The sequence below is a fragment of the Periplaneta americana genome, chromosome 11 (genome assembly GCF_040183065.1).
Source record: "Periplaneta americana isolate PAMFEO1 chromosome 11, P.americana_PAMFEO1_priV1, whole genome shotgun sequence".
In the NCBI taxonomy this organism is placed as follows: Eukaryota; Metazoa; Arthropoda; class Insecta; order Blattodea; family Blattidae; genus Periplaneta; species Periplaneta americana.
This window is the reverse complement of record NC_091127.1, coordinates 134,268,268-135,421,700: the sequence shown is the minus strand read 5'-3', so window position 1 is coordinate 135,421,700 and position 1,153,433 is coordinate 134,268,268. Positions and strand designations below refer to the sequence as shown.

Here is a 1,153,433-nt window from a genome sequence, read left to right as displayed (position 1 = left end):
GCAAATATAAACAAATCGTCTCTCGCAGGAAGAAACTAAATAGTCCAATGCAATCGCCTCTCCACTTTTGACATGCTCGAAACTAATAAAAATAATACAATTACTTTTATTAAAAAATTAATTTTTTATCAAAGTGGATAAAACATTGTACGATATACTTACCGTAACTTCATATTACAGTACTCGACTGGTTATCAAACTCGGCCTGCGGTCTCGTTTGACAACTTTCCAATCTCGCATTGTAATATGAAGTGTTACGATACTCATATCGTAAATAACTATTATTGTACTTAAAATAACTTTTAAAAGTAGTGCAAATTTTGAAATAATGACGTAATTCGTGCCTTTTATGTGTATTTTTACTCACCACGTAAGAAATAATTTTACACGTAAATTACCAAACCTACATCCAACAGAATTTCTTGTTTCGAGCAAAACTATTATCGGGAAATAAACTGAAAGTGTTTCCGATATATTAGAGAATCTGAAAGAACTTTCCATACACGCTTGCGAAACTCAAATCTGTCACAGAAGTGAATGAATGAATGAATGAATGAATGAATGAATGAATGAATGAATGAATGAATGAATGAATGAATGAATGAATGAATGAATGAATTTATACATAATAAATACAAACACAAATATACAAGATCCTTCGCACGAGTCTGTACGGCCATTCGTGCTATAACTATGCACTGTTTGAATCTTAAAAGAAAGAAAGAAAAACACTAATAATAATAATAATAATAATAATAATAATAATAATAATAATAAAACAGCAATAATTATTGTTTTTGTTATCATGAATTATCATTATCACAATTATAACTAATCCGATTTCATACGAGGTTTGGTTCGATTCCCGGTCGGGGCAAGTTACCTGGTTGAGGTTTTTTCTGGGGTTTTCCCTCAACCCAATATGAGAAAATGCTGGGTAACTTTCGGTGCTGGACCCTGGACCCATTTCACCGGCATTATCACCTTCATCTCATTCAGACCCTACATAACCTAAGATGTTCATCAAGCGTCGTAAAATAACCTACTAAATACGAGGTTTCACAAAAAATAATAATAATAATAAAGTGATTATAGTCTGCACTCCAATACCAATACCATGGATTTTTAATATTTCTGAAGAGTAAAGACATAAGGTCTTTTGATATATATCCCAAGAATGGCCTAAATGAACCCTGTGAGCTTGTAATTAAATCGCATTGGAGGCAGCGGGCTCTATTATTTAATAACAAGGTTGTCAACGGCGCAACATTATGGATTCGCAACGCAAGACGCTGGCAGAGTGCTCTCGGCGTAATCCCTCACACAGATCCACTAAAAGCGTTTTTACCTGGATCGCTAAAAGCAACAGCCCCACGCCGTGGTTTCGTGGCATCGATTCCAAGAAGACAGCATGCGACTTCTAGTAGATATTTGAAAGAGCCAAAATATGCTGAATATCTGTGATGTGACTATGAAGGCAACAATAACAAATAATCGAAACTACTAGTATCGGCTTTCTTCGCCGATCATTCGTGTTTTAATATCGCATTATGACATATATTTCTTAATAACGGGGTATTTCATAAGTAACTGATCACTCGAAAAATTGACTGACTTTTACGCTTTTTGGCCTTGGTTACGCGTTTTCCCGAGTCTCCACTTTTCTATGGAGATATGAATAAAACTATCGCTATGAAATTTAAAACTTAGGATTAATGTCAAAAAACACAAATTAAGATAAAGTTCAATGAACTTACACTAATTATGGTTCACAGTTCTCAATATGTCTTACTTACTGGCTTTTAAGGAACCCGGAGGTTCATTGTCGCCCTCACATAAGCCAGCCATAGGTCCCTATCCTGTGCAAGATTAATCCAGTCTCTACCATCATATCCCACCTCCCTCAAATCCATTTTAATATTATCTTCCCATCTACGTCTCAGCCTCCCCAAACGTCTTTTTTCTTCCGGCCTCCCAACTAACACTCTATATGCATTTCTGGATTCGCCCATACGTGCTACATCCCCTGCCCATCTCAAACGTCTGGATTTAATGTTCCTAATTACGTCAGGTGAAGAGTATAATGCGTGTAGTTCTGTGTTGTGTAACTTTCTCCATTCTCCTGTAAATTCATCCCTCTTAGCCCCAAATATTTTCCTAAGCAACTTATTCTCAAACACCCTTAATCTCTGTTCCTCTCTCAAAGTGAGAGTTCAAGTTTCACAACCATAAAGAACCGGTAATATAACTGTTTTATAAATTCTAATTTTCAGATTTTTTGACAACAGACTAGATGATGAAAGCTTCTCAACCGAATAATAACAGGCATTTCCCATATTTATTCTGCTTTTAATTTCCTCCCGAGTATCATTTATATTTGTTAATGTTGCTCCCAGGTATTTGAATTTTTCCATCTCTTCAAAGAATAAATTTCCAATTTTTATATTTCCATTTCGTACAATATTCTCATCACGAGAGACAATCATATACTTCATCTTTTCGGCATTTACTTCCAAACCTATCTCTTTACTTGCTTCAAGTAAAATTCCCGTATTTTCCCTAATCGTTTGTGGATTTTCTCCTAACATATTCACGTCATCCGCATAACCAAGCAACTGATGTAACCCGTTCAATTCCAAACCCTCTCTGTTATCCTGAACTTTCCTAATGGCATATTCTAGAGCAAAGTTAAAAAATAAGGTGATATTGAATTGGAAACGCATCTGACAGAAACTGACCTATACGGACTCTGCTGTACGTTTCACTGAGACACATTTTAATTAATCGAACTAATTTCTTCGGAATACCAAATTCAATAAGAATATCATCTAAAACTTCTCTCTTAACCGAGTCACATGCCTTTCTGAATTCTATGAATAACTGATGCACTATACCTTTATACTCCCATTTTTTGTTCTCAATGTCTCCCCCCAAAAAATGCACAAATGCACCCAACGGACCATCTCCTCGTGCATTCTCAAGAACATTTCAGGAGTAACCATCTTTATCGTGTGCACAATTCTTTTCATCATATTCTGGGGTGGTGCGAAGTTTATCTGCAAATCCTCATAAAAAGAAATCCAGGGCAGTTAAGACTGCAGATGAAAATAGTACGAGAATAAAAGTAAGAGAATAACTAAAGAGGTGAGGACTAAAAGAATGAGAATGAGAATATAACGAGGAAGAGGACGAGGTGGAGGGTAGAGTGAAATATGATCTCAAAGAGAAAATGCAAGAGGAGGCGAAAGAGGATATGGAGAAAGGAAAATAAAGGAAGGGAAGGGGAACGTGGCGATGTCAAAGAGGACAAAACGAATAAAAATAATGCGAAATAAGAGAACACGAAGAAGGATATCAGAAAACAAGGGCAACTGCAAGGAGGCGAAAGAGGAAATGTTGACGTAAAGGAGACGAAAGAGACAAACATTTTTGATGAAGAGGCAGAAGAAAAGAAAATAAAGAAAATTGTACGAAGGAGTAAGAGGAGAAAAAGAAATAGGAGAAGGGAGAAAAATAAGAATAATACCATTTTTAACACAACAGAGCGACGTATTGTCGGTGATAAAGTTTGGACAAATTTTATTGTTTTATTTAACGACATTTTCAACCACAAAAGTAGTTCACGACTGTATAATAGATGTGGGGAATGCAATAGAATCTGAAAGGAAGCGGTCGTTACTGTTGTGAATGACCAGGATCACGGACTTGCTGTGATTACTTGTACAAAAGAACGTTTCACAACGTTTGTCTGTTAAAATACGATACAGTTTCCTGATGATTCCTGTGCTAGGGATTATTGTTACTGATTAAAATATCTTGGCTGAAAGAATGACAGAGTCCTGAAAAAAAATGCTTAAAATAGTATGAGGGAGAGTCAATAAGTAACCTCAATAAATGTTTTATTAATTAAATGTGTACAATAATACTACAAACCAGAGCCATCTTCAGTTACAAGCCGGAGCATGGGTAGGTTTGGCAACGCTTAGTGGAGGCGGGCGGAGGAGAAATAAAGGCATGACGTTTGACGTTTCAGTGCTTTGATTTCGTTGTCACATGTACATTTTTGACATTAGTTGATACAAAACTATGTGCATATAATCAAGATTCAGTGTATTGATGTACGTAATTTATTACGGAATCCGAAATGGTATTTTATTTGAGTTTCAGAATAGGTACCGAGTAAGTACTTGCACACAACCACTTATAACTTTAAAAAAATTTAAAACATACGTGTTTTTTTATTGGTGGTACAAAGGGAAATAAATAAATACTTAAAGAAATGTTACTTGCACCAAAAATAAATAAAACTAGTGGCTTGTACAGCAAATGCTGCAAACTAAATTCATTAGACGTTCAAATAAACTTTTTTCAGTTTTATTTTCAATGAAGAATACCAGACATTCTGAAAGTTATTTGCTTCCATAATAATGAAAGATACTCTCTCTCGAGCCAATACTGAAGAGAACCACGCATATAAATATCTACACTACACCGCCATTAAATATATGAAAAAGATCCAACCCCACTTGATTAATAACTATAAAAATATTTGATTTTTAATAATATTATTATCTTACGTAAGTTTTATAGCTTTCAGTAACATATACTATATATACTATATAGCCGCCACTCAGAAAAATATAGAAATCTAATTTAAGTTATTCTCTACATCTACTTATATAACCCCAAAACGTTTCACTTTCATATCATCTATATAGTATTAATATGTATAATTAATGAAAAATAGTCACATCACGGCATTAACTACAATAATATTTCATTTCTAATAGTAATAATGTCATCAAACCACCTCAAGTTTTGTAGTTTTTAATATCCAATACACAGCTGTACCCAGAAAATTACACACCATAGAATCGAACCTGTAAATTATTTTTAGTAAGTTAAGTTTTTAATAACCAATTTAATTTGAGCTCTAAATATGTCAGCATTCTTGCAGATCATGGCCTTCGTGTAATATTGTTAACTGTAGTGAGTGTTTTGTTTTATTTTGAAATGCAACACGGCCGACTTGATGCTCGCTTCGCTTCTCCTGAATGCAATTAGCTAGTTCTCAAAACTGACGACAGATGGATTTTGGAAAATAGGAAAATTGACATTTCACTGAAAACTACTATTTTTCCGAAAAACTTTGGGTTCCAAGCTTCAAAATGAGGGGCCATTTATTAAAATCCGTTCAGCCGTTTTCCCGTAATTTCCATTACCAGTTCAAATTATATATATATATATATATATATATATATATATATATATATATATATATAGATAACGACGTATTTTTGCAGTACCCTATTCCAATCAATTAACCATTATGTGGGTAGTAAATTGACAATGTTTTGCCGCTTTATGTCTGACGTGAAAGGGCTAGGATATCATATACATTTTAATTTCATGTGATTATCTGTCGTGCTTGTCTATAAATATTTCAGATGCCCAGGAAGCCAGTTTTAGTTTGAACCTCGCCAGTCACCACAACAATACTGTTATCCTAAATTATTTGTTACAAATTTTGTAAAATATAATTTTAAATATGCCAAGGCCAAGTATAAAGATCTATGAAAAATTTAAGAAACATACCTTCAACATAATACGTAACAAAACACATCATTATCTATTAAGTATGTGCCAATTAGCGTAAACTCAGTGAACTTTAAATCTTGTAAATACGAAGTGAAAAGAAATAATATTTATAACTAATTTATTACAAAAGCAATAATATTAATAAATAAACCTTGAAAACCAACAAAGTGAGTGTATGCATCTACAAATTACAGATAGTTCTGACGTATAGCAGGCATATCTTCAACAAAACTGCAACATTTATGGGAACACAAAATAGCTGTTTACAATGAACTTGAAAATCAACGGCGTAACTTTATTGATATAGCAGGCGACACCCAACAATTTGGCTAGAATTCTGATACACCACAAACCACAAGTAAGACTATAAAAATGTAGTTTATGCAATATTATTTTAATATTTAGAGGAATTGTCAATCACTTTGTCATTAATAATAACCGTAAAAATTGCTAAAGACTGCAGCCATATTTTCATTTATTGTCTTGTTTTTTATCACCAACACGCTCTTAGTTTATAATACACCAACAATTAAAGTTTGGTACGGCCGCGAACATAATTCCATCGATACACACTTATATTGTAACATTAATTTACATGAAAAATCAGCATTAGCACCAACACATGTTCTGGATAATAGGCCTCCGTTTGACAGTTAATTTATTACAGTGTTGCCGACGTACGGCTCCGGCTTGTAACTGAATAAGGCTCTGCTACAAACACTTCATCACTTTTCAACATAGTATAACAGGAAAACTTGCATTGAACGTAGTGGGGACTATGTTGAAAATTGATGAAGTGTTTGTAGTCTTACTGTACATATTCAATTAATTAAGCAATTATTAAGGTTACTTTTTGACTCTCCTTCGTAACTAACTGAATGTTTAGTTATCAGCACACAGCGGATTTTCGATCCTGATACTCAACGTTAGGTGTAGGCCTACGTCAGTTGTAGGGAGGTCATTCAATACATTGCTACGCTTCCTTCTTACGCCAAGGGACGTAACGTCTTGTCGCTGTGTAGGAACTGAAAATTCGCTGTCTGAGTTATCAGGATCATAAACCAAGTCTTCAGCTCCGAAAGCGAGATACTTCAACAGTTTAACTAGTGGTAATTTACACTTTCTTTCGTGTACTTACCTCCATATATATTAAAGATTTTCAAATTTCGTTCTAATTTGGTTCTCTCTCTCTCTCTCTCTCTTTATTTGACAATTTTTGTAAATTGGTAAAATATGATTATTTAGTCCTGACAGTCGCTGGCAATATGCGCCTGGGTCAGGCGAGTCCATTTATTTACGCCAAGGGGTGTTTGGTTTAGTGCCTTCAGAGCGATCGGATGTCATGCGTGAGGTAGAGCTGTATGTTTCCAGTACAGTCAAGCTATACTGCATTCCTTTACCGACCGACCGCCCTTATCTCTATTCCGTAGCTCTCCCCACTACTTCTATTACTTCCCCTCTTTCCCGTCGTCAAGCTGTCAGGAATAAATAATCGGTCTGTACTTCAATTTTGCTTAAATAAAATTTGATTGTGAATATAATTTTTGATTGAGACTTCTTGGTTTGCAGTGGATTATCGAAATAGTATATTACGAAACAAGTTTATAATGTTATACGTTTATGGCACGAGTCAATATTTAGGGAACGAGCGAAGCGAGTTTTCTAATTCTGACAACTTCAATAACTGTATTACATTATAAAAGTATTTTATAGACTACGTTATTTTTTTTTGTACGACAGCATTATAAAACAATTCACAAAAAAATAACATCAGATTTGTAATGATGGGTTGTTTGATATCATTTTCTATGAAGAAAGAGGATGCTATGATACAATGATGTGGGTCATTCCATGCAAAAAAAAAGTATGCTCTTGAACCATGATGTCTCAAAAGTTAAAAATATTGTAGTAGGTTTTTTGTATATTCTAAATATGAATTTCACGCAATATTATATTTATATACTTCATAGTTTGGTAGCAATCAGCATTTAAAATATTGGTTTAGCAAATAACACGGCTTCATTCATTGAAGTTTTCTTACTACATAAAAGAAGATGGAAACGTGATTTCAATGCAATTCGAAAGAAGAGAGCCTTGTTTATAAATTCCCTCAAAATGGAAAAAAGTATAATTTTTTAAGTAGTTACCCGCCGTAAAATAATTTAAAATGATATAGAACACAAAATTCAATTCATTTTTACAGATGAAAAAACATGTGTTTAATTCTTTAGGGTATATTGATTCCACTGTGAAAATTTTAGAATATTGACTTAAATATCATGTCAGTTTTTAATAAAAATAACTCACCGGAACAAAGGAGCTCAGCAGGTAGGCTCTCCCATCGTACAGATCAAGGTCATGGAGACGGTCGTTTGAGATAACTCATCGTTATGAAGTCTCCCGAACGCTGCGACCGCCACACATAGCAAGCGATTTTCAACCGTCGGAACAAAAATTAATAATTTTATTAATTTAATTATTCCTAAATTTTTTTAGACAACGTCATAAAATTTGAGAGATGGATTAAGAATAAGATTTTCTTCAATACGAATGAAATTCGCATTAATTTAAATTGGTGCATTCGAATATAAAACTATTTCTTTTTTTCAATGAGGCGTTTTTATGAGCATCCCTTAATATTATTCAAATTAGTCTTTATGGTATTAAAACATGGTTGTTTAGGTTTACAATGGCGTCTTTTTAGTTTCGATGACACTTCATATAGGGTGTCTAGAATATTTTAAATAATGGATAACATGTAACTGCCACCCATTTTTCAGTCATCCGTATGACTAAAATATTAATCATATGGCGGTCATACTTGACAGTTTAATTTATTTTCATAATAACATTATTATATTAAAAGCCCAAAAAAAAATCATGACATCACTGCCATATTCTTAAAATTTTTTATGGAATGACCCATGAATTAAATATTATAGCACGGCAAATCGTTTCATAATGTTAACTTCATGACACAAGTTATGCCGTCGTAATAAAAGTCATAACATTTTAGTTGGCATGGTAATATTTTATGGCTCTGGTACAATAATGTGGCGTATTATGCACTAACGATAAACACTGTTCGTAATGCTGGAATACAAAAAATTGTATTTTTATTACCTTAATATGTCATACGTGACAAAATGAATAAGTCTAGAAGAACTTCAGTGCAATATTTTCGTGTTTAATAATTAATTGTCCACGGTAATATACTCGTGTAAGTGTGAAAACTACTTCAAATTCAACTAAAACTAAAAACTACTTTCACTACAGGGATTGTAATGTACAGCATATTGTGTTATCCACACTGAATACACTAGGCCTACTTTACATATTATCGGTTGTTGTTTAGTCGTAATATATTTTAAATCATATTCAGCTCATACATATTCATTCCTTGCTTATATTACAACATACGTGAAACCATGGTAACCAAGGTCTTCTTTATTAATTTCAAACTTTACAAGCTTCCAGAGTAGATTGATTTGTAACACTGCCACGGCCTGCTACGTCAATAAAGTAATCAACTAATAAAGTTGAAAGAGCAGAATGCATTTCGTTCTGCGCATAGAGCCGATGTCATTAAAGAACAGTTGATTGGAATTGAAGTTGCGGACGGTTAGGGCGGAGTACATACGTTTTCATTAGTGTAGCCATGGTCGACTCCTGCTGCAGGCTTCACGTCTGACTGACCTGTAGAAGAAGTTGCCGAAGAGCAAGGCGCTACAGAAAGAAAAACTGAAAAGAGTACAAACTCTTAGGGCCGTATTCATAGACATTCTTATCGCGGGCTTTCGGTGGATGATCAGCGAACTAACGTTTTTTGTATTCATAAACCAGTGTTATCGATATATGATATGATATGATATGAATCCTGTTTAGCACGTTCATAGCGCGGGCTAGCGAAATGTCTTTGAATAGCACCCTTAGCTATTTTCTCTCTCTCTCTCGTTTGTTTTCACTCCTTTACATTCCCTTCTTCACATCTGTTCCTTCTTTTTTCGCTTCTTTTTTTCCTCCTTTGCAATATTTTATCTACCTTATCGTCTCACTTTTGTTTTGTATCCTCTCTCTCGCTTTTCTAGTGTGTTTCTTTTTGTGCTTTATCTCTGCTTCTTTCTTTTATCTCTGTTTTTCTTTCTTCATATTCTATCTTTATTATTTAATATTCTTCTGTGTTTACATTCTTTTCTTCCATTTCTATCTTACTTTTTATCTTCCTTCTTTTCCATTTTATCGTTCTCCTTGTCTTCTCTTATCCGCATTTTTTACCCCTCTGCTTTCTTTTCTCTGCCGTTCTTAGTTCCTTTTGTTAGCATTACAATGGCATGCTTTGTTGGCTGATCAACTGTCTTTTGGAGAAATTTCACATGTACAAAACAGAGAGACTCGTGCTAAATCCCCACCTAAGACAAGAAGATGGGGCATCGTACTACCATAGTCTAGTAGGCTATATACAGTCACGGAGCTTCAGTTGTGAGGGTACTAGGAATAATAGACTGTGCCGGTACTATTTCGCATTGTCTGTGACGAGGCGATAGTAGCGATCCTACTGGTTAGCAACTATCTACCGTACTCCTACCAGGAGAAAGTCTCAGGGGAATGAGACGCAGCGGGGTAATGCTGTGAATGAATGTTGATGTGATAAGATGTTATAAGGTCACAAATGTGGGTACACGCATCTCCATTGGCTAACTCTCAAATCACAAACGATAACACTGATACACACATATTTATATTACCCTAGTTACAAAATTAGATCACGGTTAATCTCCTGGTCTTTTAATCCCTCCACACAGGAAATAACATATGTAGGAGAGTGCATGTTTTTTTAAACTGACGTTATAACGGTAATATTATCTATCTACTTCGCTCTAATAGATGACGCAATAGTAAGCACATTCCTTTCACGGTTAATCTCCTGGTTGGAGAACAGTATGGATGCATATTCTCTAAGTATTGAGCTTCGTGACTGTAAATACTAGACTGTGGTACTACTGTAATAATTAATGAATGGATTTCCAGGTGCTAAAAAAAAGAAATTTAGGACTTTATAAAATCCAATTCAGAACTTTCAGTAATTTATATAAAATTAACAATTATTAATTTATTTACAAAGAAGTTATTATTTTAGTGTAATCTTCTCAATACTGTATTTTACTAAAAATACAATTTGTAGGATACAAAATGTTACTACTATTAGTAGCAATACACCACCATTATGTTTTTCTACATACTCCATTGTGAATTTCTTTCGGTCGTCCCTGAGCCGCCGCTTGTAAACGGAAAAAATTTATTTCGACGTCGCAAGAAGTTACTGAAGCAAACTTCATGTTTCGTAGTAGATCGCTGCTTCGACCCAGATGCACTACCTCAGCGGTCATCACCACAGAGCACCCTGGGGCTAGCGTCTCTTACCCGCGGAGAACACACTACACTATGGTGCATTCGTAGCTGGCAGCGGGTATGCCCTCTACCTCTTCCTGCTGCACGACGGGGCGCACGGGACAGCTCCGCTTACGCTTTACCCATTTCAGCGAGTGCTGACGACCACTGCACTACCTGATCAGCTCTGGCTCTGGTGGTAGAGGCACATTTGAGAGCATGACCTTGAATAGCAACACACGTGAAGGCGCCTTCTTGAACACTTTCTTCACCGTCGAAATAACTTCTTTCATGTCAGGATTTTGCAACCGATTTTCCCTCCCCTTCTAAGACCAATATGCAACGAACTTGCAGGCCAGTGTGTGTCTGTAAGATATTATTTTTACATTTTAAGTAGCATTTTATGGCATTTTTGCACTTTTGGTACCGGTATTTTTATTTTAAATATCGCAAAATACTAAAACGTAACTTTCCAGGCATTAACATTGGTTTTAGGCATTTATAGGAGTTTATAGTTCATTTAGGCGATTTAGGCCCTATAGAATTTTGATAGGGGGATCCTATGTACACGAAACGTAGAGACACCTGAATGGCATATGTCTCAGACGTAGCAAACAAAATAGGTAAGAAACTAGAAATTCGTTCTCTAGTAATAATGGACTAATATCCGTGCCGTACGATCTGATTTTAAAACATCAATAAATCTACGCTTTCCATGAATCGTATGTAGTTACGAGTACTGCAAGAGCATGTATGAATTGCTACCTATGTTCTGTTCCTACAAGACACTTAATATATACCGATATTTTTATTAATGTAATTAAATTGCTTTTCAAAAATTATGCCACTTGTTAGAAAAAGCCTAGAGGCATAAGTTTTACAGATTTAAGAAAGAGTATAATTGAAGGCCTCGGGAGTAAATAATGTTAATCCACATTTTATAATGTTTAGAGACATGAGAAATTGTATATTCAAAAAATGTCTACTATTACAAGTTTTAATACTGGAAACTGGCTACTGAATATAATTGTACATATGACTCTCTTTGCAATATTATTCATAAAAAACTCACCTGTAATCATTAATTTATTGACATTTTAACATATTTAACATTAGATGTACCTATATGTACGAGGGTTATAATTGTTTACATGAAATAATGGTACAAATAGTGGACAACTATTAATACAAACAAAATATCTTACATCGGTTTAACATATAATACTAAATGACTAAAGTAGACATATAGATGGATTTATTGAGTAATATTATACATACAGATTTTATATTATCATAATTTTCTCTAAAATCCAATGCACAATCCAGTCTTTTGTTCCCATTCTCTATTCCCCATGAAGTCAAGACATGCAAGCGAACTCCTATTCTGATTTAGCATCGAGGATGGTAGATATTTTCTCCGTACATGTTCCAATTCGACAAACTGTAATAAAATATGTTTATAAGAGTCCTTTCCTTTGCAAAGCGGACAAAGACGCTCCACTTCTTCGTTGACAATTTTATTACCCTTCCATACCCCCAATCTTAGCTACGCTAAACCTGCTCTGCTGTCCTTGTTACAAGAATTTATGTAGTCACACCTGCCCCAGTTAAGCATGACATCTGATTGTAAATGTAGTGAGGACTTTTCCGAACATTGGAGCTCAATCTCTTGCCTCTCAATATCAATTAAACGCATCTTCACATTACGCCATACATTCCTCCTGTTATTCTCTCCTTTCTCCCACACCCATCCCATTCCTATATAATGTTGCCCTCTCTGCAGTTTATAAACCCACCCCTTTTCCCAACCCTCTCTTTGTTGAACTTTGTAGCAAATCGACCGTAGAAGCGATTGATTCCCACATATAATTTTAACCAGTATTTTATCACCCTTATGCTGATGAATTTCAATACTTTTAATCGTAGACTTCATTTCGGCTTATTTCCCACGATACAGTTTTCGACATTCTCCGGAATTTTTTTCTTTGCTATTTATCATCGTCTGGCGCTCCTCCTATCTTTCTTTTATGTCATTTTCTCTGCTCAGAGACCGTTCAAATACTGGCGGAAGTGAATTTCTTGAAAACAAAAACAAAGGCTTTGTTGTAGACCATGTTCTCTGTAAATGTAGGCCAAATTAAAAATTGGGTCACTAGTTTTACATACCGTAATTAAGTGGACATTTACCTCATTATTTTGCATTAAAATAACTGATACAAAATTTCATAACCTATACATGAACTCTATGCTAAAATGTAAAAAATGATAAACCACATATCACATTTATAAAATGAGCAATGAATGTGGTGTAGTATTGAAATTATAAAGAGATACATGTTATTAATAAATCTGAACAAGTCATGCTAATATATAACAAAACAGTATTTTTATAATCATTTAATATTTTGGCATGTAAATAATTACAACCCACACCAGAAACCATGCGGTACACATAGCTATACACTCTTCGGGTAACTAGCCTGTATACTTTCTTCTGATGAATTATTTATACCAATTGAAGTTTCCCTGTAATCAGGATCTTTTAAGCTGCCATCACTATCAAAATCATCACCGTTTTCACTGTTTTTCTCTTGATAAACACGATTATCTTTAGCTAAACTACTGTTCTCGATCTTGAAAATGAGGGTTGTGATTATTTACTGTAGAGGCATGGGGATTGTTATAAACTATACCTGCATTGTTCTGCCATTTCCCAATAGATTCATGTACTACTTGAAGAAAATAAAAGATCTTGTTGGATATAACTATTTGCACCTAAAACATTGAAAATATAAAATGTGAGGGTTATCATTATTTAACCCCGAGATCTTCAATTAGTCTACACAATTCTTCAATGAATATACGAAACGTCACACATAAACTTTTAAATTAATTTATTTTATAAATTCACATTTATAGTTGGAAATCAGCTTCGTTCCCAATATATATTTTTTAGTCTTCTGTCCTTGGACTCAATTGTTGCAGACATTCCTATACCCTGTGTTGAATTCTGAATGGGAGCTTCCGACACGTGTTCCTATATAAGCATGAGGTCACCATCACGAGCGAATTTACGTAATCCTCAAGACACAAATAAACGATGCAGGTCATGTCTGTTGTTGATACTGCGTATTTTTCTTTCGTTTTGTCAACAAATGAATGCAGCCGTGTATTACAAAACAAGAAATAAATGTAATCCATGTTATTATTATACCAAACGTAATTTAATATTTTTAAAATATTAAATAAGTTGGAAATGAATGTTCCAACAGAGCATTACAAATTTATTAATGAATCTTACTTCCGCACAGGAGATAATAATTTTGATCATTGCGTGAATGAATTTCTGGCCAATTGGACACAATCCTCGACGAAATCTTCTCAGAATTGTTAACAGATAAATTCAAATTTTGTTTCTTCACGTGACAATATAATAGTCTACATATTTTTTTAAAAAGCATATATTAAAAAATAAAATACTAAGTGTGAAACTTAACATTCAAAAGTACCTCACAAATCGCACCGAAACACTTTTCGATTGAGTATAAATAGAGACATATGATAAAAAAAAACCTGCAAGATATGACATCATGATAAAGACAAGAGCATACGCTTTTTTTTTTACTTTTTTTATTTCTTGTAACTTAATATTTTTTGCTCAGTTTTTGTTTTTATTATTATCTAACAAGTTTTATATTTTATTTTATATGTAAGTTACTATTATTACATTATATATCATTTACATTTGTTTCTACTCTTTAATTATATTTTATTATATACTATTTTATATCCAGCCTTGGTTTATTTCTGGTCGTTTCCACTGCGCCAAATCCTTATTCACCTTTAACATCTGACCCAGACTTACCCAATATGTTTGTGAGATGATGTACGTTTCACAAGGCGGAAACTTCCCATTAATTCATAATCGCTCCCTCATTCCACGAGACGGCAATGCAATTGATAGTCGAAACGATCTGTACATCAATGCGACGCCAATGAGTTGTTTAAAAATGTTTATATTTTACCTTTATTACCTCCATAATATATTCATGTAGAGTAGAACCTCTATTATCCGTGGTAATGAAGGGTGTGGAGTGAACGGTTAATCGAAAAAATTGGATAATCCATATCATAATAAGGTTTTCATAAATTAAGTGTATAATACAGTTTCCTAATTTACTCCGTGGTCTTGTGTTTTTAACATGCCAGGTAGTGGATCAGAAGTTTACTAATTTAAGTCTGGTTTTCAATGACAGATTTTTAATGGCAAAATTAACTCCTTATGACTACTGTAAGTGGAAAGATATGAATAGTATTTTTATGTTACTATAGTTTTGGTTGATGATGATGCTTTAAATTGAATAGTAATCTGTATAGCTCTATTGATGAGTTGTTTTTGTTTGTAATTTGAAGTAATTTGTATGATATATATTATCAATTTCTGTATATTACAACTGGTTGAATTGTTTATGCCTTAAATTGAATTAACTTACTTGTTTTGTATTATAAGTTATAGATCAACTGATGAATAAACGTTTGCGTTTGTAAATTTAATTAATCTGATTGGCTATGTATTGTATATTTTTAGTAGAGCCCTCGATGTAGCTCAGTCGGCAGACTCGCTGGCCTCCTGATCCGGAGCTGCGCTCGGGCTTGAGTTGGATCCCCCATTTGGTCTCATTGAATGGTTTCTTCTGAGGTTTTCCCCAGCCGTGGGACTGAAGCCGGATGGTCCATGGCGAGTCCTCAGCCTCATTTCATTTCACTCCCTTTGGTCTGATTACCTGGTTGGATTTTTACCGAGGTTTTCCCCAACCATAAGGCAAATGCCGGATAATCTTTCGGCGAATCCTCGGGTCTCATATGATCTCACTACAGCTCGCCAAAATATTGTTAAAAAATTGTAAAAACAAATTGTAGAAAATTACAAAATTGTAAAACTATAAAAATTGTAAAATATTTTAAAAATTGTAAACATTTGTAAATATTGTAATTGTAATATTGTAAAATTTTTTAATTGTTCCACATCTGAGACGGTTCCTCGTATAGGATAAGGAGGTTTTGATTAGATTAGTATTTCGTGTTAATATTCTCATATGGATAGTAAGAAGCATGGACGTGTAAGTTAGTTTCAAAATCTGAGACGGAAGTAACAGGTGGACAGGAAGACCGAAAGGAAGCTAGGCGGACAGGAAACATGTGTCCAGGCGTGGAGTTGACTGATGAGGGAATGTATGGACTTTGCCTGCGGGTGGTCAGTAAGATGACGCCAAGCCAGGTTCCAAAAGAGATGATCTGGTATATGTCAGAGAATAGGACGCCGGAAGTAGGAGATGTTCTAGTTAACGAACAATTTTTGAAGAACGCGTCTTAAGTGACGTAAGGGTAATCATGGCCAATCAGGATTCTTAATAGAGACACGTGATATATAGATAGGAGGGCGAAATTCTATGTTTGGTGGTTGAAAGTAGAGGATAGATTTGGCAGATAGACAGAAGGCATATACAACTCGTACGGAGAAGTTGCACTCCACATATTCTCGGCAAACCTAACTCGGAAGTATAACAATTTACGGACTTAGAATTTTTTAGTGGGTGTAGTAAGAAGTCGTGTGTTGCATTATTATTATAAGTCTGAATTCTTTCCTCTCATCACGTTATCAACTGTCCGTTATATTACTGGTGTTTTATAGTACAAATTATATAATTACGTGAACTCAGAAATTAGTATATCAACTTGCGGGAAGTGAGAGCGAGATATTATACACTTGGACGCGCATTTCTGCTAATCTGAAACGAACACTTAATAATAATAATAAACGTTCTCATAGTTCTTACCAACAACTTCTGGTGTGCGCCTACATCATTTCAACCTACGAGCACGTCTCCCAAACCCCATGTCCCGACCGTTTTGCAGCTGACCTGGGAACCTCATCCTCTACCGAAGTAATCTCGAGGAGGCTGGCGCCCAAATTAATCAGTGTACGTAATTAATTATTGACATCGACGTGCATCCTCGAGATACTTTCCATATTTCGGAGCTGGCAGCCGAGGGCGACGACGACCAACAACAACGACGGCGACCCGCATCACATCTTAAAGCTTCATTTCTCATGTAAGATCTATGGAATGTAATAAATGAAATGGAAAAAAAAATCATGTTGTAAATTTACATACTTATTACACTTCATTTTGTTTTTAATTAAATCGTGCACAGTTGTAATTCCTATTTCGTATTTTGATGCGAGACGAACCAAAGTTTCTCTTTTCTCAAACCATTCAATTACTTGCACTATTTATCGTAGCACAACTCCTTTTCTTTGACACCTATGGGAGGTGTTTTGCATAGAATTTAGATCCCTCGAAGAGTAGATCATACTGTATAAAAGTAAAAGTTTGTAAAAAAAACACTCTGTATAAAAAATTCGTACTAATATAACGTAAAGGCCCCTGTGATCATTTACATTATTACAAACTGATGTCTGGCATTATTGCGGGGTGCTAAAGGAGTTTGAGCTTCAAAACGAAGTAATTCATATTAAAGTTAGGATGATAAAATACTGGTTAAGAATTATATTTGCGGATCAGTCGCTTCTACGGTCGATTTGCTACAAAGTTCAACAAAGAGAGGGTTGGGAAAAGGGGTGGGTTTATAAACTGCAGAGAGGGCCGCATCATATAGGAATGGGATGGATGTGAGAGAAAGGAGAGAATAACAGGAGAAATGGGTTTTCCCTCAACCCAATATGAGCAAATGCTGGGTAACTTTCGGTGCTGGACCCCGGACTCATTTCACCGGCATTATCACCTTCATCTCATTCAGACGCTAAATAACCTAAGATGTTGATAAAGCGTCGTAAAATAACCTACTGAAATTAAAACAGGAGAAATGTATGGCGTAATGTGAAGATGCGTTTAATTGATATCGAGAGGCAAGAAGTTGAGCTCCAATGTTCGGAAAAGTCCTCATTACATTTACAATCAGATCTCATGCTTAACTGGAGGAGGTGTGACTACATACATTCTTGTAACAAAGACAGCATAGCAGGTTTAGCGTGGCTAAGATTGGGGGCATGGAAGGGTAATAAAATTGTCAACGAAGAAGGGGAGCGTCTTTGTCCACTTTGCAGAGAAAAGGACTCCTATAAACATATTTTATTACAGTGTGTCGAATTGGAACATGTACGGAGAAAATATCTACCACCTTCGATGATAAGTCAGAATAGGAGTTTGCTTGCATGTCTTGACCTCATGGGGAATAGAGAATGGGAACAAAAGACTGGATTGTTTCTCTTGAAGGCGAGAAAGATTAGAACTTCAGTTGTAGAAGTTTGTGACGCGAACTGAGGAAGGGATAATAGTATCTACCCAACTGTACACTTTTATGTCTTTTAGGTTAGGATATATTATATAATGTGTTTTATTGTGCCATTTTCATTTTAATATGCGTGCTCTTTTAGAGAGTAGTTGGATATAATCATAGATGGGGGGGAACCTACAAAGGAGGACTTGTTTTGGGTACAAAGCACGTACGGTCAGAAGACCCGTGCATTGGATTATAGAGAAAATTATGATAATATAAAATCTGTATGTATAATATTACTCAATAAATCCATCTATATATCTATCTACCTTGCACTTGGCCACACCTATTTGTTCTACAAGAGTTAATTTCTTTAGAAAACGGAACATACAAAAAAAGATGTTTAAAAACTGCTGACATGTCCCCTTTTTGATCTAAAGAAGCAGACTTTCATAAAAATAGTGAATAAATTTTAAATGGTAATCAAGTTTGGTATTGTGCTCGTATTATATTACTTTGGTATATAACGTTAAAGCACAAAATTATATTTATAAACAAGTTGACAGCTCAGTAACACACTACTGAAAGCTTATGGACAGAATGAAAAGGGAGGACCGCTGTTCTCAAATTTAAGTCTTTCACATTGTATATGAAGTGTGATGTAGCAGCATTGTGTCATAACAGAGTGTCGATTTTTAGAACTAAATCAGATAAACATTTTCCGAGTTCACAAATTTCTATACGGGTGTAGCAAAGCGAAAACGGGCTCCGTCTGCCGAGGTGATCGTCTTCGATCGAGAGACGACGACAGTGGAAAGGGATACATAAAGCTAAGCTCTTTATTCTCTGCAGCAACAAAATTGCACGGACGGACGGACGGAAAGAGAAAAGAGTGAGCAGAAAATCGTATTACAAGCCCAGTCCGCAAGTCGCAGGGTCGGACTGGGTTATCCATTGTTTCCGCCACTCGGCTTAGCACCGCTGTATAGCTTGCTTATAAGTCATATCAGAATACTCGAACATTGTCAAGTACAGAATTTCCGATAGTTAATTTGCGAAGAGCAACTTTCGTCGCACGGATACTTCTGGAGAACATGGTATGAGAAGGAGTTCGCAATAGCTATCTAAGCGATTAAAAACTACGAAGAGATAGCGGAATTATTACAGAAAATATAGTACGTTCGAAAAGTCCCTCCGCAGCTCCATTAGTTCTAGTAACCCTGTAGAAAGTTGGCACTCTCCCATTCATTCCGGTTTGACAACTCCATATCCCCAGTCCATCATATGCTTAGCGGCCAGTACTGCCACTTGAATTCTCTGCCTAGTGCAGGCATGTCAAAAATCAGACACTGAAAGTGCAGTGTATGTGCGCGGAACGCCGGTCTGTGCAGATTGCGTCATTCACGTGTTGCTCTTACCAGTTCTTAGCGGGAGGGATGTACAAGAATCTATTCTGCGCTTCTAGTGTTCAATTAAATTGACATTTCGACATTATAAACATACTTACTAGAAGGAAAAAATACAATTATTGTTAGTGTCTGTATTTGACAATAATTGTAACACAAGAAACAATAGACTTACTCAGTTACAATTCACAATGCAGTCGTTTGTAAAGAATCATTTACTTACATGATTTGTATACAGTATTTGAAGAAAATATAAATATTGCAGTAATTTCGAAACAACAAAAAAACGAACACAATGTTTCATTTTACGTAGTAGGTACTCATTATTTCAAAGTAATGCTCTTTCATTGTTCCTCAAGCATTATTGGGACCATTGGTGCACAAATGCTAAGAAAGAAAATATTTTTCTCCCAATTACATGCAATAGGACATTGTGAGGCTCTTACACTGGAATCATTTTCTTGCTGTATATTAATATAAATTCACATTATTATTAATAAATTGGATAAATTAAGCTTGAATTTAAATTTATATATAGTTTATTTGGAAAACGTTGAGAGCAAGTATTAGCAAGTTGGGAGCGTTACTGAATTGAGTTAAAAGAGTACTTCACAAGCTGTGAAGCGAGGACATTTTCTTTATGTCAGCTTTAAATATTTATTAACGTAAGTATATTAGATAATAAGTTATAGTAACATGAGGTGGAAAATCGCCATTATGTATTATTTTTCCACAAAATTTTTCCGCCTTACAAATAGTTGCTTTCTTCCTTCCCTTACAACCTCAAGAGCCTCACGTATTACTCACTATATTCTCATCACTTATCAGCTTATCAAATAAAAGTTGTAAGTCGACTAACCATTGATGGCTGTGTTAGTACAGACTCCAAAACAACATCATTGTCATGTTTGTCTTGCCGTGAGAGTACTAATTAAGAAATACGAGCAGGCGAATATCATATTTTGAGAACTTTACTAATATGATTTAAATTCTCATATCACTATTAGGTCCACATGATATGATGAAAGCCTTTCATTTTAAAATAATTACTGTTGGCTGAGGAAAACATCATAACAGTTATGTTATATGATTCGTGATTTCTCTTCTTCGTTATATCTGTGGATTCCTCACTTTATTTTCCATAACGCATTCACAATCACAGCTCAATGAGCACCCGTACTGATCTGTGTTACTGAAACAAAAGCTGATCTGCTACTATAGGTACTGTACAGCCCTGTCGCGTTCCCCTCCAAGCCGATTCACTCCCTCCAGGTAGGGGAGTAGGAACTGCACGTTGCACGCAGACCAGTGCACAATGTGCAGGGTTTTGACATGCCTGGCCTAGTGTATTCTCGGCTATACAAGTACTGCGGAGAGACTTCTCGACTGTACTACAGCAATGAGAAAAAAAAGCAATTCCAAAATTACTCGTCTACAATTTGCCTAGAAGACTAAAGGCCCATTCACAATGAAAATTAAACATAACCGTAACATAAACACAGAAGTTTGCGACCAGGTTATCAAATGGGATCATTCACAATGATTTACATAAACACTGACATTAACATTGCCGTTAGACGTTAACATGAAAGTTTGCTAACTCCAAACTTTCATGCTTATGCTTACGTGATCTGCAAACAGTACACAATCGTGGAGCGCTTAAGTATACTACAGAATATGAGGAAATGGCGTCGTTGTTATATTTCCAAGGTTACCAAATATCTTTGCTGTTATGTTTATGGCCCCATCATGAATGATGTGATTTTACCGTAACGTTTATATTCTTAAGCTAACGCTTACGTTATGTTTAATTTTCATAGTGAATGGGGCTGAGTAAACATTGGAAGTCGAAAAATGCCACTCGGTCTAAATCTCGTAGATGATTAAGAATAAAAATGAGTGTGTTACGAAAAAGCGCGTCCAACACCAGTTTCGTCTATGACAAACTCTACTTGCGCCTCCCGATTTTTGAACGCTTGATTCAAGAGCGCAAAGTCAACGTTATAACCGACAGAGTAACGGCGCGCCTGTCGTGTTAAAGGCCCAGGATTTTCGATATCTGCGGAACGAATCATAGATTTTACTGTGTGAGCCTTCCATTCATATCGCACTATAAATTTCTTTTGTTTTGCATTTCGTTATGCCAGTTGATTTTAATTTATTATAATTGGATAAAGGCCGTCTACAGTATATGCTTATCATAAGTACAAGTAATAGTTACTGAATACTATTTTCCATTGTAATTACGAGTTAAATGATTAACGTTTTTGGAAATGTTTGCCATCTTCAGATCATATAGTATAATACTATTATTTGAAGTGTAAAATCCACGAATCGTTCATTATTATTTACACACAGAATACTTAATAAATTTTACAGAAGAAAGAGTTCGTCCAAAGGGCTGGATTCGGGAAGATACCTAAAACGCTCATTGCATTTCCGTGTTGAATAGCAATACTTAAGCGCTGACGCAAATAAGTAGTGCAACGGCGATCACCAGTAACGGAGATCAAAATTTGTCACATTTGAGATACAAAAACTTTAGCGTTATGACTCCAAGGACCGAAGGTCTCCACAGCAAAGGGAATAAATATATAATTGTCTAAAAAATGAGCATATTTATTAACTTTTTTCTTCACGGCTAATTCAGCAGCAGATGCTGCGCGTCTGGAGGTATTCGGTAAGTGAGATGGAGCTAGAGTGTCAACGCAAGTGGAATCCCAAATTAAAGATTTTCCTCTGGATCATAGAATTAAGGTGAGATCATCGGGTCGTTTACCATCCGCGCGACTAATACCTGGTGGTTCCAAAATAAAAACAATTATAATACGCAGTATTTCATGGGTTTGTTTGATAGTACGGTTTTACAGTAATGGATTCACAGTAAATTACATATGAAATATGGTTAAAAATTAGAACGTTTTACAAATACATGTTAACAGATTATATTACCCTTCCTCTTGAATGTAGTTATAAATTCCCTTGTAACATGCTATCAGCTTGAAGGTAAGTACTCCCATGCAAAGGTTACTATACTTAGCCTTTGGATAGACTTTTGTAACAGCTTTATCATATTTTTAGACTAGAAAAAAAATTGATTTTTTATTCGTATATGTGATTTTAGAAGATAAACTTCCCTCATATAGGCACCTACAGAATGAACCGTAAGTAGGTCTAATGTCATTTATTTCAGGAGGTTAATCTTTGAGATAGCTAAAATATATCAATTTAATACAATTTTTTCTCGTTTTTACTTACTTTCCGAGGGAAAAAACCGTTTTAAATTAAATTTTTAATAGCGCATTTTAGGAAAACTTTTCACTAAGTTTCCAATATCCTCAGTCAATTTATGAGAGTTCTGAATAATATATTATTGAAAAAATTTTAGTTTTGCCCCTTAAATTTGCATAGATTTTATCCGAACAGATGTAAATTTTCGTTCCTCCTAGGAGCAATTATTTTAAATTGTACGGAACCATGATAACGCTGTAAAAGATTACCGATATTGCCTGTAGTCAACAGATACGTACCGCTCGCTCACATATACTGCGTGTTCAGTTCAAAGTGTGTCATGGCTCGCTGTATGTCATGTGGCTAGCCGATGAGCCTAGAGAATTCAATCTTCCTACACTTCCGCAAAGGCATATTACCTATGTGCCAGAGAAGTTGCCTGGCAAGCACGGCGTTCATTCTGAAGAGTAACGATACGTACGATATTGCCGGTAGTGGCAGGAATGTGAACTGTTTGGAAACACGTGAGGTGAGTTTTTTTCTTTATGTGGAGAGGGTTAAGACGATTACTTACGTATTTGTTGACATTAACTTCAACGGTCAACATGGACACGGAGCATTTGATTTGTGTTGTGGAATGTTGCCGTTACCGATGATAACAAATACCCTGCGTACGATTTGCCCGCGCAAAATACAGTTCGAAAGAGGTTATGGTAGCACACAGACCGTACAGACTGTCATCTGTTGCTACGACGTTCAAGTTACACCGTACACGTTCTCAAGATTATATTGAACGCCTTAAATAATAGGCAACTTCTCTGTCAGAAAAGCTGAAACTCGCTTCAAATCGCTGACTCACAAGTGACGTCATGACACACTTTGAAATGAACACCCAGTACGTTTGATAGGGCGACGGAGGAGAGAACAAGAAGCGTAAACAATAAATATAAACATAGACAATAAAATTTCATTTAAAGACAGGTAAGTTATAGAAATTAACTTTCTCTTATAAGTATAAGTTTACTGGTTAACTACTTTAAAAATTAAAGTAGGAGGAAACTATTTCTAATTGGTTGAAGCAAATACTGCTTGCAGTTTCTTTTTACACGTTTAAAACATACAAATTAAACAAGACGCCAACTATATTTTTTTCTTACGACAGTCTCAATTTGAATTTCGGGGACTGACACTAAGACCCAGTACTACGACCCTTCAAGATCTATTACGCTAACCCTCAAGCTAAGTGTATTCCCAAATCCACAACGGATGACTACATTAAGGTGATTCACTGTGTACCCAAGTTTCAAGCAGTATCTCCATTCGTCCCTAAACAGCTCTTGCCACCGGCGTGGCTCAGTCGGTTAAGGCGCTTGTCTGCCGGTCTAAAGTTACGCTCCGGCGCAGGTTCGATCACCGCTTGGGTTTTTTCCAAGGTTTTCCCTAGCCATAAGGTGAATGTCAGGCGATCTATGGCGAATCCTCGGTCTTATCTCGCCAAATACCATCTCGCTATCACCAATTCATCGACGCTAAATAACCTAGTAGTTGATACAGCGTCGTTAAATAACCAACTAAAAAATAGCTCTCTCCGTGCGTTGCCAGCCGGCGGTCAGAGAATGCTATGTAATGATAACGGAATAGAGAGATATTGGCAAAAATATGTAATAGATGCCTAATATGGAGAAACGAAGAACCCCGAGGAAAACCCCAACTGCAGCCTTCTCCGCCACAAATGTCACAATGGCCTGATCTGGACTCTAACCCGAATCGACTGCCATCGCAGGGGACTTTACCGACATTAAACAGAATCCACAAGGCAATGACATCTCACACTCCTTTTCAGAACATGTCCGGTGAAGGGGTTTCAGAATTTTTAGATCTAAACAAATAAAAATACCGTCCAAATGAATAAACACAGCCTGAAAAATCATAGAAAAGTTTGATTGGTATGCTATTATTCTAAAGAAACATATCAATTCTCTGGCATTAAGTTCTTTATTAAAACATAATAAAAGAGAAAGCAAACATGATGTAGAACTATTCATTTCATGCAATGCTCGTCTTAATATATACCATATTATAACTTAAGACATTAAAATGCAGTTACGGTAATCGTAGAGGAGCGGTGACCAAAACTCGAACTGCAGTGATTACATGCGACAGACAGCCTATGAAGTAAGGAGACGGAGGAAAGGTAGTTGGCATGAAAACTACAACCAGTGGTGGTTCCTGTCCTAACATCTTGATCAATCCCGCAGATAAAAATCTCAAGATTTTCTGTATTAGTGATATCACTGCTGTCATTAAGAGCCAGTGAATAATATACGATTTTTCTTGCTTTTCTTTTTTAAACTTCCTCATGAATATAATCAGGAATTTTGTAAATTCTTCTCTCGATACTTGGTCGAGAAATTTGTAGTTTTTCAAAATTAAAAACCTATTATGGACAAATTATTTAAGCTATTTTAATCAATACTCTTTTGTGAAATTCTGTTCTATTAAAAGGTTTCAGAGCATGATATATTTCAAAGCTCATTAGTTAGCTGACTTCCTTACATTTATTTATGCCATCTTTCTATTCCTGGCTATGATTTAAGACATGTCAATTCCTGGCGTTTAACAGTTCGTTGGCACATAATATTGAATCAGTTTTTCTACAAAATAAAGTTTAAGAAGATTAAAATTGAGATAAAACATAATTTTATCCTTTTAGGGAGAAGATCTAAAAATATCAATATTCATGTGCATACAGAAGAATTATAGAAACACATACTTAGTGGTCAGTAATAATAAGAATAATAATAATAATAATAACAATATTATTATTATTATTAATACATTATTCAGCGTGGCAATTAATGTTTCTATATACTCCTAATTGAACCGTTGGGCAAAGTAAACATATTACATTTTGTCCGACAGAACAACAAAAAAGTTCTCTTTCTCATTGTTTACGAAACCACCTCTTACTGCTTGTAGAGACAGAGTTTGTAGAGCGATATAATACCGCCACTGCTTGCCTTCAGTACGTGAATGAAACACTCAGCAATGTACAGGAAACTCCTCGTACCCGTTTGAATGTCTGTGATTACACGATGCAATCACGACACCCGCTTTGGTCACCGCTGTCGTAGAGCAATAAAGATGGTAACTGAAACCGAATTGGTGAAGTAAAACCGACCGCAGTAGTTTTTGGAGATCAAAAATCCCGTACAATAAGAAGATCGAAAGTCAACCCCTTTAGTGAGAAGTCTTCAGCTGATCCACTGTCCGCGACCGGTAACATATAGGATCTTCTAGTTCCTCGAGCGCGTTACAAGATTAGGCTAGGTTGCGTCGGGACGCGTGGTCCTCTACAGCTGATTACTCAGAGCTGCGGTCAGATTGGATTCTGGCCGCAGAATAAGGTTACTTCACTTTACAATCTGCTAGCGTGAACTCGTCGCCGTGGTAGTTTAAGTGTCCATTACTCTCCTTGTGTCACTAAAATTGAGCGCTTTATTGCAGGTTAGGTTAGGTTAGGTTGGGTTGGGTTAAATAAGGTTGGATTACAGACATCACAACGTCGCTTCTTTGTTTTATTGTTCCTTCTTGTTCCTGTCCCCTTTGCTGGCTGGTTTCCATGTAAACAAATACTTTTTATACGATAGTGCGTAAAGAGAGTCTTTAAACACCCAAATTCCAACTGGCACCACCCTGCAACCCTTAAGTGTAGAGTAACTGTTTGATTAGTAGAGTTGTGTTTGCTCCTCGTCAGTACAATGGAATCGCATAATATGCGGCTTGTGTGAAATTCGGTGAATATGCCACAACGTATAGAAAGCTTAAGAAGGCTTTTGGAAATGAAATTATATCAAGAGCACAAGATATCCCAGGCACGTCAATTGATGCCCACAGGAGCAAGCGCGCGCTTTAGAGCCCAGGAGAACCTGAGCGCTTTACAGCGGAAAGGAAAGAGACAGACGAAAGTGGTGGTATATGCCGCTTGGTCGAGCTATATTCAGGGATGGCCAGCACTGATTCAATAGATAAAGGGAAGAGAACTTATTAAAACTATATCTATGTTAATTTTTAGATTTGCCTGAGAAATATAAGTGGATTATAAGAATGTAAGTTTTAATTTTAATGCTCATTTTCCACAAGTTTGATTTTTTTATTCAAAATAATTATTTTCTCAACTTTTCGCATAGAAAATTGAAATTTTCAGGTATAGGCCTATTTATTTAGTAGCCTTACAGAATGTTTTCGTAAATCTAATATACCGTATATACGTATTACTGAAGATAGTGTATTGAAAATTTTGAAAATATTCACATGGAAATTGTTTGTAAGGAAATGAATTAACAAAGCAACTACTGTTACATCATCAGCAAAAGATATGTGTCCATGTGTTGTAAAAATGTCAGCTCTATAGCTTCAGCAGATTTCGAGAAAATAATTTAATATTCTGACGATAGGAAGTTGCTCACAAATATCACCTTAAAAGCATAATGCGATAAGAGTTTTGTTATGTAATATCAGTTACACTTAAAACAGATACAGTACCGTAAACTGGGGTAAAGAGGATCACATGTGGTAAAGTGGATCATATGTGTATTCCTTAGATATGTCAGCGCCACATGGATCACACATGCAAAGAAAACCATTCTTCTATAAATGCCACTAAAAATAGTTTTCTTTGCATGTGTGATCCATGTGGCGCTGACTTATCTAACAAGACACATATGATCCACTTTACCACATGTGATCCTCTTTACCCCAGTTTACGGTACCTAGGTAACTTTGCTTTGTACTGTAATATTGTTTTGATTAGTTTATTGATTACTTTTGTAAGGCTAAAGATACCATAATATCAATTTCAACTTATCATGTCATACTCAATCTCTTTCTTTGGAATATCACTTTCTTTACGAATGATGTGTTTCATCCACTTAATACAGTATAATATTATACTACTACAGAATTTAAGTGAATATTCCTTCTTAACTCTCTATTATGTTATTAAGATTTAAAACACAAGTGCAATATTAAGAAATCAGTGTTAGTACTTTTGTTTTACAGACAATATAGATAATATTAAACAGAAAGAAGCCATATAAAAATAACGACATAAAATTTCACGTTCCGTCTGAAGTTTGTGCACCACTGTTTTCTTAATCCAACAGGTTGCTTATTCATATACACAACCCTTCCTCTTTCCATACTTAGCGCTTGCTGCCCGCGCACGACGTCAAGGTCAGAAAAATGCGCTTTCTTTGACATCACTGAGATATCCGATGGCATAAAATGTTTGCCGAGGTCAGAAGCAACGTATGCCAACAACTGCACTGACAGATGACAACATTTCCAGGATACGTGAAGTTGTACGAATTGATATGGGATTAACAGTTGTAATAATAGCACATGAATTCAACATGATTCGGGAAACTGTTCGCCTCATTCTAACTGAAGACCTAGGTATGAGAAAAATTTGTACAAAAATTGTTACAAAAATCTCACCGGGCAACAGCGAGATGAACGGAGAAATGCGGCTGTTGATCTGTTTCAACACTGCTGTAACTTCCATATTCATCAGGCCTTGCTCCATGCAACTTATTTCCAAAAGGGAAATCGGTATGAAAAGACGTCATTTTCAAACAACAGAAGACGTTCAAAAGACCGTAACCGAGGTATTAAACAGTGTCTCAAAAGATGAGTTTCACAGCCGCTACCAGCAGTGGCGGCAACGTTGGAGTAAGTGTGTGCAGTCTCAAGGGAAATGCTTTGAAGATGATCACATTGCAGTTGGTTAAAAATGTAAATAAAAATGTTTATGCTCGACCATGCCGAAATGTAGTAATTATACACCTGGTAGCAGTCCTTTAATGCATGTCATTAAAGTACACCTATTCATTAAAGTTTAGGTGTTTTCAGCCAATGACAACTCAGCTACAGGTGTTCAGCCAATAACGAGTCAGCTTTGTACCGTTATAAAACCGCAAGTATCGATTATTCTCGGATATGCAATCGAAAGAGAATTAGCGAAAAGTCACGGAGGCTGGAAATCTAATACTGTCGCAGAAGGTTATGTTCTGTTACTATAATAATTAGCGTTAATTGTAAATAATATTCAAATAAATTCAATGTCATTCGTTTTTCAATGTCGAATTCAATAATCAAGGTTATACCAAGTTTAACGGGAGTACACAAGGTCAATGACATTATTGTTCCTCGAAAAAAATCAATACTTTCGCGTCTGCGCAAATCTCACAATTCACGACCTAGAACAAGGTCACTTCCGATCTTGTCAGATACAAATAAAATGTATCTGAATCATTTCAAGTTAGAAATATGGTCGAGCATAAAAAGTCGTATAAAACTCGCCTATAATGGTAATTAAGAAGCTCGTATGAAAATTATGAAACTCGCTTGCGCTCGTTTCATAAACATCCATACTCGCTTCTTAATTACTATCATTATAGGCTCGTTGCATAATGTACTATTTTTAAACCAGTCTCATTACTTTATTGTCCGACCTCGCACAAAAAAATTGTATATATGATCAGTGCCAGCTCGTATGAATATGCAGCGCCAAGAGAGATCTTAAATCTAGACTTAAACCACAGTCTAGTGTATACAATCACGAAGCTTGAGTTTTTGAGGGTACTAGGAACAATAGTTTGTGCAGGTACTATTTCGCATTGTCTGTAATGAGGCGATAGTAGCGATCCTAGTGGTTAGCAACTATCTATGCATGCATATTTACTACGTACTGAGTTTCGTAACTGTATATACTAGACCAGCGATGTCAAAGCAAGCGCATTTTTCTGACCTTGACGTCGTGCACGGGCATTAAGCGCTAGGTATGCTAGGAGGAATAAGCAGCCTGTTGGATTAGGAAAACAGTGGTGCACAAGCTTCAAACGAAACGTGAAATTTTATGTCGTTATTTTTATATGGCTTCTTTCTGTTTATTTTCTATATTGTCTGTAAAACAAAAGTACTAACACCTATTTCTTAGCCTAATATTGCAGTTGTGTTTTAAACGTCAATAACATAATAAAGAGTAAAAACGGGAATATTCCCACCAATTCCATAATAACTACAACTATACTGTACTAAGTGAATTAAACACATCATTCATAAAGAAAGTGTTATCCCAAAGAAAGACACTGAATATGACATCATAAGTTGAAATTGATATTGATGTATCTTTAGCCTTATAAAAGTAATCGAAACAATATTATACTACGGAGCAAATTGTCTAGGTATATGTTTTAACTGTAACTAATATTACATAATAAAACTCTTATCGCATTATGCTTTTAGGTGATATTAGTGCGCAACTTTCTGTTATCAGAATATTAAATTATCTCGAAATCTGCTGAAGCTATAGAGCTGACGTTTTACCAACACATAGGCACATATCTTTTGTTTGTGATGTAACAGTATTTGCTTTGTTAATTCATTTCCTTACAAACATTTTCCATGCGAATATTTTCAAACATTTTAATACACTATCTTCAGTAATACGTATTTACGATATATTAGATTTACGAAAACATTGTTTAAGTACCTATAAGGCTACTAAACAAACATATCTGAAAATTTCACTTCTTTGTAAAAAAAAAGTTGAGAAAATAATCCTTTTGAATAAAAAAGCAAACTTGTGAAAAATGAACATTAAAATTAAAACTTACATTCTTATAGCCTAATGCACTTATACTTCCACACAAATCTAAAAATTAACATGGATACAGTTTTAATAAGCTCTCTTCCCTTTATCCATTGAATCAGTGCTGGTCATCCCTGTACATAGCTCGACCAAGCGGCATATACTACCTCTTTCGTCTGTCTCTTTCCTTTCCGCTGTAAAGCGCTCAGGCTCTCCTGGGCTCTAAAGCGCGCGCTTGCTCCTATGGGCATCAGTTGACATCACTGTACTAGACTGTGCTTAAACTACACTCCATTCCACATCTGACAGATGACACGGGAGGAAGTATAACGCTTCAGAACTCCGAAATTCAAGATAAGCCAGGAATGTGATCTTGCCATAGGTTGATTAGCAATTATTCTCCTCCCTTTCTCTGTAGGCAATGCTTACGTCGCCTGTCAGACATTGTGAAACATAAGTACTATAAATTCCAGATTCTATGCTCTAGCAGGGAATCGAATCCGGGAGCCCATGAACTGTGGCCAGAAACTTCGACCACTAGACCATGAGGCTGGTCGATTTAAGAAATTTTGAAAGCGCTAGTGACCATCGTAATTAAAGATGTATAAAAATGTTCGAAGATACGTCAGTCTCTTTGACGGTAACAGACAAAGCAGATGGCATACCAATACCGATTCTTTCGATATTGGGAATAACGGAGACTTGGGTCTTCATATTTCCATCGCACTCCCACAATACTTTATCAGAATGAGAAACTTAAGTGTCGTAATGGACGACAACATCAAAAGTTGATTTCTATGGCTGAAAAGAAATAAAACCTATCTAGCGATAAAAGTTGCAAGTTTCACGAACTTTTTGTTTCAGCTTTTTCTCTCCGCTTCTTTATCCCCTCTTTCTCGTACAGTTCCTGTACTTTCCTGCATCTTACGTTCCCAGCCATCAATCATTTTATCATTCAATTCACTGAACCACCAGGAAACTCCATGAAGAGAGTTTAAGGAACATATTTAACTTGATGTTGCCGGTGACTCACGCCTTTGCAAACAATTGCGCACCTCACACAGTGACCCAGCGTGTGGGCCCCGTGTAATCAAATTAATTCACAAAGCACAGCGTGACAGGATGACTAAGCTTTCGTGTCTAATTCAGGGCTCTGATCCTGATAATATCCAACTTGACACAGTGCAGATACTCGCCATTTTTTGTGTCAAGAGACATGAGGGTTGCGTGTAATCTCTAAGACAGGGGTTATCAACCCTATGTCCAACCTGCATGTTTCCTATGACAACATTATTTTTATTTAAAATCGTAACTTTCTGGACCATTTAATAATTCTCCGCTTCATTCCTTTTACACGTAAAATCCTTAATAGTTTATTGATTTCAATTTTTTCCTTTGTTCTTTCCCTTATATAGTTTATTCAATTAGCGCGTCTTAAATTACTAATTGTTTACGCTTATAATATTACAGTAGAACCTCTATTATCCGTGGTAATGAAGGGGATGACTCCACGGTTAATCGAAAAAAATCGGATAATCGGTAATAGTAATACGCGTTACAAGAGCGGTACGTTGAAGTTTTCTTGTTCGAGGAAAAGCTTGAAAAAGCGAAACGTAGTTGAGCTTTTTTAATTTCCGAGAATTGAAAGAAAACATACCGCTCGTGTATCGTACATTATTTTGTGCGAAGGTTGTTTATTACATACCTGAAAGAGGAATTTCTAAATAGTTGCAATGAAATCTCCATCTTGGTTTCTGTTCAATGACGCCAAATTTGCAAAACAAAAATATCTATCTTCAACATTGTTGCTTTAAAATGTTTTCTGTGTTTACTATACTCCAGCAGGCCGTGATATATTTAAGTCTGTCTTTTTTCCCGCCAGTCTATGATGAGTCTGGAATCTTGTTGATTTTTTCACGGCTTCCTTAATGTTACTTGCGTCACGAATGCAGTAACTTTAGTGGAGTTGTAGAGTTTACTTAATTTTGCAAGTATTTAAAAACAATAATTAACAGTGAAATTTAGGTGAAATTGCACTGTAAGTTTCCAATTTATAATTGTTACTATATTGAACGTCTCTAAAAATAATATGTTAAAAGCCTAAAGCAGTAAAATCAATATGTCACTTAAGCGGTAAGAAGAGGAAAATTGTTATGTGTGTTAGGTTGGGAATACTGAATGTGGAATTTTAGACTTTCTGCGGATTGGTTTTGTGCGGAAACCAAGCAAATACGCACGATCTCGCACAAATAAAAATGTTCATAAATTAAACTACTATTTCGTAATTTTCTCCATGGTGTTGTGTTTAACATGCTAGATAATGAATCAGAACTTCAGTGATCTAAGTTCCGTTGTCAACGACGGGTTTTAAGGACCAAGGGAGAAGGTTGTCTGCAGAAAGATGGGAAAATTAAAAGCCTCATGTTGTAGATTTACGTACTCGTACTTTGTACAATTATGTTCTTGTACTTTTTTGTAAATAAATAGCGTACAGTTGTAACGCCAATCTCGTATTCTGATGCGAAATGAGCCACAGTTTCTTCTTCAAATCTCTTAAGTATTTGTATTTGTTTCGAAAATTATCACAACACATTTTCTTTTGTGCGAGATCGTGCGTATTTGCTTGTTTTCCGCACAGAACCAATACGCGGTAAGTGTGAAATACCACATTCAGTATTCCCAACGTAACACACATAACAATTTCCCTCTTCTTACCGCTTAAGCGCGACATTCATTTTACTGCTTTAGGCTTTTAACATATTTTTAAAGACGTTTAACATAGTAATAATTATAAATTGGAAACTTACCACTGCAATTTCACCTAAATTGCAATGTTAATTATTGTTTTTAAATATTTGCAAAAATTAAGTAAAGTCTACAACTCCATTAAAGTTACTGCATTCGTGATGCAAGTAACATTAAGGAAACAGTGAAAAAATCAACAAGATTCCAGACTCATCATAGACTGCGGGGAAAAAAAAGACAGACGTATATCACGGCCTGCCGGAGTATAGTAAACACAGAAAACATTTTATAGCAACAATGTTGAAGAAAGATATTTTGGTTTTCCGAAGTTGCCGTCATTAAACAGAAACCAACATGGAGATTTCATTGCAACTAATTAGAAATTCGTCTTTCAGGTATGTAATAAACGATCTTCGCACAAAATAATGTACGATACACGAGCGGTATGTTTGTTTTCATGTTCTCGGAAATTAAAAAAGCTCAACTACGTTTCGCTTTTTCAATCTTTTCCTCGAACATGAAAACGTCAACATACCGCTCTTGTAAGGTATATTACTATTAACACCCGTTGAAGACATTTTTTCATAGAAGTATAAAGTACGACCACTCGAATAGTAAGGATAAGGTCTGAATGGTACATGGGTTGAAAGTTCTTGGGGTAATTTCTTTGAAAGCGTGTAGTGACTATGTTACAAGTTGGGGAAAAAACACCGCCTCCCACAAGCAACTGTTCCTGTTGCCAGTAACGAAAGATTCCTACTACATACTGTGTAAGGGTAAAGACTTGTAATAATTAATAACCCTCTGCAGAACAAACATGTACTAATATAGCGTACAGCACTTCATTTGTTCTCTGCAATAAAAAGGAGCTCGAGAAAGACAGTCGGATAATCCGCCAATCGGTTAATAGGCTGACGGATAATCGAGGTTCTACCACAGTCTAGTATATACAGTCGCGAAGCTCAATACGTAGTAAATATGCAAACATAAGATAGTTGCTCACCACTAGGATCGCTAATATCGCCTCATTACAGGCAATACAAAATAGTACCGTCACAGTCTATTGTTTCTAGCACCCTCAAAACTTAAACTTCGTGACTGTATGTAGTAGACTGTGGTCCTACTGTATTGTGATGTACCGAAGTACATATGATATTTCCGTGCAGGAATTCTGCATTATCATATGATGAAGGATAGGTGGAGCGGAGAAATATTCTCTTCGGCACCATTTAAGACGGCGCTCATTCCGTCGGATCCCGGCCACTTAATAAGTGCACCTCTGCACATAATGTGTTGGACATTGTGCCACTCTCACACATCTGTGACACGGTGCACAAGGGTTGACCGCTGAAGGGAAACTAAGAGGTAGAACTTAAACTGAGAGGATTCAATCCGACATCGGAGCCGGAATCCGGTGTAGCTTAGTGGATAAAGCATCAGCTTGTAGAGCTGAAAACCCCGGTTCGAGTCCCGGTGCGAGAGAGAATTTTTCTCAGCTCCACCCATCCTTTATCATAAGAGATTTTTGTTCTCCCCGAACTTCTTCCTTTGAAATTTTCAGTACTGGTAACTTCAGCAATAATGGTTAAATGTACCTGCAAAAACGAACCTCTCATACTCTTACCATTCTATTTTATAATCTGTTTATGTCAGAAGAGGTTAATTTATTTTTACCTGTGATGTTGCAAGGTTCAAGTAAAACTATTACTGGTTCATGTAAACTTTGTCTTTCGTAAACCTGACGACCACTTCAAATTTGCTGCTGGAGTAAACTAATTAGTTAATGTGTTATTCGCAGGCAGAACTGTAGAAAGACAGTCGTACAAGTCTCTGAAACAATTCGTCTCTCATGAAGTTCTAGTTCTGTTTGAAAATATCTGTATCTATAAATTTTCTTTCATTTCTTACATATTTGACGTCCTAGGCTTTATTGCACATAAACTTACGTTTAACATTCTTACATAAAAGATGTATGGAGAAGAATGCGTGATGTGGCGCCAGCTTAGTCGGACAGCGCACTCCTCTAATTCCACCAAGGATGCACAAAACGCCATTTGGGCTACATTGTGAATCAAATTTTTTAAAATGTTCATATGCGTATAAGTCATGCTCATCACACGTTACGGAAACCTTCCGCAAGTCTGTCTGAAAGTTTATGAATTCTCAAAAAAGTCCTGATATGAAGAGATCCTTTCAAATCGTATTATGCCCAAGAAATAATTTTTGTGCGAGATCGTGCGTATTTGCTTGCTTTCCGCACAGAACCAATACGCGGTAAGTGTGAAATACCACATTCAGTATTCACAACGTAACACACATAACAATTTCCCTCTTCTTACCGCTTAAGCGCGACATTCATTTTACTGCTTTAGGCTTTTAACATATTATTTTTAGAGACGTTTAACATAGTAATAATTATAAATTGGAAACTTACCACTGCAATTTCACCTAAATTGCAATGTTAATTATTGTTTTTAAATATTTGCAAAAATTAAGTAAAGTCTACTACTCCACGAAACTTATTGCATTCGTGATACAAGTAACATTAAGGAAGCCGTGAAAAAATCAACGAGATTCCAGATGCCGATGTTATTACTGCAATATGTTATATAAATAATATTGTTAAAATATTAAAATGAAAAATAAATCATTACATAACCTTACCGTTTGTTTTAAATTCGCATTTATAGACGGGGGGGGGGGGAAAGACAGACGTAAATCACGGCCTGCTGGAGTATAGTAAACACAGAAAACATTTTACAGCAACAATGTTAAAGAAAGATATTTTGGTGTTCCGAAGTTGCCGTCATTAAACAGAAACCAACATGGAGATTTCATTGCAACTAATTAGAAATTCGTCTTTCAGGTATGTAATAAACGATCTTCGCACAAAATAATGTACGATACACAAGCGGTATGTTTGTTTTCATGTTCTCGGAAATTAAAAAAGCTCAACTACGTTTCGCTTTTTCAATCTTTTCCTCGACCATGAAAACGTGAACATACCGCTCTTGTAAGGTATATTACTATTACAGGAATGACGAAAAACTGAATTCCTCGTAAACCGAACTTTTTTTTTTTCGTTGTTGGTAACTCTATAGCATCTATTAGATGCTTTATGGTTGTGCTAATAGATGGAGTTACTTGTCAACAATGTGACGCTGAAACGTGTGTTCAGGTTACTGCCCAGCGACAGTCCTGATGTATTTTATATGTTTTATGATTGGTTAATTAATATTAACCCGGTACACTCACAATCACACTCACATTCATACAAATTTCCAGACTCTAGACACCCAGAGAATTCCTCTTCAAGAAAAATTCACCGAGAGCAGAGCCCGGGAATCGAATCGGGACCTTTTGATCTGGAAGCCAGCATGCTGACCAACAGACCACGGAGGCAGTCTGAACAATTAAAAAAAAAAAAAAAAAAGACAAAGCGGATGTTACAAATCTTCAAATATATTTATAGTAACTTGCAAAAATGAAATTACTTCCTATTTATGTTTTACGAAATTAAATTAAATTGGACATAATACGTTTTGATCCATACATGATAGAAAATTTCGTCATCAAAAATGTATAATAAGAAGAGACATAAAATAACGCACCATTGTTATCAGCATCAAATATTAATATTAGGACATGTGAATACCAAACGACAATTTATAATTTTAAAATCTTGTCATACAGAGTGTTCATAAAATATTTTCTGTCAAAAGCCTTGGTTCATTGAAATCTCAAACTTCTTCAACCCTCCCTCTCCCTTTAGCCGGTCACAAACCACAATACCACCATCATCCTTATAGCCTGTAAACTTTAGCCGGCCACAAACTACAATAGCATCATCCTTACAGCCTGTAATAGCCTGAATTGATTATATTAGATTAGAAATCTAAGTACGAGTGTCTTATGGTCCTCCAGTCATTCACAAAACTTTTGCTTAATATTATTTACATCATTTTCTTCGATTCTCTGCTTTTTGGTCCAATTAGTTATAGTTCAGGAACAAGACGCATTGTTTTTACATTTTTAAAAATGCTCATAAATATCATAGGTGGAATCTATTTTTATCCTGTTACAGTTCCATCTTTAATTGACTTCTGTACATAATAATTAGTTTTATTTCACTGATGTCATGAATCTTCTTATAATATTCATTCAATGTTTTGTAGTTCCTCACATTCCATTCTTCACTGAAAATGTGAACGCAACCCACAGATTAGTTTAATGTTGTACTTTTTAGGTGTCAGCAGTTCAGAGGTTTTTCCGAAGATGTTTTTCCAACTCAATAAAATGAATCTGGGACATAATACGATTTGATTCATACACTTACAGGACCGAATACGATTTAAAACAACAGCCACTTTTAAACACTTCTTTTTACGCTTTAAAAATACGATTTGAAACGATCAGACTTCACAGCATGAATATCGAATAAGAAACTATAAGAAAATTATCAAACTCAATTTCGTCGGTGGACTTAATACGGTTTGAAACGATGTTCCTCATTTGGATTTGAAGATTCTTGCTGTAAGCATTAGCAAGACATACATCTCAATCTAAAGTTTATATTTCTAACGTTTTCTGTTCCATCACTAGAGACAAACAAAATTCTTGAATAAAAGGGACTAAAATTCTTGGTTAAAAAGGATAAAAATTCTTGAGTGAAAACGAAAATTTGAGTAAACCTGAAATTTTCACCCTGTTTTATTAAATTATTATGTTGCTTAAGATAATTGACAATTACAATTACATATTCAAAGTTTTACGTTGACAACAATTCTAAGATATTTATTTTATTATTTATTTATAACATTATTTAACATTCAAAGTTGTATGTAGACAACAGTTCCAAGTTTGTCATTGTAAGGTTTCTTCTTCTATTTGTTAACACACATGAGAACTGTGGAAAAAAACGTTCACAGTCAACATTAGAAACTGGAACCCATATAGCTTGGAATGCTCCGTCCACAAAATCACTGTGATCTTCACGTACCGGTAACGACAGCAAACCTTCTCGCACTCAAAGTCCAGGACTATTTTTAACTATGTCCTTCAGTTCACTGTATGCATGTACTGCTACATCAGGTAACAGATTCTTTAAGGTTGGCACCTCATCAAAGAGAGGTTTCAAACCGCTTTCAGTTGCATCAAATCGTATACGAACCATTTCAACTCACGCCATCTAGCGCTAGCATTCCAAACCTTGTGCATTTTTCAAACAGAACTTCTAAAAATTTTCAAATTTAGATAATGCATTTATTAATTGCTGAAAAATTGCGTCTTTTCGCGAATAACGACAAAAAATGTGCTAAATTCGAGAGTCATAGGATTTTTGCGATTTTTCGCGAGTGTTTCGCGAGGTGAAACGTGTAATTATATATATATATATATATTTTAGGTGAACCATATTTTAAACTATGTTTATTTGGTTTTTAGGCCTTTCGCGATTTCGCGAGTCACGAATTTTGACTGTCTCTATCCATCACTAATGACATGAAGCAATCGGGGGGCGGTAAACTGTACACACGTTTCAGGTATATTACCTAAAAGAAGGTAATTTACACATATGTAATTTGCACACACCGATTTTGGATATGTAATCTACACACTCAAACAACCCAGGTAATAAAAACAGGATGTAAATAATTGCACACGGAGCTATAATGGCATGTATTTCCTTTGAACATACTCCTATTACAATATTAACGTATTAACCAATCATTTATATTGTTAGGTGGTATTTTGTTCGCTTAATGAATTCCAATCGGGATATATGCTTCTCAGTAAAATCTTTTATATTTCTCTCTATAGATTCTTCTTTAAGGAGCCTTATTTTTAATTTTTGCTGCAGTAGATATCCCCTGAATTTTCACGTATATGTATATTTGAAATTCAATTAACCTGTTTGTAAAAGTATAAATATCAGGATGAGCAGAGTAAAATGTCTTGTTGAATCTAATATGAAAATACAGACATTAATTAGTTGTACACTGCAAGCTTTTTGTTTTAGCTGCCCAGATTGAAGGAGGAAAGGTAGCGTCATCGTCTACATAGGTGTCTACTAAAATAAATAGTCACAAAAGTTATCTAGCTTTTCATCTTGTGGCTTAATGGCCACTAAATCAGATACAGTACAGTCACCATCCTCATGTAGTCTAAAAATGGTAGAGCGAATACAAATTTTAACCATCTGTCGATTTCAGAATCACTTTCATATTTGTTTATTAAACCATATTTTTTTTAATCTGACGAAGCCAAGATTGACTTAGGTGGAACGTACATGCATTCAATGACATTGGCATCACTCCGTACAACATTTATTGCAGCATAGATATCACTTATAAACAACTGTGTTCAAGGACCAATACTTCATGTTGAACTGCTGTGTAACTATCCATCTGAGTCAGTCTAATAGGGATATCTTATGCGAAGTTTTACTGCTAGATAGCAGGAGCGTTCCATGCGGCGCAACATGTTGCAGGGCTATGTTATATCACATGCTACAGTTGATTACGTTTTCCCGATTGTTGGTTTTCTTTGCGCATCAAAATTATATTTACAATTATTTTGTATAACCTTGTATAATTTAATATAATTCAATATTTTCTACCTCATAATTTAATTTAATTTACAATAAATAATAACGTAAACCTGTATAATATTGAGCGATTCCCCGAGATGGGTGGGAAAATCTGCAGTATGCAGAATATAGATACGAGTAAATTGAATGTTCATGAACCTAAACGAGAACTCTGAGAGCGAGGTGCACGAATAAAAAAAAAAATAGGAACTATCGGGTTGTCGAAGGTGAATATTGCCCTCTTTAATCATTAGTATTTAAGAACCGTACGCTAAAAACAGGATATGCAGCCACCAATGTGTTCTTTTTATAGGGACGGCACTATCGAGATTGAATTCCTTGTATTTTTTTCTATAGTTGCAGACAGATCAAATGCAATTTTTAATAGGATGATATAATATGATCGCAGTAGTATCACGATTAGTCGTGCGTTTTGTAGGTTAAGGACATGCAGTTTTGAATAGTATGTAGGATGATTTTGAAAATTTGAAGTTAAAACATAGTTTTAATAATTAGGGTACAGTACATTAAAAACATTATTCACGAAATGGGTTCCACTACGGATCGTCCTGGATAATAAACATCCCAGTTTATCGAGAGTTTACTGCAGGCGTAAACTTCGGAGACTCCTACAACTACTGCATATAATCTAAGCTAATATAGCTCGCTGTCGAGGTTGTATATGTTTTTATTAATTTTTCTTTTTCCTCTTCCAAAATGAAACTGTAGTCAACAATTCCTTACTTGAAGTAGTTACTTTTATTTAAGAGCTAGCACTTTCGGGGTGAAATTTAATTACTTATAATTTTTAAGATTTAAAGCATATATTCCGAATATTTCAGGACCTGATTGAAGACAAAAAGCTTTCCCTGGTGTTTACATATAGGAACAGAACAAAAATTTGGCATTTTGAGTTGCTTTTAAGAGTATTTAATATACTAATACACTACGTAAATCCTCAATGTTTATATATTGGAAAACAAATGCACACGCAAAGCGCATCCCGCAAAGTACACGCGCGCTATCTGTTGGTGCTAGTTCAGGATATCCCTATTCATACAGTACCAGTACCTCTCTCCTTTCATTACAATTGTCAATTGTGTTTATCGCTCGTAACATTGGTTGACATTGCGTTCGATTTATATGTAATTTATTAAAAAAAATAAATAATCCGAGTCATGCTGTGTGTGCAGTTTACATACGACCCTTACTACCTAGGTTTTGTTGTGTGTGCAGATTACATGCCACAAATGTACCCTACAGCAAAGGTATGGGAAAAATATACCTGAAATGTGTGTAGTTTACCTCCACCCGAAGCAATCCTTCAGAACAGCGGGGTTCATGAAGTGATCCGTCACAACAACAGAGAACAACTTACTAGACGAGAGAGACACTTGCGCATGTGATTATTTTCCTCCGAGAGCCTCTGTGATCACACCTACTGACATTCTACGCGTTTGTTACGCAAATGACAGCCTCGTTCTGTATTCTTTCAGATGAGGGTTTGCCGAAGCTGAAGGAAAGTCAACAAGAGGCAGATCCACTACTCCCCTGAGACGACGAAATTGACCCTTCTGAGTGGTCTTTGGCCTCATCCGCCGGCCGGAGGGCTTGTCATCCTGACAGTAAAAAACATCCCCACAGAGGGGAAGTGAGAAGTCTCTCTGGCTTGACCGCTGGGGCGCCACATTCGAGACATGGGCGGAATTGAAAGCCCCATGACGCGCCGACACACAACCCATTCCCGCGAGCCACCTACCACTTAAAGTAGACCACCGGCACTGGCAAAGTAAAAATCACGCAATATAATAGTAATATAAGTTACAAGAGCGGTATGTTGACGGTTTCATGTTCGAGGAAAAGATTGAAAAAGCGAAACGTAGTTGAGCTTTTTTAATTTCCGAGAACATGAAAACAAACATACCGCTCGTGTATCGTACATTATTTTGTGCGAAGATCGTTTATTACATACCTGAAAGACGAATTACTAATTAGTTGCAATGAAATCTCCATGTTGGTTTCTGTTTAATGACGGCAACTTCGGAACACCAAAATATCTTTCTTTAACATTGTTGCTATAAAATGTTTTCTGTGTTTACTATACTCCAACAGGCCGTGATATACGTCTGTCTTTTTTTTCCCCCAGTCTATAAATGCGAACTTGAAACAAACGGTAAGGTTATATAATGATTTATTTTTCATTTTAATATTTTAACAATATTATTTATATAACATATTGCAGTAATAACATCGGCATCTGGAATCTTGTTGATTTTTTCACGGCTTCCTTAATGTTACTTGTATCAGGAATGCAATAAGTTTCGTGGAGTAGTAGACTTTACTTAATTTTTGCAAATATTTAAAAACAATAATTAACATTGCAATTTAGGTGAAATTGCAGTGGTAAGTTTCCAATTTATAATTATTACTATGTTAAACGTCTCTAAAAATAATATGTTAAAAGCCTAAAGCAGTAAAATGAATGTCGCGCTTAAGCGGTAAGAAGAGGGAAATTGTTATGTATGTTACGTTGGGAATACTGAATGTGGTATTTCACACTTACCGCGTATTGGTTCTGTGCGGAAAACAAGCAAATATGCACGATCTCGCACAAAATATTGTGTTTTATTCTCTCATGCTTCAGTTCTTTCTTCTTCATACCTTCTTTTCCCTTAATATCGTCCTTCCTTCATTTCGTGTAATTTTTTCCTTTTCATTTCCTTTTCTGAGGTATCATTTTCTTCGACTCTTTTTTATCTTTCGTAGTTTTCGCAACTCTTTCGGTACAAACAATCGTGCTGTTTAATACAAATCAAGATTTCAGGTATAACTCTCTGTAAAGTTGATTTGAATAATTTCGACGGAAAAATTGTTCCCGGGCCGGGCATCGAACCCGGGACCTTTGGTTTAACGTACCAACGCTCTACCAACTGAGCTACCCGGGAACTCTACCCGACACCGATCCAATTTTTCCCTCTGTATCCACAGACCTCAAAGTGGGCTGACAACAGTCAAGCAACCAACTTCGAGTGCACACTAACTCCGTGTGACTTAAATTGTGGTTTTCTGTTAACGAACAGTCCCTCGGTATCCACACACCTCAAAGTGGGCTGACAACCGTCAAGCAACCAACTTCGAGTGCACACTAACTCCGTGTGACTTAACTTGTGGTTTTTCTGTTACAGACTGTTCGTTAACAGAAAACCACAATTTAAGTCACACGGAGTTAGTGTGCACTCGAAGTTGGTTGTTTGACGGTTGTCAGCCCACTTTGAAGTCTGGATACAGAGAGAAAAATTGGATCGTTGTCGGGTAGAGTTCCCGGGTAGCTCAGTTGGTAGAGCGTTGGTACGTTAAAACAAAGGTCCCGGGTTCGATGCCCGGCCCGGGAACAATTTTTCCCTCGAAATTATTCAAATCGTGTTGTGTTTTACTTGTGTTTGTGAGAGCAATATTTTCGTCAGTTTCGGAAATATCGATTTTCTCGACTTTTCATGTTGTAATTTTCTTATTGCAGTGTTAGGGACATAATTGTAAGTAGGCTACGTGTTTGAATACAAGATAATAATGAAAGGCACAAAAAAGTTATTATACAGGGTGGACCGCTCGAATGTCAATTGTATGTGTCTAATGTCAATTGTATGTGACTGATAAGAGGTTGAAGATAGAAACCTACAGTAACGTTTATATGAAAGGAAAACTCAACAAGTTTCGATATGCACATCACCATATCTCTACGTGAGCTCCAACTGTCACTGTGACGATATCGAGGAGATGAACGATTTCTTGCCAGGCACGTTGGAGCATGTCTTCTGGAATGCTCTCAATAGCCTCTATGATGCGCTCCCGAAGATCACGAAGGTCTCTGACTGGGGTGGCATATACTTTATCTTTGACGTAACCCCAGAGAAAGAAATCGTATTGGCGAATTGCACTCGTTTGGGTTTGTCATCTGGCTCCAGACGTTGCATTAACTGAACTTTTTATGCATACAGTTTGAGATGTTTGTGGACAATTCGTTGCAATGTTGATTTTGGTACTTGAAGTTCCTGCGAAGCTCTTCTTAATGACTTCTGCGGGCTTCGCTCATACGCGGCTTGAACATTTGCAACCATTTCGTCAAATGTTCTACGACCACCACCATGCTTCTTCAACACCGATCCTGTAGCTAAAAATGTATCGTGCCACTTCTTAATGCTTTTAGCAGTTGGAGCTTCATGGTTAAACACTCGCCGATACTCCCTCTGAACTCTAACAATTGATTTAAACTCCGCATACCACAACACAGTTTGCGCTTTCATCTGCGGTGTCGCCATTTTGACAATCGATACAATCTACGAAAAGAAACGTGTCTGCGCACCATCTACCGATAGGATTCGAAACTTATTGAGTTTTCCTTTCATATAAACGTTACCGTAAGGTTCTATCTTCAACCTTCACCAGTCACATATAATTTAAATTAGGTACATTCGAGCGGTCCACCCTGTACACTTCAACATCTTGCGGCTTACGGTTTTCAAGGGAATATGTTTCTAACAACGAAGATAATAATTAATAATAAACCAACAGAGCATGTAAATTGGTTTAACTGTCTCAGATGTGTAATTTCAAATGAACGCGTAAGTGATATACAGGGTTATTCCCGAGAATTTACCGTCACTTACGGAGCTTATTTCCGAAGACATTCTGAGCAAAAAATGTCATATAAACATTTGTCCTAATCTCAATATTTTCAGAGTTATACTAATTTTAAGTTGTCAGTAAAATACTTTTTTTTCTTTACTTTTAAGGGTGAAAGAATATTACAAATAGAGAAAGAAATATTCAGAAGTTTCATTCCTTTAATTGGATAGTATTCTGAAGCTAAAAATGTGTTGTTAATTGCTTTGTACAGATTTTTTTGTTTCAATTTTTATCTAAAAATTATATAATTCTTACGCACTTATCACAAAAATTGTTACAAATCACACGACTTTAGGAACTTGAGCCTTTACAGTTTAATTATGTATCCTAAAGTACAGTCTTGAAGAATTTACAAGAGTGGAGTGATGTATAACAATTGTGTGATAAATGCGTAAGAAAAATGAAATTTTGTAGTTAAAAATTGAAAAAAAAATCTGAACGAAGCAAGTATGGAATTCACAATACATTTTTAGCGTCAGAATACTAGCTAATTTAAGAAATGATACTCCTGAGTAGTTCAATCTTTATCTGTAATATTCTTTTACCCTTAAAACTAATGGTATTTTACAAATAACTTCAAATTAATGTAAGTCGGAAAATATTGAGATTAGGACACATGTTTATATGACATTTTTTCTCAGATTGACTTCGAAAATGAGCTCCGTAAGTGACAGTAAATCCTCGTGAATCACCCTGTAGACACAAAGCTTTCGAAATGTTAATAATTAACAGAAGCAAGAAAAAAATCCTATAAAAAAGTAAGACAGGAAATTATACTGAAGTTCTATAGAGTGATGGCTGTACCAACGCTGATCTGCGGATCAGAAATATGGATTCTAACATCAAAACAAAAAATAGAAGAATGGGGAAAAATGAAATTCCTAAGACATGTGACAAGATGAAGTCTGCTATATTATAAATGAAATATAGCTATAAGTGAAGAGTTAAATATGTCTAGTGTTTTGGAAATAATAGAAAATTATATACGAAGATACTCGTAGCATGAACGTGTGTTCAGAATGGAACCAACACGTTTACCACAAATACTCTAATGGTCTTATTAATAAAACCGTGTATAGCTTTTATACGAGACTTGTGCAGAGTTGGACACAAAACTTTACTAATAAACCATGCATAAGCGATGGATGTATAAATAGTCTGTAACTATACATAGAAATTGCTTTCCTGTAGTTATATACACGAAAATCCTTGTTTAAGCGTTGTAGATAGAGAAAAAATGGCCACCCCTCTAACAGCTGTTCGTATCGATTGTCATTTTATGATGAAGGTTGCCGTATAACCACAGAAGAACAAACCAAAGAGCACAGAATAATTAGATTAATATTGCTGTAGCTGCACTCTTTGACCAAAATATAGAGTGGTAATCGATCAGGCCCAGTTGTACTATCGATACTTAGCGCGGCACACTAGCGCGCACTATCGGATGCAAGAACCTCAGTTATTCTATTACTTTCATAATAAAGTAATAACGAAACTATGACGTAGCTGTATAACAGTTGTACTGTTACACACAACGTATGTAGTGATTGTTAGTAAGAAATTTACACACGACTTATATGCTGGGTAACTTTCGGTGCTGGACCCCGGACTCATTTCACCGGCATCATCACCTTCATCTCATTCAGACGCTAAATAACCTAAGCTGTTGATAAAGCGTCGTCAAATAAAATAAATAACCTACTTATAAACGAACTATTTATTATGTAAGTGTAGTCGACCTGGTTGGCGAGTTGGTATAGCGCTGGCCTTCTATGCCCAAGGTTGCGGGTTCGATCCCGGGCCAGGTCGATGGCATTTAAGTGTGCTTAAATGCGACAGGCTCATGTCAGTAGATTTACTGGCATGTACAAGAACTCCTGCGGGACAAAATTCCGGCACATCCGGCGATGCTGATATAACCTCTGCAGTTGCGAGCGTCGTTAAATAAAACGTAACATTGTAATATGTAAGTGTAAGACAAACGTCTGTATAAGAGTTTTTATTAGTAAGACCATATACATATAAACCTAAAGAGAGGCGAAGTATTACACGACCAAAAAGAAAACAGAATTACCAGTTTCACGCAGTCTACCGACAGCATACTGAATCGGGCATCCTGTCTCGGACAGAACGGTTTTGTCTCTGACCGTTCGATGTGACGGTGATTACACGCATTCTTAAGATGCTGCCGGCCTTAACCTTGGTTGATGCGGAGACGGAACAGGCTGATATGATGAGCACCATTACAAAAAGTACTCTTAGTATAAGATACGCTTCTGAAACGTGGCAATTAGGGAGAAGTGTCAGTTCTAAATTTAAGTAAACTAGGCTTTTTTCGTCGGTCAGTCAGAACATAAAAAAGAAAGGAATTGGGAATTGTGTCATACGAGAAAATATGCAAATAAAAGCCACTGTCATTGATTATAATACAAATAATACAACTGATTAAGATGATTTAAGCTTAAATATGTAAAAAGAATGGAACCTGACAGATTTCCAAAATCTGTTATGAAGTGATATAGGAATGCGAAGAAAGACGGAAAAAAAAAAACGAAAAAAAACGTTGTACAAGAAAATAATTTGAAGCAATTCAAGAAACAGGACTTCGGCAGGATTAGTGGACGCATTGGGGGGGGGGGGCTTTATTTTTGTGAATAAGAAGACGTCAACGACGTTAACAAACTCGATACCGGGAGGGAGGGAGGAAAAGAGACAGAGACAGAGAGAGAGAAAAGTCCGTACCGGTAACAACACATCTATAAATATAATTTTAACTAAATTAACACATGCATAACTGGATACATGTTACAAGAATTAATGTGGAAAGATTACTTACTTACTTATTTACTTAAGTATGGTCCCCTTTAAGCCTGACGCACATTATAGTGTACATTGTTTCTTCGAATGTCTTCGATAATTTTAAATATTTTGAAAAATTCAATCTGATATAAATGGAGTATATTATTTTTGAAACATTTGTATACCTGAATTAAAAATAAAATTTAAAATTTTGGGGCTCCAGGGGTCAAAGTTGTCCCAAAATTTTGATTTTCTGGGAAGACTTAATTTGGGAATTTTGGATCCCCAAAATAATTACATGACCAGTTTTTTTTTTATTTTGTTTAATATAAATTCAGGTCAGAAGGGGTTAAGGAGCCCGCAGGTTCATTTCCGCCCTCATATAAGCCCGACATCGGTCCCTATCCTGTGCATGATTAATCCAGTCTCTATCATCATATCCCACCGCCAACAAATCAATTTTAATATTATCCTCCCATTTACGTCTCGGCCTCACCAAAGGTATTTTTCCCTGCGGCTTCCCAACTAACACTTCATATTCATTTAAGGATTCGCCCATACTGCTACATGCCCTGCCCATCTCAAACGTCTCGATTTAATGTTTCTAATTATGCCAGGTGAAGAATACAATGCGTGAAGTTCTGCGTTGTCTAACTTTCTCCATTCTCCTGTAACTTCATCTTTCTTACCCCAAATATTTTCCTAAGAACTTTATTCTCAAACACCCTTAATCTCCGAATAATTTCAAGGGAAAAATTGTTCAGGGCCGGGCATCGAACCCGGGACCTTTGGTTTAATGTACCAACGCTCTACCAACTGAGCTACCCGGGAACTCTACCCAACACCGATCCAATTTTTCCCTCTATATCCACAGACCTCAAAGTGGGCTGACAACCGTCAAGCAACCAACTTCGAGTGGATCGGTGTCGGGTAGAGTTCCCGTGTAGCTCAGTTGGTAGAGCGTTGGTACGTTAAACCAAAGGTCCCGGGTTCGATGCCCGGCCCTGGAACAATTTTTCACTCGAAATTATTCAAATCAACTTTACAGGGAGTTATACCTGAAATCTTGATTTGCACCCTTAATCTCTGTTCCTCTCCCAAAGTGAGAGCCCAAGTTTCACAACCAATGAGGAAAGATTATCTCTACAAATTTTTAACTTCCAACCTACAAGGAAAATCAGAGTAAAAAATGCTTCTAAAACGTTTGACAGACATTCATTTAACCGCTGAAATGAAGTGCTCTGTGTAAACGATGCAATATTCGCAAATAAAACGAAACTATTCCGATAAAAAAAATATCCCAACACAGTCTTTCATCCATCACAAATTCCACTTCAACTCTCCGGTATTTTAACTCTGGAACATGTTGTGGAAAGCCTATCTGTGAACGTTCGACAACGAGAGAAGACATACAGAAACTTTAATTATAGAAACAAGTCAAAAGCGGACACTAACGACGATTTAAATTTTAAATACGCGTCGAGCTGAAAGCATTAAAAATAAGAATCGATCCGAAAACTGACCTTTATCTGAGCGTGGGTGTGAGTTTGAGGACCTCGGTGTAGACAAACAAAAAACTGTTTGATCCATGCACCTGTAGGAAGCTTAGGGCCAGAGGATCAATCATAGAAGGAATAAAAAGACCAGCCAGGCAACTTTCCGAGTAAACCTTCAACCTTTCAATATTAATGAGACCGTCTCGTAATATGAAAAATGCATCTGGCAGATTGGTTACAGTCCATCCCTGGGTAACATGCTGACATTAGAGATTGGAGCGAAGCGAGAGGCTAGGAACACAATGATACATTTCCGGGCTTACTGGGACGTCAGGAAAGCTGCTGCGTCTATCTAGACAGGATCTTCAACAAGACGAAAGAGTATGGATCAGCGGTAATCTCTTGCTGCCAGACAACATAAGCAACTTTCATCTACTGCTGCTAGTCGTTTTCTTTTGTGGAGAGAGAGCGCGCGCTTATACAGTAGTCGTGCAGCAAAAAAATAGGCCGCACAACGCATTTATGTGGGAGAAATCAGATGACTGACAAACGGGATAGATGTATGTTTCACAAAGTTACTGCAGTAACACAGCAAAGTAGCTCACCGGTTGTAGTAGTTATTGTAATAACAAAGAAAAGTATATACTGTAAGTAAATTTGCCACAGTCACTGCATTTACGAGTGCGGATGTCATAGTTATCATATTTACTATTATAGTAGGATATAAGTGTGGCTTCAATGCTGTTATAGTTCTGTATTTATAAGTAGGATACGGGTGCGGTTGTCATAGTTACTGCATTGTCATAGCTTCTGCATTTATAAGTAGGATACGGGTGCGGCCGTCATAGTTACTGCATTGTCATAGCTTCTGCATTTATAAGTAGGATACGGGTGCGATTGTCATAGTTACTGCATTGTCATAGCTTCTGCATTTATAAGTAGAATACGGGTGCGGTTGTCATAGTTACTGCGTTGTCATAGCTTCTGCATTTATAAGTAGGATACGGGTGCGATTATCATAGTTACTGCATTGTCATAGCTTCTGCTTTTATAAGTAGGATACGGGTGCGATTGTCATAGTTACTGCATTGTCATAGCTTCTGCATTTATAAGTAGGATACGGGTGCGATTGTCATAGTTACTGCATTGTCATAGCTTCTGCATTTATAAGTAGGATACGGGTGCGGTTGTCATAGTTACTGCATTGTCATAGCTTCTGCATTTATAAGTAGGATACGGGTGCGATTATCATAGTTACTGCATTGTCATAGCTTCTGCTTTTATAAGTAGGATACGGGTGCGATTGTCATAGTTACTGCATTGTCATAGCTTCTGCATTTATAAGTAGGATACGGGTGCGATTGTCATAGTTACTGCATTGTCATAGCTTCTGCATTTATAAGTAGGATACGGGTGCGGTTGTCATAGTTACTGCATTGTCATAGCTTCTGCATTTATAAGTAGGATACGGGTGCGATTGTCATAGTTACTGCATTGTCATAGCTTCTGCATTTATAAGTAGGATACGGGTGCGGTTGTCATAGTTACTGCGTTGTCATAGCTTCTGCATTTATAAGTAGGATACGGGTGCGATTGTCATAGTTACTGCATTGTCATAGCTTCTGCATTTATAAGTAGGATACGGGTGCGGTTGTCATAGTTACTGCATTGTCATAGCTTCTGCATTTATAAGTAGGATACGGGTGCGATTGTCATAGTTACTGCATTGTCATAGCTTCTGCATTTATAAGTAGGATACGGGTGCGGTTGTCATAGTTACTGCGTTGTCATAGCTTCTGCATTTATAAGTAGGATACGGGTGCGATTATCATAGTTACTGCATTGTCATAGCTTCTGCTTTTATAAGTAGGATACGGGTGCGATTGTCATAGTTACTGCATTGTCATAGCTTCTGCATTTATAAGTAGGATACGGGTGCGATTGTCATAGTTACTGCATTGTCATAGCTTCTGCATTTATAAGTAGGATACGGGTGCGGTTGTCATAGTTACTGCATTGTCATAGCTTCTGCATTTATAAGTAGGATACGGGTGCGATTGTCATAGTTACTGCAATGTCATAGCTTCTGCATTTATAAGTAGGATACGGGTGCGGTTGTCATAGTTACTGCATTGTCATAGCTTCTGCATTTATATGTAGGATACGGGTGCGGTTGTCATAATTACTGCATTGTCATAGCTTCTGCATTTATAAGTAGAATACGGATGCGGTTGTCATAGTTACTGCATTGTCATAGCTTCTGCATTTATAAGTAGAATACGGATGCGGTTGTCATAGTTACTGCATTGTCATAGCTTCTGCATTTATAAGTATGATACGGGTGCGATTGTCATAGTTACTGCATTGTCATAGCTTCTGCATTTATAAGTAGGATACGGGTGCGGTTGTCATAGTTACTGCATTGTCATAGCTTCTGCATTTATAAGTAGGATACGGGTGCGGTTGTCATAGTTACTGCATTGTCATAGCTTCTGCATTTATAAGTAGGATACGGGTGCGGTTATCATAGTTACTGCATTGTCATAGCTTCTGCATTTATATGTAGGATACGGGTGCGGTTGTCATAATTACTGCATTGTCATAGCTTCTGCATTTATAAGTAGAATACGGATGCGGTTGTCATAGTTACTGCATTGTCATAGCTTCTGCATTTATAAGTAGAATACGGATGCGGTTGTCATAGTTATTGCATTGTCATAGCTTCCGCATTTATAAGTATGATACGGGTGCGATTGTCATAGTAACTGCATTGTCATAGCTTCTGCATTTATAAGTAGGATACGGGTGCGGTTGTCATAGTTACTGCATTGTCATAGCTTCTGCATTTATAAGCAGGATACGGGTGCGGTTGTCATAGTTACTGCATTGTCATAGCTTCTGCATTTATAAGTAGGATACGGGTGCGGTTGTCATAGTTACTGCACTGTCATAGCTTCTGCATTTATAAGTAGGATACGGGTGCGGTTGTCATAGTTACTGCATTGTCATAGCTTCTGCATTTATAAGTAGGATACGGGTGCGATTGTCATAGTTACTGCATTGTCATAGCTTCTGCATTTATAAGTAGGATACGGGTGCGGTTGTCATAGTTACTGCATTGTCATAGCTTCTGCATTTATAAGTATGATACGGGTGCGATTGTCATAGTTAATGCATTGTCACAGCCTCTGCATTTATGAGTAGAATACGGATGCGGTTGTCATAGTTACTGCATTGTCATAGCTTCTGCATTTATAAGTAGGATACGGGTGCGATTGTCATAGTTACTGCATTGTCATAGCTTCTGCATTTATAAGTAGAATACGGATGCGGTTGTCATAGTTACTGCATTGTCATAGCTTCTGAATTTATAAGTAGAATACGGATGCGGTTGTCATAGTTACTGCATTGTCATAGTTTCTGCATTTATAAGTAGGATACGGGTGCGATTGTCATAGTTACTGCATTGTCATAGCTTCTGCATTTATAAGTATGATACGGGTGCGATTGTCATAGTTACTGCGTTGTCATAGCTTCTGCATTTATAAGTATGATACGGGTGCGGTTGTCATAGTTACTGCATTGTCATAGCTTCTGCATTTATAAGTATTATACGGGTGCGATTGTCATAGTTACTGCATTGTCACAGCTTCTGCATTTATGAGTATTATACGGATGCGATTGTCATAGTTACTGCATTGTCACAGCTTCTGCATTTATAAGTAGGATACGGGTGCGATTGTCATAATTACTGCATTGTCACAGCTTCTGCATTTATAAGTAGAATACGGATGCGGTTGTCATAGTTACTGCATTGTCATAGCTTCTGCATTTATAAGTATGATACGGGTGCGATTGTCATAGTTACTGCATTGTCACAGCTTCTGCATTTATAAGTATTATACGGATGCGGTTGTCATAGTTACTGCATTGTCACAGCTTCTGCATTTATAAGTAGGATACGGGTGCGATTGTCATAATTACTGCATTGTCACAGCTTCTGCATTTATAAGTAGAATACGGATGCGGTTGTCATAGTTACTGCATTGTCATAGCTTCTGCATTTATAAGTAGGATACGGGTGCGATTGTCATAGTTACTGCATTGTCACAGCTTCTGCATTTATAAGTAGAATACGGATGCGGTTGTCATAGTTACTGCATTGTCATAGCTTCTGCATTTATAAGTATGATACGGGTGCGATTGTCATAGTTACTGCATTGTCACAGTTTCTGCATTTATAAGTAGAATACGGATGCGGTTGTCATAGTTACTGCATTGTCACAGCTTCTGCATTTATAAGTAGGATACGGATGCGGTTGTCATAGTTACTGCATTGTCATAACTTCTGCATTTATAAGTAGGATACGGGTGCGATTGTCATAGTTACTGCATTGTCATAGCTTCTGCATTTATAAGTATGATACGGGTGCGGTTGTCATAGTTACTGCATTGTCATAGCTTCTGCATTTATAAGTATGATACGGGTGCGATTGTCATAGTTACTGCATTGTCACAGTTTCTGCATTTATAAGTAGAATACGGATGCGGTTGTCATAGTTACTGCATTGTCACAGCTTCTGCATTTATAAGTAGGATACGGATGCGGTTGTCATAGTTACTGCATTGTCATAACTTCTGCATTTATAAGTAGGATACGGGTGCGATTGTCATTGTTACTGCATTGTCACAGCTTCTGCATTTATAAGTAGAATACGGATGCGGTTGTCATAGTTACTGCATTGTCATAGCTTCTGCATTTATAAGTATGATACGGGTGCGATTGTCATAGTTACTGCATTGTCACAGCTTCTGCATTTATGAGTATTATACGGATGCGATTGTCATAGTTACTGCATTGTCACAGCTTCTGCATTTATAAGTAGGATACGGATGCGGTTGTCATAGTTACTGCATTGTCATAGCTTCTGCATTTATAAGTATGATACGGGTGCGATTGTCATAGTTACTGCATTGTCATAGCTTCTGCATTTATAAGTATCATACGGATGCGGTTGTCATAGTTACTGCATTGTCACAGCTTCTGCATTTATAAGTAGGATACGGGTGCGATTGTCATAATTACTGCATTGTCACAGCTTCTGCATTTATAAGTAGAATACGGATGCGGTTGTCATAGTTACTGCATTGTCATAGCTTCTGCATTTATAAGTAGAATACGGATGCGGTTGTCATAGTTACTGCATTGTCATAGCTTCTGCATTTATAAGTATGATACGGGTGCGATTGTCATAGTTACTGCATTGTCACAGTTTCTGCATTTATAAGTAGAATACGGATGCGGTTGTCATAGTTACTGCATTGTCACAGCTTCTGCATTTATAAGTAGGATACGGATGCGGTTGTCATAGTTACTGCATTGTCATAACTTCTGCATTTATAAGTAGGATACGGGTGCGATTGTCATAGTTACTGCATTGTCATAGCTTCTGCATTTATAAGTATGATACGGGTGCGGTTGTCATAGTTACTGCATTGTCATAGCTTCTGCATTTATAAGTATGATACGGGTGCGATTGTCATAGTTACTGCATTGTCACAGTTTCTGCATTTATAAGTAGAATACGGATGCGGTTGTCATAGTTACTGCATTGTCACAGCTTCTGCATTTATAAGTAGGATACGGATGCGGTTGTCATAGTTACTGCATTGTCATAACTTCTGCATTTATAAGTAGGATACGGGTGCGATTGTCATAGTTACTGCATTGTCACAGCTTCTGCATTTATAAGTAGGATACGGGTGCGATTGTCATAGTTACTGCATTGTCACAGCTTCTGCATTTAAAAGTAGAATACGGATGTGGTTGTCATAGTTACTGCATTGTCACAGCTTCTGCATTTATAAGTAGAATACGGATGTGGTTGTCATAGTTACTGCATTGTCACAGCTTCTGCATTTATAAGTAGAATACGGATGCGGTTGTCATAGTTACTGCATTGTCACAGCTTCTGCATTTAAAAGTAGAATACGGATGCGGTTGTCATAGTTACTGCATTGTCACAGCTTCTGCATTTATAAGTAGAATACGGATGCGGTTGTCATAGTTACTGCATTGTCATAGCTTCTGCATTTATAAATAGGATACGGGTGCGGTTGTCATAGTTACTGCATTGTCACGGCTTCTGCATTTTTAGCAAAAAATAGATGAATTTGTTATAGTTACTGCACTGAGAAGTACAGTACTGATGTTGTTTTTACAGTTACTGCACTGACACGTAGAATACAGTTCCAGTTACAGTCACTGCATTTACAGGTGGAATATGTGTGCAATTGATGACATAGCTGCAATAAGGGCCGATACTCCGAAATGCTGTTCTGAGATATATAGAGTTGAAATTTTTAATGCAGTGTACTAAATGCACTAACAAATCAATATGAAACTGCTGGATATGAAGTATTGTGTTTTTACATAATATAACAGAAATGCTAAAAGCATTTTAATCCAATGTCAAAATACATTTAAAGAATAATATATAAAAGTAATGCATGTTATGAGTCCCTTTCTATTCAAAAATAAATATAAGCTGTGTGTAGTCTTTGTAAAAATGTTTGTTATTATTAATAATATTCATTAGGATTTTTAGAACTTGAGATATGATATTATATGATATGATATGATATATATATGATATGATATATAATGTGATATGATATATGATATGATACGATATGATATATGACATGATATGATATGATATGATATGATATGATATGATATGATATGATATGATATGATATGATATGATATGATATGATATGATATGATATTATGATATGATATTATATGATATGATATGATATGATATGATATGATATGATATGATAGTCTATGATATGATATGATAGTCTATGATATGATATGATATGATACATGATATGATATGATATGATATGATATGATATGATATGATATGATATGATATGATATGATATGATATGATATGATATGATATGATATGATATGATATATGATATGATATGATATGATATGATATGATATGATATGATATGATATGATATGATATGATATGATATGATATGATATGATATGATATATATGATGTGATATGATATGATATATGTTTCTCTCAACATATTCGGTCCTGCTGGCCCTTCACATTTCTGCATTCGCGCTAGCAGTCCCTTACTTACACTATTTACAAACTTTACACACTGATGCTTAGACTATACTATCGGATGTAATCTAGTAACTTAAACAAGAAAAATTACCTTCGTATGAAAATACAGGCAATGAGTTTTCAACATAACATTTTTCACAAGTGTTAAAAAAGCATTTCCGACCAGATGTATCTCTTAGCTGAGCCACGCAAGCGTCAACATTGATAATTGAGTTTGAACCACTCTGTAGTAGTTACACAATGTTTGTCACGGCCAATATTTTTTTAGTTGAAGTAATAGTATTGCGTCGTGCAACAGTGATCATATGAAATGAACCAATACTCGCCCGCAGTGCTGCAAATACAGTAAGCCTACGTCATTCTATGTTGAAATAATTAAATTAATCAATAACGTTCTGTAAAGTGAGTTTCAGGTTCATTTACTCAAGTCTGATTGAACTCTAAAACGCGTGCATATAAAATCGCAATAAAAATAACAGTATCTTACAACCGAACTACAAAGGCAAAAACAACCGAAAGATACACTAGCCCCCTTCCTTTTAAAGGGATTTAGTGGGAAACTATATGAGCCCCAAGCCAGTAGCCCACTTATCTCATGAGTGTCATCGTTCCATTTAAGGAACCTAGAAACATTTTGAAGGGGAAGAGTTGATAGATGGACGTAACCTATTAGGTATCGCAATAAGGGGAAGGGCAAAGCAGCAGAGCACTATCTGAAATAACGTTTTGCAGGAATAGGTCAGGGTTATCTAAGAGTAAAGGATTTTCTAATTACTTGGCATTGTACAATGACAGCTATTATAGCTTATGATATGATATGATATGATATGACATGACATGACATGACATGACATGACATGACATGACATGACATGATATATGATATGATATATGATATGATATGATATGATATGATATGATATGATATGATATGATATGATATGATATGATATGATATGATATATGATATGATATGATATGATATGATATGATATGATATGATATGATATGATATGATATGATATGATATATGATATATATGATATATGATATACGATATATGATATACGATATATGATATGATATGATATGATATGATATGATATGATATGATATGATATGATATGATATGATATGATATATGATATATATGATATATGATATACGATATATGATATGATATGATATGATATGATATGATATGATATGATATGATATGATATGATATGATATGATATGATATGATATGATATGATATATGATATATATGATATATGATATACGATATATGATATACGATATATGATATGATATGATATGATATGATATGATATGATATGATATGATATGATATGATATGATATGATATGATATGATATGATATGATATGATATGATATGATATGATATGATATGATATGATATGATATGATATGATATGATATATGTTTCTCTCAACATATTCGGTCCTGCTGGCCCTTCACATTTCTGCATTCGCGCTAGCAGTCCCTTACTTACACTATTTACAAACTTTACACACTGACGCTTAGACTATACTATCGGATGTAATCTGGTAACTTAAACAAGAAAAATTACCTTCGTATGAAAATACAGGCAATGAGTTTTCAACATAACATTTTTCACAAGTGTTAAAAAAGCATTTCCGACCAGATGTATCTCTTAGCTGAGTCACGCAAGCGTCAACAACGATAATTGAGTTTGAACCACCACAGTGTTTCCAAGAGGCTCAAAAGCTGGCCAAAAATGATTTTTTCACTTTTAATTTTATGGTGTTTGCAATATACCCCAACTATCTCCAAGGTCTGGCGATCATAAAACAGCCACCCTCGTAGCAGGTCTAAACCTACGCAGTTGTATTCGAACGTTTGAAAGTAGTGCATGAAGTGTCATTTTTGCTGTGTTGTGATTTTGCGTTTTTCAATTAGAATTTCAATTATTATTTTTTGTACTTCTGTGGTTGATTTTCAGGTAATGTTATTATGGATTGTTAGAGTTATGTTTCTGAATTAAGAATACGTTATTATTATAATGATTAAGTATATTATACTTCGCTGAGGAATCATAATCATATTATGTAAAATTTTATTTTGTGATTCCTTATGTTCGCTCTTTATGCAGACCAGCAAAAATTGCCTCACGTTGCCCCGTGTTATTTCCTTGACCAACGTGTAGCCTGACATGTTTACTTGATGATCTTGAAAGGTAAAATTGCCCATATTTGCCCCTTTTGATAAAATTTAGATAAATATATGTACTGGCGTATTTCAAATTAACTGTCTAAAATACGAATATTCTCAGTATCAGTTAATTTCTTCTCTACAGCAAAACTATGTTCAATTTGGCTATCAAATAGTTATAAAAGTAAAAAATAACAAATTTTTAGTCATTTATTTTGGTTTCAGAATGGAGTACCGTTGCAAAAGGAAAGAATTGTTTGATACTTTACAGAAGGAAAAAAGTGGTCGTAAGAAACAGAAAGACGTAGTATTGCAGTTTCTTATTACAAAAATCGGTCTAGAAGTCTCCCATGATCAAATTAAATTGTTAGAAAGACATGTTTCTCGTTTTTGCATTAATTTGTTTCGCAGAATCGTTAAATCTAACAGGATGAGTGATAGATTAAAAAAAAACGAGCAGTGGTTAGATAAAGAGTTTGTATGTGATTTAAATGCTATAAAACCTACTCTACAGAAAAGAGGAGGACCACAGGCAAAGTTTTGGGAGAGCAGTAGTAGGTCTAAGCGTAGAAAAACTCAAAATGTAAGAAAATCTGCAGAGATTGCGAAAAATTTAACATTCGCTGCAAAAATAAAGTAAGTGCAGATATAACCGGCATTGACAGGAATCACATCCACAGATGTGGAATTATACTTAAAACCATATCCTGTGGATCTGAAATAAACACAAATGAATTTGAAAAATATGCAACCGAGACTGCCAGATTATTTGTCTCACTGTACTCTTGGTATCCCATGCCTGTCACTGTACATAAAATACACATTCATGGTTCGACTATTATTTCCGAGGCATTACTTCCAATTGAATGGTGAATTTACAAAACGACTTATGTCCCTAGAAGTTTTTTTTTTAATCTAATGCCACCAGGTTGTCTTTTCGACATTTCTGGTGTTCTCTCCTGGCTGTGGCTTAATTGTAACCCACTTCTGAGGTTGGGGCGCCTGGAAGGCGGAGTTACATTACTCCGATGGTGTGATAGGATGATTATGATAATGTAGTGCCAGGAGAGGTCTTAAATCTAAACTTAACCTAAATTCCAGACCATGGACGAATAATAATCCCCTTTAAGGAAAAATTCCTGTGCTCTAAACCGGGAATCGAACCCGGGACCTCATGAACTATAGCCAGAAGCTCTGACCACTAGACCATGAGGCTGTTTTTGACTTCCCTGAACCATATATTGTTACAATTTTTTATATGTAAGAGAAAAATGTTTAGTATAAAAATTCATACTTTTGTACTCTTCTTCAGGTTGTAAAAAATTTAATTATCTTCAGGACTTAATTTGTTCTGCAAATTAACTTCAATTCTGCATCATAATTATTAGGTTATTGACACATAAACATGTTTAAATAAATGTATTTAGCCTATACCAAAATCATAAAATAACCTTATTGCAATTGTTGAACAACATTATTTTGAACAATTTTTAATCACAAGAGCACAGACCTCTGATGGAGAAAAGTATGATGTTGAAGAAATGTTTCTGAGCACTTATTGCCATTAAGAATTTGATTAGTGGGCTGTTCTTATTTTGTCCCGGACAGTTCTTTAATATACTGGATGTGACATAGTTATCGAAGTAGTGTGCAGGAGATAATTACATACCTCATTAAGACATTTCTTGGCCTGTCCCTCATGGTAGACACAAAAGCACATTTCACTAGCTTTCATGCTGTGCACAGAGAAAACTGAGACGGTGAGCTGGCGATAGTAGTACATATCCTGAACTGGTGTTAGGCAAGCATACATTTATCATGTAGTCAAATGTGACAGCAAGAAAATCCTCTCTCTCTAGATACTTAACTTGGCTCCATTTTTCAATACTTTTTACTTCAGCTACAAGTTTAGCACGATTACTGAACATATTGCTTTTCATTTTCATGCTCTGTTTTTCAAACGTAATAAATTTTCTCAACTGAAGAATTACCAATGACAACAGACAAAAAACATTTTGCCAGCTGATTGTATAATTAAAATTACATATTATGTAAGTTTCTTCAGTACTTGACAGGCAAAACAACTTAAGACCAGGACTAAATTTGTTTTACCCCTTAACCAAATATTCTGCTGCTAAGGAAAACTATACAAAAGTCGTGGATTAAAGTCATTCTGTTACTAAACGATGACCCTTGCACATAGTAACATAATCATGCTCTCAACTCAAAACCCCCAAAATGTGGACTTAAGTCGTTTTGCAAATTTACCATTCAATTGGACAAATGTCGGAAGAAGTACAAGAAGCAAGGTATAAACACCTTAAGCAATTTCGTGAACAGTATGCCAGAAAGATTTCAAGAGAGGCCACTAATCGGGATGTATTCAATCGAACTCCTTGCCACCTCTGATCCTTTTATATAACATCCTTCCGCCAAGAGAACCGAACAAAATACAAGAAAAGGATACTACATGTGGAAGTCATAAACCTATTGAGTTCTGAAACAAACAAGGGACGGCTCAGGCCTACTGCAAGCGCAGTCACAACTTTCGGAGGGAAGGACAGTACCAATACTAGTAACAGTGATCAATGAACATTCTTTACCCTACTAAAGTGCTAAGGTGTTTCTGAATCTGTATTGTGTACGTGCTCACTTATAATTTATTATTTATTAAGTGCCTCCGTAATAAATATAATAAACAGTGTAGTTACTTTAACGTGTAACTACCATTAAAAAGTTACTATTAAACAGTCATGAACATAATCGTAAAATGTTTGTAATACTTAATGCACAGATTAATTCAATGAATACTAATAATACATATATATATATATATATATATATATATATATATATATAAGTGTTAAATTAAGCGCCTTTATTATGGAGAAAAAAAAACTGGGTCTACCACTTCACTGTTCAAGTATATTCAGCGGAACGCGAGCCATCAGTTGAGAAACACTGTCCTAAGATAAGCAAGTGGACGTGATATCATGTTAATATGATATTATCTTTCAGTTGGTACCAAGAATTGGTAAAAAAAGTGTTAAAGTGGCTTTTAGTATTTTTGGCCAGCTTTTATGCCTCTAGGAAACACTGTGGCATTCTGTAGTAGTTACACAATGTTTGTCACAGCCAATATTTTTTTAGTTGAAGTAATAGTATTGCGTCGTGCAACAGTGATCATATGAAATGAACCAATACTCGCCCGCAGTGCTGCAAATACAGTAGGCCTACGTCATTCTATGTTGAAATAATTAAATTAATCAATAACGTTCTGTAAAGTGAGTTTCAGGTTCATTTACTCAAGTCTGATTGAACTCTAAAACGCGTGCATATAAAATCGCAATAAAAATAACAGTAAGAGAACTACAAAGGCAAAAACAACCGAAAGATACGCTAGCCCCCTTCCTTTTAAAGGGATTTGGTGGGAAACTATATGAGCCCCAAGCCAGTAGCCCACTTATCTCACGAGTGTCATCGTTCCATTGAAGGAACCTAGAAACATTTTGCAGGGGAAGATGTTAAAAGATGGACGTAACCTTTTAGGTATCGCAATAAGGGCAAGGACAAAGCAGCAGAGCACTATCTGAAATAATATTTTGCAGGAATAGGTCAGGATTATCTATGAGTAAAGGATTTTGTAATTACTTGGCATTGTACAGTGACAGCTATTATAACTTATGATATGATATTAAGACTTTCATGATGATTGGTATAACACCGCGTATTTGGACTTGATATCTTCAACGTTTCTGAACCACCTATAGATTCTCTTTTAGGGTTTTACAGTATCAGACCCGAAGGGTCGTCTATTCTATCGGCTCCGTTATACACATCTAATCCGAACAACTGAACCTACTGTCTCCTTCTATATAGAGGCTGGACTGATACTACACAAGCGGGTCAGAAAGTTACTAACTGAAGTAGAGACCTATATTTTTTAATTACAGTATTATCGATATGTGTACAAGTGAAACAAAGAAGCAGCAGATGCAAGATGGTTACCCCTCTGCATTATCGACCAACGCTTCGCTGTGAGAGTTTTCTGCGTGAAAGGTCTGACACCAAAGGATATTCATATAAAAATGCTGCGTGTGTTATGATGAACACTGCCTGTCACATCAAGTTGTCCAGAATTGGATGCAGAACTTCTCTCAGAGGCAGACAAGTTTCGAACACCGAATAGGTCGGCCAAGGACGCAAATACACAACAGACTAGAGGCTTGATCCGAGCAGACAGGATGAAGCACGGAGGATAGTTACAGGTGATGAGTAGGCAGCGCATTTTCGTTCCCAAATAAGTTAGGAAAGTTATCAGTTAGTATATCCTGGAGTTTTAGGGTTAAAACTGACCTTAAATTCTTATGTCAGGACGTTACGAAAGGTATAATCTAGTTCGGTACATAATAATAATGGAGCTTAACAACTGTAAATGGGATTGCTACTATACTGAAATGGTCTGTCCAGCTACTTTTTAGCCATATGAACGCACTAACATTGCGAAACTAGCTCTGTACAAAATATTAGTGCTACATATGACAGAAAATATAATTAGATCGATAATAATATTGAACTAGTATATACAATATAGGCTATATTATAGAACTTAATAGTAAACATGATACACATTAACTGTAAATACTCTATATATTCGTATAATAACGAAATCAACTCCGTTACGGTGAACAAAACATAGCATATATTCTGAGATTATGAAATTCATATCTCTTACTGTAACTGCCAGTAAAAATTTATTTAAACTGAGAAAATGTTCTTCCTACACCACATGACGTTACAGGACAAAATAATAATAACAAAAATCAATATACAAATTATCAATACTTATTTTATACAATACATACAAATAATTCATTTATCAAAACCTATCCCGTTGCAATGAACGAAAACATTTTCTGAGGTAATGAAATGCAAATTTTTTATGAACATCACATAAAATTTGTTTTAACTAAGAGAACGTTTTTCTACAGGGGCATATTTATAATACGTTAATCATTTAATTCACTGCTATGAATAAAGATAAAGAGATAGGTTTGGAAGTAAATTCCGAAAAGACAAAGTGCATGATTATGCCTCCTGACCAAAACATAGTACAAAATAGAAATATAAAAATTGGAAATTTGTCACTTTAAAAGGTAGAAAAATACGAACACCTTGGGGCAACAGTAACAAATATAAATGATACTCAGTAGTAAATTAAACGCAAAATAAATGTAGGACATGCCTGCTATTATTCGACTGATAAGCTTTTGTCTTGCAGTCTGTTCTCAAAAAAGCTAAAAGTTAGAATTTATGAAACAGTTATATTACCGGTTGTTTTGTATGGTTGTGAAACTTCGACTCTCACTTTGAAAGAGGAACAGAGATTAAGGGTATTTGAGAATAAGGTGCTTAGGAAAATATTTTGGGCTAAGAGGATGAAGTTACAGGGGAATGGAGGAAGTTACACAACGCAGAACTGCACGCATTGTATTCCTCACCTGACATAATTAGGAACATTAAATCCAGACGTTTGAGATGAGCAGGGCATGTAGCACGTATGGGCGAATCCAGAAATGCATATAGTGTTAGTTGAAAGGCCGGAGGGAAAAAGACCTTTGGAGAGGCAAACGTAGGTGGGAGAATAATATTAAAATGGATTTGTGGGAGGTGAGATATGAATGGTAGACTGGATTAATCTTGCTCAGGATAGGAAACGATGGCGGGCTTATGTGAGAGCGGCAATGAACCTCCGGGTTCTCTAAAAGCCATAAGTAAAAAAATTTAAAAACTATGGTTTATTTAACGACGCTCGCAACTGCCGAGGTTATATTAGCGTTGTCGGTGTACCGGAATTTTGGCCTGCAGGAGTTCTTTTGCTTGCTAGTATATCTACTGCCATGAGTCTGTTGCATTTAAGCACACTTAAATGCCATCGACCTAGGTCGGGATCGAACCCGCAACCTCGTAAAAGCCACAAGTAAGTAAAGTAAGCTATGAATGGAGAGATACCAGTTATGGATAAATATAATAAATATATAAGCAATTAAAAATACATCTTACTTTTAAAAACCTTTACAAATTCTGCATGTGAGTTTTAATATGCATGTTATATTGTATTCGTTTGTTTTGTTCAACTTGTACACGGACAGACTGGGAGATCATTTCAAACACGATACAAAGAACATAATATTATCACAGCCATAACTAAATCACACAATACCTCCACATAGGCAGAACAAATCACAAACACCAACCACAACTACAGCAACATAGAAACAGACATGGAAATTCTACTTATCCAACCTAAAACCCAGAAATTAAACACACTAGAAAAGTACGAAATATCCAGACACACAAAAACACACCCACAGCACATCCTCAATATACAACTAAATTTCAAAACACACACCTTATCTAACTCCACATTACCAAATACAAACGCATCCCCAACTGAAGAAACCGGAAGAAGTAAGGATCTCACTAGTTCTGAAGATGGCTGACACGAAGCCGAAACTAGTCAACTAGGTAGCCTAATTTACAACGTAGTTTTATTTCAACACTGAAAGAGGTTAATATAACTTTAATCTTAAGTGATATAAAGTATTAAAAGTGTGTAATCAAGATGTATAAAGAATATTAATTGTCAATATGATCTACAACAGTCATTCAAACTCAATGCCACGATAAACCTACACAGAGCATGGTACCAGAATCGGGGCAGATGACATAATACAAATGACAATTTAATCGTACCTGATAGACGGCGTCATTCAGTGTTCTGTGACCGATCACATTGCAGTGTGCGAATGTGAGACCAAGGAAACTTCTAAAATTACCAATATTGATCATCTTCAATAGTACGACAGAGAGTACAAGTTGATAAGCGAATAATATTATTCTCAGATACAGTACAATAATAACAGTAACAATAATCATCATCCTTATCATTCAAACTTCAGTATCAATTTAATTATCAATCTTATATTTCTTTGGGTCATCGAAATGCAGGTCCTTGTCATTATTATTATTATTATTATTATTATTATTATTATTATTATTATTATTATTATTATTGGTACGCCTTTTTTATATATTAACTATGATTCTATGAAACAGATTTTTAGTTTTCTCCTAGGATTCAACAACAGTAAATAGACCTACATGTACAGTAGTGGCAAAAAAAAAACCGGACCGACCCTTGCAGCTGATTTCAGAGCCTTGTTCACTCCAGAGCACGATAGACTGGGAACTAAGACTTTCGTGGTTCGAATCCTGCCTGGGAAGGAATTTTTTTTGCTTCTTATTCAAATTTATTCCCAATACTTTTCGATTGCTGGTAAAATTCATGTTCTGGGAATAGTAAGTTAATTAAGTAATAAAATATCGCTGTAATCGAAAAGTATTGGGAATAAATTTGAATAAGGAACGAAAAAAAGTTTCCTTCCCAGGTAGGATTCGAACCACGGAAGTCTTAGTTACCAGTCTATCGTGCTCTGGAGTGAACAAGGCTCTGAAATCAGGTACAAGGGTCGGTCCGGTTTTTTTTCCACTACTGTACTATCTGCAAATTCCATGATCTTTAAAACTGTGCAACAACGGTATACAGCATTTAACTTGGTAGACAAATAATAACTGTAACATCTCACAGCGTCAATTAACTAGACGCATCACATTTATCTGCTTTTAGGCATTTTACTAGAGCAACTCGTTTTATTCCAACAAATCCTTCATAGTCCACTTGATGTTTCAACTTGAAATGTCGTTTTATATTGTACTTCCTTATAAAGAAATACAAATTAACTAAGCATTGTATATGATTTGCTATAACCCTACATAGGAACACATTCTCCCATTCTACGTATATTAAAAAATCTACGCAAAGTAGGGGATTCAGCGCGGATTACATCTATGGATTTAAACGCAGCCATTTTTTGTACTTGCAGTTCTTATGTCTCCGCCTGCCAAACACTGTGCTAGAAGCTCGGAGCACGAGAGGCCCGGGCCCGGGATTGTGGCACACCTATGGCAGCTGCCACAAATGGCCGAACTTAACATTACTGATGTACAAGGCACAAGAGTCTGCTTCCAAAGTAAGTTTAAAATTTGCGTTCGAATAGCCTTTAGTACTGAAACATATGTTTAATATATCTCTCAATAGTGGTTCACTTTCAATATATAGCACTAATGTAGAGACAAGATATCGGACTGAACTTACAATGGTAAAAGAGAGTGGGAAATACCTCACAAATGTTGAACAACAGTACAGTATTAACATGCAATCATAAAACTCACACTTGTCTTGTCTACAGTAGCTAAGTTGTGAATTACTAGCTGGCAATCTGACTGTATTGTATAGGGACATCATTTTATTTTTACTAACATTTTCAATATTAACCTGGCTATACCTTTGGAATAACGATAGAGAACCGGAAACACTGTTTGCTACCCCCTTCCACGTCCGAAGTTTGACGACACTAGTGTAAAATACAATACAAATAACTTTACTAGGTATAGGAGGGAAGAAAAGTAGTGCATCCATTTACGTAAACTAGGAAATGTTATGATTTTTAGTTTGATCATTTTCGTCGGGTTTTTATTTAATCAAAATACAGTACAATATTAACAGTAAGTATTTTTACTCACTAACTGAACTATCCAATCGGACGTATTTATTATGCAATGTATACTATACTGTCTACAGCACATTAGCATACAATATTTACTGCATTTAAATTTTTAAAATGATCAAAATATGGATATTTAAACAAATTATTGAAAATGGTAGTCGTTAATTTCGATACAGGCTTCAGTTCTTTTGTGTATATTATCAACAACGTTTTCAAGCATATCTTCTGAAATTGAATGTATGGTTTCTTAAATGTAATTATTTAATTCTTCTGTTGTTGTAGGATGTTTAGCAAACACAACTGTTTCACAGTAACCCCAAATAAATAATGCAAAGCACTCAAATCAGGCGACATGGGGGGAGCTATAATCCTACGGCAAATCCTACGCCTGTTGAAATAATTCTGTACCTACTCTATAGAAGTGTACGTTACGTACTGTCAATTCAATCTTCACTTCTGCCTGATCCGCATTGATAAATTTACTCAGATATGCTATATACTACCCGTTTATGTGGTTATGTAGGAGGGTCTTAGGAGGGTCTTAGAAAGGGGGAAATCACGTGACAATTCCTTACTTAACGATTCCCTTTTATTTAAATTATTTTAAATAGTTGTATAATATTAGGTAGAAGTCCAATTCCTAACAGCAAATGTTTTCAGAAAAGAGCTAAGATAGCTCAGCCACTAGCCTTTACAGAGGAGCCAGCAGAAACGGCTGGGGGAAACCGGGATGCGACGTAACTAAACGGACGCACAGTACCTGTGCGAAAATATGATTCAATAGTGAATGAATGCTCTTTCTTCACTGAAAAATATGATCATATTTTTTTAACATACTATAGCCTACTCACTCACTCTGTACTGTTTATTTTGACCACAAGACGACTTTGCGGCTTTGGTTGTATGTGGAAGTTTGCTACTAGAAGGAGTGGGAGTGAAGTACATTCAAAAACTCAGGTACAATAAAAATTGAAGTAAAAATAAAATGATGTCCCTGTAGTATAAAATGAGACACATCTCACGTCTTTCTTAACGAAAAGTATTGAAATTATTCCAGTACTAGAAAGGATCATTTTACGAGCAATGTCGTCATAATGTTGGTACACCGCCCACACTGTACCAACGCCTTTGTTTCGCATGGGAACGGCAACACGCCGCTTCCTCGTTACGGTGAATTTGGCCAACAGACATCCCGTCGCTTTCTCGTTACTGCAGAGCCCAATTAATCTCAGTCTGTCTGTACGTCTGACTGTCCGACTATCTCTGTACGTCCGTCTTCCATATGTGTCTACACGTCTGTACGTATTCCTTTGTTTCTCCATTGCCGTACATCTGTACATGTCTATTTTTATCGAATTATATGCTCCTCCTTGTTTGTCTTTGTATTATGTCTATTTGTTCATCTCATTATGTGCATGTTTCTGTCTGTACATCTCTTTCTGTGATTGTACATAAATATGCTCCTACATATTAGTCTGTCTTTGACCGCTTGTCTCTGTCTTTCTGCCTTCTATCTCTTTATGTCTATCGGTTTCCTAAATGTGTGTATTTATTCATTTATTTATTCCTTCATTACTATTATTATTACTTTTTGTGGTCTCAGAACGGGCATTGGTTATCCAGAACTGCAAATAGAAGAAGATTATTATTATTATTATTATTATTATTATTATTATTATTATTATTATTATTATTATTATTATTATTATTAAGACAGTACAATCAGCTAAGCATTGAAGATGAAGTACGAGGTGCGTCCATAAAGTAACTTTCCCTCTCGTCCCACAGCTAGCAAACCATATGTACGTGATAGAGTAGGCTAATGTCCTGGCATGGCGCATGCGCTAACGGAACTTCCCGAGTGCTCTTAGAGCTTCGTTGCATTGGTTGAAGATGGACGTTCCTATTCCAGCTCCGCCGCGTGAAGTGCGGTCAGTGATAAAGTTTTTGAATGCACAGGGCATAGCGCTGATTGAAATTGATCGTCAGCTGTGCCAGGTATATAGGCAAGCAGATGGTGCGTTGCTGCTGTAGACAATTTTCAGCAGGACGCCAAAATGTGCATGACGAGGAGCGCAGTGGGAGGCCAACCATCATCACCGACGACCTTGTGGAGCAACGCACCATCTACTTGCTCATGACGTTAGGCCCATAGACCTGGCACAGCTGACGATCAATTTCAATCGGCGCTATGCCCTGTGCATTCAAAAACTTTATCACTGACCGCACTTCACACTCGGCGGGAGCTGGAATAGGAGCGTCCATCTTCAACCAATGCAACGAAGCTACTGAGAGCACTCGGGAAGTTCCGCTAGCGCATGCGCCGTGCCAGGACATTACTCTATCACGTACACGCAGTCGCTTCGTGCAACATATGGTTTGGTAGATGTGGGACGAGTGGGAAAGTTACTTTATGGACGCGCCTCGTCTATGGCAGCATCTGCAATGAACTTCACCAGATAGGCCTACGTCTGAAGTATGATACTACAAGATGCCCTTTTCACCACCACCAGTCTCTGTAAATAAGTAGCAGTAGTATCAGTAGCAGTAGCAGTAGCAGTAGCAGTAGCAGTAGCAGTAGCAGTAGCAGTAGCAGCAGTAGTAGTAATAGTATTTTAACGACGATACTAAGTTCATTTGTGATTTCACTGTACTACATTGATAATAATATTGATGGGCCTACTACTATTGGAGGGGGTCACTACCACCCAGCACTGAGATCTAGTACTGTGAATCTTTTGTGCTAACCTCTCTCTAGCTAGGTAAATTCCCAAATCACACCAATGATTACGCTAAGGATTGCATAATGAAACAAACAATCCGCTCGTCCCTAGACCAGCCTCCTCCTCCTGTCTCCAGCTGTCGATCGTTGGAATACTACTGTACTACAACCAGGAGAAAGTCTCAGAGGAATGAGACGCAGCGGGGTAATGCTGTGAATGAATGTTGATGTCATAAGGTCACACACGTGGGTACACACATCTCCATTGGCTAACTCTCAAAGCACAAACGATAACAATGATACACACATACTTATACTACCCTAGTTACAAAATTACATCACGGTTAATCTCCTGGTCTTTTAATCTCTCCATACAGGAAATAACATATGCAGGAGAGCGCATGTTTTTTAAACTGACGTTATAACGGTAATATTATCTATCTACTTCGCTCCAATAGATGACGCAATAGTAGGCACATTCCTTTCACGGTTAATCTCCTGGTTGGAGAACAGTATGGAATTCTAATGGAATGAAGCTCGCACGGAATGATACTGACGCCTAACATCGTAACATGAGAAAATGGTGAACCCCCGGAAAAACTCAAATTGTGACCTTGTTCGCCACAAGTGTCACGGATGTTTCAATGGAAAATCCCAGGCTTTACCGTTAACTCGAAGCCGGATCGCCTGCATGACAAGCTGATACTCTACCTAGACTAATGGTTCTAGCAGAGACTCACTGTATTACAACTTTTGATTCAAAAATACAAATAAATTGTTTCATAACAATTTAAATTAAAATATCGATTGTCGGTTTTAGAAAATGTAAATTAAATGCTCGGCCCGAGAGACAGGCCTACTTCAGTTCGAGATGAAATTGAATAAAAATCGCTAAACATTTGCATTAAACACTGTTCTTACAAAAAACCATCCTATTTCTATGATCACTCTCGTCATAATCACAAACAATCTTACTCTACTAAGGAAGAACACGCGGAAATGCTTTCGAGATGGAGTCTGGCTCCACAAGTCTCTTTTGTGTCTGTTATTCGAAGCAGAGTATTCAGATTTTTTAAGAACTACTCCATTTGCGGGTGAAAGTGCTGCTGCTTATGATGATGATGATGATGATGATGATGATGATGATCATCATCATCTACATCATCATCATCTTCATCATCATCATCATCATCATGTTAGTGGTGGTGGTGGTGGGGTGGTTGTGCTGCTGCCGACGATGATGATGATGATGATGATGATGGTAATTACTAGTATGGATGATTACGCATATAATTATAGGATGAAGATAATTAATTAGTGTTTCCACTCACCGCGAAATCTCCATTGTCGACAATCACGAGCAGTTAGTCAAGTCGTCACGATCGCGTTCAACTGTTTTGTTTCCAGATCCGTAACGAGATGAATGCTCCCAGAGGGGCAGAGACCGACTGAGTCGCAATCTTGCATTATGTGCGGAAATACTAGTTGTAATTGTGCAGCTTCCTGCTTAACTCAATATTATGGCAGACACTATTCAATTAGCAAAAAACAGATGAAACTGAACGCTTCCATACCCATGGCTATATAGGTCATGATCCCTTCTCTATTGTCAAATGGAAGTTCAGTCACTTCTACAAGTAGGCCCAGCAACTTTATTATGAAATGTGTTATATTGGTTCTCGTATAAATCAGCAATGCACCATAATTCCCTTATTTTAACCATCGCCATCATTTCTCTATTCATTATCATCATCAGAAGTAGCAGCGGCAGTGATGGCAATTGAAGCAGCAGTAGTAGACCGACCGTCGTATCTCAGTGATAAGGAGTTCGTCTCTTCAACGCAGGGTGCGCTCGCGTATGGGTTCGAATACCGTTGGGCTGATTGCCTGTTTTGACCTTTTCCGAGGTTTTCTTTTACTGTAAGGCGAATGTCACGTAATCCAAGGTAAATTTTGATCCTGATAACGCCAATGTCACCAATGTTAGATAACCTCGCAGTTAACATATCGTCCTTAAATAATCTATTTTAAAAAGCAGTATTGGCAACATATTCCAGCCTTCACCTAAACTAATGTTCATCTTCAGCATCATGACCACCTGCATTTTCATCTCTAACTTCACCATCTTCAATTTCACCACATTACATTCAACACCTTTGCCTTCGTCTATGTATCACCATTTCTGTCTTTATCATTTCAGCATCGTTTCAACAACTTATCTTCTACATAATCTTTATTTCGATCGTCTTCATGCCATTTAATTCATCTTTCTCGTCACCACTATCACCGCCACCATGTTTTAATGTTTCTATTCTTCGTAATGAAACATGACATTCTCACTTCCAGGCTCCAATATGTCACGATTAATTCCATTTTGTTGGCCGTCCTATATCAATTTACCAAGTTCAATGATTAAGGGTGCTATTCATAGACATTTCGCAGCACACGCTACGAGCGTACTAAGCTAGCCCCGGCTATCCACTGGTTACTTGTACAGAATTCAAATCATATCCTATCGCTAACACTGGTTTATGAATACGAAAAATGCTGATCATCCACCGAAAGCCCGCGCTAAAAATGTATATGAATACAGCCCATAAAAACTATTAACAGACCTTTATGTGAACTTTTCCAGTCGCAATTTTGTATTTATTTATATACTTCATTCATTTTTGTTCAGCGAATAAACTTTTAATGTTAGTCTTACGCCTTTCTTAGTCTGGTTCATATTAAGCGCATTTTGACATTAGTTTAATTATTACATTTCTGTCAGGTAATCTATAGTGAATTCTTGGCCTCAACTCGCCAAATACCATCTCACTATCACCAATTCCATCGACGTTAAATAACCTAGTAGTTGATTTTTAGTGGGTTATTTTACGACGCTGTATAAACATCTCAGGTTATTTAGCGTCTGAATGAAATGAAGGCGATAATGTTTGTGAAATGAGTCCGGGGTCCAGCACCGATAGTTACCCAGCATTTGCTCATATTGGGTTCAGGAAAAACCCTGGAAAAAAAACCTCAACCAGGTAACTTGTCTCAACCGAGATTCGAATCCGCAGTCAGACTCGCTGACCGTTACTCCACATGTGTGGACCCTAGTAGTTGATACAGCGTCTAAAGTAACCAACTAAAAAATAATGAAAAAATGAAATGCTAAGTAGCCTACAGAACGGCAGCTCTTAACCACTCTATAAAACCCCACCCGAGAGTGTTTCATATAAAACAGCGGGAAAGATAGCCCTTGTTCTGGGAAATGGTTTACGAGCTGAATATTCTGTTCACATGTTGGACGTTGTTTTTGCTTTTATTATATAAATTGCGTCACATTCTCGAGTCACTTAACAGTTGTTCCAAGCTCGCTTAGTGCCAGACAACCGACACAAAAACATTTGTAAACCAATCGCTGCTCTTGTTTGTGAAAATGAAATGTGCCGTCACAATCAATTGAAAACTTAATTAACTAAAATAAATTGTTACAAGTGCGTTTAAAAGTATGTCATTACACCGGCAAGCGAAGAGATTTGCTGATATTTCATTATACACACAAGTTCATAGCGCATACGTCACATTTTTTCAGTTAAACTTTAGAAGCAATCTCGATTTTACTGTGTCTATTAATCTAGCAACGCGTGTTCATTCCTCAGAGTGAAGACAGTTTCACGTTCACCAATTTGAGCAACTCGTGCTCTTCGTGCTGCACACGCAGAATCGTTCCAATGCTTGCAAGTCAAAGTAATGTAGCTCTTTTTTGCTCGTGAGTGCAAAAGAGGAGCTATAAATATCAGTAGTTATGGTTACATTTCTAGGAAGCAATTCGTAGCACACGACCCCTTCCTTATCCCACCAGACGCATAAGTTATCATTAGGGAGCGGATTTTTATGTGACAATTACACTCTTATTACGTCATACTACTTTTGACCAATAAAACTGTATGAAAGGACGTATTTCAACCAATCATGGCTGCTTAGCGCACAATTTTATCGCGTCCCTAGCATTTGTTTAATTTTATCGCGTCCCTAGCATTTGTTTCTTTGTTTGCCAACATTTGAAACTGAGCTGGTCTGGACGTCAAAAATATATATAAAATTACAAACCACTCCAGTCGATGCACAGCAGTTTCAAATACGACTCGCATTGGCATTCAAGAACAAGAATTAATAAAAATCACTGATCATACCTATGCATCTTCTGAAATCTGATTTACAAATAAATGAAGAGCACCATTCGGAAATCCTGAATAAGTTGAATACACCATGTAGGCCTAAATCAACGAGTTCCACTTCTATTATGCACACGTCCAATATAACATCAACTGAACCACCAACCACATTCAAATTTGAAAATTGTACATTCAATAATTATTCCTTTTAAAATTATTCATTCGGAAATTCTGAATAAGTTGAATACACCATGTAGGCCTAAATCAACGAGTTCCAATTCTATTACGCACACGTCCAATATAACATCAATTGAACCACCAACCACATTCAAATTTGAAAATTGTACATTCAATAATTATTCCTTTTAAAATTACTCATGTTTATTTTTTATGTCATCGTCGTTAATTAAAACTTTTCTAACACTTGTGTATATTAGTTAGGTTATGTTATAGCTTCTGCTCTGAGAGGATAAAAAGAACTTCTGCTATATGATATTATGGATAGTCACGTATCAGAGATTGTTTAATATTAAGATTTGTTGAATAGTAATCATTACAGTGTCTGTATAAAGACACTACTGCTATCTAGCATGCATCTAGCGTAATATTTGTAATGTTGACATGGTACAATAATACATTTGAAGACAGTTGTATTTTCGTAAGTCAATTAATATTTTATTGTATTGGAGTACTTCGTTACTTCTAATCTTTATATACTTTCTTCTAATCGTGTAATAGTCAATTAAATCCCACTCGAGTTTTGATTTTTCTCTAGATAAATCAAAACGTCTAGTGAGATTACTGTTGATAAAAGTTTTAAATATATTTATTTTTTATGTGCTAAAAAGTACGAAAATATTTGCTAAAAATAAAAAATATATATTTTTTTAAATATGACAAAAATACCTTACTTAGCTTGAAAAAAATGTTACTAGGTACTCACAAATCACACTTGAGTATCAGTTGCTAGTAGTTGTCCGAGAATTGCAGTGAACAACAAAGGTCATTTCCAAATTCTCCATCACAAATGCATGCCGATTATCTCTGAACAACGACTTACACTGTGAAAACGGTCTTTCCACATCACAGGACGTCATACGTGCATATTTAAAGAGAGGAATGTCACAAACACCTACACCGTCAATTTCACCTACAGGCACACCCTCCAATACTTGAGCAACTTTACACATTTTTTTATATCCATTGTTTTTTCCGTGAATGCACACGTGAAGCAGCGGCAATGTGCTTGTCTCCAGACAAATGTTGGGTTACCTGAGAGCTCTGATCTGCACTTACTGATTTACCACATGGTTGGCAAAATAACACTTTTCCGTCGGTAGTAAAAATGTTTTTAAAATTCATCTATATATTGCTGTAGACGCGATCTTAAACTCCATTTGATTTTAGGCATCTTAAGAGGCTAATATACACACGTCTTAACGTAAAAATGTTTCTAGTTACTGACTGACAATGTCGGAGAAAAGCTTCCTATAGCGACACCACCACGTCTACACTACGCAGCTTGTGCTTTTGGTCCGATAACGGAGAATCACAACAAAATGTATTTCCTCACTTCATAGCCATGAACGAGAGGCCAGAGATTTGTTTAAATTAAATAATGTTTATACCCGAGTTCTTATCCGTTGTGTTTCACAAACAAAGCGCGGAATGAAATCATCTTCAGCAACAATAAACATTCCTAATTATGTGCTGCAAAATCTCTCCTTCTTGTCCATGTTAATTTATTCTCATATAACACTGATATGCTACCTAGCAGTTCTCAGAACTTGAGGCGATACTATTACAAAAATGGATCACGGATACACCACACAGCCCATAGAAACACGAAGCAACCAAGAATTCTAAAAAAAGATAACGTATTTCTGAGTGATATAATTGATTTAGTTTTAAAATATTTAAAAGTTCTTGTAAAAACTATTTAAGTAAAAAAAACTCCAAGATTTATGTGTTTATAATAGATTTCCTGAAAATATGTATTTACATAAATTTTTTTGTGAAAATATGTGTTTTTATGTGAAATAAAATTCGGGTTTTAAACTTGAATCTTGACATTCGGAATTTTTAAGTTTGTTAATTGTGTTTTATCACACGCAAGAAAAATATTTAATTACATAGGAATCCGCTCCTTAGTTATCATCATCTTCGTTGAATGGGCACTAATTTTGTAAGGTATGTTGTGTACCGAAAAGACAAAACCATTTTCTTGCTGTGCTTTCTCCTATGGCATTCTCCCGTACACGACACAAATGTTTCGAGCCTTCTCTTCGGCCTTTGATCCTCTATTAAACTCAAATATAAGAATGGCAGAAGTATTAGTTTTTTTTCCACTTAGCACTTCATTTTATTTAGCCCACAAATAGCACAAATTTCTTCAAATCCATCAATTTCAAGGCGTAATAGGCCTATAGGGTTATCTTTTCACATAAAAATCTCTTTCCAGTTTATACGAAATTATTGGAATTACCTTACAACTAAGTAGCGATAAAACGCAAAATATAATATTATCACATTTTTTTTTTCGAAATTAATACGGAATTCTGTGGTCTCTACCCTAAGATGTAAGTTACTCGTCGCAGTTGATAAAGTCTCGTAAAATAACCAATTAAAAAGTTATTCGACGACTGCTACACAAATCAAGTAAATAGCGAACGACTAAGGCACGGTAGTTCAACAGAGCACGACCCACGCCACCTTCTATTGTATATAGGAGAGGGACTCTAGAACACAGTTAACCTGAAACCACATGCCTCTATCCCATCGGGCAACAAGTTTCGCTCCCTGATGATGACGTATTAGAATCCTCCTCAGGCATTATTCTTAGAAGTGTGACAAACAAAAAATTATAACACCCTTTGCGGATAATGATAATAATAATAATAATAATAATAATAATAATAATAATAATAATAATAATAATAATAATAATAATAATAAAAGCCGTAAATCCCCAGTGGGGCAAGGCCTCCTGCTTGGGCAGGGGTGGCTCGAGTCTTGACTATCAGAAGAGCCAACCTGATGGTCTATTTACATTTCTAGCTTTTTTTTTTGTCCACAATTTCACTAGCATTGGTTGTTGCTGCCAATCAAAGTTGGTTGACTGCGTCCTTCAACCGTGTTCTTTGGCGTCCTATTCTGATCCACAGTCCTCCTAGCTGTAACTTGAACTCGGCCCTCCATCTGGTTCTCGGTCGTCCACGGTTTCTCCAGCCAATTCTTGGATCCCACAGTGTCGCAGTGTGTGCCCATCTGGTAGGTTGCATTCGTGTCCTCCCCAGCGCCATTTCATCCTATTAGCGAGAGTGACCACGTCCTCTATGCCGCTTCGTCGTCGTACTTCTTCGTTTCTGACTCCATCATTCAGGCTTGTTCCGAGTATTTTCCTTTCCATTCTTCTTTGACATCTTCCTTTTGTGGATAGTTCTCAAAAAAAAAAAAAAACTTTGTGTTGCAATTTTGATTGCGGATTCCATTAAACTGTTCAAAAAAATAAGCCTACTAGCTTTTTGTAGGATAGTACAGAGCAAGTTCTTTATGAACACATGTTAAAAGTAGGCTTTTTCAGTCATAAAAACATAAACTTCAATTAAACGCCTAAAATGAAAGCCAAGTTTCACTCGTCAACGTAGTAACGTGACTCTGAAAAGCCAGCAACACTACAGCCATGGTACCTACCTCATCTTAGCTTGTTAACAGCAGAATTGACTTGACTGAAACTATAAGGCTATTGTTACTGAATCCTAGAACAATATAATGCCGCAATGCACGTGAAGGTACTCGTAATTTGAATAAGACGACATGCTGCGATTTTCAAACCGTAACTAGACATGTTATTAATTTGATGAAACGGCTCAGAATGTTTCTGCAGATAACAAAGGTTTGCTAATAGACACCCACCAAATCCCAGAACCTTTGTGTTGAAAGCGCAGAATGTTTGAAAACAAAATTAAGCCTACATACATATGAGACAACCAAGGAATACAGCCGAAGCTGAGGAACAAATTTTAAATCTTGTAAACGAAGACCCCAGTGGTAGTAGTCGGGATGACTCGCATATTGGATTGTCCTCAGGATTTTAAAAGAATAATTGTTGCGACAGTACCAGATCAGCAGATTCAATTCTCTCAGAATCATATCATACTCCTTGGCTAGATGTTTCCGATTGGCCAGATTTTCAGGTACCTTCACCTTGTTAATCTTCATAATACCCATACGTGAATCGAAGAAAATCTCTATGATATTCGTAAACTTCATTTTCTGCAAATAATTTTAGTGAATATATGGACAGGACTCAATAATCATTATTTACTTCGTCTATACATTCTTTCCCAGGGATTGGCAGCAGCTAGTTTATCTGACATGTCCCCCTAAGAACCAGAAGAACCACGTGGCTCTTATACGATGGTGTCTCACCGCGAATTACGCGGAATGTTCCTGGCAAACTAAATCTAGTTTTCCTGACAGATGGATTGGATGCTATGGACCTGTCAGATAGCCTGCTAGATCACCAGGCCTTGATCCCTTCGATTTTTATATTGGCAGGTATGCAAATCAGGGTTTACAGAATAGCAATTCCAAATGTTAAAACTCATAAAAAATGTTTTACAGGCCGCAGAGGAAATACGGAATAATATGGGAATGCTTTCCAGAGGCCCATATAACTGGATAAAGAGGTGTGAAGCCTATAGACTCGTAAATGGTGGACACTCAACAATATCTTTAAAACTTTTAGTGAAGTTTGTTTACAGAAATAACATTTATTGTGTCATCTTTAACTTTTTAATTCTCTGATATTACATTATTTTCATTTCTTTCTAATGTTATCTTTTAATCTTTTAATGGAGTTTCAATTGTACAAGATATACAGTACATTCCTACTTCGGTTGTTTTGAAATTACAAGAAATAAAGTAATGGAATCTTTCATAATAAATGTTACAGTTATATTAAGCACTACCTAATTGAGTTTAAAGTCAAGAAAGCTAATAGAAAATTGTTCGTAACTTATGCATTCAATTTTCATAATTTCTGTAGCGTTCCTAGATGCTGAATTTCATTTCTCCGAAAAACATATCTCAATATATCATTGGTTGAATTTAAAATATTATTGAAAAAAAAAAAAACAAAACAAAGTAACAGGTCTATCAAACAGGCCTAAGCAGTATCACGTGAAATTAAACATACAGCTCTCATTATAATGATATTTTACACAGCACTTAAAATATCACTACTTGAAATAACTGTGTCAAATTAATTTTATTCTCATCTGTACCACGACTCCAAATGAACTTCTGTCTGTGTAAAATTTTCTGAATCGTAAGAGTCATTCTTACTGGAGGCCAGATAAGTTTGTGAATATATATATATATATATATATATATATATATACATACATACATACATACATACATACATACATACATACATACATACATAGTGTTCTGCCCAAGGGCAGGTCTTTCACTGCAAACCCAGCATTCCAATATATATGTATATAATAAGTAACATACTAAAGTAAAATAATAATAATCATATTTTATTTTATTTTACAAATATGCTTAACTTGTAGTTTGGAGAATTAAAGTTATCGATAATGCACACACGTAGAAATAATGCACGCGCACGTGACGTGTGCTTGTGACAATTTTGTAAAAATGAACTTCATGAATATTTTAGTACATTTTGTGACAATCTGACATTGTCTGTCTGGCAGCAAGTAAAAATGAAACCTGCAAGATTGTCAGAGCCATCGAAGCCTCATCGCAGTATCGATATTTCAAACTTCATTTCGTAGACTTCATACATAAATTTCACGATGTAAAAAGAAACAAAAATCAATCACTGAGCTCTGTTGTAGACAATGTAAACGCGAACTGTTTTCAAATTTAATGTATATATGTTAAATTTCACATTTTTCATTCACTTCAACTTATGAAACGGCATCTTTCTTCCCACTCAGCTGAACAATATTTATTTTGCTGTTATTCAGCATAATCGACAGAGTGGCAGAGCATGGGCTTCGGATAATTGTTGTTTTCCTTGCGGCCAGCATTGTGACCGTATTCTGGCTGACTGTTTTGAGTATTTTATCGTTCGTTGTACCTGTCATTGTTATTGTTGACAATAATATCGTGATAACTTTCATCGACAATACTGCAGTGACTGCTTTGTAATTATACCTACATAAATGTTATCTGTTCCGCCCCCATTCTTTGTTATGATCCGCCCATCTCAGGTGATTTTCTAAGTTAAGACAGTAATGAGTTGATCAATAATATGCAGTAACTATTAATAAATGTATTGTGATAGAAAATATACAATACATTTTTTAAATTCGTGATATTAGCATCGTTATAGGCTTAACAGGTAACCAAACTTTGTGTTGATCTTGTGACATGTAACATAACCTGTATTTATAACACTATAAACTAGTCATCTGTCAAGAGATAGCTTTGTTCTGAGTATATCAAGCCCGATGTAGACCACATTTTACTTCTCTATGGATTGATGTTGTTCAGTTTACAGGGAAGCAGACATCCTTCACAGTAAACTAAAGCAATCAGGATTTCTCGCAGAAGACAGCGTCATGCTCTACCATGTGCTGTGGCAAGACATTGGGTGAGCAGTTTCCTTCTCGGAGCTCTCGTTGCTTCAGCATTACTCTACTATGCATTGCTAGACCGCCATGGTAAGTTTCCAGTTGACATGAGGTCAATAACCTTCATTAGTGTGTTATTTCATGACAGTAATGTTACTGCACAGTAATCTTTCATGTTCAAACTCCTCATTCATTATGGCATATTCTAACTCTTAAGAAATCTTAATACATGCGGAGAGAAGGGATCAGGATTCAACTTCTGACAGATCCCTAAGATCTGTGGTGGACAACACTGCTAGAGGTATACTTTTCCAAGTTATTTGGATTCCCCTATCATTCTCCTTGTAAGCCTACCATTATACCACTATCGGTGTGACAATTTCAAGATCTTAATAGCGTCTGTAGTTCATAAAGTTAATTATGAATAGATTGACTCACCCTGTCTTTCTATAAAGTCTTCTACAGTACATTATCACAATCATGTTTCTCAACTTAGAAGCACAGGCATGCATTTCCTAGACGTCGATCTGTTTTATTGTTAAAGCAGTAGCAACCAGTAAGGAATCGTTCTAGAAAAAAGTATTAGGCCTAGCTCTGTCGGTGCGGATATTTAGCCGCGGCGGTAAGAAAATAGCTCTCTTGATTTGAGTGGGCGCACAAACGGTGAAAAAACCGCTGTTCTCTCAATCTACTGTAGCTCTAGCTGTTAACACTCAAGAAGAAAACATTAATTTTGTGGAAAATCTGTAATATTTATATTATGTCTTCGAAAACAGCGAAGAAAGAGAATGTGGGTCCATCCCCTCTTAAGCCAAAGACTACTTAAGGGACAGATTCATTGTACAGATTTAAAATTTGGAGCGAGACTTGATGGGAGTCCACCTGTATGTAGGCCTAGGCAGCAATTTCGCACGACTGTTCACAAGTACCATATATACAGGGACTCTTGTTTACTGTATAGCATGCGCAGTGTATTGTAAGCGAAACTTACACAATAAGGGAGCTCCAAATTTTATTTCTGGATATTTTAGAATGAGTAAAAATTCATTCAATGTATTATTAACATAGCTTATCAGGATACAAACAATTATGAGAAAGGCAGTAGCACCAGAAGAAAGACTAGCAGTCACCATAAGGTTAACACTATTTATATTTGGTTGTAATCGTTACAATTTACATAAGACATTACATACGAGTATATAAAGCAAGTTATTTAATATGTTTATGTTAATGCACTTCGAATAAGTCAGATTAACTTGATGAGAGCTCTGTACTGTCACTAGGCGACAATGAAAAACCACTGGGTGTAGCCTACTGCAGGATGGCGTTGGTTCAGAATCGGGTACGTATGTTGATAAATTCATTGCTGTAGATTAAGTCTGTTCTGTGTGAGGAGTCTGAATCTGTTGAGGTGGAACCATCTGCCCAAATTGAGTCAAATGTGTAGACTAATTATGTGGTGGCATTCCAGATGAACTAAACACATTTGAAGGATAGGGGAAGTGAGAATTGATATGCATAAATTTGTTTTGATATCCTGCATGACTGGGTGACCTGGATTAGCTATTTCGTTGAAAAATGAATTTTTGTAATACTTGAAAAAATTCCACTTTTACTGTCAATATTTGTTGTGGTGAAAGTTTTCGAAAAGTCGGCAATAATGACAGCAAGAAAGATTTATCTTTATCAATTTTTTCTGGTCTACTATCCTTCAGAATTTGTAGGTGGGATTCTTTGAAATTAGGCTTCCTAGACATTAATTTCTTTTGCCTCTTTATTTCCTTACTTGTCGAAGACTTTCCATTGCGTTGGGGTAATATATCACAACTGCATCATTAAGCGGTTGTTTTGCAGCTCATGTGCACACTAACATATTCTGACACGTGTTTTATAATATTGCGCGGTTGGCGTTCCGCTCGGAAAATAGAGCATGTTGCATTTTTAAAACCGCTGCTATAAAATATCTGCTTGTGAGTTCACATCAATTTCAAGCAATGTGTTCTATCAAAGCGATTTTCTAACCGCGGTGGATAAGAGGACGAAAAACCGTCCGTGCGCGCTAGACCTTACATTTCAAAATCAGGCTCTAAAAATTGATTACTGGAGGAGTAAAAACAACTTCAACTAATGCTATGCAAATTATAACCAACAATTTTGGCATATCTGAAGAATTAAAAGAACAGAAAATAATAAATACAACATGAAAAAAATCTAAATTGTTCACCAGTATGCCTGGGTTAAATCCCAAATCTCTCCACAGTGCATAATTATTATGAAGAGAAGGCATATGTCACTGTTGATAGTGATTCGTCTGTCGGATGGGGATTTTAAGCCTTGCGGACCCCTTTGTCCTATTCAACAGGAGTAGGCTACATGCCAGCACCAGGTTTCCCTTTCTCCCTTCCTCATCTTCATCATCACTCATTCCATACACTACACTTACACGAACACTTACACATACACTCACCCTAGTATACGACATAACTCTCCACAGATACACATCATGTATAGCGTGGCCCACCGAAGTGGTGTGCAACTAGAAAATGGGTCACAGTCCTGCCATCTACCCGCTATAAGCGAAACCCGAATCACGTAAAGTGAAGTGGTAGGCATTGAATACATACATAAGTTACATACATGAAAAAAATTAATTAAGAGTGCCAAATTATCAATTGTAAAATTTAAGACCAGTGAATATAGTGGAACACAAAGGAGTTTTGCATATTATAGCTATACCAGTAGTACGAAATAGGCATATAAAAGAAAGACTTATGTTCCCCACTTAAAAGAAACTAATATTAAAGAATAACCTCAAATTTTTTCAATAGATCATAATGTATACTTAAGCCAGGACTTATAAAAAAAAATCTGAAACTAACAAAGGAATTATGACAACTTGAACATTAAAAATAAATTATGAATTGAATTACATTATTCAGACAAAGAATGGTTACAGATCTATACAGATGGACTTCATTTATCTTATCTTAGCAGATCAGGAACATGCACTCTTTTCTCCATTTATCACTCAGTGGGCCATAACACAACAAATTTTGACGAGAAATTGCTTTTATATTCATATTCTTACAAAATCTATTGCACAAGATATAAAAGATTTCCAAAGTGCTATAATCTTGTCAGATTCACATGCAGCAATACAGGCGATAGTTGCATCAGAATTCTCAAAAAGTATGTTGTTGTTGTTATCTAATGCTGGGCCTTGGCAACGAAGCCATTAGCGTTCTTGCTCTCCAATATTTCTCTGTAGTGGATCCATCAGGTAGAACTTCACAGGTTTGTAGATGATCTTCAGTCATTTCTAGGGGTTTACGTGAGTGGGTGATGTAACCACCATTACAAACAAAAAATTGGTGCCCACTTAAAAAACGGTTACACTTACGATAATTATCCTTAAAATTCTCAAAAAGTATTAAGACTGTTGATCAAAAAAAAGTTATATGCCACTTAAACAGATTGAATAAAAGGATTATTCTGCAGTGATCCCTCTCTTAGTAGTATGAAGAGTAAACAAACAGCAGATTTCTTTACAAAAAAAATTGAACCAAAATTCTATATACAGTAATTATAACCCTAGATCATATATACCCAGATTGATCTGCGTTATAGGCTTTGATGGTAACAACTTTTGTCAGGTTTACTATGCTATCATCTAGTTGTTACATAAGGAGTCACGTCATAACTCCCATTTGAATTGCATTAGTGACTGTACTGCCATCTCATGTTCATTTACAGTGGACTGGTGGCGATCCTGGCGGTTGTTCTCTTCAAAGTGGAACTGATTTTAACATAGGAATGAGCAATCTATATGTGATCTGGGTTATAACCGAAATCTTTTGTTTTACGAGTGGAAAGATTTAAGCACAAGGCGTCAGCCGAGTGCTTAAATTACACGAGCGCAATAAAGATCATGCTCACAAGTACCATATGTAATTTTATCCATGACCACAACGAAAAATTCTGTTTTATAAAAGAAAATATGTTGAAAATAAGTCCTCATATAATCAGATATCATGGCATGGATTTTAGAATCGATACGTGTACTAGGTAGATTATGATGTAGGAGGCCATAATTAACGAAGAATGGTATCTAAGGCATTGGATAAATAACAAATTATAATTAATTATATAATTTTAATATATATTTTTTCATTTTACACGTGTATTTTCGTCTTTTTGAAGTTTCAGGGATTATTTAGAAGTGTTCATGGGACTAATGTGATTAAAATAAGTTTACATTTTACTTCTGTAAACTTAAGAAGAATATTAAAACGTAATTTATCATCGTGTCTGTTTAGCTCAGTTGACTAACGCGTGTTGTTATAAAATCCTATAAACCCAACTTCGCAGGTTCAAGTCTCCTCGCATCTCAGAAGGTAAATTATTACTAAATTTAAAAAAAAATACATATTAGATATGGACGACGTAGTAGATGGAGAAAAGAGAAGGAGATTTGGTAATAAAGAAGTAGAGGTAGTGACATCTAGTAACTAATATATTAACTTCTTGAGTAATAGTTGAATGGAAAAGTATACGTGTGTACTCGGGTACTAGGAAAATACAAATGAACTGTGAGATAAAGTTCAAACTGTGAGGTAAAGTCTTTATCTCACTAGTGGAATAAAGTAATGTTGAATAAAAGCCTACTTTACAAACGCAAAAGTATTTAGTAAAGGCATGTTTTTCCGTTATGGTCATGGATAAATTATTTTAACCACAGGTAATCCTGAACCACGAAAATTTACAGTTGCAATGTTCACACTATGGACAAGCCAAGACTGCTTAGCAGCCTTCCTTCGCAGGATAGAGATCAAATTTACAACAAATCAAATTGCATTTTGTGCAATTTAAATTAATTTTTCTGGAACATCTCAGCAGATACACAGCCCTGGTTCATCCCTCAAAAATATTGTAGTGCAAGAACAGTAATGGCTTTATTGACCAATGTTTAGGCATCTTTATTGACCAATGTTTAGGCATTACAACACTAACGACGCTTATTACGTGCATCAACACAATCTGATTATTTCCCATTAAATAAAAGCATTAAAACATTACTATTTGTTATATTTCCAAATTAATCTTGCTGTACACCGCAGTACTATGACTAATTTTAAAACAATACCAAATTGAAAAATGTTCAAACTATGTGTTTAGCCTATGTTCTTTTCCTGCTACTCGAATTCTAATGAGGTAAACTCACTGTTGACTAATATAAGTAACTAGAGTATAAAAAATATTAAACTATTTTAGTAAACTATACTTTTCATAAATTTATGCATTGCATACCATTCAGTTATCACTTAGCTCTGTAACATTTATGATGGACATAGATTTCCTCTAACTGCTATTTTCACTGTACTTTCCTTCATTGTCATGACCTGACGTCCTCTGATTACAGTAGTTAAAAAATGTCATATGTGAAATATTACTCACCATCACATCCTGCTGAGGTTAGTTGCCAGCTAGTCATCTTGCTATTTTTAATAAGTGTTCTGAAAAACTTGTGCACTGTCTTGTTAGCTGGGAGGTGCCAGGTTCAATTTCCGAGGCCAGTTGTTCTTAGCTCACTTATCATTCCACATCACCTTCAAATGAGCCACAACCACTTCCTTGCAAGTCGCCATTGTCATTTCACAGGAACTAGAGAAATAAAAAATAATATAGATCTAACAGCACTCATCATCAGATCTATTTCTAAATCTCAGTTTTCTTTTCACTAATTTCTTCTTGCTCAATTTCTTTTAAGTGTAATTTTACACTGATGTAAGAAGGAGATTACTAATTGTGATTAATGACAAAAACATATTTTCATACTTCAGTATAAATGCATGTAAGATTCTAGGTCACTTGTTTAATGACCCTGTATCAACTAGTAGATTATTTAGTGTCAGTGAAATTTGTGATAGGAGATGGTATTTGGCGAGTTAAGACCGAGGATTCGTCAAGTGATTACCTGAAAGTCGCCATACAGTTGGCGGGAAAACCTCGGAAAAAATCAAACCAATTAATCAACCCAAGAAGGTACCGAACCCACACCAATTCTAACCTGGCCATAACCTTCCAATACGGTTTTGTTTTGAGTGCAAGTTTAAGTTTAGGCAGTGTAGAACTTTCTCTGTATGAATTCTCGTTATATTTCTAATATGTTCAATGTTTGTTATACTGGGTGTTCAGTTCAAAGTGTGTCATGGCTCGCTGTATGTCGTCATGTGGCTAGCTTATGAGCCTAGAGAATTCAATCTTCCTACACTTCCACAGAGGCGTATTACCTATGTGCCAGAGAAGTTGCCTGGCAAGTATGGCATTCATTCAGAAGAGTACTTACCGATACATACGGTAACGCTGGTAGTGGCAGGAATGTGAACTGTTTGGAAACACGTACTGAGGTGAGTTTTTTTCTTACTGTCGGGATATGTGGAGAGGGTTAAGACGATTACTTATGTACAGTATTTGTTGACATTAACATCGACAGTCAACATGGACACGGAGCATTTGATTTGTGTTGTGGAATGTTGCCGTACGCAACCAGTGATAACAAATACCCTGGGTATGACTTGCCCGCGCAAAACACAGTTCGAAAGAGGTTATGGTAGCACACAGACCGTACAGACCGCCAACATTCAAATTATACTATACACATTCTCAAGTTCAGATTGAACGCCTTGATTAACAGGCAACTTCTCTGACATAAATGCTGAAACTCGCTTCAAATCACTGTCTCACAACAGTAACGTCATGACACACTTTGAAATGAACACCCAGTATGCTCCAGGTATTAGGGCATCGTAATGATTTATGTTATGTATTACAGTTAATTTTTAATCTATATTTTTCATAGGTAGGCCTAATTATTGGTGTTTGGCCCTTGTAATGGTTCAAATAACATATAACAGTTAATTTATATTGCATGTTTTCCACAGGCATTCATTGGTAAATGAACACTGTGATGTTTCATAATTGATTTTTGTTTTATGGTTTTTTACAGATATTCATTGATATTTGAGCCTTCAAATGGTTCATGTAACATTACAATTAATTGTTATATGTTTTTTCACAGGTACTCATTTTCATTTGAGCCTAGTAAGGTTCTAGTGACGTATTACTGATACAGTTAATTTTTATTGCATATTTTTCACTACCTATAGATTAGAGATCACCATGTGTGGATCTTTGCTAGGCAAACACATGCTGTAGTGAGCAGCACGTATGCAGTTGTATGAGAGACGTAACCAACTGTCAGCCAGTGGTGTATTTAGCAATATCAATAAAGCTGGCATACATCATCATTAGAACCTGTGTGCAAATTTTACTTTTTATGTGATTATTTTAAAATATACCAAAACCTTTAACAATTGAAAGTGTGAGAATGAGATAGTCCAAAGCCACACTTTTAACAAAAATGTTTTTTGTGAGAGTTCATTTCATACACGTATGAGGATACTACTAGTAAAATACCGTATTATAAAAATTACCCAACAAATTACGTATACGCCGAAAAAATTATGGTACTGCACCTAATAGCATTGGACTCTAAACCTTTAACATGCACTCCTATAAAATTTGATCTGTGTGGCTTAGAACTATATCATTCTCACTCTTTGAGTTGACAGTTGCATATATACCTATAAATAAAGTAAGTCTATGCTAGTTAATAGAATACTCCCAAAAGCATACATATATAAATGTAATATTAATAACAGAAGTGAAGTCAGCTAAAAAAAAAAAGATAATAAATAAATACCAGCCTGAAGATGCTAAATAAGTACCAGTACATAAACAGTAGCATAATAGTACATTATGCAACGAGTCTATAATGGTAGTAATTAAGACGCAAATATGTTTGTTTATGAAATGAGCGCAAGCGAGTTTCATAATTTTCATACGAGCATCTTAATTACCTTTATAGGCAAGTTTCATACGACTTTTTATGCTCGACCATATTTCTAACTTGAAATTATTCAAAAGTAGGTCATGTTATGGTTATGTAAGCGAGTAGCGAACTGACCTGAATTGTGAGATGTGCGCAGACGCGAAAGTATTGATTTTTTCCGAGGCCGAATGTCGTTGATCTTGATATAACGTAGAGAAGTCTTTATATAACCTGGAAATTGATTTAGAATTGAAAAACGAGATGACAAATTGAATTTATTTGAATATTATTTACAGTTACAGTTACAATTGGGAAGACCACGAAAGCGCTGGCATGAGACCGTAACAGATCCTGTAGGGTCTAATACGTGAGGGATATGATGATGATGATTTACAGTTAACGCTAATTATTATAGTAACAGAACATAACCTTCTGCGACAGTATTGGATTTCCAGCTTCCGTGACTTTTTGCTAATTGTCTTTTGATTGCATATCCGAGAATAATCGATACTTGCGGTTTTATAATGGTACAAAGGTGATTTCTCATTGGCTGAACACCTGAACTTTAATGAATCGGTGTACTTTAATAAGGTGCATTAAAGGGCTACTACCAGGTGTATAATTACTACATTTCGGCATGGTCGAGCATAAAGTATAATTGTCGAGTTTTAAATGTACATGCTGAGTTTATGAAACTCAGGTATGGTGTTTTTAGATGCTAGTAGTAGAATACAGTTGGTGACAGCAATGTTAAGGTAAATAATGAGCATGATAAGTATTTCACATACTTCTTTCTGCACTAATAGAGGGTGTCTTCTTTTACATGTCTATTTTGAATTGAATGTATGGATAGTATAGTAGTAGCCTAGTCATGGTGATGGTGATGGTGGCAGCATTGTATATTTAACAGTACTTTCAACTGCAAAGGTTTTTCGATCCCAATATTCAACATGGACGAGAAATGACAAATTTTACATGATCCATCTATCAGGAACATGATTCTTTCGCATGTCTTAAATCTGTGATGCGGGTTTTTCAGCATTACTTTCCTCCCAGAAGAAGCCATGTTCAGAATATTATTGCCCCTTAAAATTCATTACCCTCAGCCAGGATTGAATCCACAAACCTTGAATTCAACAACTAGCATGATAAGCACTAGATCACCAAGGACTATCATCTGGATTGTATTTTATAGGAGTTAAGAATATCTCTGTTGATTCAGCTTAAATTTTTTGTGTTAATATTTAAGTACGAAAAAAATTCTTACTGCATGACATTGCTTAAAATAGCGTGTAAAGGTGAAGACAGGCAGAGATATTGTTATAACATCTTTATAAAATAAATATAAACATTAACTTGAAGGTGGAAAGCCAACTCGACACACACACAATATTCTAAATCTTCTCCTATCCCTATTCGAACATGTTTAATATCAGAAAAAAGTAATGAAGTGTGAAACATTTACAGCAGTTCCGAAAAACTATACTTTACTCAACTGATAATTTTATTCATCTCCTGCCCAGAAAGTAGCAACTTTAGCCATTGGCAAGCACGTTCACACATACTAGTTATGAAATTAAATGTTATGTTTTATTTAACAATGCTCGTAACTGCCAAGGTTATATCAGCGTCACCGGTGTGCCGGAATTTTGTCCTGCAGGAGTTCTTTTACATGCCAGTAAATCTACTGACATGAGCCTGTCGCATTTAAGCACACTTAAATAGCATTGACCTAGCCCGGAATCGAACCCACAACCTCAGGCATACAAGGTCAGAGCTATACCAACTCCGTCATCCAGGCCGATACTAGATATGAAGACAGCACTGTATCAGTGATCTAAAAACCACAAAGTATTAAAGAGGAACATACATTTCTCTTATTCTAATAGAATTATGACAGCACATAAGTCAAGTATTCTACGGGCAAACTTCATACAGTGTTCGAGAGTAGAATTATCAGTAGAAATGTAGTCTCCGCAATCCTCTCCCAGTGAGTATCTCTGGGAAATTTAAAAAAATGATATACAAAAAATAACCTACATACCCTGAAAGAACTAAAAATAGCATCCAGAAAAAACATATCGTTCATGCCTCAAATGTAACTTTAGTGATTGATGCATCATTTCTTTAGTAGGTACCAAAAATGTTGAAGCTGTTTTAGAATCTTCTTTCTTAATCTGGGTTGGTAAATGACGTTTTCACTTCTTATATTGAATAATATTTTACAGGAATAGTTCGAGGTTTGTCAAATCACTAATACAGAAATATCTCCATAACCAGCATGTGGGAGCATGCCTACCAATAGTAAAAGTTGCTGCTTTCCAGCTGGGAAATAATTAGCTCACTCAGTATTTTAGTAACCTACACTGGATAAATAATCTTCATTGAAAGTGGTTCTAATTTTACAAGGAATCATGAAGACTCAATTTGCAATTTAATCTGGTAGGATCTGTTGAGAAACGGCAACTGTTAATACATCAGACATAACAGTAGTAATTTTTTAACTCGTACATTTTGTATAACATGTTTTGACAAACATATGAACTTCGTTGCTTAACATGTTATAAAGGTAGGATTCAGCTACAACTGCCAATTTTTAACACTTGTACTCAGATTTAAAAATGATATATTGCAAGTGAATAAGAATTGTGAACAATTTAATATTGCTTTAACTCTTCAAAACACATGGTCAGCTTGATATAGTGACTACATAAAACAAGAACATGGAAACACTAATGGAGAGGAGAAGTTTGCAATGGTAGTTCGAAAAAATAAATGATATGCATAATGCAGTAAAAATTTACTGCTGTATAATTAGGCTAGATAATAGTGCCAATTTATAACTAGAGAGGTGTTTCCTGTACCAAGCTATGAATTTCCTATATCGACTACTCCCCATTGATTTCCACAAAGTAGTATAAACAAACATTAGAACCTTCACAAAAAAAGTACAATTGGAAATCAAATACGCAATATTTCCTGATAAGCTTTATTTTTTCTAACTCAATACAAAATAAAAATACAAATTTTGACGGAAGACGAATTTATCTCTTATAAAAGTGGCAACTATCTTAAGGGGTTAAGTACAGCTTACAGCAGTAAAGTTTTGGAAATATTCAACATTTTTTTCCTCCATTACTGTATTCTGTACAATAATGAAAATTGGTATGTATAAAACACTGTTCTTTTGCTATATGAAAAAACATATTTTTACGATTTAAAAAAAAAATATTTGTATTGTTTTTTCAAAATGGTGGCAGTTCACTGTGCAGTGATGAAGCATTTCTCTCCTAACTCATAAAATTTTTAACTTTTTCATATTCTCTCTCTTTTATTTTATTGCTGAAACTCATGTTTACAATATCATGCTCTTTCAATTACATTCCTTAATAAATAATATATTTTTTTTTATTTTGTGTTAGAAGAAAATGCTGATATTTGACCATTTTTAAAATGAATTTATTTCTTATCAGACAATCTATCAAAGGTAGAGAAGTAATTTTGCATCATTGGATAAATACACACAAACAATTTCATCACAGAATTTTGGATAGTTTTTTAATTTATGAGGGAAGTGCTTCATCACTGTACAGTGAACTGCCACCATTTTTAATTTTGAAAATATATAACATCAGGAATAGACATTTTCTACTTATATTTAAAGCACTGTGTTTGTGGATCAACCACTAGCATGCTGGTCTTCCATCCATGTGGACTGGGTTCAATCTCAGGTCAGGTCATGATGGAATTTAAGGTGAATAAAGCAAACTTTTCATAGGGTTTTTCTCGGGGTACTCTCATTCCCCTTTACCATACCACTAAATTCTCTTAATTTCTTTATAATCTGTAGGCCTAGTAGCCAAAAATGGGCTGATGTGAAGTCTTAGGAGTATTATGGGTGCCTGATGCTTATATAGAGGGCGCTTGAGACTCTGCGTCCTGGGACTTAGATACTCATTTGAGACAGGATGGCACAACTGTCAGCATCAGATTCATGAATCCACTCAGGCCATTTGTGTCGGATTTGGACAGTCATTATATATATAGTGTTTACAGTGGTCAATATGAACCTAAGTGCAAGGATCTATATCGGGTCCAGCCCTCAAAAAACTGAGTGAAGCCAACCCTATATTCAAAATGACATAATCAAACAAATAACTAATGTTAAAAATACTCCAACAAATTTACATTGTTATATGCCTATTTCACCATCTTTACCTGCAGTCTTCAATTCTTGACATTGACACACAGTCCAGATTATATCATCAGTTGCCACTTGTTTGGTATTGTAATATCTCTTTACACTGAACTTCTTTGCTACCATCGCACTGCAATATATAAACAGAAACCACAATTGCTTATCAGTGAAACAAACCACTTTTTTCCATAAACTTTAGACTACTCTCTCCTTCTCTCTTTTAGATTTAATTTTTGCGACAGAATTGGATATGCCACTGCTCTGAACTTATATAATGTTGTGACAGTGATTGCAGGCACCACAGCAGGTGCATGAACATACAGAACTAAACTGTGAACCACTGCTTTGAATGAATACTCCGTCTTATTATTGCTCATATTTAACCCATCATGATTTCACCACTATAAACAAAATATCTCGAGTTGGTCTCAGATTGCAATTGCAGTTACGTACTTAAGATGTGACATTTTTAATTTTGAGACTTGCTTTGAGAATAAAACAAGTAAATCTTTATGTATTTGTAAAACAAGGTAATGGCAAAATTTGTTCCATGTTTTTGCATCCGTATCGTCTAGACTTCTGCACTAGAAGCATGACGTAGTTAATACACTATGTTCTGGCTATATTTTATCCTCGGAGAAAGATATATATATATATATATATATATATATATATATATATATATATATTAATTATGGTTTATTTGACAACACTTGCAACTGCTGAGGTTAGATCAGCGTCGTCAGTATGCCGGAATTTTGTCCCGCAGGAGTTCTTTTACATGCCAGTAAATCTACTGACATGAGCCTATCGCATTTAAACACACTTAAATGCCATCGACTTTGGCCGGGATCGAACCCGCAACCTTGAGCACGGAAGGCCAGCACTATACCGACTATTCTACCCAGACCGAATCGGAGAAAGGTGTGATATTGAATTTTATAAGATGCTCACTGTTCAGTTAATCAGAGTTACGGTAAAATGAAGGAAGAATCTTGCTTACACTTTATCTTCAGTGTGCTCTTTCTGTCTGCTATGTGCTCCACTTTGCTCCAGAATAATAATTTTAAAAAAATTGAAAAGAAAATACTGGCAATTCCATCTCTGACTTAGAAAAATGAAACTTGAATTTTTAATGGACAGAAACTATAGCCAGGCAATATACATTTCATAATGCACAGAAACCAAATGCTCCTACCAGTCAGACTAAAAGGGGATTAAGCCATGTCGAACAACGACGTCATGCGCGACCCCACAACAGAAGCGCTATGTTTTGAATGTTGCCTGGCTATAACTAGCGTTTTTAGAGTTTAAATTTAATTAATACCCAGTAATGTACAAGGCGGTTATGGCTGTGGCAGTAGCAACAGGCTATGTTGCTAAAAATTATTAATCACAAGGTTAAATAATGATCTATTCAAGTAAATGTGTCCAATCAAAGTATGTAAATATTCCCGTAACTTTCCCAATACACTTCTTACTTCTGAAGCCAGAAACAAGCGAGTCCAAAATCTCCATTTGGTGATATGAATGTTCCACTTTGCGTACAGCTTTATGACTTACTTCCTTTGAATATCGTAAAATATACGCAACTCTGCCTCCATAAAATTCGGGAGTACCAACATCAAAACAGGCATACAATAGATCTGCTATAAGTATATAAATGAACCATAACCTGGAAATTCATGTTTTGGCACTTACTTCCTTTTGCTTTCTGACGCAAGACTTTTACTTTGTTTAATGCGAACTTATACACTAAGCACATTTTTCCCATTCCTCTAATAAGCCTTCTGTATGTGTAATACACAACACCAGTTTTAGTATAAATGCAGAACATCTTCGGAAAGAATCACAACCAAAACAGTGCACAATTTCATAGTAAGGCAAGAAGAAATGTTGAGAACCATAAAAAATGGGTGTCCTCTTTTTGGCCTTTGTGTTGAGACCCGCAAATGTTACGCATTTCATAATGTAAAAATTAATCATTTCTATAACTGATGTTTACTTAATAAAGTAGTGTTTTTTATTGGGTTATTTTACGACGCTGTATCAACATTTAGGTTATTTAGCGTATGAATTATATGACGGTGATAATGCCGGTGAAATGAGTCCGAGGTCCAGCACCGAAAGTTACCCAGCATTTGCTCGTATTGGGTTGAGGGGAAAACCCCGGAAAAAACCTCAACCAGGTAACTTGTCCCGACCGGGATTCGAACCCGGGCCACCTGGTTTCGCAGCCAGACGCGCTGACCGTTACTCCACAGGTGTGGACTAAAATAGTGTTGAAATGTTTGTTTTGATATGTATAAATATTTGCAAATGTTTGATTTTGAAATCGAGAAACATGAATAAACTATGTATGAAGGGTACTGTTAGACAAAAAAAAAATACGTGCAAAGTACTGTCAAGTGACGTAACAATTGACACAAACATCGTTTAAAGGCGATTGTGTTCTTTCTTTTGTTAACTCCCAGTTTTCAATCTTACTTAATACATTTTTCAATAACTTCTAACTTCAATTTCCTTTACAAAAACGTCGATAGTAAAAATGTTCCTTATTTTCGTGAAACGTTTATGGCAGGGTTAGTGAGAACAAAATGTTCGCAATTCTTTAAAAAAAAACACGTTGAAAGAATAGCATACACCATGAATGCGAAAATAGCTTAAAATAAATAATACTCAGAAAAGAACTATTGCAGATAATGTTCTTTCTGGAAATTTTGGAAAACAAGTCATCATCATAATCTTTAAAGTTTAGGCTATTAAGTTTGTTCAATATTGGGGTTCGTTTGATATTGGCATTTTGTTAATGGTATTTCAATATATTTTTTATTGTATTGGGTTATTTTACGACGCTGTATCAACATCTAGGTTATTTAGCATCTGAATGAAATGAAGATGATAATGCCGGTGAAATGAGTTCAGGGTCCAGCACCGAAAGTTACGTATTGGGTTGAGGGAAAACCCCAGGAAAAACCTCAACCAGGTAACTTGCCCCAACTGGGATTCGAACCCGGGCCACCTGGTTTCGCGGCCAGACGCGCTGACCGTTACTCCACAGGTGTGGACTCAATATTATATCTTTTTATATAGCTTGTAATGGCATTATTTTGAATGGGATACAATTTTTTATCAACTCAAAGACATGATAGTACCAGGCAACTGCTGTATCTGTGATATTTAAGATGTTTATTTTTTGCAGATATTTAGTTTTGCTGATGATCAATAACCCTATAGCCTTCCAGTAGTCTCAAGAGTTCACTCTCTCTCTCTCTCTCTCTCTCTCTCTCTCTCTCTCTGTTTTATTTTTATTTTCTGTTCTGATGTTTGTACCCATCAAAGTGAAGTTTGGAATGTCGTAGCTTTATAAAATTTTATGACAGTTTCAGATGCCTTTTATTTCTTTTTATTATAATTCAACAGCAGTAGGTTACTGCCAAAGACCAGAAGAATTTCTTAAGAACTTCATATAGCCTTTTGTGTTGTTTTCCAGTGGACGGGAACAACATGCTGGGCTTCACAGGACGGGAAGCCCGGCTCGCAGGACGGGTGCGAGAGATGGAGGAGCAGAACCAGCTTCTGCGACGTCAGCTCAGCATCTCACAGAGCCATCTGGTGGCAGCCATGAGAACCAGCAACCACACGCCAACTCAGAACTTCGTACAACCAACCCATGACCACCCAGGCCACTGCCCTAACCAGGCAAGCAATTAGCATCTTGACAATTTTGCGTTCATTTTAATTTTACTGGTTTCCCAATAGAAGCTATGCTAAGGATTTTTATTGCCATCAAAAATCCATTGTAATAATAACCACTAGAACACTGAGGATGACTAGATTTTATGAATTAGTTTTACACAGCCTGTCCTGATGCATAAAGCATATGCAATCTAACCGAATTTTTATCTCATAATCACCATGTTGATTATTTGTTACTAGGGTTAATGAATTTCCTCTAGAACATTACACAGCTCACCTTAAAGCAGTCTTGCGACGGTGACTAATATTTGTGGGCGAGAGCTATTTTATGCCCGCTGCGCGCGTGCGGAGCTCTTTTACCTGTAAACATTGCTAAAGTATGTACAGATCTTAGAACACAGCGCATCATGACAGAACGGAAGCGTTTAAAGCTTTCAAGGAAGAGTGGAAGATGCAATATTTATGCTTCGAACATGGTGATGAAGTCCAGTGTTTGTTGTGTAAAAAAAATATTTGCAAAAAAAAAGCAACATAAAACGGCATTATGAGACGTAACATGAAAAAAATATAGGCATTATTCAGGAGAAGAGAGAAATAAATTCATTTCGGAATTGACATCGAAGGTAAATTAATTTACATTTGGGTCAGCAGATAGTATCTAGATTCCTTTTATTTCTTTATTTTAAATGTATTATTGATGTTTTATTTGTTGCTTGTTTCTGAATATTTATTTTTATTAGACTACGTGTTTCTTTAATTTAGAAATAATATTTTATCTTTGATTGCATTTTAACTTATACTATTACTAAACTCAAAATGCTAATTCGCTTTTATGCCAATAACTATTTTCAGGATTTTTAGCAAATATGAACTAAACATTTTGAAAACTTTGATGCAAGGAGCTTTTTTAGTAACGTCAATATAAAATATACTTAAATATAATTTCAAAACTATTAGACCTAATTGCACAAAATTTTGTACAGATGATATTATTATAGATCTGTTTATATAGTTTAAATTTCACAAATTTTGGCCGAAATTGTGGAAGTTTTAAAAGTCATACATATCCCCTTAAATGATTGACCCCAAAAATTACGATGGCTCTCAATATCTTAATTTAATCAATTTGTTTTTTCGTATTACGTGCATCTTACAAATCACTCTAAGAAAACTCATTACATAATCACGACTGGAGAGTAAGGACTACATTTTCACAATCACATAATCAGTATACTCTATTTCAATCAATATTGCCATTATTATTTTTTCAATAAATACTCAAAAGTACTTTGAGATCACACACGTCGAGCAGATAGACCCTATTAGTTTCTCCTAACCAATGAAGTGAAGTATTTACATAATAAATAATTGCTTTTAACAAGAAAATGGTTTAACTTTTAACTTTTCCTATTTCTCTTTTTGTTCCTAAAAAACCCTTCCCTTTGCGATTTGTTTATATATGTATATGTATATTAAATAACAGTAATTAGCCTTATTACATAGCCAGAAATTTAGTAACGCAAGTTATTGTAATAATTGCTGCCTTTATTCGCTGCATGTGCATGTACATCCCTGTTGTCTACGTTACAGTGGATGCGCTATGTGCTCGTGATCAAGGTCGAACTCTTCTACCATGATTGGGAGCTAATATCGTCTCATCCCTGCCTTAAAGCATATGCAGCCCAACTAAATTTCCATTGCACAATCCCTATGTTTGATAATTGATACAGAATTTCTCAATTTCAGGCCGTCATATGTTCATAGTATTTCATAAATTTCAATATAAGTCAGGCACACCACTTCGAAAATGTATTTCGTCATAATCCTAAACTAGCAGAAAACACAGATGACAAGCCACCGATTACATACTGAAGTAATCAGTGGAACTTATGTTTGCAGGAAGCAGATGTGCCCAAGTGTGAAGTCGTTCATGTGGCGATTGTGTGTGCGGGATACAATTCCAGTCGCTCCGTGGTGACACTGATCAAATCGATCCTCTTCTACAGCAAGAATCCTCTGCACTTTCATCTCATCGCTGACTCAGTTGCGCAAGTCATCCTGCAGACACTTTTCTACACGTGGAGTGTCCCACAAGGTATGGAGCACTCACTGATCTCACACAAGCATGATTGCCCAAATTATGAAATGGATCCCTTAAAGTAAAAGTAATAATTAAGTATGGCTAAATTAGTGCGTCTTCAGATGTATTATAGCTTGTTAAATTTTTTTAATATCTAAGATTTAGTTTAATTGTGTATCATTTCTCTGATCCAAGTATGCTCCTTTTTTACTTACTTATCAATGTTGAAACGGCCTGGTTGGCGCAGTCAGTATAGTGCTGCTGGCTTTCTATGCCCAAGGTTGCGGGTTCGATCCCGGCCCAGGTCAACAGCATTTAAGTGTGCTTAAATGCGACAGGTTCATGTCAGTAGATTTACTGGCATGTAAAAATACTCCTGCGGGACAAAATTCTGGCACACTGACAACACTGATATAACCTCAGAAATTGTGAGTGTCGTTAAATAAAACATAATTTACAGTTTTTTATGCTCGACCATGCCGAAATGTAGTAATTATACACCTGGTGGTAGCCCTTTAATGCACCTCATTAAAGTACACCTATTCATTATAATTCAGTTGTTCAGCCAATGATAAATCATCATTGTACCATTATAAAACTGCAAGTATCGATTATTCTCGGATATGCAATCGAAAGACAATTAGCGAAAAGTCACAGAGGCTGGAAATCCAATACTGTCGCAGAAGGTTATGTTCTGTTACTATAATAATTAGCGTTAATTGTAAATAATATTCAAATAAATTCGATTTGTCATCTCGTTTTTCAATTCTAAATCAATTTCCAGGTTATATCAAGACTAATCTTCATGTTATTCTCTAGATTATATCATGGTCAATGACATTCGTGCCTCGGAAAAAATCAATACTTTCGCGTCTGCGCACATCTCACAATTTAGAAGGTCAGTTCCGCTCTTCACTTAGATAACCATAACATGAATACTTATGAATAATTTCAAGTTAGAAATATGGTCGAGCATAAAAAGTCGTATGGAACTTGCCTATAATGGTAATTAAGACGCTCGTATGAAAATTATGAAACTCGCTTGCGCTCGTGTCATAAACAAACATACTCGCGTCTTAATTACTACCATTATAGGCTCGTTGCATAATGTACTATTTCAATGTTGAGAAATGAATACCTTATTGTTTCTATAATTACGAGTAACTCTGGCACATAGAAAGCACTTCATTGTTAATGAAATATTCGAATTGAACGTTATACAGTTCGAAAATAGACTGTGAGCTCAGACCTGGACTATTATTTTTCTTTTCTTCTTTTTGGCTTGAAAATGTGTGACGTGAATCATATGAATGTATATGTTAAGTATATACCTCTTGCTTCTATAAAGGGTTCAGAGTTAACAAAATAATAATTACTATATTTATTCTCTCACTTCCCTTCTTTCTTGATGTCCCTTTTGTCCTCGTCCTTCTCTCCATTTTTCTGTCTCTCTTCCTTTTCCAGTGTTTCTTAATTCCTTTCTCTCCCTTCTTTAATTTCCTCCTCTCTCCTATTTTCTGCTTCTTCTATTTTTCTCTTGTTTTTCTTTCTCTCTTCCTTTGTTTCAAACCTCCTAATCAGTAGTTCCTAATTTGTGCTGGAGAATCAGTTATGCTATAGCAAGATTCAACACTTTCTTTTTAATGAATTTAAATACTATTATAGTCACAATCATGCCATGGTATGAAAGAAAAATTACACAACCTCGAGCGGAAATTGAACCTGCGACTTCCTGTTTCCAGTCAGGCGCTCTACTACTGAGCTATCGAGTTCGTCTCACGCTAAAGGCTTGGAATGATCCTTTCATACTGGCGACTCTGTTATAGAGTACTGTCCATAGCGTCTGATCTAGTCAGCACTGCTTATGGGTGTGAAGAAACTTTTTACAAATGTAATCTTCATCTTACGATGTTTGGTGACGTATATACGTCACCAAACATCGTAAAATGAAGATTACTTTCTTTTTAGTTGATAATGAAGATAACTAATTAAGTAATTTAAAGACAAACTGTACAAGGATCCAAATAAAACATTATATGTTATCTTTCCTGTTGTATTGCGTTGTCTGAATCAATTTTAGCGGAGGTGAGTTTCTACCTAGCAGACAACGTAGTGCCTGATGTCTCATGGATACCCAACAAGCACTACTCAGGAGTATATGGACTCATGAAGCTCACGCTGCCCAAGGTCCTGCCAGACACACTCCAGAAAGCCATTGTGTTGGATACGGACGTCACATTTGCCACAGATATTGCAGAACTTTGGAAGATATTCTCTAAACTGGGACCCAAACAGGTAAGATAACCTTCATTCTGAAGGAAAATGCATTTGCATAGAACTGCAAGTGTGCAGTGTCTCAGTAGAAGCTTAGAAGGACAATGGACGCACCCTCTAATAAAATGAAACCACATCCATCTAACACCATTTTAACGGACAAATTCTCCATTCATTTCAGTGATGTAGTAGTCACTGTACTTGTATGTGTGTCTGGACTAAGATATTGCTGGTTCATTCATGGCCGAAGTCATAGATTTAATTCTAAAACAATCAATGCAGTTTCTATCAGATGAAGTAAAGGCATTGGCACATTGTAGATTACTTGTATAAGATAATTTTGTTCACAAAGAAAAATTAATAAAGAAAATATTCTATCACTTTCATTTTGTTGTGTGCCGATAAGCTGCTATTATGAACTATAACAATTTTGTTGGGCCACCTGTGCTTATCTTCTTAAATAGTTTTTTTATAACATTAACGTTTTCGATACTACTTATGTATCATCATCAGATGTTAGTGCATTATGTTGACAATATGTAATGAAAACCTAGCCTCATGGTGTTTTGTGAATTTACTATTTGGTTTCATATTACTTATCGTAATGTCTAAGCCTTGTTAGAGTTAACATAGTGGTAGTCCGTTGTGATTTCTTAGCCTAGGTCAGTGTTTCTAGTTCACAATAAGATACAATTAAAATGCGATGTAAAATACAATAAGATACAGTTTAAACAATTTAAAAACACTATATAAAATATAACATGTAAAGTTCTATGTGAGCTTGTTGGAATGGCTGTGTTGGTCATTCGTTTATGCCGTTAAGTAGGGCGGTTTCCGTTGATTTTTGAATTAGGACCAACAGAAACCGCCCTACTTAATGGCATAAATGATTGACCAACACAGCCATTCCAACAAGCTCACATAGAACTTTGCATGTTATATTTTATATAGATGTTTTTAAATTTTTTAAATTGTTTAAACTGAATCTTATTGTATTTTACATTGCATTTTAATTTTATTTTATTGTGAACTAGAAACACTGACCTAGGCTAAGAAATCACAATGGACTACCACTATGTTAACTCTAACAAGGCTTAGACTTTCCGATAAGTAATATGAAACCAAATAGTAAATTCATAAAACACCATGAGGCTAGGTTTTCATTACATATTGTCAACATAATGCGCTAACATCTGATGATGATACATAAGTAGTATCGAAAACGTTAATGTTATAAAAAAACTATTTAAGAAGATAAGCACAGGTGGCCCAACAAAATTGTTATAGTTCAAAATATTCTATGTTCATTACTCCATTTTCAATTCTTGGTAGCAGGTATTGCCACAGTACCATTGTGGACACTTTTGTTGGAAACATTTGCAGACCCTCTTAAATGTAACAGTACCCCTAAATGTATTCATATAAGGTATAGAGATTGAAAGTGGATATAAAATAAGTCAAGATCAGTTGAGAAATACCTCTGACATAGTTGTCAGATCGACCTATCATCCAACATAAATTTTCTACATGAAAACTAATTTACCAATCAGCCAACCAAAGGAATTAATATAGGTTACATCTACAAATGCATTATTTTCAGATTTCAGACTAAGAAGTCTTATGTTGTGCTTTCAGGCAATTGGTCTAGTAGAGAATCAGAGTGATTGGTACCTGGGCAAGCTGTGGAAGAAACATCGACCTTGGCCGGCATTGGGACGAGGGTCAGTATACACACATTTACACTGTATTTCATGGTGTAGGTAGCAGGCATATCTTTCATTATCGCAACGTTCAATCCCTATAAATGTAGTGACAAAAAATGAGTGTTTCTAACTGACAATCAAGTAGGACAACTACTGTGTGGTCGTCTAGGCTAATATCATGTAGTTTTATTTTATTTATTTATTTTTTAATTATCTGCTCTAATGTCTACAGAATCATTGTAGTTTCATAGCATTCAGCATATGTATTTATATAGAAAAAGAGGTTATGTCTTGATAGAGAAATTCCCATGTAAGAGTAAACTTATATCCTGGTTGGGGCAAGTTACCTGGTTGAGGTATTTTACCGGGGTTTTTCCTCAACCTATCAACAGCAAATACTCGGTAACGTGCTGGTCCATCGACTCATTTCACTGGCATTATCACCTTCATCCCATGCAAACACTAGATAAACATAATTGTTGATAAAGTGTCGTAAAATAACCCACTAAAAAAAACAGTACCTAAACTTTTTGAATCTTACAAATTGTCATTGTTATGATCGTGAGCCAAATTAAATATCAGCACCAAAGAAAAAAACTATAACATTGCATTCTAATAAGAAACCGCATTTACTGAATATGCACCAATATGAATATCCTAAAATCCATAAAAAAAAATTTGACGAATATAATATGCATCTGTGCTAAAAATCACTAAAGATTAAAATTATATTATCAAGACAGGTTATAAAGGACCCTTACTTCCTTCCAGTCAACAGATCTGAGTTGATATCAGAATATTGATTGACAATGACTAACATCATGCCACCCTGTAATGATATGAAAGTTTTGCAGAGAGAGCAGGAACAAAAAATAAATAAAATAAAATAATAGTCAATTGACCTCTCTTAAAACTGCTGTTGCAGTGGTTGGAAACGACGACCTGAATTACATCAAAGACTTTCACAACATATTCGTCAGCAATATTCATTCTAATAACACTATCATAAAGAGCCTTAAATACATCCATTGTATTAAATTTCTGTAATCAGTTTCCAATCAATATGCATTCGAAATACAAATTAACCATATTTCGAAATACATTATTAAGCATATACCTAAATCCGGTCAATCTAGAGCACCCAACAGCCACTGAACGAATATTGCACACTTTTATCACTGCCAATGTGGTGCTATAAACTGACTTTCAATACTTTTATCATAACCACAACACATTCCAAATCCATGTTGAATCTTGCGTACACTACTTTTAACACTTGAATATAATTAATTGATTAACTAGTGGACTTACTCGTGTTAAATATGAAATATCTGTCCGGCTTACAGCTGTTTCAGTGTTTCACGCACCATCATCAGAGCCTACTAGATCGCAGTGTCATCTCGAACTTCTCTGCCTGTTAGGAGGGTGTGTTTTGTTGTTGGAAGGTGTTGAATTGTGGAGTCGAATAATGTGTGTACTGAAATTGATCTGTGTGTTGAGGATTTGATCAGGGTGTGTTTTAGTGTGTTTGTATATTTCATATTGTTCCATTGTGTTGAGTTTTTGGTTCTTGGGTTGTGTGTGTAGGATTTCCATGTCCGTATTTATGTTATTGTATGTATGGTTAGTATTGGTTATGTGATCGGCGTATGTAGATGTATTGTGTCGTCTGGTTATAGCTTTAATGTGTTCTTTGTAGCGTGTTTGGAATGATCTGCCTGTCTGTCCTATGTAGAACTTGTCGCAACTATTACATTTGAGTTTGTATACACCTGTGTGGTCGTATTTATTTGTTTGTATTTTTTGTGTGTTGAGATGTCTTTGTAGTGTGTTTTCTGTTCTGTATGATATGTTGTATTTCTGTTTCCTGAATGAAGATGCGATCTTATGTGTGCTTTTGTTTTCATATGTTAGTGTGATGTACTTCTTGTGTTCTTGTGTTTGTGTTGTGTTTTGTGTATTTTTGTGTTTGTTAAGTTTTTGTTTTGTCTTCCTTATTATATTGTTTATTATATTTTGATTGTATCCGTTTTCTTGTGCTATGTATTTGATTGTGTTCACTTCTTCATTGTAGTGTTGTTGGTTCATGGGTATGTTGAGTAATCTGTGTACCATTGTCCTGAATGCAGCATGTTTGTGTTGTATGGGGTGGTTAGATGTGTTGTATATGTGTGTGGTGGTGGTGGTTGGTTTTCTGTATATTTTGAAGGTGTGTTTGTTGTCGATTTTTGTTATGGTGATGTCTAGGAAATTTATGGAGTTGTTTTCAAGTTCTAGTGTGTATTGAAGTTTTGGGTGTAATTTGTTTATGTATTGGTGTAGTTTGTGTATTTGTCTTTTGTTTCCTTTGTATAGTATGAGTATATCGTCTACATATCTGTGCCAGTATATTATGTTGTCTGCATACTTGTTGTGTTCATTGTTGAGTATGTATGTTTGTTCTATGTTGTGTAAAAATATCTCTGCTAGTATGCTGGATATGGGTGATCCCATTGGCAATCCTTCTGTTTGGGTGTAGTATTTGTTGTTGTGTGTGAAATAGTTTTGCTTTGTTATGATGTCTGTTATTTCGATGATTTCTTCGATGTATTCTTGTGGTGTGTTGTTATCTGTGAGCATTTGTTTTAGTATCTGTAATGTGTCTTGTATTGGTATATTAGTGTATAAGTTGGTGATATCGAATGATGCTAGTGTTGCACTGTGTGGTATGTGTTGTTGTTTTGTTTTGTTGACGAGGTCTATAGTGTTCTTTATTGTTGTCTGTTCTCTGAATGTTATGTTGTTTCTGATGATTTTGTCCATGTGTGTGTTCTGTTTATGTTGTAACCAGTACTAACCATACATACAATAACATAAATACGGACATGGAAATCCTACACACACACAACCCAAGAACCAAAAACTCAACACACTGGAACAATATGAAATATACAAACACACTAAAACACACCCTGATCAAATCCACCACACACACACAATTAATTACATTTCAAATCTTATTGTACCATATTACTACATTAACACATTTAGTATATATGAAACATGTGAAATGTAATTATTATGAAAGTCGCCATATTCTTCTTAGAATTAGTACGATCCACTTCCACTAGAGAGCAACGACATGATTGGCAGAGCCGGCAATACTTGAAAACGAAATGATACTAAATGTGAGGAATGTTATTATAGGTATGTAGTATTATGTGACAGGTTAGGTTAGGTTTGATTAGGTGTGTAGTATGAGAGAGGTTAGGTTAGGTTTGATTAGGTGTGTAGTATTATTACTATGTTGGCGACACTGAAACCCACTGTTACATTAAAGAAATATGGCGGTATTCTTCGTTCACGCACTATGATTTTCGTATATAAGTAAAGTACATATTTAGGGCGGGTTGGGTGGGCTTACAGCTCTCCCACTGATCACATCAATTTCTACTAATCAGTACTATAAATCCAAGGCATTTTCAAGGTATTTTATAAAATTTCTATAGTGGCTGAGACATAAGAAAGATTCACCCTAAATCCCAATGTCAAACAGAGGAACAACCACTTCGAAATATGCGCTACTTTGAATTAACCAGTTTCGATAACGAGTTCTTACTGTAGTTTACACATTAACATTGGAAGCTCATTTTCTATCTGATAAAATCAATCTCCAACAATTTGATATGAATATGAGAAGTTCTATATTGATAGAAAGATGAGATTTAAATAAAAAAGTGACACCAGAGGAGAGGCAGAGTATTGGATGTGATGGTTTGAGACATTTCGTTTCTGCAGGTACAACACAGGAGTGATCCTACTGCAGCTCCAACGCCTTCGTGAGCTAGGATGGGGACAGTTGTGGCGTCTGATTGCAGAGAAAGACCTCATCACCATGCTGGCCACCAGCCTGGCTGACCAGGACATCTTCAACGCCATCATCAAGCAGCATCCTTACCTAGTGTACAACTTGCCCTGCCAGTGGAACGTGCAGCTGAGTGACAACACCCGCAGTGAGCTCTGCTACACCGAGGTCACCGACCTCAAGGTGACCAGACTCTCTCACAATACACATTAAATGATTCACTGTGTTATGGAACTTATTCCTACGATATTTTGCGTAAAGTTCATATGGACATGGCTCTTATTTTCAATAATTTCAGTGCTATAAAAGTTTAAATGTTAAGGAAAGTAAACAGTTAGAATAATTAACAAACTTAGCAAATTAAGAGGGGCCTATATCCACTGCTTCATCATCTAAGCAACCCTTTGAGAGCAATGTGTTATACAGGGTGATTCAAAACCTCTGCGACAAACTCTGAGGGGTGATAGCTCTAACAGCAAGAACCCTTTCTGTTAAACAACCTATGTCTTTTGACGTGTCGTTTCGAAGTTACCATTGAAAATGTTTTTGCATGGGCGTATGCGAATGTGTGCACCCCTGTTTGTTTGTTTGTTGAGATGTTTGTAAGAGACGAGAAGGGCTATTGTTGTTGTTGTTGGTTTACGTTTAATGTTCAATACCTTTTTCTTTCAGTTCAGTCTAATCATCAATTGAGAACGGATGTCTATACTTTTCCCGAGTTAGCCGACATGGTAATGTGTTATGGGGACGCTCGCAGAAATGGAGGAAGAGCTCTCCACATGTACCAACAACAGTTTCAAAACAGAAATCACCCTCACCATGCAATGTTTGCTTGACTTTATCAGCGCCTTCGAGACGATGGGTCTCTTTGTCCCCAGCACATTGGTGGAAGACCGCGTAGACATCCATTCTCAATTGATAATTACACTGAACTGAAAGGAAAAGGTATTGAACATTAAACGTAAACAAACAACAATCCTTCTCTTTTCTTACAAATGCCTCAAGAAACAAATAGGGGTGCACACATTTGCAAACATTGACGTACGCCCGCGCAAAAACATTTTTAACGGTAACTTCGAAACGACGCGTCAAAAGACATAGGTTGTTTAACGAAAAGGGTTCCTTATTGTTAGATCTATCACCCCTCAGAGTTTGTCACAGAGGTTTGGAATCACCCTGTATGTGTACGTCATCCAGAAAATTGTTAATTAATAACATTCTGCAACTAGTTCTCTTTCCACAATGATGCAACATTTCCAGGAGCATCAAGTTCCTCACCACAAATTGTTTTATGAGGAATACTGTATCTGTAATAAAATATGTGAAGTCAACCTGTACTTCATTTGAATTTATTCCAGATGACCATGCAAAAGATTGCTTTGTCTCGCATAGGAGAGTAACACTAGTAGCTACCAGTATATTCTTGTATCTTGCATTCAAAACAGCTGTATCAACTTCATTATCATTATTTCTTATCTTTGTTCTTTGTAGTCCAATGGCATTGGAAGTATTGTATTCCTTAATTGTTGTCTGTCTTTGAGAAACTGCGAGAGTGTTGATACACTTATACAATATTTTCTTTCTTGAGTTTCTTTTCTCGTCTGTCAACTTCTAGAATTTTTGTCTTCTTATCTAGCAAAACTGCTTCCATTTCATCTTTCTGTAGTGCTCTTACTTTCAGATGTAAATAATAGCAAAGTATACAATAGAATATCACTCTTATAGTTTTACATAAAGTCTGACTTAATTTGCAGGTTATTCATTGGAATTCTCCTAAGAAACTGAAAGTGAAGAATAAACACGTGGAATTTTTTCGGAATCTGTATCTTACTTTCTTGGAGTATGATGGAAATTTACTGAGGAGAGAACTGTTCGGCTGTAATAATACGAAAACGTCCTTAAAGGAAAGAGAATTAAGCAAGGTGGGTATTGGACACAAGTTAACAAGTGTAGGGGTTCAATTATTTATGTGTTAGCATCAACAGATTTTATGTAAATGTTTCGTCTCTGAAAATATTAACCCCTTGCTACTAATGTTGATGCAATACACATGGAACACTTTCTGTTTCATTGAAGCCCATGGAATGTTCTGTACAATGCATGTGCTGATTTTTTTATTTCACAAAAAAGTGTGAAAATGTTTTAAGAATTTGTGAAATATATTTGTGTGTACTTATATACTATATCGTCCCGTACAAGGCAAAGTATCGTAAGCGTTACTTTTACCGAAAATATGTTATGGTCCTTAGAATAAATTTCCCAGTAGTGCGCATCGATTGTAAAAGTTTTGTGAGCCCCAACAATTTTTTCCCTCTGATAAGTTGGTTTAAACTTTGAGTATTGTATTCACCACCTTATTGGATAACTACCATAAATGCTCTCCTGTAAAGTTAGCAAAATGATGCTTATGATACTCTGCCTTGTAGAGGACGATATGTTAGATTTATAGGAATAATTTATTTAATATTGTTTGCATTTTCCTTCTTTAGTTGCATTTATATTTCTGGAAGAAAATTTTTTTTGTGGAGATTATTATTTTGTTGTGATAGCATGTTTTTCTTCATATTGATTGGTTCTCTTTCAAGAAATAAATGTTCAGTGACTTTCCTTCACAAAAGAAGCTCTCTTACTTATGGCTTTTAAGGAACCTGGAGGTTCATTGCCGCCCTCACATAAGCCCATCATCAGTCCCTATCCTGAGCAAGATTATTCAATCCCTACCATAATATCCCACCTCCCTCAAATCCATTTTAATATTAACCTCCTATCTATGTCTCGGCCTCCCCAAAGGTCTTATTCCCTTCGTCCTCCCAACTAACACTCTATATGCATTTATGGATTCACCCATACGTGCTACATGCCCTGCCCATCTCAAACGTCTGGATTTAATGTTCCTAATTATGTCAGGTGAAGAATACAATGCGTGCAGTTCTGCATTGTGTAACTTTCTCCATTCTCCTGTAACTTCATCCCTCTTAGCCCGAAATATTTTCCTAAGAACCTTATTCCCAAACACCCTTAATCTCTGTTCCTCTCTCAAAGTGAGAGTCCGAGTTTCACAACCATACAGAACAACTGGTAATATAACTGTTTTATAAATTCTAACTTTAACATTTTTTGACAGCAGACTAGATGGCAATAGCTTCTCAACCGAATAATAACAGGCATTTCCCATATTTATTCTGTGTTTAATTTCCTCCCGAGTCTCATTATATTTGTTACTGTTGCTTCTTAAGTAACCTCAAACGTGTTTCTTAATATTCCCTTGGTGTTATTTAGACTACCCTAATGAATATACACAATGAGAAGATTTTACATAGTAATTATAAAAGAGTGTAAGCTTTCCATTAATATATGAATAGATCCTTTTAGTTTCACTGGTTGATATAGTCAGCAACGAAGATTTGTTGTTTTTTACAAATGGTACAGTGTTTCACTCTGCACCATGAAGTCCGAGAATGATCAAAGATACATAAGTTATATGGATCATATGTGGTGACTAAGAGGAAAGTGGAAAATAGAGGAGATTGGAGATTGCTGGGTTTGCAGTATAATACCTGCTGTTGGGCAAAAAACTATAAATTCTTTCTCCTCAATCCCCACTAGGCAACAAAATGTATATCACTTTAAAACAGCGGTGGCGAAAATGTAATCGTGTGCCGAGCCACTGTGTAACCTGCAACGTGCATAGCACCTATGGAGGGAGGCGGACACCCGAAGGGGAAGTGAAGCAACTATCTGACTTATTAACGGATTTTCATTTTCCTTACGTCAAGCACTTAAATATAATTTTATACAGTACAAGGCTACAAACTAATGTTCAGTTCGTGTAACGAAGAAAGAAATGAACAATAAATGAACAATATCACAACCTAAAATTAACTGTCTTCAGAATGTCTCTGCGACAAAGTTTCAAAATCAGGAATTATGTCACTTACTGCCAGTTGTAGTTGATCACGAAGGTATTTGTCTATCAGTCGTGATCTAAATTTGGTTTTTACTATTTTAATTGTTGAAAATAATTTTTCACAAACGTAAGTTTTAGCGAACATGGCTTCAACAGAGCAAGCAAAAGAACGAAGCTTTGGATATTTATTTTTTGGCAAAGATTTGAAAGTTCAGGTCCTTACATCTAGCTTTCATTTGACATCACATAGTAAATCAGTGAGTTCAAATTGAAGAGCTAACCGCATTATTCGTACATCTGCTGAAAAAGGGTCGACATACAGAGATGATGATGATGATGATGATGATGATGATGATGATGATAACAGTAACACTTAACCTTTTAATGTTTCATCAGTAACATGTAGTATAATGCCGTTTTATATTATACAACCATTTTCCTCGTAATACTTGTGAACAAATCATACATTTAATATTCTCATCTCATTGACAGCAAAAAAATGCGTCCTCCCATCCTACTTGGAACTTTCGTACATGGTTTCGAGAGAGACATATGCCATTCGCAGGTCAGAGACAAATACAAATGGAACGGAGTTTGACTCCAGTGAGTGAGAGGGTGGGGGTTAGAAGCAGCTATCACTGCGAGCCACAATGTCTCTTGAGTCACGTTCTCGCCACGGCTGCTCTAAAATATTGAATTCTTATGATACAGCTGAATGAGGAAGATCCATGCTATGAATTCCGTCGTGCCCGAGTCAACAGTCTGCGCACACATCTTTACTTCCTGGACTACGAGTATGAACCTTCAGCAGACGGATATGATGTCACACTGGTTGCACAGCTCTCCATGGATCGACTACAGATGGTGGAGGCACTCTGCAAGCATTGGGAAGGTGAGACAGTGGATGGCAACTGTTTGAAGTTATTGAGAGGCGTTAAAAACGTACGTGCTTGAGATTCCAATTCTGTTCATTCTCACACTGTCTGAAGTAATACAGTCTGTCAGATCTTTCTCATTACTTCTATAGTACTGACATTAGTGGTTTCACATTTCATTTTTTTTTTTTTTTTTTACAGTGTTGTATACTGACCGATTTTTTTCAGCATTCAGTTTCTCTGACCTGTTGTTCGTCATTGTTTTGTGGCAGGAGTAAAGGCTCATTCACAATTAAAATTAAACATAACGTAAATGTTAACTTAAGAATATAAACGTTATGCTATAATCAAGATCATTCACGATGGGAACATAAACATAACCGCAAACATACTTGGTAACCATGGCATGGAAACATAACAACGATGCCATTTCCTCATATTCTGTCGTATACTTCAGCGCTCCACGATTGTGTTCTGTTTGCAAATAATGTAAGCATAAGCATGAAAGTTTGGAGTTTGCAAACTTTCATGTTAACGTCTTACGGTAATGTTTATGTCAATGCTTATGTGAATCATTGTGAATGATCCCATTTGGTAGCCTGGGCGCAAACTTCTATGTTTATGTTACGGTTATGTTTAATTTTCATTGTGAATGAGCCTTAAGCTATGTGCCGGCACCGAGTTTCCCCTTCCCTCCTCATCTTCATTATCATCCTCACCCATTCCCTACACTACATTTACACAAACACTTAAGGCCCATTTCCACTTAGCGGAATTGAACTGAATCGAAACGAAAAGTCTGTTGCCACTCACATCTGTTGGAATCAAAACAAACAGTACTTTTCTGTTTTGTCATACAAAAGAGAATAATTCTACACAAGATTTATTAATTTTTCTTCGTTCATATTGCATTGTGATTTTTGTATACGTACTATTTCAGCAATAACTTTCAATAGTAAACAAATTAAGCCGCCAAGGAAGGTTGTGGTTCATTTGTTTTTTCATGAAGGCTTCACGAGAACTTACGGTCATACCCGAAACAAGAAATTCTATTCTGGCAGTGGAATAAATATTCTAGCTCATGAATTCTGTTCTGTTCGATTCACTTCGATTCGACATGCCGCTTTCTGCTATCTTTCATTTAAATACATTATGAAGAGAAATTCTGTTCGATTCGATTCCGCTAAATGGGAGTGACCCTTTACACATACACTCACCCTAGTACATGATGTAACTTTCCACCGATATACATCATGTACAGCGTAGCCCGCCAAAGTGGTGTGCAACTTGAAAATGGGTCACAATCCTACCATCTATCCTCAATATGCAGAATCCTAATCACGCAAGTGAAGTGGGTAGTCATTAATACTCACCATTAGGCCTACACATGGTGTTCTTATTCCTTCTCTTATGGCGACGACGATATTAAAAGGAGAAACACTAAGCTCAATGACATTTGCACAAGATGGGTCATCAACATAAAATGCTACTCAAAGACAACCCTAAAGTTTGTAACATATGAGAGATGGAGACTATGTAAAGAACATGAAGAAACAATAGGCGACATAGGGTTGGCCATATTCTCAAAATGGTAGTTAAGGAAAAATTATGCCGGGCGGGTTTAATTAGGAAGCAACTATTACCAAGGTTTATGTACTTTCTAACCCAACACTGAACTAGTCCACCACTGTGGAGTAACGGTTAGCATGCCTGACTGTGAAGCGAGTGGACCCGGGTTCAAATTCTGGTTGGGACAAGTTACCTGGTTGAGGCTTTTCCAGGGCTTTCCTCAAGCCAATAAGAGCATATCCTGGGTAACTTTCAGCGTTGGACCCTGGACTAATTTTACTGGCATTATCACCTTCATTCATTCAGATGCTATGTAACCATTAGCAGTTGATAAAAGCATAGTAAAATAACCAGTAAAAAAAAAAACACTGAACTATGTCTACTATAAGGGGACACTGCATTTATACAATCATGAAGAAGCTGCTGTTCCCCATTTATGAGTTTCTCCTGTAACCTGATTTTGGACTTTATCGACAGATTCATGTTAGTACTACTGTGATTTGAACCCAGTACTGCTCTACCTAACAAAAACATATAATGATTTATAAAATATTTCAACCATAACCATTGCATCAACCACATCAGTTTACTTGTAACTTGTTGCTACAGGTCCCATCAGCCTCACTTTATACATGTCAGATGCAGAAGCACAACAGTTCCTCAGCTACGCCTTGAGTTCCGAAGTGCTGAGCAGCAGAAAGAATATCGGCTACCACGTGGTGTATAAAGAAGGCGTGAGTACTCTCATATGTAAAATGTATTATACTGTAATATATTATCATTTGATTCTAGTTCACATTAACACTTTGTTTAAATAACTTAAAATTGTATTAGTCGACACGTTAAAAGTGTTAAAATTTAAATAGGTTGTGTACCTTAGACAGACGGCCCGTTTCGACACCGATGCTGTATCATCTTCAGTGTCCTACGAACTACTGTTGTTCCTGCTGATCTTGAATTCTGCCATTTGCATTCATCAGTTGTAGGGGTGGGGGTTGCTCTTATGGTGGGGGGGTGGTTGTTATTGTGTTATATATTATGATATCGAATAATGTATGGGTATTGAACTGTAATTGTGTATTAAGTATATGTTGTGGATGTGTTATTGTATGTTTGTATATTTCGTATTGTTCTAACATGTTTAATTGTGGACTTTTTGGTGTGATGTGTAGAATTTCCATATCTGTTTCTATATTATTGTAGTCGTGATTTTTGTTGATAATATGTTTTGCGTAATTTGATGTGATATAGGATTTGGTTAACCGGTATAGCTTTTGTGTGTTCATTATATCTTGTTGGAAAGGATCTTCCTGTCTGTCCTATGTAAAAAATGTGGGCAGCTATTTCATTTTAGTTTGTAAACGCCAATTGACATATTTATTTGTATGTTTGATGTGATTATTTAAATATTTCTGTGTTGTGTTATTTGTTTTATATGCAATCCTGTATTTTAGTTTTCTGAATGAAGTTGCGATTTTGTATGTAGCCTATTGGTATTGTGATATGTTAATGTTATGTATTTATTCTCACACGTTGTTTGTGTTGGTTTGTTCTGTTTTTGTTTTACCTTTTTTTTATTAGTGTGTCTATCATGTTAGGGTTATATCCCTTGTCTTGTGCTATATATTTATTGTGTTTAATTCTTCAGTTATGTTAATTAATCTGTGTGTCATTGTACGAAAAGCTGCATGTTTATGTTGTATGGGATGGTTTGATGAATTGTGTATATGTGTTGTGGTTGTGGTGGGTTTCCTGTATATCTTGCATTCGTGTCTGTTATTTGTTTTGGTTATAGTGATGTCTAAGAAGTTTATAGTTTGGTTATGTTCTGTTTCTATTGTATACTTTAATTTGGGATGTATTTTGTTGAGTTGTTGATGTAGGTTTTCTATTTGTCTTTTGTTTCCATTATATAAGACTATTATGTCATCTACATGTCATACATAACACAATAACAACCATCCCCCACCATAAGAACAACATACCCCCACCCCTACAACTGACGAATGCAAATGGCAGAATTCAAGATCAGCAGGAACAACAGTAGCTTGTAGGACACTGAAGATGACGCAGCACCGGCGTCGAAATGGGCTGTCTGTCTAAGGTACACAACCTATTTAAATTTTAACAGTTTTAACGTGTTGACTAATACAATTTTAAGTTTTTAAATATATTATAATATATTAAGATTAACACCAGAGTTGACACTTTCAGAAATGAAAATGCATAAGATGCATTATTGTGACAATATAGTTTACGTATTGTGCCTTTGAGAATTAATATTATATATGTAACACATAATCAGAACTTACTTCCTGAGAAAGACTTAGTAATTTCTGGTTATCTTGATGAATCAATTGAATATATTGCAATTTTCCAGAGCTTTTATCCTGTGAATTTCCTGAGGAACGTGGGTCTACAGCAGGTCAACACTCCATATGTCTTCCTCACTGACATTGACTTTCTCCCCATGTACGGCCTCTACCCTTACCTCAAGAAGTCCATACAAGTCCTCAACCTCGAATCTTCGAAGAAGGTGAGACAATTGTTATCATTCTATATATGTGTATGTATGTGCAGAAAGAACTTTGTCGAGAACCTTGACAGGTTTCACACTACATTAAAGTGTAATTTATTTTTGCTGTTCTTCAATTCTGTTACATGTATAAATGTATATGCATAACAAATCATATTTGTTGTAGTGCTCAAGAATCTCCACTCACCTCCTTCATTATGAAATTAAAAAATCCCCTTGTTTTAGCAAATTAATAACCATTCCATGTCTATACATATAATATTACTATGGAGAGAGCATAAACAGTTGTAGTTGTGGTTATAATTTATACAAATCTGAATTCAAGAAAAGCCAAAAAGTTTCGTTTCTTTTTTCTTTCATCTTCAGTGCTTTGTCAGTTGCTCTAAATGTATCAATAATGTTGAAAGTAGGCCTATACTGTCTCTTGCAAGTACTGTTCTTTATAATCTCAATTAACAGTAATATACCTGTTCTTTACAGGCGTTGGTGGTTCCTGCATTTGAGACACAGCGGTATCGTATCACATTTCCTAAAACCAAGGCAGAACTCTTGAATATGCTAGACATGGGAACGCTCTTCACATTTCGGTATCATGTCTGGACAAAGGGTCACGCCCCCACCAACTATGGAAAATGGAGGACGGCAACAACTCCTTACAAGGTACTTAATCACCACCTTTATTAATGATAGCTGCTTGAAGCTTTGTACTAATTCGCTCAGGAAGTTGAATTTTTACCAAATTCCTTCAGTTTCATAGAAGTGCATGGCTGACAATTTTTACATCGTGTTCTTCATTTTTCCATAGCATTAGACTTCTTAATTTGAAACATTTGCCTATTGATGTCCGATACAAAGCTTTTGGATTTTTCCATCTCAGACTAAACTTTTATATCTACTCTTGTTCTGATGAGATGTTTGGTAGATGTTGGTTTAACTTTCTTTGCTCTATTGCTCGACACCCAATTTCTAGTTCTTATGTTTAAGGCAGTTGTCATTTGTAAATGAAGTGAGCATATCACGACATATTCCTCAAAATTATTTCCAAATGAGCATTAATAATATATCAAATAATAATTGTAATAGATTCTATTAGGTTATTTTGCGATGCTTTATCAACAGCTTAGGTTATTTAGCGTCTGAATGGGATGAAGGTGATAATGCCGGTGAAATGAATCCGGGGTCTAGCACCGAAAGTTACCCAGCATTTGCTCATATTGGGTTGAGGGAAAATCCCTGAAAAAACCTCAACCAGGTAACTTGTCCCAACCGGGAATCGAATCCAGGTCATTTGGTTTCGCGGCCAGATGTGCTAGTCATTACTCCACAGGTGTGGACAATAGATTCCAGTTTTCAGAACTGATCAGTATTCTCAAATATGTCTCTGCATATACTGCAGGAGCAGTTTTCTTCTTCTGCAATTATTTGTAATAGCCTAATTTTATTGTCCTTAATGGTTTAATGATTACCATGTTTGCTATTGAGTCGAATGTTTGCAGACTCAAATTCAGTAAAGACCAACAGATTAAGAGTGGTAAAAATTCTTGGCATATCTTTCTTCAAAGTGACTGTAAGTAAAACTGAACTATTTAAGGTATGGAAAAGTAGGCCTGCTCTTTTCCTAAGAAATAGTTACAGACAAAATTACTGGTGGCCATTTTCTCACACAAGCTTCGTACCTTTCTATGGACAGATGCCTCTGTAGATCTGTGAGATTACACAGTCTCTCATACTCGATCAAGAAAATATAAATCAAATCCTTGCTTTACTATGGACGTTCTAAAAGACTTCTACAAGGTTATTAAAACTTGTAGAAAGTGCAGAACTTTGTGAACAGTCTTAAGCATCCAGATAAGCCTGTAAGTAGTTCTGAAATGCTGGAGAAATCAAAATGGTCTGAAATCTATAAAATAAATATAATTTGGATTAAATAACTTGGCAGAGAAACATCAGAGGCAGACTGACAATCATGCGCAGCGGGAATCGAAAGCAGGAGAGGAGAATGAAATCAAGCGAACAGATCAACCGACTTCAAAGGATAACATTGGAGTTAATGTAGAATATGTAGTGGATCAGGAGATGTGCAAGGTACAAACTAAAGAGAATAAAAATTTCGAAAAGCACAATGTGGAAAGCCAAGAAATGTTGGTAAAGCAATGGTTTGGTTTAATACCGAGTAATGGGATGAAACAGCTGTTACAATCCGAACATGACGGGGCATGACGGGGCGAAAAACGATGAATCAGGAGTCGGAGGAAGAAGGCGACACACGCAGAAAGAAGACATTGAACCAGGGAGCAAAAAACGGAACACCAAGCATAATTCTACCAAGCTAGCAGACAGGGAGAAGCACACTTCAAAGAAGAGTGGCATAAAGGCTACAGCGGTAAAGAAATATGCGAATGATAAGAGAAAGAAAGGTTTAAGCTGTGTAAAGATGAATGAGTCTAGTGAAGAAGGGGGAGCTACTGATGGCTATGAATCAAGTGAGCGGATAATAGAGGTAAGAAGAAGGAAAGAGAAGGAGAGGAGTCCAGGGTTGGGAATAATAGGAGAATCATATAAGGGGAAATTGGAGAGTATAAGGAAAGGAGTCTTTGCGAGTGCAAGTCCGAGTATAAGTTAAGAAAGGGACTGCGACGAAGAGAAGAAAGAAGTCGAGAATATAACAGACATCGAGAGTGCAGATGGTCAAAGTCAAGCAACCGTGGGTGATTTTGAGAGGGAACTAAAAAAGATGTGCGAAAAACTAGATGAAACTTGTATAAAAATTCAGCGAGTTATGTGTTAGTTAAAGAAACAAGGAAGTGCAAACCAAGACGTGTGAAGTGTAACAAATTAACTAGAGGAGAGATCTGACGTAGTCTGAGGCATCAGATACGGTCAAAAATAGGAGTATTAGATCAATTAGTGTAACTGAAGTGGAATTGTGAATAATATAGAGGAACAAGTAATGAAGTGTTAATAGAAGATGATTAGAGTAAATTAGAGAGAAGAAAAGCAATATGGTATTGTGACTAATAAGAGTAGGAGATAGTATGTAAATAGTAGGTAGGGTTGATGTAATTGAGAGGGAAAATTATGTGAAGTGAGGAGGTAGAAAGTGAGTGCAAGTAGTGAGAGTGAACCGTAAAAGTTATCCAATAAAGTGAAAAAGTGATAAGTGAATCGAACAAAAAATAGCAAGGAGGTATCACAATCATTAGAACATTGCAATAATAATTGAGACAAATAATATAATAAGATAAAGTAGAGGAGATAGTAGAAATATTAGTGAATACTAGTCAGAGATAAAATGGTTTTAACGATAAACATAAAAGTAGGGATAACAGTAATGAAAGATGACAATGATAGTAGTAGAGATGGAGGAGAAGATGTAGACGAGAATGTTTGTATATAGGAGTAAGGTGGACAGTATTGCATAGCATTCGGGAATTAGATTGAGGGAAGAGTTTTAAATACTGTACATCAGAAAGGATGGAGGAAGAAATAGACAGAAGCAGGGTTAAACTTTAGATAAGTGGAAGATTTGGGGAGACATAGATGATAAGAGAAATATAAAGGATATATGATGGAATGTAAGCAAGGTAGTGGTGGACCGTAAGCAGAAATGTGAGGTAAACCACTACCCGAAAGCCGTTTGATGACAATAAATATGAATATGAAATAAAATAAATATACTATGGTAATGAAATCTGTTCTGTTTACAGGTTCAGTGGGAACCAGACTTTGAGCCCTATATTGTGGTGCGCAAAGACATTCCTGAATATGACACACGCTTCGTTGGCTTTGGATGGAACAAAGTGTCGCACATTATGGAGCTTGAGGCCCAGGGCTTCGAGTTTGTTGTTCTGCCCAATGGCTTCATAGTGCACATGCCCCATGCACCAAGCTTCGACATAGCAAAGTTCCGGAGCTCATCACAGTACAGAAAGTAAGTTCCATGTACAGAGGTAGTACTGTGATCTAAAAATACACAAACTATTAGATGGATTTTGTACATATACAGGATATGTGAATCAATTCTTGTGAAAAAGTATGCACAAGAAATAATTGTTACTCCATTAGTAACAGACATGTGATTTATTTCAAGATGTTGTAACGACGATTTACTCGAAATTGACTGAGAAGAATAACATGTATTAAAATTAAGCATCCAGGATGAAATAAAGTCGTAGCTGCGACGTATTTGTAGTCACAGAAAGAACGACATATTCCCTATGAAGCCTTTATGGCTTAATGGTAGAGCTTTTTCTTCTTGATCCAAAGAACAGAGTTCGATACTCTATGTAAAACTCATGCAGGTGAACACAGCATAAACGATGATTCCCAAACTATTCAAAGATGAGACTTTGTCTCTGAATAGCGACCAATTTCCATCAAAGAAAGTACATTGTCTTAAGTTTCCATAAAATTGACTTTCCTTGTGATATTAAAATAAGCTCCCAAAATTTAATTACTGGATCCAAACTTAACAACATTGGTTACTTTATTATAGATTTATTAATTTGTCCTACAGAATTATATCTGTAATCTTGACAATTAATATTAGAGGAGAAAAATTCGCTCCGGCGCTGGGGATCGAACCCGGGTCCTTGGTGCGCCCCTAGTATAATGGTAGTTGACATTGGACATAAACGTCAACATATATGCCTAACTTAAAGTAAGGCCACAAAGGGAAACATTGAGGGAGAGGAATTCGATCCGGTGCTGTGGATTGAATTCAGCGTAGCTCAGTGGTCAGAGCGCTTGGTACACAAAACTAAGGACCCGGGTTCGATCCCCGGAACCAGAGCGAATTTTTCTCCTCTCATATTAATTGTCAAGATTACAGATATTATTCTGTAGTACAAATTAATAAATCCATAATATTCTCACAGCTAGTAGTGCATATAACTGTGGAATCCCGGCCAAACAAATCACTCAGCTGAGTGCGCCTCTAGTATAATGGCAGTTGACATTGGACATAAACGTCAACATATATGCCTAACTTAAAGTAAGGCCACAAAGGGAAACATTGAGGGAGAGGAATTCGATCCGGTGCTGTGGATTGAATTCAGCGTAGCTCAGTGGTCAGAGCGCTTGGTACATAAAACTAAGGACCCGGGTTCGATCCCCGGAACCAGAGCGAATTTTTCTCCTCTCATATTAATTGTCAAGATTACAGATATTATTCTGTAGGACAAATTAATAAATCCATAATATTCTCACAGCTAGTAGTGCATATAACTGTGGAATCCCGGCCAAACAAATCACTCAGCTGAGTGCGCCTCTAGTATAATGGCAGTTGACATTGGACATAAACGTCAACATATATGCCTAACTTGGAGTAAGGCCACAAAGGGAAACATTGAGGGAGAGGAATTCGATCCGGTGCTGTGGATTGAATTCAGCGTAGCTCAGTGGTCAGAGCGCTTGGTACATAAAACTAAGGACCCGGGTTCGATCCCCGGAACCAGAGCGAATTTTTCTCCTCTCATATTAATTGTCAAGATTACAGATATTATTCTGTAGGACAAATTAATAAATCCATAATATTCTCACAGCTAGTAGTGCATATAACTGTGGAATCCCGGCCAAACAAATCACTCAGCTGAGTGCGCCTCTAGTATAATGGCAGTTGACATTGGACATAAACGTCAACATATATGCCTAACTTGGAGTAAGGCCACAAAGGGGAAACTTTGAGGGAGAGGAATTCGATCCGGTGCTGTGGATTGAATTCAGCGTAGCTCAGTGGCCAGAGCGCTTAGTATGTAAAACCAAGGACCCAGGTTCGATCCCTGGTGCCGGAGCGAATTTTTCTCCTCTGATATTAATTGTCAACATTGGTTACATTCAAATTCCGAATATTTTATCTCATTCATACTAAATATGTGAAAGTTTGGTTCAAATTCATCCAGATAAATAAAAATGTTTAATGTATGTCTTATAGCTTGCTCTAACAAACTCTAATTATTCTGATTCAGGTGCCTGAAGATACTGAAAAGTGAATTTGTGAAGGATCTCAGCAAACGCTACAGTAAAGTGTTCGACATGGAAGTGAGATAGAATGAGTGGAGTGCTACCAACATTTCTCTATTCTTCAGTGACCGACATAGAAGAAGTGATAGTTGTTGGCTAAGCATATCTGTACAATAACCTTACTGTGTATGTGACAAGTGCTTTGTATCTTCCTATATTTATTAATTTATTTACCCCCTTTTGGGTATATTTTTTAACATGATTTATGTACGTATTATACTGTTTTACAAGCGTGATATTTCTGTCTCTACCATATTTTAATCGAATCTCTGCTCTCGTACAACGTTTCTGTTTATAACACACAAATTATTGCTTTAATTTATATCTTTTTGTAACTTTTATTTTTATATATATTTTTCTTTTACTCTTAATTTGCAGTGAACATCACGTGCTGTTGTAGAATAAATACCAAGTTTTAAAGGAGTAATGATCTGTTTCATCAACAGAAATTACAGTTCTTCAATTTCACCAACCTTAAGTTTAAGTATACAGCGTGTTTCAAAAATACGGGGCATAATTTCAGGTATGTATTTCCCACATGTAGACAATCAAAATAGTTCATTACAACATGTGTCCGGAAATGCTTTATTTTCGAGTTATGGCCTTCACAACATTGAAATTCACCTGAATGTTTTTCTTTCCGCAGGTCGTTGTCATTACAGAAGATGTTCAAAATGTCCACCTCCTGCTTGAATACAGACCTCACTTCAGTCGTATGGCTCGCCGGTACTTGGATCGAAGGTTTCCTGATCGATGGATAGGTAGAGGTGGCCCAATTGCTTGGCCTCCACGCTCACCTGATCTGAACCCTCTCGATTTCTACTTGTGGGGCCATTTAAAATCATTGGTTTATTTGTCTCCGGTGCCTGATTTGGAATCCCTTCGGAATCGAATTGTGGCATGTTCTGAGGACATACGCAATACTCCTGGAGTTTGGGATCGTGTTCGCAGGTCAATGAGACATCGATGTGAGGTCTGTATTCAAGCAGGAGATGGACATTTTGAACATCTTCTGTAATGACAACGACCTGCGGAAAGAAAAATGTTCCGGTGAATTTCAATGTTGTGAAGACCATAACTCGGAAATGGAGCGTTTCCGGATACATGTTGTAATGAACTATTTTGATTGTCTGCATGTGGGAAATACATACCTGAAATTATGCCCCGTATTTTTGAAACACTCTGTATATGTTAGGAATGGCCTGTATATTAAACACATTTGTTGAAAATAAATGCTCGATTGTTTAATGTAGCTATAAAAATAATACAGAAAATGTTAATTAAGGATCAATTTGATTGAAAGGTATGAACACATATTTTAAATGTAAAAAATTCTGATAGAAAAAGTGTCATATTTTAAGAACTTACATGGCAAGAAGTATTTGAACTTATTTCTAAAGTTGAAGCAGTGTAGATCTTCATTTTGATACAGAATTTTGTACACAATTTGTTTTTAAATTATTATGCTGTAAATTTTTTTTTATAATTCAGCAAATAACAGTCAGTATTTCTTTCCAAATATAGGCTACCATAGTCAACTCAGTTGAGTCAAAATTCCACCTTCTAATTACATTTCATGAATGTTTATGAACTGAAAATAAGACTTTGGATATTCGTCAGAATGTTATGATTGTTGATGGAACAGGCTGTACTTTTATACAAGTGTTCTCCTCTTTTAGTGGTTTATATTTTTTAATGTTACAATACATTTGAGATAATGTGAAAATTTCGTTAATTTGTGATGATTTTAAAGCTTCAAATAATTATTTTAGTATTAAATATGGGCGAATGTCTGGCACATGCATTTATGACAACTGGAAGATATAAAAAAAAAGATCCCTTTGGTTTACCTTATCTCTACATTGATATCTCAGATTATTTAGCGTCGAAATACAAATGTAAAGGAGATTATTAATAGTTAGAAAATACGGAAAATCCTGATATGAATTTGGACACCATTCAGAAAACTGTTTGCTATGTTATTTAATAATAATTTTATATTGAATGCAAAAAACATAGTGATAGTACATTACATGAAAACAAATACAGGAACAACTGGATAATACGCACGGCAGACCAATATCGATAGTCGACTCTACTCGCTGGCCACTAGTCACCGGGCCGTACCGAGCCCTATCAAACAAAATATAATCGAAATGGTGGTAGTCAAATTCGCGACTATATTCTTAAATAATTCACTCCATTAGTCAAGTTCAAGGTTTTATGTAGTACAACGGCGGTTTTTTTAATGCATTAAATGAAAATGAAGATGTAATAAGATAATAAACTAGGTTATCACAAGGAAATTAACAGGAAAAAAGGCGTGTTTCACGGAATACAATTAAAATGACGGAAAGTAAATTTCCGGTTAATGTTCGCCAAAGCGTAAAATACGTAATTATGACGGCGTTGCTGTTTTATTTCTGGCCTATAGAAAAATACCTACCCTTTTACGAAAAAAAAATTTAAGGACCATGAAATTATTCACCGCTTTCATTATAGGCCTATTATTTTTTAACAATATTACGAATCAAAAACTGTCATATTATATAATTTTAACTACTACATGGACGAACCAAATCAAGCTAACCTAACCTAACCTAACCAAAGCTAACCTAACCTAACCAAAGCTAAGCTAACCTAACCTAACCAAAGCTAAGCTAACCTAATCAAAACTAATCTAACCTAACCAAAGCTAATTTAACCTAACCAAAGCTAACCTAACCTAACCTAACCGAAGCTAAGCTAACCTAACCAAAACTAATCTAACCTAACCAAAGCTAATTTAACCTAACCTAAGCTAACCTAACCTAAGCTAAGCTAATCTAAGCTAAGCTAACCTAACATAACATAACCTTCGTAAATGCAAGGCCTGTAACCGGAGCAAGAAGGGATCTCAATCATTTAATCTGCAAGTACACGCAAAAATAAATTCAAGTAAGGATCACGCTCCCACTGCATGAGAGGTCCGCGCATGCGCTACAGCAAAACTGTTTCTGTCCCGAGCCTCTCATCTAAGGCACTCGTCATAATTTACTCGCAATATTTACGCAAATACACATTGTCGCTAACAGTGGTGCTATCTCTCAATAATGTTCAGAACGAAGGAGGTAGACAGAGAGAGAAAAAATTTCTCCCACCAACTACGCCACACACCAACGTCACGTTCTTATGTTGGTGACATTGTGTATTTACTTAAATTTGGTGCTAAACGTAACGGCACGGTTCAAAGTGACCGTGCTAATTCTCCAGTATAGCGCAAATACATGAAGAGAGGCATTAAGGCATTGATTTACTACGTACAACACAGTATTGTTCCTTTCACATATATTTCATGTAGTATGTATCTTCAGCTAACATTTTTATTTTGAAATTCTGACACTATTCAAGCTTAATTTTTTATTGACTATAAATTAGCTTCATAATATTCTGAAAGAATTTATTTAAAATAATAAAAGAAATTTATTATAATAATTATTATATGATTATAAAATCCTATTGAATTTGTCGTTCATGAATCTTTGGTTATCAGTGATTTGACTTTAGTGCCAAGAACTAAGTCAGTCTTGGTTCAATTGATGACTGTATCAATGACCTAATTTACGATCAAGATCAGCATCAAGTTATGATTCAACTTGTACAGCAGTGGCAAAAAAAAACCTGACCGACCCTTGTAGCTGATACAAAAGAATCCTGTGCTGTGTATTGTTTCAAACTGTGGTAATTTCAATATGGATAGTGAAGCCAGAGGTATGTACTGCTATTTAATGTAAAAATACGCAGTTATCTTTGCCGAATAGAGGTAGAAATGTAATATTGATGCCAGATGAAAATAAAACTCTCAAAGTTTTTTTCGTCTGTAAGTTTGAGGCATTGAAGGAAACAAATGCAATAATGCAATAAATTTCATTGTAACAATTAATTATACAAGATGGATGTGTTTTGTGACTAGCAAAATTTGAATCTGTGACTCTGAAATCAGCAACAAGGGTCGGTCCTGTTTTTTTTGCCCTACTGGACATACGTAATGTTCAGACATTCCTTTTTCATGTGTTGTTGTTATTCAACTGTCCAAAGACAGGTCTGAACCTCATAAGTGATATCAATAAGGCATCACTTATAAGGCAACCAATCCAGGAGATAATGGGGTAGGGTGGCCAATTGGAGAGGTGGATTTCAAACTGGCCTAAGTCCAAATGACAAGTTACGAGAAAAATGACAAAAACTAAACATGTAATAATTGTGATGAAATAATTTATCGATTGCATTAGAAAAGATAAACATGAAAAATAAACTCATGAGGTATCAACTTTTGTGTAAAATAATTAAAAATCAGGAAATAATTCAAAATGTTACAAAACAGTAACTACTTCAGTCTTTTTACATGGTTCAGAGATGTGAATTCTTAACACAAATGCAGAAGAAGAATAAAATCAGTATAAATGTCGTTTAGAGCTATGTGGCAGGAGTAGAACATCAAGATGAAAATAACTCTGACTGGGAACTTAATACTAACTAATGGTCTGTTCAATTAATATATTTTCGAACACAATACAAGGAACACATCACAGCTATAATCAAATCACACAATACTTCCACCTACGCAGAACACATCACCAACTTCAACCACAACTATAGCAATATAGTAACAGACATGGAAATTCTACACTTTGAACTGTAAAGCCAAAAACTAAACACACTAGAACAATACAAAATTTATAGACATACAACTGAATTTCAGAACGAATACCCTTTTCAATACAACACTACCAACACACCCCATCAAGACACCAGCAAGAAGAAACCAGAAGAAAGCACAAGACCTCAGTAGCAATCTGAAAATAGCATACAGTATTATACATTCCTGTCAAAACTAGTTATTAAGGTAAAATATCTTAACAGTTTCATTATGAATAGGTTACAATAAATTTAAGAAGTTGTTAATTTAACAGATTGTTATTAATATACAAGTGTTAAAACTGTGAAATCAAGAATGAATATTAAATGCTAAGCTGAAAACCCAATGAAAAAAAAACTGAAGTAAATATACAGGATGGAAGTGAAATAACCTTGCAGATTGAAAGAAGTGATAGGGTACACTTAAATGAATAGAAAACTTATAATATATTTTATGCTCGACCATGCCGAAATGTAGTAATTATACATCTGGTATCAGCCCTTTAATGGACCTCATTAAAGTTCAGGTCTTCCACCAATCAGAAAATACCATTGTAGCAAAATGAAAGTGCAAGTATCGATTATTCTCGGATATGCAATCGAAAGACAACAATAAATCAATAAATCACCTATATTTGAAATAAAGTCAGTTCTGTTACTATAATAATTAGCGTTAATTGTAAATAATATTCAAATAAATTCAATTTGTCATCTCGTTTTTCAATGTCAAGGTCAATGTCGACATCTGTTTCTCGGAAAAAATCAATACTTTCGCGTCTGTGCACATCTCACAATTTACGAGGTATTGCACAAGGTCAGTTCCGCTCCTCAGTCAGATAAGAATAACATGAATACTTATGAATAATTTCAAGTTAGAAATATGGTCGAGCATAAAAAGTCGTATGAAACTTGACTATAATGGTAATTAAGACGCTCGCATGAAAATTATGAAACTCGCGCTCTTTTCATAAACATACTTGCTTCTTAATTACTACCATTACAGGCTCGTTGCATAATGCACTATTGTGATTAAATGCATGGTTAATTAGAAAATTAAGTTGAAAGTTTCAGCAGTCTGGCAACATCGCTGCTAACACACACTTCGTGTAATACAGATGTAATAGATCAACAAACTCATTGCTAGATTAGGTACTCTCTGGCTATGACATTTTAATCTGCTCGCATTGTGCTGTGGCTTGAAATTAGTGGTTTTTAAATTAAATTTACACGAAAACCGTCCATGCTACTGAAATATGACAGAGGGATAAATGATTCTTTATTAGATTTCCTATCGACATGGACAAAAATCACGATCCTACTCGCAATAGTTACCGAATAAGAGTATGTTAAACATTTGGGAAAAAAACTTTTTTTCCTGAAAAAACTATGAACTTTCCACCAATATGATATTACAGTTTTTTGTTACATACAACACGAGCTATTCGCTCTGAAAATCTGCAAGGTTATTTCACTTCCACTCTGTATAACAAGCTGCATGGCAGAAGACCACATTCCAATGTTTAATTATGATCTCTGTGGAAGACGACTCGTTTAAAGATTGCATTAGAAGTGGAAGAAGCAGTTTTAAACAAATAGAAATAGAATTGACCAAAGGACTCAAATAATGAAGTTGTTGAAGGGAAGTGAAAGGAATGGAGAAACTCCTGCTCATGTCCTTTTTGCTTACATTGCCTTTAACAAATGTGCAGTAAGGGTCTGTGCATCAGTGATGGATTTTAGGCGACTAGCAAGAGCCGAAAGTTCGCAAAAGCTATGATGCCCACCTGATACAACCTGTCACTGACCTTCTTGCCTGCTCGTACTGCACCAAAAATTTACTGTCTCAGTCGGGAAAGGTGGAGTGGGGAGTTAAGAGGTGGTCTGCAGTGACTCAATCGAGTTACAAACACACAACACACACACACACACACACACACACACACACACACACACACACACACTGCTAAAATTCATTAATGAAATCAGCAAGTAAGCCATCAGTTGCCTGTAAGACAATGAGTCTTCAAATTGTCTTAGTCACCAAAGCAATCTAACTTATTGAAAATTGACACTTGCTGTCACAAGTACTGCGTGGAAATGTGTTCCAGGTCCTATAGAGTGCAAATGTTCTTTTTGTGATCTTTGTCTTTCAAATCTCCCTCGTTATTTTATCTCACTTTATTTACCCTCCCACACCCACTATTTTTTCTTCCTCACTATTGGCGTTTGTGCCCTTATCTTCTGATTCGTTATCTTTTTGTCTTTCTTTTTATGCTTTCCTTTTTTAAGCACCAGCTTCTTAAACTACAACTCTTCGGTCCCTGATTTCCTCTTTTCGAAACACCACTACTTGATGGCTTGTTCACATCTTCTTCACTCACCCTTCTTGTCGAATCCAGACATCTCCTTTGTTTACAGATTATCTCACTGACGTTACTTTTCTGGCCTTTCTTTCCTGCCACTTATACTTTGTTGTTCTGCTGACAAGTCATAACTCTGCTACTATGCCGTACTACAGTTCTTTGCCCTTTTACTTCTCCTATTACTACTCGAATTGATACACAATTATTGTGAATATATGTAGTAAAAACTCTTTATTTTGAAATCGTTTAATGCAAAGTAATATAAATCAAAATGCCAATTGAATTGATTATCATTGAAAGGTCACATGTCCACTTTTTTGACAAATTGAGTTATGACCACCATCATATTCTTCTTAGTGTAGCACACCCTTTACTGAAGAAAAGGCACAAGTAGGCCTACTGTATGTGCACTCTACCGAATGTTACAGTGTAAAGAAGTTTCCGTTTAGTATTGAAAGGGCAATGTTCAGGACATGTGACCTATCAGTAACAAACTCTCTTCTTTTCCCATTGTTCTTTGCTGATGTACAATATAAAATCTTATAGTTACATTCTTTGTTTACAACAGTTACAAAATGGCAAGTAGTTGAATCATTAGGAAAAGGAGTGCCTAAAGATCACAAAATATATTTTTAAATTTCACAGTATTCAGTTATGGTTTTTGATGTGAAGTCCCCGGGTAGGCCTACAGTGGTTGCATATGAATATGTTGCTGCAGTAATGGCACACACATTCAAGTTACTGCATAGAACTAATGTGATGAATCCTAATGACTGTTTTAAAGCAAATCATAGTATGGAAAAGTTCTAATAAATAAGAAGAAAGTTGAAGATGTCAGCCAAGTTATACAGTATGTACCTCCTGAATATCTTCAATTTTATGAAGAAATTCCCCAGTAGCCAATAGAAGAAAAAACAATGAAGATGACTGAAAACTTCAAAGGAAGTGTTTAATGAAGAAACTTAAAAGCTGTTATGCTTTTAAATTGCTGTATTTCAGAAATAAGACATATTGTCGTAGCAAAATATGTTCTTAACAGTTAAATTCTTAAATATTTGTTAGTCAATAATAGTTAAAACACATTTAAGAACATAAAAATTTATTTTACTACGTTTTACTTGTTTATTATTGAAAGGGCACAAGTCCATCATAAATATTATTTTTTTACAGTTAAGTTTTAATATTTATTTATTTAACCTGGTAGAGATAAGGCCGTCAGGCCTTCTCTGCCCCTCTACCAGGAGATTCCAACTATAATACGAAGAATGAAATTAGTGATGTTACCATTAATTTATGCATGTAAATTTAACTTGACACTTTTGTCGTCGAATAAAAAATATCTGATTACACTACAAAGTACCATTAACAAAATAAACAGTTTTTTGCTTCTCCTGTAACATTGACAAAAGTGGACATGTCACCTTTCAAAAATAATAATCGGTTCAATTTTTAAAACCAAAATTGTTATATAATACTTTTAAGTTCATTTAATTCGAAATATGGTTAATCTGTATTTTAAAGGCATTCAAAGGCAGATGAAGGTTTCAACCCTGAAAGCTAAGTTTCTAATTAATTTTAATTAGTTATTTAACTATGCTGTATCAACTGCTCGATTATCTAGCACTGACGGAATATGTGATAGTGAAGTAGTGTTTTTCACAGTTGAGGTAAATCTCGAGCAAAAAACTAACTAATTAAGCTCAAACGAGGTTCAAAATCATGCCTAAGTGCACCTCAGAGCACAGATAATACTAACTACTCCTAGACCACGCCAGTGTTTATTTTTACTTGGTTATTTAACGATGCTGTATTCATCAAGATGAGGCCGAGGATTCGCCATAGATTACCTGACATTCACCTTACAGTTGGGAAAAACCTCGGAAAAACCCAACTAGGTAATGAACCCAAACGGGAATTGAATCACACCCAAACGCAATTCTGGATCAGCTTCTGCCTGAGCTATGCCGATGGCCACATCAGCAGTCTGGTGGTCTAGACATGGTCTCTATAAAAATATTGTTGCCATGTATTCATGTTTCGTAACAGTAGAAGTCCTGAACATACCAAGTGAAATTTATTTGGCATAAGTCGTTCGAGTTCGAATGTGTTGATTGTTCTTCCACATGCAGTGCCTGTGTATCTCAGTAGTTTTTAAAACTCTTATCATTAAAATGGTTGAGAAGTGACAAATTAAAAAAGAAACACTAATTGAAAAACTTACAAAGAGTCTTCCAATAAGAGTGTCCTACTTTTAACATATAACAGCTGTCGTGTTTATGAAGCTACAGCAGTCATATTTGTTCCATTGTTACAGATGTTGTTGACAAATAATGCATAGAAATCATTAAAACTTATTATCAAAATGAGCAATCTGTTTGCCAAGCATTCTATACATTATGTGAAGTGTGCATTGCAGGGACGACCCTGCGAGAGAACAATTCGGCATTTGATCGAAAAATTTGAGGCAACTGGTTCTGTATGGATCTCAGAAACATCTGGTTTAAGCAAGATGGCGCCACGGGTTCGACCAAGGGAGAAATTCAGAGACTGCATTTCGCGTGGTGATGTTAAATGGCCCCCCGAGATCATGTGATTTAACACCATTGCATTACTTCTTATGGAATGATAACTCACGAGTTTATGCCAACAAGCCAGAAACAGTTAAAGACCTAAGGAACAATATCATGGGTGTTATTCGTGAAATTGAGCCTGGTTTATGTTTGTCTGTCACTGAAAATTGGAAGAACCATATATCCAAAACCCAACGAAGCCGCTGCGGTCATTTAATTGACATTTTTTTCCATACGTAATGACATTAAGTTTGCTTTCACATAATAATAATAATTAAATAAATAAACCTTCTTCCTTTATACAATTTGTTTCATTTCAAAAGTATGACACTCTGATTGGAATACACTTTATAAGAAAAGTGAACAAAACAGAAATAGCACTGTCATAGAAACATTGGACATACCATACAACGATTGGAGGCGACAGAAATGCATAAAACAAATCATGGGTGCATGGAAGATTAACTGCAGAAAACAAATTAAAGAAAAACTTGATTAACCATTTTTTAATGGCATAGATGTGTGCAGTTGAGAGACTGACAGATTTTTAATTGTATTTTTATTTTATCGAGAAATTGTAATATCAGTAAATTAAAATTAAACATTGTTATATGTTTACTTTTATGGCTAATTCCTACTATTCAGCAACTGTTTTTTATTTTACTAAAATTTAAAATTTTCACTGTATATTTTCTTGCAAGATTTTTTTATTCGAAGTCACATAGTTTGAAGTTCAACTGTTTAGTCCCAGCTACTTCTAATTTAAATTACTTTGTAATAACTTTTTAATAGCATTGTGGTATTATTTTGTGACTTAAATTTATAATTAAAATTCAATTATTTGCAGTAATATAAAAGGCGTTTCTCTTCAAATGCTCCAAACTGCTAAAAGTCATTATCTCTACTTAATACTGGCTCTTATATCAACATCCCTTTGTGTTTCCCAAATAAAAGGACATCTCCAACAATTACATTTCAGTCCTCAACTTTTCAATTAGGCCTACATGTTTAAAATTGATAGACTGGTTTCTGAAGTTCAGTAGTCAATGAATGGTAGTAATATACACCAGTACTCCATAATGCAAATAAATTAGAATATACGAAATTTACGATGATGTATGACGATTCTTTGTCAGACAACTGATGAAGGAAACATTTTTGTATGTCATCAGCAGGCTTCGAGACTTCGGACCCGATAGAGAAGTTCAGTAGGAAATCCGCATAACGGCGTACTGAGTATAGTGGTAAAGCGTACAGTGGGTGGGGGTACTGTAGAATGAATGCCAACAAACACGCAAAGGAAAACGCTCTGGATTTGAAGGTTCTGACGAATAATTTGGTTTTCATACAAACTGTGTCTGAAAGTATTACACGGTTAAAAAAGTCAGAGCAAGAGATGCCAGAAGCCCTCGAATTAATTGAGGAAATTACACAGAGAATAAATGAGACACCAAGTACACCGGTTACTGAACGTGTAAAATACTGTAGAAGTAGAAATCAATTTTATGTAAAAATAACGGATATGGATCACTGTGTAATATAAACAGCAAATTAGTGGACATAGAGTCACCCGAGAATAAAGGACTGTCTCTTACAGACTGCAATGATGTTAGGTTTTTTCGTCACGCGACATAGAGCGCAGCTTTTCACAGTACAAACTGTGTTTGGCAGGTAGCCGAAAAAGATTTATGTTTGGGACGCTGAAAATGTATCTTGTAGTACATTGCAATTCGGTACTGTAACTGCGCTTCCTAAAGACGACTAATAGGATAAATGAGGAAATTAAAATTACTACATGTTTATTTCCACCCTTAACACTGTGTATAATTAAACACAAATGCTTATAAAAGACAGGAGAATAAATGCTTTTCACATTCATTTGACATTGTCATTGTGTAATGTATATTTACGTTCAGAATGTACATATGTGTGTTTCCCCATACTACAGTACTCTATTCTAAATAACAACGTTGTTACCTCAACACATCTCTACCTTTCACTACCTGCAGCAAGTCAACAACCTACAGTACATGCGCAGTAAACTTATTTTATCGGGTCCCAAGTCTCGAAGCCTGGTCATCAGCATGCTTCGAAATCTTCCAAGTCTGAGCGAGCCACTATAGTTCTGTTACCGGTACCTCTTTCTTAAGCAACAGTATGTTTACATCCTGCATAATAAAGAAACTGTAGCAGAGGACTGAAACTTGTTTTAAGAAAATTGGCTAAAACGAAGCAAGAAAAGAAGCTCTTTGAAACAAAAAAATAATATTAATAGATTTTAAAGATTCGTGAAAGTAATTTTTGTGAAAATCGCAAAAATTATATATATATAATAATTATGTACCTACGCATATTTTATTGATCTACGTTAATAAAGAAATATCAATATATTTCAGCTCTGCTTATTCTAAAAAAAGTTGCAATTTTTCCATTCAATTCTCCAAACATTATTTCCAAAGTGTCACCAGTTTTGTCACTCTTATTTTGAGAACTTTAAATAATTTCAAGACTTGAGTAAACAATGCACTGCAGTTTAACGCGTAAATCATTGCCTAATTAAACACTGGTTTCAACAAATCCTTCATATACACAGTTCTGCTTTTGAGAGAAACTGTAATACCGGTACCAGGCCTATCAGAAGCATATAATCTGAGTGCGCCACTGTAGCTTTGTTTCTACTTTCTTAGCAACAATGTTTACACCCTGCGTAATACAGAAACTGTAGCAGAAGACTGGATGGAAATTCTTTCAAGAAAATTAGTTAAAAAGAAGCAAGCTCTGTGAAACAAAAATCTGTTTTTTGCATAATGGAAAAACATTGTCATCCCTAAAATAAAGCTGTTATTCACTGTATTTGTCAGATGTACGTGGTAGGCAAAACATTTTTTCGGAACTGATCATATTATGAAAACTATGCAAAATGTATTCGCATGTAACTGTATATTTCTGGTCATCCTGACAATATTACACGTAAATAATGATAGTCTGATTACAGTGCGTTCCATTTTAAACACAGTAACCACACAGGCTACAGTCAACTCCCAACAATTCACACTTTGCAGGTAATTCGCGATTTTTTTTGGGAGGGAGCGAAGTAATGCCACTTCCATTTTTACTCTATTTACGCCCTATCCCTCTCTCGTAAGAAATTTGCGATCTAAAATTTAAAAAAAATAATAATAAATCCTTTCAGAAACAAAAAATATGACATTATTTTTGTTAGACTAAACTGTCTTATGATATTTTGTAAAACTTGTGTTTCCTCAGAAACCAGTCTAAGACAGAGTTATAATTTTTACAGAATATGTTTCTATTTAAATTATGTTAAAGTCATTAAGTACTAGAAAATGAAAACACAAATATGTATAGATATTCTTATATTTATTCAGCAGTGGTACAAGCTGCATATTGTTTTGTATTGTTGTCATTTGTTTCGAATGAAAAATTTCACCAGAAAATATCTGAAGATTGTAAAACTAACCATTAAACATTACCTCTGTATGTAAGAACTGATATTTCTGTGATTTTCTCAGACACGTCCTTCCTTCTTTCAGTACAATGATGTTAATAAAGTGAAGTTAGTTGGGGATGCTTGGGTTTTGCAGAAGCCATGCAAGTATTTCTCGTGGCCCGAACGAAAACTCAAGCGTCCCCAACTAACCTCACTGTACTATTCCTTACATGATATAGCATGCTACAATGCTGTACAATTTTAAATATCTAAAAAAAATAATTATGAAATCCACATCACACTAAGTATTTTGTTTCATTAACAAATAAATCAATCCATGTTGAATCTTTCATACACTACTTTTAACACTTTAATATAAATAATTGATTAAATGGGATCTTACTCGTGTTAATTATGTAAGCATGTGTGGCTTACAGCTGTTTCGGTGCTATGCAACACCATCCTCAGAGCCTACTAGATCTCGGCGCTATTTCAACTTCGCTGCCTGTTGTGTGGGTGTGTTTGTGTGATGAATAGTTGTATCAAATAGTGTGTGTTCTGAAATTGATCTGTGTGTTGAGTAGGCTCTGAGGATGGTGTGGAATAGCACTGAAACAGCTGTAAGCCGCACATGCTTACATAATTAACACGCGTAAGATTGCCATTTAATCAATTATTTATTTAAATAAATCAAATTTCATGATGACCACTATAATACATATTCATGGAGTGACATCAACTAATATATTATGCATTATATAAAACACATTTACCTAGAAAAAATAACTATGAATTAATTTTTTCGAATGCCTTTAAGGAATTACATTTTTTTCTTTTAATTATTGTCTGTGATCCAGAAATAATCTTATAATTCTTTATTTACGCCTTCCCATTGTTAAAAATCCATTACTATTGTCAATGTCACCTCTGACACTGCCATTGCCACCACCACTATAGAAGAGGTTGACGTGACACACACCACTTTCAAACAGAATTATTACTGGTCGACCCATCTCACTCCTCCCCTTCCCATCTTCTTCCTCTCATTAGGTGGGTATTCTAAACTCTACTCGATATATAATCCTTACTGCATTCGATCTATATAGGGCGAACCGAAGTAATATCATTAATTTTAGAGTGTTATTCTTTGAGATATTTCAAACAAAAAAAGGTTTAATAAAATTTTGCTCGTTTCTGCTTCCCTTTCGAGATTAAAAATGTTTTATATGAAACATTTCATAGTGTGTTTTGGAAAAGCAACTGATTCAACTCTCAATATGTTCGATCAATGTAAGAGAACAGTGTATTATGATAATAAATGATTGAAAGAATTTTATTTTTGTCCTTTAAATGTGCAGAAATTTGATCCAAACAAATGTAACTTTTCGTTCTGAAAAGGAACTTCAAAATTTTACATTTGTTCGAATCAAATTTCTGCACATTGAAAGGACAAAACTAAACTTCTTTCAATCATTTATCATCATACTACACTGCTCTCTTAAATTGACTGAGGATATTGTGAATTAACCCTTTGAGGCACAAATATTATTTTTATGTTTTTATATCATGGATCATAAGAAAGCTTCGATCAATTTTTTTTCAAAATTTTAACTCTGCACACAATTTTAAACACAGATGGCACCTCTATGTATCCTCAAGGGATGGTTGCATGGTGGAACATCTGTGCTATAATTGTAGAGAAAGAAAGGAAAACAGTGGTTCTGAACAACCACTATGCTGCTTTTCCAAAAACGCTATGAAATGTTTCATATAAAACAATTTCATCTTGAAAAGAAAGCAGAAACATGCAAAATTGTATTAAACTTTTTTGTTTGAAATATCGCAAAGAATAATCCCTTGAAATTAGCGACATTACTTACGATTCACTCTGTATAATTGATTAAACTCTGATTTCTTTGTTTTACCATTAAATTTGAGTAGGCTTCAGACAATGACAGACACCACGTAGAAACCAGGTAATTTTTATTATATTAACACAATAAAGCATTTACAACATCAATCAGTTATTAAATTCAAACATATATAATTATATTCTCTAATGTCCTATTTTTGACTAGCAACTTATCTCATTAACCACATGTCAGATGTCTGTTTTCCATCTTACTATCTTTCCTTGTGCATATTTCATAGCCAAAGCTTTCAAATTTCGAGTAGGATCTCTTTCCTAGTTCTGTTCTTCTATAATATAGGCCTGTCCATTGAATTGAATTTGCTTACTTTATTATTGATACAGTAAATTCCTGATTAATCATGTGAGAATATTCGGTTTGCAGATTATTCTTGCTTTTTTTTTTTATTACTTGTATGTAATGTGAAGAGTAGCTCTTGTGGTGGAATTAAGCACTGCACGCATTTAATTCATGGCAGGCTTCAACTGTAATTTACTTGAAACTTAAGTGAAACACTGAATTATTATCGGTTAGTAATAAAAAAAAAAAGGGAAAAGGTATCCCTGTCACACGCCATGAAGGCACTTGGGGGGGAGGGGGGGGGGCATGGAGGTAGAGCCCCATGCTTTTCATGACCTCAGCACTAGAATGAGGTGGTGTGGTCGGCACCATGCTCCAACCACCTTTTACCCCCAGGAGAAACCCAGTACTCAATTTTATAGAAGGCTGAGTGAACCTCGGGGCCGTTCTGGAAGTTTGGCAACGAGAAAAATCCCGTCACCACTTGGGATCGAACCCCGGACCTTCCAGTCCTTAGCTAGCTGCTCTACCAACTGAGCTACCCGGCTGCAGTTAGTAATAAAAAGATTAAAAAATATTGCTGATAACTGTATATGTGAAAAATTTAGATTTTTCCCTCTAATTAGTATCTTTCAATTTACAGATTGCACATTAAAGAAAGGAATCTCTTTTGATATGGGTTGGTTTTAACACATGTTTATACTAATCGCTGTCTAAAAAATATAAGTTTCTAAAAAACATGATGTATTGAAACTTTTTCAATGTCATATTCGTAATCAGCACATATAAATTATATTAAAGTAGGCCTATTCTTATCCATGTTATAAAAATCTTGTTGACTAGAGTTATTATTCGTTTAATTTCTGAAGTCCTGGAATTCCTTCCTTTAATTAAATCGGGAGTTTACTGTATCTAAATCATTGTTGAAAGATATATTGAAGCCCATCATTTAAAATTTGAAACTTTCTATTAATCTGAAACAGCCTTTTGGGTATTCTTTGACGAGAGCATGGTGGAATACCCAAAAGTCTGTTTCTGATCACATTCACTTTGAAAGCCTAAAAACACATATTCTATTAATCTATTAGTTATAATTATTTCGTTGTTAATGGGTATTATCTCTGATCAAAACACTCTTCATGGGTGTAATCGCTCAATGCAAAATTACATTTTTTTTATCAGAATGACACTGTGAAAGTAAGTTATTGCTATTGCTGGTTGAAGGAAGGAAGTGAAAAAGGTATATACATATGAACCTTGTCCAAGATGTTGAACGTAAGTTTTAAGTTACTCTTTACTGTTACAGTTAAGAATAGCTCGTTCATTATTACACTGTAATATTGTTATATGGTAGAGGTAAAAATACGACAAAATCTTTTAGACGATTTTTATCAATATGTTGTTACGTAAAATAACAAAGGTATTGCAATTCAAAACTAATTTACATATCTCTTACTTGGCTTGTCACTTTCCCCGACACTTCGAAATTTAGATCATTGCAATTTCGTACTTTCTAAATATCGTCGCTTCATTTTCAAAATCCGCTGTATGTTTCTAAAAAGATTTTGCAGGCGAAAGAAGAAAGCATTGTCATTTTTAATTTCCTGAATATTGAAAGCTATTTTCTGTATAATTTTATTTCATCATTTATCATGTAATGATTGAAATTATGTCGAAAGTAGCTTTGAAAATCAAGGTAATTAAAAGTGACAATGCTTTTTTCTTTCTCTGAAAAATCTTTTTAAAAACACATAGCGGATTTTGGAGGCGCAGCAACGATATACTTTTTCTCCTCAAGAATCGCAATGTACAGCAATAAAATATTAACTCTGTCACACTTAGTTTTATATGAGATTAAATATGGTAACTTCCATTTTCATGTAATATTTCTTTGATAGAGTTATCAAAGTTAATAATAAACACAAAAACAATTAGCCTTCATAAAGATCTTACGAGAAGCAGTATCTATATTCATTAAATAGCCATGTTATTATAGTCACTCTAATAATAATAGTATCTGGTTCACTAATATCTCGAAATATTTGTTACCTTAATACTCAAATGCAGAATTTATTTCCTAGAGAAACATTTATGTGGGATTGAACTCCTTGGAATAGAGCCAAAGTAATGATGAAAAATAATTGTATTTTCAACCAGAGTGGTATAACTCATTCCAGGTTAATCCTAATGGGAATGTAAAATATCTAGGTGAAGGAACTCATCTTTAAGGACAAGACAATGTGGTACTGGAAGCAGTGATGAACTCTAAATAATCCATGCTAATATAACTTAAGTTTTGATCGATACAAAACAGAAATGCCGAAATTGTAAGTGAAAATAAGGCTCCATGAAATATTATTCACGTAAGCTTATTTCCTTTTTATTATATCATTTCAGTTCTTCAAGGCTCGTAAGTATACACAATGAGATTATTTTCTTGCTGTTCTGCAGCTAACAGTTACCATGCTGCTGGAAGATCGAGCTACATTCTCAAATAAAATTGGCCGATAGATCCCTTAATGTCTTTATTTGTAACCCACATTTGGAGGTTACTATCCTTTATTACGAATATTAAATTATTTAAGTTCTACAGGAATCAACAATTAGTCCGAAATTAACAAAGGTGGTTAAAATATTATATGAAGGATCGATATCGAAAATAAAAAGTGGAAATAAAGTAACAGAAGGTTTTCAAAGTTACAAAAAAATTAAGACAGTCTATCTCCAATGCTATTTAAAATATATCTAGAAAGTACACTAAGAAACTAGAAACGAAAATGTCAACAAATGGGAATACAGATGCAGATGACCAAGTAATACTTGCACAAGATCATGACTACATAGAATACATGACAAGAAAATTAAAAGAGGAATACGAACATTGGGAATCGACGATAAATATAAAGAAAACTAAATATTTATGTATTGGCGAGGAGATAGAACCATTGCAACTAGACAATGGAGAAATTATAGAACCAAGTACGGAATGTATATATTTTGGGGACGAAAATAGATCAATTTGGGAAAAGTAATACAGAAATTGAACATAGAATTTCCGAAACAAAGAAAGCAATTAATGCTTTAAATTCTCTTTGATGGAACAAACATGTAAGAAGAAACCGGAAACTGTAAATTTATAAAACAGGAATTCAAAGTATTCTTACCTATGGCGCAGAAGTATGCCAAATTTCTACAAGGGAACAAAATAAAATTTTGGCTACAGAAATGGCTGTTTTAAGAAGATCAGCAGGGAAATCAAGAAAAGAAAGAGTAAAAAATAGACAGATAAAAGAAATTATGAAAGTAGAGGAAGAATCAAACATTGTTGACGTTATAGAGAAGAAAAGACTACAATGGTATGGACATGTATAGAGAATGACAGAGGAACGACTACCATGACAAATTATGGAATGGATACTGACAGAAAGAAGGAAAAGAAGTCGTCCAGCAAAAACGTGGATAGAAGGGGTACAGACTGGCATGACTTCCAGGAATTTGACACCAGAGCAGTGGATGGATAGGGAGGATTGGCATTTGGTTTCCGGAAGACAGCGTCAGCAATCATGAAACCGGATGAAGAAGAAGAAATTATTTAAGTGTTTTTTTTTTCTAATATGGTAAATTCTAAGTACACAATGGGTGTTCAGTATGTAGAAACAGTTCAGTTGGAAAAATTAGACAATTTTTAAGAAAGACTCGAACAAATTTAAGAATTTAGAAAAACAGGATCTTGGCTTTGGCTTGACTATTCAAGGGCCGGACCTAAAACAGATTCTTGCAGTTAGGCTTGCATTGGCTCATGTGCACCCCATTATGTTATGATTGTCCAAGTCCAAGTGGCCCAGGTGGCATTCATGAATCTGACGCTGACAGATGGGCCATCCTGCATCGGAAACTCATACTACTCTCAGCTCACTTTTAATAACTGCAGATGGCAAATGAATTAAGGGGAAGATTGAGAGTGTTAGTGGAATGATAAAGGGAAACATGAGTACCCTAGAAAAACCTTCTGCAACATCTGCTTCGTTCACCACAAATTTCATCACAACCTTGCTGGAATCGAACTTGGGCAGCCTGGGTGGAAGATCAGCATGCTATCACTTGAGCCACAAACGAGGTGACAAACAGAATAACTATTCAAAATGAAATGTCAGCAGAAATTCCGTATTCTTACTGAAAATAAATTTGATATTGAGATGAGGTTAGAACATTTGCATTCAAAATCTGTACCGGTACGTCATTTTTGTCTTGAAATAGTGATTTAAAAATTCTCAGTAAAATATCTAGAACCAAACGTTCAATATTATTAATGGAGAAAAATTTGCTCCGGCACCGAGGAACGAACCCGGGATCCCCAGTTCTACGCACTGGGTGTTCTAACCATTGAGCTATCCAGTGCGTAGAACTGGGATTTCTGGGTTCGATCCTCGGCATCTGAGCGAATTTTTCTCCATTAATAACAAATGGTAACCATAACAGAAATTCTGTAGGACCAAAAATTAATCCTTACAAACTTTTAAAGCTAAAGCCATAAAAAGTAGCTTCAGTTCGTGCACTGGAGCTGCATGATCAAAGAACTTGATTATATCTCTTTTCCCTCCCCTTTTTGAATTGATTGCTTTAAGGTGTCCCTAATAATAATACCTAGATGTTGATACAGCGTCGTAAAATAACCCAATAAAAAAATTAAAAATAATAATAACAATGACTCACATTTGAATTCTGATTTCGCTTTGGGTAACATCTCATTACAAAACAACAGACATTGAAAGTGAAAAGCAAAATTTCTTTTCTTAATTAAAGAAGCTCTCGTAAAAATTAGTGTATGGTTCTTCTTAAGTACCTACATAAAGAATAATATTAGGCATTTTTCTTAATACCGTAACTCTGAAATATACGTACAACAAATGCTGAATTCTTTTATGGAACACTTGACTGATCACAATCATCATCATGCCTTCTTGGTAGGACAATTGCTTCAATAAATTAAATAAAAACAGAATTTAAAGGTGGAATTAATAGTTTTGGATTATAATAATATTATGCTTTCCCGACCTGACTTTGCTATTTTTATTTATGGCAAAAACTAAGACAGTGACCGCCACATTTGGAGGCAGTAAAAGAGAGTAGGCTACTGTATTTGGTGGTAAATAGCATTAATTTTCAGCAATGAAAATCGCCTTTTGAATAGCAACTTTTTATGTGTCTAGAGGGCTTATAAGGCTTATGTGCAAATGAGCAGCATTTCCTGTAGTATCTGTTACTGAATTGTTTGTTCTATTATCTGAACTTAGGCAATCAGTGTCCTCAGCTTGGCATACCAACCTGTTGGCTGTGAGACAGCAAGAAAATAACGTCACTATTCATTAAAATATCAAGTGTAAATACATTAATTATTACTTTGATTAATTTTGAGATAAGGATTTTTTACCACGTGGTGTGTCCGGGATAACTGCTTTCTAAATGAGGCGTTCAGCGCACAAATGACCCAACCCACAAAATTTGCATATTGAGTTTATTGTTTTAAAGATCTCCTCATGTTCTTCTCTTCAAAGTGTAAATCGGCCTAATCATCATTCCCAGTTTTTCCATGAGATTTCAGCACAAGTTTCGTTTGTGTATCGCATTTCACGCACTTTTACAAAGAGGTAAAGTGGAAATATAATTGCGTATGTTGGGCCATTTGTGTGCTGAGTGCCTCAAATAGTCCATAGCATGTTTTTTCAGCTCCTTAAATGGATATATTATTACGACGTACCGAAGTATATATGATATTTCCGTGCAAAAAATTCTGCGTCATCATATGATGAAGGATGAGTGGAACGAAGAAAAATTCTCTCCAGCACCGGGATTTGAACTAACCCGGGTTTTCAGCTCTATGTGCTGATGCTCTATCCACTAAGCCACATCCCGATGTTGGGATGGGAATCCGGTGTGGTTTAGTGGATAGAGCGTCAGCATGTAGAGCTGAAAACCTGGGTTCAAATCCTGGTGCCAGAGAGAATTTTTCTCCATCCCACTCATCCTTCATCCTTAAATGGAGTTCCTTTGTATGGTTGTTGTTACCTGGATATATTGTAACGTTTTACATTTCCTACATAATTTTTGCTGCTGTTTATTATTATTTTATTATTATCATTATTCAAAGTCATGTTCCCCTTCGATATAATATAAATTATAATTTTATAACACATTTCATAATTATTCGAAACTATAATGTGACTGTAGTAACATGGCTAGAAATTGTAATAAATGTAGAATAATTCACGAAATTAAACCAAAAACTACGGAGCTTATTTCTAAGATAATTTTGAATATTAAAGATCATCAAATATTTCCCATTTTGAAAAATGCATCACTTGTGAAACAAGCTATAGATATTTGTGCTACGCAGTTAATCAAATATAGCCTTTCTAATGTACAATCAGATGATTAATCCGATTATTACTAGAGGTAGTGAGTCTTTCCTGGGGGTAAAAATGGTCGGAGTGTGGTGCTGACCATGCCACCTCATTCTAGTGCTGAGGTCTAGAAAGCATAGGGCTCTACCTCCATGCCTCCAAGTGTCTTTATGGCATATGCAGGGGCTAACTGTAGCTTTATTTTTATTTTAAATATATGCAAAATACTAAAACAGTACGCTTTAGCTCCTATAGAATTTCAATAGGAGAATTCTGTGTACATGAAACGCAGAGATATCTGAATAACATAAGTCAAGAACGTAGCAAACAAAATAGGTATAGGGTTACCATGAGAAGAAATTCTATTGGAGGACATGGAATTTAAAATAAGAGGTCATTGCTGAAAAAAGAAGAACTTTTTAAAAATTGGTATGAACAAAATTAAAGACAAAAACAATGCCTCATCTTAGTTAGCTTTCTCACTAGTTGCTAAATCAGTATTACATCTGTAGGCCTACCTTACTTATCGGTGGAGCCCACTTTGTGCACAAGAGCCTGAAGGGACCAACTTATATCTTGTAACAAATAACTATGGAACTCTTCACAAGACATGTTCTTGAAATTATATTTCACCATGATGATACCTCTGACTGTCTCCATTAGCATGCGATTTCGTTCTTTTGTCCATTGAGCAGATATTAGGGAAAATACTCTCTCAGCACTCCCATTGTGACTTGGAATAAATAAATAGAAGTGACATTTTTAAGAGTTCTGAGAAAGTTCCAGTGCTCACAGAACTACTGGAATTGAAGAATTTGCACCATTGTTTATCTAAACTTAAATCTTTGTCAAGATTAACTTGATTGACATATCTTTGTACAGTTACCCTTAAAAGGAATGAGACCTCTTGGTCGTCGGAAGTTAAAGTTCTACAGCGCGGTTCACTTGATATCGACGTAACGATACGTTTCATGACAATACAACAAGAATTGTTACAAGGACCACAACAAGGACAAGGACCAGAATAAGGATCGCGAAGAAGACAGCCATTTAAGGCCAGAATTTCACAAGATAGCTCGGGTCACAAAATATCATTGCTTCTCTGTACCGAATGGCAAATGCCTGCTATGGGATCTACATTCTAGACTGCTGCTGTCACTGTCTTTTCTCGGTAGCTCATATAGTAGCGTGTCGGTTCCACTGCTTAACCGAAATGTCTCGTGTTCGATCCCAGGTAAAACTTCTTTTTTATTGAGGTGTAATTAATTCCTTCACAGTTCCTCGACTATCTAATTTGTCGAAAAATATGAATAATTTATGCCCAATTTCTGGGTCTTACAAGTGGGCTGAACCTCGTCAAAAAAAAAAAAAAAAATCTTACTTGGAAGTTAAAAGTATTCTTCCTCAAACAAAAATCATACGAAACAAAAAGAGACCTGTTAACTTAAAATCTTGTCCACATGCCATCAGCTTCTATTACAGCTCTAAGTCAGTCCGGCATGGATGTCACGAGATTGTGGAATAAGTTCTAATCCCCGGCGAGATCTTCCCAGGTGTCAACAACTTGATCCCACAATTCGTCTCAAATTTCGATGGCGTCAGTGGGCATAGGTGGCTATCCTTCTCTTTTTAAATTATGAAAGAGGGAAATAGAATACATTTGAATAGAAAATTATAAAATTCAGATAATGCAATTAAAGCTATTCGGAATATTATTAAAGTTGAACTTGTAGATATTCTAAGAAAGAAAATATTTTTTCATTAAAACCAGTGATTATAAAGTAGAGGATCCCAAATCTATTGAAAATTCTTTTAACGTCTTATAGTATATAGTACAGAAATATTATTGACAACTTAAACAATCAAGATTTTGCAAAAGATACTGCAATTAGTTAACAGATGCATTTAATAATTAGTATTAATATATGTAATCAGTCAATAACTGCAACAGTCCTTTTTCATTCAATCATAATATGAATAAAGTTGAAAGCACATTAAATTAAACACTATTGCAAACACGTAGATAAAATAGTTAAAATCAACTGAAGGGGTGAGAATAAAATAATCCAAAGCCACACTTTTAACAAAAATTGTTTCGTGCGAGTGCATTTATTACACATTTGGGAAAGCTACTAATAAAATATTGTAATAATTACTCAACAAATGACATAGCCTAAGGACTCTAAGCCTTTGTAAAAGTTTGTCTGTGTGGCTTAGGAATATTTTTTAGTTTCATTTTAATTGTTAGTTTTTTAAATATATATGCATTTACATTGTATATGTGTGTATATAAATGCATTCATTAGATTAACGTTTATAATATTATAACTTGTAATTCTGTACTGTCTGTGATCATTAACACTTAATCTCAGGACTTTGTAAAACTCTATTTCAACGTTACTTAGCTATTTCAACGTTATTTAGACAAAAAAAATCGTTGATGTAGACTAAGAATCGAACTCGCACTCTTCTACACGAGACGCAGAAGTCTTAGCGTCTGAGCTATTGAAACGGCATGAAAGCTTTCCTTTCTGTGCGGAGTATCGATCTAGTCATGAAGATCCATTGTCGATTTAACTACACGATTTATGTATATAATTATCTTTTATTTACGTAATATTATCATATTTTTTGCCGTTTTTTGAAGTGAATTTCGGAACGATGCTAGTAACAAACCAAATAGCCTGAATCTAAGTAACTCAATATTCGTTATCTTGTGTATCAGTGCTCTGGTCTCTGATCATGCGCAGTGTTTTACATCTGAGACTTAGGAATATTCAATCGTCTCATTATTTTCCAGGGAAACTGTACATTGCAGAATAAAATTGATAAAATAGCTTAGAATCATGAATAGTGACATTTTTAGAGTGTAAGAATTCAATGCATCTCAATAGGTCATCATATTTTATGTTTTTTTTTATATGCTCCAGCTTCAACCATTGAAAGCAGTTCATAGGTTTTCACCATTTGTTTAGATATTCTATGCATAATATCGCACATTATTCAATATTCATATTAATTCTAGTTGAAATGCGAAATGCCGGACATTTCAATTTTTTTTAATGCCTGCCGGGCAGGATAAAATGATTAAAAAAGAGGACATGTCCTCCTTTTGCCAGACGGATGGTAACCCTAATAGGTATGGAATTGGAAATCCGTTCCCTGGTTATGAGAGTAAAGTCGATAATGGCTTAGACGCAAGTACAAATGTTATACAGTAGGCTAGGTGAGAAAGTAAAACCTTAAACAAACATTGGTTTCACACTAGATCATGATGATATCATCTCCTTTGGAGCAGTCGGCAAAAGGAACAAGTGCCTTTCCTTTTCCGCATGTTTGAGTCTAGTTCTAATCTTCCCAGTTATAACTTATGTTACTTACTTATGATTTAATATTAGTTCTTTTCAAACATTTGGCTTGGCTTGGTTTTTATGTGGGCTCAACCCGGGATATGTTCAAACACGTAGGCACGATTTTCATCCTTATATGCAATGATTGTCCAAGTTCGACAGATAGCCTGGGTGACATTCCTGAATCCGACGCTGACGGGTGGGCCATCCTGCTTCAGCCCTAATAGAGCCAGGTCCCATTTCGCGGACGATTAGCCTGATAAGGCCCAGGGGTCCGGAGCCCCAAGCCCTTCCTAATCAGCCGACACTGACAGGTGGGCCATCCTGTCTCAGCCCCTGATAGAGTCAGGTCCCGTCCGCATACGAGTAGTCTGATGAGCCCTAGAGGCCCGGAACCCCAAGCCCATTCTACATCAGCATCGGAAACCCATACCACCTCAAGACTTCACCCCAACCTATTTTTACTATTGCGGATGATAGATGAAATGAGCGGTGAAGTGGAGAGTGTTGGTGTAATGATAGAGGGAAACGGGAGTACCCCGAGAAAAACCTTTCTGCAACGTCTGTTTTGTCCATCACAACATGACCGGGAATCGAACCAGGGCCACTTGAGTGGAAGGCCAGCACACTAGCACTGTAGCCACAGATGCGGCTTTCAAACGTTTATTGTGGTATTTTGTATTTCTTATTTCGTAATTAAGGTCTTACGATTCAAATTATTACAGCACCACGATTATTGTTCATGAGCCCCATTACTCAAAATCCGCAAGATTAAGCTCCGATATAACTTCGTGAATCATCCTACATAATGAAACGTGCAGTTCGTTGTTCAACATCTAATTGATTTTTCAGAGCTTTCATGTAATTTTGTCCGATATGAAAAATGAGATTTGGGAAAGTGGCAAGCCTATGTAATATCTTTCATGTTTGTGCATATGAAATGAATGTATACGGTAGATAGAGAAAAAAAATAATATGGTAGGAATGGAAACTCCCTTCATGTTCATACGACCCTCAGTACATGCATTCCATTCACGCCAAATGAAATTGTAATAACCTGTTATGAATATAATTTTGAAATGAAATTGTAAATAATAAAATATATTCACAGCATTTGTGGAAACTTAACAACCGCTCCATGGGAACGGCTACATGAACATTGTGAGTAACAAACTAGAGCAAAATGCTACCTTTGCAATATAATAAAATATACTAATGTTTTTACTCTGAGTGATTGTATTTAATACAAAGTCCTGAAATAAGCCTTTCTTCTTCTTTTGTTCCTCTGGTTCTCATTATTGTAGCTCAGTCAATAAACAGAGGTTATATAATTATTTCCAAGAAATAGTCCGCCCAGGCATCCTGGGTTGCCAAAAACACAGAATAACACACATATAAGAATAATAACGATTACAGTAAAATAGTTGAGTCAAATTGAAATGTGAACTAGGAGCTTAAATTTAAGAAATAATAAATTTGTACATATATTGTAACAATCACACACAAACGGATAGAAAGAGGGGTGGATTATGGTATTCCGTATAAATGATTTTTCAGAATTGCCACAGACCCTTTAATGCTAGAAGTAATTACTTTGGAATGATATCATGGATTCCAAATGTTTTGATAGTGTTTACAGTTGATCGTGGGATGGTGCCCCTCGCTCCGATCATTAAACCATGTACTTCCCAAGTGCCTTCCATCTGATATTTTTCTCGAAAATACGGAATAGTAGGCTCATAAATTTGTTGTTTCTCTTTGTTGACCTCAGATGGTTGGGTCTGGCTCATCTCAAATCTAACAGTTGGGTCCAGTATAAAGCCTTTACTATTAGTCTTGTCTAGAGCCACGATGTCTGCTCTTCTAATTCCGCCGCCTTCAAACACAACGCAGTGCACCTCTTAACGGACCTCGAAGGATCTTTTTCTAAGGGCTTGTGCTATTAGTTTTCGGATGTTATGATGGCGTGAATTTCTCAGGAGTTCTCCATGCTGACAAGATCCTAGGACGTGTGCTAAGGTTTCAATCTCGTTGCAGTATCTGCAACGGAAACTGTCCAAAGTGGTATTGTGTATTGTGTATGTCCTCATTTTCCAGAATCAAATGAATTCTAGCTACTATGATAGTCTAAGTACCATATTTAAAAAATAAAACTAGTCTCGTTTTTTTTTCTTATTAATAGGCCTATATAATTAAAAAAGAGGTGTAATTACTGTGTACCAGCATCAAATCTTCCACAACAGCACACACTGACTCATTACCAGTACCAGTACACATTTTATACAGCAACCAATTTAACTTATTTTATGTACCGGTAACTTACTGTAAAATAAAATGTGCGCAACTATCTTTCTCCTCGCAGATTGACAAACATTCAGGGGCGGCTCTACAATAAGAACTACAGAGCTGCAGAACCGCCATTTAAATGGACCTGAAAAAATTAAAAATGTAAACGTGCTTTTATTGTAATCTAGTTCATTGTTTCATTTATTTTTCCAATTCATTCCCCTTCGATTCGAGATTTTACTGTCTGTAGGAGCCTTGAACTGCTCGAGAATTTTAGCTGTAGTGTACTTTTCGGATCTGTGATCGGCAGTTCCAGAAGCTCAACGTAGGGTAGTCGGCAGCTTAAAACTGGTTTTCTTCACCGTCCCATAAGACTGCATTAGAGCTGCAACCGAAGCAGCTCTCTCCAAATATACAAAAGAACCATCAACACCCTCGTCTCTTTATGACCTGCATTAGAACACATAGGCTTCTGGACTACTGTATATCATTACAGTTCCAGTGTGTTATAGTACTGTGGGTGGTGTGATGTGATTAGGCAGTGTGTCTAAGGAAATATTTTATATTAAAAATGAATGAAATGAAAACTAATCAACCAACCCTTTTCGAAATTAAAAGAGAAATTGCATGTTAACTTAAGAAATTAGGACGTCCTACACAAAATTTAAATATTGAAATTTCTGGAAAAAGTCGAGGAAATCATGTAGCCTACTAGTCATTTTAATACCGATATGTGTAATGGAAACGATTGGTTTTTTGCTGCGCTCATGAAAACGCTTTCTCCCCACCTGTGTATTCTGTTTAGAGGAGAAAATACATGGACAAACACCGGAGTGAAGGATTTAGTTAATTTGACTTAAAAAAAAAACTAGAAAAGCTTGTGGGGCACATCTCCACGGTGTAGTGCACGGATTGTTGAGTACAATTTCGGGTGCACAGTCAACTTCGAGAAGGGGCTGTAATTACACGCGTCATCCGATTTAGATGCAATAAACAGTATTCGTTTGCTAAATAATACACTATTTTTCATGCAGAACTGCCAACCTTTGTAACTGTGGGCCGTTACTGCAAACATTCCATCTTTTACGAGTGTTGTTTGAAAAGTTCATAGCCTAACAGAAATTAAACTAAAATTATTCTGAAATAAGACTTTTGGGGAGGCCAAGACGTAGATGGGAGGATAATATTAAAATAAATTTGAGGGAGGTGGGATATGATGACAGAGACTGCTCAGAATAGGGACCAATGGCGGCTTATGTGAGGGTGGCAATGAACCTCCAGGTTCCTTAAAAGCCGTAAGTATTAAGTATAATCTTTATTTCTCAAAATAATCGCCCCCCCCCCCTGAGATTCACACACTTGGTCTGGGAGAGAAAAAAAAAAAGCCTTCTGCTGCTGCTATAACCTCCTCATTTGACGAAAATTTCTTCTAGGCAATTGAGTTTTGAGCTTCGAAAAAAAGAAAGAAGTCTGATGGTGCAAGATCTGGTGACTATAGGGGTACATCAACAATTCGAGCTATAGTTTGTGTAAGTATTTTAGCAACTGCGATTGCAGATGTGTGAGCAGGTACACTGTCGTGAAGAAACAACACTTTCTTCTTGAGAATTTTCTCTTTCAGGTTCTGAAGGAGATTTGAATAATATTCTCCAGTTATTGTTCTCCCCTTTGCTAGATGTCAATCATGATTATCTCCTTAAAATCCCAAAACACGGATACCATGACTTTTCCAGCCGATTGAACAGCTTTTGCTTTCTTTGGAGGTGGAGAATCACTGTGCTTCCATTGTTTGGTCAAAGTAGATTATCCACCGCCCACTGATAGGTTAAACGAGCGTTGAGCGATTTCCGCCGATTTTGGAATAGACACAGACTCACTTAGGTTAGGTTAGGTTAGTTTAGGCTTTTATTATACCGTCAAGATGAAGGTGAAAGTGATTGAGTGTGATTTTTTGTTTTTTATGTTGGCAGTTCAAGTGCGTCGGTGTCTTCCAAAATCGGCGGAAGTCGCTCAACACTCGTTTCACCGCCTACACAAGCAACAAGTTACACTAAATGTTTAGGATTAGTGTAAAACTGGCCTATATCTCCTATAGTGGGCGGGACATAAGTAACATTAACCACCGATAATGTATGGTATGTGATTTGAACCTCTATTGCGGGAAGATTGTCTGGTCGATGCTTGCTACATAACTACCGAGTTACCAACACTACTGTCCCGGTACATATTTCAGATATCTATTCAAGTGTATGCCTATGAAACAATCTACAAGCCTAATTTTTGTAATTACTTTTTGGCTGATAATATTACGTAACTTACCTTCCAAAATGAAAGCAACCTGTAGAATATCATGGGAACTAAATGATAATTTAGTCACATTTTCAATTCATTTTACGAAGACACTAAATAATTGTCAATTCAACGTCTCAAGAAAACTTCGTTACACTGCACATATCAAAACTGCTTGAAAGTTTCACTAAATCGTCCATATACCGGTAGGCAAACAATAAAATACTGTACTCCCAGTACCGCTACAACATAAAGTTGAATTCTGTTAGTCAACTGTTTTGCGAAAGAGATTAACATCATAGATCAGTCTCAAGTCTTTAATATTATTACCGCTTTATTACTGGAAGCACCAAGCTATTGATGTAAAATATACCTCAAATATTACTGGAAGGCATTTCCACAACACTGCAATTTATGAATACACCTTTAATGTCAATGTTGCCAGGCCTACTGATTTTGCAGTGATCTCATGCATTTTTTATAAATCTACTGATCTATTTTTGAAAATCGAAAAATTAGACAAATGTACTTCCACAGCTTATTTCAACAAAACCTTTATCGAAATGCTATATGAATGGAAGTCTTCTTTAATGCATTAACCTACAAGCTGCAGGCACGACCTTAAAAGATTGTCAGAGTTCCTATTCCCTTAAAAAAACACGCATAGAGGTACCACAAAACATACGAAATTATTTACGAGCGCACTACACATCTATCTCAACCACATACAGCACCAAAATCACTAGCCACTTCACTGGCTAGTAATGTCTGACCTCCTTCCTTTGATGTGTTAAAGGTCACCAGCCGGTTTTCTTAAAAGTTTTCTGAGTCCTATTCCCTTAAACAAGCACGCACAGAGGTGTCATAAAACGTGCCGAATTATTCTTAAATTATCACTTAGTTGGAAATGGTTTCTCCATTAAATTTCCAAGATTCGAATTTTCACATCAGTGCGTGTGACAATAGGCCTAACTGTTCTCAGAAAACTCGAGTATTAAGGCTGGTTCACAATAAACCGGGAACGAAAACGATAACGGGAACGAGAACGGAAATATTGTTAAAATAAATCTATTTAATGTGACCATTCACAATTAACTATTGTGAAAGCTAACATTTAAATACATTTTAACATTTTTCCGTTCCCGTTCTAGTTGTCGTTTCCGTTCCTGGTTTATTGTGAACCAGCCTTTACTCGACCAAGGCCAGTGGAGTCCTGCAGCCTGGAACCTTGGCGCTACTGCTCCTGCGTTCGTAATACCGCATCGAGATAGTTCACATTACACCAGCAGCTCCACTTGCCTTGGTCGAGTAATAACAATGTAGCGGAATAATATTACAATTCCCACATGCTTTCCTTTACCCACGCTGCCTCAGAAGACAATTGTTACCATCCGAAATTAAAATAGGCAATACTTATAGTAAGGCTTTGTTTTAAATTTATTCACACACGCTTTAATATTTATTTATTGTTTTTTTTTTTTCTTGTATGGAGGAGGAACCCAAAGACATGCATTGTGTTACGGTACCATTCCTATTCTGTGAATGATTGGGTAGCCGAATAACAGCGCTCTTGTACAAGTACAGCACACCGCACCATAAACTTAACCTGGACTATGGTATGGATGATATGTGAATTAATGATGGCAAAATGAGTCTGAGGTCCAACGCCGAAAGTTACCCAGCAAAATTCTGCTTTAATTGGTTGAGGGAAAATACCGGAAAAAAAAACCCAACCAGGTAACGTGCCCCAATCAGGATTTGAACCCAGGCTCGCTCGTTTCATGGTCAGACACACTAACTGTTACCCCACAATGGTGAACTTGTGGCTAACGGTTAACTACCGGTGGACTTGAGTTTGTTTTTAATGTTCTGGTACACACAATTGCAAAGACAAAAGCCCCAAATTCATAATTTGAGTCAGAGTTGTTTCTGCCTTGCGAACTATTCTCGCGTGTTATGTTAAACCCGAGCGTTTAAAGTCAGCAGAGATCGAAACATTTCATTGTTGTGTATGCAATACAAGCATTGGTAGGGCTATGCCGCAGTAGGGCTAGATGATTGCAGAAGTAATCGCAAATGGTTTCAAGCTTGCAGCCATTGCAGACATATCATATACCTGTCCTGACTGCCTGCACACATGCACAGGAAATAGCAAAGCAATATATTATCAACACTTCGAACTGTATTGTGGTTTTTGTTTTAATTTTGTTAACACAGTATTAAAAAGCTAGAGAATTTTGCGTTGAATTAAGATTCTTCCTTTCTTTAAAAGCTACTTTTTTTAACTTGCAAAATTGAAGAAGCGACAAATTTAACAAGTGGTTCGTATGGATCGGCTGAATGACGCCACTGGCTATAACATAGACCAAACTTGTCAATTGATACCTTTAGGCGCAAGCGCACACTCAGTGTGCCTGTAGCTCTCACCGGCAGATTAGACGAGAGCATACCAAAGAAAGGAGTAGTCTCCTAATCAGGATTAGTGGAAGTCATAGGTGTGGTGTACATAATATGTGGGTTACATGCAAGAGAACATACGGTATATTATTTAAATGAGAATGAAGACTTTTAGTTTTGAGTAAAGAATATGGTGGAGTCGCATAGTGCAAAAAAAAAAAAAAGCATATCACAAAAATGTCATGTCGAAAGACATTAAGAAATATATCATGAAGAAAAGAAGAAAAATACTGAAGGTGATCACAAACTGGAATTTAATAAAGAATTGACTTCTGATGTAAGTATGCATATGAAATTAATTACGAATTATAGGCTGTTAATTTTCATTTCTAATTTTTAAATATGAATCATCTCCTAACAGTTTACTATGCACTTTCCTTATTTTACAGACAGCAATATTTGATAAAAAAAATGTGTGGGATTATCAGTTAGCTATAAGATGTCCCTTAAAATTGCACAGATGTGTAATCCTCTCTCTGATACTCGTCAAAAAATTACTTTCATACTCCATCGGCAAGTCTATTGTGCTATCAAAAAAGGAGTGCGTTATATGGCAGTAAAATTTTTTTAATAACCTCCCTATAGATATAAAAATCAAACTCAAAACATAAGGGGCCCTATTCATAGACATTCTTAGCGCGGGCTTTCAGTGGATGATCAGCGAACTAACGTTTTACGTATTCATAAACCAGTGTTAGCGATATGGTATGATATGAATCCTGTTTAGCACGCTCGTAGCGCGGGCTAGCGAAATGTCTATGAATAGCACCCAAGATTATTTAGAGTCAAATTAAAAAAGTACTTAATTTCTCATATCTTGTATTCTGTAGGTGAAATTATGACATTAAACAACACTGCATGAATATTTCTGTCTTGTATTAAGTATTGATACAAACCTTTGTGTTGTACTGGTAAACTGTGTTGTAAAACTCTTCTGTATATATTTCACTAGACTGTGAATATAATTAAGACTTTGTAGTAGTATTAAGATTTTCTTGACATATTCCATATTCTAGCTGTGAAGCAATGTACGTATACCATGGAATGTAAATAAATACAATACAATACAATACACTTATGATAGTCAGCAAGTTCATACAAGCAGACAACAAACATATTAATACATTGTCAGAATGTTCAGTCCCATCTCCAATTAGAGAATCTCTTAGAGCCAGGTCAGAGACTAATGACTGTATGATCAAGCAAGTCTATAGAGGTACTCACTGTGAAAGTCTGCAAGAGACACCGATCCATTGAGGCCTTCGATTCTGGGAGCTTGTAGAAAGAAGGAAGAATAAAGGAAATACTCATATTTCAATATCTCCAATATTTATATATATTTTTTCTTTTATTTTTTTAACTAAGTATGCATAACTGCAAATTCTTCTGCATTAACTAATACAAGAATATGTTTGTTGCTCCTTTGGCAGTAATAATCAAGTAACTTGTAATTACCATTTTTTTCATCTTCGTTTTCCTCTTTCTAATCATTTCTGTCGCCAATGCCACTGCCATCGTCGCTGTCACTGCCACTGCTACCACTGCCACCACGACCATTATCATCACCAATAAAAAGCTAACAAGACTTGAATATCGTGTCAGAAATTAGTCATTGCTCAGGTATAGATCAATGTCATTCATATAGAGCAATATAGAAACTAATCTTTAAACATGAGGACAAACAGGAGAAGTTGAAGGCATATACAAACATATTTCAATAAAATTCAATTTTTTATCTAATGGACACGAAGTAGGTGGATAAATTCAAATATCTTGGAGTAACAGTAACAAATATAAATGACATTTGGGAGAAAATTAAACGCAGAATAAACACGGAAAATGCCTGTTATTATTCGGTTGAGAAGCTTTGTCATTCAGTCTAGTCTCAAAAACGCTGAAAGTTAGAATTTATAAAACAGTTATATTGCTGGTTGTTCTGTACGGTTGTGAGACTTGGACTCTCACTTTGAGAGAGGAACATAAATTAAGGGTGTTTGAAAATATTTAATATTTGGAACTAAGAGGAATGAAGTTACAGGAGAATGAAGAAAGTTATACAACACAGAACTACACACATTGTATTCTTCACCTGACATAATTAGGATCTTTAAATCCAGATGATTGAGATGGAAAGAAGATGTAGCATATTATAGATTTATTAATTTGTCCTACAGAATAATATCTATAATATTGACAATTAATATTTGAGGAGAAAAATTCGTGTACAGACATATGCACTGCAGCTATGAGAATATTATAGATTTATTAATTTGTCCTACAGAATAATATCTGACAATTAATATTTGAGGGGAAAAATTCGTGTACAGACATGTGCACTTAACTGCGGAATCCCAGCTAAACAAGTCACTCAACTGAGTGCGCTCCTAATATAATGGCAGTTGACATTGGACATATACGTCAACATATATGCCTAACTTGGAGTCAGGCCACAAAGGGAAACACTGAAGGAGGAAGGTTCGGTCCAGTGCTGTGGATTGAATTCGGCGTATCTCAGTGGTCAGAGCACTTGGTACGTAGAACAAGGAACTGGGTTCGATCCCCAGCGCCGGAGCGAATTTTTCTCCTCAAATATTAAGATGTAGCATGTATGGCAAATCCAGAAATGCATATAGAGTGTTAGTTGGGAGGCTGGAGGGGAAAAAGACCTTTGTGGAGGCCGAAACGTAGATGGGAGAATAATATTAAAATGGATTTGAAGGAGGTGGGATATAATGGTAGAGACTGAATTAATCTTGCTCAGGATAGAGACCGATGGCAGGCTTATGTGAGGGTGGCAATGAACCTCCGGGTTCTCTAAAAGCCGTAAGTAAGTAAATAATGGACAGGAAGTTGTATTTCAAGTTAAACATAATAATTAAGAGCAATTAGGTTGTATCTAACATTGTCAGGATGCGAAAAATTAACAAAAAGATGAAGAGCTTTTATTTCTCACCCATTATCATCTTGACAATACCACACATATCAAATACAAAATACACAAATAAGCTTTGTACCACATTTTGTAATAAAGTAGTTATGGAAGATGATATGACTTGAAGTATGCGAGTTAAGTGCGAGAAAATTCAGTCATCTCAATTGAATATTACCATATTATTTTACTCACAAACAAAGAACTTTGTGTTGCAGTGTTTTATTAGTATGTGTCTTTAGCAGATATATATATATATATATATATATATATATATATATATATATATATATATATGTATGTATATAGTCGACAAAAAATTATCTCTCATTACGACGACACAGAAATTTCTAGTAATGTGTATAAGAAATGATGAAGCTGAGGAAATGTGGTTAAGTATGGGTTCTTAAGGAGAAATAAATAAAATAGGATGAGCATAATTTGTGACTTTTAAATCAAGATTAAACATTAACCATCACTTTTGTAACAAAACCAAAACCATTAAGTTACTATGCTTAAATATTCACTAGTCATGATGTAAACATGATTAAAGTCTCGGTCTAGCCTTCCCATGATGAAACCTCTTTCAACTAACGAGCTAATAAAGCTCGAAACACAACGAAGTAACAGCTACTTTTCAAACTGTTCAGGAGCTTCAAGATAACAGTCCTATCACTGAACTATCGAGAGAAGGCTAAACATATGTTATGGAGAAATTATAACTTCTTTAAGCTAGGGTACAAATGAATAGACAGATCTAGCATTTACAAAACAGTTGTCATGGAAGAAGAAAAACGAATATGTACATAACTCTAGTTTAAATCATATTTATCAATGTAAACTTTTGCATATTATTATAGATATGCAACTAATTTAATCTGATTGCTGCAGGTGAGGGCGAGTATATCAACTTGTGTTTTTCTTTTCTTTTTTAACAAAGTCCCCTGATCAATTTTTCAAATACATAATCAATCTATCTCATATCAAAAAGCATTTTCAATCATTGCTTTTGTTTTTACTGTTGGTATACCAGTACCTATTAACTCCATCAGTCATTCTGAACAACAACAAAAAGTTCTTTGTCTTTCTCGCACTTCTGTTACCCACACAGCAAATCATAAAAATATGAAAAGGATTATAAAATTTAAAATAATAATTTACATGTGTCTTGCTTCAATTAACTTCCGTTTCCTTTTTCTGTAATGCGGACAATTCATCTGCGTCAAGTTCCTTCAGCATGGTGAGGCGTGGCTCCAGCCTGCAACATACCCGTTATAAGAAATGTTAGATAATGTGGGCTCTATGTTCAATATATACTTTAATGCGATGAAACTATATATATATATATATATATATATATATATATATATATATATAATTATTGTACTGGTACACGATTATTCATGGCTTCGATCTGCAGGTTACTATACTGATATAATGAGGTAATGAACATTTTCAGTATAAATAATTGATTAAATAGCGATCTTACTCGTGTTAATTATGTAAGCATGTGTGGCTTACAGCTATTTCGGTGTTGCTTGACACCATCCTCAGAGCCTACTAGATCTCGGCGCTATCTTAACTTCGCTGCCTGTTGTGTGGGTGCGTTCGTGTGATGAAGAGTTGTGTCAAACAGTGTGTGTGTTCTGAAATTGATCTGTGTGTTGAGAATTTGATTAGGGTGTGTTTTAGTGTTTCTCTATATTCCAATTCTATGCAGGTGTTTGGCCAAACAATCATGGCCTGTTGCCAATCACCTGCATAGAATTGGAATATATCAATCCCCTAACTGCCCATTGTGCAACTCAAACCAAGAAATGGATTCGGAACACCTCAAAATCTGTACTTCAGTGGCTGACAATGATAATATCTTTGAAAAATATTGGAATGCAAGAGGTCAAATGACTTTATTGTCAAATGCCTGGCATTAGAAAACAACAACAACATATTTCATATTGTTCTAGTGTGTTGAGTTTTTGGTTTTTGGGTTGTATGTGTAGGATTTCTATGTCTGTATTTATGTTATTGTATGTGTGGTTAGCATTAGTTATGTGTTCGGCATATGTAGATGTATTGTGTCCTCTGGTTATTGCTTTAATGTGTTCTTTGTATCGAGTTTGGAATGATCTGCCTGTCTGTCCAATGTAGAAACTGTCGCAACTATTGCATGTGAGTCTGTATACGCCTGTGTGGTTGTATTTATTTGTTTGTGTTGTTTGTGTGTTGAGATGTCTTTTTGTGTGTTTTCTGTTCTGTATGCTGTGTTATATTTCTGTTTTCTGAATGAGGATGCGATCTTGTGTGTGTTTTTGTTTTCGTATAATAGTGTGATGTATTTCTTGTGTTCTTGTGTTTGTGTTGTGTTTTGTGTGTTTTTGTGTTTGTTGAGTTTTTGTTTTGTCTTCCTTATGATGTTGTCTATTATGTTTGAGTAAGATCGCCATTTAATCAATTATTTATATTCAAGTGTTAAAAATAGTGTACGAAAGATTCAACATGGATTTTCAGTATCCATTATGTCTCATAGTTTGTACCATATCTATGTCTGATTACTCGTATTTACGTCTATCATATGTGGAGACTAAGAGGACCTGTTCTTGAGCACAAAACTATGAATGAAGGAATGAAAATTTTCTGATGATGCTATAGTTAGTTGCAAAATGAGTGCTCTAAACGTTTTAAATAGGCCTATGCATATCTAAACAGCTCAATTTATTTTGTAACTTCAAGCTGTTCACAAATATTTAAAATTCAACCACAGACATGCACTCACCTGGGTTGACGGCCATCTTTAACGTCATATCTATCCTCCTTCTTCTTTTTGACAAGAAGCTGATAGGCAACACAGACAAGCCCCAGTAGAATGGGCACGAGGACAGCTAGAACAATGCCAGCTGTAATGCCAGCCTGCCTGGACGAATACTCCTGCTGACCTGTAATGCCAAGTTGGTTAACACTGCAATGATCTCATAGCAATAAAAAAAATACTGAAATATGCATGCAAATATAACAAGCTAAAATATGCAATTACAATTAATATAGTTAATTATAATATGTTAAGACAACACGACAGTGAGTTTACCTTATTACCTAGTGCTGCAACATCTAATAAAAGTGTTTCTCAGATTTCATATGGTAATCTTGTAGGTTTGTCACTGAAGAAAAATTTTTTAAATTATGGTTTATTTAATGACGCTTACAATTGCCGAGGTATATCAGCGTCACTGGTGTGCTGGAATTTTGTCCCACAGGAGTTCTTTTACATGCCAGTAAATCTACTGACATAAGCCTGTCGCATTTAAGCACACTTAAATGCCATCGACCTGGGCTGGGATCGAACCTGCAACCTTGCTATACCGACTGCGCTACCCAGGCTGACTTTACTGAAAGAATGTTTTCAGTGTTTTACAATGGAAATGTTCTTTCTTTGTCGCAAGATGTTAGTATTAGTCATATATTACAGGGGAAAACAACAGAGTTCCCAAAATTAGGTTAGCTACTAAATTAGGTAATCCTAAACTTAAGCTACAAAGAAAGAATAACTCACACATAAACAGTTGGCACAGTCAAATGGGCAAACTTTGAACAGTGTTTTAACTTGGAACATTATCATAGGGTATTTTCGTTTGTCACAGTGGCAGCATAATCTTCACTTGTTACTTTGTTGTGCAGCATATTGGTTCTATTACAGTTTGGTGTTACTGTGACAAAACGAAAATACCCTATGATAATGTTCCAAGTTGAAACACTGTTCCAAGTTTGCCCATATGCCGATACCAGTACTGCAAACGATAGCAGCTCCTTTCACATATGATTTATGTCAGTCCAAGAGATTTTTTTTCTCAAAAATAGTGTTCCAAGATAGCACCTGCAGTTACTTCATTTGGACTGAATGACTGGTAACAGAATGGAAGAGGTTACCTTCAATAATGATTAACAGAGAGAAGAGGTTCTTTTCATCATTATGGTATTTCCATATGGACCCAGGGCTCACTCAGACTACTTTAAATTTGGTACCAGTAAGTTACAGGTATTGAAGAGAAGAACAGATAGAGGATGAATTTCTAGTGCCACAGTTAAAAAATGAAATAACTTCATCAGGCTACAATCTACGCACTTTCATGGTTTGTCCAAGTGCAAGATGCTTTAAAATATAATGTGGCTTCATCATCTAATCAGTTCATAGAGGAGCTGTGTACTGTGTGCGTATTATTCACTAATGTGGTAAATAATTCTTGTTCATAATTTCTTCATTGCACCTAATTGCAGCCTCCAATACCTCCCTTTTGTAATATTAACATTTCTTTTTGACAACTGTACCTACTTTTGAGGATCTTATATTGTTTTCGAGGGGAAAAAATAGTCTAAATAGTTTAGTGTACACAACAGAATAAAAATCCGTTTTCCGCTTTCACTTTTCTTTGATTTTAGCTCAAATGGTTGATCAGATATAAAGTACCAAATTCTCAAATAGTAAACCATAGACAGAAAGTTTGTGTGAAATTTATATTAACATTTTGGCTTGGGTTGTCGTAAGTTTTTACATGTAATACTTAATCCCAGTGTTACACGACAGACAATGACAACGATAATTTCGTATTATTATTATTATTATTATTATTATTATTATTATTATTATTATTATTATTATTATTATTGAAATAATAATCAGATTATCGTAGTGCAGAAGAATAAAGATGTATATGGATGGAGAAACAAACGGCATACAGTATTAAAAACAATTATCAGGAATGTTGAAAACGTGATTTTCTTAAAAAGAAACTCAAAATCTGATTTTTTATCAAATCATTATAATACTTTCTGTAGAATTAACTCAAAATAAGAGACTAAAATGATTGGATACCGATGTTTAGTTTCATATATACAGTGTCGAAGCTTCAGGGTAGGCAGGGTAAGCTGAGCTTTCCCAAACATTTTCGAAGAAGGAACAAGATCAATTTAGAATTTAGTTACTTAAAAACAGGAGCGTTACCACGTTTCGATTACCTTTTAGCGATGTAAAGTACGGCCTAGATCACTATGCCTTCAGTCCAGCTTATCCAAAATTTTTGTCACGCTTCACTACTGCATATACATATATCTTAATTGAAACTATCATTTTTTCCTTCTAGGCAAGAAGAACAATACAAATGAAGACCAGACATAAAAAAATGGGTTGGATCGATAGGAACATTTAAAAAATAATAAGCGAAAATGACTAGGGTACCGATACCTTTAAAAAGAGAAATCTTGTTGGTATGGATCAATGAGGCTTTTGAACAGGATGGGGAGGAATTTGTGGCTGGAAAAATTTCCATTAATAGGAAAATTAAATACTAATGGAAAAATTTCCATTCCACAGGATAGACGTAGTGACTGGGCAGCAACTTCCAGCTTTATTCAAATTTGTCTGGGAATTACACAACAACACACTTCCTGAAAAGCCACCGTTCAGATTTTATCTTGATATGCTACATCATCCTAATTTCTATGTGGAATAGAAACTTTTCTCATTAGGTATATTAAAATACAAAGTCTCTGATTACATACTTTTATTCAACTTTACCACCAACCATTTCATCGTAACTTACATTCCACATTGGCAAATTTTCAAGTTCTTAAATTATCTACTCATCTGTCTCTATGGATTTATTTACGCCATTTATAGACTATAAAAGAATTTAAATAACTACTGGTACCGGTATGTGATATCTTTCTCTAGTTTCTAAGTTACTTATAATGTTTTGTCGAGATCTACACATTGGCCCAGATTTTTACTGTTAAATTAATTATATATTACGGGCCAGCAATTTTCTCATCCAACACACTATTCATACATATAATACCGGTACTGAATATTATAGTGTAACACTTTCTGCTAAAGTTTCTACCTTAGGAAAGAAGAAGACATTTAGTCTCCTATAAAAAAAGCTGTAATATTTAGGAGACAGTTATGTAATCGTTAAGCCTGAATTTTTAAGTTTAGTTTTCACTTTATGATGTGATCATTAAGTAATGTTCTCATTGCAAAGCAGAAAAAATTTTTTGCATTTCTAAACATAGTTCCTATCTTACAAAATCCGAAACTTTACTGTACCTTAATACTCAACTGGCCGCAAATTCAGACCATTTATTATTCCCGAAATTCTTGGCAGAAATTATAGATTTTCGTTTTATATTGAAATGTCTAAATCTAAAAAGACTCATAATTTATAATAGCTGTATCCTTTTCAGAACATGGCCTTCAAGATATATTGTCCTCCGTTTCTTTCTAGTCCACTACCTTCTTTGTTAGTCAGGCCTTTGTGGTGTCAAGAAACATTCTCCTGAAGAGGAATCTATATTTTACAATAATACTTCTAAATATAAAAATATATAATGTACCGATATATAAAATTACGATGATGTTTATAGAACTCGTAAATACTGCTGCTTTTGAAGATCTATTGCATCCCAATTTTTGTACTTCGTTTCCTGCTTTGTCTGTCAAACGTCACTTTGGTCTCAGGAAATATTGTCCGTCCAAGATATCGTCAATCTGTATCGAGACGTAAGTTCACAGTAGAAGTGTCAGCATTTTTAATTTGAGGGTGTGGGGAACATTCAGGTGAGCAGATCTTAATTGTGGTGGACAACTCTCGTTTCATGTGTTCCACATCACAGAAACTGTTTTGGAAGGAGATGTCTGCTATTCATGGCAAATGTTTCTAATATTAAACATTATCGGAATATCTATGATAAGAACTTTCTTGTGTTAAATTTTAACGTACCTACCTTGTTAACATGTTTCGACCTATTTTCGGTCATCTTCGGAACTGGTCGGAAGATGACCGAAAATAGGTCGAAACATGTTAACAAGGTACAGTACGTTAAAATTTAACACAAGAAAGTTCTTATCATACATATTCCGAAGTGATACAGTGTTAAAAGTTGTGTAATCAAGATGTATTAAACATTAATTAGTATAATATTCACTTTCCATCAATCCAAAACAAAATTTAAACAGATTCAAACATGAACATTGTTTCTGCACAGCGATGAGGAATACTTTGAAGTAATTGCTAAGGAAAAGTTGTCAGTTATGCGTAATACTAATTAAAGTAAGTGAATTTGGTTTGAAGTATTCTGAAATAAGTTCAAGCTGCATTTTCAATATTTGTGTGAAGTGGGAAGGAATAGTTGGTGGACATTAATCCACCAAATCTCCCTTGCTGTTACCAAGTCTGTTAATACGCAAATTTGGTGGGCTGAAGAACTGCTAGTGGAGATATGTTGCTACTACTATATTGACAATGGTCTGTAGGTTGAAGTGGGGATTGCAGTAAAGGGACAGTTTTGTGTGTTGGCCAGAAAGAGCATGGAGTGTGCAGCAAGGGGAAGGAAATTGACAATCGTTTGTTAGACGAAGCAAAATGAGAGTGGTCAGTATGGTGTGTGCAGAAAGGAGAGACAGAGTTACTTACAGCTCGCAACACAGGTTGTACAGTAAGAAGAAATATATTCGCAACAGTTTGTTGGCCAGAGAGAAGGGAAAGCAATGAAAAAAATTGTTGTTGTTTTCTAATGCCAGGCATTTGACAAAGTCATTTGACCTCTTGCACTCCAATATTTTTCAAAGATATTGTCATGGTCGGCCATTGAAGCACAGATTTTGAGGTGTACCAAATCCATTTCTTTGTTTGAGTTGCACAATGGGCAGTTAGGGGACTGATATATTTCAATTCTATGTAGGTGTTTGGCCAAACAGTCATGGCCTGTTGCCATGTATAAAAGTATATTAACAGTTGCCTGTAGGTCAGACATTGGAAAGTACAGTACGTAGGGAGAAGTACAGTGCTGAAGACCCACATTCCATTCACTGTTGATCAACTTTGGACAATAATCTATAACCACTACCCTAATCACACCAACAATCAACAGAACTTATTTCGACCCTAGTTCTGATTTTCCTCTAAAATAGAATGGATTTTAATTTCTTTTTATATCTGTACAAAAATGAAAAATATGAATAAAAAATATTAACTCAATCTTTTGAACATAAAAAAGCACAAAAATACGCACACTGCTTATGTACTATTGTCAGTAAATGTCTGTCTGGCGACTGTGCCGATACACAGCCTTGCCACTGAGGTCTGAGGGTGTGTCGTCACTCCCAGAGAGTATAGACGTATTCCCAATCTCCTCCTCCCCCACATCCCACATCTTATCATCTAAATCAACAGGTGGCCTTCCAGGAAGTGGTTCATGGGTGCGATATGACCCATCATACATGCGGCGCTTCTTGAAGCCACCCAGACTACTGCTGCCAGAGCTACTGCGGTCACTAGGCATCCCGTAGTCTTCCCGGTTAGGAGATGTCATGAGGGGAACGGCTTTCACTGGAACTATGGAGGGTGCTGGCTGGTTCTTATAGTTCCAGGAAGCCGTGGAGCTGTCCTCTACATTGCGTCGCCTCATCAAGTGATATGCGACACATGCGCCAATCACAATGAGAGGCACTAGAACGGCCAGGATTATGCCAAACGTTATGCCAGCCTGGCGCGATGAGTACTCCTGCTGACCTGATCATACACAGGGATCAACATCACACTAACCAACTTCCATATCTACCAGAATTAAGTTAATTTCACTCTCATACAGATTCTTTATTTGTAATCATTCCACTATTATGACGAGTTGCCAAACTAACTTACTGTTATGACAAGTGTTGTATTGTATGTTTCCATATATTAACTACATTTCTGATTTTCTAGTGATATTTATTTTATTTTATCTGTTTTTGTTTCATCATATATTTCGATAATGGTATGTCTATCATGTGATAACTTGAGCTACTCATAAACATAATTTTACTTGCTGTGTGTACCCAGTGGTGATATTCAAAAAGTTTAACAACCAGTTTCCTCATGTGTACTTATGTTAAACATATACGGAATAAATCCATGGTAATTGCAAATATTACCTAGAAATAATTTAACAACCAGTTCGTCTGAACCATTGCGAACCGGCCAAATATCATCACTGTGTGTACCTAAAAAAATATTGTGTTCATTATATGCTTTGTATTTTACTATTTTATTTATTTATTTATTTATTTATTTTTATTATTATTATTATTATTATTATTATTATTATTATTATTATTATTATTATTATTATTACTATTATTACTATTGTCTCATATTTTTATACTTTGTATGTCTCATCTATTTTGACTTATTGTTCACTTTATAATGACTTTTCCTTTCTTTCCTGACTTGTTGTTTACATTGTATTATGATTATCTACTTCAGTTTTTGTGTGTGCTGCATTTTGTAAATTTGTGATGTTTTTTTGTAACGCAGTTTTATTCTTGGTTGAGTGTTAGAGAAGACTGTATAGCCTTAACTCTGCCAGGTTAAATAAACCATTATTATTATTATTATTATTATTATTATTATTATTATATTTTTTCCCCCTACAATTTACTGGTGTAAAATGCAATGCAAAAAAAAAACAGAGAAAAATATACCTATGTATTTCTGGGACACTAACATAACGAGATTTTCAGAGTAAACAATGTCCCGTAAGAGAAGTGGGTTCAGGTACCTAAGGGAAGTTCCTGTAAGTTGTTCTCATGTGATGTGACAAGACATTAGGAAACGAAGAATATTACGATAAGAATGTTATAAACATGACTAAGAATAAGAAGAAAATAATAGGAAATAAGTTTATAAAAATGACAGTTATGTAGTTGAATAATATATGATGATGATGATGATGATGATGATGATGATGATGATGATGATGATGATGTAGAAGACTGTCAGACGGTCACCACTATTATTATATCGTAGTGACATCTATTAACTACCATAATAATGGCAGTATTGGAGACAGAATTTTCCCTTTATTCATGAATAAATAGGTCTTTTCGTGAGTAAATCTGCTAGATTGAGCCAACAACTATACTTCTTTGTTGAAGCATACTTAGATTTTTTTTCATCTAGAAGTCCATCACCTTCAGTTAGCCAGAGGTAAGCACCGAGGATGACGAAGAAATAGAAGATAGAGAAATGTGATAGAAATAGATGTTAAAACATAAAGAAATGTATGATATGACTTCAACATTTCCTTCACTTTTCATTTAGACGCATATAGAGGACTGAATAACTAGAAAATCTTGAACATGGATTATGTAGCAGTGAATAAAGAGGTGCAAAGATTTTTGTTATACGCTTAGTTTCTTTGACAAGTAGCCTACGATCAAAGTTCTGTTATCAGCTACGATATATGTTATGTTCCAGGACTACTAATTGGACATTGATACCTAAATGGATAATTTTGTATGATAGACTCAGTAAAAATTTCAATGATGTTATGTTAGAAAATAATTTCTAGTTAACACTAATTTGTAGTATCAGAATTAAAAACAAATATATTCAGAACTCTTATTAAAGAGATACGGTATCAGTTTTTTCTGAATTAATGTTTATTATTCTAAACCTTTAGCTGCAACAAGTTTTTCTAACAGTTACCGATAATAGTTTTGTCAATTTTATGCTTGATTAAACTTCAATGGACCAATTTAGAAGGATTTTTTCCCCTGAATTTGAAAAATAAGTCAATAATAATCTTTGTAAGGAAAATGCTTAAATCAAGCATAACAACTTGCAGAGATTTCCAGAAAATGGCTGTTTTACGTACCTCTAAGTTCTTATCTAATGAAAGTTTTCACATAGGTTTTATACCACTAGGTACTTTGTACAATGAACAGTCATTTTAAAACTTTCCAACGTTTATTAATTCAGTTTATATATAACTTTAATCTGTACCAATAATGGTATCTATATAGAATTTTAGTGTAGGCAGTATAAAATTTGTGTATGTAGAATTCAGTGGTTCGACATAGTGTACATTGAACTTCAGTGGATAAATTTAGTGTATATAGCTACTCAGTAGATCAATTCAGTGTATATAGAACTTTGATGTCTCAATTCATTGTACTTATATATACAGTGCAATTAAGAAGTCTCTCCGCAGTGCTTGTGTAGCCGAGAATCCACTAATCAGAGAATTCAAGTGTATTTGATAGAGAATTCAAGTGACAGCACTGGCCGCTAAGCATATGATAGACTGGGGATGTGAAGTTGTCAAACCGAAATGAATCAGAGAGTGCCAATTTTCTACAGGGTTGTATTTTAGAGTTACTAGAACTAAAAGAGCTGCAGAGGGACTTTTCGATCGCACTTTAGCACTTAGGCCTAAGCATTTAGGGATTCTATATATAATAGCTTCAGTTATTATTACGTACCAGTATTATTTTTCTAAATTCGTGCTCACATAGATTTAGTTTAGTTCATTAATATATGTATTTGTGAATAAACATGATATATTTTCAGAATTTCATGTTCAAAATGGTGAAGAATTCTGACAAAACATAATGAGTGCATATGTTATTTTCGAAAAATCCATTCTTGTACTTACGTAGACATTCAGTGTATCCATATTCAGGGGTGTCCCACAACCCATCCTCACCGCATACACGACGCTTATCTCCAACAAGTGTAAAATCTTGATTGCACTCAAAAGTGACTTTAGTTCCGGGTATGAAGAGGAAGTTGCTTTTACGGCCAAATCGAGGCGTCTCCAGGACTCCACATGATAAAACTGAAACAAGAGAAGTCGTGGTTATTTAAACAATATTGTTTACTATTCTGGGAATATTATGTTTTCCATCATTCCTAACCATATTGCACATAGCTATAGTGTTTTATTGTAACAATATATCTGTGCTATTTTAGCTGTAATATTAAACTTAGGTTGTAGGCTTTGGTGTAAATGTGTTAATTGCGTACTGGTACTAGCTTGATGATATATAGCCTATATACAGCGATGTAGCAAAGGGGAGGGGGGGGGGGGACTAGTGGCGGTGAAGTCCCCTCCAGACCAAAGTACTTTTTTATTTTTTAATTAATGGCTAACATTCACTGTGGTATAACTAGTGATAACGAACGCAATATAACACAAAATGTTTGAAAATAATAATAAAAGTTCATTATTGTTTGTATTAATGTATTTACTTGGTAATTTCCCCCATTCGGAAATTCGGAGGCGAGAAATCGAGGGAGAGGAAGGAATTACGCGAGAGCTACAAAACATCGAAAATAATCTAGTCATAAATTACATCAAACAATTCATATACTAATCAAATCAACTTAATACTAAATAAAACTAACTACTATAGGCTACATATAATTATGGACAGTGTTGTGGTTTTTCTTTGTATTGGTGTACTGGAACTCCTTCTTTACATCAAGAAAAATCTTTATGGCTTCACCAGTAGGATGGATAAACATGAGTATAATACTCGGAATAAAGAAAAACTGGACATACCATTTTGCAGACTATCCAAAGTTAAAAGTAGTCCTAACATGTTGGGCTGTAGAATGTTCAACATGTTTCCACAGGAAGCACAGGAAGTGTCACTTGACATATTCAAAGTCAAAGTGAAAACGTGGCTTCTTAGAAACCCATTCTATTCTGTACAAGAATATTTTGAATCAGAAAATCAAGCTGTTGATATTTTTTAGGTTTCTTTCTCTGAATTGTATTATTATTCTGTAATATATTAGGAAATTCTCATAAATTGTTAATCAAATCAATATTTGTGATCAGTGTGTTACAATTTTCATCTAGATATTAGCCTAATTTTGATAATCTTGACTCTCAATTGTAAACTCTAAGGAGTATTTGTGATCATTTTGTTTTATGTTTAGTGTTGTAATAGAATAATTTTCATTTTTGCACTATAATTTCACACGTGTAATTTGACAATGTCATTAGCTTTTGCTATAACGACAGCTAATAAATACTATACTACTATACTATACTATACTATACATCAGTTCTAATGAAAGTTTTTCATTCTAAAAGGGATGAATAAAGACTTTGGGTTTTCTATGCTTATTTTTTTATACTTAGAATCTTCAAGAAGGATACTCTTAAAGGGAAAAGAAATGTCCAATTTTGTTTAAAGTAAGCGGGAAAAATTACGCGAAGAAAATAAGATTCTAAAACCCATGGCCTAAAATCTTGGGGGTGGGAGGAGGGAATTACGCGAGTAAATACAGTAACAATTCCTGATCGTAATGAAAATCCAGCGAAGTTTTCAAATGCACTGGTCCAATCACAGCTTTAGTGATCTGATTAATTAGGTTTATCCACAAGTAGAATTTTATTTTATTTTTTAATAATGATGGGCACTCGACTACTGTTCGTCATTCAACCATATGAAGCCAGTTTTGTAGACCAATTTACTGACAAACTGTAGGAAGCTGGTCTACGCTACACACAAGAATTGAGTTGATGGAGATTTGTTGGGATGTCACAGGGGAACCGGAGCTCTTGGAGAAAATTCTTGTGTTACTCGGACTACGGACTTCTCCAACACAAGTCATAAACTGGGGGTATGCCAGGGATTTAACCTGGGTCCACATGATCATGAATTCGGAATCGAACCCGCGATCTTCTGGCTTGCAGCGTTACGCCTTAACAGTGACGCAGAACACACACACTTTTTTACTCCACATTACACTACACAAACACACCCCCACAGGAATCGTAATCAGAAAGCGCGAAGACCACCCAGTTCTGATGATAGCCCACCAGCTGAAACTAGTCAACAACATAACCTAGTTAATTAACATGTGAAAGCATATTCCGAAACATATAAACCATGCTGAATATTCATGTTTTCAATGGCTTCCATATTCTGTCCTTGAATAATAAGGGAAAAGAGAAAGGTTACCGCCCTTTTCCTGTCCATATCAAAATTGAACTTTGCTAATCATCATTCTATTATCATTATCGTCATCGTCCGTTGTCTTTTGACCGAATTTTTATCTTCTTAGTATCACTCTACCATGCAGAACATGTGCAACATGATGATGGAAACCTCACCTCGCTCCTTGTTTTTAGCCTTGATGTTGACAAAGCTATCCAGGTAGTTCCTTGTGAAATGCGCCATATCTCTGTTCAGACTCATTGCGTAGTCATATTGGCATTGATATGAGTCTCCACAAAGAGAAATCGCCATGTCAATGTCCCGAGTCCTGCAACAACACAATACAGCTTCTGTAATCAAGGGACATTTCTACATCTTAAGTCAATACAGTACCTCTTTTTAACACGTGACTTCTTTTTCAAAATACTTCTCTTGATGAGGTCATACTCAAATTATTCATTTCCTGCGAGTATAAAGTTCTACTTCGCTGTAACAAAGTGATTCAATATAATTTTGTCTACGGAGAGTGTTGACATCGAATGGGGGTAAAACTAATGAGTTATAAATATGAAAGAAAGTACCCTGTTAAGTAGACAAAGATAGGAAAAATTATTCTATATTTAAATGGCTCTAATGTAAACTTGCATTTTTGTTAATACGCCCTTCTGACATGATGCCCTTGATATTCTTTCCTACATGTTAGTGTATTATAGGAAATAAGTTAGTCATAATCTATAAGGTTCGTCTGTTTAGCAGGATCCGATATGCTTGATGGACAAACGTGATTCTGCGTAAATATCAACAAAACTAACATATTTGTAATTGTATTTAATTATAATTTACATTAATTACATACAATATTTATATTTTTAGATATCATAGCAGAATACTGTAGTTTAAATGTTATATGGCCCATTTTTTTGTGCTATGAGCAATACAGTTTTGAATTTAAATACTATTATAGTCACAATCATGCCATGGTGTTATTTTCTAAGAACAATTGTCTATTTATTTGTCTATGGTGTTTACTATCTTCCGCAATTGTATATAGATTATACCAGTAAAAATAAAGCTCACCTGTTAGTAGGAATGATGTCTTGCGGCGTTTTCCGGAATTCTGGTTTGAAAGTCTTATTGGCATAGAAGCTTGCAGTACGCCCAAACTCTCTGGTGAACAATCCTCCTCCCTTATCAGGGTCATCCTTGTCTTCTAATATCCCTATATACATTAAAGAAAGTAAATTCTCGTGTACATACTGAAAACACTTGATTTTTTTAATCAGAATTAAATTCAGATTTATACGGAAATGAGATATAGTTCTTGAAAATTTATTAAAGGCATTTATAGATGACTGAGGTAAAATTCTTAAGATGTCTCTTGGTATACAGTTTAAGTGACATTGGGCAATTAAGAAACAATATCAACTTTAAAGGACAAGATATTAATGAAATGGCAATTCTGCCTTTAAACAAGTAGAAAAGATTGCATAAAGTTTCATAAACAAATATTAATCTACAAACATATGATGAGAAACAAAATCTCGGTAGACAGAGAGAATACTGGGCTTATCAAATGTTGTAAACATAAACCTAATAAGAAAAAGATCGTAATTTGGAGAAGGAAAAGGAAATAAAGAACAGTTTTAAAAGGAGGAAGTAGAAGGACGAAGAAAAGGAACAGAAAAATGTAAGAGGAGAAGGCAGGCAGAGGAAAATGAAAAAAGGAAATGATGTGGAGAAGGAAATGAAAGTGAATAAAGAGAATAAGTAAAACGAAAGAGGAATAAAGAGGAACAAGGGCAGCAGCAGGAGTAGGCGTTTTCGTAATGATCAAATTCGTATCAGTATGTTTCTTCTTGGTAGGTTTTGTAACAATGTCATGTTTTGTCACAGAGTATATTTCATCACACGGTTTTCTTGTGACAATGCATTCCATCACAGCCTCGATTTTCGGGTCTTCAAACAATTAACAGTGAAACAAAATACAGAAACCAGTACAATCCAACCAGTAGTGGCCCGCGATTACAAAGGTTGGCAGTTCTGCATGAAAAATAGTGTCTTTAGCAAACGCATGCTGTTTATTGCATCTAAATCGGATTACGCGTGTAATTACAGCCCCTTCTCGAAGTTGACTGTGCACCCGAAATTGTACTCCAGCCATCCGAGCGCTACACCTCTCCCACCTGGTACAAGTAGTCACGTAGTGGAGATGTGCCCCACATGCTTTTCTAGTTTTTTTAAGTCAAATTAACTAAATCCTTCACTCCAGTGTTTGTCCATGTATTTTCTCCTCTAAACAGAATACACGGGTAGGGGAGAAAGCGTTTTCATGAGCGCAGCAAAAAACCAATCGTTTCCATTACACATTTCGGTATTAAAATGATTAGTAGGCTACATGATTTCCTCGACTTTTTCCAGTAATTTTGAATATTTAAATTTTGAATAGGACGTCCTGATTTCTTAAGTTAACATGCAATTTCTCTTTTAATTTCGAAAAGGGTTGGTCGATTAGGTTTTCATTTCATTCAGTTTTAATATATAATATTTCCTTAGACACATTGACTAATCACATCATACCACCCACAGTACTATAACACACTGGAACTGTAATGATATACAGCAGTCCAGAAGCCTATGTGTTCTAACGCAGGTCATAAAGAGATGAGGGTGTTGGCGGTTCTTTTGTATATTTGGAGAGAGCTGCTTCAATTGCAGCTCTAATGCAGTCTTATGGGACGGTGAAGAAAGCCAGTTTTCTACTGCCGACTACTCTACGTTGAGCTTCAGGAACTGCCGATCACAGACCGAAAAGTACACTACAGCTAAAATTCTCGAGCAGTTCAAGGTTCCTACAGACAGTAAAATCTCGAATCGAAGGAGAATGAATTGGAAAAATAAATGAAACAATGAACTAGATTACATAAAAGTACGTTTTACATTTTAAATTTTTTCAGGTCTATTTAAATGGTGGTTCTGCAGCTCTGCAGTTCTTATTGCAGAGCCGACCCTGAATCCAACCTTTCCATGTCCTGGTGTATATTAGAAGTTTCACTCAGGAGCTCCTGGAGAAGATAATACAGTGAAGGATAGTGTTTTCCAATTAATGTGTTAAGACGTCTGTGACACCCCTTGCATGCATTTGTTGTTGTCAGGAGGTTCTCTCCAATGTCTGGGCATAACAGTTCCAAGTGGACGGAGGGAAGATGAGTACCTACCTTCTCTAATAGTACTGGCAGTAGTAGTAGTAGTAATATTAGTAGTAGTAGTAGTAGTAGTAGTAGTAGTAGTAGTAGTAGTAGTAGTAGTAAGTTTTAGTACCACGTGTAGTAGTGGTAGCAGTGGTCATAGTAATAGTAGTAGTAGTAGTTAGTAGTAGTACCAGTAGTAGTAATAGTAGCAGTAGTAGTAGTAGTAGTAGTAGTACCAGTAGTAGTAGTACCAGTAGTAGTAGTAATAGTACTGGTGGTGGTAGTAGTAGTAGTACCAGTAGTAGTAGTAGTAGTTAGTAGTAGTACCAGTAGTAGTAATAGTAGCAGTAGTAGTAATAGTAGTAGTAATAGTACTGGTGATAGTAGTAGTAGTAGTAGTACTGGTGGTGGTAGTAGTAGTAGTACCGGTAGTAGTAGTACTGGTGGTAGTAGTAGTAGTAGTACCAGTAGTAGTAGTACTGGTGGTAGTAGTAGTGGTGGTGGTGGTGGTAGTAGTAATACCAGTAGTAGTAGTACTGGTAGTAGTAGTAGTAGTAGTAGTATTAGTAGTACTGGTGGTAGTAGTAGTAGTAATACCAGTAGTAGTAGTACCAGTAGTAGTAGTACTGGTGGTGGTAGTAATAGTAGTGGTGGTAGTAGTAGTAGTGGTGGTGGTGGTAGTAGTAGTGGTAGTAGTAGTAGTGGTGGTAGTAGTGGTAGTAGTAGTAGTAATAGTGGTGGTGGTAGTAGTAGTAGTAGTAGTAATACCAGTAGTAGTAGTACTGGTGGTAGTAGTAGTACTGGTGGTGGTAGTAGTAGTACTGGTGGTGGTAGTAGTAGTAGTAGTGGTGGTGGTGGTAGTAGTAGTAGTAGTAGTAATACCAGTAGTAATAGTACTGGTGGTAGTAGTAGTAGTAGTAGTAGTAGTAGTAGTGGTGGTAGTAGTAGTAGTAGTAATACCAGTAGTAGTAGTAGGCCTACTGGTGGTAGTAGTAGTAGTAGTAGTGATGGTGGTAGTAGTAGTAATACCAGTAGTAGTAGTAGTACCAGTAGTAGTAGTAGTAGTAGTAGTAGTAGTACTGGTGGTAGTAGTAGTACTGGTGGTGGTAGTAGTAGTAGTAGTAGTGGTGGTGGTGGTGGTAGTAGTAATACCAGTAGTAGTAGTAGTACTGGTGGTGGTGGTGGTAGTAGTAGTAGTAGTAGTGGTAGTAGTAGTAGTAGTAATACCAGTAGTAGTAGCAGTACCAGTAGTAGTAGTACTGGTGGTAGTAGTAGTACCAGTGGTAGTAGTAGTAGTACCAGTGGTAGTAGTAGTAGTAGTAGTAGTAGTAGTAGTACTGGTGGTAGTAGTAATAGTACCAGTAGTAGTAGTACTGGTGGTGGTAGTAGTAGTAGTGGTAGTTGTAGTAGTAGTAGTACCAGTAGTAGTAGTAGTAGTACTGGTGGTAGTAGTAGTAGTAGTACCAGTAGTAGTACTGGTGGTAGTAGTAGTAGTACCAGTAGTAGTAGTAGTACCAGTAGTAGTAGTAATAGTACCAGTAGAAGTAGTAATACCAGTAGTAGTACCAGTAGTAGTAATAGTAGCAGTAGTAGTAATAGTACTGGTGATAGTAGTAGTAGTAGTAGTACTGGTGGTGGTAGTAGTAGTAGTACCGGTAGTAGTAGTACTGGTGGTAGTAGTAGTAGTAGTACCAGTAGTAGTAGTACTGGTGGTAGTAGTAGTGGTGGTGGTGGTGGTAGTAGTAATACCAGTAGTAGTAGTACTGGTAGTAGTAGTAGTAGTAGTATTAGTAGTACTGGTGGTAGTAGTAGTAGTAATACCAGTAGTAGTAGTACCAGTAGTAGTAGTACTGGTGGTGGTAGTAATAGTAGTGGTGGTAGTAGTAGTAGTGGTGGTGGTGGTAGTAGTAGTGGTAGTAGTAGTAGTGGTGGTAGTAGTGGTAGTAGTAGTAGTAATAGTGGTGGTAGTAGTAGTAGTAGTAGTAGTAATACCAGTAGTAGTAGTACTGGTGGTAGTAGTAGTACTGGTGGTGGTAGTAGTAGTACTGGTGGTGGTAGTAGTAGTAGTAGTGGTGGTGGTGGTAGTAGTAGTAGTAGTAGTAATACCAGTAGTAATAGTACTGGTGGTAGTAGTAGTAGTAGTAGTAGTGGTGGTAGTAGTAGTAGTAGTAATACCAGTAGTAGTAGTAGGCCTACTGGTGGTAGTAGTAGTAGTAGTAGTGATGGTGGTAGTAGTAGTAATACCAGTAGTAGTAGTAGTACCAGTAGTAGTAGTAGTAGTAGTAGTAGTAGTAGTACTGGTGGTAGTAGTAGTACTGGTGGTAGTAGTAGTACTGGTGGTAGTAGTAGTACTGGTGGTAGTAGTAGTACTGGTGGTGGTAGTAGTAGTAGTAGTAGTGGTGGTGGTGGTGGTAGTAGTAATACCAGTAGTAGTAGTAGTACTGGTGGTGGTGGTGGTAGTAGTAGTAGTAGTAGTGGTAGTAGTAGTAGTAGTAATACCAGTAGTAGTAGCAGTACCAGTAGTAGTAGTACTGGTGGTAGTAGTAGTAGTACCAGTGGTAGTAGTAGTAGTAGTAGTAGTAGTACTGGTGGTAGTAGTAATAGTACCAGTAGTAGTAGTACTGGTGGTGGTAGTAGTAGTAGTGGTAGTAGTAGTGGTAGTTGTAGTAGTAGTAGTACCAGTAGTAGTAGTAGTAGTACTGGTGATAGTAGTAGTAGTAGTACCAGTAGTAGTACTGGTGGTAGTAGTAGTAGTACCAGTAGTAGTAGTAGTACCAGTAGTAGTAGTAATAGTACCAGTAGAAGTAGTAATACCAGTAGTAGTACCAGTAGTAGTAGTAGTAGTAGTAATAGTAGTAGTAGTGTTAGTACTCGTAATATGGTAACAGCAGTCATAATAGCAGAAGTAGTAGTAGGAGCTGTAGCAGCAGCAGGTGATGATGATGATGATGATGATGTGGAAAAGGCAGAGGAGAAGAAATAGTATATAAAGAACAGTAAGAAGTAAAATTGTAAGGAAAAAAGGAGAATGTGAAGAAGAAAAATTAGAACTAATTATTTTTGATAGTAACTAACACTTTATTGCGAAGTCCCTGTGGACGCTTTCAAAGTTGTTGATGCTCGTCCCCACTCCAGCCATCAAGCCATTGGGAAGCGTGAAATCATCAACGATGTCATGACTCCAGTTGCCAAACAGACCTCGTGTCTGGTTCTGTCAACAAGACATCAAGCATAATGAACTGAAATATGTATTGCAATTGATTCTGATTTGAAGTCCTGTCAGTAGCCAATGTTAAATTTATGTGTTTTTATCCATGTCTATGTTATTATATAATGCTCGGAAATGTGTTTTCAGAACAAAGGGACAAGTAGAATTCAAATCTTCTTAAAAATCCACTTCTGTTGACTGTAATTTTATTTTTGAAATACCATATATATGCTTTCTTCCAAAGTGATATAGTGTTAAAAGTTGTGTAATCAAGATGTGTAATTTGATTTTCATATTCCATGTTTCTGCACCATAAGTTATTAAATTTCTCACTACTGATTTATAAATATAGATTTTAGTTTCTTTAAATATTTGTTTATCTCACAAAATTACGTTCAGCATTGAAATTGCATGTCGACCTTTAATAAAATAATTACTCTCTTTGTTATTTCAGAATCGTTGTTCCCTTCTTTTGCAATTTCAATTCCCAAATTTTTAATGTTAACACAAATGCCAATACAGCCTTTGGAATCTTCTGATAATATTGTTTTTGTCTACTCTCACAAATTACTATAATAAGTTTATACTATACGTACTGTATTGACTTTTATTAACAATTGTTACTAATCCCAATTCTTCATATTTCTCCGTCAATTTTTTTTTTCTATTATGTCTTCACCCTTCATAATCTTTAGCTTGCAGTACCGTATCTGATAATGTAGGAATTATAGTATCTCTGTTATGTTGTCATTCATAATTACTCCCATGTTTTGGCATTTCTTTTGCCCAGTTTTTAAAACTTGCTGAACATGAATTTTAGAAAATGTAGGGGATTAACAACATCCTTGCCATAACCCTTTCCTTACCTATTTGAAATCCATTTGACAGTTTTCTTATTTTAACTTTCGACATTGAATTTTTAATCAGTTCTTCTACTGAACTTATTATAATTTTATTAATATTAATATTCTATAAAACTTCCCATGATTTGGTAATCATAATGATGATGATGATAATGATAATAATAGGTAAATTATCATAATAATCACAATCATCAATATATCATCAGCAGCATATAACACTATCACTATTGCTATCACTCTCAATCATCATCACCGTCATAATAATCAACAAAAATAATCATCAACAATCATAATCACCATCCATCGACAACCACTACTGCCAACATCATCACTATCAATAATCATAATTACTTTACTAACAACCATAATCAAATTACTCAACACCATCATCAGTATTGCTTATTATCGTCAAAAATCATCATAAGTACCAACAACTACCACTATCTTACCATAATTATCAACAATCAATATGATTATCATTAGTCATTGCTATTATCATCCTTTTAATTTATATTATTTCTTATTTGTTTTGACAGTCGTTTTTCTTCCATTCGTAGAATGTAGATCTACTAGAGCATTGGAAAGCTTAAGAAAAAAATGTTTTTCAACCCTTCCAGAACACAAGACATGTCTGTATCTTACCATGAATGACCATGGAAGGTAGACCCTCGCAGTCATGAAACCTTCATTCTCCACAACCTCGATGCCCGCACCAGATTGGAACATAATCACGATCTCAGACTGGTTGAGGATGTAGGTCGGCATGTACACAGTGACTCCTGGAAATGGCAACAAAAAATGTTTACATAAATATGTTCACAGGTCTTAAAAACATAATTATATAGGAATAAATAATGTAATTAATTAATTAAAATATGCATTTAAAATAAATATGAACACGAATAAATTGAATACTAATATGATAATGTTTATAATCTTATAAGAACTGTATATATTATTTTAATGTACCGAAGTACATATGATATTTCCATGCAGATATTCTGCGTCATCATACGATGAAAGAGTAATGGAACAGAGAAAAATTCTCTCCGGCACCAGTATCCGGTGTGGCTTAGTGGATAAAGCATCAGCACGTAGAGCTGAAAACCCGGGTTCAAATCCTGGTGCTGGAGAGAATTTTTCTCTGTTCCATTACTCTTTCATCGTATGATGACGCAGAATATCTGCATGGAAATACCATATGTACTTCGGTACATTAAAATAATATATATGATATGCGTAAATCACTTCGTGATTTAAGACGGCGCTTATTCTGTCGGATCCTGGCCAACTAGTCACTCATAACGAGTGCACCTCAGCACATGTATGGACTTCAGTCCTACGTTTATAGAAATCTATGACGTAGTGCAGAGGGCGGCCACTAGAGGGAACCCAAGAGTTGGAACTTAAACTGAGACGATTCTGTCTGACACCGGGATGGGTATCTGGTATGGCTTAGTGGATAAAGCATCAGCACATAGAGCTGAAAACCCGGGTTCAAATCCTGGTGCTGGAGAGAATTTTTCTCTGTTCCATTACTCTTTCATCATATTATGAGAACTGGTTTTATTATCTTATTGTTTTGATATATTATGTAGGCCTACTTAAAATGCCATAGAGATATAAAGGTATAGAGGTGCTTATTAGGCGCGACATGGAGAATTTCTAAGATTTTCAGCCCAAGTAGGATTTTTGTGCACCCATGATGGAATGAGTTGTGTCCCGACTGTGCTGTTCGGCTAAATCAGCTTCACTTTCCTCCACACCACGTATTTTTCTCCAACCATTACATCCATACACCATACTTCTGTTGGTGCTGTTCCATACCCCACAGATCTATGAAGTCACCATGTACCAATTTGGCAAGAAAGAATCTGGGGGTTCTGATGCCCATTATGCTCATCTATGAGTTGTCTGGAATCGACAGGCATTGCCGTCTATGAATCTTTGGACAAACCGTGATGAATACCCATTATGATGAATGATCGATTCGGCATCATGTAAACACAAGTGGTGTCCTATTTTTCGAGCCGGAGATGATAACGAAAGGGGAATTTTGACGTGTGTTGGTGGAATGACGAGAAAAAAATTGAAGAACTACGAAAAAACTCCCTCAATTTTGTGTTTGTCTATCACAAGTACAAGTCTACCATCACTGAGATTTGAACTCAGGTTCATGGTCATCGTATGCTCTCACTCTGCTAACTGAGTTACCAAGGCAACTGACTCATAGATACTAAATATGAAGGAAATATTCCATAAATAGTTTAGGAGAAATTCATTGATTAAAATTCTCGTTAACACTTTGTTAAAAACCATAAAATTTATTTAGTCTTACGTTAAAAAAGTGTAAAATTGTTAAAAAAAGGCATATACCTTCGACAGACGGCCTGTTTCAATGCTATGTCACGTCATCTTCAGTGTCTCTTGAACCACTGGCGATCTTGACTCTATGATGTGCACTTGTCGATGGTAGGGGTGGGAGTGTGTTGTTCCTATGGTGGGGGCTGGCTGTTTGTGTATTATGATGTATTATGACGTCGAATAATGTGTGTGTATTGAACTGCAATTATATATTGTGGGTATGCTATTGTATTCTTATATATTTAGCTATAACCAAACCCTACATCACATCAAATTATGCAGACCACATTATCAACAATAATCATGACTACAATAATATAGAAACAGATATGGAAATATTACACATCACACCAAAAAGTTCACAATTAAACATCCTAGAACAGTACGAAATATATAAGAATACAATAACATACCCAAAATATATACTTAACACACAATTGCAGTTTAATACACACACATTATTCGATGTCACAATACATCATAATACACAAACAGCCAGCCCCCACCATAGGAACAACACACCCCCACCCCTACCATCGACAAGTGCACATCATAGAGTCAAGATCACCAGTGGTTCAAGAGACACTGAAGATGACGTGACATAGCGTCGAAACGGGCCGTCTGTCGAAGGTATATGCCTTTTTAAATAATTTTACACTTTTTTAACGTAAGACTAAATAAATTTTATAGGAGAAATTGTTATACACAGTCCGACAAACGTATAGACTGCATACTCAAAACTACTTTTTGGTGTTAGGAATGTTGAAAACGTGTATTTTCCGCAATTATCTTGAAAATCGATTAAGCCAACATCACAATATTCTCTCTTTTTTACCTTGTATAATGACTAAGCAAAAATCGCTACACTTAGGTCTATATGGAAATTATTTCTATATGTCTTCTTCTAAAAGTTGTGTTTCTCTTCTACTATCTTCATTTCTGTAAATATTTGTGAAAGAACATGAAGTTTCGAAGAGTTGACCTATTTCAATCTTAAACAAGAATATTGGTCAATTATAACTATTTTTTAAACTAATTAGTTAACTTACAAGTAATCATTAAATATTAACGTTGTGAATTTCAAACAACAGCGATAGTTGAGATGGACGTTAATGATATGTACAAATAATTACATATTTTTACAATATTTCTAAAACCTTTAAATTTCGAAGAGTTCATGCACTATTAATGAAAAAATTAACTACAGAAACAGAAAAGACTTAGAAGCAGTTTGATTAATTACTACGGTACTAAGAACTTTAGCCTAAATTACTAATCGTGTCAAACATCTCTTTTAAGCAGTTAATAAAGGATCGTAAAATAAACAAAAGAAATAAATTAAAACTTAAAATATACCGCAGTTAATCAAATTCAGGAATTCACTCACAATTTCTTTTTTGAAGCTATTCTCTGCACTGGATATCACATCAACCAAATGATACATTCAAAAGATTAACGAATCGCGTTCATAGGTAATTTATCAAGCTCTCCCATTTTCTAGTCCTCAATGTTTTTACTTGGTGTTTCTATCATTGACTCCCATCCGTTACATGCATACTATACAGTGGCGGCTGGTGAGGCATTCTGGTGGTGGTGCCAAAAATGAAAAAAGGTTGTACGCAAATTACCCTAGTGAAATTGATAATCGCAGTCCACATTATGTTAAATAAAACACATTAATTAAAGCAGCTATTTTACCAGATATACAGTTAATAATGCATCTAGTAACAGTTAAAATAACATTTCCGAAACTAATAACGAAATTTACAGATACAGGTAATCAAAACTTTCACAGTACGGTATTGTTGGTCAAATACAAATAACTTTTATAACTAGTAAAATTACTGGCAAAAACACACGAGATAAACAGTGATATAGATAATAAACAAACACGTTTGCACTTTATTTAACAGGCCGATGAATCCAAGGCAGCGACCTGAATAACACATGTTCATGTCCTGCACAGATCTCATGTATCGTTAACAGAAGCATCAATACTATAGGAACAATGTAGCGATATTTAGTTCCCGCAAAATAAAACAAATATTACACAACATTAACAAACAGTTTTACATAATATGAAAAAATATTTATCTTTCTAAAGAGAACCATGACTTTCTCTGCGTTCAATATAGTTATGGATAATAATTTACACATTCAAATCCAAGTTATGTGCATTAGTTTTGAATTGCCAACACTACATTAACATTTGATGCGAAACTTTAACTTGTGTTTTCGTGCAAGTCTGCAGTTGATGGTTCTTCCTAACGTCTCCAACAACCCTGCCTCTAGCGAAATTTCTGTATTACTGTGCTCTAGCGGGCAGAATATTAACTACTGAGTCAAATTGAATTCGGCTCAAAGTCTGCCATAAGAAACGCATATAAACTTGAATCAGTAGCCTTTTGTATAGTATTATATGGACGTAGGCAGTGCCACACCGAAGTGACTCCAACGTTCGGAAAAACGCTGCAAGAGTGTGTCCGGATCTGTGCACGCACTCGTTCAAATGAAATACGAATAAAATGTGTAGAAATAAACTATTACAACTGCTTTCTAGGATATTATTTTTTGTTTCTTTTATTGGTGGTGCCATGGCACACTGGCACTACCCCAAAAGCCGCCCCTGATACTATATAACTACTGTGTCCTGTCAGTAGGTCAATCATAGGTAATCCTCAAGCCAGTTTTTTATAGGCTCAATAGTTGCTTAGTTATATACTTACGTTGTATTTCAATCACTCCGTACTACATCCACAAAATGGTTCTCATTCAACAAGAGTGTTTACAGCCATGTTCTTTGCTAGATAATTGATTCTCATTGCTGACTATGTTCTTCCACTCAGCATGTCACCACATTCTATTCGCATTTAGTCAGCTCAACAAGGTCCTTCCAGCAATTTACTCGAGTATAGTTTTGAATTGTATGAAACATAACAATGCACATTAAACTCACCAGGGAAATGCTGAATTCGAAGGGAAGACCTATCGAAGTAAACTTTCTTTCCCCCAGCGATCACGTCCATGTGGTAACGCCACTGCGCGTGTTTGGGTCTCACGCGCACCTCAACTGCAGTGGAGGCATTATCTCTTGCTGAAATACAACAACAATAAAAGAACTGGCCACCAATATTGTACGGACAAGGTTTTACAATTCTTAACTATTATTTTCATTCATCAGACTCTGAAATTAGTAGCCAGAGTCTAAATAAATATATTCTACACAGTTTATGGATCCAAAGGCCTGGAGAGGTTTAATTTTTTATGCAATATATTGTGCTATGTATTTCTTCTTTCCGACTGAGACTTATGTTACAAATTTAAGGGGACACTTAGTCTATATGATTTTTAGAACTTCTACAATTTTAATTCAAAATTTGTGAAACTTAAACCACATAAGCAGGCCTGCAATACTGTCATCTGTACAAAATTTGGTGCCATTAGGGCTAACAGTTTTGAAATTATATTTTTAAAATATATTTTATATTGACATCACTAAAAAAGCTCCTTGCGACAAAATTTTCAAAATTTTTAGTTCATATTTGCTCAAAAGCTTGAAAATAGTCATGGGAGTAAAAATTAATTAGCATTTTGAGCTCAGTCTAAATAGAGAGTTACAATATATATGAGGCACTCAGAAGCAAAGTGATACAAGTGACAATTTTAAAAAAAAAGTGAGATAAGTGTATATTCTAAATCTTTAGTGTCACTTCTGTTTAGAGAAAAAGTAATATAAGTGCAGTTGCAGTCAGTGCTCCTCCATCTTGGCCTTCCTCTTGTATTACAATGCATACAGAGTTTTGACTGAGAGGCAAACTAATACAAGTGCATTGTTTACATATTGTTGTTGCGTTTCTTCCGTTTATGACTAATTCATTTGCCATAATGGAGAGAGGTAATATGTTACAGCGCTGACTTTTCGAAACATCTTCGTGAAAGGTCTGCACACATTGAGCTGGACCAACTATACATGATCCAATAAGGATAACTTTTGCTAAGTGGAGCAACTTGCAATAGCTAAAGAAATTCATCCCATCCATACACCACTCTTTCTTTGATGACCTGAAGCATGAGAATGGTCTTGTAATAACGAGGAACGACTGCAGGATGTGGACATGGAAGAGGGCATGAAAAAGGAAGTTCACGGTAGGAGTTCTACAGATGCACTTCATGACAGAAACACAGATGTCGCAGCAGAGAGAAATGTGACTTCTTCAGATGAGGCTAGTGACGTAATGGATAGTGACTAAGGCTAAATTTCATTAAAAATTAAAACTTTTCTTAACCCTATTCTTTCGGTTATACAGACGCATTTTGTGTTATAATATGATAATAAGAAAGCTCAAATGCTGTTAAGACAGGAATGTTGCAATTTTGTAAATAGTGTTCTTGTTCTTGTTTTAAATAATACACAAATACTGAAAACCGTTGCACTTACATTACTTCTCCACAAAAATATTTCCGTGGCAAAATAATACAAGTGACTTTAGGACCCTATTTTACCTAAATTGTTTTAGAATAGATAATTTCTATTTAGAAGTTAAAATAAATAGATACCAACATATACAAATGTAAATTTATAGCAACATAGTCCTGTAACAGATTTTTAAATTTCCTTTTCAACTTCAAAGTCATTTATCTCAAAACTTACTAAACGTCACTTGTATTACTTTGCTTCTGAGTACCTCATATATTTTTTTAATTTCATTAATTTACCACCTTATTTTAATGTAAGTGCAATATGAATATGCCCCGAAGAAACTTAATATTAATATTTAATACAAATGATAATTAAATTTCATTTATCAACAATTAATTGACTTCTGTGAGAAGATTCAGACCAATGTGACAATAACTGCTATGCAAGGAGCTTTTTGAAAAATGTTAAAGTCGAGAAAACAGCATTAAAAAAAAAAAAGAATTTATCTCAACTCACTCACGCACTGTACGCTTGGCAACATTTCATTATATGGCTAGATCATTTTAAGAAGTCTCAAATGTAATTACGATCATAAAAACAAAAAAAGTGGATTTTCTTAATTTTTTAGCAATATTTCACTCTGACTACAAAATGGAGTCCAATTAATTTGCAACTATTTTTGTAAATAAACAAAATGCTCTCGCTCAAATGTGATTAATGACTGGATGAATTAATGAACGAATAGATGATTTACTGAGAAAATAAGTGGATCGACGGATGAATGAATCAATGCAGAATTAATTAATTAATTGAATGGGCAAATGAATAAAAACGAATTAATGAATTAAATAGTAAATGTACAAACAAACAATTTCATGGATTGAGGGATTCGTTTTTGAAGAATCTGCTCTTCTTGCTGTACCTACCTGCGATAGCAGTGAGCTGTGTAGCCATGACTTCTCCATAAATATTGCTGGGCAGCTGTTCGAAGCGTGCCTGCACATCCAGTTTCTGCTTCGGTGTGTCAGAATGGATCAGCACGAACTCACCCTTCCCGTTGAAGGTGTATTCCAGGTCGTCGAATGTCACGATGTGAGGATCACCGAACACCGCAGCTGAAACAACATCAATGCAACTACTCAGAGACTTTGTATCGTCTATGCTCACAAAACGAACTGCCATTAGGGGAAGAACAAGTAGAGACTTCTCTGAGGAAATAGCAACCATATCCACAAGAGCACCACATTGTCCAAGGAAAAAGATACAGACTGCCTTAAAGAAGGCAACCTGTGTCGGGGAAGGAAAATCACAGAATAACGTGAAGTCCGCCTCGTGTGAAGGTTTTGCGAGAATCATATTAAAAAAAATAGCATAACATAGGCATATAAAAAATTTAGGAGCTCTCGTGTCATATTCTCTATTAATGAAAGAAAATGAACAAGTGAATTACTATTACAGTATTATCAATCAATCAATTAATCAATCAATCAATTAATCAATCTTCTTAATGTATCCAGCTGTTAGCTGGCAACATAAAGTCCACTATAGTTCACTGTAGTTTATTCAGTTGTTGTTTTTCACGAGAAATGAGGGGTATTTTGATCGGTGTTCATTATGGATGCCTGTTGCTAGTAGCCAGAGTTGGGGTGTAGTCAATATATACTGCAGGGCTGTCTTCTGCAACTGGTACTGATAATTTTAATTAAGAGGCAAATATAATACCAAAAGGATTTAAGTATGGTGTCAGTCCAATTATAGTATTATAAATCGCAATATTATACTAACAAAAGAATAATTCTAATAATATAGATCTTAATGAAAAAGGACTATAGGAATACAGTTGTGAAACTTGGACTCTCATTTTGAAAGAGGAACATAGGTTAAGGGTGTTTATGAATAAGGTGCTTAGAAAAATATTTGGGGCTAAGAGGGATGAAGTTACAGGTGAATGAAGAAAGTTACACAGCACAGAACTGCACGCATTGTATTCTTCATCTGACATAATTAGGAACATTAAATACAGACGTTTGAGATGGGCAGGGCATGTAGCACATATGGGCGAATCCAGAAATGCATATAGAGTGTTAGTTAGGAGGCCGGAGGGAAGAAGACCTTTGGGAAGGTTGAGACGTGGATGGGAAGATAATACTAAAATCGATTTGAGGGAGGTGGGATATGATGATAGAGACTGGATTAATCTTGCTCAGGATAGGGACCAATGGCGGACTTAAGTGAGGATGGCAATGAACCTGTGGATTCCTTAAAAGCCAGTAAGTAAGTAAGTAAGTAAGTAAGTAAGTAAGTAAGTAAGTAAGTAAGTAAGTAAGTAAGTAAGTAAGTAAGTAAGTAAGTAAGTAAGTAAGTAAGTAAGTAAGTAAGTAAGTAAGTAAGTAATATAAAACTGGGTCTTGTGACGTAGTCACATTGTGTGAATCGTCTTAAACTCTGGTTCGAGTCGGAAAGAAATTTTTTCATGGTATTTCAGCCAGTGTATGGGATAGGTGCCTACCCAACATCGTGATGAATTTGGGGAGCTACAGTGAATATCGAAATTCGGTTTCGAAAGTTAGTTATAACAGTTCCCCACTAATCGTTATCATCGTGCTAAAAACATGTTACTCCTGTAATAGTTGCATGATCGTCACCTTTGCAGAGGCATGTGGTTGTAAGACCAACAGTCAGCAGATCGACCTTGGTCTTTTATGGACTGTAGTGCCAGAAATTTATTATCTTATTTTAAAAGTAATGTTGCAATGCTAAACAAGCTATTTTCCTTCATCGAATTTTGACGATGAAGGAGGTGATGATGGTGACTGTGGAAGTAGTGGTGGTGGTGGTGGTGGTGGTGGTGGTGGTGGTGGTGGTGGTGGTGGTGGTGGTGGTGGTGGTGGTGGTGGTGGTGGTGGTGGTGGTGGTGGTGGTGGTGGTGGTGGTGGTGGAGGTGGAGGTGGAGGTGGAGGTGGAGGTGGAGGTGGAGGTGGAGGTGGAGGTGGAGGTGGAGGTGGAGGTGGAGGTGGAGGTGGAGGTGGAGGTGGTGACGATCATGACAACAACGAGGATGAGATTATGATGATGATAATGATAATGATAAGGAGGACAACTATGACGGTAGCGACAAATTCAGTCTTTTAAAACTGGATTCGGTTTACTAAAATGTGAAGACATGTGTTCAGTATGTAATGCTTTTTAAACTCTCAGGCGCTCAATTAATGTTGAAATTAAGCACTTTTAATATTTGGTATAGTTCCCCTGACTGACTCATTTTCATAAGATTCTGAACAGATTAATGTCACATTATCTTATTCTTAAATACTGACTTAGGTACAAATTCTGCCAGTGAAATTAAGCACTTTTAATATTCGGTATAGTTCCCCTGACTGACTCATTTTCATAAGATTCTGAACAGATTAATGTCACATTATCTTATTCTTAAATACTGACTTAGGTACAAATTCTGCCAGTGAAATTAAGCACTTTTAATATTCGGTATAGTTTCCCTGACTGACTCATTTTCATAAGATTCTGAACAGATTAATGTCACATTATCTTATTCTTAAATACTGACTTAGGTACAAATTCTGCCAGTGAAATTAAGCACTTTTAATATTCGGTATAGTTCCCCTGACCGACTCATTTTCATAAGATTCTGAACAGATTAATGTCACATTATCTTATTCTTAAATACTGACTTAGGTACAAATTCTGCCAGTGAAATTAAGCACTTTTAATATTCGGTATAGTTCCCCTGACCGACTCATTTTCATAAGATTCTGAACAGATTAATGTCACATTATCTTATTCTTAAATACTGACTTAGGTACAAATTCTGCCAGCAACTTCAAGCTCTTTAATAAATGGCTCAACATGCTTCCATTAAAGCTTTACAGGTCTCACACTTTTTCTCTCCCCTGCCCATATGTACAACAAATACAAGCAAACAATTCCTTTGCGCGACAGCCTATGGAGGCCAAAGCCTCATATTCACATGCTTCAGCACAGGTGAATGGTCATCCAACCAGTACAGGTGTAAGCTAACTTGTACTTAGCATGATCAGCCTTCCAGTCGTTATAGATGGCTTGCAAAGCAGCTTCCCAATTTTATTACAATTCTAGGTGAGCAGTAATTCCGTACTACTGCCGAAAATTCGTGAGAAAAATTTTTCCCCCATGGAGACTCGAACAATCGATTGTTCCGTAACGCTAGTTCATGACATGGTGCCTTAGACCATGTAACTACAGCCCATATGTATATAAAGGATAATTCTGATTCGTAGTAGTAATAGTAGTAAAATATCTTCTAATAAGAGTGTCATACTTTTAAAATGAAACAAATTGTATAAACGAAAAACGTTTATTTATTTTAGCACACTTAATGTCATTACGTATGGGAGAGAACGATAGTTAAATGGTCGCTGCAGCTTCGTTGGATTGCGCATATATGGGTCTTTCAATTTTCAATGACAAACAAAATATAAACAAACTCAATTTTACGAATAACGTAAATGATATTATTCCATAGGTCAAACTGTTTCTGGTTTGTTGACATAAACCCCTGATTTAACATAACTCTATAAGAAGTAATCCAGCGACGTTAAATCACATGATCTCGGGGGCCAGTTAACATCACCACCATGTGAAATGATGGACCTCTGAACTTCTCCCTCAAAAGATTGACTGTTTTGTGGTGGTGGCAGCAACAGTAACAGTAACAGTAGGAGTAGCAGTAGCAGTAGCAGTAGCAGTAGCAGTAGAAATGTTGCTGCAGTACGTGCTATGCCGGGAAGATCTCAGGACAACTATTGTAGGCATTGCCACAATGAGGTTGAAACTCTTGCACACGTCCTGGGGTCCTGTCTGCATGGCAAAGCTCTGCGAAATGCTAGATACCACCAAGTACGATCAATTATAGCTACGGCCCTTAAAGATGCCGATTACAACACCTTTGAAGAAGTACATGGTCTCTCCGTCACTGGCAGTACACGGCGCATAGATATAATAGCTTTCAAGGAATCTACAAGATCTGGATTCATAATTGACTCCATGTGCATTTCGAAACGAATGAGGAACAGCCAGCAGAAATCGATAAGAAAAAAAAGAATATCTACAATCCTACCATTCCCTATTACCTCCAAAAGTACCAGCTAGAAGAGCTTGAAGTAATTGGACTTCTAGTTGGAACAAGCGGTACCGCTACTCTCTTCATGATAGATGTGTTTAAGAGGCTTGGAATACCTACACCTATTATTCCAATTGTAACCTTAGCTGCATTGAAAGGATCAATTGCTCTCCTGAAGCATCACCTACTGTATATTCGAAATGAAACTAAGTTCATTAGCATTCTTTACTTTTTTGTAACACTTACCTCTCTAAAAATAGGTATATTTCAACTAATCTCAAAATGTATTTGCAGCTATGTACTTTTAGGAGTTTCATTGTCAAAACAAAATCAATCGTTCAATGAACTTGTAAACATTTATATGGTTAAGTACTCTTTGTCCCTTGTGGCAGCTCACGAATGGTGAGAAGATTTCTAAATTATTATTAGTACGGTAGTAGAAATGTTGGAAGCTTATGAAAATAGCCCTTGCAGGAATGCGTTTAATGGCACTTCTACTTGGAGGCAATTTTGATCTCAGACAATAGTCTAATCTCACAGTACTACAATAATCATTAAATGAATAAAATTAACAATAATGTATCTACGTGCTTTGTTTTATATCAATTTAGTGGTTTTATATTACACATAAAATTTTACATTACATTGGATGGACCAACTTGGAATCAGAAAAGTCGTCGTAGTTCTGATGCCGATGACTGGGAAAAGTTAGAGATGGAATTCAGTCAGTCTTTTGGGAATACTGGAAGTGTTATTTTCTGCTGACGACATTAGTTTAAAAGCTCAGAAATTCTTCGTCATTTGAACAGCTAGAAGAATCACTGCTGAGTGAAATGCTTTCAATATTAACAATACCGGTATAGTAGCAGAAGCACTCTTTTACCAAAACAACAGTTGATTGAATGGGTTGACAATGCCACCATTACCTCAAAGACCAGTGACCAAGAGTTGGTAGTAGTAGAAACAGTAGTACAGTAGTGGAAGTAATAGTAATAAGTCATAATATTAATATTAGTGATAGTAGTACTAATATAGCTTGTAGAGTTAATAGTAATGGCAATAGTAGTTAGGGTGACCAACTTCTGATCACAAAAATAAGGGAGACTTAGTCACGACAAATTTAACACAATTTTTTGGGCTATGAAGTCTAAATTCATTGATGGAATGGTTTATATATTTAATACAAAACTATCAATTTAACTATAATAGAAATTTTAACATATTTATATTTGTCAACAAGATGCTGCAGAACATTCAATTTTTTATCCTGCTTTGCAAACTGAAAAAAAAAAAAAGAAAAAACTCTTTGCAATCATATGTGCATACAGTAATATCAAAGATTACAAGATCACCGGAACTGAATTTTATTGATTGATACCAACTGCATTATCGATATTAATGTCAGTTTATATCTAGATATATTTGGCAGATATTATTATTAATTAGATTGCATTAAAAATTGGCAATAATGATTGATAAAGAAAAATATGGAAGGATTAGCAAACAATACGGGAGTTTCCAGAAAATATGGGAGTTCCCGGAAAATAAGGGAGAGTTGGTCACCTTAGTAGTAGTGTTAGTATGAAAAGCAGCAAAAGAAATACAAAAAATAAAAAGTGTGATACTCAAGTTCAAGGCATTGGTAGTAGTTACAGCACTCACCAACTGAAGGTGCTTGGTAAGCAACACAATCTTGCGTTGGCCTTCGCTCAAAGCGGAAGGTCTCACAGCCTACAGCTTGTTCCTCCTGCCATAAGCAACACATGTAGAATGGTGCTATATCGTGGTACCAGTGCGACAGTGTAGGCACCTAAACAGAGGAACGTATGTGTTATAATTACATTCTATTTTTAAAAAATTCATTTCCATGTTTTCAATTCATCCTAAATACTTCATTAACATATTTCTTGACTTACAAATCGATTATGTGTTAAACTGGAAAAAAGCATATTATAGAAATTACCCCAAAACTAAATTCAGCATGTTTTGCTATTAGATCCATGCAAGAGATAGTAAATATCAGTACCCTAAAAACAATACACTTTGCATACTTCCACTCGGTAATGAGTTTTGGAATAATATTTTGTGCAAATTCTACAGATACCGGTAGTAACAGTATATTCCTACTACAAAATACAGTAATTAGATTAATAGTAGGTGCCAAATCTAGAGAATCGTGTAGGACCATTTTCAAAAAAATACAATTAATGCCCATGGTTTGTAAATATATTTTTTTCATTTATAAACTGCCTCGTATCTAATCGTGAAAACTTTGTAACTAATTCAACAGTTCATAGCATAAATACTTGTCAAAAAAATTACTTTCATATTCCATCGGCAAGTGTATGATGTTATCAAAAAGGAGTACATTACATGGAAGTAAAAATTTTTAATAGCCTCCCTATGGATATAAAAAATCAAACTCAAAACATAAGATTTTTACGGCCAAATTAAAGAAGTATTTAATTTCTCACGCCTTCTATTCTATAGGTGAATTTATGAAATTCAACAATGCTTAATGAATATTTCTGTCTTGTAGTAAGTATTGATACCGGTACTAATTCTTTGTGTTGTACTAGTATCGGTAGTCTATATTGTAATTGCACTGCTACTTACAGACCTGTTACTAAATCTACGTATTACTCTGTGAAAAGATTTATTAAATCTACATACTTAGACTTCAACAAACAAAATTTGATAACACAATCACAAGGGAAAAAATGGAACTCTCTGCATCATAATCCAAAGTTAATTCCCGATTTACCACGAAAATCATCTGTAGCTGCATTTAGATTAGCAACAGGCCATAATTGTTTGGCCAAACACCTGCATAGAATTGGAATATATCAGTCCCCTAACTGCCCATTGTACAACTCAAACCAAGAAATGGATTCGGAACACCTCAAAATCTGTATTTCAGTGGCTGACCATGATAATATCTTTATAAAACATTGGAGTGCAAGAGGTCAAATGACTTTATTGTCAAACGCCTGGCATTAGAAAACAACAACAACAACACAGTCGAGAAACAGCGAAAAATGTTGAGTGCTGTCCTCTTAGTCAGGGGTAACATTATTTTACATGTGATAAGTTAGGATACAGAATCTGCATAAATATCTGAGTATAAAAACTACAGAAGGAATTTTTGTTAATTTGTAAGTGAATAAAGGAATAGTTATGTTCTAAGACTCACAAATTCTGTTAACTTTTAAGTCTAAATTACTGTGACTTTATTGTTCTTATGTACAACAATACAGCACCTTGTTGGCCTCATTCCAAGGTAAGAATCCCAGATTGTGCGACCTGTGTGGCCAGGATCCCCACTGCTGGTCGTAGCTCAGCATAAGGTAGTTGTTCTTGTCGTAACAGCATTGCTGACCAGAACCAATTAAGCTACACAGACATAATAAAACTATACACTCTCATCAAATATAACTTTCGTGAAATATATGGTACTTTGTTATGGGACCATCTAATAGTTATTGTAATTAATACTATACATAACGAAAGGAAATTGCGAAGCTTTTTGAGTTTTGTCGCATCATCATCATCATCATCATCATCATCATCATCCATCATCATCATCATCATCATCATGTCTGAATATATAATTTATACTGGTATTGATTTATTCTCTATAATATGCCATTAGGAAAGTTCAGGTTAACAGACAGGGTTTGGAATTGAACGGGTTATGTCAGCTTTTTGTCTATGCGGATGACGTGAATATGTTAGTAGACAATCGACAAACGATTAGGGAATACGCGGAAATTCTACTTGAAGCAAGTAAAGCGATAGGGTTGGAAGTAAATCCCGAAAAGACTAAGTATATGATTATATCTCGTGACCAGAATATTGTACGAAATGGAAACGTAAAAATTGGAGATTTATCCTTTGAAGAGGTGGAAACATTAAAATATCTTGGAGTAACAGTAACAAATATAAATGATACTCGGGAGGAAATTAAACACAGAATAAATATGGGAAATGCCTGTTATTATTCGGTTGAGAAGCTTTTGTCATCTAGTTTGCTGTCAAAACTGAAAGTTAGAATTTATATAACAGTTATATTACCGGTTGTTCTGTATGGCTGTGAAACTTGGACTCTCACTTTGAGAGAGGAACAGAGATTAAGGGTGTTTGAGAATAAGGTTCTTAGGAAAATATTTGGGGCTAAGAGGGATGAAGTTACAGGAGAATGGAGAAAGTTACACAACACAGAACTGCACGCATTGTATTCTTCACCAGACACAATTAGGAACATAAAATCCAGACGCTTGAGATGGGCAGGGCATGTAGCACATATGGGCGAATCCAGAAATGCATATAGAGTGTTAGTTGGGAGGCCGGAGGGAAAAAGACCTTTGGGGAGGCCGAGACGTAGATGGGAAGATAATATTAAAATGGATTTGAGGGAGGTGGTATATGATGGTAGAGACTGGATTAATCTTGCTCAGGATAGTGACCAATGGCGGGCTTATGTGAGGGCGGCACGAACCTCCGGGTTCCTTAAAAGCAAGGAAGTAAGTAGGTATTGATTTATTCGAAAAAGAATTTTAACTTCTTCAGTTTTGTTTTTATCTTTATTGTCAACTTTCCCATCTTCACTGTCATCATGGACTTGTTGTCATCAGAGTCTTGGTCATTAAATTATCGTTCTTTTCCTGCTCGTTATCATAATTGTTAAGAATGTATGTGTATATATTGTTTATTGTTTTAGAAAATATGTAATGCCGCCCCCCTGGAAATTGTAACTGCCTAGATTGCCTAGGCCTAAATCCAGCACTGTTTATACTTGAGTGCACTTTATAACAATGAAGACAATGATATAACAAATATGTTGTTAGTATAGTACACAGGCTGATACTTCTCCATAGTTCAGCTACTGTACCAATTAAGAGAGAAAGACATGTCAATGCTCAAAGAACCAGTATTCATTCTTAAATAGACAGTTTGTTAACTTACCTTGGAGCTCCAGTGCGCACACAGTGCACTGCACCCTTGTGATAGAAGCAGCTGGGATTGGCATCTTTGTCACAGTCGAAATCAGGAAGGAATCGACCCTTGTCTGCTAGGGCGTGCTCCAGAGTGCAGGGACACTGGGGAACCTCGGCAGCGAAGTTCTTGAGGTACCGATCGTCTGTGATCCACTCATTACACATTTCCTCACTCCACCGGGATCCATACTTGCGTTCCCATTGCGCGTTGAAGTACCAGCCCAGTGGGATGGGCTTACTCCACAGCACACTGTGTAAAACAATGTTCTCTCTTATAAAAAGTTACACACCATATTTGAAACAGGCTTTAAGATAAAGATGGTTAAGAAACCAATTAACGCTTTTAAAAATCCATATTATTTTTCTAGTGCGTCCGTGCGTGCAGCCATAATAATAATAAAAATAATAATAATAATAATAATAATAATAATAATAATAATAATAATAATCTATACTGTACTAATAATAAATCTGTAGCCGAAATTTTTCTGGTAATTTTCGATTTTCCAAAAATAATTGGTCCTAACATATACAATTAATCACCCTCAAACCAAAAATCGCTTTTCTGAAATTTTTGTTTGTATGTCTGTCTGTCTGTCTGGATGTTTGTTACCTTTTCACACGATAATGGCTGAACCGATTTATATGAATGAATTTAAATACTATTATAGTCACAATCATGCCATGGTATGACATACCATGGCATGATTCTGACTATAATAATATTTAAATTCATTAATATGTCACATCAACGGACGTGTATACGTCATCAAACATCGTAAGATGAAGATTAGATTTATATGAAAATTGGAATATACATTAAGTTCGCTGTAACTTAGATTTTAGGCTATATGACATTCAAAATACATTATTTAAAAGGGGGGTTATAAGGGGGCCTGAATTAAATAAATCGAAATATCTCGCTTATTATTGATTTTTGTGAAATATGTTACATAACAAAAGTCTCTTTAAAAAGGATTTCCGATAAGTTTTATTCCTTGCAAAATTTTGATAGGACTGATATTTAATGAGATAAATGAGTTTTAAAATTAAAATAACTGCCATCTAAGGTCGTGTAACGAAATAAAAAACAAATGACTTGGTCTATAAGGGGCCTTGGACAACAACAATCGAAAGCTATGAAACATAGCCTCCAGAGAATGTTTCTGAGTTTGTATGAAGTAATATCGAAAGCTAACTTAACAGATTTGTATAATTAATTATATTATTTCACCATTGGAAAGTGTAGTTTCTCTAGATGGACATAATGCTATAATGTTATTACAGTAACTTCTGAGTGCTCTCTGGACCAAAATGACCGCATTTTAATTATTTAAATACAATTTAAATTAAGTAACATATTAAACGATTTATCCTTCTATCAAACACGAATGTTCCCTGGATCAAACGCCCTATTTTAATTATGTAATTACTTTATATTTATTTCTAACAGGTGCAGCGGAGCGCATGGGTATGGCTAGTAATAAATATAATAATATGTATTTATTTGTTAATATTTGTCTGCTGGACAACAGCAGTAGGCCAATTATAGTCCAGCCTGTTAGTACAATACAATAATAATAATAATAATAATAATAATAATAATAATAATAATAATAATAATAATAATAATAACAATAATAATAAGTTAATAATAATAATAATAATAATAATAATAATAATAATAATAATAATAATAATAATAAGCCACCAAATAATTTAATAATAAAAAAATCCGAGCATTGTGTTAAGCTTCAATAGCATTGTGGCTCTCGGAAAATTACTATTTCTCAGTTTGGCTCTCCTCTCATTTCTAGCGAGTACCATTGGTCTAAGCATCCTGCCTAGGACTCGTATTACGAAATGCGTGATGGTTGAGTCTTCATGGAGAAGAAATTTTCTCTTGAAATTTTGGTCAATGTTAGGGACTGATGCCTACCCAATATTATGATGAATTTGAGGAGTTATAATAGGTAGCGAAATCTCGTTATGAAAACCAGCTACAACGGCTGGGGGATAATCATGCTAACCTCACGATACCTCCGTTCTGGTTGGATGATCATTCAATTTCTGCTGAGGCATGTGGGAATGAGGCCAACAACTAGATGACTTCTTGAATTGTTGTGCTATGGATTATTATTATTATTATTATTATTATTATTATTATTATTATTATTATTATTATTATTATTATTATTATTATTATTATTATTATTATAGTATGTAATTCTTAACAAGTAAATATAGTAAGACTATTTCTCAATGTCATTTATGAAAAATAGCTTATACTTACGGAGATACTGTGAGACCAGCATGCTGAGTTGGATTCGTCAGGTTAATGTGGATGAACCCGAACTTCAAATTCATAGTGGCTGGATTTGAGCGTGATCTGTAGTTCCCGGGAGAGATTACATACGAACCCGTGTTGACAGTACTCTCCTGAGACAAAAATCACGTGACTTCAGTATGCACAAGTCATAGTCCTCAATTACAATTGAACTCGAAGCAAAAAATCATTAATTTTAATCTTCTTTGGAGTTAAATTGCTATATATGCCAGCTTTCCTGGGAGCATACTAAATTTAAATTATGAATCTTAATTTACCAGTATACTGATTTTTTAATTTAAAAAATGAATTAATTGGTTTTTAAATTTTGTAACAATATATTATTTAATATTACATTTTTTGCATACAGTAGACCTATTTTCTTGCATCATTGTGGCATAAATAAATTAGTATAACCTTTAACCTTCCACGAGCAACTGCATGACATAAAAGAAAGCATCAATTAAAAGGACTTGAAACAGAAAGACAAACAATTTTTGTGTACACCATTGGTCATCATTAGACCACGGAACTTTATGCACTAAAAAACCTGAAAATATGCATACAACTATGCAGTAAAAAATATACTTTACAGGTTTATTTGATTTAATAATATGATGTAAATGAAAATAATTTAAAGTAACCATCTTATTAAATCTTTTCTTTTTCTATAAATGTATTATGGTATTAATTTTACATACATATTTTAAATGGTACATTTTTAACTTCGTAACTTTCAAACTTACATTTAAAACTTCCTTTGCCTTTCACGTAATTATTATGGCAGTAAACAACCAACGGTTTCTCCAGGCTCGCTATTGTGAAACTTCTCTTATCTGTCAGAAGCTACCATTGGAAGCGAGAAAGTTACCAATAAATAGGTTTAAGTCCTGCATACATAGATGGTTGCTGAACAGACCTTTCTATTCAGTGAATGAATTCATGGGGTGTGATGTAAATATTGTATTTTAGAAATGTAACCCTTTCTTTATAGGTATTTTAATTTGTCTCTTTGTATTTTAATGATACCTTTTGTCCCTATATAAATGTGTTAACCTACAGCATACTCTGTTTATCTCTCAGTGTTTGTTTTGTTTATTTCTCAATGTTTGTTTATTTGACTATGTATGTTTATTTTCTTATAATTATTTGTTTACTTGTCTATATTTATTTGTGCTAAGTTTGTTTGTGCATGTGTGAGTGTATGTGTGCGTGTGTACATTATCGAACCTGACGATGTCATATTCAGGCCTTGTACACTAGTTTCTGACAAATAAATATTATTATTATTATTATTATTATTATTATTATTATTATTAACTGAAATGCCGAGAACGATCTCTCGACATCACATGATGTGACAAGTAACTTTATTATCGCAAGCACTGGATAAAAGTATTGGTTATAGACTACGCTGCATTGTACGTAGAGCTCTGTGTTTACAAAATGCCTGTGTGCATGGACGACTAGTTACGGTAGTGGCTGCTTGTACAGTTTGCTCCGTACGAATGATGTCATAATAGAATTTACATTTACAGGATTACTTGTATTTCAAATTAATTAACTTGGAACAAATATTAAATTTACAAAAAATATACCGGTAATTATCAATTAAGTCAAACACAATTTCTCCATGTTCTGACTTCAGCCCTTTGTTCTTTGTTGGATTTTTGTTTCGGCATTCTGATACAACCTCACGTCACTTGAGTAAGTCTACTATGGAGGAGAATCGGATGTTCACTCTCTGTGCCTCTTACAGACAGTAGAGACACCTGGCAACGTGACGAATTTTGTAAACAATGTATATAACAATTATTTACTACTCTGATACCAATACTTTTCTTCAGGCCTAGTTCAGTTTTGTTTCAATGAAATCAGAGCACACTAGCAGCCTAGTCGTCGCAGCAGTTTCATGATCTCAACAATACGTGACTTTAATGTCGCAAGTGTTTTAATACATTCATTACTGGTTCTACGAAATCAGAGTAAAAGTCTGAATGACGCGTATTTTTGCTCTGGCCCTGAAACATTACACTTACATGGCTAGTATGTACACACAGCTAGCCTCATGTTAAATTGGAAAACGACCCAAATTATAAACTAGGGAGAAGTATCCATTGTCGTTGCAGCAATAGCATGTCTTCAACAGTATTTAGCTAATCATTATTATCCATTTTGAACCTTGCGTACACTACTTTTAACACTTGAATATAATTAATTGATTAACTAGTGGACTTACTCGTGTTAATTATGTGAGATTTGTGTGGCTTACAGCTGTTTCAGTGCTTTACAGCTGTAAGCCACACAAATCTTACATAATTAACATGAGTAAGTCCACTAGTTAATCAATAAATTATTATTAGTTTTATTTCTCACATAATTTTTACATTTCTTGGATTATTCTTTAACATTTCAATGGATACCTAGTCACTGTGGTATACCTGGAAATGAGAATGTCGATAATATTGCAAAACAGATAACAATATTTGCAACCAAGACCTCTTCAAGTGATATCTCTATCCAGTGCTTTTGCTTCAGTAAAGTCTCATTTTATAAACCTATGGATCAACAATTGGCTCTCTTCTGACAAAGGACAAATTTTACAGTCTGTACAAAAGAAACCAAATGACCTGGAAATGTACAAAAACTTTTCCAGACATGTTCAAACATTTTTAACAAGAGCCAGAACAGGTCACATTGTCACACAATTGTACCTACACCGATTTCACATTTCTGATAATCCTACTTGTCTGTGGTGTAATAATCATGATGAAGATCTGGAACGCATTCTTCTATACTGTCCATCCATAAACCATCTATTATATTGACTACACCCAAACTCTAGCTACTAGCAACAGGCATCTATAATGAACACCGATCAAAATACCCCTCATTTCTCGTGAAAAACAACAACTGAATAGACTAAAGTGGACTATAGTGGACTTTATGTTGTCAGCAAACAGCTGGATACATTAAGAAGATTGATTGATTGATTGATTGATTGTATTATTCTTATTTTTATCAGAGACAAATTTCAAATTAGATAATAAATCGGGCAAAACAAGGAAGATGTTCATATAGGTATGCATTTAAATATGCAAAATAAAAATATATCTGCATTTAAATGGAAAAACCTTCAAAATATGCATTTATGCAAATAAAGTTGGCTTTATTCAACGTAAAAACCATGATCGGCAAAGATCCACTTTTACTTTTTCAATATGCCAAATCAATAAAAACGTGCAATTGCATGAAGTTCCGCGGTCTAATCATCATCATCATCATCATCATCATCATCATCATCATCATCATCATCTTTGTCATTGTCATCGTCATTATCAACATCATCATAATCTCCCTTCTGAGTTTTATACTTCATGGTTATATTATGGTCTGTAGCCATTTCCTTAGAGATTAGAAATGTATAGAAAAGTTGATTTTTGAACTCAGAATTTGATCTAATGACGTCGAGGCAACACACCTCGAGCATGTCGATGTAGAGCAGCTCTGGGCGAATCGTCGTTTCCCTGTAGCCCCACAGGGAGATTCTGATGGGGGTGTTCTCGCTGGAAGTCAAGTTGAATTTGTCCCAGGTAATCTTGATCTCCGCCGGAGCCCTCTCATGCACGTCGTCAGTCTGGAAGTAGATTCTCTCAGTGGCTGTAGAGGGCGTCTCTGTAAAACAGTCAAAGCTTTAAAATTTTACTTCGTGCAGGACTGAGATGAAACTAGAACCAAATCAGATTAGCCCTGAGCACTTGGCTTCATTGTTCCTAACTATTTATTAGGGTAAAGTTACTGTAAACCTAATCAGCTTTAACTTCTAGCTGTCACTTAGTGACACTCGTCAGTATCGACATTAACATTCTGCATTTAATTGAGAAGCTACTGTAAGTCGTCTGTGTTATGCTTTCCGAATTCTCGCGAAAATATCACCCGTGGAACTTTTAAAATCAGTCTACTTTGGCTACGTTCATTCAATAATATCATATGGCATTATTACTTGGGGGGGGGGGGGGTCTTCACCAAAATCGATACAGGTACTCCAATTGCAGAAAAGAATAATTAAAATTATAAAGCAAGTCCCTATCAGATCTGAAAGTATAAGCATTTTTAGAGAACTAAAAATTCTACCTGTGCCCTGCATATATATACGAGAGGTAGTGTGCTACATTCATCAAAATATAGATTCTTTTAAAACAAATTCATTTTATCATGAATATAGTATCAGAGCATCCAGGAACATACATTTGAATTACCACAGACTTACCAGAAGTATTAACAGTTTATCACTTAGAGGCAGCAATCTTTACAATAAACTCCCACAAAATATTAAAGACGTTAACATGCGAAAATTAAAAAAAAAAGAGGTAAAAAATATTTTATTAAAACACTTGCCTCTTTGCACAAATGATTATCTAAATTTAAAGCTTTAGTATTTAACATTCTCCTCCGGATACTACCTTTGATGGGTTTACGTCAGTAGAGTTAAAGCCAAGACTGGGAAGAGAAAACAGAGAGACTGCATGGGACAGTGCCACATGGCTCTAGCTTGGAAGAAAAATATTAGTATATTCTGAAATTGGTAGAATTAAGATTGGCTTTTACATGTAAATTAGTATTAAGCACTATGTATAATACTGTATATATAAGCTTGTGTCGCCGAAAATGTTCTCACCTTCAGTGTATAAAATAAAACATTTGTAATTCTATATCCTAGCATATTTAGCACTAGATGTACGGTATTATATTATATTATGTATTTGTCAATTTTCTGTATACTGACGACGCCATGAATGCTTGTCATTCTTACGGCTTAATAAAAATCTATCTATTTATCTATTGACAAGATACAGGTAAAAAGGCGGAATTCAAACGTGAAATGCAACCGAGCAACTGTAGCAATCAGTGGCCTATCCTCGCCATCAGCAGCCCGTCAGAACTTCAAGCTTCACTTGACAAAATATCGAGGCTAGGGTTGCCAGATTTTAAAAATATCAAAGAAGAATATTTTTTTGCAGTTGATAGACTATACAGGCGACTGAGTACTGAGTCTCCTCTGGAGTAAATATAGCCGCGTTGGCATTTGTCGGATCAAAAGAATGCGGTACTTGAACTAGCCATATTTTCTTACATATTATAAAGTGGACAAAGAGAGCTGTCCAAAATTCCAATTCTGTGTAAATGAGAGGCAAGACAATCGTACCCTTAATACATAATGAGTTAAGATATAAAGCGTTCAGAGCTAAAGTGGATCAAGTCCATGAGACGTAGTTTTGAGATAATTTGACTTAAAGTTAACTTGCTCTAGTGGATTATCTAATTTGACTAGCAATAATTTTATTGCTCCATTCTCAAATTCTAGATTTATAAAATATAATTGTGATGCTAATTGATGCAACGCTTTGGTGACTTGATCCACTATGGCTCAGAACATCGTGAACAAATAATCTGAGCCAAAAGTGGCTGGAGTCACCTATCTGCGAATGTTGGAATTAAGATTTGATCCATTACTGTTCGGAAAAGATCCAACTTCAGATAATCAGAAAATGAATTAAACTCAATTTATGAAAATTTGTGGCTTGATCCACTTTAGCTCTGAACGCCTCGGATCATATGCGAAGACTAAGAGGAAGGCAGGAAATAGGAAAGATTGCAGAATACTGGATTTGTAGTGAAAAACCTGCAATTTGGCATAACACTATGTATGAATGAAAAACTGTTTTCCTCAAGGTTATTTATTAAATAGATATTACCAAAGCCCAATTGTTTTAAAGGTGGCATTTCCTAGAAAGAAATTTTGAATTACTTTTCCAAATTCATTTTTGCTATAGTATTATTTTACAGAAATTAATAACAAAAAAATAATAATTTTTGTTGTTATAAAATATTGGATAGTGAGACTCGTTCCTGGAAACTGCATTATTAGCTTGACTTCATACATCATTAAAAGCTGGACAGAATCCATTTTGTAACCGAGGAGACTAATATAGAGGATTTAATTATCCATGTTGAATCTTTCGTACACTACTTTTAACACTGAGGATGGTGTCAAGTAGCACCGAAACAGCTGTAAGCCGCACATGCTTACATAATTAACACGAGTAAGATCGCCATTTAATCACTTAATTATCTCCGATTATAAGTGAAAAACACATTTACACGAGTGCATGTACAGACGCAGATATATACAGTCAAACTTTCCAATAACAGATACCGCCTGCTACTTAGAAAATAATACAAAATCATTATTGGTACCATTCTTTATAAAAACTAAACTTATTTGATTTGAATTTATATTCTAAGATATTGCTTTACAAATTAAAGAAAAACGGAATACTGTTCTGAACATATAATAACATAAACTGTGTACTGTACCTTACATTGCCCATTAAAAGAAATCTAAAATTCGTGTTTCCCTTCTGCAATCTTTGAATAATTACTGTATTAGTATATAAAAACATAAACTATAATGTACATTAAAGGAAATCTATAATTTGTGTTTGTTTTTTTCTAATATTTGTACATTTTAACATAAAATAACATAAATTGCATTGTCTATTATTATTTTTACAGTCTTCGTACATTTTAACATATAATAACATAAAGTGTAGTGTACATTACATTGTGAATTAAAAGAAAACTATAATTTTCGTTTGTGTTTTGCTATCTTTGTACAGTTTGACATAAACAGCACAGGCCAAATAAACTAGGATGAGGGGAGTACAGTGAATGTGACGTGTAATGTCCTGGGGTTTAGTGGAAGCTTTAAAGGGGAGAGTCACTTGCTTTGCCTGTCCGCTATCCAGATTCGTATCAAAAATCACTTTTCAAGACTGTTCGAGTCCATTATTAAGAATGTCTTCTATTGGGAATATTTTGTTACATAAGAATATGTGTATTTCTACAAGAACTTTTTAAGATATCCATTATAGATGTCCGCTATTTGGGATTGTCCATTATAGGAAGCTCCACTGTGTCCACTGTGTATGTTTAGTTAAGTGAATTTTCTATCATCATTACAACGCAGTTATTGCTCTAATTACTTATAAGTTCTTTATGCTTCATTATATTTGAACTATTCTAGACTAACGTCATATTGCATTAGCAACATAATATAAATTCAAGGCAAAGCTTCATTACGGTTAAGGACCACTTTATTTGTGACAAAACTACACTGAAGTTTGTGACAAGGTTATATAGAGTTTGATAAGGAGTTAGCTAAATGCCTGTGATAGCAGTAATTTCATTACTTTCTTCGAGTACAACGACAGTATTCACCCATATTTAAGATTCGCCAATACACTACATGTCGTACTAAAAGTTGCTGGGTGTAATTCAGCATAATTTCATGGCAATTATCCAACATTTAAAAAACAAATTTCATAATATTTGTTTCTATCGAAAATCTGAAATCACTACTTACCAATAAAGAACTTTCCCTTCCAGTTGAACTTGGATACTCCTGTCGCTATTTCAAAACGTATGTAACCCTCAGCCATGACAAATGGCTGGACACATATGGCCCTGTTGACATCTACTACAGTTCCTGCGACTGTTTCGTCATCAAACCTGTAGGGAAAACATTTAAATACTTAACAAAATCCAAGACTATTCGTTAATTTCATAGTACCATACTCTTCCAGAAATTATCGAATAAATAAAATGAGTCGTATAGTATGTGTGAAAACTGTTTTTCATCTCTAATAACTGATAACAGGGATGAATCTATAAATTTTATTAGCACATTAATGACTCTCAAGTCATACAAGGAAATGTCACTTGCATACCTACCCTTGTAAATCTGTGTTTGATATAATCCTAAATGCAGAAACATTTTTCAGAAACAAAAGTGAAAAGTTGCTAGAAAATGAGTTGACACTAAAGACTTCGACACCTTTATTCATTAACACTTCAACTTGTACATTCCCAACTTGTTACAATATTTTTTAAAGAGTCTTATCACTGTATTTTAAGACTACAATGTATTTATTGTTAAGAAAATTGTCTGTTACAGCAAATGCACTACAACAGTCTGCTAAATATGGCAGTCGAAGTGTTGGTATGAGAATTGCAGTAGAAAATTCCTGATTTTATCCTTATTGAAATGGACATAACATAAATAATAAAGTGTTATCTCTAATGAGTCATTTCACAATGACAATACTGTTTATTAATCCATGTCTCCTGTATTCAATAAACCACAACAACATGTATGATACTGCCTTTAATGATCTTCGTCCTAGCATTACTGCATACGCTTCTGTGCCGACCAAGGAGTAAATATGGCCACCACGCTGAGAATTCGGTACTCTCCATTATGCACTGACTCTGCTATGACCTATATTGGGAAGCACGAGCAAAACTTTCTCCTTGATACAATTTTTTTTGCTACTTCTTACTTACATACGGTACTGTTTTTATTTCAGACCTTTGTTTGTTTACATAATGTATGTACCGGTATTGCATGTTTTAAGAGATGGCCCTTGGTCAAGTTCTAAGCTGCATTAGAAATAAAAAGAGTTTTGAAAATGTTATATACTTGTAACTTTTGCACGATTGTGTCTTTTACTATATTTGCAGCTATTGTTGTTAGGCCTTGAAAGTTAGAATTCCCACACAGAAACTTGTTGCTAGGGAAACCATTCTCATAACAAAACTACTGAAATAGACCCATTACAGTGCACTTAAAAGAAATTGGTTGGGTCACTGGCTGAGAAGAAACTACCTACTGAAGGATGCACTGGAAGGAAGGAATAGTGAACGGGAGAAGAGTTCGAGACAGAAGAAGATATCAGATGATAGACGACATTAAGGTATGTGGATCATATGCGGAGACTAAGAGGAAGGCAGAAAATAGGAAAGACTGGAAAATGCTGGGTTTGCAGTGAAAAGACCTGCCCATGGGCATGTATGTATGTATGTGTGTGTGTGTGTGTGTGTGTGTGTGTGTGTGTATGTATGTATGTATGCATGCATGTATGTATGTATGTATTGTTACTTAGTTACTATTACAGTGCAATTTTGCGAAGGCTTTAGAATAATATTGCTCTAAATTTTCAATGCAGAATATATTGTATTTGCAATTTTAAAAATATGAACGTGCAAAAAATGTTGTACAATACAAGTTTCTGAAGTGCATTACAAAATCTCGCTCGTTTTTCAAACTCACCCTCGATTTTGTAAAAAGCACTTTCCAACCTTGTATCGTAATATACTATTATATTAGGACCTATTTGGAAGAAATACAATACCTACCAACATGCAGTAAAAAGATTAATTTTAATAGTACATAATATATCAACATCAATACACGTTTTAAGATAACCTTCAATATATTTTGACTTTTAATTATTTTTCCAATGGTGTGTGTGTGTGTGTGTGTATGTATGTATGTGTGCGCGTGTGCGTGAGACAGAGAGAGAGAGAGCGAGAGAGAGAGTTGAAATAAGGAATGGAAAAATAAAATTTAAAAATCTTAGTGACATTAAATAAATATAGAAAGAAATTCGTCAATAAAATGGAGGTCTCTAACAAACACGAGTACTGGTTTAAAAACATGACCGGGAACAAAACCTCAGATGTCATAAAAATATTGGACTGAGCAAATTTAGCCTTTTGAGCTTAATCTGTAATCTAGAAGAAGAATAACAAGAAAATATTCATTACCTGCACTGAATTTTCTCTCCAGGCACGAAGCAAGGACCTGTTATGTTAACAACAGTGCCTCCCAACATGTTTCCGCTCTCTGGAGCAAACATGAGTGGCAGATTCGCTCCAGCTGGAACAGAACAATCATACAATTAACAAGTGTTGCTTGGAATGTAATCATTTGAGATTCAGTCTGAGACATTGCAGATACTAACAGATGTCCTTGTTGCAGTTGCCAACTAAGATCTTCTCGTCTATACGGAAGATGTGTCTTCCAGGGAAGCCATTGGTCCAGCCTCTTCCTGTCAGGTCTCGAAGCACGGAGTTCTGGGAGTACGGAACATATGAATAGCTTTGTGTGCCATTTCCTGCGTTGAATCCAATCTGTAATGCGACAATCCATTAACACATTTACTCTTTATTTAATATTATTTCTTCACTAGCATAATAGCCTTCTGTGTTGCTTAGCAATTTTTTTATTTTTTATTCATATAATCTTCAATTGATTTCACTGGTCTGCGTTTCAAAACTTTTTTTCTAAGGTCAAGGATTTTATAACTGATCTTTTATGTTCCTTGCATGCTGAATTCAAAAATATAACTCATTTTGCTCAATCATTGCGCTTCCTCAGCTCGCATTTAGATTACTTTCCTGAAAACTGTGGGGAATATAGAGAGGAGCAAGGTGAACGCTTTCATAGAGACATTCAGGTGAAGAAATAGAGGTACCAGAATCGTTGGGATGCGAACATGCTTGCAGACTATTGCTAGTACCTCGAGAGGGGTGTTCCAGATGCAAAACACGCACGAAAGTCCTTCAAAAGGTCCTTCCTTCCACAATAATGGTGTTCGTGTTTCATTCTACATACATATTTTACTATTTACGCAAATCTAAGTCTGACTTGAAACCCTAATTAGTATAGTCTAATAACTATAAGATGCAATTTATCTCTGAAATATCATATTTTTAAAAAATGCAATAGCAAGGAAATCTGACCTGACTGAGCAAAATGAGTTACATTTCTGAATTCAGCATGCACTAAATCTATGTATTTATAAAAAAGCAGCTATGAAAATGTTGTCCTCAAAAATGACGCAGATCAGTGTTTTCAGACTATGGTTGTATACAAAACAAATGTTAGAACTCGAACAAGTAGACACCTAATTCGTGAAGAAGGATGTGATGATGCAGAGGAATTAGAGGACAGAATGAAGGAGTAAAAGAATGCAAATAGAGAAGAAGGAACATGATTAAGAAGTAGGAGATAATTGAAAATAAAAGAAGAGGAGCTAATGAAAAGGAGTAGGAAAATGAAGTAAATGAATAAGATGATGAAGAGTAGGTGGAGGAAGAGGAAGGAAAAAGGGGCAGAGAGGAAAAAGTACAAAAAGAGCAGAAAACCAAAAGGACAGGAAGACGAGAAGAAAAGGGAAGGAAATGAAGATGAGGTGAACAAAATAGCAGGCGGATAAGTACAGAAAAAGAGAGCAGGAGAAGAAGAAGGAGCATGGAGAGAGGAGAAGGAAACAGAAAGGAAAGAAATAGAAGATGTTGACGAATAGGAGGAAGAGGAAGAGAAGAAGTAAGGAAGAAGTGGAAGAAGAGGAATAGATGAAAAAGAAGGAAACTATGAAAAAATTTGGTAGTGGTCTAAAGCGGTTGTGTGGTCATGGGAAAGAACACACAGACTATACAGAAAGTTACATACTGCTTTTGTCTAACTCAATATTATATTTTATGTCAACTTACAAATGCTGGTACGCCACCCTCTCCTGTGGTTGTGTCTCCTCCTGCCTCTGTATGACTTGTCCATTGGATATTTACGTAATTGAAGATCGCGTATGTATACACTTCGTCAGTAGCCAAAACCATCTGGAAAGTATTCGTCTGCAACAAAGCATGGACTATTAATTAACACTTTCATATATGTGTTGATAAAGAATATTTTCCATGTCTCAATGAACATACAGTATTGATTTCTGTTTTATATATTGTATACAGATAGCAAACAGATTTTGTCAGGTTTTTGTTTTATCTATGAAAAATAAATGGCCCTCAAACCAGTTGCAGGATACAAAACGAAACTTCTGCAGTAATTAAATAACATGATTAATGATAACACAACACAAATAAATTAATACAACAAAACACGATCTACCACACAACAAAATACACAAGAATGTAACATAACATAACAAAATACAATACATAATATAATCTTAACACATCAAAATACAGAATGTTCGGACTAAAGATAAACATAAATAACAGCGTATAATTCGAGAACTGTATATTATAATCTTGTAACGTGAAGTATAATTGATAGAAAATCTCTCCGAGATTTGTTCTGTCACACTTCCAAAGTGATTCTTACACCATCCGCCACGCAAGTGCAGAAACTGAATTACAGGTTATGCATCAGTCATTTTCTTGTCAGTCGAGATGTGGATGCCACAGCGTAAAGTGCAGTGCGTGCTCTAATTTTCAGAATTTAATCAGTTACACGTATTCAGTGGCATACACGAAAGGAATGGATTGTGGATCCTTGCATACAAATCTATTTACGAGTGGGGTAGAATTCTACGAGAGGCTGAAAGCCTGATTTAAAAAAACAGGGAAACATCTTATAAAGCATTTGACCGGAGAGAGACTGTGTCACTAATTCATTAGAAGTTCACGTAAGTCAATTAGACAGACTAATAGGGAACTGCAAGTTCTTCATTCAACAGTTCACGACATTCTTCACAAAATTACCGTTTGCGTGCTTACAAACTCCAATTTCATCATCTTCAACCACAAAAGAGATGATTTCGGTATTCAAATGATTCGCCATATCGATGAAAATCAACACGCACTGGACTTTATGCTGTGGCATTCACATCTTGACTGACAAGAAAGCAAGTAATGCATAATCTATTCTCATTCTGTTTCTGTGCTTGTGCGGCAAGTGACGCAACAATCAACTTGTAAGTGTGACAGAATAAATCTAGGAGAGATTTTCTAACGATTGCGTTTTACATTACTAAATTATAATGTACAATTCTCGAATTGGCTTCAAACATGGCTATTATTTATGTTTACTTTCAGCCGGTATATTCTGTATGTACTAACAATGCAAAGCATGATGCAACACAAAAAACACAGTAGCTAAATATAGCACAATAAAACATCAAACGCCAAGGACAAACACAGTATAACACCAACATAAAATAATTCCATGTAACACAGCTAAAAATATACACAACACTATATAATACAGCAAACCATAGCACAATACAACAGCAAAACTGCACAGCACATTAAAACACAGCATGAAAAACAGCACAATACTATACTATGCAAAACAGCACAACAAAATACAACACGATGGGGCACAGCAGATGGCAATTAACACGACACTGAGCAAAGGAATACAGCAGAACATAGGTCTACTACAACACAACCCTCGTATTTACAACCTGGCATCAAAGTGGGAAATGAAGGGCTTTAATACCGTAAGTGCTCTCAATTGGGAGTGAATTTGTTAGAAATGAGAGGCAATAATCGGAGAATAGGTGTTGAGGGAAAAGTTTGGAAGTCTATGATCTTAGCGACACAAAGTGTAGACTTACTCTGTAGAGGGAGTTATCAATTCCACCAGCAAAGGACACGTTCTTCCAAGTAACGATGACAGCGTGCTTGGGGTTGAAGTTTTCTGAGCCAATGACTCCCTCCCGAATGTCCCACTTGAGTCGTTCGCGCATCTCCACGCCAAATTGATCAGTTCGACTCTGCAGGTCACGCTCCAGACGGAAGTACACGCCTGGCTTGCGTTGGTCTATGTCCTCGTTGCGGATTTTGCCGATGCGGCACTTGCTGAAGAAGATGCCAATGAAAGATGGGTCATTGCGTTTGGGCCACTCTTTGATGGGGAATACCAGCGGGTATGTGTAGTGCTCGGGCGGGTCACTGAACTCCAGGTACCCATTCACGGACAGCTGCAAATGGTAATATTTCGTAATAAATTGCATTGCAATACAGAGTTTCCGAGAATGAATAGTGGGTTTCACGAGTTCACTGTGAAACACGTACTGCGTGTTCAGTTAAAAATGTGTCATGGCTCGCTATATGCCGTCATGTGGCTAGTCGTTGAGCCTAGAGAATTTAATCTTCCTGCACTTCCACAGAGGCGTATTACGTATGTGCCAGAGAAGTTGCCTAGCAAGTACGGCGTTCATTCGGAAGAGTACTTACCAGTACGTATGGTAACACCGGCAGTGGCAGGAACGTGAACTGTTTGGAAACACGTACTAAGGTGAGTTTTTTCTTACTGTCGGGATATGTGGAGAGGGTTAAGACGATTACTTACGTATTTGTTGACATTAACTTCGACGGTCAACATAGACACGGAGCATTTGATTTGTATTGTGGAATGTTGCCGTACGCAACCGATGATAACAAATACCCTGCGTATGACTTGCCCGGGCAAAACACAGTTCGAAAGAGGTTATAGTAGCACACAGACTTTACAGACCGCCATCTGTTGCTACGACGTTCAAGTTATACAGTACACGTTCTCAAGTTCAGATTGAACGCCTTGATTAATAGGCAACTTCTCTGACATAAAAGCTGAAACTCGCTTCAAATCGCTGACTCACAACAGTAACGTCATGACACACTTTGAAATGAACACCCAGTATTATGTGTAATTGATTGAAAGTGCTTGTAATTAGTTTAGTACCTCAAACAGTTTGCTTTCACATCATTGTTGCATTGAAAGTTATATAATAGTCCTATGTTCAGAGTCCTCAGAAATCCGTTCCAGTCTGCAGTTAGGTAGTCCTAAGTCAACAGTGCATGACGTCAAGCTGAAGAGATTGAAATTACATTCTTATAAAATTCAACTCTTGCATGTAGTAAGACCACAGGATATGTTGCTTAGGACTGAATTCGCTGCTACCATGCTACAAAGAATTGATAATGAACCAGAATTTCTAGAGAATATCCTGACCAAGTTCCATGTAAATGGTTGTGTTAATCGGCACAATTGTGTAATTTAGGGAATGGAAAATCCACATGTGATACACGAACATATTCGAGATTCTCCTAAGGTCAATTTTGGTGCGGCCTAATGCACAACAAGATTTTTTGTCCATTCTTTTTTGTTGAAACAAACATCAACTCCATTGCATACATGGACATGCTGCAGAATTTCCCCAAATCGAGCAAATGGAAATCGAGTTGCAAATCATCTTTCAACAGAATGGAGCATCGTCCCATTTCGTAAATCATGTCCGAGAAGAGTTAAATCATCGATTTCCAGACCGATGAACTGGCAGAAATGGATCCAGTTAGTTATAGTTTGACAACTTCAAGTGAAACCCCGTAAAACACGCCAACTTCTGGAATCTCTCTCTTTCTTTCTTCTCTCTCCCTCGCTCCTCGTCATTCAGTCACCAATCACCACGTAAATATCTGAGAGGGTGTGTGTGGGCATCGCGACCAATAGAAGAACCACTCTCCAGTATTACCACAATAACGGATTCTTCATTTTTGCCTCGACTGTCGGCTAGGAAGGTTCCATTATGCTAGCATTGCAGGCAACTAGTCAACCTTCTAATGCTTTTGTTAGCAGGTTTGACAAATAACAAATTGTGAGTGGACCTGCAAGTACATAGTGCATAATGCTCTCTCCCTCCCCCCCCCCCGTGCTTTCTCACTTGCTCCTCCCCAAGATAGCCAGCGCTTACGTAGTAACTCGGTCAGGGTTTCAGTTCGATTTGTCAATCTATAGTTATTGGGGTTTAAAAAGGGTGCGTTAGCTACTATAGCTATTTGCACCCTTATCTAAAATCCTTCATAAAACAGAAACACAATACAATAATCAGAATGTTTAAAGAACTAAAAAGCGTTGTCACGGTTAAAACGAGGTTCACAAAATGGACGGATCCATCCCATGGCCTGCTAGAATTCCGGATCTCACTCCATTGGACTTCTACCTTTGGAACTATGTTAAGAGTGAGGTCTACAGTGAAAGAATTGAGAATCTTGATCAACCTAAAATGAAGAATCAGACAAGTAATCACAAGCATTACGCGAGATATTCTTGTCAGAGTGTGGGCTGAAATTGAATTTCGCTTAGACCTCTGTCGTACTGGTAATGGTAATCATATTGAAATTTACTAACGTTATTTGGAAACTGTTTGAGTTACTGAACTAATTACAATCACCTTCAATCCATTACACACAATACATGCTTCACAGTGAACTCGTAAAATCTCACCATTAATTCTCGGAAATATTGTATTTTGTTATCAAATGAAACATTACCAAAATATTTGTAGACGATTACTTTTAAGTACACCTGATAATAGCTTTTAAAAACTGTCACTCATTTGTACCCTTGTGTAGTTGAAACGGTATCCGAAGAAGGGCAGCTGGAAGTTGAAGTTCTTGTGGATCTGCGACACGGAGCTTTGGATGTCCTTCTGGTAGTCGCCATGGTCGTCGTCGCCGCCCTTGTCGAAGAAGCAGTACAGGAACTCACTGCGGATTTGTTTCAGACGGGCCTCTGTTATCACGTAGGCGGTCTCCTGTGGGCCCAGGCGATGGGTTGGGGGAGCGTACCTGTTGTTTATACAGTCTGAAAGCAGAAAATAATGAACTCACTGCATAACAACATTATAAAGGTAATGTGAACATGAACTTCAACTTTCTTATTTATATTTTATTTCTAGTATGATTCCTTTTCCATTGGCTGAACAACTACTGGGTGTTCAGTTCAAAGTGTGTCATGGCTCGCTGTATGCCGTCATGTGGCTAGCCGATGAGCCTAGAGAATCCAATCTTCCTACACTTCCGCAGAGGCATATCACCTATGAGCGAGAGAAGTTGCCTAGCAAGTACGGCGTTCATTCTGAAGAGTACGTACCGATACGTACGGTAACGCCAGTAGTGGCAGTAATGTGAACTGTTTGGAAACACGTACTATCGGGATATGGGGAGAGGGTTAAGACGATTACTTACGTATTTGTTGACATTAATTTCGACGGTCAACATGGACACGGAGCATTTGATTTGTGTTGTGGAATGTTGCCGTACGCAACAGATGATAACAAATACCCTCCGTACGACTTGCCCGCGCAAAACACAGTTCGAAAGAGGTTATGAGGTTACGATAGCACACAGACCGTACAGACCGCCATCTGTTGCTGCGACGTTCAAGTTATACCGTACACGTTCTCAATTTCAGATTGAACGCCTTGAATAATAGGCAACTTCTCTGACATATATGGTGAAACTCGTTTCAAATCGGTGACTCAACAACGGTGACGTCATGACACACTTTGAAATGAACACCCAGTATGAGGCCCTTCTTCCTGCATGCGGGATGGTGTAAAATTTCTTCCGCATGGGTGAAATGGTTTTCAGGTAACATTCAGTGAAGATATTTCAAGTACAGTGTTCTCAACAGGGGAGGACGATAAGGAACACTGTCCCCACAAATACGCGGGAGAGGGGTTGCACGATTTTCGAAGGGATTTGTTGGCGCGATGTTAGTTTGTAGGGGTGTTAGTTTTTAGAAGAAACAGTAGAGTGAATCGGGGGCAGATGACTATCGGGGGAAGATGCTTATTTCTTTGTAGTTTCACATTCTTCCAAGACAGAACGCCACGCGCATATCTTCATGATCACTGAGACAGTTGAATGTCTGTAGAGTGGAAGCTAACTCATTTTGCCACGTGTTCTTGTTGTGAAAATAAGAAAAGCAAGAAAGCAGCTTATTTTTTTGCTATAAAATAATTGCAAAGGTATGTTACAATTTTAATACATTGTTGAATTCGTAACTGTCAAACATTTGTAATGCATATTGTAGTAAAGGTTCTAAAGTTTGTATTGTTAACAACCAACGATCTTGTTCCGCCATCTTAGGTTGCGTCACATCACTAGGCATATTACCCCGACACTTGGGGAAGATGCTCAATTTTTTTCGGGGTAAGATGACAAATTTTTGTAAGAGTTTTATTTTTTGTTTTCTTGCTGGGAATGCGTAAACATTACGTAAGGTCCTCTGATAGAAGTCAGTGGATTGATGACAGTGTTCAACTTGCGATGGAACATGTTAGAACAGGGAATATAAACTGTTTTAGAGCATCGCAACATACAGGATTCTTTACCGTACCCTTAAACGCCGTTTAAAAAAGAATGATGACAAAAAAATGTACTGGATTGAATTCATTGCGTGCAAGAAGTGATTTCACGAGTCTTGAAAACGGCGATAAAATCTGTGCAATGCCTGTGTTGCTAAGTAGTGATAAACGAGTGAGAAAGTGGCAATGAGCTTTAGATTAAGTCATTCTTGTTATATACATGTATCAAACCAACTTCAGGTAAAATGCATATATCAGTAAATGTGTTAATTGTATTTGCCATCTTACCCGACTATCGGGGAAAGATGCCTATAGTGCAGGTAAGAAGAAAATCTGTATCTATAAACAAGGTAATTAATGTTTTCTGTTTTGTACCAAAAATATAGTTTCAAAATACCTTCCAGACTTTGATATTTCAATATGAAATTCTAAACTAAACGAACAGTATCTTAAATTTTTAATCGAAGAAAAAGTGAGGCATCTTCTCCCGATCCACTCTATGTAGATTGCCAAGACAGATGTTGGAATGGATCCTGAAGACAGGGGGACGACGATTAAACCATGCTCCACTGAGGTTCTCAATGTTATTATTATAGCGTGGAATGCTATATTTGTAAAGCTTAGTTTCTACGAACATGGGACACGGACTGCTAATGTTCGACATTCAGCTTCATTTGCACATAATTTGCTAAAATAATACATTCCAATTGAACTGTTTAAATTTTAAATATTTGGAGTTTCAACTACATTAACAACTAGCTTAGAAATGCAGCCGAAGAGAAATTAGGATGGAATAATAAATAGCTTATTGTTTCTATGAATATAACCTCACGTGTCTGGCTGTATTACTGTACTCCAACCAGGAGAAAGTCTCAGGGGAATGAGACGCAGCGGGATAATGCTATGAATGAATGTTGATGTCTTAAGGTCACACACGTGGGTACACGCATCTCCATTGGCTAACTCTCAAAGCACAAACGATAACACTGATACACGCATACTTATACTACCCTAGTTACAAAATTAGATCACGGTTAATCTCCTGGTCTTTTAATCCCTCCATACAGAAAATAACATATGCAAGAGTGCGCATGTTTTTTAAACTGACGTTATAGCGGTAATATTATCTATCTACTTCGCTCCAATAGATGACGCAATAGTAAGCACATTCCTTTGACGGTTAATCTCCTGGTTGGAGAACAGTACTATCGATGTGTAACGTATGAAAATAAATATTATATATATATATATATATATATATATATATATATATATATATATATATATGCTATGAATGAATGTTGATGTCTTAAGGTCACACACGTGGGTACACGCATCTCCATTGGCTAACTCTCAAAGCACAAACGATAACACTGATACACGCATACTTATACTACCCTAGTTACAAAATTAGATCACGGTTAATCTCCTGGTCTTTTAATCCCTCCATACAGAAAATAACATATGCAAGAGTGCGCATGTTTTTTAAACTGACGTTATAGCGGTAATATTATCTATCTACTTCGCTCCAATAGATGACGCAATAGTAAGCACATTCCTTTGACGGTTAATCTCCTGGTTGGAGAACAGTACTATCGATGTGTAACGTATGAAAATAAATATTATATATATATATATATATATATATATATATATATATATATACAGTAATTACATTAACTTCAAAATGCTAGCGATTTGATACAATGGACATTAAAAATAAATTTAGATAATAAACAAAACTGAAATAATTTACAAAATGTTTGCAGCAGGCGAGGTGGCTCAATAAACTGGTATAGCCTACGAGAGATCTCCGGTGTGGACTAATTTGGTCGAGATTTTCTATGTTGTTTTTTCCTCGACTCAATATAGCTAATTTTCAATTAAATAAAGGCGAATGCCGGATTAGACCCCAATTATCACAAAATAATAAACACAATACATCAGCAACAAGCATTCCCAACAGTTAAAAGTAAACTATAAAGAGTCGCGATATAACCTAGGAGTTAAAGCCATTACAAATAAAAAAAAAAATATAGTCGCTATTTCGGTACTTGCATTGGTAGAGTAAGGCGTGAAGAAGTCCACTGTTATGGAGTAACGGTTAGCGCGTTTGACCGTACACGAGCGGGCCCGGGTTCAAATTCTGGTTGGGACAAGTTACCTGGTTAGGTTTTTTCCGGCGTTTTCCCTCAACCAATTGTAGCAGAATTGCTGGATAACTTTCGGCGTTGGACCTCGGACCCATTTCGCCATGATTAATTCACATATCAACATCATCCATACAATAGCCCTGGTTAAGTTCACGGTCCGGCATACTGTACTTGTACAAGAGCGCGGCCGTTCGACTACTCCAGCGGTGTGCTGGCAATAGTTTAACAAAGGATTTGCAAAAAAAGAAAGAAAAACGAAGAAGGGAAAATGGTTACTTTACAATAATAATAATAATAATAATAATAATAATAATAATAATAATAATAATAATAATAATAATGGATTTCAAACTGCCATTTCGTTCATCGATGGACTCAGCTTAGATGCCGGACGCACTCGAATATCCGTAGTAAGGCGATGATTTCTCAACCAGGATCGCGTCCCATTCTTTCATAGGTTTGCCGATAAATAATTTTAATAGTAATTAAACTGGACAACTGGGAGCCCGTAAGCTTACTTCTATCACAGGTGGTAATGTAATTCATTACACTAAAGCCGCGTTCCTAATAGTAATATAATTCGCGATTTTTTTGGCTTTGACTACAGTTAATGACAAAGGGGCATTGTTCTTTCCTGTTGAGTTATCCTCCACGAAATCTCAGAAGTCATGATTATATCTAGTCTCCAAAAAGCAGTGCAAAAGCCGCTAAATTCCTATATTTTAGTCGATCTCTTTAGCGTCAGCAGAATGTAGAATAGGAAATGGTTAAATTAAATTAATTTTTTCTCGCGGACTATTTTAACAAAGGACTCGGAACAATATAAATATTTAACAAAGGGTTCACGTGAGCCCTTGCAAGCCCCTCCAGCACACCCCTGGGCTACCCAATAATTCACAGAATAGGAGTGGTAAGCACAATAAGCCTCAGGCTGCAGTGCAAGCTTTCGGATCCCTTCTCAGTACAAGGGATAAATAAAGAAAAATAACTGGGAAAAAATACAAAAATAGTGAAAGGATGCATAAAAATATACCAAAGAAGAAACTGAAATGTGCACCAGAAATTGAACATTTCTTTCCTAAACGAAAAAATAACAGTATTAGACAAACGAAACATGTGAGTGTATGTCGTTATCGAGGTCCCACGTTGGACGCCATTTGAGGGTGAGTGGTTATTGTGACCACACGTTGGACGCCATTTGAGGGTGGGTGCGTCTCGATGTTGCGTGAGATTCACTCAGGGTAGCCGAGGTACGGTTGTGGTGCAGGTTGATGTCGGGAATAATACCAAGCCGGCTACTTAAATAAAAGGCAGCGTAAACTTCAAAACTATAAGTTTATTGTCGTATCCACTTGGTAAACCCTAGAATATGTATTTCCGGCTGACATATAATTCAATCGTTGGTCGCACTTCTGTATCGACTCTATGGCGGCTCTGAATAAGCTCTATCCGATACTACAAATTCAATACTCTGTCCAGTACACTATGACACGAAGCGAAATAGTAGTCCTGTCGACACCAAACGAAGTAGTTATTCTGCCCTGTATGTAGGGCCGCCGACACGATGTAAAGTTGTTTTGATGATCTCCGCTCCGAAGCGGAATAGTAGTCGTTGACACCAAACGAAGTAGTTATAGTGCTCTGTATGTAGGGCCGCCGACACGATGCGAACTCGTTCTTATGATCTCCGCTCCGCGGCGGAATAGTAGTCGTTAACACCACTCCCCGTCACCCTTATTTATAAAAACCTATCCTACGCTAAAACTAACTATCCTATTGGTTAAAAACTACGTCACTAACTGGCCTAAAATCTATTCCCTATTGGTCCAAAGTGACCTCATAAGCTGGACCAAGATCTCTTCTTATTGGGCGCGAAATATGTCATCTCTAAATTTAAACTTTGGATTTCCCAAAACATCTAATTAGTTTGTATATCTCACAAGAATACCCGTTCTTTGGAAAACCCAAGCTTGGCAGTATCTTTCCCACGGGTCTAGTCCGACTCCGGCTTTAGAATTTTATGCTTCATCGAGTCTATACGAAACCCCGCTCAAGGTGGCCCTAAATCTGTCCGATGCTGACAAGTGACGAAACACCTGTGTGAGGAAGCTAATTCTAACGAAGTCGCCAGAACATCCCCGCGAATACATGTAATAAAAATATGGAGATATCACTTCGCTAATAAATCGGTCTCTCCCTCTCCTAATTACTGCTTCAAACACTGTTTTAAGTAATAAGACGTCACATACAATACACATGCTCACATTAGATCTCTTTTTGTTTTCAAATTCACCATTCTACCTCTGCTCTCTATGCGCGTTGTTAATAATGAATACACTTTCTTATTAAAAGAAATGATCTTCGGAAAATAGAAAGCTTCGTTTTAATCTCTGTTATCTGTGCCTGCTAGATGCCCTGCTTTGTTCATTATTTCAATAGTCATTCGTCTCCTTGCTACCTCCGCTTATTGCAAGGGACCGCTAACACAATCCCAAATCTTTACTGGTATTTAACAAGAAACCGCTAACGCAATCCCAAATCTTTACTGGTATTTAACAAGGAACCGCTAACACAATCCCAAATCTTTACTGGTATTTAACAAGAAACCGCTAACGCAATCCCAAATCTTTACTGGTATTTAACAAGGAACCGCTAACGCAATCCCAAATCTTTACTGGTATTTAACAAGAAACCGCTAACGCAATCCCAAATCTTTACTGGTATTTAACAAGAAACCGCTAACACAATCCCAAATCTTTACTGGTATTTAACAAGAAACCGCTAACGCAATCCCAAATCTTTACTGGTATTTAACAAGGAACCGCTAACACAATCCCAAATCTTTACTGGTATTTAACAAGAAACCGCTAACACAATCCCAAATCTTTACTGGTATTTAACAAGAAACCGCTAACGCAATCCCAAATCTTTACTGGTATTTAACAAGGAACCGCTAACACAATCCCAAATCATTACTGGTATTTAACAAGAAACCGCTAACGCAATCCCAAATCTTTACTGGTATTTAACAAGAAACCGCTAACACAATCCCAAATCTTTACTGGTATTTAACAAGAAACCGCTAACGCAATCCCAAATCTTTACTGGTATTTAACAAGGAACCGCTAACACAATCCCAAATCTTTACTGGTATTTAACAAGAAACCGCTAACACAATCCCAAATCTTTACTGGTATTTAACAAGAAACCGCTAACGCAATCCCAAATCTTTACTGGTATTTAACAAGGAACCGCTAACACAATCCCAAATCTTTACTGGTATTTAACAAGAAACCGCTAACGCAATCCCAAATCTTTACTGGTATTTAACAAGGAACCGCTAACGCAATCCCAAATCTTTACTGGTATTTAACAAGAAACCGCTAACGCAATCCCAAATCTTTACTGGTATTTAACAAGAAACCGCTAACACAATCCCAAATCTTTACTGGTATTTAACAAGAAACCGCTAACGCAATCCCAAATCTTTACTGGTATTTAACAAGGAACCGCTAACACAATCCCAAATCTTTACTGGTATTTAACAAGAAACCGCTATCGCAATCCCAAATCTTTACTGGTATTTAACAAGAAACCGCTAACGCAATCCCAAATCTTTACTGGTATTTAACAAGGAACCGCTAACACAATCCCAAATCTTTACTGGTATTTAACAAGAAACCGCTAACGCAATCCCAAATCTTTACTGGTATTTAACAAGAAACCGCTAACACAATCCCAAATCTTTACTGGTATTTAACAAGAAACCGCTAACGCAATCCCAAATCTTTACTGGTATTTAACAAGGAACCGCTAACGCAATCCCAAATCTTTACTGGTATTTAACAAGAAACCGCTAACGCAATCCCAAATCTTTACTGGTATTTAACAAGAAACCGCTAACACAATCCCAAATCTTTACTGGTATTTAACAAGAAACCGCTAACGCAATCCCAAATCTTTACTGGTATTTAACAAGGAACCGCTAACACAATCCCAAATCTTTACTGGTATTTAACAAGAAACCGCTAACGCAATCCCAAATCTTTACTGGTATTTAACAAGAAACCGCTAACGCAATCCCAAATCTTTACTGGTATTTAACAAGGAACCGCTAACACAATCCCAAATCTTTACTGGTATTTAACAAGAAACCGCTAACGCAATCCCAAATCTTTACTGGTATTTAACAAGAAACCGCTAACGCAATCCCAAATCTTTACTGGTATTTAACAAGAAACCGCTAACGCAATCCCAAATCTTTACTGGTATTTAATAAGGAACCGCTAACGCAATCCCAAATCTTTACTGGTATTTAACAAGAAACCGCTAACGCAATCCCAAATCTTTACTGGTATTTAACAAGGAACCGCTAACACAATCCCAAATCTTTACTGGTATTTAACAAGAAACCGCTAACACAATCCCATATCTTTACTGGTATTTAACAAAAAACGGCTAACACAATCCCAAATCTTTACTGGTATTTAACAAGGAGGGGGGTTTCCAAACCTTTAAAAGCCTAACGCCCGCTTTTGAGAACTGGATGCTGGCTACCGCCTCCCGCAAAGTTAAACATAAAACGCATGCTGAAGTCAGCGATAATAACCTTAAATTCATGTTACATTGTACTTTCATGTTGAGTCACATGAGGTGCACATGTGGAGATTCACTGATCGCCATAAAAACTTGACGAGTTCCTCTGTCTTTTACAGTAAAGGGCATTTGGATAAATTTATTGGTTGAGTTATAAAACTTTCTAATCAATAGTGTTCGTCCAGGACAAACTGTAAAAATAGCTACAAATTAAAAATCTGTTCATACAATTTTATTGAAACAAATTACAAGAACAAATATAATTTTATCGCCTGCTAGAAGTCAGAAATTTGTCCACACTTCTACTTTTCTCTTGTCTGAGATTATTAGCATCTCTTCGTAAATGCACTTGCTCATACATTTCAGTAAGGTTAAGTTAATTATTTGTTTATTTTCAAAGAGGCGTTAAATAAAGAATATTGTAAACAGTTGATAACAAAATGTCTCCTTGAGATTAGCAAACGATCCAACTAACTATTGAGTGCAGGTTCTTACTTTTTTGCACAAAAAGTAACACAAACTCAGACTTTCATCTGTTGGTAACTACAGAAACAAAAGAACGTTGACACGAAGTAGAGTAAAATTAGTTTCGCCAACCTGCAAGCTGAACGTCTGTACCGTTATATTGGTTCTCTGGAGCATTTTCGTGATATATCATCCGACCATAACGATACTTGCCCTGCGTTTATTGCATTCCTCACCGATGACACAATTCCTACAGCCAAGAGCATTCATGTCATCTAATGCGAGTTTCACAGACCACCTCAGAAACTGAATGGAGGTTTTGTAGGCTAGCAGAATTCTGTAAAAAATTTGAAGCATTAAGAGACATCAGCAACAAATATTTTCAGAATTTATTTTTTCAGGTTAAATCAGTAATTTCAAAGACACGTGCATTTCTTTTTGTATAAACTAATGTTAAACCAGCTCTTTTGTAGCACGTATGACACAACTACGTAGAACAAATTATAAGAGAAGAGAAGGAAAAAATTAGACGGCTGAATAGCTTTACTGTACATACATCTTGATTACACAACTTTTAACACTGTATCACTTCGGAATATGTATGATAAGAACTTTTTTGTGTTAAATATTATTAACGTACCTTGTTAACATGTTTCGACCTATTTTCGGTCATCTTCGGAACACATCACAAATGCCAACCACACCTACAGAAACATCAACACAGACATGGAAATACTGCACATCCAACCAAAAAGCCAGAAACTCAACACACTAGAACAATATGAAATATACACACGAAAACACACCCCAACGATATTCTCAACACACAACTCAATTTCAAAACACATACACTCTTTGACTCTACACTTCGAACACACCCACACAGGAAACAAGAGGCGCCAAGACCAACAACGACCAGTTCCGAAGATGGCCGAAAATAGGTCGAAACATGTTAACAAGGTACGTTAATAATATTTGACACAAGAAAGTTCTTATCATACATATTCCGAAGCTTTACTGTGTTGTACAGCTGTACACAGAATTACATGTTATATTTGTATTCCCCTTGTTCTCCTTGTATTGCCTTTGTTCTTATTTTTTCCACGTTCTCTGTGTCTTTTAGTTGTTCTCCTCGTCATCCGCTTGTTTTCTTTATCTTCTCCTTGTTTACCTTGTCTTTCCATTCTTATCCTTGTATTCCTCTTGTTCTCATTGTACAGTATCTCCTTATTCTCCTTGTATCCCCGGTTCTCCTTATCTTCTTGTTTTTCTTATATTCCCTTGTTATGTTTGTACTTTTCTATTCTCATTGAATCCCCTTGTTCTTGTCCTTGCATTCCCCTTGATCTGCTTGTATTCCTCTTGTTGTCCTTGTATTTACCTTGCTCTCCTTGTCTTCTCCTTGTTTTTTCCAAATATTTGCCTTTGTTCTCCCTGCGTTCTCCATGTTTTCCTTTTTCCCTTTGTTCTCCTTGTATTGCTCTTATTATTCTTGTATTCCGTTTGTTCTCCTTGAACTCTTCTTATTCTCTCTGTATGCTCCTTGTTCTCCTTGTCTTTTCCCCCTTTGTCGTCTTTGTAGTCCTCTTGTTCTCTGTCATCCCCGTTTTCTCTGTATTCCCCTTGTCCTATTTGTATTCCCCTTATTATTTTCATATTCCTCGTGTGCTATTTGTCTTCCCTCCGTTCTTTTTGTATTCCCGTTGTCCTTCTTGCTTTCCGCTTGTCCTCCTCGTAATCCCATTGTTCTCATTTTATTCCCATTGTTCTCATATTCTCTATATTCATCTTGTATTCCCTTTCTTCGTCTTGTACTTCCCTTGTTCGTCTTGTATTCTTCTGATTCTCTTTGTATGTCCCTTATTCTCTTTCTATTCCCCTTTTTCGCCTTCTTTTGCCCTTATTTCTATCTTCCCCTTATCCTCTTTGTATTCCCTTCTTCTCCTTATATTCCCCTTCTTCTCATTGTCGTCCCCCTATCCTCCTTTTCATTCCACTTGTACTCTTTGTATTTCAATTGTTTCCTTGCATTTCCCTTATTCTCTTGTATTCACTTTCTTCTCTCGTCTTCTCCTTGTTTCATAGTTTATTTATTTTTCCTTGTTTTCCTTGTATTCCCCAATGTCTCCTTGTATTCCTCTTATTCTCTTGTACTGACTTTGTTCTCTTTGTATTCCTCTTGTAGGAGGGGGAGTTGCATTTTTTCTTGACTGTTAATTCCCAAATCATTCCCATACCTAGTGAGGAGACACTGAAGACGACGACACATAGCGTCGAAACGGGCCGTCTGTCGAAGGTAAATACCTTTTTAACAATTTTAACACTTTTAACGTGTGACAGAGTAAATTTTATGTTTTTAACAAAGTGTTAACGAGAACTTTAATCAGTAAAGATATACTTTTACATAGGGTTACCATCCGTCCGGCAAAAGGAGGACATGTTCTCTATTTTAATTATTTTATCCTGTCCGACAGGCACTTAAAAATTTTTTGAAATGTCCGGCATTTCGCATTTCAACTAGAATTAATATAAATATTGAATAACGTGCGATATTATGCATAGAATATCTAAACAAATGCTGAAAACCTATGAAAAAAATTAACTGCTTTCAACGATTGAAGCTGGAGCACATAAAAAACATAAAATATGATGACCTATTGACATGCAATGAATTCTTACACTCTAAAAACTTCACTATTCATTATTCTAAGCTATTTTATCAATTTTATTCTGCAATGCACAAAGATAAGCGAATCAAGTTAATTTGGACAAAGATTTAAGTTTAGATAAACAATGGTGCAAATTCTTGAATTCCAATAGTTCTGCGAGCACAGAAATTTTCTCAGAACTCTTAAAAATATGTCAATTCTATTTATTTATCCCAAGTCACAATGGACAAAAGAGAGAGTATTTTCCCTAATATCTGCTCAATGGACAAAAGAACGAAATCGCATGCTAACGGAGACAGTCAGAGGTATCATCATGGTGAAATATAATTTCAAACATGTCCTGCGAACAGTTCCATAGTTATTTGTTACAAGATAGAAGTTTGTCTCTTCAGACTCTTGTGCACAAAGTTGGCTCCAGGCTACAGATGTAATACTGTTCCAGTAACTAGTGAGAAAACTAAGGTGAGCCAATGTTTTTATCTTTGCTTAATTTTGTTCATACCAATTTTTAAAAAGTCCTCCTTTTTTCAGCAGTGTCCTCTTATTTTAGATCCCATGTCCTCCTATAGAATTTCTTCTCATGGTAATCTTAGTTCTACGTAAAAATATTTAGTATTTAATGCTATAGATGTATAAAACGGTAGGGAAATAATTATAGGGCGGGACACGGAGCATAAGGGGAATTGTGTAAAGAGTTGACGGAATGACGAGGGAAAAATGGGAGAATCCATTACTACATTAGCTTTGTCCACCACAAATACAACTCCGCCATCGCCGAGATTAGAACTCCGATTTACGGTCTTTGTAATCCAGCGCTTTGCCAACTGAGCTACCAAGGTGGTTAATGTCATACAGAAAAGCAATACAATTTCTCGCGGGCTTATTTTCTACGTGATGTATGAAGTATTCCACTAGATTAATAATTATATATAATAAATTTTCAGTCAAATACACTTTTCAGTTTGTGAGGTCAGATAATCTGTTACATCACAATATTTAATACAAAGTCACTAATATTTTCGACTTTAAAAAGTCATCATCAGGTGCATGAGATGCAAACAATTTTAAAATAGGTGATAGTCAATCTAACAATTAATGATATAGTAAGTAATGCACGTGCTGGCATTTACAATTATATAAGTTTCGTGCCTCTTGAGGTAAACTGTACATGGTAAAGCTGAACATTGATGCTAGGTTCTCGTATGTGTATAAAACAAGGAAAGGCACAGCATGATATTAACCTTATACAATTAAGGCTAAATATTCTCATTAGGTCATATAATTAAAATTAAATTTGTACAATTTGATATTAACTATGTTAAAATGTTATATATAATGTATAAATTTAAAAGGGATGGAAAAAGCTGTGATGCAAATGCTGTTGGTGGGAGAGCACGCAGTCTAATTCGTCGTGGTGAATGCCATATTTGTCTGAAAATATTTAAGTTAATAGCTTATTATTAATTTTGAAAGGTTGTGAGCTGATTCAGCATTTTTTTAAAAGTTTATTATATTTATACTTACATAGTTGTTCAGTTGTTTACGTCCAGACAAGGAGGCGTGTTTCACCCGACGTTACATGTTTTAGACTGAGTGATGATGTATGGACAGATAACTGAGAGGGAATGCCAGGAGTGACTGTTCGATAATATTTTATTTTATTAATTTAATTTAGATTCCACTAGAGATGATGAGTTAGTCCGAATAGGAACGATAATTAGGATCCATGTTAAATCTTTCGTACATTACTTTTAACACTTGAATATAAATAATTGATTAAATGGTGATCTTACTCGTGTTAATTATGTAAGCATGTATGGCTTACAGCTGTTTCGGTGCTACCTGACACCATCCTCAGAGCCAACTAGATCTCGGCGCTATCTCAACTTCGCTGCCTGTTGTGTGGGTGCGTTCGTTGATAGAACACACACACTATTTGACACAACTCTTCATCACACGAACGCACCCACACAACAGGCAGCGAAGTTGAGATAGCGCCGAGATCTAGTAGGCTCTGAGGATGGTGTCAAGTAGCAACGAAACAGCTGTAAGCCACACTTGCTTACATAATTAACACAAGTAAGATCGCCATTTAATCAATTATTTATTGGTAATTAGGACTTGTGAACCAACAAGCAGTTCAAAATCTTAAGACTTTAAAAACATTTTGGACCATTCTAATCCCAGTGGATGTGGACTAGATGTGAAAGGCTCAGTAGGAAGATAAAAGGAAATATAACATAAATAAGATATATGATTCGGAACGTTGTGTTTGTGGAAAACATCTTCTTTAGTAGGTTAATTGCATTATCGATGGCAAAAATAATGATCTCAACAGTCTTTGGAGTGCCCTACTATTAGGACAGCACAGGCCTGGGTACTAATACCTCAATATGTCTCCTGCGGTGGCTGAATGGCCAGACCTTCAGTCTGTCATTGAAAAATCTATAGCGGCACAAAGGTCGTAGTTGAGGTTTTTCTCAGGGTTCTCCCGTTTCCTCATATTTAGCATCTACATCATTCCATCAACTTTTCTCAGTTTCGTCATCGTTCATTCCCCGAACGCTGACTGGCGACGCACGAAGGGAGCTGGCCTAGGGACGAGAGGGTTGTCTGCTCTAAACCTGGGTACGGAGCGAACCTTTGTGTGGGTTTGGGAATGCTAGGAAAAGATCGCAGTGCTAGGCTGCAGTGCCTCCTCCCGAAAATTCAATTCCATTCCAATACCTCAATCGAGTCACTGCAGACTACCTCTTAACTCCCCACCCCACCTTCCCTGGCTGAGACACTAATGTTTAGGTCGAATACGAATAGACAGGAAGGTGAGCACTATTCAGTGATGGATTCTTATTTATTTTAGTAAGTTATTTTAGGACGCTTTATCAACATCTTAGGTTATCTTGCGTCTGAATGAGATGAAGGTGACAATGCCGGTGAAATGAGTCCAGGGTCCAGCACCGATAGTTACTCAGCATTTGCTCATATTTGGTTGAGGGAAAACCCCGTAGAAAATCTCAACCAGGTAACTTGTCCCGACCGGGAATCGAACCCGGGCCACCTGGTTTCCCGGCCAGACGCGCTAACCGTTACTCCACAGGTGTGGACTTCAGTGATGGATTGTGTAAGGCCAGCCTTAATAGCTTTTACGAATTTTCTGCTCTCGTTGGTCTCTTAAAATCCACCACTGATGCACAGTGCCTTACTGTGCGTTAGTTTCTAAGGCGATGTAAGCGGAAAGGATATGGACGGGGGTTCCTTTGTTCCCTTTCACTTTCCCTTTATGCCCAGGGTTGGGATAGCACATAGGAGGCCTAAAAGTACATTTTTCTTCAGTTGGCTCATGCTGTAATACGTCAGTAACATTTTCGAAAGACCTCGGTGCAAAAACCGGTCAAGTCCAATTTTTTTTTTCTTTCAAAATCGACATTTAGTACGCACTGCATAGATAAATATACGCTGCACACTTTTGTGCAAGAACCCGCCAAGTCTGACTTTTAGTAACGTCTCTACAGTTGAAAAGGACTTGACAGTTTCACTGATTTGCGTCAAAAACAGACAGATCTGCCCGTTAGATAGAAGATAGGTCAATATTCTTTTTCTACAGTCCTATATTTCAGTACCAATTTTAACTATAGCTTTGGTTCCCCAAGATTATATGCTAATACGTTTTCTGGTGATTCGGAGTTGCATTGGGGCGCGGGTTCGATTCCCGCTTGGGCTGATTACCTGGTTTGGTTTTTCCGAGGTCTTCACCAACCGTAAGGCAAATATCAGATAATCTGTGGCGAATCCTCGGCCTCATTTCACCAAATACCATCTCGATATCACCAATTTCATCGACGCTAAATAACCCAGTAGTTGGTGCGGCGTCGTCAAATAACCAAGTTAAAAATAACTGTTATAAGCTTGCTCTTACTGGCTGCACTAAACACTTAAGCTATAATATATAGTACAATAATAATTGTTTCAAAATATATAATATACTTAATATACATACGTAATATATATTATATTATATATATATATATATATAAAATATGCATTGATTAAATGCGCTCTGGCGCGGGTTCGATCCCCGCTTGGGCTGATTACCTGGTTGGATTTTTTCCGAGGTTTTCCCTAAACGTAAGGTGAATGCCAGGTAATCTATGGCGAATCCTCGGCCTCATCTCGCCAAATACCATCTCGCTATCACCAATCTCATCGACGCTAAATAACCTAGTAGTTGATACAACATCGTTAAATAACAAACTAAAAAAAATTAAATCCTCAATGAGAACTCACCTGAGACTGAAGTAAGTTCAGTAGATTTGTTTTCAAACAAGAAATAAATGAAGTTCAAACATGACAAAGAAATGTGTTGTATTTTCGGAACAAAAAACATTCAAGTGCACCGCAAATCAAGCTTTCAGGTATAACTCCCTCATTCAAATCCACCATTTAAAAAAATTTATGGACGAAAAAGAACTAACAATATTGGTAACCACATTTAAAAAAACCTACTAATTCCCTAAATTATCATGTAAAAATTAGTTTGAAATAAAAGCACATTAAATTTTTGTGGAAAGTTTTTTTTTTATCTCCTGTAAAATTTTCATTTCTGGACTTTACCTGTTTTTGCACCGAGGTCTTCAATTTAGTTGATAAAATATGATATCATGATTCAGAACAACAGGATGAAAGACTACCATATTACAATATAAATTTTAACAAATAAACTTATTCGTAGAAAAATGTAAGGCGGCCAAAAAATCAGTGTTAGTCTATACCTTCTTGAGACCAGAACAAGCCATAGCACACTTAAATCTTGTGTTGCTGATGATAATAATGATGACAGCGAACATAATTTTGGTAAGTTAATAATTTTTTAAAGAAAATTAACAACAGAAGTCAAATATATTTTATATTTCTTCATGTGGATGTTGAATTTTCAATTAAAATTCAAACTCAACACAAAAAAAGGACGTTAGGATGAATTTTATTTAAATGAAAGGTGTTGTGAAATGAGTGAATAAAGAGTTTAAAGTAGACACAGATATGATGTAGGAAGAATAAAATGAAATTTAATATTGAGTATTAGTGTACTTTTAATTGCATCAATTTGTGTGCTATTGATGCAACGCCATACAGAGATCAAATTGCCGTTATCTGAGTCTATTATTACGCTATCATGAAATACCGAGACCTCATCGAACAAGCTGACGCGCTCAGAATTTGTGGAACCGCTTCATCATGGCTTATCTCGCAGCTTATCTGCCCATATCAGCGGTGAGTAACTCTACAAACAAGAGCTGTATGCGACGACCTCGTTGTGTTAAATACCTCCAAGACTACTCGAGGAATTTTTACAATGAAAATAAAGAAAAAATGAGAAGGAAGGAACAACAGGAAGGGAAATGAAAGGAGGAAAGATAAAAGGGAAGTGAGAAATTAATATGAAAGGAAAGACGAGTTAGAATAATTAAGAGAAAGAAAACTAACGTTATGACCTTTAGAGGAAGATATCCAATACGTTCTAGGATTATTATAAATGACAAATATCTCATTTTAACTTCTTAGGTTGCGATATAAATTACGAGCGAGGAAAAGATGTAGATAACAAATTTAATAAATCCCAAATGATGTGCGGTACAATTCAGAGAACATTAAAAAATAAAGCAGGACAAGAAACAAAGCTTAAGTTTTATAAAGTAATGGTCACGCCTGTTCTAACCTATGGAAGTGAATCATGGACTTTATCCAAGAAAAAACAACGGATACAAACTGCAGAAATGAAATTTTTAAGAAAGGTAAAAGGTTGCACATTACTGGATGAAATACGAAATGAAGATGTAAGAACAAAACTGAACATATTTTCCATTAATTATGGTATACAAGAAAACAAACAATAATGGATACAACATATTGGAAGAATGGAAAAGGAAAGCATAGTAAAGCATATACTAAAATATAAACCAGACGGAAGACGAGAAGTGAAAAGACCAAGAAAAAGATGGCTGGAGTGAAGACAGAACAGGCCTAATCCCTGATAGTGAAGAAGGAGAATAAAAGGGCGTAAAAGAAAGAAAAGATAAAATACATACAACAACAAAAGTAAAAAGAGGAAAAATACATCAAACAAAAAAGAAAGAAACCATTAAACAACCAATTACAAAACATATGAGCTCAAAAGAAAAATATTAGAGAAAGAAGAAAAAAGGTATTGAAGTAGTCGCTTGTTCTTGCATTCTCTTTTTTAGTCGGTTATATAACGACGCTGTATCAACTAATACGGTATATAACGTCGCATCGTGATGGAATATATTGTGGACAAAGTAGACTTGGAGAGAGTTTTATCGGGGTACTCCCGTTCCCTTCTATCATTCCACCAACTCTCTTCCACCTCCCCCTCATTTTCTATATCAAATGCAATAGTAGAAATGGACTGGTGTGAAGTCTGAGGGATGGTACGAGTTTCTGATGCTGACATAGGAAGGACTTGGGACTCCGACGTCCCTGGGGCTTATGAGGATACTTGACCTAGTTCTACCAGCGGCTGAAACAGGATGACTCATGAATTCACGAATGTCATCCAGGACACCTGTCGAACTTGCAATCACCGCATATATAGGACGCACAATGGACTGAAGCGTGCCTAAGAGTATGGATGTGTCCGAAATCCGGAATTTACGTCATCGATTTTTCGTCACATATTACATTTTTTACCGATTCACTTTTGTCACCACTATATTTTGTCACCGAATCACTTTTGTCATCACTATATTTTGTCACCAAATCACTTTTGTCATCACCATATTTTGTTGCCAATTTAATTTCCTCATCACTATTCTCCACCACAATTTTTCCCCCTTCGTATCGCTTCCCTTGATACCTATATAAAATGATAAGTAATATAAAACCTACTTATATTACTTATAATTTTATATAGGTATCTAGGGAAGCGGCAGCCCAGTGGAAGGAGTAAGTCTAAAGCCGGTCAGCCGACCGGTCTCACGTCTACATATCTCAGCAAAGGTGAACTATCATCCAAATACGGGAGCAACGTGTGGTTAGTAGGATTCCCCCCAGCGACTACAGCCGGGTACAAAACCGGATTACGCTACTCAATGTAGCTCCTCCAATTCCTCAGATGCTGGCGCACTGGACGAAATTTTACGAAAAAATTTCAACAGCATTCATTTCGTATCATTTGGCCAAGACATGATGCCTTAGATCACGCGGTTACGGAGGAGGTATATTTCTTATCAAGGAAAGTGAACCAAGAAACTCGTAGAAGATACTTTGAGTAACCAGCGTTCTTCGTAATTCTGGCGTAAGTGCTTCAAGTGTTGTAACCTTGTTTATGACGCAGAATTATTGTATTTAACATACAAGCTAAATAGTGAATAAACTTTTAGGGCCGTATTCATAGACATTTTTAGCGCGGGCTTTCGGTGGATTATCAGCGTTTTTCGTATTCATAAATCAGTGTTAGCGATAGGATATGATTTGAATTCTGTACTAGTAACCAGTGGATAGCCGGGGCTAGCTTAGTACGCTCGTAGCGCGTGCTGCGAAATGTCTATGAATACCACCCATAGTTATTAAACATTAATAAAATGTCTTCAATAATGTAGGAGAAAATGTATTTAGGCTATATGGACAATCGTTTCGTCTTCCGGCAGGAAAGTTGAGAATAATTACATATCTTCCGCCCCCCCCCCCATAGGAACTGGGTATGTTTCTCTTGTGTTTTTACAGTGTTATCTTAGGCATAATATTTTCGCCGCTACTTGTGAATATTTGGGGTTGACCCAGAATTTTAAGCGCAACGATCCAAATGGCCCAATTGTTGAAGTAGCTGAAGTGTATAGTTCTCGAATCGTAGATAAGTCTAAAGAAAATTCGTTCCTGATATCATGTGCAGCCGTAAAACTCTCTTAATCGATATTCTGAATTATAAAAACTCTTTTATATATTTTATATAGGCCTACTAGAGAAGTGAATAATAAGAGGTAAAACGCTTTCTGGAAGTATGATACGCTGTAGAACGATGGATGATAATAGGCTACACGGCTTTGCTTCTATATCGGAGAAGTTGCCTATGAGTCACGGCGTTAAAATAAAAAAAAATTTACGAACTAGTGCTGTTGATCGGTCAAAATATTTAATCGATTAACGATTTGAATTTAATCAATTATGATCGATTTGAAAAAAGTTTTAATATACTGTAATACACAATTATTGTTAAATTTAATTTATGTTCGGTGATAAGCGTAAGTATAAAATGTTGTATATCTGTATATGGTATATTGTTACATTACAAAACAATACTATTTTAGTTATTTACTAACATATCTATTAGGTAGGCTTATAATTTCTCTGGGGATTTTTGAAACAAACAAATAAAAAAAAGTATGAAGACTCACCTAGTTAATACTGCTTCATCTATGATTTTAAACTTGTGAGTGCATTCACATGCTCCGAATTAAGTGTCGCTCTACGTTTAGTAACAATGTTTCCTGCATCACTAAACACGAAAAAAAAAAATCTTCTGTCAAACACTTCTCCACGATCGTTCAATTTAAATCCAAACGTTTCACCGAGTTTACCTGTCAAATTCTCATATGACAATGGAGTTTTCACTTTTCACAGACCTCAGAAATCTGATCTTTTTTTCTTTAACAAACTAAACACACAAGCTTATATACAAACTCAGTATAGAAACTGCAACAGTGCAGAGGTCAAAACAGCAAACTGGCCTTTATTGTAACCGGGTTACAAAATTATAGAAAGAGAAGTTACTCTCTCACTTGCACACAGAGTATCCATGGCTAAGGGATGAGGGGGACGAATCCCAGAAAAGTGTGTATTTCATAATAATATGCTAGGAAGAAGAGCTGACAAGGTGGAAGATTTCTTGGAAAACCATAAAACTTAATAAGGGTTTCGCAATGTGTTTCAACTTTCAACAGGGATAGACCAGGTCACTGTCCTCATATTTCCATCTCTTTCTGAAGTGTTTGTGGAAAGATTTGCTCTATGCTACCTGCTATCTGCTTTGCAGTTACAAAATAACGGTACTATTGTGCTTTGAAGTAAGCAATTTCTGAGAGACGAATATTGTCGGAATTTTTAGCCTTAGTTTGCATTAACAAAATAATAATGAATATCAAGTACAATCGATTAATTTTAACCGACTCGATTATTCGATTAAATATTTTGATCGATTAATCTTACAACAAATATTGATCGATTAATCGATTAAATCCCACAATATACTAATATAAACACAGAAATAATTATTATATTTATGACTTTAGATGAAATACTCGTAATTAAGTACCGGTACGTAAATATGAAAGCAAACTAAAAAAACACACACGTTAAGGGACCAATGGGATTACTCAATAGGGGACGTCACCGTACCTTATTTGATTAAGGACGGTTGTATTAATTACGAGGTTTTCAGGAGAGGCAAAAAACGAAATGAAATTGATTGTGGACTTCAGGACACAAACAAAACTGTTAACTATAAATATGGCTGTCCGTGTTTTCTGGGTGGCTCTCCATGAAAATGACATTATTGCGAATTCTGAACTTGGAAGTCCTGATTCGCCCTTAGTACTCCAAGAATGACATTGAACTCCGACCTTGTACACAGAGATTCTCTTAAACTATTGGGAGCTCAACTACCAGCTTTTGTGATCGGATAGACCAGCCTTTTCTTATTAAGAATCATTAAGAATTCGAAAATAGCAATAAAGTGAAAGAAGGTACGAAATTGAAACAATGAAACTGAGTGGTGGACGAGTTCAGTGTTTTTGTAAATGTGGAACGTATGAAGAGCACATGAGGCTCAGCAATAAAACATAATGCGATATATGATATTTTCCAAAAGTAATATTTTTTTCGTGAAAATATTTAATATCCCAACAATATTTTTCTTTTCTTTTTTCAACTAATGTTTTTTCTCAATTTCTACTTAATATTTTAATTATAAGTAACTGGAACTGCTTAAAGCACGAGAATTTTTGCCCGTTCGCGTGCAAACTATGTATTTTTAATATGTGCTCTATATGTAATTTGTAATTTCAATAAGTTTGAATTTAAATTGATCAGTTTACCAGTACTGGTACGACGAGTAATCTTAAAACCACAAGAATATTATTTGACTGTCAGGACTTCTGTATGGTTATTTAAAAAATAGTGCTTATGCACACATGAAAAACATCTTCTGCTTTTTAAATTTGACTGGTGGACAACAAGGGTCACTATTATCACATTATTTTGGAACTGTTGTCTGACACTAATAGTAACTTCTCTATCTTGTGAACCTAGACATTTTATGCTCTAGAATTGTGATTCCCAATTACTTTTATTCAAGAACCACATCGAATTTATTTTCATACGCGTATCATTCGACTGTTAATATAAAAGCACATTTTGATAAAAAAAATTTGCAGGAATACTTTTTCCATTTGAACAACTTACTTGAATACTTTTACAGACATCTGCCATTTCCAATTCAAATTTATTAAGAAAACGGCCATTTTGATTTATGGTACAGAAGAGGAGGCAAGGCCTATCCTGTGACCTCAACATATCCCGTGGCTACAATATCATTGGATATGGAAGCGGAAGATAGGTTTTGGTCTGAGATGAACTTCCGTGTTGATACATTCGTATATATTAACACAATGAAATAATCTCTCTTTCTGCTAGCGTTTTCTTTCCCATCTCGCACAGCTCACATGCCAGCTCTCGTCTCCTCATCTGTAATAGTTACTCCTACTTTAAAAATTTGTTATAATTTTACTCTATGCTTAAGTAAATAGGATAATTCTGCAGTGCTTGTGAAAAGTGGCATAAGTCAGTTTCCAGAAACATTTTTTAATAATTTATTGACAATTTACGGAACATCTGCTCGCTTGTAAAACAGACATAAGTATTTCTCCCATTACAATAATTAATACAGAAGGAAATCAAATCGACATAAACGAGTGTGAAGACAGTTTTTCTCCTTCTCCTGTAAGATTAACATTTTTTACTTTCCCGAGCACTACAGAATTCTATTCTTATCTCCTTTTGTAATGTTTCGGTATTATTGGTAACGTCTTGTGACGAACATTTTCACTACATATTAACATTTTCCAGCAGTATGTGTAGGAGTATAATGTCATACCAAAAATTTTGTCTTCTTGCCTACTTCATTATACACGTAATTGTATTAATTTTATATTTCTAGTGCGCAATTTAGAAACTATTTGTGCATATTTCCTTCCAGGCTAATTTTATTGTTCCTTTGCACAGATATTATGACTCAACTTAAATCTTGAAATATATTTTACAAAAATATATGCGTAACAGATTTTCCTATGTAGGCCTCATGTGAACTTGTAATCAGAGATTGATAACATATCCAACCATAGCAAAATGGCGGCCAAATAAGATAAACTCTGCGCCACGCCCACGGAGAAGTCTTGTGATTAATTAATTCTGCTTGGCATTTCTCTATATTTTTTCGTTACTTAACGACCCTGAATCAAGTGCGAAGTTATTTAGCGTCGATAAAATTTATGATAGTGAGACGGCAATTTTGTGAGATGAGACTGTGGATTTGCCACGGTCTACCTGACATTCAACTTATGTTGGAAAAGTCCTCGGAAAAAAAACCCAACCAGGTAATCAACCCAAGTGGGATTCAAACGCAATCCGATAGCAGACTCAAATCAGGCGGTCAACTATGTTAGTTTCCAAACAGATATTTTATTCAATTAACATGAAAACTGATATTTTAAAAGAAGGAAATAATTTAAAGAAATATCCCTCTAATAAAGGTTGCAATACCATTTGCTCTTGTTTATGTTTTCTCGGCCTGATGTTGAATAAGTACACAAGAAACTCCAGTGGCGGAAGTTAGAATGAATCGGATCTTCACATAAGACAATAAAGAACATGACGTTGACAACGGATTAACATCTATTCCATATTACATAGGCCTATTATATGGATTCAAACTCACGCCTGTGGTTTTCACCTCCATCGTTGCGTAGGTTAGGGAAAAATGCTTAAAGTGTAAGAAATTTAAATGTTATTTTTCATCAATGGTGGAAAAAGTACGGTAGTCAGAAATCGGAGAAGGCAGTCAGCCAGTTTTGATAATCAAAATCTTTGAGTTTCTAAATATTTTATTATTATTATTATTATTATTATTATTATTATTATTATTATTATTATCACGCTGCGGATTTTTAGGCACTAAAACAGTTGAAATAGGCAGGAAAAATAAGCATTCAAAATTCTAAAAACAGGCATTTAAAAAGGCACTAACAAATGTCTAATTCTCAATGGCTAGCACTACCATAGCTTAGCATTATACACACTTTCTATAGGAATGTCATTATGGCAGTGAATAACTAAATATTCGTCCAAATATTGTAATGAGAACTAACGTCTATTGTCTGTAAGAATGTTCTTAAATTGGGAGAAACTCCCTTCCACTTTACATGAAGTGATGGGGCAATACTACAGTGATCCAATCTCAGCTGGGGACCAAACCAGTGGGAACGCAGTAATGCCAATGTATTTTCTAATCAGTGCTTCTGATGACTTTTGCTTTGGCATATCTCCACGGTATACTTCACGTATTACAGCAGAAAACTCAACTCCATACTAAATTCATAAACTCACAAAACGGATACACAGTTTAAAACAACTACCCTAGTCAACTACCACAATGATTCATGCGGCTTTCGAAATACATTTTTTCTTATTGGTTGATTTTAAATTATTCGATTTCTCCGCGCTCTGGTGGCAGTAAAACGTAACACACAGAATTATCGATGGTTCTATATCACTTCCCTCTCCTAGATAAAAAAGAAACAAATTACAGATTCAAAAAATATTCGATAGAATGGTCAGTAAATTCAAGTATAATATATAATACGGATATTTAAGCAACTTTTAGGCATTTATAAGCAAATAGGCACTTAATAGTGAAATAGGCAATTATAGCCAGTATAGAATTCGCATATAATACTCACAATGTCTTAAAATGGATATGTAACCTAAAATTTCCGCCTTCAGGTTAAGGACTAAAATAGGCATAAATCCGTAGTTTATTTATTATTATTATTATTATTATTATTATTATTATTATCATTATTATTATTATTCCTTTCCTGTAGTCCAAATGGTACAGTTTCTACCTACAAATCCAATAGTTTTGAGTTCGTAGTGTAAGTTCATGTGTCTCTTCTCTTGCATTTGTCCTATCTAAGCGGTAACTTAGTGTCATGCTGATCATTATGATCAGAATTTCTTATGATTGGATCTCTTTTGTTAGTTCACATTACTCAAGTGAAGGAAAAAAGTGTCCGAAGATCTCGATCTTTGAAATGGATGATGATTACCACGACTAGTACTTATTAACATTTTGAATAAATTAAATTCTTGGGACTACAGCCCATGAAGGGCCAAGACCGACCAGCCGGCTGCTGGCCTCACGTCCACATGCCGAAGAAGTGGACGATCATCCAACCAGAATGGAGGTATCGTGTGGTTAGCACGATGATCCCTCCCAGCCGTTATAGCTGGTTTGCGAAACCGGAATTTCGCTACCTACCGTAGCTTCCCAAAGTGCATCACGATGCTGGGTGGGCACCGGTCCCATACACTGGCCGAAATTTCATGAGAAAATTTCTTCCCTCATGAGGACTCGAACCAGCGCGCATTCCGTAACGCGAGTCCTAGGCAGAATGCCTTAGACCACGACGCCACGGCGCGGGACACATTTTGAATAAGAATAACTTAAATAATTCTTAATCATACAAACCACAATCTTCGCTTTTAACGAATTGCCATATCAGAGCTTTTAACGGTATGTTTGAGCATATTCAAAGATAAAGCTACAATTATATTAGATAAAACAATAATACATGCTAGCTTATTTAATTCCATTCTTTAGACTGCGTATCCAATTTAACATTATTGACTCAAAGATACTGAACTAAAATTATAGAACATTTAGAAAATTTCCATGAAGTATACAAAGAACCATAATAGGTATATGTGTTATGAAACTTTTATCAGAATTACTTACTTACTTACTGGCTTTTAAGGAACCCGGAGATTCATTGCCACCCTCACACAACCCCGCCATTGGTCCCTATCCTGAGCAAGATTAATCCATTCTCTATCATCATATCCCACCTCCCTCAAATCCATTTTAATATTATCTTCCCATCTACGTCTCGACCTCCCTAAAGGTCTTTTTCCCTCCGGCTTCCCAACTAACACTCTATATGCATTTCTGGATTCGCCCATACGTGCTACATGCCCTGTCCATCTCAAACGTCTGGATTTAATGTTCCTAATTATGTCAGGTGAAGAATACAATGCTTATAGTTCTGCGTTGTGTAACTTTCTCCATTCTCCTGTAACTTCATCCCTCTTAGCCCCAACTATTTTCCTAAGCAACTTATTCTCAAATATCCTTAACCTATGTTCCTCTCTCAAAGTGAGAGTCCAAGTTTCACAACCATTAAGAACAACCGATAATGTAACTGTTTTATAAATTCTAACTTTCAGATTTTTTGACAGCAAATTGGATGATAAAAGCTTCTCAACCGAATAATAACAAGCATTTCCCATATTTATTCTGTGTTTAATTTCCTCCCAAGTATAATTTATATTTGTTACTGTTGCTCCAAGATATTTGAACTTCTCCACCTCTTCAAAAGATAAATTTCCAATTTTTATATTTTCATTTCGTACAATATTCTCGTCACGAGACATAATCATATACTTTGTATTTTCGGGATTTACTTCCAAACCTATCTCTTTACTTGCTTCCAGTAAAATTCCCGTGTTTTCCCTAATCGTTTGTGGATTTTCTCCTAACATATTTACGTCATCCGCATAGACATGCAGCTGATGTAACCCATTCAATTCCAAATCCTCTCTGTTATCCTGGACTTTACTAATGACATACTCTAGAGCAAAGTTAAAAAGTAAAGGTGATTGTGCATCTCCTTGCTTTAGCCCTTTATCAGAATTAATGGTGCTAATATCACGGTAGAAACTAGACGAAGTACAAGAAGTGCAACGGCTGAGATCATTAACGGTCTATAAATGCTTAATTGTCAGAGAAACCAAGTTATTAGTGACAAATTAAACATATCAAAGGTAACAGACGCCATAACTGATTACAGAAATGCCTGGTACTAGTAAAACTTTGGAATAAATAAAAATCTTATTCCATTAAAAATACTTAATATCAACTTAAAGCACATATCTACTCTTTGGAGAAAAATTTGCAATTTTAATCCAATTTTTTAAAACTCTTTTCTCCCTGATTACTTGACACAAAATTAAGGATTTTCAAACAAAATAAACCTCTCAAATATTCACTGTCTTACTCCTAAAAGCATACACAATAGGCTGTTAAAACATTTTTTTTTCCCCAATTTTATCCCATTAAGGAAAAATGTCATTTTTTTTAAAATTCAAATAAGGAAATAAAAATTTGATATCTTTAAGTTTTAAATTAACTTCCTTAAGCAGTAGGACACTTAGCTACAGTAATCAGTTTCATTTTGGTGAAAGAATAGTGAAAATATCTCAATTCTAAGTGCACTTTGTGTTAACATTAGTATTGTAAAACGCTGTAAAACTGAACATGGAGAAAAATCATCTACATTCTGAGAGTATGAAAAATTGTAAAACCAAACACACAGCTTCCTGACTATGAAAAATAATGCAGTCAAACTCTACTACCAAATTTGAATTATTATTATTATTACACGAAAAATGTATAAAACTGACAGAATGTGACGGATTGACACTTGCAGAACTGCACATCCGGTTTAAAGAAAGGGTGCTTCCGGGTCAATAAAAACTTAGCCAGTTAATTAAGCGAACACCATAGAAACAAAGCTGATATATTTTTGAAAACTAGAAAGTTCAAGCTTTGAGATAAAATAAAAACAAAAAAAAATTAAGGAACATTTAAAATTAAGGGTAGATGGGTACCTTAAAGACAGTCGTAACAGAATATCTACAATGCAAAAATCAATTGATCTTCGAGATGGAATAGATTCAATGTTCTATACAGCGATATTTGTTATTATTATATAGGACATAAAAATATTTCAGACTTAAATAGAACATGTTCACACAAATTTATACTAAAGCTCACGTGAAGAGAACTAAATGAAGGGTTCAGAGCCATAGTGGGCCAAACGCCATTTATTAAAACGGAGAAAACAAGGTTTAAAGTTAAGTGAATACCATAGTTTAATGAAGACTGACATATCATTTAGTTTTAATGTGTATACTTTATATTACTTGCTATATTTTTCCGTTGAATTATGGTAATAACTTCATTTTAACCCTTGTTTTCTACGGTTTTAGTAAATGGCGCTTGGCCCACTATGAAGATTTATATATCATTTAGTTTGAATGTGTATATTTTATATTACTTGCTATATTTTTCCATTGAATTATGATAATAACTTCATTTTAACCCTTGTTTTCTACGGTTTTAGTAAATGGCGCTTGGCCCACTATGAAGATTGATACATTATTTAGTTTGAATGTGCATACTTTACATTACTTGCTATATTTTTCCATTGAATTATGGTAATAACTTCATTTTAACTCTTGTTTTCTACGGTTTTAGTAAATGGCGCTTGGCCCACTATGAAGATTGACACATCATTTAGTTTGAATGTGTATACTTTATATTACTTGCTATATTTTTCCATTGAATTATGGTAATAACTTCATTTTAATCTTTGTTTTCTACGGTTTTAGTAAATGGCACTTGGCCCACTATGGTTCTGAACCCTTCAAATACAGGCTATGCTTTAATTTTTCAAACAGAAAACTGGCACGGTCAATCCGATCGCTTACCGTAGGGCTCATCGTAGTTTCCGGATCTGGCTTTGTCCCCCGGCTTCGTCCCTGGCAATTTTTCCACCTCCTGCGTTTCTTCCACCTCTCTGCTTGTTGTGGGTTTCACAGGCGCCTTATTCTCTACACTCAAGTCTTCCAACGTCTCCAAATTTTCACCCTTAACATCCTTGTCTTGAGACGGCAACTGAAGCTTTCCAGAGGGATTAAGTTCCACATCCGGAGGAATCAGAGCGTCGTCTCCAGACTGCCCGGACTCCACCGCGTCAGTGATTTCCTCTGACGGAACGTTTATTGGCCAATAATAGTCTTGAACACTCGATTCACCATCGCCTTTGGCGTTCACAGTTCTAGATGAGTTAAGAAACAAAACAAGAAACACACACAACACTTTCAATTGTCTAAACGGTTGCGACATTTTGAAAGTCGTCCCGGACCTTCAATAAAACCCGGGACAAAAGTAATTGAACGTGAAACAGACAAATGAAGAGCGGTTCCCTTAAGAAGAGAACGTAATGCGGACTGATGCTTCAAGCTTAGACTGAAATTAATCGACGGTATGTCAACAGCAACATTATCAAGACGCTTTGTGTGATAAAGACTTATTATCTGTATCTACTCTACCCACACATAGATAAACTTAATGACTATTGCGCATGAACTCTGTCGTAACAGATTTCTCACCGGTTTCACAAAAAATGTAAATTTAGAAATAGTCATCTTCAGCGTCCGTTTCCGGCTTATACGAGAGTCCATGCAATCAAGCTTAATTCCGAGTAGAATTCAAAGTCCAAATCTCTATACGAAAGAGAGTCAAAGAAGTGGACATTATCACTTCATCGTTTTAGATTTTCACACATTACAAAGTTGGTGACAGAATAATATGGAAATAATACCAAGTTATAGAAACTGCAATGCAAAGAAAACTGATGTGCTCGAAAAGAGTCTGCCCTATGTGCTCTGTCCAAGAGTTTAAGCCACAGTTGAATTTCGCTACTCGACTTCTAAAAATGCAACAAACTTTCAATGTAAATGTGCAAAAATGCGGCAACCACATTGGACTTCAGAAACGAAGATGGTAATGGAGAAAATGAAATCAGAGATGTGTTTGAAATAATCTGAATTTAAATGAAGTCCTAGTAGCTTGGGCAATGTTCAAAAAGTTATTGAACAATAGAAGTTCAGGAATTGATTTCAAAGATTTGGTGCAATTCACGTAGGCCTAAGTTAAGTGAACAATTTGTTTTAATTGATTTATATAATTCCATCGCATACTGTAAATTGTGAGCGAGGATTTAGTTGCATGAATCTTGTAAAAACTGGAATTAGAAACTCCCTTTCAATAAAAAGAGTAAGCACGCTGCTAACAATAAATCTTGAAGGCCCTACTAGTATGCCTAAAGAATTTCAATGGTTAGAATGCCCATAAAATAATGTATTTTAATGTGATGTGAATTCAGCAGTAATTGATTGTAAACAAACCTACATCTAATGATTTACTCACATAAGTATATCTAGTGTGTGATAAGAGGGATTGAAAGTAATAGAACTCCAAGAAACAAATTACATAACTTTTTGTGTCTTCATGCTTTATTAATTTTATCTTTCTGCACAATTATTTATAATATTGCACGAGCATTTCGCAATTTGCACAAATATAAGTTTTCATTTGTACATTTTTGCGACAATTATTTATTTTCTAGCTTAAACCCTCTTGCGAGATCTACAGACAAACTCCAGATTTCTTTAAAGAGAAACCATCGAAATACTAACATAAGCTTGAGTCAGAGGCCTTAACATCATTCTCATCACCAAATTCATCACCATGATCGTTGTCTCATCATCATCATCATCATCATCATCATCATTTCACACATTGCCATCCTCAACGTTCTCATTAACGTTATTGTCATAATTGTCTTCATTCTTGTCACTAATTGCATTATCTTCACACTGTCATTATCATCATCTCATAGTCATCGTAATAAATACCGATATCACCATCATTATCACCATATTCCTGTAAAATGTCATCGCTATTGCACATAGGGTACGGAGAGATTAAGGCTGTCATTTTTACAGACAATCGACATTAGTAATAATAGGGATGTCAATATTCGTACTAGCCGCCTCTATCCCCCTTCCCACTCAAGGAAAACTCTTACTCATTTCTGTTAGTACTAGAGTTGCTTTGCTTTGCATAGGTTTTTGCTCTGCTTTTTATTTTGCTTTGCTTTCTGCTTAGTTTTTTTGCTTTTCTTAGTTTTGCTTTTGCTTTGCTTGGTTTTGCTTTGATTTGTTTTTTGCTTTACTTTACTATTTGCACTACTTAGCTTCGTTTCACGCTATGCTTTTTGCTTTGCTTTGCTTTCCTTTCTTTCCTTTGATTTTTCCTTTACTTACTGCATTACTTTGCTTTGTCCTTTGATTTTGTTTTCTGCTTTGCTTTGAGTTTTGCTTTGTTTTATGCTATGCTTTTTGCTTTGCTTTTCTTTACTTTTTGCTTTGGTTTCCTTTCTTTCCTTTGATTTTTCCTTTGCTTACTGCATTGCTTTGCTTTTTCCTTTGATTTTGCTTTCTGCTTTGCTTTTAACTTTATTCTGATTTTTACTTTGTTCTGCTTTTTTCATTGCTTTGGTTTTTGGCTTTACTTTGCTTTAATGTTTGCTTTGCTTTTCTTTTTCCTTTGATTTGCTTGTTTATTTAGTTATTTTATTCGTTCATCCGTTAATTTATTCATTTAGTCATTGATTCATTCATTTATCTATTTATCTGTTTATCTATTTATTTGTCTATTTATTCTGGTGAAGTTAAGGCTCTCAAGCCTTCTCTTCCACACCATCAGTGGGTAGAAGAATGATATAAATGGACAAAATCCATTACCCCATCTGGAATGGAACCCGCGGTCTTCTAATCTGTAGCGCAAAGTCTTAATTGTGACATTACCACGCTCTTATATTTTCTTCCTGTAGCCATCGGAATTAGTTGAGATGTTAATGATTAGTGCTCGAAGGCTGTTGTTGGACATTTGCTCTATTCTACTTGGGCTAATTATCTGATTTGGTTTATTCCAAGGATTCTCCTAACTGTAGAACGAGTGTCAGGTGATTCAGTGGCTAATTCTTGACCTCATCTCGCTGTAACCAATTTTACCGGCGCTAAATAATTTCACAAAAATCGTTAAATAAGCAATAATATTCTTCGTTTTATTTTTTTTTCGTCTTTCTGGGCTCAGCTCTATTTGCCACCAGATAGCCACTCTCCTACTGTATTCTAGGAAAATTATGGAAAAGCGGCCGTAAATAGATTTACTTCATGTACTTCGGTATCCCCTAGCGTCTGGCAACCAGATGTCTACTCGTACATGTTGATTGGATTCATATGTTACAGTCTAAAGACTGCAGCTGTCTGATATTTACTCCTTCAGTGTACTGTGAGGGCGGTAGTTAAAATAAATAACAAACTAAGTGACAGTTTTCAAATAAACAGAGGAGTTAAACAAGGAGATCCGCTTTCTGCAACCCTTTTCATACTAGTGGTGGACCTGATAATCAAACAACTAGAGATTAGAGGTAATATAAGCACAAGATTGGTACAATGTACAGCATATGCAGACGATATACTACTAATAGCAAGATCAAAGAAGGCATTAATTGAAAAGCTGGAAACTTTAATGGAAAAATCGGCACAATATGGATTAATCATAAATGCAAAGAAAACAAAATTTTTAAAATGTTCAGCCAAAAATAATGAACTAGAAAACTTACAGATGGATAATACTATTTTTGGAGGAGTAAAATCCTTCAAGTACTTGGGATCAATAGTAAACGACGATAACAATATCAAGGAAGAAATAAACAATAGAATTATTATGGCAAATAAAGCATACTTTGCAAATCTCAACCTATTCAAAAGCAAATACGCATCTAAACAAGCAAAATTAAGACTATATTTAACGGTAATAAGACCAATTGTAACATATGCATTGTCTAAGCAAAAGCTCCTGGTTTTTGAAAGGAAAATATTACGAAGGATATTTGGCCCAATAAAAATGCAAACGATGAGTGGAGAATTAGAAATAATAAAGAGTTAAATACTGTAATACAAAACCAACACATAGTAAACTATATCAAAGCGCAAAGGATGGCATTGTTTGGCCATATCAATCATATGGACGAAGGAAAAACAGTTAAGAAAATATATAAATGGAACCCCATCAGTAAAAGAGCAAAAGAAAGACCAAAAAGTAGATGGATGGAAAACATAACCAACGATTTGAAAACACTGAATGTAAAGAATTGGCCAAATCTTGTTCATAACAGAAAAGAATGGCGTAAATTAATTGAGAAGGTCAAAACTTCGACGAAGTTGTAGCACCTATTGAAGAAGAAGAAGAAGAAGAAGAAGAAGAAGAAGAAGAAGTGTGCTGTAAGGGTTTGTACTTGCCACCTTGCCACCTAGTCTCGAGTAAAACGTTTTGTTTCTGAGGAAAAAAGGTCTCGCTTTAAGCTATCTTATCAACAGTTGAGGATTCTCACATCTTCACTATTGAGATTTCCATGGAGTTGTTTGCCACGTTGTTCTGTTATTCTCTCCAACTATGTTATTATTTCAGGGTAATCTTACTGTTTAAAATTAATGCAGTGTAATTCTTGCACAGCTTCCAGATTTCTTGCATGGTTTCAGATCCGAAATTCTAGCAGTAATGTCTTATCATAAATTCGCGACGTAGGATCGACATGGAATGATACCCAAATAGATGGCTTTCATTTCATTCCTTTTGGAAGGTTTGGTTTTCAGAACAAGTTATGGTCTTAAATACAGTCATCATATTTTGTAAATATTTCTGTTCGGTCTATTTTCAGATGCTAACGAAATTATAAATATTTGTAAATCTCAAGTTCATATGAAGAGTTATTTCCTCTTTTTTTCTCTGTGTTTCTACTGTTTAGACTGTAACATATGAATCCAATCAACATGTACGAGTACACATCTGGTTGCCAGACGCTACGGGATACCGAAGTACATTAAGTAAATCTATTTACGGCCGCTTTTCCATAATAACTATTATTATTATTATTATATTATTATTATTATTATTACTTACTGACTTTTAAGGAACCCGGAGGTTCATTGCCGCCCTCACATAAGCCCACCATCGGTCCCTATCCTGAGCAAGATTAATCCAGTCTCTATCATCATATCTCACCTCCCTCAAATCCATTTTAATATTATCTTCCCATCTACGTCTCGACCTTCCTAAAGGTCTTTTTCCCTCCGGCCTCCCAACTAACACTCTATATGCATTTCTGGATTCGCCCATACGTGCTACATGCCCTGCCCATCTCAAACGTCTGGATTTAATGTTCCTAATTGTGTCAGGTGAAGACTACAATGTGTGCAGTTCTGTGTTATGTAACTTTCTCCATTCTCCTGTAACTTCATCCCTCTTAGCTCCAAATATTTTCCTAAGCACCATATTCTCGAACACCCTTAACCTATGTCCGTCTCTCAAAGTGAGAGTCCAAGTTTCACAACCATACAGAACAACCAGTAATATGACTGTTTTATAAATTCCAACTTTCAGATTTTTTGACAACAGACTGGATTATTATTATTATTATTATTATTATTATTATTATTATTATTATTATTATATTGGCTAAAAATTCAGAGAAACAAAAGACGTCGTAATACCTTTCGATTGCTTGATGATATTGTTTGAAATTTCATAAAAATCAATCTATCGTTTGAAAGTTGTTAAGGAGATTCGCAAGAAACAGACGAGATGGAGAAAGTATATTTCTTCTACTTTTTTATAAAATTATGATGCAGATGTGGATAAAACCTTTGGGTTATATGCGTCGTTGTATATCTGTAACAACGGACTATCAATAGCACAGGACTCCGCCTTCTTGTTCATGAATGCGAGATAGTGAGCCGAGGATTATTTGTCGAAACAAACAAGATAAGAACATCAAGAAAATCATATAATTCTGGGTAAATATCACTCACACCTGGCAATTAAAAAGCTGTGCAAAATTGCACATACTTCTTTCTTATACAGTACATTAATCACAACTGTTTGTTTTCTAATATCTACGGTCTACTAAGGTATTTTTAATCTCTGTTAGGCTGACAGAGTTAAATTAAAATTCCAGATGGAATCCATTAACCACAATGATAGAACAATATGCGAGGAAGGTGAATAACAGAGTGGAATTGTCACTTTGACACTAGAGGAGAAACCCGTAAAAACTAGACTTTATTAAGACTCGAAAATAAAACACTGAGATCAGTGGTTGAGATAAAAATTTTACACAATCTACAATATAAAGAAGACTGACGTGTGAAAAAAATATACGAAATGGGTAAGAGTAAGAATTTTTTTAGTAGGTTATTTTACGACGCTTTATCAACAGCTTAGGTTATTTAGCGTCTGAATGAGATGAAGGTGATAATGTCGGTGAAATGAGTCCGGGGTCCAGCACCGAAAGTTACCCAGCATTTGCTCATCTTGGGTTGAGGGAAAACCCCGGAAAAAACCTCAACCAGGTAACTTGCCCCGACCGGGAATCGAACCCGGGCCACCTGATTTCGCGGCCAGACGCGCTGACCGTTACTCCACAGGTGTGGACAAGAGTAAGAAAAGAAAAACGAAATAATCACATAAGCAAAATTAATAAATAATTAAAATTAGTGGAGAAATCAAGGCATCTGAATCATATTACGGTGATATAGTTTAAAATATGGATGGACAGCTACCCATCAACAGACATACCTTGACATTATACTTGATTGGGAAAATAGGCTGAATATCCTGTACTAGAGAAAAAATAATTTCTATATAATTATGAACACATACATAAAGCGTAATTTATCTTCAGGTCAGGCGGTTGATTAGATATGAAGCTCCTAAAACTTTTGTAGTTAAACAGCACAAATAAAATTTTAATGTGTTAATTCTACCACGCTTCGTTTATTTACCTTCGTCCTTCTTAAGTCAATTTCTCAAAATTCGTTGCCATATATTCAAATGTATGATACATCAACTGAAAGAATATTTAAATAATTTAGACAAATCTTATTCATTCTCATTTTTATCTATGTTCTCTTTATATTTTTCTAGATGTTCTACTGAGCTCTTATTTAAAGAATATGAAAATGGAGCCTAGAATGAAATATAAATAAATATCAATAAAACTTTATTGGTATATGACGTAAAGAACACGGAAACACCATTTCATTCACAGTGTTCTGCCCAAGGGCAGGTCTTTCACTACAAACCCAGCATTCTCCAGTCTTTCCTACTTTCTGTCTTCCTCTTTGTCTCCGCATATGATCCATATATCTTAATGTGCGGAGAGAAGGACTCCTGGACACATTTTATTACAGTGTGTCGAATTGGAACATATCCGAAAAAAATATCTACCACCCTCGTTGCTAAGTCAGAATAAGAGTTCGCTTGCATCGTTTGACTTCATGGGGAATAGAGAATGGGAACAAAAGACTGGATTGTTCCTCTTGAAGGTGAGACAGATTATAACTTCAGCTGTTGAAGTTTGTGATGCGAACTGATGAAGGGATACTCAATTATACACTTTTATGGCCTGTTTAGGTTAGGATATATTATATAATGTGTTTTGTTTGTGCCATTTTTATTTTAATCTGCGTGTTCTTTTGGAAAGTGGTTGGATCTAACTATAGGTGAGGGGGTGAAACCCACAACGTAGGACTTGTTTTAGGTTCAAAGCACGTACGGTCAGAAGATCCGTGCATTGGATTAAAGAGAAAATTATGATAATATAACATCTGTATGTATAATATTACTCAATAAATCCATCTATCTATATATTAATGTTGTCTATCATCTGATATCTTCCTTAGCCCCGAACTCTTTTCCCGTTCACCATTCCTTCCACTACATCCTCCAGAAGGCAGTTTCTTCTCAACCAGTGACTCAGCCAATTCCTTTTTCTCTTTCTAATCAGTTTCAGCATCATTCTTTCTTCACCCACTCTTTCCAACACAGCTTCGTTTCTTACTCTGTCCATTTCACACGTTCCATTCTTCTCCATATCCACATTTCAAATGCTTCTAGCCGTTTCCCTTCACTTCGTCATAATGTCCATGTTTCTGCTCCATACAAAGTACTTCACTAGTCTCTTCCTTAGTTCTTGCTCCAGAGGTCCGCAGAAGATGCTCCTTTTTCTATTAAAAGCTTCCTTATTAAAGGAATATGAACCTGAACAGGAACGCTTACAATTCAAACGGGACGAGACAATACGAGTAGCCCTATTATAAAAAATTTCGAAGATGCTGAAGTGTTTTATAATTTATTTTTAAAGTGTAATGTACAGGAAGCAATTCTTCGTTTCTTAACAGCGCATTTTTGAGATGTAATGAATACAAAGAAAACTTGAATAATTTCAAGGGAAAAATTGTTCCGGTGTCAGGTATTGATCCCGGGACTTCTGGTTGAACGTACCAACTTCTGGGCCCAACCGGAGGTCCCGGGATCGATACCCGGCCCCGGAACAATTTTTTCCCTTGAAATTATTCAAGTCTGCTTTACAGGGAGCTTTACCTGAAAAACTATATTTCCACAAAGAAAACGTTTAAAAATTGTGAACACTATTTTGGAACATAACCTCACAAGATTGGCTTACGGACCATTGAAATAAGAAGCAACACGTACAATAATGTAACGGAGCCACAAAAATTACACATGGACCTCGTCCAAGAACAAACGGATAAGTTAACTTCGTCTAACATAACTACCTTTATTAGTACGTCGACATTGGCATGACCTGCTTTACGGACTCATAAGATATCCAAAGGCCGCTCTTAGGTTTATTTCTGTGCACGGACTTGAAGTAGTGGAGACGGAGGAAACCCGAAGTCGAGTCTATTTAAGAAGAAGGAAACAAGCGCCCTCGTGAGCGTCTAGATCTTCTGCAGTTTGATTCAGTATACCATGTCTGCTATCTGTGTATGGCGCCAAGTTGCCTCGAATTTAAAACAAAAATACTACCACATGTCTTCCTTTACTTATAAGGACAGCTTCTAAAATAACAATTTTATCTTCTTGAATATTACTGGAAAACACATGGAATTCACATGTATTATACAGAAAATTATACATGTTGTTTTTAACAAACTCAGCTGCAATTTCATTCACTTAGGGTAAGGTTGCGTATATCGCACCACTTTAGCATTTATAATTTTTGTTGAATAATACAATTTTTATTTTCTGAATTCCTTTACAGAAATACATTTCCAGAACATTTATCTTTCATGTAAAAAAGAATCCTTGAATTTGATTTAATATTTTTGAAGTAGAATGCCATTTTCGAAACACTTGTCAGTGGTGCCATTTAGGCAACTACTTTCCTAAATAGCACCTGCGGTTTCTTAAATCGCACCTCTTTAACTGCAGGGAACAGGATGAAGGAAAGCTTTTAATATTGAACATACTGAATAGTATTTAATATGAATAATGTAATAAATGCAAATTACAAGTTTATTGAAATTAATGAAAGAGAGTAACGCATCTTCAAATGAAATTGAAAAAATAGAGCATAAATTACCTAACATTTAAACTTCCTTAATGCGTTTTTTATTGTTACACATTTGCCATGTGCTTCACCAGGCAGTTCAAACTGTAAACTGCGTCACCTTTTCTCCACGATTATCTCGAAGACACCTAAGAACTGCTTCATGATATAGCTGTCTGAAATGGTTTGAAGATAAAAACATCTAAAGGCTAGACCTCTGAGTATTATGACGAGGAAGCTGAAATAGGAGCACATCATTTTCCCGAGATAATCTAGCTTCTAAATTTTTGGAATGGTTCGTATAGGTGGACATACAGAAGCAGCACTTTTTTCTGTGGCAGGTTTGAGTGGCAAATAAAATGTTTGAGCTATTCGACAAATAGTTCACTGTTGATGTAACCTGAATCAGAGCAAACAAATAATGATCCTGGAAGAACACCAGCTGATAATGTAGGATGCACTGTTTGACGTTTAAAAATTTTCATAGGTGGCACAAAATATCTGGTGCGCTTGTACAACACGCACTTGTTGTATTAACGTCCTTTTCGCCACTTGATATTGCACCCACCTGATGCATTCCTCGTTCAGTTAAAATTTTTGGGCCTTCTTTTGTACGGCTAGAATTGTTACAGTTGCTCATATCGCACCGGTGCGAATTAGGCACCTACAAAGTGGTGCGAATTAAGAAACTACGTCATAAGTTATTATTTCCTTCATTCTAGCCTATAATCACCACATATTCGAAAATCGTACTAAGTTAAATGTTCTTTAATATTTCTTTTAACCAATAACATCTTAAGATTATGGATTCCTTTGCATACAAATCCGTTATTAAGTTACAAAATGTTAGCTAAATATACATCCACCTGAGCGATTATATTAGATACACTATCACCACGCTGCTAACACAAAGAAGTGGCAGAAATCAAGTGACATGGTGGAAGTTCATGTGGTAGATTGTAACAGTACCAGAAGATGCTACACTACTACAGTAACTTGTTTTAAACTAGCAGTGGTGCCATTTAGGAAGCGGTGCGATTTATGCTACTCTACCCTAAGTCTGAGCCCAAGTTCCTGTATGCCTGTTCCGTACAGTTGCAAACGATCTGAATGAGTCTCTTCTTAACCATTTCGGTGACATCGTATCGCAGGAAAGTTGCCTTCGAATTCCAAATTTCATTGACCCTAACAAATGAATTGCAGATGAAGCAAGATCAGAATTATAAGGCGAGTGTGACAATTCAAACCATCAAAGTTTTACCACAGTCACGAAGCTCAATACTGCCACTGTCGTACAATTTGTGTCCGATATCATATATAAAAAAGGAGCCAAAGAACATTATATGCAAGAATGGAACGAAAGATGGGTCAATAGTGATAAGGAAATTCTTACAAAAGAGCTATATTTTCCAACGGTCTATGATCGAAATAAATGTAAAGTAATAACGCCAAATTTCGTACTGACACAGTTTTTGACTGGGCATGGAAAATTCGGGGAATACTTAAATAGATTCCATTTAAAGACGATGCACCTTACATTTGTGGGGAGGAATCTCAAGATGTTAAACATTTATTATATGACTAGCCGTACCCGTGCGCTCCGCTGCACCCGTTAGAAATAAATATAAAGTAATTACATAATTAAAATAGGACATTTGATCCAGGGAACATTAATGTTTGATAGAAGGATAAATCGTTTAATATGTTACTTAATTTAAATTGTATTTAAAACATTAAAATAAGATCATTTTGATCCAGAGACCACTCATTTGGTGCAATGACAATTCCTTTAACATGTTTCTTAATTGTTATTACCAATTATTTTTGGAAAAGCGAAAATTAACAGAAAAATTTTGGCTACAGATTTATTATTATGTTTATATTATATTATATTATGAAAAAGTGTGTTGATAACGGATGTACTCGAATTATAAAGTTTTTAATTTGTTGTGGGAGCTCTTGAATCTCAGGAGGAACAACTTTTACAACAGCGCAACATAATCTGCTTGGCTCATTACCCAATTTTTTTGCATTGCATTTATTGCATATGTATTTTATGTATTTTAACACGATTCAATTGAGCATAGTTAAAATTTGAATTATAAAATAATGGATTGCTAAGCTAGCGTACTATTACTGCATACTAAATCAATACACTCTCGTTGTTCGTTAATTCTCTGAGATAAAAATGAATATGTTCATAAACATTATTATAAGAAATACAGGAAATGAATATACAGAATAACCTATCAAGTTTTCTGTGCATAAGAAGCTATTTTAATCTTACCTGTCCTCAGTTCACTCACAAGTTACTGTAATAACATTACAGCATTATGTCCATCCAGAGAAACTACACTTTCCAAGGATGAAATAATAATTAATTACACAAATCGGTTAATTTAGCTTCTGATATTACTTCATACAAACACAGAAACATTGTCTGTAGTCTATGTTTCATAGCTTTCGATTGTTGTGTCCAAGGCCCCTTATAGACGAAGTCATTTGTTTTTTATTTCAATACACCGCCTTAGATGGCAGTTATTTTAATTTTAAAACTGATTTATCTCATTAAATATCAGTCCTATCAAAATTTTTTAAGGAATAAAACTTAACGCAAATTATTTTTAAAGAAACTTTTGTTATGTAACATTTCAGAAAAATCAATAATAAGCGAGATATTTCGATTTATTTAATTCAGGCCCCCTTATAACCCCCCTTTCAAATAACGTATTTTGGATGCCATATAGCCTGTAATCTAAGTTACAACGAACGTAATTTATATTCCCATTTTCATCTAAATCGGTTCAACCATTATCGCGTGAAAAGGTAACAAACAGACAGACAGACAGACAGACAGACAAAGAAACAAACAAAAATGTCAAAAAAGCGATTTTCGGTTTCAGGGTGGTTAATTATATATGTTAGGACCAATTATTTTTGGAAAATCGAAAATTACCAGAAAAATTTCGGCTACAGATTTATTATTAGTATAGATTGTCCAGTCTTTTGCAGTGAAAGATACGAGTTTGAGTTGTTACTGAACACTTTAAATTATACATTTACCAAACCGTTAACCAATATACTTACCAACTCTAAATCATATAATTATTTCATGTCCTTCTTGAATAGAATATTCGTGAAACTGTAAAATGTTAAATTATTCCGGGAAAAAAATCGTATTAGTTCTAATCAACTATTATGAAACTGTAAGTCTTCAATTTCACATACTACTGTATAATACTGTACTATTCGTTTTAATTTTTATTTTAATTAGGTATTTGATTTCTAACTTTGAGCCATTTCTTATAATACCTCCTCATTGCCAATTGTTGTTACTAAATAATGTATTTAATTCGCAAATTATAGCTTAGTATAGCTATTTATTGCTTCTAAAATAATATGTTTAATAGCTAATATATATTTCTTCCTATAACCATTACAGGTTTGCCATTGACAAACAGTACCATGATACAATAAATATAGAGAAATGCCTTGAGGCTTTATGAATAATATTTTTGTTGTTACAGTGAAAAATAGCAAAATGAAATAGATTGAAACACAAAATAATATACGAAGTAACGTCAAGAAGATGTGAATTAAAGACATGGTCCATGTATATAATGCCTGAAAATAGCTATTGATCCTTTGCGTGTTTGTTTTTAAAATAATGTGTTTAATCTGTAACTACAGTCAGTGTATTGATATTATATCTCTTTGTTGTTACCTATTGCTTTAAAAAGAATGTGTTTAACTTGTAATTTTAAGTCAATTTTTCTACTATTCCTTTACTGTTTACATTTGTTTTTAAATCTTTTGTATTGCCCCTACTATTATATATTGCCCTTCAAGAATTTCGTTATTCGTTAGTTATAAGTCATTACTTGTGTTATTATTTTAATTATTGTACTTGTTCCTGAATCACGTATGTAACTTGTAACAGTAAATCATTGCTTGTACTATCCTTTTATTACTCTTAACTGTTCCATTGTTGATGAATTAAGTATTAATTTGAAAGTGAAAGTCAAACTTTGTTATATTAATGTATTATTGATTATATTTTTAAGGTCGTGTATTTACTCTGAAACTGTTAGAAATTCTTGAATATCTTTTACATTGATTATTCCTCAAACATCTCATTAATCTTTAACAGGGTTCATTTTTAATTAAGGTGCATTCTTCTACATAATCCATGTGAATTTAACTGTGACCACAATTTTATATTATAATTTTACTATTGTTTATTGGTTATAAAATATGTATTTTGATGCCAACTATAACCCTAATATATCTCAGGGTGAAATATGGTTTATTAAATTGGACAATAAAAAAAAGCTCAATACGTAGTAAATATGCATCCATAGATAGTTGCTAACCACTAGGATCGCTAATATCGTCTCATTACAGACAATGCGAAATAGTACCGGCACAGTCTATTGTTCCTAGCACCTTCACAACTCAAGCTTCGCGACTGGATATAGCCTACTTAGACTGTGGTTTTACATTGAATACTCTTGTTAAGTTACATGCAGTGTTGTGCTTGTATTGTCATGTTTAGGTCCTAACAAGAAATCGTCTATTTTTCTATGTCGAGTTTGTGAAATCGGAGTATCTCAACGTAACACGCTGCATTTATTGTACGGTCCTGTTATAGTACGTCTACAAAAATTGCTTTTTTTTTTTTTTTTTTTTTTGGTCACATTCACTTTTTAATTTTTCGACTATGATTAGGTTTACCAATGATATTCAATTATATAGATTTATTTTTTTTTTTTTTTCCGTCAGTGACTTAACATGCCATATGCAAGGTACAATTCCTTTATATTACATATTTAAATGTTCGTATTAACGTTTTCATCGCTCTTCATTGCGACATCATCAGATACACTAACACATGAGAACTTAACATACATAATATACATTTAATAACACTATAACACCATGATCACATGCAACAACATAACACACAACAGAGTTTTATATGATATTGAACAAAATTAATTTGTATGTGAATTTTAAACAAGTCTTCATGTATTTCATTATACCAACATTTGCATTTTAATCATATAATATTTTAATAGGACCACAAACAAATAAGTGAAGGCTTGTAATAGTAATATGCGTTACAAGAGCGGTATGTTGAAGTTTTCATGTTCGAGGAAAAGTTTGAAAAAGCGAAACGTAGTTGAGCTTTTTTAATTTCCGAGAATTGAAAGAAAACATACCGCTCGTGTATCGTACATTATTTTGTGCGAAGATCGTTTATTGCATATCTGAAAGAGGAATTTCTAATTAGTTGCAATGAAATCTCCATCTTGGTTTCTGTTCAATGACGGAAAATTTGCAAAACAAAAATATCTATCTTCAACATTGTTGCTTTAAAATGTTTTCTGTGTTTACAATACTCCAGCAGGCCGTGATATACGTCTGTCTTTTTTTTCCCCAGTCTATAAATGCGAACTTAAGGGAATATGTACGTGAACGACCACAAATATTATCAAAAAATGCAGGCTTTAAATTTCTAAAATTTTATAAGGAAATGAACTCACAATTGGACAAAAATTACAAGGTACCACAACAAAACTTATTAGAACTTAAATATCTGATAAAAGTATAAAAAAGTTTACTAATAATATTTTTTTAAATTCACTTTTTACTTTAAATTAAATTTTCCATAATTTGACAATTTTCACACATATTATTTCATAACTTCACAACCATTAGACGGTCAGCGCGTCTGGCTGCGAAACTAGGTGCCCCGGGTTCGATTCCCGGTTCGGGCAAGTTACCTGGTTGAGGTTTTTTCCGGGGTTTTCCCTCAACCCAATACGAGCAAATGCTGGGTAACTTTCGGTGCTGGACCCCGGACTCATTTCACCGGCATTATCACCTTCATATCATTCAGACGCTAAATAACCTAGATGTTGATACAGCGTCGCAAAATAACCCAATAAAAAAAACAACCACTATAGATAGAATTATGAAATTTTGTATACTGATTTAACATGCATTTATGCAAAAGGTAGACTAAAATAATGCCCATTTCTTTGAAAATAGAAAAATTAGGTCACAAAACGTTATGTAAATTTTAATATACAGGGTGTTTAAAAAATACGGGGCATAATTTCAGGTATGTATTTCCCACATGTAGACAATCAAAATAGTTCATTACAACATGTGTCCGGAAATGCTTCATTTCCGAGTTATGGCCTTCACAACACTAAAATTCACCGGAATGTTTTTCTTTCCGCAGGTCGTTGCCGTCAAAGGAGACATTAAGAGGGCACTCTGACAGTTCATTCCGAGGCGAAGGTTACATTCAGTGTTGTGTAGGCGTTAGACTGTGCGACATGTATTCAAATCAAGAGCTGGCAGAGATACACTTCATGTACGGTAAGGCGGACGGCAATGCTGCGCTGGCTCGTCGTTTGTACCAGGAGAGGTACCCACAGCGACAATGTCCAGATCGGAAGACATTTGTACGTCTCCATTACCGTCTGTGCAAGTATGGAAAATTTAACTCTCCTGGTTTGGGAAGGGGACGACCAAGATCTACAACTCCAGAAGTACAGGAGGAGATTCTGGAGGCTGTGAACATATCAGCACACGAAGGGTAGCGTTGCAAGTCAATGTTCCTCATACGACTGTCTGGAGACTGTTGAAAGTGTATCAATTGTATCCTTATCATTTGCAACGTGTACAGGCCCTGTCACCAGCAGATTACCCTGCACGAGTTAGGTTCTGTCAGTGGTTCTTACAGCAGTGTGGTGTAAATCCGAACTTTCCTGCCTTAGTATTATTTACAGATGAAGCCCTCTTAATGTCTCCTTTGACGGCAACGACCTGCGGAAAGAAAAACGTTCCGGTGAATTTCAATGTTGTGAAGGCCATAACTCGGAAATGAAGCATTTCCGGACACATGTTGTAATGAACTATTTTGATTTTCTACATGTGGGAAATACATGCCTGAAATTATGCCCCGTATTTTTGAAACACTCTGTATTTTATATAGGAAAAATAAAAAATTAATTGTATTAAAATAAACAACTCTACATGTCAGAGAGTAGTCTGCTTTTCAGAAATAAGTGTTCATTACATGCAGGAAAAATATTAAAGATGTCAGAGAGACCATAACAATGTTATGGTTACTAATTAATGATGTAACTGTAGAATTTTTTTTTGTTTCATAGTTTGATGAAACTGGTTTGAAAATATTATTAGTAACCTTTTTTACACTTTTATCAGATATTTAAGTTCTAGCAAGTCTTGTTGTGGTACCTTGTAATTTTTGTCCAATTGTGTGTTCGTTTTCTTATAAAATTTTATACATTTAGAGCCTGCATTTTCTGATAATATTTGTGGTCGTTCACGTACATATACCCTTAAAACAAACGGCTTCCTTTACGTTACATGCATCACGAATGCAGTAACTTTAGTGGAGTTGTAGAGTTTACTTAATTTTTGCAAATATTTAAAAACAATAATTAACAGTGCAATTTAGGTGAAATTGCAGTGGTAAGTTTCCAATTTATAATTATTACTATATTGAACGTCTCTAAAAATAATATGTTAAAAGCCTAAAGCAGTAAAATGAATATGTCACTTAAGCGGTAAGAAGAGGGAAATTGTTATGTGTGTTATGTTGGGAATACTGAATGTGGAATTTTAGACTTACCGCGGATTGGTTTTGTGCAAATACGCACGATCTCGCACATAATATATATTAAATCTTGTACTTTTAACCTTCAAGTTTTTAACTATATTGACATTGATATTCAAATGGTTTGCAGAAGAAGACGTTAACATATTGTAATTTGTAAAACAACAAACGTATCTGATGATATCGCAATCAAGAACGATTTTCAGAGCGAGCATAGGCCTATAGATAGAAATTATTTCGTTTCAGCATTACATTCGTGCCAATTTCATGAAAATTGGGTCCACCATATGGAGTATATTTATTTAATCTCACTATTATTGGGTGTGTGGCAATTTGGGTTAAAATAATATACGCGAAAGAATTTATTTTCAGAATTATATCCCGCGTGCCAAGGTCTGTGTTGTATGTATTAATTCCAAGTTTAACGCACAAGAAGTTACTTAGTACTGGTAAGACATAATGAACAGATACCTATCTGCTTCCTTTTTCAGAATACAGCCTAAAATCGTAAAAAACTAAAGGGAGACACATTAATGTGATTTGTTCGGTATGAGTTCCGACGATCTCCGTTAAAAGTGCGATCACATTTTCGTAGAATCAAGCCTGACTTGTTGTTGCAGCCTTTATCTTATCATTAACAGAGATATCGAATTACAAGAAGTAATTTAACAGCCAGAGTGAACCAAAGTTTCTGGAATGTTCATTTGTCAATGCTCTCAAATATGTTAAAAACAGTTTTCCTAAATTTCACCGTAGGTTTATATGTGTAAAATATTTCAAAAGAACTAGCTGACATCGCGTACATGAAAACAATATTATTGTTAACGGCAATACGTGAGGAACTTAACAATGAAACATAGTTTGCTTTTATTGATGTTATAGCATATGATGCAATTATAGGAGTAAAATGCCTCATAAGACTGAGAAAAGAACAAGAGTAAGAAAAATCTCAAGAGAAGAGAAGAGAAGAGAAGAGAAGAGAAGAGAAGAGAAGAGAAGAGAAGAGAAGAGAAGAGAAGAGAAGAGAAGAGAAGAGAAGAGAAGAGATCATCATCATCATCATCATCATCATCATCACCCAAACAAGTAACAAGTACAAGACTCAAGGTCTGTTACGGTCTCAGTGAGTCATTCTCGGTCCACCATCTTTTTGGGTGGTCTAAAGACCTCTTCCCTTGGGGACGGTATTTAAGTATGGCTTTTGGAAGTCTATTCCTATTCATTCGTTGGACATGGTTTTTCCAATACAGCTGGTACTTGTTTATAAACTGTGAGACTGGTTGTAACTGAAGTTATTACAAGATATTCTCACTTCTTTTGCGTCCAAGCGATTAGGGTAAAGGTTAGTAATATTGTGATAGTTCTTTTTGAGAATCTATTACAATTGTAATGAGCGAGAGAAGGACCGGTTTTGTGCAGAAATTTGTCCACGAACATTCCCTTAATGCGTTGACGCAAAAAGCCGATCTTCCTCTAGCTCAGTAAAATTGTAATAAATTCTCAAAAAGAATTATCACAATATTACCAACCTTTACCCTATATCCTAGTGTTGCTCTCATAAATTTCATTTCACAAGTCGTTATTCTGCTGATATCCGTACTTCTCATTGTCCATGCTTCACTTCCGTAACATGGTACGGATCTAGCTAAGGTTTTATACAAACGTATTCTTGTGTGTCGTTGTACTAGGGAAGGCTTTATAATTTTGTTGATTATTCCCATTGTTTTATTGACAAGGAAGAAAATAGAGGATAATGAAAAAGGTGAATACAATACTTAGGAGAGAATAGAAAGAAGAATACAAGAAAAGAAAGGATGCGCAAGAAGGAAAGATAAGAAAAACTTACGAAACGATGAGGAGAGAGGAAAGGAAATGAGAGAAGAATTTAAGAATAGGAGGTATAGGTATCCAACAAGGAAACCTCGGTGCGCAGAAACCAGTGGGCGTTTCCAGCATGCTCTCATCTACTGCAGAGGAATAAGAGGGGTATAGCATGCGCGCCGCGAGGAAACCGAGCTGAGTTTTGTTTGTAGGATACCTATAATATGAAGAGCAGATAAGGAAGTAAAAATAAATGAGTAAAAATAAAGAAGAAAAGAAGACGAGAACAGGAGAAAAACGAGAAATTATTATAGTAGTTGAAGTAGGCACTTTAATATTAATTTTTATCTTTCACTGCGAACGATGCCTCAAAATCGCGGTCATTAAATCCAATCTTGTAAGTTGCCCACGCTCTTGCCGGGCAGCGAACTCAGCCACAAAGACATTAACTTTAATTGCGAAGAAGATATGAAATGATTAGATTAGGGAAATTCTATACTGCTATTTGAAGATAATGGGAATCCTTACTTGCGATAAATAACTCTAAAGTACGTTAAACTGATACTTCTCACGACAAGGTAAAAAATGAAGAAAAGTGAACAGTACATGTAGGTTTATATATTATTAACTCAGATGGATTTTTTTGGAGGAGGGACTCTCGAAAATCAAGGAGGGATAACGTTAGAAATACGAATATTATTTTATCATTAAACGTTGTAATTTCGGATGAAAAGTAATTGCAGCTAAAAAAAGACGATAGGGGACTTTTTAGAATCCCTACAATAATTACATGGAACGTTGACGTTATTGGTGGTTGTACAATTTCAAACAATCGTACGTCACCGCTTGATGAGAACCATGTTCATTTAACAAATTACTGTCAGTGAATGTCGTAACCGGTGTAAGAAAATAAATGCATCATTTGCTGTTCAAGCAATTAGTAATATCTTGAATGTAATGATATTCAAATTTCATTTATTTTTTCAATAATTATATGCTAAGGGATTCACCGGTCCGTTCCTTAAAGCCTTGGTTTTTCTGAACTGACGCATGTGACGTGCGAGGTGCGAGGCCCGCCTCGCACAAATCCGTACTACACGAGAGATAGTGAGTGGCTTCTATAACTGCGAGGCGCGCAGACCTCGCATCTCGCAGTTATAGAAACCACTCACTATCTCTGGTATAGTCCGGTTTTGTGCGAGGCCCGTCGCATACGTCGGTTCAGAAAAACCAAGGCTTAACAGGAGCAAGATGCGTATAGAATATTACGGAAATGGCAACGGACTTTTACCAAATAGATAGGTACTCACTTAAAACATCGTAAGATCCTCCCATTGTTCTCATATAGGCTGGTATGTACATTAAAGCAGGCAACAGTTCTCTATTTTAATAATTCATTAATGATAATTTAATAACTTCATTGTCAAGTATCCGGCATTGGAGACAATTAATCATGATTGCATTTTCTTGGTAAGTACATCATGGAGAATTCAGGCTTTGCCAGCTAAGATGACACCCCTGTTACATAAATCAAATACAAACATTTTGTCAGTTCTACCAACCAAACTCATGCTGAGCCGTCGTTAATGGTCTAAATGTATTACACTAAATCGCATTTCCCTGCGGGTTGCAAAGAGGGGACCTTGGGTCTTCTGGGGGTGGTCTATATTTTTATTATGACTTAAAAATACGAAACCCCGCTCCAAATTCCGCGAATCCACACAGTCCAAAGAAAAAAAATACTGTTGATATGCTGATTGAACAGTATTTTTATTTACACGAAGAAAAATATGTCTGTGTAATCAGAGAGAAGTTAGCAAAACGCCGGATCAATCACTTGAAACAACACACGACATCATATAGACAACAAAATATATTATTTCGGTATTTTTCTGCATCAAAATGATGTAAAGGACGAAAACATTGTTTGCCATCAAAATTAGATCAGGCGTTCGATATGTTCCAAAGCATCTCAGAGTCACTAATGTATTACATATTAAAATTAAGAATGAAATGTAATTACTAGAGCTGGATGTTTGGCAAAATACATTTTATTACTACGTTGATAGGATTTATACCAGATTTATATATATTTAAATTAATTTCCAGGTTTTAAGAGTGACTGGACCAATTTTAATTTTACCTGTTTAAGCTTTTGGTGCTTATTTTAAGAATAAGTGCTTCTTTTCGCCTTCAGGTTTTGCTATTTTAAGTTATTTTAACAACCAACATTTTAATTGCCTTCAATTTACTCTTCACATGCGCAAGTTTAATATTGACTATCTCACAGTTGTAACCCTTTATAGAATTTTTTATTCGACCACACTATAATACAGTAATTACATGTGACGCAACCGTATTTTAATAACACATATTAAAGTACTGCTATTCATTATGTTATTCCAACTATCGATTTTCAACTAAGTAGCCTATATGTGATATTGATTAATAATAATGTATAGTAGTGTCAAAAAAACCGGACCGACTCTTGTAGCTGATTTCAGAGACTTGTTCACTCCAGAGCACGATAGACTGGTAACTAAGACTTTCGTGGTTCGAATCCTGCCTGGAAAGGAAACTTTTCGATTTCTGGTAAAATTCATGTTCTGGGAATAATAAGTTAATTAAGTAGTAAAATATCGCTGCAATCTAAAAGTATTGGGAATAAATTGGAATAAGGAACAAAAACAAGTTTCTTTCCCAGGCAGGATTCGAACCACGAAAGAATTATTTAGCAGTCTATCGTGCTCTGGAGTGAACAAGGCTCTGAAATCACCTGCAAGGGTCTGTCCGGTTTTTTTTGTCACTGCTGTACATTTTATTACTGCGTTGCTAGGCTTTATAACAGATTTATATAGATTTAAATCAATTTTGAGGTTTTAAGAGTGATTGAGCTAATTTTAATTTTGCCTCTTTAAGCTCTTGGTGCTTATTTTAAGGATAAGTGCCTCTTTTCGCCTTAAAAAAAAACAAAGCATTTGCTATTTAACAACGAAAATTTTAATTGCCTTCAATTTACTCTTCACATGCGCAAGTTTAACATTGACTATCTCACATATGTAACCCTTTAATAGAATATTTTATTCGAACCTACTATAATACGCTAAATACATGAGACGTAACTGTATTTTAATAATATACAGACTTGTGCAAATTTTATTAGACTCAAACGATAATATAATGATTCAAGTAACATTTATTCTACAAAACTCATTTATTACACACTGTTTGCAACAATTAATATTTAGTATGAAACCCTTCGTTCTTTATCATCAATTTTATGCGGTTTAGCATACTGTTCATGAGATTTTGGCATTGTTTCTTGATTTCTTCATCCCTGTGCCATATTTGGATAAGTGCTTCTATAAGGTCCACCTTGGTGGTAATCGTCGTTGTTTTTAGTTTTCTTTTTATGATAGACCAAAGATTTTCAATTGAATTTGCGTCTGGGCTGTTACCTGGCCAGGAAGGACGTCTACATTATTTTCAGCCAGAAAATTAGTTACTGATCTGGCTTTGTGACAGGATGCTCCATCCTGCATGAAGACATATTCACCATCAGGGAACCAGTCCCTCATTTGTGTAAAAATATGGGTATCTAGGACTTTTTTGTACTGATCCTGTCGCATAGAATCCTACAGAATTATTTTGTGGCCAGTAATTTATGATAATTATGAAAATAAAAAATTTGGTGCTGAGTCTAATAATTTGCACACGTCTGTATATTTAAGTACTGCCATTCATTATGTTATTCCAACTATCGATTTTAAACTAAGTACTCGTATGTGCGATATTGATTAATACTGAACGCGCAACAACCCGCAAGCCTTGAAAGCAGCAAACCGAAATTGCAGGCGCGAGTTTTGAAAGTGACATTGATTTCGAATTACTAATACTACCGTAAATTGCGGCAAACATTCCCCAGATAAATTTCACAAACTGCACAATCAGAATACACTCCTAAATTTTATACTGTTTTGCTATATGACTGTAATTGTGGTATTTTTTTTTTTTTCGTGCTCGATACAGTGGTTATATCTATTTTGTATAAAGCTCGTAGGTGTCTCATTATTGAAGAAAGGAAATAATAAATAATAAGAATGAAAAATAGGTCTACAGTCTAGACTAAGAATTCTAAAGAATGAAACCCCGAGAACTCTCAAAAGAAAGTAAACTAGTTAAATAGTTTAAATATTATTTCCTTATTGTTACTGACACATACTGATCTATAAAATATCTCAATTTAAAATAACGATTTTAATAATTAGCCCACAGTGACTTAATAATAAATAATTGTCCTGAGTCACATCCGTTTTCATTATTTTCTGGGAAACTGTACTAATGACAAACTTAGCTTCACTTATCGTGGCCAAGTCATCGAAGACAAATGAAACCTACATTCCAGATAAAGCTGTGCTCGTTATCTCTACTCTTATCTCGACGCATATAACTCGGGTGAAAGTATAGTCGCCAGCTATCCGAAAATTCCTGAGAATTCAGTTCCACCAACCTAGGAAACAAATCCGCTAAAATACTGTATTTTAGTTCTCATCGTCGACATAAACGGCTATTCTTATCAACAATACTTAATTCAAAACAAACTTGAACGAACACAGCGACTGTTTTCTACTCTGAAAGTATCAGGCCGGTCTAAGTAGAATTTGAAGTGAATAAAATGGAATTATGTTAGGCTTTCTCGAGATATTTCTGTTTCCTCTGTCATAACTGTACCATTTCTCCAAAATTCACAATCTGGTTTCAAGCTCCAAAACTAGGATTTAATGGCACATATTATTGAGAACATATAAAATACATTTACAGTACAATATTATTATAGTTGAAATTATTGTGATTTTATTTTTACAATGGATTTTACAGAATTTCGCATATGCAAAATCAGTCGAGAATATTCCTATCCGATTGGTGAATTAACAGTATAAATATTTTATTTCGTACAATAACTTTTTTGAAATGAATATAATTACAAACTCCTCAAGCAAACATTTGAAGGATCACAATTCGTCCTGTGTCCTCCAATTCCCATATTGTTAGGCAAATCTGTGTTGCAACATTGTGTAATGCTGAGTGAACAAAATACTATAGACTACTACCACAGTCTAGTATATACAGTCACGAAGCTTGAGTTGTTGAGGGTACTAGGAACAATAGACTGTGTCGAGGCGATATTAGCGATCCTAGTGGTTAGCAACTATCTATGGATGCATAGAGTTCTACGAAATGTTTATTTGACCATTTTTCAGTCTATCATTCAATATGGTATTATTGTTTGAGGTGGAAGTACAAAAATTAATCTTAGTCCGTTAAATTTACTACAAAAACAAATAATTAAAATTTACTTGAAGAAACGTTTTGATTATCCAACTAAATTAATTTATTCTGAATTTAATGTATTTAATATTGAACAAATTTATAAATATACTCTGTTAAAATTTTATCATAAAAATCGTAATAAGTTTATATTACAGGCACATAATCATGACAAAAGACGAAATAATAATTCAACATTAGTAGAACCTGAATGTTTCACATCTGCTGGTCTAAAACATAGCATTAATTTTGGCCCTAGTTTGTATAATTCTTTAGCTAAATTACACCCACAACTTCTAACATGTAATCCACTAAAATATAACAAGAAAATTAGAAACGTGTTAATGTCTTCAATTTGATTAAATAAATTTATAGCCTATGTGTATGAATTAATCAATCTCTTTTATATTTGTGTTCTATAATTTTGGAATTTATACATATATTTTTTTTATAAATTGTCCTACTTTATTCACGTACGATATTATTCTTCCCTATGTTAATATTATATTATATAAATTCATTGCCGCTGTTATTTTAATTTTTATTTCCTATTTTATTTTATTTCATTTTCTATATTCCTCTTATATTAATATAGGCCTATTATATTATGTAATTTCACTGTAGTTGTAATTTTAATTTTAGTTCCTATTTTATTTTGTATATTCTCTTATATGCCTATTAATAATATATCTGAACTGCGACCGAACACGAGCGCTGCTCATACGGTCCTCAGATTTTGTTAATATTACTGTATCTCCTTTTTTATATTGATTGTATTATTTTATTTCTATGTCTATAGTTGTAATTATATTCTGTAGTCTGTATATTTAAATTTAAATAATAAATAAATAACTAAAATAAATAAAATAAATATTTACTACGGATTGAGCTCCGTGACTGCATATACTAGACTGTGCTACTATGATGAACTCAACAGAGAGAGAGAGAGAGAGAGAGAGCCAGAGAGCATGTTCAATGTTTTAAAGGTCGCTTGCATTTTCATTGAATTCGCAAAAAATAGTTTGTGCAAACCTGGAAGTAATTTCAAATATAAAAATGAAATTTTGGCTTAGGTTGTGCGAATTATAGCTTTTACTAAGATATTATTATTTGACATTAAATACTAGATAGCCATTAAAACATTGTAGAAAGTTCTGTTCATAGAAATAAATATTTAAATTACAAAGATATATATCTTTATTTAACACTGTATACACTTTATACATACATCCATATCAAAGATGAAACTACAACTCCTAGCAGAAAGAGCTTTTATCAGGAAGAGAGGTGCGGTTTCTGCAAAAGAAGATATATTTTTCTATTATAAATGCAAGATTTGTGCTAAAGCAACAAAAAAATAGGAGTTTACTTTGCCAGTATGTCTGTTATTTTTAGACTATGAAAAAGCTTAAGACAGAGTTGAAAGACGAAATTTGAGAAACCTAATTATATTGAATTAATAGTAAAAGAGAGGGCAAACGAAATTTCGAGACAAGATATTTTTAGTAATATTAAAGACCTAGGATCACTAAAATACTATAGGGAGGTTAAGCAGTTTTGGGAACAGGAAGAATATGTTAGACTAAATTCAAGGGAAGAGAGAACGGGAATGGCATGGTGGAGATCAGGTATCTGGAGACTCAAGAATAAGAGCGGGAACGTAGAGAAGGATAAATGTCCTTTGTGTGGACTAGCTGAAGACGCAATGCATATTGCGTTAAAGTGTCAGGTAACGAATGATTTGAGAAACAGTTGGGTGGATAAAAAATTTCTACAAATAAACGCTATAGTAGCTTATAAAAAAATGAATGGTCACCTAAACGCCAGCAATCTGCATAAATTAGGAAAATTTATTTTTAGAGTTAAAATTAGATGGGAAGAGAAAGTCAAAGCTCTAACGGAGATGGGATTATAAATGTTGAGTAGTCACACGATAAGAAACTACGAAGAGTAGTCAATGAAGTTAACAGAATAATTCTTAAGAGATTGAGCATAAAATGAAAAAGCTAAAGTAGGAGTTTTAAATACAAGAGCTATACTTATTAGTTTATTATTATTATTATTATTATTATTATTATTATTATTATTATTGTTGTAAACAGAGGATACTTATAGGTTCATTATGTATTAGTTTGTGTTATATTTGTATTGAGAGTGATGGCGGATTAAGAACTGGAACACATCTAATCCGCCATGACGTGAACAAAGATTGATGAAATAAATAAATAAATTATATTGAATTAATGTGAAGTGCTTTGTATGGAGTGTGGCATTGTATGAGGCAGAAACATGGACATTACGACGAAGTGAAGAGAAGCGAATAGAAGCATCTGAAATGTAGATATGGAGAAGAATGGTGAAGTGAACAGACAGAATAAGAAATGAAGCTGTGTTGGAAAGAGTGGGTGAAGAAAGAATGATGCTGAACCTGATCAGGAAGAGGAAAAGAAATTGGTTGGGTCACTGGCTGAGAAGAAACTGCCTACGGAAGGATGCACTGGAAGGAATGGTGAACGGGAGAAGAGTTCGGGGTAGAAGAAGGTATCAGATGATAGACGACATTAAGATATATGAATCATATGAGGAAACGAAGAGGAAGGCAGACAATAGGAAAGACGGGAGAAAGCTGGGTTTGCAGTGTTACTCCATTGTTGAAGTAGACTGAATAGGTCCAGCTGATCTAGAACAAGAAGATTCAAAAGACTGTCTGGGATCACTCATCATGGTGCTCATCAAATGTAGCACTGGTGTAGGAAGTTGATATGAATGGCAACACTTCTCTACATGCTTTAGGTCACTTCTTAAAGTAAGAATAGCATGACGTGATTAGTGTATCATTATTCATCCTGATCCATCTTAATAGATGAACGAAATAGTCCACACCTGTGGAGTAACAGTCAGCACGTCTGGCCGCGAAACAAGGTGGCCCGGGTTCGAATCCCGGTTGGGGCAAGTTACCTGGTTGAAGTTTTTTCCGGTGTTTTCCCTCAACCCAATATGAGCAAATGCTGGGTAACTTTCGGTGCTGGACCCGGACTCATTTCACCGGCATTATCACCTTCATTTCACTGAGAAGCTAAATAACCTGAGATGTTGATACAGCGTCGTAAAATAACCTAATAAAATTAATTAACGAAATGTTGAATGTATAACATTAATTTGGGAATAAATACATTTGAGTTTGGCATTTGACAAATTCCCTAAAATATCAGACTTGGCTCCAAGGAAGTCGCTAATCTCAAATACAAATTTTAGCCAATAATACGTTTCTCAAATATCCTACATTTAGCGACTTTTCCTCCAAGTTGACAACACTGTGTACCGCTGTTAATTTATCAGTTATCTCACATTGTGTGAAGCGATGCTGAAACATTAAATAAACAAATGCAAGTGCCACCAAATGACGCATGAGATAACGAGCTAAACACAAATTCACTGGAGATTTCACAATTTCGCGTGACTCAAGACCAACTCCCTCTGGTTCCTAAACTGTGGGGCACCCAAGTTTCGAGCAGGAAACCCCACTCATCCCTAGGCCAGCCCCCTCCTTGCGTCACCAGCAAGAGGACTATAGCCCTTTCGGTAGCCAGCGGCTTTCTGGGAATGCTACGGAATGATAACGAAATGATGTAGATCCCTAACACAGTCTAGTATATACAGTCGCGACGCTCAATATGTAGTACATATGCAAACATTAGATAGTTGCTCACCACTAGGATCGCTAATATCGCCTCATTACAGGCAATGCAAAATAGTACCGTCACAGTCTATTGTTTCTAGCACCCTCAAAACTCAAGCTTCGTGACTGTATATAGTAGACTGTGTCCCTAGTGTGAGGAAACGGGAGAACTCGAAGAAAAACTGCAACCACGATCTTGCCTGCCACAAGTGTCACTATGCAAGGATTGACCGGAACTCGAACTCGGGATTCCTTCATGACAGGCCGAAGGTCTCACCACACAACATTCGCAGAGGTAGAAATTAACTTTCTTATGAAAAGAAATTGAGTGTTCTCATTGTACAACTGTACAAGGTAGCATTATCATGAGATACTCTGTTTCCAGAGATACTGTACATTAAGGAAGCTGCATTAAACTGATATTAGTATGCCATCAAAATTAAATAAAAATTAGTTTTCCTTTACTGTTACATATTTATTAAAGTGAGAATAATTGCTGCAACAATTCGAAAGCGAATTGAGAACAAATCATAGGTAACTACAAAATTCCTATTCGGTTCCCGGCCGGGAACGCGCACACGAGCTATGCATGCGTGGCCAGCCTAAGTTGCGTCATTGCCAATCCATAATTTTCCGCGTATTTCTACTCATATAACTTCGATTGATACCAACATGCACGCAATTAATTATATTTGTGTTCACAATGAGTTATAACCTGTGTCATAGATCAATCAATCTTCTTAATGTATCCAGCTGTTTGCTGACAACATAAAGTCCACTATAATCCACTGTAGTCTATTCAGTTGTTGTTTTTCACGAGAAATGAGGGGTATTTTGATTGGTGTTCGTTATAGATGCCTGTTGCTAGTAGCCAGAGGTGGGGTGTAGTCAATATATAATGCAGGGATGTGTCTTCTGCAACTGGAACTGATGATTTTAATTTACTTCTTTTGTGGTTTATGAATGGACAGTATAGAAGAATGTGTTCCAGGTCTTCAGCATGATTATTATACCATAGACAAGTAGGATTATCAGAAATGTCAAATCGGTGTAGGTACAATTGAGTGACAATGTGACCTGTTTTGGCTCTTGTTAAAAATGTTTGAACATGTCTGGGCAAGTTTTTGTACATGTCAAGGTCATTTGGTTTCTTTTGTACAGACTGTAAAATTTTTCCTTTGTCAGAAGAGAGCCAATTGTCGATCCAGGTTTGTAAAATGAGACTTTACTGAAGCAAAAGCATTGGATAGAGATATCACTTGAAGAGGTCTTGGTTGCAAATATGTTGCCTGTTTTGCAATATTATCGACTTTCTCGTTTCCAGGTATACCACAATGACTAGGTATCCATTGAAATGTTATTTCCTTTCGGAGTTCTTTTAGTTTACTGAGTTGTTTCTGAATTGGAATAATTCTATGTGTATATAGGTTTGGTACATATTTAATTATATTAAATATAGCCCTCTTGGATTTGGTAAGTATGCAAATAGATTTTTCAGAAATTTGAGTAACACACTGAAGAGCAGCATCAATAGCTAGCAATTCAGTGTCAAGACTGGAGGAGGATGAACATGGTATGAAATAACTTTCTTGATGTTTTGGGATATAATACCCTGCTCCTGATGTCCCATTATTAGGATTTAGAGATCCATCTGTGTTATAGATGTCCAAAGTGGTCTCCGTCTACATTCCATTCACACATTTCCTACATGTTATGATACAATTTCCATTCATACCAAAAGTTCTTTTTCCCTAATTATTTTAATTTCTGTTCTTATGTAATCGTTTTTAAGATAGTTTATGTTGAAGTTATTCCTGTACACTGTTTCTTTTTAGGGTTCCCCACAAATAATAGTGGCTTACGGGAGTTCTGGAGAACTATCTGTCCATAAGCTATAACAAAATGCATATTTTCAACAAGATTCTGCCACAACATATACTGCCAAGGATTCTTTAAAATTAATAAGGGAGGTTTTCAATGATATGATCATTTTTAGACAATTATGGCCCGCACTTTCTCCAGATCTTAGGCCTACTGTGTACGACTATTATTGTGGCAAATCCTAAAAGAAGTCTATATGAGTAATCATCGCATTATAGACGAACTTAAAAACAATATAACAACAGAAATTAGACTTAAGGAATGAAAACTTTTGCATGCGAATGAAAATTGTATCAAATGATGTCGGGAATGTGCGAATGCAGAGGGATGTCATTTTGAGCAACTCCTGTAACACAGGTTAGTACTCATATGTGTGCGTGCTATTATTACTCAAAGTTATATAACTACAAACACGCGAGCGGTTATGGATTGATAATGGCCGGCCATGCATGTATGGCTGGTATGTGCGTTCCCGGTCAAGAGCCGGATAGCTCTCTTTTTCACACTATTCCATAGTTTTGGTCACCCTTAGCAAACTGTTAGAACTGTGAGAAGTCGACGTGTTTGCTGTTATCGAGTGACAACTACCCAACTTTCTAATGAAACAGATAAAATGGAAGAAATAATTAATGACTTTGCATCAACTGATGACGAAAACAAAATGTAGTGTAGGTTTCCTTACTACTGTACAAAGTAACAATACTAATGGAAATATTTATTTATTTTTTATTTATTTATTTACTTTTCAGTCATTTATATTTTTTATTTTTATTTATTTATTTATTCATTCATTCATTCATTTACTTATTCATTCATTCATTCATTCATTCATTCATTCATTCATTCATTCATTCATTCATTCAATTTTCCTATTTACTTATTTATTTATTTATTTTTTTCTTATTTACTTTTTAATTAATTGGTTAATTAATCTATTTATTTATTCATTCATTTATTCGTTTATCTATTTATTTATCTAATGGCTGGTAAATTGATTATAGAATCATTAATCTTCAAAGAAAACAACAAGTGAACAAACATTAAGAAACAATTTTATGGAGAAAAAAAAAACATCTTGTTCCTGGCTTCCTAATAGCGTTCCACTTATGTGAGTGACGTAGGCCAGGACATATTGAAAGATGATGTCAGTCCATCTCTATATTAGAGATACACAATTCGCAGGATGGCGTCTCCATTATTCCAAAACGGAAGAGGTGTTTCGCCAGTAAATCATGCCCTGTTGTTAGACGAAAGAGTGCGACTGCACTTTTTCTCGGGTAAATTGGTTATTATTATTATTATTATTTTATTATTATTATTATTATTATTATTATTATTTATCTTTCAATAATACTATATCTAATGACAAATTATTTTATTTTTACTCCTGTAAGTATTAGCCTAAGAACATATAAAGTAAAGGTTGGTAATACTGTGGTACGAGTAATAATGTGATAGTTCTTTTTGAGAATTTATTACAATTTTACTGAGCGAGAGAAGGACTGGTTTTGTGCAGCAACTTGTTCACGAACATTATCTTAATACTTGACGCAAAAACCGATCTTCCTCTCGCTCAGTAAAATTGTAATAAATTCTCAAAAAGAACTATCACAATATGACTCGTATCACAATATTACCAATCTTTACCTTACTGGAAGTCCCTATGTAGCAAGGTTCAGAAACATACAGCTACGATATGAAGGGAGCCATAGTGGGCCAAACGCCATATATTAAAAACGAAGAAAACAAGAATTAAAATTAAGTGATTACCATAATTTAATAAAAAGAACATATACCAAGTAGTATAAAGTATGAACATTAAAACTAAATTACACGTCAATCTTCATTAAACTAATAATAATAATAATAATAATAATAATAATAATAATAATAATGTCGTTATTTAACCTTGCAGAGTTAAGGCCAGGATTGAAACTTGCTTACACAGTTGAACATAAAACCGGACCGGAATTAAGTAATTACATACGGATATAATTTAGGTACATAATGAGATCAAAAGAGGTAGTTACATAAAAATTTACCTCATAAAATAAAAATAAACACAGTGGAATACATATTAATGTTGTTAGAATCAAATACGAATCACATAAAAACAGAAGCCGATAATTAAAAAAAAAATGTACACAGTAAAAATAAAAATAAACACATTAGTATACATATTAGTATTAAATTACAATTAAGTAGGATTTACATAATTAAACCAGAAAACGACAATTGAATAAAATGTACACAAAAAAATAGATTAATAATAAAAAAACGACACAGTGGGATACATATTGGCGTTAAGTGATAAATAAACACTATTTAGATAATAAAAATAAGAAACAAAAAATATAAATTAATACAGTTGAACACATTCCATTAAATATTTGCAACGCGTTAGGTCTGGCAACTCATCATAAGATATTTTTCTAATTTACATTTAAATGAAATTAAAGTTCGGCAGCCCTTGACTTCAGGCTGCAGAGAATTCCAGTGACGAGAAGTAGCAACAGTGAAAGTTGAAGAATAAAGAGATGATGTGTGCAGTGGTATTTCTAGCGTGTTTTCATATTGTGACCGAGTATTTAAGTTATGATACCAAGAAAGACTGTGGAATCGGACAGATAAGTTATATTCATTTAACTTTAAACTTTGCTTTCTCCGTTTTTAATAAATGGCGCTTGGCCCACTATGGCTCTGAACCCTTCATATAATACTCCTGCACACGTAAAACTTTTATTCTCATGTAAACAAAAGCGGCGCAGTTACCTTTGATTTTTGGTTTCGTTATTGGAGGTCCAATGTGTTACAGAATTCTCCATTACATTGTGATACTAAAAATATGTACCGGTGTTTTACTATTGAAATAAAGTCTTGGGCCAAAATTATAGCTGTGCCTCAGAGTAGGTAGCGGAGGATAAATGCCATAATGTTCTTGTAGAATAAGTATGATCATTTGACGAGTATTTAGTTCTATTTTGTGGTAATATGTTAATATATTAATATATTCGTAACTGTTTTTGACTTCAAAATCTTTATATATGAGATTTGCTGGATAATATAAATGCTTATATAAACCAATTTTAATTATTATTTTATTAAGTTGATTTAGGAGGAAAAGAACAGCTTTTGTTATGTACCCCAACCCGTTATTCCATACTGAATAATCGGTTAAATTAAATTATGTCTCGCTTTTATTTCAGAAGTCACTCTCGCAGGGTCTGTAGGCCTACTATTTTATTTTTGTCTGCTTTCATTTCACTAAATTAATTATAATACTTTCCGTTACTTCAGTTTCCTTTCCACTTTTAAAATACGGTTTTCACTACAAACAACAAAATTTTAATCAGATGAGATGAAAGGCGTAAAAATGTTGGAAAGTATGAACAGATTAGATTAGCCCGTTTCAACGCGCATTCTGTCTCTGTGTGCACTGTAATAACTCTGTCTCATATCCGACATCTATGATTTTATGGGCAAAGTCTGTGAGATATCTTGTCTCCTAATAAGAGGCATGCTGCCATCTGTGTCTGCATCGAGTTAATTGATAATTGAGCTCGTCTGGCTGTTTCTCCTGATCAGGGCTGTCACATGAAGTTTTATGGCTTCTTGCGTCATCTTCCGATGTCACTTCTTGGAACAGGACTTTGTGCCCTTCTTTATGTCACAATCAGATTTTGTTTAAATATATATCCGTCCGCAATGTACGTAGAGATTAACGCTTGGAATTCAGACCTTTTCCCTCGAGGGGGAATACAGAGTTAAATAATTATGGTTAAAATAATTTATATTCAAAATAATAGGGTATCTAATCCTAGTTCAAAATTAAAGATTTCATAGTTCCAACCAAATTATAATAAAATTAAAATTTCACCTAAAAACAAAATAAAATAAAATTTTAACTCAGGGGGCGGGGATGTGGAACCGACAGCAAAAGAAACAATTAATTCAGATCTTACATAACAACAGAGGCAGTCTATGTAAAAGGTAACATAGAAAAATAGGATCAATTAAAGAAAATGAGCTTTCATTCATTTATCTTTGTTTAAATACTAGCCTACTAAATATTAATACAGGCATTAATTTAAAAATGTCAATATTCGTATTAAAACATGGTTAATATGAACTATCCTTATATGTAAAATTTTCAAATAAAACAGGTGTTAAGGGTATCCTTTTTATATAAACCGCTTAAATTTAGCAAGTCTACAAATAGTAATTACTGACCGATAAATTATGTGATTGATCTTCCAGTAGCTTTTAGAGTTTTTAAAAGTGCACTAACATGAATATCCAATCTGTCTTTAAAGAGCTTCGATGTATTGTTTGTAGTATTTTTCGCAATATATAAAATGTATCACCCCGAGTACGATCGAAATACAAGCAATCATAGTTTTCCATCGTTTTTGATATTTGATTTCGCATCCAACCGTTTTATTCATTGGCTCATCACTAACAGCAGCAGGTCTAGATGAAGGTAAACACAGGTGAAATTACCGGTTCACAGATTTTACTAGGCTTAAAGCCAATTAAGAGTTTTCTTCATTAAATCCAAAGGATGTACTTTTCATTGACTCTGCGACTTAAAAAGATCTGGAAAGTAACATTCACAATACAATTCTAAAATAATAATAATAATAATTGTAATTGACCATGTATTGTGGAATGTGGGTCCCTATCACCACGGCATGGCGCGTCCTCAGGTTGCGGATAGAGGAGACGGCTTCCAGATATGGAGGGTAGCTGCGAATATATTGAATAAGCAGTCGTGGACAGCCGATAAGGGGTGGTCCTCTTGGGGGTTGGGCGAAGGGCTAACAACCCATCACCGTGAAAAACAGCTTGTTACAAAATCTAACAATAAGTCTTTCTCAGGATAGGGACCGATGGCGGGCTTATGTGAGGGCGGCAATGAACCTCCGGGTTCCTTAAAAGCCAGTACGTAAGTAACTGTAATTAAATTTAGAATACAATAATTTCAATTAATGTTCTATTTAATCATTGTAAGAGTACCTAATAATTTATATTATGCACTCATATTTTGAACCTAATGGTTAAGACGCTATTTTCTTTTATTTTTTTGTTTTTGTTTTTTTTTTTATTTTATTTTTACTGATTTTGAATAGCATGTAAGATACACTGGATTCAATTAATGCCGCCTCGTTCTTTAGTCGTACTCACAACGAAACTATGAGTGATGGCAGTATTCGAATAAAAAATTAAAAATGATTCGATTCTTGTAAGTTCTCGAGATGTATCTCGAATATTGTGAACAAGTATTCGAATACATTGCTCTGATGGTAGATGCTGCGAGAAGTAAAGAATGAGAACAGAAAAAAACAATAGAGAAGAACGTTCTCGAGAACACCGATTGCTTGACAATCGTACACATTCGGCTAACCTGACCTACAAACATGACGTGTTGCGCGCAATAAAGACTTAGCCTACTCCAGATCGTTTCTCTCTGTTTCACCTCTCTTCTCTTTCTTACTCTCGTCTAATTACGGAACGCAGGAATACATCATCTTTTTGGGAAGTTGAAGGTAGCTACAACATGCGATTAGAAAAAAACAAACTCCTGTGCTTGCACAGTGCACTGCTGTCGTTATCGCTGTCATGCTGGATGTTGGATAAGAGAACCGAGAAGCGAGAACTACTCGAGAACACCATTGTGACTAATCAAATGTTACTCGAATGATAAAAGTAATTCATTTATTCATTTAGTGTTCTGTCCAAGGGCAGGTATTTCGCTGCAAACCCAGCTTTCTCCAATCTTTCCTATTTTCTGCCTTCCTCTTCATTTCCTCATATCATCCATATATCTTGTCGACCTGGTTGGCGAGTTGTTATAGCGCTGGCCTTCTATGCCCAAGGTTACGGGTTCGATCCCGGGCCAGGTCGATGGCATTTAAGTGTGCTTAAATGCGACAGGCTCATGTCAGTAGATTTACTGGCATGTAAAAGAACTCCTGCGGGACAAAATTCCGGCACATCCGGCGACGCTGATATAACCTCTGCAGTTGCGAGCGTCGTTAAATAAAACATAACATTAACATCCATATATCTTAATGTCGTCTATGATGTGATATCTTCTTTTACCCCGAACTCTTCTTCTGTTCACCATTCCTTCCAGTGCATCCTTCAGTAGGCAGTTTCTTCTCAGCCAGAGACCTAACCAATTCCTTTTTCTCTTTCTGATCAGTTTCAGCACCATTCTTTCTTCATCCATTCGCCCACACCTGTGGAGTAACGGTCAGCGCGTCTGGCCGCGAAACCAGGTGGCCCGGGTTCGAATCCCGGTCGAGGCAAGTTACCTGGTTGAGGTTTTTCCGGGGGTTTCCCTCAACCCAATACGAGCAAATACTGGGTAACTTTCGATGCTGGACCCCGGACTCATTTCACCATCTTCATATCATTCAGACGCTAAATAACCTAGATGTTGATACAGCGTCGTAAAATAACCCAAGGAAAAAAATTCATCCACTCTTTCCAACACAGCTTTGTTTCTTATTCTGTCTGTTCATTTCACACGCTCCATTCTTCTCTATATCCACATTTCAAATGCTTCTATTCGCTTCTCTTCACTTCGTCGTAATGTCCACGTTTCTGCCCCATACAATGCCACATTCCATAAAAAGCACCTAACTAATTTCTTCCTTAGTTCTTTTTCCAGAGGTCCGCAGAAGATGCTCCTTTTTCTATTAAAAGCTTCCTTGGCCATGATAAAAGTAATCTAGAACTTTTATTCGTATTAATGTTTCGATTCTTGATATTATTCGAGAACAGATTATTCGATTTTTTAAATTATTAAATTGTGCCCATCACTAGAAACTATGTACTTATAGTAATAAAAAAGCGACTGGTCCAAACATGTTCGTGGTAGGTGAGAAGAATGTGAAAAATCTTCTTTGGTTGACCTACCTAGATTAACCTTGACTTCCTTCATATTACACTAGGTCTCTCAAAATGTGTTAAAGCTTTAGATAAAAATGATAGAATCTCTTCATTCGAAGGAAGTTTTTCCAGCCATCGCTGATGTGAAATTGAAAGGAGTGCTTATTGGTTCAGAGATTAGAAAGTTGTAAGAGATAAGGTTTTCGATAGCGAAATGAATGAACTCGATCTACTGGCAGGGGAGCTTTTAAAGCGAAAATTATTCAATTTCATGGGAACACAAATTCCCAAAAATTGCACTGATTTAGTGAGAGTTCTATTAGAGAAAGAAATAAAATCACCCAGTATCTCATGTGTTAGAAACTTCATTTTCTTTATGCACATGCCGGACCTTGAAACGAGCGGACCCGAGTTCAAATTTTAGTTGGAACTAGTTACCTGGTTGAGGTTTTTTCCCGGAGTTTTCCCTCAGCCCATTAAATAGCAAATGCTGGATAACTTTCGGCGTTGGACTCTGGACTCATTTCGCTAGCATTATCATCACCATCTCATTCAGACGCGTAAAATAACTAATTAAAAAAGTACGAGTAGTGTAGCCTACTAGAGATGAACAAAACTAACTGCCGTTCTCGCTCGCTGTATTCGTTGCATTTGTCTTTCGAGTCTCGTCTCGTCTCGTCTCGTCTCGTCATTTTCGTGCGCTTCGAGTCTCTCTCATCATTCTCGAAATAGCATTTGGTCGGCATGGAAAGGTTTCGTAACGTTGAATAACATACATCATTGAAATAAATAACAATATATAATTACTAATTTAGTATGTTTAAATGAGACAAAAAGGCAAAACAGAACAGTAGCCTATCTTAGTTATCAAATTTTTTTTACTTGGTTATTTAACGACGCTGTATCAACTACGAGGTTATTTAGCGTCGGTGGGGTTGGTGATAGCGAGATATTTGGCGAAATGAGGCCGAGGATTCGCCATAGATTACCTGGCATTTGTCTTACGGTTGGGGAAAACCTCGGACAAAACCCAACCAGGTAATCAGTCCAAGCGGGAATCGAACCCGCGCCCGAGCGCAACTCTGGATCGGCAGGCAAGCCCCTTAACCGACCGAGCTACGCCGGTGGCTATCAAAATGTTCTGGTTCTATTATATGATGTTACCTATGGTTATACAAATAGAAAAAAATTCTCAAATAAATTTGCATTTCTAAGAAACATAAAACATAACGTTAATATCTTTTTACTTGAGATTGCACACTTGATCTCAAACATGTGAAAAGAAAATTCCTAGCCTTTAATAAGGGCCTAGTAATTAAATAAAGACTGGGGAACGGATTATTACACACTGAAAGGTAGAGATGATGTTTCAAATAGGCTACTTTATTGTTTATACATATATAACAATTTCCAAAGTAGATAAAAGTTCAGTCAGGTATAAACAACTGTGGCGATTCAAGACTGACGTTCGGGACTTCAGGAGTGATCAATCTCGACGTCTCGAAACACTCACAAGCAGTCTTTACGTCAACGATGCGACGTATAGAACATTGTCGTGCGGGTTTTCGGCTTTGCGGGCGCTGTTATTCTTGCTTTCTCGATCATTGTTCATCTCTATATCCTACGTATTTTTAATTACCGACGCTTTCAACTGGGTAAGAAATGGCCGATAATTGTGGCTCGAGCCCTCTATCAGGGACAGGGTTCTTCTACGTGCCATAAATCTACGACACGAAATCCACAGCTTTACTTTTCTCCGCGCTAAGAATACTATAGCGTTTTAAAAATCCTGTCCTGTGTGTATCTCAGTTAGCAGGAAAGGTTAAACGATCAATTAAAAAAAACAGTATAATAAAGTATTGTGATTCTGCAACACAGGTTATAATACTACATGTTCTGGTTTACATCACTATTGCTCGAAATGTATTATGAGTTTGTTTATAGTATGAACATGTTTGTGTTTATTTGGGTCTTGTCTCTTGGCAACCGAGAGATAATAATATGAACCCGCTCGTAATTACTGTAGACAGGACGTAAGCCATAGATGGGCATCGTGCCTCACTTGAGAAAAAATGCCTCACTGACCTTCACAGAGCTTATCACTCTGAATGACATCATTTTCACAGTCCCCGTTCCTCCCTCACGTAGCTCCTAGGCGTGAGCAGGTTCTATATCAGTTTCATAAGCAATATCAGTGGTGGCATAATGACATTATTAAAGCAGTGTGTACGCGTTAGAAAACGATTATTTCATGATAAATGGGAGGAAGCGGTTTTTTGCTATTTAGAAGTGGAGAATATGCGATGTATGTTATGCTCGAAAATCCTATTAGGCATTAATAAATTTAATATACAACGACATTACTCCTTATGTCATAAAGAACATGCTGAATTAGAAGGTAAGACAAATTAAATGCTATTTTTCGTACTATTCCGAAGAAAATTTATGATCTTAACATTTGCATAGTATACTAAATACGATATTATACCTTAAACACGCTGTATTAAAATTTACGAGGAATTAAATGTGGTTTGTACGTATTATTTCCAAAAGAAATGTATAAAAAATATCAAATGTGCGTAGAAAACGAAATATGATTTTCTGAAATTATATTAGGTCGAGAACGTGCAAATCTATTAAGTAATCTTGATAAACGCCAGAATATTCAAGAAAATAAACGCAGACAACGTGATGGAATATTATTGGCTAGTTACGCAATTTTTCGCCTGTGATTTAAATCAATTCAATGATGGAGAAACAGTAAAGAGGTTTATGATTAAAGCAGCCGAATTAATTTGCCAAATTGAATAAAACGTTTCGAGTCTCTCACGTTAACCAAGCGCTTTCGTAATAATTCGTCACTGACCGTCTTAGCGATTACGATAAGGTGACGCAGGTCACAGCACTTTATATTTCCTATCCTACTCTGCAGTCTCCTCTCCTAGTAAACAAACTATTTCAAATCGAGTGCCTCACGTAACCGAAAATTGTGCCCATGTATGCTTTAAAGCATATACAGTATATGTGTGATCAGGGATATTAGTCAATGACATACTGAATGAAGAAAAGTTGTCTAGAAAAGGAGCAAATTAACTGTTAATTTTTTTAATTATAGTCGGACATTGTGAGTTCCAAAATAATTTTGTCCCTTCAGTAAAATAGTCGTACAAAATTGCGTACGATTTAGGCCCAATTCTATAAAACTCCCTGACTAAAGATCAACTTTGATCGAAGATCGAAAAGTGAACCGAGTTCAGACACTTCTTCTATTGTATAAAACTTTTCTGCGATCAAATTACCTTGGTTCAAATGCAATCTAAGTTCACGTGAAAAGCATTTGGCAACATCGCATAAACATGTGAAATACGTGATGCGCGGATCATGTTATACAGGTTTGTTCAGTGTTGCCAATCTAGCGACTTTAACTCTTTTTCAACAACAATTTCTTTTAACTTTTATATTGCTTAAATAGGGATTTAGTGACGTTTTTAGCACCCCATAGTGACAAAATTTAATCTTTCTTTGTTGATAATGAGAAATCTAGCGACTTTACAACTACTTTTTGGCGACTTTCCGTACACTCTGTTGCAGACACTGGTTTTTTTTTTTTTTTTGTGCAATGTAAATAATGGCGGACAATAAGAAGAAGGCTGACTGTTCTCCAAGTTGTTATCATGTTATGGTGTTTGATACTGCTAAACATAATAAAGCTTTATAAAACGACAATTTTCGTTTACTAATATAGTTAATTGAACATTTATAAGTGTACCTATCATATCCATTAATAATTAATGGTTGTTATAAACATAATATAATTATAGGCTATGTTATTTGATACTGTTGAACACGATAGAGCCTTATAAAATATAAGAATGGTTGTGTATTAAAGGCAAGAAATTGAAAGAAATATATATAAATGTACCTATCATATCTATTAATATTAATAATAATAATGGATATTTTATTTGCACAATCTGTCACTCGTATATTTCAAACAGAAAAGAAATAACTGAACTTGGATCATCTAACTTTATCTGAGAAATTTCTTCAGTCAAAGTTGACTTTAGTTTGAGACAAATTAATCTCAGATTAGACTTTATACAACACAAAATTCCAAGTTCAGCTGAAACAAGGATCAATTTAACCTCTGACCTAAGATTAAATTTTTTATACAATCGGGCCTAAGAGTTCAGTCGTACCTCGTACAATTAGTCAAAATGGTCGTAAACGTACGACTATAGTCGTACATATGGCAACCCTGCTTGGAACGTAGTATGAGTCTGTTTATAGTTTATAGTATGAACATGTTTGTGTTTATTTGGGTCTTGTCTCTTGGCAACCGAGAGATAATAATATGAACCCGCTCGTAATTAGTGTAGACAGGACGTAAGCAATCAAACAATAATAATTCGTGTGGTGCGCAAGGCCAAGTCTTCTCATTGGCGGAGACAAGGTGACTCTTTTCAGACATCACGGCCGACGCGCGCAAAACTGAGCCGGGTGCATTAGTGGTGACGTATGCAACCGCACTTCGAACTCGTGATTCACACGTCTCTGTACCAAACACATTCTTCAACCGCAAGGAAATATAATATGTATTCTTACATAATCTTCTCTGTCCTTTTCCCCTGATAGTAAATTGTTATTGTTTCAGATAGAAAGAGTCACGCGGTACTAAATGAAACGAGCTAGCGGAATGCTGCGTTTTTAGTTTCCATAGGGCGTGAATCATTCCTTATTCATTACACTTCGGAGAATTGCTGAATATGTTATTCTTTATATTTCAAAATATAATATTCAATAGAATATGACCAGAATATTTCACTTTATATCACTTTGAAAGGAGGATAACATCTAGTCAGTTTCTTCTTCTTCTTCTTCTTCTTCTCCCTTCAAGGTTTAGGTGATATCACCTGTTCCGGTCTCTATCGTCCAGCCACCTCTTGCGAGGTCTACCCAGATCCCTTTTCCCGATCGGGCGATAATTCATTATCTTCTTTGGTAGCCTATTCTCTGCCATTCTGTCAACATGATCTTTCCATTTTGTTTTATTTTCTTCTACCATGTCGTGTACTGAGAAAATATTTAAATCTGATCTTATTGTTTCATTTTTTATTTTATCGGCTTTAGTGCATCTTCTTACGTATCTCATAAATTTCATCTCTGCTGATTGTATACGTGATTCTTCTTTTTTTGTTATTGTCCATGATTCAGAGCCATATATAAGAGTAGGTACAGCCATAACTTTATAAAATTTCATTTGAGTTTCTTTTCTCGCTTTTCTTCCTAAAGTTCTTCCAATTGTTCCACATATCATCTGAAATCTATTAACTTTCTTCTCAATATCTTTCTCATAATTAAAACTAATATCACATCCTAGATAATTGAAGTGGGATACTTGTTCTAAAATGTTTCCATTTACTATTATCTTAGATCTAACAGGATTTTTCCCTTTAAAAGCCATTATCTTTGTTTTGTTTGCAGATATAGTTAGATTGTAAAATATTGCGTTTTGGCTTAATCTATACACTGCTCTTTGTAGGTTATCTTCTGTTTCCTGGATAATTATTTGATCATCAGCGTATAGTAAAGTATTTAAAGGTGTGTTAGATTCTATTTTAATCGCAGTCTGTATTTCATCTTTCCACTTCAAAACTAGATCGTCAATATATAAATTAAACAGAGTGGGTGATAAACTGCACCCTTGTCGAACACCTAAATTTGTTAAAATTGCTTCTGACACTTTAAAACCTGAGCTAATAACTATTTTGGTATTTACATATAAACTCTTAACGGCACTAATAAGGTGCTTAGGAAAGCCTCTTATTTCCAGTATTTTCCATAAAAGGGGTCTTTTCACTTTATCGAAAGCTTTTTCATAGTCAATGAATGCTAAGTGGGTTTCCAAACCAAACTCTCGACGTTTTTCAATAATCTGCCTCATTATAAATATATTATCACTAGATGAGCGTCCTTTTCTAAAGCCTGATTGTTCCTCTGATATTACTACATCAGCAATAGCTTGTAATCTTTGATTAAGAATTTTTCCATAGATTTTATATCCTGCATCTAATAAGGTTATTCCTCTATAGTTTCCTGTGTCATTTCTATTACCTTTCTTGAATAGGGAAATAACTTTGGCTGTATTCCATTCCATGGGCACTGAACAATTTTTCCAACACATGTTCAGAAAATGAAGGAAACAGAATTTTAATATCATTCCACCAGTTTCTCCTCTATCAATATGCTTCAAATATTTTATTGGTTAAATAAGTAAAAGACCATGCTAAACTCAGTAACTTAACCTCGTCTGTCCTTCGGTATCATATATGATAGCTTAGAAATTTATTCATGTCATTCATTATTAAGGAGCGGATTCCTTTGTAATTAAATATTATTTTTGCGTGTGATAAAACACAATTAACAAAGTTAAAAATTCCGAACATGAAGTTTCAAGTTTAAAACCCGAATTTTATTTCACATAAAAACACATATAAATAAATAAATAATAATTACTGCCTCCCATTGGAGGTAGCCCAGAAGGACTCAGTATACTCTCCTACATGAATTTTGCAATATTAAATGTTTACATAAATTTTGTAGAAAGAAAAGTAAAATAAACATATATGAATAGAAAGTGAATAAATAAAAAAATAAATAAATACAAAAAATTATGTAAATACATATTTTCAAGAAATCTATTATAAACACATAAATCTTGGAGTATTTTTACTTAAATAATTTTTTTACAAGAACTTTTAAATATTTTAAAACTAAATCAATTATGTCACTCAGAAGTACGTTATCTTTTTAAGAATTCTTGGTAGCTTCGTTTTTCTAAGCGCTGTGTGTTGTATCCGTGTTACACTTTTGTAACAGTATCGCCTCAAGTTCTGAGAACTGCTAGGCAGTATATCAGTGTTATTATTTGAGAATAAATTAACATGGACAAGGAGGAGAGATCTTGCAACACATAATTAGGAATGTTTATTGTTGCTGAAGATGATTTCATTCCACGCTTTGTTTGTGAAACATAACAGATAAGAGCTCGGTTATGAACATTATTTAATTTAAACAAATTTCTCGCCTCTCGCTCATGTCCATCAAGTAAGGCAATACGTCTTGTGATTCCCTGTTATCGGGCTTCGTCAATCGATATCTTTCAAGATATACTGAAAGATGGTTGTTTAAAAAACGATTTGGCTTTCCTATTAGCAAATCTTAGCTTGTTGTGTGACACCATAAAAAAACTCGAAACATCTAAAAACCTGTTGTCTGAAACAAGGAGGTGCGTGCCGTGAAAATTAAACTAGACTCGCTACCAGCTTCAGATGTACAAGTACTAAGGGACAAATTCCAGAATGTGTTTGGGAAAAACAGCGGATATAAAAAAAATGTGTAAAGTTGCTCAAGTATTGGAGGGTGTGCCTGTAGGTGAAACTGACGGTGTTTGTGTTTGTGACATTCCTCTTTTTAAATATGCACGTCTGACGTCCTGTGATGTGGAAAGATCGTTTTCATAGTATAAGTCGTTGTTCAGAGATAATCGGCATGCATTTGTGATGGAGAATTTGGAAATGACCTTTGTTGTTCACTGCAATTCTTGGCCAACTACTAGCACTCAAGTGTGGTTGGTGAGTATCTAGTAACATTTTTTTTCCAAGCTAAATAAGGTATTTTGTCATATTTAAAAGAATTATTTTTTTATTTTTAGCAAATATTTTCATACTTCTTAGCACATAAAAAATAAATATATTTAAATTTTTAGCACATAAAAAATCCGCTCTTTATTCATTATGCGCCTATATAGGCCCGTTGCCTGAGGTATCTTATTCTATACCAGCGTTTCTCAAACTATGGTCCGCGGACCACCTGTAGTTCTCGAGTTCTGCCCTTGTTGTCCTTCAAAAAAGACAGAAGAAAAAATAAAATTCAAACGAATTGCGTATCGCGCTATACCTGAAAATCTCAGACTTTGGAAATGGCACACGGTAATCGCCTTTCACTTTTTCTCCCAGTATTAATATTTTATGAAATTTCTTACTCTACCCGTCTACCCACTTCCCACTCTACTCTCAGCAAAATAACAGGGATTTAAAGCACTATAAACGTGGCGTTTCTCACCACCATCTTTTCACTGCATATCTGGCGCCGATCCTGTAACCCAGCCTGGGGCCACCCAAATTCATAACAGAGGACCAAAGTACCCAACCTTTTCATGTATTGATGACTTTGTTAATAGTTTTGCCGACACCCAGTCTGCACATTGAAATGGGCACGTACTGTATGTCGTACACCAATAACAGAAAGTGCCAAATTGCATCTTTACTTGTTGAAAATCGGGCATGATTCTGCAGTAATTTTTTTATTTGTTTTTTCCAGATGACGATATAAGAAATTTTAGACTCCGCCTATTTTAAAATCCGACAGGTTTACTTTTTACACTTGAGTGTTTCGTCTCTAAGTGCCGTTTCAATTTCGCGGGTTTCATACATTCGCTTAAAAGCACTTCGTAACAAACAACGCACCGAGGTTTTGGTTCACTCTCATTGCCACACCAAGTAAATCTAAGTTCCAAATAACTCTTGTCATATTTACGAAAGTATTTTTTCTTTGAATAGCTACCACTAGGACTAGATATTTCTTTAATGGCACTATAATTAATATATTTCTTCACACACAGCTTCTTAAATATTAGCACTGCCTATATGAAGCGTATCATCATGTTCTTTTTTTTTTTTTTCAAAGATCCGGATTGAAGCTAGTTATTTATAATGGGCACTATTTAACAGAGACATGGACAACTACTAGCGTGTATCACATAAGAAGGATTTCAAACAACTAACTGCTAACAGGCAAGCAATGAATCAACAATGCACAGAATTTGTTATAAGTTACTTGTGATTGGCTACAAAAAATATAATTATAAAAGTATTATAATTAATAAATTCTATTTTAAAATATAAGTATACTGGTATTAAAATATGCTACAAAAATGATAAATTTACTTTCGAAGGGACCAAGAGTAAGGTGGTCCGCGGAACTGTTCTGACTTAAAAAAAAGTGGTCTCCACTTCAAAAAAGTTTGAGAAGCGCTGTTCTATACCATCTGCACTTTCTGGTTATTATTCGAGTTTTTTCTATTTTCTTGTCACTAGATGCTTCCAGTTGATTGAATTTATCATTCCGTCTAGTCAGCAGCATGGCGGAGAGAAGCAAATATAATTGTCGATTTGTTATATGTTAAATGAAATAATATTAACTGTTGATACATTCTTACATATAACTATTCACGTAATAATAATAATAATAATAATAATAATAATAATAATAATAATAATAATAATAATAATAATAATAATAATAATAATAATAATAATAATAGAAATACTGTTCTGGTTCTCCTACAGGCGTACAACACTATTTTTAAGGGGTATCATTGGCGATACTTTTGGTCACTAGCATGACTTTTCATAAATCACATTACTATAGTTTTCTATAATAAGTAGAATAAATAATATTGTATTAACCTGATAGTTATTATTTCATGCTCGCATCATTTTCATATAATCAAAATATTCTTTACAATATGATACGCTTCACTAAAAAGTGACACTGATATGAAGAATGAAGGTAGGGGTAGTTACGAGCAAGTGGTGAGAAATGACGACAAACTAGCTCTACTAAAGTAGTTTGACAATACGTCCATTTTTATGGCATCGACTGAATTCGGTGTGGAACTAGTAGAAGACTATAAGTGCTGGTTAAAAAAAAAGGATACTGTGCCCGTGTATTGCATAATACTCCAATAGATGTATAGTTTAGTAAAAAATTGTGGGTAGAAACAATTCGTATACTATGTCAATGCCTGTAATATGAAATGTGTGAAACTGCCAATCATATTCGATCACTGTATCCGTGTGCTGTATAATACTCCAATAGATGGACACTTTAGTAAAAAATTGTGGGCAGAATCAATTCGTATATGTCAGTGGCTGGAATAGGAATTACGTGAAACTGCCAATCAGATTAGATCACTTAACCGTGTATTGTATAATACTCCAATAGATGGACACTTTAGTAAAAAATTGTGGGCAGAATCAATTCGTATATGTCAGTGGCTGGAATAGGAATTACGTGAAACTGCCAATCAGATTAGATCACTTAACCCGTGTATTGTATAATACTCCAATAGATGGACACTTTAGTAAAAAATTGTGGGCAGAAACAATTCGTATATGTCAGTGGCTGGAATAGGAATTACGTGAAACTGCCAATCAGATTAGATCACTTAACCGTGTATTGTATAATACTCCAATAGATGGACAGTTTAGTAAAAAATTGTGGGCAGAAACAATTCGTATATGTCAGTGGCTGGAATAGGAATTACGTGAAACTGCCAATCACATTAGATCACTTAACCGTGTATTGTATAATACTCCAATAGATGGACACTTTAGTAAAAAATTGTGGGCAGAAACAATTCGTATATGTCAGTGGCTGGAATAGGAATTATGTGAAACTGCCAATCAGATTAGATCACTTAACCGTGTATTGTATAATACTCCAATAGGTGTACAGTTCAGTAAAAAATTGTGGGCAGAAACAATTCGTATATGTCAGTGGCTGGAATAGGAATTACGTGAAACTGCCAATCAGATTAGATCGATTAACCGTGTATTGTATAATACTCCAATAGATGGACACTTTAGTAAAAAATTGTGGGCAGAAACAATTCGTATATGTCAGTGGCTGGAATAGGAATTACGTGAAACTGCCAATCAGATTAGATCACTTAACCGTGTATTGTATAATACTCCAATAGATGGACACTTTAGTAAAAAATTGTGGGCAGAAACAATTCGTATATGTCAGTGGCTGGAATAGGAATTACGTGAAACTGCCAATCAGATTAGATCACTTAACCGTGTATTGTATAATACTCCAATAGATGGACACTTTAGTAAAAAATTGTGGGCAGAAACAATTCGTATATGTCAGTGGCTGGAATAGGAATTACGTGAAACTGCCAATCAGATTAGATCACTTAACCGTGTATTGTATAATACTCCAATAGATGGACACTTCAGTAAAAAATTGTGGGCAGAAACAATTCGTATATGTCAATGGCTGGAATAGGAATTACGTGAAACTGCCAATCAGATTAGATCACTTAACCCGTGTATTGTATAATACTCCAATAGATGGACACTTTAGTAAAAAATTGTGGGCAGAAACAATTCGTATATGTCAATGGCTGGAATAGGAATTACGTGAAACTGCCAATCAGATTAGATCACTTAACCGTGTATTGTATAATACTCCAATAGATGGACACTTTAGTAAAAAATTGTGGGCAGAAACAATTCGTATATGTCAATGGCTGGAATAGGAATTACGTGAAACTGCCAATCAGATTAGATCACTTAACCGTGTATTGTATAATACTCCAATAGATGGACACTTTAGTAAAAAATTGTGGGCAGAAACAATTCGTATATGTCAGTGGCTGGAATAGGAATTACGTGAAACTGCCAATCAGATTAGATCACTTAACCGTGTATTGTATAATACTCCAATAGATGGACACTTTAGTAAAAAATTGTGGGCAGAAACAATTCGTATATGTCAGTGGCTGGAATAGGAATTACGTGAAACTGCCAATCACATTAGATCACTTAACCGTGTATTGTATAATACTCCAATAGATGGACACTTTAGTAAAAAATTGTGGGCAGAAACAATTCGTATATGTCAGTGGCTGGAATAGGAATTACGTGAAACTGCCAATCAGATTAGATCACTTAACCGTGTATTGTATGATACTCCAATAGATGGACACTTTAGTAAAAAATTGTGGGCAGAAACAATTCGTATATGTCAGTGGCTGGAATAGGAATTACGTGAAACTGCCAATCAGATTAGATCACTTAACCGTGTATTGTATAATACTCCAATAGATGGACACTTTAGTAAAAAATTGTGGGCAGAAACAATTCGTATATGCCAATGGCTGGAATAGGAATTACGTGAAACTGCCAATCAGATTAGATCACTTAACCGTGTATTGTATAATACTCCAATAGATGGACACTTCAGTAAAAAATTGTGGGCAGAAACAATTCGTATATGTCAGTGGCTGGAATAGGAATTACGTGAAACTGCCAATCAGATTAGATCACTTAACCGTGTATTGTATAATACTCCAATAGATGGACACTTTAGTAAAAAATTGTGGGCAGAATCAATTCGTATATGTCAGTGGCTGGAATAGGAATTACGTGAAACTGCCAATCAGATTAGATCACTTAACCGTGTATTGTATAATACTCCAATAGATGGACACTTCAGTAAAAAATTGTGGGCAGAAACAATTCGTATATGTCAGTGGCTGGAATAGGAATTACGTGAAACTGCCAATCAGATTAGATCACTTAACCGTGTATTGTATAATACTCCAATAGATGGACACTTTAGTAAAAAATTGTGGGCAGAATCAATTCGTATATGTCAGTGGCTGGAATAGGAATTACGTGAAACTGCCAATCAGATTAGATCACTTAACCGTGTATTGTATAATACTCCAATAGATGGACACTTTAGTAAAAAATTGTGGGCAGAAACAATTCGTATATGTCAGTGGCTGGAATAGGAATTACGTGAAACTGCCAATCAGATTAGATCACTTAACCCGTGTATTGTATAATACTCCAATAGATGGACAGTTTAGTAAAAAATTGTGGGCAGAAACAATTCGTATATGTCAGTGGCTGGAATAGGAATTACGTGAAACTGCCAATCAGATTAGATCACTTAACCCGTGTATTGTATAATACTCCAATAGATGGACACTTTAGTAAAAAATTGTGGGCAGAAACAATTCGTATATGTCAGTGGCTGGAATAGGAATTACGTGAAACTGCCAATCAGATTAGATCACTTAACCCGTGTATTGTATAATACTCCAATAGGTGTACAGTTCAGTAAAAAATTGTGGGCAGAAACAATTCGTATAACTAAGTCAATGCCTGGAATAGGGACTGTCTGAAACTGCCAATCAGATTAGATCACTTAACCCGTGTATTGTATAATACTCCAATAGATGGACACTTTAGTAAAAAATTGTGGGCAGAAACAATTCGTATATGTCAGTGGCTGGAATAGGAATTACGTGAAACTGCCAATCAGATTAGATCACTTAACCCGTGTATTGTATAATACTCCAATAGGTGTACAGTTCAGTAAAAAATTGTGGGCAGAAACAATTCGTATAACTAAGTCAATGCCTGGAATAGGGACTGTCTGAAACTGCCAATCAGATTAGATCACTTAACCCGTGTATTGTATAATACTCCAATAGATGGACACTTTAGTAAAAAATTGTGGGCAGAAACAATTCGTATATGTCAGTGGCTGGAATAGGAATTACGTGAAACTGCCAATCAGATTAGATCACTTAACCCGTGTATTGTATAATACTCCAATAGGTGTACAGTTCAGTAAAAAATTGTGGGCAGAAACAATTCGTATAACTAAGTCAATGCCTGGAATAGGGACTGTCTGAAACTGCCAATCAGATTTGATCACTGTACCCGTGTATTGTATTGTACTCCAATAGATGGACAGTTTAGTAAAAAATTGTGGGCAGAACCAATTCATATAAGTCAATGGCAGGAATAAGAAGTGTGTGAAACTGCCAATCAAATTTGATCACTGCCCGCACCTGGAGCGAACTACGGTCGAGATGGATTAGATACCTTCAAACAATATAGGCTTTGGTTTAGGACGGGGGTCGACTGTATAGCCACAAGGAACATTTTGCAATACTTTGCAAAATGCCTGTTACTATATATGTGTGTGTGTGTGTGTGTGTGTCAAATAGTGTTGTTGCTGTTATTCTGTTGTTATTATTCTTCAGATTTTTTTACCGGTAGTGTAGTTCCTAATACAGAGTATCTTTACAAATCATCTTTTTCTCCACGAAGGAAATATATTTTCTATATTCCTAAAGTATATATTTAACGGGAGTATTATATTTGTCATGATTTCTAAGCGCAGTGTTGCTGCTGGAATACAGATACTTTCATTTCATTATTTGTAAGCAATTGTATGCATTTTTGTAAAATAAATAAAACTGAATGGATACCAAATTAAGTTCCCATAGAATCCCAAGAAAACCATGTTTCCGTATGTTGAATTAGTTTGTACGCAATATGTATTTTGCATATAAATCCGTGCTCTAATCATAACACAAGATTAACTATTTTTGGTTGTTTGTTATTACCAAATTTTTCGCATTGCACCGTATTTCAGATATGAGACTGATTTGCGCTTGATCCGCGAATTTTTCTGACAGACAGGAAATAGTTTGGTGACGGTTTGATATGCTGCAAGAACACCTGACTAACTAACAAGTAATCAGAGTTTTAAATTTTCATTTTCATTTGTAAAATCAACGATTGCATTTGCGGCAACTTTTCAGATGACATAAAAAAATAATTATGTGGTACAACACACTGTGGCACATTGCACCGGCGCGCATAGATCTGAGGCTGGGGCGCTTGCCTGCCGATCCGGAGTTGCAGTCGGGCGTGGGTTCGATTCTCGATTGGCCTGATTACACGGTTTGGTTTTTTCCGATATTTCCCTAACCGTAAGGCGAATGTCAGGTAATCTATAGCGAATTCTCGGTCTCATCTCGCCAAATACCATCTCGCTACCACCAATTCCATCGACTCTAAATAACAGAGCAGTCGTTAAATAACCAACTAAAAAAACTACGATAGAATAAAACTGAGAAAAATTGTATAGCACGAGAAAAACAGAATAGAATGGAAATAAGTACCGGCATAATAAAACAGAAGATATGAAAATAGAATGGAAAAGAATAGAAGAGATGGAATAAATGTAATATAAGAAATAAGGTACGAAAGAATGAATCTGAGTGTTATGATTCGATCAAATTAGAGTGTAATACAATAGAACGTTCATTTGACTGGAATAATCTGGAAGATGACGTCATGTTGCGTCGTCGTGTGAACGCTGCACACGGACCGACTGTAGAGCTGGTCGTGTGAAGTGGAGGGTATTAAAACAGCAGGCGCGGGACTTGGGCGAACATCGAGCAGCGAGCGAGGAACGTTGACGGAACGAGAAACTACACACTAACATCAATCAAGATGCCAGATCCATGCTGTGGAAGCGGCCAGGGTGAGTATTATTTAACGAATATTGTCTGACATTGAGGGCAACAAGCTCTGCAGTTTACAAAATTGATATTTTAATGCGAAGTTGTGACAAACAAGAAATGTATAGCATGACGAGAAATTCATTGGCGAACTTCTGCCTATTACGGCCCCAGCCTCAGAGGGGGCCCTCTTAAGGGATAGTAATAATAATAATAATAATAATAATAATAATAATAATAATAATAATAATAGCGGTATTTTTGGGCTGCTTGTCTGTCTTCTAAAGTCAAAAACTAGGCTAAGTTAAATAAATAATAATTAAAAGTATAGTTTGTTTTTATGCTAAATTATCAAAAAGGGGGCCCTGGGTCTTATGTCCGGGTCTGTTGAGAATTCTAGGACACTATTTAACGACCCTGTATCAGCTGCGCCTGTAATAGGGATATGCTGAACTAGCACCAACGGATAGCACACGTGTACTTTGAGGGATGCGCTTTGCGTGTGCATTTGTTTTCCCGTATATAAACATTGAGGATTTACGTAGTGTATTAGTACATTAAATACTCTTAAAAACAAATCAAAATGCCAAATTTTTGTTGTATTCCTATTTGTGAAAACCAGGGAAAGCCTTTTGTCTTCATTCAGATCCCGAAATATTGTGAATACATGCTTTAAACCTTAAAAAAAATTAACTAATTAAATTGCGCCTGGAAAGTGCTAGCTATTAAACAAAAAAAAACTACTTCAAGTAAGGAACTGCTAGCTACAGTTTAATTCTGGAAGAGAGAAAAGAAAAATTAATACAATCATGTGCAACCTCGACAGCAAGCCATGTTAGCTTAGATTATATTCAATACTTCTAGGAGTCTCCGAAGTTTAAGCCAGCAAATTTATGCCTTCAGTAAACTCTTGATTAACTGAAATGTTTATTATCCAGGACGATCCATAGTGAAATCCATTTCGTGAATAATTTTTTTAATGTACTATTATTTATTTATTTATTTATTATTTTATTTAAATTTAAATATACAGAATAAAGAATATAATTACAAAACAAACAAGAGAAATAGAAATAAAATAATACAAGCAATATAAAAAGAAGATACAGTAGTATTAACAAAATTTGAGACCGAATGAGCAGCGCTCGTGCTCGGTCGCAGTTCAGATATAATATTAAAATAAAAAATAATAATAATAAAAATAAATAAGTAAAACAAAATAGGAACTAAAATATAATTACAGCGGCAATGGAATTATATAATATAATATTAACACTAGAGAAGAATAATATCGCACGTGAAAAGTAGGACTAATATATATTTCAAAATTATAGAATACAAATATAATATAGGTTGATTAATTCATACACATAGGCTATAAATTTATTTAATCAAATTGAAGATATTAACACGTTTCTAATTTTCTTGTTATATGTTAGTGGGTTACATGTTAGAAGTTCTGGGTGTAATTTAGTTAAAGCATTGTACAACCGAGGGCCAAAATTTATGCTATGCTTTAGACCAGCAGATGTGAGACATTTAGGTTCTACTAATGTTGAATTAATATTTCGTCTCGTGTCATAATTGTGTCTCTGTAATACAAACTTATTACGATTTTTATGATAAAATTTTAACAGCGTATACTTATAAATTTGTTCCATATTAAATATATTAAATTCAGAATAAATTAATTTAGTTGGATAATCGAAACGTTTCTTCAAACAAATTTTAATGATTCGTTTTTGTAGTAAATTTAACGGACTAAGATTAATTTTTGTACTTCCACCCCAAACAATTATACCATATTGAATGATAGACTGAATAATGGCCAAATAAACATTTCGTAGAACTCTAATAGGTAAGTAGCATCGAAGATTAACGAATTTATAAATTGTTTTACGAAGCCTCTTACAAAGATAAGTAATGTGATGAGGCCATTTTAAATTCTGATCAATAATGATACCCAGATATTTGACATACGTGGCTTCTTTCAAAGGTGGACATTTACAACTTTTGGGATCTAAACAATTTTCACTGTGTATTATTAGTCTATATTCGTCGCTAAATTTTAAATTTTGAACACTGTCAGCTGTTAACGAAAAAGGAACTAAAGTTGATTTAGATATATTTAAAGAAAGGAAGTTGGAATTAAGCCATTTTTAACAATGTTAGCACCTATATTAGCATTTCTATATGCTTCCTGCTAAGAAAAACCACTGAAAATAACTACTGTATCATCCGCATATGAATATATAGATCCATTAAATTTTTCTAAATTTATATTTAGCAGATCATTAACATATATTGGAAATAAAATAGGTCCCAAAATTGTTCCTTGCGGTACACCTATATCAATATATTTGTATTCACTAAATTGATCTTCAATTTTGGTCATTTGCCTTCTGTTACTAAAATATGATTGGAATAATTTTAAAACTATACCTCTAACTCCAATAGTATGTAGTTTGTCCAAAAGTAAATTATGATTGATAGTATCAAAAGCTTTCCGTAGATCCAAGAAAATACCCAAACATTTGTTTCCGATATCTAGTTCATCGATAATTTTTCCAGTAACATTAATAAGAGCATCATCAGTAGAAATATTATTGCGGAAACCAAACTGATTTTTAGAGAGGATTTTATGTTTTTCTAAATAATTTATTAATCTATTCTTTAAACATTTTTCAAGCAATTTGGAAAATGTTGGAAGTAAAGCTATAGGTCTATAGTTATTTAAATTATTTTTATCACCAGATTTGTATATTGGAATTACTATGGCACATTTCAAAACATCTGGGAATATACCTTGCACAAAACATAAGTTAAAAATATGAACCATGGGTTTTAATATATATTTGATAATAATTTTGAAAGTATTGTTCTTAATTCCATCTATACCAGGAGCAACATTATTTTTTAATTTCTTAACCAAAATAATAATTTCATCTTCAGTTACAGGGAAAAGAAACATGGAGGAAGCTAAATGTTCATCTTGTGTCTCATTTTGTAGAGAAGAGTTAAAATTTGACTTATTAATGTTAGAAGTAACTTTGTGTCCTATCTCTGAAAAATAATTATTAAATTCGTTTGCAATCTCTTTTCTGCAATTTAATATTTCACCCTTATCGTTTCTTAACTCCTTGATTGGCTGTTTATTTTGTACATTTACATCTGTAGCTTCATTTATAACTTGCCAGAATTTTTTAGGTTCATTTTTGTATCTATCAAATTTGGATTCATAATATTTAATTTTCGTTTTTCGAATGATAAGAGTTAACATATTTCTATATGCTCTGTAGTAATTTTTTAGTTGTACGTTATTTGGATTCTTTTTAACTTTTAAAGCAAGTTTGTCTCTTGTACGAATAGAATTAATAATGCCGGCTGTGATCTAGGGTTTTATTAAAACCGTGTTTTTGCTTCCAATTTTCAAAACCATCCTACATAATATTCAAAACTGCATGTTCTTAACCTACAAAACGCACGAATAATTGTGATACTACTGCAATCATATTATATCATCTTAGCAAACATTGCATTTGATCTTTCTGCAACTAGAGAAAAAATACGAGGAATTCAATCTCAGCAGTCCCTTCCCCATAAAAAAAAAAACACATTGGTGGCTGCATATCCTGTTTTTAGCGTACGGTACTTACAATACTAATGATTGAAGAGGTAATATTCACCTTCGACAAAGTTCCTATTTTTATTTATTTTATTCGTACACCTCGTTCTCAAAATCCTCGTTTAGGTTCATTAACATTCAATTTACTCGTATCTATATTCTGCATACTGCAGATTTCCTCATCCATCTCTTAAGGGGAATCGCTCAGTATTATAAAAGTTTACGTTATTATTTACGGTAAATTAAATTAAATTAAATTAAATTAAATTAAATTATGAAGTAAGACAATACTGAATTATATTAAATTATACTAGGTTATACAAAATAATCATAAATATAATTTTGACACTCACAGAAAACCAACAAGCGGGAGAACGTAATCAACTGTAGAATATGACATAATATAGCCCTACAACATGTTGTGCCGCATGGAACACCCCTGCCATCTAACGGTAAAACTTCGCATAAGATATCCCTATTCTAAATCAGCCACAAGTTAAAAGTATATTTACAATACAGTAGGCCTATAATATTATGGCAGAATATAATACGTGTAACTGTAGTCTAACCTTACGAGTTCAGTGACGGATTTAGGATAACATAAATTTCATGCTTGCCATTAGACTCTAAGTAAGCGAGTTTGAACTTGGTTGAGGGCATTGAACGTTTCAAGGGTAATAAAAATCCTTTGCATGATTTCCTTCGGAAATAAAGTTATTATGGAATAGTACATTTACTGCGTGTAAAAGAGAACGGAATCCAAGATTAAGAGATCTACAAGCAAAATTTATCGGACCTTTTTCTGTCACAGCACATTAAACTTTGCTAGTCTGCATTTTTCCCTGTCAGGGATAATAAAATAACGCCCAACATAGTACATACATATGTCTCCATCTGCGAAATGAATTACCCTTTTCGAGGTCGCGAAATATTGTGAGTGGAACGAATTTTCCAATAATCTTCGACTTTTTAGTAAATGATTATGAATTACTTAATAAAATTACAATTCGGCGTTAATCTGAGTCAATTTTATGTGATTGTTAATATTGTAGGGTAACGGCTAGCGCTTCTGGTCGCGAAACCATGTGGCCCGGGTTCCATTCCCGGTCGGGGCAAGTTACCTGGTTGAGGCTTTGGTCAAGTTTCGGTCCCCTACGGCCACTTCCAACGGACTCCTAACGAATATTCACACGTTTATCACTGGGATTGTGACGCTGGAAATCAATGTAGAACACATTTCAATGTTTATTGTACAATATAAATGCAAGTATCACTACAATGACAAAATAATCTTTGCAGATAACGCAGAAACAACTTCGGAAACATAATTAACAGAGTCGTAGTTTCACTCCACTTCCACTAGATGACTCTTGAGTTCCAGCAGACGCGTAGCAGGGATGTCAATATCGGTAAACGAAATGAAACTGTGAGGAATGTTACAAGTGTGCTAAACGTTAGGAATGCTACAATAGGTGTGTAGCACGTTAGGTTAGGTTAGGTTAGGTTAGGTTAAGTTAGGTTAGGTTAGGTTAGGTTTTGTTAGGTGTGTAAGATAATGTGAATGGTTACCACAGTTGGCGACACTGCAATCATTCTCCCACTCCACCTCAAATAACGTCACAACGATGGAATATGGCCGCCTTCTTCCTTCAAGTACGACGATTTTCCTATATAAGTAAGGAACCTATTTTTGGCGGGTTGGGTGGGACACAACTCTCCCAGTGATCACATCAAGTTTCTACTACTCCACGCCACAAAACTAAGGTATTTTCAGTGTTTGTTTTTAATTCCCAATACTGGCAATACATGACTGAAGCTTCACCGAGGTTTATTCCGGGGTTTTCCCTCAACCCAATATGAGCAAATGCTGAGAAACTTTCGGTGCTGGACCCCGGACTCATTTCACCAGCATTATCACCATCTCACTCAGACGCTGAATAACCTAAGATGTTGACAAAGCGTCGTAAAAAACCTACTAAAAATGAACCTTGCTGTGATTGTTTCAGGATGCCAGAGCGGGTGCAAGTGCGGCAGCAACTGCCAGTGCACCAACTGCAATTGCGGTTCTAAGGGCACCGGTTGCTGCGGCTCCGGAAAGGACAAGGACAAGAAGTAATACGCATTGAGGTGAGAAACTCAACACCAATCAGTACTGTAAATAAGGCAGATGTGTTTGTGAGCCGTAACAAGAGTAGCATAGACACTACGCAGTATATACCTACGTATTTGATTGTGCCATCACGACACATTGTTTTGATTGCTGGCGTCATGCCACAATACACTGTCACTGTTGTTGAGTATGGCATGTCAAAACACCTGGCATGTCAGGCGCTTATGGTACGTGACAGACTGCCATTAGCAGTAGCTATATAAACACTGTCTGTTATATTTTGTACTTATTTATTAGGCGTGTACGATGATGTACTTGACCCAAATTCTATATTTGGTGAAATTTCGATATCTCCCCACAGTACACACGGGAGAGATATCGTACTTAAATCATTGAAACCTTTTACATTCCTCGGCCTAACGTCACTTAGCTAACCCCTCAACTAACCCACTACCCTTGTCACATACCATTGCTTCATGCCACTTAGCTATCCTCTCATGTAACCCATCTAAACCGTAACGAAACCCAAATTTGACGTAAGTTTCGTGAGCGGTGTAGGGAAATATCAAAGATTGGCGCTAATTATTTGTGCAGTCACATCATGATTATCATCATCATTATGAATAATAATGATAACCATCAGAGAGCCAGTTTCTATCTAGGAATGATTTTATTACTATCAACCGGTCTGGATCAAGGTATTTCAACTATCTTTCCGATAAGGATGTACATCTTGTCTCTGAACCTATAGCAGGTCTAGTATTAGCAGCATTAGTAGACTATTAGATAATAATACTTACTCACTGGCTTTTAAGGAACCCGGAGGTTCATTGCCGCCCTCACATAAGCTCGCCATTGGTCCCTATCCTGAGCAAGATTAATCCAGTCTCTACCATCCTATCCCACCTCCCTCAAATCCATTTTAATATTATCTTCCCATCTACGTCTCGGCCTCCCCAAAGATCTTTTTCCCTCCGGCCTCCCAACTAACACTCTATATGCATTTCTGGATTCGCCCATACGTGCTACATGTCTTGCCCACCTCAAACGTCTGGATTTAATGTTCCTAATTATGTCAGGTGAACAATACAATGCGTGCAGTTCTGTGTTATGTAACTTCATTCATTCTCCTCTAACTTCATCCCTCTTAGCCCCAAATATTTTCCTAAGAACCTTACCCTCAAACACCCTAATCTCTGTTCCTCTCTCAAAGTGAGAGTCCAACTTTCATAGCCATACAGAACAACCGGTAATATAACTGTTTTATAAATTCTAACTTTCATATATTTTGACAGCAGACTAGATGACAAAAGCTTCTCAACCGAATAATAACAGGCATTTCCCATATTTATTCTGTGTTTAATTTCCTGCTGAGTGTCATTTATATTGTTACTGTTGCTCCAAGATATTTCGAAGGATAAATCTCCTCTTCGAAGGATAAATCTCCTCTTCGAAGGATAAATCTCCAATTTTTATAGTTCAATAATAATAATAATAATAATAATAATAATAATAATAATAATAATAACAATAACAAGAAGAAGAAGCTGCAAACTTTGATTGTTCCGATTTCCTCGCAACTTAGCTGCTTTAGAATCTCATGCTACTTATCTGTGGTCTTTTTTTTACCCCAAAAATATTTGTTGTTAATAATTAGTTTATTTTATAGCTTAATGCATTTTTATATACAGCATAAGCAAATCGGAAGTTTTATTGCACCTAAAATTATTCACTATGACAGAATATTTACGTTGTCTGAGAACACATTCACTTTCCTTGAAATATAACACAAAAGGGATATTATTATTGCATCAAGTGTTATTTGTTATGTTTATACAATTAACTAATTAGTTTAGTCTCATCACCTGCTACAGTAGAAAGAACAAGAAGCTAATTTTACAAATCCAGTACAAATAATTATGTACTCTAGAACCTACAACATTTTACCCATAGCCAACATGGCAGTTTATGCCGTATTTCTTTCATTTGTTCACTTTTCAAAGTACATATTCACTTTGCTTACAACAAATCACTGCTGAATAATTCTAATTAGAAAATAAAGACGTGTTCTATAGCTGGGCCATTCACGAACCCAAGCAATGAACATGAAAATAATAATTATTATATAATTATGAAATAATTTTAATTGTAAAGGAAATCTAAATAACCAAGGATAGCATACGTTCGTTTCGTAGTAGATGGATGTACGTAGATATCAACAATAAAATATGATGTGAGGTCAGAAAAGGCCCCAGGTAAGTGTCGAGAGTTGCGCGAATAAATTGTTTGTCCCAACGCTTAATTGTTCTTGCTCAAGCTCACTCTTTTTACGGATCTTGTCATTTTTGCTTGAAATAATCCAGTCTGCGTAATAAGTCAAAATTCAGATCCGTAAGCTACTAGTGTTGTAGTCATTACCTTTCAGAATCTCAGCTATGGCCAGATATTACTTTTTCTTACAGTACCGGTATATTACTTTTATTGTTCTATATAGTCAAAAGTATGCGTTTGCGTATTAGGGATTAGATCATACATACCCAGATAGGTCGGCCTTAAGGTACGGTCACACGTCACTACTTTTGCAGCGATGCAGTACAAAAAACTGCGCAACTCTCGTACTGCGACGTGTGAACAACGGTGCAACCCGAAAAGTAGCGGCTGCCGAACCTGCTGCTCGCTACTTTTCCATGCTGCGCGCAGCTTAAAAGTAGCGACGTGTGAACAGGGTTCTCAGGGTTGCAGCCGCAGCATTTTTGATATCGGTTTTGTTGAAACTTTTGCTGCGGTTGCGACCAGTGTTGCCACCCAAATGTGCCAACGATACTTTTATTGTTTGGATGTATTTTAGTGTTATATGTGATGAAAATAAATTATTTGTAACATTTATTAAATGTATAACACAGTCTGAGCATATTTGCTGACGATATAATTCACTTTTTTAATTTTCTGTAGCGTAGTTTCAAACAGGAGGGTTGCCAACATTGATTACGTGAATATGCTGTTGGTTATCATTTAAGTATATAGACATTTTTAAAAGCTTTATAGTAAAAATAATGCCAATTTCTGAACACTAATTAGGACAGAAAAGCAAATAATAGATAAGTAAGCTTTCGCATGAGTTTATTAATAATGCGAACAGAACCACAAAATGTATATTGAGAAGTCAACACGGAGATGGAAACCTGCAGCATGACTGCGGCTGCAAAAGTAGCGCCTTGCGTGTGAACAGATTCGCAACCTCCAGTTGCAACTTCTGCTGCACTCGGGTTGCGCAGCACGAAAAGTAGCGTGCAGCGCGCTACTTTTGGCTTACGTGTGAACACGACACGCAACTTTTGCAGCTGCAGTACAAAAGTTGCGCAGCAAAAGTAGCGACGTGTGACCGTAACTTTATAGGCTTAGACGTTAACAACTTTTGTCAGGTTTACTACGCTGCCATCTAGTTGTTACATAAGGAGTCACGTCATAATTCTCATTTGAATTGCATTAGCGACTGTACTGCCATCTCGTGTTCGTTACATATATGATCTAGGAGTAGTGCCTACTTGTAATCAAAAACTACTGAAGTATGACTGAGGCCGCTCGTGATGTAGACATCGCTTACGAGACATTTTATTTCTAAAAAACAATGATCCTGAGTTCGAGTTATAGTTAGGGTATGGATGTTCGTCTGTTGTTAATTTGATGTCATTTATGATAGACTGAGGCCGGTAAGCGATGGTCCTGAGTTCCAATTATAGCTACTGCATGTATTTAGTCTTTTTTTTAACTAACGGCTGGTACATGACTGTTAGTTGTTAACCCATATGAAGCCAATGGTGTAGACCAATTTACCGACAGAGTTGTTGCCCAGGGTGCGCCATAGGAGGCTGGTCTACGCTACACCCGCGATGAGACGATGAAGATTCGTTGGAATGCCACAGGGGAAACGAGAGCTCTAGAAGAAAACTTCAATGTTTGTTACCTTTCCAACACAAGTTACAAATCGGGGATACCGTGGCGGCTCCAGTTGTTAATGTTATGTCAAGTATTTCTGTCACCTGCTGTGATAATGAGATATGTGAAAAATTGTAGAGTTTACAGGGTGATTCGTTTCTTGTCTGATGCGTCTTATTCAACTTTCGATATCGTAGTCGTTCGTCATAGTCGTTGTTCACTCAGTTTAGACATGTAGCTACAGCGCGTGCATTTTGCCAAGACACCCCCCGACTCTTCCTACAGAACTGCGCACGAGATATGATGAGTCTACTTACGAATTATAAGCCTTTGCCTTGATCTCGGTAGACACACGCCCGACCTTCCCTTCTATTCTTACCCCCTCAACGGAAACGTTGTTCCCGTACTGCACATCGCTAGTGTCTTGACAAAATGCATGAGCTGTACAACGAAATCTTCGAGAAAGCTCTAACTTTCAAACATCCTGTTTTTCAGACATACAGAATATGATACTAGTCCTTGAACAAAAATTACGAAATCATCGTGAAAATAGCTCAGCCCTTTACAAACATCCTATTTTTAGACATAACTCTATTTAAAGAAAATCATACTAGATCTCGGACAACAATTTTTTATACCTGTTTTTAATATTTTCAGGAAGTGATGTCAGTTCTCAATTCGTCGCAGAAAATCTTCTGAATCATCTTTTCGTCACATCACCAATCAGTATGCAGCTTTTGAAATGAAAAACATACCAAAAATATTTTTGTGACATTTTGCATTTTATGTTAATTGTATTAAAAGTATTTAATAAATGACATATTTTTAAGTTACATTGATTATAAGTAATGGTCGGGGTATACAAATATTCAGTGCAACTACGACAGACTTTTATAGTGAGTCATAAATTATCACCTGCAACTTTCCTAAGAAGTATTCTGCTCTCTAAACCAACGCAAAAATAGAAAACTTTTCATATCTGTAACGAAGTTAATCCGAAATCGTTGTTTTGGCATTTTTCGAGTTACACTACACATAGCTTTATATGTATGATGGACTTAATTACTTGATTCAACACATTAGGACAGCACACTGACAACGGACGAACATTTCATGTCCTAAGCGAAATTTGTAACCAGTCAACATCCATGGAACGCTGAAACTGCACAACTTAGCCTTGCATATACTGCAAGCTGGCGAATTACACACCCCTGCACTGAAATCTGTAAACCCTTACAAGTATTCACATCCTTGCCTCACTTCCTTTCACTGTCTGTGTTAGTATAAGTCTAATAAAATTAATGGTATCAACTTCCAATGATAAGATGTGGAATTGATAAAAGAATAAATCTGCGTTAAAATAACCACTGAGTAAGACTTCAGAAACGAAGTTTGAGGTACGCATACATCTGGATATTTTTTGTGCTTCGGAGAGACCGTAAGAGAATGATGAAAAGATCTCTGAGACCATTACTATTCAAAGGCCTGTAGATCACTCCCGGCGGCCTCCCGAAGCTGCTGACTCTCTCTACCGGCCTCCGTGGAATGTAGTTCAGTGGTGTTGGATGGCTTCTGCAATGGCACCCGAGGCGGACCTACTCGGGGGAGGAGTTTCGCCTGGGACCGACAGGGGGGCATTGGGGGAATTTGCCGAAGCAGAGATGGTAACTTATATGGATTCTGTCGGCTGTAGGGACCGGTCGTTAAGGGAGTCATGTGGTTAGGACGGTGCTCGTAGGGAATCTGTGGCATGCAACTCATTCCATATTGACGGTTAGCGCAACAAATCTCAATAGGTCGCAGTACTGGGCCATCCGTACTCCTCTCAGTTAAATTCCATTCCATTCAATTATATTTCGCACAATAAAAACGTACCTCTTCTTACTTTGTAAAAGTCTAATGAAATGCAACAATATAACAAAAGTAAAATAGAGGCGAATATAATAAACGGGATATAACAGTACAGAATTAAATGGAACAAAATACATCGAGACAGGATATAATAAAACGTGATGAAATAGAATGTGGTGGAATAGAATAGGCCGGTTAGAAACGAATTATGTGAAATAATTTAGTGGAATATAATGGAAGAGAACACAATATGGTACAACAGACTACATTACCACAGGCGCGCGTAGCTCAGCGGCTGAGGCGCTTGCCTGCGGATCCGAGTTGTGATCGAGAGTGGATTCGATTCCCGTTTGGACTGATTATCTGGTTGCGTTTTTTTTCCGAGATTTCCCCTACCGTAAGGCGAATGTCAGGTAATCTATGACGAATCCTCTGTCTCATCTCGCCAAATACCATCTCACTACCACCAATCCCATCGACGCTAAATAACCGAACAGTCGTTAAATAACCAACTAAAAAAACACTACAATTGAATATAACTGAGGAATAAATTGTATAGAACAAGAAAAACAGAATATAATGGAATTAAGTACCGGTATAATAAAACAGAAGAGATGAAAATAGAATGGAAAAGAATAGACCAGATTGAATAAGTATAATACATAGAATAAGGTACAATATAATGAAACTGAGTGTAATGATTTCATCAACATAGAGTGTAATACAATACAACCTTCAATTGCCTGGAATGATCTGGAAGATGACGTCATTATGTTGCGTCGTCGTGTGAACGCTGCACACGGGGCGACTGTAGCGCTGGTCGTGTGAAGTGGCGGGTATTAAACAGTGAGCAAGGAACGTGGCCAAACATCGAGCAGAGAGCGAAGAACGTTGACGTAGAAAGAAACTGCACACTATCATCAAGATGCCAGATCCATGCTGTGGAAGCGGCCAGGGTGAGTACATCATCTTTTAATGAATATTGGCTGACTGTAAGGGCAACAAACACTGCAATTTAACAAAATTGGTACTTTAATGCAGAGTTGTCACAAACAAGAAATGTATAGTTTGACGAGAAATTCAGTGGCGAACTTCTGCCTAGACAAACAGGTGCCCACGACCCCAGCTTCAGAGGGGGCCCTCCGTAAGGGACAATAATAATAATAATAATAATAATAATAATAATAACAATAATAACAGTATTTGATGGTCTAAGTTACATGCCTGTTTTCCAAAGTGAAATTAGGCTACGTTAAATAAATAAATAAAAGTAAAGTTTTTTTTTTTTTTTTTTTTTTTTTTTTTTTTTTTTTTTTTTTTTTTTTTTTTTTTGCTAATTATCAAATAAGGGGCCCCGATTCTGGTAACTGCCAAGGGGCCCTGGTCTTATGACCGGGCCTATTGAGAATTCTAGGTCACTATTTAACGACTCTGTATCAGCTGCGCCTGTAATTCTAAATGAGCCACAAGTTAAAAAGTAGATTTACAATACAGTACCATTATGGTAGAATATAACACGTATCACTGTAGTCTAACATTACGAGTTCAATGACGGATTTAAGATAACATAAGTTTCATGCTTGTCATTATACTCGAAGTAAGCGAGTTTGAACTTGGGTGAGAGCATTGAACTTTACAAGGTTAATGAACACTGCACGATTTCCGTCGGAAATGAAGTTATTATGGAATAGTACATTTACTGCGTGTAAATCAGAACCCAATACAAGATTAAGAGGCCTACAAGCAAAATTTACCTATTTTTCTGTCGGGGATAATAAAATAACGCCCTATGTCCCCATCTGAGAAATTAATTCAACTTTTTGTCAAGTTAGGCGAGTTTCAAAAAGGTTTTACTTAACTATGCTTAGAGTCAGTAAGGTCGAAATAGATGCCGCTGCTGTCCTGTCAGAAGATGCAACTTATCTCCAGTATGTACTGTAGGCCTACATATATTTTCCGAGGAGGTCACGAAATATTGCAAGTGGAACGAATTATCCGATAATCTTCGACATTTTAGCAAATAATTATGACCTACTTAATAAAATTGCAATTTGATGTTAATCTGAGTTAACTCTAGCAATATCAAAGTATTTTAAATAACCTGCAGTACCAACGGAGGGGTACTTTGTGACCACTAATTTTGAACAATTTTTTTTATATTTTGTTATCAGCAAATAATATGTAGCCTTCTATAATAAAAGAGAAAAATTGAAATGTCACTGTAAATTTTCGAACAATTACTTCAACATAACAATTTGTAAAATTTTACACATCACTTTCTTCACACCCGTCCTCACACATTGAACAGACCACAGTTTTACTACAAAAATGTTTAATTTTGAACTTTTTTTTAAATTTGTAATCAGCAAATAGTATGTACTGTAATAAAAAAAAGAAACTTTGAAATGCCATTGTATATTTTCGAAGACTTAGGCTACTTCAACTAGGGAGGATATTTTTTTACCACTTCTACATATTTTCCTATTTTAGTAAAACTATCAGTGAAACGATTAAACAATAACACAGCAAGTTAGGATTCATAACTGACAAATAATATTTTCACATTTTAATATATATATATATATTTTTTTTTTTTTTATTTAAAATATAAATTTTGGAGAAGGTGGGCACAAAGAACGCCCTCCACCCGTAGGTATTGCTAGGGTTAATTTTATGTGACTGTTAATTGCAAGTATGAACCTCGCTGTGATTGTTTCAGGGTGCCAGTGCGGCAGCAACTGCCAGTGCACCAACTGCAATTGCGGTTCTAAGGGCTCCGGGTCCTGCGGCTCCGGAAAGGACAAGGACAAGAAGTAACGCGCATTGAGGTGAGCAACTCAACACCAACCAGTACTGTAAACACGGTAGCTGTGTTTATGAGCCGTAACAAGAGTTCCACAGACACGACCTAGTACAGTGTCTGATTGTGCCATCGCAACACATTGTTTTGATTGCTGACGTCATGCCACAGTACACTGTCACTCTTGTGAGTACGGCATGTCAAAACACCTGGCATATATAAATGTGTCTGTCTGATTCTTATGATAACTTAACACACGTAATAATGACAGTAGCTACTAGTTATATAAACACCGTCTTATTTTTTTGTTCTTTATGTTAATCTCTTAGGAGTGTAAGACGATAATTTACTCAACAGAATTCTTATAGGCCTACTAGGTATTTGATGAAACTTCCATATCACCCCACACTACGCTCGGGAGAGAAAATGTTCTTAAATCATTGAAAACTTTTTATATTGCTATTCCCTGAACTAACCCACTAACCTTGTCACATACCACGGCCTCATATCACTTAACTACCCCCTCATCTAATCCATAACAAACGCAACTCAAACGTCTGTCCCGTATTTGGTGTGGGGAGATATTGAAGATTGGCTCTAAATGTTTGTGCAGTCACATTATCATGAGACCATTATCATTATCATCGTGAATAACAATGATAACCATCAGAGAGCCAGTTTCATTTGAGTAATTTGAATCCTGCATGAATTAATTTAACCGGCCTGGAGAAAAGAGAGGATATTTCAACTTTGGATAGAGATACATCCTGCCTCTGAATCTACAGGCATAGTATTAGCAGCATAGTAGCTACAGTAATAATAATAATAATAATAATAATAATAATAATAATAATAATAATAATAATAATAATCATAATAATAATGACAATAAAAATGAGAAGGGGGAAAGTCACACAACACGAACTGCACCCACTGTATCTTGACCTAACATAAATATGAACATTAAATCCAGATGTTTGAGAGGGGCAGGGCGTGTAGCACGTAGGCCTATTGGTGGATCCAGAAATATTTATAGTGTTAGTTGGGAGACCTGAGGGGAAAAAGACCTTTGGTGAGGCCGAGACGTAGATGGGAAGATAATATTAAAATGAATTTGAGGTAGTTGGAATATGATGGTAGAACTGAATTAATCTTGCTCAGGATAGGGACCGTTGGCGGGCTTATGTGAGGGCGACAATGAACGTACGGGTTTCTTAAAAGCAATTTGTAAGTAAGTAAGCTTTGTATATATTATTTTAATGTATCGAAGTACATATGATATTTCCATGAAGATATTCTGCGTCATCATACGATGAAAGAGTAATGGAACGGAGACATCTATGACGTAATGCAGAGGGCGGCCACTAGAGGGAACCTAAGAGTTGGAGCTTAATCTGAGACGATTCTAACCGGCGTCGGAGTTGTATCCGGTGTGGCTTAATGGATAAAGCATCAGCACGTAGAGCTGAAAACCCGGGTTCAAATCCCGGCGCCGGAGAGAATTTTTCTCCGTTCCATTACTCTTTCATCGTATAATGACGCAGAATATCTGCATGGAAATATCATATGTACTTCGGTACATTAAAATAATATATATGTTATGCGTAAATCACTTCGTGATTTAAGACGGCGCTTATTCCGTCGGATCCCGGCCAACTAGTCACTCATATCGAGTGCACCTCAGCACATGTGTGGACTTCGGTCCTGTGTTCATAGACATCTATGACGTAATGCAGAGGGCGGCCACTAGAGGGAACCCAAGAGTTGGAGCTTAATCTGAGACGATTCTAACCGGCGTCGGAGTTGTATCCGGTGTGGCTTAGTGGATAATGCATCAGCACGTAGAGCTGAAAACCCGAGTTCAAATCCCGGCGCCGGAGAGAATTTTTCTCCGTTCCATTGCTCTTTCAAAGTAAGCTTTGGTTTTAGTAAACGGTTCCAGATTAAACGGAAAACAAATTTTTCCCGCCCCAGCACTTAATTGTTCTTGCTCAATCAAGCAAGTTTACATTGGTAAAATAACTTCAGGTGTGCCTTTTATTCCACACTTGCTCCACTTTTTTTTTGCGAGTCCTGTCATTTGTGCTGGAAATAATCTATTCTGTGTAATATAATAACTAATAAAGCAGAATTCATATCCATACAAGTGTTGTACGGTCATCGTTTTATAAAGTGTCAATAATCATTAGATATTGCTTTTTCTATACCGTATATCACTTTTATTGTTCCATATACTCAAAAAGTACTTTTTTCAATTTGCGTATCGACTATTATTAGGGTCTACGTGTAATCAGTAGCTATTGAAGTAAGTAATGTAATGTAATGTAATGTAATGTACGCATCGCTTACGAGACATGTCCGAATATGGCTAGGGTATGCATGTTCGTGCGTTGTTAGTACCGGCATGATGTCATTTATTATGAGTCCGGTAAGCGATGGTCTTGAGTTCCAATTATAGCTAATGCATAGATTTTCGTCACTTTAATTTTTTTTACTTGACTGTTACTCGTTAACCCATATGAAGCCAGTTGTGCAGATCAATTTGCCGACTTAGTCGTTGCTCAGGGTGCATCATAGGAGGCTGGTCTACGCTACACCCGCGATGAGATAATATGATGATGATGATGATGATGATGATTATGATTTGTTGGGGTGCCAAAGGAGGACTTGAGCTCTGGTGATCGGACCCATGTCCACAGGATTATGAGATCAGCGCTGCAGCCACAGAGTCACCGTGGCGGCTCCGGTTGTTAATGTTATGTCATGTATTTTGCTGTCATGTACTGTGATAATGCGATATGTAAAAAATTTTGGGTTTGCAGAGTGAACCGTTTTTGGTTTGTTAACCTTGTTATTCTACTTCCGATGTCATAGTCGTTGCTCACTCAGTTAAGGCATATAGTTACAACTAAATCTTGGAGAAAGCTCTAACTTTCCAAATACCCTATTTTTCAGACATATTTACAAAATATGATACTAGTCCTTTTACAAAAATTACGAAATCATCGCGAAAATAGCTCAAACATTACAAACAATCTATTTCCCAAACATAAGTCTACTTATATTTAAAGAAACTCATACTAGACCTTGAACAAAAATTCCACACCTGTTTTCTATCATATATGTTTTCATTTGTTTCAGGAAGTGATACCAGTTCTCAATTCGTCGCAGAAAATCTTCTGAATCACCTTTTCGTCACATCATCAATCAGTACGCAGCTTTTGATATGAAAAACCCAAACTAAAATATTTTTGTGTGACATTTTGCACTTTATGTTATTTATGTTTAAGGTATTTAATAAATGACATATTTTTAAGTTACAATGATTATTAGAAGTAATGGCTGGGGTATACAAATGTTCAGTGCAACTGCGACAGACTTTCATAGTCAGTAATAAACTATCACCTGCAACTTTCCTAAGAAATTTCCTGTACCCTAAACCAACGCAAAAACACAGACTTTACATATCTGTAACGAAGTTAATCCGAAGTCCTTGTTGCGACCTTTTTAGAGTTAGAAAACCTTAATTCGAAACCAGTCAACGTCCATGGAACGCTGAAACTGCACATCTTAGTTTTGAATATACTGCAGCTGACGAATTACACACCCCTGCACTGAAATTTGTAAACCCTTGTAAGTTCACATCCTTACCTCACTTCCTTTCACTCAATGTTTTAGCATAAGTAGTGAAAGATCTGCCCTCGGGCAGAACATTAAATGAAGTTAATGAAATGAAATGAAATAATAATAATAATCTTCATCATCATCATCATTATCATCATCCTGGAGGGGAGGGTGAACCACTAGCGCTACGTCAAACAAGAAAACGAGTAAACAATCACTTGAATCCTCAACAAGGCGTATTCTCGCATAGGCCTATCAGTTAACTGTGTTAAGGTTTGCTATATATCTTAGATTGCACGCAGACATATCCACATGTCCCTAGATCAGAACTCTCATGTCTCCAGTAAGTGCTCGGGAAAAATTTTATGGATATGGTAATGGACTGGAAATCGGCCGAAACGGTGTTGATGCCTACCATGGGAAAACGGGAGAATACCGATTAAGCCCGCAACTGCTAACGTCTCTGGCACAAGTGTGGCTACGGATTTTTTTTATCCTGACCGGGACTCGAAGCAGGTTCACCTGGGTGACGTGCTGTTGGTATAAACCATAGGCGGGCAGGAATCGGGCATGTCCTGGGCTAGGCGGGCGAGTAATGGGCAGTTGTTTCTCTTAATATGACGCAAGAGGATTTAAGTGGCGGCCCCTCAGTCGCTAATCTCCTAGTGCAAGTGATTCTTAATCCGGAGTTCATGGACCCCTTCGGGACTCATGGATGGGCTTCAGGGGGTCCATGGAAGTCACATAAAAAATTAAAGATGTATATTGACTATATTATTTTAACGTAAGAACCAGAAGCTTATCTAAAATTGTTTTTAACTTTTTTACATTTTTCTAGGGAGAGGGTCAATAGCTTTCACCAGATTTTCTAAGGGGTCCGTGACTTAAAAACGATTAAGAAACCACTGTCCTAGTGGAATTGATAAGAATATTTTAATCACTTTATTTCAATATTATGTCTTTTAAAATTAGAGAGCTGTATTAATAATATATTCACATTATCTAAAAACAAAATGTTTTGCTTTATGCATTTTCTTTTATGCTTGTGACAATAATATTTAATTACATCATTTCAATTTGTCTTTCCCCTTCAGAGAGTTGTCTTTACAATATATTTACATTATCTACACAACGAAATGCCATTATAATTTTGCTTTATTCATTTCCTTATATGTGTTTTGTTTTCTGTGTTTTGCAATAAGCAGGCAAAAGTCTCAAACAATAATTTACTTCCTAAAACAACTTATCTCATTGACGACGGATTGTTTTAAAATATTCTATTAGTTGCAGACGCTCATCTCCAACAGTATTGTTATATGTTTGAGCATGCCTGGTGTTGTAATGTGCTTCAACGTTATATAATTTTTACTATAACAGAGTGTTCACTAGTGTCGTGCTATGTTCGAACATGAGAGGAGACATCTGATACTGCAAACTTCGCCCTACTCCATAGGCATCCCAACAGTACGTTGAAGTGAAGTATGTAAACTAAAATAACCGAGTCAGTTGAAAACCGGTAAGAGGCCTTATGTTCGGTTCAAGACTGCCAAGTCCCTGTAGAACCGAAGCTCCCTTTCCTTTTGTTCAATCTTTCACTTTCCCTACATATTCTCGGTGCCTTTTTCTTAGTTCTCTGCGTCTTTATGCTTTAACTGTATAAGATGTCAGGCATATATCTTGTGAAGTTACGCAAAGTAAAGAGTACAGGTAATTTTTCTTCTTATTAATATGACTATACATTCACAAAAATATACGTATAAAAAATCAAACAAAATATATTTTAAAAACGCATATACGGACAGTATTGTGCAATGTTCAAACATGGGAGAGTAAACCAAGACATTTCAAACTTCGTCTTATTCCATACGAAAATCTAATATCAAGATATATGCTCAAATCCTTAAAAAGTTTGAAATAGTGTCCTGCAATGTTCGAACATGAGAGAAGCAACCAATACATTACAAACTTCGTCTTATTCCATATGCAAATCTAATCTCAAGATATATGCTCAAATCCTTAAAAAGTTTGAAATAGTGTCCTGCAATGTTCGAACATGAGAGAGGCAACCAAGACATTACAAACTCCGTCTTATTCCATATGCAAATCTAATCTCAAGATATATGCTCAAATCCTTAAAAAGTTTGAAATAGAGTCCTGCAATGTTCGAACATGAGAGAGGCAACCAAGACATTACAAACTTCGTCTTATTCCATATGCAAATCTAATCGCAACATACGTGCTCAAATCCTTGAGCGGTATAAAATAGAGTCCTGCAATGTTCGAACATGAGAAAGGAAACCAAGACATTACAAACTTCGTCTTATTCCATATGAAAATCTAATCGCAACATACGTGCTAAAATCCTTAAGCGGTTTAAAATAGTGCACTGCAATATTCGAACATGAGAGAGGCAACCAAGACATTACAAACTTCGTCTTATTCCATATGAAAATCTAATCGCAAGATACGTGCTCAAATCCTTAAGCGGTTTAAAATTCCTGCAATGTTCGAACATGTGAAAGGAAACCAAGACATTACAAACTTCGTCTTATTCCATATGAAAATCTAATCGCAAGATACGTGCTCAAATCCTTAAGCGGTTTAAAATTCCTGCAATGTTCGAACATGTGAAAGGAAACCAAGACATTACAAACTTCGTCTTATTCCATATGAAAATCTAATCGCAAGATACGTGCTCAAATCCTTAAGCGGTTTAAAATTCCTGCAATGTTCGAACATGTGAAAGGAAACCAAGACATCACAAACTTCGTCTTATTCCATATGAAAATCTAATCGCAACATACGTGCTCAAATCCTTAAGCGGTTTAAAATAGTGCACTGCAATATTCGAACATGAGAGAGGCAACCAAGACATTACAAACTTCGTCTTATTCCATATGAAAATCTAATCGCAAGATACGTGCTCAAATCCTTAAGCGGTTTAAAATTCCTGCAATGTTCGAACATGTGAAAGGAAACCAAGACATTACAAACTTCGTCTTATTCCATATGAAAATCTAATCGCAAGATACGTGCTCAAATCCTTAAGCGGTTTAAAATTCCTGCAATGTTCGAACATGTGAAAGGAAACCAAGACATCACAAACTTCGTCTTATTCCATATGAAAATCTAATCGCAACATACGTGCTCAAATCCTTAAGCGGTTTAAAATAGTGCACTGCAATATTCGAACATGAGAGAGGCAACCAAGACATTACAAACTTCGTCTTATTCCATATGAAAATCTAATCGCAAGATACGTGCTCAAATCCTTAAGCGGTTTAAAATTCCTGCAATGTTCGAACATGTGAAAGGAAACCAAGACATTACAAACTTCGTCTTATTCCATATGAAAATCTAATCGCAAGATACGTGCTCAAATCCTTAAGCGGTTTAAAATAGTGTCCTGCAATGTTCGAACATGAGAAAGGAAACCAAGACATTACAAACTTCATCTTATTTTATATGAAAAACTAATCGCAAGATACGTGCTAAAACATGAAGGAGTGGGAGTGGAGGACTGCGAATATTTTTATAACAAAGGTTGAACAAACACAACAGGCCTTCTGCAGCGTAAACATCGACGAATGTCATACTTCAACATAGTCGATTAACTTGAATCGAACATAGTGCCTGTAATCCCAGATCACATATAGATTAATCATTCCTGTGTTAAAATCGGTTGCACTTTGAAGAGAACAACCGCCAGGATCGCCACCCGTCCGCCGTAAACGAACACGAGATGACTGTACAGTCGCTAATGCAATTCAAATGGGAGTTATGACGTGACTCCTTATTTAACAACTAGATGGCAGCATAGTAAACCTGACAAAAGTTGTTACCGTCAAAGCCTATAACGCCGAGCAATCTGGGTATATATGATCTAGCACGTCGCTAATACTTTCATCGTCCGTATAGTCACACAAATATTGTTACCGAGCAAATGTGAAGAATGTAATTATAGCTATGCATCCACCGCAATGACTGATTTGATGTAATACTTCACTGTAAACATAGGCTTAATAATGTAGATTCTACTACTAGATGCAGACTACCTTAATGCTGAAAGGATAAGAAGAATCTTACGCCTCTCAAAAAAATTGTCGACCACTGTCTATAGATAAAATATCCTTCGGAGCTGACTGTGAGCAGCAAGTCAACGGCCAAGAGATGGCACGGCATGTGCTGGAGGAAAGGATGATGAAATGCAATCCGCCGAGAGACGGCATTGTAACAGCATTGTTACATCACTAAGCCGTTGGAATATCGCCACTTTTAATCATTTTTATTCACTGCATTGAAATCTGTTAAATAAATTTAAATTTGAATACATGTGTTTGGTACATATTCATGACTTTTTACTCGTCCATGCAAAAAAATATCAGGGAGTGTTCATTTAGTGCAGAATATTTCATTTCAAGCATGCAGAGGCAATCTCACGGTCCGACTAAGTTGCCACCAGACCTACTCTACTTACAAACAAGCGTTAAGGAGTGGGAAAGAGGTTCGTATGTGATTGAATTATTGGTTAGAACTGAAATAAATTATATACTTCTGAAACATATATTCACATTCTGCAATTTTATGAACAATAAAAACATATTTACGAAAAGTACCAAATAAGCAGAGCAATAATTCATGAAGTGAAGTGTCCTTGATAACAATTAAAATATCTTTAAAACTTTTGTAGAGACGGGTTGCTCGTTACAGACTCCGATTACAAGCCTCTGTTGGGGGGGGGGGGGAAGAGAGAGAGAGAGGAAATGAGGCTAAGGATCTAAAGTAAGGAAAAATAAAATAAGGAAGAGAAATAGAGAGAATGGCAGAAGAAAGGAATGAAATACAAAAGCGGATAAAGCGGAAAAGAGCGAAAAGAAAGAATGTGTAATAAAAATATAAGGAAAAAGAAATAAGTAGGAAACAAGGGAATATAGAAAATAGGAAAAAGACAAGATAAAATACAAGAGAGAAGAGAAGAGAAGAGAAGAGAAGAGAAGAGAAGAGAAGAGAAGAGAAGAGAAGAGAAGAGAAGAGAAGAGAAGAGGAGAGAAGAGAAGAGAAGAGAAGAGAAGAGAAGATAATAAAGAAGACAAAAGCATGAAGAAAGGAAATAAAGAGAAGAAACAAATCAGAATAAAAAGAGAGACTGAGAAGAGAAAGGACATACAATAGGAAGAAACAATAAGAATAGAAAGAGGAAAAGTTTTCAAGACTAGACATAAAAAAAGCCTGTAAGTGCCAATACCTTTGAAAATTAGTTTAAAAAAAAAGGGTACTGATGTCCCAATCCACTAAGTTTTATTTAATACCTGGCTTCTCCCATGGATACGCAAAATGTATGATATTATATTACTAGTCGCACAAGAAAACTCTTAGGGCCATATTCATAGACATTCTTAGAGCGGGCTTCCGGTAGATGATCAGCGAACCAACGTTTATCGTATTCATAAACCAGTGTTAGCGATATGATATGATATGATATGATATGATATGATATGATATGATATGATATGATATGATATGATATGATATGATATGATATGATATGATATATGATATGATATGATATGATATGAATCCTGTACAAGTAATCAGTCGATAGCCGGGGCTAGTTTAGCACGCTCGTAGCGCGGGCTAGCGATATGTCCATGCATAGCACCCTTGTTTTCTATGGCTGTCTCTTTGGCACTTACAGCCTTTTTCATGTCCAGTCTTCAATAAAATCATAGAAAGAGAAAAAGTAAAGAAGGGAAAGAAAGAAGAGAGAAGAAATAAAGATAGAAATGAACAAAGAAAAAAGAAAAATTAATCAGTACAGAAAGAAAGTCTGAGAAGAAAAACAATAAAAGTGTAAAGAGAAACAAAGAAAAGAAGGAAATAAAGAGAAAATCAAAAAGAACTACTAACAAAGAAAGAAACAGGAATAGAAAGAAAGAATGAGAAGAGAAACGACTAGGCCTACACAGATGTAGGAAAAACAATAAGAAGAGAAAGAGAAAAAGAAATACATAAAAAGGGAGAAAGAAATTAAGGAAGAAAGAGAAAAATAAGGAAGGAAAATTTTAAGAACTGATGGAAAATAAGTTTGGAGAGAAAGTGAAATGTAGCAGTAGCAGTAGCAGTAGCAGCAGCAGCAGCAGCAGCAGTAGTAGTAGTAGTACCGTCATTTCCCACGACACAACTATTCAAAGAACGTTGTAGAAGTAATATAGACCGTTCGTAGTGACTTGGCTTCAAACTACAGTACAGCAAAAATATAGATAAACGAGCTACTACGTTATGGAATACAAAATTTGAACCATAGTTGTGTTCCAGAATCATAGTTGTGGGAAATGACGGTAGTAGTAGTAGTAGTAGTAGTAGTAGTAGTAGTAGTAGTAGTAGTAGTAGTAGTAGTAGTAGTAGTGATGGTGGGGTGTGGTAGTGGTAGTGGTAGTGGTGGTGGTGGTGGTGGTGGTGGTAGTCGTAGTGGTAGTAGTAATAAAATTAATTAAAAAGCACAATAATATATGAAGGAAAAGAAATAAACAATAAGAACGGAAATAGAGAAGAAATAACAAAGAAAGAAACAATTCACGAGATGAAATGCAGCCAAGATTTTAAGTTTTTATTGAGTCGAAAACACACACCGCAGTGTGATCGGGAAGAAGGTTCATGGCTGCGTCGAAATAGCTGCGCGCAAGTCGTGTGGAACAGCGGATTGTTACCTGCATCCAGCACGCTCGAGTTTGAATCCCGGACTGACCTCGATGGCGAGCCAAGGGCAGACACAACATCCAAATACATAAATTGCTGCTTTGTTATGCACTGCTGCATATCTTTATTATTTGGGACACAGCGAGCAGGATACATTCCACACGAATATGATATATTTATATTCTTCAAGTCGATTAATAGTAAATAACTTACATGATTAATTAATACAGAACACAAAACATCTCAATGCACAAACAAGACAAATAAACAAATACAACCTGACAGGAGTATACAAATTAACTTGCTTAGTTGTAATTAACAACTTCTACATTGGACGTCCTTTGTGGTTGCCGATTGGTCAGACCTTCAGTCTGTCACGTAGGCAGTCCCGGTCAGGCCTGGGATTTTTCAATGAAAAATCCATAGTGACACTTGTGGCAGACCAGGTCGTAGTTGGGGTTTTTCTGGGGGTTCTCTCGTTTCTCCATATTAGGCTTCTACATCATTCCCTCAACACATCTCCCTTCCGTCATCATTCCATAGCATTCCGCGATCGTCGGCTAGCGACGCAAGGAAAGGGCTGATCTAGGGACGAGGGGGGTTGCCTGCTCGAAACCTGGGTACGCAGCGGAACTTTTTTTTCTCTTGCACGGAGGAGGAACCCGAAGGCTTACACTACAGCCTGAGGATTATTGTGCTTACCACTCATATTAAGGTGCGTACACACTTAGCGAATGAACAACGAACGAACGAACGACAAACGAATGCATTCGCTGATCGAAATCGGAACGTGAGTACGTCGCAGCAAAGGCAAACCGATCGTTTGGTTTGCCTTCGAAAATGATCCGTCGCTTGTCGGACCATTAAAGGAAGTTGGTATTCGTTGTGGACGGGATTTGCCACTAGTTTGTAGTTCGTGGCAGAACGCAGCGCTTAGTTCAATTTCACCAACAGGATGTCAAAACTGGAGTGGACGGAAGGCGCTGTTATAAATCTTATTAATGCATATAGGGAGCAGGAAACTTTATGGAATCCCAGGCATCCTACTTACCACAATAAAGTAAGAAAACATGATGTTTGGGAAGCTAATGGAAAGAAGTTTAGCTGCAAGGTAGGCGAGTGAAAGACGTGCAAAATTTGAAAATTATTTTTGTTTATTTATTTCCAGTGGATACATATTTGTTGTTTATTGTAGAGAGCAGAAGTCAAAAAGAAAATTGAGTCCCTACTGACATCATTCCGGAAGGAAAGACAGAAGTCTGCAATGAGGAGTGATGAAATTAGTGTACGAGTCAACTTGATTCGCATATAAACATATGTCGTTCCTTTTGGACAAATTCACGCCCAGAGAAAACAAAGTTCCTTCCTTGTACACACAAAATAAATTATTGGCACTTAAAAGTGCCTTTTCGTAAGCATGATGCGCATTCGACAAACACAGACAAATCTTTCTTTTTAGTATTTTAAGATAATTATTGTCAATGAGATATCCGTATATTCAGACTTTCCCCTGTCTTGCAGTCGTAACTTAATAAAATCTTTCAGTTCCTCAATTATAGCTGTACATACTTCTGGAAAAATCCTGGTAATCAGCTGTTTCGACACTTTGAATAAATACATTAAACTTGTATACGAATATCCTATAGCGAGATATCGAAGTGTTAATGCTAGCCTTTCCTGAATAGGTATTGCTTCTCGCCAGCCTGTGTCTTTCTTGGAAATTTTTGGCCCTATTTTGCACAGTAAAATTTCGAAGTCTGTTTCTGACGGAAGTTGTGGAACTGTCCCGATTCCATTCGACGTAAATCATGAAGCAAGTCAGTGCCTCTATATTGATTGCGACTTTTGTTTTTTAACTTTCTTTTTGTTAAACTTCCTATAATAACAACGGCTGCACTTGCTATAATTATATTTTCGTCTGCCATTATTGCGGATAATCAGCGAACGTGAATGTTTTCTGACCAGTTGCTCATGATTTGTACGTTGCTCCAAACAGCGAACGAACAACAAAGTTTCGCTTCATCATTCGTTCGTTGTTGGTTCGCTAAATGTGTACGCACCTTTATATGAATGGCTGGGTAGTCGAACGGCTGCGCTCTTGTACAAGTACAACCCGAATTATGGTATGGATAATGATAATGATATATGCCTTAATGATGGCGAAATGAGTCCGAGGTCCAACGCCGAAAGTTACCCAGCAATTCTGCTTCGATTGGTTGAAGAAAAACCCCGGAAAAAATAACTAAAAATAATGTCCATGGCTTGTCAGTACAATATATATTTTCATTAATAAACTTCCTCGTATGTAATCGTGAAAACTTTGTAACTAATTCAACAGTTCATAATATAAATATTCGTCAAAAATTACTTTCATACTCCATCGGCAAGTCTAACGTGCTATCAAAAAAGAGTGCGTTATATGGCAGTACAGCTGGCGCCAGCTTTTTTGGCGTGTGACCTTGAGTACAGTGCCTAGTCTGTGAGCATGTTGTCAGTGCAGCTGAGAATGGTACCACCTCCTATACACGTCACAGCAGCCATTTGCCAATCAAAGGTTGTCAGTCTTACTGCGGCAAAGGTAAGACATTCGCACTCAACGTTCCTATTACTTATTTCACTCGCCAAAAACTGTGGCGTGGCCTGTAACAATTTTAATAGTCTCCCTATGAATATAGACAAAATGAAAATCAAAACATAAAATTATTTAGGGTCAAATTAAATAAGTACCTAATTAAATAAGTATCTAATAAGTATATATTCTGTAGGTGAATTTATGACATTCAACAACGCTTGATGAATACTTCTGTCTTGTATGAAGTACTGATATTAAACAGTGCTGTCATGGTAATATTTTTCTTGACCATGTGCCCCACCTCTTGTTTTCTCCCTTGAAATATATTTTACTCTCCTCTCTCTATCTCTCCGACTATCATTTAATTATTTCTTTAATATTAAAGAAGAAATAAAGAAATTGTTTTGCTTTACATTTTAATTGTACAACAAGTTTGATTTAAAGAATGCACCATGCAGCACCACCGTAGATGCACACTTGTCTCGATGAATCTTGGAGTGTGTATTTGCAGCACTTCTTGTTTTTCAACCATTATTTTATATAATTCTGGATTCCATTGCTGCAGAGGAGGACAATTTTTGTTTATGAACATCAAACAAAATACATTAGGAACAGCAAGAGATGATGTAGGCTAAGATCTGTACAGATCTCCGCGTACAAAACTTGGGCACTCATATTCCCTATGGCTCCATACAGACAAAATCTTATTTTCCCATACGATTAATTAAAAAAAATTGTAGGTTCCCATACGATGTATGGCCCCGTATGCCCTCCATGACAGCACTGATACTAAACCTTTGTGTTGTAGTAATAGTCTGTATGAAGGATTCAGAGCTATAGCGGGCCAAGCGCCATTTATTAAAAACGGAGAAAGCAAGGCTAAAGTTAAGTAAATACCATAATTTAATGAAGATTGATATATCATTTAATTTTAATGTGCATACTTTATCTTACTTGCTATATGTTTCGTTAAATTATGGTAATCACTTAATTTTAACTCTTGTTTTCTCCGTTTATAATTAGTATTAGTAGTAGTATTTATTTATTTAACCTGGTAGAGATAAGGCCATCAGGCCTTCTCTGCCCCTCTACCAGGGAATTACAACTATAATATGAAGAATAAAATTACAGTTAATATTAAATTTACAATTACAATTACAATTACAATAAAAATTAAAATACGACAAGATTACCTGATTAATGAAAGCTAGACAATTTATCATAGAAGTTAAGAACAAAGAATATTTTTGTATTTACTGAATTACAAATTAAACCTAGAATAACAAAATTCTATAGTGATGAAATTACCATATATTGAGATATTTTGTGATAGATTAAGAGAACTATTTACAAGAAACCATGCCTGAACGAGTCTCAATTACTGACCAAATGCCTAGTAAGTTTGCGTTTGAATTCAATTTTATTTCGACAGTCCCTGATGCTAGCAGGTAACGAATTCCAGAGTCTTGGCAGGGCTATTGTGAAAGAGGATGAGTATGAGGAGGTGTGATGGGATGGTATTGTTAGTATTGTTTCATGGCGAGAGCGTGTGGTGGGAAGAAAGGTACGTGAAGCGAGACGACAGGTACGAAGGAATAGAAGAGTTCAAGATTTCGAAGAGAAGGAGAAGTGAAAGTAAATTTCTTTTCTTATCTAGTTTAAGCCAACTTATTGTTTCCAGAGATGGAGTAGTATGATCATATTTACGAACATTGCTTACAAAACGTACACACAAATTATGAGCACGTTGAAGTTTCGTTTTTTTGTCGCTGGAAAGGTCAGTCAGTAAAATGTCACTATAGTCAAAATAGGGAAATACAAGCGTCTACACAAGGGACTTTTTTAAGCAAGAGGGGAGATGAACATTTATCCTTTTTAGCACATGGATAATAGAATATACTTTTCTGCAGTTTTCTGTGATTTGCATGTCCCTTTTGAGATTATTATCCCTGTGAATGCCAAGATTTTTTACCGAAGAACTGAAAGGGATATGCTCTGTACTTACTTTAACGGGGGAAATGTCGAGGTGCTTTACAGCGTCGGTTTGCCGTTTGTGTCCTAATATAATTGCTTGTGTCTTTCCAGGATTGATATTAAGATGGAATTTCTTTGTCCATGTCACAATCGAGTCAACGTCTTCATTCAGTTTGTCTATAGCGTCGTTTACTCGGTCTAAGCGGGAAGAGATATAGCATTGAAGGTCGTCAGCATACAAGTGATAGTTACAATGCCTTACAAGAGATGTAATATCATTGATATATATTGTGAACAACAATCGTCCAAGTACCGACCCCTGTGGTATACCCGATGTTATGTTAAGCCAGGAAGAGCTTCGATTCCCGGATACAACACATTGTTGTCTTTCCCGTAAGTAGGATTCGAACCAACTCATAATAAATGGCGCTTGGCACACAATGGCTCTGAACCTTTCATATTGTAAAACCCTTCTGTGTATATGTATATATATATATATATATATATATATATATATATATATATATATATTCACTAGACTGTGACTTTGTAATACTATTAAGATTTTTTATCATGCTCCATATTATAGCTGTGAAGCGATGTACGAATATCATGACATGTAAATAAATACAATACTATACAAAGATCCAAGGAGCAGAGCTTATAAACGCAGCACGGAATATGGCACGGTAGTTCGTGCAGAGTTGAACGACTTAAAGTGACATAGAAAACGGCATTGTAAGAGAAATGGAGTATTGATACAGTTAAAAGTAGAGTCGAAATACGAACAGGATGTAAAATCTGCTGATATAGTGGAATAAAGGAAGATAAAGCAGTTATGCTTGTCAGTTGATATCGAGAAATGATTTAGCACGTGGAAGAAAATTCTGATGTAACATTGTCATCAATTTTGTTACAAAGGAAAGCAGGACAATAGCATTGCATGCACTATCAATTTCTCCCAACGTTTGTCCGTCCATGTACACCAATGTGGTTTCTAATGCATTGATTTTCATAAAAGTAGATTAATTGTGCGTTTTACAATAAAATATTTACACCCGAAATTCAACTTTGCTGAAAATTTACAGAAATAAGTGTCACCTGTTTTTCGGTTATATGCATACGTAAAGTTAAATTTCTAAATAATATTTTTGAGCTGTTCACTGTGATTAAAGATTATCATGTCAACTACTAGACTCTATATTTGCAGGCCTAAACCAGGCCGATGACTATGGATTTTCATCACGATTTCCTTCGGATGGAAAGCAAACCCCTATTTTTAAATTAGATAACTTCAGGAAAAATTTGTCACCCAGTTCTCGTTCACTTCAGAACTGTCTGATTTTAGTCCTTACCTGTTATTCTGTTATGATATGATATGATATGATATGATATGATATGATATGATATGATATGATATGATATGATATGATATGATATGATATGATATGATATGATATGATATGATATGATATGATATGATATGATATGATATGATATGATATGATATGATATGATATGATATGATATGATATATGATATGATATGGTATGATATGATATGATATGATATATGATATATGATATGATATATGATATGATATGATATGATATGATATGATATATGATATGATATGATATGATATGATATGATATGATATGATATGATATGATATGTTTCGTCACACCATTTCTTACATGTAATGATAGGCCAGGTCTCACATTTTCACGTATACGGTGCCGCCATTAACAATCATTACAAATAACACTTATTTGCAGCACACTTCAATAAAACTACCCTAATCCCACTAGCTATCTTCCCTCTTGCTGTTCAGTCCATTGTCTGTTTAGGTCTAATAACTTACTTATCCTACCTTATTTTTGCTATTCATTATTTATTCACTAGCTCACATATACCTTACTGTTTATACAGTTCACTTCTACAGTCGATTCGTTATTCAGTTCACTATTCTTTATAATAACTTACGTGCACCATCAATAATTCCTACTATTCACACCTTCGTTATTCTGACGCCGTGATATCAATCTTTCCATCTACTCTTTTCTTGATCTTTTACTAGTTCACTCATTAACTCGGAAAACATTATTCACTAGTCCTTTTTTTAATCTAACCTTAGTAGAAAACAAAAGATGCGAAAACGAATGATGTGCATAAACAATTGAATACTCTTTCATATTTGTGTAATAAAAATAGAGGGTGTCATTTGAAACTTCAAAGTGGGGATGGCTGGGGGTGGGGATGAAATATAAAATGCAATTAAGCGTGGTTTCAGACTTCCCTCTCAATATCTAAATTGACGTGTTTTTTCTTTAAATTGAATTCAATTTAAATAATTAGTTAATTAGACTGGGAAGTTTTGAAATGAAAGCTCTGTATAGGCCTGCTATATTATATTATATTATATATACTACATTGTATTATGTATACTATATATTATATTATAAAGAGTGATTCACGAGGATTTACCGTCCCTTACGGAGCTTATTTCCGAAGACATTCTGAGCAAAAAATGTTATATAAACATTTGTAATATTCTCAATATTTTCAGAGTTACACTAATTTGAAGTTGTTTGTAAAATACCTTTATTCTTGAGTTTTAAGGAAAAAGAATATTACAGATAAAGAATGAAATATTCAGGAGTATCATTTTTTTAATTAGCTAGTATTCTGAAGCTAAAAATGTATTGTAAATTCCATAGTTGCTTCGTAGAGAATTTTTTTTCTCGAATTTTAACTACAAAATTACATTTCCTTGAGCATTTATCACAGCAATTGTTGCAAATCACGCCACTCTAGTAAATTCTTTAAGACTGTACATTAGGATGCATAATTAAACTGTAAAGATATAAGTTCCTAAAGTCGTATGATTTGTAATAATTTTTGTGATAAGTGCGTAAGAATGATGTAATTTTTAGTTGAAAATTGAAAAACAAAATATGTACAAAGCAATTAACAACACATTTTTAACTTCATAACGATAATCAATTAAAGAAATTACACTTCTGAATTGTTAATTCTCTATTTGTAATATTTTTTTTACCCTTAAAAGTAAAGAAAAAAAAATGTATTTTACCAACATCTTCAAATTAGTGTAACTCTGAAAATATTGAGATTAAGATACATGTTTATGTGACATTTTTTGGTCAGAATGTGTTTGGGAATAAGCTCCGTAAGGGGCGGTAAATCCTCGTTAATCACCCAGTTTAATATAATATAGCCTATACATTTAGGAGAGTAAAGAAATTGAATATTGACTGAAACGAAAGGAGTAAGAATGATAAAATGAAGACGACATATGAAAACGACAAAAGAACATACTGTAATATGAACTCCAATATTGATAAAAATAATTATGAAAATAATGAAAAGTAATTGTACAGTACATATGAACCAGGATAAATCTCAATACATATTATGGGTAGTACGTTCACAGACAACTCAAAATGATATATTTCAAAATTCTTAACAATCTTATGAAAAGCATTGTGATAAGAAACCAATAGGCTATAATCAATGTGACTATGATTCCAAGATCTATTGAAAGAAACAAGCAGTGTTCTAAAAGTCTCCAAACTTCAGTTTAAAATTATGTCGTCTTTAGCGAACGAATAGGTACAATGTTTGTATTGTAACTTATCAGAGAACAATGCATTCCTAAGAGCGATAAAACGCCTTATCGTGGTCTCGTTTGGAAGGGAAGTAAAACTGTGATGCCAGCGTATTACATCGCGGTGGCAGGTAAAATAGCCCCTGAGAAACTGAAAGAGGCCAGGACAAAACTGACCGACCATTCTAACACACTTCAAATTGAATTCTGCTATTCAACGTAACTTTTGAGCCTCCCTGTTAGTTTCGATGTGGAATGGAGCAAGCGCAGTCGTTTTTAGACGTTGACTCTTAGCAGAGGTATGGATTCAAGGTTGCTATACGTACGACTATAGTCGTACGCATACGACTATTTTGACTAATGCCCACGTGCATCAACGTCGGTTAGTGTAACCATCGGTTAAAATTGTCACCTAATCCCTGATTAAGCATTTTTACGGTGGATCGACCTCGGTTACGACTTAAATAGGAGGTTAACCACAGTAATCTCTAACCGGCCAAATATGAGCGGTTAAAGGAGATAACCAGCGATTAGTAGAGCAAGTAAAGCAAAATGGCGGCCAGAACCACAGGTGATTATTTCGAAGACGATTATTATTGTGCAGTACTTGAATTACTTGGATAGAGCGTGAGCGTGAAGGTTCTTTAGTGGAAAGAGAGAATTCTTACGAGGAATTAGGTGACAGAAAATTTCAGGAGGGATTTCGTTTATCAAAATCTACAAATGGATTACTTGAAATAACACAAGAACAATCATATTTCTCCTACAGATCGGCTGCTTATATTACGATTCTATGTAACTGTTATTTTCTGTATTTTAAGAGGGAATACTCGAATACCGGTATCTCTTTCTCTATGTCACTGGCTGAACAAAGAGAGGTTATGGATGGATCTTAGGATAATGCACAATTCCTTGGTGTAAATGGGGTCCAAGATCGTACACACATTCTACCAATCTTCTGCATCCTTTTCCTTTATGGATATTCCATCTTTTTATATAATACATTTAAATCTAGTAATTAAGTCTATCGATACTTCAACCTAACATTGGGATATAATCATTTTTGGATTCAATTTTCCATTTTGTACGATTTTAACCTAACAGTATTGAAAAACAAAGAAATGGAACTCACAAATATAACAGCGCCCAAAGGCAAACAAATGAAACGCGAAAATGTAAGATACGTTCATTTCGATGTAGAACATAGTGAGCGCAGTCGTTTTTAGACGTTGACTATTATCTTTGCAGCGGTATGATGCTTTCCTTTAGTCATTTTGTAGAAACAATGTACCATCATAGACTTTACTATGGTTAAATGAGGTGTCAGCTAGCCATGTTTTAGTAATCGGTGATTATAAATGGTGCACATAAATTACATTTTAACCACGGCTACTGTTTAACCGTCGTTTCGTAATCTATGATTACTGCATTTTTAATCAATGTTGATGCACTTCGCCATAATTGTACGAGGTACGACCACACTGTATGTCGTACGAAATTTTGTACGACTAGACCATTTCACTGAAGGGAAAAATAACTGAGAACTTATAATGTTGCTTTATAATTAAAATAAAATTGATGGTTAATTCGTGCCTTTTAGACAAGTTTTCTTCAGTTATTATGTCCTGGACTAAATACGAAAGAAACATGTTTTTAAGGATGGGGGAAATGCTTTGAAATCGATCTGGTAACCATGCTTGCCATGCAAGTCATAATTTGTCATCTTGAGCTCTAGATTTCACGTAGACGGCGCAGTTACATCAAAATAATACGAGTTTAATTTTATTAACTTCCTTGTTTGTTCGACAAATAAGTTATATATATAGGTTTATTTTGAGATTTTTATCAATTGCGTAATGACATGAAGGTAATAATGCCAGAGAAATGACTCCAGCGTCGAAAATTACCCACATTTGCTCTTAATGGGTTGAGGGAAAACCTGGAAACAACCTCAACCAGATAACTCGTCTCATCCAGGGTTTGAACGCCGGCCCACTCGTCTCACAGTCAGACATGCTAACCATTACTAGGTACACAGCTTTGGACTAGAAATACATTAGTAAGTTGAGAAATGTACTACAATTTCATGCTGAAGTACGACAATTTTCATAAGTTAGTAAGACGGTTTCGGTTCCTTTATCTGGCAACCCTGTATGGATTAGGGTCGTGCATTACAGGCGCTATGTTCCCGTTTCATGTTGCCCTTTTCTGCCTTTTTTAATATACATGCCTAATTTACAAAATAAATGCTTTTTTGCCTTTATTTGATTATTATTTATCTATTATTTATGTATTTATTATTAAAAATTGTCTACAGGTATATTTTAATTTATTTCTATAACAGCTACAATGAAAGTGACTTCACCGATTGTATATTATTGTCTTTCAGTCAGTTCATATTCTCTTTGCAACAATGAGTGCGTTTTAATTATCGCTTGTGAGGTTGAGGTTTTTTCCGGGGTTTTCCCTCAACCCAATACGAGCAAATGCTGGGTAACTTTCGGTGCTGGATCCCGGACTCATTTCACCGGCATTATCACCTTCATTTCATTCAGACGCTAAATAACCTGGATGTTGATACAGCGTCGTAAAATAACCCAATAAAATAAAAAAAAATCGCTTGTGTTTATTTGACAAGGCAACAATGAGTGCGGGTCTCACGTTATTTTTAACTGTTATATTTTTCTTTCAGTTTTCATTGCGACGTTGTTGTACCTATATACGAGGAATCTATTTGCCACCGTTAAACATTATCATGTCGTAGCTCCTATGATATAAATCAGCAAATAATTGAGCGGCAAATAATGTCTTCGTGTGCTTTCTGCGAACGCCAACGAAAGAGCCAAAATGCCGCGCGATTATATTAAGTATTTATCGAGCCTTAAGAAATGAATAACGTCTTCCTCAGCGAATCACAAGACGTACACGTTTAAATGTAGCCGACCTGCAACGCGATTGGCTGCCGGAAATTAGAGCGACGGGACTAAATAGCTAAATATTTCATATCGCAGCACATCAGTAAACCAAACACAAAAATGCACTTTCCAAGGCTACTGGGAAGGAGATTTCTTTGCTTTCAACAGTAATTGCAACATCGAGTCGAAAATCCCAATTTGCATTCGACTTATGTAAAGCTTTTCTTGCTGCCGAAATCTCTTTGTGGAAAGTGAAAGGTTTTTGTAATTGGCTTTTATTGCGTATTTTAGCTATTTATAATGCCTTTTTGCCTGCCTATTTTAGCTATTTATGATGACTTTTTGCCTGCCTATTTTAATGATTCATAATGCCTAAACTTCCGGTCTCTGATAAATACTGTCCTCTTCATGTTTTAACAGCTAAAGGACTTTAGTACGTATCTTGCGATTAGTTTTTCATATATGGAATAAAACAAATTTCGTAATATCTTGGTTGCCTGTCTCATGTTCGAACATTGCAGGACACTAGTATAGATGCTTTCCTTTAGTGGTATGGATGCTTTCTTTAGTCATTTTGTAGAAAGGGTATAGGTACCATCACAGACTTTACCATGGTTAAATGATGTGTCAGCTAACCATGTTTAAGTAACCGGTGATTATGAATAGTACACAGAAATTACATTTTAACCATGGTTACTGTTTAATCATGGTTTCGTAACCTATGATTACTGTGCTTTTAACCGAGGTTGATGCACCTCGCCATAGAGTATATAACTCATCACAAGCCTTTCAAAATACAAACCTATCATGAATCATCACCCGAGTGCATATGCGAACTTTGTGGACTATTCTGCGATAGATGTATAAAAATATGCAAAAAAAATAGAACACAATCAATCAGTGAATACAGCAAAGGCTGATTGCATTAAGCTATAATCTCATTGCACACTTATGCGCACTCCCTATATTATTTATTAAACGCGTCGGCCTAGGTAGCGCAGTCGGCATAGCGCTGGCTTTCTGTACTCGAGGTTGCGGGTTCGATCCTGGCCTAAGTCGATGGCATTTAAGTGTGTTTAAATGCGACAGACTCATCTCAGTAGATTTACTGGCATGTAAAAGAACTCTTGCGAGACAAAATTCCGGCACTCCGGCGACGCTGATATAACTTCTATAGTCGCGAGCGTTGTTAAATAAATCATATTTTTTTTATTAATCGCCTTTCCTTTAACCGGAGTTCGCCACCTATGAGTATAAATATTGTGTCCCAATTTTTCCAGTCAAGAGATCTGGTAAAGCCCTTTCCAGAAATCAAAACCGGGAACTCCTAGTTAACAGTCCGGCAACCTAACTAATGCACTAACAATAAGAAAATGAAGCATTACAGTAGCACCAAGTTTCGCACATTGTCAATATCAATTTACGAGATGTTGAAGCATATTTATGAAATAGCTTTTAAAAAGCGATCCATGGGAAGAGTTGTTTACATTACCTGTGGAACCGGTTGGGCCGGCAGAGAAATATCCTTGTCTCGTCTTCTCACAGTTCATTTCCGGGACAATCACAATATCCGGTCACATGACTCAGTCCTGGGGGTGTTGTGTGACTACCGCCAGTGCTGTCCGCTAAAGTAACAGCCGCTCTGCAACAAGATGAAAATAATGTTAAAGCGGTATGACAAGGTTGACTATTATTGTATTGCAATTAATAATGCAGTCCAAATAGGCTTCACAGCGATTTTCGCATGTCAGATTTGGTATCACTGCCATTAGAAGTGGAAACCCAGTATCATATTTTGCAAATGCCACATAACAAGACTACTCTAAAATTCAATAAAGTTGTAATTATTAATGTACATAAAATTAAGACAGTTATTCGTATTATCGCGATTTAGTATCCCAGCAACAACACAGTTACTATAGAGCAGCAACGTACAGTTTGTTTCCATAGCTTTTGTTAATGCCATTCTAATACTAATATTGTTAAGTTTTATTTTCAATTAATAATTAACTTCAAATTCATTTATTCATGTCACTCATTCTCTCATTTTCAAGCGCAATAATCAACAACAACAATCAAATTTCTTGGCTTACAAATCGATAATATGTTAAATTAGAAAAATTATATTAAAGAAATTACTCCCAAACTAAATTCAGCATAGATTTGTATAAATTCAGCATGTTTTGCTACACTAGCGAACAAAAAAATATGGGACACTTGAATTTCACTTTGCATTTAATATGTTACCAATATGTTTTAAATGGTTATTATCAGGGAACGGATTTATATGGACTAAAAATATATGAAATATGTAAATATATATGTAGTTATTTTTACCAAAATATGGAATTAAATATGGACTTAAAATTATAAAAAAATGACTATGTACGTTAAATATTGGTACATTTTAATCAAACTAAACAAAAAATATAATGGACGTACCTTATCTTCCAATGTAGTTTCAACAAAACACAATTTTTATTGTCTGTTACCATAACAATAGGTTACAAACATTTCTTTCAAGTGCTGAAAAGTGAATCTTCTTCTATTGTCTCTGAGGATAGATTTATACTGACTAAAAGAGCGTTCGACGTCACAAGAAGTAACTGGTACATAATTCAATTTCACAATGTCTGCTGGGGATAAGTCCAAGTTAATCTTCACTGTTGATTCACCACTCATCACAGCAACAACCTTTTGTAGTTCTTCATATCCAGGGTTTTTTGAAAGTACAGTGTCCACCTTAGCTCTTACTGCATCTGCAACTTTACCTCTACCACGATTCAGTTGTTCCACAGTACTATTTATAATTTCAAAACTTTCAGATAGTGAAAGGTGCCTATTTTGGAGACTTTTGAGCGTTTTTATGATGCATGAAAATGTATGCTGAATGTGAGCTAAGTCATTCTTCACACTTATGTCACAGGTAACTGTTTTCGCAGTATCAATTGAGACTGCATCTTCAGAGTCCAATGCAAGGAGAACATTGTTAATAGAGTCTATATGTTCGGCATAATATTCAACTGCTTCTAGCCATGTACCCCATCTAGTTAAAATTGGCTTTGGTGGCAATGGAATTTCAGGGTACATTTCTTTCAACACGTTAACTCTACTGGGAGCTTTGAGAAATACTTTTTTCACTGATGAAATCAACAAATCTACTTTAGGGAAATTGTCTCTGACCACTTCTGCCACACGATGAAATGCATGCGCCACACAAGTAAAATGAGTCAATTTAGGATATACAACAGATAATGCTTGTCCAGCTTTGACCATATAAGGGGCAGCATCGCTAATAAAGAATAACACATTATCGTACATAATACCCTTTGGCCACAGGATACCCATAGCTTCGTTGAACAGTTTAACTATAGTTTTGTTATTGCACTTTTCTAGAACATCACAATGTAAAAGAATTCGTTCAGAATATTGTTCACTTAACAAACCGATAACTACATTACCAACAAGTCTACCTTCTTTGTCGGGAGTCTCATCAATGGAAACCCAAATTGAACTATCTTTAATTTCATCTCTTATCTTCTGTATTGTCTCATCGTAGATGGATGGAGCATACGTCTTCCTAAGTGTTGACTCATCCGGGATTGTATGTTGAGTATATTTTTCAAGGAATTCCCTGAAGACCTTATTCTTTAGTTTGTAGAGAGGAATATCAGCAGAGATGAGAGAACGGCACAGGTCGATGTTAAACTCAGATCTTACATTCGATGTTGTTGGTTGTGTTAAAAACAATTGTCTCTGCTTGGAATTTAGTTGTTTGTTGGCCTGATGTTTACTAGTTGTAATGTGTTGTTGCACCAGGAACTTTTGTGTAGATGATACTGCACACTGACACAAATTACAAAATAATATTTTATTGTCAGTTGATAAACCATCTTCTTTAAATTCTGAAATGTAACTTGTTAGTTTTGATTTTAAATTGACTGAATGACGTACTTTTGGCATATTTACCGTCTTTATAGTATGATATACAAAACTGAACCTATGTGTACTCTGACTGGCATTTAACTGTTGAGCTGCACAACTGAAGTCTGTTAAAAATTTTAAATTAAATTAATACAGTTTTGTAACTTACTTTCCCATTGTTGATAGGACTGCTAATTTTCAAATAACTCTGATGTTAAAGGGATTACTGAACATGTGTTTAAATCTCTATTGTTGAAATGTATTTTTAAAAGTTAATGGAATTTTGTTTTGTTTTATTGTTAAACCTAATATAATATGGACTGTTTTATATGAAATATGGAAAATATATGGAAATTAACGAAAATATGTACTAAACTCTAAAATATGGAAAAATATGGAAAATAAAAGTAGGATTTTTCAACCCTACACATTGTGAAACATAAAGATAATGCAAAATATAAATTATATTAGCTTTATAAGTAAATATGTATTTACATATAAATCCTTTCCCTGGTTATTATTTAATTATAAGATTATAAACGTAACATAGACTGAAAACGAAAGTGATTATGACGTCTTCATACCACCAACATTTACCAACAATAACACCACAATATAGATTTGAACAAAATTTTGCGTATATAGAATGTGACAACAATGGCCATTATTGTTGAAGTTATAAAGTCATGTTCATTTTTTTTTTGTATAGTAACATTATAATCTTATTAATCACTATTTAAAACATATTGGTGACCTATCACATACATTTACAAAGTGAAATCAAAGTGTCCCAAATTTTTTGTCCGCCAGTGTATTAGATCTATGCAAGAAATAGTAAATATCGACACCATAAAAACAATATGAAGACCACAGGAAGAAAAGGGGGAATGCCACTTTTTTGTGAAAATTGAGATAATGATAAAAATTGGAAGTTTATGGTTAGACGACAATAAAACATATTGAATATATTGATTAGTAGATTAACCACCTTTCAAAATGCATGGTGGTATTTATCATTTGTAACACACTTCTTGAATAAATCAGTTTTGAACTTTAAATTAGCTCTCCTGAAAATCTTGACATTCCCCCTTTTCTTCCTGTAGTCTTTATATATTTTGCGTGGACCTAGAAAAGGCGTTTGACAGAGTAGATTGGAAGAAACTGATGAATATCCTGAAGAAAATAAGTGTGGATTGGAAAGGCAGGAGACTGTTCGGTAATCTCTATATGAAACGAGTCAAAGCCAGGATAGGAGAAGAAATGTCAGAAGGAAGAGAAATTGGGAGAGGAGTATGACAAGGATGCCCTTCATCACCTACTTTGTTCAACATCTACTTGGAGGACTTAGTGAAAACTGTTTTCAGAAAATAAAGTAGGAGGAAGAAGAATAAAATACTTAAGATTTTCTGATGTTCTGGCGTTGTTATCAGAAGAGGAGATAATACTAAGGGATATGCTATGAAGCTAAATGACAGCTATGAGCAATATTGCATGAAGATAAAATATGCCAACAATATGAAGACCATGGTTATAGGAAGAAAAGTAAAGAAGATAAAATTGCGAATTCTAAATGAGGCAGTAGAGCAAGTGACAGCTTCAAATATTTAGGGTGTATTATAAGCAATAACATGAGTTGCTGTCAAGAAGTCAAAAGGAGAATAGCAATGACAAAGGAAGCTTTTAATAGAAGAAGGAGCATTTTCTGCGGATTTCTGGAGAGAGAACTAAGGAAAACATTAATGAAGTGCTTTGTGTGGAGTGTAGCATTATATGGAGCAGAAACATGGACATTGCGACGAAGTGAAGAGATCCGACTAGAAGCATTTGAAATGTAAATATGGAGGTTGGGGCGTGTAAAATGGACAGATAGAATAAGAAATGGAGCTTTATTGGAAAGAGTGGGTGAAGAAAGAATGATGCTGAAGCTGATGAGGAAGAGAAAAAGGAATTGGTGGGTCAATGGCTGAGAAGGAACTGCCTACTGAAGGATGCACTGGAAAGAATGGTGAACGGGAGAAGAGTTCGGTGGAGAAGAGGCTATCAGATCATAGACGACATTAAGATATATGGATCATTTGCGGAGACTAAGAGGAGAAGAGTTCGGTGGAGAAGAGGCTATCAGATCATAGACGACATTAAGATATATGGATCATTTGCGGAGACTAAGAGGAAGGCAGGAAATAGGAAAGATTGGAGAATGATGGGTTTGCAATGAAAGACCTGCCCTTGACAGAACACTATGAATGAATGAACCAGATCAACCTAAGTTCTAATAATTGTAATTAACAGTGAACATAAAATAAACTTATCAGAGCTTTCCTTACGTCAGTTTCAGTAATACTACAATTTCATAACTGAGTAACCATATATGGTTAACATGGACTGTGTTAGGACCAAAAAAATAAAAGTAATAAAATTGCATGGTTCGATTGCGAGTAATAACGCACATACGCAAAATAACAATGTAATTGAAAATTTATTACATCAGTTTTAATATTACCGCTATTTCAAATCATATCAACCACACATAGATTGTACTAATACTAATACATCATTATAAGACCAATGTAACGTTCAATTGCAATCTATCAGCATCTGTTCACGTATTTGCTGTGGCTTACCGCTTGGTTGATGATGAAAGTTTTCAGTAGCCGCAAACAGCGTAAACAAGACAATGTCATAACGTTCCAGCAAACATTTAAAAAAGTTGCACAGGAAAGCCAGAAACAAGGCCTACTGCAGAAATCTATTAGCGAGGGGAAGAGAGATGAGGGAAGATATGAAAAGGAATTGAGAGTGAACAAAAGTTCAATGAAAGTGTGATCCAAGTATCATTAACGCAAATCCTGCTTCGTCCCGACCTCAAACAATTTTCTGAAACATTACCAATGTACTTGCAATGTAGGCTGTGTAGTACAGTCAGTTTCGTCTTCTAGTGCTTACCAAGCTAGGCTTTGAATACAAAGATCACGGGTTCTAACCCGGCCGACGATAAAATCCTTAGCATGGCTTTCTTTGGGAAGCAAATAAAGCTATGGATCTAGTGTCGAATCCTGTTTTAAATAGAGGACTCCAGGCAACATTTTCTGGCCAATATTAATCCAGATTGAATTTCGAAGTTGAATAACATCTTCAGCTCAAAGCGCCATGACGGTACCCACATAAACTACTACTGAAACAACAACTACTTCAACAACTACCACTACTAAAACGACTGCTTCAACAACTACCATTACTAAAACAACTGCTTCAACAACTACAACTACTAAAACTGCTTCAACAACTACAACTACTAAAACTTCTTCAACAACTACAACTTCTTCAACAACTACAACTGCTTCAACAACTACAACTGCTTCAACAACTACCACTACTAAAACAACTGCTTCAACAACTACACCTTCTAAAACAACTGCTTCAACAGCTACCACTACTAAAACAATTGCTTCAACAGCTACCACTACTAAAAGAACTGCTTCAACAACTACCACTACTAAAACAACTGCTTCAACAACTACCGTTACTAAAACAACTGATTCAACAACTACAACTACTAAAACTGCTTCAACAACTACAACTACTAAAACAACTTCTTCAACAACTACTACTGCTTCAACAACTACCACTACTAAAACAACTGCTTCAACAACTACACCTTCTAAAACAACTGCTTCAACAGCTACCACTACTAAAACAATTGCTTCAACAGCTATCACTACTAAAACAACTGCTTCAACAACTACCACTACTAAAACAACTGCTTCAACAACTACCACTACTAAAACAACTGCTTCAACAACTATCACTAATGCTTTAACAACTACCACTACTAAAACAACTGCTTCAACAACTACCATTACTAAAACAACTGCTTCAACAACTACCACTAGTAAAACAAATGCTTCAACAACTACCACTACTGCTTTAACAACTACCTCTACTAAAACAACTGCTTCAACAACTACCATTACTAAAACAACTGCTTCAACAACTACCGCTACTAAAACAACTGCTTCAACAACTACCACTACTGTTTTAACAACTACCTCTACTAAAACAACTGCTTCAACAACTACCATTACTAAAACAACTGCCTCAACAACTACCATTACTAAAACAACTTTAACAACTATCACTACTAAAACAACTGCTTCAACAACAACCACTACTAAAACAATTGCTTCAACAACTACCAGTACTAAAACAACTACTTCAACGATTCACTACTAAAACAACTGCTTCAACAACTACCACTACTAAAACAACTGCTTCAACAACTACCAGTACTAAAACAATTGCTTCAACAATTTCCAGTACTAAAACAACTACTTCAACAACTACCATTACTAAAACAATTTCAACAACTACCACTACTAAAACAACTGCTTCAACAACTACCAGTACTAAAACAATTTCTTCAACAACTACCAGTACTAAAACAACTACTTCAACGATTCACTACTAAAACAACTGCTTCAACAACTACCAACACTAAAACAACTGCTTCAACAACTACCAACACTAAAACAACTGCTTCAACAACTACCACTACTAAAACAACTGCTTCAACAACTACCAGTACTAAAACAATTTCTTCAACAACTACCAGTACTAAAACAACTACTTCAACGATTCACTACTAAAACAACTGCTTCAACAACTACCAACACTAAAACAACTGCTTCAACAACTACCAACACTAAAACAACTGCTTCAACAACTACCACTACTAAAACAACTGCTTCAACAACTACCAGTACTAAAACAATTTCTTCAACAACTACCAGTACTAAAACAACTACTTCAACGATTCACTACTAAAACAACTGCTTCAACAACTACCAACACTAAAACAACTGCTTCAACAACTACCAACACTAAAACAACTGCTTCAACAACTACCACTACTAAAACAACTGCTTCAACAACTACCAGTACTAAAACAATTTCTTCAACAACTACCAGTACTAAAACAACTACTTCAACGATTCACTACTAAAACAACTGCTTCAACAACTACCAACACTAAAACAACTGCTTCAACAACTACCAACACTAAAACAACTGCTTCAACAACTACCAGTACTAAAACAATTGCTTCAACAATTTCCAGTACTAAAACAACTACTTCAACTACCACCACCACCACCACCACCACTACTAAAACAACTGTTGCTGCTCCTATTGTTATACTACTACTGCTTCTATTGCTACTACAGCTATTATTAGTATTACACAGTTAATTTCGTGGACTATGAAACATTTGAATAGCCCTATCGATAACATAGTTGTGCCAAATTATAATCATCCATTTTCAAGGTAACCTCTAACCTGCAATGTCTTTCTACAAGCGTTGGTAAAATTGTTAGAAGCAGGAGGGAAAAAAAAGATTTTGTTAGAATATTAAGGAAGACTTGTGCTGTAGCTGTAATGACTTCCTGTGCTGATGACAATCCACGCTGATGAATCTGGTCTTCCATAACAAGAAAAGGAAAATAGTCAAAAGGTATTCCCTATTCGGGGAAATACTGTACGAAGGATGTGTCAAACCGAGTGGTTTTTTCAGAGCTAAGGATACAGCTTTGCTTATCTTCTGACACAATTTTATACTTTCATATCATTAAATCTCCATGCAAACAAAGGCAGTTCATACGATAACGTTTATAGGTTAAGCTACTATCGACTATTAACAATATAGATGACAATATTTGTGTACAATATACAGCAGGTTCTATCGAATGAAACTCAAATCTAATTCTGTGTGGGATGTAAATACGGAGGAATTTGAAAATAAATAACTTCTATTAATAGTAATTTTGAATTTTTAACTCATATTTATTCAGCGTTAATTTGAAAATTAATCATGGAAAAAATGGCAACGAACAAACAAAAATTGAATAAATTTGGTTTCACAGTCAAAAGTTACTAAATTACTATCACACAAAGTTACTGCCGCCTCTTTAATGCCAGAAATTAATCCTCGGACGCAAGGATACTTCACTTGATTGACCACTTCCGTAGCTGGATTCAGACAATGTCTTATCACAATCCGGGAGACCACGTAAGTCCGCACGGACGATATTATTGTCATATGCAGGCGAGTACATGGACATTACGACGAAGTGAAGAGAAACGAATACAAGCATTGAAATGTGGATATGGAGAAGGATGGAGCGCGTGAAGTGGACAGACAGAATAACAAATGAAGCTGTGTTGGAAAGAGTGGGTGAAGAAAGAATGATGGTGAAACTGATCAGAAAGAGGAAAAGGAATTGGTTGGGTCACTGGCTGCGAAGACACTGCCTACTGAAGAATGCACTGAAAGGAATGGTGAACGGGAGAAGAGTTCGGGGCAGAAGAATATTTCAGGTGATACACTACATTAAGATATATGGATCATATGAGGAGACGAAGCGGAAGGCAGAAAATAGGAAAGATGAAGAATGCCGGGTTTGCAGTGAAAGACCTGCCCATGAGCAGATCACTTATATATGCATGTATGTATGTATGTACAGTATATATGTATGTATGTATGTATGTATGTATGTATGTATGTATGTATGTATGTATGTATGTACAGTATGTATGTATGTATGTATGTATGTATGTATGTATGTATGTATGTATGTATGTATGTATGCAGAAGAATATTCAAGAAGAACGAATGCATGTCGACATGATGTGTATCTTGAACAACGCTATGGCACATTCTGAGGAGGGAATTCTATTCCATTCTATTAGTCCTCCTCCTCCAGGGGATTATTATTATTATTATTATTATTATTATTATTATTATTATTATTATTATATTGCGAGCATTTTAAATATCGAAGCTTGTATACTAGACATCATGATCTCGATTACTTATTCTTATGTAAGGTCCTTAAAGGTGACATCAATTGTCAATCTTTCTTAAACAGTGTCAGCCTTCGTATTCCTATGAAGGACATGAGACATCACAAACTCTTCTATATTAGAAATTCTAAATCTTCCTCGCCGGTCTCCAGATGTATTAAATACTAGCCGTACCCGTGCGCTCCGCTGCACCTGTTAGAAATAAATATAAAGTAATTACATAATTAAAATAGGACGTTTGATCCAGGGAACAACTATTACAACAGCGCAACATAATCTGCTTCGCTCATTACCCAATTTTTTTGCATTGCATTTATTGCATATATAGTCTATTTTATGTATTCGATTGAGCATAGTTAAAATTTGAATTATAAAATAATGGATTGCTAAGCTAACGTACTATTACTGCATACTAAATCAATACACTCTCGTTGTTAGTTAATTCTCTGAGATTAAAATGAGTGTACATAAATATTATTTTAAGAAATACAGAAAACGAATGTACAAAATAGCCTATCAAATTTTCTGTGCATAAGAAGGTATTTTAATCTTACCTGTCCTCGATTTACTCAGACGTTACTGTAATAACATTATAGCATTATGTGCATCTAGAGAAACTACACTTTCCAATGGTGAAATTATAATTAATTATACAAATCGGTTAATTTAGCTTCTGATATTACTTCATAAAAACACAGAAACATTCTCTGTAGGCTATGTTTAATAGCTTTCGATTGTTGATGTCCAAGGCCCTTGTTTCGATTGTTGTTGTCCAAGGCCCCTTATAGACGAAGTCATTTGTCCTTAATTCATTGCACCGTCTTAGATGGCGTTATTTTAATTTTAAAACTCATTTATCTCATTAAATATCAGTCCTATCAAAATTTTGTAAAGAATAAAACTTATCGGAAATCATTTTTAAAGAAACTTTTGTTATGTAACATTTTTCACAAAAATCAATAATAAGCGAGATATTTCGATTTATTTAATTCAGGCCCCCTTATAACCCCCTATTAAATAAAGTATTTTGAATGCCATATAGCCTAAAATCTAAGTTACAACGAACTTAATTTATATTCCAATTTTCATATAAATCGGTTCAGCCATTATCGCGTGAAAAGGTAACAAACATACAGACAAAAATTTCAAAAATGCGATTTTCGGTTTCAGGGTGGTTAATTATATATGTTAGGACCAATTATTTTTGTAAAATCGAAAATTACCAGAAAAATTTCGGCTACAGATTTATTATTAGTATAGATGCTAACTTAAATGAAGGCGATTTCGATCCATTCAATGCATAGAAATATTAGACTATGGCAATGCCTTTGCTAATATTATTTGCCTAATCCTTATACACAAATTGGTAATACTTTTGTAAGAATAAACTCCTTTTCATAAAATTTTATACTATTAATTCTTGTAAATTAATCATTGTAATCTATGTTCTTCATTTTGTTGTTATCTTAATTATTTAATTGTGCCATAGTTGCTCATTTTAATGTATTAATTGTATCACTGTGCTGGACTTTTATTGGCCAATGGTGGTTGTCCAGCACATAAATATCAATAAATAAATAAATAAACAATAAATAAATAAATTACAGCATTATAAATATTAGTAAATAAATATTATCATTATTATTATCATCATTATTATTATTATTATTATTATTATTATTATGATTATTATTATTATTACTGGAAATTACGTGGCTCTAGCATAATAGATATACAAATAAGTTCAAACATAAGAAAATAAATTAAAATAGCCTCAATAATAGGAAAGTTTCACAACGAGATTTAGTATAGTAGTATATACATATTTATTTAACATCGCCCTGAGTGACACAGTTGGTATAGCCCTGGCCTTTTGTGCCTGAGGTTGCGGGCTCGATCCCGCCCAGGTCGATGACTTTTAAGTGTGCTTAAATGCGACAGGCTCATGTCACTAGATTTACTGGCATGTAAAATAACTCCTGCGGGACAAAATTCCGGCGACGCTGATATAACCTCGGCAGTTGCGAGCGTCGTTAAATAAACCATAATTCAAATTAAATTTAAATTATTATTTAACCTTGTAGAGATAAGGCGCTCAGGCCTTCCCTTCCCCTCTATGAGGCAATTACTACTACAATATTAAGAATACAATTACAGTTATAATTACATACTAGGTTAATTAAATTAACAGGGCGCAACCAACAGGCACGTAAGGAATAGTGAAGTTTATATTGAAATGTGAAATTTGGGCATGAAGCTTGAACGCGATAATCATAATATTATCTCAATTTATAAAATTTTGAAACCAGACTTAACAGTAAACTTGGATTTCGTATTTTCTCTCTCTCTCTCTCTCTTTTACGGAGGAGGGACCAGAAGGCTTACAATGTAGCCCGAGGCTTATTGTGCTTACCACTCCTATTCTGTGAATGATTGGACAGCCAAACGGCCGCGCTCTTGTACAAGTACAGCACGCCGCACAGTGAACTTAACCTGGGCTATGGTATTGATGTTGATATGTGAATTAATGATTACGAAATGAGTCCGAGGTCCAACGGCGAAAGTTGCCCAGCAATTCTTCTCCAATTGGTTGAGGGAAAACCCGGGAAAAATTACAACCAGATAACTTGTCTCAATTTGGATTTGACCGGGTCCTCTCGTTTCATGGTCAGGCGTGCTAACCGTTACTCCACGTCGTTGTATTAAATCATATTCATAGAGAAAGCAAAATTATATTTGAACCCAATAATATTTTAATAGCTGATAATTGGTTATTCTCAAGTATTCGTAATTCAAGTCAGTATTGTAACATTACAATTTTGAGTATTCCTGCTGTGTCATAGCTCGCTCTCTCACTCAGTCACTTGATTTTATTGCAGAAAATGCATCAACCGTGCACTAAAAACACAGCTTCAATACCGAACACGTAATGCTTGGCAATTTATTTTCAAGGTCAATCTCCCCCGTCCGTAACAGGTGTACGAAAAATGGAGAATAATGTACAGAAGTGTTTTAAAGAGCATTTCAGTGAATTACAGTAATTGCTGTGGGGTAGTACAGCTACTGGCTCTTATAAAGCACAGCTGCTTCGTTACGGAAGAATTCAGTGATGAGCAAAGACTAAATTTGAAGCAGTAAACCTGCCTTAAACTTTACTAAGTCAAGAATTCCGTGCCTGGTGTGAACGCACCTGCTGCAAGGAATTCTTCTCCATGACAGGGATGAAATTGGTGATTTTAATCATCTTTATGTCCTAATAAAAGAAAATATTGTGATATTGCAAAAAATAGATGTCGAGATTTCCGTGGAAAAAATATTTTCGACATTCCCGAAGCAGTTTTTGGCATGTCGTCTCTCGCTATCCAAGAACAGCGATTTTTCCTAAACTAATGGGCAGATTTTCTTCTTATACAATTTTTTAAGTAGCCTATATTTATGTATATCCTTATAGAAATGTTGTACTTTTGACAATTAAATTTTTGATGTGGCAAAGTTGACTAACCTAACTCCATTATCATTACTAGTTACGTGTAGACTCTCTTTTCCAATATTCGGTTTAAAATGTTCTCCCGTCCTACTTTAGCATTGAAATCCCCCAATAAAATTTCCATGTGATATCTAAATAACTCATCAGAAGTGTGTTCCAATTCCTCATAGAAACTATCCATTACAGGATCGTTCTTCTCTTCTATAGGGAAGTGAGTATTTATAACTATGATATCGCACCAGTACTAAATAGCCTACAATAATCTATCACTGATAAAACAGTTATATTACCGGTTGTTCTGTATGGTTGTGAAACTTGGACTCCCACTTTGAGAGAGAACAGAGGTTAAGGGTGTTTGAGAATAAAATTCTTAGGAAAATATTTGGTGCTAAAGGAGATGAAGTTACAGGAGAATGGAGAAAGTTACACAACGCAGAACTGCATACAATGCTTTCTTCATCTAACATAATTAGGAACATTAAATCCAAACGTTTAAGATGGGCAGGGCATGTAGCACATATGGGCGAATTCAGAATTGTATATCGTCGTTGTTCCTGCAATAACTCCTATGTGACATATTTATCGATTTTCAGAGATTTTTGCTCTATTAAATAACTTAAAAAATGATACAGCAAATAATAAAATCTCCTAATGTAATTATAGACTATTTCTAAGTTTCGAAAATGTAAGAATTCACAGTCTCCTATATGTACGGCTACCATAAGATAAATAAATGTGTTTTTTTTTTCCTACTGAATAATTTTATATTTTGCACATAGAAGTTATTGCAGGAACGACGATATAGAGTGTTAGTTGAGAGGCTGGAGGGAAAAATACCTTTGGGGAGACCGAGGCGTAGATGGGAGAATAATATTAAAATAGATTTGAGGGAGGTGGGATATGATGTTAGGGACTGGATTAATCTTGCTCAGGATATGGACCGATGGCGGGCTTATGTGAAGGCGGCAATGAACCTCCGGGTTCTCTAAAAGCCATAAATAGGCTAAGTAAGTATTATTTTTTAAAGTCAATTTGTTAGGGAATGTTCTATATCAGTGGCGGGCATTCCTGCGGCATTGCCGCAGTGACGTCAGACTTCAGCGAAGCATCAACCTTACCCCCTACCTTCCCCATCCCCACCCCACGAAAATGTCGTGGCAGATTATACAGGACTGCTGTACTTCGGAGCTTCATTAGTGATACAATGTGTTTCACAGAAACAACTGAATCGAGAGGATATCACACTTACAAGAAAGGCGGTTCTTGTACATCCTTAAAATAGATCACCTATTATACGAGTTCAAAGAACACAGATTCAGTGATTTTCAAAGGATGGAGAAATACTTAAATATTTTTCTCACTCCTTTTCATGTTGAAATTTAAAATGTTATCTCAGAATTGTAGTTTTTTTATTGGGTTATTTTACGACGCTGTATCAACATCTAGGCTATTTAGCGTCTGAATGAAATGAAGGTGATAATGCCGGTGAAATGAGTCAGGGGTCCAGCACCGAAAGCAGAATTGTAGTTAGAGATACTGAATTTGCAAAATGATAGTTTATTGAAAGCAGAATGTGAAGGTTTCCTGGGGGTTAACATTTTTAAAAAGCTGTCCAATACTACATATCCACTGCTCAGACAGTTTGCTTAAAAAATAATTCATCAACCTACCAATGCGGACAGCTGTTTTCTAATATTAAATTTATGAAGTCTAGCCACACATCCCGCCTTGCACAACTGAAAATAGCATACACAGATATAAATCCCAATTTCGAAGAAATTGCTTTGAAAAAAGATTAATTAAATATCACGTGAATGAACTCTTCTAATTACATATGGCAGGAAGGAATGTATTGGCGCAACTGCCTGTAAATCCGTCACTGCACTGTAGAGTGCAACCCCTCCCACAGTAAATAGTTGCCACTTAAATCCTGTCTTGTTAGTTGCGTCCATTTTGCCCACCGCTGTTCTATATGAAAAGCAATAAATTTAGTAAGTAATTTACGGATCTTTATTTGGAATAAAAACACACAACGCGCTCCACTTCAAGAATAAGTAAATGGCGCGACAGCCCACGAAGGCTATGGTCGACCAGCCAGCTGCTAGTCTCACGTCTAAATGTCTCAGCAGAGGCTAACGATCATCCAACCACACTGGAGGTATCGTATGGTTAGCGCATGATTCTCGAGCCGTTACAGCTGGCTCGTGGAACAGGATTTGCTACCTATCGTAGCAGTCAAAATTCATCACAATGCTGGGTCGACACTGGTCCCATTCACTGACCGAAATTTCATTTGAAAATTTATTTTCCATTAGGACTCGAACCAGAGCGTATTCCGTAACGCGAGTCCTAGGCGTGATGTTTTAGAGTTCGACCACGTCGCTACGGCGCGGAACTCTCTTAAAAACAGACTATTTTCTTCGTAATTTTTTATATCGTGTAGAATAAAGTTTAAAATTACGTGTAAGTAGACAAAATAGAACAGCAATTCAGCCTAGTTTACGTGTAATCATAATTAGAATATTCACTAACCATTACCATTCACACGCTATTTGACAAAATAATTTAATGAACTTAGTAGGATTTCCGCAGTCGTCTATCGGAACTTTCTCTCATTAAAAAGTACAGATCGTTCGGTTAGACTTGAGCTATGAGGACAGCTGGATTCAGCTCACTTGCCTTAGATAACGCTCCCTCTGTAGGCGGATATTTGGATTAAATTAAATTAAACGACTTCCCCTAATGAAGGATTGCCCTAAAACAGAGCTGGGCACCGGGAGCGAATCCAGACTTTAAACAGGGACGCTTAATATTCATCCGTCACGGCATTAACGCTGCGCGGTGTTCGGCGAGGAGAAAAGGGGTTGAAGAGAAGTCATATGGCTCCCCGTGAAAGAGTAAAATCCACTCTTGGTACCCAGCCTTGCCCTAAAGTCAAGGTATAAATAAAAGCAAATGAAAAACAGTGGTACTGTTGTACTACGCAACGTAAAACATGCTGCTGTATTCCTAAATTAGTTTCTTACCTTGAAATTATTTCCCTCGTTTGAATATGAAGCACTTTAGATGAATTAATTTTACTGTTTTTATTTCTGCTGGAATCCTGTTTACCCATTCTGAAACTATGAACCGACTTATTTGTTTTAACCGATGTTCTTAAATTGCGAACACAATATTATGGTCCTAACTGGTTCACTGCTGAAACACAACTGAAAGATTTCTTCCCCCTCCCTTTGCAATGTGCTGTATGTCTCTGCGCAACCAAAAGACAGAGTTCTAGTCCTAACGAGCAACCTGTACACACAACCAAATCGTTTCTTCACTTTAGGGTCATTCCATGTCAACTCGTCTTGCATCTAAAAGAATTATTTTCCATAAAATGTATATTTATTTATGGTGAAATACGTAACACAGCCCAGAAGACATGGATATGTAGCATTTAAAAATAAAAATCTACATGTTACTATAAACAGCACAGTTAAACTTTGATACTTGATTAATAATTTAAATTCGTGGTTTTGTTTCCTTTATTAACTGTACTGGGAGTTTATGGATCTGGCTAAAGAAGGAAAACTTATGTCGTAGTTTAAAAAGTAAAACATCCAAGAGTTGTAAATAAGCGTGGACAGTTTGTTTTGTATGTATTTATTTATTAACACTACAATTGGGTATACACTCGGTGGCAGTGGTATATAATATACAATAATATCATTATAATTCTACAATAATTACAGCAATGAAAGCAAAATAAAAAAATAAAATAAACCTAAATTTATTTCTAACTATAAATAAATAGATGCAATAAACCTAGGACTATAAATAAAAACTATGCTATAATAACGCCTACAATAAGCAAAAGTAAACCTAACTTATAAGTACTTCTATTAAACCCAACTATTACCAATTTAAGTAATTACATATCACCTTAATTAATTACAAATCAACTTAATTAAATATCATCTTAATTACTTACATATCACCTTAATTTATTTACATATCAACTAAATTATATATCAAAATATAATATATCAAAATTTGTTTGAGAATGATTAATTTTTGCATTAAAGTCAAACAGTAAAACTTTTTGATTGCATTTGTTTCCTTTTACATATTTAATTAGTTGTATTTTCAGATGTTTGGATAAAATAATAATAAAATAAACTGAAATTTCGTATTTAACAGTTAAAAATGTTATGTTTTATTTAACGACGTTCGCAACTGCAGAGGTTATGTCAGCGTCGCCGGATGTGCAGGAATTTTGTCCCGCAGGAGTTCTTTTACATGCCACTAAAACTACTGACATGAGCCTGTCGCATTTAAGGACACTTAAATGCCATCGATCTGGTCCGGGATCGAACCCGCAATCTTGGGCATAGAAGGCCAGCGCTATACCAAATTGCCAACCAGTATTTAACAGTTCTGTCACACACGTAACATGTTATAAATATTTTGTATGTCCTTGGTCAAATGCAAATCGAAGTTTAAAAGGGATAATTTTGTTCTAAAAATCTTACAGATACAGAATAAAATGCCTACTATTTCAGAACTCACCGATTAGCAGAGTTACTGAATGAACTACATGAATGCGAAATGCCAATGGAAAATTTTGCCACTCTCGTAATATTTAGTCTTCCCTCTTCCTTTTTCTTAGACAAAAGATACGGATTTCATAATTATAGATCAACAACTAGGTAACAAGAGGTATATACCATAGCTTTTTCAACTGCATACAAGATAAGAAATTGACATAATCTTAAGGGGAGGCAGAGGTGAATATTTCAAAATCCACAAAATTTATCCGATTTGTTTTAAATTGATCTTGGATACTAAGTATGTTATTAGTAATGGACATACCAAGTTTCAACTTTCTAAGTACAATAGTTCTGTAAATATTAATAATTTTATAAAACTTTATATCGTTTGATATAAAATGCTCCATGCACCATATTATAAGAAATTTTCAATATTTATTTTTATTTATATGTTCGGAGAAGGTATATAAATAATGATAAGTATTAGTTTATAATGGGAATAATATAGTAATACAGTTATCTTGGTTTTAATTTCATACTTTTAAAGGGCACAAAATCAAAAACTAACATCGGAATATGAAAATAAAGATAACAAAAATGGAAAAAACCAAATTTTCATTTTTTCTTCAGTTTTGTTCTAAAATTTCACCTCTGCCTCCCCTTAAGTGTTTTTGTCACGCTCGTAACAATGGAAAGACCCTTTAGATTATATTCAGTTTTAGAATACAAGAAAAAGCGAAAAATAAAATAAGAATTATTCAGTTAAGAAATATCGGACATTTTAAGGTTTTCGTAACAGGGATCCGGATTGTCTCCGTGGTACAACTGATATAATGAACGTTAACTACTGTTGTTTATCTGCGAAAAAGATTTAAAAACATTTGCAAGCGCATTATTGGGTGAGTGAAACTTTAGAACAAGAAGATGGAAAAGGAATCATAGAATCCCTTTTGCGTGGAGTGTTTAAGTGGTTGGTGGTTGTATTATTGTATGGTTTTGGATGTGATATGTATGAAATAAATTATAGATCATTATTCATGCTGCATTATTAAGAATTATTCTTTTTATTTGTATCCTTAGTTTGTAGAAATCGCTGTGCACAGACAGACAAACAGCTTGAAAGACCAAAACTAAATCTTCCTTATCTGGAATCCTGACAACGTGTATTTCCGTGAAAATCTAGAAATAGATTCATTTCAAGCGTCGCAATACTTTCTCTTTGTACTTCGTAAATTAGAAAACAAAAGTGACGTTATACCTCTGTTGTCACTTTAGTTATATTTAGACTGAACTGACGCATCCAATGAATTTACAAATAGTAACCTTTTTCACAGTCCATCGTCGGTATTCGACATAATACAATCATAATATTTTGAGGTCTATTTTTAGTTTTAGAAAGTCTAAAGTAAACATCTATTTTAGAGAAAAACTACTTAACTTTCAAGGGCTAAAAGTTACCAGTTCAAATAGCAAGAAAGACACACGTAAAACTGGTCTTTTTTCAAACATATGTGTCGTCGCCACGAACTATAGACAGCCAGCCATGAGTAGAACACATTCTGGAGACAGACATCGGCAAGGAATGCTGGAGTCGATAAGATAGGCGTCTGACAATGACGTACAGGAGTTTCTCACGCGGTCTAATCAACGACATAGCATGTAGTACTACGCATTACTGGTGACTGGCGCCCAAAAACACGAGACACATTACCAGGCGAGGCTTCGCATCAAACTTGAAGTTGTGCACTGATCGAAAGTGTCCATTAACTACCAAATGACAATTTTCATCTAAAATATGCTTTTTTGAGATTTTGGCATTTTCTGATTCCCTGTCCTGTGTAGTTTTTTTTAAATTAATGGTTTATGAACATCTACCTTACATTTAAATACATAATATTTACATTTTATTTTGCAGAAAGCAAACATTAATGGGTTATTTTATTTATTTTATATATTATTTAGGTGAAATTATTGGGGATCATCAGTGCGGTTTTAGGCGTAATAGATCGACTATTGATCAGATTTTTTGTATTCGACAGATAATGCAGAAAAAATGGGAGTATAAGGGTACAGTACATCAGTTATTCATAGACTTCAAAAAGGCATATGACTCGATTAAGAGGGAAGTATTATATGATATTCTTATTGAATTTGGTATTCCCAAGAAACTAGTTCGATTAATTAAAATGTGTCTCAGTGAAACATATAGCAGAGTCCGTATAGGTCAGTTTCTATCTGATGCTTTTCCAATTCACTGCGGGCTAAAGCAGGGAGATGCACTATCACCTTTACTTTTTAACTTCGCTTTAGAATATGCCATTAGGAAAGTTCAGGATAACACAGAGGGTTTGGAATTGAACGGGTTACATCAGCTTCTTGTCTATGCGGATGAAGTGAATATGTTAGGAGAAAATACACAAACGATTAGGGAAAACACGGAAATTTTACTTGAAGCAAGTAAAGCGATCGGTTTGGAAGTAAATCCCGAAAAGACAAAGTATATGATTATGTCTCGTGACGAGAATATTGTACGAAATGGAAATATAAAAATTGGAGATTTATCCTTCGAAGAGGTGGAAAAATTCAAATATCTTGGAGCAACAGTAACAAATATAAATGACACTCGGGAGGAAATTAAACGCAGAATAAATATGGGAAATGCGTGTTATTATTCGGTTGAGAAGCTCTTATCATCCAGTCTGCTGTCCAAAAATCTGAAAGTTAGAATTTATAAAACTGTTATATTACCGGTTCTTCTGTATGGTTGTGCAACTTAGACTCTCACTCTGAGAGAGGAACATAGGTTAAGGGTGTTTGAGAATAAGGTGCTTATGGAAAATATTTGGGGCTAAGAAGGATGAAGTTACAGGAGAATGGAGAAAGTTACACAACGCAGAACTGCACGCATTGTATTCTTCACCTGACATAATTAGGAACATTAAATCCAGACGTTTGAGATGGGCAGGGCATGTAGCACGTATGGGCGAATCCAGAAATGCATATAGATGTTAGTTGGGAGACCGGAGGGAAAAAGGCCTTTAGGGAGGCCGAGACGTAGATGGGAGGATAATATTAAAATGGATTTGAGGGAGGTGGGATATGATGATGGAGACTGGATTGATCTTGCGCAGGATAGGGACCGATGGCGGGCTTATGTGAGGGCGGCAATGAACCTTCGGGTTCCTTAAATGCCATTTGTAAGTAAGTAAGTATTATTTATTTATTTATTTAACCTGGTAGAGATAAGGCCATCAGGCCTTCTCCTCCCCTCTACCAGGGTGCTACAACTACAATATTAAGAATACAATTACAATTATAATTACAATTAATTTTAAATTTACAAATACAATAAAAATCAAAGTACTAAAAGATTAACTGATTAATAAAAGCTAGACAGTTTATTGTAAAAGTTAAGAAGAGAGAAGCATTTCTTTCATTGATTAAGTACAAATTAAACCTACTCTACGCAGTAAGAAAATGCTTAATAAGCTTGCTTTTGAACGCTACTAAATTCCGACAGTCTCTGATGTCACTGGGTAGGGTATTCCACAGGCGCGAGAGCGAGATTGTGTATGATGATGAATACGATGATGTCTTATGTGTTGGTATGGCTAGTATGCGGCTATTTTGCGTGCGTGTGAAGAGATTATGATATGATGACAGGTAACTGAAACGGGAGGCAAGGTAGGTAGGTGTAGAAGTGTGAAGGACTAGGAAAAGGAGAACAAGAGAATGAAAATTTCTACGTTCGTTAAACCGTAGCCAGTTTAGAGTTTGGAAGGATGGGGTAATGTGGTCAGCGCGACGGAAATCGCAGACGAAGCGAACACAAGAATTATGAACACGTTGTAATTTTTGCGACTGGTTGACATTGAGATCAGTCAGTAGAAAATCACAATAATCGAAGTGGGGCATTACTAGTGTTTCCACTAGTATTTTCTTGAGTGATGGCGGAAGGAATTTTCGAATCCTGTTTAAGGAATGTAGTATGCAAAGCACTTTTTTTGGTAATATGGTTTACTTGGTTATTCCAGTTTAAATGCGTATCAAAGTAAACTCCAAGGTTTTTAACACAGGAAGCAAAAGGGATTATTGTGTCGTTTAACTTGACTGGAAGAGCAGGAATAATGTTGCATAGTAGACGTTGTGTCCCACTAGGATTGCTTGTGATTTTCCTGCATTGAGAGTCAAACCAAACTTTCTGGCCCATGCAGATATAGATTCAAGGTCCTCGTTAAGATTATGTATTACGTCATTGAGTGAGTCAGGGGTTGTATGGATATAGATTTGTAAATCGTCTGCGTAGAGGTGATGCTTACAGTGCTGTAGAGTCGAGGGGATGTCATTTACGTAAATAGTGAATAGTAGTGGTGATAGAACAGATCCCTGTGGGATTCCAGAATCAACGATACGCCATGAGGAAGTTCGACTTCCAATGGAAACACTCTGCTGACGTTCGCTGAGATAAGAGGAGAACCAAGAAACTGTGCTTTCTGATAGTTGGAGTGATCGTAATGAACATCTTATTTAAATTTTAAAACTTTTTAAAACTAATTTCGGCATCGCAGCCTGAGGCTTATTGTGCCTAGACCCACAACTCTATTGAACACACGCACACACTGCAGGATTCCCCCGTTTATTGGGTCAGGGTACCCGGGGGCCACAGCGAGACACCACACAGACACTGGGACAATGGACAGACAACCAGTCCCTCTGAAGAGGTCCGAATTAAATCCCCCTGACTTCACGACCGGGAATCGAATCCGGGCCACTTTGATCAGGAGTCCAGCACGCTACCTCGAGATCAAGGAGGCAGATTTTAAAGACATTATATTTACATTTTATTTAGCAGGAAGCGCAATTCATCCCCAATATTAATAAAATTCAATTTTTTTTCCACTATGTTACAAAGTTTTAACTGAAAAAGGACCTCAGGAACGTTCGTGCTCGCGTGCAGTTTTTTTACTCGCATAACGAGAGCACCAAATGTCATTAAAAGAACACCAGGTTGAGAACGCCTGTTCTAGAGCAAAGTAAAGGTGATAGTGCATCTCTTTGCTTTAGCCTGCAGTGAATTGGGAAAGCGGCGTCAGAAAAAAAAAGCCTATACGGACTGTGTTGAATGTTGGGGGTTTCGAAATAAGCTTTATTTTACGGTGATGGATTTCTCATTAATTACACGTTATAAAGTTAAAAAAAGATTCACTAAATTTTCATTGTCGATGAGAGATTAGATTCATTAATAAAATTACAAAAAGTGTACTTAAAATAATTGTTTTGAGCTATTTTATACAAGGTCCCTTGCCGTGGCGTCGTGATCTAAGGCATCCTGCCTAGGACTCGCGTTACGGAATGCGCGCTGGTTCGAATTCCCATGGGGGAATAAATTTTCTCATGAAATTTCGGCCAGTGTATGGGACCGGTGCCCACCCAGCATCTTGATGCACTTGGGGAGCACCGATATGTAGCGAAAATCCGATTTCGCAAACCAACTATAACGGCTGGAGGGATCATCGTGCTAACCACACGATATCTCCATTCTGGTTGGATGATCGTCTACCTCTGCTTCGGCATGTCGATGTGAGGCCAGCAGCCGGCTGGTCGGTCTTGGCCCTTCGTGGGCTATAGCGCCATGGATTTTTTTTTTATTTTATACAAGTCAGACGCATCTTCGAGTACCTATACTAATTACGTTGAAAAATTAACTTATCTAGGTATTACGAAGGTATAAGAATGAATGGCATACGTTATGGCTGAACGTTCTTTCCTAATTCATATAAATTATTTCTTTCCATCATTTCTATTCATCAAAACAAGTCGAGAGAGAGAGAGGGTCTATTAAAGAAAAGTGCAAGAAATGAAGTGGAAACGTAAAGTAAAGAATAGTGAATTTAGAATATGAAATCACATAAGAATATAAAAGACTGGATAGGACGAGCCGAATTGTTAGCTAAAGCAGAATCTAGAATCCAACACCACTGCCAACTACCAATTTTTGGGCAGTGAGGGACACCCAGCATGGCGAACGATCTATTCCGCGCCACACAAACACAAGTGGTGACCTATTTTTCGAGACGGAGATGATAATGAAACAGGAAATGTGGAGTGTGTTGGAATTACGAGATAAACACGGAACAATCTCAAAGAAAACATTCAAATCTTACGATGTAAGAGTAATGGAACGGAGAAAAATTCTCTCCGGCGCCGGGATTTGAACCCGGGTTTTCAGATCTACGTGCTGATGCTTTGTCCACTAAGCCACACCGGATACCACCCCGGCGTCGGACAGAATCGTCTCAGATTAAGCTCCAACTCTTGGGTTCCCTCTAGTGGCCGCCCTCTGCACTACGTCATAGATGTCTATGAACGTAGGACCGAAGTCCACACATGTGCTGAGGTGCACTCGTTATGAGTGACTAGTTGGCCGGGATCCGACGGAATAAGCGCCGTCTTAAATCACGAAGTGATTTACGCATATCATATATATTATTTTTTAATGTACCGAAGCACATATGATATTTCCATGCAGATATTCTGCGTCACCGTACGATGTAAGAGTAATGGAACGGAGAAAAATTCCGGTGGATAAAGCATCAGCACGTAGAGCTGAAAACCCGGGTTCAAATCCCGGCGCCGGAGAGAATTTTTCTCCGTTCCATTACTCTTACATCGTATGATGACGCAGAATATCTGCATGGAAATATCATATGTACTTCGGTACATTAAAAAAATAATATATATATTCAAATCTTGGCTTTGTCCATCACAAATAGCTTTCAACTACGCCAATGCCGAGATTTGAATTCGTCGTCGTAACACAACGCTCTATCAAATGAGCTACGAAGGCGGTAAACGATCTGTAATAGTTTGATTATGAGTAATTTGACAAACGTTTAGTTAATATAGCGTTTATGCTGCGCGTAATATTAGTAATGAGAACGTATGTGTCATTTAATGACACCCATTTCGTTAGAGGAATATCCGGAAGAAATTACTTCCCAGAAGAGAAAGATGATCTGCGAGGCATGCAGAACTGTTGCGAATTACCAGAGCTCTTACTCACGAAACTTAACGAATTAAGATTCCACGAACATGCACAGGAAGGGCGGGCCTTCTGACTCAGCATCCAGCGACCTGAATTGTTTCCAAGTCCAGCTCTAGATTCAGTTCGATTCAGCTACTTTCACGGAATATAAATGAACGAGCAGACAATTTCTATCTCCTACATATGCTGCAGAACAGAGCTTAAGTTCTATGAAACTATTGCACTGATTGCAGGACAACGATTAGCTTCCTAACAAAATTAAGTGTTATATCACTGACAGTAGGCTACCAATAATTTTTAAAGTATCTCTGATATCAAATCGATAGCCTATTGGTTGCCATGCCTACCACTGGATCCAAAATTCACGGCCCAAAAATCCGTTCTAGTGACGTGCATTTCAAAAGAACGGTAAAAATAATTCGTCTGATTTACTTGTGTGTCCTGTACTGTAGATTCAAGAAACGCAAAGACTGTTACCTTAACCTCCTTAGTCCTGAGAGTATAGTATACTATACCATACTTCATACATGATTATGATATAAGATGTATGTGCAGGAACCTGAAGTATAGTATAATATACTGTATTTGTGCAGAATTGTTTCACTATTTTCCCTCATGTCAGTGACTTTTTTGAAGTGTAGAATTATATTCAACTTTACAAATAAAACAACAAATGTCTCAGGACTCAGGAGGTTAAGGGGCTAGGTACAGCTTACAGCAGTAAAATTTTGGAAATATTCAAAAAATTTTTCTCCATTATTGTATTTTGTACAATAATGAAAATTGGTGTGTTTAAAACACTGTTCTTCTGTTATATAAAAGAAATATTTTTACGATTTAAAAAAATTATTTACATTTTTTTTTTTTCAAAAATAAATTCCCTGTGCAGTGATGAAGCGTTTCCCACATAACTAAAAAACCGTCCAACATTCTGTGATGAAATTTTTTCTGTGTATTTGCATGTCATATCTACAATATGATGCAAGATCACTCCTCCACCTTTGATAGATTGTCTGATAAAAAAATTAATTTATTTTAAAGAATGGTCAAATATCAGTATTTTCTTCTAACTCAAAATAAAAAAAATATTATTTATTAAGGAATGTAGTTGATAGAGCATGATATTGTAAACATGAGTTTCAGCAATAAAATAAAAGAGAGATAACATGAAGAAGTTAATAAGTTTATGAGTTATGAGGGAAAAACTTCGTCACTGCACAGTAAACTACCACCATTTTGAATTTTGAAAAAGAAAATATAAATAATTTTTTTAAACAGTAAAAATATTTTATTCATATAGCAGAAGGACAGGGTTTTACACATACCAATTTTCATTACTGTACAAGATACAGTAATGGAGGGAAGAAATGTTGAATATATCCAAAAATGTTACTGCTATAAGCTGTACCTAACCTCTTAAGAGCGCTTCAGGCAAAATTATTAGTAACTTGTTTCTCGAACTTGTTTTGCGGACAAATAACAACAGGGGACAAATCAGGAAGAATATAGAAAAGTAAGAGGGTAAGCTTAATAATTTAAGTGTGCACTGAATAGTGAACAAGCACTCGTGAATGTTACACTTATCCTTTCCTAGGATTTACCGAGATTTTAATAAGATAGGAATACGACTGAACGAGTAAACGTTAAAAGAAAAGGGCCACTTTCATAATTGTAGTCCCGAAATATTTACTATTTAGCTTCCTGTAAATCATGTCATTTAACTTAGTTTGTTTCCTTGCTTGTTGGTTGGTAAGTTACGTATATAAATAGTTACACTGCTTAATTTGTTAGTAAGTTATTATCCTTATCCTTAAATCTACCAGTGGCGAAGCTCTTAAGAGGCTTTTGAGGCTTAGCCTATCCAAAAATATTATTATTATTATTATTATTATTATTATTATTATTATTATTATTATTATTATTAAATCTATTAGGCCTATAAGTTCGTAATAACGATGTATCATAACACTTGGTTTAACTCCAATCCCTCCACATATTAAGTTCACTGTTAGCAGCCGTTCCAGGATCCGAGAGTTCAGTGCGAGGCAATGCTTGTTGTCACAAGCCTCTAAAGGCAGGGCTACGACCTTGACTCGTAAGCTTGAGATGAGGCCGGGGAGGGGGTATCGATTCGCTACATCTCCGTACGAAACGAGATAGTCTTCCGTCACAATAATACATCGCGCTGTATTGATGTTCTATGAATGAGCTGTTTTGTTGAGCGTTAGTTTAATCAAAAATGCATGCGCGTGTATGTTACATATTAATTTTGTGTAAAATGGCTCATACTGAGAGAACATTTAGGTCATTATTATCTATTTATTGTAGAATTGAAAGAGAAACAATTTTAGTTGGACAACTGAAACAAAATATGTTTACAAAGACAGGAGATCGACATCACATTTACATATTAAAATAGCGGATTAAGGAAGACAAAATAGAAATTTTCAATTTTCGTGGAATGAGAAATATCCTTGGCTAGCAGGGTGTTCTAAGACAAATAAGTTATATTGTTATATCTGTACTCTGTTTGAGGGGGAAAATGAGAGTGGTCATCATTTTTTTGTGGGATCTGTGTCACAATAAATATTTTTATTGAAAAACCAAGAAACATCTGCTGTATAAAGTAAAGTTTTGCGAATAGTGCGGGTTTCTGATGATGATATAGGAAGAGCTTAAAGCTTCGGGTCCAATGACTTATTAGGTAGTCGTCTGGGGATAGAACCTGGCTCTGTCAAGGTTGAGTCAGGATAGCTCAACTGTCAGCATCGGATTTACGAATGCTACCAGGGCCACTGTCTTTACAGACTTGGAAATCATTGCATATATAGGATGTAGGCCTATTAATACAATTTGGCCTATTTAGGCTGACCAGATTTTTTATGGTCCAGCAGGAGACATCGGCAATTTCAAGAAAAACCACAAAGACTTACCTAGTCACTCTCCATTGAAATGTTAAGGAAAACACATGTAACAGTAGATGCAGCGATAGAACTTTGCACATTAAATTTATAGAGTATCTTGAAGGTTTGAATCAAATGCATAAATACACGTAACTCCTGTATATAGATAATTACAGTTACTAAGAATTCAATTTCAGTACTAATGCATGCATGGAAGTCTTCCACATGATGGGCCTATTGTACACACTGAATTCTAACACACACACATCTTACAAGTAATTGTCTGAAGAATGTATCTCTTTAAGGATCTGTTCATTCCCATACAGCTTCACACTAAGTTCTTCAAATGAGGAATGAAAGTTTTTTTTTTTCACTTGTAGTCCTAACAAAGCTTTAACTGTTTCAACTTTTTTTTCTGTCCTTTTATCAGTCCAGATTGAGTTCACTGTGGAGAAATGTCTTTCAACTGATGAATTACTGGCTGGACGACACATGATTAATGACACTATTTTGAGAAGATTTTCAAACGGAATGAATTTTTCTTGAAATGTTGAAAAATATCATACCACTTTTCACCTCTTGGTTTGCCACAAAATTTCTCTAACGCTTCCACGCAACGCGAATGCTAAGATGACCAAAGACAAAGAGTGTAGAATATCTCATGCTGTGTTCGCTGGTTTTTCTGTCTGATACTGAGAAGCATTCAGGAATGTGTTTGAATCGCAGCAGTTCCATCATGATCCTTAAATATTTATGTGTAAAATTTTATTGAAACAAAATCAAAGCTTCTGGGGACAAAATTAAATTCCGGGGACAAAACAGGGACATTTGCTCCCCGGGGACAGCAACTCAAAACCCAAAAATCTGGGACGTCTAGTCAGCCTGGTCTATGTACGGTAATGGATCCGTACGAGACTCGGGTCTAGGAAAGCTAAACCAAGTCATGGTGTATACTGTATAGTCTTAATAGTAACAATGCAACTCGGAAAATAGGTTGATATGTGTTTTGTTTACACATGCCAGACTTTGTAGGTAACGTAAAACAGTTGATAACATTGTTTTAGAGCGTTAAATGTGAGCTCTAATGTTGGTTTGCTACATAAAAGGCACCTTGAGATAGTCCACACAAACAAGTTCGCACAAGAAGGCCACTTTTATAATTAAAAAAGTGTAATAGCTGTAAACAAACGGCAACACATTCTTTAAAAATTGCACTACAAATTCCCTCTCGTAACCAGATAAAGAGTTGTTATTCTATTGCTTCACAAGTCTCGTATTAACGCTGATATAACTTCTTAATTATTGGACTTATTCGACGAGAATTTGTCTTTCAAAATTCTGTTTAATTTTATTATACTTTATACTCAGACATTGTTTGTCTAGTCAACTGTCCGAAGACAGGTTTGAACCTCATAAGTGATGCCGATAAGGCATAAGGCATCACTCATGAGACAACTAAGCCAGAAGATAATGGGTACTTTCCCCTTACACTCAGACATAAAATGATAAATTCTTTCAAATTCGGCAATACCTCAGGCAGTCAGCTCACCAACCAAGTTCGTGGCTTGTTGCCTAACAGATTCTTTGATGTTTGTGACAAACAGAGGCTGTAGGACACATTCTTTCCTATTTTGGCTTCCCCTCTCTCTCCATCTTTGTTCTGTTGTGACCCTATTTATTTATTCATCTCTAAATACTTTCTACAGTTAAGAATACATACTGTTCTCCAACCAGGAGATATCTATTGGAGCGAAGTAGATAGATAATATTAGAGTTATAACGTCAGTTTAAAAATCATGCGCTCTCATAAAAATCTGTATATCAGTGTTATTGTTTGTGCTGTGAGAGCTAGCCAATAGAGATATGAGTACCCGCGTGTGTGACCTTATGACATCTTATGACATCAACATTCATTCACAGTATCACCCCGCTCCGTCTCATTCCCTGGAGACTTCCTCGTGGTTGGAGTACAGTATTAAAAGTAACTGTTAGGTGGGTGCTGTATCTTCAAATGTGTCGATTAAGGCCTTCCTAAACTCTGATATTCAGTCTAGAAAATTCATTATAGCCAATAATAAGATGAATAGATAAAAGGGGAATTAGCATATTTGAATTTTGAAGTGAGCGAAAACTACTGATACATTTTATCTGGAGTACTCTCATTCACGGAGAGAATTATTTTGAGATCCACTTATGAGGCAACTAGGCCAGGAGGTAATGAGGTAGGGTGGCCAGTTCCTTTTCCCCTCCATCACCGACTAGATACATATTACACTAGTCAGACTTGAGATGCATAGAAACAATTGTTCTTTCTCTGACACATATCGTCAAGTGAGATGTACTGTCTAATAATAGATTACTTACTTACTTACAAATGGCTTTTAAGGAACCCGAAGGTTCATTGCCGCCCTCACATAAGCCCGCCATCGGTCCCTATCTTGTGCAAGATTAATCCAGTCTCTATCATCATATCCCACCTTCCTCAAATCCATTTTAATATTATCCTCCCATCTACGTCTCGGCCTCTCCAAAGGTCTTTTTCCCTCCGGTCTCCCAACTAACACTCTATATACATTTCTGGATTCGCCCATACGTGCTACATGCCCTGCCCATCTCAAACGTCTGGATTTAATGTTCCTAATTATGTCAAGTGAAGAATACAATGCGTGCAGTTCTGCGTTGTGTAACTTTCTCCATTCTCCTGTAACTTCATCCCACTTAGCCCCAAATATTTTCCTAAGCACCTTATTCTCAAACACCCTTAACCTATGTTTATTATTATTATTTTATTATTATTATTATTATTATTATTATTATTAATTGTATACTGGTACTGTATTGCTGTAATTTTTATATTTGCTATTGTTGTTATATTAGTTGAGTGGAAGAGAAGGCCTTATGGCCTTTACTCTGCCAGTAGAAATAAATAAATATATTAAATACATTAATAAAAAATCTTCTTCACCACTATCACTATTGACATCGACATCACCGGCACTACCACCTTCGTCAGCACCATCTTCACTATCATCATAATCACCAGGACCATTACTTACTTACTTACTTACAAATGGCTTTTAAGGAACCCGAAGGATCATTGCCGCCCTCACATAAGCCCGCCAACGGTCCCTATTCTGTGCAAGATTAATCCACTCTCTATCATCATAACCCATCTCCCTCAAATCCATTTTAATATTATCCTCCCATCTACGTCTCGGCCTCTCCAAAGGTCTTTTTCCCTCCGGTCTCCCAACTAACACTCTATATACATTTCTGGATTCGCCCATACGTGCTACATGCCCTGCCCATCTCAAACGTCTGGATTTAATGTTCCTAATTATGTCAAGTAAAGAATACAATGCGTGCAGTTCTGCGTTGTGTAACTTTCTCCATTCTCCTGTAACTTCATCCCGCTTAGCCCCAAATATTTTCCTAAGCACCTTATTCTCAAACACCCTTAACCTATGTTTATTATTATTATTATTATTATTATTATTATTATTATTATTATTAATTGTATACTGGTACTGTATTGCTGTAATTTTTATATTTGCTATTGTTGTTATATTAGTTGAGTGGAAGAGAAGGCCTTATGGCCTTTACTCTGCCAGTAGAAATAAATAAATATATTAAATACATTAATAAAAAATCTTCTTCACCACTATCACTATTGACATCGACATCACCGGCACTACCACCTTCGTCAGCACCATCTTCACTATCATCATAATCACCAGGACCATTACTTACTTACTTACTTACAAATGGCTTTTAAGGAACCCGAAGGATCATTGCCGCCCTCACATAAGCCCGCCAACGGTCCCTATTCTGTGCAAGATTAATCCACTCTCTATCATCATAACCCATCTCCCTCAAATCCATTTTAATATTATCCTCCCATCTATGTCTCGGCCTCCCCAAAGGTTTTTTCTCCGGCCTCCCAACTAACACTCTACATGCATTTCTGGATTCGCCCATACGTGCTACATGTCCTGCCCATCTCAAACGTCTGGATTTAACGTTCCTAATCATGTCAGGTGAAGAATATAATGCCTGAAGTTCTGCGTTGTGTAACTTTCTCCATTCTTCTGCAACTTCATCCCTCTTAGCCCCAAATATTTTCCTACGAACCTTATTCTCAAACACCCTTAATCTCTGTTCCTCTCTCAAAGTAAGAGTCCAAGTTTCACAACCATACAGCACAATCGGTAATATAACTGTTTTATAAATTCTAACTTTCAGATTTTTTGACAGCAGACTAGATGACAAAAGTTTCTCAACCGAATAATAACAGGCATTTCCCATATTTGTTCTGTGTTTAATTTCCTCCTGAATGTCATTTATATTTGTTACTATTGCTTCAAGATATTTGAATTTTTCCACCTCTTCGAAGGATAAGACTCCAATTTTTATATTTCCATTTCGTACAATATTCTGATCACGAGACATAATCATATACTTTGTCTTTTCGGGATTTACTTCTAAACCTATCGCTTTACTTACATTAAGTAAAATTTCCGTGTTTTCCCTAATCGTTTGTGGATTTTCTCCTAACATATTCACGTCATCTGCATAGACAAAAAGCTGATGTAACCCGTTCAATTCCAAACCCTCTCTGTTATCCTGAACTTTCCTAATGGCATATTCTAGAGCGAATCTAAAAAGTAAAGGTAATAGTGCATCTCCTTGCTTTAGCCCGCAGTGAATTGGAAAAGCATCAGATAGGAACTGACCTATACGGACTCTGCTGTACGTTTCACTGAGACACATTTTAATTCTTCGAACTAGTTTCTTGGGAATACCAAATTCATTAAGAATATCATGTAATACTTCTCTCCTAACCGAGTCATATGCCTTTTGAAATCTATACCATTACTATTACTAATTTATTATTCATCTAATAATATGTTCTAATCATTTTATTCCAATGTAATTTATTTAGTTTGTGTGGGAGAGCCATCATAAACATTCGACACATTCTGTCCCGTTCTGATTTCATTAATCAACCTTCTTTACATGTATCAGGCTATCTATCCATTACGTGGATGTAAAACATCAGCTAATGCGAAAGAAAGGGTAACAAGGCTAACATACTCGTTTCCTACAGAAAAGAGTCGAAACCTCATTTTCTCAGTGAGATCCACAATAAGCACGGCGACGGACTTCTCTGGCACATGATTTTCTAAATAAAAATAAAGTACTGGAGTCCTTGGAATCGGTCGGGACAAAGAATTCAGCACACCAGCTTTGTACCAAAGCTTTAGAGAGGTGCTTAACGCTTCGCCGGCACCACTGCACCTGTTTCCACGACATAAAAAGCCAATCACCGATCGACATCGATCTTAAATCGCGTTCCGCATGAAAATACATAGTTTTTTTTTGTTGTGAGTGCACTAAAAGATATACCTGGAATCCCATGTTTGAAGAAAAAGTTGTTCAAGTGATCTGTTATTGTCACCAACTCTCTTTTAACCCATTTCAATTCCATGGAAAGAAATATAGGCCTACTTATTACAATCAATAATTTCATGTGCGAACACTGATGACTAGGGCTCGGAAGTTGATGACCTAAAAATCTCAGGAAAAAGACCTATAAATTTCTGAAAATATGACATTAAACTTTTGATTGCAGGCAAATACCTGCCTTCCATCAATCTTCGGTAATTCCGTAAAGGACTGGGTTGCATTTATTTTCCTTTGGAAACTTATATTTTTATGACGCATCATTGTTCATATCTACTGAATATTTTTAGGGCGGTACCTATGCCATGCATTCACAAAATATTACTATTTAAACACTTTTAATATTCCACATTTATGCAATAATCGCTCCTCTATTACGTACTAAAAGATTCCAATGCTCACCGCTAGGAGCGCTGATTTACAGCACTGTTACCATTACTTATTGAATGCCCTGGTATTTGAGGAACAGAATGGTTACCAGCATGATGGATGCCCAGAACATAACGTCTTAAGAGTCCGTAGTATTCTGGACCGAAAACATACTAATAGGCGGATTGGACGTGATGGACTAATTGGTTGACCTACTCGGTCTCCTGATTTTACGCCACTATAATTTGGGGTGGGGGGGAGCAGTCAAGGACACTATTTATCGAAATGTTCCAACAACACCAGAGTACAAGCAGCAAAGTATTATTGATGCTGTTACATAGATTCTGCAGTCAATACTAAAAAGGTCTAGAGTGTCATTCATCCAAAGAGCGGAATTATGCATTAATTTCAATGGTCACCATTTTGAGCAGGACAGGCAAATGTTCTGTTTCAGTAGCAGCACTAGAGTGCTACAAAGTATCATTTTATTTCGGACTTGCAATAACTATGTACACTATGAATTCTATGATCTTTTTCACACCTCAAAGATTTGGTTATTAGAATGGTACATTATGATCCATTTTTAATAGGTCTTGAAGGAGTGAAATAAGACACTGAATAAAATGAAGTCGTTATACGTATGTTCTTAATGAACAAGGTTATAAGACCACCGGCGTAGCTCAGTCGGCTAAGGCGCTTGCCTGCCGACCAGGAGTTGCGCTCGAGTTGTTTACCTGGTTGGTTTTTTCCGAGGTTTTCCCCAACCGTAAGGTAAATGTCAGGTATTCTATGGCGAATCCTCGGCCTTATCTCACCAGATACCATTCCGCTATCACCAATCCTATCGACGCTAAATACTTAGTAGTTGATACAATATTGTTAAATAACCAAGTAAATAAACAAGGTTATAAGAAAGATGTACTCGTAGTATTAATTCTCCGCTGTACTTAAACAACTTCTGTTTGAAATAGCTTCTCAATTGGCGCCTAAGAAAAACATTCCTTTGGACAAGCAAGAAAAATAGAACACTTTGTTTTTCGAGTAAGACAAAGTGATTTTGAACATTACTTTCATTGCTTCTTTAAAGGAGTGTGATTATTTATTTGTCACAATATGTATAATAAATGGATTTAATCTTTGGGAAATTTTAACTTTGTGTTCGTTACTGATACTTAACGGGACTCAAATTACATTATATCAACACAATATGTTGCGTAGACCACGGCTGACTAAAGGAGTAGGTTTACGTGCTTCCGCTTCAGGTGATCTGTAGTTCGATTTTCGGCGTGGCAATGAAGATTAGTCTTCCATAAATGGGACTGGATGCTTGTCTCTTGGTATGTGTTGTCCTACGTTGTTTCAACCCTTTGCCGTACTGACCAAAATTACCAATGGGCCGCAATGTGAGCTTGTCTTCAGTGTCGGTCCAAAAATTGTCTTCTCCTCCACTGCATTGGACTATAATTCTGCATTAAAAGGAGGAGATAAATTAGACGAAGAAAAAAGACTTAACGTGACATTACTTCAAAGGCTACTTTACAAGCGGCTTCATACTTTTAGGGTCCGTTATGTTACTTATGTTGGTCAAGTGGAGAAAATCTTGCATTACGATTGCTGCACTTGGAAGATTATCTCAGTTACTTGATAATGGGAAGCAATCCGAGAAGTTAAAATTCGCAGTTGACCACTTGTGCATTGCTGGTCCGGAACATGGCTACAGTGGTCTTAATGAAGTTAATTGCTGCCGTTAGGAACGAGTTTCAGTGCAAGCAAACCAAGACGAAGACAGGAATTTTAACTGGTTTTGATGGTCTTTCTACTTTTCAAAGCGGTTATAAAGAAAGATGTTTGAGGAGAAACTGTCCTCGTTTACAATTATCAGAAGAGAACTAGTATCGCGCTCATTATTCAAAGAAATACTTAAAATATAATCCTTGTTCTCTGTTGAAGCGATGAGAAGAGATATTACTTTGTTTCTGGACCTTCTACAGCTACAGCGATCATTCCGATGTCATGGAATTATAACATAATAATGGCGCAATAGGGGTATGAAATGGTATAAGAAACGCACTTAAGAAATAATATTTTTTAAAAATAATTATATCTACCAAACAATCTCTAAATCTATCGAGAATCGATCCCTGATTTCTTTGTAAAGCTATCAGCAAACTGAATTACAGCCCAGAAGTCACTTAAATAATTTCTTGATGTAGCGGTTACCGAGTCATAATCTCCCATTTATACAGGACATCATTTTATTTTTACTAACATTTCTAATATTATCCTAGCTATACCTTTGGATCAGCGATTAAGAACCGGAAACACCGTTTGCTACCCCCTTCCACGACTGGAGTTCGATGATACTGACGTAACAAATCACTTCACTAGGTATAGGAGGGAAGAAAAGTAGTTCATCCATTTACGTAAACGATTACGTACGCGATTTTGAGTTTGATAATTTTCATTAGGTTTTTGTTTATCAAAATACAGTACAGTATTAACAATAAGTGTTTTTACTCACGAACTGAGCTGTCCATGTGGACGTATTCATTATGCAGTGTATATTATACTGTCTACAACACATTAGCGTAAAATAATCATAATATGGACATTTAAACACATTTTTGAAAATGATGGCCGTTCATTTCGATACAGGCTTCAGTTCTAATATGCATATTATCGCACTATAGACTATTGTACGTAATTCCAATTACCAGGTTCGTACTTCGTATCAGTAACTCATGTTGAAATAATTCTGTACCTACTCCATAAAAGAGACCTTACGTACTGTAAATTCAATCTTCACTTCTGCCCGATCCGAAACGATAAAATTACTCAGACATGCTATCCACTGTCCGTCCAAGTGATTATGTCGCAGCGTCGTAGAAAAGGAGGAAATCACGTGACAGTTAATTACCTAACGAGGCTTTTTTATTTAAGTTATTTTAAGCAATTGTATGGGTATAATATTACGTAGACGTCCAATTCCTAAAAGAAATTAATGTTCTCAGAAAAGAGCTAAGACATCCCAGCCACTAGCATTTACAGAGAGGCGAATAAAAGCAGGTGGGGGAACCGGGATGCGACGTAGGCAAATGGAAAATGATGCAATATTGAAAGCTCTTTCGTCACTGGAAAACGCGAACATATTTTTGGAACGTACTGTTCACTATGACCGTAAGGCTACTATGACTGTATATGTGGTCTTGGATCTGTGTGGAGGACGGTTGAACTTCATTAGTAGAAGAGGTGGGAGTGAAGTACATTCAAAAACTCAGGTACAATAAAAATTGAAGTAAAAATAAAATGAAGTCCCTGTACAATGTGTACATCAGTACATAGGCCTATTTATTCCATAGATGTCCTTTATTCTCTCCATCCTTATCCTTCCCTTTCCAATTCTCCATATGCACCTTCTCCTCATCCTTCTTCTCCCCCCATATTATTCTTCTCTGTTCTTCTCGTTATCATTGATTTTGCTCTTCTCTTTATTTTCCGTACAGTCTTCATTTTTCTTTTACTACTCATTCTCTTTATTCAACCCGATCTAATTTTTCTCCTTCCTAATTTACTTATTCTCCTATCCTCTTTGTCACCATTCTACACGTTCTCAATCTCCTCAGTCCCCTCGTCTCCATTTTACATTTTCTCAATCTCTCCATTTCTTTCGTTCCCAGTCTACACTTTTTCAACCTCATTCTCTCGTCTCGACTCCATTCATTACCTTCCAAATCTCCTTATTTCCCTCGTCTCTATTCGTCATCTTTTCAATCCTCTCATTCTCCTCGTCGCCGTTATTCCTATTCTGAATCATCCCGTTCCTATCTCCATTCGTCATCTTTTTAATCTCGTCATTTCCTCATTTTTATTGTTGTACTTCTCATTCTCCTGATGTCTATCATTTTTCTCATTACTGTCATATCTGAACTCCTCATTATTTCTCTTTTTTCTCCTCCATATCCTTCGCGTTCCCATTATTCTTCTCATAAGATTGTTTCTCCATATACCTTCTCCCTCTATATCATACACCCCCTCATCATCTTCGTCTTCTTCCACACATTCTTCTTTTCCTTATATTTTCTTCCTCCTCTTCTCCATGATCGTAATTGTTCTCTTGATATTTACTGTATTTTCCCTCAGGCATCATATTGGTTCCATTGTGTTTTCTCTTCGTACTGTAAGCGGAGTTATAGCTCATTAAGGTGATTTATTTTCAAAGTTAAAGATGTATATTAGCATACACCACGATCAGGTATTTCATATTGTTCGACTAATTATTTATCCTCATCTCATCGACTAACAAATTTCAAAAGAGTCGTTAAATAAATGAACAAAGATGCACTGTAGGAAGTGAACAAGTCGGTAATGGGAACTTCATTTTCCATGATGAAAATATTTCTAATTATTTACATGTTTGGGTCTGCGTTGGTGCACTACAGCAACATAAACTTGTACTATCGCTCAGACGTGATTTATGTAGCGTTAAAGTTGTAGTCATTTCCATTAAACATTTTGCTCTGCCATAAAGTTTCATGTGGAACAATAACACTTAGGCCTAAGTGTTTTAGTTTTCAATTTGAACATTAAAATCTTGAAAAGCATGAGTTTAGAAAAAGATAAATGATTATAAATTTTTTCATAATTAATAGATTGATTTTATAAGTTATTTTTCAGATTTTAGTGTACAACAAACTACATGATAGACATCGTGTCGTCATCATTGATATAAGGAATTTGATTGCGCATTTTGCAAATCGATCGTATCATATTACACCATAACCAGTTTTACAGTTCCTTAATAAGTAGTCCATTTAACTCATTTACCTAGTGTTAGATTTCGCAGTTTTGTGAACCAGGCGTAGAAACCCTCCCAACGAACAGTGGGACCGATAGCTTTCACTGCATTACAATTTAGTGTTAAATAAAATAATTTGGACCAAGTGAATGATTAACAGGGAAATTGATATATTAAAAATAAATACTCTACAGAACTAATATTTGGAGAAAGATCATATTCTAAAGACGAAAAGCAATCTTTCTGACAATCGGCTTTTGAAAGTAGTCAATGTCTGACAGCCCTTTGCATTATGTAGACCTACACTAAAATACACTATGTTCACTATTACGCTATCATAAAGAATGGAGGCTTACATTGATCGAACATTATTTACACTATTAAAAAAAGTGGTATTACTAAATAAAATACTTTGTATTATAACCTGGTAAGGTTTATCTTGTCTCAGTAGCAATAAAACCAAGTCCCTTCAAATGAGGGTGAAGATTATTGGAGGGTTGTAAATTTTCAGTATTCCTTTCAAAACCTTGTTGTTGTGCAGGCTACCGGAACTCAGCTTCTTGAAAGACAAGCTCAGTGACGGAACTACACAGTACAAAGAGAGATATTTTGTAATTTTATTTTGCGCTACAGAATGTATCAACTAGTCCCTTCCGCCACTGGATGGATGGACGGCATCGCTCCATTCCCCCATCGCCATAACAATGCAGACGAAGTAAGACATATCTCCTTTCTCTCTCTTTTCACAGTGAGACAAGATACATCACACAGACTCTACAATACACAACATTGTACATAATACTACTGTAAATAATGTGTGGTCAATGTAGGTCTATATTCTTTAGGACAGTGTAAATAGTAAAAGAGAGTCCCGCGCCGTGGCATCGTGGTCTAAGGCATCCTGCCTAGGACTCGCGTTACGGAATACGCGCTAGTTCAAGTCCTCATCAGGGAAAAAATTTTCTCATAAAATTTCGGCCAGTGTATGGGACCCCGTGCCTACCCAACATCGTGATTTACTTGGGGAGCTACGATGGTAGCAAAATCCGGTTGCGAAACCCAGCTATAACGCTAGGGGAATCATCGTGCTAACCACACGATACTTCCATTCTGGTTGGATGATCGTCCACCTCTGCTTCGGCATGTGAACGTGAGGCCAGCAGCCGGCTGGTCGGTCTGGGCCCTTCAAGGACTTTGGCGCCACGGATTATTATTATTATTATTATTATTATTATTATTATTATTATTATTATTATTAAATAGTAAAAGAGCATATTCTAGTGTACATAGTGTAAATAATTTAAATTGTAAATATTAGTGTGATTGTTAAAATGGTCCAAGTATTCTCCTGTCAGACTTAATCAAAGAAGACTAGCGTGAGCAATCAGTCAAATATTTTGCAGCTGCATGAGCGTCGTCCACTTAAAAACTTCAGTAATAATCTTGCAGCCTCGTGGGAAAAAGTGCTGTCCCTATTGATTACCCTGTTTTCATGCACTTGAAGAAGTGGCTGGCATCGCAGCGCTTTGACGATGACGAAGAGTTGCAGCCCAGAGTTGTAGGTTGGTTTCAGTCACAGGCGGAAGACATATGGAGTATTCAAAATCTGGTTAAACGCTAAGATAAGTGTCTCAATTTAGCCGGAAACTATGTAGAAAATTAAATCAAAGTTTGTAGTTTCAAACTGTTGTAAACAAATCCTGTAATCATATTTACATTTTTGTTACAATGAAACGGAAGTTACTTTATGAACCGTGCTGCTGCTACTACTACATGCTGGTGCTGCTTGTCATTAGATGCGAGATTTGCAGATTGAACGCCCCGAATGAAAGCAATGAATGGATTTCTAATATGAGCGATGGAAATTCTCAACATGATTTTCTTTGGTTAGTAAATTGGGAAAATTCATCGCATATTTATGGTGCCTTCTTAGTATCACTTGTGGGGTTCAGACCTGTCTTCGGACAGTTGACTAATCAATAATAATAATAATAATAATAATAATAATAATAATAATAATAATAATAATAATAATAATAATAATAATAATTCTTTTTTTTCATTTCATTTATTATATTCCATAGATCTTACATGAGCAATGAAGCTTTAAGATGTGGAACAAGTCAAAATTTTACAGTATTACAATTACAATTTTTACAATATTTGACAATTTTTACAGTTTTACAATTTTGTAATTTTCTAAAATTTTTTACAATATTTTGGGGAGCTGTAGTGAGATGATGTGACGCCCGAGGATTCGCCAAAAGATTACCCGGCATTTGCCTTATGGTTGGGGAAAACTTCGGTAAAAACCCAACCAGGTAATCTGACTAAAGGGGGTGAAATGAAGTGATGCCGAGGACTCGCCATAGACTATCCGGCTTCAGTCCCACGGCTGAGGAAGACCTCGGAAGAAACCATTCAATGAGACCAAATGGGGGATCCAACTCAAGCCCGAACGCAGCTCCGGATCAGCAGACCAGCGAGTCTGCCGACTGAGCTACATCGATGGCTCTATTAAAAATATAGACATAGCAGTCAGATTAATTAAATTTACAAACGCAAACGATTATTCATCAGTTGATCTATAACATATAACACAAAACAAGTAAGTTAATTCACTTTAAGGCATAAACAATTCAATCAGTTGTAATATACAGAAATTGATAATACATATCATGCAAATTACTTCAAATTACAAACACAAACAGTTCATCAATAGAGCTATACAGATTACTATTCAATTTAAAGCATATACAATTCATCAACCAAACTATAGTAACATGTACAATACAAAGTAAGCAGAATAATAGTAACAAAATTAAGACAAGTTTAGAGACATGTACAGTAAATTTAGGAGTCAAACAATATTGCAACAATATCAATTGAAGCAATTATTAAAATAATACAGGAAATTTATATATTAAAAATAAAAGTTATACACTAGAAAAATTATATTTTAGGAAAGCTCACAGTCTAAGCAGTCTATTTGACAACCGGCTTTTGAAAGTGGTCAATATCTGACAGCTCCTTAAGGTAAGAGGTAGGGAGATCCAATGACGAGAAATAGAAGCGGTGAATGATGAAGAATATCGGGAAGTGTTGTGATGAGGTATACTCAATGTGCCGGTGATCTGAGATCAAGTATTTAGGTTATGGTTGGAACATAAATACATAAGACGAGACGAGATAACTTGGGGGTTGAGGTGCGCAGAATTTTAAATATAAGAGAAAAACAGTGTAAAGTTCTGCGTCATTGAGTCGGACCCAATATAAAGATTCGAAAAATGGTACAATATGATCTATTGTCGGACATTGCACACATATCTTACACACACATTATGAAAACGCTGTAATTTGTTTGAGAGTTCGAAGGTTAAGTCAGTGAACAACACGTCACAATAGTCAAAGTGCGGCATTATGAATTTTTAGCTAAAGTTTGTTTCAGACGCACAGGGAAGAAATGTTTGAACCAGCTTTTAGTGGTGGTAATAGTGATTTTGATAATGGTGGTAGTGGTACTACGTAGTTCATTATGGTAGTAGTCTTTGTGATGGTGGTGGTGGTGGTGGTGGTGATCATGGTGGTGATAGTAGTAGTAGTAGTAGTAGTAGTAGTAGTAGTAGTAGTAGTAGTAGTATTAGTAGTGGTAGTCCTATTGATAAGATTAGGATGATGATGAAAGTAATGGGTCTGGTGGTAGTGGTGATGCCGGTGGTAACAATGGTGTTGCTAGCAGTAGCTGTTGTGGTGGTGATGATAATGGTACCGGTAACGGTAATCTTGTGTGATAGTCGTAGTGGTGATAATGGTAATAATGCTGGTCATATTTCTATTTTATTTTATTTCTATATTCCTCCTATGTTAAAAATATAGCTTATTTGAACTGCGATCGAACACGAGCGCTGTTCATTCGGTCCTCAATATTATTGTATACTCTTTTTTACACTTATATATTATTTATTCTATTTCTATTGTTACAATTATATATTCTGTGTTTCTTTTTTATGTGTGTATATATATATATATATGTACATATTTACAATATGTAATTTTAAATTTACAAAATGTAAATTAGTAATAAATAAATAGTGAGAGTGGTAGACTGGTGGTATTGGTGGTGGAATTTTTTTATATTGATAGTGATTTATTTATTTATTTATTTACTTATTTATCTATTTATTTATTTATTTATTTATTTATTTATTTATTTATTTATTTATTTATTTATTTATTTATTTATTTATGTCTATAACAGATCAAAGCCCCAATTACAATAGACAGTACAGATGATGTTAGTAAAGGTGATGGTATTGATGGTTATGACTGTGAAGATGAGATAATAATATTTTCGGAATATAGAGTAATTGTCATCAATAGAAAAACCCAGAAAGCGATGGTCTTAGACCCTACGATTTGCTTTGAACGAGACACAAATCAAGCACTGCAGATTAATGATGACAAGCGAGCTAAATATGTACCTTGCCTTCCATACCTCAGTGAAAAATATGGCATTTCGATTTACAACTGGGATTTTGCAGGCTTACTATTTGGAGCGAGGGGTTGTTTACCAAAATTTACATGTAATATTCTTAAATCCTTTAAAATTCCCTTTTATGAGGTTCAGAAGATTGTAATGGAAATTCTGAAGGCCTCTCTTCAAATTTTACACTATCATCTATATATTAACACGTAAATTTTTGTTTTAATGTACAAATCTAATCCATATTTTGCCCGTTTCATTTCCCTTTATCTTTTATGTTTGTTAATTCCGGATCCCAGTGGTCAACCTCACTTGAGGACGGATGATTTTAAATCTTAGTAGTATATATATATATATATATATATATATATATATATATATATATATATATATATATATATACTACTAAGATTTAAAATCATCCGTCTATATTCCGAAGTAATATAGTGTTTCTATTTTATTTTATTTAATTTTAGTATTTTAGTAGGTTATTTTATGACGCTTTATCAACATCAATCTAGTGTTAAAAGTTGTGTAATCAAGATGTATAATAATATTGTTGTTGGCGATACTGATAATGGTGATGATTATGAAGATTACAGTGAAGTTGGTGATAGTGTTGATGTTGATGGTTAAGAAATTATAATTTTAATAACGATGGTCATGAAGAGAATGATGACTAATATTAATAGTGATTATTATTATTATTATTATTAGTATTATTATTATTATTAGTGATGACTATATATATCTGCATTAAGAGACCTTGGGAATGCTGCAGTCACTTGTTGCCCGAGGTGGCTGGGAAATTCGCTCTGCAGAAGCAATGGAGCTGATCCGGGCTGCTATGCAGCCACCCACACTCCCAGCAACATAGCAGCGCGTTCATCGACCCCCCCACCACAAACTGGGTTGCGGTAGACTCGGCTCGCTATTAACGCATCGCTTCTGAACGCACCCAAATAAGACTAAATGAAGTCACATACTTTTCGATTATTAGTACCTATTAGCTAAGCTATGACAATTGCCTTTTTTTTCCGTTCTCAACCTGCGTATTTCAAGTGCGTCACGTTGAGTACAAAAGTCTTGCCTCGAAAACAATCTCCATTTATTGTAACGTTTGGTTGTGTCTATTACCTATACATGGTGTGTTATTTCTGGAGGTATTTGGTAGAAATTTCGAGCTTGATAGTTCAGTGGTTATTGTACAGTAGTGGCAAAAAAACCGGACCGACCCTTGTAGCTGATTTCAGAGCCTTGTTCACTCCAGTGCACGATAGACTGGTAACTAAAATTCGAATTCTGCCTGGGAAGGAAACTTTTTTTTTGTTCCTTATTCAAATTTATTCCCAATACTTTTCGATTGCTGGTAAAATTTATGTTCTGGGAATAATACATTAATTAAGTAGTAAAATATCGCTGCACTCGAAAAGTATTGGGAGTAAATTTGAATAAGGAACAAAAAAAAGTTTCCTTCGCAAGCAGGATTCGAACAACGAAAGTCTTAGTTACCAGTCTATCGTGCTCTGGAGTGAACAAGGCTCTGAAATCAGCCACAAGGGTAGGTCCGGTTTTTTTTTTTTACTACTATACAGTTCAGAGTTCTACGACCCCGAAATAAAGAGCTACATGGCACAGGCTGTGAGGAAAATTATTAAAAAAGTTACAATAAACAATTTAAACAATGGATGCCTTACTGCTTACAAGTACATGGGAGGACACGGTGTAGAACAATGGAAGATAAGTGCATGATCGTTTAAATTATGTAAAGTTTAAGAATACAGAGTGATTCAAAACATCTACGACAAACTCTGAGGGATGATAGATCTAACAATAAGGAACCTTTTTTGTTAAACAACCTATGTCTTTTGACGAATAGTTTCGAAGTTACCGTTGAAAATGTCTTCACGCGGGCGTATGTCATTTTTTTTTAATTTTTTTTATTGGATTATTTTATGACGCTGTATCAACATCTAGGTTATTTAGCGTCTGAATGATATGAAGGTGATAATGCCGCTGAAATGAGTCCGGGGTCCAGCACCGAAAGTTACCCAGCATTTGCTAGTATTGGGTTGAGGGAAAACCCCGGAAAAAACCTCAAGTAACTTGCCCCGACCGGGATTCGAACCCGGACCACTTGGTTTCGCGGCCAGACGCGCTGACCGTTACTCCACAGGTGTGGACGCGTATGTCAATGTATGCGAATGTGTGCACCCCTGTTTGTTTGTTGAGATGTTAGTAAGAAACGAGAAGGATTGTTGTTGATTGTTTACGTTTAATGTTCAATACCTTTTCCTTTCAGTTCAGTCTAATAAGAAACATCTACCGCAGTCGCTATGTATGCGAACGTGACACAGCCGAAGGGTTTACTGGCCCATGTTTTTGATGCCTGGCAAGATATGGCACTTTGAATCATAACTCTGAAAGTAGGGGTTTGCGGGAAAAGTTGTATAGAACATTTTAGTTTTATTTTTACCTCTACATTACACCCACAAAGTTTTTACAGGTATTTATGAATCACCCTGTATAATGACTTGCTACATTAATTTTGTACTGTACATCGCTAAGCGGAAGAAAAGTCAAGTTCATGTTATGTAGCTAAACACGTCCGAAATGTTGTGGAAGGTGTGAACAGGATCATATTAGCTCTCCTTCGTTATGCCCATGCCTGGTTTAGACGATAAGCCTCTCATGTAGGCGGTCCGAGTTCGAGTACCGGTCATATGGAATTTTTACTTAAATTCTTAGTAACATTTCAGACGGACGAGATCGCTGCTGTATATTTTTTTGGGTTCTTCTGTTTCCCTATGCTAAGCTTTAAGATTTAAGATCATTCCGTCCAATCTCTATTACAGCGTTTCTACCTGTGGTCCTCGAAGTCTGACGTTGTGGTCCTTCAAAAAAGACAGAAGAAAAAATAAAATTCAAACGAATTGCATATCACACTATAGCTTAAAATCTCAGACTTTGGAAATGACACATGGCTTTCGAATTTCACTTTTTCTCCCAGTACAGATATTTTATGAAATTTATTACATTACCTGTCCATCGACTTCTCATTCTACTCTCAGCAACAAAAGAGGGATTTAAAGCACTATATACGCGATGTTTCTCGACATCTTTTCCTTGCACATCTGGCGCCGCGCCTGTGATCCAGCCATGGACCACCCGAATTCATAACAGAGGACCAAAGTACCGAATCTTAATTCAATTTAAAATATAAGTATACTGGTATTAAAATATGCTTCGAAAATGATAAATTTGCTTTCGAAAGGAACAAGAGTAAGGTGGTCCGCGGAACTGTTCTGACTTTAAAAAGTGGTCCCCACTTCAAAAAAGTTTGAGAAACGCTGCTCTATTAGATAACAATTCCTGATCGGAAATTGGCAGCGCGCAGAGGGGCCTGACCTAAGGACGAGCGGGATACTTAGAGAACCTTAGTGTAGTCAGCTAGGAATGCGCGAGTTTAGGGTGTACAGTGAGCTCATAGAGCCTAAGTACATATGTCGTAGAAACAGGAACAGCAAGTATTCTAGAACGGTCATGTATAAAGTTCGGATTTCTAAGCACAATCAAACAGTAAAATAAGCAAGCAAATAAATATGAAAAATGGTGAAAATAAGCACAAAAATAAGCAAAAACGAATACACGGAAACAGTAAAATAAGCACGAAAAATGAAAAAAATAAGCACTAAAATAAGCAAAAACAAATACACGGAAACAGTAAAATAAGCACGAAAAATGGTGAAAATAAGCACGAAAATAAGCAAAAACAAATACACGGAAACAATAAAATAAGCACGAAAAATGGTGAAAATAAGCACCAAAATAAGCAAAAACAAATACACGGAAATATGATGATAAATCATTTGTTCCGTAGAACTCTTACCTTATTGAAGGCTGTTGCAGTATACAAGGAAGGTCATCCTGAGATTTTCCTGTGTAAAGCTCCTGCGTCTGTCAGTGAAGAATGATTTGTACAGTGAAAATTTTCTTTCGGCGTCACATGACGTCACAGACGCATGTGAAAAGCACCACAGTTCTTCTTCGGTGAATTCCCCTTCAATATCTGTTTCTTCACCAGAAAGCTTTTTAGAAATTTGACACAGTGTTTGTAGCCAGAATTTTTCTGTAATACTTAACTGGAACGTAATTTTTGTAATCCCGTGTATTTCTGAAGATAATATTACGGAAATTTCGTCTATGAGAGAAAGAGAATATTTCAAGGAATTATTTCGATCTACTGCTTTGAAATTTCAAGTATTTTTGAGAAACGGTTATGGATGTACTGAATCTTTTCTTGCATGCCAATTAAAAAGGGAATCAGTGATAAATGACGGCTAGGAGTGAAATATGCACTTTTAAAATTATAGTTTTGGGTAAAATATGCTGTTTTAATTAAAAATCGTAAAATAAGTAAGCAACAACGTTTTCTTGCGAAATAAGCATTTATAAGCATTAACAAATATATATATTATTTTAATGTACCGAAGTACATATGATATTTCCACGCAGATATTCTGCCACATCATACGATGAAAGAGTAATGGAACGGAGAAAAATTCTCTCCGGCGCCGGGATTTGAACCCGGGTTTTCAGCTCTACGTGCTGATGCTTTATCCACTAAGCCACACCGGATACCACCCCGGCGTCGGACAGAATCGTCTCAGATTAAGTTCCAACTCTTGGGTTCCCTCTAGTGGCCGCCCTCTGCACTACGTCATAGATGTCTATGAACGTAGGACCGAAGTCCACACGTAGTGCAGAGGGCGGTCACTAGAGGGAACCCAAGAGATGGAACTTAATCTGAGACGATTCTGTCCGACGCCGGGGTGGTATCCGGTGTGGCTTAGTGGATAAAGTATCAGCACGTAGAGCTGAAAACCCGGGTTCAAATTCCGGCACCGGAGAGAATTTTTCTCCGTTCCATTACTCTTTCATCGTATTAACAAATATAGTTAAAACTGCTTATCTAGGCGTGTCTTACGATGTATAACCTTTCTGCTTACCTTTAAAAGAGTGGAAAAGAATATGCATTTTGCTTAGAAATCCGGGCTTTAGTCATGTACATTTCCATATGGAAGACGATGTCGCAACCTGGATTTATCAACCGTCAACATTGCCACTGTTTACTACTTCTAAACAAATCTCAAACTCTCGAGATTTCAACTCAAATAAACATTACAAGATAGTACAATGACTCACAATCATGTTGTAGTTACAGCAGATAGTAGGCTATATTTCACATTTCTATTTACATTACTGTAATTATGTAGGTACGCAGATAAATCCATACGAGAAGGAAATAATAATGGTTTCACAATCCAGAGGAGCTTACTCCTTGCAGGTGCTGTAAATAGATCTGGTGAACATGTTTCGAAAGTTTCACCTACTTGATCACGGAAGACTTGGAAACATAATCCTTAGATATAAATATGGCTTTTCCCTTGAAATTATTTAAGAAAAGTTCGGGGCAGAAGAAGATATCAGATAATAGACGACATTGAGATATATGGATCATATGAAGAGACAAAGAGGAAGGCAGAAAATAGGATAGACTGGAAAATGCTGGATTTGCAGTGAAAGATCTGCCCTTGGGCAGAATACTATGAATGAATATCTGAAAAGCCAGATTTGAGTAATACACTTTACTGTTCGTTAACAGAAAACCACTAATATAAGTCACACAGAAAGTGTGCACTCAACGTAGGTTCGCTGACGTCTTGTCAACCCACTTGAGGTATGTGGATAAAAAGGGAATAATTGAGTCGGGTATAGTTCCTGGGTAGCTTAATCGGTAGAGCGTTGGCGCACTCAGCATTTCCCTTGAAATTATTCATAATTCTTAGATATTTAGAAGTCGACCAAACTATTTCAATAGCCTAGGGATGTCAAAGCGCCTGTACTGCGTGCCCTCAAGACCCCGCACAACATTTCCTTAGTGATGATTATACTTTATTTTCCTAAAAAGTGAGTCTTGTTGGATCTGTATTGCTTGTTGTACGAGGACGTAATACAGACGTTTTGAAATTTCTGCAGTAGCCAATTGTAGTAAGCCAAATGTTTTTCCTGGTCTGATGACTTAGGTAAATCAACCTACGGTATGTCATGTTTTTCAGGTATGTTTAGAGCCTCTGAATCCGAGGTTAAGAAAAATGTTACATTTAACGAGTCTTTTAACCCTTAAATTAACAAAGTATCCTACAGTATACAACAGATTAATAGGCTATATGCTATAATTTTAATAGAACAATAGAAAAAAATTGGTAGGAAAATTAAAATTTCACAATACCATAATATTGTACAACATATAAAATATGGACATTGCGATAGTTGTTTTCTTTACGGTCTGACAAGGTTTAATAAAGTAGTGTTAGAAATTAAGTTTAGCCAATTTAAGGGTTAAAATTTTTTAAATTTTATTCAGCTTCTTCCAAGTGAAGACTGCCTAGAAGACAAAGTTTACCACAAAATTGTTGTTTTTTTTTTAGTAAATGGTAGGTAAACAATTGTATTATAATGGAAAAAAGAAAACAATGGAGAAGGAAAATAAAAAGAAATAACACAATTATAAATAATTGAAAACGACTAAATAAAACATCATTAATTCCAAAAGAAACATAAAATTTCCTAGTATCTATTTGCTATCGGGTGATCACAGTAGTCTATTTAGCACTAGTTGCAAGATGGTGATCAGAATCACTTAATGATGTTATGTGCCAGTATGGCTTACATTTTATGATTAGGCAGACTCGTACATAAAAGTTAAATTACAGATACTTTGTATTATTCAGAATCGGGTAATTGTTGTTTGTTGTTAGTCAACTGTCCAAAGACAGGTCTGAACCTCACAAGTGATACCAAGAAGCCACCACTTATGAGGCAACTAGGACAGGAAATAATGGGGTAGAGTGGCCAGTTCCTTTCCTCCTCCATTGCATACATCGCCCACTAGCTACATATTACACTAATCAGACTTCAGATGCATACAAACAATTGTTCTTCCTCTGACACATACCGTCAAGTGAGATGTACTGCCTGATAATAGATGTAGGATAAAGGTTGGTAATACTGTGATGGGAGTAATATTGTGATAGTTATTTTTGAGAATTTATTATAATTTTACTGAGCGAAAGAAGGACCGGTTTTGTACAGAAAATAGTCCACGAACATTTCCTTAATATGTTGACGCAAAAAACCGATCTTCCTCTCGCTCAGTAAAATTCGAATAAATTCTCAAAAAGAACTATCAAAATATTACTCGTATCACAGTATTAGCAATATTTACCCTACATATCAGCCAGAACCTCAATTAGAGGATAATCAGGTAATTATAGTATTAAAATTATTATGAAACTAGCCGTACCCGTGCGCTCCGCTGCACCCGTTAGAAATAAATATAAAGTAATTACATAATTAAAATAGGACATTTGATCCAGGGAACATTCGTGTTTGATAGAAAGATAAATCGTTTAATATGGTACTTAATTTAAATTGCATCCAAATAATTAAAATGCGATCATTTTGGTCCAGAGACACTCATTTGGTGCAATGACAATTCCTTTAACATGTTTCTTAATTTTTATTACATGCAACCATAGTTTAATGAAGATTGACATCATTCAGATTTAATGTGTATATTTTATTTTACTTGTTATAGGTTTCCATTTAATTATGGTAATAACTTAATTTTAACCCTTGTTTTCTACGTATTCAGTAAATGGCGCTTGGCCCACTATGGTTGTGAACCCTTCAAATAACTTAAATTATATTATATAATACTACATTACATATTATATTATATTATATTATATTATATTATATTATATTATATTATATTATATTATATTATATTATATTATATTATATTATATTATATTATATTATATTATATTATATCAGAAGTTACTGTAATAACATTATAGCATTATGTCCATCTAGAGAAACTACACTTTCCAATGGTGAAATAATAATTAATTATACAAATCGGTTAATTTAGCTTCCGATATTACTTCATACAAACACAGAAACATTCTCTGTAGGCTATCTTTCATAGCTTTCGATTGTTGCTGTCCAAGACCCCTTATAGACGAAGTCATTTGTTTTTTAATTCATTACACGGCCTTAGATGGCAGTTATTTTAATTTTAAAACTCATTTATCTCATTAAATATCAGTCCTATAAAAATTTTTTAAGCAATAAAACTTATCGAAAATTATTTTTAAAGAAACTTTTGTTATGTAACATTTTTCACAAAAATTAATAATAAGCGAGATATTTCGATTTATTTAATTCAGGACCCCTTATAACTCCACTTTTAAATAATATATTTTGAGTGCCACATAGCCTAAAATCTAAGTTACAACGAACTTAATTTATATTCCAATTTTCATCGAAATCCGTTCAGTCATTATAGCGTGAAAAGGTAACAAACATACAGACAGACAGACAGACATACAAACAAAAATTAAAAAAAAGCGATTTTCGGTTTAAGGGTGGTTAATTATATATGTTAGGACCAATTATTTTTGTAAAATCGAAAATTACCAGAAAAATTTCGGCTACAGATTTATTATTAGTATAGATGAGAACGACCGCTTATGTGACAGGATGATGGTTAAACCAAGTAGTCACCGCAAGAACGCATCGAGGATGTCGTGAGTCATGACATTTCTAATTTATTCGTGTTCCTACAACTAAGCAGTCCTCTCACAGACCTACAGCTACGACTTTCTTACCTGCCACTACGCACGGAGTACATAGATAGTTTGACCCAGGCCTTGAGCGTAAAGATACGCTGAATACACAGAAATGTTTGCTCACAGAGATAGCTCCAAGAAATCAAGGACCAGGGCTTTCATATTACGTCGTTGACCATAAGACGAGAACAATGACATTTAATTATTATATTTCTTTTCGGAATATGTATTATATGTCTTTCTCGTGTTAAATTGAACTGGTTGTTGCTGGTCTTGGCGCCTTTAGTTTGTGTTTCCTGTGGGGGTGTATTTGTGTAGTGTAATGAGGAGTCAAGGAGTGTGTGTGTTCTGAAATTGAGTTGTGTGTTGAGAATTTCATTTGGATGTGTTTTTGTGCGTCTATATATTTCGCATTATTCTAGTGTGTTTAGTTTCTGGCTTTTTGGTTGAATATGTAGAATTTCCATGTCTGTGTTTATATCTCTGTAGGTGTGGTTAGCATTTGTGATGTATTCTGCATATGTGGAAGTGAAGAACAAGGGGAAGACAAGAACAATGAGAATACAAGGAGAAAAGGGAATACAAAAAGAACAAGGGAATACAAAGAAAAAATGAGAATACAAGGATGTCAAGGGTAATACAAGGTGAACAAGAGGAATACAAGGAGAACAGGGAGAATATAAGGAGAAGAAGAAGAAGACGAGGAGGACAAGAAAATGCAAGAAGAACTAGGGAATACAAAGAGAACAACAGAAGTACAAAGATAAAGGGAATACAGGATACCAAGAGGATGTAAGGAGAACAGGAGAATACAAGGAGAACAGGGACGTCGCTAGGAGGGTGCGAAAGGGTGCGCAAGCACCCCATAAAAAATCAGAGTACCCCTTTCCGCACCCCAAAGGGCAATTTATTAAAAAAAAATACTAGGCACAAGTTATTTTGAAGAACAAAAACAAACAATTTCTTGGATGTGAAAAAACTACGTCTCTTAATGTATCGTTATGGATATGAATAATAATAATAATAATAATAATAATAATAATAATAATAATGATTTATTTAACCTGGCAGAGTTAAGGGTATATGTACGTGAACGACCACAAATATTATCAGAAAGTGTAGGCTCTAAATTTCTAAAATTTTATATGGAGATGAACTCACAATTGGCCAAAAATTACAAGGTACAACAACAAGACTTATTAGAACTTAAATATCTGATAAAAGTATAAAAAAGGTTACTAATAATATTTTTTAGAATTCACTTTTTACTTTCAATTAAATTTTCGAAAATTTGAATATTTTCATACATATTATTTCATAACTCCACAAAAATTAGAGATAGAATTTCTGAAATTTTGTACACTGATTTAACATGCATTTATGTAAAAGGTAGACTACAATAATGCGCATTTCTTTGAAAATAGAAAAATTAGATCACAAAACATTGTGTAAATTTTAATATATTTTATATAGGCCAAATAAAAAATTAATTGTATTAAAATAAAGAACTCTACATGTCTGAGAGTAGTCTACTTTTCAGAAATAAGTGTTTATTACATGCAGGAAAAATATTAAAGATGTCAGAGAGACCATAACAATGTTATTGTTACCAAATGATGTAACTGCAGAATTTTTTTGTTTTCTTTTTTTTTTTTTTTTTTTTTTTTCGTACTTTGATAAAACTGTTTGAAAAATATTATTAGTAACCTTTTTTATACTTTTATCAGATATTTAAGTTCTAATAAGTCTTGTTGTGGTATGGTATCTTGTAATTTTTGTCCCATTGTGAGTTAATTTCCTTATAATATTTTAGAAATTTAGAGCCTGCATTTTCTGATAATATTTGTGGTCGTTCACATACATATACCCTTAAGGCCATACGGCCTTCTCTAACACTCAACCAGTAGTAAAACTGTGTTACACAAAACACTACAAATTTACAAAGTACACTACAATTTTACACACAAACCTAATAATAATAATAATAATAATAATAATAATAATAATAATAATAATAATAATAAACAGATGTATAGTATGCGCGCAAGTGCATGACAGAACATTCTGGATTTTTTATGTACCACATTTTTACAACTCGCACTCCATTTTTAAATCTCGCAGCCCATCCGCACCCCTCTTGCCCTGATCCTGGCGACGTCACTGAAGGAGAACAAGAGAAAGGGAAAGATAGCAAGAGAAAGACAAGGGGAACACAGAGAATAAAGGACAAGAGAAATAAAATAAAAACAAAGGAATACAAAGAGAACAAAGGACATATAAGGAGAAGAAGGGGAATACAAGAAGAAAGAGGGGACAAGGTATAAAAAAGGGAACACGAGGATAACAAGTAGGTTACTATAGGAACAAGACGGGAGGAGTTTTCATTTTTATGTAACGGTTAATTTCCAAATTAATGCCCCCTCCTCAGCTATTGAAGATAAAGACATTTCTACTTTGTCTAGAGCAGGGGTCGTCAGCACAGAACACGCTAGGGCTAGCATCACCCGCTGAAAACGCGGCGCACCATAGTGCACTGCGTAGCTGCTAGCGGGTATGCTCTCTATCTCTCCCTGCTGCACGACGGTGTACATGGGACGGCACCGCGTACCCGTTGCACATTTCAGCGAGTGCTGACGACCACTGGTCTAGAGTATCGGCCTGTCACACAGGTTCGAGTTTGAGTCTTGCTCAGGTACGGGATTTTTTCATTGAAAAATAAATAAGTTAGTGACACTTATGTCAAAGTTTGCATTTTTCTCGAGTTTTTTTTAGTTGATTATTTAACGAGGCTGTATCAACTACTAGGTTATTTAACGTCGATGAGATTGGTGATAGCGAGATGGTATTTGGCGAGATGAGGCCGAGGATTCGTCGTGGATTACCTGGCATTCACCTTACGGTTGAGTAAAACCTCGGAAAAAACCAAACCAGATAATCAGCCCAAGCGGGGATCGATGTTCTATAGTTTTTCCAACGCTGATTGGTGATATACAACGGGAACTAGAGATACGTGAGGTTGCCTGCATTAAATCTGGGTAGTTACACAGTGAATCTTAACACAGTCAAGATACGAAATTGTGCTTAGCCCGATGTTAGCATAATATATAGTTTGCCATAGTTCATAATGGACTTAGCGCTAGCATTCCGTCTCAGGATAATAATAATAATAACAATAATAATAATCTCTGTACCTTAGTTTAACCTCTCCCTTTTAGGTTCATTTACACGACCCACGCCACACGGGCCTTACAGGGCCACGACCTCTCGGGAGAGGAATTAATCTATGGATCAGATACATACTTTTCTGACCACACAAGGACATGGAGGGCCTCCCCGGATGAGGGATCAGCTCAATGCCAGGGCCGCCTCCGATGCAACACAAACATTTAAGACATTACACAGCATGAAATGATTAAGGGAAAGATCGCCGTCCATGGCCGGACTTTCAAGAGGTACAATCCCGGCATTTGCCTGGAAATAACTGAGGAACCCATGAAAAACCTCAGGATTGCTGGCGCCTGGGATCGAACCCCGGACCTCCCAAATGCAAGGCCAGCCCTCTACCACGCCGCTAGCCCGCTCGGTATAATAATAATAATAATAATAATAATAATAATAATAATAATAATAATAATAATAATAATAATAATAATTTAATATTTCCTAAACAAGTCTTTCAATACAATTAGAAAGAAAAAATAGCTATTGATCGTTCGAGAAAAGGATATAGTCACTAAGGCAACTTGCCTAGGACGCGTGTTACAGAACGAGCGCTGGTTCGAAACCTCATGGGGAAGGAATTTTCTCATGAAAACTCGGCCAGTGTATGAAATCGTTGCCTACCCAGCGTCGTGATGAATTTGGGAAGCTATGATATGTAGCGAATTCCGGTTCCGAAAACCATCTATAACGGCTGGGGGAATCATCATGCTGACCACATGATACCTCCGTTCTGGTTGGATGATCGCTCACCTTTGCTGAGACATGTGGATGTGAGGCCATCAACCAGCTGGTTGCCCTTGACCCTTCATGGACTGCCGCGTCACACATTATTATTATTATTATTATTATTATTATTATTATTATTATTATTATTGTTATTATTATTATTATTATTATTATTATTATTATTATTGTTAGCCTATTATAAAATACAGATCCATAACCTTAATGTAGCAACCCCAACAATGGAATTACCTTCGGAGTGTATGGAAATCTGTACGAAGGAAATATTGTGAGCAAAAAAGTATTCAAAATTAGCTGTATGCATTTGGTGATAATGTAAGAATAGACATAGATACTAAGTCTGTACTGTATATGATATTAAAAATATTTTAAACTGCGTCATGAAGACGATCCATAAGTAAATTTTAACGCTGATAATGTATATTTAAAACACACAAAATGATACGCAATGTATAAACAAAGTGCAATCAAACTGTACCGGTCCGACACTCGTGGAGACTGCTGGTTGTGTTTGTAACACACTCAACGAAAGAGAAAGATATCGCACACAGTTATCTAGTATAAATAGTAATTACATAATCGTACACTTCAAAACGCTGAAAATGCAGATTTAAATGCTGTAAATTTATTATGTTTACAAAAGGCAGGGATCAAGTTCCTTCGTGGTACTTCCACATTCTCTGACAATTTAATCAATTCTGCTTAATACTGCATTATCAAAACACACATTTCCAGATCATACTCAGTTCTAATTAAAGGGATGGATCTTTAGTTTCTAGTGCAGTCATGTCAATATTGATTTCCATAGGCGCATAGCTCTTGTTCTGTCTTATTTAAACAAGATAGAAAATAATCAAATAAACTGGAAATAAAAGTTAATACTTGAGAGTTACTATAAATCTTCACTAATAACACGACCGCAAATCCCACACTTCAAATTCCCCAATAAATGAAACCAATATAATATTCGATTATCATTTATTTGTCCAAAAATTGTGCCCACCTCTTTCTGTTTTTATCATGCTAATCCGAGGTTCGCGAGTTCAAACCCAATTGAAGGAGGTAATTTTTTTAAATTACAATAAAATTCTCGGCACTGCCTCCTCTAGGAGGGAAATAAACCCAGGACGCTCGTGTCATATATTTATGGAAAGTGACTGATGGAGGAGTCCATGCAACATTTGTCGACTCATTTCTTCTTTCCCCATGTTAAATTTTACTGAACAAAGACGTACCGCTTTAAAGTAGAGAGCTTACATCGCATGAGTAGGCTCACAGCTCATATTTCTGTTCTTTCTTTGAGATACATGATGAACCGTAAATAATGTAATTAATTTCAACGGGTTATTCTTTGAAATATTAAAAAAAATGTAATATAATTTTGCTCGTTTTTACTTCCTTTTCGATAAAAAAAAATTATATGAAACATTTCATACCTAGCGTATTTTTGGAAAGTTATTGAATTAATCCCCAATATGCTCAGTCAATTTAAGAGATCAGTGTATTATGTTAATAAATTATTGAATTATTTTAGTTTTGTCCTTTAAATATTCAGAAATTTGATGCGAACAAACGCAGTTTTTCGTTCTACAATGGAACTTTAAAACGCAGTGCACCTGACAACGCTGTGAAAGTTATTACCTGGAGAGAAGTAGATATACAAAGGCTCAGGTACCCCGAACAGCTGACGTGTGCGAGGAGTAGATGAGACGAGAAATGTAAACAAAACACACATAATTGCTTTTAAAGACGGGTCGGGAAATTTGATTTCTTCTATGTAAGTTCATCGGTTATCACTTTAAAATGAAAGTGGGAGGGAATTATTTCTAATTGCCTAAAGAAAATGCTCGCAGTACGATACGACAAACGGATTTTTTTTATCATAAAGTAGATTTGTATAGCGTAAAATAAGTTTTTCTTATTGCCTGTATTCGCCGAATATTTATTTAAAATTAAATCGAAAGGATTTAATAATAATATTTTCGATTGTGTTCGTTTAACGTAAAATAAGAATATCGTATTTTTATTTTTGCCTATAGAGTTTTAAATGTTTCAAAATTTTGTTTTTATAATGTAAAATAAGAATCATTAATGTTTTAGTTCTCTAGAATATTCAATTGAAATGGGAGTGTAAAAATATTTCTTAATAGCTCAAATTTATTTTGATATAAGCGTATCTTATTGTCTGTGTTTTCTGAAAATTTAATTAAAATTAACTTGTAGAGTTTATTTTCAATTTTCCAAGATTTTGCTTCATGTGAAATGACATATTTAAACACAAAAATTAAACGGTATATCATCTGTATTTTTCTTACGAGTTTAAAAACAATGTACATGGCAATGACCTTCCACTTCCCTATTCAGAACAAGCCAGGTGAAGGGGTTATTTAGGGCAACACAACCTGATTTGCACTCCCTACTGATTACAGCGTTGCACGTTCTTATAATTCACTTATTTTAAAATTCACGTTTTCTGGAGAAAACTATTCGAAATATAGCAAAATGATACTCGTATTTTACTTTTTTTGTTGATCTTCACTAAAGGAATCACCCACAAGAATTAATGTCATTACTTACGGTTCAACCTGTACATTCGCAAATTAATAACCACATACTCCCATTTGAGTGGAATATGGGTATAACTATGCCCATTGCTTCCTTCCGAAGAGCACATTCCACTCAAAATAATAATCATTCACAAATATATGACATCTTTGCTTAGTTCAGAAATAAAGTTGATAAAGCATGGCCAGTAATACTTGCTGTTTCATGTCGTCCCGCAATATTTTCAACTGAGCGTGCCTCTAGGATCTAATTACTATATTGTGGTCTCGGATTCATAACCTGCATGTGGAATGCGCAGTTTTGTTTCGTCGTGCTGCATTCCTGAAGCTCTTGGCGTGACCGAGGCCAGTACCTGCAGAGATGAGTGCATGCAGCCGTGGAGAACACATGTTCCACTTATAACACGAAGTGTTCCTGGCCGGCCCTAATTGTTCCAGGAGTGTGGGGATAATGTAACAATATGTCTCTAGTGCTTGTTATTCAAGAAAGATAAGAAGTTGCTTACAAAACTGAAGTAAAATGTGTAATTTTTTAACGTGACTGTAGGATAATACAAGGAAGGACAGCTTCCTACATGATTCGGAGACAGATTAAGTTCTGTGAAGCACAACTGATGGAATTTATAAGCATAAAATGTTCTACAGGGACATCATTTTATTTTTACTTCAATTTTTATTGTACCTGAGTTTTTGAATGTACTTCACTCCCACCCTTCTACTAAAGAAGTTCCAACTCCACACAGAACCAAGACCGCAGATAATAAGCAGTACTGAGTTACTGAGTATAGTACGTTCCAGAAATATGTTCGCGTTTTCCAGTGACGAAAGAGCTTTCAATATTGAATCATATTTTCGCACAGGTACTGTCCGTTTGCCTACGTCGCATCCCGATTTCCCCCACCTGCTTCTGCTCGCCCCTCTGTAATAGCTGGGCTGTCTTAGCTCTTTTCTGAAAACATTAATTTCTCTTAGGAATTGGAAGTTTACGTAATATTATACAGCTGTTTAATTTAACTTAAATAAAAGGGCCTCGTTAAGTAATTAACTGTCACGTGATTTCCTCCCTTTCTACAATCCTGCGGCATAACCACTAGGACGGACAGTACATAGCATGTCTGAGTAATTTTATATTTTCGGGTCGGTCAGAAGTGAAGATTGAATTCACAGTACGTAGAGTAGGTACAGAATTATTTCAACATGAGTTACTAGTACGAAGGACGAAACTGGCAATTGGAATTAGATGCAATAGTCTATAGTGCGATAATATGCACAAAAGAACTGAAGCCTGTATCGAAATGAACGGCCACCATTTTCAAAATTGTGTTTAAATATTCATATTATGATTATTTTTCAATTTAACTTCTTTCTCTATATTGTACGCTAATGTGCTGTAGACAGTATAATATACACTGCATAATGAATACGTTCGCATGGATAACTCACTTCGTGAGTAAAAACACTTATATTAATACAGTACTGTACTTTTATTAAAGAAAAACCTAATGAAAATTATCAAACTCAAAATCGCGATATTTCCTAGTTTACGTAAATGGATGAACTACTTTTCTTCCTTCCTATACCTAGTAGAGTGATTTGTGTTTTACGCCAGTATCATCGAACTCCAGTCTTGGAGGGGGGAGCAAGCGGTGTTTCCGGTTCTCTAAAGGTATAGACAGGTTAATATTAAAAATATTAGCAAAAATAAAATGATGTCCCTGTATAAAGTATAGTTAAAATTTGACCGTGAAAAAGGAAATATTTTGAACAAGGAGGACAGTCAAAATTTTATCGTGAGAAAGAAAATGTGTTGAATGAGGAAGAGAACAGACAAAATTTGATCTTGATAAAGGAAATACGTTGAATGAGGAAAAGGACAGTCAAAATTTGATAGTGAAAAAAGAAATATGTTAAATAAAGAGGACAGTCAAAATTTGATAGTGAAAAAGGAAATATGTTAAATAAAGAGGACAGTCAAAATTTTATAGTGAAAAAGGAGATATGTTGAATAAGGAGAAGGGCAGTAAAAATTTGATAGTAAAAAAGGGAATATGTTGAATGAGGAGGACAGTCAAAATTTTATAGTGAAAAAGGAGATATGTTAAATAAGGAGAAGGGCAGTAAAAATTGGATAGTAAAAAAGGAAATATGTTGAATGAGGAGGACGTCAAAATTTGACAGTGAAAAGGGAAATATGTTGAATGAGGAGGACAGTCAAAATTTTATAGTGAAAAAGGAGATATGTTAAATAAGGAGAATGGCAGTAAAAATTGGATAGTAAAAAAGGAAATATGTTGAATGAGGAGGACGTCAAAATTTGACAGTGAAAAAGGAAATATGTTGAATGAGGAGGACAGTCAAAATTTTATAGTGAAAAAGGAGATATGTTAAATAAGGAGAAGGGCAGTAAAAATTTGATAGTAAAAAAGGAAATATGTTGAATGAGGAGGACTTCAAAATTTGACAGTGAAAAAAGGACTATATGTTAAATAAGGAGGACAGTCAAAATTTTATAGTGAAAAAGGAGATATGTTGAATAAGGAGAAGGGCAGTAAAAATTTGATAGTAAAAAAGGAAATATGTTGAATGAGGAGGACAGTCAAACTTTGATACTGAAAAAGGAAATAGGCATATGTTAAATAAGGAGGACAGTCAAAATTCGATCATGAAAAAGAAAATATGTTGAATAAGGAGGAGGACAATCAAAATTTGATCTTGAAAAAGGAGAAATGTTGAATAAGTTGGACAGTCAAAATTTGATCGTGAAAAAGGAGATATGTTGAATAAGGGGAAGGACGATAAAAATTTGACAGTGAAAAAGGAAATACGTTGAATGAGGAGGACGTCAAAATTTGATAGCGAAAAAGGAAATGTTGAATAAGGAGAAAGACAGTCAAAATTTGATAGTGAAAAAGGAGATATGTTGAATGAGGAGGAGGACAGTAAAAATTAGATCTTGAAAAAGGAAATATGTTGAATAACGAGGACAGTCAAAATTTGATACTGAAAAAGGAAATAGGCCTATGTTAAATAAGGAGGACAGTCAAAATTCGATCGTGAAAGAAAATATGTTGAATAAGGAGGAGGACAATCAAAATTTGCTCTTGAAAAAGGAGAAATGTTGGATAAGTTGGACAGTCAAAATTCGATCGTGAAAGAAAATATGTTGAATAAGGAGGAGGACAATCAAAATTTGCTCTTGAAAAAGAAGAAATGTTGGATAAGTTGGACAGTCAAAATTTGATCGTGAAAAAGGAGATATGTTGAATAAGGAGAAGGATAATAAAAATTTGATAGTGAAAAAGGAAATATGTTGAATAAGATGGACAGTCAAAATTTGATAGTGAAAAAGAAAATATGTTGAATAAGGAGAAAGACAGTCAAAATTTGATAGTGAAAAAGGAGATATGTTGATGAGGAGGAGGACAGTCAAAATTTGATCTTGAAAAAGGAAATATGTTGAATAACGAGGAAAGTCAAAATTTGATACTGAAAAAGGAAATAGGCCTATGTTAAATAAGGAGGACAGTCAAAATTCGATCGTGAAAAGAAAATATGTTGAATAAGGAGGAGGACAATCAAAATTTGATAGTGAAAAAGGAGATATATTGAATAAGATGGACAGACAAAATTTGATCGTGAAAAAGTAAATATGTTGAATAAGGAGAAGGACAATCAAAATTTGATAGTGAAAAAGGAGATATGTTGAATAAGGAGAAGGACAATCAAAATTTGATAGTGAAAAAGAAGATATGTTGAATAAGGTGGACAGTCAAAATTTGATCGTGAAAAAGGAAATATATTGAATAAGGAGGGCAGTCAAAATTTGACCATGAAAAAGGAAATATGTTGAATAAGGAGGAATAAATCATTATCATACACTATGCGCGAAATTAGGCCATTTTGAACCGTTTCGGTGTCAGCTAAACAGGGTCTAAAAATATTTTCTGTGGACGTCCTGGTCTTCGTCGCCATTGTGGATGATACTGTAAGAGTACTTTTCGTATCCTGTTTGGTGGCATTCTGTATACATGTTGGAGCTATCTTTTTCGATATGAAAATAGTTTGTCTTCCTGTGACTGCACACAGAGTTCTTCTAAAATAGTACATTCGTTTCTCCGATGGCCGAGCAAAGTATACCCGACAGTTCGTCTCATGTATCTCATTTATGCATCTCACAATCCACTGATGTCTCTTCGCTTAAGGACCCTAATTTCAGTTCCATACATGAGTTGGAAGAGCAAGAGTATTATATAATTTTAGTCTGGCATGTTTCTGTACAATATGAGGTTTTAAAGTAGAGTTTAATAGTCCTAAGATTTTTTAAAATTTTGCAAATTTTTTTTTATTTATGTCAGTATCCCCTTCATAAGAAATATTGCATCCTAAGTATGGGAAATTCTTTACTTGTTCTATAATCATGATTATATGATATAATATGATTATAGGAGAAATGAATTGAAAAGGAAACTAACTGACACAGTCATAAAAATGAGAAAGTTAAATAGGCCTAAATAATATGATTAAGTAGATGGCACGAGTAATGGTATAAAAACTTAAATGCACAAAATAATTTTAATAAAAGGTAGGCCTAATGAAAATTATTAAGAAAATAAGGATAGAAAACAAAAAAATACAGGAGAGGAGAGGAGAGGAGAGGAGAGGAGAGGAGAGGAGAGGAGAGGAGAGGAGAGGAGAGGAGAGGAGAGGAGAGGAGAGGAGAGGAGAGGAGAGGAGAGGAAAGGAGAGGAGAGGAGAAAAAGAACAAAGAAAGGTAAATAAATTAAAAGAGAGTAAAAGTTAAAAGAAAGAGGCTAGAAGGAAATGAAATAGGAGGAAAAGAATAGAAGAAAACAGAAAGAGGTGACAAAAAGGGGCAGATGGGGAGAAATGGGCCGAAATTGATGAAGATTAAAAAGAACTGAGCAGAAATAAAAATAAAATATGAAAAGAAAGGTAGAGAAGAAGAAAGAACATGAAATGGGATGAAAGTGAAGATAAAAATAAGAGAGGAAAAGGATGAAATTAATACAAATGGAAAGAGAGAAAAGGGGAGAAAAGGAAATCCAAGGATGTAAAATGGAAGAAAAAGGGAAAGCAAAAGAAAATAAAGAGCGATAAAGGAAAAAGTAATGAAATGGAAGGGAAAAAAGTATAAAGATGTAGGAGAAAATAAAAACAAAAGAGAGAAAATAAAAGAAAGATGAAGGAAGTGGAAGGCAAAAGAAAAGCTAAAAAGAAAACGCAAAGAAGGAATAAAACGATCGGTAGGAAAGGGTAAGACTGCTAAGAAAAAGTATAGAAAAAAAGAGAATTGGATGATAGAAGGACAAAAATGGAAAAGAATGAGCAGAGAAATGGAATAACAAAATGGAAAGAAAGAAAATGAAATGTAAAAGACAAATTAAAAATAAGGGAAAGAAATGGAACGGAATAAAAAGAGAAGTAAAGAAAGGGAGGGAAGGAAATAAAAAAAACATGACTGAATTTGAGCTATATAGAGTCATTACACGCAAGATTACAGTGACATGGGCCAGTGGAATGCGACTGGTTTGTCTCGAGTCGTTACTTCGATGTTCTGCGTGCAGGATATTGCACTCGGCATCCGCTGCCAGGCAACTCACTGCCGTTCATCCCGGAAGAATGACGGAGAGGAGAAGAAGAGCTGTCTTCGCTATTTATCTTTGCACATTTTCAAAATTGTAGGCTACTCCTTCAGACACGGTAGAAATTCCCACGAGTCGCATATTTAATAAGTTTTCGTGATGTTACTCGAGATGACTGAAGAAAATACAGAACTGTCGCCTCAACCTGTCACGTGTCAATGACTCCATTTCAATAACGACTTTAATATTATAAAGAGTGTAAAGGATATAAGTGCCGTCCTTCCCGCAGTCGTCGGGGACGGTCTACAGCAGTGATGTCAAAGAAAGCGCATTTTTCTGACCTTGACGTCGTGCGCGGGCAGCAAGCGCTAAGTATGGAAAGAGGGAGGGTTGTGTATATGAATAAGCAACCTGTTGGATTAAGAAAACAGTGGTGCACAAACTTCAAACGTAACGTGAAATTTTATGTCGTTATTTTTATATGCCTTCTTTCTGTTCAATATTATCTATATTGTCTGTAAAACAAATGTACTAATACTGATTTCCTAATATTGCATTTGTGTTTTAAATCTTAATAACATAATAGAGAGTTAAGAAGGAATATTCACTTAAATTCCATAGTAGTATAATATTATACTGTATTAAGTGAATGAAACACATCATTCATAAAGAAAGTGATATTCGAAAGAAAGAGATTGAGTATGACATGATAAGTTGGAATTTATATTGATGGTATCTTTAGTCCTACAAAAGTAATCAATAAATTAATCAAAACAATATTACAGTACAAAGCAAAATTACCTAGGTACTGTATATGTTTTAAGTGTAACTAATATTACATAACAAAACCCTTATAGCATTATGCTTTTAAGGTGATATTTGTGAGCAACTTCCTATAATCAGAATATTAAATTATTTTCTCGAAATCTGCTGAAGCTATAGAGCTGTCATTTTTACAACACATGGACACGTATCTTTTGCTTATGATGTAACAGTAGTTGCTTTGTTAATTCATTTCCTTGCAAACAATTTCCATGCGAATATTTTCAAAATTTTCAATACACTATCTTCAGTAATACGTATATACGGTATATTAGATTTACGAAAACATTCTGTAAGGCTACTAAATAAATAGGCCTATACCTGAAAATTTCACTTTTCTATACGAAAAGTTGAGAAAATATTATTTTCTTTTGAATAAAAATATCAAACTTGTGAAAAATGAGCATTAAAATTAAAACTTACATTCTTATAATGCACTTATACTTCTCAGGCAAATCTAAAAATTACCATGGATACAGTTTTAATAAGTTCTCTTTCCTTTATCTGTTGAATCAGTGCTGGCCTTCCCTGAATATAGCTCGACCAAGCGGCATATACTACCTCTTTCGTCTGTCTCTTTCCTTCCCGCTGTAAAGCGCTCAGGCTCTCCTGAGCTCTAAAGCGCGCGCTTGCTCCTATGGGCATCAATTGACATGCCTGGTCTACAGGATCAAAAATGTCCATACAACATAGGTTCACAGCTATATAATTTTCCCAGAAAAAAATATTTATTTTCTTTTTTTATTTGCGTTATTCTGCTTATATAGTTAGTAAAATTACGAAAAGAATTACACAGTAGGTATATCTAGCAAAGAGTTAATATTAGTTTAAATAAATATTTATGCGTTCTATTACGTTTTCGTGAAATTAAATAAAATGCATGCTTAAATTTGTTAATATTCTGGAGTGAGAGACGTGGCAACGTTCAGCAGGCAGTACTCTGCACAGACGTAAGTACGAGTCAGCTAAATTCAAGTACCTGTCCATAGTTCTACTGCCGAGAGGATGGCAGTTCAGTATAGGGTATTCGATAAACAATTTACATTGTCATTCACAGTATAGAAATATCATATGTTATTAATTTAAGGAGAGAGTCGTCATAATTCAAATGAGGCAAGAAGGATGTACCGTCAACGTTTTCATCAAAGAAGGTTACCTAATCGGCGAACTTTTGTAGCAGTTTCTCAACGATTATTAGGAACTAGGAGTCTCTTACCCCGTTTTGTAAATCACACAACCAGAAATTTGTTTAAAAATGATACTGCTTTATGGAAGAAGGAGAGATTAAAATTTTGCATTAGAAAACAAAGTTCGTGTGATTTTGTGTAGAAAACCATTATTGCTTATTTTTTAGAAGGACAATAAAAAATGGAGCAATATTGTTACATAAAATGTAAATGTATCATAATGTTCTATTAATGAGATTGAAAGTTTGTATTTTCTGCTCGTTTTATGTAAACAACAGTATTATCATGGTCCGCTCCTGCATTAGAACAGAGCAGCTGTACCGGTAGGGCCTATGTCAATACACGCTTGAGCTGTACTGTATACTTCTAAACCCCCTCCTCCCCATCCAGCAACGTTGCATAACGTCTAATATTGTAAACTTCAATAATTAATTAAATATTGAAATTAGAGAAAACATTGTAAGGACATTTTTTCTTCCTTATGACATGAATAATTATCAGTTAAAGTAATGGCACTTATGCCCCTTTCACCCTGTATAGTGTTTACTACATAATCTTAAATACCTTTTTCCCCTGGGTTTAATCCCGGATTATGACAGAATTTTCCTCGTTGCCAAAACTTCCAGAACCGCCCCGAAGTTCACTCAGCCTCCGTGCCTAGGTCAAGAAAGAATGGAGCTCTACTTTCATGGGCCTCAATAGATCTCTGCATTCTCTTTAAAATGGCCCACTGTGCTCGCTGTGAAGAAGACAGCTGGGAAATGATGCGCTCGAGCGCATGCAGTCCAGAATTTATAACCGATCGGTTGAAACGTTTACTTGGTCGGCAGCGAGCGCTAAAAGTTCTGCATTACAATTACATCATCTTTTAATGCCTGATACTCTAAAAATCCTACCTAAGAAGGTTACCATTTGTTTTTATTTCAGATAGCACGAAAACCAGGAAGTATTTGAACATTTAAACAAGAAAACACAATTTTAAATAACACAATTCTTTAAATTAGATAATGCTTTATATTATCATAAAGTTATTCACCATCCATTTTGTCGAACTCCTATTAGTAGGTAATGAAGATGTTTAATGTAGATTTTGTGATGCGTCTCAAATGTCTTCAAAAGCAGACATAATCTATTTCAGTCACAGTATTTAATAAAATAACCCAAACCTACACGCTCACTTTTATAATAATGTATATTAAGAGATGCGTAATCGCAGACAATGATTGACGTTGGAACTACTTATAATAAGGTGGATGCAGACTCTATTATTCCATATTCAACGACCATATCACGAAATATCAAGGATGTAGCAAACAAAATTCGTGCTGAGTTATTCCAAAATTAAAATAATCCATGTAAAAAATCGCCGTTTCGTTTTAAAACTAATAATTTTTGTTCATTCTTACCTACAATTTCATCCTTGGTATCTTTAATGTATTTGTTTTTGTCCTGTACCATTACGAATATAACACTGTTACAAAATATTATGGGTAAGTTAACTATTCCGTTCAACTATACCAGGCCTGCACAAGGTTTGCGCTCTTCAAGCCGGCTCACAGCTCATGAGTGGAATGCAGATATTAGCTGCGCTCTGTATAAGGGTAGACTGGAAGAAGGGGTGATCTCGTACAAAATATACACAAAAGGAAGTACTATTACGAGTGTGTATGAAATGAATTCCCGTTCAGTCTTTGCAAAACTATCTTGGACTATTATCAATTAATAAAGAAATATTCTATAGCTACTTAAATGTACAATATCATTTTGTTATATTTTTATTTATCAGTATATGGAAACGGGGTTTTATGCTGTTGGCAGCTGAAAGGAACAGTAGCCTACTGATCGTAATGAAACATCAGTTACAGATGTTCGATTCCTGCCTTTATTAAAGTTGATTATAGAAAACAGTTGCTCACAAATATAAATGTTGAGCCAAACATAGCAATCATTTTCACAGCCAGCCTGTGTAGTCGTGGATATTATTGCTAATGTTTAACCTTGTAAAACTCAACCAGGCTAGTAGTATTATTCAAACGATCTTTAGCTCTTAGGTCACATTGAAAATCAATAATTTCGAGCTGTAAATCGTTAAATGTTAAATGTTGTGTTTTATTTAACGACGCTTAAATGCAATCGACCTGGCCTGGAATCGAACCCGCAACCTCGGGCATGGAAGTAATTAAGAAAGTACCTCTGATAAGACAATGTATTTCAAATTCATTAAAAATAAATACCGACTGTACCTACCTCGGGTAATAATGTCCTGAACCTTTTCGCTGCTATCTTCAGCAACAAAACAATCGTAAGTATCTTTATGTCTGGACTCATAATGACGCATTATATTATGTTTCTTTCTACCTTTCAAAATGTTGTGGCAGATAAAGCACTGGGTATTTACTCCAGAAGCTATGAAAAAAATAAGCATTTTCCCATGCAATATTGAAAGAATTTGCCTGATGATCACTTTTCCGTCTTTTAGATTCCTCCATACTGTACTGTAGCAATAGGTAAGCAACGTGAAACAGTTACTGAGAATAGGCCTACACACTGCACTCCACTAGACAGCTGAGTGGTTGTTTCCCTCTCCTCTACCTATAGCAAGTCTATGTCATTCTGACGTATCTTCCTCTCCGTTTCTGCGAGCTGTAAACGCTGGTCTCCCGCTCTGAAGGAGCGCATGCGCTCGTTGAGCGCTGTTTGTGCAGGTATGAACTAGAGGATAAAAACGAACATATATTTTTATCTTTTTAGTGCTGTTTATATTTTATATTTATATTCTTATACATAGATACTCGTAACATTGTTCGTTAAAATTTTATTTTATTTTATTGATTTATTAATTTATTGTCATTTAAATATTTTATTGTAATTTTTATTCAAACAAATAGCCTATACATCTTCTTGTCTAGGTTCACTAATCAGGTGATAGGGTATGAGGCAGTTTAACATTTCCATAGCGCATACTGTAACCACATCGATCGAAGACAGTTTTCAGTCTATGATACCCTTCCGACCAACGGCGACGGTCGACCGTGATGCTTCGGGTATTTCGCTTTCTGAGGCTATGAAGAAGAATAAATAATTAAGCTGTGCTAGAAAGAGTGGATAGTTAAAACAAAAAGAAATATTTATATAAAGTTAAAGGAATCAAAATTGTAGGCCGATAAAAGAAGAAATAGCTTAACAATTAGAGCCCCAGTAGACTTCAGAATCCAGTGTTTGAAGAAGAAGGCATTGATGATAATGATGATTATCCAGATATGTACAACTGAATTTACTACCGATATTTTCCTTCCTCTACGTTAGATCTATGCTTTCTAAATATTTACTGACGAAATACCTGAGGGATAACTGTATAGTTTTCTCATACAGTTACCTCGTCTGCTAGAAAACACACTATTGGAAAGACGAAGGTCTAGAATTCCATCAATGACAGGCCGAGTATCTGGGCCAATTTCACAGTTCATTGAAAATCACGATAAAGCATGCGAATCACGCACAGCGTTGCGCGTTCAAAGTCTTGAAATACTCAAAAAGCTGTTGTGTAAAACTCTGCAAACTTAATTCCACGTACACAAAAACAAACCCAGTGCGGCATAACTAAATTTTCCATGAGTGATTTATTTTTTAAGACACTGGCATGAATCAAATTTCTTTGTATCAAGTGATCTCGACCATGAATCAAGTTTCCTTGAAAATCCGTCGATTTAATCTCCGGCTAATATTATGTTAACATTTTGGCCTTTCAAGCTGCAATTCAAAATGTTTAAGTGTTCGAAAAATATATCCGCAAGGTAGGCTAGTTTAAAAAGCCAAAAAGAATTGCAAAATAGGTATGCACAATCCGTATTTTCGACTTGCAGGTATCGACTGGTTTTGGGTAAAATGATCGCTGTTTTCAGTTTTGTATGAATTTGTATTTTTCTCTAATGGGGTTAAGTACCGATATGGTAGTGGAGGGTAGCAAACAAATGTCTCGCTAAGCTTACCATACGTCCCGTAAAACGTGGGACAGTTCCCTTTTTTGGCCTAGGTCGCCGGTGTCTCCGTAATTTTTATCGGGATGCACAAAAGTCCCGTATTTTGATCAATCTTCGTTTTATAATGTAAAAAATCTATAATTTCTCTAACTGATGTTTACTTCATATTATTAATATTGAAATTATTGTTTTGATTCGTGTAAATGTTTGCAAATGTTTGATTTTGAAATTGGCAAACACGAATGAACTATATACGAAGAGTACTGTTAGACCAAAAGATAAGAGCAAAGTACTGTCAAGTACAAAATAATGTAAATAAATTGACATAAATAAACTTTGTTTACAGGCAGTAGTGTTCTTTCTTTTGTTAACTCTTTTGTTTCCATCTTATTTAATATCTTTTCCAGTACCTTCAAACTTCAATAGAATCCTATAGATTCAAGTTCCCCTATATCCACTTTCACAAATTAAAAGATTTTGACAGTAACTGGTGGCAAATAAAGGGAATTTTCAACCTAACAGTAACTTTTAACAAACCTTTTGCTTCAAATTTAGTGTCTTTTTTAATTGAAACTATCTACATCATTAGAATTCATTCTTAGCGAACAATATATGGGCATAACTCAATTCTGAGCAAAATGGTCTATAGGCAGGGTTTCCATACGTCCCGGTTTTCCGGGATTGTCACTGATTTTGTGTCTACTATCCCGGTGTCCCGAAAAATTCGTTCGGAACGGTCAGATGTCCCGATTTTGAGTTGTTTTACAGCTTCTTTGTATTTTAAGGTTACTACAATATACTCTATCTATTGTGCGATTTAGCCGAACTTGCTGAAAACTTTAAATAGTGATATAATGATATAGAAGAGACATTGACTTAACTAAAAACAACAAAAAAAGTGCAGCTTTCAGAATATGAAGTGTTTGATTAGTTTGTTTGCTTGAAAATTTTTGTGAGTACAAACTTGGGTATTCATGAATGAGAAAACGGAAAACTTCAAGACAAGTGGCTTAAATTTTTTGAGACTGTAAACCATACAAAATAGTGTTCAGAATTAATGGAAATCTGTCAGTATATTTTCGCTGTGCCTGCTCACAATGCAAATCTTGAACGCAAATTTTCTCTGATGGCAGCTAAAAATCAATTTTTGCACAATGAGCGGGTGTTTTAATCATATGTCCCGGTTTCAGTTCCTAAGTTAATGACAACCCTGTCTTTAGGGAGTTTTGAATCTAGAGCATACATGGGCACAATTTTCGGTTACGTGAGGCACTCGATTTGAAATAGTTTGTTTACTAGGAGAGGAGACTGCAGAGTAGGATGGGAAATATAAACTGCTGTGACCTGCGTCACCTTATCGTAATCGCTAAGGCGGTCAGTGGCGAATTATTAGGAAAGCACTTGGTTAACGTGAGAGACTCGAAAACTTTTATTCAATTTGGCAAATTAATTCGGCAGCTTTAATCATAAACCTCTTTAATATTTCTCCATCATTGAATTGATTTAAATCACAGGCGATAAATTGCGTAACTAGCCAATAATATTCCATCATGCTATCTACGTTTATTTTCTTGAATATTCTGGCGTTTATCAAGATTACTTTAATAGATTTGCACGTTCTCGACCTAAAATAATTTCAGAAAATCATATTTCGTTTTCTACGCACATTTGATATATTTTTTAATAAATTTCTTTTGGAAATAATACGTACAAACAACATTTAATTCCTCATACCTTTTACTGCAGCGTGTTTAAACTAGCCTAGAATGTCGTATTTAGTATACTATGCAAATGTTAAGATCATAAATTTTCTTCGGAATAGTACGAAAAATAACATTTAATTTGTCTTACCTTCTAATTCAGCATGTTCTTTATGACATAAGGAGTAATGTGGTTGTATATTAAATGTATTAATGCCTAATAGGATTTTCGAGCATAACATACATCGTATGTTCTCCCTTCTAAACAGCAAAAAAACTCTTCCTCCCATTTCTAATGAAATAATCGTTTTCTAACGCGTACACACTGCTTTGATAATGCCATTATGCCACCACTGATATTGCTTATGAAACTGATATGGAACCTGCCCACGCCTAGGAGCTAGGTGAAGGAGGAACGGGGACTGTGAAGATGATGTCACTCAGAGCGATAAGCTCTGTGAAGCTCAGTGAGGCACTAATTCTCAAGTGAGGCACGATGCCCATCTATGATCTAGAGGATTCAATTTCCTTACAAAAAATCAGTAATAAAAGTGTCCCGTATTTTCCTAAGACATTTATTCCAGGCTTGTCTCGTTCAAAAGTGGGTCGTGACTTCAAAAAATTTGGGAACCACTGAATTAGAGGATTTTTGATTCCAATACTAAGAAATATATCGTCACATAGAGAAGAACAACTTCTTTTCATAAAGGGCGTCTTCAATGCTCTTGAAAGTCTCGTAACAGATCATTAGATATGTAGCACATCAACGAATTCTTAATCATTCTAGAACAGCGACCGGTGTATACGATTATTCAGGCGTTGGATCGTGCCCCGCAATTGTAGAGCAGCCTGAAAACAATGGAAGCAAGTTCGCCAACCTGTGCATATGTTAATGCAAACTCGAGATATCGCTCTACTTGGTTGCCATAGCAACGCGGCTTCTACTCCTGGTTCGCGGCGTGCATTATAACTGTCGTTATGCTCATTGTTATGCAATAGACTCCTTTTGAACGCTCCGCTGCGATCGCAACCGATAAGAGAGCATTGAACACTTCCTGCTCCGGCACATACCAAGCCCAATAAACGCAATAGATTTACTGACCGAGGATAATTTACTAGCTTCTATCTTTTCTCGTTTTTTAATTGCTGTGCAAAGTGATAATAAACAAGAGCACTATTGAAGTTGAATCGGTCATTTGTAAGGGTCGTATTCATAAACGAGACTTTGGCTGAAGACTTCCCAAAGTCGACTCTCATAGTAAAGTTTAACTTTGTTAAAATTCCTATTCATAGACACTACTTCTGAGACTTTGACTTTCACTTCGGTAAGTCGAGATTTGACGATCTTTTTATGAATGTTGGCAAACACAATAATGGCCTTCTAAACGAATTAAATTAATGAATAGCTGAAGTAGAGTAGGCATTGCCACAATAAAAGCCATATTTTGAGTCTCAAATCAGTGAAACAATTGAACATCGGCAGACGTTAAGCGATTGTTGCAGCATTATAATAATATTATTTCAATGTAAAATAACTGTGAAGACGTGAAAGATATTAAGAAGAAGCCACCAATGACAGATTATGAAAGAGACATGCTACTAGAACTGGTGAAGACTTATAATGAATACAATTAAATATACAAAATCAATAGTAAATCATTAATCCTTATACCCATAGAGCAATATCGAAGTGAAATAAGAGTATTATTAATGGAACAGGTAATCCTTTTTTATTATTCTATTATTCATCAGCGCATGTTGAATCGTGGATATTATTTAATACAGTCCATTTTTCAAGTCTGTATCTTGATTTGAATTCATTATCTCTATAAAATGTAATAGAGTTTTGTACATGTCTAATAATACGCCGAGAAACATGGGGAGCTTCAATAATTTCCTGGATGTTATCAATCTTCTCGGCAAATATAACAATTTCCCAAATATCAGCCATTTTTCTTATGTCCACGAACGAAAGTCAAAGTCAAAGTCTATATTTTCGGCGCCTTCGAAGTAAAGTCACGATCGAAGTTTACTTTCGTCAAAGTGTCGACTGTGAATAGGAAAATGGCAACTTTGTACTTTCCAAAGTCAACGTTGGTCCAAAGTCTCGTCTATGAATACGACCCTAAAACCACATGAGTCACAGAAAATAAGTTTCAAGAAAAATAGGAAAAACTATCTATAGCTAATGGATTTTATGTTAACTCTGTGACATTTTTACAGGATGACCATACATTAGTATGTCTGATTACAAAAGTATTGTATCTTAATTATCTCACTTCATACCATCTTAAAGTATTTTTTAAATTCTTGGATTCATGTTGTTTTAACAAGTACCAATAAGAACGACTCCAATATCCTGTTACAATATGTGGTGTATTGTTTGTTGTAGTGTGAAATACATTATTATTCAGTTATCAATCAATTTATAATATTGTTATTTTTACTTCAGATTCAAAATGGTTCATTTCATTCACAAATTAAATACAAAATATCATAGCCGATTAAAAAAAATTTATTTCTGAGTAATTAATTTTCAAAGCAGTGTGTCACATATTTAATGAAATGTATGAGTACACACATATCTTTAGTTAACAATAAGTAAATAACATAAATTGCATATGAAGGGCTCAGAGCCAAAGGCGACCAACCCACAATTTTGTTTTGTTCATTATTAAGCCTTTTTTTCAAAACTATATATTGTTGTTTTAGATTCATGCTATATTTTTACATTTATTCAATGTAGACCAATTAAAATAAATTGTGAAACCAACCATTTTTTGTCAGGATCCTCTTAATTTCAACGCTTATTTACTCATTTTGTAAGTGTGGGTTAGTCGCCTTTGGCTCTGAGCCCTTCATATTATCCCTCCAAAAATAAGACGGTTTTTCTTGCTTTGGGATATCTTTTCTAGGACGTTTCCTCTTTTCGTCATGCACTTCTACAATTTTTGAAGGTACGAGTAGAAAACTTGCTCATTTTTGCTTTCAAATGGTGCAGTTTTGTTAAAAATGTCTATTTTATCTGGTACAGGTATTTTCACAGAACACTGTTCCTTGCACCTGAAAGCAACAAAAATGACAATATTATTATCTGTGCCATGTTTCTGACCATAACCCTACATAATTTCAAATAAATGCTTCTTTTTGACAGAACTAACAACGAGATCTTGTGACAATGTAACATATTCCCATCAAAACTTCATACAGGTAACATAAATTAAACAATCGTGTTGTACTTACAGGCAAGGATCTCCTATAGTCCCGTCGCTCTAATTTCCGGCAGGCAATCACGTTGCAGGTCGGCTACATTTAAACGTGTGCGTCTTGTGATTCGCTGAGGAAGACGTTATTCATTTCTTAAGGCTCGATAAATATTTAATATAATCGCCCGCCATTTTGGCTCTTTCGTTGGCGTTCGCAGAAAGCACACGAAGACGTTATTTGCCGCTCAATTATTTGCTAAATTATAGTGCGTTTCACTAATATCATAGGAGCTACGACATGATAATGTTTAACGGTGTGGCAAATAGATTCCTCGTATGGTAGCTCGGCAACGAAAGAACAAAGCTGGCGAACGATACTACCTACCTAGACTCTATAGAGCCTTCACTTTCTAAGACGTAAGCAAAGAGGAGGAGTCACGTCGGGAATAACAGCGTCGCGACTATTGCTTCCTTGCAACTACGTATATTATTCCCTCTGTGAGAGACCCTTTTCTTTGCAATGCTTTATTCTCTCTTTTATACACATCTCTGATAATGACACGTTTTTGCTAATTTTTCTTCTACAGAACTCTTGGAACTACACTCACTGTCCAATATCTTGACAAAGAAGTGCATGATAGCAAATGCATCACGGGTGCCTCATGGCGTTATTCGTTAAAACCATATGAGTCCGGGACTGATGTGGTTTTGAAAGAAACTCAATATTTTAATATTTATAGACTGCTTAGTAAAGATAGGACTCATGTTGTTTCAACTGGAAATGATGCGTCTACCCCTAGTGCTTGCTATATTACCAGTAACTCATTTTCGTAAAAATGTGGACTCATGTGGTTTTACAAATGACCGATTCAGTTATTCACCCTCACAGTTTGTAGTAACACAAGAAGTAAATTAATCTAAAATACACAGTATTTACTTACCAATATAGAGAAAATTACCAAAAGAAAATTAATTATTATTACATTATCAAAGAGAGATATCTATTATACTGCACCTCAAGTTTTAGAATAAATAGTCATTATTTTTCCTAAAGCACTAAATTTAAAATTGTAAATTATACAGAGTGATCCGTTTGGGAAGACAAAATAAAAACGTGATAAAATGAGAAAGGATGGTATTTATTTTTAAATAATTTGTACATGCATTCTAGAAGAATCTGAGTTTTGTCCAAATTAGACCTCAACGTGCCCACCACTGCGAACAGGATACAGGTCATATCTTGAGGCTAATTCCTCACATGTGTGGTCTAACATCTCAGGGGTAACTTACTCAAAAGTTGAGAAAATCTTTGCTCTGGGATCATGAATATCCCTGGGTCGCTGTGCATACACATCATTTCTCACGAAACCCAAGAAAAAGAAATCAGGTGGTGTCAAGTCTGGGGAATTTGGAGGCCACATAATTGGCCCTTCTCGATCACACCACTTGTTACCAAATGTATCATCCAGATAATCACGGACGTCTGTTGCCCAATGAGGTGGTGCACTATCCTGTTGGAACACGATACCCGTTGCTTTCCTGTTGCAGTTGTGGTTCGAAAAAGTTTTTCAACATATCCAGGTATAGTCCTGATCGAACTGTTTCATCTGCTTTCGGCCACCACTATGTGGCATAGTAAGAGATCCAGTTCCTTCAAACGTGCGAAACCAAAACATTATCGACTTGAAACTCGGAGCGCTCCGCACATCATACTCTCGTTGAAACCGCCGTTGATCAGACGTTACACTTTCAAATTTAGCAAACCACAAGACACATTTCTCTCGTTGTTGTGTAGTAAACGGCATTTTGTTTCTTCAGTCGTTGCTGAGTAACTTCTTTTGTTTCTTATGCGGTAACAATGATGATACAACCACACAGGCGTATACAAACTCAAATGTAACACCTGCAACAACTTCTACATAGGACAGACAGGCAGATCATTTCAAACACGTTACAAAGAACACATCACAGCCATAACAAAATTACAAAACACACCCACATATGCAGAACGCGTCACAAATGCTAACCACACCTACAGAGACATCAACACAAACATGGGAATTCTACACATGCAACCAAAAACCCAGAAACTAAACACACTAGAACAATACGAAATATACAGACACACAAAAACACATCTAAATGAAATTCTCAACACAATACTCAATTTTAGAAAACAAACACACTTTGACTCCACATTACACTACACAAACACACCCCCAGAGGAAACAAAACAAAAGGCGCCAAGACCAGCAACAACTAGTTCTGAAGAAGACCCATAACAGGCCGAAACATGTTAACCATATACGATAGAATTTAACACGAGAAAGACATATAATACACATTCCGAAAAAAGTATAATACCATATCGGTGAAAAGTTCATAGTTTTCTCCGAAAATATGATTTTCCCCTCCCACACAAATGTTTAACATCCTCTTATTCGATAGCTATTGCGAGTAGGATCGTTATTTTTTGTCATTATCGATTAAAAAATCGAATAAAGAATTTTTATCCCTTCGACTTACTTCAATAGCGTGGACGGGTTTTATGTAAATTTAATTTAAAAACCATTAATTTCAAGCCACTGAACGATGCGAACAGATTGCAGGAAGGTGGAAGATAGGGAGATGGATCTAAGTTCGTTTATCTCTTACATCTGTATTAGGAGAAGAAAGAGCAGTGTGTTAGCGGCGACGTTGCCAGACTGCTGAAACTTTCAACTTAATTTTCTAATCAACCGTGCATTTAATCACAAAACATAATATAGGTTTTCTATTCATTTAAGTGTACCCTATTGCCCCTTTCAATCTGCAGGGTTATTTCACTTCCACTAAGTATAAAGACCTTCCTGCAGAAATACATCCACGAACTCTTCTCATATACAGGGTGTTTCCGTGGCGGTGTTACAAACTTTCAGAGATGATGGCGAAGGGTACATGTATCAATTTGAGATTAGGAACCCTGGTCCGGAAATCACCCAGTCGAAAGTTACAAGCAAAAATAGTTGTGTGGAAATAAAATAATTTTATTCCTCTGTGCACCTTATTTATGTGTATTTGTCTGTACATCTTACACATACTGTATTCATCTGACGTTGTTTACATTATCTACTTACAGTATTCCATTCAGTGCGCTGTCTGAGGGATGGGGATAGGAAACTACACTAAAGCAATGCAGATGGCGTAATGTGTAACGGACATGGTCGGTCCTGATATGCACGTCTGTAGGCAGCAGTGTATGTGTACAAGTTGCAGTGTCCAGTCGATCAGTCCTAGTGAAATAGAGGAGTGCACGAGAGCGGAATAAGCAGACCTGATTTTCGAATACGGATGAGCCAATGGGAACAGTAGACAAGCTCACAGATTGTATCGGTACAAGTACCCACGTAGGAGACAACCGGCCCGTACCATCCTTCCACGACTGTTCCAAAGGTTAAGCGAAGGAGGGCACGTGGTGCCAAATTACAATTCCATTTCCACACAACTATTTTTGCTTATAACTTTCGACTCAGTCATTTCCGGACCATGGTTCCTTATCTCAAATTGATACATGTGCCCTTCGCCATCATTCCTGAAAGTTCGTTACACCACCTCGGAAACACTCTGTAGAGGCGTCAGACAGCTTATTGAGCTAGAGATAGAATTGGGTAGTTTAGAAAGGAAAGGCTTCAAGAAGATAAACGAACAGATAGATATACAAACAGAAAACAATTCTTTACACAATATCAGAAGCTCAAATGTTGAAATATGCATTTCAATTTCCTGCAGCATCAAAATTCTGTATCTGTTCTTGGTGTAATTAGGGTAGACATGGGCACTCAATCATGCAAGAGGTTGCGTCACTTCCTGTCTGTTTCGGAATTCGTCCCAGATCGCAGGAAATTCCTCGCGTCTGAGTGACTCATGCCTTACCCAATCTCTGCTTCCTGATCATTGACCAAGTGTGCGGCCTTAATTGGCAGGCCGCTATCCGCGGTAGCGTTCATGACCTCACAGGTCCCTATGTGAGGCGATGAGCAACAATAACAAAAGGAACGATACTGTTCTCAAGTTGCATAAGTATATTATAGCACGGAGTGGTATTGGCTGTAGTGATATTCTGTGGTATGGGGCGGAATGTTGTGGTATGAAATGGCATGCGATGTTATGCGATGATGTAGATTTTTTAATATGATATGATATAATATGCAATGTTATTATGAGGAATGATCTAACATAGTATGAAATGGTAGTAGTAGTACAGTAGCGTAGCCTGATTTTCAGACTGGGGTATGTAAGCCAATTAATATAATTTAAAATTGACCTAACGTAAATAGAATTTCCTATACCTGTATCCAGCATAGCGTAAGCTTATATACCGAGTATAATTATATCTTGTAATATAAACACTGGATATATCTTCCTTGCTAATACAAATTTACAAATATATTACGTACCTAGTAAAACATTGACAAGTAATAGACACACTCAAAGAGTTTTAATAAACTTAGTTTAGAACTATGCAGTAAAAATAAAATTAATAAACTCACGTTTACTATCAGTCTATTTCTTGTAAATCAGCTGTTTTTCAGACATTATATGGTTACAAGAATAGTTATGTTTCTTGGCTGCCTTATAAATATTATTGAAATCTTCTTAGCCATTGGTATTCATTAGAAAAGAGAAGGCAAGACCAGCAAAACAGTTTGTTTAAAGTCTTACAACCGCACAGCGACGACTCACTTTCATAAATCTTTACATTAAAATGCCTCACACACTTTTTTATGTTCGTAGTGATATTCAGTACGGGTTTTGGAGGGCCTACTTTAATTACATCTTCCTTTTCACAGAACATTGTCGATTATACAACAATTTGTTTCCATATTTGATGCACCTTGCGACAATGAACACGAAACAATTTCCCTTTCACTCACTGCGTGACCTCTTGGATGTATATTGTCAGCGTACATACTTTGAGCCCATAAGCGTGTAACACAAAGATTTTAACCTGAATTTATATTTCAACACTAAACAATTAAGCGTTCAAAACAGTCTTCAGTGTTCACAAATGAAAAGAGCACACATTTTGGAACAAATAACTCACTCATCATTCTTCATAAGTCACTGGAAATAATATTATAACACAAGCATGACCATACGACAATATGTATTACAACGTTGTACATACCCAGGGTCACGCGCATGCTCACTGCACGAGTTTCCTCGGGCTCACGACAGGTGTCGTTGAGACGTTGTGAAGTGTTTTTAAACATTAAGCGAGTCGTGCCCATAGAGTTATAGTATAATACTTACTAATGGTCGCGCCTTCTGTTCAAGGTGATTAAAACATAGTGCGAATTCAAAGTCAAACATTCTGAGAAAACTTGATTTGTCCGAAAACGATTATATGTTACAATATTATAATTCAGAGTCACCTTGAAGGAAATTGCAGGGTATGTAATACATCTCCCACATCCATGGACGCTACGCCCCTGTAGTAGTAGTAGTAGTAGTAGTAGTAGTAGTAGTAGTAGTAGTAGTAGTAGTAGTAGTAGTAGTAGTAGTAGTAGTACAGGGATATCATTTTATTTTTACTTCAATTTTTATTGTACCTGAGGTTTTGAATGTACTTCACTCCTACCCTCTCTACTAGTAAACTTCCAGCCGTTCTCAACACAGAACCATGCGTATACAAAGTCGCCTTACCATCATAGTAAACACAAACAGTACTGAGGTAGTGAGTATAGTACGTTCCAGAAATATGTTCGCGTTTTCCAGTAACGAAAGAGCTTTCAATATTGAATCACATTCTCGCACAGGTTCTGTCGTCCGTTTGCCTATGTCGCATCCCGGTTTCCCTCACCCGCTTCTGTTCGCCCCTCTGTAAAGATTAGTGGCTGGGCTGTCTTAGCTCTTTTCTGAAAACATTAATTTCTGTTAGGAATTGGACGTCTACGTAAATATTACACAACTGTTTAAAATAACTTAAATAAAAGGACCTCGTTAATTAATTGTCACGTGATTTCTCTCCTTCCTACGACAAAACCATTTGGGTGGACAGTAGATAGCATGTCTGAGTAATTTTTATCTTTTCTTATCGGGCAGAAGTGAAGATTGAATTTACAGTACGTAAGGTACTCTTTTATAGAGTAGATAGGCTACAGAATTATTTCAACATGAGTTACTAGTACGAAGGACGAAACTGGTAATTGGAATCACGTACAATAGTCTATAGTGCGATAATATGCAAAAAGGAATTTAAGCTTGTATCGAAATGAACGGCCACCATTTTCAAAATTGTGTTTAAATATCCATATTATGATTATTTTCCAATTTAACTTCATTCTCTACATTGTACGCTAATGTACTGTAGACAGTGTAATGTACACTGCATAATGAATACAGCCGAATTGATAGCTCAGTTCGTGAGTGAAAACACTTATTGTTAATATTGTACTATATTTTGATTAAAGAAAAACCTAATGAAAATTATCAAACTAAAAATTGCGATATTTCCTAGTTTACGTAAATGTATGAACTACTTTTCTTCCCTCCTATACCTAGTAAAGTGACTTGTTTGTATATTACGCCAGTATCATCGAACTCCAGTCATGGAAGGGGGTAGCAAACGGTGTTTCCGGTTCTCAATCGTTAATTCAAAGGTATAGCCAGGTTAATATTAAAAATGTTAGTAAAAAATAAAATGATGTCCCTGTAGTATTACTAGTACAGGATTATTTAAGAGCTTATTGACTCTCGCACGTCAGCCTCACGGTTTATTGTGCTACTCCATAACCTTTCGTAGAGGATCCAGTTCAACGTGAACGAGAATTGACAAATTGTATTATAGCTGAAGCCCTCTTTCAGGAATAGGATTCCTCTACGTGCGGTAAATCTGCTACACAGGCTTCTCCGTTTTATATTCAGGGTTTTATCCAGGGTGCGAATTAACGAAGGTAATGGGAGAGATTTCCCTCCTGTTGGAAAGTTATCCTCCTCTCATAAATTCATATTAACAACCCTGTCAGGGATAACTCCTATCCCCCCTCACAAAATATAATTGTTTTAATTCGAATAGGCTATAGTTTATAAAGTACAGTATAAAGTAAGCAAAGAAAATAATCTATATATTTAATTTGAAGCGTGGCGGAAAATTTTACGAAAACTCCTACATCCTGTGAGGTTGTGTGATGTCTCAATCGAAAGCTAGTAATATTAATCTTGTGGGAAAATCTAAATGGTTTGTAGCGAAATTCATAAAAAGCTTTAAATTAAAAAAAAAACATGTGCGTTCGATGGCATTTATATGTGTTTAAATACGACAGGTTTATGTCAGTAGATTTACTGGCATGTAAAAGAACTCCTGCGAGACAAAATTATTTAGTTAATTATTAATAATAATTAATTATTTTCCTTAATTATGTCACTGCACAAGCTAATTTTTGTGTTTTCCTAACTTGTTCAGTTAAAATGGAATAACTGAGGAACTATTCGCTGTAGAAGGCTGTGATTTGTCTTGAATTATAGTGAAAATTACCCTGCTTAAAAAATTAAATTATGGTTTATTTAACGACTCTCGCAACTGCCAAGGTTATATCTTATATTAGCGTCGCCGGTATACCGGAATTTTGTCCTGCAGGAGTTCCTTTACATGCCAGTAAATCTATTGACATTAGCCTGTCACATTTAAATGCCATCGACCTTGGTAGGGATCAAACCCGCAATCTCGAGCATAGAAGGTCAGCACTATACCCACTGCGCTACCGAGGCCAACTATCATGCGTTCCTAAGTAATAGAAATCAACGTGATTCGTAACCAAAGATTACTAAAATCTTACCTCAGAGCGATTATTTAGTTCTGGAAACAGGATTAAGCTCCTGATAGCGATCGGGACGTGGACACACTACAACCACAGTCTAGTATATACAGTCACGAAGCTCAATATGTAGGAAATATGCATCCTAGTTGCTAACCACTAGGATCGCTACTATCGCCCCATTATCCTGGTGACAGACTACAGTCACAGTCTACTATATACAGTCACGAAGCGTGGGGTGATTTTTTGCAATTCTCGCCCATGAATCTCATGCATTGCATACATACATTGTTCTTTATTCTTTGTTATTTGCATAATTTATTATTATAGGTTCAGATTATATGTTTTTCTTATATCTGATGATACCCCAAACGGCGAAAACGTTCATATATCTTATTAAATAGCAAATAAACATTTGCAAGTTGATATGTCTTAAGATTGAAAATTTATTATATACTTATTTAATAATTCACCAGGCATATTGAAATATAAAAATGAATTGTAAATTAAACATTAGGTAGTTGCTCACCACTAGGATCGCTAATATCGGCTCATTACAGGCAATGCAAAATAGTACCGGCACAGTCTATTGTTTCTAGCACCCTCAAAACTCAAGCTTCGTGACTGTATATAGTAGACTGTGGTGACACTACAAACCCGATCGCGATTAGGTCGATAATCGCGATTAGTGACTGTAGTCTGTCACCAGACAGACAATGCGAAATAGTACCGGGACAGTCTATTGTTCCTAGTACCCTCAACAACTCAAACTTCGTGACTGTATTACCAAACTAGACTATGCTACAACCACGATCGCGATTAGGTCAATAATCGCGATTAATGACTGTAGTCTGTTACTAGTATGGCCATATGATACTGCAAGTTGCACAACTGCCCACTCAGATGTAAGAAGATACCGTGCTGACAAGCAAAAAACTTGTAATGGAATGCATTCCTAGGATATAGGCCTAGTTTGTTTCTCCCAATGATCACAAGACAGCGACACCTTCGTAAGAAAAAATAACCATTTTGACTACGTAAACAATTTCAGATAGACTATATTTGTTTTAGGATCTCCTCAGTAGTCGACGAGAGCTGACCAATATATACGTAGTTGGTGTTCTGTGAGTGAAGTTTGGTTTTGTAAAATGGGTGTCGATGCGATGCAACACAGAGCCCGCATAGGAGGATTCGGAGGAGGAGGACACATCCGGAAACAAAAAATTTTGAAGCGCGAAGTAGTAATCCAAAACATAGGACGCAAGGTTGCCGTTTTTGTTAGTGTTGTGATACTAATTGCGGTGTTGTCAGCAATTGCGAACATGAACTTCAGCCCAACAGGTGACCAACGAATTGAGAAGGCACTGGTTATTAGAAAAGAGCTGTGGAAGGCGATGGAGTCTTTAGAGACGAAGATTATTCTTCATCGTTCTGCTGCCGAGGATATGAAGACTTGGATTGCAATACTCGAAGCCAACTTGATCAAGATGAGTTTTGTCAACAAACATCTCAAAGAAGCACGAGAGAGGGAAGTAGATTCCAAGACTACAATTAAAGTGGGTGCTTAGTTCTAGTATAACCCTTGTCTAGTTCACAGTGACGTTTGTTTTATGGCATGCTCAATTTTATTCTCTAGTAGGTTATTTACATTAGTTTTATTACAACTCAATTACAAGGTATCATCGGAAGATTTGTCAACAAAAATCACCTTTCAGTAGAATCGATAACTGTCTAGGTTCAGAAGTCACTCATCCTACTTGTGATTTTTCATGGTTATTCTAAAGTACTAAGACAAATATAGGAATAAGCCCCAAAAATAGGCTACGAGCCTACTAAATCACAACAGATTTTGTTCTCGCAAATTCGGGTGCCAACTTAGTCTGTCGGCGTCTTGTATTGGTAGTAAAACTTAGTTTACAAGATTTGTGTTTCAAATCCTGACTTGCGAAGGAAGAAGCACTAGGTACGAGTCTAGATGCGAGAGAGAGCGCTGCTAGTCGATAACCATGGTGCGGTATAACCACAGTCTAGTATATACAGTCACGAAGCTCGATACGTAGTAAATATGCATCCATAGATAGTTGCTAACCACTAGAATCGCTACTATCGCCTCATTACAGATAATGCTAAATAGTTCCCGCACAGTCTATTGTTCCTAGTACCCTCATAAACTCAAACTTCGTGACTGTATATATACTAGACTGTGGTACTACTCTAAAACAAAGGAAAATTTCCTTCTTGTACACCAGGGCCGGGCAGCAAGAGCGGATTCTACTCTCTCACGGGGAGCCACATGATTTCTCTTCATCCCCTTTCTTCCCCGCCGAACACAGCGCAGCGTTGATTCAGTAACGGATGAATATTAAGCGTCCTCGTTTAGAGTCTGGATCCGTTCTCGATGCCCAGTCCTGTTGTACACTGACGTTCAAAGGCATTTGACCGTACTAATCGATAGTGATCGATAATTTGTTGGTGTAAGTGTGGCTTCTTTAGTTATTATTTCTATGAATAGATGGAGAAGATAATAGTCAGTGTTGCCAATTGTCCATAAATATACCGCATTATAAAATTTAATTTTCATCCCACTCTAGTGATTGCAAAACAACACTGGGTTTCGCTGGAAACCGCTGATATTGTCAATTATGAGAAAAATGTGTGCTTAATCTACACGTTTTTAACCGCCGGAATAATAGTGCCATTTATTGAGAACTAGAGGATCTCTTTCAAAGATTGCCAATTATTTATATCTTCGGTTCTACCTTATCCCATGGTTGAAAAATTCGCCAATGTACACTGACGTTCAAAGATACCTGACCTCCAATTTTCTGATCGTGTAAGCGAACTTTGTAACCACGGTATAAGTAAAAACCAAAGATTACAAATTGATAGACTTTGAAATAGTTCCGCTACTTCTCAATAGATGACTATATTATTGGGACGGGTAAAAAAATATATTTGGGAAAATTTTGATGTAGATTAAGTGTAATTTATTTTCATAATTGACAGTACCAGCGGTTTCCCGCTAAATTTAGTGTTTTTTTTTACAATAATTGAGGGGGGGAATGTAATTTTCAATTTTATAATGCGGATGCATTTATGTAGGCCTATTATTGACGACTATTATCTTCGTCATCTATGCATACAAGTGATAGCTAAAGAAGCCACATTTACATGAACAAATTATCGATCATTAACGATTAATAGGGGGTAGGAATTTTTTTACATCAGTGCATTAGTGAGTCCCCGCCTCCTCACGAGCTTAATGCTTTCGTGTTCTCTAATACGTTGCGTCTTATCGTTTTTTCTTTAAAAATTTTCAAGTTCTAGAAATGGAACTACAACATCCGGAGTGATATAAGTGGTCAACGGGCTTTGAGTTCACATAAATATTCAATGTCCCAATGATTAAACACCGCTCGTACCCTCTCGATCTGTCTTCCTCCAATTTCCATTACTATCGCTGTAATTGATCTTCATCTGATCATATGAGATTGTAGCAAATACCTTACTATAATAATACCGGACAGCTAGCAGTTCTGTGCGCGAACGACGCTGGTGCTGCTACCTAGGCGGCCGGTGTGGAGATAATCACGAAACAAGTTGTAGTCAACTGTAATGTAGGTATATTGTTGCTCTCTAGTTAATAGTTTTATTAATTAGTGTTGTGTTAAAATGTCGGGGTGTGTATGTGCTGTTTATGATTGCTACAAAATTACAGCATTACAAATTGCTCCAAATCATATTTTGGATTTCCGAGGGATCGTAAAACGTGAGTCAACAACATTCTTTAGTACGCCTAATTACTTCGTCTTTGTGTTGATAGAAAAATACAAATTAGCCTTTTTATTTAATCCTAATAAATGAATAGAAGTTAAAATGTACGGTATTTGAAATTTTAAGGTTTTATCAAATTAAGTTTTATTGTTGTCCACATGCCTTTACTAATTATTACAAGCATCAGATTACTACCAATTTTATCTCTGCAGTTGTCAGCAATGCGTATATAAAGCATTATTGTAAATTCATTCTTAATGTCAGAATTGATTTTGTCTCACTAAACCAAAGAAAAATATATGTAACAATTAATTAAAGAAAGTAATATGAAGTATGCAATATTTCTCATAATATGCGCTTTGATATAAGATAATTTTACATTAAATACTATTCAACATTTCTTAAGTGTTTCATATATTATTCCACATTAGTAACTCACGTTTTAAAAAACAGTCCGAATCCCGCTATGTTAGTCTAATATTTGTATTAGTGGACGTAATTCCACGCCGCTCCGCTAGATGTCAAGTCCGCGATATTTAGTACTCACGTCAATGCTGGTAGTATACAGGTGTCCGGTATTATTATAGTAAGGTATTTGATTGTAGTTGACAGAATGGCAGTGGAGTAGCAACATCAGAATACTTCGGCTTCTACTGTCTTTCTCAATTCAGTGTTACTTTATTTCTGTCATATCATAGTAATAATAATAATAATAATAATAATAATAATAATAATAATAATAATAATAATAATAAACTGCCCCCATTGACGGTAGCCCTTACGGACTCAGTATATCCTCAAAAAAAATATTATACATATTATATAAACATAGATATTAAATTTTAAAAAAGGGAAACAAAGAAAAGGACGTAAAAAATTACAATTGCTATTAATGTGGCACCATGTGATTAATTAGGATTTGGCAGGACTTTTTTAACACAATTATCACGATGTCATCCCTCAGAGATGTTGGCAGAGCAAACTGCCGTCGAAATTCTTCGAAAAAACCTGGTATAGTCCCTCGAGCACCTATGAGCAAGCCGAATACCTCAACGTGAATTAAGGTATATTTCAGCTTGAAATAGTTGACTGTAGGCTCATAGATCGACTTCTTCTCAAGGTGGACCTCGGCTGACTGATGACATTCTACTTCAAAACGTATCGTGGGATCCATAATGATGCCCTGTTTAGTGTCAGCATTGTACGCTAAAATATCTACTCGTCTCGTTGACCCATTTTCAGCTAGCCAGGAGATTTCTTCTTCTACTATCCAGCCCTTATTTCTTAATGCGACAGCAATTTTGGATCTTACAAGATGATGTCTAGAGTTCCTCAAGAGCAATCCCTGTTGACAGAATCCCAAGACGCGTGCTAAAGTTTCAATCTCCGAGCATATGGTGAATACCTAAATTGGCAAAACTTCATTTCTTACACTAGTTTATTAAACCGTGTCGGACTGTAAAGAAAACAACTATCGCAATGGCCATATTTTATATGTTGTGCAATATTATAGTATTGTGAAATTTTAATTTTCCTACCATTTTTTTTTCTATTGTTCTATTACAATTATAGCATATAGCCTATTAACGTGTTGTATCCTATAGAATACATTGTCAATTTAAGGGTTAAGTGAATCGTCAAAATTAGAAATATCTGTATTTAGCAGTAGCTTCTACCATTAACGGTATTACCAAAGAATATCATTCTTTTTGAGTTAACACTATTCATGTGTATTCCGCTGTAAAAGTTGAACTAATAAATATGAACCATTTCAACAAAGTAGGTGTTTTACATTAGAAATTCATTGAAATTAACTTATTAATTTTCACAAATGTAATGCTAAAAAATATAATATAACTTAAAAATAAGTTTATAAAAGTATCCATGTTGTTCCTAAACAAAAATTACATGAAAATCTCCATTAAATTATAACTTTAATTATCCGGCAAAAAAAGTGAGCAACGTGAAAAATTATCAAAAAAGTTCAGGACGATGACAAGAAACACCGAAATACCAAAGAACTCCGTGACAATTAACAAGAGGATACAGTGTTATATGAAGTTATAAACTGGTACATCGTAATGTATTTAAAACTGAACTCAGTTGGCTACACTTTTAAGTAATTGACAGGAAAATAATTAATGGTAGAGAAGATGACCGCAGGAAACCAATGAACTAATGGAGACGGCATTCAAGATGAACGTGGAAAGCAATTGATGGAAGTCAGAGACGACACTAAGGAACATCAACTGTAATTAAGGTAAGTCAGAAAATTATTGGTGGTTATTGAACCACGCATGTTACTGGGCTCATAAAACCTCTTTAAATTCTTACGAGATTTCACGTATTCACGGTTGTGTGTTATGGTGTAACATTCAAGCCATATTGTGGCAGGAACTGTTCAGTACTGAACCAATTCAGTTCTGTCCCGTCTCAAATGGGCTAACTATTGTTTTATATTTTATTTATTTATTCATTCATTCATTCATTCATTCATCCATTCATTCATTCATTCATTCACTCATTCATTCATTCATTCATCCATCCATCCATCCATTAATGTATTTATTTGTTTATTTATTTGTTTGTTTCTTTGTTTGTTTCTTTGTTTATTCATTCATTTATTTATTCATTATTTATTTATTCATTTTTTATTTATTTGTTCATTTTTTATTCATTTATTTATTCATTTTTTATTCATTTATTAATTTTTTTATTTTTTTATTCATTTTTTATTTATTTATTCATTTATTTATTTATTTATTTAGTCATTCATTTATTCATTCATTTATGTATTCATTTATTCATTCATTTATTCATTCATTCATTCACTCACTCACTCACTCACTCATTTATTTATTTATTTATTTATTTATTTATTTATTCATTCATTCATTTATTTATTCATTTTTATTTATTTATTCATTTTTTATTTATTTATTTATTCATTGTTTATTTATTTATTCATTTTTTATTTATTTAGTCATTCATTTATTTATTCATTTATGTATTCATTTATTCATTCACTCACTCATTTATTTATTTATTTATTTATTTATTTATTTATTTATTTATTCATTCATTCATTCATTCATTTATTCATTCATTCATTCATTCATTTATTCATTTATTCATTTATTTATTCATTTATTTATTTATTTATTTATTTATTTATTTATTTATTTAACTAGCTTGCTAGCTACTGAGTACAAATTAAATTTATAAAACAAAAATGTTTCTAGCCACTACCGTAAGAGCCAGGCTCGTGTACGGTGTGGTCTTAGTCAATAATATAACATAAAATTTACAAGGACAGTTTACTAAATACAGTAAGTAATAGTTAGATAATAAGGATCAGATGTAGACTGACTTTCCTTTCGTTTTACGAGAACATATCTCATTCGACAGTGCTTTTCAAAAGTATGCGTTCTTCCTATAGGCCTACGAGTAATGATTTACAACTTTGGTCTATGATGAAAAATTGTCTGTGTACATAATCTTTCGGTTATTTTATTTCCAAGCATGATTTCTAGGATCCCAACGCTTCCAGATATAGTGTACAAAGTATTTGCCGCACTCAGCTGATCTAGCAATATTGAGAATTTGAGTTGAGGGCAAACTGTAAGCTAAATTATTATTTCCGATAATAGACTAGGCAAGATGAGTACTATGGTGACAGGTAAATTGTTCTTGGACCTCTCTTTTGTAAACAAGTGCATTCATTTACTATAATTTTAAAAAGGTAAAACTTCGGTATCCTCCACACCATACACGGGAGAAAAACGTACTTGAATAATTTTCACATTCCTCGGCCTCATATGAATTAAATAATTCCTTCAACTAACTCGCAAACCTTATCACATACCTCGGCTTAATGTCACTTAGCTATACATTGATATAAAATGCACTTCCTTTTGTTTGCGTATTTTTATAATATTACAAAAATAAGATATCTGACTCCAGCTATAATTTCTACTACCTATAATTTCGAAAAAAAAAATCACGATATATCGCTATTCGTGTATTGTAATAAATTGCTTTTAACATTGCATTGAAGAAAATCTGTATTTAAACAAGTAGAAATATTGGAAGATTTTAGTAGCTTATCTAATGAGATTGCACTTGTTAAGTAATTAGTAGTTCTGAAGAAGCGATTGGTTCAAAAGGAAAGTGGTTAAAGAATAATCTTTAATTCTCTGATGAATATCAAATCCCGAGAGGTTTTGCCTGACGTTTAAATTATTTATAGCGAAAAATTAATACGGATTTTCAGAGTATATTTGCGACTTCTTATAGAGTAAATTAGTTTTAACACAAGACAGGTTTCTTCTTTTATTATTTCTATAAGGGTTAAAGTTACTATGTTAATTATTCAAAGAAATTCGTGTAATTCTTTCTCGAGTTTTTGAAAGTACACATAGGCTAATTCTGAAAGTAAAAATTAATTTATCTGAAGTAATCATTCTTGTAGATATAATATAATTTACGATATAGTTTCATTTGTCATTTCATCTTATGTATAAAATGAGAAATCCATTACAGTCGATTTTGAATTAACCGCCATTTTCTCTTAGTTTATTTTTAAAAGAAGATTGTAACTCATATTAGGCCTGTTCCTGAGTCATTGATTCATAGGTACTGAATATGTACAAAATCCATCCAATTAGTTTTGCAGCAATTATTAGGCTAACTAGAGTTTCTGAAGTTAATGTGTATTGACGTGAAACTTGGAAATTCGATTTTTAACATCACAACTAATTATTTTTCTTCTTACATAGTACTTACTAGTCAGCGATCTATGCATTAGAGGGGAAAAGGAACTGGCCACCCTACCCCATTATCTCCTGGCTTAGTTGCCTCATGAGTGATGCTTTATTGGTGCAAAATCTGTAGGTACATATCCCAGAAAAATTGGCAGACGTCGCATGGCAAACTGCAAATACTGCCGTATTTTGGCTTGTGTCTAGCGAACTGGCACCGTCACAATATCACACCTTTGGTAAATTCGGAGTTATCTCTTCCGAAATAAAAACTTAAGACGTCTAGGAAATTCCTAATCTCAAAGCATCCGGAATTTAGCGATATGGCAATATATATGACACACTTTTAAGTTATCTCATACTGGAGATGAAGCTAAAAACGAGTTACACCACAAGAAAAAACCGCCATTATTCTAATTCTTACCAAAGTAATTGCTCATAGGAAGCACAGAACTCTTACTTCCAAACAAATGGATTATAAAATACAGTGGGCATCGTTAACTGACGGATATTTCATTATGTGTTGATTGATTGATTGATTGATTGATTGATTGATTGATTGGTTGATTGATTGGTTGATTTCGCGACGGCTGAATCCAGGATGAATTCTAGCACATCGGCCGTTTAGGCCCATTGTACGCCCTATATGCGATTATTGTCTAAGTCCAACTGATGACCCGGGTGACATTCGTGAATTCGATGCTGACAGGCGGCTATCCTTCCTGGGCCCTGCTGGTAAGGTCCCACCATCTACTGACTAGCCTGAACCCAGATCCCGGAGCCCCAAGGCCTTAGAGCCTAAATCAGCAACGGAAACCCGTAGTACCTCCAGACATCAACCCAATCTATTTTTACTATTACAGATGATAGATGAAATGAGAGGGAAGTGAAGAGTATTGGTGGAGTGAAAGAGGAAAACGGGAGTACCCCAAGAAAAATCCTCTCCAACGTCTGTTTTGTCCATCACCAGGGTAAGAATTAACGGGGGTAGGAGGAAAGTTATCCCCCTCTCATAGATTCATATTAACATCCCTGCAAACTTCTATCCCCCTCACAAAATATAGGTTTAATTGTTTTAATACGGGTATTCTTTATAAAGTATAAAGTAAGCAAAAAAATTATAGATGTATTATCATCACCGGCAAGCTGACAACAATCAATAATTTAGGAATTACACATCTTATCTTAAGCTGCTCGTGGATATTTTTATATCAAGATGCAAGACAAGCAACTCAGTGTTAGCGAAGTATAATATGTAGAAAATTAGTGAGATCTGAAAATGAAATGTACACAAGAAACATACATAATAACTAACATATTGGACAATAGTGTAATATGTATTAGCAACAAGTATTAGTAGAAACAGTGTGTGTTCGATATAGTAGACTATATGAACTGAAAATCTAGAACGGAGTGATAAAAGTATCAATTTTGAATGAATTAGAGGAGTGTAATAGGAAGTTAAGTAAAACGGTAGAGATAATTAAAATAGGTGAGGAGTATGGTGGGGGAGGCTAGCTAGGATAGTGAAGTATAATGTGTGGAAAATAAGTGAGATCTGAAAATGAAATGAACACAAGAAACAGACATAATAACTAACATATTGGACAATGGTGTAGTATGTTTTAGTAACAAGTATTATTAGAAACAGTGTGTGTTCAATATAAGTGTACTGAAAATCAAGGACAGAGTCGTGAAAGTATCAATTTTGATTGATCTAAATGGGGTCGAAAGTTAAATTATAAGAGCGTCTACAAAATATATATCTGTAATGAATGTAATTGTGGCACCGGATACAAATTGTGAGGTTACATGGATGTAAATGTTGACATCAAATATATGTCATATCATATATTTTCAAACTCGTATTTATGCAAATTAAATTTCTTGTCTATGACCTGTCTATGAACCCAGTGTGGCCAAGCGTTTAGCCGTATCGAATTAGGTAGAGGTCGCCTCTGTCGCTCGGTTGTCATCAATTTGCGTGTGTTCATTAAGTATACCGTATTCTCGATCTAGTACTCTTTCCCCCCTCATCAGAAATCATAATTCGCACCCTGTCCACCACAAATACCTCCCATACCTAATCGGGGATCGAACTCGAGCAGCCTGGATGGAAGGCCAGCGCACTAGCGTTGTAGCTACAGACGAAGCATTAAAAGTAGTCACTATACTAAGTAAAAGTTGTCAAATCATCTACGACTGCTTTCTTAAAAGATCACTGTCACTCTTGAAGGCATGCAATTCTCATTGTCGAATTTCTATATAGCTGCTGCTTTTGTAGGCCTACACACTAGCTGTGTAAGTGTAATTTTTCAGGACCCAGGGCGAAAGTACGCGCAGCCTAGATGTCATTTTGATTTTTTACCACCTTTTACTTTGATTTCGTAAACCAAAATTTCACCATCTCATACTATAAATAGTGATAGTGAATTAACTACATTAAGATTAGAATAATTTCAAGGGAAAAATTGTTCCGGGGCCGGGTATCGATCCCGGGACCTCTGGTTGAACGTACCAGCGCCCTACCACTGAGCTACCCGGGAACTCCACCCGATACCGTCTCAACTTTTCCCTTTATATCCACACAACTCGCGTGGGCTGACGAAACACCAGAGACCCACAACGAGTGCACACAATCTCTGTGTGACTTGGAATTGTGGTTTTCTGTTAACGTACACAGTAACGTATATATTATGCAAATCTAGTCTTTCAGGTGAAGCTCCCTGTAAAGCAGATTTGAATAATTTCAAGGGAAAAATTGTCCCGGGGCCGGGTATCGATCCCGGGACCTCTAGTTGAACGTACCAGCGCTCTACCACTGAGCTACCCGGGAACTCCACCCGACACCGTCTCAACTTTTCCCTTTATATCCACACAACTCGCGTGAGCTGACGAAAGGCCAGAGACCCACAACGAGTGCACACAATCTCTGTGTGACTTGGAATTGTGGTTTTCTGTTAACGCACACAGTAACGTATATAATATGCAAATCTAGTCTTTCAGGTGAAGCTCCCTGTAAAGCATATTTGAATAATTAAGATTAATTATACTGTACAAAAACGCCAATGATATGTGCAGTGCGAATGTGAAATAACATAGAAAGTAGGAGCATTATTATTTCGCAGGCTCAGAATGACAAGGTTCTATCTGACATTTTTACAAAAAGTGAGATTTTTGTTGCATTGAATTCTGCTACTTCACAGCTGTCTACCATATAAATTATATGTTGATATCTCAATTATTGTTCGTGATAAAGTTAGTTTGAAAAGGTTCTTATCTGCATTGATTTTATTAACAACAAAACTTTTAAAATTCTCTCCTGTAAAATTTACTAAGCGCTAGATAGAACCTTGTCATTCTGAACCCTCGATTTATCTTTGTCTTAGTAATAATTGTGGACGACATGAATAGTTATTAAGAGAGAATCTACAAACTATTTGGAAAAAAGCACGGAAATTTTACTCGAAGCAAGCAATGAGATAGGTTTGAAAGTAAATCCTGAAAAGACAAAATATATGATTATGTCTCGTGACCAGAACATAGTACAAAATGGAAATATAAAAATTAGAAATTTATCCTTTGAAAAGGTGGAAAAATTGAAATACCTTAGAGCAACAATAACAAATATAAATGATACTCGAGAAGAAATTAAAACGCAGAATAAATATGAGAAATTCCTGCTATTATTCGGTTGAGAAGCTTTTGTCATCCAGTCGGCTTTAAAAAAAACTGAAAATTACAATTTATAAAACAGTTATATTAATTGTTATTCTGTATGGGTGTGTAATTTGAACTTTCACTTTGAGAGAGGAACAGAGGCTAAGGGTGTTCGAAAATAAGGTGTTTAGGAAAATGGATTCAGTTCTCATTAGTTATAGGGGCAGGAGGTATGGTTATGTCTGGTAAATTGACAATATTTTCCTATTGTATTGTGAATAAGTCATTCTTGCAGCTTGCAGAATTAATTAATTTATGCGTGAATAAAACATCTATTGTTGGCCTCTGTAACTGGGAGGAAAAAGGTCTTAAGTAAAAACTTCATACTTTTCAGGAGAGCAGTAGAAAGATTGAAATTGGTGTCAATTATAGAGTTTTTTTAATTAAGAAGTTTTTCCTGGATATTATTTGTTTATATTTATTCTAAAATAGGTAATGTTGCTCATTTAACAATTTTCTTGATTATTTCCAAAAATACCTGCACTTAAGCCCTTTTAAGACTAGAACCCAAACTGGGAACTATTTAGACATAAGACCTTTTTCATGTTAACATAAATGACAAATGTAAATTATTAGGAATGCAAAATGGGTCTTAAACAATTATAGGACTGTTTACCCTGGTGCTTAAAGTTTTAAAAGGAAAGGGCATCAGTATGTGATAAAATGGCTAAAATACAAGTTAGACCTTTTTAATATGGAAGCATGGAAAGTAAACATGTGATGATTTGTAAGGAATAAAGTATTAAATATTCATAAGTCCTTTATTCTGTGTGTGCTCGATTCAAAAAGTACTTAGGACATTTGGTAACGCTCTGTAAATTCAGTCAAGAGTCTTATTTGACTTTAACCGTTTTACCAGATTGTAGAGAATTGTTTTCGCTTTCAGAATATATAAAAATCTCATTTTCACAAAAAATTTACTTAAAACCTTTTTCCTCCTGGCCATAGATAGTGCAGAATCGCACGAAAAATGTATGTCTATAATACAGTACAGCAGGCATGTCAATTGATGCCCACAGGAGCAAGCGCGCGCTTTAGAGCTCAGGAGAGCCTGAGCGCTTTACAGCGGAAAGGAAAGAGACAGACGAAAGAGGTAGTATATGCCGCTTGGTCGAGCTATATTCAGGGATGGCCAGCACTGATTCAACAGATAAAGGGAAGAGAACTTATTAAAACTGTATCCATGGTAATTTTTAGATTTGCCTGAGAAGTATAAGTGCATTATAAGAATGTAAGTTTTAATTTTAATGCTCATTTTTCACAAGTTTGATTTTTTTATTCAAAAGAAATATTTTCTCAACTTTTCGTATAGAAAAGTGAAATTTTCAGGTATAGGCCTATTTATTTAGTAGCCTTATAGAATGTTTTCGTAAATCTAATATACCGTATATACGTATTACTGAAGATAGTGTATTGAAAATTTTGAAAATATTCGCATGGAAATTGTTTGTAAGGAAATGAATTAACAAAGCAACTACTGTTACATTATAAGCAAAAAATGCGTGCCCATGTGTTGTAAAAATTCCAGCTCTATAGCTTCAGCAGAGTTCTAGAAAATAATTTAATATTCTGATGATAGGAAGTTGCTCACAAATATCACCTTAAAAGCATAATGCGATAAGAGTTTTGTTATGTAATATTAGTTACACTTAAAACAGATACAGTACCTAGGTAATTTTGCTTTGTACTGTGATATTGTTTTGATTAGTTTACTGATTACTTTTGTAGGACTAAAGATACCATGAATATCAATTCCAACTTATCATGTCATACTCAAGCTCTTTCTTTGGAATATCACTTTCTTTATGAATGATGTGTTTCATTCACTTAATACAGTATAATTATACTACTATAGAATTTAAGTGAATATTCCTTCTTACCTCTCTATTATGTTATTAACATTTAAAACACAAGTGCAATATTAGGAAATCAGTGTTAGTACTTTTGTTTTACAGACAAATATAGATAATATTAAACAGAAAGAAGCCATATAAAAATAACGACATAAAATTTCACGTTCCGTTTGAAGTTTGTGCACCACTGTTTTCTTAATCCAACAGGCTGCTTATTCATATACACAACCCTTCCTCTTTCCATACCTAGCGTTTGCTGCCCGCGCACGACGTCAAGGTCAGAAAAATGCGCTTGCTTTGACATCACTGCAGTACAGTAGGCTATATTATAGTTTATAATGCAGAAACGCTCTGTGCATAGGAAATTCCTACTATTATTCATTCCGAAAGAGAGAGAGATAGTGCCGTCTTAGGATCCAGCCCCTCAGCCTAGGTGTTAATCTGCCCTGCTTAGATTCCTGACGTATCTGAAGTCATTCCGTCGCTTACAGGAAGAACGCGTCTAATTGCATCACGAAGTTGGTCACTCAGAAGGAATTCAAACTCAACTTTCAGAGCATGAAATAGGAAAATCCGACCGCATGCAGTCAAAGACAGAGCAGTTGGTTCGACGGTGACGAGACCGCTAAAAACACGTCACGAACGCTTCGGCACCGACTCTCGTTCACCCGCGCGTCTTAATTGCGTTGTCTGGCAAACGTAAACAGTCGTAATTACCACGCACTTAGCACCGTTCCAGTTGCCCGCGAACCCAGGTCGGCTCCCACGAGTTCTGCAGTTTAATTTACTTGAAAATTTATATTGAAGTGGGATCCATATTGTAGAATTAATTTTAAAGAACTGTGATTAACACGGAAACATACGTTTTCCTAATAAGAAATTGGTTTTAGGATGTATCTATTCTGGAATTTTATCTACGTTTCTATACAATTATTTCACAATGTTGTAACGTTCAAGAATATTATTGATCATTATGTAGCTATGTAATAAAGAATTGTTTTTAATTTCTGTCAACAACTTATCGACTATAGTCCCGTCGCTCTTATTTCTCGTAACCAATCACGTTGCAGGTCGGCTACATTCAAATGTATGCGTCTTGTGATTCGCTAATGATGACGTTATGCATTCTCTAAGGCTCGATAAATACTTAATATAATCGCCCGCCATTTTGGCTCTTTCGTTGGCGTTCGCAGAAAGCACACGAGGATGTTATTTGTCGCTCAATTATTTGCTGAATTACAGTGCGTTTGATTTATTATCATAGGAGCTACGACATGATAATGTTTATCGGTGTGGCAAATAGATACCTCATCTGATAGCTCGGCAACGAAACAACAAAAATGGCGAACGATACTCCTACCTAGATTTTATAGAGCCTTCACTTCCTAAGACATAAGCAAAGAGGAGGAGTCACGCAGGGAATAACAGCGTCGAGACTATAATACAGAAAACAATTTCTGTTTTTAAGTTTCACATCATTATTATCTACAAATATTTTCGATTTTTTAAAAATCATCATCAGGTGGAGATACAAAATAGACAAATTGAACATAGGTGAAATATAAAAATATATAAATATACACACATTATTAATAAAGCTGTTTAAAACCAACATGACATAAAATTTGTTTCCAAATCATTTCTGTATAATAAAACATTTTATAAAATTTAAAGCTAAAAATCATTCAAAGTGATAAACACACTATTTACATCTCTTGATGTTGTAAAATAAGTTTCAAATATAAAATATGTGTGTGTTGATAATTAAAAGTTAAAATTTCAAAGCCATTAGTGATGCCGTGTTCAGACGAAGGTTACAAATATTGGTGTTCTACAGGGACATCATTTTATTTTTACTTCAATTTTTACTGTACCTGAGTTTTTGAATGTATTTCACTCCCACCCTTTCTATTAACGAAGTTCAACCGTCCTCCACACAGATCCAAGACCGCATATACAGTCATAGTAGCCTTACGGTCATACTAAACAGTACGTTCCAAAAATATGTTCGCGTTTTCCAGTGACGAAAGAGCTTTTAATATTGCATCATTTTCCATTTGCCTACGTCGCATCCCGATTTCCCACACCTGCTTCTATTCGCCTCTCTGTAAAGCTAGCGTCTGGGCTGTCTTAGCTCTTTTCTGAGGACATTAATTTCTGTTAGGAATTGGACGTCTACGTAATATTATACCCATACAATTGTTTAAAATAACTTCAAGAAAAGGGCCTCATTAAGTAATTAACTGTCACGTGATTTCCTCCCTTTCTACGAAGCTGCGACGTAACCACTTGGACGGATAGTAGATAGCATGTCTGAGTAATTTTATCTTTTCGGATCGGGCAGAAGTGAAGATTGAATTTACAGTACGTAAAGTACTGCTTTATAGAGTAGGTACAGAATTATTTCAACATGAATTACTAGTACGAAGGAGGAAACTGGTAATTGGAATTAGGTGCAATAGTCTATAGTGCAATAATAAGCACATTAAAACTGAAGCCTGTATCGAAATGAACGGCCACCATTTTGAAAAATGTGTTTAAATATCCATATTATGCTTAGGCCTATTTTTCAATTTAACTTCATTCTCTATAGTGTACGCTAATGTGCTGTAGACAGTATAATATACACTGCATAATGAATACGTCTGCATGGACAGCTCAGTTCGTGAGTAAAAACACTTATTGTTAATACTGTGCTGTATTTTGATTAAACAAAAACCTAATGAAAATTATCAAACTCAAAATCGCGATATTTCCTAGTTTACGTAAATGGATGAACTATTTTTCTTCCCTCCTATACCTAGTAAAGTGATTTGTTTGTACATTACGCCTACAGAGTAAACTAAATATTAACTTTGATATAACATTGAAATTAAATTAGACATTGAAAAACGAGATGACAAATTGAATTTATTTGAATATTATTTACAATTAACGCTAATTATTATAGTAACAGAACATAACCTTCTGCGACAGTATTGGATTTCCAGCCTCCGTGACTTTTCGCTAATTCTTTTTCGATTGCATATCCGAGAATAATCGATACTTGCGGTTTTATAACGGTACAAAGCTGACTTGTTATTGGCTGAACATCTGTAAGCTGACTTGTCATTGGCTGAACACCTGTACTTTAATGAGTAGGTGTACTTTAATGACATGCATTAAAGGACTGCTACCAGGTGTGTAATTACTACATTTCGGCATGATCGAACATAAAATAATTTAAGCAACAATTTTTAACTTTTATAAACTTCGTAGGCCTACTTGAAGCTGTAATGCAGAGAAATAACTACAGAGTTAAAACTAGATTAACGTTTATTCATATTCCATGTATCTTAAAAATAAGTACGTCGTATTAGAATTTTAAAAAACTTCTATACTACGGTAACGAAAAATTTTTAGATTCTTCGTTACAATGGACAAATGAGAAACAAAAGATGCTGCCAACAATGGTACTGTATTTATGGGTAGCATGGCAGTCTGAAGACGAGAAACATCGGCCTAGTGACGTCTTTATGTAAAGCATTCAGACTGCAGACAATTTCTCTAACTAGAAGCAGACTTGAAGTGTTTAAATTATACAAGATGATTACAGTGAAGGCCGCCTCAATTGTGATGCACTCGACCAGTGCTGCAATTGAAGGTAATCTACGTAGGGTAAGAGACATTTCCGCTAACTTGTTCAATCTCAGATATGAAATAAAGTTTAATGACGAGCGTATTAACCGTTGTGAGGATCAGAGGTCTGGCGCATGCTCTGATAGGCAGACGCGTTCCCTAACTTGTAAATAGCCGTCACGTCATGCTGAGCTTGTGCAAAAATTATTATTATTATTATTATTATTATTATTATTATTATTATTATTATTGAACTGTTATTGGCCATAGGCTGTTGTACAGCACAATAAATATTAGTAAATAAATAAATAAAATAAATAAATTATTATTATTATTGTCGGCCTAGTTGGCGAGTTGGTATAGCTCTGGCCTTCTATGCCCAAGGTTGCGGGTTCGATACCGGGCCAGGTCGATGGTATTTAAATGTGCTTAAATGCGACAGGTTCATGTTAGTAGATTTACTGGCATGTAAAAGAACTCCTGCGGGACAAAATTCCGTCACATCCGGCGACGCTGATGTAACCTCTGCAGTTGCGAGCGTCGTTAAATAAAACATAACATTTATTATTATTATTATTATTATTATTAAATTATTATTATTATTATTATTATTATTATTATTATTATTATTATTATTATTATTACCGGTTGTTCTGTATGGTTGTGAAACTTGGACTCTCACTTTGCGAGAGGAACAGAGATTAAGGGTGTTTGAGAACAAGATTCTTAGGAAAACATTTGGGGCTAAGAGGGATGAAGTTACAGGAGAATGGAGGAAGTTACACAACGCAGAACTGCACGCATTGTATTCTTCACCTGACATAATTAGAAACATAAAATTCAGACGTTTGAGATGGGCAGGGTATGTAGCACGTATGGGCAAATCTAGAAATGCATATAGAGTGTTAGTTGGGAGACCAGAGGGGAAAAAGACTTTTAGGGAGGGCGAGACGTAAATGGGAGGATAATATTAAAATAGATTTGAGGGAGATGGGATATGATGATACAGACTGGATTAATCTTGCACAGGATAGGGACCGATGGCGGGCTTATGTGAGGACGACAATGAACCTTCGGGTTCCTTACAAGCCATCTGTAAGTAAGTATTATTATTATTATTATTATTATTATTATTATTATTATTATTATTATTACTTTGGGCGAATCCAGAAATGCATATAGAGTGTTAGTTGGGAGGCCGGAGGGAAAAAGACCTTTGGGGAGACCGAGATGTAGATGGGAGGATAATATTAAAATGGATTTGAGCGAGGTGAGATATGATGATAGAGACTGGATTAGAGACAGCAGAGAGACCTATGGTGGGATTATGTGAGGGCGGCACTGAACCTCAGGGTTCCTTAAAAGCCATCTGTAAGTAAGTATTATTATTTATGTGGTGTTCGTCTTAAGTTATATTCTGGATCCGACCATCAGATTCGAGACGCATCGGAATCAGCCCGAGGAGGTTAATCTAGAGAAAAGGATAATTTATGAACCACTATCCCTTATTACAAAACATCATATAAACTGAGGGATATAGAAGTCATCGGATTAATGGTGGGCGCTAGAGGGACCATAACAAAATAATTCGTGTCATTCTGTCATAAATTTGGAGTCCCAACAACAACAATTAAGGAAATTTCTATGATAGCTTTGAAGGATTCTCTGCAGATTTTACGGCGACACTTGTATTTCAATTCAAATTACAGTTGACTTTTCCCATTCTAATTTTTTTATCTGTGTTTTTTATAAATGTTCATTATGTGACATATTATCTACTGCAAATTTTAGTTTATTGTAAACAAATTTCCTGTAAGACATTTTAAAGTCATCTTAAATGTTACTGTTTAACATTATTTGTCTTTGGCAACCTCTCCTAGTTGAGGAAGATTAAATATTATTATTATAATAGGTCTATCGTTACAAACCAGATTACTTGGAACGTATCTTCCGCCTCTATCGAAATGTTACAAAAGATGGAAAGGGAGATAAAGCGGCATTATCACCTTCATTTCATGCAGACACTAAATAATCTAAGATGTTGATAAAACGTTGTAAAATAACCTACTAAATAAATAATAATAAGATGCTAATCATCTTAAGCCTAGGAGTTGTCTATCGTAATTCCTGTCGAGCTACAAAAGTGTATCCTTAGTTACGTTGTGAAGTCATACAGTGACACACTAAAGCTACACAAGACGCTTCCTCACAACAATACCATACTAAAGAAACTTAGTTTCAAAAACGTCTGTTAATTAATTCATATGGTATTAAATAGAACCAGAATGATATAGTATTCACCATTATTTTATATTTATAATTTACTACCGTGTACGTCTAATTCAAAGGAGTTAATTCATTAATTTTATTCCGTTTTCATTTCACACGTTTTAAATATGAAAGTAAAATGTCTCAATTTTCACTTTTTAAATATGGCAACCTACCCGAATGTAAAAAAAGTCTTCTAATTGTAGAAAAATATACAAAAGTTCTCAGGCGTTCTTAAGTATTTATCAAACAATAAGGTAAGCTGCCTTTAAGAAATCAAATAATAAGATAGCTGCCTTTACGAAAAGGGTTGCCTAAAGGACACATCATATAGCCTATACTATTAATTAAACAACAATTCCAATACATAACATATTATTCCAAAAGTTTCCTACAAAAGCCACACAAAATAAATGTAAGTACATAATATTAGAATAAAATTTCTTATCGCTTACTGCCCATAAAATAATTGCTGAGCGTTTATTGTCCATATGAATGTTTCTGAGAATCTGTACTGAAATTTAACCGTAATAACGACCAAAGTTTTTAATGTACTATTTGGAACATTAAATCTCTTACAAAAGTCAACAAACATGTTTGAAATTGTACCACGAGCACCCAGAAACGAATATAATTATAAGAATGTTATTTCATGGCGATCTTACTCGTGTTAATTGTGTAAGCATGTGTGGCTTACAGTTGTTTCGGTGCTACTTGACACCATCCTCAGAGCCTTCTGTGTCTCGGCGTCATCTCAATTTCGCTGCCTGTTGTGTGGGTGCGTTCGTGTGATGAAGATTACATCTACATATGCCGAACACAAAACTAATGCTACCCACACATACAATAACATAAATACAGACATGGAAATCTTACACATACAACCCAAAAACCAAAAACTCAACACACTAGAACAATATGAAATATACAGACACACTAAAACACACCCTAATCAAATTCTCAACACACAGATCAGAACGCACACACTCTTTGAGTCAACTCTTCATCACACGAACGCACCCACACAACAGGCAGCGAAATTGAGATGACGCCGAGACACAGAAGGCTCTGAGGATGGTGTCAAGTAGCACCGAAACAAATGTAAGCCGCACATGCTTACATAATTAACACGAGTAAGATCGCCATTTAATCAATTATTTATATTCAAGTGTTAAAAGTAGTGTAGCCTACGAAAGATTCAACATGGACGAATGTTATTTCAGTGAATTGAGCATTTGAAGCCAACAAAGAGTACTTATAAAAACTGAAATTATTCTAATGATTTTTCATAATAAGTTCACTGTTCAATTCATATTGACTGGAACATCTGTTTAGCGTTTTCCTCTAGTCTGGATATGGCTATTGTAGTCGGTATTATCACGTAGGTCCCATTACTCTTTTTTTTCATTTGCCTCTTGCTTCAGAGTTTGATATTTTATATTTGTTTTATGCAAAACTATTGTCTTCCACTAAATTTCTTGGCAATTTTAGAAACGCTGTCCATAACAATGCAAGAAAAAAAATACGTTTGTTATTAGGTTGCCAGTTAAAATAAATACGCAACAATGGAAAAATATTGATGAAACAAGCAATTACAAGGTGGGAATGTATTTTGTATTATACGCTACAGATAAAATAAATGTCTATATTAGTTACGAAAAGTGCTTGATTGTTTATTAATTTAGTTTATATTATATATCTAATTCCAGGATGTTGCATAATGCATTTTTGCCTCTTTTCATTTTGCACATTTTAAATATGAAAGTAAAGTGCCCCGAATTGGCACTTTTTATGTTTGGCAAACCTACCCAAATAAGAAAATGAACTTTCGTGTCACGTATTGCACACAAAAGCCAATCTTCATAATCTCAAAAATAAGACATTCGACTTCATTTATATTTTGTACACTTCAAGTATATGTAAGTTATGTAATTTAATTTTGCCAACATTGACATAAAATAACTATAACGTAGGCCTATCTTGTAATTATTTCTAATACTACTTTTATATTTCCATGTATTGTGGGTCCCTATCACCACGGCATGGAGCGTCCTCAGGTTGCGGATCGAGGAGACGGCCTCCAGATATGGAGGGTAGCTGCGAATATATTGAATAAGCAGTCGTGGACAGCCGATAAGGGGTGGTCCTCCAGCTTGGGGGTTGGGCGAAGGAATAACAACCCATCACCGTAAAAAACAGCTTGTTTAGGAAAAAAAAACCTTTGGGGAGGCCGAGACGTAGATGGGAAGATAATATTAAAATGGATTTGAGGGAGGTAGGATATGATGGTAGAGACTGGATTAATCTTGCTCAGGATAGGGACCAATGGCGGGCTTATGTGAGGGCGGCAATGAACCTCCGGATTCCTTAAAAGCCAGTAAATAAGTAAGTACTACTTTTATATTTGCGAATATTGTAATTTAAAAGTTGTAATTTAAATTGTAATTTGTATTGTATTGTAATTTAAATTTAAATATTAAGACATATAAGACCTTGCCACAGGGGTTCATTGACATAAAAATGCGTTTGCTAAGGATGGTAGCCCCTAATCCTTGAACAATGAGGAGCTCGATCCATTTCTCATCTACTACCAGTCCTGCTGTGGCGTGAGGGCTTTCAGAGCAACAAAATTCGCAATAAAAAGTATAAATGTTATTATTCTGTATGATAATTTCTGCTAGGGAAATGCTTTTCTGTTGATAACGTTGTTCTCAATCTATTACAATCAATCATGGATAAAATAATATTTTATTCTTTATATTAGCGCTATTGTGTGTTTTTGATTTCATATTCTTAAATTGTAAAATTTAAGATTCTGGCGCTCTGAAATCTGGCCCAGGCGAAGATGAGTCCAGGGGATGTCCCTCTTCCAAGATAGTCTTTTCAGTTTAATTCTGAAATAGAGCCTAGAAATGATTTATATTTAAAAATGTTAATAAAACCAGAAAATAGTACATTATGCAACGAGCCTATAATGGTAGTAATTAAGACGCGAGTATGTTTATGAAACGAGCGCAAGCGAGTTTCATAATTTTCATACGAGCGTCTTAATTACCATTATAGGCAAGTTTCATACGACTTTTTATGCTCGACCATATTTCTAACTTGAAATTATTCATAAGTATTCATGTTATTCTTATCTGACTGGGGAGCGGAACTGACCTTGAGCAATATCTCGTAAATTGTGAGATGTGCGCAGACGCGAAAGTATTGATTTTTTCCGAGACACAAATGCCATTGACCTTGATATAATCTAGAGAGTAAAATAAACATTAATCTTGATATAACCTTGAAATTGATTTAGACATTGAAAAACGAGATGACAAATTGAATTTATTTGAATATTATTTACAATTAACGCTGATTATTATAGTAACAGAACAGTCCACACCCGTGGAGTAACGGTCAGCGCGTCTGGCGGCGAAACCAGGTGGCCGGGGTTCGAATCTCGGTCGGGGCAAGTTACCTGGTTGAGGTTTTTTCCGGGGTTTTCCCTCAACCCAATACGAGCAAATGCTGGGTAACTTTCGGTGCTGGACCCCGGACTCATTTCACTGGCATTATCACCTTCATATCATTCAGACGCTAAATAACCTAGATGTTGATGCAGCGTCGTAGAAATAACCCAATAAAATTAAAAGTAACAGAACATAACCTTCTGCGACAGTATTGGATTTCCAGCCTCCGTGACGTTTCGCTAGTTGTCTTTCGATTGCATATCCGAGAATAATCGATACTTGCGCTTTCATATTGCTATAATGGTGTTTTCTGATTGGTGGAACACCTGAACTTTAATGAATAGGTGTACTTTAATGAGGTCCATTAAAGGGCTGCTACCAGGTGTATAATTACTACATTTCGGCATGGTCGAGCATAAATTAACTTTATTTATATTTTTAATAATGTTTCTGACATTATTAAACATTCAGTATTAATTCGTCTTTTATGAATAACTAAAAAAAGACATGTTTTAGTTATTTTGTAATATTTTCCAATAGAACTTGTTTGTGGGTGGTGGGGATTAAAATTATTTTAACTACAATATTTATAGATGTAAAGAATTATATTTTATGGAAATTGAAAAATTAAGCATTTAAGTAGGCTATACATAAGCTATGAAGGCGGGGAGAGGAGAGGACTTGGCCAACTTACCCCATTATGTTCTGGATTAGTTGCCTTATGAGTGGTGACTTATTGGTGTCACTTATGAGGTATCTTCAGAATATTTAACTAAATAATAAGCTATGAATTAGTCATTTTTACACAAAGACCAGGAGATATTAACATACAAGCTACTGGTACACATGGAAATATTAAATAAAGTTCGTGAAAAACATTTCCATAGCGCGTAATTGTCTTATATTTTTTTCTGCGATCGTTCTTTGAATTTAATGTCTAGGTCGGAGTGTCGTCCCTTTGTCAGCCATGGTTTTACATACCGCGTAAGTTGGCATTTATTTATTTATTTTCAAGTTTATTTATACACGCTTTAACATGTGGTCATATCGCGCGTTTAGGATCTATAGGTATACCAGTAGGCCATTGTTGAGTTCCTGTTTCTGTTGTGTAGATGACTTGTGTTCATGTAACTGATTTTAGATTTTCTCATATTATTGGTGATTGAGACGGTGTTGAATTATGGTATGTAAATTTTCAATCTATATTTGCCTTTGTGACTGGGGAAACTATGAAAAACCGCAGTCAGATTGGCCGGCCAAGGGGTTTGAACCCGGGACCTCCCAAATGCGAGTTTCAAACGCCACCGTCTGAGCCAACTCGCTCAGTCATTTATTTATTATAACTCAAGCACGCTTTTTGCTTGAAGAAACGCTCATATCGGGGCGATAATCAGCTTCATTGAGGAAAACAAAACATCCTCTCACATTAACAGACCACTAGGTGTAATACGTGAAATAATGATTTTTAGTAGGTTATTTTACGACGCTTTATCAACAGCTTAGGTTATATAGCGTCTGAATGAGATGAAGGTGATAATGCCGGTGAAGTGAGTCCGGGGTCCAGCACCGAAAGTTACCCAGCATTTGTTCATATTGGGTTGAGGGAAAACTCCGAAAAAAACCTCAACCAGGTAACTTGCCCCGACCGGGAATCGAACCCGGGCTACCTGGTTTCGCAGCCAGACGCGCTGACCGTTACTCCATAGGTGTGGACGAAATAATAATGATGATGATGATGACGATGACGATGACGACGACTTTCGGCACTTGAGATGGCAACACTGTTTTCAACTGACAATTTTTTTTATCATTGGGAGACGTTCCGGAGCTGAACCCCGGACAGCCCTGGCTGAAATTGAGCCCTGATAAAGACATTAATTTTTTACTACAAATTATTGAATTTTCATATGTAACATTCCGGATGAATTGACTCACAAAAATTGAATATGAACAAAATCGGAGCAATAGTTAAAAAAAGAAAGAAAGAAAAATCGCTGTAAGCAGTCTGGAGATAGAAAGCCTGAAATCACTTTATGAGGGACGCTGAAACTTGTATTTATGCGAAAATCAGTGAATATATTTTTGCAGCACCCAAATACGTTCTCATTATAATGTATAGGCTATAATTATTAGAAAATAGGAAGAAAGTACATAACTGCATAAAAGAAAGGAGAAAAATAATGCAGAAAGAGGCCAAATACGTTCTCATTATAATGTATAGGGTATAATTAGAAAATAGGATGAAAGTACATTACTGCATAAGAGAAAGGAGAAAAATAATACAGAAAGAGGGAATAAAGGAAAAAGATAGGAAGGAAAGTAAGAAAGTAAATAATGTAGGAAGAACGGAAGAAAGAAAAAGAATGTAGGAAGGAGGAAGGAGGAGGAAGGAAAAACGAAAAACGTAAAAAGAAATATAGTTAATAGATCATTATTGTAATAGTAGTGGACAGTTATGCCGCCAGGAAAATCCTTAACATTGTCGTGACATCAGAGTTCGTTGATCACTGTTGCCAACTCGATTCTTGAAAACTCGCTATAAACTAGTGCAGAAGTCGCTAAAGTGATACGTTATTAATGTAAAAAGAGATTATTTTGTCTCTGTGAGATTACAAAAACCTCAAATTCCTTATATTAACAACTCAAATTTGATAAATTTTACCCACTAAACTAACTACTCAAAAACTAGCGGGAAAACCTCTACTGTCAACACTGTTCGCGGTATTCGCACGACGCGTCGCGACGAACCGTTCGCGCCGTGTGCAACAATCCCCTCCCCTCCCACGCTCTTCTCGCCAATATATACTCGCGCACTCCAGCAGCGAGTCACTAGCTACTACGGCAACACAGCTTCGTGGATCAGCGTACACAAAGTGCAACCCTATAGCAGCCATGCCATCACCGTGCTGTGAGACTTGCAAGGGTGAGTACATGGCTTTGGCTTTCAAAATACAGTCCATTTTATTTTATAGCCTATAGTGTAACAATTTTTATGCAGAGGAATTTATTAAGCCGGGAACGAGAAACTTCCGTTTTGTGGTAACACATTTTTCTGGTTTTCCATTATTGAATCATGGAAGCCAAATGGCGGGTGGGTGCTAAAAGTGCGTTAACTCCAATTTTTCACAGCATCCTCTTGCATTTAAACTCATTTAGATTCTTAAATTAAAATTGACTCTCAGATATTTTTAGGAAAGGTTAACAATACTCTAGTCCACACCTGTGGAGTAACGGTCAGCGCGTCTGGCCGCGAAACCAGGTGGCCCGGGTTCGAATCCTGGTCGGGACAAGTTACCTGGTTGAGGTCTTTTCCGGGGTTTTCCCTCAACCCAATACTAGCAAATGCTGGGTAATTTTCGGTGTTGGACCCCGGACTCATTTCACTGCCATTATCATCACCTTCATATCATTCAGACGCTAAATAACCTCAGATGTTGATACAGACTACATGGGGTCAAACCTTGGCTTTCAAAATACAATCCATTTTATTTTATATAGTGTAACAATTTTTACGCAGAGGAATTTATTAAGCCGGGAACGAGAAACTTCCGTTTTGTGGTACCACGTTTTCTGGTTTTCCATTATTGAATCATGGAAGTCAAAAGTGCGTTACCGGTAACTCCAGTTTTTCACAGCATCCTCTTTACATTTAAACTCATTTAGATTCTTAAATTAAAATTGACTTTCAAATATTTTTAGGAAAGGTTAACAATACTCTAGTCCACACCTGTGGAGTAACGGTCAGCGCGTCTGGCCGCGAAACCAGGTGGCCCGGGTTCGAATCCTGGTCGGAACAAGTTACCTGGTTGAGGTTTTTTCCGGGGTTTTCCCTCAACCCAATACTAGGAAATGCTGAGTAATTTTCGGTGTTGGACCCCGGACTCATTTCACTGCCATTATCACCTTCATATCATTCAGACGCTAAATAACCTGAGATGTTGATACAGCGTCGTAAAATAACCCAATAAAAAAACAATACTCTAGCAACACTAAAAGAGGATCACGAAGAAAAAATGTACAAATGAGGATTTTGAGGAACTATTTAAACTTTAAAAATTAATATGTTACGGAATTAACGCACTTTTCCGACCTACCCGCCAAATATTATTATATCATTCAGGCTACCTACAAATTAAGTGAACCCGGGTTCAATTATTTCCGGCACTAAAATGGAGATTGGTAATTTATTATTCCCTTCCCATAGGTATGTGGATATATTTCTTCTCTTGTGTTTGTTTTGTTGTCCTGAGCGACGCTTAGTGTTTGTGAGTTTGTATGCATATACAGTATATAATCTTCACAACAATGAAATCAAAACAAGCTTACATTATCGTCATATTATAATTATTATTAATATTATTATTATTATTATTATTATTATTATTATTATTATTATTATTAAAGTTACACAACACAGAACTGCACGCATTGTACTCTTCACCTGACATAATTAGGAACATTAAATCCAGACGTTTGAGATGGGCAGGGCATGTAGCACGTATGGGCGAATCCAGAAATGCATATAGAGTGTTAGTTGGGAGGCCGGAGGGAAAAAGACCTTTGGGGAGGAGATGGGAAGATAATATTAAAATGGATTTGAGGGAGGTGGGATATGACGGGCTTATGTGAGGTCGGCAATGAACCTCCGGGTTCCTTAAAAGCCAATAAGTAAATATTATTATTATTATTATTATTATTATTATTATTATTATTATTATTAATGATATTTAGATTACTAACCGAGCGGGCTAGCGGCGTGGCAGAGGGCTGGCCTTGCATTCGGGAGGTCCGGGGTTCGATCCCAGGGGCCGGCAATCCTGAGGTTTTTCATGGTTTCCTCAGTTATTTCCAGGCAAATGCCGGGATTGTACCTCTTGAAAGTCCGGCCATGTACGGCGATCCTTCCCTTAATCCTTTCATATGTGTGAGAGAATGTGTAATGGCTTAAATGTTTGTGTTGTATCGGAGGTGGCCCTGGCATTGAGCTGATCCCTCATCCGGGGAGGCCTTCCATGCCCTTGTGTGGTCAAAAAAGTATGTACGTGATCCAATAGATTAATTCCTCTACCGACAGGTCGCGGCCCTGTAAGGCCCGGGTGGCGTGGGTCGTGTAAAATGAACCTAAAATGGAGAGGTTAAACTAAGGGAAAGAAGAAGAAGGTATTCAGATTACTCATGGCTACGATGGGAGGTGCGAACGATCGGCAAGAATAAAATTCGTCAAACTAAAACGGCTAAATTAGCTTATTGTTTAATGTTTTGAAAGATTTAACCTATAATATGACTATTTTAACATTTTATTTTAGTCTTCCAAGGTTGAAGGCAATACGAATGTGATATATATTAAGTTTAATTACATATATAGGCCTACCGGTAAACCTATTGACCAATAAAATGATTCAGTTCTGTTTTAACTTAAGGTATTGCATTTAACATTCTCGTATGTTACAATTTATTGCTTGTGTTTAATATTTTGAAAGATTAATGTTACAACATTTTATTTCAGTCTTCCAATGCTGGAGGTAATATGTATTAAATTTAATTACGGCAGGTAATATAAGCCCATTGTCCAATAAAATGGTTTATATTCAAATTTAAGGTACCGTACAGTATTTAAAATTCCCGTGTAACTATTACTACGGTACACGAATTTTGACATTGAATTGACATTTTTATCTATTTTTTATTGTTAAGAATGTTCTTTCATAAAAGACTTCTTCAGGATAAATTTCTTTGTAAGTCGCTGAGAAATCAGTTTATTATAAATCTACGAAATATTACGGACATCCAAAGAATCTCGAAATGAAATTAGCCTCATCTTAATATTTTTATAACATATTATTAACACTGCGACCCAAGAAACAGGCGAAGAGAACTTCCTTCTAGTCAGGAAATATTTCACTACGTTTGTCAGATATTACGTTATGCTCTCAACCCTACATTCATTCATGACGATAATGTTGAAAATGTTTAATATCTGAAGAGAATTGATCCTATTTCAAAACGTAAGTTCAGGACGGACGCAGTTCATGTTGCTAGGAGGGAAGGATCCAACTCCGTCGCAGCTGCCTGCTATTGATTTATTTTCGCAGATGAGTGAACTGCTAACATCTGTTAGTGTCAATTTAAGAAAGTGTTTAGAATGCTTTTCATAACTCTCGGTTAACGGACAGGATTTGTTCAAGAGATTTTCGTAAAATAAATAAATTAATTAAAATAAAAATGTAATTTCATAACGTGAATGTCAATTATTTATATTCCAGATCCTGTCTAAAGTGACGTAGTGATATTTTGTTTAAATTTTCGTAACAGAAAGTAAGAACTGCAAAATCGTCGTTATTTAAAACGATGACACGGATTGGCGATTTATTCTGAAAGGCTACAGTTTTTTTTATTTATAATGTCTTCCATAAAAATTAGTACAAAAATGATGGGAATCGTATATATATCTCTCAAACATTTTCTTTCAGAGAAATTAAATTACTACAGAATTCTGTTTCAAAAGGAAACTTCTTTCATAGACACAAATTTTATGGATGATATGCATGAGTTACAATGAAAAATTAATGTAATCCTCAAATTTCGACAGAATAATGACACATTTATTCGCAGAATCTATTTTTCTATAAGTTATTATATAGTAGTATTATTCCTTTGTGGTACCGGTATCGTTATAACCAGCATGCATCGAGAAAAAATTAATTTATGTATACTCCTGTAAGTTATTGTTGCCATATTTATAAAACGGCCGTAGGCAAAGTAATGTAATTACAGAAATTTTCCACATAACCAAACCACAAGCAATAGTTAACGAGAGCTTAGATTTATTTTTGCTTTTTTTTTATTTTCAGAATCATGATAGGACTATTTAGATATATTATTGTTCAACAAACCTAGATATATTATTTTTCAACAAATCTAACTCATCACATTAACGAAATATAATATTATATTCGAACTTTATTGTGTTTGTATATGCAGTATGTGGTTTTCAATTTGATTATTTGACCTATAAATTTTTATAAATACCTTAAATCTAAGACAATTAAATTATGGCGGTTATAACAATTACCTATTCCACTATTCTTTTTTTTTCTCTCGATGTTATTTATACTCGCTTTAACATCTTTGGTCATATTGCGAGTTAATCTTGGGTGAAATCCGAAGGTCTGTGTACTATTGTTGAGACTGGTTCTATTGTTGTGAACTAGATGGCGACTGTATATGTATTACTGATTTGTTATGAATAGGATTTGGTGATGAATGGGGAAGGTGATATTCAGGGATGTTATGGCCCGAATTTCCTGGCATTTGCCTTACCGTTGAGGGAAAACCCTGAAAAACCTCAACCAGGAAATTCAACCCGACCGGAAATCGAACCCGGGCCCTCTGCGTAAGAGACCAGCATGCTGATCCCTACACCACAGAGGTGGTCTCCACTATTCTTATCGATTTTTGAAAAATACAAATAATGAAAATGAAAAAAAAATTGTCCCTCAATTCGCGAATTTTAAACGCAATTACGATTATCATGACGTAAAATTGTGAAGAAATTATCACTGATAACCTACCCCCTGCTTGGAAGAGTGATACCTCTGGTAACGGAGGATTCCAAAGATGGAAGCAATGTCTCAGGCATCAACATTTTAAAGAACGAGACGTGAGTTAACGTACGCCTAATTAGATGCAAATGGCGTCCCAAGGAAGTTACAGTAATTACGTACAGATAATAGCTGAAACAATTCAACCTGTTTACAATATTTTAATGAATTCAAATTGTAGCGAGTACACAAAATATTCTCACAATTATTTCAATTAAATTTCAGTATTTACATGTTGGAATTTGAAACAATAATTTGAGTTTATTTTTTGTTTTTAATAATCGCGTGACGCATGCTATGTTTAAAAACAATTCATAATTAGTTATCAACGAAAATTTTCCTGTAGTTATCTTGTATGACATTACAACTTTAGCATACAACTATATTACAAGAGTAATATACATTATTGTAATGCTATTCGTTTCATTTGTCCTGATCCTGACAGGACAGTATTCATCTTATTAATTCCAGATCTAATCACATAATTTTCATAATGTAGAAATGTTCTTATTTACTGAAATTAGGGTATAAAGTAGTACTGGTAATTGAATAATTATGTTTAATCATTCCTTATTTAATGGTACTTAAATGTGTACAGGATTATTTTAAAGTAGCAAATCGTAACTTTAGGATATGAATTTTGAAGCTGTTCCAACTGTTCAAACGATTACTTACGAGGTTACAGAACTAGAGGTGTTTGATTCTTATAAAAAGTCCATTACTCTAAATCACAGTCACAATTATAGACGACCGGAAAATTTGACAGATTATGTTCACAGCTGCCTAAAGGCAGGTTCACAATAAACCGGAAACGACAACGAGAACGGTTATATTGTTTAAATAAGTGTATTTAAATGTCAGCATTCACAATTAACTTTCACGTTCCCGTTCCCGAGCTCCGGCAAGCTTCTCGTTAATTGTGAATGCTCACATTTAAATACATTTTTGTTTTAACAATATTTCCGTTCTCTTTACGAACGTAAAGCAAATAACACATCAATGTTGCGGGACGACTTCCGTTAAAAAGAAAGTAAAATCTGTGTTCCCGTATCGTAGATTTACGACAAAAGAACGGCCAACTCCAATGATTTATTTGTATTTAGTGACTCAATTTCGCTATAGGCAATTTATTTATTCATAATAGGTAGAAAACTTTAGTTCTCGTAATGTACCATAGTAATCCATTTCAGACTCTCTATAACTCGCCTCTATTAAATTCACCTGAATTTCTTGTATAAAATGCCCATCTTCCGATTAAACATTTTTTATTATTTGCAAACCGAGTTTAGGCCTAGTTTCTTGTCATCCTCGCTCTGAGAGATCTGAAGCCCATTGGCCAGCCAGCTGTTTACTAAAGTATTTGGGTTCATCCTCAATATGTTCTTTAGTCAACTGTCCGAAGACAGGTCTGAACCTCACAAGTGATACCAAAAAGGCACCACTTATGAGGCAACTATGCCAGGAGATAATGGGGTAGGGTGGCAAGTTCCTTTCGCCTTCATTGCATACATTGCCGACTAGCTACATTTTACACTAATCAGACTTCAGATGCATACCAACAATTGTTCTTCCTCTGACACACATCGTCAAGTGAGATGTACTGCCTGATAATAGATGATGTAGCCTACATATCAGCCAGGACCTCAATCAGAGGATAATCCTCAACATAATGATCTATATTTTATCGAAAGAAAAAGTTGCGTTAGAATACATATAGGCTACTTATGTTTCCCTTATTCCCATTTCATCATTACTTTCACTTTCGTAGTGTGAGCTCATTGTATCTGAATTGTAATGTGAGAGGATCATTAATAGAACATTGTCTTTATCAGTAAACATTAAAATTATTTCCTTAGTAATAACATAAAATTACTTGAATGCTTAACGGGAAAATTATTGCTGATATTTCATTCGAATAGATACGCATATGCAATCCGCTTTGCAGATAAGCACGGCGTGCTTCTCTACTACGTGGGCTGAATCTCGAAACGAGATCAATATAAGCGGAGAGGGATAAGGGATAATAGAACGACCCAGCGCACTCTTTTAATTAAAAACGTGCAATGGGTATAAAACATAAAGCAGAAGTAAGGTGTTCTTGCTGATTAAAATGTGAAAATATCATCCGCAATGCAGCTTGCTCAATAATTTTTTTATTGGGTTATTTTATGACGTTGTATCAACATCTAGGTTATTTAGCGTCTGAATGAAATGAAGGTGACAATGCCGGTGAAATGAGTCCGAGGTACAGCACCGAAAGTTACCCAGCATTTGAAGGGTCCAGGGGAAGAACATGCTAAGTCACAATTTACTGTTTTTACAGGAGAGCAAGTTAGAAGTTTCAAGGTCCATTACATTCTATTGTCTCTGAGTTATCATTTTTCAAATATTTCTGGCTTAATCAAGTTTTTACTCTGTACAATTAAACCACTGAAATCTCTATTGCCTGAGGTATTACATGGCATCCAAAACAAAAAATTGATAAAATTGGACTTAACACGTTTTTCCCCTGGACCCTTCATTTGCTCTTATTGGGTTCAGGGAAAACCCCGGAAAAAACCTCAACCAGGTAACTTGCCCCGACCGGGATTCGAACCCGGGCCACCTGGTTTCACGGCCAGACGCGCTGACAGTTACTCCACAGGTGTGGACCTCAATAAATTAAATCTATTTTCACAAAGGCGTTCTCTTACAATGCTTTTACGGCGATTGTCTATTTTTCTGACGATACATTTGTGTATATTGTCTATTCTATCAATAGTCTCTAAACACACACCTTCATCCCAAACAGCAGAAATAACTAAAATGCTCTCTCAATTAATATCACTCAATAAAAGAATTGTATTCCAATGGATACCATCCCATTGTGGAATCCTGGGAAACGAGAATGCGGATGCTTTAGCAAAGAAGGGCAGCACTGCTACTTACAGACCTGTTACTAAATCTACGTATTACTCTGTGAAAAGATTTATTAAATCTACATACTTAGACTTCACCAAACAAAATTTGATAACACAATCTCAAGGGGAAAAAAATGGAACTCTCTGCATCATAATCCACAGTTAATTCCCGATTCATCACGAAAATCGTCTGTAGCTGCATTTAGATTGGCAACAGGCCATGATTGTTTGGCCAAACACCTGCATAGAATTGGAATATATCAGTCCCCTATCTGCACATTGTGCGACTCAGACCAAGCGTAACACCTCAAAATCTGTGCTTCAGTGGCTGGCCATGATAATATCTTTGAAAAGTATTGGAGTGCAAGAGGTCAAATGACTTTATTGTCAAACGCCTGGCATTAGAAAACAACAACATCATTTGTGTATAATGGCGATAATCATTTAATATAACAGCAGGCCGTCTTGTAAGTCTGTTTCAAATAGACTAATAATAATAATAATAATAATAATAATAATAATAATAATAATAATAATAATTGTACAATGTCAATGTTATGCCTTTTGTTATCTAAACGCTACTCTAAAGGAACGCTAAAAACTCAGCGTGCGTGACTTATCAATGCCTTGAAAAAGTTTAAAACACCTGATTCGTCCCGTAAGTTCAAATTAGAAACGCTGAAACAAAATTCACTAGTATCTGTAATACATCTACAATAGTTGAACATTGAACAACGCAATAATTAGAGTCGTCGACCCCCGCGCATAACATCTTTGGGCTTCCCATAAACTTAGCTAGGTATAGTAATAATAGCATAACGTTTACCGAAAGTCTTACCGATAACAAAGACTCGATTAACAAATATTTCATAATGTTAAATTTGTATTAGACTACATACTCTACAGTACTTAAAATAATGTGTGACTTAAGCTAGAGAAAAAAATGTAAGGAAATCATAAGGAAGAGAAAAACACATTTCAGTCATTCCAGGTAAACTGCGAATTCCAATGAGAAAGTATTTTTCAGAAATATTTGTTTATTATTAGTGTAAGACCACAGTCTAGTACATATAGTCACGAAGCTTGAGTTGTTGAGGTACTAGGAACAATAGACTGTGCAGGTACTATTTCGCATTGTCTGTTATGAGGCGACAGTAGCGATCCTAGTGGTTAGCAACTATCTATGGATGCATATTCCCTACGTATTGAGCTTCGTGATTGTATATACTAGACTGTGGTAAGACATAGATAAGGCTCTAAATTTAAATGTTCTAATGTTTTATTTTCAAAAGGAAAATATTTTAAAACTTTTATGGGTATTGAATCTAACTCATCTTGGCTAGGTAATGGATACTATTTGTTTCCCTAAAGTTTGCAGCACTTACTCATAGAAAGATCAGCTGTTAATGTATATTTTTCAAGGACCTATTATTGCAGAAATATTTTGAGAGCCTGCACTATTAATTCCAGAGCTCCAGGATCAAGGAACTTTTTACTATGCACTATATTCTTTCTGCCATTTATTTTAAGTAGTTTGGGTTAATAACAATTAGCAATCCATGTTGAATCTTTCGTAGCAATCTTACAGTTCAAATTAATATTTTGACTTAGAAATGTTACAGTTGTTTTGACACTGAAAAAAATGAAGGACATTAACTAAACTGTAGGCTAACATCCGTGACAAAATGTATGTAAGAAACAGCTATAGGTCTAAAATATTTACCGATTATGTTTTTGTGAACTAATTGGATGCCATGAGATTTGTATAGCTTTCACATGGACACTAAGAGAATGAATATCTTTTTGCTTGAGGAAGAGACCTGTTTTTTTACACTTTTTGTTAATAAAGTGTAAAGTGACTTCACAAATCTTGTAACATTCGTGACGAAATATTTGAAGATTGTGAGCACTGCTCACACGTGATGCTACGTGAGCGAGCACCATGAAGTCATATAGGTTTAATAGGACTATATAAATACATAAATGAAATAAATAAATATATCTCACTTGACGATATATGTCAGAGGAAGAACAATTATTTGTATGCATCTGAAGTCTGACTAGTGTAATATGTAACTAGTCGGCAATATTTGCAATAGAGGGGAAAAGGAACTGGCCACCCTACCCCATTATCTCCTGGCCTAGTTGCCTCATAAGTGGTGCCTTGTTGGTATCACTTGTGAGGTTCAGACCTGTCTTCGGACAGTTGACTAAAATTTTAAAACACTCATCAGGGTAATGACATCCTTGAATTTGAATGTTACTCAGAATTTTAGTGATGTCCAAGGAGAAACAGTCCTGCAGATGTGAATCAGTTAATCGTGATCGTACTTTGTTCTTGAGGTACCTATTTAATAAGTAGGAAGTTTTTTCGCATAGGTTAGTTGTCCCTGATATAGCCGGGCATTTGAAAGAAACACTCCGCATTATTTTGAGTCTTTTTGTACCTCCAAAGGCTATGAATTTCTCCTTTTAAAACAAATATTTCTGTGCTAAGGAGGACTGGAGATCTATCAATTGAAGTTCCTTACGAGCAGCCATATTATTCTCTTGAATAATCTTGATTTTTCTGATTAAGTCTACACTGAATTGAAAGGGATTACACACCATGAAATTGGAAAGGCTTATTAGGTCGCTAAAATAGTATAATGTATGGATAGGAACACTGTACAGGCTGTACAACAAAGTTTCAATTGAAAAAAGGACCTAGGAGCGTTCGTGCTCGCGAGCACATTTTTACTCGCACGACGAGAGCACCAGATGTCATTAAAAGAGCATCATGGTGCTCGCGAGCACCAGGTTGAGAACGCCTGCTGTACAGAATTGAAAATCAATAAGAGATCGATTAATTGGTAATGAAATAAAAGGAAAAATCACCATTTTTTACTAATTATTCCTATTAAGATCATATTCCTGTGGATTCAACTAAAGTAGGTTACACTTACTCAGAAGATGCGGTGACCTTCTGGCTTATTTAAGTTCAACATTGTCTGTTTAGAAACTTGCGCTGAAGGAGGAAAATGTGGATCTGACTGCAAGTGTGGTGCCGACTGCCAGTGCTGCGGGGAGGCCGCCCCCACCGACGCAGGTAAGGCTCGAATCTGTTTCTATTCCCTGTTTAAAGATTTACTTCAGTGGTCGGCATTTCTTGAATCGCGAACCAAGCCCTTAGCAGGGTGTAGTTGTAGCATGACTTCTCTCCCCTTAGCCATACTCGTTCATTCATAATTCTACAAATGCGAGTAGTTTTCTTTCTAAAATGAAAGCTGTAAAATCAAAAAGAATTCCGCGTATAATAGACGAACATCTCGTTGCTCAGTTAAAATTGCCTATTAGGTTGAAACATGACATGATATGATGATCGGAAAAACAACTGAATGTCATATAGCGTGGTAGTTCTGTTGCTATGATTGAGTTGTCAGTGTTACAGTTTTCACGTGGTGAGTGCTCACTACTCTCGGCTCCACAAGTAAAGAACCCTGGCCTCACACCACTTCTGCACAGATGACAGTGATTGACAGGCCAGTTAGGGGAAGCTGTTGCCAAGTTTGCTCTTGGCTGGACTCTTTAAATGTACTTTCTTTTGCAACTGGTTGGATTCTTTCAAAAATGGAAAATTCACAACACAGCATTGTCGGCGGTCTCCTGGCTGTATCTTTGTCCACAGTTTCACTAATTGGGGGAGTGTGTCAGTCAGATTTATGGCTTCCTGAACCCAACTCTGCTACGAAGGTTCTTTACTTGTGAAACCAAGAGTAGCTCTCTTGGCGACATTTATTGTGCACACAATGTTAGCATTGATAGGTTTTGTCTTTCATTTTCTTTCGACTTTTGTATTCTTTTCTAAGAGAGTATATCCTGCTGTCCTCCTGAAAAATTTCATTTCCGTTGCTTTGATTCTGTTCATGTCTTTTTTCTTTAATGTCCAAATCTCGCTTCCGTAAAAAAGGGATGGTAATGCTAGTGTATTATATATTTTTATTCTTGTAGATTTTTGTACTAATTTAGCTTTTAATGTATTGTTTATTATTCCTAGAATTTGTGTAAATTTGGTAATTTTCTTGTTCACATCTTTTTCATTTTGATAAGATATTTCACAACCCAGATAATTGAAATTTTGTACTTGTTCGAGGGATTGGTTATTGTGTATTATCTTACTTCTGACTGGTCTTGTCCTAAAAATGCCATTACTTTTGATTTTTGTGCTGAAATTTCCAATAAAGTCAGATGTCTTATTAAAAATGTCTTTGGTGTGAAATTTTAATCAGAAAACGAAAGTTCTTATTTTGATGAATGTTAAATGATATAATTTATATATAATAAACAGTAGGTACTTAACTGTAGTTGAAATTATAGTTAAAGAAAATAAACTATAAAGAGTATTATGATTTGCAATATGACAGCAGAAAATGGGTTCTTGCAAAATGCATAAAACTTATTTGGAAAAATGTGCGTCATTTTCGTGACAATTTTTCTGGAAGTAAAACAGCTGGAACATGGTGACTGCTCACCTCATTCATTGCTACAGCCTTTCCTCAGCTCACCCTCTTAGTTCATTGTCTGAAAAAAACATAATGAAGTCTAAGATTCTACTAGTCTACCGCTGTGGAGTAATGGTCAGCACGTCTGGCTATTAAACGAGCGGGCCCAAGTTCAAATCCTGGTTGGGGTTCTTTACGGGGTTTTCCCTCAACCAATTGAAGCAGAATTGCTGGGTAACTTTTGGTGTTGGATCTCGGACTCATTTTGCCATCATTAATTCACATATCATCATCATTCATACAATAGCTCGGGTTAAGTTCACGGCGCAGCTTGCTGTACTTGTACAAGAGCGCGGCCGTTCGGCTACACATCATTCACAAGAATAGGAGTGGTAAGCACAATAAGCCTCAGGCTGCAGTGTAAGCCTTTAGGTCCCTCCTCCGTGCAAGAGAGAGAAAAAAATTCTACTAAGGATTTCTCCCCCCCTCCATAACTTTTAAAACAGCTCCTATCAAGTCCTTTCCTTTTCTGGTTTGAAAATTGTAACTTCCTATCTCTAAAGTCTCCCTACTGCCCATCTGCATTCATGGTATTAACATGCTTCTTTTCATTTCAGAAAAGTGCCAGTGCAAAACCACCGGGAAGTGCACATGTCCTGAAGGTTCCTGCAATTGCTGCAAGTGAGCAAGCTGTAGACCATGTTCTCTGTCTACATAACGTGCTTGCTTTCACATCCTTATTTTTATAATTAATTATTTAATTTCTGCACGTTAATTTCATTTGAAACTAAAAATTTCATGCTTTCATAATGAGACTGAATTTCCAAATATTATTGTGTGAATGTGTGTGAGGTTGTATCTTATGTAATAGAATTGTCATATCACTATGTAGAATCATTCCAATAAACATGTTTAAAGTAATGATTGTAGATTCAATTTACATTACAAAGTAAAATTCACTCCTAGTCATGAGGAATGTGATTCTTGCATCTGTTAAATGGAGAGAACGCCTTTAATAAATTTAAGACAGATCTGCTGGATTCATATTTTGAATTAATTTTTCCGCAATCTTTCAGAAGTTGTTTATTTTAACTGGCAGAGTTAAGGCCATTCGGCCTTCTCTTCCACTCAACCAGTATGATATAAAATTACTACATTGCTATGTATTAAAACAAATATCATAAAACCAGGATGTAAATTACGTACTGGTAGACTATCATATAACAAGGATAAGAAGTTGAAACTAGACGTAGGTTTATATGTGCAAAATGGAAATATACTGTAAAGTGGGGTAAACTAACAAAAAATGAATACAATAAATTGGCCATGATATCAGCCCTATTTATGACTTATAATAATAATTAGTTGAGAAATACAGAAAAACTAATGAACTTTAAAAATATGTTCACTGCATCTTGATATTGTTGTTTAAATCCTTACTTTAACCCAGCGGTCAAGCTTATCCCATTTTACAGTATGAAAAATAGTTCATTTCAGAGGAAATAGGCCACGCAATATACCCTATAAAGTCTTCCCTAAAAAATCTTCCCCCCCCCCCTCCAAGCAAAAACTTGAATGATGAAAGTACAAGTCTTTTTAGTTCACTCTAGGTCACTAATGTAGACTATTGATTATTTGATCATTTGTTGTTGACGGATTACAGTAAATATTAAATATATTTTCAATCTGTCTGTTCATAATGTCTATACAATTGCAAAAGAATAATAATAATAATAATAATAATAATAATAATAATAATAATAATAATAGTGCTGTTTGCTGTGGCAAACTTTCGCGTGGCAATAAATCTTGTTATAAATTGTTGTTTAGTCAACTGTTCGAAGACAAATTTGAATAAAACAATCATTTCCCATGTGCGTTAGAAAGAGAGAAAGATACGCCTCAGGTGTGCCAATAGTACGGAAGTTACACGTCACGTTTTTTTTTCAGCATTTCTCTACAGGAGTTGTGTATCCAGTTTATAATGTTGAGATCACTGCTCAGCACACATAATGCGAAATAGTACTCTGCTGCTAACCTTTGGAGCGCTGTATCGCGAGAATTGCAAAAAAAAAAAAAAAATCACCTCAATCTTCGTGACTGTATATTAGACTGGGTTTACTCTGTAGCAAAAATGGCCAGGGAGATTTCCTTGGGGGTAAAGGCAGTGGGCATATAGGACTGACATTCCTACTGCCATTGATGCCATGATCTGTACTGGTGGGAGCATTAACTCGCGCCAATCAGTAGGCCTTCATGGCCTGTAATGGAGTTTATTTGGTTTCTATCAAAATTCCAATATCTTCTCCTGAATAGGTAGGTTACCGTAGGAACCTTTCGCTCAAACCCATTCCCAGACAAACTGTATCAGCAGACAAACTTAGCTACATCGTGGCTTCTGTGATATCTTTGATGTACCTTTGGCACATACTTAATGGATTTACATTGCACCAGTGGCGGCTCGTGAACTTGTGGATTGGGAGAGCTGCAATAGATTTCGGTACATACAAACTTTGTCAAACGCTTTGGAGTAATCGACAAACAGTGTGTGTTTCACAATTATACTCTCTCCTTTTCTGTATCTTCATCAACCAATAAAATTCAAATGGACACACACTGGGGTTTGAACCTGAGTCTCTAACATGGAAAGCAGAGACTCTAACTATTCAGCGAAAAGTACAACCAAAATTAATTTTACTATTCGAAATGCATAAACAGAACCTCAACACAGTTGATTATAGTCGATTTTACCAACAGAGTATGGATTATAACAGTTCATAATCAAGCCTGAGAGGAAGTGAAATGTATTATTTTACCATAACTTTCAGAACAAGTCTGGGCAGGATCCTCTCAGCCTTATAAAAAAGAATATCAAATCTTTCTCTGGCGTGAAAGACGACCCAAGTATCATGCTTATCACATCATGCCATGGTCTAGATCAGCCCTGGACAGAACATGGAAAAGGGAACTCAGAAATCCCTGCCTATATCCTTTCGGCTTACACTGCATTATAAACACACAGTAAGGCATTGTGAATCAGTGGTGGATTTCAGGTGACCAGTGAGAGCCGAAAGTTGTAAAAGCTATGATGCCTGCCCTATACAATCCGTCAATGAGCAATTACCTTTCTGTCAACTCATATGAGGTCAAAACATTACCGTCTCAGCCAGGGAAGGTGGAGTGGAAAGTTGAGAGTAGTCTGCAGTGATTCGATTGAGGTGTTAGTGCCCAGACTTGGTCCAGATATTGAGAAAGCATTAGAGCTCTACTTCTATATATTATATACCTTCTTCAGTTGGCAACAAAATATCAATCTTCTTAATGTATCCAGCTATTTGCTGACAACATAAAGTCCACTATAGTCCACTGTAGTCTATTCAGTTGTTTTTCACGAGAAATGAGGGGTATTTTGATCAGTGTTCATTATAAATGCCTGTTGCTAGTAGCCAGAGGTGGGGTGTAGTCAATATATACTGCAGAGCTGTCTTCTGCAACTGGTACTGATGATTTTAATTTACTTCTTTTGTGGTTTATGGATGGACAGTATAGAAGAATGTGTTCCAGATCTTCATCATGATTATTACACCACACACAAGTAGGATTATCAGAAATGTGAAATCTGTGTAGGTACAACTGAGTGACAATGTGACCTGTTCTGGCTCTTGTTAAAAATGTTTGAACATATCTGGGAAAGTTTTTGTACATTTCCAGGTCATTTGGTTTCTTTTGTACAGACTGTAAAATTTTTCCTTTGTCAGAAGAGAGCCAATTGTTGATCCGTAAGTTTGTAAAATGAGACTTTACTGAAGTAAAAGCATTGGATAGAGATATCACTTGAAGAGGTCTTGGTTGCAAATATGTTGCCTGTTTTGCAATATTATCGACTTTCTCGTTTCCAGGTATACCACAATGACTAGGTATCCATTGAAATGTTATTTCCTTTTGGAGTTCTTTTAGTTTACTGAGTTGTTTCTGAATTAGAATAATTCTATGTGCATATAGGTTTGGTACATGTTTAATTATATTAAATATAGCCCCCTTGGAGTCGGTAAGTATGCAAGTACCCCTCTTGTGGGTACTCACCTTGTTGTGGTGAGGGGGTTTGTTGTTTAAGCTAACAAGTAACAAAGAGGTACCCACATAAGCTGCATTACCACCAACGCAGTCCCACTACCGTATATTTTTCACTGTTTATATTCATGGAGTCCCTCAGTGTAAAATAGTCCCTCAATCGGATCTCCGGGTAGGGACTGTACTGAGAGATGCCAAGAATCGTACTAAAGTACTTATTTGGAACACCAAAAGTAACACCGTCCAGTCAATCAGAGCCAAATTTAATATTGAAAAGAACCATATAATGAGACAAAGAGGCAAATATAATACCAAAAAGATTGGAGTATGGTGTCAGTCCAATGCAGAAGCAAAATCCATTCTCTGTAATATGCAACAAAATATGAATATAAGATTCTATCTTAGAAAAAACATCCATAAACAAATATTAATATAAAAATGAAATGCATCATGTGGAAGATAAGACACGAGACTAAGGTACTAGCTGGTACTATGGTTTTTATTTTCCAAGACAGGCGACAAAATAATAATATAAAATGTCATAAATATTTGTTTCTCAACTGAGCAACACCATATTTCACAAGCTTTATATACAATATTGAATTTCGTTATATGAAAGCGACAGTGTAAAGAATGAGGTGGAGTGCATGCTACATCTTAGACCTACGAGAATACATCAAGCATGGAGAAGCAACTTGTGTCTGGACTACCTACACTTCATTCTGTGCAGTTTGCACTATTCGACTCACATCATTGTTCTGTTAACAGCTGCAATACAGGATACAATGTGTGGCAACAGAGACTATCTAGCATGGTGTTCTACCATGAAAATGAATTCATTTACATGAAAATATTCACGGTTTATAAGAGGGGTTAAATTACTTGGCAATCAGTGATTTCTTAACCAGTTTTCTGAACTGAGTTACGAATATAAAAGCCTGACTAATTGTCTTGTACTAATGACAGACCAATCAAGCATTATTAAGAACTCTGCTTATGGTCATAAACCTTTTAAAAATTATACGATGAAAGAGTAATGGAACGGAGAAAACTTCTCTCCGGCGCCGGGATTTGAACCCGGGTTTTCAGCTCTACGTGCTGATGCTTTATCCACTAAGCCACACCGGATACAACTCCGACGCTGGTTAGAATCGTCTCAGATTAAGCTCCAACTCTTGGGTTCCCTCTAGTGGCCACCCTCTGCACTACGTCATAGATGTCTATGAACGCAGGACCGAAGTCCACACATGTGCTGAGGTGCACTCAATATGAGTGACTAGTTGGCCGGGATCCGACGGAATGAGCGCTCATATCGAGTGCACCTCAGCACATGTGTGGACTTCGGTCCTGCGTTCATAGACATCTATGACGTAGTGCAGAGGGCGGCCACTAGAGGGAACTCAAGAGTTGGAGCTTAATCTGAGATGATTCTAACCGGCGTCAGAGTTGTATCCGGTGTGGCTTAGTGGATAAAGCATCAGCACATAGAGCTGAAAACCCGGGTTCAAATCCCGGCGCCGGAGAGAATTTTTCTCTGTTCCAGTACTCTTTCATTGTATGATGACGCAGAATATCTGCATGGAAATATCATATGTACTTCGGTACATTAAAAATAATATATATTTTAAAAATTACATGAAACAATGCCAGGTTAATATACAATCATTCATTTTACTTGGATTCTTTTCTTTTTCCGAAATTAATAGTTTGAAAACTATTTACAAAACTTACTTCCACTGAATATGAACATGTAGTCGTAAAGTAAAACCTCAAAAGAAATATTTGATACTGATGTCTCCACATCAAATAACAATCTTAAGTTTTTTTATCTATAGAAAGTATAATTCACGAAAATATTTATACAGGGTTAGTTAAAAGTCCCGCACCACCTAACTAACTTTTGAAGCATATGGTTCAATGACATGAAACTTGGTATGTGAGAATAACCATATACTAAGAACTCAATAATGGTATTACCGAGTTTTTTCTACTGCCGGTTTAACTGGAAGTTACTCCAACTCTCTTATTTTAAATGAAACACCCAATATAATATATATATATATATATATATTTTTTAATAGTGCTCATTAAGAGCTTTTCAAAAAGTACCCACACTCGATACTTCTGTACAAATTCAGTGTTACTAAGTCAAGAAAACAGAAAAGTGTTATCGAATATTAAAATACTCCATCCTTAACAAAAACAAAACAAAGCTAGCTCACCTTCTAAATTATGTGTTCAAATTGGTAGCCCTCAGCTGCTTTACAATGTGTCACTCGATCATAGAAACCATTTAAGGAATGATTTAACCAGGCTTTAGGAATATCTTGCACCACTTCCATTTTTATTTAGCAACACTGAATTTGTACAGAAGTATTAAGTGTGGGTACTTTTTGAAAAGCTCTTAATGAGCTTTATTCAAAAATAAAAAAAATATATTGGGTGTTCCATTTAAAATAAGAAAGTTGGAGTTACTTCCGGTTAAACCGGAAGTAGAAAAAACTCGGTAATACCATTATTGAGTTCTTAGCATATGGTTATCCTCACATACCAAGTTTCATATCACTGAACCGTATGCTTCAAAAGTTATTTAGGTGGTGCGGGACTTTTAACTAACCCTATATAATAAAAAATGAACAAATAAATTCATTAATAAAACTATTTAATCCACTGCTGAATGCATGTGTAAAAAACATCATGTTTCAAGAATGATAACTACTTTTGTTATCCGGGAGGGGGGTGGGGGGCAAATCAGCTCTCACTGAAACTGTAAAAACAACTGAACTACTCAATTTCTAATGAAATTATAAACAACTATGGCAATCACAATGAATGGAGACAAAGGTAGATTCAACTTTGGAAAGGGCACATTTCATTTTTCAAATTTATCTGCAACAAAAACAGTTAAAAGTTTTTCCAAAAAAAAAAAAAAAATTATTTTTTCCTGTATGACAAATGAAATGTAATACATTTAAAGTAAATGTTATGGTATGACGAAGTTCTCAAATTATTTGAAAGCCAGTTGTAGAAGATACTAGAAACTGCAATAAAATCACTGAAATCCAATTTGTTTCCCCTCTTTAGTTCTCTCCATTTTATGACAATGAGCAAAAATGAGACACATTTGAGCAAAGAAATTTAAAGGCAAAAATTGGCACCTAATTCATTGTGGTAATGCACAAACAACCAAAACTGGCAGAAACAATACAGCCTACAAGAATGATGATAAAGAAGTTAGGAAACATACTCCTTTATACAACAAAAATTTGAGCCTTCAATTTATGGTTCTCAAACCTGAATTCTATCACAGGACTCATTTCTATAAATAGTAAATACAGATATTCATACTGTAGGTACTTTCCCTAAATATACTGCATGTACATACAAACTCTAACACTGTACTATTTAACTATACAGGCATGCCTTGGTTTCGTCCATTAGTGTTTTCTTGCTTTTGTCCACAAGAATTAATTACCAAAACTACAATATACCGTGATTTCCTAATTTTCTCCATAACAATAACTAGAATATGTGATTAACTCGTTTCTTTTGCCATTATTATATTAAAATCCATTAATACAGGTATAAAAACATCCAAATACTGGATGTTAAGCTTTTAATTTTTAATAATCCTTGTTTTTTTTTTTTCATTGCTTATCACTTTTGAGTTTAGAGGTCAAAGGGAGGCAATAGACAGTATTTATAACTGCTTAGAAAATGTATTATCAAAACAATGGGTCTCATTTCTTAGGTTTTCAGGAATAAATTACCCGTAAGACTTTTGAGATTTCGTAGTAGTGTCTCAAAACAGTTGAGCTATGGCAGGAGGAAAGAGTCCACATTCTCCTAATCTCTCAAAAGTATAGAAAGTTCTTTGTTTCTAGCATTATGAATGTTCCCACAAGACTCGAGCATATTAAAAATACCCTTATATAATTTCCTCATATGAATCGGAATACATGTTTCTTCAATGATCAGACTTTTTTTGTGAAAGAATTAAGGATGAAAATCAAGAGATGCCTGTAATATTTTTTATTCAAGTTGTATAGTTGTTTTAAAACTATTCTAAGACTCCTAGAGCATATTAATATGAAACAGGATGCAATATATCTTCATTATTTTTTTATTATGGAAATTTTATTATAAAATTCAACACGATAAATCTCATACATCAATGTTTGAAGGACCATCTCAATTGTCCTTGCATTACCACTATGATAACAGTTGGGTGCATTTATCTGACTCACAGCAACATGGATTGCACAGAGACGTAATGTCTCAACACATACTTTCTCATACATTACAAAACAAAAAAAATATTCAATCACTGGGAAAAAAGTTGAGGGAGAAGTTCCTGAGAGAAAGAATGAGTAACATCTCAGCAAGAAATGTACGTCTTATACCCTACATAACTTCAATTTACCAATAATTCTTTAATCTCAGTAACACCCAAGTCACGTGACACATAATTAAATCGTTTTCAGTGAAATCCCATTGGCGTCCTTTGAAAAGTAACAGTGAAAACAGGATTTCAATTTTAATTTGTGAATCTTCAAATGGGAGAAAAAAAAAGTCGTGGCAGATGACACATTTTAATCTTGAGATCCTGGCATTTCACTCTAGTCACAATCTCCACTAGTATCATACCTACACTCCAAAACACACTAAATGAAGTGTTCTTGTAATTCACGTTTATAAATTACACTTTACTTTCCAGGCCATTCAACAAGAAATACGTGATACTTTTTCTCACATTTCACCTTTCATACTTTACTTGTAAAATAGAAAAGTTCTGATGCAACAGGCAACTAATATTCTGTAAATAGTGAGACTTCTATGCTAATTCAGTGGCACCGAGTCAGAGAAGGGAAACACTACAAAGTATTTCATATAAAGAACTGTTTCAATTCGAGACTAAAAAAAAAAAAAAAAAAAAGTAATGGAGAAGTTCTTCTAACAATGATATACATGTTATGCATGTTCTTTAATAGTTGGATGCATTATTAGGTTCACGACTTCTGGTATGCTTCTTACAAAATGCAAATTTGCAAATTAAAAACAATAGCTCTATTAAAAGAGGAAGATAACATAAAAATGAAACATAAGAAATAGGTCATCTTTGGCTTTAGACATAATTTACCTTTCATTTGCATAGATTCTTATTTTGGATTTTTGCTCTTTTGCTCTGATTATAAAGAACTGGAAGGTCTAAACAAATTAATAAAGATGTAAGATGAGAAATATAACTGAACAACACAGTTATCGCATATTCTACTGGAGATGTAAAAGATCTGTTATTTTTTGGTAATCCAATAATCAGCTGATGAAAATAAATATCTGAGAATATCATTTCACAAGATGAACTTTGTTTTATTTATTATGATTATTATTTATTACTGTGGGTCCCTATCACCACGGCATGGCGCATCCTCAGGTTGCGGATAGAGGAGACGGCCTCCAGATATGGAGGGTAGCTGCGAATATATTGAATAAGCAGTCGTGGACAGCCGATAAGGGGTGGTCCTCCAGCTTGGGGGTTGGACGAAGGGCTAACCCATCACTATAAAAAATAGCTTGTTACGAATCCCTACAATAAGAGTGTTAGTTGGGAGGCTGGAGGGAAAAAGACCTTTGGGGTGGCCGATACATAGATGGGAGGATAATATTAAAATGGATTTGAGGGAGATGGGATAGATGATAGAGACTGGATTAATCTTGCACAGGATAGGGACCTATGGTGGGCTTATGTGAGGGCGGCAATGAACCTTCGGGTTCCTTAAAAGCCATTTGTAAGTAAGTAAAAATTATGTATCGGTATTGTGGTAAGAATTAACTGTAAAATTGTTATGTAACACAATCCAAAATAAAAGTAATTTCACATTTTCAAAACATAATTTTCTAATTCTTCCCAAGTCCAGTCAGCTTTATGCCATAGACGAGACTGAATACTCATTTGACGGTGCAGGATTATTTTAACAAATTTAACATTGTTCGGAAGGAAGCAAAGATTACAGAAATAATGGGTCAACACATGCGAAAAGGATATTAGTAAAATACTAGGTACTCTTGTAATATTTTTAACAATACTGCAATTTGTGAAGAGATAAAAGTAAATTCGAAGTTCATACAAAAATAAAACAGACAAAAAGGAGTAAACAGTCTTTACTACTGTCAAATACATAACAATTGGAGAAATGGGATCAGGAGAAGGGAAGAGGTGTTGTCTTTCACTATATAAATTAGATTTATAAAATAAATCCTATTACTCTTCTACAACTCTGTGAATACGGGAAATCATAATAAAGGGCACAGTCAGTATGAAGTTATCTGTATCTTTTATGGTGGCTATTTTAATGTTGCCATGTTCTCTACCAAAAACTGCCGGTACTGAACTGACAAAGTAAGGATAAATTCTGAACAGCATTTTAGTGATGTAGCCAATGACCAACTTTCCACAACACGACTCAGGTTTGACATCTTAAGTCCAAATATAATTTTTAGTTGACAAAAATGGAATTTAGAACAGAATTTTTCAGGATATTCTAATTTCCATTTACAAATCATCTCATTATTCACTATTCCATGAAATCGATCTGGTTTACTTTTGTTACTTTATTTATAATCACTTTTAAATTACAGAAATTATTATAAAATGATAATGAATGGTAAAAGAAAAAAACAGAGGAAATCGAAGTCTTTCGATAAACATGTATCATGAGTTTATTGGGAAAAGTTGGTAACTATAGAGGAAAGCAATGAGACCAACTTTTTCTAGTAAGCCCACGATACACACTTTGTTCATTACAAAGTTCACATTATGTCAGCTAAATGACTGAGGCAATGTTGGGCCTTCCTTATTTTTCTAGTTAGCATGAAAGCACATGTCTGACTATTTACTTGAAGTGGAATATGAACTTAAAAAAACTGGAGAAAAAGAAAGACATATGAAAGGAAGAAAGAATGCGGACTGAAACAAAAATTGAAGATGGAAAGAAATAAAGGATAAAGAAATAGAGAGCCAAAGGAATATAATAAATGATGAAAGTGAAGAAGAAAGAGCAAGCATTTAGTAAAGCATTACTATTAAATAATATTAGGAGATACATCAAGGAGATAATTATGTTAAATGGGAATGTATGTTGAAAGCAAAATGGTGAGAGGTTTGAAAAAGTGTCTTTATCACTGAGCTATGTAATTTCTTACTCCAAGAGAAGGCACCACATCTGCCATGTAATGTTACGCATTATCCACTTCATTTCATCAGTCATTCCTCACGCAATACGTCGCACACATCTCTGCAACAAACACTGCACAAAAATAATTCGTTCACCTAGGCACATATCCATTTATTTTCTCTCTTTATTATGGACTTCATATAAACATTAGTTGCGATATATATATACATATCAATATTTATACCTCTACGACATATCTTGCAGTCAGAACAGGTTGTTCTGTTGTGAAAATTCTGCAATTATTCCGTAAGTTTTAATTTTTTAATAATAACAAATTTTGAGACGTAAATTTCTGATTTGTTTGAAGTATAAAAAATTCGTTGGTTGTCAGTACTGAACATTTGACAATGGTTAAATGGTTATTGGCTCTTCACAAATGGTCTCAAATTAACCGATAACCATTTCTGATTTGTGCACCATGTTTCCACTCTTTTCTACCAGAGTAACAGGACAACATGAAATGATACAGAAAGAGGATTTTTTTTATATACAGCAGACAGCTTTAATTTTTCATCCAATAAAAGCCACATTTAGGTTTTTGTGCCTAAAAATACAACACCCTTTGTGGGACTGAAACCAGGTAGATACTTTAGTCCACAAGCAAATAACCAACCACTATACCACAGGTGATGAATGAATTGGTAAACGTTAACTTGCATCAAAACAGAAAGACGAGAACTTACAATGCAATCGAGCATAAAACTTCCAATGTACAATGGGTCACAGTCCAGCCATCATCCGCAATATGCGGAACCCGAATCACGTAAAGTGAAGTAGGTTAGGCATTGGATACATACATATTCTTAATACTAAAATTATATACAGGTTTTGTTACAATAAAGGAAAACATAATTAGATTTACTAATGAGCAGAGGTATATTGGAAGTTCGCATAAGCTCTTGAAATATAAATGAGATGTAAGGTATAATAATGTGATTGGTGAACATCTGAAGAAGGCAGAATTAGACATTAACAGTACAGATATTTTATACAACATATTCTCTCATCTTGATTTTTACCATAAAAATGTAAGAAAATGTATCGCTTTCCAAATTGAAGATGTTGCTATATTGTACTGATCAGTGGCGGCTCTAGAGTGGATGAAGAGATGATTCGCCAAGAAAAAGGGTTCTCTCTCTCAAAATGAGTAAACACACTTTAATAGTACCACGGTAACAATAATACACAAGGTTTAATTATTGCAATTCAAATTGTAACTCATCTCACTGTAAATCAGATCCATTTTTCTGTTCTTCATTATAGCGAAGACACCTAAGATGGAAGGGATGAGTTTTTATTAAATCACTGAGGAGGTCCTGATGGATGGAAATTAAGGCTAGCAATGGCAAACAACTACTGCAAAAGCTATTCATGAGGTATATCTTAAACCTCTTTAAACAGGAAAAACTTCTATCTGCAGAACAACTCATTGATGGAATAGTAAGAATCAAGCTGAATTCTTTGTACACTTCTGCAAACATCTCATCTATTCTTTGATAGTTCTCAGTGAAGTTTCAATGTTCGTATTTTAGTTTTTCTGTTTAAGGATTATTTTAAATTATCTAAAGTATCACCAGTTTATGTCTTTGACTATGTGGGAAATTGTGATGTATCGACAAGCTTTAAAAGCATGTGTTTCTCAACATCATTACAGCTGGCGCCAGCGTTTTTGGCATGTGTCCTAGATATATAGTGCCCAATTTGTGAGCATGTTGCAGCTGAGAATGATACCACTTCCTATACACGTCACATCAGCCATTTGCCAAACACAGTTGTTCAAACTGATTGTGGCAAATGTAAAACACTCGCACTTAACGTTCCCATTACTTATTTCACACGCTAAAAACGGTGACGCGGACTTTAAATCAGATACTCTCTAACAATAATACTGGAAAGCTTTCCTGTTCAGCATTGAAGCAGCGGTGAATAGTGACTGTGCTGCTTGAAATGTTGATACAGTCCTTGTGGCGTGGTGGGTTACATGGGGGAAAAGAGGAGAAGTGTGCATATGATGTCAATAAGAAAATGCAAAGCAATAATATAATTTGGAGTCGCTTTGTTTGCAACGTTTTCAATTAATAAGAAATTACAAAGTTATTAGAATAGGAATGCATTGGCACAATTCTCGTATTTTCAAATGTATATGATTTAGTTGTACATGATTTAGCAGCTTTCATACATCACTTATTTCATACCCTAACTGTCTGGTTGTCCATTTTATTTATGCTGTAACAGTTTATTAGCACATTGAAATATTTATTAATGAAGATATTGGCACAGTCACTGCAAATGGAAATGTTAACACGGGGCACTATCATTTTAAATAGCTCTTTTGTTTATACCAGTTTTAGTTTTACAAAGAACATTATTAATTAAAAAAAAAAAACATCAGAACACAATTTTGTCTTAGGAGAATTATTCTCAGAGAAAACTATTTTTGAATTTTTACAATATATGCATATATTTTTTTTGCAATGTGTGTTGTTACAACATTTGGACTATCTGAAGAACAATTTCTTCCACAAATTTCGTGATATCTATATATACCCAACCCGCAACATAAGCTCTTGCATTCTCTTCTAATACATTTTTGCTATCGTTAACAGTTTCGTCCAAATAGGGCTGCAAAACTTCGATTTCTCTTTTTTGAGTAAGAAATAACAAATGTCAACTTCACACTTGTTTCTTTCAGAAGGGCTTAGGAAATGATTCGTCATAGTTGTCTAATTGTAGCTCTAAACTTCGAGCAGCTTGAAGTCATGCTGTTTCCACCTTTAGCTCGAACATTAGAAAAGAGATTTTCTATGCAGTCTTGTTTTAACCTTATTATAATTAAAAATTTTAATCATACTTATAATGCAATTCTTTCCATAGCAATTTTAAAGTGGGGTTCATATCTTTATCTATAAAATAAAGCTTATCTAGGTATTTCGACTTAATTAATTTGCCAACTAGCTTGAAATTGTAATGTTGTACTTCGTTACATCCAAGAATTCTCCTCCTTTCAATATTGTTTGATTCTTGATCCCAAGGCGCATCTATTTGATTCGAAAAAATCATGCATTTCAGTTTTTTATATAGATAAACTATCAAGAAATTATATTTTGTATAAAGAAAGTAAAGTAGATTTATCCAGTTTAGTATATGATTCAGTTAACATAAAGAATAATATACTGTTGCTAATGCACTATCTAATTAGATGATAGAGGAGTTTTGTCCGTCATTTCTGACATCAGAGAACCTGCAGCCTCCTTGATGCAAAATATAATATATTCTTGGGACCTTCGCGATTCTTTCACTGTGCTTTGAATTTCACCCACATTTTCGGAAGAAGGAGCTCTTAAATTCAGTGAAGGAATGAAAAGCTGTTCTCTTCAGTCTGTTATTAAAGCAAAATATTAAACATAACAATCCTATGGCTGATTTGAAACTTGAGTATACTTTTCCAATTACAGGTCATTTTTACTTACTCTTGACTTTCTAAATTTATTATTGTTATTGCAATCCAATAATCTAAAGTGATCTGGAAAAAAAAAAAAAAAATATATATATATATATATATATATATATATATATATATATATATATATATATATATAAATAAAAAGTTAACAATCCTATGGCTGATTTGAAACTTGAGTATACTTTTCCAATTACAGGTCATTTTTACTTACTCTCGACTTTCTAAATTTATTATTGTTATTGCAATCCAATAATCTAAAGTGATCTGGAAAAAAAAAAAATATATATATATATATATATATAAATAAAAAGTTATGTTTTATTTAACGATGCTCGCAACTGCAGAGGTTATATCAGCATTGCTGGATGTGCCGGAATTTTGTCCCGCAGGAGTTCTTTTACATGCCAGTAAATCTACTGACATGAGCCTGTCGCATTTAAGCACACTTAAATACCATCGACCTGGCCCAGGATCGAACCCGGAACCTTAGGCATAGAAGGCCAGCGCTATACCAACTCGCCAACCAGGTCGATTGATCTGAGAATATTTTTGCAATTTTTGTACAGATATTATGTCCCTCTAATTTTAAACATTTTGTCTAGGACTCTCTCGCCTATTTGAATATTTTATAAATCTGAAGAATGATTTAGTATCTTTTACGAAGCGTAGTTTTTACAGAAGAACACAGCACAAACAATTCCACATTTCCCTAACATTGTGTGCAACAATGAGAATAATCCTTACGACTTACACCAATATAGGTGGTATTGCTTACACCACTTGTTGAAGAACAAAACTCATGTCACAGTTAACAGTGCAATGCCTCACATCATCCTCGCACCTACAATCCCTGTCGCTAAATAGGAATGGTGAGTTATTTGCCACTTTAACCATGAACTTTACAGTATTACTATTAGAAAGTATTTCATTAAATCACTCATTAAGTTCCAGCATCACATTATCCAGTATTTCATAAAATAAGGGTTTTAAGCTTTGAAAGTATTCTTCTTCTGACATGTTCTGCTTCATTCATGGACTTCAACGAACTTCCTTCAATGTAAGAATTTAATAATCCTTTAAAATTCCCCTTTATGGAATCTTCACTTTCATTATGTCCACGAAAGTCCATTGCCTGTCTGCTTGAAAATAAATCTATTCTAATTGGATAATGCATTAATAACACTGTTCTACAAAAAAAAAAAATTAAATTCATTTTTCTGGGTATAACATTTTTGACTAACATGGAAATTTACCTCCTGAATTCAAATCTGTAATTAGTTTATCTGTGTCACGCATAGTTTTCAAGTTATATGCAATTTCATTTTTTCAATATTTTTCGTTTCGTTTCCACACTATGTATTTATGTAGGTAAAACATGTAAATATTAATATTTTAGTCACTTGCAAAATTATTTACAAACATTTTATACACTATAAAACAAAAAATATATACAAGCCTTAATATAATAATTATATTATATGGAAAAACTTATTTAAGATTAGAAAATATGAACAAAATACAGTTTTTCTAAAGAATTTAAAAGTCTTATTTTTTTCTCTTGTGTTCAATTTTGCAGTCTCTAATAATGTTCCAGCAGTAGTCAGCAAGCATCGCAGGCATCCATTTCCCTTCATACCGCTTTTCCATGGACATTATATCTTTATGGAACCTTTCACCATGTTCGTCAGAGACATCACTGCAGCTCTCAGGAAAATAATGTAGATGTGAATCTAAGAAATGCACTTTTAAAGACATGTGACATCCTAGATTCCTATATGCATTTATCATTTGTTGAACCAGTTGTTCGAAGTCGTTAGCTCTTTTTCTTCCCAGAAAATTTTGCGTTACATTCATGAAACAAGACCATGCTCTCATTTCTTTTGGTGCAAGGCATTGTTCAAAATCTGAGTCCTTATGAAGTTTTCTAATTTTGGGGCCCACAAACACGCCCTCTTTTATTTTTGCTGCAGAAAGAGAAGGAAACTTGAAAGGTACATAAACCCTCTTCCAGATGTGTTCATGGCCTTAACAAATTGTTTAATAAGGCCTAGCTTGATGTGAAGAGGGGGCAGCAGAACATCTTCACTGGCTACCAATTTCTCATTCAGTATATTTTCCCTCTAACTTTCCACTTACGTTCAGGCCAAATCTTTCTTTTATAATGGGAATTCCTATCGAGACTATCCTACTCACACAGAAAACATCCATATTTGGTGTAGCCTTGTTGCATACCTAATATCATGGCAACTATTTTCAAATCACCACATATTTTCCACTTGTGCTCATTATATTTGATTAATCTCAGCATATTTTTTTTTTTAAATATCATATGACTCTTTAGTCATACTTGCATAGGCAACTGGGACAGAAGGCATTATGTTCCCATTGTGGAGGAGAATTCCCTTTAGACTGTATTTTGAGGCATCTATAAAAAAAGTCTCCACTCTTGTGGCTCGTATTTGAAGTTCAAAGTATTCATTAGGTCACAAACATCATTGCAGAATGTCATCATGAGTTGAATTGTGCATATGCAGAAACAATATTTCTTGTAAACAAACAATACTCACTTCCTCTAACAAGAATTCCAGGTTAAACTCAAGTTAGTTAAATGAGACGTATATTATCGTATAACTAAAAAACTGTGCCTGATAGCGAATTTCTGTTTTCAGATTTGAATTTGCCATATGAAAATCCTTTGGAAACACATATTTTCATATTAGAAAAATGACCCTTGTAGAACAGTGAATTGATTCAACTCAACGTTTTCATTATGCTCAATTATGTAAAGCCTTAAACTTTCTTTGAGAGAAATAGGAATTTGATTCATATTATTTTCTAACGCCTTGAACCAGAGACAGTTCTTTGAAATTGTTTCAGTGAAGATTCATGTTTCCCAAATGCATGTGTATTGTTATTCAAATCACTGACACCAGATGTTCCATGTTCTCGTTTTTACATCAATTAATAAACATGACCGACAGTATAACATTTGCAAGTTAACTATTAGCACACAATCATTTATGTTTAATATATCATCAGGATTTAAATTTCCTAACAAAAGTTTCTGAGTTAGGTTTATTTTTATCACCACACGATTTCTCCAAACAAAGCACTGGTTGAAGTCTACCATGATTAAACAAATCCAAATTCTTCTTGTCTTCCTCTTTTCAACGCGAAAATAGAGTTTTAAGTAAACTGCACACAAAATCATTTCTGGGACTCACTGTAAGTTAACAATAGCACACTTAAAACCACTATAAAAACACAAAATATCTAATACATTAAAATTACACCATCCATTTCCTGTAAGATCCAAGTTTCGTAACAACAAACAGAACATGATGCCTGGTTGTACTGATATAAACACGTATAACGTAACACAGAACACTTCTGCACTGCAGCATTCAATGTTAGCTGACATGATATGAATATGTACCGCCTGTATCATATCTGTTGCAGTGGCAATTCAGAGCGTTCCCCTTGACCTTTAACAAACTTATCCTTGTCCGTTCGCGAGTTGCGTCAATAACCGACTTCACTGCACTAGTGGCAAAAAATATCGAATAACATTAACAAAAACTTAATAATGCATTCAATTATTGGATTTTTTTTTTCTTTCAAAAATAGCGATTCTGCAATTCAAACACTTCTATGGAGAACCGCCACTGGTACTGAAGTAACCATAAATAAAGGCTGCAGAATTTGTCTTCTAATTCTGACAATTCGTCAGCATTTTGAGACAAGCTCTGAAATAAATTCATAATATTTTTTATGCTCGACCATGCCGAAATGTAGTAATTATACACCTGGTATTAGCCCTTTAATGCACCTCATTAAAGTATACCTATTCATTATAGTTCAGTTGTTCAGTCAATGAGAAATCACCATTGTACCATTATAAAACCGCAAATATCAATTATTCTCGGATATGCAATCGAAAGACAATTAGCAAAACGTCACGGAGGCTGTAAATCCAATACTGTTGCAGAAGGTTATGTTCTGTTACTATAATAATTAGCGTTAATTGTAAATAATATTCAAATAAATTCAATTTGTCAACTCGTTTTTCAATTCTAAATCAATTTCCAGGCTATATCAAGCCTAATGTTCATGTTATTCTCTAGATTATATCAAGGTCAATGACACATTCGTTCCTCGGAAAAAATCAATACTTTCGCGTCTGAGCACATCTCACAATTTAGAAGGTCAGTTCCACTCTTCACTTAGACAACCATAACATGAATACTTATGAATAATTTCAAGTTAGAAATATGGTCGAGCATAAAAAGTAGTATGAAACTTGCGCTCGTTTCATAAACAAACATACTCGCGTCTTAATTACTACCATTATAGGCTCGTTGCATAATTTACTATATGAGTAGCAACACTTCTCTCAATGCTAGACAGAAACTCACTTCCCTGTACTGAAAACATTATTGATGTAGGATTTATTTTCCTCTGATCATGCATTAATATAACGTTCTTCCTCATTACACTACAGTGACTGATCAGCTATGTATTAATTTGTTCTGATCATAGGCTGCACCATAGTATAAAACGGTTCACATCCTCAAGAGCACGAAGTATGTGTAAGTACTGTGGCTGTGTTACTGGAATAATTGCAGAACTCTCATCTCTCACTCACTCATCAGTGATCTACGACACTGGCTCCTCATCTGTATCAGAACTCAGTTCGTCTGAGTTGGGTTGCAGTCCATGTGACTGTGAGTGTTTCCTATGTCGTGTGTAAGCTCGACTCTCCTCGCCTGTGTGTCGGAAGCTGAGGAGTGGATGAAGGGCAGAACGCAGACTCCAGAACAGTCGAGGGAACAGAATCTCCTGTTGTGCCAACAGTTGCTTGGTGCGATGGCGTTCCTGTTCATAAACACACATTTACAATGTGATTTTGTTACATTAGAAACATGTTCATCAACTTAAATGAAAGATACTATCATCACTATTCTGTAATAATATGGTCAAAAGGAAACTGTTAATGATCTTATGTCGAAGAGAGAGAAGTGATTAATTGTTGAGAAGAGGTAAAGCTTGGATTTTTTTGTTGATGATAAAGTAATACAAAAACTTACATTTCGAGATTCGAAGGTTGGTTCTTCCTTCATCTTCAGGAGAGAGGAAGAAACTGGGAGGGGGAAAGAAGAGAGGAAGAGGAAGAGGGAAAGAGAAAAGGAGAGAGAGGGAGTTGTTTTGTGTGAACTGTTCAAAATGCTAAGTTCAGTCTCGTTTTCAATAATGGCTATTAAGTCTACATTAATTTTAATTACTTTAAAGTACGTGGTTGTTTGGAGTTCAGGAGGATATATGGAATTAATTGTGTATTTATGGAGAGTAAATGCAAATATTTGAAGAAAATCTCTGAACAATACTCTTCATTAAATTGTCTCATAATACAGTAGAACTTGGTTATAACGACATCCAAGGGGCCGTAAACATTATGTTGTTATAAACGAGTGTCGTAGTAACCGAGATTCACATTATCAATCTAGTGAGGTGGAAAATGAAAAATAACAAAATTTAATTAGACTTATTTTCGATTTATGTATTGACTTTTAAGCCTACAATGAACATAATAAAATACACGTAGGCCTACAATTATAAATACAGTATTCTGTATTAAAACAGTTTGTTCAGTACTCACCAAACTACTTTACTTAGAAGTGAAGTAATCAGTCATTTTACTCTGGTGTCTTCTACTTGCCCAATGCACACTTTCTAGGACTAAATTACGTTCTATGTTCATAATATCAATTGCAATATCACTGCTCCCTTCCCTAGCTTCATAGAACATGTTCATAATTCTAATGACTTCTAAAGCGTCACTCGCTTCTTTTAGTGGCCATACTTCATTAAAATGCGTGCACTTAGTGAAAACTTCCTGTCGAAACTGATCTAATACCGCATGAATTCGGGCAGGCTACAATGGGGTGGGGAATCCGCCTGCATTCCAGAGGTCTATGACAGAAGGAGACTGTAAAGAATATGTCAGGGTCAGATTTCAACAAAATAATTCTTAAAATACTTTGGTTCTTAGAAAATCTTATTCCAAACTGAGGTTGAAAATGACGTTATATGCGAGGTAGATGCTTATGCGTTTGTCGTATTAAGCAAGGTAGGAAAGCATATGTCTTAGGGGGAATTAGTTGGGACCACAGAATATTTGACGTTATAGGCGAGGTGTCGCACAAAACGAGGTCGCTATAACCAAGTTCTACTGTATGTAACAGGAATCAAGCTTTGTTCTTTTGGCGAAAGCTGGCTCAGTGAACTGAGTGAATGATATTTTAAAAGAAGTTTACTTAAATGAAACTAACAGAAACATTTAAAAAATAGTGCAGAAGTTCTCATTTTTTCTTAAGCTAACCTACTCATTAATACTAGACTTCAAGGCTTGTACTCACTTTTGGTGCCTCAAAACATGCTGGACAATTTTCAGGAATAACTGGAAGATTCCTGCTCTCAGCAAACTGCCGCAGGGATTTCTCTCGGACATACACAAATGGGCGAATTACACGTAGATCACGTTCCCTGCAACACACACGCACCAACTTATACCACTCCTCTTTCGCCACGTCACTAAAATTCACAAGGCCAAGGGGGATATGAAATACTGTGCTGGAAAATACAATTCACACTTGATAAAAGGAAAATATTATTAAATTAAAAACTATTAAAGTTCAGTTAGGACCAAACATATTTAAACATACAAAACAATATTTTCAGAAACACGGCAACATACAGTGGTTCACAAAGCCTAAGTCCTCTGTATCAGAAACATACTACTGTATCAATCTTCTTAATGTATCCAGCTGTTTGGTGACAACATAAAGTCCACTATAGTCCACTGTAGTCTATTCAGTTGTTGTTTTTCGCGAGAAATGAGGGGTATTTTGATCAGTGTTCATTATAGATGCCTGTTTCTAGTAACCAGAGGTGGGGTGTAGTCAATATATACTGCAGGGCTGTGTCTTCTGCAACTGGTACTGATGATTTTAATTTACTTCTTTTGTGGTTTATGGATGGACAGTACAGAAGAATGTGTTCCAGATCTTCATCATGACTATATAGACAAGTAGACACTATGACAAGTAGACAAGTATGACACTATAGACAAGTAGGATTATCAGAAATGTGAAATTGGTGTAGGTACAATTGAGTGACAATGTGATCTGTTCTGGCTCTTGTTAAAAATGTTTGAATATGTCTGGGCAAGTTTTATTTTACATTTCCAGGTCATTTGGTTTCTTCTGTACAGACTGTAAAATTTTTCTTTGTCAGAAGAGAGCAAATTGTTGATCCATAGGTTTGTAAAACGAGACTTTACTGAAGCAAAAGCATTGGCTAGAGATATCACTTGAAGTGGTCTTGGTTGCAAATATGTTGTCCGTTTCGCAATATTATCGACTTTCTCGTTTCCAGGTATACCACAATGACTAGGTATCCATTGAAATGTTATTTCCTTATGGAGTTCTTTTAGTTTACTTAGTTGTTTCTGAATTGGAATAATTCTATGTGCATATAGGTTTGGTACATGTTTAATTATATTAAATATAGCCCCCTTGAAGCCAGTAAGTATGCAAATAGATTTTTCAGAAATTTGAGTAACACACTGAAGAGCAGCATCAATAGCTAGCAATTCAGTGTCAAGACTGGAGGAGGATTAACATGGTATGATATAACTTTCTTGATATTTTGGAATATAATACCCTGCTCCTGATGTCCCATTATTAGGATTTAGAGATCCATCTGTATAAATTTGAAGGTGATCCTTATATGTACTGCAGAATAGTTCCATGGACTCTAACTTAAGAATGTATGGAGGATCATTTTTGGAATGATTTCCTGGAATTTGTATGCTATGTTCTGGAATCACCCATTTCCATGGAGGAATTTCGTTCACAACTGGAGTTTTAACAATGAATGTGTCTGTGATATAGATTGGTATTTCTTCTTTTTTATTTTATAGAAATTACACGGGATGAATACGTAATACATGTTGCACTGAGGAGACACACCTGATATAATAATGAGCCTTCATGGTCCTGAGCCTGCCATTGTGGAACACAGACATGAGGAAACTCTCCGTGAGATCATCCAGGTGCTGCCCCAGGGCGAGCACATTGTACCCATGCCCCCGTGCAGCTGCATACAGCCGACCTCGTTTCATGCGACTGCAGAAACTGCAGACAGACTTACAGCCCTTCTCCAGAGATGCTGCTTGCTGCAGTATTGCTGTGCATACAACAAAAAAACCGTAACACATTACTAATTTGAAGAACATTCATAATTACTGTATATAAAGAAATGAAAGTAGACTTGAGGCAGGTCAGGTTAGTCCTGTCTGAGCTCTTCAGCTCAGAAACATCAATCATTTTCAGAAGCCGACTTACATCTCTTTCAGTAACATTGTCTGTCCTTGATTTAAGATACGAAATAATTTATAGTTTCTAAACTTTAAAGAATTGTATTTGTAAATCACATGCTAAGAAGTTTCTTCTTGCAGACCTAAAGTTCTGCACTTAAAGCTTCCATTAGAATCCTTAACTGTGCATAAATATTTCAGGATCATCATTACCAATACAGATTTATTCAACGGACATGACTGGATTTTTATTTATTTACTAATTTGTTTACTATCCAATATTGTGTCCTATTGTTATTTTCTTTTTCCACTCACGGACCGGAGAATGCAAATTCGATTATGCGCAATGTTCAAAACATACAGAGGTGAGCCTGCCTGGAGAGAAATAAAAAATAGGTTGCAAGGAACAACCACTCATATAAATTGAGGGAAAGAAGACAGAGGACGACACTGGAAAGTTTTCTTTTCTCAATTGTACTATCAGAGACTGGAATGCTTTACCTGTAGACTTACTAAAGACTTTATCAATAACCAAAAAATGTATTTAAAAATAGGTTTAAGGACTTTACTAATAGCTTAGATCATATATGTTAACAGATAACTCCTCGCTACATTAAAATCGGCAGCACTTTGAAGAGAACAACCGCCAGGATCGCCACCCGTCCGCAGTAAACGAACACGAGATGGCAGCACAGTCGCTAATGCAATTCAAATGGGTATTATGACGTGACTCCTTATGTAACAACTAGATGGCAGCGTAGTAAACCTGACAAAAGTTGTTAACCTCAAAGCCTATAACCCCGACATATCTGTTACATATATGATCTAGGCTAATAGACGGTAATATATTATACACACTATTTAAAGGGTGTAATTGATATCTTGTTATTTGAAGTGTTCTATCAGTGAGGAAGTGTGCTGTGTCAGTGAAGTGTGTAGTGTCAGTGAAGTCTATTGTGTAAGTGAAGTGTGTTTGTGTCAGTGAAGTGGCTGTGCAAAGTATTTGAACAGTGAAATAGTTCTGAAGTGTTAGTGAAAACAGGACAGAATCAGTGCAGTGAGTGAGTTGACAGCGAAATAAGTGTAGTGCCGAAAGGTATTTGTGCAGGTATAAACCTGTCACACTCGTGGGTCTTAGTTCGAACTTGGGGTCAAGATACAAATTAGATTTACTTTAAATGTTATTTTAAGTGATCATGCTTCATTTAATTTAGGATGCTCCTTGTTATTATTATTATTATTATTATTATTATTATTATTATTATTATTATTAATTATTGTTTTTTTATTAGTTGTGTTCATTATTAATTGTCATTATTGAGTGTAATTAGTTACCACTGCCACTGGGTATATACCCATTTGCAGTGTGAATAAATACACACACAATTCTTTACTTTCCCATCTTATTACTTTTTATTTTTTATTTTTAAATAGCTATAACATTTTTGTATTTCAAAAATGTGTTTGTGCCCCCCCCCCCAAATGGCTTACAAGTAACTATTTAGGAAATACTGCTGTAGTATGCCTCACCTTGCTCCTCGTAGAGATAGTGCACCCCCAAAGCTTTGAGATATGGCACAAGTGGTCGGGGGTCATAAGCCGAGCTGCCAGGGTCCACAGTGGCTGCACCAAGTGTGAAGTGTATGCCCTTTGACTTGGCATAGAACTGATACTGATGCAGGGTGTGCAGCAAACTGAGTGAGTCCTTTCCACCTGACAGGCACACCATTACCCGGTCACCATCCCGTATCATGTCAAACTCCTGCAGTGCCTATCAGAAAGGATATATGCACGAAAATCAACTACACAGACAAGAATTAAATTTCAAAAGAACAACAGAGACTTAAAACTTATGAATGAATGTGCTATTTATTCTTTTATAGTGGTTGTCTCTTTTTAATATCCTTTAAAAACTGCAACCTTTGGAAGCCTGGTTTGTTTGTTTCCCATTTTATCAGTCGGAGATTTATGTGATTTCATGTGACATCCTGCACAGGCATCTGTAATCTCAAAACAACACATTGGCTTTCTGCGAAACAAGACAATTTTGAAGCAATGAACAATTACCTAGTAATGATGTAAATCTATAATATGGGACGGACCCTAAACTAGGTTTGAATTCAGATTCAATAACAAGCTCGATAACCAGTAGACTCTATAAACAAATTTCAAAATTTAATTTCACTTTAATCTTTAAAGCAAATAAAGAAAGAGGGAAGATCATCTTCATTGCCAAGTTATTCTCTTTCAGGGAGATTAACTCAATCAGCAAAGTACTACTGGGATACTAGGGGGGGGGGGGGGGGGGGAAAGAGAGAGAGAGAGAGAGAGAGAGAGAGCAGATACAAATTTCCTACACATTAGTAAAGAACAACAGGTTAACATTTGGTTTCATGGGTCACATTTTAATTTTAAATATAAGAAATGAACTAATAATGATGTAATTTAATACCTATTTTGTTTATTAGGATTATGGATTAGGTGCATGCTCTGTAATATTTAATACTGGCAATTTTGTCATTACACAGTAAATTTGGAATATGTATTATATGTCTTTCTCGTGTTAAATTCTATCGTACCTAGGTAACATGTTTCGACCTATTATTGGCCTTCTTCAGAACTTAACACGAGCAGGACAAATAATATATATTCCGAAGTGATAGAATGTTAAAAGTTGTGTAATCAAGATTGTATTATTTAAATGCACTGTGCATTAATGAAAAGAAAAGCTCTGTGAGGGGATCAAACTTAACAAGGTGTGGAGCTAAGCTCTACAACACTCGGGTTTTAGGACTACCATCAGTGGTGATCACACATCTCTGTTTTGTATACTTAAAAAAAATCATGAAACAGCAGCACTGAAAACCTTTTGGGAAAGATCATGATACATATGAAGGTGATTTTATCTCCAAGTTTGAGTTAGCTTCTTCAGTGTAAGGTATGTACGATAATTGTGTACAATATAAAAAATATACTACTCAATTGCCAAGCATAGGAGGAAATATTTTTTTAGAACTGCTAGTCATGCTTTTACTTTATGATGTTGCACTCGATTCACATTCCTTCTAGGGTTTTCTTCTGCCTAATGGACAGTATATGTCAGTTTGTTACATTTAAGTTTTCTTTTCAAAACAAAATAAGAGAAATTATTATTTAATTTTAATGAATTTTAATGATGTCACCATGCAGCATTTTACAAAGTGTTTGGTTCAGCTCCCAGCCAAGAACATATGCAGACATATATCATGTCATACTAAGCTCAAGACCCAAGCAGACACATGTTTAAATAGCTTATAGGTCAATTTATTTCCAGGTTGCAGTCTGATAAGTTGACAACTCTCTTTCAAAGTGTAGATATATGACACGTTATACTGTGCTTTTAAAGGGCAACTGTGTGTTCACTAAATATTTTATGGTAATTTGGTATGGTAATTCATTGATATGCCACCTCACAAGTCCACACTAGAACACAGGAATTTTATATTTTTTCCAGCAATGAAGAAATTTGTAACCTTGAAATTTCATATACTCAGTATACGCCATTTCTGTAATAATTGTATACTATTTTCAGATTTAGTGTAACTATTACCGCTATGGGTAATTAGCAATTAAAAATGGCAGCTGCATTTTGTGCACTGAAATGCTGTTTCCCTGATAATTTCTACAAATATCAATATTTTTTAGTGATTCTTTTCTCTATTTATTCCTGAATGTCATATGAACAACATAACCTAGAATCTTTGAAATACTTCCACCAAAAACATATGTTTTATTATTTTAATTTCTATTTTAAAGTCAATATATATTTTTTTTAATTTTGTTACGTCAAAAATATTTTTAAAAAAGTTTTACGTGTTAAACCAATAGTTCTACGTAGGTTTGTTCTCAAGTATAAAATACAATTACACGCAAATTTTCATTGTAATATCTTAAAAATTGTTTAAGTTATCAGGGAAACATTGAATAAACAAAAGTTATGGGCACCATTTTGTATTTCTAATAACATGCAATGGTAATAGTTTCATTAAATTTGAAAATACTATACCATTGCAAAAGTAGAGTATATTCAGCACATAAAATTTCGAGGTTACAGATTTATTCATTGCTAAGGAAAAAATATTGAATTTCACCAATTTTTCAGTACTTAAAGGTATATGTCCCCCATTAATGGCTCCCCTCAGCCCCAAGTCCATTCAACAAGTATAGAGTATTATTTTTATTATTTTAAAAGTTAAAAGTTTAAGGTTTCTTTTGAGATTGAGTTTGTATGACATACAAGGAGTATCAATTCATATAAATAAGGTTAAGTGCTTGTTATTACTATGTATGATTTTCCATTATAAATTCCAACATTTTTATTTGACATAATTTTTCATAACAAAGACTCTTCATAGCTAATTTTCACGAGTTGCCAATGCACTACAGTGAAACCTCTCATTTACGGACATCGAAGGGACGTAACAATCTGTCCGCATCTGGGAGGTGTCCTTTATTGGGAGGGAGGCTAACCAATCTAACAGTAAATTTATAATACACATTATGTATCCCTTCACGCTTTAAATGAAATGCATTACCAGAACTGTAATTTAATTCTAAATACATTATACTACAGTAAATTCTTTGCAACTTTGAACTACAGTAGACAAGACCGAAAAAAGAAAATACAGTACCGGTACTGTACAGTGCATTTTTATTTTATTCTAGATCTACAGTTATGCAGTACTGTAATTTACAGTTTTCAAATTAACCTTTACATTCAGTTGCCATGTCTCTCGAAACAGTACAACTGATTGAAGTGAAGAGAATAATCCTATTAACTCTATCATGTGTCGAATACAATTTCAAGAACGCGGAAACCTTGGACCCATCAGACAGGTTAAATTTTATGACTTTGTTTATCCACCCGCTTCCAGCTAACAAGGGGTAGCCAGCTGGGCTAGTGGTATAGCCTACAAGACCCTTATTGTCTTCTTTCATGTTAAGGAATTTCTGTACAGTTCTCAAAACTAAATTTTCCATTTTTGTAACACATTATGTCTTGAAATCCAAGTTTTGTCCGCAGTCAGGAGATAAAGCAAGCTTTAGGACTGTGAAACAACTGTCCGTGTCCATGTCCCTGTCTGAGAGCGTCCGTAAACGAGAGTTAAATTTATAATTATTTCTATATTATTTCAGTTGGAACATAAAAATCTGTCCGTATATGAGGAGTGTCCGTATCTTGGGAGTGTCCGTAAGAAGAGGTTTCACTGTAGTATCTCTTGCATTTGTTTACAACATAATTAAATTAAAAATAGTTACATGACATAACTTACCTCAACAGCCGGCTTCCAGATGGCCTTTGGTGGACAGTGCCATCTAGCAACATTGCCTTCTATTGCATCGTCTTGCACAGATTCCTGAGATCTTGCTTCCAGAGCCTCCTTCGACATGAAGCATGCCCCAGAGGTACAGTCCACCTGTGGACCAGCGGGCACCGACACAAAGTTCTGCTTTGCACTGACACCGACACTACTGCTGCTGGAGTCAGACAGGTTGTTTATCTTGCGTACCCGTTGCCCCCTCTTTTCAATGCTACCATGTGTTGAAGAGTCGGATTCTTGGAAGGTCAGGTTAATGCCACTGTCCTGTGAGCTGATGCTGTTGATGGTTGAGCGCATCAGGTGACACTGCTTGTTGCCTAACGTGATGCCTTCTGGCTCGTCACCATCATCGTCATCGTCATCAGTCTCATTTGCGGCTGTGCCATTCGCAGTGGCCTGGCCTTTTTTGGGGTCTACACTCAGTATGTGGATCACTGTTTCGTCACTCGAGCACTCACTTGACTGAGTCCTCTCTCCGCTCAGTTCACCCAGCTTTGTATTTAGACACCCGATAGCAGGGTATGACCCAGGTGTGCCAACTGGAGATGTTGCCGATGATGAACGTTCTTCATGAGACTGAAGATCTGGCGAAATGAGGACGTCCACAGCACTCACCATTTCTCTGATTTCTGACTTCACCTCTGAAGCCATCTCCCGGGACACCTCCATCAGATATTCTGCCACTTCATTTGCAGATACTGAATCGCCTCGATTGCTGTCTCCAGATCCAGAATGCAATCTCTCTAGTGAGGAACTGTTGAGCTGGAAATTCCCAGTTTCCCCAGCAGAGTCAGTGCTTTCTGACAGGACGTCTTCCACTTTGGAGATCACCTCACGGATCTCAGATTTTATCTCGGTCGCCAATTCCTTGGTCACCTCCTTAACGTAGGCCTGTAGGTCCTCAGGGCTCTGGGTGGAAACAGAGGACACAGTTGGGGAGGAACGTCCCGTGTCCATGTTTAGCTGCAGTAGGCTGAGACTTGGAAGGGGAGAAAATCCAATACCCCCAAATGAGTCACCATCCAAAGAGTTGAGGTCGGTCTGACTGCTACAACTGCACTGCCGTTGTTTCATCTCTCTAGAACCAGTGACGCCAATTCCCAGGCTGGCTAGCGTCTGGGGACTTAGGATTGGGGGCGAAATAGCTGTGGAGGACCCCAGACTGTGGCAACGTGTGCGTGGTGGGTACAGCTGTATGTCTGGTCCGAGTCCTGGTGGAGATTTGGTCATCACTGCGGCTGGATTCATCACCTCGCCGACTGCAAAGTGTAAAGGGCTTTGACCGTCGGCTGGAGGTCTGGAGTTCACTTCACTAGTAACAGGCAGAGCAGGGTACATCACAGAGATGGAAGGGGGCTTCACGTTTGGCTTGGCAGGGTCAGTGCATGGTAGACTGTTGTGACGAGGGGACCCGAAGGAGATTGGCCTTCCTACCACAGGGACAGAATTGTTGTTCGTATTTAGATGTAAGGGTAGAAGCTCTGCGATGCTGCCACGTGAGCCAGTGTATTCAATAGGGTCAAATGGAACATCGTGCTTAACATTCTGCGAGTTGCCAAGCAACAGATCTTGAGCTTCACTCGGGAGCATAAACCATCTCAGACGGTTTGTTCTCTCATCAAACATGACACACTGGTCTGCTAGTGGGTAACGCTGTGCCATCTGGAAACACAAATACATGACAGTCATCCAGTGTACTGTAATGAACAGCATTCAAATATTGTAGTTTATCTAATTTTACTTCATCATTTACGAAGTTCACAGGAAATATTAAGAAATTTGAAGAGGTAAGAAGCAATAACAGCTTATTGGGAAATGGCTTAGATTGGATTTCTTTCATTGCTGATGAATTACAGAAAAAGAATGTTTCAAAGATTAAATCTATTTTAGATAAGAAGTGGATGATAGCAAGAAAGAAAAGGGATACTACTTGTTGCAGTTATTTTAATGGCTAAATTAACTTAATATATACTAAGTCAGTCCTCTCCGCTTTCACCTGAAGATGAAAGTTGATCCAATTTTCGAAATGTGCCTCAATAATTGAAGCATCGGCTGGAACAACATTGTAAGTTACAAAATTTTCATTCGGCGTGCTTCCATGTAATAATGTTGTATGTCATGTTACCTTGCTATACTCTTTGGGTTGCAACTGTCCATCAATGCAATACGTGAAATTTGTCCACTCAAAAGTTTGCTACCTTATAAGAACAACACATTTTTGCAGCTCCTGTAAATTTTACCAAATGTAACTTATAACGTTGTTCCAGCCGACGCTTCAATTAATCAGCAATGACTGACGTTTAAACTAAACACATTTACCACAGAAAACACTGTGATGATGCATAAATTTATTTTGAGATAAGTCTTATTTGCAGTTTCCATGATAATGAAAGTATGTTTTTGACATGCACTCCCTCCTCTTGTCTAGCTACTGAATTTTCTATGATTAAAGAAATTCCGTTTGTATTCAGGTAAACAGCTAATTTATCAGTAGAATTTATAAAAAAAAAAAACACATCAACTCCACGAGTTAACTTGTTTAAACTAATAGTTTTTTGTTCTGGCAATTTTATGGAAGTCACGAAATTCTAAATAAATAGAGCAGGATTTCAAATAAGATCAACATGGACAATTTGTCAAATGTAACTAATGCAGTAAAACAGCTTTAATAGTTAAGACATGGGAGTTAATCTACTCTAGAAAAATAAAGAGGAAAAAGCTGCATAGGATAACAGTCAAGTATAATGTTTTGGTTAAATTAAAAAAGTGATGATAATTTAATCTCTCTTCAGAAATGTTCATATTCACGCAACTGTCATTTTCATTTTCCGCTCTATATGGAGTACTGAGAAAATTCTGTAACTATGAAAGAATTAAGTTAGAAGTTTTCATGAAATTGCACACATTCAACATTATGAACCGAAAGATTCAGTTCTCTGTATGTGTGTAGAAATTTCTTATAGAGAACTGCAAGTAATTTATCCATTGTATAGTCCTTTTAGAAGTATTCAGAAAAAGATATTTAATTTTTACTTTAGAAATTTTTACATGAAGTTAGTGCACAAAAAGAGCACAAATAAGACGGACTATTCTAAATTTTGTAAACAGTTTCGATATTTCTTTTCACATAAAAATAGTTCTTTGTACGTAGTGTATACCCACAAATGTTTCCAAAGCTGCACTGCTTTAGAGTAAGAAATATTTTCTTGTGTAATATACACCATGGATAAAATTTCTTCAAATAGAAGTTGTGGGCTGTTAGAAAAATAACCAGTTATACTGTAAATGACAGTGACACATACATATAAATTTAAAAGTGTATGTTCTATAAATATATACCTATTTATAAATACGGGATTCTAAGTGACAAAGTGTCTGAAAGATTACAGTATGTAAACTTTTGCATTGTGGACTGCACTCTGCCAATACTTTCTAACACACATAGAAATGAAAGTTGCAAAAACTGTCTATTACATTTTAAGATAATATTCGAAAATCTCTTCATATGTGACGTTGACGTCACTTGCTGGGTTTTCTTTTGGTTTAGGGTGACCAAATGTCCTCTTTTTTTCAGACACATCCTCAATCTTTAAGTTAATTCAAGTGTCCGGATGGAATTGTGGGAAAATTAGAAAAATGTCCTCCTTTTTCAGGTTTCATCAAAAGCTTCAATAAAAAATCGCGCACCATGGCTCAAGTATAACGAACACAAACTGTAAATATCATGATACTGATACTTCCAATAGAACTGAAGAGATTTTTGTAAAATGATGATGGATATGAATATTTTAAGGATTCACTCTATTGATTGTTGTTCTGAGTTGTTCAAACTGATAGAATTCTTCTTCTGCATTCCAAGCCATAATGCTAAAGTTGAGAGAGAGTTTCTTTTGATAAATTCTCAGGGGATAAGAGACAGATAATTTCAAACAGAAATCATAAAAGTACCAGTATCTGTCAGCATTCAGTATAATTTGAGACATTTAAATTGTGTTGAATTTCATTGTTATTCATTAAAAAATAAGAAACTACTGCATCAAATAGGGTCTTTAGAGAAATACTCTTGGTATTTAAACAAAAAATTCAGATTTAGTTGATAGTATTTGTAGTGGGAATGAAAATAAATGTAATTTGGACTTGAATAGTGAAAATAATGGTGGGATAAGCCTAAAAATTTACGAATATAAAAAACTAACAAAATATTTTATAAAATCATAGCATTTTAAAAAATGATTTCAACATGCAGATCATCTCATTCAGCTAACAGTACGTTGCATTATAGAATATACAGGGTGGAAGTGAAATAGCCTTGCAGATTTTCAGAGCGAATAGCTCTTGTTGTATGTAACAAAAAACTATAATATCATTTTGGTGGAAAGTTAATAGTTTTTTTTTCCCCAGAAAAAAAAAAAATGTTTCTCAAATGTTTCATGTGAATTTAATTTTAAAAACCTCTAAAATTCAAGCCATTGTACGCTGTGAGTTGGTTGCAACACAGCACCACAGAAAACAGCTCATCTAGCAAGACACACCGAGTTCATTGAACTCTTACATCTGTATTACAAGAAGCATGTGTTCATGGCAATATTGTCGGACTGCTAAAACTTCAAACTTAGTTTTCTAATTAACTGTGCATTTAATCACAAAACGTAATATAGGTTTTCTATTCATTTCAGTGTACCCTATCATCCCTTTCAATCCACAAGGGTATTTCACTTCCACCCTGCAAATGAGTCAAGTAATACTATAGTTTCATAGTGACTGTGATCAGAATTAAGCGCTTGGTTATTCTACTATGTTCAAGTTCCAGGCATGGTGGAATACTCAAATAACTAATTTTGAAGTTAGTAAATTTGGGTGTGTTTAGTTAGGGCCGTATTAGCTATAAGGCCAATAATGCTGAAGTGTCCCCCCCCCCTTTTTTTTTTTGATGGAGATCATTCGGTCACCTATTTTCGGTCATTACAATGTCACGTAAATGTTCTCTCTTTTGCTTTTAATTTGCACTTTGCCATTCTTCTCAACATTGAGAGTACAGATTTCACTACACGGTTTGCACCCAAGATTTTCATTTTGAGAATTAATTACTTATATTTTCTCTAATTTACGTATAGAGCTGTTATAACAGTAACAGTGATATTTCTATCAATTTGTAACAATGCATTAGACTTTGAAAAATGCATCACAGAATTTTTGTTTTGGCCCAATACTGACAGTACAATTGGCTGGTATGACAGACCTGTCTATAACATTACTATTCTCTAGAAATGAATCCACCCTCACGTGTTGCAGAAGCAACAATTTACTGGAGAAAGAATGCCAAGAAATATCGCAGAATAATTATTTTGCTATTATTTGAGAAGAAAATAAAACGCTTCAAGTTTTAAGACACATTAGCAAATATAAGGTTACATCACAGTTGTACGATACAGCAATTTCAGAGCAAATGTTCAATAGTGTCAATCCAGTGCACACCAGCTGAAAAGCATCACTGTCTATAACTTTTCTTTGACACGAATTTCAGTGAAATTAAGATTAAACAGATATATGCATTGAATGTATGAGAAAGCAATTTAATATTCACTACATTATTTTAATGGAGAATTACAAACAAAATCAATGAAAACTGTAATATTATTCTGGGTAAAATTCGCATTTAGCACGAATAATTATGATAGCTAGTGAACTGCTTTGGTATGCTTTTCCCTGGACCAATACAACGACCGAATTGGCTGCTTTGGCATTGTATTATTGGTCCGAACAAAATTCGCCAAAGTGGTTTCACCAGCCACCAAAATTATTTGTATTAAAAGTGAATTTTACATAATTCTGAAAAAGAAAAAGGTGCAGCTCTGCATTACTAAATATGCATAGAGGTACAACAAAACTGAAACTACATAGAAGCTGACAGCTGGATAACAGCAATTTAGAAGAGAAGGTTATCTACCAGAAATCATGTCCTCCAACTATTACAACTACTATCTGTATTACCTCTTCTGAAATGTAAAAAACTGATTTCTCTTTCACACTTTATCGTTTTATATCCATATTTAAGATAATTGAGAACCATATAATTTGGAAAGGTGTTCCCTGCTCTGAAGATCAATTCTTAAGTAGTTTCAATTCTGGTAAAATGCAAGCAGACGAGGACCTATAAGTATGTATCGTCCTTTTGGAGCTATAGAGCACCAAAGAGTTCGACACTGCAGCTAAAAATAGCTACAAAAATAATGCAACCAGATCAGAATGCAACAAATCTCCAAGTATCCCTGATTTCACAAACTGACAAATCTCAAAGATGTTCATGCAAGTTAAAACACAGTCTTTAAAATACTCATCAATTCAGTACAGGAAATGCTACACTGAAATATGAATCTTACAGTAGTGTAGCAAGAACTTTTATTGCTCTTAAAAGTCCACAATTTTCAGTGAAGTTTGAAACATTCAATGGTCTGGTGGCTATCATACTCAAATCTGGATTCAAACTCAGCCGAAGATCACGGATTTTTCACTCAAGAAATCAAAAAGTATGACCCTCCAGGAGGAAAAAAGACGAGAATTCTACGTCACATTTAGTTTCTGGCATATAAAATGATTTTCTGACATATATCGCCAGAAAAATTCTCAAAACTGTCTTTGTACTGCTCATCTAGCTGAAGTTCCTATTTTAAACTGGGAATCAAAACCATGATGCATTATAATATAATGTATATGTGATCTAGTTCGGTGGTTTCCAATTCAGAGCATCTGACAATTAAAATGCTGTCTCCTCTTAACTGGTCTAAGCTTAGATGATAACAATTTTTTATGTGTGCACCTAATAGATTTGTACATCAGTAGGTAGTGTTACACAAAAAAAAGTTGTGGATCAGTGAGATACCATGTCTTCTCGAATACTTCGCGCACTCTTTTTCAGAAATATACAAGTAAAAAATATGGGTGCGCGGCTTATTCGAAATGAAGTAGGCAACAATACCCCTCCCCCACATCTCCTAAGGTGGCAGGGCATGCCATTATCTTCCCATGCATCAGAATCAAGTTCAATTGTGATAAGTGTATAGTTTGTGGGTCTTATATTTTCTATTATGAAAATGAGTACCACTAAAGGTATGAAATTATCAAAGATGTGGAGGAACATGGAAACCATGTAGTACCATACAAAATAAAGGTAACGGTAGTTAACTGATGTGTGCTACTACTGTTGCAAATTAAGCAAGACAATGGACATGTGTACAGTGCATGTGCAAAAAATGGGTTTGAAATGCATCCTGTTCCAGGATAAAATTTATTGTTAACTGAACTGTTGTTTTTCAGTCAACTGTCAGAAACAGGTCTGAACCTCACTACTGATACCAACAAGGCAAATAGACCAGGAGATAATGGAGTAGGGTGACCAGTTCCTTTCCCCCTACATTGCACACATCACTAACTAGTAACATACTACACTAATCAGACTTCAGATGTATACAAACAATTGAGGACCTAACATTCTAAATGTGCTAAGTGCCAAAAACAACTTTCTCAGATAATGATGAAAAACACGCTGCGCAATGCATGTTGATATACCTACAACACATTATTCTGGCACATGAATGAGTCACTTACAGTTGAACTACGACCAAGACACTTTATATTACTATGATGTGTCCACACCTGTGCAGTAACAGTCAGCGCATCTGGCTGCGAAACCAGGTGGCCCGCGTTCGATTCCCGGTTGGGACAAGTTACCTCGTTGAGATTTTTTCCGGGGTTTTCCCTCAACCCAGTATGAGCAAATGCTGGATAACTTTCAGTGCTGGACCCCGGACTCATTTCACCGGCATTATCACCTTCATCTCATTCAGACACTAAATAACCTAAGCTGTTGATAAAGCATCGTAAAATAACCTACTAAAATAAAATAAAAATACTATGATGTACCGAAGTACATATGGAGTTTTAGTGCAGTAAATTCCGCATTTCCATATGGTGAAGAATCAGTAGAATGGAGAAAAATTCTCTCTGATACTGGGACTTTGTGATTCAAGACATGTTGTCACACCCCAGCAATTTAGTCACTCGTAATGAGTGTACCTCTGTACTTGTGGTTGGACATTGTGTCTAATGTCACACTTACTGTGACACGGTACATGAGGGTAGGCCAACAAAGGAGAACACAGTAGATAGAACTTAAAATGAGAGGAATTCAATCTAGCATCAGAGCTTGAATCCGGTGTGGCTTAGTGGATAAAGTGGCAGCACATGAAGCTGGAAACGGTGCCGAATAGAATTTTTCTCCGTTCTACTGATTCTTCACCATAAAGATAACTTAGTATAATATTCTCATATGGATGTTCCTCCCTTAGATTGAATAAAATGAAATTTGAAAAATTGGCACTTAGCACATTTAGAAATTTAGGTCTTCAATCAATTGTTTTTCCTCCAATATGTATCGTCAAGTGAGATGTATTGTCTGATAACAAATGTATTGTCCAGGTCAGTTTACTTCATACCCTAAGGGTGAAACCTAACCATTTTTCCCCCATTACTACATATGCTAGTGGATTGTGGTGATTTTCTAGTTTGCAGGTTGAATTTTCTTTTGCCAACTTCGTTTCGAATTTCGATACTGACAAATAGTACAAATGGTAGTGATTTTGTAACTAGTATGTTGGCAGCCGAGACAAATATCGACAATATAATTGTCGGTACTGGAGTTCCATGAAATTGAAATTGTACTAGATTTCTGAGCCTGTTACTGGAAGCTAGCGAAATTTGAACATAATAATAATTAATATCAGTATTAATATTAATACATACAGTAATAGTTATTTTGTGTGTTGCATTGTGGTAATAATTCAAGACTATAGTCAGGTAAGTTTTCGGAGTTAGTACTAATAATTTCATGTGATCAAACAAAATACATTTTTAGGTTAGGTCTCGTGAGTCAATTGTTTAGTCAAACCAATGAATTTCGTATTGTCAGACAAAATACTTGACATATTGATCTCTTTCTCCTATAGCTTGCCTACGAAAATATGTTATAAATTATTGAATTATTTATAATAACCTTCCAACATAAAGTACAGTAAGTAAATAAGTCATTTAGTATGAAGGATCGTGTGGTATCTGGTAACAGTTGGCAACACTGACAAGACGGCAATATTTGCTGTTTAGGAACTGTTCTTATGTGACCCTCACTATACACATCAGCCAGAACCTCAATCGGAGGTAAAACTGAACTGTGTTTTTTTTTCCCCCTGTCAAAAGTGAGGTGCGCGACTTATTTGAGGGCGAAGGGTATTCGAGAAAACATGTTATTTCAACTGACATGTTTCCAATTTAATGGTGGGTTTGGCCACAGAATTTCGCCTTCATTTTTTCCAGAATTAAACATATATTACAAACATGCATAATAACCACCAGGAGGGTGATTACACTTCCGATCTCTGTCGTCCACTTCCAGGTGCAGCATGCGTCTCTTTGGTGCTCTATGCAATGAAAGATGTGTCAGCAGTTCGTTGATATCTGTAGAAAGGGGTTGAATGTGCAACTCTGTATGAAGTTTTGTTTAACTGTCTGTGTGCTGCTTTACACACCTTCATGTGGTGGTGGGATGAGGTCCTGGATGACTCAGGTAGCCGGGGTCCAGGGCCCAGAGAGCTCCTTCCCCTAAAACTCTACACGCATTGACATTCTAACAGAGTACTGTCTGCTGAGTGAGTCCAGGCTTTGCCCGAGAACTCCTTCTCAGAAATAAAGTACCTGACACTACTACCCCATTAGATGGTACACTCATAATACTAACTAGACTTCAATTATTTACCATCATTATGTGGTTACTTGCTAAGGTCTTGGCTGACTGGCTAAATGTAGTCCATTTCTGAGTTGCACACCACGTGGGTGGACTACATTGTGCAGATATTTAAACCTTTGTCAGCGAGTTTAATTACTAGTGACTACCAGAGGCCATTATAGGACGTCAGAGCCAGTGTATATAGGAATATACAGCATTCTTTCAATCTAGTAATTGCAGTCATAGTCACCATGTTTGCTTCACTTTAAGCATATTCAGTAGAACTTGGTTATAACGACCTCGTTTTCTGCAACATCTTGCCTATAACGTCAAATATTCTGTGGTCTCAAATAATTCCCCATAAGACAAATGCTTTTCTACCTTGCTTAATACGACAAACGTATATGTGTCTACCTCGTATATAACGTTATTTTCAACCTCAGTTTGGAATAAGATTTTCTAAGAACCAAAGTATTTTAAGAAATACTTACTTACTCACTTACAAATGGCTTTTAAGGAACCCGCAGGTTCATTGCCGCCCTCACATAAGCCCGCCATCGGTCCCGATCCTGTTCAAGATTAATCCAGTCTCTATCATCATATCCCATCATAAGTGCGCGCATTTTAACGCAATATGGCCACTAAAAGAAAAGTTTTAACGTTGGAAGAAAAAGTTACAGCGATTCATTAAGTTGAGAATGGAATTAAAAAAGCTGACGTGTATCGTGAGTTTGGCCTAGTTAATTCCACAGTCCAAACGATTTGGAAGAGCAAGGATCAAATTGTTGCATTTGAACAAAATTGATCAAGCTAGGGGAGGGAGCAATGAAATTGCAACTAAAATAATGAATATAGAACGTAATTTAGAAAATGTGTATCGGGAAAGTATGAGACAACAGAGTAAAATGACTGATTACTTCACTCCAAAGTAGACTAAAGTAGTTTGTTGAATTCTGAACAAACTGTTTTAATACAAAATACTGAATTTATAATTGTACATGTATTTTATTATGTTCATGATAGGCTTAAAAGTGAATACATAAATCTAAAATAAGGCTAATTAAGTTTGTTATTTTCCATTTTCCACCTTACTAGACTCATAATATGAATCTTGGTTACTACGACACTGGTTTATAACAACGTAATTTTTTTTAGGTCCCTTGGATGTCGTTATAACCAAGTTCTACTGTATATATAAAATTTGATTTCAGTAAGTTCTAAAATGCTCCTTATGGGGGTGATGGGTAAAATATCTATTTTCTACATTTTAATTTTACATTACGTCCTTGATTCTTTGTACACATAATCACGGTGTGATAGATCATGATGTGGTGAAGTTTAATTTCTGTGAGTCAATTAGTTTCTGAGTTATTAACAAAAATATTTTGAAAAATTTGCATATTTCAAAATGAGAAGTATCGCTCAATTTTTCAGTTAAATGTTTGAAAATATTTTTTGCAAGACCAATGGCATATTTAGAAAAAACATGACGCATTAGTTTTCCTTTATCTTTTCTTCAAAAGGGGGAAACATTTTTTATAACCACTGCACACCTAAAAACAGAAATTTTTCTTTACCACTATAAATATTTCATTTTTTGTTTCAAAATGTATTCATTTAATCATAAAACCCATGCGCTATTTTGTTAACTACAGCAAATACAACATGCAGTAAAAATTTCATGTTCCTATCATCAAAATTGTAAGAGCCTTTACATTTCTAACCTGCCGAAATGTGTTGAAAAAAATAGTGCGAGAAAATAGCTTGTAAAATTTGCATGAAATTGAAGTTCAAGGGTGCAGCCATTTATATATTGCGTAATTTTTATGCTTTCGAGCGTCGCAGAGAATTGAAACTTGCTCAACATATAAATAAGAGATTGCTGTTTCATTTCTTACAAGAAAATGAAAATGCGATTTTTGACTGAAAATGACCCAAAATTTCACCTGTGACCGTAGATAGATCAGTGAGCCCCAAACTTCCATTTTTTCAATGCACAGTAAAGTTTATTAAGAGTATTTATTGTAAGAAATGATAATTTAAGAGTTTATAGTAGTTTTAAGGTATGTCAATTTAAAAATTTCTACTTCCTATTCAGTTTCTTGTATACAACTAAAATATCAACTTTTGAGAAATATGAGTCTCTGTAACAGTTTCCTGTCTATCCTGAGAAAGGGAATAAGAGATGAAGAGGAAAAGGACAGATTTTTGTATAGTTAATCATTACCAATTTACCTACCCAAGTGGGTGCAAGAAATGTTCACTGTCCCAATGCTTTCCTGTTTCACTGCACGAGAAAGCACCTTTGTTGGATGTTGAGTACAAAAAAAAGATAATGTAAAAGTTTACAGTAATTTAAAACACGGTTTATCAATTTAAATATTCTTACTTTTTACTTCCTGTGTGTGACCAACTTCTGTGACCCAAAGGATTGCGAAAAATACCTTACTCGCGTATTTCTTGCCTTTTGGTAACTTGCTTACCTACCAGACTTATGTTTTGTATACTATCAGCAGTAATGAAAGCAGTAATATTTGTTAAATATCCCTGAGGTTGTAAAATATAATATGGATCAAATCTATATTAAACAATTTGATTTACTAAAGATAACAAAATAATGTAATATTAACTGGAATTTGCATTAATAATATACTGATATAATTTATGTTTATGAACGAGATATCACGTTTTAGTCTCCGACATCTCCATCATACTGCCTGAAAACCTCCCTCACATCGCAAACTACCTGCAGCAGCCAAGTAAAGTTACGAACAGTGTAACACTTGAAACAAAATTTAATATAATATTATACACAAATTATATTACATTTATAAAAGGGTGTTATTGTAACAATGTTCTGTCTCCCCTATAAACAATAAAATGTGTCAAGTATTAATTAAGAAACATCAACAGACATAAGAAATTATCAAATTGCAACACTTCTTGTATTACTGACCAGGACTATACATGTTCAGTACAAGATTAATAATATTTTTATAAGATATATTAATTCTGAAGGTTTTATTTTTGTTGTTAATGTACACTTAGCAGCAAAAAGAAGGGCTGACTCTTGGTCAATAGAAATGCTAAGTTCTATCGCGCGGTTCACTCGTGTAAACGTAACCCACTGCAAGGCATTGCTGTGGTGTCTCTTCATTGGAAGTCGTCCGTCTATAATGTAGTAAACCTTACAAGCAGTGTGTGGCCCAGTGGTAAGAAGTCTGACATCCGTACCAGAGGTTGTGAGTTCGCCTCCCGGTACGGTAAAATTATTATTTTTTTTTTATTTTAACTTTTACTTAATTTATTAGTTTAAATGTGAAATGGCACTTGTTAACAAACTTCGTTATGCTTGCCTTGTAAAAATATTATTGCTCATCACCTGTGGGCTATTAATACGTGAGACCTGGTCTGTATAAACAAAAATACTTGTTTCACATCTTAAAAAACCAGATGCATATCAAACACAAATAAATAATTAAATTAACAAAAATAAACAATTTTTTAATATACTGTATTAACAAAACAAGGCCTGTGGTGGAGACTAGTATCAAATACTGTAGATACTAATACCGGAAAGCTGGCTGTCATATGTGCGACATCGACTAACAGCGCTCCAAGCGGAAAGGTTTGAATAAGTTGACGAGAGGGTTGGCCGTGCGAGAGGAGATCGAAACATTTCTTGTGTTGCCTGCAGCGAGCTAGAAGCACAGTCTACATAGACTGTGACAAAAGTAAGATACAGTACTACCTGTTCTAATATAACCTATGCATTCTACAAAGTCACAAGCTTTTAAGTAAGCCCTGATTGTTGTATTTTTATATTCCTGGCCCTAATATCGTAATTGTTATTTACTAGCAAATATGATTACCAGGGAAAGGATTTATATGTAAATACATATTTACTTATAAAGCTAATATAATTTATATTTTGCATTATCTTTATGTTTCACAATGTGTAGGGTTGAAAAATCCTACTTTTATTTTCCATATTTTTCCATATTTTAGAGTTTAGTACATATTTTCGTTAATTTCCATATATTTTCCATATTTCATATAAAACAGTCCATATTATATTAGGTTTAACAATAAAACAAAACAAAATTCCATTAACTTTTAAAAATACATTTCAACAATAGAGATTTAAACACATGTTCAGTAATCCCTTTAACATCAGAGTTATTTGAAAATTAGCAGTCCTATCAACAATGGGAAAGTAAGTTACAAAACTGTATTAATTTAATTTAAAATTTTTAACAGACTTCAGTTGTGCAGCTCAACAGTTAAATGCCAGTCAGAGTACACATAGGTTCAGTTTTGTAAATCATACTATAAAGACGGTAAATATGCCAAAAGTACGTCATTCAGTCAATTTAAAATCAAAACTAACAAGTTACATTTCAGAATTTAAAGAAGATGGTTTATCAACTGACAATAAAATATTATTTTGTAATTTGTGTCAGTGTGCAGTATCATCTACACAAAAGTTCCTGGTGCAACAACACATTACAACTAGTAAACATCAGGCCAACAAACAACTAAATTCCAAGCAGAGACAATTGTTTTTAACACAACCAACAACATCGAATGTAAGATCTGAGTTTAACATCGACCTGTGCCGTTCTCTCATCTCTGCTGATATTCCTCTCTACAAACTAAAGAATAAGGTCTTCAGGGAATTCCTTGAAAAATATACTCAACATACAATCCCGGATGAGTCAACACTTAGGAAGACGTATGCTCCATCCATCTACGATGAGACAATACAGAAGATAAGAGATGAAATTAAAGATAGTTCAATTTGGGTTTCCATTGATGAGACTCCCGACAAAGAGGTAGACTTGTTGGTAATGTAGTTATCGGTTTGTTAAGTGAACAATATTCTGAACGAATTCTTTTACATTGTGATGTTCTAGAAAAGTGCAATAACAAAACTATAGTTAAACTGTTCAACGAAGCTATGGGTATCCTGTGGCCAAAGGGTATTATGTACGATAATGTGTTATTCTTTATTAGCGATGCTGCCCCTTATATGGTCAAAGCTGGACAAGCATTATCTGTTGTATATCCTAAATTGACTCATTTTACTTGTGTGGCGCATGCATTTCATCGTGTGGCAGAAGTGGTCAGAGACAATTTCCCTAAAGTAGATTTGTTGATTTCATCAGTGAAAAAAGTATTTCTCAAAGCTCCCAGTAGAGTTAACGTGTTGAAAGAAATGTACCCTGAAATTCCATTGCCACCAAAGCCAATTTTAACTAGATGGGGTACATGGCTAGAAGCAGTTGAATATTATGCCGAACATATAGACTCTATTAACAATGTTCTCCTTGCATTGGACTCTGAAGATGCAGTCTCAATTGATACTGCGAAAACAGTTACCTGTGACATAAGTGTGAAGAATGACTTAGCTCACATTCAGCATACATTTTCATGCATCATAAAAACGCTCAAAAGTCTCCAAAATAGGCACCTTTCACTATCTGAAAGTTTTGAAATTATAAATAGTACTGTGGAACAACTGAATCGTGGTAGAGGTAAAGTTGCAGATGCAGTAAGAGCTAAGGTGGACACTGTACTTTCAAAAAACCCTGGATATGAAGAACTACAAAAGGTTGTTGCTGTGATGAGTGGTGAATCAACAGTGAAGATTAACTTGGACTTATCCCCAGCAGACATTGTGAAATTGAATTATGTACCAGTTACTTCTTGTGACGTCGAACGCTCTTTTAGTCAGTATAAATCTATCCTCAGAGACAATAGAAGAAGATTCACTTTTCAGCACTTGAAAGAAATGTTTGTAACCTATTGTTATGGTAACAGACAATAAAAATTGAGTTTTGTTGAAACTACATTGGAAGATAAGGTACGTCCATTATATTTTTTGTTTAGTTTGATTAAAATGTACCAATATTTAACGTACATAGTCATTTTTTTTATAATTTTAAGTCCATATTTAATTCCATATTTTGGTAAAAATCCATATTTAATTCCATATTTTGGTAAAAATAACTACATATATATTTACATATTTCATATATTTTTAGTCCATATAAATCCGTTCCCTGATGATTACAATATAAAATGTTTCGAAATATAATATTGTAAGCCTTATAAAGCACAAAATTTATCTTGTTACAGATAACTTGGAGAATGTTAGAACTCCAAAAAGAGAAAAAAATTCGTCTGAGAAAAAAATACAATTTCTTACTAACAAACTAAGGAATGCGCAGAAAATTATGTCAAGACAAAGGAAACTCATTCAAACCCTAAGAGCTGACGTACAAAAATTGAAAAAATCTCATTCATCTTTAGAATGTGATCAATCGCTGGTAAAAGATTCATTTCTTAAATCTCAGTTGAAGCTAAGAAAAAGAAAACCTATGGGAAGGCGATACACCGAGTATGAAAAAAATTTCGCACTGGCATTGCATTATTATTCACCAAATGCATATCGATACTTGAGGAAGACTTTCTGTCTGCCGACTATTCGCTCCTTACGTAATTGGCTGCAACAATTGGGTGTGGGTCCAGGTTTCAATGGGCAATAATGCAACTGCTTAAGATAAAATCGAGAAGTCTGACACCAGCTCAGAGAGTTGTTTCCATTGTACTTGACGAGATATCTTTGAAACAAAGTTTCTCGTATGATGCAAAATCAGATTTATTCGATGGCTTTGTAGAATTTGGACCGTACGAGAGTCAAAATCAAACAGAAAGTGGAGAATTGAAACCCGCAAATCAGGCTTTAGTATTTATGATTAGGGGCTTGCAAACCAACTACAAGCAGATAATAGGATATTTCCTACCTAATAATTCCACGCCCGGTGATGTTCTAAAAGATCTTCTTTCCGAAGCCATCCGCGAGGTTAGTAAATATGTGGCTAATTTCCTAAAGTAGTTGTTAGTGACCAGCCAGCCAGTAATATTAGAATGAGGAATTTATTGGGATGCGAGGTTGATAAACCATTTATTGAAATAGATGGAGAAATTGTGTACTTCTTGCATGACACACCACATCTCCTAAAGTCAGTACGAAACAACTTTAAGCGGCACGACCTTTCGTACAAAGATGAAGTATACAAGTGGCAACATGTTGTTGAACTGTATAATAAGGATAAAGATATGAATCCACGATTATGCCCAAATTTGAGACAAAAACATATAGAACTTCCACCTTTCTCGCCCATGAGGGTTTGTCTGGCTGCACAGGTGCTAAGTCATTCAGTCAGCAAGGCCATAAAAACTCATGTGTCGTTTCAGTCACAACCTGAAGAAGCTCTTCAAACAACAGAGTTTATAGAGCTAGTGGATCGTGGATTTGACTGTTTTAATTCATCGACCATGAACGATGCTAAATCCTCACGCAGGGCTTTACAAACTACTTCTTGTCATTGAACGACTCTACAAAAACTGGAAAGTCTGTTTTCAAAATTAAAAATTCTGAGCAAAAAAAAGACAAACCCACCTTGCTTTAAGGGTTGGATACAAAATATAATAGCTCTACGTCACTTGTGGAGAGATCTGGAACAAAATTTTAACTTTCGGTTCCTGCTTACAAGACGTATAACACAAGACTGTATTGAAAATATTTTCTCTGTCGTGCGTTCTAAGGGTAGTTATAACATTATCCCTGACAGCTGTAAATTCAAGTCTGCCGTCAGAGGAATTATGAGCTGCCAGCTCTTAATACCTTCAGAGAAAGGCAACTGTGAAATTGAAGTTAGTGATTTTTTAGTTACGAAGAAGGAGATTGAAGAAAGTTCATTTAGAATCTGCAGTGATTATCCAGCAATAGAAAACAGTTTTGTAGAAATCGCTGAACTTGAAGAGGACAATCATGATCAATGTATGGTTCCAGATAATTCATTAACATATGTGACAGGGTGGGCTTGTAGCAGAATACCACATGAGATTTTCAAACTGGAACTAGCTAGTTTCAAATCTGAAAACTTGACAGGCATTTATCAGCATATTGCAAATAAAAAGTATGACAGTGCTAATTTTCTAATTCCCACAAGTTATTAGTTTCTTTATCTAAAATTATTCGATCAACATTTCACACGCACTTTAGAAAAATTCTTTCATCAAGCAGACAAGGTGTAAAAACCAAGTTAATGGCCCTTACTTTTAAACAAATAGATCAAACTAATTCAGTATGTAAAGATTGTAAACATGTTTTCGTTAATAAGTTCCTTAACGTAATGATCAATTGTTTTGTAAAAAATGAATGTGACAGAGTAAGTTGTAGAACAGTGACTGGAAAAAAGAACAGAGAGGCTAAAATAGTAATGCATCAGTAACCTGGAGAATAGAGAGTTAATGGGACAATTAAAAAGTATGTGCAGTAGCTATACTGTAGCTTTAATGATGTTTTTCACCAATGTGATATCTCTTTTAAAACATCTTATAATATTATTATTAGCATCATAATGTTCGTTCAATAGTTATGACAATTAAATTAACGAGAATGTAAATCTGACCGTTCTGTACTGATTTCTTTAGCTCTCATGTAATATCTAGGAGGGGTTGGAAGGAATTGTGGTAGGCCTATATAGTAATAGGCCTACCACAATTCCTTCCAACCCCTCCTAGATATGTACATAATCAAATACAGTAGAGAGCTTCGTACGTTATTTGAAGCAATACATATTGGAAGCATTGTTCAAACCAAGCCGCTAGACAGCGCTAGTGTTCTCGTGTCGCCGCCCGACACCATGTTAATCGCGTTGCTTTCCGGTATTAGCTCTCTACAGTATTTGCTAGTATCTCGTCCATAAACCACCTGCGTCAACAACTGCCCTCATTCTGCTCGGCATGGAGTCTACAAGATTATGGAACAGGTCTAAATTCTTGGCCATCTCCTCCCACGCATCTAGAACTCTGTCCCACAATTCCTCAGGTGTCCAAACGGGTGGTTGTTCTGCCCAATTAGAGCGTAGGATTCTTTTGATTGCAGCCCACAAATTTTGAATCGGATTCATATCTGGTGAATTTGGAGGCCAGTCGACTGGGTCGACATCACGCCTCCTCGTAAACCATCTTTGAATCCGGTTGGCGGTGTGTATCGGATGATTATCCTGCTGGAAGAAAAGTGTTCCTTCTGGATATCGTTTTCGGAAGGGATCATTACATTTGCCAAAATGTATTCGTAGACTTCTGCATAAACCACCCGTGGATGCGTTCCAGAAGTCCTGCCCCATCGTATGACATCCACCCCCAACACGCGACTTATTAATTCGTCTCACGAAGCATTCATCGTATCAGTGGCCATTCATACAATAAACTAGGGCAGTACTATCGTTGCTATTGGAGACAATTACCTCGGAGAAAATGACATTTCTCCAATCGAAGTCCTGTCGGAGAGTAGCATACGCAGAATAACCTATGCGAACCAGGGCAATGAGTTATTTTTCTGTCCCATCTTCAACCGTAATGACGAGACAGAACGTTGTATTAACATATAGCAGTATTGCTTGAAAGAGAGAGGGAGGTTTATTATTTATTAGAGTTTGGACATATTCCAAGAAATATCGCCACATAATTATAGCTTTGCGAGACACATATAATGGCAAATTTGTAATTAAAAAAAGAAGATTTGGGGAGATTCGAACCTTGAGCTACTACTATCAACTTTTCAATAGACCAATGCCGTAACGACTTACGCTACTGTGACTGTTAATATCGATTGGGCATAATACGTGGTTTCCCTGTTCATATTCGCTCCGGTTGATTTTGTATTTATCAATTTTATTATTATTTCACTCTTCAAGGGTCCTGATGTATCTAGAATGAACCCGCCATTCGATTTTATTACATATTTTAGACTCTTAAACAAAATACAGCAAATTTAAATGGCTTAATTATGTGTTATCTAGTGAACTATGGCTTTGACGAGATGAGCATGCGCAATGTTATGTCTCTGGAACTTAGAAATTGTCGGCCGGCCCATTCTTTTTGCCGCTAAGTGTACTTTTATCTCGAACAAACTAATATTATAGTGGAATTCCAGTAAACATTTTTGCTTGTCCTCTAAATTGCACCAAACAAGAGACATGACCACTCTTTGCACAAAATCTTTCAATTGAAAAGACAGGAAAGCTCCAGGGACAATTTAATAAAGCAAACGATATCAGCATCTTCTGAATAAAATCTGTTTTGAAAGATCAAACCATTGTATCTTCCACGTCATCTTACATACAGGGCACTTATGTACACTGTTGGGAATGCGATATTTTCCTATAAATACCAGCTCTGCAAATGTTTGCTTAAATAGACATCAGTTCAAACAACAGGGAATTAAGTGAGTGGTAGAAAATGGCCAGTGGATTAATTTAGATTACTTATATAAATTATTAGCATACTGTAACATTTACATACAGTAACTTCATACACCAGATATGGGAAATATGCTGTTCTTTGCTTCATACACAATACAGTCTATACATTCAATTTGATAAACGTGATATTCCTGCGAATATCCAAACAAATGAGAGGAAACAATACACTTTTTCTTTTGCACAAGATTAAGAAAACTTTTTTTAACACTAAAAGTGGGAACAAAATATCCCTTCAGATTGACAGCACTGCTTTGTTCTATAGACAATGATACTAGTACTCATTTGTGACAAGATAATCATCAGACAACAATTAACAGTAACACGCACCTTTCGTGCCTTGTTGAAGATATTCCTAGCAGTCTGTAGACATTCTGCATAGTCTTGAGGAGGGAATGTGCCATGCCCAGACACTCTCCTCTCATTAACAGTCATCTTTCCGTCAACGTAACGGATGGAACCAAGCCACTTCCTGTCTCGAAATACCTGCAACAATTATATGGTAACATTTCAATCTGAGTGATAAGAAGAGAGCATGCTTTTGTGTGGCAGTGATGGTCGTTGTAGCAGTGGCAGTGGCAGCAGATGCTTTGAACTGCTAAGGTCAGCATCGAAATTCAAAGTGGACAAGAAATTTCCGACGAATTTTGCCTGAACCCTATACCAGGAATAGCTTTCTTTTCACGCTGCGAATTTATGACACAAAACATACTAAGGATTTTATTGCCCTTTAAAATCCACTGCTCTTGGTCAGAGATAATAAACACTGAAATAATGAAACAATTGTCTTTAGAGACAATTAATATTAGGTACCCTCCATAAAACTAGCTTCATTTATACACCGACGGATCCTTGATCTCCACAGAACAAGGTGCCGGTGCAGGTGTTACGTGCAGTCTCTTCTCACTTTATAGATCTCTTGGATATGGAACAAGTTTTGATAGAGAAATCATTGCAATAAGGGAAAGTCTCAGGAATCTTCTATGCCACATCAATAAATTTAAGAATGCAGTTATATTGTCAGACTCCAAAGCAGATATTCTATCAATAGTCTCTAAACACACACCTTCATCTCAAACAGCAGAAATAACTACAATGCTCTCTCAATTAATATCACCCAATAAAAGAATTGTATTCCAATGGATACCATCCCATTGTGGAATCCTGGGAAACGAGAATGTGGATGATTTAGCAAAGAAGGGCAACACTGCTACTTACAGACCTGTTACTAAATCTACGTATTACTCTGTGAAAAGATTTATTAAATCTACATACTTAGACTTCAACAAACAAAATTTGATAACACAATCTCAAGGGAAAAAATGGAACTCTCTGCATTATAATCCACAGTTAATTCCCGATTTACCACGAAAATCGTCTGTAGCTGCATTTAGATTGGGAACAGACCTTGATTGTTTGGCCAAACACCTGCATAGAATTGGAATATATCAGTCCCCTAACTGCCCATTGTGCAACTCAAACCAAGAAATGGATTCGGAACACCTCAAAATCTGTGCTTCAGTGGCTGACCATGATAATATCTTTGAAAAATATTGGAGTGCAAGAGGTCAAATGGCTTTATTGTCAAACATCTGGCATTAGAAAACAACAACAACATAATAAACACCTAATATAGAAAGGGATAAGTAATTAAATAAAATTAATGGATATGAAAGGATAAAAATGGTGAATAATGGTGGCGTAGAGCAGGCAACGGTCATGCAATGTACAAATGATTTATGTAGTGTAAGAATGGAAATGCTGGCCTGAATATAGGAATGTGAAGGGCCAGCAGGACCAAAGAGTTTGAGAGACAATAACCATATCCATATCCATCCATATGCCAAAGTTTCATAAAAGTTTAGTAAATTATTTTTTATGCTCGACCATGCCGAAATGTAGTAATTATACACCTGGTAGTAGCCCTTTGATGAACCTCATTAAAGTACACCTATTCATTATAGTTCAGTTGTTCAGCCAATGAGAAATCACCATTGTAGCATTATAAAAGCGCAAGTATCAATTATTCTCGGATATGCAATCGAAAGACAACTTGCGAAAAGTCACAGAGGCTGGAAATCCAATACTGTCGCAGAAGGTTATGTTCTGTTACTATAATAATTAGCGTTAATTGTAAATAATATTCAAATAAATTCAATTTGTCATCTCGTTTTTCAATTCTAAATCAATTTCTAGGTTATATCAAGACTAATGTTCATGTTATTCTCTAGATTATATCAAGGTCAATGACATTCGCTCTTGGAAAAAATCAATATTTACGCATCTGCGCACATCTCACAATTTAGAAGGTCAGTTCCGCACCGCACTTACATAACCATAACATGAATACTTATGAATAATTTCAAGTTAGAAATATGGTCGAGCATAAAAAGTCGTATGAAACTTGCCTATAATGGTAATTAATATGCTCGTATGAAAATTATGAAACCCGCTTGAGCTCGTTTCATAAACAAACATACTCGCATCTTAATTACTACCATTATAGGCTCGTTGCATAATGTGCTATTTTGAAGTTTCAATTTTCATGGAAACTTAAGAGTGAACTTGACAGTTGAAAAAGTTATATTAACAAGGACACAGAAGGGGAAAGGAAGATACAGATGCCATACAGATTCTTCCGGAAGAACGAAAACTAGGTTACTAATCATTCTTGTAGCTACAGTAAAACAATCACATAACAACTCATACATACTGTGTTTGTGTGATGTCGCCATTCTCCAGTCTCTGGGTTGAGAATGTATTGAGGCAACAACTTCCAGGCTTCAGTCGCCACCATCTTGAGTGCTTCAAGTACGAAGGCCACCTCAGAGTCAGACATGAAGAATGGCAAGCTGATGCGAGCAAAGCCTGGCCTCAGCATCTCGAAGCTCGAATGCTCCTCTCTTCGTCGGAGGTGAGTCCGATCCAAACGTCTAAACAAACAGTTCATGCTATTAATAAGCAGTGTTATATAATAATGTGCACTGCCAGCTGCAGTGAATGATGCCAACATCAGAAACAGAAATATACCTCATAACACTATTCATTTCGGCGAAAAAATATATTCTTGAAACCTTTCGAAAAAGCTCAAAATCGATTTTTTGCAGCTTAGTAGCATACCTAGTGAAAAAGTACAGAAATATGGATATGATTGAAGAAGAGGGTAGGCCTACCTAAAGAAAAGTAATGAAAAATAACGAATTAAATAGCACAACAGACAAAACGATAAAGAAGGACAAATGATGGGGAGGGAGAAAGAAGGGACGAAAAGTAAAAATTAAAAGATTTAAAATTATGTTTTATTTAATGACGCTCGCAACTGCCCAGGTTATATCAGCGTCGTCATTGTGTCGGAATTTTGTCCTGCAGGAGTTCTTTCATCATGATCCTTGCATGTATTGGGCCTAGTGGCCCGTTACGTTCTCTTGCCAACACTTGAATGGTCTGCCCAAGGATCTCCTGCCCACAGGTTGGTAATTTAAAATTTGGCGTGGCATTTTAGAATGAGGCATTCTGATGACATGTGATCTCCAGTTTTGTCTGTATTTCTGTAGGTATTCCGTAATCGGTTCAATCTGCAATTCTTTCATACTGTCAAAATTTCTAATATGATCCATTCTCGTGTATCCCGCTGTACGACGCATAAATCTCATTTCTGCTGCCGTTAATCTTTGTGAATCAATATTACGAATCGTCCAAGCTTCACTACCAAAACAGAGTATAGGTCTGGCCAATGTTTTATAAATTCTGGTGTGCATGTGTTTTTGTACTAAGGTTGGTTTGAATATGCTGGTAAATCTACTAACATGAGCCTTTAAGCACACTTAAATGCCATCGACCTGGACCGGAATCAGTCTCACAACCTCGGGCACAGAAGGCCAGAACTCTACCAACTGCGCCACCCAGGCTGACAAGAATGATGAGAAGAAAAAGATGAATGAAGATATGAGTGATGAAAAGGATAAAGAGAAGAAATAGGGAATGAACAAACCAATAAGGAAGAAGAGCACAAGAAAAGGAGATGAATATCTTATGTAAAAAATAATCAAACGCTTGCACAAGCAGCATGCTGTGTTGTAATGATCCGATAGAGTTGCTACAGGACTCACGTGTCCTCGAGGAGAATGGCCTCATATTCCTGTGCTAGCTCCTCATCAATGCCCAGCAGATCTTGGGCGTAAGGACCAGCACACGCACAGCCTCCACGAGCCTGGATCCCAAACACATCATTGAGTACAGTGCACACAAAGTTGTGGTGCAGAAAGGTCCCACGGGGATGGCGCACCATGAAGGAGAATATCGGCAGCCTCCTCACAGACTGTGAACCACTGCCTAGCAGGATCAGCTCTGGGATTGTGCGAATATGCGCCAGCACCATCCTGGTAACAAACATCAGTGAAAGGAATGACGAATGTGCAGTGCTATGTACAGGTACAATATTTCTCAACAGACTCATATTAAAAACTGTTAGTTTCAAAAGATAAATTTAATGATAAGAATCACTACATTTTTACTATGCATTTAATTTTAGCAATATTTCAGTAAACATGAAGTACAGTAAAACACCATTTTAACATTCCCATTTTTAAGGAATAATTTCTTAAATCCCATCAAATTACCATAAGAATAATGTAATTAATTCCTGCTTTTAAGGAATACTTTTCAAGTGGATTTTGTAATAATGAAGCCCAAAATATCTACTCAACTTTCATTAATCAATAGTACTAGCATATTCAATAGCACATCTCAATCGATAGCAATACAGCGCCACGAGGTAGCATTATTCTTTATGGCCTTGATTTGCATTGCTTTCAGAGAGTGGTTGCTTTGCTTGCTCTCGCGAGTTGTGTGGATCCTGTTTTCAAGTTCTTTTTTGTTATTTTATGCTGTTTATACACCGTCATAATGGCGACTAAATGGTAGAAATCAACTGTCTGACATAAAGTGAAAATAACAACAGCTGTCGAGGCTAATCCTCAGATACCTGTAACACTATTGGATATGGAAAAAAGCATGGTTTGCCAACTAGTACTTCATTATAAGAAATAATGAAGAAGGAAGAAGGAATTTTCAATGCCGAGTTTCAATGTGTTCAGATTCAACCAAACTGAAAAACATTCGTGCATCACCATTTGAAGAGTTAAAAAATGTTGTAAAATTAAATTCATAATAAATAATAATTAAGGCCTAATTAAATTATTGTAATATTTGATATATAAGACATGTTAGTACTAGCACAGTTTAGTATATACAGTCACGAAGTTCAATACGTAGTAAATATGCATCCATAGATAGTTGCTAACCACTAGGATCGCTAATATCGCCTCATTACAGACAATGCGAAATAGTACCAGCACAGTCTATTGTTCCTAGCACCCTCACAACTCAAGCTTCGTGACTGTATATACTAGACTGTGGTACTAGTTACTTTAGTCTTTCCTTCCCATTTTATATAAACTCCCCTTTAAGCAAAACCACTATTTAAAAAAAAAAAAGGAATCTCTGGACATTCGTTAAAAAGGGTTCTTCTGTATATCCAACTAATGAGTACATTCCTATTAGATCTGTATAATGTTTAATTTTCTCTTAAAGGAAGACATATTAATGATTTTAACACCCATTAAAAATCTATTGTCCTTTGCCACGTTTTAACCTGCAAACTTCAAAATTTTTTCCATCTAAAAACCTACCACTATCAATAAATTGGGACTGAACCCACACCTGTATCTAGAGACAAGTTCAATTATCACTAGCCCATCGAAGATGACACATTTTGAATGTAAAAATAATCAAATGATACAGTGAAGGTTTGTTTAAGGAATAAATACGTGTGTATCTCAAAGGAACACTAAATAAGCTGTGGAAGTAATGAGTAAACTAGCACAATGCATTATTCAGACCTGGTTATCTTCTCCTCACGAGACATGATAGGTTGCACACCAAGTGTCTCCTTGAGCTGCATGACGAGTCCAGCTCTGACTGATTCCACAACAGCTGCTGTCCCACCCTCCTCACGGAGTTCTGTGTCCTGCAGGTAGCGGTGACCCTCCCTTGTCACAAAGAATACCGTTCCACCTCCACAGACATTTGGTGTTGTGTTCTTGAAGAGCGACTTCTTGGCAATAAGCACACCTGTGTTTAAGACGAAATTTCTATGTATCTTTTGTCATTCAAATCACGCAATTATTGTTTATCAATAAAGAGATATAAAGGATGTCCATAGTTTGCCTACATGATTCTGGGGTTATTTTGAGTAAAAAAGTCCAAATCATCATAGGTCCGAAATGCCATAGTTTCTCAATAAAATCATGATTTCAAACTTATAATATTATTATGTTAACACTACTATGATTTAATTGCAACTTTCCTTAAAAGAAATGCAGTATATCATGAATTGAGTGTCACAGGCTCGAAATGACCACCATAGTTATATTAATTATTTTCGCTTGCAACATACATGAATTCGTTAGAAGAGGTACACGTAATCCATGGTAAACTCTAGGCATCTCACCAAATATCATCACCAATTTCATAGCTACTAAATAACCTAGTAGTTGATATAGCGTCCTTAAATAGCAAACTAAAAAATAAATAAACATTACAACTCAGATCCTTGTTGATTAGGACTTTTTTACCCAAAATAATTCCAGGAACGCATAGTTAAGGTATGGACATCCTATTGTATGATACTCTGTATCATTGTAACTTTTTTTCATTTCTGGAATAATACAAGACAATATCTTGGAATGTAGGCTTTCACGGCCGGCGTTGATAGGATGCGTATTTTCCAGGCTAGAGGGCCGTGGTCTGTCGGTGTTACAACCAAACATTTCGTCCACTACTCCGGTGGACATCTTCAGTGGCGATTGAGATTCATAAACACAAAAACAACTTTAATCATAAAGAGGAAGGACTCAAGGTCAACAAAGCTTGGTATCCGGCCCTCAGAAGCACACACATCAAACCCTTTCTCCGACACTTAGACACTACCACAAACAATCAGAACACCAAAGCCACTAGTGCAGACTGCAGCGACAACGACAAGCAACAACAGCCCCACACCTTAAATAGCGACGTGCTACCAGTCTCAATGCCAGTTCCTGATACACACAGCAGATCTCTCCGCACATGTGTACCATGCCACTGAAGATGTCCACCAGAGTAGTGGACGAAACGTTTGGTTGTAACACCAACAGACCATGGCCCTCTAACCCGGAAAATACGCATCCTAGACGACAATGTTTCGAAGGTCAAATCTACATCACTTAACAGAGGGAGAGAAAGAGGAGGATTACAATGAGAAGAAGAAAGAAGAGAAGTAAAAGGAGAAAGGTAAGGAAAAGGTGAAGAAACAAGGGAAAGAGTGAGGAAGAAATGGAGGAATGAAAAGCAGAATCAGGAGGAGAATTTCTACTATTCTGATTGTTACAACTGACTAGTGAAAGTGACTTGGCCAATGAAGGAATAAGAGGAAAAGGAATTGTAAATATATATTTTTGTAGAAACTACTATAAATAAATGATTAACAAAATAATAAATAAATACAAATAAAATATATTTACCATATATAAATGACAAACTGTCTTTTTAATGAACGGATATATACATCCACCTGTTTGGCTGTGTGCCCAACGCACATTACAACATGAATTTAATTTGCATGCCTTCACCTTGACAATGACTGACCTTGAGGACTGTACAACTTGTTACAGTTCACGACACAATCAACACAAACCTGGCGTTTGAACTCCTCCAATGAACTTGTGCACGGAGAAAAACATAGCGTCTTTGTACACTGCCCTCTCATCCACTCCAGGCAAAAACGGATTCATGTCCAGTTTAACATAGGGTGCTGCAAAACAGGAATTAAATTAATAGCGAAACTTTCTACAGTCTCAAACAAGCATGGATATCGCAAGTGTTATGCAAATAAACTATGAAGATACAGTATCAAAAGAGAATGAGCACTTTTATTCGTAAATCTAGCACTGAAATTGATTTCATTATGATTCAAGTTAGCAACATTTATAAATTATATGTCTTCAAAACAGTTTTGCAACCTGGAAAATAAACGCATAATGAGGTGGGATAGTTTTACTACCACTGGTACCGTCATGATGTTATATTACATGATGCAGGCCTATTTCCTTAAACGTTTGCTGTAGTTTCCCATTGCTACTTTGCTATGCCTGAATTCTAAAGTAATAGTGCAATGAGGCAGTGAAAACGGGAATGCCTCGAGATAACCTGAGCCAATAACATGTTTGTTCATCTTAAAATTCCACTATAGTTTGCTAGAACTTTTATTTCGGTGCTAAGGATGGAAAGCTAATGCTCTATCTTTTCAGCTAACAGTGTGTTATGAAGATATTACATTAGTTCAAAACTTTCCTGCCTTACTTTACAATAACCAAGAAGTTTATAATCAAAATCTCAACAAAATGTCTCAGTTTTGTTTTGTGGCTCCCTTTATGAGTAATGTGGTCTCGTGGTAGCATCTTCACTCCCGAATCCATTCCCCGCTTGGGATGAGTGCCTGGGTGAGGTTTTATCGGAGTTTTTCCCTCACTCCTATGGATGAATATCAGGTAACTTTATCAGGCGTATGAAACCCCACTCATTCTCGCCACTTCCTTTCCTCCCTCATCATTCTGGTTGTCTTTCTTGGTTTTCAGATCGCACCTGCGGTGGCCCTCCAAAGCTGCTGACACTCTCGGCCTGCCTCCATGGATATATCAAGCGTAGTAGCTGGTGACCCAGGAGTGGAACCCACTCCCCTCCCGACGGGAGAGGGGATCTACACCTCAGACCGTTGAGGAGATGGGAGGGGTAGTTTACACTTCAGACTATTTGAGGGGGGAATGTGGGAAGGCCATTGGGGTGGAATGGTATACGGACTTGGAGGGATGGCAGGACTGGTCGTCAGGGTGTTAGCAGTTAGGTCGGTTCAGCGTGGGTGCTGTTAGTGGGCTTGCAACTCATCCCAGGGGCGCACAATAGACCTCAGGTCGCAGTGCACAGGGATGTTCCCCTCCCAGCCTCACAGAGAGAGAGAGAGAGAGAGAGAGAGAGAAAAGTGTAAAGCATACTATTCGTCATTTTCTTCCTTTTCTTACAATATGCCACAGCAGTACCTGCAGCAGCATAGTCCCAGAATGCAAGGGCGCCATACTGGTGCAGCAGCAATGTGGTGGCAATGTCATCAGCTAGGATGCCTGTGATGTTGGATGCTGCTGAGAAGCAGCCGATAAGCTGCCTGCCTGATCCCTGGTGCAGCTGCAGTTGCTGCTCCAAGTCGTCCAGGTCCAGGAATCCATCCCGCCGCTCTGCGACTCGTACAATCTGAAAGCAAGTTACAGAGGCTATTACACACAATGCTAATGAACGAATGACAAAAATAAAATATGCGAGAGAAAGTGAAAGAAGGAGAGAAGAGAAAATGAGAGATGAGGAAGAGAAAAATGAAGGAAAGGAAAGATTAAAGACAGGAGAAAAAAAGGAAGATAAAGAAAGGAAAGAAAAGATAGAAGAAAATAAATCTGAGGAAAACAAAGAGAAGAAACTGAAAAAGCTGGAGAAGAGAGAAAAGATAGAAAGAAAGGAAAGTGATCGTTGCGATCTTCTGTTGGGTCAAGTATGAAAGCGGCTCATTTGTTCTACTTGTGTCCTAGCGAGCTTTTTTCTCACTACCAAAATCTTTTTACTGATGCAATATAAGCTTTTGGTGGTGCACAAAGAGGACCACAAAAAGAACTGAAAAATGTACATTTGGAGAGTCTTGCTGCATGAGCCAGTACATTGATCTCTCACAGAAGTTCTTCTAGGCTTTCTTCTTTGACTTCCAAATCTTATAGTTAAAGTTCTTTCTGGTAGACTTACAAGCCTCCCAGTCACATCGAAAATTTGTTCTTCTGGCTTTGTTGAATAGCCTTCTTAATGACCCTCACTGTTTCTTCAAATTCTTGGTCCTCTTCTATTCCTCTGAAGATATTGGTAGTCAGTGTCCATACAAATGCTTCCAACTTCAATTCATTAGTGTAGTTGAAAGCCAGAAAAATCGCCATACTACTCCTTACTTTGCCTCAAAAGAGGTCCCAATTCGTAGATCTGGGATTTCGGTAGCTTTCATTACAGCTAGCTTCAAATTTCAGCTTAAACAGTACGTGACAATAATCATATAATGACTCAATTAGGGACACATACAATTCATGAATCTTACTTCTTAAAGCCTGAGAGTAAAATGTAATATCAGTAATGTCTTGCCTTCTGTCTGTATAGAAGAAATGGAAATATATAGAAAGAAAAAACGAAAGAAACAAACAAAGAAAAGTTAGGTAGGGAGGTAGGTAAGTAAGTAGATAGGAGATAATTAAATGGATCGATGGCAACACTGATGGACAGATGAGCGCATGGAAATTAATGCACATTAGGAGTATTTAAAAAAAGTAATTATTAATAATTCCATAATCTACTACGAACTATAATTAATGAAGTGAAATAATACAGTAATTTTTGGAAATGATATACTGCATTACTCACTCTTTCATTCACTGTCAGTTTAGCTAGTTTTGATTATGAAAACGAACATTTACTTACTGCTTGAGGTACTGGTCATGAATCACTTTCTAAGCATATAACAATTCTGAACATAGTACTTCCCCTACCTATTTCAAAATTCTTCTACTACTTTTCGCACAGAAGCACTGAATCCTCTCCAGTACTCAGGTACCTTATTTTCCAGCTGATTTACAGTCTCTTTCTATCTTACTTTCTTTTTCATATTTTGACACAACTTACATTCCAATGCGGTGTATAGAAGGGAATATTTTTGGACTGACATCATACAGGTATATATAGTGGGCATCCCTGGTTGTGTGTTCAGCGCAGCATAAAATCTCTGCTGAGATAATGCAGGACGACATATGATTAGCGAAAAAGGCGCAGTTCTGTGAAACAAAGATAAATCTCTTCCACTGCCAATGCTGAAAATCAAACCACGGACTGATGGGAAGCACGTACATCACCCACAGAGCCAAGGCGACTGAACATTTACATACTCATTCCCCATTATTTCCACATGTACAGATAGCAAACTTTTTGTTTATTCTTCGTTTTTATCATTCTCATCAAGTTTCTCACTTCATTAATTATTTTTTGGTTTATGATGTTGCAGTTAATAACAATTAGTAATCTATTGCTGATTTATAGTCAGTGGGAATTACAATGGTTTGGTGTAACCTATAATCTGTATAAAATATTATAAAGTGTGGAATGTTATTTTAATTTTTTAATAATAGTGATTATTATTAGTCACTATTATTAAAGTTGCTACACAGTGATTTGCCACTTTATTTTCCCAGGAAGAAATTTCATATATAGGAAAAAACTAAGATTCTACAGTTAAGTGAAGGTGGTCTTTAACACAGTGTTTTTCCAATAACAACTCATTTTGCAGATTCTTAAAAATCTTCAAGTTTGACTGATTTCTGTCCTTGTTACAACTGCATAGTATGTCACTATTGGTCGCAAATACGAGTATGTTTTGTGAATCCACTGCTTGTTGGTGATATCAGAATGTGTATTTTTTTCTTATACACTTCACAGATAGTTTTAGGATGAAAATGTATATCACAAAATCAGATCTTTCAGTGTCATGCAGACATATCTTGGCCTTGATAGAGTCAACTTCATGACACACATTTGCAGGATCGTATGAAACCTTCAGTTCAACTCGCTAGACATGTGGAATACTGACGACTGTTGATTGACATGTCTGCCTCCATTTCAAAGTATGAATAAAATTCCATGGTCAGCCATTTTCTGAGGTTGCAAATTTCATATACAAAATGAACTATAATTTGCGCATATGCAAGCCACCACTCAATTTACCACTGCAAACTATGTCCAAATTATTCTTTCCGAAAATTGCGCCTGGGCCCTAATTTCCGAGAAAAATTGTGTGGTGGCTTGCATATGCGCGAATTATGTTGATGTTGTTTTCTAATGCCAGGCGTTTGGCAATAAAGTCATTTGACCTCTTGCACTCCAATATTTTTCAAAGATATTATCATGGCCAGCCACTGAAGCACAGATTTTGAGGTGTTCCGAATCCATTTCTTGGTTTGAGTTGCACAATGGGCAGTTAGGGGACTGATATATTCCAATTCTATGCAGGTGTTTGGCCAAACAATCATGGCCTGTTGCCAATCTAAATGCAGCTACAGATGATTTTCGTGGTAAATCTGGAATTAACTGTGGATTATGATGCAGAGAGTTCCATTTTTTCCCTTGAGATTGTGTTATCAAATTTTGTTTGTTGAAGTCTAAGTATGTAGATTTAATAAATCTTTTCACAGAGTAATAAGTAGATTTAGTAGCAGTGCTGTCCTTCTTTGCTAAATCATCCGCATTCTCGTTTCCCAGGATTCCACAATGGGATGGTATCCATTGGAATACAATTCTTTTATTGAGTGATATTAAGTGAGAGAGCATATGCACGAATTATGGTTTACCCTATATGTCGTCATTTAATTGCCGTGTTCTCTGCTCTAATTTTGAGGGCACTTACCTTGTCCATTTATACTTCTGGTGGCAATGGAGTATAAAATGTGTCAATGGAGTTCTTGAGATCTAACTAATGGCACAGTACCAACATTTTAAGTGCAAGCACTACCTCAGGGTCAGTATGGACAACATAAGAAGGAATAAGTAACAAGTTCGAACAAAATTAAACAAGCAGAAAGGGAGAGAATAATCCCAAAACACAACATAAATACTTAACTACGAGATAACACAAGTACTTTTTTCTGGCATCTTTACGTTTCATTTTTCATCATGGACATGATAAATGTGTTAATAATTATGTTTTTAACATTTTTTTTAACTCCGTTTAGGTCTTAATAAGTGTTTGAACTAGAGCATTCCTATTTTTTACCTGACGCTATGCTACTGCATATCAACAGGGGCAATGAATGATCCAATGTCTGTTTTCATAGAATACATCCATACATACCTTGGCCCCCTTCTCCCTCCAAGGCAACAGGTTGGAATGATGTTCACATGGTCCCACGAACACAATGGGTGGCTCTGATAGGTCCAGTGCATGTATGAGTTTGTGAACGGCTCCTGTGCAGCCATGGCCAGCAAAGATGACTGCATCATGCTCAGATGCATGGACTGCATTGCGAAATATGTCCCTTGCTTCATGCCTGCAACATGTAATCACAGGCAACTGGCATATAATTATTCTTATTTGCACTCTACACCCCTCCACTCCACAAAAGAAAAAAAAAATTAAAAGTCAAGATCAAGAATTCTTCAGGATAAAAAAACAATGTTGAAATAAGTAAATGATAACTTATTTGCTATTTTGTCTTCAATACATTGTTCTTATGAACGAATGAAGAAAGGGGGAATGGGATGAGAAACTTTAAAGGTACGCGAAAACACGTCCTTACAAGGGAGTTGGGGATGTGAAAACTGAATATGTGAGCTCCAAGCCTGTGGGCCACTTGACTCACTTCGAGTTTCGCTGCTCCACTGAAGGAGCTCTAGAAAATTTTGAAGGGTAAAGCCGAAAATGGATGTACCCAACAGCTATCACATGAAGGGTAGGGCGGAAGCATGACTGCAGGATCAGAAAAAGAAATGCCGGAAGGTGTAAGCTTGCACATTGAAAGAAACATGTCCTTTTGCAGGGCTACTGGAAGTCAAGTAAACTCGCTCATGTAAGAAGGGTAATGCACGAAAGCTAAAATTGTGACTACTGTTTCGAAGTCTCTTGTTTGGGAAAAGAAAAACGTCAAAATTTTGTTAGGAGAGGGGGAGTATGTAGGACCATGGCCCATTTATTTTAGGACTCATCCCAACATTTGTCCTAGCGCCTTAGGAAAACCACGGGAAAACTTGAAGCAGGATGAATTCTAGTATGATGATAAAATCCTTTCTTATATTTATTTGCGTGACTGTGATGAATGTGTGAATTTTACACATTCAGAAGTGTGTTCATATTATTTGTGTACATTTGTGAAAGGTTTTTTTTAGTAATACTTTCTCCTCTCTCCTCCATGTTCTTTTTTAGAGCAACACGAAAATGATCTTAACTTAAACCCACCAATTTAGTACATTGTGCACATCATCCACAGGAATTGAACAGAAACCCAGAGATAAGTTTAAGTGCCATTTCACACAGCCACTGATTGTCATGGCTCGTTAATTTCAGCCTCAAATTCTGTCATCTACCATCTTATGGCTATGTTTGCTTGGTGAGTGATCTACACAAAGTATTATATCACACAAGGTTTCCCTGGACAAAAACATAATCTCTCTTTCTATGCCTTCTATCTTGTGCATCTCCAATTTCTCTGAATTTTTCTTACTAGATCATACCACAGTCTACTATATACAGTCGCGAAGCTTGAGGTGATTTTTTGCAAATCTCGTGATAAAGCGCTCCAAGCGGTTAGCAACTAGAAACAATAGACTGTCCACGGTCGACTTTGGACTGTGTCGTATTTCCATCGAGTGCTAGCTCGTTGCGTATTTCACATTGATGCTTGTGAAATGTTCGTTATTGGTTGTAATGAAAATGTTAATGGCTAAAGTACAGTAATTGGAATAATAATATTTTACTAGAGACGTAGAAACATTAAGTTTGTTTTAATGAAATTTATTGATCACATTTTATTTTCAATTCTGGTGGGATTATTATTGCTTAGGCCTACTTTTTTTTTCAAAGGATATGCTTTTAATTATAGCTGTTAATTTTGTTGTTATTTTTATTTGTTACTTTACTAGACACGTAGAAAAAGTCTGTTACAATAAAATTTATTGATCACGTTTTATTTCCAATTCTGGTGTGATTATTATTGCTTAACCTCATCCCACTTTGTTAACTACGTAAGCCTACACTACAAGTACCGGTACATGTAAGTTACTCCATTAATTCATATTTCCATTATTATTGTTGTAAAGGGAAATGAAAATTAATATTTATTGGTTTCATAGTTAATTATCGCTATAATCTTGAATGAGTGAAGCTATTATAGTAAATTTCAGTTCGTTTTGCATAAACAAAAATAATATTAACCTATTTCTTGCAGGTATCTTCGAGTTTATGGTGGAATTTAATATACTTCATTAAAATAGTAAATTAACTTTATGCATTTAATATTTCAATAATGGAAGGAAGGTGTTAATTTTTCCAAAAGAACACAACGAAAGTGTAACATATTTTGTCGTCTACTAGGAGAGAGATCTGCGATGATGAGGCGATAGTAGCGATCCTAGTGGTGGGCAACTACCCATGTTTGCATTTTTACTACATATTGAGCTTTGCGACTGTATATAGTAGTCTGTGATCATACACTGAACTTTGATACCTGGAAAATGCTCCAGGCACAGACTTCCTTTTTTATATTTCGCTGGCTCAATATTACAAGGTTCTATGTGTATATCAGAAATATTACTACTTACACCCTTGTAACATTTAGCCAGCGATTTGTTGAGCAGAATTATATTAGTGAATACAGGATATAACATTAAAAACCGCTATTTTACAGTAAACTGAGCTGCACCCATGCCAATCACAACTATCATAATTAATCTGGTAATTTTAAAAATACGATGGAAAGATATGTCATTGATGACATCACACAGTAGTTATAATACGTATATACCACCATGTTGTTTTTTTTTTTAAATTGACGACTTTATTACATATTATAGAGTTAATGCTATTAAATTAAGTGTATATAATATTTAGTACTCACCGTTGTTTTATTCATCATCCATTTCGACTATTTCTTGAGTAATATAAGCTTTTGAACTTCACTTCTGCCTGCTGTATCCTGAGTACACCTTGGCAATGTCTTGCAAGAAAGGCGGTAAAATTTGGGAAAATTCACAATCTTCAAGCCAAGTATTTTTTGTAATAATAATCTAGCAGTCTTTTTGTTACAGTTACTGCACTGTAATTTGAAAGGAGAATTCACTTTTGACGATCATTTGTAAGTTTTAATTTTCAATTGTTTTTCACAATGCACACAATTCTTTGATTGTTCTGATGGAAGTAAGTTATATTCTCTACAAAACTGAATACTTTTTTCTACACTTTCTAGTGATGATATATCTATCCACGTTAATTTGTGTCCTAGATGTTCTACACATTGCACTGTTTTACTACTATTGGCTTCCATACTGCATACATTCATTGAAGGTGCCCTACATGTTCTATACGTTGCATTGTTTTACTAGTAGGCTACTGCCTTCCATACTGCATGTATTCATGGAAGGTGCCATACCAGTATATGTTCTACGCTTTGTACTGTTTTACTAGTATTGACTTCTGTACTGCATGTATTCATGGAAGTAATGTCTGCTATTGACAGTAATATCAATGAGTAGGAATTTATAAGCTCTCGGCTTATTTCTATGTATACTGCCATCTATTGTTTTGTTTATAGACTATTATCATAGAAATAGTCGTTATAATTCTACAGATAAATGATTTTGACTGTTTATTTGTAACTTGTCTCTTTGGCTTAATGGCAAATAGTGAGATGTGAAGGTCTTTGGATCGAATCCCAATGTCGGCAGTGGTGAGTAAATAAAATGTAATGTAGCTGATATATATAATTAGAATGTAATTGTAAATATGTAAAGACGAAGAAGAGGAATAGAGAACGAGAGAAGAGAAAGATAGGAATAAAAGAAAGAAAGTAAGTAGAGAAGGAAGAGATAGATGAGATAAAAGAATAATTTTAATTAAATACTCATATGTCAGTGTAGTGACGTCATCAATGACATCATACCTTTCCATCATATCTTTAAAATTACCGAAATTCTCTATCCCACAAACTGTCAGACATAGCAGGAAACTTAACTGTCATCCAGAATCACTCCAGCCCTAGTGAGAAGTTAGTTTTTTTAAATAAATTTATAAATATATATATATATATATTTATTTTCTTTTAACATATTTCATACATATATATATTTTTTTTCTTTTAACATATTTCATACAAGAAATTTCCTTTGCAGATGTTAAAAATACGTGAATGCCAGAGGCCAACATTTTCAAAACCATCTATGAAGCTGATTAGTGCCTTTGAATAAAGTTATGTATTTGGAGGAGGCCTAAATAATAAAGATAGTGGCACTTCTGCTGCAGTCTCTCAGCATTACAGTCTGATAAACAGAATGTCAGAGTGTAAGAAAAAATAATATGAATATTGTGAAGGTATTCACAAAGATAAAGGGACAAAACTGAAAGGAAAATTATTAAACAAGTACGAATCAATTACACAGGCAAAAAAAAAAAAAAAAAAAAAAAAAAAAAAAAAAAAAAAAAAAAAAAAAAAAAAAAATCTTGGTGCCTTGGTTTTTAAACCTATTCTTGAGGTCATTTGATGCGCTGATTCAGCAAATGACATTGGCTAGGCCGTATCAGCTCTAGTTTTTTTATATATTGTTGAATTTATACAATAATTATATAAAATACCATTATTATATTTTGTTACAAAATTATCTGTAATAACGCGTAGCTGGATTTCACGGAACCAAAAACTCATTTTGATGAGTTATTTTTTATTGTTAATATCACAGAAATCAATTGAACTAATCATATCCTGATCTACCTTTAGCTCTGAGATCTGTGCCGTACTCACATCTTTTACTATTCCCCCCTTCTATGAGTTATCACAGCTCTCAGAGGATGGATCTTATACATCTGATATAGCACACGGTAAAGAAAGTGGCGACAGCGACAGTGATTTTGAAACAGCTTTACATATGAATGCTTTGACCAGAACGAGTTGAGTGACCTGATTGGGGAAAAAATTTTCTAAGGAATTTTCTGAATTGCTCACCTCCAGACTAAAGGAAAAGAATGTATTTCAGCCTGGAATGAAAATTATATTTTGTCGAAGGAGAGACTGAGATTTGCTGTCTTCTTTTTACTGAAGACAAAAACATAGCCTCCGAAATCGTTGTAGAATACTTTCCGAAGCAAATGGGTATATCAGAATATACCCCAAGTGAACAGCTCCTTTTAATCGACAGTTCAAAACGTAATTTGAAATGTGTTCTTTAAAACAATGGCAACAAATATGCCTCCATTCCAAGCCGAATATACTCAGGAACAGGTCTAGCATTGGAGGCACCAAAATGTGTGTTGGCCAGTGTTATTTAAAGGTAGGAATATTCTATATGGTGTTTTAGTGTATATTCAAGTCCTAACACTCAGAATATCAGGCGCTATGGCAAACCAAATGGATAAAGGTGACTGAGATATGAAGCAGGAAATGAAATATAAAGGGCAGTTGTGCATTACATTCATGTAAGTGGCTGAAACTAGATTCAGTACTGATTAAACCAAATCAATAGTGGGAGCAACTGAAATGAAAGTGTTATGAAAAGTGATATGCTATGAAAAGTAACAGATAAAACAAGTAAAATTTGTAGGCCAATTTCTAAGAAGACGCCAGTCTTTTACATGGTGTGTGACAAGATTAGTGGGTTAATTGAGGGGATATCTAAGTGATGTGAGGCCGAGGAATATGTGAAAAGATTACAATGATCTTACATCATTAAAATCAAGTCACTTAGATAACCCACTAACCTCGTCATATACCTTGTAAAAGACCAAAGTATTCTCGGAAATTACAGTAAAATTAAATCAACACGTATTAAATGAACTGAATAGGAAATTAATGGAATTCACAAGAATGAATCTACACTGTAGACAACATAATGAAAGAACACAATAGATTGGTCGTGAAGAGGATGTAAAAGCACTGACCGACTGTGAAAATTATGAGTCCAACAAGATTAACCCTAAATTTTTAAGTCTTAAACTCAGTTTAACCCTCAAACGGAGTTGTGACTGTTTTGTGACATAAGTGGAGTTGTGGGGTCAAAAACGATACCACTACAAAATGAGGTAAAATATCAATTTTGTTCACTTTTTAAGATGATGTAATAGGAATTTCAATTATTATTAAGTTTGTTTACATAATTTAAGGACATATAACTAATATGAGTACAATATAATTATTAGTAATTTGTGCAAAACTTTGAAAAACAATAGATCATGACATAATATAACACCGAAAGTCTGTACGACAATTTTGAGTTAATTTAAAAGTATTGTAAAAGATAAAGTTCCATTTTATCATATTTTCTTCATAACGATCACATTAAAATGTAGTAATCACAATAAAAATGTCAGTCTGGTTGCATACTTTGCTGTCAAACTGGATTCCCTTTATTCTCCACACTCTCTACATGTAACTGATTCGCAGGCCTGGCAAACTGGACGGTCACAGCTAACACAGTACTGGTTTGTCTTCTCTTTTGAACGAGGACACAGCGTGCAACGTTTTCTTTTCGATTTCTCGCGTGTTTCTTCATTCTTTGGCAGAGGTTCCTTCAAAATCCTGGAAACAATCATTCTGAGTTCTTTTGGGAGTCGGTCATTTACAAGCCTTTCATGTAGGTATGGCTCTGTAAGTTGTCTTCCTAGCGTTTTTAGGAATTCAAAGCGGGAAATGGGTTTATAGTCCTTGAATGATATCTGTAATATATAAGAATTGACACCAGTAATATTCAGAATTGCATAGAAAATAGCCAGAGGTCATCTTCGGGTTCGTCTGCTGCTACTATATGTAATACACTTTTGGTCAGGGCTATCTACTCCCCCTTTAGTACTATTATAGGAGGAAATAATTTCAGGCTTGCCTATCTCAGGATCTGTGTCTACTGAATGATGCATGCTAGAGAGCAAAATAATAGACTTTCCTTTCTTAGGCACGTGGGAAATTAATGTGCGGTCATTTTGGAAACCACATTCAGTTGAGCCTACTTTACGTTTCCTGTCTGCCTGAAATTCTTGTGGAATGTCTTTCTTGTTTTTCCGCATCGTCCCTACATAAGTTAGTTTACGTTCTTTGAGTGCGGAAACTAACGCCATGGAAGTGAAGTAATTGTCAGCTGTAACATTTCTGTTACTTCCACAAATAGGCTTCACTGATCTCAGTACTGATTGTGTTGGTTTCTGCAGCGTTTTTTCTTGTGCTGTCAGACCTATCCCATCACTGTCTTTCCCAGCATATATATGCATTCAAGAGATAAAATTAGTGTTAGGATCAGACAAAATCATAATTTTCAGCCCATATTTCTCCGGCTTACTAGCCATGTAAACCCTAAATTTTCAGCGGCCACGGAAACCTACTAGCATCTCATCTACACAGGCATAAGAACATATATTACAGCAAGCCTGAGAGTTTTAAACCATTTTGTGAAAAATATGCGACACTGCTGCACATGGATCAATTTCCTTCCTTGTTGCTCGTGTTGCAAAATCATCAAAACGCAAGCAATATATCAAAATGTATGTTCGCCTCACAGAAGGAATGGCACGGAAAATATCCCTTCCAGTACCATCAGTTGCAAACATGGACTCGAGGCTTTCATGGTTTGATTTGAAAACTGCTGTGTAATATAGGAACCCGAAAAGTGCCCTCAGCTCTACTGCATTAGTGTTTCTCAGTTCTGTACGAGTTGTATCAGAAACATTTGCTCTGTAGGAACTAATTTTCTCATTTGTGTATATAACAATTTCTGTAATCATGTCTTCTGTGAATAAACATTCTCATGCCTGTAAAGGATTGCACGAATTCCCTAAATTTTTAGCTTTTCCTTTCAGTGTAGAAACTTTTATTACAATATTGTGTGCTGGTGGTCTTCTGTTTCTATTAGGTTCGATAGCCGACCATTTGCATGCATTCTTACCGTAGAAATTCCAATGAATCACAATTTGGTTGGTTTACGTCTTCATCCACTCCATCCGAGTCGTAATCTTGTTCTGAATACGTGTCATGTGCGGAATTATAGTCCAGATCATTTTCGTCCTCACATTCACTGGCATCACTGCCTTCACTTTCATCTACAATACTGTTTACAAAGTGTGGGAAACAAGAATCGAACACTGACACACTTTTACGCGCATTAGTAGCCATACTCCACTATGAAAACTCGTTGGTTGTACATTGACAAGGTGCAGATACACAACTGAAGTTGTGGGGTCGAAAAGGATACCGCTCAATATTTTAGATATTACTGGAAATAAATAACTGTACCTGCTGGTCAACGACACAGCCAATGGATTAAGCTTGACAAAAGGAAAAGGTACACAAAATATTAAGAGAAAGAATGCAACGGTTAAGGAATGTCAGGGGTATACAGTTTGCCTGGTATCGAAAACGACCCCACAACTCCGTTTGAGGGTTAAGCAGTTATCAAGGATTTAGTATCTTATGATTACCATGCTTACTTCTGTACCAAACTTCAGGGTCTTGAAGCCCAGCACAGTTGATACATATTAAGTGGAGATTAAATTTCAAAATTATTGGTTCCATTATTGGTCTATTTCTTTGCTTAGTAGGCAGATGTGTCGTATGTCAATGTCTTATGAGACAATACATATCCGTATTTTAAAAAAATCAGAAAAACAAAACATTTGAATAAAATTCACATGTAAATAACTTATTATTTTAAGAAATTCAAATAAATATCCGCAAGTTAATAACTCACCATTTTATTACAAGTTGGGAAGTATCTCTGATTGTAATTCATCGTGTAAATTGCTGTACTGATAAGAAAACATATCCACTGCAATTCTTTTTTTTTTTTTTCAATTATATACAAATATATGCTATTTTATTCATCGTAGCCTTGCAAAAGAAGACAAATTAGTTTTCTTCTTCTACGTTAGTAACTAAATCCTTGAAAATGAAATCCTTCAAATGATCACCTTTTGCAAAATGCTGAACCACAGTCTCCAGAAATGGAGGAACATCTTTCAGATCTGACAGGAGTTTTGACTCTATTGAAATCAAGCCAAGGTGAGAAGACTTGCATAGGCCTGCGCTATATATGGAGTACTTCTTTATTCTCTCAATCACTGGCAGTAATTTCTCATCTGAAACTGGTGATAAGGGGAGTGTAGTGATGAGTGAAGCCAAAGCCAGAAGCTGAGACATGGCCTTCCCTAATGGTGTCTTGCTGAGGAGAAGCAAAATATCACTTGCAGTCTTGCCTTGGAAATGTTCTGAGGAATACATGACTATGAGCTCATTCTTCAAACGAGGTTTGTCAAAGTAATGACCATACATTTCAAGTAAACACTTAAAAGCCTCATCTGGAAACTTATCATTATAGTTTTCGTACTTCGTCGGTTCCAGAAGAGATAGAAAAGCGAGTTTATTGATGTCTTGTAACCTTGTTGTTAACTGCTCTTGGATACTGTTAACAGTTCTCACGAAGAGGCTCCTGAAGTGTTCTTTAAGATCCTGCGAATGAGACAATTTTCTAGCATATCGTGGTGGTCCTACTTCACATAAAGTCTCTTCATACACATCTTCAAATATATTCCTAATTTTATCAATGGTGTCAATGGTTTTAGACAGCATGTTTTCACAGCGGGGAATATTCAGTAGATCATTGCGAAGTGAAGAACAAAGAATACTGGTGAACGAAAATATTCTATAGAACAATGCAAGAAGGAAACAGAATTCAAAATCCTGTATGTTTGCCAAAAGACCTTGAACAGGCTCCAGAATGGAGGTCTCCACTTCATCACAGTGATCTAACAAAAGTGCAAGGGCATCCCTTATGCTTTCCCTGGTCCTGTAAATGGTGTTAACCACACCTGAAGAGTAGTCCCATTTCGTAAGGTATACTCCCGCAAGTCTTCGATCTAGGAACTGCTCTAGAAAAGCTGTGCGTTTTGGACATCGGGAAAAAAAGGCAGCCAAACTGTTCAAAGAAGCAAAGAACACCCTGCAGTTGGGGATGGAAGATATGCTCTGAGACAACACTGAGTTCAATGAATGGGTGTAAGAGTGAACTAAAATCACTCTGGAAAATGATTCATTTATCAAGGCCTGCGTTGCATTCAGGTAAGAAGCTAATACAGCAACACCATCGTAAGTTTGCGAAACTATCTTCTTATCACATCCCAGATCTCTTATCAGCGATATTATTTGGTTGCCAAACGCCGAAGCTTTCTCTATAGAGTCAACATCTACAAAACATAAAAATCTCTCAATAACAAAGCCACCACTGGTGTATCTGAAAGCAAGAGAGAACTGAGACTTATATGTGACATCTGTGGCTTCAACAATTATTAGGGCAACAAATGGAGATGCAATGATCTCTGCCTTAATTTTAGAAGTTAAACCATGGGCGACTGCATCTACTAATTCGTTCTGAATTCTGTCTGAAAGACCTTCGAATACGGTTGCTGTGGAAAGATGCTCCATGAGTAGTGTATCGTATTGGGAAGTGTAACGGAAGAGTTCGGCGTAAATGCTCCTATCAGAATTAGAACTATTCTCGTTTGGAACAGGCAAGTCTTGTTTTGCCATGAAGGCGAGGACGTTGACGAGTCGCACCAGTATATCACGGTTTCTCTTTACTTTCGAGTTATGGGCCGAAATGTCCTGTTTCGTTTGTGTATCTTGGTCGATTTTTATTTGCTCATATCCAAAAGTTGACAAGGCAATTGTAGCTCTAATATGACGGATTGACTTCTCGTGAACTTCAATAAACTTGCATAAATTTGAAAGTCGACTTTGCCCACACGTTACCCACTTTCCGCTTCTGTCCTTACTAAACAAAAGACAATTCCAACAGAAGAGTCGACTCTTTTCCGCACTTCCTGTAAGCCAATTGGCGCGCTTGTAGTTCACAACTCCGAAGTGACGCGTAAAATTTCTGACCTTCTGTATTAAATCTGGTAGTTCGGGAGTAGGTCTCCCTCTTGAAATTATGGCCAGTTTCTCTGCATGGCATCTTAAAGCAAACGGATGCTTAATTAGGTCATCTACAATATTATTCATCGTTAATTTATCTCACCACTCGAACTGAGTTAATAGTAACGTAACGCACACCCAAACAATATAATGTAACGCGGATCACGACCCACATATTGAAGACCACATTTTGAAGCTATTCGCATGTGTTTGTATCCCTGTAGAATCTTCTCGTTATGCCATCTTGCGACAGAATATCGCAATACAGTAGTTACAACTTCGTGTTGCCAGTAGGAGATTGTGGCACGAATCCTAGAGAGGTAACACGATAAATGATAACAAATGATACGCTAATATAGATCACACAGCACTCATGTCATCCACAAAAACCTATTGCAACTCTGAAACATCCCTGTAATATAATACAATAAACATCACTGAATACACTTCTGCACTCCTCGCTCTCGCCGGATCTCGTGCAATGTTGCCAACCGAAATGTACGGAAGTCGCCAAACAGTAGTTCCAAGGTCGCTAGATTTCTTATTATAAATAATGAAAGATTTATTTCTGTCGCTTCAGGATTCTGAAATCCCTAAGTGAGCATAGGAAAGTTAAAAGAATTTGTAGCCTGAAATCTTTAAAAGTCGCCAGATTTAGAGACAAAACCGATGATTGGCAACACTGGTCTCGCGCAGACATGTGCACGGTACAGAGTCCTCTCTTGTCCGCAGATCGCACTGCTAACTTCGTTAGCGTATCTCGAAAGAAATAAAATTTGAATCTTAAATTGAAGAAACCCCTTATGTCCATTTGAGTAAATTTTTCAGCAGGCACAAAAAGCTAATTATCTTCAAAAGCGTTTGGTATTTTGAAATGACTATTTTTTTTTATTAATGCCATAATAATACGTTCTAGTGTTTGACACAGATGAACTTTAAATTTTTTTCTTTAGTATTTCTGGAATAAAAAATCTGAATTGCTTGGACATGATGTGTTTTTGCAGGTTTTTGCAATTCAAGACTCTAGTAACAATCATTTTATTTCTTTAAACAATTTTAGGAGAAGAAGACGGAGAAGGACTTTTTTATCTTATAAATAACTTTAAATGTATATTTGAGCCAAGAAATTGAAAAAAGTATACAAACATAAAAAAATGAAAATTATGCGAATCGCATATTTAATTTTTCAAATTGTTTTAATCATATAAAGAAAACCCTGGATTTGTGGTGTTCCTGCAATTCACTGTAACTTATTGTCGCTTGAAATGTATGCACATTGGCAGTGAGTACTGGAATGTGGGATTTCTGCACCACTTGAAAGACATGTGTATTTATGAATATTACAAGCTTATGAAAAGCTGAATTTGAGAAAAAATGTGACTTGTGGGGTTTCTGTAATTCACGATTCGAGTTAATGAATCATAATCGATCTCATAATTATTAAAGGAAACTGATACATTGTTAAGGCTCTTCATGAAGCCAGGACAATAACAGAAACACCAAGAAAGGGAATCGCAGAAAGTAGTGCCAATATAAATAGAAAAATATCTAATGAGGAGTTGCCAGACCTAACGCGTTGCAAATATTTAATGGAATGTGTTCCACTGTATTTATTTTTATTTTTTTTTTTGTTTCTTATTTTTATTATCTAATTTGTGTTTATTTATATGTATCCCACTGTGTTGTTTTTTTATTAATCTATTTTTGTGTACATTTTATTCAATTGTCGGTTTCTTGTTTAATTATGTAAATCCTACTTAATTGTAATCTAATACTACTATGTATATTAATGTGTTTATTTTTATTTTTACTGTGTACATTTTTTTATTGAATTATCGGCTTCTGTTTTTATGTGATTCGTATTTGATTCTAACAACATTAATATGTATTTCACTATGTTTATTTTTATTTTATGAGGTAAATTTTATGTAACTACCTCTTTTGATCTCATTATGTACCTAAATTGTATCAGTATGTAATTACTTAATTCCGATCCAGTTTTATGTTCAACTGTGTATCAAGTTTTAATCCTGGTTGAGTGTAAGAGAAGGCCTTACGGCCTTAACTCTGCCAGGTTAAATAAAGCCATTATTATTATTATTATTATTATTATTATTATTATTATTATTATTATTATTATATATTTCGTGTACTACATGAGCTTGCAAAGCCGCGTACAGTAGAGTACATTTCGCTGTAGTGTACCTAAGATTCTACTTGACGACATTCTCATACAGTATCTTGAGACTTTGGAGTAATAAATAAGGGGTTTCTCCTGATGCGGTATCAGCACAGTCTAGTATATACAGCCACGAAGCTCAATACGCAGTAAATAAGCATCCATAGATAGCTGCTAACCACTAGGGATCGCTACTATCGCCTCATTATAGACAATGTGAAATAGTACCTGCACAGTCTATTGTTCGTAGTACCCTCATAAACTCAAGGTTCGTGACTGTATATATTAGACTGTGGTATCAGCAACTTTTTTCTCTTGTACGGAGAAGAGATCCGAAGGCTTGCACTGCAACCTGAGGTTTATTGTGCTTGCCACTACTGTGAATGATTGGGTAGCCGAATGGCCGCGCTCTTGTACAAGTACAGCATCCGCACAGTGAACTTAATCCGAGTTATTGTACGGATGACCGTGAACTTAACTCGAGTTATCGTATGGATGATGATATGTGAATTAATGATGGCGAAAGTTAACCAGCAATTCTGCTTCAATTGGTTGAATAAAACCCCCGAAAAAACCCAACTAGGTAACTTGTTCCAACCAGGATTTGAACCCGTCCCTGCTCGTTTCATGGTCAGACGTGCTAACCATTACTCCACAGCGGTGGACTAACAGCAACTTAGGAGGAGTAAGTTGCCTGATACTGAAATCCAACTGAAATTTTATAATGTTATGACTTTACCAACTTTACTCTTTGGAAGTGTATCATGGGTAGTTAGTTAATCGAAGAGACCTGAAAAGAATTGAGGCAGCCGAGATGAGATTCCTAAGAATCGTGAAAGGATGTAGATTAATAGACATGGTTCCAAACGATGACATAAAATATCAATATTGAAGGAGTTACTTATAAATTAACACGTTACAGAGGTATCTGGGTAAATCACACCGACAGAATTCATGAAGGAAAATGTCCTAAATTAATATTAGATTATCAACCCAGAGGATACCGCAATTTTGGAGGACCGCATAAAAGATGGAAAGAAAATCTGAAACTGGAATAAACTTGAGGTTTAAACCTTGAAAGGATGATGATGATTATTAATACTATTATTGTATGTATGCAGAAGAAAAAGAAGAAACATTACTCCCAATTACGCAGTGACTAAGTTGTCAAAACTTCGACCAGTCGCGCAGACGATCCAGGTTCGAGCCATGTCATTTGAAAAATCCATAGTGACACTTGTGGCGAACAAGTTTGCAGTTCAGTTGAGTTTTTAAGGGATTCTCCCGCTTTCCCACGCTATACATCAACATCTTTTCGTGCGATCTCCATTCCACTATCACTCCGTAGCATTCCTACATCGCCGCAGCGATGACGTAGCAACGGTGGAATGCTAACGTTTGGGAAGCCGAGTATTCAGCAGAAACGTACCAAACAGGGGCGCCCCGTTCATAAGAGCTGCGGAGCTGCAGCACTCCCTGCTTTGACAGGAAAATAAAAATAATATTTATTTTAATTTGTAGAAGAATTGTTACAGGTTTTATTGGTAAATTGCTTTATATTTCATCTGGCCGGGAATATGTATTATTATCTTATGCATAATCTTTTTTTGCGCGTCGACTGTATTGGAATTGACACTGCATTCAAAGTCGTCCTGGGATCTGCAGGGTGGGACAGCTCATAGAGTGTGTGTCTTGCATGGTCAGGGGGTAGAGAGGTGAAGGGAAACAGAGGGAAACTGCCGCTGTTTAAAACCCATATTTCGCTGCAGTGGCTTGCAGAGCCAGGCCACAAGGGAAGATCTTTCCCTCCCCTCCCACACCGCTATTGTAATGCTACGTCGAATGGATTCTCTATTCCTTTGAAACTTAATGACAATATTTTTATTTTCTCTTCACGTGCTTATTGTTGTAGAATCTTATCGAGTTATTATAACGAAATTAATATTCTCTTTTGCCTTATTATTACGTATATATATCCAGCCTCCAGCAGAACCTAATATTTGCCTTAACTCAAAATGATTGCACGAGTGGAATCCTTTTAATATAGCACGTAAAATACGAAAGAGACTTCTTTTCCACTTTTAGAACATTGTTGACCATCAGTATATCTGAGTGTTGCATTGGTGTGACGTTTTAGTACCGTAACTTAACCAGTGCAAATGTGCAAGCAAGAGTGTGTGTGAATTACAGAATATTAATTTTATTTTTCTCAACTTTCTCTTGCGGAAAGATTGATGTAATGAAGTGAAATTAAATGGTCGTCCGTTACCCAACTTAAATCTTACTCAAGCTTCATCCAGCCCAAATAGTGCATATATGTAAGGAAGTATAACAATGAAATTTACGCTAAGCATTTGTGGTTACGTGGATGTGAACAAAAAAAAATTCTGTATTTTGTTTTCCTTGCCTTCTCTTCGGTGGTGATACTGCATAGACTAGGAATGGTGTGACAGATTTAGGACATTTGCCCCTACAAAATTAAAAACCACGAATCTTCGCTGTCTCACCTGAAAAATGTTGTTTCATTGGCAATGTTAGGCAAAACTAATATTGCTGCGCAACTAAGTGAAGCGAACAGAACAAACATTCTCAAACATAATCAAGAAATGAGAAAAAATCGTGAAATTATTTTTAAAATGTTGATTTTGTGGGCAATATGAACTTCCTCTTAGGGGCCATGATGAAAAAAACGATTCGAAGAACTCTGGTGTGTTTCGTGGGTTGCTAGAGTTCGTGAGTAATCTAAACAAGTCTCTCAAAAATCATTTGGAACATGCCACTGTTTAAAGGTAGTTCTAAAACAATTCAGAATGAACTGGTAGATTGCATGTTGAGTGTCTGCTGATCTGAAATTCAGACTGAAATGGATGGTATTAGGTTTTTTTTATAGCTATTATGGCAAATGATGCCACAGACATCTCCCAACTAAGTCAGGAAGTTTTGATTTTTCGATATGTAGTGCATTTATTTTTGTCCTATACTTATTAGTAATGATATCAAGAACTTCGCAAAAAGAACCAACAAGGTAACCAGTCCAAGCGGGAATCGAAAACGCCCGAACGCAACTCCTGATCAGCAGGCAAACGCGCCTACACCCATTGTCAGAAAGAGGAATACAAAAGAGATGCCGAAAAAGAGGTATTTAATAACGAAATGCAGTGTAGTCAAGCCCTTACTGGGTCAGCGTCGCAACCCGATGCGGCTCGCGTTACGGCTGTTGCCCTGTTTCGAGGTGCCACTGTGCAGGATGCGAAATGGGGTCAGGGAAACCCGTTCAAATCACGCAACCCGAGGGCAGACGACCCTCGACTCAAATGTGTTCCGTTTATAAATGTTGCAGTGATACGGGAATTTGCATTTACAACCAAGCTGTTATAGCGACAGCAACTTGCACACACTGCTGAGCAGTGACTTCGCCAGGATCAGAGCAAGGGGGTGCGGATGGGGTGCGAGATTTAAAAATGGGGTGCGAGCTGTAAAAATGTGGTACATAAAAAATCCAAAATGTTCTTTCATGCACTTGCGCGCATACTATACATCTGTTTATTATTATTATTATTATTATTATTATTATTATTATTATTATTATTATTGCTCATCACATCCATTACGATACACTATGGGACGTAGTTTTTTCACATCCAAGAAATTGTTTGTTTGGTTTTGTTCTTCAAAATAATTTATGCCTAGTATTTTGTTAATAAATTGCTCTTTGGGGTGCGAAAAGGGGTGCTCCGATTTTTTATGGGGTGCTTGCGCACTCTTTCGCACCCCCCTAGCGACGTCCCTGCTGCTGAGAATTTACAAAATAATCCATTGCTGCACATACATACCTTACTTATTAACAAACTTCACCCCGGCAAACAGCTGATTCGTTGACTTGATTTCTTTTGTATAAAAGACGGAAAAATGAATTCAAACAATGATCACATTATAAAATACGTACTGTCTTAGAAAAAAGTTTTGTCGCACAGGTACTTTACAAGTCCCAGAAAGAAGGCAGTGCGCATGAGCAGACATACAGCGAAACAAAACTAATTTTATTACCTCAACTATTCGTTCTCTTGTGAACCAGGTCGCTAGTCCTCTGATCATGCGCACTGCCTCCTTTCTGGGACTTATGAAATATCTGTGCGACAAAACTTCTTTATAAGACTGTACAGTAGTGGCAAAAAAACCGGACCGACCCTTGTAGCTGATTTCAGAGCCTTGTTCACTCCAGAGCACAAGAGACTGGTAACTAAGACTTTCGTGGGAAGGAAACTTTTTTTTTTGTTCCTTATTCAAATTTATTCCCAATACTTTTCGATAGCTGGTAAAATTCATGTTCTGGGAATAATAAGCTAATTAAGCAGTAAAATATCGCTGAAATCGAAAAGTAATGGGTATAAATTTGAACAAGGAACAAAAAAAAGTTTCCTTCCCAGGCAGGGTTCGAACCACGAAAGTCTTAGTTACCAGTCTATCGTGCTCTGGAGTGAACAAGGCTCTGAAATCAGCTATAAGGGTCGGTCCGGTTTTTTTGCCACTACTGTACATACTGTAGCTGGCAGATCAGGAAAGAGATGAAACTACTGAAAGAGGAACAATGTTTCCCATTACTGTAAGTTACGATCGCAGACGACGACGACGATGATGATGATGTTGATGATGATTAGTTCGTGGATTTTAATAAAAATGTTCCTATATACATATCTTCCCTAAGTACATGGCAATGATATTCAACAAAATAAATGAACCGCTGTTACGATTGCTTAACAATTTCGCTTCTATTCGTATGTTCTGTAATAGTTATTTTTCTATACGACTGTAGTTAATATTTCGTGTTCACAAAAGACAGGTGGAGTTTTAAAACGATAAATTTTCTGTATTTTACAAATTATAAATTGATGGCAAGTCCCATTCAGAAGTGTAACTGACCAAGTTTGGTGAACATCGCTCAAAGTCCCTCAATGTGCGCACAATTGATCACCCGAAACACACAAAAATTCTGCCATACCCAATCACGTTCGACGTAATGATCTCTACAACATGAGTGATTCTTCTAGGAAATCTCTGAGGAACGGAGTATTGGGGATACGTGAACTCTCGTCTTTCACATACCTCCAAAGAAAAAAATCACAGTGTTATAGGTACGGGGAACGTGGCGGCCACCGAAGAAGATTGTTCGCATCTGTAGCACGTCCAATCCAGCGCTGTGAAAAACCACGACTGAGGTGGGATTATTTAACTTCATATGTAGGTTGTATATATATATATATATATATATATATATATATATATATATTTGTTCAGTCAATCAAATAACGTCTTATCCATACATTCATTCCCATGTTTCTTTCTGGACGTTTAGAGGTTTAATACTTCTTTCTTGAATTTAATCAAAATAGGAGGAGTCCCATCATGTTGCAAAATGCAGTCGTTATAATCACTATTCAATTATAAAAATAACCACTGTTAACATATCCAGGTAGATAAAGAAGAAAGGCCCATACACTTTCTCGTAAGACAGCACAAAAGACACTGATCATCAGAAAGTCACGCTCGTAAGCCTACTCGATAGTTTCATATAGAAACTCTGGCCCCTAGTTACGGACGTTGTGCCTATTGACTTTTCCACTCAGATGGATAGTGGTTTCGTAGCTGAAAATGAGACGTTCGAGTCAATCATCTTCCTCCATCTTCTTCTGCATGTCCTGAGTAAACACAGTTCTCTTCATCTTACTTCTGCTTTCAGCACTTGGAACAATCGCAACTCGAAAGGTTTCATTATTAACTGCTTATGCAACAGATTCCACAATGTCATTTTTGGTATTCCAAACTCTCTGCTACCTTTGGCCAGTAACTTTTGGACTCAGTTGAAAAGTCTCCCTCACTCTATCAACAACGGCATTGGGCACGCTTGGACGGCCCTCACTCTTCCCTTAGGCATCCTGTGTCCAATATTGTTCACGTAAACGGAATTTACGTTGCACTGTAGTGACGGATTTAAAATCTTAAACCTCACAACGCAAAACGATTTTTCCTGCTTAGTTGCCATTTTCTAATTCCATATCAAACAATGACAAATAACGATGGCATTATACCCCAATAATTGCCAGGAACTGCTTATTCATGGAGGACAGTACCGCTACAGGAACACAAGCTGACGACGTTAATTAAAATACTAGAGTCGAGAATTCATCCTGAGACCCCGAGTTAAGTCGCCAGTTTTTTACCACAGTCTAGTATATATAGTCACGAAGCTCAATATGTAGGGATTATGCATCCATAGATAGTTGCTAACCACAAGGATCGCTACTATCGTCTCATCATAGACAATGCGAAATAGCACCGGCACAGTCTATTGTTCCTAGCATTCTCAACAACTCAAGCTTCGTGACTGTATATACTAGACTGTGGTTTTACCACGGAGCTACTGGCTACTTACTAACTGTTGTCGTGTATGGAAGCAATCAATATATAGTATGTTTATTTTTAGCCATCAGAAAAATGTGACATTAAATATTTTAATTTATTTAACGACTGTTTCTTGGAAGCATTAATTAAAATCACCGAATTCCACATGCTTACAGTATAATATGAATGATTACAACGTCTTTGGAATGAGTTAATTTATGCAGCGAAGTATAGTGGAAAGATAAATGCTGTAAATAATATTATTAATAGACCAGCACATTTAGGAACTCTAATATGAAGACATATGAAAAGGGTGTATATATATATATATATATATATATATATATATATATTTTTTACATGTTTAAAAATATAAAACATAATTGAGTATGTCGGAATTCGAACCGTCGAATCTGTCCTATAAGCACAAACGCTTTACCCACTGGACCACTTCGCTTGCCTTCAGGCATTAGATGATTTCACAATACGGTAGAATGCTCCCGGCTCTTCTGCATATTTCAGGTTTTATTTCTCAAAGACTACAGCATTTTATATCTGTATGTATATTTTATACGTATTTTAAATAGTAACACCCCGCCTCCATGATTTAATATCTGAACATACGTAGATATATTTAAACAGGAAAGAGACATGAATATCATTCTCTTCATGGTAAGAACCAGGCTTTTGGCCCGGAGCATGCGCAATGTGGTATTATTTGACTTAGGAAATACTCGAGCCGGTCAACATTTCTGTCTCTGAAGTACAAAAAAAAAAAAAAAAAAAAAAACTCGAGCCGCTCAACATTTCTGTCCCTCACGTACAAAAAATGCTCGAGCCGCTCAACATTTCTGTCCCTCATGTACACAAAAATACTCGAGCCGCTCAACATTTCTGTCCCTCACGTACAAAAAAAAATACTCGAGCCGCTCAACATTTGTCCCTCACGTACAAAAAAATACTCGAGCTGCTCAAAATTTCTGTCCCTCACGTACAAAAAAAATAGTCGAGCCACTCAACATTTCCGTCCCTCACGTACAAAAAAATGCTCGACCCGCTCAACATTTCTGTCCCTCACGTACAAAAAAAAAATACTCGAACCGCTCAACATTTCTGTCCCTCACTGTATATGATAGGGTCGTCTTATGACTTAAATGCAAGAGACTAGAAATTTGTTCGAAACATTGCAGAAACAGACTAAACGAAACTTTTCATTTCATTCACATTGAGAGAAGAAAAGTGTATAAGAATGAGATGATGCAAATAGGAAATAGAAAGGCTACAAGATATGTCACGAATGACTGAGTCACTGTCACAGCTCTAGGCGAGTGACTCAGCTCTAGGCGATAAGGCCACTTTGCACTGTACAGCTTGCAACAAGTCAATACTGTTTGAATACTAAAATCTCGTCTCTTTAAGTTTAAAACTCACATTTTACAATCGTACGGTAAAACTGTTGTTTCGTGTCTTGACCACGTGATGTTGTATACAGTTTACACAGACATGTCCAAGCAGTACATGCCACGTGCCCTCATAATAGTTTATGTACGACACTCAATAATAGAGGAAAAATATAGGCCTACACAAGGAGAGAATATGAGTTAAATATTTGGCATCGAATCATTCTTGTTTCGTGACAATCGTATAAACGAACTACAAATGATAAGTCCAGAATCTATCTTTTTCAGCGAATCATAAAATGTCCTTTTCCATTATGTCTACAATTTCCATGTCTGTGCGTTAAAAACTAGAGCGCTGATCTCCCATCCAGGAGGCCCGGGATAGATCCCCGTCCAGGTTGTGATAGAATGGTGCGGAAGACTTTTTGGGCGTACTCCCATTTCCCGTTATCATTTCACATTCTCCACCCTTCCCTCATTTCACCTATCCGCAATAGTTAAAATAGGCTGGAGTGGTACAGGTTTCAGTCCACCGCTGTGGAGTAACGATTACAATGCCTGACAAGCGGGACCGGGTTCAAATCCTGGTTGGGACAAGTTACCTGGTTGAGGTATTTCCGGGGTTCTTCCTCATTCCATTAAGAGCAAATGCTGGGTAACTTTGGAGCTGGACCCTGGACTCGATTTTGCCGGCATTATCACCTTCATCTCACTCAGACGCTAGGTAACCATATCAGTTGGTAAAGCGTCGTAAAATAACCAATAAAAGAAAGAAAGGTACGGGTTTCCGATTATGTTGATGGGTTGTCAAATGATTGATCGTTTTGGGTGTAACTAATTAAACAAAGAAACAAATATCATTTTCTTGCTTAAATTTTATTTTTTGTTGAAGGGTACGGGTTTACATCTCACAAAGATGTAAAAACTATTATACGAGCTGCAAGTCGAATAGTTTTCATGCTTTTATTTTTCCATATTTAACAGGTATTATCAACTCCGTTCCTTTGGCTAGATCAGAGAGATCTTCAATGGCAGAAACTACTAGCAGGCCTGGGCGGTAATATCTCAATTGTGCCACTACAGACCACCCCTTAACTCCCCACTCCACCTTTCCCGACTGAGACGGTAATGTTTTGGTGCGGTACGAGCAGGAAGGTCAGTGACGGACTGTATCAGCGGGCATCATAGCTTTTACGAACTTTCGGTTCTCGCTGGTCGCCTAAAATCCACCATTGATGTACATAGTCTCTGTGCGTTTGTTTATAAGGCGGTGCAAGCGAAAAGTACATGGTCAGGAGTTTCTCCGTCCTTTTCACTTCCCCTCTTATGCTCAGGGCTGCTATTAGCAACATCATCAACGTATAAAACTATTTAAGCAAAGAGCTAAGTAGAAGAGAAATAAAAAATCTGTGTTAATGCAATATCTGTATAAAGAATACCATTTATCAAGTCAATGGCATGCTTGATACAAAGGCATGTGCCTATTCGTCAATCTACAATATATTAACAGTGATTAGTGCTTCATTTCGTTTGATAAATATAATAGTTTAACCCGGAGAACAAATAATCGAACACTTGTTTTATGTCACCTCCGTCCAACATTGCTCAGCTCCGTCAGATTATTTGTGGGACGGAGGTGACACGGGACGGAGTTGAGTTTCATTTAACCCAACTAAGCATAAGGCATATAAATAAAGCTATGCGTTTAGGTTATATAGCAAAGATCACACATTTTTTTCAATTGTGAAACAATTAACTGTAACAACAGACGGAGTTGAGAACAGTAATAATAATTGTACGCATTCAAAATAAAGTATTAAAAATATAATTTATTTTTAGGTATGAAATATAATTTACAAAACAATATGTGAAACATTATGTGACACAACAGACAGCAGCATGCCGGCTGACTGTGCTTCAGTCTGTAGCGAAGACAGACAAAAATAGTGAGAAGGAGTTGAGAATAAAAACTGAACATAGACTTCGACTTCAACATCCCGCTGTACAAATCATGTTAAAAATTGCACTAACGTACTTTTTACTTCTCTACACTGTTAATAAAAGAAAATAAAACAGTACGTTTAATACTTCCCTATCCTAATTTTTCAAACTTATATACTATAAAATGTATTTTGGATACGGGACGCAGTAGGAGAATCAACATACAGTGGTGCAAGCTCTTAAGTTCGACATTCCTATAGCTCGACTGCTTACGTAGGAGAATTAGACACGCCCCTAAACGGGCACTAAGAAATGGGTTTGTCATTTCAATGGGAATTGGTTGTGTTTTGTAGTGATACTTTTGTTAAAGGAAAACAGAATATTTTATTGATTAGGACATCCATATTTAATCACCGATTTTAAATTATTGAATTCTTCTTTTTCTATTTGAGAATTGTGCCGTTTGTGAGATGGAACTGTCGAAACCCACTGTGGTACTAGAAGCTCATACACAAGTCTCGGGGCGGGCAGGAAATGCAAGTACAGTACAGACGTGGACAGATTATTAGACTAAAAGTTTTTTCTTGTAAACATAATATAATTCGTCATATCAACTACCGGTATAATTCACAGAGTCTCTATTGTTGTAAATATTATTGTTTAAATATTCTGGTGTATTTTTCAAATGGTTAAGTATATTTTTTCTGGCTATGTTGGTACTACTGGTGTTTTAATTATATATTGAAGATGCTATTCTCCCATGGCCTACAAGAAGACCGGACATAAACGAAATTGAAAATTTGTGATCTATACTGAAGAAGAAAGTGAACAAAAAGAGACTTACAACAAAACATAGACTCATTCAAGCACTGTCTGATATCTGGCTAAATGATGCTGATATTCAAAGAAAGTGTCAAACTTTGGTTTCCAGCATCCCTGACAAAATCAACGTGTTAATAAAGAATAAGGGAATGTTCACAAAATATTAGTAACCTCAAAACTCGATTTTCTGTTCATTATATCTATGCAAAATATATTTTTGTTCATTATTTCTACTGATAAATACAGCTTCGTTGCACATATAATTAATCTAGTCTAATAATTTGTCCACGTCTGTACTGTATTCGTTGATGGATAACCAATAAGAATTTGTATTCATTTCACCTGTCATACCCACTACCCTTATTGGACTGAACTTTCAATTCTCTTTTGTCGAACTTAGGAGAGTCCACTGTACTTGCTATCATTCATAACAAACAAACGAGCATTATTTTGAATAATTATGCGTGGGTTAACAAGTGTAGTAAATGTAGCCTGTAATGACTTTCACAGAATGATATTACCCCCAGACTCGGATAAATAAATCGCTAGGGAATGAAAAGGTCGATCTATTTGAAAACTGGTCTGTTACAGGAAAGACTTGGGGCTCCAGACCCTGGGGCTTATCAAATACTCGTCTGGGGATGGGATCTGGCTCTGTGAGGGCCGAAGCAGAATACTCTATCTGTCTCTCTCTCTCTCTCTCTCTAGTTGGTTACTTCTTCTTTTCGCTTTTCCCCGTTCCTCAAAATCATCAAAGTCCTTTCAGTTGAAAGATGTTCGTACTTCGGAGTACGACAAGCTCACACAAACTATTTGAACACTCCCGAGAACTCTCGCAAGGACTCGATAACAGCGCACTACTTGCTACTTAGATTGCCTCCATCTCAACAATTCATTTTGTCACTTTCCTTTGAACAGTTGTTTGTAGCAGTCAAGCATAAGGAATAGCAAGCGACATCTTCAGGTCTTGAGCAAAACTACTCAAAGAGTGGATCTGTACTTACGTACCAAGTTCAGAAAAATTCGTTCAAATAAATCTTAACACAAAGTAGCAAAACGAACTCCTGCCAAAGTATATGAACATAATTTTCCCCATACTTATAACAAGCTATCCAATGCCTAGATGTCGTAATACTCGTAGTTGCTCATCTGGCGATATGAGAATGAGATGGGTGTAAGCACTGTTCGTAATTCGCCTACTTCAACAAATAACAAATATCCTACTTAATTACCATAGCGCTCTGCAGATATGTGCTTGAACCACCTTGTTACTTCTCATTACATAAAATAAGAGTTTCTTCGAAAAATCAGTTTCAAGAAAGATTAAGCAAGCTATTATGTTTTTTTATTATTATTATTTTGCAAGAACTAACAACAGGATGCGAAAATTTGTTACAAAATAGTTATTTTAAGTCGTTATAATATACATTCTTTTTAAGTGTCCCCCCATATATTTGATTTATTTATTCTCCTTTTAATCTTCGGCGTCAATTCTCAGTCTCGTTGAATTAGATGAATGCAAATCTTAGGCGAAATAGGCATCAAGATTTTCTTCGATCCAAGAAGACTTTCTAAGCCTGAAAATAAAAATAAACATAAAAGTATTTCTTTTAACTGAAGCAGGTAGTGAACAATGATTGCTTCCATCGTGAGCCCATTTAATACTAGCAGCTTAAGTGTTTCAGTCAGAAAGATAAAAATGAGAGAGGATTGCATTGTACTTTGACGTAGCACTGATATTTCTTCCAGCGGGTCATACCTTTTACTCACATAAAAATAGTAGAGCTGTCGATCGACTGAAAATTTTGATCGGTTAATCTGATGCTTTTAATCGATTAATTGACCGGTTAATCGAGTTTTAATCGGTTTTATACACGGTTTGTAGGTTTGCACAGAACCACCAGTTCAGAATTTTCGTCTAACATTTCTACCTCGGGACTAGAAGAGGTGGCAGTGCACAAATATTTATAGTGATTCGTATGTCGGATGGGAACGTTAAGCCTAGCGACTCCCTTGGTGCTATTCAACAGGAGTAGGCTACGTGCCGGCAGCGGGTTTCCCCTTCTCCCTTTCTCATCTTCACCATCATCCTCACCCATTCCCTACACTACACATACACATAAACTCACCCTAGTACAAGACTTAACTTTCCACAGCGTGCATAGCGTGGCCCGCCGAAGTGGTGTGTAATCTGAAAATGAGTCACAGTCCTGCCATCTATCCGCAATATGCGGAACCCGAATCACGCAAGTGAAGTGAGTAGGCACTGGATACACACACAGTTCTTATGCAAAATACAGTGGCTATAATACATATGTTAAACTATTCTATAAATAAGTTTTCTACAAGAAACGTTTCTAGAAATTCAGGCTCTTCATCGAATTGTTCTCTATCAGACATTTTGGGTAATAGAGTAGCTGATAGCCTATTGTGTACAGTCTGTTTTCAAAGTCGAACGTCACATGCCAAGACACTAGGTTCATATGTAAAAATATCTGATAGTTTGTCCACTCCTGAGAGGTGAAGCAGCGGCTCTAGCTACGCTTTTGTTCCAATTCCCCCAGTACGTGACTTCGTGACCGAGAGGAAATGTACCCGATGCCATGCGTTCTTGTCATCTGCAGACGTACGCAGCTTCATTCCGTCTCAATGATCCGTAGCTGAAGTGACGCAAGTACCAAGGCCGTCGACAGTGAAGACAGTTTAATTACCACGGAAGAGGACGAGCTCACCGTTAACAGGACAGATTACGATGGGTTTCTACGTAAAAGATCCATGTTCAAGTTCAGATGAATCTAAGCACATTTTTCCTTTGTGGACGGCCGTATTAAAGAAGATGTCCTACTAGCAGGCTACTCTCAAGTTCCCTGAAATCATTTCATCACTTTTCCATACTTCATAATCACTAAGACAATTATAAAGCATAAAAGTAATGGAAATATACATACAGTATATGGTTGATATCTTAGCCTTGGTTGTCTTAATTATAAAACAAGTCGTCCAACAGTCTAGGCGAGAAACCTATACACACATGCACAGACAAATAACACTGTAAAAACATGAGTCAGCATCACGGATACTGAAAAGATCTTTATAATTAAAAAATTTCGAAAACATTATTTGTAGCAAACCAATAGTTTACCTACAAAGTGAGTATAACGTAAGGAACACTGCTTGTAACTTTCCTTTTTTTAATTTTATGAAAAAGCTATAGGCTATACAAAAGTTACTTACAAATGGCTTTTAAGGAACTCGGAGGTTCATTGCCGTCCTCACATAAGCCCGCCATCGGTCCCTATCCTGCACAAGATTAAACCAGTCTCTACCATATACAAAAGTTAGAGGAAATAAAAAAAGGAATATTTTGAACAAGCTTTAAAAAAAACTATGTTTTCATTTACAAATTTTATGCCTTAGAGTCTTGTTTTTTTATGGCATTATGTACTTATTGTTCCAGTTTTGGATTCTTCAGGTTTCAAAACGTACAGAATCATATTTTTGCCAATTTTATAAACTATTAGGCCTACTCTGTGAAAATTGCTTAAAATTAATTATTCCATTGCATGAGTGCACAACAAAGTCAAATGCTTCAGTACACAAGGGACAATCAATGATTTTCCGGATTGCCCTGAATGTAAGCAACACCCAGGACATAGGAAACGCCTGAAATCTATACTAAATGCACCACTACAAAGGCAGAGAAGAAGACTAGTCATAAGGCGTATATGAATAGATTCCAGGAAAATCGCAATAGGTACGTGACATATTTGCACAAAATCACGTGCAGAAAAAGACAATCTGACGCTGTTGATGAACTGAATCAACAGCCATGGAAGTAATGATCTTCAATAACACGCGCATGTATGTTTAATAACACAATAAATACAAGTGAAGTACGGAAATACACTGATTGTACCTTGTACCAATTTATCACCAGTGAAGAACTATTTTCAGAACATGGGAAGGGTAATGGTAGGAGAAAGAAGAATAAGATAATAACAATTGCAAAGAAAGCTTTTAATAGAAAAAGGAGCATCTTCTGTGGACCTCCGGAAAAAGGACTACGGAAGAGACTACCGGTAGTGTATTATTTTGTGTGGAGTATGACATTACGACGAAGTGAAGATAAAGGACTAGAAGCATTTGAAATATGGATATGGAGAAGAAAAGAGCGTGTGAAATGGACAGACAATAAGAGACAAGGTATTGCTAAGAAGAGTTGGCGAAGAAAGAATAATGCTGAAAGTGATCAGGAAGAGAAAAAGGAATTGATTGGAGTCACTGTCAGAAGAAACTGCCTACTTAAGTATACAATGGAAGGAATGGTGAACGAGAGAAAAGTTCGGGGCAGAAGAAGATATCAGATGATAGATGACATTAATATAAACGGATCGTACACGTATACTGAGAGGAAGGCAGAAAATAAGAAAGATTGAAGAAAGTTGGGTTTGTAGTGAAATACCTGCATTGGGCAGGAAACAATGAATGAAGAAGGAGGTCACAAAATAAATAATAACGGACAAATGTTAATAAAGAAATAATAATTGAATAACAAATTCCAGGATGATGGATAAGCAAAAGAGAGAGAATACTGAATGGCCGCCAAGATCCCCCAATGTCAACCCATTAGATTTTTTGATGTGGGGCTATTTGAAGTGCAGTGTCTACTAGGACCGACCATGAGACGTGGAAGAGTTAAAGCGATGAATTAGGAATGAGATAAAACAGTTCAACCGAAGAATGTTACTGAAAGCATTAAATAATTTCCAAGACAGACATAGGCTATCTATTGTTTGGCAGTGAACGGTGCCATTTTGAACACCCGTGTACTAATATCAAAACATGGCACAAATATAACATTGTTAAATTGTTATTAATGATTTTTCTTTCTCTAAATCTATTCCTTTATTAATATTGTAGTTAAATTGTAATGGAGCATATCCATTTTTATGCCGTCAATACGTGTTTCAGACATATTACACTGGGCAACATCAATTTCATTGCATGGAATATTTTAATAGTTCTAAGATGAAACTGAGCCGCTGAAATCAGAGTTGAGCTAAGAAAATTCGTATCACATCAGATTTTCTCAGAAATCATATATTTTTTAAATTTGCATTATATGCAAAATTACCCATTTCCTCCCTTGTACGACACATGCACGTTTATGTTTAACTTTATTCCTTTGAATATTATCTACTTTATTCTATAACCTTACGTTTAACAACAATATACGACCTTCATCCATCGTGAAAATAAGCTTGTATTTTGCAACCACCACCATGAATTGATGCTTATGCTAGGACTCCCAAATTATGATCCTAGTGAATGGGGACTTTATTGGTGCTTCGAAACATAATTTGAAGACTTCACAACAGGGATAGGATGCCTCTGTTCCGATTGGTCATTGTGTTTCCGAAATTATATTATGTAAATGAGTAACTATTGTTAACAAAGATGAAATATCAAGAACATAGTAGACTAACTGTGTTGAGATTTTAAATTAATCTCTGTTGTTGGATCAACTGTATATATTTCTCATAAATATGAAACATTGTATTTATTATAAGGTAACATTTCCGCAAATGGCAACTGCCATCAGCTTCTCATATGCACATGTATGTTATTTTGTTTCTGTTTCTGTGAGCAGGTATAGAATTTATCCATTTTATTTTTACTTTGTTCACATTTTTGACTACAAGTCGTTTGTGTTTGATTTTTTAAGTTTTCTGAGTGCCATGGCAGGTGTTCTGGGAAAATATTTTGGATGGATTGTTCCCTAAATATGATGGTGAGATTTCTGCGATTTTTAAATTTCTTAATTATATTAATTAATTAATTTATTTATTTATTTATTATTTTGCTAATAATTGTAACATAAAATATAATATATACAGAAAAACTTTAGCTCGCCCCTGAAAGAGTAGAACTCGTGCTCAGGGGCGGATTCCTGAATTGAAATTAATAATTATACAATACAATTTGTCTTATGTCTACTGTCCAATTATAGTACAGTATATAAATTTAAATTTACAATTTTTCAATTTTTATAAAATCCATACATAACTTTTTAAATTTAATACTAGAACTATTAGAATTGACAAGATTAGGATATTGAAATATGAGTTTGTTATATATTCTTGGGCCTAAATTACTACTATGATTAAATACTGTAACAGTGTTGCATTTAGGTTCAAACAATCTTAAAGAATTCATACCTTTTGTTTCATAACTATGAGAATACAATTCAAAATTATTTCGATTTTTGTGTATGAATTTTATTATTACAATATAATAAATCTGTCTTACGTTAAGTCTAGAAACAAATTTTGAGAAGGAAAATCAATAGGTTTATGAAGACATATTTTAATTATTTTCTTCTGTAATAAATAAAGTGGATTAAAATTAGATTTAAATGAGCTACCTCATCCTATAATTCCATACATAATTACTGATTGAAATAAAGTTAAATATATTGTACGTAATAAACTTATTGACAAGTAATTCTCCAATAAAACAAAATAATATACTATTTTACGTAATTTATTACAAAGGTAATTTAATGTGTTGGTTCCATTTTAAATGATTATTGAAAATTATGCCTAAATACTTAACTTCAGAGGACTCTTTAATAATCGGACATTTACACTGTAATTAAATTAATTTTTATTATAATCGCATGACTTAGATAAAGAACCAGAAAATGTGGTTATATTACATCTTCAGTTACATAGGACAGTGAATGCATAATTATTTTGCAGGTTAAAACAAAACAAAAATAAAGAAAACGTATCTCACGAAATTGGTAAATTTTACCACAGAGTAGGCCTATTATATAAATATCCAATTGACACAAATCCTGATGTAATACAGAAGCACCGACTGCAGATTTGGATTCAGCACACCTGAAATATTTTATATCACATCTCAAAGTTCGTGCAATGATCGGGAAGTCAAAATTTGTTGTTCGGTGTTATATATACATAAATGGTTTTATGTTGTGTACGTTTTCAGACCTCAATAATCCAAAAATAGAAAAACAAACAATCGGTGTCGTTTAAAAAACAGATTCCTTGGCACGCTCTTTATAAATGAAAAATATAGTTTTTGAAAACATGTTCAAAATATTCCTTTCTCACAACATACCGTAAATAACTTTTATATATACCTATAGTTTCGTCATATAATTAAACGTAGGAATGCTACAAACAGTGTTCCATACACTTTACTAACATAGTACGGGGGAGAGTAAAAAAGTAACCTTAATAATGTTTTATTCATTGAATATGTATAATAAGACTACAAACACTTCATCACTTTTCAACATAGTCCCCAGTAAGTTCAATGTATAGCAATTACAGTCAGTAACTCCAACACATTCCAATCTTCAACAGAGGAAATTCTCTTCAAAATATATGACTGGTTCTCAGTCAATAAATTAGTATTAAATTGGAACAAAACTAACATAATTCAATTTAAATCCTGTCCAAATTCAACCTCGCAAATTTCTAGCGCAATAATTAACAATAGATCCCTATTAGAAATAACAACCAAATTTCTTGGCTTAAAAATCGATAATGTGTTAAATTGAAAAATCATATTAAAGAAATTACCCCCAAACTAAATTCAGCATGTTTTGCTATTAGATCTATGCAAAAGATAGTAAATATCAATACCTTAAAAACAATATACTTTGCATACTTTCACTCGGTAATGAATTTTGGAATAATATTCTGGGGAAATTCCACAGATAGTAACAGTATATTCCTATTACAAAAAAAGAGTAATTAGAATAACTGTAGGTGCCAAATCTAGGGAATATTTAAAAAAAACTACAAATAATACCCATGGCTTGTCAGTATATCTTTTCATTAATAATCTTCCTCTTATGTAATCGTGAAAACCTTGTAACTAATTCAACACTTCATAGCATAAATACACATCAAAAATAACTTTCATAGTCCATCGGCAAGTCTATCATGCTATCAAAAAGGAGTGCGTTGTATGGCAGTAAATTTTTTTAATAGCCTCCCTATCGATATAAAAAAATGAAACTCAAAACATAAGATTATTTAGGGCTAAATTAAAGTAGTACCTAATTTCTCACGCCTTATATTCTATAGGTGAATTCATGACATCAATAACGCTTCATGAAACTGTACTAAAACTTTGTGTTGTACTAGTAGACTATATTGTAAATCTCTTCTGTACATATTTCATCTAGACTGTGATTATAAATTAAGACTTTATAATAGTATTAAGTTTTTTGACTTGTTCCATATTCTAGCTGTGAAGCAATGTATTGTAAATTTTATTTAGTAACAACAATGTAATTAATTCGTCACAACAATAATTCCTTTCTACAATTCACCTTAAACGCTCTCGTCAACAATTGGATCTTCACTCAACACAGTATTCGTTATAGCACTCCACCGACGACAATGACAATTTACTTGGACTATTACGCACAACAATGAACTGTTAATCTTAACTAATATTTACAAAGCACTATTTACAAATCAGAACTACCAGTTCTCAGTTCACAGTTCTTCTATCTCAGTCACTCGAGTTCACAGTATCTCGAACCACAGACCTTCAGAGACAGTTCACTGTACTCGAACTCGGGTCCCTCCAACTGCGGTCCACTGCACTCGAACTCAGGTCCCTCCAACTGCGGTCCACTGCACTCGAACTCAGGCCTTCGGATGCTGACGCAGATGCGGACGCACACTCGAGTCGAACTCCGGCACACAAGTCTGGCTTGCTTGCTCTGGCTTACTCACTGACTGAATAACTGAAAACTCTAAAACTCTCTCTAGTTCGCTGGCGCCTGCTCTTTTATAGCAAAATCATAGTTGCGAGAACCTTCTACAGGTGTGTAGAGAATTATCTCAATATCTCTACATCGACAGACGTCTGGAATAGTCGAGAAGGTCGTTCCACATTCACTGCGTCAAGTAGCAGCTGCGCGCGCAGACTCGTCGCGTGACGTAATACACCCTCTCTCTTCTCTCCACCGCGCGACGTCACTCAATGTTCCGTGGAGCCTGTGCGATCTGCTTTCTTGCGGGACGCTGGTCGTGAGTTCGATTCTCACGTCGCTGTCACAGTATGAATACCATGGAATTACAATACAATGCAAGTCTTCCTGTTATACTATGATGAAAAGTGATGAAGTGTTACAGCCTTGTTGTACATATTCAATTAATAAAACAATTATTAAGGTTACTTTTTATTTTTACTCTCCCTCGTAAATATTTAGTGTTCTGAGAAAGTAAGAAGACAAGAATGCAGAAACAACCGAACCATATAATGAATATCTGCCGAAACGAAACGAGGCCAGGAAGGGAGGACGGAAATGATTTCTTTATCCAGAAAGTTGCTACCTTATGAAAAATTTTCACAAAGGAAGAGGCAGACAGAAATAGATGAATTTCAGAATTCGTGTTGTTATGAAAAAATATACATTTTGACTGAAATTGTTAATAAGACCAATAATAAGAAACCATGAATATCCTGTCTTACTTCTCAACACAAAAGAAACAGCTACAAGTAATATATGTATAATATGTATACTCGTAAATCTATCACAATGCACTCGTTATCGCGCGCACAAATGAAGACGCAAAACTAGTTCCAATGTTTTCAAAACTAGAAATATACGACGTGAACATACAATAACTTACGAGCTAGAACATGAAGCAGTTTTGACGCACACAAACCATTACGTAACTTCAACAAATCTATAACGTGACGATAGAACAACGGGACATACAAATACAGTAGATATGCTTACGGTCTTTGTTAAAGTCACAAAAGTCTCTGTGATTCCTTTGAACAATAATTATTCCTATTACATCCATATATTGTTAGCATAATTATCATTTATCAAGTAGGCCTATTAATCTGTTTCGAACTCTCCATCTCCTCCTCGAACGTTCAGAGTTCTTTCTCTCTTCTGTCAAACCATTCTCTTCAGTGTGGAACCAAATTTTCTTTAAACATTTATTTTATCTTCAAGCGAATATATAGGGTGGAAGTGAAATAATCTTGCAGACTGAAAGAGACAATAGGGTACACGTAAATGATTAGAAAACCTATATTACGTTTTGTGATTAAATGCACGGTTAATTAGAAAATTAAGTTTGCGGTTTCAGCAGTCCAGCAACATAGTCGCTAAAACATTCTACTCGTATACAGATGTAAGAGGTCAACGAACCCGGTGAGTCCGTACGATAAGCTGCCAAGACGTTGCCACGCATTCGCTTTGTGCAATGATTCGAATTTAGGGGATTTTAAAATTAAATTTACACGAAAACCATGCACGCTCTTGAAATATGCCAGAGTGAAAAATTATTCTTTATTAGATTTCCTATCAATATGGGCAAAAATCACGATCCTACTCGCAATAGTTACCGAATAAGAGATTGTTAAACATTTGGGGGGGGGGGACTTTTTTTTTCTGAAAAAAAAAAACTGTGAAGTTTCCACCAATATGCTATTATAGTTTTTTGTTACATACAACATAAGTTCTTCGCTCTGGAAATCTGCAAGGCTATTTCACTTCCACCCTGTATGTATTATTCATTTCTAATATATTAACGCATTACTTTATTCAATGCTGTATTCATAATTCGGACATTGTTAGTACACATAATTTTGTGCACCTATGTTACATTATTCTACTAATATTATTGCAGTTCTTTAGGATATACATAAGGTTTGTTTCTTCAGCGAGTTTCAGATGGTTGACAACTGTTTGAAAACTGTTCCAACCTCAACTAATGCGCATGATCCGCGAATGCTCATGTACTGTAATAGTACATTACGCAACGAGCCTATAATGATAGTAATTAAGACGCTAGTATGTTTGTTTATGAAACGAGCGCAAGCGTTTTTCATAATTTTCATACGAGCGTCTAAATTACCATTATAGGCAAGTTTCGTACGACTTTTTATGCTCGACCATATTTCTAACTTTAAATTATTCAGAAGTATACATTTTATTTGTATCTGACAGAAGATCGGAAGTGACCTTGTTCATAGCTCGTTAATTGTGAGATGTGCGCAGACGCGAAAGTATTGATTTTTTTCCGAGGAACAATAATGTCATTGACCTTGATGTAATGCAGAGAATGTATAACCTGGAAATTGATTTAGAATTGAAAAACGAGATGACAAATTGAATTTATTTGAATATTATTTACAATTAACGCTAATTATTATAGTAACAGAACATAACCTTCTGCGACAGTATTGGATTTCCAGCCTCCGTGACGTTTCCCTCGTCTTTCGATTGCATATCCGAGAATAATCGAAAACCTGAACTTTAATGAATATGTGTACTTTAATGACATGCATTAAAGGACTGCTACCAGGTGTATAATTACTACATTTCGGCATGGTCGAGCATAAAATAATTTACTAATCTCATTTATGAAATTTCACAATATTTTTAATAACCAATACAGCAAAGCATGGAAACATGAAACATAAACGCAAAAAGTACGTCTGTAACCAGTTCAGTGAATAAAAGTAAACTACAACTAGTTTTATGCGCATGCGTCATTTTGGTTTGAGATTGGTTTGCTCTTGATCAGAACATTTTTCTGACTGTCAGGAAATGATTTGGTCACGGCTTGATATACTGCAAGAAGCCTGACTTCAATCAGCAAGTAGTCAGAGTTTGAAGTTATCGCTGCATGACCAATAAAGTCGATGTGCGCATGCTCATGACGGTTGGAAACTGCTGCACAAACAAACCTATAGTTCATGTTGAATCTTTCGTACACTACTTTTAACACTTGAATATAAATAATTGATTAAATGGCGATCTTACTCGTGTTAATTGTGTAAGCACCGAAACAGCTGCAAGCCGCACATGCTTACACAATTAACACGAGTAAGATCGCCATTTAATCAATGATTTATAAACCTATAGTTGTTGTAATACCTGATATGAACACTGTCGCGTATTATACTATATGTGCGACGTCATTTCATTCTCGGAAACGCTATCACTGTAATAGAATCGGACTGAAAATACTATTCTCTTTCTGGCGGTGTCACAACACAACTTAGTAGCGCCGCTGTTTACGTCCCACATACAATATGATCACGTAGCAAATGCTTTAAAAATAATAAAATTAAACTGTTAGTTATCATTAACGAATTCCATGTAATTATTACTTTGTTTAACCTTCCCTTTTTTCGATTTACACATCACTGCGGGTATGGGAGAAAGATTTTTCCTATAGATCCTACATTAGACATCTCGCAAATGCGGACCTCCCTGATCATGGGATCAGCATGACGCAGGACCACCGCAGAGACATCTCAAGACAGTCATGTCAGCTGTGTGATCAGTGGGTTCTATGCTGAAAATCCGAAATGAAGTCCCAGGCAGTCCAAGTTGATTTGCGGTGGCCAAAGATAGCATCTGAGCATGTTTTCTCTGGGGAACTCCAGCTATCTTTGTCACACTTCCTCTGTTTCTCAACAATTCACAACTATCCTTCACACCGGTATAATTGCAATGTATAACTTATGTTTCACATCGTCTTTCCAGAGAACCAACACCGCTGGAGCCATACGGCAAACGATTCACGAACTGTGTAAACACGAAGAAGCGAGGACACCTGAATTTTTTAGTATAATATCATAAACTACTTTAAAATTATTTCTGTGGTAATTGAAAGACGTGAGCAAAAGGGAATCAAATCATTCACGTAATTCAACAGAAGTCAAGTCAACCACTCAAATCAAAGCGATCAAATAAAGCCAGTCAAATGAACAATGGTCAAGATTGACGTCAGCAGTCAAGTCACTCAAGGAACACAAAGCAACATATCTCCTCTGAACATCTATCGAAATCTATGTAAGGGTTGCCAAGTGTTACCCGTAGTATACGGAATGTCCTGTATTTCAGGTCGGAAGTATTACGATATATGAATTGCATACAACACACAAAAATACGGACATTGTGTTATAGACGGCCAAGGTTTAATATATATATATTTTTTTACTTGGTCATTTAACGACATTGTATCAATTACTATGTTTTTAGCGTCGATTGCCTGCCTGATTATTGAAATATGTTAGATATGTATGTAATGGACGAAGAAATGCATTGGTCACACTACCCCATTATCTCCTGGCTTAGTTGCCTCATGAGTAATGACTTATTGATGTTAATTATGAGCTTCGAATAAGTTTTCGAATTGTTAAGTAAACATACATACATTAGCATCGATGGAATTGATGATACCCAGATGATATTTGGCCAGATTAGGTCGAGGTTCGCCATATATTACCTGACATTCGCCTCACAGTTGGCGAAAATCTCATAAAAATCCCAACCAGATACTCGAACCGACTCCCGAGTGTATCTCCGGATCAGCTCTTGCCGACTGAGCTACGCTGGTGACTTTTCTAATTTGTTCTCTACTTTTTGTACGTATAACGTGTTGCAGTAGCATCAAACAAGACGCTTTTTCATTACTAACAATGGCTTTAGAATCATAACAACAAATCAAACGAATTTTAACCTTAGTTTTTTCAGTTTGAATTGAAAGTCGATTGCTGTGCGTGATTACAGATATGCCTACAATAAGTACTGTTGAATTGTAAGTACGGTACAGTTTAACTTCGATAACCCGAACTAATTGAAGTCAGGGGTAGTTCAGATTATCAAATGGTTATATGAAATTTATTATTCTTACTTATGGATTTTAAGGTTCATTGCCGCTTTCACCTAAGCCTGCCATCAGTCCCTATCCCGAGCATGATTAATCCAGTCTCTACCATCATATCCCACCTCTCTGAAATCCATTTTAATATTATCCTCTCATCTACGTCTCGGCCTCCCCGAAGGTATTTTTCCCACCGGCCTCCTAACTAACACTCTACATGCATTTCTGGATTCGCCCGTATGTGCTACATGCCCTGCCCATCTCAAACGTCTGGATTTAATGTTTCTAATTATGAAGAATAAAATGCATGCAGTACTGTTTTATTTAACTTCATCCCTCTTAGCACCAAATATTTTCCTAAGCACCTTATTTTCAAACACCGTTAACCTTTGTTCCTCTCTCAAAGTGAGAGTCCAAGTTTCACAAGCGTACAGAAGAACCGGTAATACAAGTGTTTTATAAATTTTATAAATTCTTTCAGCTTTTTTAAGAGCAGACTGGATGATAAAAGGAAATTACTCTACCTGAATTACTCAACAACTGTAGCGTTGTTGTTTATGTACTGCAAGACGCAGCTGCCAATAATATCTCTCAATCCACACTAACTGTTGATTGGTGTTACAGTGAGCAATCCAATCTACCAGGGCAGACAACTTCGAAAATTTTCCTCCAACATTGGAGTTCAGGAAATTACTCTACCTGAACTAAAAAAAAAACACATTTTACATTACCATAAATATAAAAAGATGGTAGAAATCTTTCTTTTTTTTCTTTCTTTCTTTCTTATTTTGCTTAGCATCCTCTTTCATTTGATTTACACACCAACACTGGTAGAGGTGGAAGTTTTATTGAAACTTCTTTTCCGGTGGTCCCTTATTTTATGTGTTCTCCGGTATTGCACGTAGGATACATTCGGTAATGCGTTCGGATTATCGGACATTAGAATTACTGAGGTTCGGATTATCGAAGTCCTACTGTACAGTATGCAGCAAGCGTAAAGTGAAGAAAAGTGAAATCTAAAGAAATGATTCTCGTCTACGTGAATTAAAGATTTTATATGTGTAATTTGAAAACCAGAGAATTTATTGAAATACGTAATTTATATTAACAGTCTTTGTAATTACATCTTCCCAATGTTAATCCCTGACATCATTAATGTGTATTCTAATTTTAATAGTGAATATAAATTGAAAATATTATTATAAGAGGTTTAATGGCGTAAGACTAAGACATTTTTTCTTTCTATTGGGTTATACTTTTAATATGCTCTGGGATGCTTCTCTCGTCTCCTCTCTTAGAAGTTCCTTGTATTTTGCTCGAGTTAAATGTCGCGACTGTCCCTCATTTGCATTCTGAAAACCTGGCAACCCTAGTTAAGATCGATAGACACATAGTGTGGGCTCAGCACTCGTCTGTTTGAAGTGCTTTTGCAGATCACTCCAAGGCCGCGGATGTAGCGCCGTGCACGTGTTCATCACGCGACCGACCACCTATTCCGGCGCGACGCGCGAGAATGTAGCGCTGTTGTGTATATACTTACTGTAAGGCGTAGCTGCCAATAACATCTCTCAATCCACAGCAACTCTTGATTCGTGCTACTGTGAACAATCCATTTTACCAGGGCAGACAACTTCGAAAATTTTCCTCCAATATTGGAGGAATTTAACTCGCTCAGGGATGTTTGGAGTTGGAAGAGCAATTCTGGGGTAACCGTTGCGTAATTAACTCTTAATTGACATGTCTATTATTTCTCTCGTAACTGACTTGGTGCGGTCTGTCAGACCCCATTGGTTATATTACAATAAATATAAATATGAATTGCTAGATCACTACACTCCAATTGGAAGGTAGATAGAAGAGGAAAGTTCGTAAAGTGGAGGGGATGGAAGGATAACTGCGGTCTGTGAGACCCCTTCATGTCAGTTAAAGGTTAAGTGAAACGTTCTGAATACTCGAGGAAAAGAGTGAAAGCTCTGTATAGTAAGATGTTATTGAAAGGTATATACTTATTTCATATTATGATTATTTAATTTCTTGAAAAATCTTAATTTGTTTTCGTTGTCAGTGGTGGATTAATCGTTAGGCCAACCTAAGTATAAAATTGCCTATGACAGCGGCCTCTAGAGGAGAGCAGCAGAGTAAGGCACATTTCTCAGTCGAAGTTACCAATATTGTAACGGAAACCACGCTTTTTTATAACTCTTGATTTCCCACTGCAACTTACTGCTAAATTACCGAGGGAGTCGCTAGTTGCGAAAATGCAACTCAAACTCGTCGTTTTAAATACCCTTGCCAGTCGAAAAACGACAAAATATGAAACAATTAGGAATATGTAAACATAATTATGCAAGTTATTTATGATATGAGTATCATAAAGTTTTATATTACAAGACGGGTTTGATAACCAGTCGAATATTGTTTTATGAAGTTTCGGTAAGTATATCGTACAACGTTTTATTCACTTTGATAAAAGATTATTATTTTTTAAGTAATTATATTATATAAAAATAAATCAAACAACCAATAACATTGCGAATTCTTGTCTTATTTTTGTTATGGAAAAATAAGAGCTAATAAAGAAAGTGGAAGAAACACATTCTTGGAAATCGTTAGAACACACTGGTAGAACAAATCTTAAAACTAAATGCATTGGAGAAAAGAAATATTAGCGCAACGTTATGGCACGGAAGTAGGACATAAACCTACTTCGTAACTGCACGATATTTATGACAATGACTATCCAAGTCCCATGAACGTAAAAAAGCGATGATGTGATCATTTTTGCTTTATTATTAAGAATATAGTTAATTGTTCCACACATATACTAAAATTTGTTTACTGACATAAAATTCTTACACTTCGGTACATACAGGGCGAACTGTAAGTAATGTCATTAATGTTAGGGGGTTATTCTTTGAGATATTTCAAACAGAAGAATTTAATTTTGCTCGTTTTTACTTCCTTTTCGAGATAAAAATTGTTTTGTATGAAACATTTCATAGCGTGTTTTGGGAAAGCCATTGATTTAATTTCCAATATACTTAGTCAATGAATTCAAGATAGCAGTGTATTACGATAATAAATGATTGAAAGAATTTTGTTTTTGTCCTTCAAATGTGCAGAAATTTGATCCGAAGAAGTGTAACATTGTAACATTCCTTTGTAGAACGAAAAATTACGTTTTTTCGGATCAGATTTCTTCACACTTAAAGGACAAAACTAAAATTCTTTCAATAATTTATTATCATAAAACACTGCTCTCTTAAATTGACTGAGCAGTGAGCACATTTAGAATTAAATCAATGTCTTTCCCAAAACACGCTATGAAATGTTTAATATCGTCGTTGTTCCTGCAATAACTCTTATGTGACATATTTATCGATTTTCAGATTTTTGCTTTGTTAAATAACTTAAATAGTGATAAAGCAAATAATAAAATCTCCTATAATATGTAATTATATTTCTTTCTTTCTTTCGAAAATGTTAAGAATTTACAATCTCCTATGTACCACTGCCATAGAATGAATGAATGTGTTTTTTCTTGCTCCTGAAAGATTTTATATTTTGCACATAGGAGTTATTGCAGGAACAACGACGATATAAAATAATTTTTATCTCGAAAAGGACGCGTCAACAAGCAAAATTGTATTAAACTCTTTTGATTGAAATATCTCAAAGAATAACCCTCTGAAATTAATGGAATTATTACAGTTCACTCTGCATAGGTCATCTCGGCGCTCCCAGTGTCAGACTTCTGCGTTACCTACATTTTTGTTCACAGTTGCCCCACGCCTACTTCGACTAGAGTAGTGAACGAGTCATCATCGTTTGAAAGGTAAGGACTATGCGTACAGAATCATCGTAAAATCTTTAAAATTGCCAAAATGCAGGCTCATTTATGATTTTCACACTCTCGTGAACTACACAACATACGCTAACGAAATGTTTAAAAATCTATAAGATGCCATGCAACATGCAAAAGTAAATTTTGTTAGGAGATAAAAAAAACCCAATTCTCAAAAAAAAAAAAAAATATATATATATATATATATATCATAGCCTACAATTTTATTTTAGAGCTTCACAATGCCGAAACTAATTGCCGCACAAAAGCCGAAAACAGAAGGTGGAGCAGAGGAGGGTTCACAGAGACTGAAAAAAAAAAATTGGACTACATTCAACTTCTTTTTTTCCTTCCTTTCTTCCATCTTTCCTTTCTTCCTTCCTTTCTTAATTCTTTCCTTCCTTCTTTTCTTTCCTTTCTTAATTATTTCCTTCCTTCCTTTCTAAATTCTTTCCTTTCTTCCTTTTTTAATTCTTTCCTTCCTCCTTTACTTTCCTCTTCTCTTAATTCTTTCCCTTCCTTTCTTAATTCTTTCCTTTCTTCTTTCCTTTCCTGTCTTCCTTTCGTAATTATTTCCTTCCTTCCTTTCTAAATTCTTTCCTTCCTTTTTAATTCTTTCCTTCCTCCTTTCCTTTCTTCCTTTCTTAATTCTTTCCTTTCCTTTCTTAATTCTTTCCTTCCCTTTCTTACTTCTTTCCTTTTCTTTCTTAATTCTTTCCTTTCTTCTTTCCTTTCCGTTCTTAATTCTTTCCTTTCCTTTCTTAATTCTTTTCTTTCTTCTTTCCTTTCCGTTCTTAATTCTTTCCTTTCTTCTTTCCTTTCCGTTCTTAATTCTTTCCTTTCCTTTCTTAATTCTTTCCTTCCTTCTTTCCTTTCCTTTCTTCCTTTCTTAATTATTTCCTTCCTTCCTTCTTTCCTTTCTTCCTTTTTAATTCTTTCCTTCCTCCTTTCCTTTCTTCCTTTTTAATTCTTTCCTTCCTCCTTTCTTAATTCTTTCCTTACCTTTCTTACTTCTTTCCTTTCCTTTCTTAATTCTTTCCTTTCCGTTCTTAATTCTTTCCTTTCCTTTCTTCCTTTCTTACTTCTTTCCTTCCTTTCTTACTTCTTTCCTTCCTTCCTTTCTTAATTCTTTCCTTCCTTCCTTTCTAAATTCTTTCCTTTCTTCCTTTTTTAATTCTTTCCTTCCTCCTTTCTTAATTCTTTCCTTCCTCCTTTCTTAATTCTTTCCTTCCTTCTGTCCTTTCCTTTCTTCCTCTCTTAATTCTTTCCTTCCTTTTTTAATTCTTTCCTTCCTCCTTTCCTTTCTTAATTCTTTCCTTCCTTCCTTATTTAATTCTTTCCTTCCTTTCATAATTCTTTCCTTCCTTCTTTCCTTTCTTCCTTCTTTTCTTTCTTTTTTACTTCCTCCCTTTCTTTCACCCTTCCTTGTCCCATGCAACTACATTTTAACACACGCAAAAAAAAAAAAAAAAAAAAACTTGTTGACCTTATGTTTTATGTAAAATTTACGGTTCTGTCATAGCTTGAACCCCAGTGACTAGTTTTTGTCGGATACGAAATCTAAAAACGAATTAACGACGAACTGGATAATATTATTAAATTTGGAGAATTTATACTTCTCCGTATCAAAATATGTCTACAAAACGAGCATAAGTGAATATTCGTACTTAGAAGAAGACACTGAAATAATTTCGTCATAGATAATGACAAGGTACAACGAACGAAAAGGTAATTCCATCTCACTTTCTTGAATTCCTTTCCTGCAATCGATAGGACTAACAGGGTTGCATACTTCAGAGCATGTAGGCGCTTCAGAGATTCTAGCGGAATGCAATGAATTATTGAAAACGGATGACGGCCTCGAGTCATTTCGCCAAAGGTCAGAAGGGTAGCGCTAATATCACTGCGTTCCTCATTTTACATAGCCGACAGGCACTTCAAATATCTGAAAACAATGCTTATGTAATAGCATTAATTTCAAGGCAACGTCTCTTGGCTAAATATTGATCCAAAAAACAAGGACACTGGAACTACGAGTTAAGTACTAAGGTTCAAAATTACGTTTATCTTTTCTAAAATATATATATTTACACAAAATGTTTTCACTAATGAAGATATGCAAGTAACCACTCTTGATATTAAATGAATCGATTAAACTGTTAAAATTTGAAAGGAAAATACGAAAATATTCGGACCAACTAAAGAAGTTGACAGTATACGCAGGATGACATGCACACAAGATGTCACATGATAAATTGGCTGAAAATATATAAAAATGGAAACCAATAGTGACCTGGTCAGCAGGAAGACCGAAAGACAGGTGTAAAGACGAAGTAGGCCTACCTACTTAACGATTAATACATATTACTATGAAGATGCAAAACTTGACACGACAAATATAGGATAGGAAAAAGTGAAGATTCGTTGTCGAGAAAGCAAAACTCTGGAATGAACAGAGTCAGACTCCCAATGTAATTTCATACTGTTCTAATGTAGGGTAAAGTTGCCTAATTCCGTGATATGTTTCTTTCACTGAATGTCACGGGATTGGGTATCGTGCTAGGAAGTTCACCGATGTCTTAAAAGTAGGTGAAAAATGCACTCTTTCGAGAAAGATGTCTAGCGCTATGGTCGAACGGCAAAGCTTTGACTGACATTCAATTTAAAAGAAGTATCACGGAATTAGGCAACTTTACCCTATATTTTTTCTGCCTATCTTTAATATATTTTATAGCATTTTTTCGCTATCACTCGTATTCAATGAACTGGATGAAAATCAGTTTTTCTATTCGTTATACGAAGTGCTCAAAAGTATTCCATATTTTGAGAGGAGGTAGTTTGCACCAAAACAAGAAAAAAAGTCTTAATAAACATGAGTCCTAAAACTCATACCTTCCTTAAGAGCTATAAGCATTCGTTCATCATCGTTATAGCAGGTGCTCAATGTGATGTCCATTTATAGTAATGCATCCTTCTGTCCTACGTCTTAGGGAATCACGTACGTTTTGAAACACTCCTGGTTGGTATCGGATGTGCTGGCAGGCATTGAAGACGCGCTTCTTTAGTGACATCACATTGAGTACCTCCTATAACAATGATGAACAAGCGCTCATAGCTCTTACGGTAGGAGTTTTAGGACCCATGTTTGTTAGACTTTTTTTTTTGTTTTGGTGTACACTACCTCCTCTCAAAATATGGAATACTTTTTAACACCCTATATATACCTGCCTACATACATGTATACATTCTAGCATACGTATATACAGGCGTGCATACAGATCTCGTATTATACTGTATCTGTCTCTGTATAACGTCACAGTTTGCGGTAGGGGAAAGTTTTTTTAAATTTATTTTTTGGGGTTATTTTACGACGCTGTATCAACATCTAGGTTATTTAGCGTCTGAATGAAATGAAGGTGATAATGCCGGTGGAATGAGTCCGGGATCCAGCACCGAAAGTTACCCAGCATTTGCTCGTATTGGGTTGAGGGAAAACCCCGGAAAAAACCTCAACCAGGTAACTTGGCTCGACAGGGATTCGAACCCGGGTAGGGGAAAGAAATATAACAGAAGTTTGCAATGTTTTTAATGCTATGTATCAATACATTTAAATCTTTTTATTCAATCTTATGGCTTAACACTATATAATATAAAACAAATTAATTCAATGTTTCATATATTTACATCGTATTGTGTCATCATACAAACGTTTTCGCCCTCATGGGGCATCTTCAGGTAGGAAGTGTTTACAATATCAATCTAAAATCAATTAAAATAATCTGGCCTCATGTTTGAAAAATCTTATTGATAGTATATGTAAGTATTCAGCATAGTGACAAATATTGATCATACAAATTATTAAAACATAATCATGTCAAATGTTAAAGTTCACAAGCCTACATGGCTATTAAATGTTTCTGAAGAATAAGTAATGATGACTCACAATAGTTAAATCTTAATATAATAATATCATGGGTGCATTGTGCTATTGCCAATAAACTTTCATTAATAATGACTTACAAAACAATATTGTGTAAGCTTGTGTATCAGTATACTGACCAATAATAAATATATTATAGAATTATTTTATAATCACACGTATTACTGAATGTTGAGTCGTAAAGTCTGAAGTCGAATGGTGTGATTGGCTTTTTTTATTGATACACAGCATTAATAAAGGCTTAGCTGACCATTCCAAAATGAATTGTAAATTACTAAATGTGAGTCACACAAAATTGAAAAACCAATATCTAAATTATAAAATCAAATTACACAACAGTATTGCAAACATTTTGTTCAATAAAAAATGTTTGGAAAAAAAATATTTAAATTTATTGATACATAGCATTAATAAGGGCTTAGCTGAACATTCCAAAATGAATTGTAAATGTTTTTAATGCTCTGACGCCCACCATAACTTGTTTTGAGAAATGTATTGTGTAGCATTTTTATTCAGAGGGAATCAGCATGACTATGTTTACAACTGTCAGCTACAGTATTTTAAATCTGAAGACAAGACATGATTAATAATCCAAAATTATTGTTAATGTTGCCGACAAAACTTGTAAACGTATGATGACTGAACTGAATTAAAATGGACTGGATGCAAACTTACCGGAAGAGAGTGGACTGCAAGGACGTGATGCTCGTTGTAGTGTGTGTATTGCCGTAGCTGGGCAACACTTCCCTCAGGATGTAATCCTCGATGAACTGCAGAGACCTCCCCGAGGCGGTGTAGTCGCAATAAACCACTGAAACACGAAAGAGCACAAGGGCATAAGCTACCTAGTCTTAAATGTATATTTGTCACAAGTAAATAACAAAGGAAATAAGTACCAGGGGCATTTCTTTGGAGTAAAGGCGGCGGGCACGTATAACTGACATTGCTACTGCCATTAATGTCGATTGTCTGTAAAAATGTGATCACTTAACCTCCCGTCACTCTCTGGGCTAATTTGGGTTAACTTTACGAACAATGTTTCATGCACTTTGCATAAAAACATATAGTAGGCTTGTACTGTATTTCGCTATCTTGAAGTTCTACAGGAGCACGAAAATATTCCCATTTACAAAAATTTTGAAGTAATAGAAAAATAACCTTTTCATTATATCGAAGTGCAGCAAGAAAAATTACAATCGCTTAGTTTTAAGGGCATATTTCTAATTTAGTCAGTAACATTTTAATGCTTTATTCTACTGTCCTTAATTTGTAGTTCGGAGTTAAAAAAATAACATATTAATAAAGCATTTGAAATCTATAACTTCAAAATAAGTTACCTTTTTTGGGCTTGTAGAAATTTTGCCGAAAGAGAAAGGAAGATTTACTTGCCACCCACTGGTACTGGGTGTGTTTACTTTTCCTAAGCGATAGCCTTGAACCGTTGTAGTTTTACATTGTTTACCATCAGTATCAAGAGTGAAGAATGGGTAATAGGCTCACTCTTTTAAGCTGTATAATTGTTATGTTACAAAAGCGTGGCGCTGTATAGATACGGAATTAAAATTTGGAGCGAGTCTTGATGGGAGTCCACCTGTATGTAGGCAATAATAATTTCGGACGACTGTCCACAAGTAGCATATATACAGGGGTACATGCGCACTGTGTTGTAAGCGAAACTCATACAATGAGAGAGCTCCAAATTTTATTTTCGTATCTGTACATAGTGTTGTCTGTATGCCGTAGGACGTTTCGTGGTGAACTCTTGTTTCTTAGTGATTTATTCATATTTAACTACATTCTCATGTCTTTGTCACAATAATAATAATAATAATAATAATAATAATAATAATAATAATAATAACAAATATCAGCATTTTTAACTCGCAAGTCAACCCTTAATGCACAAGCAGGGTGGAGGGTTAAGGCATCATTTCCCTTTCCTTAGTCATCACTTGTTCATTCAAAATTAAGCATTGTGGGTATCCTTCCACCCCCTACCTTCCCCTCTGCTGTGTATTGCGGGCTGTATTTTTGACGTAATCTTTGCCGACCACTGCAGTATAGGTATGGGATAGAGTAGGGAGGGATGGATAGCAAAACAGTGATTTGGGAAGAAATTAGGAATTAGCATATCAATTTAAAAATATGACAGCGGTCCATAGAACAGATAAGACAATTAAATCAAATTTAATATGAGAAAATTAACTGGAGCGGAAATGATATACCAGTGGTCGTCGGCACTCGCTGAAATGGGTAACGGGTAAGTAGTACGTCGTAATTATGTCCTGTCATGCAGCAGGAAGAGGGAGAGAGCATACCCGCCAGCAGCCACGGATGCACATAGTGCAGTCTCTAATCCGCGGGTAAGAGACGCTAGCTCGAGGGTGCACTGTGCTGATGATCGCTGTGATATACAATGAACTGATGTGTAGAAGTGTGAAAATGTTTAAAGTGATGGTGAACCGAACAACAGAAATGTGAAGATCCATCATGGCTAAAATTGTAAAGCTGACAATAAATGTCATGTTTTATCACATGAACTACCACATGTGTTTAAGTCCATAACAAAGAAGGTGTTAAAACGGACGTTCTGAAAGATGGACAAGGACACTACTTTTAATACCCGTGCGTGAAATTTACCTCTCAGTTACGGGCACTTCGATTACGAGGTTGAACAGTGTGAAGATAAAATTCGCGTTTTAACTCCTGGCTGAGCAACTGCACCTTTATTAAAAATTCATTCTCCAAGTCAGGTGATTTGAACTCTATTCTGCGGCCAGTAAGGTCGTTTGATTGACGTTCCATTATGTCGATGTGACCTAGGTCGAACAATGCGTTACGGCTGAAGTATGGAACATCCGATTTGTAGGTCCTTGAAAACAGAATGGGTCAAGTTTAATTGTCGATCAGTTTTATGGACAATCCTCATTGGCAGTTTGGTTGAGACTGCGCGATGCACTCGAGAGTCAATAAAGGGAATCTGGGTCAGCCACAGTTGCACGCAGATCACTCTAGTGGGCTTATCTCGACACGGCCCACTCCACAGTATAAATCACGCGGGCTGCAGAATCACTATGACAGCATCTTAAATTCTATGCCATGGCAAAAAATATAGCTTCATAAGTGCTTCAGTTATGTTTTCTCTATACCTTTTTACTTTTAAGTTCTAGCTTTTTCGCTCTTTACGACACGTGGCAGCACTGCAGTCACGTGGGGTCAGCACGACATCGGGTCTCCTTTTTACAAATATATTACTCATAAAATTTTTCACGACATTAAAGGTTTAGCTCAATGCTCAGCTGAGTTTCATAATTTTACATTAAAGCCTCGTTCACACTTTTCAAGTAACTTGAATTCAAGTCACTTGAAAGACGAACTTGAAAAGTGTGAACTATGTTTCAAGTAGACTTGAAATCAATTAACGGCTTGAATTCAAGTTTCAAGTGAAGTTGGATCCTTTTCTACTTTTTACTTGACTTGAAAAGTGTGAACGTCACTTGATAACTTGAATTCAAGGCGGAAAGAGCGGGAATTTAAATTAACAGCTATTTTAAGAGCGTTAAATTAACAGCTGATTGTTTTTCAGTTCTACTAGGAACGTAAAAATAATAGCAAACAGCAGTAAGTGAAATAATGACCAAATATTTGAGTTTCTGAAGTTGTATAAAATTCACGAAGTCCTGCGGATTACAGAAACTGCAAAGTTTCGTAATAGAAATGTAAAGGAAGCTGCAAAGAAAGGAAGAGTTCATTGAAGAACTGAACAGCAGAGATTTTAACGTAGACACAGATGAGATAGCCTATGAAAAATAATGCAAAACTATGAAACTGTAGATAGAAAAGAAGTGAGGAAGATTAAGAAGAGAAGAGCGTTGCTTGAATGGATGATATTTATCGCCGAAACTGGCATGGTTCAATATGGTTGATAGATTTTTGTGGGGGAACTGTAACAGCTTCAAGATAATCATTTTCAATTGTGGTAAATCAGACTCGCTTATGTTTTATTACATTTGCGATAAGAATTATTAAATCTGCTTGAAGATTTCACTTATTCTATTTGTAATAGTCATTGGTCGTGTATTTCTCTTATTAATCTAGTTCCTAACCCATACTGAACAACGCGTTTTCCATTTCTGCAATATATTTATTATTTCCCTGGCACGGAGGCTTGCTACTACAGAAATTCCTAATTGCACAACATCCATGGACGCCATTTTATCCTACTTGAAAACAAAATAACTTGAATATGTCTGAACGGCGACTTGAATTCAGGTACTTGAAATCACGTGACTTGAATTCAAGTTACTTGAAAAATGTGAACGAGGCTTAACGTCTCTTATTCATACCTTATCATGATGGGCACTTCAGTAAACTAGACTAGTCGTTTAAATGTCATACTAGTATGCAACTCGCATATCATGTTACACAACTGCTAGAAATACGGAAGTTCTAATTTTTAATTTCATGTTTGATGGAATATATAAAAATAAAACTCGTTTATTTTTTACATCTTCATGGCCTTAACACTCATGTCGTCAGAACGTTTAGAAGTTGGTAGGGCTGGAAATTTCTTTACAAATTAATTCAATGCATCTCTTGGACCTGTACGAGTAGGGTTGCCAGATATCCGTACACTTGGTCAAAATGAAAGTGGCTGGTCTCTTGAGCAGCGAAAATTTTTAAGTCCCTTCGGGTGAGCGCGCAGTTCACTACCGTAAACCTCCGTGCGCCGCTTTAGTTAACTCCATGATACAAGGCGCTGATTTGGGCTACCTCCACAGCATGCTTCGAATCTCCGTAGCAAATTTTTTGTGTTGTTCTTTCTTTTATTTCTTACAACTCCTTTTAGTGTAATATAATCAAATAATTTTGCTTATATTACTTCATGTTACTTACAGATAATTACAAAATTGGTGAAAATTTGTGGTTATAATCCAGGAAATCAGGATATATTTTGTCATCAGAATTATGGTTTTTCTTCCTGTTTACAGTTATTAAGTTTAGGCCCTGATGATCACGGATTTAGATTAGTATAATAATCAAATTCCCTGTAGCACAACTTGCAAATTAATTATTGCCAATTATTTAACCGTCAACATATTTACTGAATGTTAATAATAATAATAATAATAATAATAATAATAATAATAATAATAATAATAATAATAATATAATAATAATAATTCTTTATTTATACTGGCATAGTTAAGGCCATAGGGGCTTCTCTTACACTCTACCAGGTCACAAAGTATACAAGCAGTTAACATTTAACAAAAAGTTAAAAAACAGAATACTAACATATTAGAAAAAAAATAATAATAACATAATAAAATCGACACTAAACAACATGAAAATAATACCATAATAGAAAAAAGAAAGTAAAATACATTGGAATATAGTAAAAGCAACTCATTTAGTACAAATGGTTAATATGGAAAACGTAAGGTACTTAGGTAATAGAGTGTAAAGTAACAGGGATTAATAAAATAATTAACACAGCATTTTAATATGAAAGCCCCTAATTGTCGTCTTTAGTGCTACTTCCATCTAGCGTCAAAAGTTTCTACTAACACGAAAAAAAAATACTAAAACGAAAAGTATTCTAAGAATAAAAAAATGACGAAAACCTGTTATATTTTCACTGATGCATTTAAAAGGCAACAAAAAAAAAAAGGTTTAGTAATTCCACGAAGATTTGAACTTGCAACCTCACGAATTCTTAGCTATCGCTCTACAAACTACGCCAAGATTTTACTGCAGTCAGAATGGCATTATAACGAGCAATGATCGTACTCCACTTGAGAACCTGTTATACAGTATATAGTGTTTGTGTTACAATATTCAAACATTCTGAACGATGTCTGTTTTAAATCTCGTATATGAATTGTTGTCTCGGAAGATTTTAGTGATTAATAGTTGTGTTCCCCATTATAACTACTAGAAGAATATACGCAATCTTTTGAACAAAGCCTGACTGTCCCGAGCACTCACGGAAATACCCGATTCGAACTTAGTCTCTCAGAAGCCGGCCACTTTCAGTTTGACCAAGTGTACATAAGCTCAAAAAAAAAAAAAAAAAAAAAAAAAAAAAATCCTGCCTCACATGGATCCGATACGGGACGCCCAAAATTCCTTTACGGACAATGCGCCGTAGATGGCAAAGAGTTTTTATTTTTACAGTTACAAGATTTTGAATATTACTTTTAAGTCCGTTATTTAGCGACGCTCTATCAACTATTACATTATTTGGGTCGACGGAATTGGTAATAGTGAGATGGTATTTGTCAAGGTGAGGCCGATGACTTACATTTATATCTCGATTCCAAGTCGCTACCTCTGAGCTTTGCCAGTAACTTTTAGCATGTTGATCGAATACCTTAATTAAACGCTTTAGACATTTCATTAATCGTTGGATTACGTCATGACTATGGATGACTGAAGCAAGAATTTGTATGTGGTTAGTGACTTAATTCGCTTATTCATTACTGGATACTGTTGACCAAATATGTAAACAAATAAAAGAAAAAAACCGACTTAGGAACAGCATAGAAGCAAAGGAACGACTTGCAACACTTCATTTTCTAGCGACCATATGATCATATAAAAACTTGAAGTTCAGCATAGGAATTTCAAAACAACACAACCCAGCCTAGTAGCAGAAATAAGAGTGAACGACTGCCCACTGGTTTGAACGTCCCAATAATTTGCGTTTACACGCTCACTGGCGTTTATAATCGCTAGTGCCATGCGTTTACTCTTTCACGCTTCAGTTTATAATTTAGGTCCGCTACACTGAACGCTCTCCAGCCAAATCCCACGATTAAAATTACACGTGTGCAAACTACTCAGTGTACGCTGTGGGCCATTGTTTTACGCGACCCCTTTGGGGTTCTAAATCCCACAAATGTGGGTCAACACTAAACTTCCGCATGAGTTCAGGCGCTCAAATTTACATAGGCCTACATATAGATACTACAGACAATACGTGCTAGTAAGTAAACATTTAGAAGAAAACAACGAACTCCATTACGCAAAGTACACTTATTGGCTTTTAAGGAACCCGGAGGTTCATTGCCGCTCTCACATAAGCCCGTCATTGGTCCCTATCCTGAGCAAGATTAATCCAGTCTCTAACATCAGATCCCACCTCCCTCAAATCCATTTTAATATTATCTTCCCATCTACGTCTCGGGCTCCCTAAAGGTCTTTTTCCCTCCGGCCTTCCAACTAACACTATATATGCATTTCTGGATTCGCCCATACGTGCTACATGCCCTGCCAATCTCAAACGTCTGTTCCTAATTATGTCAGGTGAAGAATACAATGCGTCCAGTTCTGTGTTGTGTAACTTTCTCCATTCTCCTGTAACTTCATCCCTCTTAGCCCCAAATATTTTCCTAAGAACCTTATTCTCAAACACCCTTAACCTATGTTCCTCTCTCAAAGTGAGAGTCAAGTTTCACAACCAAAAAGAACAAACATATAATAACATAACTAATAAAAACTGCCCCATTTCAAATATCTACACACTGCTACGTCGATTTAGTAAAATGCGTTTGAGCCTAAAGGTAACAGAAAACAGTACAACATGGTCTGTTGTGACGAGAATTCAAGCCCCCGCATACCGGTAAGGCATCATATCACAAAACGTTCACGCCTAAGTATTTTTGACAACGTAAATATATTATTCGACGCCTAGAAAACGGCGCAAATATTAAGAATATTGCTGAAGTGTTTAAGGTTATATTTATTTATTTACTTATTCATTCATTCATTCATACACTTATTTACTTACGTATGTATTTATGTATTTACTTATATATTTATGCATTTATTTCCCTACTTATTTATTTATTATTGTATTTTATAGATAGATACAGTATAATCTAGGAAATAAAATTAATTTGCATTAACGTAGTATCAGATTCACTCCTTATAATGAATTAACAACTCTTAAATACCCATTCCCGTATGATCGATGTTTCCCTGTCCATAATATTCCTCGACTTTCATGCTCTACCGCTTGTCGATCGCAGGGGACTTGCTCCGCGTAGGTGAACATTGACTTTCTCCTATATCGACGGAGCAATGTATTTCACGCATGACTACAGAATAACTCTGAAGAGTTTCATCTAAGGCCTTTATATATTTTCTTTGCTCTTAGTGACGTAAATTTTTCGGAAGTATTTTCCCTTTAGTAAGAATTTTTTATTTTAGATTACTGAATTTGCAATCTATTTTGTGTCTGATATTTTGTCTTAGGCGGTCCAGCTAGAGATGATTCAGTGCCACAGTTGTCCAACAGCCACCTTGCACGACTAAGAAAAAACTATAACACAGGTTTAGTAAAAATTCCGCTATGGATATGAATACTTTCGAAAAGTAGACAGACAGACCATAGATAGATAGATGGATGGATGGATGGATGGATAGATAGATAGATAGATAGATAGATAGATAGATAGATAGATAGATAGATAGATAGATAGATAGATAGATAGATAGATAGATAGATAGATAGATAGATAGATAGATAGATAGATAGATAGATAGATAGATAGATAGATAGATAGATAGATAGATAGATAGATAGATAGATAGATAGATAGATAGATAGATAGATAGATAGATAGATAGATAGATAGATAGATAGATAGATAGATAGATAGATAGATAGATATAGATAGATAGATAGATAGATAGATAGATAGATAGATAGATAGATAGATAGATAGATAGATAGAGATAGATAGACAGACAGACAGACAGACAGACAGACAGACAGATAGATAGATAGATAGATAGATAGATAGATAGATAGATAGATAGATAGATTAGATTAGATAGACACAGATACAGACATAAAGACACAGACACAGAGACAGACAGACGGACGGACGGACAGACAGACAGACAGACAGATTAGATTATATTTAGATAGACAGATAGATAGATAGATAGATAGATAGATAGATAGATAGATAGATAGATAGATAGATAGATAGACAGACAGATAGATAAAATAGATAAATTAGACAGATTAGATAGACAAAGATACAGACACATACACAGAGACGGACAGACAGACAGACGGACGGACGGACGGACGGACCGACGGACGGACAGACAGATAGATTAGATAGATAGATTAGACAGACAGATAGATAAAATAGATAAATTAGACATAGACAGATATACTGCTTGTAACAATGAAAAAGACTTCTACTGAACTTGAAGAGGAGAGGAAATCGACATCTAAGTACCTAGTCTAAATTTAAAGCATTGTGTTCGAAAATGAGTACATAGCCCAAACTGCTTGTTTAAATTACGTTTGTAACTACATTTCCTGGCTAACGAACTGACTTGGCATTCCGGTCAACAAAGACCAGTTGATTACATTGCCAAACTACGGATGGCAGTCTATGCAAACCACGAACTGAGGGATCAAAGACTGATGTAAGCACAATGACGGCCTCTGCAACTTCCCGGACACCCACATAATCAACACCATGGCATGGCACATGTTAATCGTGACTTAAACACTAGCCTGGAGTGATGACGAACAAGCTGAATCACCCATTCGTTAGACATGCATTTAATTAACTAGTAATAATGCAAAAACGATATAAAATTATAATGAAATTGAAATAATATGAAACTAATTTATCTTACACACACACACGCCAGCTTATAACGATAAGCATTACCTTATACAGATAGATAGTTTCCATAAAAACTGACACTCACGCATACACAAGGAACATAATGATGACATGTCTATACAAATTTATAATTTTTAGGAGGAAAGAAAAGGAACCCCGTCTAGACCTACAGCCTATTTTCTAACCTACAGCTATTGCTCACCAGAGGACAGATCCTATGCAGAGGACGTTTCGTGAGACCGCAGGGGCCTCTGACAGGCAGAGCACAAATCAAATGTCCTTCGACATGCTTAAGGGTACTAGGACGTGAAAATCGGCCAAAAATGTCATTTTTTGTTTTCATTGTTTTCAAATTCTTGAATAAATTCTCTATCCAAAAATATATATATTGTAGGGGTTTCTGGGTTTAAATGCCCTAAAAAAGGGAATTTAAAAATGGCGTCGTAGTTGCACGCCCCTTTTTTAAATGCCCAATCCAACTTATTAAATATGTTATAATTTCTGGGCTATTTATTGGAATATTTTGACCGGGTAAATTTCTTTGCTGTTGTTGGTGCTTCTGGATACTCTGAAACTGCAAAGAGCATAACACAGCCCAGTGGAAAGCACTCCTGTTTTGTTTTGAATAACCTCGTGTAAATTTTGTTGCAAAAATAATCTTTGTGGTGTTATTTGCATAATTTTTATTCAGCATTATTAGTGTGTGTGTGTGTGTGTGTGTGTGTGTGTGGTAAAAATGGGCAGATTAAAGAAGTTTGGCAAAAGAAAACCAGTGTTTAATGGTAATGTAAGTAAAAGCAAACATAATATAAGTGAACATAACCTGTCAGAGCCTAGCTGCAGTAGAGAAGTGCATTCAGCTTCTGCAAGAAAATTGTCTCACATAAAACCAGAGTGTGATGACAACTTTTATTTTAGTGATGAGGGATATTCAAAGGGTTTTATCATTGTGGACATTCAATTATCTAATTTGGTGAAGAAAACTGTACAGTGTAAGTATTGTAGTGGCGTCGACTGTGTTGAACTTACAGAAAATAAAAATAGTAGGCGAGGGCTTGCAACTAAACTGTCTGTTGTTTGTAATAAGTGTAAAGAGTCTGCTTCAAGTATGACATCCAATAAGGTAGGGAAAACAAAATGTTATGAAGTAAATTTAAGATTTGTATATGGAATGAGAAGTTTTGGCAGAGGCAGGAAGCCAGCACAAACTCTGTGTGGTATAATGGATCTCCCACCATCAACTGCCAAATTTAATTTCTGCACTTCCCAGCTGTTGAAATGTCTGGAAGAAGTAGCAAAAAAATCTATGACAAATGCTATAGAAGAAGCAGTGGCTCTAAATGAAAACAGTAGGGACATAACTGCTGCTTTCGATGGGTCCTGGCAGAAGCGACAAAATTCTGCCATAATTGTAAATCAGACCAGCCTGGACATGTTTGCGTGAAAAATTATGATGGCTTCAGTGGTGGGATGGAGAGCGATGGAGTATTAAAAATTTTTCAGAGGTCTGAGAATTTATATCAGGTCAGGTATGTGAATTACTTAGGAGATGGGGACTCAAAGGGATATAAGAAAGTTGAAGAGTTAAATGTTTATGGAATGTGGAAGTAAGTAAGCTGGAGTGCTGTGGACATGTGCAAAAGAGAATGGGAACAAGACTAAGAAAATTATGTAAAGACATGAAAGGTAAAAAATGTTCTGATGGTAAACCGCTAACAGGGAGAGGGCGGCTAACAGATAGTGCAATAGATCAGTTGCAAACCTCTTATGGACTGGCCATAAGGAGGAATGCTGGAAAAGATGTAGAAAAAATGAGAAGAGCAGTGTGGGCAATATACTTCCACGAGTATAGCACAGATGAGGAGCCATATCACACGTTATGTCCTCCAGGTACAGATGAAGACTGCTGGTGTGGGTACAATAAAGCTTCAGTCACTGGAAATAAGTATTCCCATCAGCATTCACTGCCTCCAGCTGTGATGGATGAAATAAAACCCATCTTTAGGGACCTCAGCAACCAGGAGCTATTGAAAAAATGCTTACATGGGAATACACAAAACCCTAATGAAAGCTTTAATCATTGTATATGGGAGCGCATCCCAAAAACAGTTTTTGTGGGTTTAAAAACCTTAAAACTGGGTGTATTAGATGCAGTCATCTGTTTTAATGATGGTTGTGTAAGTAGACTAAATATGTTGGAGAGTTTGGGCATTGAAGTGGGCTCAAATACAAAAACTGCACTTTACACCATTGACAAGAAGCGCTTCGAAGACGGTAAAAAGTTTGCTTTGCAAATGACTAAAGAGGCCAGAACAAGAAAGAGGAATGCCAAAAGGAGGAGAGAGGACCAAGAAACACAGGAGCAGGATGAGTATGGGGCTGGAATGTTCTAGATTGGTGAGTGAAGTACAAAATACACGTTTTCAGTTTTTTGCATTTTCCCGTAACCTTGATTTTTAAAACTTAGGTACACTTATCTCATAAACTAATGAAGATAGAGTCATGAAATTTTTGTGGTAGGTACATATTAATTAACCCTTTAAAATGAATGAAGTGGTTTTCTTTTAAACTTCATCATTGAATTATTAAAAATTCAAATCTAACGAAAATTTTGGAAAAAAATTATGTTAATTTTTTTTTAAATTTTTTACACATGTGATGTTTAGTCAAGAAAGTAGTGCATTCATTTTGTCATTTGATATGTTCTTATTGTACCACAAAAAATTAGAGAGGTCTGACTAAAATTCTATGAGATATGTGTACCTAACTGATGAACCATGCATAAGAATTTATTTTCTAATTACCTTATTTGGGGACATCCTCTAAACATCCTATTGGAGATAAGTGATTTAATTTTTCATGAAAAGATAATATAAACATTGTTTAATGCATGGTATAAATTTCATAAACCTGTGACATAGGAATGCTTCAGTAGAGCCTATATGTTATTTGCTAGTTCAAGAGCTAAAATAGGCACTCGTCACGTCCCAGTACCCTTAAGGAAACAAAAAGCAGTAAGTTACTGCACGTCCGTTGTTATTTCATCTTTTTTTTTCTAATTTACTTTGAACTCTTAAAGGTAATGTGTTGTTCTGGATATAATCTCTTGACATGTATTTCTTTCATTTCTGTGAAAGTAATGTGATGCTGAAAATGCCAGTGTTTGGATGCACATTTCTAGTCAGTGGTATCGAAAAAGTGGTTCTGAGCAAGCCATTTCTCGCTAACTATTTTCAAATTCAGTGAGTTAATTGATCTGAAAATGGTTATAATAATCAATTATCAAGTCTCAATTCGCAAAAAAAAAAAAAAAAACAAACAAAAATATATACAAGACGGCGATTTATTCCAAATGGGCTGTAACGTTCTATATCTAAAAAGTCATTTTCATTTGTACATCATGTGGTATTAATATTATTATTATTATTATTATTATTATTATTATTAATTGCTTGACAAATGGATTTTTGGTGTACAGTAGCTCGTATATCCAGAAGAGAGAAAATCAGAAGTACAATCATCAGACAAAAAATGAATATAAATAGTACAATTTTGAATTGTATTATTATTATTATTATTATTATTATTATTATTATTATTATTATTATTAATTGCTTAAATGGATTTTTGGTGTAAAGTAGCTCATATCTAGAAGAGAGAAAATCAGATGTACAATCATCAGACAAAAAGTGAATATAGATAGTACAATTTTCAATTATATTATTATTACTATTATTATTCTTATTAATTACGTCATCAGCTAAATACACACGGCCCTGTGGTATACTGTGCAATATTCCGTATTAATATTCCTGCTTTGCATTTATTCCCGGCCTCCAATATCTCTTAAAAACACTTCGCCTATTTAAGTGAGGATACTAAAACCTAACGTCGTCGTTTCCGCAGTTTGTACTTCCGTTGTATCTGCACTCTTCACATAAACACGACAAGAGCTACGCCTAATTGAAAGGAAGCTGACGTAATAACACCGTTGCAATACTGACTTACTATTGCGTGCCGCCGTACAAAATGCAACGCAACATGTTAACATACTTTGAGGTCCTTCCACTTAAGCAGGGCACAGATCCCTCCCTTAATACTTGTTTAAGATAAAGTTAGTCGCGTACACATAATTGATTTTATAGAAGACAGGAAGGTGGAACACTAAAGCTTCTTGAACTTGGCATTAGAGAGCGATATGATTAGAAATACGTTTGGATAGTATTTATTCCTTAAACTAAACGAAACGAAACTATCAGGCGCTACAGCCATATGTGACACCAAGGTCAAGGTGAGCGTCCGGTAATCAACCGCTTAACTATCGGACGGGATAGGAGGTTGCACGAAGTGTTGCTGCTGCAAGTTCTTACTTGTGTTATTGATCGATCAGCTCTTTTCTTTACCTAGAGTTCGCTACCTATCGTGGATCCCCAATTTAATATGTTGTTTAGTCAACTGTCCGAAGACAGGTCTGAACCTCACGAAGTGATACGAAGAAGGCGTCACTTATGAGGCAATTAGGCCAGGAGATAATGGGGTAGGGTTGCCAGTTCCTTTCTCCTTCCATTGCATACATCGCCGACTATACTAGAGGCTGAAGAAATAGGCGGCTATGGCAAACCCGTCATTCACAACTCCGACTCCTATAACCCTCAGAACCTGCTTGGCGTATGGTCCTGTCCCAAATAACTTACTCCTCCATTCACACGTTTTGCACTATAGGAAAACTTAAAAGAACAAATAAAATAATAACGTGATTTCTAGCAATTACAAATACCTGATTTACTGAATATTATTGTTTTGTTTTAGTCAAATGTCCGAACACAGGTCTCAAACTCATAAGTGACAACAATGTGGAATCACTTATGAGGTAACTAAGCCAGGAGATAATGGGTTATGGCGGCCAGTTCTTTTTCCCCCTCCATTGTATACATCGCTGAATAGTAACATATTACACTAATCAGACTGTAGATAATATTATAATTTATAATATTTCGCAAGTTAACCATTTCACAAATGTAATAATTATTATCAATCTAATACGAGAAATCAAATATTTAGCATTACACACAATTAGTGCTTTGTTTTTATGTTTTCAGAATACTGTATTGAAATAGTAACTACCAAATAATGTTTATACAGTTATCAACTTTGTGAATCATGAGGAAATTAAAAATTCAATGCAAAAAATTCATATATTTTTACCATGTGTAAAAAATGTACACGTTATTGTAACATAAACGAGTTTCGTATTAAAAATACTTACGTATTAGAAGCACACTTAAGAATAGCTTATCTTAACAAAAGAAATAACACAATGAATCGTTCTGCACAGGGTCTCTTAACCGATGTAGGCCTAGAGGAAAACTACACGCCTTGGCAGTGGCTGTCTGCGTTGATGATAGGATACTTTTAATATCGTCACAAACTTTAAGTTCTTTCAAGAAACAACCAACTTGATAAATAACGCCTTTAGTATGAATTCTGATATCACGGCTCGACTGAGACATGATAGCGGTTACATGGATTAGTATTTAAAAATACTGGTTATTATGAGGGATTGGTATTTAAAAATACTGTTTAATATGTTATTATGATATATTTTTTCGAACAAGCTATAACACAGTAATATCACAGACGAACACTTGTCAACAATTAGCATTCGAACGCAGCGACAGGAAGGTCTCTCAGTTCAGGCTATAGAACGCTAGAGAAAGTGTGGAGTAGTTTCCGTACAAGACCAAAAACCCGCCTATTTCTTCTGCCTTTACTATAGCTACATATTACACTAGTCAGACTTCAGATGCATTTACACAATTCTTCTTCCTCTAACACATCATATCGTCAAGTGAGATATATTACCTGATAATAGATTGTACATTACCAGCCAGAACCTCAATCAGAGGATAATTTAATATAATATACTAGTAGAGTCAGAAAGTACCGGAACTTTGGGTGACAACGCCATGCTCTATAGGCAACTTCTCTGCCTTGTCCGTGTGGTATGTGATCTACTCTCCAGGCGCATAGACTCAGTGCAAACAGCGAATAGGGATTATAAAGAATGGACACTTCGCGTCGGTACCTTTGATGTAGCCGGACTGATTTCAATGACCTTCAAGCCAGCTAGAGCGTCAGATTCTGCTTTCTCCCTAGAGTTGGCGCTGACATCACACCAGCTAGCAGTCGACACAGCGGAAATATAACACATATAATTAATACATCGAGGTATATTATGTACTCAAATAAAATAAATTGGATCCATAAAATAATAAATCCTTCATTAACTGTAATGTCTAGACTCTAGAGTTCCTTTATAATGAGAGTTCAGACGTTGACCCCAACAACAATTAAAATATGTAATGATTTGATAGCGCTGAAAATGGAAAAACAAAACTCTTACGAGAAGTAAAACCATATACCTATATTATATTATATACAAATATTAAACGAATTCGATACTTAATTTTATAATGTATTATATTATATTATAATATAATTTATGATATCTGAAATATAAAATATTATTACAACTAGTTTGTTACTGAGAAATAAGGAAAAGCTGTTAACTTGAATTTATTTGAAGCAAAGCGTTACTGGATTATGCAATAAGGTAGGCGATGTTTGGATCCTGTGTCTCAACTCTATTCTCAATTATTATCTTAGCGTATGCTCGATTACACTATCTCTAGCGCTTGAAAGTGGAACTAACCGCTGGCGCACAGAGAAACAAAACACAGGAAAATTCGCTCAGTGTCCATTCTTTATAATCCCTATTCGATGGTGCAAACATGTGTAGATACGAGTACCTTCGTTGCAGATAACTTGTAACTATTTACACAACACCGCCTTCAAAGTATGCCCCTTGGGCAGTGACACACTTCTGCCAGCGTTCATACATTCCTGCAGCCCATCTTTGGTCCTTCCCGCAGAGGGCTTGTCGCATGAATACTACTCATCTTTTCGGCTGACGCAAACCGCCGTCCCTTGATTAGGGATTTTACCTTTGCAAATAAGTAGATCTGGAGGATATGGTGGTTGTGGAAGGACAAGTATTTGTGTTGTGCGAGGAATTCGCTCACCAAGAACGACCGATGTGCTGGGGCATTGTCATAATGGAGAACCCAATTCTGTCCTTGTCACAAGTTGGGTCTTCTTCGTCGAATTGCATCACGAGGACGCCCAAGAATTGCAACATACGTCTCCTTACTGACACTTCGACCCTCAGGAATAAACTTGAAATGTACGAGATCCTGCATATCGAAGAACACTTCAAGCATTACTTTCCCCTTTGATCGGTCGGCTCGGAATCTCTTTTGCCGTGGTGAGCCGGGAGATTTCCACGTTAAAGACTGCCGCTTTGGCTGCAGGTCGTAAAGGAAACACCATGTCTTGTCACCTGTGATCACTCTGTGCAAGAAGCCACCGGCGTGGCTCAGTCGGTTAAGGCGCTTGCCTGCCGGTCTGAAGTTGCGCTTGGGTACGGGTTCGATCCTCGCTTGGGCAGATTTACTGGTTGGGTTTTTCCGAGGTTTTCCCCAACCGTAAGGTGAATGCCAGGTAATCTATGGCGAATCCTCGGCCTTATCTCGCCAAATATCATCTCGCTATCACCAATCTCATCGACGCTAAATAACCTAGTTGATACAGCGTCGTTAAATAACCAACTAAAAAAACTCTGTGCAAGAGAGTTGGATCCTGGTCCACCCTGTCAATCAGGTCTCCACTAACCAGTTGCAGCTCTTCCCGCTGCCCATCTGTTAGGCTTCTTGGAACAACGTGGCCACACACGCGTTGCATTTTCAAGTCATTGTGGAGAATGGACCATGCGAAATGCCTAACAAAGTAGCCACATCATCTATTGACTGTCTGCGGTCTCGTCTCATTTTTTGTGCAACTCGAGCTATCATATTTTCCGTTCTTGCCGATCTGGGTTTTCCTGAAGTGGATCATCATCCGTTGAAAGACGGCCACTTGTGAAGCGCTTGTGCCACTCATACACTCGGGTCCGAGACATTGCTTCTTCTCCATACGCTTGGCGCATGAGTGCCAAAGTCTCAGTAAATGTTTTACCGAGTTTAACACAAAATTTAATGTTACCTCTCTGCTCTTTCAAGCTCATTTTGCTCTTACAACTATATTACACATCTTCACTAAACGAAGCTGAGATCTGCACTGTATTTCAATTGGTTTCCGGCTACGTTAGTCTTCCCCATTCTCAAGCGCAGCCGCACTGAGTCTATACGCCTGGAGAGTAGGTCACATACCACACGGTCAAGGCAGAGAAGTTGCGTGTAGAGAATGGCGTTGCTACCCGAAGTTCCAGTACTTTCTGACTACTATTATATGTAGCCTATATATACATACACAGAGTGGAAGTGAAATAGCTTTGCAGATTTTCAGAGCGAATAGCTCATCTTATATGTAACAAAAAAATGTAAATTCATATTGATGGAAAGTTCATAGCTTCTTCAGAATTTTTTTTTTCCAAACGTTTAACACCCTCTTATTCGGTAACTATTGCGAATAGGATCGTGATTTCTGTCCATACCGATGAGAAATCTAATAAAGAATCATTTATTCCTGTGACGTATTTCAATAGCGTGGACGGTTTTCGTTTAAAAATTTAATTTAAAAACCACTAATTTCAAGCCACTACACGATGCGAGCAGACTGCAGCGTCGTAGCCAAAGTAGCCCACCTAGCGAGAAATACCAAGTTACGATGGCCTCCTGGTTTATGGTCAGACAAGCTAACCACTACACTAATTAGATGGTCTATCTATACAGCAACATCCCTTTAATACATGATTACGAGAAGGGTGTTTTAGCGGCGATGTTGCCGAACTGACGAAACTTCAAACTTAATTTTCTAATTAACAGTACATTTAATCAAAAAAAGTAATACAGTCAACTCTGGATATAGTGAACATTCGGCTATAGTGAACCTAAATCGTTGGTCCCGACCCGTACACATTAAAAAGTACATTAATATTTCTGTTTATAGTGAAACTTAAAAATTGAAGTTACAAGAGTTGTATCCTGACAAATTCTTATTTGAAGTCAGACCTTGTATAAAACTGAAAGAATGTGTTGAGAACAACATTCCAAGTTTCTTACGCCTTTAGTCAAAGAACAAAAGTAGAATTAGTGATTCCTAGACAATGAGCTGTACTGTAAATCCAGGCAACGCGTGATGATCTTGCCTCACTCTACCTTCGAAGAGTTGCCATTCTGTTCTCAGGCTCACCACTGTACTGTTATTTCTCCACCGTAAAAGAGTTGCCTTTTGTTCTCACAAACATTTCCATTATGACAGATAGCATCCAAACAACGGAGAATGAAATTGCCTTCTTTTATTAAAAGGCGACGGACATTATGTCCAGAGCATAAATGAAGGTAAGATGTCGATGGCTTTCAAACTCCATCAACCCCCTCCCAATTTCCATTAAGTGACCCGGGAAATTGCAAGGCTGAGTACGCAGCCACACCATAACAGCGTTTGTAGTTTCTACCTGATCAGTAGACACTTCGGATTTAATGTACCTCGAATGTGGTGAACAAAATATGCAAGTTCGCAGAGGTTCACTATATCCGGAGTTAACTGTATAGGTTTCCTATTCATTTAATTGTACCCTATCGTCCCTTTCAATCCGGATAGTTATTTCACTTTCACCCTGTATGTATATATATCTTGGGCACAGCCAGAAATCGCAACCATGGCCTCCTGGTTCATGGTCAGACAAGCTAACCACTACACCAATTAGATGTATTTATTCACACTGCAAATGGATATAGTATTAAATAGTGTGTATAATATACTACCGTCTATTAATAAAGTCCTTAAGCCTATTTTTAAATACATTTTTGGTTATTGGTAAAGCCTTTAGTAAGTTTGCAGGTAAAGCATTCCAGACCCTGATAGCACGATTGAGAAAAGAAAACTTCCCAGTGTCCTTCCTGTATCTCCTTTCTCTCAATTTATATGAGTGGTCGTTCCTTGAAGAGTAATTTCGCGGTTGCAACCTATTTTTTTATTTCTCTCCAGGCAGGCTCACCTTTTCATGTTTTGAATATTGCTCATAATCGAATTCGCGTTCTCCGGTCCGTGAGTGTGTCCCATTTTAATGGTGAATTATTACAACACTTGAGAACCCGTTTTTGAATGGTCTATCTATACAGTAACATTCCCTTAATATATATATATTTTTTTCTGTATTTCAGAGTTCTGTGAGAGGCAAAGAAACAAACGTGTCTTTAGAATGAGGTATTAACACATGTTTGAGATGCAGTTCAATATACGTATACAGAGAGGCCATGAATCGCGAGTATTTCCCACACTTTCGGCACTACAAAGAGGTGTGATGAGCGCCACATTCCGTCCGTATTTGTCATTGCAATTTAGATCACGTATCTTCAGTAATGTACTTCTTTAAAATAAAGTTTTTCGTGTACTCCTCAGGAATACAAAGTCCCCATGATTGGTCGGCATCACGTACCGGCTGCCTTCGTCGGAATTTAACGAGATTATAGACTTTTCCAACAATATTTCAGATAAAGTATCACGCATTCATACCACTAAATCACATGGGAGATAGGTAGGTAGAGTCTCCATACCCTGTTAAATTCGACATTGTCATTGGAGACATCATGCTGCGGTTTTTTTGTCTTCCTACTTTGAGACCAAATATTTCTCCAATGACATTACATAAAGTTTACCTACATTAATAGCATTAAGCTGTATTGGGAGACAGGCAGGTACAGACTCCATGACTTCATGAATTTGGAATTAGAAGAAGTGTGCATATTATCACATTGGTATCGCCTTTGTTCTCTCACACATCGAGAACAAAGATAAATTCTCTGCATTCACTCACATCACTAAAACTTATGAAGGGGAGAAAGGTGGAGCCCCGTAGGGTAAAGGTACCTAATTCCGTGATACCCCTAATCCCGTGATAAAATTTCAATTGACTGCCATGGAGTTGTGGTCTTTGACTTTTAAGTTTTTGAAATACCTAAAGATGCCAGGAGGTATCTTCTTTTCAATTCTATTGACTACCCTTTTGAATAGAAGCAGTCGACTGCAGAAGCTTTTGTTCAGTGAAAGGTGGTTGACCAGTAAGTTTTTCTTTCTCTTGTGACCGCTCCTGAAGAAACATTTTATATTTGAGGTAAGAATTAATATAGCATTATAAAAATGATATATTACTGTAGATTAAAGTCAGCTGAATAAATGTGTATGATTGTTTAAGCATTATGAGAAATAACAATGCTACAGGAACTTTCCCATTTTCGGATTTATTTTCATATTTCTCCTTCCTGGCTCATTCACCAGTGATGCCAACGCTAAATTGTAAAAATTAATGTCTATGAAAGAAAATAGTTCGTGGATATAATAACAGAAATAAGTTATAGAAAACATCAATTATAATATTCTAATAAAATAATAGGGCATATATTTAACTTAATTACTGCTGTTGTTAGGAATATAAATGATAAATTACTGTGTTACAATTCCATTTATTCAAATGTAATTTTGTATAGAATTTAACTTTGAGTTTATTTTGTTTGTAATATATTAATATGTGATATGTATTCCTACAGTTACACAAGTATTTTATGTGAAATTTGTCACTTAGCCCCTTTTTCTATGTTGTAATTTCTTGCTTAATCCATATTAAAACAATATACCATGACTTTAATGTGTTTTTCCAAACACACGTTTGTTTTCTGAGCAGTTAATATGGATTATTTTAGTATTACGGAATTTGGATCCCTGTCACGGAATTAGGAGCCACTGTATAACAATGAAGAATCATATATTATATACCAAACTTGTGAAACTGTTGACACTGAATGTTGTAAAAACTGTAGCTATAGGTCCAAATAACGTCATTTAGGTCTTATATGAAAATTTTTATTACAATTTTGGCATAAATATAGACTTTATTAAATATGTCACGGAATTAGGCAACCTTACTCTACCTTCTGAAACTCCGCACTAGGAAGATATGTAATTAGTAACACATTCCAATAACCTCTGCTGTGTGACCTTAAGCTCGATTCACATTATACGTCACATCAACGTCACGTCACGGACCAGGAGCGTTGCATCAAAACATTGTACAACGCATTTTATATGGTAGTGTTCACATATACAGGCAACGTCACGGACCGTCAACGACACGGACCGTCTGGGATTCTCGAGGAGAATGTTTTGATGTGACGTGGACGGTTTGTTCTGTTAGACTCTAGCAGCAACGTTAAACATTAACATGTCGTAGCTCCTACGAGAGACAATTAATTGCACTGTAATTTTTAGGATTCATATATAAATGTCTAAGGAAAGTATGGAAAAAATTTGGAATCAAAATCTCTTTTGGACAGTGAGAAAAAAAAAATTACTAACAGCGAAGTCACCCGTTCAAAATAGACATTGATACTCAAAATTGATAAGCGACAATTTTTTTTTTTTTCACGTTACATGGGGGTCAAAGCGAGAGAAATGTTTAGAAAGAATGGAAATTACTTTTAAAAGTGGCTGCTATTCAAAACCTGTACCGGTTTGCGACTTACGGCGAGTTTAATGCGGGGGTTTGCGTGGCGGACTTTCTTATGCAGAGTGACAACTTTTATCTGTTAGAACTGCGGATTCTCATAGAAATCATCGGTCTGATTCCAAATTTGTGTTCAAAATATTTCCATTGCTTAAGGTTTTCGAGTTAATTGTGAGTTTTGAAATATAATTAAAATATTCCTAGTACAACATATAGCCTAAATAACATCTATGTTGATTAACCACTAGCATGGCATAATTTGAAATTGAGAAAAAAGAAAAGAAAGAAATTATTATTGTATAACCCGTCTGACGAAACATTGCAATTTTCAGATGAGGGCGCTCGTGTGTCGCGAATGCGATCCACTCAGTCTCGATGCGTGGCGAGTCAGCTGGAGAAATGTTGGTACAGTCTGACAATAAAAACATCAACAGCTATTATGAACATAATGAAATACAATTACCAATACCATAGTTGAATTTACTTTTTCTGTCCCGTACGGTATATACACGTACTTTATTCCAGAAGTAGCTGTATGCCCATGGCAGAGGTCTCAATTTCATCTGCACTATCACTTGAATTGCCTTCGTCTGCTGTGTATGTGCTCCTAACTGGCCTATCATAATCCATCTCATCTTCTTTACACTCTTCATCACTAATCACAATGCCTATATTTATTACTACCCTTTCTACTTCCTCTTCCATTAACGCGTCACGACGCCAATATTCGTCTTCGATATGTTTAACAGGTTGGCAGCATTTTGTCCAGACTTATTTGCTGATTTCGCTTATTGATTGTGCGGTCATTTGTTTCAAAACTGACAGCCTCCAGAATGTATCTTTTCCATCATTAAACTGTATCTTTTTCTTAACAGCATTCAGAAGCTTGCGTAGAGTCGGAATTTCTTTACTCTTCTCATAAAACTCCAAAAAAGTTCTGCGGATAACACAGTTTTTCAAAATCATCAAGTACAATTTTCTTTGGATGTGGGCGGCTTTCACCAGGAGTTGAAAATTGTCCTCCAATGCGCTTTGCTTCTTCACCTCCTTAGCTATAGTATGTTTTGTTTTTTCACTCTTCCCCACCGCCGTTGCTGTTCTTTTCACAACGTTCGTTAATGGAATGATAAGACCTTTCTTTTTCTCTTCTTTACAAAATTTTAGCACATTGTATATAATATTTATGCTTTGCGAGTGTAAGACTTCGCGTGACGACTGTCTCGGCGGAGTTTCCATTTGCTCTTGTGTACACACACACTTCCGATACCGACTAGCAGACTGAACGAACTGAACTGAGGCATTTCTTTACTGCAGCACTGTGCATAGTACGTCAGAACAGGGTGACGTAATGCAGTATCGATCGCATGTTTATCTTCAAGCTTACTCTACCTGCCGTCTGCAATGATTTTTCAGACGGGTTATATTATTATTATTATTATATTATTACTATTATTATTATTAGTGTAGGTGGAAGAGAAGGCAAAAGGACCTAATTTATTTCAATTTATTTGTTCCATTCTTTCTAAACATTTCTCTCGCTTTAACCCCCCATCTAACATGAAAAAAAACTTTTGCCGCTTATCAACTTTTGATATGTCAATATCCATTTTGAACGGGTGACGTTTCTCACTGTCCAAAAAAGATTTTGATTCCAAATTTTTCTTATGCTTTCCTTAGACATTTTTATAATGAACCCTACAAATTACAGTGCAATTCATTGTTTCACATAAGAGTTACGACATTTTTGGAGGGCATAAACTACTTATCTATTCTTGATGACGCCGGCAAACTGACGGTCACTTGTCGTTAAATGTAAATGAGTTTGCATTGGACGTGACGGTGACTGTGATGGTCCGTGACATTGATGTTCCGTATAATGTGAATCGAGCCTTATAGATCTCATTACAGTTCCCAGTACGTGGAGCTAGTAGATACAGTTTCTATGTTTTCTTGAAGTCGAAGCTGATTTGTTAGCATCAGAGTGTCGCTATCTTTGTGCTTTAATTTAACTACTGTATACCATAGGATATTCCTGTAACATTTACATCCAACAGCACGCACGCCATCAAACTGTAGAGCCTCTGTGTTTGCTTCAAGAGAACGAAAATGCGATATTTGTTCATGAAAATTATAAGCGGACCCAGAGTCATTCTGAAAAAGATTCTTCTCTGCAAAAGACATAGGCCTATTCCTATTGGAATAAAATGTGAAATATAGCAAAGTGCATTATTTTAAAAGCGTCCATTACTAACCGCGTGTCGATGCACTCAGTAGTGCAACTGCAGCTGCGGTCTCCGTGATGTGATTATCCCGTTGCACGTAATCAAGTCAGTAATCGCGGTTTGTGGCAACAGGCCTCCATTACGCCTAGCTGTAAAATTGAATAATGGTGCAGGTTTGCCTACACCACGGCGCAAATTTGCTGCAGTGGCTTGCTAGACTGTGGACAGAGTATGACGCGATGGCATTTCTCGCTTGCAAGAATACACAAAAATAAAACAATTTTACGAACGTAAGACTGTTGATTATCGCTTCAACCACAGTAACACTTTTCCTTCATAAATTCCAATAAATACCTGTAATATACAGGTAGTAGTTACATGCAGTCTACATCACAATTCTAAAACTCCTCGAGGTGAATGGCTAGTAATATTACAGTAGAGCGTCTATAATCCGAACTAATTGATGTTCAGCCCTGTTCGGAGTATCGATTCGTTCGGATTTTCGAACATAGAGCAAAAACGACACAAATAATTTTAACTACATACTAGTGATGGGCGAAGTTGTTTTTTTCCCGGAAAAGTTCCGACTGTTCAGGTTCCGGAAAAATACTACGTTCCAAACAACAGTTCCGAAATAATAGTTACGAGATGAGATGTGTCCGAATCGTTCACTGATGCGAGCTATCTCTTTGACTCTCGCTCCATTTGAGGAGTCGTTCAAAAGAGCGGTACAGTACCCTCCCTCTTCCCCAAGCAGCTCGCACAAACGTCGCTCGGACTCCTCTTAAAATATGTATCGGCATGACATCATAGCACACATGCTTCTCAGTAGATAATAGTTGACATTCCAATGCACATTCGAATCGGTTTGGAAACTTGCTGTGTATGCGGACAGAAGCTTCAAGCTTCATGTTTATTAAATAAACAGCTGTTGAATACAAGGTCAGAAAGCAACACTAATTGATACATAAATTCATGAAGATACGGTAACCAACTCAAAAATTTAACGTGTCATTTAAAACGTGTAGTATGTACATTTTGTTCTCCGTGTTACGTAGTTAAGGGTGTTTGAGAATAAGGTTCTTAGGAAAATATTCGGGGCTAAGAGGGATGAAATTACAGGAGAATGGAGAAAGTTACACAACGCAGAGCTGCACGCATTGTATACTTCACCTGACATAATTAGGAACATAAAATCCAGACGTTTGAGATGGGCAGGACATGTAGCACGTATGGGCGAATCCAGAAATGCATATAGAGTGTTAGTTGGGAGGCCGGAGGGAAAAAGACCTTTGGGGAGGCCGCCGAGACGTAGATGGGAAGATAATATTAAAATGGATTTGAGGGAGGTAGGATATGATGGTAGAGACTGGATTAATCTTGCTCAGGATAGGGACCAATGGCGGGCTTATGTGAGGGCGGCAATGAACCTACGGGTTCCTTAAAAGCCAGTAAGTAAGTAAGTAAGTGTTACGTAATAAAAAAAACTAAAATCATTAATTTTTATTTAACGTATCTTAATGCTGAGTTATAATAATAATTACATTATAGTTTCATATCTAATACAAATATTTAACTACTGCATATATTTATATATTAGCAGTATTGAAACCTGAAACCCCCACACTGGCTTAGTAAAATGTCAGAAACGCATCTGTACCAAAGTCTATAAGAGCCGTATTCATAGACATTTTTAGCGCGGGCTTCCGGTGGATGCTCAGCGTTTTTCGTATTCATAAACCAGTGTTAGCGATAGGATATGATTTGAATTCTGTACTAGTAACCACTGGATAGCCGGGGCTAGCTTAGTACGCTCGTAGCGCGTGCTGCGAAATGTCTATGAATAGCACCCCTAATTAAACTTCGCATCGCACCTCACTCTGTGGCATTACTTATGATCACACTACAAGGATTTCAACTTCCATGCTTCCTCATGTATCCACGTGAGAGTTCCAAGTTACAGTTACAGCTCGGAGTCGGAACAGTGTTATTTCGGAACAGAAGGTTCCGACCTACTGTTCATTTTTGCAACAGTTCCGAGACCGGAACAGTTCCAAAATAACTGTTGTGTTATTTTTTACTCATCTCTACTACATTATTAACTGTATTAACTTTAAAGATTTCAATAGGCGTACATACTATGCTGCAAACAACACTAGACAGATTTTAAAAAGTCTTTGATCTTTTTTTTTTATTATTTTTACAGAGTTTTTTTTTTTTTTTTTTTTTTTTTTCGTACACAGGCAAGCTGTGTTACCGCACACTCAGGTATTTTATTCCGCCAATCCCACCGGGCACGCGGTCTGTTAATCATCGCGGACATGATGGCGAAGACGCACTGTACTTTGAGGGTACGCTAGTAAAAAAAAGTTTGAATACCGCTGGTCTAGATCATCATCCTGTCACGTATGTGGTTCAAGGTCAAGTTCCGATAAAGCTTGGAATTTTTCATTAAAAATCCATAGTGACGCTTGTGTTTGTTCTCCTTGCTTTCCTTTGTTTTCCTTGTCTTTCCATTACTCTCCTTTCATTCCTTTTGTTCTTTTAGTCTTTCCCTTGTTCTCAATGTGTTCATCTTTTTCTACTAGTAATCCCTTAGCAACATCTCCTCTTATGGTCAAAATGTGCATGCATTTATGCTGGCTAAACCTTTTAAATGTGTCTAAAACTTATTTAAAAAATCCACTAAAATGTGCTAAAAATATGGCAGACAAGGTAGAAGTTGGGGTGCTTCTCGGAGTTTTTCCGTTATGAAATATATAAATCGACAACATTCCTTCAATATCTCTTTATACCATTATCACATTCATAAGCATTCTTCCAATCACTGACTGGCGACGTGCAGAGAAGACTGGTCCAAGAATATGTGACGTTACATGAATGCACTCTGGATACGCAGCGAGCTTTAGCACAGTTATTTAAATGCCGGGTCGTCATGATCCCGTATATGAATGAATGAACCAATCTGCCTATCACGGGAACCTATGCAGTTGGCTGGGGGGGTGGGAAGGAAATGAAGAAAAGAGGCAGTAAGAACAGAGAAGACACATACCAGTGATAACGAAGTGTCTTCATCCCAATTTGCACATACGAAAATACGAGTACTGTAACTATGTCAAGGATGTGGCAAGCATACACAATGAACATCATCATAACATACAGTATAAATGCATATGACGTCTGCACCCGTCTCATCAAAGGTCTCATTTTAATGACGCGCTCATGTTTCAAGCCTGCATATCAAATGACAATCTGTGCATAAAGTCCAAGCAACTTGTTCATAACGTGACCATATAGTCTACAAGTACACAATTAGTATTACAAATGTGTGCAGCCTTACAATTTGAGAATATCTGAAGCGTGATATGATAATTTTATATCTCTCATTTACATGCTCTGAAGGTTCAAAATTCTTGGGTAGAAATTTCTCAGATTTGAACAACTGGTACGACTTCAGCAGCTCAAATTGCAGTTACCGGTACTACTATAATATTTATTGTTACCTACCTCCCAATCCATATAACTAGACATAGGATTTATATGCACTAAAAATATCTAAAATATGCATGCAATTATGTTGTCAAAATCTCTAAAATATGCTCTCTTCATTTCGAAAATATGCACAAAATATGCACTAAAACTTTAATTTTAGGCTTATGCATTTTGGTACTTACAATGTATATTCTTCCTTAGACATCTTTCTAGTCGTTGTAATTTAGCACATAGAGATTATTTTCTCCAAATGCTCAGGGGTAAGTTTATGACGTTTATCACTTAGCACAAGTTTGAATGCTGAGAAGAACCTTTCCATGTCTACAGATGTTGAGCAAAATTTGAAAGCATTTACTAGCTCTGAAAGTACAACGTTTTCACCTTGAAGATTTTTATCCACAGAACACAAAACTTTAATGTCAGAATTTCTCCCTAAAACAGTGCACAATTTACCACTTAATTTTTCTGCATACTTCAAAAGAACACTAAAGTTAATTCTAAACCTCCTTGAGGATTCATAAAGATTCATGTAAAGACTAACCAAATTTTTCGAGTATTTTTTGTGGCTTCAGCTATAACTTTGAAATGTGCCAAGCCCCTTTGCAAATATTCGCTATTAAAATATTCTGTGAACGTTGAATTGCCAAAGCTTCAATTGCATTTAGCGCACCAACGAATTCTTTGACTGCATTGAAATTATCTTAATAGAGAGAGCAGCTTCAATCCACGTACCTCAGCGTGTAAATATTGGCTCTGGGGGTAATGGGAGATCTGTAAATTTTTCTTTGTAAGCATTAACTCTGGATGGGGCTCGCAAATACTCTTGCTTTCAACTGTAAATAGGAATGTTATTCCCCAGTAACTTCACGTGATTTTGTCAGTAATACTCGGAAAGGTTCTTTACGGATGCCTTCATAGTAAGGACTTTATTATCTTGTCACTAATGTTTTTAAATATTAATTTTCAAATTAGAACTAAAAAATACATGTATTATATGCTCGATGCATGGAAAAATGATTAAATATGCAGCAACATCGGAAATATGTGATTATATGCACTATGAAACTTCACATACCAAAACAGAAGAACATGAAACATATTGCAAAAGTTAATTCCATATCACCAGTAAAAATAAACTAAATATGCATTTGCATATAAATCAGATGTCTACATATAACACAAACGATTAAGATTTAACAACATACACATTTTGTTTACTATGTGTTTATCATCGAGGAATATTTGTTAGCAACCGGCTATATAGCAGATGAGGTTCTCTTTTCGGCTTCATCCATTCCGTATTATGAGTCCAACACTGTCTAATGGGACGGTGAATCCCGATATGAGGCAAATTAACAACAAGGTTCGGGTTGACAGTCATTTCATCAATCCTGAGGTATCTTGTATAAAAGTAAGAATTTTTAGAAGAATACAAAACAAATTTATTATTTCAATGAACCAGTAATCAGATTGCAACTCTTGCCGATGCAGATCCAGGCTCATCGGAATTTTGAGAATAGTACATACCAGAGAAATATCCGCGCCACAAGAGGATGTGAAGAATAGATGGAAGTCAATAGCTAGTCTATGACAAGCAATCTAGCTAGTGGAGAAAAAAAATCTATCTTGCCATGAAACTGACAAATCAATTTTCTCAGGAACTTGCTGCAGTGATCTTAAAAGGACAGTCGGAAAGACAAAACAAAGACAAGGTACTATTCTCAACATACACAAAGTGATTTACAAAATCATTTGAGAAGTTTATACCTGAAATCGTATTAGTTAAAGAAAGTTCACACAAATATGGCTACAATTCCGAATAGGTACGTAATTATTTTCCAGTCTCAAATAAACATTAATGCGAGTAGGGAGTCTGAACAATCGTAGCACGTCTAACATGGATATACTCTGCGATCGTTGATTGGCCAATACATCTCTAAAGGCAGCGCGCGATTCACGCACGTGCGACCAGGCGCAATGAAGAGGAAAGTAATTTTTGAAGTTGCTACCAACGCCATGCTACGTAACCTAAAGAGAACAAACTGTAGCTCATTAATAATACTAAAAAACTTATTAGTTTGTCATGCTTTGTGAAATGTAATACTAGCATATTTTTATGCTAAGATATACAAAAAATGTTGTGAAACTTGAAGGAAAAACTTGCGACTTTATATGTACTAACCTCATACTTAGCCACCGGCTCAATCGGCGCAGGTGCTTGCCTGCCAATTCGGAGTTGCGCTCGGGCGTGGATTTGATTCTCACTTCGATTGATTACTTGATTGGGCTTTTTCTAAGGCTTTCCCCAACCGTAAGGCGAATGTCATGTGATCTATGGCGAATCTTAGGACTCATCTCGCCAAATACCATCTCGACGCTAAATAACCAAGTAGTTGATACAGCGTCGTTAAATAACCCACTAAAAAACCTCATGCTTAACATTTAATTTAAAGAATTACTGCCACTGCGTAGTTCAGGCGGTAGCGGTTGCACCCGGGCGTGGGTTTGATTCCCGCCTGGACTGATTACCTGGTTAGGTTTTTCCGAGGTTCTCCGCAACCGCAAGGCGAATATCAGATGATCTATGGCGAATCTTCGGATTCATCTCGCCAAATACCACTTCACTATCACTAATTCCATTGACGCTAAATAACGCAATAGTTGATACATCAATAAATAACAAAAAAAAAAATACTATCATGCAAGAGTTTCCTTAGACATGTTGCCTTGTTTCGCAATTAACATAATCACAATCTTTATTTCTAAGATTCAAACTATTACAACGGTTTTTTTTAGAATTCAACCTATGTTCATATGAAATTCTTTTACTCGAAATTGCTTCAACAGGAAACTCCAAATGGGTCAGTGCAACCTCGTGAATCATCATATCTACCGCATACGTGAACAGGCAGAAAGCTTATTAGTGGAACATAAAGCGAAGCACACTGAAAGCAAATCTAGTTTCAAAATAAGCCACAAGTTCTGGCAGATATGTAATGGGATCCGTTGAAGCACGCGATGTGCATTGATCGACTGCTGATACTTGTGTCTGGGTTAACGTCCCCTGCTGACATTTCCTAAGTTCATAACTAATGCTAGTCGGCAGCGATTCTGAACTACAACTCTCCATACATCAGTTCTTACGATTTCTTCCTCTTTATCTCGTCAGAAATCCAAATGTTTCACCACTCCTGAATAACAGTTTCGCAAAGATTGTTTATTACGGAAGACAAAATGGGTAAACAAAATTCGAATGTTCTGAATAATAATAATAATAATAATAATAATAATAATAATAATAATAATAATAATAATAATAATAATAATAATAAAAATAATACAGTAATATTCCGAATGGCAAGCATGTGCAAATAGGCCTAAATTTAGTTTGCTATTCCACTAAACATGAATAAATAATTACAACTGGACAAAATTCTAGCACTGTTCATTAAACCGGAGGATTGAAAGTGGAAATTTTAAAGCTATCAGAAAGCGTGTCATTGAAAAAATGATTAAAATGAACGAAACGTATCTGATGAGACGTTTTTGTTTACATTCTCCTCTCGCAAGTCTTGCGGACTGGATCATTGGAGTTATACTCACCCCAATGCGGAGCAATGACCTCAAGGAGCACTGCTTTTCTTTGCAGCTTGCAACTATAGTCCCGTCGCTCTAATTTTCGGCAGCCAATCGCGTTGCAGTCGGTTACATTTAAACGTGTGCGTCTTGTGATTCGCTTATGAAGACGTTATTCATTTCTTAAGACTCGATAAATACTTAATATAATCGCCCGCCATTTTGCCTCTTTCGTTGGCGTTCGCAGAAAGTACACGAAGACGTTATTTGCCGCTCAATTATTTGCTGAATTACAGTGCGTTTGATTTATTATCACAGGAGCTACGACATGATAATGTTTAACGGTGTGGCAAATAGATTCATCGTATGGTAGCTCGGGAACGAAAGAACAAAAATGGCGAACGATACTACCTACCTAGAGTTTATAGAGCCTTCACTTCCTAAGACGTAAGCAAAGAGGCGGAGTCACGCCGGAAATAACAGCGTCGCGATTATAGTTACATTTCATAGTCTTAAAACTATTTAACGTATCAAAAAACTTATTTGACAAAACTTGTTCTCGTTGACTTGATCTATTACCTCTATATTTTTTTGTAATGGGTTCCCTTCCACCCTATATAAATTCAGATTCAATAAGACGACAGCACTGCGATATTGCAACAATGGTTAACTTATAGTGGCAAGAAAAATAAAAAAAAAGTCGGAGAAAACTCTGCTCCATGTCCATGTAACGGATACTGAACCGCGATCCTCCTAAAAACAAGTCGACAGAGCAACGGCGGAATACTTTGCACTCCCCTCTACTCCAACACGTGGGCGGCGAGATGAGCGAGACGGCACGACTGGGTGGATTTTCAACAAGAGATCTGTTGAAGCTGCACGTAATATGACAGCGTCCCAAGTTGACAGGTCTGCACGCGATGATCGTCTTCAATGATATGGAGGATGAAGGATCGGATTATTCGATGCATCATCGCTATAGAATGTTCCAACTTAAGAAAAAAGCACTGGTCTTACGGGTCTATTGTCGGACCATCGGATCTGTGCCCCCGTAAGATATGCGAACTGAACCCTAATTCCTTCTCAGCCTCGGTAATTCATTTCTCTCCCTGTATTCCTATCTCTCTCCCTTTCTCTCCCCCACTACTCACAATTTTGGCCTTCTTGCGGGACAGTTTATTTGCACTTGCAGTCCAGTGTTGTCAACTCTACATGAATACTGTAGCACGGAGTGGTGCAAGAAATATTATTAAACAAGTACGTAATAGCATTTTGCGATGAAGAGAAACAAACAGGTCAATATCGGTTTCCTGTAAATCAGGCAACGAAAAGAGCAACTGCTATCACAGGTAAGGCTTATTTTATTTCATTTGATTACGTATTAAAATTACTTACTTAACTAATACTAATAATACAACATTTTATGCAATTTATATAGTCAGGTCAGCGCTCCTAATAAAGAAAATCAAGAGAGAGGGAGTCTGTGCAGGCGATGTAAAGTTAGAATCATCAGGGAAGAACAGACCAAGGAAACTTTTCATTCTTGTAGATGATATGAACCGATGTATTTTAAAAAGAAAGATACAAGAATTTTATACCGTGCAGAAAGAAGTTCCAACACTGAAGAAATTACTGAAGGTTGCGAGAGAAGCAATAATTTCCAAGGTTGGAGAGAAACGCTACGGACAGTGATTCGAGATATGGGATTTAGGTTTTAAAAATGTAGAAATACAACATGTATTTTAATTGAAAGAAATGATATTGTAGCATGGAGGACCAGTTATTTATGACACCGTTTGACGGAAGTTTGGCAATATCCCTATTCGGCAAGGTTCGTGGCCTGCTGTTTGACGTGGTGGGAGGAAAGCGGGTGGAATGGGGTGAGTACAGGCGTTAACTTTTCCAAGAACGTGAACAACGCTGAAGGGGCACAGATCCGATGGTCCGACAATACAGTGTTGCCGCAAGATGCCTCCGTTAGTAGAACGAGTGAGGTATAGTATCTCTATCTCACTCTCTTCCTAATAAGTACAGCGTTCCAGCAAGTTTATCGCACAAGATAGGTACGTTGAGTCCGTTGAAATGATAAAGAAACCTATTAATGTCATAATGATGCCTGCAAAAACATACATTATATTTTACATACATTATAACTAGACTTCGGATATTTAGGCCATTAACCAACTTTCAGACAATTCAACTAGGCTCCATAATGATCGAAAGTAGGCATTAAAATACAGTTTTAGGGACCTAAAACATTATTGAAATTACAAATAGTACTACTACTACTACTACTACTACTAATAATAATAATAATAATAATAATAATAATAATAATAGTAGTAATAATTAGGGACCGGATTTTTATGTAATTACATATATGCCTTTCAATCTAACCGTATATAAATAACAAATCTTTGCGAATCTTGTAATTACCATTAATATTTTAAATTTGATACTACATATTTTTACATATTTACCCCACATTACATATTATGGCTTGGTATTACACAAATCTACACATTTCATTTTTACTTCTTTAAAAGGTAAAAGAAAACTTCTGCTGGAGAAGTTTACAATTTGAAATACACAGATTTAAAAAGCCTTTTTACCTATATCGGGACAAAACATAACATCTTAGTTCCAGGAAGTAAAAGAGGCACTCACCTCTTACCGTCCACTGTAAATATGAGTGAACAAGAGGCAAATTTCTCATACAACTACTTTGTATTGTAAAAATCAAGAAGAGAATAATCTCATACGCATAAGCGGACGGCACAGTAGTAGGATCTAAAGACCTCACAAAGTTACAAGAAACAATAAACATCTTGGTAAAATGGTGCAATAAAACAAATTTGATATAAATGTGGACAAGACAGAAATGATGATATTCAGAAACGGCGGAAAAGCACCTGAAACAGTAGAAATCGTCATGAAGAAAAGAAAATTAAAAATTGTACCAGACTACAAATATCTAGGCTTAACAATAGAAACCAGCGCAGATATTGATATTAAATATTTTCATGATTTTACATATTTCGGTACGTATTCAGCTTATTTTTCTTACATAAATATGTACATATTTCACACCTCGATATTACATAAAAATCCGGTCCCTATTAATAATAGTAATAATAATTTATTTATTAACAGGGTTACAATGTAAACTACATCTTCCTGTGTCCAAAGTGCTTAAATCCTTATCTTCTTCCTCCATTCTTCTCTTGCTTCCCAATCCCATAATAATAATAATAATAATAATAATAATAATAATAATAATAATAATAATAATAATAATAATAATAATTCATACATAGTGTTCTGCCCAAGGGCAAGTATTTCACTACAAACCCAGCATTCTCCAGTCTTTCATATTTATTGCCTCCCTCTTTGTCTCCTCATAATATGATCCACAGCCTGCATCTTAATGTCGTCTATCATGTGATATCTTCTTCTGCCCCGAACTCTTCTCCCGTTCACCATTCCTTCCAGTGGATCCTTCAGTAGGCAGTTTCTTCTCAGCCAGAGACCGAGTCAATTCGTTTTCCTCTTCGTGATCAGTTTCAGCATAATTATTTCTTCAGCCACTCTTTCCAACACAGCTTCGTCTCTTATTCTGTCTGTGCACTTCACACGTCCCATTCTTCTCCATAGCCACATTTCAAATGCTTCTATTCAATTCTCTTCACTTCGTCGTAAAGTCCATGATTAGCACAGTATTGCTGTATAATATTCTACTACTACTGGAGATATTAATGAAAACTACGGGGGAGTGAGTGACATTGAACCAGACATGAAATGCGTTCCAGGGACTTGCAGTGTGAACTAAGAGCTCTTATCCCCCCACTTCTCACGTTATGCATAAATTTGGCACAAAAATCGATGCACCGCCACATGCTTCGTCGCGTCTTTGACCCAGTTTGTGTCGCAAACGACGCACGACGTCTCTTCCGTGTAAGCGACATACATGCCCGTCTTCACTGTAGTTAAGATCTTAAGTACAGAGTTTAATTAGCAATAATAATAACTGGAGCACATGCTCTGTAGTACTGAATTTCTTAAATAAATTAAATAAGCCTATTAGGCCTACTATATTCAAATTCAAATTTATTCACAATTTACATTTGAAATGATACATATGAATATATACCCGAAATGAGCATATGCTCGTGCTCGGGTACAGTCCAGTAGTCTACATAAATTTTAAAGAGATCAATAATAAAGTTGATGTCAGAAATAATAGTAACAACAACAATAATAATAATAATAATAATAATAATAATAATAATAATAATAATAATAATAATAGAATATTCGTGACGGAGATGCTACAAAGATAGTAATACAAATTAATTCATTAATAATAATAATAATAATAATAATAATAATAATAGTAATAAAACAAAAATATTTACAATAATAAAATAAATACTAAGAAGGATAAAATAAAATATAAAACCACTAGCGAGAGTTAACACAACTTAAATAAGCATATAATAACCAGAAAAAAAACTGACGAACTCGAAAATCAACAGAAAAGTTCGATGTATCGCAGACGACAGCAACCGCCGTATTGACATTGTGCTATGCATTATTGGTAGTAGGGGGAGCCGAAGGTCTACGTCAGGGATGCTCATTCTCTGACTCGCGATTACGTTCTGTAATCACAACCTTCCAATGTAGAGCGTGCTGTTCCTCGTTCGAAGCTCGACGGATGACTGCGGAAGGCAGTTCAAGTACTTAGTAAACGTACGAACAGTGCGGGACAATGACAGAGTCAAAACCTTCTGTAAGCAAACAACATATACCATATTGTTTTGCGTTCGGTAAGTGTTTACTATGTTGTAAGGTACTGTCAGGAATACTACTGAGCAACATAAAATGACATACGCTCTGCCATCCAGAACATGCCGAAGTGACAGGAAAGCTGTTTTCTGTAATAATGTATTCATATACCAACGTTAATATTATTATTATTACTGTTACTATTAGTAGTAGTAGTAGTAGTAGTAGTAGTAGTAGTATTACTATTGTTAAGTATATTGCAATTATTATTATTATTATTATTATATTATTATTATTATTATTATTATTATTATTATTATTATTGTGATTTTATTTCAACAGAAATACATGTTATGATAAAATAATTTTTCAGAGGCACTACAGTTTCACGAATTGAAAGCACTTAATGAAAGGCCAAACATTGAAGAGAGTCGAAGAATTCAGAGTCTATGTTTAGGAGCAAGTTATGTAGTGTGTTGGGAATTAGCTAAGGCACTAAAACTCTTCACGGATGGTGAACTTGTAAAGAGATGTATGGTGCCTGAACAAATTATAGTTAATTATATCTGTGTACTCGAACAACTCAAATGTGAATTCACAGAACACAGATTTAGTGATTTTAGACGTATGGAAAGTGATATTAATCTTTTTGTTAATCCTTTCGTAGTAAATTTAGTACAATCCGTGAGAGTGCAGTTCCAGGACGAGTTAATTGATCTACAAAGTAACGTAGAATTGAGAACTAAATGCAGAGAATATGAGTTGACAAGGATAGAAGTATAAAAAAAATTAACAAAACGAAATATCCCACGATGAGCTTATTCGCTGCCACAAAGTTAGCTACCTTTGCCTCGACTTACGTGTGCGAAGAATTATTTTAGAGAATGATTGCTAAATCCAAACATAGATCCGGATTAACAGATGAGCATCTTCTGAGCCAGCTGCGCATTGAGTAAATTCGTTGGAAATAGATTTCCGATTACTTGCAGAAAAGAATGCACATGTTGAACAGACCGCAATGTATGGTGGAATATGAAAATAACATTATCTATGATATAATAATAATAATATCATAACTATATTAAATATAAAACACAATGTAATAACTGAATATTACAGTGCATATTCTTTCCTTTTTCAAATTCAGTTCATTATCTATATTTGTGTGTGAGAGCGATGCCACGGGCTGTGCTGCAATGTAGTTGCGGAGCCCATTCCGTACACTGTCTGTATTATGCAGTGCAGCATCATCCGTCTAATCGGAGCTTTTACAATTTTGAGCATACCTGGTCTACGTAACTGCCGTTCTCTTCTAATCTTGTCATACAATCATGGGGAGTTAATACTGAAAAACAAAATGTCTACGAGTCAAACTGTTCATTATTACCAGGATAAATACAAATAATAATGAAATATATTAATCAAGTTTCAGTTATAGATCTCCCCTTTTGTGCAAGAGGTATCATATCAAAATAAATATAAATATAATACTGTATATTGAATTTATTAACATAGTGTTATATTTACTCTGTAATTTGCCAATTATAGCTACATTTTACATTTTTGACTATGATATCTATACTTAACTCTTTTTAATTTTTTTTATTTGGTATTTCTCATTTATATATATACCTGTGTCTTTTATTTAGGTAGTATCTATTTGTTTTTTTTTATTTTTAATTTGTAATTACACTTGTATCTTCCATTTGTTTCTCTTTTATCTCTTTTTTCATGTTATATGAAATTCTATGTTTTTTTTTAAATATCTGTACTGTCTATTGTAATTGGGGCTTGCCCTGTTATATAAATAAATAAATAAATAAATAAATAAATAAATAAATAAACGTTTTATTTCTTGCAGTTAGACGCATATATTTAACGCGATTGTGTAGCTATGCATTTCTAATGAAGAGCGACACTAAAGAATTGGAAGTCCTTAGTCATGATGTCAGCGCTTGAAATAGACGGGAGAAACTCAAGCTAGTTCCTCTGGTGTTTTATAAAATGAGAACTCTCACCTTTCATACCTGGTTTGGAAACCTATTCGTTTAACGTAGACCTAGTCATACATTATCTTATACTTCTAATAGCCACAGCGAAATACACATAGTCTGTTCATGCATTAGGTATATAAGGGCAGAAACAACTAACTGCAATGATGTTAGTTTAAGATGCATTAGACTCTATCTAAATACCGGCAAATCCAACTGAAAATTGCGGGGGATGAAGGCGGCGTTACTTACATTCTCTCCTGTCTGTAATCAATAATAATCTGTATCATTTGTACATAAGGCGATTGCAAACTATCGCGTCATATCCTGTTCCAACAAGCCAAACTCAATGAGATTCCGGCGGGTATGCGAGACAGAGTAAGTGACCGTACTAAATTCCTTCACGTGAGCAGACATATGCTGGGTTGCAAGAAAACAGACCTATAAATAATGTATTCTTCCATTAGTTAGTGGACCTTTAAAGTTAGTGGATTGTCGGGTTGCAGAAGAGGAATTTAACAGGCCATTAGTTATTGGATTGTTAACCAAGTATCTTTGGATTTCACAAGTGACGCAATAGGACATGAATGAATAAAAAGTGAATATCGGTTGCTAGACTGATGTGAGGCATTGCTTTTATTGTTGTCAAAATTTGCAATATACATAGACTAATACGAACCAGAAAGAAATCAGGAACAGAAGTTTTAGTGAGAAAGACAAATATGCCTATTTATTAAAAATAGCGCATGAGTACATTAATTTTATAGAAAATAAAAAGACAGACTACAGAGCACATAACCTCGTCGTCAGACGATGAACTAGAGTCTGTAATAAAGAAATAAATATTAACTTCGCTATTCGAAGAATGAATGAATGAATGAATGAATGAATGAATGAATGAATGAATGAATGAATGAATGAATAAGTAAATAAATAATAATTGTAGAAATTACAATAATACAATAAATCACAGTAAAAAAATTACTTACACTGACTACTACTTGTTGTCTTGTTTTGTTTTGGCATGTCGACTGTTTTACTGAACAGTAGACATGAAACGAGTGTCTGGGCTTTAGTGCTACTGATCTATACCCCATACGCAACTACACTGTTGCGGGTTGCTTGATGACTCTGGGTAACCAACTCTAGTTACAACTGGGAAGAAAGTTCCCTAATTGCTATGTTATACATTACAGATAAGTTTTATACACATATTAATGTGTGTTCAGTAACAAGTAGCTATTCGAAAATGAAAACCTTTCTGAGTGCTAGAAGTCAATGTTATTGTAATGGTTGGTAAGGCCCTGCCCTCTTTCACCGGACCGTAATGAGAGGAAAAACTGGAGTACTCGGGAAGGGGGGGGGCAATTCCTGCCCTAATGGCGTCCTTGTTGACTACAAATTTCAACTTGAATCAAGGCCTTCTACGCGGAACACCCCTTCGCTTTGCAGTGCCACTGAAGTTGAAGTTAATAATGATGGAGTAATGACACAATGCATCCGGTGCCGGGATTGCAGTGCTCGACCTGTTACGATACAAGCGTGCTAATGCGGAGTTTGAGGTCGGGAATAGTCGTCCCCTCGGCTGGCCTAGAAACAGGTCGCGATTGATCGAAACCACTTCAATTTTATATGAGTGACCTAAAATGGTAATAAAAATAGGCGGACCTTGACGCAGGGACCCAAGTCACAATTTTAAACAGCTTCTGTCATGGTCCAGAGAACTTTCTTATTATTATATGTTTATTATTAATTCGTAACATTTTTCTTTACGTAACTGATAGTGTGTTTTAAAAATGTAGCTATGTAGAAAAATTCCAACTCTCACAAAATTGAGGAAACATGTGTTTGTGCGAGATCGTGCGTATTTGCTTGTTTTCCGCACAGAACCAATACGCGGTAAGTGTGAAATACCACATTCAGTATTCCCAACGTAACACACATAACAATTTCCCTCTTCTTACCGCTTAAGCGCGACATTCATTTTACTGCTTTAGGCTTTTAACATATTATTTTTAGAGACGTTTAACATAGTAATAATTATAAATTGGAAACTTACCACTGCAATTTCACCTAAATTGCAATGTTAATTATTGCTTTTAAATATTTGTAAAAATTAAGTAAAGTCTACTACTCCACGAATCTTATTGCATTCCTGATACAAGTAACATTAAGGAAGCCGTGAAAAAATCGACAAGATTCCAGATGCCGATGTTATTACTGCAATATGCTATATAAATAATATTGTTAAAATATTAAAATGAAAAATAAATCATTACATAACCTTACCGTTTGTTTTAAGTTCGCATTTATAGACTGGGGGGAAAAAAAGACAGACATATATCACGGCCTGCTGGAGTATAGTAAACACAGAAAACATTTTATAGCAACAATGTTGAAGAAAGATATTTTGGTTTTCCGAAGTTGTCGTCATTAAACAGAAACCAACATGGAGATTTCATTGCAACTAATTAGAAATTAGTCTTTCAGGTATGTAATAAACGATCTTCGCACAAAATAATGTACGATACACGAGCGGTATGTTTGTTTTCATGTTCTCGGAAATTAAAAAAGCTCAACTACGTTTCGCTTTTTCAATCTTTTCCTCGACCATGAAAACGTCAACATACCGCTCTAGTAACGTATATTACTATTATGTCCTATTACCTAAGAATTACTGAATAATGTAGCCTGTAAATACTCTCACTAAACACGGATTAAAACTTATAGTACTCACTGTTCCTTGTACATAGTACGTAATGCTAGCCTCTATCAAAGTGAAACTCATTTCGGCTAATCCCATAGCCAAAAATATGTTCACTACCATCGTCGCTATACGCTGCCTTACAAACAGTTTAGCATATTTTAAGTGATGTCAACTTTCAGTCCACAAAGTTTTTTCTTATCTCTTGGGTATGATACTGTAGGTGTAGTGGTATAGTAGAGTGTCGATAATACGAATTAATTGATATTCAGCCCTGTTTAGAGTATCGATTCGTTCGGATTTTCGAACATAGAGCAAAAACGACACAACAAATAATTTTAACTACATACTATATTAACTTTAAAGATTTCAATAGGCCTACATATTGTACTACAAACAACACTACACAGATTTAAAAATATCTTTGATCTTTTTTTTTTTTTAATTTTTACTGAGTTTCCTTTTTTTACAGCCAAGTCTCCAACTTGTCGCAGACAGGCACGCTGTATTACCGTACACTCAAGCATTTTATCCAGCCAATTTATAGGCGTCTCTAAAGCAATGAATCATTCCCGCGCTTTTACAAAGGCACTGAAAAAAATTGAGGGTTCGGATTATCGACTTTTACTGTATGTTTTACACACACACGCACACACACATAGGGTTAGTTAAAAGTCCCGCACCACCTAAATAGCTTTTGAAGCATGCGGTTCAATGACATGAAACTCGGTGTGTGGGGATAGCCGTATACTAAGAACTCAATAATGGTATTACAGAGTTTTTCTACTTCCGGTTTAACCGGAAGTAACTGCATCTTTCTTATTTTAAATGGAATACCCAATATATTTTTATATTTTCGAATAATGCTAATTAAGAGCTTTTCAAAAAGTACCTACTCTAGATACTTCTGTACAAATTTATTGTTGCTAAGTCAACAAAACAGAAAAGTGTACGTCTAACGAATAAAACGAGTAAAACGCTTCTTTTGGTTACTGTGATTTGACTGTTATTTTTTTATAACAATGGAATCATGTTTACTGATACAGAAACATATTATTTAAGAGATTGAATCTGACATCTAATGCGTCAAATAATTGTATTTGATATTGAGCGAAAGGGAAAGAATTTTAATTTCAATTATGGTTGGGCATGGAGACAGGCAAAGATCTCATCAAGAGGCGGTGAATTGATTTAATGATATGCATTCGGATCGCAATCCAATTCCACATACAACAGTGATAGGGATCGTAAGAAAATTGACTGAAATTGGAAATATAAGGGGTTAGTGTGATTTCGTTCACTCGGCCAATACAGTTCTTGCTACTTTGTTTGTAGTTTATATCTTATGCACTTATGTGTATTTTTTGCGTAATGAATATGGATGATACAGTTGATAATACTATGACCACAAAATCAGGGAATGAAAATGTTCTAATTAAATCTTCACAGACTGGAGAGAAGTTCTTAGAAAACATAGACCTACAAATAATCAACAGTAATTTCACTAGAGGTTTTGATTTATCTAGAGAAAATCAAAACTCGAGTGGGATTTAATTGACTATTACACGATTAGAAGAAAGTATAAAAAGATTAGAAGAAATAAAGTACTCTAATACAATAAAATATTGACTTACTGAAATTCTATTTCACTGATGTTAGCTTCACGAAAACGTTTGAACGGTGCCGTAATTTTCAGTTGACTGTCTATGCTTTAAACAAATTACGATCGCAAAGCATGTTTTATAGTACCGTAAAGAATTTTCAGTTTGAAATGTTGGCAAACAAGGAAACAAATGCTATGTTACTGATAAAAACAAACAAATGCTAGGGAAGCGATAAAATTGAACAAATGTTAGGAAAGCGATAAAATTGTACGATAAGCAGCCATGATTCGTTGAAACACGTCGTTCGGTGTCGTTTTACTGGTCAAAAGTAGTATGACGTAGTAGATGTATAACAGTCAGGTTAATTACATTTTTCCGCCAGCTTTTCTATTGTGATTTCCTTGAGCTAATATTAGAGATATTCGTGTAAAAGTAAGGAAAAACATGAAAAGCTTCAGCAAAAAGTCAACTGGAGATACATCTTCTGATTTGAAACTTCCAGAATATGAAAAATGAATTTTTTTTTCGAAAAGGGTTTAATGTCCGTAACATACAGTAGCACCTGTTGAGTTGTAATTCCTCTCTGATGATTAAGATCTTATTCAAGCTAAAATAAAGATTGTTTTAAAAGATAAATGTCATTAATGAAAAGAATAGGGATATTTATACTGATGTGTGCTTACGTAACTTTCAGCATATCTCTTTAAGAAGAAAAATGATTATGGCACTTAGCCCATTCCTGTTTTTTTTTTCTTAACCAATTATGTTTTAAATATATATTTTCAATGTGTTATACAAATAATCTCCAGATATGACACTGACAACTTGAATATGTATCCAAATGCTTTTAGCGTGATACATTATGTCATAAATTATAGAAGTTTTGAAATTATTTTAAAATAACATATTTTGGCATTTAGCCCATTTAGAATTATACATTTATCGTCTTCAGTTTTCTGCAATGCGATTCTTTAATCAGATAAACAAAATCAGATACGTTCAGAAAGGATGACATAATAACTGGTATTAAATATTTTATCCTGTAAAAAAAAATAATAATCAATATCGAAATGGCTGGTGGGACCATGTAGAGAGAATGGATTTTTAAAAAATTTCTCAAAAATAATCTCACAATATCAGTCCTAGTGAAAAGGAAGCTGCAATGGAACTTAGGGCCCAATACTCCGATTAGATGGTGATTTATTCCCCATCCCCTTCATTTAATCTTTATCGGTAACTTTAGGTCTGTTTAGATTTAATTTTAAATGCAATGCAAAGAGTAGGACTACATTTATATTTTAATTATATTTCTTTTTCTTGAGTTTCAAGGTTCACACATCTCCACCTGTTCCGGCCTCAAGTCCATCTTTTTCAAGGTCGACCTTCGTCACTCACACCTAATGATTAAACTTCGTAACACTAATTTAGATAGTCTTGTCACTTCTTTCCCAGTGATATCTACAGTTCTGCCTGTGTGCGTTTAATTTTTATTTAACTATAAAATATTGTAAAATTTCGTAATTTTATTTACATGAGGTATGGCTTGGCCTTTCCCCCTTGTTAGTAGCTTATAAATTTATAATGCTTCGAAGGTTGAGTCTACCTACTCATATTCATCACCAGCAAGCTACACAATTCCTTGACAATCCGTCATTGCTTCCTTCCTTAATTAGAACATCATACTTTAATTATTATATATTTGACCTTCTCACAGAAATATTATTTCTGTTGCATGAATGCAATGCAAATTTGTATGACATTACTCGCCTACAGTGATAGACTAAAAGATGGACAAGTTATTATATTTTTTTAGGTTATTTTACGACGCTTTATCAACAGCTTAGGTTATTTAGCGTCTGAATGAGATGAAGGTGATATTGCCGGTGAAATGAGTCCGGGGTCCAGCACCGAATGTTACCCAGCATTTGCTCATATTGGGTTGAGGGAAAACCCCGGAAAAAACCTCAACCAGGTAACTTGACAGACGCGCTAGTGTGGACACAAACCATTTATCTTGCTAAACTTACGCTATGTATGTTTACGTGTTCTATTTAACGCCTTTTAAATTATTTCCTATCTACTACTAATAATATCGGTATAATTCTGAAAGCATATCTCAATCTCATCTATGTCAGATTTATAACGATCGATGTCATCTTACGGTAGGTACCAAATATCCAGCTTGTTCGGTCCTTCCATAGCCTATATCTTCTTTCATGTTGCGCTTACATAGATTCCGTCGAACCAGTTTCTTCTAGATCGGTCCCTCCGTCTCCTTTGCGACTGTCCATTTAAAAATTTGAATGGTTCCTATTCTCCTCTATCCTGATGTAACCATAACATTTTAATTCACTTTGTTGTATTTTCTCTACTATAGAAATGCTATCCAGCTTCAACTGCAACTAGTTTTTTTTTTATTTTTTATTTTTATTTTTTTTTTTTTCAAGAAATGAGGGTAAAGGTTAGTAATAATGTGATATGAGTAATATTGTGAAAGTTCTTTTTGAGAATTTATTACAATTTTACTGAGTGTGTGGAAGATCGGTTTTTTTGCGTCAACAAATTAAGGGAATGTTCGTGGACACGTTTCTGCACAATAAAATTTAAATAAATTCTCAAAAAGAACTATCACAATATTACTAACCTTTACCCTAATTTAATTATATACTAATAATTGTAATTATTCGTTTAAAAATTGTTTTATACAACAGAATTTTGGAGATCAACAGTTTTAATTTTGTAGGATACAAACTATCTTACCTTCAATATATTGATATTGATATTGATATTTATTTGTCATTCAACTTTACAATTCACAGGTATGGTGGACCTTCACATTTCTGTTTTTCGATCCACCATCCCTTTAATACATATAACTCTTTTCTATTAAGGTATTCTTTGCCGAGAATTTCTTGATTGCTTTCTAATGTTCTATTATGACTGAATTGCTATATGTCCTTCCCCCTCTATCCTCTTCTATTCTCTCCCTCCTACCTAGACTGTTTCCCTTCCATTCCTAAATTTCCTATTTTATTACCCCTATCCATATATTTATTTCGATAATACTCCTACAGTTATAGTGCCCTGCTACTACTCCCAATCCAAAACATTGAAAAACATCAAATATCTAATTCACTTAAATTACACTTCCAATTTCTCTCTCATTCCACTTCACATTTGTTCAGATATCATTGTATTCATTGTTTGATAGTTTATCTTATTACACTCTTACCCTATCTTCTTACACTAACACTTTCTTCTCTGTTCCTTTTCTTACACTTTTGCCACCCCTAACTTTTCTGCACTCACTTTTTAGCACTCTTCTTCTTCGCTATAACCTCTCCAACGCCCTATCTATTCAGTCCTCACAATCACTAATATCTGGTAGTCGCTTCCTTCCTACACTCGTTCTTCTCATGTCTTCTCTTGCATTTCCTCCATTAGTCTTGTCTATGCTCCTGACCTCAGACACTACCAGTTGTTTCCCTAATCCTTCGTCCGCAGTACCTTCAATATATGAATATAGGAAAACTGGAGAAGTTTAACTACAAGTTGGACCAGAAAAACGGGAAATTTTAAACCTCGACTTTTTCTGGCTAAGATGGTTGGTTTCGGCTGCGAACATTCTCGTTGTCTTTAGGAGTGTATACCATTTAGTCAGGATGGAGAATTGGAGTGGTGCACAACGTGTGTATGCTATCAATGCCTATTATAAAAATGGCAATGGTTCCATGACTACACAGCGCTTATTTCGGCAGGATTACAACATTCGTCGTAATGATCCAGTGCCATCTGTCCATGCATGCATGCGCATCTACATTGGAATTTATATGGATGGAATTTTAAGTCTTTATGCAACATTCGGCAGACACCAGAACGTGATGTCCTAAGTGAAACAGAGTGAAATCGAACAGAACGTTAGGACTTCGCTCGAAAACAGTTCTTATACCAGCGATGTTCTCTGATGTTCGCACATTTCTCATTCTCCTCGTAGGCTTCTTCGTTAGAGCAGAACTCGCCTCTTCGAATTTATTCATTAAAGTTTTGGTACCATACGAAAATGACACTGGACAATTACGACTGACATTGTAATGCGACCGAAACAAGCGCTGTGCAGTCACGCAACTATCACCATTTTTGTAGTAAGCATTGATGGCATGCGCACGTTGTGCACCACTTCAACTCTCCATCCTCACTAAATGGTATACACCCCTAAACATAACGAGAATGTTCGCAGCCGAACCGAACCAAGCTTAGCAGCAAAAAAGTAGAGGTTTAAAATCCATGGACCAAGAGACCTAAAACCTGTAGGAAGATCCAAGAGAAAACGGAGCGAACAATTCCGTGGCTCTAAGGCAAAAAGTGATGTCATTTCTGGCAGTTTTCCAGGAGCGAGCATTTAAAGTTTGAAAGATAGTATAAAATCATAGTAATTATGTTTCATATCAACGGGTTAGAGAGAAAAATAATACATCTATCCATGTAATTGACACAAAAAAGAAACCACCAGAATGCATAACATATAACAAAATCTCATTTTGGCAAAAAAAATTGACATCACTTTTTTTTTTTTGCTTTGGAACCATAAAATTTACAGTGGTCGCTGCAGGCATTTGGCCTAATGCATGAGAGAAGAAAAGGAAAACATATTGTATATTCGCCTCAACCAGGTAACTTGTCCCAATCACGATTTGAAACCGGGCTTGCTCGTTTCACAGTTAGGCATGGTAACAGTTACTCCACAGCGGTGGGCGATACGCGGTTTTACATTTTTGCTGTATCCTAATTGCAGTCGCATGTAATATCTCCTAAATAATTAATAGTTATTTATTACACAAGTTCGTAAAGATTCTCCAAGTTTCACAAACACACGAGGATCAAAAACATAACTTTACGAAAGTTTATCATACAATGTTTTTTCTACGATAGCACAGATTTACATAAAATAAATATTTCAAGTTGGAGAGGTTATACGATCACGATTTCACGGCAGTCTAAACTCAGAACCATTAAGAAGTAAGTACCCATGGAATTACAGCCTGTTTTATTTATGATCACGATTTGATGGCGTCTAAACCGGCCATAATCAACAAACAGAAAACGTTGAATGCTACATCTTGTTGCAATGAGTACTACAGACGTAACTTCAGAATATTACCGGCTCAAATATAAATAAGAACGTTAAATTTGTTACTTATTTATGTTACGTGTAATATTTGCGTTATGAAAGGTCGAGGTAATAGCACAGTCTAGTATATACAGTCACGAAGCCTGAGTTGTGAGGGTGCTAGGAACAATAGACTGTGCAGATACTATTTCGCATTATCTGTAATGAGACGATATTAGCGATCCTAGTGGTTAGCAACTATCTATGGATGCATATTTACTACGTTTTGAGCTTCGTGACTGTATATACTAGACTGTGGTAATTTATTAATTTCTTATTGAATGAAGTTTGCAAATTGAATATTTCATTTTCTTTGCCAGTGCTTAAAATGAATGACAGTGCGTAAAGTGATTACTTACTTTTTTACGCATTAGTATTTTAAAGGCTCACTTTATGCACTGATGACAGAGAGTAAAATGCAACTTCACGTACTATAGTAGAAAAAATATTTTATGCGAGATCGTGCGTATTTGCTCGGTTTCCGCACAAAACCATCCGCGATAAGTCTAAAATTCCACATTCAGTATTCCCAACCGAACACACATAACAATTTCCCTCTTCTTACCGCTTAAGTGACATATTGATTTTACTGCTTTAGGCTTCTAACATATTATTTTTAGAGACGTTCAATATAGTAATAATTATAAATTGGAAACTTACCATTGCACTGTTAATTATTGTTTTTAAATATTTGCAAAAATTAAGTAAACTCTACAACTCCACTAAAGTTACTGGATTTGTGATGCAAGTAACATTAAGGAAGCCGTGAAAAAATCAACAAGATTCCAGATTCCGATGTTATTACTGCAATATGTTATATAAATAATATTGTTAAAATATTAAAATGTAAAATAAATCATTACATAACCTTACCATTTGTTTTAAGTCCGCATTTATGGACTGGGGGGGGGGGGGAAAGACAGACTTACTATATCACGGCTTGCTGGAGTATAGTAAACAAAGAAAACATTTTAAAGCAACAATGTTGAAGATAGATATTTTTGTTTTACAAATATGTCGTCATTGAACAGAAACCAAGATGGAGATTTCATTGCAACTAATTAGAAATTCCTCTTTCAGGTATGTAATAAACGATCTTCGCACAAAATAATGTACGATACACGAGCGGTATGTTTTCTTTCAATTCTCGGAAATTAAAAAAGCTCAACTACGTTTCGCTTTTTCAAACTTTTCCTCGAACATGAAAACTTCAACATACCGCTCTTGTAACGCATATTACTATTACTTCTTCCGGTAACATATTTTCTGTAACTATTTAATTATTAGAGGCATTTTTTAAGTGTCGTTGTCTTAATTTTAACTACTGGTATTTTAAACTTACAATATTCGCCTAGCAAATTGGCTTCTAAACCATTTTTCTAAATTTTCTACATTCAAGACTTCGTGTGCGTACAATAAAATATATTTCTATTTGGAAATTCTTTTTTTACATTATCCTCCAATTCCCATCTTCAGATCTTGTGGAATTAATGGTGGAAAAAATAGCTGAGAATGCTTCGATTTCCTTTGACGCTTTCCATCTATTATTGCTTTATCGCGGAGTTATAATTTTGTAAACCCTCAACGACCTCTAACTGTAAAAGATTCTTAAAGACTGGCCATTAAAGAGAAATTGCCTTCCAAGTTAACGAAACTTTTCGTCTGATTTTGTCATTAAACAAAACTTGACTTGAAACATCACGGTCATTAACCTATATTTTCTAGCTATGAAAGGCAACCAGGCGTTATACACTCCGTATATTTATATAGTACAGATTCCCCATGCTTCTGATATTCGAAACCTACAGTCTATAACAGGTATCAATGCCCCCTTGAGCAGAATTTAACAAAAATATTTGAACATTGTTAGCTTTTAAATAGCCAAAATAGTTTAAAATGACATCTACTCTATAGGCTATTTGTCTTTTAATCAGCTTTTAACTCTTAGCTGGCTAGTGACCTTAAATGTGAACGTGTATAAGTTATAGTATTGCATGGCATGATCGGAAAATGCCTTATGAGCTGATGATAATGACCTGTTAACGCAGAATTGGTTGTAAGATTTCAAGAGAAACGTAGTATAGTAGACGAGGCAAGACCTGTCCTATGACCTTATCACGCGCCATGGCTATATTATCGGTGGATATGGGGGGGGGGAAATAAGGTTTTAGTCTGAATTGAATAGTGGTGTCGATAGATTCGTCTAATATTAACCAAACCGAAACAAACTTTGTTTCTGATCTCCTATCCTTTTCCCTCTCGCGCAGCTCATATGCCAAGTCTCGCCTCTCGATCTGTACACAAGGAATTATGGCTTAATACCGTTTTTGCCCTTCACACATTCTAGTTGCACTAGCCGAGACTTTAACAGGAAACTATAGTGAGGGAAATCAAGGCTCTTCAGTAGTTCGATTAATGTTGAATTTTGAATTCAATGCTGCTCCATGCATAAGAAGATTTCGTAACAAACAGAAAATGAAAACTTCATATTGAGGTCACTTTTAGTTATAAAATTATAACAGAACAACTATAGAAGGAAATGATGCAACTTCTGTTACGTTAATATATTTATTCAGAAATTAAAATCATAATTGGCAAACAAAATCAGCAGAAGTTAAGTAGAATAACATACTACAATGATGACTTTACTGTTACGTAAACACGAGCAATGTTGCATGTCTTTATTTCCCGCGACAAAAGATAGGCCTATGTCTTTACGGTGACTTTCAAATCTGCGTAACAAGGCTAGTTCAGTGTCTACAAACAACTTACCGGAAAATATTTGGCATTGACATACAAAGCACTCTTCCTTCTTTTCAATTTTCTCAATGTCAGTATCGGTAAACTTATTATTTTACTCTTTTAATCAAATACCATCCTCGTCTTACGGTTGCGGCCCAAGGCAAAGAAAGAAGTTACCTTGACGCGCCCATTACGAGCAGTTCACTAATTACAAACACCTGTTCGCTGTTAGCAAGACTTCGCACGCGATTCATAATAAAAGAATAGAAAGTGTTCACACAGTACACACTATCTACCTACCTAACTATACGACTATCCATCCATCCATCCATCCATCCATCCATCCATCCATCCATGTATCCGTCCATACATTCATTCATCCATCAAACTAAAAATATTGGCATTTTTAACTAAAACTGGTATAAATTATAATTAAACAGAAATAAAACTAACTTAAAAATTTACTATAGGCTATATAAGCTATTTGAGTTTAAATTATTATCAACACAAATAGAATAACAATTCATACTGCAAAAAAAAAAAAAAAAAAAAAAACGAGAAAACTGAAATTATTACATTGTCATTCCATTCAACCATCCATTCATCTGTGCATTGATCTAATTACCTATTTATCTACATATATATCCATCCACCCATTTAACGATCATCCATTAAATTTATCAGTCTATCTATCCCTCTATTTGCCGACCATCCATTTATCCGTATATCCACATGTCTGTCTTCTGCCTGCTTCTCTATCCATTTGTCCATTTTCTACCTACTTGTCTGTCTGTCTGTCTTCTGTCTACTTTTCTGTCGGTGTGTTTGTCTACCTTCTTATACATAAATCCATGTAGGCCTACCTACCTACTTAGCCATCTATCAACCTGTGGACACATGTGGAGTAACGGTTAGCGCGAAACCAGGTGGCCCGGGTTCGATTCCCGGTCGGGGCAAGTTACTGTCCAAATTTCACGAGATGATCCCTGCGAGGGTAGTGTAGTCCTTGCGGGGTAAGAGGAGAGAGTAAGTCAGTAACTCGGCGTCCTTGAAGGAGAGGTGGATGGGGTGATGTCATTGGTCGGCTGTGACAAACAAAACTCAGTCAATGGCCGGTCTGTTTCGTGTTGGGGGTAAGTTATAAGAGTGGGGAAAAAAATTCACATTCCTTGCTCGGATATTCTCGTGAAATGCGGACAGTATTTGGTTGAGGTTTCTTCCACAGTTTTCCCTCAACCCAATATGAGCAAATGCTGGGTAACTATCAGTGCTGGACCCCGGATTCATTTCACGGCATTATCACCTTCATCTCATTCAGACACTAAATAACCTAAGATGTTGATAAAGCGCCGTAAAATAACCTACTAAAATCTATCAACCTATTTATTTATAAATATAAACAAAACTAAGGCGACAGATAGAATCTGAGCCTATTTCATAGATAGAGGAATAACTTATTATTTTTTTTTTTTAAGTTTGGAACAGGCCACGAAGTCTAAATCAATAATGTGGATGATTGTTAGTTCAATTCAGTTACCGTATTTACTCGAAAATAATCCCCCTCGATCATAAGACCCTCCTAATTTTTTCAAGTATTGTTTTATAAAACTGTCTTATATGCGAATATTAGAACCATAAGAAAATACCAGTAATAGAATTCTAGTCTCGTATTTTAAGTGAGACAGAAACTCTGAGTTTATCAGAAAATCGTTGTCAAGAGAATATAATAGATCCCTAGGTCAATAGAGAACGATACGTGGAATACCGTTAGATTCAGCCCAAGGACAGATTTCACTCTCTTTCAGTAACTTTTAGCAAAAACAATGAGATCGCAGGAGTGCGAAAGTTGGTCGTTCCGTTTATCCTTTCTACCTGATCATGCCTTTCAGTATTGCAGCTCATAAAATCAATAACTACCGGTAGTCTTGTGCTTGAGTGGCATAGTGCTTTCAAGTGTCTTGTGTGATTCAAGTACTGCATAAGAAAATGAATTCCTGGAAATGCTACACGGTTTCATTTAAGTTGGATGTGCTTGAATTTTCCGAGAAAAATACGGGCTGCGAGTCGTGAGTTTTCAGTACAACCACATATGGTTAGATACTGGAGAAATCAGAAGAAAAAAGTTTTAATGAAGTCTGTGTTAGTACAATACAACAATCTTTCTTAGTTACAGTCTAAGCCTTCAAATTGCATTTTCAGTAACTTTTAGCAAAAACAATGAGATCGCAGGAGTGCGAAAGTTGGTCGTTCCGTTTATCCTTTCTACCTGATCATGCCTTTCAATATTGCAGCTCATAAAATCAATAACTGCCGGTAGTTATTTCATGTTTCTATACACTCAATTACTCGATTTTAAGGCTCGATGCGAATATAAGACCCTCCCAAATGTAAAGACAAAATCTGGTAAAAAAAATGAGGGTCTTATTTTCGTAAATACGGTATCTGTGACGATGAACAGGAACATTTTAACAATTCCACATTATAGAATTCCCAGAATAACGCTAAATTGCCAAACTAGAGTGCATCGAGATAAGAGCATAAATTGTTTGGAATTGGAACCAGTCCAAATACAAAGTTTGATACGATATTAACGATTTACGAAACTTTTCGTATTTATGACTAAAGTAAATGAGCGTATCTATGCAGCAGCAGCAGCAGCGGCAGCGGCGGCGGCGGTCGTAGAAGTAGTAGTAGTAGTAGTAGTAGTAGTAGTAGTAGTAGTAGTAGTAGTAGTAGTAGTAGTAGTAGTAGTAGTAGTAGTAGTAGTAGTAGTAGCAGCAGCAGCAGCAGCAGTAGTAGTAATAATAATAATAATAATAATAATAATAATAATAATAATAATAATAATAATAATAATAAAAGGCTAATAATAATAATATTGCATTAGTTGAATAACAGTACATTATGCAACGAGCGTCTTAATTACCATTTAGGCAAGTTTCATACGACTTTTTATGCTCGACCACATTTCTAACTTGAAATTATTCATATGTATTCATGTTATGGTTATGTAAGTGAGGAGTGGAACTGGCCTCAATTGTGAGATGTGCGCAGACGCGGAAGTATTGATTTTTTCCGAGGCACGAATGTCATTGACCTTGATATAATCTAGAGAATAACATGAATATTAGTCTTGATATAACCTGGAAATTGATTTAGAATTGAAAAACGAGATAACAAATTGAATTTATTTGAATATTATTTACAATTAACGCTAATTATTATAGTAACAGAACATAACCTTCTGCGACAGTATTGGATTTCCGGCCTCCGTGACTTTTCGCTAATTGTGTTTCGATTGCATATCCGAGAATAATCGATACTTGCGGTTTTATAATGGTACAATGTTGATTTCTCATTGGCTGAACAACTGAATTATAATGAATAGGTGTACTTTAATGAGGTGCATTAAAGCGCTACTACCAGGTGTATAATTACTACATTTCGGCATGGTCGAGCATAAAAAATATTGTATAATAAAGAGATATGGGGTAGTAGGTTATCCAGTAGAAACATCAATAAAGTGAGAGCCAAAATGTGTAAAAAAATTTCTAGGAATACCGGAGGCTTCTAAGCTGGCAGTGTTACTAGAGATGGGAACAGATTCGAGTCTGGGAATTATTCTAGAAAGAAAAATCAAATATTTAGGTAATATTCTGTTTAGGAATGATTCAACAATTATGAAAACATATATCTTTTGTATGGAAGCCGCTAATTGGAAATCGAATTGGCTGAAAGAGCTGGAACGAGAAATAAGCAGATTAGGTCTAAATTGGCTATGGAGAGAACTAGGGTCTATAAACATGAAGCAAACGATTGGAAGAATAGTAAAAGAGAGGGCAAACGAAATTTCGAGACAAGATATTTTTAGTAATATTAAAGACCTAGGATCACTAAAATACTATAGGAAGGTTAAGCAGTTTTGGGAACAGGAAGAATATATTAGACTAAATGCAAGGGATGAGAGAACAGGAATGGCATGGTGGAGATTAGGTATCTGATGGCTCAAGAATAAGAGAGGGAACGTAGAGAAGGATAAATGTCCTTTGTGCGGACTACCGGAAGACGCAATGCATATTGCGTTAAAGTGTCAGGCAACGAATGATTTCAGAAACGGTTGAGTGGATAAAAATTTCTACAAATAAACGCTATAGTAGCTTCTAAAAATGAATGGTCCCCTAAACGCCAGCAATCTGCATAAATTAGGAAAATTTCTTTTTTTTTTTTTTTCTTATTTTAGTAGGTTATTTTACGACGCTTTATCAATAGCTTAGGTTATTTAGCGTCTGAATGAGATGAAGGTGATAATGCCGGTGATATAAGTCCGGGGTCCAACACCGAAAGTTACCCAGCATTTGCTCATATTGGGTTGAGGGAAAACCCCGGAAAAAACCTCAACCAGGTAACTTGCCCCGACCGGGAATGGACCCCGGGCCACCTGGTTTCGCGGCTAGACGCGCTAACCGTTACTCCACAGGCGTGGACGGAAAATTTCTTTTTAGAGTTAAAATTAGATGGGAAGGGAAAGTCAAAGCTCTAACGGAAATGGAATTATAAATGTTGAGTAATCGGACACAATAGGAAACTACGAAAAGTACCTAGTCAATGAAGTTAACAGAATTATTTTTAAGAGATTAAATATAGAAGTGAAAAAGCTAAAGTAAGAGTTTTAAATACAAGAGCTATACTTATTAGTTTATTATTATTATTATTATTATTATTATTATTATTATTATTATGGTATACAGAGGATACTTACAGGTTCAATTGTATTAGTTCTTGTAATGTTTGTATAGAGAGTGATGGCGGATTAAGAACTGGAACACATCTAATCCGCCATGACAGGAACAAAGATTGGTGAAATAAATAAATAAACAATAATAATGATAGAAATGGCGCAACATTACTTAGTTTCTTAACATGCCTAATTATCTTACCTTCCTTAAATATGATAGGAAGTATAATTTCAAACTAACAGCAAAAACAGACGCCTAACTTTGCCACCACGTAAAGTTCAGTTACTACTTTTCCTTTCGTCCAATGCTTACAGCATTATAAGAGCATCGGTACGAGTATTTACATGGACTTCTTTTTCTTGCCTATTCCATTTTCAGATGGGCAAATGGTGAGAATCGTTTGATAGGGAGTCAACACGACGAAGAGCGTCTATTTAAGACTCTAAGACAACGGTTGACAACACATATAAACTGCTAATGTAGGTACTCGTATCATGACCCCTAACATTTCTGCACAGGGATGTTGGATTTTATTCCCTCGAAGGAGTCGCAAACTCCCAGACCGATAAATTCGCCACATCCAGGATAATCACAGCAAGCGTCGCTGTTATCTCCTGATTGGGTTTCATGGGGGAGGCAGAGCAGTGGAAGTTGCTACGCTCGTCGCAGTCGATATCAAGCGTTCCATCCGTTGCTTTTAGGGCTTCAGAAATATGATTATTAGATGCAGGGGACCATGTCGTGACGACTACAACTCCACCGTGCGCCCCTTTGAAGTCGGCTTGAGCAAGAAAGTAGATGTGGGTCTCGTCACGTCTCTGAGAGGCAGTAAACGCCTTGGAATAGTAGTAGAGAGAATATCATCGAAATGATAGCCGTCCAAATCTTGGATTTAAAATATCGGCATCTTAATCAATTTAAAAAAAAAAAAAAAAAAAAAAATGTAAATTAATGTTAAAAAATTACACAATGGAATTTTAAAAAAGAACATTCTGCGACAAGACCTGGTAGCTATCAAAACGATAAAAATTTATTGAAAATAAATAATACACATTGAATATTATAAAGATGAATAGAGATGGTGATTGATGATATTCAATGAAGATTTTAAAATGGCTGATGCAATTGTCTGAAGAGTCTTATCTTCTTTAATTTTCTGAGGATCTCCAATGTAAATTTGGGAATTGTTCCTCGCGCACCAAACATAAGTCAAATGACATTCCAATCTTGAATATTATATTTATGGCTGAGATCATCACAGCATGGAAGGTAAATAGTGCGTTTCTCTTCATGTACCTGCTTTGGTTGATCTTCATTAATTTCGAACCTTACAGTGGGGTCAAGAATGAGACCAGTTTTTTTTTTATCTCGGTCAATTATTATGATGTCAGCACGCCGCGCCGTGTAGATCCTTCCGTAGAAAGAGATTGAACTTCCTCATATGCTTCGTATTCACCATGTTCCCTTAATGTTAGCTATTATTGAGCGGACTGTGTTATGTCTGTCAATTCGCGGTAATTCGCCCTGAGGGCAGAAACCTAGCACGTGGGGTAACGTTTCATGCTCATTGCATCTCCTGCAATGGGTATTGCTAAGGCTTCTACCGGGGAGAGATCTATCTGCGATAACATTGGTGCTCATTTTAATGGCCTCGGTCCATTGGCCACAAGATAGACTTTTCTTATTGCTAATCCAGGTGTTACCTTTTTTCCAGTGAGAGTAGAATGTACTAACTATAATAACAATACCATCCCATCGCACCTCCTCATACTCATCCTCTTTCACAATAGCCCTGCCAAGACTCTGGAATTCGCTACCTGCTAGCATCAGGGACTGTCGAAATAAAATTGAATTCAAACGCAAATATTGCTAATCCAGGTGTTACCTTTTTTCCAGTGAGAGTAGAATGTACTAACTATAATAACAATACCATCCCATCGCACCTCCTCATACTCATCCTCTTTCACAATAGCCCTGCCAAGACTCTGGAATTCGCTACCTGCTAGCATCAGGGACTGTCGAAATAAAATTGAATTCAAACGCAAACTTACTAGGCACTTGGTCAGTAATTGATTTCTTGTAAATAGTTTCCTTAATCTATCACAAAATATTTCAATATCCAGTAATTTCATCTCTATAAAATTTTGGTATTCTAGGTTTAATTTGTAATTCAGTAAATATAAAATATTCTTTGTTTTTCTATGACTATTACACTCTTACTGCGCATACTACTTTTGACCAATAAAACGGTACGAAAGGACGTATTTCAACCAATCATGGCTGCTTATCGCACAATTTTATCGCGTCCCTAGCATTTGTTTCTTTGTTTGCCAACATTTGAAACTGCGCTGGTCTGGACGTCAAAAATATATATAAAATTACAAACCACTCCAGTCGATGCACAGCAGTTTCAAATATGACTCGCATTGGCATTCAAGAACAAGAATTAATAAAAATCACTGATCATACCTATGCATCTTCTAAAATCCGATTTACAAATAAATGAAGAGCACCATTCAGAAATCCTGAATAAGTTGAATACACCATGTAGGCCTAAATCAACGAGTTCCACTTCTATTACGCACACGTCCAATATAACATCAATTGAACCAGCAACCACATTCAAATTTGAAAATTGTGCATTCAATAATTATTCCTTTTAAAATTATTCATGTTTATTTTTTTATGTCATCGTCGTTAATTAAAACTTTTCTAACACTTATGTATATTAGTTAGGTTATGTTATAGCTTCTGCTCTGAGAGGATAAAAAGAACTTCTGCTATATGATATTATGGATAGTCACGTATCAGAGATTGTTTAATATTAAGATTTATTGAATAGTAATCATTACAGTGTCTGTATAAAGACACTATTGCCATCTAGCATGCATCTAGCGTAATATTTGTAATGTTGAGATGGTACAATAATACATTTGAAGACAGTTGTATTTTCGTAAGTCAATTAATATTTTATTGTATTGGAGTACTTCGTTACTTCTAATCTTTATATACTTTCTTCTAATCGTGTAATAGTCAATTAAATCCCACTCGAGTTTTGATTTTCTCTAGATAAATCAAAACGTCTAGTGAGATTACTGTTGATAAATTAGCTAGCTTTAATTAGTAGGTAATCTTTTCGTACTTTGATTTTTATTGTAATTGTAATTGTAAATTTAATACTAATTGTAATTTTATTTGTAATTGTAATTGTAAATTTAATATTAATTGTAATTTTATTCTTCATATTATAGTTGGAATCTCCTGGTAGAAGGGCAGAGAAGGCCTGACAGCTTTATCTCTACCAGGTTAAATAAATAAATACTAAATACTACTAATACTAATGTAATTCCTTTACCTTTCCCCTGTGGAGTAACGGTTAACGCGTCTAGCCACGAAACCAGGTGGCCCGGGTTCGATTCCCGGTCGGGGCAAGTTACCTGGTTGAGGTTTTTTCCGCGGTTTTCCCTCAATCCAATTTGAGCAAATGCTGGGTAACTTTCGGTGTTGAACCCTGGACTCATTTCACCGGCATTATCACCATCTCATTCAGACGCTAAATAACCTAAGATGTTGATAAAGCGTCGTAAAATAACCTACTAAAATAAAAAAAAAATTACCTTTCCCACGTAATCCGCTCCACTGATTATAAGAAATGACACGAAGTTGTTTACGGATGTTACGTGGATTAATGGTTCCAATATCGTTGACATTAATTGGTAAGTGGCGAAGGCTGTCAGTAATTTCGGCTTGAAAGTTCCTAGTGTGATTAATATAAGGGTTGTCTTCTTTAACTAATAATCTGCAAACATTAAGATGTTGGAGAAAAGCTTCCCACTGTGCTTTAAAAATTCCAAGTCCTCTCAAATTTCGAGGTGCATATAGCATTAAGGGTATTAATAATTGTAAGAGAACCACAATAATAGAAGTATTAGCAGCAATAGTAGTGATAATGGCATCAGTAACCACACTAGTAAACAACAGTAGGGTACTAATACTATTGTAGTAGCAGCAGCAATACTGCATAACTATATATGGGTAATAAAAGCAGTGAGGGTGAGTTGTAATAGTCGTAAAAGTACAGCAATTACAGTAATACTCGTAGTTGTGGAAATAGAGATTGTGGCAACAGTACTGTTAAAGTAGCATTAATAAGAAAGAGTTGGTGATTCACTTGACAGTTTTAACCCATTTAACCGAGCTAATGGCTACTGTTCATAGATTACGTCATAGTTGTTCACAAGATTACTTCTTCTACAACCCGCCAGAGCTCACACTTGCAATCTCGTCAGTTCACGATAGTGGTAAATTACAATGTACGTTCTAAACAGTGATGAATTCAGCGGGAGATAGTATTTCAAAGGAAAACATATAATTTACATATCATTATATTTCAATTTGATATGGCTTTTTAGTAACTAAAAATAAATTCTGTTATGTGCTTTCCTTGAAGGTTTTTTTTTTTTTTTTTTTTTTTGTAGATTTTAGGAAAGGCGTCGGCTGAGGAGCCTGCCGACCGGTCTTGACTGGTTAAAATTTGCGTAAACTGTTTGAATTTACAGTCTTAATTGATACTGTTCACCCTTTACAGTACAGTAAGCCAAAAAATGAAAACAAAATGTAATTTTTATGATTTTCATATCATAGATCATAAAAAAGTTTCGATCAATTTTTTTTTCTCCAGAATTTTAACTCTGCACAGTTTAAAAAAAATATGGTCACCCTGAGCGACCACTATACCACAGTGGGATTTTATATAATACTATATATCAATATAGCTCCTCGAATTCTATCTGTAATGCAAAGGAGACCCTCTGACCCGGGCATATGGACGATAGAGGCCCGCGAAGTTGTTATGGACTTTTTTTGTGGGCATTTTTCCTTCTCTTCGAAATCTTGAACTCTTCTATTCCTTCGTACCTGTCGTCTCGCTTCACTTACCTTTCTTCCCACCACAATCTGAACACACGTTCTCGCCATGAAACAATACTAACAATACCATCCCATCGCACCTCCTCATACTCATCCTCTTTCACAATAGCCCTGCCAAGACTCTGGAATTCGTTACCTGCTAGCATCAGGGACTGTCGAAATAAAATTGAATTCAAACGCAAACTTACTAGGCACTTGGTCAGTAATTGAGACTCGTTCAGACATGGTTTCTTGTAAATAGTTCTCTTAATCTATCACAAAATATTTTAATATATTGTTATTTCATCACAATAGAATTTTGTTATTCTAGGTTTAATTTGTAATTCAGTAAATACAAAAATATTCTTTGTTCTTAACTTCTATGATAAAATGTCTAGCTTTCATTAATCAGGTAATCTTGTCGTACTTTAATTTCTTTTTGTAATTGTAATTGTAAATTTAATATTAATTTTATAGTTGTAATCCCATGGTAGAGGGGCAGAGAAGGTCTGACGGCCTTATCTCTACCAGGTTAAATAAATAAATACTAATGCGGACTTTTTTATAATAAACATTTTTGTATGTGGACATTTTGCTAGTGGACTTTTTCCCTTGGACATTTTTGCTTGTGATCATTTTTCCTTTGGTCATTTTGAAGAGGACAATTTAATCTGGAAGCCATATTTTACATAACAATATTAACATATTTAAGTTAAAGTCTATATTAACATTAAGTAATATTTAAAACAAATATAAACAAATGAAAGCTCTATGTCTTTAGTTGACACCATTTTCTATGTTCCTTTTTACATACAGTACGTACAATAGACTATCTCTTTTGTTTTGGGTAAGATATGAATTATTGTTTCTTTTGCTGTCGGTTCCACCTCCCCTTCGGTAAAGTTATAAATCCCTCCTCGGGGAAAAGGTCTGAATTCAACACCAGTTGTAAATATGGATGTATATGCAAACTGCTGCCGTCTAACCTTGATGAATAATCACTTACTTATACGAACAGATCTATTTCCGCTGTCTCCATTACACATCGCCGTCCGGATGGAAGATCAGAGAGCTAGCACAGGAGCCACAGACGCGGCTTTTCCGATTCTCGCTGCTACGCATAATATGAATAATAAAAACGGCAAATCAATGGTTATCTCGCCTGAAAATAACACGTGTAGATATAGTGAAACAGTAATATAGTGCGCGACAGACGGACTGTTGTAAGAAATGCATAACTTTGTCCTTGACACTCCCACACAACACAGAGCGAGCGATAAAACTCCCCATCCCCGTCTAGTGTGAGTCCTAGCATTTTACTGCCCTTTAACTACGCACTTTCTGCACGCCTGTTTTGATTGCATGGCATGTTTTGTAACTTGCAAGTGGCGCCGCTGTGTCACCCACACTGACTGCCTTAGTTCACACGTGTCACAACTGAGCTCTGTTATTACTAACTTATTATTAATGTAAAGACTGTAATTCCATCCAAATAACGAGAAAGTACAGTGAACTACAGATGCAAAATGTACAGTCAACTCCGGTTATACTGAACCTCTGTGGACCAGCATATTTCGTTCACTATATCCGAGGTTCGTCCCGCGCCGTGGCGTAGCGGTCTAAGGCATCCCGCCTAGGACTCGCGTTACGGAATGCGCACTGGTTCGAGTCCTCATGGGGGAAGAAATTTTCTCATGAAATTTCGGCCAGCGTATGGGACCGGTGCCCACCCAGCATCGTGATGCACTTGGGGAGCTACGATAGGTAGCGAAATCCGATTGCGAATACAAGCTATAACGGCTGGGGGGATCATCGTGCTAACCATACGATAACTCCATTCTGGTTGGATGATCGTCCACATCTGCTTCGGCATGTGGACGTGAAGCCAGCAGCCGGCTGGACTGTCTAGGCCCTTCACGGGCTGTAGCGCCACGGATTATTATATATCCGAGGTTCACTAAAACCGAACTGTCTGTTTTTTCTATTACTGACGTTGTTTACATACAGTAATAATTAGACTTCGGATTTTAGGTAAAAACCTATTTTAATACTTAAAAGACAAGTTCATAAAAACTTGCAAGTACATGTTTCATATAAAATTATGCCTAAAATTAGTAGTTTAATAGCATCTAAACATGCCTATTTTGCCGAAAAGGCCTATTTTGACCTATTAAGCATGTTTTATCTCTAATAGGTCAAAACAGCCATTCTTATTTTGAAAATTTGTATTTTATATTCGAAATGTGTTCCTGGTTCTGTTGAAAATAAAGTATGGGATAAACTGGAGCAATTTCTGCAGAAAAATGTAGGACTGAAGGATCTGCGTACTGCTTCAGATATCCTAGCAGGGAAGAACACGGATTTACAATGTAACATTCCTGTCCGACTAGTGTCAAAATTGAAATAAGCTCCTGTTACTTCAGTGGATGTGGAGCGTTCATTTTCAGCATACAAATTTGTGTTGAATGACAGACAGCATTGCTTTTTAGTGGAAAATTTAGAAAAAGTATTAGTAATTTATTGTGAAGCTAATTATGGTCATTAACGAACAAGGCCTGGTAAAAATGGATTATATTTGACTTGTTTGTGTACAGAATTTATGTCTAAACTCATTTTTCACATTTAATTGTTTAGTTTATGTATAACTAGTTAGATATTTGCTGTTCTTGTACTTTTAGTAGTAGTGGTGGTAACGGTGTATAAGCATTTAAATTATTAAATTCTAGAAGTGAATTCTTGATATTTTGGAACATGTTTTTAAAGAAAACGTCATTTTTTGTAGAGCCTATTTTCAGTTCTTTAGAGACTGTTTCCTACACTTTTAAGCCTATTTTAGATACCTAAAATTATATTTTAACGACCTAAAAATCCGTACCCTAGTAATAATGTTTCCGGCAATAAATGAAAAATAAATAAGCAAATCTTCAATTGAGAGGAATGGAAAATAATACAACTAAAATAACACAAATACTGTATAGGCCTATCTTAAAATGGGGTGAATAGGAACGCAGGGAGGTGAATAAGGACGAAGTTTTATTATTTTGTATTTCCTTGCGTCAAAGGGTAAATATAATAATAAGTGTGTTTATTTTTTCACTCATTAGGAATGAAAACATAAACACTCTTATTATATTTAATATTTGAACAAAGAAATAAAAAATAATAAAACCTTGTCCCTATTCACCCCATTTTACGGTACTCTGCCTCGGAATTTTTTTGGTTGGCTATTTAACGACGCTGTATCAACTACTAGGTTATTTAGCGTCGATGAGATTGGTGATAGCAAGATGGTATTTGGCGAAATGAGGCCGAGGATTCGCCATAGATTACCTCATTCGAGGTTTTCCCCAACCGTAAGGTGAATGCCAGGTAATCTATGGCGAATCCTCGGCCTCATTTCGCCAAATACCATCTTGCTATCACCTTACGGTTGGGGAAAACCTCGAAAAAAACCCAACCAGGTAATCAGCTCAAACGGGGATCGAACCCGCGCCCAAGTGCAACTTCAGACCGGCAGGCAAGCGCCTTAACCGACTGAGCCACGCCGGTGGCTGCCTTGGAATTTCCCTGGGTTCACTTTTACATGTAGAGTTAAGACTCATTATATACTAATCCTTCTTGTACTTACCCTTTGGTCATTACTCTACTCCCCTTTACAAAAGAAAACACTTTCTATTCCTAATCTTCTACTATTTAAGCAGGTCAGAATTAATCCTTCCTTTATCTTTCACTGCGTACGGTATTCTCTTCAACATGTTTCAAGCTGTCTAGGAAGGTGAACAAATCCTTTCTTTGTCTTTCAATGCACTTATGGTGTAGCAGGTTTGAAATTTTGTTCTAAACATATTCTTGGATGTTTATACGAGAAAGGGTTTTTCATAAATTACCATTTTGGTCATTTTTAAATTACAGCATTTTCTTGGAAGTTCTAGCATTTAAGTTCACTATAACCGAAGTGTGGGTTCACTATAAACGGATATATTAATGTACTCTTTAATGTACTCGGATGCGGGTCGGGACCAACGATTTAGATTCACTATAGCCGAATTTTCACTACAACCGAGTTCACTGTAGACTTATCCAGAGTTGACTGTATTAGATTCCTGCTAAAATATTTAGGGAAAATGCTTAGTGAATAATTGAATTAATAAATAAATAAATTGCATTATTAGAATGTCACAATGGTATTAGAAGAACCTCAGCTTTTATTGGGATGAAGATATTTGAAGAAATGGAACAAAATGTGATCTTCAGACATGAAGGAAATAAAATCTATTATTTAAATACTTAATCATATCACATATTCAATTTGTATGAGGTCTCGCCCACCTCATTGAATACTACACGGCTATTATGAAATAGCCAATATGTATTATTACTATTTAATACGAGAAAAATTCGTACCGGCACCGGGAATCGAACCCAGGAACTCTCAGCTCTGCGCGCTGAGCGCTCTTTCCAACTGAGCCATGCCGGGACACGATCCACGGCATTACGAGAGGGGTTCGGCCGGGGCCTTGGATCGTGTCCTGCATGGCTCAGTTAGAAAGAGCGCTCAGCGAGCAGAGCTGAGAGGTCCTGGGTTCGATTCCCAGTGCCGGTACGAATTTTTCTCGTATTAAATAGTAATACTTAATCATATACATGTATATGATTACACTGGTCAAATCAATAAGGGCTTCGAATCTTTAAAATTAAATATCTACAAATCAGATATTACATCAACTATCTTCTTTTACCTACCCACACAAATTGGTGAAACCAAATTACATAATAGGAATAGAAATAAAAATACCGAATATTACGGGATTAACACCTTGTCTATTTTGAGAGCAATTTTCACACAGACCTTTTTACCCTTCACAATATGATCATAACGATATCGACTGTAAATTGTCACTCAGAAAACAAATGGATTACATAACGGAAGTAACAGTCTTAGAGCAAAGATTGTAATAAATGTTTATGTTTTGGAACAAGTGAAATGTTTAATGTTTACAATATTTGGAATACGAGGTTATTTATGGAAAAAAAATGAAGAAGTACAAATTATATTGATATCAACACTTCCTAGGAACAATGAAAGTCCACTAAAGAAGGCAAGGCTATAAGCAATCTTAACACTTTACAAAATAATGGCACTCTCCCATCCCACGTCATTAAAGGGTTCCGAAATCTGAAAACTGTTATGAGAGAAAGAACCTCAAGATTTTATATAAAAATGGCACTTATCCAAATTATTATACGATTCCGAAATAGAGATCTGACAGCTCAACAAAGGAACGAATAGAGACAGCAGAAATGAAAATGCTGAAGCCTCTTCGGAATACACTCTATTGCAATGATGTCAAAGCAAGCGCATTTTTCTGACCCTGAAGTCGTGCGCGGACATCAAGCGCTAGGTATGGAAGGAGCAAGGATTATGTATATGAATAAGGACCCTGTTAGATTAAGAAAACAGTGGTGTACAAACTTGAAACAACGTGGAATTTTATGTCGTTATTTTATACGGCTATTTGCCGTATGATATTATCTATATTGTCTGTAAAACAAAGTACTAACACCAGTTTCTTAATATTGCAGTTAATAACATAATAAAGAGCTAAGAAGAAATATTCACACAAATTTCATAGTAGTAAAACTATACTATATTAAGTGAGTGAAACACATCATCCATAAAGAAAGTGATACCCCAAAGAAAGAGATTAAGTATGACATGATAAGTTGGAATTGATATTTATGGTATCTTTAGCCTTATAAAAGTAATCAATGAATTAATCAAAACAATATTACAGTTCAAAGCAAAATTACCTAGGTATATGTTTCAACTGTAACTAATATTACATAACAAAACCCTTATCGCATTATGCTTTTAAGGTGATATTGGTGCGCAACTTCTTATCATCAGAATATTAATTATTTTCTCGAAATCTGCTGAGGCTACAGAGTTGACGTTTTTACAACACATGGACACATATCTTTGTTTATGATGTAATAGGAGGTTCGTTGTTAATTCACTTTCTTACAAACACTTTCCATGCGAATATTTTCAAAATTTTCAATACGTAACTTCAGTAATACATATTTACGAAAAGATTGTCTCAGTACCTGTGAGACTACTAAATAAACATATCTGAAAATGTCATCTTTCTGTAGAAAGTTGAGTAAATACTGCTTTTGAATAAAAAGGACACTCGTAAAAAATGAGCAATAAATTGAAACTTTAATTCTTACAATACACTTATACTTCTCAGACAAATTTCTCTAAAAAATAACATGAATATAGTTTAGTAAGTTCTCTTCCCTTTATCCATTGAATCAGTGCTGGCTATCCTTGTATATAGCTCGACCAAGCGGTATATACTACCTCTCTCGTCTGTCTCTTTCCTTTCCACTGTAAAGCGCTCATGCTCACCTGAGCTCTAAAGCGCGCGCTTGCCCATATGGGCATCAGTTGACATGACTGCTCTATTGGATTACGAAACAAGTGAATAAATACAAGAACCAGATGTGGAAAAGTCATTTAAAAAATAAACAAATATCAGGAAAACTAGTTCAATCACATAACTAAAATGAGTCCCAACAAAATAGTGTACCTAAAATAATACAGAATAATTATTGTAGTCCTAAAGGTAGAAAGATCTATTAGAGACCAATGAAGCACTGGAAATATCAGTTTCGCGCATAAGAATCTTGGAGATGGAACAGACTATTAATAAGGGCTGTACTGTGAAGTTGTTTATGAAGATGGCGATGGCGATAATGATGACACTAATGAAAACAAAATGTTAAGAGGATGAACCTAATTAGTAATAATCAGACAGCGGATTTTCGGTCCCGATACTGAGCGTTAAGTGTATGTCAGTCATTGAACTCAATGCTACGCTCCCTCCGTACGCCAAAGGACGTGACGTCTGTTGCTGTGTAGGGATTGAAAATCCGTTGTCTGGTAATAATGAAATCCAACATAACAAAATTGTTGAACAAGGTTACATACTCGTATTCACCTATTCAAACCTGTTGCCTCATAACTTATAACAAAATGAAAAATTCCAACTCAAAAACTGTGCAAAGTATAGACCCTACCTGCACAAACAGCGCTCAACGAGCGCGAGCGCTCCTTCGGAGCGGGAGAGCGGTGTTTAACGCTCGCCGAAACGGAGAGAAAGATACGTCAGAATGACATAGACTTGCTATAGGTAGAGGAGAGGGAAACGACCACTCGGCTATCTAGTGAAGTGCAATGTGTATTCTCAGTAACTGTTTCACGTTGCTTACCTACTGCTACAGTACAGTATGGAGGAATCTAAAATACGGAACATAACATTTAACATTTAACGATTTGCAGCTCGAACTTATTGATCTTCAATGTGACCTAAGGGCTAAAGATCGTTTGAATAATACTACTAGCCTGGTTGAGTTTTATAAGACTAAACATTAGCAATAATATCCACGATTACACAGCCTGGCTGTGAAAATGATTGCTATGTTTGGCTCAACATTTATATTTGTGAGCAACTGTTTTCTATAATCAACTTTCATAAAGGCAGACATCGAACATCTGTAACTGATGTTTCATTACGATCAGTAGGCTACTGTTCCTTTCAGCTGCCAACAACATAAAACCCCGTTTTGATGTACTGATAAATAAAAATATAACAACATGATATTGTACATTTAAATAGCTATAGAATTTTTATTATTTCTGTAAAATAAATATTTCTTTATTAATTAATAATAGTCCAAGATAGTTTTGCAAACAATGAACGGGAATTCATTTCATAAACACTCGTAATAGTACTTTCTCTTATGTACATTTTGTACGAGATCACCCCTTCTTCCAGTCCACCCTTATACAGAGCGCAGTCAATATCTGCCTCCGCTCATGAGGTGTGAGCCGGCTCGGAGAGCGCAAACCTTATGCAGGCCTGGTATAGATCAACAAATAAGACGAAGTTAGTAATGTTTTGACTGCCTCTCTCATGTTCGAACATTACAAGACTAAGACCTACTATAATGATTTTCACGCGACTTTATTCATACGTCTCATCTTCGTGATTACAATATTTTATCTGGGCGCATGCAATATTTATAACAGTAGCTGAGTATTGACATCACAACTAGCCAACGTTCCACAAGGACGAATGGCTCTTGTTCTGGGAAGCTAGAAAGCTGCGACCTTCACAAACTAAGTCGCATGAAAGGGGGTTATAAACTATTCCTTCATTATCGTGGCTCAGTTGTAGTTCAGCAGACGTTTCAACAAAAATATCCATTTGAATCCCAAACATAACTTATCTAAAATCTATGGCAGAGCGGCAGATTTTCTTACAATACTATTTTTCTTTCCTAGATTATTTATTTATATATTTAACCTGGCAGGATTAGAGCCTTACTTCATTCAGTCTCTCCTGTCACTGATATTCCATTATTATTCCTCCACCAGTGTACCGACATACCATTGTCTCACTGCCTCGGAATAATCTCCAATGGATTGTGGAGTTGACTGTGCGTGTCCATTCTCTTGTCTGATCAACCCCCGGGGTACAATCGAGTGGCGTGGCCTATTTCACAACACATCGCACAGATGTTCATTAGCGCATTAGTCTCGTCCCACATTCCAAACGCAAATTAAATCGCTTTCCCCCGCCTCGTTCAAGTGTATGCCGTTTCGTGGGGGCGACCATTTTGGCTTTCTGGGTTGAATTTTCTGTGAAAGTCTGTTATTCAACGACCCACACTCATATTTTATAATGGATTTCGATTCCTGTCCAGTGACATTTTTGGTAGGTACGTCGGCTGCATGATCCAATACTTTTGACTCTTATTTCGGTTTTGTAACATTTATTAGGGTCTAAGTTACAATATAGACCTAATCATCTTGATGATCCATAACATGCCTGCAACAGAGTCGAAGTCGAATTCAAACCCAACCGAAGGTAATGGATCTTAAAGTGTGGTATAAACCATAATGCCTGGCTCCTTTGCACGGAATCGCTGCAGCATAGTTGCCACTACTAAAAAATCAACCCATGTATGGACTATTCCATCTCAAATCGACCGAAATACAGAGAAAATTGACCTTGCAATTTTTAAATACAATGAAACTTTTTCTGTCTGTTGACAACTGTGATACAGTGCTTTGTGCAAAGTTTGAGGCATCAGAACTTCATAATGTTTAATTTAAAAATATTTAAATTTATCGTATTTTCATAAAATTAGCAACTTTAAACTACTGTGGCTCCGAAACCCTTTCACCCAATAATCAAAATAATGGTTTATTTTGATGCTGAGAAATTAAAGTTTATATTGACATGTAAAAGTTTTTCTTACTTTTTATGAAAATAGAGAAATTTAGATTTTTCTTCATTAAGACGCCTTTGCCCACGAAAAAATACTTTTAAAATATATGATTAGATTCCGCATTGAAAGTACAAATAAACATATTTTTTACTGATGGTATGTTGATAAGAAAGTATTGAAAATATCAAATAAAGAAAATAAATAGTACGCGCGTGAAGTAACCAGCTGACTGTAGGTAGTCGAGACAAGCAAGGCCAGGAGACAAACACGTGATGTGTCGTCTAGCCATTACGGCTGGGCTAGCTTTATCACAAGTTTTCATAAACAAAGGAGTAAAATGACGCCCAACGCTCGCTTATCTTCAGCTCTCGGCCAGTGCGTGCGGTACTGCGCCGTTCAATCTAGGCGTGTGAAAATAATTTATTTAATACCCTCGAAACATAATGCCGAGCCACTAAGCAAACAATTCCCTCTTAATAATGCAAGGTTTTTTCTCAATATTTTTTACATTTTTACAAATTGGCAAAAAGCCTAGAAGTAAGTAAAATCAGATTATCTGTCTCTCTGTAGGGCCTATACAATAAAAGTAAGGACTACTTCTTAACATAACCTACCAAATGTCAGCTTCAAAATGAGCTCTCGTTCAATGTTCTGCTGTAATTGGTTCCAGAGTTCTGAGCGCTGAAAGAGGCTTGTTTTTATAAAATACGCTAAATTTGTCGCTCAATAGTACGAAAACCGTTTGACTTTCGATAGTATATTTTTTGAAAATGCACTGTCCTCAGCACCTTGTATAAATAGGGAAAAAATTAGAGTATTAAAAAATTCGAGGTTTTTTACTGATCGATTTCATATGGAATAGCCCGTATAAAGAAATTAAAATTAAAATATTTACTAATAAATAACTAGTTATTAAAATAATGTAGCCTACGAGTATATCTATCATTATTACAACATAATTGTCAACTTTTCTCCAGAGGACCGCCATAGCTATCCTCCTTTTGACTTCCTGGCAGGAGCTCATGTTACTGCTTATAGTACACCTCAAGTATTTGAATCTATCCGCTTCCTGTACTGCCTCATTTAGAATTCGCAAGTTTACCTTCTTTACTTTTCTTCCTATGACCATGGTCTTCGTCTTGTTGGCATTTGTCTTCATCCCATACTGCACAGCTGTCATTTAGCTCTAGTAGCATATCCCTTTGTATCATCTCCTCTGCTAACAACGCCATATCATCAGCAAATCTTATACACATTATTCTTCTTCCTCCAGCTATCACTCCTCTCATGTTCTGAAAAGTTTTTCACTAAATCCTCCAAGTAGATGTTAAACAGGGTAGGTGATAAAGGGTATCCTTGTCGTACTCCTCTCCCTATTTCCCTTCTGACATTTCTTCTTCTATCCTGACAAGAGTGTGTCATGCAATCGAAAAACAAACCACCGAGGACACACTGACTGCAGCTGTGAAACGCTTAGCTAGAAACTTACGTCTATCCTTTTATCACCAACATCTTGAGTTACAGCAGAAAATTGCAAAACGGCTGACCACAGTTAGTATTCAAACACTGTGACCCATATCTTTCTTTTCACAAACCCAATTGGCAGCGATCCAGGCGTAACCAGTTTTTGCAAAGCCCATGGGTAAACCATTAAGTTGATTAAGTGAATGGGCTGTAAATGGAGGTGGGAGGTTGGCCTCCACGGAGGATGAGACTCTTCTACTCTGCGGAAAAATACTCCTGACGATAATTCAAGCATGCAAGGCCTAGTCAAGTAGCATTTAACGACGCTTTCAAACTACAGACGTTATTCAAGGGCATTGGCGGGCCCAGGAATTAGTTTGGGTTAGTCCCAGTCTTCCTAAAATATTCCACAGCTTGTCCTTAGCAAAGAACAAACTGAAGTTCGTGAATATTTATATCATTAGTGGACAATACATAAATTAGTCTAGCTTATTCATTCCGCTTGCTCAATACCATTTCCGTGGTGTATTGCAAGGCAGTTTATCGCCCTTTGCAACTACATATGTCGGCTGTCGTCCTCAGTGGTCGAGTAGTTACAATACTCAATATTAGAGCTGGTTTTAAATCCGGCAGAATGCGACAGATTTTTAAGACCGATAAACATCATCAGAGAACTCGCTAAAATTTTTACGGTTGTTTCTCATCCACGAAGTTCCCTCCTTTACGGACAAATATCTCCACATATCGTGGTCATTCCACCGATACAAAAAGTTATTTCTCAGACATATTTTTTGAAGAATACTAAAACTTCATCGTGTATCAATTGTTAATATTTATTATTAACTATTACTTCAAATAACACTGTAGTAACTTAGTGTAAAGTTATAAACAACTTTAAGCCTCCGAAACTAGCTTGAAAACTAAAATCCCATTCTATTCTTCGGAAGGAAATACGCAAAGCTTTGTTTTAAATAGAAACGTGACTTTTATGTCTTCGCAAGTATTTTCTTGTTGCAGTGCCATACATAGCATTCTTATCATGGCCGCTACTTTTACGCCTCTCCCATCCAAGGTCATCTGGAAACGCCACAATTCTTTTCTGAGCTTCATAAAACGTCGTACAAGAACATCTACGAGTATAGTCATGTATTATTCAAAAGGTATCACACAGTCCCCCACCTTTCGGTGCGGGAACAGAACTTAAAGTAAAATCGCTTTCTGCTATAACCATAGAAAGTGTACTGTAGTTATTTCTGGAGGTCCGGTGTTCGAACTCCGGGATTTGTTATGGAACGCTATTCTACAACTTGTGAAGACAAATATTTGATGAGTATTATAAACCAGTAAAGGAAAGAAAAGATGGTATTTACTGTACTACATGAATTACACCAGCTTCTTCGTCGTTAGATAACCTTGAAAATAAATGACTGCCTTTGGGCGAACGATCCAGATCTGTCTATTAAACACAAAACTATTCCGAGCGGTTTACACTCACTGGAGATTACATCTGCAGAACTTGAGGCTTGTATTACAACTCCTGAAACGATTCCAAGAAATGTTCATGAGGTATAGATTACTGCAATCAATCAAGTTTACAAACATGAGCACCAGGTCGATCTAAACTAAAGCAATTCAGAGTCTGTCTGATGCAGTGAGACTTCAGAGGATGAAAGTAAATAAAGAAAAAAATAACTAACATTCAAAGAAATGAATAAATCAAAGCGAAGAAAAGAAACAAACAACCTAAGGAAAGAAAACAAAGAAGAAACAAATAAAAGAAAGAACAACAAATCTTAAGGAAAAAAAAGGATAAGAGAAAAAACAATGGACAAAACGGCAAAAACAACACTAAATAAATAAACAAGTAAAGAAGGAACTAAAAAAAAACTGTACCAGTAAGAAGAAAGACAACCACATAAGGCGACACAAAAGCATACACTATGAACAATATCGTAACCGAGCCACTGATTGCAGGTATTCCGGAGAGAGGGTGTGTATGGAACACAAGCAACCGCAAACCGGGGTCCGAGAAGCTGTCCTCACATTAGATTGTGCGCAGCGGAAATTAAATTCTGCCGGGTAGTCTTTTACCATTAGCTCTAGAACAGCTCCATTCCCTTATCACAGCAGAGAAAATTAATTGCACAAACTCTGTCACATTTTCATATGGAGTCGGCATTGTCTTCTTCTCAAGACTCTCCTTATTCGTTACCAGGAAACGTTGTCCAATAAATTTTATTCTTCTATGCCACATCACTAATTTAAAAATGCAGTTATATTGTCAGATTCCAAAGCAGCTATTCTATCAATAGTCTCTAGACACAGTTAAGTGAATCAGTAAATAATCTAGGTATTTATATGGATAACAGTTTAAATTGGAACATTTAAGTTGCAGAAACCTGCAAAAAAGTATTCTCATTGATCCACTCGTTTAGGCGATTGAAGAATTTTCTACCCTTTTCCATGAAAAAAATGTTAGTGCAAACACTCGTCATACCCGACTTCGATTATTGTGATATTCTGGTTACTGACCTAAGCGTTACTTCAACGCAGAGACTACGTGTTCATAATATGTGCGTCCGTTTCGTCTGCAATATCCGCCGGGCTGATCACGTAACACCATCCCTCGAAATGTTGTCCTGGCTCCGTCTAGAAGATCGTAGGAAAATCCACTGTCTTTCCCTTCTCTTTCACATATTGCATTTCTCTACTCCTGTCTATCTTGCGTCTCGCTTTCAAAATTTATCCACCCATCATAACCTAGACATCGACCACAACACTCCTCAATATTATCCATTCCCTCCCACCGAACATCCTCATATTCATCTTCTTTCACTGTGGCTGTTCCTCGGCTTTGGAATTCCCTACCGAGTAATGTCAGGGACTGTCAGACATCAAACCAATTTAAGAATAGGCTAACGAAATATTTTTCTAACAATTCTTGTTAACAACAAAAGCTGTTTCAGGTTTCTCAATGTTTAATGGTTATATATATATATATATATATATATATATATATATATATATATATCACAGATAAATATCTAAATTATCTCATTATTATTATTATTATTATTATTATTATTATAACTATTTCTTACCAATGTTTATTATTGTCATACTAACATTACTTATCCAACTTTCATTATTTACTTTCATGTTGTTTTATGGTCTAAATATTAATGTAATAACTATGTAAGTAATTGTATTCAATTAGAATTAGAGTCTGGCTGGGCGGAAGAGAAGGCCTACTGGTCTTAGCTCTGGCAGATTAAATAAATAAATAATTATTATTATTAATTATTAGACACACACCTTCATCTCAAACAGCAGAAATAACTAAAATGCTTTCTCAATTAATAACAATCAATAAAAGAATTGTATTCCAATGGATACCATCCCATTGAGGAATCCTGGGAAACGAGAATGCGGATGAATTAGGAAAGAAGGGTAACACTGCTACTTACAGACCTGTTACTAAATCTACATATTACTCTGTGAAAAGATTTATTAAATCTACATACTTAGACTTCAACAAACAAAATTTGATAACACAATCTCAAGGGAAAAAGTGAAACTCGCTGCATCATAATCCACAGTTAATTCCCGATTTACCATGCAAATCGTCTGTAGCTGCATTTAGATTGGCAACAGGCCATGACTGTTCGGCCAAGCACCTGCATAGAATTGGAATATATCAATCCCCTAACTGCTCATTGTGCAATTCAAATCAAGAAATGGATTCGGAACATCTCGAAATCTGTGCTTCAGTGACTGACCATAAAAATATCTTTGAAAAATATTGAGTGCAAGAGGTCAAATGATTTTATTGTCAAACGCCTGGCATTAGAAAACAATAACATAATTTTATTCAGAACAAATGAAAACTTTCTAGTGAGTCTCTCTCTGAATGTGGCCCATGCGTAAGAACTTGAATTACATGCACACAATCGGAATTACATTTTATCCCTTAGGGATATCCTCACCCGTCGTAAAAATAAAACTGCCTTACATCATCGTGGGAATAAAGAGAACTCTCGTTGCTGGTTTGCTAGGAGATGGCATCAGGACGAAGAATAATTCTTAACCAGATGTAGGTATTTACATTTAATATGTACTCAAGTGTCTGTTGCCAATTCACGATAATCAAAATCACATATCGTCGAACCTCAATATTCTCTTCTCAGCAATATAAATGTTTTGTTTTTATATTTTAATCGGTCATTTATCAACTGCGCAGTTATCTAGGGTCGATGGAAATGGTTAACAGCGACACTGTACATTATTTGGTGGAATGAGTATGAGAATTCGCTATGGGATTATCTAACATTCGCCATACAATTAGGGAAAACTTCGGAATCAAGCTTAATCAGCCGAAACAGGATTCGAACTCACGTCCGAACGCAGAATTGTTAAAGTGGAATCAGGTTACTTTGTCACTATAATGCCGTATTTGCTCGCGTACTTTGCGCCAGCGCGTATTTTACACACCCTAAATTTTAAAGGATTATTCTGAACATTAATTTTGCTCCGTGTATTTTCCACACACATTGTACAGTTACCCTTAAAAAGAATGAGACGATTCTTGGTCGTCGGAAGTTAAAGTTCTACAGCGCGGTTCACTCGATATCGACGTAACGATACATAACATGAGAAATAGTACAAGAATTGTTATAAGCACCACAACAAGGACAAGGACCAGAACAAGGATCACGAAGAAGACTGCCATTTAAGGCCAGGATTTCACAACATAGCTCGAGTCACAAAATATCATTGCTTCACTGTACCGAATGGCAAATGCCTGCTAAGGGATCTACATTCTGGACTGCTGCTGTCACTGTCTTGTCTCGGCAGCTCATATAGTAGCGTGTTGGTTCCGCTGTACAACCGAAACGTCTCGTGTTCGATCCCGGGTAAAACTTTTTTTTTATTGAGGTGTAATTAATTTGTTCAGAGTTCCTCGACTGTCTAATTTGTCGAAAAATATGGAATAATTTATGCCCAATTTCTGGGTTTTACAAGTTGGCTGAACCTCGTCAAAAAATAAAACTTACTTGGAAGTTAAAAGTATTCTTACTCAAACAAAAATCATAAGAAAGAAAAAGAGACCTGTTAACTTAAAATCTTGTCCACATGCCATCAGCTTCTATTACAGATCTAAGTCGATCCGGCATGGATGTCACGAGATTGTGAAATAAGTTCTGATCCCCGGCGAGATCTTCCCAGGTGTCAACAACTTGATCCCACAATTCGTCTCGATTTCGAGGGCGTCGGTGGGCATAGGGACTATCCTTCTCTTTTTCAATTCCACCCATAAATTTTCGATGACATTCAAATCAGGTGACTTCGGGTGCCAATTAATGATTTCGATCTCGGGTCTCCTTTGAAACCATCTTTGAATGCTTGCAGCATAGTGCACGGGATGGCTATCCTGCTGGAAAAGCAATGTTCCTTCGGGAAAACGTTCTCGGGCGGAGGGAAGGAATATATTTTCCAGAATGTGCTCGTAAGTTCCCGCATTAAACCGGCTATAGATGCTTCTATAAGTCGGGTCCATCGTAAGACATCCACCCCCAACACGATATGCTAAAGCGTCCCGATCTTTCACGTCGGTGCACATAGCGCTGGTCATGTCGGAGACCATCCTCACGATAGACACGGACAGGACCTTCGTAATCACTTGAGATGGTTGTTTCGTCGGAGAAAATTACATTTCTCCAATCGAAATCCACTCGATTGGTAGCGAAGGCAAGACGGTCGACAGCTTGTGCTTCCCCCAATATTTCCATTTGCGCAGCCCTCCGGCTCCTAATACCGCGGTTCCTCAATCTGCTGATCACAGTCTGTGAAGAGCCGGGAAAGTTAGATACTGCTCTTATTTCGTTAGCAGTCAGAAAGGGGTCCTGTCGAACTGTCTCGAATAAAAGAGCATCCTCTTCCAATGAAGAAATCCGCGGACGCCCAGGAATAGGGCGATTTTCGACCTCCCCTAAATTTTGGTAACGATAACCCACCTAGCGGCTGTACTTCCAGGAACACCGACCAAACGGCCAGCAGATCTAGCCCCATATCCAGCCTCAACTAGAGCTATAACTCGCTGTCTCATGTCACGTCGGTTCGCCATTACGATGAGAAATGAGGGATGACGATAATACTTTAGTGTAGACAATGCCTATTTAACGTGATATAGAATTATTGAAATAAGAGGCATCTTGCATAGTAAGAGTTAATAAATCAACCCTAAATTAAATATCTAAATAACAGGATATAACAGGAAGTCCAACTGTTGCGAAACTAATCAAATTAAATCTAAGCTGAAGCAGCACAGCCATTGATAAATGTTTTGTACACAGAATTAGACTGAATTCCTATTCGACAGAACCTATAATCAATGGCTTGTCTGAACATGATAAAGAAATCCTAAGTGTTTCCAATGTCACTGAACAATTTAAAAATATTAATTTAAAAACTAAGAAAGGATCATAAATGTTGTATCTAATGATTATTTACATTTATGTCTTCAAAATGAATCTTGGAAAAACCTATATGATACTGGTACTACTGATATTAAGAGTTAATGTATTGCATTTTTCACTTAATTTCATAATCACTTCAGTGGATTTTCTCCACTCAATGTTGTGAAAAAATTCAAAAGTAAAAACATGTAGATAACGCAGGGACTTCAAAATCTCATGTATTAAAAAGAAGAATCTATATGTAATGAGTTGCAATGTAATGATCCTCATGTTCTTAAATACCGCAAGAAGTACAGTGTAATTTATCAAAAATTATGAAGGAGGGAAATAGAATATATTTGAATAGAAAAGTACAAAATTCAGATAATGCAATTAAATCTATTCGGAATATTATTAAATTTAAACTTGTAGATATCCTAAGAAAGAAAATACTTTTTCACTAAAACCAAGGATTATAAAGTAGAGGATCCCAAATCTATTGCAAATTCTTTTAACGTATTATAGTATATAGTACAGAAATATTATTGACAACTTAAACATTCAAGATTTTGCAAAAGATACTGCAATTGGTCACTTAACAGATGCATTTAATAATTAGTATTAATATATGTAATTAGTCAATAACTGCAACAGTGCTTTTCCATTCAATCATAACATGAATAAAATTGAATGCATACTAAATTAAACACTATTCAAAACACGTAGATAAAATAGTTAAAATTAACTGAAGGTGTGAGAATGAAATAATCTAAAGCCATACTTTTAACAAAAATTGTTTTGTGCGAGTGCATTTCTTACACATATGGGAAAGCTATTAATAAAATATTGTAATAATTACTCAACAAATTACATAGCCTAAGGACTCTAAACCTTTGTAAAAGTTTGTCTATTATTATATATATTTTTATAATTTCATTTTAATTGTTAATTTTTAATATATATGCATTTACATTGTATATGTGTATGTATAAATGCATTCATTAGATTAACGTTTATAATATTATAACTTGTAATTTTGTATTGTTTGCGATCATTAACACTTAATCTCAGGACTTTGTAAAACTCTATTTCAACGTTACTTAGCTATTTCAACGTTATTTAGACAAAAAAAATCGTTGTATAGACTAAGAATCGAACTCGCACTCTTCTACACAACACGCAGAAGTCTTACAGTCTGAGCTATTGAAACGACATGAAAGCTTTCCTTTCTGTGTGGAGTGTCGATATAGTCATGAAGGTCCATTGTCGATTTAACTACACGATTTATGTATATATTTATCTTTCATTTACGTAATATTATCATATTTTTTGCAGTTTTTGAAGTGAATTTCGGAACGATGCTAGTAACAAACCAAATAGTCTGAATTTAAGTAACTCAATATTCGTTATCTTGTGTATCAGTGCTCTGGTCTCCGATCATGCGCAGTGTCTCACATCTGAGACTTAGGAATATTCAATCGTCTCATCCTTTTTCAGGGAAACTGTACGTAATTTTTTTTTTTTTGTGCAGTATGAATTTTCCTTCCCTAAATTCCATAGCCAATATTTGCATTCCACGGCATTGTTCATTGAACAACTCAACTACCTTCTTCACAAAGAAATCCTAAATAACGTTACTTCAACACTGATGCTTGTCCTTCTAAATTACTCCTATGGGCAGTGACTGTAACAAGTTTTACTGTTTAACAGGTATCGCGCAGTTGTCACCGCAACATGAAGAATGCATCGATCAACCACCTTTAGGCCTATAAACTCGTACAATGTGCTCAACTAAAGACTACCTATTCTGCTATGTATTTTGCATTCATTATGATTGTCATATACCCAATTTAATTATTATTTTTAATTCAAGATTACCAGTAGTCGTAGGTGACAAAAGTACTGTATTCTTAATTACTATATCTGCAGTGCTTGGGAAAAGTGACATAAGTCAGTTTTCACAAACCTTTTTTGATAATTTATTGACAACTTACGGAACATCTGCTAGTTTGGAAAAAAATACATAAGTATTTCTTCCATTACAATAATTTATACAGAAAAAAATCAAATCGACATAAACCAGTGTAAGTTGTCAATAAATTACACTGGTAAACAAGATTTTGCTTATCATTGTTTTTTGATCATTACTTACAGATTTCGACACAATATTTTGGATTATATCGGGATATTTTATTTCTCAGAATACTGGTTTAGCAATATGTACATGTAAGTATTTATGTTGATATCCGCTAGGTGGCAACATGGCTCTGGCGTATAAATATCTGCTGGTGACGCTCATTCACGATAGCAGGTTCGTTATCTTTGCAGTCGTATGTATCTTTGTGTTTAGTAGTTCTTTACACCATGTCTACAGGGCGGAAGTGCAAATTACAGGCAGACACTTTCTGCTATGTATGTGGATATTACAATGGACCAAAGCAAGTTAAATACACCACTGTGCCTGGAACAAAGTTCTGTGAGGCATACAAGGCGTGGCCGTAGGTGACCTTGACAAGGCAGTTAATGCAACATCTGGAGCCGGATGACAAACCCAAACGAGTAGAATTCGCCAATACGATGCTAGACCGTCTCGGCGCTGATCCTGACTTTAGAGGACCAATCGCTTGGCCCCCGAGATCTCCGGATTTAACACTGCTAGATTTCTTTCTCTGGAGCTACGTCAAAGATAAAGTGTACGCCACCCCAGTCAGAGACCTTCGTGATCTTCGGGAGCGCATCATAGAGGCTATTGAGAGCATTCCAGGAGACATGCTCCAACGTGCTTGGCAAGAAATCGTTCATCGCCTCGATATCGTCACAGTGACAGCTGGCGCTCACGTAGAGATATGGTGATGTGCATATCGAAACTTGTTGAGTTTTCCTTTCATATAAACGTTACTGTAGGTTTCTATCTTCAACCGTTTACCAGTCACATACAATTGAAATTAGGTACATTTGAGCGGTCCACCCTGTATATTTTCTAAGTCATTCTAGGTCATAGGAGTTAACTATTTTGCATTCCTGTATTGTATTTGTGTATTTACATGTCACTCATGATTTATTGAAGTAGTGTTAATGACTGTCCTAGGTTTGAAACTGTTTTCATACAATGTTACAAATAAATATCATTTACTGTGTTAATCAAATTTAAATTGCTTACATCATCCAAACTGTTGAAACTACAGAAAAACTGATGTGATATTCGTGATCAGCGGGTCAGAGTTATTGGTATAACCCTAAAAAATCAACATAAGCAAAACATTTATTGGAATTTTTATATGTTACAAATTAACTAATTTACTGCTTTAATCAAATATAAATTGCTTATATCATCCAAACCGTTGACACTATGAAAAAACTGATGTGATATTCGTGATCAGCGGGTCAGAGTTATTAATAAACCACTAAAAAATCAACATAAGCAGAAAGTTGATTAAAATTTGTTTACCAGTGTTATCAAAAAAGGTTTGTGAAAACTGACTTATGTCGCTTTTCCCAAGCACTGCAAATATACTTGAATAAAACCCAGATCAATAAGTCTAATTTAAAAAATTCGCATATTTTACGCATTCCAATTTTTGAAACAGCCAAAATAGATTAAAAAGTGCGTAAATTACGCGAGCAAATACGGTAGTAGTAGTAGTAGTAGTAGTAGTAGTAGTAGTAGTAGTAGTAGTAGTAGTAGTAGTAGTAGTAGTAGTAGTAGTAGTAGTAGTAGTAGTAGTAATAAGCCACCGGCGTAGCTCAGTCGGTTAAGGCGCTTGCCTGCCGATCCGGAGTTGCGCTCGGGCACGTGTTCGATTCCTGCTTGGACTGATTACCTGGCTGGATTTTTTCCGAGGTTTTACCCAATCATAAGGATCCTCGGCTTCATCTCGCTATGACCAAATCCATCGAAGCTAAATAACTTTCTAATTGATACAGCGTCATTAAATAAGTAAACTAATAATAATAATAATAATAATAATAATAATGAGAGAGAGAAATAAATCGTCCGGTCTTAATTAAGGATGAACACGAGGATCCGGAAATTAATAGCAAATAAAAATAATTAAACATGAATAATGTTATAAAAATAAAATGTAATAATTAAGAACCATTGATTATTACCAATTATAAAATAATATCTTAGAAGATGACCTTAAAATTATACTTACAAAAAAAAATATTTAACATTAGCATATCCTTAATTAAGACCTTCAGAGTGGTATAAATGAAACTGTATAATCTGTACGGAATCTTTAAGAATTTGCGAGATGATTTTTTGAATTTCAAAAGATGGTATTGATAATTGTTAAAACAATTATATGTAAATTTTGGTAAAGAACTCCGAGCACCAAAAAATACACCTGTCACTGACCAATTGAAAAGAGGGATGTTATACTTGGCATTAAGGTAGGGAATACAAGGCTTATAAATGGCCCTCTTTTCATGATCAACCTGATGAACTTGGTTTAGATCTCTCTCCATGCGTATAGTTGGATCTATGATAATAGCGTTTTGTTGTTGCCTATTTATTGCTATAAAATAATAATAATAATAATAATAATAATAATAATAATAATAATAATAATAATAATAATAATAATACACTACAATAATGCCTTCCAACCGTTCCTATTCCATGAGGTTGAAGCAACTAAATAACCACATTCTTCTTGATCTGGCCCTGTGACCAATATCTGACGGTGTGTTTTTCATGTCCTTGTTGAAATTCTATCTTTAGCCGATTTTCTCTTGGAGAGCAGAGCGGACCTTTTTTTCCACCTGTGCCATGTAAATGGATACCACATTGCGAGCAGGAGGCTCTTTCATTACCAAGGCACAGGAAAATGTAGACCCATAACGCCCTGTTTTAATCCTATGGAGGAGAGGAGAGGAGAGGAGAGGAGAGGAGAGAGGTTAAACAAGACACAGTGAACTAAAAAATTACTAAATGACATAAAATGCGGTTGCAATGCAATTCATCTTGCATCTCTTTTCATCCTCTCTTCTGTCTTTATTACACAGCTGTGTAAATGATAACGCGTCGACGGCAACTGACAGAAGCGTCAATACTCAATTCAGCTGTAAAACACCGGAAATTCGAGTTAACCTGACAGAAAATAACGCGATGTCGGAAAAACATGACAGATGAGCGGGATTCCGCATACAAAGGGGCCTCGTTCTGTACATAGCACATGCATATTTAATAACTGACTTTTTAAACTCTGGTGGTCCAGCATACATATGCGCCCTTGGTTTCAGCCGATGAAGAACGCAGTTTTTCCGCATACAAGGTATACTATCCGACACTCGGCGGTCATTTTCATTTGAAACGTTGAAAATGAATGTTGTTTACTGCAGCAGGAACCGAAACCAGGCAAACAACATGCAAGAAAAGAAGGTACAGAATAGATGTGATAAATAAATTAATGTAACAATTAAATACAGGGAAAGCAAAATTGTACGCCATATACCTTTTCGGAATTCTAAAACTGTAGTACAAAATATATATCTTTTCGGACTTATGTTTTATCACATTTGTGACAAATTAAGTATGATTTCTCAACCTCACCAGCATTTTAGATCTTTACGATATTAACTCTTATATACAATGATTGTATTGTCTTGATTTTATAATACACAATAATCATATACAAAACACGGAAAGCGCTTGCTTAGGCGTGTGTCAAATTCGCTTCCGCTGCTGTACTTGAAGCACGTCGACTACATTCTGTCCGACGTCGTATGTTCACCTTCAAACTAATACAAATATACCGATGTCACGGCCTAGTAATCACCAGATCTCTGAAAACTTCATGAAAATACATATTTCCACGAACAAAAAACCCCATTCGCCACTATTTATTGTATATATACAGTATATGATTGTGAAGCAACGGCAGAGGCCTGGCTCATGAGAGCAGTAGACAGCAGGATACAGGACAAATTAGAATGTAAGAAAAATAATTATAATACAAATATTAGTATCCAATTAGTAGAAACTAGTTAGATTAATTAAAATGTGTCTCAGTGAAACGTATAGCAGAGTTCGTATAGGTCAGTTTCTGTCAGATGCGTTTCCAATTCACTGTGGGCTAAAGCAAGGAGATGCACTATCACCTTTACTTTTTAACTTTGCTCTAGAGTATGCCATTAGGAAAGTCCAGGATAACAGAGAGGGTTTGGAATTGAACAGGTTACATCAGCTGCTTGTCTATGCGGATGACGTGAATATGTTAGGAGAAAATCCACAAACGATTAGGGAAAACACGGGAATTTTACTGGAAGCAAGTAAAGAGATAGGTTTGGAAGTAAATCCCGAAAAGACAAAGTATATGATTATGTCTCGTGACCAGAATATTGTACGAAATGGAAATATAAAAATTGGAAATTTATCTTTTGAAGAGGTAGAGAAGTTCAAATATCTTGGAGCAACAGTAACAAATATAAATGATACTCGGGAGGAAATTAAACACAGAATAAATATGGGAAATGCCTGTTATTATTCGGTCGAGAAGCTTTTATCATCCAGTCTGCTGTTAAAAAATCTGAAAGTTAGAATTTATAAAACAGTTATATTACCGGTTGTTCTTTATGGTTGTGAAACTTGGACTCTCACTTTGAGAAAGGAACATAGGTTAAGGGTGTTTGAGAATAAGGTGCTTAGGAAAATATTTGGGGCTAAAAGGGATGAAGTTACAGGAGAATGGAGAAAGTTACACAACACAGAACTGCACGCATTGTATTCTTCACCTGACATAATTAAGAACATTAAATCCAGACGTTTGAGCCATCTGCAGGGCATGTAGCACGTATGGGCGAATCCAGAAATGCATATAGAGTGTTAGTTGGGAGGCCGGAGGGAGAAAGACCTTTAGGGATGCCGAGACGTAGATGGGAAGATAATATTAAAATGTATTTGAGGGAGGTGGGATATGATGATAGAGACTGGATTAATCTTGCACAGGATAGGGACCAATGGCGGGCTTATGTGAGGGCGGCAATGAACCTCCGGGTTCCTTAAAAGCCAGTAAGTAAGTATTTATACAACAATTTATGTAACTTCTCATGAGTAGGCCTAAGGCTCTCCATTATTAGAAAGTCCAATAATGTTAAGAAAAGTACCCGGATGGTCAGAGACACGTTGAAATAATCCAACTTTTTTCTAGCGACGGATAAGAACAATTATATTACTGGATCTATTCCCTAACACTCCTGCTAATATTGCCGATTATGAAGAAGAAGCAAATCGTGATGCACAGATCTACGGTTTAGAAAGCTGCATTTTGGGAATTTATATATATTTTTATGATAGGTTCTTTATCACCATCATCATGAATGTGTATGGGTTGGGTCATTTGTGACTGTTCCCTTACGGTTCTTGAAGGTGTGTCTGGTCTCTCCATTTTTGTCGTGATCGGCCTATGTGCCTCTTATCTGTTGGTTTATACTTTCATGATAATTCTGATATTTGATTTGGATTTATTCTTTGTAGGTGTCCCATCATTTTTGGAAGTAAAATATTTATTTTCTCTCAGATTTCTTCAATGGTACAATTAATCTCGGAGTGAGAGAAATAGCCTAAGTAGGCCTACTTGGAACTCATTTAATTAGGCCCATTACTCTTTGAAATGAAGCAGGAGTGCACATACCTATTATGTTCAGATTCCTATTCATTTTGCAGTGATGAATGAGAAAATTTTGTAGGGCTGATTTAGACTTAATCATTTTTACATTTAGCAAGGATCTGAAATAGACTGCTGATGCTTTAGTAAGACTTGTAAAGTTTTATTTGAATTTATTCGTGAATAAATTTACTAGTAGATACTAATAACGAACAAACAGTTCAATAATAAAGTTAAAAAAGACACAACGTTTCAAGATGCAGTTTATGATATCAAAAATTACACAGAAACATGTTTGCATTAACCTCTTTAAGTTGATTTTGTTTTTGCATAGTCCTAAAATGATAGCGTTAACGACAGCTGTCATGGAGCCACGCAGACTGGCTTGGTTCGCAAGTGGGTCGTCCTTATCTTGTGACGGGTAATTATACCCCGTCTGGCCCATCCCACTACTTGTCACACTGTTGTAGTGGGCTCTGCATACCATGTCAGATAATTTTGACCACACCAGATTGCAATTCTTCACTTCGGTTTAAAGAAAACCGCCCACAAGAGAAGGAAGAAAAACAAAAATGTGTTATTTAATGAGAATTAAACTCGTACGACTTCAAGAGTAGATGTTATACGTACGGAAAATCATAATGAATCGAGGGGCTCATGCCACAAAAACTGATTTTTGTAGGAGAGGCATTTATTCCACTGAGATTCTCTCTCTTCAACTGAAGACGAGGCATTTATAAATGCTTACCATGTTCGGTTGATATATGCCACAAGACTAGAAGTTCATAAAAGAGGTTCTAGATCGTAATAGCTGTCAGATTATCGAAAAAACTGAAAATAAACAGCAATGTGGCATCGACCCCTTTTTCACTGGACCCCTCAATGCTAGAGAGGTGATGAAAACAAACAAATGCTAGGGAGGTGATACAAATTGTAGGATAAGCAACCATGACTGGTTGGAACGCGTCGTTGGTCAAAAGTAATATGACGTAGTAAACGTGTAATAGGCTAAACCTGTATTGCATGTGATTGAGGTTATTATCCCCATAAGTACAAAGAAAAATATGACTTGATAGCTTCACAGCGGTATATTCCACCCATGTATCTCAGCAGGTTCAAGTACATTCCCCATGAAGACAAGGATGAATAATATCATTAATCATAAAATAACTTATATTCTTGAAAATACACTTCAAAGCTATTATGAAAATTGTCATTATGAAGTAGATATCATCTCTTTTTGTTTCCTAAACTATGTTTTCAATAAAACAATTTAATTTCAGTTAATATGTGTTATGAAAAAAAAAAAACAAACGTAGCAAGCAAGATAATGGTAACACGCAATTATATTTCTACACCAGTTTGCTTCTAAAAGTCTTTTTGCAACAAGAGTAAACAAGCTTTGTGTATATAAACTGTGTGAACTGATAACTAAAAGCCAGGAAATTCAAACACCAAACAAACAAAACAAAAGAAGCGTAGCAAATCTTCAACTATTAATTCTCAGAAAATGAAATTAGTGGAATTGATGGTTATCATTATCTTGCCCCAAGGGTCTGAGTTATATTGAACCACTATGACCTAGTGTACATCGCACAAACTAAACTGAAAAAAGACAACAGGATTATACCACAAAGATGAATACTCTGAAAAACACTTGCAACTTTTAATCAAGAGTTGGCAAGTGTTTATGCTAGCGCGTTGGTATTCCATCCAGGCGGCCTGGGTTCGATCCCTGGCCAGGCCGACATTGAATTAGTTGACAAAGCACAGGTTGCAGAGGGTTTTTGGGATACTCCCGTTTCCATCTATCATTTCACCAACATTTTCCACCTCCCCATCATTTCATCTATTAACTGAAATAGTAAAAATAGGCTAGAGTGAAGTCTGGGGGTTGTACGGGTTTCCGATTCTGATATTGGAAGGGTTTGGGGCTCCGGACCCCTGGAACTTATCAGGTTACTCGTATGCGGATGGGATCTGGCTCTATCGAGGGATGAGACAGGGTGGATCACCTGCAGCATCGGCTGATCAGGAAGAGCTTAGGCTCCGGTCCCCTGGAGATTATCAGGCTATTCGTCTGCGAAACAGGACCTGACTATTAAAGGCTGAGGAAGGATGGTCCACCTATCAGCGTCGGATTCACGAATGCCACCCACGCCACCTATCGGACTTGTACAATTATTGCATACAAGGGCGCACTAAGTCCAAATCGTACCAGACTTTGTAAAGCCAAGCAAAGGCAAGTGTTAGTGTGAAAAAGGAATTTTTTTGATCGCAGTGGACTGCGTATGCGATTGTCACAGTATCTTACATACACGGATACATAAATTCTGTAACAAGATAGGCAGGATGACTACAGTGTACACTGAAACCAGTCGGCCTGGTTGGCGCAGTTGTTATAGCGCTCGCCTTCTATCCCCGAGGTTGCGGGTTGGATCCCGGGCCAGGTCGATGGGATTTAAGTGTGCTTAAATGTGACAGGCTCATGTCAGTAGATTTTCTGGCATGTAAAAGAACTTCTTCGGGACAAAATTCCGGCACACCTGTGACGCTGATATAACCTCAGCAATTGCGAGCGTCGTTAAATCAAATAGATAGATAGATAGATAGATAGATAGATAGATAGATAGATAGATAGAGATAGATAGATAGATAGATAGATAGATAGATAGATAGATAGATAGATAGATAGATAGATAGATAGATAGATAGATAGATAGATAGATAGATAGATAGATAGATAGGTTTAAAAAGGGCGCGTCAGCTACTATGGCTATTTGCGCCCTTTAAATAAAACGTAACATTTAACATTTTATACTGAAGCCAGAACGTAGAGAAATATTCGTTCTGCTGAAACTATGAATTCCTCTATTTCTAAAAACTTTAAGTACAATTTAAATGAAAAATTAACTAAGAGAACGGTACAGATGTATAATGGCAAATGCTGCGCTACTCTCTGAGTAAAGAGAATTTGAAGTAGGAAGCTTATAAAGGAAACAAACGGCGACCCTAGTGACATGATTTTGAACTAAGATATTTGAGAGGGTATTTCCCGGCCATTATAACGAGACAGGCTAGACGATTACGCCATGACCAATTCTCCGTTGTATGGAGGGCTGCCAAATCAAAGATGTATGAATGAATATACGCCTTTCCTGTGGGCCTCAATCAGTTTAACTGGTGAATTACGAACACACGCTGTATGACTCAGCCGCGCTTCCCATACGAGAGAAGTCAGACCACCACTGCGACGCAGTAGTACGATACGATACGAACTAACTGCGTGCAGTCGGTCTACAGTTTGATCATCGTTAACCAAACATGTGACTTGCATTCCTCTAGGAATCTGGGGTTGCATTCATGAGAAAAGAAGCAATAAACAAAAACTGACATGGCATTAAACGAATCCGTCTAATAGCATGAAACGTTTTCTGTTATGCGTGACTGTGAGCACGGTTGGGACTGTAAGGATGTTTGGAATTTGAAATAAAAGTATGATATTTTTATTTTTTATTTTTTTATTTTACAGTCTCGGCATTTAAATTTAACAAAGCGAAGCCTTCTCGTAATGAAATTACTTCATAATCACACCCTCATCCCATGAGGAATAGTCTCGAGAAAACAATTGAATTGAGATGAAACGATTCACCTATTATTACGACGCCAATGAGTATTGAGTTTGAAATTGTAATGAATAATTTATATATTTAATTATTTATTTAACCTGGTAGAGATAAGGCTATCAGGCCTTCTCTTCCCCTCTACCAGGGGATTACAACTACAATATTAAGAATACAATTACACTTAAAATTACAATTAATATTAAATTTACAAATACAATAAAAATCAAAGTACTAAAAGATTAACTGATTAATAAAAGCTAGACAGTTTATTGTAAAAGTTAAGAAGAGAGAAGCATTTCTTTTATTGATTAAGTAAAAATTAAACCTACTCTACGCAGTAAGAAAATGCTTAATAAGCTTGCTTTTGAACGCTGCGCGAGAGCGAGATTGTGTATGATGATGAATACGATGATGTCTTATGTGTTGGTATGGCTAGTATGCGGCTATTTTGCTTGCATGTGAAGAGATTATGATATGATGACAGGTAACTGAAACGGGAGGCAAGGTAGGAGGTGTAGAAGTGTGAAGGACTTGGAAAAGGAGAACAAGAGAATGAAAATTTCTACGTTCGTTAAGCCGTAGCCAGTTTAGAGTTTGGAAGGATGGGGTAATGTGGTCAGCGCGACGTACATCGCAGACGAAGCGAACACAAGAATTATGAACACGTTGTAATTTTTGCGACTGGTTGACACTGAGGTAGTCAGTAGAAAATCTCAATAATCGAAGTGGTGTATTACTAGTGTTTCCACTAGTATTAATGTGTCATTACAGAGAATTGGATTCATTTGGAAATTAATATCACCGTCAAGAAATTTTGAATTTGACTATGATAAACTATTTCTGTGGTCTGTAGAGAAACTTCCGGGCTTATATCGCGTAGTCTTGGTTTATATATATATATATATATATATATATATTATTACGATGTACCGAAGTACATATGATATTTCAGTGCAGAAATTCTGCATCATCATATGATGAAGGATGAGTGGAACAGAGAATACCCGAGAGGTGGAACTTAAACTGAGAGAATTCAATCCGACATCGGGATGGGAATCCCGTGTGGCTTAGTGGATAGAGCGTCAGCACGTAGAGCTGAAAACCCGGGTTCAATTCTCGGTGCCGGAGAGAATTTTCCTCTGTTCCACTCATCCTTCATCATATGATGATGCAGAATTTCTGCACGGAAATATCATATGTACTTCGGTACATCGTAATAATATATGATATGCAAAAAAATAATCACTTAGCGATTTAAGACGGCGCTTACTCCTTCGGATCCCGGCCAGTTAGTCACTCATAACGAGTGGACCTCTGCACATGTATGGACACTGTGCCTCTGTCATACACCTATGACGCAGTGCATGAAGGTAGGCCACTAGAGGGAACCCAAGAGGTAGAACTTAAACTGACGAGATTCAATCCGACATCGGGATGGGAATCCGGTATGGCTTAATGGATAGAGCGTCAGCACGTAGAGCTAAAAACTCGGGTTCAAATCCCGGTGCCAGAGAGAAATTTTCTCTGTTGCACACATCCTTCATCATTGGTTTTTTTTTTAATTAAAATTAAGTTTAAGAATTTGTTAAGCTTTTTCATGTTAAAAAATTACACATGAATTTTTTTCCAAGTCAATCTGCTACCGAAATCACACATTTACAGCAACTGGTGTATAAAGATGACACTGAAATAAAAAATCCTCAAAAAACATAATTCATTTATCAACTAGTAAGTCATCGTTATTGTTGGTATTGACTAGACCTACAACAGGCATCCCTCACTCCAAAACTTTTAGACACGATTGACGTCCATGCATCGCTCTCAATCAAAAACTTGCTTCAGTGGCGAACCACAACACAGCGGTCGAAACGTCAGCCACTAGCACCAAGACAACGCTCGGAAGTTTCTCCATAGACCATGTACACCGGCTGCGAAAGCCTACGCCAACACCTAACTATTTCTGTCCTTACACTCTCCGCATCCGTGTACGAATAATATTTTTTTGTTAAATTAAAATTAAGTTTAATAATTTGTTAAGCTTTTACATGTTAAAAAATTACACGTGAATTTTTTTCCTAGTCACCGAAATCATACCTCTACAGTAACTGGTGTATAAAAATGTGACAAATAAAAAATCCTCAAAAAACATTATTCATTTTTCAATTAGTAAGTCATCATTATTGTTGGTATTGACTAGACCTATAACAGGCATCCCTCACTCCAAAACGTTTAGATACGATTGACGTCCATGCATCGCTCTCAATCAAAAACTTGCTTCAGTGGCGGGTAGTACATAAACTCATGTTGTAAAAACAATCACCACTCTAAACATAAATTAGAATAAGATTGATAAGTCCACACACAAACTACTGAACATTAATCTATTTAGTGATAACTGATTGTAGACACCTCTTGTTTTGCACTAATGTATCAATATTCGGCTAGATTTGTGTTAGTAGGCCTACACACAAGCAGAGCAAAGACAAGATGACAATCACTTAACTTCGAATGTGCAGCTGATTTTGGCTACACTGATTCATTTAAAAAATATCTTCACAACAATATGTCAACACACACATTGCAATCATACGAACTGCAATATTTTTCATGTTGATAAATTTCTATTGCCAATAACTAGTACATAAATCTCGACTATTTTTCCCTAATATTTTTTGAAACTGTTGGTAACAAATCGTTTAACCATTTTGTCACGAAATTAAAAAAATCCCAAATAAAAACAAAATTCCATAACATAAGCAACACAACAACAATTTTACATAATTACGTACCTGTAAGTTTGTTTTTCCCACAATCTTTACAATGGGCAGCACTGAAATAACGTCTTATATTATAATGCCGCATATAACGATACTGAACGAAACATATTAGGCACTTAGCTTTATTATCCCCTTCAACAACAAAGTAATCATATTCCTATTCTTCACTGAAGCTGTATCTTGGTACTTTAGACAGCATCATTTTCAAATATAGCAACAATTAACAAAGGAGTGAGACAGGGTTGTTCTCTCTCACCACTGCTTTTTAATTATATTGACAATGTCATAGAAGAATGGCAGATACATCTAGAGACTCATTTTAAAATTAAGAATAGGTTTTTGGACACAATTTTATTTGCAGATGACCAAGTTCTAATCTGTAGCTCAGAGGATAATTTACAAAAAGCCATACACCAATTAAATATTCTAAGTAAAAAGTACGCATTAAACACCCCCACAGCCAAAACAAAAGTTCTAGCATTACAAGGATCGAATACAATCAGGGCTAAGATCATTTTAGAGGGAAAAATGATGGAACAAGTAAATAATTTTAATTATTTAGGCTGTAGTGTATCATACATTAAAAATGATGGCGTAATAAAAAAGATTAATAAATTTAAGTATATATGTGGAACAATAAAAAGAAACCTCAAACAAACTAGGAAAGAAACGAAATTAAAATTGTATAAAGTAATGGCAGTGCCCATGTTGCTATATGGCTCGGAATGTTGGACATTAAGAAAAAGTGAAGAGAGAAAAATAGAGGCCGCAGAAATGCGATTCCTAAGGAGTATAGCCGGCTACACTTTGTTAGACAAAAGGAGAAATGATGACATAAGAAAGGAATTAGGCATCTTTAAACTAATAGAGAAGATACACCAATATAGAACTAAGTGGAGGGAACATGTGGAAAGAATGGAAGAATACCGCATTCCAAAACTGCTATTAGATTACAGATCAACAGGCAAAGGAAACATTGGCAGACCAAAGAAAAGATGGACTCAACAAATGTTTAATGCATGAGACCGGAACAAGCCTGTAGAAGCTTAAACCTTGACGATGATGATGATGATAATGATCATTTTCAAATATCCTGTAAACTGCTCGCCAATGAATGTTTACGTTCTGCAGGTAACGACTAAACAGAATGAAAACAGATTCGCGAACAAGAGGTGGAGGAAGTAGGGATGATGTTTGCGCTCTAAGGAGCGCATGTTTGTCATCCCTGACCTATACTACACAGAGACATCTCGGATGGCTGCGTGGTTTCTTTCAGGAAACGTTGCGATGCTAGTAAGCTCTTCAAAAATAAAAACAAATGAGGATGAATCCGCCAACATAATACGCAGAGGTTGAGCCTACCACTTGGTCAATGTTGTAGCAGAAACAAAGCCTGGACGATGAACGAACAAATGAAATTCTTTAACCACTGGATGCATTGCGGACGGCATTGATGCAACCCCCATGAGAGGCAATGCAGCAACTTTCGACTGAAATGAATAATGCTCTATTTGTATTTTCAGAATGAGGAAGGACACAGCTTGTCAAGTTGCTGTAAGTTCTGTGTAGTCTAGAAGAATAGGTCAGCAGCCCAAATGCAGAATAACTTGTCGGAGGTTTGGCAACATATAATCCTGATTATTGGTCTCTACATCGCGTTGAAAGGCGGCAATTATCAGTTAGCCTCCGGCACCTATTAGTATGCACATGTCCTAATTTAATATTCAATATGTAGCCTGGTTTGATCACAGCTTTTCACCAGATGTTGATGTCCAAAATTGTTTTGCTAATTTCTTCAATTTTATTTAAATCAATTTTTATGAGTTTATTCAGAGACTATACGACGGTTCGGCAATAAAAGAGGAAAGGTGAAATAAGAATGACAGGGAAAAAGAAGTATTCAGTGAAAAATCTGTCCCACAACCGCTTAATTCAGAAAAAGTTTCAAATCATCTTCTCGGGATGGACAAATTTTGAGTAGGGCTCTCTATGGAGAAACGGGGTTCTTTTATGTAATATACAGTAGATCTACGGAGCGAAACCACAATTTTACTTTCTTACCGTAGTAAGTTATGATTATTTTCTTGCCTTCCATACCTGGTCTCGTTTGGTCGGCGTCGTTTCGGGACTAGAAAATTCGAGACCCAGAGTCAGATCCCGACCAGTTCGAAATGGAACGGTTTAGGCCTACACTTCTGAATCTCATACTTTCCCTTCTTACTCACGAACATACATAAATACAACTTCAGTCAAATGAAAAGCTGTAGCGAAGTTCGTTAAGATCCTACACTGCATCTCCGTTAAATATGCTGAACATTTCCTAACAGTCTCATACTGGATAGAATTCCTGGCGGGGATCGCAATTAATTTTGTGATATCATACATACATACATACATACATACATACATACATACATACATGCATACATACATACGGCTTTAAGGAACCCTCACATAAGCCCGCCATCGCTCCCCATCCTGACCAAGATTAACCCATACTGAACAACGCTTCTTTCATTTCTTCAATATCTTTATAATTTCCCTGGCATGAAGGCTTGCTACTACAGAAACTCCTAATTTACACAACTTCCATCGGCGTCATTTTATTCTACTTGAATTCAGGTTACTTGAATTTACGAGGCACGTCCATAAAGTAACTTTCCCACTCGTCCCACAGCTAGCAAACCATATGTTGCGCGAAGCGACTGCGTGTACGTGATAGAGTAATGTCCTGGCATGGCGCATGCGCTAGCGGAACTTCCCGAGTACTCTCAGTAGCTTCGTTGCATTAGTTGAAGATGGACGTTCCTATTCCAGGTCCCGCCGCGTGAAGTGCGGTCAGTGATAAAGTTTTTGAATGCACAGGGCATAGCGCAGATTGAAATTGATCGTCAGCTGTGCCAGGTCTATGAGCCTAACGTCATGAGCAAGCAGATGGTGCGTTGCTCCACAAGGTCGTCTGTGATGATGGTTGGCCTCCCACTGCGCTCCTCGTCATGCTGAGAATTGTCTACAACAGCAACGCACCATCTGCTTGCTCATAGACCTGGCACAGCTGACGATCAATTTCAATCGGCGCTATGCCCTGTGCATTCAAAAACTTTATCACTGACCGTACTTCACGCGGCGGTGCTGGAATAGGAACGTCCATCTTCAACCAATGCAACGAAGCTACTGAGAGCACTCGGGACGTTCCGCTAGCGCATGATCCATGCCAGGACATTACTCTATTACGTACACGCAGTCGCTTCGCACAACATATGGTTTTCTAGCTGTGGGACGAGTGGGGAAGTTACTTTATGGACGCGCCTCGTAAGTGTCAACGAGGCTTAACGGCTGGAGACATCAACGTGCTAACTACACGTTACCTCCGTACTGGTTGGTTGATTATTCACCTCTGGTGAAACATGTGAGCGTGAGGTCAGCAGTTGCCTGCTATATCTTGGCTCTCCATGAGCTATCGCACCACGGATTTGTTACATAATACTCGTATGTGTGTGTTTTTAAGCACAATTTCATTTCTGACGGTATAACCTAATTTTTCTTTTACAAAAATACAAGTATATTCTCTCTAACCTTAAAAAACAACGTGATCTCTGTATTTCACTGGAAATAAAAAAAAAACCAGCCCAAATTTCTCTTGCTATCCATTATTGCTCCCTTTCATTTGAAACGATTCTTTTTGAGCAACGAAAACGAAAAGAAAAACCTGAACAGACGCCAAATCGTTGATCGTTATGGCGTATGTTGTATCTGATACCTGGAAGTTCCTTCAGACATTTCCCACCATCAGGGCTGGAAGCAGACACGTGTGACCAATTTAGCACGAAAGGATGAACTTAAATTGTCGGCCAAGAAACAGTTCGAGCAAATTTAAGAGGATCAAAAGGTTACAATGACTCTAGTTAATTCGAACAATTGGTTCAAAGCAATAAACGACTCAAGGCTGTGGAGGAGGCCGGGCAGTCAAGGACCTCAGAAGGAGGGCCGCAGCTACCAATACACACGTACGTACTACGCGAAAAAGAGGAATCAGAGTGACGCAGCTGGGTGGTCATGCCTTCAACAAGTGACAGTACGACGTAATGCTTCGAATTGTTTGTTGCAAACTTATAAATGGGTTATGACATAAGATGTTTTCTACACACACGAAGAGTGTTTCCGGTTTAACGCTTAGTAACTGGAAAGCGTGTTCCTCAGCTCATTTTATGTTGATTTAGCTCAAAAATATTATACTTATATTGAATTTAGATCAAAAGTCATACGATTAGGGAGTTATCCATCAAGATTTTTCTAAATATGAGAATTTTCTGCCTTTATGTAGATGCTCGAAAGCAAAACAAAGAGTTTTCAAACTATTTTGTCCTAATTATTTACATGTCAGAAACATTGCTAAGACACATCTTCAAATAAAATATGAAAATAACTGTGACTATTTCGTTTATATGACGTCATTCCATTTTCGGCCAATGAAGTGTAATGAAATTTTGAATTCCAACCAATCACAGTCATACATCGCGATGATTTCTGCAGCTCGATTTATCACTATCAATTTATCGCATGGTCGTTTTTTTTTTTGTTTAGTCAGTGTCGCCAAATGTTTCCACGTAAATCGATGAGCATGAATCCACTATGCGAAATCCTACTTCCACAGCTACATCTTCATCTTCTAATTCCATGTCCATTGTAAATTATCTAAATAAAATAACATTCCTTCATAACAATTGTTCATTTAATTAATGTATTAATCAGGTTATTTGTAATTACACTATAAAATTTTTAAATTAAATTATGATTTCAGCAGATAATGAAAACGTATTTCTGTTATAACAAGAGGAAAAGCGCAGTACATGTAATTAACATTTTCAAACCTGTATTTCGCTTTTCTCAATTGGCATTACTGAATAACATTCAATTTCTTTATTGCAGTAATCGTTATTCATCTATTTCGACTTCACAATGCCTGAATAGTTAAGTATTCATAAATATACAATTATTAACATTTTGTGATGGAATTTTAGGGATATATTTACATTTTTATTTTATTCACGAAATAGTCCTAATAAATATCACTCGAGGTCAGAGATTTCCCAAATCTCAGACCGCTTGTGACATTACTATAGATAATTAATCAATCTTTGTAGCTAGTCAAACACTTCATAATAAAAAGGAAATCATTCGAAATACGCCCTCATTTATAGGATACAGATTCTGGACTTGGAAACTACTAACCTTTGTTATAGTACGAGTATATTAAGATACAAGGTTGGGAAGTGATGTTTACAAAATCGAGGAAAAGTTTGAAAAACGAGCAAACAACATTTTTTGCACGATCGTACATTTTTTGCACGGTCATATTTTTAAAATTACAAATACAATATATTTTGTATTGAACATTTAGAGCAATATTATTCCAAAACCTTCGCAAAACTGCACTGTAATAGCAACTAAGAAAGAATAAGTGCACTGTTATGAGTCTATTTCAGTAGTTTAGTTATGAAGAATGGTTTTCCTAGCAACAAGTTTCTCTGTGGAAATTTAACCTTCAAGGACTAACAACAATAGCTGTAAACACAAAAAAAAAAAAACGTTCGTGCAAAAAGGTGGGCTATATTACGCTAAATCGACCTAGAATTGGCCAAGAAATGAGATCCTTAAACAATAAACTTAAAACAGCCTACGTATTACATACTTAATAATAATAATAATAATAATAATAATAATAATAATAATAATTGCGATCCCCTCCAGGAATTCTATCCAGCATGAGATCGTTAGGAAATGTTCTGCATATTTAACGGAGATTTAGTGTAGAATCTTAACGAACTTCGCTACAGCTTTTCATTTGGATTCAATTGTCTTTGCAGATGATTTGGTATTATTAGCACTTTCAGAAGACGACCTCCAAAGGTCAATATATAATTTGCAGCAAGTAGCAGCCACATACAATATGGAAATTTCAACAGATAAAACAAAAATGATGGCATTCTGTGGGAAATACCCAATACAAAGTAAAATTTGTCTCGATAATAAAATATTAGAAAGATGTAATAGTTTCCCATATTTAGGTTACAATCTTTCCATTTTTGAAGAATTGGACATATCCCAGAAAATTAATAAATACACAAGAGCTATGGGCATTATAAATAGTGTGATGAAACCATCCTTGGTTCAGAAACACAACCGCATACGTCTCTACAACACATTGGCACGACCGATGCTCAGCTATGGCGGCGAGCTATACTAAATGGGATCTGAAAAGAAACTGTGAAATTTTAAAGGAACTAAAAACTCAACCAGTTTTAGATTACATTGTTCAATATCAGTCTAATTGGAAACATCATTTGGAAAGAATGAGTAATAGTAGACTCCCAAAGGCAATTTATGATTATGTACCACATGGCCAAAGATCTGTGGGTCTTCCTGCTAAGAGATGGCGTGAAAATTTTATGAGAGACCGTAACATGCCTTGTGGCCTAACACTTGTCAGGCAGAAGAAGAAGAAGAAGACAATTATAATAAGAAATAGTAGTAGTAAAGCAGTAGAAGTAGGTAGTAGTAATAGGTATTATTAGGCCCTTTTGGATTCTTCTCTCTTCACCTTTGTGAGGAATATAAACCAGCCAAGGGCGGGAAGAGTTGGCCCTACGGGCCAATACGTCATGCTATATCACTGAACTCTTCTCCCACCACGTGGGTTGGAAACGCAAATAGATACAATTTTTTTATGTCATCTACTTAGAAATAGGTTAACTGCAATTTCAATTTAACGTGTGACCATTTTGTACAGAGCGCATTTTTTCTCATTTCTAACTATACAATGTTCTTCATTTATATTTCTTGGAACATCAGTCCGGTATTAGTACTTCTACATTATTGCCTCACCATACTACCATTCTGTAAGGCGGTTGTTTTAAAAGAGCCGTTCAATTAAATATCTTCAACAATGCGTTGACGAGGACGTCAGAGCCTGATGCAAAGATTTCCACTGCCGTTATCTCGTCACTATACGTCTGTTTACACCAACTGCGAGCGAAATGAGTGGAGCCTTGAGGAAGGCCGGAGAAAGTGAACGGACATGGGACAGAAGTCCGCGGCGCGGCGGCGACAAGCAGTCTGGCCGGCGAGCCACCGGCCAAGTTCAAGGAGGGGCGTCCAAGTAGGTCGCACCTGACAATTCACTCACAGGTACCTGCGGCTCTATTTAAACCCATACTGTAGTTTCAGTTCGCAGCAGCATGTCCATAAAAGGTGCTTTAGTGCATTGGTAAAGGCAAGCTGCAAAATGTCACGCTATATTCTTAATAAATTACTGAAAAAGTAGTTGATATAGAACTAGCCTTAGTAGTTGATGTACATATTCCAACCCACAATGTTTGGACAACAGCAGTAATTGTTGTCTATACAAAAAAAAAAAATGCTTAAAATCGTAATTGAATGGAACATGATTGTGAAGTAACATTCTCCTTCTACCTCCAGACGATTTTTCATTTAGTGACGGATTTTACCGAAATTACTCCATTCAAGTTATCCAGTTAATGGATTAGCAATACGAGGCGTGTCCAGAAAGTAAGTTTCCCTGGGACCGTTTAAAGAAATTGTTTTGCATCCTGTAAACCACAGGGAAACTTACGTTCTAGACGGCCTTCGTATCTTCGTATAAAGTGTTTGGCAAATTAAAGTTAAATTTATTCCACTGCACTAGGAACATAAGTAGCTATTTGTGCAAGTAGCCTGTAAAATAATTCAGGAAGAGACTATTGAAGTGCTTTGTGTGGAGTGTGGAATTGTATGGGCCAGAAACATGAACATTACGGCGAAGTGAAGAGAAACGACTGGGAGCTTTTGACATGTAGATATGAAGAAGAATGGAACATGTGAAATGGACAAACTAAGAAATGAAACTGTGCTAGAAAGAGTGGGTGAAGAAAAAACAATGCTGAAATTGATCAGAAAGAGAAAAAGAGATTGGCTGGGTCAATGACTAAGAATAAACAGCCTACTGAAGGATGCACTGGAAGGAATGGTGAACGGGGAAAAATATTCGTGGCATAAGAAGGTATCAGATGATATGGATCGTAGACGTAGACTAACAAGCAAACGTTATGATGGGGGCAGATAAAGTTATTTTTTTTTCTTCCACCACGTTAATAATGCCAAAAGAAATGCTTATACAAATTTTGGCTACTCGACCGCAGTTATGAGGGCTGTATAAAAAATAAGTTTCCCAGGGGCCATTAACAGAAAAAATAAAACACAATTTCACGGACAAATTTTTTCATCGGAATTGAAACATTTCTCATATCATGGGATCGACAGAGAGAGGTGCAGACGCAGTCAAACGCTGGTTCCGATCTCAGGCGACTGACTTCTACGACACAAAAATTGATCCCATGGTATGACAAATGTCTCAATTCCAGTGGGGGATATGTTGACAAATAGTGCAACAATTGCTGTATCTATTTCAATAAATATTTCCATGCAATTGTGCTTTTTTTCTATGAACGGCCCCAGGGAAAATCACTTTCTGGACGGCCTCGTAATTGCGGTCGAGTGGCCAAAATTTGTATAAGAACTTCTTTTGACATTATTAACTTGGTGGAAGAAAAAAATTTAACTTTTTTTTATCTGCCCCCATCAGAACGTTTGCTTGTAAGAAGAAAGCGAAAAATGAGGGTTGGAGAGTGCTGAGTTTGCAGTGAAAGCCCTTGGGCAGAAAATTATGAATCCATTATAGAAACAGACACATGAAGGAAGTACAAATGGGAAGATTAGACCTGATAATGGGCTAAATAAATTGAAGGGTATTTCATTAATGCGACACTTTCTTCGTGTGGAAAGCAAAGTGGAATGAATTCAGAGGAATGATATGATTAGGCCTAATGAAAAATATCGCATTATGCTATCAGTGTTATCGCATATCGCATCAGGGTTTAAATTATCGCAACGCTGTGCTATAGCGGGTTCCTTTTTATAGCCTTCTGTCAACATTTGTGTTATGATTAGAAGTCACATACCGCTATCAGTCTAGACTCATGTTTACGTGGTTACTGATTAGCAAATTGGACAGGAAAACACTACGGCTTTTGTTTATGGAGTGCAGATGTTTCAATAATTCGAGGGATCGTGACACTTGGACATTGTCCTTCCTTACCATCAGTTACGTGAGTGCCTTTTACATGACATCCGTAATATTCATAAATCATAACATTACGCAAGAAGAAATAGGGCGAGTGTTACTGTACTCCAACCACGAAAAAGTCTCTGCGGAATGAGACGCAGCGGGGGTAATGCTGTGAATGAATGTTGATGTCATAAGATGTCATAATGTCACACACGTGGGTACTCGTATCTCAATTGATTAGCTCTCACAGCATAAACCATAACATTGATACACACATTTATACTACCCTAGTTACAAAATTAGATCACTGTTAATCTCCTGGTCTTTTAATCCCTCCATACAGGAAATAACATATGCAGGAGAGCGCATGTTTTTAAAACTGACGTTATAACGGTAATATTATCTATCTACTTCGCTCCAATAGATGACGCAATAGTAAGTACATTCCTTTCACGGTTGATCTCCTGGTTGGAGAACAGTACTGAAGCTTGACTACGAACAGATGAACATAATCTCGAACATTTATTCTAATTTAAGGTAAGATTAAGCACTGTGATAGCATTTAATTATATACTTAATCCTGTAGCGTCATATTATTGAAGAGTAGTATCTGTGTGCGTAGGCCTACTTCACGGTGGAAGGGAGTCCAGTTGAGACGGACGAAGTTCTAGCAAGTGGTCGGGAAACGGTCGATCCGTGTTGGAGGCTCTCGAGAATGGAAGAATGGAAACCCTGTATTACGCTGTTTCCCGGTTACTCTTTGTATTAGGCGCAAGAGAATTTTTTTAATAAATATTGTCACTTCAGCTATTGAAGACAATGTAATGTACTTGATTTTTGAACATTTAATTTTAAAATGTATTTTGCTCATGCACAGTAAGTACTGTAATATCTGGCGGACTTCATTTATAACCAATAGGCTTATAATATTGGGGACCGATTACACAAGTTGGCTGCAGCGTGGTACATAGGCCGGGGACGTGAACTAGTACGAGGACATTGACTTGGTTCTGCGATCGATTACGCGAATAACATGGTGCACATGAACAAATCTGGACAGCTCTAAAAGTAAATATACGCTACAGAGCATTACAAAGATATATTTTTACGTACCTTTCGTTGTGTGCAGAAGAATTATCATAGAATTATTATTCGTGAGTTTGAGTTTCCTCCTTTCCTTTCTTGTGCTACAATGTCTCTGTATATAATTTCGCTTGTCACCTCGTATGTTTGTATTACATAATTTACATGCAATCTTCCCGTCGAATGACACTCACCAAATTCCGTTGCAAAAATATGCGCCTTAGAACCTTTAACCTTCGGCATTATTGTTCAGCATTGTTTACGCATGCTACAGTACTGACTGGTAAACGGATAGTCAATTTGAAACCAATGTAACGCACCCTATCGGTCCCCAACATTACAACTCTAATAATCCATATATGAAATGCAGGTATACAGTGTTGTGTTAAAAAATTTAAATGTTGATAAATATCACTGAAAACATATGTCAATAAATAATTTAGTTTCTAAACGTAGTAACTCCAGGTTACACGAGGTAATTATCACCATTTTCAATGACACGAGATTTTACACGCACAGTGTTACGATGTGTATTGAAGTAATGAATGAAACTACATTATATTCATATCATACCTGAATTTAGTTATAAGAAAATAAAAAATCATGACAGGTTTTGTATTTCATGAACTTACGTCACTTTGGAAATAACCTCTTCATTTACGTATCAAGAAAAGAAAAACGTTTCATACAATCTATGGGGTTTCATAAATTCCCTGTCATTGTTTCTTAGTTGTGACATACGTACGCGCTAACATTTACTGATTATATTTTGAATAACCATATATGGGAAGTCTACAAAACTTCACAATTATTTACTTAGCTTGTCTTAGAAAGCATTGTAACAATATTCAGATGTCAATATACAATAGGATAATATGAATATTTATTTTATTTGTTCAATCCAAATGACTTATCAATATTTAAAAACAACAAATATTTTTAATCCATGTTGAATCTTTCGTACATGACTTTTAACACTCGAATATAACTAATTAATTAAATAGCGATCTTACTCGTGTTAATTGTGTCTATATGCGGCTTACATAATTAACACGAGTAAGATCGCCACTTAATCAATCATATAAATATTTATAAATATAAATAATTCATTGCAGTTAGAAGATTTACTGCTAACGTTTTCGCCTATTTGGCATCTTCAGGCACATATTCAAACAATATCATGTGGTACATTAATTTTACGGTGATTGGAATAACCATTGAATATATAGGCCTATATAAACAATCTTAAAATAAACATATTAAAACTATATATACAAATTAAATGAAATGATAAACTAATAAACTACAATAATTAACTCAACTGTATTTTATCATTTTATTTAATTTGTATATCGTCGCTTAAGAACCAATACCGCGTAACTGACATTTTTGGTCAAAACTGTTTTTTTGCACAGATGGTACCTCCACTGTCGTCTGCATGCATTGACAAGCGCGGGAATTTGATTGCATGAATGGCCTGCGTGCGAAGGAGGGGGGTACAATACCGCGTAACTGAAGTCACGAGAAGTCTGTAGGAAATACCGCGTATCTGACAACAGATATTACGTCTACTCCCTGCGCGCCCTCAGTACGGAAGCTGGTTCTCGTTACTACTTTGTAAAATTGTGTCAGCAGTGTGTAATATTCTGAGAAGATTAAAGAAGTGTTCAGTTTCAATTATTTGAAAGGTAAATATAATATAATTATTTCACTAATGTCAATTGAATGTTAGTTGAGCTGAATTGCCCCAGAATCTCCAAGTTCATTCACTGAAATATAGTACATTTAATATTTTATTATTATATAGGCCTACAAATACAAGAAAAGAAATGGACAATGAATCAGACGACAGTCAGTTTAGCGAGAACGAAATCCTATCTGTGCTATGTTCTGCATTCAAGACGGGAGAAACTTCTGTGAACATTAACAAAGGTATGGCATAAGAAGTATCACAGTTATTAAACGTTTATTTTTCTTCAGTTACGGAATCATAACAGCAAACTTAATTTAAGTACTTAATATAAATAATCATGAATGGGGCCGCTAAAATAATTTGCGCTACATTTAGTGGTGCTGAGCTTGGTTCCTTCCATTTCCTCCGGTAGGAGGAAGATCTAAATTGATGATAATATTTACTACACATGTTTTTAAGCCATTTATATCACATTTATAAACACTAGTAATCTCACCTTATTCGTAGGTGTACTGCCTGATAATTCAAATGCAAAAGAAAACCGTCCTTCTGGAAATGGGCTGCTGCAGATCAGAGATTATCCGTCCAGTGTTACCGGTAATGTTATGATCGTATTATGCAGTCTGGTATGATTTAAAGCAACGCTATTAAAATAATACAGCTAGAAATAGGATAGGACAGAAACTGAAGACAATACCCTGTCAATGAGGGATCTACACCAAATTTCGGAAGCGTCTTCATATGTAGACGACCCCGAAGAATTTGTGAGTGCTACTTATTCTACATCTTTACATTCGTCAGAAAAAGGTAAAGAGAAGAATCTACAAGCGTTTCATGGAAATTTGACAGAAAAGAAAAAGAAGTTCAAAGCCACAAAAGGGTAAGTGGAAGAAAATGAAAAATAGAAAACTTAGAATAGAACAGGCAGCTTATCTTAGCTACAAGAGATCGAAAGATGGCAAAGTAACACATGATACGAAAAGAGATGCAAGGAATTTGGGGCCAGAGTGTAGTTATAAAATGTGCCAAAATTCGAAAGTAATGGGCTGTAATTTAATTTCTAATGAGAGAAGACATCTTTCAGGCATTCTGGAAATCTATGACTTGGGAACAGAGGACCGTTTACGTATCAAATCTACGAAAAGACCTGACAGTACAAATTCTGAATCGAGAAGAAAGAGAACATTTGTCTACAACCTAAAAGTTGATGAGAAAAAAATTCAGGTTTGCAAAAAGATGTTTCTGTGTACATTGGGAATTAAAGAATGAACTGTGCAATATTGGTTAGCTAATAGTACTGATGGCGTCCCTTCAGTAAAAAAAAGTAATGTTCTCGTGCAAAAGCACAGAAAAAAAAGGGCATTAGTAGCCTGCCTAAATTGCCGTCACATTATTGTATATAGAACCGATTGTGCCATAGTTTTTATGATAGTATTCCACACTAGGGTTACTCAAGGATTAGTTTTTGTGATTTCAGCATAGGCCTATAATTATTTCTTTATTGTGTTTAACGAATACTGTGCCTGAAAAATTATCATCATTATTATATTTTTATATGATTTTCTTTTCATTATTCGCAAGTCAGTCAAGTCCATTGTCAATAATAATAATAATAATAATAATAATAATAATAATAATAATAATAATAATAATAATAATAATAATATTATTAGTATTAATTATTTTATTATAAAATTATATTTGTCAGCAACGTTTTAGCAACAATTCTACTTATCTATTCATATACGTAGTGTGAAAATAAAGTACCTTGTATCAGATTGTCATTATTATTATTATTATTATTATTATTTACTTACTTACAAATGGCTTTTAAGGAACCCGAAGGTTCATTGCCGCCCTCACATAAGCCCGCCATCGGTCCCTATTATTATTATTATTATAACAATAAAAATTGAACTGTGTCTTCTTTTTCCTTTCCCATAGTTTCAGCATTTGATTGACTAAGAATGCAGCAATCATTGTCTGGAACGTAATCTAGTGCTGATTCAAGCTACAGCCTACCGACCTTGACCTCAAGTCAGATGGTAGGACAACAATTCAGATAACACATTGACATATATAAGAGCACGAATAATATTTCCAGAAGGCAGTTTTCACGCAAAGAAAACGCTTGTCAGCATGTGTCCTGAAGCTGCTAAAGTTGCCTCACAATACCGCGTAACTAACAAAATGTAGTCAACGGCAGAGTTCCAATACCGCGTAAGTCACATGGCCAAATGTCTACGGCCATGATCATCCATTTTCACTTAGTTACAAATTAGTTATGCTATTTCATAGCCATACACCACTTTTCAAGACTATTGGGTTATTTTTATGGTTTTTATTCGGTTTTTTCCTTCTCCTGTAAAATTTACATTTTGTCAGTTACGCGGTATTGGTTCTTAAGCGACGATATATGGTTTTAATATATTTATTTTAAGATTTTTTATGTATATATTCAATGGTTATTCCAATCTCCGTAAAATTAATGTACCACATGATATTGTTTGAATATGTGCCTGAAGATGCCAAATAGGCTAAAACGTTAGCAGTAAATCTTTTACCTTCAATGAATTATTTATATTTATAAATATTTGTTGTTGTTTTTAAATATTGATAAGTCGTTTAGACTGAACAAATAAAATAAATATTCATATTATACTAGCTTGTTTGGTTTCCTCTCACTTACTGAAAGTCCAACAGCATTTCAAAATGTTTGACGCAGCATCAGTATTAGAACTGTTGTTTTCCCCAGATCGCCTCTTTCTCAAAACTACCCGCATCTGATACTGCATTACTTCCCTGTGTAGCGCGCTGTGAACTGGGGAATGCGTATGAAAATGCTGATGCCGTCGCAATTGTTTTAGTATCTGCGATACGAACTGCAATCCACATCGATTGCCCCCAAGTAGGTCAGTCCACCAAGTGAAATGCCATGGATAATGTTGGAAATACAGACAAAAATGTAGCCGGATGCTTGTTCTTACTACTATTACCTACCGCTAGCACCACGATCTTATTTTTCTTCTTTTCATTATCTCTATTCATCCTTTATTCCTCTCCCGATGTCCCTCTGTCACATTTCCTTTCTCTTTTTTTCTCCTGCTTCATTTTATTTCTTTACTCTTCTTTTGATTATTTTCCCTTTCATTCTTCCTCCTTTTCTTCCTTCGTATATCTCTCACTACTTTTCTTCTCTGTCTACTTGGTCTTCTCTTTTTCTGCCTATCATGCAGGTTCTTTCTCTTCCCCCCTAACTCTTTGCCTTACTCTCATATTTATTCTTATTTTCTTACTTACTCCTCCATCTCTTCTCTATTTCTGTTTCCCTTTTAAATTTATTAATCCCCTTTCTGTTTCTTTTTTTCCTCTTCTGCTTCATTATATCTTCTCCATTTCTTTCTCATATTTGAACTTCTCGCCTCCTCCTGCTTCTTTCTCCGTCTACGTCATCACTAGGGAACGGATTTTTAGTTTCGTACCTATTTTGTTTTTTACGTTCTAGACGTTTGTTATTAAAATATCTCTGCGTTTCATGTACACAGAATTCCCCAATTAAAATTCTACAGGGCTTTAAACGCCTAAATGAACCATAAAGTCCTATAAAACCCTAAAAAGTATGTTTGTGCCTAAAAAGCGTCTTTTTTTTTAGTATTTTTCGTATATATTTAAAATAAACGGTACTAAAATGCAAAAATGCACAAATAACTACAAACATATTCAGAAACACACACATATGTATCTCACAAACACTGGTCTGGAAGTTCGTTCCAATTGGTCTTAGAAGGGGAGGAAAGAATTTACCTAATTTCCTGGAGCCAAAGTTCGTTTGAAAAAATTCATTCTAGCATAAAAGGGGCGGTTGTTCATGTTAGGCGAGAGCTTACAAATTAGTTTCCGCATCAATGCGAAATGAAACTGACCAATCACAAATCAGTCTCATTCATCGATAAAATTTCAGTCTTCAGTTCAGTAGCACTCATTGTTTGCACCAGTTCTCTCTATATAAATTCCACCTAAAATGGAATATTTACTGAAATTATTAATTTTATTTTTAATTTTATATAAACTCCTAAAAGTCCTAATTTGAATTGTATTAATTTTATTGTTAAATTTATATAAACTCCTAAAAGTCCTAAATTGGACTATATAAATTGTATTGTTAATTTTATATAACCTCCTAAAAGTCCTAAATTGGACTGTATTAATTTTATTGTTGATTTTATATAAACTCCTAGAAGTCATAAATTGGATTGTATTAATTTGATTGTTAATTTCATATAACCTCCTAAACGTCCTAATTTGGATTGCTTTAATTTTATATAACCTCCTAAAAGACCTAAATTGGATTATATTTATTTTATTGTTAATTTTATATAACTTCCTAAAAGTCCTAATTTGGATTGTATTAATTTTATTGTTAATTTTATATAAACTCCTACAAGTCCTAAATTAGAATGTATTAATTTTATTGTTTATTTTATATAAACTCCTAGAAGTTCTAAATTGGATTGTATTAATTTTACTGTTAATTTCATATAACCTCCTAAAAGTCCTAAACTGAACTGTATTAATTTTATTGCTAATTTCATATAACCTCCTAAAAGCCCTAATTTGGATTGAATTAATTTTATATAAACTCCTACAAGTCCTAAATTGGACTGTATTAATTTTATTGCTTATTTTATATAAACTCCTAGAAGTCCTAAATTGGATTGTATTAATTTTATTGTTAATTTTATATAATCTCCTAAAAGTTCTAAATTGGACTGCATTAATTTTATTGTTTATTTTATATAAACTCCTAGAAGTCTTAAATTGGATTGTATTAATTTGATTGTTAATTTCATATAACCTCCTGAAAGTCCTAATTTGGATTGTATTAATTTTATTGTTAATTTTATATAACCTCCTAAAAGTCCTAAATTGGATTGTATTAATTTTATTGTTAATTTTATATAACTTCCTAAAAGTCCTAATTTGGATTGTATTAATTTTATTGTTAATTTTATATAAACTCCTGAAAGTCCTAAATTGGATTGTAGGCCTATTAATTTTATTGTTATAACATCCTAAAAGTCCAAAATTGGACTGTATTAATTTTATTGTTAATTTTATATAACGTCCTAAAAGTCCTAATTTGGATTGTATTAATTTTATTGTTAATTTTATATAACCTCCTAAAAGTCCTAAACTGGACTGTATTAATTTGTATATACTTCTGAAAGTCCTAAATTGAATTGTATTAAATCCTAAATCTCTTTTTTTTAACACCTAGAAACCCGTTCCCTAGTCATCACTTTATTATTTCTTTCTGTCCCGTTCCTCTCAATTTTCTGTTCCTCATGTCCTGTTTCTTTTCTTTCTCAATCTTTCACGATTTTCTATCTCCTTTCTCCTTTATTCTCCTGCATATTTCTTTTTTCCTTCTACTACTTACAATAACCTCTTCTATCCTGCTTCATTTTGTCTTATTTCTTCCTTTGATCTTCTCCTCCTCCTTTTGTTTTTCCTTTCACCATTACTTTTAGAATGAACTGCACCAAATGGTTTGGCATTCATCGGGAAAACGGAATAGGTAGAAAAAACAACACTGCCTCTGTTCAACGTATATTCACACAGACTACATAGAGTCACTAATATTTTGACCCCGAGACTCCGCTGTGAAAGCCAATGATGAGCATGAAACAGGGACAAGAAATTCAAATTAAGTTCTCTTGCAACACTGGACCACATCCAAATTTCCTCAGATTCTAGCATATAAACATTTCAACCACCACTTAAACCCAGAATAGTAAAACAGATGTGCGAACATCAAATTCATTCCAACGTGACATCACAGGTTAGAAGTAGCGCATTAAATCAAAGAAGATACGTATTTCAAGTTCACATCTTACAGTCCGACTGCAACTCATAGCTACAGTCCAGACATTTTATTCTTAAAAGATCACACAACTGAAACGTAGTTGTTCGTCCTTTACCAATGTCATGTTCTGCTTTGTCTTGGGTGTCGATCCCAGCGCGTAAATGATTTTGAAAATGTTCAATCCAGCTTAGGATAAACCCCGAGTGCGTATGAAAAATAGTCATTCATAATAGACTGATGAATTGACGATGTATAATTTTGTATAATTATTAACATACAAAACTGCACAACACAACAAACGAGACGATATGAGCAAACTGATAAGTTGTTTCAGTGTTACACAATATAAATGTCAATAATATCCCTAACAAGAACTTCAAGATCGTGGGCATGGCAATCAGAGCGAATGCTGCAAAAAAATTTCTAATTTATTGTTGGTCGGATCATCGCCTGGACGTCTTCCATATTACACGTGGAGCTCACATCGAGTGCATCTAAGGTCAGTATAAAACTACAGTCTAGTATATACAGTCACGAAGCTTGAGTTTTGAGGGTACTAGGAACAATAGACTGTTCCGGTACTCGTATTTCGCATTGTCTGTGATGAGGCGATAGTAGCGATCCTAGTGATTAGCAACTATCTATGGATGCATATTTCTTACGTATTTAGCTTCGTGACTAGGCTGTGATAAAACTTCAAACTTCCCTCCTTCCAATGGTGGTAAGATAATGTACTTATGTTCGATATTGGTGAAAATATAGCCTTTTGAAATCCTTCAATAATTTGTAATCACGGTGTATTTTATTTTTAGAAAATATCTAACTTGACTATGAAGTATGTTTAACTATGATTTAGGTAATGAAAACCATGTAAAAAACAAAGGTAATATTGGAGACCATTTATAGAATAATAAAAGCAGTAGTAAAAACATAAGAATTAAACTGTATAAAATAATGGACACAACCAGCTTTACAATGGCAAAGGAAATTTATTACAAACACAAAAAACATTTTAATATAAGAGACGGGGATTTGAGGAAATCTCTGTAATTCCATGTAACATCTATACTGCCAATAGGGTCAAGGAATTAAGACTAAATATATATATATACATATACAGGGTATAAGGGGTATAAGTGTCATTATTTTAACTGATGATTATTCGTGTCATAAGGAAGAAAAAATCTCCTCATAATTTTTTTTTCTAATTGTAATATTTAACTAATAATTAAAGTTTACAATATTAGAGGTTTTGCAACGTTGCTGGATGGGGAGGAGTGGGTTTACAAGTACACAGTACAGCTCAAACGGGTACATACATACCGGTACAAAACAGATTCTCTGTTCTAATGCAGGGGCGGATCAGGACAACAATTGTTTACATAAAACGAGCAGCAAATACAAACGTTCAATCTGATTAATAGAACATTATGTTAAATTTACATTTTATTTAACAATATTTCTCCATATTTTTAAGGCACGTCTAAAAAATAAGCAATAATGGTTTACTGCACAAAATCACACGAACTTTTTCTCTCATGCAAAATTTTAATCTCTCCCGCTTTCGTAAAGCAGTATCACTTTTAAAGAAATTTCTGGTTGTGTGATTTTCGAATCGGGGTAAGAGACTCCAAATTTTTAATAATCGTTGGGAAACTGTTCCACAGTTCGCCGATTAGGTAACCTTCTTTCCGGAAAACTTTGACGGTACATCCTTCTTGCCGCAATTGAATTACGAAGACTTTCTCCATAAATTAATAATATATCATGATATTTCTGAATTGTAAATGACACTGTAAGTTGTTTATCGAATAGGCCTACCCGTACTGAACTGCTATCCGCTCGGCAGGAGACCTATGGACAGGGAACGCAGCTGATCTGTACGTCTGTGCAGACTGCTGTCAGCAGCATGAATCCTGCTGAACAAGTTGCCACGTCTCTCACGCCAGAATATTAACAAATTTAAGAATGCATTATTATTTAATTTCACGGAAACGTAATAGAACACACAAATATTTATGTAAATATCAACTCTTTGCTAGATATACCTACTGAAGTAATTGTTTTCGTAATTTTACTCACGATATAAGCAGAATAACGCAAATAAAATAAGGAAAGAAATATTTTTTCTGAGAAAACTATAAAGTTTTGACCCTAAGTTGTAAGGACACTTTTTGATCCTGTGGACCGTTCCCGACGACTGTGGAAAGGGCGGCGCTTTATACCCCTTACACCCTGTATATACAATTCGCTGAAAAATTTGTCTAATAAACGAAATGAAATTAATAAGCTTCATACCATCGATTCTCCAATAGTGGTGGTGGTAGTAATAGTAGTAGTAGTAGTAGTAGTAGTAGTAGTAGTAGTAATAATAATAATAATAATAATAATAATAGTATTTTATGTTAAGGGGACACTCAACTATATTTTGGAACTTTTTTCCGATTTGACCAATCTTTTTCAAATTTGGAGAAAAAGTTTAACATACACATGGAAAGTAACATGCAAAATCTCAGCTCATTAGATCCAATACTTTTCAAAATAAAAAATATTTCAATTTTTAATCAATCATTAATTGAAATATCACTTTTAATTATCATTTTTTTATTTTTTGGCTTTGTGCATTTGACTGTGACTTCTCAATGAATAGGGGAAGAATTCTGCGTATTGATTTAGTTCTGTCACGTAAATTAGTGTAGAAATTTAATTTTTCACTTCTATGACACTTTTTCTCCAATTTTTAAGTTGAGTGTCCCCTTAACTCGAATTTATTTATAAAATTTCAGAATCAAATGCAAAATATGGTTTAATTTTTAATTACCGGTACTGCATTCAATAAAAGTTTAATGTCTTTAGGTAATTTTCATACTACATAATAGAAGATTTACACAATTTATTGCTCGCTTTTATATTATTCAATTACTTAAATTTGTATTACATCATGAAAGTGTTTCTGGACTTGAACTTCGGCTCTCTACTTCGATGCAGTGCTGGTTTATACTACGTCACTACGATCGATCCGGTGAGTGTGAGCGCTCACTGAGTGTAGCCAACACAATTGCAACCTGATTCATAAACTATAAATGCACGGCACCTGCCTGCTTGCACCCCGTTTGTATTCGCACGACAGATGCGTCGTGTGAGTCTATTATTGATTCTGTAGGCTACAAAGTTAATGCAACTCGTGCCATATCTCTTAGGCCCGAATACCTGGATCCCGGTCATTTTCTTTCCGATATTCTGATGCTAGAATTCATACAAATGAGCGTCACAAAGATGACGAAAAGTACGGTATTTAACATACAAGGTGCACTAAACATATTTGCGAACTGCACTTGTATTTACTACTGTTAAACATATGCCTATGTATGGCTGTCAGTGAAGATGATCATTGCTTGCATGCCTGTTTTTTTGAGTTGGTTATTTAACGACGCTGTATCAACTACTAGGTTATTTAGCGTCGATGAGATTGGTGATAGCGAGATGGTATTTGGCGAGATGAGACCGAGGATTCGCCATAGATTGCCTTGCATTCACATTACGGTTGGGGAAAACCTCGGAAAAAACCTAACCAGGTAATCGAACCCGCGCCCGAACGCAACTTCAGACTGGCAGGCAAGCGTCTTAACCGACTGAGCCACGCCGGTGGCGCATGCCTGTTAAGTCAGTCTATCGAACAGCATCAGATTGTCTTTTAGAACTGAGCTTCTACATACATGCGGATTTTGTGCAAACATGTCAAGGACCGATTGCCGTTTTTCCTCGAATCTCTTCATATACAGAGGATTGTTTTCGATCTCTGGAAACGAATTTTGAATGACGCCATGTGCATCAGTCACACGACAGCTGAACTGTGTCAAGAGGTGGCAATTGTAGTGAGTGATTTCATAGTCAGAGTGAACGGTGTCTCACAACAGCAATTGCCCAAGAAAATCGAACCTTTTTGGGAGGGGTACATTACGACCCTTTCCGATGCCAAGTACAGTTACGTGAAAATAATAGAAACCTGCAAAATACGTGGTTTCGTTATTTCCAAGAAAGGCACCTTCTGTTCACTTAATAAGACTGAAAAGGTCGGATGGGATTAAATAATACTAGCATTTGATGCGTTTCATTTGTGCAGAAAATCAGATGTGACAAACATAATAGGGGAAGACTCACAAGCAGAAATGATTCTATACGCAGACGATATGGTGATAGGGTCGGCAGTAAAAGAGGACGTGCAGAAGGCGCTACAAAATCTAGAGAACTGGGCAGAGGAAAACGACCTGGATGTAAACAAAGAGAAGACAGTGCAAATGACATTCAGGAAGGGCGGAAAAATAGCGCCCAAAGACAGAATAACCTTATATGACGAGCCCCTACAAGTTGTAGGGAAATATAAATACCTAGGAATTACATTACAGACAACAGCAACATCTTTCGGTATGCACGTTCAGGAAAGAGCAGCAGCGGCCATCAAAGCCTCATACAACATTCTGAACATAATCAATCTGTCGACACTATTCAAAACGGTAGTGGCGCCAGTTATAACGTACGGAATAGAGATTATTTGGGAAAAACTCAAGATCGGTGATAAGAATAGGTAGAAAAAGTGAAGACTATGTTTATGAAACGGATACGAGTCCGGAAAAGCAGCGCCATCCCGCCTTGTATATGAACAAGTTCCATGAACCGACCGAAGACTGCAAATGTGCGCTATGCGGGCAAAGATGTAGGAAGTACCACATCATAACGTGTGCGAAGAGAGTTAAATCAATAACAGACTATGGCAAAGACTAAACTTGGACATTAATGCTCAACTCGAGCGCATGTGTGTGTGCAGAAAATTATTTGCAAAAGAACCGGAAGCTTGATTTCAATTTATCTCAAAATTAATTTTTATGACTTATCTCCCTTTACTCCATCTAATTATACCGAACATGTCTGTTTGGCTTAAAGAAATCTATCATCACCCTGATTATCCGCTATGTTGATATTCCGTTCAGCTTTATCACGCACCGTTTCTGATTTTTCACTCTTGATTCGGAGAGTGGCCAAGAGGTTAGACGCAAATTTAGAACAAATAGGCCTCCAGTAGGTGACAGAATGAAGGAAGGTCCTGTGCCACGCCATATTACACTGAAATTAGTCTTGGCACAAATTTTGTCAGTGCGTGCCGTTAGCCAAAAGGTCATACAGCCGATTTTCCACACCAGAGACATGTGTTTGAATCTAGGGACCAATAAGGGATAGTTCTGCTGGGTAAAGACGGTGTTTGGAGGCTTTAGCGTTGCTTTCGACGACGGAATTTGTGATGGACAAAAAGTAGGCTTGGACATGCTTTAATTTTTTAGTTTCGCCGTTTTTATTACCACCATATCATCACTTCTCGGTAATTTGCAATAATTAATACCACCAGTGAACTAATACACCTTGTTATCCAGGAGACCAGGTTTATGGAACCCACAAGGCGAATGTTCCACCAATGGAAAACTTAACGTTCAAACTGACATCTTAATACTAAGAGTATTAAGCACGTAACCCACCTAACAATGCATAATTAGAACTACATGACCAACCAGCAATCATAACAGTATAAACAATGACACAATACGATGTTAGACGCTATTTCCGTTTCTCCTTCCAACATTACACCATCTCGAACAGCCTTCCTTTCTCCTGTTATACTGTACTCCAACCAGGAGAAAGTCTCAGGGGAATGAGACGCAACGGGGGAATGCTGTGAGTGAATGTTGATGTCATAAGATATCATAAGGTCACACATGTGGGTACACGCATCTCCATTGGCTAACTCTGAAAGCACAACCGATAACACTGATACACACATACTTATACTACCCTAGTTACAAAATTAGATCACGGTTAATCTCCTGGTATTTTAATCCTTCCATACAGGAAATAACATATGCAGGAGAGCGCATGTTTTTTAAACTGACGTTATAACGGCAATATTATCTATCTACTTCGCTCCAATAGATGACGCAATAGTAAGCACATTCCTTCCATGGTTAATCTCCTCTCTTTTAATCTCTCCATACAGGAAATAACATATGCAGGAGAGCGCATGTTTTTTACTCTGACGTTATAACGGCAATATTATCTATCTACTTCGCGCCAATAGATGACGCAATAGTAAGCACATTCCTTCCACGGTTAATCTCCTGGTCTTTTAATCTCTCCATACAGGAAATAACATATGCAGGAGAGCGCATGTTTTCTAATATGACTTTATAACGGCAATATTATCTATCTACTTCGCTCCAATAGATGACGCAATAGTAAATACATTCCTTCCATGGTTAATCTCCTCTCTTTTAATCTCTCCATACAGGAAATAACATATGCAGGAGAGCGCATGTTTTTTAATCTGACGTTATAACGGCAATATTATCTATCTACTTCGCTCCAATAGATGACGCAATAGTAAGCACATTCCTTCCACGGTTAATCTCCTGGTCTTTTAATCTCTCCATACAGGAAATAACATATGCAGGAGAGCGCATGTTTTCTAATATGACGTTATAATGGCAATATTATCTATCTACTTCGATCCAATAGATGACGCAATAGTAAGTACATTCCTTCCATGGTTAATCTCCTCTCTTTTAATCTCTCCATACAGGAAATAACATATGCAGGAGAGCGCATGTTTTTTAAACTGACGTTATAACGGCAATATTATCTATCTACTTCGCTTCAATAGATGACGCAATAGTAAGCACATTCCTTTCACGGTTAATCTCCTGGTTGGAGAACAGTACCGGTACTTAAGACGGAACCATTGCCAAGCACAGCACGACTGACATGGGGCACTGAAAAAGCATGAGAATACCCACGGCCATAGGATAAAATTAAAACATGTTGCAAGTCCTAACTACAGCTCTAACCTACAAATCATAACCTATGCCAACGCATTCTAATCTAAGTTAGGAAAATCAGCACGCTCATAGCAAAAATAATGTTAAATACATATACCTATACATTAACGATAAACATAACTAAGCGTATATGACGAGTGCCATCATACTTATTATAATCTGTAAAAAAAATAATAATAACCGTGTTTTTTTTTTCATCGTAATGTTTCCCGGAGAGAAGAAATTCGAGTCCACGAAAATTTACCGTGTTATCCATCATAAAACAGAAACAGGACCTATTGCCATTCGAGATTCGAACCCATTGTCGAAAGTCATGTGACCGAGCCTGCCCCAATCCAGTTAAAAGTGAGTCCGCTCCAGAACAAGTGCTTCAAGTGGGTCTATTTCTAGCCTCCAGCACAGCTCCGATATGGCGTGTAAATAGAACGACTGCTCACGTCAATAAACCGGACTGGCCTTGCTTTGACGATAGCACGAAGACAAAGCAAGACCTCTGTGCCGATTCCTGCCAAGAAACGCGCTTCTGGTCTGTGCTGTTTAAGAGTATCAAATTTCGGTTACTTTCCCAGGCAGAAACAGATTTCATTTAAATAGATACATAAATACTGTACATACATAAGTAAACAAATAAACAAACAACTGGGACACGGTATTTAAAGTCTCTTGTTCTGACGCAACAGAAAAAGTTTCAGATATAAAATGCGCTAATGTCACTTCAAACTTAGGATGAAAAGAATGATAAAACAGTTTTTTAAGCTCATTTCACAAGCTTCAGCAATACGTTTTGCACTCTGATAACGCTGGGTAGACGTAGTCCACTGACTACTGTATCTTTTACTGAAAGAAATTATAAATGGAAGAGGCAACTTTGCGGACTGCCAAAGAAAAACACAATGCCAGTAACATTCACTTCTACGGCGAAATATAATAACCCATTGCAAAATTACAGTTTGAAATACGAGTGATAAAATTCAAAACACAATTACTATTGCATTTTCACTAGATATGTACACAATGATATAACTGACACTTAACCCTAGAAGTGAATTTCAGTGCAGTTCGGAGGGCCTAATTAGTCAAATCCATTCTCCTCGCCTTCAAGATGGGCCTCCTTGGAATCTTTTACTGTAAGATGTGAAAGAGAGAGAGAGAGAGAGAGAGAGAGAGAGAGAGAGAGAGGTGCGGAAAGCAACGGGAGCTACGGCATTTATCATCCCCAAGAAAAACTGTAAACATAGCATGAAATTAGCGAAAGCAACCTGGAGAAAAATAAAGAAGTGTAAGCAATATTTGTGGACTTAAAAAAAGGCTTTTAACGACAGTGGACTGGAATAAAACTTATGGGATTCCTGAAGAAAATTTATGTGGACTGGAAAGAGAGGAGACTATTCGTTAATCTTAATATGAAACGAGTCAAAATCAGGATAGGAGAAGAAATGTCAGAAGGAAGCCGAATAGAAAGAGGTGTACAACAAGTATGCCCTTTATCACTTACCATGTTCAACATTTACTTGAGGATTTAGTGAAGAACTTTTCATGACAAGAGAGAGTGACAGTTGGAGGAAGAACAATAAAGTGCATACGATTTGCTGATGATATTGCGTTGTTAGCAGAAGAGCTGATTATATTATAGGATACGCTACTGAGGCTAAATGACTGGGACGAATTTGAAATGAGACAGTATAACAAGTGTACAGCTTCATATACTTGGGGTGTAGTACCTACTATAAACAGTGCTGCTGCCAGGAAATCAAACGGAGGATAGCAATGCCAAGGAAACTTTTAATAGAAAAAGGAATAAACTTCTGCGGATCTTTGGAAAAAGAACTAAGGATGAGATCAGTGACGTGCTTTGTGTAGAGTGTGACACTGTCTGGGGGCAGAAACATTATGACAAATTGAAGAGAAACAAATAGAAGCATTTGAAATATTGATATGAAGAAGAATGAAGCGTGTGAAATAGACAGGCAGAATCAGAAATGAAGCTGTGCTGGAAAGAGTGGGTGAAGAAAGAATAATTCTGAAACTAACCAGAAGGAGAAAAAGAAAATGACTGGGTCACTGGTTAAGAAGAAACTGCCTCATGAAGGATGCATTGGAAGGAATGATGAATGGGATAAAAGTACAGAACAGAAGAAGATATCAGATGATAGAAAACATTAAGATATATGGAACGTATACGGAGGCTAAGAGGAAGGCGGAAAATACGGACGATTGGAGAATAATGGATTCGCAGTTAAAGACCTGGACTTGAGCACAAAACTAGGAATGGAATAATGGAGACAACAACGAAGATAATGGTTCAAACTGATTGGATCAGACATCACATGACCATACATTTAAAAAACATGCCACTTACTAACGTGACAGAAGCAATCGTATTGAATTTAAAAAATATTCACAAGAATGAGAACGCAACATATGAGTACAATTTACTGAACATGGTGACAGGTGTGGGTAGGCAGACAGGTCGGTATGTAAGTACAGAGAGAGGTGTGTAGGTAGGTAGAGTGACAGACATAAGTAAGATACTTGCATATCATCCAGAAGGTCCATTTAACGAGGTTCTATGAGATTTGTTACAGAGCGGCCATTGTAGTTTTTCTCGTATTACGTCGGTTTGTATAGTTATTCTTGTATCTTTTCTCACTTATATGTACTCTACATGGCAATCTCATAGTTTCTGAACAACCTTTGGAGTTGAAATGGGACATTAAATAATTATCATATTTGCATCAGCATGCCAAAACAATGAGATTAATTATCATTATCCTATTTTAACAAAATTTAGATAATGTTAAATAAAGGATGCGTCAGAAAGAACGGATGGATTTCACAGGGCAAGAAAATTGTAAGGATTCATCAAATCAAAAATTTATTGTTATCAACAGATTCACCAATACATGCAGTTTATTTATGGTATACAACATCATCCATATGATGACCTTGGCTTTCGATACAGGCATCGAGGCATTTTCTGAAGTTCGCCGTAACTTTCACAGTCATAGTTGGTGGGATTGCCGCGATTTCTTCACGAATCGCCGTCTTCAGTTCGTCCAGTGTATGTGGTTACTTACGCCTTCAAATGGTCCCAAAGAAAACTCGCAGGGCGCGAGATCTGACCGTAACCTCGGACAATCTCAGTGCAATAGCATGTTTGCGGGCTGATCGTTGAGGTGGCCGGACAACCTACTGTCTGTCTCCACATTTGCAGGAGTACATGCGCTCCGTGTTCGCCCAGGTGATTTCTTCTTTAATGTTGAACCTGTGGTACGAAATGAAGCCACCCACCGCAAAATTGTATTCCGAGTTGGAATCCTAGCGTGACGTCCGATGTCGAAATGAGTCCTGGGTTACGATCACAGACTCTTCAATTTTCAAAAATGTCTCTGAGATGAAAGCACGTTGTACACCAGACCAACACCATGTTCTCAACTAAAACTGCATTCTCTCGCTGATCCAACAGTCGTGGTCTCCCTCACTCTATCCCTCCCCTCGCTGCGAATCGATAGTTTGAAATCCATCCGTTCTTTCTGACGCACCCTGTACAATAAATAATGTTAAAAATGTTCAATCTTCATTTAGACAGAGACAATTTATTTGTCTCCAGTTCTTCCCTGTATGGTGAGAGGATATTTTCTATTTTGGTTGACAATTCATAACTTGTGTCATTGAAATTCGTCAGCAACGGCTGCGGTAGGCTATTTGGTATTTCCTTTTCTCTTCTTGCCATTGCACAATTTATCATAATTTGCTATTCGCTACGCTCACGGCTGCGGCAAAGAACACGATAAAACTATTGTATCATGCCGCTCCTTATAGGCAGGCAACACGTAATTATTCTTGAATATATATGTTTAAAATAATAACAAGTAACTCTAAACTGACGCCAAGATCTGAAATCAGACAAAATCGATGATTATTCCGTCAAAGAAAATTATTCTGTCATAATTTCCAACTAGACCGCCAATATACTCAACTACCTTCAAAGTATTGGTCCTTTGGCTCGTGTAGTCCTTTTTATGCGGTAGAATTAAGACCGCAGCTGAAAACAACAAAGTAAAAAAAAGTCAAGAAAGACATAGAAATGATATAAATATCCAACGACCTTCCGGGAATAGAACCCACGTCCGCTGGAATTCTAAGTAAGTCTACTGCCTGAGTCAATGCGGAGAAATCGTTCACAACGAGTTCTCATAATTCAGCAAGGAATCTAATTCGGTAGAAATGCGTAATATATAGGTACTTTTCATCGACGGAAAGCGATTTGTCCACTAGCGTGGTTATGTGAACAGTGTTATGACAGGTAGCTACGTCAAACAATTTGAATTGATTACAAATAGAAAGTTTTGTTAAAAGGCAGGCAACACAAAACATCACTATTTTATCACATCATCCTACTAGATTTTCTTCTAATTTTGCGACTGACAGTTGAGCTTCGTGGGTGAATTTCATTTTGTTACGAGTTTGTCCGATAAGCAAGCTACAATAAGATAAAGTTTGAATGGGCCATAATCCATAATACGCAAGTATCTTACACGCAATGATCAACTTTTCCAAGTGTTTATTATATGTTACAGTGAATGACATTAAGCAATCTGTGAACATCACCCATTAATAGACGAAATTTATGGCTCACATTCTATTTGTTATTCTGATTAGATCTACCTTAACTGGTATTAATGTGTAACTAGGTAATTAACTTTATATTTGAAGTAATTTTACTTCATCTCATATTGTCATGACTGTCAGCTTTTAATTATTTAAAATGTTTAATAATTATGTGAACTATAATCCATCACGAAGGGATAATGTTTTAATTAACTGTTTTTAATTGTTTTACTTAGTATTGTATGCTATAATTATTTTAACTGGCAATGGGAATATTGCAATAAGGTCATTTATGTACACATATAATGGTTAAGTTAACAGCATGTGTAACCATTATGGCATTGTTAATATGTAGTATATTTTCCAACATCTGAAGATGGCATGCACAAGTGCCGAAAACGTTCATGTGATTAATAAATTGTAACACTTTTACAAAAAAAAAAAAACAGATAAGCATTGACGGCCCATTCAAACTTTATCTTATTCGTGGGTGAAGCTTCTCTTCAGCATAGCGAGCGGCTAAGAAGTGATACCTCGTATCTGTAAACTTGCAGGTTAATCAAACAACTGTTTTAAAAATTAATTTTTCTCAAAATTGACAAACTTCTTATATACAAGGAGCAATAATAAGTTTCCGGACTGCCCTGGATGTAGGCAACACACAGAACATAGGAAACGGATAAGTTATCTAGAACCAAGGAAAAGTCCGAAATCTATACCAAACGCATCACTTAAAAGGGAGAGAAGAAGACTAGCCATAAGGCGTACATGGAGAGATTTCAGAAAAAATCGCAGTAAGTCCTTCACATGTTTGCACAAACTCACTTGTAGAAGCTCAGCTCAGTACTTAAAGACAATCTGACGCTGTTTGATAGACTGACTCAAGAGACATTGAAGCAATGATCTTCAGTGACGAGCATGTATGTTTAAAAGGTACAATAAATGCAGTTCGGAAATATATTGATTGCAACTTGTATGTTTCTGCTTTGCAAGATATTCTACTCAAGGACAAAACATTAGTTAACTGTCCAACTTTGTGAACATGATATTAATGTAGTTCATCTAAATAATAAGTTAGTGTAGTTAAACTAAATTACTATTTTTATAGATACGAGGTATCACTTCTTATCCATTGGTATGTAGTTACCACAGTTGTAACGCAATTCTTTCCGTCGATCCTGAACAATTTTTCAAGGCTGTTTTTAGAATCTGTGCCTAAATGTATGGTAGATGAAGAAGATTATTTTCAACGTGAATGTGCATAAGACGCTATGATTACGAGATTCGACATAAAGCAGGGCAGTCCACGGAACTATTTATTCTGCCTCGTGTCTTCTTTATTTAAACCTGTTTTCATATCTCCAACTGTTTTTACAATGAAGCAACTGCTACCGGATTTGTCACGTTCTTATGCTTTGCTTCGAAATCCAGTTTCGCCAATATTAAACAAGTTTCGCGAGATATAGTGGCGATGGACTAGAGCATTTTCGTTCAGTTTCTAAGATGATAAAGGCTGGTCCACAATAAACCGGGAACGAGAAACAGAATGAGAACGAGAAGTGAAGAACGTGAAAGTGAAGATTTTTTATTCACAATAAACCGAAAGCGATAACGGCTATGCACATCGATATGTATGTCAATAACATGTAAATTTGAAATTACGCAGTCTGATATTATTTGTGTATACTTGGTCAATGTCATTCTCTTACGAGTACAAGCCAGCCAACACAAACACAGGTTAACCAACTTAGAAATTTCAGACACGGAATATTTAAGATTTCGATTCACATATACACATACGTAGCATATATGGAAAGTGATTCTACTGAATGTCTGCGTTAGTTACAAGCAATGAATGGACAAGATATTATGTCATGGTCTCCTTGCTTCAAAATATAAGGCGACCAAATAGCTTTTTGATGACAACAGAATGAATCTAGTAGGCTGTGATCGGAAACGAGAACTGCAAAGTTAAAATTTGGCTTACTCTCAGTTCCCGTTCCCGGGATCGGCAAGCTTCTCGTTTATTGTGAATGCTGACATTTAAACACATATTAAAAAAATTCCGTTCTCGATCTCATTATCGTTTCCGTTTCCGCTTTATTGTGAATCAGCCTTAATAGTCACCAACCTTTCGGAACTACATACTCCAGGTCACACTATTGAAATAAAGAATGCTGGAAGGATAAATATCCTGAACTGACGTTCAGAGACGCGTGTCTTGCAATCTACACTTTATCAATCGTGGGACTGCTTCTGATGTAAACTGAACAGGTAGGGCAATATTCTTTCTCTTATTTCAGAATTGCAGACAGACATGTGCGTGTGTCGAGTTAATGTGAATTCATAAAAAATCTATAATTAAATAGGACCTGCATTTCAATTTCATATTGATCCGGGATTATGAAAGTATTGCATGACATAGGCTACGTTAGACTTTCATTTTTATAGTGGTCTTCTTTGTCAGTATGAATAATGACAATAACTCGTCTGATTGGCTATGATACTTCTAACATGTTACGCTACGGATGTCGAAATTCTTCACCAATCACACGGTTTACGCTTTGATTTTTCAGTACCAGTTTCAAATAATAATGTCAGAGAGTGGAAGTGAAATAATCCTTAAGATTTTCAGAGCGAATAGCTCATGTTTTGGTGTAACACCATAATGGCGGAAGGTCCATAGTTTTCTCAAAATTTTTCCTCAAATGTTTAACAACCTCTTATTCGGTAATAACTATTGCGAATAGGATCGTGATTTTGTCCATATCGATAGAAAATCTAATAAAGAATCATTGATCCCTCCGATGTATTTCAATAGCGTGAACGGTTTTCGTGTAAATTTAATTTAAAATCCACTAATTTGAAGCCACTGACCCATGAGACCTGCTTGCAACATTGTAGCCAGAAAGAGAGCTGGAAAGTACTTCACTAAGGCAGGCAGAGTTCGTTGACTTGTTACATCTGTATTACGAGAAGAAAGGAGAGTGTATTAGCGGCGATGTTGCCAGACTGCTGAAACTTCTAACTCAGTCTTCTAATTAACAGTGCATTTAATCACAAAACGTAATATAGGTTTTCTATTAATTTAAGTGTACCCTATCGACCATTTCAATCTGCAGGATTATTTAACTTCCATCCTGTACACTTCGGGTCCTCAGTATGCATATTATTCTCATCCTGAAGTGCTACGAGATTGTGTCCCCTATGGTCTAGTGTTCTCTGTTTGCAATGCAGTCGAACTTGACAGAAAGCGACTTATTTTTAAGGGATGATACAAATCCTCACATAGATTCCTTCGGAAGGCAAGTAAATCCAAGAAGTACCTCACCCAGATTTACAGCACGCATGCAAAAACACTGCCATGCTGTTCCTCTTACCACCAAGTATTCTCCTTTTCACTTCTAGCCAAAGTATCAATTGAGACTACGAATGTACAAGGTGCAATCAATATATTTTCGAACTGCACTTCTATTTATTGTACCGTTAAACATACATGCGCGTGTCACTGAAGATCATCGTTTCCATGTCTAAGTCAGTTTATCAAACAGCGTCAGATTGTCTTTAAGAAGTGACCTTCTACACGTGATTTTGTGCAAACATGTCAAGGACTTACTGCGATTTTTCCTGAAATCTCTCCATATATAACGCCTTATGGCTAGTCTTCTTCTCTGTCTTTTTAAGTGAAGCATTTAGTATAGATTCCTGGCTTTTCTCTAGTTCTATATAACTTCTCCGTTTCCTATGTCTTGTGTGTTGCGTACATTCAGGGCAGTCCGGAAACTTATTGATTGCCCTTTGTATATGCAGGGAATAATACATGAAACGCAGAAGACCTTCAGACTAAAAGGATCTAAAAAGGATATCAATTCTACATGAATGGATAATTGTGGACCATTAAATATATGGATATACACTTCTTTTACGTGCGATAATAAACAGAGAATTCATGGAGTGATAATAGAGAAAAAAGAGGAACATTGGGAGAAAAAATCTGACACAATAGCAACTCTGTCAATAAAAAATTCGAATTGGATTTATCGAGATCAGAAACCGGTTTCGAGCTGGAAAGCTGAAGCACTAATCATCTGAAACGTTTAACACTAAACAGAAATTTAATTAACATGTTTAATTTTGGGGAAAAAAACAACAGACTGGTATAAAGGCCTTAAAAGTCACTTAGAGATCAATTCACAATATGAAACAATGTTGTGGCTTATAACAACCTTCAGCCACTGGACCAAATTACATTGGCGCCCCTCAAGGATGTGGTAATCGATGCCTTTGCCATCGACCAGATTCGTGGCCACATCACGCTGGCAGTACAAATGCACTCGCCGATTTTATTTCACGATAATGAATTGAAAAGCTTTACAATATACAACATCTATGTTTCTGTCCATACAAATTTCACCTTAGCATTTCCGGATTTGAATACGGGTCCATGGTGTTCACAGACGTCTGTATGTGTAACTATTGAAACGCTGATTGGTCAAGTGGGAATGCACGAGATTCAACGAATAAATGTATATTATTTATTATGATTCATGGTAGTCCGTTAGCCGAGCAGTTTCAGTGTAGGTTTTCTACACAGAAGATACGACTTCAAATTCCGTCGAGTCCAACTGGAATATGTGGTGATGGTGAACCAAAAAGGCTGTCGAGATCGAATTTTCTCGCAGTACTCCCGTTTCCTCTCCTATCACATCAACATTTCTCTTTTATTATCAATCATACAACCAAATAATTGAGCAAAAACGTACCGTCATTCTATGTGATGCCGATTTTGATAAGAGAGGTTAATGTATAAAATTTCCTAACCGTGAGAATTACACATGGCCATGGTCCTATCGACAGAGGTTAAGACATAAACAAGTGGACTTGCTTCTTATGGGACTTCTAGTGCACCACGTGCACCCTCTGTTTTTGATGAGCTAAATATGAACAATGCGATATGGCGGGTTGAGGGGGAGTAGCAGCGATGTTATTGACCGCGTCCCAACCTGTTGACCTACATGGGCCTTACCAGCAGGCACAGCGCCTAGACGACTCCTGCACGAGCGTCCCGGCGCCGACGCTGCCAAGAAAAGCTCGCGGCGTCGATACTATACTCTGGTGCAAAATGCACGCAGCCAATAATACGCACTTTCTTCGTTTTACATTCATACACGGATTCGTCACTAGGCCTACGAAAGAAAGAATGGAAAACTAAATCCTGATTTCCACTAAATTTGAATTACAGTTTGCAGTTATCAGCAGCACATAACCACTAAAATAGGAATAAATTAAGTTTGTGGCTACAGACCTTATCGATCCAGATTTCATCCCCGGTAGGGAATTTGATGTACATATATTTTTACTGTGTTTTAAGCAATGGCTCTGCACAATGCTGACCATATTTGCGAATGTTTAACGATTAGGCCTATTTATAATCGTCATAAAAAAAGAAAACGAATATGGTCAAAAGATCCAATCTTTGAATATAAAAGGTAAAGTCAACTCCATGTCAGGTCAAATCGGCCCAGAGAAATTAGGACTCCCACCTTTATAGACACTCGGATTTAATGGCAGTGAGGATGTCAGTCCTATGTGCTCGCCGCTTTTACTCCCAAGGAAATGTCCGTGGAACTCATTTCTGTTCTTTGAATAGGCTTATAAAGCGAGAGTATAAATGATTGTCCTAGTTAGTGCGATTTTTATAGACAAACCGTGAATAATACAACAATGGTACTGACATTACCAAATAGAATAGTTCTCAAAGTTTTATTTCAAATTATCCACGCAGCGTAGTTCCACCTCCTACCTGTAGAGTACTTGAGTTTGAGTTTACAGAAATGGCGACAGGTGCTGAGCGTGCATTTGTAGCAATGGAATTTCATTCCACAAAATCCGTCATAACTGTGAAGAGACATATTCGAGCGAGATTCAATAATGATCCACCACACGCCAAGACCATTAGACGATACTACAATCAATTACTGACCACAGGATGCCCGTGTAAAGGAAAATCTCTTGGTCGGCCACGACAAGATGACGCTCCACCTCACTTCCACAACGAAGTTCGGACTTTCCTGAACAACCGATTGATAAATAGATGAACTGGTCGCGAGGGGAAAAACGACATGCAGCTCTTGTCATGGCCTCTACGTCCCCCTGACTTAACACCGTGTGACTTCTATGTTAAAGGCTCTGTTTTTGTACCTCCATTACTGGAAAATCTGTAAGAGCTACGCGCTCGCATCATCAACGCCATCGCTGCAATCAATATGGATACACTTAGCCGTGTGTGGGACGAATTGGACTATCGGCTTGATGTCTGCAGGGTCACAAGGGGAATCCATATCGAACACCTGTAAGGCATGTTTAAAAACTTGGAGAGTTTCTCCATACACTCGTATATTTAAAACTTATCTACGTTCGATCATTTGTCCACAAAGAATTTTCGTAATCAGGGAAGTCATTTATACTCACGCTGTACTACAGTAGATAATGGAATATAATTAAGCTATTAAAATGAAGATAAATTTAACATTAGCCAAGAGGAGCAAGATTGGGTAGGTCTGTAGAATGACTGGCTGCAAATTGGAAGAGTTTAGATTCTATCTTGAATAGAAGCAACATTGTTTGAAATGAGCATTGAGAATTCGTCACTGGAGGAAGTCCTGTAACTGGTGGTCGTTGAACCTGTTCTAGATACGAAATTAAAAGAACAGGACCTTTTAATAGGGAGATAAACTCGACAATTTTACTATGCAATTTTTCAGGATTGTAACCCTTAACGGGCGAGTCCCCGTCTTGACGGATAGGGAGTCCACTAGATAAGTTAATAAGAACTCCGTGAACAAGACCCCCGGTTTCTGGGAGCTTACATGCTGAAACACCCTGCCTATCCCCAGGGGACATCAACATGGACGTCACATACTCAGAGTAACGAGGGTGAAGTTCTCAATGGCACATTAAAGACGACGGAAGCAGTACTATAACTCTTCATTTGAGGAGAAACAAACAAAAGGCTTGACCGTTAATCTATAAAATGGCAGATCCAACAACAGTCTTACTCTGCTTCAGAGGAGATTTCAAATACTCGGCTTCTTCAAGAGAACAATAACGGTCAAATCTATCAAGCCCTGTGGATTTATTACGAGACCAAAAAATAATCGACATCCTGGAACATCTGAAGAAGTTTTTTTAAGGTCGTGAACAAACAACGTATGTATGTCAGGTTTGGTGAAATCTATTGAAGGAACTTCAGAAAATATTCAGGATCAATACAATTAACGTTTCAATAAAATCCCACAAAAGCGAATGAGAAGATCGTTCAATATAATTTTAATCCCATTTTATTGCGAGGGCGAAATAGTACCACGAAGATGCACAGGTCCCGCACAATCGTTCTGATAATAACAATTCCCATTACCGGAAAGAATAAAATGCTAATGTAAATGAAGATCTGAAAGAACTACAGCCAAGAATTAATCAGACAGATTTACGATATCTTCAGTAAATTGTGTTTTGTTAAGCTATGCCAAAACAAGTGAAATCACATTTATTATGACAATGGATTGAAAAATATTCCATCTTTACCACCGAGGGAAAAGTTGGGTTAATTAAAATTGATTGTATGAGTATATTTTTAACTCAGACAATTATTGCGACACCTTTCACGGTTTGGGCAAAAAAATAAAAAACCTATTTCACCTATTCCAATAACCTAAAATGGACTTCTTAAAAACCTAAAAATCCGGTCCCTAGTCATAACTTTTTCGGGAAATTCTCTGTCTCAGTTTCAGTCACTCATAATGTTGCGATTGTTATTTATTCTTAATTCTTCATAAGAAACAAAGACACGCAACAAATGACGGAAAATCACAGACTTCCTCGAAAGAACGAAGAAGCTACTTCAGCTCAGACTGTCTCTCTCTTCTCGGAACAGCTGAAATCATCAAATATAATATAATCTCTATATTCGAGAAATGCACCGAATCTTTGTTCAAGGAACTCGCCTGTTTCTCCAACTCTGGAAATTCTGATGACAGTGATTTTAACTATACCATAGAAATAAATAAGGAAAGAAAAACTACTTTCATTATACACAATAGACTGTGAAATTAAAACGTTGAAATTACAGGTAGTGTTACAGCGGTTGTGTAATCTGAACAATATGTGCTATGTAAATTGTGTTTAATGCCTATTTGCGGAGCGTTTAGCTCATGATAAAAGGTGACATCAATTGTTGACACAGTAAATGGAACTTGGCCAGGTCAATAAACTAGAGTTTAAATGTGCTTAATAAGTGGGTCATTTCTCAGATAATGTTTTATTTTACCGTTGCCGTCTCCCATTCTGTTTACCTTCATGGAATAATGGTTATGAAGAGACAGCGGATTTTCGGTCCCTACACAGTGACAAGACGTCACGTCCCTTGGCGTACGGAGGAGCGTAGCAATAAGTTCAATAACCTCCCTGCAACTGACGTACACCTGACGTTCAGCATCGGGATCGAAAATCCGCTGTTTGGTTTTGACATTACCTCACACCGATTACAAACCAGCAATGGAAGTTGTAGTAATTTTATTTAATAATCACCTTTACATTGAAAAGCTATATAGGTGTAACTTACGTAACACAACGCAACATGGAGCTACTCTCGTATTGCACTGAGGACATCATCGTAGTCTCTTGTTAAAGTGAAGACATCGCAAGAACGATCGTCTCGTATTGACATAATTTCATGGAAATACCACTAGGAGTCTGTCTAGTGCATCGGAAATTTTATTACTTTTCATCAAGAGCCACATGGAATTTTGACCAGAGGTACAAAATAGTCATTCATTACTCTAATGTTTGAGGAAAAAAATATATTTTGGGTTCATTAAAGTTTATGTAAAGATTAATTTTTTGGTCCTACAGAATTATCTGTGATAGTTACCATTTGTTAATAATGGAAAAAAATTCGCTCCGGCACCGAGATTAAACCTGGGACCCCAGTTCTACGCACTGGGTGCTCTAACCACTGAGCTACGCCGAAGTTCAATCCACCCAAATGGTATTCATCATAGATAATTCTGCAGAACCAAAAAAATAAACTTTACATAAATGATTCGCCTAACACTGCATACCGTCCTTGTTCCTGCAATAACTCCTATGTGCAAAATATAAACATTTTCAGTAGGAAAAAACACATTTATTCATCCTATGGCAGCCGTATGTAGGAGACTGTAAATTCTTACGTTTTGGAAACAAAGAAATATAATTACATATAGGAGATTTTACTATTTGTTGTATCACTATTTAAGTTATTTAATAGAGCAAAAATTTGAAAATCGATAAATATGTCACACAGGAGTTATTGCAGGAACAACGACGATATACTGTAGGAGTACCGGCCGCCAAATCATTCAATTGCGTGCACTCCTTATGTGAGGACTGTTGATTTAATGTACAATATATGTCAATATATAAGTCGAACATGAAGTAAAGCCACTAAGGGAAAAGAACCAAAGGAGAAAGATTCGATCCGCGGTGGGTTAAACACCGGCGTAGCTCAGTGGTTAGAGCACCCAGTACGTAAAACTGGTCGTCCCGGGTTCGATCCTCGGCGCCGAAGCGAATTTTTCTCCATTAATAATAAATCAATCAAAGTTACTAAAATGTTTTTCACTAACCTTAATAGACGCATTTATTAGCAGTAACTTTTATTGAGCATAACAATAACTCTGTTAACAAATACTTTTGCATCTATTTTATATTTCACTCAAGAACAACTTAATGAAAGAAATAAGTACTATGATCACTAGAGATTTCATCAAAGTTGAGGTGCAAAATGTGGTTGAAAATATCAAAGAATCTTGAAGGTGGCCGATAATCTATTTCTGTAAGAACTGAATATTCATGTGAGAAAAGCTTCATCCTTTCGTGTAGAGTAATTGAAGTATTGGCAAAACGTACAACGCAAGTTTCTTATAATCTGAAAAATTATTCACATATTTTGTCCAAAAAGTCACATAACTGAAAGTTGTTTCGAGTACTGAATATCGTTTATTTAAAATTGTAATAGCTACTGTTTTTTATTTCTCCGGAAATATTATTTATCTGAGGGTGTTAAAATGCCTGCTATGTCACTGGTCCCAGTAAAATGTATTTGGAAAAATATCGTAACATTTCCACCTAATTTTGTATTTTCGGAACAGCTTTACTTGCTTATATCTGACTGATTGGGTTTCCCTTCCTATTCACTATAGTTTGTTCTGCGAGCCAGAACTAAATTTCTGACGAGTCACATGTGGCTTGTGGGCCGCCTGTTGGTAATTGGTCTGCGTAAGAGCGAAAAGGTCAAACTCGGAAACGAGGTAAATTTCTAACAAGCAGAATAATATACGAACTGGTAAGTGGTATTGTAACAGAAACTGTAACAAGCTGTGTAGGGTAGAAAGAATTGAATATCTAAACACGTAGCTTAAAGACTTAACAGTGTGCAATAAAGAAATTAGTGTCAAGCACATGATACATATATCCTCATTATGCATTTACTCGTTTCGTAATAACTGAATGTTTTTATTGCGTTTTCAATTATATTACGACCATACCTCATTTTCTTGATCTATGTTTTATTCAGAAGGCGCACTATGAGTATTCAAGGTAAGAAAGTAAACTTTCGTTTTCTGGATTGCATGTAACAAATATTCTTCACACTCTCAAACAAGATATCTCATTTTACTTATAAATTACAACTCTATTTATTTATTTATTATTGTTAGTAAGTTTGAAATGAATACAAATTAATAAATACAATGAAAATAAACCAGCCCACTCCTGAATGAGTAAGAATTCAAACGTTTACTACACGACTCATACCACAGTCTAATATATACAGCCACGAAGCTCAATACGTTGTAAATATGCATACATAGATAGTTGTTAACCACTAGGATCGCTAATATCGCCTCACTACAGACAATGCGAAATAGTACCAGCACAGTCAATTGTTCCTAGCACCCTCACAACTCAAGCTTCGTGACTATATACTAGACTGTGCTCATACTCTCCTGAACGAAAGTGGATTTGAATTTACTCTACATCTACTGGGGAAACCTGCAAGAATAAATTACGAAACCGTATTTAAGAACTGGTTCGAGAACTACACGGAAGTTAAAACAAAAACAGTTTTATACGGGATTATGCTTTCATTATAACGGGGGGACGGATTTCTAGGTGCTAAAAAAAAGGGATTTAGGACTTTATAAAATCCTATTTATGACTTTTACTAGTTTATATAAAATTAACTATCAATAATTTTAATTTTAGTAAATAGGCATATTCCATTTTAGATGGAATCATCATCATCATCATCATCATCATCATCATCATCAACTTCACGGGTTGAGCCGGTAGGCCAGTTCCGTCCCCATTAGAATTGTTCTCTCCAACGAAACCTAGGACGACCAACATTTCTCCTTCCTTTTGGAGCATACTGGAAAGCTTTCTTGGGGATTCGGTGATCCTCCATTCTTTCTAGATGTTCCAGCCACCTATTATTACGTTGATTTGTTAACCTTTGTGTTATTCCTTCTATCCCTAATTCTTTTCTGATCTCTTCATTCCTCTTGTGTTGTAATAAAGAATATCCCGCCACTGATCTTAGGAATTTCATTTCTGAAGCTTCTAGTCGTCTTTTGTCTCTTTCTGTTAAGGTCCATGTCTCTGCTCCGTAAAGTAGTACTGGAAGGTCTACTGTTTTGTAGAGTTTTAACTGTGTTTCTTTCGTTGTTCTTTTTCCTAAAGTCCGTCTAATTATTGTTCGACATATACCTTGAAAGAAGGTATGTAAGAAATGTCGCATCCTGAATATTTAAAATTACTAACTTGTTCAATAATTTTAGAGCCAATAATTATTTTCGACCTTTTATGCTGGGTCCCTATGAAAGCCATTGTTTTTGTTTTAGGGTATGATATTTTTAAATTACAGCTTTTGGTTATTTGACTCAGTTTATAAGCTGCACTTTGGAGGTTGTATTCTGTATCGGCAATCACCACTTGGTCGTCTGCAAAAAGTAGGCAATTTACAGGTGTTTCATCTAAAATCAAATCATAGTTTAAAATATTCAGCCAGTCATCAATGGCTTCGTTAAGATATATATTAATTAAAGTGGGTGATAGTGGGCACCCTTGTCTAACATCCCCATTAATATACATGCTACGTAATGTTCTTATCAGATGTTGTGGGTATCCTCTTTTCTCCATTATTTTCCATAATTTTGATCTATTCACTCTGTCAAAAGCCCTCTCATAATCGATGAATAATAAGTGTGTGTCTAAGTTATATTCTCTTCTTTATTTTAGATGGAATGTATATGGGAACTGGTGCTGACAATGAGTGCTACAAACTGAATACTCTGGTTATATAAGTGAAAGAGACTGATTGCTGATTAGCCAGTTTTATTTCGCATAACGGGCTTCTGTTTCAGGAAATTGGGTAAGATCGTCTTCTCTTCCCTCCTAACACCAATATGGGACCAACTTGCAAGACCAGTGTTCGTCTGTAAGAGAATTTTCTTACATTTTAAACAGCAAGTTTGTGGTTTTTAGGCATTTTTGCATTTTCAGTACCTGAACTTTTATTTTAAACGTACGCAAAATACTAAACAGGCGCTAATCAGGGACACAGTTTTAGCTCATATAGAAATTTAATAGGAAAATCCTGTGTACATATCTGACATATGTAGACATATCTGAATAACATAGTCTAGGACATAGAAAACAAAATGGGATAGGTACGGAACTAGAAATCTGTTCACTTAATTTATAACGGTAGTATGAAGTCAGTAAGGGAAATAAACCATTTTTGGTGCAAGCAAAATATATTCTGATTACGATGTAAATTTTAAACTTACAGATTTGGTTAAACATAATAATATGAGGACGTAATTGTGAAAAGCACAGATCATACTCCATTGAAACTGTAACCATATGCTAAACCCCACTGAGTTGCTATGGAATCGAACGAAAGATTACGTTGCGAAGCACAACAAAATATTGAGTCCTCGACGTTTCAGCGTTGAAGCATGTTAATGATGGAAAAGTGTAAAGTTGCTCAGGTAATGTGCAAAGAGGAGGAAATGTTAAACTGGTTGGCTTAATACGTATTAAGATACTGTTGTGGGCAGGTTTGTTATCAACACAGCGTCAAATTCAAGTAGTTGTAATGATAATTCAGCCTTCGAGGAATTACGAACATTGCCGCTATGAAAGTAGACACCCACAATCCCACAGTCATACAAAGGTAAAAATACTTTGATTCGTAAGCTTATGCATACCTAGTGGTTTTGTTTCTGAACAAAATTATATAGAGTACGGATACTTTTACGAGGCAGTACACCTACTGATACTTTTCCACACGGTTTTTGAAAATAGCGCCAGCACCGCGCGATATCGCGCCAAACATCAATTCCGTTCGCGGATGGATAGTTTTTTTTATCATTTTATTTATAGCAGATACGCTTTTTTAATTTTATTAACAGGTTATATTCAGCAAATCATAAAGTAATTAAAAATTAGTTGCCCGTAAACTAAATTATATAGCAAGCAACGTAATATGAAAATAGTAGATGTGGCTATTCATTCCCTTTGTTTAGTAACTGTTTGAAACAACGGATAGATAGAGGGCGACTCGTGCAGACAGCACGTCACGGAAGTCACGACACATGAATGCTATGTGCATAAGGGTTAAACTGCATCGGTTATTTGAGAAACCACACAAGTCCATTTTTAATCCAAATGAGTTTATTGTGTTTCTGACATTAATACATGTATTTGCACGTCTGTAGTAGAAAGTAGAACGTCCGCCTTATTTTAAGTCAAGATGTCGTGACAATATTTCCCTGAAGAGGATAAAATTAAAAGATTTTATAAAGATATATTTTCTGGTCTAGTTGTAACAGAAATGGCGCACCTGAGGAGCTGTAGTGTGGAACTTCAATAAGATACATGTGTTTCCACTTTAACACTTTTAAAAGTTTTTCTTTTCATTTTTTAATATGAAGGACAAAATATATTGTGTAGTAATTTGCACTTAAAGAGCTTTTGTTCTCATTAACTTACACACAAAACAAATACAAACTATTATAATTGTTTATTAAACATTTCGAGTATTTGAGAAACAACACATGTCCACTAACTTCAGAGCACCCTGGCGCTCTCAAATATAATTAAACATTTATTTTAAATATCTAGAAATATTGCAATTCATATGATAAATTCACCCTAAAAAAATTAAAATGTAATCCAATATCCATAAGCTGCAGATAGTCTTTTGCAGTTTTCTCAAAACTTATAGCCAAGGACATGTATGGTTCATCAAATAACAGATTCAACTGCTTAAGGCACATGGAAAAAACCAGCACTAAAATGAAATCTGCTTATAGCTCTTTTGTTTAGTACACATGTCACACAATGTGAGCTTCTGTGACCTCCAAGAGGTATGGTTTAAGAAGCAATCTTAAGTAAGCCATGATATATGTCTATCCCCTCCCTCGTACTGTGAGCACAACAAGGTCGAATTCCTTAGAAATGGCTCCCAAAAATAGAATGCTTGATCGAGGATCGAACTTCAAATCTCTGCCAAGGCACGCAAACCAGAAAGGAAATGCCAGCTCCGATCCTGAGCTTCTGAGTCACATGATTCACAACACAGTTTCGCACAATTCTATTGCTGCGAGAAATAAAATATAAGATATAAAAAATAAAAATACTATGAAAAGCAGAAAGGATCAGCAAAATGATCCATTTGTCAAATGTTCTTACAACATAATAAGTGGAATGTATGACGTAAATATGCTGTTCAAGTGTACAAAATAACTCTTTATTCTTGATGTGTGAAGATTCGTAAAACACAAAAGTTTTGACGATATACCGCGTCCCGTTACTGTGCAGAGCTCCGCAAGACTTTCATAAAATTCGTCCCTTCACTTACGTCCACATTACTTCTCACAGACTTCCTGTATACGCTGGTAGTTTCTACTGTATATTAGTTAGTTCTTGGAATGCTTTAATATGCATTATTTTGCTGTGTCGCTTTCCTTCCGAACCATGCTTTCTACACATGGGATCTTCACCGCGAACGCACATACTACATCAAGGGCAGGCAGAGTCATCCTTAAACGACAGTGTTCTGTAGGTAATCCATTCCAAGTTGGGCGTAATAACTGCTAAGTTTCAGACTCCTTCAAAACGCGATAATAAAGAAGTTCTGTATTGATGCATTTTTAGATATTTTCAGTTCCAGACAGCTACTGAGCGGTTTAAAGAATTGAACTACATGCAGATGATGATTTCTTGTTATGTTTTGTGATTATTAGGGTCAGGAAGTTCATGAATTTTCATATATTTTTAATACTGTTATTGATATGCCATTAATAATCTAATTGGTGCGATTGGAAAGAGAGAAGACTGTTCAGTAATCTTTATATGAAACAACCAGTCAAAGTCAGGATAGGAGAAGAAATGTCAGAAGGAAGTGAAATTGGGAGAGAAGTATGTCAAGGATGTTCTTTATCACTTACTCTGTTCAACATCTACTTGGAGGATTTAGTAAAGAACTGTTTTCACAACATGGAAGACGTGATAGTAGGAAGAAGACGAAGAATAAAGTGCATAAGATTTGCTGATGATATGCCGTTGTTAGCAAAACAGGAAATGATACTAAAGAATATGTTACTGGAGGTAAATGACAGCTTTGAGCAGTATGGGATGAAGATAAATACAAATAAGACGAAGATCACGGTCATAGGAAGAAAAATACAGAAGATAAACTTGCGAATTCTAAATGAAGTAGTAGAGCAAGTGGACAGCTTGAAATACTTGGGGTGTACTATAAGCAGCAACATAATCTGCTGTCAGCAAGTCAAAAGGAGTTTTTAATAGAAGAAGGAACATCTTCTGCGGACCTCTGGAAAAAGAACTAAGGAAGATACTAGTAAAGTATTTTGTATGAAGTGTGGCATTGTATGGAGCAGAAACATGGACATTATAACGATGTGAAGAGAAGCGACTAGAAGCATTTGAAATGTGGATATGGAAAAGGATGGAACGTATGAAGTGGATAGACAGAATAAGAAATGAAGCTGTGTTGGAAAGAGCGGGTGAAAAAAGAATGATGCTGAAACTGAACAGGAAGAGGAAAAGGAATTGGTGGGGTCACTGGCTGAGAAGAAACTGCCTACTGAAGGATGCACTGGAAGGAATGGTGAACGGGAGAAGAGATCGGTGTAGAAGAAGATATCAGATCATAGACGATATTAAGATATATGGATCATGAGGAAACGAAAAGGAAAGCAGAAAATAGGAAAGACTGGAAAAAGCTGGGTTTGCAGTGAAAGATCTGCCCTTGTACAGGAGACTAAATAAATGAGTGAATTAATAATCTGTGTGAAACAGCATTTCTAGCCCTTTCGGTGAACTTTACCGTGCATATACTCTGAATGCATTTTTTTTTTTTTTTCACTTCTAAATGACTGAATCATATGTTCATGCATTATATTCTAATTTACCACATTTTTACATTGACTTCGTAATAATAATTAAACAATTTTTAAATCTTGAGAAATTAAACTATTTCTATCTATCGCCTTAAAGACTTAAAACTATCTTCCTAACGGTTAAAAAAATCAATTCTCTTTATTGCTACAAGTTTCTGGTACATAATGCAATTCAACTTTCCTTCTCTCTATTGCATTGTTCCCCACACAACGGGTAACTTTCCCTCTCAGCGTTCATTTATCATATCGTCATGTTCTCCATCGCGATGTAGACTATTTTCCTACAGTAGATACGTTATTATCAAAGATAAAGCAAGTTTTTGTGAAATTTGCATCTAGAATTCAATTGTTCAAAACTGTAACACCTAGTACTTCACTACATCCTGAATCTCTTTCAACCCTTTGCAAGTCATGGTTAACAGTTGAGTTGTATTATGTTAAATATCTATAGTCAGTTCGAGATATAAATAATTCACTACACTCAAGGAACGCTGTGACAATTTAAATACTTACAAATAAGCTGTCAAATGGCTTGAAGGAATCTCTTTCTACATTGGTACATTTTCCCTCTCTGCCTGCAGCCATTACATCACTAGAAAAGCAGAGCTTCCCATGATTTTTTCAATACTCTCACAGTTTAACGTTCAATCCGGGTTGTATAGGACAGAAAATAAAAGACAAAATAACCCGAAATAATAATAATAATAATAATAATAATAATAATAATAAAACAATAATAATAATAGACTAACAATACATTTCTCTTTGAAAAGTCTTTTTCCGCGATACTACTTTCATATTCCCATTTGTCACCTAATTCTACGAAAAAAAAAAAAACACAAAACAAAATTAGTTGGCTTTGTCTTGGATTGGATTGCCATAGTGTTTTTAATCCAAATACAGAACGTTTATTAAAATTTTTTATGCTCGACCATGCCGAAATGTAGTAATTATACACCTGGTAGTAGTCCTTTAATGCATGTCATTAAAGTACACCTACTCATTAAAGTACAGGTGTTCAGCCAATGACAAGTCAGCTTTGTACCGTTATAAAACCGCAAGTATCGATTATTCTCGTATATGCAATCGAAAGAGAATTAGCGAAAAGTCACGGAGGGTGGAAATCCAATACTGTCGCAGAAGGTTATGTTCTGTTACTATAATAATTAGCGTTAATTGTAAATAATATTCAAATAAATTCAATTTGTCATCTCGTTTTTCAATGTCGAATTCAATAATCAGTGGTTATATCAAGTTTAACGGGATTACAACAAGGTCAATGACATTATTGTTCCTCGGAAAAAATCAATACTTTCGCGTCTGCGCACATCTCACAATTCACGACCTAGAACAAGGTCACTTCCAATCTTGTCAGATACAAATAAAATGTATACATCTGAATAATTTCAAGTTAGAAATATGGTCGATCATAAAAAGTCATATGAAACTCGCCTATAATGGTAATTAAGAAGCTGGTATGAAAATTATGAAACTCGCTTGCGCTTGTTTCATAAACATCCATACTCGCTTCTTAATTACTATCAATATAGGCTCGTTGCATAATGTACTATTATATTTCATGAGCATAATTTCGGGATAAATTTACTTGTACTTACTGAATACGAACAAAATTCGACTAACAGTTTAAGAGAGGTACAACTGAATGTTTTAGTTATTTTACGACGTTCTATCAACTGCGATGGTTATATACCCTAGCGTCACAGTGAAACGAAGTGATGACAGCGATATGAGTCCCGGGTCCAGCACCGAAAGCTAGCCGGCATTTGTTCTTAATGAGTTGAGGAAAAACAATGAAAAAAAGCCCAATCAGATAACTTGTCCCAACCAGGATTTGAACCTGGGTCCGGTCGTTTCACGGTCAGACAAGCTAACCGTTATTCCACAGCGGTGGACGCCAGATAAAAGAATGGACGGACGAATAGAAGTCATGATCGAAACCAGTTTTTCTTTATCAGGAATAATAAAAACGTTAATTTCCGAGAAAATATAGGATTATATTTTTTTTGCAGTATCACAATATTTTCCCTGTATACTTCGAATAATGGGAAAGTAAAAAAAAAATATAAGTTGTGTCTAGTTTGTTAATGAAGCGTTTATTTCTTAAATAAGGACAGAAAACAAACATCCGGAAGTAATTCTTACATTTTCTTGTGTACAACGTGCTGTAATAGATGTGCAGAACAGGTAACTGTCTCTTGTTAACCGATTCTTTAGAAACTGAACAACAGCGAACGTCTTTCTTCAGCAAACAGCTGTAGTGCTGGAACGATTATCCTCCAACAAATGAAGAGTAACGTCTATTGACAGCGCGGATTGTACACACTCGTAAAAAACACTTACACGTCATACCTCTCAACTGAGGACTGGGAGTTGTGCTTCACATATGCAGCGCCGTTCGAAATTAAATTATATTTCCTCTCAACAGGAAGCTGCTACTGCTGCTGCAATATCCACTTACCTGGAAAAAGACAAAAATACAAGCATTTTAGTCGACTTTTAAGGCAATAAGTAATTCAATTATCGTCTATGTGTGTCAGAGGGAAGGGAAGAGTGATAGAGATTGGCATGGAGAAAAATAAATATAGAGAAAGGAAGAAATGAAGGAAGAAAATGAAAGTAATATAGGAAGAAAAGGAAAAGATTGCGTGGAATCTTGAGGTAACGACAATAAAACGTAACTATCAGATATAGGCCCTACCGACTCGATATTCAATACATCTGCTACTATAAAATATTATTAGGATCATAAAATGAAATATTATTTAATAACTTGTCAATAATACATTAACTTGAGAAGATATAACTGTGACTGGCGACTATTTTATCGACTTTTTTCATTGAATATACATATACTATTTCAAAACTTCTTGTATTGAATTGTTGATGAACTTCAATAATACAGATGCATAAACAACACTGAATGAAACTCACCGCATAGAATCAGAATAGTGCTGAGTGCCCAATTTATAAAACGATTTTTTGTGTCATACTTATTGTGTTATTTATTTTATTAAGCTAAGCCATTCGTAAGTGTGTTTTCATTACGAAACTTGTTCATGTTAACCATATAATAATATACATATTCCACAATCAGTAAACATACATTAATATTTTGTACTTTAATGTTTAATTTTATCGCAATTTATAAAGTTGGTAAGTATACTGCATAAACATTATTTAGTATTTACTATTTCAACACAACATTCTGAAAATACATAAATACAAAGTATTTGTGTAATGCTAAATATTTTATTTATATTAGGTTTACATTATACTTTATTACAGTTGTAAAATGACTTAACTTGCAAAAAATTATAATGATAATATTGAGTAAAGAACGTAGGTCTTATTTGTAATTACTACAAATCACGTTATTATTTTATTTATTTTCTAAGTTTTCCTGTAGTGAAAAAGTATCAATGGAGTTATTTGGGACAGGACCATACACCAAGCAGGTTCTGAGGGGTGTAGGAGTCGGGGTAGAGAAGTAGGAGTTCGCCAGACCCGCCGATTTCTTCTGCCCCTAGTATAAACTCTTCCTTTCGGTATCTTTTTCGTTCGTTCGTTCATTCATTCATTCGTTCGTTCGTTCATTCGTTCATCCACCCATCCATCCATCCATCCATCCATCCATCCATCCATCCATCCATCCATCCATCCATCCATCCATCCATCCATCCATCCATCCATTCACTCACTCGCTAGTTTGTTTTCAGGCTTTGACTCTTTTTCTTTTTGTAGAAACATTTTTCATATTGAATTGGACTGTAAATTAGTTTGTGCGAGATCGTGCGTATTTGCTTGCTTTCCGCACAGAACCAATACACGGTAAGTGTGAAATACCACATTCAGAATTCCCAACGTAACACACATAACAATTTCCCTCTTCTTACCGCTTAAGCGCCATATTCATTTTACTGCTTTAGGCTTTTAACATATTATTTTTTAGAGACTTTTAACATAGTAATAATTATAAATTGGAAACTTACCACTGCAATTCCACTTAAATTGCACTGTTAATTATTGTTTTTAAATATTTGCAAAAATTAAGTAAACACTACAACACCACAAAATTTACTGCATTTGTAATGAAAGTAACATTAAGGAAGCCGTGAAAAAATCAACAAGATTCCAGATGCCGATGTTATTACTGCAATATGTTATATAAATAATATTGTTAAAATATTAAAATGAAAAATAAATCATTACATAACCTTACCGTTTGTTTTAAGTTCGCATTTATAGACTGGGGGAGAGGGGAAGACAGACATATATCACGGCCTGCTGGAATATAGTAAACACAGAAAACATTTTATAGCAACAATGTTGAAGATAGACTTTTAGTTTTTAAAAGTTGCCGTCATTGAACAGAAACCAAGATGGAGATTTCATTGCAACTAATTAGAAATTCCTCTTTCAGGTATGTAATAAACGATCTTCGCACAAAATAATGTACGATACTAGAGCGGTATGTTGATGTTTTCATGTTCGAGGAAAAGATTGAAAAAGCGAAACGTAGTTGAGCTTTTTTAATTTCCGAGAACATGAAAACATTAACATACCGCTCTTGTAACGCATATTACTATTAAAATACTCGTAGTTTGTAAGAGGATCTTAAACTAGAAATGTTTAGTTCAATATAGTTCTGTTTATAAGTATGATTCTACAGAACAAGCTAACAAATTTATATTTAAATATCCTAATCTTATCAATTCTAATAGTTCTAGAATTTAATTAAAAAAGTTATGTATGGATTTTATAAAAATTGAAAAATTGTACATTTAAATTTATATATTCTAATTGCACAGTAGACATAAGACAAATTGTATTGTATACTTATTAATTTCAATTCAGGAATCCGCCCCTGAGCACGAGTTCTACTCCTTCAGGGGCGAGCTAATGTTTTTCTGTATATATTATATTTTATGCTACAATTATTCAGGGTGTTTGAGAATAAGGTGCTTAGGAAAATATTTGAGGCTAAGCGGGATGAAATTACAGGAGAATGGAGAAAGTTACACAACACAGAACTGCACGCATTGTATTCTTCACCTGACATAATTAGGAACATTAAATCCAGACGTTTGAGATGGGCAGGGCATGTAGCACGTATGGGCGAATCCAGAAATGCATATAGAGTGTTAGTTGGGAGACCGGAGGGAAAAAGACCTTTAGGGAGGCCGAGACGTAGATGGGAGGATAATATTAAAATGGATTTGAGGGAGGTGGGGTATGATGATAGAGACTGGATTAATCTTGCACAGGATAGGGACCGCTGGCGGGCTTATGTGAGGGCGGCAATGAACCTTCGGGTTCCTTAAAAGCCATTTGTAAGTAAGTAAGTAAGTAAGCTACAATTATTAGCAAAATAAATAAATAAATAAATAAATTGTGTTATTTAAACTGTTGTAACAGTGAAGCGAGGTGAGTCAGTGAAATTATGGTTCACAGTCGCAGTGAATAGTTTCGACCATTGACAATTTATAGTGTCAATGAAATGTGTTTATAGTGCCAGTGAAATGTGTTCTAAAGTGTCAGTGGAATGTGTCATAGTGCCAGTGCAGTGATGAGAGAGAAGTAAAAGTTTATCAGTACCAATGCGAAACTTATGTAGGGCCTAAAAAAATGTAGGTTGTACTGGAAAATTAGGTTCACTTATTAATTAGGTTATTTTATGTATTATTATTATTAATTGTAATGATTGTGTATTAATTGTATTGCGTGTAATTAAGTTACCACTACCACCAGGTGTTTGCTCATTTACAGTGCAAATAAACGCATACATATACAGGTGAGGTACAATAGGCCAAGAAACAACTATGATCCGTCGCAGGAATCTGTGGAGTAGAAGGACAAAACAAGAGCTCTGCGCAAGTGATAGTGTCAATGAGTGCTCGGGGGGGGGGGGAGGAACTGCATGAACGAAGCGAGCAATCGCTTGCAAGAGGGGATAATTTCTATCTGAACTCTACCTTCTATCACGAGCTTCTTACCCCTTAGCGGACTCGAGCTGATGCTGCCCGCAATACACTCCGGCACAGATAGACTCCGCCCCATATGTGCGAAGTTACTTCACAGATTCCTGGGACGGACCATAGTTGGTAATTTTGTCTGAGCAGGTTACTTTTACGTGCTGTAAAACTGCAACATGTAACTTCTGGTTTTGTCATTCTCTTTTCTTTGTACGGAAGAGAGCCCCGAAGGTCATCGAATGGGCTTATTGTGCTTTACCACTCCTTTACTTGGAAATTAATGTTGATGTGGCCTCTTTCTTTGTAGATATCGTAACTCACCTATGTTGGAGTGGTTGTGTCATCTGTCGATGCAGTACCACTAGACACTAGCGTGTCCTTCCAATCCCCGAAAGCATACTATGTTTCCTCAGACTGATGTTTTATACGCTAATCACAATGCATCACACCAGCCACACCGTTCTGGGTGAATACTATTAATTAAGATGATTAATACCGAAACGGAAAGTGCCGGTGGAATATACAGTAATGAAAGAAAACGGGAGAACACCAACAAAATTCTTGGGAACCTTGCCCTTTTTTTTTTTAATTAGCTATTTCATGACGCTTTTTTCAACTGCTAAGGTTATCTAGCGTCTGACTGAGATGAAGGTGATAATGCCACAGAAATGAGTCCAAGATCCAGCGCCGAACGTTACCCAGCATTTGCTCTTAATGGGTTGAGGGAAAGCCCCGGAAAAACTTCAACCACGTAGCCACCGGCGTGGCTCAGTCGGTTAAGGCGCTTGCCTGTCGGTCTGAAGTTGCGTTCGGGCGAGGGTTCGATCCCCGCTTGGGCTGATTACCTGGTTGGGTTTTTTCCGAGGTTTTTCCCAACCGTAATGTGAATGCAAGGTAATCTCTGGCGAATCCTCGGCCTCATCTCGCTATCACCAATCTCATCGACGCTAAATAACCTAGTAGTTGATACAGCGTCGTTAAATAATCAACTAAAATAAAAAACTTCAACCACGCAACTTGTCCCAACCAGAATTGAACCCGGACCCGCTCGTTTCACGGTCAAGCATGCTAACAGTTACTTCACAGCGATGAACCACCTTGGCTTTGTTCAACATATACGTCTCCGCCATCACCGGGATTCGAACCTGGATCCGCAGTTATCGCAATCCAGTGCTCTGCCTACTGAGCTACCAAGGCGGTCCAAGGAAATTATTAAGTCTACCTTAAAAATCAAACGGCAACCGCCGGGTTTGAACCCGCAAACAGCACAATTATTATCCAGTGTTCTATGTGAATTATATTAATAGTGTGTTCACAAACAGAAATTTTAGTCTTTCAAGTTTAATTTCCAGAACTACTTTCTAAGTACAATAGCTGGAGATGGAGGAATCATTGCATTACCGATCTTATACGGTTTCGCAATACCTACACTCTAGTGAAACTCTAAGCGATCTTTTATCGGTGTGCAAATAAGATAGAAGTCCACATTAACGACGCAAGTGACATTTAATGCGATAAGAATTAATGCTGTAGCAGGCAGATATTTCTAGAATTGTTCAAGATGATGTTATGCACTTTGCATTTACGTCTGGAACTGCTGTGAGAAGCGTGGATCATAGTAAAACTGCAATTCTCCATATTCGGAAATGATCTGGGTTCCTAACTTCGTAACAATAATGATTTTTATTTTCTTGATCGAAGTATAATAGTGAGCAGCTGTCTCATCTTTACTGACATCTGTCCACTTGATGCAAGAACCTTGGGCGAAAATAACTGCCAGTAATTTTGCCTGAAGTCTTTTTTACTCAAACAAAGTCTCCCTTCTCCCACTGCATATCATACATGGATTTCACCGCTCCACTTTCTTTACCAAGAAAGTCGTACATCCAAAATTTCTCTTTCGAAACAAACATTTTAGAATTAGGTATTGCATTATAAAGTATTCATTTGATAATTTTATACGGGTTAAATGCCACAATTCTACAAAAGTGGGGATCCTTTTTTTGTCCACAGCGGATGTATAGTCGGTGCAGCGGATAGCTGGAAAATGTAAACAAATCGTAGCGTGTTCTGTCCCCCTACGAGCCAACCACACAAGAGGCATGTGACCTTGCGTGAGTGTTTACATTCTCCAAATATCCCCTGCACTGAGTGTACACGCCCTAGCTGAGTTGGCGGACTAGAAAAGTTCGCCCACTGCATCTTTGTCTCTTCAGACAACTTCAGAAACAAACGAGTATCAAAATGAATTATGCATTCCTCTTAATTTTATACGTGCTGCCCTTTACTTTATCTTCGTTGTTTATGCACTGGCGATACTACCAGTCACAGTAATAAGAAGCAACGCAATTGTTTTTGTATTTGTGAGTACACAACTTATTGCAAATGCTGTACTGTACGCAGCTGTAGACTTGGAAAAAAAAATTGCAACAGTGCTTCCGTTAAGACCCACAATCCCCTATCTATATTTCGTTCCATAATGTCTGACAGGAGAAGTAAACATTGCTGGCAGAGAAGAGAAGTATAATTGCTATTCAACCAATAGCAGAGGTCTCATTCCATTGAAGTTGGGCGGGGGTAGAACGCTTCAGACGCCCAACTAGAAGTGAAGCGTGAAATGAGATCTCTGCCATTGGTTGAATAGCAATTATATTTCTCTCCTACTCTGCCAACAATGTTTACTTCTCCTGTCAGATATTATGGAACGAAGTACAGGGGGATTTTCATCGCCACTAAAAATTATCGCCCGTAGCAGGATTTAAACATCTCAGGTTCAATAAACATAAGCAGTAACCAATCAGACCCACGAGGAAAGAAATAATTTACCTGCTTGATTCAGTGCCACTTTATTTTTCTTCCTCCTACTACCACTCCTCCCATATTCTGAAAATAGTACTTCATTAAATCCTCCAAGTATATGTTGAAGAGAGTTGGTGACAAAGGGCAACCTTGACGTACTCCTCTCCTAATTACCTCTAAATATAGGAATTCAATAATGTCTACAAGCCCCTACATTGTATCTTTAGTTTGGGAGTAAATTCGTAATTCTAATCAGCTTATTTATTTTTTTGCGCTCATTCCAAGTGTTTGCAGTTCTCATTTCCACTTATTTTTATTTTTCAAATCCAGAAATTTAATAAGAAAATCACTGTACCGAAACTAGACAGCAAGCTTGTAATACATACAGAGGGTATTTTCACATTGCAAATCACGACCTTGCAGCAAATGCACTGCATGCACCTCGTTGTTGGCACGCTTAGCTCGAGATTAATGAATGCACAGAGGAGCGCGTGGCACCCTTGACCGCCCCAGGAATTCGGAAATCATTGCTATTCATAGTTCACGAACCTACCTGCCTTGCTTGCTGTTGCAATCAAGGACCTCGGCGATGGTGCATTCAATTTTCTCACTTGACACCTGCATTCAAATGCCAGCAATAACATGCTGGAATTTGTGTTGTTCTAGACTACGTCTTTGTTCTCGACTGCAGCGGATCAGAGATGTGCAGTGTTACTACGCCTCCAAGTTAAATATGCATCCCGTGAATGCAAGAGACGAGCGCTGGTAAAGCTCTAATTGCTCTAGTTGTTAGTATACAACCTGTTTCGTCTGTTACAAGAGATAATAATGCAATGAGTGAGGTTATATACAGGATGTTTCCGAGGTGGTGTTATAAACTTTCAGGGATGATGGGGAACGGCACATGTATCAATTTGAGATAAGGAACCATGGTCCGGAAATGATTGAGTCGAAAGTTACAAGCAAAAATAGTTGTGTGGAAATGGAATTGTAATTTGGCACCACGTGCCCTCCTTCCCTTAACTTTCGGAACAGTCGTGGGAAAACGATATGGGCCGGATGTCTCTTACATGGGTACTTGTCCCGATACAATCTGTGAGCCTGTCTCCTGTTTCCATTGGCTCATCCGTATTCGAAAATCAGGTCTGCTTATTCCGCTCTCGTGTCCTCCACCATTTCACTAGGACTGATCGACTGGACACTGCAACTTGTACACACACACTGCTGTCTACAGACGTGTATATCAGGACCGACCATGTCCATTACACATTACGCTATCTGCATTGCTTTAGTGTAGTTTCCTGTCTCCATCCCTCAGACAGCGCACTGAATGGAATACTGTAAGTAGACAAAGTAAACAACGTCAGATGAATACAGTATGTGTAAGATGTACAGATAAATACATATAAATAAGGTGTATAGAGGAATAAAATTATTTCATTTCCATATAACTATTTTTGCTTGTAACTTTCGACAAGGTCATTTCCGGACCAGGGTTCCTTATCTCAAATTGATACATGTGCCCTTCGCCATCGTCCCTGAAAGTTTGTAACACCACCTCGGAAACAGTCTGTATATACAATGTGTGTAAGAAATACGGTGCATAATATTAACAGTTCCACAGTATTTATACGGGTACAACACTTTCAGCACATCCTACACACGTGTATTCACCACTATCTCATACAACTCGCTGCAGCGAATAGTAAACACTTCTTTAACAGCTCAGTATTTATTCACAAAGGCCAGAGAGAGAGGAAACGATGATTCACATTCTTTCCGGATGCAGATTTAACTTGGGCGTGTAGTACCTAGTCAGGACTGTCATGCCTCCCGTTATTAAAGCGAGGAACTGAGTGTACACAAATACTGCATTCTAAAATTCTGTAGCTTATCAGGAGTAAAAAGAATGAATCCCTAAATACGCATGAAAAAAAAAAATCTCAAACATTTTCCTCAGTACAATTATTATGTACAGCCTGTGCCATTGTGCCCTGTTTAAAAAAAAATATCACTTATAATGAACAACTGTATCTTTATTTTAACATTATCAGTGCTTGCTTGAGTGAGGGAGTAGGACAGACACGTGCATTGATCTTGCCGTCACGGAGTTGCCACTTCTTTTCGTCCCGTCTCGTTTTATCTTATCCTTAGCAAAGCGCATGCAAGACCGAATATCAGAGTCACCCATAAGAAGTGACGTCTTTTTATATTTAGAAAACTTGATATACCCTTTCTCGTAATTCTGAAGATGAAATTGGAGATTATTATGGTTTCGTTATCTTAAGCACATCCTCTACCTACAGTTGCTGATTACAGGCGAAGGCTTTTTAAACATGGCACAAATTATAAATCGAAGACTGGTTAGAACAGCATGACAAACTATAAAGTACCACTCATGAGGCAACTAAGTCAGAAGATAATGAGGTAGAGTGGCAAGAATGTGATGTGGAATCTGAACCAGAATCTCGAGAAATTTCACCCAAAGCTAGACCAAGTTCATCTTCAAGAGATGATGAGTTTCCAATGCCTGGATCTTACGAAAACGATGACACTGTTACTTGGATCGAGACAGTGGAATCTACGGAAAAGGACTGAATTGAATTTAACGGAGGGCGGCACTATGGCCCAGCACTGCGATCTGTTACAGCTGGCGCCAGAGTTTTTGGCGTGTGTCATAGAATAAAGTGCCCCGTTTGTGAGCATGTTGCTAGTGCAGCTGAGAATGGTACCACTTCCTATACACGTCACATCAGCCATTTGCCAAACACAGTTGCCAGACTGACTACGGTAAAGGTAAGACATTAGCATTTAACGTTCACATTACTTATTTCACACGCCAAAAACGGTGACTGGGACTGTTAAGATCCATTGGTGACGCATTCCCAAACCCACACCGGCTGACCACACTAAGATTCTCTGTGTGCTCAGGTTTCGAGCAGGCAATCTCAATCGTCCTAGGCCAGCACCCTCCATGCCTCGCCAGCCGGCGTTCGGGGAATGCTACGCAATGATAACAAAATGGAGAAATGGTGACGGAATGATATAAATGCCTAATTTGGGGAAAAACGGGAGAATCCCGGGAAAAACCCCAACTGCGACCTTATTGAAAAAAAAAACCCACATCTAACCGGGAATCAAACCTAGGCCGCCTGCGTGACAGTCTGAAGGTCTGACTATTCAGCCACCGCAGAGCTGGAAAAAAGATTCTGGCATTGCTAACTATTTTTCAATGGATGGGGATTTAGTTTACTGCAGTGATGTCCATAGCCTGATGGAGGAAATTCAGATTGACTATACTCCTAATGAGTGGAGGCTTTTCACTGAATCATCGAAAGTTACTTTCAAGGCAGTTTTACTGCATAATGAAAACAAACATCCTTCAATGCCCTTTGGTTATACAATGCAGATGAAAGAAACATAACGAAATATTGAACGATTGTTTAATAAAATAAAATATGAGGAACACCGGTAGAACTTATGTGGTAATCTGAAAGTAGTGGCGTGGTTACAGGGATGCAAGGAAGTTATACAAAATATTGTGCCCTTAGTCAATGGGATAACCATGCGAGGGATACATACTAATCATGTAGAAGAATGGCCACCCCGAGCTGGAATAGTTCCAGGAGAGAAGAATATGGCACATCCACCTTTAATCGATCGCACAAAACTCTTCTTGCCTCAATTACATATAAAATTAGGTTTAATAAAGCTATTCGTAAAAGCAATGGGAAAAGATAGTGAAGAATTTGCTTCTCTCATAAAAAAATTCCCATGCATCAGCGAGACCAAGAAGGCAAATTTGTTGGTCTTCATATCAACTTTTTCGAAATCATGAATTCAGATGAAAACGGAACGCGGTGGAAAAAAGAACCTGGTGCTTTGAAAACACTTGCAGACACTTTCTTGGAAACACAAAACCACAAAATTACAAAGATCGTAGAAGAAGAGTTACTTTCTTCATTATCATGCCATGGGGTACAATGTATCTTTGAAGTTGAATTTCTTGCACACTTATTCGGATTTCTTTATTGATAATATGAAACCTGTCTCTGAGGAACAGGGAGAAAGATTCCATCAAGATATTTCACGAATGAAAGAGAGATACAGTGGCAAACGGAACCAAAATTTCTTGGCTGATTTCTGCTCGACACTGGTGTGAGACACATAATCCAAGGAATACGAGAGACAAAGGACGACACAGTAGGCTTCACATCTTATTTTGCAATTGCTAAGTTTGATATGAGACCACATTTTTATATTTCGTAAGTGCCATATCCACTTCGAAAATATAGTTTGTTTTTTTTTTTTTAAGCACGAAAACACCCAAATTACTTTAAACCCTTCTCCCCAAAAATTGAGTGATGGAAAAATTTTTCTGACAGATTCGAAATCAGCACACCCGTACTATAAATTTTACCAGGGAGGAGAACTTTTTTTTTTTTGCAGTCCAATGTTATTGCCTAATCTTTTTTATGAGCAAATGCAAAGAGTTTCTTCCTCAGGATAATCTAAATTCATCCTAGGCGCGATAGTCCATAGACGGTCAACGCGACAAGTGTTAGTAGAAGTCTTAGCGCCTTACACATGCCTTAGCAGAGGTGAACGGTCATCCAATCAGTATGGAGTGTGGTTAATACGATGATGTCCCAGAGTCCTTACAGCTGGTTCGTAGAACGGATTTCGCTACCTATCTTAGATCCCCAAATTCATGACGGTTCCATACATTGACCGAAATTTAATGCGAAAATTTCTTTCCCCATGAAGACTCGAGCCGACACACACTCCTTAAAGCTTTGCTTTCTCTGAACCGACGCATGCGAGATGAGAGGTGCGAGGCCCGCCTCGCAGAAATCTGGACTACAGAACAGATAATGAGTGGTTTCTCTAACTGCGAGGTGCAAGGTCTGCGCGCCTCGCATTTATAGAAACCACTCACTATCTCTTCTGTAGTCCGGATTTGTGCGACGCGGGCCTCGCACTTCGCATGCGTCAGTTCAGAAAAAACCAAGGCTTAACACGAATCCAAGCTTGACACCTTAGACCACGACGCTACATTGCGGTAAAAAAAAATATTAAATTATATTTTTTAAAACTTATAAAATTTAAAACACACCTTGAAAAACTTATACTTCTGAAGGTGAAAATCCATGGCTTAGGTGGTGTTCATAATAGCAGTAATCAACGAATACACTGACTAGTACGGTACGTAGTCTATCTATAAATCATCCTCGAGACTTACACTTGTCTACGCTGCAGAATCAACATCTCCGAACAAGCAAAGAGATGAATATTTAAAGAAAACTTCAGATGATAAAGTAACAAATAACAAGATAAGAAAGAAAAGTATTATACAAAATAAGGCGAAATTGCGCAGAATTAAAGAAATGCCTTTATAGAAAGAACATCGAACAGCATGCTACTATAATAAAATTACCGAAAAAATTTTTCAGGCTAGAATGGAGTGACCAGAAACACAAACATAACGGTGATCAGGATTTTTTTTTTACATTCGGGAATTTAATTGAAGTGAATTTTATTATGGCAGGCAGAGTAACTATCTCATGCCCCCATGTTATATTGCTACCTATGCACTTTGTTAGAACCAGGTACCCAGCTTCGAAGCCGTTAGCCCTGTGAATTTACAGTATATTTATTTTCCCCTATTATCATATTATGGGTATATCTAAGAAATTAGCAATTTCTTTGTGATAGTAGAAGAAAAAAGAGTGGGGGAAGGGAAATGGTCCGTGGCCCATCGCGGTGATCGAGAAGATGGCTTTCATCGTCTGATTCCGGCAATGTAAATGCTGTATTAGCAGACTATCAGGCTTTAACACACCCGGAGAAGAGCACGATTTTCTGTTTATTGCGGCATGTATAGTAGATATCAATCCTCGATCACAGCCTGGGTTCGTTTTCTCCCACATAAAACTGCAAAGACGGGACAAATGGGTGAACTGGTCATGCGGATCTGCCATAAATCCCAGGAATTCGTGGGCGTTATAATGAAGCAAGAAACAAACTATTTCAGACTCACGAAATATCATTACTAGGACCGAGGTAAGCTTTTTATTTACGGAATTTATCAGACTATTAGCGACTTCCTTGTCGTTATCACTTTATCATTACACAAATATGATCACGGTATCACCATTGTTCATCATAAAACCCAGTGTTACGGTATTCCACTACACGAGAAGAGGTACGTATTTCGGTTTTTCGCCTTATCTTCACACTATCACTTCATTTTGTGAAACAACTGTTAAACCTACAAAGTAGAATGAAAATGGTTTGCAAAGATTCATTGTCTAGAGCACGGAGTATGGTACCGTTAAATTCCCTGTTCTGTAACGAAATATGCGGAGTTGTCTGGGAAACACTCATTATACAAAGTACTGCTGAAATCTCTTTTATGTGCATACAGACCGAAAGCAATGTTCCCAAGAGGTGGTCAAGCTATTAAAGGACAGATAGGATCATATCTCAACGTCTTTCAATGAATTGTCTTGGCTCCGGCTGGCTGAAAGACGCAGGTTGCACTGTCTTTCCCTTCTCTATCAGATTTTGCACACATCAACTCCTGAATACCTTGCATCACGATTTCATAATCTATCCACACATCATAATCTGTATACCCGGTCACGACACGACACACTATTGTCAGTTCCTCTCCACAGAACTTCCGCGTATTCCCCATCTTTTACAAAAGACACAACCGTGTGCTTAAATGCGACAGGCTCATGTCAGTAGATTTACTGGCATGTAAAAGAACTCCTGCGGCACAAAATTCCGGCACATCCGGCGACGCTGATATAACCTCTGCAGTTGCGAGCGTCGTTAAATAAAACATAACATTAAGACACAATCCATTCTTGGAATTCATTAGCCCTACCTACAGATGTTAGGGACTGTCCGACCTTGAACGCTTTCAAGTCCGAAGTGAAACATCTTATTTTAGAACGCACAGTGTCCTAGATTATACGCTATATTAAAATTCACAATTGTAATTAGTTTATAAAGTAATCATGTAATTTAATTTGTCATCTAGTGTAAGTATTTAAGTTCGATAATCCTCTTGGCTTAAGCATATTTTTCTGTTTCCATCTTGTCTTAGGTAGACTATACCTTTAACTTTCTGTTGTACTAACATATTATGATGCATTTCCTTTTTATCCTCTGGTTAAGTGGAGGAGAAGGCCTCACGGCCTTAGACAGAAAAAAAAAGCAGCAGCAGCGGCGGCAGCAGCAGTAGTACATAAATAAGAGAAAATCAAAAAGGTTTATGTATCAAGTATTTCCACGAACAACTATATATATTATTTGCTATTAAAATAAAGAAAATGAATAAATACACCATTTTTCGTACTTATCGCGCAAATTCAGACTTCCACAAGAAAACATAAAATTCGCATCAAAAATAACGTCATAGACTAACTGTATTTAACATTAGGCCTACACGTGTACATATCTCTAACCACAACTTAAAATCATTTTTCGTGTTTATCGTTAACACAAAAAAAAAAAAAGACACGGCTCTGCTCATAAGTACGCAGTGTGGAGCTGTGACAGCTCTGGACTAGGAAGGCTAATGACAAATTACACCACACATGTCTTCTCTGGATGCAGTTAAACGCTTTAACTGTAATACATGAGAGCGTTGCTAATTGCACGAGGAGGAACAGATACTGTGAACAATGAATTATCTCGCGTTGTTTCAAGCCTGGTAGAATACGTTAATTAAATATAAGTACAGTATACAACTTTTTTCTTTCAGAAATCTGTGATTGCTCTCTTCACAACGTATATGTGTACTGTAAATAAAATTTACAGAAGAGAAGTTAAGAATATGTAAATATGCTTTCTCTTAAACAATTCCATACTTTTTTACAAACCATATACTAAAAACCAAAATGGACGGCGATGACTAGAACATGCTATGTGAGTCTTGTTAGATGAGATGGACACGTTTTTTGGAAAAGAGGAACGGAAGAGCGAAGAGGAAGAGGATGATGAAGGAGGATGACAAAGGAGAAAGACTACGAAGATAGAGAAAAGAAAATAATGACGACAAATGAGAAAAAAGATAGTCAGGATTCGCTTACGTAAAGTAAATTTACGACACTAAACACTTCCGAAAAAAATATTTCCAAGGATCTTATTAACTAGGGCTAGAATTTTGATGACCTATAAATCACGAAAAATTTCCTAACAACAATGCATTTATGACCCTTAAATGCCCTTAAAATGTCCTAAAAATTGATCTTACATAACTGGCTTAGTAGGAAAAGAGGTTTTGTACTACTTAATATTTAGACCAGTAATTAAGTTAAATTCTAGTATAAACATTTAAGTTTATTTAATTTTACATAATTTTTCTAAGTAGTACACTTCAATTAATTATTTTACCTGATGTAGTTCCATGTAGTCCACCACAAGGCCACTCTTATTCGGAACTAGCAGGCATAGAGGAGTCTATATTGAAGGGGTGGTTGGACTGATCCATTACATGAGGTGTAAAACGTTAAAATGGCAATATTTGTGTAGAAAAACGATTAAAATATTATACAAAATAATGGGTATTAATAGATAAAATTTGTAGAGGAAATATCAAAGGAAATAAACATTATTTTACATTAATAATGGGGATTTATCGCCAAAATTAAATGAAAATATCTCAAAAATGACCGGATAAAACAAAAAATGCTCATGTGTTGATACAGCAAAAAATGCAAAAAAAAAATGCCCTAACGAATGTGTCTTAAAACATTCAGTAGATGACATAATATATAAATACTAAAGCAGCTTTGTTTCTGGCTTACTAGAAAAAAGGTGCATTTTCATGAAAATCCTAGCCCTAATTATTACCCATAAAAATTCATGATTATTTGGCTGTTTTTTTAATCCTCCAAAGTTCAATCCAGAGACAAGTGCGAAAAGCATTAGAGCACAAAGGGCATTTTTTTCCTATACTTACTCAATATCGAGAAGTGTAACATTAAAGTACTCCAATAACACGGTTGGATTATTTGAAGTACTGATGACTGATGCAAAGTGGTAAAAAATGTTTCTTCCTGAACTTTACATCACATATCGCACTCTCTGTAAGATAGTGTCGTAACTCGAAAATTGTGATTTGTAAAGATATGCTATTTCTTAATAAAATAATGCTGTAAAAATATTTGAATAAATAGGTACCAAAACCTTTGATAATTTGCTATTTTATTAATAGAATTTCATATCTTCAAGCAGTAAAACAGCGTTGGAAATAATTTACGAAAGTAATATACGATTTTCGACACGACAGTATTTTGCTGGGTGTGCGATATGAAACAGTTGCAAATGAAACCATGCAGAACTTTGATTTAAAAAGAGTTGGCCTCACACAACTCATTGAGTAAATACATCGGTATACATTCTGCTTACATGAAACCATATTGTAGTGGAAATGGGATTTTTGGATAGCTGTGACAAGTCGTGTGTCCTGTCCCCATCAGGGATGGAACAGGCTGGGGAAAGGAAGTTAAAAATCATTACCCTAAGTCCCTCTACCTTTCCTGTAAGAAGTTTGTTGTCAAGCCGGCTTGCTTTATTCATGACATCAGCTTGAATTCCCTGCACGAACAAGTTCTATAACTTCTAGGCGACAGAGACTCATGAATCGTTTTCCTGATGGATGTGAACGGTGGTGTAAGGCCGTAATATATCGGCCACGTTACTGGTGGATATAGATTTATATACACTACGCATGACATACCAAAAATCGCAAGAATCCATGCTCAAACGAGGTTTAAAACCCCAACTATTATTACTAAAACCTAAGGTAGAAAAAAGGATGTTGGATCAGGCAGGACAGGCTTTCTCTTGTCATCACTAGGGAAAGGAAGTTCATGCATTTGCATATTTTGTTCTCTATCGTTGTGTGAATATATTGAAAGATTATCTACATGAATCACAAATTTCTGAATACTATGATATTACTTTTATTGTGCATAAAAGTGCATATTGTGCCTTTATTTATAAAAGTATCACATTTTAACATTTATGCAGGGAAACTGCATATTATGTATGTTTGTCTTTCCCTCATTTTTAAAAGTGTGTAAATTGTAAACACGACTAATTTATGTTTATGAATTTTGAACGTAAAGATGACGCCCTCATAGGGAGCCTCTCAAGTTAGCAATTGGTATTCTTTTACTGCAGTCTTTAGCAGATTTCGATAGAACAATGTCCAGTTTAACATCAGTTCCAGGAAATGTAGGAGATAAGAGAAAACAGCAAATATTCTTTCCAAAAACCCTGGCTATTATCAACTTAAAGAAATTCAAGATATTCTCGAAGGAAAAACACCCCAAAAACCAACAACATTTTCTATAGAACAGCTCACAACTTTTGTGCAAGCCCCTCTTACTTCTTGTGACGTAGAACGAAGTTTTTCGCGCTACAAATCTATGCTGAGAGAAACAGACGAAGAATGACAACAGAAAATATACGTCACTGCTTAGTTGTGAACTGTAACAGCATAAATGGAGCATTCAGCAATGAGGCAAGCACTTCAAAATCCATAGACTAAACGTAAGTTACCTATACCTTATTATTCTGTTGAAATAATCTCAGACTGATAATGCATATTTTGTAGCATATTTATCTATTTTTACGGCATAAATGCATACATATTCTTCACGTTTTTAGGGCATGAACTGCCTTTCCCTGGTCATCATTGTCATCATACCAATCCTTCATAAAATAATTTTATAAGTTAATGCCTGTAACAATTCCGCTGGCACTGAAATATGGTTCCTAGAAATGTTGCTAGATATACATTAATACAGTGCGTGGAATGTAGGCCTACAACTTACAGGCGATAGCTGGTCGTAGCTCGCGTTTAATGGGGCCATCCGACCATTCTCTCGCACGGGAGTAAAACGAATTGACTGTGAATAATGGTGATTTAGGCCAATAAATCCCGTACAAATAATGAGCCGGTAAGAGGTAGTAAGGAAACGTTATGTTATCAAAGAATATGTTGAAAATGATGATCTAGTACAGCCTTTTTCAACTGGGCACACAAGTGTGCCGCGAGAAAATGAAAATAGTAAAGGTTGCCATAGCAAAAACTGCAAAAGCAAAAGTGAAGAGTGGTAAAAAAAAAAAGTGAGCCCACAAGAGTCAACTTTCTGCGAACACGACACAAATCAACATTCAGTAAATATATTCCTCCTAAAACCCTCAAAATTTCCCCCACGTTGGGAACCACTGGTTGAGAGTATAATATGAGTGTGCCGCGGAATTTTAAATTATACCTTTAGTGTGCCACATGTTGAAAAAGTTTGAAAAACGCTGATCTAGTAGGTCTTTAATGTTTGTAGAAGGAATGGAATTTGTTTAACAGTACGAGTATGTACACTCTAAAAAGTCAACACAGTCGTAAACAAAAAGACTTGCTATCACCAAAACTATAATCTATTGTTAAAAACTGCTAAACTGAGGAAATGTACTCAATTTAAAAAACAACCTGTACACGTCTGAAAAAGTATGAGATTAACAACAGGTAGGGACCGTTTTTTTTTTTTTTTTTTTTTTTTTTTTTTTGTGAAATGAAATGGGTGATTTCGGTGTTAAACCTGCCATTATTTTGGTGGGTATTTCGTGAAATACGTTCTAAATTAAAGGTATTATGTCAGCTTTCATATTATAAAACTTTGTTACTTTGTTACATGGATCCGGAAATGCATAATTGCAGAATTACCAGACTTACCAGTTGGAGCGCTCTGTTCATGCATAAGATGAAATGTTCAAAGTGACCTCTTCCTGCCTGAATGCAGGCCTCCGCTCATCTTCACATTGAGTGACAAACATGATCAAAATGCCTGGTGCCGTGCGTACTGTTTGACAGGCTGCTACAATGCATGCACGTAAAGTTAGTTCAACACGCACAGCAGTCGAATACACCTAAGACTTTAAGTGTCCCAGAAGATAAAAGTCCATGGGGCTTAAATCAGGAGAGCGTGGTGGTCAAGCAATTGGTCCACCTGTACCAATCCGACGCCGAGGATAATATGCATTACGGTGCCTGCGGGCAGAAAAACAAATCTGCGAGAGCACCATCATGCATGAAGAACATCTGTCGACGGAATGCTAGTGGCATGTCTTCCAAGTAATCGAGCAAAGTATTGCGCAAGAAATATCTTGTCTCATATTTTAGTCCACAGATCAAGGCATGGCGGCATGTAATAATGTTAATAAAAGTTCGGATAACTCTATAATTGGAAACCTCCCTCAAAAAATGGTATAAGATCAAATTAATGAAATATGACTTCGGTGGAAAAGTAATTTTACTGTTATAAATGAATGCCCTCAATAGATGAATAAACTTGTGATCTTGATTAATCGAAAGGTTCTGCTAGTATCTAAATATAGGCCTAACGAAATATGACCCTGAAATTATTTTCTTTTCTCCTGAAACGTATATTATAGAATTGTTGGTTACACCCTTATTCGTGGGAGGTCTAAAATTATGTATTTCCGAACCCATGCTGCAATACACTTTTTTTCTTCTCTCTATATGCGGAATACATTCCTGAAGTTTTCCCTCGAGTTTTGATACGCCCTGTATAACACGAAGTATCAGCACTGCGAAAATATAAACTAAGAATGATTTATATATTGTCCGCACGAAGATTTGTGCGTGCGTCAATATTTCCGTGTACGCAGGAAAGCTCCTTTCACTGTCCACATTAGATGTACTAGTCCCCTCAAAATATCTACGCATCAAAATATAGCCTCTGGTGTTGCTATATACAATATTCAATATTTGCTACAGTCGACTACAGAAATCGATCTTTTTCGATAGCCACAGAGATTGTAGAGAAAATACAGTAACATTGGTGTTACCAAGCGATTGACAAATTGACTGAAACAAAAGTCATAAAAATATGTTAAACAACAGTGAATACAATTTTAATGCATATTTAGTAGTTTTTGCGATAGATGGGGTACTACATTTCGTGGTTATTGACATATCTCGCGAATATGCTTTGCTTAAATATGGCATTTTATCTAGAAGAGAAAATCCAAGCGAAAGTAATTGTGGAAAATTTCATGCGTATCGCAATTTATCAAAAAATATGATCCCTAACAATAGGCCTATCACTATTATCTTTTCGCTTAGACTGTCTTTCTTAAGAGTGGTCTCGGTTTTAGTTCGCCCTGTACCACATAAGTTTTCCTGAGTGTTCTTGAAGTAAGTTTATGACATCTGTCTGAAACAAGTTTATAGGAAGGAAACTGTCTCTTTACTACAGTAAATGTCTACAAACGAAGTGTACACTAACACAGAGATAACTACCAGAAGTTTCAAGTTTTCAACTCATACATATTAATTCACTGCAAGTACGGGTTTGTAACCTCAATTTATCTACAGATTAATTGATTATTTTCTTTCAGAATTTAACCTTGTGCCCTTTCAATTTCAGTCTTGCAAACTAGAGTGGTCGGCCGCAATGAACGTAATGGTAAGGTGTACAGCTTTAACATGTGTTAAAGCCATGGTCATTAGCTCATAATAGTCTATGTTACATGGGTTTTCAATGTTCGTCCGTTGTCAATCTGATATCCCACGGTATGACAAATGTCTCAATTCCCGTGGGGACTATGTTGAAAAACAGCTTAACAATTGCTCTATCTGTTCCAACAAATCTTTCCATGAAATTGTTTTCTTCCTGTAAACGGCCCTAGGGAAGCTTAGTTTCTGGACGGTCTTCGTAATTGAATTCGAGTGGCCAAAATTTGTATAAGCACTTGTTTTGACATTAGATTAATATGGGGAAAGAAAAAAAACTTTTCTAACTGCCCCCTGAGAATGTTTGCTTGTAAGAGGGATGAAGTTACAGGATGAGGAAAGTCACACAACACAGAACTGCACGCATTATATTCTTCACCTAACATAATTAGGAACATTAAATCCATATGTCTGAGATGGGCAGGGCGTGTAACACGTATGGACGAAACCAGAAATGCATATAGTGTGTTAGTTGGAAGACCTGGAGGAGGCAGAGACGTAGATGGGAGGATAATATTAAAATGGATTTGAGGGAGGTGGGATATGATGGTAGAGACTGGATTAATCTTGCACAGGATAGGGACCGATGGCGACTTATGTGAGGGCGGCAGTGAATCTCCGGATTCCTTAAAAGACTTTTTTGTAAGTAAGTACGAGTAGATAAAGATATTTCGTCTTCATTGCTGGAAATTTAAAATGATGTGCTGGTTCGTATGTGAAGTGAATCGAAGAGTCTATTCTGACAATGCCTTGCACTATCACTATGGTAACAGACATTCTCACAAATGCGTCTTCATCATACAGCTACAGCTTCAGCTGCAGCCCAGACAAAGAACTAGAATACCAGGAATCAGGCAGACATCGCCTTTACTAAGAAATGAGTCTACTGACAGCGAACACGATAACGGCAACATTAAACTTATCAAGCAACATCCAAGAGCACATTTAACACGACACACACATAAGAAAATTCAGTAGTAGTAGTAGTAGTAGTAGTAGTCTTTCTTGCATTGGTTTTATATTCATAACAAATTATCCATGTGGCTCTAGACAAGACTAATAGTAAAGGGTTTATACTGGACCCAACTGTTAGATTTGAGATGAGCCAGACCCAACCATCTGAGGTCAACAAAGAAAAACAACAAATTTATGAGCCTACTATTCCGTATTTTCGAGAAAAATATCAGATGGAAGGCACCTGGGAAGTACATGGTTTAATGATCGAAGCGAGGGGCACCATCCCACGATCAACTGTAAGCACTATCAAAACATTTGGAATCCATGACATCATTCCAAAAATAATTACTTCTAGCATTAAAGGGTCTGTGGCGATTCTGAAAAATCATTTATACGGAATATCATAATCCTCCCCTCTTTCAATCCGTTAGTGTGTAAATGTTACAATATATGTACAAATTTATTATTTCTTAAATTTAAGCTCCTAGTTCACATTTCAATTTGACTCATTTATTTTACTGTAATCGTTATTATTCTTATATGTGTGTTATTCTGTGTTTTTGGCAACCAAGGATGCCTGAGCAGACTATTTCTTGGAAATAAATTATATATATTAAAAATTTTGTTTTGTAAATGGTATACTTTGTCTTTTAGGCAATCCCTGTTTAGGGAAAGCGTTAAATAAATACATAAATAAATACATACATAAATATATAAATAAATAAATACATAAATAAATAAATACATAAATAAATACATAAATAAATAAATAAAATAAATACATAAATAAATAAATGTAGCAGCAGCAGCAGTAGTAGTAGTAGTAGTAGTAGTAGTAGTAGTAGTAGTAGTAGTGGTGGTGGTGGTGGTGGTAGTGGTGGTGGTAGTAGTAGTTAAAAAAACTATTCTAAAATATTTCATAATTAAAACCGTTCAAATAAATATATAACATCAAAAATAAGATTAAGACAATAAATTCTAAACTTAATAACGTAACAAATAAAAGTTTACGATTAGAAGAAAAAACCCAATTTTGAAATAGAAATTATTTCTTTTCTTGTAGTTATTGCTGCTATAACTAAAAGAGCTCAAATTCCATTTTCTTCTTGACTTCCTGCTGCCATAGCAGCTCCTACTATACCAGCAGCAGCAGTAGCAGTAGCAGTAGCAGTAGCAGTAGCAGTAGCAGGGGAGAAAAAACACTTTACTGCGAATAACTGTTGTTATCAAAACATAGAACGTCCAAGAACGTTCTTTTTTCGTTTCCCCTTTTTATCTGTTGTTGTTTTTTATTGGTTATTTTACGACACTTTATCAACTGCGTCTGAGTGAGATGAAGGTGATGTCAGCGAAATGAGTTCAGGGTCCAGCGTCAAAAGTTACCCAGCATATTCTCTTAATAGATTGAGGAAAAAAAAAAAAAACCGAAAAAAATCTCGACCAGGTAACTTATCCCATCCAGGATTTGAACCCGGACCCATTCGTTTCACCGTCAGGCATGCTAACCGTTATTGCCACTCCTTTGCACATTTCATACATGCGAAACGAAATACTCGAACGCAATTTCAGCGACTTACTTCACAGTAAGGGGAGTTTTTCTTAAAGTTTGTCGGTGCGTTAAATGTATTAGTTTCCACTACTTTTCAGAGACTTTCCTCGCTTTGTGTGTGTGTGTTTTACTGAAAGACTAGCTGCTGCTTCTGCAATGTTCTTCAAATAGTCGCTCAGAAAAATCAAAGAAGAACTGATACCTTTTCTTACGATACCGCACTTGAAGTGAATTCTATCAGACTAGCAGAATTCCCAGAGCATGAGTTACCGTATCTAACGGCACAGAAAAGAGACATGCGTATCTAACGGCACAGAAAAGATACATACTAGCCAACAAAAACATTCTAATCAAACTTCGAGATAGTAAATTGTAGTTCCTTAAAGACTAATGCATTTTTAAATGTATGCGCGAATAAGCATTTTGGAGCATACGCCCATGATATGTTATTCTGAAGCTTTTTATTACAATTTTCAGAGTGCTTCATGACAGGTCGATGGATGACTATGTATAACGACACTTCATGGGTATCTTCGCTGGAATTGCAGTAACTTGAAAGCGTTCCCAATTGAATGGTTACGCCTCATGCGAAAACAAACGTTTGCAAAAATAAGACAACCACGGCTGGCAGTATGCCCACGTTCTCCTGATGCAGGGCTGTACAAATAAAATCAACCGCGGGTCACAGTTCTGCACAAAATTCAGGCTGAAGTTGTCACACTGCGGGACACGAGCTTCAGTCTGCCCAACCGATCTGTAATATATCCAAATCTTAAGTTAATGGTAAAAAGACATCTATTTCCTGATTTATTTAGCAGATTTTAAGCTTCGATTTCTATTACTTTGCGATCAGCTGTAGTAATTATATCCACAATCTGTCAGATTATGACGTCGACTTTATTCATGTTTGGTTATTTAAAGAGATGCATGATTCGGGTTGCCTGCAGTCGGTAGAATTCATGACAGCGAGATGGTATTTTGGTGAGATGGGTCCGAGGATGAGCTATGAAATTAGCAAACATTCGCCTTAGAGTGAAAAAACTTCGGAATAAATTCAATCAGATAAGATTAGTGGTGGTGGTATTAATAACAGAAATAATAGTATCACCAGAAGCAAGTATGTCAAAATTTTAGACATAACATGGACAGCATTGTTTACAAATGGCACATGGCGTTAAATAGTACTTCATAGCAATAAACAGCAAAGACGTTTTTATGGTGAACTCACTGTAATAAAGTATGAAATGAGATCAAAAATAGATACCACAGAAATAAAAAGCAAAGACGTTACTGTAGTGAATTCATTGTGATAAAATGCGAAATGAGATCAAAAAAGTGAAGTGTGAAATAACATCAAAACTAGATACCGTAGCAGTAGAGATCAAAGAAGTTTCTATGGTGAACTCATTGTAACAAAGTGTGAAATGAGATCAAAAATAGATACCATGGAAATAAAGAGCAAAGACGTTTCTGTAGTGAACTCATTGTAATAAAATGTGAAATGAGATCAAAAATAGATACCGTAGCAATAAAGATCAAACACATTTCTATGGTGAACACATTGTAACAAAGTGTGAAATGAGATCACAAAAAAAACATAGAAATAAAGAGCAAAGACGTTCTTGTATTGAACTCATTGTAATGAAATGCGAAATGAGATCAAAACTATGGTAATGAAGTGTGAAATAACGTCAAAACATGATACCGTAGCAATAAAGATCAAAGACGTTTCTATGGTGAACTCATTGTAACAAAGTGTGAAATGAGATCAAAAATAGATACCATGGAAATAAAGAGCAAAGGCGTTCCTGTAGTGAACTCATTGTAATAAAATGCAAAATGAGATCAAAACTATGGTAATGAAGTATGAAATAACATCAAAACTAGATACCGTAGCAATAATGATCAAAGTAAACTCAGTGTAACAAAGTGTGAAATGAGATCAAAACTAGGTACCGTAGCAATAATGATCAAAGTGAACTCATTGTAACAAAGTATGAAACGAGATCAAAACTGGATAACGTAGCAATAAAGAGCAGAGACGTTCCTGTGGTGGACTCACTGTAATAAAGTGTGAAATGAGATCAAAACTATGGTAATGAAGTATGAAATAACATCAAAACTAGATACCGTAGCAATAATGATCAAAGTAAACTCAGTGTAACAAAGTGTGAAATGAGATCAAAACTAGGTACCGTAGCAATAATGATCAAAGTGAACTCATTGTAACAAAGTATGAAACGAGATCAAAACTGGATAACGTAGCAATAAAGAGCAGAGACGTTCCTGTGGTGGACTCACTGTAATAAAGTGTGAAATGAGATCAAAACTATGGTAATGAAGTGTGAAATGACATCAAAACTAGATACCGTAGCAATAAAGATCAAAGATGTTTCTATGGTGAACTCATTGTAACAAAGTGTGAAATGAGATCAAAAATAGATACCATAGAAATAAAGAGCAAGAAATAAAGAGCAAAGACGTTTCTGTAGTGAACTCATTGTAATAAAATGCGAAATGAGATCAAAACTATGGTAATGAAGTGTGAAATAACATCAAAACTAGATACCGTAGCAATGATGATCAAAGTGAACTCATTGTAACAAAGTGTGAAATGAGATCAAAACTAGATGCCGTTGCAATAAAGAGCAGAGACGTTCCTGTGGTGGACTCACTGTAATAAAGAGTGAAATGAGATCAAAACTATGGCAATGAAGTGTGAAATAACATCAAAACTAGATACCGTAGCAATAAATATCAAAGACGTTTCTATGGTGAACTCATTATAACAAAGTGTGAAATGAGATCAAAAATAGATACCAAAGAAATAAAGAGCAAAGACGTTCCTGTAGTGAACTCATTGTAATAAAATGTGAAATGAGATCAAAACTATGGTAATGAAGTATGAAATAACAAAAAAACTAGATACCGTAGCAATAATGATCAATGTGAACTCATTGTAACAAAGTGTGAAAGGAGATCAAAACTAGATACCGTAGCAATAAAGAGCAGAGACGTTCCTGTGGTGGACTCACTGTAATAAAGTGTGAAATGAGATCAAAACTATGGTAATGAAGTGTGAAATAAGATCAAAACTAGATACCGCAGCAATAAAGATCAAAGACGTTTCTATGGTGAACTCATTGCAACAAAGTGTGAAACGAGATCAAAACTGGATAACGTAGCAATAAAGAGCAGAGACGTTCCTGTGGTGGACTCACTGTAATAAAGTGTGAAATGAGATCAAAACTATGGTAATGAAGTGTGAAATGACATCAAAACTAGATACAGTAGCAATAAAGATCAAAGATGTTTCTATGGTGAACTCATTGTAACAAAGTGTGAAATGAGATCAAAAATAGATACCATAGAAATAAAGAGCAAAGACGTTTCTGTAGTGAACTCATTGTAATAAAATGCGAAATGAGATCAAAACTATGGTAATGAAGTGTGAAATAACATCAAAACTAGATACCGTAGCAATGATGATCAAAGTGAATTCATTGTAACAAAGTGTGAAATGAGATCAAAACTAGATACCGTAGCAATGAAGAGCAGAGACGTTCCTGTGGTAGACTCACTGTAATAATATGTGAAATGAAATGAGAACTATGGTAATGAAGAGTGAAATAAGATCAAAACTAGATACCGCAGCATTAAAGATAAAAGACGTTTCTATGGTGAACTCATTGTAACAAAGTATTAAATGAGATCAAAACTAGATACTGTAGCAATAAAGATCAAAGACGTTTCTATGGTGGACTCATTGTAACAAAGTGTGAAATGAGATCAAAACTAGACACCGTAGCAATAAAGAGCAAAGACACTGCTGTCGTGAAATCATTGTAATGAAGTGTGAAATGAGATAAAAACTGGATACTGATATCTAAAATGTGTACAGAAGAAAAACGGTGAATTTATTTCAAGAAATACAAGAACTATTACAATCAGCATGTGCGGGCCCCTAATCGCCGGTTATACAGCCCTGCGCTAATGTAAAAATTACGAAGAGTGATGAAAGCCGCCGCAGTGAGACGCTACAGTCGTGAGATCGAGAGTGAGCTAAGTTGGTTCAACAAACTTAACGCACGGGCCGAAATAGACAACGCTAAGTTTAGTCCGGCAAGCTCCATGCTCATGACGGTAAACAACAATCACCACTTTCTACAATTTTGCCAAGTACCACCGCAACTTGTTAATCCGCAAGTCAAAGAAGAAGACTGGATTCCTGGCAGATCCTATTAGATCTGTGGTGTACAAAGCAAGTAATGGGATAGATTTAATCGGACTTATCCAATATTACTAGTTGAGTTTAGTAAAAAAGAGGTTCAATAGTGAGAGTAAATACCGAATAAAAACATTTGAATTTTAAAATGACGACGCATGCGATCAAATACGCGTGTGCGGGATAAGAGGCGAGGGTAAGCTAGTAACTCAGCGTCCTTGAAGCAGCAGTTGAATGGGGGTGGTGTCAATGGCCGACTGGGACAAACAAAGCTTAGTCATTAGCCGGCCGGTTCCTTTCGAGGGTTGGTTATAAGATTGGGGGCAAAAACTCGCATTTCTTGCTCGATTTTTTTTCTGAAATGCAAATATTATCTTACTCATTCAAATTTGAATTTCATTCAAAACTGTCAGAAACTGTTTTCACTGGATGGGCGATAGTCTAGCTAGACCCAAGTGTATATGAGGATTCTTAATGGGAATGCCAAATGTATGCTGGATCTGTTTTGATGTTATAGAGCAGGTATGCTCATTCTCTGACTCCCGATTACGTTCTGTAATCACGACCTTCCAGTGTAGAGCGTGCTGTTACTCGTTCGAAGCTCGACGGATGACTGCGGAAGGCAGTTCAAGTATTTAGTAAACGTACGAACAGTGCGGGGCAGTGATAAAGTCAAAACCGTCTGTAAGCAAACGTTCATTACGTACAGTGGGAGGAAGACTATTTTTGTTGTGAAAACGTAAAGTGTTTACTATGTTGTAAGATACTGAGCAACATAAAACGACATTATACGCTCTGCCATCCAGAACATGGCGAAGTGACAGGGAAGCTGTTTTCTGTAATATGTATTCATATATCAACGTTGTTATTATTATTATTATTATTATTATTATTACTATTAGGTCTATTACAATTATTATTATTATTATTATTATTATTATTATTATTATTATTATTATTATTATTACTATTAGTGTTATTGTGGTGATTTTATTCCAACAGAAATACGTATTATGATAAAATCATTTTTTCAGAGGCACTACAGTTTCAAGAATTGAAAGCACTTCATGAAAGGCCGAACATTGAAGAGAGTCGAACAATTCAGAGTCTAAGTTTAGGAGTATGTTACGTAATATGCTGGGAATTAGCAAAGGCACTAAAACCCTTCACGGAAGGTGAACTTGTAGAGAGATGTATGGAGCCTGAACAAAATATAGTTAATTATACCTCTGTACTGGAACGACTCAAATGTGAATTCACAAAACATAGATTTAGTGATTTTAGACATATGGAGAGTGGAGAACGATATTAATCTTTTTTTTTAATCCCTTCATAGTAAATTTAGTACAATCCGTGAGAGTTCAGTTCCAAGACGAGTTAATTGATTTGCAAAGTGACGTAGAATTCATAACTAAATGCAGAGAATATGACTTGACGAACATAGAAGTATTTAAAAAATGAACAAAACGAAATATCGCAAGATGAGCTTATTCGCTGCCACTATGTTAACTATCTTTGCCTCGACATTACGTGTGCGAACTATTTTCGAAAATTAAGATTGCTAAATCCAAACATAGGTCCCGATTAACAGATGAGCATCTTTTGAGCCAGCTGTAAATTTCACTAAATTCGTTGAAAATAGATTTCCGATTACTTGCAGAAAAGAATGCACATGTTGAATAGATCGCAATGTATGGTGGAATATGAAAATAACACTACTTATGATATAATAATATCATAACTAGACTATATTAAATATAATAAATAATGTAATAACTTGATATTACAATGTATACTCTTTCCTTTTTCAAATTCAGTTTATTATCCGTATTTTTGTAAGAGTGTGAGAGCTATGCTACGGGCGGAACTGCAATGTAGTTGCGGAGCCCAGTCCGTACACTGTGTTATGCAGTGCAGCATCATCCGTGTAATCGGGGCTTTTACAATTTTGAGCATACCTGTTATAGAGGTTCCCCACTGACGCTGGAGTATTTAAGATTGATGACTTGCAATTCTAACCTATTACCGTACCATTCGATTATACTGATCTTTAATCTGAAATGAGGATGAATGCTTGAATAAATGGAACAGAATGAACTATGGCAGGAGGAGAGGAAATTAATCTAAAAGATGTATGCAACGTTCGCAGCCTTATAAAGTGATCACAAGACTTAAACAAGATGCGTAAACTCAAAGACCGAGGATCACACTTCTTACTTCGAATTCATTAGTCCGCTGAATTAACTTATGTTATGTTAGACTCTTCGGAAAGCTATTCCTGACAACTCTGACTAACAATCCTGTCTTCTGTCATCCTGATGATATATTCGTTCCATTGTAATCTTCTTTTGATAATCCATTCTTTTACAGGTTCAATTGAACATTGCCTCCCAATACCCTGATCTCTATTGTGTGTGATCTCACCAGTGGCCAAGTGCTCAGCTTCTCCGCCTTCCCGTGTTCGATGCCCGTCTGATTCATGTCTCCCAATACCCTGGTCTCTACTAATTGTGAACCAGGCCTCCAAAACAAATAAAAAAATGACAAAGTTGTACATATTGTGTTTAATAAAGATTATTATTATTATTATTATTACTATTATTATTATTATTATTATTATTATTATTATTATTATTATTATTATTATTATTCGCGACGCTATGGCATATGAAGAGTCCACTGCAAGAATGATGGATGTCACTTTCTTGTCGAAAATGAACCAAGACTGTCAATGCATAGCTTAAGACATATAGAATGTGCATACAGAGTTATATGGCATTAACACTGATAGTCATTGTCCAGTACTGTTCGGAAAATCACAGTTAAGCTTTGAGCGCTAAGCATTTCAAACTTTCAATTGCTTCTCCTGCAAAATGTATTCCAAATGACATCCATCATTCTTGCAGTTCATATATGATAATCAAGATTCAAAAATGAGTACATTTAAAAAAACCCACAATGATATGAAATCCATTAACACTATCATTACAGGGAATTTCAATATTTAAATTGTATAACGATTAAAATTATAACTAAGACAAAAAGCAAAGCTATGCTACTACAGGCCACAAAAGGCTTTTATGGCGGAGGGATTATAAGGCTCACACCTTACGAGATAATCTGTACTGAGTAGCACTAAGGATGTCAGTTCTTAAGTACTGGTCGCTTTGCCCATAAGGAAATAACCCTGGTACTCGGTTTCTAAAGTTACGATCACATTCTTACAGATGCCTATAAGTCAATTACTCCTCTCAGAGTTCTTTATGTCACATCCCCCCCCCCCCGTAGCCGCAATTCAGTTGTGAGTGTTTGTGTGGAAGAGGCTTATGAATGCAGATTACGCATATGGGTACTTCATTACACACAGGTATACTATTCCAGGGTATTAAAGATGAGTTCAGTGAATGATCAAAGGGCGGATTTTCAGCTCTGGAGACACCACAGAGCCGATAGGAGCAGATCAGTATATTATATAACATAGACGATGCACCCAAACAATGTCCACGTCCAGCACGATCAATCCCAGATATCAACGAAAGAATACCTCTGACCTTATCAGCAGGAATCAACATCGGACTACCCGTTCCTCAGTCGTAAACATTCACAGAGAATCAGTGACTGATTCTTCGTATTCACACGGCATCATCGAAGCTCGTACACCTATCCTGAAACCATAATTTATAAGATGAAATTTATATTGTTGGGGGGAAACGAGAGACCTCTGGAGAAACTCTCATACTCCCATCTATTTTTCCACAAGTATCACTCGTCATCGTCGGGGATCGCAACTTCCGAAGTGACAACCACGCGCTCTAGCACGCAATTCCCTTGCGTGACATTGTAAATAAAACTGTAATACTTATATATCAATTTACGTTCCATCTCGTAAACGGATAATAATTAAGTCAATCCTTTCACTCACGTATATCCTTTCAAACTCTTAGACCCGGTTTCTTCAACCTTTGTTAAAATGCACCTAAGAGCGTTAATTCACTGTAAGTTAAAAGAATAAATGCTGTTAAAAATTGCGTTTCTTCAACTTTACATTTCATATTTTAACATTCTGTTTGTTACCTCTTTGTTAGGACTAGAGATTCTAGAGTTTAACCGTAACCTATAACCAAGTACAGGCTCAATTCTGTTTTCTGAACTCTGATGATTGCGATTCTCGCTTGTTTCCGTTGTCTGATTCATAGAGGATAGAAGTCTTTCTATTCTCTTAGGTTTAATTTAAGCTTCTTTCCGTCGTCTGTATCACAGTAACATGGAGCGACGTATTGGTATTGCTGTTGTGAAATGAAAAACAATGGAACAAAAAGAAATCGTGGGACTAATTTCTCTTCGTTCGAGAGAAGCCTTCTGCTGCAAATAATTTCGCAGTATAAACCAATTATTGAGAATAAACAAACAAACGGATCTATGTTGAAATCGAAAAGTGAGGCTGGGCAGAAAATAGCCTATAGTCTACCTTTGTATGAACTTCTGTTCTGTCAAATCACTGAAATCATCCGCTCTGTTTATTGATTCTTCTGCTTAGGTGATAGACTACTTAGCCGTTTGTTATAAACGTTTCCAGGGTACACCACGAGGAGGTGAGTCTATCATTGTGCTCTTTCATCTGTCGGCTTTGTGGATAGGTACTGGGAGGCCAGAGACAGAATGCAGCAGTGCTGACATCCACTCCTTCATAGTTTCCTTGGACATTGTTCACTTTATTTCGTTTTCTTTCCTTTTAGTTTTTATCCCCATTGTACGGCCAATGACTCTAGTCAAGTGCCACTGCATTGAATAAAAAAAAATCCGCTCTGTTTATGTATTCATGGATATCATTTTCTAAATAATCAAGATATGAAAGTTCAGCATCTAACGTACCTACCACCCACATTGAATATTTATGCTAACAGAGAGTTAAATGATTGAACTGCATGAAATTGAGCAGTTAACCCTTAAATTGGCAAAACTTCATTTCTCACACTAGTTTATTAAACCGTGTCGGACTGTAAAGAAAACAATTATCGCACTGTCCATATTTTATATGTTGTGCAATATTATAGTAATGTGAAATTTTAATTTACCTATCGATTTGTTTCTATCTATACTGTTATTCATCATCTGATCTTGTTATTCATCATCTTTTACAATATCCACCTCGCGTCAATGGAATTCCTTGTCACAAAGTATTAGGGGCTGCAAGACAATAAACACCTTTAAGAACAGCTTAAAAGATAACCTTATTAGCATTTCACTCCAATCATGCTGATTTAAACTATCACTGACTACATTGTTACTTTTTTCTTTAGACATCATCCTGATTGTGCTGTATTTTAATTGTCTCGTAATAATCTCTTTCTATTATCTAATATTATTTGAAATATATTAACAGTCTATGTATTTTAGTTTAATTCTGCTACACAGTTTATTTCAGTGTTTAATTAATAGTTCATAGTATTTTGTTGTTTAATTTGTAAATAACTTTTGTATACATGTAACTCTCATCTAAATCAAATTGTTGGATTCTTTGTAAGTTCATGCATATGTATATACACTTTTTGCTGGTTGAGTGGAAGAGAAGGCCTTACGGCCTTAACTCTGCCAGCTAAAATAAATCATTATTATTATTATTATTATTATTATTATAAATCTGTAGCCGAAATTTTTCTGGTAATTTTCGATTTTCCAAAAATAATTGGTCCTAACATATATAATTAACCACCCTGAAACCGAAAATCGCATTTTTGACATTTTTGTTTGTATGTCTGTCTGTATGTTTGTTACCTTTCCACGCGATAATGGCTGAATCGATTTATATGAAAATTGGAATATAAATTAAGTTCGTTGTAACTTAGATTTTAGGCTATATGGCATTCAAAATACTTAATTTAAAAGGAGGGTTGTAAGGGGGTCTGAATGAAATAAATCGAAATATCTCGCTTATTATTGATTTTTGTGAAAAATATTACATAACAAACGTTTCTTTAAAAATGATTTCCGATAAGTTTTATTCTTTACAAAATTTTGATATGACTGATATTTAATGAGATAAATGAGTTTCAAAATTGAATAACGCCATCTAAGACGGTGCAATGAAATAACAAATGACTTCGTCTATAAGGGGCCTTGGACAACAACAATCGAAAAAGAGACCTTGGACAACAACAATCGAAAGCTATTAAACTTAGCCTACAGACAATGTTTCTGTGTTTGTATGAAGTAATATCGGAAGTTAAATTAACCGATTTGTATAATTATTATTTCACCATTGGAAAGTGTAGTTTCTCTAGATGGACATACTGCTATAATGTTATTACAGTAACTTCTTAGTAAATCGAGGACAGGTAAGATTAAAATAGCTTCCTATGCACAGAAAATTTGATAGGCTTTTTTGTACATTCGTTTTCTGTATTTCTTAAAATAATAATAATGTAAACACTCATTTTAATCTCAGAGAATTAACAACGAGAGTGTATTGATTTAGTATGCAGTAATAGTACGTTAGCTTAGCAATCCATTATTTTATAATTCAAATTTTAACTATGCTCAATCGAATCGTGTTAAAATACATAAAATAGACTATATATGCAATAAATGCAATGCAAAAAAAATTGGGTAATGAGCCAAGCAGATTATGTTGCGCTGTTGTAAAAGTTGTTGCTTCTGAGATTCAAGAGCCCCCACAACAAATTAAAAACTTTCTTATCGGAGTACATCCGTTATCAACGCACTTTTTATATAATGTAATGTAATATAATATAATATAATATAATATAATATAATATAATATAATATAATATGATATGATATAATATAATATATACTAATAATAAATATGTAGCCGAAAATTTTCTGGTAATTTTCGCTTTTCCAAAAATAATTGGTGTTAACATGTATTTCATCGTGAGACCGAAAATCGATTTTTTGACATTTTTGTTTGTATGTCTGTCTGTCTGGATGTTTGTTACCTTTTCACGCGATAATGGCTGAACGGATTTCGATGAAAATTGAAATATAAATTAAGTTCGTTGTAATTTAGATTTTAGGCTATATGGCATTCAAAATACTTCATTTAACGGGACTTGAATTAAATCGAAATATCTCGCTTATTATTGCTGTTTTGTGAAAAATGTTACATAACAGAGTTTCTTTAAAAATGATTTCCGATAAGTTTTATTCTATGCAAAATTTGTTAGGTCTGATAGACTTTTAAAATAACAATACAATACGTTTTCACCGCCGCCTCAGATTGTAGCGTTGTTGTTCCTTGCAGTAATTCCCATGTGCAAAATATAAAATTTTTGAGTAGGAAGAAAAAACACATTTATTCATTCCATGGCAATGGTACATAGGAGATCGTGAATTCTTACATTTTCGAAAGAAAGAAATATAATTACATATCACTGTTTATGCTGTATCACTATTTAAGCTATTTGAAGGTTTCAGAACCATAGTGGGCCAAACGCCATTTACTGAAGTTGTAGAAAACAAGGGTTAAAATTAAGTTATTACCATAATTCAATGGAACCATATAGCAAGTAATATAAAGTTTACACATAAAAACTAAATGATATGTCAATCTTCATTAAACTATTGCGTGTAATAACAAATAAGAAACATGTTAAAGGAATTGTCATTGCACCAAATGAGTGCTCTCTGGACCAAAATGATCGCAATTTAATTATTTAAATACAATTTCAATTAAGTAACGATTTATCCTTCTAACAAACACGAATGTTCCCTGGATCAAACGTCCTATTTTAATTATGTAATTACTTTATATTTATTTCTAACAGGTGCAGCGGAGCGCACGGGTACGGCAAGTTGTTCTAATAAAATTATAGCATATAGCCTATTAACCTGTTCTATCCTATAGGATATATTGCCAATTTAAGGGTTAAGCCTGTTAGTACTAACAGGAGTTCAAGAAATGCTTCAACTGTTAACTTTACAGTTACAATGGAATAACACAGTGTTATAATTTAATAAAGGTTGAAGAAACCGGGCCTAAACCTTTCAGTATGAGATTACATTTTTTAGATAATAATTATTCTGAAGCAAACATTTAAGAACATTAAAATAACTAAGAAGAAAATCAGTGGACCAGATTTTAAAATTGCCTTAAATGAGCTAATTTATAATCGTTTTAAATTGTCGAATGTTGGATTACTAACGGCCAGACAGAAAAGGAGAACAGTCTAGCACAATATCATTAAGCCTAGTTGCAGAATAATGACGGCAAGAAAGAAGAATTAACGGATACATAAGAACTTAATTAACTATTAAATAACATGCAAGAAATATGTATTCATCAAAGCTACCTACTCATGCTGATTCAAAGGACGCAAAAGTAAAGAGCGACCAGCTCTGAACTGCACACAAAATTTGGAATTCCTACGCATACTTCCCAGATTAACTCGTAAATATGAACATCCGTGGAATAGTACGTAGACCAGAATATACTTCGACGAACAGACAAGTAGCAGAAAATACTTTTTGGAATCAAGAATGTTGAATCTGTATTTCAGCGAAGACTTATAATTCGATTTCATGTATCATTACTAAGGTTCGGATAAAGTAGCTGTATCAGGATAGGCATTGTTGGTCCGTGAGTTTTGTTTACAAACATTAACTATTTGTCGTGTGTCCCCCAGTCGACAGTAGTGACGACATATATTCAGTTCCTATCGGATGTACTGTCCATTCAAATTTATCATGCTTTCAAAGGGGAGTACGTTACATGGCGATACAATTGTTCAATAGTCTTCCTGAAGACATTAAGAATCATAGCCAAAACCCTGCATTATTTAAGACAAAACTAAAAAATTACTTAATATCTCACACTTTCTATTCTGTAGATGAATTCTTGACATTTCACAGTACTGTGTAAATATTATAATAATATTAAATGGTAAACATATTACATTGTATAAAATATTATTGTTATTAAGGTATTAATTCTGTACATATTTCATATTTGCATTCTATATGCATTGCATTTTATTGTTAAACGTAAGAATTGGACATGTTCTTTATTCTATGCTGTAAAGCAAATGTAAGAATATTATGGAACAAATAAATCTATCTATATATCTATATCTAACTACCTATCTATTTATCTATCTATACCTATATCTACCTACCTATCTATCTATCTATCTATCTATCTATCTATCTATCTATCTATCTATCTATCTATCTATCTATCTATCTATCTATCTATCTATCTATCTATCTATCTATCTATCTATCTATCTATCTATCTATCTATCTATCTATCTATCTATCTATCTATCTATCTATCTATCTATCTATCTATCTATCTATCTATCTATCTATCTATCTATCTATCTATCTATCTATCTATCTATCTATCTATCTATCTACCTACCTACCTACCTACCTACCTACCTACCTACCTACCTACCTACCTACCTACCTACCTACCTACCTACCTACCTACCTACCTACCTACCTACCTACCTACCTACCTACCTACCTATCTATCTATCTATCTATCTATCTATCTATCTATCTATCATTCACTGATGTTTTAGCTAGGGGATGGGGAGTGCTCTTCCCAGCAGGCAGAGTTTTAGCTAGTGGAAAGGGTAGTGTTTACTTAGTCTGAAACAAGTCAAGGCCATATCCTGCACATCTATAGAACCTATACTGATACAGCTACTTTATCCGAACAGTTTCGGGATCAAAATGAAACTGAAAATACAGGGTGATTCACGAGGATTTACCGTCCTTTACGGAACTTATTTCCGAAGACATTCTGAGTAAAAAATGTCATATAAACATGGGTCCTATTCTCAATATTTATAGAGTTACGTTTCGTTATTGGAACGCATTGCTGTGAACGCGTGATCTTGCTCAGCGTGCAGTAAGCAACCAGCGCGAGCGCTACAGAAATCAAAGATAGCCGTATGCAGTTACGTAGCGCGACGAGTGCCGTTCACAAGCGTGAGGCCAAGTGTACTCAAGAACACGGAGACATTTTTTAAAATGTGTTGTAAACTCTCCAAGACTGTAAATTAGGATGCAAAATTGAACTGCAAATAATTAAGTCGGTGGAAGTGGTGTGATTTGTGATAATTGTTGTGATAAGTGCGTAAGAATAAAACTTCTGAATGATTCATTCCCATTTATATTATTCTTTTACCTTCAAACTAAAGAAAAGACGTATTTTACAAACAATTTTAAATTAGTATAACTCTGAAAATATTGAGAATAGGAACTATGTTTATATGACATTTTTGCTCAAAATGTCTTCATAAATAAGCTCCATAAAGAACGGTAAATCCTCGTGAATCAGCCTGTTATACAAAAGCAAATTCGTGAACTATACCAAAATGTACCGGTGTTGCGTATGTTCAATAGTGTATAGAATCCATTTTCCATTCACAGTTTCTTCGAACTATAGAAGCTATTCAGGATCAACACAAAATGTATCATGCTGTCACAGTAACCTGTTACTCCACACATTTTAAACTTATACATGTAATCTCCACGTGTTGCCTTATTACTAGTAACTTGGAACTAAATATAAATAAAACATTCAGCTGCTGAGTTCCGGAAAGATTTCCTCGTTGCACTTCGCAACATGTGCAATGCACAAATCACTCGGCAGCAGTACATCTCCCAAACACACCGCGCAAATGATGTTTGTCAGCGGAGATTTACAACACAGGTAAGCCCAAGGCGCCGTTTGAATCAGATTTACAGCGTTTCGTAAGGATAAACTGCAAAGTCGCGTAACTCCACATCAGCATCGCCACATTCCACGCAGTACAGAGTGTCATTTAAAAATATTCCCGATGACGTCACAAATCGTACAACAATGATATCACGAATGGTTTAAGTGTCTTTTAAAATACACTGTTTGGCGTGTCCGAGCGTTTTTCGAAAAATATTTCCATTTAGCTGTAGCAGAAAATATGCATGACTTTTGAAACGTACTGTATATATACACAGTCACTCAACATACATATATGAATAATAAATTGTTTACATTACAATCAACGTATGTTAAAACAACTTCGTTTACATTACCATCAACGAAGGCATGTTAAACGAAAATAAGTTATCTACATTACTGAGTCTCAAAGTGTGTCCCAGAGCCATTTACGAAGTTTTACGAAAAATAAATAAATACGTCATCACGATCGCACTGACTATATACTATCTGTTACGCCTATTGAAGAGGGCAACATACGATGAGGCCTATCTCGAGGTATACGACGAGACAATGTCTTTAAAGTTCGAAATTTGTTCAGTGGCATGCTGGACGGACATTTTCTCATTACTTTTGGAGTTTAATTGCATATCCAAAGTTGAGAATAAAACAGAAAAATCAATTAAAAAAATTGCAATTGTGGACTATCTGAATGGAGTGAAAGTAATAATATGTATTAATATTTTTTTTCAAGAACTCAGTTTTCCCTCTGAAGAACAACAACTCCCTGTTGAGTTATATAATTGCATACCATTTAGAAACTTTGTCACCAACACTTAGAGATAATTTTCCGGTTCCCAATTCTGACAACAAATGGACGCAGAACTCTTTTTCAAAACTGAAGTTTGTAATATGCCAAATCTGACAGAAAATTAAGAAGCTCAACTTGAGTTATCATGCAACACTGCCTAAAAAATGTTTACAGTATTTTGACGTAATCATCCAATACACGTACTAGTAACATGCTTTTCAATATTTTAAACACGTGTGAAGTAAGACAAAAGACAAGTAATTATGTCATACAGTATTTCGTATCTCAATTTTATTGAAAGCAGTAGCTAGTAGTTGTTCATTCAACGAATCGTTATACTCGTAACAATGACCTCCGTTTACACGTTCTAACGCAATGAGAGTTCCAACATTGTGTAAAATAAACTCAAGAGTTTAACTTTTTGGTGTTGAAACCACCGATTTGTCCATGGACATTATGGTAAAATCTACTGTACGTAATAGCCCAGATTGCTCATCCCTATGTTAAAATCGGCAGCACTTTGAAGAGAACAACCACCACCCGTCCGCCGTATACGAACACGAGATGGCAGTACAGTCGCTAATGCAATTGAGACCCGGAATCCAAGAGGGGCCCAAGTCCATTACATCAAACTTTTAGGAAATTGAAAAAAAATGTTTGCTGTTGCTACAAAATGCCTCTGACTAATTATTTCTTGTTTCGTAAGTACATCTCCATTACATCTTTTCATATAACCATGGCAACAAGCTTCTACTAAATTATTTTGCATGAGAAATAAATTTTGAAAGTGATTAAATATTGGGCCCCTCTTGGATTCCGAGTCTCAATTCAAATGGAAGTTATGACGTACTACTTATGTAACAACTAGATGGCAACATAGTAAACCTGACAAAAGTTGTTACCGTCAAAGCCTACAAGGCCGAGCAATCTGGGTATATAATATGATCTAGGGTATTAGTGACAAACAAAAATTGAAAGCAATCTTCAGTGACAGACAACTATTAATGTCCGATTTATAACTTTTTATATGGCTACAGGAGTGGAGAGTAAATTCCAAAGAGATAAGATCAACCCACGTGCCGGTACTGAGACCATTTCATTCGTGTCATTATCTCACTCTATTACTTAATAAATAAATTATAGTGATTTTCTATTGAGTCATGACGGCCCACACCTGTATGTTGATGCAACTGTTAATATCAACAGCGTAATCGTAATCATTTTGAATGGCAGAGAAATTAGTGAGCAGAAGCACTATACGGCCCTGGAAATAAGAGACGACGCTTTCTGTCCTCTGGCAGCAGCACATGAAGGTAACAGTTCCATCATCAGATGCGCTCACGTCAGGGAACAGGATATTAAGAAGCAATAGTAGTCGACCCAGTCATTACTTCGGTAGCTAATGGCATTGTGCGTTATTTCAGCCTACCTGTATAGCATACGTGATCACTGATCAGCCAACCAGTTGCAGCGAACAGCAATAGCCAGGAATTCCTAGCAAAACGGTGAAGCACGTACTTAGGTACTAGTACTTTCATCACACGCTTTACCTTTCTCAATGGGTAGATACCTTCCTCGCGGGTGGTTTTGTGGTTACCATGTTGATTGTTAGATCTGATGTTTGTGGGTTTAGCCAAGAGCGATGGATTTTAAACTGAGATTAAATCCTTAGGTTGGATTCCTCAAGGAAGGTAATATAGCTGAGCGCGTCTAGCCGCAGCACAGTGGTCTAAAATCCATATTTAGGAAGACAAATGGAGAAAAATGACATGTAAAAAAATGAAATTAAACCCTTAAATTATTTTTCCTATATAACTGAGTAACACTGAATTGATAATCTTAATCAACGGAGGTGGCTGCATAGCGAGATAAGAAGCCGGTAACATGCCACATTTTGCCACCCAGCATTCTTACTCAGCAACCGCCGCGAGTCTGCCGTTTTCCTTGTGCTGTAACTCTGTTGTAAGTGGTCGATTCCATTCATATTTGGTATCAACATGTCAAGTAGTTCTTTAGGTATGTAACACTGTTCGTTTGTGTTACATTTAATGTTATTATAGCATGTCAAATTAGCATGAATGGACACGGGACAAAATATAAATATAACCATAGAGTGCAGACTTTGCTAAGGTAGAGAAAAAAAAAACCTCTTTGGTTCGTCCAAAAATGATTTTTTTTTCACTTCCTCCACTATTTACCTCTATTTTAAATCTACTCTTAAGGTGCGCAGATTTGCGGAAGTAATAATTTATGAGCACTATTCTTTCGAGGTGTAGTAGTGCAATTTTTCTCGGTTGCAATTATTTCAATATCTGTGAACCGAATCTGCTTCCGCAGTATAATTCAGGGAATTCAAGATGACAGCTTGTTAATTATGTACCAAATAAGCTTCCTGAGTGTCCAAAAGGTGCAATAGTACCTAAAATGTTACATCTTCCTCCCCATAAGATTTTGTCCCAATTCATCCCCCTGTAAGGGGCATTTCTGCTCATACCAACGTAAACAGAGTTTGTACACAAAACAAATGTACTAGGTGTAACTACTGTATAAAATTTCATAAAAATCTGTTAGATAGGACAAAAGTTACTAATTTTGTCTAATCGCGCCCCCCTATAAGGGGTAGTTACACTTAGACCAACGTAATGAGAGTTTGTATACAAAACATACATGCTACCTGTAACTATTTTGTAAAATTTCATAAAAATCTGTTAAATAGGAGAAAAGTTACTAATTTTGTCTAATTGTGCCCCCTAAAAGGGGTAGTTCTCCTTATACCAACGTAATCAGAGCTTGTATAAAAAACATATATGTTCCTTGTAACTGTTTTGTAAAATTTCATACGAATCTATCAAATAGGAGAAAAGTTACTAATTTTGTTTAATTGCGCCCCCCTGTAAGGGGTAGTTCCCCTTATATCAACGTAACGAGAGCTTGTATACAAAACATACAAGCTACCTGTAACTACTTTGTAAAATTTCATAAAAATCTGTTAAATAGGAGAAAAGTTACTAATTTTGTCTAATTGCGCCCCCTATAAGGGTAGTTCCCCTTATATGAACGTAATCAGAGCTTGTATACAAAACATATATATTCCTTGTAACTGTTTTGTAAAATTTCATAAAGATCTGTTAAATAGGAGAAAAGTTACTAATTTTGTCTAATTGCGCCCCCACTATAAGGGGTGGTTCCCCTTATACCAACGTAACGAGAGCTTGTATACAAAACATATATGCTACCTGTAACTACTGTGTAAAATTTCATAAAAATCTGTTAAATAGGAGAAAAGTTACTAATTTTGTCTAATTGCGCCCCCTATAAGGGGTAGTTCCCCTTATACGAACGTAATCAGAGCTTGTATACAAATCATATATGCTACTTGTAACTGCTTCGTAAAATTTCATAAAAATCTGTCAGATAGGAGAAAAGTTTCTAATTTTGTCTAAATGTGCCCCCTTATAAGGGGTAGTTCCCCTTATACCAACGTAATGAGAGCTTGCATACAAAACATATATGCTACCTGTAACTTGCTGTAACTACTGTGTAAAATTTCATAAAAATCTGTTAGGTAGCTGAAAAGTTATTAATATGTCCCGCTAAATTTGCATTCTAGACCACTGTGCGCAGGTTCGATTTCCGGTCGGGGAAAGTTACCTGGTTGAGGTTTTTCCGGAGTTTTCCCTCAACCCAATATGAGAAAATGCTGGGTAACTTTCGGTGTTGGACCCGGACTCATTTCATCGGCATTATCACCTTCATCTCATTCAGACGCTAAATAACCTAAGATGTTGGATCACGTGATCCAGTACTTTATTTATGATTGGTGATCCCAGACGGCAGCACTTACTGTATCCATCATCGTTTGTTTATTTTTATTTTTATTTTTAGATCTATTTTCAAATGCCTTTCGGGTTACGACAACAATCGACGTAAAATGAATTTCAATAACTGCTAAGGCGATCTGCTTTGGAGCACTGAGCATGCGCAATGCGTTGAATCGGGAATCAGGCGGACCATTTTTTTTTCTGGATCTGTACATTGTACATTGAACTACTATTTGTTTACAATCACTTCTTAATCTTGGCAGCTTATGGTGAACAAGAGTAGATACTCAACGCATGGTCTTTACGTGGTGGTTTTTAAAAATCACCATGTATCCGTCTCTACAATATTCGTCTTCACTACTATGTCTTTATAGTAGATTAATGTTTAAAAATCATGCAGAAAAATATGATGATATACGAAATTATCATCCTGCATAATTAATGAAGGAAAAAACTCTTTCGTCAACAGTATTCGACCCAGAACTTTGCAGTCTGCGAGCATGCGCGCTAGCACAGAGCTACCGGAAAGCATGGAATAAATTGTCATAATCGGGGTTGTAACCCTATGTATCGTTGGTTTAATAATGACTGTTAGGCATTAATTTGATCTTACTTTCAGATTAAAGTTGTGATTTCTGCATTAGCTGTGAAATTCCTTTCTATTCAAACAATGCTGGGTTGAAAACCGTTGTTAATCGTGCACAGTAAGGAACATCAAGAATCGGGCAATTTTTTTTTGTTTCTGGAATTTTACAAAGTTAATGAGGAATTTTTAATTAGTACTGACTTTATATTGTATGACCAGTAAAAATATTTGCATTCATTAATCTAGGGCTGTGTATTGTAATCTTCGGTAGTGTTGAGACTACTGTTTGCACATAGTCACCAGATTTGATCCCAGCTTTCCGCTGTATACTGCTATAATAACGCGCTGTCCACACCTGTGGAGTAACGGTTAGCGCGTCTGGCCGCGAAACTAGGTGGCCCGGGTTCGATTCCCGGTCGGGGCAAGTTACCTGGTTGAGGTTTTTTCCGGGGTTTTCCCTCAACCCAATATGAGCAAATGCTGGGTAACTTTCGGTGTTAAACCCCGGACTCATTTCACCGGCATTATCACCTTCATCTCATTCAGACGCTAAATAACCTAGATGTTGATAAAGCGTCGTAAAATAACCTACTAAAAAAATAACGCGCTAGCGATACATCTTGTGCATATTTAAGAGCGAAAAAACTCTGCGTAAGTAAGGTATTAAAGAGCAAGTACTCCACAACGTTAAGAACTAATTTTGTACCATGTTAAGAATTAATTTTGTACCACGTTAAGAACTAATTTAAATATGGACCTAAATTCCACAGACACAGACACATCGTACATACGGTATATACAGTTCCGCAAAAGACGAAAACTAGCGATTTCTCCGAGATGACTGCAACGTTCAATTCTTAGAAGAAGTTCATGAGACAGTAGAGCTGCAGCACACACGTGTTCCGGCGCACTTCGAGATGAAGGACCTGCACATCTGGCAAAGCAACGGGATGCGACAGATGTAAATACATTTCATAATTCTACAGTTTTAAAAACGGATTTATTTAAAGGGAAGTTCCTCCAGCAGTAGACCACGAACATACAGCAACGAGGGCTCATATATTATGTCGATAGCAGGTCAGTTGATTCGCCCATGTCATAAAGAAATCAATTTCTTACAATTTATTTGACAAGTTACATAACATAGTATTATATTTGACTATACCTAATTATTTATTTACTGTGCCACCTTTGCTAATCTTAAAAGTTAATAATTTACATTAACGTTTTCGATACATTTGTATCATCTTCAGATGTAGAGTGTTAAATAAACATTTATGATGAAAACCTTGCCTTATGGTATGGAACTTATTACGATTTTCGGGTCTTGCTAAAGTGAATACTCTAACTTAACCTTATTTGGTCTATAATACACATGTTACGTTAAGTTAAAATCATTGGCAGTCCATAAGTTAAGTTAGAGTATTCACTTTAGCAAGACCCGAAAATCATAATAAGTTCCATACCATAAGGCAAGGTTTTCATCATAAATGTTTATTTAACACTCTACATATGAAGATGATACAAATGTATCGAAAACGTTAATGTAAATTATTAACTTTTAAGATAAGTGAAGGTGGCACAGTAAATAAATAATTATAGTAAAATATTAATAGCTTATCGGCATACCACAATATGAAATTGATAGTATTATATTGTTTTCCTACTCCTACTCTAGTAAGAAGCCTGTATTGTTATTAGTTAAAAGGGAGGAAGTCTATTTTACGGACTTTTTTTGGCTTCTATAGGTGACGGGAGGTAAGTAAAAACAAAATTTATTTATTTATTATTTTGCTAATAATTGTAACATAAAATATAATATATACAGAAAAACTTTAGCTCGCTCCTGAAAGAGTAGAACTCGTGCTCAGGGGCCGATTCCTGAATTGAAATTAATGATTATACAATACAATTTGTCTTATGTCTACTAGTATATAAATTTAAATTTACAATTTTTCAATTTTTTTTAATTTATACCGGTACATAAGTTTTTAAATTTAATACTAGAACTATTAGAACTGACAATATTAGGATATTTAAATATAAATTTGTTATATATTCTTGGGCCTAAATTACTACTATGATTAAATACTGTAACAGTGTTGCATTTTGGTTCAAACAATCTTAAAGAATTCATACCTTTCGTTTCATAACTATGAGAATACAATTTAAAATTATTTCGATTTTTATGTATGAATTTTATTAATACAATATAATAAATTTGTCTTACGTTAAGTACATTAAAGTCTAAAAACAAATTTTGAGATGGAAAATCAATAGGTTTATGAAGACATATTTTAATTATTTTCTTCTGTAATAAATAAAGTGGATTAAAATTGGATTTAAATGAGCTACCTCATCCTATAATTTCATACATAATTGCCGATTGAAATAATGTTAAATATATTGTGCGTAATAAACTTATTGACAAGTAATTCCTCAATAAAACAAAATAATATACTATTTTACGTAATTTATTGCCAAGATACATTCATTCATTCTTCTGCCGGCAACTGAAATTTATAGAAACAATTGAAATTATCACATCTATCAATATTGGTTACAATATTTACATGAATATTATTATTTTATATATCAATATTATCCTCAATAAAAAGAGTTCCCTTTAACATACAATAATATTCACACCACAAACTCTCCGGTGAGTTTACTATTTCCCACTTTTCAAATAAATACAAAGAGGTTTCGCAAATAATCGTCTCCTTTTAACACCACACCATTCCTTAAATATCTTGTACGAACGTTCATATCGTTTTTTTTTTATTTCTGCGGCAGTAAAAACTCACATGCAGACATTGATGCTTTTTCAACATCAACTGAAATCATTTTTAATAACTACAATACAATTTTCAAAATGCCTGCCACACTTATCTATGTAAAACAGTGTTACAACTTCTTAGCAACAAACAATGTAATAAATGAAAAAATACTGAAACGCGTTCGCAAATGAAGAGTCCACTGCAAGAATGATGGATGTCACTTTCTTGTCGAAAATGAACCAAGACTGTCAATGCATAGCTTAAGACAAATAGAACGTACATAGAGAGTTATATGGCATTAATACTGATAGTCATTGTCCAGTAATGATCGGAAAATCACAGTTAAGCTTTGAGCGCTAAGTACTTCAAACTTTCAATTGTTTCTCCTGCAAAATGTATTCCAAATGACTTCCATCATTCTTGCAGTGGACTCTTCAAATATTAACAGATGTAAAACTAAACCAATTTTTTTTTAATAAAAGAAAAGGATATTCATACTAGAGATGAACAAAACTAACTGCCGGTCTCGCTCGCTGTGTTCGTTGCATTTGTCTTTCGAGTCTCGCCTCGTCATTCTCGTGCGCTTCAAGTCTCGCTCATCATTCTCGAAATAGCATTTGGTCGGCGTGGAAAATATTTCATAACTTTGAATAACATACATCATTGAAATAAATAACATAAATGTTTAAATGAAACAAAAAGACAAAACAGAACAGTATCTTAGTTATCAAAATGTGCTGGTTCTATTATATGATATTACCTATGGTTATATAAATAGAAAAAAAAAACTATTCTCAAATAAAATTGCATTTCTAAGAAACATAAAATTAATATCATTTTACTTGAGATTGCAAACTTGGTCTCAAACATATGAAAAGAAAATTCCTAGCCTTTTGATAAGGGTCTAGTAATTAAGTAAAGACTGAGGAACGGATTATTATACATTGAAAGGTGGAGATGATGTTTCAAATAGCCTACTTGATTGTTTAAACATATAACAGTTGCCAAAGCAGATAAAAGTTCAGTCAGGTATAAACAACTGTGGCGATTCAAGGCTGCTTGACGTTCGGGACTTCGGGAGTAATCAATCTCGACGTCTCGAAACACTCACAAGCAGTCTTTACGTCAACGACGCGACATACAACATTGTCGTGCGGGTTTTCGGCTTTGCGGGCGCTGTTAAGTCTTGCTTTCTCGATCGTTGTTCAGCTCTAATTCATACGCGTTCAATGATATTAACAAATTTAAATCCAAGCTAATTTTTGAAAATATAATATTTTTATGTAAAACTGGGAAAAATATTACATGCAATTCGGGAGGTAAGTAGATTTGACCATTCTCGGACTTAATTACAGCACTGATAACTACTACTTACCTCCCTTGTAGCATAAATAACTATTCTGTATGAAGGATTGTATCTTCAAAATAAGTTTTAGATCCATATTTTGCTAGACCGATAATCGATTAACCCATCTCTTATTAACTAATTAGTTGTATTTTTCGTGCACCAAATCCTAGTCTCTCTCTCTTCTTTGCAGAAAAAATATTATTTATTTATTTATTTATTTACATCTATAGTGAATCAATTACTCCAAAAACTCTTTTACCCCAATCTATTTTTTTTCTATACGGAGAAGGGCCCGAAGGTTAGCACCGCAACCACGAATGGGCTTATTGTGCTTATCGCTCCTTTATTTAGAAATGTTTGTTGACATCCGAACGGCTGCTTTCTTTGTATGCACCGGGACTCAGCTATGTGGAACCACCTGTCGATTCGGCCAGTCATGTAGATTTCAAGATTCCGGTGAAGACCCACTAGAGTGCCGTTTAACAACCCCGAAAGCGTATTTGCCTCCTCAGACTGATGCCATCTATACATCAGTCACAATATTACATCACGTCGACACCGTTTTGCTTAATGCTAATGTAATAAACAAATAATTCTTAATTTTATCAGAGAAAGATTTTGAAATTAGATAATATATCGGGCAAAACAAGGAAAAACTCTAAATTATGCATTTAAATATGCAAAATAAAAATAAATATGCATTTAAATGGGAAAACCCTCGAAATATGAATTTATGCAAAATAAAGTTGCCTTTATTCGAACGTAAAAATCATGATCGGCAAAGATCCACTTTCACTTCTTCAATATGCCAAATCAATAACAACATGCAATTGCATTAAGTTCCGCGGTCTTATCATGAATATTATTACGAGTTATGGTGGATTTATCCTCTGACTGAGGTTCTGGCTGATAATATGTAGGCTACATCTATTATCAGGCACAGGCACTACATCTCACTTGACGATAGTGTCAGAGGAAAGTCTGATTAGTGTAATATGTAGCTAGTCGGCGATGTATCCAATGGAGGGGGAAAGGAACTGGCCACCCTATTCCATTGTCTCTTGACCTAGTTGCCTCATAACTGGTGCCTTCTTTGTATCACTTGTTAGGTTCACACTTGACTTCGGACAGTTGACTAAACAACAATGGTGGAGTTGGAACTGGAGAATTACTTCCATGAATAAAATGAGGAATATCTTGAACATTTGTGTGAAGAATGCCAGCGACAAAGACTGAACTTCGGATTTGTGGAATACTTCGCCGCAGTCATTCCGTTCGCAGATATTGGGGTCAAACTTCATTAAACAGACGACAACATGTCTCGGTTTCCACTAGATTTCTAGTGACGCCAACAGTTCTGGTTTCCAGGAACTACCAAGGAAAGAAATATCTTGATAAACCCCCACCAGGAGGGCGTTGCTAACGTCGTAAATTATAAGGAGCAGTCAGCAGGATGCAGCAAACAACGCAGCAAGATGAATACTGTACCACAATTCTGAATATCCGTCATCAACACATCAAATTATGCCACATACTCGTATTAAAGATAGTGCAAATTATATATTATATGGCAAACCTGGAGTGATTCTGATGACTCTATAAGATATCGTTACGAATAATTTAAGAGGATACTTTAAAGCAGAGAGCTTTAACAGAATCATAATGTTGTTATGATATATAGTGCTCGGGGAAAAGTGACACAAGTCAGTTTCCACAAACCTTTTTTGATAATTTATTGACAACTTACGGAACATCTGTTCGCTAGGAAAAAAATACATAGGAATTCCTCCCATTACAATAATTCATACAGAGAAAAATTAAATCGACATAAACCAGTGTAAGTTGTCAATAAATTATCAAAAAAGGTTTGTGAAAACTGACTTATGTCACTTTTCCCAAGCACTGCCCAAGGGCAAGTCTTTCACTGCAAAACCATCTTTCTCCAATCTTTTCTAGTTTCTGCCTTCCTCTTTGTTTCCTCATATGATCCATACATCTTAATGTCTATCATCTGATATCTTCTTCTACTCCGAACTCTTCTCCCGTTCACTATTCCTTCCAGTGGATTCTTCAGTAGGCAGTTTCTTCTTAGCCAGTGACCCAACCAATTCCTTTTCCTCTTCCTGATCAGTTTCAGCATCATTCTTTCTTCATCCACTCTTTCCAACACAACTTCATTTCTTATTCTGTCTGCCCACTTTACACGTTCCATTCTTCTCCATATCCACATTTCAAATGCTTCTATTAGTTTCTCTTCACTTCGTATTAATATCCATGTTTCTCCACCATACAATGCCATACTCCATACTAAGCATTTCACTAGTCTCTTCCTTAGTTCTTTTCCCAGAGATCCGCAGAAGATGCTCCTTTTTCTATTAAAGCTTCCTTGGACATTGATATCCTCCTTTTGACTTCTTGGCAGCATCTCATGTTACTGCTTATAGTACACCCTAAATATTTGAAGCTGTCCACTTGCTCTACTGCCTCATTTAGAATTCGTAAGTTTAGCTTCATATAACTTATATGTGGATTGAAAACATAGCAAGTAAAAAAATGCAGAATACAGGCAACCAATATTAAATCTCTGACATAATTTTAAGTAGTGATTACAGAATACTTTTCTTCAAAGGCCACAAGGTTCTTCTTTAGTGTTCAATGTGGGCTTAATTACTTATGGCTTTTAAGGAACCCGGAGATTCATTGCCACCCTCACATAAGCCCGCCATCGGCCCCTATCCTGAGCAAGATTAATCCATTCCCTACCATCATATCCCACCTCCCTCAAATCCATTTTAATATTATCCTCCCATCTATGTCTCGGCCTCCCCTAAGGTCTTATTCCCTCCGGCCTCTCACTAACACTCTACATGAATTTCTGGTTTCGCCCATAGGTGCTATATGCTCTACCCATCTCAAACGTCTGGATTCAATGTGAGCTAGGGGACTAAAAAAAAAAATAAAAAAAAATAATAATAATACCTCTGATTGAGGTTCTGGCTGATATGTATATCTATTATCAGGCAGTACATCTCACTTGATGATAGTCCATATGTCAGAGGAACAACAATTATTTGTATGCATCTACGTAGCTAGTCGGCGATGTATTTATTGGAGGGGGAAAGGAACTGACCAACCCCATTATCTCCTGGCCTAGTTGCCTCATGAGTGATGCCTTATTGATGTTGCTTATGAAGTTCAAACCTGTCTTCGGACAGTTGACTAAGCAATAATAATAATAATAATAATAATAATAATAATAATAATTTAATACTCACATGCTTAAGAAAAATATATATTTTTAATTAAGGATAATTATAAAGTTGAAAATACTTTTTCATGATGCAGCATTTCTGATTTTGTAATATCTTTGTCAGCGAACATCTGATCCAAGTTCGGGGTGTAAGAGGAGGTGGACAAACTTAAAAGCATTTTGAAATTGACTGATTATCTATATCTATAACAAATTATATATACTTTTTGTGGATTATTTTACGACTCTGTATCAACACTCAGGTTATTAGCGTCTGAATGAAATAAAGGTGATAATACCAGTGAAACGAGTCCGGGGTACAGCACCGATAGTTACCCAGCGTTTGCTCACATTGGGTTGAGAGAGAACCCCGGAAAAAACCTTAATCAGGTAACTTGCACCGACCGGGATTCGAACCCAGGCACCTGATTTCGTGGTCATATTCGCTAACCGTTACTCCACAGATGTAAACCAATTTTTATATTATTTTCGCATTATTATTGTCAAAAAATTTTCAAACGAAATTAAATTGATATATCACTGAAACATTGCAATGATTAAGGTTTACATATGACACAAAAGTGAAAATCGCTCTCTTTGTGGACACATGTTAACCATGTTAAACTGCTAAAGGACAAACTATAGTTGCTAGTTGAGGCTGGCTTCACTTGGCTTTACGTGGGCTGGAACCGGGACAAGTTCCGTACACTTAGGCACGATTTGGCCCATTGTGCGCCCTTATATGCATGACTGTCCAAGTGGCCCGGGTAGAATTCGTGAATCCGACGCTGACAAGAGGGGCCATCATGCCTCAAACTCTGCTAGAGCTAAGTCCCGTTTCGCGGACGAGTAGCCAGATAAGTCCCAGGGGCCCGAAACCCCAAGCCTTTCCTCATCAGCCGACACAGACAAGGCTAGTTGAGGTTCAATTTAATCTTGGTTTCTGTGACACATCGCGGGACATAGTCTCTTCAAAGTCACTTATATCGTGGTAACTACATCACCTGAATGATTAGGCATTCTTTCCTATTAACTAATTTTTGCTTTGCGGGCATTAGCAAACCTATATGAGGCCACTAGAAATAGCAAAGTTAAAAATACGAAGGAAATTATGAATTTGAGGACACTTTGTTGAGTCTATACTTTTGGACGGTAGTAAACTGTACTAAAGCACTGACTTCCGGTATATAAACTGCACTGATTTTGTATGTGTACACTGAAAGTCCACTGAATGTAGTAAATTGCATTGTTCCTTAGGTCTATTAAATATTTTACTCTACAATTGTATGAATTCCCTTCATATGCCCTATTGTAAAGGCGAAGAGCTTCTACTCTCCTCCCCAGAAAAACAAATACAGGGTAAATGCCAATACAAGTATGAAAATGTTTCGATACATTACCTTGTGTAGTTTATTGCTTACATACTATACAGATTTATCAAATATCTAACACGTATGATTCGACTCGGGTTGCTACAATTAATGTGACCATCGGTTCATAACTAAGTTTTGAGACTGGAGCTAGGGACTGATGTACAGCATTACTCAATGGATTTTTAAGTGAACCTACAACAAAAATAAATGAAATCCTGCTAAAGTGGTTGAAAAACAGGAGAACATTACAACATGTAGAGCCTCGAAAAGAATGTCCAGACTCTGAGCAACAAAATAAAGTTGGATGTGAGCCAACACAACATGATTCTACTTCTGCAGTGCTCTGATCAAATTAACGTTTTTTATACTTGTTAAGGTCCTAGCTTTCAAAAACACTGCACTGTACATTACTACAGTGGATTTAAAACTTTTTTATGTTCACAACGTAACATTCTTTGCTATAATGAATCGCGGCACTCTCAACACGAGTTCATGTTGAATGTCATTCAAACACATGTTAAAACAGATAAAATCAATGTACCTCAACATCCATTCATGTATCCGTTCCTATCTATATGTATCGACATATGTATACACTGCGTGACACGAAAGTCACTTGCCAAAAGGGGAAAAACAATATAATTTTGAAATAATAAATGTAGGCATAACAAATAATTTTATCTTGAACAAATCTTTTGGCAATCAATCACAGTCTACCAAGAAATACCGTATAATAAAACATTATTATATTGCATTATTCTTAGGTAAACATGACTGGGTGTGCGTGTAAAGATTTCTATTAAAAGTGTGTTCCATTTACTTGAAGACAGAGTCTCAATCGATCTTGATATTCCATTGTAACTCTTTAAAAAGTGTTGCTTGTGGAATATGTTGGACAACTTGTGTGATCCCTTGTTTTCATCTTTAAATGGAGGCTCGGTCCGACGAATATCTTCATAGAAAAAATCGAGAGGTGTGAGGTCTGGTGGCCATGGAGGCCATGAATGAGGTCCACCTCGTCCAATCCAGTGCACACCGAACATGTTATTTAACTTCTCACGAACTGTTATAGCATAATGTGCTGTGGCCTCATCTAGCTCAAACCACATTCTCATCCGTTTATTCAGTCCATTACAATGCTGTCCAACAACTAACAAAATGTCTACCGATTCACATTGGCATAAAATATACGGTCTCAGAATTATATCGCCTAGAATTCCACACCACATTATATTTTTAGCACTAGAGTTATTGGATTCATGCATTCATGTTGGGATTTCTCTGCATTTTCTATAACAGGATGCTCATCCAGAAAGAATAGGTACTCGTGTCACTGAATGAAACATATTGAAAGATGGATTGGTCAATACGCAAACACAGCATAATAAAGTTTCAGTAAGTTCGCCTCTTCCGTAGATCATAATCTTGCATTGCGTGTAGGGTAAAGGATAGTAATATTGTGACACTAATAATATTATGATAGTTCTTTTTGAGAATTTTTTACAATTTTACTGAGCGAGAGGAAGATCGGTTTTTTTGCGTCAACATATTGAGGGAATGTTCGTGGACAAGTTTCTGCACAAAACTGGTCCTTCTCTCGCTCAGTAAAATTATAAAAAATTCTCAAAAAGTACTATCATAATATTATTAGTATCACAATATTATCAACCTTTACCCTATAAGCTGTAATTTGAAGGTTGGAAACGTGCCGATTTTCAATATTATGCGAAGAGATTATCTACTAATACGCACTGACCATTTAGGACTGACAGAAATCTTTGCAATCACATCAAGTGATTTTGCCGGTAGCCGATTTAGGACGACCACGTAGTTTCATTTCGAGCACATTGAAGGTTGTTTTAAATTAATATAATAAACTGCATGTACATTTGTGTGGTGGTTTTTGGAATGTATGGATGATGACGAAACTCGTCTGTAGTTTTTCTTGTTCTGTGGTTCCCATAGACCAGTAGTACTCGTAGTTTCACTCGCTGTTCAGGAGTCAACATCATCTCGTCTTCAATTCTCAATCAATACCAATCACAACTCAAAATAATGATCTCTCCTTCAGCTCTCAATAAATCCGAAGTACCAAATTTCATCTACTTATATCGGAATGAAACTGCAACGTATACCTGCTAATTACTGACTCTGAGACATTCACAGATGCTGAAATAGCTACACAAAACTAGTTACAGTAAAAACTACTGCGTACCTCCTGCTCTGGATGTAATAATCCTAATTTATTCGTGAGGTCCGGGAGTTTTATCCTAAACAGCTTCCCTCAATGAGGATTTCCGTGGTCCTCTACTCACGCCCAGATCGCTTCCGTTCCCCCAGTTAATGCATCATCGCTTTCACACTCGACCACCTCTCCAGCTGAACAAGGATAAATTAACCAAATAGAAGGGAAGTAGGGTAACGAGCAGTCTCTATGTAGACGTAAATATGAGCCCATACACATTTAGTTATTTTTTAACAAAGAGTGATGTTGAAACGAATGAAGTATTCATGATAACTTCTTTTGTGTACCCTTGGTACGTATTATTTTCTCTTTATAACTACTAAACATTGTTTCAAAATTTCCACTTATTGGCAAAATTTAATATTCTTAAATGTAAACAAGTATATAAGCTTAGTTTTATATTTATTATTTCTGAAGTATTTTTCTCCATTTCACTAAGCACTTCTTCAGACGATAAGGTAATATAATGAACACACAGAGATTAACTCGCGCTTGAGTAATAACAAATAAAAACCGTGAATACTAAATTAAAGACTTTGAACTTAATAGCTGGAATTGCTTAATGTTAAACTTGTATTATTTTTTCGAATTTAACACTAAAATGAGAAAGACAAGGTAGCGACAGAAAGGAATGAAATAAATTTAATCTCATATTTAACAACGTTTTCAACCACAGTTAAGATCTATCACAATCGATGTGACACATACGCCGGCTGAGTTTTACACAACGCTTCTAGAGGTATGACAACTATTTGATAATGATTGCGGAGGAAGATGCAACTTCTGAAGTCTCTACAGTGGGTGATAAATAAGGTTGTGATTGACACTGCGTGAGCGAACTCACATGTGAGGAGGATCGGTGTTATCTTACTCAATATTATTCATGACCCAAGGAGGTGACGTAGGGGGGTCATAAATTGTTACTGGGTAAGATAATGCCGAGCCTCCACATATGTGAATTTTCCGATTCAAGTGTCAATCACAATATTAAATCTCACTCACTGTAATAAGGCACATGGAATGTACAGAGCCAAAGCACGACGTTCCAATTAAACAGCATTCCTCTTTCCTTCACTCCGATGCGAAACATCTGCATGCCGGGCGGGTGGACGGCCAGGTAGGTAAACTTGGAAAAGTTAAAAAATATATATATATATATATCTATATAACAACGTCTTTCACTTGGTATGTGGCGCCAGAAAGACGACTGACGTATCCACTTGTCATTGGCTGAGAAATTCGGGGAGAAAATGAGAGTTCAAAAAAGTATATTACGGGGGTTATGGAGGTTTCAAAAGTTACTTCTTTCTCTGTGGGAGATTTAGGATCGAATCCTATGGTGTTTGTTGTTCATATGTCTTATTAACACTGCAGGGGATCATACGTCATGTTGACTTCTTTTCATAAAAACAGTCACGTCCGGAATAAGTCCAGAGAGATATATGTGTATATATATATATATATATATATATATGTAGAGTAAGCCTACCGTAGATATACAGGGACATAATTTTATTTGCCGTACATAGTAAACAGAACTGAGTTAGCGAGTACAGCACGTTCCAGAAATATGTTCGCGTTTTCCAGTGACGAAAGAGCTATCAATATTGAATCATATTTTCGCACAGGTACTGTCCGTTTGCCTCCGTCGCATCCCGATTTCCCCCACCTGCTTCTGCTCGCCCCTCTGTAAGAGCTGGGCTGTCTTACCTCTTTTCTGAAAACATTAATTTCGGTTAGGAATTGGACGTTTACGTAATATTATACAACTTTTTTAAATAACTTAAATAAAAGGGCCACATTAAGTAGTTAACTGTCACGTGATTTGCCCCCTTTCTACGATCCTGCGGTATAACCACTTGGACGGACAGAAGATAGCATGTCTGAGTAATTTTATCTGTGCGGGTCGGGCAGAAGTGAAGATTGAATTTACAATACCCTACGTAAGGTACTCTTTTTATAGAGTAGGTACAGAATTATTTCAACATGAGTTACTAGTACGAAGGACGAAACTGGCAATTGGAATTAGATGCCATAGTAATAGTCTATAGTGCGATAATATGCACAAAAGAACTGAAGCCTGTATCGAAATGAACGGCCACCATTTTCAAAAATGTGTTTAAATATCCATATTATGATTATTTTTCAATTTAACTTCATTCTCTATATTGTACGCTAATGTGCTGTAGACAGTATAATATACATTGCATAATGAATACGTTCGCATGGATAACTCAGTTCGTGAGTAAAAACACTTAACTTATTCTTAATACAGTTCTGTATTTTGATTAAACAAAAACCTAATGAAAATTATCGAACTCAAAATCGCGATATTTCCTAGTTTACGTAAATGGATGAACTACTTTTCTTCCCTTCTATACCTAGTAAAGTGATTTCTTTGTGTTTTACGCCAATATCATCGAACTACAGTCGTGGAAGGGGGTAGCAAACGGTGTTTCCGGTTCTCTAAAAGTATAGCCAGGTTAATATTAAAAATGTTAGTAAAAATAAAATGATGTCCCTGTATAAGATAACGTTCTTCGAAGACAGAAATGGGAATAGAAGAATCTTAATACAGTTGTAAAGGGAAAGAAAGTAATAATGGATTATTATTATTATTATTATTATTATTATTATTATTATTATTATTAGGAAGACGTGTACTTTGGAATATGACCATGCAGTAAATGTCTATAAAAAATGAAGTTTCGGAGGTTGTATCAATCTCATCTATATTAAAATACTTCGATACCTGAGATAGACATGTTGCGGGTGGATGGAGGGGACGAAGCAGTTCTCTATTCACGTCATTATATTCTCCTTTTCCTTTCCATACGCCGAAAACACATTCCTCCGCGAACGACCGCTTTTGCCACGTGTCATTTCTCACGCGACAGTCACACGAGTGGAACTCAACAAAAAGAAACGGGAACGAGCCACGCAGTTTAAACCGACAAGACAACATCCAAACCGATGAAGATTGGAACGTGATACACAACCCGTTTCTCCTTACCGCGCAAGGAAGGAGAAGAGGACAGAGTATAAATTTTAATTGGGTGAAGAACTGGTGAAGAGAGAAGAAAAAAAAGAGGAAAAATCCCTCCTTCCCGGTCGGCTAACACCACTGATATCCGAAACTTAGTATTTTCTTCTAGCTGTTCACAGAAATGACAGACGAAATAAAACTCTCACATGTGTCAAGAAGTGATAATAAGTTGCTTTATTATATTTTTATATCTTGTTCACTTTTCTTACTCTCCTGTTAGTGCTAGAATTCTACAATCATTCTTTTCACCCTGTGAGGATCAATAAGCAATTAATTTGATGACGCAAATCATGGTTGTTATTCAGTGTCGGTTAGCTAATTGCTTAATCTATTATTTTATAAAATGACTCTTTAGCTGGAGATGCTATTAAGAATTAGTTAATTTTGAAACGTAAGAGAAACGGCTGTTCAATTTTAACAATGGAGTAAATGCAATATATTTAAAAATAATGTTATTAAGTTACATTTAGATATGGACGCCAAACAAAGGAGTACATATACATGCTTAACTACAGAAAGTTAATATAAGGTTGGTATTACATATAGATAGATAAACTACAATATTTACGGGATGTGCCCATATACAGTAGGCCTATTATCTGTGGCTCAAAAACAGTTCTGTACACAGGTATACAAGGTGAACAGTAAATAATGTCATTAATTTTAGGGGGTTATTCTTTGAGATATTTAAAACAAAAAAGTTTAATATAATTTTCCTCATTTTTGCTTCCTTTCCGACATAAAAATTGTTTTATATGAAACATTTCATAGCTTGTTTTGAGAAAGCCATTCATTTCAATCCCAATATGAAAACCAGACGTAAGTGCAAGTTTGAATCAATAAATTACAGTATTGAGATTTGCGATAGATTAATTAGTTTAGGAAATTGTATATTTATTATGTATAACTTCTCTTGTATATAGATCTTTTTTTTTTTAATTATTAAGTTTTGTAAAAAGGTAAAGGTAAAGTATCCCCGTAACATGCCATGAAGGCACTTGGGGGGCATGGAGGTAGAGCCCCATGCTTTCCATGACCTCGGCACTAGAATGAGGTGGTATGATCGTCACCACGCTCTGACCACCTTTTACCCCCGAGAAAGACCCGGTACTCAATTTGATAGGAGGCTGAGTGAACCTCGGGGCCGTTCTGAGAAAACGAGAAAAATCCTGTCACCACCTGGGATCGAACCCCGGACCTTCCAGTCCGTAGCCAGCTGCTCTATCAACTGAACTTCTATCTATCAATATCACTATCATTCCCAATATGCTCGGTCAATTTAAGAATGCAGTGTATTATGATAATATATGATAGAAAGAATTTTAGTTTTGTCCTTTAAATGTGCAGAAATTTGATCCGAACAAATGTAACTTTTCGTTCTGAAAAGGAATTTTAAAATGTCAGATCAAATTTCTGCATAGGCTATTTAAAGGAGAAAACTAAAATTATTTCAATCATTTATTATCATAATACACTGCTCTCTTAAATTGACTAAGCATATTGAGAAATAAATCAATGGTTTTTCCCAAAATACGCTATTTAATGTTTCATATAAAACAATTTTATTTTTATCTCGAAAAGGAAGCAAAAACGAGCAAAATTGTATTAATTCTTTTGTTTGAAATATCTCAAAGCATAACCCTTGAAATTAATGACATTACTTACGGTTCACCCTATATCAATTTACAGTGCCGAAATGACTTCCGTCATCCCCTTCAAATGGTTGCAAATTCTGAAAGCATTCAGGCAGTGTGAATGCTGTGACTTTCAAAGATGAGATCTAATGGATAATGTAATGATAAATCTTTATAGAAGACAAAATTCTGAATATATAACGAGAAAGTTCACGTTATATAAAGACATCACTTATTGCGAATAATATGGTACGTTTTATTAGCGGTAAAGTCATTTAGGCCACCTAGATAGTGATCTGACAGAAATAGTGTTTGGTTTGTTTCCATACAAACAGATCCTGCAGTTTTACTATCGACAAAGCCACGAAGTCTGCTCCCTGTTTGTGGGAGAAATATAGCTGCAGTCAGGTAATTTGGTTCCTCTCACGATAGATAGCTCCCCAGATCCTGCCAAGAAACACCGACGCACGAGATTAATGACCTGGATAAACCATTAATACGTATTTATCTCCAACAGTCACTGGCTATGTACTAATAAAAGTAGTGCTGCCATGTGGTAGTTATTTTACCTGTTCCATTGCAAAAAGGATAAAAGTGAACACCACTACCACGTTAACCATAATTTCCACTCCGTATACGTTTCTGAAGATGCAGATACTTCAGCCAAATACCATTATTATTGTTTATTTAAGTCCTTAACTCAGGTTAAAGTTGCAATTGGTATTAGAAGAGAAAAATTCGCTCCGGCGCCTGGGATCGAACTCGGGTCCTTGGTTATACGTACCAAGCGCTCTAACCATTGAGCTACGTCGTAGTTCAATCCTCCTCCAGTGTTTTTCCCTTGTGACCTGACAGATATATTCTGTAGGACCAAAAAATTAATCTTTACGTCAGCTTAAAGTGCTCAAAAATCTTAAGAAATTCATACGAGCTTGGAATGAAGCATCAACTACAAAACTGGCTAATTTCATACTGCAAGGCATAAGAATATATTAATATTAAATAGAAAAATTCTAAATATGGTAACAGAAATACTGACGAACAAATGCTGGAACTACCGCCTGCGATGACCTGATATGAATTACTTGGGAACAATTCGGTTAAAGTAAGAGGATTTCTTTTTCTTTTGTCTTGCTCCATAATTTTCCAGAAATTCTAAGGTGACGAAATATATAATTGCATCTTTAGTCGATACTCTTAGCACCATAGGTTCACAATTCTATGATGCTTCTTTGATTGATCCGAAATCGAATTCTACAATTTCTTTCTTGAAATTACTTTCTCCTAAGAAATATTCCTTTCTTACTTACAAATGGCTTTCAGAGAACCCGGAGGATCATTGCCGCCCTCACATAAACCTGCCAACGATCCCTATCCTGAGCAAGATTAATCCAGTTCCTAGCATCATATCCCAACTCCCTGAAACCCATTTCAATATTATCCTCCCATCTACGTCTCGGTCCCCCAAAGGTCTTTTATCCTCAGGTCTCCCAACTAACACTCTATACACATTTCTGGATTCGCCCATACGTGCTACATGCCCTGCCCATCTCAAACGTCTGGATTTAATGTCCCTAATTATGTTAGATGAAGAATACAATCCGTGCAGGACTTTCTTCATTCTCCTGTGATTTCATTCCTCTTGTTGTTGTTTAGTCAACGTCCGAAGACAGGTCTGAACCTCATAAATAACACCAATAAGGCATCACTCATGAGACACAATGCCAGGAGATAATGGGGTAGGGTGGCCAGTTCCTTTTCCCCTCCAATGCATACATCACCGTTTAGCTACATATTCCACTATTCAGACTTCAGATGCACACAAACGATTGTTTTTCCTCTGACACATTATAAACAAATGAGATGTATATATATAGTTTTATTTTCCCTGGCAGAGTTAAGGCCATCAGGCCTTCTCTTCCACTCAACCAGGATCAAATCACATACAGAAAATACATACCGGTATACAAGTATTAACTTATAATAATAATAATAATAATAATAATAATAATAATAATAATAATAATAATAATAATAATAATAATAAAAAGACAGATTGAATACATATACACAATCAGTATTAACTTAAAAATAATAATAAAAAATAAATATAATGCCTGATAATAGATGTACATATCAGCCAGAACCTCAATCGAAGTATCATTCCTCTTAGTCCGTAATATTTCCCTAAGGGAAAGTATTACTAAATGAAGTAATTAGACCGCACATCTATAAAATAAATTAGATTTACAGAAGTGGCAAAAAAAACAGGACCGACCCTTGTAGCTTATTTCAGAGCTTTTTTCACTCCAGAGCAAAATAGATTGGTAACTAAGACTTTCGTGGTTCGAATCCTGCCTGGGAAGGAAACTTTTTTTGTTCTTTATTCAAATTTATTCTCAATACTTTTCGATTGCAGCGATATTTTACTACTTAATTAACTTCTTATTCCCAGAACATGAATTTTACCAGCAATAGAAAAGTATTGGGAATAAATCTGAATAAGGAACAAAAAAAAGTTTCCTTCCCAAGCAGGATTCGAAACACGAAAGTCTTTGTTACCAGTCTATCGTGCTCTGGAGCGAACAAGGCTCTGAAATCAGCTACAAGGGTCGGTCCGGGTTTTTTTTTTTTTTTTGCAACTACTGTACAAAATGTTTAGCTGAATCGAAAATAATCTCAGACTTAAAAAGATCTACATAAATTACTTCTAAAAATTAATGTAATCCTAGCCGTTAAAATAGAAATGTGAAAAAAGTGCCAAATAAGCCGTTTAAGACAGGACAAGAAGTGACGCAAGTATCACACTTTACAAGCTTTTGCGCAGGTTGGAGATGTCAGGAGTTCAGAATCCTGATTTGAATCTGAAATAAACTAAACACGAAAAAATGAATGAATTCTTGCGAAACGCGTAAAATGTATATTAAAAGGAAGTAGACCATGCATAACCTTCGTGACTCCAGATTCTTTTCACAGTGATATCGTGTATTTTCTTGAACAGAAAGCAAGACAAATGCCGTGCTCTCCTCGTACCTCAGGAGTCCCATCACGTGTCAGGCACGTTAAAACATTCGAATCTGTTGCATAAGTCATAATGTTGGCAGATCTCGCTGGCTGTGGTGGCGATTTCCTGCATCTGTCCTTCTCTCCGTTAGTTACTTTCATCTTTTTAACTTGGTAATTACCTGTTGGAAAAGTGACGTAGGTCGGGATTGTGGAATTTGTGTCGTCGAAGAGATTATCATTTATATCCTTCTGCTAATGTAATGTCGTTCTTAATTTAACGACCCATCTACGCTAAATGCTGTTCCAGAAGACTGCGGTGATGATAAGGCGACTGTGAAGGATTGATGAACGATGAAGCGAGAATAAACTAAGTAATTTAAGCCACTTTACTCTTTCAAATCTGTAAGGAACTGTCGCTGGTAACTGCTACTATATCTGCACATTATCGTGTAATAGGCCTGGGAATGTCTTCAGCACGTCATGGTCATTGTGATTACCATTAGCATCCTATTTTCACTGTTCGCCAGGAGCTTCCAAGTACAACATCTACTCATCTTATATTTTTTTACCCTTTCTGGACTTACTTCTGTAATATTTAGAACCATCACACCCACACTCATTCAGAAACTCTGCCATATTGTACTCAGCATGTTTCAAAACCAAAGCCTGACACAACACAAAACAAAGACAAAAAGATCTCCACATCCCCATCGGGAAACCAATTCGGTATCACTGAATTTCTATTTATTGGTACACGTCGTACAACTTCTTAATCACATAGCCCTTATAATTCCTCTTTTTTCTTCTTCTACCACCACGAATACAATCACTACCATCAGTGACGTATTTAGATGTCATCCTAAAGATACCATTTTCGTTGAGGTTTTTAACTTCATTATTCTTAACACTATAACCTCTGATCACATACAGGCCTAATAGACTGATCAGCCTAATGGCCTTTCAAGACAACAACTTTGATCAATTTCACTATGCTGCCATCTAGCGCCTGCAAAAGAAGTCAAGTTATAACCTTGATGGAATTGAATGTAGTAATTGCTTGCAGATAATTCAAATATCTTGGAGCAATAGTAACAAATATAAATGGCACTCGGGTGGAAATTAAACGCTGAATAAATATGGGAAATGCGTGTTATTATTCGGTTGAGAAGCTTTTCTCATCTAGTCTGCTGTCAAAAAATCTGAAAGTTAGAATTTATAAAACAGTTATACTGTGAAACTTGGACTCTCACTTTGAGAGAGGAACAGAGATTAAGGGTGTTTGAGGATAAGGTTTTAGGAAAATATTTGGGGCTAAGAGGGATGAAGTTACAGGAGAATGGAGAAAGTTACACAACGCAGAGCTGCACGCATTGTATTCTTCACCTAACATAATTAGGAACACTAAATCCAGACGTTCGAGATGGGCAGGGCATGTAGCACGTAGGGGCGAATCAAGAGTGTTAGTTGGGAGACTGGAGGGAAAAAGACCTTTGGGGAGGCCGAGACGTAGATGGGAGGATAATATTAAGATACATTTGAGGGAGGTGGGATATGATAAGAGACGACCGGATTAATCTTGCACAGGACAGGGACCAGGCTTATGTGAGGGCGGCAATGAACCTACTGGTTCCTTAAAAGCCATTTGTAAGTAAGTAATAGCTTGCATATGTGTTTCCATCTAGCGGTCGTTACCGATACCAAAAAATTCATTTTCTACAGCGGAGATCCTAGCGGTTGTTCTCTTTGATACGTTGTCATTTTATTACATGGGATTGGCTCAATATAATATAGCGTATATATCGTCAGGGGCTATAACTATGGACAATAGAGGACCTAACATATTAATTAGCTCAGTGCCAAACACAATTTTCTGAGATATTGAAAAAAACACACTGTGCAATGCATATTGAGATACCTACAACACCGTCTTTTGTCGCACGAATAAGTCACAGTTGAGCTACAACAAAGACAATTTAGTATGGTATTCTCATATGAATGTTCTTCCCTTAGATTGAATAAATGAAATTTGAAAAACTCATTTAATTATACTCACACAAGTATTGCCTGATTACTTTTTATTTGAATATTGAAAAAGTTATTGGGACGGGCGGTTAAAGAGTTGCGTTGCAAAACCGGAAGTTTGCAATTTCGATTACGAGGGGCTCATGGATTTTCTCCATTGATTTCGTCCTTTCGGTCGCACAATGGCCCCAGGGTTTACGCAGCCTTCAACCAAGTGAGTACAAGGGTCATTTCTTGAGCTCGTAACTTCCGATCCGGAGTTGCGCTTGGACGTGAATTCGATTTTCTCTTGGGGTGATTATGTAATTATGTTTTACCGACGTTTTTCCTAACTTCAAGGCGAATGTCAGGTAATCTCATAACAAATCCCTGGCAACATCTCGCTATCAGTAATTCCATCGACGCTAAACAATAACTGATAGTGGGTCATTAAAAGAGCGACTAAAGAAACGCCACAAATTCATATTCGATTTTTCGAAATTCCAAGCTGGTCTGCAGAATGAAAGACAGATGCTTTAATTCTTCGGAAAACGAAGCATTTACGGATTTTGTGGCAAATCTTACTTGATTTATTAAAACAAGCAACCAGAAACGATCTTCCTTTCATTTCATAAGCGTAACAGCCAAGAAAGCGCCGTCAAAAGAAACCACGACACGCGCCAGGTTCTCAGCTTGTGATCATGGCAACGAGAACACGGAAGTGGTGGGCAGTCAGTTCCGCGCGGACTGCACCACGTCACTCTGACTTTTCCCACAAAAATGTTACTCTCAATAAATTAACACACGAGTATGGATACGCGCTGCTCTTCCAGCTCGAGACATAATATGCCGCAGTTCTCCTGAAGATAAATCAAAAAGGAAATAGTAATATGCGTTACAAGAGCGGTATGTTGAAGTTTTCATGTTAGAGGAAAAGCTTGAAAAAGCGAAACGTAGTTGAGCTTTTTTAATTTCCGAGAATTGAAAGAAAACATACCGCTCGTGTATCGTACATTATTTTGTGCGAAGATCGTTTATTACATACCTGAAAGAGGAATTTCTAATTAGTTGCAATGAAATCTCCATCTTGGTTTCTCTTCAATGACGGCAAATTTGCAAAACAAAAATATCTTTCTTCAGCATTGTTGCTTTAAAATGTTTTCTGTGTTTACTATACTCCAGCAGGCCGTGATATACGTCTATCTTTTTTTTTCTCCCAGTCTATGATGAGTCTGGAATCTTGTTGATTTTTTCACGGCTTCCTTAATGTTATTTGCATCACGAATGCAGTAACTTTAGTGGAGTTGTAGAGTTTACTTAATTTTTGCAAATATTTAAAAACAATAATTAACAGTTCAATTTAGGTGAAATTGCAGTGGTAAGTTTCCAATTTATAATTATTACTATATTGAACGTCTCTAAAAATAATATGTTAAAAGCCTAAAGCAGTAAAATCAACATGTCACTTAAGCGGTAAGAAGAGGGAAATTGTTGTGTGTTAGGTTAGGAATACTGAATGTGGAATTTTAGACTTTCCGCGGATTAGTTTTGTGCGGAAACCAAGCAAATACGCACGATCTGGCACAAAATATATTTAAAAAACTGTTATTTCAAACTGTGAAAACTTAACTGTACTCGTATGCACTCAAAAACAAACTCAGTATCTGTTGTAATAATCCGTGGTGCTACAGCCCGTGAAGGGCCTAGACCGACCAGCCGGCTGCTGGCCACACGCCCACATGCCGAAGCAGAGGTGGACGATCATCTAACTAGAATGGAGATATCGTGTGGTTAGCACGACGATCCTCCCAGCCGTTATAGCTGGTTTTCGCAACCGGATTTCGCTACCTATCGTAGCTCCCTAAGTGCATCGCGAAGCTGGGTGGGCACCGGTCCCATACACTGGCCGAAATTTCATGAGAAAATTTCTTTCCCCATGAGGACTCGAACCAGTGCCCATTCCGTAACGCGAGTCCTAGGCAGGATGCCTTAGACCACTATGCAACTGCGCGGGACGTATCTGTTGCAGCCTATCACAAATTTTCCATAAGTTGTTTAATAGACTGGAATTAATATAATTTCTTTGTCAAGTGATGTCGACCTAAAACCAAGCTTCCTTATAAATCACTCGATTTAATCTCTGGCTGTTATTATGTCAACATCTCGTCTTGATCTTGCAAACTACTGTTTTTTAAATGTTCGAAAAAAATATATCAGCAAGGAAGACCAGTCTAAGAATCCGAAGAGAATTGGAAAATAGATTTGCATATTCCGATTTATCGTTTTGCATTTATCGGTACATTAGAAGTTGGGTGGTATCCACTGGTTTTGAGTAAAATTGTCGTTTTCGATTTTACAGAGATTTGTTTTTTGAATGGCATTAAATACCGTACGGCAGTGGGTGGGTGGGGGGGACGCAAACAAATGTTTTGCTCAAAATTGGATCGCACCTTGAAAAAGTTTGGGAACCATTGCTCTATAACAAAGTATCAGTATCAATAGAAGCACTCTAAGAAAGTTATCTCAACATGATTATCTATGCTAATAATAAATCTGTAGCCAAAATTTTTCTGGTAATTTTCGATTTTCCAAAAATAATTGGTGTTAACATGTATTATTAACCATCCTGAAACCGAAAATCGCTATTTGAAATTTTTGTTTGTATGTCTGTCTGTCTGTCTGTCTGTCGGTCTATCTATCTGTCTGGATGTTTGTTATCTTTTCACGCGATAATGACTGAACGGATTTCGATGAAAATTGGAATATAAATTAAGTTCGTTGTAACTTAGATTTTAGGCTATATGACATTCAAAATAAGTTATTTAAAAGGAGGGTTATAAGGGGACCTCAATTAAATAAATCGAAATATCTCGCTTCTGTGAAAAATGTTACATAACAAAAGTTTCTTTAAAAATGATTTCCGACAAGTTTTATTCTTTGAAAAAGTTTGATAGGACTGATATTTAATGAGAAATGAGTTTTAAAATTAAAATAACTGCCATCTAAGGCGGTGTAATGAAATAAACAAACGACTTCGTCTATATGGGGCCTTAGACAACAACAATCGAAAGCTACGAAACACAGCCTACAGAGAATGTTCCTGTGTTTGTATGAAGTAATATCGGAAGCTATATTAGCCGATTTGTATAATTAATTATTATTTCACCATTGGAAAGTGTAGTTCCTCTAGATGGACATAATGCTATAATGTTATTACAGTAACTTCTGAGTGAATCGAGAACAGGTAAGATTAAAATAGCTTCTTATGCACAGAAAACTTGCTAGGCTATTCTTAATGTTCGTTTCCTGTATTTCTTAAAATAATTTTTATGTGTCCATTAAATCTAAATGATGTCAATCTTCATTAAACTATGGTTGCATGTAATAAAAATTAAGAAACATGTTAAAGGAATTGTCATTTACCAAATGAGTGATCTCTGGACCAAAATGATCGCATTTTAATTATTTAAATACAATTTAAATTAAGTAACATATTAAACGATTTATCCTTATATCAAGCATGAATGTTCCCTGGATCAAATGTCCTATTTTAATTATGTAATTACTTTATATTTATCTCTAGCGGGTGCAGCGGATCGCACGGGTACGGCTAGTCCACAATAAATTCCATAGGATCTGCTAAGAATCGAATCCCGGCTGAGATGTGTGTGCTTTGATGAGTTAGGGATTGTGGTGGCTGGTACAGAAATTCGAAGTCCAATAATTACAGTTCACAGCTCACACCCCTGGTTTTACACGAATTTCCTGGCGGTTAGCACTAACCTTATCGAATTCTGAGAATAACGGTCGCTGAACCCTGAGGCAAGGCAAGATGAAAAGGTGGGCATGATCACGCGAGGCTGCGCGGGAAAAAATCGCGAATATGACGAAATCATTTCACCACACAGACAGCCTGGCTCGCGCGTCCAGCTCGATGAGTCACTCACTCGGCGTAAACTGGCTTCTTTTACTGAGCACCTGTTCCACACTTCTCACACGACAATCCAGAACGACTGTCAGGCACAGCATTCCTCAAAAAAATACTTTTTTTTTTTACAAAGGTCCCCATTTTATTTTAGTTCAAAATACAATCAGACGCACTGCTACCAAGCTGCAATAGCGTCGGTTTTCCGCATTGGAAACTCTGAAGGCTCGTTCACAAGATACGGGAATTTCTCGACACGAACATTTATTCGAATCGATTTCTTGCGGACAGCAATGTACACATGGTTCGATTTTTTTTTCGTATGTAACTTAAATTTCATTATACACGGAAAAAAACTGAATCGTAACTTAAATTTCTTTATATACGGGGAAAAAATGAACCGTGTGTACACTGCTGTCCGTAAGAGATCGATTAGAATAAAAGAGCCCGTTCACACGGAACGGGAATTTCTCGAAACGGGCATTTATTCGAATCGATTTCTTGCGGACAGCAATGTACACACGGTTCGAAATTTTTTTTTCGTATGTAATTTAAATTTCATTATGCACGGAAAAAAACTGAATCGTAACTTAAATTTCTTTATATACGGGAAAAAATTGAACCGTATGTACACTGCTGTCCGTAAGAGATCAATTTGAATAAAAGAGCCCGTTCCCCGGTACGGGAATTTCTCGAAACGGGCATTTATTCGAATCTATTTCGTGCGAACAGCAGTGTACACATGGTTCTATTTTTCTGCCTATGAAACTTAAATTTCATTACGCACGGAGAAAATTCGATTCGTGTGTACACTGCTGTCCGCAAGAAACCGATTCGAATAAATGCCCGTTTCGAGAAATTCCCATACTGTGTGAACGGACCCTTACTCAGACCCCAGTGAATATGCAAGTAGAATATGTGGTGAGAAAAACTGAGTAAAGACACTTGTTCTCGGCATTCACTCATTTCGCTTTTCAAAATTTAACTAATTCTCCATATCTTTGCAGCAATAGCAACAAAGAAATTACTCCACCGTAACATCTGTATGAAGGAAGCCGATAGCGCAGTTGCGGGCAGTTAAAAGTGTCGCTTAACGGCAATGTTTTAAAACGAAGTGTGTGTGTGTGTGTATGTATATGTATGTATGTATGTATGTATGTATTTTTTAATATTTGTTACTGCACGTCTCATTACATCCAAAGCAACACGCTGATCTTTTTTTACTTTGTCATTAAATCTATCCTTAATTTACTGCCTTGATGTCACATAATTGTATCAGTGGCTAAATGTTGTTAATTTGCAGTTTATAATTGTAGTATTTTCTTTTAATCCATTATATTGAAGTTTTCTACTACCGGTATATAATCACGTAGACCTATAAATGATGAGTAATGCAGCTAATATTTTTTTACATTGATATTAAATTCATACAGTAATTTCCTGATGTAATATTATTTACTTCAGCGTTCTGATACAGTACAACTCCAATTCTGCATAAAATCCTTCACAGAAAGTGCTCTCTTTTGGCCCATTAAGGTTGCAGCGATGCAGGCGCACTAGGAATACATCCCACAATCACGTTAGTACCACAAAACAGTACGCAGTGTTACATAATGTAACATTTCGATAATGCTGAAAAGCAAACTCGTATGTCAACGAAAATGAACACAATAAGGTTTCACTTAATTCCAATTAAAGAAATTTTCCCGAACCTTCTTCGAACACATCTTAAGTACCGACCCTTGTAGCTGGTTTCAGAGCCTTGTTCACTCCAGAGCACGATAGACTGGTAACTAAGACTTTCGTGGTTCGAATCCTGCCTGGGAAGGAAACTTATTTTTGTTCCTTATTCAAATTTATTTCTAACACTTTTCGATAGCTGATAAAATTCATGTTCTGGGAATAATAAGTTAATTAAGTAGCAAAATATCGCTGAAATCGAAAAGTATTGGGAATAAATTTGAATAAGGAACAAAAAAAAGTTTCCTTCCCAGGCAGGATTCGAACCACGAAAGTCTTAGTTACCAGACTATCGTGCTCTGGAGTGAACAAGGCTCTGAAATCAGCTACAAGGGTCGGTCCGGTTTTTTTTTGCCACTAATGTACAATACTAGCACAAACGCTCACATAAGTACTATTTCACTAACTTCAAGAAAGTGTCTTTCCCACCTGAAGTTTCGCAATGTTTTGTGAATGTCAGACTGAAACAAATGCCTGTCATTTTATTTCACAAGACTAATTAGTGATGAATAAATTACATGTTCACACTCCCTGTGTAAAATAACGCTTACGGATTAAAAAAATACGCTTATTGATTTGATGCACCTGGCCACACGTGTATGAATTGCGCGTCCAGTTGACCTTCAAGAATTAGTGGGACCAAACAGACAACGCCCTAACTCTACAGTGACGTGTGTGGTCAGCCTACTTAGACGCTATCAAGTTCGCAACGATAGTACTCATATACTTCTCGAAATGGAAAATAACTGAATAACTGTAGACCTATTACTCTTCTAATGAAGACCTTGATCATAATTTCATTATCATATCTACTAAGAATGACGTCATGAAGGAATTCCATTAGATCTTAGGATATTTATGAAACAATCCGTGCCACGACAGATAAGTATTCGTGTATGATGCCTGCAGTATGTGTCGAGATATGAATCGCAATAGAGGGAAAGGAAGGAAAAAAATCCAACAATTTTGCATAATTCTCGACTCCTTGCAAACTATGGAAGCTCCAAACCTACAGGCTATTTATTCCATCCACACTAAAAGGAACATGAAGAACTGTGAAGGGAAAACTACCGAAAACAGTATCAAATATGAATGAGGTCTCGCCCACCTCATTATATTTTGCTCGACTAGTATGACTAGTCAGTTTGTTTTTATACCATTAAGTACGAGAAAAATTCGTACCGGCACCGGGAATCGAACCCAGGACCTCTCAGCTGTGCGCGCTTCGTGAATCGGGTCCCGGCATAGCTCAGTTGGTTAGAGAGCACTCAGCGCGCACAGTTGAGAGGTCCTGGGTTCGATTCCCGGTGCCGGTACGAATTTTTCTCGTACTTAATGGTATAAAAACAAACTGACTAGTCATACTAGTCGAGCAAAATATAATGAGGTGGGCGAGACCTCATTCACATTTGATACATATATGATGTTAACAGTTTAAAGAAACTGTTGTTGAATATGGCCATAAAGTCATGTAATATGCGCTCCTGTACATATATGACGTGTATCGTCTCAAGTGCAGGCAGTAAGGCCGTAACACGATACTACGAGAGAAGTTCGGCCGGCTTAACGAAAATAAGTTTGTAAATTGAACTAATTTAATTGTATATGTTTGTATAGTTTGGCTGATGAATTGTATATGTTCTTAAAATGATTACTAGTCTGTGTAGCTCTACTGATGAATTGTATATAGACCTACTGTAAATTGAATGGTAATATGTATAGCTCAACTGATGAATTGTTTATGATTATAAATTGAATTAATCTACTTGATATTAATTGCACAAATTTGTATAGCTTAATGAAAGTATGCTACTTTGTATTGTATATATTTGTATAGTTTTGGCCGATGAATTGTATATGCTTTAAATTGAATAGTAATCTATATAGCTCTACTGATAAATTGTTTGTGTTTGTAATTTGAAGTAGTTTGCATGATATGCATTATCAATTTCTGTATATCACAACTGGTTGAATTGTTTATGCCTTAAATTTAATTAAATTGTTTTGTATTATAATATAGCTCAACTTATGAATGATCGTTTGCGTTTGTAAATTTAATAATCTGATTGGCTATGTATTGTATACTTTTAGTAGAGCCATCGATGTAGCTCAGTCGGCAGACTCGCTGGGCTGCTGATCCGGAGCTGCGTTCGGGCTTGGGTTGGATCCCCCTTTGGACTTTGGTTTCTTCCGAGGTTTTCCACAGCCGTGGGACTGAAGCCGGATGGTCTATGGCGAGTCCTTGGCATCAACACCTTTGATTTGATTACCCCCTTTGATTTGATTACCTGGTTGGGTTTTTCCGAGGTTTCCCCCACCGAAAAGGCAAATGCCGGGTAATATTTTGGCGAATCCTCGGACCTCATTTCATCTCACTACATCTCGCCAAAATGTAAAAAAAATTGTACAACATTGTAAAAATTGTAGAAAATTACTAAATTGTAAAACTATAAAAATTTGTAAAAATTGTAATTGTAATATTGTAAAATGTTGACATGTTCCACATCTTAAAGCTTCATTGCTCATGTAAGATCTATGGAATAAAATAAATGAATGAATGAATGAATGAACGTCGTGAATCGGGTCCCGGCATAGCTCAGTTGGTTAGAGAGCACTCAGCGCGCACAGCTGAGAGGTCCTGGGTTCGATTCCCGGTGCCGGTACGAATTTTTCTCGTACTTAATGGTATAAATACCGAAAACAGGTTAAAAACTGTAATTTAATAGAATATATAAAATAAGATAAGTAAATCCATGGCGCTACAGTTCATGAATGGCCAAGACCAACCAGCCGGCTGCTGCTTCACGTCCACATGCCGAAGCAGAGGTGGACGATCATTCAACTAGTATGGAGATATCGTGTGGTTAGTACAATGATCCCCCTAACCGTTATAGCTGGTTTGCGAAACCAGATTTTCGCTACCTATAGTAGCTCCCCAAGTGCATCACGATGCTGGATGGGCAATGGTCCCATACACTGGCCGAAATTTCATCAGAAAATGTCTTCCCCCATGAGGGCTCGAACCTGCGCGAATTCCGTAACGCGAGTCCTAGGCAGGCTGCCTTAGACCGCAACGCCACGGCGCGGGACATATCCTAAAATAAGATAGTAGGAAAGAAATTATTGTTAACAAATGTTGGACTTATCACTTGCGCTCCATTCATCTAATGCGATGTAGAAAGAAGCTTCTCGCAGTATAAAAATTGTCTTAACTCATAAACGCATAAGTATTTCCTTTGACAATCAACGTATATACATAGTTGTTCATTGTAATTCCTTATGATGAAGAAGATGATATTGACACCGCTAAGAAGTCGCAGACCATAATATGAAATTGTATGAACTAGGTACAGTAGAGGAGCAAAACCTGAGATGAGACCTTATCATGTGCCGTGATTATTACCAATAGGTATGAAGGGGGAAGATAGGTTTCTGTCTGAGACGAACTTCCGGTTGGTAGATTCGTATAATATTATCCAACATGAAACAAACTCTCTTTCTGATAGCTCATTCTTTCCCCTCTCGCACAACTCACATGCCAGATCTCGGCTTCTCATTTGTATGTAAATATGAAATGTATTGTTTATTGTATCGAGACATTTCTTATACTAACACAGTACGTCTGTAGGGCGGTCCGTGTCTTATTTACTTCGGAGTTCAATATATTCGCCACGGAAAACTCCAGTCACACCTAACCTAGAAGATAAGGGCGCCGAGCCACGCGATCCAATAATAATAATAATAATAATAATAATAATAATAATAATAATAATAATAATAATAATAATAATAATAATAATAATGAGAAAATAACCTTCACAAAACTAAGTGGGCCGTTAAACATTAACAAGCTTAATAACTTAGGTAAATTTCTGTTCAGAGTCAAAATTAGATGGGGGAAAAAAGAATTGAAGAGGGATTATAGTGTGAGAGAATCCTTCACTCTACAAAAGATATTAGTTCACTTTGAGAGAGGAACAGAGATTAAGAGTGTTTGAGAATAAGGTGCTTAGGAAAATATTTGGGGCTAAGAGGGATGAAGTTACAGGAGAATGGAGAAAGTTACACAACACAGAACTGCACGCATTGTATTCTTCACCTGACATAATTAGGAACATTAAATCCAGACGTTTGAGATGGGCAGGGCATGTAGCACGTATAGGCGAATCCAGAAATGCGTTTAGAGTGTTAGTTGGGAGGTCGGAGGGAAAAAGACTTTTAGGGAGGCCGAGACGTAGATGGGAAGATAATATTAAAATGGATTTGAGGGAGGTGGGATATGATGATAGAGAACGGATTAATCTTGCTCAGGATATGGACCAATGGCGGGCTTATGTGAGGGCGGCAATGAACCTCCGGGTTTCTTAAAAGTAAGTAAGTAAGTAACCAAATTAGTAACTTGTTAAACAGTTTAGTAAACAAGTTACTTACTTACTTACAAATGGCTTTTAAGGAACCCGCAGGTTCATTGCCGCCCTCGCATAAGACCGCCATCGGTCCCTGTCCTCTGCAAGATTAATCCAGTCTATCGTCATATCCCACCTCCCTCAAATCCATTTTACGAGGCTTATTGTATGGATTCGTAACAAGCTGTATTTTACGGTGATAGGTTGTTAGCCCTTCGCCCAACCCCCAAGCTGGAGGTCCACCCCTTATCGGCTGTCCACGACTGCTTATTCAATATATTCGGCTCGCAGCTACCCTCCATATCTGAAGGCCGTCTCCTCTATCCGCAACCTGAGGACGCGCCATGCCGTGGTGATAGGGACACACAATACATGATTAGTAAACAAGTTAAAAGATGAAATAGAATAATAATAATAATAAAACATTTAGGAATGGTAAATGTAGTGAAGTGAGTTTTTTATGATATGATATTATTATTATGATTATGATTATTATTATTATTATTTTATATGATTATTATTACTGCATTCGTGTTGTATTGTAAGTATAGCATGGTAGATATACAATATTACATATATACTGTTATTAGCAAAGCTGGAAAAGTAAGAAGTAATTTATAGGCTACTACTGGTGAAACTAATATGTTCTATTTACTTTGTATTTGATATGGGAATGACGGATTTGAACTGGAATGCATCAAATTTGCCATATCCAGACAAGTTTGATGAGAAATAAATAAATAATAATGTATGTGCGCAACAGCTCATAGAAGACCAAGGGTACTAGCGACTGCTTGCATAACATCACGTTCACATGCTTTAGTACAGGTGACCGTTCATTCAACCAGTATGGGAGTAACGTGTGGTTAGCACGATGACACCTCCACTCAGCCGTCAAAGCTGGTTTACAGTACCGAATTTCGCCACATACTGTAACTCCCCAAATTCATCATGATGCTGGGTTGGCACCATGTACACCGACCGAAATGTGAGAAAATTTCTTCCCCCATGAAGACTCGAACCAGCGCTTATTCTGTAATGCTAGTCTAAAGTGTGGAACTATTAATAAGAGTGCGTTAATCATATACCACTGAACGAAGTGTAGTGACGGCGTATTTACGGTTAAATTATTTTCTTCTTATAGAAGTGGAGAATAAATGCGTTAGTAACAGAGATCTTGTCTTACAATACGTACTACATAGCTCCATTACTTACCTCGAAGACAGCGCAACGAAAACGTAAGCAGATGTGACTCTGAATCAGTCTAGGCCTAATGTAGTCGCATCAGTATTATGTTCCTGTTGTAACGCCACTCACCTGCAATAAAGAAACAAGAACATCAACGATTTAGATAATTACATTATCAGTCATAACCAGACCTAGGAACTTCGTATTGATCTCGTTATTCAGGGTGCGAGCAACCAGGAAATGGGCATACAAAACGGGCGACCTGCGCGACGGCTCCCTTGGAATGCATCATGTTCATGTTTAACAACCCTTACTGCATGCAACAGGGCCACATCGGCAGTATGGAAGACGTTTGAGTAACAACACTATAGTTCTACTCCAAATATGAAAACACAATAAGTTTCTTAGCACTGTAAGTATGTAAGTATGTATGTATAGCCTATGTGTGTATGTATGTATGTATGTATGTATGTATGTATGTATGTATGTATGTATGTATGTATGTATGTATGTATGTATGTATGTACAGTTTATTTCCTTCTTTGGTTTTTACTTAGTAAACGTTTCAAGATATTTATGAAATATATTATTTTATTATTAACCTATTATTTTGCATCATTTCAGTAAATGTTACACTGTGTTATGTTTTATAGGTGTAAATGATGTAAATATGTAAAGAGCAATTGTATCAATGTCAATCTATATGTATGCAACAATTTGTATAGCTGTACATAAACATAATTATGTAACTAGCTGTGCATTTACAAATGTCCCATACATCTTTCTTTTCCTGAAACGGGAATATTGCCCTGACGACGAGTTTGTTTTTCTTTCCACTGTACCTCCCTATTTCTATGAGTAGCTGTTTTTTGATGCGTTGATGACGTCGCACCTGGCTGGTCGTACCCTGTATAGGGTGATAGCGATCGGTACTAAATTCCTAGTTCTGGCCATAACTCACAACGCCTAGCAATGATAACTGCTAACCAGAGCTTTTATTCACAGCCTATAAAAAATGAACTTATTTTATACCGGCAGTCTATAACATTTTGGAACACACAGTATTGTAAAAGTTATTCTTTTACAGTTACATCTCGGTCGGTGACTTTATATAATTTTATTACATTTGAATGCATATAGCATTACAGCAGATAAGCGCGTATTACGATATAAATTAATTTTTAATACATTTTCCTACGTACCTAGTTTATAAATGTATATTTTACCGACACTCGTTGTTTTAAAAAGATCACATTTAATAAAAGCTGTACTTGTTTAAGAATACCGGTAATTACTGAAATAAAAAAGGTTAGTCTTTATTGCTTATGTAAATTAGGCAACCTGCTCGTTTCCGTTTCTATATCGTGTGGGTAGAAAAATAAACGTTTAGCGAACACAAGTAAGCAGCATAACATGGTTATAGCATAGCCCTAGTAGTTTCCTGTAGTATGGATGCTGTCTCACCATCTCGCTTCCTCCGTATTGTGAACAGGCAAGGTTTTTTTTTCATTTCACGAGTAGACATTGCTATAATTAATTCATCCATATTTCTCTGTCCAAAAGCAGGTATTTCACTGCAAACCGAACATTCTTCAATCATTCCTATTTTATGCCTCCTTAACATATGAATCATGTATCTTAATGTTAATCATCTCATATCTTTTTCTGCCCCGAACTTTTCTCCCGTTCACCATTCCTTCCAGTGCATCTTTCAGTAGTCAGTTTCTTCTCAGCCAGCGAACCAATCAATTCATTTTTCTCTTCCCTATCAATTTCAGCATCATTCTTTCTCCATTCACTCTTTCCAACACAGCTCCATTTCTTATTCTGCCTGTCCATTTCACAGGCTTCATTCTTTTCCATATCCACATTTCAAATGCTTCAAATCTGTTCTCTTCACTTCATTGCAATGTCCATGTTTCTGCCCATACAGTGCCACACTCCACACAAAGCACTTCACTAGTATTTTCCTTAGTTCTTTTTATTGCTATAATAATGTGTGTATTTCTTTATGCTTCATTCTTTTGTTTAGTTATTACAAAGGCTATTACCCAAATCTATAACACCCCATAATTGGAAATTAAACTCATCAGTTCAAAACACTTTGAAGACGTACTTTACGAGCATAAATAAGTAAATTTTAGGAGAACGCGTAGGATTACTGAATCATAATGGAAGCATAAAATACTACTCAAGGTAGGCCCCATGTCCCTTTATGTATGTGTATGTACATGTTTATTAGCACTGGAATTGGGTATACACCCGGTGGCAGTGTAGATATGAGCTAGAACAGAAAAGTTATGTGACTTGAGAAACACAATGGATTGTTTCCGAAGACTGGGACATTGTTTGATTGGAATGGTTCTCATTTTGAGCATCTGTTGTAAAGTTTGGTTAGTGATAGTGTTTTGTTCAGTTTTATGGGCTACTCATATGATCAAATGATTTTATATACTTACTAGCCGTACCCGTGCGCTCCGCTGCACCCGTTAGAAATAAATATAAAGTAATTACATAATTAAAATAGGACATTTGATCCAGGGAACATTCGTGTTTGATATAAGGATAAATCGTTTATTATGTTACTTAATTTAAATTGTATTTGCATAATTAAAGTGCGATCATTTTGATCCAGAGACCACTCATTTGGTCATAAAAATTATTTTTGGAAATACAGGAAACGAATGTACAGAATAGCCTATCAAGTTTTCTGTGCATAAGAAGCTATTTTAATCTTACCTGTCCTCGATTCACTCAGAAGTTACTGTAATAACATTATAGCATTATGTCCATCTAGAGAAACTACACTTTCCAATGGTGAATTAATAATTAATTATACAAATCGGTTAATTTAACTTCTGATATTACTTTATACAAACACAGAAACATTATCTATAGGGTATCTTTCATAGCTTTCGATTGTTGCTGTCCAAGGCCCCTTATAGACGAAGTCATTTGTTTTTTAATTCATTACACGGCCTTAGATGGCAGTTATTTTAATTTTAAAACTCATTTAACTCATTAACTATCAGTCCTATCAAAATTTTTCAAGGAATAAAACTTATCGGAAATTATTTTTAAAGAAACTTTTGTTATGTAACATTTTTCACAAAAATCAATAATAAGCGAGATATTTCGATTTATTTAATTCAGGCCTCCTTATAACCCCCCTTTTAAATAATGTATTTTGAATGCCATATAGCTTAAAATCTAAGTTACAACGAACTTAATTTATATTCCAATTTTCATCGAAATCCGTTCAGCCATTATCGCGTGAAAATGTAACAAACATACAGACAGACAGACAGACAGACAGACAGACATACAAATAAAAATTTCAAAAAAGCGATTTTCGGTTTCAGGGTGGTTAATTGTATATGTTAGGACCAATTATTTTAGGAAAATCGAAAATTACCAGAAAAATTTCGGCTACAGATTTATTATTAGTATAGATTTGTCCCAGTTTGAAGTCCACAAAACAATTTAATAAATAGTTAAAAGACATGAAACGGGTGAATGGGTAAAATTTCTACACATTCATACGTCAAATTAAATAGAGATTCGAAATATGTACATTTGAACATAAGGTGCCATTTAAAAAAATAAAGCTTACTGTCACATCCTTTATCCCTGAATAATTTATTTCGAACACTGGTATCATATTGTATGATTTATCTCGTAACAGCGTTTGTGTAAAACTTTTTTATATTAAAATTTAAGAAGTTATTAGCAATATTCCATACTTATTGTTTGCTCTTGTCCCATATACATGTAGGGTGATTCACATAGATTTACCGCCACTTACGGAGTTATTTCCGAAGACAATCTGAGCAAAAAATGTCATAAGACATGTGTCCTAATCTCAAAGTCTTCAGAGTTACACTAATTTGAAGTTGTTAGTAAAATACATTTTTCTTTAGTTTTAAGGGTAAAAGAATATTACAAATAGAGAATGAACTATTCAGAAGTATAATTTCCATAATTGGCTAGATTTCTGAGATCGAGTATTTCGATTATGATTGGAACATAGGTTATGATTGGAACATAAATTCACAAGACGAAATGACAGATTACTTGGGGTTGAGGTGCGCAGAATTTGAAATAGAAGAGAAATACTGTGTAAAGTTCTGCGGTCGTTGAGATGGAGCCATGATAAAGATTCGAAAATTAGTGAAATATGATCCTATCGTCGGACATTGTAGACATATCATATACAAATATTAAGAACACATAATTTATTCCAGTGTTCGGTGCTTAAGTCAGTGAACAACACGTCACAATAGTCAAGTTGCGGCATTACGAGTGTTTGAACTATCGTAATGTTTCTTTCAGTGGAGCGGAGAAGAAATGCTTGAACCGGTTTAACGAGTGAATAGACGAGCTGATTTTTTACAAGTATGCTTTACTTGGTAATTCCAACTTAATTCGTTATCAAAATATATTTCTAGATTTTCACGATAAGCGAGTAGGCTACGTAGGCACTAATTTCAATATTATTAAGTGTAATGGCCGGAATTTAACTATCGTTCAAATAAGTCTTACTGTGACTGGTTACAGTGGTTACACATTATTTCTAATAGGATGCAGCCAGTATATTTTTTCTTCACGCTGTAGATTCAAAATGATAGGTCTATTAAGAGTTCCGTCTCAGTAAGTTCCATTCTTTCGTTTAATATTATTCTCACTTTGGTGAATGTCAGCTGACTGACCTACGGTTGGGGTTCAACCAATACAACGGATGATATTGATAAGGTGAGGAAAATAATTAAATCTTTCGCCAAAGCTCAAATTCAATGACTGAAACGTCGTTGCGGAAACTACGTTATCGTAAACCATCGCATGCATTGCAGCTGTGTGTAACCCACATTATGTACTGTTACGTAAGTGTAACTGCTGGCAAGTTAATGCGGGATTAACTAGACTGTCAAAACTGGAACTAGAAAGTACGGTGCACGCATTCCCTGTGCGTAATATGTGTGAGTCCTGCTCAAGGAGAACGTTGCAGAAGAAGATTCCAGACACAGCAACCCCATTTACTACAACACATCATTAATCACTGCCACCATCACCTACCTTCAAGGAGTGGATCTTCGACCAGTTCAATGTTCGTTATTTGAGGAGTTTGAACCAACATTAAATATTCAGAAGTAAAGCGACTTCATCAAATAGCAAAGTATAATGCTTACATTTATTTCTCTCGCCACGGAGGTCTCTAGTTTGTAATTTCTCTTTCTTTCCTTCAACATTATCTAATTGCCTACAACTCCTATCAGTTTCTATTCCGTCTTTCACTAAATATCTTGCTTTTCTCCGTCACTTTCGATTGCGTGTTTTAGATCTGAGAATTCGTCTAGACTACTCTCTTCTTTGGAGATCAATTGGGAACCAGGTATGTGAGAATCTTGTTTGGTCTGCGTTGTGATTTTAGTTTTAAAATTCCAAATTAACGGTTTCATGTACCCTTTTCCCCCCATCTCCATTTCTTAAAACCAAACATTCTCATGGAGGCAACTAAAAAAGTTAATTTTTTGTCTTCCACTATATTAATAACGTCAAAAAAGTGCTTATACAAATTTTGGCCACTCGACCGCAATTACGAGGCCTTCCAGAAAGTGATTTTCGCTGGAGCTGTTTACAGAAAGAAAGCACAGTTTTATAGAAAGATTGACTGAAACAGATACAGCAATTGTTGCGCTGTATTTCAACCTATTCCCCCATTCAAACTGAGATATTTGTCATATCATGGGATCAATTTTTATATCCGTGTGTCGAGAAGTCTGCCGCCTGGGATCGGAACCCGTGTGTGACAGCCGTCTGCACTTCTCTGTTGATCCCACAGTTATTGTTCTTCCTGCGACATATCGTCAAGTGAGATGTACAGTCTTAGAAAAACGTTTTGTCGCACATATACTTCGTAAGTCCCAGAAAGCAGGCAGTACGCATGATCAGATGACGAGCGACCTGCTTCACAACAGCACAACTAGTTAAGGTAATAAAATTAGTTTTGCTTTCGTTGTACTTCTGATCATGAGCACTGCCTCCTTTCTGGGACTTATAAAGTATCTGTGCAACAATTTTTTTTTTCTAAGACTGCACTTACTGAAAATAGATGATCAATGTACAGTGTGGCAAAAAAAAACCGGACCCACCCTTGTAGCTGATTTCAGAGCCTTGTTCACTCCAGAGCACGATAGACTGGTAACTAAGACTTTCGTGGTTCGAATCTTGCCTGGGAAGGAAACTTTTTTTTGTACCTTATTCAAATTTATTCTCAATACTTTTCGATTGCAGCGATATTTTACTACTTAATTAACTTATTATTCCCAAAACATGAATTTTACCAGCAATCGAAAAGTATTGGGAATAAATTTGAATAAGGAAAAAAAAAAAAAAAAGTTTCCTTCCCAGGCAGGATTCGAACCACGGAAGTCTTAGTTACCAGTCTATCGTGCTCTGGAGTGAACAAGGCTCTGAAATCAACTACAAGGATCGGTCCGGTTTTTTTTGCCACTACTGTACATATCAGCTTGAACTTCAATCAGAGATCTGTAATGATGAATAAATTAATCAAATTCATTGAAATGAGGTACCGTCCGTTAGGATATAGCGTTTGGTTTATATGTAGGAAATCCGGAAGACGTTGTTGTTGTAATTTTTATGGTCATTCACGTTTTCCCTGATATTTATTACAATACGTAATATATAGAAGAAACACCAACATACAGAAAAAAAGGGTCTGTTGTATCACATATGGGTATTATAGATTCGCAAGAGGCCATCGTCAGTCAAAACTTTAATGGACCATATATCCGTAAGTTAACACTTAAGAAGGTGCCGGTGAGTCGTCAAATGAGGCACCCAGTCGGTTAATAAATCAAATGATCACTTATTTGTGTGTTATTCGGCCAGTCAGTCGATCAGCCATTATCAGTCAGTCAATTAGTCAATCAGTAAATCGGTCGGTGATTCAGAAAGAGGCAGTCAATCACTCAAATATTCAATCACTTGGTCGGTCAGTCTGTGTTCAGTAGGCCATTCCACTTAAAATGAGCCTTTTGAGAAAAAACAAAAAATAAATATTTTATACATATAAGTATAATTAGTTGTAGTAAATGAGTGATATTTTATGAATCAACAGCAAATAAAGTGGTACAATAATTATTTATTCTTTCAACTAAAGTAGCCTATAATTATTATCCTCCCTATCACCTTCAGATTGCCCAAAGCTCGCATCGTAAGAAGCTATGGATCCTTTTTGCATATGGACCAATATAACTTCACGAATTCTGTTCTGTTACAGATCTTTCAAAACACAATGCGGCGTATTATCGCGTGGGAATAGTTCGAGGAACTACCATCCGTCTTGGCTGGCCTCCAAATTCGCCTGACCTCAATACCACAGAACACCTGTGGGATGTTTTCGAACAGAGATGAGGTGTCTTCTACTCCGACACTGTGGTAAACCTTGCAGACAGCATGACTGCAAGCTTGAAAGCAGTGGGCAGTGAAAGGAGAGATCATACGCAGCATTAAAAACAATCACTATGTATGTCAGACTTTTATGCCCTCCGTCTACACAAGCACACTGATAATGTTGCCACAATGTGTACAACAATTAAGACAAGCTTTCTAACATCACATATAATCCACTGTCATATATTTACAGTGGTTATTTAAGGACACTGTATCAACTAGAACTGATACCGAGATGGTATTTAGAAAGATGAGTCCCAAAATTCATCATGAGATTATTATTTGAAATTTGACTTACAATTGGGGAAAACATAGCCTACGGAAAAATCCAAGCAGGTAGTCAGCCCAACTGGAATTCGAACTCGCGATCAAGCGCAGGACTAGCTATCGTCTAACTATCACCGACGTAGGTGATCTAACGGTCGTGAGTTTGAATCTCGACTTGGGTACGTACAGACTTTTTTTGTTGTCAGTATGTTTTTAATTACTAAGGAACGAATTTCTGGGTGCTGAAAAAGAGAAATTTAGGACTTCATAAAATCCAATTTAGGACTTTTTGAGTTTATACAAAATTAACAATTTAACTTTAATTTTAGTAAATAATTCCACTTTAGGTGCAATTTATCTACAATGAAGTCATTTTTTGCGCAGTCTTATTATTGTTTATAACAATACACCACAACGTTTCCTATATTTTCCATGATGAATTTCTTCCAGTCGTCCCTGAGCAGCCGCTTGTAAACGAGAAACTTCTTTCGACGTCACAAAAAGTTGTTGGAGCAAACTTCATGCGCCAGAGTAGATCGCTGCTTCGACTAAATCTCCTACCTAGTCAGCATTGGCTCTGATGGTAGAGGGACATTTGGTAGCATGTCCTTGAATAACAGCACATGTGAAAGCGTCTTCATGAACACCTTCTTCATCATTTAAATAACTTTTTCCACGTCAGGATTTTGCATCTGAATTTCCTTTCTCTTCTAAGATTAATATGGAACGAACTTGCCGACCAGAGTTTGTAAGAGAATGTTTTACATTTTGAATAGCATTTTTTTGTTTGCATTTTTAGTACCGGTACTTTCATTTTAAATACACGCAAAATACTAAAAAGGAGCTCTTCAGACACAAACATAGTTTCTAGGATTTACAGGAGTTTATGGTCCATTTAGGTGGTATAGGTCCTACAAAATTTTAATAGGGAGATCCTGTGTACATGAAACGTAGAGATATCTGAATAGCGTACGTCTAGGACGTAAAGGTAAAGGTAAAAGGTAAAGGTATCCCCGTAACATGCCATGAAGGCACTTGGGGGGCATGGAGGTAGAGCCCCATGCTTTCCATGACCTCGGCACTAGAATGAGGTGGTGTGGTCGGCACCACGCTCTGGCCGCCTTTTACCCCCGGGAAAGACCCGGTACTCAATTTTATAGAAGGCTGAGTGAACCTCGGGGCCGTTCTGAAAATTTGGCAACGAGAAAAAATCCTGTCACCACCTGGGATCGAACCCCGGACCTTCCCCGGCCGCCCCGTCTAGGACGTAGCAAACAAAATAGGTAGGGAACTAGAAATTCATTCCCTAGTTATTACAGATACGATGGGATGTAGTGAAATCTTTTTTTAAATTTAATATCCTAATCAGCGTATTATGTCATGCAGATAGTACTTCACTGCCATACTTGGATTTTAAATATCCCTGCTATGTCGCTCTTTCCGTGGTCCAGTGGTTAATATTGTGGCCACAAGATCGAGTTCGCTAGTTAAAACCAGGCAGATGTTTTTTCACATCATAAAAATTCTTAGCACGGCTTCCTTCGTGACCGACGTAAAGCTTAGGATCCCAAGTCGTATATTTATGCTACTTAAAACAATTGTGACCCTGACTGACAGGGCTCCAGGTAAAATTAACCATCTGTTGTTTCTCACTTCACCAACTTTCCTCTCCTCCTTAGTGAACAGATGACTATATCAATGTTTCCACTGACGATGCTAATATCTTGTGAGACAATCGAGGCATCTAACGGACAGAACACAAAGTAACAAATGTGAGCCAGTAATTTTTCCGGGGGTGAATAGCGACTGGACACCTGAATTAATAAAAAATATCATCATCATCCTTGCATGTATTGGGCCTAGTGGTCCTTTACGGTCTGTTGCCAACGCTTGAACGGTCTGTCCAAGGATCTCTTGCCCACAGGATGGTAATTAAAAATTTGGCGTGGAATTCTAGAACGAGGTATTCTGATGACATGTGATCTCCAGTTTTGTCTGTATTTCTGTAGGTATTCCGTAATCGGTTCAATCTGCAGTTCTTTCATAATGTCAAAATTTTTAATGTGATCCATTCTCGTGTACGACGCATAAATCTCATTTCTGCCGCCGTTAATCTTTGTGAATCAATATTACGAATCGTCCAAGCTTCACTACCAAAACAGAGTATAGGTCTGGCTAATGTTTTATAAATTCTGGTGCGCGTGTGTTTTTGTACTAAGGTTGGTTTGAATATCTGATTAATTATCCCCATTGCTTTGTTGAATTTAATAATTTTCTCATTCAAATATAATTACCAGAGACTGCTCTATGAAACTTTTACTTCTGTGCCGCGTGTATGTAATTAATTGTTGGCAGATAATGCTAATACAGAGCAAGTTGTGAACCAATGGCATTTAAATCAGAGATTGCCAAACGCCACAAAATTATGACGTAATAGAAATGCAACCCGCACATCACTCTCGCAGAGAAAGAAGTGTTAGGGTATCTCCTCAGGTAATGCAGTGAATGACAGTGCAGAGACGGACCGTGATCGGCAAACAAAATCAATAATATATTCTTCTACTTATTAGCCAAATGCAGTTTATCCGTGTTAACTTTATCCTTTCCTATTCATTATAATTATTGTATTATTAATGAAAGAAAATAATTATATTTCCTTATTTACCATGAAAGAAAATAGTACAGTACTTTATATCAGCATACTTTTTGAAATTAGAAAAATGTACCAGGCTGATTATTAAATTATAAATTACACTACACCAGTCGAAAAAACGCCGAAGCATTCTACTCTAAGACATAGAAGTCGATATTTTTTTTTATCGTTTGTGTATTATAAATATTCAACTTTCAGGTAAGGGCATAGTGATCTTATGCGAAGAAGAATAATGGCATCGTGCATTGTTCTTTTATACTTCAATATTTTACAACATCGCCATCACCACGAAGAAAAACTGTTCTTCCCATGCTTCTTAAAATATACGTTTTTGCGTAGCCTATTTATTTTCTGTTTTGAAAGAGATATTTAGAAACATACAGTAGCATCCCATAATACACAATTACAGTATTACAAGTATACGTCCGCTGCTGATATGTCTGCTTACTTCTAACGAAGTGAAGGGGGTAAGAAGAGGGTTGGGTATGATGCCGTCATTAGGCTTGAGTAGACGTAGGAGCGTGTGTCGGGACACAGCTTTCGGATATCACTGATTTCAATTAACATGCTGCCACACTTTTCACAAATTGTTCACGTGACATTAGTTACCAAGAGCTAAGAACAAAGTATAATGGTATATCTAGTCGTAGAATTTTGTATGTATTCAAGAACAAAGAATCACCTGTAAGCAGTAAATCTACTACATGCGGCGAGACCAACGTATTTACTAAGAGTTTTTCCACCTAAAAATCTACCACTTTCGGCGGGGAAAGCACAGTAACCACTACATCACGCAGTACACAAATCTGAAACAACAAAAAAATGACTGCTGCAACAGTAAATCATTGTACCGGGACAAGATCCTCTTCCTTTACCGGCTTTCAATAATAATGTAGGCAAGGAATAAAACAATGCAGCCACGACTAGGTTACACATGTCCTTAAAAAAAGAAGAAGAGAGGCGCTTACGTATTGTAATGCTGAAAAGCCTTATGCAACATTCATAAAGCTGCGGTCGGCACTCACATTTCTGTGCAGATAATGCAAATGCCGCCAACTCCGTTAGCAGACGTTGTTGGTCCATTTCCTAAACCCTTAAGACAGGGTTGCTCGCCTGTGACTGTTCTACGACTTTTACACGGATACACACAAACCGATTTTTACCAAACTTTGTGGGAATGTATAATGAAAAAGACTTTACTGTTTTTTTTTAATATCTTAATTATCGAAAAGTCGCACATTCTACTCTATTACAAAACGCACCCTTTTTCGGAAGACATTCACCTGAAAATAGTCAAATTGTGTGTGGAATTAATGCAACACTGTCACTATACACAATATACAGGGTTAACCGTAAGTAATATAATTAATTACAGGGGATTACTCTTTTAGATATTTCAAACAAGAAGTTCAATACAATTTTGCTCGTTTTTGCTTACTTTTCGAGATAAAAATTGTTTTATATGAAACATTTCATGTTTTGTTTGAGTGTTTTTGGGAAAACCATTGATTTAATTCCCGATATGCTAAATAAATTTAAGAGAGCAGTATATCATGACAATGTATGATTGAAATATTTTCAATTTTGTTCTTTAAATATGCAAAAATTTAATCTGAACAAACGTAACTTTTCGTTTAAAATGAAATTTTAAAATGTTACATTTGTTCGGATCAAATTTCTGCGTAATTAAAAAACAAAACTACAATTATTTCAATAATTTATTATCATAATACACTGTTCTCTTAAACTGACGGAGAATATTGGGAATTAAGTGAATGACGCTATGAAAGGTTCCATATAAAACAATTTTTATCTCGAAAAAGAAGAGTATTATTTTTTTGTTTGAAATATCGCAAAGAATAACCCCCTGGAAATCAAGGTTCATTCTGTATATAAGCTGGAGTGCGAGTGTTTGATGAGCGATCTAGTGAGTGAATAAATACTTTCCATTTAATTTGAGTGAGTTTTAAGTAACTGTGTGTGTTTGTGTAATTGAAAAGGTGTGTTTTAATTCTAAAAGAATGCTTTCGAACGAACTAATAACTTCTCTGAGAGTAGGCCTAAGTGTGTACGAGAGAGTAAATGAGTATCTAAATTTTGCGTGAATAAATAAGTGAAAATGAAGAAAATGAACACGTATCTATATTCTGCATACTGCAGATTTTCCCATCCATCTCTTAAGGGGAATCGCTCAGTATCATACAAGTTTACGCCATTATTTATTGTAAATTAAATTAAATTATGATGTACGAAAATACTGAACTATATTAAATTATACTAGGTTATACAAAATAATTATAAATATCATTTCGACATGCACAGAAAACCAACATGCGGGAGAACGTAATCAACTGTAACATATGACATAATATAGCCCTACAACATGCAGTGCCGCATGGAACGCTTCAGCCATCTAACGGTAAAACTTCGCATTAGATATCCCTATTAGTTATGGGTGTGTGGACAGACGAACTAACAAACGAATGAAAGTATATAAGATATAAGAGTTAGTGAACGTTTTTGGATGATTAAATGAGAATATTTGAGTGAATGAGTGAGTGAGAGGATGAATCAATGTGTTTGTGTGGGAGAATGAATGAGAGAATGTATTTCAAGAGAATGAGACAGTAAACGATCGGACGACTATAAACTGCGCCGAATATACGGTTCAATATTTTCACGCAAGCAACTTCTTTTTGGTAGCCTATGATAACAAGATCGATACTGACTAGGTCAGACGTGACAAAGTTTTAGGACGCCAATTTGGTGCTAATCCGACTAGAGAGTGAATACAGTCCCTGAGAAAAGCACACTACCTTGAAGTATCTCTTCAAAAGTCACAAATTCCGAAAGAATGTGCACTGAAATACTGAAGAAATGATGAGATGTCATTCGGGAGCATTTTTTCACAACTGTAAATATGACAAACGAGACATTTCAACAGGAATTTATGACAAGTTGATCCAGTTCGAAAACGGAACTAGATAATATCAGGCAGTGACAATACTGTCCGTCACAGTTCCGGGTCTCTCTCTAGAAGGTGAGGTAAAGAGAGAAACAACCGAATTGTAAGTGGACTGTTACTAATAACAGAGACAACTAAGGCCTGAAAGATTATGAAAAATCGTGTGTTCTTAAAACACGCTGCACTACATGCTAATGTTAAAACGCATATGAGTTACGGTATAAAGAATAGGAGGCTGCTGGTTGCACATTTTTAAATATTTTGTTCATTTTATGATACTGCGCCATATTTTATTGATTTCAAAACGGTGTATATCGATGGTGTTGAATAGCAACCTCGTATATAAAAAAAAATGAACAAAATGAAATCTCACCCCTATCAAAAAAGTCTTTCGGAATCTTCTGCAAACATCTTATGTCAGATATTTGTTCCTTATGAGGACATTAAAATGTTATTTCGCTCTCCTGTAAAACTGAATATATTGACATACGAAGTTCAGCACTAGCGATATTTTATGTAGCCCATTCTGGACCTTTTGGCGTATACATGGTGGAAGTGAAATAACCCTGCAGATTTTCAGAATGAATAGCTCATGTTGTATGTAACAAAAAAGTGTAATACTACTATATATTGGTAGAAAGTTCATAGTTTTCTCAGAAAAAAATGTTTTCCTCCAAATTCTTAACATCCTCTTATTCGGTACCTAACTATTGCGAGTAGGGTCGTGATTTTTGTCAATATCGATAGAAAATTTAATAAAGAATAATTTATCCCTTTGGCGTATTTCAATAGCGTGGACGCTTTTCATGTAAATTTAATTAAAGAAACGACTAATTTCAAGCCACTGAACATGCGAGCAGATTGCAACGTCGTGACGAGAAAGGGAGGTTTGCGTAGAGAAACAGATCGAGGTCGTTGACCTCTTACATCTGTAATATGAGAAGAAGCGTGTGTTAGCGGCAATGTTGCCAGAATGCTGAAAATTCCAACTTAATTTTCTAATTAACCGTGCATTTAATTACGAAACGAAATACAGACTTTCTATTCCCTTAAGTGTACTCTATCGTCCCTTTCAATCTGCAGGATTATTTCACTCCACCCTGTATTTATTCTACAATTTTTACATAGTACATTTTCTCAGCTTTTCCGATGTTTTAGACATATTAAAATTATATACCGTAGCAAAGATTTCAATCATACTATGCTATTTCCGTATCAACAATGGGTGTACATTTATATAAAAACATAGATGACAAATTGACACCAGTAGATATAAATAACCTGTTTCAATTACAGCCAGGTCATATCTTGAAATTCACACTGTCTTTTCCTCGCTACAAGACTCTCTTGGCAAACAGCAGAAGCTTTATCCGTCATTAGGAATAACATTTCTATCCCGATGCAATTCTTTATGTAAAACTTTTATAGAATGGAAATTCCTTAACATGTTATGATGGACTTCAATTAAAACACATCATATTCAGCTCTAAAATACTTAGATTTTTTTTCTTCAGTTTAGGCCTAAATGTTTAATAAAAATTAATTTAACATTATAATAAAATTGTTCTCTTTTATTCTACTAATTAAAGGACTTCATATGAGTTTAACCATAGCGCATATTTAATTGGGTAGGTATTTTGGAGTATATTTGCATGCATAGGCCCTATTTCCTCTTAATAGATGGTCATTAGCTCATCACTTCATCTATATTTCCTTATAGCAACCGACACTCAAAGTAAACCAGTAGTATCCCTACCAGCATTTCAGAGCTATGACGCGGACAGTACAATGAATGAAATTCAATGTAAGCACAACATCTGCTCTATCAAACTACTACATTCTATGTAAAATACGTCATAAGTAGCGAGTTTCGCATGTTCGATGGATGATTCACTTGTTACTAATTTCTACGGACTTTTCAAATGCATTGTGATGAAATGTTTACCACCTGCTTCGTGAGTGTTGAATACGCTCCCTCATTGTCATTTTCAAACAAGTAAACACCTGGTTTGATAGCTGTTGGCTAGATGAAAAGAATTACAATGAGAAGAAACGTTGTTGATATAAAAATAAGAAATAGGGAAACGTGGGGGATACATGTTCTTGGAATAGACCAGAACAGGAAAAAAAAAAAAAAACTTCGGGAAATCAGATAAAGTTATGTCGAAACAGCCTGTTTACTATTTCATAATTAAATTACTATGAATAATGATACTAGGAGCACAGTCTAGTATATACAATCACGAAGCTTGAGTTTATAAGGGTACTAGAAACAATGGACTGTGCAGGTACTATTTCGCATTGTCTGTAATAAGGCGATAGTAGCGATCCTAGTGGTTAGCAACTATCTATGGATGCATATTTACTACATATTGAGCTTCGTGACTACATACTAGACTGTGCTAGTAGTAATAGTGGTGGCGACGGCGGCGGCGGCAGCAGCAGCAGCAGTAGTAGTACTATTATGACAGGCTAATTTGTTATCGTTCTTATGGGGGTAAAAATCAAGAAAATAACTACTTGAGTAAATTTTACGTAAACAAATATTTTATGTATTTCTTACCCTTCTTCCTCTTTTTCTTGTCCTCCTTCATAGATTAACAGTGTAGCAGCAGTATGACAGGCTAATTTGTTATCGTTCTTATGGGGGTAAAAATCAAGAAAATAACTACTTGAGTAAATTTTACGTAAACAAATATTTCGTGTGTTTCTTACCCCTCTTCTTCTTCTTCTTCTTCTTCTTCTTCTGCTAGCAGTGTAGCAGTAGTATGACAGGCTAATTTCTTATTGGTTCTTATGGGGGTAAAAATCAAGAAACTATGTACTTGAGTCAATTTTACGTAAACAAAAATATTTTGTGTATTTCTCACCCCTCTTCTTATTTTCCTTCTTCTGTCTTCCTTCATAGACTAACAGCTTTTTTGTATAAAGTAAGAGTTGGATTATCTATTCCATGGTCTTCCCGTTGGTGAAATGTCTCTAAAAATCTTCGCAATTCGTTCTTCTGCCATCTTGGTGATATAATTATTCCATTCACTTCTCGTTTGCTCATCTACACTTATCCCGGGCCAGGTCGATGGCATTTAAGTGTGCTTAAATGCGACAGGCTCATATCCGTAGATTTACTGGCATGTAAAAGAACTCCTGCGGGACAAAATTCCGGCACACCGGCAACGCTGACATAACCTCTGCAGTTGCGAGCATCGTTAAATAAAACATAATATTTTAATATTTCTACTCTTATTAGTTGAATTTCACACTGCTCTTTAATAGACTGGTTCCAAACCGAGCCTTATTTTCCCCACTATTTTTCTTTAGGTTAAATTTAGGTCTATATTGTTGCCACGATTTTTTTTTTGTATCTGCTCGTGTTTCAGACGCGTAAGTGAGGTTAGGCCGTATATCCGATTTCTTACCCAACATTTAAAAATAAAGAATGCCGTAGTTTTTTTTCTTAATTTCCGATTACTTGGCACTTACCATAAGACAAAGAACCTTTGTCTGAATAGATGCAGCGCCGGTTTTCCACGCTCAATATACAATTTCAAATTCCACCGACTTCAAGTGGAATCATCTTCATAGCGGATTCAAAGATCCGTTCCGCTTACACTGAAATAAAGTCATCTGCCCATCTTCTACGTGAGACTCCGACGATTCGGTGTCCAGAAGGTTTGTTTATAGTTTTGAATTTGTCGTGTTATTCTATTTGGAACTGAATTCATTTTTTGTATATGTCCGTACCAGTTTTGTTTCCTTTCTATTATTTTTTCTCCTATTTTAATATTTCGAGTTTTTCTCTAATTGCTTCATTATGTTTTTCATCTCACAGTGTATAGCCGGCTGTTCTTAAAAATTTAATTTCGGCTATTACTACATTTCGTTTTCCACTTCTATTCAAGGCCCAATTCTCACACCCATAGGTACATCAACACCGGAATAGCCATCACTTTGTAGAACTAAAGTTTGGTATCTTTCCTGGTTTTTTTTTTTTAATGTTCGCTGAATGGTTCCACACATCACTATGCAAAAGATAGTAACATCCCAAGTATTTAAAGTTCTTAACTTCTTCAATTATTTAGTTGTCTATTATAATTTTGGACCTTACTGATTGTTTTCCTTGAAGTGTCATTAGTTTTTCATCTTTCTCACTGAAATTTTGAGATTATATTCTTTGGATAAATTGTGTAATTCATATGCGGCTAATTGTAACTCATTTTCTGTTTGTACGTATTATAAAGCACTGGTCTTCTGCAAATAAAATCATGTTTAATGTCCATATCCCTATTTTAAAATAAGAACGTATAATAATAGTAATAATAACAATAATAATAATAATAATAATAGACTAATAATAATATTTTTGCTATTATTACAGCATCTATAATTCATTACCTTTTATCATTATCACGGTATCAATAGAAAACTACATCATACTATATTTTCCTGGAAACAAATTTCATGAAAACCACACGGCGAATGTTCACGGAGTTCCTGGATTAAGCGCTGAAGCCTTGATCTTTTGTTATGGCATTATACGTGACGAGAAAAGCTTATGTGTTTTCACTATAAAGTATCTACGTACTTGTTATATAAAATTTCGAAACCAATCTTCTGACGCATTTTAACACTTTACTCTTTGCAAGAAACAAAAAAGTAAGGCTTTTCATTAAATGGTTGACGTAAACTGCTGCATACGACGCAATGATGATAAAAACGTAGGAGTTGCTCCGAACGAAATATCTCCAATTTTTTATCTTGCAAGTATGACTGTGAAAGCGAATATTGCTAGTGCTGTATGAATATTTTATGATTTGCGCCTACACTATAGTTTATACGCTAGATGTCATAACTCATAACTGTAGCAGAGGAACTTGGGGGATCATATCGATATTCGTATGAAGGAGCAAAGCGTGACTTTTCTAAATATACGACACATTACCCTACACATTGAAATTCATCACTATAGACAAGATTTCCATGCAAATGCATGTTTTTATATAAGCTTGCTACAGTTCTCAAACTTTGTAAATATCCGTTTCATGGCTTAATGATTCGAAAAATATGTATACTTTTTCCGTGCATATTTGCATGTTTTGGTCTTTTTAGTGGTAAATTCATGCATAATGCATGTTTTTTTTAAAGATTAATAAAGCATATTTTGAGATTTATGTTGCATATTACGTTCATTTTTATACTTTCATTGCATATTTTGTATTAAATCGCATGATACTGCATTTTATAAATGTTGCCTCGTAGAGTTGGGTATTTCTGAGCTTACAATATTTGAGTATATGCACTGAAAAATATAAGTGAAATGCTAACGGTTTGCAGGGTTTCTACCTGAGGACTTTGAACCTTACTTGCTAATCCTCTCATTGTATTGTCACACTGGAATTCCGCACTCCTCTTCTATACAAGTCTTACCCTGAGGATAAAATTATTATTAGAAGGATGCCTCTTCTGCTCCCTCCCATACTTTGTAGTTTGGCGACAATAGCACTAACAAGCTTCCCCTAACATGCCTTTAATTTGGACAGGTAGATAGGTAGAAGGTCTGTAGTAGGCTACATGTACAGGTATTTTGTGAATTAGCTATTGTGTTCGTGTTCTGTGGTGATCTGTGAAGTGTTGTAATGCCCCCGATTAAATGTTCGAGAAGAGATCTTGTGGCACAGTGGATCAAGGGAAAAGATTATCTTAGAAATTTGGAAAGACTGTTAGTAGTACATTGTGTCATTCGAAAATAAAATATAAGTTTCAATTTTGATAGTGCACATTTTCAGTGTTTTTTTCCCCCTTCATTGTGCATATCTGGCCATTTTATAGTGCATAGATGCATGCATATTTTACGATTTGCTAGTGCATGAAAATCCTGTCTCTATTCATCATTTGATGGAATTTTATGTGTATAAGCAAATGAGTTCGACGTGTGAATGATAAGGGAACAGATAATGTCAAAAAAGGACCGTCCTTTCAATGCGGTTATCGAAAGAGAGCAACCATTCTTTTGGTAAGTTTATTTACACACGTTTCAACATCTGTGGTCATATCGCGTGTGTAGTATCTTTGGATACATTAGTAGGCCGTTTCTACTATTGTTGAGTTACTGCTTCTATTGTCGTGTATTACAGATGAAATGTGTTCATGTAAGTGATTTTACATTTTGATTCATGCTTATTGTATTGGTGATTGAGGCGGTGATGAATCATGGTATGTAAATTGTAAATTTCCAATCCGGCATTTGCCTTTGGGACTGAGAGAAACCATGAAAAACCCTAGTCAGAGTGGCTGGCCACGGGGTTTGAACCCGGGTCCTCCCGAATTCAACCAGAGAAAGGTGAATGTCCTGCTTAGGCCTACTATCTTGTAACATCTCAACTTGATACATACATAGCACTTCCATGCGTTTGGATGAACTGAATATAAACTAAGGGTAGGGCTAGGTTTCTGTGATATTGCTGGAATCATGACTGGTATGAAGTAGCTTACTCCTCATGCATAGCCGTGTCGAGTGTTGCAGGATGAGAAAAAAACGTTAAGCGTGAGATATTACAGAGATACAGATAACTTTGCGTAAACATAACTGTAAGTGAATACGACTTGTCAATTTTATTATCTTATCTTCTATAGAATAAAAAAAAAAGTGCGAATTACTTCTTGGCGACACATAAGACAGCCCAGGTTCCTTTTACCCGAAAAAAAAAAAAGCCATACATCTCTATACTTCATAAAACATACAGGACCTATAGAGGATAGAACTATGGCCTCTCAAGTGAAATACGAACTGGAGCGAAGCACCACAAAAAGTCAAAGACTCCCCCTCGCCCCCCCCCCCAGTCTACCTTCTCAGTGTACAAATATTCTTTTTCCGAGAAAAGAAGAGGGGAGAGGAGAGGAATTTGGTGACAGGCCAATCAACTCCCGGGACTTTGACCTAATTCTCGTCCCCCCTCAACACGAAAGTGAAGCAGCTGCTACGACAAACTACAGACGAATTGGCAGCATCAGGAGTGACACGCCCTGCTTGTAAACATTTAGATTACGGAAGGATAGCGTGGTGACAATAAGGATGATTAGATCTGACATCCACGAGGAATAATTATTTATTAAACATGACAGCGCACAAAGAGCGGAAAAACGTAGGATCTTTGCAATACAGTATGCGAAAATTTACTTGGCATTTGTATTAAGGGGTTAGGTATAGCTTACAGCAGTAACATTTTTGTAAATATTCAAAATTTTTTTCCTCCATTACTGTAGCTTATACAATAATGAAAATTGTTATGTGTAAAACACTATCCTTCTGCTATATGAAAAAAAAAATATTTTTACCATTTAAAAAATATATATATATTCAAAATTCAAAATTCACTGTGCAGTGACGAACCGTTTTCCTCATAACTCATAAACTTGTCAACCTTTTCATGTTCTCTCTCTTTTATTTTATTGCTGAAACTCATATTTATAATATCATGCTCTTTCAACTACATTCCTTAATAAACAATATTTTTCCTTATTTTGTGTTAGATATTTGACCATTTTTTAAAATGAATTTATTTTTTATCAGGCAATCTATCAAAGGCAGTGAAGTGATTTTGCATCATATTGTAGATATGACATGCATAAATACACAAAAAATTTCATCACAGAATGTTGGATACTTTTTGAGTTATGAGGGAAACGCTTCATCACTGCACAGTGAACTTTGAATTTTGAAAAAAAAAATATATATATATATATATATATATATATATATATATATATATATATATATATATATAGACTAAGTTATATAAATAATTTTTTTAAATCGTAAAAACATGTTTATCATATAGCAGAAGGACAGTGTTTTACACATACTAATTTTCATTACTGTACAAGATACAGTAATGGAGGGAAAAAAAATGTTGAATATTTCCAAAATTTTACTCTTTTAAGCTGTACCTAACCTCTTAAGAAACAACGGCGAGAGTATTAATCGTAATCTTTTCCCGTGACTCTATAATCACGTGACATGCGAAATGAAGCCGTACATAGGTGAATAAGTACCATTTACTCAAGACCGGGGTCTAAACGATTTTTTTATGATCTCTTATTTAAAGCTTAATTCCACAAACTTACGGCTAGCAAGAGTAGCTAATTGTTTATATGTATCTATTTGCTGTGGACTATTATATTAGCTGCTTAAGAGAAGGTTTCGACATGAGTTCATTAATAGTTCCAATGTTAATTCTTTAACGAACGGCCGCAGCAGTTATACAACAGATATGGCACGCAGCTTTAACGCTGAAGAGAAGTCACGGTCATGGCTTCGAATTCAATTTGTGGTCTGGATACGGCCAGTTTGTGAATTAAAGGGACAATCAATCAATCAATTTAGGACATTTCAAAACCTAAGAGGTTTTTAGCCTCATTCATGATATATCGCCATTCGTCTCTGTTCTCTACATTTTCTTGTCATCCTCCCACTGTAGAAAGATCATCATGTACTTGGTCCTGCCAACGGAGACGAGGTCTACCAAGAGGTCTCTTACATCTTGGAGAATAGTCGAAAGATTTTCGTAGGAGAGAGTCTTCATCACGCCGTAGAACGTGCCCAAGCCAACGTAGTCTTCGACTTTTTATTAAGGCTATTATGTTCGGATCTTTATAAATATCCCTTAGTTCCCTGTTGTTCAAAATTATCCATGTGTTATTTTCTCTTCCTCAAGATTTTGTTCTCAAAAGTAAAAAGGGATTATTGGAGAGTTGGTAGGATTATTTTATAGTATCTTAATTTTGATTATTTAGATAGGAATTTGGAACTAAACAATTTATGAAGGGAGTAGTAAAGGTAAAGGTAAAGGTATCCCCGTAACGTGCCATGAAGGCGCTTGGGGGGCATGGAGGTAGAGTCCCATGCTTTCCATGTCCTCGGCACTAGAATGAGATGGTGTAGTCGGCACCAGGCTCTGACCCGGTACTCAATTTTATAGGAGGCTGAGTGAACCTCGGGGCCGTTCTGAAAGTTTGGCAACGAGAAAAAAATCCTGTCACCAACTGGGATCGAACCCCGGACCTTCCAGTCCTACTCTACCAACTGAGCTACCCGGCCGCCCGAAGGGATTAGCAACACGAATTAAAGGGACACAACAAAAAATGTATATATATATATATTTTTTTTTTTTCTTTTTTCCACATGTTGTAGACAACAAGGAGTGGATGACAGCAGTGAAAACCGCAACTCAAAATATCAAATGGTTCTCAACATACGAGCGTAGGAATTTTGTTCACCATTGCTGCTGACGTCACACTGCCGGGCCCATGGCTTGCGTTATGTAAGGTCGCAGCTGCTTAAGGCTTTGTTATGAAAAGAACGGTATTTTTCGCGATTTGGCTTTGAATATTTATTATAGTGAATGTAACGTGATTAACTAAAGCAACAATGGACCCGCTGCGATGCGCGCAACAGTGTGACGTTACACACATTGACAGTATCCAAGTTTACAGGTATGTTACTTGAAAAACATTAGTCGTAGAGAGGTGTAGTTTGCGCCATTGTGTGTATAATTAAATGCATGTTGTTTAGAATATATCATCCAGGAATGTGATTTTTTGTCAGTTCCTCTTTAAGTAAAAAAACCCTTGTTTTGAGAAAAACAGGGTTTTATGTTCGTTACATTTAAACAAATTCTACTAACAATACCAATTAATGTTGATTAATTATTATTGCTCAAATATATGTGATTGAGTAAACGCATGACTGACTGTTCAAGTACAGCAGCGGTATCTGATTTAGGCACAAAACGAGAGAAATAAATTATTTTGTGATCAAACTTCTAATGCGCTCAGTCGGTAGATTTATGTACTATGGACTGACTTCACTTGTCAAATTAATACATACATACATACATACATACATACATACTTACTGGCTTTTAAGGAACCCGGAGGTTCATTGCAGCCCTCACTTAAGCCCGCCATTGGTCCCTATCCTGAGCAAGATTAATCCAGTCTCTACCATCATATCCCACCTCCCTCAAATCCATTTTTAATATCCTCCCATCTACGTCTCGGCCTCCCTAAAGGTATTTTTCCCTCCGGCCTCCCAACTGACACTCGCCCATACGCGCTACATGCCCTGCCCATCTCAAACGTCTGGATTTAATGTTCCTAATTATGTCAGGTGAAGAATACAATGCGTGCAGTTCTGCGTTGTGTAACTTACTCCATTCCCCTGTAACGTCATCCCTTTTAGCCCCAAATATTTTCCTAAGATCCTTATTCTCAAACACCCTTAACCTCTATTCCTCTCTCAAAGTGAGAGTCCAAGTTTCACAGCCATACAGAACAACCGGTAATATAACTGTTTTATAAATTCTAACTTTCAGATTTTTTGACAGCAGACTAGATGACAAAAGCTTCTCAACTGAATAATAAGCAGGCATTTCCCATATTTATTCTGCGTTTAATTTCCTCCCGAGTGTCATTTACACTTGTTACTGTTGCTCCAATATATTTGAATTTTTCCACCTCTTCGAAGGATAAATCTCCAATTTCCAAATTAATACATACTTCTACTAACTCAATTTCGATCATTTCTGAATTTCTGATAAAAATACATAACGTGTAAATTGGTTTCTTTTTATTCATTATAGAGAAGGAAGTAAAAAGTAGTAATTTTATAATAATAATAATAATAATAATAATAATAATAATAATAATAATAATAATAATAATAATAATAATAATAATGTCATTGCAACAAATGTAAGCTTATATAAAAAATTTCCAAAACCTGTTACATCACGCATTTTCTGCTTTGCAAGGACTATAATTAAATAGGCACACACACATTCATTAAGTTAACACCGCCTATGTGCGTAGATTGCAAGAACACGTAGAGAATTATGAGAATTCATTTACCTTTAATATATTTAAGGAAGGCAATTATATATAAGACAATGTGAATATATATATATATATTTACTGTTACACAAAATCAGCAATGTACAGATATGGAATTAAAATTTGTAGCGAGTCTTGATGGGAATCCACCTGTATGTAGGCAACAATTTCACACGACTGTTCACAAGTAGCATTTATACAGGGTCTCTTGTTTACTGCACATGCGCAGTGTGTTTTAAGCGAAACATTCAATAAGGAAGCTCCAAATTTTATTTCCGTACCTGTACATGGTGACATAATATTTGTGCTTCAATATATTTGCGCAGCCACGTCATTATTAGAAACATAAATACAGTACACTAACTTTTTTAAATAACATCATCATGTAACATAGCAATATTTCATTTTTCCCGAGTCGTGTGGAGCGTCATGGGGCATAAAAATGTAGTGCGATCACTGTGAGAAATGATGCTGCTCAATCACGACTGACGTGCGGCACGAATCTGTGGCCGAGGAAGCTGTGTCATGCACATTACATAAAAAAAAAGTCGCTTCATGATGGGCGCAGTCATTTCTGTGTTCTAGAAGGCTCTGTGTTTTTAATAATAATAATAATTATTATTGTTGTTATTATTATTATTATTATTATTATTTATTTATTTATACTGGCAGAGTTAAGGCCATAGGGTCTTCTCTTACACTCTACCATGTCACAAAGTATACAAGCAGTAAAAATTTAACAAAAAGTTAAAGAACAGAATACTAACATATTAATAATAATAATAATAATAATAATAATAATAATAATAATAATAATACGCCTACTTACTTCCTTACTGGCTTTTAAGGAACACGGAGGTTCATTGCCGCCCTCACATAAGCCCGCCATTGGTCCCTATCCTGAGCAAGATTAATCCATTCTCTATCATCATATCCCACCTCCCTCAAATCCATTTTAATATAATAATAATAATAATAATAATAATAATAATAATAATAATAATAATAATAGCATAACAAAATCGATACTAAACAACATGAAAATAATGCCATAATAGAAAAAAGAAACATAAAATACATTGGAATATAATAAAAGCAACTCATTTAGTACAAATAGTTAATATGGAAAACGTAAGGAAGAATATAACAAAAATAAAAAGGAAGAAAAGAAATACGAAAATTAAATAAAATTCACAATAAAAAGGGTAAAAAAAAACGGTAAAAGTATCTCCATAACATGCCATGGGAGTGCTTGGGGGGCATGGAGGTAGAGCCCCATGCTTTCCATGACCTCGACACTAGAATGAGGTGGTGTGGTCGGCACCACGCTCTGACCACCTTTTAACCCCGAGAAGGACCCGGTACTCAATTTTATAGGAGGCTGAGTGAACCTCGGGGCCGTTCTGAAAGTTTGGTAACGAGAAAAAATCCTGTCACCACCTGGGATCGAACCCGGGATCTTCCAGTCCGTAGCCAGCTGCTCTACCAACTGAGCTATCATAATAAATTCATCTGGTGATCAAGAGAACAAAAAAAGGGAAAGGAACGAAAATATATATATACTGAACTATCCCTGAGAAAAGGGCTTATAATTGAAAGGAATTTGAATTGAAAAAGTGAAATTTTAGTTTATTTTTGCAACTAGACAATTTCCGACATTCTCTGACATGTTGTGGTAGAGAGTTCCAGAGATGAGCTGCAGAGACGGTAAAGGATGAAGAGTAGGTAAGGATGTTCTGTGTTTAGGAATGTGTGTTTTTTTTACGGTCGTGCTTAAGGATAATTTTTTTCGGTGAATTCTGAAATAGGAAATTATACTATTATTAGTATTATTAATTGGTTATTATTAATAAGCATACTTTAGTTTATTGACCGGATCAAGTACTTTAATCACAGTCTCGTACATACAGTAACGAAGTTCAATACGTAGGGAAGATGCATCCAATAACAGATGAACTTGAGTTGCTAGCCACTAGGATCGCTACTATCGCACAGTCTATTGTTCCTAGTACTCTGTTGCTAGCCGCTTGAAGCATTTTATCGCGAGAAATGCAAAAACTCACCTCAAGCTTCGTGATTGCATGTACTAGATGTGCTAAATTTTATACTAGCAAAATTTGTATACAGCAAAGTTGTTACAGACTTTGACATGGATGGACAGTATTAACAAAAAACTTTTAATAAACTTACCCATTCTCATTAGATACAGCAAAATGCTATAGTGTCCAGTCATTTGTACGTAGAGTTCATTAGACCTTCGATGCAGTGAAGCACGCGTTCGAATGAAAAAAAATTATGGTTGTCCACGAATCTGTTGAAGTTATTCAAAATCCGTTGACGCAATGACCAGAGAGCGGATTTTGGGTCCCGATGCTGAACGTTAGGTGTGAGTCAGTTGCAGGTAGAAAATGGACTCATTGCTACGCAATCTCCGTACGCCAAGGGACGTGACGTCTTGTCGCTGTGTAGGGACCGAAAATCCGCTATCTGTACTAATGGCCTTGAATGCTACCGACCTTAGCGTAAGATGTAAACACATTAAAATTAGAAGATATTATTTTCGCATTTCATGTGTGGTAGCTTCAGCCTAATAAACCGTGAAATGAAAAAAAAAAAGTTTATAACTATAAAGGCATTTTTTTCGGATCCAGTTCAGACTATTGGAATTTTTTTACTTCCTTTTGTGAATACTATTTACTCGCAATTTCAAAGTTCGCACCTTTTGTTTGAGCACCATATAAATCCCACTTCTTAATTTCACACTTGGTTGAATGTCTACAATGAAAACAGTTTTTCTTCTGCTATTGCCTTTCATGCTCTGCCACGTATTACCGTCAGTAGAACTTTCAGCAGTTGGAGAAGCATTCGGGTTGCTTACGTAAAAATACGATGCATCTTTCTAACATGCAAAATAATACATTTCTAAGAATTTCAGCTTATGCAACAAGTTTATGAGCCATTGCAATACTTCCCTGCTTTTATAATAATAGAAAGCCCGTTAATAATCCTTCCTTAATTATCGTACTTTATTTATAGCTGTCACTAGCAATTATTCCGACATGCTTTTTTTCTGAAAAGTCCAAAATGGATTTGCATACCAAATAACCTGTACAAAAAAGTTCAGAGGCAATCAAGGACCACGAAACTTTCTACTTGAATGAGTACTCGTAAATGTAATTAATGCAAATACAGCGAAAGAAATTCATGTTAAGCGAGACCGAAAAGGCCAGAAACTTCAAGGCAGTGCCAGTAAATGTACTTCGGAATTAACAAGTGTTCCAGGATCAAAGATCACATAGTTATCCAACGAGTCTCAAAATCCTTGCAGTAATGCCACAGAATCGTGAACATTTTACATTATTTTCTCTTAATTTTTTCCCTTTCGGCGAACTTTTCTCTAATATATCTTTATCAAGATTCTACTCAACCTACATCTGGGACAACAAATCATTGCATGTTTGATACCCATCGGATAGTGGATTCAATTTAACGGTGTTGGTGACAGTCTGTAGGGGTATCAAAAATCTTCAGATTATATGCCAATATTTTTGTATTCTAGTAAATTGAGTAACAAGTCCATGTACTACAGTTCTAGACAAACAGCAGTGAAATACAAATGGCGGTTTTGCTACTTCCATGCTCCTTACTCCGAGCGTCTAAGCCTAAACACGGTGCTAGTTTCGGCCCAAGACTTCATAATAAAATTACATATCATTTTCCAAATTTGAAATATTTTAAAATTGAACCTTTTATAAATGAAGGTCCTGATGCAAGAAGGGGGTAACTGCATTCTGCCATATTTCTCAGGAGACGCGATTAAGTGTCTCCCTCTTGTGCCAAACACATAAGCGAGGTAAGTTTCAATCTCGGCCGGCCCGGATGGCTCAAGCGGTAGGGGCACGGCATGTCCCTATCGCTTGGTCCGAAGGGTTGTGGGATCGAGTCCCGCCTCGGGCATGGGTGTTGTGTTTGTATTAGTATAAGTAAAAAAAAAGGAAGGAAACAAAGGTAAACAAACAGAAAACAAAAATAGATAACTTTGGAAAACGGCCTCTGGCCGGTTGAAAAAAAAAATCTCTTGTATTACGCTCAATTTCCAGCGGATGTATCTCGTTCGTGTATCAAACCTGCCATTATGTTTTCCCTATATATAGACAAAAGAAATTATTATTTTTTTTAATTTTGGAGTTACCTCCCTCTTGCACCAAGCCCTTCAAAATTACTCATGATATATAATATTAACAAATGTGTGTATTTTTTACCTTTTTATTTTTGTCGACTATATTAATTTTTTATTGAATGCCACTGGCTTCTGTCCAATTGTCAATTTATATTAGATTTCTTTTCTTTTTCTCATTTTCTCTTTCTTTTTTTCTCTTGTGTGATAGTTGTCAGTCTGAATTAAGTTAATTGGTGTATTTAGTAAACTGACATTGTAAATTTTATGTTATATTATTGGCTAAGACCACACCGTACACGAGCCTGGCTCTTACGGTAGTGCCTAGAATAGTTATTTATGAGACAAGTTCGTAAAGGTTCTCTTTTTGGCACGAGTGTAAAGTTTGTGTAAAAAGGCGAAGCCGAGTTTCACAAACACACGAGGGCTAGAAAGATAACTTTACGAATGTGTGCCATGCAATGTTTTTTCAATGACAGCACAAATTTACATTAAATAAATATTTCAAGTTGGAGAGGTTATAATTTCACAATGTCATGGCTACTCAGAACCATTAAGAAGTATCCATGGAATGGCAGCCTGTTTTATTAATGTTCACCATTTCATGGCCATCTAAACCGGTCATATAACCTACAAAGCGGTTAGAAACAGTTGAATCATCAATCTTGTTACAACGAGTGCTACATGCAGATTCAGAATAATAAGGGCTAAAATGTAGATATCAATGTTACATTTGTTACTTATTTGTGTGTGTTACGTTTAATATACTTTATAAGTAATGAAAGGTCGAGATAATGCATTAATTTCTTGTTGAATGAAGTTTGTACATTGAATGTTACATTTTCTTTGGCAGTGCGTAAAATGAATAGCAGTGTCTAAAGTGATTACTTAGGCTACTTTTTTTACGCACTAGTGCTTTAAAGGCTCATTTTAGGCACTGATAACAGTGGATAAATTGTAACTTCACGCACTATCGTAGAAAAACATTTTTTGTTGTATACTTTTGAATTGTACTCACTTCGTTTACTATAGCTGGTAAGGTTTATCTTGTCTCAGTAGAAATAAAACCAAGTCCCTTCAAATGAGGGTGGAGATTATAGGAGGGTTGTAAATTTTCAGGATTCCTTTCAAAACCTTGTCACTATACAGGCTAACGGAACTCAGTTTCTTGAAAGACAAGCTCAGTGCCGGAACTACAAGAGAGATATTTTATAATTTTATTTTGCGCTACAGAATGTATCAACTGGTCCCTTCCGCCACTGGATGGATGGACGGCATCGCTTCACTCTCCCATTGCCATAACAATACAGACGAAGTAAGACATATCTCCTTTCTCTCTCTTTTCACAGTGAGACAAGATACATCACACAGACTTTAGCTAAATAAATAAATAAATAAATAAACAAACGATTTTAACAAAGTAGTTCCCGAATGCAAGTGACAAGGCTAACATGACACTTTGGGTTTAAAAGACGTTGATTTATTATTATAACCGTTGTGGAAAGTACTGTATACAGTACCTACCTTGAAACGTTAGCAATAAAATTCGAGGATCTCGGACCGGTACACGGCCTTCTGCTATGAATGTAGGAGGGGACCACCTACACCAACCTTCAAAGTTAGACTGTGTGAAGAGTCAATTTGCCTCTGAATAAATGGCCGGAACAAAAACAATCATGAAATTACTTTCCTGAGAAAAAAATCTTATAACAGAGTCATTCGCATTTTACCACGTAAGATTATAACACCATACAAGGAGAGGACACGCTCTGTATATCACCGAATGGAATAAGATTGTGTGAGATGAAAGTACAAGACGTACTGTTTAAAGTCATACCTGGTAGGGGTGGCCAATGACCCCTCGTTTTGAAAATATTGGCTATTGTTTGTGACATACTTCCGTTAGGTGCTTAATAGGGAAGCATTAGACTGTGTAACAGCGTAGCCCATATGATTGGATGATGAGTTGTTATCCAGGCAACCTGAGTTCGAATCTTAACTGGTCCTATTTTTTTTTCTTTTAATAATGATTAATATTGTGATCACAGTTATCTATTTACATATATCATATTTCTCAGTGTATTGAATGCTTCATCATGTTTTAAACAAATTATAATTAACTAACATTGTATTGTAAAGGATAAACAATGAAATATCGCTCATGTAGGCAGGTAAGATGTGTCACTGGTGTCTGTTCTGTTTCTGTAGCAGCTATTCCACTTCATTGTGTCCCGATTCATTATGATAAATGTCATAAAAACACATAAAACATACATATTTCCTGCATCATGCACAGCAAATGAAAGAAGGTTGTCCACAGTCATACATATTTTTCCGCAATTCTACTGCGAAACAGATATCATTCACATTCACAAACACTTCTCATTCGTTTATTAATTTTCATGCATATCACGCATATTTCAACATGGCTTTGAATATAGGAGCTGACAACTGAAAGTGAATAAAAAGAATAAAATAATAATAATAATAATAATAATAATAATAATAATAATAATAATAATAATAATAATAATAATATCAAGCTTTAAAAAATGAAAAGGCATTAGGATTTGAACTCAAGTTGCCTGGATGACAACTCAGCATCCAACCATATGAGCTACGCCGTTACACAGTCTAATGTTTTACTATTAGACACCTAACGGAAGTATGTCACAAACAATAGCCAATATTTTCAAAACGATGGGTCATTGGCCACCCATACCAGGTATGACTTTAAACAGTACGTCTTATACTTTCATGTCACAAAATCTTATTTAATTCTGTGATATACAGAGCGTGTCCTCTCCTTGTTAGCATAGCCTGATATAGCGTACAGGGATAATTCTTTAGGTCTGATCCTCTATCACTAAGGAGTTACAATTTGTGTTCACTATAAAATAATAAGATACCCAATATCAAAACAAACGCTCTTGAAGCTGCACTATTTCTTTGTAATAATATTTTAGTACAAAGCAAGTTAACAGAGCATAAATTTAAGAACATACAGAGTGATCCGTTTGGGAAGACATAAAATAAAAACGTGATCAAGTGAGAACTGTAGCTATTTATTGTTAAATAATTTATACATGCATTCTAGAAGAATCGGAGTTTCATCCAAATTAGACCACAACGCGCCCAACCATTGCGATCACGACACAGTTCATATCTTGAGGCCAATTCCTCCCATGTGCGTGTGGTCTAACGTCTCAGGGTTAACGTTCTCAAAAGCCGAGAGAAAACTAAATTATGGTTTATTTAACGACGCTCGCAACTGCAGAGGTTATATCAGCGTCGCCGGTGTGCCGAAATTTTGTCCCGCAGGAGTTCTTTTATAATAATCCGTGGCGCTACAGCTGCTGGCCTCACGCCCACATGCCGAAGCAGAATGGAGGTATCGTGTGGTTAGCACGATGACCCCCCCCAGCCGTTATAGCTGGCATTCGCAACCGGATTTTGCTACCTATCGTAGCTCTCCAAGTGCATCACGGTGCTGGGTGGGCACCGGTCCCATACACTGGCCAAAATTTCATGAGAAAATTTCTTCTCTCACGAGGACTGGAACTAGCGCGCATTCCGTAACGCGAGTCCTACGCAGGATGCCTTAGACCGCGACGCCACGGCGCGGGACCAGGAGTTTTTTTTTTTTTACATGCCAGTAAATCTACTGACATGAGTCTATCGCATTTAAACACACTTAAATGCCATCGACCTGGGCCGGGATCGAACCCGCAACCTCGAGCATAGAAGGCCAGTTCTATACCAACTACGCTACCGAGGTCTACAGGTGAGAAAATCTTTGCTCTGAGATCATGCATATCCCTGGGTCGCTGTGCATACACATCATTTTTCATGAAACCCCAGAGAAAGAAATCGGGTGGTGTCAGGTCTGGGGAATTTGCAGGCCACATAATTGGACCTCCTCGACCATACCAGTTGTTACAAAACGTGTCATACAGATAATCACGGACGTCTGTTGCCCACTAAGGTGGTGCACCATCCTGTTGGAATACGATACCCATGTTGTTTTCCTGTTATAGTTGTAGTTCGAAAAAGTTTTTCAACATGTCCAAGTACGGTCCTGATCTGTTTCCTCTGCGAAGATAAAAGGTCCATACAGATTATAGCGACTTACCGCGTACCAAGTAGTAACTTTAGGACTAGGTCGTTCCAGTTTCATATGAGACATACGGTTTTTCACGTCCACATATCATTGCATTGTGGATATTTACTCGTCCACTGACATGGAAGATACATTTCGCTCGTTGTTTAATCGGTTATTGCTGAGTAACTTTTTTTGTTCCTTATGCGGTAACAATGATGATACAAAACTCCCCTGCTTCAGTATCACATTGGAACCGAAATGAATTCTACAGCACCTCCATTATAAATTTATAGTAATTTTATTTTATGTCCTCCCAAACAGATCAGACTCTATTTCTGTTTGTTAGGGTTTGTTTACAGCAGAGTTACAGCTAATTCATGTTCCGCTTGAAAATGCCTTGTCACACGCATGTAAATCACCATACGACCTTCTAAGATATGTAGACCAATATGCTGACATCAAGTTGCGTTTGTTAGAGTAGTGTGGACGCAGACGAGCTACAAATTCTGGGTCACAATGGCGTATTTCTTAAAGCAGGAAACAACTTAACTATCCAGAATTGAATTCATATTCATATGAACTGTTTTGCTCCAAATAAAGTCAGGAATAAATTTCATATTAAGTTGCCAGTGAATACGTATTGTGAATAGTCTTCATATAGGCCTAATATCTGAATCCAATAACGACTTTACCGTACACCGGTTTATAGGTGCGGCTGTCTTTCAATATCAACGTATTTATTTAATATCGGCTTTGCATAATTTTAACACGGATTCGAATCCGAACGAACAATTTTTCTGGTACATTTAATACTCTTCCTGTTGCAATTTCATTCCAGTAGCCGTAATAATGTATAGTAGAGCCCTAATTAACCGGATCGCTTTTTTTTAAATTACAGTAGTGTATGTACAAACAGTACTGAATAATAGTATAGTTTTTTTAAAGTCAATTACTTATTGTACTGTGTTAAGCCTTGGTTTTTCTGAACCGACGCATGCGAGATGCGAGGCCCGCCTCGCACAAATCCGGTCTACAGGAGAGATAGTGAGTGGTTTCTATAACTACCTCGCAGCCATAGAAACCACTTACTATCTCTCCTGTAGTCCGGATCTGTGCGAGGCGGGCCTCGTACCACGCATCTCGTATGCGCCAATTCAGAAAAATCAAGGCTTTACGAATAAAAACTTATTATGCACTCACAGGAGAGATAGTGAGTGGTTTCTATAACTGCGAGATGCGAGGTCTTCGCGCCTCGCAGCTATAGAAACCACTATCTCTCCTGTAGTCCGGATCTGTGCGAGGCGGGCCTCGTACCTCGCATCTCGCATGCGTCAGTTCAGAAAAACCAAGGCTTTACGAATAAAAACTTATTATGCACTCACAGGAGAGATAGTGAGTGGTTTCTATAACTGCGAAATGCGAGGTCTGCGCACCTAGGAGCCATTGAAACCACTCACTATCGCTCCTGTAGTCCGGATTTGTGCGAGGCGGACCTCACACTCGCATGCGTCAGTTCAGAAAAACTAAGGGCCGTATTCATAGACATTTTTAGCGCGGGCTTCCGGTAGATGATCAGAGTTTTTCGTATTCATAAACCAGTGTTAGCGATAGGACATGATTCGAATTCTGTACTAGTAACCAGTGGATAGCCGGGGCTAGCTTAGTACGCTCGTAGCGCGTGCTGCGAAATGACTATGAATAGCACCCTAAGGCTTTACGAATAAAAGCGTATTATGTACATGTGAGTAACGTTTTTCTACTTTACTGGGTTCGACCTTTGTTCCTTCAAGATTATAAGATCAAAAACCACATAGTGCTCTCACCCTCATTATTATCAGGATTGCCCTCGGCACATATCGAAGCTCTATTGTATTTACAAATACAGTACTATGAGCAATTACTACAGAATTGATAACTATTACAAAATATATCTCGTCTTGAGTTGCATATGATTTAATTATTCAATTATCATCTTAACGGGGAGGGGGGTAAATCCCTAGCGCTGTGTCCAGTAGAGTGAACTATCACGCTAACCTCAGGATAGGCGCATTCTCACCCATTCTAGCTGATTATCCTGAGGTTCGCTGAGTATCTGTGTTTCATACAGACATCGACACCAGCGACATCGTCAACCAGTGATCAAAAAGTGATATGAATATGATAATGAAATTGATATCGGCTGCAATTATATTTATACCGATCATGGGGAAGTGGTAGAACACCAGAAAAACCCGAACTGTAGTCTTTTCCGCAACAGGTGTTACTATGGATTCAATTCGGAGTGCATGAGTGACAGACAGGATGTTACAGATAGAACATCAGCAACAGCATGGAGACATACATACATATCCAGTTTACTTTAAGATCAAATGGAATTTGTAGTGGTTGGCACCAGTACAAAGCAAATTTTCGTAAACTATCCCCCTTCGTATTCCTACAGATACATGTCTTATGCAATGTCACAACAAATCCTATTGACAAAGTTCTCTTCATGCTGTACTCATACCCCAATCGGTCTTGGCTTTCGATTAGTCTTTCGAGGGCCGGATCCGTGAATCCGATAATGAGGTGAGCCATCCTGCCTCAGCTCTGATAAAGACACGACCAATTCCCAGATGAGTACCTAATAAATTCAAGAATCAGGAGTCCCAAGTCTTTCCTATTTCAGCATCGAAAAACCCGTATTACCATCGAAGATTTGACCACAACCTATTTTAACTAGTGCAGATAACATGAAATTAGGGGCATGTGGAGAATGTTGGTGATATGATAGGGGAAAACGGAAGTACCCCAGGAAAAGCCCTCTGCAACTTCTGCTTTGGCTCCCACAAATTCCATCACAACATGGTCGGGTATCTAACCCAACCCACCTGAATGGAAAACCATAGCGCTAGCATTGAACCACAGATACGGCACTCCATCGGTCTACATGCTTGGAATACCAGTTCCAACAAAGCGAGGGCGGGGGCTTTTCTCGAGGTTCTCCCGTTTCCTCTCACCAATATCATCATTCCACCAATACTCCACGATCAACCTCATTCTGCGAGGTGGTGAACCAGGGTTCCAGAACAAATAAAAATGACTAAAAGGTATACAAATTTGTGTTTAATAAACATTATTATTAAAAATACCAATCCCAACTTAACCGTAAGCCTGTTGGTCACGAAAATCTGATGACGTCAAAACATTTTGTATTAATCGGTACGAGTTTCTGGAGTGAATGAAACATTTTTGGAAACATAAGCATATAGATATAACTTTACATTATTTTTGTGCAACTAAAAACAAAAACAAGGAAGAAAACTTACATCAAACCAGAAAAATGCTGTAGGCCTACCGTATAATATTGATACAATATCATCGCTACAATGTACATAGTATTATGTTATTGAAATGATGTTTGTATTTGATGTGCATAATTTCCAAATGAACTGGGACAGATCCTGTGTGTGAATCAAATTCGTATAGTAGCTTAACTAGGACGAATATAGCCAGCAACCCTAAAACAATATCTGCAGTGCGCAGGAAAAAGGGCACGTCAGAAATTGACGGTTTTTAGTTATGGCCTCCATGTGAACACAAAAAAATGTAATTCTTCAGATGGTACAGAGAACATATGTTAATGCTCTTCCGTGATGATGTAAAGTTTCAGAGTCACTACCCATCATAATGCTATTGGTCCTCATTTCAAACTTTGCTTTTTCTCTACTCAAAACTTACAATTTATGACTTATGCCCTTTTTACCGCTCACCACAGATATAATCACGGCTGCAGACAATTAACATCACGAATTTTTTTATACACAAAAATACTGAGAGCCGATTTCGAACAAAGTGTCTGAATTCCTCATATCTGAAGATTTAAATTCTCACCCACTATTAATTTGGTAATCACCAATAATAAGATCTCATATTAACAATTTGCGGATAAATTATTTCGTAGTGCGAAAAAGCATCCAAGAAGAAACAGATAAAAGTAAAGTCGGCATGACAAGAATCACTTGGTCGAGAAAGTGTATTTGAGTAAAGATTTTGGAATCTTAATGTTGTAGTCCAGCGCAACAAATCTTTCTATGTAATCTGTGCGACCTAATCATAAATAAACAATTATATTCAAACTACATTTGAGAAGCCAGCAGTAATGAGCTTGAGTTATGAGGTAGTCGGAGGACAAACAGGATTTTACCCACATTTGAGGTACGGTAATTAAATATGTTGTACAGATGTGACGTCAAGAAGCACTAGGACAGTGGAAGATTTTGAAAGCATGCCAGGCTGTCGACAATTTCAGGAGGAAGAAGAAAACCTTGATCGCGAATCGAACCAAGGTCAAGTCACGTGGCATTACATGAGCACAAGCAGATGTGAGGGATGAAGGGCAGATAGCACGAACAAACAGCGAATTACAATGCAATTACAGACAGTTAAAGATAACGAAGTTATACTCCTGAAGATCTGTTAAGGTACCGGTATGTAAGGGATTTCGTACCGTACACAACTATACAACCTTCACACTGAAGACCGAAGTACTAGGTCCTACAAGTATAAATTATATTTACGGCGTAAAACACCGTTCTTCTACGATTATACCAATATTCCCTACCATAATTATATAATTTCACCATATTCACAGTCACTCTTATTACTAGTGCTCAAATCAACTGGAAACTAATACATTTTCAACAAGACGAAAGTCCTGAACGTTCCATGAAGTCGCGAACTGAATGTCAACACAATGTAGTTTCAAAAGGATTTAAAAACAAATTAAATAAATAAATAATATTTCGGTAGCTATTACAAAATATGTATTGGAAAGCTGGACCTTCTCTTCATATCCTAACATACATCACCAAGAAGGAGCTTGCCCCACGTTTCAAAAGCCTTCGCTTATAAATAATAATCAACAACTCGAGATATGACCAACAGAAGATGTACGGTACTATAACAAAACCATGAACGTCCTCCGATTTCATCTCCAAGGAGTGCAAGAAAAGTATACAAGGGAGGATCGGAAAGTAAAGCACAACAATTTTTTATGGAATACTGTTTTGGTTAGAACGTTCAAATTTGGCAGATAGCTAGTTTGAATTTTGCGCTACAGACACCAATGATTCGATTGGATGTCATTCTGGCGGAACGAGCTGTAACTGAGTAAAAGTGGCGCGTTTTCTACCACTTGTGAAGGGCAGTCAGTTTTTTTTTTTGCGAAAAACGAAAAATTTGAGTGAAATTCACAGGGAAATATTGGGGGGGGGGTATGGCGCTTGACTGTCTGGACCTTAGCAACATCTCCAGGTGATGCAGGTTCTTTGAAGAAGTCCGCCGACGAAGCACGTTCCGGCCGACCAGTGATCGCTGCATCACCACCCAATGTCAGCGGCATCATTAAGGCGGCAATCACCCACCCTACAGTTCAGGCCTCGCACCGTCTGACTTTCACCTCTTCGGACCAATGAAGAAATTTCTAGGAGGACAACACTTCGGTCCGGATGAAGAAGTGAAATCAGTCGTGCGCAAATAGCTATAGGCAACGCCCAAAAAACGGAGATTTATGAACAAGGTATACTGAATATGGTGTCACTATGGGAAAAATGTGTCGAGAGACTTGGTTCCAATGTCGAAGAATAGGTTAAACCTGTAGCTTTCTTGTGCATTATTTCATTTTGTTTACCTATGAAATACGTTGCCACAAAAATTGTTGTGCGATACTTTTCGATCCACCCTCGTATAATGGACTGAGCGCATAGTTAAGTATGTCTTCTGTAAGTACTACAATTTCCTTCCTTGTTTCTACTTCTCATGAATGAATGTCAGAAAGGATAAGATAAAATAGCAAGAAATGGCAACTCCGCAAGAGAAGACCACTGCTAGTTTATCCTACTCTCGACGTCAGGCAAACACTGACGATGTTGTAATTAGGGGCACGATTTAATTTGTGAATAAAATATGGAATATCGCAATAAAAATTCAACTGATATGGAGGTAAACGTGGTGTAAAAATGTCGAGTGGTTAAAATAACATTTTATTTGACAGTACCTAAAGCTTTTGGTAATCAATAAATATTTTCGCACATTTAATTGAAATTACAGGCCTATTATAAACATACTTAAACAAATTTGATAGATTAGAACATTTTTCAAAACGCACTTGCGAATGTAATTAAATTATACTTAAGAGTTTTCTTGCTTAAAACGAAAATATATCAGAAAAGGGAGAGAGAGCCCTTCTAAATCTACATTTTAGACTTAGATATGAAGTGCTTGGAGATATTTCAAAGCCTTTAAGCTTGTGATCCTTTAACATTCTCCCAAGCACATCCGAAAAAGATTTTACTTCAGTCTGGAGTTGGAAATATAATTTAAAAATATTCCTTATGTTTAGGCTACTGATTGTACATAGAATGGAAACATTCTTAACAGCATGAGAGCAGTCAACATTGGCAATTCTTAGCTGACAAAATAAAAGTAATTCGAAAACTTTATGCGCAGGATCGTTATTGGCATGTGAGTCAGTTTAGCTGTACATGCTAAACCTAAAGCTTCAGATTACTTCTTTACACTAACCTTGGTCTCCGGTGTCAGTTTCTTCATGGTTTTCAAAGTACCTTTAGACCAACGTGTACTCACCAATGAGCTCATTCGCTTTTGGCACTGCTTTGTGGACAAGAGCATACGATGAACCATTAAACTACACTTGTTTTTTTGAAAGATGGGACATGACAGGAGCGTTACAATCAGAAAAACAACTGAATGTCACATAGCGTGGTAGGCCTGTTGCTATGGTAACAACGGTTGAGTTGCCAAACTTACAGTTCCCACGTGGCGAGTGCTTAATAGCTCTCTTGGCGACATTTATTGTGCACACAATGTTAGCACTGGTACATTTTGTCTTCGATTCTCTGTCGATTTTTGTATTTTTTTTACCTTCGCGTCAATTGTCAATGAATGTTTTAACATCAGCCATCTTAACAACAATTGCTAGCTTCCATCAGCTGGCAGCGTGGTAGTCCATATTGGCAACACGGCACTGTAGTTCCAAGCTCGGTCGCTTAACTGTCATGTCCCATCTTTCAAAAAACATAAGATAAATGATCATCTCTGTAACTGAAGTGCAATCAATGCTCTTGCACAAAATGTCTTTAAAACCTCGAAATAGATTTCGTAAATCAGCCAGGATTTTGTATTTTATCGCGACATTAACATGTATTAATTGTCAGGAACCATTGAAATAGGTAGCCTATTTAGTTTAATCTTTTACTATGAATATTAACATATTTCGCGTTTTCGTGCTTCATCATGAAATCGTGCCTCTAGTTATAATATGCCTAAAGATAGAATTGTTTGCTGACGCGAGGTTTTTTTTTAACATATCACCAGTAGCGGCCGGTGATCGAAATCCTCGGTGAGGCCAGATGCAACTAGTTTAAGTGCTTCCGATAGGAAATGTTTGTTTATGATATTAATTATTATTGTCATTATATTATTAATATAATTATTACTGTATTATTATTATTATTACTATTATTAGTCTATTCTTATTACTATCAATGAAAAATAATAATTTCACACACCAAATAAGCTGTTATGCTCTGAGTTTCAGTGATTGTTTCAGTGTGATGAAGCAACCGATATTATGTGTTGAAATTCCCCTTTCTTTCCTTTCTTTTTATTTTTATCCTTTGACAGCAACAAACAAAGCGAAGAGAAGTTTATTTTGCACTACATTACCAAATAACCATTTATGTTGCCCACACCAGGATGCAATAGAAACTCGCGTTTTAAGATTATGTGTCAAAAAAATTGTCAGCGATGTTGTAGGTATCTCGGTAGTCTCTCTCTTTATTTAAAACTTCCTTTCTTTCAGTATTATTTCTTCTCGAAAAAGGACACTCTAACAATGAATTAACTACACCAGCATTATTTCTCGCATTTGTTTCTGTTTATATTTTCCCGAAATACATAACAACATTGGCCCAGATTCACTACTGTACTACGAAGTACAATAGTAGAACACCCTCGCTTATGTCATAAACTGAGACATAAGGGGAGAGAATCGAGTGGGTTTCTGCCTGCCAAAGAGCTGGAATTTTGTTATTTATGGCCTGGTATGGAAAACAAGTCACCACTGCTATTCCCACCCCACTCTACTCTTGAGGCCGGCCCATGGATGGGACGAGTGAAACCTGACCAGGCCAGCCGAATTGTGCCTCAGCTACAACGTTTTAAGCGTAAACTCAAAGCCCGCGAAAGGACATGAAATGCATTAAGCCAACCCGGCACGAACGATTCTGGCCTCAGGAACAAATTTTACTGCAAAACAGGTCTATATACATCACAAGCCAGACCCGGCACGAGCGATCCCGGCCTCAGGAACAAATTTTACTGCAAAACAGTTCTATATACATCAAAGTTTTCAAATGCTTCTACAGCGATATAGCCTATGCTTCATTCAAATAACTAATATATTATATAAAAACACAAAATTTGATTTCAGTTAAGCCAAGTGACTGAGGCCCGGCCTCACTTGCCTCAATCAGCCGTCACTGCATATCACATACATATTATAGTGACCACAGAAAACAGGCCAAAAGCGTAATAAAATAAGAAAAGAAATAAAAGTTGCAAATATACCGCTTTGATGTCTGCAATTGTGTGACACACAAAGCGTGATTGGTTAGAAAATGTTATACGAGAGTATCTGCCAGCTCATCAGTAACATCTCAATACAGGAATCGACTTTTCAAAAGAAATATGAACTCGTCAACTATAAACGTTACAGCTCCGCTTTACGTATACTAGTTTTCAATCAGTTTTGCCTTGACTTAGCTTTACGAGAGCTGGATCCACACACTTGGGCACGCTTTGGCCCATTGTGCGCTCTACGAGATGACATTCGTGAATAAATAATCCGACTTTCAGGTGGGCCATCCTGCCTCAGCCCCTGATAGAGTCGGGTCCCATTTCACGAACGAGCCCCAGGAGCCCTAAGCCCTTCCTGATCAGCCGACGTTGACAGCCGGGTCACGAGTAGCCTGATAAGCCTCTTTGGCCTGGAGCACCAAGTCCTTTCTATACCTATTAACATTGGAACTCCAAGATTTCACCCCAGCCTCTTTTTACTATTGCAAATGATAGATGAAATGAGGAGCCCGGTATAGAATCCTGGATGAAGACCAGCACGCTAGAACTAAAGAAACACTTATTTGACTACTTTTGACGTTTATGTAAAATATGGAACAGGTGTTGAGCTGTAAGTTCCAGACATGTGGGACGAATTTATGTTACTTTTCTTAAACAATCAATATAATCACAGATCACAGGCATTTTTACCAACAATTATTACTAATTTACTGACAGAGTAACGTAAGCTCATAAATCAAAGCTAAAGAAATCCTGCATAAACTTAGTTATTACATAAAAAAGTATTTCAACTATAAATTGAAATTATAATAAAGTTAATATGAACATTAAATAAAATGACATAGTTGAGAGAAAATAAAATGAAATTCACTCTAACGAGGATAATTATATAATCCAATACTTTTGTGACGACACAAAATAGCCTATAACTGCTATCAATGTAGCCTAAACCTTTAACGTTGGTATCTCATTTTTAATTAAATCTGTTTCTAATAAGGGAACGCTAATGTGCTCATCCTACAGAAACTATTAATATACAGTAATGTTCAGGTAACTTCTGGAACTTCACGAGTTCACAAACATCATTTTAAGGACAAATTTCCATGCTCAGAATTAGAATAAACTGAACACGGAACCTCATAATTTATTGCCAGGAATGCTGACAGCAGTCATTTTAATAGCACTGATAGATAACATTGCCTACAGTATATGCAAGTAGCACAACCTTTGTGTATCTAAAGTTGCATCGTATTCTACGAATGCTACTAGAAAAACTACCATATTCTATACTGCCATTTCGTATTCTGTGGTAGTTTACCACGGTTCTGCGTACTTAAATGAAAACAAAACACTAACGCCGACTCCATTGGCAAACATAATTATCAGTGACATAAGATCAAGAATATTCATATAAACTTTAAAAATAAAGAAACACAAAGATCAAAGCTTAAATCTATGTTGTGCGGTAAAATGGGCATAAGTCATAAATTGGAAGTTTTCAGTAGAGAAAAAGCAAAGCTTGAAATGAGAACCAATAGCATTATAATGGGCTGTAAATCTGACACTCTTTGGAAGAAGATAGACATATGCCCTATATAACCATACAGGCTTTATATTCACATGGAGGTCATAACTCAAAACCAACAATTTCTGACATACACTCTTTTCACCCCGCGCACCATAGAAATATCAACAACAGCATCAACATCAATGTAACACAGACAACAATGGTTTCCTGGGCAAAGTCAACAAAAAAAAAAAAAAAATCAAATTTACAGGCTGAAAATATCGCGCCTTCCTTAGAAGGAATTTCAGTTCTATGTTGAAACGCCGTGACACTTGACTTCAAGAGTTATTAATTATCTGCTCTTCGCTTCCTTCGTCTGATTCAAGTGGCTATCTTCGTCACAGCTCCACATATCAATCAGTGATAACCTTTATTTTAAGACATTAATCTTTACTAATCTTTTACTGACTAGTTGGAAATTTCCGTATTATTTCGCGCATGAGAGGTCCCGAGACTGCAAGGTTTTGTTTTACAGAATTTAAGTGAGATATTATTATTATTATTATAATTTTTTTTTCCTGCATATTTATGGAAATTGTACTTCAATCTCCATATACAGGGTGGAAGTGATATAACCTTTGAGATTTAAAGCCACGATAGGGTACACGTAAATGTGTCATGTACTGACATGGTGTTCGCTCGAGTATGGACCCACTTTCGTGCGTGAAATATGTTACATATTTCTACTTCTAGTATAATACGCTCATATTCGCAGTTAGCAATTAACCAAATTTTGATAAAGACTCAAGACAGTTCCTGAATAACCAAAGCATATAAGTAAGTAATCATAGTTAAGGACTATGAGTTCTTTGCTCACTTCCTTCCGGATGTCACATCTGCGTGTTTACTAGTTTGTTTACTGCATTGCAATAAGAAACGAGAAAAAACACATTAGAAGATGGGCTGTTTTTACAATGCTAATTTCACAGTCGTGTCTTCAAAGATATTAATTTTATACCCGTCACATTTCACCACTCAAATTGTTTTCATTGCTGTGATCGTAAATGGGACTATTTAAAAATAAATGCTTGTCAGTAGCATTGTGATGTCTTATTAGTTTACTTCCATGAAAATAATTTATTACTCTGCGTATAAATTAATTTTCTACGCGACGTAAATTACGTGTAGTTTACGCGACCAACCCTGCTTGGTGACGTAAGGATAATGTTGGAAACATGTTCACTCTTCACTGCGCGTTCTTCAGGACTTCATTTACGTTGAATTCAAGGAGTTTATGAGAGACTATGTCGCTACGCTTCCTAATCGGTGACCCTATAATAACCTGCTGTGCACTCAGCAATGGCTCAGGCGGCGATGATTCAGTGGGAATTTCCAAGAGTCACGCCATATGAGAATCAAACCTGTGGCCAGTAGAAAGTTCAGCTGTGCAGTAGTATGGCATGTCACAATGTACTCTTCCCATTTGTTCCTTTTATGATCGAAAGGATTACGTGATGAGTAAAGAGGAAATGCTCAAAAAATAATAATAAAAATAAAACACATATGTTTCGAAATCATTTCTTGCACCACTGTACCTATACTCTTGCATCACCGTTAAACACTTACGCTTGTTAGGTAAGTAACACATGTTAACAAATTATTGATTTAACAAGTTGTTCAAAATAGTGCATTTCAATAATCTCTGTTAGAATACTAAAAAGTAGGGATTGTTAAGCCATAACCATTACGATGGACTGTAAAATTTTATGACGTCTTAACAAGTCTGCTAAAGAATCTCTTTGGATATAAGCTGGTAAAGAGAAAATAGCTTCTGGCACATTTGCATCTTGGGGTCCTCACCCCTCTTGCGTCAAGTGTTTTGGAATCTAAAGTGCATAAACCATCTTTACGTCCTCGTTGATTACCGTGTGACAACACAAGCGGCATTAACAGTTGCAGTACATCAATTTTATGTGACTTATCCGTAATGACGTTGGCGCCTCTTGTATAGCAGACAATGTGCAGTAGAGATGAATAACGAGCGAGAATGCAAGAATAACAGCGCCCGAAATGCCGAAAACCCTCATGACAATATTGCCTGTCGTTTACTGCTTGTAAGTAAACGATCAAAACATCGGGACTTCGGGAGTGATCAACTCTCGAACATCAAGCAGCCTTGAATCGTCACGGTTATTTATACCAGATTGAACTTTTATCTGTTTTGGCAAATGTAACATATGTATAAATAATCAAGTAGCCTATTTGAAACATCATCTCTACCTTTCAGTGTAGTAATCCTTTCCCCAATCTTTATTTAATTACTAGGCTCTTATTAAAACACTAGAACACTTTTTTCGTATGTTTGACATCAGATCTACAATCTCAAGTAAAAAAAAAAAAAGAAAAAAAAAAGAAAAGAAAAAAAAACGCTTTATTTAACGCTAGGTTTTATGTTTCTTAGAAATTCAAATTTATTTGAGAATTTTTTTAAATTCATATAACCACAGGTAATGTCTGATAGTAGAACCAAAATATTTTGATAACTGTGATATTGTTTTCTTTTGTCATTTTGTATCAATTAAACATCTCTAATGTTATTTATTTCAATTATGTATGTTATTCATCCAACATAGACTCCTCACAGCAAATAGATGCTATTATGGACTCCAAAAACAATTAAGATCACACGATATTAGCCTCAGCACTAAGTGCAAATTATATAAAACATTAATAAGACCAGTCTTGCTTTAAGGATCTGAAACCTGGGCAGTTGGCAGTGCCGACAATTGTAGGTTGAGTATATTTGAGAGAAAGGTTCTGAGGACGATGTACGGACCAGTAAATGATGAGGGCAGTTGGAGGAAAAGGTATAACAATGAATTATACCAACTTTTTAAAGAACCAGATGTTTGCAGAGAAATTAAAGCTAGGAGAAGTTAGGTGGCTGGGCCAAATTTGTAGGAAGGATGAAAATTATCCTTGCAAGAAATTGACTCTCACTATACCTTTTGGCACTAGAAAAGCAGGGAGACTTCAGCTATGACGGCTGGATGAAGTGGAGAAGGATGTAACAGCAGCAGGCGTTAGAGGATGGAAAACAAAGGTGTTAGATCGAAAGACATGGAGAAGCATCGTTGGGGCGGTCAAGGCTGGAACCCGGCTGTAGAACCAAAAAAGAAGATGTATGTTATTCAAAGTTACGAAATCTTTCTACGTTGACCAAATGCTATTTAGAGAATGATGAGCGAGACTCGAAGCGCACAAGAGTTACGAGACGAGACTCGAAAGACAAGTGCAACGAACACAGCGAGCGAGAGCGGCAGTTAGTTTTGTTCATCTCTGATGTTCAGGTAGTCGGTAGCCGACCAAAACTGATGTTCCTAGCAGTTTGATGATGTGTTGAAACTTTTCTCTTATCTGCACACCGTCCTGCGACTTGAATACGGAGTAGCAGCTCCACAAATTGACATTATTCCATGGTGAATTTTAACATTTGACAAACCTTTCTTTCACAAAAACAATCAGGCCCATCACTGCTCACTATTATCGCCCTTCACTGTCGAGAGCAACTAACATTCGTTTCGCATCTACCGTGATCCACTGATAAGGAGAATTTGTCCCAACAATATCACAGATTTTGGAAATTTTTGGTGAAAGTGCAACGAAAATAAGAAACATTTTACGCTGCCACCCACTGGCTCTGCTTTTCCCGAAAAAGGTCCCTCAGAACTGACCGTTCTCTCATAATTCTATTTCTAAAGTTACCTACAATGCACTGAGGAAAACCTGCAACAATCGAAAGCCTAAAGGAAGTTATTGAAGATAATGTGCGGAACCATCCCATAACCACGTTACTGAAATTCTGCAGATGTTAGCCAACGATGTCAGCGTTGCTTAAACGTCAGAGGAGAATGCTTTCAACACCTGGGCAAATTAATCAACCGTGCAAACTGCTTGTACATAATTATTCATTACATTGTCTGTGCATGAATTATAGTGAAGCAAGTATGTTAGAAAGTGTGTGTATGCCTATATATATATATATATATATATATATATATATATATATATATATATATATGTAGTATATTTAGAGAACGTTATTTGTTTAGTCTGTAGCCGAAGTAACACTAAGTGGTCAGAAAGGAATTGGTAACATCAAAAGGAAACTTGAAATATCCAATATAAATAATATAGGACAGTACACGTAAAATTATTACATCTTTCAAACAGAATGAAAGTTGGTCTTATTTCCAAAAGCACATTACAAACCAGAGGGATAAAAAGTACAGGCAGATTAAAGAAACGATGAGCACTTTAATAACTACAAAAAAATATAAAATAGGGATGAAAAGAAACAACTCACATCTATAAGTTTGTGATGATACGATTCTGGCGATGTCGCAAAGGTTCCCAAGAGTTTTATATATGGTAAAAAAAAGCGTATAACTGGGTTACCACTGTTAGTTTCCAGGGAAGTACAAAACGTCAACAATCAGACAAAGAGGCAAATTCCTCAGTACAAATGTAATACGAAGTGGTAAAAAAAACCTCACTTAAGTTTTATGAATGTAATATACTAATTTAATGGTTGCCACATTATGTTTTACGCACATTTTAAACATACTCCCAAATACTATTCCAAAATACTGTTCTGAAAAGTTGTAGCATATTTGCTAAATGAACTTAACTGCATTGTCTCAGTTGACTAACAATGTCAATTTTTATTTTGTCCACTCTAGATTTTAAGAAGCCCCAAGCAAAGAAGCCTAGAGAGGTCAAATCTCGGGAGCATGGAGCGCACATATATTTTTGAGACATCTCTGTAAACTCTTTCTGGTGTTATATCATCGTAACGGCCGTCTCCATCTCTGTGTAAAATTAAGGACGGGATTTCAAAATTTCAAACACTGATCAAAATGGATAGGTTTTTGGACCATCCAATTTAATCTAATGTCAACTTGCATACGATCCTTCCTTTTTCATATTCACGTGAAAAAAAAATCCACATTCGAAGAAAGTTCTCTCTCATCATGATCAATGACGCCGTAATATACATTCACTTTCACGGTGGCATAAATGATCATTTAACCACAGCATCACCTATGACCTGGTATTTACGTAAACTCGTCGGTGAAAGTGCTACCATATAATGCAATGGATTTAAAATTCATAATACCTCTTTATCCACACAACACTACACATGTCTAACTAAGGAAAATTTATTTTTGGATTTCCATCTAATTTTACAACCAGCAGCGATTTACTCAGAAGATCAAGGAGCAACTTCAACGTTGCATGGACGACATGATCATGACTTTGAATCCCGCCACTGACCCGGACGTTCGACTGTGGTCAAACCTTTGTTCTCTTAGTTGGAGGCCCCTTCAAGAGTTGTGTTGACCTTGACTAAACAAGTATGAAATACGACAGAGTACGATCTTCACGTTTGTAGTGCATAAGTAGAGGAAATTCAAGTGTATTATCTGTGGTCCAAGAGTGATCTATCATTCAGGAGTAAAAAGTAAACAGTGCAACACAATCGTACACAGTGTTGGGATGTAGGACGGGAATATTCCCACACTGGAATTTTTTTTACTATTCTTAATTTTCTTTAGTTTGCCAATTATTACAAGTTACAACATAGCCTAATATTTTTTCGCTGTCAGCGCCCTTTGGTTCACTACAGCATACAAAATCCCGCCTTCCTACCATATACTTAATTATCTATAAAAACAGAGACCTTAGACTGTTTTTAAATGCCAAATCAATACGTCTCTCAGAAATAATGTAACAGTAAAACAAATAAAAGACATCCATATTTAATATTTCTCTTAGGTTATAGCGGAATAGTGGAAACAAAGTAGGCATTAATAAATTGCTATATTAAGATTCCATTTCCACTATTATTGATTTATTAATTTGTCCTACAGAATAATCTCTGTAATGTTGACAATTAATATTTGAGGAGAAAAATTCGCTTCGGCGCTTGGGATCGAACCCGGGTCCTTGGTTCTATGTACCAAGCGCTCTGACCACTGAGCTACGCCGAATTCAATCCACAGCACCAGATCGAATCTTCCTCCTTCAGTGTTTCCCTTTGTGGCCTGACTCCAAGTTAGGCATATATGTTGAAATATATGTCTAGTGTCAACTGCCATTATACTAGGAGTGCACTCATTTGAGTGACTTATTTGGCCGGGATTCCGCAGTTATGATGCAATGCTAGCTATGAGAATATTATGGATTTATTAATTTGTTCTAAAGAATAATCTCTGTAATTTGACAATTAATATTTGAGGAGAAAAATTCGCTCCGGCGCTTGTGATCGAACCCGGGTCTTTGGTTCTACGTACCAAGCGCTCTGACCACTGAGCTACGCCGAATTCAATCCACAGCACCAGATCGAATCTTCCTCCTTCAGTGTTTCCCTTTGTGGCCTGACTCCAAGTTAGGCATATATGTTGAAGTATATGTCTAGTGTCAACTGTCATTATACTATGAGTGCACTCAGTTGAGTGACTTATTTGGCCGGGATTCCGCAGCTATGATGCAATGCTAGCTATGAGAATATTATGGATTTATTAATTTGTCCTACAGAATAATCTCTGTAATGTTGACAATTAATATTTGAGGAGAAAAATCCATAATATTCTCATAGCTAGCATTGCATCATAACTGCGGAATCCCGGCCAAATAAGTCACCCAACTGAGTGCACTCCCAGTATAATGGCAGTTGACACTAGACATATACTTCAATATATATGCCTAACTTGGAGTCAGACCACAAAGGAAAACAGTGAAGGAGGAAGATTCGATCTGGTGCTGTGGATTGAATTCGGCGTAGCTCAGTGGCCAGAGCGCTTGGTACGTAGAACCAAGGACCCGGGTTCGATCACAAGCGCCGGAGCGAATTTTTCTCCTCAAATATTAATTCCATTTCCACGCTTTTCGTTGTGCATGAAATGTTTGCACAAACATTAAAATCTACCTTAAGTATTATTTTTATTTCCGTTTCTCACGGTGAACATATCGAATGTTCAATTCACAATTTTTTTCCTTTCTCTTAACTTGTGTTTTTTAATGTTTTAAACTATTACACAATAACGTAGAGAGAGACAACGGTTTACGTTGAACTGTAATGAAAATTTAAGTGTAATGTGACCCATAATTGAATCAGCAAAATGTATTTACACCTAAACCTGAAAACGATATTCATACTTATACATGTACAGAATGTCTTGATAGAATATTGTAATGCAGAGTCGCTGTATATATAACAGTCGAAGAAGTTATTAATATAAAAGTAAACATAACTTTCAAAAGTGTAGAAGTGAAAATCTGTACTACACTAACATCATAGCTGGCAAAATTGCAAGAAATAATACAATATATAATACACGTAAAGGTAAAAAGGTAAAGGTATCCCCGTAACATGCCATGAAGGCATTTGGGGGGCATGGAGGTAGAGCCCCATGCTTTCCATGACCTCGGCACTAGAATGAGGTGGTGTGGTCGGCACCATGCTCTGACCGCCTTTTACCCCCGGGAAAGACCCGGTACTCAATTTTATAGGAGGCTGAGTGAACCTCGGGGCCGTTCTGGAAGTTTGGCAACGAGAAAAAAATCATGTCACCACCTGGGATCGAACCCCGGACCTTCCAGTCCGTAGCCAGCTGCTCTACCAACTGAGCTACCCGGCCGCCATATATAATACACGTAATACTAAAAATTCCGAATTCCCGCCATCCCACCCCGTACTTAAAATTCCCGTTTTTCGGGATCATGTCATAATTTGTACATACAGTAAACACGTTTATTATTGTTGATAAGACTTTCAAACCGACCTCTATATTATTTTTATTTATATTACACTTTGTATTTTAACTTCAATCTAAAATAGCAATAAAATTGCAGTCGATTGAAAAAAGGACATTTTTTGTAAAGTTGTTAAAAGTTAATAATTATTAAAGAAAGATAAGACATGTGTTCATATTTAATGGTTTCCTGTGTTTTATATAATATGAAGAAGTTCGTAGAATTTTCAGAATAATTTCAATGTTTATGTTCTTATACGTTCAATAACAGCAGCTAATTTTAACAATCTTTTCCATTTTGGTGACTGGAAATTTTTCGGAAATATTCCTGCTGGCAAAGATCCCAGGAATTTACCCACCACTAATCGTAGACAACGCATTAAGTTGTTCCTATCGTTTCAAACGGTCTATGCCAAATGCATCAAGGAGACCCGTTACCACTACTTTTGAAAGAATAGTAACTTATAAATACACATCTACCGATTGGGACAAGGCGAAACGAAAGACGTCAGGCTTTGGACGAAAAGAATGAGAAGGAAAGTATAATGGGAGAGGGAAGAGGAGGGCGAGGATAAATTAAAGTGAAAAAGGGAAAGAGAAGAAGGCTATACAAAAATGAATAAGAGAAAATTAACATGGATACTCATATTGCATTTATAGATTACATTAAGAGAGATAACAGAGAAAAATTACTTGCAATTCTACATAATGATAGAGTGCCGAAGCAAATGATCAACAGCGTATGTAACTTATATAGAAACAACTTAATATCTTATTATTGTGATGTACCGAAGTACGCATGATATTTCTGTGCACGAATTCTGCATTACCATATGGTGAAAGATGGGTGGAGTGGAGAAAAATTCTCTCCGGCACCGGGACTCGAACCCGGGTTTTAATCTCTACGTGTTGACGTTTTAACCACTAAGGCACACCGGACTGAATCCTCTCAGTTTAAGTTCCACCTCTTAGTTTCCTTTTAGTGGCCAACCCTCATGCACTGTGTCACAGATGTGTGACAGTGGCACAATGTCCAGCACACTTTGTGGAGAGGTGCACTCATTACGAGTGACTAAGTGCCCGGGATCCGACGGAATGAGCGCCATCATAAATCACTAAGGGCCATATTCATAGACATTCTTAGCGCGAGCTTCCGGTGGATGATCAGCAAACTAACGTTTTTTGTATTCATAAACTAGTGCTATTATATTCAGGTGATGCAATACTCAATACATCACCTGAATATAATAGCACAAAATTTCAATATGAAAATTTCCCCAAACAAAACAAAAATTATGGCGTTCCAAGGTAAACAGCCAGTTAGGAGTAAAATTTGCGTTGGAACCCATACGTTAGAATAGGTAAACTCATTTAAATATTTAGGTTATAATTTGACATATTTACCTGTTACTGATATATCTGAAAATATTCAACATTTTAATGGAGCCTTAAAAACCATCAACCAGGTTTTCACAACCACGAAAACCCAAAAACATACCAGGTTAAAAGCATATAAAGTTCTAGCAAGACTTGATCACAAAAGGAATGAACTAATTACAAAAGAATTGAAAATTACACCTATTTATGAACATCTCAACCACTGTAGACAAAAATTGCTTAACCATGTCAATAGAATGGACCGTTCCAGACTCCCAAGACAAATTCTCCGCTATATACCACATGGAAGACGATCTTTGGGACGCCCCCTGAAAAGATGGACGGAGACCGTAACAGGCCACTAGGCCTAATACCTGCAAGGACGATGATGATGATAAACCAGTGTTAGCGATATGATATGCATCCTGTGCAAGTAATCACTCGACAGCCGGGGCTAGTTTAGCAAACTCGTAGCGCGGACTAGCGAAATGTCTATGCATAGCACCCTAAGTGATTATTTACGCATATCACATTATTGCGATGTACCGAAGTACATATGATATTTCCGTGCAGGAATTCTGCATTACCATATGATGAAGGATGGGTGGAGCGGAGAAAAATTCTCTCCGGCACCGGGACTCGAACCCGGGTTTTAATCTCTACGTGCTGACGCTTTAACCACTAAGCCACACCGGATTCCAGTTCCGATGCCGGACTGAACTTTAATGCCCATGATCTTTATTGTCATACTTTAATGGAATTGGAGAAGATGGACTGCTTGCTCGAGACTCATGCGCACCTCTCGAACATGCAAATAATAAAGTTTGAGAAGCCAACTCTTCCAGAAATATAGACAGATTTACCTACAGCAACTATTTCCTCTGTCCTTTCCTTCAGAAATCCAATCATAATTATTACTTTAATTACTAATGATGATGACGACGATCAAGTATTAAATCAAATTGAATACAATAGTATCTGCATTGCCGCTATATGGTGCTCACGGATCTGGAGAGTAATGTCAGATGAAAAATGACAAGGGGAGAAAACACTTAAGGATATCGCTCGATTTAATCCAACCAAAGAAATAAGAAAAAAGAACTAAAAACTGAAAGTTTAATGAAAATCCTCCCAGCGAGGGTCGATACGTCACACGAAGGACAACACATTCGGCCGCACCTCCACAGTTTCTCCGTGGGAGATCAAGGTTTGACGTGTTTCATAAGGATTGTAAAAGGTTATAATTTTATTGCGATTTCGTAATTCCAGTTGTTGAGTAATGAGCCCATGTCCTAAGGCCGCGAATTCGTATCAAAAATTGAGTGCGGACGAGTTACATTTACAACGTGAAATAAGAAAAACCGTAATGTCAGCTGATAAAGATAAAGGTATCCCCTTTAGACACCATGAAAGCGCATGGAGGTAGAGTTTCATCCCGTCATGATCTCCACACTAGAATGAGATGGTCTGGTGTAGTAATGGATAGAATCGAATCATTTTAAAAATGGAATAGTCTGTTCTCGAATAATATTAAGACGGAATATGTATTATATGGGACGTTCAGGGCCATCAAAAATTCAGAAGAATCAATGGGTCTCAAAATTAATGAAGATAATACTAAATATATGACAGTAAGTGGTAAATATGGTAAACATGGAGAATCTGAGAGACACATTGTTATTGATGGGTATAAATTCGAGAAAGTACAAAGCTTTATTTATCTTGGATCATTAGTAAACAATAACAGTGACACCACAGAAGAAATTAAGAGAAGAATCCAAATAGCCAACAGAAGTTACTTTGGTTTAAAAAAACAATTTAAATCTAAACTGCTCTCTCGTGCAACTAAATGCAGAATCTATAAAACATTAATTAGGCCAACTCTTATGTATGCCTCCGAAATTTGGGCTATGACAGAAACTGATATAGGTATTTGAAAGGAAGATATTACGTAGAATTTTTGGCCCTATTAACGATGGTAATGGATGCAGACTAAGGTATAACAATGAGTTATATGAACTCTACAAATCCGCTGACATTATACAATCGATCAGGATTTCAAGACTAAGATGGGCAGGGCATATAAGGAGGATGGAAGAGAACGATATACCTAGAAGAGTATTGGAGTACAAAGTCGAGGGAAGGAGGAGAGTAGGACGACCTAAGCTTCGATGGGAGGACTGCATATGGAAAAAATGTTCAAAGGCTGAAGAATTGGTGGATTGTAGCAAGAGATAGGGACAAATGGCGAAGAATCCTGAAAGAAGCCGAGGCTCGACCCGGGCTGTAGTGGTACCGATGATGATGTATTATATGTCTTTCTCGTGTTAAATTTTACCGTACCTGGCCAACGTGTTTCAGCCTGTTATGGGCCATCTTCAGAACTGGTTGGTGCTGGTCTTGGCCCGTAAAAGGCTCAAACATGTTAACCAGGTACGGTAAAATTTAACACGAGAAAGACATAATACATATTCCGTGTGATATAGTGTTAAAAGTTGTGTAATCAAGATGTATAATATTAAGAACCAAATAATTTAATCGAATAAAATTTCTCGAATACTTTCATCATTCGAATAGCGATTTGATTACTCACCGGAAGGTTCTCGCTTCTCGGTTCTCTTATTCAAAATCAGCATGACAGCGATAACGATAGCAGCGACAGCAGTGCATTGTGCAAGCACAAGACTTCATATTCGTTTATTATTCTAATCACGTGCTGCAGCTATGTGCAACTTCCGGTAAAAACGTTGATTCCTGCGTTCCGTGGAGAAAGAAAGGGGAGATGAGACAAAGAGGGACGATCTGGAGCAAGTCTTCATTACACGCAACTACGTCATGTTTGTATGTATACAACTGATGAGCAATCAGTGTTCTCTATACTGTTTCTTCCTGTTCTCATTCTTAACTCCTGTCAGCATCTAGCACCTGAGCAAAGTATTCGAATACTTGTTCACGATTCGAGATATATCTCGAGAACTTACAAGAATCGAATAATTCGTATTTTTTTATTCGAATACTGCCAACACTAGTCTGATGGGCACCACACTCCTGACAATCACCAGCGTGGCTCAGTCGGTTAAGGCACTTGCCTGCTGGTCTGAAGTTGCGTTCGGGCGCAGGTTCGATCCCCGCTTGGGCTGATTACCTGGTTGGGTTTTTTCCGAGGTTTTCCCCAGCCGTAATGTGAATGCAAGATAATCTATGGCGAATCCTCGGTCTCATCTCGCTAAATATCATCTCTCTATGACCAATCTCATTGACGCTAAATAACCTAGTAGTTGATATAGCGTCGTTAAATAAACAACTAAAAAAACACTCCTGACCGGGAACGATCTAGTACTCAGTTTAACAGGAAGCTCAGTGACCGTCGAGGCCATTCCAGAAGTTGTAGGAACAAGAAATATCCTACTAGCATCACGGACTGAACTCGGGAACTAACAGTCCGTGACTATTCTACTGACTGTGAGATACCTGCGCGCCCTATGTCAACTTGAAACTGTATTAATTTTCTCCTTTCTTATATACGCTATCATGTAATTCATCCTTAGACTTAACCTCGGTGATTTTTTTCCCTAGGGTCTACCCTTTGCAGTCATTTAACGTACCGTACTTTGTTCGCTATTATATTTTTACTTCGTTTTCTGCTTTGTCCGCTAAGAGTCCTTGCAGTTTCACGGGACGTTGCCTTGCAGTGACATCGGCAAGCTTGGAAGATATATAAATTTCAGGAGAATCCCAAATTTAAGTTAAAGATCCTAAATTAATAAAAGAGGTTCAATTAATGTTGTTTCTAGTGTCTGCAAATACAGAAAAAACAACTGCAATAACTCAAAACGTGTTACCGTCCATCTCAGGTTATTTCTGAAATAAGAGTTCTTTCATCCTCAATCCCTAGAAGTAAAATACGCGAGTTGTTGAACCACTGAATATTTTACCACACACGACGTTTCTCTTTTTTATTAACTAAAAATTCACTTGCCAAACCAACGCAGGTTATTTCCATGTTTTCCTTGTGATGCGTAACTTTCAATTTAAAAGTAGCATCATGGTGATCGCCACTTACACTCATACATAAATGCATCTGTATACATTTTTCAACTCGCGTCGACATATGACTCACAACTGTTGTAAGATCTGCAATATTCCAACATGACTAACTGAATGATGAAGCAGCAAACTTACTGGCGCATAAAGGACAAAATTTGATCACTTGGTAGTAGTTATTCCTGCGCGTGTGTTGATGAAAAAATAACCGTTTAAAAGGACTTTAATCTTGTGCACAAAGTAGAAATAATATTTTTTTTTTTAGTGACAGGACAGTCTATGGGGAATATGCAACAGAAAAAACAATTGTTTTTGTGTTAATGGACAGCGACTGTCTATGTTATTTCTGATTTCTACAGGAATGAACGTAAGGAAGAATGTCTGTAGCTTTGAATTGAATTGAATTGAATTTACGAGAGGGGGACACTATGGCCCAGCACTGCGACCTGTTAAGGTCTATTGCGCTAACCCTCAGGCTAGGCAAACCCACACCGGCTGACTACACTAAGGTTCGCTGCGTGCCCAGGTGTCGAGCAGGCAACCCCGCCCTCGTCCCTAGGCCAGCCCCCTCCGTGCGTCGCCAGCCGGCGATAGGGAATGCTATGGAATGACGATGAAATGAAGAAATGGTGACGGAATTATGTAAATCCCTAATATGGGGAAAAACGGGAGAACCCCGATAAAAACCCCAACTGCGTCCTTGTCCGCCACAAGTGTCACTATTGACTGACCGGGACTCGAACCCGGGCCGCCTGCGTGACAGGTCAGAGGTCTAACCACTCAACCACCGCAGGGGTGATGTCTGTGACTTCCTAAAGTGATTCATTGAGTCTCTGAGTCTCAGAAAATATCAATTGTTTGGTAGGCCAATCATAAATTCGGATCAAGGACGCTACTAAAAGGAATCTTCTTCTGAAATTTATCAATGTTTCAAGCTGTTTCACCTTGTCATGTTAAGGATATACACACTACTGGCCCAAACATAAATCACCATATCACCCATGTTCCTACTGGCAGTCCACTGACATTCACTGAGAAGTGCGTTTCACAACTCACAAGGTTAACAAATTTCTTAACAATAGATCACACAATCCATTTCCTTGTACAGATTGTTTTGACGACAGCGTGGAAGGCGTGAGCTATGCTTTGTGTCTTGTTAATGGTGTCGTATTTGTTGACGCCTGTCAATTCATACCGTGAAAACAGTATAGTTGCACTAATATGCTCAGGACTTATTTAACTGGCCTCTAGTTCTATTACATTTCTAAGGTAATCGATTTCTTTTTGTTACGTTTTGATTTCAACTATATTAACTTTGTGTGTGCCAATTAACAGGGTTTCTGCATTGCTTTACTGTGGCAATGAGACTGACAAGATCAAAAAATAAATACAATCACAAGTGAATATAATACATATAGCAAAAATGTAATATTACACCTGGGTTGCGTAGTGGTTAAGGCGTTATGCTACGAAACCGAATGTCGCAGATTCAATTCTCAATTGGGTCATGGACTTTTCTAATTGGCCCAATCTTTTTGTGATGAAGAATGAGCGGAACGAAGAAAAATTCTCTCCGGCACCGGGATTTGAATCCGTGTTCTCAGCTCTACGTGCTGACGCACTATCCACTAAGCCACACCGGATTCCCATTCCAATGCCGGACAGAATCCTCTCCGTTTTAGTTCCACCTCTTAGGTTCCCTTTAGTGGCCAACCCTCATGCAATGCGTCACAGATGTGTGACAGTGGTACAATGTACAGTAGTGGCAAAAAAAAACAGGACCGACTCTTGTAGCTGATTTCAGCGTCACAGATTCAAATTTTGCTAGTCACAAAACACATCTTGTATAATTAATTGTAACAATGACATTTATTGCATTTCTTGGATTCTTACAGTCTTTTGTTTCCTTCAGTGCCTCAAACTTAGACGAAAAAACTTTGAGAGTTTTATTTTCATCTGGCATCAATATTACATTTCTACCTCTATTCGGCAAAGATAACTGCGTATTTCTCGCTGTTCTTCAGTTGGTTCCCAAACAAAATATCAACAACGTGAGTAGGTTCCCCATGTTCAAATATCAACAACGTGAGTAGGTTCCTCATGTTCATATGAGTAGGCTACCTCAGTGAAAAAAGATTGAATGTAACATCAAATATCAATAACGCGAGTAGGTCCCAAGATTGTGTGGGACGGGGATGTTAATCGATCATGTAGCACAGTAGTGGCAGTGTTCAAATATCAACAACGGGGATGAGGTAGGCTAGTTATTGCCTGTAACACCACCTATAATAATCGATCATGACCCGTGGCTTCATCTACATTAAAATATAAATGCCGATCATAAGTTTAAGTGATTAGCAGAGTAGTGACAGTGACAGTACAGGACAGCCGTGGCTTCATATACGTTGAAATAGAAATACCGATCATAAGTTTCAGTGATTAGCAGAGTAGTGACAGTGAAAGTACAGGACACGTTTGTTACAAATTTTGACCAGTAAAGAAATAAAATTATGAAGTTATTCGACGTAGCGTGTCCGCCAAGCACAAAACATTTTGAACCTACCTACTATCGTAGATAGTTAACAGTCCGAAGTCTGTATAAAATGGGAAGGAAATGTTTTCTGCCTTGATCTAACGCGGGAACCAATTGCAGTACACAGATGAAATCAACCTGGAACCAACTCGGGTGTAGCTCTGGGACGATCTGGGAACCGACTCACAGATTTGGGAATCAATTCCAGTACGCCCGTATTTCTACATTAAATAGCAGTACATACCTCTGGCTTCACTATCCATATTGAAATTACCACAGTTTGACACAATACCCAGCACAGGATTCTTTTGTATCAGCTACAAGGGTCGGTCCGGTTTTTTTTGCCACTACTGTACACACAGTGTGCGGAGGTGCACTCTTACGAGTGACTAAGCGGCCGGGATCCGACGGAATAAGCGCCGTCTTAAATCACGTTAAGTGATTATTTTTCGCATATCATATATTACGATGTACCGAAGTACATGTGATATTTCCATGCAGAAATTCTGCGTTATCATATGATGAAGAATGAGTGGAACGGAGAAAAATTCTCTCCGTCACTGGCCTTGGGATAGACTCAGCTTCTAACAGAAATTAATTCCAGGGAGGTTTCCTTGCAGGTAATTGCGGCAAGCACGCACAATAGGACTGGCATCTTTATTGCTAATAATGCCGATCGCAAAGACGCAGCCTTTACCTTCCTCTATCCTGTGGGCCTTCATGGCTTGTGATTGGAGTAATTTTATTCACTTTTATTTCAGGTTACCCCCGACAAATGTTAGACTATCGACCGAGAAGGGAAAGAAGGTTATTGAAACGTTCGACAGCATTTGTTCGCTGAACGGACCATTTAGTCTAACATTCGTGAAGGATTATTATTATTATTATTATTATTATTATTATTATTATTATTATTCCCATTCTTTCAGCTACGAATGGTGTAAGTAGATTCCAAGTCTAGAAAATAGGGATTTTCAATATTTCCAGTGTTCGAAACCTGGACTACGGAGTCGGTAAACTCTGTGCTTTCACTAACTGGGATAAAACTGGTTTTTACTTGATTTTAACACAGAAGTCAAAACCACTGACAACAAATTGTTCATCTCTCATGGCTGCCATAGTGATAAGAGTTATCAAACAGACCGTGGGAAAGATCGTCGCCAACTCACTGTGTGTTGTCATATGACGCGTCACTTTTTCTTCCTATTTGCATAATGGGCTTTGTGTAAGTCGTATTCTATATGTCCAATAGCATATTAATTTTATTTAATTTACTCATGCATATAATATTTATTCATTCATTATGTATTTATTTACTTCATATAGAAAACTAAATAGACAGTTGTAATCTTTTTTTGAACGCCCAGAACACTGCAACCTTCGAAGACATATTGCTCGCCACTTCTGCAGTTCGTTTTTTTTTTTGCCTTATCCGTCAGAGGCCTCTTCGGAATCAAGAGAATAGTACTGAGGTGAGAAGCAGCTAGAGTTTACCTATTCTGTGAAAGTGTGATATAATAATGTATACGTTAATTTGCTTGTAACTAATACAAAGAAATAAAAGGAGAAATCCTGTCCTATAAAAGCAACAATTTTATCATTCCACAATGATCATTCACAAGAGATCTTTATATTATTCTCTTAAATAAATATTGATGTAAGTAGTGTTTGTGTTAAGACATTTTAGCAATATAACAAAAGTTGTAAAATTTATTCGAATTTTATACGGTGTTTACGTTAATTATATGTTACGAAAAGGCTGTTATAAACATGTGATCCTGTAACAGTAGTGAAAGTGGTGGAGAAAGTAATGAGAACTGTCATGTTTTAGAGAATAATAAGCTTTCATTTTGGCGTCAAGTACAATAAGCATTCTAATGGCATTACTTGCATGGACTATGCCGTTCGACTCATTTCGTTTAAATTTAAAATTATAGCGGATAAAAATTCTCCTCGAAAATTAAGTGATCTTCTCTGCTCAAGCTTCATTTTCCTTCTGTTTCTGGGATTGCAATCTGAAAGGGGGGTTCTGTAAGTTTCGTACATTCACGTACAGAAGGTAAAGAATAATTCCGAATAAGAAATCCCTGGTCCTCGAAGTTGTAGTTTGCGCTACGGCTGGTAACTTGTCCATGTAAAAAAAAACTCAACGTTATAGAACTGCATTCTAAGTTATAGTATCTTTACTGGACGGTATTACTACTGTATGACATCCGATTTCCAGGTCATTTTCTTCATCACGGAAAAATAAACACGTATTTATGACATGCAAAATGAGTTACACGGAACGCACGAGAATATCAGTATTCAAATATAGCCTAACATGCAACTTAAATCACAAGCACATCTTCATTTTATTATGTATAGGAAAGTCGTTTTATAAATTCTAACATTCAGCTTTTTTGACAGCAGACTGGATGATAAAAGCTTCTCAACCGAATAATAACACGCATTTCGCATATTTATTCTGCGTTTAATTTCCTCCCGAGTGCCATTTATATTTATTTGAATTTTTCCACCTCTTCAAAGGATAAATTTCCAATTTTTATATTTCCATTTCGTACAATATTCTGGTCACGAGACATACTCATATACTTTGCCTTTTCGTGATTTACTTCTAAACCTATTTCTTTACTTATTCAAGTAAAATTCCCATGTTTTCCCTAATAGTTTGTGGATTTTCTCCTAATATATTCACATCATTCGCATAGACAAGCAGCTGATTTAACCCGTTTAATTCTAAACCCCCTCTGTTATCCTCAACTTTCCTAATGACATATTCTACAGGAAAGTTAAAAAGTAAAGGTGATAATGCATCTCCCTGCTTTAGCCCGCAGTGAATTGAAAAAAACATCCAACGGAAACTGACCTATACGGACTCTGCTGTGCATTTCACTGAGACACATTTTAATTAGCCTAATGAAACTAAGTTTCTTGGGAATGCCAAATTCAATAAGAATATCATATAAAAATCCTCTTTTAACCGAGTCATATGCCTTTTTTAAATCTATGAATAACTGATGTACTGTACCCTCAATACTCCCATTTTTTTCTCCAATATCTGTCGAATATAAAAAATCTTACACTGATGATCCCTAATAATTTAGAGTGTTCGTTGGAAGGCCGGAGGGAATAAGACCTTTGGGAAGGTTGAGACAGAGATGGGAGGATAATATTAAAATGGATTTGAGGGAGGTGGGATATGCTAGTAGAGACTGGATTCATCTTGCACAGGATAGAGACTGATGGCGGGCTTATGTGAGGGCAGCAATGAACATCCGGGTTCTTTAAAAGCTATAAGTTAGTAAGTAATAGGAAAGTCATTAAACATACTTAAAGGTCTAACCAAGCTTACTACATCGCTGTAGAGTCGGCTGCGGGCCGCCGACGAACTTGAACCTCGTGGATATGCGGTCATTCGTTGTTGGTGGTAGCTCTATGAACAGTAGGCTCTCCACTGGGCTCATGGTAACTCGTGGGACCGGAGTGAGGCCTACGTGGAAAGGTAAAGGGATCATGTAGGCTGTAGGCGAGCTAGGAGGCGGAGCGCAGAGGGATCTGTATCGTGGGTGGGGAGCTTAGATTATGCATACCATTCCATCCCGGATAGCACAATGGGGCCTACCCGAGCGGCCTCCGTGCGAGGACAGTCCCAATCCGTGCAATTCCCTGAAGAGGGACTAACAAATAGAGATAGAAGCCAAATTAACATAACCCAAGCTAACCCAACCGTACGGTAATTGTTATGCTTATTGAAAGAACCATGACATGGGGCATTTTTGTATGATCGCTAAATGTTGTGATATTTGTTCTATCCTTTAACAGTACATCAGATCTTGACAGCGAACATCTGAAAATTAAAAAAAAAAAAAAAGCTACTCCTTATAGTATTGTAGGATATTAGGCCTACAAATTCGACTAATTCATTCATTCATAGTGTTCTGCCCAAGGGCAGGTCTTTCACTGCGAATCCATCATTATTCAGTCTTTCTTATTTTCCGCCTTCCTCATAGTCTTCATATACAAGCTCAAGATGTATCTTTGAAGGCACCACAAGCCTTGCCATTCTCGAATATTTGAGCTGTTCGGGTGAAGACAATGTTAAGTGACTAAAACTACATTTTGAAATACACTAACTTTAATGTGTGAAAAACTCATACTCAAGTAGCACTGACATGTATTGCCAACATTTGAAACTTCAATATAAAACATCTCACATACAAAAGAGAAATAGCACTGAAAAGAGCACGTGAAATAACTTTATTTTCATGAATAATGAAAATGTCACTTAACATTGTCTTTACCCGAGCAGCTCATTTGTACCAGAATGCTTATTTTGTTCTATTTTTAAAATTTACATAGGCTAATGTAGGTAACAACAGTTTTGAAACAAAATTTAAAGAGTTAAGGTCCGAAAGCAAAAGAGATACTGTTTTCCTGGACAATCACGCTGATGTTTTTTCGCTGCGTGTAATTATAACCGTTAAGAAACCAATAGGCTATTACACTTTGGAATTGTACTTCATCTATAGTTAGTTCCCTAGTGTGTTCTATAATACTTCAGTACTTTCTATTCCACGCACAGTTGAAGTAAGAGAACGAAACCACCAAATGTCAATGCTCCGAAACAGTCACCCCCCAGCAGGTACTTCATTGCAGCCAATCAATTCCAGTCGATGTGAAATTTTATTCGAAAATGTTTGTAATTTACGTTAGCCTACGTACATTTTAAAAGTAATAGTACGTACACTACGTAAGAAGTGTTTACACCTCTCAAATCCAACAGTGCTAACGATATAATTCTGAATATTATAAGCTCGAGCCCGGATGTTAGGCAAAATGCCTTTTTTAAACTGAGTGTATGTATGAAAGACCTATTAGAGATAAACACGTTTCCACACATTTGGGGACGATAGGCCCAACTTTTATTTTGCCTTTTTTTTTGCCTATTTAGCTCCCGTTGTCTATTTTAAGGTAAAATGCCTTTTTTTTTAGCCTTTTTACGTCGTTATTGTATATTTTCTATATTTTTAATGCATTTAAAATAAACCGCACATAAATTATATCAAAAACAAAAAAGAATGGTTGTACAAATTAAAAATATATATTCACCTCACACAAATATTTGCTGAGAATCTTATTCTCCAGCAATACATATGTTTCCAAGAAGTCGTAAACTTTTCTACCCAACCGATTCCATTTTTTATGTCACTTAACAAAGATGTTTGAACAGTATAATCCTCAGTGCTCAGGTCACTTCGGGATTTACCAGCGAAAGAAAGGAGATGAGAGAAGTATTAAAAGCAAGTCTCCAGGTCCCGTTACTGTTGTCACTTGCACGCAGAAGTCACGCCGCGCACTTTGAAGTCACTAATCCCTTCTCACACCCATCTTTTTGAGATAATACACAGTCGGTTTCTCCCGATCTCTGAAAGAAAGTAGAAACAGTCCTTCTGAAAGAAGCTGTTTTAAGTTTGCTCCAATCACTTCAGTAGAAATAGAAAGCTCTTTTTCCACCATAATAAACCTTCTCTCTGACGGTTGACAACTTAAAAAAGCATCTTGTTGTGACATGTAATCAAGGAAAGTGAATAGCGTATGGGATAGTTTATTAAGTATTTGTATATTTTTTGTCTGTTTCCATGAATAATAAATGCCTATTTTCATTATTTTTAATGCCTATATGCCTGCTTATTTTAACCAAAATAAATGCCTAAACATCCGGGCTCTAATTATGACAAATTATGCGCATTGAACAAAAATACAAAATACTGCAACATAAATTGCAATTAACAGTATAGTCATCTTTAATATGAATGACTGACTTGAAAGTTTTGGTCCAATTCCGAAACCTTGAAATTGGCGGTTATCAACGTACCAGAGAACGATTAAAAAAATCATCCGACTGGTGTGCATGCGAACTTTGAGCAAAAACGCCAAGGCAATCACGAACAGTCAGTACAGCTACCGATGACAAAAGAATTCTGAGAACAACTGAAGCACCTGACATACGTAATGACACAAGCATTATATAATCTATTTGTGCACATTCCTGACTCTAATGGATTGCCGGATTCGATCACGACATTGCAAAATATGATATAGCTATGCTATTGTTTTTTGCCATAACAAGAAAAGCTCATTAGCAGATCACCACCTGCAGCTCAGACACTTTACAAGCAGGATGATGTACTGCGAACGAAACGAGGACACTAACTAGAGATTACATGAACCAACAAGTGATGCAATGTATCACTTTCCGCTCTGCAGGAAAGTACTAATTAATATCGAAATTATACCGACAGTAATTTCAAACATGCTACTGCTGCTACGTACGTCTTCCCTAACGACCAACTATTTCCATTACGTCATATTATGAGATTTGGGTTTTGCATAAAATGGACAGCATAGACAAATAAATACCAGTTCACTTATCTGTGGCACACTAAGTATACCTCTTCATAGAACATCTTGTTATTCATCATCTTTTACAGTATCCACCTCGCGTCAATGGAATTTCTTTTCACAAAGTATTAGGTGCTGCAAGACAATAAACACCTTAAAAGATAACCTTATTAGCATTTCACTCCAATCATACTGATTTAAACTCTCACTGACTACATTGTTACTTCTTTCTTTAGACATCATCCTGATAGTGCTGTATTTTCAAAATTGTCATAATAATTTCTTTCTATTATCTAATATTATTTGAAATATATTAACATTCTACGTATTTTAGCTTAATTCTGCTACACAGTTTATTTCAGTGTTTAATTAATAGTTCATAGTATTTTGTTGTTTAATTCGTAAATAACTCTTGTATACATGTAACTCTTATCTAAATCAAATTGTTGAATTCTTTGTAAGTTCATGCATCTGCAAAAGCTTATATACTTTTTGCTGGTTGAGTGGAAGAGAAGGCCTTTCGGCCTTAACTCTGCCAGCTAAAATAAATCATTATTATTATTATTATTATTATTATTATTATTATTATTATAAATAGAGCTTTTCAGGTCGTCCGCCACTAAGGCTCAGTCGATAGCGCGTGCGCTTCCCAACCGAAAAGTGTATAGTTCGATTCCCGACGTGGGTGGATATTTTATCTCCATTCCACGGGACTGGGTGTTAATTCCTTGTCTTGAACTTATCCTGTTACATCTACGCAATGACCATACGATTAGGAACGCCCGCCATATGAGAGTTCAGTATTCGTCCAAAAGATAGGCCAAAACATCTAGATGCTATAAATTGCATGAATTATATAGGCTAATGCATACAGATATATTCCTAAGTAAACCGAAGGAACATATCATTGGAAGCTAACTCATAAGAGAAGAGTAAACCGTAACAGACATCTAGACCAAAAAGACAACTACTACCGTGAACAATACAAGGGTCCCGATAATTTGGAAGTCGATGGACGTTCGGGCTAACTCCTAAAACATTGTAGGCCTATAGCATTTCCAGAGTTGAATCATTGTAGCTGAGCTACTCAAGGTCTTTATTTTAATTGTTTGTTATGTTTGCTGGTGACATTGCTATTTTAATATACCGTATGCAATCATCTTGCAAATAGTCCTGTAAAATTGTTTATTCTTTTGTTAAGCTCTTCTCCCTCTCTGTGAAAAACAATGAATTCGTTTATAGTCAGTTTTCTAGCCACGAACCCTCACAATCATAAATGAAGGGTTCAGAACCATAATGGGCCAAGCGTCATTTACTAAAACCGTAGAAAACAAGGGTTAAAATGAATTCCATAATTCAATGGAAACATATAGCAAGTAATATAAAATATACACATTAAAACTAAATGATATGTCAATCTTAATTAAACTATGGTATTCACTTAACTTTAACCCTTGCTTTCTCCGTTTTTAATAAATGGCGCTTGGCCCACTATGGCTCTGAACCCTTCAAATGTGGTTATCCACAAGTAATTATATTCACTGCTTGTATGTACTACCAAATGGTACTACTCAAGGCAAGTTATTTGGATCCAATGGACACTTTTATTTGAGTGCCAACGGACACTTACTTATGTTATTCAGAGGTCTTCCATAAATTTCTGACAGTCTTATCTACTAATTAAGATGCCAAAAGTTGAAGTTCGGGAGTCATAAAGGAGTTATGGAGACGGGAAAACACAAACGCTGCATTACAGCAATCAAGAAAAGCTTCAAACTGGAGCAATAAAGTATTTTTATACAATAAGTCACGGTTACAATGAGATGGCGGACACTGTAGGCCTACACGGTGGATAAAAATTTCTATGAAAGAACAGAATTTATTTGGGTCAAAAGAACTTTGAAAATACTCGACTGAGTCGATTAGGCCCATGAACTGAACGTAACTGAATTGAAGGAACTAGTATATTTGTATAAACTTGCTGAGAGACAAATAATATAGCAACTAAATTCAATATGCAACAAAAGACTGCAGGATATGATTTGGGTGTGTGAATTCTTGAGTCGCCATCCTCACCTCAGTACAAAGGGCAGAAGGACTTAGCTACAGGACTTAATAAAGGTTAAATGAAGCCTTTTCGTAACAGCACTGGCTCCTTTAAAAACTTGAATGGATATAATGTATAACACATATTAAAATGGATTACATAAAATAACCTGGAAGAATAATAATAATAATCCATATCAAAGGAAAAACTAAGTTTAATCACAGTCCAGTATATACAGTAATGAATCTTGAGTTGTGAGGGTGCTAGGACTGTGCCGGTACTATTTCGCATTGTCTGTACTGAGGCGATATTAGCGATCCTAGTGGCTACCAACTACCTATGGATGCATATTTACTAGATATTGAGCTTCGTGACTGTATATACTAGATTGGGGTTTAATCTTACACATTAATAAATGCAGTGAGATAGTAATGATGACTCGTACAAATGCGTTAGTAACATTTCACTTTTTATTAAGACGAAAGCCATAAAATGGGTGAACGGATAAAACTTCTACACATTCATACGTAAAACTTATTGGTGATTCGGAATACGTAAATTTTAATATAGAGTGCCATTTAAAAAATGAAATTTACTGTCGCACCCTGTATGCCAGAATAACTAACTTTTTTCGAACACTGGTAACATATTGTATGGTTTATCCCCAATAGCTTTTGTATAAAACTGTTGTTTGTAAAATTAAAATTTAAGAAGTTATTATCAATATTCCATACTTACTGTTCACCCTGTATGTCTGTAAGTTTAAAATAAAGCACAAAGTTCCGATATATAAAATAATTCTTTCTTAATGTTACCGGTCCGTTGTTTGTGAAGAACCAAGAACTGCCATTCGTTGCTATAAATCAGCCTACAGTATGGGTAGTTACTTTGCGATATAGGTCAAAGCTGTAATATATATATAACAATGAAGAACTGCAATATTTTCGTTCTGGGTGGAGAGATTTATACTATAATATGGGAAATGCAGTAGTTTGGAAAATATAATATATAAATAAAAGAGTAACTACTTGTCGGGAAGAAGCAGTACAATGTTACGACAAACTGACATCACTAGCTGCCAAGTTATCGTTGTCACGTCGAAATTTGAGGAAAAACAAGTTTAATTAGAACAATAATGCAGAGTTCACCTGCCTGTCACCTCCCACGATGATGATGATGATGATGATGATGATGATGATGATAATAATAATAATAATAATTCTTCTTCTTCTTCTTCTTCTTCTTCTTCACTTCAAGGATTAGGTTCATGTTGAACCTGTTCCGGCGCCCATTTCGCTCTTGGTCTTCCTACATCTCGTCTTCCTTTTGGTTTATATCCCATTGCTAAAGCTGGCAGTCTGTAGTTCGGCATCCTTTGTAGATGTTCACACCACCTTCTGTTATTTCTCTTTAATTTCTCCAGCAATGGTTCCACCTCTAATTTCTTCCGTATATCTATGTTCTTCTTTTTATCTTGTATTGTACATCCTAGTGTACTTCTCATAAATTTCATTTCTGCTACCTGGACTTTTGATTTATCTTTTTCTGTCATTATTCTGGCTTCACTTCCATAAGTTAGCATAGGTACTGCGATTGTATTGAAAAATTTTATCCGTGTATCTTTTCTTGTTTTGTTTTTTAAAGATCTATGGATTGTTCCACAGACATTTCGAAAGTTATTAAGTTTTTTATCCAGGTCTATATCTCTTTCATATGAAATGTAGCATCCTAGGTACTTAAAATATTTAACCTGTTCTATAATTATTTCATCGATTACTATTTTTGTCCTTATTGGGTATTTTCCTTTAAATGCCATTGTTTTGGTTTTTTGAGCTGCAATTTTAAAATTATATTCTTTTGTTATTTTATTTAAAACATAAATTGATTTCTGTAATTTATCCTCACTGTCTTGGATAATTACTTTATCATCAGCATATAAAAGGGAGTTCAAGAAAGTGTTGTTCTTTAAATATATTCCTAGAGTAACATAAGATTTCCATGTTCTAAACATGTCGTCAATGTAAATATTAAAAAGTGTCGGCGAGATACTACAGCCCTGTCTTACTCCTTTATTAGTGGGAATCGCTTCTGTCAAGTTTCCTCCTATCACTAAGCATATGCTGGTTTCTTTATAGAGAGATCTAATTGCTTCCACAAGGTGTTTCGGGTATCCCCTTAATAATAATAATAATAATAATAATAATAATAATAATAATAATAATTCCAATGGTTGTCTTTGGAGTAGAACAGACCTGCAGAACTGTAGCTCCTCAGAGCGACTGTCTTACTACCCCTTCTTACCCCACCCACCTTTTCTACCAGTGCGGTAATGGTGTTCTAGTTACGGTCGGCTGAATCAACATTCATTCTCGCGGCGGCAGGTATACAATACGCTATTAAGAAATTACAAACGAACAGATAATAAAATCCTTAGGAACATACCTTTAGAAAGTAAGAGAAAAATGAATGAGGAAAATAAATACAGTAAGTTAAAAGACATGTAAAATAAATTTTAAAATGTGTGTGTGCATATAATGTAAGAAGGTCCACCTATGTATATATCGTCCTATTATTAGTAAAGCCGATTAAGTCCACTTTTTGTGTAAAATAAGTTAAGTACAGTCCCCGACTTGTCTTTCCGTGCTCTGTATTCTACTAAAATGAAATAAATCCGAAATGTTGCGTGCAGGCAACAAACCAATTACTTTATTTGAAGAATTTATTATGATTTTTCGTGCATTAATAAAGTTTTAATTCCTGTTTTTACAAAACTTGCGTTACTGGTCTTCAACTGGTTTTACTAGTGATAGGACGATAAATAAACTGTACGTTGATAAGTGAATGATAGCTATATGACCGGATGTCAATGCTGTCATTCAACATTGTAACGCACTCCAGCCAAATATATAAATAAATAAGGAAATCTAGTATAATTGTAAACCTTGAAATGAGATAACGCATTATAAATACAATGAATTTATTACAATCCTTTTTGAAAATTACACTGATGAACCTTTGCACGGACAGAGAATGTAAACAACTCTACGCGGAAGTCGATCATCCCCAACAGAAGTGGAGTGAGGCTGACGTCACATTTCCCCTACTTACGGGTTCTGCCTGGAGTAGAATGTTATTTCATCTTTGGCGTTAAATTCGAGAATCTGTCATGGTAACCTGATCCCTTCCATTGAATTAATATGTTGTAGACTAGGCGTTCTAAACCTAGTGTTCTTTTAATGGCACTTAGTGCTCTCGTCATGCGAGTAAGAAATTTCTTGCGAGCACGAACGCTCTTAGGCCCTTTTTTCAATTCCAACTTTGTTGTACAAGCCGGAACAAATAGTGTTCCTGTCCATCCATTAATAGCTTAGAGATCTGATAGGCTTTCTCGTATTTCATACTGTATAACCTCTTTCAATTATTCAGTGTTTACTTCCATCAGAAAGATCAAGATTATTCAAGATAGTAACATGGTTGCTCGTGAGGAGCTTGAATTCCTTAATTCCTGAATTCCATTTGTTTTAAATGGAGAAATTCATGTCCTTTGGGAGCAGAAGACACAAAAGGCTGCAAATACTGCGGAATGTTTCTGTCCAATGTCTGGCTATGTTCGGGATAACCTACCTATGCGGGGAAAAAAAAAAAAAAAAAAAAAAAAAACTTTCTCACTTATAAAATATCTCAAGAAAAAAGCACGATCAGGATTAACTAAAATTCTTAGTAACATTCAAATTTAAGGATATCATTATCCTGATAAGTGTTTTAAAAGTTTATTTATTTGTCTATTATTTATTGATTTGTTTTATTTAGGTATTCATATAGACTTATTAAACCTATTCGATTTCATGGCGCTTTCTCACATAGTGTTAGGCCTACATGTGGGTAGGCGATGCTCACAATCTTCAAAAGGTTGAGAACCCTATTGTAGACATTTATTTATTGATTGATTGATTTATTTATTTATTTTATCACTACTACAAAACATGTGTTCCAATTACAGTAGGATATATGAGTGTTAAATTTTATTACAGGCGTTAGTCTGAATTTTCCTGACACTTGCCTTTTTTTCCAGTGCAGTGAATAGCTCATGGTTCTTTCGAGTATTATTATTATTATTATTATTATTATTATTATTATTATTATTATTATCTACAGCACAATAACAACCTACCATAAAAACACGCAGTTTATAAGAACAAAAATATGAATCTGGACAAAATACGCAAAATATCTTTAGTAATCTCTGCCAAAGGAGTCATTCCAATGAAATATTACACTCGCATAAAGAAACTAGTCTTCAAAATTATCATATCAGTAAGTAGCACAAAAATTATCCATCATCTATGACGACGACCAAACTGTTGAGATGTACTTATGTATCAGCTTATGCTAAGGAACAAGTTGTATAACATCAATAACAATCTACATATTATACAAAAATCTACTAATTATACTGCATAATATGATAACTCCTGTAAAGTGCACAATATGCAGTTTATAAAACATGACATGCTTCAAAAGCTCGTGTATGTAAACCCTATAAAGCCTAACAAAGAAAACCTACTCATCTGTACGATAAAAAGATACAAAACGGTGTGCAATTCAGGAGTGTGCACTCATTTGGATCAGAGGCAACAGAGTACTTCATAAGCACAGGAAAAGCGCTCCCACCCTGCGAACTGTGTATAAATGTTATTTGGTCAAGGTCTCCTTCAGTGTTCTTTTTGCTGCGCTCAAGATTTTACGAGTTTGTTTGCTAACTTGCTAACAACGAGAAGCTTCTCCCTCACATATGCGACGTTTTAGTTCGCCTGTTGAACCATAGCATGCATCAGTACCGTCTCTATTAAAAGATAGCATCACATCCAGACGTTTGGCGTGCTACATCTGAAGCTGCTTGTGGAAGAATCAAGACTGACGACATGAATATTCCATCTGCGCACTATTCAGAGATCATATTCCCAATATCCACACCTGTGGTGTAGCGGTTAGCGCGTCTGGCCGTGAAACCAGGTGGCTCGGGTTCGAATCCCGGTGGGGACAATTTACCTGGCTGAGGTTTTTCCGGGGTTTCCCCTCAATCCAATATGAGCAAATGCTGGGTAACTATCAGTGCTAGACCCCGGACTCATTTCATCGGCATTATCACCTTCATCTCATACAGACGCTAAATAACCTAACATGTTGATACAGCGTCGTAAAATAACCTACTTAAAATCATGTTCCCAATGATAACAGTCCACACCTGTGGAGTAATGGTTAGTGAGTCTAACAGCGAAAGCAGGTGGCCCGGGTTCGAATCCCGGTTGGGGCAAGTTACCTCGAAGTTTTTTCCGGGGTTTTCCCTCAACCCAATATGAGCAAATGCTTGGGTAACTATTGGTGGTGGACCCCAGACTCATTTCACCGGCTTTATCACCTTCATTTCATTGTGAAACTAAATAACCTGAGACATTGATACAGCGTCGTAAAATAACCCACAAAAAAAAAAGCCACCGGCGCTTGCCTGCCGATCCGGAGTTGCGCTCAAGCGCGGGTTCGATCCCCGCTTAGGCCGATTACATAAAAGTTTTTTTCGAGGTTTTTCCCAATTGTAAAGCAAATGTCAGGTAATCTACGGCGAATCCTCGGCCTCATCACGCTATCACCAATCCCATCGATGTCTGTGGCATTTGGTCAAAACATAACTCCAAAATGGCCATTTCCTGTTATCCACACTAAACGTACCCGTAGTCTACTTACATAGTAGAAGCTATAGAAAAGCAAGAGCATGTGCATATACTTAAACAATGCCCTAATCTATGTTATTTTCATTCACATTTGTATGTAAGCTAGAATTTAGATTTTTAAAGGAAAAGTGAAAATAAAAATGATTGTATCTCAAAACAACTTTTTTTGGAGTTTTCATGTTCTGACCAAACACCACAGAAATAACATTGTAGTTGAAACAGCGTCGTTAAATAACCTAGTAAAAAATAGAACAAAATCAGTGATAAATTATCCAGCAATAAGATAAAAATTATGTAAGCATAAAATATATAGGTACATAAATTTGCTTTATATAAATACATACTGTACATAGTTCGAAAATTCCAAAGACGTTTGGCCTCTTGCATTTGCAGAAATGATTTGTGTATCTCTTTTTTTACAGTGTTCACGTTTGCAAAAACATCCAGGTTGAATTCGAGATTATTATATCTGTAGTGCTCGGGAAAAATGGCACAAGTCAGTTTCCACAAACCTCTTTTGATAATTTATTGACAACTTACAGAATATCTGTTCGCTTGGAAAAAAATACATAGGTATTCCTCCCATTACAATAATTCATACAGAAAAAAATCAAATCGACATACACCAGTGTAAGCTGTCAATAAATTATCAAAAAAGGTTTGTGAAAATTGACTTATGTCACTTTTCCCAAGCACTGCAGATATACAGTAGACCAGCACAGACAGCTTGGCGTCCTTCATCACGATAAAAAGTCTGCGGGAGATTAAAAACATGACTCCAACACTTTAATCGAGATCACAAAATCGTAACAAATGACAATAAAATAAATTCATAATCCATCTTGTTCCATATTTATCTTGGCAAAACAATCGCTGCCTGTGATAACGGAATTATCAACTGACGCACTGTAATACCAGTTGTTCTCATTTAACGATTTAATAGTCCACTTAGAGCAGTTAGGTCAGAATGTGTTAACCATCGGTTTATCGAACGTAAGCAGTCTTCCTTGTTCGATGTCTAAATACTGCAACTTATACTGGGTTCCATAATGTCTGACAGGCGATGTAAATATTGACAGCAAAAAGAGAGAGAGAAAACGATAATAACTGCTACTGAACCTATGACAGAGGAGGTCTCATTCCAAGCTTATCTTGAAGTTAGGCGGTCTGAAGCAGTCCATCCCTTTTCAATTTCAAGACAAGCATGGAATGAGACCTCTGCCATTAGTTAAATAGCAATTATACCTACTTCTTTCCTCCTCTGACGGCAATATTTAATCGCCTGTCAGACATTATGGAACGAAGTATAGTGCAGTTGTCACGTTTAAGTGGGGACTAGGATGAGAAGAGAGAGATGAGGTATGGGACAAAAGTATCAGTGTTTCTTTTTATTTGGTTCAGATCTTAAATCAATTGTTTTATTATGTTTTTCACTATTACTACGTCTCGTAAGAGAAATGTAGCACACACGAGAGTTTTATGCATGCATAAATTCACGTTAGAATAGTCACATTGCATGACTACGGTAGAGTGAGAACACATCGACAAGTCTCATCATCCCAGCTCTTTATGACGTCGTGGGTGTCACACTGTGTCACATCTAAATAAATTGTGGAACCTACTGATCTCAGAGCATTAAATCTTGACAATTACCTCAACACCATAATTATTGGTCTTTTGTTGAGAGCGTGGAACCGAAATACAAGTTCCTCCACCAATAGTATTCCAAGTTATGCCTTTTGATATGGAAAACCACGCACATTTTTCAGTTCCACCAGTAATTCATCAACAGTTGGTAATCTGCTTAGTAAAAAACTTGTATACCTTCCGATGAATCAAATCACACGTAAAACTATAATTTGTTTATATTGCATTTTCTCCTATTTATAATACATTCTTAAGGAGTTAATTTTTTCCATGTAAATTTGGCGACAATTTGCATACTTAGCTTCATGACTTCTGCGGTTTCAGCAACTTTATTGTCTCTTGTGTAAGTTATTATGATTTTAATGTATTAATGTATATTGTGTAACAACAATAGTGTCAATTAATAAAAATTCTTAGCCCGTATGCCCGTCAACACAAAGCTATTCTCAAGCTATTCCGAAGATCAAAAATAAGTCAAGACTGTTTCAATTTTCGTATGAACAGTCGCATACTCCATCCTGTCTTGGTCTTGAGAATCCTCAGATTATGCTGAGAATATTCGCTTGGGAGGCGAATGTTTTATTCATTTATGTTGTCATTGCAGATCACGGCATCAGCGCCCGTGAATTAAAGGCTGTTCACAATAAACCGGGAACGGAAACGAAAACGACAACGAGAACGGAAATATTGTTAAATACATTTATTTTAACATTATTTCCGTTATCGTTCTCGTTTCCGTTCCTGGTTTATTGTGAATCAGCCTTAACATTGTTTACGGTCGTGCGTGTTCCCGTTCCAAGACCGCTCATTGGCAGTCTCAGTCCAGTCTCAATGATAATCTGTGATAATCTCAAAAACTTGAATGTGTATACGAATTCTATTGCAGTTTTCTAAAGACAACCTCAAAAACGGTCTCAAACGCGACTGTGCATACGGCCTGAGTAAGCTTATCTAGGTTTTTACTGTTCTGAGAAACTGAAGTTTATCTCACATCCATTGGGATGTTCCACCCCTGTAGTGTATTCATTTATCCGGTGTTGTCTGATGCTTTAACCCTAATCTAACCGTCCACATAACTGGAAAAATCTAATTAACTTAAGACTATCTGGGGTCTGTTTCACAATGTTTACAATTCTTGTAAAGTTGAACTTTACAAAGAAAAGTCAAATCTTTAGAAATGAAATTTTGCATACTTTACAAGATTTTGTTTCACAACGAAAGAGTCATTTTACAAACGTGTAAAACAACTAGTAGGCCTACATTTTTCACAATTGTCATTCGGTGTATGAACTTTGAAAATGCAACAAATTAAGCATAAAGAAAATAAATACACATTTATTAAATTAATTTCACAAGTAACTGAATAGGATTACCGCTAAGAGCTGAACTAAAGTAATTGTACCCGTATTAAGCATAAGTTATAGTGACTTACGATACTCAATTTAATCATACAAGGTGTAATATTTTCCGGCCAAGAACTAGCCACACATTCATATCAATATATGGACATAATGGAAGATTTGAACATCCGTCAGAAAAAAAAAAACCTGAAAATAATAATTTTGTATTGTTTTTCATTGAATGGGTACAGACTGTCAGTTCCATGTAATAGCAGATATTCATTGAGTGTCTAAGTCTTTAATATGCAGATTATCATTTCCCTCCCTTATCCCTGTCAAAATTGCAATTTTATTCGCATTTAGTAACCTAAAAGAAGTCATTCTGAACGATTATGAATCTGTTGAATTTGACGATTCCATGGTCACTCAAATCGTAGATCAGTTAACGCAATGACATAATCGACCAATCACATCACGAAATTCTAGGGTCATCAATATAGGGAAATCTTTGGACTTTTAAAGGTTTCTTGGCGAGAGAAGCTACATATTTTCTATCGCTGAAATTGGTTTACAGAGCTTATAATTAATTATAATTTATTATAGGATAAAAGATAAACCTATATAGTGATAATGGTAAAAACTTTAGCTCTCCTCCTTTGCGATTTTTCGTAAACTGTCGTTAGCGACATTACGTAATTCATTATTGCATTTGCGAATTATTTCAGCTGATTTTGTAAGTCTGTTAGTTTCGTAATTTAACATTGTTAAACGGGCCCCTGGTGTTGGGTGAAAACCCACTCACAAGAGTAGGGCGAAATAAGCCAAAGTGTCCAACCCGTGATGATGATGATGATGATGATGATGATGATGATGATGATGATGATGATCTAGGTACGTATATTGTTTTCTAAGATTCTGGACTCTTCAAATTTCATTGCAATGACGATTTAATTTAATTGCAAAATCAATTTCTAGAACATTAGGAATACTTTATCCATGCATCTAAGTTATAATGCAAACCGAGATACAACCTTGACTTAGTTTCTTTAGTATGACAAGCGAGTCAAATTCCACATACTGTGATTAACCAGTTGCAAGCAGCTTTCAATCGATGGCCTGCAATTAATGTGTCATTCAGAGCTTTATCTGTTGTGTTAACATGTCCAGCAATGCATGGGTTATCTTTACACCGAACATCTGCCTTGGACATCCAAAGCATGCAAGATCTCACATTACAATGATAACGATGCTTCTCTGTCCTACGCAGACAACTCTAGTCGGTTAATATAGGCTCATTAACGGAGCCAGAATTCGATTATAGACAGTTTATATTAAAAATAATGACCGTCACAAAGATCCGAAATGGAACAATTTCCGCTTTTTAAATCGTCCTTTAAGGACAAAATTTTTATTTATCTCAATTCAAATCACTCAGTACATGATTCAGTTTATAATATTTTTCAAATGAAGAGTCCACTGCAAAAATGATGGATGTCACTTTCTTGTCGAAAATGAACCAAGACTGTCAATGCATAGCTTAAGACATATAGAATGTGCATAGAGAGTTATATGGCATTAACACTGATAGTCACTGTCCAGTAATGATCGGAAAATCACAGTTAAGTTTTGAGCGCTAAGCATTTCAAACTTTCAATTGCTTCTCCTGAAAAATGTACTTCAAGTGACATCCATCATTCTTGCAGTGCACTCTTCAAATGTAAATTTTCCGTTAGAAAAAATAACTATTACAACTACGTATTATGTAAATAATTTTCTTTGCACGATAGTGTGTTTTTTCGTTGTTACAACAAACGGCCGCCACTATTGGAAGTTCATTTTACTGAATTCAGAGTTTTCAACCTAGATAAGTATGTTGAAATATTACAAATAACTGCTCTAAGGCTATAATTAAAACTAATCCTGCCACCTATCGACCTATCTGGCTGAGAATCAGTCAGTTGTTCATAGTCTAACGTACGTAGGTACTTTATATTAAGGTTTTTTTAAATATTATTTTCAAAATAGACTATCGTGCAAAAAATACTGTACAATACACGTTTGTAAAGTGCATTGCAAAATCTTGTATCGTAATATACCAAAATAAGAATTACCATATCAAATTTCATACTTTCCTATTACAAATTTTACGCAATAATTTAAAACTCTGTAAACATGGCAAATTAATTCTCCACGGCCATTTAAATTTTAGTTTGTCCTCTTCGTGCTTTTGAGCACAAATTGTTTGATTGGGTTTTATATAGGCTACAGCTACAGGCGTTCAACCCTAGATTATATATACCCAGATTGCTCTGCGTTATAGGTCTTGACGGTAACAACTTTTGTCAGGTTTACTATGCTGCCATCTAGTTGTTATATAAGGAGTCACGTCATAACTCCCATTTCAATTGCATTATTGACTGTACTGCCATCTCGTGTTCGTTTACGGCGGACGGGTGGCGATCCTGACGGTTGTTCTCTTCAAAGTGCAACCGATTTTAACATAGGAATGAGCAGTCTATATGTGATCTGGGATTCAACTAATCCAGGGCTGGACACCAAGAGTGATTTCTACTCTCTCACGGGGAGCCATATGACTTCTCTTCAACCCCTTTCTTCCCCGCCGAACACTGCGCAGCGTTAATGCCGTAACGGATGAATATTAAGCGTCCCCGTTTAGAGTTTGAATTCGCTGTCGGTGCTAAGCCCTGAACTAATCCCTCCGCAGGTCCACGTCAAGTGTAGTTCTTAAGGTTCATTTTCGAGTGTCTGCGCTGAGTCGTGTCTAGTCCTACAAGATGAAGGTAGAAGAAAGAGAAAGGTGTATCGTCCTTATAAGCAGATAGCGTGTTGCGGAGTGAATAGATGAACGCACCGTACAATCAACAGTGACGACACAGGTTTTGCCGCATCTCCAAGGGTTCGCGTTAAAATTAACAATTGTAACGCTATCAATGGAAGAGTACGTACTATTTACAGTTTTCTTATTTGGATCGGATTTCCCCAACCAATCTGTGAAATTTCTGGGGCACCTAGCTCTTCACGCACCCTGACATTCAATAAAGCAAGTGAGTATGGTTAACAGTTTTAACACATAAGTCCAGTTTCGTGCAAATCCGCTGTGTTCGATACTGTTTTTTTATTTGGGTTATTTTACGAACGTTTTATCAACTGCTATGGTTACCTAGCGTCTGAGTGAAATAAAGGTGATACGATGTTAGCGAGATGAGTTCAGGGCTCAGCATCGAAAGTTACTCAGCATTTGCTTTTAATGAGTCGAGGGAAAACCCCGGGAAAAACATCAATCAGATAACTTGTCCCGATCGGATTTGAACCCGAGCCCACTTGTTTCACGGTCAGACGTGCTAACCGTTACTTCACAACGGTAGACGTTGTTAAGAAACAACTTTTTGCTATTTCGCTCCAAAACAGCAATACGTAACCAATGGTATTTAACTGTTTCATGTAGAAATACAGTATATCACATTATTATTAACATAAAACAAAGGAGAGGTCACAATCTACACCGACCTTCTATCTCTGCACTTGCTCAGTTGAGGCAGGTGACCTAATTATTTTAAATAACTCCACAAACCAGAGAAAAAAATTAAGATGAAATGAAATCACTTGTTTCTGTCTTAGATGAGAGAAGTAAAACCAATTCTGCTTCTTGCTGACACACATACCAGTTGACTCATAGAGCCCTGGAGAAATATGTCTATCAAAGACGACCGGTCACGCATAACGCAGTGGCATTCATTATAATTACTGCAAATTTAAAGATGGTATTGCTACACATTCTATATATTCTGAAATTACCGGCACCGTCCTCGATTCCAGTTGAGATCAAAAGTAATCCGAAAAGAATTGTTGGAACTAAAAATTGTGCGGTCAAGTGTGTATATGAATACTTTAGAACTCAATGATTTGACGTAAAGAAGTTCAAAATAATGCATCGTTTAAATCTTATGTAAATGTATGCACTCCAATCAAACGAAAGCAGGTACGTAAAGAAGAAAGCTGTGGTTCAAGGAAAACGGTTGGTTTGATTACAAAAGGCGATAGCGTGACGACTTATTACAAATTCACTAACCGGCTATTCTCAACTACCAGTTTCGGCTTTATATATTATAATCAATCAATTTTAACATTATCGTAACATTCTCTATTAACTACCCTTTTCCCTCACTCCGCTCTCGTCTTCTCCTAAGTCTCCGACAGTACCTACAGTGCGTTCGCTTCCCCCTGCGGCCGGCCAGCAAGCGACGTGTATCAATCCTCAAGCTTATCCTACTCATTTATTGTTATCACTTGAGTACTAACCTTGTTATAAAAGATGCTGAAAGTGGTGTCCATTTGCATTGATGCATTCTTGACATCTTGTGACAAGCGTAAACTGACTGCTCACGGAAACCACCAAGCGTGGCCTTGAGGCGTTTTTTCTAAAGCGCTTCAGTACAGCAAACTGATTGTTGAAACAATTAGGTCATCTGACTGCAAAATGATGGACAGCTATTGAGTGATTCTTAAGCACGGGTGGCAGCACGTTGGTAGGCTATATTATTGCTGCTCCGCGTGCTTGCTGTTCATCGCCCGGCCACAGGGGCAAGCGAACACACTGTATAATACGAGTACTGCTTCACAGAAAATTGTAGGCATCTAATGCAACATGTTTCCACTCTGTCAGAGGGCTCCACTATCGTTACCGAGATGACTTCTCTTTGTTAGCAATAGCCGATAACAGAATAATGGAATCTGAACACTAACTTTTCCTTTTTTTTCAACTTTATTCACGAATAAAGGATCTTTACCACCCACAAATACGCCACTATTTCTTTACTTTCTCATCCAATGAAAGTCGCCCTTAGGATTTTTTTCCGCCTAGAAATCCAACATCCTGGTCGGCTTTGAACCCGTAATATTTTGGTTCAGAAGAAAGGTAAATATGTGTTAGGCTACCGAGAACGACGTACAAGGAAAATTTAACTGGAAGACTAAGCATCAATGTGTACATCTTATAAATTCGAATTTAACTAAAGATAAACAAAATCACCAATACGTATCGCAATCAGCACTCGAACGAAATTTAAGCCTACTTTAAGCTGTTAAAAACTGAACTGTATTTTATCCATAGCAATGAAGCAAACAGATATACAGTGGTGAATAGAAAAGCTTCAAACAAAACAATCAAAACATGCTAATAACAGTTAAAAATATCTTCACCGAAATGAAGATATCTGTTTGCAGAATTACGGCAACACATTAGCTTAAAAGGTTATTACTGCACATTTCCTTAAAATAGTTTTATTACTTTCGTCGTGAACAAAAATGAAGAATTACACAACTAATTACGAGTTAAAAGAGGTTAACGTGACCATTTTCTACAAGCATTATAGTTAATCATTTCTTTCAGATCAAGCTAATAGGACAGTCTAGTCACGAAGCTCAATACGTAGGGAACATGCATCCATAGATAGTTGCTAATCTCTAGGATCGCTACTATCGTCTCATCACAGGCAATGCGAAATAGTACCGGCACAGTCTATTGTTCCTAGTACTCTCAACAACTTTAGCTTCGTGACTGTATTGGCCTTTACCCAGACACCTAATTTACATTGATTAATGTTCAATAGATATTAATATTTAAAAACCGATTTTCCCTTCAGATACTATGAAGGCGCATGGGGTCACGAGACCCCGTTTTTTTTACGCTCGGGAAAGACCACAAGTGCTAAAAAAATTTGACAGGGGCTGAGTGGACCCACAGGCCGTTCTGGAAGACTAACAACGAGAAAAATCCCGCCATCCGAAATTCAGAACATTACAGCTCTTAATATTAAGTGTATTTGTCGGATGTTGCATTTCTTTGTGTTTCCATGGTAATCGCATATATGTATATTAAAATCATATTGCAATGTAGGGAAACAAACTGGATTAATTATAGGCCTATGTACTTAATTTGAATTCTGAATAACTGTAAGATGTCTCCTATGCTTAGGGCTATTTCTAAAATATGATTACCTATTTCAAAGTTACTAATGCAATGTTAAAGCGATCTTCAACCTTCCCGTCTGTAAAGTAATTTTAACTACATTCAAAAAGGAAAAGAAATTACTAAAAGCTTACTTTTCTATTTACAGTCATTCAACATGGCAGTACAGGAAAATCAGAAATGGTGATCGTATATTCATAGTGTGGATTATGTTACATATTTAAGAGAGTCACAAAGTAACTCTTGAGGGCAGTGGGTTGAATACTAATGATCTAAAGCGACGGTATTCATGATAAAGAGCCCCCAGAGGAATGTATGCTGCAGAAAGACCATGTTCGGGTATGTTTTAACGAGATGCCACCGTTTTCCCTGCCTTCAATCCGAAGTTTTTCTCTTCATAATGACCCATAAAATATACACTGGTATTTACAAAGCTTATTCTTAGGGCATTATGATTAAAATTTTCATGTAAAATTAATATAATCCTTAATAAAATTATAGTGTTGTAACATTTTAATTTTAAGAAAGAAATGGTAACTGTACAAAGAAACAAACAAGTTAAGCTATTTTAGAACTACTATTTAATTTAATTACAAGCATCAGCTTAAAACACAGATTATTGTAAGATGCTTTATAAAACCGGCAAAACATTGTGATACATTATTCAAACTGCAAAAATACTGCGTGCATGTAATTAATCGGGAACTGACATGGACTTATTTTCATTTAGAATGACCTCATGAATAAGTCCCCTAAGTGGTAATGTAACTTAATGAACAATTACAATTATATTAGGAGTTGCTTTTCAATTTCTCATTATATGTAGTCTCAAGAGAAAGTACTGTTGTGCTCCAAAATTGATTTCGATAAATTTTCATGAAAATACACAAGTTTTCAGCATCCAATAGTACCGAAATGTAGGAGAACTGCCTTCATATTCGGTACCGGTACCTACAAATCAATTTACCGTATACGGTAATGAAATAAGAGTCATTTTAGTAAAAAAAATATAGTCTTTATTTGAAAGAAAAACACACAGTGGACATCCTCTTCAAAATTCAACAACGATTTTCGTGATGCATTTCTTTACGTGAAAATAAAGTGACAAATATGACGGTGAGATTCGCCAGAAGTAAAACACGGTATGCAAAACAAACTAATTAATTCATTATAATTATTTCTTAATTCTGAGAATTATCTAAACTTTAAACTCTTTCTGCCACAGTTCCTAACGGAGAGCGCTTTATTATTCAAGGACATTTGTTACGCTCTTGTAAACCACTGAAGCAAGATCTAACACATTTTACAATTTATTTTACTTCCAAAAGTCGATTCTCCTAAAAATAAAAATAAATAATAATAATAATAATAATAATAATAATAATAATAATAATAATAATAATAATAATAATAATAATAATAATATTGCAACTGATTACAGCACAGCCTACAAATAAATATTTTATGCAAAATTAATCTCAAATATTTACATTAAGCTATAGGGGAGACTGTTGTACCTTTAAACACTTTTCGCATTTTATTTTTTTTAATTTTGGGAAATGAAATTTTTTAAATGAAAAAATGCTTGAAATAATTATTTAAGATTCCTTTACAACTTCCTGTATGTATTTTCCTGTTTTACAGATCCATTAAGGATGGAAAAAATAAAATGAAGGGATATGTAATGTGTTCAAAGGTGCAATAGGTTCATGTACCTTGGAACATACCCTCTTGTAAGTTGAAACACATGGAATATAGATGGGAATATAGTTGTAAAAACTGAGAATTATATTTAAAATGTATTTTCAATCATAAACCAGAAAAGACTTTTCTGATTTAGATTTTATTTCCTGGAGCAGCAATAACTGCTTCAACAGCTTTCTTCAAGACATCCGAATCAATTCGGGACCTCTTTAATTCCAGACTTACTTCGTGACATGAACTTAAAATAAAAGAAAAACAAAAACCGATAGTATTGTGTAATTTAGAACATGTTCCATGGTACAAGATGTTTTGTGTTCAAAGGTACAAGAGGGTGCACGTTTAAACAAATATGGCTCCGAAAACTAGAGAGTCATATAAATCATGGAAATTAAAATATGTTATTACTCACCAGATGACAGGGAACACACCGTACTTGAAAGATATTAACAAATGCAATCTGGTTTTGTGTTAGAAAAGATACATCAATGAACGAAATATTTACTTTTGGTAATAAACAAATTTATTTTGTCCACGGAACTCACACTTTGCAATAAATCGAATTGAAACTACGACCAGAGCTACTTAGCGGCTTTCTCTACAATACTTCATTTTGAATCCTCTAGGTAGCAGCAAAAATTAAAAAACAAAAAATGTTCAAAGGTACACTATGCTAAAGGTACAACAGTCTCCCCTACAAAGAACAAATGAAATCAAATGTCTTACTATTGTGATTTAAAATACTTCTCGTGTGCAGTCCAAAAAAGAAAGTTCATCTTACTTAGCTGCATATTAAACAATTTCATTTACGAATTTCCTTTGAATAACTTCAAGAAAATATATGATAAACATTGGTGTAATCTGCAATATGATAAAGTAATTGACTTGCTGCGAAACGTAGTATAATAAGGAAAGTCCGTATCATCTTCGTGGACACATTTAAAGCGCTTTTAAATTTATAATGAAGGGAAAGGTAACTGCGTTTCATTTAAGGGGAGAGGATGGTATTTTTTTTAACTTTTTTCCTATTTGGTGTAAAATATTAATTTTTTGTATGTAGAGAGCTCATAGCTGTGGCAACTTAACCAAATAAAAATATTTTGAAAAAAATTATTTGGGGGTCCAAATTTGAAAAAAATATACCCAATGCAGGATTGTACTAAAACCGATATATCTAAACCATTTTTAAAGATAGATTCAAACAGTTTTTTGCAATGTATTTGCAAAAGCATGTTCTACAAACTACCTAACAGAATTTTGATATTAGTCCCTACGTTTGTAAAATAAACAATTAAAATTTAATAACAATTTTCTGATTTCCTTTCTTGCAAACAAACGGACGTATTTTTAAAATGAAATCAATTAACAAAATTCTGTTATAGAGAAAAGTTTCCTAATAGTCTAAAGAATGTGTGTTCTAAATTTCATGCATGTATCTTTAATAGTTCAGAAATTATATCCATTTTTGTCTGGCAATGTAGCAAAGAAAATGAAGTTACTGGAAACCGATAAAAGTGGGCGTGTGATTTAAAAATCCATAGCGCAGGAAGTTTAAAAATGACGTCTCAACATCCGATAAGGGCACAAATACCCACAAAATGTTATGCAATGCATTCCACATATATCAAAGAGTATTTTAAAGAAGAAAAAATTTTTTTTTTGAAAATTTAATTTACCGGAAACAACAATAAAAGTGGGCGAATGATTTAAAAATCCATAACGCAGGAAGTTTAAAAATGGCGACTCAACATCTGATAAGGGCACAAATACCCACAAAATGTTATGCTATGCATTCCACACATATCACAGAGTATTTTAAGGATTTTTTTTAATTTACTCATTTTTCACCAAAAAATACCATCCTCTCCCCTTAAGCAAGAATGGTCTCTTACAAAATTAAAGTTCGGAATGTAGAGTCTGGTATGAAAATATCCAACTCAAAAGACGACGACAATCTTTCCTAGGTCGAAAGTTTGACGACCCGATGCGAAACAAATGGGAATACTTACGTAACAGCGGCATATGCGCATTCAAACCAAACAACACACACTTCCGTGCTAGATAATACGCACTGCAAGACATATCATCGAGAATGTGACAAATCATACGCTATTAAAGGACGAAAGACGTTACAAAAGTGAGAACGCTTAGAAGAGGAATGTCGCTCACACACTAGAAAAGAAACGATGACATGGTAATTATGGCTCGGATTCTTATGTTTTACATATTATTTTGCTATACTGGACATCGCTGAAACATCGTATGACAATTTATCACATGTTTATGGACGTATTTCCTATGTTTTATTTCACATAAAAACGCATATTTAGGACAATGCTACATACAAAAATATATAAAACAAATGTTTCGGGGTTTCTTTGTCTTCATATTGCATTTTTAAATGAAAATGTATTTAAACCACATTTTAAAATGATAGTGTATAAAAAAATCCCTATAATATATTCGACTTGTCTTACTTTTCACCTAATGGGCTCTTCTGATAAACAACGTACTGTACGTCACTTCCTGAAAACCGAAGTGCGAAACAATTGACTTTATTTAAGTACCGGTATGCTAAACTTGCAACTTGTGATGCGGAACGAACATTTTCGCGTTATAAAGCTTTATTTCGTGAGAAACGTCGATCATGCATTATACTTTGAGACGATCCTTAGCGACTTTTTTCCTTTATGCTAGACCTGTATGAAGCAGGGTCGCTAAGCAGTATTGTCAGACTAGTAACACTAAAATCCATCCACGTAAAACCCAAATTCCACACATGACTTTAGAATATACATTATTGTCCACTATAACCATATATATATATATATATATATATATATATTGTACTTATATAGCTTTCAGCATCCCACGCTGTTTTAGTGTCCCTCCGGTATTCACATTTTTATTATCTATACCGGTACAATACTTTTATAGAAACAGGCCTTGCTTCCATTAAATGAAAGTTGTTTATGTAGTGTTTAAACCTGTGTATTTATTATACATATATATTACTAATCTATTTATTTATATTCATTATTACCTGTATTTGTTTAAATACGGTGTATATTAAGCAATTTAACCTCAGGTAATAGAGAATATATTTGTTACGGATCGCACATGGAGTAGATTAGAGAGACAGGGAAAACCAGTCAAGTGACTGAGTTTACTGTTACTTTCTCACCCACACTCTCTCAACATGACCTATAGCAGTAAAATGTTCTCAAAGTCGACACCATCCCCCTCAAATTAATTCTCAGGCAGCTGTCAGACTCCTTGAGCGATGTTCAGCATTTCCTTGCCATAAGAATTTTTAAAGCCTAAGAGAAATTCTACAAAGAAAGGTTCAAAAACCTTCAAACAAAATTACAAAACCCAAGTTACTCCTACAGAATAAGCGCGTTTAGATAAACCACCCACGGCTACTCGAGAGTCAACTGTACCGGTGTTTTTATATGGTAAAAAGGTAAAGGTAAAGGTATCCCCGTAACATGCCATGAAGGCACTTGGGGGGCATGGAGGTAGAGCCCCATGCTTTCCATGACCTCGGCACTAGAATGAGGTGGACATTTAGTAATTAACTACTCTAAAAATATTAGTGGGCCTACCTGTGAGAATTTCACACAGCAAAAAAAAAAAAAAAAAAAAAAAAAAAATGCACACAGTTTGACAATATTGTCGCTAAGGTTTGTTTCAGAGTGTACCAAAATTTTAGAGTGATCTTCATAATGCACTGCAACGTCCACCGTTGAAGTATTATAAAAGTGTGTAATATGTTTAACAAGATTAAACCTTGAACTGCATTATAAAACCGGAATCATATTAGGAAAGACGGAGACTACAAATAGATTAGAAGATTTTTCTTTTTTTTAACTTCTTCCGATGACGGGCTTATGTGAGGCGGCAATGAACCTGCGGGTTCCTTAAATGCCATTTGTAAGTAAGTAACCTCTTCCTGTTGTAGGATTTACACACCAATGCCTATAAGGGAGAGAATGGTTTTCTATGTACCACATACTATACACCGGCTGCACACAAGTGGGTCTCTTCTACCTCGGGTCAGGGACCTCCACAGAGACACACACAGGACTGAACATGAACGAAGGGCACCCATCCATGTCCGAAGTGAAATTCGAACCTTCGGACAGCGCCGACTAAGGAAATCGCATCTTAGATCGCGTAGCCACTCAGCCAGGAATCAAAAGAGTAGAAAAATCACAGATATCGAAGGAGGAAATCTATTCTAAATGATGCGAACATTACAGAGTAAGAAAAAAGTCACAGACATTCACATCCAAATTAAGGAAACAAGAAATTACATGCAAAAGTAGGAACATCAAAGATTACAAGCTTACTAAACAATATAGCTGAGAAGTTTGGAAAATTTGTTCGGTCATTTTTGGTTATATGAGCACATTATTCTTCAATGATTGCCTCTAATATAAGTACTCTCAAGAATGGCACGAAGTTTCAGTATCAACCTCAATTACTGAACATCAACATCGTCTTTATTGACCAACAGATCAAATCAGGAAACTTTCCAGGCGATCCGTTCTCCTCTCTGCCTGCTACCTAAATTCGTCACAGTTAAATAGCTAAAGAGAGAATTACGAAAGCCAAGTTCGTCTGATTGCTGTACGACACGTGTCGGACCACGTGACTGCTGCCACTATACCCTACATTACTATTTTGCATGTCTGTTTCAATATAATTTTTGAGTCCGAGATTGAGGCCGAACAAATTGTTGCCATTTCCTACAATCTTGTCAACAAAGAGAATGCAAATGTAGCCTATTTTTTTTTTCAACTGATGAGATCATCAGAGTTACAATCATGGTTATTTTTCATCCCAATTTTTCCTGCATTTTTCAACACGATATCAAACTTAAGATTATGTAACACCTGAAAATTTTTGGAATTAAGCTTCCGTAACGGCGTTCTAATTCGTTCCGAGAGAGACTCTTTTAAATTCCGGATGAAACTATTCAGGGTATATTACATAGTATGACAGAATTGCATTCTATGATATAATACAAGGCCTAGTAGAACAGAATTCAGAGCCGTATTCAAGAACGTCACTTCAACATCACTTCGTCTTCACTTCAAGTCAGAAGTAAAGTGTCGGATCCGTATTCAGAGACAATACTTGACAAGACAAACGTAGGCAAAAAGCAAGTGAACTTGGTGTTCAAGGTCATCGTATAATGACGTAGTCATAGTGCTTCCAGCCCACAGCTGCTCCACGCGGAAAGTGCGGAAATCACTCATTCACTGCTGACTATATTTCGTTTCAAACACGTTATTCTCAAAAACATTCAATGAAATGGAAGGAATTCCAGTGAAGGTGTAGACCTACATCAAGAACTTGCTGGTAAATATAAAGATGCGATGAAAAATAAGAAATCAGATGTCGTTTAGGTTTCGGCAAAGAAGAAATGGCACGAAATTTAGAGCACAAAAAATATTATAGTTTACTAATAATATTAATTGCATGAAAATTGAATTGGAATCTAAACCTTATGTTCAATAAAGTATATAAGATCTAGGACTTTATATGGACAAAAATATAACTTGGAATACTCAAATCACACACATGTAAAATAATTTTTTATGAAAATTCACACATTAAAAAGAATTCGGAATTTTCTTCCGTTGGTTCTCAAGAAGATTTCAGTGCAGTTGCTCTTGATGCCTCATTTTGATTACTGTAACACTCTCTATACTGACCTTAACATGAGACTAACAGACTACAGCGTGTTTATAATGCATGTGTTCGATTTATTTGCACCGTCCGTACATCTGACCGTATCACATCTTCACTAAATATGCTGACCTGGGTCCGTCGCAAAGAGCGAGGAACTATTCACTCTCTCACTTTACTCTTCAATATTCTTCAAAACTCTAACCCTAGCTTCTTAGCTTCTCGTTTTCAATATTTGTCCTCATATCACGAAATAGATACTCGCTCACAACACCATATCACACTCTCCATTCCTAAACACAGAACATCCTTCTTTAATTCAGATTCCTTTCAATTATAAGCCCTTTCCTCTGCGATAGTTTTGTAAAAATATATATATTTCTTTTCCTTCTTTTCCCCTTTTTTGTTCTCTTGGTCACCAGATGAATTTATTACTATACCCTTTTTATTGTGAATTTTATTTAATTTTCGTATTTCTTTTCTTTTTTATTATTATTTTATTACATTGAATTTTGTTATATTCTTCCTTGCGTTTGCATATTAACTATTTGTACTAAATGAGTTGCTTTTACTATATTCCAATGTATTTTATTTTCTTTTTTCTATTATGGTATTATTTTCATGTTGTTTAATGTAGATTTTGTTATGCTCTCATTATTATTATTATTATTATTATTATTATTATTATTATTATTATTAGTAATATGTTAGTATACTGTTCTTTAACTTTTTGTTAAATTTCCACTGCTTGTATACTTCGTGACCTGATAGAGTGTAAGAGAAGGCCCTATGGCCTTAACTCTGCCAGTATAAATAAATAAATAAATAAATTATTATTATTATTATTATTATTATTATTATTAAGAATATAAGATGAATAATATATCATAGTCTATTGCAGATAATTTTGAACTGTATTGAACTAGTAGAGTCAGAAAGTACAGGAACTTCGGGTGGAAACGCCAGGCTCTGTAGGCAACTTCTCAGCCTTGCCCGTGTGGTATGTGGCCTAGTCTCCAGGCGTATAAACTCATTGTGCCGACCGATTAAAAGGGGAAAGTAATGCTTGACGTGCTCTTTGAAATCCAAGGTCTCGTAAATTTCGAGCTTATTCCTGAGGGTCAAACTGTCAGTGAGGAGACGCATGTTCCAATTCTTCGACGTCCTCGTCATGCAGTTCGGTGAAAAAGACCCAACTTATGGCGAGGACAGAATTGGATTCTTCAGCATGACAATATCCGAGCACATCGGTCGATCTTGGTGAGCGAATTCCTCGCACAATACAAAATATCTGTCCTTTCACAGCCACCATATTCTCCAGATCTTGCTCCAGCAGGTTTCTACCTACTATTAGAATCAAAACGTAACCGAACATGCATATAAAACTTTGTTGCAGATGACATGTAACCATTTACGCAACACCGCCTTCAAAGTACGCCCTCTGGGCAGTGACACACTTCTGCCAACGTTCAGATCATTTCTCGAAACATTCCTGCAACCAATATGTGGTCACTTCCTGCAAAAGGCGCGTCGCATGAATTTCACCTCTTCGCCTGACGCAAACCGCTGTCCCTTGAGTAGGGATTTGATCTTTGGAACTAGGTAGAAAACTGCTGAAGCAAGATCTGGAGAATATGGTTACTGTGGAAGGACAGGTATTTTGTGTTGTGCGAGGAATTCGCTCACCAAGAGCGACCGATGTGCTAGGGTATTGTCATGATGAACCCTTTGATTGGTTGGCAAACTGAGTCTATACGCCTGGAGGGGAGGCCATATACCACATGGACAAGAAGGAGAAGTTGCCTACAGAGCATGGCGTTGCCATCCGAAGTTCCGGTACTTTATGACTCTACTAGCACAAACATTTACTGGTTAACCAATTTAAAGAAAATTGATTCTTCCTGCTTCGATTTTTAGATGATAATAATAATAATAATAATAATAATAATAATAATAATAATGTACTACAAGCAGTAACATGAACTGCTGCCAATGGGGCAAAAACATAGACATTACGACAAAGTGAAGAGAAACGACTAGAGGCATTTGAAATGTGGATATGGAGAAGAATGGAACGTGTGAAGTGGAGAGACAGAATACGAAATGAAGTCGTGTTGGAAAGAGTGGGTGAAGAAAGAATGATGCTAAAACTAACCAGGAAGAGGAAAAGGAATTGTTTGGGTCACTGGTTAAGAAGAAACTGCATACTGAAGGATGCACTGGAAGGGGTGGTGAACGGGAGAAGAGTTCGGGGCAGAAGACGATATCAGATGATAGACGACATTGATATAATGGATTATGTAAGACAAAGAGGAAGGCAGAAAATAGGAAAGACTGGAGAATGCTGGGTTTGCAGTGAAAGACCTGCCTTGGGCAGAACAATGAATGAATGAATAATAATAATAATAATAATAATAATAATAATAATAATAATAATAATACTACAGTAATGAGAATTTTAAAATTATAGCTACATAACTTCGGAATAAACTAGTAAAACTGGAGGTACGATTGAGGTTATGGTTACATAGACATAACGCATAACTTGAGAATAAAGAAGCAAATAATATGACACAGAACGAAAATCTATGAATTCTTGGAAATTGGCATCTTCTAAATCAATTTCAGCCCTTTTAAAGTTAACTTTATCGTAGTAAACCAATGTCTCATTAGTTGTTCAGGCAAATTAATAGCACAAAAAGTGAGGTATAAGGTTGGGCTTCACGTATCTTGAATCTTACTAGCTTTTGGCTAAGTTACGACTAAAGTGTAAGTTAAGTTGTGACTCTGAATTTAAATTCTGCATTTTCTACCTACTAAAATCGGATGTAAGTGAAAGTGAAGTTGAAGTTACGTTCCTGAATGCGGCCCATAATCTTCTTAATAGATTTACAATCTATCGACAGAGGGAGGGAGGGAGGGAGGGAGGGAGAAAAGAGAAGTGTGCGAACATAAAAAATTAATTATTGCCCTCAAACATTGCGTAAGCATTGTAGCTGGGATACCATCCTCGGTGATCTTGCGCTTACCGTGCTGACTGTATGGTGAGGTACGCGGGTTCAAACACTGCCGAGAAAGATGGGAATTTGAGAATGCAAAAAGTTCAATTTGAAAGGAACACGGTAACCTAGGTTCCGATTTGTTCTAAACATTTTACGTATTAGATGAGCCTAGTTACCAGCTCAATAATTCCCTTTGTTCCTGTTGTCATAAGAATAAATGTGTCCCAAGCTTCCACCTCAAGAGGACTAGTTAATGATCCAAATATAGTGTAGCTCATCGACTGTGTATCTCTGATCTACCATAAATTTCCACTTTCATTTTTGCATCACATTTTCACTGAACTAAACTTCCACTGTAAATACTTAAAACCACCACCAACATGATTCATATCCATTAAAAAGTTCTTTATCATTCGAAATGAAATGGAATAAACCGAAGTGACGACCGAAATATTAAACATCGAAAGACTAATTAAAAACAGTACGTACAATCATCATACACACTACACTTCTACACTAAAATAAGTCCACATATGTGGAGTAACGGCTAGCGTGTCTGGCCGCGAAACCAGGTGGCCCGGGTTCGATTCCCGGTCGGAGCAAAGTTACCTGGTTGAGGTTTTTTCCCTCAACTCAATACGAGCAAATGCTGGGTAACTTTCGGTGCTGGACCCCGGACTCATTTCACCGGCATTATCACCTTCATCTCATTCAGACGCTAAATAACCTAAGCTGTTGATAAAGCGTCGTAAAATAACCCACTAAAAAAAGTTCCAATATTATTTCAGTAATTACTGTATGATTCAATCTGGTAATGTTATCCCTATTACAGACCATGAAGGCCCATAAAGTAGCGAGAGGTTAAAAGGCTCTCGATATTAGTAGCAGTAGGGATGCCAGTCCTGCGTGCTAGCCGATTTTATTCCCCAGAAAACGGCCTGGTACTCATTCCAATTTCAGGTTGAATCGCCCCAGGAGTATAGTACAACCGAAGGATTACATCAATTGAAAAAAATCCATAACCCTGGAAATCGAACCCAGAGACCTGCGACTCTAGAGCATAACGCATTAATCACTACGCTACCGCGTGTCCGTCTCTCACAAAACCATCTCCGGCCCGCTCTCGTACCTGCAGAAGAAACTGATAGCAAGATGGACTCTAGAGAATCATGTCAAGGTCGTCGTTCTGAAATAGACGCGACACAGCGATAAGGTAATCCAGATAATGAGACCACGAATATACTGAAGTTTAAATAGCTACGGTGCCTTGTCTTTCTGATGAGGAATTATTTGAACTATCTCCGCCTTAGAGATACTGTATGTTTGGATACGACGTTTCGAAGGCCCAATTTAACTTATCATGCAAAGATAGAGACACGGCCTTTACAATTGAAGATTCCAAGGATTTCCTCACTAAACTCTCATCATTATTTATAGTGAAATGCTAATTAAAAGTAGAAACAATTGAGTACAAATGATAATTACTTCACACCTAGGAAACAATTTTTCAATTAATATAAGTAAAATAATTTAATTTGCCATTTTATTTCACGCAATACAAAAAAATTTCAATATGTTGCAAAAAGAATTACCGTAATTAAATAACGCTCCCAATAGAGCTTCGACATTACATATACATACACTGTAAGCTATTTCACGGCCTCTATTTTTAGATATTCCTCATTACTAGAGAGGTAAGATTTTCGTACTATACAGAATTACACAAGACTTCCTATCCAATTCTTCACAGCTGTTTTTAAGCAAATACAGCACTACAAAGATGCGAAAAGCATTAACGTTAGTAATACTGCAAGCAAATCACATAATAAAATATTAGGGGAGAGTCGGGTAGTATCGGACAGTGCGTTTCTTTCATCTACCACCATACGGTAGTACCTGAATGACATGGTTACGTTTCTCTATGCGACATCACAGAAACGTAACCATGTCAATCAGGTACTATCATCGTGTGGCAGATGAAAGAAACTCACTGTCCGACATTACCCGATGTCCGATATTACCCGACTCTCCCCTAAAATCACACAATGTATTAGGAGAGATGAAAACTACGATTGGTTTAAGTCATGTACTAAAATTTGAAAGTTACTATCTACAATTCCGAATAATTTAATTTGCTTTTCTAATCCACCTACAATATTAAACTTTCCTAAAATGCTTGTGGTAGGCCTATTCATAAAATACTAACATATTTGTGATTTTCATATTTCGTAATATTATAAGATTTTCTTATATTTCTAATGCTACTATGGATTTAATTTTTCATAATGCCTATATTCAGAAGGAGAATGAGGATATGGTAGTGGTGGTGGTGGTGGTGACACTTGAATAAAAAAATTAATATAATTTGTAAGGTCTATACAAGGCTACTCTGTAAGTAACAAATTTCATCATTAAGATGTAAAAAAATAAACTAAATGCTACTGGCAAGGAGAGTCCACTGTGTTACAGATACCGATTGAAACGGAACCTAAATCAGGCCACCGAAGTTGATATTGAGAAGAAGTCTATATATGAACCTTGTCTGCCTTATCTTTCTCAAAAGTACAACATCCCTCTTAAACAATGGTCTGTCATTGGTTTACTGTTTGGCAGTAGAGGTTCTATTACAAAATTCACATGGAATTATCTTAAGGAACTTCACATCTCTTTTAATTATGTAATGTCTATTCTTATAAATATTATCAGGGATTCTCTTCAAATATTACATCATCTCTACTTCAATTAATTCACTTATATTTGACTTTAACAATTAACTTTCTTTTTTCTTTAATGTTTCAAATATCACATTATATTGTACATGTTTATTATATTCAGGACCCTTGTGGTCACTCAAATTCTTTGAGCCGAGGTCTTTAATGAATAAATATATCGCTTTAACACTGCAACAGTTCCTGTCCTGATGTTCAGAAAAACCTGTACCTAGCAATATTATATAGATTCTCACGACACAAGGCTGACAAAATTACTTGAGGTTGAAAACACAATTTTAGGTAGTTAAGAATATAAACTTGATGCATTCGTTCACTATTCATAGAATGACCGCTCGAAACAACACAGTTTACACTACGACAAAAACAAAGCCACTCTTCACACACCTAAACAACATAAACAGGAAATACACACATTCGGCAGTAAATCGCGTATATACACAACACATCTTCGCAAATCCACCGAACACAAACAACAGAACAACACTGGAGAAACTCCTCTACAACTACCACCAGCCCCAACCACCAAACTAAAACACAAACAAAACCGCAAACACTTGTTGGAAATTTGAATACTAGGACTCACGACAGCAACAGAGAGGCAGATCAATAAAATAACACTACGCCATGAAAGTCTCCATAACGATTCAGACGCTTCTGGCACCGGAAGGGGAAACTTAAAAATCTAAAAAAAAAAAGTATGTATGTATGTACTGTACAGTGTTCTGCCCAAGAGCAGGTCTTTAACTGCAAACCCAGCATTTCCCATTCTTCCCAATTTCTTGCTTTCCTCTTAATCTCCCCATATAATACCTTATTGCTGTCTACCAACTGATATCTTTTACCCCGAACTCTTGTCCCGTTCACCATTCCTTAAGCATCGCAAATTAACAAATTAGGCCTACACAAAAAAAATAAAATAAATAAATAAAAACCAATCACTGCACTCACACACCTACTGGCACTTATGTCAGAAATAGTGTCATATACAGTATGTAAATATATATTTATTATTTATGTACAATGGCTGGAGAGGGCATCCTGCGCGTATAAGACCCTAAAACGGTATCTGGCTCAAAGCCAGTAAATTCAATAAACTACTACTACTGGTAAGAATCATGTTGGTGACAAAAAAAATCGTCGTGAACTCGTCTTAACAGTAGGCCTAACAAGTATTCGTTCATAGATTTACACACACACTATAGTTACATTAAATTCCATGCGGTGCTGCATGGACCTCTGTTTATTATGCCGCAAGTGTGCTCAAGGACGCATAATCTCGCTGACAGGAGGAAATGCAAGCGAATTCACAGCATGACGTAACAAATAGCAGTAGCAGACAACGCGGTGCCCTACATTCTCCTACCAGTGCTGCAACCAGCCCGGCATACGTCTCTCCGTCCTTTTTATCTGTGATCCGTGGAAAATCATTATGATCTACTTAAGCTGGGACCTTGATGTCCGCACTGCGACCTTTAACGGCAGACATAAAGGCACTGATAAAGTAGCAAAGCAACACATTGGAGTAGGAACAGTTGGATCAACAAAAATAAAATAAATATTTGTTCAAGTGCACAGTGTATCAGCTTTCAACAAGGTCGACATTACTACAAGCGCTGGCACCACACGGGTACGACTGGTACGAGTACAGTACCATTCGCAGCTCACACTTCATACGTTTGTAACTTGCACATGACACACTATGTAATGTTGGACTTTGCTAATTTTCAAAGGTGAATTTCTGATACTTATGAGGGACATTTTGGTAAAAAATTCCGATTTTGTGATTTTTACATAAACAATACTTTATACTTTGAAGAATAACTCTATAAAATTTCATTTGTCTATGACACTTGGAACAATATTGTCTTCGTCTATATTATTTTAATGTACCGAAGTACATATGATATTTCCATGCAGATATTCTGCGTCATCATACGATGTAAGAGTAATGGAACGGAGAAAAATTCTCTCCGGCGCCGGGATTTGATTACTCTTACATCGTACGATAACGCAGAATATCTGCATGGAAATATCATATTATGTACTTCGGTACATTAAAATAATATATATGATATGCGTAAATCACTTCGTGATTTAAGACGGCGCTTATTCCGTCGGATCCCGGCCAACTAGTCACTCATAACGAGTGCACCTCAGCACATGTGTGGACTTCGGTCCTACGTTCATAGACATCTATGACCTAGTGCAGAGGGCGGCCACTAGAGGGAACCCAAGAGTTGGAGCTTAATCTGAGACGATTCTGTCCGACGCCGAGGGTGGTATCCGGTGTGGCTTAGTGGATAAAGCATCAGCACGTAGAGCTGAAAACCCGGGTTCAAATCCCGGCGTCGGAGAGAATTTTTCTCCGTTCCAATACTCTTACATCGTATTGTCTTCGTCGTCATTTTTTAAAAGTCTGCATCAAGTAAACATGACAGCCCAGCTACGGCCACACACTTAAATCTGTCATCAACTTCTGAAACATGCCTATCGCTTGTTTGGAATACACAATGTTAGTGTTACCATAGTCAACTTGTAATAGTTCGTCATATTTTCCAAATATATAATATATCACTTATTTTCTATAGTCAGTTGTTGGTTGTGTTTAGAAATGAAGAGTCCACTGCAAGAATGATGGATGTCACTTTCTAGTCGAAAATGAACCAAGACTGTCAATGTATAGTTTAAGACAGAGTTATATGGCAGTAACACTGATAGTCATTGTCCAGTAATGATCGGAAAATCACAGTTAAGCTTTGAGCGCTAAGCATTTCAAACTTTCAATTGCTTCTCCTGCAAAATGTATTCCAAATTACATCCATCATTCTTGCATTGGACTCTTCAAATGTATTTTCCTTGGAGTTGTAAGAATAAAACTTGCGAATTCTAAATGAGCTAGTAGAGCAAGTGGACAGCTTTAAATGCTTAGAGTGTACTATAAGCAGTAACATGAGCTGCTGCCAAGAAGTAAAAAGGAGAATAGCAATAGCCAAGGAAGCTGTTAATAGAAAAAAGAGCATCTTCGCGGACCTCTGGAGAAAGAACTAGGGAAGAGACTAGTGAAGTGCTTTGTGTGGAGTGTAGCACTGTATGGGGCAGAAACATGGACATTACGACGAAGTGAAGAGAAGCGAATAGAAGCATTTGAAATGTTGACATGGAGAAGGTTGGAGAGTGTGAAATGGACAGACAGAATAACAAACGAAGCTGTGTTTGGAAGAATGGGTGAAGAAAGAATGATGCTGAAACTGATCAGGAACAGGAAAAGGAATTGGCTGGGTCACTGGTTGAGAAGAAACTGCCTTCTGAAGGATGCACTGGAAGGAATGGTGAACGGGAGAAAAGTTCGGGGCAGAAGAAGATATCAGATGATAGCCGACATTAAGATATATGGGTCATATGCGGAGACTAAGATAAAGGCAGAAAATAAGAAAGAATGGAGAATGTTGTGTTTTCAGTTTGTTATTCTGGGCAGAACACAATGAATAAATGAATGAATGAATGAATTATGCTAGGGCATTTCTATTAGTTGTCCTTTCCGGTATCCATTTGAGTCCCGCGAAGAAAATATAAGATCGAATGTTTACCTGCACGTCACGTGATCTCTTGCGTTGGCGATTCTGTCTTGGAATTCGTAGAGAAAAAGCGCAGACAGCCGTAGTACGTTTCACGACCAAAAACTAGTAATAAATCTTTAGATAATTTCTTTGAAGAAATAGTCCTTCACTTTAATATTAACAACTACGCTGCTTCGTTTGTTTATTCTACAAGGCAATCCATAAATGCCTTGCTAAATTTATTATATTTTGTGTGAACCACTTTGAGATAAATCAAATAATAGGTACTGATATGAACAAAGTCCAGCAGTTCGGGATAAATTACTGTATCAAATCTGGAAATCGAAATGATGTAACATCACAATATTTTATGTGTAGGCCTAGTCTATACTTATTATAATTACGAGTTAAAGAAAAGTACAGAAATTCCTGGCTGAATATTCAGTATGGCATCAGATAACACATAGGCATAAGATAAAAAAATCCCATCATTTGTGAAGAGGAGAAAAGGGGGTAAAAAGAAATTCCTTGTTTTCAAATGAGAGCAATATACTTCCGGAGCTCTCTTTCTCACTCCGGGTAAATTCATAATACCTCATTAACAGAAAAGAATCGGAATAGACCACTTTGATGGAAAGGAAGAAGAAGAAGAAGAAGAAGAAGAAGAAGACTCCTGGATTTCCGGTCCGTATCCAGTCACCATCTGAATTTTATAATATGTATTGCCACTTTTATATTTATCCGGAACTTTACACAAATTTTATGTAATGTTCAGGCACTTGATAATTTGCCTTTGAATTTGTACTAACTATTAAATGTTGCTTCATCTACGTCATATCTTCGTCTGGCAATCGTGACCACTTTACCAACCCCTGTACCAGTCGGGACAAGGCGTGAAAAAAAAGTTGCGTAAACTTAAGGCAAACACTGAATAAATTAGACGAGCGCCGTCCTATTCTTCGTTAGCCTCAACACTATGTGCAAACCATTACATGACATCCATAATTTCGTATCTCTATGTAATGGCACAAGGACTGGAAAGTCTCTCTACATACATACATTCATTCCTTTATAGTTTTTTCCCAAGGGCAGGTCTTTCACTGCAAACTCAGCATTCTCCTGTCTCTATTTTCTGCCTTCCTCTTTGTCTCCCCATATGAGCCATATATCTTAATGTCGTCTATCATCTATCTTCTTCTGCCACGAACTCTTCTCCCGTTCATCATTCCTTCCAATGCAGCCTTCAGTAGGCAGTCCCTTCTCAACCAGTGACCCAGCCAATTACTTTTCCTCAATTTCAGCATCATTCTTTCTTCATACACTCTTTCCAACACAGCTTCGTTTCTTACTCTGTCCATTTCACACACATATCCACATTTCAAATGCTTCTATTCGCTTCTCTTCACTTCGTCGTAATGTCCATATTTCTGGCCCATACAATGCTACACTCCAGACAAAGCACTTCACTAGTCTCTTCCTTAGTTCTTTCACCAGAGGTCCGTAGAAGATAAATATGCAGCATAATAAAATTATTCTTACTGTCGATTATGATTTATTCAAAATAACATACAACTTTCTAAGGGACTAATTCGTATAGTAATAATATATCATCTCTATAGAACACTAATTCGTTGGTTATGAATTGCAAAACTACAGCTGGCTGCATTCAGTTTCCAGTCATGACCTGAGAGAGTGCTTCTCTTTAGTAGTAGTAAAAAGGTAAAGGTAAAGGTATCCCCGTAACATGCCATGAAGGCACTTGGGGGACATGGAGGTAGAGCCCCATGCTTTCCATGACCTCGGCACTAGAATGAGGTGGTGTGGTCGGCACCACGCTCTGACCGCCTTTTACCCCCGGGAAAGACCCGGTACTCAATTTTATAGGAGGCTGAGTGAACCTCGGGGCTGTTCTGAAACTTTAGTAGTAGTAGCAGTAGTAATAGTAGGCCTATAATATAGTATTAAAGACGCTTTCAACTGTAGATATGTATTTTAAAATTGCCATGAAAAACGATAAATAAAAGCCTGATGCGTGGAATGAAAAAATAGACCCATACGTGAAGATGTCAAAATTAATGTCCTGTGCTGTTAATCCATGTGGTTTTAAAATAGAATAGGATTTACCAACTTCCAATTATAAAAGCCAGCACACTCGTGCTGAATCGTTCGGGAAACTCATACCCACATAAAAAAAAACCGTCTAAAATCGAAAGAGGCCATCCGGAGAGAATTATATTCTTTTTTTTTTTTTCGAAATAGCTATTGCTGTGTTGATGATGAAGGTGGTGATGATGATAATGATGAATGACGTAAATTTAAATTACAGTAAACTAAAGAATGTAAGCTGCAGTTCATGTTCAAATACCGGCGAGCACAAGTAATATTCGGGGTTGATATCACTCTGAACACCATGTACTAGCAACGGTAATCCACATCATTGCATCATCTTCCTGAGAACACAACCTTTTTGGATTCAAACGGCAACAGAAATCTGAATGGAAGTAAAGACGGGGCCAATTTATCGTACTCACCAAGCACATGACTTTATGGACAGTTTTGCGGCCACATTAGAGGCGTTACAGGGACATGGAATAAAAAAAAAAGAACAAGCACGAGAGGGTGGACTATGGAACAGACTACAGTGAAGAATATAAAACCTGCCATGTCTTATAAGAGTGGATTCTGAAGACGTACGGACATGATTAAAAAAGTGAGTAATGGAAGAGGAATTGTAGTTTCTTATACATAACGGCATGATAATACTAAAACGGGTTGACAGTAATCGCGAAGAAATTGCAGTTCTGAAATTTCTTCGGAAAAATCATAATATTTAAGAGTAAATGTTGTCATATACTGCAGACCTATTATCTATACGAAACATTCCAATCCAATGCGCCAGTCATCCCCACTTTTTTATATAAGAACGCTGATCGAAAGGCAATGTATTGAGAAATACAGTATGAAGATACTGTATTAAAATAGAAGATGCGTTTTACGGTTTCTAATCCTGGATCCTTGCATTTAGGCCCATTGTACGCCCTGTGTGCAATGATTGTAAAAGTCCGAAGGATGGCTAGGGGTGGCATTTGTGAATCTGACCCTTACAGGCGGGCCATCCTTCCTGATTCCTGCAGGTAAGAGTTCCAACTCCTTAGAACCTAGGTCAGCATCGAAACTCATACTGCTCCCAAACATGTCCAAACCTATTTCTATTATTACAGATGATCGATGAAATAAGGGAGGAGTGAAGTGTTGGTGGAATGAATGAGGGAATGGAAGTACCTCGAGAAAAATCATCTGCAACGTCTGCTTCATACAACACAAATTTCGCCCAGACTGACCGAGGATCGAACCCAGGCCGCCTGGATGAAAGGCCAACGTGGTAGCATAATAGCCACGAACGCGGCGAAGCCTACATTTGCTATTTAATTCTGCGGTCTTCATTACATTCGAACCTTCTTCAATGCAGAAATCTTGCAGATCTCAACAGTTCCTCTTCATCCTTCCAAGTGCGTGAACATGTTCTCAACCGTGCTTTGTCGCTAGCTTGGAAAAGTATTTGTTTACCTCTTCTGAATATAAATTACATTATTATATCTCACGGTTGCTGTCTTGAACAGAGGTTTTACAACATAAATATGCGCTGGACAAGTACTGCATACCAACCTACATTTCAGTCGAGATGTTTTATCTCCGAGTACAGAGTTCGCGCACACTCTCTCTCTCTTTTCCTGTTCCAAGACTCCACAGAAAGTGTTCACCTTCGGTTTTCGAATCTGGCACAAAGAACTACCGGTAGGTATAATGTTATTTTATACATGCTTTAATAAGACGTTCAATTTATATTAAATATCGTATTGTACACAGTATAACTTAGGCCTTCTGCTACATAATGTGAAGTCTATAACAAACATATGAGTGAAAGTCCGTTGTAGATGTTTAATTTTTCTTTTAAAAAGTGAATACTACATTTAGTTGTTAATTGCCTGAGCATGCACAATTAACTTAGGCTCGATGACTCTCCATTCAATAATTGCAAACGTAATGGCCAATGATGACACTCCCTGATGTGGGAACGTAATATTTTCACGTTGACACAAATTTAAAAACAAATAACAAAATATTATCACTCGTTTGTCATTAGACAGATGACTCAAGGCCAAACAGGCCAGCCCAGGACACATACGAGTAGACGCTCCCAATGGGGAAAATATTTTCATTTCCCTGTTAGGAGTCAAACCTGAGTTCACTAGATTTGTAGCAGAAAAATTACCTCTACTGTTGCAGCGGAAATATGTAGAGAATAAATTAAGGGAACAAAAATCTTTAAGGAAAGCCTATTTTCACGTATGATGCACATCAGAAAAAAAAAACAAGATATGAAGTGAAACTTACTGAATTAAAATAGATATTACGAAAAAAACAGGATATTATGTGAAACTACTGAATTAAAGTAGGTAATTTATTGTGAAAAAAATAAAGTCTTATAAAATAGGCTATAAAATAAGACATTACTCGATAAAGTTTCTTAATGAGAGACGTTGAAATTAAACTAGTAAAGAGTTGGATAAAAAAAATATAGTAAATTATATAGAACAAACGCTCCCGCCAAGGTGGAAGAGGCATTCAGACATAATAAACTCGAGACTTACAGCAAGAGGAGACGAAGAAGATAACCGGTATCTCTTTTATTGTGGTTTGAAATAGGCTATTTTGTTTTACACATGATGCAGAGTAACGGGTCTATTATAAAAAGGAATTTATGCATTTAAAACGCAATATTTGTAGGTTAACAGGGTCACATACGTTTCTCGTAGAAGTAAAGGTTTTTCATAGGTTACATCCAATTTGCTACATCCATTTAGCAGTTTCAATATAGGCCTATTTCTACACCGAACCAGCAGTCGAAGTAGAGAGGTATATCACGTAGCAGAAAATTACAGCTCCATGGAGTAAGCCTAGGCAGATTTATAGCATTTTTTTAGAGTCTATACATTAAAAGCTACATTTCGTTGTCCTTTACTTCGTAACAATTTCAGAATATTACTCATTAAAGAGGGGAAAAGAAACTGGCCACACTATCCCATTATCTCCTTAGTTCCCTCATGAGTAGTGCCTTCTTGGTGTCACTTGTGACATTCAGACTCACAGATCACAAACAGACCTGTCTTCGGACAGTTGACTAAACGACTCATTAAAGTCTATGTATTTTGTCACTGTCATCAGTATGCGCATTTGAACCTAATGATGATGAGCTTAACCGCACCAGTCTTTCAATTTTCCCAGCAGATATAAAGAATAGGTAATTAATAAAATTAAGTGAAACTCTTCTTATAGCGTATCAGTAGGAATTATTTTTCATTTGACCATTTCACAAAACTTAAAATTTAATAAAAAATCATCGTGAAACAATACAAAGTCATATGGGATAAAAAATAAACCATATATTCCAAATTTGATCCGAATCAATTCACAACTGCAACATGAAAACACGCACATTACTGCAAAAAAAAACTGCGGTTCGAATGGGAGCATGTAATCCTATGTTTTAAGCTTAAACTCACTCTCGCGCGTAAATTCAATTGCATAAAAGAAATGTGAAATTTGGGGTTCTTACATGCGCAAATCCGCTGCTATTTATATGTTAATATAAACCATCCCAAATAAGATCAATTCCTCATGCGCCAAATTTTCTCATAAGCCTACTACCTTTATCACAAAAATTGCAATCGTATTTTGCTGGAATTTAAACGCGTTATATTGACAAAAGTAATATTGATGATAAGATGAAAGCTATACATTTCTTATGCATTTAATTTCAAATATTGGAAAGTATAGAAACTATCTTCAGAACTTTTCACCTATGGACAATAAGTAAACACAAATAATGATATGGAACTGCACTGCACGTTGTGAGACGGACGGCCCTAACCTACATACATCACACTACATTTGAGCACATTATCACAAAAACCAAACTTGAATTTCATATCTGAAGCACTTTTACAAAGGACAAATTCTTCCTTTACATTGCTGAAGTAAAATCATCACTAACTTACCTTTTCTTCTTCCATAAGGGCCAGAAAATGTGGTGTTCTTCCCAATAACGTTGTCATCTATGTATTTTATTAGTTTCGCAGTGTCTTCGTTCTTCTTGGCACCGTGCGTTCCACGACCTTTAGAAACTCTCAGAGGATAATCGTCCGGTAAAGCATAGAATTTCCTGTTACCATAAACTTTTTTAGAAGTCATTCTTTTACAACACACATTTACCGCATTTCCAAACAATAACCTGCCCGCAATCAAGCACGAAATATACTGTACTCCTAGCGCGCTATACAACACTTTTGTCATTCTTGTTTTTCCAATGTCGTGTGTATTTGTCGTCAGATGGCAGAATAGTCGCATACCAAAGATCTTAAGAGGAGCAACTACTCCTATGTATGAGAATAAAACAGAATGTTTCTCGGAATATAAAAGTGAAGGAAAACATATCGTTCAAATTTGGATACGAAAGAAACATAATAGTTATTTTATAACAGTGTTAATACCAAAGATGCACACAAATACAATGTTTCTAATCCTAATGTATTTTATAGTAATAGAACCTTCTTTCCTGTAAAAATATCCTAAACTATCCCGTATTGCCATCTACCAACGTTAAATTTAATAAGTTCAGATTGGGGGACATATATAAATCTCTGAGAATAACAATAATTATTACATGCATTAATTGACTTATAAAATGAATCTCACTCAATTTTTTTCGGATGTTTTAAGCCAGTTAAAAAAAGTCAAAATTACGAGGCATGAAAGATCATACCCGACTTCCATCATAGCAACCCCCTAGCAACCACCTTATTTAGAGGCCCATGTAATACACACTGATTACATTGAAGTCAGTGTCTCTCAAGTTAATTTAACAAGAATTTAAAATTGTCTATTAAAAATGCTTATGCTACCTCAGGATTACAAACAAGCAGCTGCCATTGAAAGGCGCCGCAGATTTGAAGAAGAGAGAAAAAGCAGAATTTTTAATGCCAGGCAAAGACTTATTGGAGTGAGTAATATTTTTACTGTATCTATTTCATCTTATAGCCTACTTCCCTAGATTTCTTCATTGGGTAGACAAAAAGATAGGCTTAGTTTCTAATTTTTAAGTAAATTAATTTCTAACAGGAGAATAGCACAGAAAGTGAAACTTAAAACATTTTGAAAATGTTGATGAAACAATTAAAAAATCGTCATCTTATTACTGATGGTAAGCATTTTTTTTTTCAGATAGACCGAACAGCTTTGGAAAAACAAATAGAGGAAAGAAAAATTCTTGTTCACGAACAGCAAAGAAGAGAAGAGACATTTGATGAACAGAGAATCCGTGATGCCCAAGTTGCTCTTATGGTTGAAAGGAAAATCGAAGAAGTAATATTCTCATACAGAAACAAATTTCCAATGTTTTTGTAATGTATAGTACCTAAGCATTTTGCGCATAAAGAATGTTGTACAGAGTTTTTAGTTTCCAATTTTAAAAAGTCCCAAATTATTTAGTACACCACTGATGCTAGAAACTTTGTAGGCTACATAAAACATCAGAGTAGGCTTAGTATGAGGGTGCACTAACTTTTGTTTCTCACATAAATTCTGCTATAACGAAGTCACTGTTTTCTACAAATGAAACAAATATATTTTCATATAACAGTATTAAACATAGACTAAACATGAAGTTTGGTTTTATAGGTAGCCTGCTGTATTTCTACTAATTCATTTCATTTACAGTTTTCTGCAAACCCAACATTTTCCAATCTTCCCTATTTTCTGCCTTCCTCTTAGTCTCCCCATACTATCCATATATCTTAATGTTGTCTATAATCTGCTGTCTTCTTTTGCCCCGAACTTTTCTCCCATTCACCATTCCTTCCAGTGTATCTTACAGTAGGCAATTCCTTCTTGCCAAGTGACTCAGCCAATTCCTTTTTCTATTTCTGTCAGTTGCAGCAATTTTCCTATATAGTCTTAACATCTTCATTTGTGGTAATTAACATTTAAATGCTACAAATAAGTAATGCAAATAAATTTCTAATTTAAGTACTGTTTTCCCAAAAATCGGAAATATTATTTGCAGTAAAGAAGACTGCCTACTACAGAGATATTATTATGATGTGATGCGAGAAAATGGTGGATTACTGGCAGCCAGCTCCCTGCGAGATCTTCAGTCGCCATGTGGCATTTGCTGTAGTCACAAGTCATGTTACAAAAGTCTTAATTCTTCAAGTGTACAAAGTTAATATAGGGCTATAAAGTTTAGTGATTATTGTGTATTTAGGTAATGCCTACAAACAAATTCTCATTGTGTGACTGTATACGTACAATATGCACATAAAAGGCAGAAGGTCGAGTGCAAAAACAACACGTAAATTTCGAATAAAGTTTCCAAACAGACCTGTGCCTTCTGCCAAAACAATTAGAAGTCTCGTTAAAAGATTTAAAGAAACAGGCTCAGTGAACAATCGTAAATCAAAGAGAAAACGTAGTGTTCTTACAGAAGAAAAATTATATGAGCTCGGAATATGTATTATAATGACTTTCTTGTGTTAAATTCTATCGTACCTGGTTTACATGTTTCGACCATCTCAGTTCTGAGGATGACCCATAATAGGTCGAAACATGTAAACCAGGTACGATAGAATTTAACACAAGAAAGTCATATAATACATATTCCGAAGTGATACAGTGTTAAAAGTTGTGTAATCAAGATGTATAATTATATGAGATTGGTGAAAGACTGGGTGACATTTTCAGCAATGAGTGTGACAATGGTACACTTACGTCCAAATTATTGAACATTTATTGTTAGTACTGTTAAGTATTGTAGAAGTGCTGGAGAAATGGTTATGCGCTTGCCAGAAACCAAGCTAGCAGTGCGCCACGAGTCACCTGCCATTTTCTCGCATCATGTCATAATAATATCTCTGTATATTGTACCAAAACATGTAATAATAAAAATAATAATAATAATAATAATAATAATAATAATAATAATAATAATAATAACAGCAAAACTGAATACTGTATCACAAATCTACTCTCATAGCATTGATATCCTACATTAGGATAGGTTAGTCTGATTAAGTAATTTGAACATACATATAATAGTATCATTTATGTAATTCAACAAACATTTTCATACTTCTGAGAAGAATAGTAATACCGGTACTAAAAAAAGTTTCCTATTTTGTTTAGGTGCTTTGATAAACAGTTTTGTTCTGTGATAAGTCTGAATTTTATTATTGCAGTTTTTCTTGGGGGATGGTTTCTGGTTTATCAACAATAATATTCTCAGGGCTTGAGATGGAGCAGGATGTGATGGGATGGCATCCTGGTTTCTTTTGAAATGGCTTAAAACCATCCCGTTACTTCTTAATATGTAATGCATGTGTGACTCTATTTTAATGCATGCTATTTAAACTACTGTAATATGTTTTTAGGTCTAGATGAAACAAATTATTAATATAAAAAATACCCACCAATAAAAGAATATATAATAAACCTAAAAAATTTTAAATATAAAATATACCTAACAATAGAGGAAGAGAAGCTAATAAAGTATAAAATAATACAGACTGTACATCACAGGGTATATTTTCATAACCTATGTCTTTGAATTAAAAAGGGAAAATCATCCCGGTTCTTTTTTCATTCCACCACAAGCACTGGTCCACTTTTTGTCCTTGGCTTTCTTGGATTGTATCTGTTTTTAATTTTATTGTTTTTATGGGTATGAAGGGTAAATTTTTATTCTTCTTCTGAGACAGGTCACAGCTTTTTCTGCAAGATCAGCAGTCTCGTTGTCACAGATTCCACAATGTGCTGGTATCCATTGTAGTTGTACTGTACTTTTTTTTTGTAGTTTCTGAAGTTGTTGAATAATTTGATGGCATTCTTTAATTTGGATTGACATAATTTTTGTTTGATTGTTTTCTCCCTTTAGCAAGTGATTTTTGTGCCACAGGTACCTTCCATAATTGCATAAAGATAAAAGAGCATGCATGTAATAAACTACTGAAATAAACTGACAACTGATAACATGCTGCATAAGTGTGTACTATGGGGTAGGGTTGTCGTCAACATGTATTTAAATTTCATCCTTCGATAATTTTATAGTTCCTGAGAAAATGGGACATTTGAAAAAAAAAATAGCAAAATATCAACAGTATTAAAAAAATTCGAATCTCTTTTTTAGAACTTATATTGATGAAATCTGCGTCAGTTTGCTTAGATACCTTGTATCTTTATTCAGTACAAATTTCAGTATGGGTCTTCAATAGTACCTGAGATAATGGGACATTAAACAAGCAAATTGAAAATTGGCCATTACGGGATAGGGCTGTTAATTTCCCCTTAAATACATCAGAAGTATAAGATCGAAAACATCATATTTCTAAACATAATTCTAAGCTTTGTAATGTTGTTACGTCTGGCACTAGTTTTTTTCCTCCTCAAATGTATTTTAATCTAAATTATGTAAAATTTCATATCGTTCTCATTAATATTTACTGCATTTGTTATTTCTAAACTCATTCATAATTTTCTTTAGAAATTAAAACTGAGGTCTAAAATTTTATTAACGATGTCCGTCATTCATTGTCTTCATTTATTTTATGTTAAATGAATTCTTAAAAAGTAGCTTACACTTACTTATATATATAATTTTATAAAGGTAACTTTATGTTGAATTTTAAGATTAAAATTTTACACTCAATCTCATAGTTTATGCCAAGTTTATTTATATACAGCATGAAGGACAATGTTTAACTTTCACATGCGGCATTATGAAATGAAAGAGTACAGGGGAAAAACAATCAAAGTCACAATTCTCTTAACGGTAATGTCATCTTCTAATTCACTATATTGCTGTTCCTAATACAAAAAAAAAAAAAAAAAGCAGGAGAGCATGACTATCCATGGTGATAATTTTCCTTTACTAGTTTTAATAAGAAAAACACTGAAATTTTGCAGTAATATATTGAACTAGATGATGACATCACCCTTATGAGAATTGTGATTGTTTTTCCCGTGTACTCTTCATATACCCGGCCCCGGGAACAATTTTTCCCTTGAAATTATTCTACTCTTCCTATAGTTTAAACAATATGGTGAAAACTTGTAACATTTTCTCGTTCATCTAGCTGTAAGCTTACTAAGTTTCAAAATGTGCCATCCTGCACTTTTATTTCCATTTCTGTGCTATTGCATACAATTTTAATTATTATCACTAATTTAAAAGGTACCTACCACAAAACAGATAAATACAAGTAAATAAACAACATTTCTTCTGAATCAAGCTTGAAAAACGTTGTGGACAACTTTATTAAAACACATCACACACTCTGTAATGTGGATCTGTTTCTAGGAAAAGAAGCGCGTGAATCAAGACATCAACACATTTCGAGCTATTTACCAAAGACCTGAGACCAGACGAGAGTTTGATCTCTATGATCCAGATGGCTTAAAGAAAAGTCTGCCAGCCCGGTTACATGACGATGACCCTCGCTGTGGCCCTTCCTCTGCTCAGAGGTATAAAGCATCAAAATGTGGTTTATCTATAAGTCTTCTTCTTCTGCAATAAACTTAAATCTCAACTTGTTACGACGGTGCTTCAAAAAGTAAGGTACAGTAACAAGAGCTCTCATGACGAACTTTATTTCAGAGGCAGATATACCGATACACAATAGCAGGGCATTGGTACGAATTACTTTTCAACTTAGTCACCATGCTTGTCCAAACACTTGTTCCAACAGAAGAAATCTGCGTCATGTCCTTGAAGCCATGTCATGACAGCTTGCTAAACTGCCATATTGGTGTTGAATCGCTTACCACCCAAGTGCTTCTTCAATGTCTGAAGAGATGGAAATTACTGTGTGCCAGGTAGGGGGGTGTTAGAAGGATGGTCCAGTATGGTACCTCCCATTAGAAGCGCTGTTTCTCACCATACACCTCAACAAGCTGACAATGAATTTCTGGTGGTGAGATGCCCTCCAGACGCAAAAACTGGATCACAGTATTCATTTCCACATTTTGACCATATTTCCATGCGATCAGCCATCTTAAAACAGATACTGCGAGGGTTGGCACTAACTAATGGCTGCATAATAAAGCTGAGGTCTGCTGCGGGAGCTTTGCGGAACAAGAGGGGGAATATGTCACCTACTTTGTGAGAGCTCTTGTTACCTTATTTTAATCATCCTCGTACATATAATAGTACATTATACAACGAGCCTATAATGGTAGTAATTAAGACGCGAGTATGTTTATGAAACTCGCTTGCGCTCGTTTCTTAATTTTCATACGAGCGTCTTAATTACCATTATAGTCAAGTTTCATACGACTTTTTATGCTCGACCATATTTCTAACTTGAAATTATTCAGAAGTACAGTATTCATGTTATTCTTATCTGACTGAGGAGCGGAACTGACCTTGTGCAATACCTCGTAAATTGTGAGATGTGCGCAGATGCGAAAATATTGATTTTTTTCGAGAAACAAATCTCGACATTGACCTTGATATAATCTAGAGAGTAAAATAAACATTAATCTCGATATAACCTTGAAATTGAATTAGACATTGAAAAACGAGATGACAAATTGAATTTATTTGAATATTATTTACAATTAGCGCTAATTATTATAGTAACAGAACTGACTTTATTTCAAATATAGGTGATTTATTGATTTATTGTTGCCTTTCGATTGCATATCCGAGAATAATCGATACTTGCGCTTTCATATTGCTACAATGGTATTTTTTGATTGGTGGAACACCTGAACTTTAATGAATAGTGTGCTTTAATGAGGTCCATTAAAGGGCTGCTACCAGGTGTATAATTACTACATTTCGGCATGGTCGAGCATAAATATAATTAAAGTAAATAATCGACTATACGACTTGAACCTGAGGTCTGCTGATGGACGAGAAAAGGTGTGGAGAAGGCCTAGAGAGAGGTACTCGTTCCTCTAGAATTCCGTTTGGGGGCAGCTCAGTAATGGTGTACAATGGCATCAGCAATGTGGCCCGCACTGACCTCGTGTTTGTTGATCGCTGGACTCTCAATGCACAAAGGTACTTCGAAGAGATTGTAGAAGACCATGTGATGCTCTTTGCACCTTTCATTGGCCAGAACTTTATACTCATACATGATAACGCCCATCTGCCTACCACTCGCTGTGTTGTGCAATATCTACAGAAAGTTGGGATACGAATCCTAGACTGGTCAGCTCGTAGTCCCGACATAAATCCTATTGAGCAGGTGTGGAATATGCTCGGAAGAAATGTCCAACTGCGTGACATCAACACCTTGGCGCAGTTGAGGGCAACATTGCTGGAGGAGTGAGATCTCATCCCCCAAGAAGCCCTCCAACAGTTAGTGATCAGTATGCCTCAACGCTTACAGGCTGTCATAGACGCCAGGGGTGGAAATACTCGTCTTTAGTGATTAGTGACCTCAAGAGGTGCAGTGTAAACATTAACTTTGTTTTCATTTGCCTTAAATTGACAAAATCATAATGCGAAATAAATTTCAAGATCTGCAAAAGTTACAGAAAATTGTGAGTTACATGCATGTTGCTAAAAATGTTTCAGTATTTTCTATAATCAAATATGTTGTTTTCATAAAATTGCCATAAATATTTGAAGGGAAATATTTTTTTATTGCAATAAATTAAGATTTTTATAAAAATGTGAAGTGTTCCACTTTTTCTGCCGGTCAGTGTAGTAGTATGCACACATTCCCAAATTCTATAAATGCATAGTATTATAGTTTCTTATTGAATATGCTTCAACAACAGATTTGTTGGTGAAGACCTAGCGAGCAAGGAAAGACTCAAGGCACAGCGTGAGCAGTTCAGATCTTGGTTGGAGCAGCAGATGAAGGAGCGACAGGCAGCTGATTGTGACCGCATAGCTGCCCAGCATGCATATGATGAGGCATTGATGGCACGAGACCAGCGAGCTTGTGAGCTGGACAAGATGGAGCAAGAGTGCAGAAGGCGCCTCAACGAAGCCAACCAGAGGTTCAACAGGGCCTTGGTATAATCCTGTTTTCTTTTCTCTGTGGTTTTTTCTCAGGCCATCATGGCTCTTTCAGCTAGTAGTTTCTTACCAATAGCAATATAATTCGATTCTTGCATGTCCTTTGAATGAGTTTTATGTGGACGAAGCAGCTGTAGGGCAGATTTCCTGCATATAATTAAGCTTTTCACTACCATTCTTTAAGCTATGGTTTGTTTACAGCGATCATCGCTAGTGATTATAAATGCTGGCGATGATAATCAGGAAGTGGTTTCTTTATCAGCGTACATCGCTGTCAATTCTCATTTGTTTTGCTGCCATAACTCAATTCAATATTTCTACTTGGCATTCTCTAAATATCGATTATTGGACATGTATGTGGCGATGTGCTTCCTGGATTTGCTTCAGAGGCAACCTCCAGCGATCTGTGTCGCGTCCAACGATCTACATTGGTGATCATCGCTGTAAAGAAACCGTGCGCATTCATTTTAACTGCTAGCGACTCCAGGCAACAATCACCAGCGATGTGCACCTGGCAATGATCGCCGTAAACAAACTGCAGCTTAAGACTGTCGATTTGTTGTCCTATGGAACTATAGGTAAACGTATTTACAAATTTTCTTCTTTGGAGGAGGGCCCGCAGGCAGGCACAGCAACCTTGGACTTATTATGTTGGATGTTGGAATGACTGTTGAAGTCCATTTAGAATCGCTCTTCAAGTGCATGATTCACTACATGGTGTCATCATATCGATTCAGCCACAGCATCCAGTTCTGACTGGAGACCTGAACCTCTGCCTGCCTGTGATGTTATTCTGCAGCCTCCTCAGATCGATGGCATCTGTTCGCAATTCATGTGCCTGAATCTACTGCATCCTCAACCAAAGAACATGCCTCAGTCGATTCTACGACTCAACAAGGCGCCATCTATCCAAGGGAGCTACATTGCCCTGGTCACCCACAGTCCTCTTATTAAAACCCCCGGTGACTTCACTGGATATGTGCAGCTCCCGCAGACAGATGCCACTATAGGCAGATCCCGGAACCAAGTCCGCCATGTCTTCGTAGTGGACCTGTAAACTATTAAGATTATTATTGGAATGATACTAATGAAGGAGAAATGAGTTCGAGGTCCAACACCGAAAGTTACCCAGCAATTCTGCTTCGAGTGGTTGAGGGAGAACCTCAGAAAAAACCCCAACCAGGTAACTTGTCCCAACCAGAATTTGAACCTGGGCCCACTCGTTTCATGGTCAAGAAGGCTAATCATTACTTCACAGTAGTTGACTTTTTTGACTTACCAATATATGCAGATGGCTTTTATTTTACGCCCTTTTTAAAATGGTTATTTAAGGATGATGTACCAAATGAGAGTTAACAGTGAGATAGTACTCGGTCAGATGAATCTGAGATTTTGTCATAGGATTATCTGACATCTGCCTTACACTTGGGGAAAACTTAGGAAGAAATTCAAGCAGGATTTGAATCAACAACCGAGCACAGGCTTGGATCACGAGTGCAGCTCATTACCACTCAAGCATACCAGTAGTCGATCTGCTGCTTCTTTGCACATCATACAACAGTATTTTATCTTCAATATACGAGAATATTCAGAGAGACAATTATACAACCTATTTTTATTCTGAACAGAGAATCTGCCATCTTTCTTGGAATGTTTAATATGTCAACTCTATCCAGTAACAGTTGTAGGACAAATATTTTGGATAGTCCCAGCTCGAACTTCAAACAATCGGGTATTTATTCTACAACGAACGGAATTTGTAAATTATTATATCATTATCAATAAGGTGTATGAATTCAATTGATCGTCGCTTTCATTTTTGTTCACTTATTTTAAGAACATATTCTGTTTTAATGGAAGAAAAGATCTTATATCGAAAATTCCTCAGAGCAAGTAACTACAGAAATATTTGGAGTTGACATCGAAATCTCTGGCAGTAGGAATGTTGAGACTTTGCAAAAGGAATGGATCTATAAGAATTAAAGGTGAAAAATTCGGCAAATTTTTACTGAATATAGCTATTTTAATTGTTACGTAACATGTATTGAGAATATATGTATTTTTAATGATCGCATTTAGTGATTTTATGTACAGAGTTTAAAGTTTACTATTTTACATTATATTACTATGGTTTTATCGTAGGCAGAAGAGCAAAGTTTGCAACGCAGACTGGATACAACGAAAGACTTAGAAGACAAGCAAGCAGAGATATACAATCACGTGACAGGGGACATGCTCACAGAAAATCCAGAAGTGGCAAACAGCAATTTTGGTTTCAATCGCAAAATAGGGTACCTATACAAGGGCATGACGCTAGAGGAGCGAGCAGAAGTGAGAAGAGAACAGCTGCAACAAATTGTGGAGAACAAGGTATAAAGAGTTAGAGATTTAATGCAGAGAAGCCTTATGCGAAAGTGTTACATTAGGTTGTTGAGAGGAAGATATGGTTAAATTTTAAGATGATTAAATCATTTACTAAGAATGCAACAAAACATTTGTTTGGCAGGTTGTGCAGTTTTAAGAACCTCTACGTTGATAGGAAATGTGTATTGGGTTGTGGAATGTGTTATTGAAATGCTGGATGAAATGTGGTTTCAACTGCTTCCTTCTGACTGCCTGTGATTGGTTTAGTTGCGTCTTCTGTCTAGCATTACCATCAATAAAACATAATAAATAAATAATTGGATAAGTCATTCAGACGGAAAATATATTTAGTTATCAAATATTGCAAAGACTTAAGGTACGATCACACATCGCTACTTTTGCAGCGCTGCAGTACAAAAAACTGCGCAACTCTTGTACTGCGACATGTGAACAACGGTGCAACCCGAAAAGTAGCGGCTGCCGAACCTGCTGCCCGCTACTTTTCCATGCTGCGCGCAACTTAAAAGTAGCGACGTGTGAACAGGGTTCTCAGGGTTGCAGTCGGATTATTTTTTATATCGGTTTTGTTGAAACTTTTGCTGCGGTTGCAACCAGTGTTACCACCCAAATGTGCCAATGATACTTTTATTGCTTGGATATATTTTAATATTAAATGTGATGAAAATAAATTATTTGTAACAGTTATTAAATACACAACACAGTCTGAGCATACTTGGTGATGATATAATTCATTTTTTAAATTTTCCGTAGCGTAGTTCCAAACAGGAGGGTTGCCAACACTGATTACATGAATATACTGTTGGTTATCATTTAAGTATATAGGCGTTTTTAAAAGCTTCACAGTAAAAATAATGTCAATTTCTGAATACTAGATACGACAGAAAAGCAAACAATAGATAAGGAAGCTTTCGCATGAGTTTCTTAATAATGCGAACATAACCACAAAATGTATATTGAGAAGTCAATACGGAGATGGAAACCTGCAGCACGACTGCGGCTGCAAAAGTAGTGCCTTGCGTGTGAACAGACTCGCAACCTCCAGTTGTAACTTTTGCAGCATTCGGGTTGCGCAGCACGAAAAGTAGCGTGCAGCGCGCTACTTTTGGCTTACGTGTGAACATGACACGCAACTTTTGCAGCTGCAGTATAAAAGTAGCGACGTGTGACCGTACCTTTATCGGAATAACACAATGAATTTCAGGTTGCACAGTTGCATAATTTTCTTATTTGCCTATAATAAATTCATCTGCAAGAGAAAAATAGCTTATGTTTGAAGCCAAATCGAGACAGAATCATCAAATATCACTAGTATTTGCTCCCATATTTTCATTTAATGTATAACTTATGTTTATTTTCTATACAATAGAAATCATGTACCTTCCAGAGAATGAGCGAAAAAAGATTTCCTCAAGACATACTGCTATCTTCAGAAAATTCTCAGTCGTCTCTCTTAATCTAATATTTTTTATGTGAATATACTCAACGGGGTGTGTCACCAGCTAACAGTGGTAATTTTAGAACCCAAGTGCTGGTACAGTCTATCTCTGCATTCCCACTCTGGATGATGGCCTCGTCACAGGGTTTTTCTTCTCGTTAGAATACAGTACATTTATATCAATTTTAATTCATCCTTCTGGAGTTAAAACAGGCATTCTTAATGTTAGGGATTTCAAACTTAATTCGAATTTTATTTATCTGTGAACAGTATATAAAAAAACAATACCGGTAATTCAAATCCTGATTATTTTTCAAAATAGCCCTCAGCTTATTGATACTAAACTCACTAGTCCCAAAGCAAAAGTAATAAGACGATGCTTGACCAAAGTGGAAGGGAATATTCTAAGAAAACCTGTCCCACTTTAGTCCTAGTCTACAACAAATTTCAATTTCTACTTGGTGGGACTTCTAGCTGGATGTGATATGGGAAGTTAATACTATAACCACCCAGCTAATAGTATGCTCAGTTTTAATGTTTACAAGAATGTGAACATCGCATAATAGTAATGATTATGTACACAGGCTCGACGTGAAGCAGAGGCAAGGTTGGAAGCTGAGTGGCAAGATGTGGTCAATGGGATAGATCGACATGCTGTGATTCGAGACAGGGAGCTCATGAGGAAGCAGAGGTGATCAACAGTCTTCTTATTTTGTGTCACCAGTGACAGTGCCAGCATTTTAAATTTTAGAGGCAGGGGAAGGGAAAAAGAAGGAACATACAAATAGTTAGAATTTAGTCAAAGTGGGCAACTCTCCTTATACTATTACAGAAAACTAACTGTAACACATATGGTTGTTTTATTCGTACTAACATTTTGCCAATTACATAATGTATGCAATACTAAAGTTCTGAAGGAATTGTTAAGAAAAAACTGTGAGACAAATATATTAAATATAGCAGCAGGTAATGAGTAAATCGAGTTGAATATTATTCCTGTTGACTTCAATTTCAATATTTATGTGGAGTGGAGAAGGGGGGATTGCAGAAAGTTGAGCTGGCACCATCACTGATGTTGACATAGACAAATATTTAGGCTACAGTATAAGATTCAAGGATTCCAGTGGTTATTTCATCTGCAAAATATTCACCATAAGAGTGCTATGGAGATTACTCCAGGAGAGAATGGTTCGATAATTTTTTTTTACTTCTTAAATCTTTGAATAAAATTATGCCATAAAAATCACGGTATCAAGGTAAAGAAGATATCTTTAATCACGCACATGCACACACAAAAGCATAAAGTGAAATAGTGTCATTAAATGACACATCTTTCTCATTATACGTTTCAAGCAGTAATTAAAACGAAACAAGCAGTATATTATGTAAATATATGAGCCGTTCAGCGCAGAAGTGGTGTAAGCCAAAAATGGGAAATGGGGGTTAACATAAACATTCTGTAAAATACAGTGCAAAGTAGCAATTAATATTCAATCTATTTAAACTATTAGTAGTCAGTGGATAGCACAAAGGACATATTAACTGCTACTTTGCGCTGTATTTTTTTAAATTTTTACTTTAAACCTCATTACTCAATTTTGACTTACACCACTTTTGCTCTCAACGGCTCATATGTCAAATAACTGATGGTCACATATTTACAAATCTGTTCATTGTAGAAAGTATAAAAAGAAAGTAGTGATACTGAAAAAAAAAAAAAAAAAACTGATTTCGAAATTTTGACGGAGATACATGTTGCCAACATTCCTCAAACTGGAAAAGTGGTTTGGGCATACCATCTGTGTACAGCACTTACAAACCATGGGACGATATCTTTTCATGTTAAATATCTACTGTACCAGTCAACTCATCCGAGAATTATGCATATAAAACATTATATTTTACTAGAAATTACAAAGGTCTTCATTTGAAAGAATAATCAGGAGAAACTAGAAAACAGCTCTAACCATCTTTTTCGCAAGTTTTTTAAGTAAGATGATGTAATAAATGAAACAGCATGAAGAATACATCTCCAAAAATGTTTGTCAGATAAAATAATTATTTACATTATCATATATTATCCAACATCTACCGGTAAATACTGGTGCAGCAAGGAAGGGTTTTGGGGTAAACCCCCCTCCCCTCTCTCACGGGCGGGGGGGGGGGAGGAAACGCTGTTGAAGCTCTGCAACATTATAACAATGACTTATTTCCAGTAATACACAACCTGTTCACAATAATAACAACTTTCCCTGTAACTACTCGTTCAGGGTTGAAGATATCAGATTATAGACAATATTAAGATATATGGATCATATGTGGAGACGTAGAGGTAAGGTTAGAAAATGCTAAGTTTGCAGTGAAGGACCTGAATGACTATCCAAAAACAAACCTCTTAAATGTTTGTGTATTGTAAACCTGTACTTCAAATTAATGACATAATACTTACCGGTACTCAAAACTTTGTTTTAGTCTTGATTATACATCTTGATTACACAACTTTTAACACTATATCACTTCGGAATATAAAGTTCTAAAAATGGCCGCCACGCCGAAACTAGTCAACAAGATAACCTAGTTAATCAACACGTCAAAGTGTATACGTATATACTTTATATTCCGAATTTGTTTTAGTGTTATGTAGTTTTTAGTTTCTTTTCCAAATTCGAATTATTATTTATCTTCCATGCTGTGATGATCTCAGTCATAAATATAATATTCAAGATTGGGATGTCATTGGACTTATGTTTGGTGCACGAGGAACAATTCCCAAATTTACATTGGAGATCCTCAGAAAATTAAAGGTTCCTGAAAAGACTCTTCAGACAATTGCATCAACCATTTTAAAATCATCATTGAACATCATCAATCACCATCTCTATTCATCTTTATAATATTCAATGTATATTATTTATTTTCAATAAATTTTTATCGTTTTGATAGCCACCACATCTTGTTGCAGAATATTCTTTTTTTAAAATTTCATTATGTATTTTTTTTAAAATTAATTTACATTTTCTTTTTTGTTCATTTGAATTCACTAGGATGCCGATATTTTAAATCCAAGATTTGGACGCCTATCATTTCGATTTGATTGATTGATAATTACTGAGAATTAGATTCATAGTGACGTGATTTTTTTTTTTTGCTTAAAATTACCTCAAAATAAGGAAAAGACCAAGAACGTTATGAGTCACACAAGAAGCTAAATAGCTTAATCCTCGAAGCGGAGAAGATACAGGTAGCTCATGTGGGTTAACTTGCTCATCTGGAATCAAACTCTTCAGATTTTCTCTAGTCACTGGCAACACCAAGTTTTTAATTAAAATTAACTATGTAAGGTGTCATTTGATATTGCATGTATAAACCAAAGTGTAAGACATTTAAATAATGTTACCTTTATTGCAAATACAAACATGTAAGGTACTCTCTTTACAGGGAGCTTAACAAGAAGATTCTGGAGCAGAACAAACAGTTGTCTAAGGAGCAAACGAGCAACCAGCAATACCTGGAGCACGTCGTGTTTACAAATGTGCCGACTGCAGCATATTATGATCAGTTCAACACTACGACTAGATAAAAATACAAGTTGAGCATGTCTGATGTTCAGCTATATGTGTGGAAAAGTCTTCTACGTGCTTTTATATATACATATATTTTCTTTTTGTAAGATGTTTTTATACTGTCCAACAAATGTATTACCAACAAACTTCAACCTCATATAAAGGATACATATAAATGTAACGTAATAAATTGTGTATATAAAGATTGGCACATATGGGGCAGTTCAGAGTATTAGTGTTACTTTATAGGAAGCACTAGTTAGTCATTGTAATAACGATGGGCTGGACTAGGAGAAAGAATGACTTCCTAGAAGGTATGTTACAGTAATTCAACATCAGAAATGTCATGGAACGGCCCAAACTTCTTTACATAAGCCTGTCATCATCCCTGCACTTGTATAAGATGCAAAATATAGTGTCATTATGAAATTAGGCCCAAGTCATGGAGGTTGAGTATGGAATCTGCAATAATACGAGCTGTTTTCTTGAGATACCCTCCACTGGTCAGCATCACAATTGGCACTCTTCTCTCACGAGCCTTCATGAAAACTAGCTCATCTCTTCGTATTATACCCTAGAAACAAGAAACATCACAAAACTATGCCACTACATTGTTTTGCATCTCAGAAGCTAGAATAATGTTACTCTTAGGTCAGCATTTCTCAAACTATGGTCTTCAAGGTACAGCTTGTTTGACTGGAATATAAAATTATTACGTAGCGAAACTATTAGAGTAGTAAATATACTGACTGCAGAGTCCGTATAGGCCAGTTTCTATTTGACGCTTTTCCAATTCACTGCGGGCTAAAGTAGGGAGATGCACTATCACCTTTACTTTTTAACTTCGCTCTAGAATATGCCATTAGGAAAGTTCAGGATAACACAGAGGGTTTGGAATTGAACGGGTTACATCAGCTTCTTGTCTATGCGGATGACGTGAATATGTTAGGAGAAAATCCACAAAAGATTAGGGAAAACGCGGAAATTCTAGTTGAAGCAAGTAAAGCGATAGGGTTGGAAGTAAATCCCGACAAGACTAAGTATATGATTATGTCTCGTGACCAGAATATTGTACGACATGGAACAATAAAAATTGGAGATTTATCCTTCGAAGAGGTGGAAAAATTCAAATATCTTGGAGCAACAGTAACAAATATAAATGACATGCGGGACAAAATTAAACGCAGAATAAATATGGGAAATGCCTGTTATTATTCGGTTGAGAAGCTTTTGCCACCTAGTCTTCTGTCAAAAAATTTGAAAGTTAGAATTTATAAAACAGTTATATTACCGGTTGTTCTGTATGGTTGTGAAACTTGGACTCTCACTTTGAGAGAGGAACAGAGATTAAGGGTGTTTGAGAATAAGGTTCTTAGAAAAATATTTGGGGCTAAGAGGGATAAAGTTACAGGAGAATGGAGAACGTTACACAACACAGAACTGCACGTATTGTATACTTCACCTGACATAATTAGGAACATAAAATCCAGACGTTTGAGATGGGCAGGACATGTAGCACGTATGGGCGAATCCAGAAATGCATATAGAGTGTTAGTTGGGAGGCCGGAGGGAAAAAGACCTTTGGGGAGGCCGAGACGTAGATGGGAAGATAATATTAAAATGGATTTGAGGGAGGTGGGATATGATGGTAGAAACTGGATTAATCTTGCTCAGGATAGGGACCAATGGCGGGCTTATGTGAGGGCGGCAATGAACCTCTGGGTTCCTTAAAAGCCAGTAAGTAAGTAAATATACTGACTTCCAAAATTTACAATAGTAAAGGATTACGGACCATAAGTTGGTAACCAGTAATACACAATAGAACTTTCTCGACAGACATTATTATACACTTGTTGAAGAGTTTCTCTTCAGGGCATGTTTTTACCATTACTAAGGATATGGAAATTAAATTATACCTACTGCTTGTGAACTTTTTGACAAGTTACTAGACAATGCATTTCGTCGTCGTTCCTGCAATAACTCTAATGTGCAAAATGTAAAATTTTTCAGTAGGAAGAAAAAACACATTTATTCATCCTATAGCACCGTACATAGGAGACTGAATTCTTACATTTTCGAAACAAAGAAATATAATTATATAGGAGATTTTATTATTTGCTGTATCACTATTTAAGTTATTTAATAGAGCAAAAATCTTAAAATTGATAAATATGTCACAGGAGTTATTGCAGGAACAACGACGATTTGCAAAATGTATTTACTAAAAAATTAAAAAATGGTTCCAGGCAGAACATCAAAAGAAAAAAAAGGATAATGCCACCATTGTATTTATAATTTAATAGTAGGCCTAATCCCGATTCATGTGTAGCCTATAGCTGTGAATGAATTTGATAACAATAGTGACAGTAATGATGTACATGACGATGATAATGATGATATGGTAATAATAATAATAACACATTTTTAATAAGAGAACTTGAAGCATCTATTTAAGTTTGTAAATAACCAATTTATAAAAAATAATAACAAATCAGTAGAATTATTACAAATTCTCGTAAGTAATCTGCACCTTCAAAAGATTTGAGAAACACTGACTTACACCAATGAAAGAAATACCCTTGCAGCTCCTGTGGAGGTGGGGAAAAAGTTCTAGAACTTGACATAATATATTCCAGTACAAGGTTTTATTTATGTTACTGTGGCAAACTCCCCTTCCCCCCACCCCACTGCTAATAGGAGTATGCGATTCACTTTGCCTAGAGTTTATAAAGTAAGGATGTAGTGTGCTATTGTCTTTAATTACTGAGAATTCTAGTATGTACAGCTGTCAAAAGAAAAAGTGGCCGCTCTCCTGTATCAAAGTTCCCTTCGGGTATCTTCGCTACAATTCGGAGACAGGCGATGTTACATGTTGTTGGACCACGTTGCCTGATATCTACAGTTATAATTGAAGTATACTGTGTGTTATTCGATAGCATAATGGTAGCATTCAGGCGTCTTATTCATGAGGTCCTGCGTTCGACTACAACCTCGTGCTTTTTATGTCCTTTTTTGTTCTGTTTTTGAGAGAGACAAACTAGACATAATGGCTCCTTTTTCTTTTATGATTATTTTAGTAATTAACATCAGGTTCATTAATATATTATGCCATGACTTTATCATTATCATTATGATATTGTGGCTGCAAATGGAAAGAAAAAAGATTTTATTCTCAATAAAATATCTTTCGTGGCATAAACATAACAAATTTACTGGCGTCGGCCTTAAAACATTCAAACAATTAAGCGTTCAAAAAACAAAACAAAAAGCCACAATTCAATATTTAGTCTATCTTCCTCTTATCTCGATCATCTTGCAGTCGAGTGGGCATGGAATTGACTAGTCTTTGCAAATAGCGACTGTTCTTAGACACGATATTCCAGGCATTCTGAACATACACACATAAATGTTCTGTCCTGGGCAGGTCTTTAACTGCAAACCCAACAATCTCCAATCTTTCCTATTTTCTGCCTTCCTCTTAGTCTCCGCATATGATCCACATATCCTAATGTCGTCCATTATTCTTTTCAACCAGAGACCCAACCAATTCCTTTTTCTCTTTCTAATCAGTTTCAGCATCATTCTTTCTTCACTCACTTTTTCAAACACAATTTTATTTCTTATTCTGCCTGTCCACTTTACACGCACCGTTCTTCTCCACATCCACATTTCAAATGCTTCAATTCGTTTCTCTTCATTTCGTCGTAATGTCCATGTTCCTTCCCCATACAATGCCACACTCCACACAAAGCACTTCACTAGTCTCTTCCTTAGTTCTTTTTCCAGAGGTCCGCAGAAGATCCTTCTTCTTCTATTAAAAGCTTCCTTTGTTCATGTTTGCAGTTTTCTTAGGAAGGATAGGCCTAAATGCGGTAACATCCCGTTGCTTTCCGCACACCACAATCTCTTTCGCATTTTATTAAATTCCAAGGGGCCCAAGCATGGAGATGAGGAGAGTGGATTTGACTAATTGGGCCCTCCGGACTTCACCGAAAGTCACGGCAAGGGTTAAATATTAATTCTATCAGGATGTTTGACCCGGTCAGAGACCGGGAAATCTCAATTAGCCTTTGCCCCCCGCATCCTGGACTAGCTTCTACGAATCATCAGAAGATCTTAGAGTGTGATTGGGCCAATTTTTCCAAAAATGTTTCCACACTTTTGCTCTCGTAGCTCAGCGGACGAACGTCGGAATTTAGATGTCAACGTCTCAGGTTCAATTCCTCGTTACTCCTTTTCATTTCATTGTGGTTCAATTGTATGTAATAATACAAAAAGAAAAACTAATACCAGTATTATGCAACTGGATTTTTCCAAACCTAATATTAAATTTATGTTATTTATATCGCTAAAGAACGATTACAATATAAATAACTTGAATATTATTTATACAGTCTCACTAAAGAACGAAAACAGAATATAAATGATAAATATCGGTTTGTTTAATTAATATATTGCGAAAGAACAATAACAATATAAATAACTTGAATATTGTTTTATAATGCTCATGAAGGAAAACAGAATATAAATGATAACTTGAATATTATTTAAATCGCTAAAGAACGATAACAATATAAAAAACCTGAATATTATTCATATCGGAATTTCACAGATTTATTACAGATGTATTTAAGGAATTGTAGAAGAATAGTAATTAGTAACAGTGTCCTATTTATTCTTCTTGGAGCCAAATTTGTAACTTTTAAAAGTGTGGTTACTATGTTGAAGTGTACAGTATGTGTTGTAACGGATGCTTGATTTGTTATGTATGTGAGTCAGTTATGTGATGCTTGATGTCGTCGCAATGTCGTAATTATGGTTTGATTGTGTTTGTGTAACTATTGTGTATTAATTTATGATGTATGGTACGGAAAGCTGCATATTTGTGTTATAGAAGTGTTATGTATGTGTGCTGTTAATGTTTTTGTATGTTACAAATTGATACCTGATATTTGTTTTGCAATCGCAATGCCTAATTTACGGATTGTTTATGTTTTGTTTACATCGCGTAAGCTAATTTAATTTTCTTTTCCATTTCTCTTTATGCTTATCTTTTTTGTGTATAAAACTACAGCTCTAACATACATATGTAAAATACGGCTAACCCCCATTGGAAATACAATAATAATTATTATTCATATCGTTATAATACGATAACAGAATACAAATGATGACCTGAATTTTGTTCATATCTCTAAAGAACGATAACAAAATATAAATAACGTGATATCCATAAAGAACGATAACTGGATATAAATGATAATTTGAATATCATTTACATCGCTAAAGAAAGATTAAAAAATAAAATGAAAACTTGAAGATGGCCCGAACCCACGACCTTTGAATCATTAAACAAGCACTCTACCACTGGTCCACGAGGCGTAGATATGGAACACTTTCATAGTTCCGGAACTGCTTGTACAAGCACATGCATCGTGTAACATCGCCGCGACCCGAAGTGGACTTTGAAAATATTCGCTGTTTACGAGTGCGGCCACTTTTTTTTTTGACAGCTGTACATATATTATTAAGCATGACTATGTTCGCTTTAAGAGGTGTGCTAAAACAGAAGTATTCAGATGCCAGGAAAGGAAAGTTCTCTACAAAACAAATCAAGTTTATATCAAACTTTCTAATGCTAATATAGCATGCAAAGTTTGCTTTATCTCAGTATGTCAGTACGATCTTAAATAAAATTACATTTCGTTAAGGTGATTTGGATTGTTCAAACGTGCTGAGATAAGATTTCTCACAGTCAAACATTTCGGAAATGCTTACAGGTTCCATCCTAAGGGTCATACTAAGAATCACCTACTGTTGCTGTAGCTCTCAGCAAGTTACAAATATTCATAACAATGGTGAAAAACCATTGGAAAACTACAAGAAAAGACAGCTGAACTTGGACAAGAAACTGTTACAACAAATAAATATGTATAAGAAAAAAAATCGCAACATACGCAATTTAGAAAAACGTACTCTCTCTTCTTTAAGAAAGCATAATGGCTCCATGATCTCGGAAGATAAATTAATGCCACTGTTATTCGTAACATGAATTTTAAAGAAAAGCCCAGGTGTTTTGGTTAGCCAAGCATAATGGACAAAACAGAATAGCAAACCCATCGATGGGTCCTACAAGCATTTCCAAAACAGTCATACAGCTGAAAACCTCGAAATATTTCCACCCCAATTACTGTTAAATCTTGAAACCTCCTAAGCAGTACATTCCATCTACTCTGTCACTTCAGAGCATCAAGTGAACTTATGGATCACAATTCAGAAAGCACACACGTTCAAGACAAGTTGATGGATTTAATCAAAGAGTTAAAGAATATTCTGATAATAAAATTTCTGCTATTCAGTGTTTGCATCACACAACTACTTTCCTTGTTGATTTGCTTACCTGTGCTGAAATTGCCAGCAACCCTAATCTGTCCCCATCCAGGACGTCTGTTCCAGCATTGTATACCATTATGTCCGGGTGGAACTCTCGAAGAGCTGCTTCCAAGTTCCTAACCAAAATAAAGCAGAAATCATGTAATTGGAGAGCGCGTCATCCAAAAATAGACTTAGGTATTCCACTGTGTGCTCAAGGTGAAATCTGTATACAATTCCGAAACGTTGGAGATGCTGTTTTCCAGCATATAGTGGAATCCCAAAAATTTACTTCTGAATGCAATCGCAGTTGAAGTCTAAAATTTCAGGGAGAGTTAGTGTTCAAATCTGAATACGAAATTGTGATCATGTTTAGGTGCTTTAACTCTCATTAACATTAACATTGATTAGTAGGTAGATATATATTTTCATTAGTTACGTTACCTTATCTTGAAAAATGCAGAATTTCAGTGCGGCACCAAAAATGTATTACCGGTACCATGCAGTGCCTCCCAGCTAGTGTGAAATTAATATATAACTAGCCATACCCGTGAGCTCCGCTGCACTTGTTAGAAGTAAATATAAAGTAATTACATAATTAAAATAGGACATCTGCCCCAGGGAACATTCGTGTTTGATAGAAGAATAAATAGTTTAATATGTTACTTAATTTAAATTGTATTTAAGTAATTAAAATGCAATCATTTTGGTCCAGAGACCACTCATTTGGTGCAATGATAATTCCTTTAACATATTTATTATTTGTTATTACATGCAAATAATTAAAATATGATCATTTGGTTCAGAGAACATCTGTTTTTGATGCAACGATAATCCGTTTAACATTTTTCTAAATTAGTCTTGAATGCAACTTTAATAAATCACTCCAAATTAATAGAGTGGATTGTGTACGAAGATAATTTTTCTGTGCGTAAAGATCTATTTTCATCTTACCTCATTCCTTATATGTAGTATTACATCCATCTAGAGAAACTACAAATTTCAAATGGTGAAGGAATTATCCAAATTAGCTTCTGAGATTACTTCATACAAAGAGACAAATTTAATATTCTCTGTGTATTAATATTGATAAACGTCAAGGCTGCCTTAAATAGACGGAGTCATTTGTTTTAATTTCATTATAGCCATCGATGTCGTTCCTGCAATAACTCCTTTGTGACATATCGATTTTCAGATTTTTGCTCTATTAAATAACTTAAATAGTTATACAGCAAATAATACAATCTCCTATATGTAATTATATTTCTTTCTTTCTTTCGAAAATGTAAGAATTCACGATCTCCTATGTACCACTGCCATAGAATGAATAAATCTGTTTTTCCTTCCTACTGAAAAATGTTATATTTTGCACATAGGAATTACAGAACAACGACGCTATAATCTGAGGCGGTGTTGAAAATGTATTGTATTGTTATTTTAAAACTCTTGTATATCCTTAAATATCAGTCCTATCAAAATTTTTCCCAGGATAAAACTTATCGGAAATAATGTTTAAAGAAACTTTTGTTATGTAACATTTATCACAAAAATCAATAATAAGCGAGATATTTCGATTTATTTAATTCAGGCTCCCTTATAACCCCCCTTTCAAATAAAGTATTTTGAATGCCATATAGCCTAAAATCTAAGTTACAACGAACTTAATTTATATTCCAATTTTCATAGAAATCCGTTCAGCCATTATCACATGAAAAGGTAACAAACATCCAGATAGACAGACAGACTTAAATATCAGTCCTATCAAAATTTTGCCTGGAATAAAACTTATCGGAAATCATTTTTAAAGAAACTTTTGTTATGTAACATTTTTCACAAAAATCAATAATAAGCGAGATATTTCAGTTTATTTAATTCAGGCCCCCTTATAACCCCCCTTTTAAATAAAGTATTTTGAATGCCATATAGCCTAAAATCTAAGTTACAACGAACTTAATTTATGTTTCAATTTTCATAGAAATCCGTTCAGCCATTATCGCGTGAAAAGGTAACAAACATCCAGACAGACAGACAGACAGACAGACATACAAACAAAAATTTCAAAAAAGCGATTTTCGGTTTCAGGGTGGTTAATTATATATGTCAGAACCAATTATTTTTGGAAAATCGAAAATTACCAGAAAAATTTCGGCTACAGATTTATTATTAGTATAGATATTGAAATAGAAGAAAATACTGGAAATAGTGCATCTAGCATACACTCTAATTAAAAATCACTTCTTTCTACTGTGACAGACAATCGGGAAACATACTGCAACACATTAAAGCCTTGGCATGCGAGAATTCGCCATTTATCTCTTGACAAATGTAACAAAGAACCAAAAAATAGCTTGACCACGTTCTGGAAAGACTGCAGTGACTCCACTGGTAATAAAAATTAGCAGAAATTCTCAATTATTGTAACTCGGAATTCTGGTTATTAGCACAACCAACACACAGTGAGCACAATGTAATCAAATAACCTGTTCAAAACACGTACATTCTGATATTAAATAATATATATATATATATATATATATATATTTTTTTTTTAGAGTTTCCTTAATTATAGATAAATTTTAATAATTACAGTATAAGATTACAGTTTATCACACTAAAAAGTCGTTACCCTCTACCATGCTTACTCGTGGATTCTAGATTCGCAGGTTCATTAAGGATAATAAATGCACTTGGCACAGCTTCCCTTGGAAGGAAGAAAGCTGGGGAACCCATTTGTAGATTTTGGGACTATAGCCTAAAATAAGCCTGCCCTTGAACAGGCAAAATTTACTGCCCCCTCCTCGACCATGTTAAAATCTGAAGGTAACATAATCTAACAGCCATCTAAATGGATGTGGATATGTCTACAATCCATTCATCCATCACATTAAAAGCACTGCCTTTGGTCGGCTTTGAACATGTAAACCTGGTAGATACAAGAGTGATAGATGTGATAATGAACGTGAGACTCACTCTTCCACCTTATGGAGGTATTCATTATCTTCTGTGAAGTGCTTCAGCTCGATACACCGTCTTATTGCAGCCTTAGCACGTTTGTCTCTAGGGTAGATGCCACAGTTGTACATGTCAAAGATGTAAACATTTGTGTGGTTCATGAAGTCCCGCTCATAGCCATTGCCCTGCAAAATTCATTCAATTCAACTGCAACTCTTTACAATTTCTTACTATTAAATTAAACATGAGACGGAAAAAAAAAATGCTTTATCCTAAATATTTATACAATGGAAGGTCTGACAGACGATACTCGATATTTTTTTTTGCATAATTAAAATTAAATCAGATAAAACGTGCTCAAAAATAAATATGAAATTCAAATCTCTCATAAAATTGGCCTAAAATATATTAAACAAAATAACAGTCTTACTTGAAAATAAAATTTGGCGTAATGATGATATTTACATTTCATAACAATTCATTTCTTCATTCCTGCAATGAGGCACACGGAAGTCTGTATGCACTGCGACCATTCACAGTTGTACGAGTATCATGCATGCAATCCTCTGCAAAGAAGGGGTGAGATGAGCGATGGAGTTGCATCCTGGAGATCCCAAGCAGTTCCGTAACTATCACTGTTCTCACATGTACCAGAAATCTCGCAAAGTTCCAATAGACTTTGTGACAACAAGCTTTCTCACTACAGTGACAGTCGACTGTCACTGATCCTTGGTCGTGAGTGTTACATAGATAAAATTGTACTTACATCTCCATCTGATGTCATTTAAAATTTATGCCACCTTATGTAGGACAATTTTATTTTAGTGAAATTACACTAAATGAGAGGAAATTATGTGAAATCGAGAGTTGAGATAATTAAATGTAGCCTCTATATATTCTTAACCCTTAAGTAGTCGTGCCTAACTTTGTAACATTAAGAGTGTTGCTGACACCCCAAATATAATGGGTTCTTATAGGCTATTTTTTTAGTGAACAATTAAAATATTGCTCTTTTTTATTTATATAACTATATGAAATACTTCAATACCTATCACAATGTTATAATTAATGTACAGTAATGGTAATATTTCAATATTGGTTCACATGTAATATTCGAATGTCTATTCACTCCTAATAATAATTTACCTTTTATCTTTTTTTTCCAGACCATTTTCTTGGTTTTTCTGTGCGCACAGTCACTACTTAACATCCATTGTTATTATTTGTTACACAAATATGGTCAGTTTAGTCACTGTCATTATTTACAATAGGAGCATTGTTGTAACACTTCGTTACCCCATACCACTTAAACCGTTATCTCGAGTATGAGAATTCTGATTTCAAACATGTTTACAGTTATTGTTGCCTTACTAATTCTAAGAAAGGTACTGAAAGTTTTTGAAGTACAGGCTTACTCAATATGTAGTTAACAGCTCCGTATATGTAACTGGGGTGTTGACAATACCCTGCGCGACTACCTAAGGGTTAAGGACCTCGCCATCCTCTGTATTGAATATTGTGTATTCTATGACTTACGCAGTCATTACATATATATTTTTATTGGAGAAAAATTCGTTTCGATACCAGGAATCGAATCCAGGACCCCTCAGCTTGGTGCACTGAGTGCTCTTAACCAACCGAACTATGCCGGGACCCAATCCCCGGCATCAGCCGAACCTTCCTCCTTGTATCTGCCATGACCTACTACCTGCATTTTAGACATACATGTCATATACTATATACAGGAGCACATATTTATATTACTTTGTGACCATTTTTCTCCAATAATATTATATATAAAACACAAGGAGAATTTCAGAAATGACCAAACCTTCTATTGTTGTTACTGGTGACGAAAGTTGGGTTTACAGTTAAGACCCCAAGACAAACAGCCATGCTTCTTAACCAAAGATGCTAAATGTGAAGAACAATGTAAAGTCGATGCTCATCACATTTTCTTTATATTGACAAGATTGTTTAAAAGGAATTGTTCCTTTTGGCCATACTGTCAATCTAAATTCTATAGCGACATCCAAATTGGGTGGTCCATCACAACATGTGCCTGTGTTGTTCAGTATATTTTTTTAACCTAAAATAACATACTAGTTGTCCCCCAATATCTTTATTCGTTGGATTTAGTCTTCTGTAACTTCTTCTTCTTCTCCAAAATGAAAATCAAGTCAAAGGGACGAAGATTTGAGATGATGAAAACATTAAATAGGAAATCAGGCTAGATGAGGTAAGCAAAGGCATCAGGATGCTTCTAGTTATGACAGAAACACTGTGCACTCACACAGAGATTACCTACTTTCAAGAGGAGAGTGGAAACTTTGACTTATGTATTATATATATTTTAAAAAATAACTTTCGGAAATTTTTGGAAGCACACAGGTGTATTCTTCAATTCACACACTGTTCTCCAACCAGGAGATAAACCGTGAAAGGAATGTGCTTACTATTGCGTCATCTATTGGAGCGAAGTAGATAGATAGGGAACACATAAATTTTTTTATAAAATTTATATATCTTTTCACCATTCGTGAGCTGCCACAAGGGACAAAGAGTACTTAACCATAGAAATTTTTACAAGTTCATGAAAAACCATTGATTTTGTTTTAACAATGAAATTCCTAAAAGTACATAACTGCAAATAATTTAACGTCAGTTTAAAAATCATGCGCTCTCCTGCATATGTTATTTCCTGTATGGAGGGATTAAAAGACCAGGAGATTAACCGTGATCTAATTTTGTAACTAGGGTAGTATAAAAATGTGTATATCAGTGTTATTGTTTGTGCTGTGAGACTTAGCCAATAGAGATACGAATACCCACGTGTGTGACCTTATGACATCTTATGACATCAACATTCATTCACAGCATCACCCTGCTCCCTCTCATTCCCTGGACACTTTCTCATGGTTGGAGTACAGTATAAACTCGTATCTCTTTTTTATGCTACTGTGAAAAATTATACTACTTACTCTACCAGTGATATTGTGATGAATTCAGGGGTGGCACAGAGAGAAAATGATTCCAGGATGTCCCCCCTCCCCCCACCAAGATTTCAGACCTTTTGCAACTAAAAATAGGCTATAATTTTATTTATACAATATTATATGTCAATTTCATATGAATTTTCAGTAACTAAAATAAATTCTGTTACGCAGATTTTCAGGTAGTTGTTTCCTTGAAGGTTGGTGGACTATTGGACGATCCTGATTGGTTAAAACTTAAATAGTCTGAATTTTCAGTCTTGTTTGTTATAGTTAAGAAGTCAGGTGTGTTTTTATCGGCGTAAAAAGAAAAAAAAAACACAGAGTAGTACTTAAAACAAATATAAATTAATGAAAGCTCTATTTCTTTAATTTACCCCATTCTTCTATGTTCCGTTTTACATAGAGTGCCTCTGTTGTTACATAAGATCTGAATTATTGTTTCTTTTGCTGTCGGTTCGATAACCCCCCCCCCCCAAGTATAGTATAAATCCCTATACGGGAAAAGGTCTAAATTCAACAACATTGCACCCTATTTCTTATTTTATGAAATATTCACAGCTTTATACTTCTATAGCACTGATGAAGACAATTTTATTTTACCATAAAACAGTATTCCTAACTATCAAATAGGCTGAGGCCAACTGAGACGAGTAAATTACTTAACTGTGAAATATTCAACATCAGAAGCCATCTTCATTTTATGAGAAATGAAAGCTAACACAACAATGACCTACTGGAAAACAATATCTCTATTGACAATTGTAACATGTAGACAATGTAATGTTGAGGTATTTAATTTCTATGTATGACAATGGGGTGGGTGTGCGGTGCAAAAAAGGAGAGGCATTTGGATTCCGCATTTAATACTAATTTAGAGATCCTCACCTGATGGGCGTCTAAGTCCACTATCATGGCAGACTTCACACGTCGATGTTCATATTGGAAGAGGAACTGCACCAGCAGTGTGATGTCAGCGTAAGGACAAAAGCCCCCGCCTTTATCCTTGCTGCAGTGATGAAAGCCCCCACCCAAGTTAATGGCCCAACCACGTTCCAAGGCCAGCTTGCCAGCCAGGATGCTGCCCCCTGTCTGGAACCTGCCCCAAGTCAAAGAGACCCCTTTACAACACATGAATGGCAATTACTAGCACAACACACAAGTGACTGTTGTTCCATACCTCATTGGACGTAAATAACTTGACTGAACTAAAAAATTTGGCACGAACATGAGAGGTGGAATCTCTGCGATTAGAGCGACATTCCAGCTCCACTGCAAGGAAATTGCAAAAGTTATTTGTTGTACTCAATACAGTGAGTCCACCTAAATGGTGGGCCTTTCAAATTCGTTTGCTTAATATTTAAAATCATTATTTCACTTGTTACTCTAACCCAAATTCATTACAGAAATTATTACCTCCTATGCAATGTACAGAAAACCTGTCCTAGAAAGAGGAAAAGTACGGAAGAGAAGTAAATGAGACTCATAAAGAGGATATGTGGGAGATAAAAAGAGAGAGTAAAGGCAGACAGTGATGGAGAGAGAAACTATCTCAATAATTTATGATGGTGGTCTTCGTTTTAGGTCCTTTGAATGCTGTGATCTTTAGGAGCTAAGCATTTCACTTCTTCTACTTTGATCCCGCTTCGTCCACTAGAGGTCTCTGTAGTCTCAGAAGTTCTGCAGCCTCAAATGAAATATTTATTTATTTAATTTAATGCTCGGACACCTGACACAAAGTCATTCGTCTACATCAGTAGTGTCAGAGACCAGTTGTGGAGCTAGATCAGAGCTTGAACTTGCTTATGTCTGTGGAAACACCGGAGCACGCAACCAGTCTAGTGGAGCGCTTCGCTCCGTTTAGTCTCTGTCTGACAACGCTGGTCTACATACTTCCCAGTAGAATTCACCCATTGACTTATACTGAATGTCTTTTAATGCACTACACTTTCGAACGTGAGCCCAGTCCATAACACTACTGTCTTTTTACAAAACATAAGATTGTGATGCCAAAATAGAGATCTGATGAAGATGAGCAACTAGAAGATCATGACCAGTAAGAACACGAACTGCTGCAACTGTTTCTCTGCGTGGTTGATGTGGAATGTCCTTGGAGATTAGTAGTGAATTCCACTTCTTTCTTAGCTTGTTTAGTGGTGTCTACGTACCTCATCTTTAAATTGCCTATTTATGTACAGTTTAGCCGAATTGAATTGTATTTTGTAAGTACACCGCCTCCCCGCAGTGCACCTTGGATAATGCTAAATGGTCTACATACCAGCCCATGATGGTACTTCTCAAATGAAATATTGATACAAAGAGACACTTGCCCGAAATGCAAGGTAATTCTATATTGTGAGGAACAGTTTGCCACTAATTTAGTCTCATTAGGTCTGTTTTATATGCTGAAAATCTACAGCAAGGGATCTTCTTTTTTACTTCCTATTTCAAGGCAACTATGCTAAGTCTTTCACCACCTTTCTTTAAGCCCCACTTTTTTCCTGCCATCACCTCCTTCGTTTACTACCTTCATTGTCACACATTACCGAGAGAAAGCTGCTTCAATGTTGCAGTTACATAGATCCAGTGACTGCTTGCTTCGTCTCCGACAGAGCATTGGCCAGCTCTGTTAATTACGATATTCTAGACAGTGAGGGATGGTCAACATCCTTTATACGACAGTGAAGTTTCTCCGAGTGTATGGTGGTATTAATGTTTATAGTTTGTGAGCCTGCGACGGCGTATCCTACGCGGACCAGCACCAGCATTCAGCTAAAGGTTGGAATGTTGAACTTTACTGAACTATCAGAGCCCGTGTGCCACGGGAAACTGTACTTTTCTTGTGGGTGTTTGATCACTCCTGGTATACATTACCATTCTTTTCACTTCTTACTCCATGTTAGTTATTAGCTCTCTCTCTTTTGGCAACTTATGCCGTTATTAGACTTTTAGTATTTAATATTCCCCACCCCCTTGCTTGAGGTTATTCTTATGTATTCATAGTTCTTAACTTGTATAACATTTGTAACTTCTTTCCTTTCTACTTTGTTTGTTGTTTATTAAATTGTTATGTTCATGATGGCTTTTCTTATAAGTACTATTGTTAGAGGCAACCAAAAACCTTAAATGATACGATCCTTTCCTTTCTTCCTGGGTTTTCCCCAGGCACGCCGACACGGTTCTTGGCCTTGCATCTATGGCATGTGCGTAAGTTATATTGCTGATTGTTAGTTATACCATGACATAAATATAGTCTAGTACAAAGAGTTGTCACCCTCGGTAGTGTAGCCGAGGTCAATGGCATTTAAGTGTGTTTAAATGCGACAGGCTCATGTCAGTAGATTTACTGGTATGTAAAAGAACTTCTGTGAGACAAAATTCCGACACACCAGCGACGCTGATATAACCTCTGCAGTTGCGAGCATCATTAAATGAACCATAATCTAAATCTACAAAGAGTTTTTATGTATGATACATATGTAAATACGAACTCGTGCAGAATAGTGGTAAGGTGATTTGCAAGAAAATATCCTGGCAATCCTGTTCCAAATAGGGAAAGTGTTTGTCACCCTGTTAAAAAAGTTACTTCCTTAGTCATTTTTAGTATAACTATCCTTACGAATCACAATTAACTCCCTTCAGACTTTGTAACACACAGCAAATCTCTCATTACGTTGCTGGCATCTCTGCACTCAATGTTCCTGTGTCACATGATACGTTAGTCACAAAAGTTGATAATGGCTGTATTGATATACTCATTTTCTTTGCTGAACTGTAGGCAATAAATGACATTCATTCCCTTCTAGTAAACTGGTAAACTAGACCACCAAGACTGACAAGAAGAGAAACATGTGGTTATAAAGATAGTGGAGAAGGACTAAGAGACAAAAAGAGACAAAACAAGGATGTATGAGGGTAAGAAAAAGAGAAGGGATTACAGATATTGTCTGCAGATATATAATTTATCCAACTGTTCACTGTCCTACACACAGCATACTATTGGACGTGGGTAGGTTATCAGGAACTGGATATGTAAACGGATTCGTAATGTAGAAAATGGTCCACTTTCGTGGCAAACTCACTGTAAAAATCTTATATTAATTACAATTAAGTTCAAGAAGGTTAAATATAGGTAATTTAAGAAATATTACAACTTATTACACTCACACACATAATAACTGTTAACCTTACAAGAACAAAAATATTTAACTGGCTTTAAGATTGCTGTTATCCTACCTTCAAGCTTTTCAAGTAGCGAGCTGTGTGCACAAGCAGCAGATCTTCGTGTTGCACTTCATTGGGTTTCGTTACAGTATCATCATTTAAGAGATTTGCATCCTTCAGGTACTGAAATGCAGACAAAAGAACTACTCATTGTGACATCCATGTTACAAAGTGCGAAGAATGGCAAGATATCTTGGCTAAGAAGAATAAAATATTTATTTTGTCAATTGAAAACTAGTTTATGGTATTAATAAAGTAATTATTTGAGCCACAGTTCATAAATGAGCCAGAGGACAACATCACATTCTCTGATCCAGATGCAGAGGTTACTGTCACCCTGTATAGTGAATTAATTACAATTTCGTTTTCCGAATTTGTAAGAAGAAAGAAGAGACTCTTACAAACATTTTTCTGAAGTGTAAGATTCTGGAGAGTAAGCTATATGAAACTGTTGTTACTGTATAGTAAGACTACTCTAGCAGTAGGCTTACTCACATATCCACTAAGTTACACACCTTGAGGAATGAAATTTAAGAGAAAACTGTAAATCTTCACTGAGATTCGATGTATTGAGAGGCAAGACACTCAATAACTTTTAAACTCAAATAGAACATTGATCTGTATCGTGAAAGTTGTTCTAAAGTAACATTCATTATCACAATGACATATTAACATACCGGTACATGTTTTAGGATTATAACACGACAATAGTCAGAACTATGATCTGAGAAGATTTTTAACTTCATTTCACTATTTAAAAGTTAAAGTTAATTTTCACCAAGTCCAAGAATATCTTAAATTCATGTAAAATTGTATACGTACATTAATTATTGGTAATATACACTCTTATATATACAGTGAGGTTAGTTGGAGACGCTCGGGTTTTCGTCTGAGCCGGTCTGGTTATTAATGTGTTGGTTACAGAGAGAATCACGCGTGCATCTCTGGCATTTTTTGGCCTACAATTCTACTGTTACAATGCTTAAAAGTTACAGTACTTACCAAGCTCACATTCGTTGCTCAAAATTAAATTCATTCATTCAGTTCATTCTGCCTGTAATTGTATGAAATGAGATTAGAGATTAAATTTTTTTTTTTCTGTGGCATTACAGTTCTTGTAGTACTGTATGACCTTAGCCTAAATACCGATCCTGAGCTTTCCTCCTCCATCCCCTGATTCCTGTCTTGTTAGTCATCCTGTACTTTAGGTGAACTCACACGGGCCACAACTTTGCGATTATTTTGCAGTTTTGTGTGGTGCTGTCGGCAGAACCAACCACAAGTGGACTTATTTTTTGTGGTCACTTGAAGTCCGTATCGATCACAGACAACCACACCGCAAGCTTACCTATTTGCCGTCGACAGTTTAAGAAAGCGTCTGTCGTTTCCAAGGATACAGCGTTGGCAGCAAGTGATTGGTGTGTTGCATTGTGTGAACTGCGCTCAACCACCGAGAACAACAATTCTGTGGTTGTTCTGTGGGTGATACCAACCACTCATTGCGACAGACGTCGACAATGACTTCAGTTTGTGATCCGTGTGAGTTACTATCATCTGTTTCCATACTAATTCCTGACTGCCCACAGCATAACCACACAAAACTGCAAAATAATCGCATAGTTGTGGTCTGTATGAGTCCAGCCTTAGATTTCTTTATCACAAACAGGACAACATATTCTTGTAAGTAATTTCCTTTCCCATGTTGCTAATGTGTTAACTGATCGGTCAAATTAGGTTCAGGTTCCATTACCATATATTACGATGTGTTTAATTATTGCTTCATAGATACTAATTTTACTGGAGAAAAAATGGGAGTATAAGGGTACAGTACATCAGTTATTCATAGATTTCAAAAAGGTGTATGACTCGGTTAAGAGAGAAGTTTTATATAATATTCTTATTGAATTTGGTATTCCCAAGAAACTAGTTCGATTAATTAAAATGTGTCTTGTGAAACTTACAGCAGAATCTGTATAGGCCAGTTTCTATCTGATGCTTTTCCAATTCACTGCGGGTTAAAGCAGGGAGATGCACTATCACCTTTACTTTTTAACTTCGCTCTAGAATATACCATTAGGAAAGTTCAGGATAAGACAGAGGGTTTGGAATTGAAAGGGATACATCAGCTTCTTGTCTATGCGGATGACGTGAATATGTTAGGAGAAAATCCAAAAACGATAAGAGAAAACGCGGAAATTCTACTTGAAGCAAGTAAAGAGATAGGGTTGGAAGTAAATCCCGAAAAGACTAAGTATATGATTATGTCACATGATCAGAATATTGTACGAAATGGAACTATAAAAGTTGGAGATTTATCCTTCGAAGAGGTGGAAAAATTCAAATATCTAGGAGCAACAGTAACAAATATAAATGACACTCAGGAGGAAATTAAACGCAGAATAAATATGGGAAATGCCTGTTATTATTCGGTTGAGACGCTTTTGTCATCTAGTCTGCTGTCAAAAAATCTGAAAGTTAGAATTTATAAAACAGTTATATTACCGGTTGTTCTGTATGGCTGTGAAACTTGGACTCTCACTTTGAGAGAGGAACAGAGATTGAGGATTTTTGAGAACAAGGTTCTTACGAAAATATTTGGGGCTAAGAGGGATGAAGTTACAGGAGAATGGAGAAAGTTACACAATGCAGAGCTGCAAGCATTGCATCCTTCACCTGACATAATTAGGAACATTAAATCCAGACGTTTAAGATGGGCAGGGCATGTAGCACGTATGGGCGAATCCAGAAATGCATATAGAGTGTTAGTTGGGAGGCCAGAGGGGAAAAGACCTTTGGGGAGGCCGAGACGTAGATGGGAGGATAATATTAAAATGGATTTGAGGGAGGTGGGATAGGATGGTAGAGACTGGATTAATCTTGCTCAGGATAGGGACCAATGGCGGGCTTATGTGAGGGCGGCAATGAACCTCCGGGTTCCTTAAAAGTCAGTAAGTAAGTAAGATACTAATTTTAACTTTCTCAGATATGTAACTTGCATTCATTATTTTACCCAGAGCTCGAAGAGATCGATTACGTGAAGCTTTTCTCTCTTTTATTTCTATTGTGATATAGTCGTTGTGTGCTACTCTAGAGTCTAAATATTTAAGATTAATTTTCTACACACATGTAAAGATATAGAATGAAGGAACAGTACTGACCTGGAAGATGTGTCCCCATTTTGCTGCATCAAATGGATGAAGCTTTTCAATGCCTCCAAAGTGTACATTGTACTCTTGCCTATAAACAATTGGCAACTGGTGGGGCTCGGTGCTTACATACACCTGGGAAATATGAGGTTCCCTTAAAAAAAAACATAAACATAAAGTCACAAGATTTAATAAAGAAATAAACCGAGTTATTCAAATACCAGTTTCAGTCTCCTAACGATTTTGAATGTGCACAACAACCGTGCTTTCCTCTTATCATATACTGTACTTCAGAAGTAAAAGCCTACTAAACAGTTCAGTAAGATTTTCCATAGTTAACCTGGAAAATACAATTAACATTCACTAGTATTGTTTTTGCACTCATCTCCTTTTATGTAACGTACGCATTTGACATGTCGTTCTTATCTTCAGAGAATCCCAGTCAGATATCGGCCAGCCCCACGTAAGCAAGTGACAATCTACAGACAGACCAACTCTCGGCATTCTCGGTCTGTTATCTCCACACATATTCATAGCTCATACCACTTGATTCATAAAAGCATGCACATAATTTGAGTGATTCTGCCTGCCTGAACCTTTCTGCCGGCTCCCACTTTCACAGCAACTTTCACCCTTATTTCGATGCGAAATTGGTGTCGACACTCTTGTTTACATATGACCAAACTAAGAGTCAAGTAGATAAATATAAACTAACGCTGAGGTACTTCCCTTCGTACTCCGTTTATACACCTTGCATACACGAATCTGTGACAGGTTAGATTTTGTTAGTTCAATAGGCTTCTGTAACTGTTATGCCTTGCATATACGATCAACTGCATTTCCAAAAACATTCCTTATAAATTCAACGATTTTCACTTACGAAATCACCGGAACTACATCAGTGCTAGTTTCACCAGAATGAACCTAAGACACAAATTACATGAAAATTCAACTATGTACACCTGTTCTGTAAAATAAATCCTTACCGTGAATGAGATACACGTTTCTTGCACCAACCACCCATTAGTGAAGTAGAATATATATTATTTTATTTATATGACCAATATGGCCAAAAAGAAACATTCTTTATTTACTGTAGTCCTGAAACAGAAACAGAGACAATGTTTTAAAACACAGCAATTATTAAAATATGAGGTCAATTAGCCGTCAATTAAGCCAATGTATCCCAATATAACCTAACTTCTTGGCACGAGAACTTAATAATAAACATTTATATAACTAATTATTTAAACAGTTTATACTCTGAATAATACTATATAATGAATGTATTATAGCATAACTACAAATAAATTATACTTAATGATTAAAATACACCTGCGATATTAATACTGTCATTTCCGCCATTATAGTAATGTCATCTGTCACATGGTCACATGTTTACGCATGTTTACTACGAATACGTTTACTACTGTCATCTGTATTTTGCATCGAATACTACGGAGTGATACAACTTCACGTATGATGTAACCAGCAACAAACATTTTCTTCACATTTCAAGCGAATATATCTTGAAATGAAAAGGAATGAAACTGCTAAAATGAAAATTTAAAGTGCTTGTCCTTTTCCTCACCCTTTCTTTTATTCATACATTTAAAAATGAAAAGTAATAAAGACGCTATTCGTATGGTGTTCAGTCTTTGTGTTGATTACAGTTAAAGAGAAATTTAGACTCGTGAGATAGCAGAGGTTAACAAGTATGTTAAATTATTTGTATAAAGGTATCATTCAGGAATATGGTTTGTATATAATGTACTTGGAAAGACGTATAAATTTTGCGAAAAATAATGTACTTACGAAAAACTTCTGGTTGATATATTATTATAGAGGTTATGTGATTCTGGCATCGGATTGAAAATAGTTTTAAAGTTCGGGATATTTCAACATTAACTATAATAGTTTTCTGTGAAACTAGTGCTGAGGTAGTTCCGGTGATTTCGGAAGTGAAAATTGTTGCATTAGTTATAAGATTTATTTATTTTTTTGTGGAGATACAGTTAATCGTATATGCAAGGCATAACAAAAGCCTAAACTAACCAAACCTAACCTGTCATCTGGATTAATCTTGCTCTGAATAGGGGCCGATGGCGAGTGTATGTGAGGGCAGCAATGAAACGGTCCTTAAAAGCTCTCTGTGGACAAGGTAGAGTATCCATCGGCCACTGAACGAATATTGCACACTTTTTTCACTGCCAATGTGGCGCTATAAACCAATTTTCAATACTTTTCTCACAGCCACAACACATTTCAATTCTTATTGTACTATATACTGTATATGGAATTATCACTACATTAACATATTTAATATATCACAAAACATACATTGAACGAACTAAATGAAATTATTGTGAAAATCGCCATATTTTCTTCCTGGAATTACGATCCACTTCCACTAGATGGCTACCGACACGAGTAGCAGGGTCAGCAATAAATGCAAACGAAATTATACTAAATGTGAGAAATGTTACTACAGGTGTGTAGTATTATGTTACAGGTTAGGCTAGGTTAGATTAGGTGTGTATTATGTGACAGGTTAGGTTAGGTGTATAGTATTATGAAAGATCTGCCAGTGATCACATCAATTTCTGCTAATCAATATTATAAATCCAAGGCATTTTCAAGTTCCTATATTGGCTGGGACATAAATAACCTTCACCGCGTCGATAGAATTGGTGATAGCAAGATGGTATTTGGTGAGATGAGGCAGAGAATTCATCATAATTTACCTGGTATTCACCTTACAGTTCGGGAAAACCTCGGATAAAATCCAACCAGGTAATTAGCCCAAGTGGGAATCGAACCCACACCCAAACGCAACTTCAACAAACATACTACTGCCTGAGTTATGGTGGTGGCTTCCTTTTTTTTGTTTTGGATATTTACTTCTTTTTCTGCCTCTTCACGTAACTGTGCTAAAACTATTATGTGATCCATTTTACAATGGAACACACTTTGCTTCGGTTCAGTTCCAACTAGGTGTGAAAGGTGGAAGATGTTTTGTTTTGATTCGATTCTGTTCGATTCCACTAAGGCCTTCACACTCAGGATATTTTTCACAGATAGTCAATATCCAAGAATATGTTGGGCCAATGATAATATTAATGATTTCATAAATAATTGGCTATAAGATAATTAATTTCATGTCGTTTCGTACTCTTGGTCTTCTTAAAGAGCCAGTGTTTCTTCTTTTTCTTCATCAAATTCCATTTTGGGCCAAATCACTTCATCAAAATTTTCATGTAAGGTACTCCGATTGCTTTTGATGTTACTGACGTTTCGTCTGCAGAAATCAATATAGGCCTAAAACATTTTCTTCTGTAAAATATATATAACAAAAATTTTATTCTGAGAACAGAGATGAAGCACCAAATTAAAATTCTAAGGCCTAAAAGATCTGGTAGTAGCCTGCAGCACAAGAGTATGACACATTCAGTTTTCAGGTGGAAATGCATCAATAATTATCTTACCTTATTCGTTAAAGCTTTTTCTGTAATTGCTGACTGTTGCATAAGCTTGTGATCATAACAGTGGACAGATATAGCATGTTTATATTTTCCTGTAACAATAGACTGTAAACCATTTTGCTCTCTAGCTGTCACTGCTGACCTGTTATACATTTCTGTCAGTTGATTTAGTGCTATTAAATGAGCCAGTACTTACATTTGCCGTATTTTTCTGATATAAAGGCATATTCATAATTTTAAATATTAATATTTTCTTTTTTATAGGATTTCCTTATGGATAATTGTTTGCAAAACGTTTTTGTGCACAGTACCTTACAACAGAAAGAAATATATGAACTTAAATCTTGATAGATACCCTAGCTTTGTCTTCTGATGGATAATAAAATAAACATTCCAAGCAAAGGAACCATTCCTTCGACATCAAATGTATCTCAGGATTCAAAACAAGAGTAAGTACTTCATATAACATGTTTGTTGTTGTGTTGTTGTTGTTATCTAATGCCGGGCTTTGGCAACGAAGCCATTAGCGTTCTTGCTCTCCAATATTTCTCTGTGGTGGATCCATCAGGTAGAACTTCACAGGTTATGAGATGATCTTCAGTCATTTCTTCTTCTTTGTTGCATAGAGGGCAATTTGGATTTGTGTAAATTCCTATTTTATTCAAGTGTTTGGCCAAATAATCGTGTTCTGTAAGCAGTCTGAATTTTGCTACTGCAGATTTACGTGGGATTTCTGGAATAATTTCTGGTTTTTTATTAAAATGATCCATTTTTTATCTTTGGCTTTGGTACATAGTGCTTGGTTTTGCTTCATTTTATATTTATTTTTAATTAGTCTTCTGATGGATGTAAAAGGTAGGCTTGTATTTGTATTCTGAATTAAATTGGATCCTTTTTTGGCAAGAAAGTCAGCAGTTTCATTTCCAGCAATTCCGCAATGTGCAGGTATCCATTGCAATTGAATTCTTTTCTGTAGTTTTTGAAGTTGTTGGGTCATTTTGTGACATTCTTTAATTTGGATTGACATAATTTTATATGAATTTATTGCATATAATGCTGCTTTAGAATCAGAGAGAATGACAGCATTTTGAAATTTATCTATTCTGTATAGTAGGTGTTGGAGTGAGATATGAATAGCCATTATTTCTGCATCAAAATTTGTTGTATGATGTCCTGCTGGTTGATAAAATGAGAATAACGCACATGTAATTCCTGATCCTGAGTTGTTATCGATAGTAGACCCATCTGTGTAGATAGTAACCATTCTTCTGGTGGGTATCTATTATTCACAGCTTCTAATGCCAGCGCTTTTAGGACACTTCATATAACATTTATTTGCTTGAAACAGTATTTTCCTGAAGAAGTATTGTTGATAAGGTTCGCCTCCCCAAAATAAAGTTAATATGGAAGAAATATATTCATTTCACTTCAAAACATGTACCCACAGTATTTAGTTCACTCTGTGTCCCTTATCAAAACAACAAGATAGGGTAGAGGAGGAGAAGTAGGTTATTTTACGATGCTGTATCAACATCTTAGGTTATTTAGCATCTGAATGAGATGAAGGTGATAATGCCGGTGAAATGAGTCCGGGGTCCAGCACCGGAAGTTACCCAGCATTTGCTCAAATTGGGTTGAGGGAAAACCCCGGAAAAAACCTCAAACAAGTAACTTGCCCCAACCGGGATTCGAACCTGGGCCACCTGGTTTCGCGGCCAGACATGTAACTATTACTCCACAAGTGTGGACGATAGGATAGATTAGGTCAAGTCAGGTGTGGTTAGATTAGTTAAAATGTACTAAGTGGTATGTTGCGTTATATATCGAGTAGCATATAATATTAAATATGGTATTATTCGTACATTCATAGGAATATTGATCTAGTTGAAAATAGTTACGTCATTCGAGCACGTATAGTGCCTATTTTGACAACCATATAAAGTGGGGACAGACCAGACATGAGCATATTCCACAATCAGCATATTGGCTTGTTTATCATTTAACCCTCGACACTTACCTGACCCATATCCATATACTCCGAAACGTTCCAGTAACCTAGATATGTTATCCTTGGTTATTTTAGTTTCCTTTAGAATTAAAATTATTTCTTTTTTTTTCGTGTTTATTGCTTGGGTCTGTGGGTGGCTATGGAACACGTTATTATTTTGTAGTGATAGTGTTTTGTTGTATGAACAAAGAATCCTGTTCCTAATTGGTGATTATTGTTTCCTTCCCCATAATACAACAAGTAATCTCCTATTTGTGATATGCTATTCCCATCTAACCTAACCTCTTGTACTCCCACGAAGTCTATTCTATATCTAGTTAGTTCTTTAGCTACTAATGTTACCCCTCCTGTTCTATAAAGACTAGTTATGTTCCAAGTGCCAAATCTCAAAACCTTATTCCTTTGCTGTGGTCGTGCCAGAGAATCAGTCCTATTCCGAGGCTTATTGTAGGGATTCGTAACAAGCTGTTTTTTTACGGTGATGGCTTGTTAGCCCTTCGCCCAACCCCCAAGCTGGAGGACCACCCCTTATCGGCTGTCCACGACTGCTTATTCAATATATTCGCAGCTACCCTCCATATCTGGAGGCCGTCTCCTCTATCCGCAACCTGAGGGATAGGGACCCACAATACTAATATTAGCTTGTTGCTCTACTCGCTTGGCTACTGATAGTCTTTCTCTTAATTCTCCAATTACCAAATAATGGTCAGAATTTATAAAACAGTTATATTACCAGTTGTTCTTTATGGTTGTGAAACTTGGACTCTCACTCTGAGAGAGGAACATAGGTTAAGGGTGTTTGAGAATAAGGTTCTTAGGAAAATATTTGGGGCTAAGCGGGATGAAGTTACAGGAGAATGGAGAAAGTTACACAACGCAGAACTGCATGCATTGTATTCTTCACCTGACATAATTAGGAACATTAAATCCAGACGTTTGAGATGGGCACGTATGGGCGAATCCAGAAATGCATATAAAGTGTTAGTTGGGAGACCGGAGGGAAAAAGACCTTTGGGGAGGCCGAGACGTAGATGGGAGGATAATATTAAAATGGATTTGAGGGAGGTGGGATATGATGATAGAGAATGGATTAATCTTACACAGGATAGGGACCGATGGTGGGCTTATGTGAGGGTGGCAATGAACCTTCAGGTTCCTTAAAAGCCATTTGTAAGTAAGTAAGTAAGTGTTTTGTTGTAAGCAAAGTGAACATTACTTTGAAAAGAGAACATATGAAACAAATATAGCATAAACTAGGCTATGGGTAAAATGTTGTAGGGTCAAGAGTAATTATTTTACATCTTGATTACAAAACTTTTAACACTGTATCATTTCGGAATATGTATGATAAGTACTTTCTTTTATTAAATTTTAAACTACCTTGTTAACATGTTTCGACCTATTTTCGGTCATCTTCGGAACTCACGAAGATGACCGAAAATGGGTCGAAACATGTTAACAAGGTAATTATTTGTTTATGTAATTATTTGTTTATGTAAAATTAGCTTCTTGTTCTTTCTACTGCACCAGGTGATGAGACTAAATTAATTAATTGTCTAAACATAATAATTAACACTTGATGTTATCTTTGAAAAATATTGGAGTGCAAGAGGTCAAATGACTTTATTGTCAAATGCCTGGCATTAGAAAACAACAACACTTGATGTAATAACAATTTTCTTTTTGTGTTTTATTTCAAGGAAAGTGGATATATTCTCTGATAACTAAAAAAATAAAAACATAGATACAGAATAGTCTGCCATTAAACTAATTAAATTAATTCATTAATTCATTTTTCAAATACACTGAGTAAATCTAGGTGCAATAAGAACTTCAGTTTGCTTGTATTGTATATAAAAATGCAGTAAGCTACAAAATATCCTAGTTAATCAATTAATTATATTCAAGTGTTAACAGTAGTGTATGCAAGATTCAAAATGGATATCCTAATTATTAACAACAAATATTCTTGAGGTCAAAAAGACCTCAGATAAGTAGCATAAAATTCTAGAGCAGCTAAGTTGTGAGGGATAAGGTGATATGCATTTTAAATACATGTGACCAAGTACATTTAGCAGAAAGTGTAATTATTAAATATCTGCTCTAAACGCCATTTTGCACAGGAGTAACTAACACTACAAATAAGCCTATGAACTTGTACAGAGTGGCCCAGTCACAAGGTTGGTTTTTGACAGACAATGCATTGGTTGGTTGTTTCTTCTATCCCCAATGCAAAATTGTGTGGGTTTTCCTTGTTAATTTGTTAATTGTTTACACTAACTAAGGGATACAATTTTGCTCGTGCTTTAGGCCTACATTGTCAATTCTTTTAGTCAAAATTGTCTTAACTGTACTGTGAGAGAGGGGGGATGGGGATAGGGAGGGAGTGAGGGGGATGAAAAGGAGGAAGAAAACAGAGAGAGGGAGTGTGTGTGTGTGTGTGTGTGCGTGCGTGCGTGTTTTTTGTGGGTTTTTTTTGACAACTATATTATGGATTGTGTCTTGAGTAAAAAATTGTTTAATTATAAGTCTGTTGTAATACAATACTTATTTGTTTCAATGACAGATTAATACCTCCATTGTTACTTGAATATGAGACGTTTATTGGAGCCCTGCAGAAACAAATTGATTTTTATAAGGTAAGTCTCAGTAGAACTGCACGCATTGTATTCTTCACCTGACATAATTAGGAACATTAAATCCAGACGTTTGAGATGGGCAGGGGAGGCCGAGACGTAGATGGGACGATAATATTAAAATGGATTTGAGGGAGGTAGGATATGATGATAGAGACTGGATTAATCTTGCACAGGATAGGGACCGATGGCAGGCTTATGTGAGGGCGGCAATGAAGCTGCAGGTTCCTTAAAAAGCCATTTGTAAGTAAGTCTCAGTGGACATAAAGCATGTACCACACAATGACGAAGTTATTGTGCCACTGACAGGGGCGAGAGATTTTGTTATTAGCATATGAGAAAGTTGCTTAAGGTGTCTTTGTATAATTTGTGTTAGTTCTAAGCTGATTTAAAATAATTTTATTTTCGCGACTTTTTTAGAATTCGGTTTATTTCCTGGAAAAATGTAATTTTAGCAGTAAATGAGTTGTATCCCTAGCTTACCTAATTTTTTCAAGCATTCACATACTGAAACCAGCTGTGAAATGTTATAAAGTATTCAATTTGGAAGTAGAGTAGATAGATCAATTTGTATAGAGAATTAAGCCTTAAGTGAGAACTACAATTTAGGAAGATTTTAAATATGCTTTCACTTAACAAAATTGGACTCTTTTTATGTTGAAAAGTATGTATGTAAATGACCAGTTATACAGCTAATACCGCCTTCCTGTGCCAAGTCTCCAAAGCCGTCTACTAGTTATGTCCTTATGTTGAAAAGTACTGATATGAAAATAATTATAGCTCTTGATCGTTTTTTTATCCTTTAAAGTTAGTTACTAAGACAAGTGCATGTGGTTTAATGTCACTGCAATGTTTATGAATAAATTCAAAATAAGTGGCATTAATTTTCATCTAGTTTTTTGTAATTCATCATTTAAGTTGTGATAATAATCGTAGTAATTTTTTATCTTACGAGAGCATTGTTAAGAGACTCCTCTAGCATTCATCAATCATGTGAAAGCTTATGATAAAATTAAAAGATATTTACTGTTTGATATATTACAGGACACAAATAGTTCCAAATTCAGAAGACAATTTACAGAGGGGAGTTTTTAAAATGATAAACATACTAATGAATTTCGGACTCAAAATATCACCAGAAAAATCTAAAATAATGGCACTCATTGGTATAAGCCCAGTAAGATGTAAAATAGTACTGAATAATAGATGTTTGGAACAAATGAACATTTGCACGAATTGAGACTGTGGTATATTATCTTCTGAAAACGAGAAAGATGTCCATACAAAATTACAAAATTCATTCAAATATTAGAGATTTTAAACAACACTTTGAAATCTAATTTGGTATAAAAATGTTCTAGAATCAGAATCTACAACACATTGGCTCTGCCTTCTACATATAAGTGAAATTTGGACACTTAGGCAAAGAGACAAAAAGAGAATACATTCAATCGATTTTTTTTTTTTCGAAAAAATAGCATTATCATAAGAGGAATGGAGAAATATTAGAATTTAGGAGTTGAATCAGCAGAAACGAAAATACAAACACATAAAAAAATTGGCTACTACATGTTTGAAGGACAATGATAGCAGAATCCCAGAATTAATGTTGAAGAGAAAGTAGACAATCTTTAAAATGACTACTGGACTAGGCCGAAATGGGTTTACAGTAAGGCCTACTTCTCGAATGGAAATGTTGATAATGAAAAGTGAAAAAAGACCTTTAACGTGATTTCTGTAAAAAGTCCTTGCAGTATCTTTGATTGCGCATGTAAAATTCTATTGGAGTAAATAGTTCAGTTGCCATCCATTACATACATTGCTGACAGAGAATAATTGAGTTACAATTCATTGTTACTGACTAGTAACAACACACTCATGCACACGCACGTACACACGTAATATAATACGATCAATCGTTTTATTGTAATAAAATTAATTATTATGTTACTTAGTGATATATCAGTATTTCTCAAATTTTTGGTAAGGCAGAATCACTTTAAAGAATTGATAGAATGATGTTATAGTACACTTTCCTAAATCAGTTAGCACACTTTTCTAAATCAGTCTTTATGAACTCTTACATAAATGCTTTGAGGGAAGAAAATTTACTTTACATGTGCGTGTACACTTTTTTTAAAGTTATGAGCCCTGTGTCTAAGATTTTATAACACTTTTACATCATTGACGAGTTGAAAAACTAATATTTAGAAAACAAATAACAAAACAAGCATGTATACAATTTTTTTACTTGCATTAATAGTTTTTGTTATTGAATTCATTAATAACTTCTGCTACATGGATCCGAATTACTATTAGTGTTACCAATAAAATCGGCAGTAAGATCCTTCTTTTTAATGTCCTAGCTAGAAGTCAGTTTTTTTTTTCCATAGCTCAGTATTTTACCAGAAAGTTCACAGGCAGTTGGTAAATAATATTTCAAAATGATTAAAGTGGTAGAAATATGTTCTTATAAAAATTATTTTGACAGTGTCAATTACAATATTTTAGTAGATGAAGAAGCAATATTATAAAATCCTTAATAATGATGAAAATATTTTTTATAAAAATCATTCCAACAAGTTTTCACTAATCATTTTGGTAACATTAAGACTTATTTGAGAATAGCAGCAGTATTTCAAAATTTCAACCTTGGAAAAGAATCCTTCCATCTGCTGAGTGTCATGTTCATTTTAAGTCAATCAGAATCAGCTTGTAGACTGTAATCCTTAATCCATTTTAAAATAAAATATTACAATATTACTTATATAGATTAACACATTTGCTGAATAAAAGTTTTAAATAAGTAGTCAATCGAAGTAAATCTCCAGAATCACAAATTGTGTGTGGATCATAATTTGAAAAGCATTTGAGAAGGGGCAGGAACGTAAGTCAATGATTTTCTATCTATACATCTTGATTACACAACTTCTAACACTGTATCACTTCGGAATATGTATGATGAGACTTTCTTGTGTTAAATTCTAACGTACCTTGTTAACATATTTCGACCTATTTATGGGTCATCCTCAGAACTGGTCTAGACACTAAACACACTAGAACAATATGAAATATACAGACACACGAAAACACACACCAACGAAATTCTCAACACACAACTCAATTTCAAAACATACACACTCTTTGACTCTACACTATACCACACGAACACACCCTCACAGGAAACAGAACAAGAGGCGCCAAGACCAACAACGACCAGTTCTGAGGATGACCCATAAATAGGTTGAAACATGTAAACAAGGTATGTTAGAATTTAACACAAGAAAGTCTTATCATACATATTACGACTTCCTATTTACTTATATTACACAATTAAGATTTATTTTACTTCCTCCCCTCTGTTGACGTTTCCTTCAGGAATAAACCCCAACATAAACCAAAGAGCTACTTTCATTGTAGATTTGTACCAGACCTGCTTATTGCTTGCAGACAGAACAAAGTTCCTTGCGAAGTGACATGGTAGGGCTTGTTGCTGAGAACAGACGTCTGTCTGACCGGCTGAAGGAGATCCTGAGCAACAAGCTGTCTAAGGAGGCAGTCATGTCACCTGGCCACAAGAAAGAGTCTGACATGGTGACCAACCTCCAGCAACAACTTTCCTTTATAACTCAGGTGCGATGTGTACAGTATCTTCTTGTTCTCCTTCTCCTTCTGTAGGCAGTCTTCATGGTCTATTAATTTGACCCAGCAAAGACATTGAAGAAGCAACCCAAAGGCAAATATAAACTTGCACAATTTGACTGTTCAGTTCTTGGAAACTCTACACGCTACATTGTTGAGCCCATGTCCTCAATCTATTTATTACATAAAGTGTATAGGCCTAGATATATTAAAAATCTCGTGATATATTTTCCACAAGAAGACGTGACAGTTCCTTCAGAGTATATATATATATATATATATATATATATATATATATATATATATATATATATATATTTTTTTTATTTAGATTTAGATTTATTTAATAATAACATATACATAAAAAAAACGCTACATGAAAGTACCCCAAAAGAGCAAAGCTCGTGTTTGGGGACAGTTCCGTATTGATAGAAAGACTTGAAAATGACATACACTTTTACATTGTTCATCAAACTTACCTACTTTTTTATGAATTAAAATTTAAGATTCTGATTAGGCCTACACAGATTATACATACCGGTAATTCACAAAAAATAGAAATCTCTTACTTACTTACTTACTGGCTTTTAAGGAACCCGGAGGTTCATTGCCGCCCTCACATAAGCCCGCCATTGGTCCCTATCCTGAGCAAGATTAATCCAGTCTCTATCATCATATCCCACCTCCCTCAAATCCATTTTATCTTCCCATCTACGTCTCGGCCTCCCCAAAGGTATTTTCCTCTCTGGCCTCCCAACTAACACTTTATTTGCATTTCTGGATTCGCCCATACGTGCTACATGCCCTGCCCATCTCAAACGTCTGGATTTAATATTCCTAATTATGTCGGGTGAAGGATATAATGCATGCAGCTCTGCGTTGTGTAACTTTCTCCATTCTCCTGTAACCTCATCCCCATATTTTCCTAAGAACCTTATTCTCAAGAACCCTCAATCTCTGTTCCTCTCTCAAAGTGAGAGTCCAAGTTTCACAGCCATACAGAACAACCGGTAATATAACTGTTTTATAAATTCTAACTTTCAGATTTTTTGACAGCAGACTAGATGACAAAAGTTTCTCAACCGAATAATAACAGGCATTTCCCATATTTATTCTGCGTTTAATTTCCTCCTGAGTGTCATTTATATTTGTCACTGTTGCTCCAAGATATTTGAATTTTTCCACCTCTTCGAAGGATAAATCTCCAACTTTTATAGTTCCATTTCGTACAATATTCTGATCACGAGACATAATCATATACTTAGTCTTTTCGGGATTTACTTCCAAACCTATCTCTTTACTTGCTTCAAGTAGAATTTCCGCATTTTCCCTAATCGTTTGAAGATTTTCTCCTAACATATTCACGTCATCCGCATAGACAAGAAGCTGATGTAACCCGTTCAATTCCAAGCCCTCTCTGTTATCCTGAACTTTCCTAATTACATATTCTAGAGCAATAGAAATCTCTACTGTTTCTAAAATAAAATTTAAAATTTTTGCACTAAGATCACATTCTTAAGAAGAGTAGATAGAAACATACATAAATATACATACTTTGTAGACAAGATACTTAAGAAAAAAGGTCACATAAGTTAAAGATGATAATAATAATAATAATAATAATAATAATAATAATAAAGGTAGTAATAATAATAATAATAATAATAATAATAATAATAATAATAATAATAATAATAATAATAATAGTAATAACTGAGTGAAAAAAGAGACGTTTATTTTGCTTTGCAGTTGTATTTTTGGAAATAATCTTATTCTTTGATAATATTATTTTGTTGCACTTACATATACTTTTATTCAAATTCAGCGTTTTACTTTTTTGCAGTAAAAAATAGCGAGTGGTTTTTCAATAAATTTAGGCTTCTATAAACATTTACATGTTAATCAATTTCCATGTCTATAGAGTGCATGATTTAGTTTAGAATGTTTTGCTAACATAACACGCACTAGCTGCGTGTAGTGATTATGAAAGATGCAAATGAATATGTTTGTGTGTGTGTTCAATTTGATGAGTAGGAATAATGTCTTAGAAATGTTTGCATGATACATTAAATCTGTCTGAATCAGTGGTAGTCACAATGATGTGACTACCACAAGCACAAGAAAACAGCTGAATTGTGAAAAAAATTATATTATTTTCTTGAAAGTTCGGGTAGTTCTTATAATGACAAAGAAACTGAAAATAATTGCGTAGTGTTTTCAGAAAAAACTGTGATAAAGGAGTTTTTTGTGGAGAATTGTTTCGAGCCGCAGCAGACAAAAGAAAAATTGTTTTGCATAATGATTGTAAAGATTTACATACATAAATTGTTCACAATGATGCAGTGGTTACTGTGCTCGCCTCTGAATCCAATCATTATTGATTGATATGCAGCTGAGCATGATGCATTTTTTAACCAGAATTTTAAAGTATAGTTTTTCTTGGAGAAAAACAAAATTGATGGCCCCATGTAACTAGTAGCAGACAGTGGGTTTGAAAGTTGAGGAAGCTAAGACGTGACTGATGAGAGGTTGCATTTTATGTATTAAAAAAATATAGGGCCTGTCATGTACCTCATTACTATTATATACTTGTACAGCAAATTCACTCAACTACTCGTATATTCTTTCTTTGCAAGCTGATAAATTAGGTCATAACATACTGAACAACTACTACTAAAAGAAACTAGAGAAAAATGTGCATTTATTTCTATCAATAAATTAATGTACTTTATAAATAAATATATCTCTAAATAATTGATTAAATGGCGATCTTACTCGTGTTAATTATGTAAGCATGTGCGGCTTACAGCTGTTTCGGTGCTATTCGATGCTATTAACACGAGTAAGATCGCCATTTAATCAATTATTTATATTCAAGTGTTAAAAGTAGTGTACGAAAGATTCAACATGAAATATATCTCGTAACACAAAAGAAAAAATAAGAGGAATGCCCTCAAGCAAGAAAAAAAATCTACCAACATAAAACAAAACTCTTACGTAGGGAGAAAAAGCTAACAATACATGACGCGATTTTCTAAAACCAAGAAGAAAGAAAGAGATAACTTGCCAAAACAGCCGAGCATAGCTGAAAGTAGCTGAGACTAGGGATACACTTGTCAGTAGGTTTTCTCCAAATGTGCCTCCTCTCCGAGATTCTAGTTAGGTTTAAACATTCCACTAATTGGCTATCTTATTGGTTGAAGTGCTGTTGTCATGGTCAGTGAGGGAAGTGTGAGAAAACCAGAGGTGGTATGCTACCACAAGATTTTCCTCTGGCGTACCTCGATTTAAAAAAGGCATACCCCCTTCCCTTACAACATACACATACATGATGTATATAATAAATTGTTTCGTGCAGTCAGTAACGCAACTCTTTGAAGCTTATGCAACACATTAAATTTCTTAATAAAATAATTTCAAGTTACTTCAGTTATTTACTAGATTATTTTGCAATGTCCATTGAGCCTTACCATTTAAAAATGATATTAGAGCTTCAAAGTGCCTTACTTAACTATAAATAAAAAGTGCAACAACAACAAAAATGACAGTCACTAAATTGGCAACAATGGTCACCACAAGCTACAGACCACAGCCTTCTATATTTGAAATATTACCATTGTAAGCATTCCAGGAGTTGATTTATCAAAATAAACTTGTCTAAATACATGTTGAATACAGTTCCTAAAGACTGTGATTTAGATTTACGAAGCAAACAGATATAGTCCCATCGCTCTTATTTCCAGCAGCCAATTATGTTGCAGATCGGCTGCATTAATCGTGTGCGTCTTGTGATTTGTTGATGATGACGTTATGCATTTCCTAAGGTTGGATAAATACTTAATATAATCGCCCGCCATTTTGGCCCTTTCGTTGGCTTTTGCAGAAAGCACACGAGGACGTTATTTGCCGCTCAATTATTTGCTGAATTATAGTGCGTTTGATTTATTATCATAGGAGCTACAACATGATAATGTTTAACGATGTGGCAAATAGATTCCTCATCTGGTAGCTCGGCAACGAAAGAACAAAAATGGGGAATGATACTACCTACCTAGACTTTATAGAGCCTTCACTCCCTATGATGTAAGCAAAGAGGAGGAGTCACGCCGGGAATAACAGCATCGTGACTATAGTAATCTTTGTTGTGAAGAAATGTATAAACAAATTTTTACAGATCACCTTTTTTCATGACGGTATGTCATTTTTCACTAACAGTATGTCTTCTGGTCATAGAAACCAGTGGCAGTATTCCACCGGCGCGTACTGTCTCACTTCCTTCACTGGTCATGGTTACTGTGGAGGAGAATGACATAGTTGCCTCTGCTGTTTTACTCTTGCATACACGCTGTAGGCTGCTCAATGTCAATTGTACACGTTACACCACTATCTCTTTTTTTTTAGTACAAATTATTTGTACTATCTATAGCGAGTAGGCATCACCAACTGGATCTGGTCAGATTGACATAATTTTACTTCTTACTCAGATTTGAAGCCAAGTCTCCAGAGTGACAAGCTGAAGCTCTAGCCATTTAGCTGCTGTTGCACCTATTTCAACATTGGAAGGGGAAATTTTCAAAGGCTCAAGCCACTTAATCTACATCTTGCAATTTTCCACATTTATGAATAATGTCACTTGTGTTACAGGAGAAAGACTCGGCAGTGGAGATGTGGCACATGGCTCTCAGAGAGGTGGACAGTCTGGAGGAGCAGCTCAAAACCCACCCTGATAACCGGCATGCTGATGCAGTGGCAGAAGTACGTTGAACTTAGAAGAAGAATTTTGGAATGTGAATTGTAATGACTGAATCCTGGTAGCGGGCTATGGCGTCTACAATGGCCATTTTGACCAGTTGTATTATCTTCAGATATATTCCCTGTTGGACCATGATTCTGCAAAGTATTTGTCTATTTATGCTGTCATAGGCTGTTTTCAAGTCTACAAACAAATGATGTAGGTTGAGGTCATATTCCCAAAATGTTTCTGCCATACCTTCCACCATGTATATTTGGTATATTATTGATCTTTCTGAACAAAAGCCTGCTTGGTATTCACCATTTATGTTTTCATAATATCTCTCCAGTCCTTTCCGAAGTATGTATGTGAATATTTCATAGGCTGTCCAAAGAAGTGTTATGCAACTGTGGTTTCGACAGTCCAATTTCTATATTGGGCAAATTATTCAAACTTTTCATTCATTAAGTATTTGTTCTTTCATTCATATTTGTCTCACTGGTGTGTATATTGCATCTACTGTAGTTGTTCCTCTAATCTAATTGTCTTCACTGATACCTTATTATCTATGCCAGGAACCTTGCACATTCAACCTAAATCCTCTTCCTCTGACTCTGTTGTACGTTTTTATTATTTACTTTACTACTTACTCCAGTACACGATGACCAGACGTCCTCTTTTATTCAGACATGTCCTCCTTTTTAGAACCTTGCCCAGGGTCCAACCAGATTAAAAAAAATCAAGAAATGTTCTCCTTTTTGTAACTTGTATGCCTGATATTTTGAAAGTATCTGATTTGACGTCTTTTTCAAGTAATTTTCCTGTAGGTGGCAGCAACATCGACAGAATATACTCTTTGCCAATGATCATAACTCTCTTTGCTCCACCTTGTTATGGTCGTTGCTCAGAGGTAGCTAATAAATCGAGAGATCGATGTGTGAATGTAGATTTGTATTTTGATAATAATGATAGTTCCCTTAGCTACCTGTAAAATCATTATTATTTTTATCATAATTATTTTGTAATAAAATAGATATTTACATACTTTTAAGTATGATATAAGCCTAAATCTGTACTGTAAATACTTCGTAATAAAATAGATATTGACGTAATTTAAAGTGCAATATAATCCTAAGCCTAAATCTAAGTACTTATTTTCTGTCCTCTTTTTTCGAACAGTGTCCCCCTTTTTGAACCTTTATGTCCTATTTTTTTTCGATGTGAATCTGGTAACTCTACTCCAGTATTTAGTAGTTGCTGCTACTTGTATTATTAATACTAATATTAGTGCCATTACCACTGCTGTTCCTGCTACAGTACTGTCACAGTCTACTATATACAGTCACGAAGCTTGAGTTTTGAGGGTGCTAGAAACAATAGACTGTGATGGTACTATTTTGCATTGCCTGTAATGAGGCAATATTAGCGATCCTAGTGGTGAGCAACTACCTAATGTTTGCATATTTACTACGTATTGAGCTTCGCGACTGTATATACTAGACTGTGATACTGTTATTAACATGTTATTTTATTATTCTTGAATTTTTACAATCCAATAGTTTTCCTTTACCCAGAGTTAGGTTTGCGTTTACTATCATATCTATTATTATTATTTTTATGTTTACATGTATAATAATTACTAATGTTAATATTATTACAGGATTATAATACTTCTAAAAATAACAATGAAATGATCTTTGACATTAGAACCATTACTATTAGGTATTATTTGTGTGTGACATAAATCTTTATGTTTACAATAATGCTGTGAGTGATAAAATGATGTGCTTTTTATTTCATTAAACTTATACAACTTATAACAGAAGCAATGTAACAAAATTTGTTGCACAGATGAAGCATGATTTCTCCAGTGCAATAACAATGCTAGAAACAAAACTTTTGTCAACAAGAAGTAGTTTGGCGAAGGAGAAGGCAGCGCGAGAAGAACTGGAGAAAAAATATGAGGAGATCCTGCAGGAGAATCAGAATCTGACATCAGCTCTGCAATCCCGGCAGCAGGAGCTGGAGGAAGCATTACAAGGTTAGACACCAATTGCAATTCCACAGGCAAAGATACAAACGCAGCTATAGAACAGCTTGCTTGTTTGTGTTCAGGAGGACCAAATTTAGAACGGCCATACTACCCATATACCTCAGTTAGCTGACTTAATCCTTCAGTAGAACCAGCCTATATCTCTGGCAATTGGACAAATGTTTTTTTTCTAAATGTTTCGTTTTCTCATACCATTTTCACTACACCATTGCTCCATTATTAGCATTTCACCACCCTATTGATTCTGAAAAGTGAAAATAAATATAATGGGCGGATTAGATTAGCCAGAAATCATCTAAAAATAGGAGCAAAATAATAAAATAAATAATTAGATAGAAAGAGAAATGTTTATTCCTCAGTAAAAAGCTGAATAGTATCTCTGAAAGGTTGTAAAATACGAACAAATATAACCTTATTAGGACCTTTACGAATATAAATATAACGAAGAACTACAAATCTCCCCCCCCCCCTCCCAAAAAAACTATAACAACTAACAAATAAACTAAAAGCTTTCTTAAACATAAATATTATTTATAGAAAATCCATATATAAAGATTCTAAAATTGCACTTATTTGCCAAAAATACAAAAATAGTAAATAAATTATTAATCATATTCACAAAATACAAATCCCAACAGACTCAATGCTTATAATATATTTATATAATATATAAAGTGATTGATCAAACAGTTCTCACATTATAATTTTTCAGAAGCTTATCCCAATATGTTCAGAATTTGATGCAAAACAATTGATTCCTTCATAAGCCTTCACATAAACGAGATATATCTTATTCTAGCTCACAAAGCATATTCCTGCCGGGAATTTATAATACTACACAATTGCTATATTGTGAGGCAAAGTGCTCAAATTCCTACCCCATTGTCTCCTGGTTTAGTTACCTTCTGAGTGGTGCCTTGTTGGTGATTTTTGTGAGGTCCAGACCTGTCTTCGGACAGTTGACTAAACAACAAAAATGCTCGAATTGCATTTATAAATTTCCTCGAATTGCATTTATAAATTTCATGTTAACAGTCTTTTAGTCATCAAAGTCTACGCTTCGAGGTTTCCATCATAAAGCTGCAGCTTGTATTTTCTAATAGTGTAGTGCCCCATCAGTTAGCCTATCACAATATTCTAGTCCATTTTTTTTTCAGGTCCAATTACAGGTTAGTGATAGGCTTGGCCAAGGTGTATGTCTCAAAGCATTTTTAAAGAAGAATTTTTATAAGAACCCAGAAAGTGATGGTCTTAGACCCTACAATTTGCTTTGAACAAGACACGAATCAGGCACTGCAGATAAATGATGACAAGCGAGCTAAATATGTACCTTGTCTTCCATACCTCAGTGAAAAATATGGCATTTCGCTTTACAACTGGGATGTTACAGGCTTACTATTTGGAGCGAGGGGTTGTTTACCAAAATTTACATGTAATATCCTTAAATCCTTTAAAATTTCCTTTTATGAGGTTCAGAAGATTCTGATGGAAATTCTGAAGGCATCTCTTCAAATTCTACACTATCATTTATATGTTAATACATACATTTTTGTTTTAATGTACAAATCGAATAATTATTTTACTTGTTTCATTTCATTTTATCTTTTTATGTTTGTTCATTCCGGATCCCAGTGGTCAACCTCACTTGAGGACGGACGATTTTAATAAATCTTAGTAGTAACTTTCGTAATGTGATGTCACCACGACACTTCTACAGTGGTTTCCTCACCCTAGCCATCGTGTATATTGTTGCCAATGATGATAATTAGCAGAGTAGAATTTTGTAGGCTAAAATACTGGTAACATTTGCCTGTACTTCTCTCATTCAAGGATAAAGTTCTTTTAAATGCTGTAAATTTATGATGTCAACCAAAACTGTACATTTCTTCCAAAATACATTATAATACAAATTTCTGAAACCCTTAAAAATCTACCACTTCTTCCTACCTCAGATCTAATGACATAAACATAATAAACATTTGACTTGTGAACACTATTAAAATACAATTATCATTATATTGTACCATTTTCAGGCCAATGTGCAACTGCAAAAAAATTGCAAGAAGTAGAGGAGAAAGCAAAAGAACTTGAAAAAAAATTGCAGACTTCTACAAAGGCAGAAAATGAGCTGGAACTGGCTCTGACCAAATGTCACGAACATATAGATAATCTAGTCAAGAAAAATTTGGAGGCTCGTGACAAAGTGAGTGAATCAGTTGAGTTGGCTGAATGCGCAATAGCAGAAAAGGATGCTATGCTGTACAGGGAAGCACAGCTGAGAGGTAAATATGCAACACACGCCGTCAAGTTTGTAGTGTAAATCAAGGTCTAAATGAGAACACTGTTCATCTAGGACACCATCTCCAATAATGCATCTTAATTAAACCTAGGGGCAGATTTTAATGAAACCGATAGAAACATCAGAATGCCTTAACCTTCTATTCATCTATCAATAGATAACAAGGTAGCATTCTAACTACAAAAAAAGAGAAACTAAAATTTTATTGTACAGACATTCCCATGAAGTTTATCCTACAGTGGTCATTGAAAGATAATTTCAGTAAAAGTCGTTGAAAGTCGAATAAAACACAAATCCTAGAGAAGCAAACTACATATTCAGCATTTTCTCTATTTTAACCATATACTGGCCATGACTTTCACTTCAGGAAAATTATAATTCCCTTTTAACCACTACGGTAGCTAAGTGCTGGGCTTATAAGCCAGGGGAACTGGGTTCAAATCCCAATTGATCCAACCATATCATAAATGAAGATTCCCTGTTCTAATGTTGTTGTTGTTGTTGTTTTCTAATGCCAGGCGTTTGACAATAAAGTCATTTGACCTCTTGCACTCCAATATTTTTCGTGGTAAATCGGGAATTAACTGTGGATTTTGATGCAGAGAGTTACATTTTTTCCCTTGGGATTGAGTTATCAAATTTTGTTTGTTGAAGTCTAAGTATGTAGATTTAATAAATCTCTTCGCAGAGTAATACATAGATTTAGTAACAGGTCTGTAAGTAGCAGTGCTGCCCTTCTTTGCTAAAGCATCCGCATTCTCGTTTCCCAGGATCCCACAATGGGATGGTATCCATTGGAATACAATTCTTTTATTGAGTGATAATAATTGAGAGAGCATTTTAGTTATTTCTACTGTTTGAGATGAAGGTGTGTGTTTAGAGATGATTGATAGAATAGCTGCTTTGGAGTCTGACAATATAACTGCATTCCTAAATTTATTGATGTGGCATAGAAGATTCCTGAGACATTCATTTATTGCATTGATTTCACCATCAAAACTTGTTGTTCCATATCCAAGAGATCTATAAAGTGAGAAGAGACAGCATGTAACACCTGCACCGGCACCTTGTTCTCTGGAGATCAAGGATCCGTCAGTGTATAAATGAAGCCAGTTTTGTGGAGGGTACCTAGTATTAATTGTCTGTAAAGACAATTGTTTCAGCATTTCAGTGTTTACTTCTGATTTCAGTATTTCGTCTGTTAAATTTAGATTATATTCTATATTAATAGAGTTGAAGGGTTTGGTTTAATTTGTAAGTTTTCTTTTAAATTCGGGATATTGATTTTCTGTTTTAATTCTTGAACAATGGATATGAAACTTTTTTGAGTTTTCAATCTACAAAGAGGACTGTATGAATGCCAATTGTTACCTGGTAATCTGGTAAGTTTTTCATATTGAATCAGTGCTTTTTCTTCTATTGTCATTTTGATGCTGTTAATATTAGTGAGGAATCTCATAGAATCTATTGGCGTTGTTTTGACTCAGTAATGAGTCTGAGAGCTTGGTTTTGAACATATTCTATGTCGTTTATGAAAGGTGAAGTAATTAAAATTTCTCCGCAGTATGTCAGCACTGGCTGTATAAACATTTTGTATGTAGTGTTCAAAGTATTCCTAGAGCATCCCCATTTCTTTCCTGCTAGTCTTTTTAGAAGGGAGAATCTTTTACGAGCTTTTTCAGAAATGTATTTCAAATGGTTGCTCTATGTTAACTTACTATCGAAAATAACTCCAAGATATTTGGATTCATAAGTCCTAGGAAGGTGTTGGCCATTGTATTGGATATTGAATTCTCTTTCTTTTTTACCGAGTGAAAATATTTGGTAGTTACTTTTGCTTAAATTGAGTGTCATCAAATTTGATGTATTCCATTCATGTAGTTGATTTAGAGCTTTAAGAGCAGAATTTTGAATTTTGTCTCTATGTCTGTAAGATCCGGAAGTCCACAAAACTATATCATCTGCAAATAGTGCTGTTTTCATGTTTGATTCCTCTAATAGGGAGGGTAAGTCATTTGTATAAATATTGAATAAAGTTGTGCTGAGGACAGCGCCCTGAGGTAGACCTCGATATGTTTGTCTGTAACTAGAAAGTGAGTTATTGAATTTAGTGGCAATGAATCTTTGACTAAGGAATTCTGATATCCATCTGAACATATTGCTGGAGATAACTAATTTCTGGAGTTTTAGTAATAATTTATTTCTCCAAACAGAGTCATATGCTAACTGAAAGTCAATAAATATTGCCAAGGTATCGGCTGCAAAAGGGTATCTGTCGGATACAGGGGGGAGAGCCATTAATCCTTCCCATTGAAGGCTTTAAGGAACCCACCTGGACAAATACCCAATGTCCCATCCCTACCTTCCCGTGGTGCAGCTGTTAGTAAGCATAATTTTACGAGCTGAACTAAAGGGTGGGGCTATTCATCCATTAGCACTGGTCAGCTTGATGAGTTAATGACTGAATTTGGTATAATTTTCCTCTATCCAATACCTAATTCCCTCTTTACCCTTTCCTATCCAGTCCTCTGACTGAACTCTTACTTTCTTCGACCCCAACGGCATTAGAGCATTTGAGGCCTAGGGGTTCGTTTCCCTTTCCTTCCTCCCCTTTCTACTTTTCTGTTCCTAGTGCTGACCTGCTATGGCACTAAAATCGTCCTCCAGTGGCTTAAGGAGGGAAAGCTGGTGATCAACAAGATCTCCCATCTAGGTCCAATGGACCCGTCGACCAACAGCAGGTGTGGTCCTCCAGACATTCTGGGGGTTGTGTGTGAATGAAGTAGCCACCAAAACGTTAAAATATGTGTTCACTTAAATCGGCTACAACTTGCCATTTAACTCCAATATGAAATGAGTACCAATAAGGTAAAATTATCCGGAGGTAAAATAGTCCCCCAATCGGATCTCCGGGCGGGGACTACTTTAATGGTACAGAATCAACTAAACATCTTACAATGGAATGCTGGCGATATAACATCAGCCAAGAAGACTGAATTAGTCAATATACTCTCAGATAATAATATAGATATCTTCCTTATCCAAGAAGCAAATCTTAATGCTGTTCTAATGTGAACTTTACTGAATGAAAGTGAGCTGTCTAATGCTCTAACGTTGGCGTCCCTTTAGCCTGTGTTAGCTGTCCATACCAAATAACATGAAACCTTCCCATGCTTGATCCAGGAGAAATATACATACTATTTCTTTGGCTGTTGTATTCAATCTCTAACAGTAAAAAACAGGTGGCATTTACCTGAGCAATACCTGTTGCCTGTTTCCTAGCAAATGCTCTGCATAATACAACTGCTCAGTTCTAAGCAGCGCTTAGTAGTGGTCGGCAAAGATTACGTCATATAAAATGCAGCCTACAATATACAGCCTCATGGTCTAGTGGTCAGAGCTTCTGGCTATAGTTCATGAGGTCCCGGGTTCTATTCCCGGTTAGAGCACAGGAATTTTTCCTTAAAGGGGATTATTCCTGTGTTCGTCCATGGTCTGGAATTTAGGTTAAAGTTTAGATTTAAGACCTTTCCTGGCACTCCATTATCATAATCATCCTATCACATCATCAGGGTAATGTAACTCCGCCTTCCAGGCGCCCCAACCTCAGAAGTGGGTTACAATTAAGCCACAGCCAGGAGAGAAGACCAGAAATGTCGAAAAGACAACCTGGTGGCATTGTATAAAAAAAAAAAAATATATATATATATATATACAGCAAAGGGAAAGTTAGGAGGGAAAGGATACCCAAACTGCTGAATGTTGAATGGACAAGTGATGGCTAAAGGGAAGAAGATCATGCCTTACCCCTCTGCCCTGCTTGTGTATTAATGGGTCGACTCGCGAGTCACAAAATGCCGACCACTGACTTAGCATTACACTGGGCCAGCCAGAAAGAATTTATTTTTTACTTGAATTTCTCTCCTATATATATATATGTATATATATGTATATATATATATATATATGTATATATATGTATATATATATATGTATATATATATATATGTATATATATATATATATATATATATATATATATAAATTAGAATTTGTAGAGGATAGAAGTGGTGTTGGGGAGGGGGAAGTTTTCTCGGAGTACTCTCGTTATTTTCTTCATCATTCCAGCAGTTCCCCATTGTCATCTCATTATCACATTGCATGAGGAAGTGCCTGATCTCCCAACCTTTAGGAACAAGATGTAGTTTTTATACATAAGCCTCGTCTCTCTCAACAGTGTTATGTCACTTCGAAACAAGGGCGTGTGTACATGCCCAATAAAACTTAAAATTTATGTTTTTAAGCCATTTCTTCATCCACCACAAGGAAATCATAATTTTGCAACTTGTTTGATAAATACATTCTTTGTGTCTTTGTGTTTACCAAACAGGATCTGCACAAACTTATGAATTAATTATATTTCTTTTTTTTATACGTCTTGATTACACAACTTTTAACACTACATCACTTTGGAAAATGTATTGTGTGTCTTTCATGTGTTAAATTTCATGTTACCGGTACCTTGTTTACATTTTTCGGCCTGCCATTGGCTATCATCAGAATTGGTTGTTGCTGGTCTTAGCGCCTTTTGTTTTGTTTCCTGTGTGTTTGTGTAGTGTAATGTGGAGTCAAAGAGTGTGTGTGTTCTGAAATTGAGTTGTGTGCTGTTACTCCGAGTGAAAGAACTTATTTCATGGCTGTGCTGTGTTTAACCACGGCAGCAAATGAAAGAAGTTTGCTGCTCCTTGACTGCGCCTGGTCATATGCAAATCTATGGACGCGATCACAAATTTGGGTGAAATGTGTTGCCACTCCCACCACTTGGCCCTAATCTAGCTTCATCGATTATCACATGTTTAATAAACTCATAGTCTACACACAAAACAGAGTTTGAGAATGATGGCTCCTGAGTGGTAGAAATGGATGAGTATAGGCCATTCAGTATCTTGTGAAACCTATCTGTGCGTGGGGGGAAGGAAAAAGAAGCTGTGCTTCGACTTGCAGCTATAGCTATCTCACTCACACCCACTCTATAAGGCTCTTACTATGAGTTATGGCGCACGAATGCATTTATTTGGTTTCACGAGATAACAAATGACCTACAGCTTTAAAACACATGTCCCAGTACATATGCCCTTGTTATGACGTGACATCAGTGACTCGAGGATTGTACAAAAATTATATTTTGTTCGTAAAAAATGTTGCTGTTGTTTTCTAATGCCAGGCATTTGAAAATAAAGTCATTTGACCTCTTGCACTCCAATATTTTTCAAAGATATTGTCATGGTTAGCCACTGACGCACAGATTTTGAGATGTTCTGAATCCATTTCTTGATAAGTGAAAATGGCAAGTTGTAGCCGATTTAAGTGAACACCATATTTTAACGTTTTGGTGGCTACTTCATTCACACACAACCCCCAGAATGTCTGGAGGACCACACCTGCTGTTGGTCGATGGGACCACTGGACCTAGTTGGGAGATCTTGTTGATCATCAGCTTTCCCTCCTTAAGCCACTGGAGGACGATTTTAGTGCCATAGCAAGTCAGCACTAGGAACAGAAAAGTAGAAGGGTAGGAAGGAAAGTGAAATGAACCCCTAGGCCTCGAATGCTCTGATACTGTCAGGGTCGAAGAAAGTAAGAGTTCAGTCAGAGGACTGGATAGGAAAGGGTAAAGAGGGAATTAGGTATTGAATAGAGGAAAATTATACCAAATTCTGTCATTAACTCATCAAGCTGACCAGTGCTAATTGATGAGTAGCCCCTCCCTTTAGTTCAGCTCGTAAAATTATGCTTACTAACAGCTGCACCACGGGAAGGTAGGGATGGGACATTGGATATTTGTCCAGGTTGGTTCCTTAAAGCCTTCAATGGGAAGGATTAATGGCTCTCCCCCTTGTATTCGACAAATACCGTTTTGCAGCCTCGTAAAAAATGTACTCATATTGTAAAATAACGAAGTTGTAGAATAAAAAGCGATTTTTTTATGTGCATTATATTTGGCATGACCCATGTATGTATTAGTAATTAGGTCTGTTTTGTTTACAGAAGAAAATGCTCAGCTTCAGAAAGTAATGGCAGGCATTATAGATGAAGCCGGAAGCAAAGTGAAGGAAGAAGTAGAACATATGAAACAGCAATACAACAAGAAGCTTAAAGTTCTGCTGCACGATATGAAGAAGCTGGAAGATGTAGGTAACCAGGTTTCATTTCTTTCATATTAAGTCATAAATTAAATGAGATTATCTATAGAAAGACAATAACATTCACTTATTGTGTTATCATGAATGTAACATATTAAAAAAACTACCGGATTTGCAGTATAAATTGCTTTAGTCACTGTTATTTTTACTAATGCCTATTATCACGCTTGCCATTAGTCTTAAGGTTCATGAGTTCAAGTCTGGCAGAGGGCAGTCGATTTTGAAGTATGAAAGAAATTCTTAGCATAGTATTTTTCAGAAGGAAAATAAAACGGGGATCTGAATAGTAGATTTATATTACGTTAAGGAACCTTGTCCCTGAAAGAGTTTCAAGCAGCCACTGACCATATTTTGTGTATGTAAAAATTCACTTGGCTGTATTCACCTGACATTCTATTTTACAAGAGATCCATGTAAGTAATACATAACATATAAATAAGGTCTCAATATAAAATAATTTTAGAATGACTAGGAATCAGTTTAACAGAACATTGACAGCTGGAAACATTTAAGGATTCTTCTAACTTGTCCAAATATGTTTTATTCAATAGAATGGGACTAGAAGTTTAATATAAAATGCATTACTGTATATACATTTGCTATGGAATTTTTCTTTAAGATATCTCAATTATTAATTTTTATATATTGTAACTACATGTTTATTATAAACCTCTTGTAATTTCAGTTTTTTTGGGGGGAGGCAGGGATTTTCCTGAACTTCTTTTATAAATCTAACTTTGTTTTCTAGCAACTAACTCTTCCTTTTATTGTCACACATGATTGATAGACAGATACTGAGTGATGTACAACTGTTTTCAAATGTTTGGAACATGTCCTGTAAGAAAGACAGAGCATGTCGGCTCTGTATTTGCCTGGGCTGTGTGAATTTGCTGTCTTACCGTTAAGTCCTGTAACCTCGAGACCACTGATAAAGAGAGAAATGATTAAAATGTATTACTATATTGAAAGTTGTAAGACAAATCATGTGAAGTTAAAATTAAATTTTATTATGTAGCAAAGCAAACAAAAATACGCACAATTCAAACTCGATGTACAATTCAGAATTAATTTATATGTAATTAAATGTAATTTTGTCAGAACATTTGCATAATTACATACAAACCAGAACTGCATATAACTGGCTTACATATAACCCAGGTTCTACTATATTCCTATTTACCAAATGAATGGTACATGGGAAAAACGATCAAGGTCCATCAAAAATCGAAATTGAGTTAATAATGCTATCTTATAGTGGAAAGGAAGTACTATCATGTGGTCTAGCTAGTAATAAGAAATCATCGTTCTTGACATTTCACTACGTCAATTTCTATTAAATACACACATAACTAAGTATTAAGTGATGAAAGAGTGATGGAACGGAGAAAATTCTCTCCGGCACCGGGATTTGAACCCGGGTTTTCAGCTCTACGTGCTGATGCTTTATCCACTAAGCCATGCTGGATACAACCCCGACGCTGGTCAGAATCGTCTCAGATTAAGCTCCATCTCTTGGGTTCCCTGTAGTGGCCGCCCTCTGCACTACGTCATAGATGTCTATGAACGCAGGACCGAAGTCCATACATGTGTTGAGGTGCACTCGAATGAGTGACTGGTTGGCCGGGATCCGACGGTATAGGCGCCGTCTTAAATCACAAAGTTCCATCACTCTTTCATCATATGATGACGCAGAATATCTGCATGGAAATATCATATGTACTTTGGTACATCAAAATATATATAAGTATTAAGTGCTTAAACTTTAAAATTCGTTTTTCTCGAAACTTTCTAAAATGGACCTTGATCGTTATTCCCGTGTACCCTTCAAATGATATGTCACTACACTAACACATGTAAAATAATGTTATCATCATCCTATATTGTCATTTATTTCTACGCACTGAATTATAAACCACTGTAGTTGTTTTGTTTAGTCAACTGTTCGGAGACAGGTTTGAATCTCACAAGTGATACCAAGAAGGCACCACTTATGAGGCAACTAGGCCAGGAGATAATGGGGTAGGGTGGCCAGTTCCTTTCCTCCTCCTCCATTGCATAAATCACTGACTAGCTACATATTTTCAAGTGAGCTGTACTGCCTGATATTTTTTTTTTTTCATTTCATTTATTGTATTCCATAGATCTTACATTTAGCAATGAAGTTTTAAGATGTGGAACAAGTCAAAATTTTGCAAGATTACAATTGCAATTTTTTGGCGAGATGTAGTGATAGATGTGCATATCAACCAGAACCTCAATCAGAGGATAATTTTGGGGGTACACTAGCTGAAAAGATTGAATACCATTGCATAAGACCACCGAATATGACACATGACATTTCACAACCTAAACAATTAAAAATGGATTTACCGTTTCGAAAACATGAATCTGCATTTTAAATGTCTTCTCCATTTGATGATGGGGAATGTAGCATGTTGAAATTTATTTTCTGTTGTGTCAAATAGAATCTGTTCAGTGCCATAAAGTAGTCTACAAATTTAGATAGTTGTTTATCAGTCATGTCATTATGTCATGAAATGTTTTTTTAAGGAAAACAAAGAAAAAGAACAAATATTGCAGAAAGAGATATTTGAGAAGCGCACATTAGAAGGAGAACTGCAGAAACTACAAATGGAATCGCCACTGCGTGAAAGAGACATGGGCGAGAAGATGGCAAGGATGTACACTGAACTGGCAGATGTGCGGAACCACAATATGCATTTAGGACTGGAGAAGGAGGACCTGCGCAGTCAGATGGACAGACTGCACAGCAGGTAAGACTGCCTGTGATAAACGTAGAGTAGTTGAACTAAATATAAAACTGTGAACCATGCCATGCCATCATTTATGAACATGACTTGGGCTCTTATTATTATATATATTATTTTAATGTACCGAAGTACATATGATATTTCCATGCAGATATTCTGCGTCATCATACGATGAAAGAGTAATGGAACGGAGAAAAATTCTCTCCGGCACCGGGATTTGACCCTGGGTTTTCAGCTCTACGTGCTGATGCTTTATCCACTGAGCCACACCGGATACAACTCCGACGCCGGTTAGAATCGTCTCAGATTAAGCTCCAACTCTTGGGTTCCCTCTAGTGGCCGCCCTCTGCACTGCGTCATAGATATCTATGAACGCAGGACCGAAGTCCACACATGTGCTGAGGTGCACTCGATATGAGTGACTAATTGGCCGGGATCCGACGGAATAAGCGCCGTCTTAAATCACGAAGTGATTTACGCATATCATATATATTATTTTAATGTACCGAAGTACATATGATATTTCCATGCAGATATTCTGCGTCATCATACAATGAAAGAGTAATGGAATGGAGAAAAATTCTCTCCGGCACCGGGATTTGAACCCGGGTTTTCAGCTCTACGTGCTGATGACGCAGTGCAGAGGGCGGTCACTAGAGGGAACCCAAGAGTTGGAGCTTAATCTGAGACGATTCTAACCGGCGTCGGAGTTGTATCCGGTGTGGCTTAGTGGATAAAGCATCAGCACGTAGAGCTGAAAACCCGGGTTCAAATCCCGGCGCCGGAGAGAATTTTTCTCCGTTCCATTACTTTTTCATCGTATGATGACGCAGAATATCTGCATGGAAATATCATATGTACTTCGGTACATTAAAATAATATATATGATATGCGTGAATCACTTCGTGATTTAAGACGGCGCTTATTCCGTCGGATCCCGGCCAACTAGTCACTCATATCGAGTGCACCTCAGCACATGTGTGGACTTCGGTCCTGCGTTCATAGATATCTATGACGCAGTGCAGAGGGCGGCCACTAGAGGGAACCCAAGAGTTGGAGCTTAATCTGAGACGATTCTAACCGGCGTCGGAGTTGTATCCAGTGTGGCTTAGTGGATAAAGCATCAGCACGTAGAGCTGAAAACCCGGGTTCAAATCCCGGCGCTGGAGAGAATTTTTCTCCGTTCCATTACTCTTTCATCGTATCTCTTATTATTAGTTTCAGTCCATAAATAATGCTAACGTTGGAATGTAGGCTTTCATGGCCGGCGTTGATAGGATGTGTATTTTCTGGGCTAGAGGTCTGTCGGTGTTACAGCCGGTGCGGACTGCGGCGACAACGACAAGCAACAACATTCCCACATCTTAAATATCGACGTGCTACCAGTCTCAATGCCAGTTCCTGATACACACAGCAGATCTCTCCGCACATGCGTACCATGCCACTGAAGATGTCCACCAGAGTAGTGGACGAAACATTTGGTTCGTAACACCGACAGACCACGGCTTCTAGCCCGGAAAATACGGATCCTAATGCTAACGTTTCTCAAATCTGTAACCAGTGGCTTGGATGCAATTTGCAGTGTCATGTGGTTACATCACAGACATACAAAAAAAGCAACATTCAGTTTCAGTTTGTTCACATTCTACAGCCATGTGTAATCCTTTGGTATGGGAATTTGCATGCCACTGTAATACACAGAATTTAAATACAGCAACTTGAAATTTTAATGCACAGTCTAAAAAAAAATTTCGTTCACAAGCAGACTTTTGGATATTTCATCATGTGCTGTAACTGTACACCACAGCCCTCTAGATTTATTATTATTGAACTGCGTACAGGTTCTTTGTCCAAAGGACGATACTGCAACCAGAAAGAGCACCTATTTTTTTTGGACCTGTTATGTCTGGCTACTGCAGTCAATTGGACATAAGACCAATCGTGATTTTTCTCTGTATAATTTAGTGTAGTAGGTGACACTTCAGGTCCTACTACATTGCCCTGATGATGGAAACTGTATGCAGTTTCAAAACATTGGAGATATTAAGTTCCAACATATTGTAGAATACCCAAATGTATTCTTCTTAACACAATCACCGTGAAAGCCTAAAATCTCATAAAAATGCTGTATTTCGAAGAGTGCTATTTCAAATTAATCAACAAAAGCAGAGTTATTATAATTTGTGTTACGTTTCTTTTGCGTGCATGTGTTTTTTTTATTATATATATATATATATATATATATACCTTTGGTTGGATGATGGAACATTGGCTAAGACATACAATTTGAATTTATGTTGCACAGAGATTGTGTTTGGGACACATTTCCCGTCATCATTTCATTATTTTTTTCATTAACTATAATAAAATTGTCTTTTGTGAAACAAAGATCTATTTTCACATGATACACTACCAAAAATATTCAAAACAACAAAGCGATATATAGAATTTGGAGACAAACCTATTGGTTCTTTCAAAGTGTACTCGACTTGATTGATACCTGTTTTCAACTTGTGCATTTAATACATGTAAGTCAGCAAATATTGTTACACACAGAAGATTATAGACTAATGAGATTTTGAAACTATATGTTCCATTTTTGTCTGCCAGTGATCTTCACAATCATGATTACTAAGGTCTTTGACATAAAATAAATTTACTGCGGGTGCTAATGACTTTTTCCCCCATCTGGTGGAAGATGAACCTAGGATTTTCTCTATAGAAATATCCATCATCCATGATTGGATTGAAGCCTCATAACAATATGACTTGTCACTGTTATGGCACCGTTGAAAGAAAATCATTCTTGAATAGTGAAAAAAATCAATTCATAAGCATGATTCTGGTCACTGGTGCTGATATAAAAAAAATCTTTCATTTCATTTTATCCAGAATTGACTAAAACATTCATTGAACAGTGCATGCCAGACCTCCAGAACATAAAAATGGCTGAAAGTTGTAAATGAAGATTTATTATTATTGAACTGATCCAATGCTACCTCACCTCGTTCACAAGTTCTTGAACTATGATACAACAATCCTGCATGACCAAAGTCCGCACGTGGTCAATGACACGTCATTTCAGCTTGTTGAGAGCCTACAGGGACATGGTTTGCTGTCCAATGCTGTGCGGCCATCTTTGAAGCAGTTGTACAACTCATTTATCCATGAGGTGCTCATGGCATCGTCCCCAAAAGCCTGCTGAATATTGCGAATGGTTTCCACTTGGGTATCACTTTAGCGTTAGGCAAAATTTGATGCAATATCGCTGCTTAAGTTGTTCTGTCATTTTGCAGCAGTTGACAATCCGACAGATGCTCACTACACTTCCTCACTCATATCATAGGCTGACTACCAGCAACTGACACTTTCTGCGAGTGGGGAAAAAATTCATGCATGCGCATTAATATCCCCTACACATCTCCACCAAAGGACGTCTTCTGTGCTTCATTTATTTATGCGTCAAAAATTAAGGTTTGGTATTTTTAACACACCTCGTACATACCACACAGACTCTCTATTTAATCCATGAAGGCTATTGACGTTTTCATCATAAGTCCAGTCCTAAGGTCAATAAGTTCATCATAGTCTCTTTTGATGGTATTTTCTCCTCAAAATTTAATATAATTTGGTATCGTTTAAGACTTCATAGCTTATATCCAAGTGGTCTCTTCTTCTAAATCATCATAAAGTGTAATTTTGTGCTTATGTTTACTAAAGAGTATTGTTCCTCGCCAGTAATATCATTTTTTTTTGGTATTCTGCATTGTGAGGTTTAATGAATAGTATTCATATATTGTATGATAATTGACATTCTATTATTCTTTTCGATATAATGTTAATGAAATAATGAGAGGGTGAGAAGACCGAGAAATTGTCCATTTTAATTGAATCAATGTTAGAATTTAAAGAGGAGACATAAATTTTCTCTTCTTTGAACTTATTTTTCACTTCATTTCACACATTGAACACTTCATGGTACTAAATTTCAGCCACGAATTGGAAGTTGCTAAGATGAACATGGAACACCAGCGGTTAGCAGAACAGATCTTAACATTAGAAATGCAGCTACATGAAGAAAACCTCGCCAAAAATGAAGCAAAGAAGCACGTGGATAACTTGACAGGACAGATGTACATGCTAGAACAAGAAATTGAAAAAATTCGCCTAACAACAAGAAACGAACTACAGTGAGTAATTAAAAATACGCACATAAATCAAAACAGACGTAAATATTCGAATATTGGGACATAAGAATTCCACAAGCAAACCCACGTGGTAGCTATGAATAAAGTAATTTTACGAAATTATAAATTTTAGAAATATTGTCTTCATTTTCTTTTTTCAGAACAATGATGAATTTTGTGAAAGAATAATTCCATTTAAGATATTGTGAACATCTTGCATAAAGAGAAGGAACCTTCAAGGCTATTATGTTCTTCAAGTTTTACTATAAATTTAATTATATGAAAACAGTTCATATGAACTGGACATGTAGTAGCCTATGCATAATCCAAGAAATCAGTACCACAAAACAGGAAGATTCTTGAGAATCTCCAAGGTATGAATCTGTCATCTTTTTGAGTAACTTTTGTTATTCAGAATCTTACTAACACAACGAGTGTGGAATATTCGAATCATCATTTTCTTTAATTGGCTATTTTACGACACTTTATTCACTGCTATAGTTACCTAGTGTCTGAATGAGGTAAAGGTGATAATGCCAGCTAAATGAGTCCAGAGTCCAGTGGCGGAAGTTACCCAGCATTTGCTCTTAATGGGTTGAAGGAAAACCCCAGAAAAAACCTCAACTTGTCCCAACCAGGATTTAAACCTGGGCCACTCGTTTCATGGTCAGGCGTGCTAACTGTTACTCCATAGTGGTGGACTGAGTCATCATCATTGTCGTCATTTTTATTGACATTTTGCCGCACCTGAAGGCTCAGAGGTTGGACATCAACTAAGATACTCCCATACTGTCTTGTTCCGTGAAATAGTAACTGCAGAAATTCCATGGAGTCGGCCTCCTGGAAATGTGATAGGTACAGTAGTTTCCCTTTGCTTTCTGCACTGATGATAAGAATGATGAAATGATGGTAGGGAAATGGGAGTATCAGAGGAAACCTTTCCAGAACTGCTTTTTTCCACCACAAATTTCACTTGAAATTGGATCTCTGATGTGGAAAACTGATGCTCTGTTCCTTTATCAAACAGGATAGATTTGTTACATATGCACGAATACATTTACACGATAATAAATATCTTACAAACATGTTCAGATTAAAATGCAGCCACCACGGTGGTCTCACGGCTAGAGTGCTGGACTTATAATCCTGTGGACCCGGGTTAGATCCCCAGTGTACTCCCGATTTATAACTTGTGGTCCAGGTAACACAGGGGGTTTCTCCGTGGCATCCCAACAGATCTCCATAATCATCTTAATGCGGGTGTAGTGTAGACCAGCCTCCTATGGCGGATCCTGGGCAATGACTCTGTCGGTAAATGGGTCTATATAACTGGCTTCATATGGGTGAATGATGTAAATACCCGCCATTGATAAAAAAAAATATATATTTTTAACAGAGCCTGAATCGAAATTTTTGTCCACATTGCTACTAATATTTTAAAAGATCTTTTTTTTTTAAAAAAAAAAAGGAGGAGGAGGTGTCAGAAATAGAGTTATATGCCATTTTATTGAAATTAAAAATTGAACATGATGGATAGAAAATATTTATAAACGTGTATAATATAATTTGTTTATTGATTAGTAATGATTACCCTAAGTGTCCCTGCACCAAAAGTTTGCTGGTTCATTTCTGATTGAGAGCTAGGGTTTTACACTATAAAAAAAAAGTCCTAAGAATGGCTTCTATCAAATGAGGAAGGAAAGTCATTAGCCGCAATGTAGCATTTTTTTTTTTTTTTTTTTGGTATATGAAAGGTACTATTATTTAAGAATAGCAATGAATAACAGCAAAATTCGGTGTTCAGGTCTGTCATTATTATTCCTGGCAAGTTTAAATGAAACTTATGATTGAGAAAAACAATAAGGAGCTACAGAGAGATCCATTTAATATTTTATAGTGGCTATAGTGCATGTCGATGCTAAAAGTTATCAGCATGTATGCCATCTGCTCCTTATCAGCTAAGTCAATCTTTCAGGAAGCAGCATCGCATACCACCCAGTCACTCCAACGCAATAGCTTGGTACAGTGTTGGACAGAGAATATTTTTTAGTGGAAACGTATTTACAGAATAAAAATTCTGTAAACGTTTTCCATTTGCATTATAAAGTTCCGTCGTAAATACAAATATGGAATTTTGCATTCTGCAACTTACACACAAGCTATGCATAGTCAAATTTTTAGTGCATTACACTATTTCAGTAACAGCAAAGAAGATGAAACATTCTGAGACTAACCAAAATCACACAAAATGTTGAAAATGATAACCATCTGGTTGAATACAGGCTCCATATCTAGTCAGGAAGTTTTGAAATACACTCTGAAGTTTCTATGTACTGATAACTAGGGACTGGATTTTTATGCAATATCAAGGTGTGAAATATGTGTATATTTATGTAAGAAAAATAAGCTGAATTATGTACCAAAATATGTAAAATCATGAAAATATTTAATATCAATATCTATGCTGGTTTGTATTGTTAAGCGTAGATATTTGTAGTCTGGTACAAATTTTAATTTTCTTTTCTTCATGACGATTTTTACTGTTTCTGGTGCTCTTCCGCCGTTTCTGAATATCATCATTTCTGTCTTGTTCACATTTATACCAAATTTGTTTTTATTGCACCATTTTACCATGATTTTTATTGTTTCTTTTAACTTTGTAAGGTCTTTTAGACTCTACTACTATGTTGTCCGCTTATGCGTATGAGATTGATCCCTCCTTGATTTTTACAATACAGAGTAGTTTTATGAGAAAGGTTGCCTTTTGTTCATTCATATTTACAGTGGGCAGTAAGGGGTGAGTGCCTCTTTTACTTCCTGGAACTTAAATGTTATGTTTCGTCCTGAAATATATCCTTTCTCGGGTAGGTAAAAAGGCTTATTTCAAATTGTAAATTTCCCCAGCAACAGTTTTCTTCTTCCTTTTAAACAAGTAAAAATTAATAAAACCCCCAAATATGTAGATTTATGTAATACCAAGCCATAATATGTAAAGTGGGATAAATATGTAAAAATATGTAGTATCAAATTTTAATATATTAATGGTAATTACAAGATTCGCAAAGATTTGTTATTTATATACGGTTAGGTTGAAAGGAATATAATATGTAATTACATAAAAATCCGGTCCCTACTGATGACACTACACGAAATTTTGCGTATGAGATGCCATCTTCCTGAGATAATCTCCTAAGTGTTTTTGAGGTCTTAACTGGAATCTTGCCAGAATATAGGCTTTTATCTTTATTATTATTATTTTATTATTATTAATGCAGTAAAACTTTATTTTTTTTTATATGTATGTGTGTATGTGTATCCAATGTCTACTCACTTCACTTACGTGATTCGGATTCTGCATATTGCGGATAGATGGCAGGACTGTGAACCATTTTCAAGTTGATTTTTGAGCTGAAGAAAGATTGAGACAAAGTATATTAACAGCTTGAAAAACTTATTTTAAGAAAATTATTGCAAAAATTAATTTGTACTTGTATAGTTTTGGCGAGATTACTTATGATATGAAGGAGTAACTTTACAGAAGAATTGTGTTCACTTTTCATTTTGATCAGAATCACTATAGAAAAAAAGGTAGCCTAATTGTATAGGATACTGACATTCTTTATTTTGCTTTCAGAGATCTTCACCAGCAGAATACCCAGCAGGAGCACCGGGAACTGATGATGAAAGTGAAGGAAATTCAGAGACAGAGTGCAGCCACAGCTGAAGAGCTGCAGCATCACTTAGAGAAGCAACGCTTGATGAAGACCAAGTAAGGCATTTGTACAATAACGAAGAAAGGTTTCTTATATAATTGAAGACCTCCGCAGATTAAGGATGTATCCAACAAAACTGCAATTCATGTTTTAGGAGAAAGGAAAATAATTTCAGGGGCATATTTCATTAGGCCTATATTTACTATCACAACCATTTGACTAAAGAAGGATACAAGTTTATTCAGTCATACTTACTTACTGGCTTTTAAAGAACCTGGAGATTCATTTCCGCCCTCACATAAGCCCGCCATTGGTCCCTATCCTGAGCAAGATTAATCCATTCTCTATCATCATATCCCACCTCCTTGAAATCCATTGTAATATCTTCCCATCTACGTCTCGACCTCCCTAAAGGCCTTTTTCCCTCCGGCCTCCCAACTAACACTATATATGCATTTCTGGATTCGCCCATATGTGCTACATGCCCTGCCCATCTCAAACGTCTGGACTTAATGTTCCTAATTATGTCAGGTGAAGAATACAATGTGTGCAGTTCTGCGTTGTGTAACTTTCTCCATTGTCCTGTAACTTCATCCCTCTTAGCTCCAAATATTTTCCTAAGCAACTTATTCTCAAACATAGTTTATTCAGTAATAGAATACAATAACTTATTATTATAAATAAATAAATGCTTGAAAATTACTTTTTCCACCTACATCACATATTTCAAAAATTTAATGTTAATCCTTCTTCTGGGGAGGTCTTCAATTACAAAAGGAATACTAAAATATCCCAGATCATTGTAAAAATTATCATTGCCATCCTGTACTTGAATGCAGTGAAGCTTCGATTATTATCGTTGTCATTCAAGAAGAAAACTGTGATGGTTATTGAAATGAAGTTAATTGAATGATTTAAACCCATATTATCCTCTAATTGAGGTTCTGGCTGATATGTACCTCTATTATCAGGCAGTACATCTCACTTGATGATATGTGTCAGAGGAAGAACAATTGTTTGTATGCATTTGAAGTCTGATTAGTAGGGCTAGGATTTTGATGAAAATGCATCTTTTTTCTAGTAAGCCAGAAACATTGCTGCTTTAGTATGTATGTGTTATGTGATAAACTGAGTGTTTAAGACATATTTGTTAGGGCATTTTTTTTTGCATTTTTTGCCTGTTTCAACTCATAAGAGCATCATTTGTTTTATTCGGTCATTTTTTAGGTATTTTCATTTAATTTTGGCCATAAATCCCTGTTATTAATGTAAAATAATGTCTGTTTCCTTTGATATTTTGTCCGTTAATAGCCATTATTTTGTATACTATTTTAATCAGTTTTCTACACAAATATTGCCATTTTAACGTAGTACACTCCACATAATGGATTAGTCCAACCATCCCTTCAATATAGACTCCTCTATACCTGCTAATTCCAGATAAGAGTAGCCTTGTGGTAGACTGCACGGAAACTAAAAGTAAAGTAAATCCATGGTGCTACAGCCCATGAAGGGCCAAGACCGACCAGCTGACTGCTGACCTCACGTCGACATGTCGATGCAGAGGTGAACGATCATACATGGAAACTACATCAGATAAAATAATTAATTAAAGTGTACTACTTAGAAAAAATTATGTAAAATTTAATTTAATTACTAGTCTAAATATTAAGTCGTACAAAACCTCTTTTCCTACAAAGGCAATTATGTAAGATCAATTTTTAGGGCATTTTTGAAAGATTTTTAGGTCATAAATGCATTGTTTTTAGGACATTTTTTCATGATTTATAGGTCATCAAAATCCTAGCCCTACTGATTAGTGTAACATGTAGCTAATCGGTGATGTATGCAATGGAGGGGGAAAGGAACTGGCCACTCTACCCCATTATCTTCTGGTCTAGTTGCCTCATAAGTGATGCTTTTTGGTATCACTTATGAGGTTCAGACCTGTCTTCGGACAGTTGACTAAACAACAAAAAAACCCATATTATAGGAATAAATTGTGCCGAAAATAAAACCTAGTCTTTCTTTTCGGTTATGCATTTGAACAAAACAAAAAAACTATGCATTATAAGAAAGTCATTCCTTTACTCCATAACAATGATTTAATTTCATAAAAAATTATTAAATCCATTACATAACGGAACAACTTAATAAGGTAAATACTCCAACACTCAGATATATATATATATATATATATATATATATATATATTAGCCTGAGGCTAATTGTGCTTACCACTCCTGTTTTGTGAAGATATTTATTGCTGAATGAATGATCGCGCTCTTGTACAAATACAGCATGCTGCACTGTGAACTTAACCAGGGCTATGGTAATGATGATGATATTTGAATAAATGATGGCAAAATGAATCCGAGATCCAACACCGAAAGTTACCCAGAAATTCTGCTTTGAGGAAAAACCTCGGAAGAAACCAACCAAGAGTTGAACCTGAGGCCACTCGTTTTACAGTCAGACATATTAACCATTACTCCACAATGGTGGACTAACACTCAATACACAGAATCTCGTGTTTTTTTTTTTTTTTTTTTTAATTTTTATTGGGTTATTTTACGACACTGTATCAACATCTAGGTTATTTAGCGTCTGAATGATATGAAGGTGATAATGCCGGTGAAATGAGTCTGGGGTCCAGCACCGAAAGTTACCCAACATCTCGTGTTTCAATGGTGTATGTTCCATTTTCATAAAAAAAAAGTCATTACGAACTTTCATTACCAATACTTTGGAAAACGTATTGTGTCTTTCTCGTGTTAAATTTTACATTATCTCATTAACATGTTTCAGCCTGTTATCGGGCATCTTCAGAACTGGTTGCTCCTAGTCTTGTCGCCTTTTGTTTGTGTTTCCTGTGGGGGTGTGTTTGTGCAGTGTAATGTGGAGTCAAAGAGTGTGTTTTGAAATTGAGTTGTGTGTTGAGAATTTCATTTGAATGTGTTTTTTTCTGTCATATATGTGTAATCAAGATGTATATATGTACCAATACTTCACTAATTATTTTTACAGACACTGATAATTTTGCAAAGTTTATATATCTGTGTGAATTTTTTTTATCAGTGATTACTCTAAACACTGTACGCAAAATTGGAAGATATGGTTCATGTCTTACAATCTTTAATAATATTTAATTTAGCTTCTAAAGAAGTAATGAACACTCTTGTATCCCTCTATTGTTTGTGCTCTTGTAGCACTTTTTGAGCCATTTTGCATAAAATAAAATCATCACTCTAGTTGCAACATTCAGTGAACTTCACTGATAGCTACTCTTCAGTAATCACTTATGAAGACTATGACCTAACTGAAGTTAGACATGGTCGTATGACTCTCATTACGAAACATTCGAGCACATGACTGGATGCTGGAGATTAATGTTAATCGTTCAGAAAAAAGTTGTTAACTAATGCAGAGTTCTTGGCAATAAAACCAATTAACTCTCTTGCCTTCCAAAATTTCTCACACAGTCGGTTTAAAGGAAAGTGCTAGACATTGCTGAAGATGGTTCTGATTCATTCCTTCCTGAATACTGCACAATGGAAATAATTCCAATTTTGTTAAAGTATTTCGACAGTCATGTCTTGTGAGTAATTGAAAGGATGCAACTGCACTTTTCCTTGGGTATTGAGGAATTATAGAAATTCACATCTTTCATTACTTGAAATTTCGTGGAAATGGTATGATATTATAGGGGCACGATTAAATTGTGAATAAAAACATGGAGTATCGGTATAAAAATCTGTTGATATGGGGATAAAAGTGGTGAAAATAATGCTAAGTGTAGTTTTATGTGCCTGTACCTGAAGCTTTCAGTAATCAATAAATTTAATTATTGAAATTATAGAGCAATTTAATACCAGTACATTACTGTTACTAAATCTACGTATTACTCTGTGAAAAGATTTATTAAATCTACATACTTAGACTTCAACAAACAAAATTTGATAACACAATCCCAAGGGAAAAAATGGAACTCTCTGCATCAAAATCCACAGTTAATTCCCGATTTACCACGAAAATCGTCTGTAGCTGCATTTAGATTGGCAACAGGCCATGATTGTTTGGCCAAACACCTGCATAGAATTGGAATATATCAGTCCCCTAACTGCCCATTGTGCAACTCAAACCAAGAAATGGATTCGGAACACCTCAAAATCTGTGCGTCAGTGGCTGGCCATGATAATATCTTTGAAAAATATTGGAGTGCAAGAGGTCAAATGACTTTATTGTCAAACGCCTGGCATTAGAAAACAACAACAATATTAAAAATATTTCAATTGAAATATGAATGTAGGATGTCAGGAGTTGGGGAGTGAAAAATAATTGGTGTTATGTTTGTTGACATGCGGAGTCTTTCTGTATGGAATGAGGATGTCATCATTCTCGTATAATCCTCATTTTGAGGATTATGAATTCCTTCTTACAGGTGCCCCACCTCAGAATTGAAATTTAACTCTGCTAGATTAGTGGAAGTTTAGAAAAGATATTTACAAAAAAGTCGACCTGGTTGGCGTGTTGGTATAGCACTGGCCTTCTATGCCCAAGGTTGCGGGTTCGACCCCGGGCCAGGTCGGTGGTATTTAAGTGTGCTTAAATGCGACAGGCTCATGTCAGTAGATTTACTGGCATGTAAAAGAACTCCTGCGGGACAAAATTCCGGCACATCCGGCGATGCTGATATAACCTCTGCAATTGCGAGCGTCATTAAATAAAACATAACATTATAACATTATTTACATAATCATATCTCAAAGCACTGAAATAGTAATATACGTTACAAGAGCGGTATGTTGACGTTTTCATGGTCGAGGAAAAGATTGAAAAAGCGAAACGTAGTTGAGCTTTTTTAATTTCCGAAAACATGAAAACAAACATACCGCTCGTGTATCGTACATTATTTTGTGCGAAGATCGTTTATTACATACCTGAAAGACGAATTTCTAATTAGTTGCAATGAAATCTCCATGTTGGTTTCTGTTTAATGACGGCAACTTCGGAAAACCAAAATATCTTTCTTCAACATTGTTGCTATAAAATGTTTTCTGTGTTTACTATACTCCAGCAGGCCGTGATATACGTCTGTCTTTTTTTTCCCCCAGTCTATAAATGCGAACTTAAAACAAACGGTAAGGTTATGTAATGATTTATTTTTCATTTTAATATTTTAACAATATTATTTATGTAACATATTGCAGTAATAACATCGGCATCTGGAATCTTGTTGATTTTTTCATGGCTTCCTTAATGTTACTTGTATCAGGAATGCAATAAGTTTCGTGGAGTAGTAGACTTTACTTAATTTTTGCAAATATTTAAAAACAATAATTAACATTGCAATTTAGGTGAAATTGCAGTGATAAGTTTCCAATTTATAATTATTACTATGTTAAACGTCTCTAAAAATAATATGTTAAAAGCCTAAAGCAGTAAAATGGATGTCGCGCTTAAGCGGTAAGAAGAGGTAAATTGTTATGTGTGTTACGTTGGGAATACTGAATGTGGTATTTCACACTTACCGCGTATTGGTTCTGTGCGGAAAACAAGCAAATACGCATGATCTCGCACAAACAATTTCCATGCCCTCTATTCTTGAGAATGGAACACTAGTAGTAGTTGAAAAACTACACAATTCAACCATTGTGGAAGCTTTAAATCTCATGCTTGTTCACTTGACTGACAAATTCTCATTGTAGTTGATGTGCATGTTGCGTTGTAAATTAAGAAAAGAAAACTTTACTATGTTGCAGGTATCAGAAAGCAGTGAAGACCATTACAGATCGCTTTGTGAAGAGGATAGAAGAACTGCGTTCTCAGGCAAACAGCCTAAAAGATGTGAACAAGAAATTGGAGAAAGAGTTACGAGAAATGCGAGCTAAAATAAACCACAAACATTCACTTAAGGAAAACACGTGAGCTTATAACACAGTGAACAGAAAATGTTCTATCTCAACTTTCTGTCTTTACTTTTGTTTTAAGTGATGAATGGACATATGGACAGTGAAATATACCTAACAGTGTACCTTCTGTTTCAGAGTAACAGAAAACGATTGCAGTGCTCCGTAAAAATGTTACCTTAGCCAAATATCTACTTCCATTAGCTGAAATTACTGCCGATCAGGGATAACAATATGGACAACCTGCAAAATCATGCTATTGCAACATAAAATTGTGGCTCACATGTGTGAACAAAAGAGCAGTGGTGCTAAGTTATGGTTTCGAATTCAAGTAAAGTGTTTTTTATTGATTATGTAAATATTTTTTTTGTAATTTAATACATTTTTACTGAAAACTAATACAGCAAGGCTTTTTCATTTTTTTGTTCATCTTCCATCCAAAGCAGTAAATGTGATTAAAGAATTAAGTGATCTATTCCATTTGTATGCTCAAATGTCTTGTAGCCAGTTATCAGAAGAATGCAAATATAATATTTAATTTATAAATCTTCTCACCATTTGTGAGCTGCCACAAGGGACAAAGAGTACTTAACCGTATAAATGTTTACAAGTTCATTGAACCATTGATTTCGTTTTAACAATGAAACTCCTACAAGTACATAGCTGCAAATACAGATGGGTTTGATTACAGCTGGACACCTCGCTTGTATCTACTTCTTTAACATGAATAGGGTGAAGTTAAGTAAATGATCAATTTCCATTTGACAGTATTCTCTGTCCTACAAATATGATACCAAATAACTGACATCTTCTGGTGTTCAATGAATCATATCCGTAGATTACATACCAAGGAGCCATTTTTCTAGCTTACAGACCCATAATTTCCATTATAAGGTTATGTTTCTTGTAAGAATATAGTACCCTATTAATAAATCAATCATAGTCTGTTTTGGTGGATTCACTGTTCTGGATTCCTAATACCACACATTTTATATCAAAGACATAGTCGTCCTGGATAGTGTAGCTGGTGTAGTGCTGGCCTTCTGTGCTCGAGGTTACGGGTTCGATCCCAGACCAGGTCGATGGCATTTAAGTGTGTTTAAATGCGACAGGCTCATGTCAGTAGATTTACTGGCATGTAAAAACTCCTGCAGGACAAAATTCTGGCACACCAGCGATGCTGATATAACCTCTGCAGTTGCAAGCGTCGTTAAATAATCAATCAATCAAACTCCTGTATCTCCTCATGAGGAGCATAGGGCATTCACAAAGTGCCTCCATCGGACCCTATATGAAGCCAACTTCTTCACTTTGCTCCATGTTTTCCCCTCCCTAGCAATTTCCTCCAAAATTGTTCTCTTCCATGTATTTTTTGGCCTTCCTCTTGTTCTACTATCCTGGGGGTTCCAATCCAAAGCCATTCTTTCTACTGCTCCATCTTCTTTCCTGATTGTGTGCCTTATCCAATTCCACTTTCGTCTTTTGATTTCTATTGTGATTTCTTTCTGATTTATCTTCCATAGTTCTGAGTTTGTGATTATATCTGGCCATCTAATTTTTTTAATTCTTCGTAAACATCTATTAACAAATATGTGTGTGTGTATCTAATGCTCTGGATTTAACAATGAAGTCATCATCCTTCTTGCTTCCCAATATTTTGATGGAAGGTCCACAAATGTTTGCAGTTTATTTTGTATAATTTTACTTGTTTTTCATGTCTCATAGCCATATAATAAGACTGATTTCACATTACTGAAAAAGATTTTAATTTTTGTAGATCTAGATATAATATAAGATTCCATATTGAGTACAACTGGACAAATGCACTATTTGCATTTTTTATTCGGTTCTTTACATCCTCCAAGGCTCCACCATCCTTGTCAATTACACTACCCAAATATTTAAATTCTTGAACAGTATCAATGTTATTATTATTTATTATAACATTATCTGTCTTTTTACTATTTAATCTCATTTCTTTAGTTTTCTTTACGTTTATTTTCATATGAGCCCCTTTTATTACTTCTAATAAAGTATTAACTTTATTCTGCATATCACCAAACAGTTATCATTAGCGAAATCCAGATCTTCCAAGGTATCGTTTAATCCCCATCATACCTCTTCTAACATTGCAAACAGACCTTTCCATAAATTCATTCATAATAATCAGAAATATGATCGGAGAGAGAATACAACCCTGTTTCACTCTGCATGTAGGCCTAGTTGTTATATTTTCTGACAGCATACCTTTATGTATAACATTACAAGTATAATTTTCATACATAAGTTTAATTAGCCTACAGATTTCTTCGTTAAATAAACCATAATTTAAATTTTCTAAGACATAATAAATCACATTTACTCATTACCTGTGAGACAATCTCTTCTGGATCCAGTGATGAAAAGGCAGGGAAATTCTCCTTTTTTTTTTTGAGGATGTTTTACAATTGTTTTACTAGAAACAAAGGGTTTATTGAATATTTTGTCTAAGACATGGAGGAAAATTTCATAGTTTTAAAGGAACTTGAACAGTTTTAAATTTCCGCAATTAAAAAATCACGAAGTGCACCTTATTTGTATAAAATTCTACCTAGCCACTTTCTAAGATGTGACACTACAGTATATTATTATTCTAAGCCTGTCTTGTCATTCAAAGATCAAGGAATAGATTAAATGATCACGTACACTGTGTACTGAAAGAAACAGTAACTGAAGTTCATGTCGTATACTCAACAGGCACCAAAGAATAAACATTCTGGATGAAGAGCATTTAGTGTATGCAAGAAATAAAGATAAACACACACACACACGGACCCACAGATAATTATTATAGAAGATACTAAAAGAAAAGAACAATTTTATGAGCTTAGTGAAATAACTGACTTATATTTAATTTATCATTATTTTACTGTTGAATTTTAAGGGTATGGTCTCATGGACATTACAATTTAAATATTCTGTATACCAGTGGTTCCCAACAGCAAGTGACTTGAAAGGGGTTCGTGGCACCAAGGTATGTTTTCAGACAGTATGTTAACTAAGCTTAACTTTATCATGTTCTCCGATTTTTATCAGATTACTGAAATATTTTTTGTTTTTCTCAGACTTTTGAGACATAGAGTAAAACAAAAATGAGTTCGCCTGGAGAGTTTCTCTTGGCTTGCAAGTCGTTACCTCTCCAATATTTTTAGTTTTCTTAAATTCTAATCTTCAGAGTCCAACTTTAACTGTGCTACCGATATTATAGTATAATTAAGCAGCTGTACACTTTCCTTTTACTCTCAATGCGACAATGCGATAACAAAACAATATCCGACTTCCACAAGATGTTTAAGAATAAACTTCAGAAAAGATTTACCAACTAAAGTTTTTTTAACAACAAATTTCACTGTAAAATGAAAATGGAAAAAAGGGGGAAGAGAGAAAGAGAGAGACAGAGAAAATGCCGCCACTGTGTTCACACACTTAGTTACTATGGGCAGCTAATTTTTTATATTTTGTCTATGTGCTATGGAGATCTGTGTGCGCAGTTTGAGGTAAACTTTCAACATAATTTATTAACAGTTCCCTTGTAAAACAAAAAGTGAGGCTTTGAAATATTTCGCATGGTTTGTATAGATTTTATTTTAGAATAGAAAAAGTAGCGGTGCAGACCTTATATTTTATATCTGCCTCTGTGCAACATCACATTTGTGGTGAGGAGGAGAGGAGTTACCAATTGAGGTTGTAATGCTTTTTAACCCATTAATGCCCAGATGAAAAAAGTAATTCATAATCATATAATTTTATAATATTACAATTGTTACACAAAAATTACAGTTTTTTCTCTTCCGGTATAGTAGATATGATCAGTATGATGTAACATACGCTGGGCAGTTACAGTATCAGTTTCATACAAATACTTAATAGGCCCCTACAATGTAAAAAAGGAATTTTGAACTAATATTTTAACGATATATCCATGTCTAATTACTTTAATTATTATTTTAGATACTTCAACAACATTTTTTTTCGGTTTTCTTCATTTTATATATTTTAGAAAACAATTATCAAGATGAAGATCAACATTACAATAGACACAACAAAATTTAGCACATTTCCCACGGTAAGCACATCTGCGCCGAGTGCTTTACCAGACAACTAGGTGATCAATTCTATAATAACGTGTTTCATTAAGAACTTTGTTTCTCCCTTTAGGTGTTACAGTCTTAGAAATGCCCATTAGTGGTGTTGCAAGCAATGACTTTACAATTTGTCTTGTGAATTCCAGCAAAGATATTGCCTTCTGATATTGTCTGTACAGCATCCACAAGTTGACTACTGATCCGTTGATATAAAATCTGATAAGTGGCCAGTACCATTTTTGGGCCATAGTTGAAGTCGATAGAGTCCTCTCAATTTGCCAAACATGTCCACACCACCTATACACGCATTATACATTTTTATAACTTTCGGTTGTTGAACAATGATTTTTCTCTTATCCTTAGTTCTCCACCGTGAGCATGAGCCTAAAGAAACTACATCTAGTGTTGCTGCATTTGTTGCTATAGTGACCTGAGCATTGTCAGTCCATCGTCAGATTACTATAATATGTGTCTTTGATGGCATGGCATGGCAAGTACCTCTAACGGATTTTTTTTTCAGATCCTTTGGAGGTGCCTTTTCAATTCAATCAGCTGTTATATTTCAAAAGCACGTGATATTTACTGGTGAAAATTTTTACAATAACCCAAAGGAAGTGAAATAATTGTCTATAAACAGTTTACTGTCATCAGGTAGCAATCCAACACAAAGCATCTATGTAATAGCATTTCCTAGAGTCACCCCTGGTTCTCGTTCGACTCTCCCTGTATACGGTTCGAATTTTATAAGGTACCCTGCAGGCGTCATCAAGAACGAAGGCTTATACCCAATTCTGATTGTTTTTCATTGTATGAATTGCTTGATACTATGATGACAAAAATATGGTTCCATTGCTTCGTCAACTGTATATGAATTTGGAACAATGTCAACCATGTTCCGGAACATTTCATTTGGACGATTGAAGAAGGGCCTAAGTTTGTATAATTTATCATTCTTGTCAATTGTGTTATTGTGACTGAAATGAAGGAAATGATTAACTGTTTCAAAATTGTTTCTGGTGATACAGTTTGCAAGTAGAATATTATGGCTATCAGGACGAATCTCCCAGTACATTCTTCGCGAAGGCAATTAGAGATATCCAGCCAAAAGCAAAATGCCAAGTTATTGATACATGTCTTCCATAGATCTTATGATATATGGATAATCTTTCATTACGGCATATTTTACAGTTTCTCAAATTGTGTGAGTAATAAACAACAGTAAGCTAAATGCCACCACTGTCTCGAGTAGCCTACTCACTCACTCTGCGCGGAAGAGATAATACGCCAGTATTCCGTGGTATACCCCTTTCACCTCTTTCCAGAGGTTGGAGTTAAAACTCCACTTTTGAACACTTCTGCTCTAGGCTTACAGTTTGTAGGTCTTCTGCCGTCCATTTCACACATGCTCCAAGGAGAATTCATCTAACAGAATATACAGAAAATGATATCGTTACTGCTCAGCGTATGATATATCATACCATATTTAGAAACTGAAATTGCTGTGCTTCTATACAAAGATACATGTACACCAAATGGCCTGAATTATTCACGAATACCTAACAAGTAATATTAGCACTAGTTTCATAATTTATGATATAATTTATATGGAAAATAAGTACCTTTATTCCAATCAATGTTTTCTTTTCTTTAAGATCCAAACTCGAAACCTCATACCAACAAGAGAAACGATCACAGAGCATTCAACAATGCCTGAATCTTAAACCACATCCATGTATTGCCTACATGAATAAAATGGTTAACTTGAAGTCAAAGGGAAATTAATGAAAAAATATTTTTCACCCCATATTTTTAATCATACGCTGGGCATTAATGAGTTAATGCGCTGACGTACACGAGTAAGATAAGCCATCTGAAATTTAACAGTCACTGACCGGCAGAGATATAATGAAACATCTGTATAAGCTATTCCATCTCAAATCGACCGAAATATAGAGAAAATTGACCTTACAATTTCTAAATACAATAAAACGTTTTTTGTACGCAGAAAACTGTGATACAATGCTTTGTGCAAAGTTTGAGGCATCAGAACTTCATAGTGTTTAAATTAAAAATATTTAAATTTATTGTATTTTCATAAAATTTGCAACTTTAAACTGCTGTAGCTCCGAAACCCTTTCACCTAATGATCAAAATCATGGTTTATTTTGATGCTGAGAAATTAAAGTTTATATTGACATATAAACAGATTTTTTTATGGAAATGGAGAAATTTAGATTTTTCCTCATTAAGACGCCTTTGCCAAGGAAAAAATATTTTTAAAATATATAGTTAGATTTCGCATTGAAAGTACAAATAAACACATATTTTTTACTGATGGCACGTTGATAAGAAAGTATTGAAAATATCAAATAAAGAAAATAAATAGTACGCGCGTGAACTAACCAGATGTGAGGCGGGAGCTAGCCGAGGTAAGCAAGGCCAAGCAAACAAGTGATGTATCGTCTAGCATCATGGCTGTGCTACCTTTATCACAGGTTTTCATAAACACAGGAGTAAAATGATGCCCAATGCTCGCTCATCTTCAGCTCTCGGCCAGTGCATGCGGCACTTCACCGTTCAAGTCTAGGCGTGTGAAAATAATCTATTTATTACCCTCGAAACTTATTGCCATACCACTAACCAAACAATGCCGAATCCCTCTTAATAATGCAAGGTTTTTTCTCAATATTTTTTTACATTTTTACAAATTGGCAAAAAGCCTAAAAGTAAGTAAAATCAGATTACCTGTCTCTCTGTATACAATAAAAATAAGGATTACTTCTTAACATAGCCTACCAAATGTCAGCTTCAAAATGAGCTCTCGTTCAATGTTCTGCAGTAAATGGTTCCGTAGTTTTGAGCGCTGTAAGAGGCTTGTTTTTATAAAATACACTAAATTTGTCACTCAATAATACGAAAACCATTTGACTTTCGATAGTATATTTTTGAAAATGCACTCTCCTCAGCACCTTGTATAAATAGGGAAAAAATTAGAGTATAAAAAAATGCGAGGTTTTTTACCAATCGATTTCATATGGAATAGCCTGTATAGTGCTGGATAGTAGAAAAGTAATCTCGAAACTGGTTGAGATGATGAAGGATATGAATTTATTTTATATTTTGCCAATACTAGGCAACATTGATTTCATGTTTTAGACTCCCACACACTTTTATGATCTTCGTGCAGTCTTGGGATCTTGTGATATGTATAGGATAACATATATTTCGCGAACATACTTCTGTAATCCTGTGTCGTAGTTAGAATGCTATTGACCCAGAAAAAAAATTTGGGCAACCTGAATCTTCCAAGTTCCAGTTATATAACTACTGCGTATGTTCAGTGTTTATTTATTATTTTGTTTCTGGGTCCGTACAGTGCATTTCCTGGTGAACTCACCCAGCCAATGCACCTGTTGCTTTGCATATACAGTATAACTTTTTTCCCCCACATTTTACCTTGTTCTCAGCTGACCATAGTGTTACCCCCTGTCCTACACATGTATTGTCTCATATATTTGTGTCTTTGTCCTTTCCGCATTCCAACTTCCACTTCCCTGTCATGTCAGTCAAAGCCCTTGTTGGTACTAGCACGTGTTTTTGAAGCATTTACTTTAAAGTTTCATAAGTCAGAAGTGTCGAAAGTTGTGTTACTAATGTTTGATTTTTCCGAAGTCTTTACATAAAAGTGTTGTAAGTTGCGTTATTATCGCTTTCACAATGTCATGTCATACAAGAAATAACTTCTATGTATGATACATATGTGAGTACAAATTCTTGCAGGGAAGTTAAAGGCATTTTAAATAAAATTCCCTGGTGTGTCTTTTCTACAGTGACACAATACATTTTGGGAAACAGGATCAGTTCTCGACAAGAAGTAACAGGTAACCAGCATATGCTTACATAAAATGTAATTAAGAAAAAAACAGCCTGAGGCACAGGGATAGTATATATCCAATTTTGCCGGGAGTTGGTGAATTGGTGAGCCACCACTTCTGCCAACTACTGACTGAGTTTATGAAGAAATGCACTTTATAATCTCCACTTATTCGCAAAATCTTATTTCTGCTGCAAAAATTATTTCATCTCTTTTCTTAGAACATCATTATCACAAAACAAAAGTAATAAAAATAACTTTAATAAATATATCAAGCAATCATACAGAGAATAAATACAATGCACTTAAAATATAGGTAATTTTTGCAAATGTCTCTGAACTTTTACAACATATATTGGTAGGCTATACCCTGAACATCATCAGACACTGAAACTGTAAAGGTGCTGATAGGGTTCGGCCAAGCTCCCTAACTTTATGCTGAGAGCTACAGAACTACTACTCTTAAAAACAAGTAGTACTATCGATGATATATTAGCATTCAGTATAATTTACGATGCAAGCAAATATTACACTTTAGGAGATTATTTTTCCCTTACCCTACCAGCTCTCCTTACATCATTATTTTCAACGTTAAGTTAGTTGTAGGCCTGTGTATCACTTCTAAATTATTTTTACAAAAGATAAACAATAGCAGGAGATGCAATATAACTGCATCTTAAGCAACTATTCAAGTTCTAATTCTGGTATATGATTTCTAAATATCAACAGCTATTATATATTTGGAATTTTAAATGATTTACCCCCCCCCTCCGCCCTCCTTTCGCTCGGTAGTCCCTTACGCCTCTTCTTCTGATGTATTGAATGACACACAACATCTTGTATCAAAAAGAATTTTCTACAATTATATTGTACTAGCCCTCCAAAATTAGGTAGGGTTAACTTTAAGTTACATTTCCATTTCAATAGCTAACATCACTCATTCTGCGAAAGGCAAGTACACATATTCAGTTCCGCGCAAGAGAGGCTCAAGAGGTACCGATGGAAAGATGTTTCCTTCAAAGAATACAAAATTTGGCCATGTTAAGCTTTGACAAAACAGTGAAGCCAGATTGTTGGTCTAGAAACAACAAAATCAACGAGTGAAAAAAACTTTTTGACATGTAATAACATAATCTTTCATTCTTAATCAGGTTCAAGTATAAACCCAGGCACACTGTGAAACGCTTCTCCCTTAATTACTTTCATTTTTGTTCTTTAAAAACACTTTTCTTTAGCGACTTACAGTATTATCCATACAGCGTAAATAAGTATAAAGGCGGAACACTTATGAGGCACTGATGCACGCAGCAAACAAACTAGGAAACCAATATAAAACTTCCTTTGGATTCTGCTTGTCAATCCAGGCAAGTCCTTCCTTCACCATATGATCCAAGGCTTTCTGAGCACGTTCACTTTCCCAGCGTAGTTGTTCGTTCAGTATTGATATAGAGACATGGGCCGTGCCACTACTGGCTGCCTGCTGTAGTACTGCAGTATGATCCATACTTAGCTCACCGGGTACTGACTGTACCAAGTACTGGCCTTTTCCTACTGGCACAACAGAGAAGCCACTACCAAATATCCTCAGTTTCTGTGCAGCACGCAGCAAGTCATCTATTGATATTTCTTGGTGTTGTTTATTCTTGCCTCGCGCTTGCACTAACCGTTGTCTCAATTCATCTAGACTAATGAGACCACCATTCTTGTAATTAGTTGCAAGACATACCTCTACAATCTGCACACTCAGTTCATAATAGAAATCACCTATTCCAAGAACAGACCAAAATCCTTTCCCTGATGCTAAAGGGTCTACACCTATGGCTGCACACATTTCTTGGAACTGCCGTCTAAATTGGGCATTTTTTCGTATTTCCTTCTTATGTTTTGATGCAAATTCTTCCAAATTCTCCCTAAAAACTTCCAACTGTTTAGACATTTGTTCTAGCTGACTTTCCTGAAGTTCAGTACCTTTATCTCTGTATTTTTCTTGTTCCAATTTTTGTTTTTGGATTGCCCCGACTCCTGCTCTGCGTCTCATCTTTATATGTCTTTATGTGCTTTTAAGTAACTTCGATTATACACGTACTATATACAAACCACTATATAATGTGAAACTGATGTCACGCTAATAGCAACACATTTACAAAATTTCTCAGTCCATAACCACTAAACCTACACTGCGTCAATGCCACTCACTTCAATGTTGCCAATGTCAACGGTTTCCCACCAACCAAACATCGTGTTTTATAATTCTCCGCTATTTCTATAGACTTCTTCATCGAGGAATGCTCGTGATGTCACAGTTTGTTTCGAGTGGTTTCGATGTATTTAGCAATAACCGCTGAATTTCAGAACAACATGACCGCTAGCGTGCTGCTGGGAATTTTAGTCAACAAAGACAACTTTCGTAGATTTTGATGTCACAAATGCTAATTTGAACAATTCAAAAGCTGAAACTGGTCCTTCTCTCATGTATCATTCAATAGGCATGAAAGTGATAGAATCTTTCATAATTTATTATACTCGGAATATCAAGATCCTTGGTAGTAGGTTTTCGCTGAGTACTTGCGTTTCCCGTATTATAGAGAGGGCCGCTTGAATGAATGATGTAGTCATATACCCGCCATTGGATAAAAAATATAATATATAACTTCCAGCACTTGAGCATGTACTGGTACTATATTTCTCAGTTCACAAGTAATTAAAGATCGGATAATTAGCAGTTTTTTGGGCGGAGGGCAGGGATTTCAATCGATGCTTTTAGGGAATTTTAAAGACATCCATTGGCAATCCTGCTCACTGAGCATTGACACCAACATGATTCCGCCTCTGATCATATGTGATCAGGGTTATCACTTATCAATGGAGGAAACATTATTCCTGTCATTAAAAGGACTTTATAAAAAGTCGTTAAAATATATTTAAACAATGCAAAATTTTAATTAATTTTGTCGCTCAGATCTAGCGATAGAGTTGTTAAATTGCAACACTGCGGACACTGCGACAGGCTCAAATTGAAGCGCACTCTGTTTGTAAACTCCTGAATATATTGAACAGATGACTGAAACAAAAGACTATCGTAAAGTTGTTGATAGTAAACAAACACTGTAGTATAATAATTTGTGTGAAATTGTTGTGATTAGAGATATTATCAATGTTTCACTAATTTTGTGTAATTTATCACAAATGGAATGGATTTGCAAACGGATAGTACATGAGCAACGATCAAGTTCCAGTCACTAAATGCATAATAATATGGAAAACAATCAGAATCCTCTTGTGTTCTTGGATATTAATATTGGATTAAGTAGAGGTTAATATGTAAATAACATATTTTAAGCATGACAGTTATTGTGTTTTGATATATAATTGTCATAAGTCGATAAGATTTGTATGTGTTCACATTTTGTTAGGCATATGTGATTTACTGTTGGAGTGGTAAAATTTGTGTTAGCTGATCATATTCATCCATAACTTCTCAATATATGTATTGTCGGCTTGCTAAAATTTGTGTTAGCTCGTCATATTATGGAAAACTTCAGTATACGGTTACTTCACTGCCAACAATTATCTTAAAATACTAAAAAGAGCAGATTCGTCTGTCGAATGCACATAATTATGTTCACGAAAAGTCACTTTTCAGTGCCAATAATTTATTTTGTGTGCACAAAGTTGAAAATTTTGGGGGAAGAGGGTAATGAAGGTAACCGTGTTCTTAAGAGAAGAAATATGTGAACATATTAAATTTGTTCTATACATAACACTAGACAAAGTGAAACGCGACGACCTAATCCATGAACTAAGTTAACATTTTAAATCGGGATATGGCTTAGTAAAGTTTACCATGTATTATTACTGATAATGATAACTAAACATCATATTCAATTGAGGTCATTCTAAATGTTTAACAACCGATCCTTTCTGCCAAGTACAGCAAATTTAATAATTTTAATGTAAAATATATATTATAAAGTAATAATAAGCGGCTACAAATAAAGGAGAACTGCAGCGTAACATGCTATTACAAAAGTGTTGGTGTTGTGAATATTCTGTAGGCCTACTCTCTTTCTTCTTGATATGGGTGTTAATAGCTGTAGGTATGTTGTCCAAGATGTAGCCAAGATAGAGTTCATGCTAGGTATTGCATTCCAATCAGCAAGAAACTTTACAATAAGCATCACTGTTATGAGATGCGAAATGTTTTCAAAAAGCAGAGAATTTCTTTTGTCTGTTGCAATCTCATTCTTTGAAGTGAATCTTCTGTTTCTACGAAACTCACATCACCACTTCCATTATGTGTTTTGCCACTTTTATTGATTGCGAAGTGTGAGTATCTCTTGCAGAAACTAACATCTCTTATCAATCAAGTCTTTAAAATCAAATAATTGATTAAATGGCGATCTTACTCGTGTTAATTATATAAGCATGTGTGGCTTACAGCTGTTTCGGTGCTACTTGACACCATCCTCAGAGCCTACTAGATCTCGGCGCTATATCAACTTCGCTGCCTATTGTGTGGGTGCGTTCGTGTGATGAAGAGTTGTGTCAAATAGTGTGTGTATTCTGAAATTGATCTGTGTGTTGAGAATTTGATTGGGATGTGTTTTAGTGTGTCTGTATGTTTCATATTGTTCTAGTGTGTTGAGTTTTTGGTTTTTGGGTTGTATGTGGAGGATTTCCATGTCTGTATTTATGTTATAGTATGTATGGTTAGCATTAGTTATGTGTTCGGCATATGTAGATGTATTGTGTCCTCTGGTTATTGCTTTAATGTGTTCTTTGTATCGAGTTTGGAATGATCTGCCTACCTGTCCAATGTTGTTGTTGTTGTTGTTGTTGTTATCTAATGCCGGGCTTTGGCAACGAAGCCATTAGCACCTGTCCAATGTAGAAACTGTCATTCCAAACTAGTTCTGAAGTAAATTGTTTTGTCTTTGCAGTGGGAAGAGTTGTGCTAGAGTTGTATAAAGATGTCTGTCCGAAAACAACAGAAAACTTCCGAGCATTATGTACAGGAGAGAAAGGAGTTGGCAAATTGGGGAAACCTCTACATTACAAGGGGAGCATCTTCCATAAAGCTGTGTCTGAGTTCATGATTCAAGGTGGAGACATCATCAGTTTTGATGGGACAGGAGGGGAGAGCATTTATGGCTTAACATTCGAAGATGAAAATTTTGAAATAAAGGTAAAACCATTTCATCAAATAAAAATGTTCAGCTTCTTATCATTTGTTCATAAGCTTTAATGGTTTCTAGGATCACAGGCTTTTTTTCTTCATCACTCTCTACCTGCCACAATAACTGACAATATCAGAAAACATGCCTCAGTCCTGCTGAGTTTTAAAACTTCTGTCACAACTTTTGCTATCAATTTTAATATTTATTAATTTAGTATTTATAAACCATGTATTGTGGGTCCCTATCACCACGGCATGGCGCGTTCTCAGGTTGTGGATCGAGAAGATGGCCTCCAGTTATGGAGGGTAACTGTGAATATATTGAATAAGCAGTCGCGGACAGCCGATTAGGGGTGGTCCTCCACCTTGAGGGTTGGGCGAAGGGCTAACAACCCATCACCGTAAAAACAGCTTGTTACGAATCCTTTAAATAAGAATATTAAATCCAGACTTTGAGATGGGCAGCGCATGTAGCACGTATGGGCGAATCCAGAAATGCATACAAAGTGTTAGTTAGGAGACCGGAGGGAAAAAGACCTTTAGGGAGGCCGAGACATAGATGGGAAGATAATATTAAAATGGATTTGAGGGAGGTGGGATATGATGATAGAGAATGGATTAATCTTGCTCAGGATAGGGACCAATGGCGGGCTTATGTGAGGGCGGCAATGAACCTCCGGGTTCCTTAAAAACCAGTAAGTAAGTAAGTAAGTAATATTTATAAACATATTTATACATCCAAGATAGTCTTTACCATGCTTACTATTAGACTCTAGGTTCTAGGATTCGAATCAATTCAAAAAGTCCTTAACATCATTTCCTCGGAGAAGTGAAGCTGAGAGAGGAGTTTCATGTTGTAGATACACAGTACGCAAAATAACCCTGTTCCTGAATGAGAGAACTCAGGAAAAATTTACTGGCTGTCAGTAATTTCTTGTCCTCGTTAAAATTCTAATTTTGTTAGTTCTCATCTTTGCCTATTATCATATCAGTGTGTATAGTAGTGCCTTAGAAATGCCCCCATTTCAGAAATGAAATTAGACACTGCCAAACTAGTAGTGGAAGATCATATCTGAACACATCGAAAAACCAACTGACTATACCCATATATGGAAATATGTTAAAGGTGAAATACATCCCCCCCCCCCCCCCACTAAGATGGGTGATTTGCCAAGGTGATGGCAATTGTCTTTCGTATTATCAAACTTGTGAATTTAAATCAATTGTCTTCAGACATCCCTATAAGAAGCTGTCAGATTTTTTCACTTTCTGGTTAATAATTCTCTAATTCTGTCGTCTGAAGTTACGAATTCTACTTTACAGATATCCCCATATCATAAATGAATTCATATAGACTACTATCAGACTGAAAGAGTCTAGAGAAGTTTTAAACTAGCCTGTTATATCTGAAGGTAATGAGAAGAAATATCTATCAAGTTCGTGACCCAGTAGAAAGTGTTGATATAGTTGTTATTAATGAGTTTATATGTGTAACTTATATTGTTGGTAATATAATGCAATTAAAGAGGCAATGTGATGTTTGATGTCAATAGCCTACTTGATATCTGGCATAGGCCCTACTGTAAGTATGAGTTCACAGTTTGGTATTCATGCTATGGTATAGATAGGTGAGCTAATCAGTTATTGGTTGGTAAATTGTGGGATCAATCCCATACAGTATCGGAGATAGTTTTGACACCATCGCTTATAAAGGCATCATAAAGATCACTTAAAAATAGTGCATCATAAGAGTATTAAAGAGATGACAGGTAGTCTTGATTATTCAATGAGGATATCGAGGCGTCATATATGAATATGTAAATATAATTTCCTGTAAAGGAGTGCTGACTTCTTATTTTCCTATAAAACACGTGTCATGTTCATAAACAAGCTTAATATCGCTGACTTAATCTAATTTGGGAACAACTGGATAATACCCATGGCAGACCAATATCGATAGTCGACGCTACTTGCTAACCATTAGTCACCGGGCCGTAACGAGCCGTATCAAACAAAAGACAATCGAAATGGTGGTAGTCAAATTCGCGACTATATTCTTAAATAATTCACTCCATTAGTCAAGTTCAAGGTTTTATGTAGTACAACGGCGGTTTTTTGAATGCATTAAAAGAAAATGCAGATGTAGTAAGATCTTAAACTAGGTTATCACAAGGAGAAAAAACCTAGCCTTTTACGAAAAAAAAAAATTTAGGGACCATGAAATTATTCACCGCTTTTATTATAGGCCTATCATTTTTTATCAATATTACGAATCAAAAACTGTCATATTATATAACTACTACATGGACGAATGAAATCAAATTTTATGTTAAAATTAAAAAGTTTCATCAAATACATGCAAATGATAACATTTATATTACATAATATGTAAATGAACTTCATGTTAAAATCTCCTGTCACTTCCCTATCCTTAAACTAACCTAACCAAAGCTAAGCTAAGCTAACCTAACCTAACAAAGCTAACCTAACCTCACCTAACCAAAGCTAACCTAAGCTAACCTAACCAAAGCTAAGCTAACCTAACCTAACCAAAGCTAACCTAAGCTAACCTAACCTAACCTACTCCCATTCCTCGACCTCATATCAATTATCACGTGCAGCTCGCGACAGGATCATATTACCTGTATGTGCATGCGCGGACTTGATTAATAAAAACCTGAACTAACCAAACCTAATCTTCGTATATGCAAGGTCTGTAACCGGAGTAAGAAGGGATCTCAGTCATTTAATCTGCAATGTACACGCGAAAATAAATTCAAGTAAGATCACGCTCCCACTGCATGAGAGGTCCGCGCATGCGCTACAGCAAAACTGTTTCTGTCCCAAGCCTCTCATCTAAGCCAGTCATAATTGACTCGCAATATTTACGCAAATATACCTTGTAGCTAACACTGGTGCTATCTCTCAGTAATGTTCAGAACGAAGGAGGCAGAGAGAGAGAGAGAGAGAGAAACAAATTTCTCCCACCAACTATGCTACACACCAACGTCATATTCTTATGTTGGTGACATTGTGTATTTAGTTCAATTTGATGGTAAACATAATGACACAGTTCAAAGCGACCGTGGTAATTCTCCAGTTTAGCACTAATTTGTAAGAAAGGCACATAAATAACAGTATTTTCCCAACGAAATTTTTGTATCTGACTAGAAAAATCTATTGTATTAAGATTTTTGCTACCTCATTGTTTGATTTTATTTTTTAACAAACAGAGCATTTCTTCATAAACTCACCTTGTTGAAAGACGTCACAAGCTGCCTTTGTGAGTTTTGTTTTCACTACATCTTGTTCCAGCACCACAGTGGGGGTCTGCTAAGCATGGCGAATGCTGGTCCCAACTCCAACAGTTCGCAGTTTTTCATCACTACTGTGCCCTGCACTCACTTGGACGATGTAAATGTTGTGTTTGGTGAAGTGAAGAAGGGCTTTGGCATTGTGGAAGAAGTCAGTAGAGTCACCACTGATCAAGATCGCCCATTAGTGGTAACTGTCCACCTTGGAACAAGAGGAAGAATTTAAGAGTTTATGATGCATATGTTATGAAGAATTTTGCATAATTGGCAGATTACATGTATTCACCATGTATATGCATAATTATTAGGCATTTTGATGGAGATGATTAATATTTGTGAGTTTATCGAATTCACTGAGAGTACTGAGGCTCTTTTTAATTTTAGTGGGATCACCAGAAGAACAACTCTGACAGTCCTCCATGCTTTCACCAGCAAGCTTCAGCCAATGATACATGCAATGGTTAGAAATTTCATACCGTATTGTCTAACCTTATGCCTAAGGTACATTTACGTGAATTATTCAACACTGTCTACAAATATTATACCTTATGATTATCCTTAGTTGATTCAAGCATTCTACTCTAGAAGCAATGTGCCAAATTGTCATCAACAGAATGTTGTCCATGATCCTCCCATGAAATGTAGATTTCTATTACATGGAAGTAAACCACAAAAACTTGTTCTTATACATCTTCTATGTCTACCACAAATTTCTCTTGAATCCGCCAGAATTTGAATTTGAGTTCTTGGCATAAAAAGCTGATTTTTTTTTGGCAAATGCCACATCTATACTTGTTTTTTTTTTAAAGATGGGACATGACAGGAGTGTTGCGATCGGAAAAACAACTGAATGTCACATAGTGTGGTAGGCCTGTTGCTATGATAACAGTTGAGTTGCCAAACTTACCGTTCCCAGATGGCGAGTGCTTAATAGCGCTCTTGGCGACATTTATTGTTCACACAATGTTAGCATTGGTACGTTTCGTCTTTTATTCTCTGTCGATTTTTGTATTGTTTTCTTACCTTCGGGTCAATTGTCAATGAATGTTTTAACGTCAGCAATCTTAATGTCAATTGATCTTTCATCAGCTGACAGCGTGGTATCCATATTGGCAACATGGCACTGTAGTTTAAAGTTAGGCCGCTTAACTGTTATGTCCCATTTTCAAAAAAACAAGTATACTCATAATTATCTTTAAGAAAAATAAAAATCCTCAAGAGACAACAACACACAACAGGCTTGCTTTGTGTACTCTCAGCAATGTGCTTCTATTCTGTATGCATGTGACAACATGAGGGAAAGGGTTATTATGGTAACATAAAACCCTGTAACAAGATAGATGGATTAAGTATTGAAACTTTTTGGTCCTATCTTCAGTGGAGCTGTCAAAGGTGTTCTTTTGGTGGCCTAACTATAAAGAACATGCAAAAAAAAAAAAAAAAAAATATATATATATATATATTTGCTCACATTAAGAATAGTTTCTACAAATTAAACACTCATATGAGGGTAATTTCATAAGTCATGGCAACTATATTATATCAGCCAGTAAAGCTGCAGGAATAGAAATTCACTATATGCGATTGAAGGTCACTGGAATGTGCTTCGCAATGCTAGTACCAAATTGGGTCCGGGTACAGTAGGCAATGGGTAAGGGTAATTGAAAGATGCATAAATAGAAATCCTTGTTTTATTATGCACAAAAGGAAACAATAGTAATATGCGTTACAAGAGCGGTATGTTGAAGTTTTCATGTTCGAGGAAAAGTTTGAAAAAGCGAAACGTAGTTGAGCTTTTTTAATTTCCGAGAATTGAAAGAAAACATACTGCTCATGTATCGTACATTATTTTGTGCGAAGATCGTTTATTACATACCTGAAAGAGGAATTTCTAATTAGTTGCAATGAAATTTCCTCTTGGTTTCTGTTTAATGACGGCAAATTTGCAAAACAAAAATATCTATCTTCAACATTGTTGCTTTAAAATGTTTTCTGTGTTTACTATACTCCAGCAGGCCGTGATATACGTCTGTTTTTTTTTTCCCCCAGTCTATGATGAGTCTGGAATCTTGTTGATTTTTTCACGGCTTCCTTAATGTTACTTGCATCACGAATGCAGTAACTTTAGTGGAGTTGTAGAGTTTACTTAATTTTTGCAAATATTTAAAAATAATAATTAACAGTGCAATTTAGGTGAAATTGCAGTGGTAAGTTTCCAATTTATAATTATTACTATATTGAATGTCTCTAAAAATAATATGTTAAAAGCCTAAAGCAGTAAAATCAATATGTCACTTAATCGGTAAGAAGAGGGAAATTGTTATGTGTGTTAGGTTGGGAATGCTGAATGTGGAATTTTAGACTTTCTGCGGATTGGTTTTGTGCAGAAACCAAGCAAATACGCACGATCTCGCACAAAATACATTATTTACAGCCTACACCCTTCAAAATAATCCCCCAAGGCTTCCACACCTCTTTGCCAACAATAACGCAGGCATTGAATACTGTCAACTGTGTGCGATTTGTCTATATGTATCACCTCTCACCGAAATGCTGTTAAGATGTCCTCCATGTTTGCAAACTATTTCCCACGCAGCAGCTTCTTCAATTGTGGAATGAGATCAAAGTCACATGGACTGAGATCAGGCGAGTTGTTTCAAGATCTCCCATCCCCATCGCTAATATACTAACTTTTGCGTATGTTGTCAACTAGCCACAGACACAATCTGGCAGTGGCATCTTGTACAGTGTACAACAAGTTTTCAAATGTATATAATGAACTAACCACATTTTCGGTTATTCAGAAGATATAGATGCCATGACTTATGAAATGACCCTCATATTTCAAGAATTTTGAATTACCTTATGAAGTAGACTTGTATATATAACATCACTTGTTGGTATGAACAGTAAGCAGATAGGTCTTCTTCCCATTTGATTGTGGATATTTTTTATCATGAATGACATTTGTGTTTGAGCAGAAATGCTGGATTGAAGAGTGTGGCGAATTGAGGCCTGATGAAGACTGGGGCGTGGGGGAGACTGATGGCACTCCGGACGTATTCCCTCCATATCCAGCTGACTGGGAAACCTACAAACAAGATCTCGAGGTCATTACAGCACTTTATTTTGCATGTGTACTTTATTTTGATACATTATTTTAATAATATCTTTTATTTTTACAGGTGAACGAACTTGAAACAGTTATAACTAAAATAAAGGCTTCAGGAAATTATTTCTACAACACTAAGGATTATGCGTATGCTGATCGAAAGTACAAGAAAGCCCTGCGCTACATAGAATGGTAAGGCTTGAAGGTTGTTCAGAGAAAATTAAGTGCTGCTGATGGAGTACGAATTTTAATAAATGAATGAAGAAACAAATTTATGTTTACTGTCTTCTGTTCGCTAGTAACAAATCCATTGGACTTGGATTCGAAGTGAAAATTTGTCTCCCTTTTCTTGTCTTATATTCTGATTTGTTTTACATGATCATTGCGTTATACTGACCACAGGACTGGAGAGTCCCACTACTTTCGAATGTGTATGTTGGTTTATAATCCTCGCAAGAGAGAATGGATGTTGTTGATGTGGTGATGCTTCCCCCCCCCCCCCCTCGGGCTTTTTCCATGCTAGTTTAAGAAAAATCACCGAAATTACTTGTGAGAGGTTCCCCCTCCCTTACTGGGATGATTTTGAAGTCCTTAGGACTACTCATCAAGCATGTGATTCATTGTCTGGTGCCATCTCATCGATTTGGCCACAGCATCCAGGTCTTATGGAGTCCGCATGAACAGCAACACCTCTCCACCTCCCTGTGATGTTCCTCTGCGGCCTCTTCAGATCAATAGCATCTGTTCACAATTCACGTGCATGAATCTGCTGTATCCTTAACCAGAGGGACATGCTGCCATTAATTCCACGATTCACCAAGGCACCATCTATATCCGAGGAAGCTACACTCCTCCTGTCCGCTGCAGTCCGCTAATTGAAGCCCCTACAGCTTCTCTGGGATATGTGCAGCTCCCACAGACAGATGGCATCTGTAGATGGATCCTGGAACCATGTCTGCCATGTCCTCCTGGTCAACCTGTAACTATTGAAGATGATTAGAGTCCAACCCCAAAAGTTATCCAGCAATTCTGCTTCAAATAATTGAGGGAAAACCTCGGAAAAAACCCAACCAGTATGTGAACCTGGGCCTGCTCGTTTCATGGTTAGGAAAGCTAACCGTTCCTCCACAGTGGTGGTCGAGAGATTCCCTTAGAATGCTTTTATTACATTTCTATTATTGTCCAGATTGCATATTAAGTTCAAACTCATGGTACAGAAAGAGGTGGAGTGACCAAAAACTGATGGTCAGGCTAATTCTTGAAGTGAGTCCTTGGGTCCCAATCCTAACTATCTAGAAGAAGATGGAAGAGTAATGTAATTTTATTTTGTTTTTTAGGTCTCGGACCAAACTGAAGGACATAGAAAAGAATCCAAAACATAAAAATTTTGCAGATACAGAACTAATATGCCTACTCAACTCTGCAGCTGTTTCCTTAAAGAGAAATCTCTTTAGGGATGCATTAGAATCTTGCAATCAGGTAAGAATAGAGACATATAGTAGAAAAGACTGTTATGCATCTATATCATAGCTTTAACTTGAGTTTAAAAGAAGCACTTGTAAAACTTTGCTAACACGTAAAGTTGTGACATAATTTCTAAGTCATTCTAAACAATGGATGAAAAATTATAATTAAGCTGAAAGATTTAGAACCCCTTTAGACGAGGCCACTTCTAAGAAGTGTTGCCGCTTGTGAATAATGGATATAAATGGGGCCTTCAGACACAGCCACAGAATAGTGGCGCTGCAGATGCTCTGAGTAGCTGGCTTTGCTGTTGGTGGCGACCACTAAAAGTGGCGCTTCTCATTGCGATATTAAGAATTAAATTGTAGATTTTACATGGCACCACAGCGATGTTACTATTTTAGTGACGCATGATTGATGCTGCTAACAGATGACTGCTGGGTCACCAATTCCTTACACTGCCACGACAATCTACAGCCTATTGTGCCACAGTGTCTCCCCTCCCCCCCCCAATTGGTAATTCCTGCCAGAAGCTTTTGTGATTTCTTAAACATGCGAAAAAAAAAAAAGTTTTATATCCCTAATGTAACTCATCAAATAAAGTGTGAAATAGTCCTCGATCCTGTCTTTCCAAAACCAGACTCTTCTTCTATTTTTACGTCTATTCTTTCTCTGTATGAGCAAAGTTGGCAAAAGTATATCTCACTCTATGTCCATGTTCACTGGAAGACTGAAAAATTGTCTGCAAAAATTTAGTGTATTAAGCAGAAGCAGTGCTTCAAACACGCGTTTGCAGCACCACTAACGAGCCATTAGTGGTACTGCTAAGTGGCCTCATCTGTAGGGGCCCTTAAAGATCATGAGAAGTTTGCTACGACCATTTCAGTAGTGTATTCAATTATCTTATTTATTCATACATTCAGTGATCTGCCTTCCTCTTTGTCTCCTCATATGATCCATGTATCTTAATGTCGTCTATCATCTGATCTCTTCTTCTGCCCCGAACACTTTTCCCATTCACAATTCCTTCCAGTGCATCCTTCATTAGGTAGATTATCTTATTAGAAGCTCGCATTCAAATTGCACTGATTCCCAGTTGAAATTTGTGAGGACAGAATTAGAGATGGGACAAGTGTTCTTGTACTCATGCTATGTGTATAACAGGTTAAGAATGCTTAAGCATCTTCCTGTGCCCAAATTTTTTTTCTTCTCCATTCTGTTCTATCTTCGCAGTCTGCCAATCCTTTACGCTACATAGTTTTATCAATCTCCTCCATTCCATGTAATCTGTGGCTTTCCCCGCTTCCCCCTGCCTTCGGGGATCCATTCCAGCATCTGTCTTAGCAGTCTAAATTCCTCCATCCTCCGAACATGGCCATACCAGGTTAACTGTTTGCTATGAATATGGTCAACTATAAAATTTTGGTACTCATACTTTCCTTGCTATTATTCCATCAGTTCTCATTATTGTTGTCACATGAAAGAGATGAGACTTGAAAGCAATATAAAATGGTCGCCTAATGGGTTGCTAGCCCAGAAGGGTTATGTCCAACGAATGAATTATAATAGACTCCCAAAAGTGATGCTTCAATACCGTCCCCAAGGAAAGAGATCTTTAGGCCATCCAAAAAAAAAAAGGTGGACCAAGAATGACTCACTGAAACCGTAATGGGCCTTGGGCCTTATACTTGTTTGGATGATGATGATGATATGATGGTGATGATGATGAGCCTTTTCAGCCAGTATAAGAGATCGTCTGGTGCATTCATCAGTTACTTGACTGAATACAAATCAAGGGAAGAAAATGTGAGATACTGCTACTTTGAATATGTTCTCAGTATTTATAAAGCTGCTGTGTTGATATGCTTTTTTAAATGAAAAAGTCATATCATAGTTTATTTGCTTATAGAATTTAGCAAGGGACTTCTGTTTCATTCCCGAACAGTTATTTTTTAGATTTACGGTGAATATAGTTGGTTGTGTGCGGACTTTCTTTACTGTACGAGGGAATGACCCAGAATGCAATATGTGAATATTCAGATAAGAAGTTCAGGAATGGACAAATCCATTTTTTTGAGTCATGAAAATGTAGTTGAATCCTTTGACATTCATTAGAATGTGCTATTTCACTCACATGCAAACTAGAAATGTATTCCTGCAATAGAAACTAAAACATCCTAACTTTTCCAGGCACTTAATATTGATACCAAATGTGCAAAAGCACTGTATAGAAGAGGACAAGCAAAACGGGGACTGAATGACTACGAAGCTGCACTGAAGGACCTGAAGAAGGCTTTTTCATTGTCTAAAAATGATAAAGTGATCCTAAAAGAAATCAACTCTCTGAAGAAGGAAATGCAGAACTACTTGGCACTGGAGAAGTTGACGTGTGAGAAAATGTTCAAATGACGTGCAGATGGGTATGCACTGTGACTCTGTGTGTTATTTTTACTTCCTGTGGAAGTTTTGTGTTCAGCTGGTAGGACAGAACTCCCCCTGACCTACCATGCCTTTATTGTTGTTATTATCAATCATGTCACAATAATATTTTAAATATTTTTATACGAGAAGAATTGAGGAAATAAAAGCCTCTAATTTTTTATTGTTTCTTTTTTTTTTAATGGATCGAAATGAAAGCACAATATGTACATATTATATGTGCGTAAAGAACAGAAACCCAGCACCTAATGAACCAGGCATATTTGACTCTTTGCCTGTCCATTGATGCTTTTCCTACATTAATATTATTTCATTATATTGAGTATTTTTTATTTATCTGTGTGTAAAAGGTTTTATTTTTTAAAGAATATATATCATGTTATTAAAATATTTACATTTCATAATCTTTGATTGCAGAGAGAAATTCAGTTTTTACAATAACGCCACTGCCACAAATTAAAATATTATTGTTTTGGTGCATGAAAAACCTTTATGATGCATAGACGAATATAGTTCCTGCCTTCCCCTTGCCCCTATCTTGAATGGAGTTACTTGTGTATTTAGGTAAGAATATTTATGTCCAAGTAATTTGTTTACCTAAGTGATGGCAGCTAGTATAAGTGTACATCTATAGACGGGAAATAGCTCAATTTGCTCAGTTTTAAAAATTGTAATTTACAGTCTCTTGCAGTATTAATGGCTGCATGAATTAGTCCTCTAAAATTTCTCAGCATGCTAGTCAATTGTTTAACTTCAGAAATCAGAGCATTTAATTCTCTGAAGATTAATCCAGTGCTTTGTGGTGTAGTCTATTGGAGTGTGTTTGAACGTAAATGAGATTTTTCAGTAATCTCAAAATATACCTAGGTAAACAGGAAGTGTAGTAATGGAAAATGAGAAATTAGCATAATTGTTGGAACAATGTGTCGTTTTAGTTCTCTGCAGAAGCAAATCCACGATTACTGAAACTCAGTTTTTCTGTTGAATTTTTTCCTCAGGACTAATATGGCGTGAGCTTTATGCTAACATCTCAACTCTTGTCAAAAATATGGAAAACAAATTGTATTTATGCCTTTAAAATTATTGGTATGTTCTTTAAAACGTCTCTGGCTGCCTTCCTTTTCCACAAATATTGTCTCCCATAACAATGAGTCATCTTTCAGTAATTTGTAACCTGTGCTTTTGATTGAAGAATTAACCTATATATACCCTGCCATTTACAGTAAATGCTCTAAATAAAGACTTCCTGCATTTATGGCTCAGGTATTGCAATGGGTTCCTTGAAACTCAGAGGAGTTTATTTGAAATGTTTAGAATAATTTCTAAAATTAGTGTTTAATTGAATACTGATTTTGCCCAATTGTGCTTCAATTGAGGCATATAATTTATTTTTCAGTTTTCTATATGATGCTGACACAGGCACGCGACATTAGTCACTAGTTGGTATGTATATATATATATATATATATTTAGAACTGTAGAAGGGAAACTCACTTTGAGATTTTCTGCTGTAACGAAAATTGCACAATGTACAGATATGCTTCAAAATGAAAATTCGGTATTTCAAAATTATATCTAATTTGAAAAATGCAGTCATGGATTGGTTGCATTCATTCTGCTTTTTAAAAATACAGGGTGGACTGCTCGTTTGTACCTAATTTCAATTGTATGCGACTGGTAAACGGTTGAAGATAGAAACCTACAGCAACGTTTATATGGAAGGGAAACTCAACAAGTTTCGATATGCACATATCTCTATGTGAGCTTCAGCTGTCACTGTGTTGATATCGAGGTGATAACGATTTATTGCCAAGCACATTGGAGCATGTCTTCTGGAATGCTCTCAATAGCCTCTATGATGTGCTCCTGAAGATCACAAAGGTCTCTGACTGGGGTGGGATACACTTTATCTTTAACGCAGCCCCAGACAAAGAAATCGAGCGGTGTTAAATCCGGAGATCTCGGGGGCCAAGCGATCTTGGACATAAAATCAGGATCAGCTCTGAGACGGTCTAGCATCATATTGGTGAATTCCACTCCTTTGGGTTTGTCATTCGACTCCAGACGTTGCATTAACTGCACTTTGTATGCGTACAGTTTGAGACGTTTGTGGACAATTCGTTGCAATGTTGATTTTGGTACTTGAAGTTCCCACGAAGCTCTTCTTAATGACTTCCATAGGCTTTGCTCATACGCGACTTGAACATTTGCAACCATTTCATCAGATATTCTACGACCACCACCATGCTTCTTCAACACTGATTCTGTAGCTAAAAATGTATCGTGCCACTTCTTAATGCTTTTAGCAGTTAGAGCATCATGGAACAGTCACCGATACTCCCTTTTGAACTCTAACAATTGATTTAAACTCCGCATACCACAAGACAGTTTGTGCTTTCATCTGCAGTGTTGCTATTTTGACAATTGATACAATCTACGAAAATAAACCGTGTCTGCGCACATCTCCTGACAGGATTCGAAACTTGTTGAGTTTTCCTTTCATATAAATGTTACCGTAACGTTCTATCTTCAACTGTTCACCAGTCACATACAAGTGAAATTAAGTACATTCGAGCGGTCTACCCTGTATATTAACACTCTTCTTACTTAAGTTATTGCTGCAGTCGATAAGAGTGGATGGCTAGGGGAGAGATATAGAGATAGCACGAGATCTTGGGCAGGTGCATCCATATTTCTGACGTCCTTTGGCGTTTGTAAAGAATTTCCCTGTACCAGTATGTGAATTGTCGGCAGAGAGAGCTTTATGTGGCCATGAAAGGGATATTCGTGTTATCTGCTGTTACACATGAAAAGCTGAATTCACGTGAGACATGGGTCATGCACCATGTAAATTACAAGCAATGAAAGAAGCTTGAAACATAATATCATTGAAGAGTCCCATGTTCTGCTCATAAAGGTTTGATTTTACCAATTGTATGTGGCAGATGTGGACAGAGTAATCATATTCAGTATTTAGAACATTATCAAAATTAAACTGTTGTGTGACAAGCATGTATATGCACAAACTGAAATGAAGATCGTCATTTTTAAATGTAAATTGCTGATATATTTGGGCCTAGAATGAAGAATCAAATGAAAACATTTTTACAGATAGATCAGCTGCTTGTTTCTGACCGAAAGCACCATGATTTGATCCCTTGCAGATTCTGTAATAGACAAAATATAGTTGGGTCATATTTTTCTAAAAACTTCTGCCGTTCTATCTCACTATACTATTGCTCCATTCCCGCAGTATCATCTCTCTGAATGGCCTTTATTATATATATACCGGGTGTTTCAGACCACCCGTATCAGCCTTTTTTCTCGAAAACTATATGATACTGGTTGTTCATAAAACATTTTGATAACCAAAACCTATGTAAAGAATTGATTGGTGGCAGTACTATTTCCCGTAACAAACCGGAAATGGGGGTACCTGAGGTCAACTTCGAAATTTCAAATGAGGACATGGGTCATGCCATTGGAAACTACCTTTAAAAAGAAACAACTTTTACTGAAACTTTTTTTTCCTAACTTTTATTGTTTACTCACAAAGGAACAAAAATGGTATTTTCTGAGAAATGTACATTGTTAATGTACGTACACTCTTCATAGTAAGTTTTGAAAATGTCCGCCACCCTGTGCTAAACAATGTTCTGATTTCCTCCTAACATTACGTACGTACATTAACAACGTACAGTATTTCTCAGAAAATACCATTTTTGTTGCTTTGTGAGTAAACAATAAAAGTTAGAAAAAAAAAGTTTCAGTAAAAGTTGTTTCTTTTTAAAGGTAGTTTCTAATGGCACCTTCAATGACTCATGTTCTCATTTGTACCCCCATTTCTGGTTTGTTACGGGAAATGGTACTGCCACCAATTGATTCTTTACATAGGTTTTGGTTATCAAAATTCTTTCATGAACAACCAGTATCATATAGTTTTCGAGAAAAAAAGGCTGATACAGGTGGTCTGAAACACCTTTCACCAGTGTTAGTGTACTACTGAGCACATTAATGGGAAAATATGTAGAGATATTTGGAAAGTAGTAATATAGAGTATGTTGTACATCAAGATCTGATGAATTTGCAAATATGAATTGTTTTATACTATGTAGGCCTATATTTTTATTTTATTTTAAATTATATTTTTGGAAGCAGCTTTGTTCTTATAAAATGTCTTGTTACGTTAATATGTATTTCCACATACAGTACTACTCTCATGGTGGTTCTTTTTGACTAGTGACGAATTTCTCTGCTCTATCTATGAGGTTGAAGCATAAGTTCGTAGCATTTTTGTTCGTCATCACAACACTGCATTGTTAGGAGACTGTTTATCATTTGTCATTTGGAGTGTTGTGCTTGTAAATACACCTTTAATTTTGCGGATTTGAAGAAAGTTTATGCTATTTGTGGGCTAAAGAAGAAGGAATGTCAAATGGAAAAAAAAAACACTTCCAACATATTCTTCTATTTGAGTTAATAGAGGAGCAAAGGCAACTGAGGCGGCTCGAAACATTTGTGCCATGTATGGGAGAATGCCATCAGAGAAAGGACTCAAGAAAATGTTTCTGTCGTTCCAACACACAACACCCTGTACAAAAGTTAAATGTCCATTCACAAAGGATGATGTTATGCATCTAGTGGGATAAAGAAGGCATCATGTATTACGAATTGTTTCCCAGGAATGTAACCATAACTGCTGACATTTATTACCAACAAGTCAGACGCCTTGTGAGCCGCAATTGAAGAAAAACGACCAGGAAAACTGCATCAAGTGCTGCTGCAACATGATACTGCACTCCCGCATTCTGCTGACATAACGAAAACAACTCTATTGGTTGGGAGGTGATTCCATATCCCCCATACTCTTGCACGATCTTGTGTCCTCAGATTTCCACTTTTTTCATTCTCTAGCCATCAAACTTCAAGGGAACTCTTTTGATAACGAAGATGCTTTACAAACTTGACTTGGTGACTTCTCTAACTCCATACCAGCAAATTTCTTCAAATGCAGAACCAAAAAACTATCCCAGTCATAGATGATTTAGGAGAATATATTACTGATTAATTTCTAGCTTCTATTCATCTCAAACAAAACCTTTTGTCACAATGAACAAAACGCTACGACCTTCTGCATCAGTGGATCATGTACACTGATAATATTTCAAGAAATTTAGTCTTCTACAAACATGGCCAAGCACAGAGAATACCTCTTATTTATTAGACAGCCTTATTGTAATGAAAATTTCCATAAATGATTATAAAAGAAGAAATGTTTAAGTTCACAACTATTAGCTGAATGGATACATTAATTTGAATGACTAGGTATAGTCACATCTTAGTTTTGCTTCACTTTTTGATGTAGGCTACCACTTGAGATTTATCTGTACTATGGAGTCTGAGAGAAAGTGTTTACGACAAGTGCATGAAAATGGCAGCATGTCGAGGAAATGTATGTCGGAAATCCAACAATTTTAATGACAAAAAAAGCACAGTACTATCCTGAAAAAATTTGTGTTGCTAGACTGGGAAACTTCTTCGCGTGCCACCACACAAAAGGAAGTATTTAACTTAATGTGGACTTAAAAATCATATTACAGTAAGTAAACTTATGATTTCTCATGCTGAGATTATTCAGTTTGCGGTTTATTAATAGATTCCTCTCTCTCTCTTCTCTCCCTTCTTCCGTATCTCTCTCTTCACCTTTCCCTCTCTTTCTGCCTCAACTTTCTTCCCTCTCTTTTTTGTTCTTACCGACATACAAAGCAGGCAGTAGCTTCTACGAACCAAAAATTGTCTACATTAAATTACATTCATAACAGTTTCTACTATTTACTTGCAACTTATGTACAGTACCATATCCATTGATATTAGTGAGTTGGAAAGATAATGAAGTAGGATATCAAGGAAAGCAAGACAATGCTGGAGGAGTTTGTATGAATCTGTGATAGCAGCGATAGCACTTCGAAACGTAAAAGTTTAAGAAAACTAAAACTACGAAGTGATATGTGTATAGATGATTCAGAAAGAAAAAAGAAGGATTAATCATAATCTCCGGTGTCTTGTGTGGTGAGAAAGTTAAATTTTTCCATGAGGCTTTGGGGTTTGAGGAGGATTTTAACATATCTTCCTTGGATTATCGAAAATCCGTGCAACTTGTTCATGAACCTGGTTAATTGGGATCAAGAACAAATTGTATAAACATTATGAAACACTTTTCGGTGTAGAACAAAATGGCTTCCGAAAGGGAAGATCATGTTGCGTTGGATATTTTACATTAAAATTATTGATGGAAAAACACTGGGAATTCAACTTAGAAACACATATTGCTTTCATTGATTTGGAAAAAGCATTTGATAGGGTAAACAGAAGTAAATTATTAAATGTATTAGCTGCAGACCATGTTCCACAACAACTTATAGCAAACATATACACTATCTATAAAACAAATCTAATTGCAGTAAGGTGTGACAATAAATTATCGCATTGGACAGAAATTCATACAGGAGTAAGACAAGGCTGCGGCCTTTCACTGTTGCTATTTATTATATATATGAATCAAATAATTAGAGAATGGAAACAGTTGCCTCATGGATATATACAACTCAATAGACATTTACAACTAGATTCATTACTTTTTGCAGACGATTTAGGTCTGGTGGCATCCTCAGAAGATAAATTACAACGTTCAATTTTTAATTTTAACAAAATTGGAATTAAATATGATATGAAAATCAATAAGAAAAAACTAAAATTATGGCCTTCTACTGAAAATACCCTGTGCCAAGCAAAATATGTTTAGATTCAAAAATATTAGAAAGGATAAATTATTTTACATATCTCGGATACACATTATCTTTTTTTCGATGAAGTAGACATTTCACAGAAAATTTCTAGATACACCAAAACAATGGGAATAATTAACACCATTATGAAACCTTCCCTAGTACAAAGGCATACTCGAATTCGCCTTTACAAGACCTTGGCGAGACCTGTACTTTGTTATGGCAGTGAGGCATGGACATTGAGGAAGAAAGACGAAAGCAGAATAATGGCTAATGAAATGAAATTTATGAGATATACAGCGGGATATACGAAATGGGATCACAAACGCAATGAAGATGTAATGGAAGAATTACAATTAGAACCTGTAATTAATCACGTAAAACATTATCAGAATTGGATAAATCATCTGCATCGCATGCATAGAGATAGAATCCCAAAAGTCATGCTCCACTATCATCCAAACGGGAAGAGATCTCTTGGTCATCCAAAGAAGCGCTGGATTCAAAATTCAATTGTGAGATCGTAACAGGTCATTTGGCCTAATACTTGAAGGAAAGAAGAAGAAGAAGAATATATATATATATTTTAATTAATATTATGTAAAGAGTTTGGTAAATGTTGTTGTTGTTGTTGTTGTTGTTATCTAATGCCGGGCTTTGGCAACGAAGCCACTAGCGTTCTTGCTCTCCAATATTTCTCTGTGGTGGATCCATCAGGTAGAACTTCACAGGTTAAGGCGGTTTGGTAAATGTTGATTCATATAGTAGGCCTAATTATAATCACCTTAGAAAAAAAGTATTGTATTTTTCATGATTACATTTAAGTTCCCAACAGCATCATAATAGAATCTATTTAGAATCAAGGGAATGATGGCATGGCAATAGTGGAGCAATTCTGAAGCAAATATGAGAAAAGAAACTGAAGAATTCGTAGAAAACATTCCCCATATAACTTCGTCCATAATACATCTCACAGGTTCTGTTGGTAATCCAAACCTAATCCCAATTTTGAGATGCTCAATTTGATAAGTGACATCTCAGCTGGGTCTTAGAATCTGAAATTTAAACAGTCTATTAGATAGATATTTGTACTAATGAAAGGCATGAGCCATGTCTCACATAAGTTTGGCTTAAATGGTTTTTCATTGTTATATTGTATATTTGTTCGTTGTTATATTGTTAAGTTCTTGAAAAGTAGATGTAGCATAATAACGTTACAAAAATACAGTTCTTAGTTGAATCTTGCAGAGAGAAAATTATCCATGACAAGTTTGCAAAGTTAAGTGTAAATAGTTTTACAACAATAAAGTATCGTAGTTGAACAAAAGATGTAATAGAATTAATTGAATTTTATATTGTAATGTTTTTTAAGTGCTGTAAGGAACATATTGATATTTGGGTTTTATCATAGTGATTTTTTTTCCGTTGATGAAAGAATTATGTACTGAAAGTGAGAATTGTCTATGCATTTGCCATCACAGCTTTCATAACATCAACACATTCCATATGTACAGGTTTCGAGTAAGGAAATTGACCTATCATTATCAAATACACATGTGAATTATCTTTACTGCAACAGAAAACCCTCAAACGACTATTTTTGAGAAGCCACAGATACGAATACGATTCACGCATTTTGCAACAGTTCAATTCCAGTATCAAGTTTCAAATGATTATTACTAGTACTGTTTATTATTTGAATTACACTGGTCAATAGTGATTTTGTTAAATGTATAATTGTGGTAGCTGTTTTATGTACTTTTATCCACTGATTCCAAAAAAGAAGTGAAAATCTTTCTGTCACTCATCACTTTTTACTATGTCTCATTTTTATTTTTTATTAGCGTATACTGTCCTTACCATGTTAATGGCAAGAAAAATACTTTCATTGTTTTAGGTGTAATCGTTGCCTGTGATTCAAAATCACAATACTGAACTTCATTTCTCACATGGTTGTGCTAATTTATTTCTCAGTTCTTAGTTGAATATATTTCATAAAGGAATTTTCATTACGTGTATCTTCTACAGTTTTAATTCAGTGTTTGTGTCATATATACAGTAATTTTGGGTAACTTTGTGCTAGTCAGTGTAACTTTGTACCAGTTCCCAATTTTACTAGAAGATTCAATTTCACATTTCCTAAGTGTGATATCTTTGGATTGAAGTGGCCATCTCCATAACCTATGATCTCTATGCTTTGCTTTCTATCTATTATGTCCGGTCCCTGAAAAGTATTTAGTCCTTCAGTAGTCGCGTGGAGGACACCTGTCAACCAGCGTTTTTTCTTTCATTGTTATATTTCCTAGAAAGGGTTTACAACCGTGAGGCTTTAGGTACCTTCAAAACCAAGCTCACATAATACCTTTCTTTAGTTTCAGTCTTTAAATTGCTCATAGAACTTGTGTAGCTAAGGTTTTCTTCTTTTGGGTGACAATTGTGAACCACGCCACTTTTCTGCAAAGTTTCGGTAAGTATTCATTATCACTTTTGTGAGTATATACTATATCTTTAGGGATAATTTGTTCTATTGAACTTCAAAGGATTGTGGATCTACATTTATCATATTTCTTCAGAGATTAAAATGTATTCTCAAGTATTACTGGGAATTCTAGAATCTGCTATGCCAGCCCCAGAACATAGGAATGGATCCAAGTAATTTTGTTTCAAAACTATTTTCATATTTATTTATAAATAAACTGTGTATACTCCGTAGTAACACATTTATATAATCATTCATAATGAAAAGAATGTTCAAATTCATTCTCTAAAGCAAGAATATAACTTGGGTGACAACTGTCCCCACACGACTAAATAGGTTACGAAAAAGTGAGTACTGAAGGGTTAAGGCTTCACGTGGTTAAGTATTACATTCTGTTTATAGTAGCTGGTTTATGAATGATTTTCAATTTCATATTGTAAGTATATAATTTTATCTTAGCATTATAAGTATTGTAAATGTTAATTCTTATCCTCTCTTCCTTAAAATACAGTAAATAAAATAATTTCTGCTTCGTTATCAGCAAATACTATTCAAATTGAATCAAATTTAAAAAAAACAAAAACAAAACCTATAGCCTTAAATTGTGGCATAGCACAGGGTTCTCCGTTATCACCCATATTATTTAATTTGGCAATCAATCATGTGATGCAAAATCTGACTGATTATGATATTTCTACTAAATATGGCTATTCTTTATCAGATCAACTACCTCATTTGTCTGCGCTAGCCTTCGCTGATGACCTTGCTTTAATTGGTAGCACTAAAGCAAATGCTACATCTCTTGTTGATTTAGCTGAAAGTAGCTTAACTGAAATTGGTCTTCACATAAATCCAGCTAAAAGCAAGGCAATAGTTTTACAAAAGGGCAAGCTCTGTGCAGATGACATTATCTCTCTACAAGGCTCTGTTATTTCTTCCTTGCGTGATAAAAATGAGCGTATCCGATATCTCGGAATAGATTTCTCAGACAAAATCTCCTTCAATAAAACCAAGACAATCAAAAACATATCTTCAGACTTGGATGGACTCGTCCGAATAAAATTATTAAAATCAGACCAAAAATTAAAAATCATAAACGGATATATATGGCCAGGTTTGATTTACCCTCTACAATGTGCTCCATTACCTCAGTTATCAGATGCATTCTTACGAGATCTTGACAAAATTATTAGAAGTGCTGTGAAGGAAATTATGATTCTGCCCGATGATACGCCAAATTCAATGTTATACGCAAGTAAAAAAGTCAGAGGTTTGGGAATTCTTTGTGCAGAGTGGGAGGCCAGCATTCAACATTATAACATCTGTAATTGTCTTCACCGTATTAATGATGTGCATCTTAAATTTGTAAGGAACCTGCACACTGAACAGCAACTGAGTCTACGTAGACTAAACATCAATGTCTTCTATTGCTCCCAACACTAAAGGTCGACAATTGAGGGAGATCTTGCGGAACAGAAGTTTTGACTCATGGTATAAATTACCTCTTAAGGGCAAAGGTGTTATCCTGTATTCTGAGTGCCCCAAGGCAAATTCCTGGATGTCATCAAAAGTAAATTTATCAATTTCAGAATACATTAATGCAATTAAATTGTCCAGCAATCTATCAGCGGTTAGATCTGTGCCCGGCAGAAGGTTCAACACAACCCGTTGTCGCCATCCTGGCTGCAACGAGACGGAAACTCTTAGTCACGTGTTGGGATTGTCGAAAAACGGAACTGCTGCGCAACAATCGACACCATAAGGCCAAGACCGGTATTGCTGATGTCCTCAAGCGTCGCGGATGGGAGGTATACAAGGAGATCCACTGCGTTTCATCCTTAGATTCGAACAGAAGAGCAGATATTGTAGCCATCCACAGGACTCAATCTAAGGGAATAATTCTTGATCCTACAATCCGGTTTGAGAGGGATGCCCTGCATGCACAACACGTTGATGAGGAGAAGAAATCCATTTATGAATCCTCCATCCCATACCTAAGTGAGAAATATAACCTTCCCACTAGTCAGTGGAGTGTTTCTGGTCTTTTGTTTGGTGCACGTGGCACACTTCGTAAATTCACATGGAATATTTTAAAAGCACTCGGTCTCTGATTTTTTGAAATTCAAAAAATTTTATTGGATATTCTTAAGGATTCAATCCAAATATTACACTACCATTTATATTTTGGCCATTGACGATTCTATAGGGTTTGCATTTCTCAGGATGTTTTACTAAACAATTCCTGTATTTAATCTTTTTGTCTTTCTAAATTATTCTGTAGTGCTTTTATTCTGGATCTTTATGGTCACCCTCATTGAGGGTAGATTATTTTGTTAGAAATAGTTATTGTTTTGTGTAACCTCGTGACATACATAATCCTATGTCTTGTAAATTATAAAATTAATCTGACGTGCTGTTTTGGTTCGATTTCAGGTTACTTTGTCCTGCTACAAAGTTTGCATGACAACATCGATTCTATTATAAGCATTTAAATTTGATTATAAATAAACATAATTATTTGTGTATTAAATAATATGAGACGATTATTACATAAAATTAATATAAAATGTAACTACTACCCTGGGTAGATCTACTACAGACACACTTTAAGTTTATATTGAATTAATTTTTTTACAAAGTCTTTGACTTTGTTTATTCAACTGCTGTTCTAATTTTTACACTCGTCTTGAGTTTCCATAATGTGTTGAAAATTTTAGTTGGCAAGAGGTCAAAAGGATTTACCAGAGAGAAGACAGTATGCAATAAAGGCAAGGTATTCCAGTGAAACGCTACAACAGGCACTAGATGACAAAAGCACTGGAAAACTTGGTCAACGAGAAGCTGCACGTTGTATTGTATTGTATTTATTAACATTCCATGGTATTCATACATGCTTACAGCTAGAATATGGAACAAGTCAAAAAACTTAATACTATTATAAAATCTTAATTTATAGTCACAGTCTAGATGAAATATATATATAGACGAGATTTACAATATAGTCTACTAGTACAACACATAGTTTTAGTATCAATTTCATGAAGTGTTATTGAATGTCATGAATTCACATACAGAATAGAAGGCGTGAGAAATTAGGTACTTCTTTAATTTGGCCCTAAATAATTTTATGTTTTGAGTTTCATTTTTTATATCGATAGGGAGGCTATTAAAAATTTTTACTGCCATATAACGCACTCCTTTTTGATAGCACGATAGACTTGCCGATGGAGTATGAAAGTCATTTTTTTGACGTGTATTTATGCTATGAACTGTTGAATTAGTTACAAAGTTTTCACGATTACATACGAGGAAGACTATTAATGAAAAGATATACTGACAAGCCATGGGCATTATTTGTAGTTTTTTGAAAATAGTCCTACACGACTCCCTAGATTTCGCACCTACTATTATTCTAATTACTCTTTTTTGTAATAGAAATATATTGTTACTATCTGTGGAATTTCCCCAGAATATTATTCCAAAACTCATTACCGAGTGGAAGTATGCAAAGTATATTGTTTTTAAGGTATTGATATTTGCTATCTTTTGCATAGATCTAATAGCAAAACAAGCTGAATTTAGTTTGGGGGTAATTTCTTTAATATGATTTTTCCAATTTAACACATTATCGATTTTTAAGCCAAGAAATTTGGTTGTTGTTGTTTCTAATGGGGATCTATTGTTAATTATTACGCTAGAAATTTGCGACGTTGAATTTGGACAGGATTTAAATTGAATTATGTTAGTTTTGTTACAATTTAATACTGATTTATTGACTGAGAACCAGTCACATATTTTGAAGAGAATTTCCTCTGTTGAAGATTGGAATGTTTGTATTCCATCCCAAGGCAAATACTATTTTTTTATAGTGAATAAATTTAAAAATAAACACAAATAATTTTGAAAGGTCAAATATGTTTTCACCGAGAATGATAGTGCTCTGTGCCATAATGACTTTGTAATAGTCTCATATAAAGGATCACTGTTCCCTGGTAGGACTACAGTCAATGGCATTGAACTGCATGGTCCCATCTCCAGATACAAAGTCAGTTGTCAAGTCAAGAAGGGAAGGCATTTTATGTGGCCTGACCAGTTTGAAATAATAAAGAAAGTTAATAACTTGGTAAATAAAAGGGGAACATAATATGAACTGATTATGTTAAGACTCGGAAGAATTTGATTAACGAATTAAAAATAACATACCAAACATACAGAGTGATTCACGAGGATTTACCGTCCTTTATGGATCTTATTTCCAAAGACATTCTGAGCAAAAAAGTCATATAAACATAGGTCGTATTCTCAATATTTACAGAGTTACATTTCGTTATTGGAACGCGTTGCTGTGAACGCATGATCTTGGTCAGCGTGCAGTAAGCAACCAGTGCAAGCACTATGGAAATCAAAGATAGCCGTATGCAGTTACGTAGAGCGACGAGTGCTGTTCACAAGTGTGCAGTCAAGTGTACTCAAGCGGACGGCGACATTTTTTAAAATGTGTTGTAAACTCTCCAAGACCGTAAATTAGGATGCAAAATTGAACTGCAAATAATTATGTCCGTGGAAGTGGTGTGGTTTGTAATAATTGTTGTGATAAGTGCATAAGAATAATGTAATTTTCTAGAAAAAGATGTCTGTACAAAGCAACTAAGGAGTTCACCACACATTTTTAGCTTCATAATAGTTGCCAATTAAAGAAATGCTACTTCTGAATGGTTCATTCTCTACTTGTATTATTCTTTTACCTTCAAACTAAAGAAAAAACGTATTTTACAAACAACTTTAAATTAGTGCAACTCTGAAAATATTGAGAATAGGAATTATGTTTATATGACATTTATGACATTTTTTGCTGGTATATTTTATTGTTATAGTAAATGTTCTAAGTTTTCAATAAGATTTTTATTTTATTTTTTATTTTTTTGTGACTTCATATTATGAAATAAAATTTCTTGTACCTATTTTCTTATTGTATGGTCAAAAGTTACCTTGCATTTGAAGAGAAATATAGAGAATTGAATTTAATAGAAAAATACATATGAGGTACAAAGTTTCCCCAATTAGCTGTGTAACTTTGTACCACCATTAAAAAATTTTTAATATTTATTTTGTTTTAACCCATAAAGTAAGTAGTTTTTTTAAATAATTTCTTTTAAACATCAACTTCAATACACACTATTTTAGGTACCGGTAAGTATACAAATATGATAGAAGCGGTACAAAGTTACCCAAAATGACTGTAGTACTACTTGATTAATTTGAAGTGTGTAGTCTATGTTTTATAAGGCGAATATGCCTCGAAATTGTTTAAATCATCCAAACAATTTCTGTTATATCTGTGTTGAGTTAAATAAAAAAAATAATAAATAAACTTGTGTGATATTTTGGATACAAAATAGGCAATGGGCTCCTCACATCTGTTGTGCCTCATGTGCAACAATTGAATGGCTGGCTAACACATTTCGCGTATATCATTACAACCAAAAAAAAAATCACACCCCTAGCAATGAAGCAAAGGTTTGTTGAACTATTCAGGGCTTCTTAACAGAACTCTCCATTTTCCAGTCATGAAATTCTCACTGGAATTCTCTATCCTAAAAGTATGCAGCATAAAATAACATCGAAGGATACCACTCTCTACTGTTGGCATGCTCCCAGTTTCCGCCCTAATTCCCAGACGTGTGAGTGTGTGTACGTGATGTTGGACATGTTAAAAGAAATTAAAACTAGAAAGTTCTAAAACTAATATGCATTGCTTGCTCATGTAGTAATCTAGAATTTTCATGAACCTTATCTACTATACTAGGGGCAGAAGAAATAGGCGGGTATGGCGAACCCCTAATTCACAACCCCGACTCCTATACCCCTCAGAACCTGCTTGGTGTATGGTCCTGTCCCAAATAACTTACTCCTCCATTCACATGTTTTGCACTATAGGAAAACGTAAAAGAACAAATAAAATAATAACGTGATTTCTAGTAATTACAAATATCTGATTTACTGAATATTATTGTTTTGTTTAGTCAACTGTCGGAACATAAATCTGAAACTCATAAGTGACAACAATAAGGCATCACTAATGAGGTAATTAAGCCAGGAGATAATGAGTTATTGTGGCCAGTTCTCTTCCCCCCATTGCATACATCGCTGAATAGTAACATTATTACACTAATCAGACTTTAGATCATTTTATCATTTATAACATTTCGCAAATTAGCCATTTCACAAATATATTAATTATTATCATGTAGGCCTAATGTAAACCTAATACTAGGAATCAAATATTCAGAGTTACACAGGATTAGTATTTTATTTTTATGTGTTTTCAGAATATTGTATTAAAATAGTAACTACTAAATAATGTTTGTCAGTTATCAACTTTGTGAATCATGAGGAATTTAAAATTTAAAGTGCAAAAAATTAACATATTTTTACTACATGTAGAAAATGGACACGTTATTGTAACATGAACGAGTTTCGTAATAAAAAAAATACTTGTGTATTAGAAGCACACTTAAGAATGGCTTAGCTTAACAAAACAAATGATACAATAAGTATGACTAAAAAAAAAAAAAAACCTTTTGACAGGTTCTCTTAACCGATTGTAGAGAAACACTACATGCCTTGGCAGTGGCTGTCTGCGTTGATGATAGGACACTTATGTCGTCACATACTTTAAGTTCTTTCAAGAAACAGTAAACTTGATAAATAACGCCTTTAGTATGAATTCTGACAGGGCTCGACTGAGACATGATAGCGATTACTCGGATGGTTAGTATTCAAAAATACTGTTTATTATGTTATTATGACATATTTTTTCGAACAAACTATAATACAGTAATATCACAGACGAGCACTTGTCAACAACTAGCATTCGAACGCAGCGACAGGAAGGTCTCTTTGTTCAGGTCATAAACCGCTAGAGAAAGTGTGGAGTGAGTAGTTTCCGTACAAGACCAAAAAATCGCCTATTTCTTCTGCCTTTACTATAACCTAAGGGAATTCTGTGTGTAAATGACCCCTATAATAATTTTGAAACAAACGTTCTTGCAAACTCGTACTATGCACAATTTGTTCTTTTGACTATTTCTGGAATATTAAAAGAATTAAAAAACAAAATCGTTTTGAGTAAATCGTTTTGTGGGATTCTGGCATGACAACTTCAAATAATATATTGTAGTCCACTGCTGTGAAGTAATGGTCAGCACGTTTGGCTATGAAACGAGCGGGCCCGAGTTCAAATCCTGATTGAGTTTTTTCTGGGATTTTCCCTCAACCAACTGAAGCAGAATTGCTGGGTAATTTTCGGCATTGGACCTCGGACTCATTTCGCTATCATTAATTCACATAACATCATCCATACAACAGCCCGGATTAAGTTCACGGTGCAGCGAGCTGTACTTGTACAAGAGCACGGCTGTTCGGCTACCCAATCATTCATAGAATATGAGTGGTAAGCACAATAAGCCTCAGGCTGCAGTGAAAGCCTTCGGGTTCTTCCTCCGTAGAAAAAAAATATAATATTGTAACGGTATATTGTGAAACAAATCTATAATGTTATCAACCATATGGGAGAAGAGATGTTGGAAGACCGATGAAGAAATGGAGAGAGAGATATGATGCCGGAACAGGAGAAATCTCCTAATCCATGAAGAGATGATGATGATGGTGATGATGATCTATAAAGTTATACTTTGTGGCACGAATCAATGTTCAGGGAACGAGCGAGGCGAATTTCCTAATTTCGACGAGTGCAATAACTGTATAACATTGTTTTGGTAAGTTTATTTATGCAAGCTTAAATATCTATGGTCATATTGCGTGTTTAGGATCTTTGAGTATATCAGTAGGCCGTTTTTATTCTTAAGTTACTGTTGATATTGTCGTTTGTTACAGATGGTTTGTAATCATGTAACTGATTTTATATTTCGATTAATGTGATTGAGGCGGTGATTAATCATGGTATGGTTCCAATCCGGCATTTTCCTTTGTGACTGAGGGAAACATGAAAAATTCCAGTCAGAATGGTTTGCCACAGATTTGAACCCGGCACCTTCCGAATGCCAGCCTCAAATGTTACCGTCTGTGCCCTGATCACATGTATAACATTGATCAGCGTAATGAACTTTAAAGTAAACAACTTTTGTCAGTTTCACTAGCTGCCATCTAGCGACTGCAATATAAGTCACGTTATAACCCTTATGGAATTGCATGGAGCAACTGTACGTCCATCTAGCGGTCGTTACAAAAAATAACTTTTCGACTGTGAAGGCTCTGTGAAGGTTCTCATTTCATGTTGCCATTTCACAACATGTGAATGGCCAGTCTGATATAATGTGATCAGGGATATGAGCCAACTCTCTCGGTTGTATAACATTATAAACGTTTTTCATAAGTTATTTTTTGTACTACAGCATTACAAAACAATAATTATTAAGAAATAACATTAAATTTGTAACGATAGGTAGTTTGATGTCACGGTCTATGAAGGGATTGCTATGACAACAACGACGTATTAAATAGCATCGCAATCGTTTCATAATATTAACGTTATGTCAAAAATTATGCCGTCATAATAGAAGTCATGATGTTTTAGTTGGCATTGTAATATTTTACGACATTGGTACAATAATGTGACATATTAAAGTATACACGATTTTCACTAACGATAAAGATTCTTTATAATGCTGGAGTACAAAAAAGTTTATTATATTTCATGCACGTACTAGTTGGGTGAACTGATTCGTAGATGCAAGTATTCATCGGAGAGTTTAGAGAAAAGGCAACATACAGATGGCAATTTTTAATTATCAGAGATTGTCAAAATATGTTTAATAGAATTAATCTGGAATTACAATTTTCATTACCTACATCCCATTTTTTTTACTTATACTTCGTTACATGCCATTCGAATTGGAGGTGGACCAATAGGAAGCGAGCATACAATCATGATTATAAATGTAATATGAGTTTACAAAAAAAAAAAAAATATATCGCAATGATCTACTAGTAGAGTCAGAAAGTACCCGAACTTCGGGTGGCAACGCCATGCTCAGTAGGCAATTTCTCTGTCTTGTCCGTGTGGTATGTGGCCTGCTCTCCAGGCGTACAGTCTCAGTATGCCGTCCGATCAAAGGGGAAAGTAATGCTTAATAGTACATTATGCAACAAGCCTATAATGGTAGTAATTAAGACGCGTGTATGTTTATGAAACGAGCGCAAGCGAGTGTCATAATTTTCATACGTGCGTCTTAATTGCAATTATAGTCAAGTTTCATACGACTTTTTATGCTCGACCATATTTCTAACTTGAAATTATTCATAAGTATTCATGTTATTCTTATCTGACTGAGGAGCGGAACTGACCTTGTTCAATACCTCGTAAATTGTGAGATGTGCGCAGACGCGAAAGTATTGATTTTTTCCGAGAAACTAATGTCGACATTGACCTTGATATACTCTAGAGAGTAAAATAAACATTAATCTTTATATAACCTTGAAATTGAATTAGACATTGAAAAAAGAGATGACAAATTGAATTTATTTGAATATTATTTACAATTAACGCTAATTATTATAGTAACAGAACTGACTTTATTTAAAATATAGGTGATTATTGTGCAATTGGTGAAATGAATTTGCGGAAATGTGCTTTGTGAAAGGCTGGAAGATGACGGTGAATTAATGTTAATATGTGTGTTGTTTTTTTCGACTGAGTTTAATATTGTATTTGAGATTTCAATTTTATTTTGGATCGATTCTTCAACATAACCTTCTGCGACAGTATTGGATTTCCAGCCTCCATGGCATATCCGAGAATAATCGATACTTGCGCTTTCATATTGCTACAATGGTATTTTCTGATTGGTGGAACACCTGAACTTTAATGAATAGGTGTACTTTAATGAGGTCCATTAAAGGGCTGCTACCAGGTGTATAATTAGGCCTACTACATTTCGGCATGGTCGAGCATAAAGTGTTTTTCGATATCCAGGGTCTCGTAAAATTCGAGTTTATATTCCTGAGGATCGAACTGTCAGTCTTCGACGTCTTCGCGTTGCAGTTCGACGAAAAAGACCAAATTTGTGGCAAAGACAGAATTAGGTTCTTCATCATGACAATATCCCAGCACATCGGTCGCTCTTGATGACCGAATTCCTCGCACAACACAAAATACCTGTCCTTCCACATTCACAATTTTCTCCAAATCGTGCTCCAGCAGATTTCTACCTATTTCCAAGAGTCAAATCCCTACTCAAGCGACGGCGGTTTGCGTCAGTGGAAGAAGTGAAAATTCATGCGACGCTCTGCGGGAAGTGACCAAAGATGGGCTGTAGGAATGTTTCGAGAAGAGGTTTGGACTCTGGCAGAAGTGTGTCACTGCTCAGGGGGCGTACTTTGAAAGTGCTGTTGTGTAAATGATTACAAGTCATCTGCAACAAAGATATCTACACATGTTCGGTTACTTTTTGAATCTACTGGTATAAGCGTATTAAGACACAGCTCAGTTGGCGAGGTGCTGGTTTATGACAACCGCGGATCCGACTTAAAATCTCGGCACTAGCGGAATTGTGTTTGTGGTCAACAAAGCCATTGGTTATGAGTGGTTTTCTCGCGGTTTCATCGGTTTTCCCTCTTCATTCTACCAACATCCTCTACAATTTCACATTTCGTTATCAACTCCGTTTTAAAAACGGGACACCTACTTGTGTTCGGTGTCGTACGAGTATTGCTCGTTCAGGTGTCCCTCGTGATTGGTCCAAAAGTTAATAGTTGGCAATGGTGGTAGGCTTTTAACAACTCAGAGATATACAGAGAAATTCCAATTTCCAGAGCAGGGAACAGGGATGGATGACCATCATCAGGAGTATGGTATTCGGTCTTGTTATCTGAATATGACGGATGGTGTATACGGCTTAGCCAAGCAGCGAAATTGAAAATAATCTACTTCATAACGAGTGTACAAAAAGCCTACTTGGACTGCAGTGTTCAGTAATAATAGTCTACGTATACACATACATAATTTGATTTTTACATATTACTAGAAGTCTCTTACCCCGTTTCGAAAATCACACAAGCAGAAATTTGTTTAAAAATTATTGCTTTACGAAAGCTGGAGTGATTAAAATGTTGCATTAAAAAAAGTTAGCGTGATTTTGTGCACAAAACCATTATTGTTTGTTTTTTAGACCTACATTAAAAAATGGAATAATATTGTTACATAAAATGTAAATTTAACCTAATTTGTTCTATTAATGAGATTGAAAGTTTGTAGGCTATTTATTTTGCTGCCCGTTTTATGTAAACAACAGTATTGTCATGGTCCGTTCCTGCATTAGAACAGAGCATCTGTTTTGTACCGGTATGTCTGTACCCGCTTGAGCTGTACTGTGTACTTCTAAACCCCTCCACCCCGCTTGAGCTGTACTATGTACTTCTAAACTCTATCCTCCCCGCTTGAACTCTACTGTATACTTCTAAACACCCTCCTCACCATCCAGCAACGTTGCAAAACGTCTAATATTGTAAACTTTAGTAATTAGTTAAATACTGCAATTACAAAAAAATTGTAAGGACATTTTTTCTTCCTTATGACATGAATAATCATCAGTTCAAATAATGGCACTTATACCCCTTACATGCTGTATATTTATGACAGTAAATTATACACATGTATAGACGCATTTAAACCATAAAGTTTATAAATGAATTCAGATCTAGGCTACAATCTTACTTTTTGAAGTTACAAGAAATGGCTCTCTTTTACAGAAGTTTTTACATTTATTTGGATGCGAATAATAAGTTATATATTTTTTTCATTTGTAGCTATTTCTGAAGGGTAGTTCAAATAATCTTAGCTACCTACAATCCTAAATATTATTGGCAACATAATAGAGGAGTATATCGGTTCCTAAAGCGTACAATGAAAATTTTGTGTTAGTTTCACGGTATCTCATTTTTATTGCAACCGAAGTTTTGGATTCTGTGAAGAGGGATTGCTCTTGAGGAACTCTAGACATCATCTTATAAGATCCAAAATTCTGCCGCATTAAGAAATAAGAGCTGGATAGTAGAAGAAGAAATCTCCTGTCTAGCTGAAAATGGGTCAACGAGACGAGTAGATATTTTAGCGTACAATGTTGACACTAAACAGGGTATTATTGTGGACCCCACGATACGTTTTGAAGTAGAATGTCATCAGTCAGCCGAGGTCCACCTTGAGAAGAAGTCGATCTATGTGCCTACATTCAACTATTTCAAGTTGAAATATGCCTTAATTCACGTTGAGGTATTCGGCTTGCTCGTAGGTGCTCGAGGGACTATACCAGCTTCTTTAGAAGAATTTCGACGGCAGTTTGCTCTGCCAACATCTCTGAGGGATGAAATTGTGATAATTGTGTTAAAAAAATCCTGCTAAATCCTAATTAATCACATGGTGCCACATTAATAGCAATAGCACGCCATTTTCTTTGTTTCCCTTCTTTAAAATTTAATATCTATGTTTACATATGTATATTAATTTTTTTGAGGATATACTGAGTCCGTAAGGGCTACCCTGAATGGGGGGGCAGTTCAATGTTATTAAATTCACAATAAAAATTAACGCAAGTTACACCCATAAATGAGGTGTTTTCTTCTCCGTCCGCTCCAAAGTCTTATTAACAGATACAATTCATTGTTGTCATTTTCCACCTCCCTGCGCGCTGCGATATCCACAGATTCTGAATTCGGCCACGCTTCGACGCGTACCGAGCAAATACCAATTATCTCTGAGCGATCTGCCATCACTTGACACACACTTCCTTACGAAAGCGACGCCATTGAAAAGAATGGCACAAGCCTGTAATGGAAGCAAAATTTCGTAGCTCTGATAGGATTAGGTTCAGATAAAGGGTAGGTAGGTTAGTTAGTGGATAGATGGGAGGTGGAATCCCTCTCCATGGACTGCAACCTTGACGTGGTGAGAGGGCTTGCGTGCCTCTTTTAACGAAGAGGCCAGACTAATGGCAGTCCGATAAAAATTCAAGTTCATAACTTAGAAGTAGCAACAACATAAAACATCCCTACACGCTAATTTAAATAAGAATGCAATTGAAATGAATTCCAAAGGCCAAAAATTGTGACAGAATCACAACATGAGAATACTGCTGAGGACGATATGTATAAAATATAGGCCTAACAATTTATCCTTGAAATGCAGTAAAATAAATGAGCTTGGCTCTTGATATATTGCATGATTGTACGCAGAATTCATTTAGACATCTTTACAATCATCATAAATACAGTATTTCCTGGAATTTAAAAATTCCGAGGGCTATATTTAGTCTTGAAACATCAAAATATTATTTTATTTTGTAAGAAATACACGAAATTTAGAGTTTAAATGAAATTTATTATATTTACGAATCTAAAAATTATATTTCTGAGTCATTTGCGAAAATCTAAGATCATTTCCATAGAAACAGATGCGTATTGTTATGGGTACATTATTGCTTTCGCTGTTTACGTCATTGACTGCAAGTTAATACAGTTATGAAAGAAATATAAAAAAATAATAATATGGTGTTGCTTTAATTACGGATGGATTAGTATCGGAAATAAGATATAATGAGTACTCTACTTTCTAGTACCTTCCAACTAGGACTTCCAACTCCAGATATATTAAGAATAATGATGAAGTTGACGATTTTATGAAATACTAGCTGAAAGCACCCGGCGCTGCACGGGGTTTCGTTTCTGCTTCTATTTTTAATTAAACTGGTTATTACATTTTCGGAAATCTCGGAAAACCTAACTATAGACAACCAAAACGAATTGCCTTTACTAAGATAAGATTAATCTTTACTTAACGTCACTTAACATGACTTGATTAACTTCTTAGCGAAATGCCTGCCAGCGTTAACTCAATTAAAAAAAAAAGTTTTTAATCAGGCACCGAAAAGAAAACTGTCATCATGTGCCTGACGTTCAGTGGTTTTTTTTAATTTGTATATTTATTTGTTTTTATTTATTTATTCTGGTGTAGTTAAGGCCATTAGCCCTTCTCTTCCACATCGCCAGAAATACAAATAAAATAATAGAAAAATCAAACTATGGACAAAGTAAAACCCAATGAAAATATGATTCCTTTTCCTCTTTCTGATCGGTTTCAGCATCGAATCAATACGTACGAGTACATATTGGAAGATTTTTTACCTCTTGACCGCTGTGCACCCACATATATCATACCCAGTTTTTTAAAATATGACTTGGAAAACTATATCTAACAAATTCAGAACATATTATATTAATTCTTATTTTATACATAGAATACAGATGCAATATAAACTTGTAATAAGCCATTGTTTAGCACAAAGACTAACATTCTTAGAGACGTATAGGTTTAGGCCTAACGGTATTTTAGAAATTAAGAGATTGTTATTTCCACAACGCATAACATACTACATTTGCAACGTGATTATACACATAGAATTTTGCAGTAACATATTTTCGGACGTGAACAACAATATTTTGAGAGACATATATTTTAGAATTAATACAGTGCTATTTTCAGTCGGCTTACATACATCCACATACTACATTAGCAACATGACAGAAATATCATTGAATTGCTTTTTGATATGTGTAAATTTTTTTTAAAACACGCAGTTTTGAAGTCAATGTCTGCAACTTTGAGTACTGTCCTTCAACTTCATTTTAATATGGTCATTACAAATGCTAGTCGCACTGAAATTGCAATTGCTTAAAATCGAATGGGTATCATAGCAATACGTCAGATAAAAACATCTTCTCCTTTCGTTTTTCCAATTAATATTGCGACTTCTATTACTTTTCGCATGAGTTCTTCGCACCAATTCATGTTGGTGCATAATTTTGGTGGGTCAATACTTTGCAATAGTACTTCTGGTTATTCAATATTAAGAAAATTATGTGGCAGCAATCCTTGTAGTTTGAAAGAATTCTAGAATTCAGTTGGATAAAACACAGTCTGCTCACTATCTACAACTGCATCGAGAAATTCATAATACGGTCCTGGACTGCAGCTGCGTAGAGATACTTATTGCACGAATTATCTAGTTTTAGCCTTCATGATGTGTATCAGCAATGTTATTTAATTTCGTGTTATAATTTTCATGGCCTCGTGAAAGTCGATGTTGAATATGACAATAATAAAAATAATTGACTACAGAAAATTGCATTTTAGTATACTGTGATTATACATGAATGTTTGATCGTATTTATTTCAATTTTTATTTTTTAACTAACCGTACCCGTGCGCTCCGCTGCACCTGTTAGAAATAAATATAAAGTAATTACATAATTAAAATAGGACATTTGATCCAGGGAACATTCGTGTTTGTTAGAAGGATAAATCGTTTAATACGTTACTTAATTGAAATTGTATTTAAATAATTAAATTGCGATCATTTTGGTCCAGAGAGCACTCATTTGGGTGCAATGACAATAACTTTAACATGTTTCTTATTTGCTATTACATGCAACTATAGTTTAATGAAGATTGACATATCATTTAGTTTTAATTTGTAAAATTTATATTACTTGCTACATGGTTCCATTGAATTATGGTAATAACTAAATTTATCCATTGTTTTCTACGTCTTCAGTAAATGGCGCTTGGCCCACTATGGTTCTGAACCCTTCAAATGACTTAAATAGTGATACAGCATAAACAGTGATATGTAATTATATTTCTTTCTTTCGAAAATGTAAGAATTCACGATCTCCTATGTACCATTGCCATGGAATGAATAAATGTGTTTTTTCTTCCTACTCAAAAATTTTATATTTTGCACATGGGAATTACTGCAGGAACAACAACGCTACAATCTGAGGCGGTGGTGAAAACGTATTGTATTGTTATTTTAAAAGTCTATCAGACCTACCAAATTTTGCATAGAATAAAACTTATCGGAAATCATTTTTAAAGAAACTTTTGTTATGTAACATTTTTCACAAAAAAGCAATAATAAGCGAGACATTTCGATTTAATTCAGGCCCCGATAAATGAAGTATTTTGAATGCCATATATCCTAAAATCTAAATTACAATGAACTTAATTTATATTTCAATTTTCATCGAAATCCGTTCAGCCATTATCGCGTGAAATGGTAACAAACATCCAGACAGACAGACAGACATACAAACAAAAATGTCAAAAAAGCGATTTTCGGTTACATATTTATTATTAGTATATATTATATTATATTATATTATATTATATTATATTATATTATATTATATTATATTATATTATATTATATAAAAAGTGCGTTGATAACGGATGTACTCCGATAAGAAAGTTTTTAATTTGTTGTGGGGGCTCTTGAATCTCAGAAGCAACAACTTTTACAAAAGCGCAACATAATCTGCTTGGCTCATTACCCAATTTTTTTTGCATTGCTTTTATTGCATATATAGTCTATTTTATGTATTTTAACACGATTCGATTGAGCATAGTTAAAATTTGAATTATAAAATAATGGATTGCTAAGCTAACGTACTATTACTGCATACTAAATCAATACACTCTCGTTGTTCGTTAATTCTCTGAGATTAAAATGAGTGTGTACATAAATATTATTTTAAGAAATACAGAAAACGAATGTGCAAAATAGCCTATCAAATTTTCCGTGCATAAGAAGCTATTTTAATCTTACCTGTCCTCGATTTACTAAGAAGTTACTGTAATAACATTATAGCAGTATGTCTATCTAGAGAAACTACACTTTCCAATGGTGAAATAATAATTAATTATACAAATCGGTTAATTTAGCTTCCGATATTACTTCATACAAACACAGAAACATGGTCTGTAGGCTAAGTTTAATAGCTTTCGATTATTGCTGTCCAAGGCCCCTTTTTCGATTGTTGTTGTCCAAGGCCCCTTCTAGACGAAGTCATTTGTTATTTCATTGCACCGTCTTAGATGGCGTTATTTTAATTTTAAAACTCATTTATCTCATTAAATATCAGTCCTATCAAAATTTTGTAAAGAATAAAACGTATCGGAAATCATTTTTAAAGAAACGTTTGTTATGTAACATTTTTCACAAAAATCAATAATAAGCGAGATATTTCTATTTATTTAATTCAGGCCCCCTTATAACCCCCCTTTTAAATAAAGTATTTTGAATGCTATATAGCCTAAAATCTAAGTTACAACGAACTTAATTTATATTCCAATTTTCACATAAATCGGTTCAGCCATTATCGTGTGAAAAGGTAACAAACATACAGACAGTCATACAAACAAAAATTTCAAAAATGCGATTTTTGGTTTCAGGGTGGTTAATTATATATGTTAGGTCCAATTATTTTTGGAAAATCGAAAATTACCAGAAAAATTTCGGCTACAGATTTATTATTAGTATAGATTAATTTAACGTCCATTTGCACAATTTTAATATAGCCTATGTTTTTCTCCTGGTTATGAAGGTTAAATGGCACATATCGGTCAAAGCGTGTAGATTTGTATAGAGAAGATACATACCCACATTCACTTTTATATATTAAGATAGCCTACTGTATCTGAATGTATTTAGTTATGCAAAAAATAGGTTATACCATTGATTTTGTTATTACCTTCATGATCTCACTTTATCTTGCTTATCCAGAGCTACACAAACCATGTTGTGTTCTAATGTTTACGGAATTTATCAAGCCGACAAAAGGTAACGGAAAAACTTATTTAAAGAAAAAGAAACACTAGCCTACCATAAACACAAAAAATGACCCATTTCAAGATTCGGCAGACGATATCTTCCTGATTTTTATATTAAGTACAATAAAATGAAGACCACCTCTGTGGTGTAGGGGTCAGCATGCTGGTCTCTTATGCAGAGGATTCGATTCCCGGTCGGGTTGAATTTCCTGGTTGAGGTTTTTCAGGATTTTCCCTCAACCGTAAGGCAAATGCCAGGAAATGCGGGCCACAGCATCAAGGCAATGACGTTAGTATTGATGGAAGAACGCTTTCATGAGATAAACTAATTACAAACAAGTGAATTTTCCATTACAGTATTACACGATCATCCCGTCAGATAAGAAACAGGTAAGGAAGAACGTGAGAATCCCTTACTGTTGAGAGGAAGTTTTCTTAAACTGTAAAAATATTTGTTACTTGTAGGTAAATCACCAAACATTACCTTAAAAGTTGAGAATAAATCACTAATAATAATTATACTTCCAAATTATTGTAAATTTAAAGTCAAAACTATAATAATTGTGCATAATTCCATTGTTCGAACTAAATTAGAGTATGCTGCTGTTATCTGGAACCCAGTTACTAATAAATATATTCTGTTACTGGAAAAAATTCAAAATAAATTTCTAAAATGGTTCTATTACAGACTTTATAATGATTATCCTACCTATGAGAGTTATGATACAATGCTTCAACATTTCCATTTTACTAGTTTGCAAATTAGACGAAAATGTCAATCTTTAAATTTTCTTTATAAAATTTTCAACAATAAGTTGGACTGTGTTAGTTTATTTTATTATATAACATTATATGCACCTAAGCTTAAAACGAAATTTCGAAATTTATTTTACATACCAAGGACAAATACTGAATCCCACAAAAATTCCCCAGTTTTCCAAATGTTACAGTTATACAATAAATTACATCCTCATCCGAATGTTGATATTTTCAATATGAATTTCTCTAGATACAGAATTATTTGTTATCATATTTTACAGAATATTGTTAGTTAATTTGAAGCTACTTTCACACCTTATTTCAATTTCTCTCTTTTTCTTTCTCTTATTTCTATTTTGTTTCAGTTTTAATAGGTGTATGTTTCCTTTTCCTTGTTTATGTTTTATAAATTAATTTGTTAGTCGTGAACATTGTAATTGGGCTTTGCCTGTTATGTTCAACAACAGACAGACAGACAGACAGACAGACAGAGAGACAGACAGACAGACAGATAGACAGATAGACAGATAGATAGATAGATAGATAGATAGATAGATAGATAGATAGATAGATAGATAGATAGATAGATAGATAGATAGATAGATAGATAGATAGATAAAAAAAACATTCATATCACTTTTCAATGCACATTTTCGCACATAGGCTATAACAAAATTTGAATAACTAAACTACAAACAATAATATTATTAACAACAGGATATTGAACTGAATTATTGAGAATTATGTGTGTAATCAAGTGCTGGTTTATGACAACCGCGGATCCGACATAAAATCTCGGCACTAGCGGAGTTGCATTTGTGGTCGACAAAGCCATTGATTATGGGGGGTTTTCTCGCGGTTTCATCGGTTTTCCCTCTTCATTCTACCAACATCCTCTACAATTTCACATTTCGTTATCAACTCCGCTTGAAAAACGGGACACCTACTTGTGTTCGGTGTCGTACGAGTATTGCCCGTTCAGGTGTCCCTGGTGATTGGTCCAAAAGTTAATAGTTGGCAATGGTGGTAGGTTTTATACTACTCAGAGACATACAGAGGAATTCAAATTTCCCAGGCAGGAACAGGTACGGATGACCATCACCAGGAGTATGGTATTCGGTCTTGTTATCTGAATATGACTGATGGTGTATACGGCTTAGCCAAGCAGCGAAATTGAAAATAATCCACTTCATAACGAGTGTACAAAAAGCATACTTGGACTGCAGTGTTCAGTAATAAAACTTATATACATACATAATTTGATTTTTATATATTACTAGAAGTCTCTTACCCCGTTTCGAAAATCACACAAGCAGAAATTTGTTTAAAAATTATTGCTTTACGAACTCTGGAGTGATTAAAATGTTGCATTAGAAAAAAAACGTTAGCGTGATTTTGTGCACAAAACCATTGTTTGTTTTTTAGACCTATAATTAAAAATGGAATAATATTGTTACATAAAATGTAAATTTACCTTAATGTTCTATAAATGAGATTGAAAGTTTGTAGGCTATTTATTTTGCTGCCCGTTTTATGTAAACAACAGTATCGTCATGGTCAGCTTCTGCATTAGAACAGAGCGTCTGTTTTGTACCGGTATGTCTACCCGCTTGAGCTGTACTGTATACTTCTAAACACCCTCCTCACCATCTAGCAACGTTGCAAAACGTCTGATATTGTAAACTTTAGTAATAAATTAGTTAAATATTGCAATTAGAAAAAAATTGTAAGGACATATTTTCTTCCGTATGACATGAATAATAATGACACTTATACCATTATACACATGTATAGTAGAGTCGGGCAGACTGCCTCATATTATCGCCCGTTCTCGCTTGCGTAATCACCGCAGTCTCGCCCAGTGCGCGAGTACCTAACGTAGCCAAATGACTCATTGATAGAGAACACGAGATTCTCTTGCTCCCGAGATTACCGATACTAGATCACTCCCGACCATGGTGGAAACATAGTAGAGGTGTGGGACAAGCTGTGCGTGTTTTCGTTCAGTCTGCGCATGACGTCACCTTTACTGCAGGCCGCACTCGAATGACACAGTCAACATAACAGATTGTTGATGGTTAGATCTGCGTCCATAGATTTAAATGAATAAATAAAAATCATGGTTTGTGTATTCAGTAAATATTGACAGTATGGGCTATAATAGGGTCTACCTTGAAGTGATAACATTATAAAATAGAGAACAATAAATTAAATTCAAGAGTCAAGAAATATGTAATACGGTAGTGCAACGTTAATAATTGCCTTCTGTAATACACACGTACTTTTATAATAATTATAATACATTATGCTACAAATATGCACAAAATTAGGCCCATATATCACACAAATTATATTACACATGAATTCAAGTACAATAGGAACTACCTTGAAATGATAACGTAATAAAATTATGATCTATTACATATTAAACTTAAGTTTCAAGAAACAATGTGATATGGCAGTGTCATTAATAATATTGCCCTCTGTAATATACACGTGGTTTTATAATAATTACAATACAATGTGTAATAAATATATACATACTTAGATCTATACAGTTATTTATAACATACATTATTTTGTACATGAATTCAAATACTTTTGAACCTTCATTAACATATGTATATGAATTTCTTGGAATAATTTGTCATTATAGTAAACAAATATTTTTATATATTCAGGCTATTGGAGACATAATATAGTCTACTACATTATTTACCTTATTATTCCACACACGACATAATATAGTTTCACCATTATAAATCCCACTCTGTTAAGTAAATACTTATTCTTATGCAATCTTTTTCATTTTCTTTATAATATTTCTCTTTGAAATTCCAGACATTTTTATTATTTTATTAATTTCTTTAATTCTAATAAATGTTCTTGTTCTAACCAATGTCGTAATTACTTCTGGCGGAAGAGGAGAACTCATTTCTGCTTCGTTTTTCATGGCAGAATTAACCAAATTTAGTCTTTTTTATTATAAATTTCTCATGAGAAACAGAATCTCCGTGCACATCTGAGAATATACTTCAATAAGCGTGGCAACCAATTGTAGAGCCTTAGAAGGGAGAATTAAGTTTCCACGGGACACCGTAGTAATCCAGTCTTTTTGATTAGCAGAAGTTGACAATTTTGTGGGAATTCCAAGATTCGGGTATTGCTCCATATGTTTTGATGCAGCATATCCTGCAATATATTTTAATCCTTCCTGGGATATCCGCTGTCTTGCAGAGATTTCATATATTTTTTCTGGGAGGCCTATATTTTCTTTAGGATCTCGATCGTTGGTAAATTTAACCGCTTTCAGAATGCCTTTAAGAAATTCTGCCGTTGCACATAGTTCTTTCTGCAGATTATCATTGACTTCTGATTGGCTTGTACTAGGACCCACTATTAATGCCTCTTCTTCCGAAAGCAAATCGGAAGTGTTTTTGTTCTCACAAAACTGAGATAATGGATTTCGACCTAGTATGTACCACTTCAGTCTGTTTAAAATCTAAAGCAGAGGGATGATCGTTTGTTCTACCCATGCTTCTAATTTCCGAAAAAAAGTTTTCTACCAGATCTTGGTTAAGTTTTCTTGTGATGATGTATTCAATTTTATACTTGTACCTCTTTGCCTCATACAACAATGTTAATGATTTATTATTTATTAGAATCCCCTCCTGATAAGGTAATTTCCTGTTTGCTTCTCCTACTTTAACTGTGGTCATGAAGTCATTCATTTCTGAGAGTATAATATTCTGATCTTGAAGGTTTATTCCGTAACTATGCAGCCCACGGTGGGTACCGAATTTAGAAACGGTATTAAATAAATCAAACCAATCATTAGTTAATTTTATTGCCTTTGAAGTTTCTTTCCATTCATTTGATCTCAACAGGTCGTTTTCACCACACCATTTCAAAGCCTTTGCAACTCTGTTGGAAAATAATTGTGCTGCCAAACTAACCTTTTGTCTTTGGGTACCACAGACACTTAAGTGTAACGGAGTTAACTTGTAAGCTAATTTTGTATCAGAGGACGAGGATGCACGTAAAAGTTCATGAATTGGTTCTGATGAAATGTCCAATCCGTTCAAGTTGAAACCATGATCTAGAAAGTGATTCCTGTGTAATTTCAATAAATGTGGAGCGTCTGAAAAAAAAAAACAAATATTTCTCGAGTTGAATCATTTGGATTAGGAAAATTGCAATTTAGTTTGGTAGAAATTTTCAAATCACGCCACAATTTTCTGTTACTTCCACCTAAATCGCTAACTGTGGCCACAACTTGAAAACCACTGCCTTCTAACTGGCAAATTATGTCTGTTAGGATTTCTTTTGTCATTGTCTGATCATATTTATAGTATAAGGGCTGCCTCTACCTTGCAAACAAACCACGTGCAAAAACAACCTGCACTGCCTTATGAGGTCCAATTATTTGTTCTTCCCTACTGTCAAAAGAAACCTCATTTAAATACATTTCATCAAATGCTAATACTGTTACACGATCTAACTCCGACATATTTGTAGCTCTCGCCTTCATTAATTTTAAGACATCATGAAGTACACCTTCCTCAAGCGATAATTGTTTTACTGTCCATTTTCTCAGAGTTGACAAATCAGGTAACGGGTAATTTAATTTTGTTCTTAAGTATCGGTATGTTTTTGGACTTAGGTTTCGAAGTGTTATTGCAGTACCGTAATCTTCTACAGACCATTTCACCCTACGCTTTTTATTCAAAAGAGCATCAATTTGCCCAATAGTGAAAAATGGTTTCAAAATTTCACCCACTTTAGATTTAACTTCTGTTTGTCTAATGTTTTTCAATGAAATTACATCCTCATGTAATTTTCTTTTGTCTTCTTCATGTTTCCTGTTGGCAGCTGTCAATTCCTTAATCCTCGTTTGTAGAGAGTAATTCTTCTCTTCTAATTCTTGAATTCTTTGTATTAGTATTTGGCATTCCTCTGTGACAGTAGACTCAGTGGCTCCGCGATTTTCCATTGTTACATTAGTGCTGGATGCTCCTGTTGCGCTGAAGTGAAAGAAAGTTAATAGGTACAGTAGCCTACATGCAATCAGGGGCGTATTTAGGCCTCGGCAGACTAAGCAGCTGTCTAGGACGGCAGATTTGAGGGAGCGACTTTTAAGCTATTACTGTTAATTTTTTATATGTTTTTAAAATTTTATTCATAACTCTTTTAAAGAGTACATGAACTTAAACGCACAATGAAAAGGATATGAATAACATTGGCAACAATCAGTTCAAATTATGTATTGTAATTAATGTCTAGTTAGGTTTATTAAAGAAACTGTACTCAACGCAATGAGCTGCGATCGCTGTCTGCAGTAAAGATGACGTCACACGTCTCGGCCGCTATCGCAACAGCATGCGCAGTCCCACACCTTTACTATGTTTCCACCATGCTCCCGACAGTCTCGGACGTCTATGCGGGACTGTTGTACTGATAAGCAAGCAATATCGCTCGGGCCGTGCTCCTATAGGAAGCATTGGCTTATGCATTTCCCGGTTCTTTAAATATATATCATGTCGTAGCTCCTATAATACTTAATCAATCGCGCTGTAATTTTTTGGATTGATAGCTCAATGTCTAAGGAAAACATAGGAAAAAAATCGAACTGAAAATATTTTTTGGAAAGTGAGAAAAAAAATATTAACTTCGATGGAGATTGATGTGTTCAGAATAGACATTTGCAACTTCACCTTTCACCTTTGAAAACTTTTTTGTTTTTCACGTTAGATGGGGGGTCAAAGCGAGAGAAATGTTGAGAAAGGATGGAAATTACTTTTAAAAGTGATGGCCACTCAAAATTTTTACTGGTTCTCGAATAACTGCGAGTTAACCTGTTAGCGCAGGACTCATGACTCAAACGTTTGTTCCGTAAAATTTGTACGGAACCTTTCAACGCATGAAAACTCGTTATTGGACGGATAGTATTAATTGATATTTTAATAAAGATAGTTGAAAATGAGGCTATATAGTCCAAGATGGTTTACACTTTATAGTAATTAGGCTATCTTTTATAGCAACTAAATAAAAAAATTGTTTGTAACACAATGATATGAAACATGAAAATATTAAAAGCTGGTTCACAATAAACCGAGAACGGAAACGGCAACGAGAACTAGAACGGAAATATTTTTAAAATAAATGTATTTAAAGGTAAGCATTCACAATTAACTATTCTGAATGCTCACATTTAATACTGTACATTTATTTTAACATTATTTCCGTTCTCGTTTCCGTTCCCGGTTTATTCTGAACCAGCCTATACTATAGAAAACTACACTTTCTATTGGTGTGCACGTTATAAATTATTGTTACAGAACAATCATTATCGTATTCTAGCCATGTTACAATATAAAATTATATAGGCCTATATGATTTACAATAATTATCCTATGTTATAGGAACGAGAATAACAAATTAAGAATTAATCAGATTTCTAATACTTGTACCTAATGATAACTTACAAGACAGTAATAAATAATAACCATCATAATAATCCTGATAATCATAATCTTAATCATCCTAATGATTACGATAATGATGATAACGGTAATACTACTAATAATAATGATATAATGATAATAAGAATAATAAGAATAATAATAATAATAATCGCTGTAGAGTAAACGGTTAGCACACCTGACTGTGAAACGATCGGCTTCCGGTTCGAATCTTGGTTGGGACAAGTTAAGACTGGTTCACAATAAACCGAGAACGGAAACGACAACGATAACGGAAATATTGTTAAAATAAATACATTTGAATGTGAGCATTCACAATTAACTTTCACGTTCCCGTTAATCTTCTCGTTAATTGTGAATGTTCACATTTAAATACATTTATTTTAACACTAGCTGTACCCGTGCGCTCCGCTGCACTTATTAGAAATAAATATAAAGTAATTACATAATTAAAATAGAACATTGGGCCCAGGGAACATTCGTGTTTGATAGAAGAATAAATCGTTTAATATGTTACTTAATTTAAATTGTATTTAAATAATTAAAATGCTATCATTTTGATCCAGAGACCATTCATTTGGTGCAAATATAACTCGTTTAACATTTTTCTAAATTAGTCTTGAATGCATCCTTTAATAAATCACTCCAAATTAATAGAGTTGATTGTGTAAAAATGTAAAAATTCACGATCTTCTATGCACTACTGCCATAGAACGAATAAATTTGTTTTTCTTCCTACTAAAAAATTTAATAGTTTGCACATAGCAGTTACGGAACAACGACGCTACAATCTGAGGCGGCGGTGGAAATGTATTGTTATTTTAAAACTCTTTTATATCCTTAAATATCAGAGCTATCAAAATTTTGCCTGGAATAAAACTTATCGAAAATCATTTTTGAATAACCTTCTGTTATGTAACATTTTTCACAAAAATCAATAATAAGAGAGATATTTTGGTTTATTTAATTCAGGCGGTTCCCCCTTACAACCGCCCTTTTAAATAAAGTATTTTGAATGCTACATAGCCTAAAATCTAAGTTACAACGAACTTAATTTATATTCAAATTTTCACTGAAATCCGTTCAGCCATTATCGCCTGAAAAGGTAACTAACATCCAGACAGACAGACAGACAGACAGACTTAAATATCAGTCCTATCAAAATTTTGCCTGGAATAAAACTTATCGGAAATCATTTTTAAAGAAATTTTTGTTATGTAACATTTTTCACAAAAATCAATAATAAGCGAGATAGTTCGGTTTATTTACTTCAGGCCCCCTTATAACCCCCCTTTTAAATAAAGTATTTTGAATGCCATATAGCCTAAAATCTAAGTTACAACGAACTTAATTTATGTTCCAATTTTCATCGAAATCCGTTCAGCCATTATCGCGTGAAAAGGTAACAAACATCCAGACAGACAGACAGACATACAAACAAAAATTTCAAAAAAGCGATTTTCGGTTTTAGGATAATTAATTAATTATATATGTTAGGACCAATTATTTTTGGAAAAGCGAAAATTACCAGAAAAATTTCGCTTACAGATTTATTATTAGTATAGATTATTTCTCGTTGTCGTTTCCGTTCCCGGTTTATTGTGCACCAGCCTTTACCTGGCTGAGGTTCCTCGCCTCAACCCATTGAGAGCAAATTCTGGGTAACTTTCGGCACTGGACCCTGGACTCATTTCGCTGGCATTATCATCTCATTCAGACGCTAGATAGCTATAGCAGTTGATAAAGCGTCGTAAAGTAACTAATTTAATAATAATAATAATAATAATAATAATAATAATAATAACCCTCATTTATTCTCTGTTGTTATGATAAAGCAAATATAAATTACACTCAGGAGGAAACGCAGAATAAATATGGGGGGAAATGCCTGTTATTATTCGGTTGAGAAGCTTTTGTCACCCAGCCTGCTCTCAAAAAACTTGAAAGTTAGAATTTATAAAACAGTTACATTACCGGTTGTTCTGTATGGTGGTGAAATTTGGACTCTCACTTTGAGGAACAGAGGTTAAGGGTGTTCGAGAATAAGATTCTTAGGAAGATATTTGGGGCTAAGAGGGATGGAGAATGGAGGAAGTTGCACAACGTAGAACTGCACGCATTGTACTACACCTGACATAATTAGGAATATTAAATTCAGAGGTTTGAAATGGGCAGAACATCTAGCATGTATGGGCGAATCCAGAAATGGATATAGAGTGTTAGTTGGATGGCCGGAGGGAAAGGACGTTTGGAGAGGCAGAGACGTAGATGGGAAGATAATATAAAAATGGATATGATGGTAGAGACTGAATTAATCTTGCTCAGGTTAGAGACCGGTGGGGGGCTTATGTGAGAGCGGCAATGAACCTCCGGGTTCCTTAAAATGCATTTGTAAGTAATTATGATCAATTTGTGAAAGGATCTACTCTATTTCGTAATTCTGTCCTTCCTCTTGCAAAAGTGTTTCCATTTCACATGCAGCATTTTATCAGTTGGGAAACAAAAATATCTTTTGTCAGAGTCTTTGGTCCTTTATAATATAAATAAGTATTAATTATTTTATTTCGTCCTTACACAGCACAATAATTACCCATGCTGATGAAGATGCCGTTGCATAACAACGAAACATCCAGATGTGAACGCGCAATATAATAATACAGTCGTGTGTTATCCATTACTATAGCGTATACAAAACACTATCGAATGATTAAATATGGAATGTCAACGAAATGCTGATAGCGAGAAAGTATATCATAGCTCCAACCATAACGTGTTATTGTTTTAGACTAGCTTAGGATTAGGTAACGACTGAAAGTGCTGCATTATTTTGCTTCTCCAGAAAGGCAATAAGTAGTTCATTAAAATAGTGTGACTTCTGTAAGAATGTCGACAATCATAATGTGCAGTATTATTGCATACCACACTGCTGTGCCTTCTTAAATTACTTTATGAACATTAATATTTCAGAAAGAGTCACGAATTTCAGTGATGAGCGGCAATTAAGCCGGCAGTCAGTGTACGCATTTCGTAACGATAAGTCGGCCGTGCGATAACAGGCCGGGACCCGGTATTCCTCGTTCCCGAGAGTGCCAATCTCGAGATTACGATTCTCGGAACTGGCGTTATCGGCCAGCCAGTCTCGCCTACGAGACGAGCGGGAGTAAGAGGCTGTTTGCCCGACTCTAATGTATAGACGCATTTAAACCATAAAATCTGTAAATAAATTCAGATCTAGGCTACTATCTTACCTTTTGAAGTTACAAGAAATGGCTCTCTTTTACAAAGTTTCTACATTTATTTGGATGCGAATAATATATATATATATATATATATATATATATATATATATTTTTTTTTTCATTTGTAGCTATTTCTGAAGGATAGTTCAAATAATCTTAGCTTACTTACTTACTGGCTTTTAAGGAACCCGGAAGTTCATTGCCGCCCTCACATAAGCCCGCCACCGGTCCCTATCCTGAGCAAGATTAATCCATTTTCTATCATCATATCCCATCTCCCTCAAATCCATTTTTATATTATCTTCCCATCTACGTCTCGGTCTCCCTAGAGGTCTTTTTCCCTCCGGCCTCCCAACTAACACTCTATATGCATTTCTGGATTCGCCCATACGTGCTACATGCCCTGCCCATCTCAAACGTCTGGATTTAATGTTCCTAATTATGTCAGGTGAAGAATACAATGCGTGCAGTTCTGTGTTGTGTAACTTTCTCCATTCTCCTGTAACTTCATCCCTCTTAGCCCCAAATATTTTCCTGAGAACCTTATTCTCAAACATCCTTAACCTATGTTCCTCTCTCAACGTGAGAGTCCAAGTTTCACAACCATAAAGAACAACCGGTAATATAACTGTTTTATAAATTCTAACTTTCAGATTTTTTGACAGCAGACTGGATGATAAAAGCTTCTCAACCGAATAATAACAGGCATTTCCCATATTTATTCTGTGTTTAATTTCCTCCCGAGTATCATTTATATTTGTTACTATTGCTCCAAGATATTTGAACTTCTCCGCCACTTCGAAAGATAAATTTCCAATTTTTATATTGCCATTTCGCACAATATTTCCGTCACGAGACATAATCATATACTTTGTCTTTTCAAGATTTACTTCCAAACCTATCTCTTTACTTGCTTCCAGTAAAATCCTCGTGTTTTCCCTAATCATTTGTGGATTTTCTCCTAACATATTGACGTCATCCGCATAGACAAGCAGCTGATGTAACCTGTTCAATTCCAAACCCTCTCTGTTATCCTGGACTTTCCTAATGGCATACTCTAGAGCAAAGTTAAAAAGTAAAGGTGACAGTGCATCTCCTTGCTTTAGCCCACAGTGAATTGAAAATGCATCTGACAGAAATTGACCTATACGAACTCTGCTGTACGTTTCACTGAGACACATTTTAATTAATCGAACTAGTTTCTTGGGAATACCAAATTCAATAAATTTATCATATAAAACTTCTCTCTTAACCGAGTCATATGCCTTTTTAAAATCTATGAATAACTGATGCACTGTACCCTTACACTCCCATTTTTTCTCCATTATCTATCGAATACAAAATATCTGGTCAATAGTTGATCTATTACGCCTAAAACCACACTAATGATCCCCAATAATTTCATCTACATATGGAGTTAATCTTCTCAAAAGAATATTGGACAAAATTTTGTTTGTTTTTTTTTTTCCGAGGCTTATTTGAAGGATTCGTAACAAGCTGTTTTTTTACGTTGATGGGTTGTTAGCCCTTCGCCCAACCCCCAAGCTGGAGGACCACCTCTCATCGGCTGTCCGCGACTGCTTATTCAATATATTCACAGCTACCCTCCATATCTGGAGGCCGTCTCCTCGATCCGCAACCTGAGGACGCGCCATGCCGTGGTGATAGGGACCCACAATCTTAGCTACAATCCTAAATATTATTGGCAACATAATAGAGGAGTATATCGGTTCCTAAAGACGTAAAGCGTACAATGAAAATTTCGTGTTAGTTTCCCGGTATCTCATTTTTATTGCAACCGAAGTATATAAAATTCACAATAAAAATTAACGCAAGTTACACCCATAAATGATGCGTTTTCTTCTCCGTCCGCTCCAAAGTCTTATTAACAGATACAATTCATTGTTGTCATTTTCCACCTCCCTACGCGCTACGACATCCACAGATTCTGAATTCGGCCACGCTTCGACGCGTACCGAGCAAAAACCAATTATCTCTGAGCGATCTGCCATCACTTGACACACACTTCCTTACGAAAGCGACGCCATTGAAAAGAATGGCACAAGCCTGTAATGGAAGCAAAATTCCGTAGCTCTGATAGGATTAGGTTCAGATAAAGGGTAGGTAGGTTAGTTAGTGGATAGATGGGAGGTGGAATCCCTCTCCATGGACTGCAACCTTGACGTGGTGAGAGGGCTTGCGTGCCTCTTTTAACGAAGAGGCCAGACTAATGGCAGTCCGATAAAAATTCAAGTTCAGAACTTAGAAGTAGCAACAACATAAAACATCCCCACACGTTAATTTAAATAAGAATACAATTGAAATGAATTCCAAAGGCCAAAAACTGTGACAGAATCACAACATGAGAATACTACTGAGGACGATATGTATAAAATATATCAATTTATCCTTGAAATGCAGTAAAATAAATGAGCTTGGCTCATGATGTATTGTATGTATGTACGCAGAATTCATTTAGACATCTTCATAATAATCATAAATACAGTATTTCCTGGAATTTAAACATTCCGAGGGATATATTTAGTCTTGAAACATCAAAATATTATTCGATTTTGTAAGAAATACACAAAATTTAGAGTTTAAATGAACTTTATTATATTTACGAATCTAAAAATAATATTTCTGAGTCATTTGCGAAAATCTAAGATCATTTCCATAGAAACAGATGCGTATTCTTATGGGTACATTATTGCTTTCGCTGTTTACGTCATTGACTGTAAGTTACTACAGTTATGAAAGAAATATAAAAAAATAATATGGTGTTGCTTTACTTACGGATGGATTAGTATCGGAAATAAAATATAATGAGTACTCTACTTTCTAGTATTCTTTCTAGTACCTATTTAGTTTAACTGAACTTCCAACTCCACATATAGGCCTATTAAGAATAATGTTGACGTTGAAGATTTTATGAAATACTAGCTGAAAGCACCCGGCGCTGCACGGGGTTTCGTTTCTGCTTCTATTTTTAATTAAACTGGTTATTACATTTTCGGAAATCTCGGAAAACCTAACTATAGACAACCAAAACGAATTGCCTTTACTAAGATAAGATTAATCTTTACTTAACGTCACTTAACATGACTTGATTAACTTCTTAGCGAAATGCCTGCCAGCGTTAACTCAATTTAAAAAAAAGTTTTTAATCAGGCACCGAAAAGAAAACTGTCATCATGTGCCTGACGTTGAGTAGTTTTTTTAATTTATATATTTATTTGTTTTTATTTATTTATTTATTCTGGTGTAGTTAAGGCCATTAGGCCTTCTCTTCCACACCGCCAGAAATACAAATAAAATAATAGAAAAATCAAACTATGAACAAAGTAAAACCCAACGCAAATATGATTCCTTTTCCTCTTTCTGATCGGTTTCAGCATCGAATCAATACGTACGAGTACATATTGGAAGATTTTTACCTCTTGACCGCTGTGCACCCACTTATATCACACCCAGTTTTTTAAATATGACTTGGAAAACTATATCTCACAAATTCAGAACATATTATATTAATTCTTATTTTATACACAGAATACAGATGCAATATAAACTTGCAATAAGCCATTTTTTAGCATAAAGACTAACATTCTTAGAGACGTATAGGTTTAGGCCTAACGGTATTTTAGAAATTAAGAGATTGTTATTTCCACAACGCATAACATACTACATTTGCAACGTGATTATACACATAGAATTTTGCAGTAACATATTTTCGGACGTGAACAACAATATTTTGAGAGACATATATTTTAGAATTAATACAGTGCTATTTTCAGTCGGCTTACGTACATCCACATACTACATTAGCAACATGACAGAAATATCATTGAATTGCTTTTTGATATGTGTAAAATCTTTTTTTTTCCATTCCTTTGCATAAAATATAGTGGAGGATGTGAAAAACACGCAGTTTTTAAGTCAATGTCTGCAACTTTGAGTACTGTCCTTGAACTTCATTTTAATATGGTCATTACAAATGCTAGTCGCACTGAAATTGCAATTGCTTAAAATCGAATGGGTATCATAGCAATACGTGAGATAAAAACATCTTCTCCTTTCGTTTTTCCAATTAATACTGCGACTTCTATTACGTTTCGCATGAGTTGTTCGCACCAATTCATGTTGGTGCATAATTTTGGTGGGTCAATATTTTGCAATAGTACTTCTGGTTATTCAATATTAAGTAAATTATGTGGCAGCAATCCTTGTAGTTTGAAAGAATTCTAGAATTCAGTTGGATAAAACACAGTCTGCTCACTATCTGCAACAGCATCGAGAAATTCATAATACGGTCCTGGACTGCAGCTGCGTAGAGATACTTATTGCACGAATTATCTAGTTTTAGCCTTCATGATGTGTATCAGCAATGTTATTTAATTTCGTGTTATAATTTCCATGGCCTCGTGAAAGTCGATGTTGAATACAACAACAATAATAAAAACAATTGACTATAGAAGATTGCATTTTAGTATTATACATGAATGTTTGATCGTATTTATTTTAATTTTTTATTTCTTAATTAATTCAACGTCCATTTGCACAATTTTAATATAGCCTATGTTTTTCTCCTGGTTATGAAGGTTAAATGTGCAAACTTTGGCACATATCGGTCAAAGCGTGTAGATTTGTATAGAGAACATAATACCCACATTCACTTTTATATGTTAATGGTGCTATTCGTAGACACTTCGCTAGCCCGGTGCTAAACTAGCCCCGGCTATCGACTGATTATTTGTACAGGATTCATAGTACATCATATCGCTAACCCTGGTTTATGAATACGAAAGAATTCGCTGATCATCCACCGGAAGCCCGCGCTAAGAATGTCTATGAATATGGCCCTAAGATACTGTATCTGAATGTATTTAGTTATGCAAAAATTAGGTTATACCATTGATTTTGTTATTATCTTCATGATCTCACTTTATCTTGCTTGTCCAGAGCTACACAAACCGTGTTGTGCTCTAATGTTTACGGAATTTATCAAGGCAACAGGATGTAAGGGAAAGACTTATTTAAAGAAAAAGAAACACTACCATAAACATAAAAAGGACCCATTTCAAGATTCGGCAGACGATATCTTCCTGATTTTTTATATTAAGTACATTAAAATGAAGACCACCTCTGTGGCGTAGGGGCCAGCATGCTGGTCTCTAACGCAGAGGGTTCGATTCCCTGCCGGGTTGAATTTCCTGGTTGAGGTTTTTCAGGATTTTCCCTCAACCGTAAGGCAAATGCCAGGAAATTCGGACCACAGCATCAATGACGTTAGTATTGACGGAAGAACGCTTTCATGAGATAAACTAATTACAAACAAGTGAATTTTCCATTACAGTATTACACGAACATCCCGTCAGATAAGAAACAGGTAAGGAAGAACGTGAGAATCCCTTATCGTTGAGAGGAAGTTTTCTTAAACTGTAAAAATATTTGTTACGTGTAGGTAAATCACCAAACTTGATCTTAAAAGTTGAGAATAAACCACTAATAATAATTATACTTTTAACATTCATATCACTTTTCAATGCACATTTTCGCACATAGGCTATAAAAACTTTGAATAACTAAACTGTAAACAATAATATTATTAACAACAGGATATTGAACTTAATTATTGAGAATTACGTGTGTAATCATCGTGACATTCTCTTTCTTTCGTCACTAGTTTGATTCGTGAAGTTTTATTTCGACTTGTAAAATTGATGTTGATTTTCTACTTCTTATTTAGTTTCTAAATCATGACCTGATAATTAGCTTCTATTATTCACCTGGGTTCTAAATGTTTGACCTAAATCCTAACTTACTACGGGTTCTAAAAGCTTTGGTCTGGCTGTTATTTTAGTCTACTTTAAAGTTATTGGTTCATTTTGTGATTTTTTTTTAACTTCTGTTTTTTGTCTGACTGCCAAAGTTTCGGGATAGAACTTGGATACTACTTTATTTGGTATCTGAATTTCTGTGGCTCCTAACATTTAATCTAAATCTGAAGATTTTGCACTGGGTATTATTATTCACGAATCAAACTAGCGACAAAAGAAAGCGAATGTCACGATAATGAGACAGTCATATAATTCTCAATAATTCAGTTCAGTTATCTTGTTGTTAATAATATTATTCTTTATAGTTTAGTTATTCAAAAATTTTACAGCCAATATGCGAAAATATTGAACAGGAGGCAAACGCGCTACTGCCTGAGCTATGCCGTGTGACTACCGTGTGAAATACGGTCTAACAGTAACAGGATAGAATCACCTAAAATGTTAGCAGGATTGGAATGAGGCACGTTAGTAGTATCCTCAGTAGTCAAGGAATACGAGACCTTAAGGGGTTAGGTACCGGTACAGCTTACAGCAGTAAAATTTTCGAAATATTCAATATTTTTTTCCTCCATTACTGTATCTTGTACAATAATGAAAATTAGTATGTGTAAAACAATGTCCTTCTCCTATATGAAAAAAATATTTTTACGATTTAACAAAATTATTTAATATATTTTTTTTTTTTCAAAATTCAGTTCACTGTGTAGTGATGAAACGTTTCCCACATAACTAAAAAACTATCCAACAGTCTGTGATGAAATTTTGTGTGTGTATTTATGCATGTCATATTTACAATATGGTGAAAGATCACTTTTCTATCTTTGATAAATTGTCTGATTAAATATAAATTCATTTTTACAAATGAATGTTGAGTTGACTTACAAAAATAGTGGCAAACGGAAAATTGATCGGGGTGAAAGGGAACAGTTTAACAAAATAAACATGTGATTCAGTGTTTAATGGAGAAATAGGGGATAAGAGTGATGACAGAAGTGAGGAGAGGTAGAACTGATTGTAAATTAGTGATGAAAGTGAATGATTATGATTAAATAGTGTTAGTAAAAGTTAGTTCAAAATTAGGGAAATTTTAGACGATAGGAAGTACTTCAAATATACAGTAAGTAAACAGTAAAAGTGGTGAGGTGTTCATTAGAAAGAAGGGAAAATGTTAAGGGGAGAGGTTAGAAAGCAAATTGAGAGTATGTATTATAGTAGTAGAGGTAACAAAGGTAAAACAAGATGACTGCACACGTCAATGAAAGTTTATTGTAATTAGAAGGTAATGGGGAGCACGAATACAGAGATGTGGTGGCGACCCATTACCAAATAAGAGTTGTAGAAATAAATATATCAATATCAAATATATCAATATCAATAAATTCATTTAAAAATGGTCAAATATCAGTATTTTCTTCTAACACAAAATAAAACAAATATTATTTATTAAGGAATGTAGTTGAAACACGAGTTTCAGCAATAAAATAAAAGAAAGAGAACATGAAAAAGTTAACAAGTTTATGAGTTATGAGGGAAACGCTTCATCACTACACAGTGAATACCATCATTATGAGTTTTGAAAAAAATATATATAAATATTTTTTTTAAATAGTAATTTTTTTTTTTTCCATATAGCAGAAGGACAGTGTTTTACACATATCAATTTTTATTGTAGTACAAGATACAGTAATGGAGGAAAAAATATTGAATATTTCCAAAAATTTTACTGCTGTAAGCTGTACCTAACCCCTTAAAGTAGACTAAGCGAGAGAAGCCGGAATAAGTTAGTCCAGAAGTCCTCAAGGTGGAACGCGAAAGCCAAGGCACCGATTTGTGAACGAAGGCTATTAATTTGGAAAGTGCCGACATTATGCAGGACCGTGGCTCGTTTCTAGTAGGCCTCATTCCGATTTTTGTCTTAGGGCCATAGAAAACCCACGAAAAACGACAGGCAGAAAGACTCGCTAATTGGCTGTACGATGAATTCAATAAAATATGGCCCGATCGACGTTGAAGGTATAAGGTGGGGAGGGTGGATATACTATTCTAACCAAGAATGGAGTGGGTAGGCTATGCGTGGTTCTAGCTTAGAGAGTTGTTGGGGGGGACATGTTTGTTATTCTCGATCTGACAGTCGCTGACAGAAACATCCGTCACATTGGATCCCGGATCTGTCAGGGACCGAGTCCAGCTCTGTCAACCAATCCGGAATTAGGGAATGGGTAGGGACGAAGGATAGGATCCCTGGTGTGTGATTAATAGCGCTGAATAGAGTTCACCTTGCTATAGGAAATCGGGGCGATTTTGGCATGAGATGAGCTGGGGATAGATCTGCTCAAGAGAATTCAGACAGGCGATAGTTGCTTGCCACTTCCCTAATAATTCCCGATGCTGTATTCCGGGTCGCCAACTCCGATAAGATGAGGAAGGATTGGAAATCTAGCGTGATATGTGTTGGGTGTGGGTCAAAGTTGGGGGCCTCGTACATGCAGCAGTGTATGTCGTTGCCCTCGCCGTTACTGGTGCCTTATTCCAGGCTACCAGAATCAAATTCAAACTCAAAATCAAACTGATAGGGTGAAAATTAAAGGAGGATGATTCTGGCTTAGAACGGACAGGAGGTGGGACTGAGCAAGCAATATGCTTTCCGCTTGTCAAGTCATTTCCGATGCTGCATTCCAGGTCACCATTGACATAGTTCAGCTCCATGAACTCAAATTGGATGAAGTTTATGGGGAGGATTTAAGTTGGGGTAGGTTGTAACAGGTAGCCTCGTGCATTCAATGAATGCATCTGCACGTCGCTGTCCTCGCTATATTTCTGGCTGCCACAGCCGAGATCAACTCAAATTGAATAAGGACAATGAATTAAGACTGGTGAGATATTATTTCAGATTGTTTCAGCGGCGGTTCAGTTTTCCAGCGGCTAGACTAACAAGGAAGACACACCAGTGATAATGGATTTCCCCAACGATTGTTACCCCCCTACATTCCATTCGAAATGATAAACCTCCCTATAAATTTCTACATCCAGAGAAAGCCTAATTTTCGAGATATGTTTTCAAATTCTTCAATCAGCTAATGCAAACAGTGCTAGACATATCAGGCAATAAATCTCATCTAGCTGCATATCATACTGTCAAAATCTTCTTAAATAATATAAGTTATGAAAATGACATACCAGATACATAGTATAGAATAGCCTATGAAGAAATGATAAGGGAATGTAAGCATACCTGAAATTATTCACTGTACTTATCACAGTAGTGAAAATTGTGAAAATGCCCAAACACAGTGGAACTTTGCACCTCGAACATTTTAAAGAAAAAATAAGTTTCTCACAGTCAGCCTCAGAACAGTTCTGTACATCAATGTGAAAATAGAATTCTACAGGAGTGACAAATTTATCAGGTTTGTTGTCAAGGTACCCGGCTTTACGCCAGCCATATTTGAACACAATTATTTATATATCTAGGAGATGAAAGCTGACTATGCGTTAAGGACTGCAATTTTATCACATTATCTCTCTGATGCAATATAATATTCGAACCAAGTAACAAAACACTATCAGAGAACTTCCTAATGAAAATTTTCCAAGGACCAAAGCCATAAACATCAAGAGGCTGAACAATCGGAGTTTTGTGCTTTGAAATATGTTAACACTTTCACCGTTTTAACTTCTGGAGTTATTCTTTCTATAACCTGTCTACCTCGGAAACTGGTCCACAAGTCTACTAAAAGAATGCTATGATCACTGACAGATGGAAAGTATACTTTTTTAAAAAACTTGAAGAGGTGAGTTTTCATAAGCGTCCCCGATTTTGAGGGCAATGACTAAGGATTTTTTTTTCACGATGGAAAGGAAATATGAAGTGTCAAGCGATTATTCTGAAAAATCATATCTCAAATACTAGGCCTTCTCCGGATGTAGAAATTAACGGGAGATTTCTTATTTCAAATGGAACGTATGGGGGAAAAATCTTTGTGAAAATCCATTATCACTTGCTGAGCTTTCCTTGTAAGAGGTAAGTGATCATCACCTACTTAAACCGGCGGATAACGCTGGCCTCCCTACAACAAAATAAACTACAAATGGAAATGTCGCTGTTAACATGATAATGAGAATTATTGTTGCGAAGTGCATAAAACTTTTGAAGTGCAGTCTATTATATTATACGGATTTTTACTTAAATCTTGATGCTTTGGAGTGGTTGCTACCCCAAACATTGGATACAAATCTTAGTTTTGCTTCTTCTGGCTATTGAATTTGTGGTGTGGTTATTGAACTTTCTTTCTGGCTCGTTCATCCTGACAGAATCTGTGCATCTCTGCGCAACGCACAGCTGATCTAATTGGGTCTTACTATCGGTGCGTGCACTGGGAGGATGTTGTTGAGACTGGCAGTACGTGCACCGCTTCTTGGCAGCGCGGCACGGAGCGTCGCGGCGCTGGATATATATACGAACAGAAGAGTCAAATAATTTTAGCCTCTGCTCGCGTGTCCTGGTGCCGCCTTATAAGGCTCGGGCTGCTGCGAGGAAATCACTAGACATTCTACCAGGCCGCTGCGCCCCTCAGGATGGCGGCCAGCGGTCCCTCTACTCAGAGGGCAGAACGTTTAACTGCGGATAGATCCGAACTGATTTTCCCGGTTCGTCCTGACTATAAGATGGGACTTTGCCCCTGCGTAAATTCAAAGCTCCATTCGAAGTTTCTTTTCAACTGTCGAAATTATTGTGCTGGTATGATGGTCGCTTGCGGTACATCAGCTTAACAGTCACAGAGTCGGTTTTCCACGTCGAAGACCCGGGTTCGTTGCAAATTATATCAAATCTTGGTAAAATTCGAATACGAACTCCTGGATGGTTATAGTGCGAAAATCATGGATAAATCTATGAATTACTGAAAACTCACACAGACTACGTGAAACAACGAAAACGAACGTGATTTGAATTATTTACATACAAAAATGACATTTATAGAAACCCAATAATAAACACAAATTAAAGTTATTGGATAAAAAGTAATATCACAGATCAATAATTTCAATTATATTGGCTGCAAAACAGATCATCATTATCACTGTCATCAGCATCCTCGTCTTTCAAGGACTGGGTCATGTTATTACTGTGACTATTTCGTTTATATGACATCATTCCATTTTCGACCAATGAAGTGTAATGAAATTTTGAATTCCAACCAATCATAGTCAGACTTTGCGATAATTTTTGCAGCTAGATTTATCGCTATCAATTTATCGCATGGTCGTTCTTTTGTTTAGTCGTTGTCGCCAACTGTTTCCCCGTAAATTGATGATCATGAATATATTAAGATGCAACTACGCGGTTAAACTTTTCTTTCAACTTTAAAGCAATGAATGCAAGATTGATATTTAATATTAATTAATATATTTACGCAGTACAGACGACGTTCAAAACGACGAACAATGTAGACACAAAATCTTCATGCATCTTAATTGAACGTACCTTTTAAACTTGATTCTTTCAATATGCTTACCAGATTGCACGCATACGCGATTGGAATATTGAACTGTGTAGATGCAGCTTTAGTTCCGTTACACACTACAGCGAGAATGCGTTTGTCTAGCTATAAAAAATGCTTTCGTGTAGCACTGATTGTAACGGTCGAAATAAGACACAGCTGACATTGGTCTTGCTTCCACAGGTAACATAACCTATGAGTAGCCTATAAAATTGTATCTTGTGTATGAAACATTTAATAGAAAGTCAGATGTTAAAATTTATGTAACATCATCGCATATCAAACCCACTGACCTTGCATAGTAATAATAACGTCTTTTCATCAACCTGCCTTCCGTATAGCGTAATAAAAGTCGTGTTTTAATTAGCCTATCTATACAGAGATGGCTTCACTGTGTAGCAACATGTCTCGCTGTGAATACATAAGCTTTGGTATATAGCTGTCCCCACTGTTACTCTTAAATTAAATTATCATTTCAGCAGATAATGAAAATGTATTTATGTTATAATAATAAGAGAAAAGTGCAGTACATGTAATTAACATTGTTAAACCTGTATTTCGCTTTTCGCAATTGGCATTACTGAATAATAACGTCGAATTTCTTTATTGCAGTAATCGATATTCATCTACGGGTATTTCAACTTCACAATGTCTGAATAGGTTAAGTATTCGTTAATAAACAATTATTAACATTTTATGATCGAATTTTAGGGATATATTATTTACATTTTTATTTTATTCACGAAATAGTCCTAATAAATGCCACTCGAGGTCTGAGATTTCCAAGATAAATCCACTCGCTTTGCTCGTGGATTTATCGGCAGACCTCAGACCTCTCGTGACATTACTACAGATAATTATGGGCCAACATTATCCATTCATAAACAACATTCCCTGTGTCATGACGTGTGCGTGGAGTAAGTGTAGCGCTTGGGAAAGCAAAGGATATATATCTAATTCGATAGGAACCGACATCAGTGAAACTGAATAAAACAATCATCCCGTTTAGCTCTACCGTAAAAAATCTCGGAGTACATTTCGAATCTAATCTCAATTGGGATACGCATATTAAATATACATGTAAGAAGGCATTCTCTATTCTCCATTCACTAAAAAGATTGTATCATTATCCATCTAAATTAAAACAGACGCTGGTACAGACACTCATTCTACCTCACTTCATTATTGCGACGTTTTGTTCAGTGATCTCAGGATTGATTCCGCTCAGAAACTACAGCGTGTTCATAACGCGTGCGTCTGCTTCATTTGTAATGTTCGATACTATGATCATATCTCACCTTCTTTCAAGAAGTTATCATGGCTTAGGTTACATGAGAGGAGAAATCTGCACTCACTTTCTCTCTTATATCGAATTATGCACTCTTCATCCCCCTATTATTTATTCGCTCGATTTCATACTCTCTCTCTCGCTATCATAATATTAATACTCGATCACAACGCGATAACACGCTAGAAATTCCACTTCACGCATCGTCTCTGTATTCCTCATCCTTCACTGTTGCTACCTCTCGTCACTGGAACTCTCTGCCGCCTGAAGTCAAGGGCTGCCGAACATTGAATTCTTTCAAATCCAAGTTAGAAAATTATCTTATGACGAGTTGCCAAACTAACTTACTATTATGACAAGTGTTGTATTGCATGTTTCCACGTATTCACATTTTTTTTTATGTTCTAATGATATTCAACTTATTTTATATTTTTGTTTTCATATTTTCCGATAATGTTATATCTCTAATGTGTAAGTTGAGCTATATATAATCTTAATTTTTCTTATTGTGTGTACTTAGAAATATTGTATTCACTGTATACTTTGTACTGCACTATTTTATTACTACTATTAGTATTATTATTATTATTATTATTATTATTATTATCATTATTACTATTCTTATTTATTATTATTATTATTATTATTATTATTATTATGAATAATTGTCTTTTTTTTGTATGCCTCATTTATTTTGACCTGCTGTTCACATATTATTATGCTTTTTTTCTTTCTTTCTGTATGTTATATATTATGTCTGATTTCTTCTTATTTGTTGTTTATATTTTATTATTATTATTATTATTATTATTATTAACTTATTCAGTTTTGTGTGTAAAATTGTAGTGTAATTTGTAAATTTGTAGTGTTTTTGTAACGCAGTCTTTACTCCTGGTTGAGTGTTAGAGAAGGCCGTATGGCCTTAACTCTGCCAGGTTAAATAAATCATTATTATTATTATTATTATTATTATTATTATTATTATTATTATTATTATTATCAGTCCCCAAGGATGTCGTCCGCGACAGTATCCTGTAGCGTTGACCTCTTTAAATCTAATGCAGAGCAGTACTTTTCCATTGGTTTTTGCACCAATGATAAACATTATTATGATTTATTAAGCAGTCCTGGAGTGGTAACAGAGCAAGAAAATTAAAGTACTCTAATAACATTTATCCAACTCCGTCTTTGGTCGTCACAATTCCAACGAGACGTGAATCCGAGTCTCCAGTAAGAAAATCCGATGCCTTAGGTACTCGGACGATAGCGTGGTGTAAAATAACAAATCCAGTCAAGATATGCAAGGAAACGCGGAAAGATTATGAAAAATTGGGAAGAAATCGTGATGATCAGAACGATCAGAATCCGGAATTTTATAAGAAATCGTATATTTTGTTTGGGGTTTTAAAGACAATGGTAACTTGTCTACAAATCGTGGTTATGATGACCTGTATATTTAAGTCACAAGAAGTCTGTCTCGGATGGTTGAACTGGCTTGTGACAGGGAACAACGCCAGAACTGTTGATACGAAAGCGTTATCGGAACTAATAGGCTCAATGCTGAAAGAAAATGATAAGAGGAACGAGAATATAATAATAATAATAATAATAATAATAATAATAATAATAATAATAATAAATATCAACACTAATGCCAACTTCGTTGGAAAAAAAAACTGGAGCATGTGTTAAATTATTGAAATCTATACGAAGAAATGACAAGGACATAAAAAAGTGAAGACGGTTGGTGTGAAAATAAGCATTTTGTTTCGGGGGAGAAAAAAATTTGAGTCATTTTTTAAATTACAGGTAGGCCTACACATTTTCACCATTTTATTTTTTAGATTATATTTTATAACTTTTAGGTAACGAAAACTGGAGTCCTGATGGTAGTGGTGATTATGATTATGATACTAGAAAAATGTCACGTACTTTGCCCCTGTGGCAGAGATATATATTTCCACTTTATCTTCCTAAAAAGGAAATTTGAATATCACATTTAAATTTCAAAGCAAGCAAGAGATAGCGTGGAATTACATGAAGTGGAAATATGTAAACAAGGACTCTTTTGTTCATATCGGATATCTACATACGAAACTATCAACCATCACTCCTGGTTCGATGTCCTCTACCCTCGTGTAATCACGGAGCATAGTCATAAATAGGGACCGGATTTTTATGTAATTACATATTATATTCCTTTCAATCTAACCGTATGTAAATAACAAATATTTGCGAATCTTATAATTACCATTAATATATTAAAATTTGATACTACATATTTTTACATATTTACCCCACATTACATATTATGCCTTGGTATTACATAAATCTACATCCTTACGGGTTTTATTCATTTTTACTTCTCTAAAAGGGGAAAAAAAACTGCTGTGGAAGTTTACAATTTGAAATACACAGATTTAAAAAGCCTTTTTTACCTACCCAAGAAAGGATATACGTCGAGACGAAACATAACATCCTTACTTCCAGGAAGTAATAAAGGCACTCACCCCATACCGCCCACTGCAAATATGAGTGAAGAAAAGGCAACCTTTCTCATACAATTACCTTGTATTGTAAAAATCACTCAGAAAGTAGCGTTGTCTTCATGCAGTGGAGTGGGACGAGGACGACATGATTTGTCTCGAACTATAATTGTTCTGCACACGTCTTAACAAGCCGTTTCCACGCAATTTGCAATCTTACCTACCCTCGGAAAACCCGTGTCAAGTCTGTCATGAGTTGCAATAAAGTAGCCGAATTTTGAAAAGAAGCTGGAGTAAAGGAACAAACTGGAAAGATGTTGAAAGATTAAAATAAATAGCTTTTCAGGTTATTGCTTGACCTCTTTACTTTAAACTTAGTAGACCTATACGGAAATGGGATTTTCCGAGCAATTAGAAAGTATGGTTCTCGGCTGGAATAATTCTGCCTTTCTGAATGAGACAGGAATGTCACTTTTCAAACAATAGTTTGTAAATATCTATAGTTTCAGGTACTTTATTTCTTACAGGGAGCAGCTAAAATGCATGTGTCCCACATCTCCTCTTATTTTCTCCTAATCCAGTAAAGCGAAACAGTGCTTGCAGTACTGTTGTGTCATTGATTTCACTCAATTCTCTAGTTTTAGTACTTACTGTATAAAGTGCAAGTGAGTTTATCTACTGCGTTTAACTAACTAAAATGACCTCTGTATCTTCAACCCTAACGACAAATATAAAATCATGGATTGCGATGGACGAAGCTTTCACTACAGATGGAAAAATAGTAACATGTCAAGTGTACGGTATAAAAGTCGGGTGCTCGATGAAATCACAACTGAAGAGTCTTATCTATGCTATACCTGCCACATATTGATATTAAATATTTTCATGATTTTACACATTTTGGTACATATTCAGCTTATTTTTCTTACATAAATATGTACATATTTCACACCTTGATATTACATAAAAATCCGGTCCCTAGTGATAAAGATGGGTGAAGTAATCCTTAACATCGACACTTCCTCGTATTCAGTTTCCGGGACTCCCACGACCCTCACTATTTATTAGCACAGGTGCCCCGGCAACGAGGACAACGACGTGGTTTGCCGAGCGCAAGGATGAATAACTGCACTGCACCCAGTGCCCGATATAGACTCTTCATGTACAACACACTGGTACATGCAAAACAACGACAGGACCAAGAAGCGAGTGGAAGCTTACAGAATGTTATGGAATAACTACGTGGATAGAAAAAATCGTGACAGACAGAGATAGGTAGATAGAGACAAATAAGTAGGTAGATAGATGGATAAGTATAGATACAGATAGAGGTAGAGGTAGAGACAGACAGAGATATGCAGACAGGCAGGCAAGGTAGGTAGGCGACAGAGATATAGATTCGACATATTTTAATTACCTATCAAACAAAAGAAACTACTGGGACTCAATGACATGACTATACCGAATGAACCATTAAGGCTGGTCCACAACAAACTCGGGAACGGAAACGGAAACGAGAACGGAAATATTGTATTAACTATTGTGAATGCTCACATTTAAATACATTTATTTCAACATTTCTTCCGTTCTCGTTGTCGTTTCCGTTCCCGGTTTGTTGTGAACCAGCCTAATTCTTTAGGAAATTTATAAGACATAAATTAATAATTATGCAGTGATTTAGGCCTATTTAGTAAAAATTTGGGTATATCTACTCGTATATATCTTATCCACCTGTGAAGTAACGGTCAACGCGTCTGGCCGCGAAACCAGGTGGCCCGGGTTCGAGTCCCGATCGGGGCAAGTTACCTGGTTGAAGTTTTTTCCAGGGTTTTCCTTCAACCCAATACCAGCAAATGCTGGGTAACTTTCGGTACTGGACCTGGACTCATTTCACCGGCATTATCACCTTCATTTCATTCAGACACTAAATAACCTGAGATGTTGATACAGCGTCGTAAAATAACCCAATAAAATAAAAATAAAAATCTATACATCTTGTTGCCACGTATTGTAAGTAGGCCTATGCAAATCTTATCGAAAGAAGGGAGAATTAATATTATCTTTTAATAGTACATTATGCAACGATCCTATAATGGTAGTAATTAAGGCGAGAGTATGTTTACGAAACGAGCGCAAGCGAGCGTCTTAATTACCATTATAGTCAAGTTTCATACGACTTTTTATGCTCGACCATATTTCTAACTTGAAATTATTCATAAGTATTCATGTTCTTCTTATCTGACTGAGGAGCGGAACTGACCTTGTGCAATACCTCGTAAATTGTGAGATGTGCGCAGACGCGAAAGTATTGATTTTTTCCGAGAAACAAATGTCTCGCGCAGGTTGTCTGTCGATTGCATATCCGAGAATAATCGATACTTGCGCTTTCATATTGCTACAATGGTATTTTCTGATTGGTGGAACACCTGAACTTTAATGAATAGGTGTACTTTAATGAGGTCCATTAAAGGGCTGCTACCAGGTGTATAATTACTACATTTCGGCATGGTCGAGCATAAAAATAATATTTCGAAAGTTAAAGTCATGATCGTTTCACGTATCAAAATAGCCTTTCATTCTATGCCTAGCAAAATGAAATGCAACCTTACTTGTAAACAACCAGAAATTTACTTCATTTTAAGTTAAGGAAGAAAGAAATGGACGTCAAAATGTGACCACGAGCAGGACAGTCTCAGCAGACAATTCTCTTTGTACGCGGTGTACACCAATTCGCATAGCGAACGAGTTAATTTCATCAACTGCGTTTGAAAATTGAATCTGGGATGGGTCGGCTACCCTGGTGACCTCTAGAGCCTGGGCGGCTAGTTATTTTAAGTTCACGGTCGCATATCTGAGCATGGGTTCTTGGTTGTTTGCGCTTTTGAATATTCCGCATAGCGCGCCGCTCTGGAACTTTCTCACGACTCCGTTAAATTTATCTCGTGGAGGAAACAAAAGTTGTACGCATAATTACAGCATTCTTAACATAAGTTAAGTTAATTTTGCATATGTATGCGTTCCATTACATAGGTGTGACATTCCTACTGCTACCTAGTGCCTATTGTCTGTGTGCCTTAACATCCCGCCACTCTAAGCCTGTAATGGGATAACTCAGCTTTGCTCACTTGTCTTATTGTGTATGGAATGGAATGGAATTTCGAAAGGTCGGACACTACGCCCCAATACTGAGACCTTTCAAGATTTATTGCGCTAACCCTCAAGCTAGGCGCATTCCCAAACCCACACCGGCTGTCTACACTAAGGTTCGCTATGTATCCAGGTTTTGAACAGGCAATCCCCCTCGTCCCTAGGCTAGCTCTCTCCGTGCGTCGCCATCTGGCGTTCGGGATATGCTAAGGAATAATGTCTATAGTCCGGGTCAGCTTACTTCATACCCTAAAAGTGAAACCTATCCATTTTTCCCCCATTACTACATATGCTAGTGGATTGTAGTGATTTTCTAGTTTGCAGGTTGAATTTTCTTTTGACAATTTCGTTTTGAATTTCGATACTGACAAATACTACAAATGGTAGTGATTTTGTAACTGGTACGTTAGCAGCTGAGACAAGTATCGATAATATTTGTCGGTACTGGAGTTTCATGAAATTAAAATTGTACTAGATTTCTGAGCCAGTTACTGGAAGCTAGAGAAATTTGAACATACTAATAATTAACTAATATCAGTATTAATATTAATACATAATAGTTATTTTATGTGTTGCGTTGTGGTTATAATTCAAGACTATAGTCAGGTAAGTTTTCGGAGTTAGTACTAATAATTTCATGTAGTCAAATAAAATACATTTTTAGGTTAGGTCTCATAAGTCAATTGTTTAGTCAAACCAATGCATTTCGTACTGCTAGACAAAATACTGGACATGTTGATCCCTTTCTCGTATACTTTGCCTACGAAAATATGTTACAAATTATTGAGTTATTTAGAATAACCTTCCAACATAAAGTACGGTAAGTATAAGTCATTTAATACATAGGATCGTGTGATATCTGGTAACAATTGGCAACACTGACAAGACGGCAATATTTGCTGTTTAGGAACTGTTCTTATGTGACCATCACTATAAATCAGCGATGAAGAACTGCGCTCCAATTGTACACTAGTGTCCGAAAGTTAAGCATAATTCGTAAAACAAAGAAATGAAAGAGAAAACTGTGAGCAATCGCTATAAAACTTTATCATAGTATGTGCCGCATCATTATTGTGCGCTGTGCATAGGGAGGGGGTACCTCAACCTCTGCCTCCCCTCCGAATAAACAAGTGTTTCGAAAGTAAGCAAACAGACCCAGTGCGACTCATTCGTTCTTGTTCTCTCATTGTGAACAGAGGGTAGTTTCTTATCGCAGTGTATACAGGACACCACCAACATGCCACAGAGACGCCAACTGGACCCTATTTTGAAGGGTAGAATAATCGGACGTCTGGAAGCAGGTCAGACACAGACCGAAGTCTCTCGAGCCCTGAATTTGGCACAAAGTGTCATTTCCAGGCTTTGGCGACGGTTCAAAGACACAGGGGATGTTCGTCGTATGCCTGTACAAGGTTGCCCATGGGTCACAACACCGCAAGAGGACCGATATTTGACCTTAACAGCACGACGTAATCGGACGATGCCTGCAAGACAACTGTCTTCTGAGCTTGCAGTTGCCTCAGGCGTTCGAGTTTCTAGGCAAACTGTATACCGGAGGCTCAGGGCAGGCGGTCTCTATGCCAGACGACCAGCAGTGTGTGTCCAGCTCACTCGAGTACACATAAGGAACCGTTTACAGTGGAATCGACAGCACCAACATTGCACCTTGGATGAATGAAGGAACGTGCTGTTTACAGACGAGTCCAGGCTCAGTTTGATCAATGATTCCCGTCGCACAATTATCTGGAGGGAATGTGGAACCAGGTTTCATCCCACAAAAATCGTGGAAAAACGCCCATTTTGTGGTGGTGGCGTACTCGTGCGGGCAGGCATAATGTTCAATGAACGTACAGATCTGCACATCTTCGCACCTGGTGCTGTGAATGCCCAGAGGTACAGAGACGAGGTATTGGAACGACATGTGCAATTTTTCAGACGTGCTGTTGGTCCACACTTCATCTTTATGGACGACAATGCACGTCCGCATAGAGCCAACCTGGTGGACGAGTATCATGAGGGGGAAGATATCCAGCGCACGGACTGGCCAGCGATGTCCCCGGACCTGAACCCTGTAGAGCATGCCTAGGATGCATTAGGAAGACGAGTTGCAGCCCACCAGCCTCCATGGAGGACACTTTCAACCCTTCGTATTGCTCTTCGTAAGGAATGGAAACAGCTGTCTGCAGAGCTCTTGAACCACCTGATAGAGGGCATGCCACGGCGCCGCGACGCCTGTGTAGTAGCCATGAGGGGTAACCACATCCCATATTAACCGCTAAGCACCATCATTGTTGTGGAAGCGATAGTCAGATTTTGTACCTTAATTGTGTAAAATATGTCCCTACGCCACAATAAAACAAAATTTGCTGATATGTGTTACTCTGTTGCATACCAGATCCTGTTTGATTCATTTGTACAAGTTTGGTGCCATTCTGATAGGTTGGGAACAAAATATTGAATTATGCTTAACTTTTGGACACTAGTGTAGCATACGTCATTCATCCCTTCCCCCAAGGCCACGCGTCATCCACATGACAAGATACAGAAGATTTATATTCGCTGTCTAGAGGTGGAATTCGAAGCAATATCGGTCGGAACGTACTAGTTTAATGAACACTGGGGAAATAAATACTTCTGTATTCAAAATAATTACAAGTATGTTGTCTCATTTGTGAACAGTTTATTGTTATAATTAATGTGGTCGGAAACACTTTCGTCATTTTTTCCGTGAGCACAACTAACTAAACGAGCCCGTTATATGATTACATAAGTAAACAAAAACATATAATAAACTAATTATTTAATTGCCTCTGTTAAGAAGAATGCTAAAAAGTGAGTGCAAGGAAATCAGGGGTGACAAAAGTGATAGAATGAGAATGGAGAAGAAAGCGCTAAGTGTAGGAGTGTAGTAAGATAGACATGGAGAATTAAAGTGAAGAAACGTTTGAACAAATAAGAAGTGGAAGAGAGAGAAATTGGAAGTGTAATTAAGTGAACTAGATATATCATGTGATTCAATGTTGTGGGGTGTGAGTAGCATCAGGGGTACGGTACTATAACTGTAGTAGTATTATATATATATATATATATATATATATATATATATATATATATATATATATATAAATTTACTGAAAGAGACAGTAAAAGAGAAATTTAGGAGTGAAGCGAAGAAAAAGAGATAAGCTTAAGTACGTAAATAAATAGAGGATAGAATAATAGTGAAATAATAAGTGATGTAAATGTTGTAAAATAAAGAAAATGGAAATGTAGACAAGTAATTTAGAAGAAAATTGGATGGAAAAGAAGGATTAAAAATAGGTAGTTTTGAGAATAGAGAATGAAAAATAAATAAATAAATAAATAATGCAAATCATTAAGGAAAGGAATATACAATATTAAATAGAAAAGCGAGAAATGGGAGGGAGTCTGTTTAGATGTGAGAAAGGATAGAAGAGAATAGATAGGGAAGGATAGATAGCAATTCAGTTAAAACAGAAGAATAGGGAGTAATCAGGAAATGCTTGGCAAATATATATATATATATATATATATATATATATATATATATATATATATAACATGGATAAATATATAATTATCCATGATATTAACATGGAAGTTTGGTATATTAAAGGAATGGTGGATCGAAAAGCAGAAATGTAAAGGTCTACTGTAACTACGAATTGTAAAGTTGGATGACTAATAAATATCAATATGAATATATAATTGCTTCTGTTAATAATTAAAACACAGTTAACGTAAATGATAAACAATTAGCTCAATATTTAATTCAATAGCTAACAAAATAATATTAGTTAAACTGTTATTATGGATCGAGAGCTTTCCATACCCCTATAGGAGTTCATCCTTACCAATATTTTAAAGCCTTTTCTATCTAACATTACACAATATATGAGTGGTAGATTCCCATGACGTGTGTAAATGATTTAAGGACCCCTTAATAACTGAATGATTAACCAGTCAAACGACTAATAATGAATAACTCAATGACTTACTAAATAACGCAACTTACTTATGGCTTTTAAGGAACCCGGAGGTTCATTGCCGCCCTCACATAAGCCCGCCATCGGTCCCTATCCTAAGCAACATTAATCCAGTCTCTACAATCATATCCCACCTCACTGAAATCCATTTTATATTATCCTCCCATCTATGTCTCATTCTCCAAAAGGTCTTTTTCTCTCCGGCCTCACAACTAACACTCTATATGCATTTCTCCATGCGCGCTACATGCCTTGCCCATCTCAAACGCCTGGATTTAATGTTCCTAATTATGTCAGGTGAAGAATACAATGCGTGCAGTTCTGCGTTGTGTAACTTTCTCCATTTCCATGTAACTTCATCCCTCTTAGCTCCAAATATTTTCCTAAGCATCTTGTTCTCAAACATCCTTAACCTCTCTTCCTCTCTCAAATTTCCAAGCTTCACAACCATACAAAACAACAGGTAATATAACTGTAATATAACTAAATAATATAACGAATCAGCAATTAAATAATTCACTAATAAAAAAGTTAACTAATTCATACAATGACGAGTAAATAAAGATATTCCAATATCTTAAATTTCTTATTCGTTCAAAGTCTCATTTTGTAATAGAATAATTAAGTTACGGTAACTATGATGTCGGTATGGCTCTCAGACAACATGATATACGAAATAAAAAATCCCTTTCCACGTGAGATGTAATAATCTGGTTGTATGTAAGGTCAGGGAAGTGGGAGGGTAACAGTAGTACAATTTTGGCATTGCTTCTTAAGGTGACGTCACTGTCTTCGAACTACATCACGGCTAGTATGTGGAAATGTACAATTAGCGGAGCAGGTACTGTAAACACATCCATGCAGTCCTGGTAGGAGTGTCAATCTGTGATCTTTTTCTAGAAATCTTCTGGCACCGTAAGCCGTGGTGATAAACGATTTTGGCTACGGCTGAACGTCCGCATGGCTCTGGATATAGACGCTAATGTTCTTTTGGAAAGTGGACTGCAAAGACGGGTGTTAACGCAGTGAAATAGTAGAATAAAATATTACACAGGGCAAAGACCGTAAGATATAGTTTGCCTTGGCTCTCTGCCTATAATTACCGAAAGGCAGATACATTCAATTGCTCTCAACAGAAATGTTACTCAACACAGATTAGCAAACTTCGGAACTAAATACGTACAGATATCAAGTTGTTTTAGTATAGACCCACCAACTTCTTATTACCGATTGGAGATGAGGTCGCTGCTATCGCTACAAACAGGAAAAATGCAACGAGCTCAGTAGTTCGGACTATTGCCGTCGGTAATCGGAACTTGGCTAGCCAGCTAGCCTTTAGTATGCTCATTTATGGTTAGAATGAACACTTTTTACACCGGTCTACAATTCCATGTTCTCTGTTCAGAATCACAAGGAAAATATAATTAAGGCATTTATGTCATTTATATTTGTTACTGTTGCTCCAAGATATTTGAATTTTTCCACCTCTTCGAAGGATAAATCTCCAATTTTTATATTTCCATATCGTACAATATTCTGCTCACGAGACATAATCATATACTTTGTCTTTTCGGGATTTACTTCCAAACCTTTCGCTTTACTTGCTTCAAGTAAAATTTCTGTGTTTTCCCTAATCGTTTGTGGATTAATAATAATAATAATAATAATAATAATAATAATAATAATAAGTAATTATTTTATTATTATCATCATCATCATGGAGCTGACATGATGCCAAATGACGAAGAGAAAACACAACAACAGAACTACCTATGTAGCAAAATGTGTTTTAAAAATTCGTTTACCTGTAAGTTATATCGTGAGGGGGATAAAAAACAGAGAAAAATAGATTGTATATAGAAACCAGAGAGAGTGATTTTGAACATAGAGGTGACAGTATCATTAAACAGTTATCTAATCTACAATATTTATCTATATGCTTATGATTTTTTCGTCAGATAAAGTGAATTAAATACCAATCAATCAACAATCCATCTGTGCAACCAAAATCGACAAGTCATTGAACTAGAGGAGATGATAAAAATGTGAGAAACTGACTCGATAATTATTAAGCCATTTTATAATATCAACAGTAGCAGAAATAGTGTCCTCCTGCTTGGGGATTGGGCGAAGGGCTAACAACCCATCATCACCGTAAAAAACAGCTTGTTACGAAATCTTCAAATAAGCCTCGGAATGGGACTGATTCTTTGGCACGACCACAGGAACATTAAATCCAGACGTTTGAGATGGGCAGGGCTTGTAGCACATATGGGCGAATCCAGAAATGCATATAGAGTATTAGTTGGGAGGCCGGAGGGAAAAAGATCTTTGGGTAGACCGAGACGTAGATGGGAAGATAATATAAAAATGGATTTGAGGGAGGCGGGATATGATGATAGAGACTGGATTAATCTTGTTCAGGATAGGGACCAATGGCGAGCTTATGTGTGGGCGGCAATGAACCTTCGGGTTCCTTAAAAGCCAGTGAGTAAGTAAGTAAGTAAGTAAGTAAGTAAGTAAATAAGTAAGCAGAAATAGTTCCAGTCACGTATAATAAGTAAGTGTACTCTTTAAACATGAAAGCAATATATGAGTTTTTAGGCTTTCACTGTGAATGGAATTGTTCCTTTGAGTAATCCACCGTGTACTGAAACTTGGCATTTCAATGTCAAGTTCCAGTATATGGTGGATTACTCAAAAGTTCAATGTCAATAAAACCAATAATAAAAAACTCGAAATCTACAATACGTCACCAAACATCGTAAGATGAAGATTACATTTGTAAAAGTTTCTTTCCAGCCATAAGCAGTGCTGACTAAGATCAGACGCTACGGACAGTACTCTATATAACAGAGTCGCCAGTATGAAAGGATAATTCCGAGCCTTTGGCGTGAGACGAACTCGATAGCTTAGTGGTAGAGCGCCTGACCGTAGACCAGGAAGTCGCAGGTTCGATTCCCGCTCGAGGTTGTGAAATTTTTCTTTCATACCATGGCATGATTGTGACTACAATAGTATTTAATTCACTGTATGACGTGTTGCAAATACACAATAGGTAGTGCAGGTTTTGATTATAGTGTCGATATTTATTTATTTATTTTACTGCTAGTAAATTTCAAATGAATACAAGTTAATACAATGTAATATAAACTAGCCCACTCCTGAATGAGTAAGATTCGTGCTCAGTAGGGGTAATATTGATATAGTATTACCGTTTTTAGAAATGATAATACATTACATTATTATTATTATTATTATTATTATTATTATTATTATTATTATTATTATTATTAAGGAACCTTATCCAGAACTGAGAGAGAAATAAAATATTTTGTGACAATTTCTACAAATACGTATATAATAAATTCACATCTCTTGGGTATCGCCATATCTTTTTCGGAATGTTTAATTTGAATTAACTGCCTCATTACTTCTATCCGTCCTTCCATCCATATACTCATCCATCCATTCACCCGTTCTTCCATCCATCCATCCATCCACCCACCCATACACCCTTCCATCCAACCATCCATTCATGATCCATCACTCCTAGTCGGCTATAATCGAAGCTCACATTTTTTTTCGACCGACAATAAACATACTCTCCTATGACGTAGAATAGCACAACTCAGGGCATGCTCGTGAGACAACACAGAACGGAGAAAAATCCATGCCGTAGGCGAGATTTGAACCTATGATCGACACAGTATTTAAGCTACATGTCTGAGCCGTCGTATACACTATAGTCATCTAAGGTATATTATATAGGTATTAATTAAATTATTGAAAAGTAATTAGAGTGACGAAAAGAAAAGATGACAATTATATTTTCTCAGACAGATCTCAGGCCTTCAACGCCATTGAAAGAAAATGCCGAGATACTATCGTTGAATAAAATGACTATGAATAAAATAATTATTTTAAAATACTGCGATTTATTATAAACGATTAAAATTTTATTCTTAAAATAATTGAACCGCAATATATTTCAGTTTTTTAAATTGTGGTCCGCTTTTTGTGAGAAGCTTTCTTTCTGTTGTGTTCTGTTCTCTGTTCGTTATTACTTATTTACTTACTTACTTACTTATAGCTTTTAAGGAACCCGCAGATTCATTGCCGCCCTCACATAAGCCCGCCATTGGTCCCTATCCCACCTCCCTCAAATCCATTTTAATATTATCTTCCCATCTACTTCTCGGCCTCCCTAAAGGTCTTTTTCCCTCAGGCCTCCCAACTAACACTCTATATGCATTTCTGGATTCGTCCATACGTGCTACATGCCCTGGCCTTCTCAAATGTCTGGATTTAATATTCCTAATTATGTCAGGTGAAGAATACAATGGGTGCAGTTCTGTGTTGTGTAACTTTCTCCATTCTCCTGTAACTTCATCCTTCTTAGCTCCAAATATTTTCCTAAGAACCTTATTCTCAAACACCATTAACCTCTGTTCCTTTCTCAAAATGAGAGTCTAAGTTTCACAGCCATACAGAACAACCGGTAATATAACTGTTTTATAAGTTCTAACTTTCAGATTTTTTTGATAGCAGACTGGATGATAAAAGCTTCTGAACCGAATAATAACAGGCATTTCCCATATTTATTCTGTATTTAATTTCCTCCCGAGTATCATTTATATTTGTTACTGTTGCTCCCAGATATTTGAATTTTTCCACCTCTTGAAAGGATACATTTCGTTATTATATATTCTAAAATATATTTTATTTTTTAGATCTCGACCATGGAATATCATTTACAGTCTACCCTAGTGAGCCTCATCGTCTTCTATTGATGTTTTTGCTTGTATCTTCTGTGTACTAAGGAATAGAAACAGTTATCTTATGTGCCAAGTTTCCTTGAAGAGTTGTACTGATTTTATCACAGCTACTGTAACTCTTTGTTTAATAATAAATCCACACATTTATTTTTGTTTGGTCCCCAGGGACAATCTGTGGATTTATTTTTTTCTTTCCGACACAAACTTCATGTCCTGAAAGTTTCAATGCATTCAATAAATAGAATACATTAAAAATCAAAATTTCTCATAGAATTCTACGTATAAATCACGACGCGGAAAAATCTAGGGCGACTAAAAAGTTAGTTCTTAGTTTTACGTGTTTATGGACATCATCAGTAAGAAATAACACACATATTCGATTTGGTAAATCAACGTGAAACTTAATATTGGATGTGGACTTTGAGGATATGAAATGAACGTATTTCACCAAGAGCTGCCTTGTACAAAGTTTAAAAATGAGTATGACTTAAAAAATGTATGTTAAAATGTAGGAAATTTGATGTTCAATACCGTATTTTGCCACATATGTCCCTCCCTCGCGTAATTACTCCCTCAACATTTGTCTATAGTAATGTCACAAGAGGTCTGAGATTTGCCGATAAATCCAGAAGCGACGCGAGTGACATTTATTAGGACTATTTCGTGAATAAAATAAAAATGTAATTCTTGAAGCATGGATATGAAACATTTTTTAGTTTTTAATCTACAGAGAGGAGAACTGTATGAATTCCAATTGTTTCCTGGTAATCTGATAAGTTTTTCATATTGGATCAGTGCTTTTTCTTATATTGTCATTTTGATTGCTGTTAATATTAGTGAGGAATCTCATAGAATCTATTCTTATTGTATAATAGACATAAGACAAATTGTATTATATACTTCTTAATTTAAAATCAGGAAACCACCCCTGAGCACAAGTTCTAGTTTTTCAGGGGTGAGCTAAAGTTTTATCTGTTTATATTATATTTTATTTACAATTATTAGCAAAAGTCCACACCTGTGGAGTAACGGTTAGCGCGTCTGGCCGCGAAACCAGGTGGCCCGGGTTCGATTCCCGGTTGGGGCAAGTTACCTGGTTGAGGTTTTTACCGGGATTTTCCCTCAACCCAATATGAGCAAATGCTGGGTAACTTTCGGTGTTGGACCCCGGACTCATTTCACCAGCATTATCACCTTCATCTCATTCAGACGCTAAATAACCAAGATGTTCATAAAGCGTCGTAAAATAACCTACTAAAAAAATATTAGCAAAATAAATAAATACAAATACAAAATTAAAATTATAAATTTAAAAATAAAAATAAAACATTCACTCTAAATTTGTAATATTTTTATTACCGAGAGAGTTTTTTGGGAACATAGGACTCATATGTGGAAAACGGTACGGTACGGGACGTAGGCTATAACAAACACATATTAAATAAAACAAGGAGAAAAGTTTGAGGTTCGGAATCTAAATAACCTAATCTTCACGACTGCCATTCTTTGCATCATGAGATCACTTTCGAATTTACATAGATCGCGAGGTGTGAGGAGTTGCTTCGACTCATGACGTCACAACGTGTCGTGTGCAGTAGCACTATATTTAGAGAACAGATGGGCGTCGTCGAAAATTAGCACGTCCTATCCATAGTGTGGCCGGCGTAGCACTGACCAGGTTATCGTCAGAACGCTCATTCGTGTTCTGGACATTTAATGTAAACTAGCAATTACAGACTGGGATAAACGCGTCACTTTTTATTATGCCGTAGCACGTTACTTTTAACATAACGTTTTACAGGCTGAGATAATACATGCAAGCGTGGTGATAAAATAACGGCGAAATAATAAAGGTATGAGAAATCGAAATACCCATTTCATAACCTTTGTATGCGGCTTTTATACGAAGTGTGAAGAGAAAGCATTTTGATGTTACAAATATTGATTTCAAAATGCTCAAACAAACACGGATTTTCAGCATTTCTGACATTGAAGAAATGTTTTCGGCATGTAGTCTATGAATATGTGTACATCGATTTGTCCTACAGAATTAAGAGACTCTTCTGTTCACATTCGATACCAGTGCCTGTAACTCAATTCATCTGGAAACGATGTACAGAAAATATAATATTTTATTTAAAGAAGTAACAGAGCTTTATTTGAAGGAAACGAACTAGTGATTTATTCAAATTAGACTGTTACTGGATTAGTCATGGGTAGAGGGCGGATTTTAGAATATTTGCATGTTTTATTCCTTAGTTGCAGATCATATACTAACACTGTACACAAGCATTTCAAGTTATTTGCAACTAAAGTTCAAGATTTTTAGTGCATATTTATGCATATTTAAGGTGTTAACGTATATTTCAGCTTTTAAGGCATATAAAAGTATATTTTGTTTTATTTATTTTAGCAATCTGGTGCTTAACCCCTTCAGGCCTGATGTACATTATAGTGTACACTGTTTCTTTTTTTTTTCTTTTTTTGGAATGTCTTCGATACTTTTAAATATTTTCAAACTTCAATGTGATAGAAATGGAGAATATGATTTTTGAAACATTTCTATACCTGAATTTAAAATAAAATTTAAAATTTTGGGGCTCCAGGGGTCAAAATTGTCCCCAAATTTTGATTTTCTGTGATGACTTGATTTAGGAATTTTGGATTCCCAGAATGATTATGTGACCAGTTTTTTTTTCAATTTTGTTTAATATAAATTCAGGTCTGAAGGGGTTAAACCAAGATCAAGAATACAGAAATTTGAAAAAATGGAATACAGAAGACACGCAGACACTGAAACACATTACAATTATAGCCTATTTTATTTATTGAAAGCTGACAACATGTTATCAGCGAATCTTTGTGGACAATTCCGCGGCAATCAACAAAACACTCCATAATTAAATGTACTGCTGATCCTGTAATGTTGAACAGAGCTTCTCGTCATTGAAAAAATTCTTGTTACCTGACAATTTAGAAAATATGCAACTTCAACAGAAATAAATAAAGTTATGTCTCAATATTCTTATGTATAACAGAAAAAACATCAATAATAGCAAATTGCTTGGGTAGTATCGGACATCGGGTAATATCGGACAGTGCGTTTCTTTCATCTATCACACGATGATAGTACCTGAATGACATGGTTACGTTTCTGTGATATCGCATACAGAAACGTAACCATGTCATTCAGGTACTACCAGATGGTGGTAGATGAAAGAAACGCACTGTCCGATATTATCTGATGTCCGATACTACCCAACTCTCCCCTAATATATATATATATATATATATATATATATATATATATATATATATATATATTTTAATTTTAACAGTGCATATTTTGTTATTTTTTTGCATATGTCCTGGTTTTAAGTGCATACATGCATGCATATTTTGTCGTTTTTAGTGCATATCAATGCTCCCCTGATCATGAGATTTCCTGGCATTCGCCTTACAGATGGGAGAAATCTCTGACCCACACACAAGTGCAGCTTCGAAGTATGAGTTTAGCTCGCTAAACCCTGAGCTCCGCTGGTACTAATTACATGTTACTTACAGACGTGGACAAATTATTAGACTAAATTAATTATATGTGCAATGAAACTGTATTTATCGGTAGAAATAATGAACACAAATGTATTTTGAACAGATATAATGAACAGGAAATTAAGCCTTGAGGTTAACTTACTAATATTTTGTGAACATTCTCTTATTCTTTATTAACACGTTGATTTTGTCAGGAATGCTGGAAACCAAAGTTTGACACTTTCTTTTAATATCAGCATCATTTAGCCAGATATCAGACAGTGCTTAAATGAGTCCACGTGTGGTTGTAAGCCTCTTTTTGTTCACTTTCTTCTTCAGTGTAGATCACAGATTTTCAATTTCGTTCGTGTCCGGTCTTCTTGCAGGCCATGGGAGAATATCTTTTGTAGTATATAATTAAAACACCAGTAGTACCAACATAGCTAGAAAAAATATACTTAACCACTGGAAAAATATACCAGATGATGTAATCAATCATATTTACAACAATAAAGACTTTGTGAATTATACTGATAGTTGATATGAAGAATTATGTCTCAAAGAAAACGTTTTAGTCTATAATTTGTCCATGTCTGTAGTTAGGGTAAAGAGAAAGCAGTGGTAAAGTTACATTTATACAGTAGTTTGTATTTGCTACAGTAGTGAGTCAATGTTGGAGGTCGAGGTAGATGTCTTTTTAATAAGGTCGTATGCGCTTCCAGTGTGTCAGTCGATTTGTTTGCAATTTTCTTATAATTTTGTGGCTTCATTCTGTTTGAGATAAGTAATATGCATCTGAGTGATCTGGATAAAAGTACAACTATTACCTGCTAACTGGAGTATAAAGATCTTCTGTTACTTTGTTTCCATGACCATTCAGACCTAAACTATTCTAATGGCGACAGTTGGGGTATTCGCGCGCTGTCGTGCTTCCCAGTACTCCTCCTGCGTTCCGACATTCAAGCAGAAGAAAATGATTCTAAGAGTAAATGCCTGTTTTATGGTGAATTCGGTAAAGATACTGAACTCTGGTATCGTTGTGTCCTATGTTCAGGATGGGTTTACTCAGATTGCAACTGAAATTCCTCAAAATTTCATTTGTAACTTTTGTCAAACCAATGAAAGAAAATTTAGTGCTAGGTTTCTCTAATTTTCGCGTATTGTTGCTAAATGTATATTCTATACGTATTAATCCATATTCCATTTGCATTTGTATTTGCATATTACTACCCCAACTTCCTGCGTCCCATTTCCCGCTTGGTAGGTTAATTGCACGCATTGCAACTTTCTCATATCTCATCAACAGAAAAAGATGTTGTTTAGAAATACGACTTTGTAACTTGTAAATATTATTAGAAACGAATTGTTTTATTATCTCCGAAAGTTTTTAGTGTTACATTAAAATTATCTTTGAATTTATAACAATAGGAAGTTAGGTGCGTGCAATTACCCCTACCTCCTCTATGATGTAAATAGGAATGCTCTAGGTATATGAAAATATTAGTCCTTTCAGCATGAGTGAAATGGAATGCACCCAAATAAAATAGACTGATAATAATAATAATAATAATAATAATAATAATAATAATAATAATAATAATAATGTCATCGTTCTCCAACGGCAATTAAGATGTTATACTTTATTTTAAAAATAAAAAAAACTGTCAAAATGTTATTATTAGAATATTTGTATCACTGCTGATCGTCCACCGTTGTGGCTAAGGGGTTAGCGAGTGTAACTCCGAACCCAGCGGTCCCGGGTTCGATTCCCGGCCCAGCACGAGTTGCCTGGGTGAGGTTTTTTTTCGGGATTTTTCCCCTGACTCCTATGGATGAATATCAGATAACTTTATCAGGCGATTGGAACCCCACTCATCTTCGCCACTTCCTTTCCTCCCCCATCATCCTTTCCTCATCATCCCGTTTCTGGTTTTCCAGCCTCCCGAAGCTGCTGATTCTCTCGACCGGCCTCCGTGGAATGTAGTTAAGCGCCGTTGGATGGCTTCTGCAATGGCACCCGAGGCGGACCTACTCGGGAGAGGAGTTTCGCCTTGGACCGACAGGGAGGCTTGGGGGAATTTGCCGAAGCAACAGGAATGGTATATGGATTCTGTCGGTTGTAGGGACCGGTCGTTAAGGAAGTCATGTGGTTAGGGCGGTGCGCGTAGGGAATCTGTGGCATGCAACTCATTCCATATCGAGGGTTAGCGCAATAGATCTCAATAGGTCGCAATGCTGGGCCATCCGTGCCCTCCTCAGTTAAATTCCATTCCATTCCATCACTGCTGATCTAAGAACGAAAAGGAAACCGGATCACTCGGGATGAGTCTGCTACACAACCGTTTCATCTACTACAAATCTTACGCCTGAAAATGATCGAACATCACTCAAACTGAATGCGGGACATTTACTGTCCTAGTAACTGACATGTATAAAGGAAATATAATAAAAACGACGAACCGCGGACTCAAGTTTGAAGATCACAGAGAGTAGTAGGAGGCTACAACATAAAATTTGCTTTTGTATAGAAGTACCGAGGCCGCTAACCTCTGGTGAAAATTAATACATTTTTGTGACACATTACGTTCAGTTGACGGAAAGTGTGAGACGATAAAAATAGGAAAGAACTGTGGCAGGATGCCAGGGCTGTGGGCAGCACAGAAGCTTCCTCTTAGCTATATTCCAGCCTGCACACGAGCTCTTCTCGAGCTGTCTGCACCGATTTAACACAACTTTGTAAAATAATACGATTCCCTACGTTATCTCAGTTGCACTCATACTTTGACACTTTGTATAATTCTCAGTATAAGGAGTTTATTTAGTGTTGTTATGTTGTAAGTGTAAACTTCGAAGTTATGACGAAATTAGGCCTACTCTTGTACAGCAGCACCGAAAGTTATTTCTCTGATAATTTCTTTTGTCAGTCCACATTGTTATTTTACCGAAAGTATTACACTTATTTTGTTTGTATTAATGGAAATCACCCTCGACTTCATGGCTTACCCTCTGCTAAGCCCTCTTCGTCCCCTGACATCTGCTCCATTTTTCAAATGGTTGGTGATAGGCAATATAACATTTTAAAAATTCAATCTCTTCTATTATTTCAACATGTTTGGATATTATTTTCCATGAATACTGTGTAACGGTAAAATTATTCCTAATAGAGGCCATGGAGGTTCACAGGATAGCGGGAGGTTAAGACTTCCAGTTTAGAAGATCATCGGCTTTCTTTTTTCCTTCTCTCTATGAGGCCAGGAGGTGAATATCCCTGTGCACCGCGACCTGAGGTCTATTGTGCGCCCCTGGGATGAGTTGTAGCACATCGACCATACCCACGCCGAACCGACCTAACCCCTAACACCCTAACGACCAGTCCCGACATCCCTCTAAGTCCGTATACCATTCCACCCCAAAACCAACAGCCCCCCACATTTCTCCCTCAAACGGTCTGAGGTGTACGCCACCCCTTCCGTCTGGCCAACTACCATGTTTTGACACATCCATGGAGACCGGCCGAGAGCGTCAGGAGCTTCGGAGGGCCGCCGCAGGCGCGATCTGAAAACCAAGGAAGACAACCGGAATGATAACGAAAGGATGATGAGGGGGAGGAAAAGAAGTGGCGAGAATGAGTGGGGTTCCATAGCCTGATAAAGTTGCCTGATATTCATCCATAGGAGTGAGGGAAAAATCCCGAAAAAACCACACCCAGGCAACTCGTCCCAAGCGGGGAATCGAACCCTGGCCCGCTGGGTTCGGGAGCGAACACGCTACCATGAGACCACAGCGGTGGACATCATCGGCGTTAGTTGCAACAATATCAATCCTATGTTCTTCCCTCCTGTTTAACTCCAGGATATTCCTATTTCTGTTAGAGGCCGAGTCGACCCCAGAGCCATAGTACAGTCGAAAGCATTAGATGAATAAAAAAATGCGTACATTTTGTGAATATTTACTAACTTTCTTGCTCAATAGCTTGTACCACACAACTCATTTCAGAACACACACAGGACATTGGAAACGGAGAATTATCTAGACCCCAGGTAAACGCCTGGAATCTATACTAAATGCATCACTTGAACGGCAGAGAAGAAGACTAGCCATAAGGCATATATGGAGAGAGCCCAGAAAAAATCGCAATAGGTTCTTGACATGTTTACACAAAATCACGTGTAGGAGCACAGTTCTTAAAGACAATCTGACGCTGTTTGATAGACTGACTCAACAGGCATTGAAGAAATGATCTTCAGTGACACGCGCATGTGTGTTAGCGGTACAATAAATACAAGTGCAGTTCGGAAATATATTGATTGCACTTTGTACATATAACGTGGAAGTAATGGTCATTACTTTGTATAGGGTAAAGGTTAGTAATATTGTGATACGAGTAATATTGTAATTGTTCTTTTTGAGAATTTTTTACAATTTTACTGAGGGAGAGGAAGATCGTTTTTTTTTTTTTTTGCGTTAACGTATTAAGGGAATGTTCGTGGACAAGATGCTGCATAAAACCGTTCCTTCTTTCGCTCAGTAGAATTGTAACAAATTCTCAAAAAGAACTATCACAATATTACCAACCTTTACCCTATCTATAGAGGACTGCTGGATTGCTGGATAGACACTTAATGGATGTAAAATGATAAATTTCTGTGTTTTTCAGCATTTCGATCTTTGTTGGTCTCACGTTCAATAGCACATCTTGTAACAAATTCTATAGCACACCCTGCAAAAAGTGAAGATAACATTCTCCTACACAGTTGAGGTCAATGAAGTAGGGATCAATTATTCTATCGTCCAAGATATCAGCCCAAACATTAAAACCCCAATTGCACATAGAACCTTGCTCTTTGCATCCAACAGGGATTATTCACGTTCTAATGGCGCAGATTATGTCGATTCATGGAGTTATTAAGGAATCGCATCTCATTGCTGATCTACACTATGGAGAGAAAATCAAGATGTTCGACAATGCACTCAAGCAGCCTCGACAAAATTGTGAAAGTCGCTCATGATTACACTCTGGTGGAGCTGAACATGACAGGAATGGTATCTGTGTTTGCATAGTCATCGTAAAACTAATGACTGGTTAACTTCGAAACGTGTGGCAATAGTTCTTGCATTCGCATAAGAGTTCTGAAGGATCAAATCGATTGACTGTTTTTTAGTCATTTGAGTAATTACTGACCGATCCTATGAAAACAATCAGAGGAGCACTACGTGCATAAATATTTGAGATAATGAAGTAATGGAAATTCATCGTGATACCTTCGCCGCGCTTCTCCGCAAATCAAAATCATGTCAATGTATTGTTTGTTGTTAAACAATGTTGTTTCAACGGGGTTAGGTACAGCTTACAGCAGTAAAATGTTTGGAAATATTAAACTTTTTTTCCTCTATTACTGTATCTTGTACAATAATGAAAATTGGTATGTGTAAAACCCTGTCCTTCTCCTATATGAAAAAAAAATATTTTTAAGATTTAAAAAATACCTTTTTTTTTTTTTCAAAATTCAAAATGATGGCAGTTCACTGGCAGTGATGTAGCGTTTCCCTCATAACTCAAAAACCTGTTAACTTTTTCATGTTCTCTCTCTTTTATTTAATTACTGAAACTCATGTTTACAATATCATGCTCTTTCAATTACATTCCTTAATAAATAATATATTTTTTATTTTGTGTTAAAAGAAAATACTGATATTTGACCATTTTTAAAATTACTTTATTTTTTATCAGTCAATCTATCAAAGGTATAGAAGTGATTTTGCATCACATTCTAATATGACATGCATAAATATACACAACAAATTTCATCACTGAATGTTTGATAGTTTTTGAGTTATGAGGGAACGCTTCATCACTGCACATGAACTGCCACCATTCTGAATTCTGAAAAAAAAATATATATATATGTATATATATATAATTTTTAAAATCGTAAATATATATATTTTTATATAGCAGAAGGACAGAGGTTTACACATATTAATTTTCATTATTGTACAAGATACAGTAATGGAGGAAAAAAATATTGAATATTTCCAAAATTTTACTGCTGTAAGCTGTATCTAACCCCTTAATGAATTTTATCCCAACCATGCAACGCTGGAAATTTTAGGAGATCCGAAATTTCTCGGTTATTGTATAATGATAAAGAATCGATGACGAAGAAATATGGAATATTTCGTGATTCCTTATTGAAACAATAGGCCTTGTATGGGACTCGAACCTGCAACCTTCATATTATTGGCCTTAAGCAACTGAGCTAGTATGTTAGTATGTCAAGCACTGTATTATTTTTTGCATTTCAGATCTGATTATGGGTACCGTACTGTGTTTTACGGAATTAACTACTATATCTTTATGTAGCCCAAAAGGATTGCATATAACTTCGTACCAACTCTGCTATGCAGTATGTTACAGAACGTGAATATGTTCGAATAAAAGTCTATTCGATTCCTACCTAAGGTAATATTACGATAACATTTATCTTAAAAATTCCATCACGACCAGTTAACGGTTATAACTCAATGTTATACGTAACTTATAAAACTGCGTTTACTTCACCATCACGTTTGTTTGAGCTCGTAGTACTTGATTGACCCAGGTGTTCAAAAGATTCCACAAGGAGAAGAGAAAGAAAAAATAGACATTCACATTACTCGAAGGACACAAATTCGTTAGTCAGATCAATCAATCGGTTCTGCATTGGCCTCTTCAAGGTAAAGAGTAATGAGGCGAAGTCTGTGAGCGCAGCTCCCTCGTTAACGAGACTCATAGCACGACGAAGCAGTGTTGCCAACTGCAGCTGGTTTAAATTACATGCCTGTTCACGATCAGGGCTTACATGTAACTCAATATCAGACTACGTGATAGCTCAAGAAGCCATTGAGGGATCACACTTCAGTATGTATGTATGTATGTATGTATGTATGTATGTATGTATGTATGTATGTATGTATGTATGTATGTATGTATGTGTGTGTGTGTGTATGTAGGTATGTATGTATGTATGTATGTATGTATGTATGTATGTATGTATGTATGTATGTATGTATGTATGTATGTATGTATGCATGTATATTTTATTAAGTCCTCAATTCAAGAATATTGTGGTCTCGTATATTGTCATTTGGAAATAAGTAAAAGGCATTGGTACTATGAAAGGAAATTGCAAATTGAGCATCCATGTTCTACTTTATAGTGACTAATTTATTACATAAAAAGTATATTGAAGAGATGCAGGCAATCAGAAATAGCAAAGACCAAACGGGAAGAAGACAAAGAAGAACATGATGATGATCTTAATAAAACTGAAAAGCTCCGGAGACAGGGCAGCGCCCGATTAACAATTCTGTAACGGAGATGACGAAATACGACAAGACTAATAAATCAATATAAACCAAATAATTGACGAAATATATTTACGTTAGGTGAAAAAAATCTAAAAATAACTGCTAGACAAATTGCAATGAATATATAATATAAAGAAAAGAAACGTGGACCAAAAAAAACAAAAAAAAAAAAGACAGCTTCAACAATAAATTACAGCTGCAGTGTAATTCAAAGTTCAATGCTTGAAGAATAAGACGATGAAAAACAATATGATAATCAAAAAGCGGTATTATTATTATTATTATTACTATTAATTTAATAGGGGTTTATTTATTTCTTAGGAGTTCCTCAAAGCTGAGAAATAATAATAATAATAATAATAATAATAATAATAATAATAATAAAGACCCTCAGTATGCTGACTCAGAAATGGATCTCTATTCAGAGAGGCAGAGATTTGATTCATACAATTCAGGACAATGTTATAGCGACAAACGACTTAAAGCAATAGCATATATACAGAAAACGGATATAAGATAAATGCGTTGTGCGAAGTTATAAGAAAAAATACATGACAAGGCGAGTGGATGAAAAAATTTGTCCAACACCAAGTACCATAATCGATGCAATTTGGCTTCAGATATACACCAGGCACTGTAAATCAAATTCTGACATCTGAATGAGTATTTACATTCTATAGTATAGGCCCTACATATGCAGGTATATTATACTATACTTCGGGTTTCTGCATAAACATCTTATATCATAATCATGTATGAAGTCTAGTATAGTACACTATACTCTCAGGACTCTGAACGTTAAAAGACAGGATGTTCAAGGGATTTTTTTATGACCTGAACTCATAACAAACAGTAAATGATAGTGTGCGCATTACTACCACAGGCAGATTGCCCCTCGCGTTGACGATAGCTGTTGGAAAGACCTAGAAGTGTTTTCTGGATAAAAAGTAAGTAGCAGATAGACCCCGAGAAGGTCGTCCGAAAGTAACCACTCAATCTGAGGACAGGTATTATTTGGTGCTCTTAGTTCGTAGGAGTCGAAACCAGTACTTCAGATCTACAAAGTACTTTCCTTGGGATCAATGAGAAGCACATAAACTTCCAAACCATTAGAAATCATCTTCATGGAAGGAATGTGAATGCAAGGCGTCATGGGGTAAACAGCCACATAAACGCATCATTTCGCTGCACGTTTTGGACGTGCAATTGAGTTTCAGGGATGAGAGCAAGTGAGGTGAGATTCTATGCTTTGCACAAATGAAACAGGATTTGTCAGACTTGATTCAGGGAGGTTCGAATCTGGATAATAACCAGTAATGCAGCCCGTGCACGCCATTCTGTAGAATACTACAGTATCATGTTTTGGACAAGCATAATGCATATCTTACGGTCACTCCTAGTGTCCATGATAGAAAATAAGACTACAATGAAATATTGGAGAAAGAATATCCAGACTATTATTATCTCTTATCAGGAACATTTTGGCGAAGTTATTATCTTTCAAGATGACAATGCCAGGCCACTGAGAATTCAAGCCACTGGAATAATCCATATGCAATGACTTTTATTCTCATCTGGTATAAATCTCATAGAACATTCTTTGGACCAGCTAAAGAAAGCTATTTGTCATAGTCAACCACCTATCCAAACCTCAAAGAACTCAAAGAGACTGCGATCCTGGTATGGGACCGTCTAGCAAGTCTAGTTAAATCAGCAGCACCTAACCTGATCGAGAACATGCCAAGATGCATTCAGATATTTGTTAAAACTAAAAAAAGAATGACGCATTACTAAACAATTCTTTTAATGTCCTCATTGACAGTTTATTTTCCTTAAAGTACTATGTTTGTCTTTCATTTATTCATGCCTCAACAATATTAATAAAAGTTATTTTGTATGGTATTTGGTTTCCTTATTCAAGTGGTTTATCAAACTCAATTGATACTGGAATATGAAAAGGAATCTTTAAGTCTGTTTGGTTTAAAACTTGTTTAATGCATATAGTGTGATGATGATTGAGATAATAATAATTTAATTGAATTGAATTTAACGGAGTGGGGCACTATGTCCCAGTGCTGCGACCTTGTTCAGATCTATTGCGCTAGCCTTCTGGTGACGCATTCCCAAACCCACACCAGCCGACAACACTAAGGTTCTTTGGTCCTGGTTTAGAGCATGCAACCCCACTTGTCCCTAGGCCAACCCCCTCCGTGCGTCGCCGACCGGCGTTCGGGGAACGCTAAGGAATGATAATGAAATGGAGAAATGGTGACGGAATGATGTAAATGCCTAATTTGGGCAAAAACGAGAGAACCCAATGAAAAAATCCCAGATCTGACCGGGAATCGAACCCGGGCCGCCTGCGTGACAATCTGAAGGACTGACCATTCAGCCATAATAATAATAATAATAATAATAATAATAATAATAATAATAATAATAATAATAACAATAATTTCTTTATGACTCCTGGTCCCCATTGAAGCTTAATTTTTTAATGCGTGTAGTACAATTCTTAGCCTGCGAGTTGGCAACAGTGGGATGGACTGAGTCTCTTTCATTGACGAGAAATGTGTCACTACCTGCGAGCTAAAAGCATCGGCATTCGTGCGCTTGAGTTTCGATTTCACACAAGGATGGTCCTACGTGCAACACCAGCGCTTATTTTAACACACCTCACACGAGCCAAAGATTGTATCCGCTGCTAGCTATCAACAGCAAGAAAATCTATTGTGACCCAGTAACATCACATCACATCACATCTGCATCGGCAGTGGTGCCGCGACGCAATAGAACGGTCAAAATTAAACGAACTTTCGATGTTAGTTTTAGTAATATCATCACAATCCCATATCCTAGTAATCACACTTAAATAACGTTACGTAACGTGACTGTCTCTCGGTTCTATAACTGGGATTATTCATTATTATCACTTATGGATTAGATCATTTTGATATTTCAAATTCATAATTTCAGAAGTGATCCTTTCGTAATTCTTTCTTTCATTATTCAGTACGTACCTACTGAATAATTGTATTAAATCAACATAAAATTAATTTAAAAGCGTTTTCCTTACATCGATTTTAATGTTAACGTTTCCATACTCTGTAAATCACATATTATACATAGTTATGTTTATGCTCAAGAAATAAACTTGTGAAACGAGCAGGCCTGGTCTTTCTCTAACAAAATGGTTACATAATGTTTGTAAGTAAATAGTATCTAAAATTCCATGCCTGAGATCTAGGTTCAATCCTGATAAACCAGACTCGAATTTACGGTACACGAAGATGGGTTTAACACGAGTTTAATAAAAATGTTGATATTTTCCCAGAAACTGCATAATTTAATATACTATTGCAATATAATCATACCAGTACCTACACTGCATACTCCCTGAGACTGTCTGCAAGTTGACAGATTGCAATAAATAAAATATAACTCCTGTAATGTGTTTCATGTCTGATTTCTCCTGAATTCCATTTTTTCCATTTTCCGTATTCTTAATCTTGGTTGAGGCACCACATTTATAAAAATGCTTTTATATGCGCTAAATGCTGAAATATGCATTAACATCTTAAATATACATATGTATGAACTAATAAATTTGTATTAACAAAAGCCGCCCTAAATAAGGCTTCGATAGATCGGCCTACTAATCAATTCATAAAGAATAATCATTAAAACAATTATTATGTGACAATCTTGAAAAGAATATTATTTAATTTCAATAAATTCAAATGAGTATGAATTTTTCTTCTCTTACCCAATAATTTCTCAATGACCAAGATTCGCAGACATACAATAATAAATTTGATTATATATATGTGTGTATGTATATAAATTTTAAATTATGGTTTATTTAACGACGCTTGCAACTGCAGAGGTTATATCAGCGTCGCCGGTCTGCCGAAATTTTGTTCCGCAAGAGTTCTTTTGCATGCCAGTAAATCTACTGACATGAGCCTGTCGCATTTAAACACACTTACATGCCATCGACCTGGGCCGGGATCGAACCCGCAACCTCGAGTACAGAAGACCAGCACTATATATATACGCCTACTATATTTTCCTCTTTACAATTTTGTTAAAGTTTCTATGTAACGCCCCACATAGAATAGGATGTTTATATTTCTCTTTCAAATCTATGTTTAGCCTACTTTAGCTATTTAAAGCTATTAGTTCTGTTCATTATTTCGTTATTTGTTGCTATTTTAGCTTTACTTGATGTTTAGAATCCGTTATTTATTTTAAGAGATGTACGTGGTACATTTATAGTTTTAGAAACTTTTATTTTTATATTCCGCATAATCCTATTTCATAGCATTTGACTATCAGGAAAAATATGATTGTTAGGTCACTTTTGTCCTCATTTGTACACGTAAAACTTTTCTTTAAAATACTGTGTGAAAATACTGTGTGACTTCACTCTGTAAATTCAGTAATACGAGGATATTGTAGATGTGTGAGCATTTATTTTTTTCTTCGCTAGCTCATTAACTCATACGTTAATATTAACACCACAGTTTCCATTTGTATTTGTTGCTTTATAACTATTTGGGGGTTGTACATTTCTAGACAGAAAGCATAATGGGGACTAGAAGACGATATTATCACTAGTACATTAGATAAGTGTAGAATAAATTAAGACAGACCATGTTAGGTCATGGCAACTACAAAAGTTTCTAAAAAGTAAAGCATTAGTATCCGCAAAAATAAAAAGATTAAAGCGACCGAATGAAAATCGAGAAAACCGTTCAAAACTCGGAGCATTAAAGTGAAATAATTTGTGGTAGACAAAGACAATATTTTAGGAGTATGTTTTTGTCGGGTACTCTCGTTTTCCTTGTTAAAACTGCATAATTTCTCCATTAATCATAATTAGGGGCGGATTTTTGCATATTTACATGTTTTATTCCTCAGTTGAAAATCATATGCTACCATTATATGAGACGTTTAGTTGCAAAATCAGATACATCACTTTTTATTCGAAATGAGTTAATGTTATATTTCATATCTTCATATGATTCTACAACTGCTATAGCACTGTTATGCTCCAAAGCCAGATACATCACATGGATTTGTATGATGAAAGAATAGTATTGGTTGCAAATCCTTGGTTCCTAGCAAACTTTTTTCCTTCATACTGAAAAATTATGTTTTAGTGATGTATCTGATTTTGCAACTAAACGCCGCATATATAAATGCATTTCAAGTTATTTGTAACCAAAGGTCAAGATTTTGTAGGGCATATAGGCTATATGCATATTTAAGGGGTTAAGAATATTTCAGCTTTTAGCGCACATAAAAGCATATTTTATTATTTTTTGTAGCAATGTGGTGCTTAAACCAAGATTAAGATTATGGAAAACCGGAAAAAGGGAATACAGAAGAAACTCGGATATTGAAACACATTACAGCAGCTATAATTCATTTATTGCAATTTGACAATATCCAGACAGTGCACTGTTGACTAAACTCGACTTTCGCCACCTGTCAACAATAATATAGGCAAGATAATGCAATTTTCTGTGTTTTTTTTTTCTTACCAACGTGGCAAATCAGAACATTTATTACAGTGACAAGTCTTAGGAACTTCGACAGCGTGTAAAGTACATTGTATTTTAGAACAGCTTAGCTGCATCAATTAGTTATATCAACGATGTCTAACGAAAAAATGCTAGAAGTGTACTGCTTAAGCAGTGGATTGAAGGAGACGCAACTTTAGCGATTGATTACGTATAACAGAAAAATCATCAATAATAGTAAATTTCTATTTTTATTTATTTTCCATGTTGAATCTTTCGTACACTACTTTTAACACTTGAATATAAATAATTGATTAAACGGCGATCTTACTCGTGTTAATTGTGTAAGCATGTGCGGCTTACAGCTGTTTCGGTGCTTCTTCACACCATCCTCAGAGCCTACTAGATCTCGGCGCTATCTCAACTTCGCTGCCTGTTGTGTGGGTGCGTTCGTGTGATGAAGAGTTCTGTCAAATAGTGTGTGTGTTCTGAAATTGATGTGTGTTGAGAATTTGATTGGGGTGTGTTTTACTGTGTCTGTATATTTCATATTGTTCTAGTGTGTTGAGTTTTTGGTTTGTATGTGTAGAATTTCCATGTCTGTATTTATGTTATTGTATGTGTGGTTAGCATTAGTTATGTGTTCGGCATATGTAGATGTATTGTGTCCTCTGGTTATTGCTTTAATGTGTTCTTTGTATCGAGTTTGGAATGATCTACCTGTCTGTCCAACGTAGAAACTGTCGCAACTATTGCACACACTAGAACAATATGAAATATACAGACACGCTAAAACACACCCCAATCAAATTCTCAACACACAGATCAATTTCAGAACACACACATTATTTGACACAACTCTTCATCACACGAACGCACCCACACAACAGGCAGCGAAGTTGAGATAGCGCTGAGATCTAGTAGGCTCTGAGGATGGTGTCGAATAGCACCGAAACAGCTGTAAGCTGCACATGCTTACATAATTAACACGAGCAAGATCGCCATTTAATCAATTATTTATTTATTTATTTCCAATTTTAAGAGTGCATATTGGATTGTTTTTAATGCATATATCGTGGTTTTTAAGTGAATACGTGCAAACATAATTTACCGATTTTAGTGCATATGAATCCGCCTCATAATCATAACACTTCTGGTGTAATTAAGATTAAGTTTCCCTGTTACACTACAACCAAAATCTAAGACGGCAAAGTAATGTACAATTTCTATACTGTACGTGAGACAGGGAAACGTTTGGATCTATGATGCACGATTATGTTAAGCTGAAATATAATTCAAGAGTCTGAAACGTTGACTAACACTAATAAGAGTAGCAACGCGGGGCCCGCGGGACGCAGTTTCCTCATGTGTGACTTACGAGTATGTTCCTCGAGCCTGGCACGTTGTACACTTGGACTCTTTCCCTGCACAATGCGTTTCTCTGCGACAAATTGCTCCCATTCTAGAAGCGTCAGGCCAGGAACTTCTGGCTGTCTCCTTGTCTAGAGGATAATATTTTAACCTCTAGTTTAGATTAACAAGGGATTCTTATTTCGTGTAGTCATTTTGAGACATTCTTTCCAACTCAATGCCAGATGTCCAGTAAACATGGTTTCAAACAAGACAAGGAACTGTTGGTGACACAGAGGTGGACTCCCATTATAATACCATCTATTGTAGTATAAGTCCAACCCTCAACCTTTGAATACATTAATTACCTTCTCTGGTAGTTACCTCTTTTAGGAGTTTGCAAAATAAGAGCTTTTCTACGAATTCTCCATTCATATATGTTGCAAAAAACGATAAAACAGCTAAATTGACTACATTAATAGGCCGGTAAAGTTTAATTCCACATTACAGATATTAAATTAATGCCTGAGCGTTTACAACTTCAATTTCCAATAATGCACCACCTGTTAAAATTATTTAGTCTTTTGATGTTTTTTTCGGATCTGTGAAATATTTCCAACATCATGTCTAAATCTCTGTCCCCTTGAAGTAGTACGTATAGGGGATATAAAACGTGTTTAATAGTATTCTGATTTGTAGTTTATAGAAAATGTTTTTGCATTAATTTATAAACTTTGGATTTGTGCTTGGGGATATTTAAACTCCGCTTAAGAAACTAGTAACGAATAAATCATGAATTTCTAAACTGAAATACCTTTCCGTCTTTTAAAATAAAAGTTCATAAAATATTGATGATCATAATAATAATAATAATAACAATAATTCTTTTTTCTATTTTCTTTGTCGGTTTTACCTCCACTTTTTCGTCTTACACGTCACTGCGAGTAGGGGGAGGGAGAATCATTGATTCACTCACACACTCACAAGTGCGGGTCTCACTGGTTATGTGATTAGCATGGCACAGGGCCACCGTAGAGAGACATCCCAGGAAAATCACAAGACAACCGATAAACCCAGTTCCATTGCCCACGCCGGGAACCGAACCTCGGACGGCTTGGTGGGGAAGTGCACGCGCTATCCACATAGCCATAACGGCGGACCTTAATAATAATAATAATAATAATAATAATAATAATAATAATAATAATAATAATAAAACTTATAATTGAGGTTCTGACTGATATGTACATCTATCACCAGACAGTACATCTCACTTGACGATATGTGTCAGAGGAAGAACAATAAAATTGTTTGTATTCATCTGATGTCTAATTAGTAGAATATGTAGCTAGTCAGCGATGTATGCAACTGAAGGGTAAAGCCTACTTGCCTCATGAGTGATGTCTTGATGGTGTCACTTGTGGGATCCAGATCTGTCTTCGGACAATTAAAAACAATAATAATAATAATAATAATAATAATAATAATAATAATAATAATAATAATAATATAGTTCCCAGGTGGTAACAGGATTTTTTCTCGTTGCCAAACTTTCAGAACGGCCCCGAGGTTCACTCAGCCTCCTATAAAATTGAGTACCGGGTCTTTCCCGGGAGTAAAAGGCGGTCAGATCGTGGTGCCAACCACACCACCTCATTCTAGTGCCGAGGTCATGGAAAGCATGGAGCTCTACCTCCACGCCCCCCAAGCGCCTTCATGGCATGTTACGGGGATACCTTTACCTGTTTTTTTTTTAAATAATAATATAGTAGAAATGAGAAATGCAACAAGCAAAACAGCTAGCCATAGGCAAACCCGCTCATTCCTGGGGTGAGAGAAGTTGCCTATCTCGAAAGGGGCGTTGTTTTGAAGAAAGTTCAGTTGTTACCAGACTTGGAATTTTTAGATCCCAAAGACAAATGGGGTGCTTAAAATATATGCTACCGAGCGAGGTGGCTTAAATGGTAACGTTTGAGACTCCCATTCGGGAGATCCCAGGTTCAAACCCCGTCGCCTGCCAATCTCACTGAGGTTTTTCATGGTTTCCTTCAGTCACAATGGCAAATGCTGGATTGAAAATTTACATACCATGATTCATCACAGTCTCAGTCTCCAATATACTGTCCTCCCATCTCAATTTGATATTCAAAAATATAAGGTAACTTATAAGCAAAATATTTTGAGTGACTGGCTCAGAACTTAAATTTATTTCTGTAAAAGTGAAATAATAAATTTCCATGACCATTTTGTTAGATGTTCGGCTCTGAGTATTAAAACTGTCTCGTCTGTCGTCCGATAACAAGACGAATTCTCTTTTTAGCATCGACGATCAATGGCAATGAACGACACAAGTAAAGATGCAATAATAGTGGCAGTAGTATTTTATTTAATGATGCTTCAACAGACTGTACAGGTTATTCAGTGTCGAAGTTCAACGTGGAAAAGGAATGGGCGACGAAGTTAGCTCGAAAACTTCAATTAGGGCAAGCTTCCTTTACGAGACGTAAATCTAGGACACGGTACCCACAGTTTAGGAAACCATGTTAAGGAGTCTATAATTATTATTTTTAGTTGGTTATTTAACGCTGTATCAAATACTCGGTAATTTAGCATTGAGGAATTGGTGATAGCGAGATGATATTTGGCGAAATGAGGCCAAGGATTCGCCATAGATTACCTGACATTCGTCTTACGGCTGGGGAAAAATCTCGGAAAAACCCAACAAGATAATCAGCACAAGCGAGAATTGAACTCATGCCCGAGCGCAACTCCGGATCGGCAGGTAAGCGCTCAACGACTGAGTTACGCCGGTGGCTTTATTATTATTATTATTATTATTATTATTATTATTATTATTATTATTATGTTGTTGTTGTTGTTTCTACGCATGATGGTGATACAATTTCCTAGCTGCTACGCAAGCACTTCGATAGATTAAAAAATGATTACAAGACTGCAGTAATTATATAGTCGCAGCATTCATTTAATACCCAGACGGTGTCAAAGAGGACACTTTCATTTGAAGACATAAGATAAAAGTTTGTTTATTAATTGAAGGGTTCAGAACCATAGTGGGCCAAGCGCCATTTACTAAAACCGTAGAAAACAAGGGTCAAAATGAAGTTATCACCATAATTCAATGAAAACATATAGCAAGTAATATAAAGTATACACATTCAAACCAAATTATATGTCAATCTTCATTAAACTATGGTATTCACTTAACTTTAACCCTTGCTTTCTCCGTTTTTAATAAATGGCGCTTGGCCCACTATTGCTCTGAACTCTTCAATTAGAACTTCTCTAATGCCGATCCAATCACAAGGAGCGGTAACATATGTCTACCAATGATGAGTTAGTAATGTAGTTGACGTTCTCATATCTTCTCCACATGGAGTAAAAACCAATGTTATCGTATCTGAAGTTGATTGAAGACGACAAAAATGGTTAGCAACTTTAGTTTTAATTAAAAGTAGCCTAATCTTATACTTCAAAATTTATTAACTGTGGATGGTGGTGGTAGAAACGTATATATGTATGTATGTATGTATGTATTAACACTACAACTGGGTAGTCGGTATAGCTATAATTGTAACCAGGGATAATCTTTTTCAACGAAAATATGACAACACCGCTTGATGCGTGCAAAAACTATATTATATCCGACGCATAGCCTTCTGCCTGGGTATTAATTGGGCGCTCGGACTACACCAACTCTGACAGAAATGCATCGAAGCTCAATGAGATAAAACTGGATAAGTATAAGCTTCCACAATTACATAAGTAGTGTTTACAGCACCTGTATTACAAGTAACTGAGGAGATGGGTGGAATAACAGCGTCAATGCGAAAAATCGCTCTTGATAAAAATTGTATAGAAAAATTTAAATTGTTTGGAGCGAAATTTTTACATTTGTTAATAATTAATGTTATGTTAAGGGGTTATATACTGATCAGACTCAGGACTTCATAACGCATAATATTTAAGAAGAGCTATCTATGCAAGAAGTCTTAAGGGGTTAGGTACAGCTCACAGCAGTAAATTTTTTTTTTAAATATTCAAATTTTTTTCCCTCCATTACTGTATCTTGTACAATAATGAAAATTGGTACGTGTAAAACACTATCCTTCTGCTATATGAAAAAAAAAACATTTTTACGATTAAAAAAAGTATTTATATATTTTTTTTTAAATTCAAAGTTCACTGTGCAGTGATGAAGCGTTTCCCTCATAACTCATAAACTTGTTAACTTTTTCATGTTCTCTCTCTTTTATTTTATTGCTGAAACTCATGTTTACAATATCATGCTCTTTCAACAACATTCCTTAATAAACAATATCTAAAATTTGTATTAGATATTTGACCATTTTTAAGATGAATTTATTTTTATAAGACAATCTATCAAAGGTAGAGAAGTGATTTTGCATCATATTGTAGATATGACATGCATAAATACACACAAAAAAATTCATCATTGAATATTGGATACTTTTTGAGTTATGAGGGAAACGCTTCATCACTACACAGTGAACTTTGAATTTTGAAAAAAAAAAAAATATATATATATTTTTTTTTAAATCGTAAAAATATGTTTATCATATAGCAGAAGGATAGTGTTTTACACATACTAAATTTTCATTATTGTACAAGATACAGTAATGGAGGAAAAAAAAAGTTGAATATTTCCAAAATTTTCTCCTTTAAGCTGTACCTAACCCCTGAACCGCCTAATGCTCTTATTGCACCCAACTTCTCTATTATGCTGCGTATAAATTTCTCCAAATAATTGGTAAAAGTAACTATTTTCACTGTATCACGCATGCACAAAATGCGACGAATTTTTACTGCATATTTAATCAGAACTAGCTGTCTTGCTCTCAGTCCTTACTGCTGAGGTGACATTCTGTCGTAAGATTTAAGAAACTGAATCCCTGAGATTTTCCTATGTATTTAATAATTATGTGCGTCAGGCTTCGCCTATATTGATTAAGCCTAAAGAAATTATCTCATTCCGACTCACTTTCGGTTCTCGACTGATTTTATTCACGGCTTCACTTGGCATGTTATCAGCGGAGTCTGGCGGCACGCGTTGACTCATCTTGAAAACACGACGTACTGTCAATATCAGCATATCTGGATCTCGTGATGGTTTGTTAGGAACACGTGAGCTTAGGTTGTTCGTTTGCGCATATATAACTCGATTTCGACTGAATGGATTTTGGCGAATTTTAATTTCCACTTATCATAATCCACGCGAAAAGGATGGAGCTTGTGAAGTGGACAGAGTAAGAAACGAAACTATGTTGTAAGGAGTGGATGAAGAAAGAATGATGCTGAAACTGATCAGAAAGAGGGAAAGGAATTGGCTGGGTCTGGCTGAGAAGAAACCTACTGAAGAATGCACTAGACGGAATGGTTAACGAGAGAAGAGCTCGGGGCAGAAGAAGATACCAGATGATAGACGATATTAAGATATATGGATCATATGCGGAGATAAAATGTAAGGCGAAAATAGGACAGACTGGAGAATGCTGGACTTGCAGTGAAAGACCTGCCTTGGGCAGAACACCGTGAATGAATAAATAATCCACGCCACAGATCAAGTTTACGATGTTCCGGTTTCAAATAGTTAATATTCCTTTTGAATTAAACATAATTTTAAGTTATAATTTAAATCATATATAATCATCGTCATCATATATAGAACATGTAAGTTCTATTCTCGTTACAATTATTTAATATTCCTTGTCCTTAAAATGAACTACTAAAATCATCGTTATAATCATTATATTATATTAACAACTAGCCATTGAGCTTCTGATAATACCTAATAAAGGCTTACAAGTATTATGAAGAAGAATGGAAGAACAGAGAAAAATTCTCTCCGAATCTGGGTTCTCAGCCGGAGAGAACTGAAGGGTTCAGAACCATAGTGGGCCAAGCACCATTTCTAAAATCGTATAAAACAAGGGTTAAAATGAAGTTATTACCATAATTCAATGGAAACTATAATAGGAAAATCTTTGCACAAACACTTCAGAAAGAGATGGAGATCTGAGGACAGTGACTTAGTCTACCTCTATTGAAAGTTGAAAAACAATGCGAAACCCTTATTAAGTTTTATGGTTTTCCAAGAAAACTTCCACGTTGTTGTCAGTTCATCTTCCTCGGATATGAAATACATACTTTTCTGGGATTCGGCCCCCTCATCCCTTTTAAAATAGCCATGTATACTCTGTGTGCAAGTGAGAGCGTAACTACCTTATTCTCTTTCTAAAATCTGGTAATTCGATTACAATAGGGGCCAGTCTTCTGTTTCGACCGCTTTAGTTCTGCAGTTGCAGTTTCTGTACTGAGTTTGTATATGAAAGTTGTGTGTTTAGTTTGATAAAGAAAAACATCACTTTTCTGTGGTTTGTGAAAAGTGTAAACTCCATTATGTCATATGAGAATTTGAGAGGTAAACTCGGTGAAACGTTTGGATTTAAATTGAACGATCGTGGAGAAGTGCTTGACAGAAAAAAAGTTTTTTCGTGTTTAGTGATGGAAGAAACATTGTTACTAAACGTAGAGCGGTACTTAATTCGGAGCACGTGAATGCACTCGCATTTTTAAAATCATGGATGAAACAGTATTAACTAGGTGAGTCTTCATACTTTCTGTTATTTATGTTTGTCTAAAAAATTCCCGGAGAAATTGACACAATAAATTATAAGCCCCATAATAAATGTTAGTAAGTAATTAAAATAGTTGTTTTGTAATATAACGATAGAATATATACAGATATAGTCTACAAGATTTAATACTTATGCTTATCACTGAACACAAGTTAAATTTAACAATAATTGTGTATTACAGTATATTAAAACATTTTTCAACTCGATTAATCTATCGATTACTCGATTAAACTCCGAAAGAAAATTTATCATTTTCGTAGCATATTTTAATACCAGTATAGCTACATTTTAAAATCGAATTAAGGTTCGGTACTTCGATCCTCTGTTATGAATTCGGGTGGCGCCTGGCTGGGTTACAGGCGCGGTGCCAGATGTGTAGGGAAAAGATGTCGAGAAACACCACGTGTATAGTGCTTTAAATCCCTCTTTTGTTGCTGAGAGTAGAGTGGGGAGTCGATAGATGGGTAGGATAATAAATTTCATAAAATATCAGTACTGGGAGAAAAAGTGAAATTCGATTGTCGGTGTCATTTCCAAACTCTGAGATTTTAAGCTATAGTGTGATACGCAGTTCGTTTGAATTTTATTTTGTCTTCTGTCTCTTTTGGAGGACCACAAGGGCAGACCTCGAGGACCACAGGTGGTCCGCGGACCATAGTTTGAGAAACGCTGATCTAGAGTATGGTAAGATGGATTGAAAATAATACAACTTCAAGAAACAAATTACGTAACTTTTTATTTCTGCATACTTTATTAATTTTATCTTTCTGTATAATTATTTAGCTTATAATATAGCACAAGATTTTCGGAATTTGCACAAATATAATTTTTCATTTGTGCATTTTTGCGACAATTACTTATTTTCTAGCTTAAACCCTGATGTAAATACTTTGTTCACGCTAAAACCAACATAATTTTCAGCCCTGACATACTTCTTTCGGTGTATGGAACTCATAGCTGGAATCCAGTACGATTCCGGAAAACCTAAATCGTATAGGAAACCTAAACTGAGAAAAATTTTATTTCACAAGTATCAACCACGGCTTATTTGAAGCCGTTTTCATAAGTGAAAATGCCGTTCTCTCCCGAAACATGTCAGAATTGTGACAATGTGCCATAATCATCTCTCCGAACGGCGGGAGAATCGGTTCGTTGGCAGGGAACACCATTTTAGTGTAGTGTGAGCAGGGATATCGAAGGGGAGGAACTATTTCGTAATTAAAATAGTTGTTTTGTAATATAACGATACAATATATACAGATATACAACATATAATACTTATGCTTATCAATGAACACAAGTTAAATTTAATAATAATTGTGTAGTACAGTATATTTAAAAATTTTCAACTCGATTAAAAATCGATTAATTTATTGATTAATCGATTAAATTCAAATAGTTAATCGATTAAATATTTTAATCGATCAACAGCATTAATTTTAATGTGATGTAAATTCAGCAGTAATTGATTCTAAACATACCTACATCTAATGATTTACTTCCGTAAGCATATTATCTAGAGTATGGTAAGATGGATTGAAAATAATACAACTCCAAGAAACAAATTACGTAATTTTTTATTTCTGCATACTTTTATTAATTTTATCTTTCTGTATAATTATTTAGCTTATAATATGGCACAAGATTTTCGGAATTTGCAAAAATACAATTTTTCATTTGTACATTTTTGCGACAATTACTTATTTTCTAGCTTAAATCCTGGCGTAAATACTTTATTTTCCATTTTGTTATATTCTACCTTACGTTTTCCATATTAACCATTTGTACTAAATGAGTTGCTTTTACTATATTCCAATGTATTTTACTTTCTTTTTTCTATTATGATATTATTTTCGTGTTGTTTACTGTCGATTTTATTATGCTATTATTATTATTATTATTATTATTATTATTATTATTATTATTATTATTTTGTAATATGTTAGTATTCTGTTCTTTAACCTTTTGTTAAATTTTAACTGCTTATATACTTTGTGACCTGGTAGAGTGTAAGAGAAGGCCCTATGGCCTTAACTCTGCAAGTATAAATAAAGAATTATTATTATTATTATTATTATTATTATTATTATTATTATTATTATTTATTAACGCTAAAACCAACATCATTTTCAGCCCTGATATACTTCATTCGGGGTATGGAAACTCATAGCTGGAATCCAGTACGATTCCGGAAAATCCAAATCGTATAGGAAACCTAAACTAAGAAGAATTTTATTTCAGAAGTGTCAGCCACGGCTTATTCATAAGTGAAAATGCCGTTCTCTCCCGAAACATGTCAGAATTGTGACAATGTGCCATAATCATCTCTCGAACGGCGGCAGAATCGGTTCGTTGGCAGGGAGCACCATTTTAGTGTAGTGTGAGCAGGGATATCGAGGGGGAGGAACTATTTTGGTGTCCGGATAATTCGAGAGGTCGGGAGGGGGAGGGCGGAGGGTTAGACGACGGCGAGAGTCTTCTGGAGTGGCTCAGAGTCGCCGTAGCCTCCGCGGACTCCACATTCCAACCTACAAGCACCAGGCGCTTCGGCCCGTTTCTTACACGAGACAGTGTGAGTATAGTGACCGTGTGGTGGGTGACGCAAGCAAGTAAGTGCGAGTGAGTGCTGCACGCGGATTACGCGACTGAAATTCTGCGATCCTCAATCCCTTCGCACCCTAAATCGCAAGACGCGAAAAGTGTTCCTTACAGACAGTGGAAAGAACAGGATAATCTCTATGCTATTTATTTCCTCTCATAGTTACATAACGTCTAATTTTTCTGAGAGACGTAATGACAGAAGAGAAATAACACTTCCTCGTCGTGTATAGTTATTTTATATTATAGATACCTTATGCTTCAAACGAAATGTGAAGTCAGCGTTCCTCAAACTATGGTCCGCAGACCACTACTGATCCTCGAAACGTAGCATGTGGGCCGTAATATAAAACTACTATTTATCAAAACATTAATTGGAAGATATATTGTAATTAATTAACTTAAGATGTAACTTCTCAATGAAACAAGTAACTCAAAGTAGAGTAAAGGTTGGTAATATTATGGTATGAGTGTTACTGTGATAGTTATCTTTGAGAATTTATTACAATTTTACTGAGCGAGAGGAAGATCGGTTTTTAGCGTCAACGTATTAAGGCAATGTTCGTGGACAAGTTTCTGCACAAAACCGGTCCTTCTCTCGCTCAGTAAAATTGTAATAAATTCTCAAAAAGTACTATCACATTATTACCAACCTTTATCCTATATATGCCTGTGTGAGGAATTATTAGGATTTTTTAATTTATAAAAGTGTATTATAACTTAGTTTCGGTGGTTTGTAAATTTTTAAAAATTGTTTAAACTTGTTTTTATTTAAAAACTTTTGATACACGTTGGTGTGAGTGTTAGTAAGGATGGACGATTGACGAACCAATATCACTTACACCACTCTTCCTCTACCCGTTAGATCAGTGTTTTTTTTTTTACCTGGGATGAACACATCTCTGCTGGCACAAGGCACTTATGAGGAGTCATTCCAGAGTTCTTTTTAGAAATAACTTGAATTAATAACAGAAAATTATAGGCTATAATGAAACATATTTAGGAATTGATATTTATCTTACCGCAGTCTTGAAAATCACTATTAGTTTTTCAACGGAACAACTTTGTAGTTTTTTTAACGTGCAAAAATTGGTAAAATAAGCTTATAAATTAATGTCTCTTTCAAACTAAACAAAAGGAAATGAAAGATCCATAAAAAATGAAAAGGACCGGACAAAAAAAAAACAGCAGGCGATTCATTAAAGAAAAAAGTTTCTTTTCAATGACAATGAGAAGTTGATGTATATTACCTGGGTGTTCGGTTTGTGATAATATTAGGCTCTGTAGATATTACTTTTTCTGTTTTGCAAGTTCCTAGCTTAGTGAAAAGAATTTTTATATTGCTGGATGGACACAGATGATTTTTTTTAATCTGTACTCAAGATAGGCTAAAACGGACACATACTTAAATAGGATTGTGTTGAAATAATAACGAATTTTATAATAATGTGTGCTTATTTGAAATATTTATTGCTTAAAAATTATGGTTTATTTAAAGACGCTCGCAACTGCAGAGGTTATATCAGCGTCGCCATGTGCCGGAATTTTTGTCCCGCAAAAGTTCTTTTACATGCCAGTAAATCTACTGACATGTGCCTGTCGCATTTAAACACACTTAAATGCCATCGACCTCGGCCGGAATCGAACCCGCAACCTCGAATACAGAAGGCCAAGCTATACCAACTACGCTACGGGGGCATATATATATATATATTTATTGTTAGCATTTTATAATTATAAATGATTTTGGGAAGAGACTACACTGTTCTATTCTTTAGCATTTCCATTTAAAATAATCAAGAACAAGAAATGTTAAGTTCTTTTTATCAAATCGTAACTTTACACAATTTTTCTATAAGTAAGTTTATTTATAATATGCGAAGGTCTTACTTTTCAAGCTTTTAATTCCCAGGAAAGTGGCAAATACTGGACAAGAAGAAAGTCTATATACAGGCACAAGGGAAGTTACGCAGATAAAGTATGTCTAGAACTACATCAGCTCCTAGGTTATTTAGCGTCGATAAAAATTGGTAATAGAGAGATATCTGATGAGATGAGTCTGAGGATTGGCCATGGGATTTCCTGATATTCGCCTTTTAATTAGGGAAAACCTCGGAGAGAAACCAACCAGAGAATCAGTCCAAACAGGGATCGGAATTAAGCCCAGGTGAAGCGGCGAACTAGCAGCCTAATATGTTCACGACTACACATTTCACGAAATTCTTTATTAGTAACATTAAATTGCCTAACAACATAGCAAAAGTTATTTAGTTGGAACAAGTTAATTAGGTAAGGTTTTTCCGGGGTTTTCCCTCAACCCATTAAGAGCAAATGCTGGGTAACTTTCGGCGCTGAACCCTGATTTCATTTCCCTGGCATTATCACTTTCATTTCACTCAGCCGCTATCAGACGCTAGATAGCCAACGCAGTTGATAAAGCGACGTAAAATAACCCAAATTTAAAGAAAAATGATATGAGTGTGAAGCCTTGTCTCTCTCTCAAAGACTGAAGGTTCTCACTGCACCGACTCTACGCTACATAAATCTCACTACATGTAGCCTCTATCCGATTTTGAAAACAGAGAGACTTAACAATAAACTCTGAAAAGAGTGTAAAAGCTAATGATGAATGGAAAGGACATTTATTCAAGAAAATAAATTATCTGCGCTGAATTTTAAAACACGAGACAGACATTCTACATGTTTAAGGATATTAAAATTTACTACGGAGAATATCGTATATGTTCTTTGAAATAACCACGTCTTATTCTACTTATATTTCTGTTGTTTAATAATATGTAGTTATAACCTTTAAGTGTTTTACATAACCGTATCTCTATATCACCGGTATTACGCCACTTCGGAACAGAGCCATGCTGAAACTCGCAATCACTGCCTGTGAATCACGTATTCACCAACGTCACAAGGAAAGCATCGCCAAACGAATGCAGGTTTTGAGACTACCAAACAGTTCCCCACATAGGCATCGGAATTAATGTTAGTTTCTTTTGGCACGATATTCAAGAACTCTTCTGAGTCCCAGAAAATCGCTTGACGTTCCCTACACAAGACGGAGATTTGAGTTTCTTCTTCCTACGAAAGTTAATGCAATGCCACTCCATCAATAGACGAAATATTTTCTCGGCTGTTGAAATATTATCTCCATTTATTTTCTTGTACCTACTGGTTACCATATTCATTAAAACTTCAAGCTCTTTGTCTTATGACTGTGCTAAGATGATTCCCATCAAACGATGTCCTACAATTATTTTGAAATCACACAATCACCAGCCACCACGTAATGCATCCTCTGCGCTCTTTGTATTTTCACTAAAAGAAGTGGATCTTAGTGATATGAACAGGAGGAATGTTAAGCACGACTTGAGACTTCCACGCTGTTTAACCTGGTGCGAGATTCTTAGGTATTTTCACCGTGTTATAGATAAAAAGACATCCAAGCTACATATTGTTTCCATCAGATAAGGCAGAGAAAGGCAGAATCTGTATATTGGATCCATTAGCAAGAGCTACTAACTGATCCAATCCTAGGTAACAGTTCTTGTAACGGACCCAACAGATAGGTTTTCCCTTCCCTACCTTCCCCGATGATGAAGCCGATATGGAACTTAGAAGATTGGATGTATCTGCATCTATGGCACGGTGCAAATACCCAAAACATAACACTTTGTAAGAATATTGTGTAATTGGAGTTTTCAGAATCCATTTAATTTTTAACTGTGTTGGTATTGAATACTTTTTCGTAGATCACTGATTTTATTGTAACTTTTCAATGTCACCTAGCTGCCCGGTCAAGGCTAGTCCTGCCGATAGGTTCCCCCACTCCCTCTCCGGACACATTAAATAGGAAAAGCTTCCTTTACTGTCTGTAGACAATAGAGTGATCGGCACTCAGATACATACAAGATTGCTATAACCTATTACAGGGGTAAGTAATGTTCACATCTCCTAATTGTGAAATATTCTCATGAGTGAACTGCGTAATGAGGACAATTCACGTGTGGGAACATAAAAACAAATAGTGAACGTGCTCTTATACCCATCTGTACGTGTTCACGTAGGAACAATTCAACTATGTGTGAATGTATTTCAATCACATTTGATGTTCGAGAATTTTGGTGCCGAATTAGAGAAGTTGTTACAGCGACTCTGTAAGAGCTGAAAAGCATGCTACACGCTAGAAGACTGTGAGATCAATTCAACTTCACATCAAATCAGGACAAACTGTCATTTGCAGAGATATCTTTTATCTTTTTCTAGAAAAGGTCTGCTTGTTCCTTTGGTGTCGTAACGTAACCGATGTCAGCGTGAACGCCAGCTAGTCCGTGTTTACCGAAACTTGTTCCTCAGAACATTCGCCGTACGGGTCCTCAAGAAGGTTGCAGGATACAGCAGTTTCTGTTGTTACCTTCCCAGTGATAAGGATTGATATAAACTATGAAGAAATTACATCCCATTGACACAGAAAATATATCACAAACTGTAGATCTCTGGGAATTGAACTCGGGTCTCTAGAATAGAAAGTTGACGATTTATCGACTGAATATTAATTAAAATCAGACAACTTAATATGTAGAAGAGTTTATTTAATCTTAAGTCACACGAAAACTCAGTTCAAACAGTTTATTTGTTCCGTTCATAGCAACAGATTTTCATAGGCAAAATGTTGTTGCAATTAATCCAAGAAAGCATTCGTACATTTTAGAGCGAATTTCTAAACTCTAAAAAATTAACTGCCAGTAGATCACAGAATATAGTATGAAAACGCTAACAATTAGAAAGTAACACGCTTCATTAATTTTATTATAAACTGCCTGCTCAAGAGTGGAATCATTTCCATCGTTCATTATATTTAATTTTTTTAACCAACTTTTGGACGCAAATTCTAAATGTTTTCTCGATTTAATTTGATATCAGAGGTAGACTAGTGAATTTTCCAACGTTATACATTCTTGCTAGAGAAGATCCACTTTCTTTTTCTGCTAAATGGCACATTTAAAAAATAATGGATTAAAAATTCAAACTGAGAGGATGTTGGTTAGATTATTTGATGTCTCGGATGACTGACGTTCGTATAATCGACGTTCGACTGTATTATTTTGACATAAAATGTCAACGTATATGCCTAACTTGGAGTCAGGCCACAAAGGGAAACACTGAAGGAGGAGAGTTCGATCCGGGGCTGCGGACTGAATTCGGCGTAGCTCAGTGGTCAGAGCGCTTGGTATGGAGAACCAAGGACCCGGGTTCGATCCCCGGCGCTGAAGCGAATTTTTTTGCTCAAATATTAATTGTCAATATTACAGATATTATTCTGTAGGACAAATTAATAAAATCTTTAATGTATTATTTTTAGTTAGATGCGTTAGTAAGATGTAGATTTTAAAATTGAAACATTCCAAGGGTTAAGTGGCACAGTAAGAAAAACTCTATATGGCAAAGCGAGTATTGAAACAATTTTATAAAGTTATGGAGTTTCCACAATTCTTTATGGACCAAAATGCTGGACCCTGACAAAACAACAAAAAACAGATAATACAGACTGCAGAAATGAAATTTTTAAGATCAATTTTAGGATTTACAAGAGCAGATCAAATAAACAATAATGATATTAGACAAAGATTGAATGTAAATAGCCTTGTGGATAAATTCGAAAGCATCAACAGAAATGGTTGCACCACGTAGAAAGAATGGATAATAATAGACTTCCTAAACAACTATACAAATATAGAGCAATAGGGAAGAGAGACGAGGACGACCACAGACAAGATGGAAAGACTAATTCTGAAAGGAATCCTTGAAGACGGAACAGTCTAAAAAGACATCCTTGAAGTTGAAGTTGATGATGGTGATGATGATGATGATGCATCCAGTCTATAACAAACAGTTTCAGTAGGCCTATGCAGTAACACTTCACCACAGATACATAGCTATACTTTTCTATTTTCAAACAGCTTTTCCAAAGAAACCGTTTTGCTTACAAATATGTTCTACATATTTGTAGTAAAACGACCATACGGAATTTAATGGGACCTCAAAGAATAAAACTGTACTTATACAAACGAAAAATCACGTTCTTTCCGTTTACCATTGCATGAGGTGGAGATTTTAGCCAATTTGTAATTCGCATGTCATCGAAAAGTAAACTGTCCTAAAAATGACGAACTTTCAATCGCAATTCTATGCGTGATGTTTATTATAGTTTTCACTTTTTTTTAACAAACGAAACAGGAAGTAGTTCTATAGACGAGAGGAAAGTACAAGATAAATGGGTAGTGAGTACAGTGTAGACGTATTGAAGGAAACAGAAACAACTTATTGAGATTTGTCGTGCAAAATGTCGTCTGCTAGCGACAAATTGGCAACATGATCTCGGAGACAAAACTTACCTTGCCAGACCATGTGAGCTATTTTGCCTTGCAGGTAATTAATCAATAATTCATACATTATTAAATTTGACTCATATTACAGTTAAATTATACACAAACCTTTCGTAATACCCGTGCTTAAATTGGTGACGACCTTACCAAACTTTGAACCTGGGTCAAACAATATCGGCTGTAGATGTAAACTTAAACTGTTTCAGAAACTAGAAACAAGTATAGTTAGCTCAATTAAACGACTCGCTAAGCATTGCAAAGCTTGCGTTCGATCTCGAAAGTCGTCCGTGAATGTCGAGTGTTTATCATACCCACATATAGAGCGATCAAAGTTTATAGCATGACTTCCTTCGAAAGATAAGTGAAAACGAGGATCCCGTATAGTATTTTAGCGGCATGAGAAAAAACAATCTCTGAATGAAAGAACACCAAACAAAATTCACTGATCAGTATGTATCTGCTTTGAGAATACATATATCTGCAAATCAACATCTTAATTAAAATTGCTACTTGTTCTGCAGAAAAACGTTTCGTGAGATTACAGAGGCATTTAACAAACAGAGTGGGAAAAATGTGAGGTCGGATATAATGATTAATGAACTAACAGACTTCAGTACATCCGGGTTGCAGAGGAGATGGGTCCTCAAAGAAAGAAATAAACTATAGTTCCTATACAGACAAACATAAAAGGCCAACAAAGATACAAATTCTTTTCAAGCCAAATAAGTATATTTATTAAAAACAGCAACTGGAATGTGACATATAAATTTGAAGCTATGTTTTTTTTTAATTTTTATTGGGTTATTTTACGACGCTGTATCAACATCTCAAGGTTATTTAACGTCTGAATGAAATGAGGGCGATATTGCTGGTGAAATGAGTCCGGGGTCCAGCATCGACAGTTATCCAGCATTTGCTCGTATTGAGTTGAGAGAAAAACCCGGAATAAATCTCAACCAACTAACTTGTCCCGACCGGGATTCGAACCCCGACAACCTGGTTTCGCGGTCAGACGCGCTAACCGTTACTTCATATGTAGCCATGTTCCCCGCAATTTATTATTTTATAAGCGTCCAGTACGTAGTACGTACCATTCACTCTTGAAAAATCTGTTTATATGTTAGAATTATATGGGAAGCAGAGGTGAAAGATCATCCAACCTGTACAGGAGTAACGCGTGGTCAGCAGTATGATCTCCCGAGCCGTTACAGCTGACGTACGAAACCGGATTATGATACCCAATGTAGTTCCCAGTACCTCGCGATGCTGGTGGGCACGAATCCCATACACTGGATGAAAGTTCATGAGACAATTTACTTCCTCCATGAAGAGACGAACCAGGTCAGGGATAGTACATACAAGGCATGACGCCTTAGATTACGCTGCAACGACACGGAACACTTCACAGGGGCGCAACTACAGGGTCACTGGACAGGCAAATATCCAGGAGCCTACAAGGTGAAGGGAGCCCAACCGTTACCGTTACCGATATTATTATTATTATTATTATTATTATTATTATTATTATTATATTTTGGTTCTATTCATTTATTGCCGCTTTAGCTCCTGGATCATATCGCGACTATCTGTAGTTTACTGTTGGAAATGCATCCTGCCTGGGAAGGAAACGTTTTTTTGTTTCTTATTCAAATTTATTCCCAATACTTTTCGATTGCAGCGATATTTTATTACTTAATTAACTTATTATTCCCAGAACATGAATTTTACCAGCTTATTTTCTAATGGCTTTCGAAATGGGCTACGTCAGCAGTCGAAACTACAACAATTTCAATAGATTACTCGCTATTTCGTGAATGCGGGCGTGGCATGCGCAGTGGCTCATTTCGGGGACTTTGATTATTCCGTCGGTCCGGTTTTTTTTTTTTTGCCACTACTGTACACAATGCAAGTAATAAATAGGCTGACTCTAAGATTTCTGACATGAAATATTAATATTAAACAAAATTTTAGTGACTTGATCTCCTGCAGGAGTTCGCAGACACATACTGTATATAATTTTTGCGGGAAATTTTAATTAAGGACTCGGCACTTAGTAATGACAATCCAAAAAGGACAACAATAATTTAACTAGCCCCCCCCCCTGTTTTTAAGTGAAAAATCATTTTCTTTCACCCAATTTTCCGGAAGTTTGTACAGCTTTGATGTTGTTTCTAACCATTCCTTTTATAACTGCCAGTGCGGGGCGTTCATTTTTAAATTTAAAATAATAAAATGTTACCTGAGAAGCACCATGCATCAGGAAAAAACTGAAAGACTTAGCATTTCTATACATCGATCACTCTGTGACTAGGAAACTGGACTTCGAAGAAGTAACAGATAATTTTTTCGAGGTCAAAGCAAGAATGAACGAATTTTAATATATGAAAAATATTATACGTACTTACTTACTGGCTTTTAAGGAACCCGGAGGTTCACTGCCGCCCTCACATAAGCCCGCCATTGGTCCCTGTCCTGAGAAAGATTAATCCATTCTCTTATTTGAAGGATTCGTAACAAGCTGTTTTTTTACGGTGATGGGTTGTTAGCCCTTCGCCCAACCCCCAAGCTGGAGGACCACCCCTCATCGGCTGTCCGCGACTGCTTATTCAATATATTCACAGCTACCCTCCATATCTGGAGGCCGTCTCCTCGATCCGCAACCTGAGGACGCGCCATGCCGTGGTGATAGGGACCCACAATGCATGGAAATATTATACGTAGGCCTACATTTATGAAATTTATCTGTAAATAAATTCTGGATATCTATTCTGTATATAAACTGTATTTAGAGCTACGTACTTCTAATATGCGTGATACAGAAATACTTAAGATATTACAAAACAGTATGTAGAACTCAAACGAGGTGGGGGGCCCACCTAAAATATTTTCTAGGCGTCTCCAAACTCTAGTTACGCCACTGACGCTTCAAATAATCATGAAGCGTACAAAATTCCAATTAACTTAGTCACTACGATTGCTGAAAAGATGTGTTTATATTTTAAAGTATCTATTTTTTTTATCGCAATATTTTCTCTATACCTGGTACTATGAGGAAGTAAAATAAATTAATTTCTTTCACACCCCATCCAGTCGTCTGTCAAGTAACAGAATACTTTTCTTCCGAAGAAAATGTTGCTGAAACGATACGCAGATTACTTAGTTATTCTCCTGAGTTCCATCTCCAATGCTCTCATGCGTTAACATACCTCGTAGGTAGGGATATAAATATATTTTCGTTATTAACAGAAAGAAACCTATTTTGCATGTCTAGAAGAAACCGGAGTTATGCTGAATAGAAAATTCCGGGGGGACGAGTTAGCAGCCGGCAACTCCGAGTGGCGAAAGGAACGTTCGACATGGGATGTATTGGATTACAGTGGCGTGGGTTACAGGCGGCGAGACCTAAAATAGGCAGCGCCCATGTCCTCGAGATCTATAATTAGGTCTCAATTTACGCGTCTGTTGTGCGCAGTCCGCGTGCGCAGCTCTACAGCAATATTATTGAAATGTTGACAAAAGATCTTAATCAAAGAGAAAATTTCCCTTTACATCTACTGTAGGGGAAGGGGAGGCAAGTCCGACACGTGTCGAAAAAAATACCTAATCGTTTATGAAGAAAAAAGTAATTTGATGAAATTAACGTTCGTTGTATTGGCTCTCAATTAAAATATTTATATTCTAAATATGCTATTTAATTAGGTTCCCATAATGTTTCTTTTAATGTGCTGCAACTTTCAAAGTTCCCTGATACCCAGGAACAAATTCGTCAACAAAAATAAGTAAATATTATTTAGTAAATTTACAATAGGTCTACATTGAATAATGGACAAGATACATTCATTAAATAGTATTCAATTGTGTAGTGGTTAATATGTCAGCATTGTATACGAGAGGTCCGGTGTTCGATCCAGGAGTCAGCTATCCTGAAAGAGTCTTTTTGTGTTTCCCAGGCACTGATAATACTAATTTCAACGATCATAACCCATTTAATTTCCATTCCTACAAGCCTTCATAACATACTTTCGTATGTAGACCTAATCTTTTTACCTTTCGAAACATGTCGGCCACCTGTCCGAAAAGTATCACAATTGGCTGAGTATGTTCCCCTAGTTCAATTGCTGAAAAGCGGAGAAGCATAAGAAAAAAAAGAGGTCATTCAATATATTTTTAAATAGAAATGTCATATAAAAATCTGAATTGTCTCACATAATTTCATATTTTTTTTATATATCACATATAGACTCTCAAACTAATTTCATATTTCTGAAAATTAATCATCACGGAAAGTAACTCACAACTTCATAACACAGGGAAGATGCGACTACCGGTATTTTCAGTTTGCTTATTAAGACTGAAGGACAAGATTCAAATAATGCTGACAAATATGCCTTAATACAGCATTCACCGAACAATTGTTGAATACCTGTATTAGACTCTAGAAATTAACAACCTAAACACGCCCGTAAGTAGTATTATAAAATCTCTACATAATTTTACTATTAAGAAATATCTCCAACTGAACCTGAAATATATTTGAAGTGAATTATTATAAGATGCTATGTAATAAATGAAATATTGCATCCTTAAACTGAGGTTTTGCACATATTTTCTCAGCTAATTAACCTTTAACATTTTTTTTGTTAAAAGCTAGTTGCCGACAATTTTTTTTTCTCCCAAAAGCTATAAAAATAAGTCTTATGGCGAATTTGTTCCATTTTGCTTTTTATAGGTAGCGAAAAGTTAGTTGTCGACGAAAAAAAAAGTTAATATGATTATTGTAAAACTTTCTGATAATATTGTGATATGAGTAATATTGTGATAGTTATTTTTGAGAATTCATTACAATTTTACTGAGCGAGAGGAAGATCGGTTTTTCGTGTCAACGTATTAAGGAAACATTCGTGGACTAGTTTCTGCACAAAACCAGTCCTTCCCTCGCTCAGTAAAATTGTAATAAATTCTCAAAAAGAACTATCACAATATTACCAAACTTTACTCTATATTATGACATAATTAGAGTACACAAATTTTAGAACCTAAGTGAAATAATTGTAATAGCCAAGCAACATACATTTCTAAGTGCGCAGAAACTAAATGCTCCTACCGGTCAGACTGGAGTGAGGATTAAATCGTGTAGAACAATGACGTCATGCGCAAACTCGAGATAGGAAGTATATTAACGAATACTTAACCTATTCAGACATTGTGAAGTTGAAATACTCGTATATGAATATCGATTACTGCAATAAAGAAATTCGATGTTATTATTCAGTAATATCTATTGCGAAAAGCGAAATACAGGTTTAACAATGCCAATTACATGTACTGCACTTTTCTCTTATTATTATAACAAAATACATTTTCATTACCTTCTGAAATCATAATTTAATTTAACAATAACAGTGGGGACAGCTATATACCAATGCTTATGTATTCACAGCGATACATGTTGCTACACAGTGAAGCCATCTCTGTGTTGATAGGGCTAATTAAAACACGAATTTTATTACGCATACGGAAGGCAGTTTGATCAAAGACATTATTACTATGCAAGGTTTGATATGCGATGACCTTATATAAATTTGAACATCTGACTTTCTATTAATTATTTAATTTCATTCACAAAATACAAATTTTATAGGCTACAATTATTATAGGTTAAGTTACCTGTGGAAGCAGGACCATTGTCAGCTGTGCCTTATTTCGACCGTTACAATCAGTGCTACACGAAAGCATTTTTTTATAGCTCGACAAACGCATTCTCGCTGTAGTGTGTAACGGAACTAAAGCTGCATCTACACAGTTCAATATTCCAATCGCGTTTGCGTGCAATCTGGAAAGAATATTAAAAGAATCAAGTTTAAAAGGTACGTTCAATGAAGATGTATGAAGATTTTGTGTCTACATAGTGCGCCGTTTTGATCGTCGTCTTCACTGCGTAAATATATTAATTATTAATATTAAATATCAATCTTGCATTCATTACTTTAAAGTTAAAAGAAAAGTTTAACCGTGTAGTTGCATCTTAATGTATTCATGATCATCAATTTACGGGGAAATAGTTGGCGACAACGACTAAACAAAAGAACGACCATGCGATAAATTGATAGCGATAAATCTAGCTGCAAAATTATCGCAAAGTGTGACTGTGATGGGTTGGAATTCAAAATTTCATTACACTTCATTGGTCGAAAATGGAATGACGTCATATAAACGAAATAGTCGTGCCTAAAAGTTTTGATAACTTAAAATAATATGTGTATTCCTCGTAACACAAATATTGATGTCGTAATATGCATGGAAAAACACACAAATATTTACTATACTTAATTATGCACTGTACGTATGCTATTACAATTAATATAAATATAACATGATAGGCAGAGTCGGATCAGAACATTTTCGTGGAGAGGGAGGGAAGCATTGTGTCATAGGCCCTACTTGTTTTGTCTCACTCCTAAAGTAATAAAATAAAATATGTACTTCCTTTACCACTGTACTGTGGTGTATTTTACTTACTTGATAATCATGTATATAGATATAACTCGTATTTCCAATATTTCTATTATTATTGTGTGGAAAACATCTTAACATATTAAATAGAGAATAAAGTGAGACGGACCGCGTGGAAAACCACTTACGTGTCTGTTTCCATAGGACAAGTGACGTCATAGTATTACAAGAAAATGGAACAAGTTTATCCGTATAGGGTTCCGCTTAAACGTTTCACGTAAAAAAAAAAAATACTTTTCTCGGTACCCACACACCACAAAACAAGAATAGAGCAGAGTAGCCACAATTAAGATTACTCAAGTATAAAATGATTAAGATTTTATATGGTAATCACAGCCGTAAAATATTACTTCTGAATCAATCTGAGCTTCAAAATAGGAACTTTGTAGCTAAATGAGAGAATGCGCATATTTTTGTAGCAATAAAAATATACATTCAAAATATTATATGGAGAAATATAGGCCTACAATTACAGCAGAACGAAATGCATGTAAAATTCCGAAGAAGGCATGGTTCCAAAAAATATTGTTTTCGTTTATTTCAGAACGTTAAATGTAACATCTATTATGCATATAGGCCTAAATGTTGGTTCTACTTATTAATATATTCGGACTTTCATTTTCATAACCTCAAAAGTCTATACCTGTTTTTTTTTCAAAGATGGGACATGACAATAGCGTTGCGATCGGAAAAACAACTGAATGTCACATAGCGTGGTAGGCCTGTTGCTATGGTAACAAAGGTGAGTTGCCAAAGTTACAGTTCCCACGTGGCAAGTCCTTATAGCTCTCTTGGCGACATTTATTGTGCACACAATGTTAGCATTGGGGTACGTTTCGTTTTTGATTCCCTGTCGATTTTTGTATTGTTTTTTTTTTTTCGCGTCAATTGTCAATCTTTCAACGTCAGCCATTTAACGTCAATTGCTATATAGCTTCCATCAGCTGACAGCGTGACAGTCTATATTGGCAACATAGCGCTGTAGTTCCAAGCTCGGCCGCTTAACTGTCATGTCCCATCTTTAAAACAAAACAGGTATAGTATGCACAGTGATAGATAGGTACTGTGTTTGTGAAAGTTACTACAGTAAAACCCCGATTATCCGACACCCTATTAACCGATCTGCGAATTATCCGACTGACTCTCTCTCTTTTTTACTGCAGAACAAAATATGAAGTCCTATTTGTTGGAGGGGGTGTTTTTTCCAACTTGTAAATTAGTCATTACCTGCTTTCAATGTAATGAACCCAAGAATTTCCACACAATAGTAAAATCCGTGTACCATTCAGTCCTTGTCCTACTGTTGAAGTGGCCGTACTGTATAACTTATATTACGTAAAATGTCTTCCATGGGTGTCGAAAGAAACGAAAAAAAGCGCAAATAATTTAGAGGTTGGGAAAGCAGAAACTTTATTTCATGTCGAATCAGAATATAAGATTGGCGTTACAGCTGTGCGCGATTTAATAAAAAAAAAAGACGAGAGTACAGTGTATAAAGTACGAGTACCTATGTAAATCTACAACACGAAACCTCTATTCCTACATATTCTTACAGTAGACAACCATCACAAGGAGTTCCCTTGGTCCTTAAAACCGGACTTAAATTAGTTACCTTCTGATCCTCTAACTAGTTTGTTAAACACAAGACCATGGAAGAAATTAGGCCTATGTGTTATGCATTTAATTTATGAAAATCTTTTATGCAAATCGCTTGCGCTCGTTTCATAAACAATCATACTTGCGTCTTAATTACTACCATTATAGGCTCGTTGCATAATGTACTATTATGGTATCGGTACAGATTATCCGATTTTTTTATTAACCGTTCAGTTCACCCCTTTCTTTACCACGGATAATAGAAGTTCTACTGTACTTATTTCAACATAATCAATGCTATACCAGTACTCTTACTTACATGAGCTTGTCATTCTGTTTCAGCCCTTTTAACCATCCACAACCATGTCCGACGAGGAGGAATATTCGTAAGTAATACTTATCTCGTCCACAACCAGAATCTGGAATACAAAATACAGTTATTACAGTAATTGCTCTATATTTGCCTGGTTTTGTTCTTATACTGAGTCTTCTTGCTTCCAGTGAGGAGGAGGAGGAAGTCCCAGTTGATACGTAAGTATATTTATAATTTTCTTGTCTTAGTGTACTCCATTTGCCGTAAAACATACTATCTTTAAGAATACCAGTAGGCCTACTATGCTTAAATCATGTCACAGGCTTTGTTGCCCAATCTTGTGAATCGTAATATGTACTTAGAAGTCTTAGGAATTACGTCAATGTTTTATAACAGTTTCCGAGTTTCAATCTCCACTGGTTTCTGTATTTTCATAGAACTTCGGAGGCATATTTTCTTGATTTCTTCCCTTCACTTATTTCTATGTCCTTCTTGTTTCTCATTTCCTTCTTCTTATTGGCTTTTATAGGCTTTGATCTGTATATCAACAGTCATCTCTTTTTCTTTTTTTACTTTATTTCATTCGGACCGACTTATTCCGAAGCTTTTATAATAATAATATGTGTTTTTCCAAGTACCGAGAAAATGTTTCGATGTATAACTTCAACCTGCTTTTACCAGGAGGTTTTTCTTTTCCAAAATGGGTCGCTATCACAACAGTTCAAAGGTTCCATCTACCCTACTTGTTGGTATTTATTTACTACTTAACAGCCAGTAGCTAGGGGAGGAAATTTCCCTTTCTGCTATCAGGATATACGTTTTCTACATGTTAGGTTTTTCTCTGATTATGTATAGAATAGTCGTACATGGAAAGGAAATACATTTTATCACATTGTCATTTTAAAACCTTACATAATTAATTACAAGAAAACTTATTAGACACAGCCTATTAGTAGCTAAACATACTCATTATAATGGTTAGAAGTGGCGGCTGGATGGAGGGATACTCCGTAGAGATGAACAACGATCGAGAAAGCGAGACTAACAGCGCCCGCAAAGCCGAAAACCCGGACGACAATGTTGCATTACGTCGCGTCCTTGACGTAAAGACTGGCTGTGAGTGTTCCGAGACTCGAGATTGTTCACTTCCGAAGTCCCGAAGTCAAGCAGCCTTGAATCGCCACAGTTGTTTACACCTGACTGAACTTTTATCTACTTTGGCAACTGTTATATATGTATAAACAATCAAGTAGCCTATTTGAAAATTATCTCTACTTTTCAGTGTATAATAATTCGTTCCCCAGTCTTTATTTAATTACTAGGCCCTTATTAAAAGGCTAGGAATTTTCTTTTCATATGTTTGAGATCAAGTGTGCAATCTCAAGTAAAAAAGATTATTAATGTTATGTTTTATGTTTCTTAGAAATGCAAATTTATTTGAGAATTTTTTTTTTCCTATTTCCATAATCTAGGTAATATCATATAACAGAACCAGAACATTTTGATAACTAAGATAGACCTACTGTTCTGTTTTGTCTTTTTTTCTCATTTAAACACTTATAATGTTATTTATTTCACTGATGTATGTTATTCAAAGTTACGAAATCTTTCCACGCCCTCCAAATGCTATTTCGAGAAAGATGAGCGAGACTCGAAGTGCACGAGAATGACGAGACGAGACTCGAAAGACAAATGCAGCTAACACAGCGAGCGAGAGCGGCAGTTAGTTTTGTTCATCTAATACTCCACTACCTTCTTATCACCTCCGCGTCCAAACTATTCTTTCTATTTATCGCAATCCGCTAGGTTAGAAGTAAAAAGCCTTGCATACGTTCCAGGTGATGGGTGTCTCGATAGACAAAGACAAAAATATAAGGATAAATGTAGAAAGAAAACTATTCCTATCCATCCACCGCCACTTTTGACTAGTCTAGTACTGTACTCCAACCACGAGAAAGTCTCAGAGGAATGAGACGCAGCGGGGCAATGCTGTGAAAGAATGTGGATGTCATAAGATGTCATAAGGTCACACACGTGGATACACGCATCTCCATTGGTTATCTCTCACAGCACAAACGATAACACTGATACACACATACTTATACTAACCTAGTTACAAAATTAGATCACTGTTAATCTCCTGGTCTTTTAATCCCTCCATACAGGAAATAACATATGCAGGAGAGCGCATGTGTTTTAAACTGACGTTATAATGGTAATATCATTCATATACTTCGCTCCAATAGATGACGCAATAGTAAGCACATTCCTTTCACGGTTAATCTCCTGGTTGGAGAACAGTATAAGGTGTGACTCTCATGAAGCTGTTATTGATTATGTGTTCTCTATCTTTGCAGGAAGTAAGTACAAGAAAGTCACATGGAACTTCTCATAGTCTACACGAAACTACAGAGACAGTAGACCAGCATTCTCACTCTAAGTAGAGGCTATGCAACTTCCACTAATTACTGCTGGAAATTAGTAATAATGCACTCTGCATAGTATAAGTGATACATAAGGCACTCAAAGTAAACACGCTGAACTTAACATATTGTTAAGCGCTAACAGGAGTTAATTATTAACTAGAAAAGCGCTCAATCACTGATCCGTAATTTAAGAAGGCATCCATGCATACATCGCTTAGATAATTAATGTTTAATTATTAGATAACAGATCACATGTGTACAGCTCAATTCTGTGAAGAAACTCTTCGCCCATGCTCACTGGAAACAAGCAAGTCGATGCAGCTACTATCGAAACGGACGTCCTGCTGGTGTTTAACCAAGCATAAGACTAAACAATTACTGCTCTAATAATGCATTAATCGCTGCTGATGTAAGGAAAGATACTGGTGAATCATGTAGCTTTTAACTCTTCCTATTAGAACGCTCTGCTTTCCAGTAATTGACTGTTGAGAGGCTTCTTGTTGGTTACGACATAAGAGAAAGGGTGAGTGTGTGGAATATGGAAGACTAATTATCTCACAAGACTCTATGTTTCAGGTAGTAGCATTACATAGTTTATAAACTGACACATAGCACAATTTTTCATTAGACCAGAAACCGAACCTTTCAATTCTAGGAGAGCATGTGATCTAGAAACGCAATATATTAACGAAGCTTGTACATAATTACAGGGATTGATAAGTACATTTCAAAACACCTAGGTTATAGCGTAGGTGGAAACTATTTTTATAGAAGTTTTATAAAAATGACTAATTAGGTTCCTTGAATATAAAATATTGCAATTTGTACGCAAAAACGCGCTGTGGTGTGAAGATTACAGGCTGGTAGGCGTGATTCCCTAGGTTCAAATAATTCTGTTTCTATGTTTCCTTTTTTTTAGTATTATACTCTTATTAATACTCTTTTATTTCATTTCGCATATACATTTCTCGCACAGACCAAGCTATGAAAAGCTTTTTACTCTTTTGAACGAATTTACTGTACCGGGACATTGTTATCGAAGTACATTTTATGAACTTCAACCGTCAAGCAAATGGTTGCTTTCTTAGATTCATACAGAGCTCTTTGAGTGCCAGTGCTACCTTATATCCTCTTTATGCGTAAGAGAAAGGTATACACCTTCCTCAGACTAATGTTGTTATTGAGTTCGGTTCCTATGATTATCAAGTACTTATTTAGTTTTCCATTTTATTTGCAATGAATGATGGTCCAACTATTGCGAGAAGTGAAAATATAATATTTTGAAAACTAAAATAAAATCCTAGTCTTTTGGCTTTGTGCGACATACTGAGAAAAATGTATTTAAATGCATGGAATATATTGATGAGGTAAATTAAAATATAAATTATTAAAATCACATTAAAATGCAAAATCATAGTAAAGAATCGGTCTTATGCAGTATTGCAGAGTCTGGTAATTCAATATAATGCCAGAGATTTATTTTAAACATACCGTACATGGAGTTTAATAAAATGGATTAAAATATAAATTACTGAACAACGAAAGCGTTAATAAGCCAAGGAAAAAAGTTTGAATAAAAGAAATAGAAACAAGTATATCACACGTGTCATCCTGTATTATTAACTATTACATCATGGTACTAGTTAACGTACGAAGTCCAAAATTTATGCATAATCTACGAATCTAATGACGGTGCCTTTATAAAAACTATTTTTTTTTTCAGAAAAATAGTTGACCGTTCAAGCTTATAATTCAGATATTTTGGAATTTATTTTTCAAGCCCTATAATTTAGAACATGCTTCAGTAAAATATAGTGTTCCAGATCGCATTCTTCCCTTGTCAGTCATGATTTTCATGTCCCAGTTCAAAAAAATAGATTTCATACAGTTTTTGTTTTCCTTTTCTCTCCCTCCCTGGGCTGCCATCTATAACACAGAAAGCAACCGGAAACGAAGAAAGAGTAAGTGAATCGCCGTATTTGCAACACTACTTGTTTTTTTTCTCTGCTGGCAGTCTTCTAAGGCCAGTCCAACCAATTCAATGTGCAATGTTTTACCACAAAGAACCAACAATCAAAATCGTTCCATACACACATTTTCTGTGGAGCACAATCGAATCACTCGAATTGGCAGCAGAACATTGCTTCTCTGTGGTGAGACACCTTAATGTTTTGACATTTTGCTTTTCATCTATGTTAGCAACCGCTTTTTTAAATTTTTTAAATTCTCTTTTTGTGCTCGTGCCAGGGCAGAGCCTTTAAATTAATGTTTCAACCTGCACAGATGCTCAAAGTGTTTTAAAATTGTTTTAAATGTTGCTCTTCTGAGTTTGGCTTTGGAAATACATATACATTAATTTTATCTTGTAACATAATAGCTGGTACTAATATGAATGTGGACTGGCCTTGATTATTAAAAATTTAAGTTCAAACCGTGTTTTCATTAATGATTTGATATGTTTTTGTGTAGTACTGTACATCAATTTTATCACGAGAGTTTTTGTTTTGTATTTTTGTCGAGGCGGCAAGGGACTAGCCAGCAGGTTAACTCAGTATTTGTGAGTGTGAAGATTCGCCGCAGTCAAAGTGAAGCGCTTTGTTTTTGTTACATTTGTTTCTGTGTTGTCTGTGCTGCCTGCTTTATTTTCCTTGTATACATTCTTCTTATTTCTTCTCTTAGTCTACCATCTCTCTCTCCATCTTTTCTTTTCTTCATTCATGTTCCATTCTGTTAACAAATTGACAGACTTGGCAAGGTTGAGGTTCCACTCTGATGTGCTAACTATTCTGTCACGTTCTGCATACATGTTTATGTTGTTATAAGTAGGTTCCAAATTTTCAGTTTTTATAAACTCCAATTCAGGCCTTTCCAATCACTGAACTAGCCTTTTACAATACCTATTTTATTCGGTATAAAAGAAACATAGTGATACAGTTAATATAATTGAAACTGTTAGTCGTCAATGTACAATATTTGGCAGAGCCCGTCACATTCATTGCCCGTAGAAAAAAATATATAAGCTGAAGAGAACTGTATATACCAGCCATTTTCAACCGGTGTGCCGCGAAAATAAAAATAGTAAAGATTGTCGTAAATTGTAAAAATAAAACTGAAAAGAGTGGTAAAAAAGTGATTCCACAAAAGTCAACATTCAGTAAACACATTTCCCTTAAAACCTTCAAAATTCCCCCCTGGTTGGAAACCACTGTTATAGATTATATAAGTGTGCCGTGGGATTTTAAATTACACCTTTAGTGTGTCATATGTTATTAAAGGTTGAAAAACGCTGGTATATACAATGAAATTAGTCTATGTAACAGCTTAAATATACATGTATGTCTGTGTGCTTGTGTGTATGTAAACAATTCAAGAATGTTACATGCTTAAAATTAAAGGAAGTTAGACAATATGCCTGCAATATAAAAGCGAGAGATTTTAAGGCTTGATCGAAAGCTGAAGAAACTTTACAATTTGAATAAACTGTATAGTTTTATTGTTTTATAGTATGTAACAATTCAATATAATTCCAAAAAATGCCATAGGGTAAATTAGGGTCTGTTGGACAGTCGGGCATGTTGGACACTTTGTACTTTAACGTGTTACCTCGCCACTTGTGGGCACCACATTCTGCTAGAGGTCAATGACTACTTCCATCATTGACTTCTAGCAGAATGTGTGCCCACAAGTGGCGAGGTAACACGTTAAAGTACAAAGTGTCCAACATGCCCGACTGTCCAACGGACCCTAATTTACCATATTTTAGAGGCAATGACCAATTCATAACCTTAAATTCAATAGAGTTCACACATGTGACTCCTGTGGATATAAAACTGAACAATATGATGAGATTTTCGAAATAAGAAACAAACGAAGAAAATACATATGTTAAAATCTAATAATCCGAACCATAGTTTATGCAGCTATTAGTTTCCATGGTCAGATTTAATTGAACCAAAATGACAAAATCAGCAAAATAACTTTTAACTTTGAGAGACAGAGATGTCGCTCTGCCATTTTTCAGAGTTATTCAAAATGTTTTTTTTTTTATTTTTCTCACTTGGTGACAGGATGGCAAGACACTATAGGTTAATTGCTTACTAAGTGACTACAGTTATTTCTTCTAAGCTTTCACAGCAAGGATTTGAAGTCTGTATACATAATGAAATTAGTGTTCTGCAATTTTTTCGACATTAGTAAGACAAAGTTACTTTATGATATCATATATATATATATATATATATATATATATATATATATTTTAATAAAACATTTACCGACATATACCAATAATAATAATCATCGTAGCATACTGTTAGTCTAATGCAAAAATGTTAGCTTTACTCGATGGAGAACGGGGTTTAAATTTCGAATTTTTCCACTGGAATTTGTTATAGATATAAAGATGGTGTTTAGGTACCCACCATATTCAAGATGTCTACCACAAAGTTTAGATATCGATACAATGCGCAGATTTCATGAAACAGGCAACTTATTCGAAGTCCAAATACAATAATTGAACTTTCTGCATATCAGAATAACTTTGCATACAAGAAAGCAAAAATTTCATAAACATAAACTGTGAACTCAACAGAAAGTATTCTATGAGACAAAACAAACTTAGCTACACAAAACTGAAAAAAACATTACCGCTGTTACGTAGTTCTTAGATTTGTTAATGTTTTTACTTGTCTCGTAGAATATTATAAAGTTAGGTACATTTAATTTACATATAGTAGGTATAACACTTGATGTAAATATAGTGTTCCTTAGATAAGACTGAATGCTTGCCTGCGCTAACTGGTGAAATATCAAATAATGCTTCTGGCTTAGTAGTCGTACAATGGATTTAACAATGCATAAGCAGTTATTCCTATCTAAGAGATCCTTCGTTGCATTCTTGCTAGTTTAAATATGATATGAACAAAATATAAATTATTGTAACTTTTTCTGTCATTCCTATCTTATCATAGGAGTTAAAGAAATATGTTAACTTACACGAGAAAGTTACACATGAAGCTAGAGAAGAAGGAACACTGATCTAATTTAAGCATTGAAATAGAATATAATTGTGTACACAGTCTGAAGTTATAGAAATATCTCATTTTTCTGCATTTGGCGGTACTACATTCATCAGAGAAATGTATTCATTTTTTATGCCAAGTCGTGTTCATGAGGCATAAATGAGGGGTCCACTGCAAGAGTCTATCATTGGCTCGAGCAATGCCACATCTATATACAAAGTGTCCCATAAGTCTAGAACCATAGGCGAAATTACTGAAAATGTTTTTTCTTTGTCCACAGGACAATGAGTGATATCTTTAAGTAAAGAGGGACGTATTCAACTGATCCTGCTTGTAGTCACAGTGAGGTTGCCCCATAAATTGAATGCTTTGCACCCAGAACGAGCGCCAATTATACACAGTTGTGTGGGAAAAATCATTTAAAAAAATTCATTGAGACGGGATTCATCGCAGACAAACTGCGTAGCGGATCACCGAGGACAGTATCTGATGAGCAGACAACGTGCAATGTCCTGGCATCGTTTTCGAAAAGCTTTAACAAGTCGATCAACAGAATGTCCACAGAGACGGACATCTCGAAAAACAGCATCCAGCTCATATTACACACCAATAAATGACACTTATACAAACTGCAACTGCTACAGAAATTAACAGAGGACGATCCGCATCGGAGACAGGAATTCTATGAATGGACAGTGCAACAATGTGAGAGGGATGGCGATTTTTTAAATTATTTTTCCCACACAACTATGTGTAATTGGTGCTTGTCCTGATTGCAAAGCAATAAATTCGTAGGCAACCTCCCTGTAACTATGACCGCCAATAAGCAGGATCAGTTGAATACGTTCCTCTTTACTTAAAGACATTACTCAGTTGCCCTGTGGACAAAGAAAAACATATTCAGTAATTCGTCTATGATTCAAGACTTATGGAACACTCTGTAGTTTAGGGAAAGGACAACATATGTTAGGAACTGCCTAAAACACATGCAATTTCACTGATCAGAATTTTGTGACATAGCTTCCTCTTGCAGTGGATACCTCATTAACGTCAATGACTATATCTTTTGATCATAAATTACATGTTAATAGGTTTAGAATTGAAAGAAATCATTTATGTTGATACTAGCATGACAGAAACTGTTATGGTTACTTTTATTTTTAATCCTATGTACACATTAGGATACCATATAACAAAATTATTATCGGTAGGCCTATCTATTACATATTTTGGGCATTCACTTCTTTAGTTACACAAACTATTCTTATTATTTATGTCAGAATTGAAAAAAAATCATTATCGAACTGTGTAAGTACCGGTAGCGATAGCCCTTGCAATTGTTTGTAAAGCTATATACTACTGAACATTATCATTAGTGATAAAATGGTGTAAAATAATCACAAGAACTTACAAAAGTTATCGTTTTTAACTATAAATTTTCTTCGTTCAAGTATTTTCAGAACTGACATTTTGCAAGTTATACTGAAAAATATAGACTTTTACATAAGAACCATAAAATTTGCGCATTTGCATATGATTGTAAAAGGCACAAATCCCTTGCAGCTATCTCGTCCGCGTTACGTTACAGCTGACTTTTGCACCTGATTCATATACTATACGCTTTACATCTCATCAGGTACAGTAAGTTGAAGTAGCCAATTGCCCGTTAATTTACTGTATACAAGCGCAGCATTCAAATAATAATTTATTTAAATAATATGAAATGCGTATGGCAAAACTAAAAGAAAGTTATACCAGAGAAAAATGAATAACCGGTATCTTTAAATTTTGTTTAAAGGTTCAAGCAGTAGCTACAGTTCGTTCCTCTAACCTTTACTTTAAAAGAAAGGAAACATCACCGAATTAATTTAATTTATTCTCTGAGCACATGAATGAATTGTTGAAAAAAATACAGTACATTTAATAACAGTCCATATGCTGTAACATTAAGTTGCTAGATATTTGTGTAATAATTTCGTCATGATCATCATGATTATCTTCTCATCTTTATTATTATTATTACTGGTGTCATAATTATCAACATCGTTAATATATTGTCTTCACCATTAGATTAATCTTTATCCATAAATATTAGGCCTCTTCTATCAGTTATTGTTAAGTGAAGTTGAAAGTTTGATCGGTCATTCATTCAACGTTTTTCTTTTCTTTTGTTTCTTTAATATACTTTCTGCTTGTTAATTTTAAAATTTTAAGTTTTTTCCGAATGTGTTCATTTTTATGCAGAATTGTGTTTCCTTCAATATTTTAATATCTTTACTATTTACTTCTAATAAAAAACAAGAATGTTTTAAAATACAGAAAATATTATAAATATACAAGTTCTTAGGAAAACATACTATACATAATGTAGATCATTATGGAAAAGTCTTTTTCTTGCTTCAGACTGAACGTTAATATCAAAGCAATAAACACAATATTATTTATTTCTTATTGTTCACATGTTTCTTCAAGTCATGCTGAACTATTTTTTATCGACCCACTTACGGAAGGCCTACTTAAAATAAACAAATGATCTCTTCAGACAGAGGCATAAGAATGTTTAACTCTTAATAAAATAAATCGTAAGGTATATTCACACTTCGTTTCACGCAATTATCTTACTTGTATCATCTTCTCACTATACAGTATATAGAATTTCTGAACGAGGATATTGTTTGTGAAAGTAAATCAATTATCAAATTTAAATATAAAATATGTGAGAGTTTGACCAACACAACAAACCGATGTTATAAACAAGATTAAAAGATGCACATAACATCCAAATATAGAAATTTTTACACATCCTACTACAGAGTATTTTACAATTTTAAACTAATTCCATCGCACTCATCCTTTAGATGTTTGTAACCAAATATGAGCCGTTGAGCTTCGTTATGTCTAAGATATTGCATCATAAATTACACTAAACATATATTTATTGCCTACTTAATTAAACTATTTAATCAAAGCTATCTGGACACCAGAGCACCAATGCAAAACCTTTTAAACTACTCTACATATAATACAATAACATAATAATTACGAGAGAAACCGATGATAGATCTTTCATTAGTGATGTCTATAAATAAGTCAGTTCTTTTACTGTGTGATATTCGAAAGAGATAACATTTAACTAAATGTAACCCAACCTGAGTTACAAGTGGCTGTACATTAAATGAGAGTAGTATTATAGTGGTCAAAAAGAAAACTGACACGAAACACCATACTTATATAATATTTATACTAATAGTGAGATTCATCTGGCATTTGGTCAAGCAATAGATTATAATAAACTATATTATTTACACGAGAAATTTCTCAAGTCAGTTTTCTTTTAGACTTCCCTTTTTAAGAGATTCCTCTTTTCTCAACTGTATAATAGCAGGATTTCATTCTTCTCGTTTCTTTCGAAATATATTTAATTAAATATAAGATTTTAAGTTATAAACGAGAAGCTGTCTTTATTTTTGAGTTAATTTATAGGAAGCCTTGAACATATGGCACCGGTAAAAAATACCATACTTAGGTTTTAATTTATTACATTAAATTAAAAGCCCCGTCTACAAAATCATTTTGTCAGTACACTATTTTGAAAATGATCAAAATGTCGTATTGAGTAATAAATAATAACACTCGTGTCGATATTTTTCAGCATATTTTATCAACATTTATAAGCTCAAAGGTCCTTTAGTATCGAAGAGTTTGGGTTAATGACATTAAGAAAACACTGGAAAACTTACGCATACCAGTGAAGTGCTCTCAAATAAAGACAGTTTTTGGAATCCCTGCTTCATGTAATTTCATATGTAGACGGAATTCAAGCTAGAATTGGAAGAAAGCTTTTGCTTTAAACTCACACGACAGAGAACTCACTGTACAGATACTAGTATCCTTAGTAGTGTAGAGTAGTCAATTTGGCATGGTAGTATAGCCCTACTGCAGAGTGACAGCAGTACCCAGTATGAAACGAGATGTAGTTTTGCAACATTTCTCAACCTTTTATGCATTAGACTGCCCTCAGTTCGTGGGAATCTCTTTATGTAGTGAAACTACATTTCCTTTAAAAGAATTTTTGTTTGTTTTTGTGTTAGAATTTCATTTAACCCTCAACTTGGCAAAGCTTCATTTCTCACACTAGTTTATTAAACCTTGTCGGACCGTAAAGAAAACAACTATCGCAATGTCCATATTTTTATATCTTGTACAATCTTATACCATGCCGAAATGTAGTAATTATACACCTGGCAGTAGCCCTTTAATGCACCTCATTAAAGTACACCTATTCATTATAGTTCAGTTGTTCAGCCAATCAGAAATCACCATTGTAGCATTATAAAAGCGCAAGTATCGATTATTCTCGGATATGCAATCGAAAGACAACTAGTGAAACGTCACGGAGACTGGAAATCCAATACTGTCGCAGAAGGTTATGTTGTTACTATAATAATTATCGTTAATTGTAAATAATATTCAAATAAATTCAATTTGTCATCTCGTTTTTCTATTCTAAATAAATTTCCAGGTTATATCAAGATTAATGTTCATGTTATTCTCTAGATTATATCAAGGTCAATGACATTCGTTCCTCGGAAAAAATCAATACTTTCGCGTCTGCGCACATCTCACAATTTAGATGGTCAGTTCCGCTCCTCACTTACATAATCATAACATGAATACTTATGAATAATTTCAAGTTAGAAATATGGTCGAGCATAAACAGTTGTATGAAACTTGCCTATAATGGTAATTAAGACGCTCATATGAAAATTATGAAACTCGCTTGCGCTCGTTTCATAAACAAGCATACTCGCGTCTTAAGTACTACCATTATAGGCTCGTTGCATAATGTACTATTATTGTTCTATTAAAATTATAGCATATAGCCTATTATTAACCTGTTGTGTCCTATATGATAATTGTTAATTTAAGGGTTAAATTAAATGTTAAGTTCCTGTTTTTTTTTAATTTTAACAATAGAAACTAAAAACGATTTTTAAAAACTGCAATCTTGCTATGAAGAGATGAAGGTATTTCGATCAAATTAATTAATATTTAAAGTCTCATTACTAAACTGTGTCATTATAAAGAGTTAGAAAATATTAAAACCTCTTTTTCTACTACAGAAGTTGCGTTTTGCAGCGAATCGGAATAAACTAAGTGAAGTAAAACGTTTTGCGAATGTTGTAAGTTTGCAGTTTCAACAGTACCAATTTATTTTAGTGTAGTATATTGATATATGCCTATTACTTTTTCAATTTTTCCTAGTCTTCAGGAATTAAGAGACATTAGGAAGATAAATATTTCAGTTAGAATACTCTTATTTCGTAAAATTAATTCATTTTAGTAAGAATCATAATTATAGATGAAAACAGAATAATTTTGAGACAGTTAATTATAAAAATCATTCGAGGTCTTGATGAAAATGCAAATTCTCTTTTTCTAGAGAATATTTGTAATCTGTTTAGGAAATAAAATCTTAGTCTGATGATTCAATATCTTCTACAATTTATGTTTGGCTCGATAAATTGTAATTTTGATATTTGATTTAAATTAAATCAGCACTTACATATGTACGTTATAAATTAGCAAGTACTCAAGATTTTCGCTGCTATAAGTAACAATGTCCTGGCATATAGCATGCTAGCTATACAGCCAAGAAATAAGTCAAAGACGAAAACAAGTAGCATCCTAAAAATGCATTGAAATGTTTCAATCATTTAGTATTTTTAAACATTCTGAAACTAGTAACGTTCCAATATTCCAGTAAGAAGGTTGAGAAATGTTGAGTCCATATATTGTAGTACCTATACATTACTGTACATTGTAGATATTCCCTCTTTGAGCTTCAAGTTGTGGAAACGAGTTCTTGCAATACGTTTTTTCAGTTCATCAATGTGAACCATACTGACTTTCTTTATATTTTAGTATACTTCAGCTATATATGAACGTATTTGATGTCGCCAGTTTCATATATATTTTCCTAAAGAAATTTATAATGTCAATTTTCTAAATTAAAAATGCTATTTATAAAACTAAAAAAGGGATTACACATAATTTTATGTTATTCAGATTTTCTACTTTTTTATTTTTCGAGTATCTACTACAGTAGTCAACTGGAGCCAAGTTATGTGGATATAATTTCAATAAAATTCCAAAATTGAATGGACACATTAGGGGACAATACAAAACATGAACTCCACATATTTAAATGTATCGTATTCCAGTCTTTTATGAATAATTTTATTGATCACGTGAAACTTGTGCAAATAGATTTTTTATTGTACGGGCTATTATGTTATGAGACAATCTCGTAAGCTCCATTCATTCTACAATTAATTTTTGTTTCTTGCAGAATAAAATTGATTTATTTTTAAATGCTTATGCAATCGTACAATTTCAAATTATACGTAAACTTGGGATATCCTCCTTGCAGTCGACAGGAACCCACGAAGTATTCGTTTTAATGTTTTATATTTTTCTATTTTCACATGTGCTATTCTTATGTGTTATTTTAGGCTTTATTTCAAGGTATTCATCGACTCTATTAATATCAGATTTCTTAAAAAGTTTGGTAAATAATGGTTTTGTCTCATCTGGAAGCTCATTTTTACTAGTTTTCAAAAATATATAACTTGTACCTATTATCTCAATAATTTTATAATTATTTGGGGATTTATAATATAAGCGCACTATACTTTCTATAACCTACGCCATTTTCAGTGTTTGTTTTCTCCTATTTCACATTTTCCGACATTTGTTATCCTTCTGACGGACAAAACGTAGACTACTATTTGGGCAAAAGACTTCACTGAGATACCAAATTGATGCTTAAATATGTGGCTATGTTGTAAACTAAAATTAGTATTTTCAATCGATTATAATTATTTTATCCCATAAGTATATACTAATACCTATAATTATGTATATATTTTTTCTAAAGTGTTTATATAATGTGGTACCTATATCTGATGAATGGTTCAATATAAATAAATAATTTTGGTATGTAACATATGTAGGGGATCATTTTCATGAAAGAAGGTTTACCCTGAGTCAATTCATAATGGAGTTTGGTCGGTCCAAAATGTTATTATTTTTTTATTTTTTCTTTGGGCTCCCAAATTCGATTTTCAAGTTCTAATTATATAAATTATTAGTTTACTCCCAAGAATCACGTCACCAAAGTTTGAAAGACATAAGGAAAAAATTGGATTTTTGTCCTAGGAGTCGATGTATACCTTCATGCTAAAGTCGAGTTTCTTTTATCGTATCGGGATGGGAAAAGAAAATAGATTGAATATACGTCGTACCTACGTCGTAAGTTAACAAAATTCTATGAAACGTTACAAAATAAAGTTCTTAATAACAACATTCATTTAAATTTAATATGAATTTATTGTTCAATATATTTATCAAATGAAGGATTTCAAACTAGACATGACAAACTATAAAACGTCTTTGGACATGATTAATCCACATGAAATAGTTTCGGGGATATTCAAGATTTACGAACAGTTAGATCCATATGCTGCCAAACTTAACCTCACAATTTGCAGCCTTCATCAGTTAAGGAAACAGTTAATTATATTTATCACAAGGTAGATTAAGATAAGAAGTTGTGATTAAGACAGACATAATTCTTGCGATATTGTGAGATAGTCATGCCTGCCTTTAAATCCTTCAAATAGGAATTACGTCCTGGAAAGAATTCTGAAATGGGAGCAAACTTTACTGAATTTCAGTCGTATCTCATGACTGTTACTACCCACTTCATTAAGTAATTATATTTAATCATTCCGAGTAGCCTAAAAAATATAACTGGTTTAAAAACTGAGCTGGCTAGCTCCACCGAAAACATATTGTGAAAGGAAGTCATGTTTTCGCCACATTTAAAATCCTAAGCATTATTTTGAGAATGAAAAGAATGAAAGTATTTCAGAAGGTGTTTACAGAGAAGTATTTCAAAAAAAGTTTGTCGTACTGTTTAAATTCAATATTCAAGAACTCGTTTCAGTGTAGTGACTAAAATAAGTTACATAATCTGTAGTTTAATGAACCTTAGGCTTATTACCTTTCGCAGGTTTTACAATTATAAAATCAAAACACTGTTTCATTGTTTACAATTTGCTAACACTCTTGGTGTTAATATTAACCGTATGTAATCGCCTCGTTATCTCTTTTTTTCTTTTATAGGCCCAGGCATTCTGTTATTGTGTAAGTCTGTACAGCAGCACTATGTGTTACATGTCTTGGAACAACACATACGTTGGCATGTCTGTGCACAGAAAGACTGTTGCTCAGTTGTGTCAAACTGCGTTATTAACAAAGGAGGCATTTCACTTTACATCATAGCATTATCTGTGTTAAGAGGGATTTAAAAAAATGTATCTATGCTTAATTTTTATTGGCTGTTATGAAAAACTGTACATTCTAAATCACCATTATCGACAATTAGGTTTGCCAGATTAGACTGAGGCCATTCCGGAGATCCAGAGTAATAACAACAATAATAAAGCAATAATAATAATAATAATAATAATAATAATAATAATAATAAATATTATGAAGGAATAGAGATATCAAGCATGCGTAAGTTTTAATATACAGCCCATTTACCGTAATACGGTGTGAATAGGAATTGAATTGAATTTAACGGAGGGGGGCCTATGGCCCAGCACTGCGACCTGTTAAGATCTATTGCGCTGACCTCTGGTGACGCATTCCCAAACCAACACCGGCTGACCACACTAAGGTTCTCTGTGTGCCCAGGTTTCAAGCAGGCAACCTCACTCGTCTCTAGGCCAGCACCCTCCATGAGTCGCCAGCGGCGTTCGGGGAATGCTACGGAATGATAACGAAATGGAGAAATGGTGGCGGACTGATGTTATTGCTTAATTTGGTGGAAAACGGGAGAACCCCGGGAAAAACCTCAACTGCGAACTTGCCTGCTACAAGTGTCTCTATGACGCTATGACCGGGAATCGAACTCGGGCAGCCTGTCTGACCATTCAGCCACGGCAGAGAGGGGTGAATAGGAAACATGTTTACTATTTTTTATTTCTTTGTGTCAAAGACTAAATATAATAATAAGAGAGTTTCTGTTTTTATTCGTAATGAGTGAACAAATATATTCTCATTCCATTTATTCTTTGGCATAAAGAAAAGAAAAATAGTAAAAAATTCGTCCCTATTCACCCCTGCATCTCTAATCACCTCAAATTACGGTACTCCCTTCTATTTCATAAAAAATAATTAAAAAATAATCGACAATTAAAGCATAAACCTCGTAGAGCTAGTCTGTGATCACTAGGATTAACAAGTTATAAATTATCTACACAATAAAGGATTGTTAACAACGGATGTAAAAATACATTAAAATTCCGTCTTACAACTAGATTTCTTTCTGAAGGAGATTATTAAAAAACCTGGCACACCGGTAGGTGATCGGAGATCTGGCAATCCTATATTTTTTCATCACATTAACATAAATGTACGAGCATGGGACACAATGATCCTTTTGAGTAAACTGTTTATGAAGGGAACTAAATAAATTAAGCTGCTAATGCTTATGCAATATCAGTGTCTTTATTTGAGTATCTATATCATAGCCTCTTTGCTGTTACAGACAGTTTGAAAGCAACTGAGACAGCATTTCTTTTCTTTTTTGCCCTCGTTGAAGACTGTGTGCTGGTATCTCGCACAGTTCTTCAACCCCTACCTTCAACCCCTTGTATAATAAGTCTCATAATGAATTGTTTTTCCCCCTGACCAATTCCTGAGGTGCTGCGTGTTATGAAATAATACCTATTTCAGAATGGCATGATACACAAGTCGACTCCAAGCCACAGTCTCCCAGTGACGGCACTGCCTGCAAGCAGTCCATAGCCTGGTTCACAGTATGATTGTAGTGTTGCGAGCTATGTAGTATCGTTGTAAGTAACTTCATGGCAGATTTATGAATGTTTATTATGGTATATACCTTAATATACCTGTAAAACAAAACTATTTCGAGGAAGAACAGGAAAGAAAACAATCGGGACTTGTCAAAGTGTCAAACTACTTAGCTGAGAGCTAATACTGATAACTCCTCTAAGAAAAAAGAAACGAACTTGACAACACTGAGGGAGATCCCTACTTTCTACACTACGATCATACATTGAGCTGCAGTGGGGGGTTGTCCTATGGGTCTGGAGCTTGGGGTCTGCTTCTAGTACAAGTGTGCTAATGGTCAAAACACACACATCGGTCTGCACCCATAAGTAACAAGACATTTTTTTGTACACAGCTGTTAGGTAAGTTAATTCAGTTTCCAAATGCTTTCAATGACATACGACATTTAAAGTTATTGTTTCTTTTCGGTGAAGCTACATTTGGGTACCATTCCAGGAGGCATTTTCAATTCAAAATTATCTCTTCTACAGTTCAAACAGCAGTAGAACTGAAGTAATGGCTAAATATTTAGCACTGTGTATTCCCTCCAATTCAGTCTGAGGCCCATGTTAATTATCAGTACTGAGAACAGTTTCTGGATTCTGTGGAACCCGATAAATTAATGCTCTATAGGTTCAGGAGAGAATTGTCGAATTCACATTTATACTATTTTATTAAATGTGTCGTATCTGTAAGACACTGTTTCATATTTTCAGTCTTGTATTATTTTATTAATCTGTCGTAAGACACATATACATTTGCCAAGGAAATTTACTTGACTAGCCGTTGACTCGTGTAAACAAAAGTGATTTCAGAAAAATGTTCAATCTATTTTTGGAGCGCTCAACAGTGCACTTGAGTACGAGGTCAGTACCTTCCTTACTATGCATAGTGGAAGGGAGCGTGTCAGAACTATACTTCTTTCCATAATGTCTGACAGGAGGAGTAAACATTGCCGGCAGAGGAGGAGAGAAGTATAAAAGCTTTTCAACCAATGGCAGAGGTCTCATTCCTTGGTTGTTTTGAAGTTGGGCGAGTGTAGAACACTTCACACCGCCCAAATTCAAGTCAAGCGTGGAATGAGATCTTTGCCACTGGTTGAATAGCAATTATACTTCTCTCCTCCTCTGCTGACAATGTTTACTTTTCCTGTCAGACATTACGGAACGAAGTATAGAGTTTATTTGCTGGGAACCTAATGGAACATTTGACTGCGCATACAATGCTTTTCTTCTGCCAGAAACGGAAGAAATTTGTCAATATTAGCCAGAAATGTATTATATATATTTAAGTGACGCGCTTTATATATCAATGGCACAAATACTTCTATGTTAACCGGAACTGCAATTTTGTATCTTTTCACTGAAATGACTGCATTGTCCCTTTTTCTTGAAAGATGCATCATGAAATGGTACCACAAAATCAGCAAAGTCTGTATCACCAAATGAACAATAACTTTAATATTGCCACGTCACTGAAGCTTTAATTATGATTAATCGTTGGAATGTTATTTTACATGAACTCATTATTTTATAAAATACCGCTACTGAAGTTCACGAAAAGTTAAATTCCCTCCGCACAGAATAATTGCCGGTATGCTAAGCTCGCCATAATAAACGAATCGTGAGGGCTACCAAGTTTAGGCAACAATGTGTTTGACATCACAATCGCTCTGCACATGTGTAAGGTCTGGCAATGGGTTCACTATGATGGAATCATAAAATTAACAATAAATATGGATATATGCCGATTGAGAGACTTGATGTTATGTTGTGTGCAACCCGACAAGTCTGTTTGTGTCTGGAGTTCTAGTGTGAACTCTTCTGCGGCAATCTAGTGCTGTGTTTCACATATTTCTGTTGTGGTGTGTTCTGTGAAAGGATTTTCGGAACCACTGTGCATGTTCTCAGTGAGACAACGTTTTATTTTCTTTTTCATCCTATTATTCCTCACGCTATTAACACACTTATGCACAGTTATTTTAATTTGGGCTGAAGTTTGTGCTTTTGTGTTTGTTCTAAACTCAATGTGGAAATTTGTCTTTATTTATATCAGTAATAAGAGTAGGCCTATTAGTTATCCTGGTTTCAAATTTCAAATTATAATAGATTTCAATTTTTCTATCTTTGTTGTTTTTAAAAAATATATAGTATGAAATTTTTAAATGTAGCTTTAAATTGTAATACAAAAATTTATTTCTTCACAATACTCAGTAACTTAACTTTTCGCTCAGATTCGCATAATACAACTTTAGATGGTGAATTAAAATTCTGGATAAAATGGCTGACTTAAGCCTCATTATTTTATTTTGTATATTTTTCTGTAGGGTGGAGGAGAAAGGAGACCCAGAATTCGTCAAGGTGAGTTACTCAACATAATTCAGAGTTCTGCTAACTTTCAGAAAAATATCTACAAATAAATTTATTAAGATCTATAAAATCATTTACAGATTACATATCAAATTTGTGAAATCACGAACACTGTAAATGACCTGATCATTGAACATTTTCAGTATATGTTATTTTTCTTATTTAATTTGTACAAATAATTAATGCCTGCACTGCCTGCTGTTGCAATAATTTTGATGGATGCATAACAAGTCAGGGGTGCGCGGTAGCGAAGCGGTTAAGACGTAAAGCTGCAAATCGCAAGGTCCGGGTTCGATTCTCGATGGTGTTATGGATTTTTACATTGATGTAAACCTTCCGACCGCATTATGGTCCTAGGGTCTACACAGCCTTTAATAGAAATGAGTACCAGGGGAATTTCCTTGGGGGGTAAAGGCGGCACCCACGTAGGATTGACATCCCTACTGCCATTAAATGCCAATTGTCTGTAAAGTTGGGAGTCTTAACCTCTCGCCACCCTCTGAGCTGATTTTGTCTACCATGGGGTTGACTTTCCTTTACCTTCACATAAACAAGTCAAATGTCTCAAGCCGTCTTATTTGTATTATCCACTATTTATGTAATAAAATTAGTAGTTCAGCTTTTCAGTACTAAGAGAGAAATAACAATAAAAAAACGAAATGAGAAAATGCATGTTATTGTTCTTTTGAGTTGACGTTTTATACAATTGAATATTATATTATTATAAAGTGTTATACGTATCAGTGGATTCGTGATTTTTTAAATGTAACTAATGCCATACTATTGTTTTTCACAGCGTCAAGAACAAAAATCATCTGCCCTAGACGAACAACTAAAAGAATATATTGCAGAATGGCGCAAACAACGCGCAAAGGAAGAGGAAGATCTAAAGAAACTCAAGGACAAACAATCCAAGCGCAAGGTATAAAGCAATCACAAACACAATGAAAACGAGTAACAAAGGACAGCTACTGTAACTAAAAGCGTATTAGACTTCTCTCACCACCATCACCACCACCACCACTACCGTAACTATCATCATTATTATCAAAATCATTACCACCGCCACCATTATCAATTCAAGGCTTAGAAAAACTACTGATTCGTAACAAAATCTATTTCTGTCTTACTCTTAATTTCCGCTTATGATCCATATATCTTAATGTCGCCTATCATCTTATATTTTATTCCGCCCCGAACCCTTCTCCCGTTCAACATTCCTTCAAGTGCATCCTTAAGTAGACAGTTTCTTCTCAGCCAGTGATCCAACCAATTCCTTTTTATTTTCCTGATCAGTTTCAGCGTTATTTTTTCTTCACCCACTCTTTCCAACTCAGCTTCATTTCTTATTCTGTCTGGCCATTTCACACGTTCCATCCTTCTTCATATCCACATTTCAAATACTTCTAGTCGCTTCTCTTCACTTCGTCGTAATGCTCATGTTTCTACCCCATAAAATGCCACACTCCACACAAAGCATTCCACTAGTATCTTCCTTAGTTCTTTTTCCAGAGATCCGCAGAAGGTGCTCTTTTTTCTATTAAAAGCTATCCTCTTTTCGACTTCTTGACAGCAGCTCATGTTACTACTTATAGTTCACCCCAAGTACTCGTACTTAGTCATATACTTGATCTATTTCTTCATTTAGAATTCCCACATTTACCTTCTTTATTTTTCATTTATCTTCATCCTATACTGCTCACAGCTGTCATTTATCGCCAGTAGCATATCTCCTAGTATCGTCTCCTCTTCTCCTAACAACGCCATATCATTAACAAATCTTATGCACTTTGTTCATCTTTCTCCTACTATCACTCCTCCCATGTTCTGAAAACATTCTCCTATTTACACATTAAATATATAGAGTGTTTCAGAAATACTTTGACAAACCTTGGGGGCATGTTCCTCACACCAAAACAAGAAAAAAAGTTCATATAAACATATGTCCGAAAATCCTTAGTTTTTTAAGTTATTAATTAAAAGAATATAATGAAACATCTGTTAGATATTGTCAGCTTGACAGCAAGTGTTGCAACTTTAATCAATTCAGAAACTCATAACAAATGTTCAAAATGTTCTCCTCTTGCTTCCACTTCCATTGTTATGATTTTCTGAATTGAAGTTGCAATACTTCCTGCCAAGCTGACAATATTTAACAGATGTTTCATTATGTTCTTTCATTAATAACTAAAAAAACTAAGGATTTTCGGGCATATGTTTATATGAACTTTTTTTTTCTTGTTTTGCTGTGAGGAACATGTCCCCAAGATTTGTCAAAGTATTTCTGAAACACTCTGTATATATATAAATATCGGTACTCTTCCATTATTCATTATACTTTAGTGACATATTCGTAATGTTCCATATTTTTATCTCATCATCTTATAAAAATAATGTATGTAAATTATTTCGTATTTATTCTTTCAGATTGTAACATTCTTCTTTTAAAGAAGATTTTTGGATATTGTGTAACTATTAATTTTCCTTTAGAATGTAATTTCTGTTCATATTCTTGTTCTGCAAAAACTTCAATATTACATTGAAATCAACAGGTAATGCGAGCTGATGAGGAGAAGCGCATGGCCGAGCGCAAGAAGCAAGAGGAGGAGAGGAGAGTTCGGGAGATTGAGGAGAAGAAACAGAGAGACATCGAGGAGAAGAGACGTCGTCTAGAAGAAGCAGAGAAGAAGCGTCAAGCCATGATGCAAGCCCTGAAGGTACAGACCTCGTTATACTCGTATGTCGATGCATATGTTACCATGTCTATGAATATACTAATGTGTGCTTATATGTTTACAGGAACAGAAACAACAGAAGGGCCCCAACTTCACCATCCAGAAGAAGGATCCATCAGTAAGTAGCCATGTGTAGCTTCTACAGTGCTCTCATTTTACGAAGAAACTTCGCATCATTCCGCCGCCGGCCGACTTCCTGCTCTCCCGATCGCAGCGTGGGAAGCCACTTCCACAAAACATCTCAGCAGTCGGTTCGTCGGTAGTAACGGAACACGCTCCCCGCCGCGGTGGGAGCAAGCATGACGCGCAGGAAAGTGTACGCCGAGGTTCCACTGTAATCTAGTTTCCTCGTAAAATGAAAGCACAGTATATACATACTTGGTACCAAAAAAAAAAAAATTATATATTTATTCTTCCGTATTCCAGGAATGCAGGAGAAAACTGGGGATATCCATTTTCATAAATTTATTTCTTAGAACAGTCTTAAATATTTTAAGACTTCGAAATACTTTCTTAAATTTAAATGAAAATTGTAATGTCCTGCCTTCATTAGCACATAGTAATTCTAATTAGCAAGTAAATTGATGCATAAATTTAAGGGAGAAAACAGAAACATAACAATATAGGGTAAAGGTTGGTAATACTGTGATACGAATAATATTGTGATAGTTCTTTTTGAAAATGTATTACAATTTTACTAAGCGAGAGAAGGACCACGAACATCCCCTTAATACGTTGACGCAAAAAAACCGATCTTTCTCTCGCTCAGTAAAATTGTAAGAAATTCTCAAAAAGAACTATCAGAATATTACTCGTATCACAGTACTACCAACCTTTACCCTACTGCAGTGGAAAAAGTAGACAGTTATGAAGGCACTGATTGCTAAATAAGTGTTATAATAACTAAGAATGACAGGAATTTAGTCGTAATGAAAGTAAATAAATGTATACACGGTAATTATTATAAAAATCATTATTATTACTATTATTATTATTATTATTATTATTATTATTATATTTTATAATCGAACATATATTTTTAGCTATATGATTGATATAGTTTGTGTTAGAAAGATTGTAAAACATATTTTTTGCAAAGTACAGTAACATAGGCATATACCGGTAATAAATAATTAAATTCGTTCTATTTTGTACTTAATTGTATCCTGGGACTAACATTTATCGGTATTTCTCATTTGCGGTTGCAGTCATTAATAAACATATTAAAAAATATAAGTGAAATGCTGCATCTTTTTTTTCGTAATTCACTTTTTAAATTTATTTTTGAGGAAGGTTGTTCCATATTCATTGTTTTAGAATAATTTTGGTATATAATTTTCAGAAAGTTCATTGTCTTAATCTTCCCATTATGAAACATACTTTATTCCTGTCATCTCTTTCAAACACTGTTACGAAATTAACGCAAGTATAACGCATTTGAGGATTAAATAAATGTTTCGAAGCAGACAAGAGAGTTCAATCAATCCTAACATGTGCTCTCAACTCTTTCACTCCATTTTGTGACTATAGGCTATGTTGAAGACGATACTAAACTAAGAAGTGTGATCTCTTTTGCAGTTCAACATGTCATCAGCCCAGATTGAAAGGAACAAGACCAAGGAGCAGCTTGAAGAAGAGAAGAAGATCTCTCTCAGCTTCCGTATCAAGCCCCTGGAGATCGAAAATCTGAACGTGGACAAGCTGAAAGTCAAGGCCACTGAACTGTGGGACGCTATCGTGAAGCTGGAGACAGAGAAGTACGACTTGGAGGAGAGGCAGAAGCGCCAGGACTACGACGTACGTAAAGAATTGAGCCTGTGAACGTGACTTTCATTAAATTTGAATTAAGAATACAGTATCTGCATTGCTGCAGGCTAGTCTTGCTGGAATTATATGAATATTAAATTCATTATGCAAAGATATACAGGGTTATGTATCAAATATGAATGAGGTCTCGCCCACCTCATTATATTTTACTCGACTAGTATGACTAGTCAGTTTGTTTTTATACCATTAAGTACGAGAAAAATTCGTACCGGCACCGGGAATCGAGAGGAGTTCGGCCGGCGTCGTGAATCGGGTCCCGGCATAGCTCAGTTGGTTAGAGAGCACTCAGCGCGCACAGCTGAGAGGTCCTGGGTTCGATTCCCGGTGCCGGTACGAATTTTTCTCGTACTTAATGGTATATACAGGGTGAGTTAAAAGTCCCGCACCACCTAAATAACTTTTGAAGGATGTGGTTCAGTGACATGAAACTTGGTATGTGAGGATAACCATATACTAAGACTTCAATAATGGTATTACCAAGTTTTTTCTACTTCCGGTTTAACCGGAAATAGCTCGAACTCTCTTATTTTAAATGGAACACCCAATATATATTTTTTATTTTTGAATAGTGCTCATTAAGAGCTTTTCAAAAAGTACCCACACTTGATACTTCTGTACAAATTCAGTGTTGCTAAATAAAAATGGAAGTGGTGCAAGATATTCCTAAAGCCTGGTTGAATTATTCCTTAAATGGTTTCTATGATCGAGTGACACATTGTAAAGCAGCTGAGGGCTACCAATTTGAACACATAATTTAGAAGGTGAGTTTTTGTTAAGGAAGGAGTATTTTATTATTTTAATATTCGATACACTTTTCTGTTTTCTTGACTTAGCAACACTGAATTTGTACAGAAGTATCGAGTGTGGGTACTTTTTGAAAAGCTCTTAATGAGCACTATTCAAAAATAAAAAATATATATTGGGTGTTCCATTTAAAATAAGAGACTTGGAGTTACTTCCGCTTAAACCGGAAGTAGAAAAAACTCGGTAATATCATTATGTTCTTAGCATATGGTTATCCTCACATACCAAGTTTCATATCACTGAACCGTATGCTTCAAAAGTTATTTAGGTGGTGCGTTTATTATTTTAATATTCGATACACTTTTCTGTTTTCTTGACTTAGCAACACTGAATTTGTACAGAAGTATCGAGTGTGGGTACTTTTTGAAAAGCTCTTAATGAGCACTATTAAAAAATAAATAATATATATTGGGTGTTCCATTTAAAATAAGAGAGTTGGAGTTACTTCCGGTTTAACCGGAAGTAGAAAAAACTCGGTAATACCATTATTGAGTTCTAAGTATATGGTTATCCTCACATACGAAGTTTCATATCACTGAACCGTACGCTTCAAAAGTTAATTAGGTGGTGCGGACTTTTAACTAACCCAGTATGGAATGATAGAATAAAAACAGAGATCTCAGAAATGAAATCTCGAATCATTTGAATGGAAATACAGTGCGTGGCATGTATAATTTACCGGCATTGTAACGGTTGTAACGCGCGTGTTTAGTGAGGAGATCCGACCGCTCTCTCGCACAGGAGGAAAACGAATCGGCAGTGGATGACAGTGATTTAAGCATTTAGTCCCGCACAAATAATGCGCCGGTAAGAGGTAATAACAAAACGTCAAGCGTGTGTGGATTGTTTCCATAACTGTCGGTTGTAAATTCTCCCACAGAAAAATATAACAAACATTTAAATCCAGGGAAACAGCTCTTGAATGTTTTCCAATCATTACGGGATCATCAAACACTTTTTCTAATGCTTCTAATGATATAGCGGCTGTATGTTCTATGGAGTTATTCTTCTGAAAGTAAGCATATTGTTTTTAATTTTCAGTCAATATTAAAAAAGCACATAACTTAGTAAGATGACTGTATCGTAAAAGAAAATAGGGCCAATTACTCTGCGTACAGTAATGACACACCACACACCCACTTTCTGAGCGTGAAAAGGTACTTCATGCACTAAATGAGAATTTTCAGTGTCCTAGTGCCATGTTTTCTGAAAGTGTATATAATCGCTTAAATGATCCAAGCTTCGTTCATCATTATTAATTAAGATGGATCAACAGTACCGTCATAAAGAGACTGCAAAATCCACTTACACATTCACGTGAGTGACTGGATCCACTTGCTGTAATCGATAAACTCACTCCTGGGCACAACGGGGAAGTGAAAGGGAATTCAGAAATCCTCGCCCATGTCCGTTTCACTTACACCGCCTTGTAAACAAACACACAGTGAGGCACTGTGCATAAGTGATGGATTTCAGGCGACCAGCGAGAACCAAAAGTTCGTAAAAGCTATGAAGCCTGCCTTATACATCCGTCACTGAACAATGGCAACCTTCCTGTCTACTCTTATCAGGCCAAAACATTACTGTCTCAGCCGGGGAAAGTTGAGTCGGGAGATACGGGGTAGTCTGCAGTGACTCGATTGAGGTATTAGTGCCTAGGCCTGGATGAACCACTGTCACTCTATAAGAATAAAAGTGCAACATTTTCAGTCCTCTTAATGCTGATCTTTGTGACATGTGCTAATAAGTGTGAAGATCTCCTAGGACTTATCTATATTCTTGCTTGAATATCTCGAAGTTTCTCTGATGAGATTCTTGCATCCAGAAAGGTGGACATCATTTTCAACGTATACGTTGAAAAAACGTAGAATCAACAATGTTTTTCTATTACCTCTTACTACAGCATTATTTGTATGGGACTATAGGCCTAAATCACTGTCATTTACCGCCGTTTAGTTTTCCTCCCGAGCGACAAAGCGTTCGAATATCCCCAAAAAACACGCATGCTACGACAGGTTATAATGCCGGTAAGATGTATATAGGCTATATGCCGCACACTGCACATGGTGCACCTTCAAATTTATTAAAAGACTTGGTATTGGAAGATCTTGTATCATACAAAATTCAACTATGGTTATCATTACCAAAATTCAATTAGCTATTCGCAAATGCTGTTATGTAGATTAAATATTGTAGAGAGAAATTCAGATTCCTCAAGAATGAAGCTGGAAATAACGCTACAAAATCTTGAAAATCATACAATAATGTTGTTATATTTATTTAGTATACAAATATGCACATAGCTTGTACAATTATTTATCATTGCTTCACCAACTTTTCTCGAATTTCACTATATTAATCGGTTATTGCTGATACACAGATCTCATAACTTCAATTCTCTTCTACAAGAATTCAAATGAAACAAACAAGCCTGTTTATTTCACTTCAACGTCAATGTTTATAAAATGTATTTCTCTTAAGTTCCTATTAGAATAAGTACTTTGCCTACACCCTACAGAATTTAGTATTTGCAATATACTATATGCCAAGAAAATTATTTTATCATCGACACTCCATTTTTTATACATTTATTTATATACGCTTTCACATCTATGGTCATATCATGTGTGTATAGTAACTATATTAGTAAGCCGTTGACTATAATTTCTTGAGTTTCTGTTTCTTTTCTTATGTGTTATAGATGACTTATGCTCATGTAACTGATTTATATTGTGTTCTAATGTCTATGATATTGGTGATTATAGCAGTGATGAATCATGGTATGCAAATTTCCAATCCGTCATTTGTGACTCAGGGAAATCATGAAAAATCCGACAGACTGGCCGGCCATGAGTTTGAATCCGAGACCTCTCGAATGTGAGTCTCAAATGTTACCGTCTGAGCCACGTCGTTCAGTTAGAACTCCATTTATTCGTTTTGATGAACAGAAATATGTTATAACATGATACAATACCAATATAATAATACACCAGTGTACCTATTATTTGACTGTTTGAAGGCAACAAAAACGTCTAGTAGCTGTCTAAACGGGGCAGTAATTAAGGGAAATGAGTTACGTGATCAGTGGCCACCGAAACTTCTCTCTCTCTCTCTCTCAATCGCCCTTCAATTGGAGAAAGATATTTTAAGATTTCCATAACAATACTGAAATATTAACAGCAATTACAAATAAACGTTTTCGTGAAACCTAACTAAACATGTTATAAACATAGTAATAATAAATGTTTAATAATCGTATAATAAAGTACATATATTATTATGTTTTTGTTTCTATTGTTGATATAATATCTATGGCATCGGTATACCAATTAGTATTAGACCAGTAAACATAAACATCTGTGGTCTCGTAGTAGCGAACCATGTATCGTCATATAATTCAGTCATATTCGGGATAACTCGGCTACATTCGTAATCATCAAGAATCAACTTAACATAAAATCACACTGCGACAAAATCGCCATTAGGTTTGTTCCAGCAAGTAATTCAGAACGCGTTCCGAACTAATACCGAACTTCTTTCGACGCATGCGCCAATGTGTACGGTGTCAGAACTAGTTTGGGATCTTACGTTGTTGAAACATTTCTTGAACTTCTTTCAAGGCCTTCGGAGTTTCTTCTCATATTAAAATAAATTATATACACCTCCCGAACTTAATTCTTTGTAAAATACAGGGTGGAAGGTAAGGTAGTACATTAATTGACAGGAGCTATAGATCTCATTATTTAGAGTAAGTTTTGTAAAATAAAACAAATTATAAGACTTACGGATAGTGAGATAATTACAAGTGTTTCGAAAGCGCTGACGGCAATTGCAAGATGTCTCAACGCCGCATAAGTAGTACTCCACACCCTATGCGGTCAGCGACTTGAAGGGGATGGGTTAAGCTCAGCTACCTTTCACTGAATACCTTGCAAAACTGACCTACGTGAACTCCGTATAGGGACGTAACTGTTAGTTGTTTAGTTTGTGTAATTTAATGTCAGAAAATGTAAATTAATAACCCAAATAAACAAAATACCTCGCGTTCGAGAGCAGTTCAATAATGAATACAGAATTATCAACTTACAATGCAATACACTAACAATTCAATACTAAGTATGGCGTAATAATTTTAATGTAAGCAAGAAATACGTATAGTAATAACAAGAAATAACGTGAAAATCAGGAAATTATGTCCAAATTAGTGAAAACACTTAGGATTGAAGTTTCAGTTACAATTAATGTAACTTTGTGAACAAGATGTAATTAACATTATAGTTTGTTGTTTTACGAATCACTAATTCTGGGAGAAAATAATGAAATAAAGAGTAATAAACAGTATAAACCACACTCCACACACATCTTACAGGTATTGTTCAAAATGTCCACCATCAGCGTGCGTGCAGCTTTCACATCTTCTAGTCCAATTATGAGGGACTCTGGCCAGTCCTTCACTGTTCCGAATTTCTTCCGCGGCCTGGATCATGTCTAAGTACTCGCGGTTTGTGAACTCTGGGATCTCGTAGTTTTGAAATAAGCTAAACTGTATCGCTGTACATCCAACTGCACACTAATGCAATGTAAACATCACAACCAGCTGATCAGTTGCGAGTATTACGCAAACCGTCTGCCGTCTCGACAGCGATGCCAGATTTTTAAACCTTCTGTACGTGACTCGACAATCAATGTTTCTTCAATCGATTAATTCGAAATCAGTGAATTTTCTAATTAAAATGCTGATGCAACGTGAACATAACAAACGTTCTTTCCGTTGTTATATAAGAAATTAAACTGTATTTTAAACAGTATTCGTAAAATTCGCGATCGAAATGTCGGCATAGAAGTATTATTTCTTCAAAAACCTAGCAAAAACGAGCAAAATGGTATTAGACTTATTTGTTCGTTATATTTTAAGGAATCACATCCTACAATAAATGTACTACCTTACCTCACACCCTGTATATCACTATCACCTTCCAAATCACTCTTGATGGATTATTTTTTTTTTATTTTAACCTACCTAGTTTCGAAGAATTTTAATCACGCTTCAGATTAAGTCATCTGCTCTTGCGTCAGCAGTCCAGAATTTCCAGTTCCTGCTCTTAATCGGGAACCAATTCCCTCTTTCCTAACGAGTTCTGAAGCATGTTGAAAAAGGGAACTGGAAGTTCAGAATCGGCTCGGAATCAGTTCCAATCTTGTTGGAACGCACACTGAGATACTGCGCATGAGCAGAATCGATTCTGAACGGTGCTGGAACAAACCTATTATCTGTTACAGAGATTTTTCAGGATTTATCACAGTTCGGAGCTGTGACGGCAAAATGCTGTCTGAACCACATCAAGTGCTCCTAGTGCAGTAACAGTGTGTATTTGTTCTAGTTGAAAGAACTGAAAGAGAGGCAGAAGCAACAGCTTCGCCACAAAGCCCAAAAGAGAGGTCTGGACCCAGAGTGAGTACACACGAAAATGCATGTAGTATAATATTTTTGCTTATTGCAGTTGAAAGAGCTGAAGGAAAGGCAGAAGCAGCAGCTTAGGCACAAAGCTCTCAAGAAGGGACTGGACCCAGAGTAAGTATGCAGGCATCATGTGATCAGATGTGCACTGGCCAATATCACGAATATCAATTTATCTAAAAGCCATCCCCTCAATACAATACAATACCCTAGCCTAATAAATATGACACACTTGGACCCATTGTCTGTATGATAATTTACCTGTCTATACATTATCGAGACATTTCAAACAAGTTATACAATGAAAAACCAGTGCACCTCTGTCTCCGCATAGTTTAGTATACATAACGCTTTCCATGTGCTTCTAAATGCTGTAGTATGCTTCCACATGCGTATATACGTGAAAAAGTGCACTGATGCGAAATATTATAAGTAAAGCCCGGATGTATACGTACACAAAATGCATATTGAGTAATTATATAATTCTGAAACATATGCGAATGTGATAATCCTCGAAAATTATCCCTTTGGTCGACGACTTTACATTTACGTATTTCAATGTACACAGAAATCTACATTCTGGTAGGAAAACATGCTGTATGAATTGTTTACGTAATTTTCCACAGAAAAATACATGCTTTTGAAATCAGATTTATTTAGACAGTAGGTCTACTGTTATTTTCTACATTAATGTTCATTAAAATAAATATCCTAGATCAAATGAATAATTTCACGAATAATTTTCATAGATTACTTTTTGCGTCTATTATCGAGCATAAAATCTGTAGGTACAATAAACTCTTTGACACGGAAATTGGTCGCTGTTCAAAGACGAAATTCCACCTCAGAATAGCTCTAGATAATCGTGTACGCTATGTTTACACACGTGCGTTTTACATAACTTAGAGAGATTCGACCGCTAAGCAATAAAGTATTCGTAGGGAATGTCATTTCCTGACACATAGATACGTCACCCCTACGACTTGATTTCATCCTTAATGCTTACTTTTCGTCATTTTGACGATGAATCGCTAGTTAATCCGAACGACACTGAAAAATATAAGCAAGGCAGCGACCATTTTCCGTGTCAAAAGGTGTACATTACAGCAGTAGTATGAATCTGCCATGTATTTCATTTTATGGATAATAATGAATGAAGAAATGGCTGAATGGTATCAGGTGGAAATTAAATGCTACAGTTATTAAACCTACTCAAAACCGACCATGTTTAAAACGAATTCCATTTGGACTCATCGCGTCTGAGTCCAGTTTACCGCGTGGAAAACGACGTAACTACATTTTAGTAGGCCTATATTTTTGTGTATATCTGTATGCACATTATTATTAATGTCTATTTTTTTGCAAACATCTCCGGGCTCTAGTTATAAATTTATTAACAACATAATCATATAACTAGCTCATGTATGACACATATGTAGTAAATAACAATTTAATTACTGTAGTTAATGTTGTACATAAACATCAGGAACAGTAATTAGGAACCAAAAGGAAACAACAAGGGTAAGAGAGTAAATCAAAATTATGATACTAAAAGAAAAGAGTAAAATTTGTGATAATGATTATTGCAGAAGAAAGAACAATATACCATGCTTTAAATAATTAAATGTCAATAGAAGATTAATATCTCTTCAAGCACAATAAATTAAAACCAACGAAATAATATATAAGCTGTTATATTATTTTCTTCTTCATTATTCCATTAATCATTATACAAACTAATTAGAAATAAATGCTGTAATACAAGATTAAATTTCATATTGGAATATACAAAATATACACAGAATAAAAAAATACTGATTACACAATAGGCCTATATTATAGAATATAATTACATGGGTTCAGAAAAAATGTTTCATAATAACATAAATTTTCTGTAATACGTAAATAAATTATTGTGCCGTGCCTTGTAAATTAACAACATCCAAAGTGATAAAAAAAATTACAACAAAGAACAAGAATAATATACAGGGCTTTCATTTTAAAACTTCCCAGTCTAAATAACTAATTACTTAAATTTAACTCAATTTAAGCAAAAAAAAAAAAAACACGTCAATTTAGATATTGAGGGGTAAGTCTGAAACCAGCCTTAATTGCATTTTAGATTTCATTGCCCCACACCCCAGCCATCACCATTTTGAAATTTCAAATGGCACCCTATATTTTTATACTTAAATATGAAAGAGTATTCAATTGTTTATAAACATCATTCATTTGTTTTCGTATCTTTTGTTTTTATCGTCGCCTGGCAACTTGGATTGTTGTTATTGTTGATTAGAGTTGAAGAGAATAAAGCTACGAAAACTTATTGAGCATTTCATGTAATAATTGTGTTCGTGTATTAAATTATTTTAAAATGGTTTATACCCTACAAGAGGGAACAGAAATCATCCTTATTGATTATATTTAGGAAATTACACAAAATAAGCTGTGTTTTCGTACTACAATCAACTGATAATAACGAAAATACAGGTTGCCAGGTGACGACAGAAAACAAAAGATGCGAAAACAAATTAACGAGGTGTATAAACAATTGAATTCTCTTTCATATTTAAGTATAAAAACATAGGGATGTCATTTTAAATTTCAAAGTGGGGGAGGCTGAGTGGTGGGGGTGAAATCTAAAATGCAATTAAACCTGGTTTCAGACTTCCCCCTCAATATCTAAATTGAGGTTTTTTTGTTTAAATTGAATTAAATTTAAATAATTAGTTATTTAGACTGGCAAGTTTTGAAATGAAAGCCCTGTATATTGATATACAATAAATTGTATTATATAGCAGTCATTTCATACAAATGTTGCCGTATTTAATAATTGTGACAACTATTTGATCTTATAGCTTTTTTTTTTCTATTTTTTATTTATTTCTCCAGTTAAAAAAATTTAGAATTGTTCCCCTAGAAACAAATAAAAGACCTCTAACATATTAAATGTTTGGGTGTTGTAATATTCTAAAATATAAGGTATGACGGACTCAAAAAAATATATGAGTTTCTTTTTAAAGTTCTGTAGTTCAGAACAATAATTACTAAATATTTAAATATTCTTCAAATCGAAATGTTTTTCGCAAACAAATTTTCCGTGAAATAATAAGTGTAATGACAAAGTATAGCAGTATGCGATTTACATGGCACTATCTGTTTTAAGTACAGGTAACTTCCGTCACTTTAATCCTTAATTTTTGTTATACAAATAGCCTAATTCCTTTCACTTTTTATCTTTGTTACAGAGCTCTGACAGGCAAATACCCAGTAAGTATAAATATTGTTACATGTTCCTTTCTTGTTATATCAAGTAATAACGATCAATAAAAAAATTGATAGACTAATACAAAATTAGAATATTCATTCATTGGATGATGCCTGACATTCATTAAACGTTTACTTAGACAAAATTCAAATCAGTAAAATTCATGACAGCCTCAAACGCACAGCTCAATCAAACGTTCTGTACATAATTCAATGCAGAAGTTACGTCAATAACTCTTTCAGTGGAGTACGATGGTCTTTGCCATTTGGTATGAAGGAAATGCTTCTCTTTGAAAGCAGAATAAAAATACGAATATCTTACTACTAATATCAAAACCATCATAGTACCTAATACATATAGGCTATGATAATTATTACAAGGTTCTCTACTAAGTAAACGCATAGGCTGGTCTAAAAAACATTTTTCATAACTGTTTTCAACAACTGTACTAATGCTGGGATCATCATTCCACATGTGCTATGACCGGTTAAAAGTTGAATATGCTGCACACTGGACCACCAGTATAGTATGAAATACATTTCACAATGACTCGCAAGAAAATTTCGGGTTTACCTTCTGATCCAATTAAATTACTTTATGCACTTCGAAAATGCAACTCCAATAATTGTTGTTTTGTACAGATTTATATTAAAATTAAATATCACTCTTCTTCAGACAGTTCTGTCACATGATAGAATTCCCGATAATTTCTGCCTATATTTTATATTGCATTGACTTCCGTAAATGTTGCCAAAGAAATTGTACTGTAGTAAATCGTATGCTGAAAGTTTGCACTAAGTAATAACATGTACTGTAACATACAATTTCAATATGAAACTATCAGCTTAAGCAAGACCAATGCAATCTAAAAAATTATACATGAGATGTAAAATAATTTTATTTAAAAATTGAAATCAAGAACCCAACTGATCAACTACTATTCGGAATCTCGATGACTCGAAACTTGAGACCTAGAGTTAGTTGAAAACAGTCTAATAGGCATGAACCCATGAATGAGATGTATATATTTAGTACGAAATTACTTTCATTGGAGTCATGTATCTTTTGCAATGACATTAATCTAATACTGATACTGTTTACAGCCCAAGATACAAGTAGCCTCCAAATATGAACGTCGTGTGGACACCAGATCGTACGATGACAAGAAGAAACTCTTTGAAGGCGTAAGTATATTTATATGCTTTTATTCATTAAAAGCAGCAGCAGAAAATATAGTAAAGATCGACGTTAATCACTTTATACAAAGTCCATATTCCAACTTCTCGTACCGTTCAATTTTGTATAGTTTCTCAAGTGGTCTTATTTTTATTGAAGGAGAAACATTTTTTTTTACAATAACAGTCATCGGATTCAGTTCTATCCTTATCAGTCTTATAAATAATATGATTCTATTCATAGACGCAGCAGAAAACAAATTGTAAAAGTCGACATTGGTCATATTATGCAAAGTGTACATTTCAACATCTTATCCAATTCAATTACACAGTTTTTAAATTTCTTTCATTTATTTATTTTTTTAACAATTAACTTAAGGGGAGAGGATGGTATTTTTTTTAACTTTTTTCCTATTTGGTGTGAAATATTAATTTTTTGTATGTAGAGAGCTCATAGCTGTAGCAAATGAAACAGATATAAATATTAAAAAAAAAAAATTATTTGGGAGCCCAAATTTGAAAAAAAATATACCTAATGCAAGATTGTACTAAATCTGATATATCTAAACAGTTTTTAAAGATAGATTCAAACAGTTTTTTGCAATGTATTTGCAAAAGCATGTTCTACAAACTGTCTGCAACAGAATTTTGATATTGCTCCCTACGTTTGTAAAATAAACAATTAAAATTTAATAACAATTTTCTGATTTCCTTTCTTGCAAACTAACGGACGTATTTTTAAAATGAAATCAACTAAGAAAATTCTGTTACAGAGAAAAGTTTCCTAATAGTCTAAAGAATGTGTGTTCTAAATTTCGTGCATGTATCTTTAATAATTCAGAAATTATATCCATTTTTGTCTGGCAATGTAGCAGAAAAAAAAATGAGGTTACTGGAAACCGATAAAAGGGGGCGTGTGACTTAAAAATCCATAGCGGAGGAAGTTTATAAATGACGTCTCAACATCCGATAAGGGCACAAATGCCCATAAATTATTATGCAAGGCATTCCACACATATCAAAGAGTATTTTAAAGAAAAAAAATTGAAAATTTAATTTACCGGAAACAACTATAAAAGTGGGCGAGTGATTTAAAAATCCATAACGCAGGAAGTTTAAAAATAGCGACTCAACATCCGATAAGGGCACAAATACCCACAAAATGTTATGCTATGCATTCCACACATATCATAGGGTATTTTAAAGAAAAAAAATGTTTTTGAAAATTTACTCATTTTTCACCAAAAAATACCATCCTCTCCCCTTAACTCATCAGATTCAGTTCTATCATTATCACTAACATAGCCAAAACAGATTTTTGAGGGCTTATTGTTATGTTTGTATTACAAACTTTCATGCTACCAAATCCCCATCTTATGGCTACCTGTCAATTTCTACACACTTCTTCTTAGATTTAAATCTTACACAGATATGGATTTTTGTTCTTATCCTACAAGAACTGTAAACGTAATTTGTTTAGGTTTACATTTCCGATTTAATGCTTTTGTAACATTCTTTCTTGCCTTTTCTGTATTTTCAGCCAACTATTTAACACTCCAATTTCTCTGCAGCTTCTTGTCGCAATGTCTTAGATTGGATGAATTAATTCTTGTGCAGATTTCTTTTATTGACCGAATTACTGTTACAAGCCTAGGACTATTGTACTGTAGACATGCATATTACAAAATAAAAAGTATACATGTTCCGTTGCATATATTTAACAAGTAAAGTAAACAGATGTTACTTCATTCTTATGTTGGTTGCCTTAAAGATACAAATGTTCAAAATGACTACCGGTACCACCATCGTCAATGCATTGTTAACGACATGCAACTGAGTGAGAAATGCGCTATATTGTTTGTGACAGAATAGGAACATAGGCAATTTCAATTTCGTGTCTCTGATCCTGCACTATTCTTGATTTTATGACGTATAATTTTCTTTAGAGTACCTACACGTTAAAGTCTATTGGTGATAACTCCACGCTTCCTATTCGTCCTATCCATATTCCAGAGCGCGTTTCTCAAACTATGGTCCGCGGACCACCTGTGGTCCTCGTGGTCTGCCCTTGTGGTCCTTCAAAAAAGACAGAAGAAAAAAAAATTCGAACGAATTGCGTATCACACTATAGCTTAAAATTTCAGAGTTTGGAAATGACACATGACAATCGAATTTCACTTTTTCTCCCAGTACAGATATTTTATAAATTTATTACCCTAACCGTCTATCGACTTCCCATTCTACTCTCAGCAACAAAAGATGGATTTAAAGCACTATATACGTGGCATTTCTCGACATCTTTTCCCTGCACATCTGGTGCCGCGCCTGTAATCCAGCCAGGGACCACCCGAATTCATAACAGAGGACCAAAGTACCGAATCTTAATTCAATTTTAAAATATAAATATACTGGTATTAAAATATGCTACGAAAATGATAAATTTGCTTTCGACGGGAACAAGAGTAAGGTGGTCCGCGGAACTGTGCTGACTTTAAAAAGTGGTCCCCACTTCAAAAAAGTTTGAGAAACGCTGTACTAGAGAAAATGAAATCAAGAAACTTTATCACATCAGTGTGGTAATATGGGAGCCCACCATCCTATTGAAAGTAACATTTTTCATCCTAAAACAGTAACCTGGATCCCACTTATTCCGGAGAGACTGACAGAGATGGACTCAGTGCATGGCTCGCCCAGCATCCAGTATTAAGAATGATGTTATCAGCGACCAATGTATTCAATCGTAAGAACGAGGATAACAATCATGCCCAACTCTTTCACATAGTTAGGACTCTTAACATCCTACCAAGTCTAACCTGGTTTTTGAAGAGATTTATTACTCTTGTAATTAATGTTTCTTTTTCAGAGAATCCCTCGATTTTTACTAAGTCACTATTCATGGGTCAATTGACTGGTCTCTTAAATTGAGACCAATCATCCTGCCTGTGGTTTCCTTAAGGCGTTAAGACAAATGTCGGGATGAGCCCTTGAAGAAATGGACCACGAACATATCACCCACCAACATACCTACATTTCGAAAGTACAAACTTCGTCGTCCCTTATCTTCAACTGGCAACAGAGCCTTGGCATTAGAGAAACTTCTTAAACGTCTTGGCAGGCGTCGGAGAATTGAGTTTAGAGGTGCTACTTTTCTCTTTCAGCTGACTGGGCGGGGAATGTAGTGGTAGTAGCTGTCCGTGCTGTTAGGGATACTCAAGTCTGGCTGGTTTAGCTGCCCAGCCACCTGACGTTCTAACATTCTACTAGTTGATGGTCTTTTCGACACTTTTCCCCAGCAAAATTTATTTAGGCCCTTACGTGGGACAGTGCACGAAGTGAAGCCAATGACCTTTAGGTTAGGAACTCACATAAAAATTAATGAGTCCAAGCTCTCTTGCGATGTCCTGATTAACAGTGTGTACCATTTAATTGATAATCCCTCCTTTTTCCCTCATTATTCATTCATTCACAATTCAAAACCAGTTCATTAATGAGAGATAGTATGGCGTTGTTTCACAACATTAAGTAAGCGGCACCTGTAACAGTCACTTCAAAGAAAAATGGCTGTATCATTGCTCTTGAACACAAATCGCAACACAATGTTATTACATTTTCATTTCCATTGTTATTAGTACCTTCTGGAGGAGTATACTATTACCAAGCGAAGAATGTAAAGGTACCGGTATTGCACTACCATCTAGCATTATTTCTATCATTTTGTCTTCATTCTTTTGTGCGATATGAACATTCAAAATGTATATACATTTTATTGTGACACTGCATGTATGTACACATACCTATATACACATTATATGTATACGTGGTACAGTCATTAAGTTCTGAGACTGACGCCTGGAGAGTAGGCACCCACAAAAATCAGGATGTCTCACAAGATGCCGCGTAACACGGCGTACACTTAAACAGATCCACATCCTCCGTCAGAATAGTCGCCGTTGGCCGCTATGCACTTCTGCCAACGTTGGTATAGGTGCTGGAAGCACCGCTGAAATATGTTGGCAGGAAGGTCCCGTACGGCTTCTTTTGTGTCAGATGACTTCTTAGGCCGAATGAAATCTACGCCCACGTAGGATTACTTCCATGCGGGGAAAGAGAAAAAATGGCATGGTGCGAAATCAGGTGAGTACGGAGGGTGTGGCAAAACGGCGACCTGTTGCCTTGCAAGTTTTTCTTGGACAAGAACAGAGCGATATGCAGAGGCGTTGTCGTGTAAGCTTAGGAAACTTACGACGAATTGAATCGCGTAAACGGCCAAGGATCTCCTTGTAGCGGGTCTTGTTTACACCTTATGGGATAAATTCCATGTGAACAACTTCATTTGAATAAAAAAAACAGTTCAAGCATCACCTTGCCTTTTGACCTGTCTTGTCGTGGTTTTTTCTTTCGTGGCGATAATGGCGTTTTCCAGGTGGCGGATTGTCGCTTCGGTTGCGGATCGTAAAGGAAACACCATGTTTCGTCTCCAGTTATGATCCGGTCGAGAAACGTCGGATCATCGTCAGCACTACTAATCAGGTCACCACAGATCATCACGTTGGTCTTGCGTCAGGATGCGTGGCACACTGTGCTGAGTAACACGCGACATGTTCAGGTCATGAGACAGAATTTTGTAGCACGTACCATGGCTGACTCCTACTGCTGCTGCGAGATCGTCTACCGCTTGGTAGCGGTTGGCACGCACCAAATTGCAACTTCTTCGATCTTACATTCAGTTCGAATCGTTAGTGGCCGATCAGTACGCACATCATCCTTCAAACTGTCTCTCCCTTGCGAAAAACGTTGGTGCCACCTAAACACAGCACTGCGATTCAATACGTCGTCATCGTAAACTTGCTGCATCATTTGAAACGTTTCGGTAGCGGTTTTTCCTAATTTCTGGCAGAACTTGACGTTTGTCCGTTGCTCGAACTGCGACATACTCGAGTTCCGACGCGCGCATTCAAATCACCGTCACAACAAAGACCGTAGTTCTGCTAACACTGTATGCACACAACTGTCTCTTGCTGGGACGAGAGACTAACTGACAAGGTACCATACCACGACGCCACCTATCCGCTCTAGTGCACCACATCGCCACTATGCGCCCAGTCGCAGAACTTATTGACTACCACGTACATAAGTTTAAGCGAGATAATATGCATGTCTATACTTAAATTGACAACAACGTACTTTATAAAAAATATTAATCAGTCAGCAGAAGTTGAAGCATGCGATTCATACAAGACTTGCTTGTGTCCACTACTGTGATACGAGGCTGTAGATCCACATATCTACTTTATGTGCTCATTATGAGATTTATTTTGTGTATGTAATTGTGTTTGGTGTCCTTACGCAGGGTTGGGCCACATTAAGTTCAGAGAGTAATGAGAAAGTTTGGAAATCCAAGTATGAATTGTTTGCCAACAGAAGCAAGTGTAAGTAAGACGGTGACAGAGTCCAAACCCTTGCCCCAAACCGTGAACAAATGTGCTTGCCCAACAACCACAACGTCAGAACACAATGTGGTGGATGCAACACCCCGTCTTATGTGTTATTCATTGTCACGTGTGACCATAGTGTACAATACTCGCATCTATCTCTCTGCTCTTTCTTACCCTACAATCAATCAATCAATCAATCAATCAATCAATCAATCAATCAATTCAATTACAGTACTTTCACAAGACAAGCTTCTTTGCTTACTTATTAAATCACTCTATCAATGAAGTCCATTAAATCTAAAGCATTCTGATACAGGCTACTGTAATTCTAGGAAGTAATAATCAAAATCCCGATTTGATGACCAAAAATATGCCAAAATTTATCAAATCACAAAACTGTTGAAATGTTTATAAATTACATAAAAAATCCCCAAAATCTTTTCTTGTGTCCTCCGTCACAGTTCGCAACATGAATATTCACTAATTAAATACTTGCACGCTAAGTGATTTCAAAATGCTTTTAACTATTTCGCTTTAGTTTTTCTTAAATATTATAAAGGTTCCTTAATTGCAGGCTGAATTTTAAGCCACGATCACTACTGGTAGTTATTTGTTTGCAGCTATTTCCATTTTCTCAAAATCGCCACTATAATTTGAAAATGTCGGTACAGTTACATCCTTCCAAATAGTTTGTCAGAGAATATCTTATTTTCATGATTTAATTACGATTTACTAAAATTAATCAAAAGAGAGAAGGGATCAAACATTCTCACCTTAAAAATAAGATGTTAAGTAAACTCGATTCCTCTGTGCTTTAGCTTATTAAGACTGGGTTCAAAGGAGTTAAAACGAACTTCTTTCACAAGACGTCGATATACTGTCTTCCTAACACATTTAGTAATTGAGGGTCTTCTTGAGAAAATATTTTAATAATAATACATTTTCTGCCGGAAGTTCTCGTGTTAGATTTTAGCTCTTAATATAAAAAATTAATATATTTTGAAACCTTGAACTATCACAAAGGACACAAAAACCTCGCACCACGTTGACTACTGTGAAAGTCTCAAATCTTACTTATTTTTCCTTACTTTTCAAATCCTTCACAAAACATCAGAACCTGAGCAGAGTGGTCTATTCCCATTCAGTTTCAACCTACATTGCATGCGATTCTCATCGTCTCTTTGATAATTAAATTTTTTGCTACCATACATCACAATTGTACATAGCAGTTCTTCCATGTGTGTATCAAATTACAAATGACAAAGACACGATAACAAAATTATGGACATAAAATTAAGAACTTGTTCTCTGAAAGATCTAACACACTTCCAAGCGCTGATGAACAGTTGCTAAAAGAGATGATAGTTGTGAGATGTGTACAAGCTAGAACAACTAATAACACTAACAAAAGAGTCATTTGTCCCTTTACTTTCTCCATTTCCAATCACGAAGTGTTTGGTTTGATTTAATAAATTGTGTGCCTGCTTGCTCTCCTCCTCTAGGGTTTAGAGGCTCAAACCAAAGAGGTTATCGAGCGACAGTGGAGCGATAAGTCAAATGAATTTGACTCACGCCAAAAATGTAAGTCTGTACATAGAGTATCTCAGAATAAGCATACACTCCATGCTCACTGCCAAGCCAAAGTTGAGTAAGCGAAGTAGCCATACATGCAGTGACAAGCAAGCTAAAATACTGATGCTGTTTTTGTTTATGTTATCATAAATATAATTTTTATACTTTAAATTATTATGTGTGATAGAGAATATTTTTATAACCACTGTTTATTTTCATAACAATTATTTTGTGTTTACAGCTTGCAATTTACTCTATGATATTATAGACTCAATAAAAAACGAGAACTGTAAGCTACATCTGCGTGTAAGAGTGGTTTCTCTATTCAAGCATGTCTCTGTGATACACAGCTGTCACGAATTTTAAACAAATAATTCAAAATCAATTTTTTCCTTCGCTATAGGTACTTTTCTAAAAATGTCCACACTACTGTAACAATTTCATACAAATAACTTATTCATAAATCTTAGCAAGCGAAATTGTCACTGAACGAAACAAATTCTACCTTATGATTACTTTTGCCTACATAAAATTCAATGAAAGCTAACTAGTAACTTTAAATTATATTGTAATTCAATATAAAATGCTATGGCATAAAGAGCAAGTTAGTGTTTTTAAACATGAATGAACGTTATTAAATGTTCTTTAAGCTCATATTATAAATGTTTTTAAAATTAATTTTCTTGAGAAGAAAGTTGTAACTTGAAAAAATACACCGTGTCCCGCTTAGAGGGATCGAGAAATAAGTGCTAATTTAAAGTATAAATAATGGTTTTATAACATAACTTTTTTATATAACTTGATGTAAAAACTCTCCGAGTTTCGGCGAATGGTCAGTGCAACTCGATATGTGCGCCTCGAGCTACCCTAAAGACATCTAAAAGGTTCTCAACCTTCTGCCAAGTGTACCATAACATTTGTGAAGTGATTAGCGCAGCTGCATTTATAATGCGTTGTCTCAGTTTTTCCAAAATGTCAACTGTATTACGTTGGTACACAACACTTGTCACAAAGTCCCAGAGGAAGGTCAATGGGAGGAGTTGATCAACAAAAAAAAGTTCTGCAACATGTCCAGATACCATATACATTTCCTGTGACTGTCGCCTCGATGAAAAAGAATGGTCCAATGACGGAATGTTCTAGTGAATGGCGCCAGGCTTGTTTCCACGATAAATGTTAGTGCGCATGAACATGCAACTGTTTTTAAACCATTGGTGCATAAACTTGGACAGTTTCTGCATCTTGTCAGATGTAAATCAAAACAATATCTTCATCTGATTTTAAATGGTTTAGCATTTATTTCTCGATCCCTCTAAGCGAGACAAGATGTATATAAATCTTTTGTCTACGCATGAAAGCTACTCGTTTTAATAAACTTGTCTTTAAAGAAGTTACATAATGTATTGTAAAAACGACCAGGGCTCTAAATGGACGTTTTCACGAACCGAAATACTATTATTTTCGTGAACAAGGTGATGTTAATGATGACGATGGAATTAATATCCAGTGAGATGACTCCGAGTATTACCATGAAATAGCCTATTTATAAAGACATCAATATAAAAATTTCGAACATATTAATGTTTTCGGAAATTTTCATTCCTTTATCATGTTTATTCAAACGGGAACCACAAACAATAGTCACTACATTCAGCCGAAAAAAAAAGAATAAAATACACACATCTTTAATAAATAATTTACTTTGATGCATATATTAACACCAGCAACAGAGATTGATTTCTGGACCTGCACTTTTAACTGGAACCTTTGTTTCGCAAAGTATTTTTTTTTTTACTTGGTTATTTATGAACTACTAGGTTATTTAGCATCGATGGAATTGGGGATAGTAAGATGGTATTTGGGAAGATAAGGCTGAGGATTCGCCATAGATTACCTGACATTCACCTTTCGGTTGGGGAAAACCTCGGAAAAAACCCAACCAGGCAATCAGCTCAAGCGGTAATCGAACCCATGCCCGAGCGCAACTCCGGATCAGCAGGCGAACACGCTACTGCCTGAGCCACATCTGTGACTTGCGAAGTCTTTGAAATAGATACTCAGGTCGCGGTTTAAATTCGACTGGCTGCTGCCTAGTAGTGGCCTATGACATCTGATCATTAGCTCGATATGGAGTGATAAAGTGTTGCTGAGCCCCGGTCCTTTTAATTTCATTACTGCCACGCTATTATTCAGAACTTCGACGATATTCAATGCAGAATCAAATGTATCAAAGGCATGTCGCAAGAGTATCGGGTGTTTCAAAATGAATATCGGGATTTTAAGGCTTTGTAGTATTTATTACATTTAACGTACGATTATAAATAATACAACAAATGAAAGAGCAACTCAAATAGTTTTGCTACAAGTGCTCAATGTGAGCACCATTCGTCACACGGCACACATCGAGTCGATAAGCGAGTTCTTCCCTAACCTTGATCAGTGTGTCTGGAGTAATTGTTGCAACAACTGCTTCAATCCTCTGTCTTAAGTCTGGTAGGTCAGCTGGTAGGGAGGTACATACACACGATTCTTTATGAATCCCCAAAATGGTAAAAATCTCATGGCGTAAGATCTGGTGAACGTGGAGGCCATGCGAAACAAGCTCTGTCATTCGGCCTCTTTCGGCCAATCCAGCGATCGGGTACAACGTCGTTTAACCAATCGCGTACTTCCATATGCGACTCCTTAAAATTCTCCACACAGACGTTGCTAATTCACAACTAGCCTTCCGAACAGATTTCTTGGGGCTACGCGTGAAAGACTCTCTCACTCGTTCAACGCGCTTTCTAACGGCAGACAGAGGAAACAGTGCATGCGCGTACAAAACTGTTTGAGTTGCTCTTTCATTTCATGTATTATTTATAATTGTACGTTAAATGTAATAAATACTAGAAAGCCTTAAAACCCCGATATTCATTTTGAAACACCCGGTATTACAAATTAGCAAGAGCTTATACGAAAGCTATTGGCCCTAATAAAATGAAGAAGTACCGACAGTACTGTTGTCAGTACTTTTAACCATTTAATTTACACTCAATTGAAAAACGTATTTAAATAACATATAATAATAATTAATACAAAATTCAAATGATCCGGAATGGACAACAGACATTTTTTACGAGACAGAATGGAAATGTTTCTGAAATTCATGAACTGGAATGCCATACCGGTCCGCTTCAGTCCATTTAGAGCCCTGGAAACGATCATAGTGATTTAGTAGTACCGTATATGTATAACGAAAGTAAAATATACCGGTATTTACTCATTATTTTATGTTAATTACTGACTATAAGTTTACTGAACCAAGTAATATTATCATTTCAAGTAAAGAGTGACAATATAATTACGATATTTTAAGAAATATCAATTCATTTGTGTAAGTAAAATATTATACAATTTATTATTAATGTAGTAGTTCATACGGAGTGTTCAAAAAGTATGGAATGTTACTCACAACTTCTGAAATTTTAATTTTATAAAAAAAGTTTTATACGAAAGTTGTATCAGATAAAGCATATGTTACCAGTGTTCGAAAAAAGTTAGTTATTCAGGCATACAGGGTGTGACAGTAAACTTTTTTTTTAAATGGCATTCTATATTAAAAATTACATGTCCCGAATCTTAATTAAATATTGCGTATGAATTGTAGAAATTTTACCCATTCACCCGTTTGATGTCTTTTAACTATTTATTAAAGTTCAGATAAATAAGTGTGTAAATCATGTTGCGTAGGCCATAAAACTAAACAAAACACTATTATTATCATCATTTAATTCGAGAAAAATTCGTTCCGGCATCGGGAATCGAACCCGGGACCTCTCAGCTCTGCGCGCTGAGTGCTCTTTCCAACTGAGCTATGCCAGGACACGATCCACGGTGCCGGCCGAACTCATCTCGTTGTAATGTTTTACGGCCTTACTACCTGCACTTTAGACTTGTAAGTCTAAACTTTATGGCCATATTCAACCTCAGTTTTTGACAACTGCTAACAGTTAATACATCACATATTCATTATATATGAGGTCTCGCCTACCTCATTGAATATTACACGACTACTATGAAGTAGCCAATGTGTATTATCATCATTTAATTCGAGAAAAATTCGTTCCGGCACTGGGAATCGAACCCGGGACCTCTCAGCTCTGCACGCTGAGTGCTCTTTCCAACTGAGCTATGCCGGGACACGATCCACAACGAAAGGAGTTCGGCCGGCACCGTGGATCGTGTCCCGGCATAGCTCAGTTGGAAAGAGCACTCAGCGTGCAGAGCTGAGAGGTCCCGGGTTCGATTCCCGGTGCCGGAACGAATTTTTCTCGAATTAAATGATGATAATACACATTGGCTACTTCATAGTAGTCGTGTAATAGTCAATGAGGTAGGCGAGACCTCACATATAATGAATATGTGATGTAAAACACTATTACTAACAAAGCTTTACAAAAGATGCTCAATATGAGAACCATTCACAACTAAACAATGTCCCAGTCTATCACAAAAACAATCATTGTCTTTCTCACAGTTACATAACTGATCTGTTCCATCTCATATCACAATGGACAGTTTTCATGATAGACTGGGACATTACTTGGTGTGAATGGTTCTTATTTTGAACATCTGTGGTAAAGTTTGGTTAGGAATAGTGTTTAGTTTTATGGCCTACTCAACATGATTTTAAACACTAGTTTCTCTCAAGTTTGAAGTTAACGAAAAAAGTTTAATAAATAGTTAAAAGACATAAAACGGGTGAATGAGTAAAATTTCTACAATTAATACATAAAATTTAATGGAGATTTGGAATATGTAAATTTTAATATAGTGTACCATTTAAAAAAAAATAAAGTTTGCTGCCACACTATGTAGGCTATGCCCAAATAACTAACTTTTTTTCGAACACTGATACCATATTTTATTATTTATCTCGAACAGCTTTTGTATAAAACTTTTTTTTTTTGTAAAATTAAAATTTAAGAAGTTATCAGCAATATTCCATACTTTTTGAACACTCTGTATATATAAAAACTTCTCTTGGATAGACATGCACAAGGATTCTTTTTCCGTGATACAGAATATCTGTTTTGTATAGGATATTGTTATTTTACGTTGTTTTACACAATACAATATAAAATATCAAGACTAGGCAATGAACTAGTTAAAAGAAAATTTTAAAACATAGTAAATAAGCTGATATCTAAGAATAAATATAAAATATCCACCTGAGTTTCATAACCAAATAATTTATCATCAAATGGCTGTTGTACTACTTATAAGCTTCAAAAGAAACACGCTTGCATTCTATAAAATTAATTTATCACAACAAATTAAAACCACTATTAAAGAATCTCGCTATAATCACTCAAAAACGCAATTTCTCAAAGTAATAAGTAACAGCAATATCTAATGAACGCTTCTTTTAATTACTTTACTGTATCACACTGATATAATTTCACCTTACACTAACTTACTGGTATGTTATAATGTGAAATATTATAGAACTCTGTGAAGTTCAAACTTTCATCAGTTGCCGGTACGCTAACATAATAGTAAAGTCGTCTGCAACGAGATTATTAAATAGGCTACCTGTGCATGATCAATTTTGCGCAGAAACTTCACTTATCTATGAAAATTCTATAGCAAAACTAGTATTCAATTAATTATTTGTTTAAAATATCGTTAGTTATATAATCTAAAACTTCTTACAAGTCACAACTAACCTTGCACTAGCTCTAAGCAATGCAGAGAAAATTATGCAACAAAATTTTGAGCCATCAATATGTGAGCTTATTTATTTTTAACTGATTGTTTTCAAGCATGACTAAATGTTTGTAATTGCATATCATATAAGTAACTAAAAATAATGAGTGGTTGAAATAATAGGAAGTAACACTCCTCTACTAAACAATTATTTTGCGTAACAATATTAATGTTTCTTTTCTTAACGTTTAGATTTACTCGAAAATTATATCATAGTGTTTGTAATTACTTGTCAAAATTTCTTATAATTATATTTACTGTACATATAACTACATGAATATAAGATCAACATCGCTAACAGAAATTTCAGAAGTTTAAGTGGCCTAACTGAAAGACTACAATGTTATATACCATGATAATTATCAGGGCTTGAAAAAACCATTCGTCTATGACGAGTGGGGAAAAAAAATGTTGATATTTAATTGCACTTCTGTAGTTCGACCATACTGAATAGTGAAACTTTCGCCTCACTGGTGAGCCACCATAAAATTTTTAAAGCCCTGTTAATTATACTATAACTATTATTTGTAAATATTACTCATATTATGACCTAGCCTAATCGAACTTCTCATACATAGCCAAGCTGCCCAAGTGGTTCGGCGAGCGACCTGGCAAGAAGAAGGGAGATCCCGAAAGCCCAGAAGAAGAAGAGGTGAAGGCTGATGCAGGTGTTGATGACGAATTGGAAGAACCTACTTTCGAACCTGAACCTGAGCCCGAGCCTGAGGAAGAGGCTGCAGAGGAGGAAGCTGAAGAAGAGGAGGAGGAAGAGGAAGAGGAAGAAGAGGAAGAAGAAGAGGAATAAACATGAAACAGGTACTTAATATAAGAAATATAAATTTCATAATATACCATTTAGCAGTGCAATAATAATTAAACAATTACACATAATAGGCCTAATGTGTGTTGTTTAATATAAATTTCTTCATTTTATTTATTTTTTGCACAATCATACTCTTTTGTATACTTATCATCATTGTTACATTCCATGTAACTTGAAGATACAACACGTTCAATGTTTACTGCAGAAACGCTGAAAATAATAGTGCAGTAAGTAAATTACTGACAACACAGCTGTGCTGAACAATTATTAAATTTTATGGTATAAAGACTGTAATTCTCTTTATTTATAGAAAAAGATTCAGACACTTATTGCAATAACTTTTTTTTGTACGATCGTGTTTTTTGCTGTATTTACAGTTATTGTTGTTAGGCCTTAGAATTCCCACACAGAAACTTGTTTCTACGGAAACCATTCTTCGTAACATAAAACTATACTGAAATAAACTCATTACAGTGCACTTATTGTTACTTAGTTACCATTACAGTGCCGTTTTGTGAAGGCTTTGGACTAGTACTGCTCCAAATTTTCAATGCAAAATATATTGTATTTGCAATTTTAAAAATATGATCGTGCAAAAAATGTTATACAATACATGTTTGTGAAGTGTATTACAAAATCTCGAAAACTGAAAAACTTGCTCTGCTCGTTTTTCAAACTTTTCCTCCATTTTGTAGAAAGCACTTCCCAACCTTGTATCGTAATATACTATTATTTATTCGGAACATTGCATACACATAAAAGATAGTCGTATCCAACAAATAAAACAAAAGGATATAAAAACACGGTCACCTAGAAAATTACACACTGTCATTAACAAAATGACAAACGTTCAGTGCAAAAAGAATGAATAAATAAATAAATAGAATGCATAATAAATAAAATAAAGATATAAATTATGATTGTGCAAAAAATAATATGCAATACATGGGCGTTAAGTGCGTAACAGTCTCGGGAATTAAAAAAAACTCGACGCAAGCACCTCGTTTTTTCAAACTTTCCTTCACCTCTGCTACAGAGCACTTACCAACCTAGTATCGCAATATACTATATTTATTTATTTACCTAAGACCTTTATCTGTGTAGAATGATGAGTAACGAGATCAATATCAAAATGACACATGTAGGGAAATTTTAAATATGCGAAGAAAACCTATTTCATAACCGCTCTTTCAGCCAGTATCATCACAGAAAGTGCCAGAGTATAATATAATATTGGTACTTTTGGTTAAAAGACTGTGCGAAAACACTGGATTTATCAACTACTATGGTTATCTAGTGTCTGAGTGAGATGAAGGTGACTGATAATGCTAGCAAGATGAGTTCAGGGTCTAGCGCTGAAAGTTACCTAGCATTTGCTCTTATAGGTTGAGGGAAAATCCCGTAAAAACATCAACCACGTACAGTAGAGGAGGCAAGACCTGTCCTGTGGCCTTATCATATGCCATGGCTATATCATCAACGGGTATGGAGGGGGAAGATAGATTTTAGTCTGAGATGAACTTCCTGTGTTGGTAGATTCATATAATATTAACCATCATGAAATAAATTCTCTTTCTGAAGCTCATTCTTTCCTCTCTCGCACTGCTCAAATGCCAGGTCTCGCCTTCTCATCTATAATTTGTCCCAACCAGAATTTGAACCTGGGCTCTCTAGTTTCACGGTCAGACGTGCTAACCATAGCAGTAGACATAATAAGTACTGGCAGAAAAATTAAATATAGTACTTGCGAGTGAGAGTTCTTTTTTGTACAGTTGGCAATTTTTCAACAATGACCATTAAAGAAACCAATCACAGCAGTCATTTGGATGTAAAGAGTGATCTCAGATGTGCCTTAACCAACTTGGCACCGAACATTAGGGGATCCCTTAAAAAAAAAAAAAAAAAAAAAAAAAAGACAGTGTCAATCGTACCATTGATATTCTTTGTTCTTGTAAGTTCCATCACATACCGATACTGGTAATTAAAAACAAAAGTTGACACAGTAAAGAAGTTGAATTCAAATTGTTTTTTAAATTCTCAGGTAAGTCAATGCGAGTGGAAATAATTTAATTAGAGTGAGACATCCTTGTTTCAGCTGAGAGTCCTTTCAAATACTGCATGTTTTGTTAAAATTATTGTGCTACTGTTCCTATGCATTTGAATTCAAATTATTGTTTTTAAATTTTTTAGATGAATTAATGATGAGTAGGAATAATTTAATTACAGTAACACATTCTTATTTCAGTCACACATCCTTTCAAACACTGTTGTTTTTTTTTTTTTTTTGCAAATCTGGCTTTCAGGTAGTAGCTCCCTGTAAAGCAGGTTTGAACAACTTCAAGGAAAAATTGTTCCGGGGCCGGGTATCGGTCCCGGGACCCTTCGCTTAGCGCGCGAACACTCTACCGACTAAGCTACCCCGGGAACTATACACGACATCGTCACATTTTTTCCTTTGTATCCACACAACTCAAATGAGCTGACAAGACGCCAGAACTCAACTATGAGTGCACACAAATACTGTGTGACTTAAATTGTGGCTTTCTGTTAACGTACTTCCAGTAACGAACATATTATGCAAATCTGCCTTTCAGGTAGTAGCTCCCTGTAAAGCAGGTTTGAATAATTTCAAGGAAAAATTGTTCCAGGGCCGGGTATCGGTCCCGGGACCCTTCGCTTAGCGCGAGAACGCTCTACCGACTGAGCTACCCTGGGAACTATACACGACTTCGTCACAATTTTTCCTTTGTATCCACACAACTCAAATGAACTGACAAGACGCCAGAACTCAACTATGAGTGCACACAAATACTGTGTGACTTAAATTGTGGCTTTCTGTTAACGTACTTCCAGTAACGAATATATTATGCAAATCTGGTTTTCAGGTAGTAGCTCCCTGTAAAGCAGGTTTGAATAATTTCAAGGAAAAATTGTTCCGGGGCCGGGTATCGATCCCGGGACCCTTCGCTTAGCGCGTGAACGCTCTACCGACTGAGCTACCCCGGGAACTATATATGACACCGTCACAATTTTTGTTCATTGTTTTTTTTTTTAAATTAGTTACTGTACTACTGAGAATTTTGAAACCTTCTACTTTATTCTATATTATTATCAAATATAAGTGTTTCTGAGAAGAAAAGATGTGTAATAAATTTAGATGGGGGCATGGAATTGCAGGGCTTACAAAGGGGGGTGCAGCTAGAAAAGGTTGGGAACCACTGGTTTATATCAACATATCACAATAATTGATTTCTCCCCATTTCGATTAAATACTGATGCTGCCTTTTATGCCATTAGCATTGCAAACGTTGTTATGATTGTTATGAGAGAGAGAACGACTTTCAAACTTATCTTGAACATGTAAAAAGTAAAATGTTGTTTTGAAATCACTACATAACCTAACCCAAAGTCACGTTTTTTATGTTCTGTTTTTTAAGTTCATTGTATTGTATGTTAGCTTTTCATGTAAGATGCTGTTGATTACCCAACTTTACCGTGATCATCACTTTTGTACTTCAAATATATCTCAAAACTAGATATGTAAATCCTGTCTCACTGTGGAACACTGGTGGGGCAGGGTGAGACAGTTGTAGTGCCTTAGAAAATATTTTTCCAACAAATAAACTAGTGAGTCAATTTTAATTGTGTTTTGTTATTAGCAAAATAAAAGTTTGGTTTATTACATCCATTTCTGAAAAAACGTGCTCAAAACATTTTTTGTCTCAGTGTGGCCCACTCTCCCCTAATAAATTTAGGTGGGGGCATGGAATTTGCAGGCTCATAAAGGGGGGTGCAGCTAGAAAATGTTGGGAACCACTGGTTTATATCAACACATCACAATAATTGATTTCTCCCAATTTCGATTAAATACTGCCTTTTATGCCATTAGTATTGCAAACATTGTTATGATTGTTATGAGAGAGAGAACGACTTTCAAACTTATCTTGAACAACCTGCAGAAGTTACAGAGAAAAATGTGTGTTTTATGTTACAGATGCCAGGTTACGGGATAAGAACTGGTTGTCTGTCATCACGTCAAATGTTCCTGAGCGCTGGCGAATTGGGACCTCACATTCTGTTCTAGGGCTAACCTCAATCCGTGATGAAGACATGCAAGGAACAATTGAGAAAAAAAATCATGTTAATATATGTGCACATCAGTGTGATTTCTCCAGATATAATCACTCATTTTACAAAAAAATAATTTTTGTTTTTGAAAAGAACCTGGTGCATAATTCACCTAAAAATAAAAAAGTGCCAATGTTTTGACCAAGTTCTGAATGGTTGTTATGTATCATTGGTTTCTGATTAAATTTCTAACTGAAGCCGACAATGCATACAATGTGATGTCCACCATCTGACTTTTAGGCTACATACCAAACAATAGTACATCCTGTCTGAAGCCGATGACCTAAGTGGTGAACCTGCCACCAAGCTCTGCAGCCTAGTGCCGATTTTCTCCCAGCCAGTCAGGATTAGGCTAGCATCAGCTGCGACAGGGTCACGATCCCATGCCATCGGCAAGCACTGTTACTATTTTATCTACCCTGCATCTGTTGTGTTGTGTGGAGATGTTTTGAGAATGTAACTGTTTCTATTATTTACTGTCCATTATATACACACATTTTCTTTTCGCTAATCTCTTCTTTATGGAAGGAAAGAATAATCATATAGTGAGAGGCAGAATGTTTTGTGTATGGTGTATCACATCTTTTGCTCATGCCCATATTAGGTTAATGCATCTACATTATATATATTATGAATAAATATTTAATGATTACTTACGTGACACTATTAATATTTCCTGAAGATTGTGACTTGTAAATGAGAGGAGAAATCCTACTCATGCATCTCATAATCCCTTGTCCAATGCCTGACAGATTCTAGCAGTGTGCAACACAAAATTTCTGTGATCTCCTTCAACTGCATAGCAATATCGAATTCATTTACATCACTCATCGTCTATTACTGATCAATTTTATCTATATGTTTCAACTAACTTTGATACACAGGAGAATCCCTCTTATCCAGCACCAAAGGGGTCAGGCTAGTTTCGGATACGAGATTTTGCCAGATAATTGAATAAATACTGGTATAACTTATACAAAGAAAAGTTCATATTTCATTATGCCAAATGTTGAAACTGCAGCTATGTGAAGCTTATTTCTCTATCACTTGGTCATAACTGAATAAACATAAAAAAACTGTGTGGATTTTCCTTATTAAAACTCATCACACAACACATACTGGGTGTTCATTTCAAAGTGTGTCATGACGTCACTGTTGTTGGGTCACCGATTTGAAGCGAGTTTCAGCTTATATGTTAGAGAAGTTGCCTATTATTTAAGGCGTTCTTCAATCTGAACTTGAGAACGTGTACGGTATAACTTGAACGTCGTAGCAACAGATGGCGGTCTGTACGGTCTGTGTGCTACCATAACCTCTTTTGAACTGTGTTTTGCGCCGGCAAGTCGTACGCAGGGTATTTGTTATCATCGGTTGCGTACGGTAACATTCCACAACACAAATCAAATGCTCCGTGTTCATGTTGACCGTCGAAGTTAATGTCAACAAATACGTAAGTAATCGTCTTAACCCTCTCCCCATATCCCGACAGTACGTATTTCCAAACAGTTCACATTCCTGCCACTACCGGCATTACCGTACGTATCGGCACGTACTCTTCAGAATGAACGCCGTACTTGCTAGCCAACTTCTCTGCCTCTTAGATTATACACCTGAGCTGCGGAAGTGTAGGAAGATTGAATTCTCTAGGCTCGTCAGCTAGCCACATGACGGCATACAGCAAGCCAAGACACATTTTGAACTGAACACCCAGTATAATACACTAATTCCAGGTTCGAATATTCACTGAAAATTAAAGTTTGTGCGATCTTACTAATGTGACAACACTGACGGTCCGAACATAACTAAATGAACTATGTGGATTTTCTTTATTAAAACACATCACACAACACAAATAATACACTAATTTTAGGTTTGAATATTCACTGAAAATGAAAGTTCGTGTGAACTTCTTAATGTGTAACACTGACGGCACGAACATAACTAAATAAACATAAAACTGTGTGGATTTTCTATATTAAAACACATCACACAACATAAATAATACACAATTTTAGGTTCGAATATGCACTGAAAACGAAAGCGAATATTCACTGAAAACGGAAGTTTGTGCTAACTTCCTAATGTGGCATAGTGACGTCCTGAACATAATTAAATAAACATGAAAACTGTATGGATTTTCTATATTAAAACACATCACACAACACAAATAATACACTAATTTTAGGTTCAAATATTCACTGAAAATTAAAGTTCGTGCGAATTTCCTAATGTGGCAAAACTGACGGCCCAGATTGTGACAATGTAGAAGATTCAATTTTGTTTTTTTGCCCCTGTCAAAAGTGCCGTTGTTTTGGTATTGCCGGTTATTTGGGTGCTGGTTATGAGGGATTTTACTGCATTTACATATGAAGCGGCGAGTTCCAAAACTTCATAAGTACACCTGACATCATCTTTCAGAAAGCAAGAAAAAGTTATTTTTTTTTTTACCAAACTGCAACTCTTGAATTGTTTACCATGAAAATGAAAAAAAAGTTAATAAGAGCAAGCTGAGAAAAAGAATATTACTATGGTGTACCGAAGTACACCTTATGAGAAAAAGAAGTTCATGATTTCCTCATGCTTTTAACACTGAAATATGAATCAAGTTTTGATGCAAAAGACGAAATGTACCAAGATTTGATACGAAATTATTTCAAATACGAAGTTTTGTTGCAACATAAAAATAACAAAAAATTTAATCAGTCAGAAGTAATAACTGAAACAAAATTATAGTTTTATTATTTGATCCAAACCTCAAATAATATATAATTTATTTACTCTTACATGTTTATTACAATTAGTAGTAATGAAGGGCTAACCTTCTTTAACATTTTAAATTAAGTGTTAATGAAAATGTGTGTAGTTGAAACTTCTGTTATCATTTCACACCCTCAAGTCAAGAACGTCTTGATCTCCATATTCATCAAGATCAATTTCCACAACACTTTCTTCAATTATGTCAATTTCAACATCGGTAATGTCCTTGTAGAACATGGGAGCTACATTTTCACGCCACTCAACACAGAAGTGTTTTTTCAGTAGTGCATCAACATCGTTCAGTTTTGCCCTTAGGAAGCAATTTAGTCAATTCAGACTTCAAGGAAAAATGTACGTTTATCTTGAAATTACGGGAAAAATACCAAAAATGTGTTTCCTTTAAAATCCCATGCTGATATTTTACAGTTTCTGTGCTGGTTGTCTGGAGTATGAACGTATGAAGTTTTAGAACAAACCAGAGCATTTGGGCCATCTAGATAAATAATGCATGAAGTTGTGATTCGAAATGGTCATTCTTCACGTATGAAGTTTTTAGACAAAATGACTGAATGTCTCATAAAGTTTTGGAATAAAATTCACATTTTGAACCTAAAAAAACTCCTAAATAATCAGATTTGACACAAACACTTGATGTAATATGATGCAAGCGCACCACATGAATTGACTGAAATAGGTACTGGTATCTCAATTTGTTTAATTTTCGCACTTATCAAGTTTTGGAACTCACTGCTTCATATATACTAACATAATAACGGCAGCAATATTTGATTTGTTAGTATACTGACAATTTTCATTCGTGAAAACAAATTTCACCCTAATTAGGAATTTTAAATAACTATTGGAAAATTATTTTAATATTATGGAATTAATCACAAAACCTTGCGATGAAACTGTGCAAGGGTCAATTAATTTTTTTCCCACCTTTTATTCTATATTTTTGCTATTTACATAATGTGTATGTACATTATTTGGAAACAAAATACATACTGTATTTTTATATATAAGTATATTCTTCATTTCTCTAAATAGTTGTATGATATTTCAACACATGAATGTGTACATCCACATGGTAGAAATCAGAATCTGTTCTTTTGAGTCGTCATCCTTAAACTTTGTCTGTAAATACAGTCTTTGAGTTTACCAGACAGACATCCCACATAAACCTCAGAATTAATAGTGATTCAGTTTGACACAATGTTAAAATGATTAAGTTCTTCTGAGTTCCAGAAAATCCCCGCAATAAATTTTTCTGTTGAAGGAAGTTTTTCAATTGCTTCCTCTTCCGAAAAAATAGCATTAACACTCTCTATCAAGCACATTGGCGAATGGAAGATGTTTTGTTGCTAAGCCTACATGTCATTGTAAATTTATAGATGTACAGTGCCATCAAACTCACATCGTAGTCGTGATCTGGCAACTTCAGATGATTATCTAGATAGATTATTGCAGGTACATCTCTGATAAACTCGAAGACTGCAACTGTGCAACTATATTAGAAGATACCTTCCTTGTGTCAGGTTTGATGAAGTGACCCAAAAGTACAGACTGAATGCCACAGTTCCAAGTTGATATGGGAATAATGAAGAAAAATCACCTACCAGTACATGATATTTCTAAATATGTACTTACACATTATGCAAACAGTAAAACTGTATAAGAGTAAAAGAAGTTGCTCTTCAATGGCCGAAATGACTCGCTGTAAACAGAAAGTTGGGCTTTTTCATATCCGCCAAAAATCCCCCGAACTTCCTTTTTCATCTTGTTGTTGATCTCAGCTATCTTAGTACAAGTACAGCGTCAAAAACTATTAGAACATTACGGTAAGTCCAGTCGTCATTGTTACAGCCACTGAAATCTGATCTCGACTTCAGTTCCTTCTCTGTTTCGATCTAATGATATGTTTTTGTGTACTTCTTGAATGATTTACAATTAATTTAACAGGTTAAAGGAAATTGTTTTATGTTAATAATGTAGGTACGTGCAGCAAAATGTTCGTCTTAGAAGAAAATTAGTATTATGGTGTGAAACTACCGATACAGGAAACACCACTAAGATTTTATCATTTTATCAGCAAAAACAATATTTATACGAATAACATAAGTTATCCAATATTAGTCACAGTACAAAAGCACAATCTCAGTGCGTATCCAACTATGTTCATTCACTCAGGGATATTTAGTTTCAAACCTTACAATAGAATTTCCCATAATTCTGTCATGTTACGTTTCACTTCAAAGTAATATTGGATCTTTCATCACTGTAACATAAATTAGCCACGTTTCAGAGTTTTCTTTTAGTCTGAGAATACTATCCTTTTCGAATTCCAGTCAGAGTCTATTTCTAAAGTTTTATTGGACACGGACAATTGTTTGCTCTTAAACAGACAATATTACAACAATTAAATATTCGAAATAGCCTTTTCCTTTACACACAATGGTTGGTAAGTGTATAAAATCAATTTAGAGGTCAAAATGAGACTAAAATGCTTTATAATACTTTTTATGGAAACACTTAATCCCAGAGTTTTAATTATATGAAGGAAAAATCGAGATAGGCTGTATCGGAGAGACAGCTGCAAGTTTTATGCGTGAATATATCACTGATAGAATTGCTGTTAAGGAGACGTCAGCAATGACAAACATCTCTTCTTTCCAGACACCCTGAAAACCTGGTATATCTTCACTATGCTGGGACTCCTGGTAGTAGTCATCGTCTATGCATTGAGAGTAAACTTGTCGGTTGCTATAGTAAACATCATGCTCTGTCGTTTGCTAGCTATTGCTTATATGCCCACTCCCACTTGCACTGCATATGCCTCGACATTGTGAAGTTTCTCTCTTCACTCAACTTCTCGCAAATTTGTACAATTGAGGACCGTTTTTGCAAAACTTGCTAACTGAAAAAACTAAATTTTACAGGAGAGAGAAAAAACTGAATGGAGACAAGTAGGTTATAGATGCAACCATCACATTTTGACATACTATAATGAAGAGAAATAATTCAATTTTACTAAGATAACTTTAACATCGTGTAGAGGCCTGCTTTATGTTAACGAATCCTCCAAAATCTCAATTTTGCAAATTTTGCAGTTAGCAAGTTTTGCAAAAACGGTCCTCAATTTAACTTGACTGCTAATTGTTGCTGTGTTGGGATTCTGTCGAAAAACGGAGCTGTTGCGCAACAATCGACACCATAAGGCCAGGACTGGTATTGCTGATGTCCTAAAGCGTCGTGGATGGGAAGTATACGAGGAGATCCACTGCATTTCATCCTTAGATTCGAAAAGAAGAGCAGATATTGTAGCCATCCACAGGACTCAATCTAAGGGATTAGTCCTTGAAATACGAACTGTTCCTCTTGGTACACAAGTTGGTTTATGCATTATGATGCTCCTGCCTCCTGTGCATTTCAGCCCAGATCACATATAACAGATTGCTCATCCTTATGGGCTTTGATGGCAACAACTTTTATCAATTTCACTATCCTGCCATCTAGCTACTGCATAAGAAGTCACGTTATAACTATCATTTGAATTGCATGGAGCAACTGTACTTCCTGATGGTTGTTCTCTTTCACATGTTACAGTACAGTCTTAGAAAAAAGTTTTGTCGCACAGATACTTTATAAGTCCCAGAAAGGAGGCAGTGCGCATGAATAGAGGACGTGCGACCTGGGTCACAAGAGAAGGACTAATAGATGAGGTAATAAAAATAGTTTTTGTTTTGTTGTATTTTTGATCATACGCATTACCTCCTTTCTGGGACTTATAAGGTATCTGTGCGATAAGACTTTTTTCTAAGACTGTACAAATCTGTACTTACGAAAAACCAGTATGATGGACGCAAGTAAGAAAGGATTCCGGGGATGGGAGGAGAGATATTGATTGGAGATTGGCTAGTTTCACTGCAGTAATGAAAAGAGTCCACTAACTTCTTACGACGAGGATGATAATGGTGACGAACATTGTCTCTACTTTTTAAATATAACTTCTAAATAAATATAGCCTATTATAATATAGGGTACTGTACATAAAATATGAACTCCAGTAGAATATTTTCAAATAGTTCATAGTTGAAATGCACACAGTCCAGCTGGGATCTGATTTATAGAAAGACTGAATTCCATAAATGCTAATGACTAAAATTGCGGAATTTAACATTACAGAATATTTTATAACTTTTATAACACAGTTCATGCAAAACAGAAAAAAAAAAACATAATAATAACTGTGAAAGGTACCAGTATAGAAACGAAGTTAGGCAAAGTGGGGCAGATAATTTAAAGAGGTACCAGTACAGTCAAACAAAATACTTTTTCTTTGCATATTTGGAATATAATACAAATCTTCCGTTCATTTTATACTGAATTTATGAACTAATGACATGTGAAATGACCAATTAATCACCGTAGACTACTGAATGATGAAATTTTAATGGTAATTATTCAGATTGCAGTATAAATATTTTGCTAATGATATTGTTAAACTTGTTACATTAACAAGTTTTATAAATAATTGATTAAATGGCGATCTTACTCGTGTTAATTGTGTAAGCATGTGTGGCTTACAGCCGTTTCGGTGTTTCTTCACACCATCCTCGGACCCTACTAGATCTCAGCGTCATCTCGAACTTCGCTGCCTGTTATGTGGGTGCGTTCGATTGTTTAAAAGTGTTGAAATGTGGCGTCAAATAGTGTGTGTGTTCTGAAAGTGATCTGTGTGTTGAGAATTTCAGAACACACACACTATTTGACACCACATTTCAACACTTTTCAACAATCGAACGCACCCACACAACAGGCAGCGAAGTTCGAGATGACGCCGAGATCTAGTAGGCTCTGAGGATGGTGTGAAGAAACACCGAAACAGCTGTAAGCCGCACATGCTTACACAATTAACACGCGTAAGATCGCCATTTAATCAATTATTTACATTCAAGTGTTAAAAGTAGTGTACGAAAGATTCAACATGGATTATCAAGTTTTATAACTTCACTGTGTTAAATAATGAAAATATTATAGTACATTACTTCAGTAACTAGTTTCAGTGGGACTTTATGTCATTATCAAATGTCTAGTCTAGAAATGAAGTTTGTCAAAGTGGAGTAGATAACAAATTAAAGGAGTGTGCATTCAAATAAAATAATTTTACTGACTAGAAGTTTGATAATGGTGTGAAGTCCCACCGAAACTAGTGTGTACCATTATAATAGTTTCATTATTTGACACAGTAAAGTTACAAAATTGTTAATTTAACAAGTTAAACAATATCATTAATGATATACAAGCATTAAAACGGTGTACTCGAGAATGAATAAATATTTTACCTAAAAATTGGCTATTTAACACTTATGAATGGATATTCCAGAAACACTATTGTAGGCTGTTACCAATAGCAAGAAACACATGCACACAAGAATTAATAATTTATGAAGTTGATTTTCACACTTGAAAGCATACACAGTACAGCATCATATATGTACATATAATTGTTATTTTAATATATGTATAGAATTACATATAACATTGGCCCATATTATATAATTGAGCATATTACAATCTGATTCTGAAGTTGATCCCAGCTAATTTTATTTTCAATTATTCTCACTGAGGTACTCACTACATTCAAACATGAAGACAGATACATTCTGGCATCGCCAAGTCTAAGTCTATTGACAAATGTTCAATACTTGCAACAATGCTGGTAAATTTGCAAATATGCACACATTTGGAATATAAATAGAAATTTATCTTAGAAAGGAGAAAAAGTAGTTGAGTGATTAGCAAATTATATGTGTGCATTTTAGGTTCTCAATGTCCACCAAAGTTAGACTAAAATACTTACTATTACTTGTGTAGTACATAAGTAAAAAAATTATCACTTGTAGCTCACAAAAAATCTTGACAATGTTTGTTAACCAGATCGTCATATATACAAGAGGGACCCTGAAGTTTGCGAGGTCTTATATGAAAGTCATAAGATGTTCTTGAAAAAAATCTAATTAAACAATTTCCATATGATGGACCAAAATATTGGCTTGGTTGTGAATTACATTATTTTTTTACTTTTTATTTTCACATTCGACCGTACTGAACAGCTGTAATTTACAGAAGGGAAATAAATATAATTCTGAAGCAGAGTCAAGTTCACTAACAGAATCACCAATAACAAAAGGTTCTTTTAGAAAGAAGGGGAGAATTTTTTAGTTGACGCTATTGCAACAGGAATTTTTAATACGATTCTTAATGTTACGTACAATAATTAAACTAAATTATTACGTATCATAATACAGAGAATTCCTTGACTGAGCTATTACGTCAGTCCGAGCAGTGAAAAGTGATCCTCCATCAGAAAGGATGGAAAGCTTTGGCTGATAACCAAGCTGGTTGAAGACTTCCCATTAAGGGGTTAGGTACAGCTTACAGTAGTAAAATTTTGGAAATATTCGAACATTTTTTTTCTCCATTACTGTACCTTGTACAATAATGAAAATTAGTATGTGTAAAACACTGTCCTTCTATGTGAAAAAAAATATTTTTACGATTCAAAATGGTGGCAGTTCACTATGCAGTGATGAAACATTTCCCTCATAACTCAAAAACCATCCAACATTCTACGATGACATTTTTTGTGTGTAGTTATGCATGTCATATCTACAATATGATGTAAAATCACTTCTCTACTTTTGATAGATTGTCTGATAAAAAATAAATTCATTTAAAAAATGGTCAAATATCAGTATTTTCTTTTAACACAAAATAAAATAAATATTATTTATTAAGGAATGTAGTTGAAAGAGCACGATATTATAAACATGAGTTTTAGCAATAAAATAAAAGAGAGAGAACATGAAAAAGTTTATTTGTTATGAGGGAAACGCTTCATCACTGCACAGTTAACTGCCACCATTTTGAATTTTGAAAAAAATATACATAAATAATTTTTTTTAATCGTAAAAGTATTTTTTTATATAACAGTAAGACAGTGTTTTACACATACCAATTTTCATTATTGTACAAGATACAGTAATGGAGGGAAAAAATGTTGAATATTTTTAAAAAATTTACTGCTGTAAGCTGTATCTAACCCCTTAAGCTTCAACAATTCATATACTATATATCTAAATATGGAAGTACAGTTCTGGCAACATTCTTAGTTCCTCGCACAATTCTTTTTCATTTGTCACAGTTGGTCAAATCATTTTATCAGATTATCTAACAACTCTAAAATTAGCCTACTTTCAAAACTGTACTGAATCATCATAAGTATTCATGGGAGGTGAAATGTTGTAAAGAAATCACGGGAATCCCCCTCTCTTCACTAATTCTTACCTCTAGTATTCGTTTTTAAAATTTACAAATTTTTTAAGTAATATACTTTTTCTCTTACTTGGTTATTTAATGATGCTGTATAAACTACAGGGTATTTAGCATCGATGGGATTGGTGATAGTGAGATGACGCCATGGATTCGCCAGAGATTACCTGACATTTGCCTTACATTTGGGGAAAACCTCAGAAAAACCCAACCAGGTAATCAGCCCAAACGGGAATTGAACCCGCACCCGAGCGCAACTCTGGATCAGCAGGCAAGTCCTTAGCCGACTGAATTATGTCGGTAGTTAGTAGTATACTAAAATATCATTAAGATATTGGATAAATATCGAAGTTCCGTTAACAACTGGTTCATTCAGTCTTCAATGACTCATTTTCTTCCCAAGAGTTAATTGTTCACTTGTTCGACAAATGGTTCATATCTTAATACAGAAGTCCAAGTATCAATAAAACAGTCATTTTATGTAAGATAAAATTTGCACAGGAGCCCAACAGTGTGGGATCTAAGAAACCACTTTTTCTGCCTTACAGTATAGTCACATCTTTCCACATAAAGTCATTAATTCTCTCATATTGCGAAGACTCAGAATAAAACTTCCTTTTATGGTAATATATGATCCGTGACCATGGACGTAAATGATCATTCAACAGAGTCAGAGTACTTAGAATATTCTGCCAGAAATATCTTCCCCATATGCATACAATAATACATGTAGAGCAACTTATGAAGGTTTGTCAATGGACATATTAACTTTAAATCTACAAGGTAAAATAAACAAAGTTCAAAATTTTGTTGAAACGAGGAGAGAATTACTACTCATGAGTACATAACTATAACAACGAAAACATCATGATTCCAAGCTTGTCCTGTTTTCCGTCATTTACTACAGAGAATTCATCCTGGACTACTGTTCAATTATGACAATCAGAATTGCAGTTAACTGCAATTATGTTATGCGATTGTTACCCCTGTTATTGAAGAGAAGACAGTGTAGCTCAACATCACGCAATCATGTTAACAAATTCCACTTACTACAGCAATGTCTTAGTGTACAGAAAATGAATTTTTAACTGGCCATTTTTTGTAGTTGTAATTTTCACGAACCAATTTACTATAGGTATATGTACACCCTTCGACACGGAAAATAGTCGCTCTTCTGTAGAATTTGTCCAAGTGTCATTTGGGTAGATGTGAGATTCACATGGGGAAATATTAAGCATCAAGGTCCGAGAATGAAGTCAAGTCGTAGCAGTGACGTATCTGTATATGTCACGAAACGACATATTCCCTATGAAGACTTTATAGCTTAGCGATAGAGTTCTTTCTTCTCTTTACAAAGACTGGGCTTCGAATCTCTCTATATAAAAATGCACGCGTGTAAACACAGTGCACAAGATGATTTCCGAGTTATTCTGAGGTGGGACTAGTCTGTGAACAGCCACCAATTTCCCTGTCAAAGGGTGTAAATGATTTTCTGCTAACAATATGGTAGTGAAATGAACAAATTATAAGTTTTAGTTTCAAATTTATCTTTTAATTACATATTACGATTTGTGAAGGTCCACCATAACTGTGAATTGTAAAGTTGACTGACAAATAAATATTAAATATTACGATTTACAACTTTTTAAAATAGTCCTGTAAACGTCTGTCTCCTACATTAGGATCATTCCATGTTTAAGTAACTATCAAAATGTAAAATAAATATTGCATATTCATAGAACGCTGCAAATTATACAATTAAAAATTAATTAGATTCTAATGAATCATATATGAATTGTACAAATGATCTAAATTAATCTTTTAAACAAATGAAGAAGGAGGAAACTATGATGGATCTCATTTTGAGCAGTCACTGTTTCAGTACTAAATGCAATGTAAAAAGGTAATCTTCTAGTTCAATTGTCCAGGATGATTCCTGCATCGTTGTCTAAGAAGCAAGACATGATGGTTTGGTACTACTCTATTTTAACAGATTTATCTCAAATCCTGGTATTTGGTCACTTCCAAAAAATAAAATTCGATCTATGTTTGGCAACATATGGTATTCAGAATCATTAATAGTTTTACAATGCATCTGGGCTTAGCTAACAGATGGTACTCAGAATCAATTAACAGTTTTACAGTTCATCTGAACTTAGCAACTGAACAGAAAAATTTGCAGTCTGCAGGGTCCGACAGCAGGTTCTGACAAACTTCAGTATACTGTTCTAAAGCGACTATAAGGTTTAGAAATATCAAATTAACACAAGATATGACTGAACAATGAAATTTACTGGCATGTTATTACACATTTCAAGTGATCCCTTGGTAACTTGTTGCACTGTTACCTGGAAATTGCTCATGAGATGGGTTCTGAAGAGTTTGGCAGAGATGTAATATGAAATAAGAGCAGCAACAATTAAATGTTAAACGTTGTCTAGACATTGCATGAACGACCAATACACAGTGAAAAAGTGACCGTCTGGCGTGCTGTTTCTGCTAGAGTTACAATTGGCATCTACTGCTGAAAGATATCGGCAAATGTTAGAGACATTATTTAGAGACGTACTAAATAGGCATTTGATTTCAACAAGAGAGGACTATGGCTCATACTGCCAAAGACACACTGAGGTTGTTGAGAAATCTTTTCCCTGGACGTTAAATTTCTCGGTTTGGCAATATCTGTGAGGATACCTGAGAAATGGTGTTTCATAGCAGACTACTCTATATCAGCATCCGAAGAACAAGATGGAGGCAGAAACCCAAGAAATCAACGAAACATTGGGTTCAGTGCAAGAACAATTTCTGGGTAAGACTGCAACAAATCATAAGATACCAAGGGGATCACTTGAAATGTGCCATTAAAAAAAAAACATGCCAATAAAATGCATTGTTCAAACCATATCCTGTATTATTTTGATATTTTTAAACATAGGACATTTAGTCACTTTAGAATAGCATGCTAAAATTAGTCAGAACTAACTGCAGGGCTTTGTAGCTCACAGGGAAAGTAAAGATGGCATTAAAATTATTACACTCATCAGAGCTGTTATGTACAGTACTTCTTATTATAAATACGTCTTTATTAAATTATGTATTCAATACAATCAGCATTCTTGTAGAGATCATATAAAATTTCAAAATACAGCAACTCAGACAAAATATAATAGTCATTTCTGAGTTTTTTAAAATAATTTAAACAGTTTCTTGGAGTAATTAGGATATTTATAAAAAAAAGATTGTGCCTCAAATTTTTCCTATAATAAAATAATAATAATTATAATGAAAACAACAATGTTCGAGTTCACCCACAAAACCAAAGAAAACATCGAAATTCAATGAAAAATGAAGAAATTCTCATTTTTCGCTCAAAATCAGTACCTCAAACCTTTAAGATGTCATTCACTATGCTTCGGTTAGAAGAGTACCGGTAGTAATAAAAATTTTACTAACGACAGATCTCTGTGGTTTGCAAGACACAGTAAGTTACTACTGACACACAGCTTTAGCAAAAATAGTTAAAGATCTCACAGCATTCATTTAAAAAAAATGTAAGTTTTATTCAATATTACTTAAAATGCTTATGAGCCACATACATTTTTATCTTATCCCTGCTGTGTCATGTTGTTTTTGACCATTTGGAAACAAGTGACAACCCTCAAACACACAGAGGTATGAGATCTAGTGGTTATACTAAAATCTGCTAAGAGACATTCTTTATTATTCGTTGATAGCCTATAATTTCTTTGAATCATGGAAATAGTATTAGCCAGTTAAATGCTTATCTTCTACATGACAAAAGTGGCAATGAAGTGAATGGTAATCATAGAAGGCATCTGTTGTGGCCTCCCTTACTCGATAAGCATTTCATTTTGAACCAATATAGATTAGGAATTGGTTAGTTCAGCAAATTAACTCCTTGCCACAGGTAATGGTGTACTGCATGCCCAGGACTTTCCGTCATGCCAGTGTAATTCATACAATGCAATTAATCTTCATCCATGAAAAAAAAAAAGGTATGGATATTTGAATTATGTATCTCTTTAAATGAAAATTTAGCAATTATATGGATACAATTTGTTTTATATTTCGTGTAATTGTTATGTTTTATTTTCAATTACATTTCTGGAAGGCATTTTGTTATAGAGGTTATAATTTCGTTGCTCTCGGATATCATTTTCTTCAGACTTAAAGGTTTCTTCTTCAAGTAATGAATAGAGAGTGGTTTCTCTTTAAAGATAAAATTTCCTTCTCTGAGTAGTTATATGAACCAGTCTCAGTAAATTTTGCCTCCTACAAATATTTACATGCTACTAAATGGCCTGGTCTAGGAAATGATGGTTCTGTTCAGAATGCCCTACTACATACTGTTCTCCAACCAGGAGATCAACCGTGAAAGGAATGTGCTTACTATTGCGTCATCTATTGGAACGATGTAGATAGATAATATTATCATTATAACGTCAGTTTAAAAACCATGCGCTCTCCTGCATATGTTATTTCCTGTATGGAGGGATTAAAAGACCAGGAGATTAACAGTGATCTAATTTTGTAACTAGGGTAGTATAAATATGTGTGTATCAATGTTATGGTTTGTGCTGTGAGAGTTAGCTAATAGAGATACGAGTACCCGCGTGTGTGACCTTATGACATCAACACTCATTCACAGCATCACCTGCTGCGTCTCATTCCCTTCAGACTTTCTCGTGGTTGGAGTACAGTAGTTTATTCAGCAAATTTAGAGTGAATCAAAATAAATTCCAGCTGGTCGCATATACGGTAGGTAGGCCTAATTGGGTTTTCCAACTGGTAGAGTGATATATGTGTGTATATTGAAACATACTGAACAGCACAATGAGGCTTTCATAGTGGTGAGGATGGCTGATGCACGACCTTGGTGACAATGGGCTACCACATCAATATATCAACTTGCTCATTAACACAAAATATTACATCCAATTTTGAACACAATTTCTAAAATTTCTGTGACACAAATACATACACTATGTCGTCACAGCATGAATTACACTTGCTCTACAGCATTCTACTCTGTTTATATTCACTCTCAAGATTCTGTGAATGTTTTTTATATCTAATGCAGCTTAGAACTTGACCAATGGCCATTCTCTTAAAACATACAATACTGTACATACAATGTGTACACGAACAAAGGTTTGAAATAATAAAAAAGAAAAAAAAAATATTAGAAAGAGAGTTTTGCATGTGGGGTGCAGTGGTAGACTCACCTCCTCGTGGTGCACCCTGGGCAACAAAACCGTTTTTCGGCAAAGTAGTCTACCAACAAGCAGTTATTCTGTGAACGTATCTCTTTATGTATAATGTACATAATATTAACAAACTTCATACAGTGATTATGAAAGATGGAACTGGATGCTTTCGATTAGTATATGAATGGAACCATTCAGCTTGACTGAGTAAGTATAGTCATACTTAAATTTGTTGCGTTTTTAATATACGAGTCTTTAAATTTGTTTACACCACAAGCATGGGTAAACAGCTGGATATAAAGAGAAAAACGTAAAGCAATGTTTATCAATAATTGATCTTACTCGTGTTAATTATGTAAGCATGTGCGGCTTACAGCTGTTTCGGTGCTATTTGACACCATCCTCAGAGCCTACTAGATCTTGGCGCTATCTCAACTTCGCTGCCTGTTGTGTGGGTGCGTTCGTGTGATGAAGAGTTGTGTCAAATAGTGTGTGTATTCTGAAATTGATCTGTGTGGTGAGAATTTGATTGGGGTGTGTTTTAGTGTGTCTGTATATTTCATATTGTTCTAGTGTGTTGAGTTTTTGGGTTGTATGTGTAGGATTTCCATGTCTGTATTTATGTTTTTGTATGTGTGGTTAGCATTAGTTAGTGTTTGGCATATGTAGATGTATTGTCTCCTCTGGTTATTGCTTTAATGTGTTCTTTGTATCGAGTTTGGAATGATCTGCCTGTCTGTCCAATGTAGAAACTGTCGCAACTATTGCATGTGAGTTTGTATACGCCTGTGTGGTTGTATTTATTTGTTTGTGTTGTTTGTGTGTTGAGATGTCTTTGTAGTGTGTTTTCTGTTCTGTATGCTATGTTGCATTTCTGTTTTCTGAATGAGGATGCGATCTTGTATGCATTTTTGTTTTCGTATGTTAGTGTGATGCATTTCTTGTGCTCTTGTGTTTGTGTTGTTTTGTGTGTTTTTATGTTTCTTGAGATTTTGTTTTGTCTTCCTTATGATGTTGTCTATTATGTTTGGGTTGTAACAATACACTAGAACAATATGAAATATACAGACACACTAAAACACACCCCAATCAAATTCTCAACACACACACTATTTGACACAACTCTTCATTCACACGAACGCACCCACACAACAGGCAGCATAGTTGAGATAGCGCCAAGATCTAGTAGGCTCTGAGGATGGTGTTGAATAGCACCGAAACAGCTATAAGCTGCACATGCTTACATAATTAACATGAGTAAGATCGCCATTTAATCAATTATTTATTCAAGCGTTAAAAGTAGTGTACAAAAGATTCAACGTGGACAATGTTTATCCATAAAATTAGTGAATGTGTGGGAAACTGTTTTGAGTCTTACCATATAGAAGCTAATATTTAATGTAATGTGAAATTCATAATCTTATTGTACAGTGAG

At 35.8% G+C, this 1,153,433-nt stretch overlaps 10 protein-coding genes, 3 long non-coding RNA genes and 5 other non-coding genes across 37 annotated transcripts in view; 11 read left to right on the top strand and 7 right to left on the bottom strand.

The window, feature by feature from the left end:
- Positions 1-92,601, bottom strand: part of LOC138709374 (leucine-rich repeat-containing protein 24-like) — a 651,569-nt gene extending 558,968 nt beyond the window's left edge. Inside the window, exons 1-2 of the mRNA XM_069840108.1 lie at positions 92,490-92,601; positions 85,835-86,041 (exon numbers count right to left, since the gene is read on the bottom strand). The gene's annotated coding sequence lies outside the window, so the exon portion shown is untranslated. The remainder of the gene's footprint in view (positions 1-85,834; positions 86,042-92,489) is intronic.
- On the bottom strand, positions 42,783-42,855 carry TRNAN-GUU (transfer RNA asparagine (anticodon GUU)). Its single transcript has one exon. It is a non-coding gene; the product is annotated as a tRNA-Asn (tRNA).
- Positions 48,150-48,225, bottom strand: TRNAN-AUU (transfer RNA asparagine (anticodon AUU)). Its single transcript has one exon. It is a non-coding gene; the product is annotated as a tRNA-Asn (tRNA).
- On the top strand, positions 79,764-121,404 carry LOC138709372 (xylosyl- and glucuronyltransferase LARGE1-like). 2 transcript variants are annotated; one of them, XM_069840106.1, is made up of 14 exons: positions 79,764-80,017; positions 80,301-80,470; positions 95,963-96,171; positions 98,068-98,263; positions 100,329-100,543; positions 102,158-102,243; positions 106,003-106,252; positions 107,824-107,991; positions 110,688-110,868; positions 113,030-113,154; positions 114,801-114,956; positions 115,437-115,616; positions 118,664-118,887; positions 120,923-121,404. In XM_069840106.1, exons 3-14 carry the CDS (start codon positions 95,977-95,979, stop codon positions 121,002-121,004), a joined length of 2,058 nt encoding a protein of 685 aa, XP_069696207.1. In that variant the 5' UTR covers positions 79,764-80,017; positions 80,301-80,470; positions 95,963-95,976; the 3' UTR covers positions 121,005-121,404. The 2 variants fall into 2 exon arrangements, with proteins under 2 accessions (XP_069696207.1, XP_069696206.1); XM_069840105.1 differs by having other exon boundaries at positions 79,764-80,148.
- A 34,547-nt stretch (positions 121,405-155,951) lies between these two features.
- On the bottom strand, positions 155,952-241,327 carry mesh (sushi domain containing 2 mesh). 2 transcript variants are annotated; one of them, XM_069840104.1, is made up of 21 exons: positions 240,767-241,325; positions 212,239-212,480; positions 209,470-209,835; positions 207,608-207,745; positions 206,074-206,242; positions 205,877-205,988; positions 203,634-203,779; positions 199,689-199,882; positions 196,175-196,320; positions 193,850-194,131; positions 192,145-192,277; positions 190,547-190,694; positions 184,695-184,883; positions 182,305-182,442; positions 177,627-177,763; positions 175,989-176,124; positions 170,803-170,944; positions 169,902-170,053; positions 167,427-167,609; positions 158,734-158,893; positions 155,952-157,218 (listed from the first exon to the last, which is right to left on the bottom strand). In XM_069840104.1, exons 1-21 carry the CDS (start codon positions 241,182-241,184, stop codon positions 157,134-157,136), a joined length of 3,816 nt encoding a protein of 1,271 aa, XP_069696205.1. In that variant the 5' UTR covers positions 241,185-241,325; the 3' UTR covers positions 155,952-157,133. The 2 variants fall into 2 exon arrangements, with proteins under 2 accessions (XP_069696205.1, XP_069696204.1); XM_069840103.1 differs by lacking the exons at positions 155,952-157,218; positions 158,734-158,893 and adding an exon at positions 161,496-164,521 and having other exon boundaries at positions 240,767-241,327.
- Positions 241,328-292,597: 51,270 nt separating this feature from the next.
- Positions 292,598-303,277, top strand: LOC138709369 (uncharacterized). The gene is made up of 3 exons (XR_011334921.1): positions 292,598-292,796; positions 298,405-298,525; positions 303,102-303,277. It is a non-coding gene; the product is annotated as an uncharacterized lncRNA (long non-coding RNA).
- A 1,834-nt stretch (positions 303,278-305,111) lies between these two features.
- Positions 305,112-310,418, top strand: LOC138709370 (uncharacterized). The gene is made up of 3 exons (XR_011334922.1): positions 305,112-305,251; positions 307,015-307,123; positions 310,237-310,418. It is a non-coding gene; the product is annotated as an uncharacterized lncRNA (long non-coding RNA).
- A 127,685-nt stretch (positions 310,419-438,103) lies between these two features.
- LOC138709368 (uncharacterized) lies at positions 438,104-451,237 on the top strand. The gene is made up of 3 exons (XR_011334920.1): positions 438,104-438,257; positions 448,834-448,923; positions 450,934-451,237. It is a non-coding gene; the product is annotated as an uncharacterized lncRNA (long non-coding RNA).
- A 4,601-nt stretch (positions 451,238-455,838) lies between these two features.
- On the top strand, positions 455,839-455,910 carry TRNAY-AUA (transfer RNA tyrosine (anticodon AUA)). Its single transcript has one exon. It is a non-coding gene; the product is annotated as a tRNA-Tyr (tRNA).
- Positions 455,911-466,276: 10,366 nt separating this feature from the next.
- Positions 466,277-875,680, bottom strand: LOC138709367 (uncharacterized). 3 transcript variants are annotated; one of them, XM_069840100.1, is made up of 15 exons: positions 875,403-875,680; positions 557,639-557,774; positions 511,947-512,142; positions 508,069-508,276; positions 506,670-506,786; positions 504,835-505,066; positions 503,044-503,313; positions 501,648-501,867; positions 499,265-499,420; positions 488,401-488,481; positions 478,775-480,484; positions 474,993-475,233; positions 473,116-473,332; positions 471,502-471,628; positions 466,277-469,960 (listed from the first exon to the last, which is right to left on the bottom strand). In XM_069840100.1, the coding sequence occupies exons 1-15, from the start codon at positions 875,593-875,595 to the stop codon at positions 469,742-469,744; spliced, it is 4,323 nt and encodes a 1,440-aa protein (XP_069696201.1). In that variant the 5' UTR covers positions 875,596-875,680; the 3' UTR covers positions 466,277-469,741. The 3 variants fall into 3 exon arrangements, with proteins under 3 accessions (XP_069696201.1, XP_069696202.1, XP_069696203.1); XM_069840101.1 differs by lacking the exon at positions 488,401-488,481; XM_069840102.1 differs by lacking the exons at positions 488,401-488,481; positions 557,639-557,774; positions 875,403-875,680 and adding an exon at positions 520,526-523,233.
- Positions 875,681-876,168: 488 nt separating this feature from the next.
- On the top strand, positions 876,169-891,310 carry LOC138709365 (RIB43A-like with coiled-coils protein 1). The gene is made up of 7 exons (XM_069840096.1): positions 876,169-876,403; positions 876,625-876,765; positions 880,754-880,917; positions 883,186-883,426; positions 885,572-885,799; positions 887,834-887,940; positions 890,688-891,310. Exons 1-7 carry the CDS (start codon positions 876,293-876,295, stop codon positions 890,827-890,829), a joined length of 1,134 nt encoding a protein of 377 aa, XP_069696197.1. The 5' UTR covers positions 876,169-876,292; the 3' UTR covers positions 890,830-891,310.
- HDAC11 (Histone deacetylase 11) lies at positions 890,625-911,952 on the bottom strand. 2 transcript variants are annotated; one of them, XM_069840097.1, is made up of 9 exons: positions 911,835-911,952; positions 911,486-911,600; positions 910,512-910,653; positions 907,366-907,476; positions 904,310-904,401; positions 904,018-904,228; positions 900,155-900,321; positions 897,213-897,321; positions 890,625-891,386 (listed from the first exon to the last, which is right to left on the bottom strand). In XM_069840097.1, the coding sequence occupies exons 2-9, from the start codon at positions 911,521-911,523 to the stop codon at positions 891,234-891,236; spliced, it is 1,023 nt and encodes a 340-aa protein (XP_069696198.1). In that variant the 5' UTR covers positions 911,524-911,600; positions 911,835-911,952; the 3' UTR covers positions 890,625-891,233. The 2 variants fall into 2 exon arrangements, with proteins under 2 accessions (XP_069696198.1, XP_069696199.1); XM_069840098.1 differs by having other exon boundaries at positions 911,839-911,860.
- A 138-nt stretch (positions 911,953-912,090) lies between these two features.
- Positions 912,091-954,533, top strand: LOC138709364 (sodium channel and clathrin linker 1). Of its 9 annotated transcripts, XM_069840088.1 has the most exons (14): positions 912,091-912,214; positions 913,129-913,292; positions 914,246-914,430; positions 918,556-918,628; positions 922,076-922,258; positions 926,912-927,022; positions 928,851-929,040; positions 931,086-931,334; positions 937,400-937,542; positions 940,105-940,328; positions 944,318-944,515; positions 948,147-948,281; positions 953,988-954,149; positions 954,273-954,533. In XM_069840088.1, exons 3-14 carry the CDS (start codon positions 914,354-914,356, stop codon positions 954,301-954,303), a joined length of 1,776 nt encoding a protein of 591 aa, XP_069696189.1. In that variant the 5' UTR covers positions 912,091-912,214; positions 913,129-913,292; positions 914,246-914,353; the 3' UTR covers positions 954,304-954,533. The 9 variants fall into 9 exon arrangements, 8 of the variants coding, with proteins under 8 accessions (XP_069696189.1, XP_069696188.1, XP_069696192.1 ...); XM_069840087.1 differs by lacking the exon at positions 913,129-913,292 and having other exon boundaries at positions 912,111-912,214; XM_069840091.1 differs by lacking the exon at positions 913,129-913,292 and having other exon boundaries at positions 912,111-912,238.
- Positions 954,534-962,377: 7,844 nt separating this feature from the next.
- On the bottom strand, positions 962,378-964,698 carry lsn (vacuolar-sorting protein SNF8). Its single transcript, XM_069840086.1, has one exon. It carries the CDS (start codon positions 964,168-964,170, stop codon positions 963,418-963,420), a length of 753 nt encoding a protein of 250 aa, XP_069696187.1. The 5' UTR covers positions 964,171-964,698; the 3' UTR covers positions 962,378-963,417.
- A 473-nt stretch (positions 964,699-965,171) lies between these two features.
- Positions 965,172-977,798, top strand: Cyp40 (Cyclophilin 40). Its single transcript, XM_069840085.1, has 7 exons — positions 965,172-965,445; positions 967,073-967,317; positions 970,624-970,812; positions 973,604-973,732; positions 973,808-973,926; positions 975,072-975,213; positions 977,389-977,798. Exons 1-7 carry the CDS (start codon positions 965,376-965,378, stop codon positions 977,605-977,607), a joined length of 1,113 nt encoding a protein of 370 aa, XP_069696186.1. The 5' UTR covers positions 965,172-965,375; the 3' UTR covers positions 977,608-977,798.
- Positions 977,799-1,029,212: 51,414 nt separating this feature from the next.
- On the top strand, positions 1,029,213-1,137,334 carry up (Troponin T, skeletal muscle). Of its 7 annotated transcripts, none has more exons than XM_069840084.1 (13): positions 1,029,213-1,029,219; positions 1,099,597-1,099,617; positions 1,103,660-1,103,693; positions 1,104,499-1,104,624; positions 1,106,255-1,106,419; positions 1,106,502-1,106,555; positions 1,108,016-1,108,234; positions 1,114,570-1,114,640; positions 1,117,775-1,117,796; positions 1,118,898-1,118,978; positions 1,124,320-1,124,398; positions 1,132,306-1,132,543; positions 1,136,545-1,137,334. In XM_069840084.1, exons 5-12 carry the CDS (start codon positions 1,106,258-1,106,260, stop codon positions 1,132,530-1,132,532), a joined length of 915 nt encoding a protein of 304 aa, XP_069696185.1. In that variant the 5' UTR covers positions 1,029,213-1,029,219; positions 1,099,597-1,099,617; positions 1,103,660-1,103,693; positions 1,104,499-1,104,624; positions 1,106,255-1,106,257; the 3' UTR covers positions 1,132,533-1,132,543; positions 1,136,545-1,137,334. The 7 variants fall into 7 exon arrangements, with proteins under 7 accessions (XP_069696185.1, XP_069696183.1, XP_069696180.1 ...); XM_069840082.1 differs by lacking the exon at positions 1,029,213-1,029,219 and adding an exon at positions 1,086,383-1,086,399; XM_069840079.1 differs by lacking the exons at positions 1,029,213-1,029,219; positions 1,124,320-1,124,398 and adding exons at positions 1,086,777-1,086,794; positions 1,125,907-1,125,985.
- On the top strand, positions 1,074,352-1,074,424 carry TRNAS-GGA (transfer RNA serine (anticodon GGA)). Its single transcript has one exon. It is a non-coding gene; the product is annotated as a tRNA-Ser (tRNA).
- Positions 1,130,203-1,130,279, top strand: TRNAC-GCA (transfer RNA cysteine (anticodon GCA)). The gene has a single exon. It is a non-coding gene; the product is annotated as a tRNA-Cys (tRNA).
- Positions 1,137,335-1,153,433: the final 16,099 nt, after the last annotated feature.

Coding starts and splice junctions, on each gene's coding strand:
- LOC138709367 (XM_069840100.1), bottom strand. CDS start 875,595: ATGACTTCTAAAAAAGTTTATGGTAACAGGAAATTCTATGCTTTACCG. Junction 508,277..511,946: donor GGAGGGAGAAGGGGGCCAAG/GTATGTATGGAT, acceptor ACTTGCTTTCAG/ATTGTACGAGTCGCAGAGCG. Junction 473,333..474,992: donor CTATCTCTACGAGGAGCAAG/GTGAGGCATACT, acceptor TTGTATGCACAG/CAATACTGCAGCAAGCAGCA.
- HDAC11 (XM_069840097.1), bottom strand. CDS start 911,523: ATGGGTGGTTGGTGCAAGAAACGTGTATCTCATTCACG. Junction 910,654..911,485: donor AAACGTGTATCTCATTCACG/GTAAGGATTTAT, acceptor TTTTTTTTTAAG/GGAACCTCATATTTCCCAGG. Junction 897,322..900,154: donor TACCTCCATAAGGTGGAAGA/GTGAGTCTCACG, acceptor TATTTTGGTTAG/GAACTTGGAAGCAGCTCTTC.
- LOC138709365 (XM_069840096.1), top strand. CDS start 876,293: ATGCTTATGCTACCTCAGGATTACAAACAAGCAGCTGCCATTGAAAGG. Junction 876,404..876,624: donor CCAGGCAAAGACTTATTGGA/GTGAGTAATATT, acceptor TTTTTTTTTCAG/ATAGACCGAACAGCTTTGGA. Junction 885,800..887,833: donor AACAAATTGTGGAGAACAAG/GTATAAAGAGTT, acceptor TTATGTACACAG/GCTCGACGTGAAGCAGAGGC.
- lsn (XM_069840086.1), bottom strand. CDS start 964,170: ATGAGACGCAGAGCAGGAGTCGGGGCAATCCAAAAACAAAAATTGGAA.
- mesh (XM_069840103.1), bottom strand. CDS start 241,184: ATGTCGCAACCGTTTAGACAATTGAAAGTGTTGTGTGTGTTTCTTGTT. Junction 206,243..207,607: donor AGGGTGGCGTACCAGCATTT/GTAAGTTGACAT, acceptor GTCGCATTACAG/ATTGGATTCAACGCAGGAAA. Junction 205,989..206,073: donor CAACTGCAACAAGGACATCT/GTTAGTATCTGC, acceptor GTTCTGTTCCAG/CTGGAGCGAATCTGCCACTC.
- Cyp40 (XM_069840085.1), top strand. CDS start 965,376: ATGCATAATAATATGGAAAACAATCAGAATCCTCTTGTGTTCTTGGAT. Junction 970,813..973,603: donor ATCAAGATCGCCCATTAGTG/GTAACTGTCCAC, acceptor GTGTTTGAGCAG/AAATGCTGGATTGAAGAGTG. Junction 975,214..977,388: donor CATTAGAATCTTGCAATCAG/GTAAGAATAGAG, acceptor TAACTTTTCCAG/GCACTTAATATTGATACCAA.
- up (XM_069840079.1), top strand. Junction 1,106,556..1,108,015: donor TCCAGAAGAAGGATCCATCA/GTAAGTAGCCAT, acceptor TCTCTTTTGCAG/TTCAACATGTCATCAGCCCA. Junction 1,118,979..1,125,906: donor AGAAGAAACTCTTTGAAGGC/GTAAGTATATTT, acceptor CTCCTCCTCTAG/GGTTTAGAGGCTCAAACCAA.
- LOC138709372 (XM_069840106.1), top strand. CDS start 95,977: ATGCTGGGCTTCACAGGACGGGAAGCCCGGCTCGCAGGACGGGTGCGA. Junction 98,264..100,328: donor CACGTGGAGTGTCCCACAAG/GTATGGAGCACT, acceptor AATCAATTTTAG/CGGAGGTGAGTTTCTACCTA. Junction 113,155..114,800: donor ACGTGGTGTATAAAGAAGGC/GTGAGTACTCTC, acceptor GCAATTTTCCAG/AGCTTTTATCCTGTGAATTT.
- LOC138709364 (XM_069840088.1), top strand. CDS start 914,354: ATGGATAATAAAATAAACATTCCAAGCAAAGGAACCATTCCTTCGACA. Junction 931,335..937,399: donor CAGGGAAGCACAGCTGAGAG/GTAAATATGCAA, acceptor TTTTGTTTACAG/AAGAAAATGCTCAGCTTCAG. Junction 940,329..944,317: donor ATGGACAGACTGCACAGCAG/GTAAGACTGCCT, acceptor ACTAAATTTCAG/CCACGAATTGGAAGTTGCTA.